The sequence below is a fragment of the Balearica regulorum genome, chromosome 1 (assembly GCF_011004875.1).
Source record: "Balearica regulorum gibbericeps isolate bBalReg1 chromosome 1, bBalReg1.pri, whole genome shotgun sequence".
Classification (NCBI taxonomy): Eukaryota; Metazoa; Chordata; class Aves; order Gruiformes; family Gruidae; genus Balearica; species Balearica regulorum.
In genome coordinates, this window is record NC_046184.1 from 154,962,057 (window position 1) to 156,115,489 (window position 1,153,433).

At 38.2% G+C, this 1,153,433-nt stretch overlaps 7 protein-coding genes and 4 long non-coding RNA genes across 25 annotated transcripts; 4 read left to right on the top strand and 7 right to left on the bottom strand.

Moving 5' to 3' along the window:
- Positions 1–20,755: 20,755 nt before the first annotated feature.
- Positions 20,756–21,889, bottom strand: LOC104632475 (actin-1). Its single transcript, XM_075742947.1, has one exon. It carries the CDS (start codon positions 21,887–21,889, stop codon positions 20,756–20,758), a length of 1,134 nt encoding a protein of 377 aa, XP_075599062.1.
- A 23,763-nt stretch (positions 21,890–45,652) lies between these two features.
- On the bottom strand, positions 45,653–63,269 carry TNFSF13B (TNF superfamily member 13b). Of its 2 annotated transcripts, XM_075740372.1 has the most exons (7): positions 63,144–63,269; positions 57,398–57,810; positions 57,209–57,314; positions 48,968–49,024; positions 48,572–48,684; positions 48,326–48,476; positions 45,653–46,838 (listed from the first exon to the last, which is right to left on the bottom strand). In XM_075740372.1, exons 2-7 carry the CDS (start codon positions 57,722–57,724, stop codon positions 46,726–46,728), a joined length of 867 nt encoding a protein of 288 aa, XP_075596487.1. In that variant the 5' UTR covers positions 57,725–57,810; positions 63,144–63,269; the 3' UTR covers positions 45,653–46,725. The 2 variants fall into 2 exon arrangements, with proteins under 2 accessions (XP_075596487.1, XP_010298037.1); XM_010299735.2 differs by lacking the exon at positions 63,144–63,269 and having other exon boundaries at positions 57,398–57,853.
- A 5,854-nt stretch (positions 63,270–69,123) lies between these two features.
- ABHD13 (abhydrolase domain containing 13) lies at positions 69,124–77,227 on the bottom strand. Of its 3 annotated transcripts, none has more exons than XM_075740413.1 (3): positions 77,092–77,227; positions 75,343–75,374; positions 69,124–70,456 (listed from the first exon to the last, which is right to left on the bottom strand). In XM_075740413.1, exon 3 carries the CDS (start codon positions 70,419–70,421, stop codon positions 69,408–69,410), a length of 1,014 nt encoding a protein of 337 aa, XP_075596528.1. In that variant the 5' UTR covers positions 70,422–70,456; positions 75,343–75,374; positions 77,092–77,227; the 3' UTR covers positions 69,124–69,407. The 3 variants fall into 3 exon arrangements, with proteins under 3 accessions (XP_075596528.1, XP_075596523.1, XP_075596538.1); XM_075740408.1 differs by having other exon boundaries at positions 75,343–75,378; positions 77,092–77,220; XM_075740423.1 differs by lacking the exon at positions 75,343–75,374 and having other exon boundaries at positions 77,092–77,196.
- Positions 77,107–81,733, top strand: LIG4 (DNA ligase 4). Of its 3 annotated transcripts, none has more exons than XM_075740395.1 (2): positions 77,107–77,223; positions 78,143–81,733. In XM_075740395.1, the coding sequence occupies exon 2, from the start codon at positions 78,159–78,161 to the stop codon at positions 80,892–80,894; it is 2,736 nt and encodes a 911-aa protein (XP_075596510.1). In that variant the 5' UTR covers positions 77,107–77,223; positions 78,143–78,158; the 3' UTR covers positions 80,895–81,733. The 3 variants fall into 3 exon arrangements, with proteins under 3 accessions (XP_075596510.1, XP_075596501.1, XP_075596495.1); XM_075740386.1 differs by lacking the exon at positions 77,107–77,223 and adding an exon at positions 77,317–77,463; XM_075740380.1 differs by lacking the exon at positions 77,107–77,223 and adding an exon at positions 77,396–77,469 and having other exon boundaries at positions 78,151–81,733.
- Positions 81,734–247,840: 166,107 nt separating this feature from the next.
- Positions 247,841–749,454, top strand: NALF1 (NALCN channel auxiliary factor 1). 2 transcript variants are annotated; one of them, XM_075740436.1, is made up of 3 exons: positions 247,841–249,569; positions 734,351–734,522; positions 745,670–749,454. In XM_075740436.1, the coding sequence occupies exons 1-3, from the start codon at positions 248,751–248,753 to the stop codon at positions 745,963–745,965; spliced, it is 1,287 nt and encodes a 428-aa protein (XP_075596551.1). In that variant the 5' UTR covers positions 247,841–248,750; the 3' UTR covers positions 745,966–749,454. The 2 variants fall into 2 exon arrangements, with proteins under 2 accessions (XP_075596551.1, XP_075596556.1); XM_075740441.1 differs by lacking the exons at positions 734,351–734,522; positions 745,670–749,454 and adding an exon at positions 417,641–418,377.
- Positions 749,455–849,884: 100,430 nt separating this feature from the next.
- LOC142600145 (uncharacterized) lies at positions 849,885–857,706 on the bottom strand. 2 transcript variants are annotated; one of them, XR_012833602.1, is made up of 4 exons: positions 857,426–857,700; positions 856,111–856,194; positions 852,328–852,522; positions 849,885–851,265 (listed from the first exon to the last, which is right to left on the bottom strand). It is a non-coding gene; the product is annotated as an uncharacterized LOC142600145 (long non-coding RNA). The 2 variants fall into 2 exon arrangements; XR_012833601.1 differs by lacking the exon at positions 856,111–856,194 and having other exon boundaries at positions 857,426–857,706.
- Positions 857,707–948,549: 90,843 nt separating this feature from the next.
- LOC142599508 (uncharacterized) lies at positions 948,550–1,001,994 on the bottom strand. 7 transcript variants are annotated; one of them, XR_012833061.1, is made up of 6 exons: positions 956,797–971,305; positions 956,108–956,224; positions 954,649–954,729; positions 954,015–954,224; positions 949,186–953,896; positions 948,550–948,842 (listed from the first exon to the last, which is right to left on the bottom strand). It is a non-coding gene; the product is annotated as an uncharacterized LOC142599508 (long non-coding RNA). The 7 variants fall into 7 exon arrangements; XR_012833060.1 differs by lacking the exon at positions 948,550–948,842 and adding an exon at positions 1,001,861–1,001,994 and having other exon boundaries at positions 948,870–953,896; positions 956,797–969,116; XR_012833067.1 differs by lacking the exon at positions 948,550–948,842 and having other exon boundaries at positions 948,870–953,896; positions 956,797–956,921; positions 965,300–971,305.
- Positions 1,001,948–1,011,669, top strand: ARGLU1 (arginine and glutamate rich 1). 2 transcript variants are annotated; one of them, XM_075740451.1, is made up of 4 exons: positions 1,001,948–1,002,546; positions 1,006,922–1,007,147; positions 1,009,485–1,009,568; positions 1,010,808–1,011,669. In XM_075740451.1, the coding sequence occupies exons 1-4, from the start codon at positions 1,002,191–1,002,193 to the stop codon at positions 1,010,970–1,010,972; spliced, it is 831 nt and encodes a 276-aa protein (XP_075596566.1). In that variant the 5' UTR covers positions 1,001,948–1,002,190; the 3' UTR covers positions 1,010,973–1,011,669. The 2 variants fall into 2 exon arrangements, 1 of the variants encoding a protein (XP_075596566.1); XR_012833058.1 differs by having other exon boundaries at positions 1,001,959–1,002,546; positions 1,009,000–1,009,568; positions 1,010,808–1,010,896.
- Positions 1,011,670–1,018,886: 7,217 nt separating this feature from the next.
- On the top strand, positions 1,018,887–1,062,327 carry EFNB2 (ephrin B2). The gene is made up of 5 exons (XM_075740497.1): positions 1,018,887–1,020,089; positions 1,041,105–1,041,388; positions 1,058,542–1,058,634; positions 1,059,388–1,059,501; positions 1,061,098–1,062,327. The coding sequence occupies exons 1-5, from the start codon at positions 1,019,962–1,019,964 to the stop codon at positions 1,061,478–1,061,480; spliced, it is 1,002 nt and encodes a 333-aa protein (XP_075596612.1). The 5' UTR covers positions 1,018,887–1,019,961; the 3' UTR covers positions 1,061,481–1,062,327.
- A 48,171-nt stretch (positions 1,062,328–1,110,498) lies between these two features.
- On the bottom strand, positions 1,110,499–1,119,685 carry LOC142600146 (uncharacterized). Its single transcript, XR_012833603.1, has 3 exons — positions 1,119,443–1,119,685; positions 1,111,196–1,111,316; positions 1,110,499–1,110,561 (listed from the first exon to the last, which is right to left on the bottom strand). It is a non-coding gene; the product is annotated as an uncharacterized LOC142600146 (long non-coding RNA).
- A 20,204-nt stretch (positions 1,119,686–1,139,889) lies between these two features.
- On the bottom strand, positions 1,139,890–1,149,402 carry LOC142599515 (uncharacterized). Its single transcript, XR_012833076.1, has 6 exons — positions 1,149,274–1,149,402; positions 1,146,448–1,146,507; positions 1,145,877–1,146,157; positions 1,143,104–1,145,783; positions 1,141,346–1,141,413; positions 1,139,890–1,140,958 (listed from the first exon to the last, which is right to left on the bottom strand). It is a non-coding gene; the product is annotated as an uncharacterized LOC142599515 (long non-coding RNA).
- Between the last annotated feature and the right edge of the window lie 4,031 nt (positions 1,149,403–1,153,433).

A 1,153,433-nucleotide genomic window follows, 5' to 3' on the forward strand; every position in this document is an offset into this window, starting at 1 on the left:
TAATCTCACTCGGAAGCCTTAACATCTAGTTCACCATTATGTACATTATGATTTTCTCCTTTAATTTCTTATGAATATGAACTACCATCACTTCAGACTTCCTTTCTACTAAGCAATCCACTGTGATTTTCCCTACATTCAATATTATAGACTATTCTACAATTTCGGAAGTAAGATTTTATGCCAAATGCTCTTCTCAAAAGTGCGTAATCTGAGAAAGAGTCAGCATTTCACTAGTTTCTTAATTAATGCTGTTTCTTTATTCTAAAATTGATAATGTAGAAATAACTTCTAAGCAGATCTATTTAGGAATGGCATTGCAACTGGGGAGACAGAAAAGCAACCAGAAGCCTCACTGGAAAGGATAAGTGAAAAAATGATAAACAAAATCAAACAATCCTCGGGCACGGACAAGAATGGTTTCAGAGATGCAGGTGCAAGGTGGGGACAGAAGTATAATATCCTATACTCCCAAGCTTTGAATAATATGAGGCTAATTCATTCACAGGTTTTCCTAATACGAGTTCATAAACAGTTTTGAGGTCACTCAAGGTGAAGGAATGCATGTGTTCAAACATGGCTTTGCATGAAATCTTAAATCTGACCGAATGGGCTGAGAGTAGCCAGAGTGCATGTATTTAAATATTTCTCATTTTGAATTATATCAGAGCAAAAGAAGATCACAGCTTGAAAGTTCACTGTGATTAACTTTTCACTTGAAGGGAGGAATTAACAAAATAGTCATCTATTTGCTATGACTGAAGAGTTTTCGCAGATATTTTTTCTGAAACTCCTTTGCATTGATTCAAAGCAACTGTAGAATGAGATGATGACCCCTCAGAAATTAAAAGCTACTTAAAAGACAAAAAGGAATGAATAAGATGAAACACCAGTTTCTATAGAAAAATGTCAATATGTTAACTCTGAATCAGTATTCCATCTGATTGTCTTCAATATATTTTATGATGAAAGTAAATGCGTTTGGGAAAATATGTTGTCTATTCTACCTCTATTCAATCCTAGAAACTATGTGGGGAATGCCAGCAAAATAAGGTAATGAGGTAACATGACTGCAAGCAAAATGCATTATAAACAAGAACAGAATAATACATCTCAGAAAGAAGACCTGGTGAGTTGTAACATGTCGCGGAAAGAGTTAAATTTGGTATCTTCTGTGGAAAGATGAAAAAGCCCACCTCAAATACAATTACAATAAAATATGAACATGTGTTTAGATTAGAAATAAATACAAAATATGGTATCAGAAGAGGTGAATCGGTGATGTATTCCAAACTCAACAGACAGTTCATAACATTAATTCAGGCAAAAATAACCAACAAGGAAATAAGTGAATGGTAGGCAAGAAGGGCAGAGATTGTGCATATCCTAAAAAGAAACATTAAAAAAGGCTACATCGTTTTTCTGGGAAGGGTGGCTAAATATGAACAATGGAAGGGAAAGTAATTTTTATCTCCAAGACCTAGGAAAGATTTGTTTCAGAAGACAGCAGGAATGCACTTTGAACAGCTACAATAGGAGCATTGTCATCAGGAAGGAAAAGCTATTTCTCTAGCAAAACTTCCCTTCTGCCTCTACAGAATGGCTGCTCCTGAGTTCATGAGGAGGATACACAGGTTTACCCTGTATAACCCTGGGATGCAATGAAGTAGGCAGAGGCTTTGTGATTTAATGTTAGATTGCTCTCCTTTTTTTTCCTTTTTCTTTTTTTTTTTTTTTCTTTTTTTTGCCAATCAGATAGTTGGCATGTTTCCTTTCAAAGGGAGCAACCAGTCACTGTTGGACTCTTGCAATATGTACCTTTATACATATTTTTACATGTCTACATATGTGCAATTTTTTACATTTTTACATATATATATACACACATACACTTACATGACAATAAGTAACATTTGGGGTCAGTGAATCCTGATTTATTGTAACTGAAGATGGTATCATGAAATATTTTTTGTAAACTTACCTAAAGTCATCTCAGATTATCTCTTCCAGGCAAATGCTAGCCAGAATTTTTCACTGGATCTCTTCTCAGCTCCTTATTGAAAGAGATTCCAGAGTTTTATTTCTGTGTTGTTTACAAACTTTCTAAATTTCAGCTAAAAGTTCATCAAGGTCTGAATTTCCAATTTGCCTAATATTTACTATGAATACGTTATTTTTCTTCTTTCCTGTTAGCAGTACTAGTCAATTAAAAGAGAAGTATATGAATCCCTGTAAGGACCAAACATATGATGTATTCATTTAGAGTTCAGCCAAGAAGCCCTTGCTTTGCACATCAATTTTCAGCTGTGGAATCACTAAAATTAATGAGATATTGCTAACAAATACACATGTGCAATTTCTGCTTACAGAGATCTGAACTCACTTTGGAATTTTCAGTACCTGATGGGTAAGTAATCAAAACTAACAACTGGATTTGTTCTGATAGGCTCTGCAAGTACCTGAGAGGTTTCTTAATATGCACATGAATGCTTGCATCTGCAGGAAGTGCATGCATGAGCAAGTAGATCTGGAGACTTTAAGAGTTTATGCTTCATCATCAAGATGTGTTGTGTGAAATGATGCTTGCTGCTCATTGTTCCATCTGTGTTTGTTACTTTATACAGCTGTGCTGTGGCTATTTCTGAATGCAGATTCATATCTGCAAAACACATGAATCTGCATGCACTTTAACTTGGCAAACATGTTTATTTCCACCGAAAGCTACAAAACTGCAAGGAATTAAAACCCAGCAGGAAGATTAAACACTGGTTATAATTTTGATTTCACTGTGACAACAAGCTTTATTTTGACCTGTAAGTCAACAAATGATATCCTTTTGCTACATTCAAGGTCATCTGCTGTTCCCTAGTATAGCTTGCAAAAATATACTGCGTGGAAATAATGCAGTTGTGCACTATGCTTTTATCAGTGCATTTAAAAGTAGGTAAGGAATATACATAAGTAATAGCGCAACACTAATAGTGTGACAGTGGTACAAAACCTAGTTTGCTTTATTTTTAAATTCAGAATAGCAAGAGGTAAGCATTACCACATGCTCATATTATTTATGTACACTGAATAGCTTTTTAAGTTTAAAAATGAATATGCCAATAACTGCAATCAAATCTTTCTTTGTAAGGCTCACCACTATAACATAACCAGAATTACACTAGGCAGCTTATTATCCTATGGTTTCTTTATAGAAACGGTACCATTAACAGAGAAAAGATGATATGGAAGATTTGACTTCTCAAAGGAAAATTGCAGGATGAGAATACTATTTAGCAGAATGTCAATAACATTGACATGGCAAGACAACTACATTGATCGTGTACAGGAGTTATACCACAGTGAAACAGGCAATCTTCAGCATACAGAAGCTGTCTTTTGTATATATCCTCGTTATGAAGTCAGTGGAGTTTTTAATCATATCAGAGAAACATATACCCTCTACAGTAAATGCTCTGGGAATAAAGGGGAACACTTATCTGCTATTAATCAAAAACACTTTGGGATACACCAGCTAATGGGTGACAAACTGGTTAAATACCACAGATGGAAACATTCTACACATCACCTCGGGATATATTTTCAAGACAGAAGGATTTTCTATGTTAGAAAGTACTTTTTTCTAAGTTGCAGCATTCATTTGCTATTTCAAAATATATTCTGTTGGGCTAGCTATAGCTCTGTCTGAGTATTTTGGAAAAGAGGTGCATGGAACCATTCCAAAATTAGATACAGCAGTCAAATTTTTATATTGAAAGGACTATTTCAGTTTCATAGTGGGTAATATCTAATAGAATGCAATAGGATAATCATAAGTTGGCATTCATAATGATTTGGTGTATTTTTATCCCACTAGTTATTATTTCCTGTTATAATCAAAACTTTTAATTGGAAGACCCTTGTGGGTACACAGTCATCTATTTAAGTGTTTGCTCTGATTAAGATCATTTCAAAGAGCATACATATATAATTCAGTATTATCCACTACTTTTCATCGATCTTTTTGTGGTAATTTTAATGTAAAGATTATGAAAGGCTGAAAGTTTACACCAATCTAACAAGTATTAAATATCACTTCACCCACTCATTAGTACCCAAATACAGCTCCACAGAATCTCTACTATGTTGTCCTTGTTGCTCACGTTATTTTAGTTTACTGTTAGTAAAGATCACATTGTTATGGGCAATGATAATGGGACACTCACAGAAACGAAGGGTTGAGTAGGGGATGGAAACAGTTAAGAAAAAAGCAAAGGAAGGAAAGAAACAGAATATGTAAATTCTTCCTCTCTTTTAGTAACCGAAACCTTTTTCTTGGGTCTTTATAGGATTTCAGCTTGGCAAGTAACCTATCTGAAGGGAAATGGTGGAACCCCTACCTGGCACTTGACAGACCATCTAGAACACTGCATACATTTTTGTGGCCCAGTTCAGCAAGGGCATCAGCAAACTGGAGCAAGTTCAGCAGAGGCCATCAGGATGATGAGGGCTGGAGCCTTGCCCCATGAGCAGAGACTGGGGCAGTGGTACTTGTCCATCCTGGTACAGAGGCAGTTTTGGAGGCACCACAAAGCCACTCAGGTGGCTACGGGAAGGGGACTAAGAGGATGTAGTCGGGCCTTTCACAGCTATGCATGGCAAGGGGATGACAGATAACAGATGACGGGAATAAGCTGAAATAAGTGAGGTTCTTGCTAGATATAATGAGAATTTTTTCACCAGTACAACAGGCAGGCAGTGGACAGGCTGCCAGGGAAGTTGTGCAGTCTCTGTCTTCAAAAGTTTTGCAACACGTGACTGGGTAAAGCCCTGAGCAACCTGGTCTGATCTCACAGCTGGCCCTGAAGTGACAAGAGAAAGCCATAAGGACCTCCACAGGGGGGTCTCAGGACTTTCTGAAATTAGGGTAACCATTAATTGTAAAACAATCATACGGGATTCAGCTTTAAGAAAAATAGAGATGCATCATGTTCACCACACTAACAGAAGATGACTGGACAATCTTGATTTATGCTAGTTGAGGCCAGATCCAAAAAATAATTTGTTTACATTTAAATACAGTGGTAGAACCCCAAAATCTCTTGCTCAGCAGCCACTTAACACTGAAACTGCTTTAAACTTGGGTTTTGATTTTGAAGTTCTTTGTGTGTGAACATGCCTGGCACAACAGCTCTCTGGGCAGAACAATACCTCAGTCCCACACAAGTGCCATTAGATCCTAGACTAGGAAGAATCAGCACTCAGCTATCAGTTATTCAAACATTTCCTAACGGGGCCATTTAAAACACACTAACAAGATCAGGCCATTCACAATACACGTAGGTTGTGGCTATTTTCCTATAAAATCAGCAATCCACCTTTTCCCACATAATATGGTAACACTTGAATGACTCTGATAAACATTTCTTAGAAATTTGCCTTAAGTATGAAATAAGGTTACATGCTAGACTAGACTTTTCTGGGGGTAAAGGAAGAAAGGGAGGAAAAGAAAAGTCGAGAGGGCTAAGAGTCTTCAATGTAAAATTAAGAATTCAAAAGTTATTAGGCTGGAGATACTAAAAAAGAGGAGAATCATGTAAACCAGTGATTAAAGCATTCACTGACGGTACAGGAAAGTGGAATTATTATTCTCGCACCTCTTGTGATTACTTCTAAGGCTTTTTGGTAACAATTGGTAAACGTAAGGTGAATAAACAGCCCTTTTTGTGTAGAAACTGGTAAATATAAGCCACCTTCAGCTCAACATCCAGGTGTTACTGGGAATTGCCCAGACTTTGAATTTGGTTTCCACCTCAAAGCTAGAGCTTGCCAGGTTTGATGTTGTGCCATGTTGTCCTGGTTTCAGCTGGGATAGAGTTAATTTTCTTTCTAGTAGCTGCCATAGTGCTGTGTCTTGGATTTAGTATGAGAATAATGTTGATAACACACCGATGTTTTTAGTTGTTGCTAGGCAGTTGTAGTGTCTACATTAAGTCAAGAACTTTTCAGCTTCTCACACCCTGCCAGGTGCACAAGAAGCTGGGAGAGCACAGCCAGGACAGCTGACCCAGGCTGGCCAAAGGGACATTGCCTACTATGTAATGTCACTCTCCAGATATAACTGGGGAGGCTAGCCAGGAGGTGGAATCACTGCTCAGAAACAGACTGAGTGTTGGATTATTATATTTTACTTTTGCACGTGGTGAGCAATTGAATTTGCGCATCACTTGTATTACTGTTATTATTGTTAATGTTGTAGTTGTTCTCTTCCTTTGTTATTCTATTAAACTGTCTTTATCTCAACCCATGAGTTTGTTTTTTCCATTCTCCTCCCCATCCCCTTGGAAGGGGGAGGAGTGAGAGAGCAGCTGTGTGGTGCTTAGCTGCTGGCTGAGGCAAAACTGTGACACATGTTCACCATGTCCATCACAAAGCCTGGATTTTGCACCCTGAATTTTAAAGCTTTTGGGGTCAGCTAATTATTACAAGGCCTAAGAGACTAAGATGGCCTATTTTCAGGTGTGTAAATTAAAACATATCTCAAAAATACTACATTAAGAGAACTTTAAAGTTACAAAGTCAAGGACTTAAGAAAATGACATGAAGGTTATGTAATCTTAATCAGTCTTTTCGTGAGTGCACTTTAGGATGCTGTCCTTAATTGCATCTGTCCCAACTGTCTCCATCCCTATTCTTTGACTATTTTCTTCAGCTCCCTTAGGACTTCCTCTACTGATTCTTTGACTTCACTCTCTATCCAAAAAGGCCCCGCTCCGCTTTCAGTGAAGGTACTCTTCCCCAAGCACAGTCTTCCCGTGGTTGCTTATCCAGTTTCAGGCTCCTATTATCTGCATGACTGGGAAGCAAAGCATCCCTCCCACTTTGCTTGGGGTGGGTATGGGTGGTGGGAGATTTCAAAAATGCTTTTCACCGAGATTTTTAACTTTCATTCAAAAAGAAAAGAACACGTGGACTTACGTGCATATCAGGCAGTCCTCATATAGCTTCTGTATGTCTTTATTTGTTTCAACCAAATTCCAAAAAGGGGTAGAATCCCCAAGCGTATAAAGATTCTACACGTTTCATAAAAACACCAGTACAGGAGACAGACCTTCTTAATGCAGATAGGAGAAAAAGGCTCAACGTTTATTCAATGTTCACGAGAGGTCAGAGAACCCATCTGAGGTACAAATCTGCCACACGCAATTTCAGTGATGTTACCGCTCACAGAGCAATGTATTTAACTTGGACAAAACAACTTATTTTCCTCTTCTCTCCCTCTTGGAAATAAAACTCAGTCTGGAGCAGACAGTCACTATGGAAAATTTTAGCCAAAATGGTTAAGATTTGGCAACATGATAAACAACTCAGAACAGGGACTTAATAATAGGCCACACTAGAGTCCCACCTGTAATTATCCATTATGTCCCAAGTGAGAAACCAGAAAAAGTTTCCTTGAGATGTAGGGAAAGCAGTTGAATCCAGACAGTTTAGGTTTTGAGCTGAATCCAGTCTAAGGCAGTGTTTACAGATGAACACTGGTTAGAGGAGGATCTGAAAACTTTCCACGATATAGGGATGGAATGTGCTAGCCAAAAAGCTGCCACCAGAAGTCTCTCATCTCCAGCCTAGTCATGACACAAGCGCTATTTCTGCTTTAATTGTATATGTGACAAGGTTGGTTTAGTGCAATAATTATATGCAATTGCAACCAATAGTGCTTTACAAAAAGAGAGGAGGAACCAATTCCCTTTTCATGGAAAGCTAAATTCCCAGTATTTTTAGTAAGAGCAAGATGACATTGTGGATTCCAGAGAGTATCTGACTGCTCACAACTCCAGATAAATCTTGGATAGATTTCAAAGCCACGGTTTCTCACACAGGCTGAATGGTGTTACGATAGTGCGATTTGATCTGCTGCTTCATATTTCTGAGTGTCATTAAGGCACTAACCTTTTAAAATTTTGTAGGTTGTCTTTTTTCTCTTTTTCATTAAGAGTATTCTCAGTGTCCTCGATGCAAACTGTCTTTGTGCCATACTGTACTAATCTTCTGCACATGTTCTTCTGCCCTGTGCAATTACATCTTGGTCAGCATTATTTTTGTCCTCTTGGCTTCTACAACCCACTCACTAAAAGATGCGTCCTGTTCCTTACAAGACAGGTTGCAATGCTCAGAGTGGAACTTATTAGTCAGGATAAAAGCAACATATTCATACCAGGTCAGCAAGGGGCAGGGAGAGGGGGATGGAAGGGAGAAAAGAAGGTGACAGTGAGTAGTAAGAATGGCTGAGCCTTGTTGGTAGCTGCTGCAGGGACAGAGGGCCTGTGTGGGAGGGGTGGCATTAACGTAAGTCTGAGCAAACCCTCCCCCCAACCCCCTTTCTTTACAGCTGATTCAGCTAGATAGCTATGTCATTCTTCATAGTACATCGGTCAGTGTCCTGTGCTTCCCTGCTCAGCATACATGCCCCAGCAACCCCAGCAATACCTCCAAGAAAAACTAAGTGAGAAACAATCACGCTAGCCAACCAAGTCAAAATTTCTACAGAGGACAAACCACACATTGCCAACAAAGCTTTCTCTTTGTTGCTGCTGCCACATCATCCATGTGCTATTTCTGTGTGGAGTATCCAATGAGTAAAAGCCGTGAAATGGTAATACTCATTCTGCTGTTTTCTTATTCTAAAGGCATAAACATGAGTTGAATGTTATAGAATCTTTAAAGCCATAAGGTCTACTACAACCCATCAGCCACTCACACCCAGAAGTAATAGTCCTCATAATGCTGCCTCCTACACTTCACTTCTCAATTCAAGGGCCTAAGAATAAGATAAATAAATATAAATTATTATAATTTAGGCAAGTTATAAAACCAGCATGCCTTACAAACTTTAAGAAAGTAATTAGAAAGGCCTAAAAAGACAAGTTTATTTTCTTATTCTTTGTCAATCTATGAACACCCCCCCCCCATAGATAGATAGATAGATAGAGAGATAGATAGATAGAGACATATATAGGAAAGAAAAATGAGGAAAATTCAGTTTAAGACCCCTACATACCATGCAGGTGAATGTACTGTGATGGTGTAGTTCTACTAGGTTTGAAACTCTTTTCTTTTTGAAGACTATGGCATTTTACTAATATCCAGAACATTTTGGATCAAAACTTTTCAGTTTCATTTTACTGTTTTACACAGAAATCAAATATTTGCACATTTTATATAACAAATTGTTTAATACCAAAGACAGCTTTAATATGAAATTTTCAGCAAGATCTACATAAAGGAATAGGAAATCAAGTAAAAGATATTTATGTGCAAACATTTAAAACACTTGAATGATATTTCAGATATTAAAAGAAGACATCCAAGTATTTTAAAACTTGATTTTTTTTTTCAGTTAAAGGCATTCTCTTCTCCTAGTAATAATTTAATAATTTAATATTATTTTATAAGCTTCTTTTGGTAAGATGACTATGTATACAAATTCATTGAAAGTAGAAGCAGAATATGCCTGAAAATACAGTAATGCGTGCATTCACTAAGTATGAACCATATTTTTTTGCCACAAACTCCTTTTGATTTCATCATAACTATTGCTTATGTTACAAGGAGAGATGATTTTACACAGCAAGCACAATCCCTTCCTCATGCTGACTGCGGCATGATGCAGTGGAAGCGCACCATCTTCTGGCAGTAAAAGATCACTTTTTAAAAGCATGTGAAAGAAACTGTCTCTCAAAAAAAATCAGGAACACCCTTCAGATCAGGAAAGTTATATTATTTTTTTTCATGAAAATGTTCAAAGTATAGCTTTGGAAAATTTCCATAGAAAAAGTATTTCCATAGAAAATTATATATGAAGAAAATAATCTGAGGCTTTCTAACAAAACACATATTGCCAATTAGCAGTACATATTCAGCTGACAGGCTTAAAATGATTGAACCTTGCATTGTTCAAATAACTGGAAATCAGAGTAGGCGGGTGGTAGTTCTGCACTGAAACTTCTAGTAGGAAGCTAGCATGTTTAATTTGTTCTTGGGTGTTTTTTCAATCACATTATGAAGAGTAACACTGAGCATAATCGTTTGCAAACCATTTTGCAAAACGATTATTGACTTCATTCACCCTGAAAGAGAAGTTATTCCACCACTTAGAGTTAAACATTATATTTAGAGGATTGCCAAACTATAATTAAACCGTGGTAAACTGATGGCCTTTGCAGAGCATTTTAATGCACCGCAGGTAGCCCCCACTGAAGTCAGCCAGGAGAGGTCGCTGACAAACGCAGCTCATTTCTCTTAGCTCATTAGAGCCTAACCCTGCCACTTTCCACTTTCTCCAACAGCATCAGTGCAAGGCTCTGGGTGACCCCGTTAACCCCCCAAGTTGGAACTACGACCAGCAGGAGATATTGTGCCCCGGCTCCATTCTGTTGGAGGGCCATATTTTCCCCAGCTTTCCTTTAGTAACCGACGTACTTAAACAAGCCCTTCCTACTTTCTTTGACATACCTCACCAGATACAACTCTGGGCAGGCTTTGACTTTCCTAACCTCATGCCTATGCCTACATATTTGGACAGTATTCCTCCCATGCTGCCAACAGCTAATGAAGGGGTAGGTCAGGAAATGTGGCCTGGAGCTGGACAGAAGGGCCTTAGTGCTTGGCATGAGAAACAGGATGCGGTAGGAAACTGTGCTAGGCCCCGGATTGGAAGGTCAGCACCTGTCACGCAGGTCAGGTTCTGTCATGCAGGAATCCTGTGAGGTCACACAGGCTGCCTGTCCTATGCCGTGCCAGGGTCAGGAGATATCACTCCGTGCTCGTGACCTTGAAGGCTGTAGTGGGTGGCAGCTTCTGCTTATGGGCAGCATGGGGCAAGTGTGTGTGGGGAGACACCTCCCCCAGTCACTTCCTCTTCTTCCTCTTCCTCCTGTCAGCCCTGCATGTCAGGGACAGCTGGGCTGCTCCATTGGGAGCACTACGTCTAGGTAGGGTGGGCAGCAATGGAGGCACTGGCTCTGGGGCATGTGAGAGATGTGAGATGCAGAAGTCCCGTGGGGAGGCACGGAAGGGCCACAGCCTCTGTGGGGGCATTCGGTGGGCAAGTGGTGGGGCCAGGAGCAGCATGGCAAGGCAGAGAAACCCCGGGCTGAGTCCCCATTGGACCTCCCCTATGAGCCACATAAGTCCACAATCCCCTTCCAGTCTCTGCAATTCCTTTATGGAGAAGCATCTCATCTGTATTTGCTTACAGCTGTGCATGAAGGCCATGCTTCTCGGCCACACCATTTTCTTGAGCCTCAAGTCTATCCTGGGGGTCAATACTCAGCCTTTATTCACTTTGTAGAGCGAGCACTTCTATCTGTCTTGTCTTCAGGTGGAATGTGCTGCCTTATGTTCTTGGCCAAGGCTCAGAGGTGCAAAAGAGCAGAGTAGAATCATAGAATTGTTTAGGTTGGAAAAGACCTTTAAGATCATCCAAGTCCAACCATTAACCTAGCACTGCCAAGTCCACCACTAAACCATGTCCCTAAGCATCTACGCATCTTTTAAATCCCTCCAGGGATGGTGACTCAACCATGTCCCTGGGCAGCCTCTTCCAGTGCTTGACAACCCTTTCAGTGAAGAAATTTTTCTTAATATCCCATCTAATTCTAATTCTAAGTAGTGAAATTGGGAGAGCTCGGGATGTGCCATGGGGGCTTTGCCTTGCAGAGCTGTGTTTGCTGGTAGCTCCACCCTTGTGCTGCTTCCAGTATGGGCTGCAAAGGCAGTGGCTTGTTGGGACCATTGTCACTTCTTTTGTGATCTGCCACGTCCTACTCAAAAAGTCACCCTGGCCCTTCTCCAGCTGCTGCTTATGAAGAAGTGTCTCACAACGTCATGAACATTTTTTTCCTCTCTGTTTGATTATAGCTGTTCCCCTGAAGAGTGCTGTTCCAGCTGCTGGGCTGGATCTGAGATTTGATTCTCAGGAGTATCCCAAGCTTATGTTGGCAATGTCTGTTTAATAGAAGGAATAAACATACTTTTTAATATTTAACTTATGTGCAAGTTTACAGAATACTCTCTCTAAAGGTCTTCAAGGAGATGGTGGTCTGCTGGTAGGTGATACTCGTAAGTCTCATCCATTCTTTTGCTTTGAGAGCAGCCAGGTCATGGGCAAAAACTCACTCTAGCCCCTCTGCAGCTGTTGGTCTGCAGACCAACGTTTAACAATGACTGCTATTGCACAGTGAATGTAATGCATTCTTTGCATGAAAACTTTCCACCCAGAAGGTCACCCAAGTGCCTTTGCAGCTTCGGGCGTCTTGACTTACAGCTGTGTACCCCTGCTCATCTTCCATACACTACCATTCACTTATGAAGTAGATCACAACACAGCAGGGGAACATTATTGCTCTGGATGTGATTACAGCTGTGGCTGTAGGCCATGTGTCTTCAGCTTGTGAGCTGGATGCCATTCTAGGGCCTTGGGGGAAACACAGGGCTAAGGCATTCAGCTTCAGTTGTCTTTTATATTTTTTATGACTTTATAATACTGTATTGCACTCCTGAGGAATCCAGGGTCCCCAACAAGCACTCCTTACCTGAAGCCCAGCGGCACAGCTGGACGTAGCAATCGTTCAGCCTCTCACACCGTGTGACTGTCAGCAGTGCAGAACACACAAATATGCAGGACTGTCTCATCCTACAGGTGCTGGTGGTGGTAGTGAGAAAACTCCATAGGCTGCAGATTGCAAATGGCCTGTAATGTTCTGTGCAGCTGTGGCACTGGCCATCCTGGTGCCCATATTCCTTCTGGCAGCTTTGGGTCACCCAGTTAAATTGCTGCTGAAGAACAGGAAACGGTGAGTTGGTTTTCCCAGCATTCTTGGTTGGATGGCTGCTCTGCACTGCGAAGCATTTCCAGTGGCAGCATCCTGGATTGCAGTTTGTTCAGGACAGCAGGACTCTGTTAGCATTTTATAGAATCATAGAATCATGCAACTGTGGAATGGTTTGGGTTGGACCTTTAAAGATCATCCAGAGCAACACCCCTGCCATGGCCAGGGACATCTTTCACTGGGAAAGGTTCTCAAAGCCCCATCCAACCTGACCTTGAACACTTCCAGGGATGGGATGTTCACAGCTTCTCTGGGCAACCTGTTCCAGTGTCTCACCACCCTCGTTGTAACAAATGTCCTCCTTCTGTCCAATCTAAATCTACCTGCTTTCAGTTTAAAACCACTGCCCCTTGTCCTTTCACTACAGGCTTTAGTAAAAAGTATCTCTCCGTCTTGCTTATAAGCCCCCTTTATATATTAAAAGGCTGCAATAAGGTGTCCCCAGAGCCTTCTCTTCTCCAGGCTGAACAACCCCAGCTGTTGGGATTGTTGTTTCTGTTGTGAGAATTTTTTACCACCAGCCTCTTAATTCATATTAATGTGGGTTCTTTTCCAAAACCCGTTATTTGTGTTGCAGTGAACCACTACTTCTTATTGTCAACTTCGCATCAGACACAGCTACAAGTGAAGCCAAAGCAAAATTAGAAATAGCAAGAAAACTCACTGAAATTGCCATGGAAATAGGAGGTCTCACCAGTCAGAGGAACTTAATAATATAGTTGCAGACTGTGAAACCATTTTGTCTCCTGTTGTCGGCTTCAAAATGAGGGAAAAGAGGAAGGTCCCACTTTTGCACCAGGAGGTTGCTGGTCTGTTATGAACCTAGTAAGAAAGGCACTCCCACTCTGTACAGCATCATTTTCAATGCTCCTTGTTCCAGCTAAGGCTCTGAAGCAAGAGAGGGTGGTATAGATAGTCTCACAGTCCTTCAGATGCTGGGAACCCTGAGTCATGGAGCATTGAGCGGGCACTTTACCAGCATGCAGCGTGCCATGCAGACACCATCCATAGAACAGGTTACCCCATGTTGGTCATTTGACACTTACTGGATTTTCTTACAAGAAATCACTTCTTACAAGAAACTTCTTGCCATTGCCTTTTTAGACAAAGGCAAGGCCAGGCAGGTGGTGTGATCACTGGTACCGAGCAGGCGTTGCCTGCAGGCTTCCTTGGTCCAACAAGCTGGTGGAGTTCATCCTGCAGTCAACTCTCCCAACTCCTTTACCTCCTCCCAATGAGCGGCACAGGGCAATGGTGAAGGGCGTTTGCAGTCAGTTCCTAACGCTTTGTTTGTACTGCTCCTTCCTCCTCACACTCATGCACGCCTACAAAGGAGCTCACAGAGATGATGGCAAGAGGGCAAGTCCAAATAATACTTTGACTGGCTACACCCAGGCTCATTACGCAGCAGCCATCAGCTCATCAAAGGCTCGTCTGTAGAAGCCTAGAGGAGCATAGAGGCACACAAAGGCAGGTAGGTCCCCAACCAAGAACTCCCCAGGAGCAAACACCCTGTCTGGACCCCTCCCGGGGCTGTCCCAGCAGAGCCATCAGCCCCAGTGTCCCAGAATGAACCATGCTGAGCAGCTCTCCACATCACCTTCTGATGATGAAGGAGGTTTGCTGCCTAGGGTTGGGACACCTCATGGGATGCAGGGGAAGAGCAGTTGAGGATTGCACAGCACTTATTATGGGATGGTTAGGGGAGAAACCCAAGGCACGGCAAGGGAGGGGTTTAGGTAATTTGGGGATGAACAAAAGTGGGGAAATAGAAGAGTAAGGGAATATAATGGGCCAGTTGCATGTATGTAGTGTGCTGGTGGGTGTGCTTGTCTGGCTGTGCGCTTGGCCTGATCAGCACAGTGCGTCCTATCTTCTATTAAATTCCTTCCTAACTCTTTCCTGGGTGAGGGCTCTCTGTTCTGTGTATGTATGCATTTGGGAGTCTGACTGCAGCACGGGGGCAGACCACAGGTAGGAGGGCCCATGTGCTGATGGTACCAGTGCCTGGAGTGAATGTGGATGTGCAAGCAAGCGTGTGATAGCTAGCAAAGATCAAGCTGGACTAGCCAGTGAGTAGGTGAAATGGCCTGGAAGCAAGGGGGTGAGTGGGTCTCCAAGCACCAGCTCTCAATGTGAGAGTGTCTGTGTGTCTCTAAGGCCAGGAGCGCAGGTGGTTTGGCTGTGGGGCCAAGGGAATCCTGGCCAGCTGTACGTGGGTAATGCTGTGTACCAGCAGCTTGGCATCCCAGGGTGCTTGTATGTCTGGGTGCAAAAAACTGTGGAAACTGGGATCTAGGGGCCAGCTAAGCTGAAGGCAGACTGAGTGAGCCCAACTGCTGGAGGGATACCCCTTGTATGTGTCGTAGAACCATAGAATATCTCAAGTTGGAAGGGACTCATAAGGATCATCGAGTACAACCCCCTGCTCCTTGCAGGACTACCTAAAACTAAACCATATGACTAAGAACGTCGTCTAGATACTACTCGAACTCTGACAGGCTTGGTGGCGTGACCACTTGCCCTGGGGAGGCTGCTCCTCTCAGTGAAGAACCTTTTCCTGATGTTCAATCTGAACTTCCCCTGATGCAGCTTCATTCCATTTCCTTGTGTGCTGTTGCTAGTCACCAGAGAGACATCAGCATCTACTTCTCTGCTGCCCCCCTTGAGGAAGTTGCAGACTTCCTGAGGTCACCCCTCAGCCTTCTCCACGCTGAACTAACCAAGTCACCTCAAGTGCTCCTTGGAAGTCTTGCCCTCGAGGCCTTTCACCATCTTGATCGCCCTCCTCTGGACGTTCACAGTTTGATGTTCTTCTTACATTGAGGCACCCAAAACTGCACACAGTACTCGAGATGGGGCCTCACCAGTGCAGTGTACAGTGGGACAATCAGCTCCCTCGACTGGCCAGCTATGCTGTGCACCCCAGGACATGGTTGGCCCTTTTTGCTGCCAGAGCACACTGTTGATTCATATTCAACTTGCCATCAACCCAAAGCCCCATCTCTCTTTCCATGAGGCTGCTCTCCAGCCTCTCATCCCCCAATTTGTACATATAACCAGGATTACCTTGTCCTAGCTACAGAATCCAGCACTTGCTCTTGTTAAATGTCATATGGTTGGCGATTGTCCAGCTCTCTAGTCTATCCAGATCTCCTTGTAAGGCCTCTCTACCCTTGAGGGAGTCCACAGCTCCTCCTAGTTTAGTATCATTGTCAGACTTACTTAATATATGTTTGATTCCTGCATCCAGATAATTTATAAAAACATTAAAGAGCACTGGCCCTAAAACTGAGCCTTGGGGAACCCCATTAGTAACTGGCCACTAGGCTGATGTAACCCCATTTACTATAACTCTTTGAGTCTGACCCATCAGCCAATTACTCACCCAATGTATTATGGACTTGTCTAGCTGAGTGCTGGACATTTTGTCCAGGAGGATACTGTAAGAGTATCAAAAGCTTTGCTAAAATCCAAAAAAAACCCCACATCTACTGGCTTCCCTTGGTCTACTAGATGGGTGACCTTGTCTTAAAACGAAATTAAGTTACTTTTAAGCAGGATTTTCCCCTCATGAACCCATGCTGGCTATGACCAGTCACTGCATTGTCTCTCAAGTGTTGTTCAATAACTTCCAGAATTACTTTCTCCATAATTTTACCAGGCACTGAAGTGAGACTGACAGGGCTGTAATTACCAAGGTCTCCCTTCTTATCCTCCTTAAAAACTCAGACAACATTTACCAGCTTCCTGTTGACTGGGACCTCTGCAGACTCCCAAGACCATTGAAAAACACCAGAGAGATAACATCAGCCAGCTCTTTCAGTACCCTGGGATGAATCCCATCAGGCCCCGTAGACTTATGGGCATCCAGCTGGAGCAGCAAGTCTTGAACGAGCTCAGGGTCGGCTGGGAGTTTATCATTCCCCCAGTCATGGTCTATCAACACAGGGCTCCAAGGGTCCGAGGGCCCATCATCAGTGGTAAAGGCAAAGGTGAAGAAGGCATTAAATGTCTCTGCTTTGTCTGCATCCCTATTTGTGAGGTGACCAACCTCGTCAAGTAATGGCCTGGTGTTATCTCTGATCCTCCTTTTGCTGTTGACATATTTAAAAAAAGCCCTTTTTATTGCCCTTCACAGTGCTGGCCAGCTTGAACTTTAATCGAATTTGGCCACACGATTTTTCTCCCCACAGTGGTGAACAGCATCCCTATAGTCCTCCTGTGTCACTTGTCCTTGCTTCCAATATCCATGCACTTTCCTTTTGGACCTAAGTTCTAGAGGAAGATCCCCACTCAGCCAAGCTGACCTTCTTACTTAACTTCTGACACTCTAGAATTGCTTGCTCCTGCACTCTTAAGAAATGGCTCTTAAAAAGTGACCAGCATTCCTGGACCCCAATACCTTCAAAAGCAGATTCCTTCAGAAGCCCAAGAATGTATGTACATGTGTATTCTCATCTGTGGACCTCCATACTGCTCATCCAGAGAGGGGAGCAGGGTGAGGGTGCTAGGTCTGCTTATGTTTGTTGGAGCACTCAGTGTCCATGATCTGTGTGGCAGGATATATATATATTGATATATATGTAGTGGAAATGTATGCCCACAGGTGGCACAACTTCCATTTCACTGCCAGTTAGTCTTGGGGACATGAAGCAGCAGCAGCCTTGACTGTCTCATGTTCTTGGATCTGGCCAGATATAACAAGAGGAAAGCCGGGAGTGCTTAGTGGGGTCGGTGTCTTGTGCCACCTGCCATGTCCCTGCTGGGCAGGTTCCTGCCTCTGCAAACACGCCTAGACACCAAGCACTCTCTTGCCTGCTTTGCAGTTCCCCCCACCCAGGTGCTGACCTTTTAACTTTAGTGAATGCTGCTTTCCCCTTTGCAGTTCAACCAGAAGCGAAGCTGAGGATGTATCCCACAGGCACACACACAGACAACACTGACAGGGCTGGCTACACAGACTGCCAGAAACAAGGTGCTGCCTTCAACTGCACCTGCTTATAGAACCCCCATAAAACATAAGTAAAGATAGCCATGCCCCCTTCCTCATCTTTGGCTGGTTAGTTAAGAAAGGATTTAATAAGAAACATGTTATATTTTATGATTCATAAAATATTTTTTAGCCCTTATCTATTCCCCTTTTCATTCTTACCCCGTTCCCTTCCCCTGCACTTTCTCTCACCAGCTTCCATAGTTCCGTTGCCCCCCCTTCAAATAATGGGGCCAGCTCTGCTGTAAAATTCACTGGCAGCATGGGAGTTATTGGTAAGAGCTTCAGTCTCTTGCACAATTTCATCTGTCTTTCTCGCTTTTACTATTATTGCCCTGCCTTCATCTTTAGCTGGACTTCTCTTTTCAAGACTGTGTATTACCCAGTATTGATTCTCTGCAACAGTGAGAATGGATCTCAGAAAAGAATCTTCACTGAAAAAAATTAAGAGGCTCATTTTAGAAAAGAAAGAAACAAACCAACCCCCTTATTTTCTTCTCTCTTTCTCCAAATTGGCTTTCCTTCCTCTGCATCTAGGCAAGAATCATGACCACTGCTGGAGTTACTGACAGCGAGACCGAGAGAAACATTTTGAAATCATAGCACAAAATAACTTCAGGCTCCAATCATTTCCTTCTCATTTGCATGAGAACACCTCTCCCAATATTTAGTACAGAAGGCTAAAGCTGAGCTAAACCCAGCTGCATTCAGCTGCATTTAGCACATGCAATCTGCTCCAGCTGAGAGATTAAATCAACAAAGGCACTCTAAATGGCAGCAGGGAAAATCCGTTCGATATGATGCCCTTCCATGCCCAGGAGAGGCAGAGCTGTTCCTCTGAGAAGGGAGAGGAGGCAGCACAGCAGGCTGCCTTCATCCCAACCATGGGCATCCTCACAGCTCTACATGACACACATCAACCTCCATCCTGAGGAGAACCAAATTGGTTTGGTTGCTCCAAAATCTGGGGGAAAGCACTTTTCTAAACCAGCCCCACAATTGTGACAGCAACAGAGGAAGAAAGAAAACACCAAAAAAAAATAGATGCTTGTTCTTTCAAGTAAACAAAAAAATGAGATCTGCCCGATTGCTCAAGAATGTGATCCAGCTGAGAAGCTGGATAACCTTCGTCTTGCAGACGGTGCCAGTGGCCAAACAGAAGTGAGGAAGGTTTCCATACATGTTGTGATATACCGCCTCCCAAACTAATTGCACATGTCATTAGCAGCAAACACTTCACACACCTGAGATTTTAGCCATGCCACATTCAGAATCTCCCTGTGCCCAGACAACAGGGCTGGTCATTCAAGCAATGAATGCATTAAGCTCTCTGTGCCACACCAGTAATGGTTAAATGTTGAGCTAAGGGGTGGAATGGGACTGACCAAGAAACCCTCACAGTGGAAGAAGACTCAGTGGAAGTGACAACAGAGAACTCCCATTACATATTTCCATAGAGCTCTGGCAGTGAAATGCAGTTCAAACATGTAACGACTCCCCAACGCCTGCCAGCCTCCTCTGCTCCTGAGCATCTTGGAAACACTTCCTGGCGATGCATAGTGGCATCATCTTGGTTCCTCCAGGGAGCCAGCAGTGTGGGGCCCTTTGATTCCGGCCTAGTACTTGGAAGTGAAACTGGGTATTCTTACTTCCCAGATAAATTACAGCAGAGAATCAATGGATTCTTTTGAGACCTTCAGGCACAGAAGAGCATCAGTTACAGTAATTGCATTTGCATTGATTTATATTTGGATTCTGTTTGGGTTTTGCTGGGTTTCTAAAGGAAACATTTATAATGAGGTCAAAAATAACATGCGATGGTTCAACCTGGCAGGCAGCTAAAACAACCACACAGCCATTTGCTCGCTGCCCTCCCCCACAGTGGGATAGGGGAGAGAATCAGAAAGAAAAAAGGTAAAAGTTATGGGTTGAGATAAATACAGTTTAATAGGACAGAAAATGAAGATAATAACAATAATGATAAAAGAATATACAAAACAAGAGATGCACAGCAAAATTTCTCACAAGCTGATGCTCAGCTAGTTCCTAAGCTGCACCATCTCCTGGCCAACTTCCCACTTATATACTGAGCATGATGTCATATGGTATTGAATATCCCCTTGGCCAATATGGGTCACCTGTCCTGGCTGTGTCCCCTGCCAGCTTCTTGTCCTCCACCCTCATCTTCTTGTATGAGAAGCTGAAAAGTCCTTGACTGCTTGGCAACAACTAAAATATTAGAGTGTTATCAACATTATGCTCATCCTAAATCCAAAACACAGCACTATACCTGCTGTTAGGAAGAAAATTAACTCTATCCCAGCCAAAACCAGGACAATCCGAGAGCTAGTTTTAAAATACGAAACCCAGATATCTCAAAGACCTTAGAGAAGAATGTCCCAGCAGAGGAGGTATGCTACTCCCCGTATGACTCCAAGGCAGGCTGTGAGTCAGTTAAGGTGTTACTCCATCCCTGTGATTTGTGCACACCTGTAAATTCTGCAGAGGGGAAGGGTCTCACATAAATAGCTTAGGTCACCCTCCCTGCTGTGTGGTGACCAGCTTGCTCCCCTAAGCAGCAATTCTGTCTTATTACAGCTCAAGCTCCCCAGCCATGAGGTAGAGGGTTGAAAGAGAACATGCAGATAAGGCTCCAAGTTGTGAAACAAGGGAAGTCAGAACATGCAGTGCTCCCCTTAGAGATGATAATAAGATGACTAATGGCCCTCATTAGCAATGTTTTTAATGTTTTATTTTCATACAAGTTGTCAGCCAATAAATGCACAAACAGCTGTAACACCTTTAAGGTCAGTCAGCTCTCAGCAGGGTTTCTTGCTCATGCATTGTTGTATCAAGCCATTCACTTGGTCTGACGTGCTCCTTAAAAGCATTTCCGGTGAATAACAGCTGCCCCCAAATCCTTGTAATCGCTCACAGTGACCCACATTTGTTTGAAAGATGTTAGGGCGGTGAGGATGGAGGCCCCAATCCACACACAGTATTTTCTCTCAGGGGGTACAATGATCCTCACACACATGCCAGCAGGCACTTGCAGCTTCATCTCCCTCAGGATCCGATCCTCCAGGCCAGGGAAGAGCGTGGACCCACCTGAGAGCAGGATGTTGCCATAAAGATTCCTGCGCACATCAATGTCACACTTCATGATGCTGTTGAAGATCATTTTGTGCACACCAGGAGCTTCAACTCCAATGTTTGCAGGCATAAAAAGGGTCTCTGGTGCATGAAAGAGCTGGTTGCCTAGCTGGATGATATTGTCATCAGGCAATTTGTATTCTTTCATGATTTCTTCTGGCTTTGCTTTCATTTCTTGGACAGGGTCTAAAGCTACATAGCACGACTTCTCTTTGATATCTATCAGAATTTCTCTTTCAGCTGTGCTGACAAAAGTGTGTCCAGTTTCCAACAGAAGCTTCATAAAATATTCAGCGATATCCTGGCCAGCAATATCCAGCCTGGAGACAGCATGAGGTAAACTGTATCCTTCATATATGGGGACAGTGTGGGTAACACCATCCCCGCTGTTCATGACTATTCCAGTAATACGGGCCGATGCATAGAGTGCCAGAGTTGCCTGGACTGCAATATACATAGCTGGCACCATGAAACCTTCAAACATGATCTCTGTCATTTTTTCCTGGTTCTGCAGAGGATTGAGGGGGGCTTCAGTCAGCAGCACTGGCCTTTCACTGGCTTTGATTCTCAGCTCATACTCATAGACATGTGTCCAGATCCTTTCCATATCATCCCAGCATGTAACTATGCCATGGTCAACTGGATAATTCAAAGACAGAATCCCTCTTTTGGACTGAGCTTCCTCTCCAATGTAACATTCTTTCTGTCCAGCTCCCAGCATTCTAGCTTTGACTTTTGAGCGACCAACGATTGCTGTGAAAACAGACCTTGGGCTGCTGTCACCTGTGATACCTGCTTTGAATAATCCAAACCCATTGTCAAAGATTACAGCTGGGACATCCAAAACATTGGGGTTAAACATTCTTCACAGAGTTGATGTCTCCCCAGCACTGTTTCCCGTTCCCCTTTTACAGGCTGGTCACCATTTCTAGGGAAGTCTTCTCAGGGATGTATAGCTTGCTGTTTACAACATGTCTGCCCCCAGCTACCTCACAATGGCCAGTGATACAATAATGCATTTTCCCAGCAAGTTACCTGATCCGAGGCACTTCCCTGGGTATGGCCAGTGTAGCTTCTCTGTGACTCCAGCCAGGAGTCATGATGACTTTCATCATTGATGACTATCAATTCACTGAGTCTGATCCACAGGTCATGGACCATGAATGTATTCCTGTAACGAGCCTAAGAGCATGTTTGTCCTCAGAATAGAAAAGCATGTATTGCAAAACACATGGATGACAATAATTAAATTTTTCACATGTGCTTCTGGCTTAGCTAAGACTCTAGAAATATTTCCAAGAGTTTGTGAAAATTAGGACAATTTTGCCTCCCTGAAGTATTAACTGAATTACCAGTTTGCCTTTCTGATTAACATCTGCATTGGAAGCAGACCTTTTTCACCTGAATCCTTTCTGATCCTTTATAAGAAACTCCTAAAAATATTTTTAAATAGGTAGAACTATGTTTGGCACTGATGATGGTATTCTGAAGTATTTTCTTCCTTTCCTTGTTACTTAAAGGCTTTTTTTTTTTGTAAAATCACAAAAGTGAAATAATAATTTCTGCATCTTGCTGGTTTAAAAAACCCTGACAGCTTTAAATAATGCTTATAATACCTTTTAGTGTAAAGAAATTCCTTCCCCTAATGAATCTATATCCTAGGCTGCTGACAAGTTGACCTGCCTGCAAATAAACAGACATGCAGATGTCTTTCTTCCATGCTTCCTTTTTCCGTTCAGTACTTTGCTGAGAAGAACAAACTCTCTTGGAAGTTTGTTCAGAAGGATTAGAAATATCCTAGATCTTCATAACTGATCCCTATTTCAGGGGGAACCCCATTTGTGGCTTTTTTTTTTTTTTAATTTTACTTCGAGAAGATTTCCCAAAGAAGGTAATTTCTATAGTTTTGACTCCAATTAGATCAACAATCCAAACCTGTTTACATAGAGAATTTTGTTTTAAAAAAATAAAAATAAAAAAATCACTGTGTAACTTCAGTTTGAATCCTTGGCTGACAGACTTTAATTGCTTCTCATTGCAGCTCTAAATCCACGGCAACTTCAAAGCAAGGGTGGATTTTATTAAATTTAATTACTTTTTCCTGCAGCTTGCACAGCAAAGGTGCTAGCTACTACATGAAGGTGGTTATGAATTAGAGGCTATTACCATTCTGCTTAGATTCCATATGTGTTTGTGTTAAATGCCACTCTATCCATTTTAGCAATTTCTCTAATCCTCTTAATATTTGTGTACATATATTTCAGTGTGTGGCACGCTTGTTTTCATGCGCGCCTCTATATTAATGTCAACAGGTGTCCTAATCGTTTAAGAGGTTGTTATATGCACTACACTATAAGCCCCATTTAACCCTGCATGGTCTGCACGCAGCTTACAGCAAAGCATTCTGTTTTGAACATGATGTCGAATATTAAAACAAGGGAATATTGACTGTGATTATTAGAAGGCAATTGAATATAGACGCAGGAATCCTCATCTGTTCCCTCATAGTGTCATAATCCCCTGTCATAAATCACCTTAAAAAGGGCATGTGTGAATTAACTTTGTTACTATAGGGTTTGTAATAAGTGAAATTACTGTTTGTGTTTAACTGAAGTATTGTAAATTGAACTCATATAAGAGACAACATAAGACATCCAAAATTTCTTGTACTCACCTGGCACTATAGCTTACACTGATATGACAAGATCTCAATCAGGAATGGAAAGGTAGCTCATTTTCTGAGACCCAGTCTGTCTTTGGCCTTTGACATTTGCCAGAGGCTGCCAGCTGTGGTGAGACACATGAGGAACCGGACTGAGATGAGCAAATCCATTCCACATGAGCTGCTAATGTCTTGACTAGATGGTATCGACAGTTTGTCGCCTCTTAATGGGATGGAATATGAACTCGAAGCCGAGAGGCACATTGGAAATACAGTGGTAGTGTAATTCCCACAACATACCAAACATAAATGAACTGTATCCCACAGACATTGGATTGTAAAAATTCGTAGATAGTTAAACATGTTGTTTATAGGCCAGTCTTACTTGCTTTATATGTCAGTGCTGAGCACACATTTTCACTTACCAGCTTACACATGTCTTTTTGCTTTACTGACCATGTTGCCTGCACAGAATTGATCCCCCTGGGCAAGCCAGGGCTTGTCCTTTCTCCATAGCCGTCCTCTGTCCAAATACTTTTGGAGACAAACATGTAACTCAGGGCAGATTCTGAGTGAATCAGGCCGGACTGGGAAGCACTGATGAGCTTTGGAAGGTCTGAATTTACCTGGGTTAAAACCAGAGGGAAAAGGATCAGCTAACTCTTAGTCTGTTTGCCTACGTAAACCCCAAGGTCCTGACTAATGCAGTAGAGATAACTGTCTTTCCTATCTAGAAAGTGTTACCAAAAAGAGAGACAAGTAGGATCAGAGACCGAGGGATAGATGTTTCTCTCCATGCCTTTCTACACCAGATTATTTTGATATCTTTTCTGTTCTTCCTTTGCATTTATGTGAATCTTGTCATCCTCAGCTGACTGTTTTCTGGACGTAACCTCATTCCAAGCAGGCACAGTACGGAGCGGCAGGTGAGGCGATCTGATTATCATACACCAAATACAGGTGAAACCCCAGAAATAATCGTGCCTCATCAGAGAATCTCTTAATGAAGTCCATGCAATCATGATCTTTTCTGTTTCACAGAAATTGCAATGAATTTGTTCATTCCCCAAACTCATTCCACTCTGAGTCTTTCTCAGTTTCCTACAGGCAACTGATTTTGCCAGCTAACACAATTATTAGGAAATCTCAGACGTATTCCTTATCTCAGGATAAGGAAGACCTGCCTTATCCTTCATAAACTTGACAGGGACTTGATGAATTAGCAGTAATTTCTCCATAAAATAATTTAGCTTTCTTAGTCAAGATATATCTGCCACTGTATTGGGGGACATCTCTCCTCCATCTTTGTTTACATTCGCCCTTAAAATGCTGATTATCTTCTTGGCTTACAGTTTCCTCATTGCAGCCTTTGGATGGGGAGGACAGATGTTGGGCTGTTGGCTAAGAATTTTGCGACAGTGGCTCTGTCAACAGGATGACCAATGCAGCTTTCCAAGTAGATTTTAGCTGGAACTTTTGATTGCTGTGAAGCCATGCATTAAATAAGGTGAAAATAAGAAAAAATAAGAGGCTGGCACGTGGTGGACATAAGTGTCAAGGCAGATAGTTATGCAAACAGAAGTATACTACCACCTTTTTATGTACAGTAGTAATTTAACACTTTCTGGGATGTCCCAGAAACAAACTAGAGGACTTATTAAAGTGCTAAAGCTTAAGTATTTGAAGTCTGTACTTTAACAGCTGAAAGATCACAGTTACAAAACCATCTCCCTGCAGCACGCATATGATTTGTGTAACAAACAGAAGGGCATTTATGGAATGAATCCAAATGCATCAAAAATAAATATTACAAGAGAAAAAGTGAGGAAATGAAGGTATTTCAACCCAGTGGAAGTTTGAATGAGGAGGAACAAAAATCTTCTGTTCAGGATACTACCATTGAAACTGTCTGTGGGGAAGACAGAATGGAGGCTGCTCACCCTTCTCCATGCCTTAAAAACCTGGAGTGGTGGTTCACAGTGCAGGGAAGAATCAAGCTCATCAAATGCTGTGGCGATGACAAACACCTTTACCGAGTCAGCCTGTCACCACACGAGGGCAACACCTACTCTGTGCCACAAGTCATTCTGGCACAGGTACAAACTGGATTTATTATTTATAGTGCCTGGAAATCAATCAGGCTTTCCTGGGGACTGTAGAAACAAACAGCAAAGGGCAGACCCTGCTCAAAAGAATTCAATCTGAGACGTAACAGGTAGGTGAGACAAACAAGCAGGTCAGGGCAGAAGGCAAGGGAGACAGTGTGAAAGAAATCAGGAGCTGAGAACAGTTCTTAGCCAGTAAGAAGCAATAATCGCCATCACAGATGCTTAGCTCTAACAACTTGATGAGATCCCTTTCTTCACATAGGACCTCTGTTTGATTGCTCCCATACTTGTTTCCATCTAAAATTTCCATTTTGCAATGTCTTCATGACACTCCAAACATCTACAAAGCTCTTTGAAGTTGAATTTTAATGTGTTTATTGACACCAGTTATGATATTTCAAAACATATGGGCTACAAATTGTTACTATGCACTCCTAGTAATCCCATTATTAAAACAAACTCAGCCTCTCCTGATGATTTTATATCTTCTTGCTGACTAACTTTTGCCTGTGTTTATTTAAACTTTTGTTGAGGGTTTTTTTAATATTCAACACTTCTGAAACGTAAAACTATCTGCAGATTTCATATACTTCTGAAACATTTTGCATTCATTTTTATGGGTACCACATGGCCCAAACCCTCCTTTTCAATTTTCCTTGCAGATCTGTGGCTTGTAATATGGGCTTCCCACACACAAGCCCAGCAGTTAACACTGCGTGTGCAGCTGGCCTTGGTGTTAGGAGGACTGCTGCCAAGGTCCGAGCCCAGCCATGGGTGGCTCCAGAAGCTCAGCCCTGATGCAGCAGCTCCAGTATTGCCGAGTGAGAGGTTTTGTGCGTGTGACAGTGTGTTCTTGTGTGTTTTTCTGAGTGAATGTGTCAGCAATGTTTGGGTATATCTGTGGTGTGTGTATCAGTGTGCATGAGCAAGAGTGTTTATGCATGTGATGATTGCTGGAGAGTTGTTACACGGGAGTGTGTGAGTGTGTGTAAGGCTCAGTGCTGGGTCCTGCATTTGGGTCACAACAACCCCAGGCAACGCTACAGGCTTGGAGAAGAGTGGCTGGAAAGCTGCCTGGAGGAAAAGGATCTGGGGGTGCTGGTTGACAACCGGCTGAATATGTGTGCCCAGCAGTGTGCCCAGGTGGCCAAGAAGACCAACAGCATCCTGGCTTGTGTCAGGAATAGTGTGACCAGCAGGACTATGGAAACGGTCATTCCCATGTACATGAGGCCGCACCTCAAATACTGTGTTCAATTTTGGGCCCCTCACTACAAGAAGGACACTGAGGTGCTGGAGCGTGTCCAGATGTATTGGGTCTGGCTGAGAAGGAGTTAATTCTCCCCACAGCAGCCCTCATGGTGGTGTGCTGTGTAGTGGTAGCTAGCAAACTGTTGATAACACACCAGTATTTTGACTACTACTGAGCAGTGCCAGCACACATCAAGGCTGTCTTTCCAGCATTTCTTTTTCCCCAGCAGCAGGCTGGGGGTGGGCAAGATCTTGGGAGGGGACACAGCTAGGACAGCTGACCCAAACTGACCAAAGGGATATTCCATACCATACGACGTCTGCTCAGCAATAAGAAATTGAGAATAGGGGGAGGAACAGGGAGGGGGCATTCGTTGGTTTTTTTTCACAATGTTTGTCTTCTGGAGTAAGGGGCACAGATACTGAAGCCCTGCTTCCCAGGAAGTGGCCGGACATCGCCTGCTGATGGGAAGTAGAGAATAATCTTTGCTTTTTGCTTTGCTTCCATCCGTGGCTTTTTGCTTTAGCTACATTAAACTGCCTTTATCTCGACCCACGAGTTTGGGGTTATTTTTCCATCTTCCTTTCTCCCCTCCCTGCCTTACTGAAGAGGGGAGTGATAGAGTGGCTCTGGTGGGCACCTGACCCCCAGCCAGGGTCAACCCACCACACCAGAGAAGGGCAACAAAGCTGGGGAAGGGTCTGGAGCACAAGTCTTGTGAGGAGCGGCTGAGGCAACTGGGGTTGTTTAGCCTGGAGAAGAGGAGGCTGAGGGGAGACCTTATTGCTCTCTACAGGTACCTGAGAGGAGGTTGTAGCCAGGTGGGTGTCAGTCTCTTTGTCAGTCTCTAACGAGCAATAGGACAATGGCCTCAAGCTGTGCCAGGGGATGTTTAGATTGGATATTCAGAACAATGTCTTCACCAAAGAGTTGTCAATTATGGGAACAGGCTGCCCAGGGAAGTGGTTGAGTCACCATCCCTGGAAGGATTTAAAAGACGTGTCGATGTGGTGCTTAGGGACATGGTTTAGTGGTGGGCTTGGCAGTGTTAGGTTAATGGTTGAACTTGGTGATCTTAAGGGTCTTTTCCAACCTAAACAACTCTATAATTCTGTATCTGGGTGTGAATGTGTGGGTACCTATGCTAAACAGAACAATGAAAATACATTTACAGTGAAAATGATTTCTGGAATCTACATGAAACAAATTTTGCTGGGAAATATTCTTCCTCTGATGTTTTACTATCCGAAGACAAGGAAATGAGTTTTTGAAAGAAACAAGGCCCGTCACAAGTGCAACTTAGTTAAGAAGTTGCAACTAAGCCCCACGCAGCCACTCGGTCTCTCCCTCCCGTCAGGATGGGAGAGAGAATTGGAAGAGTAAAAGTGAGAAAACTCATGAGTTGAGATAAAGACAGTTTAATAGGTAAAGCAAAAGCCGCACACGCAAGCAAAGCAAGACAAGGAATTCATTCCCCACTTCCCATGGGCAGGCAGGGGTTCAGCCATCTCCAGGAAAGTAGGGCTCCATCACACGTAACTGTTACTTGGGAAGATGCCATCACTCCGAAGGTTCCCCTCTTCCTCCTTCTTCCCTTCATTTTTACATGTTAAGCATGACATCATATGGTATGGAATATTCCTTTGGTCATTTGGGGTTAGCTGTCCTGGCTGTGTCCCCTCCCAGCTTCTTGTGCACCCCCCAGCCTCCTTGCTGGTGGGGTGGTGTGAGGAGCAGAAAAGGCCTTGGCTCTGTGTAAGCACTGCTCAGCAGTAACGAAAACATCCCTGTGTTATCAACACTGTTTTCAGCACAAATCCAAACCGTAGCCCCATAGTAGCTACTGTGAAGAAAACTAACTCTACCCCAGCCAAAACCAGCACAAGAATGTAAACTTGCTCCCTTCATTTCTTCTCTTTAGTTTAGCTGTTATCCAGTAGCAGCTGTACGAGTTCAAGCATTTGGAGATTGAGAGGTCTGTGAATTTCCTTGAAATAAACATCTCCATGAATTTTACTTTGGTTGAATGAATAAATTATAGGAAATGTTTTCATTCTAATGTTTAAAGATAAAGAAAATCATACTGAAATTATCTCACCACCTCACCACCCGCACCTGAGAGAAGCTCAGCATCACCACAACAAAGCAACAGACCCAGCACAGTGGGGTCTACAGCAGTTGGCAATAAACATTAAGCTTGCTCACAGGTATTAACATAAAACTGGGAACTATCAAACAGGACTTTGGCACTTTTCTAAATCATTGACTTAGCTATTCAAGTAAGAGTGAGTTTCAGTATCCCCACCTCTGTCCTCAAATCCACAGCTATATCCTTCCTTCAGCTGTGAGGGACTGTCTTGCTCTTTCCCTGCAGAGCAGGCGTGATTAGCGAGGAAACCTGAGGTACATGTCTGATTCCCCTCCCAGGCTCATCAGAGCACTGAACTCCATGTGCCCTATTTCTTCAGCAAGTGCACCAACCACGAAGCAATCAGATATAATAAAGTCAGGCCACCACTTCCTCCTCTTGTGGCCAGGTTTTGGAATGAAACTGTGTCATGCTCTGGGCTTTCATCAATAAGGTTGACTAATTTATGAATGTCAAACAGATTTCAGCTTGAGATAAGTACTGAGTCATGCTATTTAGCTGCCTTGGGGTATGTGCATTGGCAGAACATTTGATATGAAGGAGCTTTACCCATGGAGATGTGAAAGCCCACAGACTCTGCTACTGTTCAGGCTGCTGAAATAGTTACGTGGAGTTAAGATGAATCATATACTGGGACTGAAATTACTTGTGTTTCATCTGAATCATGCTTTTGGTGGCTTTCTGTACCTTGGCCTCATGTTCAGTTTTCACGACACATGTGGACCTCTCTACCCAGGAGTTCACAAAAAGTGGTTTTTGGGGTAACACAGCCAGTAAGAGAGCATGCAGATGCAGTTCCTAACTGTCTGCATGGAGGCACTGATCTGACCCTGCTCCCAGGGAAGGTTTTTTTTGCAACTGGGGAGTGAAGAGTTGAAGTTAGGTCTGAGTCTGTGGGTTGAATAAATGCATGACAGCTCAACTAAGTGGGATGCAGCTGGAGTCTTAATGTTGCAGGTGAAAGGATTTTGTAACAGGATTGAGGGAGAGGGTGCTACCTTCTATGGCAGGTGAAATGGGCACAGAGACAGAACTCACCACTACCACTGCTAGGGATACCCCCAAGGTGTACTTGGGACCTGTACTTTTCCTTCTAGGTAGAAGAAAAGTCCCTGTTTGTCTGCAAAGTCAAAGTAAAGCAATACTGTAACTATTCATGCATGTCTGGGATTTATGATTGTGTCCAGAAAGAGAAAAAAAAGAAAAGAGAAATAAAAACAAAAATGAGGAAAGAAAGAGAGAAAAGCTTTTGCACCTGTAGAGCTGGTCCAGTATTTAAAAGGAATGGAGAGATTCAAATAAACTAATTTTCATATGTAAACTACTGTACAAGTAGCTGAGAGTGCTTGCATGCTTCCTCTCTTTACAAATCAGCCTGGATAACAACAGCCGATAGAATAGGAGAGTGGATGTCAGCTGGGAGGCAGGGGGAGGAACGAGAACAGCACCCAAATCTATCCAATTGTGCTAACGAGGAAAACAATCATCAGCTAAATCAAAAAGCAACCAGCAACTTCCAAAGAGGTTTTTGACGCAGCAGCAGCTAGTTTGCAAAGCAGTATACAAGAAATATAAAAATTTTTATGTGGACTGGGAAATGGGGTGAGAGACAGAGTGGGGTAACAGGTCAGCTGCCCCATTGGGGTGTGGGGGGCCTCACAGGAGCTTTCTCACCGGTGCATGGGTCAGTGGGTGCAGGGTGGAGCACGGGGAATGACACAACACCAAGGCACCCACCTACCCCACCGAGGTGCTGTGAGCTTGTGCCCCCATGTGTGGTGGGGACTGTCACTGAGAGGGGGTTTAGGACTTCTTGGGGTGGGTTATAAATGATATTTAGAAATTTGAAGGCATGAATTAACATTTCTTAAGTGTCCCCTACTGTGAGTTGTCTGCTGTATTGTTGATGCTGATCCAGAAAGAGGAAAAAAAAAAAAAAAAAGGCTAGTTAATTATAGGGTTTTAATACAATAGTAAATTGGTTTGATCTTGACTTTAGTTAAAGTACCTGAATTGATCAGGTTTTTTTCCTTGTGATATCTGAGTATTTTTTTGCTGGGAAAACAACCTCTAGAGCTGTGGTGGTTTTGGAAACCTGCTTTAGAGAAGAAGTATTCTACTTTCAGTGTAATTGATGTATACACTTTAAATTCAGGAACTGTCTGTAGAACTGAACATTATAGTGTCTCATGCAATTTGTTCCCCCTAGGTTGGTCTGTTACAACATAATCAAAGACAGCAAATATTCTGAAGTAACTTCAGATGAATAAATTGTAGAAATCACAGTGAGATACAATGGAAGGACTCAGTGTCCGGCTTTAATAAATCACTAGCCTTCTAGAACTGTGCTTGGGTCAAAAACATATAAAGAATTTTATTAATCAGTTACGTTCCTGCAACCTGAAACAAAGACATGGAGATGGAGGGAGGCTCTTAGCCTCTTGTCATATATGGCATGATCTAGAATAGAAAATACAATTATGTTTAGCAAGGTGCAGTAGACGATATCTAATTTTTAAATATTGCTGGGCGCAAAATACAGACACGAAGGCACACCATTCATATTATCAAGCTTAGGCAATTGCATCAACCACTAGAGGAATCTCCCTCTCCCTACCAATTTTACAAGCCAAGTCACCTCTGCTCACCTAGCTGACAGAAGACTACCTCAACAACAAAAGAAAAGAAAACAAAGAAAATAAAACAACAACAAAAAAGAGAGTGCAGTAATGGTGTTATTTTGTGTTAGTGATGACAGATGGTCTCAGCAGCACCAGCCACAGACAAGAGGAGGATGGGCAGCTAGCTGCAATGTTCTTCCAGGCTGCCAGATCCAACCTTAGCATCTTCGGTTTCCTGACCTGCAGTTCTGTAGCCACTTAAAATAGCCCAGTACAGAAGGTACAAACAACCTGCAAAAGACTCCTGAGCAGAATAACTGCATTTAGTCCATTTCAAAGCCAACGCACGTATAGTTTTTCTCCATCCAAATAAGCATCCAAATAATGGTGCTTCAGCAGTTGTTGTTTGGTGTGTGCATTTAGATGTGAATTTTAAGAGTCAGACCTGAAAAGAATTATCTAACTTTAAACAAGCTAAACCAGCTATTGAAATAAAAATCTTACTTGAGTTAATCTTGTGTAGTTTTGTTCACCTTCCCCTTAAACAGATCTTTCGGCTCTTTGTATTATGTGTACCTGCGCCTGATTTCAGCCGTTCTTCGTTAATTTATCTGGCACAAGTGTAACAGTATTTCATAAAGCCTCTTGAAAGGCTGTGGAAAATGATGTTAATGTGTCAGTACTTCAGATTTTATATAAAAATCATATTTAATTCATTATGATATTGGTCTCATTACACAAGGCAGATAGCGAGAGAAGTATTCTTCACTGAGGCTACAAGTTTAAGGCTCTGCCACAGGCTGTCCTAGACAAGCTGTGCACTTATTTTTGTGATGTATTATTTCACTCAGTACAATATGAGAATGACACTGCCTCCTTTCATCCACCTATTCTCTGTGTTTCTTAGACTGTAAAGCTGTGAGAGGCAAAAGGTTTCTCTTCAAGCATATATACAATGAAGCAGAAACCCTGGGTGGTAGTGAGGCCTCCTAATTAACATGAACTTTATAATGGGTAAGGTGATAACAGGGTGCCCTGTTCTGAGAGCTGCAGTCACACAAAGGATTGTGACAGAGCACTGCTATTAGCGTAAAAGACAAGGTAGGTGACTTGGGCAACAGGTGTACATTTTTGGAAATAAGATACAAAAATGACAGTACACATCTTCAGAGGTATTTTTCAATTGATAAGATATTGCAAAAAGGGGAAAATGGGAAAACTGACAGGACTTTAAATAATTTGCCCAAAGCATGGAGTATGATCTTGAACTAACATAGTTTGTTTCATATGATAGCATACAAACAGCATAAATTATGTGATATCATAAAGACCGTCATCTTTTCCTTGGGCAGAAGCAGAATAGGACACATCAGAGCAGGTGTCCCTGTAGGTGAAGGCACATGGAGAAAGCTACACCCAGAGGCCCTCAGGAGGAAGGATTTCACAAGCTGGTGGTTTGAATTGGGTTCTGAGACCAGAGGTAAGACAAGGAAATGCTGGAAGACAGGAGGCACTCTGTAAAACTGTACTGCTTTCCCTGTATAGCCTGTAAGTTTTCACAAGCCTCGCCGCCTTCTTAAGAAATACATGTAAGGTCTTTGATCATTTTAAGAAAAGAATCTACATGTTTTCCCACTTCATACTTTAAATGTCAGTGTATGTGTGTATATACATATGTATGTGTGTGCATATACAAAATACACACATTTGAAACTTTTCTTCAGCTTTCGGTTCACTAACAACATGCTGGATTAGAAACAATCTATAAATACACTTCCATTCTTAACAGAACTATTGATATATTCCAATCCAATATATTCCACTGCCACTCAGAATTTCTTTGGCTACTTTGCTTACCCAGTTTATTAGCAAATATTGCCCAATAAACCTCTTCTGAAGTATTCTTACATAATGGGGAAAGAGAGATCACCTTTAAATAACTTAATAACTTAATGCCAATTTACAAATGATGCCATAAAGACTATTATCTTTTGTTAGTTCTTATATGCTATTGTTGCTCATTTTGCAGAGTATTGTTGCTTTTCCTTCCTGCAAAGCTTGTCTCAAACCATTTAATCTCCAAATCAGTAGTCTGATTTAAGCCATTAATTCCAATTAAATCACACTTCTCCCTCCACACTTGAGCACAATACAAAAATTTTACTATACACAAGTCTAACATCATTGGTGTATAACACAATAGTCTTTCTTTTTCCTTTCTTAGCCTTTACCTTTCTTGCTGCAACAAGTCCTGTTGCCTTCCTGTATGGGAAGCTGTGTAATGACATGGCATGCTCCCTTTTGTGATCCCCAGCTGCTGCAGTAATCAAGAGTGAGATTAGGAACTAAATTTCGATAGCTACATTGTGTCAGGTGGTAACTTGAGGGTCTAGTAGTCACACGTATTGGATTTGCATGGCAAGGTTTTGGTGGTATGGGAGGGGAGGGCTACAGGGGTGGCTTCTGTGAGAAGCTGCTAGAAGCTTCCCCTGTGTCTGACAGAGCCAATGCCAGCTGGCTCCAAGATGGACCCGCCGCTGGCCAAGGCTGAGCCCATCAGTGACGGTAGTAGCACCTCTGGGATAATGTGTTTAAGAAGGAAAAAAAACCCCAAACAAACAACACTAGGAGCAATTGCAAGCAGAGTGAGGAGTCAGAACATATGACAGGAACAATTCTGCAGACACCAAGGTCAGTGCAGAAGGAGGGGCAGGAGGTGCTCCAGGCACCAGAGCAGAGATTCCCCTGCAGCCCCTGGAGAAGACCATGGTGAGGCAGGCTGTCCCCCAGCAGCCCGTGGAGGATGATGGTGGAGCAGACATCCACCTGCAACCCATGGAGGACCCCACACTGGAGCAGGTGGAGGCACCTGAAGGAGGCTGTGGACCCATGGAGAGAGGAGCCCACGCCGGAGCAGGTTTGCTGGCAGGACTTGTGACCCCGTGGGGGACCCACGCTGGAGCAGTCTGCTCCAGAAGGTCTGCACTCCATGGAAGGGACCCACGCTGGAGCAGTTGGTGAAGAACTGCACCCCGTGGGAAGGACTCACATTGGAGAAGTTGGTGGAGGGCTGTCTCCCATGGGAAGGACCCTATGCTGGAGCAGGGGCAGAGTGTGAGGAGTCCTCCCCCTGAGGATGAAGGAGCGGCAGAGACAACATGTGAAGAACTGACTCCAACCCCCATTCCCCGTCCCCCTGTGCTGCTGGGGGAGAGGAGGGAGAGAAATCGGCAGTGAAGTTCAGCCTGGGAAGAAGGGAGGGGTGAGGGATTGATAATAAATTAATTTTCCTGAGCTGAGTCTGTTTTGCCTATTACAGTAATTGATGAGTGATCTCTCCCTGTCCTCATCTCCATCCACAAGCCTTTCGTTATGTTTTCTCTCCCCTGTCCAGCTGAGGGGAGTGATAGAGTGGCTTTGGTGGGCACCTGGCCTCCAGCTGGCATCAACCCACCACACATCTCAAAGGAAAAAAAAAAGGTAATTTGCAGTATGATTCACTCAACCCACGAATCATTTGCTTTAGGAGGAGACAAACTGACACGGAAGTGTCTGTTTCTCCCCATAGACTACAGTGGGGTTCCAGATGGTTGCCTCAAAACGTGGAGGCATTCTCATTGCAGATGTCTTCATTAAGTTAGAAGAACCTCATTCTAGGTGCCTAAAGAAAGCCATTGTGATCTGCTGCATTCACAACCAACAGGGTAAGAAAATGGAGCAATAAGGCAGCGGCTCACCACAATGGTGCGTAACGTTGCCCTTGTGCTTGGCTCTTCTTCATGGACCAGCAGCTTGTGCTTCCCAAGGGATCAGGTTTAGTACAATTCCTTTATGGAGAGAACAAATGAACATGTATAAGCAATCACCAGCTCCAAATAAGCAAATATTTGAAGAGACTACAACACATCAGCTCTAGAACCTGTGAATTTGAGAGCAGTATTGAAGGGGCAGGATTTGCATTGTTCCTGTCGTATCAGAAAAGAGGTTTGCAGCTAATGAAATGTGTATTAGAAACCACTGAAAATGTGATGATGGTTACAGGAATACAAGTAATGCCTTCAAAAAGGTAAGACACTTATGGCAAAACAAGTACTGATTTTTCTTCTCACCACTATGCTATTAAACCAAGGTGAAGAAAATAGATTTATTGAAAACACCTCAAAGCATTGGCTTCTAAATGACAGAAACAAGTATTCTTCTTTCCACCCAGTTTTTCAACAGGGTTAAGAAACAAAACCAAACAAAGCAAAGCATTCATCTGCTCAGATTACTGCTCAGAGTGTGCAGAAAGATCCATTCATGCTAGGAATTTATGGATAAATCAATGTATAAATCAGAATTTCTCATACTGGGGGAGCTTATTCTCACATTGAGAGTGTGTAGACTCAGGTATGCAAACAGAGGGAAGTGAGAGTCAATGATAAGGTGGGCCTGATCCATACTAGAATAGTGACCAAAATTCTTGAAAAGTTAAAACCTACAGTTTTTCTGACGTTGGGCCTAGGATGAAAAACCCAGTTCTGTGCTGTTGAAGATTACTAGTTTTGTCCGGGCTTTGTATGTCATCACTTTCAAACTCTTGCTCACAACTAAATATTGCATGTTGAGAAATAAACCAGAATTTTTTTCTTCCCTTAGATAAACCAAAGGAAGCTCGAGGAAGCAAATTTGTTGTGCTTTTTTGTGTGGGGGGGTTACTTCTTTTTTTTGTTTGTTTCTAAAAACCAAATGCAATACATAAGAGAGAGCTTAGGCTCACTGTTAATTCACAGGCACAAAAGATTGGTATCAGAGCTTAAGAAGCTTTCTTTTCTTTTCTTTTCTTTTCTTTTCTTTTCTTTTCTTTTCTTTTCTTTTCTTTTCTTTTCTTTTCTTTTCTTTTCTTTTCTTTTCTTTTCTTTTCTTTTCTTTTCTTTTCTTTTCTTTTTCTTTTTCTTTTTCTTTTTCTTTTTCTTTTTCTTTTTCTTTTTCTTTTCTTTTTTTCCACTTGCAGGTGTCAGAAGTGATACACTCGGTGTAAAGGGGGGAGGATTTTTTACTACCAGCTTGTTGGTGCCGAGATGAGGACGTACAAGACCTGCGGCTTGGTGTGCGCACTGCTGCCCTCCGGCGGGTAAAGGGCGGCTGTACCATCAGGCTGCATCAGACTCCAGCTCCCTAACAGTGATGATGATGGTGATGACGATGTGAAGTTATCCGCCAAAAATTAACGAGGGAGGCAATCCAAATTAGCTGCTTTTCTGCTTTAAAAACTGTCAGTTGTTCTACCTATTTTTTTTTTTTTTTTAATGCTCTGCGTGTAGTGGTGATGCAAGAGAGAATGCAAGAGAAAAAAAGGCCAAAGAAATCTGGAAAAAGGGATTCTGGATAGAACGAGTATAGAAAGAAAGGAAATAAGTGATGGAAAGCAGCTGCTCACTGCTCACTGCTTCCACTGATGGTGAAAGATATGTTTCTGGCAACCTAACAGGTAGGAAAGTATACCATCATTGTTTTACAGATGAAGAATACTCATCTCAACCTCATTTCTCATCAGCCTGCTCAGCTTGTTTGCATCAGCCCTGACTCACACTTCCAGTGTAGCATCTCAATAGAGCATCATCAGTATTCTTCTACAGGTTCAGTGCCAGGACTGGTAATTTCGGCTGGTAATTGCAACTGATAATTGAATAGAGACATAAATATGACCCATCATGAACTCGCTCTCAAAAAAATTGGCAGCTGTGATTAAATACCAGAGTAGCACAGGACCATGGAGCACAGGTTGCATCGAGCAACTGAGGCAGCAGGGGAAGACAGGCAGCGGCAGCATGGCAGTCTTCTTGCTGGTGCCTCAGCTTTATGCCCCCCTCCCACACAGCTACTTCTCACCTCCCTCTCCTGCCTGCCACAGCATCAGACATGCCACTTCACCCCATCCACTCACTTTGCGCTTACTGTCCCCTTCTTGGGGTGGGAGGAGGTGGAAAACCTCCTCTTTGAGAAGAAAAAAAAAAAAAAAAAAATCAATAAAGTGTTTATTGTGAAACAGAGTTGTATAGCTTTCCAAACCTCTGTCATCCTTGTGACCTTCTAATTCAGAGGACAAATGAAACTAGGTAAGAAACCCTGAGCCAGCAGTGTGCCACCAGACACTGCTTATCTATCTGCTGTCCACTGGCAAAACCTTCCCTTTACTCTTCCTGCTTTAAGTGCTAGGTTTGCTCTCCAGTGGTGTCGAACTATGAAGTGGCTGCTTTCTTGTTCCCTTAGTGGGGAGGCAAACGCTGTCTAAGCACAGGTAGAACTGTCACCACCCCTTCCACAGCTACATGTAGTAGTTTCTGTGAGGTTTGTAGGGACTGGAACTTCTCTTTTAGCACAGGAAATAGGAACAGGCCCCTGGAGGTCCTCTGTCTCCAACCCCTACCAAATCTTCCAACGCAAATTTAAATGCTCACAGTGAAGATGGGCCAAAATTATCTTCGTAATCACAGTTCTACTTCCTTGCACCTGTAACAGAAGTTATTTTATAGAACTTCACATCGCCTTTCCCATTAAGATCCCTATCACTCTGAATGTACACAATGTCCAGCATCCAAGCAATGATTTAAGAACTTTTCCTCCAGCTTTTTCAAAAGCATAGCTCTTGGCTGACTGCACACTCCTAATGAAGTTTGCCTCCAGATGAGAATTTATTTCCCCCAGGGTGTTTCCAGAATATTTGTTGCTGTAGTATTTCTAAGCAGAATTATACAGCCCTCCATATATTCAAAGCACAGCTCCTGCTAATTTCAGTTTCAGCTGTGACTTTCAACACTTCTGCAAATGAGACCACAAGGGCATCAGTCAGCCAGCCAGAAAATGAGGAACATTCAGTTAGTGACCACCTGCGAAAAATCTGGTTTAAGGAACTCTGCGGTAAAGACTAGGGCAGCTTGGAAATTTTCAGACAAAATAGACCTTCGCCAAACCCACCGTTTTGTGGAGCTGAGCATGTTCTATTTAAAATATTTAAGACTGAAGGAACTGTTACCAAATTGAAAATTATGTCTGAAGGGAGTTCAGCTTAGATTTCCGAAAGGGCTGTTGGGTACTAAGCCAGGGAAACTGAAAGTGGCAGACTCCAGATTCAAAGTAGCTCATCAAGACTCTTCCCTAGGCCAAGAAGCTCTGGAAGGCAAGTCCCCTGAGCTCAGTCTGGAAGAGGGACTCACCTGCACGTTGAAATACAGAATTTCCTGCAGCCATCGGAATAACGAACATTCACCAGGATTAGAGGTTGGATCTGAAGAACTTAAGTTTGCCGAAAAAGCTTTGGGAGAAATGGTTTTAAGTCAAAATTGAAACAACCCCAGATTTAAAGAAAGAAAAAAAAAAATTAAATCAAAATCTGCGGAAAGTAAACAGGGCTTCTCGGCCAGCTCTCACAGACAGAAGGAGAATATGACACTGATTTAAATAGGACATCATAATTTCTCTTCTTGCACGTTCTGCCTCATTTTCTACTTACTTCCAATATTTCTGAAAATTATTCTGGGCCCCAACTTAAAACATTTTCCATCGATATCCCATTTTCCACAGGATGAAGTGTCTCCTATCCATTCAGTGAAGCCTGGGAGGGGGCAGGAAAAAAAAAAGCCAGAGGAAACTTGCAAGTGAGTGAATGGAAATTATTACATGGTTTGATTCAATTTACACTCTTGAGATTCAGGTCATGCAGTACCAGATAACTGCTAGTAGCTTGCCGTGCTTAACTGGAACCTGCCCGGTGCGTTACATAAATGTTTGCTGATACTGATGAAGCACACACTGAGGAACCCATGTTTCATTTGCACTCAGGAAATGAACACCCTTCCTTCCCCAGCAGGATGTTTTCTGACCTGTTCCCACCAGTCTCAGTCCTTTGTCTCCCCACCACATCTCCTGGTTTCTTACCATAGAATCTGCCAGGGGAAAGGGATCATTTGGGAGGTCTGTACTCCAGGCTGCTCAAAGCAGGATCAAAACTGAATTCAGACCATGTTGCTCAGGGCTTTATCCATTAGGGTGTTTGTTGGACATCTGTAGGGACAGATTTTTCACTGCCCCTCTGGGCAACCTGCTTCAGTGATTGACTGTCCCCATGGTGTGACTCTTCACTCAATTCCTGCTCAGATTTTGGCTAACGCACAGCTCATGCTAAAGCCTGATGCATGATGGGATCAGTGCCATTAGGTCAAAGTGAAGGCAACATGTAGGCAGGACATGGTGCCCAGAAAGGACCAAAGGTTGTTACGCAGCCATTATCACCTGCAACTTGCTGTGTCCTGCAGCCATCATCCTTGCGTATTGGTTGTCTGGCAGTTTCTTTGTGATCTGCTAACTCATGGAAATGGTGTAGACCAAACTCCCAAGCTGGAGCGTATAAATTTGTCCACTTACCCAAAAAGTTTTTGAAGCAGATCCAACAGCTGAACTGCTGAGGCTTTCATGCTTCCCAGTGTGATACAGGGGACACCTGCACCGTGATGGAGGAGGAAGGATGAATGCTCTCCCCATCGGCTAGATTACTCTTTTGCCCGTAGGTGCAAGAATTAATTACAAGTTATGAGTTGCATGTTATGAATTAGAGAGCTTGTGAGTTAGAAACCCCATGACTTCAGTGATAAATTAGTGAATTCACATGTTAGACTAATCTGTACAAAGGGGATTAAACCCTTTTTTGTCATGTTTGATTTCTCTCTTAATGAGCTCATAAAATGAAGTTTAATTTACAGAGTACATTGACCTGTAAATTTGAGAGATCCAAATGGACTGTGACACTATGGTGGTAATTTTTTTCATTATGTCAAGTACAAACTTACTAATTTTTGCCCGTTATCTTGTCTCACACCACTGTGGACCTCTCAAAGGGTAGGATTCTGTTTTTTTGACAACCTCCTAAACCCTGATTAAAACAAAGCAAAACCCACATTACACTAATTTCTTCTTTCAAAGCATAGAGTCTCTAGACCTTTCCAAAGAAAAAGTAGCCAAATCATTAAAATAAAATCCAAACAATGCATTTTTCCTTCATCTTTAGAAGAATAGAACTTTGGGGCTGAAGTTATCCAAGATAATTCAACCTAAGACATAAACCAGAGATACAGAAAATCTCAACTCCAGCAGCGTAAGCTTGGCAAAACTATGGGACAACTGAAAGTATATTAACAATGGCAAATGCTGAGCAATTTGAGAAACAGTCAGAGGCAGGAGAGCCATGTAATGAATATACTCTGTATATCTGTAGGGTCCATGACTACACATTATATAACAAACATATTTTCATTTTTAAGGTACAAATTGCATGTTTCAAAGCAGCTATATATCTGCCAACTGCACATTATTAAAAAGGAAAGAATAGTACAAGTTCACACTTTCTGTGAAAAATATGCAGAAAAGAACATGTTCAAGTCCCTTATGTTTGCCACAATGCTGCTTAACACCACCTGAAAAAGAACCAGAGTATCTGCAGTTTGTTGAATTATGAATTATTCTTTAAGAAACTAAGAGAGGCTTCTAAATCAACTGCCCTTGTCCTTATGGGGGACTTCAACTTGCCAGACGTCAACTGGGAACACCACACAGCTGATACCAGCAGGTCGAGGAGTTTCCTGAAACACCTTGATGACAACTTCCTGGTACAGCTATTAAAGGAGCCGACAAGGAAAGGTGCCCTTCTAGATCTGTTACTCGTGAACAGAGAAGGTGTCATGGGGGAAGTGGCAATTGGTGGCCATCTTGGCCATAGTGACCATGAAGTGGTAGAATTTAAAATCTTTGGCAATAGGAGGAAAACTGCCACCAAATCTTCAACCCTGGATATGAGAGCAGACTTCAGGCTGCTCAGGGAACTAGTCAGTCAGGTCCCCTGGGAAACTGCTCTTGAAGGCATTGGGGTCCATCAGTGCTGGCTGCTTTTTAAGGGCCACCTCCTAAGAGCTCAGGAACAGGCGATTCCAAAATGCCGCAAGGCAGGCAGGTGGGGCAGAAGGCCGGCTTGCCTGAACAGGGATCTTCTTCTAGAGCTTACGAAGAAAAAGAAGGTGTATGACCGCTGGAAGCAGGGTCAGGCAATGAGGGAGGACTACAGGGGTGCTGCTTGCTTTTGTAGGGAGAAAATTCATGTGGCCAAAGCTCAGTTAGAGTTGAAGCTGGCCAGTACTGTGGGGGACAATAAAAAAGGCTTTTTTTTAAGTACGTTAATAGCAAAAGGAGGACCAGAGACAATATTGGCTCATTACTCGACAAGAATGGTCAACTTACAAACAGGGACATGGATAAAGCAGAGACGTTTAATGCCTTCTTTGCCTCTGTCTTCAACATTGATAATGGGCTCTGGGACCCCAGCTGCCCCGAGTTGGAGGACCGTGACTGTGGTAACAATAAACCCCCAGCTGACCCTGAAACTATGCAGGACTTGCTGCTCCACCTGGATGCATACAAGTCCATGGGGCCCAATGGGATTCATCCTAGGGTGCTCAGAGATCTGGCTGATGTCATTGTGAGACCTCTCTTAATTATTTTTCAATGGTCTTGGGAATCTGGAGAGGTCCCAGTTGACGGGAAACTGTCAAACATTGTTCCGATTTTCAAGAATGGCAAGAAAGAAGACCCTGGTAATTATAGTCTCACTTCAGTACCTGCAAAATTATGGAGAAAATTATGCTGGGAGTTATCAAAAAACACCTGAAGGACAATGCAGTCATTGGTCACAGCCAACACGGGTTAGTGAGAGGAAAGGCCTGTTTAACAAACTTAGTTTCCTTTTACGACAAGGTCACCTATCTAGTTGACCAGTGGAAGCCAGTTGATATTTTTTTAGATTTCAGTAAAGCTTTTGATACTGTCTCTTACAGTATCCTTCTGGACAAAATGTCCAGCATACAGCTTGACAAAAACATAGTGCGATGGGTGAGCAACTGGCTGATGGGTCAGGCCCAAAGAGTTATGGTAAACGGGGTTACATCAGGCTGGCGGCCAGTCACTAGTGGGGTTCCCCAGGGCTCCATTTTAGGGCCAGTTCTTTTTAATGTTTTCATAAACGACTTGGATGTAGGACTAGAAGGTGTTGTGAGCAAATTTGCGGATGACACCAAACTGGGAGGAGCTATTGATTCCGTCGAGGGTGGAGAGGCCTTGCAGAGAGATCTGGACAGATTGGAGAACTGGGCATTCACCAGCCGCATGAGGTTTAACAGGGGCAAGTGCCGGATTCTGCACCTGGGAAGGGACAACCCTGGCTATATGCACAGACTGGGTGATGAGACGCTGGAGACCAGCCATGCTGAAAGGGACTTGGGGGTCTTGGTCAACAGCAAGTTGAACATGAGTCAACAGTGTGCCCAGGCTTCCAGGAAGGCCAACCGTATCCTGGGGTGCATCAAGCATGGCATTACTAGCCAGTCTAGGGAGGTGATTGTCCCACTCTACACTGCGCTGGTGCGGCCTCGAGAACTGTGTGCAGTTTTGGGCGCCACAGTTCAAGAAGGACATAAAACTATTGGAGAGTGTCCAAAGGAGGGCAACAAAGATGGTAAAGGGTCTAGAGGGGAAGACATATGCGGAGAGGCTGAAGTCCCTTGGTTTGTTCTGCCTAGAGAAGAGGAGACTGAGGGGAGACCTCATCGCGGCCTACAGCTTCCTCACGAAGGGGAGCGAAGGGGCAGGCGTTGATCTCCTCCCTCTGGTGACCAGTGATAGAACCCGAGGGAATGGCCTGAAGCTGCGACAGGAGAGGTTGAGGTTGGATATTAGGAAAAGGTTCTTCACTGAGAGGGTGGTTGGGCACTGGAACAGGCTCCCCAGGGAAGTGGTCACAGCACCGAGCTTGACTGAATTCAAGAAGCGTCTAGATAACGCTCTCAGTCATATGCTCTGATTCGGCTGGTCCTGTGTGGAGCCAGGAGTTGGACTCCATGATCCTTATGGGTCCCTTCCAACTCAGGATATCCTATGATCCTATGATTTGTAGGAAGCTATCTTAAATGCTAGATGCCCTTGATAAGAACATAAAATATGGAATGAACCAACTAGATACTACTTATTACCTAGCATACGTATACAAATAACATCTATCAAACACAGGAAGTTTCAGTAACTCCCACTGACTGAGGGATAAGCATGATTGTGGTCTGGATGCACTTTGCTACCTCATGTGTCACCAGTTTGTTAGCAGAACCATCAGGAATGAGGTATTCTCCTTTTTGTTCCTGCTTTGGTCAGAAAATGCTGACCTTTTAAAACTCAACTTTGTGAATAAGCAGATTAATTTTGAGAAGACAAGTTTTCTTATGAAGCCAGCAGAAAACTAACCTAACAACAACAAAATTGCCAGCTTTGTCAGTAGAAATATCTGGACAGTCTGTGGACTTGCGCTTTCTACACAGCTGGGAGATCTCACTGTTCACATTTTCTGTGAATAAACTTGAGGTTCAATTTCATCCTACTAAAGGAAGGGAACACTTTTGAAATCTTTTCGCTCAGAAGAGAAAAGTTTTCCTCCAAGCCACACCGTACCCCACTTTCCAAAGTTCTGCACTGTCCACGTTCACCAGCATCAGAAGGAAGAAATACGGCAAGAAAAAGGGGCAGTGATGACAATTGATTTAGCTTTGCAGAATTTTTGCTAGGCGCTGTATGTTTAAAATATTACACTGTGTCTGTTTATGTCAAAGCTACACCTTCTAAGGTGCCAAGCACCTTCAGAATTGGCTTAAGCACACACAAGCCCATTGAAACCACTGGGGAAACTTACATAGCAAAAGCTAAATTTGCAAGTTTAGCCATCAAGTTTCTGGGAAAGCAAGAGTAACAACATTTTTTTCTAGAATCAGACAACGCTAAAATCAACAAGCTTCTAATTAGAGATTCTGAGCATCTCTTTAATGTATGCCAGTAATAACAGACAACTCACTGCGTGCTAATAATTGTTTTATCTCCATCCAGCTTCACAAAGCCTTTGGCTAAACTGAGGGTTCCTGTAAAGGATTATAAATGCCTTTTTGGCAACTTCGCACATCAAAGTCAAATAATAATAATAATAATAATAATAAGCAGCAGCAGCAGCAGCAGCTACTTTGAGTCCAGGACACATAAATAAATAAATCTGTATAAGGAGGACTTCCAGACATTTTGAAACTATAGTTAAATCTCGTAAAAATCACGGTGTGGTAATTCAATACACAAATGCTCATTGCTGAGATATCTTCTTGAAGCCCAGAGAAGCTGAATTAATTGTTTCATTAGTTTACTGTAGTCTGTAATTCCTAGCTCCAAATCTCTTCTATTCATTGTCTATCACCATGAGACCTCAATCAAATCAGCATGATTTATGAAAAACAGACGAGGAGACTGCAATATACAAAGCGTCTTTTCTTTACTAAATGAGCTTATATGACACACTTCTCAACCCCTAAAAATATTTCCAAATGAAGTATAGTTCATTACTGTGGGTTTTATTATTTTATCTATTCCAGTAGCACTTCAATACTTTTTTGAAGAACAGTAGTATAAGTATTCAATGTTTGTATTACAATAGCTCCTAGAAGTCTTGACCACATTATTACCATGTTATTACCTTGACCACGCAATACACATGGATTCTTGGGTTAAAAAAGACATAAATCTCATCTACTGAACACAGCAGACAGATAAAAGAAAAGAAATAAAGACATCTGTTTAGTCTTTCTACGGTCTGATTGTTTTGTAAAAGAGTTGAGCAAGATATTCAAAACTGCAGAAAAAGCCTATAGTTAACCCAGGGGTTGAGCCCAGATTTCTGGGAGACAGATGTATTTTCTTAGTTGTATGGCTAGTTCCAGGTTTACTGGATTTTTCTTTTTATTATATTGCATAGAATGGATCATAGCAAAAAGCAAGAGAAATACAAAAAGTATGTATGCAGTAATATTTCCATTGGGTAACCTATTCAAAAGAAGATAAAATTCTATGCCCAAATGTCAAAGGCTTATATATGTGTGTGTACATGATTTCATATATATACATATACATATATGTACTGTATATATATACACATCTATATATGACTGCAGAAATTATGAAGCCAGAAATCCAATTCCACCTGCTATATTGTGTCTAATCTCACCGTGTTTCTTTCTATATCTGCTTTGCTTACATAGAAGTATACATATATCCCTCGATGAGTAGCAATGCTTGGGAAATTGAGCTGTTGAAGCATCTTACATGTCCTTTTTCCAGCTATTCACAGAGGAGAAGCAAGCCAATAGCTACTATTCTATATATTTCTGAGGAGTTTGTTTTCATTATCCGATACATTTAGGCTTTTCATTATCCCACACATTATAGTTTTTCTGTCCCCAAAATCTTGGTGTCAAAGAGAAAACAAAGCAAAACAAAAAACTACAACCCACCTGACACCTCCATTTGGTGATGAGGAATCTACTGTGTGATGATTCTTTCGATACTTTATACTTCAAATTTTTTTATTGACGAAACAAAGTAAATGTAAGATGTACTTGTGTCTTAGTTTTCCTTTTCAATTATGGATAATAATTTCATAGTTAATGGTCCTGTTTATGCTATACTTTATGGTTAACTCATTCTTTGATTTGCCTTACGGGCAAGGAATTATTTCAAAGGCAAAAAACCATTGTTTTATAGTTTTATGGTATGCTATTTAGAGTCTCCTATTGTCTAAAATAAATTGACTTTCTGGTAATCACATGATGGTTATATCTTACAAGTATGTCTGGTGTGTTTCCTGTTTTGGGTTCGCTTATCAAACCGAAGAAAAGTTCTCAGAAGCTGGTGGTGGATGGAGAGAGACAGAATTGGCAGCTTTATTACAATTCAATATTTTTTTCTGACAAAGGCATAGGAAAAGAAGAAAACCACATTAAGCATAATAACACAAATGAAGGGCTTCAGAGGAGTCTAACTGCACCAAAAAAAGTACCATCTCCATCCAAGGATATTTTGGCCCTTCTCCGTGGTATTGTAAGTTGAAGTTCATCCCCTTCTTCTAATTTTGCAATGCCTGGCAAAAGATTTGGAATATTTTAAAGTTAATATTTCAAATACATTATTTTCATAAACGGTATTTAAAAAGTCATTACACATCATCTTACAAATATAAGCATGGCTTGTTACTGGTGACAAGTGCTTTTTTATATTTAGGCACAATTTTACAAATTTCAGCCTACCCAGAGCTGATACTTAAAGCCCTCAGTGGAGCTGGACCTACTTTCCACTCTGTACTCAGCACATCACAGTTCACTTAAGTAAACGCTGCAAAAATTCATAACAGTGGCATACCCAGATTCCTCATGTTATGGTGATGTGACAGTCAAGGTCAGCATTGGGTATTGCTAGTCCTAGACCACTCTGTTCCCACGCTTCTGGAGGAGGTCTCATGAGCTTTACCAACCAAATGAAGTTTCCAGACATCAGCTGATCCACTGCAACTGCAGAGCACAGAAGTCTGCTTCCTGCCAGCCGCACATCAGCTGATGTGATAACCAAAAGCACCTCGCCTTCAAGTTGCAGTCACTGAGCTGAGAGCACATCTAACATCTGCTGCGACACATGCTCAACAGCATGAGACATTGCAGTGAGATTTGGTTTTCCAGGTGAAAGCAGAAGGGTGGGAATTTGGGAAGCAGGAACTGTGAAGTGCCGGGATGGAGTAGGGATCCTAGTTAAGAAAGGGTGGGGAGTAATACAAGGGTGAAATAAGAGGATAGGTGAGATTGAAGGTGGTTATGATACCAGAACGTGCGGGTGGAGGGGCAGAAAGTTAAAGAAAATGTTTGGACAGCCTCAGTAGTGTTGCAGAAAAAGTTAGTTGACACTTGGAGCTAGCAGCTTAAACATTAATACTAGTTAGAGTAGACAAAGCTAGTAGCTTAAACATTAATAGGTAGAGCAGACAAAGCCTATAGATCGTGGCATATGAACTGTAAGGACCGTATCACACCATGCTGAACAGCTCACTACAGAATGGGCCAAAACCGACCTGGGAGGATGTGATATTGTATAAGAAGATGACTACCTAGCAACCGCTTAGTAACGAAACAGTAAACAAATCAAACCCATAAAAAAGCATTGCTTTGCTGTTGGTCCAAACTATCACGTAAGAAGATAGCTCCTAAATATTTTATTGGGATAATGAAATGTGGAATTCAACCCCTAAGTTAAACTGAGTTCTTCAATAAGGACAGTATGTACTCCTTTTGTCTGCTTCGGGCATCTAACTGAAAGCACCAAAATATCTAACCACATGATACAGCCAATGGAGAGAGGGGAATTGTTCTTTTCACCTCAGTTAGATGCATACCCTCCAACTGCTGATACTTTATATAAAACCATATTTTTGGTAAGTATTTTGTAATTTTGCAATTAACCAGATCCATGAATGCAGTCCATTTTCTTTACAACTGACACAATACTTAGTCACCCAACAATACTGATTCTATTTGATACAGTTTATTTACAAACAAAGAAAAGGAAAACGTAGATGTTTACCAGCAGTATAGCAAGAATTATTCGGATAAGACTGTGGCATATTTTGGATGCAACGAAACAATGTCACCAAGCTGAGATCATCACCAAACACGTGGGCCTTCTTCCTCTGTATTAGGTGTCCCATAGCAAATGTTGTATCCGTATATAAAACCTACAGAATGAAGGGGTGCAGACTTCAAACATATGGTATGGAGACATTAAAAATCCTTTTAAAAGCCAGTGCTGAAGCGAATTGAGCTTTCTCACCTGGCCATAGATGAAAAAATATCCTGTTTCTTTGATCACTATTTTATTTCCTTGTTCTTCCAGAGCTGTTCCACGTTTAAAGCTCAGCAGCCAAGGGACAATGCTTGAATCATCTAAAAGAAACAATAATTTTTGAGTAATCAGAAAGAAAAGTTACTTTCTTCATTTTCATCTGCCAACAATTAAAAAAGCCGACTTCTAGTCAAGACTTCTAGTCTCACTAGATGGATTTCCCCACTGAAAAGAGGATATTTGCAAGGGTTGTCCAGATGCAGAGACCTCTTGTTTTTTTCAATTCAGCGACATAACTCAGTTGCTGCTTTGAAGTTAGATAAAATTGGATGGAAGAGTTAATACACGGAATAGTTAGCTAGAAATCATGGAACATACTCTTACCTTTCTGTTGGATATCACTTTTGCTGTCGGCGATCAATTGCAAGCAGGCCTGCAGCACTGCAAAATGAAAGCATTTTGAAATCAAAGAAATATAAATCAGTACTAGAATAGAGTAAGCTTTTGAAACTACTTAAAAAAAAAAGAAGAATAAAGGACATGAAAAAAAAATCTTCTCTCGGTCTCACCACTTATTTGAAAACATAATCTATTAATTTTAACGCAGATCTTACTCAGATGTGCCAAAACAAAATTCATACCACAACATGCACTAGATAACTTTCAGAGATCATGCGGCTAAGCAGGAGGCCTCAGATAGCAGCACAAGTAATACTCACTTGTTTTAATCTCTGGTCCTAATACAACTGAAAAATGTAGCAGTGAGCTAGGAATCATCAGATCAATTAACCTCGTTAATTTTCTACGCAAAAGCTCAAAAAAATCCCCTGACTCTGCCAGCTATGACAGATATCAGATTTTCGATTGATGTTTACTATATTATTTAAAGAAGTTAATTTCCAGTCATAGTTGCTGTAAAATATTAGTCATATATACTGGTTACATGGTACTTTCAAAAAAATTCTCAAAATCCATATATAGGTACTTTCAATATGTTTACAGATACCCACATTCAATCAACCTATACTGAAACTAAGGGAAGATAGAGAAATGACTGTAAATTAATGCGCATATAACAAATAGTTTAGTATCTGTCAAAACCAATGCGTTACTCAGAAATGTACAGACTGGCGACACTAATGAAACTAGGAATTCGATCAGTGAAAAATATTGCAGTATGATAAAATATAGGCTTGCAAGTGAAACAAAGATCGTTTTAAAAAATCTGCTAAACATAAATGTCAAGGAACAGGGTAAAAGGAAAAAAGGATAGTTGCATTTGCTTAGAGCAGACTTTAATGTAAATGTCTTATTCTAGTGCTACTTTGAAGGTTGGAAAAGAGAGTAGTAACATTTACTGTACTTGGCAGACACCAAATGAATTTACTAAGAGTCAAGAGAAGGATATTCTGCCATAGATTGCTGAATCTCCATTTTTGTTTACCTCTTTTCAGGTAAGAAGGCTGTGCATGAGATTTGGCCACTCTTGCTATAATAGGCAGTGCCCTACTCCATGGAATCATAGAATCGTAGAATCATAGAAGGGTTTGGGTTGGAAGGGACCTCAAAGATCATCTAGTTCCAACCCCCCTGCCATGAGCAGGCACACCCTCCACTAGACCAGGTTGCCCAAAGCCTCATCCAACCTGGCCTTGAACACTGCCAGGGATGGGGCATCCACAGCTTCTCTGGGCAACCTGTGCCAGTGCCTCACCACCCTCACAGTGAAGAATTTTCCTAACATCCAATCTAAATTTACCCTCCTGTTTCTACATCTGCCAGTGGTACCCACATGTGCAACCAAGTGCCCAGCAGCACAAACCTCTTGCTGCGCAGCAGGGAGTGAGAGGATTTGAGTAGAAAGCACCCTCTCCCTGTATCTAGGTCTCCTTTCCAGTGGCCCTGCCTGAGTACCCCAGAAGAGGGCTGGATGCTCACCAGCACCCAGCGGTGCCAACTGGCAGCCGACAAAGATTCAAGCGCAACTCTGGGAACGCTCCAATGCCACAATGATCACACAACCTGTGAGCCCTACTTACGTTAATGGGAAACGCTATCCTGCCAGCTCCCGTCGCCTACACTGGAACGTGTCCTTGAGTTCCACTAATACTCATCAATAATGTGCCAAAATCTATAGATTTTCAAACCAAAAATGTAAAGGCATCTGAATTCCCTGCCTTCTGATAAGGAATAGAAAAACCAGGCCAACACAAAATTGAAAAAGGTATTATATTCAGGTCATTTTTTTTATCACAATTGTGAGTGACAGAATTTTCTGAAAAAGAAGCTTCCAAATAAAATCAAAATGCAATTTTCTGGAGTTGCACAACAAAGCACATCAGGCATTTTATTTCACAAGGTATTCATTCACCCTCCTTAGGAGCAAAGTGCCTTCCTAGTGAATGGAATTTGCTGATTCCCTAGTATTTCAGTAAACTAAAAAATGTTCTTTCTTGCTTTTAAAAGAACTCACTAGTGTGGCCACTGGATTTTTCACTAAGCAAACAAGAGAAGATTTATTATGATTCACACTGACCAGAGGCTGGGTCCAGCTGGGTACCAACGAGTAGTGTCCACAAGCAGTGAAAGTTATGGCTACTTTAGCAACTCTTGTCAAACCTGCTCTGTAAACTTGATTGATATTCTTGAAACTATCCTGCTTCACAGTTTGCAAGTCTGGATTTATGTTTCAGTTGTTTGCAGCACTGAAATACTGGTCATCATTGCTGAGAACTGCTACACAGTTAATAAAATCAGCAAGTTCAATACAGTCTGAGGTCTTTTTAAAACACAAACCAACAGTCCTTTATTCTACGGATATCAAATATTCATATATGCTCTAGAAAAATCTGTCTCTTTTTTTGGTGTATGCAGATAGAAATAGGGCTCTGCAGAATATTTTCTCCACGGAGAAAAGCAGTGTCATTCATGACAATAAAGAGAATAGAAATTAGCACAGCGGCTGCTTTACCTAAAGCCAGAAAGGACGAATAAAATAAAAAAAAGTGTTTGAGTGATTGAACAACAACATGCTTCAAAAAATGTTCAGAAGCCAAGACTGACACATAACTATTTCCAGTATATACAAGCACTTCACTTTGACCTCAGTGGAACTACATACATTCTTAAAATTAAGTAATTCATTCAAACAAATTCAGAGTAAACAACACTGCTATTAAGGAGGAGATATGGGTATATAGAGTATATTTTCTGGGTAAATTAAGGGATTTGCAGTAAAAAGTTAACATTGTTAAGAAATGTTAGCAATTCTATTCCAAGAAGAATCCAAATCTTTCCTGAAATACAATATCAAGAATATATGCATAACAAAATATGGGTTGAATAGTTACTATCAGTACTGAGCAGAATAAATCAAAAGCTCTACCCGAATGCCCTTCAGGCTAGTGTAAATCAAACCTGAGTATCAGCTTTGTAGTCTAAAGGATTTTCGAGTAATTAATAACGCAAGCAGAATACAGGATTCATAAAATACGTCTTAAAAATGTGTAAAAATATCTAGACTGAGTGTCACCATGAGGTCTAGCTATATAAAACAGAGTGTATCTAGAACAATAAAGCGTACCCCATCCTCTTGTGAGTTCATATAATAGGTTTGCTCTGATGAGCTTTTTTTTTGCTTTTTTTTTTTCCTCTGATTTTAATCGCTTTGCAGGGTGTGGGTGGGGAGAAGAACATTTCAGAGTCGGTCTTCTTCCATGAACAGAACAGCCAATTCTGAAGAAGTCAGAGACTCCAGATGCCTTTAGAAACCACAGCCAGCACATGAAGGGATGTGTTCTCCACCGGTTGAGCAATGTAACCACAATTTAAAAAAAAAAAAAGCTTTTGCAGCAGGATAGAAACACAGCCTTCTGCATATCTGCATGATTTAAGACCTGATATTGGTAAAATCAAATTTGGCCTCCCATGCAAGTTTTTGTATTATTTAACTTGCATAATCATTTTAATATTCTGCATTCTAACTTCATAATCCATCCAAACAAAATTTCAAGTTTATTATCTGTAAACTCATGCATAAATTTTGAAGTTTCAATATCTGAGGCTTGAGACGACTATCACAAATTTTGCTGAAATAAAAACAACAACAAAAATGAACTTTAAAAAACAGACCTAAACCTTGTTTAGGTTCCTTCTTTGGTCTAGGTCTGTTCTCTGTAGACTTCCCGAAACATACTTCAACACTAGATAATTCAATTTATAAATAATATGCATGTTCTTGAAAAATTTGCAGTTCTTCTTCCCTTAACTTCTTTATTCCTTATCACAAGAGATCTTCTTTTACTTTTTGCTTGTGCATTTTTATATACTGGGTAATGTGGTGCTTTTTAATTAAGAGGTCTTTATATGGCATTAGTCATGGATTAAATCAGACCCTGCATTGAAATAGCTTGGTCATTAGTTACAGATATGAATCATATCTTACAAATATCTTTGAAGTATTGGTAGCATTATTTTGACCTTAACAGAATTACCAGTAACATGTTACAATCAGAATAACAAGGAACTCATTCACGAAGAATTAAGAATACTTTATGTTGACTTCTATTATACAGTATAAAGCAGAATATTGTTTTTAACATTACAGAACATTTGATTGCACAATGTTCTGCAATAATACACAACACTGATTTATTTATTCGGTAAGTGGCATCCTTCATGTAAAATTGCAGGCATTGTATCAAGTAATTTTCTATCCTTTCACATAGAAGGGCCGACTTCCTTTTGAGTTAGAGTGTTGTCAGCAGAAACAAAATGAATACTACTATCTTTTCAAGAAGTAGACCTTTCTCTTTTTTTTTTTTTTTTTTTTTTTTTAAGAGAACTCTTGTATTTCCCCTCTTCAAACAATAAAATAAGAAGTATTTTGAATAATTGGTGAGGGAATTTTATATGTGGCAGTTGGTTAGACTAGTAACAAAAGGTTAGGTTTCTTGATTCAAAAATCACTAAAGTCAAGTTCCCCTTATAAAAGTTCTTGCCATCCCTCTGTCACAGAGATCTAAACCAACAACATACGGAGTCAAAACACTTCTAAGCAACAAAGGTACCAATTTGGCAGTAAGGCAATTATACCAAGAACAATGGCAAAATTCTCACAACTTATTTGCTACGCTTGCACGTCAATAGTTATTTCCCGTGGACGCAACTGATATTGGGGTAGAACCCAGGAACTGCTAGTAAAAAAAAAAATTGCCAAGTCACATGCCAGGTTAGCCTGCCTCACCGCTTTGTGGAATCACTTAGAATTTCTCCTCAGTTCCTTCAACACACACAATCAGACTGGTTGAGATGGATAACCTCAATATACCAGAGTAAATATAGTCCCTGGGTGCTCCAATCTGCCTAACATTGCCTGAATTTGAGTTTCCAGAAGACCTGATGCTCACCTCCCTAGCTGACCACGGGAATCAGAATCCCACAATAATGATCGGAACAAGGCACAAAGAGAGCATGTAAATGAAACCTGACATTTGCATATCGAACTGGCTTAGGTAATGGAACATATAGCTTGTTTCTGGACCCAAGCACATACAGCTTAGAGAGAAACATGCAGACAAGGCAAGCAATAATTGTGAATACGGTATAAAATTCAGGAGAGGTTTTTGTTGTGTAGTGATTTTCCTCTACATGCAAAATTCATAAAAAGAAAGACAAATAAGAAAAATTATATCTGTTCTTCTGTGTTCTGATATGGCGTTTGCCAGAAGTGGTTAGATGATCTACCTGCCTGCATATTAATAATATGTGCCTTTCAAAACCACCCATTAACTCCTACTCATTGTATCAAGAGCTCTGGTTCTGACTGCTAACTGTACAGATTTATTTGAAATTGATGCTTGAAATTCATCTCTTCAATCTACTTCAGCTGGAAATTTTCTCAAGACACACAATTTACAACTACTGATGACTAACAGTTTTATGCATGAACACAGATAAATAGATACCCCCCAAAATGTGAAAGAACAACATTGTGTTAGATTTGTTCTCATTCAATTGTCATTTATTTAAAATTCTAATTTGTGGCCACTTTCATGCACACAACATCAAGCAAATAGAAAAAAAAAAATAATGGAAATTCCATATGTTCAAGATGGGCTGTGCTGGGTCTAAAAATAATCATGGGGCATCGATTTCTGGAATTTAATAATTAAAGTTTAAAAAGAAAACAGAATTGAACCACAACTTTATTTATAAATTAAATAGTTTAAATAGTTTAAATATTTACTTCTGCTCTCTGATGAAGCACAAGAGAAGCAATTGTGTATCAGTGACATTTTTAAGTGTTCACTTTCTAAGGAATTGGTCTGTGTTGAAATGAAATTATGGGTCAACAATTAATTATGAGACCATACTCTACTTTGAGACCTTGTTGAAGCAAACAGAAATAAGACAAGAACAAGGCACCTCACTCAACACCCTAATTTATCTGCCACTGTAGCAGAATGAGTGCAGCACATCTGCAGGTCAGTTTGGAGGCTGCCAGGATTCCGGTAGCCAGAAATGGACGCAAGAAGATCAAAGTACAGGGCTAGTAATTCTGGGTACGTGATCAACTAACAGACAGGATTCAGCACCATGAACAACACCATATTCTTTTATTTTACTCACTCACTCACCTAAAACAAAATTTAACATTGACTAGTAGGTTCATGGTCATCAGTGAAATCTGATCTGAGAAAAAGTAACATCTTACTGAACTCTGACAAGTTAATTTGCTGTAATTAGAGCAGGCAAAAAGGTAACCCTGTCTAACAGATGACCTTTTATATAAATGTAAAGATTTGTAATTTACTTTTTTTCTTTTTCATATAAAAAAATATGATGGTCATGTTAGAAAACAGTTTTGCAGTAGGTCAACCTATGTAGCTTTTCCCTTCTATATGAATGTTCATATTCTGTGCTGTCATCCATCCTAAACAATTTTAAAGCCAGCTATATCTTTTTCTTTTTCTTTAAAAAAAAAAGCTTACAGAAATAAGTAGCTTAATGAGAATTTTATGTGAATAAAGGTAAATAGGTATAATCAGAGGTTATGTGCTACCTGATGAGAAGAATCTTAATTTTGCCAGAAGCACAGCTGAGCTGCCCAAAGCCCTCTTGTCCCCCACACACCCTCAACAGCAATAAGAATAAAGGTGGAAGCTACTGGGAAGGGAACTGGATAACTTGCAGAGTACTGATGCTATAACACTCATTTAAGAAAGGACATGCCTCCTTATTTTCAATGACACTTGTGCTTTGGATCACTACTTTTATTTGGGAGATGCTAGGGTGGGGAGAGCAAGGAAGCTCTGTGGTTCCTGTGATAGGAAACAGGCTACAAGAAATACAATTTAAGCAATCTTGTCCTCAGTCCTGTTTGTGAAATCACTCTTAGCTAAGACCCTGAACCAAAGATAACTAATGAAATATAATAAATCTCATTTAAACTTAAGGATTTTGGGTGATGTCCTAAATGAATATTCTCTTTTGAGAATATTGAAGATAAGTAGATTGATTATACTCTAGAACTTAAATTTCATTTAGCTTGCTGAAGCTTAAGTGAAATACATTTCACATTAATTAGTCACTCAAAAGCACAGTTTAAGCAAAGTTTGACTTAGTCTTTAGGTACAAATTACTCCATTTCAACTTCATCTATTAATAATTTAAAATATCAGCTTTCATCAGTTAAAACAATCTAAAAGTATCCATAAGAGGATTGAACTGATTTAGCAACTCAGGAACATTTTTAGTTACTTGGTGCAATTAGAGTATGTATGAAAATTGTTATTACAAAATTCCGTATTTCATCCTATCAGGCATCATTGAGTTTGGAAAGAGAAAAACAAAAAAAGTGTAGGCATTTTATCCCCCAAAGGAAACAAATATATCCTATTAATATTCCAGCATTATAATACACATCAGAGGTCTCTTTTATGGAGCACAGTCTTCAGTGTTCTGAAGGCCATGACAGAAAAAAATCTTACTGGATACATGTCCCTATTAATTTTGCTAATTATATTAATAGATTGTCTTAATGTAGAAATGATGCTGAACTTCTGAATTCCTTGTAAGCTGCCTCTTTTGACAGGTACAAGCCAGCTTTTCTTTGAAAACTCCTACTTCCCTAAAGTTAAGGAGCTTTCTTGTTACTTCCCTCTTTTAGGATGAGCATGTTTTCCCAGAAAAATGACTTGGCATTTTTAATAATAGCTTTCCTTCCCTACTATTGATCAGAGAGAAACAAGCTAGGCATTAGCTTGAGTTGAGACTGATGGACCTAAAGCTGAGCAATCTACTGTCTGAAGGATTTAAAGTTGCCTTACTCAACTCTACCACATCATCCAGAAATACCTCCGTTACAAGAAACAGATTTGGGATCTAATGTTCAAAGTTCAACCTGCAGATAGCATGAATATCTAGCACCTTAGACAGTATGGCAACCATTAGGAGAATATACCTACAGTTAACACCATCCATTCAGCAATAATTCTAAAAACCTTAGTGGGCTCTGGGAACAGGGATCGGCTGACAGGAGAAGACACGAGTCAAGCGCTGCTGCCTTTCTCAAGAGAGTATCCAACTGCACCATCCCAACCCACTCCACTGGCTGCTACTTACCTGTTTCTTCTGTGTGGATGACAGACCTTCTCCCCCTGTTTCTGCTCCCGTTCCAGATTTCCTTTTGGAAGCTTTCAGCTGGGTCAGGACCAGGAAGCCTGTTCTCCTAACCGGGATAAGTGACAGTCAGTGAAAGCAACCTCACGTTTGCTCATCCCCTGCAAGCCGACAGCCACCCCTCCAGCTTACCTGCCTGGCGCCAGCTGCAGACACTTGCAGGAAGGAAGAAACAGGGGTACCCGCTTTATTTTCATCAGGGGACACGGGTGGCCGGTCTAGCAGAGACCTTGCCCGGACCCTGTAGATCAGCTCGCTGCGCAGAGCTTCTAGTTCTGTTTTCAGGGTGATAACATGGTAAAAAGACACTGCTGCAAGACAAGAGGACAGGAGCATTGCAAGCCACAGGAATGTGACAGAAAAAAGTCCCGTGGTGCCTGAAGCAGCACCAGGGGGGGCAGAGGGAGAGGAGGCGGTATCCTTCTGTTGGATGACGTGCACACAGTCCACGGATTTCATCGCTGCTCTTTCCTCACTAAAGCCAGAGGGAGAGTTCAGCTGTCCCCTTCCGAGGTGCAATCCATGTTACCAGTTGCTCTCTGAAACTAAGGGCATCCAGAATAAGTGAACAAAACGCCCAGATCATTTCCTGTCATATGAAGCTGTTGATAGAACCATTAAACTTAATGTACAGAGTGAACGTCTAAGATTCAGTCTCCATTTAGTTTTCTTCTTTCTGTGCAGCATTTTGGAAATGAATACTTTCTCATGAGCTGCTTGCTCAATCTACCTTCCTCCTTTCACTTTCAACTATTTATTTATGTGGCAGCTTGCCATGATCTTTAAATTTAGGCACACCCCGTACCACTGGTAATTTAGAGCCTTATCTAGAAGTGCAGAAACAATGTAAAATTTCCTGGCAGCATATCATCCAGTGCTACTTAAAAGGCATACACATATGACAATATGTGTGCCTCTCTGTGTGTGTAGGTATATAGATGTACTGTGTATATACATCATTTCATATATATGAATATAGAGATATTCATATCTAAAGTGCCTATATGCCTACGGAGGGGACAACCTATTCAAACAAAAATTTTTGTGGTTTCCTGAACACTATAGTGAAAAATATTCCCAGGTATGAGTAATAAATTACTGGTCTCTCAACTGTATGAAGCTGAAGATTCTGCAAGTTAAGTACATCATACTTAAAAAGGGATGACTTTTTATTAAACTTATCTAATAAATATAGTTTCTCCACAGAGTTCAAGGACCTGAATTAATGCAAAAGGGGACACAGGGAAGTGGGGAGAGGAAACTTGGTGTGGGGTGGGAGGCAACTAGAAGAGGTGAGAACTAGAAGATGGGAAAGAATAAGGGAGGGGAAAATAAGAATGAGGCAGGGAAAGGGCAGACGGGTATAGAAGGAAAATAACATTTAGAAATGTTATTAAAATTAAAACAAAACAAAACAAAACTTTAAACATGCATACTTAAGTTTCTCAGGTGAGTTCTGAGTGTCTGGCTTAAGCTCATCTTTTTAAGATTTTACCAGTCCTTTCATCTTAAAACCCTGCATCAGGAATTCTTCTCTGCAGCAGCAAGGGTACCTAAATATCCTAAACATGTCCATATACTTTTTGTGTTGTCTTCTCCCACAGAATTAAAGTTATACTCTTCTGTTAAAAGTTTCAGTCGTCTGGGACAGAAAAAAAAAATAAATATGAAAAAGCATCACAATTAGGTCTAATATCAACAGGTCAACCCTGCCACTGGAATCTAAATTTTTTTTTTACCCTGTAAACAGATTTTATCTTTGCAAGAGAGAGAACTTTTACTGCTCTGAATGCTGTGTAATGAATCGTGATGGCAACGCTTGTCAGAGTAGTTCAGATCAAGTCGATTCTGTTGGGAAGGAGAAAGAAGAAGGAGCAGTAATAGACTAGCAACTTCCGTAGCCTCTCCCACTTCTATTTCTTAAGACTATGAGAAATTGAGGGTTATTATAAGTTTTATCATCTTCCGTTGTGATGCAAGGCACTCTTTTCCTTACTTTGCCTCCTCTAGCAACCACCCAATATCCTGCACAGACAAGTAATTCTTCCTAAATCCAGAAGAAAAAAATTATTCCACATATCTTAACATGCCCCTAGAAGGCATGTACATACTGTGAGAAATGATACAGAAATCAGTGCAGGGCAGAATAAGAGCAGAATACCATACAGTTTCTATATCTATTTGCAAGGCTAAGTTAAGGTGTAAATAGAAGGAATTTTGAAGGAAATTTAAGATGAACCAAGGTAGGTTTTTTTGGAACAGAATAAGCAATTATTAGAACCAAGCAGACATGCCTTGAAGTATCACTAGACATCAGAACATTACCAGCCAAGTACTGACTGTGTTCCAAAAATAAAATGACAGTTGGAAAAAAAAATGCTATTTAAGAAAATTAAACCCAGTATGAGAATGAAAGTTATAACTAGCTATCCAGGAATACTGAGAAAGAATTGGCTGGTGAGGTCTCTGAGGTCATTAACACATAAGAAAATAACAGACAGGTATATAATTAGCATCACTCTAGTCGCTTCTAGAGAAAATAGGCTGTTCCCAGCCTCCATACCTTCTTTAAATGGGGTCATTATTTGGGCTGACAAAATAATTGTGATGACACAGAGGACTTCTGTAAGACATCTGGCTTTGTCTTCCTTATCATTAGGATAAATGAGAATTTCAAAGGGGAGATGAGGAAAATCAGCACAGCGCACACACGGCAAATTGTTAAATTCAACAGATATTTCTAGTTGTGTATCAAAGGGACCACCGTTTGCTTCATAAGCAGTTAAGTGATTTGAAAGAAAATACAATTTTAGACAACTCTTGTGATGACAAAAGCATAGTGGAACAGTCAATGATGACAGTGAGAGATCAGTCATGAAAAACAACAATTGCCTAGAAATATACTAAGTTGAACAACCTCCATTTTAACACAATCAAATGACGCTTCAGTAAATTGCAGACTACTAATTGCATTAAAGTAGAAACTCAGAAAAATGATTTGAAAAAACCCAAAACCCAAATGAAAAAAACCCAACCATGCTAGTTGCAGAACCTAGAGCCTGGAGTCGGTGCCTCGATGCTTGCCACCATGTCTTGTCATAACATACTGTCCTTACGATTCCTCTTATTGGCAGAGCTGCAAAGTAGTCCTTAACCTGCTTAATGTAAAGTCAGTAAGATTATCACACGTGCAGTTTCTTCTGCGTTTTAAACTCAGGTATGACCAAAGAGGACTAAGGAGTGCTCAGATTAGCCTGCCATTAGCGGACATGGGAGGGTGTTGACTCCAGCTGAGCATGAGCTCTCTGTGGAACTTTCGTGTTGATACAGAAGTGTAATTGGAAATACATACTGGAGCAAAATATTAACCAAAAATAAGAGGAAACAGTAACCGTGCTTTTATATCGACAAAACTGTTTGCATATAGTTATGACCACCAAAACCAAACAGTGAAAAGAGTTCAGAACAAAAATCCAAAATGAATATGAGGCCTCAAGAATTCATCACAGACACTGTATCCAGTTTGTGGTTAGCAGCCTGCTTCTACTGGCCAGCTTCTCTGAAAACCCTTTGGCAAAAGTTTGAGCCATAATAACTGGTTTTGGCTCAAGACACACATGCTTTGCTACTCATGCATGCAGTAAAACCTCAGGGCAACAAGTGACCACCTCAAGACCAGTTCAAAGCAGCGTTTTCCAAACTATTTCTAGGAAAGAAAATGCCACTGCACTGAACTGCAGAAACCCAGTCCTGATCATCTAACTCTGGAAGCAAATAGGAATAAACCCTTTCTGAAAATATGGTCCTATTTTGCACAGACAGTACAGCTGATCCACGCCCATACACTGAATCGAACCATTTAGTGCCTCCTTAACCCAAAGAATGAGCTACATTGAACGTTCAGGTTGACTGACTAAGGGACCTCTTTAATTTACCCAAGGAAGACTATTAAGAAATGCCTTGGCTATTCTAAGAATTTTACTTAGCCAACTCTGAAGGAGGGTCAATTTAGATTAGATGTTAGAAATAAATTCTTCACTGTGAGGGTGGTGAGGCACTGGCACAGGTTGCCCAGAGAAGCTGTGGATGCCCCATCCCTGGAAGCGTTCAAAGCCAGGTTGGATGGGGCTTTGGGCAACGTGGTCTAGTGGAGGGTGTCCCTGCCCATGGCAAGGGGCTTGGAACTAGATGATCTTTAAGGTCCCTTCCAACCCAAACCATTCTGTGATTCTATGATTCTATTAAGTCTTTTACTTTTGAGAAAAAGAGCAATCTTTTAGGTAATACTCAAACTAAGAAGAAAAAAAGCCCACTACCACTGAAGACTCTTGATGGTGAGAATGTTTCACTAGGGGAAATGGATTCTTGAACAAAATCAAGGCTGGTTAAACCTTCCAAGATGTTACAGCAGAAACAAACCCTGTAATTTCTGCAAGCAATTAATTTTTTTCATTTCTGTTATGCAAAGTGTCAGATTAAATGATCAGGATGGGCCCTGCTAACCTGAAAATTTATAAAACATCATCACTACATCTGCGGGGAACCAAGGCAGAGATAGTAAGCAATCACACAGGAAATTTGTGGTTGAACTAGAAACTGAACTCTTGATTTCCTGAAATCCAGTACTGTACTTTAACCACAAAAGCATCTTCTTTGAGGGGGAGGAAAATCCCATAATAAAGTTTAACATACAAAAGAGAAGAAGATGATTCGAATCGGAAGACTTGGATAAAAACGCAATTTACTGAAGAAATGTAAAAGTTTACTTAAAAATAAATGTTCTGTTTTTAAAAGGGAGGTTGCGCAGATGCTGCAACCCAGAGATCCAGGCAAATGTCGACGGCCATACTAAAAGTATGCCTCCAGTGGCAAAGGTCCAACTTCACATACTTCTGAAGTAGCCACAAAATGGAACTGGTCCCTGCGGTTATTACGAAAAGAAAAAGGCCACGATAGCCTGCCTTACTACACAAGACAGTGCGAAACAGACAGAGGAGCAAACAATAAGCAAAGGTTCCCTTTTAAGCACATTTCATTTCAAGTCCTTTCTGAAGATGGACAAAATGGATGGACTATGCTGGAGGAGATCAGAATAAATCCTGTATGAGAGTTTTTTGATATTACAGATATCTGCATTAAGAATATTCATAGACAGTACACATTCCCTCCAAGGACACTTAACTAATTCTTTCAGCCATTAACTGCAATTTACACAGTAGCAAAACCAGGTAAGTTCCTGCCTCATAGATGGATCCAAAAATCACTCTATTTTGGATACTCTGCTCCTGTGGCTCTGTATCTTATATCATATTACCTTAAATTTTAGGAAGCTGTCAAATACCTTGCAAGTAAAGGATGTGTTATACAAACTGTTAAAGCCTTATTTGATACATTACCTTGTTAAAAAGAAAAAAAAATTCTACAAGATTTTTCTGAAGCAAAAGAGATATTCTTTTCTCTTTGCCTTCTCATTTCAAAATTGCCCAGGATAACACAAATGTCTCTGCACATTTTAGATATGCCATGCTTGATTTATTCCTTGCACAAGACTTTATTTCTCTAGACATCTAGACAATTTGGGTCCAAATCTGGCATGCATACTATACAAAGGAAACACAGAGCTGACTTGCAGCCATCATTATTTTTTACGTAGTTATTACAGTTGCTTTCAAAGAGAATAGGAAATGGCACAGGAAGGAAAAGCAATTATTTTAAGTGTCTCTCAAAGTATGCAGCAGCACCAACAATAAATATAAAATAATTTTAAAAATATATAAAACATAAGAAGAAAGCACAAAATTTATATACTACAGCAGCTTAATGCCAGCCTCCTCCCCTTCCCCCCCAGCCCCATGATGTTATAGCAATTCCTTCTTACTGCACAGGGAAAAAGGAGCTCTGTCATACAGCTGTAGCTCACTTCTTTTATAGTCTCACTGGCTTGGCTATCCAGCAACACGGATTATTGCATTTCTCCACCTCTTCGACACTATGCAACTTGACAGATTTTGTACAGATGGGCTCAAAAATGCATTTGTATGGCAGCAAAATAAACAAGGAGCCATGGCCCTTCGTGGGGGAGTGGCCGCTCTGCTTGCAGCTACAGTCTGTGGACCTTTCATAGAGGGCACAGGACAGGGATCCAAATCTTTTCAAATCACAGCATTATTTCTTCATAGCCGCATCCAGTTGCTACACTGTCCCTGAGTCCTCAAGGACAGAAAAGAAAGGGTTCTCTGCCTGACCTTTCCCTTTGAATTTTTGTAAATACTTAGCCCACACCAGACGTAAGCATAACGCAAAACAGCTGTAGAACTTCCTTTCTTTCTCTCTTCAAGCAGCAAAAGCTGTTCCTTAGTTGCTCATCAAAACTAGGGGCAACATCTGCCTTGGTACATGAACATCCGTTTTGTCAGCAACCTTGCAGTTTTGCATTATGCAGCTCATTGCTAAAGATTATTAAAGATGTATCTCCAATTATGATTGAAAACATGTTCTGTAATACATTAAAACCAGGTCTACTTTTAAGTTGTATTGCCTTTCAGAGAAAGAAAAAATTCCTGTTTTTTCAAGATCTAGGAGAGTTATTCTGTCCCCACCCAAGCTGAAGCATAACAAATTAATCACGGCAAGGTTTTCAAAACATTTCCAGTAAATATTCGTTGTATTTTCCTTATCTACTTACAGAGACAGAACTCTGTAAAAAGTCTAAAATGAAGACCCTGAATAGGGTCCAACAAAGCGTTTGAAGCTCAGGCATGTTCAATATCTTTGGAGCAAATAATCTTTGTTTAGCTGACGGTTCAGTGTTTTCTCAAAACCTTACGTACCCATACTATCTTTTTAACAGCGAGCAAGTCCTCTGCCTTTGGCTTGGGTTTCATTTCTAGCATTTTAGGTTAGTCATATGCCCTTATGAATGTTTACCATGATTTAAGCAGTACTTGCACATTCTGAGAGAAATTAAAATACTGTATTTTACCTTTATCTATCATCTGATATGAAGGCCTATACTTATCTACTAAGCAAATGAATGTAACATCATGAAACATGCCAGGGCATGGTTTCTGTTGCACTTTGTAGCCCAGTTGCTTATCAGCTTTCAAATAAGAAAAAGCAAATGCAAGACTCATATTCTTCAGAGAAGCACTGCGCAAGTAAGGTTTAGGGACATAGTTCGTAAGACAGCAAACTGTGTTTCATTCAAGAAGGGCAGTATTCAACATGAAGTACCCAAATTTGAGTTGCTCCTTTACTTTTGTTCCTTCTTTTTAAAAAATTAGAAATACCTTTTTTTTTTTCATTCAAAATTAATAGGTATCTGGAATAAAGTGTCAAAATGTACCTGCACCTCCCTACTAATTTCCTAGGTATTGGGTTGAAATTCAACTATAAACCTTGCAGTAAACCAGGAGAAGACACACATTTTGCAGCTTTAGAAAAGACAGCAGTCAATCCTTATTTTCTGGGTATTTCACATTAACTATGCAGAATGGGAGCAGAGGTGACATAGGCTGTTATGCATTTCTCTGTAAGAAAGTAGAAATTGCTTCAGCCCGAGTATCCCACTGCAGCTACGTGAATTAACTACAGACCTGCTAGAGTGGCATCAGAGCATTTAAAATTGACATTTACAATATTACCAGCAACAGGTGGTAAAACTAGTCAGAAACACTTAAAAATATTCCCCCTGTGACATCATATTTAGACCATTCTCCAGACAACAGAGAAGTTTTGAAAGACAGAATGTGTTGGGAAGTGACGGAGAGCTACCACCTATCAGTTTTACTTATTAACACGTCCTGAAAGCGAGGATACGTGACAAAGCTTGGGAAAAGATATTTGTAATACAGTTTTTCCCTGCTACAATAGCTTTCCACAAACATCACATCTAACAATGCAGATGTCTATTCCATGTGCTCTGGTTTTAGCTGAAAATGATACCTTGAGGTTGATCAGTTACCACACGTACAAAAATACCCTTGTACACATACCGAAGACAGGCCACAAACTAGAACAAGACATGACAGCACTTTTAATGTATCAATTTATTGCATATGTCAGTACATAAAAATAGAAAAGTGTTTTTTGTAAAATTAATTGTATTGTAAAAACCAGACTAGAATGAAAATGTAAAACTTTGCCACGATTAGCACATACACAGTAACATTTATGCTTTGTCTACAAAACTTAGGAATACTTCATAAGACATTTTTGCTTTAACTATATATTAAAGAAAAATCAAACAAAAAGCTTGCATCATATATTCAATGACTTTCTGAATTAAAACCACAATGCTATCTCTACTTACACTTCTGGAGGGTTCTACTCTAAATTATACAAGCAAGAGGGCATTGTAAATTAGGCTTAATGGGATACACCAGGCTGATCCCACTGCATGCAAGAGGCACTGATTTTATATTTGGCAGAAGTGCCCCTAGCAAAATCACCTGTCATTAACAAAAATAAAAATGTACTCCTCAAGAATTGAATTATGAAATACAAATGGAGGTATGTCTGACTCTTTTTGCTAATAGAAGAGACCATACCTTGGACTCTCAATTCAGCCTTGCATTCTTCACTGTGAACACCCAACGTGACGCAAATGATTAGCTTAGAGATGCTGATACGCATATTTTGTATGAATAGTTAATCCATCTGCCCTTCAACTGAGAGATTGTCCGTAGCTTACCAATTTTATTTGTGCTCTGTTTCTAATTTTACCTGAGAAATGGACATGAGGGCAGCTACACCAGTTAACATTTCTTCAGATGAAAGCACAGCTTATCTCTTTGCATTTTACACTTCAGAAAACAAAAGCTGGGAATGTAAACTTGGATTAGCAGGAAGCCTCAAGTATTTCCACTAATTAAAACCACTGACACATGTGCACACATGAGGTCTTATACTGGATGCTTCCTTACAAGGACTCTACTGCTACAGCTGTTCCAGCTCAACTCCTGACTCCCTCATTTTTTTAATTTTTTATTTTTTTTTAAAAAAAACCAACTTAAAGTTCCTCTTATAAAAGAGACAATTCCTTTAATGAGCATATTTAAACCAAGAGGTTTTCTTACAAACCCGTGAAAATAACAACTTCCTCTCCTCAAAATACAAATTTATATATACAGGACAAATACTTGGGAAACATCTATATACAAATGAATAATTGTTAAGGGAAAACATTATAGTGTTAAATGGAGTAAATTAAACAGTAGCATAATACACCTTTTGGCAATTTAAAGTTAGTAGTACTATGTTGCTTGCAGTTCACTGTCTGAAAATGGCTTTTAGCAGCAGATAACTGTGGGTTTCCACCACACAGACCATAAAAATAAAAACAAGCCTTGACTTGTCAAAACAAGTTTCTTCCCCCTTCTCCCTCCCCTAAGAGATCATACGTACAGCAGTGGAATATTTGCATTAAAAAAAAATCATTTCCTTCCCATTTTCTTTCAGTGGATTTCATAGCCAATGCAGTGAAGAACAGAATGGTAACAGACATTCATTCACAATTGTACACGCCCAACCCATTAACGGAGAAGATGTGCATATGTGAAAGGTGGAAGAAATCACATGGAGCGTAAAGGATCCGCACGTGACAATTCTATCTCCTCATATGCAATACTTGCAAAACCATGCAATGTTTCATCTTTATGTCCTGCAGACAATATAGTGAAAATATATGGCTTGATAATCTAAGGTTATGTACAGATACAGTCCGTTCTGAAGAGCTCCAGATTGCCATCATCCGATATCACGCATTTGACTTCCACTTAGCAACTGTGTGCCCAAATAAGAATACTTCCTTTGTATCTCAGTGCCACATCATACTGAGGATATTTTGAGTTTTTTAGCAGGGAGTGGATGAAGACGACGCATTACTTTAGAAATCAACATTTTATGAAAAAACCCAATGGTATTAATGGCAAGTTATGACAACGTCTGAAATAATTATTTACTTTCTCTTCATTCTCTCTCCAAGTAATCTATTCTTTTGGCTTATCAACTTTTTTAGAAAAAGCAGTATTTGCCCACTTATTTTCCTTCTCTCCCTCCACATTAGTTCTAAAGCGATGTGAAGGAGCTGAAACAATATATGCAATCAGCTGACATTGCCATTTTTCAATACATCAGGGAAAGGGAATGCTATTAATTCCTTTCTGCTACAAAAACACACCCCCTACCCCCACTCCCCAGCCTTCACCAATATACCTTCCCCAGCTGCCTGCCCCTCAAAAAATACCAGCACTGGGAAGCTGAGGAGAAGTTTGGAGTTCACTCAGATTTAAAACTGCATATATCCCAAAAGGTCTACAGCTTTTTCAATCAACTCTAAGAAAACCTTAATAATAGTATGACAAAAGACACTTACCAGAGAAGGTGGCAACTTCTGGTATGTATGTGTTTGTTTAAAAAAAAAAAAAAAAAATCACATTTAAGTAAAGATGTCACCCTATGATAAACTGCTGACAACTATTACCCACGTGTACACAAGACCTGTAATTCCACGTAGTAAATTTTAGGAGGCATAACCATTAAGGCATCAGTTCAGGAAAGCAGTTTTATTCAAGCAGTGAACTTAAGCACAGGCTTAAAATACCACTGTCCATCAGGAAACAGATTTTAAGTGTGTGCTGAGATGCTTTTCTGAATCAGGACAATATGGCAGAAAAGTTTATTTAAAAATTTCAATCCGAAGGGCAATTGTACAGATTGTGTGGAAAATTTTCCAGTTTGTTCTTCCCATGAAAAATATTTTGAAGAGGCAAACTGTCAGCTGCAGAAATGAGAAATTAAACCTGCTGAAGAGATTTAAACAGCCCCACACTCCAACATGGACTGAGCTAACAGCATAAAACTTTGATATTACTACCTAGGATAAAGACTCCTATAAACAAACAAGAACCCCAGCATTCAGTTAGAATGAAACTCTCTCAGTTTAAGTACTGCTGGCTCTGAAATGGTGAAACTAGCTTCAAAAATCCCAGCAGAGCTAAAGAAAAGTCACTTCTGCTGGTGCCTAGGTGACTTCCACATGGTACAACAGAACCATAAAAGACTTCTTGCTAGCAAATGGGTAAAAGTGTTAAAATAAATGTTGTCTCTTTCAGACCAACTAAGCTTAGGTCTACTAAATTTAAATGCACTGCTCATTTTTGTTATCCTTACTGTACCAACTGTATACATTAATCTCTAATTGTGTGATTAGAGCCTAAAAAGAAACAAAAAAATCACAAATCAAACACAAATACATACTTTTACCTCGTATGACACTCCTGTCACACCACCCACTCTGCCTTGGGAAATCCCACCTCAAATGCACAAGCAGACTAATACCAACAAATAGTTTGCCTGTATGTCACTGAGGAGAGCTTGGGCTGTGAGGAGCTTAGATCACGCTGCTCTTTTTGAAGGTTACTTCTATTTTCTATGAAGAAATTGCCTGGGCAAAATCCTGAAGTCATTATGTTTAGGCACATACAACTTTCTGGGCACTATTATAATACAAATAGTAAAATGAAAACAGGGAAAGGGTCTCTTCCTCTTCAGGTGCAGTTTGAAATAGATACATATGCATAACCATAAAAAACAGTAATAACCCAGGATAGTATACCTGCAAGTATACTCTACCATTAATGTTATTTTATATTATTTAGCACATTAAAGACTTCCCACCTTGCATAATATAAAATTTCAAGGAATAAAACACTAATCTCATGCATGGCACACTTTAAAAAAACTCTGAGAAAAGCAACAAATCATTGTGCTAACCATGACTGTCCAAAAAGCTCACTCGTTCAGCAGTGAGTACTGAAGAGCTTCCCGTTGTTCTAAACTAACACATTCTGTACTACTTTTGTAGCAAGTTCTTTTAATAGCATCCATTGCACATATCAAATGGAATATATGGACAGATACCAAAAAAGTATGAGAAAGACATAAAATGGTTCATTTACAATGCTGCAAATGTAAAAGTTATCTGGAATATCTTAATAAAGCATCAGACCTTTCCAAGTTTAATTTCACTCTTTAGGCAAGTACAGACATGACATACATTTAAAAATGGACATTCTTTTACCACTTTTCACAAATCAAGATACAGTGCAGGTACTCCCCCCACCCCAAAGAAGAATATCAATTATATTATTGTTATGTTAGATGATGTTTTCGCCATTTCTTCAGGGGAGTGACTCTTTATTACTTCTTTGATGAACTGTTCAAGTGCAGTGAAATAACCCTGGCACTGCCAAGTGTCATTGTGAGTTCCATCAGGAAAGATCGCCAATCTCTTAGTCCGAGCTGGGGATAATTCATACAGTTGCTTCATCATAACTGGTGGAATTAACTGGTCAGACAACCCAGAGATGAAGAGAGAAGGCATTCTGCACTGAGCAATTTTTCTGTAGGACAGAAATTTATTTTTGTAGCACCATAAAGGAAGATATCTCATTGGAAAGAAAGAAAACAAAGTGCTGGCCATGTACGGGATGCTAAGAAAGGTGTTCTCCACCACGATGGCAGAAATCCTATGGGAATTTTCAGAAGCTAAGTGAATAGCTACTGCTCCCCCCAAGGAACGGCCAAAAAGAAAAATTTTTGTTTTATCAAGATCAGACCGACTCATCACATAGTCTAACACAGCCTCAGAATCTAAGTACAAACCTTCTTCACTTGCTTCTCCTTCACTTTTACCATACCCTCTATAATCAACGAGAATTAAGTTTACTTTCAGGTTTACCAGCATTAACAAAGCATTTGGCAACCTGTGGCCAATGTTGCCTGCATTCCCATGAAAGTAAATGATGGTTGGAGAATACGCTGCATTGTCCCCTGTGTATCTCAGCAGAATAAGATTGAGAACAACTCCATCTTTGGTTTTGATGAAGATATTTTCATGTGGTATACCAGTAGGCATAGGAACATAAAGGCGTGATGAAGAGGGCTGTTCAGGAAAGTAAAGCAGCACATCCTGGAATTTATATAATATACCCGCTATTGAAACAAATATTAATATAAGTAGTATAATGCCTCCGTACAAGTGAAAAGTTACTATCAAGGGTAAAAGACAAATACGGCAGAGACTCCAAGACCAGGAAGCCAAAGCTAGTAGCCATCTTTTAACAAAGGTCCAAAGCATCCATGACTTTTCCATTGTAGAAGTCAGTGATCTTTTACTCCAAGTAAATCCTGTAAAAAACCCAAACATATGCGTATAAATATAGGGGAAAGAAAAAGGAAGCGATTCAAACATACATACTTGCAGAAGATTAATGGCAAGTCAATACATTCAAGCATAAACATCAAACTTGGTGGCAAAGTCCCTTTGATTTGTTGGAAACCATTCAACTCTGTAAAACAGAGAAGGAAAAGGCTTTAGAACTCTTCAAAATCCCATTTACATTATTTCAGCAGGCAAGGTCCATCAGTAGCACTCAAAAATTGGTTGACTGGGACCATAACAACTTACTTACGCTTTCCCTCAGTCTTTCCTACGGACCAACAGAACAACCACACAGACTGTATCACCAGTTTGTCAAAGCTTCTCATGTAAGTAATTCTAGAATCCAGAGAACACAAACAAAAAAATAGCCCTTATTTCTAAGCTGCTACTGATTAAGGCCAAGAGAGGCATTCCACAAGCCTACGCACTTCACTGCAACCAGTGGAGGCTCACAATGCACACAGGGTCTGCCATAGTTTAGTAGCAGTTTTTCAGAATCTTGACCAACTGTGATCACTGAGCAACATGTAAACCAGTCAGAAGAGACTCCTCTATAGTAAGATACTGCATTGTAGTTACATTTATGACAGCTGTTTTGCTATATTTGGATTGGTTCTGATTTATAATGATCATTTTCCACTATTAGGACAGTAATCCGTATTAAATCTTCAGCTGAATGAAAGACTGTATCATCATACAAGACCACTGAAAACAGTCAGCTAACTAAATTACTCTCTGATCAATGAAAAGCACAACTACTGAAAAGTCCAAACATGAAAACAGACTCATGACAAAGACATACACACAGCATAAAATGAAGGAGAGTCATGTTCACGACAATGGATTAAATCTTCTTTCCAAGCATAAGAGATAGCTATGTCTCACAGCATGCACAGAATCTCTCACATTATTCACTGCTGGGTTCAAGTGTAATATGGAAATAACAAAACCTGCCAAATCTATGTGAGAACTAGAGTAACCGTTCAGTTGCCACTGAGTTGAATAACCATACTGCCTGGAAGAGATAACACAAGCTCACTTGTTTAAGAATACTCTAAGTTATATAGGAGATAATAAACATAGTTTAGCCCCACTCAAAGTTACTGCACTACATCATTTTAGGAGGTTGTAAGAAGCTGAACTAACTCCAAAGGAGTCTGAAAAGCTGAGACGCGTCTAAGCATTCAATTAAGTAACAGGACCCACACCAGAACAAGCTGTATGGCCTAATACTACTGGAGCGGGCTGCAACTGCACTGGCTGTCTTGGTAGGATCAAGGGATAAAAAGGTGACCTCTGCAGTCACCGCCTTTGCACTCCACAAACATGATAACCCAATATGACCACGAAAACCTGCCATCTCTAATTATTTTATGTGAGAATTACATATAGATCAGAAAATCTGTTACATCTTAAGATTCACATATTAACCAAAGGCAACGTGAAATTAAGCTTTTATATACTGTATCTCCTCCAAATATGTAAAACTGGTGAAATACAAAGTAGTCTAGACAGCAGTTATCCCAACTTTGACTCGTTATTATTTATGAGCTCATGTTCAATATCCACATCCAAGAACGCACAAATATTGTCTATATGAAAATTTAATTCTCATGATCCATTTCTCTAGTAAAGAATTACTAACAGGAATTAGAAGACACAAAGTAGGTACTTTATATAAGAATTTCATGAAGAAGTTGACAAACATTTGCTGTGTTACATTTCAAGACCATAAGAACATTGATAATGACACACTAAAACCACTCTCCTTACCTATGCGATTTAAAATTTTGCTGACTTTCTCACACAATGAAAGAGACTCCAATATGCTTTCTCAACAAGACATTCACAGAAGAGTAAGAGACCCATCATTAAAAACTACTAAAAACCAAAGTCATAAGAACCTTACTTAAGGTGATTCAGTTTTGCAGATGACTATCCCATATACACTAAGGATTACTATTTGAAGACTGATACTCACAACTGATTTTATAAGCCATGTTAGTTTCATTTGTGCAGTGCTTCTATTTTAATTTCAATAGGATAATATCAAAATGCTATACTATGGAGATACTGCTGCTATGTGATTACTTCTGAGATATATATATAGAGAGAGGTATATACAAAACCTTTGCTACTGCAGTTGCAAAACCAATGCATCCTACAACTAGAACTCAACATACGGCAGTTAGCAGGAAAGGTAAACTACACAGCCACAAACGTTTCATACTCATCTACATATTTAAGTAAAGCTGACTACTCTGCACTAATGAACAACTGCAGGACTTTATAAGTTTTCTTTCCCACTATATGAACTTCTAGTTCCATCTATTTCCACGCTCAAATCAGACCATATCTCTTACTTCACATCTTACTGCAAGATTTGTTAGCTAAAGAACTGATACAAGTTTCTCCTAGGTTCCTGCCTACCTCCTTCCAATATCAACTGAGAGACCACTAAAAAGGAAAATGATGGTTTCTCAAACAAGCACACAGGCCTAAAGAGACTCTAAACCAAGTCAATACAAGCTCATTCTCAATAAAGCTACAAACCATGCTTTCTATGGAGCCCAATGCAGCAAGCCTTCCAAATGTTATCTTGTTTGACCTAAACAGCAGAAGATGATACAAGCAGAACCAAATTCCCACTTAAAGGACTTATCAAAAAGAGTAAGATAATATAGTGATTTTTTCAGTGAGTGGTAAGGTGTTCCTCAACACTTTCTGAGTGTATGAGATTTGAGACTGCTTAGCATACTGCAAGACTGCACCAAAAAAAAAAAAAAATCTCTTCTTGGTCTTTATTTTCCATTATTGTTGTGCTGGATGGGAAGTTATAAACCTTTCAAACAGTTTACAATACAGCAATTTACGATGCAAAAACTCTATGCTGAATTATGAAGAGTGTGTGATTCTCCTGTATCTCTAATTTTTGTGACTAATAGGATGCCACAATAATCAGGGAAAGGGACAGGGGGATAGGGAAGGAAAGGGACAATATATTTAGACTTGGATGTCTGTGATGGTCAACCTGAGAAACTGAGTGGACCCACCATCTGAACAAGCCTGCTTCTTTTTCTAGACAAGACTACTTCTGTTCCTAGACTGTTAGAACCACTAATGGAATTGCTCCATAACTGCCTGATGTCCCAGTTAGGGCAAGAAGCATATACCTCTATGTCTTCTAAAAGAGAACTTTTTAATCAATTTCTGTCATCTGCAAGTATAACTAGTTATTTTTTTTTTTTTTAAATGGCTATTTAACAGGATTATCTTATTTACGTTGCCTTCTACTGTTAGAAGTATCAAGCTCTACAGAGAGATGGCATGAAACATCATCCATGTATTACAGATGGAGACACTGGCACCAAGGGAAGTCAGCAAGTTGGCCAGTGGCAGGTTAGCTGAAGTTCTGTTTCAGCCAGGGAAACAGGGTTTCTCTACAGGTTTCCTTTTCAAATCTCCTAGATAAAATATTAACCCCTTGGAAATCATTCTTGCTTCACTAAAAAATACTCTACACTTTTTTTGTAGGAACATCATATTGCAGCAGTATTTTTCAAGTAATTGTTGTAACTTCACCAATGACAAGGTTTTCCTATAACAAGAAGTCACATCCCATTTCACAGCATACACAGTAACAGTATTTTATAAGCGCTGATTATTTAAACTAAGTTAGAGGCTATAAAAACAAGCATAAGGGAGATTTTTTGTTCTTTAAAGTTGTCATGAAAGTCAATGGTTGTGACAAGTATACAATCATCTAGAGTAGATTCATACAGTTTTTCATCTGGTAGCTGTTTTCCTAGGTAACTCTTATATTAATGGAAACTTCTATATAAGCTGCCCTTGTTCTTAGGTACTCTTACTACTAGAAAATATTTCCTAATCTCCCTTCCTGTTAAGAATTGTGTAACTTAAATTCTTTACTTCTAGTTCAATGTTTCTTAGCATTTATTAGACTATATAAACTCAGTCCCTCTGCATTCTCCTCAATGATGTTTTCTTAGTCACAAATATGATCAGAGGCCTTTCCTCTAGCATCTATCTGCTTCACATTTCCTGCTGTCCCTCTAATAATGCTGCATTAGAAAGGTTACCCTTTGTGAATGCTGGTGGTTCCTACAAATGCTTTTTTTGATGATGCTTGCAAACTTAAGCGAGAAGTAGAAGACAATATCGAAATACCAAGTTCCATCGTGGAAACCAGTAACACAGGAAAACAGCAATGCGGCCCGATTCAGTGTTCAGACCTAATGAAAGTAAGACTTAGCCAGACTGCTGCTGAGCCTCTAGCTCAAAGGCCATCAAAGACCGATTCAGTTTACACAGCCACAGAACTGTATAACCTCTCAAAACCAAAATGAAATTTGGGAGCGATGAGTTTCAATGTTATGTGACAGGGATATACACAGATGTAGATACGCACACACACATCTGTATCTATACATCTCCACTGCTGAATCCACAGTCCAGGAATTATTGCAGACCTCTAAGTTCTATCAGATGAGTTACAAGTCCCATAATTAAGTAACTACTGAAAATATAAATCACTCATAACAATAAAGACTTTATTATCTTTTCCTCAGAATTTTTATGACCAAGATATTTTAATAATATTCTGCCATACTCTAATGCTATTCTTAAAGGGTTAATGTCATTATCAACTGAAGATCATAAAAACTCAAGTGCATACTTAAAGTACTTAGGAACAATTTTTCACCAATTTTGAACGAAAATTTAAATTACTCTTGTATGTGCCACAAATTCTGTTGTACTTTTTGCCTTTGTCTACATTTTTAGTATTAGAAAGTGCTATTTTCATACACTAATCACATTATAAAACATTTACCTTTGGATGTGATGATTTCCCAGGCTTCATCTCTGCCTGAAAGACAATTCCATTTATGAACTTTGAGTAAAGTTGCTTTTGAGTTACACACATAATTACTGTTTGTCTTCAACTACTTGAAAGAAAATTAAGTACTAACAGCCAATACCCCTAGAAGTTACATCTGCTTTACTGATGAAACTGTGCATATCATGTTCATGCTCCTCCTATCAAGCTCAGCTCGTTTGAAACATCTGATAAACTTCAAAACCAACATGTTATAATGAAGTCCACAAATCATGTTGAAATGTTCTGGACTATACATACAACACACAGTATAAAACATACATAATGCATAACAACAAAGTTATGAGAGATTTACATTGCCTCCTTAAAGCTAACTTCTGGTGTATGAGCAGCTTTAAAGTTAGTACTGAGAAGAGCATTAAGGCATTTAATGGCTGCTTCCTCATTAAAGAATTTTTTTAAAAAAAGTTAGTTTTGACACTCACTGCAATCCTTCAGATTTCACAGTTTCAAAACAAACAGGTATTTCTTAGCACCAAGGAGTATCTGAAGAAATCTGTTTCTTTCTACTGCACTTTCTTCCCCTACACTCCACCTCCTCCAGATACAGAAAAGATATACACAAGCTTTACATTTACTCAGATTTATTCAGATGACTTCTGTAAGTAGAAATATTAAGTCCTCAACTGTAAAAATTTAGCTTCAGAGTGGGAACTAGTCTGGAAGAAAACTTACAAGTTTAGTAAGGACAGGAAAAACACACTTCATACTGAAATCTTACAGAGACTCTCATTAAAAAAATCAACCAAAAACCAGTTAAACCAGCAAAGTAGCTACTGCTAAACAAGAAAAAAGCAGAGTAAGAACAACTGTCATCAACGCTTAAGGGCTCTGGCTTTTAAAATCAGTGAGCCACTTCTATTTATTTCAAACAACTCTGCATCAAGTGGTACATAATCATAATTGGAAGGGTTTTCCCCTTAACTCTCATTATACTTCCCCCTCCAACCGTCAAATCTTAATGAACCTCACAAGCATGTCTTGAACTATGACTGTACTATGTAAAAAAACCCAAAACAACAACAAACCACGGATGGTTATCACATTAGAGCCTTAGCTTTCTAATGAGCGTGGGCTCCTAAAATATATTAGTTTTCAAGCACGTTAAATTATTTTCATTCTTACCTAAAAAAACCCATCCTGCTCAGCCTTTTCAATACATTCACTTAGCACATTAAGCAATATTAAAGTTATCATCATCTGCCCCATCATCTACAAGTATCCTCATTCCATATGGCAGCAGAGACAAATGAAACACCAGAGCATGATCTTGTTGCGAAGAAGCAAAAGCTCTCCCAGGGCTTCCCAGAAAAGCACCCGAAGGAATTTTTAACGCCGCTGCCAACGCGGCAGTCCCTCGGGAGAGACGTCCCGAGAGCCAGGCACAGGAGCCACGCACAGCCAGGGAGCAGCACCCCGCCTGCCAGCCACTGCCGCCCAGGAAAGAACCGCATTTAGTCACGGCGAGACCCCAAACAGCGCACCAAAACCAAATCTGCCGGCCGCCCCCCCGGCCCGCTCCGCTCCGCTCCCACACGCCGCTTTCGCCCCCGCAGACGCGCCCCAGCACCCACCCGCCCCGTCGCGGCCTTGCAGGAACAGGATGGGACGGGCCCGCCACCTACCCCCACCCCAGCTCCCTCCCCGCAGGGCGGGGCCGGCCCGAGGCGAGGCGAGACCCACCCGCCGCATCCTCCCGCCCGGCCGCGGCAGCTGCCGCCGGCGGTGCCTCAGGCCAGCGCAGACCCCAGCGCGCAACTTCAACAACCGCTCCTTCCGACAGGAAATCACTCCAGCCGCTGCTTCCGCTTCCGAGTCAGTGCCCGTCCGCTCTCCTTTTTCTCCCCGCCTCCCCCGCTTTAGGCTCCGCCAACGCTTCCTCGCCGCGCCGGTAGCTGCGCAAGTGCCGCCGTGGCAGCCGGGGCCTCCTCGCGCGGCCGTAACTACCGCGCCCGGGGGAGGAGCACGGGCCGCGGCGTCAACGGGGCGCTCCTCTCCTTCCGGGTCGGAGGGCGGTCGGTGTGACCCGGTCTCCGCGGGTACCCCCGGCTCCGCGTAAGTCTCCTCTGGGGCTGGTCGATGCTCCACCGTCCCGTCCGCTCCCCCCCCCATCTTCCCGCTGGTCCGCTCTGGCGAGGGGGCGGCCGGTGCGGAAGGTGGCCCCTGGGCGGTGTCCGTTCCCCCCGCCCCGTGTCTATGGCAACGCCGTAGCGGTGTGGTGCGGGGCGGGGGTGTGTGTGTGGAGCTTGCCCGCGGGAGGGGCACCGGGACCCCACCGAGAGCCGCCCCCGCCCTCGCAGGACCCCGCTCCCGCGGCGCTGCCCGTGGAGGGGCCCGGCGGGTCCGCTCAGGCGGGAGGAGCGGGCCGAGGGTGGGCTGGCGTCGGGGACGGGCTGTGCTCCGGGGGCGGGTGGCGGGGGAAATGGCGCTCCGAGCAGTGAAAGCTCCCGCCTGCGCAGCAGCGGGAGGGGGGCGCGGTGCCTTCTCCGGCCTTCTGGTCCTCTCGCCTGGGTGAGACCTCTGTTAGACCGTCACAGCCTGGGTCCCGAGTTTCACCCACAACTAAGGACGGTGGTACCAGCTGGTCACCCTTAAGTAAAGATAATGGTTACATCCAAATTAGAAAAATGAGAAAATCAGTAAATCCTACTTTTTTTTTTTTTTTTTTTTTTGAGACAGAATAGCCTGGTGGCATTTTCTTTCTCTACAAATATATACTTTTTTTTGTTCTTAGTGAAAAACGGACTCTGATGGCTTCCGCACCTGTTTTGCAGCCTTCTCCTAAAAAAACGGTGGCCTCTCACGTGCCTTTTGCAGATCTGTGTTCTACTCTGGAGCGAATACAGACGTGTAAATCTCGTCCAGAGAAAACCAAGTATTTCAAGGATTTTCTGGATTCCTGGAGAAAATTCCATGATGCTCTTCATCAAAAAGAGAACAACGTCACAGATTCTTTTTATCCAGCTATGCGACTTATTCTTCCACAGTTGGAAAGAGAAAGGATGGCATATGGAATTAAAGAAACTATGCTTGCAAAGCTGTATATTGAACTGCTTAATTTACCAAAAGATGGAAAAGATGCTGCAAAGCTTTTAAATTACAGAACACCTGCTGGCTCACGTGGAGATGCTGGAGATTTTGCAATGATTGCGTACTTTGTGTTAAAACCTAGGAGCCCAAAACAAGGCAGACTGACAATAGAACAAGTCAATGAACACTTAGATGCAATAGCTAATAATAATGCTGCTAAAAACAAGGGTCTGTTAAAGAAAAGTCTTCTTCAGTTAATTACCCAGAGCACAGCACTGGAACAAAAATGGCTCATCCGGATGATTATAAAGGATCTAAAGCTTGGTGTTAGTCAACAAACTATATTTTCCATTTTTCATCCTGATGCTGCTGAATTACACAATGTCACAACTGATTTGGAAAAAGTTTGCAGGCAACTGCATGATCCCTCTATCTCACTTAGTGATGTTTCTATTATGTTGTTTTCTGCCTTTAAACCAATGCTTGCTGCTATCGCTGATATCCAGCAAATTGAGAAACAAATGAATAACCAGATATTCTACATAGAAACTAAGCTGGATGGTGAACGCATGCAGATGCACAAAGATGGAGATGTATATAAATATTTTTCCCGAAATGGGTTTGACTATACTCAGCAGTTTGGTGCTTCCCCCCTTGATGGTTCCTTAACGCCATTTATTCATAATGTATTTAAGAGCAATATACAAAATTGCATTCTTGATGGTGAAATGATGGCTTACAATCCTGAGACACAAACCTTTATGCAAAAAGGAAACAAGTTTGACATAAAAAGAATGGTGGAGGACTCTGATCTGCAGACCTGCTTCTGTGTGTTTGATGTATTGATGGTTAACGATCGGAAGCTGGGTCACGAGGTGCTAAGCAAAAGATACGAAATCTTAAGTAGCGTATTTACCCCGATAACGGGCAGGATACATGTTGTACATAAAAAAAATGCTAGAACGAGAAAAGAAGTAATTGATGCTTTAAATGAAGCAATAGATAACAGAGAAGAAGGGATTATGGTGAAAGATCCCATGTCCACCTATAAGCCTGACAAACGTGGGGAAGGCTGGTTAAAAATCAAGCCAGAATACGTCAGTGGGCTGATGGATGAACTGGACCTTTTAATTGTTGGTGGTTACTGGGGAAAGGGCTCACGTGGTGGAATGATGTCTCATTTTCTGTGCGCTATTGCGGAGACGCCCCCTCCAAATGAAAAACCTACCGTTTTTCACTCCATTTGTCGTGTTGGCTCTGGCTATACTATGAAGGAACTGTACGATTTAGGTTTGAAACTGGCTAAACACTGGAAGCCCTACCATAGGAAGGAGCCTCCCTGTAACATTTTGTGTGGAACTGAGAAACCTGAAATGTACATTGAACCTTGCAACTCTGTCATCGTTCAGATCAAGGCAGCCGAGATTGTTGACAGTGACATGTACAAAACTGACTGTACTTTGAGATTCCCCCGAATTGAGAAGATAAGAGAGGACAAAGAATGGTACGAGTGCATGACTTTGGACATGTTAGAAGATCTCAGAAGCAAAGCAGAAGGGAAGCTGGCATCTAAGCACCTTCATATAGATGAGTATGATGAGCCACAAGAGAAAAAAAGGAAAACTGTACCAAAGGTGAAGAAGATAATTGGAATAGCTGAGCAATTTAAAGCTCCTGATCTTTCTAATGTAAACAAGGTTTCAAATGTATTTGAAGATGTTGAGTTTTGTGTTATGACAGGAACCAGCAAATACTCAAAGTCAGAACTGGAAAGCAGAATAGCCGAATGTGGTGGCAGCGTGGTACAGAACCCAGGGCCTGAGACTTACTGTGTCATTGTAGGAGCTGAGAACGTCAGAGTAAAAAACATCATTGCTTCCAACAAATATGATGTGGTGAGGGCAGAGTGGCTCCTTCAGTGTTTTCAAACCAAAATGCTGGTGCCTTGGCAGCCAGCCTTTATGATTCACATGTCCCCTGACACAAGGGAACATTTTGCTCGTGAGTATGATTGTTATGGAGACAGCTACACAGTAGACACGGATGTTGCACAACTCAAGGAAGTGTTCTCAAGAATGAAAGACAATAAGGCGATGCCCTTGGACATGATTGCAGAGTTAGAAGATCGTTACTCATGGAACAGTTGTCAGTTCAGTATTTTCAGAGGAAACACTATTTATGTAGACTGTTATGCTGCTGTTAATGAGCCCAGAACCAAAATCCATGGAACACTATCCATTAGAGCTTTGGAGCTCCGTTTTTATGGTGCAAAAGTAGTCTCTCATCTTGAAGAGGGCATCTCCCATGTTGTTATAGGAGAAGATCATTCCCGAGTAAAAGAGATGAAAACCCTCAGGAGAACATTTGGGAAAAAATTTAAAATTGTATCTGAGCTGTGGGTAACGGAGTCAGTGGAGGAAGGAGTCCTAAAGAATGAAAATCAGTACTTAATTTAAAGTAGTTTTTAAGCTTGGAGCAAAAGCATTATTGTTGGCATGATTGATATTATGAGGTTGCCTTAATTTTTTTGTGTGTTTTCGTGTTTGTTTAAAGCTGTCTCAGGCTAAAGAATAACACTGTATTCTTGAAATTAGAGGAAGGCTTTTAATTATACTGTTGTGGAAGCAAGAGGATGCTCAGCGATGTTGGAGGAGAAAAAAACCACCACCAAATAAATAATGTATGTCTTTTACTTCACAAACAGGTCTCAGGAGAGATCTAATATTTTACATAAGGGATTTCTAGCTGTTAACAGTGCTTGCCTCCATTGTTCAAAATGGAGACAATAATTTACTATTTTATGGAGATTCTGCTCTTTAACATATTGTTTATTTATCAAGGTACAATCATATTCATGTTTTTGTAGAATTGTTTTGTGTATATTCCTTATGCTACAGAGTTCAGTAATTTATAAGCCTTGTCTGAACTATTTTAATTTATTTACATTGGTTTTAGCAGAGCCCACACAACCTCAGTAGCACTTTGATTTTAGCATATTGCATTATTTGTACAAATAACCATTGTAAAAATAGAACCTAAACTTCTTGAGGTGCTAATAAATTAATAATGACCAATATATTTGTGAAATTCAATTACTTAAAAACTGTAATGACCTCCTGTGCTCATTACAGTTAAACCGTGAAGTGCAATAGAGCTAAGATTTACACTTCACCATCAGTTTTACCTTTCAAAAAATGTTTCATAAGCTATTTCAGTAATGTAAGATTAATTTCCAAACATCCAGTTCAACTTTTTTTTTTTTTAATTACTAAATAAAATATACTTTTAAAGTCTGCCTGGTATGTTTGTGGTTGGTTTTTTTTGGTTTTTTTTTGTTTTTAAAGAGAGAGATAACTCTTGGAAAAACATGAAACAGTTTCTGATTCTACTCTATTAGATAATTTATGCGTTAACTCTGATGGGAGAAAGGTTCAGGCCTTGTTTTGTCGATACTGGTATCAAACAGAACTGCTGTTGGGCTGATTGTACAGAACCAGTTTTTGGCTGACCTGTTTCTTCTGTACTTTTTCTAGTCGTGTTCATATAAAGATTTACTGTAAAAAGAATTGGGGAATGTTATAGGAAAGGCTAAAGGGAAGTAAGTTTATTTTTATCTCTTACAGTTAGCGTAAGCATTGGGAGCTTCCTAATTCAAAATATGCTAGATACATAAAAATGTAATAACCACTTAAGCCACCGTATAAATTGGTAAAAAGCAGGATATTTTTTGTATACATGAAATAGTATATACTGAAAGGCAGGGTGTTATTTTTCCTCTAGTAATTCAAGTAGAAAATTGGTATATGTGAAATGTAATACTTCAGGTTTAACTTATTTGCCGCCTTCTATGTAATGGTTGTATATTCTGATTTATAAAAGGAAAAATTAAAAGACTGTTTGTCTTCATATCCACACAGATTTCTATTAAATGGGTTTTAGGAAAATACATATTTTAGGAGATCCTGTTTAGGAAAGTTAAGAGAGGAAAAAAAGGCAAATATGAATTACAGCTGACTGTTGAGACGTCAGATATCTCGCTTTGAGATCTAAATGTTATTTGCAGAGATACAGTTAAAAAGTATTAATTCCAGGTTGTCTTTTTGTTCTCTCAAAGCTATGCAAGGCTGGGGAATCAAGAACTAGTAACTTACCAGCAAAATTGTTCTTTTTACTGACTCCTCAGTACACAGTATACTGAAGATTTATTTTTATATGTATTTAAATTGAAGGTTTACTTTTTCACAAATAAACCCTCACCTTGCAGATGCAGTATGCATGTTTAGCTTGTTTTAGTTTGTATTTTGCCTCAGTTCCAGAAATTAATTGTTAACCATGCATATTTGTATGTGGTATGTGTGGTGGGTTGACCCTGGCTGGAGGCCAGGTGCCCACCAGAGCTGCTTTGTTGCTCTCCTCCTTAACTAGACAGGGGAGAGAACGTATAATGAGAGGCTTGTGGGTCGAGATAAGGACCGGGAGAGATCACTCACCAATTATTGTCAAGGGCAAAAGAGACTGAACTCAGAGAAAAATTCATCTAATTTATTACCAAGAAAAACAGAGTAGAGCAATAAGAAATAAAACCAAATCCAAAAGCACCTCCCCTCCATCCCTTCCCATCTTCCCGGGCTCAACTTCACTCCTGATTTCTACTTCCTCCCCCCAGCAGCACAGGGGGACGGGGAATGGGGGTTGTGGTCAGTTCATCACAAGTTGTCTCTGCTGCTCCTTCCTCCTCAGGGGGAGGACTCCTCACACTCTGCCCCTGCTCCAGTGAGGTGTCTCTCATGGGAGACAGTCCTTCACGAAATTCTCCAACATGAGTCCTTCCCATGGGCTGTAGTTCTTCACCAACTGCTCCAGCGTGTGTCCCTTCCATGGGGTGCAGACCTTCAGGAGCAGACTGCTCCAGCGTGGGTCCCCCATGGGGTCACAAGTCCTGCCAGCAAACCTGCTCTGGTGTGGGCTCCTCTCTCCACGGATCCACAGGTCCTGCCAGGAGCTTGCTCCAGTGTGGGCTTCCCATGGGGTCACAGCCTCCTTCAGGTGTCTCCACCTGCTCCGGCGTGGGGTCCTCCATGGGCTGCAGGTGGAATCTCTACACCCCCTCATCCTTCCTCCATGGGCTGCAGGGGGACAGCCTGCTTCACCATGGTCTTCACCACAGGCTGCAGGGGGATCTCTGCTCCAGTGCCTGGAGCACCTCCTGCCCCTCCTTCTACCCCAACCTTGGTGTCTGCAAAGTTTCTCACATCTCGCTCCTCTCTCTGGCTGCAAAAGCTCTCCCTAGGTTGTTTTTTTCCTTCTTAAATACATTACCCCAGAGGTGCTACCACCATCACTGATGGGCTCGGCCTTGGCCAGCAGTGGGTCCATCTTGGAGCCAGCTGGCATTGCCTCTGTCAGACATGGGGGAAGCTTCTAGCAGCTTCTCACAGAAGCCACCCCTGTTAGCCCTCCTGCTACCAAAACCTTGCCACACAAACCCAATACAGGCATGGTAATTAGCATACTGGGTATTGTCAAGCAACGCAGATGGCGTGTATTTGTCCTTTTGGGTACTGTTTTGCAAGTTTACATTTACTTTAAAGCGTTGAATAAGAAATGCTGTACTTTGTATATCAGTGTAAAAGGGGAATCTTGCTACTATACTGCAAAAATACAGGCATTGCAGGTCAGGTTTTCTTTTGAGATATTTCTTTTACATAGTGACTTAGGTGGATGGACTGCATGGATCTGTGGATGAAACTGGACCCTTAAAGTGTGTATCTAGAATATAAGCCAGGGATGAGGAGAATCCATGGATCCTCTAAGCAAAGGCATTCTTGTGGAAGAACTTTAGTGACAGGAAAATCCGAAAGGTAGGGAAGAAGTTTGTGACTATGCTTAGGAAATTCTGATTTGTACTGAAGGGACAAATGAAAGCTGGAAATGATTCAAAAAGTAAGAATATGTTGTCCAGACACAAAAGATTTTCTTAAAAAGTCAAATTAATTAAGGAGTATGCAGAGAACTTCAAGCATCTAAGGATGAGTATAAGACAAGATTGTAGGTAGCAGTAAGAGCTGACGTGGATCAACAGAGTGTCTGTGTACAAAAAAAATGCCTTTTATCTATTTTGTTTGGTCTAATAATAATTTAAAAAGTTTTGACATATAAAACTAGCTTTTATTATTAGGTAATCATAATCCTTAAAAATAGTGTTCAATAAAGAGGAAAGACTGGAGTCAAAATGCTGGAACATTAGCCTGCTGTTTGAATTTCTGGAGGAGCTCTTCTGATTACAAAACATCAGCCTATTGTATTTTTTTACTGCAATAAATACTCCCATTTTCTTAATTACATTTAGGTCTTTGAAAATAGGGGGTTTGTAGGTGAAGATTTATTAGCTTATTTACATTTTGTGTAAAGCTCATTTTTATTTATTTATTTTTTAAATAGTCATTGGGCTTGAGAGCAAGCATTCCAATTTGCATTGTAATTTAAAGTTTTAAGTTTATTTTAAGATGATATTCCTGAAGAAGTGGAGAAAGAAAGAAGAGAAAAAGGGACTGTAGACCTTGAGGTTTGGGGGAAATAGAGAAAAGTTTGATATTGTTCCTATTCACTGGCTTTTAACTGGCACTTTTCAAAAATGCTGCCGGTGATGGAGAAAGAAGAGTGCAATTTTCAGGACCTGCTGTAAGCAGAACATCTGGTAGGTACCCATCCTGTCTGCAACCGTACGTTGGTGAATCATGATCTGATTTCTTGGCTAGTTACAAAGGCAGTTCTGCACAGCCAATAAACAGTCCCTGGGAGAAGGTTCCCCTTCACTTTGTTTATTAAACAATTTAATAAAATAGGTTAACATTTAACTGCTTTCTACTCTGAAAGGCATGTACTCAAACCGATGTAGTGCCATTTTGGAACAAGCCTGTGGGCAGCTTGCACAAAGTATGACAAATCTTGCCAGGGAGCAGTATTTTTTTTATTTCTTCATATGATTTCTCTGATTTGTCAGTGGAAACAGCATGTATTGACCATACAGAGCTAGTGAAGTCTCAGATGTTTTCATACATTAGAATATACTCCTAAGTTTCACATCTAATGATGTAAAATGAAAGACTATGACTTTCTAATGTTGTAGGCATTTATGCTGGGTATAAAGCAAGTGCCAAGTGCTGTTATTGCTCTTTTATACCCTTTTTATATGACAATGAATGAAAATATGGCTGTTGCAAGGCACTAGAGGATGCTCCCACCTCACACGTGTTGCCTCTGCTGTCATTATATGAAAATGTAAGAAGCCAAAATCATAGGTAGTTGGCATTCAAAAGGCATTGGAATACAGTATTGGCAAGGGCTATTTATTCCTAGGATAACTTACTGAATTTTTTAATTCCACTCGCAATGTGCCTGCCTTGTTAAGCAAAAGACTAGTATATGATAAGCTGAAACCTGAACATATGAAGAAAAATTATTCACTGGGGTGGAGAGAAGTAGGGTTGCTTTCTAGAAAGTGAGTAGTTTGTGCACTCATGGGAGAGCAAGAGAGCCTTGGCTAGTTGTTAGGTGTTTGCACATCAGCACAACTTTAATCAGCCCTCTTCCTTTATTTCACATTTCCTCTGTTTGTGCCTGTACACTGAAAATAACCAATTGACATTCTTGCTATTTTAAGGGCTTAAAAAGATCTTTTTCTTGCATCTGCAAGATAGGATTTAAAATAGAGAGTCTTGCAAAATAGCATCCTATTAACTGTTTAATTATCCTTTGAAGTCCTGAAAGCTAATAATACTGAAGGTAACTGTGCACATACAATAGAGTGCAGCCTGCTGACTGTGTGTTGAAGATGTATTATCCTAGCATTTTCACATTTAAAATACTGTAAGTAGTAATACTGGGGAAGCTCAATTGCATGGACAAAAAAAAAGCTGCTTCCCTCTCTTTTTGCTACAACTTAGCTGTAGTATTATGGTAGCTCTGAGTCTCTTTATGTGACTCTAATTTATTGTTAGTGCAGTGAGTATCAGAACCAAATTCCATTTCCCTCCTGCTTTTAGAAAGATAAATTGCTGAGGAAAGAATAGGCAGGAAGCTGCAATGAGTTGACAGGAGACACTATCTATTTTCACATGCAGTGGTCTTTATACATACTGCATGAAATGATCAGTAACTAGTTAAATGAATCCTTTAATTAGGAAGGAGACTATAAATAGTGTTTTGCATAAAATATAATGAAAAATCGTTATTATTTAAACAGTTAATGAAAACCATCCCCTTTTAGTTAATTTAGATTTTCTTTGTTTTTGAAGAACAGGATATTTAACCTGTCTAGCTAAATTATATCATCAATTTATTTTGATAGTTGGCATACACCAACAATTATAACTTCCAAGGAAAACTATTTCAACCACACACATGAGTAGGATATCTAGTGTATGAGAAATTCAGAGATGGGAAGGAGCTGTCAGAGCCCTCAGTGCACCCACCTCCTCCTGGGGTATGACTGCCTGTGCTCAAGGCCAGCTCTTCGGTGGTGTAGCTGTGTTACCTTGCTCGGACAGTTGTGAAAATTGCTGTGTGCAAAAAGAGTTGTGACAACCCTTGCTAAGGACCTCCTTCCATCAGCTTGGAAGTTGTGTTTAAGTTCAGGCCCCTGGTCTTAGTCCTCACCATAGCTATCTTGCAGCTGTGCTTGGCCATGTACCTAGCTGATCCCACTCCTCACCTTGGACTTGACTTCTTGGCTTGACGTTGGACCTACTTCATCACTATGGGCTTACCTAGCTGACCAAGTTTACCATCACAGGGCCTGCTTTGCTCATCTTCTGGGGCTGGACTTGTATGGTGGGACTGTGCTGTTAGTTGGTGAAGACACTGTCTCGTGCTCACCTTGCTGTCCTCTTGCCTCCCAGCATGCTTCCCCGTGTGGAGCAGCCCACTTCCATCTTTTGATACTACAGGGAGTTGAACGAAAGAAACCCAGAATCCCTGCCTTTCTTCTTTAGGGAAATCCTCACCCCTCACAGAAGCCCCTTTCCTTGTCCCCTCTGATATTCATCTGATATTTAGTTGGGATGTGAACTTCTTTCCAGGACTGAATTAAAAAATTGTGGAAATCTTATAAATTTTTACCATAGTACGTCTGTTTGTGAAACACTTAAAAACTATGTGTACTCTGTTGCTCAATTTCCAGTTACTCTTTCCCTGAAATAGTACATCTGTATGTTTTGAAAGAGTCTGTGTGGATATCTGAAAAGCAGAAGGTCTACTTATTCAGATGAAAAGAAATCAGTCCAAATCTCTGTCAGCTATGGTAAATGACAGGTAAGGTGCATTATTCTCTTTATGGTGTCCTGATTTAATGATTTGTTCACAGATTTTAAAAGGCTTTTTAGTTTGCTAGTGAAGTTGACACAGTATTTTCTATAATATTCAGTTTCAGTCTTTCCGTTAAAAAAAAAAAACAACCAAACAAGTCTCTCAATCTTTGCAATCCATACAAAATTTTGTCTGAATTCCTTCAAAAGAAGGTCTTAAGTTATAAAAATGTTTGTTTGAAGGTGACTAGGGAAATGCCTTTTAACATAGTCACTTCAACCAAGCATGAAGCATCTCCAGCTGGTAACAGCTGTTGTACCACAAAACAGTAGATGGGCCTATAAAATTTTACTGTACTACTTTTTGCTATGAGTGAATAGGAATGAGGGAACAGTCTATAAGTTTGAATTATTATACAAACCTAACAGTGAAGGTGGAGCTTGTATGTATAATTAAAATGTTTCTCCATGTTATTTTCTAGAAGTAAGGTAATTGAAAGGCATCTGTCTTGAAACTAGTTTCTTTTAGATAAAATATATTTAGCATTTTATTGGGATGTTTTCAACAGCTGTAGCTTTTCCTTTCTTTGTAATTTTGGGGAAGATTATTTTGAAAGGACATATAAGAGACAATTTCAAATTCAAACTGCAAGCATTAAAGTTCTTCATTTTTTCTTACAAAGAAACGTAGAAAGAGTAGAATGCCTAAGCATGTATTTGAAAACTGACATAAGAAGAATATTTCAACATGCGTATTTGTCACCATGTTAGTTGCAAAATACATTTCAATTCATTCTGTTAATGCTGCAGATAGAGGAACTATAAAAAACTATGAAAACAGAGTTCAGTTTTCTGCTGTGTCGTGCATCATACACAAAGTAAAATACAGTTTTCAGGACTTTCAAATCTCAAGAGGAAGTGACCAGAAATAAGATACCAGGGAAAGAAGAAGGGTTGTTACACACAAAATGATTGCATATGGTGTGAGGGATTGTGTATTCCACACTCTTGTCCTCAATCCTTCTCAGAATAAAACCAATTTACATTGTCCGGTTCTATGTGGAGTCATACTAGTCAGAAAAGGTTAACTATGATATTACTATCACTTGTCGTAAAATTAAACTTTTGGGATACATTTAGATACAAAGGGGTTTTTTTGATAGAAGCACTTGTGGTTCTGATTTAATTTTTTTAAATTTGTGTAGTGTTATGTGGTTTGTTGTAGTGTAAGACTAGTTTGGTGGACAAGGGGAGAGCACTAGATGTTGTTTTTCTCAACTTTAGGAAGGCTTTTGACACTGTCTTCTGTAATATTCTCATAGACAGCTAATGAAGTATGGGCTAGATAAGTGGACAGGGAGGTGGACTGCAAACTGGTTTAACTGCCAGACTCGGAGAGTTGTCATTAGCGGCCCGGGTATAGGATAAGAGGCAATGGGCACAAAATGAAATAGGGCAAATTTTGTTTAAAACTATGAAAACAATTCCTTAAACTGTGAGGGTGGTCAAACACAGGAACAGGTTGCCCAGAGAGGTTGTGGAGTCTCCATCCTTGCAGACATTCAAAGCCTAACTGGATACAGTCCTGAACAACCTGCTCTATCTGGCCCTTCAAGAGCAGAGGTATTACACTAGATGATCTCCAGAGGTGTCATCCAGCCTTGATTATGCTGTGATTCTGTGAATTAGGTCTGAACTGAAGTTCCCAGTCTGATTTCTGGTGTCTTGTGAATGGGCAAGCTGTCAAATGGTGACGTATTATACATTGCAAACTTAATAATTTTTTTTTTTCATTTGCAGTACAACAGGTATTAGTATAGCTAACACTCTTATCAGTGTGATTTTGACAGCTACATGTTAAGCTGGAGGAAAACTATATAATTTATGTAATCCTGTACTGTAAAACTGATAATAAACTAATGAGTCTACAGCCAAAAAAACCACACCTCCCCAAAAAAACCCACCAAAACCCAAAGCATAAAATTTTATTTCTGAATACCAGTAATTGAATTATACTGTACATGAACACCAAGATTGTTCAAAATCTCATGATTAGTGGAAAGAACTCTCCGAGCACAGCGTATAAATGTTTAAATAGCCGTATCTGAGAGAACAGAAGAGCCTGCTTTCAACTGAGGTGATATATAGCTGTATCAGTTTTGAAAGTGAAAACAGGTTCCAGTAACTTAACCGCTTTCATCTGATTGCCCAGCCTTGATCCAGGGGTGCTGGAATAACAGCTTCTTTCTTGCGATGGTAGACTTTACAAACATAAATACTCCTCCAAACCACAGTCCAAGTCCCTGCAGGGCAGCAGGGATCAAAGGAAAAGGTAGGATTTCTCTGCGTTCTTGCACACGCAGCAGCCGATATACCACAGCCTGCCTCTCCGCAGCAGGCTTTGCTGCAGCAGCAACCAGAGGCAACGTGTTCTTTCAAATCCACGTTCTCAGCCTCTGCATCTTACACCTGCAGTTAATGAACTAACGGTTGGGTCAAAGGCAGGTGGATAAATGGGTCGTGTGTCTGTGTCTGTGTGTGTGTGTCTGCGCGTAGATACATATATTCAAGTAAAAGACAGCAATAGATGTGTAACATAGCTAGGATCACTTTAGGTTTTGTGGTTGCTTTTTTCCTCCTTGTTCTCCCACAGCTTCACCCCAGCCTCAGCCTCTCTTGACTGGTCTACTGTAGCTTTTAACTACCAGATCTGTGTGCTGCCAAAGCAGAACAATTTTATTCATCTAGTTTAAAGCTAGTTTGCATACCTCTGTGTTGTGCTTCAGTCTATCCTATAAACATGCTCATGTATGATTATACCAGACATAGTTAAATATGCCTTGGATTATTTTTTTATTTTAATTATAATCTCTGAGTGCTATTGCAATAATAAGAAATTAAAGATTATTCAAGGCCAAAATAAATATGAAGATGACAGGTGTCAAATTGTTCAGGTCTCTGAACACGGTTGTGTGAACAAAATTGAAATAAACAGGGTAGCCAGTGTTGTCGATTCCATCTAGCTGTAACTGCAACGCAGCAGGTGCTGCGAGCAGACTGCCTGACATGTCGCTGTAACAGCAACCAGGGCAGAGCAGCGGGAGCACATGTATTAATGGCATTACAAAGTTAATAAAGAAAAGACAGTTAAGAGAAAGAATAACACAATGCTACTCTTTTTTGTTCTTTTCTTTTTTTTTCTTTTTCCTCTGGCTTATGTGGTAATTCTAGAAGCAATTTTTTTCTATATTTATGTATCTAAATTCTTATGCTTGATGGAGAGCACACCGACTGCTGTATACCGATCTCATACAGATTCCTGGCAGACACTCAGTAAATTGCATCTGAGGTGCAGTACGGGTAATATTTAAGAAATTTAAGACTGAAATATTTAACTTTTTTTTTTAGTGACTGGAGGTTATAAAGGGACATCTTACCACTAGGAAGAGACCTGGGTCTTAATAAATAATGCAACAGGAAAAATACTGTGCTATACCTGTTTTAAATAACTTGCCTTCCTTGCCTGTATTTTTGGCAGACATGGCCAATTCAACCCTTCCAAAATCATGCTTGCATTTTCTCTCATAGTGCATTATCTTTTAGTGTAAAATGCACTTAGACTTACATGGTATTTGACTCTACATGCATGAATGCACATGCTTTGTGGTGGGTCGTCTTTGTTTATGAATTCTGGTCTGACTTACTTACTTACACAATTCTGTGGTTATGTCGGGCTGCTGAACCCTTGAGACCCAGGTCTTGGCTGCTGCCCAGGGATGGACTGTGGCTCAGTCATGGCCCTGCTCTGGATTTCTGCTGCCGCATGCTTGTCTGTCTGGCACGTGAAGATTGCACATGGAGGGGAGGGGGATTTCTAAATCAGAGTATCCAAAACCTGCTAGAGTACGTGTAAATGTGCACACACTTACATAGTGTCTGTATATGTATGTGTATGTGTGTATGTACAGAAAGAGAGATAGATATATTTATGTGGTGCTTATGATGGCTTTCTCTGCCCTCACCTCTTTTTCTTCCTTCACCTTTACCCATGCTGAGGAACATTTTTAGATATCCCAGAAGTGGATGGGAAGGCAAGATGACAAGAATCCGTGATGGTGTCATAGGATTGGTACCTACAAACTGCCCCAGGCTGACCAAACTTGCCGCTGCAGTGTGGGTGTGCCTTACACACATACCTCTTCCCCCCGGCCAGAGAAAGGACCATGGAAGTTTTACTTGGTTGGCAGAAATAAAAAGTTCCCACGACTAGGTGCAGACTGGATGACCAGTGTGTCCTGCTGCCTACACTAAACAGGAGTGGTTCCCAGTTACGGCTCTTTAATCTGTAACATCAGCCACCAGCTCTTTCTCATTCACACATTTCTATTCGGTCCAGGCCAAACAGCATTATGGACAATGGCATGGTAGTGGCATGCCTGTGCCAGGGATCTGTCTAGCCACGATGAAGAATTGAGCCCGGGCGGAGTGCCTGATGTGGAGAGGAGCCTTGGGACCATGGAAAATCCATGCAAATCCCTGAGTTATGTTCAGGAACAGAGAGGAAACAGGAGAGGTGGCTGGGTTTTGTGGTCCCTGAGCAAGGGCAGAGCTCTCCTGTGTGAATGTGAACTCCTGGGAAAGCTTGTAAGTGTTCACTGTTGGCCTTGCAATTATAGGTAATGTCAAAACAGAATGAGTGCCCAAAGACCCAGAAAAAAAAAATCATAGCTGCCTCTTACGCAGGCTGAGGAGAGATGAACACTATGTTGATGCAACCAAAGTGATCGGTGTGAACGTCCAGCAAGGGCAGTGGCAGGACTTTGCTGCTGTTCAATAAGCCTTCACCCACAGTTGTCTGTCCTTTGACTAAATTCCAGAATTCCCATAAGGAATTTTAATATTCATTTATTATTTCACAAAGGTTTTAGCAATGAGACAATGCACAAATCACAAATTATCTTTTGCAATTATATTAAAAGCTAACAAGCATTAAATAAAGATTAAAATCATTTAGCAGCATTCATACAATAACAGTTCTCCAAAGATCAGCATAAGCAATGAAACACTGGCAGGAATCAAGTAGTTAGGCAGGTGGCCAGCATAGATAACTTGCCTCATCAGTATTCAAGCAGAAATGGTCTTTGCATTGTTAGTTAGCCTAACCTTTTTTTTTTTTTTTTTTTTTTTCTTTCCTCCCATCTCTCTCCCCTTTATCCTCTACATACTCCTTTTAGGCAGAGTTGCACCCTGCAGAATCCTGTGCTAGGTCTGGCTTTAAATGCTGTTGAAAGAGGGAGACAGGTTGTTTCAATTAACATATTTAGTAGGATGACTTGGAAGTTAGTTAAATGCAAAAAAGGAGTTCACTCACTGGCATTAAGCAGTATGTGCTGAAAATGGTGTGAAATAGTTTCTGTGTAGAAGGATAACAGGCTAGATTGTCTGTGTTACCTCCATGAATGTACTGTGAGCAGTTTCAAGGCCATCTCAAGGAAGAAATAATTTCTGCATATCCTTCTAACTTCAATGTTGACCCGTCAACATTATTTGTATCTAGCTTCAAATGGTGATCAGGCTGCTTAGTGAACTTAAGCAATTCTGCTAAGCAGCCTCTGGAGAAGTACTTGCCATGGGAAGTTTCAGACCCTGCTCTCAAAGCTGTTTATTTGTTTTGCATCATAGAGTCTTTAGATAAAAGGAGAAATCATGATGGGAACTGAGACAATAATCCAGATAAATGCCCTAGCCACTGGCCCACAGGATCTAGTGAAAGATCTGGGGCTGACGCAAGGAAGACTATTTCCAGCAAAGTTCTCAGGTAGAGGAGAGAGACTTCACACATCACAGCTCTTCTGCTTGCTGAAGACATATAAGTTTCCCAGCTGTCAGCTCAGAGTTTCAGTTTGGGACAACAGCTTACTTGTCAGCTACCATATTGCTTCTGACGGATCAGGAAATGTTAAAAGGTACAGTGGTCCAGGCTGAAAACGGGATCTATACAGCACTGGGGAATTTTTATGGTACCCCTTGAGGCGAATTAAACACACATCTTCTTAATATAAAAGAAAAAATTAACGAACAATGCATTGGCCAAAGTCCTACTGCAATACGCAGTTCTACATGGAGTCTGCAAAGATGTGTCACAAGCAGATTCCTTATATACTCTTGCATCAGCACCAGTCCCGAGAGCAGTTGCATGCGGCATCTCAGCCCAGCCGTGTGTCCATCGCCCAGCCCAGCTTTGCTGCCCAAAGGTGACCCCTGAGCTTGGGCCTGTGAGCGCTCCCATCCCAGGGTGGTCTACAAGGCAATGCTGAGGCTGTTTCTTATCACCCAAGGAAACTTCACTCCCCTGTGTTCTGTCTCTGGCATTCCTGCTTCCAGCCAGTTTAACCCCTTCTTGCAGTTGGACCTTCTTGCCCTCCGTTCCAGATCATTCCTCAGTCCTGAATTATCACTTTTGAGCAGTTACAATTAGAATTTCCCCTTCAACAGCCAGATTTCAAAGGTTGGACCATGCAATGGATAGTACAGATCCTTTAACACGTTTCCTCTTAGAAACTATACCTCAAAAGTCTCTCCCCATTCAAGCACTGCAACCAATTGCTTTTGGCCTGTTTTGGTTTTGGTGGCATCCACAGAAACTCAGCATGGCTAAGTCATCACCCGTTTGATGTAACTGTTTGGATCACTTTGGACACCTTTAGCTATTTGCAAAGAGACTATGACAGTGTAATATATACAGCTTTAAAGTACGTAGCAATTCATTGCTTGGCACATGCAGAAGATAGCTACCTAATAATGAACTAGGCTAAACATTAGTGTGCTCGATCTTTACTCCTTCCCGTTAGACACTTGGAGAGAGGCTCCTTGCTAGCCAGGCAGGAGTCAGGTCGGGTCAGGAGGATCCTGAGTCAAGTAAAGTCACAAAAGTTCCTCATGAGTTGTTCACTTTCACCTCCCTCTTCTTTCTTTAGTGTTTTTATTTTTCCATACCGGTGTTTTTTCCTCCTGAATCCTTGAGCTTCTAACAGTCCCAGTTTCAATAATCCTACCAGCAATTTTACCGTTCTTATCTCACACAGCTCAACACTACAGATGTCACAGCTCTTTCTGACAACTGAGCAATTTCCTCAGAAGTCCAAGCCAGGTTTCCCTACCAGAGCTAAGCCTTGGATTCTTGAAACATGGGTAGCAGAAATCTACAAGAAGAGAGAAAAAGTTGTAAGAAGGAGATAAAAAGGGGCTACATTCATAAAACATATATATATATAAAAATCATATATATCAGAATTGTGGCCAGCAGGTCGAGGGAGGTGATCCTGCCCCTCTACTCTGCTCTCATGACACCCCACCTGGAGTACTGCGTCCAGCTCTGGGGGCCCCAGTACAGGAGAGACATGGAGCTGTTGGAGAGAGTCCAGAGGAGGGCCACAAAGATGATCAGCTTATAGCACCTCTGCTATGAGGACAGGCTGAGAGAGTTGGGGTTGTTCAGCCTGCAGAAGAGAAGGCTCTGGGGAGATCTAATTGTGGCCTTCCAGTACCTGAAGGGGCCTACAGGAAAGCTGGAGAGGGACTGTTTATCAGGGAGTGTAGTGACAGGACGAGGGGTAATGGGTTCAAGCTGAAGGAAGGTCGATTTAGATTAGATATTAGAAAGAAAATCTTTACTGCTAGAGTGGTGAGGTACTGGAACAGGTTGTCCAGAGAGGTTGTGGATGTCCCATCCATGGAAGTGTTTAAGACCAGGTTGGATGAGGCTTTGGGCAACGTGGTCTAGTGGAGGGTGTCCCTGCCCATGGTAGAGGGGTTGGAACTAGACGATCTTTAGGGTCCCTTCCAACTGAGGCCATTCTATTATTCTATATATTTAATGGAACTGAAAAGGCAACCATTTTTTTTTAATAAATTCAGAGAAAAGCTACATGCATTAAGTGCTGCGTGTAGTAAAATCAGCTTTCCGAGGACTTCTTTCTTTCTTTTCTTCTCTCACTAGGATAATTTTATGTTAACCATAAAGTGAGAAATCAGAGGCAAATTGAAGGGAGCTGCAACTTGTTAAGAGTCAGACCTCTTCATACAGAAAGCAGATGATTTACTTGTTCCCTCTGCCTCCCTTCACATTTTTAACCAAGTTGCCTGAAAAGAATGAGTATTGAGCAATCAAAGTGTGAATACCTGTGTCTGTGTCTATTCATATCTAATAACTTCTGAACCAACCAGCCAGTTCTAACCAAACTGCACAAAGGAATAGTGATATCCCTCCCTCTGCCCACTCCTCTGCCCAAGGTCCAGAGAAGGCATCAATGGCATCTATGAGAGAAAGGGTCTGTTAACCCATCCTGGAAAGAAGTAATAAAAATATTTCAGATGCTGAAAGAGCTCCCCCCGGTTTTCCCATCTTCTCATCAAGTCAGTCCACCCAAGGCTCAGCAATATGTAAACAAGTTTCTTTGGTTGTGACACTGCCTCCTCTGCTCCAGTCTGCTGTCTAGTGCTCATGTGAAGAGGGAACTATGAATGCCCAGCCGCACTAAAATCTCATCTTTCATTAGGCATCAAAGTATCTAATCAGTAATCCATAAAACTCTTTGAAACCACTCTCATCTGGTTCTGTTGCTTAGAGAACTACGTGTGTTCAGCATTGCTGCAGTGTTTGATGTATCCTGATGTGCACCACTCTTGCAAATCCTGTAATTTTTATTTGCTTTTTAATGTGGACTCTCCGAACCTAGCAGACTCCCGCTATGTTACAGTCTGCTGTAACCTGGTGCTGTTTGTCATTTTTATTTAGTAAGAAAGGTACTAAAAATGCAATGCTATCACATCCTTTTTATGAATATTCAGTGAATCCAAATCCTGTGGATATAAAAGGAGAGTACTCATATCAGAAAGCGATTTCTACCTGGACAGAAAGAGCCATAGATGAGGAAAACAGACTGATAGACCAAAAACTGTTCCACAGATTGTTCCTTTTAGTTCCATAAACCAAGTAATTGCCAAGCCCACAGCACAGGAAGGGTCATTTGATCACCAACAGACATCCCCATCAAAATCATATAATTCAATTATGGTTTGGTTTAGATGGTATTCCAGTGCTTCACAGGAGTTACTGGGTATTGCACAAGATGAAGAGATGCTGCACTGTCTAACCCTGTAGGAGAACTATTAATTTTATATTTTTGTTGGTGATGCAGTTTCAGAGTATTCCTTTTTCTTAGGACAATGCAGTTTCTTCCTTAGAAATTTTAGGACTTGGGTTCAGCCCAAGTCTTTGGCATTGCTGTGCTTTTCTTGAAATGGTCACAATAATATGTCACCAAAAAGCTTTTTTTAAAAAACCACATTGTTCTTCAGGATCCAAAATTAAGATAATAGCATGTAGGATGATATCATTCCTTCTTTACCTTGTTCCTACATGATTTGATAATGTCACAGTGTCATACTGTCCATTTTAATAGTCCTGTGCTGAAGAAGTATATCTGTTTTCTCCGTAGTTCACAGTGTAATGTTATTTACACTAATAATGGCAGCTTGAATTTAAGGAATAGTTAAAAGTGTTACAGGTCATAGATCTAAGAATTAAAAAAGTAAAAAAGAAAAATGTGTATTTCTATGGGTAGAGGGGAGTTCTAAAAATTCTTCTCCTGATTAAAAAATGCCACCTTTACTGTGCAAAACTTAGTGTTGTGGTCCAAATGATAAACTAAAATTCATGGATGGTATTGGAAACAGATGTAGTAGCTAATATAAAAATTAATTGTCCCAGGAAAAGCAAGCTCAAGAGGGAAAGAAACACCCTTGTGCTATGAATGATTTAGACATTAATGAGTCCATGTTCATTAACAGTGATGATTGTTAGCACTTAAGACAGCATAAAACATCAATGTCTCCTTTTAAAGACACTCATAAAGCAGACAAATTCTACCGCAATCAGAGTTGAATGAAAGTACTTAAAAATGAATAACAATCAAATCAAGCAATGACTTTGGGGTTTTTTTTTTTGGCTGGCTGTTCTTGTGCTCTGTAACCCAATATCACTGACAGTAGCCGGTTCTTAATGCAGACAAAAGATTCCTTATGAATACTGAGTTGACATTTAAAGTCTTCTGATAAATCAACTTAGGGAATACATTTGTATGTGAAAATTTAGCTGACATATAACTGCACAAAATCCACTGGAGCAACATAACTTTAACATCCTGAGCACAAAATTAAAGCAAAGCTACTACTCTTTATGTTTTTGAAATTCTAATGATTACTTAGGATCTGAAAAGATTAAATGAATGAAGTATTGAATCCACAGTTCTTGAGCCATCAGTCAGCATTCCCAAGTGCAGCAGTGAACAAAGCCAGGGTATGAACTCAGCACTACAGGAGTGAACCATTTAATCAGAAAATCCATGTTTGAAAGACGCCCATCAGCTTGTGCGGGCTGGCCTTTAACTCCTGATTTCTAGCAGTTCTAATGGTGTGGGAATTTGCACCTTGTATCATTCATGTTTTCGAAGTCCTTTGACATATTAGTGTATTGTTATCCTCATTTTGTTAAAATTGCCAAACGGGGTTTAGCTATTATAAGCTCACCTTACGCTGAGAATTTAGGGACTTCTAATTAGCAGCTCAATCCTGGAAGACTTGTCTAATTGCTACCAAAAGCTACTAAAGCTTTGTAAGTTCCTTGGTACCTTATCGTAAAAAGCATTTTGTCTCCTGCTACTGAATATGGAGAGCAGCACCTCAGTTTTCACAGCACTGAGCATTGATGGTGATGAAGGCTGATAACAATAATCCACAGCTACTGATCCATCCTTCCATCTCTCCGCAAGGACTCAACCCAGTTAGCACTTCACAGCAAGCCTACTGGTGTGGCTCCAGCCCGGCACGCAATGAAATTCACTGTTTCTTTAAAGTGACGCTAGTCGTTGTTATAACAAATGTTATTATGCAGGATGTGGGTGACCTGCTTTGAATATCCTGTGGCTGTGAGGCTACAGGCTCACTTGTGCCGGCTCTCCAGAGGAAACCCAGGAGAGCAGGCCGGAGGCCACGGGCTACTGTGAGCACTCCTCACCCTGCCCGGGGAAGCTGTGCAGGAGCACTGTGTTGCCATCTCTGCTTCAAGAGCTGTTTATACATTTTATCCAGTAACAGCTTAACGCAGAATGCATAAATAATCCTTCACAAATGGATTCGAGTTTAGAGCTTCTGCATCCTAAACCATCACAAAGCTGTCACTGTACACACATATATAGATATCTTTGTATATACAATGTTAGCTTTGTGTATATGTCTATACACACACATATATAAAACACGTGTCCTCCTACAGAAGAGGTCCCAGCTGTAAATTTTAGCTAGATGGCAGTGCCTCTGGATAGCCTGGAGTCCTGTGTCTACGCCCTGGTGGTAGGTGATCTCTCAGGCACACCTGCATCCTTGCTTACTGGGTCATGCCTCTTTAGTAGTCAAAACAGAAAAAAACCCAGTCCTTTTCTTATATGCACCTATGTATAATTTTGTTTCCTTATGCCTGTACAAATAATAAGAGAAGGATTAGAGATACTCAGAACTTCCAAGAGATATTCAGAGACAAGCCACATCTAACTATTACTCATGTGTAGCAAGAATTGCAGAATATTTGTGATATAAATCAAGAGTTAAAATTTAAATTGACCTTACTGTCATACAGAAAAGCAAATGCTTGTGTTTACAGAAATGACATTTTAATAAAAGGAAAAATCAAAAAAAGTAAGAAACATATCTAGATACTCATCTTTATGGTTTTGTACATCTGTATAAGTATTTCTTTTAAATTAGAAGGATGTTGATTTTTATCAAAATGCTGACTTTTGAGCAGAGCATCACTTTTATTCTGATGGTATCATCAGTGAAGAAGCAGTAATAATTGACCTTTTCTGTTTTCCGCATTTCAAAGCGCCTGAAGATATATTGCTCCTTCATTGCTGAAAACGCATTTGCCTTTTATGTTAAGTCAAATCAACACCAGCAAAAACCCCCACGTCCGTTAGTGCATCGAGAGCAAACAATTTCATTCTTGTGTCATCCTTGTAGTAGATGAAAGATCAGAGGCTATCAAAAAAGGCAAAGGAATTCAGTGCTTTGGCTTGTAACATTTTTGTCACTCTCATCCTGCTAATTGCTTAAGTGTGTCATTAATTTTAAGTGTGTGGAAGTGGTTCCACTGATTCATACATTTTAAAATTCATTTTTAAAAGGCATGTATTTAAGTGTGTGTAGGATTGGATTAAAATTTTAAATTTACTTTTCACATCTGATACGCACAGATTATTCTGGGCACCTTTACACAGAAGCGACATTTTGAGCCAAGCCTTTAATTTACAAAAGTCAACCTGGTCCAGCCATTGACTTTGATTGAATGGTACTGTTTTACGCTAGCTGTGATCAAACTATTTTGTTTCATTTAGAGCACAGTCAATTTTTCGTGGATTTGGTTGACAGATTCTTGTGGGTGAAAGCACAAAACAGTGTGGAAACAATTTCCTTGTCAGACAGTATTTTTGGAGACAACCTGCAGAGTTCAGCAGAACAGAAACAGCAGCAATAATACTGGAATGCAGGTAATCTATTCTCCACTCTGTTTTGACTAAGCCAAAGCAAAATAAAAGGAAAAATAAAACGATTTGGACAGAAAGAATGTTACTAAGAAAGATTCTCTTGACTAATCTTGCATCTGTATTTGTCTGACAATGAAAGAAAAAGTACTTGCTTTAAAAGAAGTACTGCCACTAAGGTGTTATTAAACACATGTACCCATAAATATTCAAATACTTAATTTATGAGGCACCTACATAAACGTGCATCATAAATTATATGACAACTATAAAAAGAGTAGAAAGGGAAGGAAAATGCTTCAAGATGAGACATGTCTCAACAAATATTATAGCTGTTAAGTGACAACAAGATGACAGGAAATGGCCTAGATATTTGAAGAGGTATGGCATTTCTCTAGAGAGGCAGGGATTTTTTAGAGTAAGACACAGGTGATCACTAAAGCAGAAGTGAGGATTGCTTAACTTCCATCACCCAAAGAATGTGTTGGGATTTCTGGGCCATTGCTTTAGAGTCTTTTTTTTTCCCTTTTTTTTTTTTTTTTTTTTTAAACTGAAAAGGAATGATCTTACACCAAAATAGGTGGATCTTTCTATTTCATGCTCAAAAATGTGAATAATTAATTATCATATTTGTTCCTAGTGCAGTGCAGTTTCTAGCATTGTGCATCCTGGAACAATAAGTGGTCTATTCCCAGTTCAAGGTAGTCAAAATATGGACAAGTGTTAAGGGAACAGATGGTATTAGGATTCATGTTTAAAATAAGAAGAATCATTGGAAAACGTGTGTTTTAGAGATGGATATGAAGGACAGAGTGGACAAAAGGAAGGAAATTAATTTAGGGACAAAACCAGTATTACCAACAGATTGGGAAGAGACAGATCAATAATGAAATGGGAAAAGACTGCACAAAAAGGAGATTATAAAGCTGATGTAAGAATTATTGTCATTAATGGCTAGGGAAGGGAGGCATGGCCAGCAGCTCCATTACATCTTACCCTACAAAGAAGTTTCCTTAGCTCAGTTTGGTGGCCTGAAGTTTTCAGCCATAATTTCTTCTCTCATGGAAAAGTTTTACTGACAGAAGTATCTCAGAGGGTGTCAAGGAGCACAAATCACCTGGAGTCCCCCAGCAGCCTCTTTGCTCGTGGTCTTTCTTGAATCTTTCCTTAGTTCAGTTTATTAAGCTAATTCTGACTCAAGGGTGACTCACGGTGTGACGCTGAAGGAATCCTGACTAATGGGGATATGCAGGTAAAGCCAACCGAGACAGCCTTTCCCTTCCCCATTCACCAATAGACGGAAGGAGAGAGCTCCGGGTTTCCTGGTGCAGTGGATCCCAGGCGGCACGTAGGGTTTTCTGCGATGTTCAGGATAGACAAGTCCCAAGTGAGGTGTGCTCCAACGTCTTTTCAGGGATGACAACCTGCTGACAGTACTGCTGCTGGTGTTGGTGCTCAGAGAGAAAGGCTCGGGAAGCTCTGCTCGAAAGAGGATGGCAATGGGGCTTTTGAAAGTAATGCACGAACACATGGCAAAATGTTTTGACATTGTAACAGGTAGAAGAGGGGAGCTTTGAGAATTACTAAAGCATGAGGAAATCAATCAAGTCTAGTAAGATAATGGTTATGAATGAAAGATTTGAAGTCTATAAATATGGGGGGGGGGGGGGGGGGGGAGGGAAAACCAGAAGAGAGATATTAGGGAAAAAAAGAGAAGGCATTCAGTTTTGGTTAGGCTATGCCTGAAATGACACCTGAAATTGCTGAGAAAAACATGTCCAGAGGCTGCCTTAAATGTCGACCTGGACAAAGGGAGAAAAGAGTGAAAGGAGTCATTTTGGTGGGGTCAGTGGGTAAGACAGTGGGAGCAAATGGAGTTGGTAAGGAAAAGGTAAAGTGACAAGACCAGTGATCATAAAAACTAAATAAATAACAAGGAAAAGGAATGATTTTTTTTTTTTTACTTTTATTGTTGTTGCTATTAATAATAGCACTTAGAACTAAAGAAATTGTTCCTGTTGTTAGCATGAGTAGGTAGTGAGAAAGCACACGATGGCCTGAGTGGTGGGTTGTACTAGGGTGGGAAAGCCTTTGCATGTTTTTGGCCAAATGCTAGTTGTTCCTTTGTTACACTCGAACAGGTGTAACACCCTAACAGGATACCTGCATGGGCTCATGAGGGCACTGGTATCCTAGTCCTGCAGTGTGAGGCTGCCTAGGTGATGAGATGAGGAAGCAGGAAAGTATGCAGCTCTAGCACTACTGTTAAAACCATATTTCCCTTGAGGGTGCATTCACACGAACCTTGGAGCTGAAGAATCATTTCCCCGCTGCCTGGCCCACATCAACCTCGGTCAAACATGTGCTGCAAGGCCAGCAGCATGGGAGAAAGTAGCTGGGTCAACATTGCACAGACTCCTCTGTTCCCACCAGTCTTCAGATGCAGTTATCATAGAATCATAGAATGGTTTGGGTTGGAAGGGACCTTAATGATCATCTAGATTTCCCCCCCCTGCCCCCGCCATGGGTCACAACTAGGTGACCGTTATGTCACCACACATATCAGCTCTTAGGAAAGAGTTTTTCTTGCTGGGCTTCATTCTTTGAGAGCTGCTGCTGCCATGGGTGGGAGGAGAAGGGAATCTGTAGAGAGCTGCCATTGCCTCCTGCTGTCCTTGTGGCTCTGGTAGCTCCTGCTGCTCCATGGGCTACACTGTCCTACACTGTGGAAACACCAGAAAGGCATTTCCTTAGCTGCAGACAGCAGAGTAGAAAAAGCCTACAGCCAGGTACAGCTCAGCAAGGGGATGACTCTGCTCTGTATCACTGCCTGGCAGCCCATGGCTGGTGCCGAGTTCAGCTCCCTGCATGGACCGAGAAAAGAGAAAATTTACATGCTACAAGACAGCCATGTGCTGGAAAGATTGCCAGCAGGGACAAGATGACTGAGGTTGTTTCTTGATGAAAAGCAACCTGTAGAAGCTGGAACATAAACTGGATTTGCTGCAGGACAATGGGCTTGGCTTTTCATATCAGCTTCTTTTGTACTTGTACTTTCTAAGGTAGTGGTAAGTACTACATATACACATGCATACTGACTGATACAACATAAACCTCTTTCTGCCTTCTTTCTCTTCCCCTCTGGACTTAATGCCTTTTTTTTCCCCTTCTAAAATCTTGAAACCCTTTTCCAGGTTGTGACAAAACAGGCTAAGCCACTGATTTGATAGCACTTTACATGGATTTATGCCTGCTGAGGATTTGCCAAAAGTGTTGTTTACACCTAATTCAGCTTCTTAATTGGAGGCAGACAAACATACCAGTAAGAAAAGAGAGAGGCATACCTTAAAATAGCCGTATAGCATGTCTCCCTTGCCCCTACAGTATTCTCACTCTAACAAGTCATGAGGAGATGTCTTGATTTCCTGAACATTTCTTAGCTTTCCTTTGAGTGAAATGGGCAAACAGGTAAAATAATAAATACTTTAATATTTTATATTCTGAATTTTTGATCCCTCATGGCTTGATTTATTAAAAATACTTCTGCTCACCTTGGAGCAATTGTTAATTTCTTAACTGAATTTTCTGTATTTGGAAATAGTTGATCTTCATAATTATTATTAAAATAATGTACTATCAATTTCATATCTACAGAACTGTTTCCTGAATTTCCATGCATCTTAGAGGCAGTCAAGCTCCAGGTATTACAAATCATATATAATTAAGAAAATTCTACGGTCAGAAAATACTTGGATGAATAGATAATTAAATTAACATCAGGGAGAGATGTCAACGGTCTAGCTGTATTTTAAATCTAAGGCTGGCTGCCTTATGCAGCTTTAAAAGCTCTAAAATTGCAAAGGCAATTTCAGTTGCTTACAGCAGGTGGTAGTATGTGCTATTAAAATAAAATATTTACTTCCAAGAAAGACCTGCTGCTTAGTTAATAAGAACATGAGTAGAATGGGCAAGAAAATGACTGCTATAAATGTGTTGAAAGCTTGTAGATTAGAAAATTGAGTATTTATTACTGCTTTATTTTTAAAGCTTCCTGTTTCTCTGCCATATGACTACAGCACTAACATCTTGGGGGACAGTTATGGACAAGCCACGGACATGTTACCAAAAATAACTCGAATAGCCTAACTCTTACAGAGTGGTTTCCATCCATAAATCCCACAGTCTTTTAATCCCACAGCCTTTTATAAAAGACAGACATGAAGCACTTTAGAACAAGATGTGAATGGAATTTAGGTAGGTAAAAGCAAACTGGTAACTCTGATAATCCTCCTTCATTTGCTGCCTGAGACTGAGGTGAACTGAATCTCCAGAGCCTCTGCTGCAGAGTCCACTAGAGGCCTGGGAGTGCTGTTTCTGCACATGTGGAACTGTGCCTCAACCTTGCCCAAAGCTCCATTGGGTCTAATCCAAAAATTACTGGGCCTACAGATTAGATGTTCCTACAGCAATATCCCTGAACCAATATGTGTGTACACATGATACATACAGCCAACGAGATGAGGCTGCTTACAAAGGACACTGCATGGATCCTGAGTAGAAAAGATAACTTCTTGTGGCATGTGGGGATGGACTCATTGCATGTCTCCATTTTCACTTCAGCCGTATTCTGCATCCAGAATATACCAATTTCAGACAGATTCAGATCTTTCTCTCCCTATGCCCTTGGGAGGGAACCTGCACAGGATCATGAATTCCTGTCATGGGGAACCACATGTGAAAAACAGGGACTGAGACACCCACTTTCCATTGTCGGACCTAATTTTGTGTGGGTATGAACGTGGGTTTCCCACATGTGGTATGAGATGCTGTGACCAGCAGCAGCATCCCCTGCGCAGCTACTGTATATTTTCCATTGGGTAGGAGAATTCTGACAGCACCTTCCAGACTGGATTATAAAGGTAAGCTGAGGTGCAGTATGTTTAATGAGAATCAGCGATATGTCTACCAGCTTCCAGGTTGCGGTTGATTCAAGGTGAAGCTAGCAGCAGATATTTAGGGTAAGTTTATCCATAAAATGATAGTTACCATGACATTTCAGATGCCTACAAGACTCATAAAGCAGTAAAGGTAGCTGTTGAGCAGCTCAAAGACACAGCTCTTTTGTGAGTTTTTGTAGGTCAGTTTTCAGTCTCTGAAGGCCTTTTGCCCTCATTTGCTACATTAATATGATATGTCTAAAGGTCGTTCCCTGTGACAGTCATTTAGCACAGCATGGTCTTTAACTGAGCCATCTTTCAGAGTCCATATAGTCATTTGCAAATACACAAAACCAGCAGTTAATTTAAGAAAGTAATTTTTTTTCTCACAGAAACATCTAATTAAGATTTTGATAATTCTCAAAATAATTTTTTGGCTACCATTTCCGCTCAAACATGGAAAAGATAGGACCTATAGGAACTTTGGTTGAGTTATTGTCAGGGTACCAAATAATAAGAGCTGCAGGGGCACGTGAGAGCAAAGGTTCTTTATAAGCCATCTGCATCCTGATGTGCCATTCAAACTTTTTTCCTTAGACAATATGCTTCCATTGCAAAGCGGAGAAGCATTTTTGTCTTCTTCCACCTTGGAGGCTCATTTTCAAAACCAAATGAATCTAAACCAAACCTCTGCAAATTGCAGTCCCCAAAAGAGCCAGATTTTCCTTCACTGAACAACATCTTAAGAATTTCAGTGTCAGCTTTGGCTGCAGCTGGGCTGTTACTCTGACATCCTTTCATTTTATGCTGACCTACAATAACCCCTTCATTCCCAAACTCCCTTGAGCAAAAGTTAACATTTGTATCCAGCCGTGTTGTGGTATCTTGATTGCAAATACCCACTAGGAATTTAGCTGAAACACTCTTGGCTTGTGCATTACATAAAATTTCAATCCTGGAGCACAGTCAGATAAAAGAAACTATAATCAACTGCGAATTATCTGTGGGAGGTTTATCCGGTTGCTGATTAATCACCCCATTAATCGTTGCAAAGACAGCGAGCTAACTCAGTGCACAGCCAATTTCTGTGAGCTGGGCTTCTAAGCTCAAGTGCAGTGCCATATGAATCTGGCTATATGTGTCTAGAAGTAGTCACTTTTACACAGTTTGGATCTTGAGTCAGTAAATGTGCCGTTCAGGAGCTCCTGAACTTCTGCGTGCAAACCCAGCCCAGCCCTCCCCACACTCGTTCCCATTACTGGCAGCTCTGGGAAGAGTGACACAGAGTGATGCTGCATAAAGCCAGCGCAGATCCAGTGTGGTCAGGGCAGGGGGAGGGTGAATAAGGTCACAGGTATCTGAGGGAAATTCTGCAGAAACACTTTCCGGCAATCTTAGTAAAAGGATTTTCCGTTTCTGGTGTAGAATGAGGAAAACGGATGAAGCCAACACAGATGAAGAGCTGTATCTGAACTAGTAACCCTGTGTGAAACCAGAAGCCTGATGCAAGGAAGCCACTGTGAGAGTAATTTCAGGTCCAGCCAGTGATTCAGTGACTACTGTGAACTGCGTCTACACGGAGTTATTTGGAGGCCTCTGCACAGTGTTGCCTAGCATCCTTATGATCTAGGGTGGTTCACCTGCTTGCTTACCCCTCTGTCCCAATCCACTCCATTACCCGGGATGGAAGAGAGCTAGTGGTTCTCGGATGCATCATCTACTTGTCCAAATGCAATGTGAGCTTCACCTACAGCAGTATGATAACAAGTCTTCTAAAGAGCTGCGAAGACTGCAAACTGAAACTAGGAAAACTGTTGAAAAACATTACAAAAAGTAAACAGTAAAGCTTATATTTCAGTTATACTGCAGTTTTGGAAGATTTAACATCAAGATGGATGGCTTTCTGAAAGATGTGTCCAGCTCCAGCTGAAGGTACAGGCCTGAAGGAAACAGTGGAAGCCTAAGGACAAACTAGATGATTATATTTGTTCTTTTCAGTTTAAAACGTCAACATGGTGATGCCAGCAATAGAGATAAAGCATGGGGTAGGTTCTGCGAGTTAGATCTATTGATTTACAGGACTGATGAATCTCAGGTTTAAGGTTTAAACTTCTGATTTTTTGTGTCTACCTTCCACACAGCTATTTATTATGAAGAAATAATTGTAAGGAAGGTGAAAGGCTTTCCAAGCTCTCGCTTCCCAGCCAAAACACTCTGGTATGACAAAGGCAGGTAGGTGGCAGTAACAAGTGACTAATATCCTGGTGGATAATTACATCTGCCACAGGCTTATCTCTTAGCACCAACTGCCTCAAAATTAAAAGCAGGGAGTATAAGACAAATGCTAGAGATATTGAATTAAGCAGAAGGGGGAAAAATAGCCTGTAGACAGTCAAAGAAACTATAAGAGTTTGGATGGGTAAAGAAGATCATAACACTGACAATAAACAGAAACATCAGTGTGGAAGCTGTGTGACGGAAAATGTCCAAGACCAGAATCTGTGTACCTATTCTGGGCCCTTAAAACAGGTGTGGCAATGTACTGAAGGTAAGGCTCTTTGCCATAACAAGGTAAATCAAGGTGAGGTGCCTAGGCTTTCAAAGCAGGTGGAGAGAGAGAAGTGCTTTCAGATGTCTGAGCAAGGCACTTGTTCTTCACTGTGTAAAGAGCCAAGGGTTTCTGTAAAAAGGTTCAGCGCTACTTCTTATACGAAAACCTACGTCTCTGATTCAGAGCTTTGCAGTAAGTTTCCCCATTTCATAAAGCTGCGCCTTTGTCTAAATGTAGACAAAAAGGAGAGGAAATCTCCTTTTTGGCACAACTGGTGCAGGTGCAGCATGTGAATATGCAAGTAAGTTGAGATACGGGCTCTCCATAGCTTGACACCTTTTGAAGTACCTACTGTCATTTGGTTAAAGCGTTTAAACCAAGACTATGTGGTTATTCCAGGAGCAGGGTCACTGCACGTCTCTCCTTTTGAAGGAGGACCATTTTGCAGTGCTGAATGCAAATTTTAGGGCCTGCTTTTGTAACCATGGCTATTCTCTCAAAATAGATACCCACTTTCAAAAGGGCATTTTCCCCAGTAGATATCAAGTGGGTGAAGATATAGCACTGTATCCCAAGAAAAACATGCTGGGGGTGGGACTGATCTCCAAAAGTTTTAGCACATTTTTTTGATCTTTAGTCCTCTAACCATGAATAACAAATGCATCTTGTAAGAAATGCAATAGCAGCTTCTCCTCATCTTGAAAAAAAAATTAATAATGATGGAAGGATGCACCAAATTCCCCACCAAACTCCCAAATGCCTTTCTACCCCAAAAGATACAGTTAATAAGTGCAAAGTGCAGCCTGTCCTAGAGGCTGCTGATTTAAACATGTTTCTAAATAGAAATATCTTGGAAAGTTCTAAAACTGATGGAAAATAACTTGCTGAAGTATGAATATTTTATTTTTTAAACAGAGGGCTGTAACTTACAAGTCTTTGCTGACCACAGCCGCAGCAATAAGGTACATAGAAAAGCTGTACCTTGGGACAGGTACTCCCAAAGCAGTTGTGTCTTACTAAATCAAACTTAAATCTTAAACTCGATTTGGGAAGTGATAAGAAACAAATCTTGTGAAATTGGTTTCAGTTGCTCCCATGGGATTCGGTCCTCAATATTCTGCATCAGCATTAACAGTGTTGATTTAAGAAGCCAGCTTTCCATCTTGATTGAACCTGTTTGGCATATTAAGAAGGCTTCCTTTGCTGGTAAGGATTTAAACCCATACAACTGGTAAGGATCAAGTGGACATATCTGGGATTTCTAGACCACATCCACACATTTGGATTTCCTGATAAAATGTTTGTTTTCCATGTTAAGACCTGTCTTGTAAAAAGAAAAAAAAAACCAACCAAACTAAACCCAAACCACTACCACCACTGTTGATTTCAGACATGTTGAGGTCAGCACTATTTGAAGCATATTAATTTAATTAGGACAAGGTGACTGATGAACTGTGGCTGGGTGCAACCTGGCACAGAGCACAGAACACACTTGAACTGTAGCAAGTAGCTTTACAGACAATGAGCAACAGAAATACCACAATTTAGGGTGGAATTTTAGCTATGGACTTGAACTGAGGAGCCTTTCAGAGTCAGAAGTTGATGGAGAATGAGGGAAAACTTGAGTGATGGTAATGGTGATGACACAGGTGTCTTGCAGGCTTCTCTGCTGTACCAGAGTGGCATACGTATCTGATCCCTGAGGAAATGGTGTTTGTGCATGCTTGCCTCCAAACCCCTTAAGATTCAGTACTGGAACAATGCTGTCCATTCATGCAATTCACAATCAGAAACGAGCAGTGATGTTGTTTACCTGCCTTTGAAAGGTTGTGGGCAGTTTACAAAAGTCAAAAGGCAAGAGATGGAACAGGAAAGAATAATATAGGGAGCGACCACAGCTATTGTAAAGAAAATTGAACTTAACACAAAGGGGATGGAGAGTCGCCTCTGTTTTGGATAAACATCTGTGCCAATTGAGTGGATCAACTGGTTGTATAAATCACCTTCCCTAGGTTAATCAAAAGGTGTGAATGCCTTCCTGAGCCAGCCAGACCAGCAGTGCCTGCAGTTTGATTCAAATGCATAAGGAAATAGCGTAAAGAAACATAATTTTCACAAGGGTATTTCATTCATGCTTACATTTAATACTTTTCTTGCAGGTTCATATTGCAATTCTCAAAAGTTTTCATTTGTTGTTCAGCTGTAAGTCTAATTTTTTTTCCTTCTCCCAAGCTTGCTACCAAAGTCTCTCGTACATATACTATAGTGTGGGAGGTAGATTAGACACTAATCATATCTAGTAAGACTGTGTTCTTGCCAAGAAATAAACAAGATACATTGATCACAATTTAACTGTGCATAGTTATACATATATTGAAATGTCTGCAGTTATTATGCTGTCAGCATTGTACTACTGCAGTCACAGAACTATCCATCACATAAAATTCAACACAAGAAGTCGGTTTGAATCAGCCAATCTTTCAATCATTTCCAATCAAGTGGAGAATGTTCATAACATCATTTCAAAAATCTTGCTACCATTCCTGCCCTGGCAGAAATAATAATTCATCTTTCACCTTTGGGTACAATGACAATTGTGAAGAAGAATTGTTTATAGGTTATCAAGGATGCTTGAAAGACTGATCAGGTTCTAAGGCTGTATGACAGTGAAGGAGGCTGAGCTGTTGTCCTTGTACTATGTCTTAATATTTATGTATGATTAGTCAGTAGTATTCAAGGGAAGTAAAGATGTCAAACTTACTTTAACTTGTACAGATGTTTTACTAGCTTAGTTTCAGAGGTACCTAACCAAGCATATTGGTTTACCATCATTTAACGGACTACCTTATCTTAGTGGGGATCTGATTTGCAAGAGTAATAGTTAATAATGTTCCAAAAATCTTGAAGAATAGGAACCAAGAACACACATTTTTTACAAGTTTCTGACCTCGTTTCCTTTCATTTAAAGCAAAAGTTGTTTGTCAGCTTAATATAGTAAACTGCTTTCAAGATTAACGTGCCCTTCAGGTGAACACTGAAGATAAAAGAAATGTCTCTTTCAGCTGAAAACTAGACATGATATATATGGCACAATTGCTTACACAGCCAGCTATTACAATAGAGAATGGTTTAGTAGTAGTAATATCTGTGTCTATGTAAATATAAGTAAAAATAATAAGAGCACTTATTATTAAATCAAATCCACCTTTAGCCTAGGTTAGTATTATGTGAATATTAATCATCATTAGAACTTGCCCTAATAGTGTGAAAAATGAATAAGCTGTATTAAAGCAAATAAATGTATTATTTAAAAATACTAAATTAGAAATTATATTTAAAAGTAGACAGATTCTGAATTTTGTAATATTATAACTTTTAAAATAATGATACAGTTTTACCACATAGGTTCAGCCCTGTAAAATTCTTTTCTAGCCCTTTATTCCCTTATACTGGCAATTTTTAAACAGTCGCATGGAGAAATGCTTAAAGGTGTGAAATCTGCTACAGAGGAATAAATATGGCTTATACCTATGTTTTCCTTATAGGAATGTTTATGTTCCTGTATTCTTTATAGCATAGCATGTTCAGGGCATGTTTTAAAGTGGGTTTCGTAGATATAATTAAACAACTTTTCCAGGACAAAGGTAACAAGAGAGAATTTTAAATATTCTAGAAGTGCTAATTCAGATTCAGTAATTTACAGCCCTGGTGCTCACAGTGCGAAGTGGACAAACTATAACAGCTGGAGTCTGGCAACTGAAGTTCTGGCACTTAAGAAATTCAGTAGCCCTTGATTCCAAGGTCTCACATATTCTCAGTCCAGCAGAAAGCTTCTTTTCCAGAGGGGGAAAGACCGTGCCAATAAGATGACGGGTAGCAAGTGTCTGATGCCTCTGAGCCTGTGTAGGCTCTAGTTTGAAGAAGGAAATCCAGGTTTTTGCACAGCACACGGCAAGCTGCTGACCTCTGTGCTAGTCGCTAGTGCTTTCGTCCTTCAAGTGCCCGCAAATTTTCCTGAGAGACTTGCTGTCTCAGTAACCTCTTTAGCCACTTGGTTACATTTATAAAGGTTTGAGTATCCAATGTGGGAACAAATGGGTGGAACACAATGCTGGTCTTTCATGAAACGTCAAGTAAACAGACTTTGTGCTCTCATGTGCAGGTAGAAAAAGAGTTTGGTCTACAGTGGCCAAACCTGGCCGTAGTAATCTCACAGCAGCTAGGAAGAGTTCACAAAAAAACGTATGTTGACAAAAATTGCCTAACAAATATGAAAAGCATGCACCTTTTCAAAAATTATTAACTGAAAGACACTTTTCAAACAAAGTCCCTGCAACAATAAAAATAAATAATTATTTTATTTGTCTCTCAAACACAGTTGCAGTGATTCACTTGTTACTTTCTCTTTTCCCTTTCAATGCACCTTTAAAGCTAATTTCTTTCAATTATTTTTTAATTTCTATCTATCTTGAGAGGGTCTAGTTTTGCTTTGTGGGTTTTGTTTTTTTTTGGTTGCTGTCTCTTTAGTTCTGTAGAAGATGATATTTCAGAAGGACACTAGCACATTTTTGTTTATTCCATTAATTCAATGGAATTGATTTGAACTCACCTTCATCTGCCTTGGGTTATTCTACCAAAAAGAAAGATGAATGTCTGAAACATGCTACATTTAATTATTTTCTTATATGTTCATTTTTAGATGGCTTAATTAGTTTACTAACTGTACGTGCATGAGTTGAAACAAAAAGGCTAAGTTTATGCTGAACCACATTGTTTCTAAGATTTGAGAAGGTGGATTCACTTTCCTCTTTCTTTTGGGTTCCAAAATGGCCTTAATGTCCTCACAATATTTTTTCTCTCGTACTTGCCTGCAGTTGCTGAGTTTTACTGCTGCAGGAGGGTAGCCAGGCACCTTTTTCCCTTCAGCTTTTTAGTTTGTTAGTACAAACGATGGCAGAAGGTGGACTCTCCTCTCTGGGTTTAGAGTTCTTCAGGAAACATTTGAAATCCTGCTGCTTATTCCCACTGATTTACCAATTCAACATTTGTGATGCTGTCTAGAGCTTTTACAGTTCCTTGGAGTTGTTCAGAAATCTTATAATTGAAGAGATTCTTCCTTCATTAGGAGCCTGCTACCACAAACAAAAACCTTGTCAAGGAGGGGTGGAAGGGGAGAGACCACACCTCAGCAATAACTTCTGAAGTGTCGACCTCGAGACCCTCCACATTTTAAAGTGAGATTTTTGAGTTCCTTTTGTACCTCCCTGTGGCAGCCAAACAGCTGAACGCTAAGTAATTTTTCAGTACAACAGCTAAGATCAAGATAATAATCCTAAATTCTAAATGGTAGTTAGAGGAAAATGCATGTTTTTCACATGTTGAACAGGAAATGCAGATGACAAAGAACATTTGCCTGGATGGTTACATTCTGAGTTTTCCAAACTGTCATGACAGTGCACAGAGTTTATTGTGGCTGAAAGTTCTGGTGAACTCTAATTCACTTTCTATATTAATTTTGGTCTGAAGAGATCTGTTCAGGTGGATCTTGTCAGTTTTGTTTCAAAAGGTTTGTTATGTCAGAAAATGAATATTCCTCAAAAACAAAACATATTTTGCTGGAATGTTTTATTTTCCATAAGAAAAAATCAAATTCAGAGGCAGAAATGCAGTTACTAACCAGGAAGTTAAGGATTTCATGGTCATGGAATACCTCTAGGGTATTGGATAAACAGTCCCAAGTCTCTGGTTTTTTTCCAAATTATTGGGCGAATGGCTGTTTTGAGGTCAGAGTCACTTTTCTTCTTGTCTCCTTTATACCATAGGAACATCTTGAAATTTAGGATTTTTGTAATTGTAGAGTGGGAAAGATTATTTGAAAGATGTGTCAAAATATATCACAGGCTGGGAAAGCCATTTTCTGCTTTATTATTTTCTGTGATGATTCAAACAGCAAGTAATTGGATTCCCCTTGGCATACATGGCACTTCATGGGTAAGCCTGGGTTCTAGGACAAGTAACGCTGGTATAAATAAAAAATGTACTTGCTGACAAAGTCTTTATTGAAATTCATTGGCTTTTAAAGAGGTGCAACAGGGTCTGTGTTGGTCCTTTTCTTCATGATCCAAAGATCATGTCTCCATTCACAGACACAGAGGAGGCTGCAGATCTGTTACTAAGCTTAGCGGTGTGACATATCGCCAAGAGATTTGGACCAGACACTTCTTGTAGAAGGGTTATAAAGTCATTTATTTTGTTCTTGTAGGAAGTCAGTTCCTCACATTTGAAAAAAATATGTTCTTGTTATAGAGGGCAGCATGAAAGGCAGCCTTTTTGGTCACTTTTTGCTATACGAAATCCTGTGAGGGGTTATATGCAGAAAATTTATGTACATTGGTAGATACAGCTCTCGAAGGTGCCCTTCAACCTTCTGCCAGAAAGAGGAAATGAGTAGTTATTTACATGCCACTGTTTAGTAGAGGAACAAGCTTTGATCAACAGGCAGAACCTCTGAGGATCTGTGTTTGCAAGATATTACTTGGGAACCACACTAAATCAGTTCATTTCCCGTATGCCATATGCTCATATGCTTTCATAAATTTTTCTGACAACTAGCACTTTCCTCTTCTGGGGAATGTACTTTGGGCCGAGTGAAGAAAGCAATAATGGAGCGGCACAGTGTGGACGCAGGTCTCTGCCTGACATTTGCTGGCATGATACAGCTGAGGAGTGGGCCACAGGTGACACAGCTCCACACCAGCCTGGCAGCTCTACTCGGGAGTAAGGGAGGTGAGCCTTGGTGAGGAGCATAGCCATAGATACTGCTTTGCTTTATTGTCGAGGTTTGATGTGAATGCATGCCACATACTGTCTTTCACGTATTATTTCTCTGAGGCCGAGTGCTACTGCTAACAATAAAATTTCACAGGCTTACTTTAGCAGAATATTAATGAAAATTTTCTAAGTCTTTGCACATACATATGCAAGGCAGCAGCTGCTTTTGCTACTCCGAGAGAGATTTCAAACATTTACTTACTGTGGAGCTTTATGCATATACGTGCATGTGAAAGGTCAGAGATGGTCGTTCTATCATTTGGGATGAACACAGCTGAATTGAAATGTCACAGCAGTTGTACCTAGCAATTTAAAAGCTTTGGAGTGTTGCGAGCCTGTGGATTCTCCTGCCAAGCAAATAAAAATCGACTCTCTGACTGTACAAATTTACATGATTACAGATAATATATTTTACATCATGCTTGCGGAGTTTCTGAGCACCGGTAGAGCTCAGGCAGCTTTTGGAGTTGATTGGAGTTGAGAAGCTTGCTGTGCAGCCCCGGAGCAGGGAATCAGGCTGTTCATAGCATACCATGGAAGGCATCAGTCAACCTGATGCATGGCTGATAGATGTTAGCCTTTTTAGACCTCTCAGACATTACAAAGGAACTCTGCAGAAGAAGTCGGGGGATGTCATGGTGTAATAAAAGAGCATGAAGAAAATTAATTTTAAATAATTAATTGAAGAAAAGATAGTGTATCTGTAAGAAAGGCTATATGAAAAAAAGATCATAATCCTTTTGTCAAATGTTTATATCTGGTTGTTTTAGCACTTTCCTTGTTAAAAATGAGCACTGTGTAAACAGTGCAGGAACTTGCTGACTCAGGGGAAGGGGAATCGCTGGAGCATTTATAGGCGATCCTGCCCTGAGGAAGCACTTTGCTGAGGAATGTGGTGACTGGTTCAAATGGGGATGGGGAGGGTGTAGGTGGACACCTTATCAATGGAAATGGGAAAGTGCCTGTTAAAAAAAAAATAATATCCAAATGTATGAACACTCCACAAGAGGAAATGTGCAGTAATTTAGTGATTGTGTAAGAAAAATGAAATCAAAAGGGTACAAATGAGCAACTTGGATTCCGTCTTTTCATCTGAGATTCATCCTGAGAAGAAAAGAAATTGAGGTTAATTTATGTAGCATATGGAGTGAGGACAAACCATAATGAAACTTGTCTCCATGCAGAATTGCAAACTGTACTCCTGACTATTTGTATAGTCACGAGACGTTTTTCTTAAACAGTCCTTCAGAAAAGATGATAGCAATAAGGGTCTGTGTAAGTTCTGTAGAAATTTTTCTGAAATCTACCAAATGTAATAAAAAGTGGGATAATTCCTGTAAGATTTTAAATGAAGCTGCAGGTTTACAAGGCAGAAAAGCTTACCCATCTGATTTAATATAGTTAAAATAAGATATTTTATGATTTTCTAATTAAATTCTACAAATATTTTTTAAAAGTTTGTGTATTTTCCTTCTCTAGTGAAGGCAGATATTATTCGATTGGGGAAAACCAACTATTATTCAAAAATAGGGTGTTGTCCACCTTCCCACTCTTAGCATACATTCTGCTTAGCAAGTATAAAATTAGGTTGTATCTTGTACATCATCCACTAAGTGAGTGCTTCATGGCATGAGTGAATCTCAACATATGTTGTTTAATGACCTGTAACTGTCCCGATTTCCAGCGTAACCGTCTTTTATATTTATATTTGAAACCAGTGTCTAGTTGAGAACAAGCACAAAATATCCATAAAATCACAAAAGAAGGGATGGTCACACTCTCACAGATTTAATAACCCTTTCCTCAACCAATCCTCTGTCTTGTTTGTTTGTGTAATTACTTAGGAGAAGAACTAGCTCTTCCTCTTCCCTTGCACAGTGAAGCTTTGACTTTAGCTGAAGACACTGTGGTGATAATTTTGTTGTTTCTACCAAATAAATAATGCTTTTGAAAGAAGATAGTTTCTATTCACTATAACTGCTTGCAGAGGCAGAGGAAATATAATCTCCCAGCACATAGATTAAAGGTCCTGCAAGGAAACAGATATTGAGCAATTCACCCACTCTGAGCAATCCTCTCAGGCAGAGAAAGGCCATTTTGGAGCTCTCAGCCATTGCCAAAATCCCAGCAACCTGGCTGCTGCTTTTATCGTTAGCACTCATCGAAGCTTCGGAGAAGATGGAAAGGATTTTGAGGTTGCTAATTTCATGAGGGAATGAAGGGGATAAACTTATAGATCATTGGAAAAGACTGAATAAAGACAGCTGGCTGAGGAAAGTTGGGGATAAAAATGTGAAGAGTTTCATGTAGTGTTTGTCCTTTAATAACAGTCAGGAAATAACAGGAAAAAAAGCCTTGCGGGTCAGGTCCACTTAGAGACCAGAGGCACCTGGGGGAAGGATTTGGAAAATCTAAGAAAAGCCCCTCTTGCCTGAAGAACTCTGGCTGCAGCATTTGTGTTTCTGTGGCTGGGGATAACAGCAGATGGGGAAAAACAAGAAAAAAAGCTTTTGTGGGATCGCCCATTAAATGCAGTTTGGTTTACAGACAGGGAGAGACGGGGTGTGACATGGCCAATCTCTGCCAGCCAGTTTGCTCTTGGTGTGTTTGATCCTGCTGATGGCACAAGTGTCCACGTTACAGCTAACGCTTGTACAGATGAGGGAATGGAGGTAAAGCAAAGCACATCAGTATTTAGCCCATTATAGTTACATATATGCACCACTTCCCCCTAAAATAAAAAAAAAAAAGACATCCTTCTTACCTGCCCCAGCAAACCCAAAATAAACATAGAGAGAAAACCACAAGCCACTTTTTTTGAGTGCTTGTGGGTTGGAAACGTAGAAGCAGAGAGGTAAATGATGCTCTGGGGCAGCAGACATCACTCTTGCAGGGAAGTGGGAAGTTTATACACTCCTGGGTTGAAAAGGAGATGTGTATGTACAAACTGTAAGGCAGATACGTGTCTGTGCTCAATTGTATAGTAAGGAGGCATAAGGGAAGAATTACCCTCTAAATTTGGTGAGGAAAACTGCTCTGACTCCTCCTTTGAGAAGAGACGGTATAACCTTAGCTTTGGGTGTAATTTTTACAAAGTCTGGTGTAAACCCCAGGATTAAACAGGATGACTCGTTGTCCTGTTAAGCTTCAGAAAGCAGGAAGACGTCTGGTTGCTGACGGGCAGTCAGGCACCTGCCGGGTAGCGCGGGGGAACTGAACTAGTGGGTGCTTTCTTCGCTCCTCCGCTTTGAGAGTACTGTGACAGATGGCATTTAGAATTGATTGGCGTATCTTATAGGGTCTGTGCCAATTTAAATTATTTTTCAGATTTATCGTATAAAACACTGAGGTGAACTCAGAAGAAGAAAAAACACTTTGAAAAAATTCCTAAACCTGACAGCACAAAGTCTAAACGAGGGCGGGGGGAAGAGACTCATCCGAAGACAAGTGCACTACAGCTTGTGTAGCATTGTCGGTTTGGAGCCTTACAAGGTGACTGCCTCAAAAATCCTTCAGATTGCTATCAAAGACAAATGGTCTCCTTAAGCAGAGCTATTTCTTATTCAGAAAGAAAAGGGTAGTATACAGTATACAAAACTGTTTTTTCGTGATCAGAATTTGTTGTATACCTGAAATAAATTGGCTTAAATGAACCACTTATGAGGGAGATGGTTGGGTAGTATTCCCATCATCTATTTTTATTAAGTCTTAATTTTTCTGTGATGAATATTTTGCATAACATTCTGCATTTCTATTTTACTCTAAATCAGTTCGGTTCATGTTCAAACAGGCGCCGTAGATTTGCTCTTGCTGCTGGTTTATCGGAAAGAATAGCCCACTCACCCAGGAGGCCATAACACCATTTTAAAAGTCAGGGAGAAGGAATCAGGATGAAGCCTTATTAGAGCTGGTAATTAGAAGCGGTGACAGCAGCACAAAGCTGCTTTACTCTGTCGGCTCCTAAACTCCGTCAAGGACTACACTTGAGAGAATAAAATGCAAGTGCTTGTCAGGGCTATCAGTGCAGTTGCCCCGTTCCTGCAGAGGTCTCGCAATGCAGAGCCAGAGCCGTCCCAGCAAGGCTCCTGGCACCATCCCAGCCCTGCCGCTGGCATCCCTCCCCTGCTGTCAGTGCTGCAAGGCAGGTCACCGCCTCCTCGCCTCCTGCTCTCGGCTGCCAGCAGCAAAGGGACAATATTGCTCGGCCCGGAGCCAGTCGCCTGGTGTGACGGCGTTGGATCAGCTCCTCACCTGACATAAGCCAGGCAGAAGGAAAGTAGACAATGTTCTGAAAGGTGAGAAGAAGCAAGAAGAAGGTGACAGCAGCCTGGCAAAGTTTCCAGGAAGGGACAGAGAGAGAGAGAGGTAAATCTAGGAGAGTCACCTTGAGGCAAAGCACCCACTTCTCACAGCTCAGTGAGAGATGGTTATTTGTCTTTTGTGAGGGCTGTACTTGGCCCAGAGAAAGGAAGAGAGAGGTTGGGTTTTCAAATATGTAATTTTCTGGTGATTAAACATTGCATAAAGTAAATATTACCACTTTAAAGTAGATTCCGCATTCACAGGAAAACAAAGTGTATGATTTTATCAGTACTCTGCTACAATATCTATGTTGCAAACATATTACTAAAGCCACAGAGATGATACTGAACTGAACTTTCTACTCAACACTTTCATCTTTTAGGATCTTCTTGACAGACAGACTGCCAGTTGTCAGAGTGTCTGTCAACTGTGAAAGCTAGCAGCATATGCTGAGACAAGCTGGGAAGGGCAGGGTAAGAGAGATGACTTCTCTGTTTACATAACAGGAGCTCAGCAGAGTGACTACAGCAACCCTCGGGAGGAGCAGATGCGTCTGAAGGTATGAAAACCAGGCAGTGTCAAGTACTGCAGGGAAATTTGTTTAATGCACAAAAAGTAAATTGTCCTAATTTATCTCTAGAACTAAATAGGGCTCTCTATTCTTTCTGATGATTCACTCTTATTGTGTACATTATTGTTTATTGCTAATGATTCCTTAGCCTATCGCTCTTGTCAGGTCTCAACTGCGCAAGTCACATTATCAATGCTTACTGGGCGCTACTGCTCAGAAGGGGGATTCACCCGTTAAATATTTGCAGCCTGGTATGTTAGAAAGCAAGGTGAAGCTGACTCGATGTTGCTGAAGAGACCTGTACATCTAATGAGCTACCTAATGCACTTTGGAACAGGAAATTTCAAGATTTGAATCTTTCTGTCCAAACCCTTGAAGTCTTTCTCTGCAGTCATTCCTACACACCCCTCTTCAGCCCATTGAGCTCTTCAACAGATGCTTTATCTAAGTAGTCTTCTTAAAACTGGGGAAGATCAAAAGAATTAAGACCTGTGGCCTGCTCTCTCCATCAACCACCTTTGGCAAACAGGTTATCATCTCTGTCTTTTGCAATATTTGGATGCTACCTTGTGTTCCAAGATTAATTTAAACTGCACACAGCCTGACTCACGGCCTTGTCGCACTCAGGACACAGGGGCCTGATACCCCCTCCTTGCAGTCACTCACCAGGATTTTTTCGCTCACGGGCTGACAGCATTCAGATCTGACTCTGAAAAGTAGGAGTGGCCCCAGCCGTGATATAAATGTAAAAGGTCATGTAGAGCCAACCTGAGAGGACATCTGCACTCGATGTAGAGCATTGCCAGTTGCTGCTGCTAAGGTCATTAATATCTTGACCTAATGAGTAAATATATGCCGGGTATCTCCTTCATTTGTGCATTCAGGTTAGAAGAATAAGCTTATCATGCAACACTTGAAATAGAATACCAAAGCGGTCTATCAGGCAGTGTGTACATTTTGGTGGCCAAGTTATTGTGGAGACTTTGTGACATCATTGATATGAAGCAATGCCTGCTCAGGGTAGCAAAACACCAAGAAAAGGGAAATCCTTCCTCCCTTCCTGGTCTAGAAGTTCAGTAATCATTGTAACTCCTTATTACCTGACAGCATATAACCGGGGAAGGGTTACAGAGCTAATGACTTCAAAAGACAGTTTACAACTATACACTTGACAAGGCTTATCAAGACATACTGAGTAGGAAATTTTCAAATCTACTACATTTGGGAAGTTATCATTAGACAGCAGTGTCAAATTTTAGTAAGTGAAATTAATGTATGTACAGTGCTTTGAAGATATGAAATGCTACTTAAATTATGGGAACTCAAATCAAGGTAAGGAACACAGGCTGAGCAATGGAGAAAGAAATATTTTTATGTAATGATACAGTGGCTTCATGTGCCATGAAATTCTATGTATTCTTTCATCTGTGGAGAATCCTCTATTGCCTTTCAGGTGGGAATCTTCTAATTTTACTGTTGTTACCTTGGACTGAAAACCAAAGCATCAGCTTTTTTTCTTTTTCTTTTTTTTTTTTCTTTTTTTCAGATTGCCTCATTTCTACTCCATCCTATCAAAAGAAAAACAACTTCTCCTGCTCTCTCTTTTGTAACGCATGTTTCACTATGGGAACTTTGGCACAATGATGTGACATTATGAAAAAGTCAGCTAGGCTTTGGGGTGATTATTATCTCAGTTATAACACTGATTTCTGTAGCTTTTTTAATTAGCCAGTTTAGAGAAGTACGTATTTGGGGACTAAATGATGCTTGGAATAAAACAGTGAATGTGCCATTACAGACAACTGGAGAATCTTAAGAACAAAAATAATTTTTTTTTTAATGTGACAAATGTTTGCATTTTTGGTTGAATTTTCATTGTTCAAGAAGTTTGACAACACAATAAGCTGGTTAAAAATCTGGAAAATATCTTATTAAAAATTTTCAAAACATACTTGCATAAATGAATTAAGCATTAATTTTATGCAATACATTTCCCTTTTATAAAAGCAAATGTATTTTACTGATGTGAAACTGATTGATTCATAAAGCTTCTTTTCTGGTATTTATAATTGAAATTCTTAGTCCTCAGAGCTGACCTGGTGTAGTGCTTATGATAATTCTGCTTCAAACAGGAGACAAAACCACAGGACTTCCAGACAACATTTTTATGATTTTAAAATACTCAGTCTTTGACTTAAAATCACAAATAAATAAAAATCTATGCCAGATATCATGCAAGGCATCTCACAGATATAGTCTAAGAATACTCCTTAGTGCTACAGATAAGGTTTTTTATCTACCGATCTTGGTAAGAGTAGCAATGCATTAATGTCCTCAAAGATAGTGCTAGATTTGTTCTCTACCTCATGGCAAAAGTGTATATGTATCTTTTTGTGGATTATTTGGCTTTTATATATATTTTTTCTTTTTTTTTGAGCTCTCAAACACTTTCCTAGAGAGACATGAACTTCATTAAAGAAAACAGACGCCTTCTGACAATCACTTGCTTATTCTTCAGTTATCTTTCTTTGACCCTTTAGTGTCTCTAGATTTTGAAGCCAAAGGAATTAAAGGTACTTAGTGCTGCTATTACTATCTAAGAGAAAGAGAGTGCATTGTGTGCAGGCCATAATATCTCTAATATATATTCATTGTAAGTCTGTAAGTCTTTCAGAAATATGCTTGTATTGTGTTAATGGAAGTTTCTGTGTCTAAATTAGAGGTGAAAACATCCCCTTTATATTGAGTTAGGTAAGATTAGAACTGGAAGCAATTGTTATCTTTATCAGTCCCAGCAACTGCTACTCTAATAGAGGAAAAAAAATATAAACACAAGCAAATTAGGGAGGGGCTATATGGGCCACAACTGTGCTGGAGAGGGTGTTGAGACAGTAGAGAATACAACTTATAAAGCCGTGCCCAAAGAGACTATTAGATGCTGCTACGCTGTGACTTACACCCACAGAAGCTCAGCTCCTGGAGGGCGATCCAGAGTCCCATGCAAGGCACCAGCAGAGAATTGAGAGTTTGGCACTGGGAAATGCTCACTTCTTGATGCCATCCAGAGCTTTGATGCCTACTCAAGGTTGCAGGGAGATGGCTCTTTTCTCTTGGCTCCAGCCTTTAAATCATACTCTGATAACAGAGCAGAAATCGCCTCTTGCTTTTTAAGGCATTAGTGCTGGAAAGCCTATGGTTGCCACTTTTTTATAGTGACCTAACAGGTAAATCACTCATCCAATGGGCTGCTCATTTGTTATCTTCGAAATTCTCTTTTCCTATGGCTTTACCACACTCCCAGGCTAGAAGGGAAGAGATGGGGGGGGGTACTTTCTACACATTTGGCTGAAGTTATTCCACTCGATGGTAACACTGGGCCACAGAAAAGCAGACAGTATGAGCCTTTGGACTAACAGCCAATGCAGCCACCTCCCGCCTGGAGGGAGAGGAGAGAAGCTGTGGAAGCTCTTGTCGTCAAGACTTCTACTGTATTTTACATTGAAACACATATTAAATACAATGCATAAATAGTTCTTCGCTCATGCTGAAGATGCTGGGGCCAGAATAGGGCTTGTTACATGATTTGAAAGCTATTGGCAAAGCTGTCAAGGGAAGAGAGCATAATGCCTCCCTGCAGTATATCTGCTTCTGCTGTGCACAAAAGCCACCGCCGTTACTTTTTTCTTACATGAGCACCACAACCATTCTTTTCAAAATAGAGATACTGATCCTACTTCTGGGAGTGGCTGGGCAAACACATTAAGGGAGCTGTATTGCTTGGAAAAACTGATAACTTGTCTCTTAGACTCATGCTGTAAAATGAGGTGAAGTAAAGCCTACTGTAGGATGTTAAAGAGGAGCTTACCAGCAAAAAGTTGACAACCAGCAATATTTCCTGTCTGATTTTTCATATTAAAAGGCAGAAAAGCTGAAATCTAACAGAATGAGGCAGGTGTGGGTATAGTGTACACTGCAACATCTGAACAGCAGTAAAACTCACTAAATAATAAAAAATATCAAGCTGATCTTTTAGTGACAATGCCTGATCCTTTCTAAACTGCTTCAGTTATTGCATGTAGTGTCCACGCTATGCATTGCATTGTGGAGGATGGAGAAGAAAACTAGTGTGTTCCTAAATCCTCTGTCCAGCTCCTTTCTTATGTAGGTGATGTCAGGAAGTGGTTTTGGTTATTGAATCAATTGCATGTTCTGGCTGAAAAAAACCCCAAACCAACCAACCAACCAAAAAAACCCAAATGGGATAGACATTCAGTTGGTAGATGCAAGGAAAATCCATTATTGCATATATCATCCAGGTTAGCAAGGTGTGGAGCAGAGCATCAGAGCTAGAGTTTAACTGAGAATTATCTTCCAGTATGAGGATGGCTCTGGTAGTTGTGTGCTAGCAGTTCCACCACTCATATGTGCTGACCTGAAGGAGTTGTTTTGAAAAGGAGATGATGAGCAGAAAAGCTCTGAATGAGATGGCAGGAGAGAAAGTTCATTATCACCCAGCACTACAAATGACATGGCCCTCACAAAGCAAACCTGTTTAGCTAAGAATAAAAGTAGATGGGTAGGACATAAGTAGAAAGGCTCAAATTAATCAGGTTTGACTCTCAGTGAAATTAGTTCTTACAATTTCCTTAACAACTGTCTGTTCATTCAGCTCCTTCCCAACTGGAACATTAAGATTAAATATTATACTATAAATGTGACAGCAAAGAAAAAAATGCATGCATATAATATGCTAGAGCATATGAAGTCCCCAAAACCTGAGTGAGATGGAGATCTGCACGCTGCTTTTGTAAGAAAGCACCCGAACTGGCTGCAAACCTTACCGAAAGAAAACAAACGCCATCCATTACAGCCTCAGACGTCGATCCATAATATAAGCATAGGAAGCTCTTCCTATTACACCTAGAAAGCTAGGTTGAAATGTATTAAATCTAGAGTTGCTAGCTTTAATCCTACATTTTATTAGCTGTGGTGAAAACAGTTCTGCCCATCCTTAAGGGCAGTTAGGGTGGGGAGCCACTACCAACAGCTGCCGCATCAGGCCGGGTCATGCCAAATTGTATTCTGTAAATTTAATTTGGAGCCTCAGTTTATGACAAAGATCTGGTTCAAATTAATTCTGACCCCCTGACCGTTACTTGAATTAATCCATTATGCAGATCACATCTGAAAAAATATACAAAATGAAATTCAGAGATCTTTTTAAAAACTGGTTTTAGGTTAGTTAGTAATGCTGGTAAGTTAAGTATTTCCATTAAAGACTTGAATAAAGGATTCAGGTAATTAACAGCATATTCAAATGCATATACTAGCTTCTACAGGATGAAAGAAGAGAGGGAAAATGAGTATATACTAATATTAATTAATTAGCCAAGTAATGTTAATTAGGTGACTACATAATTAGATTTGGGACAATGAGGTTTCATTTGCTGCATTTGTTAATATTTGCTTCCTTCAGACCCAAGCCTGGGTTAAGCAGATGATCTCAGCTTACTTGTTGTATGTTTTTCATGGAACTTGATAAAAAATGATGTCAAATTTTCCAGAGTAACAAAAAAGGATATTCTCTCTGATACTTATGTAAATACCATAATAACATTTTCCTTGGCCTATTGGCTTTTTCTAGAAATGTTTCCCTAGAGGACTGCAGGGTATGTGAAAGAACATAGGAGTGCCTGAATAATTAATTATATGTTTAATATAAAAGCATGAGGAGGATTGCTTTCAATTTTGAATATATAATAATGTAAGGTTTTGTCAATTATATTCTGAAACTACAAAGACTTTCTAAAGCATGAGCAGTAATAATCAAATGAAGTTGGTGATTACTTCTTAACTGTTATATTATGTCCCTGTTCATATGAAATTAGCTTTATTAGATAACTGCATAAATACATTCAGAAATGTCAACAAGCTAGTGATTCAGATTGTGGAAATTAGTTTGATTATGAAGTTGATAACTTTTGTCTGTCTTGTTTTCATTCCATCTTTACCTTTGTACTTCATCGGTTCTTTTTCTCTTCTCTTTTACATTCGCCATCTTTCTTTAGTGCCTAAATCTAACTGTAGAGAATAATACATGCGTACACACAAAGCTGAGAGTAGTATTGCTGTGACAATCTTTAAAAGACCAAGGAAAGACAGTAAAGAATGCAACAATTAGTCCACTTAACTCCTCATGAGGACAGCATCTCTTTCCTGTTCTCATTTTGTCACCTATTCATCTCTACCTATATTAAGCTTTTTCATGCTGTTGTCATTTCCTGGACAGCTGGCAGCGACTATTTTCCTGGCATGCCTATTTTCTCAGTTGGGTTTTACTCCAAAATCAACGCATTTCTACTCTTTGCAGAGCTTTACTTCCGCTGTATTTTCTTGCTTGTGTCTAGGAGCCAGGAAGCATATTACTATTTTATGACTCAGGGAACAAATGACTCTATTTCAGCTTTCTTCCTCAAAAGTCATTTTACTTTTCAAACTATCCCTTCTTTCTGGCACTTGGAAAAGTAAAACCTTCTCATTGTGTTTGATGAGCATTTAAGCGAAATTCTCTAAACTAGCCCAGGGTTGATATAACAGGAGCATCCAGGAAGGAGAGCAAAGAGGAGTCACTTGCATTTGTCTGTGGTCACTTCTTTCATGGGTACCCCCTACTTGGGCAAAGGACTGCTGGCAGAAAGAGGAAAGCTGGATGTATTGCCAATATTTAGAGTGCATGCCCCGGAGATTTGATGACCTGGTAGCTAAGGTCAAGAATTTTGGTCTTCTCCTACCATTCAGTGAAGTGTTTTAGCTAACTATACATATGGGTCTTACTTGTCTTAGGTAATATACAGTATATGAAAACAATTGCAGGCTGTTTCTTAAGTTTTTTCTCAAAATAGACACAGAACAACACTTTCAAAAAGTAGAAAAGTGAATCAATGATCCATAATATGAGAAGATCATCAAGTTTTGAGAATAAGTGGTTTCTCAGTTTGTAATTTGGCTGATGACAAGCTGACTGATGAAAAACAGGAGAGATGAAGCAGTATAGCTCTTCAGAGTTACCAGAGCTGCACCAGTTAGCATCTGTTATCAGTGGGTGCCCCCTTCTGTCACACTGGGACACCCTGGTTTTGACCTTGTCTTCTGTCCACACTGCATACATGCTCATTCTCACTTTAGCTCTATTGTGAAGAAGGCCAGCTTAAGAGCAGATATGAGGTAGAGCAAACTCTTGCTCCTAGATACAGCGTCTCCTGATTGCAGCTACAGGATAGCAGCAAACCACCTAGCTCTCTAGCTCTCATCTTTCAGGGATATCCACAATACCTGCTTGCCTCGCCGGTGAGCACTATGAACAAACGCCTCTGCTGAGCTCCAAAGCAGCTGTCTCATTTTTGTGCATAACTGTACAGAATGACACATTTGCAGAAGGGAGCAACTTGTTTGTTGGGAAGAGAATGGGACCCTTGTCAATACGTGCCGGGACCATTCTTTCAGAGAGCTTTGCAGCTGGAGAATTGCCCAGCAGCAGCATGATGAAAAAGACTGATGCTGGCTCAGTCAGTTAAACCAGCAAACAGCACTTAAACCAGCATGCATTCAAATAAGCTGAGCTTCTGAGCGTGGCTCTGTGTAGTTGACTTTGCTTTTGCAGAGTTGCACAAGGCTTTTGTGTAGCAGGCTGTCAGGGCCGTGAGGCCATTAACGGGCATTTCAGTCCCTACCCAGACTTCCTTGGGGCCTCCCCTCTCCTCCTGCCCATGGGTCCTGGAGCCATATTTCAGCTCAGACTTAATTCCCTTCCTGAGCTGTGTTGTAGGTGTTCCTGTCTCTGGTCCTACCTCCCAGATGGACCTCAGAGCTACCCTGTAGATAGCCTGCCTCCTGGATGGGATGGGCCCCTTGGTTCATATGGCTCTGTTTCCCTGATGGATTTTGGACTCACATTGCTGCTTTCTCTTCAGTCCTGTTTCTGGCCCAGTCTCCTTTTTCTCCTGATGGGACTGCCTGGATGGACCCTGGACCTGGTTCGTTGCTTGCCATGTCAGGGGCTGCCCGTGCACCCTGTGACCAGCAGCTGGTCCTACCTTCAGAAAAAGAAAAGACACACTTTGGAACATGCTTGGTTTTTGCACAGAAGAAGCTCTGCTCCTCTGATCCAGGGTTTGAAAGAGAAAGTGATCTCTTTGATCAGCCTCTTTAAAGGACCACTCAGTTGTCCGTCCGGCAGGTATGGATCCACTCCGGGTACATGATGTTGGCAAACTCACAGAGCATATTGGAACTTACTACTGACTGTCCAAGGTGGAGCTGACAATACAGCCCTATGTACTGTGCTGATGATTTTTTTAAAAATCTATCCCTTTGCCAGCAGGTTGGCCATACTAGACCGTTACCTGGGCAGAGGTTAATGGAAACAAAAGAACAGCCCCTCTTTGACTTCAAAATCTAGAGAGCTGAAATCCCAAGCTCAGCCTCTCTGAGTTTGGGATCATCTTCCTGGTGTCTTAGTCCAAGAAGTCAAAGGATAGTCTACTCTCTATGGTTCAGGTGTTGGCAGTCTCACTGGTAGCAACTACAGGAGAAAAAAAAAAAAAAAAAAAAAAGTGCCACATGGCTGTTCAGACAAAGAGAAATGGAAATTTTGCTGTCATATGCTGCAGAGCATGGGGAAGGTATGAGTTGTGAGCAAGCTATGTAAAGCTAGATCCTGCGACTTTACTGGATTCTAAGGAATTGCTGGCTAGTTCCCACCACAGTGCGCTAGGAATGTGGCCTGTCTCTCACTGAAGGTCCTCATACTTCAACAGAACAGTCAAAAGCCTTTCTTCTGTATGTGATCCATAAGCTACAGGGAGCCACTGCCCAGGAGAGTGCTACTGCACATGAGAGTTTTCCTCCTCATTAGTTAACTTGCTGCAGAAGTACTTACCTTGAAGTGTATGGATTTTTATACAATTGTAAAAAGTATGCATAGTCATTTGATAGGGAAAGATTATTTTTGTTCAATCACAGGTATATAATGAAATGCTTGATTTTATATACCTGTATAAAAATATGAAAAACTTAAGTTTCAGGCAGTTCAATGTTTGCAGGTATAATAGTTAATTACCAAGTTACTCGGCTATAATTATACATGTAAGCCGAAAGGAAAATTATCCAAGCCTTTGACACTTCTGTGACTTGATTTGTACTTCACATGTAAAGTAGACACATCCACCAAATTTAATGTTGTAAAATATTTGTGTTACAAGGATGTATTTAATTTCTAATGAAGGATTAAGAAATTCCTGTGTTGAAATAATGCATGAATGTTACTGAAAGATTCATTCTAGCCCTGGGAGATTTTAATCTCTAAATACTTGCATGTAGTATAATACATATTATAATACCATGAGTCTCAGGGTAATTTCCTAATATATCTTTTCTATATTCTGTTTAGTGGAATATACAGTGTTTAGCTAGTCAAAACACATGTGTTGGTGAGGCAGTCAACACGCATTTAGATTCAAACTGCTGCATTCAGTGCTCTCTCTTGCTCTGCGGGTGTTAGGGAGCTGTGCTTATTGTGGCAAGAAAGGCAGCAGGATGAAAGTCATAAATCAGTAGGAAATTGTCATTAGTGTCTGTAACAATTTGTCTTTATTAGCATTGGACAATATATTCAGAAACAAAGAACTATCATATAAATACTACAAACTGTGTTCCTCGTAGTTGTTCTAGTTTGCTGTAACGAAGTTCTGGAAAGTTTTTGGCTTGCAATAAATGGACGCTGTGGCAGAACTTCTGTCCCATTAAGTCAGCTGGCATTTGCTATCAATGAATTTCACATTACCCATATAGCTCATGTTTTTCTTACACAAAATTGCAAAAAATTCAAGGTAGATTTTGTACGGTTTAAACCCTGCCTGCCAAATCTTTGCCAACAGATACTTGAAACCAGGGAGAACAAACAAGTGGGAGCATGAGCTTCTGAAGAAACTAAACTATTTCGGGGAATCTAGCCTTTTAATTTTAACCACTTTTTTTTTTCTTTTTTTTTCCAGATTCTACGGAAATAAGTATACAAAGCCTAAAAGAGGATATTTCTGTTTGCTGAGGAGAAAATTGACTGGGGAACTTACCTTTCAAGAGATGAAAAAGCTAGTAAGAATGATAATGCAAAAGGTCTACAGCTTTATCATAAGAAGTATCACAAACAGTCACACAAATTCATCTCTACAGTTTGATGTGAGATCAGATATTGTAACTTGATTTTATAATCTTGTTCTTTTTTTTCTTTTTGATGGATTATCAAATTCAGATTAGAATGGATAGCAGGGTTGTACTAAGTAGCAGAAGCCACTGCTAATCATTAAAAAGCATTTGACTAGGACTGATTATATTTTAGCAATCATTTTTTTTAGTTAACTTTGATACAAACATGAAACAGACTCATGTCTTCTGTAACTAATTTACATTAGGAATCAAGTTGGCTTCTATTATTTAATTTTCAAATTAAATAAAAATAAATTAGCACTAAATTTCATTAATCTTAATATTATCCTAAACAGACTGGCTTTAGAAGTGAAGAATTGTTTAGCTTATGGTAGCCCTGTAGCAATTAATAGGTTTGGTAACAATCACTTTCTACAAGTGATGTAAGTCATGCTACTAAAAGAAGACAAAAAATCCACACCACGTAATTTTTGACATCCTTACAGTAGTATTTACTAATTTTTTAAATATACCAAAACCCAATACAGCACACTCAACAGAAATTAGAAGTATTTAGAAATATACATGATCTTTTAAATATATGGAGATAAGACTCTGATACTGTTATTCAGTAGAACTTCATTCATGTTTCACAGCAGCCCAGGATTTCAAGCAATTATTCTGAAAGGTGAAATATGCCAAATCTAAATGATTAAACAAGCTTTGGGGTGAATACTAAAGTAACATTTAGAATTAATTATCAATACTATGTACTGATCACAAATTTAAATAGATTGATATATGCCTGATAATCAGCATGAATCAGCACAAATGTTGTAACTTATTAATGAGCAGTTGCATTGAATGTCAACATAATTACCATTTCCTTTTGAAATTAAGTTCTCATGCCTTTATCCAGTGACTGTTTACTGTAGAATATATATTCACTCTTTGTCCAGAGAGCACTGAGTAAAACCACAAACTGGGGTGAGTACCTAACTGCTTTATCGAGCTCCTTCTTGTACCTGCATTACTTTTTTTCTGTCGTACAAAATACTTTCATTCGTAGCTATCTAGTAGATCTTTTACTGGAAGTTGGGAATATTTTCTCCCCATTCTAGATTTAAGCCTGAGGATTGTGACACTCTCCTGGAAGTTTAGACATGTGAGACTGGACCCTCCTCAGGTGAAGGAAGAGTTTTGAAGTTGTGTTTCCCATTTTTTTCTTGCCCAAGTACTGTAAGTGTTAGGCTGCTAGGCAAAAGACAAACCGTCTGTGGTTTGGTTTTTTTTTAATATTACTACTGCTCTATTGGAACTGTCCTTAACAGACCCCCTTATCCTAGATCATAATGCAGCTTGAACCTAAACTCTGGAAGGAAGAGATTGAAGTGAAATATATTTATTTTGGTGTTTCCTATTGTGTCCTTACTCTAAATTTTAGCTCGTTGTCAAAGGTGCTTTATACTCTCTTTTGGCAGTAGAAATGTCTAGCTCTGGTGCTTGAAGTCATCATGATGGAGTCAGATACATGCATTTTAAGTGTTCATTCCCCAAACTTGGGGACATGTAGGTAAGAAAGTGGTCAATATACTGCAGTGCAGTATTGCTATTCAGAGAGGTTTCAACAGGCTGGAAAAATGGGCTGACGGGACTCATGAGGTTCAGAAAAAGCAAAGTCCTGCACCTGGGGAGGAATAAGCCCATACACCAGTACAGGCTGGGGACTGATGGGCTGGAAAGCAGTTTAGCAGAAAAGGCCTTGGGGGTGCTGGTGGAAACCAAGTTGTACTTACGTAGACAGTGTGCCCTTGCACCAAAGAAAACCAAGCGCATACTGTGCTGTGTGAACAGGAGTGTAGGTAGTAGCTTGGTGGAAGTGATTATTCCCCCTCTATTCAGCGCTTGTCAGCTGCATCTGGAGTGCTGTGTCCAGTTTTGGGTTCCCCAGTGGAGGACCACTGAGATGATTAGGATATTTCAAAGTCTGTGACGTACCAGGAGGGGCTGAGAGAGATGGATTTATTCAGTCTTAGGAAGAGAAGGCAAAGGGGAGATGTTGCTGCCTTCAGGTACTTAACTGGAGGGAACAGAGAAGACAGAGCCAGACTCTTCTTAAATTTGCTCAAGGACAGAAGTTGCAACATGGAAAATTTTCAACAGATATTAGGGGAAAAATAGTTCATAATAGGGTATTGAAACACTGAAAGAGGTTGCCAAGAGGCTGTGGACTCTTCATGCTTGGGGATATTAAAAACTTGAGAAGGCCCTGAGCAACCTGACCTAAACTGAACAGTGGGTTGGACCAAACAGATGATCTTCAGATGTCGTGTCCAACCTGAATTACTCCATGTCTCTATGACTCTGTAATCTCTCTAATTTGTAGATTTAGGTCTGAACAGTTCGCATGCTAAAATATGCCTCATTTATATGACTCATGTCTTAAGAAGTTAGATGGCTTGGCTCTTTTTTAAAAAATTCCTGTGACTATTTGCATGTTTAGGCTTCTAAGTAGCTTTAAGGCATATTTCCAACCCTTTTTCCTGTCAAGCTAATGTGTCATATGGCTGTTATCCTTCCTTTCTTGCAACAGCTTCCAGTAGGAATCCTAATATTCTCTGTGTAAATACAGAGTAACAAAAGATGAGGAGGTCCTTACTGTGAGTGTTACAGGGAACAAACCATTGGTTTTTGGTTTTGGGTTTGTAGTAGTGGGTTTTTTTTTTTTTCTTTTTTTCCTCCCTTTTTTGTTCTTTTTATTTTCTTTTTCTTTTTTTTTTTTTTTGTTTTTACAAATATCCAGATAAAAACTGGAAATTCATATCTGGATATTTTTAGATATTCATCTTCAAAGAATGTGTTAAATCCTTATACACAGAAAACCTAATATTTCTGATTTGACTAGGCAGGATTCAGTGTTACATGTGATCTGGAAAAAGAGAATGGATAATGAACAAATACTTGGCTGATGCTGTTGTGTTCACACATAGGTAAAGAAAAATAAATGAAGAAGTGAGTGATGCTGCTTTGTATACTACAGTAAAGAACCTCCAGTCTCAGTCCCTGTATTGCCTTAAATATATGCCAGATTAATGGTCAGAATTGTAATAAATTAAAAAAAAAAAAAAGAAAAAAGAAAAAAGATATTCTTAATGTCAGTCCCTGTTGCTGGTGTTAACAATTTTTTTTTTTTTTAATATTTCTGGACATCATCAATTTTATTTGACCTCTAATAGAGTTACTGAGAAGGTTAAGAAAGTATAGGATATCTAAAAATTAAAAATCTGTTTCTCTCAAGAGGGTTTAGATCACAATTCCTAGACCAGCACACTTGTTTGCTGTTCCAGCATATGGAGAATCCTGATTGTGATACAGAGATTAAGTTGCCAAAGTACAGTTTTAATTTTGATGGCATTTCCTCACAAGTCACTCCTCATAAAACCTGTTTGTTAAATTAAATTAAGCTCTATAGAAAGTGTTTTAAAGAAGGGTTCAGAGAGTTTAAAAATGATCCCTCTTTCAGAAATAAATTTACTTGCTTTCCTTAATTGTAGTGCAGGAGACCTAGAAGATAAGAATCTGATACCTCAACAAAATCTCAGTCTGGGGATGTTTCAAAGAGATAGATCTCTGAAACTAAAGGCTATGAATATGCAATTATTGTCATGTCCCTGGAATATTTCCAAGCCCCTTGATAGAGAAAAGACGTGCAATTTGTCTAACTCACTGTGACCGTATACAGTATAGGTATGTATATGTTAGCTAGTCACCCTTAAGTCCTCTTTACAATCAGTGCAGAGAAACAGGCACTTTTAGGTCACTATTCATCATATCTTAGAGCCAACATTTAAAATGGGAGAGATGTCTGTGTTGTTTACCATCAAAAGCTAGGAGACACAAATAATGCTGAAGATGACAACTCTCATTTTTAAAAATCTTGTTTAGTCACATCTCCTCAAAGCTACTCATGAGTAAAGAAATGTAAGGACTACCCAGGAGTATATTTTGTACTCAGAATATATTAATGGGAATAAAAAGGTTTTCATGACAACTACTTTGCTCTGCAAAAGATGCTTACTTTAGAACACAGAAAAAGACAAAATGTTTTTTTGCCAAGTCAGTCTGATCTGACCCGAATACATCCAGCTGGTGCCACGGAGCGATATATTTCTGTTCAGCTTTATTGATATTTAATTTACTTGGCTAGAACAGAAGCTAGGTACTAGTTCAAAGGCACACACACTTGGCTGGCTGTAGTAGAGCAAGTGGGCCACTTGATGGAGCCATTAGAAGTAAGGTCGCTAGCCTGCCTCTTGCCGTGTCTCTGTTCCATTAAAATACGAGCTTGTGTAGCCACATCTAAAACATACATATAAAATATAGCATTACCTTTAAAGAGAGGAAATAAAGCTCCCATTACCTCTTCTACAAATTCAAGTCCAGCCTCTACCAGCCTCGCTGGACCTTGTTTTAATGAAGTGACTGGCCATGTCTAATTGTCAACTAACAGACATTTTCCAAACTTCCCCCCAAACCAAAAGCTTCTCATGCAGCTGTTCATCAATGATAAATAATAACAGTAAGAATGGACATTGCTGGATGAAACATCCTCTTGTAGTCTGCACGATTCTGCATATATATTGTTTCTAACATGCTTAACAAAATCTTGACAGCCATATGCAGCTGACTTACCCAAAGGCTTTTTTTAATTCAATGGAACGGGTATGGACTGAACCAAAACATATGGAATAAGAGACACTTCTTATAAAAAGGAGGTATCTTAAATGATTGCAAATGGTATTCAAAACATCAATTCACACAATGTATTTTAAGACAAAAATATTTGGAGTAATATTTCCTGCAATATTGTTCTGCTTTTGAAAATCTTCAATTGGAGGCAGACCAGATGTAATATCTTTTTGATTTCCTTGTTTGAGTTTGGGGTTTAATTTGGGTTTAAGTAGTCATATTACACTGAGACACAGTAGTGAATTACATGAGCTGATGAACGGTCTGACTTCTGTGTTACCAAAGAATCTGACCAAAGAAAAACTGCTATTTCTCTATGACTACAATGAAATATTGTAAGGACTGTCATTTTTGCTTTAGAGTGCAGATGTTTATATTGAAAACCAAATTCTGATCCCTGATGTTGCCTCATTCTGTAATAATTATCTCTTAGTACTGCACTATATTTTATAATCATCATAAAAACTTTATAATCATCATCAACAATATATTAATGCATACAATGTAATTGTTTCATAGTTTATGTACTGTCATTTAACAATTCGTACTGAAAGCAACGATTCAGCTGTTGAGGGAGAGTAAACAAAATGTAAGCAAAAACATGGACAAAATATTGCCTAAATGACAATACTCTATACAGAGAAAGTAGACCTCCTTTTTCTGAAAGGTTTTCTTATGCCTCATAGTCAAGAGAAACATAATGAAATTACATATACATATGTATAGAAGAATACATTAAGGGAAAGAACTTTGTGAAAGTGCAGAAATCTCAGTGAAATAAATTGAAAGGACCAGTGCCATTGTTGTCATGTTTTATCTTCTTTTCCAACCCTTCATCTGTTTTTTGTTGTGTTTTTTTTCCTCACAATTTGTAATCCTGCCCACAAGCATAGTATTATTGGAGATTATTAGACAAATACACTGTTTACTGAGTTCTTTGCAAAAGTTCTTGCCTTAGCCTGATTTGTAAGTGCATAACTGCTTGAGAAGCAGCTCTGTATTAATAAGGAACATTCTGTGACATTCCATACATCCAAGATAGGGGTTTACAGCTATGATTTATACTATACTTAAAAAGCATGCAGACAAATCCTATAAAAAGTGTTTCATCACAATTTGGTTTCATAGCATCAGTATTTCTAATTATTCCATGGCTACAAAATCAAAATGATGCATGGTAATATTAAGCAGTTATAGCAATTAAGTTAATATGTGATAGAATTGCTTAGACTGGAGGATGAACTTTATTATTAAAATTTAACATCATAATGAGTTAGTTTAATTTTTAATCTCACAAAAATTCTTAGACCTACACTTAAGAACATACAAGAAGTAACACAGCAGCAGCCATGAAAATTGTTTAAAAATAGTCCATGCTTGTCAATATGGCATTAACTTCTGTGTTTCTGGTGTTTTTAAAAAAGCTTGTTAGAATATATTTCTTTTCATTTCCTAGTTTTGGGGCCCTTTCTTGCCATTTCTTGAGAATAAGAAAACATTCAGTTTACCTAGTTTCTTTTCCATTCTCAAAACACCTACTCTTTCCTTTATGTTGATAGAATGAAAATTAGCAGAAAACAGTTTTAGCTTTGCTGTCTTTTAGTTCACTCCATGTGCAACGTAGTCATCCAAGAAATCCTGATGTGAGATCTCTTTTAACTCTGAAGAGAACTGTGCAGAAGATACCTTTGATCCCATGTGCTATGAGCAAAGGTCACTGATCGCAAAAAGGATTTTCAGTATTCTGGGTGCAGCAATAAAGCCATTTGGGCTAAATAAACAGATGTAGAAATTTGTTTACATTACAATCAAAGTTTTGTTTCTGTCGGATGACTCACAAGATGTGGTGTGTTTGTTTGCATGGTAACAGCCAGAATGAACTTTCAGCTCGAAAGCTCTTCAAAGCTCTTTCACAGAAAGATAGGGGTCTATCTGGAAGCTCATTAGAACTTAGTGTCCCTAAACTTGTGCAGTGAAGCCTTTTTTGGATAAAGAATAATAAATATTTTTAATAACAAAAGTTTTCCCTCCTTATATGATTTCATAAAGATTTATTTCATGCTTAGAAAGCAGAGGGTATTGCTGAGCTAGATATCTTTTTTTTTCCCCCCTTATCACTAGTATGTTTTATAGGGCACAAAAGAATCCCTTTCTGCTGCTTTTGCTGACACTAGGTCAAGAAATTATCCCTCTCACAGATATGAGGAACAAACAGATTTTTCTGGGAATCTATGAACAATTTCAGAATTCCTCATAAAGAGAATGCTAGTTGGTTGTAAATTACCTGTTTTAAAAAGCCACTTTGTCCTTCAAAGAATTTAAATTTTCACCTCAGTTTGTTGAAGCTGCTTTTGCTCAGCATCCTCCTTTTACTGACACCGCTCTCCATTGCCTTTCTTCACCATCAACCATCCTGTTAATGGCTCCCATTTTTACTGTTGCTTCTACCTACTGTGAAGCCTCCATTTTCCTGATCTTCAGACTACAGCACACATGATACAGTACACATTTGCTTTTCTCAGATGCAAAAATGCAACAACTTTGTATTTTATATATATATATATATGACCCAGCAATATGCGCTTGCAGCCCAGAAAGCCAACCATATCCTGGGCTGCATCAAAAGAGGTGTGACCAGCAGGTCGAGGGAGGTGATCCTGCCCCTCTACTCCGCTCTTGTGAGACCCCACCTGGAGTACTGCGTCCAGCTCTGGGGGCCCCAGTACAGGAGAGACATGGAGTTGTTGGAGTGAGTCCAGAGGAGGGCCACAAAGCTGATCAGAGGGCTGGAGCACCTCTCCTATGAGGACAGGCTGAGAGAGTTGGGGTTGTTCAGCCTGGAGAAGAGAAGGCTCCGGGGAGACCTTAAAACAGCCTTCCAGTACCTGAAGGGGCCTACAGGAAAGCTGGAGAGGGACTGTTTATCAGGGAGTGTAGTGACAGGACAAGGGGTAATGGGTTTAAGCTGAAGGAGGGTCAATTTAGATTAGATGTTAGAAAGAAATTCTGTACTGTGAGGGTGGTGAGACACTGGCACAGGTTTCCCAGAGAAGCTGTGGATGCCCCATCCCTGGAAGTGTTCAAGGCCAGGCTGGTCTAGTGGAGGGTGTCCCTGCCCAGGCAGGGGGGTTGGAACTAGAGGATCTTTATGGTCTCTTCCAACCGAGGCCATTCTATGATTTTATGAGTCTATGATTCTATGATTATGTGATATTTATCCCAATAGTTCTATTCACTGTCTTTTGTCCCAAAGTTCAGTTCTGAATGTCATTCCAGATAGGGTCAGTGGTTCCAGTCTGCAGAGCTTATCCTCTCTTTGATGCCCTTCTATCCACTAGGCTGTGTGAAGCAACAATTTTTTTTTAACACAGTAATTGGTGCAAAAGAAGATGTCTAGTTTCTGTAACCCTTCAGTATAATTTCTGGGTAAGAGCATAGCAGCTATTTCCCTCTCCTGGCTTACTACTTTTAAAATCAAATACCTGAAGAACACTAGAAAATTTTTTTCAAAGATCATAGTGATTTTCCTTTAAGGAAAAATCCTGATTAAAGTTAGAATGCATAAAACACATGCTTATTTGGAAACATAGCAAGGTAAGATAAGTAGCCAATAAAAGATTTCTTCTTAAAACTGAGTACATCTACCAGTGGCAAACCTTAATGCATGTTTTGATGGAATTCTGAAAGACATCTTAGATGTAAATTTGGAGATTAAAATGTTTCAGCTTGCTTGACTTATATTAGGTTCCTCCCTGACAAAACAACAGACTGGTGCAGTTTACTGCTTTATTCCCTATTCAAAGAATTTATTCAAGACATCAAATATTCAATAGTCACTATTCAAGACAATGAATAGTTGTCTCTTTTCAATCTGATGTAGTTTATCACTGTTCAATAGGGTTTCAGAGTAAATAAATGCCAAGTCTTAATTCCTGGTGTTAATTAAGGGGACTTAAAAGGAAACTGGAATCAGGGAGCTGGGAGGACAGCTGAGTTTCAAACTAAATAAAAGTAGACCAGTGAGGAACTCCAGTGAGAAAAAATGTCTTTGTTGGTTCTTACTAGATTGGCTTCCACTAATGTATACAACTCTGTCATGCTGTAGCATGATGGACATGTCAGCATTTGTGTCAGGTGCCTTGTAAAAAGTAATGAGTTCTCAGTCTTTTTCAGTTTTTACTTTATACCTCACAAACAGAGGTTTGTGACAGCTTGGCAAACACGTAAACGATCCAGTCATTCGCCTGGCCATATGGCACGATGGATTTAGGAGGATGTCCCAGCTCAATGAAAGGTTGGGGCAAATAAACTCAAATTGTGCAACATTAATTGCAATTGTCATTAGTGTTTTGCAACACTGTGTTTGAACTAAAAGAAAACACTTGGGAAATGTACAGAAAGGTCTATTTCTTTCTAGTTTCTTACGATATTGCCTCTTGCCTTGCCAGCTACCTTGAACTTTCTAGTGTACTCTCCTAAAAAGAGATGCTCAGAATTTGTATGTAAGTTCCTAGAATCAGTGCTTTTATTTATGTCTCACAAAGTAGTGTATGCCTAAAATGACAATTTAGTGATTCCTCTAAACAAAGCAATTGAATGTTATTTCTTTATTCCATCCCTTTCTTTCATTTTTCCTTGCAACAAAATTGGTATCATTAATTTATTAAAATCCAAAAGACAAAACTGGCATTGAATGTAATGGAACATTGGACTTAAGGATAGTTTAAAATATATGCATATCATAAAACTGAGTATAAAGAATTAGAACTTTAATGAAAATGGATTTTAAAAAATACCTTACAAAAGTAAGTCTTAAGGAAGGCATTAGTAAAAATAAGTACTGTGCTGTGAAGGCAACTTTCTCATTAATATTCAGCTGACCCTCTCAAAATACGTTCATTTACTGTGATAAATTACATTTTCAGATACTTTTCTGTAAGCTACAGGCATGAGGCAAAGTGTGTGTTATGCAATTGTTAATTTCTCTATGATTTTGCAGAGACAATTCGTACAGCTACCTTTAACAATTCACACTTACTATTTTTTTTTTTTATTAGAAAGGGAATTGTTTAATTAGAGAACCAATATCTAACACTCTGATATCAAGGAAATGAAATGCCATCCTTTGGTATAACTAAGCTGCAGGTTTCAGAGCACAGGACAAGTGATCCCTGAAACACAGTGTAATTAGATGCTGCTGCTTCTCTTGTTTCAAAATATTAACACATGCTGCAGGATATGAAGGACTTTCCTTCTATTAGTGTTTCTGTATGCATTAGTTTGGAAAGGAAATCAGTTCGTGTACAGCCATTAGTTTTGAACTCTCCCCAGTTTTTTGTTACTACCTGGGAAATCTCTCTGCTCAGCTTCTGGTCACAATTATAAAGCTGTACTAATGAAAATTTTCAGATTACAGAATTTCTGTTTAGAGATTTGTGGTGGCTGAGTAGGACTGAATCAAGTATGTATCAGTCTAGAGTCAATAATTAAATAGATTCTACTGACTGCCTATTCATAAGGTAGAATTATGGATTAAAATGACAGAACAAACGTAAAAACTTCTTATTTCAAGTTAGCAGGAAGAAATGAAAAGAGTGGACACTTATTAGCAATGAGACAAAAAGGTATGTGATAAATGAAGAACAAGGAAAGAACTAAAAAAGTAAGATGTTTTAACATGAGAGGAAAAGGTAGGGGTTTTTTTAAACAATTAAGATTAGAGATGTACCTTGAAGCCCAATGAAAAGACAGAAGAAATCACTGGAAAGGAAAGGAAATCTCATTATAAAGTTTATTTTAAATTCTTTTTCTTTCTTAGGAATTAACTTTAATGCTCTGTGTAGAGCCTCTTTATCTCAGTATGCTTAGAATTGCTGTGAAGCACCTAGCCTCTGGTGCTAGGTGCCTTTGGCAAGACTTAGTGAAGTAAAAACTTGGCGGGTTTTGGGGGTGTGGTTGGGGGGCATGGTATTCAGGCAAAGAGGTAGAAACTGAGGAGGTCGGACTGAGGACTGAGAGCTGAAATAATGACTCCAGCTTTTAAGACAGGGCATATGAAGGAGAGGTTTCACATTTCAGATACATTTGCATACTCCAAAGCAAAGTCAGAATATGGATCTGGTCAGTGAACAAAAGCTCAAAATGTTTTGGGAATTCAGCAGGTGCAGTTCCTTATAGCAATCTGTGCAACGGCCATGAAGGAGCAAAGAACAAAAACTGTCGCATGGGGAAAAAGCCTGACAAAAAGTCAAAATGTTAAGTGTATGCATTGAGAATATAGTAAAAGCAAGATGCATGTATTATGAAATCCAGAAAATTTGCAATTTGCAACACAAAACAATGCAGAGGTGCATTGTAAATGTAATGTACAATGTAAATGCACAAAGAGTTTGAAACAGTATAGAGCATCAAATTAGGGCAATTACAGACCTTAGATGTGTATGCAGTCTTCTGAAACAGCATGAGTAAAGAACAGTGTTACAATGGCAGGATAGCTTTAAAGCTTTCAACAGAATCCTGAGGAAAAAAAATAAGAAGAGGGAAGTTTTGTTCTGAAGAGCAGAAATACTAATGCAGATTTTGAGGGGGTAGCTTTTCTTCTGTTTTAGATATTTCATAATAGTGTCTATAGGCATTGTGGGGAAACATGAAAAAGGGTGCTTCAGATTGTGTTATAGCAAACGTAAAATACCAGCTTGGTTTGTGTCGTCTGCAGTGTTTACATGCTTCTCTGAATTATCATGGCCTATTACCAGTGATGAGGCGCTAGCCCTACATAATGAGCAATGACAGGCATTTAAAGAGTTTCTGGCTGTGTGGTAGTGTTTTCATTAATGTCATATTCATGTCTATATACCACATGTTTATGTACCTGTTTTGGAGCAAAACCCCCCCCACTGAAATGGTTTCTGAAAAGAAAAACTTTTTTTGAAGAAACTGATTTGCCTATTTGCGACTGAAAATGATTATACAATTTAAGTAAAAAGAAGCAAACACAGATATACAAGAGGATTAGGAAAAAGAAGAAACCAAGAAAATAAGGCTCCCAAGACTAACTACTGCAAGGCATTACAGATAAATGTCTGAATATATCACTTTGACATTTTTGCTGACATCTACGTCTCAAGAAAGAAATACCTGTTGTCACTGTTTAGACACACTAAGGTGAAATTAACAAGGGACTGTCAAAGACCTGAAGGTCTAAGTCTAACTAGTTACACTAATTATATGTATTCATACACATTTTTAAAGACAGTGGGCATAGGAATTTAAATATATTAAGGTGACATGTTATTTAATGAGTCCTGTGAATACTGAGTATACACTTTTGTTATGCTCCTGTATCAGCTGAAGAAAGCCAGTGCTGTGATAGCTCAAAGTTTGAACTTCATGTAGAGTGAACTGAGTGAAAATGTTTGCAGACTTATACTAGTGAGAATCACCTATATCTGGGAAATCTTGTTTCCAACAGCAAAGTGGAAAAGAGGGGGAAAACGTCCTTCTTCAAACCCCAGATCAAATAAATAAATAAATAAATAGATTTATTTCCCATTGTTCAAGACTGCATCCTGGTTCAAGGTGAAGGATCATATATTTATTTCTATATGATCATAAAAATAATCCAGATGTAACAACTATCAGCTTTCCCTGAGTTCTGGAATGAAGAAAAGCTGTAAGAAAAAAAAAAAAAAAAGGTGGTTCACACAACGGTTATGCTTTCGTAAATTGACTACTACCTGTAAATAGAATGTTAGCTGTGTAGTAATAAATTCTTTTTTTTTTCCTCTCCTGCCTTTAAAAAAGAAGAAAATGAAAAGGCCAGAAAGGTCAATGTAGAAAGAGCTACAATAAGTTCTCAATACAAGAGGGTCATTCAAAAGATCTAAACCAAAAACTACAAAGGACTGGAAATATTACAAAATGAAGTTAAGCCACTGTGAAATAAAGGAGAGGGAAGCAAAGGCAGAGAATGACAGGAAGATTGCACCAGAGGTTAAGATAAATGATAAGAAATGTTTCAAGTAAATAGAGAACAAAAGGTCAGCAAAGGAGACGACAGGAACTCTAACAGATAAGGATAATTTATTGACATAAGGGTGGACAATGCTGGGAAGAAACAGATGAATCCTCATTGCAGTGTTCACTGAGAAGGCCAGGGAGCAGAAGCTGGCAGAGATAATAGACGTGCTTCCACCTGTCTCCTGCTGGGAAAGAAGCAATGCGGACAGAAATCAGGATCCCTTCAGGACAGGTCAACAAATTACAGCTGCCACCTCCTTGGCCACTATCTCTCCAGCATTTGTGTAAGGGTCTTCTTTGTATCTCCGGCCATGCGATCGACTCTCCCAATGTTTCTCTTATCTCTCTGTTGGCACAAGTCAGCTCTAGCGCACACCAAGAATTTGCCACAGAGGCTGAAATCCCTTTAATTTGTAGCTGCAGTTGCTTTCCCCATCTACCTGCATCTTACTCCTGTAGTGCAGAATAGTGTCTACTTCCACAAATTACAACCTCTTCTTGACAGTAGCCATGGACTGCTTTCAATAAGTTTGGCAGACCACATTAAAAGACACTGAAGAAAGATGCCACACAGAAAAAATGTTACAAACTGGCAAAGATTACAGACTAGATGAGGTCTATGCTGTTATTTAGAGGGAAGATTGAAGAATAACCCCTGAAGCCAACAGTGATGATATCACATATATTCCAATACACATGTAAGGAGTTGTTTGTGATGGATTTCAAATTAGCAAGATGTAAAGAAAATGTCTACATTTTTTTTGTTTCTTCTAGTATCAGGAAAAGATCAGAATTTTGAATATTTGCAAAACTCTTATGGCAACCTTGCTCAGGCCATAGAAATGCCGCTGAAATGGGTGTGATATAATTGCATTAAATGATATCTCTTTCTCACTAAGGATTCCTGGGCATATTGTACTCTACTGTCAAAAAAGATGATAAACTAATGGTTTATAACATCAGGCAAATTCATTACCAGATCAATAAAAACTCTGAGCAGAATCTCAACATTCTGATATAAATAAGCATGATAGGCCTATTTCAAAACCAAAAATCGACAGAAAGCAGATTATTTTATATACAGTGCATTCAGTATGACAAGAAATCACTCGCAATTTTTTCTAGTAAATATGAGATCACATTTTTTCCCCTGTGTTTTTAATAAGGGAACTTATACTATAATATTTAAGCTAAATTAAAAACAAAATAAAATAGAAAATAGTGATCAGAATCAGTAGATTATATAATTTGGATTTTTAAAAATATTTATTTCATTTTTTCTTTTAGTTTAATGATTATGTTAAGTCAACTAATTCTTTGTCCTGGTTTTAGCAGGGATAGTTAATTTGCTTCCTAGCAGCAGGTATAGTGCTGTGTTTTGGATTTAGGATGCGAATAAAGTTGATAACACATTGATGTTTTTAGTTGTTACCAAGCAGTCAAGGACTTTTCAGCTTCTCATGGTGCCCTGCCAACGAGAAGACGAGGGACACCCAAGAACCTGGAAGGGGACACAGCTGCGACAGCTGACCCAAACTGGCCACAGGGATATTCCATACCATATGATGTGATGGTCTGTATATAACTGGGGTGGTTGGCCAGGAGGCGGGGTAGCTCAGGAACTAGCTGAGTATGGGTTCTGAGCGGTGACCAATTGTGCTGTGCATAATTCATTTTGTATATTATCATCATCATCATCATCATCATCATCATCATCATCATCATCATCTACCTTTTCTGTCCTATTAAACTGTCTTTATCTCAACCCACAAGTTTTACCTTTTTCTTTTCGATTCTTTCCCCTTTCCCATGGTGGGGAGCAGGAAGTGAGCGAAAGGCTGGGCGGTTGTTTTAGCTGTCAGCCAGGTTAAACCACGACAATCTTTAAACTCAAAAGCTATAAATTATTATACAAGTTAACACTAGGAATTTAATTTTAAATAAATAATAAAAATTAACTCTACTGAAAAGAATGGAGGATACATAAGTTATGCAACTATTTCAAAGCTATTGGCATACTTATGTTTTCAGTGGATATGTACGCATTTCTTTTCCCTTTTTCTGTTCAGTTCTGACCTCACTTCTATCAGCTATCCTTCCTTTTCTTATTTATTTATTATGTCACCATTATTTGCTATACTAACTAGGTTGCCTGTTAGATCTCAGAAGTATTTCATTTGACTTCTAGGTAAATTTTTTCTTCACTGTGAACTAACTCTTGGGGTTTGTGTCTTCTGAACTTTTCTGTTGTCTATTGTACAGGATTATTGAAAACCTGCTATAATAACACAGAAACTGAAATATATTACTGATAGAACTGACAAAAGCTAAAGTATCCTAAAACCCCAATCTTTCTAAACTTTATTTTACATTATAAAAACATTTTTTAAAAAAGCAGATGCAGGTTGATCAACATGGTGTAATATTTTTTTGTTATTTTTCTTGATCCTATTTAGATACCTTCAGAAATAGTGAACCTTGCAGTTGCCTTCAGCGTAATTAAGAATTCTGAAAGTTCTGTCTATAGCTTGGCATTTCCATTTGCAGATGTCCAGCTAGACAGTAACAAATATTTTCTAAGCAATAGAATGTACTGCATAGTAGGGATCATGGAATTTCCTTCCAATAACATATGTTAAAAAAAGAATAGTTCAGAGAAAACACTGTTTTGAGTAATGTAGAATTATTAACTGATGTTGCTTTGGGACAGAGAGATTTAATGGCTTATTTTGATTAGCATAGGTATTCTATTGTATATACCCTGGGAATCATTCCATCGCTACAAGGTAAGTGGGGAGAACTGATCCACCATTCTTTCAAAGTGTACTTCATTAAACCTATCATTGTGTGTTCAAGAAATAACAAACTTTTCATGAACTACTTAGACATACATTTTGTGTTTTGATTACTTTCATGGTGTTTAAATTTTTAAATTGGGATAGGTAGTGCCATGTGTAGTAAACCATCTATGGTAAGCATTAAAAACAAAAAAAAGTTCATTATTCATTCCAGTGGTAAACATCAACTCTTGTAATCGAGAGGGAGCAGTGATGATGTAATATCAATCCATAATGCAACAATCATCCAGAAAAAAACTGTCTGATTACTCATCCTACACACTTTAAACCAGGGTATTTATATATGTATGCTTACACAAGAACTATCACCCATATGTTTTAATAACACTTTTTTAAATAGTGTACTTACATGTATGCTTACCTTTTGAGTCAAATTGTAAAATATTGTTTGCATGTGATTTTGTAGCCCATCCTTTCATTAACATGCTTAGTTCAAAAGCACAGCCACCAGAATTACTCACACGAATCAACTGTATGGTCAGATATAACATTATTATTGCAGATCATTAGGCATGCACAGTCCATGTACTTCAGATGTAAATTTGAGGTACCTATGCATAAATTGCACATCTGCTTCTGTAAATACTCTACCTAAATTTTAAACGCAGAAAATCCATGTTTGTGTTTAACTAAAAGTGACAGAGACCTGGATGCTGTCTCTGTCTCTCTGACAGAGAACAGTTCTGACTAAACAAATGCTCAGAAGGAGGTCAGCAGACGGCTGTCATTAAAAGATTTGCCATCAGCCAGTTTCTCCTGTCCACTTAATGTGAGCAGGCACTCTCCCTCTCTCAGGATGTAGGTAATGACCTAGGGGACTGGAGCATCTCTCGTATGAAGAAAGGCTGAGAGAGCTGGGTCTGTTTAGTCTGCAGAAGACTGAGAGGGGATCTCATCAACACTTATAAATATCTAAAGGGTGGGTGTCAAGAGGAAGGGGCCGGACTCTTTTCAGTGGTGCCCAGTGACAGGACAAGGGGCAATGGGCACACACGAGAACACAGGAAGTTCCATCTGAACATGAGGAAAAACTTCTTCACCTTGAGGGTGACAGAGCACTGGAACAGGCTGCCCAGAGAGGCTGTGGAGTCTCCTTCTCTGGAGATATTCAAAACCCACCTGGACGCGATCCTGTGCAACCTGCTCTGGGTGATCCTGCTCTAGCAGGGGGGTTGGACTAGATGATCTCCAGAGGTCCTTTCCAACGCCTATCAATATGTGATTCTGTGAATCTGTGAATCTGAACCTCAGTGCACTTGGATGCCTGAGTGTCCCTTCCAGCTGTACCTTTGCATATCAGGGAGCCACCTGGCCTGAGTTCTGGGGTCATAAGTTAGGCCTCTTAATAATAATAATAATAATAATAATAATAATAATAAAATAATGCTGTACTAAAAATAAAACGAGTCAGAAATCTAAGAGATTGGAAAAGGAGACAATATAGTAAATGAGATTCCTGACTTGGAGGTGGCAATTCAGGCATGAATTTTCTACCTAGTTGTAGGTAGTTCAGTTGTACCTGAAGTATCAGGTTTTACACGAGTTAGAAATTTTCCTGCTATTATGCAGTAATGATATTATAACTTTTACTCTGTTCTTTCTATCCAAAGATTACAAGCACTGCCCATATATGAGCAAACAAATCTTCAGCCATGCTAGCATTTATGAAAACAATTGTATTCATATTTCACAGATGGGTAAGTGGGAAAAATTAAACTGCTTCTTAGGATTATCCATGCAATTTGTGGCAGAATTGCAAAGGGAATCTGATTTTTTTTCAATCTTTAGCCTTGCACAATATATTCTGGTAAAAGTTTTGCCATACTGAGTGAAAAATGTTGTCATCATATGAATGGATAGCAATTTCCAAGGAACAGATTGCTTATGTCACTATCACATAGGGGTAAATAATTGCAGTAGATGCACAGCTTTACACAGTTACAGCCTCACCCTTCTTGAGTTCTTAGCCTTACCCCATCATTTCTTCTCAAATGTGTTACTAGTCCTAAAGAACCGATTCAAATAGACAGAGTAAAAAGGTGAATTTATGTGATGAAAACTCTTATTTTCTGTGTTGCTGTGCTCTGACAGATATTTATCCTGAGGAATAAAAAATTAAAATGCAACCTAATAAAAAAGTCTTCCCAGCTTGAGTAAATCACACGCAGAGGAAATGCTGTTTATTGGAGACATAATCTTGGATGCCAATATTCATAAATGGAGAAATCCCAAGGTAGAATTTTTACTCAACATTTCCAGGCATGGAGAGCTTACTGCTTCTGGATGTTCCTCTCCAGAAAATTAAAAGCTTCATCTGTTAATGGGCCTTCTGCTTTACACAAGCAAACTCCATGAGTTTTAATGGAGATTTCATTGCTTCTGTCATCATGCTGTAACATTGCAACTTTTCAAAGTGTCTGTCCAGAAGCTGGGGGCAAACTGAGCTGATAGGATGATTCTGTGTGTGCATGGCAGGTGGGTTGTCCATTTCTTTACTGTAGAAAGCTCGATCCTACAGGCAAAGCTGTCTGTAGTTATCAATGTACTCATTTTCACTCCTATTTACTGTTTGTATTAAGGCATTAGCTTTTGTACTAGTTATTTTGGTATTACTGTGAATAATAACTTAAGTGGATATTTGACTTCTAGCATGCCAATAAACAGCAAGCATGGCAAGAGAAACAAAATATTCTGGCTGAAAAACTATTGCTCATGCAGCCACCTTTGTTTACTTGAGTGCAGTCTTTATGAAAGCTTGGCCCCAAAATTGTCAGTGTGCTCATTCCACATAAATGTTAAAAGACAGCAAGTAAGATGTAGTACATACACTGCCAGATATGTCTGAAGCCTGCATTTGCAGTATGTGTATGGCACTATTTTAACATTAGCTGCACAGGAGACATAGTAGAGTTCCTACTCCACTATCAGAATAGATAGAAAGCAAACACCAATTTGATTTTTCAGAGGAGTAACATAGAACCCGCTTGATAGGAGACCTATTTTTGAAATAGAACCACTATGCTCAATTACATTTTTACTTTCACAATGTGGTGGGTTGATCCTGGCTGGGGGCCAGGTGCCCACCAGAGCCGCTCTATCACTCCCCTCTTTCATTAGACAGGGGAGAAAAAGTACAACAAAAAGCTTGTGGGTCAAGATAAGGACAGGGAGAGATCACTCACTAATTATCGTCACAAGCAAAACAGACCGAACTTAGAGAGGGAATTCATCTAATTTATTACTATGCAAAACAGAGTAGAGGAATGAGAAATAAAATCAAATCTTAAAACACCTCCCCCCACCCCTCCCATCTTCCTGGGCTCAACTTCACTCCTGGCTTCAACCTCCTCCCCCCTCAGCAGCACAGGGGGACGGGGAATGGGGGTTACAGTCAGTTCGTCACACGTTATTTTTGCCGCTTCTTCATCCTCAGGGGGAGGACTCCTCTCTTCGTTCCCCTGCTCCAACATGGAGTCCCTCTCACGGGAGACAGTCCTTCACGAACTTCTCCAGCGTGGGTCCCTTCCATGGGGTGCAGACCTTCAGGAACAAACTGCTCCAGCGTGGGTCCCCCACAGGGTCACAAGTCCTCTCAGCAAACCTGCTCTGGTGTGGGCTCCCCTCTCCATGGGTCCACAGGTGCTGCCAGGAGCTTGCTCCAGCGCGGGCTTCCCATGGGGTCACAGCCTCCTTCAGGTGCCTCCACCTGCTCCAGCGTGGGGTCCTCCATGGGCTGCAGGTGGAATCGCTACACCCCCTCATCCTTCCTCCATGGGCTGCAGGGGGACAGCCTGCTTCCCCATGGTCTTCTCCAGGGGCTGCAGGGGATCTCTGCTCCGGCGCCTGGAGCACCTCCTGCCCCTCCTTCTGCACTGACCTGGGTGTCTGCAGAGTTTCTTACATCTTCTCACTCCTCTCTCTGGCTGCAAAAGCTCTCCCTAACTGTTTTTTTCTCTTTCTTAAATATGTTATCACAGAGGCGCTGATTGGCTTGGCCTTGGCCAGCGGCGGGTCCGTCTTGGAGCCGGCTGGCATTGGCTCTGTCAGACACAGGGGAAGCTTCTAGCAGCTTCTCACAGAAGCCACCCCTGTAGCCCCCCCCCGCTACCAAAACCTTGCCATGCAAACCCAACACACACACTTAAATTCAGATACAAAGTTTGCATTGGAATAGATCTTTAATTTTCAATAAGAAAACCCTGACATTGGTGGATCTTCCATAAATTTCTGCATCATGGTTTGTGACTTCATATCATGTCATGCTCCTTTCATGATTTATAAATCACATATTGATGCTGGGTATGTAGTCATGTTTGAAAGGTCATGATTAAGCCTTTCTTTTAGGAAAATCATTAATAAACTCTTTTACCTTCTTCCCTGTTTCCTGAAACACATAACATCCTACTTTGAGATTGTTATTTTTGTATCTAGCATGGAAACCAATCAATAGACTCAAAAGTTACTGGGGAGAAGGGAGGGTTTGCAGATGGATATGCCTGCAAGCAGAATGACCACAAGTATGTTATTTCCCTAGCTGGCTGGTCTGAAAGTTGCTTAAATTTCAAAGACAAACCAGAATTAGCCTCCTCATATTTGTTGTAGAGACATGTATTTGGGATAAATGTTGATTTTTTTTTTCTTTACTACACACTCCTGCCAGGACATAACTACTATTGACAGCAATGTAGAAGCAGATCTAAGGATATGCTGAATTAGATGTTAAATCAATATTGGATGGAACAATGCAGAAGTTAGAAACAGGTGTTTGCTGCAACATAGATCTTCAAAATTACATAGGGTTTTAAATCCCTATGAAACTGATGGGAATTTTGGAAGATTGTACATACCACTTGAATTAGGACCTGAATCCCTGTGTTTTTCTTCCCATTTATACATCTATCCAGTCATACATTCACTATGCTAAATTCAGGACAGTTTACCAGCAATAACCACACATTTGAGTCTTTGCATACATAGATCTTATTCTCAGGGTTGTTTTTTGTTGTTGTTTGTCTGTTTGGTTTTTTTTTCTTTTTTTTCCCTAAAGTTACAATCAATGCTTTCTTTTGTAATGACCTTTTGTCAAATCTCATGAGTCACCATCATTCAGACCTCTACTACAAAGTGATGGATGCAGCTGGTCTGTCTCCATTACCTGGCAACTCATGGGCTGAATGTAATAAAAAAGAATAGCTTTCTCAAGCATTTCTGCAGGATTTATGTCTCCGCTGTATCACACATCCTGAAACAGTTGATTTTTATTTTAAGCTTGTTTACAGCCTAAGGGCGCAGGAACAATCTATTTCTGCAGCTGATCTCTTCATGTTACATTGGTAAATAAATTGCTCGATATTTAAATTGCCAAACTACACTTTTTTGTGGACATAGTCAATACACTATTGCTATTTACTCAGAACAGAATTTACTTGGGTCTATATTATATCTGGCAATGTTGCCTGTCTTTAGGTGCATATACCTATCAGATGTACAGTATGTGATAAAGTGAAAGGAGCCTCTAAATCAGACACCTTTGATTATCACAAAGGAATCCAAAACCTAGGATTGAGTGCCTAAGCTCCTTATACAATGCCTGAAGAGTTGCATGCCTGAGAAGGTATTTATGAGCTGCTGAGTGAGGACACTCCTAGAAACAAGGCAAAGGGGAAATGTTAAGCCTGGGGTATTTCTGAAATTCCATCTTCTCTGGAAATGAGATAATGGAGAGAAGGCTGCAGATAGATTTCTCTCTTCCCTGGGGCTTGAAACCTGAAGGTACATGGCTAGAACTATTCATTTAGAGAACGAACTGGAGTTGCTTCTTTCTTTTAAAATGCAGTTATTGATGTTTATAGCTTTTGAACAGCAAATGGGAGACCTAGATTTAATATATCGCCGGACCTAGATTTAATATATCCCCAGACCTAGATTTAATATATCCTCAGCCTTATAAGTATTCCAAGTTGTATCTTCCGGCACTAAATGCTCTGCAAGGCTTGGGCTGTTGCCAGTGTTCCTAACAAAGTATTTTAACCAGGCAGTACAGAATAAGAAGTTTAGTAGGCTAAGAAAGAAGACTAGAAGAGGAGAAGTGAAGGAAACCTGAATATCAAGCTCTGTAACAAGTGATCTTGTCTATGTGCCAGAGGAATAGGGAGTCTTGGGGATCAGAGCCCAGGATTCCTCAGATCCAGCTCAGGATTATAAGGGCATCAGCTTCACTGGACAGGGTGGAAAGTGCCATTCCACTTAGCTCAACAACTGAGGAACTCTCTCGTGAGTAGAATTTTTGATTTGAATGCCTAATTCAAAGAGAATATTGTGGCAAATCTAGCCATATAGAGAGGCAGATGCTTTAAGAAAATCGTAGGTGATACCTATTGATGTAGATAGCTTTTGAATGTTAGACTTCTGTGCTTGTTCTCTTCTGGTTGTCTTGGTGCTTTTTTGTATCTGGCCTTCATTCTGTTCAAGTATCTGGTTATCAGGTATTTTAAAGTAGGGTCAAAATATAATCTAATTTTGGGATCCTGCTATTTGTTCTCATTTTCAACATTGAAAACGAATATTGTCTAAAATTGTTGGATCCCTCAGCGGAAATGTCAAAACAGATGTGATTGATTTCTGCTCTGTATTTCATATCCTTTTTCTTAGCCATATCTACATGTAGGAGTTTTCACGTATGAACTAAGATGCTCTACAATTTGACGATTGTATGATTTTACTACAATTGCTCCATGGTGCTAGGAGATAGCTTAACTTTTCAGTTGATGTTTATAACATTCTTTTTGGTATTCTGAAGTTGCTTTTTTTTTTTTTTTTTTGTCCTTCAGCATAGAATAACTAAACACCACATTGAAGCCCTCCAATTAGTTTGACAATTGCTCTGTTCGATTTGTCTCTTTATCTCCATTATTTTCAGTACCTATTCAGTAAATTTATATATGGATTTGGGGAATTTGTAGTTTCTTAACTGTTCATGTTTTCAGGGATGATTTGGTAAGTGAACAACTTAAATGAGTCTGCATGCTCTCTTTTGAAAAGCAGGGGGAAATCCTGAAATAGCTTGGACTCGTTAATTAGAGCAGGAAGAATTAGAAAATTATAAGACTTTATTTTCAAATTTACTTTGGTATCAAGAGATGTAGAGGGGCACCATATTGGCACCTAATATCTCAATGTGACTTAGACAGTTAAGGTGGTTCAATGATTATTGTATAGTTGTTTTTATTCACAGGTGCATAGGGAGCCTGCAGCTTTTCCCATTATATGGACATGTGAAGACGTTACTGTGAGGTAAGTCTGGGTATGGGTAGCATCATTAGTTGCACAGGTCCTATCTGCATGTGTGTACTTTTACCCTGTGACATGTGAAGTGCCTTAGGACCTTTTTTGCTGCAGGTTGTAAGGAAATCTTTAACCCGGATTAGTTTTGATGGCGGATTTTGCAACCCCAGAGATTGCATAAGTGCTCTGTTTCAGTGGAATACAGGAAACTGGTTGCTAAGAGGTCCGAGACCTATTCAACTCGATAGTTGAAACAGTCCATTAGTGACATATGAGAGAGCCAGTTTGATCGTCTCCCCCTATCCTCACTTCTGTTCAGGATTTGCTACCATGTAGTGCATTGTGAGAGAGGACTTATATAAGTCTTTTGAGATCAGACAGACCTGGGGTATTGAAATGTAACATGCTGAGAGGAAATGATGAAATCTGTATACCTCATGCAGCATCAAACAATATGTGATGTTCTGAAAGTGCGGCTGGATATATCTAATGTGATATGACAGGAAATATGGAGAAAAAGTGCTGGGAAAAACACCAAAACCACCTGAAATATATCTCCCTCTGGAAATACACGGAAGATCTCAGGTAATGCTTTCTGGAACCAGAAGTTAGAATAAAAAAGATCAACATTCCCAGAGCAATGATGTATAACATTGAAGCACAGGAACAGTTAGTACACTCCATTATCCAAACTAACCACAGAATTTTAAGCATGAATGCAAGATTAAGCAGTGTGGTAAAACCTATTCCTGTGTCCAGTGACAGGTCATAGAGCTGAATGAGTCAGCATTTGTGATGCTTTTTCTTTCCACAGAATTAGTATATTTTATTTCTCTTCAATGGAAGCCAAAATAGGTATCATCTTAAACAAAGCTATAGTATAATTAAATTAGAATAAAAGGGTTATTTTATCAACATGATGTTTTGTCATGAAAGAAAGCAGTCTTGAATCACAGGTGGCATGCTCCCAACTATATCGAACCAAGAGATCTTGACAGCAGAACAATGTTGTTTATGAAAACACAAAACCAAGGGAGGTGTGATTAATTATGCCTGTTCTTGGAAGATGTCAGAATTGATTAGCAGATAAATGCCTGAATGATTCACCTCCTGCAGGTCAAAGTGATTGCACAAAGCTGAAATTAACATACTTAGTACAGGGGTTGCCTCAGCAGTTATCCCACTGCAGAAGAAAGCATGGGAAGGTGATACCAACTACTAGCAACCCTCCCAGCCTGGCTTATGCTAGCCCTTCATTTCACGGGATATCAGAGTTCAAGGAACATTATACCACTCATTCTTCATGCAAAAAGATACGGATATTTTCCAAATTTCAAGAATAAATGTATTTTTGGTGACTTCTTTTACATCTTTGTTATTCTTTGTAACCCGAGTCTTTTCCAAAAAGCTAAAAAGGAAGTGTTGCTTAAGATGAAAAGAAAATGTGGGAAAATCTATTGAAATTAAAGAAGTAATGGGATACTTGGGAAGTCTAACTGCATATAGACAAGTATATCTGGAGAATTCTCATTCTAGTGTATAGTAAATAGTATATGGTATATGTGTAGGAAATAATAAATGAATGTATTGAATACTAAGAGTTTTGGAAAAGCCTTGGAGATATGGCATGGGAAGATATACAAAACTTACAGAAAGATCAAACACCAATCTTTCAAAAAAACCCCATTTCAGCCAATTGCTTTAAATATTATTAATATATATCATAACCCCTAACTTATGGCATAAAAAGGATATTTGGAAAAATACTGTAGTTATTTCTAGTTATTTCTACTCACTTTTTTTCCACCTACAGAAATGAATGTGATAATTATTCTATTTTCCCTGATATTCCCTGCCCTACTCACAACTAATACACTGCAACGCTTCACCCTGTACCTGTACTCCTTGCCTCCTGTGGAAGCTGTGAAAAAATGCATCTTGGTGAAATGCTGAGCTACTTCAGTGTTGAACAACTTAAGAAAATGTGGGATGTCAGGTAATAATTCTATATTGAGTTCAGTGTTTAATATATAAAATGTAAGACCATGTATTTTGCCGTGAAGATTGAGAGACATAACAAGCAGGTTCTCATTGAGATTAGATTAGCCGGTTCCTATCCATGGAAAGCTTAGAGCTGCAGGCCTACTTCGGGCACCAGCTGGAACTGTGTTTAAATGAGAAACAGGAGAAAAAAGAGAATATATTAATAATGTACAGGAAAACATAACTCTGATATTTCCAAATTTTGAATTAGTTGCATTAGCAGTTTAGCAGTACTCTTGGATTGCAAGAAGAAAGCATCTGCATATACTATAAAACCTTGGCTGAAATCAAGAAAAGTATGGTACTGCCATTAACCTCTGTGTAAAATTTAGGAGCTTTGATCTCAGAACAATTTAGTACTATGTTTTTGAAATAGGATAGAAATTAGGAGGAAAAAAAAAAAGTGATGAACAGGAAATCAAGGTAAAACATTTCAAATAATTTCAAATGAGGCAAAATATGTTTAAAATTTACTCCTGATTGTAGACCAGATGAAAAATCTTCTTTATAAACTGTGGTAGCTTCATTATGAATTGTGGTGGTATAAGTTGTTTTTCTCTTAGGCAAACAAGGATTCTTCTGCTGCATGAAAACAATCCCAGGGCACAACATTCCTGTGTCCTGACATTCTCTAGAGGACAGCTTTATATTTTACCATTTATCATTGAAACAGTAACAAGACTATCTAACTAACTGCTTTAATTTGCTTTGGTGAAGAAGATTTAAGGCTACTAAAAATATATGTTGCAGGATTTTCTCTCTTTACTGTGCTTTAGGATGTCTGTACTTTGTAGTGCTCTGATTTCTGGGAGGGGTGTAAGAATATCAGCAGGGCCATACTTGGCAAGCCTATGAATGCATATAACCCAATAACCTTCTGCATTAAAAAGCCACAATGTGAGCTGTTCTGCCTGATTTTCCTTCCTCATCAGGAGGGCTGGATGTTTGCACGGCATTACTCTGCAGAAGTCCAGCACGTTCATAGCTGTCAGACACAGAGGCAATAGAAATGTCACCTGGTAACTAAACATCAAGCCTATCATTTCCAATTCTGTTAAAAGAAAAGATCAGTAGAGATTTCAGGTAAACATACAACATTTAGGGACATCACAGAAAAGGCAGTCAGCAGTACAACCATCTCAATAAGAAGCTTAATAGTAGCATTTCAAGGGTTTGTTGTTTTTTTTGAGGGTTTTTTTGGTTTTTTGTTTGGGTTTTTTTTTCACATGGAGGAATTGCTTTTTTGCCTGTTTTTCCTATTTATTTGGCACATACAGCTCTCCTCTCCCATCCTCACAGCTCTGCACATCTTCCTTTACAACTTACTTTTCCCCTTCAACGAACATTTATCAGGGCAACACTTAAATCCAAAAAGTTTGCTGAAGGGACAAATCACTACAGCTGCCTTCATCTTGACAGCAGAAACCTGTACTGTAAATTAGAGGGCTTCTTCTCAGGTGACAAACAAGCACTGTTTCTAAAAACTTAAATGAAAAAAAAAATACAGTCTTGAAGAAGTGAAAACAAAATACAGTAGATGTTATTTGCACATTATTTTGTCTTGCTGCATATGCTGTTACTTCCAGACAGGTCTGCTGAGGTACTTGCCATTGCAGTAAGTGTTTCTGATTCATGAGCATTGATTGCCGAACAGTGTAGGTGACATTCAGAGCTGATTCTACCAGCACATGCCCATTCACAAAAGGGTCTGATAACTCCCTTTTTTTATGACACCTTGCTATAGGACACGGAATCCAGTACAGACTTGTTCTGTTACTTTCTCAGTCTAAGTAACCTGCAGCCATCATTTGGAAATCAAGGTTTCTTCTTAGTGTTAATAGCTAAAGTGCACCAAAAAGTATTTTCATTTCCACTTTAGTAGCAGTGCCATTCTTAGTGACTCTCATCTGTCACTTAACATCAAGGTTACAGTCAGGCTTTCCCACCACTTCTATGGGAAGACAAGTTCTTCTTCATGGAAAAAATCTAGACAAAACTTTTTTTCAGATGACATTAGAGACTTTTTTTTTTTTCCTGTGCCTGATATTACATAATTCTGGGCTGTATACTTTTGTTTCTGAGAACTGCAGTTGTTGAATAGATTTGAGTATTCACCTGTTCCTTTGCCTGTTAGACCTGGCAAAACTGCTACCTGTCTACTTTTAGGCCTCTTTTGAACGCAAGTTTGTAAAATATGAAAGCCAGAAATATTGTATAGTGACTGTGCAATACATCTAGAAGTGTAGTAAAAAAAAAAAGAAAAAATAAATTTCCCCCCACATTTTATCATTTCATTCTGTTTATCTGACTCAAGCCAACTTTGAATGAAACCAATATATATGTGTGTATATATATATACACACACACATATAAATTGTACCCAACAATATGAATTACTCTTGCCACATTTCCTTTCCAGATATGGCACCTGCAATAGGGTACTACTGAGTCCTACTCAGCACTGAATTACTCATTTTCAAAATTCTTGCTTTTGGAGAAGGTGTTTCCAGAACAGGCAGTTCAGATCAGTAAGGAACCTGGGAACCTAAGTTCCAAATAATATCTTTTCTGTACTAGTGAGATAACAGGTAGCTAAACAGGTTTTTCTTTGGAAAGACTTTATGATGAACTTTTACATTTACAATCATCAGTTACAGCTTCCGTACAGAAACTCAAGCACAAAGATAACCAGGGCAAGAATTGGAGGGGGGGTGGGTTTGTTTGGTTTTGGTTGTTTTTTTATTTGTTTGTTTGTTTGGCTTATTTTCGTTACTGTTTTCTAATGCTGCTTCCTGGAAATTGCTTTTTAGGATGAAAAATTGCATTATTTGGTAAGATAATGGGAGGCTCTATAAATACAGAATGTTTGCAGAGTGCAGACCTGTTGGCTGCAGTTATGCCTTGTTTAGTTTGTAAATAAAAGTTGAGAAAGTACAGTGCTTACTTGGGAAATTATCTTAAACATAGGGTCTTCGCTTTGTCAGTCTCCTGCAGTGAACCCTGCAGAACAGCAGCAGATTGCAGGATGCAGACAAATGCAGAAATCAAATGCACTTTATGCTATTCTGCCTTAGTCCTATTAAGAGCAACCAGCAGGGCAAAAGAACAGTGCAGGTGGCATTATACAAGATGCTTTTGTCCCCTGCTGGAAGACTGCAACTTTACGATGTATATCCTATCAATTTAATAAAAGAATTTTTTTTTTTTCTGTCCAGAAAGAAAACAGTTTTAGTGCTCCAAACCAATATTTTATCTTTCTTAGTAATACCACAATTTTCCAGAATATGAATGGAAAGAAAATCTAATTCTGCCTTTCAGAATGGTTAATAAACTTAGTCATTCCATCAAGTCAACAGGGATCCTCTGAGTCCAGGTGTTATGCTCGGCTCAGTGCTGGGACTAACAAGCATTGTGCACAAACCCCTTTCTGCTGCGAGCTGGTTAGCTAAAACGTCACCAATGACAGGCTTTCTCTGTAAATCCAGAACGTGGTGAGTAACTGGGAGGATAAACCTGTTCTAAGCTCTGTGGCTCTGTGTTTCTGCAGCCAAGTTACACCGTAAAGCTAGTTGCAACATGTTGTCAAAAGAGGTAAGTTCACAGTTAAATATGGCCAAATTTATTAGTGCATTGCACAGTTTTCAACACTGCATTTTTGAAACGCCTACATTGGGTGATAGCAGGTGGAGGCTGGGAGCCCGCAGGACTAAGAGGACAAAGATTTGGAAGAAAATCAGGGACATGAAGCCTGCTGGAATTTCCAGCTTCAAAAAAGCTGCCTTTAGATCCACACACATATCTGAGGGTGTTTCACTATTACATCGAACCTAACAGTGACTTATGTCCCCTCTGAGCTACAGAGGCAGAAGCCCACAGTGCATAGAGTGAAAGGCCATCTGCTTTGGGGGTCCACCTGGAAGGGGAGAGGACACAGTGGTCTTGCACCTACTCCCAACACGTTGTGATGGCCTCCTGTGCAGACAACGAACAGAGAAAGGCAGTTTAGTGTCCTGCTAAGGCTTGAAACCATTTTGATCTGTCAAAAGCCTAACAGTTCTCTGCTGCATCTTGTGTGTCTGAATTTCAGCTGATTGCACCGTGCACTGAGTCTTTACGTAGCTGGAGCAGGTCTGTCGCTTGGAAATTGGCTTGTAATTTAAGACTTAGAGGGCAGAGACGTATCATGCAAGAGACAGGGTGAGCAGAAGGAGTGAGCACAATGCAGCCACTGGTACAATGTGATTACCAAAATTTCAGTGACATTTGAAATAGTGGTTTTAGGCACCATCTTGTCACATTTAAGGTCTTCACTCACAGGTACGTGTACCCAAAGAAGCAAGAAAAGCCATTCGATAAGTCTCATTAAATTAAAAACAAACAAACAAAAAGAGTAAAGACAGTTGAAACCCCTTTCAGTAGGGTTATATCACATCATCACTGGAGATGAGCAATAATGAGAAGCAACAGAAAACTGGCAGATTAATGTGACAGCACACTGGAAAGGAAGGAGGCAATACAGTCAGATGACTGACTCAATGCTTGGCGGCTCAGGTCTCTTATCAGTTTAAATCAGTGTGTAAACTTCTGCTTGTGTTTGGCATCAGGAAGAAATTTCATGGCAATTTCTTTAGTAGCAAGAAGAAGCTGGATCATCACTGGCCCTTAGCAGTAACCCACACAGAAACTACAAAGCAAGTTTGTTCAGTAATAACATCAAGAACGTGATGCTAGCATAGTAACAGCAGAATAATTAAAAAGCTATCAGTTTTGGCTCTCTAGTCTGACTCACCCTTGAAGATGCTGTTTAAACCTGATCACCGTGTTACAGAACTCCCCTAGTAATATAGCTGTTATTTGTGCTTGATTTCTAAATTACTTCAGTAAACTCACAGCTATGGCAAATACAAAGTTTGGCTGTAAGATTTGAAAACACATCCTTTTTTGCATACATCACTTTTATAGAGAAAAATATGATTCATTCCATTTTACTTCTAATTCTTCCAGAGGAGAGGGCCATTTCACTACAGTTCTCAGCCAAAAATCTTTTCCAGGAGTGACTTAGCTGGATTTCTATCAGGCAGCAAATCCTGTCTGGAAACCTAAAGTCCCCTCTGATTATGAAAGTTTCTGAGAGTGGACAAGGAGTCACAGTCAGATGCCTATTGCTACTGTTTGAAAGGCTGGGACTTGGCTCAGAAGAAAAGGACCTGCTTCCTACAGACATGGAAGTATGCTCTTCACCTACATATTCTTACTTTAGAGAAGTCAAGAAATGGCAACACTGAAGCTTTCCCTTTCACTAAAGGGACCTTGACAGGCTTGAGAGGTGGGCCCGTGCAAACCACATGAAGTTCAACAAGGTCAAATGCAAGGTCCTGCACGTGGGTTGGTGCAATCCCAAGCACAACTACAGGCTGGGCAGAGAATGGATTATTGAGAGCAGCCCTGAGGAGAATGACTTCAGGGTACTGATTGATGAGAAGCTCAACATGAGCCAGCAGTGTGCGCTTGCAGCCCAGAAAGCCAACCGTGTCCTGGGCTGCATCAAAAGAGGCGTGACCAGCAGGTCGAGGGAGGTGATCCTGCCCCTCTACTCCGCTCTCATGAGACCCCACCTGGAGTACTGCGTCCAGCTCTGGGGGCCCCAGTACAGGAGAGACATGGAGCTGTTGGAGCGAGTCCAGAGGAAGGCCATGAAGATGATCAGAGGGCTGGAGCACCTCTGCTATGAGGACAGGCTGAGAGAGTTGGGGTTGTTCAGCCTGGAGAAAAGGCGGCTCCGGGGAGACCTTATAGCAGCCTTCCAGTACCTGAAGGAGCCTACAGGAAAGCTGATGAGGGAGTGTTTATCAGGGAGTGTAGTGACAGGACAAGGGGTAATGGGTTTAAGCTGAAGGAGGGTCAATTTAGATTAGATGTTAGGAAGAAATTCTGTACTGTGAGGGTGGTGAGACACTGCAACAGGTTGCCCAGAGAAGCTGTGGAGACGCCCTCCCTGGAAGTTTAAAGCCCAGGTTGGATGGGGCTTTAGGCAACGTGGTCTAGTGGAGGGTGTCCCTGTCCATGGCAGGGGGGTTGGAATTAGATGATCTTTGAGGTCCCTTCCAACCCAAACCATTCTATGATTCTATGATTTCATAATCTCACTGCTGCCCATAGCATGTGGTATTATCATACAACCCTTGGTAAGCATTCTCATAACATTTTTAAAACTGTGATAACATCAGATAACACTGTAAGTAGGCGTATTGATCAATAAGTGTTTAATTGTCATGTTAATGGCACTTGAGGACTGCTCAAAATGCAAAACCTGCATTGATAAATTACTTGCCAAACAGACCAGTTTGCCAGTCTTCTCCAGATTTTATTATGAGTATCAGAATGTTTATTGCTTATCTTAAATATCTAGTAGTATAAGACCTGTGAGCAGAAGGGTAAGTTCTTTCCCCTTTAAATTAAATAATAGTAAGTAATTGAATTCATTTGCAAGCAATTCTATCAGCTATTTGAAGAAAGTGAATCATCACCAAAGTGTAAAGTACAGAAATATAGAAAACAAGGAAAACGCTTTCAAAACATTTTGCTATTTCAAAGGGAATCATTCAAGAGAGAATTTGATTTGACTACTGAAAGTTTTCAGTGGAAATAATGCACTATATTTCTCTTTTATGCATGTACACCCTGAGACTCCTAGACATATCTATATTGCATATAGGACTTTGTAAAGATCTCTGGGTTAAATAAAACCTGCTAGTAAGCTCAAATGTACCAGCTGGGGTCCAGAGACATTTTGCACTAAATTAAGAAACACCAAAGCTTGTTGTGAGTGTTGAGAATAGGACTTTAAGCTCAAGCAATCTCATAAAAATCATCTTTCCTGATTTCTGAGTCCAAAAGGGGAACTAACTTAAACATTGCTGCACCATATACTCCAGAGCTTCCAGTTCTGGGGTCAAGGGCTGTGCAGCCATAGCAAAAGATAAAGTTATGTTTGGACTATATTTTGGAGCAGGATTGTTGAGTAATATCACATAAATATAAACATATTTTCTTTAAATTTCTGTTTGCTTTTAAATTTGCCTCATGCCTTTGTACACTGGAATTCTCTTGTTGAGGAATCACAACTACTGAGATTGGAGAGCCTAAACTACTTTTTTTTTTTTTTTTTTCCCCCCCCTTCTCTGACTCAGCCTCGTTGAGTTCGATGGCCAGGGTCTTGTGTGGAGCATCAAAACAATGGGCCCCAGGTAAAGACAGAGCTTAACCTAGGTGGCATGGAAGAAGGCTCCACTGGTCCATCACATCTGGGGTACCTACAGCAGAGTCTGATTCTTTTTGTCTGACAATGGCTGTTCCAATGCAACAGCAATTTATTACCTAGTTCTAATAAATACCTACACCTTGGGAATCAGTTCACTGTCTCAATAAGTACAGTCATGTTTGTGCAAGAACTCTGTCTGTTTGCACAAATAATTCTATTGTAAGGGACTCCAGGGTTCGGGCCCTATCTTCCCTTTTAGTTTGCATACCTTGCTCTCTTTTTGAAGGTGTAGGTATATGTGTTCTTGTATCTAAAGCTCCTAATACACAAATAAAATTGACCTAAGTAAAATAATCTTTAACTGACATTTTTTTTTAAAAAAAAACAATCTAATATTGTTTAGTTTTTGATTCATTGTGACAGCAAGAAACAAACTGTCCACATTGTTTGCTATTAACAAAATATTATTTGCATGAAAGAACTAATTAAGCAATGTCAGTGACTGCACAACTAAATACTTCTGAGCATGTTCCACACTGCTTCTCCTTTATGTGTAAAAGAATCCATGGTCTTTGCTAGTTTTCTTTCCCAGTGCTTGCTGGTTTATGTACAGAACAGGAGTTTACACCAATTTAAAACAGTATTAGTTAAAATAGTACAGATTCCATGTATAGAAGGATTTATTTTTCTTTAGAATTGCCTTGTTTAATTTTGATTCCTAGGCAACTTCAGCTAAACTAAAACAAGTCCAATTTAAAATGATGAGTTTTCAAGCTTCACTGATTTAGTGAAATTGTTTGAAATCATAAGTCAAATTGATCACTACTGTTTTTTTCCATAAACAAACACTCAAGCTAGATTTTCATGTGCCATACATCTAGCGTGGATAATTTAGCTTGGTACTTGAAGCAGTGGCATTCGGTGCTGTCAGTAATTTACAAGTGAATGTTCACTTTGTGTGGATGTAAATGCCTACTTAAAGTGGAGATCCAGCCCTTTTACCATCTGTGATCAGATTCACAAGTCAAAGTCTGGCCTTGCTTCCATCAAAGGGACTTCTGCTAAAATTGATAGGCAGGGGTCCTAAAGCACAAGAAAAATGGTCACAAAAGTTAAAGGCATAGCTACTCTGTGGATTATAGTGAAAGATGGCTGTATATGAGCTAGCTTAAGAAGAGGAGTCGTTTTGACAACACAAAGCCAGCTAATTTGTCCTCCTTCTTGGTGGTGTCTATGTAAAACCACTTTATCACGTCTAGTTGAAACCATAGCTGGATCAAATCTTGTATAAATTCTTTGAATGGTTTGTGTGCATTACAAGTGTTTGCTCAGTTCAATTTGTAACATAAATAGAAAATATTTCACATATTTATAGAAACATTTAGGTTGTAAGGGACCTCTTGAGATCATCTAGTCCAGCTCTCCTGTTCAAGCAGGATCAGATAGAGCCAACAGTCCGGGAGCTTGTCCAGATAGGTTTTGAATATCTCCAAGGCTGGTGACTCCACAACCTGCTGGACAGCTTATTCCAGTGTATGACCATCCTCACAGTAAAAATATATTTTTCTTGTGTTCAGATGGAATTTCTTGTGTTCATTTTCTCTTGTCCTGTTAGTGGGCACCACTGAGAAGAGTCTTGCTCCCTCATCTTCATCATGTGTTTACACACCTCAAGAAGATCTCTCCTGAGCCTTCTCTTCTCCAGAGTGAAAAGTCACGCCTCTCCAGTTTGTTTAAATACTTCCTGTCCTGGTCCTCCTCCACCAAGGGTAGAGTCTTGTTCCAGAACTTTCCTCTGGTCTCAGAGGCCCAGGATTCCTAAAGGCCAGTTTTAATGGTAAAGTCTTTCTTTTTAATTGGGAGGGAATTTTTCTCTCACAGCTAGGTTGATCAAGGCAGAATTACGTGTGAGATCTTCCCTCTATCATCACCAGGAATTACTTACATGCTTCAGGAACTAGATTCAATCTGCTGCAGTTTAACAGGGCCTTACTATAGGCTTAGTTCATCAAAGAGAAAGAGGAAGACTCTTACTGGAGCTGCCAGTGTCTAGTATGGACTACACTGCAAATAGTTCATTCGCCTTTTCAGGTTTCATGCAAAGGGCTGATAATGGCGTCCAGAATAGCCTGGGGACCGGATCTGAAGCTGATGATAGCAACATGTACAGGCAATTAAGGAAGGAGTGATGACCAATGCAGCGTGAATTACTAGTGGACAGCTTCCAAATGAAGCAAGTTAATAAAAATATGGTCTAATTAAGTCATGCTCCCTGTGTCTTATCTCTGCCTGCATGCCCAACACAATGGCTCTCATTAGTCATTCAGGTAACCTGCCTGGAAAGCACAAAAGAAAAGACAGTAGTTTCTTGCCTCTACTGGAAGTGATTAGGTAGGAAAATGGATTAGAGGAAACTCTACTGGGAATGTGGCTTTTTGTGATTTCTGTGGAAAAAATGAACTCTGACATACTTTGTGTTAAAGCTTTTTGGGTATAGAACTGCTGAAGATACGTGAGACGTACTTTGTGTCCCAGAATATCTGAGGCTACAATTCCTCCTATAGTATGTGTTCCAGCCTGTTAAAAAACTATAATCACCATCTCAAGAAATGGCTCCAGTAACTTTGCTAATGTAAACTCCTTCCTGAGTGGTGGACTGGGACTGCTCATTGAAGCAGTACTCTTCTGAAGATGGCACGAGAAGCCTGTGGAGCTCTTTCTACCACCCACGTTGTCTGAAGGCAAAAATGTGTTCAGCTTTTGTACAGATGGAAATACCGAAATAGATATAGACTTTTGGTAGGTAGAGCCTTGTCTCCCATGTAATTACTCTGAACTTTATGTATTACTTAAGAATAATTTAACTTATATATGGCTGTGTTTTTGACAGTAATAATATAATTTATCATTGTTTTTTAAATATTTCTACTAAGAAAAAAATATATGTGCTTGATTTTTCAGAACTTTTCTTTCTCAGACATTCAGAAAAATAAAATCTGTCCTTTCATCTCTTCTCTTTCATTTATTTTTTTTACTTGTAGTCTTTATGGCCAAATTTTTAAAATGGACTGCAGACATAGGTTTACCAAGCAGGAAGTGAGAAGATAGCAAAATAGGTGTCTCTCCTCTGGCAAAGTGAATGATGTCCTCTCTCCTCCTATCTCGAAAGCACCACCCTTCATGTGGTGCTTAATAGAGAAGCATTAAAGGACCTTTGCTATACTTTTTCCAAAACACTTAAGTTTTTAACTTATGATCCTTTATTTCTATTTGTCCTACTGCATCCATAGTTGAAATACTGTCAAAATTTCCAGAAGAGAAGGAGGGATAATTTTTTTATTCAGAAGGTATACGGTCTTCTGAATAAGGTGGCTGACTGAAGAATTTTTTTCTTGTCCTTTTCATTATCAAAAAGATGTGGAGAATATGAGAATATGGAGAATATTAAAATATTTTCTATATTTTAATGTTAAGCTCTACCTGCCTCTCTTTTTAATTAATCAAAAGAGATTATATTTGTCTTGCCCTGACATGAGACAAGGAATATGCGTTACAGAAGCACTACAGCACTCAGTATCAATGGATTGACCACATAATTAAAGAAATAATTTGGCTTTGGAATGTGGAGTTTCTGCCAGATCTTTGCTCTTTACAAAGAATCCTCAGAAGCAGCTGTCAAAGAAAACTTTCAGCATAAGATTTACTTAGAAGAGAAAGATTGAGACCTAGCAAATCTAGCAATATCTTGGAGGGGCTTGAAATTAGGAGAAGAATGACTTCATGGATGGAAAGCAAGATGGCCTATTATTTTGTTATGTGACTGAAAAAAACTTTCCATGGGTGACATGATTAAACAAATACCCCTATTTATAGTTCCAGGGCTTCCCATGAAATACTTAAATGCTTTTTTTTTTTTTTTTTTTTTTTTTCAAAACAGATTTTAGCATATCTGATAGAGCCAGGAAGCTTAATTGTTCTGTTATGACTTCTGCAATTTGCCACAGAGCTGTAGAAAAATATCTATACAACCTCCATGACAACAAATTTATATTTGAAAGGTCTTTTCTGCTGAACAATTTTAACTTCTGAGGATCTTTAGGACGTGACTGGAGGAAATTCTAACCCACATTTGTCCCAAGGGTTTGCAGACCTGGGTGAGTTTGTCACGTTACGTTACAACATATTTTCTGTATTGTATCATCATGGAATGGCAGGCTTGGAGGCTCAGCTGCTCTATCTTTTATCCAATAATTAAAAAATTCACTTAATAGTGATCTCTCTCGGCCCAGTTTGAGTTCGTTTAACTTGAACATAGTCAAGTGGCTTTTGCACAAATGTATTAGTACCCCACTGACGCGTATAAAAGGATTGAGAATTATACTTTCAGTTGATTTCTTCCTTGATAAGCATTTTTAAATTACCACTTGGCCTGTTTTTAATCAGCTTTGAATTTCTGTCAGGCTGAGATGCATTCTGTGTTTAATGAAGCAAATTGTTGATTAAAGCCTTTGCTATCATTAAAATTATTTGGCCCTTATTTTCAGTTCTTTCTACCTCTGTTATTAGAGAGTTATGCTGATTTGGAATGATGAGACTGACAGTAATATTGGCTGCAATCTTACTCTTTATTGCACTGTTTACACAGCCTTTATTACACTAATACAATACACTCTTTATTACACTAGTGCAACTCTTTCTTTTAGGGCACGACCAGAAGTATCCATGTATTCCCTTCATTCTCCCAACTGTCAAACCTTTCAAACTCAAAAATAAAAAATAAAAAAAAAAAAAAAGAAAGAAAAAGAAAAAAGATGTGTTTTGTTGCAATCAGTGCCCACAAAATTGTATTTCATCCTTTGTCATTCTTATGCAAAAGATAAAGCAGCTGCAGTTTGATCAACTCTATCTAAATTAAGTGCAGGCTAGCTGCTTATTTATGAGTGCCATGTCATTCTTGCTCTTGGTAAAGGTTATTTCCACCTATTCTACCTTTTTGCTTTGGCCATCAATTAGATTAGATTGGGACTTTAAATATAATAGGATGTCACCCTAAATTTAACTGGAAGTGACTTTCTGGTGTCCAGTCCAGTTCCTACTGCAGGAAAATGTGAAGTACCATACATTTTCTAAATTTATCAAAAAACTCCTTGACATTAAAAGATTAAAAATTGAAAAAAAATCAACCCACTGCCCCCCTCCCATCTACTGCTACTTTTGCTGTTCTGCTTGCCATTGATGTTTACTAACTTTTTCTTTAAGTAGTTTTAAATATTCTCTGGGTATATGGCCAACTTATACTCCTTCACTTTCTATTTCATATTCTTCCTTAGCTAAACAGTTCTTTTCTCACTGCAGTGATTGCCTCCTGCTGTATGCATTGACAGCAGCACTGTCCTGCACTTTCTTTGGCTAGGATAAGGAGCTGTTATTTGCTCTTTGTGTGATAGTATCTCCATTCCTTTGCTCTGCTTTCTCTGTGTTTGTTCCAGTATGATCTCATATTTTCTGAGTACAGGTGATAGGGATCGTACCCACCATTCCATGTGAGCTTTGTCTGATGACATTAATGGTTCTCTGTCTCCATGGGACCGTATCAACTGATACATTCTGGACTTGGTTTTTATCATTGGACTTAGTTTTATCATTACACTATGCTGTTGAATCGTAGTTATCCCATGATTACCTAATGCCACAGAATTCTCTTTTCTCATTTCCAACTGATAAATTCCATTTCAGAGCAGAAATTCTCAGTATTAAGTGCATGACCTTGCATCTTATTCTCTTAAATAGCATGTTTAGAATGTAAGGCCTCAAAGACAGACAGTGTTTTCCTTATTTTGAATCTTCTGATCTTCTCTAATATGGAGACTGTCACTCAGCTTTCCCTCATCGCCAGATGTCATCAGAAGACTTCCACTCCCTGTGCCAGAACCAGTGGAATTTGTAGGTGGCCTCAAGCTCTTCTCAGGAGCCTTCCTGATAAACTCTGCTGACTCAGATTGTATATTTAAAGCTACCCTTTTTTGTCTCCCCTTTAAGTCAATCTCTTCTCCATCTGACAGGATTTTATTAATCCCTAACCTCTTCAGCTGTACTAGTAAAATTTCTCACATGACATCCCATCAGATGATTTATAGTAATCCAAAGAGATTAGATCAATTGCTTCTCTTTTGTCTGAAGATTTATATAGCTCTTCATGTGAATAATAAATAAAAGTAAGATTTGTTTAAACACATGTTCGAAAAATAACAAAGAATTGCATATTAATGCAAACCCCCCCAAACCAGAATACACAACTATTCATTTATTTTTAAGTCTTTGATGAGAAAAAAAAAAAGTTCTTCTGCCAGCATCCTTCATTCTTCAATTTATTTTTTTTTTTTTTAAAGATTATTCTCTTTTGTGGCCTATTTTGATGTTTAGAAAACTGTTCTCACTCTGACTTGGATCAAAATCCAGGAATATTCACATTTGCTAGGAAATAGTATGGAGTTTTGGCTCTAGGAACATCCACCTCTCTGTCTGTCCTGCAACCCCTGGAAGACCCAGAGCTTGTGGTCATGGTACCCAGCAGGTGCTTTATTGAGGACCCATGGAGATGAGCTGGCAGGACACCAAGAAAAGTTTCAAAGCTTGTCTGGTGGCAGATTTCCAATGGGATTTCATCACAATTGGACTATTTTAGTGAAAAATTTGCATTCTGAGGAAGTAAAAAATTCCAAAAAGAAAAGATTTTCTCTGAATTTTCTGACCAGGTTCAATGTTAACTATTCTTGCTATGGGAGGAGGCAGATAACCTCTGTGCAGGACACAGGGTGTGAAGTATTTACTGTGTTGGGACTTGCTCTGAACCACACTTCTGATATGTCCTGTTAGGGCCTTGAGGGCACTAAGGACCTTCCTGTCCCTTCCCATCATCTTCCCTGGGGCTTCGTCCCACCCTGCCCATAGCCCAGGACCCCATGTCAGCCCCCCTGGGGCCATCAGTTCCTGCCCCAGAAGCACCGCAGCAGGGCTGGTCTGCAGCAAACCACATCCCTGCCTGCCAGGCCATGGGGCCACAAGACAAAAAAACTCCACTTCTTTCAGGTAAAGTTGATGCTACCTTGCCTGATTGATGCCTGATTCATGCCTGGTTTAACCCACCTGGTTTTCTGGCTGTGTCATAGCCCCTTTTCTTATAGTGGGTATACTGAGATCTCAGAGCTGGCAGCAAGTCTTAAATGGTTAGTAAAGGTCCATATTTATCACAACTCTTATTGCAGGCAAGGGGGAAATAGGTTTGGGGAAGGAAAGTGCCTTGCCAGGGTCACAAGAAGCAGCCTCTAATTTAAACTTTTCTCACAAATAGAAGTCTTACAAACACTTTTTAACCCATAGCATACTCTGGATTGATATGGTTTGACATAAGTGAATTAATTTGGAAACCGAAAGTCTGGTCATAAAGCAAAATTGAGGGATAAAGTACTTAAACTATAGCTCCTTTAAGATCTTATATTTTGATAAACCTAAAAAATTGCTCTCAGATTTAACCATAGCAAAATTATTTCTTATTTTTATTGGGCATAAAAACATAGTTAGGAGTGAACTAGGAGCATTAACTGCATGTAGATGTCCAGAATAAAGTCTACTGGAAAATTTGAGCAGAGTTATGAAATCTCGTATTCGGTGTTTAGCAAAACTTCATGCTATGGAGTTGATCCAGCTAAACATAGTAACCTAGATAGCTTTTTTTAAAAAAAGATATTTTTTCCTTCAGTTTACATCAGTTTCCCAGTTCAATTTAATGTAGGGACAAATTTATGAGCTGGAACACTGGGATGAGGAGGGAGACAGAAATTGCAGTGTTGGAAAACAGGCCAGGATGCAATGAGACAGACTGTGAGTATTTAAGCTGGCATTGCCTGCAGAAAAGACATAAACTGATGAATAACTAAGTAGGTTAAGTGTAGCTTTCTTCTTTTTGTTATATTTACAAACCTTTCTAAATGTGTAACCCATTTCTATTTGCCTTTAACTTAAGCTGGAGGTGACTCAAGGTTACATCTCTAACACCGAAGGCAATCTGATCCCATTTTTGCAGTAGTTCCTTTAGCTGGAGGTCTAGAATATTCATACCCAGCTTGGACCTCCAACGTATTTCTCCATGATACCCCAAAAGTTACGCTTTCAAGGCCACAATAATCAGTTTGAGAATCTAAGAAACCAAGATGAAGAAGTATCATTTTCTAGACGTTCCATAAAATGTTATAGTTATTTAGGAAACGCGCATTAACATCAATTATAGCCCAGAATGAAAAGTTTCTAAATTGAAACAGTATGCAGTGTTTTATCTCAGTTTTGGATCAAATTCACATTTCAGGATGTTTATGTTTCCTTGTGTAAATAATTTCATATTGTAATTCACAGTTACAAATCATTATTTTTTTCTCCTGCCTAATATACATGATATTTAAAGCTTATGCTCTGAGGCAGAAAACAGTCATTAAGTCACAGGAGGTATGAAGAAATACCTGTCCTATCAATAATTTATTCTCTATTTGTTAACGCTGGAATTTCCTGGTCCTTTCTAAATAATCTGATGCCAATCACAGCAAGACAGGATACTGAGTAAAACAGACTAACTCTCTGATTCAACCTGGCAGCTTTTGTGAAGTTAAGTCACAAACAGAGGTGGGTTTATCCTGTACATAACAATGGCAATTATATGCTTGTTAGTACAGCTTGACCTAGTTTTCCTTTGATTTTTGCAGCAGATGACAACTAAAGCTAATCTATGACAACTATTGTTAAAGCACAAGTATTGCAGATTTGTAGAACCACATAAGAGCACTGTCTTTTCTGCTGTCTCCCAATATCTCTGTAAGCCTCTATACATGTGTAAATTTTCTTTTGTCTTTGTATCTTCCAAAGTATGGCAACACTAACTGTATTGGGATTCTGTATATTGTCACAGATTATATACTGTCTTTTTAGTGCCCTGTCTGCCTCTCTAATATATTTGTGAAGGGTATACTCAAATGACTATTGTACTGGGACTTATACTGCATCTTAGATTTTGTGAATTCAAATGGACGAAAGCATGCTATTCTTTTTTTTCAGCTATTCTTTTTTTTCTACTTTTTTTTTTTAAACTCTAGAAAATACCCCATTCACCTCCATTTTGTTTTCTTAGCTGAGAAAAAAGTGAATGGACTTCAGACGTTAGTTTACCAGTATTACTTCCTAGAGGGACTGCGAGGTCTGAAATTGTATTTCTTGGTTCAACCTTACTGTGCTTTTATTCAGTCTTTTTGATCAGTTGGTGTGACCTGCAGAGATGCTATCTTACTCTAGTTACTTGCTTTGTTTGCACTCCTGAAAATAAGGAAGTCAATAACATTAAATAAACTTGTAGTCTTCACCTCCTGTAGACTTCAAGTGCTTCCTGTTGGTATGAAATATGTTTTTTCCTGGCTATAAACTGTGATGATTTGTGATTTAGAAAGTCCTGGATACATTTACATGTCTTTAACAAAAGATAGCGTGGCGATGTGTGAGGCAGGTAACCCTGCAGTGTACGGGGAGAGGCAGGCACTGCCAACTGGAACGCACTGGTCCGGAGCAGGGAGCTGCCCAAGCTGGCTGGTGGGGGCTGCGGAAGAGGCAACTTCCATTTTGCTCCTCTGTTGACTTCAGTACTCAGCTGGGATCGAATGGAGAGATTTACATCATCTTGTGGTCCTTAGCCTGGTCACTAGAACGCATCTGAAAAATAAGAAGGGCTAGGGCATGTCTTTGTTTCAAAACAACTGCCGGTGAAAATGATATTTGAGTGGGATGAGTTTACCAGTTTGTGGAGGTGGAAGGCCTCGGTTCAATGCCTTCTTTAGCTTAAGGAGATGTATTTCACACTTAACTGAAGGGGTTTTTTTACCACCAGCTCTTCTGGGTTGACCTCTTTTTGAACTTCTTTCATTTTGGGAAAAAAAAAAAAATAAAAAATGAAAGAAAAAGATTCATTGCCTCAGAGACACAGATAAAGGAGGAATGCCTGGATCACAGAGCAGTACCCAGTGAACCCAGGGAGAGGTAAGCACAGCAGAACTGCCAAATCAAAGTAATAAAAAGTGGAACATTAAGGCTCTGTCTACATCAGCATGTTGGTTTGGGGCAGCAATGCAATACTGAGACGATTCCCTCGATTGCCCCTACCAGTGGTTTGGTTCACAGAGAGGTTGTGGTACACACAGATGAGACTCCTTTCAGGGATAATGGCATTAGAAAGCCTGCTTCAGGTGCCCACCAAATGGACTCTAGCCTCTAATGGGAAAATAATGGTCCAAGGCAAAGACTGCTTCTTCCAGCAGATTCAAATCACGTGTGGTGGGGTGCCAGGTCCAGGGAACTGACTAGCTTTAATTAAAACCCCAAATTACATTTATTATAGATGTAGAGTTCTCAGCAATTGCTTTGATCTACTTCTGCTCCTGTTGTGCTAAAGTTTGAATCAGTAGAGAAATAAATTCAGATGATATTGGACCATGATTTAAAAGTTAGTTTTTTGAAATAGATAGGAAGAAAGAATTCAGCCAGCAAAATGGATGCTGCCTAGACATCCCTAATATTAGACTCATTTTAAAGCAATATGCAGAAAACATTTGTTGAGATAGAAGTTATTGAACTGAGAGGCAATGGGAAACAAGAAAAGTTTTAAGTATCATTAACTCATTTTAATGTAATTTTCTTTAGTTTCCTTGGTTATTGAACTAACAGCCCTGAATACAAAATAACACATAGCTCTTTCATTGAAGATATATAGACTACATGTACGCTCTTTTGTTCCAGCTATTGAAAGTATTGCTAATAGAATTTCTGAATGCCGTCTGATCATTCCTTTTGATATGTATCGCGTCATTTGGGGAAACTACAGTAATGCATTTTTAAAATGCCTGAATGGCCACTTGTAAATTGTTTCTGTTAAATGTAGTTCTGTATTCAAATGCAAATGAATTATTTAATAGGATATATTTCAGTAAAATCGCTATTTTATTTTTACAATTACTGTTTTACCTTTATAGATACTCTCTTAAGGAAAAAAATACCTCGCAATTTAAAATAACACATCGGAGTAGATCCTGCACTGAACCCTATCAATTGTTAAACAGAACTGTTTTTCAGTTACATTAAAATTAAAGTCCACCTGTTGATAAAAACAGCAGCATTAAAAGTATTGTACTGTATTTTAGAACAATCTAAATCAGATAATGTAATCTAAAATTGCATCTCTCATCATCTGTTTTATCTCCTACTTCTGGCATGGTTTCAGCACTTAATAAGATAAGAAATATATAAAGTAGAAACTTGATGCTTAGAAATTCATAACTTCTTGGAAATCTGGATTTTTGGCGTTCATGCAATTCAAATATCTGACAGTCTCAGAGACTAGTTGAAACATTTAGTTGGTAAAGGCTTTGGAAAATGACGGTGTTCAGCAGTACAAGGTGGTAATATTTCCAGGACAACTAGAGCCTTGACAGAGGCTTGTAGAGGCTTGGGTTTACAATATTTTCAGTCACAAACAAGGAGTTTAATCCAATAAGGAGAACTGAAGCTCCCTGTTTGAAAGCAGTGCTTGACTCAGAGATGCCTTGCTCCTCCAGTGACTTCCAAAATCTAAACTTACAGGCATAGGAGGAAGCACATTCAAATAGGAGATCAGAAATCCAACTACTGAGCAGGGCACCACCTAAACCTGGCTGATAGAAAATGCTGGGAACACCCTGAAATTTTGCCACAGGGCAGAATATAAGCATTTGGCTCAGGGCAGCAGGGTGGCATCTCTGCCTAAGCACAAGGCACACAGAATTGTATTTTCTAACATCTATGTACCTTGACCTTTTATGTTCACCTGGTAGAATGGGCTGACATCTTTTATGTGAGGCTAATGGAGCAGTTGCTCAGGCAGCATTAAATCTGCCTGTAGTACGATGCTACAGGTTTGAAGGTTAGTGCAGTGTGCACAGAAAGGCACGTGCACTCCTTTTGGCTACGTCGAGGAGCCAAGCATGCTGCGTACAGCAGATTGCAAGATGCTTGCATAGGTTGAGGCATTTCAGTCACAATGTCTGTGGAAGAATCATAAGCTAAAATTTGTCATGAAAACGTGCACATCTACATTTACAAGCAGGCTTCCACAGTTAGAAAATGTAAGATATCTTGTAATCAACACTGACATTTGGTATTCAGCTACTGGAAAGTGCAAATTGCCAAACTCTGGACAAATTACTTCTAGTAAGGAACAACAAATACAGTCTTAGCTCTTTGAGGGATGTAAATTAAATCTTAAGAGAGGACTTGCTACTAGCTAACCATGTCACTAAGTAGGAAATGCAATGAATACTTAAATATTATTTTAGAATTTTTTCACATGTGGTCAAATCAGACCACAGCTGCTAGTAAGTCACACAGCATCCAGAAATGAAGTGACAGATACTTAGGATCAGAGAATAATATGCTAAGCCATTCAGATATACATCATATCACCCAATGTCAATCTAATCTTTCATGAGCTTAAAGAAGATTGATATAAACAGGAAAATTTTCCTTCTGCCACAGCAGCTCAACAGTAAAACAACAAAATTTCTTGCTCTGAGAGAGAGAGGCAGTGTGGTCAAGAAACCCTAGATGGAGAATAGTGAGCACAAGCTATGTTGGTTAAAACCATCTTGAAATATTTGATCTAATTTCAGAAAGTCTGAAACATTTAATGAAGAATAGCTTACATAATGCTTTCAATAAAAATTTTCTTTTGCTACCAACCTTAGTAATAAATTACATTTTGCGTCATGGTGACATTTGAAGGCCACATCTCCCAGTGTTAGATAGAGACCTATCATTCAGTGAAGCCACTTCTGTTCTGAAGGTATTACAATATAAGTGTACAAGCACAGCCGACAAAGAGATAAAACAAAAGGTGGGGAAGGATAAGAAAAGAAGGGACACGGGAAAGTAATACAATACCATTCAGCACAAGTCTGTTATAAAGAAATACATTCATATATTTTGTATCTCTGCTCAGGCTAGGACATAATTGGTAAAGGAAGACATTTTCAGGAGGCAAGGCTACTGCTCAGATTCCAAGATACTGGCCTGGTTTCAGAATTCAAGAGTCATCATACTGTGGAGGTTTTTTCCTGTATGACTTTCCCTTAAAAAATCTGTGGTTGACTTGGAAATAAAATCTTAGCATGCTGTAAAAAGTGGCTAGTTACCTGATTTAGGTTAGTGTTCTGTAGCATTTCTCTTAGAAAGAACATGTGGTTCACATAAGTCACAGATAGACCTAGCAGAAGAATCTGGGGTATTGTTAGTTAGGAATTTGCATTACAAGTGGGCCATTGATGAATGACAGGAGGTGTCTCTGTTAAAGGTAATGTAATGATTAGTATGCATCGTGCAAATCTACAAGTTCAATTTTGGAAGCAAAGAGGCCTGGACAATTTTTCTGCATGATTAGCTAAAATTAAACTCGGAATATGAAACTTTAGTAGGTCATCCATTCTTAGAAGTTTCAATGTACTTTAGGTTGTGGTTAGATACTGAAATTTTGTAATCCAAGCCATTTATATATATATGTATGTATATAAATGTGAAATATGTATATAAGGGAAATTAATATATATATTCCCTCAGATGAACTATTTCCTGAAAATTTCTCACAGTTGTTTATACTTTCTATTCTGAGACAATTGCGGCTGGTTTGACTGCCTGAGAATACTACTTCTCACCCCATACATTAATTGCCCTGCCTTGTGCACACTGGTTCTCCAGCCTCTGAAGCCCTCCAGCCAGCCATTAGAAAACAGTAAGCACAAAATCTGTTCTACAATTTGGTATGCTTGAATGGTGACTAGCGTGCCTACAAGTTAATTTAAATACAGAAACTTCACATTTATTGCAACTGCAGTTATCAGGATCCCTTTTGCCCTGGCCATCGAAGTTTGAAACTGAGGACACTGTCACAGTGGGGAACCCTCATCTCTTTAGACTTTTAGTCTAGTGTCTTGTGGTAGCATCTACAGGTAAACCTCTGCAAAGAACGTAACCTGTACTGTCTTAGCTTGGCTCTTTGATAAGGGTGACTGATCACACCCACATTGCCACCTCTCCCTTTATAAATGTCATACTGTCATCTTGCTTTTGTTGGAGGCTAGGCAAGATTAGCTCTTTAGAATAGTAGATCGTCTAAAGTTACCAGCTAATGCCTTCATCTTTTTTTTTTTTTTACAATAAACAATTTTGGAATGAAACTCTCTCTTTTCACTGCCTTATGTAAATTTTTTAACCCGTCTTATAAATGTATATCTTGAGCACCAGGTACAAAGGGGGACATAAAAAGCTGCAGCATATCATCTCTATTCCCCAATTCTGGGAATAGATTCTTTTGAACTTAGTTCCCAAAACCTTTCAGCTAGGAAAAGTCCAAATGAACCAGTTCAATAACTGATTTTTCCCAGTTGTTTGTTTCAAAACCCTTCATCAAGCTTGATATCAGTGCATGAATATTTTTAGTCACTCAGAATTATTTTTTCAGAAATTATTAATTAAAAAAGTCATTCATCTCTAATCCTAGGGTATATGTGCAAGAGAATGAATTACTGGCATTGCACAAGTGGTAGTCATACTGGTATTTTCTAACTTTTTGTTTCTGACTTTTTTTGCCTTAATAATATTCTTCTAATATAGATTTTGTATGTGTAATACATTTTATTATTTCTTCTTCCTTTCCCTAATATTTATTCAGCTACAGTCTGCAAACTGGCTTTGTATGCTTTTGTGTCTTTAAATATTTGCTCTTATAGGAAGACTCCTACATGTACATTTCTGGTGATGATTCTAATGAGGTACCCCAGCCTTCAGGGCACAATTCTGTCAGCAGGTGCTCCATACAAAGCGATGTTCAAGCTTGCAGGTTATCTTCACAATAGTGTAATTTTCTGGAATGATTCAGCGTGCAGTGGGGGAAATACTGGCATAGGGCCCAGAGCACTTCAGCATCTCTTTTTCTTCTGAACTAATATTTACAAGTTAAATACCACACGCTTCATAATATAAGTAAAAAGTTAACATTACTAATACTGGTGGGATTGTACTGCCACCATTTTCATGATGGCAAATTTTCCTCATCCAAAAAAAACTAACCCCAAAACCTATTCCTCACCCCGAAAAGTTCAAGTTGTTATTAGACTTGTGATTACAATTTTAAGCTAGCTAGATTTACTTGCAGGCCTCTCTTTTCACTCTACTTTTTAGTTACAAAACAAGAAATAAAACTGACATTATTCACCCTTTTGAGTTATGCAATAACTATGCACAGTGGCCATCCACTAAACAAAGACCTCTTTTTGTGCTTACGGCAATACGTGTAATATACAAAACCACTATATATTTCATATTTTTTACTTATGATAGAATTTATTAAAATACTGAAAAAATAAAACACATTATTAATTCATTTGGTATTATAAATCCTTTATAGCTATAACATTGTTTACAAAATAGTTTATGAACTAAAAATCTCTTCTAATTAGAGACTGAATTTTAAACAGAAGGTTAAAGAGAATGCCATATATCCTGTTCCCAAACTTCTCTATTACAAGTTCATGTTTATACTGGAGGACATTGTCTGGTTTAAAAAGTTAGTATGCCAAACATAATTTTAGTCAAAATGAAGCAACCTTTCTTTAATCAATATTTTGAAAAAAAAAGTATGTACGTTTTCTCAGAGAATGGGTATACTGTTTTAAGATTACAGCAGAGACCACAAATTGTTTTCATCTCTGCATGCTGGTCCTTAGAATAATTGCAGCCCTGAGTCCAAAAGTGAGTTCTGCAAACAGTCTTTGCTGGAAAGCTTTTTTAAATGATCTTCCAGCAGTTAAGGGTATCAGTCATCAATCTGCTTTTTGACAGCACCTTGAGTCAGTGTTCATCCTGGTAAAATCAATATTAAGTCATACAGGTAGTACACACTTTGACAGATTTCCATTTCATACCGACTGCCAAGAGTTACTGCAGGGAGCAGGCAGGGTGCTGCCCTGCACAGGCAGGGGAGCTGGGAGTCAGGAGCTGGAGGCAGTGGTTGGGAGGCAGGGAGGGCAGGTGAGATGTAGAAAGTGGTTGTACCTACATAATACAGCTTACCTCATTTTTAGTTTCAACATCACCCACATTATAGTCAGCTCAGTGAGGAGCTGAATTCAAGGTAATTCACAGAGCACAGAATCACAGAGTCACAGATTCACAGAAGGGCAGGAGTTGGAAAGGACCTCTGGAGATCATCTAGTCCAACCCCCCTGCTACAGCAGGATCACCCAGAGCAGGTTGCACAGGATCACATCCAGGTGGGTTTTGAATGTCTCCAGAGAAGGAGACTCCACAACCTCTCTGGGCAGCCTGTTCCAGTGCTCTGTCACCCTCAAGGTGAAGTTTTTCCTCATATTCAGATGGAACTTCCTGTGTTCCAGTTTGTGCCCGTTGCCCCTTGTCCTGTCACTGGGCACCACTGAAAAGAGTCTGGCCCCTTCCTCTTGACATCCACCCTTTAGATATTTATAAGTGTTGATGAGATCCCCTCTCAGTCTTCTCTCCTCCAGGCTAAACAGACCCAGCTCTCTCAGCCTTTCCTCATAACAGAGATGCTCCAGTCCCCCTCATTTCCGGGGCTATCTAATTGTGGCTTACCAGTACCTGAAGGGGCCTACAGGAAAGATGGAGAGGGGCTGTTTATCAGGGAGTGTAGTGACAGGACAAGGGGTAATGGGTTTAAGCTGAAGTAGGGTTGATTTAGATATTAGATGTTAGAAAGAAATTATTTACCGTGTGGTGAGGCACTGGAACAGGTTGCCCAGAGAGGTTGTGGATGCCCCCTCCCTGGAAGTGTTCAAGACCAGGTTGGATAGGGCTTTGGGCAACATGGTCTAGTGGAGGGTGTCCCTGCCCATGGCAGGGGGGTTGGAACTAGATGGTCTTTGAGGTCCCTTCCAACCCAAACCGTTCTGTGATTCTATGATTCTATGATCTTTGTAGCCCTAATGTGCCTATGGTACTACTGAATGGGAACTAGCATCCTGCTGGAGTGCTGGGTGTGTGCAGGATCCATCGAACAAATAGCGTGCTCCGGGGGCTGTGAGCAAGGGAAAAGTGGAACTGAGGGTGTGTGAGCGCATTTACCCTGACAAAGAGTTACTGACATGTGACATGTAGCTTTGGGACGCTTGTGGTGGAACAAACAGTTAACCATACTTCCTCTAGACTTCAAAATCCTTCTATATTAAAGAATCCAACAGAAGACCTAACGGTTTAATTAAAGACCAGCACACCATGAGTAAAAACCAGCAGATGATCAACTGGATTAAAAATTTGGACCAGCTGGATTAAATCTTTGAAACTAGTTGATAAATACCTCCAATGACAAAGTAAATGTCAATTAGTTACAGTAATTTCCTATAAAAGGAGGAGATTGATAATGAAAATCATCAAAATGGAATGTTTCAAACAAGTCTGAATAGGATATTCCCAACAGGTTAAATGTAAACTCTTTATCATAAGTCTTCATTTAGTAGACAAGATCTTTCACTGGTTCATTTGAAAAGGGTCATTTAAAGTCAGTAGAGGTATGCTTGGAAAAACCAGATGAAAACCTGATCCATTGTCTTTTTTTCCATTGTATATACCCGGGAGACTGATCCAGATAAGGATATGTAGACAATATAGCAATAGATATAATTGCTATTTACAGCTAGTAACTTATCATTGCAGAGTATCTGCACTGAAGATTCTCAGATTAATCATGTTTTTACAGATTACTTTTAATTTTTTTTAAAATGTGTGTGTTTGCAAGGACCATATGAACATCTACTATTTATGAAATACATTTTTAACAACTTCTTTAAAAAGCTTTTTTCAAGTTCAAAATTTTCTCTGAAACCATATTTTGCATGAAGAGCAAACGGTGATTAAGAATTCTCTTTGAAGTTGAACACTTGTGGAGAAACAAATGAAACATTTTATGCACTTTTCTCTATGCTTTCAGCTAGCCAAAAGTAAGGAATTTGCAGATGGCTTTGAAGAAGGCGGGAGGGAAGGAATCAGATATTTATCTCATTTAGAAATAAAATTGTGCCATAATGGTGAGATTTTCATGATGGATTTTGTTTTGAAATACAACAGAAATAAATATTACTTGGTACATGAGAAATCCTAAGTTTCAGGAAATTTGATGTGAGACAGTTTGAAATCAACAACCAAGACAAACAGCTGCTGCCTGTGAACGAACTAAATATTTATTGCCGTGCTTGTCACAGGGGAGTTTAGGGTGCCATAACCACAAGAACAGAACCATACCACTCAGGGGCATGAAATAGAATTTATTTACGAAGAGGATGGGATAATGATTTCTGTGCTCAGATCCCAATTGTAAATGTCAGTTCCTCGAGACAAGCACACGACACGCTGACGACGCCAACACGGGCCGGGGATTTCCCCCTGCCCTTGGTGCAGCTCAGACCTGGGGACAGAGGACGGACACTCACGCCAACCCAGTCCTGACCGGGTACCAGGTGTCCCCTCAGGGGCAGCTGTTTTCACTCTTTACTGCTGTTTAAAACCAGATTGCCATAATAAGCTGCCAAAGGCATTGCTGCTTACTTAGCCCCAGGCTGATCTCGGTGATTTTCCCCATACCCAGAGGCAGTTAGAATTCATTGCCCGTGTTACCATCACCTTCCAGCCGCCTGCCCCAAACAAGTCACAGAGATATCAAGCTGCTAACATCTCACCTGTATTTCTTTCTTTCTTTCTTTCTTGCTTGTACCTAAACCACTAAAGCAGGACAGATTGGCCCATGTGTCATTTAGCAGTGCTCTCAGTTGGGCATGCCCAAGACATTTATCTGTGCGTCTCTGTTCTCTGAGCACACACCAGAGCCATCTAATCAGCTAGGGCTGGGCAGCTGTGGTCAAGGTCCCACCTACCTGAGCGATGCTTTCGGGTGGGCTTTATCCTGGGACAAATGCCACTCAAGGAGAGAAGACTTATTAACAAAATCAATTTTAGGTGCTGCTTTGGGTGAAGAAGCTTTGTTGACCATATTGTCAGCTGACAGCTTTGCTCTGGGGTTGTCTGAGCTTCGGTGGCTGCTGTTGTACTGTAGGAATGGTTATGCAGTCATATTTCCAAGTCAAATCTGTCTGTTACCAGCACACGTTATTTCCCAAAGACAGAATTCCATATCAGTCATATGCATGATTTAAAAGCTATTTAAAGGAAACACAAACCCTTGTCCCTTATAAAAAGTGTGGCAGTCTAGCAGGTGGTCTAAGGCTGCTTAGCAATTTTCCTGGTACTATTTTTGCATTTCCTTTGAAATCGCTTCAGACAAATGGTATCATATTTAGATACTTTGTGTATTTCAGTTTTGGACAATGTATTATAAGAAGAGGATAAATGGCTTTCAAAATTCAGACGTAAGAATAAATATTCTGATTTGTAGCACAGGTAGTCTTTAAACTTCCTGGGTTTTCTGAGGATTTCTGTGAAAATAGTTTCAACTACAGTCAGCCTGAGACTTTGTAACAAAACAAGAAGATTGATTTTAGTGATCTGAAAACAGAGGGGTAATTATATTCTCATTTTCATGTTCATGATGTGCACAATTCTTCTATTAAACTTTAATGGGTGTTGCAAGTGAAAAAACATATGCAACAAGATAGGGAAAACACCGCAGAGCTGTTAGCTGTTATCATTGTCAGATAGCAAATATTATCGCTATAAATCTTAACTTTCACAGCCACCGAGAGCTGCAGGCTAGGCTAGAGAAAGAGACAGGCGCAGAACCGTAGCTGTGCATTAAAAGTAACACACTGTACATTGCTAAAATATATATTGTGCTTAAGTTAATATTGAACAGTGAATTTTATAACCTTTTCTGATTTTCTTTTCCCCAGGCAAAAATCAACACTTTTCCGACTGCAGTATCCTTCACAATTCGTTTTCTGTAGTGTCAAAAGAGGTGTATTAAACACTCTGGGAGAAAAGACACTCTCTGATATGGTGGCAGCAGGGTGCGTATGGTTTCATAACAACATTAAAAGCTCATCTTTCTTCCTCTCTCTTTCCAGGAGCTGTTGCGGGAAGGGTGACACAGAAGTGAGAGTGCACTACCTGCCGTCGGTTCTCAGAGAGCTGTGAAAAAAGCCGGCACGGGGGAGTGCAGGGTATACTAAGTAACATCTGTTCCTAAATGGATGCAATAAGATCCAACCTGCTTAGCATAAACAGAAACATGTCAAGTTAAATAGGGTAGCAGCAGGACTCAGGGTGCAGCATGTGGAAGTCGTGAAAATAAACGAGTGGAGCACTAACATTTGTGACACCAGTCAACTGCTTAACCAGGCTGGTGCATTCCTGGTGACATGTCCATTTATTAAAAACCCAGGGAAAATGTGGAATTCCAAGCATTTGACATAATGCAGAAAAGGAGCATTAGAAATTGTGATTTACAATATGTATTTGTAAGAAATCTGGAAGGCAGGTATAGTGTTTTCTCTGGGCTTTTGACCCAATCAAAATTTTTGAGGTGAAGCTGGACAATTAAAAACCATGAAAATAGAAGGAGGGCAAATTTTACAACCAAACAGAGAGCTGGAACAGTATTTGAAGGGATAACCAGAGAGAAACATTTGCTTGTGCTTTCACAGGTTTTTTTTTCAGGAACCGGGTCATTTATTTTTCTGATATCTGGGGCTTTCTTAAGACTGTAATGATTTTTTTTTTCCTTTTGTTTTCCCCAACCTCTTCTGCTACCTTTGTTCAAGTTCAGCAAATACTGTGTATACATTTTGATTTAAAAAAAAAAAAATCTAGATATAAATATGCACAGATGTTCATTCCTTTCTCAGAGGAAAAAACTGTCCCATTTTAAAAAAGCCCCAAATCTGAAAGCTATCTAATGAAGCCTCAGTGAGGGAGGGAATTGAAAAGGATCAGTCAAAGTAAAAATAGATGTTTCAAGATAAAAATTAGAGAAAGCACGTGACACAAGCGAAAAGAAATACTGTGAGGCTGATTGAAATGTAACAGAAAAGTTACATTTACAGGTAACTGACTAATTACTTGAGATGACATTTGCGACTGTGATGATTTTAGCCCCCAGCTTTGCTCTGTGGCATGGCACCACCAGCATGCCCTCACCCATATGAGTGCTCCATACTAAATGCTCCCTGCAGGAAACTTTTCAAACACATCTCCTGCTTCAGCCTTTAAACACAAGTTTTCCTTTCCCCAAGCCAAGCTTTTCTAGAAGAAAAAAATACATAATGTTTTTTGTGTCTTCCTGGATATTCTAAGGAGACTGTAACATGTTGGATAATTAAATAATATTTTTTTTACCAGTAGGAAAACAGAGAGCAAGGACGCAAAAAAGAAACTTCTCCAGTTCCTCTAAGAAAGGGCAAGTCTGCCTATATCAGAAATTAGATGGGGTTTTGGGGAGGTAGTTTTATACTTCCCTGCAGGGGGAAGCAGTTTTATACTGCTTTTCTACCAAGTACATTAAACATAAGTCTAGCAGCTTCATCTTGCTTTTCAGTCATTCTTCACTCAGTGCCACACACTGAGCAAAATTTGACTCACTCTACGCTGGTAGTGCTTTTAGTGAGTTACCGTGAAAAACAGCATGGCATTTTGACCTAACAGCATGAGAGCAAATACATTCCTGCATCTCCACTGGAAACAATATAAAATAGGAAGTAGATAATATTACCAATGTTATATGCATAATACTGCCAACATCCTTGTGTCATTAACAAAGTGCTTGTAAACATTACAAAATACAGACACTAACCCACAGATTTTTCTTTTTTTAAAGTTTGATTTTGTGAAGCCCCTGTGGCTGGCAGCAAACTCTGCAACATCCGAAGTGCCAGATGCCAGCTTGTTTTGTTTTGCTCTTTGGTTTACAGTTGGATATTTCTAGGCGGGTGCAGACTATCATCAGGCTTGTTCCTTCGTCTGCTTATTTATTTGCTTTATTTGTTTTCACGCACAGGTAATAAACAGCTCTCTGGTTAGCTGTCAGCAAATCTCTGGACTGGAGTGTATGGTGTGGCAGTCCTTACTCTGAATTAATTAAGAGGCAAAATCAGATCAAAGAGCTTTCACAGTGGCCATGGGGAATCAGTTTGCTCTTAGGAGACTGCCTATGAGAATAGGTCTGTTATTGGGGAGGGGGGGTTGTGTGATAGAGGGGTGGAAAGCAGGAAGGGAGATCTGTGTTAGGGAAAAGCAAACTAGCCAAAGAATGCTCTCATAGTTCTTTGATAAAACAAGCTCCATCCTTTATGATGGGGAGGGAAATTGGGAGAAGTATCCTCAAGCATTTCATTTAACCTGAAGTGTTTGATCTCATTTTGGAATTATGTGATATACTCTTAAATTTTTTTAAGATTAGTTTTGAAATGAAAATAATCTTGAAACAACTTCTTTTGTTCTGAAAAAATACAGTGATTTCTTTGGCTAAAGCCAGAAATTACCTCTCCTTGTTTTTGAGGAGAAAACTAGGAGAGAGAGAAAGAGAAGTTAAAATTATCATGGAAGTGAAATATCTTTTAATACATCCAGAAGTGTCACACTAAAAATTAACCTATACTTGTGAAGTTCTTCTAAGAGGTAGCACATCATCTCGCTAATGTAAAAATCCATCTGTTGGGAAAGACTGGATTATAAATCAAATTACTCTGCCATTGCTAATGTGTAAATAGCTTTAAACTTCACTTTGAAAAAAGAATAGGAAGTGGTTCACAGTTGATGGCAGGCCTTCTCAAATATGGAGGATTAAAGTCCGAACTCTATTGGCAATTTTTTCTCAAAACGAGTAGGCTTCATCTTGCATTACGTTCAACTTCTACAGCATAGATAGCTACATCTGAATTAGACACGCTCACCTCCCTTTATAAGCAGTGCAGAGAGATAAGTACAATTCATCCCACCCTGAGATAAAACCATGAAATGATTAGGTGAACTGTTACAAAAAAATGGCTTCTTCCTCCCCAGCTCCTTACAGAATTATTGGTCAGGTGCAGACTTTTATGTTATAGACATATATAATTCAGTTTAAGAAATCCTTCTGTGATGTTTCTCGGGTTTCTCAAAGCCATCACAGTCTTTTCTCTGTTCTGGGCCACTTCAGGAGTAGCCACAGTCCATGGCTGCTGTGGTGGGAGATGTTGAGCCCAGCTGGCCAGCGGAGCTGGAGGCACCGTGCTGTTTTATAATTTATACAAATTACACAGCTGTCCCTGGTAGACCCAGAACAGAGTAAAATTTGTAGGATAGAGTAGTAGCTCTTTAAATACTTTGTAAATCTGCTACTGATGATTACCAGATCTTGTGTTTAAGGAGACTCCAAGATTCAAGTGGTTTACAGGTGATTAGGCCTTGTGTTTTGCACGTTTTCTATAAGCACTGTCATTCTGATCCCAGCATGAACCTCATATTAAGTTTGCTTAAGGAAAAAAAAAATTAACACCTACGATGTTCTCACTAATGCTCCCCTATCTTCAAGTGCAGTGAGAGCAGTACATCTTTCAAGTTTATTCACTGACCTGGTGAAAACACTGTGGCATGGCTGACAAATTTTCCTTTCAGTATAACCAGAGCTATTGTTTCATCAATAAATTCTTTGGGTCCAATAGAAAGAAAACTTTGGTTGATGCTTTTTATGAAGGTTTTGTGACTATATATGGTTTGGAAATGGAAGCTGGTTTCACTGGTCTCCGGAATTCCTTTAGCTTCACCTCCAAAGGGTTTGCACTACTGTAGTTGTTAGCTTGCTTTCTGGATCTTAAATTCTTTTTATTCCATATTGCACTACATTAAAGCATGCCAAAAGACAATTTCAAAGGTCAGGACAAATAAAAGCATTCTTTGGAAGGTACAAGGATGGCCTTTCATACTTGCCTGAAGAAGGGAGAGTTGGGACAAGTTGATTGGCAAAACTCAGAGCAGCATGGTCAGACATAACAGCAAAGGAAAATGCTCCTGTAGAAAAGAATAGGCTGAGCAGAGCAGCAGCAAGAGGGTTTACTTGCCAATAATGCTGTAGATAATGTGTTACAGTAAAGAAGAATGAAGGACACAGGAGAACAAAAGCTGACTGACAAACAGTATATGGTCTTTTTATCAAGGACCACTAAGGTGAAAGGAGAGATCCTGGATTAAGGTTTTCAGCAGCAGTCTGGAGAGAGTTTTCAAGCAGTTACTGTTGCCAGAAAGGCAAATGACAACCTCATTTGTTGCCCTAAATGCTAAGATGCCCCTAAATGCAAAATGTCTTTTTGCTACTGGAAAATGAAATATTTGATCTGTGAGATACATGTCTTAATTTTACAAACTACTTTGTGAAATTAATGGTTTAATTTAAAAGGTCATGGGGATTTTACATACAATTGCTACTGTACAAAATTTATTTTAATTTACCAGTTAACCTTTGATTTTTTTAATCATACAAATAATATTAAATGTAATTGTGGTTAAATTATTACAATGATGATATTAAATATTCTATCATATTTTAACAGACCTGATCATTGATGAGGTTTCATAGATGCACTAACTCTGGCTTACTATGCTTATAAATAGATTTTAGGTACAATTTTCTAAACTAAATCTTCCTTGCTGCAAATTAGGCAGATTACATAACTGAGAAATATTAATCATCCATCTCTTTTTACAATAATTTAATACGTACCTGGAGACACCTATTACATACCTTTTCATTCTTCTCTAAGCAAATCCAATTTACTTTTAAATCTTTCCTTCTGGCTTATGTTTTCAAAACCTTGTATTTCTGTTGTTCTTTCAATTTGTTCCAATTTGTTGGCATCTTTCTTAGTGTGGTATTTAAAACTGGACAGAGTGTTCCAGCTTAGGCTTACCTTGCATGGAGCAATGCAAAATAATTGCCTGCTGTAAGATAACAGTGACACTCAATTATGGCTTCTGGGTTTTTGGTTTTTTTTCTTTTTTTACTTAGCAAAGTGGGCATTGAAATTTTTTTTGAGTCATCTGAGGTTTGCTTGCTGCCCAGTAAGAGAATCCCTGCTCTCCTTGTTTGTTTGCCTTGTTTATAAAATCTTTCCTAACATTGTGTCCCTTACCAAGTGTTGTTTGTTTCAGTGTTTTGTTTTTCTTTTTTATATCTCTATATGGGTTCACATTTTCTGTGGTATTTGGTCTTAGAGACAGGGACAGGTTGCATACAAATCTTTTATTTTCAAGATTTTGTAGCAGCAATGGCATACAATTTCCTGTCTTTTCTCTGTATTGAAACAGTTTGTTCTTTTGACTTAATAGTGACATTTGTCAAAACTAAGGCTTTTTCTGAACCTTTTTTCCCCTGCCTTGGGTCTATTCTAGCAATTCTCTATGCTGAAATTTGCATTTGTTTGAAGATTTTTATTGTTTCACTGCTCTGACTTGTTCCTCACCTTAAAATGACAAACTCTATTGCTTTGTGATCAGTTTTATCCATTGTGCTTTTCTACATTGTGAGCTAATGCCTTCTTATTCAAAACATACTGTAAATGAGCTGCTCTTAATTGTTGCTTCCAACTTCTCCAAACTTATTTTTTTCAAACATATAGCGCTATATTTTTCCTCCAAAAGCATAGTGGCAAAGACTTCTATTACTGGTTTTGTTTCACCTGATAACTCACGAAATTTTTTTCAGCCCACACCTTCTTTTAATTTAATTGTTTATTAAATACCTACAATTAAATCAAGCCTGTTTTATTCTGTTTTGTTTTCAACCAAATACTTTCAACAGATATTTCTCTCATTTCTTTGTAAACTTCAAAAAAGCCTGAGTGGATAGAGGTTGTTCAACAAATGCTGAAAGGGAAGAAAAAAAGCAGATAGTGCACTTGTGTGTAGCCTTCTTTTTTTTTTTTTTTTTCTTTTTTTTTAGTAAAACTCTATTTCTACGCTGATTTCAGTCAGTTTATCCCTTAATTTCTTTTCCTCTGGTTCTGATCAAGCCATGGTATGGTTTCTATAAGCATATTAATTTTTCCTGTTTGATCCCTGTACTCAGATTACAGACACATAATGTTACCTAACCCAAGACTCGATTTTAATATCCTGCTATTCTACTTCACTTCTATAAAAAAAGATCGCTTTCTTTTATTTGGTAACCTACTTTGTGGACTTTTTACTAAGATGGCAATTCTCCATTTAATACCAGATCTGTGTCACCAAGGAATGCTGCTTTCACTTAATTGCTTCCAAGGATCATAGAATCATAGAATAGTTTGGGTTTGAAGGGACCTTGAAAGGTCATCTTAGTCGAACCCACCCTGCAATGAGCAGGGACATCTTCAACTAGATCAGGTTGCTCAGAGCCCCATCCAACCTGACCTTGAATGTTTTCAGGGATGGGGCATCCACAACCTCTCTGGGCAACCTGTTGCAGTGTCTTACCATCCTCATCATAAAAAAATTATTCCTTCTATCTAGTATAAATCTATTCTCCTTCAGCTTAAACCCATTACCCCTTGTTCTGTCACTACACTCCCTGATAAACAGTCCCTCACCAGCTTTCCTGTAGGCCCCTTCAGGTACTGGTAAGCTGCAATTAGATCTCCCCGAAGCAGCCTTTTCTCCAGGCTGAACAATCCCAACTCTCTCAGCCTGTCCTCATAGCAGAGGTGCTCCAGCCCTCTGATCAGCTTTGTGGCCCTCCTCTGGACTCTCTCCAACAGCTCCATGTCTCTCCTGTACTGGGACCCCCAGAGCTGGACGCAGTACTCCAGGTGGGGTCTCACAAGAGCGGAGTAGAGGGGCAGGATCACCTCCCTCGACCTGCTGGTCACGCATCTTTTGATGCAGCCCAGGACACGGTTGGCTTTCTGGGCTGCAAGCACACACTGCCGGCTCATGTTGAGCATCTCATCAACTAACACCCTGAAGTCATTCTCCTCAGGGCTGCTCTAAATACTTCAGGAGTGAAGAGAGTGCACTGTGAAGAATGCTTTCCAAAGTTTTTTGGGTTTTTTTTGTGAGAAATCTTATGTTCATTTTCAATCCTCTTGTCACACTTTTGGTCAAATAGCATATCCTTACTCTCACTGTAGTATGATGTTGTCACCTCCAGTAGGTTTTGATGTTTGTGGCATTCATGACTTTCTCTGACTACTTTCTTTCTTTAATATTATTGGTTCTAAAATAAAGACTCTTTTCATAGAATCAGCCAAATTTTGTCAGCCCAAGGGTCCATCTGGTCCAATATCCTTGCTCTAACAGTGGCAAGTAGCAGATGCTTGAATAAAGTGCATGAGTAAAAGGAATCTGTTAAATATCCTCCCTTGAAATGCCCTACTGGCTTCTCGCAATCAGCAGTTTAGGGATTCCTGCTGACCTATTCCTAATTGCATTAGATGGTATATATATCTTCCCTGCCACTCTAGAAATGCCAGTGCAATAGTGTGAAATACTGTGAAAATAGGAAGATCATTCACTGAGGTGGTATATTTCCCATAGTGTGATACCATTTAGGCATTGAATGTAATTAGGTGTATGGTTCTTTTCTTGGTTACTGTATAATGCAACAATGCAAACATATGCAATAAAATCTCAGAATTATAGTTATGTGTAATAAGGTCATAACTAGAAAATGGTAATCAATGGTCAGGGCTAATAAATCAAAAAGAGGATTAAAGATTAAAAATGGCTTTTTTTTAGTTTTAGCTGCATTAAAAAAAAGATTAAATGCTTTATAATTGATGTGCACTTTATGATTTCAACCAGAAATTACTGTAAAACCAAGAAGTTATAGGATGCATGTAACTTGAGAATCTTCAGAGAAAGATTGAGGTGCTGAGCACAGCCTATGAAAGCAAATATTTTAAAAGCTATGAAGCACCCTAATACTATAGAGATGAGACACTGCAATTGCTTCAGTTCATGATGTGCTGAGCACCTTCTCCTACCAAACTCATGTAGGTTTCCTGATTTAGATTGTAAACTACAAGGTCCTCTGGAAAAAGTTAAAAAAAATCAAGTAAATAATAATAAAGAACAGGAAATGCAATTGGAAATGAAATGGAATTGAGAATTAAACAGCTAGTCCAGATTCTACAAGAAGTTGTGTATTTTTTAGCTGGTGCTGAGCATTCTTGACTCCCACGACAGCCATTGAGTTCCTAATGAGCTTACACCCTAGTTTAAATACTTCACTATGGAAGCGTTCATCACTATATAATCTCATTCTTGTAATGACTGCCAATACAGCCATTATGCTAATGAGACAGCTAGAAATGAAAGGAGATAAAAGGAAAAACGATAACTAAAATCCAAAGCAGTTTTAATGCTTCTAGTTTTAGTTTAATTATGTTCTTCTAAAGAATTATGACTGGATTAGGAAGAAAGGAAAGTAAATATTGTAGATTAAAGAAAAAAAAATGCTTTAGTACTTGTCATGTAGATTCAGGGGCCATTCAGTATTCTCATTTATGTTTTAATATTGACCTTAAGTAGGGCCTCATCCTGAAAGACCTCCCTGCAGGACTGTTTTTGGACTACAGAGTACTTTGACATGCTAGATGTCACTAGATGATTAACAGGGAAAATAAAATAATAGGACTAAGAGAATCCTGAAAAGTTGAACAGGCAGAACAGCGTAAGATGCAGAAAAAAATAATGTGAAATAGAGTTCAAAATTTGCTTGAAAGATAAAATTAAATACTGAAACAGATTAAAATAGTAAAATATGATTCAACATAGACAAAAGTGAAAAGACTCGGATGGTTCTAAAATGTGTGTATGGCCAGCGTCTATGGTTAAATACTTTAGATTGGATCTTCATAAATCCTTTGGGCACTAATACAGCACAAAGTCCAGCCTTGAAACTAGCTTAGGAGAACAACTAGTGGTTTTTGGTTTATGCCGCAAAGACTGCGGAAAAGTTTATAGTGACTTGAGAGTGATCTCAGATTAATTATATTTGCTTTATTACCAGGAATGTTGTTATCCAGCATAATATGGAATATCAGATGCTGCTTCACTTCCTGCAATAACCTGGACCACTTAGAGGAAAGAGAGGTAGTGTGGAGGAAGTTTGAAGTCCACTTTGACGTCATTCTGAAAATCTGTTATAGTGGTCAAGTCTGACTTCAGAAGGTCTCTTTCTTTAAGACAAAACTTTTGCCCTGAAGAAAGACCACTGATGTAAACCTCCAGAACCTGATTCTTGTTTGTTAACATGCCTTCCAGCAACTTTGCAAGACTCAGAACTGTATGTTGAATTCTAACATGATTTTTTTTTAATGACAACTTTCCAGGTGGTGATGACTAGTCCTGAGTCATATTCCCATGATGTTTTTCATTCCATGACTTCAACCGTCTCCAGCATCCTATCCTGTCACATTCAGAAAAGTTGGAAAGCCTTCGAATACCTCTCAAGAGTAATTCTTTGTCATGATGACTGCACAGACCCATACAAATAAAATGACAGCAATAAATAGAACTTACAAACTGCATGAAAATTAATGAAATAAACATAGGCTGCAAGAAGGAAGACCTTAAACAATGCACCATTAAATTAGTCTAGGTCAACTTAAACGGAAAGTTAGGGCAGTTGCCACATTACAGAACTCCCCCGTGAATCAGTTTGGGTTTCTCTCTCATGTTACTATCCTGCATGAGGCAGAGGTGGCACAGGGACAATGATAAATCTGGTGTCACCCACAGGAAGTAGAAAAAAGCCTGAGGCAGAAAAGATATAGCTAAATATGAAACAAGAAATATATCTGGAAAGGACATACACTTGACCTGCTTTTTTTTTTCCTCCGGTCTTTATTTAATGAAGGTATGTACACCAGGCTACCAAAAAATGAAGTAACTTTTTTTTTTTTTACTGCTGCTTTATCAAGAATATTTCAAAAACACTGGAAAAGTGTATGTTAAAGAGACCCAGACAAAATAAAACTGCTTTGTTTTCACCTGAAACGAAGTATTAGAAAATGCAGTCTATGTTATCATTGTGCATTTCAAGATCTGGTTGTTTTCCATAAACAGATCTAGGTTCATGATGATATGCAGAATATATGTCAGCAGTATTACACAAGTTGCAAAGGGGAAAACCCATAGATCTTATGAGTCTCACCAGTATAAGAATTAGGGTTGCTTATAAGAGGAAGGGGACAGCTTTCAGGAACATAAAAAGGAAATGATCTGATTTTTATATCTGTGTGAGATAGTACAGGAAATGATGAGATTAAACTGAAGGAGGGTAGATTTAGATTAGATAAAAGGAAAAATCTGGCAACCTGGCCTCGTGAAAGGTGTCCCTGCCCATGGCAGGGGGGTTGGAATTAGATGATCTTTAAGGTGCCTTCCAACCCAAACCGTTCTGTGATTCTGTGATTCTAATTTGCAGCAAGAAATTGTTGCGGATTAGGAGGAGATGAGGAATAAAAGAACCAGACATTTTGTGCAATAAATACATTGAACTGCTGTCCTTCGGAAGACTGTAGAGTATCCACCATTGGAGGTCTTCTAAAATTGGTTAGATAAGCATCATCAAAACATTATACAGGCATTGTAGCACAAGTGCAATTCATAGAAAATTATGCAGACTCTTTGGACCTTAGATTTGTTTTGTATATACTTTCAACTAGTTGTGATCTCAGGTGGGAAAAATATTTTAAAACATGCATTGTTAGTCGAATTATATGTTTCAGGTAACAGAATATAGTTTCTGAAATAGGACATTTAAAAATAATACCTAAAACAAGAAAAAAAACCAACAAAAAACCACAACAGCTGTTAAAACTTAGGAAAGTTCTATCTTCTTGTATTTACACTTCTTTTTTTCCTCCAGCAGACAAAAATGAGAACTTAACAAGTCCTGAGCAAGATTTGAACAAGTTTTAGTCAAAATTTAATTTCCCACATTTAGAGTGGGAAAGACGACAAGGACCAGTGGGAGACAAAGATGTGAATTAGAATGTGTAATAGAGAAAGAAATCAGATTTAATGACAGAATATTTCTGTGCAAGCAAGAGAAAGCCTAACAATGCTGGCAAACTAAAACAGTGAACAGAAACAAAATAAGATTGCTCTGATTTGGGCACCAAGCAGAGAGAAGTAAAAGTCTATCTTTTCATTCCAAAGAAATTAATTTAATCCAAGTCACAGAACAGTTTTTAACCTTTTTTGCAGAAACAAATTCTTCAGCTTGGAAATGCCAGTGCAGACTGAACAAATGTGTCTCCTGATGTTACACAGTCTTCAGCCCCCTCCAGTCCACCTCCACAATCCTTCATTTGGGAGAAATTCGAGGCAACCCCTCCTACTGCCCTTTCTCTTCCAATCAGTGAGAAACAGATTCCCAGCTAGGTATTAAGCAGTCTTGAGATACTGAGTTCATTCTGTTTGTTTGTTGTTGTGGGGGGTTTTTTTGTTTTGTTTTTGTTTTTGTTTTTCCTACAGTGAGAATACATTTGGTTTCAGTAAAGAAATTCCCTTCCCTAACCACCTCCAGTTTTCTTTAAGTGAGGTCATTTGTTTTCAGCAGTGCTGAATTTTCTTCCCTCTTGCAAACACGTTCAGTTTTTGCAGCTAGAGTACAAACAGCAAATGCTCACCAGAATCACTCATCTCTACTTTTTCCCTCCTTCCCCCATACCCTCAGCCCAACTCCTTCAACAAGCCCAGCAGCAGCAACCATATGTTATACATTAAAGACTGTCAAAGAGGTTAATATTCATTTGTATGCTGCCTACATTGACAGAAATTGCAGATTCAGAAAAATGGTGTTTATTTTCCTTAGCTTGAAATTTTCTGAATTTCTCAACAGAAAATAACACTTTGAGAAGTTACATTTATTAATACATTTTTTCCTCATGCCTTCCAACAGTTATTGCTATGTGTAACTAGGGAATGCATCTGCCTTTTCCTCCAAAAGGAAATATTTTTTTCTTTCTCTTGTATACATACATTCTCATGTATACTTTATTTTTCTTATTAACTGAAATTGCCATAAGTAACCAGTTCTGAACAAGAAGCACCCTTCTTCCAGCAACAGATAATGAGCACCGCACCTTTTGTCTTAGCAAGATGCCAGAGACCTCCCGACAGAAATATGTAACCTTTATTTTGGGTTTGAGTGTTATATTCCTGTGTTATATTGCTGTGTTATTTGAGTATTATATTGCTGTATAACCTTTGGTTTACAAAAAGACTCTATGTGTGCTCTTCATGCAAAAGCTTTTCTTTGTATTTTTAAAACTGGCAGCACTGGGAGTTTTGCTTTTGCAGGAACTGGTTTAAGCAATACAATAACTAGGTTCTCAGAATGTAGCAAAATAGGAGAAACAAATATGAATATATACAGATATTCAAAAGTCATCTGCATTGTCCAAATTCTTCTACAGAACTCCAATGACAGTTTTATCGCTCTCTTTAATGGAATCAATGTTATTCATTTTGCAGTGCTTCTTCTGACTATTTGATGTCTGAAAACATCCTTCCACAGCTGAGTGAATATTGAGCAGAAAAAAACCAATGAAGATGAGATGCTGGATGCCTTCTCTGTTGTACAGACTATATCTGTACAGTTCTTTGTGCTCAGACTATTCAATATTGCCCTTTTTAAAGAAGAATGGAAAATTGTTGCTTCTTTGCATAACTTTCATATTTGGTTTTGAATGAGCCAGGAGACAACCAGTTGCACAAACATCAGTATCATTGAAAGCATCACTTGTCTCCAAGATCAGATCAGTAGTCTGATTTCTCACTGTCTGTTGTGACTGGTACAATATGCCTTCAGTAAATAATAGAAACAGCAGAAGTCTAGAGGTCAATTTATTCTGAAAAATCTATCTATATTTAATTGCAAATTATCTTTTTATCTATATAATTGCTAAAAATTGTTGTGAATTCACTGAGTCCAAGATACTGGATAACAATAACTAATGGCGGTGAGTTCCACCAGTTGGTTGTGTTAAAATTAAAGAGTTTTCTCCTGAAACGTATTGTTTTTAATCTCAGCGTGTTTCCTCCTTTCTTTCTCAAGATGCTAAGTCAAGTGAGAGCCTGATTATCTGAACTGCTTTTGTTTTTATCTCATGGCTTATGTTCATCTTCTTTGAAACTGTGATCCATCTTCTTAAAAGCCTTCTGCCTGCACCACCACTACACTATAGTGTCCCATACAATTTTGCGGGATGTTACTCTGGTATTCCCCACCCCACACCCCAAATCTCTTCATTCAGCCACTTTGGTTTTTTCCAGTCTATCATCTGCTGAACACAACATCCCAGGCTGGGGATGGCAGGAGGGGAGACGTGCTTATTTATATAGGCGATGGCCTAATTCAAATTTCTTAAATTCTTCACAAGATCTGAATGTCAGATCAATCTCAACATGGAAAACGATGTCAACATTTATCACATGTACTTTTAAAGTCCTTTCGAAAGTTAAATCTTAACAGGCAAATTCTTCGCCGAGTAGGTTATATTAGAAGTTCAGGACACAACAGATGATTTGGGGGTGGGGACACTACAGTCCAGACACTGGTTCCCACCATTACTTTAAAAATAGTTCTTCCTAAGACTTTGCAACCATTCTCTGGTTCCCTATTACTGTAACCTAAACTGTTCTGTTATGGAAGAAATTTAATTTAAAAGAAGAGAAATTGATTGTCTGAGCAATTTGCCTCCCACTAACCTCTCAAGTAAAGCCTTCAGGAGGAGTCTGAAGCTCCTAATGACCTCACTGGCTAATGTTAATATTACCCTGCAGAAACAGCCCCTTGTTAAAACAGCGAGTAAATTAAATTGCAGGCCACACAAGCTTTTAAGGTGTGTTAAAGATGAGAGGATAGCCTGTTCTAACTGACTTTGAAGAAACTAATTTATTTTACTCAGTACTATCAACATTCAGTGACTATATACTATGATTTATATGCTGATTTAAAATTGTTGAAGTTGAGTGTGAGGTTGTGTCAAGATGACAAGAGTTTATATGAGCAAAGCATTCTGTGGGGGAGAAAACCTGGAATTTTCTACTGCACTTTTTAAGTACTTCATGACCCCAACTTCAGTAATCTTTTCAAATCCTTTAGAAGAGACAATTTCCCCACTGTTATCATAACGTGATATATTAAAATTTAATTGAGTCATAATTTCCCAATTAACCTTCTTGAAAAACACTGTTCAGCCCTGAACTATATCAAATGAATGCAAGACATGCAACATATTTTTGTATTAAAGTTTTTGTTTCTGTATCAGATTTATTTTTAGCTAATCAGGAAAACCATTAACTATAAAGGAGGAACGGATCCCCCTTGATGCTTATGTGTGTGTTTAGGTATCAGCATTGGCTGTAATCTTGCATGTGGTGACACATAAAATCATAAAATGACACCTTCAAAGATGTTCAAGAAACTCCAGAGACTAGTAGTCCATTGGGAAGTACGGGCAAATAACCCTGAGAAGTACATGATGGTGAGGACTGAAAGTAATGTTTTTCAGGAAGAAATGGGAAACATTTCTGAGGCAGTTTACTAGATCTCTTTGTAGTGATTTCACCAGCTCTCCTTTCCTTGGACGTACTGGGAGCTTGTCGCATTTGAACAAGGATGTTGATATGTTTCCAAGTCTACTTATGTGTGTCTTGAGCAGCTAGATAACCAGCTCCTGCATTAGGATCTAGGCATCTTACTTCTCATAACACTGCAATTTCTGTATGCAGTCAGGCTATACTGGACCTCCCAGAAAATGTGGTCATGATTATTTTCTTTTTAATAAGATTGTAGTGTCTCCACCAACCTTGTGCTCATTTTTTTGCTCTAGGGAGCTAGGGCACTTGCAGAGCCTACAGAAACAGAGAATTCAATCTTTATTCTGCAAGAATCAAACTGATGTCTCTCTCTAGGTATCTGCCAAGTGCCATTTGGTATGTAGCTTCAGAAGGGTGGGGAGCCTGCATCTTTATTGCTCAAGCTGGGCCATGGTGCATCCCTTAATGCAAGATTTATGGGACTAGGAAGAGAGAGGTCAAAAGGTAGCTTAACTGTAACTTTATAGGAGGAGAAAAAAATAGGGTCTGCACCCAGGGTTATTTTGTATGAATCAGATGTTTGGTAGAAAACAGATATCAACATGGGAGAGGTGCTCAAATGTCCCTGAATTTATCCGTGAAGGTCTTACCTGAAGAATTAACAGCCACCATCAGTGAAGGAAAACAAGCCTTACTTAGCTCTCAGCAAGAGCAGTTTGTAGTCATCTACCATCAGTATTCCTGTCTCCAGATGTTGATCAGACATAGAGGCATCTGTTTGCAGCCTTTAATGACCTGCTCAAACCTCAAATGTGGGTGGGATTATAGATGCTGTCTGTAGCATTTGCTCTTGGATTGGCACCTGTCCACTCTCCCTGCAAAAACTTTAAGTAGCCTTTCTGAGGTACTTAACTATCTCTGTATATCACGTAGAGATTGCAGGTATCTAACGCTGGGCTTTGAGAACAGGGTCCTGAAAGACAGTTTTCACAGCAACTCTGTCCTTTAATAGCGCTGATTCTCAGTAACTTGCGCTCTCATCAGCCCAGTCTGGCAGCGCAGGGAGTTAAATACAGGTTTCGCTTGATCTAACAACTGAAGCTCTTGAACTCTACTTCATTTAGGGTATCTATCAAGAGATGACTTCCTTGCTGAATGTAGGGCATAGGGAACAGTACTTGCAGATTTACTTTGGAGATCAGCTATTTATTTCCTGTCTGTGCATTATCTGATTCTGTGCTATGCAAAGACTCTCTCTTGCTGAGAGAGTTTTTAATAAAAGTTGGTAACTGATGCCTAGAATTACATTAATACTGATATTGTAGCAGCATTTTCTACTCCCTCAAGAGGATCTTCAGAAAAACAGGGGAACAGAGGCGGCTGCCATGATCTTTCATCAGTTTACTTGCTGTAGTAGCTACTCCCAAATGACTAAAAATTGCACGGATACTCCAAAACCAAGAAACAATTTATCTTAGATTAAATCACCTTGTGAAAGTAAGCTAGTGTCATTGGTGTGGTAGTGCAGCTAACCCAGGATAATATTTATTATGAATACGGTCCATAGTGATAGGCCCCTTGGAAATACACACAGTAGAAAAAGAAAAAAATCTTTGGCAACTGTGAAAGCACATTTCTGGAATTTGGCATAATCTAGTTAGACTGTAGTTATCTCTTTCTTGAATAAAGGCTGGTGCTATTCATTTGATGATGAGACGAATCAGAAACCCTGCTGAGAACTTTAATAAGATACCTAACAAGGGAAATTCTCCACATTAGGCAGTCTGGCTAGCTGACAGTCACTGCTGTGATATTTCAAGATGCTGTAATATGCCCCAAGTTAATATAATGGACCTCTAGAATGCTTCAATGATTTTCAGTTTTGTATAATTTCTAATGAAATGAAATATATATATGCACATAAACACATGCATATGTATGTCTGTACTCCACAAGATGAGATAGGACAGCTGAATGAAGTTATATCACCATGTGAAACGATTGACCATGGTAATAATCCTTCCACTCCAATCTATAAAAACAGGCTCTCAAGGTTTGTGTTTTAGAGACAGAAGTCCGACATTTAAATGCTGCTGTTGTACGCTAAGAATTTAATTGAAAATATAACTTGAAGTTAATTTCTTTAGTACCCAAGCTCAATCAGCTTGAGAATTAACAAAGAATGAAAAAGAGAATGAGTATATAATCTCTTTTTTTTTAATTTTAACTTTTTATACTCTTTCACATTTTTTAAATATAAATTAACACTTTTAAAATTAACAGCAGCTTTGAGAAAAAAATTCTACAGTTTAAAAATATCAATGATATTTTTCAGGTTATTTTCAATGAAATTTGGTTGAAACTATAAGTATGGACAAGCTATTTCTATAGAATGACTAAAAATTGTTAGCTGAAGCATTTCTAACAAAGCCTACTGACATCAAAGGTAGCTTTTGTTTTGTGAACATATATTTGTTACAAAGTTAGATGGGGAGGGTTGAAGTAATTCCTTCCATTCAGCTTGAGAAAGAAACCTGAAGGAGGCAGAAGCATTATGATATATGAAGTATTTCTGCTTGAAGGGACTTCGATAGGAAGGATTGTTCAATGAAAAAAGTACAGGAGAGCATGGACTTTATAATAACAATAATAAAAAAGTTTTTCTTACTACCCAGCTTAAACATGCATGAAACTTTGGAATAAATTGTTTAATGAGAGGGAGGTGCTGAAGCTGTTTGAAAAAGTCAGCTATTTAAATAAAAATCTCAACTGTTTGTTTTTATACTGTTCACTTTCTCAGAAGTCATGTATCTGATCCTTGTCTTGCTGGATGATTCATATTTCTCCCTGCCCACCTAGATTTGACCCACAGATCTTTGTTGCAGCCTCCATACTTGTCAAGTCTTCTCCTAGGATTTATTTGTGTTAGCTTGCTAGCAAACCCCTGCATAGTTTTCTTTACCAGATATCCGTAAAGATACCTTAGGCATGCTTGACTTTGCCTTGGGTGTCATAAAATACTTTCTGACTTACTTTCCTATAATATCATTATTTAGTCGAAGCAGGCCCTGACAACTTTCCTCTTACAAGTGGGATATTGTTTAAAAAATAAAATCTGTATTTGCTTGCTTAGATTCTTGTAATTTTGCCTATTAAACTAGTTCTTGTTCTATAAAACATGGTTACATTTTGTCTATCTTTAATATAAATAAAGCAAGCAGTTATAAATAGTTGATGAGAATCTGTGCATGCATAGTGATTTTTAATTGCTGAGAAGTTTCTACTACATTCAGCTTGCAGCTGGCTGTATTGTTATTGTGTTGGTCACATTGTAGTTGGCTAACTTATTTATTGCCTTCCCAGCTATATTTTGGGCTTTGGACTATGCTTAAATAAGCCCAGACAGATTTCAGCCTAAGTAATACATTTAAATCTATAAGCTAAATATAAAATGTAGATTTAACTTATTAAAAATATTGCTCCAGCACAAATGTTGATGGTTACACTTATTATGTGATCTTCCTGTAAATAGGTAAAATTATGTACATTGGTTTTGGGCAAATTATGTTGTAATCCTTAAATCTGATTTTATATGTAAAATGTAAAATATTGGATCATACTGTCAAAATCCATAAAGATGATTTTGTTCATCTCAACAAAGGTTCTGGGTTTGAGCTTAACATACCCATAATTCAACAAAATACTTAAGTATGTGCTGAATTTCAACAACTGTTTAACTTAAAATGCTATTATATAGCAGGTAGTATTCAGAGCAGATTTGTATGATTCAGTGTTTTGTTGTGGAACATTTCTTCTAGTTTGAGCATATAACTCTGACAAGTAATCCATCTGTATCCTAAGCTTCTCTGAAAGTGCTGGTAACATGGTGGAGCCTATCCCCACTGAAATCAGTAGCAGATCAGTTCATCAACACAAGAAATGCTGGACCCCACTTCAAGGAAGGGAAGGTATGAATATGTTTACATATATAAATGAAGCATACTACTTCAGCTGCGTGAGACTCCAACCAGACTGCAGCTACATTCTCTACCTTGACCAACACGAGGTCGTTCCTGACACTCACGGTGAGGATGCTGCTGCTGCATGCTGATGGTACTGGGAGCTTCTGTGAAAATTCTGCAGTTAGAAGAGAACTGCAGTGATTAGTCAAAGCCCTTGAGAGAGTTAATTTTTTATTGAATAAGAAAATACAATTTTACACAATTTTTTTTTCTCCAAAACACATTGTAGAAAAAGGAATCAGTGCTTCAGAGTCCTGGTAGCTGTGAGTGTTTCTCAAGAGAAACTGTCACTTTATTGCTATTGTTAGCAGGTGGTCCAATGGCAAAGATTTTTAATAACTTTATTTTTTATTAAATAGTACTATACAGCCAAAAAGTAGTAAATGTGGTAGGTATATTTAAGAAGGCATAGCATACATACATAACGAACACCATTAGTCTTACTCCAATGATGTAAGTGTTTCAGAAAAGTTTTTCCTTGAAAAAGAAAAAGAAAAAGTAATGAGCCATGGGATTAAGTAGGAAATTGAAAAAAGTATATAATACGTATTCACCAAGTCCATCATGCTGTACTCATCTGATATTTTCTTTGATAAGTTATGTAGTTTTCTAGATAAAGGACATACAACATTACTTGTTAAACTAAAGAAGATAATGGAATAGTCTAAGAAATGTAGGCTACATAAAAGGCTAGTATAAGGATTACGATTCATGTTGAATTGAAAGGAATTTAATGATGGTACTACTTAAGAATTGTTGCAGAGCTAAATGCTGTTTAATATTTTCATTTCTGACCACAGCAAAGAGACTAGCAGTGTTCTGGTTGGGGTTTGGTTTTGGGGTTTGGGTTTGGTTTTTTTTTTTCCATTAAAAGGTAGGACATATTGTCGATGTGTGAATAATGCAAATGTCTTAAAAAGACAAAATGCAATGAAATTATCTTGTTAGCAAGCACAAGATCATTCAGTTAAGGATCATGCTAATAATTTTTGTTGTAAGACAGGAATTTGGGCTGAATAATGGAGGGGGAGGAAAAACAAAGAGCCATGGACAGTCAGGCATCAGCGTAATGTAGCTATGAGCACGGCAGAGACAATTTTAAGATTTACCACCTGAAGTATTTCTTTAAAAAGAGGAAGGAGTAGTGTCATTGCAATATTCAGGTGAAAACAGAGGAATTCTGATCACCCAGCTCTAAAAACCCCACCAAATTCTAACTGGAAAATATTATTCAGATGACCAGGAAAAAGGAGAGCCTATATTCTGTGAATCTAAAATACATTGCTTTTTTGGTCAAGCAAAACAAAGGTTGAAAATGTCTGTGATTAAATCTGAGAAGCACACACCAATAAGGGAAAGCATTCCTTAAAGGATGACATTGATAAGAGAAAAAGTGACTATGAATTGGTAAGGAATAGACTCATGCTTGAATTTTCAAATTTCAAACCATGTTTGGAAGAAGTTTCTGGACAAAACTTTCAATAAGAATGGCAAGGCAAAGAATTAAACTTGATTTTGAATTGTCCTCCATTAGTTCGTGAAATGTATCGTATGATTATGCATCACATATCTTGTTCCGCCAAGAGGTGTGGTGGTATTTTTATGGCTGACCAAGGAAATCGGAGATGTGAAACAGTTTTTTGGTTTTGTTGTGAAGAATTCTAGCTGGGTAGAAGTCATGTTAACATTCACATAAGTGTGTGTTAATAGCAAGAAAGAACAGTGTTTTAACATGACTAAAGCACGATGATTGTACATTCAAACCAGGTTGTGACTAGTATTTCCTACTGATTTCAGTGAACCCACATCAGTTTTCAGTAGCTGAAGACTGTGTACTTATATATTTATTTTTCAGGAATTGCTTCCTTTCCCAAGGTTTCTATATGAAAATGTGAGATAGGTATGGAAAAATCATTACCTTAAAGTGACATAAATTGATTATGCACATTTTAAACACAGAAGTAAATTCATCCTGAACATTACTGAACAGACTTAAGTATAATTAATTTTATTAAAATTCAAATTATTAAAGATGCTTATTAATTTGCCTTTATCAGAGAGAGATTATTAGCCATCAGTGCCTGCTTGTTTCTTCCTTCTTCTGTACAAATTTTGATTCCTTCACATAGACAGTTGAGTTTTTTAATCTCCTCTCCCTTTACCACACTTCTCAGTCCACAACATCTTAGAGAACTGCTCTTTACCTTCCTTCTGCTATGTTCATTCCATATTGAAGCATTGTTCTCTTATTCTTCTGTTTAGAACAAGATGAATAACCCAAAGTAAGTAACACTAAAATGAATCCTTCCCAAGTATTTTTCCTGACAAGGACAATGTATGTTCAAACATGGAAAATAAGACAAATCTTCCTAGCACTATATCATCACAAATTCATCATCGTTATGTTGGAACAAAAGAGAATTTTTTACTTGGCAGCTTAATATTTCCTCAAATATAAATCTCTTTATCTTTGGAAAGACAAAAGCCATCTTTCTTTTTTGTATACTGCAATTCTTCCTTTAAAATATTTGGATGGTCATTGCTAAGCATTACGTAGTTCGGTCAGGTTCTGAAAACATAACGATGTAGAAAATCAGATAAAACGAACCATCAACAGTGTGAGTCTACATTACTACAAAGAACTTCATTGTGAACAAGAGGTACTAACAACCATACAGACTTACCTATTTTGATTCAATTTATGTGAGCACTTAGCCATATATTGATTTTTAACTAGTAGAAGGCGAGATTAGTTATAAGGCACCCAAAAAACCCTCCCAAGCATTAGAGAAGGAAAGGGTGTTCTGCAGCTCAGTACCAGAAAGGCATAACATAGCAAATGAACCAGGTGTGACAGTTAATATTCCCTCCCTGAGACCCAACCAACACATCTGCAACACTTGAAGCCTACACTTGAAAAAAACAAAATGTGATGTTGATGAGAGTTTAATGAAAACAATATCTAACTTCAGTTAGTTACAGTGGAAGCTCACTAATTTTGACTTGGCTAACTCCCAAACTCAGTAATTGTAAAGGAAATGCTATGTCTCCCTTCTCAACAAAGATTTAAGAAACAGAGAGCCATAGGAATACTGTATCAGTAACAAATTATTACCTTTCTAAAATACATAGTATTCTACTACAGAGCATCTACAGAGTGTGTATATCTTTCTACATCATCACAAAAGGTAACTGGTAATATCTTGGTCATATTCGTTGTTATATCTCATTGGATTCAGGAGTTTTATTTCTAACACAGTTAAACTGGCACTCATTTCTTAAAGCAGAAATGTGCAAATCCCTCTGTTCTGGCCCTCACATTCTCAGGAAGGACTAGGGACAACAAGGCTCCTTTGACAGTGCCGAAAATTGAATCTAGCCCGTTAGTGCTCTGTTGTGTTTGCAGGATTGAGATGTTTAATATAAGTTTCCTAGGTCTTCATTTTTAGTCTTGGGAGCAAAGTCCTTCTTGAGATAACTGGAATGAAAGTAGCTTATAGCTGATTTTTACTTTTGATGCACTCAAACTGAATTAATCTTTTAAATAATTTATATCACCGTGCTTAATGTGTCTGACTGGGTGTACATACAAACAATAAACACTTTGTACAAATCAGAAGCAGTGCCCAGACCTAAAATAATTCTTAGCTATTTCTTCTTTTCCTAGAAATGATCAAAAAGAAAATGTGGGATCTAAACTAAACTGTAGTCTAGTTCCACAGCAGGACTAAGCAGGTACCACACAGGTAGTCCATTCTGATGAAAAGCTGACTCAAGTTGTTTTTTTATTGAGAGAGCAGTCCCTATGTAAAAACTACAAGTAATTTCAAGCATGCATTGGTTAATTTAAAACCAAAAACCAAAAACCAAAAACCAACAATGCTGATGTCTTTAAAATACACCTAACGGAGTATACTTCTACCTTAACAAGTATGCTTTTATTACTCAGTGGTACTTTAAAAAATAAAATCAGAAATATCTTCTAGTGGAATAAAAGATCTTTTCAAAATAAAATGTTTCACTAGCAATGACAGAGAGAATCAAGGACAGAAGATTTGCCTAATCATTGATCTTCTTTTGAAAATCAAATCAACAGCTCTGCATGAATCACTTAGTGTAATTTTCACAAAGGATTTCTTTTTTTTTCTGTATTTTTATACAGGATAGTGTCTTCAGTTTTATGAAATTAGTTGTTCACTTAGGGTAACATTCTGGACTAATCTATGGCTTTTTTGTCTTTTTTACAAGAATTAGTCTTCAATGTGCAGGAGGTTGATAGCTGATGTAATTTATATTATTCCTTCCTTCCTTCCTTCCTTCCTTCCTTCCTTCCTTCCTTCCTTCCTTCCTTCCTTCCTTCCTTCCTTCCTTCTTTCTTTCCTTCTTTCCTTCTTTCTTTCTTTCCTTCTTTCTTTGTTTCCTTCGTTTCCTTCTTTCTTTCCTTCCTTCTTTCCATCTTTCTTTCTCTCCTTCATGTAGACTCAAGAATACTTTCATTGTGCTATCTGCATAGCTGAAGACATCCACGTTTACTCAGAATTTGTAAACCATATTCAGTGCTTAATCATGTCCTTTATGGGCATTCCACAATGGCCGTTTTTATAAATTAGAACAATCAGACACCTGAAGTCCCACATCCATCTTAGGAAAACACAGTTTTGTAATTAAAGTTACAGTCTTTATTTAATAGTGGCCAATCCTGAAAATCCTTCTTAATGTAGAAAGTCTTTACTGAAAGTAAGTGTAAGTAATTTGAAATACATGAAAAAGTAAAGTGTATTATAGAGGATAGTATGGATATATGTCTATCAGGATATCTTTCTGTCCCTGTCTTTCATATTTACCCTAAGCTTTGTGATGTGTGGTTACTTCTCCTAACAGTTTTACAGACTTTCAAGGGTTATCAGTCTAAAAATCGTTGCTCTGAGCTGGTCTTGTATGGCACTCAACACAGAAGGAGACAACAGTCCTATACGCAGATTCCTTCTGAGAATGTCATCTTTACTCCTTCTAGTGGACTCCTTATATTGTGGTTGCTTTCTCATTCTTCATCAGTACATAATACAGGATAGACAATGATTGACAACATCGATTTTGTTTTCTCTTATTTCTAATATGGCAAAGTAAGCCAATGATAAAGCAGAAACCAAGGCAAATGTAACACTTAGTGTAATCTCAGCTGACTAACAGACACTTTGGTAAAATTTTTTAGAAATACGTAGCTATAGCTACGTTTTTAAATTGCCCTGATGTTCACTATAATTCAAATCTGCATTCTTCTGTAAGGCAATCTTCCATTTTGCTGTAGGCAATCAAAGATCTCAGCTAAAGAGACTCCATACTCTTGGTATGGGAAAATTATTTTCTAAGAGGAAAAATGTCTTTCATTTAGCACAGTATGCTGTAAAATTTCACATTTCTGCCTCCTAGGACAGACCAGATTCTGCTGCTAAGTAAGTATATACAATAGTACTTCTGGTGTAACAGTTGCTGTTAACCAAGAGTAGAATTCTTCGCTGAAAGGTGAAGCGTGAATATACTCCAAGGTGTTCAGTAGTTATTTCAGTTTGCACGGCTTCTTAATTAGAGGTGTTTGAATGACTTAAGAGCTCCCCATGCATTCATCTTTGGGACAGAATTTGCAGGAAGCTTACTAGGAGGTTTTATAAGCTGATGTAATACATCAAAGGCATTTTTCTTTTTTAGTTGATCGAACATAAAGAAAAGGGTATTTGGTTTATTGTCTGAATTTCTTTGGTATGAAGGACTTGATTATGTTTTCAAGACACAGGTAAATCGGTTTTCTGTAAGCAGTTACGTTGATTTACATGAACTGAAAATCTGGTTTACAGTTTTCCTTAAATAATTTACCTTAAATATTTTGGTTTACCTTAAGGCTTTGGTTTACCCAAGGCTTATCTTAAATAATTTGCATTGCATTAATAAAGATATATTATTAAAAAGGACTTTGAATGTTTGTTGTTTTTCTTGTGTTTACTTATCCTGTGCTGTATATGCACTCATTTGTGTTTGCTTCTCTTTTCTAGTTTGGAATCACTGTTTATTTTTGTACCCTCTCTTCCTTTCAACCTACCCTATTATCAAGTATCTTCTACTGTCAGCTAGAAAGTAAACGTCACGGTATTGTTTAGTGGGTGGGCTCAAACGAAAACACAGGATTGGAGACCTTCCTCCCTGTCCTACTGACATTTGTTACACTAAACATAAACTTTACAATGTATGTTTATTTTTTAAAGATGAGTTTAAAAACTAAATCCAAACTTTCTGCAGTTTAGATTTTCTTATAAATTCAGATCTGATTCTAACCACAAACATTATTACTTTAGCACTGTTTGAGGTTAGTATTAGTGTTTCTCATGGGTTGACTTCCTGACAGATTTTTTTTTTCCTTATAAACCATGTTATTTTGTTTCAAGCTGGAGTTTCATTTACACTATTTAGAATTTTCTCAATATATTACAACAAAGTGTTCATTAAAAAGTACATTTTCCAGAACTGTTAATTAAAAGGGCATGCTGGGATAAATAAACCCATATGCTGTTGATTAACCACCTTTTAGGGGTCAACAGTTGGGATCTCCTGCTGTGCTTATGTTAATTGTTGTCCAAAATTTTACCAGGACCTGTTTTGTCCATATGGCACTTGCTGAAAATGCAAGGTCTATAGAGACAATGAACAAAACCCAAAGAAAAAAGGTATATCTCAGGCTGTGCTGTATGTGTGGCAACTTCATGGTGGTACTTAACTTGCTCTATTAGTTAAGATACAAAAAAATTTAAAAAGCGATAGAGAGTTTATGTGGGTGTATGTGTGCATTCATCATTATTATGTCTATGAATATCTACCACTATTTATAGAGAGAATATCTAACTGCATGTAAGGCAATATAAATGTAGATTTGTAAGAAATAATTTTCCCAAATAAAGAAAAATAAAAAAGGGTGGCAATATATTTTAAAGCCCACAACTACTTGGCAAAGAACTGCTACTGTTAAGTCTGGACATGTTGTTTTTCAGCAGAACAGAAATCACTTTTCCTTGCAAAACCCAATATATACTGACATTTCTTTTTGTTAGTTAATTATCCCCTGAAGACATCTGTCTTCATAGAAGGTGAATCACAGAAATGTCTATAAGAGTGGAAGATTTGCCCTTTGATTCTCCTTTTTGAAGTCTAAAAACACACTCACCTTTACCAAAAACTCTATTTGTTTGGATTCTTTTTAAATTTTAGGTATACAAATTTTTCACTTCCTTCTTCCACAATGTAAAGGATTTCTGAAATTATTTGCAGATGAGTTTAAAAAATGCCAAACAAACCCTAGACTATAATATTTTATTCAGAGATCTAAATTGGACTAAAAGTTTTGCCTAAGTGTTAAGATTCACTGTCTCTTTCACTACATTTCTGCAAAAATTATGAAAAAATTGCTGGCCAAGTTTGAGCTTCAAACAGTGATATCATCAGCTGGGTCAGAAGTTGGAGATAAAACTCAACCAAAAAAAAAAAAAGTTTATATGGATCATTTCTTTACTTACTATGTCTTCCTTTTTTTTTTTTCAGAGGGAAAATTAATCATCGTTGAGAAATTCTTAAACTTTCAAAGTAACTTGAGTTTCAAAAAGAAACTGAGAAATTAAATAATTGAGGTGTGGATTAGTTTAGTTTAGTTTAGTTCAGTTTTGTTTAGTTTAGTTTAGCTTGACAGTTCAGGAGATGGTGAGTGACATACCTAAATACCTGGATCCCAGTACTTCGAGCACCGGTGGGGGACAGCATTGTTTTCAATGTGATATTGGCTCCTGACAGTGTCTGTGTGGTGAACAGCTGAATGCTGGTTCCTGTTGGAGATCTGGCTCTGCATACAGTCCTGTCCATCAAAGAATGAGAAAATCTTGTAAAAAATCTCCTTTAGTCAAGCAGGACAAATTAGCAATCCTTGTGTTTCACAGACAACCAAAATGATGCTAAACATATGGCTGCCTCCACTCACACTGAAATCACTGTGACTTCAGCTCAAGAAGAGCTGGAGAAGGTGATGAGCTGCGTGATGACAACATGAAGGGCTTGACTAGGCTGAATGCTCTGTGATACCACAATCTCACAGAAGAAAGTCAATTGCTCCTGGTCCAGGCAATGTTCATAGTTCACACTGTCTGACAAAGGAGCTTTGTCTGGGGAGAAAATGAGATTTTTTTGTTTTAGGGAAAAAAAAAGGATTATTTTAAACAAAATTGCATTGATGCAGCTTTGCTATATGCAGAGGTAGAGTTATGTCTCATTCTCATCAGGCTTTTCGGATTTTGCTGTGCTCTGAACAGATATATTGTATATATATTGTTCAGTACGTCTGTTCACAATCTCCTTTGGTTCTTTATTGGTCAGAAAAACTAGCCCAGAAACCCCAAATCTCAGTCTGCTTCCTCAGACTTCACTCCTTTCCCATTAGTTTAGTTCCTATCTTTGTTTTATATGCCTGTGATCTTACTTAAGGAGTATTTTAGATTGCAAAATAGTTATTTGATTCAACTGTCCTCTATGAAGAGCAATTACAAATCACAGACAAGTCATTGTGGATGAAATGCCTCTGAAGCCATTCAACCTTGAACCAGTATCAGCAACGGTACAGTAAAACTATGGAAATAAAGATGAAAATTGATTTCTTTCTCCCTTGCTTTCTTTCTCTCTCTCTCCTTCCACACTTCTGTCTTTTGCCTAGCTCCCAGTTCCCTGGCTGTATGGCTAGTCTCTTACTCTCTCGTGGCGTTCCTCCGTGTATTTTTCCCGGTTACTGCCAGGGAGGAGTCAGTGCGGGGCTTGCTCCACTACCCCGCGCAGGGCCAGGACCAGGGTAATAAGAGGTTCCTCGAACAGAGAAGGTGAAGTCCAAGGTCAGCCTGGGAAATCCAGTGAGCAAGTCAGGACCGGCAGGGACAGAGCTGGAGACCGTCACTCCTACAGCATCGCTGGGGCAGCGATTGATGGCCCCGGGATGGGCTGAAATGGGGTCTCGGGACATGGACAGAGTGGAGGGAAGCACCGGGGGAGGCTGGGCAGGGACAGGTAGGCACCTTGGCGCTCTCAGGGCCGTGGCAAGTTGTGACCATACCTTGTGAGTTCCTCTTTCACTAGATAGCATTCTAATTGTCTCCAATCACCCAGCATAAGTAGTCATGGAGGGCTCCCCCCACCCCCAAATTCTTCTCAGATATTTCATTCATTAGTGTTTTCCCCTCAATACAGAGCTCTGCTTCCTCTTTGCCTATTAACTGAGGATAACTAAGCAAGTCATCCTGCTAGAACTGCCAGTTTCAAGATTGTAAGAAAATAATTTAGGTGAAAGGAAAAGAGAAAATTGGAAATTAGTCATGTTTGGAGGGTAATAGAGAAACGGTTGTTTAATTTATATTTCTACTGAATCTTTTTGTGTTTTTCTGAGAGATCTCTTAGGTATCAAACATATTTTCTAACAGTCAGTAATCCAAAATATCCTTCAGATTTTCTGGAAGCTACCTGATCAGATGCTGCCCATATGTCAGTACTACCTCAAATATCTTGAAGAAGTCCAGGCCAAATTTTTTACAGGATACTCACTAAATTTGTTGAACAATTTCAAAGGTCAGGCAAAATCCTATTCTCATCAATGGCTGATGATTGCTGAAGGTATGCTTTTCTGTCATTTCTGGTACACTGTCAGAGACCTACTACGTACTATTGTTGGACTTTTCCAGCTTAACTAGGTTTATTGTGCCCTTGGCTTCTTGGCAAACAGTAACTTCATGTAGCACAGGACAGATTTGTAGCAATAAAATTGAAATTGAATATCTCACAATAGAAACTCCGTGCCTAAGTAAAATACTTTCTGCAAATCCACCATTGAATGTTAAGTAATTCAGACTAAAAGAAGAAATCAAAAAACTTCAAAAGAAAGTTGGCACTTTTTAAAAGAAGAAATTTTGAGTAGTGGCTATGAATAAGGTATGTCAAAAAAATCCCTCCCCAAACCCTCCAAAATAGAAAACTAAAACAATCAGCAGCGCAAATTTGTTTTCCCCCTTTGTGGTGGGTTGACCCTGGCTGGGGCCAGGTGCCCACCACAGCCGCTTTATCACTCCCTCATTCACCAGACAGGGGAGAAAAAGTACAACGAAAAGCTTGTGGGTCGAGATAAGGACAGGGAGAGATCACTCACTAATTATCATCACGAGCAAAACAGACTGAACTTAGAGAGGGAATTCATCTAATTTATTACTAAGCAAAACAGAGTAGAGGAATGAGAAATAAAATCAAATCTTAAAACACCTCCCCCCACCCCTCACATCTTTCCGGGCTCAACTTCACTCCTGGCTTCAACCTCCTCCCCCCTCAGCGGCACAGGGGGACGGGGAGTGGGGGTTACGGTCAGTTCATCACACGGTGTTTCTGCCGCTTCTTCATCCTCAGGGGGAGGACTCCTCTCATTGTTCCCCTGCTCCAGCGTGGGGTCCCTCTCACGGGAGACAGTCCTTCATGAACTTCTCCAGCGTGGGTCCCTTCCATGGGGTGCAGACCTTCAGGAGCAAACTGCTCCAGCGTGGGTCCCCCACGGGGTCACAAGTCCTGCCAGCAAACCTGCTCTGGTGTGGGCTCCTCTCTCCACGGATCTACAGGTCCTGCCAGGAGCTTGCTCCAGCGTGGGCTTCCCACAGGCCACAGCCTCCTTCAGGTGCCTCCACCTGCTCCAGCGTGGGGTCCTCCACGGGCTGCAGGTGGAATCTCTACACCCCCTCATCCTTCCTCCATGGGCTGCAGGGGGACAGCCTGCTTCACCATGGTCTTCACCACGGGCTGCAGGGGGATCTCTGCTCCGGCGCCTGGAGCACCTCCTGCCCCTCCTTCTGCACTGACCTGGGTGTCTGCAAAGTTTCTCACATCTTCTCATTCCTCTCTCTGGCTGCAAAAGCTCCCCCTAACTGTTTTTCTCCTTCTTAAATATGTTATCACAGAGGCGCTGATTGGCTTGGCCTTGGCCAGCGGCGGGTCCGTCTTGGAGCCGGCTGGCATTGGCTCTGTCAGACACAGGGGAAGCTTCTAGCAGCTTCTCACAGAAGCCACCCCTGTAGCCCCCCCGCTACCAAAACCTTGCCACGCAAACCCAACACACCCTTCCAAACACTTAGAACACTCCTTTTAAAGTATGGGAATTCTATGTGTAGATTTTGACCAAACTCAGGTTTTGTTTAGTAAAATATCAGCTGTTTTGGTGGTTTTGAAACTAGAATTAGTGCTCTGCTTTACTTCTGTAAGAAAGCTACTATGCTGAAATAATCTGTCTAAATGAAATGTGATTTCACTGTGGCACAAGGAATAGTATTATCAAAGGGTTGAATTTCAGGGGTTTAGATATTGGGTTTGGGATAAAGGTTTTGGGGTATTACCTTGTTATGAATGAAAATTGTGAAGTGTTTGAGTAGATTCTCAGCTGGTGCTCACTCAGTGCAGTTACTCTGATTCTTGCCATGTAAGGACTGACTTGCACTCTTTGTTCATTTGTACTAAAGCTGTTTTCCTCAGTATCATTCATTTAAAAAACAATTTAAACAAAACCTGGAAGAAAAGTGTATCTATAAATAAGAAACCTTGCAGATAGCACCTTGCTGAATTTAGTATATATGCACACTCACATACTAAAGCTGTTTATGATAATAGATGCACTGTCTAATGCTCAGAAACCTGCTTTCAAATTTCAAAGCAATCTAGCCTTGGGTTAGGTAGTTCTGTAGGAGAGAATATAACCAGCCAGAGTGACTGTGATGAGTATTCTTTACAGCTTAATACACTGCTGATCACTTATAAATATTCTTCAATAAAATTTTATTAGATTTTAATTTCTTTATCACTTTTTCTTCCTTTGGTTTCTATTAGAAATGCCTGCCTGAGGCATTTTAAGATGTCATTTTGCATAATGAAAGGGGACTAACATGAATGCAAATTTCCAGCAAATATTTTTCTTTCTTTTAGAGGCAAATTTTCATAAAATTTTCCCAAAGAAAATTCTACTCTTTTGGCAGTTTTGCTATATACTTCTGGAGATTTTTTTTTCCTCATTCTCAATGGCAAATTCAAGCTCTTGAACCAGAGAATTTAATTTTAATTAAAAGAATTAGTTGAAGTGGTTTAAAGTACCTCCAGATGAATGGAAAAAAAGAATATAGAATTTTTGCATTTCTCATTATTCATCCTAGAATGCCAAACTGGAGAGTTTACCCAACATACTTACTGCTACACTGCTGACAAGGGTCTCGTAATAAGAAATTGAATTGTTTCTTTTTGGCATGGTACAAATAGGGTGCAAATGAATATTATGGAATACATTTCTTTGGTAACTAATAGGGAAAATAAGAAAATAAAAGTCCAGCTCTTCCTAGGTAAGTATACATGTTGAAAATCTTACTGATACTAGCTGATTATTTATCAGACCTTTGGAAACTGTAGAGAAATGCTTCCATTTAAGTGCTTCTGTAGTGTTTACAAAACTAATTTGAGAAAACGTCCAGATTAGTCATCCTCCCATGACTAAGTTATCATTAAAAGAAACTGAAAATATTAAGTAAAAAGAAAAGATGAAGGAAATAGAAAAGACAGGTCAGACATACAGAGGAGTAAATAACCCAGTTCAAACCCCTGCTACTTCAGGCAAGGATGTTTCATGAACATTTCACAGATGTCAGTATCACCAATGCTGCCTTCACCTCCAAGTCCTACATCTTTATTTCTTGAACACAGATGCAAATTATTACTTTAGTTTCGGTACTATACATTGATTATCTTTAATGTCAAGAAGATGAAGATAGTCGCAAAGGGGGGTCCACTTACACCTTCTTCACCTTTTATTTGCATAAATAACTTTTATCGTTCAACTTCGGCATGTCTGCCTTCATTCTTTTACACTTTCTTGATGAGTCCTTTTTCCAGTTCTCCCTTATCTCTTGGCTAACTCACAATGTCTTTCCCTGGGTGATTTTCATGCACTGACTCTGGAGCATTTCTACATTTTTTTTCCTTTTGCTTGCAATGCAAACTCTAGCTAGTTTAATGCTTTTAACTTGGAATTCAAAGCTGGTTCTACATCCGAGCGCTAGCAAGTACCTTTGTCCCTCAAGACTTCTAACTACAGCAGAATTTGCATGGAGTTACAGAACATTGTTCTAAAACTGCCTGAAGATTAATTCTTTTGCAGTCATTCCCCAAGTGGTTTTAACCTAAATATTCAATTTTTAAAAAATAATGTAATTTTTTTAACCAATATTTCATATCACTAATTTTACAACACTGCCTCAGCATTTTTGCTATTATCTTTCCTTATCAATGCATAGTTTTCCACTCCTTTATTTTAGTCTTCAACTTCATTTAAGCTTCATTTCTTGTAGCACTAGTTCTGCTTTCTGCATTTTGTTGATCCTGTCCTTCATTTTCTTGCAACTTACATTCACTGAGAGACAATAACTCAGAGAATTAGAGAATAAATAGCAACAGAGAGCTAATTTATGAAATTAATATCACAGAGAGCTGAACGTTGACAAAAATAAATAAAAATTCACCTAGTAGTTTCTGAACACACGCCCGTTACTATCCAGCTTTGTCAAACCTGATAACCACCTATTCCAATTTCCGTACAGAAGAAAACCATGACCATCAGGTTTTTGACAATGGCTTTCATCTGCCCTGTAGACTCAGGTGCGCATTTCAGCCCCTGAATCCAACAGCATCCTCTGTCTGTGACTCTCCTGTGTTGGGCTAGAGCTGGGTGACCACTGCTTTCCTTCCACATGAGAGGTGTGTGAAGGGTGTGCTTGGAGACACACACAGTGTTCCAGTGGGTCTGCTGAACACACAAGGAGTTTGTGAGCTCTGGCCTCCAGATAGCAGTGTTTATCTTAACAGCTCTCTTTTTATTATACGGAATAATTTGCCTTTAAAATGTGGCAGAAGAAAATGAGAAAATTATATTGGAGGTCAATTTGTTCCTTGGGGTTTGTTTTGTTTTGTTTTGTTTTGTTTTTCTCAATTGTAAGTCATTTGCAACTGATGGCAAACAAGGAAAGTTATTTTACTTGTTGTCCTCTCATTAAGAACAATAGACTGTTTAACTGGTTTTATGGAAGAAAAGAAAACTTCCAATAATCTTGTCTGCTGTGACTAGATTAATGCATGTCAGACTGTTTTCCTTACTCACATGAATCAAATGGTTTTCCCACAGAAATGAAGCAAAACTTTTTGTTGACATTTTTTTACACACTAGTTTTAATATTGACTCCTTTCTTTTAACAAAGTGAGTCAGTATGGTAAGTTTTTTTCCTTTCTCATTTCTAATATATGTGTTTTCCTGCTTAGAAAAGCAACAACATAATTTAGTATTGTTTTAATTACTACTCATTTCAAATCTCTGTCCATGTAATTTTTAAAATGCCCTTTTTTAACAATCTGTGTGGAATTATTCCTATAAACTCAGATTCTTTGTTGTTCTAAGTAACTGTAACTTAAGAGCCTGATATTCCTTGTATAGCGTTCAACTAGGCGGCTAGTAAATGCATCAGTGCCTGTTTTCATTTTGACAGTGGCTGAGAGACTTTGGTTCATTCTTTCCATATGTTTAGACATGCCGATAAATATTTGTCAACAGTTATATTTATTGCACCAACTCAGGAACAGAAGGAAAACTTTTCAAACAAAATTGCTATGACTTCCATCCAGTACATGTGAATGTCTTCTCTTCCACAGAAACATCCACTAACATATCATTGTCAACATCTCATCCTCCCTCAGTAGTCAAAATATGCATTGAAAATAAGTGCCACCTACCCTTAACATACTCCAGTGTAACATGCAAACATACACACTCTTTTTTGTACTCCTCCCATGCTGGGTGATTCCAACTGAAATATAGGTAGATAGCTCTCTTTCTCTTGCAATTGCATAGTGTGTTGCTGTGAAAACAAAACCAATTTTAGTATCAGGGGATATTTTTGAGCTTTTTTTTTTTCTTATGTTTTTGCTACCCTGAGTCTGCTGCTAGATTCTTCAGTTGCCATGGTGAACAGGGGTGTAGACAGTTCTTCCAGTCAGGGAAAAAAAATAAAAATCATGAAATGAATGCTAATGTGAGGGGAAACCGGCAATACTCTGTTTTATAACCCAGTTTGGTTCATAAATAAAGATGTCTCTACCTCAGACTTTCATGGGGCAACACAGGTAAAGGCCATAAGATCAAATGCCCATCTTGAAATAAATTCTTCACTTTTTTTTTTTTTTTTTTTTTTTTTGTAATCAAAAAAGAACATACAGAAGAGAATAGTCCAGTGATTCAAGTAAGCCACTAAGAAAGTAAAAGTCCTGGATCCTACTCCGGCTCTAGTACTACCAGTTGTTACTGAATGAGATAGATAGGTGAAAGATAGGCACTGCAATGAGGGGCAATGATCTTTAGGAGGCAGTGGGCTCTTTGGCAATCAAACACCTAGTGTCCTTTGTGCTTGCACAAAGTTAAGAAGCTCAGTCCACAGTCTTTTCCTTAGGGTAACACGAATTTGATGAATCACTGTGTAATACAGCCTCATAAATAGTGCTAACTGGAAAAAATGCAAAGTTTTACAGGCAATTATACTTTTGAATTTTTGTTTATCAATCAGCCTTCAGAATATGAGAGTTTTCCATGAATAACATGAAATTCTCCATCTACATTTAAAATAATGTTTTGCATTCCTTGCTCTTCTTTCCATTCTTCCTTTCTCTGCCTTTTCTTAATTTTGTTTTTCTTCTCTTGTTGTTTTTTTTGGTTTTTTTTTTAAAGAAAGATGTGGAAGGAGAAAAACATTAAAGAAAAATACTAATTTCTTTGAAGAAAATATGATTTTGGAAGCTTAAAATCTTTCCACAAAACACCTCTTTTTTTTCCCCTCAAGAATTCATTTCTCTAGGAATATTTTATTAACCTATCCAGTGAAAGGGGTCAGCATTTCTTTTTATAGACAAGCAAAAATATTGGGAAATGTTTACTGTAATTTTATGATGGTTAGCATCCTCTGTCTTTCATCTTTGAGACACTCTGCAGCGCTTGAGTTTCTGACTGGAAGAGGTGGCAGCTGAGCTGGGGCAGCTGATGAGCTGACTCCTGGCAGGTGCCCTTCCTGCTCGGACAGCGGAGCGAGGACCGACTCCTTGTTAAATTACTGCGGTTTGCAGTTTGCAGGCATGTTAAGCTGTTCTCCTTTTTTTTTTTTTTTTTTTTTTTTGCTTCTCTTAAGATGTTGTGTTGTGAGCTTTGATAATTTAGTAACCTCCGAGCTGTCTGGGTGCACTGAGCTGTGGTCCCTGGGCAGCATGGAGCCCACATGGAGATGGTCCCGCTGGGGCAGGGGAAGCGCCTCGCCCCAGCCGGACCTTAGAGGTTAACTCAGGTGTTATCAAAACTGGTCCTGCCACATCATCTATATTTGTAGTACAAAGACAGAGCTACTATCAGGTGCACAAGTAGCTTTATATTGTGTTCATCTTCCGTATGTAATATTCATATCAATGTGACTAGAAGGCCAAAAATATTTTAGGAGATGTTGAGTACCAGAAAAAAAGTAGATGTTGACTTTAAGATAGTGAATGAGGTACGTGATTTATTACTAGTTACAAGGGTTATTGTGAGATATAATTAACATCTATAAGGTATCTCAAAATCTTGTGCTATACAAATGTCAAGCATTAATGTTATTGACTTGGAGTCCCTTAAGAGCTGTAAGAAACTATTCACTCTCTTAGGTTTAATTTAGAGATGGTGATCCTGTAGATTACTGATATTAAATCAATATCTCATTGGAGAAACAGCAGCATGTTCTCTCCCAACATATTACTTAGGTGCTTAATAGTGGAAATATGCTCTCTTACTCTAGAGCTGGGTGAAATTTTACTGTTATGGAAGCCTGTGGAAAGAGAATTTTAAGTTTTGCTTCTGAAAAATATCCATAATAATACCTTTTACTTTTTTTTTTTTTTTTTTTTTTGCAATTGGAAACTCCAAGTCATCGCTTAAGACCTGATGATAAATGAATGAGTAAGAAAGGATTTTTTCATTGGTGACAGGCTTTGAAAATATTTAGATCTGTAACAGACAAAAAAGCTATTTGCATTATGTTTGCAATGGAAATTGCTTTATATTTAGGGTAAAATTTGGTGTAATTAACTTTTGCATTTTCTGAAAATGGAAAATGTTTGCTAGAAATGACTGCTTTTACCTGCTTAGCTTTAAGCTTCTTGTAAGCTAAAAGTTTGAAGATAATTCTTCAAGGAAATAAAATAAATTAGTTTGCTTTTTGTGTGTTTATGTGTGAGATTAAGGGATTGCAAAGCATAGCAGTTCCTAGCCAAATCTAACCTAGGATTTGCACAGTCTTAAACAGACAAGGGAAGTTTCAAATCTTCTTGCCAGGGGCAGGGAGATGAGCCACAGAAGGCCATGAAGGCACCTTCTGCATGCAAAACTTTTTTTAAATCTGGGGACAAGACATAACAATCGCTCACTGCACTTATCCCTATAAATCTCGTTATTACCAAATATTGTAGGAACAATGCTCTAGGCAAGGTCTAAATAGTCTGAAAATAAAGATTTTGCTCTTTTCTAAGTTTTAAAATACATTTCCTAGCAGTTTCTTTCATATGCTTAGAGATAGGAAACAATTTCACTTGACGGATATATCCTATCACAGCTAAACTGAATCATTCAGCTGCTAAACACTAAGAATATTCCAAGTTATCTGTTAACAATGATTATATCCTGGAGGCTTTAAAATAAAAACTTTTTAAAAATCAAGCCAAACAACTCTGACTAATTGGAATAATATCTACATCTAAAAACAAATTCTGATTTCTTTCACTAATAAAGAGCAAGCAACACAAGCAAAATAGGTTTGCTTTATACGCACTTTGTCATTACAGTCTTGATAGTACTAATCTCTTTTCTGCTTGAAAAACAAGTCTAAGGAATCATAATTCTCCAGTAAAGCTCACAGAGTGTTGCCTGAAGAAATTATTCTTCTTGCCCTATTCATTGAAACAGAAACTCTTTGGGATGCTATAGAAGGCATACAAGTTCTCTTCAGGAAGCAACAGGTTAAAGTTAATCCAGGTGTTTCAGATAACTCTCTTGTATTCTTTTCATCAGAGCAATTGGTACTAGCATTACGCAGAAAAGATGACTAATAACAGTATATTCACTGTAGAGCACAGAAAGTGTTGAAGTCAAATGATGTGGCTCCAGGCACTTTTCGAGAGAATAAACAGTGATTCACTGTGCCACAATCCTCATGACCCCCCTTTCACTTATACAGCTATGCATGATCTATAGGTGCCTAAAAAAGCAAAAATAAGTATACAAGTCCCTATTACAAAGTAAAATAAAAATATGGTAAGGAATGAATATATCAAATATTCCTATTGTTATGAATAGGGCTGGATGCAGTTTAGGTATGGATATGAAGCCTCTGTAGCAGTCTGCCTCCCTCTCTGTCCCGGAGTACCTGACATTCTGTGCTGTGCTAACATGTGGGTAGATAGCACTGCCAGCACCCCTATAAATCCCTCTGTCACGAAAAAGAAACCACAACTGAAGGCGAGAAAACATTCTTAAAGAAGCTTTGGTGACAAGTAAGCTTTATGGATTGAGAGCCAGATTTTAGGTAAAGAGGAAGAAGAAGTGAAGGATTTACCATATTGAAGGAAGGTAGAGTTAGGGAGCTCTTAACCTGCTTGAACATACCCAAGTCCATGGGGCCAGGCAGGGTGCTGGTAGAGCCAGCTCTCTATCATCTTTGAAACCTTATGAAAGCTGGGGAAGCTTCTTGATGGCTGGAATAGGAAAAACATCACATCCGTCTCCAAGAAGGAAGATCCAGAGAATTACAGGCAAGTCAGCCTTCCATCGGTTCTGTTGCAGGTTATGGAGTAAATCCTCCACAAAGCCATTTCCAGGCCAAAGAAGAACAAGAAGGTAATTGGAAACAACCAGCAAAAATTAATCAAAGGGCAAATCATGCTTGACCAACCTGGTAGCTTTCTGTGATGAGCTGACTAAGCGGATGAGAGTAGTGAATTGTTGACATTACCAAGACTTTCAGCATCATTCCTGATAGAATCCCCTGTAAGCAAATCAGTGAATATGGACTGGATAAGTGGACAATGAATGAGTAAAAAACTGGCTGGGCAGCTGGGCTCAAAGGGAGGTGATCAGGAGTATGAAATCCAACTGGCATCTGATTACTAGTGGTGTCCCTCAGGGACAATATAGGGGCCAATACTGTTTAAAGTTTCTGTTAATGTTGTGGACAATGGGGTAGAAGGTACTCCCAGCAAGTTTGCAGAAGATACCAAACTGCGAGGGAATGGTTGATACGCAAGAAAATAGAGCTGCTATTCAGACAGACCTTAGCAGGAAATACAAAGGGACAGAAAAGGGGTTTATGAAGTCCAGAAAATGCAAGATCCTGGCTATGGGATTGAATAACCACATGCAAAAGTAGAGGCTGGCAGCTGATTGGCCAGGAAGCAGTTTTGCAGCAAAGGACCTGAGCTTCCAGGTGGACAAGAAGTAGGCGATCCAGCAGTGTGCTCTTGCAGAAAAGAAAACTAACTGCATACTGAACTGTATTAGCAAGAATACAGTCAGCAGGCATTAGGTAGTGATTGTTTTCTCTTTTGGCACTGGTGAGACTGCATCTGTTATGCTGTTTTGGGCTCCTCAGCACAAGACAGACATTGACTTGTCTATCTCCATGCTCGGAGATACTAAAAAGCTGTTTCGACATGGTCCTGGGCAACTGTTTTTAGGTGGCCCTAGAAGGGCAGGGAAGGTAGACCTTACAACCTCAACCATACCGTGAATCTGTGACATATGGGAGTATGTCCAATGAAAGGCTGCTAAGGTGAATAGGAGGCTGAACCACCTGATGTCTGAGGAGAAGCTGAGAGAACTGCTTTTGTTCAGCCTAGAGAAGGGAAGCTAAGGTGAGATCATATCAATGTCTTCAACTACTTAGCTGGAGAATATAGAGAGACGGAAACAGACTCGTTTGGAGGTGCACAGTGATAGGATGAAAGGTAATGGACACAACCTGCAAGACAATAAATTCTTCTTAAATACAAAGAAAAAAATCGCCACTAAGTTGTTCAAAGAATTTGTGGAATCTTCAGCCTTGGAGATACTCAGAACGTGCAGGAACAAAGCCCCCAGCAATGCCCTGAGAGCAGGTGATTCCCTCCCTATCTAACTTACTCTGTGATTCTCTGAATAAATGAGGTTCAGTGAATAAAGAGGTTAAGAGTGAAAGCATTGCCATTTTTACTCATCAAAACACACTGCCATGTCATTTAACTTAGTTATTGCTTCAATCTTACTGGCTAAGTTCAGGAGAAAGCAATAGCCCTTCCCAAGATGCACTCTTGTGATGATCACTTGTGATGTACTCATAACCCAAGTCCATACTATAGGTTGAATATACCTTTTAGAAGTACATAGATTATATATGTCTCTGCATAGACATGAATATCAGTAGAGCATAACCGAATGCTATGGCAATATATTCGAATTTGCACTACAGGTACTCATTTGATTTCCAGCAGCGTTAGAGCTGTATTGGCACCGTGCTCTGAATGGTCTAGTTACCACTGCTGAGAAGCTATATATATACACATATATATTAAGCCAAGTGAAGCATTAACTTCTCTAGCGTATGCTGCTTGTGGTATCTGAGACGGCTTGAATATCTTTGCTTGCTTTCTTCCATGTGTTTGCACCTTTGGCAGCCCTGAACTACTTTACACTCATCTTATTTGAAAGCTCTGTTGAAATTCACCTGATCTCACCTAGAAATACTGAATCCATTGGCATTGCCAGAAGATGGCTGTGGGTTAGGCCTCACGTAAAATGCAAGAGGAAAGATTCCGGCATACTCTTCTCCAGTTTTCCCCTTGCCTAAGGTAAAGTAGCTCTGTAAAAGACTCCAGTTAGGTAATTTATGTGCCTGTTCTCATGGAGTGGCTCATTCAAGACAGTATCCTTACATGATGGGAGACAGAACATTCTGAAGTATGGCATTTATTATTATTTTGTTAAAGCTGTTCCAACATAAATAATTAAATATACAGTGATCCACAAAAAGTGAGTAACCATTCTGTTGTAACTGAGATACCAATCTGGTATATTAAGCAGTAAAGTTCAAATCTTTTTTCTTGGCTGTGTGTTGTGTAGAAGTGAGTTCACCTCACTCTAGGAGAGGATTCATGGGGTTAGGAATTGTAAATTGTAATATATATATTTCCTACAGGAATGATCAAGCTGTGGAAGTTTAGAGGGAGAGGGAGCCACTAACAAGCAAACTTAGGCAGCTCACAGGTCTGGTAGCTGACTCCTCTGAATCCCCCAGTTCAGTACCTAATTCTTATGGTGTACTGGGGGAGGCTAGCTACCTAAATTGGATTTTGAGTTATATCAGATTCAGATGTGTTGAGCTTAAGTATCTCATGTGGATTCAGTTCGAAAAAGTTGGTTGTTGTTATGCCCTATTCCCATTTAACATGCATTAGTTTTCTCATTGAATTCATATTTCCACACAGTATGCACTGCTTTGCTAGGAAAAAAACCCAGAAAAACAACACAAAATAATACATGCATAGCAGTGTACAGGAAGTGTAAATGGTATTCTGAAAAATGATCTGCTTTTAGAGGCTTTTGGCATGCCTCCTCATTAAGCATCTAAGACAGGAAAAGTATTGCATGACAAAGAATCTTAGAATAGGTCAACCATTTTTATTTCTTCTCTGTTAGAGATGAGCTTACACTGAAACGGTACCAAAATGTCATAACTCGGGCCAGTCTCTGTGTTCACGGCTTAAGTAGGGATAATCCATGTGTCAAATCAGTTTATGTTCTCTGCAAGCAAGATCAACAGTAATCAGTAAAAAACAGAAGAGTTAGTTTCTGTCCTAGCTTAAGATGGATCCTGTAATTTTGATTTTATCACCAAAGAAAATCCTAGAGGTACTTAAATGTCAGTTACTATTTATTTGACATTGGCAGAGAGGTTTTCAGCAGGTGGTGGCCAAAACTTTTAGAAAGAACTGGTATCTTGGGAACCTCCATTTTTTTCAAACGTAGTTTGGGACAACTAATGTGGCCTACTTTTCCAAAACTGCAAATATATTGTATTTTGGCAGCCCAGTTTTCAAAAATGTTAAGATTCCAAGTGTAATACCCAAAAGTGAAGCATGAAAAATCAATACTATTTCTGTCACAAGATTTTACAAATGTCATGACTTCAGTTTTTAATGTATATAAAAGATGACACTTTTAGCAGTACATTGCCCTCTAGCACTGTGCTGTATATTGATTTAGAATTTCTAAGAGGCCTAGATGTTCCTTGGAGGTATCTGTTCCAAGTATTAATCCATCCTGACCTGACCTACCTTATGAGATCTGATGGGATCCTAGTATAAGATAGTATGTCTAAAAGCAGTTTTTCTTTAAAATATTTAAATAATAATAAAAAAAATTGTCAGTATGGTTCTGCCATGTAAAGAAAATTATTAAAGAAAATATAAAATAAAAATGAAGATCAAATGGGTGAAGATCAAATGGCCAAAGATCAAAATAAATTATTATTTTTTTTTTTAAATAAAAATAAGAATTCTACAGTCATCTGAAATTTAGTGAAGTATCTATACTTTTAAAGAGGGCCATCAGAAAGGATGGGGATAGTAAAAGGAAACTGAAGGCTTCCTTATAAAATGGTGTCCACAATAACCCATGACTGGAAGAGACTTTTTGTGTGGCTTCTCTGAACCTGTATGAAAATTCAACTCTATTAGGAACATTAATGTAATAGGAAATGCCAATAAACTTAAACTACAATATTTAGATTTATACTTCCTAGGATTTATGGAAGTGCTGTAAGCAAACAAGTCATTTAATACATACTGCTAGACAAGGAGAATTAGGTACCTTATTAATTTAGGTATTTTGTAAATGCCACTAAGCAGCCCTCTTAAGCTTAGGTACCTGAAGATTTCCATATACTCTCTGATGTTGCAAACATGTATTATAGAACATTTTTAATAATTAAGTCTACCAAATTATTTGAACTGCAGCTAGTCTGATTCTCAGAAATTGTTTCATAAGTTCTGACAGGGCAAACAGCGCTCGAAGAAATTTCATAAAGTTATAAACTTCTACTCTATTTTAGAATAGAATAGAACAGAACAGAACAGAACAGAACAGAATATTTTCTTATTTAAATATCATGTAAGACAATAGGACTTAGCTGGTTTATTTTGGAATTACTATATAAAGTCTCCCCTGGCAAGAGGTCATACATGTAAACCTCAAACATACAGAATCAGGCTGAGACAAGCCAGCTGTGATTGATCTTATTCTTAAAAAATAATTTTAATTTATGAAATGTTTGGAGTCAGGGGATGGGGTAGTGAGTTCAAAATCATATACCTTATTAACTGTAGAAATCCTTCCAAGAAACTGATTTCATCAGACCAAACAAATATGATGGCTGATTTTTGATATTTTTCCCTCTATAATCTATCAAAGTAGGAACGTCTTGAGGCATCCCCTCAACCATTTATTGTGAGTAAATATTTCTCAAACTGAATCTTCAATTAGATAAGAGAAGCCTAAAGCAGGACATCAACTCTTTACACGTGACAAAGCATACACCATATCTTCTCTTGAGAGAAGATTTTTGATTTAGCTTCATCTTTTAGAATATCAGTGATGAAGGAGCTTAGATTCCCTAGAATTCCACTGAAGAAGCAGATGAAAGCCGGACACATCTGGCTGTAAGATGTGCTGTCCTTTTAGCTGGTTGGCAATTGCAGGATACATGACAATGTGCAACAGATGTTAGAGTATTAATCACCATGTTTTACTTTCTGTGGTGAAGTATTTAGGAGTTACTCGAATGATAAGGCTTGACAGCTTGTGTAAGTTGTTTTCATTGTGCTGAAGCTCGAGAAATAATGTCGCCAAGCTGCTCCAAAGAGAAAAATAAATCGTCAGAGTTTGTGTGAGGTCTTGCTATTTAGAAAAAAAAAGGTCTAGTAGCTACTTATAGATCATTACATAAAGGCTGCTTGGATAATAACCAGGACTAAAATGTCTAAGAGTCTGTCCATCAGGGATGGGCTTTCCTCTGAGGGGCTTTAAGCTTATCACAACTGGTGATTAGCAGCTAGTCACTTTTGAATTAAGAGAGATTTTCTAGGTGAAGATTAAAATGGAAGTCTCAAGCCTGCAGAGAAGAGGTGTCTTGTTGAAAATGTCAAGCCTAGGAGACTTTCTGGATTCATGAAATTAGTTATTTCTCCTGGGGTTTAAAACTACATTTCGGATTCCTACTAGAGATAGGAAATAACTCTTCCCACCAAGTCGTCTTCACAAATCGTAATATTAGAAAGAATAATTCTTATTGAAATTATTCATTGCACTGTTTTGATTAGTATTGTTCTTCTTTTACTGTGTTTCTATTACATATTTCTAAAATATCCTTTTCCATAAAAGGTGCAAATGAAGACATGTCAGATTTTCAAAACCACTAACACCAGTTCAGCATATGGTATGATAGCACATACAAATGGCAGTTACAAGGCTTCGAAAATCCTCTCTGCAACCTATCACCTCAAGAAACAAGGCCACTGGCCCCTTTCAAAAGCAATATATACTGAAAAGCATTCTTCTATGAGCACTGGACTATCTTATTGGAGAGTCAGTGTTGCAAGTCACAGATTCACAGAAGGGCAGGAGTTGGAAGGGACCTCTGGAGGTCATCTAGTCCAACCCCCCTGCTAAAGCAGGATCACCCAGAGCAGGTTGCACAGGATCGTGTCCAGGTGGGTTTCGAGTATCTCCAGAGAAGGAGACTCCACAACCTCTCTGGGCAGCCTCTTCCAGGTGACAGTGCTTTGTCACCCTCAAGGTGAAGAAGTTTTTTCTCATGTTCAGATGGAACTTCCTGTGTTCCAGTTTGTGCCTGTTGCCCCTTGTCCTGTCACTGGGCACCACTGAAAGGAGTCTGGCCCCATCCTCTTGACACCCACTCTTTAGATATTTATAAATGTTGATAAGATCCCGTCTGAAGTCTTCTCCAGGCTAAACAGACCCGGCTCTCTCAGCCTTTCCTCATCAGAGAGATGCTCCAGTCCCTTCATCATCTTTGTAGCCCTCCACTGGACTCTCTCCAGTAGTTCCATGTCTCTCTTGAACTGGGGAGCCCAGAACTGGACACAGGACTCCAAGTGTGGCCTCACCAGGGCAGAGGGGGAAGGCGAGGATAACCTCCCTTGACCTGCTGGCCACACTCTTCTGAATGCACCCCAGGATACCATTGGCCTTTGTGGCCACGAGGGCACACTGCTGGCTCATGGAGAGCTTGTTGTCCACCAGGATTCCCAAGTCCTTCTCCACAGTGCTGCTTCCCAGCAGGTAAACTCCTAACATATACTGGTGCAGGTAACTACTTTCTGAATTCTCATTTCCCAGGGTAATATTTTAAGATTTGGGATACGAAATTGAACTTTTTCTCTTGCCTCAGCTACTTCTTTTTTTTTTTTTTTTTTTTTTCCCCCCCCCTGTGATTTCCAGTTGGATGGTCACTTTCCAAAAATAGCCACTTATATAGCCACTTCATTTTAGCCACTCTGGATATACAGGCAAAGTAATATCTATGTTTTGAACCATGCTGGAATATGGGCTTTCAGTAGAGTCTGAGCAGTTACATGATGCCAGGACTGAGGAAGTTCAGTACTTTCCCATAAAAAGAAACATTGACATCCAGCAGAAATCTGGGTACTGATGACTGTTCAGCATGCAGTCATTATTTCCCTGCCCCTGGGTTGAATGATGCATATGTTGACAAGTGGGGTTCCAGCCTTCCAGACACCTCAGGACATGCTTATTTATACACTAAAAAAAAAAGTGAATGTCTGTCAGCAAGATAAGCATCTGCCTGAGTCTTTTCAGATCTCCAAACTTTAATTTCCTTGCATATTCATTTTTATGAATGGTTAAATACTTGAAGAAAAAAACAAACAACCATCTGTATTACTCAGATCCCAGACTTAGGACTGATTGTTACAAGAGACATAGTTCAATGTTAGGCAGCTGCACTGTTGCCTCTCTCATATCTTCCTATGTTTCTAATAGATTTTAATTTAAATCAATTTTTGATAGAACCAGATCACTTAAAACAGACTGGATTTTACCATATGAAAGAGAAATATTGTGAGGATTTTTCGAGAACTTTTAAAGCTTGCATATTATCACTACATTTTTTGGGAAAAGAAAAGGAATTTATTATTTTGCTGGCATTTTGTTTGACATTGGTTGAATAGGAATAAGATTGAAATTTTTCAGCTGAATTTTGAGAAAAAAAAAGCCATGAAATATTTTGACTAACTATCATTTTACTTTAAGTCTGTCACATCCTGTCAGCCTGTCTTATTCTTCCTCTGTTTTGCAAGCCTAGTTTCTACATATGCTAAACATAAAAATGTATACTGTCTAAAGAGACAGTACCAGGAAATCATCTGGAATTTACTGGAGACAGGTAACTTTGCAGAAACAAAAGGAACTTGGACCTGAAAACCTGTAGTTAGTGCCACATCACTTAAGGACATAATTTCTGTTGTTTATAGCATAAAAGTTTCACAAATATTTGAATACTAATCCTGAAATTAAATTGGAAAATGAAACTAGGACTCATAATTTACTGAGACATTCTGGAAATTTTACTCGAAATAAAATAATTGGTCTGACTCATCATGACAACTTATGTGGGATCTGAAGGAGTAATCAGTTTGCTCACAGAAATCTTTACTTCATCACCTCCCAAGATTAGAGTAAAAATATGTCAGGCCATCTATAATCTTGATATTTTTAAGGTATTAAAACCTGAATGCTAAATCTAGTCCAGTTAATCAGAATGACTGCAAGCCAGTCATCTTACATATTGAGAAAATAAACTTATAGGAATTAAGAATTTGTGTTTTGTAAAGACCATTTTAAACAAATGAAAATGCACAGAACTTCACTTTAATTTCATTTCACAAATTTAATTCTGCAGCCTGTTCCCCTTCATAGCTTTTAGTTAAGATTTGCATCTTGACCATATTGATTTTCAATAGATTTTCATATCTGAAAATATTTCATAGTTAATAGAAAAAACCCCACACACTAATAGAGCAATGCACATAATTTAAAAACCAGTATTATATTGTGCAGTGGCTTTTCTTATTACTTTATTACTATCTTTAGCTACAAGTTTCCTTTAAAATTGCACACAGCACAAAACAAACACACAAAAATCCCCAAATCCCACAGATAGCACAAGGTGGACAGAGCACATATTTTTCAGTTGGCATTTTGTTCTGTAAAGATGGCATTCTTCCCTCTTGGTTCGTTGTGACTGACACCATTACAGTCTTACCTCTCTCCTTCCATAATACAATAATTGTAAGGAGTGACGTTACACATTCCTTAGTTAAAATTTGTTTGGACTCTACCTGAACTTTTCCTGTATTAAAGACCACAGAAATAAACCTTCAGTAAGTATGCTTTATTTTTATTGCTAATATTGGCTAAAATAGGCTATATTGATGGTGTAAATGAACCCACCAAAAAAAAATTGATTTTTTTTCAGTGTCAGTGTAGAACATGTGCATCCATACAAGTCACTGAAGACTAACTTCTAGTCAATGGGGAGAAATAAACACTGCCAAAGTGAAATTCATCCAAGTTGATGTAGATACCTACTTTGGGAAAAGATAAATTTTATTGTCAAAGTACCTATTTCTCCACAGTGACTATGGAGATACCCAAAGGTGACCAGCTCAGAGAGAAATATGTGCAAGGTAGTTGTATGCATTTGTTCAGATGAATCATAACTCAGGATTCAGCCTGATCAAATTTAAGTATTACATGTCTAGGCAAAAACCATCTAGTTGCCTGTCTGTTTTGACAGAAAATCAGAAATCATAATGACTTTTTAATGATTTAATCTGGTTAAAATATCAGCTTGGCTTTTGTATTTGACATAATTTGGTTTTCATGATGTTACTTTTGCTTTGATTTCTATACATATGACTGGAAAAAAAAAAGATAAATATGCATATATCTCCTTCTTTTATGGAATATAAGAGTGAATGAAGATCTTAGGTATACTTTTATCCATAATTACTATGTTTAATTACCACTCCAAAACATGAACTTTTACAAGAATACGTTTACTTAAGCATGTTAAATATCAACGAAAAAATTTAAAACACCCTTAGAAAATTGAATAGAAATTATGTCAAACATGAGTCTTAACAATAACTAAAGACAGTCATCTAGTCCCTTTCAACAAATGTGCATCATCCATCAAATTCATGAGCAGATGTCTCAAACAGTTAAGCTTAACTAACAAAAACAAATATAGCCATGTCATTCATGATATGATTCTGATTCTAACTCAGTTTTCCCCCATCATACTATAAATTGCTAGAACCCTTTTTTAGGTTAAACTACTTGTAAGTTCTTAACTTATTATGAAAAGTATTTTGCTAGCTTTTTAGTCTGTTTCTTTCCTTTTTTGTTTTCTCTTTTTCAAAATATATTTTCATTTTTGCTTCACAAAATCAGTATTCTCCTCTTGGGATTTTAGTCAGATTGAAAACTAGGTCTCACAAATGCCATAGTTCTGAACAGTTCATTTCCTTTACTACTTTTCCCCTTAAAAAAATCATTCATCTGTAAAAACTGAGGAGATTTTTCACCTATGTAAAATTTTAATTTCAGGGAAAGAACCAGCAAAAATAGAAAGTTTTTGAACATGATTGAAGACACATTTGAAGGTATTATTAGAGGAGTTCCAGAAGTTAAATGAAACCAAAATGAGAGCTCATACTTGACAAGTAGAGATGCTGTACATTCTCAAAATAATTAGGTGTGCAGAAAAAGAGATAAATCAATCAGGCTAATGACCTGGTTAGATAAAATGTAAGGAAGCTATAGGATGTTTGGGGCAATCATGTTATGGAAGGGTTATGAATTTCAGTGGCTTGCTTTAAAAAAGTATTTCCCATGATAGAGTTGAGCATGACTGGAAAAAATAAACTAAAAAAAAGGTACAGTATAAATCCTGAGGAGGTTATATTTGCAGAGCTTAAATAACAAAGACAGACAAAATTTAAAAAAAAAAAGGGGAGGGGGGAGGGGAGGGGACTGATTCCATAGGATGGGTAGAAACTTATCCTTTGCCAGGATTGTGCAGAGGTAAAGCCCTTCATGGAAGTGACCTTTCTTCCTTCCTTCTATGTTTGTAAATTGTGTGTCCATCTCACTCTTCCAGCAATGCTCAGGAACTAAGAGTTCATACAGGAAGTACCTGTTCTGAGTGTTCAGAAAAATATAAAGAAAGAATGTGTCTTTTTGTATGTTTTGAGTGAACAGTCGCTGGAATGAAATTAAATAGACCTTGTAAAATAAAGTCAGCTGAGTCAGATGGATGCTATTTAATACAGGGTTTATGTCTCCACACATACATTTTTAACATTCTGAGTGTTAGCTAATTTTCTCCTCCCAAAATGCCTAGGTTCTGGTGATGAGTACAAGAAAAATCTCCGGTCTGGTTAGGAGACTGTAAACTAGTTGAAAACAATTGAGTATCAGTCTGCTTTGTCCTGCTGAGATGCCAATAAGCATACCTGCCATAGGGGTATTGCGTCTTCAATAGGTTCCAAGTGGCCATAAGTACTTGTTCATCTACTCTAAGTTGCATGAGGTGATCAATTCTCCTTGTGTGCAAGCACAGCTGTAGCAAGTGTTAGAATATTCTTATCTTTATTTTCACCAACACATATTTTACAATAGGAGTCACATCTTCTTTCATTGTTGGTGCTGGCCTTCAAGCTTTCCTTATGTTTGTCAAAAGTGGTGAAGTTGTACAGGACAGTCAGGACAAAAAAAATCACAATAAATACTGAGGACATAAATTACCTACTTGAACACTTTTTAATTAGCAACATTAAATTACTATTTAATGTAACTCAAATACAAAATAATGAACCTTGGATGTGAAAAAAAAAATCCTCAAATACTACATAGAATTGAAAACTTAAGTGCATCAAAATGAGGAATTTGTTATCACAGATCATCATTGCAGACAAGTCAGTTTGTATCTATGGTAAAAAATAATCAGGATTGCAGGTTGCATAAGTAATGAAACAATGAATAAGGCAGAGAATATTATAATTCCCAGAAGGAAGTCAGTGCTGCAATTTCATCTAGAATACATTGTCTCGTACTACTCTCATCAGTTCCAATGGAAAAGCAGCAAGAAAGCTGTTGAGAAAGGTGAGAAAAATAGCAAAGACCTCTCATCGACTGCTGCTTGCAATGAACTCCTCCCCTGTCCCTTATAAGCTGCTTGCCAATTGGGCTTGATTGGCAAGATGTTTGAAAAAAAATGTTAAAGTTGTATATGTCAGGACCCACAATCATGACCACTGACCTGACACAGTTTGGTATAGCTGCTATAACTACCCTCTACCTGGGCTCAAGCTGAGGAGCCCATGAGAAGCAGTGAGGAGTGACCATTTGTTTTCTATACTTGTTAGAAAGGAGTAGAGGAAAGGGGACAGTGTTCTGGGTTCTGCTCAGGAGACTGGTACAATGTCTGCTGACAGCAGGCAGCAAAAACAATGACTGACCGTACCTGAAGGAGGAAAGGGAGTCTCCTCAATGGATGACCTGCCAGCCAAACTGAAGTAAAGAAAACAGCAGCTGCCAGGTAGTCAGTCTGCTTCTCAGCAGCTACACCCCACATCACCACCCACATGTGCTGAGATCACAGCTAATATTGTTTTCCTCTGCATGTTTCCTGAATAAGACTGGCCTTGGCAGCACCCAAACATGGCAGCAAACACCCCAACTGAGTGCTCCACCTGGTTGAGGACACGGCACCATCTTTAAAAATGGTACTGTGCATCACAGCTAGACAACAGCACATTTTCATAGAATTTCATTTCATAGAATCATAGAATGGTTTGGGTTGGAAGGGACCTCAAAGATCATCTAGTTCCAACCCCCCTGCCATGGACAGGAACACCCTCCACTAGACCAGGTTGCCCAAAGACCCATCCAGCCTGGCCTTGAACACTTCCAGGGAGGGGGCATCCACAGCTTCTCTGGGCAACCTGTGCCAGTGTCTCACCACCCTCACAGTAAATAATTTCTTTCTAACATCTAATCTAAATTGACCCTCCTTCAGCTTAAAACCACTAGCCCTCATTCTATCACTCCATGCCCTTGTATACAGTCCCTTTCCAGCTTTCCTGTAGGCCACCTTTAGGTACTAGAAGGCTGCTATAAGTCTCCCCAGAGCCTTGCCTTCTTCAGGCTGAACAATCCCAACTCTCTCAGCCTGTCCTCATAGGAGAGGTGCTCCAGCCCTTTGATCATCTTTGTAACCCTCCTCTGGACTCTCTCCAACAGCTCCATGTCTCTCCTGTACTGGGGACCCCAGAGCTGGACGCAGTACTCCAGGTGGGGTCTCACAAGAGAGGAGTAGAGGGGCAGGATCACCTCCCTTGACCTGCTGGTCACGCCTCTCTTGATGCAGCCCAGGACACAGTTGGCTTTCTGGGCTGCAAGCGCACACTGCTGGCTCATGTTGAGCTTCTCAACCACCAACAACCCCAAGTCCTTCTCCTCAGGGCTGTTGTCAATGCGTTCTCCACCCAGCCTGTATTGTGCTTGGGATTGCCCCAGCAATGATAATGAGATAATGACAGATTTGATTGGAATGTGCTAGATGATTGAATTTATAACTGTTATTGCTGTTTAGCTATTAATTGTCAGGCTCCTGTGCTTGCCATGGGGCTTGCTTGCCTTATTGTATAGTAGAGTCTAGTGCTCGTTAGTGGCTTTTTTTGTGCCACTGCTGCTCGCTGTACTGCTGTGCTGCTGATCATCTGACTGTGCTGTGCCTGGGAACACTTTGATAACAGCAATGGCAATATGCTTGGGCTGGCAGATGGCCAGGGCATCGCTGGTGTTTCAGTGCTGCTGTATGGGACAGTCTGGAATGCCAGTGTGAACTTGGGTCGAAAGGACTGTGACCTGTGGATAAGTCTATGTGGGAGCAGGACAACCTGAAGGCTCTGTGGCTGTGGTTATGTCTGTGACACAGCAGGTATAGCTCTGAAAGGAATGTGGCCCAAGGATAACTCCACGCTGGAGAAGATACAACTCGAAACATCTGTGGCTGTGAATAAGTCCATGCTGCAGCAGGTACACCTTGAAGTGGCTGTGCCTGAGGTCATGCTGGAGCATCTCAACGTGTGTGGCCATGGATAAGCCCATGACAGAGCAGGTACACCCCTGGAGGGACTGCAGCCACTGGTAAGGCCGTGTTGGAGCAGGGTCACTCTTGAAGGTACTGTGGCTGTGGGTAAGGCCAGGCTGGAGAATGTATATCTCTGAAGGTATTGTGGCCCATGGAGAAGGACACACAGGAACAGGTGCATCTGAAAGCAACCGTGGCTGTGGAAATGTCTATGCTGCAGCAGGTATACCCCTGAGGAGGCTGTGTCTCATAGATAAGGCTCCACTTGGAGCAGGTACACCCCTAAGGGACTGCAGTCTGTAGATAACTCCAACGGGGAGCAGGGGAGGAGTTCATTCACTCTATGGTCTGATCCAAAGGGTCAAGAGGTGGAGATTGTAATGGAAATACCTTTACATTGTTGTAACTCGGGATTTGAGTTGCATTTTATAGGAATTACTACAGCAGGAACCACTTGAACCAGTGGAGGATGAGCCTTAGAAGAAGCAGTGCAAGTGCAGCCGTGACCCACCCCTGGCCTGATGGACCCCAAAGTTATGGGCTAAATGAATTCAACGGCCATTTTGTGGACATTTGTGGACATTTTACAGACATTTCACAGAGGAGGTCCATAGACTAAGGAAATTATATCTGTGTATTATATCAAAGGATGGGAAGTGGTTAATGAGGTTGTATTGGATAGTGTGGTGCTTGAGCATGACGGAAACGGTATGGAATAAGGGGTGGAGAATGTGCTGGATTTGGCTGGGGTAGCGTTAATTTTCTTCATAGTAGCTAGTATGGGGCTGTGTTTTGGATTTATGCTGAATACAGTGTTTATAATACAGAGATGTTTTCATTACTGTTGAGTAATAACGGGTTGGATGGATAGAGAATAAGCTTTCATATTCTTAGCACAGAATTAGGCAGTGAAACATGTATCTTGTCTAGTTAGTACTTATAGCCCAAGCAGAGAAATTATACTAATAGGGCTGGTGAATTCTTGGAAGGAATAAGTGGAGTGCATGAATCATTTCAAAGATGTTTTCCAAAACAGGTAATCTCTTACAGTGGTTCTTGGTTAAGAAAAGTGAAAAAAAGGAGCTGTTAACACAGTAGTTACAACTACTCCTGACTGATATGGGCTTTGCTCGGTAATTTATACTCCTTAAATTTGAGTACTGCAAGGTGTTCTACTCTGAATCCTTACAGACCTTTTTCATGGTTCTGCTCACATAAAAAGTCAGGTAAACCATCTTTATGAGCACATTGGTCATGCTTGACCAATCTGATAACCTTCTATGATGGCATGACTGGCTGGCTGGATGACAGAAGAACAGTGGATGTTGTCTACCTTGACTTCAGCAAGGCTTTTGACAGTCTCCCACAACATCCTCATAGGCAAGCTTAGGAAATGTGGGTTAGATGAGTGGACAGTGTGGTGGATTGAGAACTGGCTGAATAGCAGGGCCCAGAAGGTTTTGATAAGCGGTGCAAAGTCTGGTTGGAGGCCTATCGGTAGTGGTGTGCCCCAGGGGTCAGTACTGGGTCCAGTCTTATTCAACATATTCATCAATGACCTGGATGAAGGGACAGAGTGTACCCTCAGCAAGTTTACTGATGGTACAAAACTGAGAGGTGTGGCTGACACAGCAGAAGGCTGTGCTGCCATTCAGGAAGACCTGGACAGGCTGGAGAGTTGGGCAAAGAGGAACCAAATGAAATTCAAGAAGGGCAAGTGTAGGGTCTTCCACCAAGGGAGGAATAACCCCAAGCACCAGTACAGGTAAGGGGTTGACCTGCTGGGAAGCAGCACTGCAGAGAAGGACTTGGGAATCCTGGTGGACAACAAGCTCTCCATGAGCCAGCAGTGTGCCCTCGTGGCCACAAAGGCCAATGGTATCCTGGGGTGCATTCAGAAGAGTGTGGCCAGCAGGTCAAGGGAGGTTATCCTCGCCTTCCCCCTCTGCCCTGGTGAGGCCACACTTGGAGTCCTGTGTCCAGTTCTGGGCTCCCCAGTTCAAGAGAGACATGGAACTACTGGAGAGAGTCCAGTGGAGGGCTACAAAGATGATGAAGGGACTGGAGCATCTCTCTGATGAGGAAAGGCTGAGAGAGCCGGGTCTGTTTAGCCTGGAGAAGACTTCAGACGGGATCTTATCAACATTTATAAATATCTAAAGAGTGGGTGTCAAGAGGATGGGGCCAGACTCCTTTCAGTGGTGCCCAGTGACAGGACAAGGGGCAACAGGCACAAACTGGAACACAGGAAGTTCCATCTGAACATGAGAAAAAACTTCTTCACCTTGAGGGTGACAAAGCACTGTCACCTGGAAGAGGCTGCCCAGAGAGGTTGTGGAGTCTCCTTCTCTGGAGATACTCGAAACCCACCTGGACACGATCCTGTGCAACCTGCTCTGGGTGATCCTGCTTTAGCAGGGGGGTTGGACTAGATGATCTCCAGAGGTCCCTTCCAACCCCTGCCCTTCCATGATTCTGTGATAATTAAAGAAGTGCTCTATTATTCAAGCAGAAATGCAATTATAGTCTGTCTTTAGAAAGAGAAAAGGGGTGGGGGGGCCTGACGCAAGACATATATTTGCATCAGCAAGGAGGAAAAAGGTGAATTTATACAGAAGTAGTGAAAACAGACAGGACAGCTGGAAAATCCCTAACAAAGTGCTAATGTATAATTAGGTCTGCATGAATAATAACACACTATTTACTTGATTTGTTTTTCTTGTCTGAGATTTTTTTTAACTGATCACAGGCTCCCAGAATATTTGTTGTTCATATTTATTTAATAACTACTTTCCACATTTGATAGCATATTCAGAAATTTTGTATTGTCAAAACATGTTTGTTCAGACAAGACACAGGATGTGGCTTTTCTTCCTGGGTTAGAAAGCCCTTCTAAGTAATGCTTCTCTATATTTCCTATTCCATCATTCATTTTCTGTGAATGTTTGTGCTGGAAACTAAGTTAATTAAAAATCTCTATAAAGGGTCCATGAACTCATAGAAAGCAGTTATTTAAGAATTCAGATTAATAATTGGCTTTGTTTTGCAATATATGTTTGCTCAGGTATAGCGGACTCTCGGCAAAAACAGTAAAGATGAGGTGATAATAGGAGGGGAAATAAGTCCATTTCAATTCAGTGCAGTGAATTAATCAGGCTACTTACTGGAACTGTAAACCAAAGTTTACAAAGTTTATTTTCTATAAAATAAACAAATTACTTAAAACAATTATTTGGAAGTAAGCCAAAGAATCAAAAATCTTGTTCCAAATTTTTTCAGGAAGTTTTCCAACTTATTTCCTTATGAGTTCTCCCATTTGAAGTAGCCTTTCACCTCTTCCGTTCTAATTGTGTATTCTCAGATCTGCATTTAAAACAAAGATAATCCTTTGATTACATGTTTCTAGGTTTGAAAACTGAGGGTCTTTCATGCATATTTGTTAAATGATATTTGAAACGAACTCACATTTCTGTTTTCCACAAGGAAACTCTCTCTCTCTCTCGGTAAGTTTGAAAATACAATTCCTCAGCAGCAAATCTCTTTAAATAAGTTACTGTCACTGTGTTGTAGTTTGCCTTGTCTTGCACTCAGTTGCACCAACTGGTTGTTGAATGAGACAATAAACTGCACTACTGGAATGAATTGGGCACTGTCATCGTTTCACTAGTCTGGTTTACAGAATAGTGGTTGCATTGGCCCAGAGGGACAGAGTAATGAACCAAGTGAGGGGACGGGAAAAAGCACCTTGGGGAAGAAATGGTGGGATGATATTAAACAACCATTGTCACCAGGGAAAGCCTTGCATGAAACTTTTTAAATTATTATTGTCATTATTTTTAAGGTGCACTGTGGTGTCCAGCATAGTAATTATGAAGATACTCCAATGGTAACTGTAGTCCCAATAAGCACTATTTTCGTCCCCTTTCTTACTCATCGCTTTTATCATTCACTTATACTATCACATGCTAAAAACATAATAATAAAAATGTGTTGGAATTTCAGTGAACCATCTCTATTTTTTGAATATATTTCAGTAATATTCATTATTAATTTCCTCAGGTCTAACTTGCAGCTTTCATAGTCACACTGTCCATACTTGGAGAGCAAAAGACAAATGGATTAATAAAGAAAAAAACCCCAAACATCATGGCAAACTTATTTATGGAATGATTGTTCTTCATACCTTTTTTAAGCTGCATTTTGCAGCTTTCTGAAAAATGTCCATCAGTAGTTTAAGCCTTGAGTCTGATACTCATATGATATAAATCTGCAGATAAAATTACTGGATGGATGTGTGCCAACGATGATTGCACGGAGGTGTAGGTCTTCGTAATATGATAAGGAGTTCAGCACTGTATTTCTGATTAATCTTTCTAAATTTTCTAGAAGAACAATACATTAAAACAAAAAAAGCAGAAATACAGTTAGCTTATTTAAGGGAATGCAAAACATAACAAGAAATTCAGGCTTTATATAGGCAGAGGAATTAGCTTTTTGTAAATTAATGCAGATATAGTTTTAATTAATATCAAAACTCATACTCTGCCCACCTTCTCAGCTTAGATTTAAGGGAAAGCTTTGAGAAATATTTATCTGGGCAGATGTATCTCCAAGAAATCTCTAGAGCAATACATCCAAGAATTATGCATTCCTTTCCAAATTAATGTTGTTTAGTTTGTTTTGTAATTAAGAACAACGTAATTGAAAATACAATTGTTTGCATTATTAATAAGGCCCAAACTGTCTGTGTGTTATCCACTCTGAATAACTCTTCCATGTTTAGAATGAGAACAGAGAGACTACTTAGGCAATTCCTACAGCTCCACTGAGGGAAACGATCTAGCAATAGAGCATCCAAGTTCATATCCACAACATCTTAGTTCTCCTTTAATTTTTTAATGTATTAAAATTGTATAGTATATTTCCTTGTTGTAACATTAGAATAATGATAGAACCACCTTTTGCTGCATACAGAATGCTGTGCCCCTCCTTGGTGGTACCTCTCTGTGCTGTTCAGAAGTAGGTGATTGATTAATTCAGGAACAACTGAGGAAGCTTAACTCCATATGAGAAAATCTATTGTGAACCTTAGGATGCCTTTACATTCCTTTGGTTTTCCTGATGCCTAAAATTAAGCGTGTTTGGACAATGCATGTGTAGCATCTATGGAAATATTTTCACAAGACGAAACTCCTTCATCAAACCCTCAAAGTATTAGATGGGCAAAACATAGTAGACTGTGAAGGTAACCTGGAATGGTTACACATGTGGAAGGAACAGAAATTACTAATTCACCTTAGATCTGTGCCTTTTGCTTCTCAATGGCTCAAAAGTTTTGTGATTCGTTGTATCAATAACTACAGGTAGGTGAGTGACATTTGCTCCTAGTCAAGAGCAGATTACCTTTCCCATCTCTTCTCAAGAAGAGACAGCTGTATGTGCTTATGATGAACATATATTTTTCATTCTTCATAATGTAAAATTACTAATAGATACACTTAATGCCTAAAAAAAAACTTATCATTAGATTCTTGTTCACATTGGACCTTCAGGAAAAAAAGTTATGCATGTACAATTTTGTACATTAAACCAGGAGCAGCATTCTCAAATGCTGAAAATAAAAGCTTTATTTTTCACATCCAAAATTATTTTGGCACTGGAGAGCTAAAGTTACATGCTCTGAATCACCCTGAAAGAGCCTTTCCCTTTTCTTCTTGGCAAGTAGAAGAAAAGTCTTCACTGGGCTAAAATTAGCTACTATAAAATAACTCTTGCTTCCCCCAAGAATCACCAGTGTGTATGTTTCTACTGTTACAGCACCTAAAGACTGAGAAAGTTGCCTAGGAAATATGACAAAGCCTCTAAACTGAAGTTATGTAAAGTACATTGTTTTGTGCCTTAGTAGAATACCATAAACATTTCAGTCACCTACATACTGTCTAAACATCTGATTAACTTTTAACATTTGATTAAGTTTTTTGAAATGCCATCATTTCTGGAGTACTCCTTTATTCAGGTGTAGCTTCATCATCCAAAAGTAGATAAATTGCAATTAAGAAACCAAGTTTCTGCCAGAAGGCTATCAAAAATTACAAAACTTTCAAGTCCTAACTCCACATTTCTGGATGGAATTTCTCCATCAAGAACTTTAAGTTCTCCATAACGTTGTATATATAAAGCAAAATCAGTTCTCCGCTATTCTTTCTTTGTGTACTACTTCCTAACCTAACTATGTTGGGTTTGCTTTTAAAATACCTTAAGATAGAAGTATACTCACTTTACTGGTAATCTTAAAACCTGGAGGCCAAAACATCATTTAATTTAGTCTGCCCTGCCACCTGTTAAAATTATGAGCAGCACAAGTTTCACTGCTTTGGATCCCTGAGTCTGTCCTGTTTATTCAAGATAGTCACTGCAGAAAGTTCAGACTGAGGGAAAAAAAAAAAAAGAAAGAGCGCAGCTTTCGCAGGAGTTGATAAATAAGGAAGCCAGAAACATTTATTTTAATTAAAAAACCCAGGGAAAAAGAAAAACAATAGTTTTCAATTTCAAAAGGTTGTCTCCAAGTTTCAGTACAGTTTGAATTATGGACTCCCCACTGGTTACTCCTTAACTATGTCTTTACTGCCACAACACTCTCACCCTTCCTGATCCTGTATGACATTAACAACCTATTACATCTTCTTGTGATTTTAATTGATGTGCCCAGCACATCAGAGACTCTGCAGAGTAGTCTTAAACCCTGCTTTAGGTGCCAAACTTAACCAGCTCCCTCCCGAGGCTCTGTGGACAGAGAAGAGAGCAAGACGTTCTTCTGCAGGGTGATGCAGAGAAGGAGTCTAATTAAAATTGTTCCCTACAAAAGAGCCTATCTCTCTGCACTGACTAAGGAAAGACTTCAGAGAGATTAACTAGCTTGCTTTAGCGAATTCCCTTCCTGTCAGTGTTAAGTTAGGTATCTAAAGTACAGCAGTGACTGCCCCTCCGTTTTGCACTTTTCTTTGTGTGCAAAAAGGGATTCTGATCTGTAATTCAGGCTTTCAAGGAGTTGTCTCCTTTAAGTAATTGTAAGAAAAGTTAAAAAAAAAAAATAATTAATGACGCAGTGAAACTGCACTAATTTTTTTTAGAGAAATACCAGAAAGAAGCTGAAGATCATCTCCCTTCTGAAGTGTTTTCTCTCTTAGTGTTTCACGAAGCCCCTATGCCGCAGAGCCAGCCAACACCGTACGAAGTGATGGTCTGTGAACTCTGAGAGCACCCCGTCACCTCCGCAACACACGGTGCGCTTCCACAGGCCCTGCGCCAGCTGTGCTTGTGGCTTCAAGCAAATTAGAGCCATAATGGTGGCACGTAGCGGCAGAGCTTGTCTGCCTACCCCTAGCAAGACTCCGAATATGCTAGGCAACTGGCTGGAAGCTGTATTTGCTTTGGTACTATGGGAGGAAGTGAGTGTTACACAGCCGCAGCTGGCCATCAGGAGCTGTCTCCAGAAGCAAAAAAAGAGAACAAGATCAAAGGAAAGAGAAGAAAAATCAACTTCAGCAGAATGTAAGAGTTAAATTTAAGACCCAGTGAAACTAATTAGGAGACTAAAGTACGTTATATAATTACATTTCCTTTTTCTGTCTCCCCCCCCCAAAAAAAAAGCACATGAAAATAATGAAAATAAAGCTCTGCTTTCCCAGCAGTGTAATGTAATGAAAATATAATATATCACCAAATATCAAGTAATGTATTTTACTGGAAAATTAGAAAAGCAATACTGTTCATTTACTCTAAGATTGAGAATGATCTGAACAAGATCCCTTTTGTAGAAAATCTTTATTTGTTTATTCACAAAGGTATGTATGCCATTTAGAAAGGGAGAACAACCTGATTTGAAACAATAACAAATATTGAGTCCTCAGGAGCTAAATGAGATAAGAAATAACATGATGCGCTTAGCTATATAGTAGCCCATCAAGAGGTGAATTAATTATTTTTATTATTTAAATCAGCACTTTGCATGCATTAGCTAATTTTCCCAGCCCACCCTGTTTATAAATAGAGATGCTGAGGGAGAGGGAATGAATGCTTTTCCAGAACCATGCCCCATCTAAAGAGTAGAAACAGAATAAAATCTCAGGAGCTCTCTACTTGCAGCTTGCAGTCAGTTCTCCGAATCTCTCACAAGGCATATGGAACCGAAGCCAAAGCGTTTAGAGAATTGCTGGTGATGTTGCAGGCAAAAGGAGACATTTGCCTTCAGGTCAGACACATTAAATTGATTGTGGGACAACTCCAAGAAGACCACAAGAGCTTGAGTCATCTCACAACTTGAGTCACATGCCTTCTTCATGGGAATACCCTGGAAGGCAGGGGAGGCAGAGAGAAAACCCCCCACCCTCCCTCTCCCTCGCTGGCAGATGGCATTGCAGCCACTTGGCAGAAGGCAGGATATTACAGTTCCACAGAAAAGGATACGTCCTGGGTCAAAAAATAAGGAGTGTCAATGTATGGTTCATTCATGTCTGCTTTTCTAGTAAACAATGGAATAAAGTTGGCATGAAAGGAAAGAGAAAAAAGTCTCAAATATGTACTTCCATGCTTGTTTACAGCTTTTTCTTCAGGAAGAATCTTTTGTAGGACACAAAGACAGAGCTAGGAACCTGGGTGACCAACTTAAAATTGTCGTCTGTCTGTTAGAGAAGTAAAGCTAGATTCCAGAAGCAACAATATAATCAGGAGGGTTTCTTCCATAATCAGTGGAAAGGGATGGCAGAAGATGACTTGCCATACACGAGTGCCTGTCTTAGACACCTATGTAAGGATGGAATAACCTGTGCTCTGGAGGTGGCTGTATCTTTTTATTTGCAAGACAATGAAAGGATAAGTTCGACTGGGTGTTTAAGCCTAGATAGCTAAGGCTGAATGAGATGAAAAGTTCCAGAAAATTGTTTACATTTTTGAGGAGAGAAATATATATGTATATATATTAGAACAATAATTACTCAACCTATTGTCAAGCTCTGTATCAAAAGTCTATATAAATAAATATGTTTTATTAGTAGAGACATTTCTTTTGGTCAAAAGAAGAAACCCCCACATGTGGCAGCCTCAGTGCAGAATCTGCTAGATCTCTTTCCTGCATGCCCACACTCCCGAATGCATTTAAAAGTCACACTGCGTCCATGAGTACTTGAAATAAAAAGATATTATCAAACTTTCATATGATCAGCCTGAAAAGAGTTTTCTAGGATGGCATATTTTCCAGGAAAGTGGAATAAAATGTGGGGTAATAAGCAGGGAGAATTTTACTTGGTAACATTAATTCTTTTTTGCTTTTCCACGTTCTTCATACCACAGACACGGGTGGAAACAAGGCTACAAATACAAGTTAGTCTGAATTCTGGAACAGCAGCATCATATCAGTACATCACAAAGAAAACCCTCCTACTGTAGGCATTTCACTTAAGCTAATAAAAAATAGTCTACACTAACATGCTTGAATAGAAAATCAGACTATGAATTAAACAGTGAGGTTATATCTAAAAGTATTTTTTTTTCTTTGAGTGAGAGTGAGAGAGAGCAAATGAAAACTATTCCACTGATCAACCAAAACTTAAGCCTTTTTACATAGTGCACACATTTTTTTTTAAATTTTATTTAAGAAAAAGAGTATTTCTGAGAAAAATCAAGTATTATATCTTTCCTGTGAGGTGAATTTTGACACGAGAAAGGGCTGGAATATCTGTAAGGCAGCCAAGCAGAAAAGACGAAAAGATGTCTTTGATGCCTGTAAAAATATAATCAGGCTATAACATCTATTAGAAGACAGCAAATGAATGCAATTAGTAAGAGAGAGAAAGGAAGAAAAAATATTTTAAAAGCTGTAATCTACCTTTTGGTGGTTCTTTCAATCCTTTTTCTTCCATCCCCATATGGGAGGAATCTTTATTCTTCTGTCTATTTCCTTTCTACAAGCCTGGTTTAAAAACCCGTAGCAATCTTTCCCCTGATCTCAGTATGCTTTGGATCAGACCTTACTCTAATAGGCATAGGCTAATTTGCACAAGACATTTATATTATCTTCTTCCTGCTGCAGTCATGTGCAAAAGTTATATTTCACTTGTTTGATGGCTTCAGTTAATGAAGAGTAGCCGCAGTTCATTTCAGCTCATGCCCAAATATACCAGCTGGATGTAATATTATGACTGAGGTCTCATTATAAAGATGTCATGATAAAGATGACCTACAATTTTTGGAGAGAAATTATCAGACTTCCAGATCCCATGTTATCCGTTCATTGTTCCATGGCTGAAAATGTCAACAAACAAAAACATGTTCTCATTCTCTAACGAGAAGTCTCGTAGGATACAGAGCAAACATCTGCAAGATAATTCAATCAACTTAATGGCGTTAGTATCTTCCAAGATTGTACTGCACAGCCTTTTACAATCCAATCTGACAAACTTTTTTAACTTACTGAGTGATAGTTAATCCTCTAATTTTGTAAGAAAAACTTAAAAAAAAATCAAGCCAAAGGGACAAAATTGAGGGTAATTTGGAAAGTGGGAACAAATGAGAGTGCAAGAATCTTAATATCTGAATTAGAGATGTTCGAACAACGATTAGTAGCTTCTGTGCCTGCTAATGTTAACATAAATTTCCCATTGCTTTGGGGCAATCAGACCCAGATGCCTGAAGCTTTCTCACAATAATTCAGCTTTTCGAAAAATATTGAATGGAAAACTAAAACATTAGGAATGTGATGGGAAATAAAATGAATTCTTCAGTGTTCTTAACTTGCTTGTGTCTTACAACTATCATGGATGTTATTCTAAGCAAATAGACTCAGATAATTATATCTCTGGCTCCCCAGGTAATGGGTAAAATAATACTCACAATCTGCTGTAAGAAGTCAAAATCAAACAAAACCTGTATGACTCTGAGGATGCTAAAGCACATTACTTGACACATCATTCTGCCTACAAAGAATGTATAGCTGTTCCTATTGAAGACAACTTGTTTGACCTGTAAAAATTAATTAATATAAAAGGAACTAGTAAAGGGCCTGATAATGTTTGCTCGGTATTGAAAGTGCTGGATGACACTTCAATGCAAGGGTTTAACTGAGTATTTCTGTTAATAATTGTTGCAACAACTGCTCCTATCAGTAGAACCAGTCAACCCAAAAATAAAATGAAATCTACTATTTTAAAAATAGCCTGCTGCAAGATTTTACAAAGAGAAGTGCTGCTTAGCAATTAGAAAATAATTTTTTCTTATATAAAGAATATACATTACAAAGACAAGGCACGGCTCTCAAACCTGTTAAAATTATCTAGAAGACTTATACACAGCTATTCAGACCTTACAATTTTGTATAAAAAAAAAATAATCAAAGAAAAGCAAGAGACTAATGCAGAAAATTACTGTATGCATGATATTAGGCAAAAATTTAAGAACATTTACTTTGAAACAGTAAAGCCTTCTATTCTGACAAGTGCTTATTACCATTAACGTGTTATGTGAAGAATTATTTCTGCTTGGTAAGCTAAAGTACTTTCACAAAGAAAACATGTGGTATGTAGGTTAAGAAATAGCTTCAAGTCTCTTGAATGTTGGGTGTGCTCATTCTGTTGGACTTTGTCCTCAGTGCTCGATAAATTAGCTATCTTACATATTATGAGTCAAAGAATTAAAGCACATCATCTCTGTATTAATCAGAGCTCTGTATGGCAGAGCTGACACTGAACTACATTACTTTAAGGAGATTTGTCTGTGAAACATCTGGTGACTCCACCAGCTAGGGAGACACACTTCCATGAGTTAGTTCCTCACACTTGCCAAGCTTTGGAACACGAGTAATAAATATTCCCAATAAAACTTGTAATTTCAAAGTGAAGCCAGTATTTTGTGCCACTAGAGTTATTTAGGATGAATGATGAATATGAGGACATACTTCTGTAATGATATTTTTGAGGAAAGTTTGTCCCTTTTATTCACATTCACATAATTTATTAACCTAGTTTAAATATAATTCTGTTATTTAGATTGGATTTATGACAATAAAATTTTGAAGAAGGTTTGAGAGAAAGCAGCTACAGTAGATACTTCATATTCTTTCCCCCAACACATGCAATTAGCTTCTTGATTTTCAGATATTATTTTTTAGCCTTATTTTTTTCCCTTGAGCTCCAAGACCTAACACTAAGGGGCACCAGAGAACTGAACTGCATCTCTTCGGATCCATCAGGAACCAGCTGCTGCAACTAACGTCGTAAGTTATTCACGGTGCTAGGTGGAGAGGGAATGGGACTTTGGGGGAAACGTAACAGACAAAACAACAGTTCTGCATGACACCTTCTCTGTTACAGAAAACTGTCACTGGAAAAGCAAGGACGCACTCATTTCAGGAATGCCGAATGTCTTATTATAGTTTATCGCTAGGTGTTGAAAAAGAACTCTCACTCTATTTTTCCAGACGAAAGTTGGGAAATGTGTGAAAATATTGCATTATGTGAAAATGGATTTTTTTGGAGAAGCCAAGTATATCTAAAAAATCCTAGCAGATTGACTTTATTTGCTCTGATCCTCAACAAGTATAAACAGAGGAGCACAGACTTAGGAATTCATTTTTATATTAAGTTTCAGATGAGGTCTGGGTACCAGCAGTTTTTCATTACCAATTCTTAAAATTCCACTATGGAGATAAAGAACATTTCTAATTTCCCTGTGGACTGCAAAATTACCCATTACCCTCTCATTTCCCAACAAGACAATAGGGAAACAATATTAAAAAAAAAAAACAAAAACAACCCAACAAATAAATAAATCAAACCTGTTTGCCAGGTGGGGACTCCAAAACTTCCTTCACTCTGAGTTTGGCTGTCAAATAGAGAATAATTATGCAGGCAATGCCAAACATCTCAGTAGAGCACATTGTGAAAATCTCAGATCTGATGTCAGGAACCTGTTGGTTATCCCAGTTGGTTTTGGTTTGTTTGTTGGTTTGTTTTCTCCCCCCCCCCCCCCCGCCCCATTTCTGTTTCCGTCCCTCTAGTCCATCACAAAATACATAATCAAACAAGCAAAATATAATTAAACAAATGACACTACATGTTAGAGAAGTTAGTTACTGTGATTCCCTTTTCAAAGTTCGGTCATGGTCTTGTCCCAGAACAGAAAGCATTACAAAAATGCAGATACAGTACAGGGCCCAGTATGTCAAATCATTGCAATCAAAGCTCCAAGACCAAAATTAATAATGTACCATTAGCAGATGGTATGAGCTGATTGACTGAGAATTGCAAAGATGCATTCTGATTTGAGTACTGTAGACTTTTTCTTATGACATTAGCACTTATTTCTGTGTCTTTAAATAGTCTATCAAAATAAAATCCACAGATAACTTCTGCTCAGTGTCGAATTTGACTCATAGATCTTTTAAGGCCAGATGAGACCATTATGATAATGCGCTTTGACCCCCAGCATAACACAGGGCATAGAACCTCACTCGGCAATTCCTCCTTCTGGTCGGCATCTTCTCTTTGAGGTATACCATCTCTTTTTTAAAGACATCTAGCCTTGATTTATTACTCAAAGTGATGGAAATTCCAGCACATTCCTTTGTAAGCTCACCCCTCAGTTAATGATAGCTGCAGTCAGAAAATGTACAAATTTTGTCCTTGTCTGATACAGACGAGGTTTCAGATTTCTTCCCACTACACCTTTTGAAGCTGAATTAGAGAGCTGTCAGCAATCTGTGTCAGCTTATAGACCACGGCCATGTTTGTTAAGGAATAAAGCTTTTTTTAACTGAACAATGAGGAAAAGCCACCTTTTTGGGGTACATTGTGCACCTTGTTCAAAGGCCATTAGCAGTTCTAAATGGTCCCTTACCCCAGGATGGAGAAAGCCTCTGTAACAAGGAAAGGTATGGCCTCTAAACTTCCCCCAGTCCCATGGAGAAATTAAAATATACGTCTCGGTCATGCTATGGCCAGATGGCATACCTGATGCCTTGAGAGGAAGACCTTGTAACTCCAGGTCTTCATCTGATAATGTTCAACCTCTAGCTGGCACGTTCTCTTGTCTTGTGCGAGATCCAAGTTTTTCTGTTGGTGTTGTTACATTAAGGTGCATCAGCAAGCAAGATGAAGGTAACTTAAGAGTGACCAAATAGTACGGTTATTTAAGCAAGAGACCCTGCTGGTTGGGGCCAGAAGGTGGTGGGATGTCTGTTGTGGGTCTGAGTGGAGATCATCAGTGATTTATCACCGTAGCGGGACAGTTAAGCCCGCTCGCTCTGCCTCTCTCTCCCGGCAGTGACATCTAAAAGGTGAAACACAAAGACTGGCAGTATTTACCCAGCTCATGTGCTGGACCAGGGTTTTGCAAAACTTCTCTTAGAGGAACAGTTTGAGGTTTATGGGCATTCTGCTTTCCGGCTCGCTGACTGAAAGACAGCCAGTTCTGTTCAGGCGTTTTACTGAGGGGCCAAAACCAGCCAGGATCCAGCACCTGGAGTCCCATATGCCATTTGTGATTTGCTATGACAAGGACAGACATGGCGACAGACCTCTCCAGCCACCATCCTGCGTGGACATGGTGTTTCAGGGCCACAAAGGGAAGGAGACCCTGAAGGAGAGAGGGCTGGAGAGTGGTACCGAGCAGTCCCTTCGGTGAGACGAGTAGAAGGAGTTGCACGGAGGAAGCCCTTTGGAGGGGCCATGTGGTCCCCAGTGCCTCTCCCACCTCCTCCTCCTCCTCCTCCTCAGGCAGGAGGAGGCAGAGTTGATGCTGCTGCCAATGCGCCAGGATAGAGAGATCTCGGCGCGGGAGGAGATGACGCAAAAGGCAGAGCTCCCCCCAAAAAAGTGTTTCTCCAGGACGAAGATGGCGGCAACTTAGCCCAGGGGCCCAAGATGCCTGTGCCCATCGGGGGCCCCCAGCCAGGCAGTTCCGCCCCGTGCGCCCGGGGACACCGCGCCCGGCGGCAGCAGCGGCGGCAGCCGCAGCCCATTGTCACCAGCAGCGGCGGCGGCCCCGGCAGCCTCCTCCTCCTCTTCCTCTTCCTCCTCCTCCTCTTCAGCATCCTCGGCAGCGCTCCGGGAGCCCTGCAGCAGCGTCTCTCCAGTTAGAGCAGAGGGGGGAGAGGAGAAAGAGGAGACGGAGACAGAGGCGCGGGCATCTGTGCCGCGGCTCGGGGCTGAGGAAGAGGAGCAGCGGCGGCGGCAGGGAGGAAGAGGAGGCGAGGAGCCCTCCCGGAGCCGTCCGTCGGCAGCGGGGGACGCGGCATGCAGCTGTCCGGGGGCAGCGGGCTTTTCTCAGGAGGGAGATGGGGAGCTGCGATCTGACCATGCCTGGGTGAGAGGGGGAAAGGACCAGCCGCGCAGCCCCGCCACCACCAACTATCACCACTACCACCACCATCTCCTCTCCCTCCTCCTCTCTCTGCGTTATTGCTCTTATCTTCTCCACGGCACTCCGCGTTGGATGGACTGGGGCTGCTTCGTGTGGTGAGACCAAGGCAGAGCCACCGGCGAAACCCAACAATATCTCAGAGGAAGAAAAAGAAGAAAGAAAGAAGAGGGAGAAAGAGAGAGAGGGGGTGAGTGGAAGAGGGAGCGAGCGAGGGAGCGAGCGAAGGGAAGGCAGGCAAGAAAATCCCCCCAATCTTTTAAGTCAATGCATATTGTGGTGACACTGGCAAAGGAGCCCTCACGGTGGAGTCGGCCAAGGCTGTGCGTTCCCAAAATATGACCAGGGGTGCTTGGATGTGCAGTCGGCAGTATGATGACGGCTTAAAAATCTGGTTCGCACCCCGGGAGAACGAGAAACCCTTCACGGATTCAGAGAGGGCTCAGAAATGGCGACTGTCCCTGGCATCGCTCTTGTTTTTCACAGTCCTGCTCTCTGATCACTTGTGGTTCTGCGCCGAGGCCAAATTCACGGGGACCGGAGAGAAGGAGCAGCCGCCGCCCGAGAAGCCGGAGCCCGCGGAGCCGGAGCTGCTGGCGGGCATGGGGGAGCCGGCGCCCCCCGCGCCCCGGCTCCTCGCCCCCCCCTCGCCCTCCCTCCCGCCCTCCCCCGGCAGCAGCGGCGGCGGCAGCCGCGGCAGCCGCACCAACGGCACCGAGCCCCGGCACGGCAAGGCTGCTTTCCTGGGGAACTCCACCGCCAGGCCCCTGGAGACGTGCCCACCCCCGAGCTCCTCGTCCGGGCAGTGCTTCAGCGTGGGGGACGCGGAGGCGGTGTGCCGGCGGCGGGGGGGGCCGGGGCGGCCGCGGGGCGCGGGGCAGAGCCCAGCGCCCGGCTGGGACCTGACGGATTTTTACCTTTCCTTTTGTAATTCCTACACACTTTGGGAGTTGTTCGCCGGGTTGTCCAATCCGGACACTTTGAACTGCAGTCTGGATGTGGTGCTGAGGGGGGGAGGCTCCTGCAGCCAGTGCGTCCAGGCTTACCAGCGCTACGACCAGCACGCTCAGGAGAAATACGAAGAGTTTGAGGTTATGCTCCAGAAATATTTACAGTCGGATGAGTACTCGGTGAAATCGTGTCCTGAGGATTGTAAGGTAGGAGTCCCTGCTGTGTTTCCTGTCCCTGGCTGGCGGGCTGGCGTGCCTCCCTCGTCTGTTGTGGCTGCCGTGGTCCGTGTTTTGGCTGCTTCGGTCTCTGCTCCTGGCGCCGGCGGCCGCGGTTTTTAGGGTGCAGTCGGAGCTGCGGAGGAAACGGTCGGGGACGCCCCGTTAGCGCATTGCTAAAAGGGAGGCAGAGAGAAGGAAGGCTTTTTTTTTTTTTTAAAAAAAAAAAAGAAGTGATCCTCGGTCCTCTGGGAGTGCAGCGCTGGATTTCCCCCTCTTCATGAATATGCGATTGGCTCCGGCTCGGCTGCCGGCTTCCAGCGGGCTGGGATGCGGCTTGGCGGCAGGCAGCGACAGGGGCTGCATGCCAATGAGCGGGGCCCGGGACGGCAGCCGGGCCCGGGGCCGCCCGACGGCGCTGCCCTGCCCGCGGGCCCTCCGGAGCGGGCCGTGGCCGGAGCCTGCAGGCCGGCGGCCAAACCTCCGAGAGACGCGGCGGCGCCGGGGCCGGGGCGGCGGGTGTCCCCGGTGCCTGGAGAACGGGCGTCTCGGCCCCCCCCCCCGCGGCGGCCGGGGGCGCGCACCGGAGGCTCCGGGTGGGTTTCGTCGGGCGCTTGGCCCCGGGGGCGGCGGGCAGCGGCGGCGGCGGCGGTGCGCGGGGCGGAGGAGCGGGGAGGCTCCGTGTCTCCAGGCGGGACGGTGTCTGCAGGCGCTCTGCCAAAATCTGTGGAGCTGGGAAGAGCTGGAGGACGAGAGTGGATGTCAGCGGGCACCGCGGTGGCCCTTGGTTGGGAAGTGATGGTGACAGCATTTCAGTCCGCCGTGGAGGTTTTCTTCGGTGCCGGCGGTGACCGCTCGGAGAGATCCAGAGGGTTTTCTTTTCCTTTGTTAGAAGGCAGGGTCCCGCTTCGGCTCTGGGTAGTTGTTGTCTTCTCTCTACTTTTGCACAAGATTAGTTGGCCTAGCTCTCAAGACAGGAAAAGGCAGAAAAAAAAGTGTTGTCCTTGGTGCCTAAAATAACTAACTACATGCTTTTTTTTCCCCGTTTGTTTGAGTATGTGTTGAGAGCCGGGCCAGGTGAATGGTTTCTGCCCTGAACTGGATTATCTCAACTACTGTAGCACTACATTAACCAGTCTGAACCAAATCCTGCTTTAGCAGTGGAACACAACAGTGCATACAAATCACCGCCCTGAACAGAAGGCCTAGCAGTATCTCCGTGCTTTGTAACTTCAGCAGGGCATTCTGAAATCATTTCATGTTACTAATCCGTGCCTAAAGAATCCCAGTCACCAATAAGTTAGTGTAATTCGCACGTATCTTTGCCACAAAAATCAATCCACAGTCCCTCTAGAAGCTGAAATATCCTGTTGTCAAACTGGACAAAGTAGGAAAGTTACCATATTTATTTTTTCTTGTTAAACCAGACAAAAGTAAAGTAGTTTCCGTAATTTTGACTCCACTATTTCTAGGTTATAAACTGTGTGTGTACACACTTATTGTATATATGTTGTATACTCAGTTACTGATAATGTGAATATAGTTTATTTCCAGAGTGAATTGGCTAAGTAAAAAGCATAAAGTGGATAAATAAAAAGCGTATCAAAGGTAAATAGATATCTACTGCTGTAAGGACGTCTTTGCCATTTCAGTAACTCCTTAACTAGAAATTGACCTACTACTCTGTGCTGCCAAACGATCAACATCTACTTGCTTAAAGTGATTTTTTTTTTTTTTTAATCACAGTTTAGTTTGACTGAACTTTACCACAAGGTGTGTGGTTGCTCTTCAGTGTATCATGGTGTAAAAGGCATTGAAAATGAACAGAGTAGCAAATGTGTAACGGTTTCCCCTTCAGAGACTGAATAAGGAGAAATACTTGTCTAATGATGGGGGAGAAGCTGTTGACATTAAAACGATTGCGTGAAACGTATAGATGAACTGGACAAATGCAGCGCCAATGACCTGCAGTTCTCCGGTGCCAGACGATATTGCTCTACGTTTTGAGAATTTGGCCAACTAATCTGTGTTAAAAATGAAGGATATTCCAGCAGGAAAAAGAAAAAAAACCCACAAAACCCCAAACAAAACCGCAACCCCCAAAGCAAGGGTGCAACTTCGCGTTCTCTTTCTCTCTCCGGGGAAGCTGGCAAAGGCCGGGCGGGGCGGGGCGGGGTCGGGCGGGGCGTGACGTAGCCGGGCGGGGCGTGACGTGGCGGAAGGTCGGCGGCCGCTGGCGGGAGGTTGCTGTCCAAGGTGCTGCAGAGGCAGTGCAGGCAGCCCGCGGCCGCGCTCGGGGGGGGGAAGCCGGGGTCTCCCTTCCACCTGCGCCCTGCCTGGGTGCCGCGGGGTCCCTCCGGAGCCTTGAGATTCCCTCGGGTGGCCGAGGGAGCCGAGCGTTCAGCAGGTCCAGCCGTCTGGTTGCCGTGTGTAGGGATGTGCTTGTACGTGGTCTACAGCGGAGTGTGTACAGGTGAAACTAGAAACTTGTGGTGAATACTTTGTGACTACTGCAATATTTTGCTGGACTTTCTGGTGTTTGATACATATTTCGTTTATAAAACTCAGGAAATAGTTTTTTTTTCTTTAAGTAAATATTAATTTTTTTGAGCGTTGGGCATCTAGATAATTCTTAGCTTAAGAATCAGAATAGACAATAAAACTTGACATCCAACTATGCATTTTAGTTACACACCATTTGATTGGTTTATGTGGTGAGCTGCTCTTTCTTTTCTTTTAAACAAAATGCTAAAAATACTGACTTTATTCAATAATCATGTATGTAAGCACTGGCATGATACAACAAAAGGCTTGTTAACTAATCTATTTCTATTTAAGACATCTTTAGTATTCTGGGAGGGCTGTTTCATTCACAGAAAAAGAGAGCTTTTCATCCAATTGACCAATTATAGCTGATGACAAAGTCAATAAAATTTACACTGAATAACAGTCAACCTAAAACTTGTAATTGGGTATTACTTCCCCCTTCCCCAGCGCTCCCCACCGCCATCCCTCACCCTCGACACAATCAGTTCTTACAGTAAAGAGTGAAAATCATGGGTGTTTCTCAGTCCAGCAAGTTATGCCTTTCAAGAAAGTACTGTTGGTTATAACAAATAGTACATATCAAAATATTTTTGATGTATGAGTCTAAATCTCAGACTTTATATTTTCATTCCTTTATCTGAAACCAAAAGAAAACGAACTTTACTTTCAAAATATTCTGTGTTCCACTACGTGTCTCCCTATCTTTGAAGAATATTTTAAATAAATTACTTTGTATTGCAGAAGTTTGCAGTCAGGAGTTGTCTGGGTTATCAGTTCACTTTTAGCTATTCTACATGGTGAGTTTTGGTTTCCGATTTAATATATAAGTATACTCACTCATTATTTTTGAAAAGAATGCCATCCTGTAATTAAGATCTTACTGTTAAACTTCTTATTGAGTTCCACTGGGATTTTTGAAAATTTTCTAGAAAATGCTGAGAATTTTGAATTTTAGAACATTTGGAAAATCAGTATTTATTTTTGATAGTATCAATGAACATGCATATGTATTTGATATTGTTAGGATGTCAGTAGACTTTGTATGTTGTTTAGAAGTTCTGGATATCAGTGCTGTCTCACTATAAATCCATTTTCAACTTTTTTTTTTTTTAATATCCTCGAAGACTGATGTCTTTATATATTGTTTTCTTGTCTTGATAGTCACATATCAGTAATGGCTAAACAATAAATAAAAGTAAGACAAATATTTGAATGTATTACATATTCAATAAGGTGACATAAATAAATTGCTGTAGCTTTACTTAATCACTAAGTAACAGAGTAACTGATAATCTGTGTCTACATTTCTGGTTTTCTGTTTTAAATCTAATTTGGATTTTTTTTTATATATTTGTGAAATTTTGCTTTTGCACATTATAAAGTAGTGGTTATATTTACAGAGATTGTTCTTGGCAATATCTCTAGCTTTTTAGTTTCCAGAATATCATTTTTGTATGCGGTGTGACACAGGACTGTATTCAAACAATTAACAGAGAACTGTATTGGCTTGACGTTGGAAGACGCAGTTCCTCATAATGACTTGTCAGCTTTCTATCAGGGGAAATACTCAAGTTCTTATTCTTAAGACAGCAGACAATCACTCTGTGGAATAAAAGAAAATTCTGGCTACTTCTGATTAAGAACTGGGTCAAATAACTAAGTAGGACATATAAATGTAAAGGTTTCAATTTTTTTTTTTTTTTTCAAGATAGAACTTCTGTCTTTGTGAAAAGTATCAGAGGCCAAGGCTTTCTCATCAGATGCATTTGTTAATGTTTGAACAAAACATCGGTTATCATTTTTTGACACAGGTTTCTTTAACCCAGTGAAAGTTGAGAGTGTTTAAAATGTGGTCCTTCTTAGTGCTAGTTAAAATATTGAAAAGTGTAATTCAGGTAAGTGCATTACAATTAAAACAACATTAAAATAATTCAGTTTTTCTCCTAGAATATCAAAAGAAAAAATTAAAATATACCAAATTTTTTTTATATCAATATTTCTAAAAAGCAAACTTTAGCTGACATCCTATGTGCTCAATATGTATACGCAAACTTTTTTTTCCCAGGAATTAAATATCATTTAATAACTTCTGATTTGAGGTTTATGATACTGATATCAGAAATATGTAAGAAATTAGCTGAGTTATAATACTACTTACTTGAAAAACATACATATCAATAAAGGGTTTCATCATTAAACATAAATGGTATAGTTGATTGATAGGAATATAGAGATGGTGCTTCTGTTAATAGGTATTTTTATTTTTTTTTTAGTCAAAGTCCCATGTTCAACTACTTTTATTTGAGTAAGAGGATGATTGAAAGTTATTTAAAACAATTGAAATCACATTTGTTCTCATTTTTCTGGAAATATCAAAGCTTATATGAATCATGACTTTTCCAAGAACTTTTTCCTAAACAGCATATGTAGTCTAATTAGGTTTTGATATAAACTCTCGGTTAAGCTGGCAGAAGAGAGCAGATGAGAAATACGAAACCAAAAGCTCAAGTGATAAAAGAACCCTTCTGTTACAGAAAGGTCACATAGACCAGCATCTGCTGCAAAGAAAGACATTTCAATTGCACATCTTAATCACACAATATTTATATTATATGCAAGAGTGATACCTAAGCTAATCAGAAGAAACTCTTACAAATGAAACCTTCAGAAATCTGCACTGATGGTCAGCATCTAATGCAAATGGGAACAATAAACATTAATTACTGAACTGATGCATTTTCAGAATGTGTTGACATTTCAATATTTATTTTAAAGTTCTTTTTAAAATGAATAATATGCTGTATTAAAAAAGCCATGACACTTAAAGGTATATATTTTTAAATGTTTTGTTTAAAATGCTGTGGAACTAATGTGACTGTATAAATTGATGTTTGCACATGCTCTTTGTTCAGTTCTTTTTCTTAAAAAAAATAGGAGTTATTTTTCAAAATTAATTTAAGATAAATATGTGGATGAATTTAGTATAACTATTCTTGTAATAATGCACTGGTGTATTAATATAAGGAACAACGCTGACTGTGTACTAATGGACTTTGTATTTTGGCCTAAAGTCCTGATTCAGCAATCTGCTTCAGTCTCCCGCTTTGAGCTAGATGAATGGCGCTGCTCTCAGGGAAGACTGCACATGCTTATAGCCATTCAATTGCTTAAATGCTTTCTTGGATCAGGATCAGATCTCTCCTCTCCTAAAAGAGCAGATTTCCCAGGGTGTTCTTTCCAGAAGTGAGTTCACCCCACCTAACTTTTTAAAAGTTTGCATCTAGTTGATCACCTAGATATTCATGTCATTCATAGTGCCGATGGGTACTTTATTCCTGATTTAGGAAAAAAAGGACTGCAGATGACCAGCACAGGGTAGTTGAAGTGGATTCCACCCCAGGTCAGCAGCCACCATTTAAAACCTCATGGTCTTAGCGTCACATGGCTAGGGACCTCATGGATCTGCCCTCATTTTTACTTTATTCACTGGTTCTCTGTGCATCAAGCAGTACACTAAACATGCACCTTGCAGAGAGTGTGGCAGTCTTGCTCTTTCATTTCATGTTCTTCTAGGAAAAGTAATCAAAATGCAAATTGTAGTTCCATCACTTATCTTGCCTAAAAATCATTTGGTCTATACTTAGTAATTTATCACTTCAGTTTTGCATTAAGATCCGTAATGTATTTAGATCTGTGAATTGCCTGAAACGGAAAAAGTAACAGAAGCTGAATTTTTAAATATTACTTTTTGATAAGTATCACTTGTAACACTCCACAAGACGATAGAAAAATTAAATAATTCTTGGGGGAAAAAAAAAAGTAGATGTCCAGTATGGATGTCCACATCAAATATAAAAGTTCAGACTCTCTTTCTAGTCAATGGAGATACAGATTCTAGGCTATTGTAGAATCTGAGTCGGTTCACAATAAAGTGGACATCTAAAACAAGTCAGGTGGATTATGCCCTAAAAGTACCTATTTTCTGTTCATTGTCTCTAAAGAACATGTACTGTATCTTTATCTCAGATACAAATGCCTCCACTGTAAACCTCTAAAGTCATATTAGATGACTCCTAACAAAGTGATTTTAGTATAAAAACTAAGTCTAAAATTGTGTTCCTATGCAAAATTTAACTGTGAGAAAGTCTGTAAAATCCTGCTACTCGTCCTGTCCCACACCAACCTAGTGAAATCACAAACCTCTCTCACTTCCCTGATAACTATATTCTGTCACTGAAGAATGTGCGAGCTATGCAATCTGCTTCTTAGGGATGAGAACAGGAAAGGACCTTGTATGACATAACTTTATTTGTATCACTTTTTTGAGAGAGGGGAGGCCAAGAGCTTCTACATATTACCTTTCCAGTTGTTATTTCTGAGAAACCATACAATAATAATTGTAGGTCATCTTCTTAATAGCAATTTTTGCAAGTAAATCTGCAACAGAATGTTTCTCTTAGTCTCCCTTCTCTTTTTACAAGGAAGGTGATTCTTTTTGGGTGGGGGTGTCTATGTGTGTGAGAATTCTTATACATTATACTGGGTTTCATTTTCTTCCTTTACACCAAATCAGAGGGAACACCCAAGCCTACCCAATCTCTCTCACATATTCTTAGACGTTTATGCCACTTTACTAAATAACCATACTGTACTTTTCTATGTACTTTTCACTGTAGTTTTCTCTTGTCAGAACTGTAGAGAAAACATTGCTAAGTGAGAGCGTGTGATAGTTTGGTTTACTTTACAGCATCAATCAGTTAGATGAATACAAATTTACTGAGGCACTAGAGACATGTTGTGGTTCATAGAGAGATTTTATTAATTTGAAGATATGTTAAAAAAAAAAAAAAAAGACTGGATTTATTTTTGGATTTTTGATCTGACCTTGTTTGCAAATGGGGCAGATACATGGAAGACATAGGTGGCTCCTTTAGAACATGCACATTGAAGAGCTATATCCAATGAGCTCCCAGTCCATAATGACAAAGACTACAGGGCATGATGTAAGCAGCTTTGAAGTGAAGTTGATCACCATTTGATATTCTCCCACTCTTCATCTTCTCTCTTGCATCCAAACTGATGGACATGTCTCAAAAGCTGTGTTTGAAATAACATTGTCCTAAAGCCTTTGTGGGAGAACCTGGTAGGACCCTTTGAAGCACTAGTCGAATGCAACCAAACTGTTGGGACGAATGGTGATGATAAATGTTGAACCATTAAACTTCAGCAGCTCTGTATGAATATCTTGGTTCTTTGAAAAGTTCTGGAGATCCCAGTAGGAATGTTCACCTTTGCTATAGTTTAATGTTGAATTTATTCAGAGATTTCATCATGACAAGACAACTTGCTGATTGAAAACAGTAGCAAAGATGACCTGAACTGAACTTACCAACAAAAATATGTTTAGGTCCAGGATTTTAGAAATTCTGCAGTAGTTTGGAAGTCATTGTGGATATTTTAAGTGATTTCAATGAAATTAGGCGGAAACTGTACCTGAGAAATTACGAAGAAAAAACCCTCCAAATTTTCACTTATGGGATATGACAGTTGCATTTTTACGATTTTTTTTTTTTTTACTGTTACAATTTAGGCAAATTCCTTAGTCAAGCCATTATATTTTCAAATCTATCCATTATAAAATTTGGAAAAAAAGGAATTACATTACTTTTGTAATTTCGAATGTGCACTATATTGTAGTTTTCAGGAGATATTTTTCCAAGGAGAAAATATGATATCTAGAATGAATTTTAAATGCATGTTTAATTCTTGCTGATCCTCTGCATGTTAGATTAGATGTTGCCTTCAATTTGCCCGAATGCTTATGTAAATGGTATCTTGGGCCTGTCAACACACTTCATCTCTGTAAAACATCATAATGAAGTATCTTTCTTACATTTTTGAGCTATTAGCAATCCAGAAGACATTCTTTATTAAGGGGAAGGGGAAAAAATGGGTTGTCTGTGATACTTAGAAAAGTAGTTTTTCTCGGTTTATTCCTTCTTTTAGGAGAACAAGAGAGTTTCCAGAGTTTGTTGACTGATGATTTGCTGATCATTGCTCTACATTGGTTAGCTTGCTCTCAGTTTTTCAGGGGTTACACTCACAGGTTCTTCTCAGAAAAACTAATTTTGTATGAGATTTATTCATTTAGATAAATACTTGGATTTAAAGATCTATTAAGGAAGAATTCGAGTAACCCTTAAATGCTTTAAAGTATATATTAAAAGTTAATTACATGTCTTGCAGATTTCTGTGTGTGATAATACACATCTAAACATAAGATTATATATATAAAAAAATCTATTTGTGTATACATATTATTCATCAGGAACAGTATACCAGACAGAAAATCTTTTGCTAGTGTGGAAAGGGTATTCTTAAGCCATATTAAGTGATAGTTGATTTATTATGCTCATGATTCAAGAAAAAAGAAATAATTAATATAACTTTGTCATTTAAAGGGTTATCTTTATTACCATTAGAGGTAAAGTTACGTTTTAAAAGGCGCTCTCTGCTGAGACAAAATTTTGCATTTGTGTATGTGCACACTGGATTAAAAACCAGATGCCCAGCTTGTAGAAAGACAAAAAAAAAAAAAAAAGCATTTTTTTCTTTTTTTAATTGTGGAATAAATAATACAAGTATACATTTTAAAAAAGTGTACTTACAAAGTACATGCAAATTTCCCATGAGTGCTCTTAAAATTGCCTTCACATATGATATTTGTTGAAACTGGGTATCTGTATAGAAGAGGTTTAGGATAATAAGGACATTTTACTTATTCACAGTTGCAAGTAAAAATGCTTGTGTATTCAAAGACTTAGAACTGACTTTTAAAAGAAGATCACTTCATATTGAAATCTGGTATAGCACATCTCACTTTAAAAGTAAATTATTTTTAAAATATGAGCAAACTCTATATCTTTAAGTTTGAGTGTATAATATCAAAATGATAAAAATAAAATTATGTACATCAGCCATGATATTTTTTATTAAAAACAGCTAATCTGAAAAATAATCTGAAATCAATGCTTTGGTAAAGACTAAAACCTCTGGAAGTTTTCAAGAGAAGCATTACCATAATATCTATTTAGAATATTGATCGTTAGTAAATTCCTTAAGCAAGTTTCTGGTGGTTTTCCAGTGGGATGTGCCTGCACTGAATCCAGCCATGTTAAAGTCAAGCAAATTGTGTAATCAGTGGAGAAAGATCCATGTCGTCAGAGCCTAATTCATTGACCTTTTTATTATTAAGTATTCCAAATGCATCTCTTTTTGGAATATTGCAAATTTTATACCCCTATCAGTACAAAAACATCCTTTCATGTTTTTTCTTTCACACTATGATCAAGCTGTTAATATTGTGGTACAGTGCTTTAAAGCGAGACCGGGCAGTTTTGATCATAAGAAAGTTTTTATGGAAGGGACCAAGTACGGGACACCCCAGCACGTGCTGCCAGGGACACGGAGGCTCTGCCTGTTTGGCTCCACAGCTGAGCGGGGCCCGGCCGGAGGATCTGTGGGGATTAGGTTCCACTGGCTCGAGGTTCTGCACTTAAAAAAAAAAAAGGAAGCAAAACAAAACCATAGCCAAGGTCCCATGGGATGGCTTTGAAAATTCTCCGTGCATTCAGAGACGAGAGATGTTCATTTCCAGTCCCATTCTGCTGTGGAGTTAAAGTCCTCCTGTAAATATTTCCACACAGAAACTGCCAGAACTTGGACCAGTATTGTGAAGAAGTGAGAGTTTCCGAACAAGGTACTTTTGAAATATTGGCCAAATTATCTTAAAAGCAGAATTAATTTTTTTAATTTTTATTTTTTTCTTCTATGCTTTCTGATATAACAGTCCTTGGGGAAATGACCCCTATTATAAGCTAAGTTTAGCTAACAAGATATAGTGTACCACTGGAGTTCAGGAAACGAGGCTTGCTGGTTTATATCCCAATTCAGTTAGAAGTGCATTATGGTTTCTTTTGTCTCTATTTAAATCTTATAAATGTTAAAGCTGAATCTTATAAATATACATTTTTTTGCAACCTCACTATATTAATGAAATTATATCATTACTGCAACAACAGCTTTTCAAAATTTAGCAGCTGAGATTGATTCCTGGGACGTGACTTGAGTAAATGTACTGCAAGCCAATCTCTGTATGACAGATGTGAATTTAAAATATTGTTTTATTTTAATTTGTAAATATAGACCAATTTTCTTTAGTCAGGCATCTACAATGACATAAACCAGGACTCACTCCACTGAAATCAATGCTTTACTTAAATGTAATACTGTTTTGAGAGCAGAAGGAGGCACATGATATACTTTAAAACTCAAATATATGAAATCAAAGGGCCAGATTTGACTCAGACTTATTACAAACCCTGCTACAAAAAGCAATATGCGCAGTGCTTTAAATGCTCATTGCCTTGTCTTTGACTGACATTACTAATTTGTTATTGTTGTCAGATTGATGGTTTTTTTCCCTTTCTCTTTGTTGTTGTACTTGGTCTTGATCCCATTCTCTTATTCTATTGATTTTTCAGGCACACTGTAGAAAAATATTATGAGCTTAACTTGATCAGCTATCCAGGGGGAGGGAGGGGGAACCTTGAAGACAACAAAGCAGAATTAATTTGCCTTTTCCAGGCAAGAGTGTAGGTCATCCACTAGTGTTAAAAGCAGAGATGCTGATCAGTAGTATTGCTAGTTTATATCCAGAGAAGCTGCTTTGATTGCTGTAAAGACACTTGGTATTTACACTGGTATAAATGCAGTTAGAATTTAAGCATGAGTTGAAAAATTGATCAGATAACGGAAGTTTTGCTCTGTGGTACATTTCAACACTTATAAAAAAGGTAGTAATTTTAACAATGACTCATCTTAAATAAAAATTACAGGTATTATACACACATATGTATGTATATATGTGTGAGATATATATATGTATATATCTTACAGGAGGTGCGACAAGAAAATTACTGAAGTAGGATCAAGCATTTTGGAGAGGCTAGGACAGTCCTGAAGTAGATTCCTATGAAAATCTTTGAAATGTCCTGGATTCTTTAAAATTTAGAAATAGTTTGGGAAGTACAGAAAATGTAACAATTGTTTCTGAATGGTCTTTTCCATTTTTCACACACTGATTTGTTTGTTTTCTGACTGATCTGGAAACATAAGTTACTTAGGGTATTTTCTTTCTTTCATCAAGATTTCAGAAAGGCCCCACAGTAAATGTGGAATACTCAAGCATCAATTGCTAGGATGCACACTAACTCTGTTTTACAGTTACTCACAACTCCTTTGTAGAGATCCTCTCTGTGTTCGAACTGAAATTTGGATCGCTGGTCGGAACAAAACCACCTAAAACTCCACACATCCCTGCTACCTAATATTAATAGTTTATGGAAGATGTTACCTTTCATGTTCTATTTGCTTCATTAGAATGTTTTAGATTATTTTTGATTCTGCTTCTTTATTTGCACATTACATAACAAGGTTGGTTGTTTGTTTATATGTTGTTTTTTTTTTCCAAGACCAGATTCTTTTGATTGCTGTGATTATCTGGGAGATCAGTTTTTTTGTTACTGCTGTATCATCTGAGTTTTATATTTTTTCTGGAATATTTTAAAGGGCAGAATTATGTTAGCTTGTGCAATATAAGCATGAATTTCTGTGACTTCCCAAATATATTTTTTTTAATTTTTTTTTTTATTTTCCTGTCTACCAGTGGCTGTTTCTTTTTGATCGCTGGAGAAACATTCCTCCTTAAATTTTGGTATGAATGTAAATATTTATAGTATGATTTTTTTCGTCATAGTTTTTAATACAGGCCTGATTTGAAGAGAACTGGTATTTGGGATGGAAGAGATCTTCTCTCCTTTTATAGTTGTTTAGATCTGCAAGAGGAGGAGATGTTATGTTTTGCAGCTTGCAGGAAATATTTACGTCTCAGAATTTTACCAAAATCATGACTATCAGGGAAGATCAGTAGGCTCACAGGGAGGAATAAGAGATCTGTGAATATCAACAAGCTTTTTTGGGGTTGCTCTAAATTTGTGGTCCTGTGTAGAGGATAGAAAATGGAACTTAAAGTATATATGAATAAAGAGATGTTAAAAATAATTTGGTGATGTGTTCTAAAGAGAAGCAAAAAATCTGAAAGTGTTGGGGTTTTTCTCTTTGCCTTTTTTTTCTGCAAGTAATGGTACTATTGGGGAACTCAAATATGACAGTAATTCAGCAACGCAGGGGCCCCGTAGCATGCAGTGCATGATGAGATGCAGCTATTGTATTCCTCAGAGGGCTGGTCCTGCTTCAAATTCTTTTCTTCGCTTTGTGTCTTAATAGAGTTAAAAGGCAACTACTTATTTCTTACAGAGTCTGTACACACTTGGGCACGCAGCTCACAAATCTCAAGTGCTTGAACTGTGTACAGGCAGCTGCCCTGAGGCTGTGTCGACATTAGCATTTTAGTTCAGGTCAGGGGTGTGCTGTTGAAACAAATCTCCCACTCACTCCCACTCCCACACTTACTGCATCTTGATTCATGTCACGGAGCGATCTGGGAGCAGACAAACTGGATTGCTTTCTGCAGAAAATGAAGGTGAAGAAGTGCCCCAGAAGCACATCTAATGAGTTGCAGGCACTAAGGGACATGCGGTCTATAGGACTAGGGTTAGCCCGAAGTAAAACCTATGAAATGTATATAATGTGGATGCCAGGGTTTCAGCACTGTTTCAGTCTACAGAGTGTTTCTACAGAGCCACGCTCCTTGTTAATATTCATGTAGCCATAGTTAAAGACACTGAAATTCAGTCCTCACGTGGCGATAATTCCCAAAGTATCTCAGCAATTTCTTCAGGACTGCAGCTCAAGACCCTGAGCCGAAGCTCCAAAATGATTCACTGCACCTGGCTCTATATAATCATGGCACTAGTAAGCATCTATTATTCTTTTTTTTTTTCTTCTTTCTGTTTAGGTTTTTTTTGCCTTCCATCTTCTGCTGGCATGCCTATGGAGGTGAAGCACAGCATGGTGCAGATTTTTGCTCTATGCCTTCCCTGCCAAGCCTCTGTGCAGCAGAACCACTGCAGCTCTGCTGAGTTTCGTGCTCTCTGGGCTAGCTCTGTCCTTGCTGGGGAATTCACGGCATCTTCCTAGCACACGGACTTAAGGCTAAACAGACTTTTCAGTGCCTCTTTATGGCAACTCTTGAGTTTTTGGTTTCAGAATGGTGCAAAAATACCTAAGCAATCATGAAAATTAAAAATTTATGTGGGGAGTGAGGGAAATCGGTAGGAATGGAACAAGTCTGACCTTCCTTCATAGAATACTGCCCTCCCTATTGACTAACTTATTTTCTTGTTTCCTGCTAGAAGAAAAAAAAAAGATTATGGGGCAGTATTCAGCCTGGAATTTAGGTAACCACTGAACTGACAACCGGATATGCTGGAAAGCCAAAGTAGCTGATTTTCTTTTTTAATTATTTCATTTTCTATATACTTGTGAAGACTTTATTTTATTTGTATTTTTCAACATTGAGGACAAAACTATATCTGTGGTATAGACTGATATTTCTTTTTCACAGAGTAAAGCTTTTTTCCTTAAAAGATTAAAAAAATACTGAGTAGTTCTTTAGAAAATATAGCACTAGAAGAATATTACCTTACTGATAGAGTATTTGTTGTTAGTATGGGGAATTATTACCTTTCTAATTTTTATTATTTAGGCATTTTTATTGCAATACTCCCAGTAATTATGGGTGGTCATTGCTTTTGAATCCTGAAAATTCATGCCATGCATTGTGTTGTTTTTAAGTAACATTACTGCACTTCTGGGAAAAAAATTAGTTCTTCTAGAGGTCGTGATCAACCCTGTTGCTGAAGATCTGTGGGGCTTAATGTTTTCAGCCTTTGGTAACCACCAGGAAGCTTTCTTACCTTTTCTCCAACTCACAACTCAAGTGGAGCTAAAAGGAGGCAAGAAAAGTGATTCACTGGCCTAGCAAAAATGGATAAAAAAGATCATTTGCTGAAATAATGTCAGTGTGTTTGATTGATTGATTGAAACATGAGGGGGAAGACCTGCAGGTGATCAGCACTTACTTCACCACCAGATGCTACTGAGCTGACCAGGAACTGCAAGGGACACCAAGTAGCAGAGACAGGGAATTGTCCTGCCAGCGGGAAAAGCAGTCAGCGTGGCAGGCAGCCAAAATTGCAGAAGTTTAACTAAGGTCATCATAAGAGTAGAGAGACAACATATTTGTGTAAGGCTTCAATTGGATCTATCTCAGATTACGCTTACGTTGCTTTATCGTGAAGCCTGAAGGAGCCGATACTGAAGAATCAGAAAACTGAAGAGAGTGTATTTTTGGTAAGTAGGATATAGGAACTGACGTACTACGCTGCTCAGTAATCTGCTTGGTGTCATGTCCTATCTCTGGGAATAAGCTTGGGAGGTAAAGTGAATGTTACACTGGATAGTTAGAAAATCGTTTGCTAGTTTGCAAAGTTTCTTCTTAACTCATATTAGGCAGTAGTCAATTTATCGTGGTTATGATTCAAGAAAATACTTTTCCATATACTTTTCTATTAGTATAGTTTCATACATGAAGGCGTATCTTATTGTTAGAGATAAATTTCATTTTCAAAGGCAATTAGAATGGTATTAAAAATCCCAGTTTTCTCTAAACAAGTGGCAAAACCACCAAAATTTCATCAAAATTTGGTTCTTGCTGTGTTTCATGCATTAGTTCCGTTGGTTCTTTGTAATAATTAAGATTGGATTTCTGTTCCTATAGTTCTTTCTGAATTTTTTGTATAGCTCCTATAGGATTTTTTTTTTTTTCTGGTATCTAGTGGCAAATTGTTAGATGAAAGTAGAGACTAAGGTAGGAGAGGATTATATTTATGTAAACTATATATTAAAGTGGTATAGCCAAAGTAGTAATCAAAACCAGAAAAAAATGTAATCTTGAATATACTGAAATACTAGTGGAGGGATTTGCTGCTTATACACTCCTTTCACATACAGTTTTGGGACCATGTTAATGGCTACTGACTGACAAAGGCATTTAAGTGCAGTTTCTTGCATGACAGAGAAGGATTGTTTGTATGTTGTACACACACAAATGAGAAGAATGTCTGTATATTTGCTGTAATAGAAGAGTTTCTCTGCAGCTGCGACACATTACAGTGTAGGCTTTTACCTATCATTCTTGTCAAAAAGGACTTGTGCAACAAGTCCTCCTGCATTAAGCTTTCGCTATTAGCAATTTCTTATAGGCACAGTTTCACATGTTACTCTTTACCTACTTTAACACTCTAAAGGACATGAGTGCACAGCACGCTATGATACAGACAGGATTGTGCTAAACACAACATTTCAAATTCATGCCCACCAATGACAAAGATGACAATTTAAAATATATTTTAGGATATAGCTATTTTTTTCCCTTTATTGTTCACCACTACCTAGCCAGTTCTCTTTCCCCCTCCTCAAGCTCTCTACCAAACCAACCTCTGCTGATATGTTGGACTGTGGATCTTTGATATAGTAATATGCCGTACTAAGAAGGACGACTTTCTGAAAGGGGAAATGAAAGATGGGTATCCATACCAGCAGACCTACAACTGAAAAGTGTAGTTTATAGTGTATAGAAGTTGGGAAAAGAATAAGCTGTGTGGCCATGAAACAGAAGAGGGCAACGGCAGAGATTGCTTGACTTTTCATTTATTGTTTGTCTTGGTTTGATTCTGGTTTGCTGTACAGAACAGAGCACTTTACTGTGAAGAACTTTTATGTATAAATCCACAGAAAAATCAAAAAGTCCTTCGTTAAAATGGTGTTACCCTTGGCTTTGGTAACATCAAATATTGAGTTCCATCCATTTAGTTTGAATGAAAAATAAATAAAAAAAAATGTCTGTTTTAAATACATAATTTTCAGTTTTGTTGAATTCTTCATTTGTCTTATGAAGAGAGATAAGTAATTGTATAATTTACTTCATTTGTGATTTACTGTTACTTATTCATTATGACTTTTTAGCCTCTTCCTTTAGAGGTGTCAGGCTTCTCCCCTAAATAAATAAATTTTAGCCTTCGTAATCTCTATATCAGTACTCTTTCCTTTTCATCTCTCTCAACAATGTCTCTATTTTAGATTGTGGTTGGTCCCAGAGGAGTGTTTTCACTGATCCATGCATATCAAGAGGGTTTTTTGTCCCCTTCAGTGATCATACAGAGTTTCTAATTCTAGATGAAGTATTTAATATTGTTCTTTCCAGTGTGCATCTATTTTGCTTGCAGTGCTGGATTCCATCTGCCATTGTTTCCCCTTTCACTCAGCTCTTTTAAGCGACCCAAAATCTCCTTGGCCTGCTTTGGCCTTGATTAATCGAAGACTTGTTGTGTCACTTGTAAACATTTCCATCTTATTGTTAGTCCCATTTCCAGATGATTAATAAATAGATTAAACACTCTCATCCCTAGTAAAGAACCTGGGGGCACCCTGCTGTTAACCTTTGGCCGCCTGGAGCAGTGACCATTAGTAAATGCATTCTGCTTTTGTATTCTGCTTCTTGTTGTTGGTTTCTAATAAATGACAAAGCTTTACTTCTCACCCTGTGATTACTTAGTTTCTTTAATAGCCTTTTGTGGGAGGTGTTCTCAAAGGCTCTTTGAAAGTCCAGAAAAATTGTATCAGCCAGTTCTCTCTTATCTACTATTTATTAACATGTCAAAAGAGTTCTAATAGGTTAAGGACACATACAAGGCATCAAGGCTTCTAGCTTTAATCCAGATATTTAACACCTTTATTTTTAACTGGTACCTCAGCTAGTGTATTTATTACTGCAGTAATATGTGTGTGGAGCTGTTTGAATTCTTCCTTGGTTTCTCTCAGTTGTTACATGAAGATGACTGCTCTCTTGCGTGGTTCAGTATGCAAACTGATTTAAGTGTGAGACTACATAACTGTGGATTTTCTTTGGTTAGTCTTAAATTGCTTTGGGACCCTTGAATAAACAGCGTCCCATTCCTGGGATACATTGATCTTTTATTTACTGGTTTGTTCTAGCCATTCCTCTTGTGATAGCTGAGTCTTCAAAAGCTCTTTACCTATACTTGAAAAGGCTGATATCTCCTCTGTGCTCTCTGAGGCAAAAAGTGATGTAAAAAATAATTTGCTTTCTCTTTTATAGTCTTATTTTGTCTAGTTTCTTGGGAGTTTAATAATGATCTCTCTTGCAAGAGTCATATTTTTTATACCTAATTACTCCATATATTCTCATTTATCCATCCCACTTCCCTATTAAGATGTGCTTGTCACTGCTCATTTAAGCATCTTGAACACCGTAAGTGTTCTGTGCCAGGTACACTGGTAAATCCACAAATAGCTTACATGTTGCAGTAACCAGGAGATTCCTTGTTCAAGCATAATTTATTTATTTATTCACCTATCTGTCTGTCTGTCTGTCTATCTTAACTCTGTTCCACTTAGAAGGGAGAGTAACATTTTTTTCTCAAAGAAAGGGTGCAGAAGTGGAGCCATGCATGCTGGGTCGTGCAACAGGGTCATAGCTTGAAAGGGAATAACAGGCTAAACTTACATTTTGATGAGAAATCCAGGACGAAAGACAATTCTGGAAATTTTTACTGAGATACTGTTTCTAAGTAGTACTAGTGATAATTCTCAAAGTATTTTGATAGAAAATCTCCAAACCCATCTATTGAATTATTTTTGATCGTATATGTCTCAGATAGCTCTTTCACCTCATACAAAACTCTTCTGCTGCTGCTGCACGAGACCCCTCATCCTCTGAGCAAAGAAAGGTGCTCTTATGCTACAAGAAGCATGAAGTAACTACTCAAACTCTCCTAGCTATGCCATTAATGATTTTAGGCTTTGGACAGAGCAATGGTGGAACAGCTAGCCTGTTTGAAGTAATTCTCATCTGAGCATACTTACCTCAAGATATGCACTCCAGGGAATGTTTGAAACCATTAAAGCTTACAAGGTTTGAAACTTTACCCAAGTTATATATATGCAGCAAAAGACCCAGAGGAACTTTTGCCTCAGTAATAGCTTCTTCTGGGTCTTCCAGCATACACGAGGGCCTATTGCAAACATCAAAATATGCTCAGTGGGTACAGGGTACATCTCACTTCCCTCTAGGGATGTTTTACAGCGATGAAAATAGTATCCCTTCTTTATTCTACCCTCGGAAGCATCCAAGTAGGAAGTATTTAGGAGGATACTCTAAGGAAATAATGTCCAAGGGAAATTAAGAGAAATGACCTGGCTTTCAGAAGCGCTAAGCACGCATATCCTCAGTTAGGATACAAATTAGGATCTAATTTCTATCTTGTGAAAAAAAATTAACACAGGAAGAAGTGCTTTTTAATGCATACAAGACAGATCAGTGTACTTGGTAGAAAATAATGTAGTCCTTTTTGAATACAAATGGCTAAAATGAAACAGAATATGAAATATTTGTTGTGAATTTTTTGTGTTTGTCATTCATAATTCTGGATACTTCTGTAAGATTTTCTTACTGCCACAATGAGGAATAAAGTAGTCTACAGTAGCATTAAGGTGTTTTTTGTTGTGGGGTTTGGATTTAGCATACAACACAAAGGGATGATGAAGACAGCCTGCAGAAAAATCATTGTCTTTACTACAAGTGACCAATCAAGATGTTGCTGATACACTAAACTTAACATTCACAGCCAGGTGCAATGCTTACCTCTCCTTCCGTGAGAAAGAACATGCTGTGTATAGACTGTCAGGAGATGAGATCTCTACACAGAAGAGAAATCCACACAGCACGGTGTGCAGGTCCCTTTAACATAGACCTGAGCTGCTTGGCTGACTTAGTAGTAGGAATTTTGTGCTTGTAAACAACTCACTTCAAGTTGACATTATGTCAGGTTTTGCCTTCTGTTTGGATGTGATCAGTCGTACACTCAGGGGCTAGGGCTTTTGTGACAAAGTATGTCTGCTTTCTGTTTAGCTAGCAAAAGTCGACCAATGGGCAGCTGCAGAGGTATTATAATAAAAAGTTTATTTATTTGATTTGCCGCCTTCTTTCAGCGACATATTAAAAGAAGTGCTTCCACTCACTGTGTAAAATAGTGACAATAGCAACTTTACACCTCACTTTTCAAAAACCTAGTGAAGCTTTATCACACAGTTTTCCTTCTTACAACCAAGTTCTATATTTCCTGAATGGGAAAAAAAACCCACTTACCATCCACCTAGTTATGCTGTGTTAATGAAAACTCTCTTACCCAAACTTCTTCCAAAAGACTATCACAGACAAGGTGAGCCCAAATGTTTTGAAGTAATATTTTAGTGAATAGAAACCTCCCTTCTATAATGCACCCACAAAGACTGTGTTCTTCTTCTAATAGTCATCACCATGAGACGAATGATCGCTTGCCAGGACGACTCTCCTTTTGCGGAATCTCACTGTTCCAAGACTGAGAGAGCACACACACCATCTCTAGAGAGCGAGGGCACTTTCCATACTGCTAGCTTTTGAAACAGATGCAGCGCTAATGCTTCCTTGTAGGTGGCACCCTATGGCCATAGCATTATGGGTGAGATCCTCTGGAGCATACTACAGGGCATTTAGCATTTCACGCATCACTCCTCAGGAAAGCAGTCGAATGGCTTAAAATAATTCCTTGTGGTTTCCCACCATAAAAACTGATGTATTTTGCTCTGTCCAGCCTGGCTGTAAGATGTTTCCACGTACAAGGTGTTCCTGTGTGCTGGCAGTCACTAGCAGTTGAAGCAGTTCCTTGAAATCATTGGCAACAAGAATAAAATAGCAGCAGGTCATAGGTTTGCAGGGGGCTGGCACTAAGATCAAGCTCCGAAAGACAGCATTTTGAAGGAGTGTTGGAGAAAAGGGTTAACACTTTTTGAGCAGAATAGCTGCTTTCTGTACATAGAACTTACTTGTCTAAGTTGTTTTCCACTAAATCAACACAATTAGCATTAAAAGCATAAGATAAGCTCCCTGTGTCCAGAAGGGAAATCAGTTAGGTCTCCCTAGGGAATGAATGTTTTGGAAAAATGCCTGCCTGTTTTTCCTACAGGGTTTGTTGGGGGTGTTTTTATGAACGGAAGATGATATGTTTTCATGCATCTTTTAACTTCTAAAATGCATAAACTGCACTGCACTTGAGGAAATTAAAACTGCATCTGGATTGAGCATCTGCATAAAAAGTCAGAATTCAACACACATTAAAATAGCAATTTTATGAAGCTCTCAAATGTTTCTAAACTGAAAACTTGACAGGTCATTACCATAAATTTAGGCCAACTACAATTTGATGCTTTCTGTCTGTAATATCTGTAATATTCTATTTCTGTAATGGAGCTTCCAAGAAAATCTTAAATAAAAACCTGGATAGCTTCACTAAATGAAAAATATTATGCCCAGTATCTTGTGAAGCCTGCCTTCTGTCTTTTTAATTCAGGGATCAAATACAGGTTCCCAGAATTTCTCAGATCAAGTGTGTTTATTTCAGCTTTTATAAGGGTTAGTGAGGGTGTATGAATTTTGTAAGTTTCCATTAACCCTCAGGGAATTATTTCTTGGGTCAGTTTTCTGCAAGAATGCTAAATAGTTTGCTTACAGAGAAACATTAGCTTTATTTTTGAGGGACCAAATGCATGCTGACAGGAAAAGTTAAGAGCACCTTCTCAAAGATTAGATTTTCTATATTATAGTGAGGAGTTTTACCTGGAGATGAATGATGTTCTATGTCTCTATTTTGTATTTAAGGCTACTATATGCTTGAGGATGGTAATTGGCCATTACTCAGTTAATAAAAACATAAAACGACCTGTGTTTTCTTAGTGTAAAAGAGCACTGTCCTTTTGAAAGATCTGAGTGCTGTAAAACATAATAACACAAGTGTTGTCAATTAAATCACTTTTGAATTCCATTTATGAATGGGATTTACAAGCAAATAATGTGTTCCTTCAGTACTTAGCACTTCAGCCTAAAAGATGCTGATCACTCATAGAGCAATTAGATTTGCTAACGTGAAAGTGAGTTGAAGTGCTGGCCTTTGATAAGATATTTCTAAGTTACCTTTTTTTTCCATACTGAAATTTTTTATGAAGTAGGATTTTCCCAAGCTGACCTTCACAATTGTATTCCAGCTATGTATTGATCCGGGAGCTGAAGATGACCTAGTAAGTTAGAAGTGATACTTTGCTTGGAGATGTTTTCCCTTGTCTCAAAAAAAAAAAAAAAAAAAAAAAAAGGAAGAAAAGCATCACCAGGCATGCCTGAATGATATTGTCTGAGAGCTAAATCATGACCTCTGTGTAAAGTCCGAATAAACAAGCTTTAAGAGGGGTTTTTCCAGGATTTGAAGGGATTGAAAAAAATCCCCTTTGGGTTGCAGAATGCTTGGGATATAACTCATCTTAGCAACTTTTACTGTCTGAAAGCTAAGTCTTTAGTTAAGCAAGTTAACTTGGCTCCCTACGTAGTTAATGGGGAGAAAATGGTTTCCTCTCTTCTCTAAATAGAAATTTAAAATAGATGGCTTGAACTACCCACCGGAGTTTCTACACTGTCTCCATTAATTAGACAGAAATTCATCAGGTCTATCTTTTGTGTCTAAAAGTTAGATTTCAAAGTCTTAGTTAAACTCAGTGTATCAAATGGGGGGAAATAGCATTTCCAAAGAGTCATCCATCTTCCTCTAACATAGGCATTTGTGACAGGGCTAAATGAATGTATGAAGGGAGCCTAGGGTGACAGACATCTAAAAAAGATGACATGTTAGACTAGATAGCTAAAATTAAATGAGATTAATTTCTCTCTGGTTACTTGGACAGCAAGTTAGCTACAATAACTGCAGATCAGGTGCTTCTGCTCTCCAAGGAATGTATGGCTATGAGTCCATGATGTTATAGACGTGCTGCTGATCTCCCATTGCCTTTTCTTCTGATTTTGTGTGTTATGAGCAAAGCTAAATGGTACTTCAAAATATGTTTGAGAAGTGAAGTGCCTCTGCAGGATGTCTCTGCATCAGAGGCTTCTGCACTGTGGAGGCTCTTGAGTAGTGTGTCTTTGGTGGCTTTCCACAGACATTCTGCAGGATTAGATGTCTAAAGGAGGTGGGGCTGTTGTTTGCAACAAGACTTTATAAAAGAAAATACTACATTTCCTAAGTGCCAAGGGATGTAGCTTCAAATTATTTTCCATGCAAAAGCAAGGATTAGGGGATCTAATGAACTGGATCACTCAAGATGTACATGGTTCCCCTTATTAGCAAAATGATGTTGTTCTGCATAATATTCTTTGCACGTCTCTACCATTCAGTGATTGCCTTGTAACCCACATTTAAAAACAAGCTTATCTTTAGCAGCACTCTGGATTTCAGTATTACTTTTTTTGGGGGAAATCCTCAACTATTTACTGTCAATGAGTCATTACTGCCTAGTTTGACTGCAAACCTATTTCTCTAGGCTTTGGTTTCGTGAGTAAATTACTGCAGTCTCAAGTAGAATGCAGATGTGCAGGGTGTCATCTACTGTATCGTAATTGTCTGTGTGCATGTGCTTGTATTCCAGCAGTATTGAGGGTAGTTCAACACTACTTCTTTTACCCACGTTGTCAGTATTGTTAAGCAAACATATGGAGATACTGGAAGAAATATTGAGAGGTGATTTTTTTCCCCTCTTTTCCCCTTTCTCCGCCTTTTGTCCAGGGTCACCCACAGAAAAGTGTGGGGCACAAAAAGACAAAGTAAACACTTTTCTAATTGTCTCCAGTCAATTGATCTTAGAAGAGGGGCAGTTTAAAAGTTGAATAGTAACACTGGAATGGGGAACCCCAAATACAAGGGAGAGCTGTAACGGTGAACTTAAGGTGTTCCTTCTACTTACCCTTTCTCACCAAGACAACTGTAATAAGTAGGTTATCCTTAAAAGTAATCCTGGTGATCATAAAAGCATATTTTATCACCTTTATTCTAGAGCTTTATTCAGTCTTGGACTTGATCTTTTTATTTTCTTCCTCCATACATCTCCTTCCATGAACGTATCATCATCCCTCTTGGGACTATTCTAGTTGAAGTCCCAAATAAGGCAGAAACAGAGACCAGAAGTTTAGCTGTCCCTCTGAATTAAATATTAGTATGCTTCTCAAAAGCACAAGGTGAGTCAAAATATTTAAAGATTGTGCAAATTTGCTAAAATTACATTATTTTTAGTTATCTGGTTGTTTCTGCTTTAGAAAGGTTTATATATTTTTGTGTTCCTCAGAAAGCATAAGGATGAGTACCTGCCTCTTTTTTCTAGTGTGAAAATTATCTCCAAATTACCTTTAAAGAATACAACTTCAGGACATGACACTTCCAGAAAGAAAAATGCAATGTTAGAAATTAGCCTTAATTCAACATTGTTAATAATACTGAGCATTATCTTTTTTTTCAAGGGAATCTTCAATGAAGCATGTGCATATTAGATTTCCTTGCTTTGCTTGCACTCTGGTTGCTGAGGAGAGGGAATGACAAACATGAGATACATGCCTGAGGAGCACCACAAATGTGGGCAGCAGGGAGATCAGGCTGAGAACTGTGCACAGCTCTATGAGAGGCAGGAGAATTTCTTCTTTATTATACTGAAGAGCCGAGAGATTTCAAGTTCTAAACATCACAGATCAGATATTTATAAATAAGATTTCTCCAGTTGGTTTCTGTGTTTCTTTGACAATATTTGTCTATTTTTTATCCTTTTCCTAATGATCCAATATTCTACCTATCTCCAGCTCTCTGACCTACCATTTGGCCTATGTGACTTTTGCCTGAATGACAGTCTGTCCCTGACTGAAACTTACATCATCTCCTGTCCCATCCCTGATGTTAAACTTCAGCATATGGTGGGGGAAAGTATAAGTCATAATTAGGCATAGTTGTGGCATAATGGGGAATTGCAGTAGAAACCACCGGAAAAGCTGTCACTGTTGCTACATACTCTAGGTGAAAAAGAATAAAGAGTGTAAAGAATTGACATACTAGAGGAGGGAAAAAAAGGAGTAATGATTTAAAAAAAAATAATATACCGAGATGTAGCATGTAGTGTAGTTTTACAGAGGTGGTGTTGCAGTGCTTAGGAAACAGGTAATGAACCTAGGAGACGTTTATGTCCATGTTAACACATTTGTATACGCTTATTCCAGTAGCTTTGGTATTGCACTTCTGGGTACATCTTTGTCATGGGCAGGTGTGATGGAGAAGGAGGATAGAAAGAAAGGAAAAGGAAGAAGGAAATCTGGAGAAATATAAGAACATCTTTATCTGTTGTCAAGCTGAAAGAAATTGAAGGCAGCCTTCACATCTCCCAGAGGCAATTTGAAAGTCAGGTGTGAGTCTTACAATATCTAGAGTAATTTTATCCAGATCAAGCAAATTTCACAATAAACTAGGTGAACCTCTGTCTACATAGAGCTAATCAAACACTTGAAACAGCACAATACTGTAGTTACATGACTTTTAGAAAGGGAAGAAGCAACATAAATATAACAGTAGCTGAAAAATAGTAGATTGCATTATGAAACTTTCAGAGCAACACTGTACAGTTAATTGAAATAACTAGTAACAGCAGCATGGAGTATTGAGGTGTACAGAGCACAAAGAATGAACTTTACATTTTAAAGAGAAGATGGAGTAAATCTTGAATCGAAAAATCAAGTGGTATCAGAACTGAAGAAAAACGTAAATGTTAAATGCTTAAATCTCAAAGTTTTCATGTTCTCCTTTTATTTATACACTGAGCTCTGAGCAGAAGCAGGACCTCTGCTCTTGAGTTCAGAGGAGAAAGAGTGTTAGCCATGAGATTTTTTTTTTCTGATTGTGGGAATGTATTGCAGAATGCAGACTGTTCAGAAATATTATATTCCAAGTAAATTTTCTTTGTAAGAATTAAATAAATAAACAGAGCTCTATAGTCTGGTTTTGAAGATAAGCTTGAATCTGAACCTGCCATAAACAAATGTTGCTATTTGAAGTCTGTGAACACTGCGTATGAAATGATTAGCTTGTGCTACAGGAACGTTTATGGCTTCTTGTTCAGTAACTCTGAAGTCTAACAATGCATGTTCCAACAGGTTAATTTGTAACAGAAGCAGTTTAATATCTTCGTCAAAAATAATATTAAAAACCCCTTAAGCTGACCTCTCAGATGGAAGCAAGCACCTGAACTTGAGTTGCCTGATCTCCAGTTTGCTGTCTTCTCAGAAGCAGTCAGTCAGTTACTGTTCACTAAACATGATAGGGAAATAGGGCAGAAATTGCTATGATATTACTCCATTTTTGAACTCCTGTGGTCCCTTTGCTATCAACAATGCTACATCACTAGACAGGTGGACTGACATAGGGCAGCTTTAAGGCCTGCAGGTTTCAGTCGTACTTCTGAGATGTTATTTCCTGATTTTAGCTTTGATTTCTCTTGTGCCAAGAACAGAAGATGCATGTATTTTGTGAATGGGACAGATTAGAAAAGAACATGCCAGCCCACTATATCAGTCACAATAAAAAAATCAATACACTCTAGAAAGTCTATACTTTACTTTGACTGCCTGTAAATCCAGATAATGTATAACTGCAGTATAAAAAGCTAAAAGGAATGTCAGATTTTATAATTCAATTTCAGGCAAACAAACTCTGCTTCAGAAAGCATTTGGTGCAGTATAGCAGAAACAGCAGTTGTGGCACAGAATCACCCTAAGAATGCTACATCAGCCCATGGGATTTGTCAAGAAATTTAGCTTCTGTTTTCCATGAGGTACTACATGGTAACAAACTTGAATATATCGATACACCTTATCTATAGAAAGAACCTTTCTATGAGTTAGTCACTACCTTCAAAAAACTTAACCATGTTGTGACAGTCTAGGAAATGTGTGTGGAGAACTGAATGTACTCTGCTGAACCACTGAGTATCCTGATTATATGTATGTGGGAGTCACTGTCTGCTGTTGGGATGGTACCTTGTCTCTCAGAAGAAGGACACTGGAGAGTCTTTAAAACCTGGATTGATCCCATTGACATAAAAGCATATCAAGCTACCAGAATGGCAGCATCCTACGTGAAACAATTTTTCCCTTTCCATATAGGCAATATAGTCTGGAAAACAGTGGTAGATAGTAGTGCGTAGTCTTAAAAACAAACTTCCTCCTCCTTCTCTCCACTCCCCAATTAAAAAATAGGAGAGAAGAAGTGTGAAGAAGAGTAACTTAGAGAGGAGAAATTCAAAGTTCCCTTTAAAAGGGCAAGGAAGGCGTATGCGAAAGGGTCATGATTGTATAGCAGAGACAAGGTTAAATTAAGGACTTTGCTAGATGTGGAGAAAGGGAGAGAGATTCCACGATTCAGAAGGAAAGCCATATCTGGAAAAGAAGGACATCCTAAACTGCTCAGATGTCTATGAATTATAGTAAAGCTAAAGTAGGAAAACAGTGAGGTTTAGAGATTTAAGATTTATGTAATTGTGCAGACTGTATTAGTTTAAATGGACAACTTGTGACTTTGTGTCTCTTTGCTTTCTTTATTGCCTGTTCTTGAAGAAGGAAATGGTAAACCCACATGTTTGAACTCTGGGAAAGGACAAACTAAAGCTACCGTAGGAGTGGCAGTGGATGGTGCTGGTCAGGGAAATTGCATGGTCTCATTGCTGGAAAAGGATTTCATTGCTTTCAGGAAATCTTCCAGGGAAACCATGTTACCAAGGGAAGCTTAAGAAGAGATGTACCTATACGAGAGTAAAATATATCAACCTGGTAAATGTGCAGCTGGAGAGATCTACTAGAGCTGTGATATGTGTTTAATTTTATGCACAGTGAGTACTTCCTGGAAAGACAAACCAAGACAGTGCATATGTCTTTGTGAGACAGAAACCTGAATTTAAAGTAACACTGAGCTAGAACCTTGAAAGTATCTCTGCCCGTCAGACGTCAGTGAAATACTTGTGTCTGTCAGCATCTTCTCGATTTACAGCTTCAAATATGTTCACTGCTTTAGACAGAGGCTAATGGTGGCAATGGGATGCTCTGTTAGTAGAAATTACGTTAGTCTCTGATCCCCAATGCCATTTATCAGTTAAATCTGGTCATCAAAATAGTGTAGATCATGATTGTCCCTTCCTCCCGAGAGTGCTATCAGTTAACTTCTGTCTGTACATACATACATCTCCTTAAAAATTGTAAATTCTTGAGAAAATGTTTGAAAAAATGCTTGAAAAAATAGCTGGTGTACAGATGTAGCTTTACAGAGCAGTGAAGGTCAAGTGAGTTTCATATCTGAGTAGTTTAGCTTATTGCTAGAGGGTGGAAATTTAGTTCATGTAAGCCAATGAGGCTTTTGTCAATGTGGCGTTCCAACTAGCTATTCACAGGTGGCCTGCTATTGTAACTGCACTCAAAATAGCATTGGCTTTTTTAAAGCCATAACGATAATTGAAAGTTTGGCACTCAAATACTTCAGCTCATTCAACTTCCAGCTTGCGTGGTGGAGTTAGTTAAAGGAAGCACAATACACTGATCCTCTGGCAATTGCACGGGAGCAGCTTTTGTGGCTGAGAGTAGGCTTTAAAAAGGAAAGCTATACATAGCATAAGCATGTATCAATTGGAATATCACTTTTCTTACCGTATATGACAATTGCAGCTGAGATTAGCTGAAGTCCCTGTGCTAGCTGAATATCACTAGGAACATTTCTTAGTATATGGCACTGCTGAGGTAATACAACACAGACTGCTGACTCTAAGAATCTGTCGTTCTTCTTAGGACATTGTCCTAAGAAGATTAATCGCATTGCGTTGCTTGCGTGAAGCTGAGATACTGAAGTTCGCTTGGTTTAAAAAGCTGCCTGTGTCAAGTAGCTCGGGGAATGTAATAGTTCATGTCTTTTATCAGCTACTTACTTTGTTCTAGAATATTGTTTTTGTATTTGATTGGATGAACTTGAATAGCATTAAAAAGATAGAACTTAATTTAGAATGGGATTTTTCTCAATTGAAATCAATAGGAATATTAGGTTTTATATCTTCAGGAGCAAAACTGGGCCACAGAGAGACCATTTTTTTTCCCAGAAAATGTGAGACACCACTTTTTGGCAACGGTAGCCTAGCCATTCATCTTAGAAAGATTTTTTCTAAAATAACTTAAACCTTTTTTTTTTTTTTTTAGAAAGAGAAATAGACTTCCAAATCTGACTCTCTACACAGTTGAACCTCATCTAATAATTTGTTTCAGTTTATAGGTGGATAGATATTGTTACCAAATTAGATTGTGTTAGTTTTGTGAACTGACTTTGAATTAGTGCAAATGAGCACATAATAATCAGGGCAGTGAGAATTCCTGCTGTTGAAAAATGGGTTAGCTAGTGCTACAAATCTGCTTCCCAGGAAAATGGCCAAGTGGAACCTTCAAAAGCTCTTATTTTTGCTTGCCTTCCATCAGGAGATGGAATAAACTTAAAGTGTGAATCACACAATTTGTAGGTTAGTGAAAAATGTGAACAAAACCTGAAAGACCATTTGAAATGAGGTCATTCTGGCTTCACTTTGAGCTTTGTCTTTGCAGTATAGTTCACAGAGACAAACAAATATTTTTTCCCAAAACTTTGCTACCAAATACTTACCCGGGCAGGAAGAGGTGGCCACACTGATTTTGATCAAGGATGATTTGGATAAACTGGAATTAGGAAATTTTTGGCTAATTGTACTGGATGAGGCAAAAGCATAACTTGAGACTCCAAAGAAAGTGGGAAACCTCATGTGACTTCTGTTGGAAGGTGTTGGATTCTTCTGTCCTGTACATACATGTAGTTCTGGTCTAATACAGTTGAAATCATGGTTGTTATGCCAGGCTAAAAGTTAAGGAAAAAGCGGAAAAATTGAGAATAAAGCCAGAAATAAAATAAGAAGAGTTTGACTATAAATTTAGAGGAAGCTGTAAAAAAGGAAAAAAATCACATCCCATGTTTTTGTCAGGGACATGTAAGAATCAGAAAAGAGGTGACAGAAAATGAACATCTAAATAATTTATCTTTTAAAATCCTAACAATATCTTTTCTTCAAAAATGGTTCTCTGCTACAATATCTAGCATAAGTCTACAATTCCAAAGCAGTAAGTGTGGCTTTGGGAACTTTTGTGAGTTCCCTCCCCGCCCCGCCCCCCGCCGCATTGTACATTTAGGAAGTCTGTTTTTTAAAGGTTGAGCTCCTTTTCTATAACCAATATGAAGTACTCTCTAAGCATGGGATTTTGCTCAAATAGAGGAAATTTCATGCTTTGTTGAAAAATACTTTAGCTTCGTTGGAGCTACTCTATAGTTAGCCATCAATTTTATGGTACTTGGATAAATTTCTGCTTTCAGAGAGATTGACCAAAAAGATCCCAAGGCAGAACATAGGCTGAACTTAGTCTTTTCTATACTCTGTATAGGAAAAAAAATAATCTAAATATAATTATCAGTCCTTTTATATGAATATCTTTACCAACAGTTTCTCTTGACTACATAGATTGCTCTGGAAAAAAAATAATCTAGATGTCTTTTTTGAGTCTTTAGAGATTTTATATGGCTCAATTTATCTCTCTAGTAGTCCAAAGGAATGGAAATTGAATTTGAGAATTCAGCCTCAGGCTCTTCCGGATGTATCAGCTTTTTCCTATTCGCTCATTCCAGCACCCATGAGTCAGGGCACCAAATGTTCCTAGCGAGGCTGCTTCCAGTGCCTAGCTGAAGTTGCAAGCAGTTAGTCACAGATGAAAGAGGCATGGATGAGTGTCTATGTGGCATCAGAAAAAATACCATGGAGATATCTCTTTCAGCTGAATAACACCTGTCTGAGATATTTACAGGCATAAGCAGCCTTATTGTGTGTGAAAAAAGGGAAGGAACTTTCCCACCAAGGGGCGCTGGGGGAAGAGAGCAATGTCAAGGCAGCGAGAATGATCTGTATGCAGAAGTTAGACTGAAGTAAATGAAGAGTGGAGATAACTATTAAACCACTTGTATTCTTTGAAAGTATATTCATTCCACTGCCAAATTACGAGCAGTTTTTAGATTTCTTTAAATCCAAGTATGATTCATATAATTATTGTATTATGATTGTCTTTATTAAAGGGCTCAACATTTTCTAAAGGCTTCTGACAAATAAAAGGGAAACTAAACATGAAAAAATAATTTTGAAGGGAATTGCTACATTCAATATTTAAATGAATTCAGTCATTGTTTGGCATTCTTTCTCAAGATTATGTCTGAATGGAAGATTATGCATTCTGAATTTTTCAATTTCACTGAAACTTTCTGTAAACATAATCTGTAATACAGAATCCATCAAGACCCAAGATGCAGAGACTCATAGAGAGGAAGAATTTGATGTAAAACCTCAAAATTCGACCTATTAGTCTCTAATTATTGTGATAATTAGAATATTCTTGCAGTGATTTTATTTGTTTGGTTGATTGATTTCACTTCAGTTTCATTCATGGAACATGTAAAATATTTGGTTTTGTCGGCTTTAAAAAAATCCACTTGCTACATATATCTTGTTATCTGGGCAAAGTAATTTAACATTTAAAACCGCTCAAGCCAACAAAAGAAATGAAGCAGAGAAAGAAAAAAGAGCTATAATTTCTGAGATCGGTGAATAGTAGAGCTTGTATCATTAAGTATGCATTACTTCTGCAGAGGTAGTCCATGTTACAACTACTTTGACAGAGAATTAAGAAATGGAGAAATGTTGTTTAGGAAGATTAATTGGCAATATCACATTTATAACTAGTTTTAAACCTAGCTGTACTTCCTGAGTAGTGTCAGGTTTTTTTACATTTCTGCACTAGTTTGTAAACCAGAGTTTTACTTATTATTGGGAGTGTTCAGAACGTAACTATATTTTTCTTTCTGTTTGGCTCAAGAGTGGCTTTATTCAGGGTACTTAAGAAGGCTGAAGCCCCTACTCTGTGCAAGTACCACCTACTCCATCACGTGCTTTCCCTCATCATGGGATGCAGTTGCACTTATGGAGTCTGTACAAATTGCTTTACTCCTCCATGTACCATTCAGTTGAAGAATGTGTCTGTCAACCCTGTTCCATATTTTATATTGGAAGAAAATAAAATGTCTGAGGGTAAGATTCTGCATAACAACCTATAGTGACAGAGATTTCCTTGGTGAAGACCCAGAAAGCAGAGGCAACGCTAGCAACTCTCCTCCCCTAAACCTGAAAACAGTTACAAAGACTCTGTGTAGAAATCAGTCAGCCGAAACGAAGGATGGAGTTAACCATGTTGGTGTAGAACATTAGCTAACCAGGTTATGGAAGTCAGATAAGAGGAAAGTTTGACTGAGGTATGGCTGAAACTCTTTCTCTTTAGCATGTTGGGGCTGTCCATGTCCGTGGAGATGGATTTCTGAACCCAAAAGTCATGCCCCTGAGTTTTATATCATATGACCTCTTTTCTTCAGCAGTGAGACTGTTCTTCATTCAGGAAGTAGAGGTTCTAGGCTTAATTTACCCTGAGTGATCTTCTTCTACAACTTAATTACCAAGGTAAGTATTTCTATAGATGACCATTTCTACGCCCCTCCATTAGGTCTAGGCTACAATGCAAGCAGAAATGCAAAATTCCTGGACCCACATGACAATGAGGTAAGAGATGCTTTATCCTGAAGTCTGCATTTTTCAGTTCTGATTTGGATTTCCTTCTGGGCCATCTCCTTTCGGTCTCATGAGGTTTCCATTTTTGACTATACTGTGTTCTGTAGCATACTGCTTGGCACTGTCCTGGAAAATAATGGTCATAAGTTAAACCTCCTCAAAATTCTATGAGGTTACTCACCAGTCTCCATTTCCTCAGCAAATCCTATCACCAGAAGGCTATTCTGTAATAAAGGGGTAGTAGGACCATGGTATCTTTCAACCAAGCTCTGTGCAGTCTTACTGTTTTATTTTTATATGAGCTAACCTAGCAAAACAAATTGTTTAGAGTACTTGGGTAGATGCCTGCTTCCAGGAAGATGGGAAGTTTACTGAGTTTACATAATAGCACAACTTTAGCCAAGTGGAGAAGTTTTCAAGAAAACTGCAGGTTTTGAATCTCTCGCAAATGTAAGTAGGCATTCTTGAACTAGTTTTCTGAACACAAACGTCTGAGTTGCATGAAACTTGTAGCCTGGATTAGCCTTTCCACTGAGAGGTGTGTTGGGAGTGGTTAAAGACAATGGTTATATAAATGACTATAAAGTTCTGTCAGATAATAACTTGAATCCAGTTTAAACCATGTAATTCTATAAAAGTCAGAGCTAATTGATTTTGACTATGTTATTTAGTTGACATTTATAATCAAATAGCCATTTTCTTATCATCTGTATAAAGATTATTTTTGTCATTCATACAGTAATTTAATAAACTGATTTAACTGTTTTATTCGATTCTGAATTTCTAATTGTTTTATACTTCTTTAATTTACTGTTAATAAAAACTTTAGTAGTATATTTATAGAATTTAATTTAAATTAACATTTTGGGAAAGTAACAGCAACTAACAACATTAAAGAATCTTTCAGCATTTCTATAGATGTAAACCCTAGCTGACTTAAAGGCCCGACCAAATGTCTCTTATGAGTCTTTGTTTTCATGTAAATTACATGGATTAGAGAGAGACGACTTGTCAGATATCTAAAACAAATTTGTATTTTCACTGGATGAAAAGTTAGGAGCAAAGGCGATCTTAATTTACCATTCATACTTATCAGATTTTAGGACATGTCTTAACGTGAAAGTGAAAACAAATCTGTACATGCTCCCTCGAAGCTTAATAATGATTTAAAATAGAAAACATATTTTATTGGGAGAGCAAAAATTGGCATGAGTACCAATATTTTTTTAATTATTAATATGGATAATGGGAAAATGCATTGAGGTCCTCTGGCCAGTGTAAACACCTCTTATGTTAATGCTTAAGCTGAACTTTAAGTTCAGTGGGGAGAAATAGGAACCAGAAGGTCGGATTTATCTGATCTATGGTATATGTTTAAGTTAGAACTTTCTGTAGGCCTTTATTTCTTAAATTGATTATAAAGATACTCTAAATGTCTGACTTCAGTGAAGACATCAGTTGTTGACATCCTACGGTAAATTGGATGTTCTCAGAAAAGTTGGTTTGGGGTTGGGTTTTGCAGTGGGGGTTTTTTTGACGGTGGGTTTTTTGGGGGGTTTTGGGGTTTTTTTTTATTCACTGGACATGGGACTTGGCTTTCACAAATATTTTAGTATTTTAGTTCTGGCCCAGATTACTCTTTTGAAGTGAATCTCCTGATCAGCCTTGGGTTTGAGCTTTGCTTTACACTACTAAGTGGCCTCAGAGCATGTGAACTGGATTTCTTTGGGATGAAATTCAACTGGAACATATGCTTCAACTGCTAATAGGCATTCAGTCTGTGCAACCAGACTAGACCTACTCTGAAATCCTTGTCCCCCAAAACACATATGCAGTGTGCATCAGAACATCAACATCAAATGTTTCAATCCATGAATTGATCCATATTGACCTGCACTACTTAATGCTAGAGAAAACTGCAAAGATCACTTCTTGTTGGTAGTACAGACAGTACAGATAGTGCAGATAACCTGTGAAGGCAAAGAGAAGTGATGGTAATATGCCAGTGAAAAAAACAAATTTAGCAGTTTTTACTATGGCACCACAAAACTGAGTGCCAAAAAGGGAGTATGGGCAAGAAGAGACCCTTAGCTGGCAAAACAAATATACAAAGCAAAAATGAAACACTTCATATATTTTGTTTAAAAAAAAATAAAATAATCACATATCTACTATGCATTTTTGGGTTTTTTTTTCTGGAAATTTTAAACAAAATTAAACTTTTTAAACTTTAAGCTAATACCTATAGAAACTCAACACAAAAACTGCTAACTAAAGTAGTGTTCATTATGTTAGTAATAAATTTTTTTTTCCCAACAGAGCATGAAAAGCATCAGTTGAATTTGCTTCATTAGAAATCTATGAAGAGGCTGATCTTCCTATTAAAACAGAAGTAGAGAGAGAACAATACAAATATAATAGAATTTCAGAAATTGATTTCCATCAATTATATTTGCATAATGTATAACACACATGTGATTCAAAGTTGGTGGCACCACATTTTGAACTACAGTTTTCCCAGCCCTTTTATATAGAAGAAAGTTGGTTATTGATTAGGATATAAAGGGAATTAAATGCAGAAAAGGAAAAACTGTATAAATTAGCAGGGCACAACTTAACTCGCTCAAAGCCCATTTAGGTTTCAAAGTTGTTAAGTGGTCCTATACTAAAAAACTGACTGTCAAGTTTAGGTCTGTGGATAGGGCTGTGATACCCGTGCTTTTGGTGGGCTGAGCTCAGCTGAGAGCAGTCCCCACCGCTGGGACTTGCATCTGTTTTGATGAGAACCCCAGTCACCGCCTGGTGTCTGGGTTCAGCCTCCTGCAGATATCCTCCTTAACCAGACAGACCCAACAGCTTTTGTTACCAGTAAACTCATTTCCTCTGGAGATCTGTGATGACTCAGGTATGCTTTTAATGACAACCCATTACCTATTTTTTCTTCCACCCACAGGCTGCAAAAATGTGGAGCAGAGAGGATAAAATTTAGCAAGAGACCAAGTTATAAATTTCCTTAATTTAACTTAATTTCTTTATGATTTGCTTTCTGCTTTGATTTGGAAGAGATGATCTGCTTCACTGCAGTCCATGTGTGTGGTTATGTCTGTCTTGTATTTTAGTTCAGGTCTACTCCTGCACAGAAGCACAAACAAGAATGAGAGAAAACCCAAAATAAACACATAACCCAGTCACTCCGAAGAGTGTATTAATTTGGAACCATAGAAAAACTGAAAAGCCACAGCTCCTTAACAGCACAGTTCATACCATAAAGAAGGCAATAGTGGGCAAAACATTTAGTGTACATCAAATGGTTACTGATGTGACAAACGGCCAGATACCTTTCCCCTTCAGAGGAGCTGATGGAGTTCTGGAGGCAACTGCCATTTCCCCCCCCCCGTTGCGTTCTTCCCAACACCAGTCATTGGTTGAAAACCAACGTTGGAAATGTCCCATCAGGTATGTCCCAGCAGCAAGGCAGTGCTAGCATTTGAAAGCACATGGGATTGACCTGAATGCTTTTTGAATTGTCACATTTAAGCACGCTTCTTTGACTTCATCTTTGTATAATGGTCCAGGTTGATACATTTTTTTGAAAAGTTTTTACCTATTGAGAATAATATTGATGAAGAAATGAGAAAAGGGGCTTTGAAGGAAAACAGGTACAGTAAAACCTGTCAAGTAAAATTAATGCAATAGGGCTTCCTGTGCTATATTGCCTTTATTTAATATTCTTACATAACTACAAAAGTAAATCCCTTGAAAGTTGTATTCCCACTGACAGCTTCCCTGCTATTTTATGGCGGCATCCACTATAGTTAATGGTCTATCACAGTTTCCATTTTAAGTTCTGATTTTTCAAGGCTTTATTGTAGCAACAAAATTGTTAGAAAGGGATTTCATCCTGTGAGAGTCTGGAAAATGAATTTTAGTTTAAATTGGTTTAGCCATCTCTAAATTAGAGGCAAAGAGATTTTTTTTCTTTTCATTTTTTCAGGTTTTATCCATCTTTTTCTTTAATAGGCCAATTTCTTTTCTATTGTAAACTGACATCGTTCCTCTGAAGTTGGAAAAAAGAGCCAGAAGTTTGGCTTCTGTCTAGAATATCTGTCTCGATAATCAAACAAGGAACTATATTACTGCTTTCAATGCACTGCAGATCTGAGTCTGCAGATATGTGCTTGCTCAATTTTTCAAACAGATTCCCAACAGTGGAAGAAGTTTATAGTGTGTGATGGAGATGTATAGATGCTCTACATGGCAAAGCCCATGACTGGTTCCTGACTGACTTACTGTGATGTTTGTGTCACTCTTTGCTCTTCAATTTCCATCTGCAGCACCAAAGTGCTACAAAAGCTTCTTTCCTATATTTTCAAATCTAAGAAACTGTCATCCAAGAAATCAGCTCTTTTCCTTCCTGCACAGATTAAAAATACAATGAAAAGACCAGGTGTTGTACTGAATCCCTTGTGCCTGTGCCACTAAAGACAGAGCAGGCACAGAGCTCTATCCTGGGTACTCTGTTGCAATATCAGGCTCCAACTTACTTGACTACAGCTGCAAGTGGAGTTGTGGAAAAATTACAGCACATAATTTGATAAAAAGCTACCTGTAATAAAATAACTTTTTTTTTTTTTTTTTTTGCATAAACAATAAAAACACAGAAGTGTGAAAAAAGTGACACCTACACAAAGCCAAAGTTCATCTGTTCTTCAGGACAGAGAAGCGCCAACATCTGACCATGATGTAGCAAGACAATCTCAAATTTTCAAACAAGGACACTGCAATAAGCCTGAGCTTCTTCTTTTGACATATTGTTGTACATAAAAATCCATAATTTAAAAACAGCCATTAATACGATGATACAAATAATTTCTACCCCTCAAAACAATAAGAATTTAATTTTTTTTTCAGCAAAGTTAAATAATTGATTTTACCATGTACAGGATTTGACCTATAATTTTTAAGGAATATCAAATGGATAGGTAGATTCAATGTTCATATTCAGTATTAGAGATGAAAGTAGTGTTTTTGTAAATTGTTCACCAATGAGAAAATATGTCTGTGACATTCGTAGCTTATTTGTTTCTTTACTAATGGAGGAGTCTGATGGAGATCTGTTTTCCTTCAAAGTCCACCTCTTAACTGTGTGGCACTGTTATAAATAGGGTTTTACAGAGTGCAATGACCAGTTGCAACTTGTTCCTGGAAGTGATACTGCTTCTCAGCCTGTTGAGATATGGTGCACTACTGAGCGGTAAAGATGTTAGTTCAGCCTGTTTTATGAAAGCTTTTAAAAGAAGTAAAACTTGTTTTGGGTGCTTACCTGTTCCTTCTTAACATCAGCATCTAGGTTTTGTAAGTGTCTTATGAAAATGGTTAGAAGTATCCTCTAGTGAAATGATATTACGGGAATCCTCTTTCTTTGTCAAAGGGTGTAGAGTAAAATGTAAAAAAAAAAAAAAAAACCAAAGCCAAAACAAAAAAAAAAAACAAACCAAAAAAACCCCAACGAACCATAAAAACCTCAAAACAAATGAAAAACCAGGAGAAGAAAAAAAAATAAGCTAAGACTGAAGTTTATATAACTATGTCTTTGTATAGTATGCAAATGTGTGTGTATACAATAATTTGATTATATTTTGATAGCGTTCTTTCATTTCCAAGTGGCATTATTGATCTTTATAGTACATTAAAATCTACAGTATTGCATATGGTCTAACAGTGCTGGAATTTTATATTGAAAGTTTATTTGTTGCAGATAATATGTAAGTTACAGATTGTTGCAATAAAACAAAGCTACCCAAAACATTTTCTGACCGGATCCTCTTGAAGCAGTCTATTGCATTACAGTTAGGTTTTTGTCTGTCTTTCCCCCTCCTTTTAGGAGAACAGTCTCAGGAAAGCAATTACCTGGCTGTGAAACATATTTGTTGAACAGCAGGATCTGGCTCAGTGGCTTGCTCCTTACATCTACAGAACTATTCTGGCAATGATAGCAAGATGGAAAAGAGGTGACCCTTTAGCATCTGCCTTTACTAGTTAAACTGTTGATTGTTTTTGCCTTAAGGCTTTTTTTAGGGAGGAGGTGTAGTACTTTGTTTATGATTTACATTAATTTCTCCTCTCCTGTGCCCATATGATGTTAAATCACAAAGTGCCTAGATATTCATTAAATGTGTATGCATGTGTGTGTACGTTTGTAAAAGGGAGAAAAAAAAATACTTTCAAAAGGACAAATATATAATAAAATGTTTTTTTTAATAAATATGTAACTTTTACTTTAAGATCAGACATAAGTCTTGGTTTGTTGACAAGAAAATAGGTACTCAATCTCCTTCTTCAGCAGGATCCAAATAAACATCTCATCCTTCTGCAGATGGGTTGATAAACAGGGATTCCCTTTTGGTAAGTGCAGAGAGGGAAATGCTTGGGTTTTGTTTTGTTTTGTTTTGTTTTCTGGAGCAAAAATACAAAAGCTTTCTTCTCTCCAAAAGTTTTCATCTGTGACAGCAAAACATGTTCTCTTTCCTGCTTTTAAGGCATAGAGATTGTTAAAGGACTCGTTCTCTGCAAAGTTCAGGTAAAGGGTACACGCTCTCCCTGTTTATAAGGGCATATTTAAGACCCTGCAGGTGGTTGCACCCAAAGCATTTAGGTTTTTGCTACCTGCCTAGAGAAATTCCCGCATAAAGATCTGCTGAGCATAATTAAACATATCGTGATATTTTTGTTTGTAAAATAATTTTACTTCCAAATAAGTTCCCACATGGATCACAAAAATCTCAAAAATAGTCGGTTACTAATCAGACACGCCACTGGATAAGGAAGGTAAAAAAAAGCTGTCTATGTGATTAATAAGTGAGTATTTTCAGGAGGTGAATATAGCAACCCTATTATTTTGTTCCATTTGCATTTGTAGTATGTAATAAAATAGTTTATAAATGAAATAATTTGTTCAATATTTTCGTATTTATCTTTTTATAATAGAGTAATCCAAAGGGCATGTACCCGAAGCTGCAAATGACATATTACATCTCAGTGGATTACAATGTGATAAAGATATCCAAGCAGTGGTAAATAAAACAATGTATATAATTTATCATGAGTGAAGAGCTATCTAATATTGTAAATAAAAGATTTATTTGCTCTTAAGGTATTAATAATGATATTAAGAGTGATTTTGATTCATCATACTAGTTGAAAGCTGTCCAGCTGTGCAAATCAGATACTAAATAAAAATTAGAAAGAGTCCAGTGACTGGAACTTGAAATGCAACTGGTTGCTTAGTATCCTGGCAAAAGAAAGACCAAAGTCATATAAAAAGTAATATGTTTTTATTAATCATGAAACAATATCTATTGAAAAGACACCCAAAGACTGTATCCTGGATAAACAGAGAACTTAAAACTTGATATTTGGTTATCTAGGTCCCATCAGTAGGTGCCTAAACTCTGAAATATCTTTGGAAAAATGTAAATCTGAAAGTATATATATTATGATATGTATGATATGCTATGACACCTACATAATCACAAGCTAGGTTATACCTATGGGACCAGAGAGATCTTCCCAGTTATCAGGACTGGTAAGGCATACCCCAGGGTTATTTTACTTGGAAGTACAGTATACACCACCATGGTCCTCCCCATTCCTGCACCTTGGTTTCAACTGGAAGAAAGCCTGGGAGGTGGGTGGAAAGTGAGTTGCCTTGCACCGCAGGTGATCTCCCATCTGGCCCCTAATCTGGATGTCACCATAGATGTCTGAGGGAATGTTTGCATCCCCCAGAAGTGTGACTTTTCCTGACAATATAAGATGATCTAATGGAAGGCATTAATTCTGCCTGGAGAGCTCACCTCACATGTAATCGCAAACATTTCCATCAGTTGTTCTGTTTTTCATTCGTAAGAGATGCTCAGTTTGGAGCACAGAGCTTCTTTATTATTCACAGTTAGCACCTGCCTTAGCAGAGCTCTGCACAGTCACCTGCTTTGCTCCCAGTTCCCAGCAAGGACAACTGCATTTGCCCGTTCTCCCTTCCTTCATCTAGGGGAAAAACCCTTATGCCTGCAGGTTTTTTTGTTTGGTTTTTTTGTTTGTTTGTTTGTTTGTTTGTTTTTTGTTTGGTTTTTTTTTTTTTTTTTAAAGATGCTGCACCTGCACCCTAACTAGCAGGACACCTTAAATCCTGGTCAGTGTCCCACGCTGCTTGAACCCCTCCCCACCAGCCACTTACACATCGTCCTTGTGAGGTCCCCTGTCTCTGGCAGTTTGCTCATTCAGTTTAGCTCTGCTGGGGAAGCAAGCAAGGAGTAGCCTCCACAGAGGAATATGTAATTAAAGGCTGTGTTAGAAGCACTCAAGTATCCCTGAAGCTAGAAAAATTAAAAAATACAGACATACCTTCTCCCCTTTTGTCTTTTTGGGAATCTGATTTTTAGTAGCATTCAGAATGGACATGCTTTATACGTGAAAAAAGATTCCCATCTAGTTTCTTACCTGCAGTTTCCTTCTCCTTTGACTACGTTTTTAGCTGACCATAGTCAAACCACAAAAGCATCTGTCATTACTGCAGTGTTGAATTTCCTCCCATTTCACTTGCTTTGCCCATTCTAAAAGTGTTTGCCACTAAAATAATCTGTACTTTCCTTTTCTCACCTTCCTTCAATTGCATTTGGATTTCACCAAATAAGTTGTTTCCCACATGCCACTGTTCATGTTCACGTGCTGGATACCTCTTTTTGCTTAACCTAGTGAGATATCTGAAGTAAGAAGCAGAGAATTCTCTAACAGAGTCAGTGTTTAAACCTAGATTTATCTTTATTCTCGTATACAGCATTTTCCCTTGAAAATTCTCTTCCAACTCTCCTTGTGCGGCATTCACTGTCATATAAAACCTGATATTAGTTTGGTGTGCTTGCCTGGTTTCCTTAGAAACCTTTCTGAGTGATTTCCTGTAAAGGAAATTATCATCCCACATTTAGGAAGGTACAGTTACAACTGAATAATGTTTTGACAGAATTATCAAAATTAAATTGCACACCTTACTTTAGCACCACAGCTGAATTAGCCTAATTTATATTTTCAAATCCTAAATGCCTTCTCTTCAATTTTGAGCCACAGATCAATGTCCATCATGTTTAGAAAGTCATCAGATGAAGAAAGGTCATGGCTAATCTAGGCACTGAAGCATTATATGCAGTAATTTCATTTTATAAATCTGATTGTTTTAGAGTCTTTTTAAGTGACAAACCAGACATTTGCATCAGACTCAGGAAATGTTATTATATCATCTGTAAATTTTGCTACCAGCCTTATTTCAGTAGCACGCAATGCACCAAAAGTTACGCTGTCTCAGAATTTGGTCTCCAGCGCGGTGTCAAGAATTACTTGGGGATGTTAAGGCTTTGATTCTGATTTGTGATCGACGGGTTCACTTGCACTGACTGGTGGTAGTGTGAGTCTTCAGATACCGTGGGCCTTGCAAAGAATTCGGACGTGAAGCGGAACCACTTGTTCTACCCAGCTTGTTCGGGAGCATCTGTAGCAGATTGACAGCTGTTGCTTTATTACTGCTTTTGCACCCCTGTGTACAGAAGTGCGTGTGCCTTGTGTCACTGTTTCACTGACACATTCCGGGGGTGGCCATAGCTGATGGTTCTTAGTTGGCTTGCTAAAATGTAAATAGCATTTTTAAAAGCCTGAGATACACACTTATTCTTAAAGAATATGATACATAATTATTAAGATAAATAATATCGTATTAGCAATATTACATAATGATGTCATATATGATAAATTGAATGCGGTTTGTTGCAATTGCCCACAGCCATGAACTCTTCACTCAGAATAATCCAATTCATTGTGAATCTTTCAAAATTAACAATGATCTTGAAGGCACTGCTTTCCACAAGACCGTAGTGTAGGCATCTTTTATCCAGGCATTATTAAATGTATATAATGAAAAGTAATGTTTGTGGATATTCTATTGCAAATTAAATGAGCTGAGCATTTCTGGTTTCAGATAAAATCTGAAACTACTGGTCATATTAACATATGATTATTCCTTTTTATTTGTTTCTCTCCCATTTTTTGTAAGGAAAACATGCTATTGATGCAGTCTCATGTATACTTAAGCACTGGGGAGGCTGACGCTTGCTTTGGTAGTGTGTCCCTTGTGGTCAAAGTATATGAGATTATAATATAGAGCTTCATTGCTCACTCCCTCCTAATATATACTATTATTCCTTGCTGTGATGCCAACTGATTTTTTCCTTTACTTGTAAAATTGTTGTTCTGAAATTTTGTGAGTATCCTACTGAAAACTCGGATTCCCAGCTCTGTTTAATTTAGGATTAATTGCTGGATATTACACCCATGAATGCAAAACGTACAAAGGTGTCTCTGTAGAAAGCCACATATCAGAACAATCCCAGTCCCCCGAGTTCAATGGTGCATCATGAATTTTTTAACAGTTGAGAGGATGTTAGATGGCATTTTTGAAGCAAGAAAAATGGATTTTGTATCGATTAAAATGCAAAGCTTACATTGAAGATAAGTTACATGTATGTATACATATTGTGATATATTAAAAATGTATACAGGTAAAACCTTACAAGTTAAATACTTGGCTTCACACTTAGTAGTAGGCTGATGTAGTGAGGTGATACAGTTAATTAGTTCTGGACTTTTGTTTGATACAGTATAAGACCCCCAAGTTAAAAGCTAGAGCTGCTGGGCAATAAAACTTACATGGATGCAGCTTCTTCTTAGTCACTGATCACTTTGCTGCTGTTTAAAAACTAATTAGTGCTTTAGAAAAGCGTATATGAATGCTGGAAAAAATATCTTATAACTACATTTCTAATTTACTGGCTGACAGAGGCCTATTACAAAATAAATTAATTTCCACCATATTGCTATTGATTTGAATTTGTGACCATAAGGCAAATCATATGGTCAAAAATAGCTGATCAGTATCCCTTAGAATTCCACTATTTCAAATAAGGACAGGATTTAAACAGATTGTTTTTAAAGCCATTGTAAGAGAAGTGTTTTTAATTTTGCTTACATGAAATTAGAGAGTTCCTATGCAAACGATATCTGCCTTTCAGGAGAGACTAAAATCCGGGCCTCTAGCAGCTCTATCCCCATAAAGATAACTGACCTGATGTCAGATAGGATTATTGAACCAAAATTGGGAAATTCAGAGTTCTTGGTATTCCACTGGGAGATACCCTCTTGATGGAAGATCCAAGTTGGAGATATCATGCATAACACCATTTTGATGCATCTGTCTGCTGGTATGCATATTCACAAATGCATTTGCAGCTATCTCAATGATATCTAATAATACTATTCTACAAAACTTGCAAACATAAAAAGACATATTGCAAGGCTTATAGAATATTTTATAAAGCATATTTTTAAAAATCTGAAAATTTCTGCTACTGCTTTTTTTACTTTCACCAACTGGAAAGCTTCTCCGACTCATTCTTTTAAGAAATCCTGTTTTAAGGGCAGAGGTATAGCTCCAATAACATGTTAAATCTTTAAAGTACCGAATATTTTTACGCTGTTTGCAACATAAAATAGGAAACACATGATTTCAATTTGTGGATATAAAGCTTATTTTAACATTTTGTAGACACTGTCTAAAGAATTAATCTCTAGATCAGCCTTTCGCTATGAGTAATGTGTGGATTTCTGAGTCCTTTATATAACATATCTGCTGTATAGTTTACTGTCAGTAACAGTAGAGTGCTTTTTCACAACAAAATAGATAAATGCAGTGCCATTAATTAGTCATGTTCTGTTGTGTTTTGCTGTGCTGTTGTGAACTGTGTGCTGGCCTGAACTGTAAAAGCCAAACCATTTCTGACTAATTCTTAGCAACATCTTATGTACAACACCCATCCATAAAGAAGATTCCACTCTCTTAATAATTTTCGCATCACAATTGTAGTAACTGCAGCTCCAGCTACCCTCTTTGTTAGGATGTTTCATGCAGTTAATGAACCTGGCTCATTAGTTCTTTTACTGCAAAACATGCAAGAACTAATGATTCGCTAGAAATTCTCTCTTAAGTGTTATTCTTTAAACTGAGTGGGATGGAGTGTACCTTAGATGTAAGAGTTTCTGGTGAAGGCAGAGAAGAGGTTTGTTTATTACTGAAAGGAATCAGGAGAAGTGCTACAAAGATAGCGTTGAAGGCTAAAATACCCTTTTATATCCACAGAAATGGTTAACCAGGCTAAATATTGGCATGACTATCTATCCTTTGGTTACATGTGAGCATGTAACTCCCTTATGTAAAGTAATATGAATCAGAATGCATCATGCCTTTAAGTCTCTCTCAATCGTTTATTTTACAAATTCCAGAAAGATTAATCTGAGGTATTTTTCTATAAATATTAATTTTCAAATTCTGCAGTTAAATTATAAAAGATTATAAAAAATTTGATTCATCCCCAAAGTGACATTTGCAGTTTTAAAACAATAACAAAAAATAAAATATCATAATTTGGATTATTCAAAATGTTTAATTTAATTTTCAAAGTGTTTTTTAGTATTTTCTGACTTAAACGGAAGTATTTGTAACAAGCTGTAGTAAAATGAAAATATGTTTAATTTAAAATCCATAAACATACAACTGGACAGTTTTTTTCAGGATGTTTTTCAATTTAATTCACTGCATGAATTTGAGAAAAGTTTCTTAAATGTTTTAGTAAATCTAGAGCTGAACTTTCTTCTTGAGAAAAAACAACAACTGGTACTTGCAAAACTTCATGTCTTAAGAAGTATAGTGCATACCGAAGAGCCAAACAGGCAAATGCAGGACTCTAGTGAAGAATGTCTGCATGTTTTTGTATTTCTGAAGGAATAGTTTTCAGTGTTTTACTGCATTGGTCTGCCACACATCCTATTACGCAATGGTGGAAAGCTAAAAAATTAATTGCAACCGCGGGTCAGTAAGCTTTACCACTGATAGCTGTTGATAGCCAACGATAACCTCCTGTATACTTGCACTTCAGTTTAGTTCACATTAACATACCCCAGGTTTGGAACTAAAATAGTCTATGTAAACAAATGTGGAAAAATTGCCATATGCAATCTGTTTTAAAACTGTTTCCATTTGCATCATTGACTGTATTTGGTCAGTGTAGCCAAAGTCCTGTTTTGCCTGGTATAGCACTGGGAAGGGAGACCTAGATGTCAGGTTAGATAACTAGTCACTCCTCATTGCTCATCTCCTAAGTGTTTATGTGGCCTGAGAGTTGATGTCTTCCCAGAAAACTGTCATGGTAGGCCACGTTAGGCTGCTGTTGCATCGCTGTCCATCAGCCTGCTGCTACTCATATGATGTAATTAACAACTGCTGTTTCAAAGATGTTTGCATTGTAGTGCTCAAGTTCCTGAAGTGTTTCAGCCTATTCAATCCTAGTTATATTTGGGTTGTTTTCCCTAGCATATAGGAATAATGCCTATAAGGATTAAAAGAAAAAGAAAAAAGGCTAAGCCTTGTGAGCAAAGATCAGCTGTTAGCTGAAGTGTACATAATTTTCATAGAATAACAGAATCATGGAATGGTTCGGGCAGGAACATCTTTCACTAGATCATGTTGCTCAAAGCCCCGTCCAACCTGACCTTGAACACTTCCAATGATGGGACATCCAAAACTTCTCTGGGCAACCTGTTCCAGATTGTCAGTCTGACAGATCACTTTCTATGTGATCTATCACAGCTAGACATTTTCTGGTCTATTTTTTTTTGAGTACTTTTTGCAGCAGCTCTATGTAGGGTAGAAAGGATGTTTCAGGTACGTGTGAAATCATTACTACTCATGAAGATGACTGCTCCTATCAATGCCTATAGACAGACAACTACAATTTGGAGTGCAAACTGGGAAGAGAACATGCTAGTTATAATTACTGAAGAAAAAAAGAAAAAAGGACAGAAAAAGCTGTTTTTAAAGTGCTATCAGCTTTTTAAGATTAAATGGAAATTTGCCCAAATAAGAGATGACATGAGATGGTAATTCAAATACCCCTTTGTTTACTCAGATGCTTTAAGGCCTTTATGACCTGCCGAGTGCCTGGAAGTATGAATAAACATTGGAGTGACACGTTTCACACTGCTGTGTCTAGGTTTGCACAGCAGGACTGAGTGGTTCCAAACACTATTGCCTGATTTGTTTTTCAAATAAAAATGTGGGTTTCAAATTTTCAGGAAAAAAAGGATCTTTTCATCTTTGCTATTCATAGAAGAAATGTAATTTTTTACCTAATATTTCCTGAAAATTATAAAGTTTCTCCAAATACAGAACATTAAAGGAGTATTACACTAGTCAATACCCTGAAGAAAGGAATATAATTTAGGACCTTAAACCCACAAGGAGAATATATGCATTTATATTTGTGAAAATTACTAGAAATTGTTATTCTGTGTAAATTGTCTTCTCTCAAAACTGTTCTTTTGTAGGACCTATACGGCTACCAGTTGGAAAAAAGGCAAAAGGCACAAAGTAAATCTCTTTGTAATTCAGTTACGCTGGGCCAAGGTAGTGTTCCCATGGTGGCAGCCTGACACATTAAGTTCAAGAGTAAGTGTTGAGGCGTTGGAATAATTCCTTTGATCGGGCCAAGTTGGACTTACAGCTTTTTATTTAGACAGTTAGTGCTCAGCCTTGGTAAGCAGCAAGGCTTGCTTGCCATTCTTTCCAGTGACTTGTCTGTGGGTTGTAAAGAAGTAAAATTCAGTCTTATTCAAAAGTTGCATAACTATTTAGAAAGTCTCAAAAGAAGTCCATGTAAAGAAATAAAATAAGTACACATCTAAAGTGTTCATTAGTTTCCAACAATAATCTCACAATTGTGGTTAATAAACAAATAAGGAAAGAAAAAAATAAAACAGAAAGATTAAAGAAAATATTTTTCATTTGTAAAGCACATTTAATTTTAGAAACTTGGAACTCTTTTCAAATAACGATTGAGCAAACCCTGGGACTAGAGGCAGTTATTCTAATTGTTTTCATAGATAAAAAGATTGAGACATGGATTGATGTAAGTTTTTGATCACAGACAGTCCATCTTGAAAGTCATCAGCAGAATTTGTTCTTTTATACTTTTTATATATAAAGACAGCCATGGAATTAAAAAATAATAAGCAAATATTAAGAGAAGACTGTGGTGTTCACCACAGCAAAATACCTTAGCAAGATGCTCTCAGTAACAGAGTGAAATAAAAAACCCCAAAACCACCTGCTTTGGTAGGGTATAGAATAAACTAAAATATTGTTGAGGGTACAAAGGGGTACTTGTCTCTCAGATTCAAAGCTGCCCTTGCTGTCCTCTTCACAACAGAAGAAATAGAAGCTCATCAGGATATGAGCAACAGGGATGTAATTCCATATAGAAACATTTTGTGGAGGGAAAAATCAAAATGGTACTTCTTAAAATTACTGAAACTGAAAAGTAGGTGTCCTGGAACACAGAAGACATGGATTCAATTTCTTATTTCAACTTCTTCAGGAGAAGATCGTGAAGCCAAGTACAGCCCAGACCAACTGAGTACCTACTGGGTACTTTCTGGAATGACTGGATTATTCTATATTTATGTTGTTGAAACTATTCCAGTTTATGTAAATAAACAACTGATGGTGTGGGGAATTGAATCTGACTCTCTTCTTCTGAGGTGAGTAAATTTATCACTAAATAGAATCAATATCTCTTATGCAGTTTCTCAGCTTCTTTGGAAAATAGTTTTTTGTGGCAGCTGCCACCTACTAAAGCCTATGCTGGCTTTTATCTACTACTATTGCAGAAGAATGCAGCATAAGCTACAGTTACACCTTCATTTTGGTAGCCGACACACTATATTGCCTTCATCACTGTAGTAACTTGGTGCCTCCTACTCATAATGTATTTATCCTCACAGTACTCCTATGATGTTGAGCAGATGGTAAAGTGAGTCACTAGGTACAGAGCTTGACTCCTCAAGTTCAGACAAGAAGACTGTGATGAAACCAGTCCTGGGTTTCCTTCATCTTTCTGTTAGACCCCTCATGCTCTACTGGGAACCTTGAAAGTCTTCCCCCCAAGGGACAGTGGACATCAGTTTTTCGTCCTTTCCCTACACCTTTGGGAAAAAGGAAAAGAGGAGGTCCTCTGGTGGCCCTTGTCTATGTAAACATCCAAAAGTGATGGTTCAGTCTTGGCATAGCTGAACAATATTATGAGGTTCTCAAATTCTGTTGACTGTGAGACTGTCAAAGACAATCTCGAGGCAGATACGAAGTGCGGCGCTCTTGTGTTTCCTCTGACTCTAGCACACGTTGGCTCCTACTGAGTTCAGCCAGCAGATGATTAATTGCAGTCTATTGATTCTACTGGCAACCGCTACAAGTGTCTCTTCTTGGATAAGCTGGCGGGGTTTGTAAGGACACTGGAGCTGTGAGTGATGTATAACACTGTTCCCGTGTAGTCCTCTGCACAAGGTAACTGTCTGGCAGCACTTCTGTGAGATGCGGAGGACATGAGTGAACGAGGCAGCCTCTTTTCTGGGAATCTTCTGTCCTCCTAGAGTGAGACACCGTCGTTTCCTAGTTGATTCATTTGGAAAGTGTGTTGTCTCTGGCATGCCACTGGCAGCCTTTTTGGCAGGAGAGGTGATGGTACCTCATTTAACGCTCTTAAGTGCATTTGAGCTTTCACATTATTAAACATGTATTCCATTAGCCATCTAGTCAAGCAGTCACATGTTAATTTGTGTAAAATGTAAATACATCAGCATGCCATAGGAAAGGTTCCCAGAAAGTAAAAAGTTCACCTTTGGTATTTAGTGTTAACCTGACACAATGGCAGCAGAATACGATTTTAAGACACGTCAGGTGCTACCTCTTCACAACAGCCCCCAGATTCTGATTTCTTTTTCTTTTCTCCCTGTCTTCTGTCCTCCTCCCTCTCATTTTACCTGTTATGTTCTCAGGGGAAATAATTTAATTATGGAACTTTTTTTTGTTTGCTATAGATAGGGAGAAATTTTTCAATGAAATATACTTGTTTTGGGTTTTAGTTTTGTTTCATTCTTATATTTAAAGCATTTGTAGAGAAGTGGGAAGTTCAGAGAATATGCTAGTTTCAATACGTTTGGTATGAATGGCAAATGATATTTAGCATGCTTCCAACAATCAAAAGATTTTAAAGTGAAATATTGATACTATGCAGGCTAAGAGTTTCAAAGTTAAAAAAATATTTTTCATGGCAGAAGTCTAAAATTAAAGGAAAAAAGTCTAGAATATCTAAGTTAGGATAAATTATTAAAGTATTTTGCTTAATTTGATTTTTTTTCTTTTATATGGATTCATGAAAATCTCTAATTTTGATTCATCATACCGTTCAGAGTGGAAAGATTAATTAAAGTCTTGAAGTTTTTATGAGTAAAAAAAGCAGTTTCTTCTATAATTTATTTCACAATCTATGCAATAATTTCTTGGAGTAAATCATAGCATTGATGCATATCAACCACCAGAGCTTTAAAGAAGGTCTCTCCTGAAAAAAGTGCCGTTGCAGCTGGTACTGTGATAGGGAAGATGTTTACTGCTTCCACCTGGAATGCCTGGCAAAGGAACACAAAGGAGGGAACGAGACAGGGAAGACAAACCATAGCCTCACGGTTGAACTTTATAGAAAAATACAATATATGAAATTTATAACTTTGAGATTTTGAAAATAAATTTTCTCCTTTTTTTGCATTCTAAATATTTTCCATTTCTAAATAGTTTCACATGAAATCAGCAACTTTAAGCAACAATAATTGACATAGATTATTTCAGAATTATCGGAATACTTTTATAGATTCTTATTATTTTAAATAATAGGTTATTTTAATTGTGAAATTACTGAGAACTAAAATCAAATTTATATTTGTTAATATACCAAATTAGTAGGAGAGGGAGAATTTATGAGATGTAGCAACAAACTTTCATGACCAAGGTTATCTGAAACCTGCCATCCTTGCAATTAAGCAGTAGTTTAGGGAGTAATACTGAAGGAATAAGAGGGAAACTTTACTTCTGCAGCCTTTACCCTCCACCCTGGCAGCTGTCAGACTTTCCCCCTGGCCTTTAATGCCAGGGTAGTCATCTAAGGGTATGGAAAACATCAAAGGCTGCTAGTTTCCTGTGAATTTATTTTCAAGTGCTGATATATTTTGAGGGTTGTGGAATATCTGTGTGTGAATTCCTGTATGTTAAAGTGTTATTATTATGCATGCTGAGTTTGTCAGTCCCCTCTGCGGCTTACAAACTTCTGTTTCTCTTTTATTTTTAAAGTCCTAGGACAGTTGCCATGGTGGGAATAAGTAATAGTCTGCTTAGGAAGAAGTCACCACCTATAATATGGAAGAGAGTAGATTTTGGATGCCACCCTGCAGCTTTGGGGCCAGGAGCGGAGAGCTCTGCTTCCTGAGGAAGGCAGCTCGGGAAAAGTTCAGCTCATGGCCCTCTGGGAGGTCCAAATAAGCAGGAATCAGGCTCCACTGGCAAATGCATTTAAGATTATATCAATAAGGTGACTGGCAATAAACATAATATTCAGTTGGAGAAATAAACCTGCAGTTTAGCAAGCTGTTATAGTCAGGCTGCTGACATCTGCCCTAGGGAGTCTGTACTGAAGTATCAAACATACGATGCAATGATGCAGAACAAATTACATTTAAAACAAATGAAGGAAAGGACGTCAAAATGCCCAGAAACTTCAAGCCTGGTAGCAAAATAATCACAGAAGATGAGCTGAGTTAGCGCTGGTAAGCTAACAAGCATGGTATTCAGTTTTCAAGTAAGTGAAAGATTGCCACAGAAAAAAAGGAGTATCCAGTTCTCCATGGCCACTGGAGATTAGGCAAGAATTGCTATAGGTGCAGTTGCTTCTGGACAGGTCTGTTGGCCAGATGACTCTCATATCCCTTTCCACCATTTTGTGAGGCTGTGAATCTGGATCATATCATCAAAAGGAAGGAGAATTTACAAAGTGAGGAGTTTGGTGTTTTAAAGCTTTTGCTGTGTTGAGAGACATGTCACAGATTGGAACTTAGAAGAACAAGAATCAAACCTTTGAGGGCTGGTCCTAAGGCAGGTCACTAGCAGGGGATGTGAGCTAGGTGGCAAATGGCAAGCAGCTCCATAGTCTTTCACCAAGGAAGAGCTGATGATGGCATTCTGGTTTCTGAAGTGATGATGAAGGATGGAAAGTGCATTTTGGGGAAAAGATCCTTGAAATTGTTTGCCTCAGCTGCTCTCATAAATAACTGCAATCTAAAAATTAAGGGAATACTCCATAATGTAGAGGGTCCAAGCATAACAAAATCAAATGATATCTTGAAAGTATTAGATTCTGGGGAAACTAATTCTGTCATCTCTTGCTATAGGAAGAGAACAATGAAAATAAACTTGTATTGATTTTATTATTTTGCATGCAAAGAAGGATGTGCTGCAGGGTCTGTTCAGGAGGTTCAGTGAGATATAGCTTTGTTCCAAGAGATCTTACCGTCTAAATTTTAAATATGACATGATGAATGAGGATGACATGTAGTAAGAAAGATGCTGGGGTAAAGAGGGACAAAAAGCACAGTGATGAAATGTTACAGGGCTCAGGTTAGGCATAAGAATAAATTGTGTAAGATAATAAAGAAAAATAGAATGGTGAGCGTGTTGTTTTGCCTACTCTGGTCAATAAATAATTTCAGTAATGTCGTGAATATCATCCATCTTTATACACCACATCAAGTGAGACCAAAGACCTAGGATCTGTTGCTACCTGACTTCCTTCGCAGCCTCTCCTCACTCACGTGTGTGGCATCTCTGCTTCCTTCGCCTGGTGCCCTCCTCGCTTTATCAGGCTGTCGTGTCCTTCCCCGTCACCACCACAGAGCCAGAAGCCCGGTGCTGCTGAAGAGGATGGGCATCGTGCCACGGGCTTCAGCAAAGCCAAGATTTTGCCTGAGCTAGGAGCAGAGTTTTGCCACGTTTGGCAGGCGAGCCCTGCTCGCTCCTTCTGCCAGAGCAGCAGAGAGGGAAGCGTCTGGAAACGGACCCCGCGCTTCCACCTTCCGCGTGCTGTGTGGCGCTCGCTCCGCTAGCACCGAGCCATGGGGTCGCAGCGGGCACAGAAATAGTGCGGAGATGGGTTCTGAATAAAAACCTAGGTAGATAAGCAGACAGCTTTTGGCCAGAGGAATAATCATAATTTCTGGTAATAGAAATTGTCACAATAGCCACTGCTAAGGGATATAAACAGTTATCAGGCACCAAAATTGCTAAAGGGAGAGAGATAAGGCAGCAAGATAAAACTAAAAATTGAAACATGCTCTGTGGATACGCTAGGGTATCTCATGGTCAACCCAGAAGCATTTAGTTTGTTTTTCCCACATAATGTGGCAGATTCTGCATTGTCATTCTTGACTGTGATTGTTCATGATGTCAGAGAACATGACATTAAAAAATAATATAATTTATTTTCTTGAACTGCTTACAATCTTCCATCTACTTATTATTAGGAATACAAATGTGTGCTTCATGTTTTAAATTAAAAATGGCAATCTTATTAATCATTGAGAAACTCTACAAAATTATTCATGTTGAAATATTAACATTGCAAACCTTTTCCCAGCAGTATATAAAGCAAACACTTCACAATGACATTTTGTTGCCAGATTTTGGGTTTTGATTAAGGCAGGCTTATGAGCTGATTTTTTGTACCAAACCAGTAGTTCTCTTTGAGTACTTCTAAGTTTTAGACTTTAAATTGCAATTAAATATAAATTAACTGAGGCTTCAGTTGTTGTAATGGAATATCAAAAACACATGTAACTTTTTTTTTATTAAAAATGTATTTATTTGACAACTTAAAAAATACTTCTGTGTCAAATTTAAGTAGATTAATTTGGTTTACAACAGTTGGAAATGAGCATTCACTGTTTAAAAAAAACCACCTGAGCTTTATGCCTTTGTAGTATTGTCACCGAAATTCGGGAATAAAAGAAAACTCCTTAACACCAATTTAGTGTTAAGAAGCAGGCGTTTCCTTTTATTGCAGCGCTGGGTGTCAGGAGGATAGTTCCTCTAATCAGGCACACCTCAGGCTGGTTCTCTTGTCATATTTATACACAAATGTTACAAAGATTACAAAGTGGTACACTCCCCATTACAATAATTGGTTCATATTTCTTCACCTAGCATGCAAACCAGAACGCATGCTCAGTTCCTTTCTCCGCCTCTATCTTTTGAGCAGGTGGTATAATTTGGGTAAGGGGCTTACGGGTCGGTGGTCGTGGGGTCCCTGGCCCAAATTACCTTTCCCCTAGTTTCTCAATACTTCGGTGTTGGTAATTGTTCGTTATGTGCCTCAGGGAGATAAGGATGCTCCTGGAGGCAATTAGTGTCCTCCCTTTCTGAAAAGCGTGTACATAAGGACCTTGAAGTGTCTTGTAGCGCCTCCTTTTTCTCATGATGTGTAGCAGGTGCTCATTCTAAGAATGGTCAGCCTTCTACCTAAAGTAATAATGAATAGTTTCTTAACACATATAAGTAGGCCTTTGTTACAGGCCTATCTTTTTTGCTACAGTATTGAAGACAAGGAAAAATTAAGCGCATTAAATATTTCATAAATTTAAACTGTCTCACTCATCTGATTGTGAAGTAATGACCTTTTGTTTAGAAGTCTTTTTCCTGTAAAACTTTTCTTTCAACGACAAAGGGTGTACATAACTAATGAAAATCAAGAGCCAGAAAATGTAAGTAAGTCTTTTACACACTCTAAAATTGTTCCTGCATGGAATTACTTTCACATACATGTATTTGTTCAGGTTTTCTCACATTTAAAAGCAAAGCCGCCTACTCTGCCTGATCTTGATCCCTTTAAAGGGCCCTTCTCCACTTGGGTTGAAAGCACTGAAAATGTGTTTCAGGTGGAGCAATGAGCTGCATTACAGACACTCCACTCTCTGCTTCAAGCTCAGGTCACTTGAAGCTTGTCACAGTCCAGGGCAAAGAAACAAGTTGCCTTCTATAAACCTTTTTTTTTTTAACTTTGGAGGTCAGATTGTTGGGAGATAGATATTGGGCAAGATGCTGAGTAAGGAGTAGGAGAGATGGGGAATGGTGTGGGGGTTGTGGAGGAACTTTGTCTTTTGTCTCCGGAGCAGAAAGGCTGCTTGGGGAGCAGATGGTGTCTTTTGCTGAGTATCTTGAACTTATGGAAGTGTGGACAACTCCTTTCCCCTGCCTGGATTTTCCTCCCCATTACCAAACAGCAACCCCCTGTTCTCTCCTCTGCACCTCCCTCTACCTGCCTCCTCACCTCTGCCAAGTCATAGCTTCAGGTGAGTATTTGTGAGCAATTTATATGGTATGTCACTGAACTGAGCTTATCCCCACCGGAATACTAATGTATAACTCTTGCACTTTTATATTGAAAAATATGACCTTACAGGGGAGTTTGAAGCTGGTCACTCTAGGTGCTTTCTTAAATTAGGACAGCAGGCCACAGTACTAGGGATATACTGAGTACTAAACTGGTTGTACAATTAGTATAAATATATTATAATTCTATATGATATTAAGTTGATAGTAATATCATATGTTGATACTAATTGACCTGTGAAAAATCTGGGCTAATGAAAGTTCTCCTACAAGCAACTCCATATGCTGAAACATAGGTATTTACTTAGGTCTCCTTTATTTCCTGGTTGAAATGTATGAGCATCTTGTGGATACCACAGTGCTGAGTAGGATTAGTTTTGGAAGCGGTGTTCATCTGCCCCACTTGTGTAGAGCCGACGTGATTGATACTTGGGCTGTATAGTATAACCGTGAGTGACATTACCCTTTGTGCTTGCACACTCCAAATGCTATTTTTAAGAAAAACTGTAGATTGAAAGCTCATATAGAATGGAAAATATGGTATATTAATGCTAGCCCAATTTTTTTTAATCGTTACACCATAAAACCAGCAATATGTATATTATAAAGGCCTCAAGCTTAGCTCTGACCACTTATTATTTTCACACAAGTATATTTATGTAATTAACCCTATAATTATTTCAAAGAAAATCACCCAGTGTTTATGATGAAACAACTTTCTGCTGCATTTATCAGAAAGAAACCGAATTGAACATTTTTAATATAACTTGCTAATATTTGGAATGGCACTTTTAAAATCAGTGTAATCAGTCAGTTTAACAGAAGATTTGCTTTTAACTTGACAGGAAATTGATCGTATACTGAAAGATTAAACTCTATAATTTCTGGAAGGATGCTATGACTAAAATGCTTCAATTCCCCTTCCAAGTTGCAAAGTTTAACTCGGACTTTCCTCTAAAGCTGTGCTCATCGCTTCCATAATGCCACAGAAATTCTTATTTTCTGTTAGAGATACTGTATTATAAGTTAGGAAGTCAGTGGTTTCAACTAGAACTGTTTGAAAAATTAATTTAACCAAGTTCTGGTATATTTTTTTCTCCACAGCTGAAGCTGTTTATTAAATAGGCTTGCAAAATACATTTAAACAGCCTTTGCCTGGAAGTGGGAAATACCTGTGAAGCTATATATATATATCAGCTGTGGAAGATACAGAGATACAATCCGTTCAAAATAGAAAGGAGAAAGATAAATCATCTCAGGAAGCATAAGTAAACAAAATTATATTTTAAATCCCCAGCTGTAAAATCACTGTTTTTTACTGCCTAGCACAGGAAAAAAGCAATAAACGTGAGACACCTGTGCCAACAGAGAGTGATTTTCTTGATCAGTAGACCAACATTTCCCTCCTTTTTTGTTCCACCTGCTGTTCAGCTAAAGATGGGACGGGGAGAAAATGTTGCAGTAAATGAGACAGAAGGGGAACATTATTTGTAAAATATTTAAAAACACATATGTTAGATTTATTTTTCCCCTCTGTCTGCATCTTATATATATATCATCTTCTAAAAAAGCCGCCTTCATTTCTGTGAATGAAAGCAGGAAAACGATAGTGCAGTATCGTTTAAGTGCTTAAGGATAGCAGGAGGTTAGTTTACTACCCTGGGACGTGTAGGCAATCAGGAGGGGACTTTGCTTCTGGGGGTGTGGGTCCCTCTTTGTCATTTCAGGATCCTGGGTGGACTGAGTTGAGCTTCTCTGCTTCTCACTCTGAATTTTGACTGAAAGTAAATTTTGTCATATCACAGTCCAGCGCCCACTGGGCCCCCAGGGAGTCAGCGAGCTCCCCAAGCATGACAATACTTGGAACTTCTCATTTTCATTTTAGTTTGGCCTTAGCTTGCAAGAACCAAAAAGTCTACAGAAACAGCTTAGCCCTTGATAAATTAGGAAGGAATAGAGACATGCAGTCATACACAGTAGCCTTTTGGATTACTTCATTTGAAGTCAAGCTGGGGTGGGGCTTCTGAATGGGCTAATAAAGACCTGTTCAGATTTTTCACCTCACACAAGCACATCTTGCTGCTTAGAGTATACCTTTGCCTACGTATTTAAGTGTTCAACATATACTGCTTCAACACAGCTTAATCCCTTCTTAGTGTGATCCTGTTTTGCACTCTGTGGAAATGCTTATGCTGCTGAATATATGCATAAATTAAAAAGGGCAAGGACACTGAAGCCATGATGGTCCACAGTTGCACAATTTATGGTTAGTTCAGTTCCTGGGTCTGTTTAGGACAACTACATCTGGCTTTTTCCAGCACAGTTCCTCTTGAGAAGGGTCTAGGTTTATGCAGATTCCATGTGAACCACTTGGCTTCAAGGTCAAGGATTGGCCCCAGATTCTTTTCCAGAGAAGAGAGAAATAGCTTATTGTGCCACTAATTTGTCATTTCTCACTTTCTTCAAGTCAGCATCCAGGAATTCTTCATCGACCACAATACAACTTGTTCTGTCCAAAGCGACTAATGGGGCCACTTGAATCTTCATTTTATCTGTCAAGCCCCCCCCCCCCCATTCTACATGCTTGTAACATCTTTCAACCTCCTGCGTCTCTCTCTAAAAGCCTCCTCTACTCCACCCAAAGACTTAGGTTTTTTTTTTCACTTTCCAGTCTAGGGACCACCAGAAATTTCTGTTTCTCTACTTATGTACAACAGGTTTTTAACAAAATATTTTGTAGGTATTTTGAGACAGCTCATTATCTTTTGAGCTGGAAGGAGAGATGAAACAGCACCAAAGTATTTACTAGAAATGCTTGATTGGCTAAGCAGTGCTAGCAGACAAGGTTTTTCTGGGTTGGAGCTTTTTGGTTAAGTTTGTTGTATTTTTTTTTTATCCAGCCTTTACTTCGGATGCATCAGGAATCTGAAGGAAGTCATTTTCTTCTGGCTGCAGCTGAAGTTTTCAAGGAGAGTCCTCCAGTGTCAATTTTCAGGTGTTTTCTTAGACCGAAGATTTCTGACAACAGTTAGGACAATCAGTTTTAGATATGTTCTTGAGTCTCAGATCCTTAATAGTCCTCTTCATTCTCAGGAAGGGAAAGGAAATAACTGTTGAAGATAAAGAAGATTTCAGAGAAGAATAGTTAAATGAGGGAGAGCTGTAGTTGAATAATTGGAATTTTTGTTGATATATCTCTTTGGAAGCCCATTCTACTTGCTGCAGCTTGGCATCTATATCTCTTATTTATCTAGTCTGTGCCTGTTTAGACCGTTTTTCTCTTTAGGTGTCTTTAAATGTCAGTGGATTTTTATAGCTCAGTCTTCACGCACAAATAGTGTAGCTGAATAAGTTGCTTGCCTGGAGTTATCCAAATCACGAATGAGGTTGAAAGTATAATTCAGATTGCTTTGATTAAAATTGGTTTTAGTTACTTGTTTTCCACTTCTGTGGCTGAAGTAGTTCAGACAAAAAAAATACAGTGAAAGTAGGAAGCAAAAGTTCAAGGACAGAAGTAATAACTCTGGCACTGTGAGTTTGGGAAGTATCGAAAGCAAGTTGGAGGTTTGCATTTCTTCGTGTTTTCTCTCAGGGGAAAAAAAAAAAAAATTAAAAATCAGATTGCTTGAATCTGGGTGGGGAAGACACCAAATTAGATTTTGAGTGTATGACCCTATGATCTACCAGAGAGAATTGTTTTCAAAGTAAAGGTAATGTCAGAAGTATGCTAACTTGGAAATTTACCACATTGAGTATCAGTTGCCAGTACCTAAGGTAAGCTAAAATTAAATCTGTTAAGGAAAATAGTAGGTAGCACTGGATGGGAAAGGTTAAAGATGGAGATCAGAATTATGCCAAGATGGCAAAGAAAAATTTGCAGTCGTATTTATACCCCTGAGTTCTGTCTGGGGATACACTGCAATTTGCCTAGGCTGAAACTTGCAGTTGTCAGTTCCGTGGAAAATGCTTCTGTTCCAAGGGTTGCAGAAAGGTTCCTGCTTCTATTCAGGCTCTGATTAGCTTATTGCTTCCCTCCAAGTTGAAATCATACATTTGTCTGTAAGTTGTAACATGCTCTATTCTTTAAAAGTCTTTTAAATATGGAGCAATCACTAGCAGTGACGTATGTTTCCCAGCTTTAACCCTGAACAATGCATAGTAAGGTATTTTGAGATACTGCTAGGCAGTGTGTCCAATATATTTTTTGTTACGCACAAGCTGTTGAAGCAGAGCTCACATTTATCCTAAATGGCTACAGTAAAATAAGACAATGTCATTCCTAAATTGGCTCACTAAATTATGTGCTCTCTTTACAGAGGTAGGGCTGTGGATTTAACTATGTCTTAGCATTTGCAATCTTTTCTTGATATTATTTATTTCAAAATGTTCTCTCTATTTGAAATATATTTCAATTTGTTCATTCCACTTGGTACAGTCATTAACTTCTGACAAATATTCAGTGAAAGCAAGGCATATATATCCATCACTTGGTTAATTTTTACTTGTAAACCCAGAAACAGGCTGGAGTTGAGTTTCTCTTTGTTACCTTGGAAACAAATGGAGACTTGACTTCAAGTAGCTCTACACTTGAAATGAGGGGTGGGGCTTTGATGTTGCAGTTCTTATTATGATGCAGAAAGGGAAGGCAATTTTTGTAGAAATTCTGCCTTATTGCATTTACAAGAATATGGAGTCTAGCTAATATGATAGAAACCAGGTAGTTTCACGTAATGGGATGAAAGGGAAATGGGAAAATGACAGCTGCACCGAGTCAGTAGCCTTCAGCTTCTGAAGGTGGGTCAAGCAGCTCATCCTCTGGCAAAGGTAAACCAAATTACCAAAACAGGGTAATTATTGATATGAATTTATTTAGTTTCCAAATATGGAAAGAAACTTTGCATTTTCCCTTGCCAGTGATTTCCAGCATCGACTGTATACACGTGCACCATTTTCACTTACAGTAATAATTTGTTTACAATTTTCCAATCAGTTCACTGACTGAGTTAAGTAAAGTTTCAGATGTTTCAGGGAATATCTAGTAGATCATCCTTTTGTTCCCACTGAGGCAAGCTTTCCAGGGAGAATTTCACCAAGAATCCCTCTCTAATAAGTCATTTGGATAAGAAGACGTTTTGAATTGTAGTTTGGATAATGAAGATATCAGAATGAGGTACACTATTTAGGATTTTGTAATCTAGTTTCTACTGTTATCTTTTGCTTATGTGGTGTGAACAATAATATTGATATATATTCCTGTCAAGACAATTTCAAAGTAGAAAAAATTAGGTTCTGAAATATTACTACTTTGCTGAATTTTCCACAATAGAATGAGATAAAGGGCCTCTGGGATTTACAGGGATTTGAATTAATCCTTTCTATGCTCTGGCTGTGGTGAGAACTATTAATATACCCATTTTACAGTGAATGTAATTAGGCTTTCGTTCCACAATTGTTAATACCTGATCTGTGTGCTACTGGGTAACCCAGGAGTGCTAATTTCATCTAGATGAGGAATGGACACACAAGTGCATTTCTGGCAAATTAGCCGGAGCATGTATACAGAGCTTATGTTGGGCTCGTGCTTTTATGCTGGTTTTATATGGGCAGCAGCAGATAGGCAGTCCCCAAGCTTGCCAATGTAAAGCTGATTTGTCAAAAAACCCCCTTTGAACACGTTTGAACCAGCAGCTGGCATTTGCACATGATCAATGGTTTGCATCATGAATTTGTGATGTTTTTGATCTGACAAGGTATTTCAAAGCTGGATTCGCTTTAGTATCAAATTCCGTACTTCGGCATAGCTTTTGGCAACTAGTTTGTCTTTCGGAGGAATTCTATAGGAATAGGGAAGACTAATATCCTAATATCAGTTTTCTATCTCTAAACATTTGTTCACCAAGGCTTGTAAGCATGTGGATAGGGCTGAAGCAAACGTTATTGTGAGCCAAATAGTACAAATTTGCTCCCAGCTGTGTGATTGATGAACAGTAATTGATTGGATCATTTTGGATGGATTTTTTCCGTTAGTATCCTCCTTCCTAAGCTTTCTGATGAACTTCTTGGATTTTATTAAGAGCAATTAAATTAAATTTCATATGTTCTTGCCATAATGCATATTAGAATCACAGACTGTTCATGTTTTCCCTAAAATTTGTATTCAATGATGTACAGAATGTATGTTATCAGGAAAAACACTGGAAAAGGGAAAAAAACACAATAAGCTAACCAGTAGTGATATTTTAATAGACCTAATCAAGACTGCAATAATTAGACACAACATAAAAATCTTTCTTTTTTGTTGCTAATAGCACCTTAGATTACTCTTTTTTTATTAACATTCTTTGAAATCTGTTGCTCCGATCCTGCAAACCCGTGAAAGCTTTGTGAAAGCATTTTGTATTTGATTGTGGTTTATATATGAAGACTAGCAGGCTGCTCACAGGGATTTATAAAATCAGTTCCTAATTTACTTTTCACTTTTTGTTCTTGCTTCTCAGTATTCTAGCTTCACTTAGGGTGGATAATGAAAGTAGCCTGCTGTCTGTTTCAGTTAGTTTGAGCTGTTGTCCTCGGCCAGAGTAATTTTATGGTTTACACGTATTAGCACAGCATCGGCATGCTCAGGTTTCCATTTCTGTAGGAACAAGAAAACCAAATAAGTAAACTGTTTCAATTGATTTCCTCTGTAAAAAACATCATGACAACATTACAACTGAGATAAATCTGTACATTAAATAAAAAAACAAGCACACGTTCCCTCCAGCCAAATCCAAACCACCACCACCTAACGGCAGGACTCAATTATGTGAAATGTGGGTTGTTTTTTTTTGTTTTTGTTTTTAAGGTTACAGCTAGATAAAATGAACTGTTGAGTTTTCCTGTCTCATTTCCTAACTCTGTTACTAATAAACAGGTGGGCGCTAGTTAACAAGTGATTTTCTTCAAGAAAGTTACCCCGTGGAAAGGGTATTTTGGGGCAAGGTGCTCCTCAGCCTCACGCACGGCGGGAACTCACCGGTGTCTCCTCTCTCACGCACCCCTGGCACTGAGGCTCCACCTCGTATGCCTGTGTAGTGCGGTGGCAGCGGGTCTCTCCCACCCCGGCCAGAGCCAGGCGGTGGGCAATCCGTGGCGCCAGGCAGAGCGAGGCACCGCCAAGCCCTCGCGGTCCTCCTCCCTCCGACAAGCTGGGGCAGACCCAGGGGGAAGAAGATCATATTTTGGGGATGCTTGTGGGGCAGGGAGGAGAGGGGGACTTGATCTCACTGCAGCTGGTGGTCACACTTCCACGGCATGTTTGCCAGGTACTGCCGGCTGAGGATTTCTCCTGTTGAATCCGTGTTACCAAGTGTTGTATGCATGCGATTAATCCAAATTAACAGACCAGTCATTCGTTTCTTGTAATTTCTGGATGGTAAGCTGAAACTGCATAGCAGTGACATTATCCTGTGGCTTTTATAGACCTGCTTCTCTCCCTGCACAATATGGCCTGTTTAATGGGATAATCTAGGTTGACTTGTGGGGCTTCCCTGCTTCAGGGTAGCTGGCAGGACAGTCAGACACATACAGTAGATATATATAATGCCAGATGGTAATTTTTAACAGTCTCTTTTTTTTTTTTCCTGATCAGCTCCAAACGTTGACCTTTTAACTACTACTGATTTACTTACACAGTATGTTCTATTGATCTACTTACATCTGAGCTCATTAAATGCATAAAATGAACTACAAGCAGAGTAAAATATGGCATTATTGAAACTAAGAAAGAGATCAAATTATTATATGTCCAATACTGCTGTTTTATCTAGTTCCCTGGAAGAAGCACCACTTTGGTAGCAGACATCTTGCAGCACCACTGCACTGGATTATTTTCCACCCCAAATGTATTTTTGGTAAATGAAAACACAGTTTCGTCTTCGGCCAATGAACATGTTCACAGAAATGCTCAAGTGTTGTACAAGCATTAAAACAGTAAAGGTATTTATGAAAATTCACAGCATCTGTGGTCTTATATGCATAAAATGCCACTAGTCTAGTGGCCAAACATTAATGAAAAAAGTGTTTTACAATACTAATACATGTTTTCCTGCTGGATTAGAATAAAACACAGTGGCTTTGTTTATGGTCATAGTCATTAATCCCATTTTAAGAGGTGAAAACATCCCACGCTAGGGGTGGTTTAGTTTAGATAATTCCTGTACAAAGCTGGATGCATTTTTTCACATTCATTTTCCTCCATATTTCCAGCTACTTACTGGCTTAGCTACTTCTGGCGAACTGAGGGATAATTCCTTTGAGTTAGGTGATCCCATATTATCTACAGCTGGTATGAGGAAACCAGGCATTTAGCATAGGAAAGAGATGAATGGGGTAATTTGCTTGCTTGCTTTCTCTTGCTTTCTTTCTCCCCCTCCCTCCTTCCCTATTTCAGTGTTAGCTGTACCTAACAGAAATACTGGGAAAAATGTATCAAAAGCAGATAAACAACAAGACCCTGTCTTCAGATCATCAGTCTTTTGGCTGTTTTAAATGTAAACCATGCAGAGTTTATTTTATTTTTTAATGTAATGTTTTAAAAGAAATGTTCTGGAGGCTTAGCCAGTGTTCTCCAAACAATTAGTTATATACCTGTCTAACGACAAGCAGACATTTTGTCTGAGCAGTCCTGTATGATAGGTATAAATGATCTTCAGTATCAATGAGTTGCTTTCCCTACTGTTTTTGTTTCATGGTGATCCAATATTTGTTCATATTATAATATGTAAATATTTATATGGTGTATATTAAAATTATATGTATAAATAAATACTAAATATATTAATTTAATGTATCCTTCCACTATTAAAAATAGCTTTAAACCAGACATTAGTGATTGTGCATTGAGTAAGGTTTGCAAAAAGATTAAGAAATATTGCTGACACCAAATATCATTGCTGACTCCAGAATTCATCTATTGAAATATTTCTTAGTTTCATTCCTGTTTTCACTGATCACATAAAGTTGTAGATAGAGATGGGCAAATCATGGGTATGCCTCTTCCTCTGTTGCATGATTAAATCCTAAGGAATAATACTATTCCCTTTAGATGGATGTGTGTGGCTTCCAAGCCACGGATCCACTGTAGTCCTGTGTTTGAATGCTGCAGGGATTGCGAGGAAGAAGTGTTCTGCACTTGCAGGATCAGAAGCTTTTGGGGAAAAAGTTGAATGGGTTGTTAAGGGCCCCATATATAATGTGAGCTGACTAGCCAAATCTTCTTACAGGAAGCTAAAAGTGAGCCAAAAATGGTAGTAGAAGTCTGTAGGAGCTTACTTGCTTTATGGTGTGGAGGAAGGAATTTATATCTGCTACATGCAGATTCCGAGGGCCTGGCACATGTCCTTATCCTCAGGTTTTGTGTGGAGTTACGGAGATTTCTGAAAGCACTATTGCCAAATGCCGAACGCCAAATCCCTGACAGCTGCACATTTAGCTACAATTTCTGATTTTAAAAAAAATTATCTCCTTTCTTAGATACGGTTTTTATTTAAGGAAAATCCTGAGCAAGGACATGCCTGGGCAAAAATTATGGAATTTGACCATTAGCCCTGTCTGCCTTGCTTTTCCTATCTCTGCTGTTGTGTACCCAATTCCCTTGAGTACTGAAAATTAAGATGAATTAGGTCATATTTACAAAGCACTTTGAAGTTGGAAAGCAGTGAACAATTATTCAGTATTATAACTTTATTTTTCATTAGAGTGAGATACTTGCTATAAAGCAGTGAGTGCAATTTAAAGTTACCATCAAAGACTACAGAGGACATGTGCTCCTTTTTGCTTTGAAAATGTAATTATCATGTGTTAATATAGTCTAGGAAGTAGGCTATCTTGTCATGCACAGATTCTTTTGAAAAATGGTGGAGAAAGCCAGAAGACCTAATTTCCTGTTTGGATTGCTCTGGGATGTATGTAGTGTAACAATGGGGAAATGTAAGTAAGTGGTTACTGATGAGATATGGAAGAAAGTACTCTTGTGCTTTAATTCTGCCTCTAGATTTCCACCATGGTTATGCATGTTTTAAGAATATTTTTCTTATTTTACAAAGTAAAAATTAGGTATGAATTACAACATGAAAGCGTAGAATGGAAGACTTTTTAAAGCTTTTTAGGGAGGTCACCATATTTTAGTCTTGTGACTCCAGTGCATAGCACAATGGAGTCACGGTCTGTCTCTCTTGTGCTTCTAGATACTATTATTATTATTATTTCTTGTATTAATAACTCTTGATTTAATCATAAAGTAATACTTCTTGCTCAGGTAGATAGTACCAGTAACAATATCAACTAGTAATAAGGAGCCAAGAAACGTATATGTGAGAAAATCAAAAGGCGTGCTTCCAGATGGTAATAAGAAGAGTAATTTCTCTCTTGGATATTTATATGCCAATAATACTTTGCACCTGATGCTGTAACTTTTACCAAATCAAATTTTAACTGTAATACCCAATGTTTGGATGGTACAGATCTATCTGACTCTTCTTCCAGGACAAGGAACAGCTGAATGCTGTGCTGGAGCTCTGAAACCTGATGATTAAGGTTTACACAGGTAGCTGAGTAGACTGGGATTAGCGCTTTTACGAACAGTGAGGCTGTTCAAGGATTCCAATTCAATTATCTGTACCTTGGCAAAAAACCCCAACAAACAAAAAAGATTTTTCTTTTTCATAAATAAAGATGGAATATATTTTGATGAATTTTTTTCATGTTTATGAAGTTGAAGTTGTAAATCATTGTGAGCCTGCTAAAAACCCAACAAAGCTACAACAAAACTCCTTGAATCTAAAGTATACTACTGGATTAGGTGTGTTGATACCTTCCTTCTCCTGAGTGAGAGAAAGACACACCAAAGACAATTTATTACCTAGTAGAAGTAGTGTGCTGAAGAAACAGCATGTGCTGTTGGTTATCTTTTCTTCATACGTTTTCCCAGAGTTTTGTAGCAAGTATGTGAATATTTCAGAGAATCACAAAATCACAGAATGGCTGAGGTTGGAAGGGACCTCTCGAGGTCATCTGGTCCAACCCCCTTGCTCAGCCAGGGCCACCTAGACCCAGTTGCCCAGGACCATGTCCAGGCAGGTTTTGAATATCTCAGAGGAGACTCCACAACTTCCTTGGGCAACCTGTGCCAGTGCTCGGGCAACCTCACAGTAAGAAGTTTTTCCTGATGTTCAGATGGAACCTCCTGTGTTTCAGTATATGCCCGTTGCCTCTGGTCCCGCACCAGTGAAAAGATCCTGGCTCTGTCTTCTTTGCACCCTCTCTTCAGGTATTTGTACACATTAACACAATCCCTCCCTGAGCCTTCTCCTGGCTAGACGATCCCAGATCTCTCAGCCATTCCTCATAGGAGAGATGCTCCAGTTGTTTAAACATCTTAATGGCCCTTCGTTGGACTCTCTCCATTATGTCCATGTCTTTCTTGTACTGAGGAGCCCAGAACTGGACATAGTACAGTTTGATCTCATAGTTTTGTTTCATGTAGGTTTTGGTAACTTAAGAACAACATTGTTCAAAATATGAACTTTGGCAGTAGTCTAGATAAAGCTTTTTTCTGTTTGGGGTTTTTGTTGCAGTTGTTTATCTGTAATAAAAACATTTGCCATATTTGTAGCATTTGAATACCATAAAAGACAATTATATTGATTCTACTAGCAAAACATGGGAGAACATTGTATCATTGATTTTGCATGTAATGAGGTTACAATGGATAATTGAAAGGAGAATTTGGCCCATTGCTTCTGAAACTTAATTTTCTTCCTCCCAAACCTGTCTAGGCAGACCAGCTGGCTCCAGGCAGGACCTATTTAAGTGCAGAAATAGTATTAAGCCACCTTAATGTGACAAATGGCAAAAAGCACTTTGTAAAAATTTCATTCAGAAGCAAAAGGGTGAATTGTTGAGTGAGCTTGTGTGGAAGAGAGGTCATAAGTGAGCAGATTTTCATATCGTCTCCAAAGAGCTAACAAAAACCAATATGAGATAAGAAGAGAAAAAAAATGCAAAGATTTTCTAGTTAAAACTGCCCAAATGACTGTCTTTTAAGTGTTAATTAGTAAAAAAAGGTAAATTTTGTTTTGATTCAAGTAAATATTCTGCAGGCACTGTTGGTTATGCTTTCAGCTACCCTCTGACCAGATGCTAATTTTCCTCATCCTTCTTTAGGAGATCTCTTGAAGAATGGACTCCACTGAACTAATGCGCTTACTTTCTTAGTGACAGCTGCCAAGGTGCTGTCAAACCCAGCTGCCTCATTATTCCTCTTTCATTACATTTTCTTGTTATTCCTTGTACATAGGAGAAGAACCATATTAAAGCATTCCCTGTGACTCCGTTATAATTGCACCCTCTGTTAGTAATTGCTCATCCATTCAAAAGCTTTGCTGCAATATTTTGAAACAAATTGACATCATTCTAGTTCTGCAGTTAATCTGCTATTCAGAAAGGCATAGCAGGGGGATGTCTTATTGCTGTACTTTCTATGCATGGGTACTTTGGAAAGAAAATTAGCTTTGGAGACACTGTTTGAACATTTTAATGAAAGCATTATACCTAAGAGACTGTAATTTCTAGATTTCAGTCTGATACCAACTACCCCTGTTTATAGAATATTGTCATGCTCTGGTAAAATCATGCCTTGATTTTACATTATATATTGTACATTTTTGTCTTCAGTGTGCATAGGAAGTTTGACATTTTATTACATGAAGTGATAGAAATGCATGAAGACATTTAACTGTCATACTGACAACTTGTATGGAAACACTAATGGAGATACATTATGCAAAGCAAGTTCTCTGAAATGTGATGGCCAGGTTTTTGTAGAATAGCTTTCTTTGATGTAGCATGTCAGAAAAACAATGTATATCACTAAATTGAAAGATCAAAAGCCTTACACTGTCGCCTTCATAACAGAAGACCCATTCCCCTCCCAAATATAGCTCTTCACAGGGAAGTTATAAAGGGTTAGCCTGAAATACAGCATTGCGAAACGTGCAAGCAGCATTAAGAATCAGGAAAGGTTTGTCTACATACTGGTATTTAGGAGCAATAAATATCATTGACAAAAAACAACTTTGACTTGAATTATAACATTCTCTCTTTGCCTGACTGTGAATAGCGGGACAGATACTGACAAATGAATATGAATGATAATTTTTCCAGACAGCACGTAAGCAGCGTTTTGACAGTTAAGGATAACCATTATTTAAAAAAGCATTTTCTACCGAATCTTGATTTGAAAGTGAATGCAGTTTGAAAATTTAATATTTCCCTGCTCCGCTTCATACCCTGACAGTAAAAGTGTAGTATGACTTGCTTGTAGTTTTGCCTTCTAAGCTAATGGGGTATTGTCAAGGCTATAAAAATTAAAATTATTCTTCACAGTGAGGGGTTGGGGTTTTTTTCCTTCATGAAGATTCATATTGCATTTATAACCACTGCTTTCCATTTTGTGAACAACTTTCTTCTTACAAGGCCTAAGAAAATAGTGGAGGAAATGTGCTATGTGTCAGAATTATGGCATTTTTGCCCCTTAGTTCCACCTCCTGAAGACAAATTATCAAGAAACTCAAGCAAATTTGAAGGGTTTTCAAAACAAAATGGTGTATCACATAGTAATACAATCACATCATCAACTTGTTTCTTTTCTCACACATCAAAACATACACCTGTCAGAATATGTCTTTGCCGTTCTGTAAGAAGAGTCAATGGAAAGTTTATAAAGTACTATTTAATTTTTGGAAATGAGATATCAGTCTATTGTATTTAGCCTTAGAAACAGCTGTATTTATTACTATTGTTTGTCCCAGCTCAGATCCACACAAAAATGAGTATACAGACTGTGGGGCCAGACTATTCGGTCTATTATGCTCAAAACTGAAATGGGAGTTTTGTACCCTGTTTTTATTTTTCTTCCTAACTCTTCCTTTGTCAGTATGGTTTCGGCAGCCACTGATTGTTGTTTACTGCTATCATTTTCAACAGCTTTATGTAACTTTTTTAATTACTATAAATATCACCTACTTTTCATCAGGAGTATTTTATGGATCATTAAAACAAGGAAGGTATTCTTGGATAGTTGAGTGGGGATACTTCTAAACAATGTTGTGAGATGTATGAAGAAAAGGCAGACTTCTGCATCTTTAGATTGCGTTCTGATTTTTTTTTTTTTACTTTTTAAAGATATTTCTTTTTAGATGCATTTTCTTTGACTGTGTCTGTTTTCTTTGACTGTCTGTTTTGCAGAAAGTAGCACTGTTTTTCTGGAACTGAGTTATTTAAAAGATACATAGATTTTAGACTTTAATAGTTGCTCATAACTATGCAGCTTTACCTTTTGTAATGAAGATACCAGGTAGAAAAATATTTGCTTGAAAAAAGGTGTTAAAAATGGTCTTCAGACTATTTGATCTTTGATGAAAAACTTTACCTAGGTTTGAGGCTGATATCCTACAAGACCAAGTGGATAGAGCACTAAATAATTTACATGGAGAACTACGTAATGATTTCTGTCCTAAAAGAAATGAGGCCAATTTTCATTAATATCAGTGGAACAATGCAAATTCATTTCAGCCAATTTATTATCACTGTAATGCACAGTATCTTCTAAAAGATTTTACATTTTATTCAATATATCTGCATTTGCATTTATTTTCTTAAAATTGACAGATAGGATGCTGGGCAATTCTTCTAGAAAGCCTCTTCCTAGTGATGTTTATATATCTCTGGAAGGGACTGTCTTTCACAATAGCTAAAATTACTGGGTTTCATTCAATTGTTTGTAAATGTACAATGAATTTGCAACCTTTTCATAATTGCTCTAATGGAAACAGAACTCAGATCAGGAAACCATGCATTTTTGAAAGCTGTATCTATAATTTGTATAATTACTTTTTTTTACAGAGATTGGTTTGGCTATCTGACTTTTACAAGGACTGTATTTTTTCTTTTTGAAATTTCGTAATAAGTTCAAAACTTTCTGCAGTTCACTCTACAATTTTTTTTTTTTCTTATATCTGGATATCTGATTTTATAATACATTTATTTAGGCATGAGTGACTTCAATTGTAGCTCCAATAGAAATTGATTCAGATTAGCTATATGTGCCTCCAATATCTTGCTACTAGGAAAAACCTGTTTAACTAGAAAAAAACTTTGAAGGAGTCGAGGGGAAAAGGGTAAGCCTACAGCACAGCACAGAAACTTTAATTTGTTTTGTTAAAGAAGACACAATAATTAAGACATAAACCCCAGACTACTCTGAGAATATTGACTATAGAGTCAACTAGTTTAACCTTGTTGCAGTCACATAATTAGTATTGATAGAAATGACTTAGAATTCTACTTATTTCACTTTTTATAGTTTCTGTCAAACTGTTCTTTTTCGGACGTTAGCTTAGTCAAGGCAGTATGACTTGAAATTATCACACAAAGCCCACCACACTGGTCTTTAGGATGACAGTGTTTGGCTCTGCATTTAGAATGTTAAAAATTGCTTACGATATTTCACTGTTACTGAACAAGGTTTTCTACTTCCTAAGTACGTCTGAGGTACAGTTATCAGTAGCGTTGCTTTAGTGTTAGTTGATCATTTGCTAGAAATTTCCACATGCTTTATATTTTGAAGAATTCAGTCTGTTTGCATATTTTCCCACCTGCTTTAATTAATATTAATTTTGTTTTCTTACTTATTAGTGGAATATTAATTTGTGATCTTGAAGAAAAAAAATAAAATAGGTTGAGGAGATCCTTACAATATCCTTTTCAGCCTTTTAGCAAGAGTTTTTCCTTAATACAACTTCAGTAAAATTGTAATATGTGCCAACAGAAAAATACCATGTGTAGTGACTAGTGCAGCTAAATGTAGGGGCTTATGTAGATGATACATCTTAATTGGGCTTCTCCAAAACAAATGTTTGAATTTGATTCATCAAACATTGGAGTCCACCTCTGAACATGGCCTCTACATCCCTTGAACATGGACAAAGAGGAGGTGCTCCCCTCTTTTAAAAAGTGCATATTTAAAATTCCTATTAGTTCTGGGGCTACATAGGAACTCTGAAAATTAACCCCAAAGTCTTTAGCACAATCTTTAAGCAGATGTATATATATTTTTCCATGCAGTCCTTCCTATATATCAGGATGCTTTCTGCAAATATTTACACCTTCACATTCAATATTCTGCTGAAACAGAAAGGTATATATGCATACATACATACATACATATGTATGCACACTTTAGTATAAAAGCTTTGTGACATAAAGTACTCTTGGTTCCAGAAAAGGTAAATACTTCTTTGAGAAAAGAAGGAGCAGAGAAGGACAGTTTTCCACATCCTCTGTAATGAGGCACAGAAAATGAGTTCAATTAGTCTAATCATCGGTACTGTCTCTTCACCGACAACAGAATGCTCCCTGACCTGTCTGCTTATCCTCTGTGAAAATGGCAGCTCAGCTGCTGGTATCTGTGCTGTGCTTTACCAGGCTAAACTGAGGTGGCCTATAAATCCTATTTATCATTACTTTCTGGCAGGTAAAGTCATAGCCTTTCATCGAAGGACTTTAAGAATATGTAATTTCATTCCAGAAACAGATGGGACCCACAGGACTGGGTCTGGCACAATACAAATCAAGTCTATCCAAAAGAGTATATGTGTGCTTGGATCTATGGTATGTGGTAGTGTAAAATCAAATTTTCTAATCTGTAATTCCTTGAAAGTTATCTCAAACCAAACTTGACTTTAAGCTTTTATCCATATAAAAAGTTTTTGAGGAAAACATCCATTTTTATATGGGTACATTCTTTACGTTTCATAAACAACATATTTATTACTAGTCATGCAGCTATTACAGTGGGTAACATATCTTTTATGATATACAATCAGATGCACAAAATCCTTGGTGATTACACCCAAGACCCCTCAGAATATTTTGAAAGCTTCTCAGATCTACAGACACAAAGAATTCATGATACTATGAATCAAATGAACTTATGTGCTCTTAGTATGCATGTTTTATAATGCTTGTAGTTTTGTGACAATGAGGACACAATTGTTTCTCTCTAATTAAGATTATTTTATTGATGGTGTTCCTACCTACTCCTTCTTTTTCCTTTGGACTATTCTGGACAAATGTGAACGTTAAATATTGAGCAATGCTCTATGAAACATGAAAATACAGCAAGGTCCTCACATTGTTTCTTGAAGCTGTGCTTTTTTTTTTTTTTTTTTTCCTGCCCAAACCAATGTCTTTACATTTAAGTATTTGACATTTAGTACCAGTGCTGTCTGAGCGGCCATAATTTAACAACTAACTATGGTAACAAAGCTTGACTCGTGCTTAGACTTATCAGTGAGGTCATCAAATATAAATTTCATAAGCTTATTAATTTGTCTATCAGGAAAAAGTGTGAATGTGGGCAGATATAGTGGAAAATTAGTGAACTAAGAAATGACATTGTGGGAAATTCGGAGGATATGTTATGTGCACTAAGTCACTGTAAGAAATAATTTTGAGAGTCTTCACACAGACAGTGTAGAATAATGAACAGTGAAAGGTAGCCGACATCATTGAACAGCTGTACATCATCCAAAGCTGTAACAGAACAATAAAGATTTCTTCAGTAATGCCTCCAAAGAGGGCCTTGCAATTGGTATTGAGTTGTGCAATTGATTGGTCATCTGGAGCAACCTGCCCAGAGTTCATATATTACTGAAATTAAGGCAAGGCTTCTCTTCATTGACTGGATTAGGGGGAAGGCAGTTGGGAAGAATAATGAGAGTTAATGCTATAGCTGTGCATCAATAACATCATAAATAATGCAATCGATAAATGACTGTGCCACATGAAGACCACTTGAGGCACCAGAACTTGAGATACTAATTTGATAGTTGGAAGGTATGGCGGAACAGTCTCAAAGGCAAGAGGAATGACAAAAATAGATCCAGCACTGTCTGCAAGTACAGGAGGAGCATAAGTGATACCAGGGTCCAGATCAAGTTGAACAGGATGCTTCCGTGTATATCAGATACATGGTATATGTGTGTCAGATACAGAGTCCCGGAGACATTAATATGTAAATGATAGCAGGTAAACCTCTGATATGGAAACCTTGCTAAGCTTATACTTTTAGATATGCTCAGCATCTGGTAACAACGCTGGCGGTAGTTAGGGTTCTGTGTGCAATTTATAAGAACAGTAGCGTTACTGGCAGCACTGAAATCAGTAGGAGATCTGCCACTGACATACATTAACGACACCAAGTTAACACCACTGCAGTCTGATTCTGTATTAAATCAGTTACCATGGATATGCATTCAGCAGTCAGGCTGTTTATATAAGCAGAACTAGCAATCTGGACAAATGCAAGACGATAGTTCATTGGAAATATCCACCAAAAGCAAAAGAGTCTTCTACCCTCCCCCAAGCCAACAAACAAAAAAAGCAACTTGTTTTTGTCTCAGGATGGACTTGGCTTTGTTACTGCTAAAAGGATGTGGATTCACGTTACAAAGGAGTGCAAGTGCCTAACCTTTACCCAGTTAAGGACTTGAATGACTTTATAGATCTGAGTCAAATAAGCATTTATTCAGACACTTGAGGTCATTCTGTTGTGATTTCGTAAACTAATGACATAAGCAAACTATGGATTCCATCATCCCAGCTCAGTGATAGTAGGACAAGCAAGAAGAGACAGGACAAGACTTTCCTTGTTTTCCTGTACAATGAATGGGCTGAGAGCTGATGTGGTATGTGATAACTATCTATCTGATAACTTTCCTATGTGATAGCTGCTATTACATCAATTCCTGCATTGCTCCAGAGGCTGCTGGTTCTGCCTTACCTTCACAAGAGCCGTGAAATCCCCCACAATTCAGGACTGTTGCAGTCCTATACATTGCTACAGGAGGGTAAGACTGGAATTTCTGGTGGAAATCTTATACACTGTTCTTAAAAAAAACCATTATATATTTTTAAAAAATGCTTGTTTATTAAAAAAGTTAATGATTAATGTTTTGCAAGAATGGGCAGACTCTGAAGTGATTCATAATGTGTATAAAATGATAATTGACAGAGAAATCAAGATGACCACAGGGAAGAAATAGAAGAATAAATGTCAAAACCAATGATGAGATTGTAGAATGTTAATACAAATGAAAAGGGAAGAATATTAACAGAAGAAAATGAAACATTGTGTTCTGAAGTACTTAACTGAATGACAGTCCTAATGAAAGGAAAAACGGATTTATTTAAAAAAGACCACACAATCCTTTACAATTTGGTTATTAATCAAATTAATCTTTAGGTGCTATGCAACAAATAAGAGATCACAGGCAGGGACACGTATTCCCCTTCTGCTACAGCTTCCTTCAGTCTGCAGGTGCGGCCCGTGCGATCTGTGCCACCTCCACGCACACTTCAAGTCGGGGAGCGGCGAAGGCCAGCGTACGGATTCAGTCCGTGTCCATGTACGGGGGAGGGAAAGCGCGGGGAGGTGGCTGCAGCAAATGGCTTCGCTGCCATTAGGGTGCGTGGGGAGGCGGGCAGGCAGGGTACCCTTCCTCCTGTGCCCATGCAGCAGCGTGTAACCCCACAGGTAAAGATCAGTCTTGTCCTGTACAGTCCTTGTCCTTATCCATAAACACTTACGCTTAGGGTCTGAGCCTCATTTTCAAACCAAAGGAATCTGGGGAGAAAAGGGTTTTCCCAACGATCACCTTTGCTACATTGTTCACTTTAAAGAGTGGCTACTAGCTGAGATGGTTGGGAGTCATTTGGATGGGGAATGTGATTTTTGGAAAACTGTAATTCTCCACAGGGGAAAAAGAAATTATTTTGTAAAATTCCTGCCTTATTCTGCTGTGTTACTGGTCAGGGTCTACATTGGTTTATTCCGGGCTGATGTGCCTGGCTGGAGCGCACCTCCCAGGTGCATTATCATCTTTTTTCTGATACAGCCCGTGAGAGCTGTGTGCCAGAGACACTTCAGGAACTGTTAAGAAAAGGAGAATAGAACTGAAGCTCAAGCTAATAGGAAATACTTCAGTAACTAGGCAGGTACGGTACAATATTAAGATGAATGTAAAGGAAGTATTCTGATGAAGAACATAAAAAACTATTCTTTTGGGTTAGAGACAGCAAACATGCCACAAAGACATGCCGTCGTTAATAATATCATTTTTAGGACCCAGTTCTTTTTCCTTTCTTTCTCTTTTCTGGGGTAGTAGGGGAATTAGCATCCCATTCAACATATGGAAAAATTCTGGTACAATTAAAATGGCAATATATAGTGAACTCTGTGAGACGTTCTGAAGAATGAGATTTTGAGCTTAGTTTGCTTCCTTGCTCAGATATGAACACAGACGCAGGCACAGGCACACACACATGCTCTTTTGTGTCTTAATGGTGTAGCTCTGGGAAAACTGTGTTATTCAGACTAGACTCTTGGGTGACAGGGAAGAAAATGAGTATATACCGCTGTAATCGAAAGTCGATTACCCTGAATTGTAGAGTAAGGGAAGCAAAGAAGATTATTTTTTCTGACTACCCTCCCAAAGCTATTTCTTCCCTCTTAAGCAAGCACTAATTTTTGGCAGAGATTTTCATGAGGTCTTTTAGGAAATCCTTGTGGCATACAGTTTTAGCCTCCAATTTGATTTGATTTGATTTTCCATTTGATTTTCCTCTGCCAGCGTTTACCTCTGAATTACAGGGTTCACAAGAAGGCAGGACACTGGTCCTGACATTTTCAGTTTTGTTGTTGTGTCCTTTACTTTCAGGGTTAAACCAAACCCCAAGGAAAGTGCAAAGGTGCATCCACATGTACAGTATCACAGACTTACATATATCCATAGAGACAGAGTAAAAATTGCCTTTCCAAAAGAGCTGGTAACGAAGCAACGGTATAGATTCATGTACTGCTACGTGGTAATGTGCACTGGGCCAGTATATTTAAAATGGCAGAAATTATTAATGTACTAGTATGTATTTGAAATGGATATTCACTGACATGCAAATGGAAGTCTAAGCCAGCTGACTGGCTGGAAGCTAAGGAAAAGAATTGATCATGCACGGTGCTTTGCCATTGTATTTACGTAGGCTTAATTTTAAGCACTGTCCAAATATTTCAATCTTTTACAAATACTTCTATGCTGTATTTACTTTTGTACTGGTTTTTACTGGGATAGAATTAATTTCCTTCATAGTAACTTGTAGGGTGCTATGTTTTGGATTTGTGACCAAAACGGTGTTGATAACATGCCAATGTTTGTAAAGCTTTACTTGGCCTATTAAACTGTCTTCATCTCAACACAGGAGCTCTCTCACTTTTACCCTTCCGATTAATGGAGATAAACCATGACAACTTTGTAAATATTTTGTGGTATTTACTAGACTGGTAGAACTAAATAAATAAAAGCAATATTTCAGAACAAATTCAATATTACTTTGACTTTTAAACAATGCAGTCAAGACATTCACCACTGCTTCTAACGGATGAAGAGAAAAGATATCCTTTCTTATTATTTCTTATTGACAGATAAGCAAAATAATGTAGTTCTTGCTCACATTTATTTTTTCCTCTGTAAAATGCGGGTCTTTTAAAAATATATACGCAAAACTTAAATTAGGTAAATGTAAATGCTTTAAATCCCACTATCTTGTTGGAATGACTTAGTGATTTAAGTGCTTTGCAGCATTTGTTCATACAAGGTGTTTTGCCTTTCTGCCTCTGCGTAACTACAGTACCACAAGTACCTTGACCTACTGGAACTGGAAAAATGATGTGCAGGAGAATACTACAAGCTTGAAAATGCCTTCATGGTGATTATATTTTTAGAATTGTGCTTTTTTGGTGGTATTTTTGGAGTGTCTAAGTTTTGTGGTGTGGTGAAAATCTGCAAATTCCAATTAACACAGAGGGGGAAAAAAAGATGAAAGATTTGAGAATAGAACTCTCTATTTAATTCTTTCTTCTCAGCTAGTGAGTTTCCTGTAAATTAATGGTTGGCATATTGAGCTGATCTTAAAATGGACTGTAGACTATTTTTATGCCATGCTGGCAGTATTATCAGTAAAGGTCTAGTACGCCTGCTGCAATATTATTCAGTGTTAAAGTGTGAGCAAATACTTGCATAACTGTGATCTGAAGTTTGGGTTTTAGGTTTCTATCCATGCAGCAAATGCTACTGTGGTAAAAATGACAGCTTTTCCATGTTTGCAGATTTTTGTGATTGCTCTGTTCTTCTTGTCCATATGTAAATGTTATGAATGCCAAGCAGGATTAACTGAGAAGTGAGTTAGAACTGGATGAAAGCCCAATTACCTGATGCCTCCATGAAGCTAAGGCAACAAAATCAAACCAAATCAACAAGTAAAAGGCTCAACCCTCTATTTCACACTAATTTAATTGGTCAGGCTCTTTCTTTTATATCACTTTTTGGATATGCTGTCAGTGATTTTTGATGAACAGTTACACCACATAAACTTAGAGGTTATTGATCGGTGCTAGGTTTGCCTGGAAACTCATACCCATAAATGACAGTGAAAACTTTGCTCACAGGCAGCATGCTGGAACAGAAGAAGAGCACTTCTGTTGAGGTGCTCTTCAGTAGACTCTTGGCAATGTATAATGTATTGCCTCAAGTTAGCTTTAATTCATTAGGAAAGCATTTAAATAAGTGCCTTGACTGTAGGCAGTCCTAGTCATTTCATAGTTTCCACTGAATCACTTGATGCCTCTAACATTTGGGAATATGTCTCCTAATTACATGCCAAACTAGAAAATTTATTAATACATTTTTAAAGGAGATTGGAGTTGACTTTCTGACCTTCTAAAAAAATCTGAAGCCTCTATTTTCTTATTGATTAAAATTAAATTGATCTCACTGGATAAGACTTTAGACATAGCCAGCTTAAGATTTTCGATAACATATAGGATTTGATCTCATGGCTGTTAGACTCCTAATGTAAATCTCTTTTCTTTCCATGATCAGGTACCTGTATGAGAAAGCTAACAGTTCATTTCCAACTGCAGGACACAGCATGAGCAGACATCCACATGCAGCGAAAGCTGCGTGCACTCTTAAAGCAGGTACCTGCTAGGTAAGAGAGGGTTGTCCAGCCAGTAACTGCAGGAGCCTGATGAAGATTTTGGTTGCTCTCTTATCCCCTGCCTGCCTTTCCACTCTTTCCAACGAAGTTATCTATTTCTCAGAATTATCCCTCATGCACCTACAGCAAGCTGGATTGATTTTGAACGACCTCATATGTCGTCCTTGCTCCCATTATCGGTAAGGGCACCATTCTCCGAATCAGACAGTGGCAGATGTAAGAGCTGAGAAGTGGCTGGGCAGACCTAGCTACACAAACCGTTGGTCCCCGTCTTTTCTAGGAAACAACTGTAAATCACACAGAAATGACCACAGGATGATTCTAGACTACAGTCTCCTAGCTGGGACAGCTGACAGAAAGTCTTTCAAGGCTGGCTTATTTCTACTTTTCATTCTCATGGCTGCCTGTAGAAGCTTAAAAGCCATCCTCACTGATAAAGAATCTGCCTGACTCAAATAAGAAGAAATAATATGGGCCCCATAGAGGAAATGTAAGATGTGATGTCTATTACTACAATATTCCTTTTAGAGGGGACACCAGAATATTGTTAGATCAAAGTGAAATATATAAGCGAATACTTTTGAATGTGTCTGCATATTCACATCCTTCAGGCAAGCTCATGCTTAATGGATTAATTCACTGCCTGAATGGGCAATTTCTCAGCCTGGGACCTTCTATACAGACTAAAGTCCACATGGCCATTTCAGATCAGAACTGCAGAGAACAGATCAGATCCAGAGAGAGCTTCTTCTCACACTGAACAAACTGCTGTCAGTCTTGTCCTTCCCTTCATGAATCTCCTCCCTTTCCTTTAATTTAACAGGGAATTTTTTTTTCTCCCCCCCCGCCCTGGTGGGTTTGAGCTCTTCCATGCTGTTACAACCAGAATTTCAGCTCCTGGGCCCTCAGAAACATAGCCGCAGCTACTCTGGGGTGTTTGCACCACTCCTCTGCATCCACAACAGGGACACTGGAATGGAGGGGACTGTTGTTTCTGAGCTGCCACAGCTCTTATCCTTGTCTTGCTGACAAAAAAAAATCCTTTTGCCTAACATGGTGGAGGTTCAAGCTAACAAAACACCATGTGAAATGCAGTTATTGAAGAATGTCACTAGCCTCTAGAAGATATTGTGGGAGCACAGCTGGGAACAGCAACCTCTTTAGCTGCTATAGCTAGATCCAAATGAGTTTATGAATCAGAGTTCACAGTCTCATTTTCTAAGACTCGTCTGTAATTACCATTCACATTATCCTTTTTCTTCTGTTTCTTTCCCTTCTTCTTTTGTCTTCAGTTTCTGTGTTTATCCATATCTGACCATATCACTTGAAGACAGGGATCACACCTTTTTGTTCCCAGGGAATGCTAGGGAGACTTCCAGTGTTAGAAAAACATTGATTTAACCTCTCCTTAACTGAATGTGTCTGTTTATTCACAGGGATATTTTGATGTCAGTGATATAGATTCTTTCAGTTAGTGTATCTCAATTCGTATTGTTACAAGCACCTAAGATACTTAGCATAGTCATTATCATAAAACTATGTAGGGAGGGAAATGGTCTTTCCCCTGCCAGAACAGAGTGGAGCACCGATTAAACCCAGCTTATCATGCATATCCAGTTAAGTTTCCTATGGACAGAATTTGGATCTTCACAAACATCTAGCCAACAGAAAGCACTGGGTGCACAGACTTTGTTGTAAGTGAGGGTGAATGCACCTGGGTTGTGGCAATTTGCTTGAGTTGTGCAGAACTCTGCAGCAATTCTGAGAACTAAACTTTTGTTGATTGCAGGCTAGATCACTGAGTGATAGTTGGGGGATCTACTCAAAGCTTGATTTTTTTTTCGAATATAGTTTCTTTATCATGGAAATTGCTACCATTGTATAAGGAATATTGTCATAATTTAGGGCAGATCTGGGTTTCGCACCTCAAGATCACTAATCTATGTATACTGGATCACTATGCATCCATTTGTTTGGCATTCCTACGCATCAGCACATTAACGAACCATTTTTATGTATTTCCAGGAAGTAGATAGCTATTAAGACACCACTTTGCATCAGTGTCCATGGGTACCCTGGATTTCATCCTGAGCACATTGAAGTGCTCAAGTTACCCCAATTTGTTAAATCCATAGAGGCACTGTCCATGAAAAGAAACAGTTAAAGACATTGCACTGCTTGCACTCTATGTGCATCATTGAGAAAAGCAAAGGTGCATCTGACCTTGAAATGCCTCTGTTTAAGATTCTTGGTTTGACATACTAAGGTCAGACTGTTTCTGTTATGCAGATCTTCCTCTTTTGAATAACCCTAAAGCATATTTCTGGTTATAATGTTGGACAAGTCACATTACCTGCTGCTTGAGGGAAAAAAATATCTCACTTATTTTTCAACAGCATTTTAGGGCTCAGCTTCTCCCACATATCACTGAATTCATGATATTTTTCCAATTTCATCAAGCTCTGACATCCTCACTTGCCACATCTTTTACTAGCCATAGATCTTCATAAAAGAAAGCTAAATTTTGATATAAATATTGGGTTGTAGTGATAACAAATAATACATTAGCCCTTAAGCTTTCTCCATATCAGAGTTTTGGATTATCTTCAAGAAATAGCTTACTATTGCATTATTTGTTTTGTGCTCCTTAACGGCCCTCTTTATAGATTTGGAAAGAAAAGGAAGCTGTGGGAGGAACATGGTATAGAAAAGCTGAGTGATTTACCTGTATTTTATGACAGCTATTTGGATTTTAACAGATTGCTTATGGTAGCCCAGAATGGAATCTGTGTCTTGTATGAGAAGTAGCAACACTATTCCAGTTTCAGCGGGCTAATCAATTCCCACCTTCAAATTTAGATGGGCACATATGTTAATTCATAACCATTTAAGTACACAGCAGTAATGAGGTTCCTGCTAGGTTAATTTGTGTCATATTCAGTGTAAACACTTGATATCTGCTGGTAATCATTGTATAAAAGCCTGAACAACAGCATGATATTTCTCAGGAAAGTTCTTTAATTATCTAGGGAAAAGATGATCATTAACACCTTATTTGGTGTTTCCTTGAAGTAAGCAGAACACGTTCCTAAAAGGGAAGAAAATAAAAACAGTTCAGGAACATGTCTGTTGCAATATCATTAAAAATGAGACAGAAAGAGTCTTTAATAGCATGATGTGAGCTAGCTGAGACAGCTGGCTGTGCATCCAGATTGCATTCGCATTGCTTATTACCTTGATTGTATCATATGGTAAGAGATAAGGCAAAAAATATCTCAGAGTCACTTTTTTAGATCACTTTCTATAGAGAAGTCTGCAAAGATGGCTTTCCAATAGATGTAAATCCTATCACCTAAACCTGGATGAAAGCACTCTGTGAAAATGTATTTGCAGTTTAAATGGTTGCATATGCTTTCTGGGTTTGTAGTGGATTGATGATATTGTCCTCAGACTTGATTTTCCCCACTGAACTTGGCAAATATTTTCCTATTGATTTTAACTGGAAAATGCTGGGCTTTCTAGCACAACTGACCTTGTGGTACATTTGACTGAAAACAATTAAATACTGTAAATTCAATTAAAAGGTCACATTGAGAATATTGTTGTTGTTGGTTTGGTTTGGTTTGGTTGGGGTTTTTTTTTTACCTTAACAGACACACAGTGCTTTAAACTGGAAAATGTATAAAATACATTTGAGAAACTATTTCAGTTAAGTTATTATTGATATTTTGTTGTAAAACACTATTGTTTACAACAGATTGTTATTGTCTGTGATGCAGTAACTAGTGAAAGACTGAGATTCTAACCAGCATTCTCCATTTGGATTAAGGTAAAAAACCTGAACACAACTGTATTATACTATTTGTAGAGAAAAACATAAAAAATTCTTTTATAATGCTGAAGTAACTTTAAATACCTGTGCTTGAAGCATTTAGTTTGAAATTCACTTTTGAAGAATGGAAATGTCATTCCTTGATAGAAGGGCTTTCCCAAAATGTCTCAGAGCTCCATTTGTATTTAGTCATGCAGAAGTGATGAAACTGTCATCCAGTCCCAGAGCAGAGACTGAACATTTACAAAGGAGATGAGAGGCAGGAAATGAAGAAAAGAAACATGAGGCGCTGTGGTAGAATGGAGGGTGCATAGGTGAGGGGAGAACTAGAAGAGGAAAATTTTTAAACTCTGTTACAGTGATTGAATTCCTTGATCTTCCCAGCACTTAATCCAAAGTTGTAAATGATGTTATAAAGGTAGTATAAAGGTTGACAGACACAGGTCCATCTCAAAAGTTGGTAAAGTGATAATAATGACCAGTTATGGTCCAGGGCTTGATGGTATCCGGGGGAATTATGGACCTTTCAGTGATTACTTTCTCCATATAGTAAAACAAGAAATATTGGAGGATGTCAAAATGCCACCATCCTCACTACCTGAAAAGAGGAAAAGACAAAATCAGACTGCAGCAACTACTGTGTAATGTTGTTGTTGACAGTTTCTGGCAAAATCTTGGCTAGATTTTTATTTGATTGCTTTCCATGCTACATCATCTAGTGTGTTCTGCCCGATGCACACGCTGTGACTTCAGAACCAGTGACGTACATACAAAGTGTTATTTGGTATCCTGTCAACAGCCAAAAAAATGTAAGGAACATGCTGACAAAAGCACCCAACACTGGGTAGACCTAGCTAAGAGCATGAAAGTTTTATTGCCCAAGGGACTTTACAGATGTCTTGAACTTGTTCCTCGCAATTGTGATGCTTGCTGGGGGTTACGCATCAAGGCTGGAAGGCACTTAAAAGCCAGTGTAGCTTGTATGAAAGAATGAGAATGTTGTTTAGGAGAATAGATGCACAGACACCTGTGAAATTGCTCTCAGCAGCTGGAAGACTGACAGTAGAGTGGTGCAAAGCATTCGGAATAGGAGTAGCTAAATTTCAGAAGTGAGGTGAAGCGAATATTCAGCTCAGTCAAAAGTATGAAGTACAGCTGACAATAATTCCAGTCTCTTTCTACTACCTGCATAACCAGTGGAGAGACCTCTCTTTGAACTCCTTTAGTGTGAAGGATGATGCCATCCACGTAATTTTCTTAGATTATGAAAGACAATGTGAGTGTAACAATAAATCATACATATCATTTAAAGGATTGTATAACATTCAGGGGATATGGTGAGTGGCTAGTATGGAAAGCAAAGAAAATAGAAGTTTGAGTCTGACAAAGCATCCATCTATGTGAATAGTTTCTTCTAATATAAGAGTTCAGTGAAGAAACTCATGGGAGCAAGGGATGATGAGTATTTCCAGAGAAACAATACAAATCTAGATTGTAGAAAGGTAGATAAAACAATACATATTATAGCACAATAGAATCAGATGTATAGTTGCAGATAATGGGGAAAAACCCCCAAAGACTGCATTTAGAGGCTGTTATTCTCAGAAGGATAAAGAAACATGCATGTCCTTCTGGTGTGTGGCAGTTGTACTTCTAAGCTGAAGATGTGTGTTGCCTAACAAATTTGTTTGTTTGAGATTGCCCTGCTGGTGATGAATCCTTTGTAAGTGCTCTGTAATGACATTTCAGGAGGAGTAGTCACAGCCTATGGGTAGTGTCCCATCAATATTCCAGTCATGAATGCTGTTGTAAATAACTGGTAGCTTTGCACCTGTTGAACTAGCATACAATAACTTTTGGGCAGTCTATTAAAAATTTGAAACTATTGCTACCTGACCTTAGGTGTCTACAGTGTAAAAAGCAATGCTTTATTAATGAAACGTAGAATGAAACAGGGAACAAAGCTTACAAAAATGTAGTTGTGAAACTGAACCCTCCTTCTCCATGGTTTTAGGGGAAAGTGTTCAGCTTCATTCTTGATTACACAATATTCTTGTCTTGATTACATAATATTCTTTCAAGATTAACCTCAGGAAGAGTGGGAATATTGATTTGAATTGCACTGAACTCACGTCAGGTTGGTGCGAGATATCACTCCAGATTAGTGTGTTTAAATACAGTTTCCAAAAATTCCTGAATAATTAGGCCTTCAAGTCCACCTCACAGCCTATTTAAATCTCTATCTTATTTAAATATATTTCTCATTCTGTGAGCAGTGTAATTAAATTGGGGATAGATACAGGATATGATTATATCATAATTTTGTTGACTATCCTAATTCTAATGGTGCAATAATTTTTAGTAAGATAATGATTTTGCACAAGTTGACATAGAAATAAATGTCTAAAAACATAGAATTACACAAAGCTTTCCCATTATATATTCCCATTATACATTGAAACTACAAAAGTTTCCTGAGCTCATTTGAGTTACAATGCAATATTTTTCTGGGCTTGTTTTAAACAAGCATACAAGCAAAGAGGAACTGGAAGTATATAGATATTTCAAACACCACTTGAAAACATTTTTTTTTAACCTCAAAATCAAGATTAAATTTGGTTGGAGATTCAGGTTGGTCTTATCTTATGTCATTTGAGCTAGCTTGCCTATCTTTAACAACATAATCTTACATAGCAGCTGGGGGAGATGGGTACTTGAATATTCATTTCGATTTCAAATATAAGCTAGATTTTTGTACTGAGGTATGTATATTCTGTTCCACAAAAGTATTCATAATCTAAAGGAGGAGGGTTTGCTGTGAACTTTCATTCTGCACCATCTGTCGCTGCCTACTTTCCTATTGCAGAAGATACAATAAACCTCTACTGCCCTACATGTTCCCCTACCAGATCTCTTACAATCCTCCATCACCTCTTCACCTTAATAGTGCCAGCTAGTAGTTTTCACAGAATTCACAACTAGAGATCAAGCAAATACAACCATACTTCCAAGAGTTTCCCTTCTAACCTCATGGCGCTGTGGTTTTGGCAAGAGAATTCAACCCCTTCATTTGTATCATCTTGTACAACAAAGTAAGTGTAAAAACCAGACAAATTATTTTTATTGACCTTGGTAGGGTAGGGTAAAAGATGCTTGATTTTAAACGGTATTGTTGTTGCTGGCTTATTCCCTCATTTATTAAACCCAGCTCTGAATAATTGCAGCCACCATAAAAAAGTAATGGGACACCAAGTAAACATAGCCATTCTGGCTCCCGGGACATTCAGATGGTTTCTAATCGATAAACAAGCTCTACTGGAAAACAAACAAGCCAACCAACAAAGAAACCCTACTTGGGAATTCAGTTCTGGTCTTGCAATACTCTGTTTTCCAAAGGGCCCTGCACTCACCTGGATTTTGGTGTAGGATCGGGCTTTTACACCCACAGCAGGACAAGGCAACAAATTCACGTTGCTCACAGAAACGTCAGGGCTTCCTCCTTCCTCCACCACAAATGGAGCTGTAAGGCTGCAGAGGCAGCACAGCCAGGGAACCTGCCATCCGTGGGGCCTGTTGATCCCATGGATGGGCTCACGATGTGCAAGGACAATGCACGCAGTTGTATGGTGTTTTACGTAAATCTCTTATTAATTCTGGTTAGTTTCTCTGTCTGGGGAAAAGTTCTTGTTCTGGAGACTTCTGCAATGTTTGCATGGTGAGTAATGGGCAATACACAACTAGACCTCGCGCTGCACAGCTGGCTTCGTTATTTAGGAAGGACAACTCTTCAGTGTTTCTTACAGTGTTAGCAGATATCTAAATCTCACACATCAGTACAGCATAATTTGTGCCTGGTTCTAATATATATAGAAAGAATCTGACCTTTCAAAGCTCTGAGTGCATCCCCCAGCAACAAAGCGTCTGGGGATTTGACGTCTTTTAGGATCCCACTGAAAGCAAAAAATTCTAATTTGATCTGATGAAAAGCGTTGTTTACAGGTATGTTCTTGCCATGTCCCAAATCAGTTTTCTTATTGTATAACTACAGAATTGGGGAGAAGTGAGAGAAAAGTCTAAACCTGGCATTTTCAAGGATCCACAGTCAGTATCTAAAATTAATTTGGGAATGTCAGGTGCAATAGCAATAAAACAATAAGCTTCTCTCTCTCCCTTTCATGTTACCATTTGAAAGTTAAGCTATCAAAGATAAAATGAATAATCCTCTTAGTTTTTTTAATGATAAGCTAGCTTTTTTTGGACATAAATATATTGGTGGTGGTGGTGGTCTGAATTAAAAATATTTTTTCCAGAAAAATTTATTACTGATTAGAAAATAAACAAAAGTTATAGTTTTCCACACTCAAAAAAATTTTTTCCCCTCTGAAAAAAAGAAATTACATGTCTAGAAATTCCGATTGTTTTGTATATATTCCTAACAAGTTCAGAAAAGAAGTAATGTGCAATTAAATAACACCACTGAATATTAACTGTATGTCTGAAATTAATCTTTCAAGTTTTGAGGTTTGGTTTTTTTATTATTATTTTTTATTGATAGTGACACATGTCTTGCAGAAAAAAGAAAAAAAATGTAGAAAAGAACCATATTTTTATAATGGTACACCAGGAGCTTGGAAGCCTGGCTACTCTGTCCATCACTGAGCAGATTCTGAAAACTCTACCAATAGGTGCTAAACAAGAGTAACACCTTGGTTAGGGCCTCTGGTTATTTCAGCATCTCAGCCAAAAAGTTAAAGCAATTTCCACAGAAAATGCAGGTTGCATTTTTTGCCTCTCAAATCCAGTTGTGCATGTATGTTAAATGATGTTGAATCTAGAGTGCCAGCCTTTCTGTGCTGCCTTTCAAAAACTCATTTATAGACTCTTCCCTTCACAGCGAGGCTATATACTACCAGGCTGTCAGTACCTGAAATTACTGCAGTAAAGTATGGAGAGTAATAATCTTTCTTTTTCAAGGAAAAAAAGGCAAGTGAGTGTTAATTAAGTGTCAGAAAGGGAAGAATAACATCGACCACACTTGAGCATTTTTCAGTCTATGATGTGTATAACTTGTGCATTTCCGTCATTACATTCTGTCTTATCGATCATCTTTGTTGCAGCTTTTTCTGTGGGATTAGTCAGGCGTTGTGCCAGGTCCTGAACATACACATCATGGGAAAACACTCTTGTGCTATGGCAATGCCAAAAGTTACGGAAGCATGTAAATAAACTCCTGAATTAGGAGCATATGATGAACATTTGTAGATATGTGTAGGTACAATAGTAGTGAAGCATTGATATATTTTCTGAGCATTTACAGATATGGACGCATAAAATAGTCTTTAGAATTCTTATAGTTTTGAAGCATCAAGGAGATCTTTAAGAATAGAATCATCTCTGTGAAACTAAGGCTTTCAGCAATAGCATTTGATACCTGGTATTGGCAGGGAAAAAATAATCAGTGAACTAATTTGAAACTATATTGCAACAAATCTTATTCAAATTACTCAAAATATTATTCAAAGTATATCCTTAAAATTAAATTTGAGTGAAAAGTTATTTTTAGAGAGATCTAGTGTACCTTTCAGTGAACAGTACTAAAATTGCCAATTTAGCCTAAGGGTTAAAAATTTCTTCTGTTGATGTGGTTTTTTCCTGTTTTCATTTCAGACATTAACTGACCCATGTTATATTTGTGAAATTGATATTCATAGTACACACCTCACAGGAATGAATTAGAATAGTGCAACCTTTCCAGACATACTGAATATTCTTGAGGTGAGAATACTCATAATACAGAAAGTTACCTATTTAAAATTTCAAAATAAACCAAAGCATTCAGCATTCACCTGAATTCATGTACCATAAATAGGCAATATATAAACATATTAATAATAGCTCTAAATGCAAATCCAGTATCACTCAAGAGTTATCAATACTTTTTTAAAATGTTGTTTTTGCATTAAAATCTCTAAAAATGTGGCATGAATACTAAATATGCCAATCCCACCCCCAGTTTAAGTCATCCCCAAACTATTTCTGAATCTGTGATGAATTTGTAGGAAGGCATCAAATGGAAATAATGGGAATAGGTGAGAAATGCAGGATGTGGGAGGTGTGAGATAGCCATGAGATTTAAAGCCATGTCTCCCATAGGAGAGATCACTGTGCATATTTTGGAGAGTATGCTAGCTACTAAAATAGTAGGTAAAAGGGAATCTCCTCTGCTAGGTATTTTCTGAATCTGATGCTCCATTTTCTCTTTTTTTTTTTCCTTTCTTTTTTTTTCCCCCTCTTCTTTGTTTGTTAGTTTGTTTTTAGTATGCCCCAAAATACATTTTCTAAGAAACAATTTTAGAGAAGCTTGTTTCAGTGGAGGAATAAGAATTCTCACTGAATTTTTTTCTTCTTGTTTTTGGATTGGCAGACAAATAAAAAAATAGATGTTTGTATAGCAAGCATCACGCTTTATAATCCAATTTTTATATAGCTGTACTCCTTCAGAGGCAAACAGGGGATAGAAACAGACTGTGATTGATTTCATCAGTGCCAAGTGTTCAAGAATCAAGCTCGTAGCACTGACTCTTTTGTAGGTGTACAGAACACAGAAGAAACCCTTACTACATATTGCCCCATTTTTGTCAGACTGAAGATTGCCATGGCCACAGCACATGAGTGCTTCACAACTGCTAATTAATTTCTTTTCACAGGACTCTTGAGATAGAACAATTTCCTTGTCCTCGTTTTCTAGAAATGGAACTGAAATACAGAGGAATTAGGTGCTTTGTTCAAGGTCACAGAGGAAGTTGGGACAGAACTTGGAATAGAGCCTAGCTCAAGAATTGTGCCTTAACTAATATATCACTTCCCTCCCCCTGAGGTAGCTATGCAAAGGTAGTCACAACACAGTTCTTGGTGAATCAAAACTCCTCCACAAGTAGTGGGCAAATCTTGAAAAGTTTCGTTTCAGTAGGAGTATCAGTACTTTGTAAGTAAATGAGATACTTTAGAAATGTTCTGTAAGAGTATTTTGAAATTTCTATCAATCAGAAGGTAATGAAGAAAGCCAGTTGGGATGATTTTTTCTTTTTTTTTTTTTTTTTAGGATCTTACATACACAGCTACATTGTTACTATCATTTTTATTATCATTAGTTTACTTTGGTCAAAGATTTAGCCTCAATCCTGCTTTTTCGGAACCAATTCTACTATCTTGCTTCAAACAGAGTTTAAATAGATGCCATCCAAAACCATATTTATCTTACTGAAAATTTACAGCCAGATTTGTGGTTGGTTCCTTGAAAGCCAAAAGAATTCAAAGTAGATTACTGTTGCAAAATAAAACTTTTTCATGGTCTTTTCTGTAAAACTAGTTGTGTTTTGTAGAGTAACTAGATTTCAACAGTTTTAAACTGAAGTAAAAGAGAACAGGATCTTGTAATGTTATGATACTGTTTTTCAACAGTGTGTAATTCATGAAGCAATTTCATTATTAGGGAATAATTGGGCTGAATGCGTGCATTCACACTGAAGCTGAAGGGTCATTAATAATGGATGAAGGTCTGTTATGTTACATTATCTGGTTCCTAAACAGATAATCTCAGATTTGAGACTGAAAAGTTAATTTTGATACAGAACATTCCTTCCCAACTCCCACTTTCATGCAAAAATCAGGTAAGATTAAACGAATGGAAATATTTTAATATTGCAAAATATACTAACTAGTATATTTATGATATTTTATATCATTAATATATGATATTTTATATCATACTAGCACTGTAAAACTAGTAACCTGGTCAGGATAACTTTTTGTGGAATATCTACATAGCAACATGGCAAGTGATTTTTTTTTTTTTTTTTTTTTTTTCTCATTCAGTTCTTAGCATCAGCAGAAACTACTGCCATGGTGGTTTTAAACCCTTGCTACCATCTGACTACTAACCAAAGGACAAAAATTGCATGTACTGTTACTAGTCATTTGAACTTGTAAATCCCTGAGTCTGCATGATATTTTTAACTACAAATCATTCTGTTACTGTATGTTTATCTAACATCTCTCAAAAAAAAAAATATTACTGGCTGGCTTTTCAAATTATAGACACTGCATATCTTGCCCAAGGTCTTGTGAAAGGTGAAACAACCTTTGAAAAATCCATTTGTGCTGGAATTTTGATTGGTAAAGATGAGGAAACAAAACTTTATGTTGTTAAGCAATAAGTCCTTGAAACTATTTTTTAAAAACCAGTTACCTTGACCTTATTAGATACGCTTTTTTGTCCTGTGTAACAAACTTGGCCCCCAATCCCTTCACAGCCTGCTACTTTTCCTATTGATCAGGAGCTTCTCTGCAGTGGTTTGTACAGTAAATGCTGTGCGCTGGATTCATCTTTGTGTTTTGGAGTAGATTGAAAGAGACAGGGCAGCCGCTGCAGGTCAGATCTGATGGGAGATCTGAGTTGTCATAATAAGCCAGTTTCTCAGTAACTTACAGCGATGAAGTTCAGAGGCAGCCAGCTCTGGTGGCTGCTGAGCAGGCTAAATATTGATTGGAAGGGAAAAATGAGGGATACAGTGACCTTCTATTCAGATCCTGACAAAAGTGCGGCCGGGACGATGTTCTTGCTAATGCAGCGCCTTCCTAGTTACCCGGCACAATAGCGGGAGGCAGCCGCGCTTCCTTCCTGCCTCAGATCCACCGCTCCTGACTTCTGACATCTAGTCATTAACTTTGTTAGCCTTGCTCCTCCCTTGGTGGTTCCTAAAAGGAAAGAAAGAGGAATTCTTCTCAACCTGAGCCTCATCAAAGTCATGAGAGTCATTTTCAAGTGCAGTACATTTTTTTTATCTGTAAGTTACCTAAAAAAAAAAGCATAGTCGAACTGAAACTCCCTCAAGCCTACCTGTATTTTCAGCAATTAATGGGGGAAGTATTTACCGTTCAAAAGGCTTTTGCTGTTTGGATTTCCTCCAGTTCAGAATCAGCTCTATCGAATTGGCCAATGCAATTTATTATCTCCTCAGGGACGTTCAGCTGTCCCAGCTAACCTTTCTCAGAATAGATCCAGCTGTGTCCTTCTGCACAAAATCTTTCCACTCCCCTAAAAATGCAGTCATTGTAAGGATGTCCTCGACAGAACTATTAAAGATACCCTTAGGCCCAGCTCTGCATTAATGACCTATAAGCTCATGACTTCCATTTCTGCTGTATATATTTTGATGTGAGGGTTAAGAAGGATAGCACAGGTTCAAGCACACCAGCAAGATCCCCAGGGAAACAAAAGCGCAATTATTCTGTAAATGGCAATTCAGAATTAATGGTCCAGGAAAATGACTTTGCAGAGAACTTCAGCTCCCGTGATTTTATTTGGAATTGACAGCACTTGGAAGACAGTCCATTACACGACAACAATGCCTTGCATTTTTCTTAGCATATTTAATCTATAGATCTTGAAACATTTCTATGTCTTGCCTCAATTTTGTAAGCACTGTCAGTGAGAAATCTGGAAATGAGACAATAAGTTGAACCTTCTTGCTCGAAGTGATGTGTTGAGCTGGTGGCTGACTAGATGAAATGGAAACAGTGGCATCCTAGTTCCTTAGTGTAGTATCAGTTAATTCTGACAGATACTTCAATGATCCAAGTGTTGTGTCTTGACAATCAATGGAGGAAAATTAAATGGATTCACGTTGAGGCTTGTTATTATCTGCTTGGGGAGAAAAATATGCACGTACACGATTATGTATTTACAACACAGTCACTATGAGTAAATTAATGACAGGTCTTTACAAAGTGAATTAAATGAGTGATTACTTTAAAAAATGTATTTCAGTTCAATCTTATACGTATATTTGATTTTTAGCCTCACCAGGTTTTCACACTACATGGACTCAGCCACTTTCTACCATAAAAAAGGAAAGAAAAAAGGGTACTTGGAAGGTAAGTAGAGTTCTCACTGGGAGAACACATACTGACTTTGGGAGTCAGCTCAGTAAAGCTGAGATAATTCTCTTGATTTCCCTTTTTTGCTCAGTTTCCTAAAGCCTTTGTAATAATGCTATTGTCTGCGTGCTCTTCCTTCCACCCTTAAGTAACTTTGGCCAGTTTCCGCCACCTGTGACAAGCAGACCTCTCAAAAATTTGAAACTCCCATGAGGTTTCTGAGCAATGGTTCCCACACAAAGGAGGAAGACTACAGAAATGGCTGACATTCACGCTCAGCAGTTGCCTGGTGTGTGCTCACACATGGTGCCTTGGCAGCCGGTCCATGGGTGCCGCTCACCAGCCCCACTCAAGGATTTTCTCTCTTCCTGTAGACAATATAGAAAGGTTAGGTGACCTGAATGGGGCTACTATATTTAAGTGGTTCTTCCTCAGATTTGCTTCTTGATCCTTCTGCTTTTTCCTGCCTAAGAAACACTGGTTCAGCACACTGACAAAAGAAGGGAGAGGGCTTCTGTGTTGCTGCATGAGTTTTCTCGTAATGAAGATCTATGATGCCATTAAGGTAGATAATACATCTTGACAGAAGCCAATGTTTTCAAGTAGTGCATTTTTCTTTAAATTGTGTAGACGTTCTGTGTGGAAATATATACAAGAGAAGAAACAGCTTCATTGAAAGAAAATATTAGAAAACAAGACAGGAAGGGAAATTAGTTTACTCAAGACATAAAAATAATCTTACCTAATAGAAACATTAATGTAATATTTGTGGCAATTTTGCACATTGCATGTAGACATCCACATTTATATGAACAACTTCAAGATAAACAAGGGGAAAAAGACTGTCTTAAATTATTGTTTTTCTGCTTACAAAGTCAATGAAATTCTTAGGTCCAACAGGTTATTGTGTAACAAAAAAAAAAAAAAAGAAAAAAATAAGGAAGAGAAGAAAGGTTCCTAATTGTACTGCTGGATTTGAGGGTAGATTTTCCTATGACGGAAGATGGAGTTAGTTAGTGCTTCAGACTGTTTAAAAACACGATCAGCTGAGCAGTGTGGCTCACAACGATTAATCTATTTCAGGTATGTTTTATCACTCAGTCAAGCTATGGCCTAAATTAGGCTTGCTACTTATCAGGCTTTTACTCAGAAACTCATGTCAGGTTGTTTTATGGTCATGATTTTAATGCTGCCTTGATGACTGTATTTGATGAATGAAGATTTAGGCTTTTTAGTTTTGTTTTTAAAGAACTGAAAAGCAAACACAGGTGTTGATATGCTTGAAATCTGCTGCTGCTGTGTCTTTATTCTTCCTTGGGGGAAGAATTTTTTTTTTTTTTTACTTGGGTGTTTATTTTTCAGGGAGTTCATTTTCAGTGTTCTCCATAATTTTATGAGGCACTGTAGGTAGCTGTGTAACTGGAGAAGACGGAAAGGCTCATGCTAGAGCAATTTATCCTCTTTGCTGTTCAACTCTGAGGTAGGCAATTGGAGGTTGGCCTTTTCTGACTATAATTTTACCAAAACACCACCAGTAAATGGATAGACATATTTTCCATGAGTGGGGTAGTTGTCTTTTTGATTGGTTAATTGTTTAGCTTTGCTATATCTCTGCATTTGTGTTGGTAGATACATAGACCTATATGTATAATTTTGTATTTAGAGCTTATAAATTTTTTCTGGATTTAAAAATAAATTTCAGCTTAGAGAGAGAGAAAAAAGGCATCAAAAAGACAATTTGATAACCTCTTATAGGTCTCTATGTTGGTCTGTGGTCTTCATGAATTCATCATTTTGATCATTTGGTCTTAAAAATGTCTTTACTTTTACCAGAATATGTAATAAAAGGCTCTCAGTGGAGCGAGCTTAGAAGCTGAGGTCCCTAAAGCAGGTCTGTGCTTTCTGTTCTGTTTGCTTAGCAGTTGGCCTAATAGGTAACCTTAGTGATTATGGAGATAGGGGTCTTGCTCCCAACTAGGATTTCTGTGTACTTTACAAAATAAATCAATATTAACAGGTGCTAACACCACAGACCACATTAATGCAAGTGTAGACAAGCTGCATACACACTTACATCTGTTGCCTGATCTGGATGGCTATTCCTGTGAATTAGTTCAGTATCCTGTGTGGGCATTACTCATAAATATCTAGGTATAGTGTGCATACGGACATGATTTGGGTGAAGAGAAAGAGAACGCTTTAAACACCTATGGTTACTATGTTACTTGGAAATCTCATTCTGGTAGCATTTTAAAAAGAGATAAATAAGACTTTAAAAAAACAACAAACAGTAAAATGAAAATCTCTTTCAATAGTGCCTTAAATGACAGTTTTAGCATTCACATTAAGGCTAACTTTGGGCAAAGATTTATCTAATTGTGTTTTAGGCTGTAGAGCATCCATGGTATGCACATTAAAGAGTAAGCAATTTTGTTTGTGGAGTTCCCAACACACACACAAGCGTAGATACACACACAAACTGCAACTCATTGAAGTGAGCTAATATTGGAAGAGTTTTCTTGTAGAGATGTAATTAACAGATCATGGCTACCTTCCTTCTAAGTTTGCATTTTCCAGTCCAAAGTTTTAATTTTTTTACCATTTCATCTGTACTTTGAATTTCCTGTCTTTCTGTGTTTTTCTGCTCATTTTTTCTAATGCTTTATTAGATGCTTAACTGTTTGGGGTTCTGGTTTGGTTTTGGTTTTGTTTGTTTGTTTGTTTTTTAAATAATATAATTTGAAAACATTGTAGGCCTAATCTTCAGTGACATTGAGTGCTCACAGTTCTACATGGTTTTGGTAAGGACTTCAAGGTCTCAGTAGCTCTTATGTTAAGTAGTTCCTAGATTCTGACTAACTTTTAAGAGCTCATAAGCACATGTAGCTGAGGAGCTATATATGTACATGAGAAAAGCTTAGACTTTATTTTGCTGCAGTTACAATGCATAGAAAGACGCATAACTTTAAAAGCTCAAAATGTACTCAAAGAAAAATCCCTTTAGCAATGAGGTAAGAAGGTAGAAGACCTGCTTTCAAAGAAATTCTTTAATCTTGGTCGTATACAGAAAATTTGTGGAGAGCAGAGAGTTACAGAGGAGGTGGGCTGCAGCACTGCAGAAATTCTTAACAATGCTGCCATCTATTTGGTAATCTTATGAGATGGCTTTATCTAGACAGAGTTTCAAGAGTACTTTAATTATAACTATGGGAAACTCTGCTACCCTGAAGCAGCTCAGACTGGGAAGGCACAAAGGGTGGAATCATTTCACTAATTTTAGGATCCCAGAAAATCTGTGGACAGCTGCATATGAGCTAGTACCTGTGTCCCATGCTGCCTGGAAACACTTGTACTATAGATTCTGATAAATCCCACACAAAGTGCAGTTACCATTATGTCTTCTCTCCAGAAGCTACAAATTATGTATCATTTGTCTTGAAAAATGCAGAACTTATATATGCAAGTTTAGCCTTTTAAAATAAATTTCTGTATGGCAGAAAAGAAGGTAAAAGACTTGAGTATGGATCCCACCCTTTTATTCAATAATGAACAAATCCTATAAAAATATTGAAAATAAAGCTAAAATTTTATGGTGATGAATACAGTTTGAAATAAAAATTAGTGCAAGACTATACAAAAACTTTAAATTTAGCTTATGAGTGGACATTTTGGAACTATCTTTGAATACAGTATTCATTTCACAGTATTGTAAAAGGTAGACTATGTGTACACCTGCTCATTGTTTCTTTAATAATACTCTCTAAAATCTTAACTTTTGAAGATGGAGGTTTTAGTGTATAATAACCTATGAGAACATCACATCTGAATTATGTGATGATTACATACAAAATATATTTTAATAACACAAATATTTTTATGATATAGAACAAAAAAACATAACCTCTAAGTAATAAACTACATTCTCATAACTTAAATAAGACCTAAGGAAAATAATAGGCTTTCAAGATCTAAAATACTTTTGATCATAATTGCATTGTGCTGGCAATTACTGTCTGGGAAACGGAATCCTGAATTGACAACCGCTTCATTCACTGTCTAGGTAACTATGTCCTTCAACAATGAAAGTCAGAAATTTCATATTTTATAGGAGAAGTCACAGTAAATATTTTCACCCTCAAATGGGTGAAATACAGAAGGATCATTGAGAATGTGATAATTTCCGTAGTAGTACAATGAGTATCAGTGTTTTTAAAATAATTGTCATTTGATGAGAAAATGATGATGAGGCCAAATACATACATGGGGAATACATATGAAAACAGCTTTTCCTAGGATCTATCTTAGAAAATGTCATTCTTTTTGAACTCTAGAGTAATATTTGTTTATCTTTCCAACAATATCGGTATTAACTTTGCTTACTGACGCATCGTAATTGCTTTGTTAACCTACTTTTCTTCTTGGATGGAATGCAATTCCCACAAGGATTTTAAACTTTAATCTTAAAAATTTAAGGTAATTTCTGCATGTAGGTTGCTATGTTCTTTAGTTCTTTTAGTTTTGCTGAGTAACTTCTTTATCTCATTTTCCTTTTGAAATCAAACATATTGATTAGTACTTTGTTTTAATTTAATTTAAATAATTTTTCATGGGAATTAAATCATGATCACTTGAACCAGATTTATTTTCTGTCACCAAATCTTTAATAAAGTCCTTGCTATTTAGGAAAACTAAGGACTGTCACAGGTGGTGAACTGAAATGAATGGGTGAAGCTATTACCACCTTTCATTATACACCCTACCTCTGAGGCATTTTGCCTACCTCCCCGGACAGAGTCCTTTGTTCCATTTTTGAGCGACCTCCTGATTCAATATGATTTTCAATATGCGTAAGAAACCTTTGTGTGTGGAGACACAATCAGCCATCGGTTTCTTAAATATATCTTAAAAGTCTGCCAGAGTCATTGCTTTCAAATGGCCTAACTTCATGAAATCTACTGGGTACTCATCCAGGAATAACGGGGCTGGCTAGAGCACTTAGCTGCAAATGTTTGAAGATGTCCTTCCAGTTTCCGGGTGTTTCTGTCAACTTGTGGTTAGGACATTCTCGGTAACACTGAGAGAGAGGGATAGCGTTAAATAGACACTGTCTTTAGAGAATGAGTTAATGTAAATTGTGGGCAGGGTTGGCTCTTAGAGCTATATTTTTGAACATAAGTGTCTGTGGCTGCTGCACTTCATGTGGAGCTCAATGGGCCAGGAAGCTTGTGGAACTGAACCCCTTTTAGTCTTCCTCTGGTCACAGCACACAGAAATTTTACAGGGCGGGGAACATCTACACTGAGGAGAGCCTCATGCCAAGAAGAGAGATGGCAAGTGAGTATAGGTGCCTCTAGTATGCAGTGGCCACCAGAACTTTGAGTCAGTGCATTGTTGGGGTTTTTTGTGTTTGTTTTTTTTGGTTTTTTTTTTTTTTTTTAATTCAGTGTCTAGATTCTACTTAAGTGCCATTTTAGACATAAAAAAAAATCATGAAGAATCACCTCACTCATTGGACATATATTTATCTCCAGCCCTGGCTGGATCTAAGCATGTAAACCCAGATACTGCTATTGTAATTGACATAATTGATTGCTGCTATTCTAATTGATGAAATCAAGTTGGCTGAGGCACTTTTAGATGACTTCCTTTTCTGAAAGCATCACAGTGTGAGCCAACAGTTTCTTTACATAGGAGTTAAAGGAGGACACAACCAGGGAAGAATATGACTAGGACATATATCAACGACAAAGTCATGGCAACAGTATCCTATATTGCAGATACAATAAAGACTAGTTTCTTTGAAGCACGATCATAAATTTATAGTGGGATAATGCTGGCTTGTAGCTTATGTAGCCATGACAACAGTGGTTTTACAGTACTCTGGAATAATGATGTTGTATATTTTCTAGGAAGTAGTGTATAAACAGAGATTAATGAAGTTCAGAGAACTAAGGGTGCTGTAATACACATTACAGTCCTGTGGGCTACTGCTGTAGGAGGGAATGTGTGTACTTCTGCATGCAGGTAACAACCCTTGAACAGCATGATACGGGGAAGAGAACTGAGAAAGAATATTCCTTGTGGTTTGTAAAACTGTAGAGCAGTCCATAAGCATGCCGAGGAGATTTCTTATGACTTGTTAAAGTGGAAACTGTGATACAAACATCTCAGGTGGGGAAGAATGTTGAAGAATAAGAGCTTGGTAGCTAATGTACGCAATACTCATGGCTTCCTGGCTATCCATCCATCGCTGACTGCATTTCACTTTTTCTTACTGTCCATCTGCCTTTTCTATTTTCATCATATTTTGTGATGTACGTCATTGCTCTCTTTTCTCTGATGCCAACAGACTTCGTTGCTGATGTAAACAACAGTGGACTCTAATAATAAGGCTGTCCTTGTGAGTCATAAGTACCTAGGGCAGCCAGGATTGTATCAGCATCCTTCATTCCATATGTGGGTATCAAACACTCCTTTAGGCATCATTACCATTATCAAGAGAGAGATTTGTTGTAATATTGGGTCATGAAAAGGATCCTAAAGGGAAAAAGAGCAATCTGAGGTGGTGATACATATATCCAGCTACGCACCTGGAGGGTAAGGAAAGGTACTACTGCTTGTAGAAGAAAAGAACTTCCAAGTCAACAACAACAACAACAAACAAACAAAAAAAAATTATCACTATTTAGATATAAGGCTATCATAATGGTGATTCTCTTTCTCATGTCTTAATGACCACTAAAGCCTATGAATTCTTTGTACTCCAGCCATGTCTCAAAGAGACACTATGCAGGCTTTTGGGGGTTCAGACTGCGAGTATACACAAATATATGACAACTTTCTATGTATAAAACGGATCTTTAGTTCATAATATCAAGGCATTTTGAACTGACAGATTCCTATGCTGTAACAAAATTAGCCAGATGGAAGTGTAGGTATCCCTGAGACTGCAATGCTATTAATTCGGGGTTTTTTGTTGTTGTTGTTCTTGCTTTTAAGAGAACATTTTGGTGTAGCAAATGCAATAAGGGAGAAAGCATACAAGAGACTTCTCAAACATTAAAGATTAAAAGTCTAAAATCAGCCAACATGGTGCTTGAATTCAACATCTTTAAGAAATGGAGAACCTTATCTTGGAGTTTAAATTGAATATAATAAATTACTTGTGTAACATAAAGTTCAAAATGTTCACCAGAGAGCTAATCATGTTTGAATGTGCACTACAAAATTACAACTAAATAATAATTTTCAGTTTTACTAAATGTACTAAAAATATTCCTACACTTAAGTTTAAGAACTTAAATATTTAAAATATTTAATATGGACTTTGCAATTTGTAATATATGTGATAGCTATTAATGAATATTTTACAAATAGAAAAACAGAGGGACATTAATCTTAGCTCCTAGTATCGTTCGCAGTATCACTTGGAGATATAGGCATTACCATTTCAGATTAGAGAACTGCATCTTCAAAGAACTACATATTTACATACATAAGTTCAGGAAAGCAGCTATGAATGTGTGTTTTTTTCCCCAGTGTTAATATTTAAACTGTAATGATCCTGTATTAGAGTTTTATAGTTTTACATGTAAAAGGAACATTCTCAAATTTATTTTCTCTCTGAGACTGTAGCAAATACACACAGAAGGAAAACGTGACTCTTTCCCATGTAACATTGAGTACCTAATAAAATTCAGTCTCTTGTAGTAGTTTTGCTGCCAGTTCTTGTTTTGCTAGGAGAACTCAAAATTTCCTTCTACATAAATTTTTTAAATATTTTTTTTCTGTTTTATCTGCCAGGTCAAGTAGTTTATAGAAATTTTAATGCATCTCAATACACTTTTGGTTGCTTTGCATAACTTCTCTATCAGAACAAATATTAGATTAATGAGTAATGTTCTGGATCCTTATCTTTGGTGACAATTTCCCTTCTTGCATATTAATATTCCAAGCATGAATCGCATTTTATGAGACAAACGCGTTCTAAGAAATATGCTGTTGATTGTATACAGAAAAACAAATCAACAATAATTAAACGTCATGTTAAGTTTCCTTGAAATGTCAGTGGGGAGTCACAAACGTACTTTAAAATCCTCTGAAAACAAAACCTGCCTTATTCTCAGGTTTAAATTATCTTATCAATAGGCCGATCTTTATTTTCCTTTTTGTATGCTTTGTAAATAATGCATGGAGTTTGCTGTGAATGATGCTTTTTCTTTCCAATTAGAAAAAGAGTCCACATACTTTGATGCAAGGTGCAGCAACTCCCATTCATTCTTGGAAGCTGGCTTCCAGTCTCGTTCTTTGTTTTGGACTTCCGTAAAAAAGCTGTGTTCCACACTCTATTCTGCGTTAAAAATATTTATTCTCAGGACTAACTATATATTTACTGGGGAGGCAAATGAGCAGCGTATGCTCAGAGGGTGGAGGTTCTTGGGGAGGACTGAGGTTCCTCATCTGCCACTGCAGGGAAGGCTGATCGATGATTATGAAATGAGAAGTTTGCATCAGATAGATACAAATTTTCAGCTGGCTTCCCCTCAGTAATGTATCAAGTGTTGTACATACTCTTCCCGTTCCTTTCCTCAAATTGCAGACAAAGAGAAATCTTACAGCGTTTCCTAAACCCAAGTTCTGTTACGCCATTTAGAGGTGACCAAGTGGAAAAGCATCCTCTTGAACTGTCTGACTTGTGTCTCCTCCCTTCTTAAAAAGAGGCTGACCAAGGATACTCTGTGCTCTAAACCGGATATTTTATCAAGGTCTTTTTCACATCTGATGAACTTAGACTGCACAAACAGTAACATAAATGTATTTTTACCTATTTATTTATGGAAAATAATGGTTTTCAATATATGAATTTCCATTATTGTAAAATTGAGGAAAGTAATTAGATTGTCAAAGTGGTTTTCAGGCCTAATAGAATCACAGAATCATAGAATGGTTTGGGTTGGAAGGGACCTCAAACATCATCTAGTTCCAACCCCCTGCCATGGGCAGGGACACCCTCCACTAGACCAGGTTGCCCAAAGCCCCATCCAACCTGGCCTTGAACACTTCCAGGGAGGAGGCATCCACAGCTTCTCTGGGCAACCTGTGCCAGTGCCTCACCACCCTCACAGTAAAAAATTTCTTCCTTATATCTAATCTAAATTGACCCTCTTTTAGTTTACACCCATTACCCCTTGTCCTGTCACTACACTCCCTGATAAACAGTCCCTCTCCAGCTTTCCTGTAGGCCCCTTCAGGTACTGGTAAGCCACAATTAGATCTCCCCGGAGCCTTCTCTTCTCCAGGCTGAACAATCCCAACTCTCTCAGCCTGTCCTCATAGGAGAGGTGCTCCAGCCCTCTGATCAGCTTTGTGGCCTCCTCTGGACTCTCTCCAACAGCTCCATGCCTCTCTTGTACTGGGGACCACAGAGCTGGACACAGTACTCCAGGTGGGCTCTCACAAGAGCGGAGTAGAGGGGCAGAACCACCTCCCTTGACCTGCTGGTCACACCTCTTTTGATGCAGCCCAGGACACGGTGTTCTGGGCTGCAAGTGCACATTGCTGGGTCATGTTGAGCTTCTCATCAATCGATATCCCCAAGTCCTTCTCCTCGGGGCTGTTTTCAATCCATTCTCCGCCCAGCTTATAGTCGTGCTTGGGATTGCGCTGACCCACGTGCAGGACCTTGTACTTGGTTTTGTTGAACTTCAGGTGGTTCACACAGGCCCACTTCTCCAGCCTGTCACGGTCCCTCTGGATGGCATCCCTTCCCTCCAGCGTGTCGACCACACTACACAGCTTGGTGTTGTTGGCAAACTTGCTGAGGGTGCACTCAATCCCGCTGTCTATGTCACTGACATAGATGTTAAACAGGGCTGGTCCCAGGACCGACCCATGAGGAACACCACTCGTCACAGTTCTCCATTTGGACACTGAGCCGTTGACCACAACTCTTTGAGTGTGACCATCCAGCCAATTCCTTCTCCACCAAGTGGTCCATTCAACGAATCCATGTCTCTCCAATTTAGAGACAAGGCTGTCATGCAGGACAGTGTTGACTCTTTCAGTTATTCATGTTTCTATTCACACAGGTAATGGTAATAATGGTAATGGCAATGGAGGGTATCATTAGGGAAAGCACTGTGGTTTATTGAAGGAATCAACTAGCAGTGTAAGCAAGTGTTGAAAGGAAGCGGATGGACAGGATTTTGGACTGTGAAAGGAACTTGAATTTTTAACATCATTTTTTAGGAATTTCTAGGTGGAGCATATGTCTTTGCAATCTGTATAAAGGTGGCCAGTTTCAATGCTGTATTCTTTGTTTTGAATTCACAGCCAAGGCAGATGTTTCACCAACTGCAATATGAGATATTTGTTGCTACTTATCACACTTGTATTTTGTTCACTTCGAGATACTGAAAGGTAGAGAAATCTTGGAAATTGTGTGAATGGATGAGCTAAAGCTGTGCGACCAGGTAGCACAGGAGCTGGTTTTCATTCAGCAAAATCTGGACTCTTCTCCAGTTACTTTCAAGAGGAAAACTGTTGGTCGCTCTTGTTTATTTGCAGATTTTTTTAGATAAGGATAAAAAAGTAAATCTGGATATAGCGAATGATGCTTTTAACTGCACATGCTAACACTGTTATGGTTTGTAGGATACAAAACTTGTATTTTTTGAAGGAATTTCTGCATTACAAGTAGGCATCCAGAGTCTGCAGCTGCTGAGATTTTGCAGCTCCTCAGGAGCATGCATTAGAGCCATGCCACCTTGAGCACTTTGCAAGCAAGTAATTTGGTATATATAAGCATATGTAAGCTTTCTGTTCTTGACAAAAATTAACTGCCATTGGCCTGGAGAGCTGTTCATACCATTTGCATTTTTACAGATCCTGCTTCAATAAGTTGCAACTGTTTTAGTAACACTGATAGAGCTTCAGTAGAAAAGTACAATTCAGCCATTTTGACATAATTTCTAGCAGTTTTCTTAACAGGTTTGCTCCCTATTAGCACAAAAACGTGCAAAAGGGCTGAGAGGGAAGATGGCCAGGAGAAGACATTGTAGTTTTATATAAGTTGTACTGCACTTGAAGAGCTGCCCTGTTAGAGACTGCCTAATAACTGTGATGATTTACTAGAGAAAATCCTCCCTCTTTCCTTGGTCTGCCTCACTTCCTAGGTGTTGGCCAGCTCCAAATGACCTGAAGGAGCAAGAGGTTGGGGCAAACTAACAAATTTGGACTGTGGTCTCTGCTCTCCTGACTTCTGCTAGTGATATTATGAATCGTGTTCTTTGCATGGAACATGAATCAGAAAATTTTGCAAAATCTAGATGAAAAGCATTTATTGTGCATTAAGTCTTAATATGTATTAATATCCCTAAAAGTGGCCCTCTTAGTTTTCACCACTCTTGTCTCAATTACTTTGCTAACAATGCACATCTCTCTGAGGCTCTGAAGGAAGACACCATTTGCAATTTTAAGCCCATTAACTAGATGGGCAGAATCTTACTCCGATATTTGCAAAAGTAGCTCTGTCTAACCACTTACCATCTAGGGTATGTAGGGAATCACTTTGGGAGGAGTACTGCAACAGGGATGTAAAATTTAGGAATAAGCGATATCCTTCTGTCTGGCAGACTGTCTCTCAACTAAGTCGTTAACTGAGAAATACATAAGTCATGATTAACACATTGGGGCAGTAGTTATTGTATTGCATTTTATTGTATTGCATTTTATTGTATTGCATTATTGAGTATATTGTTAGTTGTTTCACATTGCGCATACAATTTTGCATTGACATCCTGCCTGCATTGTAAACGTTGTCAGCACAAAAACTGGAGTGTTGTCAGCTTCTGCCAGAAGGGAATCAGTGGAGCTTTTTCATACATTTTTGTGCACACTGTTAAGAAACAGCTCGTTTTATGCTGTGTGGTATGTGTCTTCTATGTTTCCACTAAAAAATAATTTAAAAATGCAATTGGTATCAAATAGTGAAATATAAAATATGGCCATTAGGAACACCTGATAATTGAATAAGAAACTTCAGAACTGATGTGAAGCAGGCCTTGGGAAGAAAACACTGCTCTGGTAGGAATCCAGTGTAGGTATAGAAGATTAGAAATGTAGAATCTATTAAGTTAAAATTCTTAATAGGAAAAAAAACCCGCAGTTAAAAACTATATTCTTTTAAACACAGTTTGCTTATATATTCAAGTGAAGTGGGAAAAGAAATGTGCGGGTCAAAACCCCTTTATTGCCTGTAAAACAATGAGATGCAATGTAATGATAATTTTTTGCCATCAGAGAGCTCTTATTGCATTGTACTAACAACACTATTCAAATATTTATTCATGGGCACCATAATTAATTCTCATGAAGTGAAAATACCTTCATATTTACATTCTCTCCTTTTCTTCGTTCTCCGCTCTACTGGCAATTCCCACAGGGTTATTTCCTGTCATCAAACTGCATTAAGTTAAAAAATGGCTGCATAACTGACTACATAGCCAGAAACAGCATTTCCAAAATCACAAAAATGAATTGCTTACAGAAACTAGTTTAACTTACTGATTGTTTCCATAATAGAGTTTAAAAACTCTATGTTTCTTACCACCATATATTTTCAAAAAGTGCAAAACTGTAAAACTTGCAATATATTTAAAATAGATGTTTTCTGGGAAGAAGAGGTAGCCAACTTGAAAGAACTGATGAAGAAAGAGATCTCTGGACAAAGGTAGGAAAAGTATTTTTCCAGGATTTGGAGTTTGATCTAACTCCGTTCAAGTCAATATTAGTAATGCAGGGTTAAATTATTCATGGACAGACCCTGTTTCATCTGGGGCCTCAGATGCGACTTTCATGTATCACAGGGCTGAACAGCTAAATTTTTATTAGTACCTTACACCTTTAAAAATTAAAAATATGTTACCTACGTATTTGTTCCAATAGTTGTGACATTCCCATGCCTGCTTTAGGTTTCTGGAACCATGAAATAAGGTTTCCTGTCCAGTATGGATGATAAAGTTATGTTTTTGGTGTTTGAAGTTCAATGGGCTTTACAGACAGCCCTCTGATAGAAGAACATCAACCTTTTTTTCTGCTGTTAACATTCAAACTGGTACTTACCCAGTATTTTACCATCAGCCAACATGGTTTCTGTACTTGATTCTACATCTTTTGCCTTGTGTGTATTGTATACAGTCTGGGTGTTTAAAAGTACAAAATGGGAAAAGCAGCACTTTATAGCTCTTTTTGGACAGGTGCAGATTTTTAGCCAAGGTTAAGGAGTACTAGATTAGGCCTCTTAGCAGAGGCTTGTTATCTTCAAAAGTAAAAAATGTTAAGATGATATCTATACATGTGACTTAAAATATTATTAAATTTTAATATAATTTATTAAACATAATATATTAAAATATAGGTATATTTTCCTTTGTAAACTGATTCATTTATTTGTCCAAATTTATTTGTGCTTCCCCATGTCCTGTGTAATCCTGGGCTGATTTGCAACATTTTCAAACTACTCCAGACTCCCAGTGATCAATCTGAATTTTGTGGACCGAATTTTGTGGACCAAATTTTACAGGTTTCAAATATAGTTACTGTTAAAAATCAATTAATCAGCCACAGATCCATACTACTGTGTTACTATGGCCTGGCACACTATCTGCCAATTAAGCCACAAAAGTATTAGATCTATTTTCTCAGTTTGACAGCTGGTCTGAGAAAAAAAATCATGAATATCTAGCCTGAGTTTTCTTCTTACAGTAAATCTTTGACAAACAAACTTTTCTGATAACTTTATTATTATCAGTAAAAGCAACTGATAAGACAAACACCTGAATAAACAAATGATGCTATTCAGAGTATGCTCCACAATACTAAGTACTTGCTGGCAAATCTTTAGGTAAGGAAGGAGTATGATTTTCAGAAGTGCCTTCCTCCCTCAGGGAAGCCCCCTCCCCAGAGCTGCCCGACCTTTGAAACCCTCCATTCCCATCACGTTGCGTGGTGAGAGGTGATAGGGAGGATAAATACCCTACATGGGGTTGGAAGGAGCTTTCCCCACATGCCAAACCCCCCGTCTCTGTGTGGTTTGTGACTTCCCTCAGAGCTGACAGTGTGAGGAAAGTAGTACAGCAATATTGATTGCCATTTCTTTGAAGTCTGCGTTAATTGTGGAATAAGCTAGCTAAACTATTAGGGAGGCTGGATTTACTTTTATATTCCTCAACAACCTCCAGGCATCGTGTGGACATCTGCTGTAGTTACTTAAGAAAAAGGTAGTGTCTTTTTTCCTCTTTTTTCCTTAATTCCAATGTCTAGCAGGATTTTGCATGTGGGACTTGCAGTAACCCACTCAAGGATTACTTGGCTCTTATGGCAATTTGTCAGTTGGATTTATCCGCTTTGAATTGAGATGAGCCACTTGGCTTCTTCATTTTCACTTCTGCTACCAGGAAGAGTTTGGTAGGACACGTTGCAGAGTTACATACCAGATGCTCCAAAACACTCAGTGGTGGTGTGATATTCACCGATGTTTGAGCCCAGAGACATTGGCTAGAAATCCTCCGTGCAGCGACAGCATTCTTGGTACTCGGTAAATCATATTTGTTATTAGCAAATAACAAGTAGCTGATATGAAAGACCCTTCTTCTCTCTCTTCCTATCATACCCATCAACACTGTATATACTACTAAGAGAGAACATCCCTTCAGTGAAATATTTGAGTCACATCTGTTTAATTTTGCATTGCTCTGCTCCGTAGAGCAGTAAGGGCCACCAGGCAATGTCTGCCGAGCTACCAGTGATTTCATTGTCTTGGCTAGAATTGCTACGCACAAGCCTAACTGCTTGGCTATCCAAAGAAATGAAATGCTGTGTGGTAGGTCTAACACTGACAGATTCAAAGCCATCATCTTTCACCAGGGTCACGTCTGTTTATGTGGTGGGTATCCTTCAGAAAATCCTCCAGCTCCCCCAAACCAGGGTCTGAAATCACGATATTCCAACACACAGCTAAATCAGGATCATCCCTTCAACTAAACTTTTGATTTCACTTGTAGTTCAGTTCTCCTTCACTTGTGGTTGGAAGTGTGACTGGAGAAATGTCTCAGTGCAAGCTGCAGTTGCCGAAATACCGGGCTGCTTCAGGGTACGTGGCGGTCTGCGGCATAGGCAACGGTATAGCAGCTGTGCTGCAAGCAATTCCCAAACCGATTCAAAGCTGAGAGTTAGCTACAGTCACACTTCAGGCTGCAGTCGAGATTAGTCTTACAGCCAGTATTTATATATCGTTAATGCAGCAAAAAGGAATCTGAGGATGGGTTGCAAATGGCAAAATTAGCATCAGTTGTCTGAGTTAGGTATTTAATCACAACAAATCAAACAAATTCCTCTCTGGTTCAAAAGAGTAGCTACATGAGATGAAAAAAAATGGGACAGATGAGATGAATTCTGGGTAGGACTTCATAGTCTAAACAAAAAGAATAAATTCAGAAAGTATAGATAATTTTTTAATTCATAATGTAGTTTCCATTTTTGGCTAACTTTTCACCATAAGTAAATTCGCAACATGCATTTACAACTGATGGTGTATTTCTGGAAATAAAAGATGAAACTGTGGTTGATTTTATAATAATGTAAGAAAATTATTCCTCTAGTAAGATGCTAAATTAGATGGGAATGGCTAATTGTTCTTAATACATTATACATGGAAATCTTTAATATTTCTTAATTTCAGAAGTATTTCTTCAAGTGGAACAAAAAACTTAAATTATGCAAAACATTTTTGCTGACAGTCTTAATTCTTGGATCCATTTTCATCTTTAGGTATCAGAAATAAATTAGAGAAATAATTGTGACAGATTGTACAAATGCAGATTTATTTTTTTTTTTTTTTTTAGACTTATGCTTAATTAATTGTGTTCTCCCATTGTGATGGAGCAGCTTGATGTGTTTCCACTTTCTGAGGGATCCTGGGCAAAAAATTCGTCTTGTGCAATTGAACTCATATCAGTGACATGTATTTTGTAAATTCCCTTCAGTTCAACAGAAGAGCAGTTGCAAAGCTAGTTGAAAGAGAAGAAAATATTTTCAAAGATATGTTTTTTTTAATTCAGATAGTTCCCTACTCTGACACCAATGAAGCAATCTGGGAACATTTTTATACCACCTCTATTTTCATATACAAATTGAAATACGGAGAAATGAAGGAGCCGCATTTTCATCAGGGAGGCTTCAGCTTTTAATGAACTCACTTTTGCAAAACTGAGAGAGAAAATCTCAAAAACGTTTTGGAGAAAACTCAGTTGTCTTAAAACGATTCAGCATGTCGCCTGATGTTTCCCCTGTCCCCCACTCCAGGCGTAGGCACAGGCACGGTACTACCAGGGAAGGACACCTGGCACTGATGGTAAACGTCATCCCCACTTGGGAGGCGCTGCCCATGGTCACAGGGTTACGTCAGCTCCGCGTTGCTGCTCCTGTGAGGTGGCTGTTAGGATGGCTGCCAGCTGGGTGTCACCTTAGTCGAGCAGGTCAGGATGAGCGTTGTGCCGTTAGTGACTAAAGCCCCCTCAACAGACCCTCTGCTACGTCGGGCAGTGGGGAGCCTGTTGGAGGGAAGGCTATATTTGGGGGAGCCTTGGCAATCAGGATTGTTCCTTCTCCCTTACTCCTCGTTTCTGCCTGGCTGGCATTTTGGCACAATAAATCTGTCACCATTCCTAAACCCCCAATTGATTTAATACTTTATTAATGTCCTGGATGGTTGATCAGGTGTAAACCTCTTTCCTAGCTTCAAAATGAGTTCCAAACAGCAGCTAAAATAGACAGATAAGTCAATCTTTTATTGTGTGTAATGGCACATAGCTGAAAAAACAATTCACAAATACATGCAAGGGAAGTAGATTTTCTACGTGATGAGCAAATGATTGTGAAGAACATAAAAATTGCAAAATAGCAGGATTTTTGAGGACTACATTAACTCACACATGAATTAGAGCATCCAATAAAACAAAAAGAGAAGGGACTTCAGCTTGGTCTTTCTGTTCTCATCTGTATTGTCATCGAAAAAGAGTGAATAAAGTTGTTTTATATGGTTATTCTGAAAGGCTGTTATCTCATTTTTCAAGTCAATCTGTTGACAGATAAGTACTTCCAAACCTGCAAAATCCCAGATAGTGAATACAGTCTGTGAGAGATTTCCAGGCAAAGGAGCAGGTGAATATTTTTGCACCAGTAAAATGGTTTGCTGTGGAATTAATCTTACCCTTTAGAAATCAGATTCTTCAATTAAATTCTATATTTCAAGATAATGGTCTTCAACACAGAAACTACAGATAAACCAAATTATTCTCAAATATGGATTGGATAAAAGAAACTTCCCTTCAAAATCAGGTGTACTCAGGGTGTGGAGCAATAATGTGATTGCAATCAATGTGCATACAAGGGAGATGGAAAATTAAACCCACTAAGATGTTTCACAAAACATGATGTAGTTGTTAGCTAAACTAGGGGAAGGAAAATATTAAATGATCTTTCCAACTCCTTTTATACTGATGAGTAGGTCTGCACAGTGCAAGCTTGTTTCTTAGTCAGAAATACTTGTTAACTATATCACATCTGTCATACAGACTGCTTTAACTGAATGTAACTGAAGTTACTTTGGTTCCAAATGGTACAACTTAAGCTTTGACTTCACCAAAGTATTCATTGTCCTCACATGTCAAATTTATTTTTTTAATCACTACATTACTTTCTAATGCAGTGCTGCATTCTTGCCCCAGCTGGGGCAAGATTCAGCCTCACAAAACAGAAGAACATTTAGTTAGGTAAAAAATTTCATGGTTTTCAAATCAGGCACCATAAAGTCTTTCAGAACCAGGGACGTTACACAACTCTATTACATTCTGTATTCATTTTTATTTTATTGACAAACAACTTTTTATTTGGATATGAATCACTGTTGCGGATAGCAGAAATGAATGACCTGGAATCTCCTAATTAACTATAATGGTGTTTTTTTGGTTGTTTGGTTTAATCTAATCTCGTTTTACTGTAACAGAATTTTGATGTAGTGATTTATCTGGCTATAGGGAGCAAAATTATGCAATTAGGGACATGTGAGTTGGACTAGTTGGAGAACCACTTAGAGAGCAAGTACAATGTCACCACAATATAATAATGGTAGCAAGATCAAAATACATCTGAAAAAAAGAGAAAACTAATAGCTATGTACTACATACATACTATATATGTGTGTGTGTGCGTATATATGCCTGTATTGATTTTTAAGTCCCAATTGACATTCGTAATTGGAATTTTTATAGGTTTTTTACTATCTAGTTAGTCTTCAGAGTCATTGCAACCCTTGGAAAAAAAGATCAATCTATCTATCTAATCAGTTATTTTATACATGTAAACAACATCTGGTTGCTGTATTACAAAAAAATCTGTTCTTCTAAACCAAAATAATGTTATATAATTTTGATCACCGTTGTCTATTTTCATCAATATACACAAAGTGCTAAGACAACCATTAATAGTATCAATTTTTTGTTGCCAATTCATAATGATTTCATGAAGCAAAACATTTAAGACTAAATAATCTTTTCTTATTCCTAATTCCTTCTGTGTGAGAAATACTAAAAAAAATTAAATCGCTTTTACAAGAGCTGGAGGATCCTGTCAGGAATACTCTATTTCTTTCTCTCTCTCTCTCTGTTAAAATCTGTATAAACTAATGATTTTACAGACAGCTTGTTAGTAGATAGATAAATTCAGGCTTCCAGCCCTTGTCTTTGTTTTTCAAATGAATATCAGCAACCACTATGTAAAATCAGCATCATACAAGTTAAAAAGAAGTAGCAGATGGGTGAATTTCACACAGTCTATTCAAAATTAATATGGATGGGTGTGGGGGAAAGAGAGGGAAGCATGGGAAATTATAGTGTTTTGTTGGCATAAAATGATGGAGTTGAAAAATATTAGCTGTTTCACAGGAATAGAAAATGTAGAAAATGGGAAAAGATTAAGGCCTAAATGAAATGATCTGAATAGTGGCTTTTACCTACTTTGGCAGATGGGAGGGAGAAATTTTCGGTGCTGCTACTATTTTTTGCTTTTCTCTGTGTTGGGAACAAAAGCATGGAAAACTTAAATTCAAGTTCTCCTTCCATTACCATGTAAAAACAACATAATAAACTATTATTGGTTTTTAAATATTTTTTTAACAACTGCTGATGGAGTGAAAATTGACCTTATTTGGTTACCGTGTACCTTGCAGTCTTTTGCTATGTGAAAAGGACTTGATAATTTACTGTTGATAATAATATCAGCTGTCACTCAACTAGTTTGAACAGCATAACGCATGTACCAGAAGACAGAATTTTGCTTTGTTAGTATTTTTATATACTCTGTGCCTAAGAAACTGAGTTAAATACAGCTAGCTCAATCATCGTACATATGCAGATAATAGGCAATATACAATATACTATGCATTTTCTCTCACATTCTTTTCTTCAACAAATGACACTGGAGTAGCTGAACTTACAGTTTGGCAAAAGTGCCCCTAAGGTCTAAGGTTTCCAAATAATGGTTTTTGACTGTTTAGACTGAGGTTTTTTCTTATTCATATGATAGTTTCAACAATCTCAGAGAGATGTATTTGTACAATGAGAAAAGAACTGTGGCAGGTCATACAACTTCATAGTACAGTGTATTTAGGTAAAAATGATGTAAACTGAAAAGCACAAAGAGGAGCAGAAAGTATGTACTTTCTGGATATTGTTATTGAATATTTAGAAGTACAAAATGGATTATTTAGATAACTCACAAGTAAGTATTTATAGCGCAATAACCATATTGCAATGTTTGAGCATTGTTGTAGTGCTCACTGATTGCTTACTACTGAATTGGGGAGCCATTTGTACGACAATGCTACTATTCCTTGTGAAGCTATGCTTTGAATACTGACCGAAAGGTAGCTCTAGATTAAACTGCTGGCTTTGAACTTGTGGAGAACAAAAGATATATTTGCCTTTGATATTGGCCCATAAAGTGTAAAGACAATGAGAGAAGAAGGGGAGAGAAAAACTGAAGGTAAACACTTGAGCTTCAAGATAATGCCAAGACACTCTACTAACTACCTTACAGCTATACTTCCAATGAAAGAATAAGGTCAGAGTTTGTTTAATTCCTAGTATTAAAAAATAAGGGCACTTTCAAATAGTAATAACTTCACTGAAATTCTCTGAAATGTACAGACTATTAAACAAGACTTCATGCAGCAGTTCATTTCACCCTCAGTTTAGTTGGGATTTGGGATAAATTATCAAGTTTTCTCTTGTGCTATGACTAGAAAAGTAATAATAGTTAATTAGAGTCTGTATGAATTAATTGATTTCAGAGTTTTATAGATTTTTTTCTATATAAATAAAATTCTGGCTAGAGTTCTGAATATGATGACATATGTATGTATATTAAATTACATATGTTGCTGAGAACCATGAAACTTTTTTTGTCCTTATCAGTTGCCGCCACAGCTAATGTGAATCTTGATGAATAGATTCCCCATGTAAGGATGGACTGCCCTTGCCTTCAAGCTTGTGGATTTTAATGTGATGTATTGAGCTCTCTTTAAATAAGAACTCTGATATTATTTCTTCAACATTAGTTTTTCACATATCCATCAGCTGCTGTTTTAAGAAGTTCACTTTACTGTGTGTTTGATACCTGTAACTCTCTAAAAGAGCACGTATGAATAAGAATCATATCTTATGTGAATTGTGTGGGAATATTCCTAGAAAATAAAATCACTATACTGCAGCATCCTACCATGGGATCCTCCCCTCTCCCTCAAATACTGGCATTGAGGTGTTTTGCATTTCTGTTAAGTGTAGCTAATCAGTAACTTTAATTAGAATTTAAAAGCTACAACAAAACAAATTTTGAAGTATGAAGTGTAATTCATGCTTTTGACGTGCCTAGAAATAAAAGCAGATAAGAAAAGCAGAAACCCAGGAAAATGGAAACCCTGTTCAAAAAGAGTTAGTACCTGAAGTTCTCTGCAGAGATGAAAAGCATTTAAAAAAAACCCCAAAACAAACAAACAAACAAACAAAAAAAGCCCTATGCAAAAGCCAGTACCTTCTTGGCTTAAACCAGGCTTCACAGCTAATTACAGTGTCTGTGGTTATTATGCGGATTCATTAATCAAATGTATATTCTAAAATATTTTCTGTGTTCAAAATCTTAAGGCCGACATAGGATAAACAAGAGGCATTTGACTTGGGAAATGTTCGCAGGAAGGACTTGGCAGAATCAGGCTGACAATGCATTTAATCAGTTGCAGTGATATGAGGAGTCTGCGTATGGGTTATTCATTCTGTTTGGTATTGGGGAATTGCTACATGTATCTGTCAGACAGAGAACTCTGTTCTGAATTTAAGGTTTGGTTGCCTTCACTTCTGTATTGTGTGTCTATATTTTGCTGCAAAGTCAATAGGAAGTGACATGAAAAAATATTGCACCTGTCACAGGCATCATAATGGAATGTCATTAAATACAGTTTTTCATTCAGTCAAACAGAGATCTTGTGAATAAATGGACGTCTATCATACAGAGCAAACTGGCTTTTTATAAACGACACCTTTGTTATTAATGAGGAATTATATAAACCTGTCAGGAGTCTCCTTTTAAAAGAATCTGCATCTTGAACTCATAGGGTGTCTTCCTCCTCTTATTAGATAGAATTGGAAAAAAAAAAAATCAAAAGTCTAAATCTGAGTAAAAGAGTAGGAGAAGCACAAAGAATTTGAGAAGTCACACACTTTTGAAGATAAATCTTCAATGCTATAGACAGTTATGTTCTAGATCCATGAAATGTTAAAGATTTCTAAGGACAAATAGACATTTGTTAGTCCAATTTCTTCATAGTAATTAAGTGAGGTGGGAGTGGGTTGCAGTGCCCTTGTGACACTTTCCTGTCTATTTGCTTCCGTTGCCACATCCTGCTGAAGAGGTGAGCTGTAAATCCAGGATATCTCTCAAGGTTGAAGCTGTGGACAAGAGAATGTGCTTACGCTATTTGTTGCATGGTGCCAAGTATCAGCAGTGCTTCAGAGAGCTTGTTAATTTATTCTGTAAAGAAGAAATGGACACAGGACCTGTGCTCAGGACAAATGCCAGAAGGAGGGGGGAAAAAAAAAAAAAAAGGTCTTCCAATCTGCCAACATCAAAGGATATTTCAGAATATATTATATTAGCTGAGGGACATGAGACTTAACCTCAATGGATTTCTGGGTGGCCAGCTTGGACAGCTTTGCCACTATTACACACTCATTCTGTTGATTCACTTGCATCCTTTAATTTTGGTGGGAAAAGCTGCATTTGTTTTCCTATTGCACTGCATAGTTGTTTTACCTTTTCACTTTAGGGATTCTGCATAATACATGGAGGTGTTGCTTACTGATGTATTATTAGTGGTGTGGGTGAGTGGAACAGCCAAATGGGCCTAGAATAAGTTAATAACTTGCTATTTAAATTAAAAAAAAAAACCAAACCCCTGACTGGTCATGTTGAAAATAAATTAATATACTTAAAAATGATCTTTACAGAATACCCCTTGTACACCAATTGAGATAGATACAATTTTCAGTTTAGGTTACAAGACAACAGTGGTCATTTAACAGTGCAGATAATTCAGACTGCTGTTAGCACCACAAGGAAGGCATATTCATACATCGAAATGTTTCCTGTATCTTTCATTGTTTGAAGCAGGTTTTCTACTGAGTGTTCCTGTGCGCTGTTTGTAATGAAATTTTGGAGAAGCAGTGGAGATATCAAAATTCAAGAAACCTTAAAACTTATTTATCTAAAGATATGGAAGGACATTTGGAGTGGCATCAGAAACAAAGAAAGAATAAGAAGTTCTCAGACAGGATTTAATATCGTATAGAAGTAAGGAAAAACAAACAAACAAACAAAACCCCCCACACTAGTAAAAATGTTAAAAGCCTATTAGTATAATTGTTAATTTTGTGTCATGGCATCTGATTCCCTTACTGAAATTAGTTTTGTTCACAAGTTAGTCATGAGGAAAAGAATTGCATCCATTTTTCACCAGGTGTTAGATTAGGTCTTTCACCATTGCACCATCCTTCCAGCCTAAATCTGACTGGTGGGATGAACTGACTGATAAAGAGAAAAAAAAAATATTTTTTGGATGCTGGGAGAAATTTAACTGACTTTAGATTAAGATTTCAATGAAAAAGCAGCAACAGGTGTCTAATTTCTGCTGCTTGTAAATAACCAGGGCTAATAAGTGAGAGAAACTGCTTGTAGAAATCTCATTAATCTTGCATTAGATGACTTCCTTCACAAAAAGTAAAATAATGTTTCTAAAACATAAATATTTTGTTGAATCAGACCCGTAGTCCCTGATCCCACAGACACTTGCACTGGTGCAGAGGAGTAATCAGACCCTGAAGTCATTTTCAGTACCTTTGTCCTTCTAAAATGTTTCTTCACTTGGAAATGTGAGGATTGATTTAGCAGGCATATAAAATGATCACCCGCTGTTCTTTTCTAGCAAGAAAAATCCCACTGATTTTGAATTTTGAGGATAAATTTGCCAAGGATTTGAGTTTTGAGGATCTAGTTTCCAAGAGTGTATCAGGTGCACCCTAGACTTCTCGCTTCAAGGTAGCATAGATTAATCTACCATAACAGAGGTAGTTGGGCCAGCATTGCAAGTGAAAATCTACGGAATGCAAATACTTTCTTGTGTTGTTAAGAAGAAGCGCAAGTCATTCAGATGCTACAAGAGTGAGCACAGGACACTAGCGTAATTAAAACCTCATTGTAAATCCTCATGCATGATCAAGTAATACAAACATTGCTAGGAGACTCTGTGAAGAATGAGGTCAAAGTGAGAGACACAGTTAGGGAAAGTAATTCCACAGGCTTTTTATAAAATTTGAGGAGTTAATGCCTGCATTACTATACCGACTAAAGACCATAGATAAGATGGACTCATTGTGCTTAGATCTGCACAAACCCAAACATTTCTAAGGTCCCAAAATAAAGAGTTTACAAATTGCAGATCTGATTCTTCAGCAGCCTCCCTAATAATGGCCTCTGGAAGGAATCAGTTGTGTCCTGTTTCTTCAGAAGTCATACTATGTTGGTTTTGTTTGGTTTGTTTGGGGGATTTTGTTTGTGGGTTTGGTTTGGTTTTTTTGTCTAGAGTAGGCATTCCTCTTCTGTTTCTTTCTTTCCCAGATGCTCTAATTTTCTCCATGTAGACAAAGTTTAAATACTTTTTACACAGGATCCCACCATGGCTCCAATAATGAAACACAGTCAACAATGATGTTTTTATGGAGAAGGCTTGTCCTGTCTTGTAAAGACAGGTTGGAGATGCAAAAAGCTCAGTGATTTTCTTTCCAAACTTACATCTTTCTGTCATAAATACAGCAGTGAAGGAAACTTTGACAAAAGTTTTCAGATTTTAAAGTATTGCTTGAAATTAAATATTCAGTATTGTGTTCACGTATATATAGAGAGATCACGAACACTGAAAAAATAAAAGAAAATTATAACTCCTTTTTAATATTTGAAACCTTCATTTTAATAACATCCAATATGTAACTTTGCATAATACATAATGTTTCTTTGCCAATATTGACTAATATTTTTTTTTTAAATAATATATTTTGCATACAGTTCAGGAACTATACTGTATATAAAATGTGTTAAATTTAATATAACATGCAAGTTGAACAGAAATAAGGTAAGATTGTAATGTTGACACAAACACTGTTGCCATACATATAACATTACCAAAATAAAACATTTGTACATTATTGAAAGAAATATTAACACATATGCTGAAACAAAAAAAAAAAAAAAAAATTAAATGAATCCACAATACTGAAATATTTTGTAAATCCCAAATTGATGTTGTTTCCAGGGAGAAATTAAAATTTTAATTATTTTCACATTGACTCAAAGCTAAAAAAAACTACCCCAAAACCACCAACAACAAAAAAACCACAACAAAAAGATCTGGCTTAGACAGCTAGTGTGTCCAAATGAGCAAGGCCTAAATGCAGCATGTTTTGATGCCTTTGCTTTAAAATGCTAGTATTATTGAAAGCAATCGTTCAAGCAGTGTAGAGCTCGCACTGAGTCTGAACCTGCTATGGAAACTCTAGAACAGAATGAAAATTATTTTTAGGACACCATTTTGAATGAAGGTCATTTGAGAGTTATAATGCTCAGGAGAGAGATTTTGAATTTAAAATGATACCACTCCCTGAATTTCCCAGAACAAAGGCAGGGTTGTCACATACATTTTTGACACCCTAAGCAGGAAAAAGTCATCTTACTACCAGCTCTGCGTACGCGTGGTTACCTCCAACCATGAAAAGTAGCAGGAAGCACCGACAGACGTCCCGGTTCAGAGGGCGATGACAGATTCTTTACTGCTGTCCCCACTCTGAACAGGAGTTCCTCGGGGCCGGCACATCATTTTCTACTTCCTTTGCTACAACATGAGAAACTCCAGTAGAAGAGTGGGGCGAGCATTTAAAAATATTGAGCCAGATGATGTCTGTCCAAGCTGATTTTGACAATTTTTACCTTGAATTTTACCGCCAGAACTGTCCACTGAACCTCAGGTCAGGAGGCAGTGCCTACTTCAGACTTCACTTTATCTCCTGTTGGAGACACTTTCATTTATGGTCATACCCTGAAATGCTAAACTGTAAAAACCTGCACAGTATTTTTAAAAAGCACCTACCACCTGCAGTAACACTAAAGGGCTGGATTCTTAACTGGTCTAATGTAATGTAGCTTCACTCAAAGGATGGCTTCTGTGAAATGCTGCATGTCCACTACTTGAGGATCTACTCTGTAAATACATAAATAATGGCAATGTGGTATGTCCCAAATGAAATCAGATATGTTTGCTAATAGAAGTTGAAATGAGAACAGATGTTTTCTCCCTTTTGTTAAGAGGCAGAGATTCTAAGTGCATCTTAATTGAATCAGAACTTCTTGAATATTTATTTTGAACATTTAGAGATAACGTTCAACTTTTCAAATAATTTTTGTAGGAGTGTGGCAAAAGCAGGAAAAGAACCAAGGCTGAACAGTATTTCCAGTCATCAGAGCTGAGCTGAGGATGCTTAAAAAAAAAAAAAAAAAAAAAAAAAAAAAAAAAAGGGAAAGCTCTGATTTGAATGCTGGGTTTTGCTCCTTGGTTTTTCTCATTCATGTCATTGTATCAGCCTACATTCTAATGAAATGTTAACACAGAAATTGCATATGTGCAAGAACCTGTTGTGGTTTCCTTGAGGCCAGCTTTCACTGTCAAATCTTTTGTGTGGGAAGCTAACATTTAATGTGATGGTCTGATTTAACGTGAATGGTTCCTAACCAGCTAGATGCCACAAACCTCTAACAGAGTGCTTGACAAGAGATGGCTAACAAAGACAGGCCCAACAAAGCTGAACAGCTCAGGAGCTCTGTGTGCTCAGACTGGAGCAGGCTTAGTGAACCGATGGAAAAAGAGCCCAGCCAAGCCTGCCAATCTTGCTAAACTCCAGGGTCATGTGTTTTGTAGTCTGTCTACTTTAGAAAACAAAAAATGCAAAATTTTTAGAAGTTTTCTGAGTTCTCTGAGTTTCTCCTGCCTGTTTGAGAAGGAGTCCCTTTCCCAGGCAGGGAATAAGAAATGTGCGTTTTCATTACTGTGGAAGACTGCTTCTTCAAAGTGCCAAGCAATTTCAGTTCACAGTTTCCTGAGCAGGAGTGCAGTTCTTGTAATCAGGACCTTACCAGCTTTGCCAGGCATTCTCTGTGGGTATGGTTTCTCACAGGTTAAATTGCACTGTTAAACTCTGAGAACTTCTTCAGCATATTAAGCCACCGTACTACTATTTAGAGCTTCTTTTATTTTTGCTGTTGCAAACAGCGCCATTATGTATTGACTGGAACAGTAACTAGCCAATTCTTCTCCCACTGCTGCAAATCCTCTACTCAAATATAACCATTTGCTGGCAGAAAAGAAAATTCTTGTCAGGTTTTCAGCAACAGTTTCTGAATTTGAGGCATCTGTTTATTTCATATTCAGGATTGTGCTGTTTTCCTGCTGCTAAATGAAGTCAACAGCTAGGTCCTTCACTTTGCCTCAGTTCGGGATGCATTCCTAGGTCTGTGGTCCTAAGCACTGAAACTGCTTATACCTCCTTCCATCCTCCTAATCTTCCTTATGGTGCAGTATGGTGATTGCTCAAAACTATGTTTTTCTGCTTATTTGTGATAGCTTCAAATTTTACAAGAAAATAAAGAAGAACCTCTTTTTATGAAAGTATAGATCTTTAAATATTGTCCAATTTTGTTTCAGGCTGTGAAAGCACCTGAGAAAGCAAATGTAGTAAAGTCCATGAAGGCTGAATAGTGTGGTGTCCTTTATATGGAACCATTTCACATGGGTTTCAGCTTAAAGAGACCAAATGTGCAGTCATTTGGTAGGGTGCATTAGCCTGATGTCCATTAAAGGCGACAAGAACTGGGCCATAAGAGCCTTGACCATTATATTGAGATGTGTCCTTTAGATTGTGTGTGTGTTAATAGTATATTAGAAATTTCTGTTTTTTTGGGGAAAAGTTTAGAATTGTAAAATAAGGTGTTTGAAAAGCTAAGCCCATACTTTATTGTTCTCTATATCCCAATCCACACTTCTCTGTAACTCCCCATCATCATTACCAGCATTTTAATATACTGCATCTCTGTGCTTGTTCAGTTCCTCTGCAGTGAAACTTCTCAAGTCTGGAAAGCTTGAGAATAACAGTGTTTTCATGAATGTCGACGGCAACAGATCCTTTATATGTAAAGGTAAAAAGATGTGTTTTAGCTGCATTTGTCCTTCAAGAGAAAGTGGGGCAAGGAAGAGAATAATGGAACAGCCTTTCCTTACCTTGTTGTGGGTATATAGCCATATAGCTTTTTATTGTCAGTGATTTACTCAGAAATCACTCCAATACTTTTCAGTGTAGCACAGCATTAGCTAGATCAGCTCTTCTCTGTCCTCCCTTCTAACTGCATTAACCTGTTGTCCTTGAATTTCGTCTTCAAGTTGTGAACAAAGAGCTCTTCAGGTTGGGTGGAAGTGGGAAATGTGGTTATTGATTTAGTCATGAATAAATGAATGTTTGCCTGAATGTATGAACTGATAAATGGATGGATGTTATTAGTATTGTATATTGTCGACAGCCTCCTTCATTTTAAGAAAATATGCATAAGAATGCCAAGAGTCAGTCACACACATACATTACTTTTAAGGCTTTAATAACCTTTTGAGACTATCTCTATTTATGTGCTGGAGCATGCTACAGTGCATTTTAGAGCCAGATACCTCTCAGATACCTCTCAGAGCACACTGCAGTCCTTCCCGGAGCAACACACAGGAGTGGAAACCAGGCACTGGGAAGAAACACACTTGTGAGGATATTTCACCCTGAAAAAATCGGGATGCACCTGCAGAGCTGATCCCGGGAAAGTTGTGGGCTGCGTGAGGCAGATAGAAACTCAGAGACCCCGTCTATAGCAAGATCATAAACACAACATTTTTTCAAAGTAATCTATTTCAGTTTTTAGGGGAAAACGCCTTTACATAACAAAGTCATATTTACCTATGCCTGGTTGCCTTTACTTGTCCTAGCACATCTTCATTTCACCAAAATCTGTGCTTTCTAAAGGCTTCTCTACACAGTGCTTCTAGTTATCCTACTAATAATATAGTTAATGTGCTCTATACTGTAAGAAACCATACCGTTATATTATTAATGTAACAGAAAGAAAAATGTGCTTTTATCAAGACAGCTTATTTCATACTAAATGAGAATATGTTTTGTCTGGTAAGAGACAATCTAACACCAGCTTGTTAAAATCAAAATTGAAGGTTTATTTGCTTAATTAATTTGGTAAAAGCAGCCTCCTGATAGCAAAATTAAACTGGTACAAAAGTTATGTGTAGACCAGCCTCAAGGGAAAAAGAATGAATTATGTCTTTGAACAGGCATGATTTTCTGATATTGACTAAGTATTAACCAAACCAAGTGCCCAGTAGCTGAAAGTCAGGAATTATGTGAAGAGGGAGAAATGTCATTACACAGCCTACTACAAGTTTCCTTTCCAAAGAACCTAACAGCTAAAATGGAGTTAATAGCTATTTTAACAGCTGGACATTTTCCTTTGGTTTAGATGGTAAATTTCAAAATCTAAAGGAAAGGAGAAAGGAGGATATTTCCTCAGCATGATTGAGTGAAACAGTGCCGCCGCTAAACAACAGCAAGCAATTTGTGTTTAGCTGTGGCAAAGGAGCCCGTTGCTGAGCCCTGGCCACTTCAGTATTAATGTTACTGAGTCAGGGAGACCAAGGAAACCCTACAGATTAAAGCTGAGTATAGTTTTTCACCAGCACAAAGGCTTCTGATAGGTACACTTCAATAGTTACCAAGGCAAACATATCATAATTTGATGTGAGCTGCTTCTATCCTGATGTTTCACCAACTACAGAGGAAAAATGCAGTTGCCATCATAGCTGGGGAGGACAAGCGGAGTGGATTTGGTAACTCTGAGGAGTCAGGGAGTGCCATGGTGGTGTTGCCTTGTCCATTATTTGTCAGGAAAATAAATTAAGCTTCACTTCCCTGATTAAATTTCCAACAAGTGAAGGAAAGAATTAAAGGTATATACTGAAATCCAAAGCTGCTGTAATCCCTTTGGAAATTACAGTATTGCAAATTGTAATAATCCAAAACCTTGATTGCGACCCCTCTCCCATTCTGCTCATTCAAAGCAACAAAGTACAAGGAGTGGGCTGGTTTTGTTTGCCTCTTGATTCTTTTGACTTTCTGGGAGATATTTACTATGAAATGTGTGAGAGAGCACTATAAAACTTTTCTCAAGTTTCTTTGTATTCAGAAGTGACAACAGTTCATCTTAATGTATGTATTGTAATGAAAAAATAAGAATGTAATTCTTTAGGAAGTATATATGAATATCAATTTCAAAGGAGTCACTTTAAAGACTAATATTTTAAAAGCAGCCATTTATTAAGCCAACCAAAGCAAAATGTTGTTGTCTCTGAATTGAATTTACGAGTCCTCATATTTCCCTTAGCTGGGATAATAGACATAGCAAAAGGACAAAAAGGATGGTAGTATTTATATACTGCTATTTCTAAACAGATAACTGGTAATACGAACAGGTAAATTAGAGTGCCTCAGACACTTTTCTCTTTCCCTTTTGAGGTTTAGTCTATTGATTTGCCTCATTTGTTTTCCTTTTCTCCTTAAGGGCATTGCATATGTATTGGTAATCTCTTACCGACTGATTTTGTGGCAGAAGGTAGAAGTAACTGAAAGCATCCATCAGTTCAGTACTCTGCATTGACTATATTTTGCAGGTCAGATCAACCTCCTCCGATACTCTTAAGGCTTGTAAATATTAATCTTTCTGTGTGACTTTCCCCTTTTTCTTCTTCAGAGATGTATCTTTCTTCTCTAAAGGGTGCCCAATGCAAATTTTGTTCTTAGGAGATTTTAGATTATTTGTTATTAAAGATTTTAGATTAAGATTTTAGTTTTGTAGTTATTAAAGATTTGATCATTTGCCACCTAGTACTGACTGATACACTGCCAGTTCCAAAGTGTCCCCTATTTATGTCGTATTAGAAAAGTTTGATAGTTTGACACATCCACTTATAAGCAAAATGAATTTTGTGCTATCTGATGCCTTGTGGGCACTAGATTTTCAATGCAAAATCTATTTCATTGGCAGTCTGTGGCATCTTTGACAGTGCTGAAGTAAGGTGGTTTTGGTCCCCTCACTGGATTTCTGCATGGCCTTATTGTAACCTTCACTCAATGTCTTAGATTAAAATGCACGATTTAAGGATAATTATAAAATGTCTGCTTTGCAATTTACCTTAAACTACTAATATGTACTCTCAGTAGCAACTCCATTTTAATTTAGGTTTTGTCGGGGAATCATTATGCCTACAGATAATTATCTAATATGTTTCCAAGGCTGTGTAACAGATACAGTCATCACAGCATCTCAGCTTTGTTGTTCAGTGTCAGGTGAATTACATTTCTCTCTGAGGCAGTTACTGTTAAAGACCTTGAAATTAAGCTTTTATTATTTGCTGATTGCTTTCACTGTAACACAGCAAACTCCAAACATTTTAGTTATTCTTTGTTGTCCATATACTACAAATTAAATAAAGTGATCTCTTTGCCATTCCACTATAATGACCATTCATGTTTTAAAGGCAGTGAAAGCAACAATGCTTTACAATATCTTTTAGAATCACCGGGTTAATCAGAGAAGTGTTCGTGAAAATACAGACCGAATTTGGTGCGCCCTGATGTAATATTCATAAACACAAAATTAATTAGAAGTTAGCATCTCTTGATATTTTGGAAGATGACATCGGTCAAATGACCTAGTTTGCGCATTCCTACCTATCCTCCCTGCTAAGGCCACGCGTGCCTCTGCTATCAGAGGCATATTTTACAAAGGTGGCCCCTCGCACGTTTACAAACGTGACCCATAGCAAATCAAGCCCTTGCCTGCGGCACGGCTGCCGATGCAGCGAGGTGGCAACCCCTCCCCAGAACCTGGGGAGGTCTCTCTCAGATGTTTGCACAGACACGAAGATGCCTTCCGCCGTCAACCTGACCTTGTCCCCTGTATCTGCCAAGCTATGTAAACTGCATTTTGTAGTTGGATCACTGAGCGACGCGTGGAAGTTTTATTCACTAGCGAATGGGAAATGTGTTATGTTAGCGTTCTTATCCCGAGCCCACCCACTCGCCTTCCTGTAGGCTAAAGATCATTCCTCGCAGCTTACCAAGAATATTAAGAGGTCTTTGTACTGTAAATCCTTTCACCTGCTTCGCTAATATTGCTTCAGATGGGGACTTAGTTGCTACAGCTGTCTCCTGGGCAACATCAGTTAAAATCCTACTTCTTCTAAGAGGGCCCCTGGGAACTGGTTTCCTGTCAGAGCCTGTTGATTTCTGAGCTCAGCCCTTTTCTTGTCAGCTAATGGGTACAAATTGAGGAAATGGGCAGCATGTTAGAGCAGTGTGAATAAAGGAAGTTTTGCTAAATGAGGTGGGTGGTGGAACCATCTGGACATTTGAAAACTTGCCTATTTCTCAGCTAGATAATTATCTAATTTCACTATTATTAGGCATGCAAAGTCCAAAAGGCAACATCTTTCCCTGTGACTTAAAATACAGTATCGAAATGCCTGGGTTTTTTACATGTTAAGCTGATTATTATTTTTCTCTGCTGCATTATTTTGTAGTTGTACTTTTCATTGGTGCTTCTTATGCTTTTATTTACTAATAGATATATGCAAGTTATGACCTTTTTTGTTTCCTTTAATAATGTTTAAAAAAGCCTTTTTATATCCACTTACAAATCAACAATAGTTTTGAAGGCTTTCTAGAAAATATGCATTAGTGTGTATTCACTATTTAATCTTTTGAGTAGTATGAAAACAATTGCAGACTACCTTTATTATCAGATTCAGTCTCTAAACTGCACCATAGAATCGAGGGTAGCTGCAGGATATTTTAGAGAATTTTATTTTAGTGGTGAAACAGCATCTTTTAGCCCTGTCGGTCCAGCACACAGAGAATTTTCCTGGAATCAGCCTAAAAGACTACTCTTTGTTGCCATCTCGATGTGAATTCATAGGCAGACAAATTTTCCAACTGAATAATAAGTCGTAGGGCTTTTACTGGCTTGACAGCAGTTGTTTTTCATCTGAGAAACTTGATAACATAGAGAGAGAAGGCCGAATATAAAAACATGGTGTAGATGCTCTTTGCATCTTTAAAATCCTTGCATCATTTCTGGGAAACAAGATATTTAGATAGTTCCCATTGTTTATTTATTCGCTGAACTTTACTAGAAACTCTTTGCAGTAAAAAACAGATTTTCCTTCAAAATGCATTTATGTATACTTTTATTTTAGATTTATTAATGGACAGCATAAAATGGAACATTTTAGACATCTTGTCAAAGGGGAGGAAAGAAGGACAGAGCAAGAAGGAAAACTCCAAAGGACAGCAAGAACAAAAAGTCAGAGTCTGAGGTTACCAGCACTGAAAATAGCAAAAAAAGAAATCTTTCATTTATTTTTTTTTTTAAACAGTTTTCACCCTCAAGTTAAGAGTTCCCTTCCATTGTATCATCCATTATATAATTCTTGGTAAAATGAAATGAAAATGAACAGTAAATGTTCCAAATTTGATTATTAATTGTCATGAATATTAAAACCAGGTATGCCCACTTTGGATTAAATTTGCAATACCACTATTAAAAAAAGGGTAATATTTCTATTCCATCAATTTACGGCACTTGATTAATCAGACACTGAGAAAAGAGATTCTCTTTGCTTCTACAGAATGCCTTTTCTTCCATTCAATACAGAAGTATGAATGCAGACCCTGAAAACACATCAACAATATGGTGGGGTGTTCTCTGAAATGAAATTTATTTGTGTGTAAAAAAAAAAAAAAAAAAAAAGAAGGGAAAAAAGTTTTAGAATTGCATCTTTCGTAACGAATTTCTGCCATCCTATGCAAACTTCTTGCTGCTTTGAATACTTTCCTCTTCCAGGTCGCTTGCTATAGGTTAATTCCAAACTTGACATTCATTACTTAATGAAAAACACTAAAAAATGAATTAAGATATTAGAAGATTCAGATGGGACCTTGTTCTGGTGCCCCATGTATACGTTGGTGTAGCACAAAGGGATAACAGCTACTGGAAGCCTATTGCTGCCTACGAATGCAGCACAGTAAACAGTCTGGTTTATGTTGAATTTGAAATCTGAAGAATTGTACTGGCTTCAGGGGGAAGGAAGACATAGTTGTTGTTTATATAAGTAATGAAAGCAAGCTACGCTCCTTTTTCTTTTTTAAGAACAAACAAATATGAATTTCTGTCTCCTTTTCCCTCCCTCCCTTATGGGTCAGAGAAGTCATCATTTTCAGCGGTGCGTTACTCAGAATTTTGCCAATGCCGGTTCCTCAGGCATTTCTACCATATCTCAGGGCAGTCCACCTAAAAAGCTACTTTACACCCAACTTGTGGACCAGTCGTTTAATTAATGACTCATTTATTGATAGCAAACCGGCTATGGCATAAAGTGACAGAGTCGAACACTTGAGAATCTAAAGGTGACAATATCAAAATTAATATTGTTGTTGTTGTTGTTTTTATTATTATTATTATTAAAAATGAGACAGCAAAAGACCTACTCCCATATGAGACATGAGAAAACACCATGCACAGTTAAGGGAATTAAAAAAACATGCAAGAAAATAATACACTGTTATTCATTTCATATGCATTATTTCTAATGAGTAACAGAAGAAAACAAGAGGGACTTGTGTTCCTTCATCAGAAGAACTCCCAGAGGTGATAAATCATACAGGATTAGGCAGGAATTTCAGGCTTTTTATATCTTCTCTGCAATTCAACTAAATCAACAGAGTTATTTGTGAATGAATTTGTCCCAGGAAGAGGACAAGGCATGTTTTTTTTAGCTATCTGTGCTGATATAGTCTCCGATATCACCAAGCTGAATTTCTGCCCCCACCGGCGGCCCAGCTCAGCTTGAGGGCTTGCCAGGAAAGGGGAGAGCCCAGTTCGGTACCTCCCCGCTACCTCCCACCTACACCGAATGCCCAAATCTATCTTATCTCCCTCCTGTGTTTCCTCTTTCGCCCTCAGTGTATTGATGCAGTTTCACTGCAAACTGCACTTCCCACACACGCTCCATAGAGAGCTGCAGCAACAAATTCAAATCAATTACTCTATTAGAGGACTATCTAAACTGGCATCCCATCAGCCAAATTTCAACTAGCGAATCCAGGCCTTAAAGGTGCCGTAGCCCTTCCACTCTTGACCGTGCCTTCTGTCTCCCATCAGCAGATTGTCATACAGCCTTTGTGCGTAATCAGACAAAAATGCCACCACACAGATGTACAATTTTTCTAGGTTTCTCAGACTGATTAATAAACTTTAATTTCAGCGTATTCTGAAAACAGGGAATACCCTGCTGTAGTAAAAATGACCATTAAGATACAAACCCAGTACAGAGCCTAAATCAGGATCTGGTACACATGTAGTACCCATCTAGCACCCATCTAGCAGCAACATGTATTGTTGTAACGATGTCAAATATAATACATGAACTAGAAGGCATTACTGGTATTCAAAGCAGTGCTAATGCTATCAAATCAATATTAATCTGAATGTTTATATAGATAGTGCTGGTAATTTTGAGGAACCATTTTTTACAAATGCTTGGACCTCTCCTGTGTGTTTGTTTGTGCTTATATGTTCTCGTAAATCCAAGTTTTCCTCAAAGTGTCGATATTTCCATTGCCATCATATCACTGGTCTTATTAAATAATATACAATTTGAGAACATAGCCAAAGTCACCTTTTTTTTCCTTAGAGTTACTTGCACTTGACTGTCAGATCTTGTTCTATAGTCAAAAAGGGAAAACTTGATTTTTATTTTCCATTTTTTAATTTAGTTTAATTTAGTGCTCATGATGAATGACTTTGGGAATTCTGTTCTGTACAGTGCTAGTTAAGAATCACACTATTAAAGGTATAGTTATTTACAAAACTATTTGTGTAATGAAGCTTCTGACGAACCTGAGTAAATCAAGCAGAGGAGGAAGGAGAGGGCAAGAACGATAGGAGGCAAATAGCAATCTGTAAAAGAAGCAATAGTGTCAGGGATATTGATAGCCCACTGGACTGTGACAGGTGTAGTTATGCTCAGTCTCTGTGGGAGATCTATGGATACAGCTGGATGCCCTGGAAAAAGAGCTGGGAGAAGTAGCAGAATCTCAAGACAAAGCTTGTTGATTTTCTTTGAACTGCAACTGCTGGGCAAGTCAGGACAGGTTAAACATGCAAGACAGGTTTAAGATGTAGCAGATGTAATTCCATTTCTAATTTGTATGAGCTCTGAATTTGGGTTTCAACAGGCATGTGCTGAGTTTTTGGGAATTTTAGACAGCAACCTTAAGCTGCATCTGTGAAAAATGTATATGTAAACTCTTATTTGCCTGTCTACAACAGTGGAGAAATTGCATAGCTACCAATATTTTAACCCTCTAGTCTCACTTTTGAACTGAATTTAGCTCAATATAAATGCTCTCAGAAACAGTTATGACAAATTATCAGATTCTGAGCCCCCCAACTTGTGTCTGGATCCACTTTTTTGGTTTCTGCCCCTATCTGCCAATGTCCATAAGCAGTCGAAGTTCTCATTTTTAAAGAGAACAACTACATGACTTGTCCAGTGAAACAAGATATGCCAGTGGAGACACAAAGAGGCCCAAGATTTTTGGACACTGTCTCTCTGCCTCTGCTTCCAGACAAACTTTCTTCCCCCAGAATTTCCCTTTTTTTTTTTTTGCTAAAAGTTATTTTTGTTCTGAAGTCAGTGATAAATCTTGCTACATGTTATATGCTATGTGCAGTGACCATAGATCATGACGGCAACAGGTAGTTAGTTTTTAAATAATCAAATTTTAAAGATTGAAAGTATTTTATTTTTTTTTAAATTACTATTAACACATACAGATAACATGTAGTATTTAAAGAATAGCATCTGTGCACATTTAAGATTTAGTTGATTAAAAGTCCTTGTTGCCTCTAGGCAAAGGTTTGTTTAGTCCAAAAAATTTTACGTGAAGATAGAACTATGAGGAAACACTTTTAGGGATGCATACTAATAGGGTCAAAATTTTATTTATTGAAGTTAGTGCAGTTGAGTAATTATTTTTGTTCAACAGCAAACATTTTAACATATCTCCACTGTAACTTTCAAATTAAAATAAAAAGAATATGAAAATCTACTAAAGGTTTTAGCTAAAAGCATCTCATTAAAACACCAGGGTGTTGCTCCAGAAGGAATTTGGGCTTTCGCAGCCAAGCATTGCTCAGTTTTGAGGCTACAGAAATGAGATCCAGGGTACTTAGGTGTTGAAGCACCTTGTGAGATTTTTTTAAAGACTTGGCTACCTAGGCTTAACCAACAGGGAAAGAATTTCCACTACTCACCTCTAGGAAAACAATTCAGTGGCCTAAACGTTAGTGTTTCACATCTAGTGCCATTTTAACTTATCCACAGTGCTTGAGGCACCTGCAGAGAGCTTGTGGGTATGGTCCAGGATTTGCAGGAGAGCTGCCCCTCCCTGCAGCAGCAGCTGGAAACATGCTGGATGCATCGGGGTGTCCAAACGGCATCACCCCCTTTGCCTTGACAACTGGATCCTATGCTAGGTTTCCCCTCCTTTCTTTTCAAGGTTTTTGTGATTAAGATGCTCACTGATGGTTTCGGAGACCCAAGTTCTCTGATTAGGATACTCAGACGCATCTTCAAGTGTCTCTTAATCACCCAGCAATCCTGGAGAGAAGAGGCAGGATTTGGCATGTCAAGTTGTTTCTTTTCTTTTTTTTTTTTTTTCCCAGAAAATAATTCAGGATTGTCCAAGAAAGGGGAAGGAAAAGGAAGCATGTTTCTGGTTAGGACACTCTTTGGGGATTATGGAGATTTGGCTGCTGGTTTCCACATTTTTTTATATATATATATATATTTTTTTTTTTTAGGTCAATGACTGTTTACAGAGTGAGTGAAGAACAAAGAAAAAGGAAATGTTATACTAAGTGCTATTAAAATGCAAAAGCAGTGAGAAATGCATTCAAGGACTATTTATTTAGACAAATCTTATCACTTGAGTTTTATCTCATTAAAAGATACTTAGAAGTTTGTTAAAAGAAGACTTCTTAATTCAGGCTATGCAATTACTAGTGAAAACTAACCTAAATTTGGCTAAAATAGTTTAAGCTTAATAGACAATTCAGACATAGTTCTTTCAGCTAGGATTAAGACTGAACACGACGTGTTTGCAATTAAACAGAAATTAATAAAAGAGTAAGAACTCTCCCAGTGTCCATTAAAGCCTATATGTAAATATAGTAGGAAACTACATGCCTGCTGTAATTCAGCGACTTCCTTGGAGTTATATGAAGGAGCAACTTGTGTAAATTGTTGATTCCAAACAGCCTTAATTTACATTCAAGGTAAAACCAGCTGCTAGTAAAAATAATACGTATTTTATGAAGAAAGAATATCATTTCAGTATCATTTCAGCTCACAATGGCTTTTGGTCTCCACATAATAATACTTTTCCTAGAAATCCTATTAACAGACATAATTAAATCATTGAGTAATTGCCAGAATTCGAATGAACACTAAGTACAGCCAACTCATTTTAAAAGCTTTGAAGGAGCAGCACTTTGCGGAGCCGTTATCCGAGCGTTGAGTCAGGGTTAGACTCTTACCTAGGCAAAGCCAGCTGCAGGGAACAAAGTGTTAACTTTCCTACCACAGATACCACAGAAACAAGTTTAGTAGGAGGGGAGAGAGGAAGCAAGAGGTACCTGAGGAAGCCATAGCTCCCACTGCATCAGCTGGCAGTCTGTGTCCTAGCAGTAGTGTGTCAGAAGGATGTATTGGTGCTATCCAAGTACTCTGGCTGAAGAATTAGGGAAAGGAGTGTGATGAGTAAAGTCTAGACTCCTCTTGTTTTGGAAGTGTCTGCACTGGCATACAACAAGAAATATTAATCAAGTAGCTCGCTCTCCTTAATGCGTCCAGAGTAAAACTTTGAGAAAAGTCAAGCACAGAAATGAAGAGGGGGTGGTTCCTCTAGTTACGGCAGCACCAGTAAACTCAGCAGAGCCAGGAGTGTGGCTTGAGCGCTGTCACACAACCAACCTCAACAATCATCCTCAGAGTTTGATACCACTCACCCTGGGAGAGCTTTTGGCTGGACTAACACATTTCCAGATAGTGCCTGTGCTTGCTTCAAAGATGTCACAATCAGGACCTATTCCTAATCAGTGACATAGATGAGACAACCCGTTTTGGGGTGTGAAAGGCTTTAGCCACAGGGACACAAGCTCTGCTCACCACTTACTCCCAGGGCTAGAGGCCTTGCCCTTTTTATTTAGCAGAACAGTTGTAGTTTCTTGGCCCAGGAATAGATGAACCTGCTTGCCGTGGTTTCACATTCCTATGTTTTAGCGATGGCAGGAATAAATAAAGCTGTACATTTTTCATGGCATATACAGCTTATTATCTTATTTTGTTGCCTCCAGTTCTACTGAAATTTGCTATTGTTTATAATATCACAGTGAGATGTTTTGGTGCATATAGCAGTGCATATCAAAAGAATCCCATTTATAACACTACTCTGCCTCCACCACTGAACTAGTGATAATAATATTTTGATGGCTCTTTCTGATAACTGTGTTATTGTTTGTAGAATCATTCATCTAATTTCAAGGAACATTATTTCCAAAAGTGAACTCAATCATTTCAAAAATGTTCCAAACTGTTTATTAAAGATTTCAAAATGTGGGACATAAGCACAAGATTCATACAGATTTTATTGTTTGTCATTAAAACAAGAAACATTACATTGTGAGGTCTAAAAACATAGATATTCAGGCAACGCTCATCTTTTTCCTCTTTGTAGGGGTTCTGGTGTAGTACGACACTCAGGTGCTTAAGCACTTTCTGGTTTATTTTATCATTTACTGTAACCTGCACATTTATGCCTCTGGAAATTGGAAAATCAAGTTATGATTTCTCTTTTGGTAGCTTTCAACAGTGAGTTGGTAAGTTGCATTCCTCTGTCTGCTGCCTCTTTTCACACCCTGGTCTTCACTCTCTCTGCTTTGGCTTCTGACTGATTCTTCTGGCCTCCTAGCTGGGTGATGCACCTCTTACAGGTAGATTTAAGCAGTTTGTATCAGCGAGTGAATGCTGCCTGATAAACCTGCTGCTGCTCTGGTTCCCAGGATTTAATGCATGTCACAGACCTACAAGCTCTGCTGCAAAAGGGTCACTGAATAATTGAATAAAATGCCCTGAATCCTGCAAACAGGAACTGTAGTACCACTTCTTATGCCCTGAAATCTAACAGAATATAAGAACGTGAATTTCATATTTATTTGTGAAAGCCTTTATGAGGCTGTATATGATATTTTATCCAAAGTATAGGCTACAGCATGGGTTGTAAAGCAGAGATCAAAGATGTAGCTCCTGTGTTAGTTCTGCAGTTTGTCTGGGGACTGCAAATGTGACCTACTCAATAACATGCACAGCAGTTATTAGCACTTCCAGCAGTATGCATCATATAGGCAGCACAATCAGTGTGCAGTTAGTTTTCCAGGCAAGTAAGTGAAAATGAAACCTAGAAAGTCAGTCATTTAAATAGATATAATACATCAGGTAGTGAAGAGTGACAAGGGTCACTGGAAGGACAGGTAGAATATTAAAGAACTAAAAGACAAGGGAACATAATTTGAGGAAATGAAATTGGAGCAGAAACTATAAGCATAAATTAACGTTAGCAGGACAGGCTGACAGAAGGAAGGGGTTTATAAGGATAGGAGCTGAAGGATGAGAATTATAGTGGGCTGTGTGATACACAGAGGATCAGTAACCAAACAGAAGCTTTACAACATCGAATCGTGTGGGAGAAAGAGACAAATCTCACTGTACAGATAGGAGTTTAGGGCATAATACTGCAGAAGAGCAGATGTGGCATATGTAAGCACTGAAAGAGCTTAAAAATTGTTAGAACGTAAGAAAAGATGAAAATGTAGGAGCAGCTATAATGGCCCATGTTACTTAACAGCCTAACTTTTATTGACCAAGAGAAGATTTTTAAGGAAAGAGGATAAGAAATAGGAAAATATAGAAAAATCCTTCCTGTTGAAAGTCTAGAAATCAGTGGTTTAGGGACCTCCAGAGTTCAGACTGAGTTGAATCAGCAATCCAGGGCTAAATCGCTCATGACTTTTCCATGAAGTAAATCTTCCTGAAGTTCTGAAATTCTGGAAAGAATTTTTTTTTTTTTCATGAATGAACAGTTCTTGATATTGTTTGCACCTTGACTTGTCTCACGTCCTGTGGCAATGAGTTTCATGATTTGATTACTTGTCAAAGGTAAAAGTACTCCCTAATGTTTTCTTTTAAGTCTTACGTTTTGCAAATTTTTGGGTGTTCACTAGTTCTTGCCTTATGGAAAAAAAAAAAAACAAAAAACCACCCCAAACCCCAAAACCACTTCCCTATTCCTCTTTTCCGTATAAGTTTTTATTATGTAGATTCCTATATCTGATTTCAAAGCAAAGCCATCCTGGTAGTCTGTTTCTCCTCAATTTTGATGGATGCCATTCCTTACCTCTGATCATTCTAGTCAACCTTATCTAAATTTACTTTATTCTTTTGAGATGGGGTAGCCAGAATTACAAACTACTAACCAATATAGAGGCACTTCTTTTCTTTCAGCGTTTCTCTCTTAACAGTTCCTAGAATTCTGTTTGTCTTTCTGATCACTAAAGAGAACCACTATATCTTCGGAGGAGCATCAACAATATTTGCAACATCTCTTTCTTGTGTGGCAACAGATAATTTAATGCGTCACGTACATATGGTTAGAATTGTTTTTCTCCATGTATGTTACGTTGCATGCTTCATTATTGGTCACTAAAATGAAAAATGAAATTCAATCCCTTAACAACAAGGCTTCATTCAGTAACTTTTTACTGTCAGCTTTATTTTTGATTACTGTGAATAATTTTGAAATTGTGAATACCAGTCATTTATTATTGGCCTCTGAAGCTTCTTCTGGCTTTAGTTGAAAGACATTTCCAAGAGCTCTTTGGGGTTCCAGTTCCCTGTTTCATCCATTTCACTCATATCCCATATTCACTGAGTTTATCAAAATGCTCTATAATAATTTGTGAAGTCTCATTAAAAAAAAAAGTGTTGAGTCTTCACCATAATTACTATGGGTCTAGTAATTTTATTCTGTGTTATACTACCAATGTGTCAGCTAGAAATCAAGTATACTGGAGCACTTTAGAAATTGGCATTAGTATTATTACTACCTCTTGTCCTCTGATAGTGAGGCTGGTTTGAATGACAGCTCAGTACTTTCCTACTTTAATTCCTAGAGATGTTGAAGGATGTCTTCAGTTTGTGGTGGATTTTTTACTGTTCTTTTTCTGAGTCCTTCCAAAACCTTTTCTATAGATATTTCAGTTGAGCAAGTTCTTCTGATAACTTCCCCTTTAAATTAAAATTCCAGTTTTGGAAACTTCCTAAGCTGTTTTGCAGTCAACACTGATGCAAAGAAGTAATTTAGTTTTTTCCTCTGACCTTATTATCGGTGAGTGCACTTTTTACATCTTGCTTATCTGTCAGCCCCAGTGCATCTTTGCCAGGTTTCCTGCTGGTGTTGAGGCCATGATGAACATCTGGTACTTGATATGGAAAGAGATCAGAAGCCGAAACAGGGATGTAGACAGACAAGAAACACGGTTGTAATAAAAATAAATAAGATAAAAGTATTTTGGCTGTCTTTGATGAGTGCTATGTACAAATTGCTGAAGCAAGAAAAAAAGAGAGGTTTGGTAAACAAGGAAGGATGTGGCAAGGTCCTAGAAACAAATGAGGCAAGAATTAGAGACTTATGGAGAAATGATGGAGGCGATGATTCTGAAAATGAATATATTTTGTTATTCAAAAAATGGGTCACTGTTTCCAAAGTGTTCGCTTTCCTAACTGAACAGTGGATCAAGCCAATTGGAGAGATGACTTCTGCTATTGTACCAGCTCATCTAATTGTCAGGTTCATGACACACAGAACGAACAAGTGACGTCTCCTGAGGGCCATGCTTGCACCCTAATAAGCTTCTGCCTTTCTGTTGACAGTGATGGCAGACCCATGCACAGCTGTTTAACCCTGTTAGTGTGAAATCAATGAGATTAGTCAGTGTTTGACATCCCTGGTATTCAAGCCATTTAAGGACGGATTTTAAGAGTGAAAAACACTAGGTATTTTAGGCTAAACATTTTTCTTAATCTTCTGAGTATCTCAGTTTCTTCATTTGCAGAAATGGGTGATAATATTGACCTATTTTCAAGGAACTGTCAATTTCTCTTCTGTCATTTTTAGATGTTGGATCCAAACGATTGGCTGCAGGAATGTTAATATTCATAAAGCTCAAAATGGCTCATAAGGCCTGTACAAATGCTGACTACTTTTCTTTTGGATTCTTCATCACCAAGACAGAATATATGGTTTGGAAGTGCCCAGGTTTATATGGGGTTACTGTTCAGAACATTGCACTTTCAAAATATAATTGCCTGACTTTTCCTACCCTTTGCATTTCACTTCAAGTATGAATATCAGCAAAGGTTGTAAAGAGCTTGTGAAAGTACAGAATAGCGGATTGCAATGTCAAACAGCGGAAGGTGAGTACTTGCTGAACATGGAAAAAGAATGATGGTGGGGGGGAAAAGCTTAAAATCTAGTTGGCACTTTTAGCTGGTAATAATCCAGAGGAGTATATAGACGGCTGAGCTTCTGGAAGCCTGATGTAAAAGCTCTCTTCATACCTCAGCTTTCTGCTGAGTTTCTTATGCTTCTGAGCTGTTCTCAATGTAGCCTGTCTTCTTTTGCCATCCAGCCTTACTACATATAAATCTTGTTACCCAGGGAAGATTTTTGCTCGAGAATTATGTTGGCAAAAAGATATGTGACATTTTTTTGCCTAAGCACCGACTGTAAAGCTGTTCTACATGCCCACTGAAGGAGATGGCCTTATTTTGGCAGGGTAAATAGGATTCTGGGCTCAAATCCTCAAGAAGTTTCAGGGTAGAAGACAAACGCATACAGTACTTATAAATTATTAAATATTCTGATGTCTGTGACCTTTGTTTTGGTTCTCTTTTTCCTCTTCTCCATACCTCTACCCTTTTTCTTAGTAGGATTACGGAACAAGTGCCAACTCTCACAACTGTTAACTTGTACCCAGACAAACTTGTACCCAGGTTGTTAAGTTCATAAACAAGATAAACTATAAAGAATCCATAGAGAATAAAGATACTTTTTTCCCTAAATTTTAAAATAAAACAAAATTTATCAATCATGTAGTATGCCTTTATTATTCTTTATTGCTGGACATAATTCATTTACAGAGGAAACACTGATTTCATTCCTTTGTAGTCTAGTCTGAGTTTTTAGGCTGGTTTAAGGCTAGAAGCCTTTTTTTTTGTTCTGTATTTCAGAAACCACTTGGATAAAGGTTAAACTTCATAAGAGCAACACGGGTTTTTTGTTGGTTTTTTTTTTTTTTTCTGTATTACAATTTTATCATTAAAGATTAAGGGGTCAGGCAATCTTCTGATCCTAAATGAAAACCAATATAAATTTTATACATGCAAGCTATGAATATATTTTTTTAGTAAAGTATTATTGTAACTATGTATGGATACCTGCTGAGGTCCTGATTTTGTGAGTACGTTCACTCCATATTCAAGTTCCTGGAAGTACCACGTGCTATTCTTCACAGTTAAAGAAATGAGTAAATGTTGGCAAAATGAGGGTGCAGATGCAGTGACTTGCTTTCTCTTACTATTTCTTTTTGTTAATATAATAGTTTACTTCTGGGGAGTATGCCTTGTGTTAAAAATTGAAATTGCTTGGCTTTTTATAGTTAACTCTGATATTAGTTTGGTGGAATTGTTTAGTGCTGTACATGTCCATTAGTGCCAATCATGCAAGGTGATGATTTCCAATTATTTTCTCTATATTTGTATTAACTGTCATAACAGGAGTCTTTAAAGTAAATACTTTCCTCATCCCATTATATTCTTATTAGACTTTAACTGAGACCATATAGTCATGTCATTTTTAGAATTTTGTTCTAGTCCCCTTGCTGTCATTTGTACAGATACTGAAAGCTACTGAAATGATGTGTGTTAGTGGAACTGAGACAGTACCTTTAGAGGCAAAGCACACAAATTGTCCCTCAGATCCCTTCCATGGCATGCTTTACAACTTGGATTAACTCACATGACCTTTTCATGCCTTTATTACTCCCAAGTTCTGAATGTTATTCAAACACTCATATTTATAATGTACTAATTATATGACAGTCCCAAAGAGTTAGACTGAGCCTCTTTCACTTCAGCTACCAGTACATTTGGGTGGCAGAAACTTGTGCAACTTGCTCAAATTCAAAACAGTATTTCAGCTACCAATAGGTCACTGATTTCAGAGATGAATAAACATCTTAAGTACTTGGGGGAATCAGCATGTCAACTAGGGTAGCAGAATGTGGACCAAAGGTTTGCTATGCTGCTCTTGGTAGCCTAATACAGTTATCTCCTTTCTGTTAATAGAAGGCTTTCAGCCAGTTATTTTCAACCTAGCATATAGACTGGTGTCAGCGAAAGACCTGAAGATGGTTAACATCTCTGAGGTGATATCATTATTAACTGTTTCAGCTTCTGGATTTTAAATCTGAGCTTTATTTTCTCAGTTATTTTCATCTGATTATAAAAAGGTGTTATTTCATTTAAAGGAATTCTATGCAGCTGTGACAAATTAAAGCAGACAAATGACTCTCCCTAACTTGAGGTGCCATTTGAGGTAGCTCAGAGGTCCAAAAGGAGTGATGAAGGCCTCATGATTTATCCTCAGAAAATTTGCAAACTGACTTTTGGTCCAGAGAAGTCTGTGCAAATGGCTGCTTTACAGTGAAATAGCCTAATTTTGCACCCTGTGAAGTCAATAGACCTTTGGCTGTAATCGTACTGTGTAAAATTTGTATAGGTATCCAAACACTTGAGATAATTTGAAAAATTATCTTTCACTGTGTGAAATTAGGGAAATGATTTTTCTTTCTTTTTTTTTTTTTAGTCAGACCAGCAGTAAATTAAATACAGTGTGGTTGCTAACACAAAGTAGAGTTGATGATTGAAATATTTCAGAGGCTTTATTTCTACTGCTTTATTATTTTCTTGTTTTTCAGTCACCAATGGAATTGACCTTTTTTAATTGAAGTTTTGATGGAGGTTTCTGAAAATCAAAGACATGTTTGATCCTTTCACATTTATGTTAACCAGTTTGATAGACAAACAGATGTGATTGCCAAGCTGATTTTTCCTAGGTAAATAAATTGCATTTACAAAAGTATTTTTAAAAGCTAATCTGATTTAGAAACTTGTTCTGGAGATGCTTCCTTTCTATTTAGAACAGAGGATTCTTCGAGGGTTTGGTTTCTTTTTTTTTTTTTTTTAGTTGTTAATCTACTGGTTGTTAATCTATTTAGTTATTAATCTATTATATTATTCACGGGCAGTAGAGAAAAAAAAAAAAAAAAAGAACATCCCAGGACAGTGCATTTGTGAATGCTTATTACATTTACTAAAGTTTAATTCTTTCAAAGTATACAACACAATATTACAATCTCCAGAACGGTCACTGATAGTTCTGATGATATTTGATTTGCAGATTTAAGATCTATGGTGCTTTCCTATCAAGTCAGTTCGTGCTCATTGTCTTCATTGCATGCGTTGTGTTGTCCAGCACAATAATATTCCTGATATTCTCTGAAGCCTTTTTGGTCCTATTGCATTGTCAAAAATAACAAGAGAAGTCTGTAATCACAGTTAAATATCTAACTATTATGTTGCAAACAATTACGCATCTCACCTGTGTAAAATATTGTTCAATAGTAAAATGGTTTGATTAACTTTTTAAATGCAATGTACACTGGGAATATATAATGGTCATCATGGTATTTTGACAAAATATTTCTCCCAGGGTTCAGCTAAATAACTCTGAACTTGACGCTTAGAGATTTGCAAAACACATCTGTGTTACTACCTACTCAATGTTGTAAGTCATAAACGGAGACTGTACCCACAGGCACAATTGTGTAATTGTGATTTTGCATGCCTCATTAGTGTCATCGATTAGTGTGCATTATACTATGTTATTTCCACTTCTTCAGAAGTTATATCTTATCATAATTTTTAATATAAATGCAGTTCTGTGTTTGGTTTTTTGGGGGAGTTGTTTTGATTTTTTTCTGAGAAGAATTACTGTTCTTTCAAATATGTTTAGACACAGTTTTTTCATAAGATGATACCTTTTAAAATTATGTTAAGGCAAGTAAAAGGATAATAATTTACTACTGTGAAACCTAGGGCAACACATAAAAAGTAGGTGTTATAATGGACACTGCAGCTGAGCAAACCTGAAAATGTACAGGTGACTTAAATAGCGTGAGCCACACAAGCAGTTTTGCTGAAAGACTGGAAGGCTGCCACGGCCACGTATAGATACACCCCAGGTTTCAGCTGGAGAAGGTCAGAGACAAACAAACCTCGAGCCTTGGATTTATGCGTACGCAGATGACAGTCGTCTCCTGAAGGAGATATTACAAAAGAGGGGACAAAGTCAAACTGATATCAGTCTGAGTGCAACCCTGGCCCAGCCAGACCCCTTCTTTTTAAGCTTGGCAGAGTGCCACAGCATGCAGGCGAAATGTAATCCGGTCGTACCGAAATCAAACAGTGAAATGAGGGGGTGGGCTCAGCAATGCAGTGACAAGCATTCAGGATGCACACACAGCCACAGGTTGTGTTTGTGTGGTTGTGGGAAGTTAAGAGCATCACTCCCTTGGTCATGTCCTCTGTCCTCCAGCTAGAGTCATATCCAAAGGTGGAATAATCTTGTGCATTAATTTAGGTTCAGCTCCTTAAAAATTAGGCAGCTAGTCTGAGCTAGATGCATAGTTCCCTCTCTAATCAGCAAAAAATGAAATAGGCAACTCCAGGATGCAACTCATCTCTCGTACTTGGCCTTAGTGCAAGAAACCAAAATGTTGGACAGAATAAAACAAAATCAACCGACCCTCACAACCTGCAGAAGCCGGGAAGCAAAAGATTACAGAACTGTATATACCTGCAGCACAAAACCCATGAGAAATAAAAAGAGAATGGAAATAGTTTGGGGAGCAGCTGAAATTTTTCCTACTGATTTTAAAGCCAGCCTAAACTGAGATTACATTCTTTCCCCCATTCTACTCACAGACAGCTCTAAATTGGGCAAAATGTGGTGTTGTCGAGAGAATTTTCTTTAACATATATGACAGAAACATCTGCATTAATTACTGGATTAAAGGTCTGGGAGAAAGAATTTTGGGGGCTGAAGAACATGTACCTGTGGCTTAGGAGAAAACCTATTGCCACTTGTAGTATTAGCATTTTAGCATGTCTGAATTCCTTGTAAAACAGGAAGGTCTTTGTGTGCCCATAAATAATAAAAATACGTTGAACTTGTTCTAGCATCTCATGTGTCTGTGTTTAAAAAGTTTTATACTGCAGTTGCAGTTTTCTTAAGGTTCTACTAAATTCATAAAGGGGCCTGAAGTTCCTTAGCAGCAACTTTTCTTTGTTGGCAGAAGTAGACTTAGCATAACACTTTGGAACTCACAGTTTAGGAATGAATACAGAATCCAATGCTGTGCGAAGAAGTAACTCCTATCTAATACTGGTGAGCATGACACTGTTAGACCAACTTAACCTGTTAATTATTTACACCAGTAAAAGTGATGTTTTTTAGAGAATCTCCTTTCTCATCTGGATATCATGGAAACATATCTAATTTCTGCTTAAAAATATTATGGACTGGAAAGCCTTCATGCATTATTTGCCCCTGGTTTCACATTCTGGGGTGCCTTTGTGCACACTCTCTCAGCACAGACTCTCCCACAAAAGGTGTTTTGTGTTTGTTTCTCTGCATCGGCTGCATTAATTCTCTCTGTTCTCAAGCTGCTATTTGGTAGCCCTGTACAATGCACAGGAAGGACCTCAGGTCCGGCCACAGCAGTTCATAAGCAGACATACCAATGTGAGGTGTCCAGCAGCTGCCCTGACATCTGTTTGGTACTTGCTGACCAGCTGGAACTTGCTGTGAATTTTATGAAGTTGATTCATATATGTGGAAGGGTCGTTTGGGAAGGATTTCTAGACATATGTGCCCTGAGCAGCTGGATATCTGGAAATCTGCTAGATTAACACCCAAATTGCCCTGTAAGAGGGAAAACTTTAGCCATGGATAAAAAGCATTTCCTGAGAATCAGATCTTTCAGCATGAGGGACATTCATTCCAAGTCAGATGAAACCTCAAAGTATTTCTCATCCTATTTCTAATACATGTTTAATGCTTTAAATTACTTTGTACTCTTGGACATAATGATTGTATAATTGCAATATATACGTATAAATGTACTCCTACAATGGAGCATGATTTCTGCTGTAATCATTGGAGTTATACATGACTAAATACGGACCATATTGGTTATATTTCTAGCATTGACTGCGGTTTAATATAAATTTGGTTTGTTTTCTTTTGTTATTTGGTCGAGCAGACGAAGTGTGAGATTCAGTGCCAGAATACGCTTTCTGTAGGGAGTTTAAAGTTCCCCATGTGGTCAATGGAGTCTAGAAAGTAATTCAGCCTATCCATCTGAAAAAGACACCCAGTGGTTACTTATTGAATTGTTTTCTACATTTCATTAACTACAATAGGTTAGCCTCCAAGCTCTCCTATAGATATCTATTGTAGGTGTTTAAACCCTGAAGTCAGTCCCACCCACAGTCTTCCTACTTACGACAATAACTTTGCTGCAAGCAGGAAAATTGCAGTTTGCTGTTCTAGCATTTCATACTGCAATGAATGTAAGCAAATGAGAAGCAGCAGCAATCATTTGAGCTGTTACTTCTACATCTCTTTTTTTTTTTCCTGCACCTTCTGGGGATATTCAAATGTTCAGGTTTTTAAACAGCCTGTCTACAGATGTACTCTGTCATTTGAGATGTAGTTTCAAAGAATAAAAAAAAAAAAAGAAAAAGTAAATACATTAAAAATATGGGCTGTCTCCTGACCTACTAGATAACATACTCAACCCTTCTGACAATTCATGAAGTTCAAGGATTGCTTTTAAAATACAAGAAGAAATTGATGGTGTTAAAAAAAATTACTACTTGACAGTTCTTGTTATATAGTTAAGCGTAATTAACTAAATGTTAACTGGCCTGTAGCATCTGTTTGGTTTTTTTTTTCCAGTGATTAGACATGACAGGATGTTATCTCCAACTGTGAGATGGAAGGTAATTCAGTTTTCACAGAACTTTTATTGATGTTGATTGAGTTAATATTTAAGATATGTGTCATGTCTTGTGTAGGGCATTATATGCTCACCGATTTTATTTATGGTAGAGATGTTTTACTACCTTCTAGGTATTCACAGGCGTGATAGGTCCGGAGAGATATTTCCACAGAGTGGAAAGTACACTCTGTAGTTTTGAGATTTTAGTATTATCTTTTGCATTTTCTTTAGTGTTTTGTGGAGAACACGGTCTTTAAACCATAAACATAAATGATAAAAATGTTTTGCCATCATAAAAATCCTGCGACTCTGTGCAGGTCAGTTTGGAAATATGTGAGGAAAGATGGACTTTATGAGACAGTATTTGTAAATGAAAGAGAATGAACATTAAAATCCAGGATTTTCCTGACAGACTCAGTAGGTAAATAACGGCTTCGTTGCTGTGTGAAATTATTAAGAATTCTGAAATACATGATAGCATGTATAGGGAGGGAATAATTGTTAACATAATAGTTTCATTTCAGAAAATGAAAACCTTTGTTTAACTCTCCCCTCTGCTAAATTTATTTCTCAGCAGTTCATTAGGAACTATGAAGGAGAATAAAGGTTTCTGTCTTGTTTCATGTCCAAGGTTATTTTAGTGAAGTAAAGGTTTGCAGAAACAGCAATTCTCTGTAATTCAAACATCATCACATGTAGACAGAATCTGTCTACTATTTTGGCTTCTAAACTTTAACTTCATGCTAGTTTATATTTCTCATGTTTTCAGATGTTTATTTATTAAACTAATAGACATTATTTATTTATTGGTAGTTTAACCTACAGACATTATTAAGATTCCAATTAATAGTCCTTTTTTTCAGCATCTGGCACGTTGAAACATTTACCTGCTAACATGACTGGGTCAGGCCTATAAAACAGGAGGTGTTTTGGTATGTAGCCCAGGAGAGTTCCACTGGAAGTTTAGCAGACCACAGGGAAATCTTCCTTGTGGCTGTCTTAGCTTTGGAAGCATTTTAAGTCTTTCAAGACATTCTTCGTAGCAGTTTTGTCTTGTTACAAAATCCCCATCAGTTTTCTAGAGTAAGTCAAAATGTATTTGCCTATATTCTGTGGTGAGAAACAGAGTTAAACCACATTTTTTGAATTCTTAACAGAAAGACTAAACGCCTCCGTCTGATAGGACACGGGGGATTTGTCTGTTGTAAGCGGGGCACGTGCGCACCTTTGCCTTGCCCATTCTTGAGAGCCCCCATGAACTCTGTGACAGAAGCAAATAAGGGTTCAGCAAGGCTGTTGCAGTTGGTTTTCACAGACAGATTGATTAACTGAGCTGTATTAATGAAATTTCAAGTGGGTCACCACAGAGAAAGAAAATCGTGCGGTAAGTCAGTGCATGAGGGGATTTTGGTCCACTGGTGAGTCTGGCAGAGATCAAAACAAGTTTCACACTTCTTTCATAATGTTAATCAATAGGAAGATGTGCTAGGAGGGTGAACTGCGTGATTTTTTTCAACACAGAGAATAGACTAATGCAAGTCCTAGCAGACACAGCCTGGTGCAATTGGATGGCAAATAGAGCATCTTCAGATATAAAAGATGTGTTGATAGGTTGGTGGACTTTGAAGAAAAGGCTACAGTCAGTACATAGCTGGAAATACTAGGGTCCAAACTGGCTTTTTTTTTTTCTTTTGTGCTTTGGAACAAAGATGGACAATACCCTCTCAACAGCAGCAAGTCTTTTTCTGCTAATTACTGACTCCAGCACTGAATTACTGATTGAACACTTGTTCAGCACAGTTGAGATGGGGGTTTTTTTTACCTTTATGACTGATTCTCAGAAAGCAGAGCATCTTCCTTTACATTTGGTTGTATTATTTCCTAGAATTCTGAAGTGTTCCTGTCCTCTTGATAGAAGAAAGGAGACCACCATTTTAAGGTGTCTCAAGCTGATCGTGCAACAGAATGACTCACTCGATACCAAATTTTTAAAAGTGAGTCATGGTTTTATTTGTAAGGAGTAGGTGGGAGGATATGAGAACTCCTCAAGTCCCGTTAGGCTTTAGGAAATCCACAGTGAAAACAACTTTTAGTTGTCTGATCTGGGCAAATACTGGCACTGTCCATTTTTCCCCAGTACCTCAATAAACTTCCATTCTTGCCTCATGTTTTGTTAATTTGGAGAAAAAGGAGGGAAAGAAGGGAAACCATCAAGTAGTAAAAGTGGGAAAAGAAACATTTTGCAATTAGTCGGCACCCCTTTTTCAGACTGTCTTGGAAACAGATTCAGCTCTGATGAGGAGCTGAATTCCAAGCCATCTGTGAATCCTCAAACTTGCACACCCACAGTGGAAAATGGGTATAATTTGTTTCTATAGCTGCTTATGGGATCTGCCAAACTTTTTTTCTCTTTCGGTTGTATCTCCTCTCTATCTACATCCGTCTTCATCCTTATTTTCTCTGAATTTTTGACCAGTAAGAAGAGGAAAGAAGCACCATCTGTTCTTAAAAAGCTCTAAGTTTGGCTTCTTCTGCTGTTAATCAGCAGCAAATCAGACTAAAGCACAGCATTTGGTATTCCTCAATTATAATGTATCTAACAGCAAATGTGAGCAAACCTAAATGGATCAGTGTTTTGCTACTAAACTAGTATAGCATGACTACTGTGCGATTGTTGTTTAATTACTTCACCCATATATTGTCCAATCCAGATTTTTTTTGCTGAGGACATTGTTAAGTGTAATCCAACTATATTTGAATATTTCTCATTCTTCCTGGTATTTCATTCAGAATATTTACCTAGGCACAATTTATATAACCACCCATAGTCCCAATAACTTCTTCCCCCAACAGGAGTATTAAATGTTATTTTGCAGCAAGTAAAAATCATTGTAAAAACTGTGAAGATTCTTTTGTTTCTCTTTGTGTCTATATCAGACAGACTGGTCTAAATTAACAAGTAACAGTTTTCACACTGTCTAATTATAAAAATTATGGTTTGTTGTAAGACAACATTGATGTTAAAAGTCCACCTGGCCAATTAGAGCAATAAACCGTTCATGAGTTTTATCTTCTGAGCATTGGGAGTTCATAACTCATCAGTGACCGTGGGTCATTAGATGCAAATGAATCAAAATAATTCAGCAGTGTGCATGGCTTCATCAAGAAATCTGATGAACATGGCTGTTTGAATCTGAGTAGTCTGCTGAGTTTTAAGCTATGACATTTGAAGACTGAAAATGCATGTGTGTGGAATACACATTCCTCCCTTTGCGAAAATGGAGGAGTAAATCTTAGCAGTGTTTTGTCATGACTCAATCTTAATTTCTGATCCTCTGCTTTTATCGCTACAGCACATCCTGTCTTTTTTCAAACCAATACAAATAAAAGTAGCACAGTCAATCGTTGGTTTCTGATGTTATGACAAACCGCAGAGAAGGCCCATTATTCTGTTTCCTTTCAGTGAGCAGTAGCCGAAGGAGGAATTTCACCCTAAGTGTTTTTTTCACTGAAACCTCCAGATGGTCTGGTGCTACAGTGCTGCATCCGACGCACTGACAAATAGGCTGTCAGGGAAGATTTTGCCTGTAATGTACACTGTGAAACTAAACCATCTATTTGTTGATATACATTGTTTGAAGTGTGTGCAGTTTGCCATGAGACATCATGAGAAGGTGACACGTCTTTGCCTCTGTATGAATGTAATACTTGATTGAAGTAAAACTGATGTGGTTGTTCTGTATACTGAGTTGTCAAATGAAGACATGTGCCAGTGAAGTAGCTATGCAGAATTAAATCAAAAGTATCTCACATCTTTTACAGGGTGACATTTGCTCTGTGTAGCCCCTCTATAGGTTTTCTTACATGAGGGATCTGACTAGATATAATTAGCTGAGCTCATCAAATTTTGGTCACTTACCATTAACCAAAAGAATAGGCATGGTGAACTCTATAAATGTTTAATAATAAAAGAAGAAGAGCCCAAAGAACAATTTCTTATCTTAGAAATTATATTCAGCTCTTATTTGGATTGAAGGCTGCTGCAACACCGTTGATTCAGACTTGTGATTTAGAAGCCTAAGTGGAAGAATTGGGGTCTTAACCTGTTACAGGTTCCCACCACTTGGCTGTATTCTTCGGTAGAACTTCACTTAAAATTACTTCTTTTCCCTCACATTGCTACTGTTGTTGATTTTGACCACAGAAGACTTCACATTGCTCACTAATCTGCATGTTGATGACTAATTAATTTCAACAAATCACATCATACTTTTTTCTTGGTTTTGTTGTTTTAAAATGAGTCCTAGTTCAGCATGATCAGTATGGGGCTGCATTTAATCTCACAGAGTTTAAGGTTCTGTTTGTTGGCAGACAATTTGGCTTTCAAAATACTTCATTCATAATCCACATTTATATCATTGCTGCACTGCAGAAGAAGATAATTTACCAGGAAGAGATGTACATTTATTTTATATGTGTGACATTCTTCCAGCAAGATACCATGAAAAGCAGTCTTTCACTATCCTGTCTACCATTCTGTATATGGAGGGTAGTTTACTGAGTTTTCAGGGTTAAGAATAGCAGACACATAGTAGATGTAGCCAAACAGAGCCTAAGTCTGCCACTACCAACCAAAAGCTTCCCATGAAGCAATTCTATCGCACTCACTATACAAATAAAAGAAATGTATGCCCTAATTTCTTACCATATTTTTAGTTATGCTTGAAACGATTAAGTAGTTTCAGAAGTTCGGAGGTCATTGTCCTGAATAGTTCTGAGGCAAATCCTGTAGTTTCCCAGGTTAGTTTATAAAGCTGAGAACCTATGTATTTATGTGTTTAGATTTAATTTCAGATCCTTGATTTTAGTTAGAAATGAAGATCTGTAAATAGGTAACTTACATGGCTCTGTATGCATAAGGTGAACTGCTGCATGTTCATTACAGCTTTTAATAAAACCTCAGAGTATCAGTGCTTTTGACATCGCTGTTTGCCTTTTCTTCTTTCCCTTGTCCCAGTCTGCTTAATTAATAATTAATTACTACAGACAGATTCTGCTACAATTGGGTATTTGATGATTTGGATGCCAGCTACAGTGAATGCAACGTAGAGACTAACAGCAGATAACTTAGTGTGACTTGCTGTGCTCTACCTACGGCAACAATCAAAGCACCAAGTACAGGGAATTCCACTTCTAAGAAAACAGACAAGGAGATGAATGGGAATGAGGTGGGCAAATACACTTTGCGTATAAACAACGTTACTATTCTTGTGTTAGTATAGAATTACCTTAGAAAAATAAAAAGTTATTGGTGGGGCTGCCAGCAGGTGACTTTCTGAGCCAGTCGACTGTGTGATCTGAAATATTAGAGACTGGTAATTTATTCAGATTGACTGAATTTAGATCGATTTAGTTCATTTAATTTCTAGGAAAAGGCTATGATCTTAAATATTTTAAAACTCTAAAACCTCACAGATGTGGAACAAGATAATAGACATTATGGGATGTTGAAAGATGTCTGTGCTAGAGAGGAATCTTTTGCTGCCTTTGTAAAATTCCATCCAGAATTGGCCAAGTGGCAAAAATCCTACTTTACTTATGCTCAGCAGCAATTCCTGGACCCCAACTAGGTGATAAGGCCCAGGAGACTGACCTAATCATCTAAACCAAGAGTGCTTAGTCTGTCATGTGTTCTCAGGAATCCTCTGGCCAGGCAAAACAGCATTGAACACATCTCTGAGGGCTAAACTACTTTGAAAAATTAGATGTTAGTCACCTTGAGTTGGTTACCAAATATTGGAAGAAGTCTTTTACTTCGATACCTCTTTTTTGCCTAGATGGAAGTTCACTAAATCCTCTGGTGCAGAGTTAAAAAAAAAAAAAATGTTCAAACACTCCTGTGCTGTACAGATAATCACTCTAAAATCCTAAAAGGAACAACCAATTGTGCCTTCAAAGTAAGTCTGAAAGATATGCAATAAATAAGGCCCTATATTAAGCAATTTAAGAAAAAGAAAGTACTAGATAGTTATTTAATGAGCAAAGTATGTATTGAATAAAGCAAGATCTATATGGTAGAAAAATTTACATACAGTCATAATATGCTTGTACAGGAGAGCATATTTAATGTTACCCTTTCCTGGCTCTTTCTCTGGGGGGCATGACTTTGAACTTTAATAAAACTTAACGTATTTTTCAGGTCTGTAATATAGTGTAAAGGATAGCCCTTAAGATTGTATTGTATTTCCTCAAATTTAATACAATGCTTGGCATTACATTAAAAATGTATTGCAAATGGGTACTGGTATAGAAAAAAGCGTGTGAACTTACACAAGAAGAGTTTTAAAATATATTTGGAAATATCTAGATATTATAAGCTACTTTGTTATATATTTTAAAAGCATTATCAAGTTTCTGCTTCAATTCTCCTTTCATTAAATATCCAAGGGAAATTAATGTAGAATAGATTATTCCCTATTTGCTTAGGATGTGTTTTTAAAATGTGAATATCTGAATATTCACGTATTATTTGAATAACTCATATTTGATTTTGGCCAACACCAAAAGACAGGATCAAAGATAATGATTCATTCTGGTAATTTCTGAATTACAACAAAATGTATATCGAGGAGAGCTGAAAATCACCTTTCCTTGAAAATGATCTGTTTGTGTACTATTTTCCTTTGGAGTTAAAGAAGAAAAGTCTTGTGAAAAAGGCAGCTTTTTCCAATCAACAAAATTTCTCAAGGACTTCCACAATTTTCCTTTAAATATTTTAGTTCAGGTGCCTTGGGAAAGGATGATTACAAAGAGTTAAAATGCATCTAGAAGCATTGGCCTTGTATTTTGCTAACATTTAATCATCTGATTATGCAGTATGTACTGTATCTTTAATGCTTGCCTTTTAATCCACTTATAGCTGTTTTATACAGGAAATGGAAGACTGAAACATTAAGATTTAAGAAATGAGGAAAACACATGATACCAGGGGAGCTTAGAAAGCAATGAAAATGAATTCTGGCAAGAAAAAAAAAAAAAAAATCATACTGTAAAAATAGGTAATTTATTTTCATCTGTCATTACTATGAGAAAGAGATTAATTCTGTGTTCAGAACATCAGCCAAAGTGCTGAAATCTACAGAGGAAATGAAAGGAAAATACAGTTATAATTACCTGTAATGTAAGTAGGAGTATTGCAAATAATGTATCATACAAAATGTCTATGGACTGTGTATGTACATATATATCCAGATAAATTTCAGATCATAAACTATTGTGCAGTATCTGTTTGGCTGGATTACCATAGTTGGAAAATGAACTAGAACATTCTCTCTGACAAATTAGCATCATAAGGACCTAATTGTACTGCAATGTTGCCTTCTAGAAACAAAATGATGCCTGAATTAGGCAAAAAAACCCTAGCGATTGCTTCAATGACTTGAAGATAAGGCAGAATGGCTTCACTCTACTAAGAGTGAATTTTAAACTGTCATTATGTATTTTGCATGCTAGCCAAATGGAGAGCTATGATATGAAGTCATTGATAAATTCAGACTGTTTTGAAACTTCCTGAAGTCAAATCTCAGCTTTGCTTTTTGTGTTTGTTCTTTGTTTCTTGTCCAATTGTTTGAACAGGAGGAGCCATACCACCACACAGAGTTATTTATGCAGAAAAGTTATCTGTCATCCTCTTCAGTCAGTGCAGATGCCCTCAAGTTCTGGGTGCAGTTACCGAAGAGAGGTGACCCTCTTCAGGAGGGGAATTCACAGCATCCCCGCATTATACCACTGCTTTGAAGGCATCTGCTGCCTATGTTTGGCTGTATGAGGGACCTTCCTACTCAACTAAGGCTACATAACTACATGCCTGTATTTAGGTGGGGTGGGCTGTATCTAGCTTAGACCCTTTTTCTTTCTGCCTTTATAATATTGTCTTTTGCCTAGCAAATTTCTTTTTGTCCTTTTTTTTTCTTGTACTATCATTTTGCTTTTTCTCCCTTCCTGTCCTCCTAGCACAGGCATTTCCTCCTGTGTCAACACTTACAACCAGGAGGTAAGGTTACAAGCCAGACTAAGTAACCCAGTTGATTCTGCAACTTTTTCTCTGTCTGTAACCAGGTTTTTAAATAGCAAGAGCAAGCTGTACTAGGATCTTACTCTCCTAAGTTTATTTTTCCACCATTTGTGTTTAGATGCTCTGGCTTCCTACGCAGTAGTATCAGTCTCCTGAGTGTTCCCATGATTCTGAGCTAAACAGCCATGAAAAGGGAAAGCAAAAAGGGTTTTGAATCTTTCCTGCCTGTTTAGAGATTATAATCTTAGTAGATGGGATGGAACTGGAGGGGAAAATACTTATTGCTAGCTTTAGCTTCACTAACCAGAATCAAACCAAAGCTCCTTTCATTCTAGGTTCTTAGAATATACTAAACAAGTATAAAGATGGTCTTTAGCTTGAAATGTTCCCAATGTTTCTTTTGAGGAGACGTGGTCTTTGAATTTAGTCGAGACTGTAGTTCAAAGTGGCTGTTTGGCAGCTGCTGGCTGTGTTTCCCTGCCTTCTGTGGGGCACCATTCCTACTTCCAATGTGTTGGCGCTTCTACGCCAATGCCTTTCTTCTGCACAGATCGCTGGCAGTCAGAGGAAATGCATTCAGACTAAATGAGATCTCGTTCTCTGAATTTACAGTCCCTACTTCACATGACAAGATCAACATTCATATAATTAAGTCCCCCGCCTCACTTTTGAGAGATACCACTTAAGTGTATTTTAGGTCCATCACACGTTTTCTCATGATTTGGTGGGCAAGGGAATACATATTAAGTTGAGCAGGAATGAACAGATTTAGGGTTTAGGGTGGAAAGGCTTATGGTCTTGGCAAGGGATTTACTTAGGTAGAGTCAGGTGGGTTGGCAGTAAGTAGAAACATATTTTATTTTTTGGCAGGAAAGCTGTTATGATCAGGGAATATCATATGTCTTGTTGACTGAGGTGGAAAAATTTGGAGAGAGCCTCTTGTAAAATTTCTGGAATTATATCACAGCCTTTGTCAAGATGTAAATGATTCAGGATTGCAAAGTCATCTGGAGGAAAAGAAAGCAGGGATTTTTTGACAATGATGCTTCTCATATTCAGAAGAAAATAGTTCCTTGATCCCTTTTATATAAACATTGGGATAGTTCCAGCCAATGAAGTACTGGTTGTAAACCATAAAACAAAATGCTGTGCAAGAAAGAAAGAAGCCTAAATCTTTAATCCCTATGAAAAAGAAAAAGAAAAAAAAAAGGAAAGAAGCATTTGACTTTCTGAAATTACCATTGCTTTCTCACATTGTCTTCACATTTAATTTATGTCTTTATAATGAATGGTGTCACTAAATCATGTCTCTTCAGTCTGTTCCCACTTACTTTTGTTTAGAAACAAGGTTTCAAGGAATTTTTAATCCATAATATTGAAGTAGAAAGCACAGCTGTGAAACCTTAATATGATTCAGTTTTGAACAGTGTTTTGGTTCTAACTTTATAGTAAGTGTACAATATGACATCAAAACTAACTTTTGTGAGCGGATTATTACACACTAAAGGTATGTTTAAATTAGGTAATTAGGTTTGATTCTGGGTTTCATTTAACATCTCTAATGGAGATATATGAAATACTGCTTGCTTTAACTATTTTACCTTTTTTTTTTTATTATTCTGAAGTGACTGCTTTTTCTAGAATGTTTACAATTTATTTGACATTTGATTAACCTTTGCCTGTTTAACCTACTGGTTAGAACATTTGTTGTTCAATATGATTGTGTTTAATTTCAACACACAACTTGGATAGACATGGCAGGGGAACTACTGAGGGGCCTGCTTTCAGCTGCAGACTGGATCATCTCTTTCCTGCACTCCTGCATGGCAGTGAGTGGACCTGGTTGGTCATAAATGCAAGCAGTGGACTATTTAGCTATACTTACTAGGTGATCTTGGGTTTTATAGAATCATAGAATGGTTTGGGTTGGAAGGGACCTCAAAGATCATCTAGTTCCAACCCCCCTGCCATGGGCAGGGACACCTCCACTAGACCACGTTGCCCAAAGCCCCATCCAACCTGACATTGAACACTTCCAGGGAGGGGGCATCCACAGCTTCTCTGGGCAACCTGTGCCAGTGCCTCACCACCCTCACAGTGAAGAATTTCTTTCTAATATCTAATCTAAATTGACCCTCCTTCAGCTTAAACCCATTACCCCTTGTCCTATCACTACACTCCCTGATAAACAGTCCCTCTCCAGCTTTCCTGTAGGCCCCTTCAGGTACTGGAAGGCTGCTATAAGGTCTTCCTGGAGCCTTCTCTTCTCCAGGCTGAAAAACCCCAACTCTCTCAGCCTGTCTTTGCAGGACAGGTGCTCCAGCCCTGTGCTCATCTTTGTAACCCTCCTTTGGACTCGCTTATTTATGGTAACAAAAATATTTGTGCTTGGTCACTGAACATAGGATAGATACTTAACTGTGGCAATGTGGCTCATCACATACCTGCAGATGTTTCTATGTGAATATGTGTATATGTGCTTACATGTGTATACATGCATGTGCTTTTATACAGACAAGCTTATGTACATATGTATGAAATTACACACATCTGTGTAACACATATTTCCTACCCTGAGTGAGTATTTAATGCTCTCTTTCTATGCCCAAACGGATGGTCTAAATATCTCCTCACTGGGCATGTGCAGTTATATGTGTATACATACGTCTTTATTGATAAGTAGTTGTGGTGTCCTGTTCACTAGTGGTCTGTGTGGATGTGTTTCCATGTGTGTGTGTGTGAGAGAGTGATCTATGTGATTGGAATTAAAAGCCCTTTTCCTGCTCATATTCCCAATACTTATGATACCACTGTTAAACAAGCAGTAGAAATTTGTTTGGCTAAAGGTATTTAGGAAAGTGGAGTAAATAGAAATTAAAAACCAGTTCAGATAAAGAAGTTTTCTTGAAATGATAACTACTAAACCACAGAAACTCAGAAAAATATTTCTTTTAGAAAGCTAAAATGTTAACAGTGGTGTATTTATTATGAGTATAATTTATTTCTCTGAAAACAGCGTACATTGAAGTATTAAGATTAATCAAATAGCAGCACATGATTTTTCACACATAAATCACACACAAAGTAAGATCTTTGTCCCCATTTTGTTTGTCAAAATTCTTATTATTCAGTGGAAATTGAGTTGCAGAATAGGATAAGGAGCTCTGTTTTGTTGGCATTAAATGGGAAAAGGTTTGATTTGTAGAGTCAAAGTAATCTGTCTAGTCAATCATAACAATGGATTTTTAAGCTCATTTTACAGCTGCTTTCAAGGTACGTATTGCATCAACTTGGAGAATAATTCTATTTTGCTAGCTTTAAAATAACTTTTTATGTACTCCTGCATATTGAATATAGGTTTGGAACACGGTCTTTCAGAGCTTTTTTTTTCTCAGGTTGCATTAGAAATTAATGGTGAAACATGAGCAGCTTCTTGATGCAGGCCCTAAAAATGTTGATATACTGACAACAGCTGGTCAGACTACTTGTTCTATAACAAAACCTGTTTTCTATGCAAAATTGAAACCTTTTGATATAAACTTTTTTTTTTTAAGAATAGATTTTTCATTTTCTAGCCATGTCTGACAGAATAAATGAAGTGAAATATCATTTCTATATGCCTACTGTGTCACAGTCGTGTTTCTTCCTGATTAGAGTGATTTCAGTCTTGTGATGCACCAAAACGCTGCCTAGTCAACTTTATTTTCTTCAAAGAGAACACAATGTTGTGAAACCATTAGGCACATAAACTTCATAAAATTAATTGGAGATTCAACTCTGTTCAGAGACTACTAAGCAGAGAAAAGATGCATGGTGATATTGTTCAAATTCATTTATGGAAAAAAAAACCCATACAGGTTTCTTAAAGAGGTCAAATTTAAATTGCAAGCAAGCAATTTATTACTATGTGAAATGCACAAACATGAGTCTTGTAAATGATAAATGCTGAACTATAAAGGTTTCTTCTTAATATGCCTGCATCAGTAGATTTTGTTTAAAAAATGAACAGCTTCAGTTGCTAAAAACAAAGATATTTGTTGTTTGAGTACAAACAAAATAGTTATTATGGACATCTTATGTCTTTCATAAATGCCATGGAGGTTCTGCGAAATATTCTTGTAACTAAAAAAAGCATAAGCTGAGTGAAATATTCCGTAAGTGAAATGAAAGACCATGATACTGGGATTTACCTGATTTTATTCCCCTTTATTTCAGTCCCTGCTTAGGGAAGTTAAACTTTTATGGATTTCCCAGATTGCAGAGTTCCAAATCTATAATGCTGATTTTAATTTAGGGTTATGTATTTTTCTCTTGAAAGAAAAAGCCCCAAAGCTATAAACATACTGTTAGCTCTGTTATATCTCTCGTAACAAAGGCTTTACCTAGAAATACCTCTTTCTTTCTATGATTCTGTAAGATTAAATATCAATATTTATGGCATATTACAATGTTTAAACAAATGTGGTTTTGCTGAATGAAAACTGACATATGTAACACTAATTTTTCAAAATAAAACATTTGAAAACTACGACTGAATGTCTTATGGTTCTACTACTATTCCTTACCAGTACTACAGTAACACATGGCTCACTGGGGAAGTGCTGAGTTGGCCTGACAGTTCCCATCCAACACACCTTTACATCCATCTGTTTTCAGATAAATAATTGTTTCCATGTCTGAATTTTAGAAAGTGAATAAAAACGAGTCTGAAAAACAGAAAAGTAATTTATTCTTTTATATGCAGCATCATAATACAGGCTTAGAGCTGTGTCTTTTTCTGAATCCAAGTGTTGAGTGGAAGCCTGGTGCAGCTAAGAGAGACATAAATATTGTTTTAACTCATATACTGAAGGAAGTGAAAATATGACTTAAGTCAAGACTAGCCCTGCTAGGATGTGCTCTTTCATGACACATTTCTGCTGCATCACCTTTCACTGCCTGCATCTGGTTCTGCAAGACCTTGCACACATGAGTGGTCTCACTAAACATGACAGGATGGTGGGAAGAGTTGGCAGATCCGGAGCCCATAGGTGTCACCGATTCCCCGCACTGCAGTGAAACCAGCTGAGTGTCGAGAGACATCAGTAGTTCAGACCTTAAAGCCTTCTTCCAGGTTGCTTTCATACTGTTTTATGTATTTTAAATGTGTTGCCTTCTTTCCCGTCCCCCTCATAAACCATGAATGTTGCTTTCCTCTGTACCGGCTTGAACTTTCTTCCTCTGTCTCCTTCCTTACTTCAGGGTAATAAAAAAATAGAAGAAAAAATACACAGAGTACAGTCTCTGATACTATATATACAGTAAATAAGGCAGTAAGAGAAACTGTAGTTTTTTGTGTATTTAATTGGCTAAGCCATGCTGGGAAGTCTGAACAGCTTTATCTCAAGCCATTCCAAGCACGGCTATAACACAATTGTTTAGCAGCGCATGCTTAGTGAGCATGTTCACTGTAATACACACTTGCCAGGGCTTGTTTAGGGATGGGTAATAAAGATTGAAGATAATACCACAGTTAAATTGTTACAGAACATTAAAGCTATTATAAATAGAAGAAGTCAATATTGATATCGTTTCATAAATTATTAATAGGGACAGGAATAACCCCTACCCAGAAACAGGATCTGTGAGATCAGGGCTCTGTCTCAAGAATCTCGATGCAAGGTTCCAAGGAGTCTAATATTAAACAAATAGAAGGGAAAAATGAAACGAAACAAACCAAAACAAAACCCCACCAAAACAAAACAAAAAAAAAATCCCAAACCCCAAACACCAAGAAAGCAGCTGATTCTTTGGGGGAAAGGATGAATTCCAAAGACTTGAGTTATACCGGATATAAAATATTGAATTTTTCTCTGATTTTGGTGTCAGATTGGTATTTGATTAGTCTCATACTCAATAACATCTTACATTAGAATACACAAGGGAAGAAAGCTATCATGTATAATAATAGAAGACAACGTCTAGGAAGAAGAGGTACTTAATTTTCCAAATTGACCAGTACAATGGAACAAGAAGAAATATTTCTTATATGAAATTGGAAATTATTTTTTCTTCATTTCATCTTTTTAATTTTTAAATGCTTTTGAAGAGGTAGTCTTGTGTTAAGTCAAGTGTTAAGTTTGTTTCTCCTGTATCAATCAGAACATCAGTTTAAAATCTTTCTGTACTCTGTAGATGATAGTGCTTTTGCAGTAGCAACAATGCAAGAGGAAATGAACTTGCCCATTCATATAACCAGACTATGATTTTTTTCTCATTTTTTCCTTTTTCACATGACATGTTGCTGCAACATCAATAATTGCACAGCAATTAGTTGAGAACATGTCTAACATCCCATTTACCAGGTCATGAACTGCACCTTGTGCTGGGATCAAGCTTTTAAGTAACAACACATTTAAGAGCTGGGAAAAGCAAGTAACATCATGGAGAGTTTTTGTTTAAACAGATCTGTAGTTTGAGGATGCACTGTTGCTGTATAAAAAAGCTTTTTCTGCACAGTGTTACCTTTCGGAGAGATTTCACTTTCTTCCCTCCCCTGTAAGAAGAGCCGACTTCACTGTTTTTTTTTTCACAAGGTGCTCTACAAACGTTTCCAGAGTGGGTTTCTTAATGAAGTCACTTTGGGGGATATTGACAGGAAAACAAATGCACAAATGTAAAAAAGTGTGAAATCAATTAAATCCCCTTTTGAGAAGGAATTAACAATTAAATTTGTACCTTACATAGAACTTTCTTTTGCTACACTTGCTGAGAAGCATTTCATATTTTGTTTTTTTTATGGTTATGCATCTACCTAGCATTTGCACACCCTTCTTGAAAACATATTTGTAGACTTTCTAGAGACTAAATATCTCCTGCTTTCAAGTGACAGCCATGCCCGGATGAGTTGTGGGATTTTTTTAGCTGTTTCTTTGGGTATTATAAAAAATGTTGACATTAATTGCATGATTGTCCTTGCATATTCCTCATACATTTTCCTCCCTGTTCATGGTCAGCAACCCAAAAAGGCACATCTTTGTCGGGAAGAAACTCACAGTCTTAGCTTACATAAACTAATGTAAAAATGAAATCTCAATCATTTTAAATGATTTGGTTTTTTTCATATTCATTCAGTGCAAAAAAAGAAAGGCTGTAGGAAAGTTAAAATTACTGACTGTCATGGTTTCACCTCAGTTCCACTCCCCAAGACAAGGCTTTAGATCATGCTATCTTCGTTAGAGCCCTTTTGTTATAGTCTGAACACTGGTGACTGGAAACAGTGAATCTAGGGCTGCAGCCCAGGAAAAAAACCCCAAAAAACACAACCCAAAACAAACTAAAAAAACCCTCAAAAGTCAAAAAATATAACTGTATAGTTCATCTGTTCATTATATACAAAATCTGACTTTTAATAGTGAGGGAGAATAACAGTGGACTGGGTTGAATCAGTTTAAGGTAGGAGAACTGTAACACTTTTTCTCACTTTGCTGACTTCAATCCATAACGTGAACGTAAACTCACCACCATCATTGTAGGCTGTCAGTTTGTATGGAGGACAGAAGAAGTATTTTGTATAGAAGTCAGTGGTCGAAATTGTCCCAAGACTTATCCTTTCTTCACATAATGGCTTAAAACCCTTGTCTTCCAGTGCTTCTTTCTTTTTTTTTTTTTTCTTTTTTTTTAGGAATCTCTTTTTCAACATACTTTTTTTCTTTCCTGATTGCTGCCATCATTTCAGTCATTTATTTCCACTCTTTTTCTCGTGCATCTCGCTCCTTGAACAGAAAATTATGCTTTTCAAAATTTCTTGTGACTGGTTATGATCCATTAGTATATTTTATTCCCTTTTCCATTCCCTCCTCCAGAAAATTATAGCATTCATGTTTCCATTCCCTGTGCACCGTAATCTTTACACCAGTTGTGATGAGAAAAAAAAGTGAATAAATAAAACTTACAAGCCAATGGGAAAAAAAAATCTAAATATGTTAGCAAAGCATGGTATCCTTTATTTCCTTTCAGCACTATTTATGAGATGGTAGAATAATTTAAGACCATCACACCAGTGGCAGCTTTGTAATTTTTGTAGTATTTTGCTTTGTTTACAGTGAATTCTGATGTTACGGAAACTTTTTACTATGCAACTGTACATGGATGCAGCGAGTGCAGAAATAAAGAATTGGGTTGTCTTGCTACTGCACGAAGTCCCTTTGAACTAATTTGGAGTTTTGCATGAACAAGATGGGAGCAGCGTGCTGAATTGCTTTCATTTTCTTTACACATTGGCCATAAACCTTAAAACAGCATGTATATAAATGGAGCAAAAATTACACTTTTATATGGGTATGGTAATCTTTTATACATGCACTGCATAAACAGCTTTTAAATATTGTATTGTAATATACAAGAACCTATTTCTGTCTGTGATATTCCGGTGAGAATATCACAGATATTCCTGTGAGAGGGAAAGACGATCTGCTGAAAGGTGCAGCTGCGTGGGAGAAACAGCCTTGCAAATTACCGTGGGTAATGGGGAGGTGAGAACCTTGGTCTTGCTGGTTAAGAATAATCTCTAACACATGCTCTTCAGCATTTTGGCAGTAGTAGAAGCAATCGTCTTGTCTTTCCAGGGTTGTGGCAAGGCCAGCAGTAGAGTTATGGACGCCTATGCCTATAGTCAGCTCCTCTCACTCTGTTGCCCATGTTGTTATGCATAGGCTAGACCCAAGTCAGCATTCAGTAACACACCGCAGGCCATTACACCAGCTTGGTGCTGGTATCCAAACTGGGCTTGTTTTCCACACCATGTGAACACTTTTCTGACTGGCAACTTTTGCTGAAATGTGGCTTGTACCCCAATTGAAATTGTGGAATTCCAACTTCTGGTGGAACTGCTACCTCTCCCAGTGAGGTGAGGCACAGTCCACAACTGTCCATTACACAGACTATTTTTTTAGCATGGAAGGTTGATTGTCCAAGCTTACTTGTTATGACCACATCTCAAAAAGGATATCAGGTGTTTCTCCAAACTCTCACCTTGGGCCAGAGTATTTTTATGGAAGGCCACTTAGGCCAGTTTTTTCCATGGTACTCTGGGGCAAGGAGGTCACCTAGTAGGAAGTCAATGTCATTTCCCACGTCATCATTCCTGCCACAGTTTCTAGCATAAATAAATAAATAAATAAACACACAACCTGTTCTTTATAGCTATAGTCTATATACCTGTAATAGGCTGAATATCCATTATGTGTGATGAGCACATTACTAGAGAATGTTCCACCTTGAGAGGACACTGTGTCAGAATTTAGTCAGTTTATGGGTGTGCAGATTTAAGTTATGGTAACTCCAATGCAGACGAGCAACAAACTTGCATAAACACAGGTGCTGGTTAACCCTAGAAACATACTAGTTACATACCATCGTTTTGAGTTAATTGTAAGACTGGCATTTAAGTTATATGAATGTAAGAACAGCCATATTGAAATATTTCTTGATTTTTGACATTTCTACATTTATTCTGACTCATGAACCCATTCCAATGCTGCAGTCTTGCCATATTGCACCTTATTATATCATGTGCCAAGAGCAATAACATAAACCCTTTGTTTTTCCTACATGCTCCATTTAATCTCTAAAAGCAGGACTCAACTCAGTGGAATGTGTATATATATACCAGCATTACACCAGTCCCATTCTGGAGCCGCAGCAGCTCTTGCTCATAAATTTCTAGACCACAGCAATGCACAAGTGAGGCGTATAGGTGAAAACTATAAGAAGTTTAGTATCTAGTAAATTTAACAGTCACTTTGTGTAGCATTTGCAGTAAACCTCTTCTAGTTGATTATATATTAAAGCTACATGGTCTAAAGAGATTTAGCCTTGTCTTGGCAACAGCTGAAAGAATAAGATATAAAGTGTGCAGAAGCTTATATTGCATTTCAGTTAGCTGATTCATTTCTTATTAGTTCTGGGCCAGTGTGTGGAGGGGAGGAGGGAAAGGGGAGGATGCACTTAGTTCTAAGAATATAAAATAAAAAAAGTCAAACTGTAAACATGGTATTTGAATATAAATATAGACTGTCATATTTTCAACGGCACTCTTACAGTAATTAGCACATTTTGAAATATATTATTTGCCTCCAGAAGGGGAAAATATGGCTTTACTGGAGCTGCCTGTAAACAGTCTCAAGTGCAAGTTGACATAATTTTTCAAAATAAAAATTTCTAGAATAGACTAATAAACAACAGTGCTTGACACAGAAAAGCTACTGTTGATGCATACATAATGTGTTTTCTAGAAAGCTAAGAAAGCCAGTGAATAGTAAGATAAGATAGGACCTATGTTGCTTAACTTTAGAAAAGTAGAGTGTAGCGGGCTAAGACTCTCCGGAAATGGTCATTTCAGAGGAGCAGAGACTTAGAAGGGGTGATTAATCACTTCCTAATGTACATGCCTACTTTACAGGTAACTCAAGCTCAGTGAAATGTATGCCACCCCAAATGACCACCATATCTGTTTTCCATCCATTGCTAACATCTGTATCCAATCCAACTGTAATTTTCTCCTTATAGAAATCCAGCTTTTCAGCACTTTGTATACCACACTTATAAAACAAATCTGTTTCAACCATCTTTCCTCCCATGCCCCAAAATGCACACTATCAGTGGAAATTTAATAGAGTGATCTGAATGTGCTAGCAGGAAGGAGCTTGCGGAATGGGGTAGGACATCTGGCACTCCAAAATTATTAGAATTAAAGGAAATAGTCATGCTTCATGGTACCTGTGGCTGAAGTAACATGTGGCTATCAGGTAGAAGAATGGAATGTATTTGTTAAATTATTTATTTTTAAAATTTTCATAACCCTGTGTCACATCCATAGTTTTAAATTATTGTACTTGTTTATTTTCTTTTGCTTTTAAAATAGTAAGCACTAGTTGCCACAGCATATAAAATTCTGCATGCTTTTCATTGTGGTCTCTGAAGCACGGAAGGGTGCTTTCAGTAATGTATATCTAATAAACTTACTGTTGCTAATCAAAGCAGTAGTCCATCTTCAGTGAGCACTTCCATGTTGTTCAGGCTTCTAACAACACTGCTTGACAAAGAAAATCCACTTTTAGGTTTCCCCGTCTCTCATTTTGCTGATTGTTGGTTGGCATTGTAGATGTGAGGAGAGCTGGAAGAATTGGAAACAGAAGCAGTAAGAATACTGGAGTAGAAAAGAAATGCTTCAGTTTTTCAAGTATCATCAGGTTTGAGATAAAAATTAAAAACAGGAACAACCTAATTGGTACCTGTCATTTATTTTTTTCAGCCTTATAGAGACAGTTGCTAATTTCCTAACCACATGTGCTCACTGTAATGCTCACTCAAGCATTATTCAATGTTTACATCCAGTAATAAAATGTGATCCTAGTAACATTGCAAAGAAAAACTCCCTGTGCTTTCCTAAATCCTGTATTATAGGGGTCAGCATTTCTTTAGTTCATCAGAAAGCTATAAAGGAGAGAAGCTGCGTAAGTCTCTTTTCTAGAAAAAAACCCCACCCTTAAAGATTCCCATAAGTTTGTCTCCTAAGGTAAACTTCGAGGGTGGGTTTTCTGTGAGCCCATTAGCTTCCCTGTGGCCTTACCACTTAAAAACATGAGTTGACATTGATGAAGACATTGCAAAGAATAGAATGATTGAGGCCTATAATCAGAAAATAATTAAACTCTATGTTGGGTGACAATAAAACACTAAAACTATACAAGAAACAAAGAGGAGAGAAGGGGAAAATTAACTCAATAATCCAATTAAAATGAAAGTGTAAGGGAAAGAAATAAGGATTCCTCAAAGGAAAAAGAGAATGATTTCTCCAAGAAAATAGGCCAAGACACCTAAAAAGAACAAAACTTCAGTATTTCATTCAGTGAGAAATAAAATATGTAACTTAAAGTAACTTCAGTATTTTACGTATTACATGCTGTGTGCCAGGTTACATCTATTTTTTAATCTTTAACAAATGTAAAAACCACTACCTATCCAGATTCAACAATTCTTTGCCTCAATTGATCTGGACCACATGGGTCAAAAATTCAGTGTTTATTGTCAAACCAGGCACTGTGGAGTGTGAGAAAGATAGCAGGGGAGTTGCAGAAAAGAAGTTGGAAAGAGAGCACAAACAGAAATCCATTAAAAATAGTTGAGACGAAGCCTCCCTGTTCTTGAAGATGATGTACTGTACTTTCTGTTATATAATACAAAGGAAAGTGATTATAGCAAATTGGCTGTAAAAACACAGACCAGTAACATTTTGTTCTTGTTTTGTTGTGGGATAAAGTGTATTGTGGGCACTAGGGAGTTGAAAGGAAGTACATTGGGGGAGATCTGCAGGAAGGGGTGGTTGAGAGATGAATTTCTGGCCTGCTAAAGAAAATCAAAAATGAGCAAACCTAAAAAAAGAAATGTGAAGAAAAGAGCAAGATGAACAACGGGAGAACTAAAGATGATGCAAAACCAGTTAAGCTTCTTTCAGGAGAAAAGGACAAGAAACAGTGACAGATTGGGATGATTATTCAAATCCACCTCTTTTCCCACATTTTGATTCTTCACATTACTAAGGGTGTTTCTTCTTCTCTTTTGCTAGAAATTGTAGGAAGTAAAGTGTGTGCGCCATTTTTAGGGTGTCTATATTTGGCACAACACAGGAAACATGAAGTGTCAATAGACTCCTTTGTTATACTGAAGTTGCTGAAAGAAAGGAATTTTGAAAGCAACTGATGAGACAGAAAATTAATTATCATCTCCCCTTTAACTGATAGGAAAAAATGAGATGCATGTTGGCTCTCATTTTAGGGGAGAGAGCAACCTTAACTGAAAAATTATGTTAAAGCTTTTAATAATAATAATCCTGTAAAAGCTGCTGAGCACCCAGCTTCACATAGTATCACACACAGTCCCCTAAAATCCTGGCCTATCTGCATGAAGAAACATGACAAGTTGGGTAACATTACTGTGCATCATAATGGTAAAATGGATCATAAAGATTCAGGTATTCCTGATTTTAAATTCTCTGGTCAAGTCCTTGACTATCTGCTGAAAAAAGTGACTGTGAAACAGTAACTACACTTTTTATTGTCCTTTGACTTAAAGTGTTCAGCTTTGCAGAAAAGGACCTGGGGTTCTGCTGGACACCAAGGTGAACACGAGCCAGCAAAGTACCCTTGCTGCAAAGAAGGCTAATGATATCCTGGGCTGCACTAGGTAAAGTATTGCCAGCAGGTCGAGAGGTGATCTTTCTCTCTTTCCTCAGCACTGGCAAGGCCATACTCACAGTGTTGTGTCTAGTTCTGGGCTCCTTAGAACAGGAGAGATGTGGACATACTGGAGAGAGTCCAGCAAAGGGCCCCAAAGATGATGAAGGCATTGGAGCATCTTTCCTATGAGAAAAGGCTGAGAGAGCTGGGACTGTTCAGCTTGAAGAAGAGAAGGCTCAGGGGGGATCTTAATGTATATAAACACCTGCAGGGAGGGTGTAAGGAAGACAGAGCCAGGCTCTTTTCAGCAGTGCCCAGTGACAAGACCAGAGGCAATGGACACAAACTGAAACACAGGAGTTTCCCTCTGAACATCAGGAAACACTTTGTCACTGTGGGGGTGATCAAGCACTAGCACAGGTTGCCCAGAGAGGTTGTGGAGTCTCCATCCTTGGAGGTGTTCAAAAGCTGCCTGGACATGGTCCTGGGCAACTGACTGTAGGTGGCCCTGCTTGAGGAGGTTGGACCAAAAGACCTCCGAGGTCCCTTTCAACATTAACCATTTTGTGATTCTGTGATTCTTCAATTGGTTGGTAAGATATGGCTGTCTTTAATGTTTGGTTCAGCAGCAGATTTCTTTTCAAAGTGCTTGATAAAATAAATTTTTTGTCATCTTTTTTGTTAAGGAACCCCTTCCTTCTCTCCATGAGTCTCAGAATAATTCTTCCTTTTAGTTGTCACAACTCCATTTGTATTCTCCTTGGTACTCATTATATTGTACTGACAGGATTATGACAATGAACTGCTATGCTTATGAATTCAAAATTAATTTCTAAGTTAAAAAAAAGTTTAATTGCTACAATGGGCAAAATTACAAAACTTCTTGATTAATAAAGAACACAAAATGTTTCATATTTATCAAGACATTTCAACTCAAGAATATGTAGCTCAAATCAAGTTTATGCCCTGTGGCAGAATGAATCAATGGTTAAGTTCACTCCCTCATAACCCTTTAACTGAAAAGTGAATGCAGTGAAATATTACAGAAATTCAAAGCAAAAAAAACACATGTAGATTAAAGATACATGACCAAAATAGTATGCATGTTGTGCTAAAATTACAAGAACATTTTTCCTTAATTATTTTTTTTCTTACAAGTTTTGCAGAAATCCAGAATTTGCCGTTTTATCTGCTGAAAAATTCAAGCTAAAGATAAAGTCCCCGGTTTTCCTCTTGAAAAGCAAAGGACAGACTTTTCAGACTATGAAATTAATCAGTGTATCATTGAAATAAAAAGATACTTAATCAAACTAATAATTCACAACATATAGCTAAAACCCTGTTTAATTTGAGGACACAAAGAGGGAAAGAAGCAAAATTTTTGCAATTTGAAAACAGAGGAAACATATGAATTATAGAAATAGCTTCTTCAAACAACTGTGTATCTGAAGAGGAAGTTTATCCAGCAAGAGACATATGCTTCTTCTCTTAATAGTTCAAAGTTATTTAACCATATACAAGGAGAAACTGTAAAAAATATGATTACTTCCTAAGGAAATAGAAAATAAAAATTCTGCTAAAGCTTGATAGAATTATATTTATCATAATCACAGAATCACAGATTGGTAGGGGTTGGAAGGGACCTCTGGAGATCATCTAGTCCAACCCCCTGCTACAGCAGGATCACCCAGAGCAGGTTGCACAGGATGGTGTCCAGGCTGGTTTTGAATATCCCCAGAGAAGGAGACTCCACAGCCTCTCTGGGCAGCCTGTTCCAGTGCTCCGTCACCCTCAAGGTGAAGAAGTTTTTTCTCATGTTCAGATGGAACTTCCTGTGTTCTGGTGTGTGCCCGTTGTCCCTTGTCCTGTCACTGGGCACCACTGAAAAGAGTCTGGCCCCTTCCTCTAGACATCCACCCTTTAGATATTTATAAGCGTTGATGAGATCCCCTCTAAGTCTCCTCCAGGATAAACAGACCCAGCTCTCTCAGCCTTTCTTCATACAAGAGATGCTCCAGTCCCCTCATCATCTTTGTAGCCCTCCGCTGGACTCTCTCTAGCAGTTCCCTGTCTCTCTTGAACTGGGGAGCCCAGAACTGGACACAGTAGAAATAGAATATTTATATCAATTTATTTTTCAAATATACAAGATTTTTTTTTTTTTCCTTTTGAATGCAGCCTGCCATCAATCTTCTACAGGAAGCAGGTGTAGTTTCTTTGGCTGGCTAGTATAAAAAGAATAGTTAATACAGATTTTAAGGGTTGACACTTTAATAAATAATATGAGGTTAGGAAGAAATGTCCATATTCCTATTCCTGTCTCAAGCTTGTGGATTTGTAAGGGTTTTCACATCTTTTTTTGGCCTGTATAGTTTTTACTGCTGTCTGAGATTGAACATTTAAAAAAAAGAAGAAAAAAGAAAGAATACAAGACATTTGTTTCCCACTTTTATTCCTTTAGACATATGTAATGGAGTTCTACTAATAAACAAATTGAATGAGCTTACCTCATATAACCATACAAATGTTAGTTGGGGGATACCTCGAGGAGTCCTCTAGTCTCACTGGCCTGCCAAAGCAGCACTTTCAAACACGACATCAGCTCCTTGTGTTTTTCTCCATCCGAGTTTTGGAAAGATGGAGATTTCACAATGTCTCTTTCTGTCTTGCTCCAGTCGTACACTACCCTCCTAATGAAAAACTTCTTCCTAAAGTGCGGTTTGAAAGTGCAGTGACCATTGTGCTTCCTTATACCACTTGCTACTACCTGGGACGAGTCTCTCACTTATGCAACTGTCGTTCGAGTCGGCTGCTGTGACTAACTCCTGAGCTCTGTGTCAGAATAAATGAGCTCTGTTTCTCCTCTTAGGTCCCTTTACTAACCCTTCCCTGAACTCTGGTTTCTGGACAACCTTCTTGACCTTGGATAGCCCAGAACTCAATATCGTATTTGTTCCTCAACTAAGCTGTAATTTTGCCTTTTAGCATTTAGGCTGATCTGTAGGAGAATATTTTATTTACAAACGTGTAATGCAGTCTTAGCAAAGTATATAATGGATGTAAAAGTCCTTGGTGAAATGAACATTTTACAATTGCTTTGTACAGTAATATTTAAAAGAAGCCAGCTAATTTTTAATGTGAATGATTCAGGTAGACAAATTCAAGAATTATGGGGCCTATGATGTGCTGTCCCTAAATACTGATAAGTGACTCAATCTAGAAGTGCATTTTCATCCATATTTTAGCTAAAGTACATTTGAATTTTCATACAGAATAATTAAACATTGCATGTCAGAAACTTAAAAAAAAAAAAAGCTGTTATTTTTAGTCTTTTTAGAACTATTTCACAGCATATCTCATCTTAACCACCTACTTTTATAGTCTAGGTAAACATTAGCCTTCTTTTCATCCTTATTTTTAGCTAGTGTACTGCTTGTGTGACCATGAGAGAGAGTGCTTGCTTTGATTTCTCATGAGGCTGATTTCAAGCTATGTTGCTAGAATCCACTGCTCTGTTTCTAAGTTCTCTCATAGACCGCTGAGATAATATTACCTTATCATGAATGTATTCCATCAAAATTATATTAAAAAGTGAGATGGATAGAGAAAGAGACCAGAACTCACTGCTGTGATTTTTTTTTTTCTGCTCTAGCAATAGTCTTACTTCAATATTTCTCTACTGAGCAGAAAGTAAAAATCCAGCACGTGCTACAGAGGGTCAAAGAGTGGTGTTTTTACTGAAATGAACCAGTTAACTCAGAACATGAAGCAGTGGGGTAAGGAGTTTGCACAAGAGAATATATTCACTGTCCTATTTGCCCCAGCTACCTTTTACTGATCCAAAAGATACTATGCATAGGTGATATTGTTGTATATCACGCCCACTGTTATCCACGTTACCAAACCAGAATCTGCGTGCTGAGTCTTAAGCAGTGAGTCATTGCTGCCTTGAACTTAACTGCTCTTGTAGTTTCTGCGTTTGCCTTAAAGGGTACAGTGGCCAGTCTGAATTTGGTCCACCTAACCTCTGTTGATTTGAATCATTTGGATAGAGGCCTTCAGTGATAGTAAGTTTGATTGGTATCAACTAACGTGACCAGTACAATAGGACTTGGGGAATATAAACGTACTTAGGAAAATTTGCTGTCTAAAGACTTATAGAGGAGAACTTGTGATAGATTGTTTCGTCAGAACAATTAGTATATAATTTTTTTTCCTAGAAGACCTGAGTGCCTTTTGAACAAGAAAATAAGTGTTATCTCTCGAAAACCAAGCCTAGGCAGCCCTGGAGCAAAGGAAGTGAGTACTATTTTTGTGACAATACATCCAGCAGTATGATTTTGCTGTTGGTAGTAGTGGTATCACATATTTTTAATGAGTAATCTTACTTTGTAGGAATGCTATCTTAGAAATACTACTGGAATTATTTAGGTGTTAGATCAAAGCCTCTTGTTCTCTCTCCCTACAAGACACAGAGGGAGAGAAGAGTATTGTATTATATGTAAGAAAGCATCAAGAAGAAATAGTTTCAGTAACCATCTACTAAATGCATTACAAATGGTAAATATTAATAAAATTATCTAAATTCAGAGTATATAATAAAAGTCTATCCCAAGAGGTAGGCTGTAAGTCAATCTATTTTAGTTTTCTATCTTCTGGAAGAACAGGGTATTGTTAGCAAACACATAATGAGCATTTACCACAAATCACTGGTGCACCTTGAAAGTTGTTAAAAGGGTAGTTATAAGTCACCAGCTTTATCTCTAAAGCCATCTTCAGCATCTACCTTGGAGATGCTCTTTCCCCTTCTGTGTTCTCTGAAGTAGCCAGGCAGAGCGCACGATCCTGCTCCTTACTGGTGAAGACTTCTCCTGGCTTCAGAAGTAAGTTCAGTCTGTATCCAGCAAGTGGCATATTTTATATAATTTGCAAATACTAAATAAATAAAATAAAAAGTGAAGCTATTGGATGTTATTATCTAAAAAAAATGTTATTTGTTTTAATTTACAGGACTCTTCATCTGCCGATTCTGTATCTGTCAGCAGACATTCTCCTGTAAGCCACAGTCGTATGCTGTCACTAGAGAGTCGCTGGACATTAAGGCTGCTTGAGCAGTTTGAAAGAAAAAGCATGAGGCGACAGCTGTTCTTTGTAAAGTTCAGTAAAGCAGAGACATCCTTGAAGCAGAAACCTCTGTTTGATCTCAAGTTATTTTCCCTCTTCAGCATCCACCCAGTTTATCTCAAGCAGAGGTGTATCTTACTTCCAATTGTTTGAGACAAGCAGGTATTATACATAGATGCTTAGAGGACGTACACAAAGAAGAACATGCCATAATGGACTTGAACTGATGAGAGAAGAACATAAAAGTTCAACCTGCAGAGCAGAAGAAAAGCCAGTTCTGGACCCTGGAGCAAGTATGTGACTTTCTCCCATGTTATACTCACATCTTCTTATAAAAATTTATCTCTGCAAGGAAATGTCGAAAGAGTATCGATGAGAATGGCACAAGATGAAGCTCTCAGATGAAAACCTCAGGTCAGTGAAGAAACAATCAAACCCAATGAATTATCTTTCAAGTTAACTTCATGTTTTTACTGATGAATTTTGGGGGTCAGTGGTTTTTAGCTAGTTTGGAAAAAAGTTGAAAACAAAGGAAATTTTTGTATCAGAGCATCTTGCATGTTCCAAGGGGAGTTATCTTCTCTGTTGGCCAATCCTACGAGGACTGCTGCAAGTATGGTTCATAGCTGACTCCTTTACAAAAAAAAAAGGAAGTAGCAAGGAACTCATGATCATGATCCATGTAATTTTGCACATTTTATTCTGATACTCCTTTTGTAATGTTATTTCAAAAAGCAAAATAAATATTTTCTTTTAATTATGACTTCTATGAGTTTTTTTCTATTAAAAAGAACATAATTAGATAAAATATTGTTTCCCATTCTTTCAGTTTTCAAAGTTTTCACTTAGCTGCTCTTTTTTCATGTTCCTCTTTCCACCTCTCCTAAGCTATCCTGACAAGAAAATAACTGTGTTTAAACCACAATAAATAGCAAATAGTACATAAAAATTAACAGTCACAGGCTAAGGCATAATGAATATATTGGGAAGGCATATATATATATAATGGAGGAAATGAATTGTATAAGCAATATGTGTGTAAATATATATATATGCAGAGAGAGAGAGAGAGAGAAAATTTTGCATGTTGACCTATTGGAAGGAAGAGGTAATCAGGAAGGAAGATTCAGGAGGATCTTTCAATATCATAATTAAACTCTTATGTTCAAACCTCTAGCCTCGTGATAAGGCTTCATATGCAGAATTATTACATGGCAGAAGTTACTTCCAAGCTGTTTACTATAATCTGAACAACCATAATTGTGCTATTTTATTTGCATTGTATAACAGGATGGATACATAGAGAAAACAATCAATATTTTTGTGCGTTGAGGTGGGATTTTCATTTTCATTTCTTCTCTTTGTTGTAGTGTTAGAGAACCTATGAAATCTACTTTTCATGACAATAAAAAGAAAAGGTAAACAACATAGCCTTACTTCTTTTAAAAGTAACAAATAGCCCTATTTTGGAGTCCATCCCATGTGGTAATGTAAAATACCAGTGATGAGAAAAAACTTATACATTGGCAATGTCAATTACACTGATATCCATAAAATTCAAGATGCTTAATGAATGCTGTCCCACTATTAAAAACACTTGCTGTGAACTTCTGCTTTTTCTATGAAACACCTTCATTAGCTGTTGGTTTTGGCTGAGCTTTCTGAAAGTTAACAGTTAGTTGGTTACTGATTATTATTCTGAGAGAAGATAAATCTGGGGGAATATCATCTTTGCACACAAACCATTATGCTACTGAAAAATAAAATAAAAAAATAAATAAAAATAAGTGTAAACCCTCATGGGTTTAAGTTTATTATTTTATTTGGGAAGGACAAAGCACTTTATACTGAAAGTTCAGGATAAAACCCAAACTAATCTTTCAGGTCAAAAAAATGCTAGACTATTTAAAGTGGTTAGAAGGGGAGGAATGTCATCTTAATGGAGCTTACGTTAGAGATAATACTTATTTACCGAGAGTCGCAATTATTGCAACTGGGAAGACAGCAACTGTACTTCAAAATTCATGAATCAATAAAGGGCTTCCCAAGCTGACAGGTTGCTCCTAGAGGGATTCAGTCCTGCAAGGAGGCAGAGCATCGCTTCTGTGCTGCTCAGGCTCCAAGCATGAAGGAGCCAGCAGTGTACAACAGTAGTTTGTTTTTCCACTGAGGAGAGATGCAAAAAGACAATAGACAGGATAGCAAAGTATATCACACTGGTACTGTGGCAGAAATAAAGCAGAGATGAAAAAAGGGAGGAGTGTGTTACAAAACAACCAGAGCAAAGATGTGAGCTTTTGAAAGACATAGAGAAAAATTAATCAATAGCAACAGATGGTATTAGATGTGTCAGAAAAATGAAACATCAGGAAAGCCCAGGGTCAATGTTCTTTCATATCTGTTGCTAAACCATTAAATCGTATCTGTATTTAATCACACAATGTTTAGAATTACAGAACCCCCCCACACACATCAAACTTTTGGATTGAGCTTATGTTTGATTGATAATGAAAAGTTTGGGTAAAATTTTTAACCTAGCTGTTTTTTTTCTGTCCCTCCCACATGTAGGACCTGATTGCAGTCTCTGAAGGGTAGAAAATTTCATGTGAATTAATTTTAAAGGAGACCAAGCCAGATGCAGTGTCCTAGAAAAGTATCTCCACATTGCCTTATGGGGGTCTTATCAGCCCAGCTTAGAGTCAGGACTTCCTTTACTTCAACTGTGTGCTCTAGTAAACATGCTTTGTCTGTTCCTGGTGCATTTGGGAATTACAGCTGGCTGAGCTCACTCTCAGCTAAAAAGAAAGAGCTTTCATTCAGAACAAATGTTTACTTCATATTTTATTTGTGATCCATAACTTATTACTGCATTATTTAATACAATGAAAGCATTGACATACCATATGCCAAAAGTGATCGTTTCCTGAATTTTGAGGAAAGAGTCGATTCTTTATTTTAAAGGCGGTAAACTTACTCTTAACTGCACGTTCAAGTCAAGTGTACTTACACAAAGGCCTTTGTGTAAGGCCTTTGATGTGATCCCACACAACATCCCTATCACTAAAGTGGAGACATATGGGTTTGATGGATGGGCTATTTGATGATAAGGTATTGTCTGGACAGCCACATCCAACAAATTGCAGTCAACGGCTTAATGTCCAAATGGAGATCAGTAACAAGTAGTGTCCCTCAGAGGTCCTTATTGGGACCACAACAGTTCAGTATCTTTGTTAATGACATAGACAGTGGGATTGAGGTGTGGGTCCATGTGAACCTGATGAAGTTCAATAAAGCCAAGTGCCCGGTCCCGCACATGGTTTGGGGCAATTCCCAATATCAGTACAGACTGGGGAATAAATGGATTGAGAGCAGCCCTGCAGAGAAGGACTTGGGGATATTGGTGGGTGAAAAACTGGGTATGAGCCAGCAATGTGCTCCAGCAGTCCCAGCAGCCAATTGTATCCTGGGCTGCATCAAAAGAAGCATGGCCAGCAGGTTGAAGGAGGTGATTCTGCCCTTCTACTCAGCTCTTATGAGACCCCACCTGGAGTACTGCGTCCAGCTCTGGGGTGCACAGCACAAGGCAGACAGACTTGTTAGAGCAGGTCCAGAGGAGAGCCACAAAAATGATCAGAGGGCTGGAACACCTCTGAAAACAGGTTGAGAGAGTTGGGGCTGTTCAGCCTGGAGAAGAGAAGGCTCTGGAGAAACCATATTGTGGCCTTTCAATATATAAAGGAGTCTTCTAAGCACAATGGAGAGAGATTTTTTACCAAGGCCTGTAGTGATAGGACAGGAGGTAACAGTTTTAAACTGAAAAAGGGTAGATTCAGACTAGATATAAGGAGGGCATTTGTTATGATGAGGGCGGTGAGGCACTGGCACAGGTTGCCCAGAGAAGCTGTGGATGCCCCCTCCCTGGAAGTGTTCAAGGCCAGGCTGGATGGGGCTTTGGGCAACCTGGTGTAGTGGAGGGTGTCCCTGCCCATGGCAGGGGGGTTGGAACTAGATGGCCTTTGAGGTCCCTTCCAACCCAAACCCTTCTACGATTCTATGATTCTATCTATTTTAACAATGACCACCATATACACACACTATACAGCCAGTTTTTAAGGCAGGTCTTTTTTTTTTTTCTTCTTCTTAGTTTTGCCTTTCTTCACCTAACAAAATGTGTAGAATTCAGTCCTGAGTTTCTACTTCCACATTTTGCTTCTTTTTTTTAGATTATTGTGCTTGTGAGTCTTAAGACGTCTGGAAAGACTTCACATTTCAATTATCAGTAAATTTAGTCATATGTCTGGTTGACAAAGGCTAAGGCCTTACTATTCCCTTTCATAAATTAACTCCATTCTACAGGCAAGGAGTGATTCACACTCCATACAGGAAATTTGTCTTAAGTGGAGAGGAAGACAGATATTTGGTGTACCTGAGGTCAGATTAAAACCAGCTAGTTTAGGGAACACAAGAAAAGCCCTATTCTCCTCTCATGGACAATTTTTTGCCTGCAAAAAAATTGCCAGAAAATATTTGATAAACAAATTACTTTATCTCTTAGCCAAAACAATAAGAAAAAAACAAGAAAAATGTTTCTTTTTATTTGTACACTGCTTTATTATTTTTCTGTGGACTCATAGCACCCAAAGCATTCATTTATCTTGGTATGCAGAAACTGATAAAAATGATATTGCTAATACACAAAGACTCCAAGCATGAGAACAATCTCGTAGCTGCCTAAAAATTCTTGCAGCATTTTCATAAACAGTGACACTGAATTACTTTGAAGTTATTGGATCCACAGAAAAGCTGGCAGTTGGTGCTGCAGATCTGTTTCATGTATTCCCTGGAAGGAAAAAAAAAATCAAATCCAGAACTTTACACAGAAGCATGCACAATGGGGTGATAGAGAGGTAGAGTTAGAGTTCCTCAGCCTCTTTCAAAGTAGCAGGTCAGTTCAATAAATCTTACTGAATTTCCTTGTGAATTTTTCGTATTCCATTGTGAGTTCATTTTTATTTGCACAACAATAGTCTTACTGCTGTGAATGTTATCTCAGGAGGTAGTATACTAAGCTAGAAAGAAAAAAGAGTATTGCAAGGAAACATTGCAATGAGTGTTACACTGAGGGAAGTTGTGGGGTTTTTGTTTGTTTTTTTTGGGAATATATATTCACCTGACCTAATATATGAATAAAATCCCCATCTTTTCAACATCCCATCTGTTTTTGTATGGCATCTGCATGTGTTAAGAATGTTGAATTAATGGAAAATGTTCTATAAATAGAGTTGTTAGGTGATAATAAGAATAGTAAATCTAAATATTTACAAATTCTTAAGGGAAATAGGATGCTGGAGATGGAATGTGTAATAATATTTGAACTGCAGGAAAGTACATGTTTGTTCACTGTACCTCTTTTTTCCCTTACATTCTACACACTCACAATTATTCATGTTTCAGAGTAGAAAGAAATACTGAATTTATGGTTAAGCATACATGATTTTCTTAAAACAAGTAATTAATTTTAAGTTAATGGAGCTATTCTTTAAAAGGTGAAGAGGAATTACCCCAAAAAGTGTGTGTTTGGGAAAGATCGTATGAAGACATCAATACCTGTTACGTACCAATGGCTCTTGTAGGATCATCAATCTTTAAAGAAATGCTAAAGATAAAATATTTGCTTCAAAAGTGCTTTTTAATGGAGTGTTTTCTTTACTCTTGATTAACATGTTGTAGAAATGGAAATTCCTTCTTAGTCTGAGGAAGTTTCAGTAGAAACTTGGGTGAGTTAAACAGATGATTAACACTCATGCCTCTGTAGAGTTACTTTCTGGGTGTTGTTCTTTCAGCAATAATATAACTGTGTTCATTAATGAGAACCTGATTAAAATAATGAAAAAAAAAAAAAAAAGATAAAGTTCATGGAAAAACCTAGGGTGATCTTGAAAAATAAAATAGTCACATCTTAGTTCTACAAAATCCTTGAGTCCGAACCTAAAGTATATTTCTAGTGTCAGAAATGATAATGAAATACATTCTTAACGTGTACTTGGACAGAGCTCTCCTCTATTGCCTTGAGAGTTTTTTCTTCTCTCTCTCTCTGTTCACAGTTATAAATGGCTATGACCAAATTCTCAAGTAGAATGTGCGTATATTGTTATCAATCCATATAGTTTTCTTAATGATGAGAAAGATACGACCTTTAAGCACCCAGACTAATGACTGAACTCCAAAGGATTTCTACTGTGACTTAAAAAACCCTGAAGTTTGATCTTTATTTATATACTTTCACAATCTTTATGGCTTAATCTCAAGCAAACTTGATTGTGCTTCTCTCTACTATTTGGCTATTACCTTTATAATACCACCCTCCACTTACGTGCTTATACATAGATTTAGTGTTTGCTTTTTAAAATAATAAAAAAGAACATTAACTATCACACAGCTTCATTTTGATTTTTAATCCTTTTCTGGAAATTTTCAATAAAAAAACCAAATAAAAGGTGAGACTTTAATTCAAAAAATCTTTTAGCTTTTCAATAGACGAGTCCAATTTTAACAATCACACAATTTAAATCTAGCCTAGACAAGAAGAAAATGTGACATCACTTAAAAGCGTAAAATGGAAAAGTCAGATTAAATCTACCGGAAAGAACTAATTTGGTCGCATTGTCACTGCAGAAAATCTCTTTTTGCATGTAATGAATGAATGGAAAACCAATTTACTAATTGTAAAATTCCAATTAATTTTCTTGTAAACATCTTTAAATATATATGTCAGCTGTCTAAATAGTTGAGGATGGTTTCTGATGGGTTTGTTTTGTTTTGTTTTTTACAGCTTTTCAATATTTTCTTGGTGATTTCTGAGGAACAGAGTTAGGTAAAACTATAATTCAGCAATGGAGCAAAAGACAGTGTTGCAGGCCCTGAGCCAGCAAGTGTGTATGTTTGCATTTAATTCTCTGCATGCGAGGAGCTCTGTTACACTGCAAATCCTGTTTAAGTGTAGAAAGCTAATCACAGCCATGTACGTGTGAAGGAATTAGACCTTGTTTTCCCACTGAGGTTGAATTCTACATTTTTCTCTGCTAACTCAGGTTTTATTAGCTTTGAAATATTTTAGATTAAGCTTTGCCTCAGGCATGTGGTAAGCAAGGTGATTTACCTTTCTTTACTTGTCATTGAAGCCGTGGAGGGAAGGAACATATGATCTAGAAGCTATCTTGCTGCTTAATAGCTTGGCAAGATTATGCAATATGAAAACTAGTCAAAAGTAGCCAAGTTTTTCCAAGCAACTGCGAGGTATGTATTTATTTATTTACTTCTTCTTGGCTCCATTCAGGAATTTAAACCTCTGAAATGTCTTTATCCTATGCCTGTTTCCATGGTCTGAAATGACCAGTTTCAAGTAAAACTATTTCCCCAGGGCAGCTGCGGCATCTCTGCTGGCAGCGCCAGTGCCCACCTCTGCTCTGCTTGGAACTTCTTTGGTCTTGGGAAACCTCCTACTTTTACCTTCTTTTTTGACTCCTTCATCCAGGGTTTGGCCTTTTAAAACAGAAATGAAGTAACCTGCATCCAGTGATCATTTTTCAAGCTGCTGCTGATTTTCCTTAGAGATAAATTTTGCCTATTAGAAAACTTCTCTTCTGCCTCCTGACACCTGATAAAAAGAGGCTTGATGTTCCCTTGCTTCTATGCAGTCTGAATTTTAATGTGATTACTAAGACAGGGCATCTGATGTTTATGTTTGGATCCAGGTAACCTAGACTCTGGTTAGGTGACGTTCATGATCATATTGTTTCATCCTGAGATACTGGGAAGGTTTCTGGGTCCTCCAATATTTTCCCAGTTAATAAAGAAACTGAGCATTAGGACATCTCCACCCTATGAGATTAAATGTAGAAAATCTTGCTGTAAGACTACAGGTTTGATGTGAGCTGTTGGCTTGTTTCCACGACTTTCCCATACAACAGCCTCTGCTCTTATTTCCTTCTGACATCTCAGACAAAGCATACTCAAAGTGGCAGCAAAATGATTCTCTAATAATTTGAAAATAGACTCTATTCACATTGGAGAATCTCCTTTGAGTTATTCTGGCCCCAAATGCTTTATCTCTTTCTGTTGAAAAAGCTGACTGTCCCTCAGGCTTGTTTAAGGGAAGTGTACTTAGCTGCAAAGGCAGCGCATGTTGCTCGGGATATGCAGAAGCCTCTGGATATAATTGCATGATCAAACATTTTCAGGGAGGGTGCCATACCTCTGTGCTACTCTTTAGCAACTTGTTGGGAAATGTTTCAGCAAATAAAGGAGGCTGTATTTTCTCAGTGGTTGTCAAAGTCCCACAAACTGGAACTGATGAAAAGCTCCGTTAATTTCTGGAGTGTCAAAATGAAAGGGAATGAAGCAAGATTAACAACCATGGGGAAAGTAACAATCTGAGAAAGCCATGAATATCTTGGTTTATTTCAACAATGGCTTACACAATGCTGGGAGGATGGATGGCAAAGGGGAAAGCAGGCTTTGCATAGCGTGTGCTTGACAGAAAGCAAGCAAGTGGTCTTCAGGAGGAACAGTGCGATTTCTGAACAACACAAAGGATCTTGTGTGGTTAAACTGAACTAGGAGGTGAATGGCTGCCTCCCAGTCATACTGCGGTTCCTAACAATTATTTCATTTCTAACCTCATATTTCCCATAAATCTTTCCACTATCTTATTCATATAAATACCAAATCAATTACATTATGTAAAATTAGCTTCAGCGTGGAATCAACCTTGTTAATTTTAGTTTCTTATGCTTATGATTTTGACTTATAAATAATATTAAGTGATCAAATTATAATGTATATATATATTTTGTATGTCAGAGTATCCTCTGAGTCTGTCCTGGTGACATTTTAATCAAGAAATTATCATAATTAATTAGCAGAATAGCCAAGAGGTTACTATCAGTCCTCTAGAACCTTAAAAATTCCCTGTCAGTTTGTGGGAGCATAGATAATGAGCTTTCTTTTAAGAAAACCTGGAAGGGTAAGTATTAAAACTGATCAGAATATTTTCTCTGGAAAATTATATTTTACTGAAAAATTATGGTTTTGTAGGATCATTCAGGTTGGAAGAGACGTCAGGAGGTCCCTCGCGCAGCCCTGCTCCAAGCAGGGCCAGCTGTGGGATCAGAGCAGGTTGCTCAGGGCTTTGCCCAGCCGGGTCTTGAAACCCCCCAAGGATGGAGCCTGCCCGACCTCCCTGGGCAGCCCGTCCCTCTGCCTGCCCCCGGCCTGCCTGTCCTCACGGGGAGAGGTTCCAGCACCCAGCCCAAACCCTTCTCGTTTCAGCTCACGCCTGCCGTGCCCCGTTGCCCTGCCACGCACGGCTGTGACGGGCCCGGCTGTCCCCTCTCCCTCCCCTCCCCGTAGGCACTGGGGGGCTCTGAGGTGCCCCCGAAGCCATCTCTGCCCCAGGCTGGAGCCCCCCCTCTGCTCACAGGGACACCCTCCAGCCCTGAGCGTCACGGGGGTGAACTCGCTCCGGGTTCTCCGTGTCTTTCTGCGCCGGGGGGCACCAAACCGGCCACGGTATCCAGATGTGGTCTAACAGCGAGTGCTGGGCAGAGGGGACAACCCCTGCCCCGAGCTCCTGGCTCTGCTCCTGTTGATGCAGCCCTGGGTGCTGCTGGCCGTCTCTGCTGCCAGGGATCGCTGTCGGCTTCTGCCCAGCTCCCAGGGACCCCAGTGTCAAAAGCCTGGCTGAAGTACAGGTAAATGGCATCCACTGCTCTCTTGCTGTCCACAAATGTAGTCGTTTTAGTGCATAAAGCAAGCAGGTAGGTTAGGTGTGATTTATCCTTGGCAAATCCATCCAGACCATTTTCAGTCATCTCCTCCTTCATGTGTCCAATCAGTAGGTCTATCAAGCGTGAAGAAGGTATGAGAGCAGAGAAGGGAAATTCTGTCTTTAATTAGACGGTTAAATTCTGACTTAGAGCTCTAAGTGAGAAGTAGTTGAAAGCTTTGTTCTGTTGATCTAAAATGAAAATTTTTTCTGTGAATCAGGCAACCCAAGGAATTGAACTGGTCACTTTTACAAAGCCACCCCAAATGCTGAGGGGGACATTTTTTTCCCACAGTGCTGTACCCTGCAAAACGCTGTTTTAACTAAAATGCTCAAAATGTATCTGTTTCATTAAGAAACAAAGATAATTCTGAAAACGTCAGAAGTTGCCCAGGAAAACAATTTCTGTCCTTGGTTCAGCTCTCATGAATGCTAAATGGATTTGATATCATGGTATCTAGCAGAGAAAACTATGACACAGGGCTACAGTCACACAAAGTAGCATTGACTTAAAAGAAGCCCACAATAGCATCGATTATTGGAAGTAGGTGTTTTTCTGTACGCTTGCTTCAAACGGGTTCCTACTGAAGAGGTTACAGAATCTTTAATGTCTGCATGAGTCTGACGGACAGCACACTTAATGTGGGATTTATATAGTTTTGCCAACTGTTTAACCTGCAAACTTATCCAAACAGTTTAGGAGCAGAAAGGTATTTGAAAACCTATACTGAGGCTGCAGTACTGGGAAGGAAGGGAAAGAAATGTGAAAGGATAAAGTCTTGCCAAATATATATTTTCAAGATGGTAGTCATTAAAGAGAGATTTCAATTTAAAAAACAAACACCTCTCCTCAAAAAAACCACCAACAAACTAGAGCCCTGCATAATATATCAGAGGAAATTATAAAGTGGCTTTGGCTGCCTGGGTTAAAAAGCAATGCTTGTCACCACAAATTACCATCATGAAAGAAATACAAGGTTTATTGACATTTAAATTGTGTGGATCAGTGAAGCTCTTTGAAGACCTGCTGCATATTTCATGGAAAAGGGTCTATGCCTTTCATTCATGGGTTTTTTAATGAAAAAAACTAAGGAAATAATTTTAAGGTTTTTATATGAAAAATAATATGCACACCTGTGTAGGTGCACACAAAAGCTTTGGGTGCTTTAGTCACTGCTAGAACTGCATGCTTTAGAAACTCTTGCAAACTGACAATAAAATTTTGGATAATGGTCATTCCCTAAATATGTTACCCTGACAGGATAATAAGGATATTAATTAATGTTGTTTAAAAATCACTTTTGGGATGGCCTTGCATGAAGGATTTAAAATGCTGCATAAAAATCTCACGTTTGAAAAGAACAAATAAATTTACTTGAAGCAACTGCAGGGTTCTATTACTTTTTTGATATGTAAAATACATCTGCAAATTTATTTTAGCTCATTATCTCTTTAATTTGTCATATTCATGCAAGCACATTTTTATTGGTACATATTTAATATTATGAAGCATATTTTATGGAACATTACAAGGATAAAACATTTCACAGTCTTTTCAAACACAAAATAAGTTAGATAAAGGGCCATCCTGCCTAGAATAAAAATGCTTGACAAATGATTAGTGGCCTAAGTTTCTAACTAAGCTGGCACAAATTGATTACTCTGTCCACTTGACATTGTGCTGGTGGAAAAACATTCAGACCCACCTGCCTGCCCCATTCTACCTGCACATGCATGCCTTAACGGAACAGTAGATGATGCTCTGCGAAATACAGTTTAGAGTTCAGGTTGCCTGCAAATCAAGTGATAGAAGTGCAAATTAAGTGATTTAAAACATCAAATGATTTATTAAGAAATTGACCTGTACATGAAGCCTGGTCTTTTATCTTTTCTACTCTTTTTTGAAATGAGAACATTTGTGAGATAAAAGCACCAGCTTTCCATTAGGATCTTAATAGACTTGCATCAATTTGATATGAAAAATAGCCAGTCTGTGCTAGCAAAGTGGTTGGCACAGGATGTTTCCCCCCTTTTCCTAAAAAAAAAAAAAAAAAAATATTTTTTTTTTTTTTTTGCGTATTTTTAAAATACAGGTTTTGCTTTTGAATTGTGTGTAAGAAATCTATATGGACTGTCTGGCAACATGTAGTCTCATCACTTTTAAGTCCAGCTTTTCCCACAAAGGAATATGCTAACAGTGTGAATACCTCAAGCTATACACAGATATTCTGTTACACAGTCTTATCTATAAATACGCCTTGTGCTCAGGTGCCTTGCAAGATGGCAGACACAGTGATGCTTCATGGCATGGACTAGAGCTGAGAACTTAAACATTACTATAAAGTAAGAATAGGTGAGCCATGCTTCAGTTTATATATGTGTGTGGTCAAGTTTGTCTTTTTCTTTTCCTATTCTTTCACACCTCTGGTAGCTTTGAAAAATCTATTTGATGTAGACTAATAAGGTACAGGAGACCATGAAGATAATATTTAGCTATTGTCCTACTCCTTATATCTGAACATATTGGAGGTATAATTAATCTTTTGATGTAGCAAGAGGAAAAGCATCTTGATTACTTTCATCAGTCCTCACAAGATATTACTGCCCCAATTTTCATTTTACGTGTGTGTGTACGTGTATCTGTACAGTTTACTACAGTGTAAATAAACACCTTAAAATATTTGATCTAACTTGCTGGCAGGAAATTATGTTTATTGGTGGTAGACAGAAGGATGAGAGAAAGAGGGAAATGTGAAAGGTGTTTTGGTTGCCCCGCAGAGTCAATGGAAACATTAGGAACTGTCAGGAAGAACAGTTCTCAGGAAACAGCACAGTTAACACTGACTGTGACTGGCAGGGGATGAAACTGGCCCTGCCACGCAGCCAGGACCATTGCTTGGCCCTGCTTTTCCTTGCCCATGTAAACTGGCACCAAGATCCTCCTCTACCATGGGATGCTTGAGACCTGGTAGGTGAGCACCACTAAGTTACCATGCAATTCTATACACTCTATGGAAATAAGCATACAAACCTCATATCCCTTTCTTCCCTCACTCTTTCTGAACAAGTGTTTTCTTTTTCTCAAGATTTCCATGGTTTTAAGCTCTCACATAAAGCTTCAAGAAATAGCTTTGCTTTTTACACAAAATTGCTTCCGGTTTCTTGTAATGAAAACACAGTTCCTACTGGCTGACAAATTTTGACTGGACTTATGCTAAACTCAGGAAAAAAGAAATAATAGTAAATAACTTGAAAATTACTAAGTCATCACACAAAGTCTTGACCTTCATTATAAGTTTTTTCTAATAAGTGTCATAATAAGTATCATAATAAAAAAAAAGGAGCCTGAGTATTCTGTTTCATTTTAATCAGATAGCAGCTGACAAATTATTGTAATGGAATCAAGCTGGTATCATACTTAATCTCTCAAGGTGCTCATTTCCTTTCATATCTTTTCAAACTCACTCCTTAAATCCCATATGCCAGAGGAAATATTCATATATTCTCTATGTAATTAGAAAATTTCAGACCTCATTTGATTGTATAAAGCATAGTAATTAGCTTAGTAAAGGATATTTCTTTTCTGCTGTTTGGTTGTTTTCTTTATGCACTGCCTGAGTTTTATTGAAGCAACTCGATATGCTTTGAAAAATTGCAGACCCTTTGATTTCAGAAAATGCACACTTAGAAATGGGAAGAAAGACGTGCACATGTGTGTACAAAGGGAAGAACCAACATGAAGCTTTGAAGGATTCCTAGAATATTTTATTAATATTTTTTACTTATTCTGTATTATCCTATTCTTGTTATTTTCTTTACAGATCACCTATCTTTTTGATAGTAATGTAATAAAAAAAAGCCTAATGTTGAGAATATGAGGCACGTTCACCTCTGTATGTTTATCTGCCCACTAAACCTAAAAATCCTTTTCCAAATGATTTCATAGTCATTTCTTTGGAAGCCCTTTGATAGGAAGTGATACAAACAAGTTGAGAGAACTTTCTGTAGCCAGCTTTCATCATGCTGCAGACAAGTGAGTTTGGTACCATTGAAAAGTGACTCCTCCACAAAAAAAAACAGATGACCTTTGTAAGAGTTGGTGGTGCTAAACAATTTCCAGAGGATGCTGGGCATTGCAAAGATCAGGGATTGTTGTTTTCCTTTGGAGATGACATATCACTTTTTGGAGTCATAATATGTGTTTTTGCACACGTGCACAGTGCTGAAGAATCTATGAGTTTTTCTTTTGCCCTTCTTAGCTGTATTTATGGTGTAGATAAAAATAGGCATTTTTTAATTGAGTGAAGACACCTGGTTTTGAGTTATAATGATGGCAAGCTACAAGCAGAATCATTAGAAATCTAGAAATCATTGCCTTGAAAAGAAAAAGGAATAAGTAACTCCTAATGTATGTCTGGTGTGTGACTCATGATCCAATGTTTTAAGTGTCTGTCTTAACCAGCTCCTTCATATCTAGATAAATGATTCTATTAGTGTCAGATAGTAAACCAGAGATTTTAGCATTCAAATATTGAGACTGACTTTTCTCTGGCTACCTGAGAATAACGTTCACAAGGGAGAAAAACAAACAAACAAACAAACCAGCAGGTATTTCTATAAATGACAAATATAATAGTACCTGTTAAGAGCTATGGGAAGGGAATGATATAGATGGTATTTATGTAGGACATATATAGTGACAATTGTAGCTTAAAGTTATCTCAAATCTAACTCTACAATTTCCTTTATTTCTCTCAGGCGAAGCTATCTAACTTTCCTACGCAGAAAGGTAAAATATGATCTCAAGCTTGCAATCAGTGTGGGTTTGTTTTAAAGAAAAAAACAAACCCCAAAACAAACCAACAAACAAACAAACAAAAGCTCAAAGAAAAAAAATCTAATTTATGTAATGAAGAAAGATGTATTTATATTCAATAGACTTACTGGTCACTACCCAGGCAAAGCTGAACTCTGTTAAAACATCAAATGTAGTTCACTCTTGTTGCTGTGACTTGTCAGACCTAGATTTTTGTGAAACCAATAATGTGTTTTTCTTTAGAAAGTATTTTGAAGCTGTGCTGAGGAAAAGGGTGGTCAGTAAGTTGGAAAAATACCCCAAACATGAAGTTTTAATTATTTTTTCATTCTTCCCACCACTCTCTATTCCTCACATAGACTATTTTGATGTCTATTTAAAATGTGAACAGTATTTTTTTTTTTTTTTTAAAAAGGTTTTGTATCTCTTGATAAATTTCTACCCAATCACTGTTCTATAGATTGTAAATACCTTATGGTCAGAAGACTTTTTCCTTTAGTCTGGAAAGTACAGCCTCATGCTTAATACATCTGTATTGCTGCTTCTGCTACCAGCTGTGGCATTACTGTTTTACAGTTTAGTGGCACTCACAAACTTTCCATTTTCCTTGTTTTAGTGATATTTAAGGTGTCTAGGCTTCTTTGATTCAGAATAAGGTGGATGCATTGCCATCTTTTGTTTGAGAACTTAGCTCGTCGTCCAGCCTAAAACATCCTTAGATGTCTTGGTGGTAATGTTGGAATAAATATCTAGGTCAATATACATGAACTGAATGCAAATCAGCTTCCATCCCATGAAAAGGCCTCTGGAATGGTAACCGTGGGCAGGTCATCTTGATTTATGCCTCTAGTTTTATAGGCAACTTGTTTCAGTTCTATGCTACATACTGGATGTGCAGAAAATTGTGACTAAAATATTTTTTTTATTCCTATAAACTCCTCTTTGTTTGCTAACATTTTTATAGGCAATGTGACATCTCTTCTTTCTTAGCACGTACTTAATTGAATATAAATAAATCATGAATGGCCTCACTTCATATCTGTAAATGCATACTGAAACCCAAATACAAGTCTTACCTTTTGTTAATGCAGGAAGCATAAATGCTGTGGAATTAATTTTAGTGGCTAAGTGTTCATTTTCAATAACCTCTGTTTCATAAGTCTAATAATTATCTAAATAACATCCCTGGTTATTGGGTGATTAACACATTTTAATGATGATAAGATACATTCATTAAAAAGAAATGTGGTTTGTTTTTTTTTTTCCTTATGGCATGATTCTTGTTCCTTCCTCGGTCAGAGTGGATAAAAAGAGTAACAAAATTTAGACAAGTATAGCACAGTTCAGCAGAACAGACAAATGTTCATGGTCCCCCATTAACCTGCTTCTCCCCATTCACACTCCTTTTACAACTGATGAAAAAGCCTCTGCCTCAGAAGTGTCGCAACATGCTAAAATATTACTTGGCCTCAGCTGTGCTCCCAGTCTGCAACTTTGTATTTGGAGCGCATGCAGAGCCTTCCTATCGCAACAGGTTTTGGGGAAGTTTCATATCAAATAAAGAGTGAACTATGAGATTTGTGCTACTGACTCCATCACAGGTCACTGTGACAAGAGAGAGCTTGAACAGAAGATTACAGCTTAATAAATCATCTCATAGGTACCATTGTATGATGTTTGTCCACCATAGTATTGTGTTTAGAGGATCCCAAACTTCCTGGATTTACTTCTGGAATATGTTAGAAAGATCTGTTGGATCTGAATATGTCTCCTTGATAGTTTGATTTTTTTAAAGCTGAGAGTTTTCCAGTTTCTCTCCTGATTATTACTTTTGCAATACTAGGTCATGATTATTTGCTAGTTCGCCCAACATCTCCTGCTAAAGAGCCATCTTTGAATACGAGTGCTAAAGCCAGACACAACTGGACCTTCTGCCCTGGGGCTTCAGCATGCAATTACAGTAGGGAAGGTTCTTACCCTTAGTTTTAAAGAGTTAAACACAATTTATGCATATTCTAAATTTACAGGGTTCTGGAAGACAATGAGGTGACATGACTAAATGTAAAATAACTAACTAAACCCCTTTGGTTTAAAATCAGAGTTTTGTAGTCAGCTGTCCCCCAAAATAAAAAGTTTAAAAAAAAAACCAAACTACTGAAGTTATAGTTATTAACAGAAACATTAATATTCATCACAATACCAGTCTTAAATTATTAATACAATACCATCATAACTTCTACTAGTGCCAATATGTTATTGATGTTAACGTACATATTTTTACCTGGTCTTCAGCATCCAAATAATCTCCCCACTCCCCAATATAATACATCTGGGATTTGACATGTCATAAATAAAGATGAGGTCCCATTTTCCTTAAGCTGCAGCAAAGATGACTCAATTTGTAATAAGAAGAAAATCTCTGTCTCAGTTAGTAAAGGATATACACTCTGTATTATCAAGCTGAGAAATATTGTTTAAAATAGTTCTTGTTAAAAAATGTATATGTGTTTCCACCTGAATTTCTAAATAATTCAGGATTAATGCTAAGCAGATAATAATTTTTTAATTCAGAAGCTAAAAGAAAACTATGAAAAATAGGCAATCTCTTGAACATTTTTTTTGTAAGATTTTGTTATAAAATAGCTACTACGTTGTCAACAAAACTACTTTGGGTAAATGCAGAGAGGATGCTTCATTTCATTTTATGGCCTCTCAAAATATTTTTGCAAGATCAGAATATCTGCTTCAAAATTTAAAGAGTTTTGTTCTTCTGCTAATTTTGAAAGGAAACATTTTATGGTAATGAAATTAAACATTTCATTTTGAACACAGATAATATGAAATGGTTTTTACATTTTCAGAAATTCTCCTAATTTCTCCTGTTTCTGACTGAATCTTTTGCTGTTGTTATTATGAATTAGTGCTAAAAATATTTTAAATCATCCTGCATTAGATAGCTTGTGTCTAAAGGACAGGGCTTGTACTGAAGACACGTGTTCTGTTGTTTTGTATTTAGCCTATCCAAAAGTTATTTTTCTGCACAGCCCCTTCAGATCCAGAGATCTTCTTCTGCCCTACTCATTCATTGTGTTTCTGCTTTACAACACTCACCCCATTTTCATTGACTTATTTTTCTAAAATTTTAGAAAAAAAAATGTTATATAGACAAGAAAGTTATTTCAGTTCACCTCTGCTGTTAGATGAACTACCTCATAGATACTTTTTGTAACAGGAAATCAGATTTAACCTGACACTTAATAGTGCCATGTATTTTTAATAAAAATCTGACAGCTCCCGAATACGTATTTGAAAGGGTTATTGCAGACTTAGATGTTTCTGAAAATATATCAGGAAGATAGGATTATTTGTTTATTATACTTAAGACACATTGACTGCCTTCTCATCCACTAACAGGCACATCTTTATTCTTTCCATCGTGAGAAATGAGAGCAGGCTGAGATGTATCCAAGCTAGTTGACTGCCTTTACTTGAGATGATTTTGACTATGTATGAAATGGTAAAAAATGTGGAAGGAAAAAGGACAGCATAGTCCATATAAATACAACGGAGTGAATAAAAAATTTATTTTCTTGTTTTCCTCTTTGCTTTTTGAGACCTAACTACCATACTGTGTATTTCTGATGCCTCTGACTGGATTTCGAACTGGGTTATGTGTTCATTTCATGAAGGCAAGATAGAAGAATAGGCAGTGCAATTGTCAGTGCAACTTTCTCTGTTTGTCTGTCTCCTTTCTCTAAAGGGCATGAGCTGCCTGCTGTAGGCGTAAGTTGCTTGTTATCCGAGTTCAGCAGCAGGTCAGTTCTTTTCTCAGTAGGTTTCACTGCAGTCAGATTCAGCTACCACAGGGGTTTTTTTGGTTGCTTTCCCACGAGGAGGAAGAAAAGAAACCTAAAAGCACAATTAAGGTTAAACAAGGGAATGGGGACCAAGGGAGCAGTTCTGCAAAATGGTATGTTGGCCAATGTTTGTACCACATTGTGGAACTACTCTCCACAGAAGTGGAGCTTTGAGACAGCAGTACTGATGTATGCATATTCTGAAGAAATTGATGGCTATTTCAAATCTTCTTGTCATATTCCAAAACAAGTTCAAACCCACTGACAATATCTTTGAGGCTTACACCATCCTATCTGCTACAACAAGCTCTAATTTATCCATGTTTACTATTCTAAGCTACTTCCCCAAGGAGGTAGGGTATACTTCATTTTATATAGTTATTTACATTTTATATATATATATACATATATATAATATCTATATAAAAAGATTCAGACCTCTTCACGCCCATATTTTAGGAAGGAAACTACCCTCCCTTGGCACTTTTTGTGAGCTTGCATCCTGGAGCTTTCTTTTCTCTTCCTCCTGTTCATTTATGTTCATTACTAGGTTTTCTCCCTCCAGTCCTAAGCGAACAGATCATGCAACACTTCTCCCATCTCTTCTGACACAAAGCCAAACATAACAATCATTTCATCTCTAATCAGGTATAAGACAACAGTGACTAAAAGGATTCCAGAGACCGAGCTCCCTTGTTCTCTCCCTGTTATCCCTCCTGTTGACCTTTTTGAAGGTTGCCTTGTTTCTCCTTCTCTACCTTTTATCATTCCACCACACTTTTGCTTTTTGGCACTGTTTTTGCTTTTAATAACAGGTTGTTATACTGGCTATGTTTAAAATCTAGGGAGGGAATGACCTCTCTGCAGTTAATGGGACCCGTATACTAATTCTATTAAAGCAGCTTTACTGACTGAGGTCAGTATTTTATCTCATTAAACTTTGTCTTTCTTCTCTCATGTTCAGAAGTGTGTGAGGAGGATCTCTAGATTTCCACTGTTCTTGTAGAGGTTGATAATGCCATAGCTTTCACTGGGAAGGAAACTGGGAGTAAGACCAAGAGTTAAGTATTTTTCCTTACATCCGACTAGCACCAGAAGATCCTATAACCAGTGTTAAGTCTGTCACATTCTTTACCTGCAAGTAGCAATGTCAGCTCATCTCAGTCTTGGGAAAACTGAAATTTCTGGCTATTATGAGAAAGTAAATAGCATAATGTGGACTTTTTTCATTGAATTCTCATCATCGCTAATAAGGAAGTTTTTTGCATTTCTTATATATGTCTAATATGTACATATTTTTCTTATCCAAGATGACTTTGGGGTGGGGTTTTTTATTATTATTACTGTATTTTCTTAATAGCAAGCCCACAAAGTGGCCTAACATAAAAGACAAATATTAGCTTGTATAAAAGTGTGATGAGTACATCATTTGGATAAATAAAGAATACCTCACTAATGTCACACACTTTATGGTAAGGTTAAACCTTTTTTATTTCTGGTATTGAAATAGGTTTGGATTGAGTTTGAAACATTTCTCAAAGTTTATGTGCCTATATTTTACAAATTTATGGCTTGGATACATTTCTATGACCATTAATTACAGTCTGATCTGAGAACCTTTATTCATATTGATGGTATCTTTGCCTGAGTACTGACTACTCAACTGAGAGGTGATTAAATACATATAGTATAATTTAAAATGGCCAAAATACTTTTAAAATCCAGGAAAACAAAACCAAAATCTATTTAAAGGAAATGAGGTTGCTTAGAGTGGGCCATTTGATCCACTAACGTCAGCAGGAGTTTTGTCATTCATATGAAAGGAACCTTTCCAGATGCCAGGCTGGTTATTCAGGCTTTAGGTCTGCATGGATGCATAATAGAAGGGGGTGGGGTTTTTTGTTTACTAATACATCTATGTTGCATTGGTATGCACTCTAATTATATTGCACAAATACACAACACTTGTTTAGGAATATGTACTGATGCATAAATTTGGAGGTTGGCTGCAATATAATCAGTTCTGTTAGCTTTAAGAAAAAATGATTTTATGGATATTCGTTGTGCCAATAGAAAACCAAGTAAAACCCAGTCCAAATGTGTGTTCATGTGTCCTGTTTCTTCCTTTTAGTGTAAGACATTGTATTTGGGTAATTCTTTGACAGAAGAAAACACTTTGCTATTGATGTACTATTACTTTTAAAAAGTTTCATTTTAAGACTTTTTATGAAACAATTTTGGTATTAGTCTGGCTAGTTGGGATGTGATCATGACACTTGGAGTGTGAACAGTGTTGAAAAAGTGATTCCCTTGGCACTCTGGACTCATTAAAAAGAGAGAACCCAGCAAGGGGAAGGGAAATTCAGTCTGCAAAGCACTGTTACATACTGGAATATGTGGCTTACATTAGTCTCACAGGACACTGGCAGTTCATAATTATTAAAATCAACTGATATTCATAGACCAATCTTTTCTCTAGAATGATTGTCTTTGCTCCTTTAGAAACAGAGAGAAGGAAATATAGAAAGTTGTCATCACTAGAAGTTTTATATAGTAACTTTCATTAAAAAAAATATAAGGAAGAAGGGATATGGAGGTTCATATCAGATGATTTTGCCTTTTCTTTCTTTTGTTGTTCAGTGATAGCTATTAATGCTCATGTTGCCATCATGGAAACCTGATGACTTCCTCAAAATTAAAAACATTTTTCTGACCATTCACACAGATTTTATACTCAGTTGCTGATCTAACACACATGTAAAAGAATCTTAATATCTGCTCAGATGAATTAGAGTACTATCAGGAAGCAACATTCAACCCAACAGAAACATCTCCTGCAACAAATCCAAAACCTTAAAACAAGACGTCCAGCTTGTCCACAAAATGAATAATATTCTTGTCTTTAAGACTGATGGCTGCCACACAACCTTGACCAGATACATTTTCTTCCTAACCCCCCCCCCCAAAAAAAAAACACTGCTTATTTCACCATATCATCAATGTCTATGAGCAGACACTTCAGACCATGTTCTAGAGATAGCATTGCCACGACAATGGTGGTTAGGTACATGGGAAAGAAAATATTATCATGTCCTGAACATTAGTTAAACTGTTCTATAATTATAATAAAATTATTTTTAAATAAATAAATAAAGAACATTAAAAAGGCTCACTCATTATGAATGGATATTCAGATGTGAATGTAATGGCTGTTGTGTAAAAGGAATTTGCATATTATATTAAGGCATGTGAGTGCAGGTAAACCTCCATTGCTATTAGTGACTGTCAATGGGATTTACAAATTAGTAACATTTTGAGTGAAGGGACTTTAATGTTAGGGTTATCCTTTTCTCTCATTTCTAATAGCAACCATGGAGATGGTACAATATGGAATAAAGAAAGAAGGCAGGCTACAGCTTGAGCTTTTATTTTTTACTAGCCAATGAAAAAATGACAAAATGGTCTGGCATATAGACTATTTATAATTATAAGGTAGTTAAAAGTGGGGAAATTGTCGGTAACTGCAGAGCATTTGGACAAAACCCCTGCAATTTGAGTTAATTATCTCTCCAGAGTTCTTGTTCTGAGCTAAACACATGTGTTTATGTAGTAGTATTGTATTAGGACTTTATTTATACTTGCTTTTTACATAGCCTTATAAAAATAAAAATAGAGCGATCCGGAAACAGTGTTTGAAAAGTTCGTTAAAATAAACCAACTGTCATTAAATAGACATTGGAATGCAAAGCATTTTTAACAGCCTGTTTTCAAGTTGCAAGGGCATAATACAGAGTTGAGGAGGGTGGGTGAGGCATGTTGCATAATCCTGACTGCATCCTAAAGCAGTGCAAGAGCTTGTAGCTCTGCTGAAGCCAGTGGAGCTCTACCTGCTCTAAGAAGCCGAGCCTCTGGATAATTATGATTTAAAGCAGTGCTGTTGTCTCACCTTGTTTTTGCTTTCCTACTCTTTTAAGAACTGTCTTGTTTCTAAATCTGTGGAAAGCTCAGGAGCTTTGAATCTTTGAGTTACGTCATTTTTGAACATAATCAAATGTCTTGAATTTATCCAGAAAATTCAACAAGTTGGAGGAATCAGATGTCTTAATGTAAATATAAGTAAGCAGACCTAAATACTGCATCACTGCAGTGATAAACCCAGATTTGCTAATTCCCTCTTTGAGCTAAGGTGGACAAAACTTTTAAACTACACAGAAAAGTTTAAAAATAAAGTTCAGTAAAAACTATGTAAAGTGAGTGTTTGTGAACTTAGCAGCTATCCATGATTGAAAAGATGTTGTCTTCTATTATGTATAGGAACATTGCTATTTTGATGAACTGTAAACTGTAATTATAATCAATATGCTCCAAGTATAACTAGAAAGTATAACATTAAACTATAAAAAAGCATATTTCTGAAAGATTTCTAGCTTTTATTTATGATCATAAATGAAGAAGCCCTAATCTAGAAACATGAAAAAAATAACACACTCCTGCCTGACATAACCAGGCAAGCAAAAAGCCCTCGGTAGAACAGCAAAACAAGTTGTTTGTTTTTTTTTTTTTTTTTTTTTGTGTCAGACCTTAACCAAAAAAGTAGTGGCAATTACAGAAAAAATGAGCTAAGAGATTTTTTCTTTTTTCCCCTATTGCCCTTCCATGGTATCTCCGTATCTTTCTGAGGGCCAGACTCAAAACGAACAGAAGACTGTAGTAAGACAAAGCTATCTATCCTCCTGTTAGAGCTGCTGGTGGCTAGTTATGCAGTATTTGGGCAGATTAGAGGCCTGATTTAATTTTCTTTTATAGAGTGCAGCAATTAGAGCTGTATTTTACAATATACAGACAAATGCGTTATTCATGTTTCATCATCACTGATACCACCTCTGCTCCTTCTAGTGTAATCTTTAAGCTGAATAAGACAATGTTCTTGTTCGTCCCCTGTTCTCCTGAGAGACCCTTTAGCACTCGAGTTTGTCCTCTCAGCCTGTGCAATCCTACGTAGGTCACAGCCTGCTCTTGTGGTGATACTCTGTGGTTTGCCAACATTAGGATTTTGGTTCAGGTCAGACCTGCACTTTTGAAGGAATCTCCCAGTACTTTCTGGCTGGTTTTGTGGTCTCACAGTGGAGTCCTTTCAAGTAAAACTAAACAGAAATATACAGTACAGAAGTTCTCCTAGTGCACTCTGACTGCTAATGGATGCTCCGTTTACAAGACCACACCAGAGCTATATGAGGGTAAACTTCCCCTGAATCATATGCAGTGTGGTGATCGGGTCCTCTGTACCAACTATTCTCTACTGCAGATCCATTGCTGTTGCACCACATTGATTGCTAACGAAGATACAGTCTGCAAAGTCAACATCCAGAAGAAAGGTTTCAGCAAGAAGGGTTGGAATGACTTGAGGATCTTTTATTTATCAGAGGTTGTAGCAGAATCTGAACGCTAGGCCAGGGACCTGATAAAAACTTTCTAATCTTCAGGCTATTATAATGGCACAAGCAAAAAGCACTCTGCCCCTAACTGACAAAAAAACCCTTATGTGGATGGCAACAAGTCATTGCCATGTTTTAAGCTCAAGTTGTTTATGCTAGAAAAGCACTGCTTTTAGAGAGAGAAAAAAAACCCTCTATGCTGCCATTACGAAAGTCTTTTGGCATACAGAATGTGTTTCCTCGTTTAGAAATGGAAACTCTGTAGCCATGTTACATACCAGGGAGGCCAAAAAAATTAGTCCTGCTGAAGGGCAGGTAGTGTAGCAGCATGGATGTGAACTCTGGGGTCCTGAGCTGATAAATTCCTTTGTGTGTTGATGTAACGTCACAAAGGAGGTACCTGGGATGGAGCGTACTCTGTTTCTGTGTTGCTCTGATTCCTGAAGTGCCATAAGAACATCTTGAACATCTTGAATGTTTGAGTATATATCAAATGTTTGCCATCGTGGATATCTTTTCCAACCTGTGGTATGTTGGGTTTTCCATTTTGCCTTTGTATGGCCATACCTTCTTTCCTTACCATCTGCTGAGATCTGCTCAGGATATTCTGGGTGAAATTTCAGTGATCTAGTATTTCATTATCATGGTATTTCTCAAGAAATTAAGTTCTCTTTTTTATTTCATTTCCTAAATTAATGTGGTCATATTATTTGGACACTGCAGTTCTGAATGGGCGACTTGTTTTTAGTGGCAGTGTTTGCTACAAAGCAAATACAAGGCAAATTGAACTCATGCTTGTGTTGTTCAGATTAGTCTTTCTACAAATGAGAAAGTGCTGTGCAGAGGTTTCTTTAGATAGGGTATGAGGGGTCTGGCATGCCGTTATACCTGATTTTATATACATGCTTGGGCTACTTCCATACCCACATCAGGCCTGCTATAAAGTTGCTTGCAGATGGTAACCAAAGAATTTTTGTGTCTGTCAGGTTCAACTCAGACAACTTCCTTCACTTCTGGGTATTGAACCCTTTAAACAAAATTAAACAACAGCAAAACAGTAAGCCAACCCTCTCTCAAAAGAAAAGTAAGGTAAGAAAAGTTAAAGATTTTCTGTTTCAGATAAGTTCAGTTTCAAATGTTTGCACGGTTTCTTTGGGATGGGGGAAAGTATTTCTGATGTCCAGAACACAGCAGTGGAACTGTGCTGACCTAAAAGCTGAACAAAACAACGCTCTTGAGCTGGAAGGGATGTACAGAAGGAATACAGTGCACCAAACATCACTTTTACATTTTGGATATCGCTTTTTTTTTCTTTTTTTTCTGTTTCTTTTGTTTTGTTTTGTTCCATTTATAGATCTTGATTCTGCTCTGGTTTATGACAACCAAATAATCTGCAAAAGCAAGTCATGACCTATTGCTACTGCTGAATACTTATAATGAAATTGCAAATTATCTCAGTATGATAAACTTGGCCAATTCTTACAGATTTTAAGATTCTTATTATAAAAAAAAAGTTGAAATACAGCACAAATAGCCAGGTACCATGCCATAGTGGGCATGGATGCAATTAATTGGGAAATAATTTTAATCATCTTAAACTACAGTTTATCATAAACGGTCAGGTTTAAAAAGTATCTCAGAGCATGTCAATAATCAGCACTGAATGCTCATTAGCTCTGTGGAGGAGCAAGGCTTAAATCTCAGGTGTTGTATCATGAAGATGTGGCTCTAATATTTTTTAAACCTCAAATTTCTCCTGTGTGGTGTAGACATGGTGTTTCAGTTAGAGAAAAAGGAGATTTCTGCAATGTTTTCCCTTGTATAGGGTAGAAAGGTTTTCCCTGTTAGATGAAAGTGGCAGTCTCTCACCAGCAGAAACTGGTTTGTAACAGCAAAAAAAAAAAAAAAAAAAAAAAAAAGAAAGAAATTTGGGATAAGCACATTTTTTAGGCTGCTGTATAGATGTTTGTGCCGAGTGTGTATGTTCCTGGTGTGATTTTCCATAAAATTCTTCAGTAACATAACTTTATTCTATAATAGACTAAAGGGACTTTTGTTCGTTAGCTAATTTAGGACCTCCGTTTTTCTCCATAGGAAGAAAAAGAGAAACTTTGAAGTATCTTGTTCTGGTATTTTGATACAAAATAAATATATTTTGCTTTCAAGCAAGGCTTTTATTTATAAAGATGCCAAAATTCAGATTAAAGATGTCTCAAAAGGCTTTTTTTTCCCCCCTTTTGTGAAGAAATGCCCCATAGAGAATTTTTTCCATCTGACCTGAAATATTTTTTTAAGCTTCCTGTAGTTTGCCTAGTGAACTGGAAAATTAATTATTTCCACAGCCATTAGGGTGAGTGAACAGCAGAGCTCTGGGTTCTTCTTCCTCTGGAGTCTGCAAAAGAAGAGTGAGATGCTGTTTTTTTTAAAAAAAATTCATTCATTTAATGTACTGCCTTAACAAATCTAGTCAGGCATGATGTGCCAAAGAGTTTGAAAACTCTTTAGTGGGTTTAGTGGCTTCCCTTCTTTGAATGCCAAAGATGTGTTAAAACTTTATTAAATAATGTCTTAAGTTACAATTTTTTTACAGTGGTTTTAAAAAAGAAAATTTTAGTTTCTTAGTGTAATTTATGTCAACATTCTTTTCCTATTGCAACTTGTTTAATCCATTTAATTATGACGGATATTTCCTCAGCTCCAGAATTTACATTGTCACCATTGATTTTTCAACCTTTTGAGTAAAAAAGATCCTTTGCATTCTCCAGATTTCCAGTGAAAAGTTGAAGTTCTTTTTCCTGAAATTCCTTTCAGATTTCTTTAATGCAAAAAATATATTTGTTTGTTGGCATAAATATTTCATATTATTTTACTTCCTGGAAACTTTCTTCTTAATAAGATCCTTTTAAAATGTTGAAGTAATTTATTTTTTCTCCCCACCATTCACAGTTTTGCCTAGTGAACCCCCATAAGTAGTGGTAGAATCAGTTAGATATTTACATTTATCAAAATTTACATTTAGATATTTCAGTTAGATATTTACATTTATCAAAAGCATGAAGGTTTGGATATCTGCAAATTCTTGGCTTTTTTATCTGTTTTTGTTATTTTGCTTTGGAAGGATTTTTTATTTTTATTTTTTAAAACATTTTGAGACAATGCCAAGCTTATACTTCTAGACATTTTGATTTAGGAGGCAAATTAAAAAATATGTTTTTCACATTATCCTATTCCTTATGTTGCTCCTTAGAACTTACAAAAAAGCTTTTCATTCTGTTAATGGATGGCACTATGCTCCCTCCAAAAATTGCATAGTCATGTATCTTAATATTTCAACAAAAATTTTGTGTAAACCATTTTTACTTTGGCTTTGAATAAATACAAGCTTGTGCAAGTATTCGAGTTTCAAAAAAATGTCAAAATAATTATCTGTAGCTTCCATCACCCTCTTATTTCAAAACAAAACCTTGTGTCTTTAAGAAAATATTTGTTTGATAGGCTTTGCTTTCTAGTAAACTGTCTTTGATATGTCATCTGCTGTTTTATAAAGCATTTTTAATGAATTCTTTCTTTAGATTCACATAACATACTGCATTCAATTTCTTGCAACATTTCTTATTTATTTTTAATCTTTTAAGCAAAATATTGGAAACAATAATTTTGGCTACCTTTCTCGGGAAAGTGTCTCCAGTGAGTGATAGTCTCCATATGAAAATTTGTCTCGATAGGAGAAGAAGGAAGAATAAATTAAAAACCTGGGTTTGCATGTGTGTGTGTGTATGGATATATATTTATTGACATGTGGTGTAGTACTTGACTTGTTTGTAGCATCCCAGTTAGGATACAGCAGTAAACTCCTTTGGGTACTGTTTCAGTTTTTGTTAGAAATACCCATTATCATTTTTCCTTTTAATCTGTTCTGGCATGGCAGCACCTTGTTTCTTGTTTTACATATTTTGCACAAACTGTTGCAAGCCTTTGTAGGTCAGGATGTCATATGACTGGTGTTTGTGTGCCCTTCCCACAGGTACAGTTTGCCAACTTTTGGATGTATATCACATTTTCTGAGCTGTACTTTCAGACATTCATTGGTCCTTTAGATTTGGCACAATCTAAAATTTTGCATAGATATCAAATGTGCATATATTCACCTATTTTTCCAAAACTTTGTTTAAGGTACTTTAAGTTTTGATGTCTAGCTTGAGCCACATTATAGGGATCTTATCTTCTGAACTGAACAGCAATTATATCACAGAAATGTGTGCCTTGCTAATTTGTTTCCAATTGTATGTTATTGTATTGTTGCTGCCAGGACTCAGTTCTTGTAAATCTATTCTGACAGTCTCTGATCAGGTTATCATTTCTTATTCCATCTGTTTTTGAGTTTCATAGCTCTTGGTAGTTGTTTGTGGTTTGTTTTTGTTTTTGTTTTTTCTTGTACGCCTCCCTCATACTCCAATTAGTGTGATATAATTATTAATTATATCTAGCTGTTAGTTTGGCTACTGATCACCTGGAATCTAATTTGCAATCAAAAAATGTGTTAAATTCATAGAGATTTTCTAGAAATTCCTGGTGCCACCTATTGGTTAAACTGTAGAAGTGCAGCTGCAACTCTTTAGCATAAAAGTAAAGCCGGCTGTGGAAATAACTATTGAAGCCGTATATTAATTGCTTAATTACTAAAACTCTTATGTGTATACGAGACGGTGTCAGACTCAGTGTTAGACATATGCTAACTTGAAATATGTGTCGATAATATGTAGATTACTAAAGAAGATGGATGTTACAAAGTGCTCATAACTTTATAAAGTATTTTCTGCATTTAAAAGATTCAAATAAACATCAACACTCCCTCTCAATTGCAAACTTCACTGATTAAACGTTGTGAAAGCTGGATATTGCAGCTGCCGATTCCTTCTGTTAATTTCTTCTCTGTTAATATGGCATTTTTATTAAGGAATACACATGAATTTTAAACACATTTCTGGTAACAGCGGTTGTGTAGATTCATTTCACTATGAAATACAAACCCCATCTTAATCGATGATTTGAAATAGATTTTTTAATATGGATATAAATATACATATAGGCTTTTTTCTCTTTAATAGGTAGTCTTACTGGATAGATAAAATTTTGTACAGAAAGCTATTAAGTTACTGATTTATGTGGGGAATGCAACTTCATGTATTTTACCGATCAGGTCAAAGGAGATAGCAACAAGGGAGTGCAGTGTAACGCATTTCCGAGCACAGATGGTTTTACTTTACAGACAGTACAGAAATGGTGAATTTACAGAGCTGCAAATATGGTGTCAGAAACGGAGTTTGCCCATTCACTCTGCCACTAGATCCCAGTCCGACACAAAGAGACAATGAGTCAGTCTGAAGTGGCTATGGAGCAGATCTCGTAGGTGGTTCTGGAAGCATAAAGGTGCCTGGAAAATTCATGTATCCCAAAGAAGCCTTATTTCCCCAAGCAGCACCCCATGGCAAGAGGCATTTAGGAACAGCACAACGATGTTGTTTCCAGGCTATTAGATGATTCCCTGCCCAAAGTTTTCATCAGTTGTCAGAGCGATTCAAGGCTCACTTAATGAAGCTGAATATAAAGCACCAAATCTTTCATAAACATAGATACTGAAAACATCATGGGAATGAACAGTTGAGGGGTTGGTTGGCTGGGGTTTTTTTCTCCTCCTTGGTTTTATATTATGGGAGATTATTTTCTCTCATTTGTTTACTTGTGAGACACTTCTATTTGATTATACCATCTGATGGCCCTGCCATAGTTACAAGTTAAGTTGGATTTGTGTGATTAAGTCTGTATTAATGAAAGGAATTTATGCATAATTGTGGTTGACAATTGAAGTCCTGGAAATGATGATAGATTATTAATTACCATAAAGTACCTCTCTTGATATACCTACACTACAAAATCAACTTTGTTTCACAAATATGTAATACTTAATTAGGTGAATTACCTAATTGTTTCATTCTGATCTAGAGTAAAATCTGACTTGATTTCTGAACTCATTTGATGTCTTAGAAAGGTCTACGTGTAGATATTACATCTATCAGATAATGCGCTTCTCTCTAAGAGATCACATTGAAAAGTTAGGCTGAAAAAGAAGTATTATTTGAAGTCTGAAATAAAGCAATGCATGAGTTGTTGCTTCTTCAGAAAAATCCATAAAAAAAGCAAAGTTCAGAAAAGCCTTACTCTTTTATCCCTTGTGATTACTTTATCTATTCTCATTGGTTTTTAAACGTAGAAAATTGTAGCACACTCCATTTTCCAATTTATTAGAATGACAAAAAACAAAGTATCTAACTGTTGGACCTTCCATGATTTACAGATAGGAAAAATAGAGCCACTGCAGATGTGTTTGTAGTTTCAAAGCCACATCAGCATAGCTTTAGAAAACAGGGAGATAGCATCTAACTTTTTGGGTGGCTTTAGACTTGTTATTCTGTTCTCATTGTAGTCCTTTACTTCTTGCTCGCATTTTTGAACTTGTAAGTTCTTGAAGGCAGCGTCCAGTGCAATGGTCTGTCCTCCAAGATGGGTAGAGGAAGTGCATAACCTTTACATGAGCAGTACTCCATAACTATAACACATTAGATTACAAAGAAATGCTAGTGAAATGAAAGGCCTAGTAAAATGATATGTGGTCCTGCCCTACTCTTGACCTTGTAATCGTCAATTTGGGAGTATTCCTTGTAATTGTCAACTTGTTGTCTCAACACCTGGACTGCTCAATTTGCCTTGCACATTTTGCCTTTATGATGTGTTCACAAAATTAATCTGGGAGATAAATAGTTTGTTACGTGAATACTTGTGCTTATTTTACTCACATGCAAGAAGGCAGATTTTAGTTCTGCAGTCATGCAGTAACCTGCTTTCACTGAAAGGAAGTATCTTAAAACTGTTTTCGTTCCCAAAATGGATCACAGGAACATGGCCTCTTCTCACGTAACAGGCCTGTTCCTTATGTGTAGAATAGAAAAGGCAAATCTATTTATGTTAATGTCAGAAATAATTTTGCTTCTTTCTCTCCCTCAGTCCTCACAGCCAAGTAAGGAAGATTTGCCTGTTGTTCCTCCCTGATGCACAGCCTGAGTGTTTGAGGCCCATCCAAAGCAGTTTGCAAGTGTCGCTCAGACCGCAACTGAAATGCAGGGAGGCCACCACCAACGTAAAGGCCTCACTGGAACCACAAAATGCGTAGGACATAGTGGAACTGAAGGAAAGGACTTCATGAAGGAAAAATTTTAGGGAGCAGGTAACAAGAGGCAGGGTGTTTCTGTGCGGCCTGTGTGGGCCGCACCCTGGCTGAGCCAGCAGCAGAGCGAAGGCATGATGGTGCAGCCCGCCCGGGTCAGGCTGTCCCCTCTCCCCTGCCAAAGTAAAAGCCCAGCTTGCTGGCATGGCTCTTGAAGAGCAATATCACCGAGAAATCACAAACATAAAGCAGCGTAATACCTACCATGGTTTAAATTTTCTGACCAGAATAACGCTTTAACCTTTCTCTGTGTGTTAAATGGGGCTCATGATAATTACTTCCTTTCCTCACAGGGGTGTTGTGAGAATTAATTAGTTAACGTTTGTATGGTGCTTCCGATACAAAGTGCTATACATGTGCTAATTAATTTGATTATTAGCTGTATGTCATCTACACTGTCAGGAAACCCATACATGAATAATCTAGTCCAACATTTCAGTTTTATATAGTGCATCCTAGCCAATGGATTAGAAATGCCTCTCATAAAAGAAACAGTAGAAGAAATAAAGGTGTGCAGTGTGTAGGTAAAGAAGTTTGCCACCCAAGACTGCCATTTTCATCTTGTAAACATTAACAAAATACTGCTTTACTGGGTTTTAATTCTCAAAGCAACTGTGAAAACCATTCTGCCACACAGGCGATCTGGACTCTGGATCTTCAATTACAGGGAAAATACAGTAGAAAGATGGCCTTTGGATAGGAGGTAGAGTCCCACCAGATACGAATGCGTCTATAATCAGGTTCTTGGATTTGGATATAATTAAACAATTGGCAGTGAATCTCTGTTAGTACGTGTTTCCAGTGGTATTGTTCATAAACCTTGAGTCTAAAGCCCCTTTATAACGACCTTAGATACCTAAGAAGAGTAAAAGTTCTCTGCACATTTGTCCCAGGGTAGCACTTCTGTGTTGTAGGAAAAAAAATGTAATAAATGGAAAAGAATGAGCTTTCATGAGAACTATAACATATGAAAACTTATTTCCTAGAGATGTGTGGGTTTATCTTGAAGTCAGTCACAGTATCTTTTTAACAAGCAAAGACCAAAGCAATATTATAGATATACTAAGTAGGGAAAAATGAGAAGTATCTTATATAAATAACTCCAAAAAGCAAATCTGCCAAATGAAGTTCTTACAATAAGTGATGGTCCCTATACTACCCTCTTTCATGAAATTTTCATAATCAGTAAAAAGTGCAACTCATTCCTCTCTCCACTCTCTCTGGGCTTCCCAGCATCTTACTCATTACTCTCGCCTAGTCTCATCATTTCTGTGTAACCATTCCATTTATTCTATTTTATCCTCATCCTGCCTTGATTCATCCTGTTTTTTGGTGTTACTATGCTCTTTCTTTTCTTCTCTATAATGCCTTTTTGTGTCCACAATTTTCTACTATTCATGCTTTCTTGAGACTGCTTTGTGGCTTTCTTCTCCATTTTTTATATTCTTTTCCCTGACATGATTCTGAATCTTTTATCTTGTTAGGGTTTTTTTTCCCCCTTTTCTCCCTCCCCCCTTTCCCTTTCCCCTTTTCTTTTTTTCCCTTTCCCTTTCCCTTTCCCTTTCCCCTTCCCCCTTTCCCCTTTTCCCTTCCCTGTTCCCTTTCCTTCCCTTCCCTTCTCTCACATCATAAATAAGATGACTCTCCTTCTGTAACAATACTGTATTTCATGGAATACTAATATCATTGTGGGTTATGTTTTTATGTGTTGAAAGCACTTAGAGTTGTGGGAGGAGAACATTTTTATAGTCATAAACCCTCTGGAGCTGGGAATATAATTCCTCTCCCAGGTCTGTGCCTAAACCGTCTCTGACTTCAATCAGGGTAACCATGTGCTTAAGGGTGATGAACATGCTACAGTGTTCTGCTGAAACAGCAGTTCCTTGACAAGACCACCTCAGTCCAACGTTTTAAATCCCTAGTATGTTTGGATGATTTATGTACAATAAAAGGTAACTGAGTAGTAAGAAAGCCTTTTTAGTTGTGAAAATTTCTTCCCAAATAGTTCAACTGGACCTGTTATTATACAAACTGCTCGCTGTCTAAGATACGATCTTCATTTCATAAATTGTGCTAGCAGCCACACCATTACTCAACCCCAGTTCATGAATTGCCCTTTTGAAAAGGAGGAGGAAGGACTGAAAAGGAACTGGTGACTTCTGTGGGCACTATTAATAAAGTTGATTTACTACCAGTCATTCAATGCTAAGATGCTTCATCATCTGGAATGTGATACAGTGGGGTGATCATGGTGGAAATCCATCACCTGGCGGTGGCTCCTGGCATCTATACTGTAGGGAGCAAATAGCTGTGGAAGTTAGGAACTGGCTAGGTTGACTCACCCAGCTCCGAAAGAGGTCTATGGCTGTAATCTGACTTTTCAGTTGTTTTTTTACAAGTGTGCTGAATGTTTTCTGTCATGCTGATCAAACTTCCTTTCCTCCTTCCCCGCTTTTTTGTGTTCTTGCACTTCCTTAGAGCTGGAAAGAAGAGAAATAAAAGTAATACATAGTTCATGCTTGTCCATCAGATCATGAAGGTGTGCATGTGTCTGTATATATATATATAGAGAGATATATATATATATGCATGTTGAAATTTGGCTGTCAGAATGCAAGATGGGAATCTAATTTAATATTCAAGTACTATTCACACAGTCCAATGGAGTAACTTTATTGTGATTGCTGTTAGAAATACCCAGTCATTATTCTCTTACTTTTCTGCTTAGCTGAGGACATTGCAATAAATCCTTTTGCCTTTTGGCAAAATGGGAGAAGAATATGATGAAGTATCTTCTTTAAAAATACAAAGAAAAGTGACCTCAGACTATCTGCAAGTCAGTGAAAGGGAAACAAATTATTTTTCCAGGGGCTGAGTCCCCTGGAAGATTTCTAGTGAAATCTTTGTTCATGTAAGAATCATTTTCAGGAAACTTTCTTTTTACAATGTTACACTCCCAGTTACTGAGATTTTTGGATCTGATCTTCGTTTTTTGTTTTTCAACTGGTGAGTCACAGTCTTTGGAATATTTATTTTTCAGTCCAAATCCAGGATATTTATACTAAAAAGATAGAGTTTGGTTTGTATGAATTCATGGTGCTTTTTCATGCATAGAACTATCTTCACTGCATAAGTCAGTAATTTAAGTCACATTTAAGCACCTATCAATGTTAAAATACCCACTGTTTGTGTTCAGTCACATGTCTTTTTGTGTGTGGTTCTACATCTAATTAAAAAAATAACCATCAAGTTTCCCATCTTGTGAAGTAAATCTGAACTATCCTTATAATCAAATGGAATGTTCAGGGAAAAATGTGAATACGTTATTAAAAATAAAAAATAGTAGTGGTACATGAGTTGATTAATAACAGTTGTCTCCCTGAAGATTCTGCTCTCTACAATGCCAGTATTAAGCATCTGCAAGAAATGTAGGAATAAATTTTCCTTTTAGCAAGCGAAGGACTACCTGAGTAAAGGTATAGCTGCACAAGACTTTTGCATTTCAAAGGGAACTCTTTTTGCTGGAAAAACTTACTGGGTTCCTATTAAAAGTCCACTAATTTAAATTTGTTTCTAGTGCTTACATTTTTTTAATTTTGCCACATTTTTCTGTCTCCTTTTTTGACTGGTAGTTAATTTCCTATATGTTTATGGTAGTTTCATGTATTTTACATTCTTGATCATCTTTTTGCTTTTAAGAAGTACATATTAATGTGTTGTGATTTAGATGGTAGCAGCCAATTTAATGTACATTTTTGGAGGGCTACAGGAATTCTACTCAGCTTAGTTATGCCTTTGGCCTCATCAGTGGGCAGACCACTATAATTTCAACACCAGAAAGACTGAAGTCTTATTCTGCAAATTTCTATGTAGCATTACAGCTGTGCTGCTGATGGAGTTGACCTTTGCTCACTAGCTATTAAATATCAAATGTTTTCTAAATCTAAAGAAAAGTTTAAAGAAAAGTTTTTCTAAATCTAAAGTAAAGAAAAGTTCTAAGCTACAATTTTGCCCTCATATATATACTTCACATGTTCTAACAGATTTTGCATTAATAGCTAAGATTAGTTACTTTTGAACCCTCATCTGTATTGATTTGTATTATATTAAGCCATGGATAACAGGAAATGCGGCCAGAGCAGGGATTTAACTTAAAACCAAAGATGGCCTAACATTATGGATTCCCAGAATAAGGGAAAGCACAGAAGTATTAAGAGAAAATGATAGTTTTTCAGTGCTTATTCTTTCATGACTACATCAGTAAAGAGATAAATACTGTGATGTTACTGGACTTACAGTAATAGTTCCAGTGAATAAAAATATTATTAGGTATATTTTTCACTTTACTCAAGGACCTAAGAATCTTGACTCTTTCTTCTTGAAAGAAGAAAGCTTTAAAATTAAGGGAGGCAGACTTCCTTTTCTGCCAAACATACACAAAACCTTTATGAAAATAATAGATAGATTTAGATTGTTTCTCAAAGAATAGTCTTGCTTAATGTCGCCTTCCCAGGGAAACTGGACAGTAATGAATTGCATTTATAAACAACAGCTGAACAATGGCCAAAAAAAGAGAAATAAAAAAGAAAGGAAAAAAGGCAAACCTAAAGAAAACATTTTCATGCCTGCTGAAAAATGCTAAAGCCAAGCCTTTCGTGGAAACCATAAACAGACACAAGACTGTTCTTCACTGAAATCAGTTTATACTCGCATATACAACAAATGATACACTAACAACGAAGATATATGATCAAAAGTCTTTTAGAACTGGAGTGTATTATCTGCCTTCTCATCACAACCTTTCCAAAAATCTACCTTTAACTTTGACCCTTTCCGTAAGGTAGAAGAAAATGTAAGTAATTTCACAAAATAGTAATAATAAAAAAAAAAGTCAGAACAGAACAAGAATTTTAGTAAAACATACAAGAAATATGACTAAGTAACCTTGATCAGTGATAGCATTTGTCCTGACTTTTGTATTTTGTAGTTCTGCCTGAATTAAAAGGTGGATAAAGAAATTTGGATTTACTGTAGAATGAATGCATGTAAAAGGCTGATTTTTAACAAGTGAATGCAAGCAATTAGAACCTGTGGATATTCTAATCTCAATCGTGGGAAAAGCAGTAATGGTAATTTTGTGGTATTATGCATCACACTTCTTTTATGAGTGATCAAGTATATTTTCTTGATCATTGCCTTTAAAATCTTTCTTTGAACAAAGCGGGCCAGAATGGAAAGGAGATACGTATTATTTCTTCTTCACTGTATAATTTCAAAGTGAATATGTCATTGAAAAACAGAAAAGACCACATTTCATCCTGTGAAGCTTTCTTCTGTTTTACATTTTGTGGCAAAATTACATTTCTCCATTTTTAGTGGAAATTATGAAATATTTGGGAAGCTTATGCCAACTATTTTCTAGTTCTGAAAAAGAGTTAGGTACTTTGGAGAAATACTGCAATTATTTCATAGACACAGTTTCTCATATTTTGAGAGCTCGTTCTTCAGATTATCCATCAGTGGATTATTATGTATTCCTCTTATAACACACTTAGATTTTATTCACATTGTTTCAGAAGGCCTGCTGCTATTATTTTTTTTCCAGGAAACATAAATCTAGAATTTCCTCAGAGTTAAAGACAACTTAAAAATAACATTTAAATGCTTGTAAGATAGAGCCAGCTTCTTCATTCTATCTGTTGTTTGCTTCAGGAAGGACTTTCCCACATAATAAGTCAAATATGAGTATACAAGATGTCATGCAAAGATGTCATGAGGCTGTCAAGATGGCTAAAGGTGTTCACTCATGCTGATCTATACATGGGCTTAGAGAACATTGAGTCAAAGTCAAATATGTTCAATTGAGCAATTACAGGTAGAGTCTTGGTCTCATGGACACTGGTAACAAAATTTTTGTGAGCTTCAGTAGAAATGAACCCTTCAGCATCATTATTTAGTCTGTGGTATATTACAGGTGCAGCTGCTTTAAGACGTACTGTGCCCAGAAGGATGATACTGCTCCACATCACCACACATTTCTGCCACTTTTTTTGTTTAAGTACAGTTGAATGTACAGACATGTGGTGAGCTGGACTGAGCATAAACATTTACAAAATAAAGTTTTTATTGTTTAGTTGAGTCAGGCACTCCCCACAAGAGCCATGATTGATTAGAAGGGATACAGGAACATGTCATTGGGGGCTGTTTTGGCACCAGCGTGGCTGACACAGGCTTTAAGTGCCACACAAAACTCAAAAGAACTACAGTGCATGTGCTGGATGCTTGTACATGGATAACTTAATTGGCTCACTGTGCTTCCTTAAACTTGGTAAATTTTTGAATATTCAAATTCCACAGCAGCCCACAAGATATTATTCAAACACGCTGTGCCAGGATATACATTGGCATGTGCTGCAGTGAAAACAAGTCACAGTTTTCATTTCATGTCCCTTGAAAATCAGCAAAAAGTTGACCCATCACACTCCTCTTCTTCCATCCTAAACTGAGGGATTTTGAGGAATATTTAGGTTTGCACTAAAAAAGAATGACATTTAAATTTGACAGCAGGGCATGTCTCTATCCATTCATACACCCTCGAAGCTCAATTATTTTTTCAGTTAAGGTACATGTTTTGGCTGGAATATGGTTCATAAGTCTATTTTAAAGACACATTGGATTTTAACTTTACTGTTACAGACTATGTTGCACACATGTATAAAAATTTGGTCCTTTTTTCCTAAAAAGCTGAATATTTTTTGTTTTGTTCAAGTACCAACTTCATTGTGAACTTCGGACAGCAAAACTCTATAGCATTTAGAGTTGATGGGATTTGTGATGGTCATTTGAAATCCAGTCACATTTTTGATCCAAATTAAAACAATTTTGTCTTTAATTATTTCTTTTTTTCCCAAAGGAAAATTGTTCAAATAATTTTATTTTTCTGGTACTATTTAATTTGATTAGGAATCAGTCAAGCTACTCCCAATTTATTGCACCCTTAAAAAAATCTCCCATAATTTTTGAAGTTTGGGGAAGAAATTCCTTTTCCTGTGGCTGAGTAAATGCTTTTCCTTAAGGAAGTTCCTTTGTTTAATTGTTTTCTTATGTCACACTTCTGCGAATTAATATAGTGATTTTAACATGTATCCTGTGTGCCTTCCTCACCAAAGACACATTCTCTAAACTAATTTAATCACCTTTATTACATACAGGATCATGACTTGCACCTTGTTCCATTGTCAATTTGCTGGTTTACCTCCTCCGAACTGTCTGAATTAACCTGAGCAAAAACTAGTGAAACAATATGGAACACCATATAGGAGGTTTAATTAAGTTAAGGTGGCATGCAGTGTGATAGCAGCTGGTTTTAAGGACACGATATGTGCTTCCACTCCTTACAACCTCATATATTTATGTTCTTAAGTCCTAACATCTGTGGGGTTCAATTACTCCCAGTGAGAAGTGCAGTAATGGAAAGAGTATAAAAGGAGTGGAGTAGGTAATACCTGGAGGTGGTAGACACAGGAAAATTGGTTAGTGTGAAGTGATTTTCTATTAAGTTGAAAGACAGTTTTATTTATTTTTTTCTCAGTAATATCTAATATATGGAAGGCATTTTACTATTCCCTAATGATTACTTAATGGTGCTCAAGTTATACCCACAAAGTTCTGTGATAACTCACAATTCCTCAGACTTCATCCCAGTGACAGAGGAATGGAAGTAAGCATCAGGCTGTGTTTAGTTTCTCGGGCTCATGTGGGGTTCCTCTGTAGCTGAGGGTTTGGCACACCTTCCTATCTGTGCCTCAGCAGCCTTCACAGGTATTTAAAAGCTTCACAGGGAAAGTAGTTATAATTCTGTTTCTCTGCAGCAAAGAGTATCTGAAGAACTTCCGATGGCATATTTCTACATGAATGGAGTATCTGACTTTACAAATTATGAGTATTTTCCATCATTTTGCTAGGGTTTTTTTCTTCTGGTATTGTTAGAATTCATTTTGAGTTCTATTTGATGTATCTGATGCCTTCATGCATACAGATTTTGTTTTATTATTCTTGGGCAGAGGCCTTCAGTTCTCTCTGCTGTCCTCTGATATTGCTGCAGTTTTCTGAGTTTTGCTACTGATTGCAACTATAACACCACTATAAATGCCTAGCACCTTACTTCTGAATTGTTCAACTGTTTAAAGAATTTGAAAAATACTACTGTTTAAAATCAGGAAAACACTGTCTTTTGAATCATTTCATCTTTATTCTTTCCAGGAACTGCCTTAACCCACTGTATTCTTCTTTAAGTGAAAGACTGCTTAGAGTGTTTAATTCCTTTTCTTTCTACTCCTTTTAAAGAATATTTCTAATTAGAGAAATTTGAAATGTAAATTATCAGTTAAAATGTCCCGTTGGGGAAACAAAATAATGTATGGAGGTGTTTCCATAAAACAAGAGCACCCGAATCATGCTCTGTGCTCTTTTGAGCAGGCTCTGACCAAAGGGAAGATGGGAAACAAAAAACACAAGAAGGTTTTCTCATTCACACAAAACCCTTGTGTCTTTGTACTGCCTTTCCTGAAGGATGTCAGGGGAGTTTTACCTTCACAGTGCATAAAAGGAGCCAAACAATAACTGGGATAAAGCTTGTTTGCTCTCTCCCACTGAAATACAGACAAGGACCAGGACACGAGAGGGGTTCTTACACTGCATAGGCAATAGTATAGCAGGAGCAGTTGTGCTCGCCATAGGAGCTCCCGCACACTGTTGGAGAATTTTTAGTGCAGAACCCAAATAGTGAATAAAACAAGCAGCTATTTAGTCAACTACTACTACTTGTCATCACTTTCTGCCGTACTGGTAGGTTTGTTGCCCATACCCTGGAGCAATTGTTTTACCGCATTTTTAATAGCCACTTCATTCTTGCTATCCCCACGAAACATTGTCTTTAGACAGGAAGTCCTCTCTGGAGGTTGCATACCTCTTTACTCTCCACAGTCCAAGGGAGTGTGCCTTAAGCCTTGCCAGCATTTGCAAATTTAGCATTTCTAATTTCAACAATGCCAGCAATAAGTGTAACAGCGGGACTGACTTTTGCAGAGATGAGGTTCATCATATGTCTTTAGCACAAGCAAGAAACCTCTGAAACACAGGGTTCTAGCTCTGCTATTTGCATATTGCCATGTTGTTGCTACGCTGCTGTTGCTGCTGTAAGATGGATATTATTTCTTCTTAGTGAACTGGCATAAGTAACTTCCCCCCCATCCCCCTCCCCTCCGCTGCTGACAGATGGAACAACAGTCTTCTTGTACTCAGTCGGAGATAGGGGAATTAGTAGAAGTCATCTAGCTGTGCCATCCGGGAATGTGCTGTTGATACTTGAACTAGAGCATCAGTGGTTTTGCTGTACTGAGTCTGTAACTAGCTCTTCTTTTGCCAGCGGCTGTTTTTGTGTTTGTTGCTGAAATTTTAAATTCCTTCCATCCACTCAGTTTCCTAGAGCAGCAGTAGAAGCTTTCACAGACTGCTGAGAATCCTGTCAGATCTTTGCAGAGCTGACAAACTTTTCGTTGGTGTCTTGGAGGTTTCACCTTCATTGATGCATGGAAATGTTCTAGAGGATGAAATACTGCGCTATATCTCATGGATAAAACTTTAAAATTCTGCATGGTCTTTACAGTTTATAATGTCTAAATAGATTTTGGAAGGAAAAGACAGTACTTGCACCTGGCACCTTAAGGTATTCCCATACTTTGAACCTACAAACACATATGAATGAGTGTTGTCCCACTGGATTTCCTTGCTGGCTGAATTCAGGCTACTTGTGAGCATAAAGGTTCTCACACAAGTGAGAACTGCTTGCAGGCTTTGAGCATCAGTCCTGCATAAAGGTTTTCATTTGTGCATAATATAGAACTAGGACAAAAATGCAGTAATTTTGATGGTTTTATTTTGTTTTCTGCTTTAGGTTTGTGACTTCCAGGCAATTCTGAACATGATTTATAGTTGCAGCCATGTCAGTGGAAGTTAAAAGAATTTAATGTCCTCATTTGTTCTCACAGAAGTCAGATTTTATGTGATGTGAGATCTGTAATGATGCTGCACATTAAAATGGAAGTGCAAGGAGATTCCTTGGGATGCAATTCCTTTACAGCTCACTGCCTCTGATTGATTTGAAAGGCTGCTTTACACATTATAAATGGATTTTGACCACAGCAACATTGCGTTCTCTACTACTAAAAGCTGGATTGTCAGTACAATGGCGGCATTGTGACTTGCCAGAATAACTGACCTTGGTTTGGTGATGGGTATGAATCCCTATGTCAGCCTGTTATAAAAACATAAGGTGCACAGTGAAATAGCAGAAGCTAAGTTTCTTACCAAGAAGTCCTTTGAGTAATACAGGACAGAGGGATGAACTCAACTGTTCTTAATGGTCAGTGCAAGAGGAATGGTAATAGACAGCGAGGGTTGACTGAGGGGATGGAAATCAGGGATATTCCTTTGGGTGGGTACCTCTGTAGTTATCATTCATTCATAATTCACAGTAGGACTTCTCATAAAATGCTGTGAAAAGATAGACTTTCTGCCAAATGTCTGTGTTTTGGACAGAGATCTCACTTGCTTACATTGGTAATAGTATAAACATTGCATGGGGGCAGGAAAAAACACAGAAACAAACAATTTCATATTGTAAAAAGGAGGTCCAAAATATCTTGGCAGTGACCAGTTTGTCATTTACTGCCTCAGGTTTCCTTGCCAGCATTTAAATTAAACTGGACTAGAATCAAATCAGTTCTATCAGTACCCTGCTCTAACCTTTGGTTAAGCTGATCATTTTCAGCTTGTTAAAATGTTTAATCTATATCAAAACTGCATCACAGTATCACTCCTTGGCACATTTGCGTGACTGGTGAATGGGACCCTACCCAGCACATTTTTCTTGCACAGTTACAGAACATTATTTCCATGGTCTCTTTATGAGCCACTTGGTGCTGTCAGTTGCCTAGTGTAGAGATGCAAAACATTTTTTCTCCTCCTGAGAAATGTGATTTATTAGATTATTATCCAAAGAGAATGCCATTTCAATAGTGCCAAATGTGCAGCTTTCAAGAGAAAGAGACATTCAAAGGGAAAACATCTTCACCACTACAGTCAAGCTCTATGAGTCTACGGTCTATGAAGTCATATTTAATTCAATTCCAAAACCTCCCTTCCAAATAGTTCAAGAAATGTCTGCTTGTGTTAATTCCTTTTGCTCAGTGTTGTCACTAGTGACACATTTGTCCATACCTGATGGCCACATTGATTGACAGAATGATGGCCAAAGGCAAAAAAGAAAAAAAAAAAGTTTCTTATAAGACTTTTTCACAGCAATCTCTCCCACTTTCAGTGGCATGCTATAGTTTACTTCTGTAAACTTGTAGCATATATTAAAAAAATAATTTTTTTATTATTCTTTTTAAATTTCATATGAAAATCAAGAGATATTTTCACTGAATTTGTTACAAAATAAAATCAGAGTTGAGAGTGATCCCAGTTCTATCAAGGAATCCAATGAGTTATTTTTATTATTGTCAGACAGTTCAGACAATCACAAAAGAGGTAATACAAGAAACCAGATTTGTTTGGGACAAAATATTGCATCCTATGAATACACAGCAAAATATTTAATGAGTTGCATTTTCTATTTGTTAAAATATTTCTATTTGTGAAGTGCAGTCATAGAGGAATATGTGCTAGTTTTCTTTTTTTAAAACAAAGAGTACTATCAGAGCTGTGAGCTCTTACTTAACAGAGAACTGGCTAGAGAAGAGATTTGGCTGTTGCGTGGTGTGCAGTATTACCTGACCTGAAACCACCACTTGCACAGGAAAGCAAAAAAAAAAACGGAAAACACATTTCTCAACTCTCAAGAATTCTAAAATGTGTATAAAATAAGAAATAATCTCAGGGCAGGAGTGAAGAAGCTGAGAGAGGGATCATGCTTCATATTAGGCAGGCTTTGAAAGAAGGGTTAAGTCACCTTTACTCAGCCAAAGTGGAGTGAAGAAATTGGAAAAATCATCAGAGTTACAAAACATAAAATGTCAAAAGTGTCACCTGTATATTCCCGTGACTATACCTCCAGCTCTTTCCATTGCTTGTATTTCAGCTTCCTTGCAGGTTGCTTCTCAGCAGATAGATTGTAAACAGATTCCAGTATCTCTTCTTCTTCTCACTTCTTCAGTTCAGGTGTCCTTGCACTGCTGCTTTCATATTTGCTGCTGGATTTGATGCATATTTACTAGGGCCATCAAGGAAATTGAGCATTTACTGAAAATTTACTGGGGAAGATTACTTTATTAAAATGTGGATATGCTTTGAGTATAAACTAGACACCCTTTCATAAGGTTCTGTTGGTAGACTTTATAAGAAAAGACCCTCCTAAGATATTTAACCATAAAGAAAAAAGAAAGCAGTGTAGAAGATTCTACCTCTGCTGTGTAGATTGTACTTTTGCTGTGCATTGTGTCTCTACCCAGCAGAATCATGAAGAGTTTATCAAACACCATGTGGGTTTTGTGGCAGATTTTGCAATGACTGTAGAAGAGACAATAAACCACAGGCAAACACATCCAATTCATTATAGTATCATGCTTTCAATTTAACCATTAGGAAGGTGGATTTGGGTCCTTTTTAGATAAGTTTTCAACTACATAGCAGTATAGGTACATACATATGTGTATGCCCAGATGATCTCTAACTAAAATCACTGCCAGTTTGTTGTACAAAGCTGTTACCAAATTTCAGTTGCTAGACTATGTATCTAGTGAGGAGAGAGCCATTCATGGTCCCAGATGGATTTTTTTGTGTGTTGTGTCTTAAAAATAGATATATTTTTTAAAAATTTCAGGTTACCCAAGATACCTTAAAGACAGTTGCTCCAAATATTCTGTCAGCTAGAACTCCTTTTGAATAGGGATACTTTGGGAAAAGAAAAAAAAAAAAAAAAAAGCCCTTTCAACACCTTTAATGGAAAAGTGAGGCTTTTGCTTTAAAAATACTTCAGCTTAAGTTGATGTTTTGTATGTACTTTTTTTCCCCAGTGCAGTTCCTTTTCTGTTTTCGTCAATGTTTTATGAGAGAGGATGAGAAAGGGATATGGCAAATACTTTTATCAACACCTCCACAGCTTGACAAGGAATACATATTAGAGAAAGTAACAAACAGCTTGTTAGGTATGAAACAAGATGACATGCACTTCTCTGCTCCAGTCCTTTCAGTCTCATCCAAGGATATTAATAGAACCTTCTCACGTGTATTATACACAATTTCTGCTTAAGAAACAAGGGATTCTATTGAAAACTCTTTTCCTATCTTTCCCTGTGATTCCCTCACCATTGCAGCTCATCCCAGTGTGAAGCTGTTAGGTGCCTTTACTCATTTTGTGTTTGCATGATGACTATTACAGTAAAATTTTAGCGGTATTTCTATTCTAGTTCTATTCTCATTAACTCAGTTTTACTTAAAACGGTAATATTTGAGCTTAAAGCTTCCACAGGCGCTTTCTGATTCATTTGTCCTCCCTGGAAACTATGAGCAAAAGTACAGGTCTGTTATTAAAAATGTGAAGACTATTTTGTGCTACATACCTATTTCTGACGCATTCTGTTAGTAAGTGAAACAACAGAGCAGCTGGGGGTAGAAAGTAGAAATCAGGCCAGGAAATAGTCTTCAGTGGGAAGGATTTTTATCTGTTCTGCTGATAATCAAATTTTGTTTCACTTAATCATAAATCCCTCTATGCATTTGACTTGTGGTGTGTTTGGTTTTATTATGCTTGTATGACTGCATATATGGCAAACTGAATAGGATGGTAAGCATATACTTAAGTGAAACACATAATCAATGGCCATACAATAAGTGTTTATGCTCTCTGGTTTTCTTCTATTTAAGGTACCTGATGGTGGCCATCAAGGTTGTGCAGGGATCATGCTTAGAAAATAGGCCCCATGGCATCTTTGGATGCAGGTTGCCCTTCTTCCTGGGGGCCCGCAACCAGCTGCAGCACATGAGAAATTGGGAGAATTCATAGTGTGAGGAGTTTACGAGGAGCCAGCCATGTGCACTGCCACGCTGACAATTTGAGATTATCAGGAAGCATAGACCAGATTAGCAGATGGATACAAGCAGTAGGATGGTGTTAGAAAATACTGAGGAACAATTCTTGGAGCAAAGAGTCCACTGGAAATTCTGAAAATTCAGATATTTCATAATCCAAAAAGATGCTTGATGCTGTGCCTCGGTTGAGAAGTTTGTAAGTGAATAGGATTTATTTCGATATACATTCGACTGGGCAGAAGAATATCACCCATCAGAGATGGGTGTGTTTTTCTGAACAGAATAGGTCCCTACAGTGTAAATTTAAGCTTTGGTTTTTCCTTTTTTTCCCTTCAAATACCTACCTTAGATTTTTAATAACACATACGACATATTGAAGAGATAAGAAACAAATTCATGTTGGCAGTTTCCAAATACCTGACAACTTTTCAAAGGATGGGATTGAATTAACTATGGGCATGAAACAGTTGTGCAGCTTTGCCTATGTTTGGCAAGGAAAAACTAGGAGAAAGGAAACTAATAAAGGTGATGTTCTTTTGTAATCTTTTGATGACAGGAAAGCTGTCCTTCACGGTTACCCAAGAAGAATGGCAGGGCCTGACAGTGAGGTTAATAGGACCCTGCAAGCAAGGAGCAGGCTATGATAAATGATGGTTCCCTTCCCACAGTGGAAGGGCAGTCCAGAAGGCTTTGCGAAAGTGAACAGAAACTGGGATAAAATATCATTTGAAAAATCTTCTGACTTTTGGGGAAGGTTTGTTATGTTTTGTGTTAATTTTCTGCAAAGCATGGAATGTTATTAGGATTTTTTTTCTTCCCGTCATATCTTGATTAAATAAATAATCTTTGTTCCTCTTAATTTACATATATACACACACAAGAGTAGTTAAAGGTTTAGTTAAAAAAATAAAATACCTTTATGTTTGAAATAATTTTTTTTGTTTAGAGAGAAGGAAGGAGAAACTTCAGTTTGAATTAAAAATCAAGTAAACCTCATGCAATCTAGATGTAGATGTATACTAGTTTAAGAACTAGGAAGTACTTAGATATTTATCTATTTATTTCTGGGACTTTTCTGATAAGAATTAATGGAAAGTGTGTTTCACAGTTACCATTTTTTAGTGTGTTCTGCATCTCCATACTGTTGATATAGAAATGTTGATCCTGAAAATTTGCATGTGCAGTGTTAACTTAGTTTAGTTTAATTCATTAAATCAGAGGTCTTTACCATTTTCAATTGCAGAGCTGGAGTATAGGTATGAACTGTATTTTCTAATTTATTAAATGAAGTTTATTCAAGGTCTATGCCAAGGTCTAGAGACCCACCAAAGTAGGCATACCTAGAAAACCAAACTTTAACAATAAATAAGCCTGTTGAGCAAAGTCAGGGAAAAAATGGAGAAGTTTAAGTAAAAAAACCCAGGAACATAAGTATTTTGAATTTTTTTCCCAGTCCCAGATGACTATAGCTATATAGGAAACTAAATAAAGTTCTCAATTGTTCTAGTTTCATGTAATTATGTATCTAGGTAAAAAATAAAAATAGAATCTTTCATGTCATTAAAAATAATATGGAAGTATGACTACTAAAATGAAATGCAATTAAGATTTATTATTTGTGGGGATTTTTTATACTTTGACTAATAGTATTTTTTCAGTATACAGCTTTCCCTTTTCTCTTCCATCTGTTCATTCCACTAGTTGTCTCCAAAAAATTCAGAATAATATGCCTCTGTCTACATATATGGTGAACTGAAAACTTTCAAAAGCTTAAATTTAAGGGTTGTCCTTGTTAGCCAGCAAATTTTATGTTGCACAAAAGATTAAACTTAAAATTTGGTTCTCAAACGATGAATGTTGCTGTTGTAACAAAAGTATCCAGACAAGGTTAGTTATTCAGATTTATATCACTACTACAATGACACCATTAGTCTGTGGCACTGTTTTGGGTTTGCGTGCAAGGTTTTGGTAGCGGGGCGTGGCTACAGAGGTGGCTTCTGCGAGAAGTTGCTAGAAGCTTCCCCTAGGTCTGACAGAGCCAATGCCAGCCGGCTCCAAGACGGACCCGCCGCTGGCCAAGGCCAAGCCAATCAGTGATGGTGGTAGCACTTCTGTGATAACATAGTTAAGGAGGAAGAAAAAAACAAACCTAGCAGCAGCTTTTGCAGCCAGAGAGAGGAGTGAGAAGATGTGGGAAACTCTGCAGACACCAAGGTCAGTGCAGAAGGAGGGGCAGGAGGTGCTCCAGGCACTGGAGCAGAGATCCCCCTGCAGCCTGTGGTGAAGACCATGGTGAAGCAGGCTGTCCCCCTGCAGCCCATGGAGGAAGGATGAGGGGGTGTAGCGATTCCACCTGCAGCCCATGGAGGACCCCACGTCGGAGCAGGTGGAGGCACCTGAAGGAGGCTGTGGCCCGTGGGAAGCCCACGCTGGAGCAGGCTCTTGGCAGGATCTGTGGCCCTGTGGAGAGAGGAGCCCACACTGGAGCAGGTTTGCTGGCAGGACTTGTGACCCCATGGGAGACCCATGTTGGAGCAGTTTGTTAAGAACTATAGCCCGTGGGCAGGACTCATGTTGGAGAAGTTCGTGGAGGGACCCTATGCTGGAGCAGGGGCAGAGTGTGAGGAGTCCTCCCCCTGAGGAGGAAGAAGCGGCAGAAACAACGTGTGATGAACTGACCACAACCCCCATTCCCCGTCCCCCTGTGCTGCTGGGGGGAGAAGGGAGAAAAATCAGGAGTGAAGTTGAGCCTAGGAAAAAGGGAGGGGCGGGGGGAGGTGTTTTAAGATTTGATTTTATTTCTCATTGCTCTACTCTGTTTTGCTTGATAATAAATCAGATGATTTTTTTTTTTTTCCCCTAAGTTGAATCTGTTTTGCCTGTGATGGTAATTAGTGGGTGATCTCTCCCTGTCCTTATCTCGACCCACAAGCCTTTTGTTGTGTTTTCTCTCCCTTGTCCAGTTGAGAAGGAGGAGTGATAAGGTGGCTTTGGTGGGCACCTGGCCTCCAGAGAGGGTCAATCCACCACAGGCACCTGGCAGGATCTTTTTTGTTGTTTCGCTTTTGCAGAAATACAGCTGTTGTAATTATTATCTGATTTATAAAGCTGATTTCTTAGCATCGGAGATAACAGTTTGTCAGAGCAAGTTTGCTTATTTACAAGGCAATATTTTTTACCCTGTAGGGGGTGGGTTTTTGCCACATCATTTTAAAGAGTTACCTTAAACTGTTCTAGGCTGGTCAACATTGGTATCGTATAGCTTCACAAAAGGATCCTGCTGCCTGGGTAGCTTTCAGTTACAAGTAGATGTTTGCTTTGCCATTTCTTTTCTTCCTGCAGTACAGGGAAAGAAAAATGGCACTGTGTATATATCATATTTAAGAAATAAGGCCAGCATAAGCCTTTTATCACTTAGATAAGGACAGACAGGGTAGTTAAGGTCCCCTGGTACTTTAGACAGTTTGATTCTTATCTGACAACCACTCCACTCCCCCCCCCCCCAACCTGCCATAAGGCTCTTCTTATTATTTCAAGCTAGTATTTTATAGAGAAAATGATTGACGCTTTTTTGTTTCAAGTTTGCTATATTTTTTCACATCTAGTTTGCATTTAAGCTAGCAGTCACCGTGCACAGAATAACTTAGAACTGAGGCAATCAGTGCAGTAATTATCTGTTCCCAGAACAAGTTGAGGGCAGGCTGGGGCTGTCATCCCTACACAAAACGTATGAAGAAGTGAGGAATAAAATGAAGGAGCAGAGTAACTCATTTTTGTTTGCATTAGTTTTATCAAGAAAGCATGAGTCTGAATAATGACATTCCAGTCACTTCTGCTGCCCTGTTTATATACAGTTATGCACCGAGTTTATGTTGAAATAAATGAGGCTTTAGTTTTTCTCGCTAGCTACATTAATTATGCTGCTTTTATGTTTTCAACTAACGGTGACTATCCCTGTTTTAGGTAATTCATGTCTATGTTAGAAACCAGCATTCACAAATACCTTTATTAGGTGAGCACTTCACAATCATTAATAATGAGAAGCACCATGATCATTTATTAAGAAGTGTCATGCACACAGTTCACTGGTTTACCTGGTACAATCTACAGGCTTGGAAAGTGGAAGCATTAGATGTTTCCTAGCAAACATAATGTACTTGTGATGCACTCAGTTGCAGATGTAGGCTTACTGTTGCCCATGTATGCAAAGTACCATATCTTTCCAGAAGTCTCTGGGAGTATGTTGCAGATGTGCTCACCTGTCTTTGAAGTTTTAAAGGTGAACCAGACATTTTCCCTTCTTTATCATCACTCAGGACAAAACTATTCATCTTTATCTCCCCTGTTGCAAGCAGATTGTGATGAAACATTATTATAGTTTGTCCTGTGTACAATTATTAATTATTTGATTTATAATTAAATTTGTATTTCAAAGAAATAACAGTAATTTGCTCTGATAGTAAATCAGGAGTAGAACTATCCAGAATGGAGTTAGGAAATGTCAGGATATTTTAAATTTTATATTGGTCTGAAGGTGTACCGAGTAGAGAGGGCTGCAGATCCAGAACTCTCATTCATGGCTTGAGGACAAGGTCACCCTACAGCCAAGGACTCCAGTACCTATGGTTCAAGCCAGATCCAAAAGAAAATCCCAGATGAGGAATTCCAGGATTTAAGTACTGCAAGTAGATGTACTGGGTGAACACCTTGTAGTAAGGAAAGCCAACTCCCCAGGCTTAGACAGTTGTCCAAAATGGATGGCAGAATTTTGCTTAATACTGTTTGGATTTTGTCAAATTAAATTTTCCCAACACCATTTCACATAATTTCTGACTAGACCTAATATATAGTGGCAAATATGGTGTTTGGCAGGCTTTTGCTCCTGCCAAACATTGCATCTTGACACCTGACTGTAGCCATTTCTGCTCACAGATAGATGATTGCACCATAAAACTGATTGTGGATGTAACATTACTATGAATAGATCTAACTATTCACATGCACTGTTAAACAATATTATGATTATGAGACAGGAAAAAAAAGTCTCTCTTTTCCAATCAGCAGAGTTACTATTTAACTCAAATTATATATTTAAGACATAAATGCTGGTTAAAGGAAGCATAATCTTGTGGGTTTGCTTTAAAAATTCTGATGTCACAGTTCACTCTGAAAGCTGTATGGATTTAGAAAAGATTTGTCAATGGGTAAAAAAGGAAGTTATGCAGATGTGTACATGGCTCTGGATGTTATTCCTCTGTAGATGTCAAAGACGGTCATGATTGTTAGAATGGAATGGTCCCTTAGGTGATTGTGCCACATCCATGAAGATTTTGAAGACGATTTATTTGTTTCTTATCTATTCAGTGAAGTACCAATTATAACCATGAAAGTGCATTATACCTGTTTATGTGATTTTTTAAAGGAAAGTGGTGGAAGTATGCTGTAGATAGCTTTTGCATACTCACATTTAACACTGATCTCAATATAAGTTCTAATGTACTTCTTGCAGATGTCTTTTGTTTATCTGTTGTCACTGGTATCATCCCTTAGGTACAAGAGAAATGGACCTTCTGAAGAACATGGGTAGTCTAGGGAAGGAAGAGTTCTTGCTACATTCCTTCTCCAAGCACTTTTATTAAACATGTCCAGAAGTCTAGCATTTTGGGTAAAAAACTATGATCCTGTCAGTCTGTTTCTTTCATGAAACAGGCCTGGGAAACAACGTATAATTTTAAATCAATGTATTTTCAATATCTTCATTCCTATGTTATTTTTACTGGTTTAGTTGAGACTAGATCTCAATGATATTGGAAGCCTCCCTGTACTCAACACTTGCTCATTGGGAAGGTTATGATCTGTTAGAAAGTAAGGAAGGAAAATACTTTTGAGATGTAGTAAAAGGCCAGATTTTTTTTGACTGAATTTAATAGCACATTATTTTGTAGGAGGCTTGGCTTAGTCCTGTCCTTATTTTTAGAATATCTCAAATATTGCAAATTCTAATTAATGCTACCAACTTTTGTTGCCATATATGCATATCCATCTCAAAAGGTTATCTATCTCTCTTTCTCTTTCACTCCTCTCCATCCAAATCAACACTTATTCAGCAATAGATTGGGTACCTCTGTCTATTCAGTTGATAATATATTCCCTGACTGCATAATTAAGACAAAGATTCTTAGAGTGGAAATTTTCTTTGATCACAGAAAATCACGTCCTGGGGAAATAAGTCTTCTTTCTGATTTGGTCATCAGGTTCTCTCACTGTTTTGTTCCAATATTTCCTTTGATCACATTACGGTTGCTAAAGTATAATAATCTAAATATATGTCTCTGAATTTAAAAGGGTGATTTTACAAGCGAACATTTAAACAATATTCTAGAAACAAGTTCATAGAAATTATCAATGAAGGGGGTTTTTCCATAGCTGAGAAGCTGACTACAAATATCCATGCATGAATTTTAGAAGAGTCTGTTCTAATAGTTGTCCCTGCAGTGTTGTGTTAATAATTCAACAGTAAAGAATTTCCATACCATTTGTGATTTCCTCTCCTCCCCCAACCCTTGACCTGAGTTTATTGGTCTTTACATCACAGCCAATTGTTTGAATCTAAATATCTATTTAGTACATACAACATACATAAGCAATAAATCCCACTCTTGGAAAGAAATTGGCTTACTCTAGCAGTGGCTACGTTAAATCCCAAGATCTCAGTGCTCAGAATTAAGATGAATATGATTGTTCAGCTTCTCCATACAAGGACCTGTTTTCCAACTTTCTGCATTGTTGGTTAGTGTTATTTGCTCCCATATTTACAAGCAAATTTAATGTAATTGCCAGATATTTCATGTCAGAAAATAGGAAACAATTTTCCTCCAGGCAGATGGGTGGAGATCATTAGGGAAGTGTCTGCATTCACTTCTGGATTACAAATTCTCTGCACTTCAGCAATTCAGTGCATTACTCGCAACCTTCTTATCTCCTGCTCTTGTTCAGATGCCTCGAGGCGTGTGGTCCTTTGTATAGTAGTCTTAAATGTGTCATGTTTTTGAGGTGTCTCATGCCTTGACTGTACAGAAGATAATAGGGTAGATGGTCTGGAGAACGTTTTTGAGTTCAATCCCTATTGCATTGCTTCCCACAGTTGCAGAAGACTGGATTTGGTGGCTGATACAGTCCCATAAAGCTCTGACTTTAATGTCTTGAGGCATTAAGGAATATGAGCACAGAAAATAAGAATACGTGGGTACAGCTTTTGCCTATACTACATACAAGCTTACAAATATGTGATTTTAATGGACCTTTATACCTCACTGAATGTGAACTCTAATAACATTTAAAACTGCAAGGTTTTGATCCTGCATCCCTTGAACACAGCATTGCTACCTTTTTGTGTTGAGAAAGGAAAACAACTTAATTTTGTTGTTGTTGGTTTTCCTGCTAACACTTTAGCTGGTGGAACACAATAACAATGAGCATTTTTAGCCTCCAGAAATCTAAGCATTTTAAACATAGATGTCAGGATATGAGGTATGTCTATGATTGTTCTGGATATTTTTTATATACAACAAAATCAGTAAGAGCTAAGGTAAAAGGAGAGCTTTGGGGCACTGAATAGTAATACTAGAGAGCAGGAGATGTTAGAAAGCAGATGATATCAGAATTCTGTACCCAGAATGACATCCCAAGAAAGACATTGTGCAGTAACCCTTCCAGGGATTGTTTGACAGTGTTTAAGCATGTGTAAAACACCAATGATATATGATTATGAATGCAAGTATTTAACACCTGGAGTGAAACATCTGAAATGCTTTTCAACAAAGACAATATTGCATCTGAATAAGCTTTCTCTTTTTCCTTTTAACAATGAGGTTTGTTCAGAAAAATGAAAACAAAAGAATTTGGACTTCGGCAGTTTTGCAGAAACTGCCTACAGGCCTAAAAGTATTTGTGATTTGTTGGGAGAAAAGAAGGGAGAAGAAATGTGATCAGCTGTCTGATCAGTTGGCAACTGAAACCTGAGCTGTTTCATTCAAGACCGGTATAATTTTTCAAACTTTCTTAAAAGAAATACATAAAGGAATCATTCTTTTAATTTGAAATTATAAGCTTTTCTAGACTAGGTCTAAAAAAGCCTAATTTGAGCAGAATTCTACTCAAGAAGGCAAAGTAAAATTTTTTTTTAGGTTCATAGATTATGATTTAGACATACACACGAGACACCTAATACTCTTCTACAGAGAATCTCCCTATAAAACCTGTATCTTACTAAAGTGGCAGATATGATTTAAAATGTTCTGCTGTTATTATCTGCCTCCTTTTCAGCTATACTGATGAAAATCCACTGGTACTGTAAACAGGATGCAGGACTAGGTTGATCTTACCCCACCTGGGGCAAAACTGGTCTCCAGGAGGCTTGCCTGAGTCTGTGCCTCTGTGCTAGAGACCTTCATCATTCCAGTCACGCTGGCCAAATACATACAACAGGAGGAAAGTTTGGCAAGAAGTGAAGTTTATTCTTTTGTTTCTTACTTTTGTGGAAATGAGCAAATTCAGCCCGATTTAATCTATGAATGACTGGTGTTTCTTACATGACCCGCTAAGTCTTTATTTCTTTATATAGCCTTATATATGGTGTGAAGATACTTTTATTGATGCAAAGGACCTCTCAAATTTTAAAGTGTATAATGAAATCATCAACAAATTATCTTTGCAGTTCGTATGAGCGAAATCTTCATGAAAATCAAACCTGAATGATAAATTATATGTATTTCAAGGGTTTATAATTTCCAGCTATTTTAAACAGCAGTGAAATGTAATCTTGATGATGCACATTGAAAATATATACTTAAGATTTTCATGCTGTATTGAGGTATTATGGATCATATTTCAAATCTATCACAAATACCAATGTGAAATACAAAATATAAACTATCCTTTTATTATAATAAACTAATGCCACCTATTGGCTTGAAACTAAAATAAAACATCTGCTGTATTATGGGAAATATTTAGCACCAATGTTCTACTTTTAGAAGTTTAAGATTGCAGATGGAATTTCATATCTAACAATTTGCAGGATATAGCTCAAGACTAGATTTCTAAAAAAGAATATAGAATATGATGAATGAGAATGAAGAGAAAATCAAATATACTGTAAAATGTTGATATATTTAAAATGTTGATATTTGCAGTGTAGTTATATCACGTTCTACTCCTTTGCTCTTCACCTTGCTTTTGTTTCTGTGATAGTATCTCTACAGATTTCCGTTAATTTTTTAGTTTTCTTCTTGTCCCATTCCATCCACCCTCCTTTCCTTTAGTTACAGATGCACAGAAAAATGTATTCAAAAATCCTCTTTTTCCCCATTAATTCTTTTCCTTTGATTTCTTGATTGTTTTCTTTTTTCTTCTCCTTAACTTTGCTAAGCCTTTTTATTCATTATTAGTTCACATTTTTCTCTTTCTTACATTTTGCTCCTTTGTCTCATGTAAATAATATTCTCTGCCACTACCTTTCTCTCAGATCCCCCTTCTTTCTTTGTTTCTATTTTTCTCTTGTCTTTTCCTACTTCTCCCTTAATCTATTATCTTTCTCTGTACTTCTGTTTCCCATCATTAACTGATTAACTGTCTGCTACCAGCAATTCAGCTTCTAAAAGACGAATTTTAGAAGCGTTCTAAATCTAGATCAATAGCAAAATATTGGTTGAAAGTTATAACCCCATAGGTTTTCTGTTATATTCATATTGGTTGTAGGCTATAACCCAACACTCCAGAATATTATCTGATATTTATATCGTAGTAGACCACAAATACCTCATTTTTAGTTAAGAAGTCTAGGCCAAGTACTTGGACTTCTAGGTATCGTACAAGTACAGAATGAGAAAAAATAAGAAATAAGAGGCAATAACATGATTTTTCTTCAGGAACCCTTTCTTTTATTTTCTGTCCTCTCATCTCTTGTTTCACCGTGTGTGGTAGATCGTGCTACAGAATGATTAAAAATAAATATTCAGGGAGATGGATGAAATATATTCAGATGCAATCACAGATTAAAGTGTGATTCAAGTTTCAAGTTTCTATTGTTGTCATTCAAGATGGTACTTAATGTGAGCAATGCATTGCGATCAAGATGAAGGTCTGTAGTCAACAGCAGGGATAAAAGCTTTTTGAGTCTTAATTTGTGTATAATTATGTCGGAATAGCAGCTTTTTTTTTTCTTTTTTTTCCTTTTTATTCTTCTGATTTACTAACAGTACAGATAACGAAATGAAGCATCTGAATCTAGTGTTGTGTGAAAAGCAGAAGAAAGACCTGGAAACCAGCAGAGACTTAGGGAGAGCTCTTATTCACTAATTTTCTTTGCAGAGTGTCATGGTTTAACCCCAGCTGGCAGCTAAGCACCACACAGCCACGTGCTCACTCCCCCAACAGTGGGATAGGGGAAGAGAATTGGAAGGGTAAATGAGAAAACTTGTGGGTTGAGATAAGAACAGTTTAACAATTGAAATAAAATAACATAATAATAATGATGATGGTGATGATGATGATGATGATGAAGAAGAAAAGGAAATATAACAAAGAGAGAGAAACAAACCCCATGCAAATGAAAACAATTTCTCACCACCAACTGACTGATGCCCAGCAAGTCGCTGAGCAGCGGCTCCCCTGCCAATCTCTCTGCCTAGCTTTATATGCTGAGCATGATGCCATATGGCATGGAATATCCCTTTGGTCAGCTGGGGTCAGCTGTCCTGGCTGTGTCCCCTCCCAACTCCTTGTGCACCCCCAGCCTCCTCGCTGGTGGGGTGGTGTGAGGAGCAGAAAAGGCCTTGGCTCTGTGTAAGCACTGCTCAGCAGGAACGAAAACATCCCTGTGTTATCAACACTGTTTTCAGCACAAATCCAAAACATAGCCCCATACCAGCTACTATGAAGAAATTTAACTCTATCCCAGCCAAAACCAGCACACAGAGTCAACTATTTGGAAACCAGTAGAGAAAGTAGATAAGCAGTTTCCACCTGAAATGAACACATTATTGATTTGCTCATGTAAATTAAGATTTAGATTACTTAAGACTGATTTTTTTTTTTTTTTTTAAGTTTGCTTTCCTGAAGATTGGATGCTATTTTTTGGTGGTACTGGTTTATTAACTGGTTTTAAAATTAATTGAATACATATAATGAACCCCATTCCACAGGTCACATGGGGTTTAGGGAACTCTTTAGAAGGACATATAGATTCATCACTTCAAAATTTAAAAGATTCTCCTACAGTGGAATTACAGACAGGTAATAATGAAGAGAGGTATAAGTATGGATGAAGGTCTGGCAGGTCCTTCCTTCCAGTTCTTGCCCAGATAAACAGAGCGCAGGGAGGAATGACCTATTAAGAAATGCTGTCCTGCCCTTGTAAGCAGCTGGAGAGCAAGCCTGCCCTGATGCCATTCTGCAGTTCTGTAGTTCACGTGGCAGCACGAGGTTGCACCTCACCAGAGGTAGCCAAACTGGAGGCGTACAGGACGTAGGGACCTCCCCCTGTCCCAGGACCGGCAAGGCTGCAAGGCTAAGCACGTACTCCCAGCAGAGACATATGCACAGCACTAACATGGCTGGGGAAACAGACTGCCAAGGGCAGAAAAATGTGTCTTTCTCATCACAGTTCTCATCCCCAAACGAGCAGCAAAGACTGTTCCTCTGCTCCAGATTATCAGGATTGAAGTCTACTAGTGGAGTATACACATACACATGCAATACACCAGTCTCTTCTGTAGCTAGTTTACATGCTCAATCCACTTCATGGCGGGCCCCTAGACCACAGCTTCCTTGAGTTGCTAGCACCTGGGCCGTCAGGACCCTCCGGCTTGTGGTCTCTCATTCTTGTTGCACTTGGCCAGCCTGTGTTGTCACTGTTTTCCTCACCCTTGTTCTCCTGGATCCACCTTGATCCCTTCCTTTCCCCACCTTTGACGCTTCTCCTTAGCATCACCTAAATTTCTCACATCCTGCAATACCCCGAAAACATCTTTTGAGAAGTTTTATGCACTGTTGTATGCTCTTTTCTGTGACTCCTTTTGGTGAACTTCACACCGGGGACAATGGTCCAGTAGGTCCCATTGGGTGATCTTAGATATTAACCATTATTGTGTGCTCTCTTTGCAATGGCTACTAGGTTATGAGTGCCCCTCTGTCTTTCATTGTTCCTCTGATTCTTCCCAGGTTTTTGTTTTTGTTAGAATTAGCCTTTAATTGGATAATTTAACAAGAATGACTCCCACATTTCAGGTAGGATTCATCATACTTAAAAGGAGACATAGATAAGCTGCACAGATAGTTTAAGCTAGTTATATGTCAGCAGAAAAATAATTATAAGAGCATACCTGTCTTGAGAAATCTCTTATAAGTTTTGCCTTTTGGCTTCTAGAGACTATATGTCTTCATTCACCATAGACATAACTTGGATCACTGGTTTTATGCAATGTCAAAATTTCAGATGGTTAAAGAAGGTACCATGACCCATATATGTATTTATACATATATGTATAAATAATAGTAAATAAATAACAAGTAAATAATTTAATGATTGATGAAAGGTAATTGGATGGAAGTCTAATCGTATAAGAAGGACAAACTGATATTTGAAGTTAGTATAGCTTTCTTTGTTTGAGATATGACTTCTACCACCAGTTATTTTGTAATAACATGTCAAATATTAGTAAAAACATTTAATTCATTTTTTTCTAAAGAGGTTATCTCCATGATATATTCCATATGGATTAATTTATGCTTTTTATTTAGGCCAGGATGAATAAAATAAATGAAATTACAATTATACGAGTAAATGTTATTTCAAGCCCTCTAGCAGCAGGAAATAGCTTTATAACAAAATCACGTTACAGCTGCTATCACTAGTGATCAGCGTGATAATGTTTTCTCTGTCTTTCTCATGTAGCAATAAGAGTTATTTAACAGTATTGTCTTCAGTGGGTTGTGCAGTGAGGAAAAAAAAAAAGCAGACACAGAAGACATATGTAAATATGGAAGTGGTAAGACAGTCTATGTTGTTTCATTTTGACCTGGAAATGTCTTCTTTACAGTAAGTCAGTGTTATTGCCCAGTTTTTTTGGTTTATTTTTGATCACTAGAATGACAAGTCATCATTCAGGTCCTAATGAAATAAACATTTGGTTTATATAGCATCAATGCTTGTGAAAGACTGAAAATACTGTCTGCAAACCAGAAATAAGACAATTTTGTCAGAGTTACATTTTATGTATGGATCATAATGTAGCTATGTAGTTGGAACTGGCATAGTTATGTAGTTATAGCTGCTGGAAGGTGAAGGCAAGTTGGTTTCTTTGGATCAGTTATGTTACGAGCAAAACTTGAAATAAGTCATAGCCAAGACAAAAAAGTATGATATTTTCCAAAGAAACAAAGAACACCATATGTACTGAGCAACACAGCAACAATAGTGTGATACAGGGAGGAGCATATTAATTCAAATATTTAGAGACCTATGTGCTAGCAAACATTGATGGAATGCAGAAGTGTGGGGGGGTGGGGATGGGGAAATTGCCCACAAACGTTTATATACAATAAATTCTATAAATCATATTGCTAAAGGAAGTACTGTAAAAAACATTTGTAAGCTCAGGATCAGTGGAATTCATTTTAGAAAAAGTGTTAATTTCATCCAAAGACTTGATATTTACCAGGTGTAACTGAGTATTTATTACTCTTTGCCCAGGTAGTGGTTTCTCAGTCCATGGACAGGTCTGACTTTTGTTGGGGAAGTCTTTATGTTATAATTCCTGTATTCATGCTTTAAATATGTTGCTGTTAATAACATGTACACGGATCTTCTTGATTTTCAGGCAAGACATACCTCAGGCAAACTTTTCAGAGCTTAGCTCGGTTACCTTGAATCCATTCTAGCCGTAGATACCAGAGGAATTCTCTCCTTCCAGACCCCCTCCCATTGGAGCTGGAGAAATGTGCAGTAACATTTTTGCCAAAAAAAAAAAAAAATTGTTCACATGTTTTTCCTTTAAAAATAAATTAAAAGTCAATCAAGTCTACACGTCAACTTCTAGTGAAAAGTCAGAAATCTATCATCATTTTCACTGTTTTGTTTAGCACTAACTTAGCGTTCCTTGCAAAATCCTTGAGCAGTATGTTACCGTACTTTTGAACAGTAATATATGTGCACACTTACAGTCTGATTTCTTAGTGGAGAAGGATACAGAGATTGTATGTATATATTCTAAGAGTGAGTAACTTGTTTCCCTTAATGTATATTTTCAGTCTAGAATGAACAGAAAGAAAGGAATTTCTATCTTATTTTATCTACAGTAGCAAGGCCTGGACTGCTAGGAGTAACTTTTCTCAGGAGTTCAAGGGCTTAAGTTAGAAATCAAGGCAAAGGATAAATTCTCCTCTGCCAGATCATTTTTGCCCTGGAGTCTTGCATAACCCCTCCACACACACACCCTAATAACATTGCAGTACATCTGGTAAGCCAAAAATTTTCAAGTTCATTACAAAAAAGAACTTTTAATTCTTTGTAATTCAGCCATATGTCAGTAATTGCTATCTCATATTTTATTACTTAGAGACTCTTCTCCTTTTCTTTCATCCTCCCCCCCCCCCCCCCTTTTTTTTTTTGAGTGGCTGTTCAAATATTAGGAAGAATTAGAGGCAGCATTCACAGCTCTCAGGAGAAAACATATAGCAAAGAAGCTATGTAAATAATAAGCCCAAATAGTCCTGCAGTCCCCTAAGGAACCAGAGGCAATAGAAGGCATTACTTCTGACTCATGTCATCAAAAAATACTCAAAGAAAAGGTGTCCAGGTGGAGGAAGCAGCCTGAAGTGCTGCAGAGAGTTCTAATTACAATGACAGGGGACAGAAGATGACAGATCTGGAAATGAAACCAGATCTACAAACACATTAAGAACGGCTTCACCTTTAAAGAATAACAATCTCATTCCTTGTGTCAAAACAACCTCTCCCAAAATATAAATTCCAGTCTTGGCACACAGTCCTGGCCAAAAGTTCAAGGGCCCCATCCCTGAAACATGGTAGGTTATCACAGAATCGCAAGATAATTCAGATTGCCAGAAACCTCTGGTGTTCATCTCGCCCAGTCACCTGCTCACAGCAGAGCTAACTTCAAAGTAGATCAGGTCGCTCAAGACTTCTAGTTCAGATTTGAAAATCTCCAGGAGCCTCTCTGGATAATACAGCCTATTCTTTAAGCACTTGCACCTGGATTATTTTTTTTTCCCCTTTTCTCCAGTCAGAACTTGCTTTGCTACAGCCTATTGCCTCTTTTTTTGTTTTTTTTTTGTGCACCTCAAAGAGCCTGGTTCTGTCTTTTCTATATTACCCTGTTTTCTGTTGTGGGCGACAGTGCTTTATAGAGTCATGGGTTGTACATTCATGTAGGCAAGCGTTTTAGTCCTTCAGGGTAAGGGACAGTATCAATCTAGCTGAAGATCTCCCTGCCGGTGTGAAAGTTACACTTCTTTCCCAACCCTACCAGTCAGAATTGGATTTCTGCCAGATATTTTACAGTCATCTTATATTAATTTGCCAAGAAGAAAATCTTAGACTGCCCTCATCCCCCACCTACCCTTTCCAGGTATTTCCCTCACCACTGAAGAAGTTATTATTTTTTCTCCCCCTCCCTTCTACTACGCCGTCATAGCATAAAAATCCATCTTTTTTTCTCAAGAATTACAAAACTGATATATTTTGAGTGTCATCTGACCATGATTATTTGTACCTGAAGTCATTTCAGTACTGCCCTGGAACATAGATGCAGTTGGCATAAGTTTTTCTCACAGCACATTGCAAAATAGAGTTGGCTCTGGTGTTTCTGATTTCCCAGCCTGCTTGTTTGACTAATTAGATGTTGGATTCTGTAGATGGTTTTGAAGTTGTTTATTCCCTGTCTAATGACATTACATGTGTCACAGCAACTGGTAATGTGAGGTGCTTAGCTTAGGAAATGTACAGGAAACAGCTGGGGTTAGCCACTACCAGTCTGCAGAGAGCCTTGTCTCTTTACCTACAAAAAACATCCTTAAAAAGGGAGGGAAAGAAGGGAAAAATCAGGAACTTACTAATACTCAAGTGTCCATTAAATACGTTGTTAATATCCATTCGAACAAAGGCACTGGCTCTGGTTCTGTGCATCTTCACCTATCTTCTGTAATTTTGGCTTCTACCGTTTTATTAAACTTTGGGCATTAACTACTTTTCTTTTATGTTTCTAGCAGATATCCTAGTAGACTAATCAAAAATAAATGTATAGTTTTTTAAAAAACAAATGAATGCTTTGTGCTTTCCAGTAGATTCTTGATTTATTTCATACCTTTCTCCTAAAGTAATTTCATATTCCAAATGATCACATCTGGGAGCTGCCCAGGTAAAAGAGCCCTGCCAGCTCAAAGATGCACGGCCAGGACATTAATATTCATGCTGTGTTTTGCCCTTCTCATTTGTGTACTTAACTCTCTGAGACACAGGGAGATCCATGGGGAGTACTGATGTGGGAGCTCCAGCCAGTTGTGCATCAGAACTTCATTAAAAAAAACAGAGAAGAATACAAATTTTAGAACCACAGGTCCACTCTTGCCCTTAGAGAGGTTTATTAAATAATAGCTAGCAAACATCAGGTGGGATCGTATCCTGACAATTCCTGAAGCTGTTGACTTTCCTAGCTTTAATCCAGAAGAGAGTGAAAAGTTTGTGCTGCAGTTTCTGGAAGATACTTGAGAAAATATAATCCAGTGCCTACAGACCTCTATACCGAGAAAACTGAAATATGCTGCACTTCACAATTAAAAGAAATCCATTGGCAAATCTTTTGTTTTAGCCATCAGAGGTTACATTTTATGAGCTCAGTCTATATGAGTTTATAAAAGGAGATTCCAATATACATATTCTAAATGCAATGTATTAGAAAATATTTTATTGATTTTGTCAGATTTCCTTTAAAAATACACTCATTATAATATAAAAAATGAGAGAAATAATTACTGAAACAATTGCTTGAAGGTAAATTTATGTGCGATGCTATTAGCATTCCCAAAACTGATTCTTGCCTCCTCTATATCTTCAGAAATCTGTTTTGTTATGCTGGCTGTGAAAAGCAAGCCAGTATATAATAGCTAGAGGGTGTTTAGAGGAAGTTTTTAGTTTTATGTTATAAAAAACAGTGGTCCAAACCTTCAAAGTGTTCCTAGAACTCCAGTTAAAGAGGAAGTTGAAAACTATCAGCATCGCAGAAACTCCTCTAGTAAAATAGTATTGCAGGTATGGAGAAAGATTATATTCTTCCTCTCTTTCATTCTAAATGGATTGGTTTTCAATACATATGTCAACACCTTTTATAGGCAGCGTGGGTTAGTATGTTGTTTTTGTGCTAAGAACAGCATGGTTTAGCATGGCCACGTGTAATGAGGAAAGGCAGGTACAGGGCAAGGGGCCAGCACATTGCATATTGATTGCCTTGAGCGCAGTATTGCTCTTTTCTTCACCAAAATGCAGGTTATCAGCCAAACATTTTTTTTTTTTTCTCCATCAGGTAAAAGCACTCACCTTCCAGTTTAAGGAAGAATTCAGTACATTTTTGAATATAATCTACAAGATTGACAAAATAATCCCTGATTATTGCTCCTGTGGTCTATTACTTTAACTCCATATTGTTTGTGTCTTTTACATAGAGATAAAATATTTAGCTACCCTGTAATTTCTTTTTGGCTGAATTTATTAAAAAAAAAAAAAGGAAAGAAAAGAACATGACAAAAATTTGCTTCTTGCATATACAGAAGTTTGGAAGATGGTTTTGAATCTAACCAGGACTCGCTTTAACTGCAGTGCTCATAGCAAACAAAAATTCTGGGAATGGGACAAGTCATGTTATCAAAAAAAATTTTTGCAAAGATCTTAAATAGATTTTGCCAAAATACAAACATTGGGGTTTAAATGAAATAGCCAGACAAAACTTTTTTGACTTCAAAATTTTGGACAGATTTAGCTGTAATTGACCAAGAGAATTATAGAAAGTTTTGGTCCTTGATTCTACTGGAGAGCAGAAGGCTACAGATAGCTGCTAGGCCAAGGTAACTCAGTCCCTCTGAGCCTGAACATCTTTTCTGCCTAACAGCACAGAGTAGGGATTTTTATGACAGCTTAACCTTGTGTCAACCTTTGTAAAGAGTGCACAGCAAGTAATCATGAACTGTTGGAGCTTATGCATCACAGAAAACCAACTATTCTTTAGGCTGAATAAGCCCCTTCTCATCATTCAGATTTTTCGCCAAAAAATGCAGTGGATGAGCAGCTAGTAAGACATACTAGCTAGTAAGACATAAAATTTGCTCACTATTGCAATGACAAATCCAGCTTGTGTTACAAACCTAAGATTTAAAGAAGCCATTTCAGTTCCCAATTGGTTTGAAGAAGAGACTTCATAATTTCAGACTATGTGCAAAGATGATTTTGAATTGAATACTGAGCATGCAAGCACATTAGAACAAAGGTTAAGGACACATTCGCTGTTCTGCTATTCTGGTCAGTCATCGAAGAACACTTTTCTATTGCACTTTTGCTGAGAAGCCCTAGTCCCAGATCAGAAATTATATATATATATATATATATTTAAATCAAGGAATTCTATAGTTTCATATTACATATGATAAACTGCATGGCATAACTTGGGATTAACTAGTAGAATACAGGCAGAAGAATCTAAAGAATTCTAATGCTAAACAGTCTTGTCTATATACACACATATCCATATGCTATGGAAATATCTACAGAAACACAAGGATGACTTGACTCATCTCAGACACATATGAATATGCAATTACATATGTACTTTCAGATATTCATGACATTCTCTAGACCAAGATCTCATTGGCTTATCTTGAAAAATTTGTCCAGAACAAAATTCAACTCTCCTTTTCCTGTACGAGGTTGTGGTAAATGGATTGACATTATCTCTTTGGCTACACAAAATTGAACACTCACTCTTTACAGAACTTGTATTGTTCTGCTGCTGTAGCACTGTATGGGGGTACTTAGAAGGGTGAATCATTAAATAATTATGCAATCAGCAAAATGATCAATTGATTTGTCTAGTTGCTGCCAAATGAAATAATTATGCGTAGCATCCATCTTTTAAAATAAAGTGATTTTTTCAGCCCATTCCCAAGCTCTGTGTACCTGTATTATTAAAACAAAACCCTGTTAATTAAATGTATCCTATGATACTAGCAGTTCAGGGGTTTCTTCTGAATATCCATATCTAATGTATCATAATTCAGTGTCTCCAGTGCTTGAAAGCACATAGTTGTTATTCCTTCTGTCTTAATACTGTAGCTGCATTCCTGCTCAGGAATTGTGCACAAAGCTGTACAGGTAAATTGAAATTCTGGCCTGCAGTTGCCTGATTTTGCATTACAAAGGAATGAGGACCTTTACTTCACAAATCCCTTAACATTTCATACAGCCAGAAGAAGAGAACCACGGTGGTGGACAACAAATATGAATGTGGTGTAACTACCAAAGACCTGTGCTACATCACAACTGCATTTCAAAATTTGTGAATAATGTGTGCAGGTAGCAGGGGTCATATCATGATACAGTAGGCTACCACCCACCCCACTATCAAAATTTCAGTTTTCCAAAACAGTGGAAGTTATGCAGTAGAAAATATATTTAATGATTTTTTAATGACTAACCTTTCCTGGAAGACATTTATTCACTCCCACTGCTCCACATTGTACAGTAAAGTGTGTGTCTTTTGGGCTGAATACATTACAGACCACATAAGACATGCTACAAGAAGCAACATGTTTGTACAGTAAAATGTCAGGGATAAATACAAAAACATGCAGCTGAACCAGTGGCAAAAAATTCTCTTGTAAAATTAAAGCATGTGCTTAATTTAGAATTATATGTTTGTGGAGAATGAAATTTCTTAGGACCAGGAGTACCTCAGAATTGTTATTAAGCAAATGCTTTCCATATAAAAGAAGAATTTTTGTGGATTTGTCTACTACCTGTGTTCTTTCATCAGAAAAACCTAAAAGCAAAACTGTAATACTTAAAATGAATCTTGTCTTGTAAAATCAAAACTAAAAATTATTCCTCTTATCTACTCCTGAAAGTATTTGCATGACAAATGAAAAGAAATTTCTTCTTTTTTTTTTTTTTTTTTTTTAAAGGTCTTTTCAGGTTTCTTGGCTAATGGCAGTGTCAGTTAGGCCTGCTATTTCAGCAGCTCAAATTCTTATAATTTAAATATTTGTAAAGAGTGAGAAAAATAACTCCATTTTCTATAGCTGATTCTGAAACCTTTGTTCCTTTTCTTTGAATAGGCATAGACAAACATGTAATTTGTCCTGGCTTTTGTCTAACTGCAAACAAAAGACTAGGTACAGCTGAACACGCAAGGAGAAAGAGAAAAGCAAGCATTGTCAAGCACTTTCCATTAGCTGGATTTTTTTCTGAAATTGCCAGAGTGCTACAAAGCTTTTCTTGCCTTTGTTTTAATAATCATATCCAGTGGGTATGGCTATCTTGTTAGCTCGCTCTCAAGAAAATTGAAAGGTCAAGACACACATACATTTATGGTTGGGGTAATGTCATAAGCTTGTACATCTTTTGCTGGAAGCAAGGCTTTTGGAGCAGAGCTAAGATGCAAAAAGCCTAATTGTTTGAGTCAAAATCCAGGTGGTTTTGAGATACTACTTCCACCAGACCTGAAAAAGCCTTCTTTTGGTATACCAAAAATGGAGAAGTACAAAGAAGGAGGAAACCATTCAGAAGACTAGAGAAGTTCTTGTGGGACACCAAAAAAAAAAAACCCAACCAAACCCAACAACAACAACAACAAAAAACCCCAAACAAAGAAAGCCACTAATGTTGTAAAAAATTGCATTTCTCATGCCTATTTGTACAATAATTCCTTCCCTGGCATCTTCCTTTCTCCTACTCAAGTTGCTCTTTTAAGACTTTATAATGTACCACAACTTCCACTGCTTACACTCATTCTTCTAAGTGTAACTCGATATTGGGTTTATTATTCAGCACTTCCTTTTCATAATAACTCCTGTTTCCTTTTCTTATCTGTGTCTGCGTCTGTAGCCTTTCTGTTATGCTGTGCCATGCTGCACTCTAACTTCAATTCACTCATAAACAAACAAACAAACAAACGCAAAGGAATAAAATGCCTTCTTCCAGCTGCAGTGCTAGCTTTTCCTGTCTGCTCTCTGTACTACAAATTTTATCAGAGTGCCTCCTGTGCCTGTTGATACAGATATATGCTTTCATATTCTGACACATATTGGTACAAAAGACAGACACACATCAAAACCTAAAGTCAGTGCTTTCAGCTTGCTGTATTAATAAGTAGGTAATGTCATTCTAAGTGTACTCATTACAGTTGTTTGCTTTTGGTTCTGTTGTATTGAGAGAAGGTGGCTTAGTCAAATTAAGTCGGTGCATTAATGGATGGGTGGGATGGCACAGCAGGTGTGAGCATGGTCATACTGTAAATGGACATTTATTCCTACTTGACCTCACATTTCTTTTTTCTTTGTGACTCTGGGGCAGATTTTTTTATCTGTGTTGCCCCACCTTAGCGCAACAGAGTTCCTTTTCATATATGAACAAAAATCTCTAGCAAGAACAAAAAGGCTTAGATAGGTCACGCAGGGAACAGCTGCAGTCCACAATATTTTTGTGTTGGCTAGTGTGCATGAAACCTTCTTGCACTGTAATGTGTAAGCATGAAGAAAATTATAGAAAATTGTACCGCAAGGCAGATATTATACAACAGAATCGTACCCTGCAGCATCCCTTGTTGTGCAACTTCTGCTTGTAAAGAGTAACAGCTTTTCTTTACTGACCCCCAAATGTATAAATTACCCTAGATTTATTTAAAATACACTTCACTGACAGATTTCCTTATATCTTGACCACATTTTGTAACAGAGGTCAGATGTTGTCCTTGCACTCTGACCCTTTATTTTTTCATCAGATCACAAGTTCACATACCTGCTATTAAAATTTCATGTGGGGGAAACAAACAGCTTAATATAGAATTCAAGAGGCGTAAAATGAACACTGAAATATCATAGCAATGCGCTGTCTACTTTTAGAGACAACAACAAATACATATCTTAATCTGATACCCATACCCTAAGGTTAATTTACTTGTTGTAGTTTTACTATGTGGAAAAGTTTCTGATTCTTGAAAAACTGTGGGAAAATCCCATATTTTAGTTTTAAATAAAGCACACTAATTTCAACCATTTTTATTGAACTTCTGGATAAAAGTGTTGTTTCTATTAAGTTGAGTAAACTGACAATTAGTTCATCAACAAGACAGAAAAGGACATTTCATTTCTCTCTTCTGTTCTTTGGAGACATGAATCTACCACTCCATAGAGTTAATGATCTTTCTTATTGGAATTGTTATTTTTCACAGAAAACAGGTCTTTAATAAAACAATAATTTTAGAGACAAAGTGTATAATTTCCTACCCTGTAACCAGTCCTCACCACACAATGTTTTAATTTTATTATTAGCAAGCAGACAAGTAGATTTTTGCCTACTCTACTGTATGAGCGAATAATATATATAAACAAAAAACCAACAGCCTTTTTACTTCATTTGAAAGAAAAAAATACATTAAATCTAATTCTACTAGTTCTAATTTCAATAGTAGAATTCATTGGTATGAAAAGAGGCTCAAAAATCTGCTCTTAGGAGTATTAGAAGGTTTGGACTGAAATGCTGTCACCCAAGAGAGAACAAAATAAAAATGAACGGCTCTGATCCCTGATGTGCCAAGTTGGAGGGATCACTCCTCCTCCTCCTCTCTGAACCTAGCTGTGTCTGAGCATACAGACGAAACCGTATGATAATTTCAGTCAAATGCATACACAATTTTGTGATGTTGATGGCATGTTTTGGGAAAGGCATACTTTGGTTAATTTAGTGTTTGTAAATATAGCTTTCTTCCAACTTTAGCACATCTGCACACCAGATCAACAAACTAACAGCCAAAAATCTGGCCAGCTCTCAGTACCAGGCACACATCTATGTAATTTGTAAAGGAATATTTTAAAAGTATATCTATGTGTTAAAGGTTATACCAGTGCATCATTGTCTTTACAAAATCAGTAATTTGGAAGAAAAAATTTAAATCTAACTCTATTTAGTTGGGTTTAATATTAGAATTTGTTGTTATGAAAACCCAAGCATGTTACTGTTTTGCTAAAACAGAACAGACAATGTGAAAGTGATCAGGAGATTAAATGGTGTATTAAAAACAGATAAGCTGTGGCACACAAAGTGGCTTTCCTGTATTCCTGTTACCATTTTGATTCCTATGCTCAGCAGAGCATGAATGAAATAAGGACTGCAATGCTGTATTTCTTTTTGCAGGGAGCTAAATAACAGTTTAGATTTTCCTCAGCCCAATCTCCATCTGTATTAGAAACTACACCCTGTACTGGGGAAATATGGATTCTGCTAATTAATATATGGTTTGATATAATCTAATTATTCTGGAAATAGGAGTGTAGTTTGTCTGATAAGCTTGAAGACCAGAAAAGCAGATGGTATGCAAAGTTCAAATTCAGGTTTGCATGGTGGATTGCTTTCTGAAGCTTGTCACAATCAAGTCCCACTTATTTGTGAACACTGAAATAAGGGGGATTTCTTGAAAAACTTTGAGCAAGAATGTAGGTTTTTTTATTTGTCATCAAATCCATTGTGAATCTCATTTTGAAAGACAAGTAGCTTGGAAACTGAAGCAGTGAATAAATCCTATTCTCCATGAATGAGACTTAGCAAGACCCTGCCTTAGCAACCACCAAGCAACTATCAGATGATCTAATAACAAGCATAGCTGGCAACATGGAACAGCTTGCTAGCAGCTGAGATCTGCTGGTTTGTAATGTGTAGGATGTGATTATGAATTCAAAAATAAGAAGCATTGGCATGTGCTTGTTTAAGATAGGCAAGACACAATGTTAGCACCAGAAACCATTACATTTCCTACGCTTGCATAGCAGCCTCACAAGACTCACTGGGTCAACTGTTGCCAGTACAAGAAAATGAAATCCTACAAGTGAAAGCATGAGTTGTATAAAGCCAATAACCTTTTCTATGTCTAAGTACATATAGTAAGAGTGCTGCTGTGATTTTTTTTCCCCCGTTTCCACTGGTTTTAAAGGCAAGAAGTTCCTAAACTGTTTTCCTGTAGGACTCTCTTAGAGCCTGTCAGTCGCTGTGTGTCTGGCTTTGTCTCATATAAACCTGTCACACATACCTGACTGCTTTGACAGCTGCTGCTACTACTGCAAGGTGGGTGCTCAGAAGGAAAACGACCCATGAAAATCCCTCCTCATGACTACACCTACCTGTGCTGCTTCTGCTAAAGAACATCAACACCCCACAACTGCTTCCTGCATACTTAGCTGCATGGCCTGTTTTTTATTCTGGCTCTCAGCTTTTGCATTTGGGGTCTGTTGTATAAATTAGATGACCTGTTTTCAAGCTGGGCCATGTTGGGATTAGGGGAGGAAGAAACAAGATCTCTTGAGCAGGGATGGAGATTGAAGCCCCAACAGAAGTTCTGCAGCTTTTGACTTTCTCTTCCATTCCTTCATGTCTCTCTTCCTTGGTGAAAATGCTTTTCTCTGTGGCGGCAAAGTTAACAGGCACAGGCTGACAAGAGATGAGCAGGGACAGTTGGTTACAACACAGGCTGGCATGTACTCCTTGTATGTAGTAGTAGCTGATTTGCTGGGACATGGATTTCAAGAAAAGGTCAATCAATTTAAGGTATGAGAATCACCCATATAGAAATGCCGGAGCTAAATTGGTATGAGGTTTCAAGCAGCGACAGGATAGCCTCACCTGCAGGCTATTATTCATCAGCTAGCTTTCTCCTTTCTGTTGCTTTCTGGAAATAATCCTGAAATCGCGTATTCTTCTCTGCTTATAGAAAATAAATATTTTACTTGTACAGGGATGTCAGGTTAAACCATTCTGAATTTGGGTTAACAAATAACAAACTGATTAGAGGAGATCAATAATTTAAAGAATTGAACATCAAGTATCCCTTCTAATCCACATGCCTGCATGTTCCCAAATGTGCTGTTTATTTTCTTCAGTTTATTAATGATTTAAAAAAAAAATCCATACAAAATAAGTAATTTTCCCAAAGGACATTATGTCCAATTTTCTGGCCTTAACTCAGTCAATTAAATATATTGTATTGTCCATAATTGTTATACTAAAGATGGGAAAAAACTACATCTGAAAGCATACTAAACTGTTTTAAGATTGGTTTTTTTAACCACTTATGTTGTAAAGAAATTTTTACCACAAGTGTGATTCAAGTACTAGTGTGCTGATGAGTTTCTTGTACTTCCTTTTCAAATATTTTCTGCAGACCAGTGTTGCCTACAATTTCTACAATAACTGAGAACGTAATGACAGCATCAATAAGCAAACCAGCACTCTTTTGAATTCATCTAGCTTTAAAAAAAAAACAAACCAACAAAAAAGAGATGCAAAAAAATCCTCAGCAGTATGATATTCACTGTAGACCAGTATTCCCAGACTTAGACAGGTTTGTATAAACCCGTTTTGACAGATTCTCACAACATTTGTTTCTTAAACTAGACAGATTAAATTTACTTTTAGTACTTCCATAAGTGCAGTAAATGTTCCCCCAACTGGAGTCTATACATATGGTCAGGGACAAGACACCAAACTCTCTGAACCTGCTGGTTTTATCCAGTGAGGTGTTAATTTTTCTGTTCTAATCTGCCTTGAGGAATGAGTTCTAGGTGTCTCAGCGGGTCTGTCAGTATAAAAATACTACTCTGAGAAATGTAGACATTACTGTAGTAAAGGAAAGGTAATTTCTTTTGTTTGTTTGTTTGTTTTAGTAAGTTTTCCCCTGTTAAAATCAAGTTAAAAGTCTCCCAGAGTTTTGGGAATTACAAATTGGCAATTACCTAGCTGTTAAAAGTAGGACTTGCCACCAACCTCCCTTCATCTTGACTGATTTCCTTAGTGATGTCCTCCCAGTTCAATTACTAGAACAGCTGGAGAGCCCCTTGTCCCCTGTTACTACACATCTGAGACCGCTGCCCTTTGCCAGAAGACGCTTCACTAAACTGAGGAATTATTGAAGGATTCACTTGGACTCCCTACCCCTCAGTATGGGAGGCTCCAGCTGCAGCAGAATGAGATTAAGCAATGAAGTGGCAGAGCTGAGACACCACTGTAAAGAGGATGTTGTCATAAGAGCATAAAGCAGAGGGGGCTGAAGGGTACAACTGCTGGAAGCACATTGAGACTTTATGTGCAAAGCTGCAGAGCAATGCAGCAGATCTGGTGACGTTCAGCTTTACAGAGACTTTGGTTACACGGCAGCAATTTTTGGCTCCGCAGATCAAATGGAGTATTCATTTACCTAAGGTTACCTGGTCAGGTCCAAGTACATTGACTATGTAAGGAAGAATATGTGTAAATATAAAGCAGAAAAATATGTGCTAAAAATAAGATTTGTGGGTTTGATATTTAAAGATCCAATTAATTTCATTTAAAACTGTAAGTAAAATATTTTGTGCCTATTCTATTTATATTTATCTCCTAGAATTCTATTTTTTTAAAATAAAATGGATTCTTTTTTACGTGTGTAATCATAATATGAGTTTTTTACCAACATTTTATTTTACGGAAAACATTTATTTCCAGGGTGGCTGGGAGTTTTAATTGATTTTTCACACTTCAGTGCAGTCAGTTTTTGCAAATACTTCTTGCTCGTTCTCAGTAGTGTCCCAAGCCCAAATTTAATTTTGATGTTGTAAGGGGGTTACTGTGCCTAGAATTCCAATATATTATTTAAAACATTTTTCAAGTTTCATGTCAAATAAAGTGTGTTTATTCATTCTGTGGATGTTAAACTTCAGCTTATATGTTCCAAGTATCTCCTGAGTTTTAAGCTGTCTACATAGCATGAATGGTGGGATAGATTCTGCATTCCTAGCTTGAGTAGCATCTTACTTTTCAAATCATCTCAGTGAAAACAGAAAGACTACTTAAAGAGTATGTTCTTGATCCTGCAACATCTAACTCCATTTGATTTGAAGCAGGGGAATTCTCACTGAAATTACTTTTGATGTTTTATCCATTAGACCAATATGCGTATGAGGATTTACAGGATTTAGCTTACTATATGCCTCAGAAGGAAAGGTTGATACAGTATCTGGCCAACAGCTCCTGTTTAGTAGATAACTTAAAAGAGAGTTTATATTTTCAGCTGCCATGCATATAGCTGACTGAATACTGGACTTCCTTTCTATTATATTAAGGGTTGCAATACAATCACTATCATTCGCTTGCTCAAAGATGAAATCTGTGCGTATTCATGAAATGAGGTCTGATATTACACATTGGTTATGTTAAAGCATACATGTCAATGTGCACCACCGAGCAATGTATCAGGAGGGTTTGGTAAGGGGAAGGTTAAGGGAATACGTCTTTTCTCTCAGGCCAATACTGTCACTGCAGAGAAAAATTTGCTCTTTAGACTGTGGCAAAAGCATATGTTTTTCCTTCACCCCTGCCCATCCCACTCCAGCAGCAAATTCAAGTAGAAGCTTTAACCTTTATGGGGTTTATGTCTGCTGGGCAAATTTTAGGAGGATGGCTTTAAACCTGAGAACAAACGGAGAAAATATAAGCTGTGTCGGAGTGACAGTGATTGTAAAAATAGCATAAGTGTTATTTCTTCACAGGTTGCACACGTGGGAGTCGGTAGCCTTTCGTACACACAGGATTCAGCAGTTTATCATCAGGACCAGAGAGGCAAGGGGGAGCCCAGCTTTTGCTGCCTGAGGACATCTTCCTGCTGAAGAAGTTTAATTAAAATGTGTCCTCTGCTGTATTTTATCTTGTGAAAGGCTGGCCAATGTTTCAGTTAATACCCCTGTAAATTCCTTTGCCAAGTGTCATTAATTTGACAACAGCCTTGGGAAGCAAGGGGTCCTAAGGTCAAGTATATTTTGCCTCCCTGGGAATCTGGGAGTGCCCTCAACAGCAGCAGCTGGAAGGAGAAGAGAGCAAACAGGACTTATGTAGAGGATCTCTAGTGGCAAATATGGAATAATTATTTTTATAGGATCATTTTCAAAACATATTTTAATGTCTATAAAGAAAATGCATTGTTAACCCTAAAAGGTCTTTTATGTCACCAAGTTTCTGTTTGGGAAACAAAATTCTGTTTGTATCTGATATATACATATCTACAGCAATACTGAATTTTATGTTAAAATAAATTATATGTCCACGGAATTTTATGTTCACTTTACTAAGTTAAAACATATGTCAAATGCCAAATGACACTGTTAGCACTCCAAAGCTAAGGAGCTTCTTGTGCTGATGCATTCAGCGCCAGATCAGCTTATATTCATTTAAGTGAATGAAACTTCAGAATTATGTACCAGTTGAGAAGCTGAGGTTATATATTTTTCTCTGCACTTGGACAACTCTCATTTAGATTATAAAAGGAGGGAGACACTGGTGAAAATGCAAACAGTTGAGTAATGTCCTGAACATGAAGCTCCTGTAATCAGGAATAAAATAACTGCTAATTATCTCTAGCACTAAAAAAAGAAAAGAACAAATTTGCCAAGGAATGAAGTAGCTCTTAGAAAGCAAAAGGACTCAGCCTGTTAACTGTATGGATCTGAGCCATGCCTAGGGAAAGAAAGCTTCCTTTAGCACAGGAATGACTTATCTTCTCTGGGCTTCTGCCCCATATTATTCCATCCTCTTCTGACAGTGTTCTCTATTCCTTAGGAAAGCTGGGGAAAGGAACAGAGGCTTAATTAAAGATTGCCATTACTCTCGAACTTAGTGAGCATGATGTACTTTAATTGCTGCAAAATGATTTATTTCACTGCTTATTACTATTTCACTTAATTTCCAAAATTTCATGTTGCCTAGCAGATTGTCAGAGTAGTTAATTTTATTTAAGTAACTGAAGAAATAACCTTAAAAAATAACCTAGTTTCACAGTTTATTTTTACAGAAAAAAAAAAAAATCCTCTTTTAACGTAGTTCCCAATGTGTTACATCTGAAGTGTTTTATCAAATGTAAAAAACAAAACTAATTTTTGAGATGAGAATAAGGAATAGAAAATTTAATGTGGAAAGAATAATTTGTCAGAAATAAATGAGCAAATAAAATAAATATGGAATACTTAGAGTAAGAACATTTTGAAAGATGATTATTTCAAAACAAGTAGGAGACTTTTTAAAAAGTTTAACACAGTGAATTAGCTAATATAGCAATACTTGGATACTTAAATTATTTAAATTGTGCAAGGTGCTGCACATGAGTTGGCACAATCACAAGCACAACTACAGGCTGGGCAAGGAATGGATTGAAAACAGCCCCGAGGAGAAGGACTTGGGGGTATTGATTGATGAGAAGCTCAACGTGAGCCGGCAGTGTGCGCTTGCAGCCCAGAAAGCCAACTGTGTCCTGGGCTGCATCAAAAGAGGCGTGACCAGCAGGTCGAGGGAGGTGATTCTGCCCCTCTACTCCGCTCTTGTGAGATCCCACCTGGAGTACTGCGTCCAGCTCTGGGGGCCCCAGTACAGGAGAGACATGGAGCTGTTGGAGAGAGTCCAGAGGAGGGCCATGAAGATGATGAGAGGGCTGGAGCACCTCTCCTATGAGGACAGGCTGAGAGAGTTGGGGTTGTTCAGCCTGGAGAAGAGAAGGCTCCGGGGAGATCTAATTGTGGCTTACCAGTACCTGAAGGGGCCTACAGGAAAGCTGGTGAGGGACTGTTTACAAGAGCAAGAAGTGATAGGACAAGGGGTAAAGGGTTTAAACTAAAAGAAGGTAGATTTAGATTAAAGGAAGAAATTTTTTACGATGACTGTGATGAGGCACTGGCACAGGTTGCCCAGAGAAGCTGTGGATGCCCCCTCCCTGGAAGTGTTCAAGGCCAGGCTGGATGAGGCTTTGGGCAACCTGGTCTAGTGGAGGGTGTCCCTGCCCATGGCAGGGGGGTTGGAACTAGATGATCTTAAAGGTCCCTTCCAACCCAAACCATTCTATGACTCTATGAAATTGAGTATAGTTTATATTAGTTTATTTCAATAAATCAATTGTACTGCACGTGTAAGATTATGAATTGTGTTTCAACTCTTCTCTCCTTGGGAGAAGTTCCATTGTTCAGAGAGAGGAACAGCAAAGCCAGCTGGCAACTAGACTAAGAAATAATCACCCCAAAATGGACAAAATAACAGTAATTGTGGTCTTCATTAACAGTGAGAAGCAGTATTAGTTACATAGAGATCTTACACAGTTTGATCTTGAATCTAAAATACTCCTGACCTTATGGATTTGTTTATTAAAAAAAATATATGAGCCTTTGAACTGTAGTATGCGGATGTTTACAGATTTTGATTATGATTAAAAGCAATTTTAGATAGCTATTAAAGCTACATTAATGTTTCCTCCTGTCTTCAGCTCTGATTCTCCAGATGATCCCTTTTCAGCAAACCATTTCAACATGTGCTTTAAATCTCTGCTAAATGCATACACCTTGAAAGCAGCAGAAAATATTCTTGTAATATCCATATTGACTTGAATATTTAGATGTAGTGAAATTTGGTCTTCAGAACATGTTGAAGTTATAAATGTGTATTGTAAGTCATTAGTGAAGACTGTCTTACCAGTTAATGTGAATTCTCAATAAAGGTTTCATGTTGTTCTTAAAATTAGGAACCTTGATGAGTGCGGGATTGGATAGGCAAAGAAAGGATATTTCACAGAAATAATATATGCATGTACTTGCCTAGATTAGAGAGCAAACTTACTACGCTTATAAATCCACATGCAAATATGACTGTAAGGACTTGCAACCACACTGTCCAAGTAGACATTGTGTTGTGATGCTATTATTGTACCAGTTCTACTGTAATTTCTAAAAATTAATTTATAGGCACCAGTATTGGACTGCTACCAGATAAAACAGTTGGCAACACTGTACCATGGCCATTACAAGGACAGAGGGCAGATGACTGAGTAGCACAATGAAATGTATTTCCTTTTAAAGACAATGACTTCCATCGTGTGTGAATAACTGTGTCACTGCTTCCTGTGATCATGTTCAGTCAAATTAATGTAAAGTTATTAATGTGGGTCATATATATTTTGACTTCTGCACCAAGCACAGGGGAAGACCATCGTGTCAGTGTGAATATTCTGACTGGCTGCTGATGTCCATGCTTTAGCTAATTCATTATCTCTCTTCTGTCCGCTTGGCACTCAGACTGAGAGATAATAACTATGATTGCAAAAAGGCTGAGACAGGGGATATTAGATCCAGCTTTCTCAGCACAGGAATACAGTTGTTCTGCTATTGTAGCTGGAATTAAAAAAAAAATATTTTTCTTGCAAGATTCCTCTCCCCTCCCCGGCAAATTCAGACACTATCTCTCTTTTTTTTTTTTTAAGCACGATGTGTAGAATGATGAATAGTTTCTCACAGAAAATGGAATTAAGATTCAGATTGCTTGTTTCAGAATATTTGTACCACAGATAGGACAAAGGTAACGTAAAGTTGATACAGAATCCTACTTTGAGTCATTTCACCTGTCATTCAAAGATTAGGTTCAAAGAGAAATGTATGAGAAAAACTTAAAGCTTTTGGAAATGGGTTTCATACACATCAGGAGGATAAAAACAGGGTGACATATTCAAGATCCATTTTGTTAAGGTATTCAAAACCGTAGAGTTGTGGTTCAGCAAGTGAAGTATTGCTACGTATAAAGTTTCATGAGGGCTTAATGAGTTCATTTTGATTAAACATAAATAATTATCATGTTTAAAGCATGCTGTTACAGATTTGGAGATATAAATTAGACCTGTGCTTCAGACTTAGACAGCTACTGTCAATTATCCTAATTGTGAGTGGGTAGCTGGGCAGGAAATCGAATTCCTCTCCTGAATACCTTCAACTATAGAGAGTAATCTAGTAGTCTTTCCAGTTTTATGTTTGGTTTGGGATTGAGGCCGGGTTGGATTTTTAAATGCAGGATAAGAAATAGATTTCTTAGAGAATAAATATTCAGTTTCTCATGGTTTTGTGTCAGCTCATGTGGACAATCAGAGGAAAGACGTGCTGGAAAGGAACTTATGGAGTCACCTCAACTATGTCAGCATTGTGCCTTCTTCAGTTTGGCATAAGCATGGCAGAGAGCCTAATGCATTTCTGAGATGTGTCAGGACAGATCCATTTAGGTCCTGCAGAAGACTGAAATAGCATTTCTTACAAAAAAATCTGCCTTGTGGCAGGCAGTATCCAAGCCCTGCCATGAAAGGATGTAATTATCTCATCCTCCTACCAAGCTTTGTTCACGTGGCATCACCAACAGATAGGACACTTCTAGGTTGTCACCTAGAACCAGGTGACGCAATGCCATGACCTGTCCAAGCAGTAAGAGTACACTGCTCTTCTACTGAAGCTTTTTCGCTGTCGAATCTTGTTCACCAAGAAGTAAAACTTATGTGCAGCCCTGAGAATAATTGCTATGAATGGCCTATAAATTTTCCCTGGAGCCTGTCTTTAAGACTGTTCTTGATCTAGAAGCAGCCTTAATCAATGTCCCATGTGTTGTGGATCATCTTCGACAAATGCTGTACAGGACCAGGTTGCAAAGCTGGGCTCTTAGCAAAATGTAATTGCTTCACAGAACAGGACAATGGAAGCAGGAGGAAGCATACAAGCATTCCTGTAAAAGCCTCCAAAGAGTTAGGTACTGAGTGACCAAAATATCATTAATCAAATAGTGGTTGTAAGTGTCTTCCTTTTGTTGTATGAAAATGCAGTTAATGTCAGAATAAAATTTTGTAGTATTGTTTCTATTTCATTCTTTCTCTTCCATTTTTTGATAGTGTCTTTTAACATCTGCTAGAGAAATTTGTACAAACTAGTTAGGCATCCAACAACCAGTGGAATGGCCTTGTTTGGACAAATGGCCTAATTTAATGCCACATTGCTATTGTGTTATTCGTTCTATTAATCATTTCCAATAGATTGCAAAACAAATTGACCTCTAAAATCTAGGGAATCACTTTTATTATGTTCTATTATTCATGCTTTGAATATTCCTCTTTCAAATCAAAAAAGGGGACTCGGGAAGAAGGAAGTACTTATTACTATGAAATTCTGTTCTAAAATACTGTTTAAGTAACATTCTAGCAATTATTCCAACTGCTGAATGCCAGAATGATGAGCTTTTATCATATGGAAAAGCTCCTTAATTGTGTATTCCATAATGATCTAAAATTAGTTGGATGGCCTCTTTTCTGGTTGTGTATCATTTTTCAAAACATGTTCTCTAGTACAATTCTTGGTGTCATGATAATCATGACTACCTGTTTACAAAGAGTTAGGGGAACAACAGCAGTCACTGTCAGAATATATAGCATTTTCCCACAGCAGCAACTGAAATCTCAGCTTTACTTTTACTTGCTACAGCAAAGAACAGTGATGGCTGGGAGAGGTACGGAGAAATGCTGATTGTTGATAACAGTTGTGTGTACAATGACTTTATGAGCTATAATGTACAAAATTCTTTCTTTAGCATAGCTGGCATATGGAAAGGATACAATTATAGTCCTTCCCCCTGCTTTAATATATCTAGCTTATGTGCTTCAACATAAGCATGCCAAGTTAAAAGATTATTTTCAGGGGGAGGGAACTGTTCTTTGTATCCAGTGGGGATAGAACAAGGAGTGGTAGCTTAACACTGCATCCCTTCTGGAATGTCAGCAAAGCTCTGCCAGAGACCAGGAGGGTTGTGGCACCACTATCAGGACGGGTAGTTTGAAGAAGGATATCTTAAGAATGGTGGAAATATATCTGACCCTGTTCTTCTCAGGTTCTGTGTTTCTGAGTACTGATTTACATGAGAGTAATCCCAAACTCACCTTCTTTGAATCAAGTTCAGCCCTTTATTTTTGTGATCAAACTTCTAGATTGTCACTTCTATGGGGCAGAATCTTTTTCCTTCTATTTTTCCTACATGCACAGCAAAATATTTGTCTGAAGATATTATGCTCTATATTCCTTTGATTTTTTTTCTTTATTTCTGTGCGTACTTGTCCATTTTCTTGAGCTGTCTAGAGCCCTCTGCCAGTGTCTGGCCACTGGGAGTATCCACTGTGGTTTTGGCATGTCAAACCCTGCCTTGTTAGCCTGAGGTTGTGACATGGGTATAGTTGTTTGTCCGCATATTGCACTGCATATTTGCATCTCCTGCATATGTAAATTTTTTTTCAAGAAGCTAAGGACCATATAACAAGCACAGTTGCTAGAATACCTATCCATATAGTCCGTAGCAACGGGTTTGTGGCTTTACTTCTGCAAGCACAGGGGAAGTGCTTTACTTCATTTCTTCAATCACCAGGGATTCCCAGGCTGCCTGATTGCTCCAGAGCTTTGATTTGATCAGAGCTGTGCCTTTCCTCCCTGAAAGCGTCCTTAATGAAAAGAATATTTTGGGTGCTGTGAAGGAACTCCTCAAGAAAAGAGCAAGCATGGGGAGGGAGGGAAGAGTGAGCAGACAATCCTGCCAGGATGCTGAGAAGTGAAAGAGCACTGTTAGGAGAGAAATATGATTATGCAGTACCAGAACTGCAGTAGTCTCTGCAGAACAAAGAATAATAGAAGCAACATGAGAAGACAGAATTTTCCCTTTGAAGTCACAGGTGGGAGACTCCCTACATGGGCGTGCAGAGCTTTCTCTATTTTATCTTTCACAGGTGAATTATTAATTGCAGTGCATTTGAGAAAGCTTTTGATGGAGGAGGCATAAATCTTACTTTTCATTTTGTTTGTTGAAAGGGAATGCCCAGTCTGTGTGTAATCAATTTAATTTTCTTGTTTATAACAATGTCCAATTAAGAAATCCCTTAGAAGTCTATAATGCTAATTTAACTGGGTAAATCTTGGAATTGTTTTGTAAAATTAATACTACAGACTTTTGTGTGTTTCCTTATCAGACTTTTCCACCATCTAGTTAATGTTTTCACAGTAGTTCTATGACTCGAGTTCAAATTCCTTGGCTGATCTCTGTTCTGCTAAATCTGGAAAGCAATACATTTTGTTAATCTTCCTATTATCATTGAAAGCAAGATGATGGTTTGTGATAGCTGCTTTTAGAACATCACAAGATCCTCCGTTTATTCAATCATCAGGACAATAATTCTGAAAGTAGAGAATTCGTATTAGGTGTTTTCCTCCAAATATTCTTGGGAACAACAAGAAGTTCAGAGTGACACTTCTGAAATAAAAAATAAATTAAAGAAACAGCTATTAGAGCGCATGGGATGAAGGCTTTGTTGTAGGCACACGCACGATTAATTAGCATTACAAGCTTGGTATTTGGAGTTCCTTTATCCTCTACTGAAAATTGTAAAAATAAAAATATTTAGACAGGATGTCTAAACCTACAGTTGGAAACAAATAACTGAATGGTAATTAATATCCTGCCTAACTGGTATTACACACAAGCTCCAGGATAGATGATGGTTTGTTATCTGGCATAAGGACCACGCCATGGACACCACCCTGGAAGGAGCCTAGCAAGGCATTTTGCACCATGGGGATGCAAAAATCTGTTTTAATACAGAGGGTGCACATCCCATCACTCTCACTGGAGATGTCCTCTTTCTTTTGCAAGGTGGTCATGTGTAAACACTTTTGACTCTGTGTAAATGGGGTACATTTTCCATCAGCTTACCTCTTTCCCACCAGTTCTCAGAGACAGAAATTCTAACGTGATTCAGAAAAGAATAAGATTAATTTCTCCACCTCTGAGTTGAGACAACAGGATAAAAGAGAGCAACAACAGGATTTTTGCCCACATGTCCCCACATAATTAATTATTTCTACCTCTCTCACTAAATCTACATTATATACTGCAGTTCTACACAGTGGACAGTTTTTACTGGAGTTTTTTGCACAGTTTGTGTACATACTGAATCACTTTTTATTTCATATATTAAACAAGAAAACTCATGTGACTTGAGCTGATTTCTTCATGGAAGACTGTGTTTACACCAAGTTTGTAGGTTGAACCAATTCTGAGTATCCAAAAATAGGTCAGAACCTGTTTTTTTTAGTAGAAGTATGTTTTCTTCCTATTTATATAACCTGAAAAGGATTGAGCCAATTTTGTTCAAGCATGGTTTTAAAGACTTTCTGTGCATAAGTTAACATGAACATTTTAAGGACCTATTCTCTCCTCAAAACAGGTCATTTTTTCTTTCTTTTTTTTTTCTTTTTCTGTTTTTCAGAGGTGTGAGAAGTTAACAATCAACACTGAAAGTATCTTTATTACATTCTAGTATTTCAGTTCATGACTGTCTGAAACATGTGACTATGTTAAGAATATGAAGACGAACAACACTGAAATTTTTGTACTTACCTTCTGTGATGAACAAGATTAACTAGGATTTAGGACTTCTGGTGTAGCTCTTTACTCCAGAAGAAGAGAAAAATGCATATCTCACTCTGGCACCTCTTATTTGGCTTACATTAGCCATCTTCTGCAAAGAGTGTCTTTTCCAGCAATAGCTTGACTTTCATTGTAATTGTTAGTCTTCTCTGTTATTGAATTTTCCTCTTCCGCTTTGTGTTTTCTTATGATATTGGGAAAAATAGCTTTGTCTAACTTCCTCAACACCTGCAGTGTTAAAGGCAAAATTACTACACTTATCTGTCTGAAGCTGGGATTTCAGTTTTCATTCAAAATGGTCCAAAAGGGGATCGACATACAGAAGTGTTCCAACTACCTATTGACGTCAATATCTATTGATGATTGCCAACTTTCCAAATTTTTTTAGTGATCAATTTTTTTTCCTGAACTGTCAGAACATGTACAATTAAATTTTATTCTAATTTAATACTAAACTGTCTTATTTCTTGTTTCTTATGTGAGGAACAATTAATATGCCTATTTTGTGTATATATTTGTGCATTTACTTGCATAGAATTACAGGGACAGCTTCTTCAGTCTTCCCTTTACTACATCCCCACATCAAAATACAATGCCTTCCTGAACTTTTTTTTTCCAAGTCACACAAATGTCTCTCACACACTTACAAATTCACTTATTATAGTTTCTCCTAAGAAGAACACAAACATAACCATTTTAGTTATATTTGAGGAACCTCATAGTCAAGGTGGTTTGATACTAGACAAAACCAAATTTTCTTCTCATTTCTAGCAGTGGAAAATAACTTGAAATGTCCTTTTCATAAACTTTATGTTACTTTAAGAACTGCATGATGAAACTGTTGGCCCTAAATGCGGAAAAAGCCCTACATGAATTGCAATGAAGATATAGGAGGGAAAAATGTTCTTATGAACATCACAGATGTAGCATGCACAGGTTAGCACTGACACACAAGAAAACCACAGCCAAGAATTGCTGCAACATGTCCATTTGTGTTATCTATATTTGGTAGCTTATCTGAGCTTTACTCTTATCACTATATATTAGGAGTGAAAGTTTCAATGTGCAGAGTGAGCCTTGGCTTTGCAAAAAAAACCTACCATATGCATTTACAGCTTTCTAAATGCCATTATTCCCAGGTTTTTTCCCAAAGAATTAAGAGGAAAAACATAACCACAGTTACCAATGTGAGGCAAGTAGACATACCTCAGCTACTTTCTATACAAGTTTCAGTATTGGCCATTCAGACAGTGGTCAGATATGTCCTTGTGACTCCAATTCTCAGGCTTGCTTCTTCTCTGTTATTGACACTTGCATTCATTTTGTTAAGCCTAAGCCAGGTGTCATAAAGCATCAGTGTAGACAGGTCCCCAGACCTGAATTACACAATCATCTCATTCCTCACGTTTTCTCTAGCTTCCTCCCCTTTATTATCTTGCTTCAGGAGTACTCCCAATTAAATCAATGAATAATGCTCCATGAAAGTCCCGTAGACTGCCCCCATAAGAAAAGACTATTTAGCTCAATTAAGAATGAAGGTGTTTGATCCATTTACTTTCTGTTTTACAGTGTAGTCCAATGGGAATGCTGCCAAAGCAGTCCATCTCATCCCGCATCTCTTCCTCTCTCTCTCTCCCCAGCTAATGCATAGATATAGCAGTAAAGCTCTGAAAAGATCATTTAAGAGACCAGAATAACAAACTGCTTAACTGAATTTGTCTTACTGTACTAGATTCTACAGAAGTGAAAATAATTGTGAAATAATGTGTGTATAAACATATATATATAGGGGTTTATATCTAAATGTATGTGCATATGTATGTACACACATATCTACATATCATATGCAACTGCATTATGACATAGAGTGGTATGAAAATTTTACTATCTTATTTCATTTAAATATTCAATAAAACAACCCAATATTGAATAAAACAACAATATACTGAATATTTATTTCTGCTTAACAATTCATGGACATCTTTTAGCTACATATTTTTCATTAGTTTTTGTTTGATGTACACATGAAACAATCCCTCCCAAGTACTGCCATACCTTTTTAAATTATTACTATTTTTATTATTTTACAACATGTTATCTTGGATATACTTTCATAAAGTGAATTGGGTGATAAGTACAAAACATAAACAACAAAATCCCATGCAGGTTAAATGGCAAGTTTCAAGATCACAGAATCGTAGAATTGTTTATGTTGGAAAAGACCTTTACGATCATCAAGTCCAACTGTTAACACTGCCAAGTCCACCACTAAACCATGTCCCTAAGCACCACATCTACATGTCTTTTAAATACCTCCAGGGATGGTGACTCAACCACTTCTGGGCAGCCTGTTCCAGTGATTGACAACCCTTTCTGTGAAGAAATTTTTCCTAATATACAATCTAAATGTCCCCTGGCGCAACTTGAGGCCATTTCCTCTTGTCCTAATAGAATCATAGCAATGATTCATATAGCAATGATTCTCACAGAAATGAGACCTGTCAAAGATTTTTGTTTGTTTGTTTTAATGAAAAAAAAAAATCCAATATAAGTTTAGCAGTCTTTGGTCGAGGGTGTCCCTGAGATTCAGGAGGCTGAGGCTCAAATATCAGCCTGAAACAGACTACATGAGAACTATAATTCTCCTGGGTCTGCTAGGTGAGGACCAATGGATGCTGGCTATTCATGATCAGCTGTCGCTCACCCAAGACTTTCTTGAAAAAATATTGCCAAGATATAGTAGATTCCTATGAAAATTGCAGGTTAAACATATCATTAAACATTTGATGACAATACCAATTCCATCAGGAATTTTTGAGATAACTCAGATCACTTTACACAGCAGAGAAATCAGCATCGCAAAACTGCTGGTTCAATACGTAAGCTATTTATTGTCAAAATGTTATATAAATTCTTTCTTCTTTGCAGTAAAATATGATTTTTTGAATGCTTCCAAGTGATCGCAAGTATTTAAAGGTAGCAAAGTTTAACATTCTGACTTCTAAATTTGGGATAATTTACAAACTGAGAGCAAAGACTGCAGCTCTGTCTGGGGGGATCTGTACCATCTACTCCATTGGTGGCCAATGCCTCCAACCCAGATGCAGCTGCTGAAGGGAGAGGCTGCAGTGCAGGCCCCAGGCTGCAGGGAGTGCCCAGACCTTTCTCCCGGGGCAGGGACAGGTGCCAGACCTGCCTGCACAAGGTGTGCCCAGGTGTAGGACCTCCTGTAGCAGGTGGCTGAGCTGCCGAAGGTGGTGACAAGGCTGCATAACATCAGGGAGGCTGAGAAGGTGTTAGGTGGTTCCAAGTGCAGTCTGCAGTGGACCCACAGCCCACAGCCAAATGGCCAAAAACTCCCCACTCGCACACAGGGTAGGCGGGGCGGGGAAGGCAATAGTGCAGAAGGATGGAAGCTTGCAATGGCAAGGCCCAGCAGGAGGAAGACACTTCCCCCAAACCCTGAGATGCCCTTGCAGAACTGCTTCACTGCTCTGCAGGCTGAAGAGGAAAGACCTGCCACATCAGGAGATGCTGGAGCTGAGTAAGGCAGCCTGGTTTGCTCCCCGTGTAACAACCAGCACAACTAAGAAAAGGCAACAGGTGATAGCAGTAGGTGACTCTCTTCTGAGAGGTACAAAGCCACCCATTTGCTGACCTGACGCATTCTCTAGAGAGATGTGGTGCTAACTGGGGGCTCGGAACAGGGATGTCACCAAGAGACTACCACGCCTCATACAGTCCATTGACTGCTGTCCATCTGCTGCTGTTGTTTCATGTGGCACCAGTGATACAGGCAGGAGCAGCCTGAGGACCATGAAGAAGAATTATAGAGCCCTAGGCTCTTTAGGAAGGACAGGTAGGGGGGATGAGGAGGGGCTGTTGCCCTCTATGTCAATGACCAGCTGGAATGCATGGAGCTCCACCTGGGGGTGGGTGAGAATCCAACAGACACCTTATGGGTCAGTATTAAAGGGAGGGCAGGGACAAGGGTCACTGTAGTGGGAGTCTGCTACAGGCCACTCAACCAGGACGACCGAGCAGATGAAGCCTTCTATAGACAGATAGGAGCAGCTGCACATTCACAAGCCCTGGTCCTCATGGGGGACTTCAATCACCCTGATATCTATTGGAGGGATGACATAGCAGGGTATAAGCAATCCAGGAGGTTCCTGGAATGCGTTGATGATAACTTCCTCCTCCAAGTGATAGAGGACTCAAAGAGGAAAGGTGCCATGATGGACCTTGTTCTCACCAATAAGGAGGGGCTGGTGGGGAATGTGAAGCTCAAGGGCAGCCTTGGCTGCAATGACCATGAAATGGTGTACTTCAAGATCCTCAGGGCAGTGAGGAGGGCACGCAGCAAGCTCACTACCCTGGACTTCAGGAGAGCAGACTTTGGCCTCTTCAGGGGTCTACTTGGTAGCGTACCATGGGACAAAGCCCTGGAGGGAAGAGGGGCCCAGGAAAGCTGGTTGGTATTCAAGGATCACCTCCTCCAAGCTCAGGAGTGAAGCATCTCAATAAAGAGAAAGGCAGGCAAAAATGCCAGGATGCCTGCATGGATGAACAAGGAGCTCCTGGAAAAACTCAAACACAAAAAGGAAGCCTACAGAGGGTGGAAGCAAGGGCAGGTAGCCTGGGAGGAATACAGAGAAACTGTCCGAGCAGCCAGGGATCAGGTTAGGAAAGCTAAAGCCCTGATAGAATTAAATCTGGCCAGGGACATCAAGGGCAACAAGAAAAGCTTCTATAGGTATGTCAGTGAAGGAAGAAGAGGGAAAATGTGGGCTGTCTCTATAAGGAAACAGGACACCTGCTTACCCTGGATATGGGGAAGGCTGAGGTACTCAATGACTTTTTTGCCTCACCAGCAAGTGCTCTGGCCACACTGCCCAAGTGGCAGAAGGCAAAGACAGGGACTGGGAGAATGCAGAACCGCCCACTGTAGGAGAAGATCAGGTTTGAGGCTATCTAAGGAACCTGAAGGTGCACAAGTCCATGGGACATGATGAGATGCATCCATAGGTCCTGAGGGAACTGGCAGATGAAGTGGCCAGGCCACTCTCCATCATATTTGAGAAGTCATGGCAGCCCGGTGAAGTTCCCACTGACTGGAAGAGGGGAAACATAACTCCCATTTTTAGAAAGGGAAAAAAGGAAGACGCAGGGAACTACAGGCCGGTCAGTCTCACCTCCGTGCCTGGCAAGATCATGGAGCAGATCCTCCTGGAAACTATGCTCAGGCACATGGAAAATAAGGAGGTGAATGGTGACAGCCAATATAGCTTCACTAAGGGGAAATTGTGCCTGACAAATTCGGTGGCCTTCTACCATGAGGTTACCACGTCAGTGGATAAGGGAAGAGCAACTGATGTCATCGGCCTGGGCTTGTGCAAAGCATTGTCCCTAATGACATCCTGCATGATATCTTTGTCTCTAAATTGGAGAGGCATGGATTTGACAGAGGGACCACTCGGTGGATAAGGAATTAGCTGGATGGTCACACTCAAAGAGTTGCAGTCAACAGTTCGATGTCCAAGTGACGAATGGTGTTCTGCAGGGGTCCGTACTGGAACTGGCGCTGTTTAATGTCTTTGTCAGTGACATGGACAGTGGGATCGAGTGCAGTCTCAGCAAGTTTGCCGATGACACCAAGCTGTGTGGAGGGAAGGGATGCCATCCAGAGAGATGGGCCTGTGCAAACCTCATGAAGTTCAAGAAGGCCAAGTGCAATGTCCTGCGCATCGGACAGGGCAATCCCAAGCACAACTACAGGCTGGGCAAGGAATGGATTGAGAGCAGCCCTGAGGAGAAGGACTTGGGGGTATTGATTGATGAGAAGCTCAACATGAGCCGGCAGTGTGTGTACGCAGCCCAGAAAGCCAACCGCGTCCTGGGCTGCATCAAAAGAGGCGTGACCAGCAGGTCGAGGGAGGTGATCCTGCCCCTCTACTCCGCTCTTGTGAGACCCCCACCTGGAGTACTGCGTCCAGCTCTGGGGGCCCCAGTACAGGAGAGACATGGAGCTGTTGGAGTGAGTACAGAGGAGGGCCACGAAGATGATGAGAGGGCTGGAGCACCTCTCCTGTGAGGACAGGCTGAGAGAGTTGGGGTTGTTCAGCCTGGACAAGAGAAGGCTCCGGGGAAACTTTATAGCAGCCTTCCAATACCTGAAGGGCCTACAGGAAAGCTGGAGAGGGACTGGTTACAAGTGCACGTAGTGACAGGACAAGGGGTAATGGGTTAAGCTGAAGGACGGTAGATTTAGATTAGATATTGGGAAGAATTTTTTTACAATGAGGGTGGTGAGGCACTGGCACAGGTTGCCCAGAGAAGCTGTGGATGCCCCATCCCTGGAAGTGTTCAAGGCCAGGCTGGATGGGGCTTTGAGGAACCTGGTCTAGTGGAGGGTGTCCCTGCCCATGGCAGGGGGGTTGGAACTAGATGATCTTTGAGGTCCCTTCCAACCCAGGCCATTCTATGATTCTATGTTTAACCATTTAGTCATTTCAAAGCATTAAAAAGGAGTGATAAAGTGCTCAGAATACAGTCCTTGCTATATTTTGACCATGTTTAGAACAGCAAGTTTGAATAAGTTAATTTCAGTAACCTTACACACCCATCTTTGAAACAAATTTTTCTTACGGATGTGTCTGTCCATTGACTAAAATGGAGACTTAACTTGGATGCCTCACACTTGAATGCCTAATTTAGGGTTAGTTAAAACCGCTAGTGTTTCTAGTTTTGCAGCCTTCCTAATTCATATGATTTGGGTTAGCACAAGAAAAATACAAGATAAAAACAATAATACAAAGGAAAAATACTGAGATCTAGGTTACAAGTCAAGTAGTTCGAATGATGTTTTCATCTATTGATCTATTTCCCAAACTAGTAGATGCTGCTACAGTGACACTGTATGATTGGTTCTCCACCTTTCTGTTTGCATTCCTCACAAATATACTCAGAAACCCATTTAGAGAGTGGAATTTAATTTCTCAAGATTTCTTTTTCTCTATTCATTAAAATTTAAACATGTTCAAAGCTGGTATGGGGCTATCAGGGTGCACAAGATATCTGACACTGCAGAAATGCATTCCCAAGCTGGCTCTTCAATGCCAAATCTAAGGCACAAGAAAATTTTCACAGCTGAGTCTTAATCTTTGAAAAAATGAATTTACAATGGCAATGCTGACAGACTCTTAAGTATCACAGTGCTAGTGGGTACCTATAATTATTGTATAAAGCATAAGAGCATTAGATTTATAGCTGTGAGCAGTTTCATTAAAATGCCAAATCTTTCTTTCCAGATTTTTCCCATTTCACTAGTTCCAAATTCTGTCTTCCCTAACAACACTTATTTAAGAAAATATTAAAATATTATAAGAATTAGAATAACATTTAATATTAATGTTGATATTTTTATTATTGTTCTTATTATTGAAAGTTAAAGTTGCTATGTAATGTGAATTAACAGGAGAATTTCAGAGAAAAAAGCAGGCAAGTTTCTGTCCTATTTCTGGGCTCCTGTCAGTCTCTGAGGACCTGAAACTTAGGATCAATTCTGGTCTTAAAGCAGGTTAGGCAACACTCATTCCCATTTTATCCAGGAAGTAACTATCTACCAAGCTGATCTATGTATCTATTGAAAATAACTCCTTAAAAAGTATTTTCTCACGTATAGAAGCCCTTGTTTATCCAATATTTTGTGGAGTTTTCTTAATGAACTCCCAGCATTTTTATGTTTCAAAAATAAACTTATTTTCCAAACTAGAAAACTAAAATTCTAGTGAAGATTTATATGGCAAGGTTCGTATAAACTGTGAGGATCTGATTTTCTAAGATAATTTGCTCCACTTATTAACAACAGTAAAGCAATTGGATTCTTTAATTCAATTTAGATGAACTTGTAAATACTCCATAAGTTAGTGCAAAGGTGTAGATGAGTCCAGTTCACATCCATCACACCACATTTAAAAGATGATGTTCACATTCTTTCTTTTGTCTGTTTCTTGCTTAACCAACAGACATCTTTGGTTTACATGCAAGGAATAAAAAAATGTATTTGGCTTATTAGTTTTGGCCTCATTTTTCATTTATAGGATGTTTTAGCCTAGGTTTGCCTTGAGGTAGGCTCTATGTGCATTGTGATACTGTAATTGTCCAATGACAGTTGGACAATTGTCTAATTGTCCAAAGCTAAAAATCTTTAGATTTTAAAGTAATACCACAAGTATACTGGTGAAATCGTAGGAAGGAATGAGGAGAGAGGAGGAGGGAATGAGAAAGGGAGGAAGGGAGGCCTTGAAGGATCTAATAAACCTTGCATTAATTCTACATTTATCTTGGAAAGGATTACTTATCTAATGTATAAGTATTATGCAAGAGCGCCTCTATCCTCGTCTTGACCTACCCTTGCTCAAGTCACACCCTTCAACATAGAATAATGTCCTCCCTCATTTTTGTGACTTTCAGAAATTTCAATCCTTCTAGAGATTTGCTGCTTCTATTGCATGTTGACCATGATTATTCCTTCTGCTACCTTCCCATTCACCTTTTAGCCCAGTATTTTCTTGTTAGCTGAATCCTTTGGCCTAGTACAGGCATTACTTCGGCTCCTATTCTGAAATATGGTAATTTCAGAGTTGTGCTATGATCTGCATTAGTAACAGTCTCATGTTGGAGTAGCCCAATTCTTTCCCCGAGCCTTCGGAGCGAGCTCCTGGGCACCTCTCCAAGAGCTCAAGATTCACTTTAGGTGTTAGGCAGCCAAAAGATAATCATTATAGCACTTTATTCTACCATTTCTTTTCTTTATGTCCTCTATTTTTTTTCCTTGGCCTCATTGTAGCGTAGCAAGGGCTTACAAATAAGTCATATGCTTTTGTGTTAAGATCCTTACAGGTATAAACCTGTCATAAACCCTGGTTTTAGATGCCCTGTGAGGCATCTGTATAAAGATACAAACATCATGCAGTTAAATCACTAATATTTTCACTGAATGACTGTTGGGCTTTCTCACCAGCGTGTGGGTCAGCAGTGCGGGGCGCAGCAGAGGGATGACACAAGATCAGGGCACCCACTCGTCCCACAGGAGGGGTGTGCACAAAGGGCACCCACTCCTGGGGTGGGGGGTGAGCTTCTGACCCCACAGCTGGGGTGATGTAGAACTTCTTGGGATGAGATATAAATGGTGTTTAGAAATCTGAAAGCATGTATTAAGATTTTGCAAGTGTCTATTACTGTGTTTCGCTGTGTTTCTGATACTGATCCTGAGCATAATGTTTGCTGGCTAATTATATGTCATTAGTAAATCAATAAATTGCTTTGATCCTGATTTGATTTAAACTGTGCGAATTGATCAGTTTTCCCCAGGGTCAACATCTAACACATTAAAAACTAGCAGGGCTGCTTCAGGCTGATGAGTGGGCTAGCTTAGTGAGAGGCTTTACTGAATCATCTGTGGGAAAAGGAAAGAGAAAATAAATTGCTTTTCTGATGATGAAACAGGTTATAGTTCCAAACAGGTTGTAATTCCAATCATTAGGTAATGATGGCAAAATTTAAATATTTTCATAATTAATATTCCACAAAAGGTAGCCCATGCAGTGGCAGTTCTTTCTTTCAAGAAAATTTATGTATTTCTTAGAAGCAAAGTACAGATAAAACTCTGGACTCACACAAATTTTATGTATAAGTTCCAAGACAAAAGTGTTTTTCCAGCCTCTTTAGGTAGGGTTTCTTAATCTCTGTTTTTAAAAAAATGCAAGTTTGGTATGAATACGATATTTCATTCTCTATAGACCATTTTAATGATTAATCATTAGGAAAAAGACTGCCTTCACTTCAGAAAAAATATTCTCCATTTATAAGAGATCCGGAGTACCCTGGGGTTGGCTTAATAAAATGTTATAGTTCGGATAGTATAATAATATATCATGAAGATGAAGTACAGATAACTATCCCTAGTACTCTCCACAGTAGCATTTTGTTTGTTTATATTGTTTTGCAGTTTTTATTAAAGCTCCTGAAGAGATTTGCTTTGACATGTTATTTTGTGTACCATCCTGAAAAAGCTCACATAAAAGAGAGACATGTCTCAGAATTTGCAAAAAAATATTCGTATAGTTAATTAAAAATGAAGGTACATAAGGTTGGAGAGTTTGCAGGGAATCTCAAAAATCATGATGGTCAATGCCAGTTTTAAGCAACCAGAGGCCTTAAGAACATAAGAATAACAAGCGTACCTGTATCCTGTGGGCATTTCTGTTAGATACATTTCTCTTGGAAGTAAATATGACTTTTTGGATACCCTACCTGCAACAGAGCCACAGCTATTTCAATATTTATTTCTTTTCTTTTCTTGGCTCAAGACAGTGTTAAACTTTGTCTCAGACAGTAGCAGTATCTTTTTCATGGGAATTTACTAGACTACAGATGGTCAGTTCTGTCCACCGACTGTGTAATATAGCTTGTGATACATTATATTTATATATCCTTAATAGTTAATGTGCACACACAAAGAAACAGATCAACAACAACAACAACAACAAATTAAAAAAAAAAATAATCACAGGATGTCAATATGTATGTGTTCCAAGAAAAGTACTAGCACTAGATGATAGTGAATATCATCTCTTCACTAGGGAAAAGTTAGGTTAGATTTTTCTCATTTTCTAAAAGGATGTGGCTTTATTTATGTTCCACATCACAAAAAGCATAGTGGATGTCACTGGAAAAAACGAACTGAGCTAAGCAGTCCATAATATACAGGTCACATGATGTTTTCTAGAGTTTCTTATTACAGTCAGTTGCATTTTCCTTCTTCTGGTCTAAAATTATACAAGTTACCTTACTCTTAAAAGTTTTTCTACTTTTCAGTGGATGTCTTCCCTGTATATCACCACAAACTGGTTAGAAAAGACAGGAGAAACCATTTTCTCTCAGGAATACAGAAGAATGATTTTGCTTTTCAAACAAAAGAATAAAAATTAAAAATAAGTGGCAAAAGAACACAATGGAGACTGAAAAAAAAAAAAAGGATGATCATAAGATTCATAGTCTTCCCCTCTCCACCATGCTGCTTACACTTCTCCAGATGATTTGAAAATTACTGACATCTTTGTTTAAGATACAGCTCCTTGTTCTTTCAGCTATTACCCTTTCAAAATTAAAGACAAATTTTGTCTGTGTACGAAAGTATGTCCTTGTATCAATGGAAAATAAAGACTTTGCAGAAACCCTTAGCTAAAAAGTTCATGTCCTTCAGTAAGTATTGTTGGTGTCACTCTAGCAGAAAAGACATATTGAATACATAAATTTCACAGAGGAGATAGGAGATAAAAAGGTCAGCATTAGTTCAACAAATAATGAGACAGGCGGGTGCAGGCACAGGTGAAAGCTTACTCATGGTAAGAAGTGCTAGACTTAAAGATTTAACAGTAAATAGTGACTATCTTTACCTTTCCACTGCTTGAAAACACTGTAATGTTTTTACCTGCTATGTCTTTCCCCAACACATCTTTAGTTTGTTAGATAAAATGCATATTAGCAGTGGAGTACAGGAGGTGCAAACTGACTAAAAGCAGAGACTCAAAGAAGTTGCAAGGAGTCTGTGCAGGTTCCTGGGCAGCAAATAGAGGAGGATCTTACTTCAAGTAATGTAGCGCAGCATGCTGAGTCTGTGTCACTTGCTTGAGGGTAGTAAGAGTTCATAAAATCAAGCCAGTTACACAGCTATAGTTCCTCTATAACGTAACTTTTTTTTTCTTTTTCTTTTTTTTTTTTTTTTTTTTGCCATGGGCAATAGATTTTCTATTACTGAATGTGAACTAATGAACTAGCAGAACAAGTCCAAGTTATCAACACCTATTGAATGTGTTTCCAGGCTGTAACAAATAGGACAGCTCAGTGGATAGTTTGCAACCTGCCTGACACTGAGTCAGGTTTCGGCTCCGCGGATGCTCTCAGTGTTTGTGCTGCTTGCTGCTGCTGCTCCTCTCCTTTTGAAGCACATTGTAAACATGCCCAGTGTGCAAATCTTCTCAGCCCACACAGGGATGTGACAGCTACTTAACAAATGGAGTGGCATTACACAGCAATCCAGGAAATAAATTTTCAAGTGATCTCGTTAGATATCTTTATAGACTGCCTTTCCACAGATAGAAAACTGGTCTGTCCACTGAAGCTGAGAGTCTGCGGGCTCCCTGTCACTCTGAACCTTGCACAGGCATTTGTGCCAAGATAGAGTCAAAATGGACATAAAATCCTCCCTGTCTGACGAGGCAGCATCTGCTACTCACTTCTTACAGACATCATACCTGTCAAGTCAGGGTTTCTACCCGTGAAACGAAAGAACCTGAATTAGGAAGTCAAGGGGGTTAGTTTATGTCTTCTCGCTCTTAAACGTGTGCCCTTAGGACTGAGTTGCTAGGTATTCAGATACGGTTTGAAATGGTTTCCTCTCTGTTTTTAACCAGAAATTTCATCTTGAACTTTGATTATCAAGAAACTACTGAATACATTCCCACATAAAATATCCAGGAATATAATTGTAAGATTAATGCGAAACAATCTCACACAGCAAAGTTAATACTTCTGACCATAAGGAACCCTGGTTTTTGACTATTAACAGCAATTTTTATTGCATTCTGGCTAGAAGAGGTCATATCAAATGCAGCTTCAAGCTGGACAGAGAGAACCGTGCAGAGAATTGCCTTACTAAGAGATCTTTGATTACATGCAAACATAGGACTTGGGGACATACTTCTAAATGCACCTCTTAAATCATAGTCAGTGGAAAAATAGAGTAAGTTATTCAGTATGCAGAACATGTCTGCAATGGTCTTAGAAGGTATTTTGCATGTATTTTCATCTGCAGAAGCTTTTAAAGAACTTTAAAGAACATAAGCTTAGACATTTTCATAATCCTATACTAAATTTCTAACATACCTATCTTTCTTACAGTACTTTGTGAAGATTCACACGTGTTTAGGTGAATCAAATCTTACTGTGGTTCTTGAGGAAATGAGACCTGTGCAAATTTGCTTTCTTTATCTCTGACTTTCCTCCTCTCTTCATTTTAGAACCTACTGCCAATTTTAGTCAAATCTGATTCAGTGCCTCAAAGGTAATATGTTACACAAGTATTGTGCAAGTTAGTGGAGAGAGGGGAGCAGTCCCACTGAATACTCCCATGGATGGAAAGATGGAAAGTGAGCTCAGCAGTTCCTTGACCTCAAGCCAGTTGGCGAGTGCTCCTGGAGCCATCATGCACACTGCCGCTGGTCCAACTCTAGTTACGGGATAAAAGAGGGAGGTGCATATACTGAGATATGTTTTAAGAGACATGGAGAAAACTGAAGCAGGGGTATATGAAGGAACTATCAACTTTGTGGAGCAAAATCTAGTGGGATGGAAAAGAGCATGGAGCTATTAGGTGACGTGACATAAAGGATATTGGGTATAAATCTGAAAGAAAACAAGCTTCGTTAGTTCCTGTGCATGGAAAAAAAATTGTTTTTTATATATCCAGTGTAATAAATTGCTGTGAGTTCCAGTGATATATCATACTTAGAAACAGACTCCAGTTTGCTTAAATTACATTTGATGAATGCTTTTGTTGTCTACAGAATGGACAGGCTGATAAAAGTTAATGTTAGAAGATGAAATGCCTCAGGAATATAATTGCATTTATTAAGAGATATTATTAGCTAAAATTCAGCTAGTGGTAGGTATTATATTATTCTGCTTATATATCTGATGACATCAACATGACAGTTAAGTAGATTTACCTCATTCAGTCCTGCTTGAGGCCTCAGATACTAGCCATTATATGTGGGGGACACTGCGTGCCAAGTTAAGACTGTTGATCTGTAGTAATCTTAAAACATAGAAGGAATGTTTTCTAAAGTTTCTATATTTAACCATCTGAAATAAATCTCAGGAAAAATAAGTTGTCATCATTTGCTACATTGGGCTTTGTTGACCAAGAGCCTGTCAGCAGTTAGTGCTCTACATCCTGCAACTATTTTCAGTGTCCTCCATGACACAAACTTCAACAAAACTACACAGTGATTTCCTGTCTGTCTATCTGTGATGTATAAACCAAGCCAAAAAAGGAGTCCATGCTGTCCCAAACGCTGCATGTCACCTGGCAAAGTTGTACAGCAGACATTCAGTTACATGAAATGTGGAAAGTATGTGGCACTTCCAGGTCTCCTCATTAGCCCAGCATCAAAGCTTTAGCTGCAGATTGCAGGAGAGTAAAGCTCAGTATGAGAACAAAATAAACAATTTCTTCTTCAAGTGTCAATACAGGCACATGTAGTACCGATTCAGGGTCAGTTAATCCATCCAATTGTAATGGTCTACCAGGAGTTAATGTGCAATTGAACAATACAAATGAGAAGCCATATGTAATTCTAGTTTAGTCTAAACCATATCACTCAGATCAAGACATTGGAGTCTGATGTACTGTGATGCAGTGGGCCACCCTAACCATTACAAATGAGCTTGGATACAGCCAATTGGTGAACAGCAGTGTATGTATTTTCTTTGCCTGTTTTGGAGGTGTATTGAATGTTTCTGTGGCAGTTTAGCTCTACTGGAATTAACTTTCAAGTGTTATGCAAGAGGAATGTAGAAATCTAAAGTTTTATAATCTATTTTTATAGATCTTATTTTTTAGTGCTTGGATATATGTAGGCTTTCAACGCATAAATGTATGCCATCATCTGCTCAGATGGGTATTCTCTTTTATGGATGCGTAATTGTTTGCTGTTTAATTTCACTGTCAGAATTGTTTGCTGTTTAATTTCACTATCACAAACAATCTGTACATGCCAACTTTCTCCTTTTAGGTGGTAAACAGGGTGATATTTCATAAATTTTTTTACCCCTAGGCTTATTTTCCAGCACAGCTCCAGAGAAATTAAAGATAACAGCCTCAACTTGTCTCTCCATTCCACTGAGTGGTTGGTTTTTTGGAGGAGTTTTTTCATTTTTACTTTTTTTAAAAAAAAAATAAAATTCAGTGGATAATGTTTATGAAAAGCACTGGGGAAAAAGGTTTTTGGGCTTTTTTTTTTTTTCCCCCAGGTTAGGACAGTGATATTTGGCTGGATTTTTTTTTCATCGAAAATGTAGTCAGGTGATCCTTTTAACCCTCATACACCTCATAGAGAGGTGGAATGGTCAGGAAACACTACCACATATCTGAGTCCCTGCAATTGGGATCCATCACTTCTTTGAAGCAAAGCCACTGCATTTTTACCCTCTGTTACAGGAATGGTACATAATCTAAGACTCATGATGAAGCCTTGAATAAAGACATTCTTGTTTTGTTTCGAAATGCTTTGATTCCTCTTTGGAAGAAGGAAGCAATTAACTTAGAGAAAAAGCACAGTACCTAGAATTTAAAAATTCCATTTACAGGATTCTATATGCCAAGTACTTTTTTCCTAAAAATCTGAGCAGAAATGTCAGGAAAAAACTTTTAGCAAAATGCATGCCTGTTAAAATGTAGGTATATGATACCAAAGAATAAAAGAGCTTTTCATTCAAAAGCAGCCAATTAAGATGTCTTTAGCTTTATGCAATGCTATGAGATGTTTTGTATGATTTTTTTTATGCTTTGTTCCTTAAAGAACATTGACTGAGTTGGGTTATTCTTTTTCTAAAGGCCAAAACAAAACACTTAAGAAATATGTTCTGTTCTCTGTCCTAACTTTTTCTCCTTTCCATGATATCTTTTCACTCATTTCATTGTGGGAAAAAAAGAAAAACCCTTACTTCATTGAAATGGAAAATAAGCATATATAAAGGCAGCTTCTTACCTTCATTATAGCCTTAAAACCTATTCAGTCTTTGAATAAATGTTTCATTTACTCACTAAGACCATAAATTAGAGTTACTTGTAGATGTTCTACCAAATATGCCCCAAAAGCTCTTTAGGGTCATTTTGTCTTGCAGTCTTGCTCTATGCCCAAATTCTGAATGCACCTATCCTTTTTAAAGTAAATTTATCAGTTTAAAAATGTCCTACAAAAAAAATACCTCATTAGATTTTTTTCAGGTTCCAGATATATGATTCAAGCACTTCCAATTTGATTCTGAATATGATTGAGCTGGTGACTTAGAAGAGAATAATGAAATGACACTATACCAATGAGACAAGGGAAAAAAGGATCAATCTCTCAAAATAAGACCTTTAATAACTATGAAATAGATTTAGCTCTTAAATATAACTGAGAGAAAATGGATGATTTTCAGTATGATTTTCATTCCAGATTTCCCAACATATATATTTGATAAATGTTCTAAATTTGAAAATCTTCAATAGTATCTTGAGGGAACCGCTACATCAACAAACAATAATTTCAAATTAGGGAAACATAAGTATGTATGACTTCGAAGGCAAATTTAAAATTCATTTGATGTGCATTCCATGAAAATGTTGAATCTACAAATCAAATGGGTGAAGAACCATTATGTGTTTATTTAGATGCATTTAAAAAGAAAAATTTCAAAGCTCTATACTTAACAACTTTTAATGACAACACAGAAATACTGTCTTCATTTTTTCTGAAGGTTTTAGCTAGATCAAAACACTGACACATTTTTAAATAACAAAGGAACAGAAACAAACATGTCTTTCAACTTCAGGGGTCACATTCAGTTAAACCACTTTTGAAATAATATGTTAAATCTGGTTACAAGTGCATTAATTCAATTATTTAGTTACAGATTTACTGGTGTGTTAGTTGTACCTCAGTTCGATGAGAGTCTGGTTTGTGCATAGAAGAGACAGTTCCTGTCCCATAGTAGTTGCAGTCTATGGGTGCAATGAAAAACAGATGACAGGTGATTGTGATTTGTTTTATAAGCTTCTGTCATTGCACAGCAATTGCTTATCCACTAGCAAATATTTTACAAGCATCTCTCCCTCATGGCAGTCGGGAGTGACTCTGCTGCTCCTGTGAAGAAGTAATTTCATCTTCATGATGTCTCAGTGATTCTTCACATCTCAATGACTTCCTAATTAAAATGTTGTGTTTGCAAGAGGAACAACACACACACACACATATATATATAATTTTTTTATTTTTTTTTCAGTTGGCATACATGGAAACTCAGTCTGTGAATCAAAAAGTCAATTTGGTTCTTTTAGTTTTCCATATAAATCCATCAATAATTATTATTCTAGCTTCATTCATTTATACCAGAGCAGCTGATTTTTATGTGGGTCATACAGATAAAATGAAGTTGTTACCTACAGTAATCTACTTCCCCTATTGCTCTTCACTGCTGCTGCAATAACTGAAACAGTGAAAATACTCCTATACTAATGAGGCTGACATTTAATCATGATGTTGTATACTAAGTTCAAAGAAAGCCATCATTCTTAATTTACATTCTTAATATTGCTAGAATGGTAGGTGTAATACTGAGAAATTTCAGTGGAGAAAGATAATATGGACAAAGATAATAAATTAACAATTCTACTAATGGGTGTGATAAGGAAAATTCTTGTCTCGTTTCTTTATAAACACTACATTGTTACTGGGAGTATTAAAAAGCCAACAACAATAAAAATAGCACTTCCTGCTTTTGCTGTAAGAGAAAGATACAACCCTGAGAAGAAATAAATATTAGATTTATTTGATTAAAAAGTGTCAGTTATGCATAGTCACTTCTTTGCAACATCATATGTGGATTCCTTAAAAAACCTTCTTATTAAAATTATATTTTAGCATCAAAAAATTAAAAAAACTAGCCATATAACTATCAAATTAAAAGTTGAGGTTCACTGGAGCTTGTCTGAAAGTAGAAATATAGCAGAGAAGGAAATAACCCTGCGAATAGAATACATCAAGAAACTTATAGTTTTTCTTCTCTGAGGATAATTTTATATGGAATGCTTGTAAGGCTGTTAAGTTTTTCTATTATGAAAAGAAGTAATATAAATATTAAAAAATATTTGAAATTTCAAATAATCCAGTAAAAAACATAAACTTTTTGTTTTGAGTTGGTGTTTTTAGAAACACATACACATGTAAATTGGGGTGAGATATTTCTAAGGGACAAGAGGATACTTATTCTGCTGTGAAACAAGTGGCTATTATACATTGTGCTAAATTTGCATCCAGTGATTGTCCTTTCCAAATCTGATCATTGATGTCAAAAGAAATTGGGGAATATGGGCAGGACAGAAGATGAGCAATGAAGCAAAAGGCTGTTTAAAGTTAATATTGTAAGCTCAGCCTGACTAGGAAGACAAATCAAGCAGAACTGTGGTATTTCTTTCAGAATCATGCTCTCTTCTTCTGCCCTTTACTTCTCCATCTAATCCAGCACACTATCTGTAGTCTGTGCCTGCATACCATCATTTTTAATCATAGAATCGTTTAGGTTGGAAAAGACCTTTAAGATCATCGAGTCCAACCATTAATCTAGTACTGCCAAGCCCACCACTAAACCATGTCCCTAAGCACCACATCTACACATCTTTTAAACACCTCCAGGGATGGTGACTCAGCCACTTCCCTGGGCAATCCTTTTGTTCCGGGGATTGATAACCCTTTTGGTGAAGAAATTTTTACTAATACCCAATCTAAACCTCCTCTGGCGCAACTTGAGGCCATTTCCTCTCATCCTATCGCTTGTTACTTGGGAGGAGAGACCAACAGCCACCCCGCTCCAACCTCCTTTCAGGCAGTTGTAGAGAGCAGTAACGTCTCCCCTCAGCCCTCTCTTCTCCAGACTAAACAACCCCAGTTCCCTCAGCTGCTCCTCATAAGACTTGTGCTCTAGACCCTTCCTCAGCTTCATTGCCTTCTCTGGACACGCTCCAGCACCTCAATGTCCTTCTTGTCTAGCGAGGGGCCCAAAACTGAACACAGTCCTCGAGGTGTGGCCTCACCAGAGCCAAGTACAGGGGGACAATCAATTCCCTACTGCTGCTGGCCACACTATTCCTGACACAAGCCAGGATGCTGTTGGCCTTCTTGGCCACCTGGGCACACTGCTGGCCCATATTCAGCCGGCTGTCTACCAGCAACCCCAGGTCCTTTTCCTCCAGGCAGCTTTCCAGCCACTCTTCTCCAAGCCTGTAGTGTTGCCTGGGGTTGTTGTGACCCAAGTGCAGGACCCAGCGCTGAGCCTTGTTGAACCTCATATAGTTGGCCTTGGCCCATCGATCCAGTCTGTCCAGATCCCTCTGTAGAGCCTTCCTGCCCTCAGGCAAATCAACACTCCCGCTCAACTTGGTGTCATCTGCAAACTTACTGAGAGTGCACTCGATCCCCTCGTCCAGATCATTGATAAAGATATTAAAGAGAACTGGCCCCAGTACTAAGCCCTGGGGAACACCACTGATGACCAGCTGCCAACTTTTTTTTTTCACAAGGGTAACAAAGTATGCACGTGTCTAACAGATTATAAAGAGTGCTGCTTTAGTAGTTTAAGTGATAAACAATAGTTTAAGAAATACACAAGAGCCAAGGAAAACCAGATCAAATTACTTGCTTTGCTAGGATTTCCAGGTTTGGAAACTGAAATCAGCCAACTGCTGTCATGACTCTGGTTCCTGATGTAGGCAACAAGCTGCACTGGGGAATGATGTTAAATAGGCTGTTAATTTGCGTACATAAGTATAGATGTGTGACCTCAGGTTTGTCTGTGTGAAGTTATATTAATTTTGCAGAAATTTTGCATGTAACTAAGGTTCACCTTTTGCTGGCAGAACCTAAGGCACAGTCTAGAAAGTGGGAGGAATTGTTTTTGTCATTGGACCCCGTGGGTGGTATTGCTTTACACCTCCTACCCGGCCGCCTGCCAGATGCCTCTGTATCAGCCACGGACGTGCTGCTTCTTGCTCCCTCTAATGTTTTCATGCAGAGACTGCAAACTAGTTTAACTTTCCAGTTAATACTGAAATGCCTGATTTCTGCAGTGGACAAGACTGGTGAATTATTTGCATCATATTACTTATCAGCTATTTGAAAGGTTTCTGTTTACTTTCAACAACCGATATAAACATAACCAGAAAGGTTGCTGTTAAATGCAAGCTGTAGCTCTACATGCTGACTTCTGTCTCTCAGTGTTCAAAAATATTTACCCTGTGTTCAGTGTCTACTATGTTCCTAGTTGAGGAAGGGGAAAAGCACACAGTGAAATTTGAAGCTGTTGTCTGGCAATAAAGTTCTTTCTCTCATAAATATTTTTTAATGAAGACTTACCTCTGGAAGAAGTAGGCTTTGATTAGATCAAGTGGTTATCTTTTGAATATTGAAATATTGCAAACTGAGGAAGTGCCAATAGAGCCTGGGCATTTGTTTATATGATGTCCTTTTCTGCTTGGCATGCAGTAGAAAGATTTTCTGTGCTTCTGAACATGGCTACTTACCCACAGTATAAGGTGTGAAAACTCTGAGGACAAACAGCTGAGGCAGTTTCTGGAAACAGAAAACAGACTGAAGGATCCCACTGCAAGTTGTGCTGTGGGAATTCCAGCTCTGATCTGCTTTCCAGAGCTCCGGAGCTCTGAAGTTTGACAGCGGGGGGGCTCCAGGTGGTGGACTCCAACGGTGCCTTGGACTGAGTCCAGCTCCCTGCTAGTCAGCAAACTCTGAAGCAGATGATGGTGCTTGATTTCCACAGAGCTTCAGTGTCTTGGAGAGACATCTTTCCATCCTTCCATTCAAATCTTGTACCTTTTATCTGTCTTTTCTCCAAACCTTGTCTTTTCTCCAAATGCAGAATCCCTTCCTTCAAAATTAATAATAATAATAAAAAAGAAGCATGTTCACATAATTTCTTGTTTATAGATGGCAAATGAGATCAAAAGAGAGAAACTGACTTCCCTAAATAATACAGTACGTAATATGATTGCTAATTTTGATCACATTAGGGATATATGAGTATTGATTTATAAGAGCAAAACCCAAAAGTGACAGTAAATAAAAAGGAGATCTTTTAGACACAAATTTGAGGGTGGGGGTTTTGACATAAAGCATAATTTTACCTTTTGTGGCAAATAATGTAGAAATCATTTAACACAATAATCTAAGAAGAACAGAGACATACAGAAAAACAGTAGTTACAAATAATTTATCATCTCTAGCATTTCAGAATAAGAACAAAGTCCCAAACCCTCTGAGGTTACTTTTGATCACTAATGTCATCAAGCCCAAGCTTGTCAGTTCTTTCAGTTAATTATAGCATTCTGCAGTTCTCAATTTGCACACCAATTTCTGATCTCATTTGACAATTCTTTTCATCCCTGCAAAAACTCTGCCTGGGAACTGCTTTCATTCAGCACTAAATCGGATGCAAGGTTCCCAATCTTCCTTGTCCCTGCAGCTCTATGCTTGATGAAAATCACCTTTGTTCTGGAATGCTTTATTTTGCTAACCCCACCACCCCCTTTACACTTTGGTACTTCAAAGCTGGGCCTTTAAATCTGAGGGTTGACGTTCTTGCTTTATTAAAAGTACTTTATATATGGATGTTTCTCTTTGCCCTGCATATAAGACACTTGACTCTCTCTGCAAGCATATTTTATGTTCTTCTCTCCTTTCAATAACAGTTAATCAGGGATGTTAACTTCAAGATTCATACAAAAAGGGACTATAATTACCTTTATTAAAATATTATAAAAAATTCTCCCAAGTCAGTAAATATAAAAAAGCAGCTATCATTCAGTGCAATGGCATTTTTTCAAATTTTTTTTGAATGCCATTCAATCCATTTTTGAATTATTTTTATACACCTCTTTATTGCTTACAAGCAAAAGAGTGCAAAAGGATACCAAAATTGTGCCTGAGAGTGTTTAGATTAACTGTACAAGTAGTGCAACAAGCATATTCAATCATATGAGGCCAGACCGACTCTTTCTGACAAGGGGGAAAACGTGGTAGGCACAAGTAAAACTACAATGAGCCACCCAAACTAGGCATATTTTCAAGCAGAAGGTGCTTGTATACAAAAAGGGGCACAAAGCTAAAACTTGTTTTCTATGGACATCCCTCATTAGCAGAGTTGTAAAGTTGCATCTCTCGGGGAACTAATTAATTTCAGTCTTTCTGCAGAGTCACAAACTAGAAATCCAGAGGACTAGTATAGTCATGTGTGCAAACTTCACTCAATCCATTACTATCAGAGCTAGTGAATGTGCCTTTGAAAACCAAGCTGAAGTAAAAAAGTTCCCAAGAATTCAAAAATCTCATTGACAATTTTTAACAGAAAGGTTAAAGAACCACTAAAAAATTTACCAAAGTTTATCACGATTCAAAAAAAGTGCTTTTTCAATCCTCCGTAAGAATCTACCTAACTTTCACTTTCAAGCGTTGTGTCTGGTTCTATTAACTTATGAATCAGGTGTGATTAATTAACTATTTAATTTCAATATGATAAATTACATAGATTTTGGAATGAATGTTGGTGAATGGACATTAACGGCATGTTTTACAGTCCATTCATCATTCTAGATCCTTGTTTCTGAACTGTCTCCAATTGTTTTTCATTACTCTTTTTAAACTGCTTGCAAAATGTTCTCAGTACCACTAAAAATAAATGGATAAAATAACTGATCCATGCCTAATTAATATTTCCCTTGTTCAGATATCCAAGGACTGTGACAGTCTGTTTGGTAATAGTGCCACACTAGAATCTATATTCCATTAATTACCCTCATAACTATACATTAGTATTACTCAATGTAATTAAATTGAGTATCTGAAAAGCAAACTTAGACAAATATGAGCTAGAAACAGAAGCCATACAAATTTATATTCTGGTTTACATAGCAGCTATATCCCTAATTTGAAAAGACCTATGAATATGGTGTTGACTCTGCTAACCTAATCAGTCAGTTTTGTTATCTCATTAAAAAGAAAAAGAAATATCAAAGCAGCTGAGCAAGCTATATTTTCCATTATCCTATGTTGTCTGGCATAAATTGTATTAACCTTTTTCAGAATCATAAACTAATGACCTAATTAGCTTGGATTAGAAGGGGTTACCTCTGTTTTACTGTTTATATCAAGATATTCGTGGCTTTCCACTAAAAGTAATGTTTCCACAGTCTTATGCTGTCAGAAGCTATCAGAACCTAACAGTGAATTTGGTCTAGAGACCTCTTCCATTTTAAATTCTGTTTGATAAGTTACAGTTAGATTAACAACATATTTCCAAAATTCCCTATGCCAGAATTAAAACTGGCATTAAATAAACATTAAATTCCTTCAACATTTACTCCAGGTAGCTAGAAGACAAGACTGGGCAAGAATTTTATAAATATCATTCTCAATTTAATCTAAAAGAGTATTAGAAGTATTTAGCAAGGATCTTGGAAGGAAATTCAGGAGTGAACAATGGACAAAGAAGAGAGAAATTCAGTTCCAGAATCATATAACTGGGAAAGCAATTATTTGGAGGAATAATCCAAAGATACCCTGAATGTATGTCAGTTTTGCTTATAGCATAACAGACGATCAGAAAGGAACTCATTGTCATATGACAACTAGTAATAGTATCTTATTTAATTGACATTTTTTCACAATGATCCCCAAGAAATTTGTGTTTTGAGTATGCTGTTGCTGCTGCTCCTCATGTTCATGTTTTGAACTCTCTGTATTGTATTTCTGAGATCGGAGGCTGCAGACTACAAAGACAAATGAAATTCTGTGAACAGGAATCCCATGGCACTGTTGCAACTCTTAAAAGCTCAGACTTTCCTGACAAGAAGATCATGGAATAAAAAGGACATTTATGTAACATCAAGATGATACACAAAAGAAAGGGAAAAGAAAGAAAAAACAACAAACTTCATTCTTTCTTCCTCCTCATTTTTGTTATTCAGGTACTTAACACTGGGACATTTTTCTGTTAGTAGGAACAAAGACAGCGACTTCAGTTAGCCTTCAGGAGTGTTCTCTGGAGGAAAGCAGGAATGTTTGGGCCTTCCTACACAGTTGTCTTCTCTTGCACACTTGCTGTTAATAACTTGCACTTCATTCCATTTCTGTTCATGTGCTTGCTTCAAATATGATGAATTCTGGTAGTAGTTGTGGTTGGAAAGGGCTTTGGAAATTACTCCTTTAGTACATAGACTTCAGGTGATGGCGAATTCAAAGCACCCTGTGCAATCTTGTTCTAGTGTTGATTTACCTTCTCTTCATTGATTTTAAGTTTCATGCGTGCAATTGATTTAAAAATTCTTTAATACTGTACATCAGTGATGTCAGATATTGCACAAAATCTGGATGATTTTGATGCCTCAGTGTATAACTAAACCTGAGTAAACAACTGAAGGGTTTACGAACAATTTCAAGGTTTCAGAATTTGTTTTAATTCTACTATAAAAATGAGATGCTTGGATTTCAAAATGCTCTGCTAAAATAGAATACACTAAACTGAATCTTTCTGGAGCAATATTCACACCACTCATTTTAGTTGCCCTACTATTTTCCACAGAGTCTCTGCTGTCAGGAAAAAATTAATGACCGAGATAGAGCAGTATCCAAAGGACAGTTTGTAGTACTCCACTCCTATCACCTTCTTTTTTTCCCCCAATGGATTGCAAAAGGGACTGAGGAAGTTTTGCACGCTACATTAGGTCCCCACCGATAAGTGATACAAATATTCCTCCTTCTTTCTGCTTTCATTTCAGTAATTATGGAATGGAGTTCTAAGCAGAAAACAATTTTTTGAAGGTCCTAGTTGATGTTGGAGTCCAATGGATCCCATATATGGCTTTCTGCAAGTCTTGACCATATGGCACCCTCCACTGTGAACTTTAAGGAGATGTGACAAGGGTTGGAGCATATTTACTTAATTCTTAGTTTAACTGGGTGGTTTTTTTACAGCAAATAGGATTCCCAAAGCACACAGTTCCCTGGATGCTGGACAGTTTCAGAGTTTGCAGGCTCAAGAAAAACATATCTAGGAAGCTAAGTGGACTGCTGGGAAATGAATGACCTGACAGAGATGCTAACAAGGTGAGATTCAAGGCATATTTTATGAAAAGACATCTCAGATTATAGTGCCTTCAGTCCACTGATATTTCAAATTTTTAGTTAAGTTTTTAGAATACATTAAGTTCCTTTTCATGGATCACTTGGATAGCACCAACAGGACATTTTCTGAAGAAACAAAAATTCCTCAGAAAATGTCTTGTTGAAAGTATTTTCATATCTTAACAGACAGACTAACAGCTGACTAATGAAAAGTATCTCCACAAAATCAATGTGCTTGTGCTTGTTTCCAGTAACCAAGGTTTTTGCTTTATAAGTTGTAATTTCAAAGTAGAACTCCTCAGCGATTTTCAAATGCTGTGTTACTATAAAATTTATTCTGCATTTTAAGGATTCCTGTGTAGAGAGATGTGAAGGAGTGAAAGTAGGTGTACTGTCAAATTAGCATTCTGTTCATAAAAACAGTGGTAGACTTCTAAATGCTAATGTGGACTGTAGAAGGCCCTAAGAAAGATTCAACTTGAAATCAATTTATGTCAATAATTTATAGGTTCTGTCTGCTGCTAAATGATCTTGAGACTGAGTACTAGTGCATGTGAATTTATACTCACTTGAACTTGGAGATCGTCACTGAAAAAATGTAACCTGTTTTTATTTTCTTTTGACTGGTTTATTTTACAAAGTCATTGCTGTCTCAGCAGCTTAAAACTTGGCAGCTGTCTTCATGAAGAGATGAGATGGTGTATGCTGGTGATGACAGAAGTATTCAACCAGAGAGAAAGTGAGAGACAGAGGAAAGCACTGGCAGATTTAAAATGTTGCTATTAGAGAGGGTTTTGGGTGGTGGTGATGGTTGTTTTTTGGTAGGTTTTTTTGTTGATTTTGGTTGGGATTTTTTGTCTTGCAGTAGACGATGAGTAGGAGGGGAGAACTGTGCAACCACTTATATTTAGGAAAGTGTAGACTGGGATTGGGTTATGATTTTCCTGACATCCAAATATACTGTTCTGGTAGGATAAATAGCAATGAAATCTGATGACTCACTCAGTTCATAAGTTTTCTGAGGAGGAATAGTGAAGAGCTTCTTTGTGTGTCTTTTCATTTTGCACTTCACACACTAAATTTAGAATAATTGTGGTCTACCTGGCTTCTAGGATAAAACCCAAGGAAATACGTGTCAAAATGTCAGCCACGAATAGAACTGAGCAAGTCTCAAAATTTCCAAAGTTGCCTTTATTTCTGCATTTTCTCAGTTGGCCATTGTTTCATAACAAAATACAGTTTAACCATTCTTTTAAAGATAGCACATTAAAAAGCAGCATAACCATGTCACATTACCTATTGTTCACAGCACTCTAGAACTTAGGAAAATTGTGTGTACATAGTTCAAGAAATGTACAGAAGGTTGATTGGGTGGCAAGATAACTAGGCTGGTCTTTATTAATAATTTGTGTCATGAGAAATGGCATAAATGATATTGATAAAGAGACCAATGGAATAAAAAGGAGTCTATATGGTAAACCAAAATAGTCAATACCACTGTCCTGGCATCCTATCCTGGTTTAATAAGGCTACTACAAACAGAGCTACATAGCAGATTCTACAGAACCGGAGATGGCTGCTTATTTTATTGGAATTCTTGTGAAAGTCTCCAGTCATTTTGAGCAGTTTATGATATTATGGTGACAGGAATGTTTCAAATAGAAGGATGAATTGAGAAAGATGGAAAGGGTGAGTCTGAATCAACTGAAATATTTGTACCGAAATAATTTGAAATGTCTTTTTCTGTTAATTTTACTCATACTAGTGAAAATCAATGAGACTGAGAATTGACTGTAGTGGCCTGAATCCCAAGAGCGCTTGTGTGTATTTCCAAACCAGAACGCATACTGATAAAGATTGCTTAATTTCATAAACTTTGATTTATAAATCTTGACTTTTTTTCTAAAATATTACAAAGTTTGCATACATATTTCTTATCCTTAGACAGCATCTGGTCTCATAATGCCCCATCATATAAACTCTACAGCTAACTAAGGCTCAAAAGCAGAATGCCAGCCAGACTTTATTAACTACAGACGGAAGGGTGTGATGAATCAATCACAGGTATCAAGCTGTTGAAGTGACCACATTCTATTATTTCAGCGATTTAGTTATATGGCATTGACTCTTAATATGCTATACTTAATGAACAACTGCTTTTGCAACTGATTATTATGTAAATTGTTTAAGACATTATTTTTAATTGTGACAGCTTTGAGGAAACAATGAAATGTTGCTGCATAATCTGTCTTCTGCCTCTCAGATATTTCCCGGTAGAAATAATCATGAGAAATGTAAAGTTTTTTAAATAATGTTATATGCAGGAAGCAGGAAGGCCCTTTAATTATGCCCTTAAGTACAGAATATTTACTTAATTGCTTAGTAGCCCTTGTATCCTGAAAATTTAATTAAGTTATGATTAACTATTCATTATAATATTTTTCCTGTTATTAGTCAATACAAGCTGCACATTAACTTTTAAAGTCCTTATCATGTTTGGAATTAAGCAACCCCAATTCTCATCAACTGCAAAGACCTACTGTGATACTAAATAACTTATCTACTTCCCTTGCTCAATTAATAATACCTGATGCATCAGGCAAATCAGAACAGCCCATGGAAAAAGGGTAGCAGCTTCAGCAGTGGCAGTTAATCCTGTTTTCTGCATTAGGCCTGTTAGGCAACGTGCTCGGTTGCCCTGGCCCAGCTGGATGGAAAGCTATGAAATGATACAACCTACTCAAGATGGGGCCCCAGAAGACAGTACCTGGGGTTTGGAGCCGCTTAAGCTCCATCTGAATGTGAATGCACAAAAAACCTGAGGAAAAGATGGTGCTCTTTTTATACAATAATTGTTGGGATCCTATTGTTTCGGACATTGGAAACTAAGTTAGGTATCCACCTCTATCCCGCAGTAATCCCAACTGACTTTTCTCTTCTCTGGAAAACATCTTGATCATGAGGAATATGCCAGTGTGGGGGAAGCTCTCCACATGCCCCTTTGAAGCTGTGCTGCTCTGCTATGAACTCCAGGAAGAATTCAAGGTCAGCGATCAGCAGTATGAGGAGATGAGCTGGGCTGAGCTGAGCTGAGATCCAAACCTCGGCCAAAAGGTTATGACATTACTTCATCTTTGGAGCAGAGGTTAGACTATTGGACCCCTTGTTTGTGTTGTTACCACTAGATAAACTCAGAATTTTGTTCCAGGTGCCACTCTTGCTTTCTAACCCAATGAATTATAATTGCCATCTGGAGAGTGGAAGGGCATCAAAATGGTTACTCTCCTGGAATAATTTAATAATCTAGAAGAGGAAAGGAGAGTTTCACCTCATTCATTTCCTATTCCACTTACCCCCCTGCCCCAAAAAGCATTAGTTTCATTAGTAGATTTGCAGGAGTCGAAGAAGAAAATACTTTTGCGGTCGCCAATAGCTGTGCTCAACTGGTCAGCTGATGCATTACTTACTGTGATAATGCTGTGTGTCAGGTATTTTTAGAACTAATGGACTGAATTTCTGGCAACTGGAATATTGGAAAGTTGAGGTGTTTATAACCAAATATGAATTTTCAGTCATCATTTAAATCCTTGAGGCTCTTTTTTAGACTTTGTCTAGACTATATATTTACCAGCCTTTTCAAGTAATGGGATACTCCTGAAAAATTCTGGAATTAAAATACTTCTGAGGACATGATTTTGCAATTTTAGTGCTGTTGCAATGTCATGTTCTGTATATAATAATTTGCATACATGTTGAACCCAGAAATCTCTTGATCATGCTACCAAACTTCTATGTGTGGTAGGCAAGTGAAATCAGAAGTGAGAGGAAAGTGGGACAAAAATTCTTAAAAGGAGCAGCAGTGGAAACTTTACAAAGTGGAAAATTTAGAAGTTTTCCTGTGAATTGATGAAGGAAGAGATTTTCTTTGATAGAAAGCTTGGTTCTGAAAATCTTACTAAAGCTTTTATTTCTGATTCTTATTTTGATGTGCATTTTATTAACAATACCACCTGAACCTGCAGGGTGCCTGATCCAAAATTAGTGGGAGGCTTCTTTTGGGAAATTTCACATCTGTCTTGAGTAATTTTGAATGACAACTTTATTAGATAGAATTAGAATGTTAGAAAATTATCTTATCTTATATATCATTTTATGATTGAAGGTATCAATCATGGGGTTTAACACGTAGTAGACTATGCATATGACTAGCTGATACATTAAGTATATTTGGAGAATTTTTATTTAATCTTTTTATCTTAATATTTATATCCTAATAATAAAACATTTAATATTAATATTTAATAGTGTCTTAAAATTTAATAACATTAATAGCATAATCACATTCTGACAGATGGAAACCTAGATAAGTCTCACACTTTTGGACCTGTGTACAGTCAGGACTGCCTAAGGGTAATTCTACATTCATCCTTGTTTCTGGACTTTACTGTAATGTTTACTTATAAAGAAGGGCATCATTAAAGAGTTTGGTTTTGATAAATACTAAACAAAAAAAACGCCATAACATTTGTAGCTCAGTAATGATCTGAATACTTAACAGAGATGACATTTATATAAGAAAATAAATTGTAACTTATTTTTCTAGCAGGACTTTTTTTAGAGGTGACCTGTCAAGCATACTGTTAGGGTTTTTTTCTTTTTCAGTTGGTGCTTTGACTTCTACAGCCCATTCATTTCTAAATGAATATTCTAGGTGTCTCCTTTGTATATTAATGATTGGGACACAATTCTCCAAACACTTACTAATCAAAGGAACTGCTCATTTGGTGACAGCATTAATCTCTGTGCAAGCAGCTAAAATAACAATGATTTCAATCACAAGATGAGGAAATGTGGTGTGCATACTTCCCTAGAGTGGAGAATCCCCCTGTAAAAAGCACTATCCTTGTCAGAAATGTGCAGTACTAAGCTCACTGAGACATAGGTCACCATAGCTCACACATATTTTCAAGAGATATCTGAACTATGAAAATCTTCGTAAGAAACTTTACAGTAGAAAAGTTTCTTAAAGTTGTAAGTAAACTGAGATCTTGTAGTGGTTAACCCGTCAAGAGCTCTTTATTATTGATTACTTCTTTATTCTATTAAACTGAATAAAAACTCTGCAGTAAAAAAAAAAAAAATCTATAGCTGTGTCTTCTCAGGTTTCGGGCAGGTTTTGCTTTGTGTGTGTGTGTGTGTGTGTGTGTTTGTGTGGGTGTGCACTGTACTGCAAAACACAAACTAGTAAGATCCAGTTGCTGGGCTTGCTGATGTTCCAGTGAAAGTGCTATTAAAGTGTCTAATTACTTTTTACTAATTTACAGTCACTAGGAGTGTTGAAATGCACTATTTTCAATGCTTCTAAGAAGGCAACCAGGCACAACACGATTGATGAAGTTTTAATTTCATATGGATTGCAATTATCCATGAGACCATATTTAATAAAGCTACTAATATTACAGTAGAACATTTGATTAACTCTTGCAGAAAACATGATGTTTACAGTATCATACTTAGGTTAGCAGTTTCTTAAAGAGACGATATTCTGATCCCCAGTAATATATGAACAAAAGCATAACGTGCACTGTTTCACTCATGATTCTTGTAAGAAATTTATCAAAGCTGAAAATACTTCAGATTTACATTCTTCCTTCTCACATTCATGCCACCTCTGTGAAAATGCATCATATTTCTGTGGAATATTCCAGGGAGAAATAACTTACAAGCTGCATGCAGATTTCACTTCTCTTATGTACTTTCATTGCCAGCCTGTGGAAACTCCAGGGTCTCAGGCAGTCTCCCTTTCTAAGATGGTTTAACTGAGACTGATCCCAGAGTTTAATTCCCAGGCCACTGACTTGAATCCCTGGCTAGCAATGTATTTTTCACATTGTCAGGAGTCCCGAGCTGGAACAGCTTGAGGCTGAATTTACGTTTCTCAGGAAAAAAGCTATTGCCTGGTGGTTCTCTCCTTGTTAGTCAGAAAAAGCAGCAATGACTCTGTTCTTTTATATATCTGAAGTAATAACACAGTAATGATATACCCTAGGAATGGATTACTTTGGAATTGATTTGCTCACATTTTGAAGGATCTATCCTCCACTGATTTTGTTATTTAGAGCTTTTCTTGCCAGAGCTCTGTCTTGCCTTTCTAGGCTTCGAAAGAGATCAGAGTGTCCTGAACTCAAAGCCGTTGTCTAGTTTCAGTCAGAAAATTGACTATGTTTGTGACTTTTTTTAATTTTTCATCATTTCATTGCAAAACATTTGTTCTGAAGGCTAATGATCCTCTGTTTGCCTATAAGAGAGACAGAAATTTGTACATGTGTGTGGGAAGGGAGTTTAATCTAATGTCACGAATGAAAAGTCATTTAAAATTGTTTTCATCAGTCTACATTTTTGTCTCTCAGAGAAATTAAAAGCCAGGATAAACTGTTGTAGAGTAAAACAAATATTAATATTGAGAAAATGCATTTCATAAATCAGATTCTAGATACTGGGGACAATCCTAGATAATAGAAAAAGAACTTGGCAAAAATATTCCCTCAGATTTAAGTGTGTAGTTTCACTTAACTACAAGTCATTTTTTCAGCAAAATTTGTATTTTAATATATGTATAAACTTATACATATATACATAATACCAGTTGCTACAAAATCAAATGAAGTATCATAAATGTTGAACTCATTGCTCATCTCACTGTTTAGAACAAAAATACATGTATCGGTAAATATATTTTACATTATTCTTAATTACTTGATTTTAGAGGTGATTGACTAGATCTACTTTACTATAGCAGTCTAACTAATCTTCCTTTACATGGTGCTTCCCTACCCCTTCTCTTGACTTCCATACATATTTTATACCACTAAAAACAGTGAGAATATAGACAAAAACATTCAACACCACAGCCTGTGCTACCTTAGCTGGTTAGTTTGAGACCAACCCAGCTGTATCTACATGATAGTAACCATCCTGTAATTATACTTTTGTAAGTCTAAGTTTAGGTATTTATCATTAAACTATTGAGAGGGAAAAAGGAGTAAATTACTATAGTAACATCTTATCATTTCCACCCATCTTCTCCCTAGGATCCTGGTGTTTAATTTCCTTGCCATTACACATAAATGTTCTGACTTTTAACTATGAGAGACTTGAAAGCTGCACAGCAATAGACAAAGCGTGACCATAAAGAGCTGGTGACTCCTGTCCACCTGGCTAAAACCACTCACTCTCTAAAGGGGGTGGCCACGTTCAGATTGCCTGTTTGGACCCGTTACTGGCCCGTGCTGAGGAATTATTTGGGAAAGCAGTAGGTGCGTGGGCCAAAGCCCCACACCAGAGACCTTGTTACCACTTCTGCAGCCTGCGGAGCAATGTGCAGATCTGAGCCCACGCATCGGCGTTGTTAAGTGGACATGTACAGATATGGCCTGAGCACTTGTGGGACTATACCCTCCCAGGTGTGATTCACTTTGGTTTGGGTTTCCAGATGTATACTGGATATCTCAAAGCCAATTTTAGTACACAAAGTGTTTTCTTAAAATACCTGCTGTGCCTATCATCTACTGAGAATTAACATGAGCACGTTTTAAAGTTTTCTCTATTAGGAGAGTAAAGTATGTTGATTACGTAAGCTTTAATTTGGAAGAGGACCATTTTACTTGAATTAATTAATGCTTAACTGAATTTTAGGTCACTAACAATTTGAACATTTAACAAAATGTTTGTTTCCCCAGGAGACTCCTGACCTATCAGAAGCAAAAAAACCCCAAACCACCCAAAACCACAAAAAAGCTAGAGCTACAGTAGCAGTCCTGTTCCTTTCCACAGCTCTGCATATGGAAAATTTTCACAAATGTATCCAAAGCAAGCTTTCATGTGCTTGTTGTGTTTTATGTTCTTATGATTCTAATGCACATATTTTCAATAATGGATTATTTTCTTCTTATGTCCTACAAATTTTATGTCCTAAAGTTCATTTACTTATATGATCAGCATAAGACTTTTGCAAAAGAAAACAGAAAACAAAAGAAGTGATATGGTGTTTTCCAAGCTTTGAGGGAGTAGGGAGGATAGTAACTATGCATTTTATTTTTCATTTTGTATCATTACCCAGACAAATTTTTTTAATGTGTAGAAAGCATAAGTATCACATATTTTGTTTTTCTTGGTCTGTGCTTATTTGGTTGTAGCAGTACAGAAAAGAGTTTGCACCACTACATCATTTCAGAAGTGGCAGCTGGAAAGAGAATTACTACTGGGAAACCACTTCAGGTTAAGATTCTCTTCAGTAGGAATTCTAGGCTTGGAATATTTCAGTCTTATAAAAGCAGCTAAGTCATGAAATTAATTAATTGATATATTGAAAGGACATGTTTTGCTTACATTGGCCTCTTGATCGCAAAGATATTAAAAAGTAATTGTGCAGTGCAAAGATATTAAAATATTAATTATGCTTATTAGGATTTTAGCAGGTAATCAGATGGTAATGGGTGTGCCAGACTAGCTTTGAAGTAACTGATAAAAGATACAAGTGACAGCTTTCCAAATGCTGCTTTAGAGGGTAAAGGAAAAGCATTTATTGACCTTGATCTTTGTTAGTAGTGTCAAGGTGCTACTTTGGAGTATGATCTCTGAAGGCATTCCAGTTAGAAATTACAAAGAGATGCAAGGTCAGATGCATAAATGAGAGCATTACTGAGATAGTGGCTTTAGGTGCAGAAAGTGATTTTTTTAGGTGAAAAGTTTTGGTGAGTTATTATGGTGCCATTTTAATAGTACTCTCATTTCACATATTTAGGAATTCTATCTAAGGAAAATTTAGGATTATGGGTTTTCTCCATTAATGTTAACTCAGTTTCCCTAGGGAAAGTTTCTGCTATTCTAGGATGCCCAGCTGGGCATAACTTCACAGCACCTCAATAATACACACAGATTTACAAGCAAATCAATGAACACTGGTTTATAATGTGGTACTTACAGAAAAGAAAAGCATTTTCATAAATTAATAATGCTTTTTATAATAGTTATTTTGAGCTGGATGAAGATATATTATTCAGAACAATTTTAGATTTAAGCAAAGCAGTATACATTGCCCAAAAGTTACTATTATAACAGGTCAAAGAGAAAAAAGTACATGAACTTTACAGGCTTGTGTGAGAGTCAGTGAAAAATAATTTGCCTCAATGGTAATTAAGATATTATTATCAAATAATTAATGAGTAATAAATTAATAATTGCATCTGTATTTGTGTTTGGATCATTGCTAATGATTTAAGTGAGGCATGCCTTCTTGGTGTGCACTGAATTACTATCTGAAGGCTCTGATTTGCTCTGGGAATGGCTTAGCTGGGAAGAGCTGCCCCTCGCAGCATTGCTTTCCAGTTTCCAAAACCACTCTTAGTTATCTCTCTGCATCTGCTGCTGGCACATCTCAGATGCTTGCGTGATGGCTCCTAAACTGCTGCAAATGACATTCTGGTGAATTAAGGAAAACTGAAATTAAGGGTTTGTTTACTTTGGAAAGTAGAGCTGTGAATTGGTTCATGAGCCACTGTGCCACCCTTATGCCTATGACATGATTTTCAATAAGCACTTGGGAGCAAAGTTAGCTGAAAGTGGGAGCCACTGGAATTACCACAGCTAAACTTTACTCATGTGTGAGATGGATCTTTAAGATTTTCCCTGTAGGACTGCATGAATATAATTATGTGCACTCAGCATTCTTGGAATTTTTGAACTCAATTGTTAAAAGACGCTATAAAAAAAACCCAAAACAGTTACCCATAAATTATGACAGACAAAATCTCTGTGACACAATCACAATTATTGTCTTCTTTTTTATTTTGGCTTGTTTAAAGCTAAAAAGCAAACAACAAAATATCTCTGGTAAAACTAATTAATAGGAACAATTTGGGACTTTTGGGCATCATTCTTTTAATAAAATGCTACCCTCTCTCCTAGTTGTAGATACTATACATGTAAAAAAAAAAAATCCAAATAAGAGGAATATATAGCTTATTGTTACACCAGCTGTAAGAACAGTTTATAAAAACACAAAAGAATTTGCCATTCAAGCAGTGTAGGATTAGGTTGCTGAATTACAATGACATTCAATCTAAACCATTTGGTTTTGACTTTTTGCATTTTCTAAATGTTTTCCTTTTAATTAATTTTATCTTTATTTCCAATTGAAATATTTCTTGGATGAAAGAATTGATTTTATTTTTTTTTTGCTAAAATTATTTGCAAATTTGGCACAAACTTATATTTCATTTACTCATATATATATTACTTCATATATTTCATTAGTCCTGGAGTATCACATTTTTACACTGTTTTTCAGGGCAAGAGGTTTCTTCAGCAGTTCAGTACTGAAAATGAAATATATTCTTAGTTTGGAATTAAATTTGATGTCTTTATTGTTTCATTAGTTAATATAGCTAGTAATGCAGTTCTGCATCAAGGTCAGAGTAAGATTGTGCCTCCTAATACTTTAAATGTGCAAAGACTTAATGGCCTGAAGAATCTAGTCTTGGTTACTGATTTTATTTATGTGTAAATTCAAGATTACTTAAGTGCAAAGCCAGCTATAAATAAAATCTTTATAGCTGGAAAAATATTTTAAAGTATGCTGTAGAAATACCTCTTATTTAAGTGGCTATGAGCTGTCTAAGCTTATAATAGGAAAAGGTTTTGTCTTTTCTTTCACATAAAGAAAAAACAAAAAGCTATTTGAACTCATATTTTTGAAGAAAAGAGCAATGAGGTCTAGATATACTTTCTAAAATGTAAAATGGTGTTGAATTGTGAATGTCAGATAATGCAGGTGGCATATTGTGTTGAAAAATGACAACTAAGAGAATTTCATTCATCTTCATAATCTCATGCTTCAGGGAATAAACAGATCAGTGCTTGGATCAAATAATAATATTTGTCTCTTCATCCAGCATAACATGGTTGACCATATGTATTCTGACTTTTTTCTTTTTTTTGCCTTAAGGTGGAACCCACTAGAAACCCCTCAGTGCTTTTGTACACTTCAGTAGTACCTGACCTTCGGTCTTTCACATGCTCAGCCATCCAGCATCCTCACCACAAGAGTGCAGAGCCAAGCTGTTTCCTTTAAACATGCATCTCCTTTTGGAATTAAGCATTATGGCATGTGGACATTTTTGTGTGAACATTCAGGAGGACTGACGTTAGGTCCAATGCAAAAAATATGTACCCTATTTCCTGTATTAAAGAGCTTGACTTTCAATCCCCAAATGCATATTTAAATATTGCCTTTCAGCAGGCAATATTCCACTGTAAAAGAAAGTTCTGAAACCTTGGAAATAGCTATGAAATGGAATCATTAACACATGATTAACTGTGTTGACTTAATCGTATTAACTACCTAAAAACATAAAATTATAACTAATGTGCTACAGCTACTTCTGTGATATTGAGAGTCTGTTTTGTCATATGGACAACAAATTATTTTTACTTGTGATTTTAGTAATGAAGTAACCATCTGCTATGTTTGTTTGTTTATTTGTTTCAACTCCACAGAGACTCTTTTCTTTTAGAAATTAGCAAATTATTTTGCATAGGAAAGAAAACCAGCACCATGGAATCCTGAACTTGACAGAGATCCACACTGATATACATTTTTAATACTAATAATTATTCCTAGTATACTAATTACATAGAGTAGATATTGTAATTATACCATAAACCACTAGCTTTAAAAAAATAAAAAGAATATTTTTGTCATATTGCCTGAAAATTCTCCCCGCACACATCTACATTGTGCAATGAGATCTAATACTAATACTGAAACACCTCCAGATAGATTGACACAAGCTAGTTCACACAGCACAGTATGGTAATCATAATTATTGAATTTGGTCAAAAGTTTGTTTATCTGCGGTACTTTAGATGTTGTCTGGAATAACTTAATTTATACATGACTGTAAGTTGTCATCAAACACGGCAGTTTTCTTCAGTTCCCTTCAATCTGGGTGTTCTTGATGACATCAGTTCTCTGATCTGTCTCACCACAAAGTTATACCACAGCTAATGCCAGCACAAAGGAGATGGCTGGATGGTGAAGACCTCTTCCATCAGCAAACTACTCTGTTGCTTTTGACTGTTAATGGAACTAAATCTCAAGCTCTGTCTAAAAGAAGGGATATTTTTCTACAGGGATATCACTGTGATCATATGATCCAAGTACTGTCCATTGCATATTGTGATAGCACCCATCTGTTATTCCTGCTACATCTGTCTTCCTAGTTATGCATTTAAATGTGCCCCTTGTCCAAAAGAGTTTTTGTCTCCAGTAATGAGACAGAACATCCTTTCCCTAAATTACATCTATTTTTTGCCTGGCATTATTGTCTTGCAATGAACCTTTGATCAAAATGAAACCAAATAAAACATATTCTATCATCTTCAGCAGGGGAGGATTTAACTTTATGTATTTACTCAGAAACTAACCAAAAAAAACCCCAAACTTCAGTATTGTTTTGTAAGCACTTGGGATACATATCCAATACAACAGGAAAGTGTTCTTGGGCATTAGGGCTCTGCAGTTTAATGAACAGTACATTTCATGTTCACATGCCCTTCTGAGAGAAAAGGAGCAATCTGAAACAAATCCTAAATAAGATTACTTTGAATAGCATTTTGCTAATAGGCAAGAAGGATGACTGATTATAATATAGATCAATAAGTATCCAACCTCTGTCCCACCATGTGTATGTGGTTCAGATGGCTCCCACAGAGAGTTCAAGGGTGAGACAAACATATTGTTAGGTTCATACTCAAAAAGAACTCACCGCCATATCCATATGATATGGCTATACCACTGATTGGTATATCCATATCGTTTACTGCAGAGTTTACAGACTCCCCATGTTTTTGACTGGCAACATACGTCTGACAGTAAGATCAAGGAGCTTTTGTTCCCTGGTTATTGGCTGTTTTGTAAAGAGCACGAGCAGAGCTCTGCTACAGGAATGCGGAATTCGCATGAGCTCCAGTAGTGACAGCAATCCTAGACTCCTGGAAAAGCTCCTGCCGGAGCTTTACAACTTTTGTTATCATAGCCAGTCCATACGCACTGTATCTGGGTCAGAGAACAGACTGCACGACACCTAAAAAAGCTTTGTTTTTTTTACAAATGTCTGTCAAAAGATTGATGTCTGGGAATATTCTGTAGAAGCTGTACAGTATTACTGCACATAGCATCTCTGGAGGCTGCTAGAAGGAGCTCAACATCTCCCCTGCTATACCCAGTCATTTCAAAAGCTTGATCAATCTTTAAAAGCATACAAAAATATCTTGAGGTTGTTCTTTATTTAACTGTCCTAGAAATCTATGCCAAAATGTATTGGTGAAATGGAACTGTTAAACAGAAATATTTTGTTTTATTTGGATAAATTACTCGGGTGGAGAATGTTATATCAGATGATGTCAATAGCAGTAGTACCAAAAAGAATATCCATATGATTCAGTGTATAAATGCTTCTTCGAAATTATAGAATCGTAGAATCACAGAATGGTTTGGGTTGGAAGGGACCTTAAAGATCATCTAGTTCCAACCCCCCCTGCTGCGGGCAGGGACACCCTCCACTAGACCAGGTTGCCCAAAGCCCCATCCAACCTGGCCTTGAACACTTCCAGGGAGGGGGCCTCCACAGCTTCTCTGGGCAACCTGTGCCAGTGCCTCATCACCCTCACAGTGAAGAATTTCTTTCTAACATCTAATTTAAATCAACCCTCCTTCAGCTTAAACCCATTACCCCTTGTCCTGTCACTACACTCCCTGATAAACAGTCCCTCTCCAGCTTTCCTGTAGGCGCCTTCAGGTACTGGTAAGCCGCAATTAGATCTCCCTGGAGCCTTCTTTTCTCCAGGCTGAACAACTCTCCCAGTCTGTCCTCATAGGAGAGGTGCTCCAGCCCTCTGATCAGCTTCGTGGCCCTCCTCTGGACTCGCTCCAACAGCTCCATGTCTCTCCTGTACTGGGGCCCCCAGAGCTGGACGCAGTACTCCGGGTGGGATCTCACAAGAGCAGAGTAGAGGGACAGGATCACCTCCCTCGACCTGCTGGTCACGCCTCTTTTGACGCAGCCCAGGACACAGTTGTCTTTCTGGGCTGCAAGCGCACGCTACCAGCTCATGTTGAGCTTCTCATCAATCGATACCCCCAAGTCCTTCTCCTCGGGGCTGTTTTCAATCCATTCCTCGCCCAGCCTATACTCGTGCTTGGGTTTGCGCTGACCCACGTGCAGGACCTTGTACTTGGCCTTGTTGAACTTCATGCGGTTCGCACGGGCCCACCTCTCAAGCCTGTTAAGGTCCCTCTGGATGGCATCCCTTCCCTCCAGCGTGTTGACCACACCACACAGCTCGGTGTCATCGGCAAACTTGCTGAGGGTGCACTCAATAATCTGCACATTTATGCATTCTCTTGCCTGTTTCATGTCTATTTGTGAGGTCCTGCAATGAAGACATATGGACTTTATAAGTTATTATTGGGATGAGACTGCTGAGTGGAAAACATAACCTGAGCAGCTGAAAAATGGCTATCATCAGACCACTCATAAACTAGCATTATCTTTCCCCTATCTGAGAAACTGTAGTGTTCATGCAGATTGTTGTGAATCCAGGTTAACTATCAATGAATTTACAAAGCTTCCTTCCTACATCAGTAGCTGCAAAAAAACAAAGAGAAAGAGATGTAGTTCTGCTTTATGGAAATATGCAGATTTATTATTTTATTTTTTCATTAAAATTTCAGACCAGGTCTGCAAATTGTTCTTGGGCTCAGCACCGTCCGATGTAATATAGCAGAAAAGAAAAAAAAGAGTAATTGCTTTCTAAGATCTTTGAAATTAGGGTGATGGGCATTAACTTTGCATGTTAGAAAGCATGTTTTCATGTTCACTGTCATTTTTTACTGGTTTGTGAATACCTAGATAAGTGATCTGTATTAATAGAATCAGTGATTCTTCATTCTTTCCATTCCCAAGGAACCCAAGTAGCAGGCTTAGATGGAGTAAATTCCTGACCTCCAAGCAAAGCAAGACACTCAGCTGAGTGAAAAGAGTAACAAGTGAATTTCAGGATGAGAGCAATCAAAAATGGATTGTCCATTAGCTGTAGCTTTTAAAGCTTTGGTGGACCCGACTTGTGGTAAAAGTGTTAATAATGAAAAAAAAAAAAATTTTTTTTTTTGTTGGTTTTAGTCCTAATTGTAACAACTTCTATTTTGACAGTGATGCTTTGCATGATTGGTTCCATTATGTCTAGTACTGAGAGGCTGAATACTTTCATCTGCATAATGCTGTGATGGAGTATAATTAGCAAAATGCTATTTTGAGTCTGAAGTAGCTTTCTGTTGCCCTACCCATCTCAAAACTATTGTCTCATTAAGGAGCTGAAAATTATATCATGTCTTCTGTCAGCAGTTCAACTTTTGTTATATTTGACCAAGTGAGCGAAAATACCATGAATTAAAGTAGCATATTGAAACACTTTCCTAAACACTCTTTTAATATAGCCATCCCAGAGAGCATAGTCTCCTAAATAGCTCAGAGAGAGCAGTTTGCATTCGCAGTTACAAAATGGCTGCAGCGCACTGAAACACCACTCAAGTTCTTATGGCATATATACATCCTCAAGGACCTTACAAGAACAATCCGTTAGCTGACATCATTGGTTACTCTGTAGTCATTATTAGCCATTATTAGACTATTCCATTAGTCCAATGATTGTTATGTGATCTTGCTGTCAGGCAGATTAAGTGGTCACCTGGCTTTCATGAATGAGTTCCTAGTTCATTCATTTAATGAGCTGCTATATTCTTTATCCTTCCCTAAGGGTTAGGGAACACTCAGGATCTCACCTCCTCAGCCCCTGTGCCTCAGAGGATGCTTGTGGTGTAACCTATACGGTGAATATAGATTACAGTGCAGCTGTGAACAGGTGAACAACTCAGATTAGGGTATCACACTTGAAATACTGCATTGATATAATTACAACATCTTTCTAGAACTAGCACTTCTGATAACCTTTGCAGGAAAATAAGGATCAGATGTCCTTATCTGATTACAGTAAATAACCTACAGGCATCCCAGTTAAGCGAATTATTATCCCAATTAAGCAGCAGTTCTTGCTGATAAGTATCATTAGGTTTAATTCCATTCCTTGGGAAATGTCCTAATTAAGGCTATTTCTCAATTTTGTGGTATGTAATCTAATAGTTTAAAAAAAAAAAAAAAAGTGACATTTGAAGCAGAAATGAGGAAGAAAAGTTGAATAAATTGGCAATACAAGTATCGGTTTGAATGAAATGCATCCCAGCAAGCTCTGAAGAAACTAGAAGAAATATTGTCACAATTGCTTCAGTTAGTTTTGATATCTTACAGAGAATAAAAGAATAAGTCCTACGAAATCTGTTTTTTTCCTTTCCTTTAAGATAGTACCAGTTTATTATAAGAAAGTCAAATGCCTGATCATAGAGAAAAATTTAGAAGGTGGTTAGAAACTGGGGAGAAAGAAAAATATTAGCTACTTGAAAAAGAAACTTTTCATAGGGGCACATCATAGGAGAGATTTCTTGTAGCTGAGGTAGAATTTCTTGTTGAAATAAGATAGTTACTGATTGGCTATAAAGACAGCATGTTTGACCTGGTGAAAATGTGGGAACCAGGTAAGCAAGTTTAATTGAATATGTTGAATTACAGCAAAGCTGGATCTCCCATATTTAACTCAAGAGTGCCTGCTTATTGTGTTATTATACACTAATGTATAATGGGGGGGAAGGGATGGGGAATGACTTTTCCTGGAATGTTTCAGGAGTTCCCAAGATTGTTTTTTTTCTCCTGGTACTTTACAAATCAATTTTAAAATAAAGTGTTACTATTTAAAACTCAGAAAGGTTTATTTCCCAAAAAGAGAGAAAAAGAAGTGCAAGTAAGAAGATGGAGTATGGTAGGTAAGGAGAGACATAGGAGAAGAAGGAGAAATTCCAGTCTAGAATCAGGGTCTTGCCAGGAGGTGAGCAGAAGACAGCTAAGGACACAGAGCCTCTATTTAGGGAATAGTGTTATTGGGAGGAGAGGCGCTGGCCAGTAATTTCTAACCCTTTCCCTTAGCCTTTTTCAAGAACTGCAGTGGCCTTACCAGTATACTAAAGGCAGTCAGTACAGCTAATATATTAGATCCCTGAGAGCTCACTGTTTATATCAAGGATGTTATAAATTAGCATTTAATTTTTAAGGCACCTAGTAAATGTCCTAGAAAAACTGCCAGGAATCTTCTTTTCTGCTGTGGCAGTACAGATTTAGGGAGAGAGAGAGTTTTCTGAGGTGTCCTGGTCCACCCCCTGCTCCAAACAGGGTTAATGACAGGTCGGGTAGCTTAGGGCTATGCCCTAGTACTAACTGGGAAAAGGAGCTGATAGCAAAAGATCTGTGAAGATACTTTATGAGCTATTAAAACTCACAATTCTCTCATACTATCAAAGTACATAAAACCAATGCTCCCTTTAATTTGTGTTCTTACTGGATCTCTGAAATATGTAAACAGATTGTTTAATCCTGTCCAAGATTTGTCTATTCCACTGGTTTTTTTTTAAGCTGGGTAAAGGCTTTCCTCAGTTTGGGCAACTCTGGAAATGTCAGAAGATATGTATTAACATGTAATTTAAGCATAGTCTGTCTTCTGTAATATGAAATCTTTCTACATTCAAAAGCTCACTGAAATAAATGTGACCATATTAATCATAGCCTCTCATCTACCTGAAACAAATTCTTAGTAAAATTGAGATGATAAGCTTGGTAGTGGTTCAGTGTGAATGGGTTTATTTTTTATAGTGGAGAGAAGAAAAAAATCCAAACACCTCACCCCTAAAAACCCAAGCTACGCATACTCTCCAATACCTGGTTAGTGTCTATATCTTTCTGCATCAAGGACTCCAAAAGGGATTTGACTATTTTGAAATAAAATTTTCTAGTAAATTGGTGTTGCTATGTTTTACTCACTTCTTTGTCTAAATCCTTCCTGGAAAATTAGGGTCCCTGAAGAATATATTGTACCACATAAAACTAAGTGGCAAAATGCATGGGAAATAGAATGTGCTTTTATATAATAATGGTCCATGTAACAATCCGGAGTGCAATAGCATATCTTGCATAACAGATGTCAATATTTATACAAGCAGCAAAATACTTGACACTTCCAGAAATGTACAGTACAGCACATGAAGTATAAATTCCAATGTATTGCCGCTAGTTAAAAAAAATAATGAAAAGACTGCTTGTAAGCTAGAATCCAATTTCCCAGGCAATCTAAGCAATTGTAAAAAAAAAAAATAAAAATAAAAAAAAAAAAAATACTCCAGTAGAGAGTGGTATGGTCAGAGAGGAAAACATAATCTAATACATCACTGCACATAACTTTCCGCAGGATGTGACACGCTATAAAGGTCATTACGCTCATCTCTACAGCCTAACATTTTGTAGCAGAGTGTGATCTTCCTTGTTTTTGAAGCATACGCTAAACAGAAAGAGAGTAGGGAATTGGTTGTTATTTAAAGCTGACAGCCGAAATAACCCTCAGTGCTTTGCCTTCAACTCCAAGCGACCAAACGTTCAAAGGTATGCTTGAGGGACCTGTAGCTGCATGGTTTGTGAATAGATATCAAGGCTGATAATCCTAGGTGCCATCCATCCTTGCGCTTTTTCACTCCTCACTCTTCTTCTCACTCATAACTGCATTTTTTTTTCAACAATGTGGTTAAACAAACATACTTAAAGTCCACTCCTTTTACAAAAAAAAAAAGACTTTTCTTAAATTTCATATTGTCTTGAAATGCCACAGATTCCCCGCAAAATGAATGCCCTCTGAATTGTCCACATCTGTGTACTTTCCATAATAGAAAATGAAGTGGCTTTCTACCCTTCATAAAAATCTGAATGGTGGTATCGCCTCTTTGCTGCAATCAGGAAGCATTCATCTAAACAAAGCTCAACTTAATTGCTTTTAACTTCTGAATGCTACATCTATTTATTTATTTATTTTCTGGGAGAGAAATGAAAGTGTCTTGGTTTTGTTTTTAACACTGATGCCAATTGATAAGCAATTTGTCAGTTTTGAGATAAAACCATCCCTAAGCAGTACTGAAAAATTACTAATGTTTTAAATAATAAAACACATTCTTGCTCTCTCAGAAGGCTCTGGAACTAGATAAATAGCACAGGAATAAGTATTACAAATTTAAAGTAGCATAACACTGTATAGATTAGGGAAGTACACTGAGAAATTGCATGAGATTCTTGGTATTAAAAAAAAAAAAAAGGCAAGTAATTTGAACAATAAACCTAACACATAATTTTCTCAAGCATGGAACCTACAGTCTGTAGACCTTGAATATAATGGGCAAATCAGATAGTGGTTTTAAATCCACCTGAGCCTCATTAAATTTTTGGAATTGGATAATTGCTTGCCTCTGCCTTTCACAACTGCAGAATATCAATACAGTGGCCCTTGAGTACTCCAAGAGAATGCTTTGGGGAAAAGATAGCTAGCAATCTTTAACTGAAATCATTAGGCAAATACTTACAATGAATGGATTGTCATTTAGAGTCAGATCGAATAATGACTTGTTAAATAAGTTATGCTGAGGGACTGATCCACCCAATTATTGCATGTGGAAATCATGTTTCTAATGTTAGACAAGCTCTTCTGCTGATATAAAACTGCTAGAAAAATACCCCAAATGTTGAGCTTGGTGTGTTTAAATTTTGCAAAATTAAGACTTTAACTGTATGAAACAGTACTATTGAGTTATCTTTACATTTCTCATTAAAAAATAACTCTTAAAAAATACGTATGCATAATGACCATAATGCTACTCTTGCAGAGTGGCAGGGATATAAGATAAAATGGGTGCAAATAAGCAGATACATGGCACATCAGTAGTAATAGTCTATTAAACCATGTAGTGCCTTAGGGATGGAGGAACTATTCTAACCTGAGCACCACCTTCCTTCACTACAGTTGTCAAATTAAGTTAGGAGAAGTTAAGTCAGTGCCGTTAAAAAGTTCCCTGCTGCCAAAATTTTTTGCTTTTCACGTGTACTGTTTTTGAAAAGTCATGGCCAGAAGAGGTCATGGAGGAAGAGAGGCAAGGAATCAGTGAAGGAAACTGTTGGGGTCCTGTGAGGTTATCTGTTTCAGGTCCATGAACATCTGGTTTTTGAAATGTTTCTTCTGTAATGAAAAGTGAACCATATGAGAGGATGCAGAGTCTTCAGAGGACAATGGATTTCATGTCTTACAGTTTTTATCACAAAGGATTTACCTGAGCATGAATATGAGAACACTGCTTCATTTTTGTGACAGTGAAGTGGTGACTTCTGTGTTGCATGAGCAGAGAGGTGCATAACACAACAGTTCTCATCAGGGAGGTTCTTTGGGACATATAGTGTGACTAATGATGACCATCAGGGTGACAGGACTAATCACTTTATTCATGTTTAATGAGCATAAATAAATGATGGCTAGTGCCCACAGACAGCAGAAATGTGGGCTCAAGGTTACAAAACATAGCTGAGATGTTCATTGCATCCCTGTTCCGTATTTTCTTTGGTACTCAACAAAAGCGGACTGCTTTTGGTCTTTTTTTCATGATCTTTTTCTGTATTTTCTGTGAGACCGGGTTAGGTTCGAACCCATAGCTTCCAGGAACGTGTCCCAAACATTACACTATGGTTGTCATCATATTTCTGCTTTTGTTTTGGTCCAGTGAATTTCAAATTATTTAGTTCATTATCACAGCACAGAAGAGATCGAATGTTTCACTTCTTTCCCATGTATGACATTCCTTGAATAGTCCATGGCCTGGTTGTGTAGGACACTTGACAGAAGTGTATGAAGCAGAAAATGGAAGAAGCATGACTTTAAATCCTATTGGAAAGAAAAGCTGGTATTCCAGATGTCCTGTCTGAAATTTGCAACCACTAGTTAGGACCTCCTCATTAAAAAAATAAAAGTAAAATTGAAGTTGCAGCTTAAATTTGATGTGTCAAATTCTATCAGAGTTCAGTAAGCAGATTGAACTTGGAGAAGCATAGTAAATTAAGATACATTTGATAAATCAAGAAACCAGAAAACTTGCTTTTAAAAAAAAAGACATTTCTGGTTGGGCTTTCAGGTGAAAATGTAGCAATTCATCCAGTCATTCCAGAACTAAAGCAAGTCTCTGAACATTTTGAAGTAGAACTTTCAGGTTAAAAAGAAATTGAAAATCTGAAATGTCATTATCAATGTAATTTTTTGGACATATGTGATGCAATGTCTAATACATAGGCTCACCACTTTCCAGTGCAGTCTGAGAACTCTTGTAGTGAGCAGGGAGATTCATGAAGTCAGTGAACTGAAAACGTTAACCAGAGAGATCCACTGAACTCCTGTCCTTTTAATGCTTGTAGCTATCTGAGCTAATTTTGTTAGGAGTGAAGTGCTCATGGGATCCTTTCCCAAGGGTTGGTGCCCATAATTATGTTTAAAAGACAGGGATAGGATTTACTCTTTGATTATAAAATAGAGATGAGAGGTGAAACCATCAACCTCTGATAAAACTAGTGAGTCATTTGTCTAAGAAATAGAGGATCTGTGTTCTATCTTTTTCTCAGCTTGAGAGTTCAGACTCACATTTCATGAAAGAAGGCTATTTATCAAACATATGTAAAAGTATACATGTTTCTTTTCCACGTTAAGTAAAGGTGGCCTGTCCACCTAAGTAAAGAACGGTAATTAATATCTTTTAGCAGGATAGATGGCACATCATGATTATGAGCCCCTTATTATCCCTACATGCTATCTTTCACTCCTTCAATCTTTCCTCCTCAATATTCCCAGGGGTCTGTTCCTACCTTAACCTTTGTGAGCAGATTAGCTTTACCCTAATGATAGATAGCAAGAATCAGTTTATTTACAGTTTATTGGGTAATACAATTACAATTACAATTCATTAGTAATTAGGATCTTAAAACACTCTGTGCTTGACTAGCAAATACATGTATAATATCCACTGAAGTAAAAAATGCCCGATTTGATAGATGACGAGCGACCTTTTCCTGTTGGGAACTGGAGAGTCCTAGTTCAGTTAACAACTTATAATTGCCTTAATACCACTTCCCACATGCTCCCAAAGGATATCCCATAAATTTAATAAAATAGTGGCATTCATCATTTCTTGAACATGATCTTTAAGATGTTGGTATTTCTTTACTTTCTCTGCCGCTATATCCTCCAGAGATGTTGATTTACTCTCATGGCTTACTGTGATGTCTTCTACAAGGGCTTGATCCTCTTTAATGAATACCAAGTCCAGTTTATGTAGTTCATTTTGTTCATCTTTCAGCAGCAGTTCCTGGAATACTACCCATTCTTTCTTTCTGGCCACATCTGCCAACAATTCACATAGTTGGTTATGTCTCCTAATTCTAGTGTCTTGCATGGCAGGGCAGTATCCAATAATGAGGGAGCAGGCCTCATTCTCCACCTGACAGGACCAACATGACTTAATTTGAATCTTTTGTCTGCCCCTTGCCAAAAATTCTCCTGTAGAGTAGACATTAACCCTTAGTTCTAATGCCATGATGAGCTTTCTGTGGGGAATGCCTCTGCAATATTCTGTCCAGTTGTTACTGATTTTATTCTTCTCAAAGTTGGAAATTCCACAGCTCTGGGATAACAACTTGGTCCAATTTAGAAAATCCTGGTTTTGTCAGTTACTGGGTCTCAGAAATATGACTTTTGGAGTAGGTATCTCCCATTCCGAGACTGGTTCCACACTGCCAGTTTCCTCTAATATCACCATGACCACTCTTGGGTCCCAAATAGATGGAATTTTATCCTTATATCCTCCTGCTGTGATCCACAATCTCTCAAGTTCTTTCTCAATGCCCTTCCACTGAACAACTTCTCTTCTTGTCTAATCCAAAGACTGTGCAATTCATACTATTCATGGAATAGTATACCCTTTCAAGATGTCAGCTTTCTGAAATGGCTTCAATTAAGCCTTCCCAATCATTTGTAACCATCCCTTTACTTTTTCCAGTAGTTCTGGTTTCAATATTCCAGTCCATGGGTCAATGCATAAGCCCAGGTACTTTTCAGAGCTACCAGGTTCAATCATGTTGAGAGGGGTGCCATTAGTTGTCCATAGAGGACAGTCATTGATTATGCATGAATCTTTCATGGGCTGGATATAAAAGCCATGGCACTTCTCTCCCTGTGTCTTGAGGCCAGTTAGTTCAAAAAGACCTCCAAAATTTCAATATTTTTCTACATTCCTTCCCATGATCCGCTGAGTAGTACCAAGTCATCTGCAATAGCCATGGTTGTTATATTTTTCAAACAATGCTGGAACCCAAATCCTTCCTCCTCCAGCTTACAGAGGAGGAGGTCCACTGATAAGTTAAATAAAATCAAAGACATTAGATCACCCTGTTTTACACCAATCTGAATCCCAATGGGGTCCAGTTGTTCATTCTTCAGGTCAATATGGGTATTGATGTTATGATACAATATGATTTATGACAAAATATAATATCTGAGTCTGGTGACTATTCCTCTCAGCACGCTATTGTGAAATCAAAAAGCAAGCCCACAGTTTACATCTTAGAGGGCAGGGCACATAACAATGAAGGAAAAGCATTTGGTTTCCAGTCCCAGCTCTTGTCTTTAATCCAGCGACTACTAAAAAATCCTCTCTAGGTGTTTTAATTGCACAAAATAGGCAACTTTGAAGCCGAAGATCCAAGTAGAAGTAATTTAATCTTTTTTTGCCTTTTCTTGTTTAACAGCGAACTTGAAGGTAGTGATTTGTTAAAATATGGCCAATTGTAGCTTTTGTTGTTCTGCACTATGTGGAATTCCCGTTTCTCATAAGGCAGCAAACCATTATTCTCAGAGAACATTCGAAAGTGGAGAATCCTTTTCTGCATCCTTTCTATGTAGCCTGGCATGCAGAAATTTTCTGGTACAGGGTTGCCTTCTAGTTCCGCTAGATGAAAGTAATAGAAAGCTTCATGCAATCCAGACAGTGACATGATGATTTTTCACGTTTGTATTCACTCTTCAGAGGCATTAGCATGGGAACATGCATTGCCAACTTATCATCCCACAAATGGTTTTGTTCAGCTTCCTTTCTTTTAGAGTCAGTGTCATTTCAGAGCTGTAATGACCCTGACAGCTAAATAAGGATATACTAAATTTAAATAAGAGAAATTAAAACTAATTCTTTAGTCACTATCCCAAAGTTTTGTGGGATTCATGACAATTTTGAAGATAGGAGCAAAACATCTTTTTTCTCTGTCTTCAGCTTCTGAGCTGAGCTCAGTTGCCACTTCCCTCCCCTCCCTAGTCACTGATGTCATTGTACATTGTGCCTTTCCATCTTTCACTTGTCCGCCCTAGCAATTCACTCATGGCTCCCCTTTTACCCTATCTATCTCACCCTTTCCTTAGATAATAGTTGACTCTTTTACTTTGTCATTTAAAGGCATTCTCAAAACTTATTAATTTCTGATATATTTTGTAGAATTTTACACAGTGTAATAATAGAAATATCCAAGCTCCTCACACACAAAACTGATGTGAAGGTTTTACTGGTTTTTATAGGTTCAAGATGATTTAATTTTGCACTAACACAGCTAATAAGTGAGAGACACAAAACACTGTCGACAGAAACACTTTCTATGTGCCTTTTTTTCTTTTTTCCTTAATAATACCACAATATTATCTTAAGCCTTGCAACTTCTTACAGTCATTTTATATAATGCATGAAGATGAATGGAAGGTACTTATGGACAATCCAAAAAATGGCAAAATATGTTGTTAAGTTTCCCTCATATGTTTTAATGGGAAACTTTTCCTGGGAAATTCATGCATAAATTTGGCAACTTTTTAGCCTTTTTTGTAAACCAGCTTGAGAGAAAATCCTATTCATATACTAAATATGAAAGATTCCCCTTTTTTCTTTATCATTTAATGTTCATCTTCTGTACATCTTTTAGGGCACATCTGTTTCACGCAATGAACACAATAAAACAATCTGCAGAACTGTTAACAATATATTATGACTAAGCCCGTTAGCTCTACTAATGAGGATTTACTGCTTGCAAGATTTGAAAGAGCCCTATCTAGGGGGCACAGAGCTGAACCACATGAACATGCTAACTGAGATTGGTGTTAGCTCAGACATCTCAATCACGCACAATTTCCCACTGTAGGCTTAGGTAATGCCTTTGAAAGAGTCAATTAGTTTATATCTGATTCAGCACTGATTAATTTTCTTTATGTGTAGTTGCTCGCTGACTGTCAGAGCCAGGTGAACCTTTTTTTAGGTTAAATTGGGATGGTCAGGTATTTATACTGATAAAGGATCAGGTATTTTTACTGGTTTTATTATAACAAGAACAAAGGATAAGAATGAATCTTCATTGTAAGAAACAGCTAACAAGGAAATTTGACAAGTCAAAATGTAAAACTGAAGAAGATAAAAAAGATGGCAAACTAACATAGAACCCCCTTCCCCAAATACTGAGCTGGTTGGTTGGAGTTTGGGGTTTGGTTTTTTGGTGGGGTTTTTTTTGTGGGTTTTTTTTGTTGTTGTTGTTTTTCCCCTCTATCTGTTCATTGAATGTGTTTTCACAGTCTTTAAGATTTTACTTACGTGTCTTAGTCTAGTCCCACTGGCAGCTTTGGCACTTATGAATCTTTTCCATGCCCTCCCCACTTCTCTTGGCTGCATGAATGTGTTTTAGTTTGCCATGTAATCATTATGGAGGATAACAAGAAAACATATTTGAACATAATTTGTATGTGTTTGGGAGAGACAAAGAGCATGGGAGAGAACATGAATTAGAGCATGCCAAGAGACAGAATATACTTTACTCTTTGGATGTAAACATATGACTATGTAAACAATTTATATTATTTGCTAATCCTTCAGTAGATAGATACTTGGTGCATCAGTGGAAAGTTAAGACCTCTTCTTAAAGAACTGAACAATTTTACAATTAAAGATATACTAATATATACATGAATAGTCTGCGGGCTGCTAGCATACCAGTTGCTAGCATTATCAACTGATCAGCTTTAACACTAGCCTTTGTACGCAGTCCCATTTCCCATTGCTACAAACATGCTAACGCAAATTTAGCCCCACTGATGTAGAAGATTTCACTCTTCCTCGTGACTGTTCTGGAATCCTGATACAGCTTTCATTAGACGAGAGGTAGGGACATAAATTCATACCTGTTACATTTGCCTCCCCTTGGGTTTTCACCTGGGGACAGGCACATTAAAAGGGATATCTCCTGCACTTGGCAAAAATTGCCTAGATTATCAGGTGGTTTTGTTCTGTTTTGTATTTTTTAAACACAATTTTGTTTTCACCTTGCAAAGGCAGGAACTAAAATGCGGTCTTCAGAACACAGCACTCCCTGAAAATGTGGTTATTTGCAAAATGATGGGCAACACTATACTTAAGAGCTGTATTTAAGAGTATGGCTCTTAAGTAGATAGTCTAATTCAATATTTTTTAGCAGAAATGTGCTGCTGTAATCTAATACTGCCATTGAAAACAAGTATTGGATTCTTTGAGCCTGTCTTGCTTGTTTAAGGAAAATAAATTATGAAGTATCCTCGACATTAAATAAATATGGAGAGTCTTCATTTAAATAGTACTGAGAAACATCAAATTGTTAAGTCACAATGATCCTAGCAAACAATCCTGTAGTCAAATGATCAAAAATAAAACTAGAGAACTAATATATTACGTTGTTATGGCAACTGAATATTTAGATTTAATTTTATGTAAGCAGAACTTCAAGGATTATCCTGGGCAAATACAGTAAACATATTTGCAAACAAATTAAATATTCCCATCCAGATATTCTATCTCTAGTAATCATCAGTTATGTTTACTGTGGAATTATCTAATGTTTTAGATTCCCAATGACTTTATCATTAATCTGGTTTTGTACAATTTTATTGGATGTTTTTGGCAGCTGACCACCCATCCTTCTTGTTGTCCAATCTGATTTCAACTAGTGCTGGTTTTAGATTTTATTTTTCTCTACACAGATGTATGTTCTTTTTTTGCCTACTTCAGCTGTTGCTTTAAACAACAGCTCTTTCCCTGTCATCCGTAGACTAAACTGCCTTGTGTTTTCATGCCCTATGATCAGGATATGATTCCTTTATTCCTCCATTTTTTTCTTACACCAGGGGCAATCTCTGTTGCTAGCAACAATTTATGGCAGCATACGTGAACTGAGGACCTAGCTTAATGTGGTTAAGATTATTCTGTGCTGATGGAATTTATAAGAAGCCTGTCTTTATAAGCTGATCCCTGGTGTTTATTTAGTTTCTGTTCAGATGCTCAAAGCAATTTTTTCTCCAATGCCACAATGTAGTTGAGAAAATGCTGAATATAGTTAGCATGCAAAGAACACTGTTATTTTCAGTTAAAGAGGAAATTAAATAAAATATGATTTTTATATGCAGTTTTCAATACTGATTTTGTTTAATATTATACCTCTGAGTTTTTCAGTATCACATTTAATAAGAAAGTACATTTCAAATGTAGTCAATCACCAGATCATGAGAAAATTAGAATTTGGGTGAATTAACTGCTTTCTAATATATATTGTCTTATAATTAGTAACTTCATGTACTAATGAAACTGTGTTTTCTAAACAGTGATTGCCTCCTTTATTAGTGGCTGGCTCAAAAGGAGTAAAATTTGACTGCCTTTGAGCATTAATCTTCACTGCTGTTTGCCAGATCTCATTCCTTCATTCAGTTTCGTGTTCTCAGCTTCAGTAGTGCTTCTATTTCTCAGTTAAGAACATATTCCCCACTTGCAGAAGAAAAAAAAATGGAAAAGAACCTTGCAAGAGAAATCACATTGTTTTCCATTAGCATTAGGAAATGTGATAAACAGAGTCATTAAATATATTTGCAAATTTTCCTCTGGGGCAAAATATACTTGAGCAGAATATTTTTTTCAAATTTTTCTCTGCAGTAGGAAGGCAAAAATATTATACAGTCTACCTGAGAGAGCTGGAGAAGTGTGGGTCTGTCAATTAAACTGGTTTACAGATATACAGGCAACAAGGAACAACTCACCAAAACCAAACAAAGAAGTCATTGTTGAATAAATAACTTGCACTACATCCAAGGTTTAGCAGAGATTTCTATAAGTTTGTGATGCCTTGTTTCAATCTCAAATAGATTGAAATTAATAGCTTCAATTCCTAGACAATAGACTTGCTTGTCTGATAAAACAACCTTCAATAGTCTTGCAACTGATTATTTTTAAATATGACACATGTAAATCATAAACATGAACCACCAGTAAGATAGCTGCTATAATGTTAGCTATGCTATAATTTTAGCTATGTTATAATAACTTGAGCTAAAGCAGTCTCAAACTGACTTCTATCTGATAGTCATGACATTTTTGACATAAGATACCTGAAGATATTTTCATATTGCATTATATAGTCTTTCAATGAAATATTGATGTCTGGCTGTTGCAGCTTCTTGGATGTGGCACACATAAAATTAAGCACACCACTTAAAATATTTGGGTAAATTATATTACTGAAATGCTTATGTTTTCATTTGTGATTACCTAATAATTTGAGCAGTCTTAGTAAAACAGCTAGATCTATTTTCATGAGGAAAGAGATCAGAATTTTGTGATAAAAGATAGTTTTTATGTAAAACCATAGAATTAAACACTGGCACTGTGTTATCATAGGGCTAATGAATCACTAAGTGTAATCATAGTTTACATGTTATGTTTATATTATTATGTTGTTATTTCATTTAAAAATATCATATCTTTATTTCAACATTTTTGGAGATAGTAATAACTGCATTGGTGGAATCAATGAACTATATGATCTATCATCAATGGTTGTCAGTGCTATATGTTCATATTAAATAGGAGAAAAAGTTATGGTGGATAATTGCAAAATAGCTACTGCATCTAAGAAGATTCTGTGTATCTCAACACTTAGTGAGGACACTAAATAATGTGAATTTATACTCCTTAAAATTTGTCTCATTTTCCTTATCAAATATAATATGTACATTGACATCTTTTAGAAAGGAACTTTTGAATTTATAACAAGCATCAATATCTTTCCAATGTGTCTTCGATTTAGTCTAAGGGTCTCTGAAACTCAAGACTTAAGTACAATTTTAGCTGATTTCCAAACTGAAATCGTGAATACTGAAAGCTTTTCTTTTGATCATTATTTATTATTATTTATTATCATTGATACTGACAAAAGGGCAAGGTGGTTTGCACCCAGATGTTAATCAGATTCTTATTTGAATAATGCAATTTATGAACATTTAAATGCAGACTACAGTGTAAAACAACACTAGTTTGCATAGAACCATTCATTTTATTGAACACTGAGAATTTCTTAACAATAGCATCTGTCTCCCTACACGCTTCAAGCAGATTTCAGGCATGTTCTCACTAATCATCAGATAATGTCTGTGGTCAGTAATGTATTCCCCAGAAGAAGTTCTATCATCTGAGATGGTATTAGGCCGTAAATGCTCAGAGATTGCTTTGAGTGGTCGAATCAACATCTGTCAAATTAGTTTATAAAAACAATAATAAATCTTTGGTCTCAATAATCTATTCTTTTGAATACTAAAAAGTTATTTATCCAACTCTTTGTAAGCACAGGCACCCAAAATAGTACAGTAATTTTACTAAAATATCTCTTTGGCAAAACCTCCTATTAATTCCAACAGAATGTCTGTGCTCTGTATAAACTCCAGCAATTGGTTGTATTCATTGAGCTAGACATCTTGATTGATAGAGTATTAGTTTGACAAAATATTAGTCTGGACCCAAACTGAAGGAAGATTCATAATTTAAGAAAAATGTAACACATAATTGAAAGCACATTCAGAAACAATTTTCCAGTACTTTCTTTAGTGTAGATCCATAATTAATGTTAATTTAAGTATGCCCAAATTAAGCTATTCAAATATATTTTTCTAAACTACCATCATTATCTCAAGCCTAACTTAGTAGCATGCCCTCTGATTTTGTCCAATAGAGTTCCCTTTGCAGAGCAAAACTCTGGTTGTTACTGTTAAAGTGGTGAGGCACTGGCACAGGTTGCTCAGAGAAGCTGTGGATGCCCCATCCCTGGAAGTGTTCAAGGCCAGGCTGGATGGGGCTTTGGGCAACCGGTCTAGTGGAGGGTGTCCCTGCCATGGCAGAGGGGTTGGAACTGGATGATCTCTGATGTCCCTTCCAACCCAAACCATTCTATGATGCTGTGATTCTATGATTCTATGATCTTCTGTTTCACTTATTCAAAAATTTCCCTAGAGAAAGAAGAAAAAATTAACAAATATGTTAAAGTTTCTGTGTGTGTACCCAGTGTTTGTTTTGGAAGAAGATAGAAGCTGTAATACTCCTATTGTTCAAAGAGAAATTCTGTTGAACCTTCAGGTATAAGTTGTTCCTCAGGACTGTTGAGGCTCTAGTTCACTGTCTAGTATTTACTAGCAGTAATCCTCATTCCCCACAGACATCTCCAGCTCCAGCTCTGTCATTTTTGTGGAGGTTATCATCACTTTTCTTTCTCTCATCCCCTCCATATTCTTGCACATGGAATAGTCCCATATCACAATAGGAAAGGAGGAAAAAACATATCAGCATTTTAATTTTCCCATGGCATGACAAATATCTAGTGGTTTGAGAAGGTTTAACTTTAGTCTTCCTTCACTATTCTCAATAAATGAGCATTAGTAGAACCTAGTCTATTCACTTTAATTCTTGGACATTCGTTTGCTCTAAAAATTTAGATGTTATCTTATGGTATTCTTATACTATTGCATTTAACAATATTTATTATAGTTATCATTATTATTTAATTATATTTAATTTTGATCTTATATTTGCTTTATTTTCCATTTCTGGTTGCTACAGGGAAGCTGTAAATTGATTGCAGTAGACTATGTTCTCTATGGAAGAGACAGAAATTTGTGTACCATAGCAGGGCCTTAACCCGCAGTATCCTGAATGAAAGGAAGGTCTCTTATTGATTTTATCAGTATTTAGCTCCTGCCATTACTGGTAAATGCATGCAATTACAGATGTGCACAGATACAGTTCTCAGGGACTGATTTCAAAGGAGTGGCTGTTGCAAAGCTCAGAGTTGATCCCCAATTCCAATTGTCGCAGCAGTCACAGTAGAACATCTGAGACCAATATCATATTCTTCTGTAATTATTAGTATTAAGTTTGTAACTACACTGATTTTTTTAATTATTTTTTTTTTTAATCTTAGAGGAAAGAGTTTGTGGGGGTTGTCTGCCTCTGTCACTTGTTACCAGTAACTCACTCTATTAACCACACTGAGTCAGGATATTCTTGGGAGTTTATATTTCAGCTTAAATCTCTTGAAAAAGCCAGTCACCATTGTAATCAGAAGATAAGAAATATTCATTGCCTATGCATAAAATCTGAGTGGGTTGCATTCACACCCTAGGTTTCTGAACAAAACCAGATGTAGCAGCTGGTGTTGTTTGGTTCATCTGGAAATTGGCGATAATGTGATAACTTCATTCCCCCAAATGGCCTGTAGCTGAATTGCCACAGCCTACAAAACTGGTACGATGTCTTGGGGGAAAAAAGCAAGACAAAAGAACTTAAATATTTTATTCAAAATTATATAGGCTTTGATAATGACCACAGTATTCTAAAGTCCTTCAACAGTGTATTGCATAAACCACATGACTAACACATTCCCAGAAAAGGCAGAATTGGATGTGATATGTGGTGTAGTTTATTAATCAAGAAATAATTTTTTATTTCTGCTGATATTTTTTTGTTCCTACACAGTACTGTGTGTTAAAGAAAATAAGTTTTTAAAACTGTATCTTGTATTTCAAGAGAATTCTGCATGTCTCCCTCTGCTGTGGATATGTTTCTGACATGGACTTAGGTGAATAATAGAGGCTACACTTGCGACATTGTGTGTTTCTGTTTGTCTGCATGAAATAACCAGAGAGTAATAAATATTGATTAGTAGCCTTTGAGTTGTAATAAACCATAATCAGTATTTTATTTTTTTTTTAATTGTGGCAACATATAGAGATTCCAATCATATAGGAAGGGCTCATGATTTATAGATGTGATATATCATGGAAGGAAGTTTTGCATACTACTATGTGCATATTTTGTTCCTTTTTATAAAGGTTACATGAAAGTTTGATAGCTGTTGGTTTTGTGGATTTTTCTCTTCAGCCAGCCAAATACATCTTTCTTTTTTGTGACTGCCTTGGTTCAGTATCTGTTATTTTTGGTGAAGACTTCCTACATTAAAATACATATGGCTTAGAAATTTGTAATCATGCACTTCTTTTACATGTGACATCAAATGCGTATGACAAGAGGTCATGTATATTATTTGGTCACTAATAACATGGCTCACCTCAAATCACTGCTGAGAAGAAAAAGCATTCCATCGTCTGTCATTGCCAAACCTACGGGCTGGTCTTTTAGTACAATATGAAAGATCTGATCTTAAATCTCACTGCTCAGCTAAGTGGTCTATATAATAACACATTATTTCCACATATAGTGCTTTTCCACTAGTGTCCTTAAGAACAAAGAAATTGTTGTATAAAACATATTATACTGGAATGTGTAGTGTATTGTTTCTATCAGTAATTTACTATTTTTAAAAGTGTCTCCAAGCAAGAAAAGTCTGCCAAGTAAAATTAAATTATATTGTTACTTCATTCTGAATACATGCAACTATAAATGAGTTAGACATAGACACCTGTTATCTTCATTAAGTGGTATCTTTTGCTGTCTTGTTCAAAGAAGCATTTAGATTAATAGCGTTTGAAGCTTTCTTAAATATATAGTAAGTGATTTAACTGCCAAATAGTTGTATCTTCACACTTTTAATGATGCCTTGTAAGAACAGTATGAAGCAAATGTGATGATCCAGTACAGTAAGACAATAGATTTTGAAACCTCTGAAGCCAATAGACTGGTCACTTTGTTTAGAAGCAATCTTAGATAAGGTCCCATTTCTTGTGTATTCATTCTCAATCCCTGAACTCTGAAAATCATGGGATAGTAATAATTGCATTGTCATATTGATTTTTTTTCCACTCTCAGCAGAGAAGCTCTTGATTCCCTGTATCTCCTTATCTGAATGTTGGTATCCTCACCAGGAGGTTCACAATGATTAATAGTTTATTGTGATTTCCATGTTTTCTATATTTGCGAAAAAATTTAGTTTAGACTGGCTCAATGGCACTGAATTTCAAAGAGATTCCATTTTTACAAAATGCTACAAAACTGGGCATGGAAAGCACAGAATTTTAAGATTATTCCTGAATTTTATTTTCCCACATACTGCGCAAACAGTTGCAGGTTTTATTTTGCAGAAAGAATTTTGGCAATGTGTTTTCTGCTGTATACAACTTTTTGCAATATGTCATACTTTTTCCTCTAACCTTCTGGTTAATCTCTTACCTTCAGTGATGTATACATTTCTATTCTTTCTATTTTGTTTTAAAAAGAGATAGATAAAATAAATAATCAACAATGTATGTTTCTCAACATTTAATCCACTGAACTCAAACCATCGGTACATATCACTGATGTTGTATCTTCACTAATATTTTACAAAGGAGTGAAATGTGTTGGAAAGTATCTAATCTGAGACTGGATTTTGAACCAGTATGAACTTGAGTATTTCAAATAAAAATATTTTTCTAAATTGATTTTTATTATGGCATACCTCAGCTTTTCTTTCAAGGTTTTAGACACATTCCTTCAAGAAAGTCATTATTTAGAACACCTCAACGTGCAGCTAGGGAATAGAAATCACTAGGAAATTGTGAGGAAACACATCTGCTAACCTAGTGTGTACAGTATCAGAAGAAGAGATACAAAGAAAAAATAAGAAATATACTTTTCTGAAAATGTGAGAATAAAAAAAGACCAAACACCCACAAAAAAACCCAACCAAAACCCCTGATAGTTTCAGTTTCTTGCAACAGAACCCACTTGAAATGAAGGATAAACATCTTGAATAAGCCTGTTATGTGGTGGTGCATCTGCTTTCTAAATCAACTGTTGGAAAGCTAAACTGTGTTGTTTAGAAAAAACACTGATATTTTTAAGTCAATTACATATCTTTAGATTAGTCTTAGTGATAATTTGCCATTATATATAGGGTTTTTTTTGCCTTGAATTATAAGCAGGCAAAAGAGAGACAAAGGAAGGGAAGTATCACTACCTTCATTTTACTGATAAGAAGAAGTGATACAGAGGTTTAAGCGATTTCTCAGTCATTTGCCTTCGGTTAACATAGCTGCAAGATTGTGAAAGGCTTTTCCATCTTCCAGGGATGGATAGACTCTCGTCTCTGTCTCACAGCCCTACAGTCAGGTTGGATCTGGGCATATATCCATCTCCCAGCTCTACAGCTGAGGAACCAAAGCTTTGGTTCCTACAGAGAAAAAAGGATTTAACACACTGCAAGGCTCTCACGTGATACTCCAGACAGGACCCAGCTGGGAAACTGCAATGATAGTGCATGTTGTGAGACCTAGCTCTTGTGAATGAAATTCAGTCTTAAGTTAAGAAAATAGCTTTTCTGTATCACACAAGGGAAAAGTAAGTTGCATCAGATCGGAATCCACGAGTGCCAGGATCTGAAGTATGAGTAAGTAATAGTAAGTTATGTGCAGGGCTGAAAATCAAGCCTTGCCATCTTCTGCTGGTTCCTTTAACCATTACACTTCAGCTATGTATACTTCTTTAGCATCCTACTGTCCTTATTGTCTTGCACTCCCATTGCTACGTTCCTTCTTCTTACAGAGTCAATAAGAGGGTGGAGAAACTGATTTCTGCCTCTCCAGGGCCCTGCCCTGTACGCAGAGTTTGGGCTTCAGTAACCACTTTGCAGTCTTACCATCCATAAGCGCTATTTTTATTGTAACTAACTTGTGGGTACCTACACCATCTATAGGATCATTTCAAATCTTTATGAGCCTTCTGCGAATGGAAAGCTAACTTCCTTTAAAAAGTATAGCACTATGTTAAGAAGGTTATAAGTTTGAAAAAATGGTTTTATTATCAGCTTGCTTTTCAAGTACTATTGTTGATTTTACTCTTCGGTCATCCTTATTCTCCTACTTGAGAGAATACCTCAAGCTTTTTTGTTTTCACATAATGTTGTCATTTCCTTGTTCCATCCTTCAGTCAGGAAGAAAGGATTTTATTCAGAGTACAGACTCCTGTGCAGTGTATTTTCCCAGTTCTTAATATTGTTTGTTCAAAACGATCATGAGCTGCTGGAGAGCAGAACTGAATAAAGTTTGCTGTCAGCCTTGGATGTTGCATAATCTGGAATTTCTTAATGCTTCATAGCAAGCTATTGTACAGCACAGCAGGTGAGCTGTAAAATCTTTCTTTCGTGCATTGAAAAGTATGTATGAAGTAAATAAGTAAATATGACATCCATATTGGAATGCCACATGTGATGAATTTCTGAGCACATAGTATGTGTGCATATTAAAAATGAAAGTGCATCTTAAAAATGAAAGCCTATGTTACTTAAAGGAGGTGTTATTGCAAAGAACTAAGAATTAGAAAGTTTTTTGAGAAGATTACAGAATAACCTAACACACACACACACACACCCCCCCCCAGTTTTTCAGTTTTAAAACTAATTCCTTTCATGAGAATAGGGAGGAAATGAAATAGGGGATTTTTTTTGAAGAAGAAATTGTTAATTTTTCTGAAACATTTTACAGAGAAAGTTCGATACTGATGATATTCCTAAAAAGCCTGCCCAGCTTTCTAGATTGCTTTCACTAGCCCTTGAACACAGCTCTTGCTAAGCCCTAGATTTTTGGTCTCAGCTGCTTCTGATTTTGTTCAAGAACAATTTCATAAATTTGACTTTTATCTTTGACTCGCAGAAGGCTGAAGAATCAACATCTAATGAAGCTAAAAAAAGCTGTGTGAAATGCTTTTAGGAATGTTATAGTTATTCTCTTTGCATGAGCAGTTGCTTGATAAGATCTCCATAAAATATTTCATTAAGACTGAAAGAAGAAAACATTTCAGAGATAATTTGAATCCAGTATACCTCATCTGTGGGAGAATTCTGACATATCTCAGTTTTAGAATTTTGAATTAGAAAGAAAAACATGAATGACTTCCTAAATTCATTGTAGACAAAATGGCATGATAAGAGTGAAGTCATTTAATAGAGAGATAAAAGCCTTTGTTTTGAATTTATTGAATCGACAAACACAGCATGACTGAATATAATGACGTATAATTTATTTTTAAAATACAAAGTAATTGCGTATAAATTTTAATTGGTCATTGTTAAGTTGTAATTTATACTCCTACAGGTAATCTTAGGTAATCAGCAATATATAGAAATGGAAGCAGTACTGAAAAATTAAAAATAATAGGCATACAAACTAGATAGTATGAACAGAAAGCAAAAAGATAATGGGATGCTGACTTCTGGCAGCCTTTTTCCCATTCGTTCACCTGCCAGGTAAGGAAATGACCTGCTGGATTGCGGTACCTCTTGAGAAATCACCTATCCAGGAGTCTGCTCCTAGATATTCACTCGCCTCTGGCCTGGCAAGGGGGAGACCTCCATGCCCTCCAGGCAGACTGTTGACAAAGCCATCTGAGACGTCTCCTTCTTTAACTAGGAAGACCGAGAGGAGACCTGGTCTGTTGGAAGGCAGGGTGGCCAATGGAGGACCTGGCATGGCAGCAGGCAGGGTGGCCAACAGGGGGATGGGGCAGCCGTCCCCTGGGTGCTCAGCCCACAACCTTCCTGTCTGCATTGCATGGAAAGTTTGATGCAACACTTGACATGTAACTTTCATTGTTTCAAGGTTTTTGCAGTGGAAAACTAAGATGAAATTATCTCATACAGCTTCGATTTAAAATTTATGATCTACTACAGCAGCATCTTAGTATTTTCAACCTTTAGCCACTGGACTGGGTGGTATGGGCAGCTGACAGGTTCAAAGCTTGCATGGGTTCCTTTCTAGGTGCTTTGGATCCATAAATTATTGTGGAGTATCTAATCTAAGTAAACATGATACAATGGTTGCCTGAGTTTCCTAATAACAGCCATTTCTTGGGATTTTCTCCCTGAAAACGCTGCTTCTAAGAATAATTATTGAATCATCCAGGGTGCCACGTGTTCACATTGTTGAAAGGAATATTGGGAGTTCCTAGTCTGCCATAATTATCTAAACCATTGCTAGGGTTGCTCTTTTTCCTTTCATTTCATAGTTTATATCTGAAAATATTTTTTCTTTTACTTTCGTTGAATATGTAATCACTTGAACACATTTATTTTACACAGTATTGCCAGGTATTGCTGGGACTTCTCAATTCCATAGAAAACCATTTTTTTCCCAATTGCAACTAGTTTTTGTGAATTCCACTTAACTTGTTTTTCAGCTAATAAATATATTTAATTATTGTAACTATTATAAACATTAATGATACATAGAAAAATTAAGCAAAAAGAAACCTCCAAACCCAAAATCCTTTTATCTGAATAATAGATAATATTAATTTTGTGTCTATTTTTGGTAGGCCAGGATTTTATTCTAGAAAAGCTGAAAACTTTCTAAGCTAATTAATGAATCCCTGAAATCTAAGTTGTTTTGGTTTTTTTTTTTACTCTATACTTTTTAATTCATGGAAATGGAAATTTCAGAAAAAGATCTCTGAAATCCCGTGCAAGTCTGATTGTAAATTAGAGACTTTCAAAATGAAAATTTTATCTTTTGATTCATAAGAAATAGAATATTCCTAGGAATAAGAAATAAAAATTTATTGTTTCACGTGAAAATTAACCCATCCCAGAAATTTATAGCAAAAAGTTGTTTTGCAAACTTTTGAAAAAATCACTATGTATATCCACATAAAACTGTGGATCATGTATGGTGACGTGGACTTTTAACACCATAACAGCAGGTAAAATTTGAAGCCCAGGGTAGAGTTTGCAGATAGTAGTTCAATTGTGTAATTTTCTTTTTTCTAAGATTCCCCAAAATTCTGGGATCAGAATTGCCCTGGGTGACCATATGAAAATACCTCCAACACAGAGATTTAGATTTTCACTGACCACTCTTGTTTCCCCTTTAGTCCATAAGAACTAATAGACAAGTCTGAGATGTACTTTATTTCATGCTACTCTAGACATCTAGACTTGTCAAGGTAAATTATGGACTGAAAACACTAATTTATCTTAAACAGTCATGAAATCAAGGACAGTTATGGTGTTTCAGATGACAGCGAGGTAAGACCAATCCCATCCCCGTCTTTAGTATGACCTCAAATGTATAGGCAGTAGTCAGGTCATGAGAAAAAAAAGATGCCTTCCCCTTCACCTAAGCATCATTTTTCTCATAATGCTTTGGGCAACAGGCCAGACAATAACAGGAAGCAGAGTTTTAGAAGGTAATTTCTTGTTATTGATTTAATTTTATTAAAAATATAAAATGAACACAGTGAAAGACAGATATACAGTATACCAATTACTATGATAAGTAACAGCATAAGCTCATTATAACAGAGTTATAAAAGTTAATCAGATAATGCAAAGGATCATGTTAATCTGTGCACAAAACACAATTCATATTATCAGGCAAAAATGTGAAGCGAAATAGTGTAAACTTTATCATAATCCCCAGCTTTCCTGACCACACAACATACACAAAAAATGCTTCAAAAATACACGTTGTATGGTTTGAGGTGTTTCCTTTCAGTCAGTCAAGGAACTGTGGGCATTATGAAGGACATCTGTGGTGAAAATCAATGTCTTCCCTTAGGTTTCAGGGAAGAAAAAGTTTTTAATGACAACCAAGAAACACACATGGGATAAATTTACTGGGTCTTTGGGACCAGTCATCAGTATAATGCAAGGCCAATTCAAAAACTACCCTAAAAAATTCTGATTAATTAAAGTCTCAAGAGGCCAACACACTGCATGAGGTTCAGGAAAGCCTTGGCCATGCCTTCAGATCCAGCGGTCACAATTGAAATCTAATAGCATATTATTTACCTAAACAGCTGTATTGGGTATTGTATCTCAGCAATGGTGCTGCTATAGCTATCATGGCTTAAGCAGGTAAGAAGAAACAGTAAAGAAAAGGAAAATCACTGAATTAATAGATATCCATTTTTAATACTCTAAAAAAGTAACCTTTCTCCAACAACTCTGTATATGTGTCTCTCTCTTTTTGCTATAACATAACTTTGCCACATCTCTTTCCCTCATTTCTTCATTCCTTCCCCCTGCAACATCGCTTTCATTCTACTGGTACCAATTACCTTTTCTTTCAGAGGACATTTTGTTAGTGCATTATTTGCTAAACCCTGACAAATTCTGTGCTAGACTTGTAGCTGCTCCCTCTATTTCAGACCTGAAGAAAGGTGTATGTGCCCAAAAGCTTGTCTAATTTTTTCCCTAGCTATATTATTTTGGCCTAATAAAAGATTTTTCCTTTATTGCAAGCCTTGCTTGCTTGCACTGTGTACGTGGCCTGGCACATGTAATAGTGAAGCTATACATATTGCAGTATAAAGTCAAGGGCAATCAAGGTTATTATTAGTTTTACCAAGATTGTTTCAATTTATTTTTTTTTTTGTACAAGGATCACCCTGTAGTGAATGCTTTTATATTTTATTTACATCTGTTAAACTTTAGAAAATGGTACTTCTGAATTATATAAGACTGAAACTGCAGCGGGTAGCAGATTCTGTTAAAATGATAACTTTTCTGTCTTCAACATTTAGAAAAATACCTAGCTTTGTATCACTTGTGTTCTCTCAAACTCTTAGAAATCACAAGTGTCTTTTATGTTCACCTGCCCCTTTGTGACTCCCTCCCTGCTCCCCTTTCCATAGATCATTCTCTCTTTTCTTCTCGTTCTCAGGCTACAGGGGACCTGTAAATTCCTGGAAGAAAAGGAGAAAGAAAGTGCTATAATTACCAGCACAAATACTTATGCAAGCCATGTAGCAACTAACTACCTTTGATTACTAACAGCAGGGTGGCAGCTTTAGAGTGGAGGAGGAAAAACTTTCTGTAACTCCTAGCTGGAAGTATAAGCTCTCATTCGCCAGACTAAATGAGCTGAGCCGATGCCAAGGATAAAGGGAGCTAAGTGTTCCCTGGTCAGTGCAAGCAGTTTGTGGCCCTCTTTAAAACTTGGGTAGAGCGCTGAGAAATACTCCTTTCCATAGGAATTTGCAAAAGGAAACAATGCAATGCTAGAATTAGTTTGTGAAATTCACTGTTTTTACTGGTGGTTATAAAAGACCCTTTTAACCTTAAAAGTTTATAGTTTTCTGTAAACCTCCTCAACCTCTTGCTCTTTTTCCTTTGTGCTGCTGTATGCAGTTTTGCTTGGTTGCTTTTGAGCAAATTATAGCTGACAAATAGTTTGTTACAGTGGGCATGAGGAAATAAGGAACTATAAATGCCAGCCACCCATGAACGCATAAAGATGACAAGGAAAACCAATGAACTAAGTCAGAAAACGTCACCTATTTGACTCAGACGGGACCATAGTGCCGCTGCTGTATGAGGCTCCAACTTAGGAGTCAAAATAGGACTTTTCAGCAAATATAATTGTCTTGCCTTAGGTCTGGAGGAAAGAAAAATGTCAGAAAAATGAAAATATTCCCTGAATGTAAAGAAGATTGACTGTGGCTTTGGAGTTTTTTCTCTTTTTTCTCCTTTTTTTTTTCATCTTTTTTTCCGCACCTTGCAGTCTATGAATAGGAAAATAGAAGGAACTATTTTTGCAGATTTGCAACTCAGTTCTTCCTTTATCTTTCCCTTGGAGAGTTCATAAATAGTTTTAGTCAAAATAACTAAAGCCTTCCCTTTGGCATTTTCTTCCCTGAGAATGAGTTGTTCCAACATGCAAACAAAAAAAACCTGAGGATGGCAAAGGCTGTTTTGACTGTGTTTTTATGTAGTACAAGCTAACTTATTAAAAATGTATAGAATATGAATGCCAGACATAACCTACATTCCCTGCTACACTTTGGTCCTTTACTTTTAAGGAATTTACGTAGCATATTTGTGGATCATCTTTTATCCACATTGCACATCTTGTGTTAGTCCTCATATTCTATTATATGAAAGAGAATCTCTTTCCAAAGGATATCTGAAATGAAGAGGTATGTCACAGACTGAAGCTGCCTGCTGCTGTGCCTGCTGTCACCGACATAAATGCTAGCCATCAGAGCAACAGTGAGGGAGACAGAGGTGGTGACAAAAGCAAGAATGTCAGGAAAAGAAGCAGCGGTAGTGCCACATATCCAGTTGCCATAATTTACCTGTATGGGGAAAGCTCATCTTATGCACTGCTGTATTTTGAAGCCTGGAAAATAAGGCATTGCTTATTTTTTTAGTGTCTGATCTTACAAAGGTTTATGTGCATTTTCAGCTTCCTACACTTCAAGCAGAAACTGACTTCAGAAAGACTGTTCACGGTAAAAGTCAACGTGTGTGCCCAGACTCCCTTCCTTACGCACAAGAAAATCCTTTCTTAAACACAAACCCAATCCGATCAGTTATTCTGCATGTTTGGTGAACATTCTGCACGTTTACTAAAGTGATGAAAACTGGGTTTTTTCAAATTTTAGAGGGGAGAGAGGAGACAGAAAAAGCAACAGAGCTATGTCACAATGCTATAATAACCTTTAAAACATGCTAATCAAATAAAAAGTGCTTAGGGTTCCAAAGCATATTTATGAATGCAATTATCTCAGTTTCTCATATTTTTATGTTAAACTGCTGAGTTATAACTGTAGTATAACTTTAGAACCAAATTTAAAAGAGAACTAGAATTAACAAAAGATTTTTTTCTTTTTTTTAGATATAAAATCAAATAAACTAGGCAAGTTAATTTTATACAAAAATTCTGTACTGTGCTAAGAGCTGATGAAGAACCTAAAATTAGAAAAATGGACTGAAGACTTCTGTTAAAAATAAAGTGTTTTAAAGATAATGTCCAAATAACTAAAAAAAAAAAAAAAAAAAGAGCTTGTATAACATTTAATTTGAATATTACAAGAGCGCTCATTAACTGACTGAATAAAGTTTTAAAGTCCACTCAGTTTTATAGTCCATAGCCTGAACTGACCTGTATTTCAGGCTAACCATAATGAGACTTGATTCCTAAACTGTGCTGGATTCAGAATGTCCAGGTTCAGTTTCCAGACCTCCTATGAAGATCTTCATTGTTTTCAGCATGTCTGAGCCTCAATTTGTCATCATTAAAATGAAACATAATGCTTTTTCTAGTATTTTGAAATAAAGGAAGAGATTGGTTTTATTATGTCCTTCATGATGCCTAGCACAAAGGATTCCCAATCTCTTTTGATATCCCTTGGCAAAATAGAGAAATAATCTCATAATTATGGTTGGGGTTGTCCAGCATTTGTTGAACACTTCCAGGAGCCACAAACTGATTCCCTTCCTGCAGCTAGCTGTTGTGCCTCCCGCAAGTCCCATATGAGCCAACAGCCCACAGCTTGTGAATCCAGCAGGAGCGGCTTTGTTTTGTGGAGTCTGCCTATTCCTGCTCACACTGCAAACGAATGAAAATAATTGGTGTAAGAGTGCAAGGGGAATGCTCTTTACACTTAGAATACACTTAGTAAAGATGTAACTCGCTATACCATGTAAAAAGCTATCCATATTTAGACTATACAGAAACAGTATGGGTTATGTTCATAGTTATAGTCAGCATATGACTGACTTCCTGCTTACTCAGCCCAGGTCATGTTAATTGAAAACCACTTTTCTCCTTAGACATAACAGCTCGTGATAATCTACAATAATGTTTAGAAAATTAGAGAAAATAACTCCGGTCGTCACTTCAGTGATGAAGATTGGACTCCAGCATTGCCAGGTGGGTAATCATGGAATATGTTTTGCATTAATCCTACAACGGGCCACCTGGGTAGGGGAAACAATAGCGCTTATGAGTAAAATTGGTTAGTTGTTTCAGGAAAGAGCTAAAAGTCACCAGCTAACTTAGTCACCTTCAAAGACATAAATTCAAGTAGGTGACATTTATGAAGCTTCCTGAATATCACAATTTATGTACATCACGTGGTCAGCTCAAAATTGAGACAAGTGACAGTTCCTGTTCAACCACAGATCTTGAAAGATTAGGGACAGGGAATTGGGGCATAGCAACATTGCCAGATGTTAAAAAGCTTAGAATGTACATACCTCCAAACCAATGTGTTTCCTTTCATATACGAGTATTCTCAAAGATAACTCATGAATAACAGGTAAGAAAAGGAAATTACTGAAGCCCATAAAAGATGCATTTTCCAAAACCTTTTTTTGGCTTACAGTAACAATAGCAAATCTCTCCATCTTCTCTATAGCAGGAACAGTAAATTAAAAACTCAGGAAATGAGATAGATATATTACTGGTACCGTGCCTAGTGGCAATTCATTTGTGATCCATAATGCCCGCAAACCATATAGTATTTAAACCTGCAGATCCCCTGGCTGAATCTACATGCTCAAAAGAGAATTCATTTGGCTGCTTTCCACTTCTTCCTTTTTCTTCATCATCCTTCCTCCTCACTTTGAATGTGTTTATGGGAAAATTTATGCATTCAGCAAAGTATTTTGATTTAAATCTTTTCTGTATTCTTCATCAAAAACCAATTCCTGCTTTAGGCAGAACATTGCCAGCAGGTCAAGTGAGGTGATCCTTCCCCTCTGCTCTGCACTGGTAAGGCACATCAGGAGTGCTGGGTACGGACGTGAGCTCTCTAGTACAGGAGAGATGTGAACTTATTGTAGCAAGTCCAGCACAGAGCCACAAAGATGGTGAAGGGACTGGAGCATCTGTCATACAAGAAGAGGCTGAGAGAGCTGGGACTGTTCAGCCTGGAGAAGAGAAGGCACAGGGAGATCTCATCAATGTGTATAAATCTCTGATGGGGTGACTAAAGAAGATGAGCCATTCTTCTCAGTGATACCGATGAAAGGAACAAGAGGCAACAGGCACAATTTGACATACAAGAAATTCTGCTTAAACATAAGAACCCTTATTTACTTGTGAAGGTAGTTGAAAATGGGTTGTCCAGAGGTGTTGTGGAGTCTCCATGCTTGGAGATATTCAAAACCCAGATGGTTACAGCCCTGAGCAACCTGCTGTAGCTGACCTCTCCTCTGAGTGGTTTCATACTCAATTAAATATTTTTAACAAAGTCAAACATTTTCTACCAATTAACCCACAGGGCATTTTCTTGAAACAAAATGGAATGAAGTTCAATTTGAATGAATTTATTATGAATTTGAAATTTGCTCTCCTAAAAGGCACTGAGTTTCTGAGTGTCTGATTTATTGGCTGTCTAGGAGTGATTTTTCTTCCATGTGTTTCTTGCTGGAAATCCTATGCTTGTCAAAAGCCTCATATATGTACTTTTAGCCAACCTAGATTTTCAGCAAAAACAATATTAGAAGAATGGCAACCAGCTTTCCTCTAAGTGCTATATAGAGAGGTCCTTATCACCATGAACTGCTGTCTCTGCTTTTCCCATCTGACCACTTGTTTTTGTCTTTTAGTCTGGTGGGTCCTCTTCCTGCTTTTCACTAGGAATGGACCTATGAGCCTGGCAAAAGCTATCAAAACCTTCAGTTCATATCTCCCCGAAAATACTTTTCACAGCTTCCTGACACTCACTGAGAAAGGCCAATGAATGAACGAACAAACGAACAAACTTACATTTAGGATATTAAAGAATTTCCCTGAGATTCTTCTCCTTATTCTGCTCACTGGTATTTCCCAGATCTCTCTTGATGTCATCTTACATAGCAATATATATATGTATATTGACATTCATGCCATTTTGTTATTGTAAACAGAGAAATCTCCAAAAAGTAATCTCCTGTTACATGACAACTTGAAGGTCTCCCCATGGCTTCCAGTATTATTTTACTTGACCTTTAGTTAAAGATCTGACAGTTGTTAGGAACAGTCTTTGTAAGTCCTTTGGGCGATCACTGACAAAGCTTTTATAGTGTGCTTTATATTTATATTCCTTAACATCAGGCTATAAAAGACAAGCTTGTGAAAGCCTGTAATTTACTAGGAGATAACAAGTATTCATGTCTTTTATTCTTGTATTTACTTTGAATGCCATAAATCAAACCTGGCACAAGACGAAGCAGCAGCTTATTTTAAGGTGTATGTAGAAGGAGAATTGATACTGAAGACTGTAAATTTTCAATATATTTACAGGACTGTTTTTCTTCTTTTTTCTTTTTTTTTAATAATTATTACTCTTGACAATGACTGATTCAAATGCAGTAACCCAGGACAGACATGAATGACAAATACACATCCAGATTTGTGGTTCTAACATTAATGTATAACATTTATTAATATATAATATATGGCAAATTTATAAACAAAATTTCTTTAAAGCCATGTATATTAGAGTGATGTCCTTGTGAAGATTTTATTACTATGATGTGCAACAGTCTCTGAGATGTATTTTTCCTTACTCTCACAGAACATGTTGCTCAATCTAGTTTAACCTTCTGAGATTAGAAATTGAACTCAATGACTGGTAGAGCAGAACCAAGTTCTTCAGTGCAATATGTTCAAACCTGAGTTATTCAAACAAGCCCCTAAATTTTGTGTATGTACACCAAATCTAGTTTCAAGAAATTCTGCAGAGTCATTGATCCCCATTCAAATTAATGACTACTTACACTCCGGAAAACTCAAGTAATTTTTTTTCTAATATTGCTTTATGTTAATATAGCTAAAGCCTTGAACAATGTTGTTAATGTGACTGTTCTGTGGTGACAGAATTGCAAGAGAGCTTTGCTGCAAGATAAGCAGGTATGCTAATTTTTGTTGCTGCATTGACTGCAGCTGATATAACAATGGCAACATGTGCAGATGGCATTTTACCACACTTTCAGATATTTTTAAATTACTTCACACTATCATTCACAGTTCATTGCCAGATGTCTCACCTGGTGACATGAATTTACCAATATACTCTGTCAACATTGCAGATCGAACTAGTTTTTTTTTTACTTTCTTGCTGCCAGTCTGGTATCTGTTTCTACATTAGGCCAGTTTCTCTGATGCAAGTTTCTAATTTATGTACATGAAGAAAAGTTTTGCTCATCTATAACATTTCTTGATAATACCAGAAAGGATTGCAGATGTACTATCCCTCACAAATACAATTTATAGTCTTAAAAAACAACCACTAAGAAACAATTTATCATCAGGTATATAGCTACAGATGTTTAGTAAAATAGAATTTGAAAAATACAGGTTTTTTTAAAAAAAATCAGGAATAATATGGCTGTCTCAAACTGTATATCTTCTGTAAACATGTCTATAGTAGCACTACAGAGAAAATAGTCTACTGAGAACACATCAGCATTGTCTGATAAGAAAGAAGGGGAAGAAGGAAAGCAAAGGCAGAAAAGAAAGAGGAAGAAAGCTATTTCCAGAAAACTGCTTATAAATATTATATTTAAATTTCTCCTTCTAGTTTGTAATGCAATAAATACCATGAAATAAATGTTAATTTATAATGCTACAAGATTCTTATAGCTTCCAGTAATGTCAGCCATTGGACATGAGGTTTACAGACTAATCACATTACTTCATTATTCAGCAGATTGAGAATTTGTATCAATAAAAAGTAACCTATTCAGTATGAGCAATGGTCTGCTGGCTTTGTTTTATGGTAGATGTACATCGCAAATGTACAAGTAACTGATGACAGGTTCAGACTACTGATTTTTTTGCCTGTTAGTAGAGGGAGATATGTTGTGAGGAACAGATGAAGTTTGACTCCTTGTTGATTATCACCAAGTGACTCATCTTAGTGGAAAGAGCCTGATGCATGTTCTATATGGAAGATGTAAATAAGTACTCCAATTCATTCTCTTTGGCGTTACAGAACTTCCTTCTATTCTTCAGCTCCAAATAATTACAGTCTCTACTATTGACCTCTTAGCTGACTTGATCAATTCAGGGTTATCACCTTCCTCCTGATTTCGCTGCTGCCTATTTAGCTAAAAGATTATTCAAAGATTTAGCTTGCCTCAAGCAAATTTCACTGATTCCTACTTTAGCTTCCTCACAGGGACAGATCTGAAAGAGGTGAAGCTCATACTGGGTACCTCAAATGTTGGTTGGAAAACTAAATGTAGTTTGAAGAAAAAGACTTGTAAGGAGAATTACAGTTGATGTAAATGAATAATAAGTTTTATTCTTGTAAGAGAGCCTCTTGAGAGGTTTCAAACAAAAGCCTTTGAAAGACTTCAGATAGAGCTAGATGTGTCTGTATCATCAACACATAAGTTTTTGCTGAAGTGATCAATTGGTGGAAATGGATGTTATTCCACAATAAAGTTGCCTAAACTGGGTTAGGATGATGGCATCACAAAATGTAGCTGACATTGAAATGGTCATGGCTCACAATAGATGGATGTAAGACTATTGTTCAGTCCTTCCACCTGGGTGAATGGTTGCCACTGTCATTTTAGGCTGCTGTACTTAGTACTCATCTATTGTCATTATATATTTCTTGTGCACTTGGAAACTTGAAAAAAACACTCTGTATAAAGGAGGTTTTAGTTCCTACTTTTTTAGATTGTTACCTTCAAGCTGAGCAGATTGAAGATCTTTTCCTTCATGAGATGATCTAAAGAGTTGCTACTAGGATCATAAAATTCTTCAGATTCACAAACAGGTCTAAAAATAGAAGAGAGAGAACAAGAAAAAAACCCACTCATAGAATACAGCAATAAATGATTACAACAACAACAAGGAGGTATTTCCAGGCTTAGACACCATATGAAGTGGTCTGACTAGAGAAATGCATCTCTATCACTCAGTTACAGAATTCGAGCACTCCACATGATACTCTGAGATTAAATTCTTTTTCGTGAGCTTGTCCCTGAATCTCTGATTCTTTCTCCCAGAAGAATGTCAGGAATGGTGACTTCTTCCTTTAAGGGTCTCACCAACTCCCTACTTTTGTCTGTCCTAAAAATCTTGTCCTTTATACACTGTGATTTCTTTCTGTTATTTATGATATTCATTATCATAATAAGTATATAAGTATATTAGAGCAAAGTTGCATCCAGAATTCAACAACGTGCTGTCTATTCAAGTGTGCCTTCTGTCTGTGACCTTCATGCAGTAGCTACTGTCCCACATATCAATGAGTTCACAGCAGGAGTAGATGAAAAGAGTGTAAAAGATAGGGATGGAAAAAGATTTGAAGCCACCATATTTTGAAACTGGATAAAATGCCCATTACTATGGTACATAGGAGTCGGTGAACATTACAAGACTATTCACAGAAGACAGCATGCTGAGAAAGAGTGGGTTTTCTTGTAAAGAAAAAGAACCTGCACTGGTTATTGGTGTTTGAAGAGATGTCCACAGAACTTACTCTTCAGTGGGAGGCATGCAGTATAAGCTTTCATCAAGTGTCTCACCTCCAAGCATTCTTCTAAGTATAGAAGTTCTATGTTTTAAATTTTCAGGAAAGACAAGAGTGGAGTGAAAAACATTTCAGAGGCTTCCCCCCCCAAAGATAAATAGATAATTTTGAATCCAAAATAGGGGGAAAAAGCAGAACCAACAAACATGTTTTTCTAGGTGATGATTTTTTGGTATGAACTATACTGTGTTGGTGTGTAATTTTTCAGCCTGCCGCTTTTAGTTTAGAAAATAGCCTTTTACTGAAAGCATAACTTTTTAAGGAAATGTAACTCCTTCCATTGTCCAATTTCTGGTCCTAAAAAAGAAAAATTCGCCCCTGCTCACTCCCATCTCTAAAAAAGCCGGCACAGCAAGCAAAACAAACATTCAGGAAACGGTAGGCTCAGATTCTTCTTCCTTTTCATGCTTATATGTTAAAAAAGACAGAAACAGATTTCATATACCCCATCTGAATATTCTAACAACCAGTACCAGACATGTTTTCAGTCTGAAATGGTCTCAGTTTCATCACAATATAGAATGGAAATAATTTTTTAAAATTTATTCTTTCCATGAAATGATAAAAAATAAATATCCATCCAGCTATATTTTGTATTTTCAAGACAAGGCAAGAGAATAGGCTTATTAAGAAAACTTTGTAAGGCTCTTTAGATATCTTTTTTCTGAGAACTGTATAATTTGTTACCATCTGGTTTATTAGAAGTGTAAGTATTTCCTCTTCAGAAGAACTACTTTGTATGACAGAGATGATAATTTAGCAATTTCCTGAGTGAAAGGGTGAGGTACAACAGAAGAAGGTGGCAAATCACCCCAATTTACTGAAAACTTAAAAGCCAGGCTTTTCAGAATCCCTTCCAACTTCTCGGACTTGTCTGTAGGATGTTGTATGTAGAGGATGACTGTCTTTGGAGGAATAGATACAAGAAGGGCAAACTGTGCTTCCCTAGTCTGCTTTGTCATGTCATGTGTAGGAGATGCAGTTAATGAGAAAAAGCTGGAACATCTTTCTCTACAGAACAGCAGAAGAGTGGCAGTTAATTCCTAAAACAATTAATTTCTCCTTAAGTAATGTTTTCTACTTTCTTCAGGAAATAGTAGTAAGAACAAGTGACTCAAATTCAGTCTAGAAATTCAAGGCTAGTTTAAATTAAGCTTATTGCTTACATACACAGAGACTCACAGGTCAGTAATTTAACTTGGTTAAACTTCATATGGATGCAATTCAAATTTACATTTGAAAAGAATGAGGAAATATATTGGACTTTTAGCATCATTTGACAAATAGTTCTTTTAGTTCATGTTAATTAGTTAGAGAAGGAGTTTTCTTCAGAAGGAACGATGGACTGTAATTTTTTCCACTTTTCTTGCATCACATAGTAGCATAAAAATAGTGTCTTTTAATGATATGTGTATGTAATCTTTAATGTAGCAATAACCATATCTAATACTTTATGCTGGAGTACTTAGAAATGCAGAATAACTTATTCACTAAGAAGGAAAAATCAGGACATGGCTAACCTGCTTTCACAGATTCTCTCAGAATTTTAAATGTGTAGCTTTTTGTTGTGCTTAATGGAAATGTCTAGTGCTTGAAAATCATCATGGCACCATTTATTACAGCCCTGACTGTTTTGCTTGAAAAGCTTGTACTTAGAGAAAATGACATCTGTTGGTATACTCCCACATTAAGTTTTGAATGAATTTTAAGTTTTAGCTTATACCAGGCCTGAATGAATATTCCAAGCATCTTCTGTAAGGTACTTCAAGCTCTTGACTCCCATTTAACGTAATAGCACTTGAGGTGTCCAACACCTTTCCAGATCAGAATTTGTATTTTCATAGAAATTTGTAATGCTTAAACAGTTGTTAACTGTTTAACAACTGTATTAACTGTTTAACAACTGTATTTTCATAGAAATTTGTAATGCTTTAACAGTTGTTACTTACAGTGTAGCTATCCTTGAGAACATTTCATTGCATATATTTAAAATAGCATTGTGGCAGAAATCCACAGATATTTAAACTCCTCTTTGAAGTGTTTCTTTTCTTAGTAATAAGTGTACAAGCTCCTGAAGAGCCTAGTTAACAATTCAGACAAAATCTGTGAATTGTTACATCAGTGGTAGTGTTTCCTAAGGTTAGAGTTTTGAGAAAAAGGACATACAAGCACATTGAAAACATATTGTTTACCATTTAGGTTGTGGAAACATTTTAATTCCTATATTTAGAGTGAATTCAGGGAATAAGAGCAGATGCTGCTTTTTTTGCAGTCTAAACTATGCTATAGCAGACAATTCAGTAGCTTGAATTGCAGATCTTCCATTTTCATCTGAGCTTTTATGTGTAAAACCTTGGAAGTGTTTCAACTGTTCATACCAATTACAATTGCCACCGCTAAATTAAATTTGAATATAGCTTGTTTTTACAATCAGTGGCTTGGTTTTTTACTTTTTTTTTTTGATTTTTTTGTGTAACATTTCTGCAGTACTACTAGAGTGAATAAAGAAGATAGTAGATGAATGCACAAACTTCTTGCACAGAACTCTGAAACATTCATTATAAAAAAAAAAGAAGAAAAGGAAAAGGAAAAAAGGGGAAAAAAGAAAGAAAGGAGAAAAAAAAAAGGAAAAAAATCACCATTAACTGTTATACAAGGATGTTAAAAATATCACAACAGTTACCCTTGAAAATATTAACCACGGATGAATAAAATGACAAACTGTCAACAGCATGCCAGTTATTACGTCAAATAATTGTTTTTCTTTCATGCAAATAAAAATGGAAATCAACATACTTAACAGAGGATTGTATGCAGTTTAAGAGAAGGAGAATTCACTTTGAAACAGCTCAGTGTATTTACCCCTAAACTGCAAGTAATTAAGCAATAAATATTTGGACATTTCTGTTGATCTGATCATTAGGAAAAAATGTCTTGCATACTAAAAAAAATAAATATCTATGATCTTGCTTGACTCCTCCTCATTCAACATAAATTTTCCACTGCCTGGCAAACAGAGATTCAGAGTTACTACCTTCAAAATTATAACCATTTTGTGTTCTGAAATTCAGAAATGAAGAATGAATTATTTGCCTTGACAATAGTTTTAAGAACAGTACTGTATTCCTCCATGATTAGGGATATTCATGTCACCGTGCCTACTCAAATGAAGAAATATAATAATATGCAGGTTTAGAAAAGTCCTAGAAATATCAGAATCTCCTGATCTCAGACTTCAATTCACTCAGTATTAGCTATGCAAATTGGGAGGAACAAAATATGCATTTTTAAAGACCATATGTCTGTGGTAGAAGAGAAAATACATATTTCTTTCCCTACATACTTTTTTCCCCATGCAGTCTTTCAGGAGTGTTTTATATAAGTTATGTACTTTTAATTACTTGTTACATAGATTTATAGCCAATTGACTAAATTGTCCATCAATATTCATTCCATTCTCATAAGAAAACTATTATGAGCACACGTAGACTAAAACAGCCTTAGCTTAAGGATGCATGCATATAAATACTTCATATATAATATGCACAACAAATAGTTAAATGGGTTTTTAAGGTATTACAAATGGGTTGGTAGCATCTCTTATAGGAATGTTTTCTTTAGTTTTATAAAAGCAGATATGACTGCAGCCTCATTTTGTAGACAATGCATCACTTTAAGCATTTTCCCCACATAAATTAGCTTCTCAGTGTGTTTTCCATATCCTTTGTATTCCTAACTTTACCGCTAGTATAAAATAGTTCAGCATAGTCAGCCTATTCTCATTTGTCTGGACTTAAATTTCCTTTTTCTCCTGTGATTTCACTGAGTCTGCTACAGCTAGTACTAGTGACAGAATATCTCTGAGATCTCGTAGCAATGTAAAGAACAAAGACAGATAAAGAATTTTTCATTTCTTTATCTAGTATCCAAACAGATTATGGACTACCTGAACTTGATTTATATATTCAGAAATTATTCTAACTGGAAATTAATAATTCTTATAGGAGATTATTTGGTATCTCCAGCATAATTGATCTGGACAGAAACACATTGTCTCATTTTCTGCTGTCCAGATGGAAAGATGGCTATTTTGATGATGGTTCCGTTCAAAACTTGATCCCAAAAATCATTGAGAGCTAACAGCTCCCACTGACATGAGTAGAAACTGAAGATGTTTACAGCCTGTCTTGATAAAGTTCACAGGTTGTTTATCTCCTCAGGTTTAGCATAATCTGTTTGTCAAAGTATTACTTCCAGGGGGAGGTTATATTGAAGAAGGATGACGTGCTTACAGTTTTGAAATGAAACATTCACTTGTTCTTGGGTGGTACTACAATTCCTGATTTAGAATACACCACCAAAGTCTCAGCTAGTTTTGCCATGTTAAAATGGGATTGAAGCAAACCAGTATCATTTTACAATTATGTTCACAAGTAGCCCACAGTGTTTTATTCTGAGCTATAGGTTAAAGATTTTAAAAATAAACTGAAAGGAAAACAACTAATGCAGATCACGAGAACAACTTTATGCTCTAGTGCTTAGTTTTTTCTGAAATCAACCTTTCCTGAAACCAGAAGAGCAGCTCTTGTGAGAACCCACCTGGAGTACTGTGCCCAGCTCTGGGGTCCCCAGTACAAGACAGACATTGAGCTGTTGGAGCGAATCCAGAGGAGGCCACAAAGCTGATTGGAGGGCTGGAGCACCTCTCCTATAAGGACAGGCTGAGAGAGTTGGGGTTGTTCAGCATGGAGAAGAGAAGGCTCCGGGGAGACCTTATAGCAGTCTTCCAGTACCTGAAGGGGCCTACAGGAAAGCTGGAGAGGGAATGTTTATCAGGGAGTGTAGTGACAGGACAAGGGGTAATGGCTTTAAACTAAAAGACAATAGATTTGGATTAGATATTTGAAAAAAATTCTTCACTGTGAGGGTGGTGAGGCACTGGCACAGGTTGCCCAGAGAAGCTGTGGATGCCCCATCCCTGGCAGTGTTCAAGGCCAGGTTGGATGGGGCTTTGGGCAACCTGGTCTAGTGGAGGGTGTCCCTGCCCATGGCAGGGGGGGTTGGAATTAGATGGTCTCTGAGGTCCCTTCCAACCCAAACCATTCTGTGATTCTATGATAAGTGTTGTTTTGGGTACATACTGTCCCCTTATAAGCACATAATCTGTGTTTAAACAATTCATAACTGACTGGCTTTTGTACCTAAAAATCCTTAGAAGTATTTACTGACCATCACATTACTTATCCATTCAAATGTCACTCAAAATTTTATTTATATTAACTTTATGCAAAGGATTACTACTCTTTTCAGTCAAACAATAAGTCATCTATTGCCAATCCTAGTACAGGCCTTTTAAGCCCTGGCATCCCTCATTAAGTGAACAGTTAGCAAATTTGAGGAGCTTTACTGAACGTAGCATAATCAAACATTTCTTAGCTGACTCAGGTCTTTGGGAACACATGAGCACTGTCCCAAACAGAATTAGTAAAATGTCTTAACAAGTAAAATATATAAAAAGATAAATTCTTCTGCATTGTTTGCTTCTTACTGCACTTGGCCCTCTGATCTCAGCAGGCTGTCTTTTATGGTTTTTCAGGAACTTTTCACAACTGCCTTAAACCTAGGGATTAGTTTTAATCCTCCTGCTTTCTCATAAATTCATCTTTTGGCTTCACTGTAGCTTAATTACAAACTTTTCTAGCGATCCAATCTTGTAGGCCTTCTGTGTTTACAAGTCATGTCTTCAGGGATGTCTGATAATGGAAGCAAACAAGTATGCACAGGTTCAAGAAAGAAAACACTTTTTACAGTAAACAGCTCAGCAATTTCCCAGCTAGGAAACAAATACAAGACAGTCTGAAGAAAGTGTTGACTCTTTCTTCTTAGCATTCTTTACACTTAAAAAATATTTTATTATCCAATCTCCTCCCTTTTCCTTGGCTAGTTCCACAGTCCAACATGATGAAAGTCTATTTTGTTATTCCTTTCTCCTGCCTGTTATTCTGATTTTAATTATTTCTTCAAAGCATCTCCTTTTCTGTAGTAGTGCTTCCTTGCATTTTGGCTATCCCTCTTGAAGGGCAGCAATCAGTCTCTTGCTGTGGATCTTGGAGAAATGTCACACACCCCTGACAGTTTATAGAATAATGTCTGCATAATGTTAAGATGTTCCACAATGAGACCGTTTCAAAACCTCCACCAGAATTCCTGAAAGAGTTGTCTTGCCCCCCCCCCCCCAATTCTCTTAGCTGCCCCATCTAGTGCTCTGTTAAACAGTGAACAGTTAAACTTGTTCTAGGGATTTCTTTTTAGTCAAGAAAAAGACATAAATAATGAAAAATATTTTTCCTTTTTCAGCACTGAAATATCAAAACATTCCCTGCACAAAGTGTAACTGTCTTATTTAAAAAAAGCATCAAGGACCTGCTGAAATATTTCTATAGAGTTGACTAATATATCTCTTATTGTATGTTTGAAGTGAAAAATAATCAGGATAATATCTTTAAAATACTGGCATTTAGGTCAATGCAGCAATGAACTATGAGAATTTACCAATGGCTGCTATATTCTGTAGGTGTTATTCAAAACAAGTATTTATTGTCACCATCCTTCATTTCAGTCATGGCATTGTATATATCACCTTTAGTCTGTCCATGTCACTGTGTAGAACAAATTAATTGTGTTAGATTTTGTGCCAAGAAAATGTTTAAAACTGTTTTAAAGCAGTTTTTTCTGCTCATAGATTCAATCAATTTTTAATTGAATATTAGCCTGAAAATTCTGTTTTACATGTCAGTTGTTGGTTTGAACAAAAATCCAGTCTCAACTACATCACGTTATGTGTGAAATCATTCCATCTATGTCTGTATGCCAACATGTTTTGGAATGTACACTGGGTAACCAAGACTGGAATGTATTCATTTTCCTTTTATCCTTGTTCAGACGTGGTACCAAAGGATGTCATTCAACAGTGTGTTTTCTCTTGTGGAAAAGCCATTTTAAGCACAGCTGGACACTCATTCCTGCATCCATGTAAGAAGCTATTGTATTCTCTGCTGTGCCAACTGTTAGTGAAACTCTGCAGTAAACCAGGTATCTGAAATAATTCAGCTGAAAATCAAAATAAAAATAAACATGAAACCTTTTGCTGTTCACGTTCATATAGTAGTAAAATAAAAAAGTTATATTTGTATAATGGGGGAAGGAAAAAGGGCAGGGAACTAGGAAGCAAATTAATTTCTTTCCTTTTTGGAGTAAAGAATAAATATCCATCAAATCTTTTTAGGTTCTGCCTTGATTTTCACCCTCTCCTTATACACAAAAATGACCAGTTAACAAATTGTTTTTCCCTAGTACTAGTTTTTGACTAATTTTTCCTTCATTGGAATCAAAAGCAAGTAAATTTGCTTTACTACATCTAATTGAACAACATGATTTGTATTTAATTCATGTAGTTATGTTTACTTCCTAAAAAAACCCCAAACCAAACAGATACGAAGCAGATATGCGCACACCACCCCATCCTCCCACCCCCAAAACTATCTAGAAGTCTTAGAGCTACATTACTAAATTCTTTCAGGGAAATTTCTACTTATTCAGAATGACATCTGTGTGATGTAAATTCATGTTTGTGTTTCTTAGAAAGAGATACCTAACCCTTGAATAGCAAATAGCTTTCCCCTAGCTTAGTCTCTTGTTGGTTTTTTTTGTTTGGTAACTGGGCGGTCCATTTATCATCAGGAAAATATTAGCATTACATTTTTCACCTAATTTTCCCCAGTTGGTTCTTATTCCTTCAGTAAAAAGAAGCTAGGAAAACATTCCACATCCCACAGAAAAATAAAGATGAAAACAAGCTGTTTCTGTTGAAAGTTAACCAGGAATCCAATATGGACCCAAGTATATCATTCAGTCAACATATGCCTTAAGCAGCAGCATTAGGAATCAAAAAGAGAAGGAGAAAGGAGGGAGGGAGATTGGGTTTCTTTGTATGTGTGGTCTAGTGGTATCTGTTTTGTACCACAAAAATACTGAACAGTTAGAGAATGTGTGTATCTTTTTATTCCTGATGTAGCTGTATTATTTTTAAAGAACTGCTCTACATGTAATATCTCATTAAGATCAACAAATATCTTGGGAAAATTTGATTTCCTGATCAATTATGCTAAATGTTCTTGCTCTTCTCTATCACAGCACTATATGATTATTTTCCTCAGCTTAAAACCTGAATGTTGATCATGTATGGATATATCTGTTCTTTCATCTGTTCCTTCTCCATGTCATTTCTACAAGGTATTTCTATGGCAAGGATAAACGGTTGCTGTGGCGGTGATGGACATGGTTTCAAGACTGAAGTCATGCTGTAGCAGCCTACCTTTCACTTGTAGCAACTCTCAATAGCAATTTGGAAGTGAATGGAGAATCATTTTCCCATCCATTAAACTTCCATAGTTCAAAAAATATTCTTGTTCTGCATCATGGTGATAAAGAAAACTTTAAAAGTATGAAAGAAAAAATGCATAGGACTTAACCAGGATATAGAATATCCTTTTCAGATCCCTCTTCAGAGAGACTGAGAGGAAAGACTTATGCCTGGGTCTTCTGTTTATCTTTTTATTAGCTTAGTGTGAAAAAGAATGTCTTAGTATATAAGAGATATTTACTATGGAGCTAAGAAACATATTCCTTTTTTTTTTTCTTCTTAAAACTGTTGAGTTTTTGTAAAATTATTTGATTTGCATGAACAGGCATTATCCAAAAAGGAACAGAAGTAGAAAATTCCCATTCAGTTTAGACAGCTGGTGTGAATGGCATCATTGCCACATAGCTCTGGAACACTTATACCTGTATACATTTAGGTGTTAATTACCTAAATTATCAAGTTTAAACCACTTACTTTATGCAGTGAAGGAGTTTTTAATCACAGCATTGATACAGCAAAAGATATTCATTGAGTTAAAATAAAAATTAATCATTTCATGCATGAATAATCATGTCTGTAATCATGCAGGAGAGAGTCAAAGATCTCTAATACATTCAGGGTTCACAAGACAGACAAGGAGGTAGAACAATGATGAATTACTGCTTCTCTTGCATTTATTTAAGAGAGCAGGCTAAACCACTGTCAACCAAATGGGTCATCTGACTTGTCACTCTAGACTAATTTTTTCCTCTGATTTCTTTTTCCTGAGGTTTCCCATCAGTGATTATTGTACCTCATCTTTTAACAGCCCTGCAGTTGAGAGATTGCTAATGGGATTTCTTAGCTATCTCAAGAAGATGTTTTCACACGCTGCAAGCTCTGCCTGTTCACCTGCATAAGCATATGTCACTTCCCCCATCCTGTGGCTTTCGATTCAGAGTGCTTCCAGAATCTGCACAGGCTTCCTGCTTAGCTGTGCATCATGCTGCTGGCTCACACTGTTCACCACAAAGCCTTTTTTCTCCCCTGCTCTTTTGTCTTTTTTTCTAACTAGCAATTATAAAATGACTATAGTATTTCATATTAAGTTTCATTTTTACAGTAGATAGTAGCACATTAGTGTTCAAATTCAAAAAACGTAATGGCAGATATTTCATCCTCAAATATGTTGACTGACTTTAGAAAGCAATAAAGATATTTGCTATATTTGCAAATCGTGAGCTATATTATAAAAATAAATGTTAGAATCTTTAAGGGAAAATGGACCAGTGTATAATGAAACATATCTGGTCCTCCTTTTTTCACATTATTTTATAGCATAACAAATACAGAAACAAACACATTAAATATAAATATATACACATAAGTATTTACATTACTTAAAGATCTAGCCAGGATTTGAGTTTCATCATACCTAGAGACAGACAGACTTTTTGCTTCTGTGTGCTTAAAGGCAAAACTGGATTGTTTGAAAAGGGATTAAGAAATTTTGGGACCAGTAATAGCTTTCTTCAGCTGTCAGCCTGTCCATTGACCACAGTCTCTGAAGGCAGGAGCTAAATTTGTCTCTCTCTGAAGGTAATGCCCATGACAGTCAAGCTCCAATCCTAAAGCAGGGCCTGCAGGTGCTATTATAATAGAGCTATTAAGTAATAATAGCTTTTCAACTAAGAAAATAAAATTGTAGTTCTCATGTCACAAAATAGCCATCACGGGGATTAAGAGGAATTCTGCCTTTATCACACACACCATGCTTTGACGTGATCTCACCATCCTCTTTGTGGTGGAAGAGTGAAGTAGGCAAGCTTCAGCCATTGTGACACAGCCATGAGATGAGGAAAAAGTATTTTATTAATGGAGGATGGAAGAGGTGGTTCTCTTCCTGATTCCACTGCTGACTGCAAAACACTCTAAGGTCTCTCCCAAGTCAGAAAACTTACTCAGTCCCCAGTAGCTGTACCCAGTAGCTGGCCCCTGGGTCCCCATTGTCCTCATCTGGACATGCCAGCCACCAAAGCCCAGAGCTCCTCTCCTGTTGCTAGAATTCAGATCTGCACACACACGTGCGCGCGCGCGCACACGCACACACACACACTCCCACGCACTGTAGATCACTAAAGTCACCCAGTCTCTGCCTGGATTCTCTTATCTCCCAGTTTCCTCACACACAGGGACAGCCATGTACAAAAGAGTCTTGCCAGTAGCCGGACCAGAGCTAAGACCTTACCAGTAGCTGACCCTAAGTCTCAGTGATCTTCCCAGTAGCTCAGACCTTCTGGCCTCTCCAGTAGCCCAGACCTTCTGGCCTCTCCAGTAGCCAACTTTCTCATCCACTGGTCTCTCCAGCATCTGGCCCAGACTTATGGTGGCTCCAGTACTTGGATCCCAAACCTCCTATTCTATGTGCCAGCTAGTCCAGCTTGATTTTCACCAGTAATCACACACTGGCACACACACCAACTCAACATGCAGGCTTACTGGCCTCTCTAGCTGCTGGCACCCACAGACAGACAGACCGACAGACTTCCAGGTCTGACTCCAGCTGCTGGCATGCAGACCTTCATACACACATACAAACTAAAAAGAGTCCCTTCATGCAGGAAAGGAGTTGGAAATGTAGTTTAATGAGAAGACAGGTCAAACTGCACTGACCAGGTACAGGTCATGGCCTGATCAGCCTCTTGTTTACATGTGACCAATGCTTTTTAAACTTTATCCCTTACTTTCCCATGTTTGCTCCACCCTGATCCCTCTCTTTCCCCATGTTTGGTTCCTCCCAAAGATCCCATAATAAGTTTTGGGCAATCCTGAAACGCTCTTTCTCTGCATCCCATAATAGGTCCCACATCCCTAGGCATTGAACCCTTTCAGTCCAAAAGGTGATCCAGAAGAGCATCTCCCATGGACTCATTGTGGGTGTCCCCCCAGCCCGTGGGGCTGGAGGCTCCCCCAGGACAGCTGGCTGGGGGGCTCATGTCTCTGGCTCAGTTACTGGGTTCCCCATCTGCTGTCATGCCTCGGTGCTCCTTCATGTTTGTGGAGGAGCCTGACACCTTCCACAGAAATGCTGTGGGATTTGTCAGAGCATGTTCTGAAGTAATATAGATACACTAAATAAACCATGGGTGTTTAAGGCTGCAACATGGTGGAAATACACATTAAAAAAATGTTCAGTCACACAAGTCAACTAAATTACTACTGGAGGTAGCTAAATCAGAGTCTTGAGTTAACTTCAGCAAAGACGACAGGAATATGAGGACGTGTATGCTTCATACAAAAGATTAAGTGAATTAAAAAAATTAAAACTCTTAAATGAAGAAAAAACCTTTGGCTTTGGCTAGCAGGTGGTACATATGCATCTCACTAAGAAATTACTATGCTGTTTATCTGCATTCTGCTCCTTTCCCAGTAAGAACAAGATCATGACGTTTTGACCTGAGTAAGTCTCTATTCAGCTTTGTATCCTGTCTAATCAATACTGTAAGATCATTGAAATACCTCCAACTAATCTAATGTTATTGTTTTTACTGGCACAGAGCTGCTAATGTGACTCCATGTTTTCAAGCTCAAGTAATTCACCTAAAGAAAAGGCCAAACATTACAGTCAAACTTCCAAGAATTCTGAGGGTTTGGAGTGGATTATTATTGGTTTTGTTTTTCTCATGACTCTTAAATACCAATAAACTGTTAGTTTGCAAACTGCCTGCTTTTTTGTATTCCCTAAAATTACTTTTTCCTTCCTGAATCTAACATGCAGAAACTTATTTAATATCTCATACTACTCAGTGAGAAGGATCTTCAAGCAAATCATTTTTTTCCTTTCAGTCTTCTCTGACAGTATATTATCAGCACAGTGACGAAAGTAACTATTTTTAGGGAATAAGAAGATTTTTTCAGGAAAAGGTACTTAATCATCTCTTTAATCAGTGCACCACAAAATATATGGACCTGACATCCAGCAGCAGTGAAAACTGTGGCATAGGAACAATGGAAATAGTAGTAGTAGTAGTAGTAGTAATAATAATAATAATAATAATAATGTGTTCATAATAACTCACAATGAATAATTCATCTGATAAATTTAGCTCTTCTTTCTGCTCCTGGAATATCTGCAAGCAGCATAAGATTTCCCCAGATACGGTATTTTCATCAATTTATCTTTCAGCACCCAGAGAGTTTTAGCTAATGGGCACAGGCAGTCCTCAGGAGACAAGCCATATGATACTGTGTTTTCACCTATTGGAAGGGTATTAGTGGTTTAGCCACAGCAATAAGAACAGGATTAATTATTCTTTGCTTACAGGAGCAGAACTAGTTTTTCATGCACACGTGTGAATGAAAAGTTTTGAAAGTCATGTTCCACAAGTATCCATTGCATAAATATCCATAAGTTGTTGAAACAAAAACATACAGACTTTTCTAGGAAAAAAAAATCAAATTAACGTTTGCCTATATTTTATTTATATTATTTATATTTTATTTTTTTTATTTATATTTACCCTTCCCTTAACATTCTTTTCAATTTCAATAACATTTTCATTATTACATCCTACATAGTATGCAACAGTATAATGCATGACAAGGAATAGTTTTATGCACAAGGTTAGGAAAAAAGTGACTAGACAAGCTGGAGGCAGAGATGGTGTCGTCACAGAGATGTGACGATTCAGGTAGGAAGGCACCTCAGGAGGTCTCTACTGCATTCCTGCTCAAAGCAGGACCAGCTGTGAGATCAGACCAGGCTGTTCAGGTCTTTGTTCAGTTGGGTCTTGGAAACCTGCAAGGATGGAGCCTGCACAACCTCCCTGAGCAGCCTGAGCAACCCAGCCTTGCAATCCGTCCCTAGTGTATATCTCAAGCTGCTTCTAAACTAGTCATTTTTGCTGAATACCTTATACCACAGTTGTCTTCATGACAGAGAATCACTCATCTGTATTTCAAGAGTATGCTGTTCTGCTTCTCTGCTTATATTTCACCTTGAACAAACACACTTCACATAACCCACATGGACTGTATGCAGAATTTTCTCCATTCCTAATACCGAACCTCCTCAGGTGGCCTGTGTCTAGTGAGAGGAAAGGATGCAATAGGTATGTAAGTGTGCAACCACCTTTGAGTTATTATGTATCCTGAGCTGATCATTCTACAATAATGTAACCTATTAGCTAAGTTGTTATATATCTCAGCTTGATTTTTCCTCAGTAATATAATCTATTCTGCAAAGAGAGCAACTATATGATGTCATTAAAAGGTAATGGACTGACAAAGCTAAGATTTTTCATCTGCCCTGGAAGCTCATACAGTACAGATTTTACCATCCAGGCAGAATTCTCTGCCAGCCCCATTCTAAACTGTTATTTCTAAAAAGAAAGAAAATAGATATTTTCTCTTTTATTCCCATTTACCTATCACTAGCAAAGTTCTTGATCATGGATGTTAATTTCAAAACAATGGTTGGTCATGATAGGACTGAACTGTATGGGTTGCACTCTGTGACTGACGATTTCAAAGTCAAATGGCCTTATTAGGAGAATTGCTATAGTTTAACTCAGTGCTTTTGGGGCATCATGTAATCAGCACTGTGCAAATTGCTCTCTGTCCAGCAAGCGTGAAGTGCAGTCTTTCTTACTTTTCCTCTTGCTAGTGTTGATGCTGGAGACCATAATAAACCTGTACAGTGAACGAGAAAATAATGTTCTTCCTTGTCTCCTTTCATTTACAAGGGCTACAAATACAGTACATAACAGTACTCAAACATTTTTCTCTTCAAATTCTGTCTAGTGTCACTTTCTGCTGCATGCAGTTTCTCAGCTCAAGGATAAATTCAAGATGAAATGTATCTGTTGAGCTGTGACTGTGTAGGACATGGCTCTGTAGAGCAGTAATAAAAGTAACATTACCTGGCACTTTATTTGAAGTTATTGAATTCCTCATCGTTTATCAGTAATAGGAGAGCCAAGGTCTGATTTCCAAACCCCTGACTGCTGAAAGCTATGGTTATTTAGTGAAGTCAGTGGAACTTTCTGCTTCTTGTTTTTCTAAGTGCACTTTTTATTCACACCAAGAAAAGATGTATGTGTTAAGGCCCAGGCCTATTCCATTCAACCTTAAACACTTAACGGAGTGTGTAAACTAGGAATCTAGCATTGTCTAATGGAAAAGATAGCCTGCCTAAAATCAGTCTCACAAACAGTCTACGTCTTTTCAATAGCTATAATGATGGTTCCCACTCTCAGCACAGGCAGTTAAAGAAGATGTCTCCATTTAAAACTTGATGGACTCAAAACATCAGTGCTTTACAACATTTGTGATAACTGATGAAAAAAAATGAAGACATGTTGGAATCAGAATCTCATTAAAATAAGATAATGACACTTAATAGTTTACGTGAAAAAAAAGTTATTTTCCAACTCAAGAAAGCAAGGTGCCAGACGACAGAAGTCAGTTATATTTGCTTGCCTAAATTCAATCCTGAGGCCAAAGAAAGTACCTGAAAGACTTATATATTTCATGGATTCTTGACAGTTTAAATCAGGGTTTCTCAATTTTTATGTCTGTTCTTCAGTTTGGGGCAAAATAATAACTTCTCTATTTTTTTAAAAAAATATAAAATAGTGGGAAAAATAAGGCTAATTTTTTTCCATTCTCTTCTCTCCCCTTCTGGTCCATGGATCCATATTTGTAATATATATTTATTACTGAAGGGAGGGCCTCTTCTCTCTTTCTATCTTGAGAAATACTATTTAGTTTAACATTTAAAGTATTAAGAAACTATAATGGTAATTTTATGATTATTTTCTCCAAATATTGTTTGAAACAAATAAGTAATCAGGAAACACTACATTCTAAGAAGGCTATCCTGCTGCAAATTGGAGCTAGTTTTAAGAACACAGAAATACTTTAATTTTTAATTCATACATTATCCCTTGTTATATGCTGGAAAAAATTCTTTCTTTGCAATCTATATGCCAAAAGTAGTTCTTGAGTGTTTAACAAAGCTAAAAGCCAAGCTAGTTCTTCCTAATTTAGTTCTGTTCATTAAAGAGAGATCTGAAATAACACCAATGAACTATTGTAACACATCTTTCCACAAAGTGTGTGGTATCATGGAATCATAGAATCACAGAATGGTTTGAGTTGGAAGGGCCCACAAAGACCATCTAGTTCCAACCCCCCTTGACATAGGCAGGGACACCCTCCACTAGACCAGGTTGCCCAAAGCCCCATCCAACCTGGCCTTGCATGCTATGTTCTTGGTCTGCTTACTCAGAGCTCAGTCACATTCTTGTTGCTATTTCAGTTTTGTAATATTTTTTTTTAAATCAAATTCATCATCATTTTACCAAATATCTCAGTGTCAACAGTGGTGCTGACTAGGGATGCTGATGGGTTACAAGGAATTAAGTTCTGTATGACAGCTGTGTCTTGTATACAAGGTTTATATTCCCAACCTCTGCATATTGCAAGGTTTTAATTGCAGATACACATTCATATCTTATCAGAAATCTTCCCTGAAGATCATCAAAATTCTTGAGGTAATCAGAAGGAAATTTGCAAACATTTATAGATCTATTTGTCTGTTTGGTTGGTTTCATTCTTTTTTACAAAAAGCTGCATTATTCTTACGCCAACTTAAAAGGGATTTTGTGATGAGTACTCAGGTAATGCGGCACAGTTTTAGCATGAGCAAGGTGTTTAGCAGCTCATGTCAAAAAATATGACAGACTTTCTGCCTTCTAATAAGAATTTAATAAGTTTAGAAACAAGCAAATTTTTAATAATAAATAATTTAGGTGACTTTAATCATAATAATTGTTTTGAAATATCTTATATTCAGCATTTATGGTGGACCCACAAATTTTCTTTTGTTTAGGGTACACAGTGCTAAGAAATTTTACCTCTATGTCAACTACAGATATTTCTGATGAAAACTTATACCTAGAAAGGTAACGTTTGGATTTACTGCTTAAAATGTGTGTGATTGTATACTGGAATACAAAACATCTGTGGTTTATTTTGTATTTATGTGTCATACCAAATTTATCAAATACATCACTGCTTTATCACGTGAAGTACAATTCTACCCTTTAAGAAAATATACATCATCACTATTTCAATTTTCCTCAATGCTATATTTCCATGTTGCTGATAATTCTTCACCATCCAGCAGTCAGCTCTAATTTCTGACATTAGATACATATTCAATATATTGAAACAAATAGGTGATCCCTGAATTTTGAGTGGCCATCACGCAAAATGCAAAGCAATGTTGGTCTCTGGAAATGTTATTTTGCCAAATATATACAGTCACGTCTGGCAATGTAATCAGTAAGCAGGCAGAAATGAATACTTGAAGTCCATTGAAATGTAAGAGTAGGTATGGTGAGGAAGAAAATTTCGACAAAACTGAAAAGATTCTCTTGGAAAAAAGCATGACTGTGAACAGTCTTTAGCCAAAATAAACTGTGTTGAGAAAAGTTCACACTGGATGCTTAGCCAGCTCTTAGGACAAGGCCTCTGCTGGCAGCAGATGAAACAAAATAAATGCATTTGATGTCTTGATGCTGGCTTATCCTGCATCATGACTTATACTGCATTGTCTTCTGCTTCTTTTTCTCATAGATGCTTCTTGGCATCCTCCAACAACAGTGATGGTGAATATGCCGTTCAGTTCCAAAAATCTTGGCAATCAGAGCAAATTTCTTTTCTTACTCTCTAATTAAGAAATCTCACCATTGTATGTTCATCTAGGCATCACTCCTATCATGCAATCCTGGAAAAAGAGAATTTTGAGATTGTTCTTTCCTCCTCATTTCCTTTTACTCTTTGGATGGGATCTATAAAGTGTGGTCATCTTGGAAAATTATTACTACAGGCTCTTCTGCTGTTTTCAGACATAGTAGTGATGGACGGTATCTTTAAGGGGTTTCAGTGTAAGTGTGTGAACCATTTTCTCAAATACCTTCCGACATCTGAGAGCCTAAGGCATTGATCAGTCTTGTGTTCCTTCTCCTCTCACCCTTTGCTCCTTAGGTGTTTTCTTCCCTTTTGTCATGGATGTACAATAGTGCTAGGGGAGAAGGATTTAATAAAGTTTTCTATTATACTCAATAAATCATCAGTTTCCTTTATCTTAATTCATACTTGATTATGTGGGTTTTTTAACCATTCATAATCTCTGATTTCTTTTGAAAGGGAGAGAGGAAGTTGGGCTGGGCAGGTGTGAGAGAGAATGGACAGGACTGACCCTATAGCCAGCAATATTGTATTTTTGCTCTTGTGATGAAAATAGTTAATCTTCTTGCAACTTTAGTTTTTTGCTCCAAGACAATTTTGGAAATTAAATTTCTTATGGCTTATAAGAAATTTCTAATACAAAAGAAGCGGTAGGTGGAAATTAAATATTTCAGTGGAAACTATAATTATTTTTTGACTTTTATCTAGAAAAATGGGTTAGAAAATTTCAATTCTCATTGATATATAGCAAAATCCTGTGTTAATCAGAAAAATAATTTTACACTGGCATTTCTTGGTATAAGAAAACATATTTTTCTTTGTCTTTTTTTTTTTTTAGCATAAAATAGCTAAAAGACTACTCTTTCTTTGCTTAGTTCTTTCCTTAGAATCTTTTTCTTCCTTAAAACCTTAGAGAAAATAGCTATCTAATGCTTTTATTTCTAATGGAAGGTGGAATGTAATGTTCTTGGATCATTCCTTGCACTAATCCTGCTGAATAACCATGTACTTTCACTGATGTTGGTTTCATCTGTCATTCTGTGTCCTAATATTTTGTTACTCCCCCTGTTGTACTGAATCCAAAGTCCCTTTATAAGCTGCTCAAGAAGTCTTTTTTACCTCTATAGAGGAGCATCATCTTTCCCAATATGTGTAAATTAACTCCTGATATTTTAGCTTAATTTAAAAAAAAAAAAAAAAAAAAAAAAAAAAAAAGGTATTGCCTTCATGTTATCTTTTCCTTTGTGGAGACTGGAGACGAAGCAAAATATTTATACCAAACAAGTGGTTCTATGGGTGGGTTTTTTTTTTTCCTGCATGTATAAACATGACCTTAATACTTAATATCTGTATCAAGATTTCTGCATGAAACATTACTGCTACAGGATTTTTTCCACTGAAATAATAAAAAAACCCACAACAAGATTTGGGATTTTTTAGTTGACTGACTCATTTGGGGAGATCAAAAGGGCAATTGTGTCAGAATGTTTGTCCCTTGTTTAAGCTCTGTAATTTCTTCAAGTATTACCTAATACTACAAGAATTTATTGCTATAATCATACGATATCTAAATTTCTATTGTATCTTACATCATTGAAAAACCATTGAACGCAGAATTTTTCTTCTAGACATGTGCAAACACATGACTGCAAACATATGAAATACAATAACTTACATGCCACTGTGAATATTAATTTATTTTCTTCTACATTCCTACTTTTAATATTGATAATCTACTGATCATCTTAACTGTAATCTTAAAATTCCCTCCTGTTCACAATACTGTAACTACTTTTGCCAATGAATAGAAAAATAAGCCAGATTTCCCCTTCCTCTTTTCATATGCTACAGTGGCTTTGGTCATTTCATACAGCAATATGCAAGGGACTGAGTACCTGTATTTAAAACTTGAAAAATCGAGAATCTAAGATGGGCTAAGCAGTGTGATTGTATGCTGTGTTTCACCTCTGCTTGCTTTCATTATTAAATCACAACTGAATCATAATTAAACAAACGTCTTGCCTATTTATTTTTTTCATATTTGAATATAAAGTTTCTTAGTGCCTTTCTTTGATTTAGGAGCTTAATGGGTTTCCTTTTTTCTTTTTCTTGTTCTGTCTTTTGTTGAGGTACACCGCACACTTTGGGTGGCCATAACTGTTGCTTTGAATGTATGAAGGTATCAAAAGTCAGGTAGTCTTATAATACAGATATTCATGGTGATTGCTTTGAGTATAGTACATCTGATAAAAGATATAAGGAAAGTTCAGAGATCGCAAAAATCACTGAGACAAAAAAAAATTGCCCAGTTGTTAACCACTTCAGCCTGCTTGCTTTTCCTCATTACAAAGACTCTATACAGGTACTTCACTGTTAAACTTTAAATCTTGTGGAGGCAGAGAAGCAAGAGAAAGTACTATAAGAGAAGAAAATGTTACATGTTCAAAAATACCATAAAGGCAATGTATGTAGTAAAATCACACAATATGGTATCCAATGAAAAATCACATGCTAATGACCCTTAAGAAATGACTGCAGAATTTAGGAGATAAATGAAGTTTTCGGAGTGACTTATTTTCACGCCAATGATACTCAACAATTGCAATACAAAGACTTCATAGCTGCTTCACTTAAATGTCATGGTATTAGTGCAGCTCTTTTCAAGACAATTATTTTTCTTGGGTGCTGAAAGAATTTGGTTTTTTTCTGTCTTATGACTTTTGAGTTCTCCCATTACTGCGATATGCCCAAAATTATACTGCTGGGGCAAGCAGATATAGTGTCCTACTGACCTATTCTTAGGTACTGTGAATAGGTGAAATTCCATTCTAAGATAATTCCAGGTCTCGTTAAAAAATATCTACAGAAGAAATCGACAAAGAAAGAGGCATCACAAGGTTTGCTTATGCTAAAAATATGCAAAAAGTTCATGTAAGAGAGAACAAATATTAGATTCCTAAGTATAGTCCTGGTAGGGAGGCAGGGCAGAAGGAGAGAAAAGTCTTTTCAAAGAGAAAATATATATTTGAAATACAGAATATTAACATGTTCCAGACAATTCTCATATTAACACAGGATAGGGGGGTTTTGCTTATATAATAAAAATACATGGTAGGAACTGGAACAGTTACTAGCACTAACCATCTTCATGGGATCCAGGAACAGACTGCAAGATACTTCCACATGTCAGATTTAGACCTGTGTGAGGACTGTTCACTTCTTTTTAGCTTTTTTCATTTGTCCACTGGAACAAACTTCTGTGTACAATTTCATTTTGCATATATCTGCATTTGTCCAGAAGCAATACTTTTTGAGGATTCAAATGCCTGTCTTGTGATTTTTGTACTTATCTCACAACTGAACCAGCTTAAGGAAGCTACATAACTTCTGTAGCAACAAACTGATTTTTTTGCATATTGTCTATTTTCATAACATCTATCATAATGTAGTCTTTGAAGTTCCCATCCTTTCAGTCTCATATCTATCAGAACTTCTTTTTTTTTGGGGTGTTCACTTTGCGTTGACAGAAACTATTGCACAAGAGGGCTGTCAGTCCTTGAAAGCCTAAATTTAAACCCTCCATGGTTATCTTCTGTGTTGGGTGGGCCCTGGCTAGCTGCCAAGAACGCACCCCAGTCACCCAGTCCTATCCACCACAGGATGGGGAAGAAAATATGAAGACCAGTAGTGAAAAAACTCGTGGGTCAAAATAAAGACAGGTAAATCACTCACCGGTTATTGTCACAGGCAAAGCAGACTCAACTTGGGGAATTTAATTTAATATATTGCCAATTAACATAAAGGTTTAAAAACTGATTAAGTTATTCAGAATCAAAGACAATAATTTAAATAATTATGGAAAACACCTCTCCTCCCCATTTCCTAATCTCTACTCCCTTGTTATTGCTGCAGGTTACACTTAGTCCCATCGGTGATGCGCAGGAGCTTGGTGTCAGTGTGTAGCAGTTTCTTCCTGCCACTCCTGTTTCTCACTCTTTTCTTCTGCTGCTCCTTTCTTCATACTCATTTCTTCTGCTCTGATGTGAGTCCTCCACAGCACACACTCCCTTCTGGGAAGTACTTGCTCCAGCATGTCCCCTCCACAGGCTGCAGTCCCTTCAGGTGTGGTACCAGCTCTGCCATGGAGCACCTCCTACTCCTCCAGCCTTGGTCATTCCCTCCCTCCTGGTGTTTTGCCCTTTCTTAAATATGTTTCCCAGAGGGACCACACACTTGGCTGAAGGGCTCAGCTGTGTCCCATCATGGGTCCGTTGGAGCCGTCTGGAGCTGGCTGTATCTGGCACGGGGCAGCCCCTGGCCTCTTCTCACAGGGACCACCCCTGCAGTCCCACCACTCTCAAAAACTACAGCTAATACATCTTGCTATAGAATCCCATTCAGGAAAAAAACAAACCTGTTAAAAACATGCATTCGATTCCATCTAACTCTTCAGCAAGAGAGAGTTGCTAAAGAACAAGAGGTTTTTGTTTCTTTCTGTTGTTGTTTGGGTTTTTGTTTGTTTGGGGTTTTGTTTGTTTGAGTTTTTGTTTGTTTGTTTTAAATGTTTAAGCTGTATCATACATATGAAGAGCCAGACTTGTTTAAGGAGCTAATAGAAAATAACAGCTAACGGATTGAAATCAGAGGCTAAATAATGGAACAATGATGAAAAATGTTCTTGTTCCCAGTTAAACAAAATTTAATCATTCAGCTTTAGATATTTTTTCTTAATCAGATAATGCTATGTGTGCTCTAAAATGCTGGGGATACCTTTATTCCATTTAGTCCAGAAATTCATATTATTCTAGCTCAACCAAGTACAGTATAAGTCTCTACAACATCTCTTTCTTTGCTGAATAACAGTGCCTCTGTGTCAGTTCATATGATACTTAATAGAATAGTTTTACTCTGTCTCAGTGATCTCCAACAGGGTGCATACAAGTGAAAAAAATCATTTGCCTGTTTTTTTTTCCTCCCTTTTCCCACCCCTTTTTCCTTTTTTTTTTTTTTTTTACTTTTTTTTGTCAGTTGTGATACAATTAAGAAATGTGTCACAAACTTTATATTCAACCTTGTCTAAAGATGCAATGTTGGTTAACGTTCTTTTCAGACATTGTGTTTGTTCACTAAATCTTGAGTCCAAAGGTAATAAAACTAGTCATAGTTTTCTTGGCTATAATCATATTTTACTTAGAAATTAGGACCAGTTACCATTGGAATGTTATGTAAATCCAGATGTTGATTTCATGTTGAGTTCTAAATTCCCATGTATGTGTTGGCCCTTTTCAGAGTTGTTTTTTGTTTGCAAAGGAAAGCTATGCTGCTTACACTGCAGCTGACAAAAATGGCCAGTTTCACCTCCATGCAAATAAAGTAGTCTTTAAAACAAGTGTAAAGCAAATGCCCACTCTTGCTGTTTAATAATCTTTTACTTGTTTTTCAGATAGGTTGCATGTAGTTATATACTACAGTCTCTTCAATTAAAACCCCATTTTGAACATGTAACAGTATTTTAATATGCTCATAGGATGTTCAAATTCTTATCGAAAATCAAGGATTACTTTTTTAATTGCTTTTGAAATGTTTACCCAGTGCAGCTCCAAAACTACTTATCTGAAAGAAGTGGATATTAAGCTCCTGTCCTATAAGCTGGAAGATAAGCTTATTTTATATTTGCTTATAAGGGATTTATGCAGTTAGTGTTTACTAAAGTTTATGAAAACAAAGTATCTCTCCACAAAAACAGGGCATTGTATCTTCAATTTTGAACACAGAAAATTGCCACGTTGTGCAAAATGCAGTCTGAGTAGGAAGTTTTTCTATTCATTAATTTTTTTCAAAAATTAAAAAATGCCATGAGTTTCATGAGGTAACTTGTGACTCAATCTTTCTGTCACTGTACCTAAGAAAAAGCTATAATTGGGTTTTAGGTAGGAAGATTGCGTAGGAATTGCAAGAGGACTGTAGCTTTAACTGCACAGTAAAACCATACACTGGTTTTAATGGAAGGCTTAGGAGTCCTCCATCCCAGTGGGCAACAGTTGCATCAATAGCAAGAGCGGATGCAGCTAGTATGTGAACGGCAGTTAATCCCAGTGTCCAGATCCCAGATCTAGATTAAGGTCTTTCTGAGGGGGAGTTACTGTCTTAGAGAACAGCAGATTGACATCTTGCTCCAGAACCAAGATGTGTCACTGATTTTCTGGCTTGAAACCTAAGGAAAACCAGGGTTTTCTGGAGGGAAGTAGCCGAGGATGTCATCGATAAGGTATAGCCATTCTGATGTGGTCATGTTTTATATATACTTTGAATGCAAATTCAAATGGTACAAAATCTAAGTGCATAAAGGTTTACCTAGATGAGGATGGCTACTGCACTCACACCTGTTTTGGAAAAGTGCCTTCCTTGTAAAATTTCTGTAAGTTTTTTCTTCTAAAAGAATATATGTTATGTCATTTATGATCACACATAAAAAGAAGAAAGAGAAACCAATCTAATACTGTTTATTTTCTTTCTAAAGTTGTAAAAATAGAAGTTTTCAAAGATTTCATAAATTAATATATACTTAGCTTTGTTGTGAGTTGAGCCACTGGAAACTAGAATGAATGGCAAAGGGCAAGATCCACAAATGGATTTGGGTACTACATTCTGCTTTAATCTCTTTTCTTTTATGGAAAAAAAAAATAATATTCAGCTAGGGAAGCATTAAATACCTTGCATACTGAAGACATTGGTCCCAGTCCCTGTTCTGAATGATGTTCAAATAAACTGTAGTATAAGACTGTGAAAGAGTCCCTAAACCTTGAATATGTCGAGTCAGAGATCTGGGTTGAAATGCCTAGATGTAACTACCTACTGCAAATATCAGAGAAGGGCAACTTTGAAACAGGATTTTCCCACATAAGGAATGAGTTCTCTGAGTTCTGAATTACTGCACAGAAAGCAGCCAAGACATCCTCTTTTCCCTCATTTCAGGGTGGGTTTATCGATTTGCATGCCTGAACACAAAGGATATATTCCATAGCTGTGAATCTTGATTTGAGGTAGACATTTTCTTCCAGATGGTTATTAAATTCTCCCTGACAGGGAAAGTGTTAGTCATACTCATTTCCAGTACTCATTGTTGAGTTCACTCACAGCTTGCTGGCTTCTGTAAATTTCATTTTTAGTGCTTGACCTTTCTTAAAGCATCATTAAGATTGCATGGATTCCTGACTTTGAAACTGTAGATTTCATTAGGTTAGTCTGGTAAAACTAGTGACTCCAATGTCTCCTGGAGACTGAGATTTGTTTGGATGCTAAATGGAAGACACCAGATTCAGAGATTCTCAAGATGATGACAGAATGGAAGAAATTAAACAGAAAAGTATAAATTTCAGCATCGACCCAGTGCCTCCTAAATTCAGTGGGATTATAAAACAGATATGTAGTTATAGAAGAGGTGATCAGTTTTGTAGAAATATCTTGTCTGCACCAAAGAGGGAGTTCTGTAAGCTCAGAAAACTTAGCCACGTGAAAGCTTATTGTTTCACTTACAGGATGCACATAGGACTGTGGATGTTCCACTTGAGGCTTCCAGCACATTTCATTGACCTACAATGATCTGCTGGCTGCAAAATCTTTTGTGTTCTAGTAGCATTTTCTATGTAAGTTTTCCCTTTAAAGGCAAACAGTGAAATAATAGGATATGGACATATCTTTTCATTCTTTGCCATGCTTCCTTCCCACAAATCTTGATTCCTTACTGCACTAGAAATATTTTAGACTCACTTATGAGGGTTACTGAAACACCTTTAATTTTAGACTCCAGTGATGAACATTATTAAGGAATTGTTTCAAAAATGGTCTATGTATTTTTTATCAGAAAGGCAGACTAGAGTAATGATTTCCCACCCACCGCCCCCCCCCCAGAATACAAGTACTTGCATAAAGAGTATATCTGCCTGCTTCAAAGGCAATGGTTTACTAGACAGAATGATGATTTTTTTCTTTTTTTTTTTTTTTTCTGTGGGAGCAATTATTGCCAATACTATAATATATAATACTATATCAAATCATTCCCACTTGGATGCTAGTGCAAATTACATATTCACACATTGCATGTTGGAAAATGTTGTGAATTATCTCTGCCCTCTGTTTTCTCTTTCTGCTCCTATTTTATTCCCCAAAGCCAACAGAAAAGACCTGAACTGCCTGCTTTATATCAAGAATGAGAAAACTTGTAATTCATACAGTGCAGTAAGAAGTGCCATTCATCATTAATGTGATGAAGATAAATGTTGCTGGCCACAAAAAGGAACTTTATGAAGATGACTGTGGCTTGCAGAAAAAAGGAATATTCATTTATCTTGACTGAATATAATAGCCTGAGGATTCAGGAAGAAATAGGACATTGGTTACATTCCTTTAAAAATATCTTTAAGTCAGTTTTCAACTGATACTGTTAGCATCCTTTTGGATCTATGAAAGCCTTTTAAGAAAAGGAAATCCGTAGTCAGTGCCTTCTTACATTCTGCTGGCTGGGTAGTTTCCCTGGAAGAGCATTAAAGGTCAGAAAATTGTAAACAGTTAAACACTACTTCTTGGAAATAGGGATATAAAAATTTTAAGAAGTTGGGTGCATGACGCTATATTTTGAAAAGCATGCCATAAATTAAATGCATATATTTTTTACACTTAGTCTACGATACATGACATTGCCAGTTCACAGATTTTTGGGCATCTGTGTCAGCCGAGTCATTTGTTAGTTCAGGAGAATTAAAGGAACACATGGTATTTTCGGAATCTCTGTGAAATCCATCAAATAGGAGGTCTGAAAGAAGGTTTAGATTTCCAAGTGTGTTTTAACAGGTAGCTCCCTTTTTAATTACCCAAATACCTTTAAGTTTCTGACCAAATGTGATTTGTGTGGTAGTTCATCTCATCTGAAAGGCATTTGCCCACTTAGAACAATGGCTTGCCGATACACAGGGAGGCAAGATGCATCAGCAGTTTCTTTCTGATGTGGTCTGGTCTTTGATTACCACCAAACTCAAAGAAAGTAGTTGAGTTCGATTCAGATTAAGTAATGGGCTGTCAACATGAATTTGAATGCTCTAATCTGCACATGAGAAGTTCTGGACAGCATGTTCACCTCCTGACACAATTACAGAGGGTTGAAACGAACATAATATGACTGTATAGACTAATGGCAAGGAATGGGAAGTCAACTTGAATAAAAAACTCTAGTGAAGACAGACTTTAGCTCTCCCAGTCTTTGCAAATTAGTATTTTGATATCTGCTCTTCATTTTCTTTGGCACTGTAAAAATATATGTGTTCTTAAAGCAGCTCTTTCACTAAGCTAAAGGTCATTTGGTGTGGGCTGAGCTGGACTGGGTTAATTAAATGCAGTTTCTTTCACTGCCATTAAATTGCCATGCCAATGACTAAACAGTTAAATTACTCACTAAGATATTTTCGGAGATATTTATCATTTATTTTCTGTAAATTAAAATTACGGACTTGGGCCTGGAAAGTTAATTACTGTATTTGTTTTTCTCATTTTCTACTAATTATTATGGGCACCTCTTTCAGAACTGACAGAATCAGAGCTTCTTTTTATACTTTTACAATGATTAGTTTGAAGCAAAACTTGGCAAGTTGGGTCATGACTGTTCCTAAATCATTTTCACAGTCAATTGTACAGTATGTTCAGTTGTTGAAAGAAAGGATGTTATTTCCAGCTTTGTAATATAATTTAAATATAGTTAGCTAATTTCTGTTTATTGCGAACTTTATCTCCCTCCAGAGACAGAAAATAGGCATGGGCACATTTGTTTTCTCAAATCTATTATGGAATTCTAAAAGATTGTGATATCTCATTAAAACTAACCTGAAGTAGTTAAAGGTTTAATTTTGCAACATTTAGCAGAGAGTAATATACCTCACTTTTAAACAAAACTCACTATCATTTCTGCATATACAGCACTTCAATAAAGCTAGCTAGTCTGGAAGTAATGCTTGATTCCAAGAGAAAATAGCTAGAAAATAGATTTTAAAATATATTCAAGGCTTGTAAAACTTGTAATAAAATCATAAATGTTCTAGAGATGTTTTGAAAAGCATATAATGAAAACTCCCCAGCCTGAATGCTTGCATTTTTTACAAGGAGTTGTTCAAGGTAATAAATATTGGGATATAGAAGGATACTTAATTTAATTAAGGTGGATATCAGCCTCCTGTGAGGCACGCAGGAACTTTAAAAGTAAGTTGCAAATATAAAAAGTAGTTTAAATAGTTCACACACTCTACCTAGCACGTCTATTATTTTTTTTTCCTTAGGTTCTTCACACTATGTATTTCTAACATATTTCTGCAAACTGCTAAACAATTGCTAGCCCACAATACTGATCTGAGGTAATATTTTCAAAGTCAGGGTAAAGGGTATCTTTTTTATGGTTTTATATGTTTTACCTAGTAGAACTCTTTCATCCCTCATTTGAAAGTCATAGGAACCTTACAAGTTCCTGATAGTCTCTTTTGGGGGGTATAAAATAATATATTGCTAATTGATTAGGTCATGCAAAGGATAATTATTAAAATAAATGTCTTGATTGGCAGCTACTCACAATACTAAACTTAGTCTGCAGATGCAAAAATGAGCTGTGCACGCACAGGCCTGGTATGGCTTGTTTTGCTTGTTTTAAGTCTTCTTTCATATGACATTACTAATCCCAATGCTAAATATTGCCAAAGCAATTAGCCTCTTAATTGAACTATTAGCTCTATTTGGATGATGAAGGGTTTTTTTCTGAATAAAAATTAAACCTTTTAATAAAAATTAACTTAAAATTATGACAATAAATTATTTTATTTAACAGAAGGCATTCTGCGTGGAAAATACTTATTCTTAAGAAAAACACAGAACATTCTGTTACAAATCATTTGAAAAGTAGCTTTAATGGTGAACTTTCAACCATTCTTCTCAGCTGTGATTATTCATGCTTACAGCACATTAAACAAAGCAAACCATACAGCCCATGTGGGCCTGAAGCTGTAGGTTCTGTGGGGTGTATACCTATATATCTTCATATGCATCATCACTTTTAGCAAAATGGTGGTGCAATGTTTAATGCTGCTCCTTATCAAGACTAAGGACATATATGCAAGAAACCCCTAATTCAGAGTACAGAAACATTATTTATACTATATAATAAAAGAAGGAAAGGGAATTCCCAGTAATCTATTCCATTTCATTCTAAACCAGTCCCTTCTGTGCACTACTAGTAAAATAAAACAATATATAAAAGATCTGTGCAGGTTTGAAGGGCAATTTAAGGTCAGTCAAACTGCCCTCCTCCTAAGACACTGCATTATTTTTGTTAATAAAATATTCAGAGTCTTTTTATAATGGTAAAACAATGATTTTTTTTATTCTTATATAAAATTCTCAATATCATTAGCATTAAAAATGCATAAATAACACATGTTAGACCACCTTCAGGCTCAGAAAGGTCTGTTATAGTTACTTTTAAAATACTTGTTTTTCCCTGGACTATTTTATAAATTGTGTATTTTTTAGTGAAAGAAGAAGAAGATTCCCCTTTTCCTATACAGTCTGAAAATAATTAGTTGAGAAAAAACTGCCTTTTCTCTTTTGAACAATTCCCAAATCCATTTATTTCCTCCTGTGTTCCCTGCAGCAGAACTGCCATGTGCCGGATACCCTGAAAGAAACAAATGAGAAAGTACAGATGTGCTGGACCTCTTTGTTTCTCAAGCCTTCCTGGTAATGACTGATAATATACGTAGCGGTGGTCTGCAAAAGACTCCGAACCCTCTCTGCTCTGCTCTGTGGCTTCTCACCAGGGCTGGCTTAACCTGCTGCTGGGGAGTGTGGTGGCCAGGACAGGCTCCTCGCTCAGGCGTGCCGCAGCCTCCAAATCTGCCAGGATCTCATCACAAAACTGGTCTGAATTTTGCTAGGGGAACGGCAAAATTCAGCAGAGGCTCTTTGTGTGAGAATGCAGAAGAGCTGTCAGTGGGGGTTTAAAAAACAAAGCAAAACATGTTGGTTTCTGAATGCATGACGGATATTGTGTGTCCCCTTAGTATGTGTTCCTAAGGACTTTCAAGAAGGCAGGTATATCTTTACATATCTAACAGTTTTTAAAATCTTGACTAGATTAATATATTCATGTCTATGTTCATTAGCTTTCATTTACAGAACATCGTTATGATGCCAGAACAACTTATACATCTCATACAATCCATACCATGTTTTGCAGGCATAGCTTGACAACTGTTGCCATACTAACTGTGTTAACAGCTGTGCCATCATTTCTCCTCTTATATTAAAAATGCAGCAATGTGGTTTACATTGCAAAATACTGCCTACGCTAGTGACCTGATACTCCTTTACATCCCTTATTTCAGACTGCGTGTTAAAACAGAGGAAATGGGGGACTCCACACCTTCTGGGATCAACCATGTCTTTACTGGGGGCATTTCCCTTTCTTTAAGGAAATAATAACTAAATTAGGAGTTACAACTTCAAGTGGAGCCATAGCACTTGTGAAAGGGATTGAAAGATTGACAAAAATTAATTTAAATGGATATTTTTGCTAATTTGGAGGAATAAGATTAAGAGAGGTAAAAAGCTGCAAAAGGTGGAGTTTTAGGTAGTCTGAAGGCCAACTTTGGTGAGCAATTGCCTGTGTAAACAATATCAATATCTAAACGTCTCTGCGTTATTCATACCAATGTTTGTCTATACTTGCACACTGCTTTTCACTTCATCTTGGTGGATAAAAGTATTGATAGCACTTGAAATGGCTATAACAACAGAAATAACATGTCCCGTTTTCAGGCTCATCTTCAAAAACAACACAGGAAACATATTCAGGCAAAGTAGACCTAGTTAGGTCATGCCTGGTTATACTGGGATAGCTAAAATGAGGAAAAAACTGTCTTATATGTTTTTGAAGGACTTCAGATGTAGCAGGTTATTAGTTTCAATTTTGGTTTATGTTTATAGGAACTTTTGACCCCAAGTCTGAGCTGTGGGTACTATCCTAGGGAAAAACGAATGTTTGGATGTTATGCCTTATCTTCAGGCTGTTTAATCACTGTTGCGATATATACTACCCTGTCTATGAAGCAATTCACAGAAGTCCAAATCCTCAGTGTCACAAGACATTGTGGGACCTAGTGAGTAGTACAATCTCCTTGCACTTCTTCATATGGTGGACAATTGCTATTGTCTAGGATGGCCTACTGAGAAAAGAGATATCAATACAGCGTTGGGCTTTGCACCAAGATAGTGAGTTTCAGGAAAAAAATGCTCTGCCCTAGCTCTACTGTCATTGAATCCTTTCCTCATAGAGGAAAGAGACTAATGGGGCTGCCCTGGAGTTTAGGAGTCCCCCTGTAACCCCTGTGGATTAAGTTGGAAAGCATTGTGTTAACTGTTCAGCTTTCAATTCCCAGCCAGCTCTGCTGGCAGTTTTCAAACCTGGTATGAAGGTCGAATTGGCACTACAACGCGTGGCATAGGAAACAATTTCACTATTGTTGGTATTGTGAGGACCAGGTTACTGCGGATTTACCAGACTTTAGAATGGTTGTTATAGCAGATGCATTTTCCCATTTTGTTTATCTTTTTGTGGATATTTAGTTACTAATGGATTTTTGAAGGCAGGAGGTCTATTATGTTTTCTGGGTTTGTTTTGTTTTGTTTTGTTTTAATTAGACAATTGCCAAACTCAGAGGATTAAGCAGGACAGCAAGAAACAGGCCTATATTTCAGACTTCTTCCTATTTGAAGTAGTTTCTATTTGAAACTTCTAATAATTTTGTGGACCCAGAGAAAACATCCATGCATTGTAGCTGGTTTTACTGTTGTGTTGTGGGGTTTTTTTATTTTATTTTTGAGATTATTGAATAATTCTTTGACTAACTGGTCCTCAATCATGAAAAAGAGTCTCTTTTAAATAAGAGCATTGTAGTTTGTGTTAACCTCAGAAAACTTAAAATGCTTTACTGAACTCTGTAAGACACTATATATATAGCCAATTTTACTTCTAGAGATAAATTTGGTAAAAAAGGGAAGTAAACTGCACTTTTTACCTCCAAATCCTATTGGATTATCTGCTTACGATGTGAAAACAGAGGCAATGTTAATGACAAGGCTATACCAGTTAGAGCTGCACGTCTTACAAACAACAACATTAACAACAATGCTGGACTTTGTATGGAATCGATTTTCTCTTTTTCTTCCTCATCTGTTTAATTTATAACAACCTTTAGGAACTCTTCAAGCTGGAAAAGGAGCCGTTTCAACTAGTTTTGAAATGGGAGATAGCAACATGCAGTTTTCCCTTGTGAATAACTATGGAGCAAACATGAAAGTTATTTTTACTCTTGCAAACAGAGAGAGGGGATGAAACAAAAAATAGTACCTATTTCTGATTTTGTTTGGTTAGGGAAGATTTAAGAAAATGGAATAAAAAGGTTTTGGAAGTTAGAGAGGAAAGTAGATACCTAATTTTTAATTTTAAAAGACTTCTAATTGGTTAATTTACTTTTAGATCATTATTTTTTTCCACTGAGAGTAAGATAATATATTTGTTATAATTTCCTACTTGCTAGAATTGGTTTATTGTCTCTACTTGTTTCCTAGTATTCCTTAGCATTTCTATCATCAGGGACATTTCCATGCATGAACTGTGAGGTCACCCTTATAAATTTCAGGGATACTAAACATTTGATTTTTTTCAGGTAAAATTATTTTTAAAAGTCAACAGATATATTCACAAATATAAAACTACATTTGGATGATATATTTGCTGAAAACTGTGTGACTCAGGGGAGCATAAAACACTAGTTTGGACTATCTCCACAATTACTACAGGCGCAAATTGATTGCTAGTGAATTATTCTTAATGATTAGGTAAACTGAGAACTCCTACTAGCCTGGTTATGAGCTTGTAGATGTTTTCTCACTGTGAGCTATCACAAACTGTGTGGCCACTGCATATTTTTTTATCCCTTGAATTAAATTTTCATTTTAGCATCAAATGAAAATGCACAAAATTAAAACTGAGATTCAGAAGACCCATGCAGATCCTCCAATATCAATTCTGTGCCATGGTTTATCTTTACACAAATTAGCTCCAGCAACCTCTGCAGAACAGCACTGGTCTTAATTGGTAGACTATTTTAATGAAATGTGAACATTTAAAATAAGATTTTGAGGGTCATAGAGAGTTGAACTGAAGCATTTATATTCACATCTTCTGGGTCTTACCTTGCATTTCTATGATCTCTAAACTTCTAAAGTTCTCTGAAATAAACAGTGAGTTTGTGTCACAGAAATGAACGGCCAAGGTGACAATTATAGGACACTGTCCCAGATGCTGTGCATTATTCAGTTAATGGCATTATCATCCAGAAATATTAAACTGAGAGGAGAATATATGTTAACATACCTATCTAGGACTGCATGTGTATGCATGTGTTTATATATCTTTGTACATATATGTGTGTGTATAAAAAACCATAATATTTGGACCCAGATTCTGCCAGGGAATATTCTTGTACTCTGAAAGACAATTTTCTTTTCAAAGACTTAGAAAGCTAGTTGTTACTAGTGAAATGTTAGTCCAATGTAAGTAATCCCATCTTCATAAAAGAATTCAGGTTAGACAAACTGAAATCACCATTTGGTATGACCAGAATTGCATGACGGTAAAAGTCTCACTTCTGCAGAGTACAACTGGTAAATAAACCACCAAATACTTTCATCTTTTATTCCAATATGATATGAACAGGGCTATTAGACTGTACAGTTTTTACTGATGGACATTATCTGACAGTATCTGAGAAATAAACTGGGAGAAAATATTACCGATTTCCATTTCACTTTACTGTTACTTAGTTAGGAAACTTGAGACATTTATATCATTTTCCTAAACATGTGCTTCTATATGACATGCAAAGGAAAGAAAAAATTTTATTATGGACTTTATATATAATAAGGAAAGGAAAGGAAAGGAAAGGAAAGGAAAGGAAAGGAAAGGAAAGGAAAGGAAAGGAAAGGAAAGGAAAGGAAAGGAAAGGAAAGGAAAGGAAAGGAAAGGAAAGGAAAGGAAAGGAAAGGAAAGGAAAGGAAAGGAAAGGAAAGGAAAGGAAAGGAAAGGAAAGGAAAGGAAAGGAAAGGGGAAAAGGAGAAAAAAGAGAAGAAAAGAGAAGAAAAAAGAGAAGAGAAGAGAAGAGAAGAGAAGAGAAGAGAAGAGAAGAGAAGAGAAGAGAAGAGAAGAGAAGAGAAGAGAAGAGAAGAGAAGAGAAGAGAAGAGAAGAGAAGAGAAGAGAAGAGAAGAGAAGAGAAGAGAAGAGAAGAGAAGAGAAGAGAAGAGAAGAGAAGAGAAGAGAAGAGAAGACAGAAAAGAAAAAAGAAAAGAAAAAGGAAATGCAACCGAGACATAAATGTTATAGTAGAAATAACATTTCCGGTTAGGAAAAATTTTAGTGCTTAGTGTAAATATTCCATAAAATTACTTTTCTCCTAATATAAGATGATTAACAGACTCCACTTACACAGTGAGAATGAAGTTGTAATTTTACCCTTGTAGCTTCAGATCAGAAAGGACTGCACATATATCAAAATTAAGTGTTAACATATTTGTCAGCAGTTCCATTTCAAAGCACTATGGTTTGTTGAAAGCTCTGTTCCTCATTTTTATAAAACCATTGGACTGTAAAAAATGTGTATTGGCAAAGTGCCATGCCTATTACTCTAATTTTTATGTGCCTCTTTTTACGTGTTTCTTTGCCTATCTGTATATGCTTTGGAGTTTTTACTATCTAATGTTTTTGAAGCTGGAATCTTGTCAATTTTTGTGTTAATTATCATAACATTAGCCACTTCCCATAATAATAAACAGTAAATAAAATTACTAGGCTTCACTAGGAGCTGTTTGACCTATACACAAACCTTCCAAATCCAACCACCAGACTCCAAAATCATGCATTCAGTATATGCCATGGATTTACAGAAAAGAATATCAGAGAACTGTTAAACTGTATGGTGTCTTAATTTATGCTTTCACTCTTTCATCTGAAAAACTGCCTGTGAATACCTTGGTAGGTTCAGATTGCTGCTTCAGACTGTCTCTATTTTTCTATTTCTTAATAGCCCAATATTGATGTTACTCTTCAGACTTTTCTTCTCACAATCTCTACAGGACCGTTAGAAAATAACTTACACTTGTGAGAGTGTAAATCTATACATATACTTCAGTAATGAGACTTCATTAAAGATTTCCTGAAGATGTCTCAATGAATAATGATTATTTAAGGTTTTGTTTGTTGGGATTTTTTAAGCAAAAGAAAAAAAACCAAGATCTTGGAATTCTAGACGTATGTTTGTATTTTCTTTCAACAACATTTTCAGAGGAATTTATTGGCTCAAAGAAACTGCATCCACACTTCCTACTGAATGTGGTGAAGTCATTCCTCAGGGACAACAGGCTGGGAAACAAAACTTGTGAATTGGCAAAGATGTTTTGAGGTACTCTGAAACAAAGCATTGATGTGACTAATAGTTGGAGCACATGTTTAGCTTTCTCGATGATGCTGGTTGCCTGGTAACCAGCAAAAGGCATATGTCAGAGAAGAGTTCAAATTAAACAGCTGACATCAGTCTCATAGGGTAAGGAAAGGGAAAACCACTGATTAGCCCACCCAGATTGGTATATACAGGAATCACATCATGTTTTCATGTCACTGAATATCTAAGCTGATTCCAAACCTTAATTTACCACAACATTTGTGGTAGTTCTTAATTAGGTAGTTCTTAATAATTTGTGTCTTTTAAAATATGATTTTAAACGCTTATTTGCAGAAGGTGCATGGTGCCTCTGCTCAGGCACATGTATTGGAAAAATATTGTTTGCTTTGTTTTGCTGCTGTCTGGGTGGCAGCTTTTTTATTTTATCACAAAGTCATGCTGTATTTTCCATGTGGAATCACTGGACCTTCAAAGGCAAAGGTCAGCTATGCTGCACGGGAAGTCACAGGGCCAGAAACACATTTTCAAATATATAATTTCAGCAATGGTTTTCTGTGGTATATTCCTCCAGTTAAACCTTTTCTTCTAATCCAAAAAGTACACAAGAATTCTGGTAATGTTTTTAACCTTGTTGTTTCAAATATCAGAAAACTATGTTTAAACATTACAAAAAACTCCCTAATTAGAGTTAGATACTCGTTTTTTTGCCTACAGGCAACTAGGATTCACATTTTCTGTGATCAGTGTTCTCATTTATTCCCAGAATACATGGGCAAATGTTAAATTTCCATTGGGATTTTTTTTTTGGGGGGGGAGGGAGGAGGTGGTAATTTTAATCCAGTATCTAACTTATTTAAAAATTCTAAACTATTTATCTTGTCAGGGTCTTTGTTAGAGTAAATGATGCTTTTTTATACAGAAAATCAGACATCACTATTACAAACAATGTTTCTAATGATTTTATTCTAATGATTTTACAAAATTAAAAATGACTGTTGAATTAATCTGACTTATAATATCTGCCTAACACTTGTATGTTTAGCCTAAGTTTGTCATCTCACCGCCCTCTGTTGTCAATGGAGAGGGGCAGCACACCTTTCTCAGATTGTAACAAATTGCCATCTAAGGGTGCTAATTGTTTCCATTAGCAATTAATGAAATAGATAGCTATCACAGGTTAAAAACCTATTCTTTAAACATCAAATATTAGATGGAACAAATCTACCATATATTGTGCTTTTTTTTTTTTTTTTTTTTTCTTTTTTGAGTAAGTAGCAATATTATGTTAGGAATAATCATTTCACATTTCAGTTGCTATTGCTCATTACTAAACCCAAAATTGCTAATCCAGAACATAAGAAAAGCTATTAGTAAGTGTTTCTAAAAATCTTTGGTTTAGAAGACTTGCTCATCACCAGGGCAATACTGCCACGAAAAAGATCCAGCCATGTTATTCATCTATCTCATACATGAAATCATCCACACATAAAATTATTTTCCTTTTTTTTTCCTGAAATCATTGTCCCATACGCAATACATTTTCCAAGGCCTGCAATAAATAGGGCTGCACAATGCTAATGTGTTTCTACAGTGGGGCCACTATCCTTTCTCTTTTGCATATATGACTTTTCCTTCATCTTCTTACATTCTCTTCCTCTTTGCTGCCAAAGCATCCACAAGACTGGCAGTAAGAGCATGAGAGGAGGACCTCAGGTCTCATATCAGGGACATGAATTCCCAGATGGTTATGGAGAAGCTGGAATGAACAATTCTAAGGAAAGTCCCTTAAATTCTCACATCCTGGGTGTGAAACAGTCTTAAAGTGTCTGTGGGAGGTAGTGGAGATGCTGCCTCTTGGCTTGCTAAAGGAATGTTTATTGCAGGCTGATTCTTGGGAGACTTTAATTAATCTAACTCTATGTAAATGAAGATTTTTATTTTAGAGATTAATTACTTCAGCAAATTTGGAGCAAATTTGGATGTATTTCAAGGCAAGACAAGAGGCATAATGGTAATACAATAGACACCATTTTTTCATTGCAATGGAGAAGGTCCCTGCTCTGAAGCAGTGAGGTCCTATGTGTCCTCAGTGAACTCAATGAATCACAATGTCATTCTGAGAAAAGAATGAAGAAATTCACTAGAATCAAAATAAAGCTTTCTCTTCAGTTATAGCTTACAAAGAATATTCTAGCCTGAGCAATGGAAGTCTAATATAGTTTGGGGCGGGGGGAAGATGACACTTGTTAAGGGAACTTTAAATAGCATCTGGAAGCACAGAAAGGGGAGGAAGAACCTGGGTGACTGAGCCTAATCCCCGGAAAATGCAGTCAGCTATCAAATGGATGTGATGTTGAAAAAAATGAATAACACGCTTTTTCCAAATATAACATAAGCCATAAAATGCATCTTTTCCACTTAAGTAGTGAGCCTTGATCAGAACGGTTAGAAGAAATAATTATATTATTGTTTTCTTATCCTTGGTTTAAATAATCACATGGCATAAAAAATGTTTTAAATAGAGAGTTACATCTTATTTGTCCGTGTATTTCAGAAACGTTCTTCATTACATTTACACTTCTCTCAGTCTGAGAAATTAAAATTAAGAAGGCTAGCTTGATTTTTTTACTTAGAATCATTATACAGTGTGTTTTAAGTCTGTATTTAAAATACACGGTACTGTAAAATTTTGCCTGCAAGCACCTGAGGGAAAAAAACTGCTTTGATTTGTGTTTGGGTTTAGTTTCATTTTGTTTGTTTTTCCCCTAGTATGGATGGTTTCTCACTGGATACCATCCAGTGAGATGTGAAAGCAACAACAACAACAAAATGTTTATTGGCCTTAAATCTGCATTAGGTGGTCATCTTCTGAATAATCCCACAGAGATGTGGCCACTAATTGCATAAAAGCAGGATTCAGAATCAATCTATCTCCTAAATTTTAATAATTTACTTGATAAAACTGAAGTCCTAGTCCTATTACGTTAAAATCAGTGGAAAAAATCACACTGGTTTCAGTTAATGTAGGAACAAACTAGTGCATTTTTTCCCAAATTTACCAGCAATGCCCTCTTAACTATATTAAATCTTCCTCATATTCTTAATACCACAAGGATGCACTGTCACTGAGAAAAAATAGCTTCTTTCCTGAAAGGACTGATAAAATTATTATTTTTCTTTACAAAAAATTATGGTGGGAGCAGTCTAGGATTTCTATTTTTATTTTTATTTAATTTCAGAAATTGTCTTTAAATATGTCTTTAGAAATGACTCAGCTATTTCCTTTTATTTATTCCATGAATTCCTTTAGGCATTATTGATGATGCCAGCCTCCTCTGAACTCTCTCAGAGCTCTTTGAAAGTGCAAAGGAATTCCTTCTTGCTCTCCAGATCTAGACACTTTTTCTTTTCTGAAGTTGTCTGATAGCTGGGAGAAGTCTGTGTCTCACATATGTTCACTTTTGTGCTTAACATAAAGGGCACCTTGAACAGAAAAGCACAAATAAATAATTCAAGTTTTAACAGACATAGTTGCTTTGGAGTTTAGTTTAAAATACTGGTTTACCATTAAAACATGCATCCTGTTTCTTTTCTGCAGGAAGTTAGATTCCTTCGCTGAGGACATAGTTTTGGTATTTTCTTATGTTATTCACTTTAAATACTGATATATTTAGGTTTGCATGTATTATTACTAAAACAAGACATTTTCTACGCTGTTCAAATTTACTGAAGCACTCCTGACATTTGTCTGATTCTTCTTTTCAGTTATAGAACAAACGAGCAGAGGGCAATAACCTGCGATGCGAACTGCCACTGTTATCACAACGGTCACTACTTGAATTGTAAAGCTATTATTTGCAGTGTAAGAAAGTGGTAGCCTTCCTTATAGGAAGATGTAAAATTGTAAGAGGTAGAAATGCAAAAGCTCTGCTTGATCACCTAACCCATCTTTCTGATAAAATGCTTGTTGTCTACCATTGCTCTCTTCAAACTCACTTTGATTAGAAAAGCTAACCATTTACTTTGTCATTTTTATATTGTAAAAATAATTTCTGGGGATAGGAGATTAATATGTCTCTGGAATTGGATTTGAAGCTGCAAAGAGCCTGTTTTTTATTTTTTCCTCATTAATTTTGCCTCAAAATCCATTTATTTCTGTAAGATTTATCATAGAGGCTACCAGAATTTTACCAGTGAATTGTCATTATGAGTGATCAGCAACTTGACAAGATTGATAGTTTATTAGAATTAGCTATATAGTATCAAAATCTTGGGATGTAAATAATTTTCTTCACAAAAAACAGTTTAGTCAAAATATACATCTGCTAAGAGTACTTACTCTGTTCACAAGTAGTCTACGGAGAGAATATATAACTTCTCATTTAAATTCATGCCACTCTGATTCATCGTAATTTAGCAATACTTTGAGACCTCAGGTTTCATTCAGTGTTTGAGAGCAATTTAGTGTTTTCCAACAAAGGATCTAGTGTTTTCTAAGTAAAGGAGAACTAAACTTTGTGGGAAACAGCTATAGTAGATTTGCATACCCAGCCCCTTTGATAACAATACAATTCCCTGTTTATTTGCTATCCAAAGTATATCTCCGATATCAATTATTCACATTCTCTGCTTTTTGGTCTTGCTATAATCCAAACAGATGTCCTTCCCTTTTCCGTACAACACATCCTCAGTTCACATTTCTGCATGACTTTTCCCTGGGTCTGGAGAATCTTGGGGCTTCTGGACAGAGCAAATTAGAGATTCTGTTCTGCTTCCTGGACTGTGCCATGATTTCATATCCATGATATAATAATGAATTTAACAGTCTCAGACTTACAAAACGTCCTCTCAGTGCTCTTTCTTCATCTTTACTAGGAATGATCGTATAGGTTAGGAGTTGCCCATGCTGCCTAATTTGAAAGAAAGTATGTGTCCCAGTTAAGACGCTTCTCTTGCTACACTTCATTCATACATGATGGGAAGAGATGGTTCTTTAAAAGGTGATTCTGAGAAGGATCCTGTATCTTAGTTCACTGCATTAAGTTCTGGATGGAAAAGTCTCTTCTGAAGAGCTCTGCAGGGAGTATCAACAAACAAGCTTTCCGACTTGCACACTTAACCTAGCTTCTTAAAGTTGAACAGTGACAAACTCTCCTTTTAGTATGCATATGTTTGATCAGGCTTTGGTGTCCCCCCTGTGCTCCTATGACATCGTGGATTCCTGGCAGTTAGGGGACAGATGTGACAACTGAAACAGGATATACCATTAAACTAAGATAGAACTTAATGACTGTATTCTGGCTGCTTTAAAAAATGTATTACCTTTTATTGTGATTTAATTTATTATGTGTTCAGCTCCTCTAAATATTCTAGCAAATTAGTTTAGCTGCAGAAAGTATCAGTCACATACCAGAGATCTTTACAGGAAAGCAAGGTTTATTTTTCAAAACATAGTTATTTTCTCCATTGTGCATGTGAATTTCATTCTGCTGTTTATGTCCAGTAAGAACTATCCACTGCAGTGTCTATTTGAATTTTCTTCTCCTACCTCAATTACCGTAAGAAACTATTTTATGAAATATTTTAATAAACATTTGAGGAAAATGTAAACCATTTGCAAATAGGTGAGATGAAATCAGACTTTCATTTAATTTCATTTCATCATGATGGAAATAAATCTTACTGAATTTTATAAATAGTAATATTAATTTAACTATGCTTATACTTGGATAGGCATATAAAACTTCCTATTTTCCTGCATATTTTATAACATAACTTGGTTTTAATCTATTCTGGATATGTTCACAGACTTCTCTGAATTCAATATTAAATCACATTACAAAGCAAAGAATCAAAAAGAAAACAAACACCTTTTTTTGAAGAGCAAAATTTTGGAATTACAAATCAGGATAGCATACAGGCAGGCGTGTGAGTAAATTTTATGAGTTTGCACACATAATTTGTATAACTGCATCACAAGTGCATAGCAGTCCTTGAAACAAGGATTGCATGAACAAATAGTTTGTCAGATGCATGCATATTTTCACAGCTTAAAGGCTGATTTCTAGGTGTTAAATCTCAGTGATTAGCACCTTTGTGCTTGTACTGTTGTGTTCTTCAGCTTGAATTGAGGTAAGTTTTACTATACGGCAGAGGAGGGCCACGAAGCTGATCAGAGGGCTGGAGCACCTCTCCTATGAGGACAGACTGGGAGAGTTGGGGTTGTTCAGCCTGGAGAAGAGAAGGCTCCAGGGAGATCTAATTGCAGCTTACCAGTACCTGAAGGGGCCTACAGGAAAGCTGGAGAGGGACTGTTTATCAGGGAGTGTAGTGACAGGACAAGGGTAATGGGTTTAGGCTGAAGGAGGGTTGATTTAGATCAGATGTTAGAAAGAAATTCTTTACTGTTAGAGTGGTGAGGCACTGGAACAGGTTGCCCAGGGAGGTTGTGGATACCCCATCCCTGGAAGTGTTCAAGGCCAGGTTGGATGGGGCTTTGGGCAACGTGGTCTAGTGGAGGGTGTCCCTGCCCATGGCAGGAGGGGTTGGAACTTTTTGAAGTTTAAGGTCCCTTCCAACCCAAACCATTCTATGATTCTATGATTTTAGGATTGCATTTTTAATGAAACTCCACAGACCTCTGTGCTCCTTTTTATCTTGAAGCATATATGTCAACTGAAGAAAATAGGAGCAGGCAGACAGGCAGCGAAACACAGTCAGATGAAGTACAAAATGGCCTGTTAAAGTATTAAAGATAAATTTCGTGCAATTCTAAAGATTTTGGCACTGCTGAATAATGAAAAACAGTAGTACCCAGCTTTGCTTGAAGGAGTTGTACACATGCTCAAAGCCATCCCTTCATTCCCTCTACCTGCCATCCACGAAGTACCCTGGCAATTGCCATGAGCACCTATTTGTGAAAAGCAAAATGAAACCTGCATTTACTATTTATCTCTTTTATTGTTGTAAGAGTATCACATTTTTGTATCCTCCTTATTATAGCATAACATCTTTGTGGCAGTTTTCTGACAATAAAAGTGAGGTTTAGACATCTCCAGCAGACAGTAGGTACTCTTTTGTGTTTTGTATTGTTTGTGAAGTGGATGCTGGTGGAAGCTGGCAGCTTATTGCAGCATAGGTTCTCAAAAAATCATTTCTCAGATCTTTTTTCAGTATCCAGGTACTAGCTCTTGACAGGAGAGATCTAAGGCCTGGGACACTTTCTTTTAAGTTAATAGAAAAATTACCATTTCTTAAAGATTTCAGAGGGTTTTGCATCCAGTCTATTTCTGTTTTGAAGGCCATGAATAAAATGCAAGGTGCATTTGCAATACTTCAGTTCCATCAGGACTTCATACTCTGTTACAACAGTCAAAAGCTAAAATAATTTTGGAACTGCTCACAAAAATTGTGCCTGACTTAACACTTAACTTGCTCAAAGATACACAAAGTGCAAGTGAATCCATCTTACAAGGTATTGGTATTGTCATCTCACTCTGAGAAGTGTCCTGCAACATTTCTTCAGGTGGAGCTAGAGTATATTATATTTTAAAAAGTTCTCCTTTGCAGTTTTGCACCACAACTTTGTACACAAGGTGAATGGTGTGTCATCAATAAATGTGTAGCTAAATCTTTATGGCCACTAACTATTGTTCTGATATTGGGAAGGAAGTCACAATGCCAGGCTGGAGATTAAAGTTCATGTTCCTTTCAGCATACACTTTACTATGACAAAAAAAAGTGAAAGAGTTCAGAGCATGGGAGATGAAAATACATTTATTTATGTAGAGAGAAGTTATTCAGTACTAGAAGACTCTTCCATTGTATAAACAAAAATGAAATTAACAGAATAACAGTGAGATATATATATATATATATTGGGCTCAATTACCTTATGACAAATTTTCGACTGTTTCATCTTTTCAAAACCAGATCGAAGATCTTTCCCTGTAGTCATAAACTATTAGCTAGGTGCAGTAATTCGTGCCTAAGTATTATGGCTTACAACAGAGGATGTTGCATTGATTGTTCTGTTCTCAATATAAATTAGTAGCTGCCTTTAATAAGTTAGAGAATTAAATAGCCAGTTTGAAGTCATTTTAAAATTGACCCTACTTGGAGGCGTGCAAGGTACAGCTGCAATCCATAAAGATATCACAAATATCTTCTTGAAAAATTGGAATTACCAGTTAGCCTTATTTTCTTTTCTTTTCCCAGGTGACAACTTATTTACATATGACAACAGTCCTTTATATATAGTTAGGTATAAAGACATATATAATATATACTTACATATTTATGCAATGTAACATTTCTAAAATTATTACCTCCTTAAATGATAGATTTGCTTTTCTTCCTGCCCTTATCAAGAAATATGTGTATTTTGTAGTAGCAGTTAGTTACCATTTTAGCACACCATTAGGATATATTACATCAATATCTAAGTATTAGCTTTTATGTGACCTGGTAGATATGACACATTTTCTCTCTTATCTTATTACACTCCAAGCCTCTGTGCTATGATGGTATGTTACAGTCAAAGTGTTCCAAGTTCTAAGAAACTTTGAAGTACTTCAAAGTATTAAGAAAAGGGCAATTACAAAATTGCCTACAAGCAAGCATGAAATACAATAATGATACAGTTGACCCTTTTTCTTTAAAAATGGTAGGTTTAAAATTTTTCCAGTGATCAAAGTGAGAAGCAAGAAGAATACACTTCAGCTACGCATAATTCTGTGTAGCTGGGTATGCTAGATAAACTTTTAATATCATTACTGATAGATATCTTATTTGATTTGCAAAATATAAACCAAGAGAGAAACCACCTATAACGTCGAACCTATATCAAAACATGATATTCTGTATGCAAATAGACCAACAACAAGTAATTTAATGCTTTTTCACACTAACTTGACTCCTTTTTTTTTTTTTTTAATGTTTTCCTCCTAAGATTGTAACAAACATTGCATTGCAGTTTGCCCATTCAACCCAGTCTGTTCATTCTCAAATTGTTTAAATCTCATTTCTTGGTGATGTCCTTCCATTTCCCACAACACTACTTGCTTTTCTCATGCTACTTAAGAAGACAAGGAATACAAATAAGGTGCACAAGTCCATGGGACCTGATGACATGCACCCATGGGTCCTGAGGGAACTGGTGGATGAAGTTGTTAAGCCACTCTCCATCATATTTGAGAAGTCGTGGCAGTCTGCTGAAGTTCCTACTGACTGGAAAAGGGGAAACATAATCTCCATTTTTAAGAAGGGTAAAAAGGAAGACCTGGGGAACTACAGGCTGGTCACTCTCACCTCTGTGCCCAGGAAGATCATGGAGCAGATCCTCCTGGAAACTATGCTCGGACATATGGAAAATAAGGAGGTGATTGGTGACAGCCAACATGGCTTCACTAAGGGCAAATCATGCCTGACAAATTTGGTGGCCTTCTATGATGGGGTTACAGCCCAATGGTGGATAAGGAAGCGGCAAGTGATGTCATCTACCTGGACTTGTGCAAGGCATTTGACACTGTCCCACATGACATGGTTGTCTCTAAATTGGAGAGACAAGGATTTGATGGATGGACCACTCGGTGGATAAGGAATTGGCTGGATGGTCGCACTCAAAAGGTTGTGGTCAGCATGTCCATCCAGCTCTGGGGTCCTCAATATAAGAAGGACATGGATCTGTTGGAGCAAGTCCGGAGGAGGGCCATGAAAATGATCAGAGGGCTAGAGCACCTTTGCTATGAGGACAGGCTGAGAGAGTTGGGGTTGTTCAGCCTGGAGAAGAGAAGGCTCCAGGGAGACCTTATAGCAGCCTTCCAATACCTGAAGGGGCCTACAGGAAAGCTGGAGAGGGACTGTTTACAAGGGCATGGAGTGATAGGACAAGAGATAATGGCCTTAAACTGAAAGAGAGTAGATTTAGATTAGCTATTAGGAAGAATAGGATGTCTGTGCTCATGATGGGGGGGGGGGGTGTGTTAGAACTAGATAATCTTTAAGGTCCCTTCCAACCCAAACCATTCTATGATTCTATGCTTCTATAAAAATAAATTATGCAGACTGTTCTTTTTCTTGAACTCACTCTTTTAATCCGTAGACAAAACTCTCTGCTATGTAACTGAGTAATACTTTTCTGAGGACCAACTAAGTAGGGCTTATTTATATCAGCAGAGACCAGTCCTGCCTACAAGGGAGTGTAAGAGGGTGTCCTGTGGAAGTCAATACACTTAAGCCGTATTACTAACAGTGGTGACTTCTGATCATGTAGGAAGAGGGGAGATCTCTGTTCAGGGAAGTCTAATCACTCAGAAGGGAAGTGGAAGCAAATGAGTTCCATTGTCCCAGAATATCTTTCTGTCGTTTAATAACATTAGAGAATATTTTTATTTCAAGGCTTTTGCACAGATCCTGGCACATTTTCCTAGCTATTCTTATATTTTAGAAAAAAAAAGGATGTTATTTATGTTTTTTAAAAAAGTAATGAAATGTTTGTATTAGTATCAATTCTTTAACTTCTGTATCTGGTTATCCTTTGCAAATATTGAGGATATGACATTTTATTTCTCATATACAAAATCTGTCATTGATGGATATGTTGTAGAAGAAGTAGAGCTTATATGGTTCTACTTTCAGGGAAAATATAAATAATCCATTCTGAAAACCTTATAAGAGGCATTTGAGGATAATTTAGAGGCCCAGATAGCAGATGCTTATAAATTTGTTACCTATCTACAGTAGTGTGAAGGGTTGTTTCCACAAGTTACTGAAAGTCAGCTTAAATGGAGATTTCTTTCATGTTGCAATTGTTTAGGAGGAAAGATATAATCTTTACTAGGGCTGGTTATAGAAAATAAGACCTGTATTTTATAGTCGTATTCCTTATACTTTTTGGTCTGGTAATACAGTCGTCTTAATGACAAATTTTTTTGTTTTGTCATAAAAAGTAATGCTTCTTCAGAATTTTCTTTAGAAAAATATCTTCTTCAAATAAAATGAATAGGTTTTCTTCTCAAAAGAATAAGATACCTGTGAAATTGTGCAGCAGCAGATGCAGATCTTGTTTTCCGAGAGGATACTTGGATCAAATGGTGCAGTGAACCGATGCAGCACTGGAAGGTTGAAATGTAAAGTAGATGGGTTTGTCACCAGAGGGAATACCAGAGAAACCACCCGTTAATGGAAATACTGCTGCATTGTCACAGATGCAGATTTATAAAGGTGCTTAAATTGATGCTATGTCAAATTTATCCGTCTAAGTCCAAGACTATAATCTTAAAAACACATACCTAACTTCTGGCTGCCTAAGATTTTACTGCTAAATTCACTGTATGCTTAAGGATCAACAGTTCTTGCACAGAAATAACTGTTCTGAAATCACTGAGCAGTTTGGTACTTTTGAAATCCTCCAACTAGATGTGCATTCTCATTTCTTATTTATCCAGAGGGATATAACACAATTGGTGTGCTCAGATTTTCCTTGATAAATATTGACATGACTGAGTGCTGTACAAGGCGCACTAGGAATGGCCATATTCATTTCACTTGCGCTTTTAGATGGAGCACTACTATTGGAGTTTGTCCAATAACTCTGCAATTACAGCACTGATCCAGTATTTAGGAGAACGCAGTTCTCTGTCTTCCTACCTGCAAGATGATTCCCATATGCTTTTCTTAAATCGGCACCCTGGCCCTTTGCCTTTAGCTGGGCACGTACATATATGTGTGCTGAATGCTCACTAATCTTTGTTCCACTTTGTGTAATAAATGCTATCGATAGTAACAGTAATAACCCAGTTTCAGACAAAAGGGAGATGTATCTGTAATTTGGTAGTTCATGCACAATAGGGGAAAAAAAGAGCGGTCTAGGTCATGGTCTTTGCTGCAAGGCTTGCTTGCATGTTTTATGGGGTGTAAACGAACCTCAGAGGACAGGTTTGAAACTGCATACATACAAAACAAAGTCTCTGACAAAAGAACATTTGCAAACTGCTCTGTGTTTCCCTGTACTTCACTGTGCTTGAATTCATTCATCGTATTGTAGTGTTTGGACAACAGGAATCAAATCAATTGCATTTTTGTGTGGATCGAGGGTTGGTTTTTTTTTTTTTTTAATTGATACTGTTACAGAATGTTTTACCTCAGCTTCTGTGTGCCTCTTGAAACCAAGTTGAACAAGTACATGGATAGGCACATTTAGAAAGAGCTATCCTCTTCAGCATGCTGCTTGTATCATCTGCCTGCAGCACAACAAATAGGTCACAAAGCAATTTTATCCTCTGACAGTGTGGCAGTCAGAATACAAACGCTGATATTGAGAAATGTTAATCACACCTCAGCTTCTTTTTCCTCTTAATCTTGTGCTTATCAGTTTTATATAGACCCTAAAACAAGGATTAAAAAGATGCTCTAAATCATTCATATTAACTGAATGATAGTCCTTTCTGGGCTTCCTCAGAACATTTTTCTTTCTTTATTCCTTCCTTTATACCACTTTCTTACTGATGTCTCTTCTTCAGGATTGTTTTCTCAAATGGTGTTATCAAAGGATCCATGTTCTTTGTGCTTACATTCATCAGCTCCATCCATCCTTTTGGTTCCCATTTAGCAGCGCAGTTGCTATGTTTGGGTATCGGTGCTCTAGAAACCTTTGAAGAGATCACAGATTGCAGTAAAGAGATGTCCCCTGGTCTGAAAAGCCTAGGTTCTAAGTAGGCAAGAGAGAGGAGGACAGTATAAAGGACACATTACTAGCTATATTTTTACAGATAGGGATTTGAGTCTCAGGTAGGGTTAGAAACTGCCTAAGCAATACGGAGTGTTATTCAGAACAGAGACACTAAAGTCATCTCTTACATTCCCTACTTACCCAGTTCATAGAAAGCAAAAACCTCAGTTCTGTTTTTTCAGCTTGGTTCACATGACCAAAATTTGAAAGATACTGAGGAATTTCTCACAAAACTAATTCCAACATTTTCCCACTTTTTCCCATTTTTCTAAAAGTCGAGAGCATAGTATATAAATAGTATGTCTATGCTGTGGCATAATGGAAATTTCACTTTCTAACGTCTATAAGGTTGTTCAGATGGTTGTATAGGTATACCTAAACTTTCATTTTATAAATAGGAAACACATAATCTCAAGAAAACTAAGGTTCATCGTTGTATTTTTTTCAAGTTTGAAGAGTTATTTGTCCTCATTCTCCTGTATCTCCAAAAGTCTCTATTTCTTTTCCTGAAGTTTCTGCTAATCATCCCAAATGCAATCTTTTCTCTGACTCTGCAGAGAGGTTATAAAAAAAAAAGGTCAAAACCAGAATGAGGAGAACAGCAAAAGTGAATGCCCTGTAACTACACTGTCTAGTGCAATGGAAAAGAACTATAAAATGAGGCACAAAAATAAATTCTCTTCCTTTTTTGCTTTTTCACTGCATTCTACTTAGAAACTTCAAGTAATTTTGATGAAACAATCACAATTTTTTTAGGATATTTGAAGGTATTATTTGTTTTAATTCCATTTCCTTCAATATAATAGATACTGTCATTTCCGAGGAGGTTATCATCATGGTTATTTTCTGATTATCACTCAGCAGATTTACTTTATGGAATTCAGTAAGCTGTTCTTTTGTCATGGCTTTCAAACAAATTGTGCATACACTTCTTCACTCATGTACAGATTAAAAACAAACAAACAAACAAACAAAAAAACCCAAACCAACCCCCCCCCAAAAAAAAAAAAAAAAAACTAGCTAAAGCATATAACACAGAGTGCATTGGACTGCCATATACTGGCCTGATCCCACTGGGGCAGTACTTTCAATCATAAGTAGCCTTGTAAACTTTTATAGGTTTATCGATTTTCATAAAGTTATGGAGGAATGAATTCCTAGTACTGAGATCTAAAATAGTAAAAGGTCTTCTAGAGTATGTTGAAGCTTTTGTAGCCAGCTGCCTAAGTGTCACAGCCATCTGTTGGGAATGTTTATTATATACATGGGTAGCTGGTCTCTTTTTCAAACTCCCGTTGCTGAAAATGTAAGCCAGATTTTCAGTCTTGGCCCACAGTGATTACTGTGCCAACACTGGAAGCTAGTTTTGTGCCTTGTAAATGTAAAAGTATTAGCATGCAAATTCTGACCACAACAGTCATAGAATCATGGAATCATAGAATCATAGAATGGTTTGGGTTAGAAGGGACCTTAAACTTCAAAAAGTTCCAACCCCTCCTGCCATGGGCAGGACACCCTCCACTAGACCAGGTTGCCCAAAGCCCCATCCAACCTGGCCTTGAACACTTCCAGGGAGGGGGCATCCACAGCTTCTCTGGGCAACCTGTTCCAGTGCCTCACCACCCTCACAGTAAAGAATTTCTTCCTTGTATCTAATCTAAATTTACCCTCTTTCAGTTTAAACTCATTACCCCTTGTCCTATTACTCCATGCCCTGATAAACAGTCCCTCTCCAGCTTTCCTGTAGGCCCCTTCAGGTACTGGAAGGCTGTTAGACATAAAAAACCCAAAACAAATCCTTGGAAGATCAGGTGCTGTAAAAATACTCTAGCATCTGTCTGTCATTTTATACCTGCTTCGCCTAGATTTCCAAGCTTACTTCCAGATCTTCAGTTTCTTCTGATCTGTTGATTTCATGTAGCTTTAATACATGAACAAATGTTTCCTCACCTGGTCTTTGAAGCAGACTAACACAAAGGTTTTCTTTACTCATTGTGGATAGATCCATAAGTTCCCTGTCAATGAATTAAGTAGGTTGTCATTTATTTTCCTTGTGAGTTAATGTAAGCTGCAGGGTTACTGGGGACACAGAGATCTTTCTTCCCACATATGTTTTTTGAGCATCAGATGGAGATATGACTCTTTCCAACAGTGGTATGTTATTAGAAACTTTTGCACACTCAATGTAAAATTATCTAAGATAATAAGGAACAGGAAGGAATTCATATAGTTAAGTTAATCAGAAAATATGTTTGATCGAAATGAATGAAATTGAAAGTTTGGGGGTTAGCTGTGCTGTTGTGCCTTTTTTTCTTCTTCTTTTTTTTCCCTCTGCCTCTCTGCAGAGAAAAAGTTTAGTTAGCATCAGTGCAACACTGCTCCTGTCAGGAAGGTAAAAATATCTCTGATGTTTCATACACAATGAGCTACCTAGCATAGATACTTTGGGGACACTTGAAAATGTAAAGGGTGCAGCTTGCTTATGTAGATGAACTTAAAGTTGCCTAAGAGATGCCATTGTTTATATGGAAGTCATAAAACCTGTGATCACATACTAGATTTCATGCACATTTAGGTTAGTCAGTACATATTCAGCTGTTTTTTCTTTATCCTGTAACTTTTAAATTTTTATTTGTTAATATTCGACAGATTAATCATGTGTGAAAAGGTATGTTATTCATTTATTATTTATTCTAGTGATTATTCATTCTATTTTGTTGGGAATGTTCCATATAATCTAAAGTGTTTTGTTCTGAAACAGTAAATTTGTAAAAAAAATTGAGGAAAACATGATCTTTTTTTCAGCAATTAATGTATTTGCTGACTGGTAGTTTTAATTATACCAAAAATGTGTTCAAATTAGCACTAAATTTAACAGAATGTCTCATCTGTGAAAAAGAATAGACTCACAAGAATAAGTTGCTTTTCACTCCTGCTCTCTTTTATAATCAAGAATGTGAAACACTTTCAATAGAATGACTGAGGAACTCTGACACTCCTCATTCCAAGTCTAAAACTTAAGAGCAGGCCTTAATCCACAAGTTAGGAAAAAGTCTTGGGATGTCAGAGAAATGTCTTTAAAACTATTGACTGTCTAATTTGGCTGAGACATTTGAACAAATAGCTACAGTTTTCATCTGAAAGTCCTAGCTTGTGGTTATGAAGTAGTCTGTAATGGATCTTCTTGTTTTGTTCCTGCTGCAGCTCTTTCACTTCTATAAAACTTTTAAAGTGTTTATACAGTTAGCACAGATTGGTTTTGAAAGACAGCCAAGACTGAAAGCATTCCCCTCTCAAAAATATTTGAAGCATGGTGTCTAGCATATTCTCATAGCAGATAGGAGATATAAGTTTAAACCCACTCAGGCAGAAGAAGGAATTGAAGCCGGGGTTTCCATATTCCATAACCTCTGGGTTTCATGAAATTGAAAGAATATTAAATTTTTGGATGAATATTTCTTCTGTTACAAATCTCCAAATGTTTCTTTTCAGCTTGAATAGAATCCTGTGTTTGATACAAAGGAAGTGTTTTCAAACTTTTGTACCTCAGGGGGAAAAAAAAAAAAAAAAAAGAAAAAAAACATTTTAGTGTTCAACCTGAAATGGCTATTATATATGATTTTTCTTCTTTTACTTGCCAACAGAAGAATCAGTTTGAACAACCCAAGATCAGACTGCTAATGTACTGCTGTTCTAATGATTTTCAGCATCCAGAGATCACTTGACTTTGACATGCATCACAATCCATCTGTTCTTATTAAAAAAAAAATAAAATAAAAAATAAAATCACCTAGAAGCTTTTCTAGTACTGATGTATTTACATTGCATAAAAGCTACTACATGAATGCAAATTTTGAAAATCCACAAAACAAAGTTATCAGTTTGCCTTCTGATGTTATTTAAAGGTTAAAACTATGTAAGAAAAAAAGAAAGAAAATAAGAAAAGAAATTCAAGTAATTTTAAAGCAGGCAAGCCTTTTAGATTTGCTGTCTTCTACATTGACTGCAATGAGGTTCACATACTCAAAAAGTGACAAAGGAAACTTAAGTATTTCAAGTGCTATCACCCACCAGTAGTATGTTTTAGAAATGTTCAGAAGATTTCCTACAACCTAGAAAGTTCCATTGTGATAAAATGTATTCTTTTGTCTGCAAGCTGATCTACATTATGGAACAATTGCAATTGTGCGTTGTTAGGTATCACTGAAAATTTCATAAACTCACTTTTAATCTGTTTCTGTCTTAATGTAGTTTAGGTAAAACCTGATTCTGTAGTAAAAACAAACAACCAAACCAAACCAAACAAACAAATGAACCCTCTCAATCTCTTGCAGGAGAAGTTGAAAAAATTGTTTGAAAATAAATGCTATATGCAATATTATCTTCCCTGGTGATGGGTATCTTTGGAGACAATAAAGATACAAACTTTTATTTAATAATTGATAACATTCAAAGTGATTATTCCCTCCTTAATAGATGTCAGTAAAATGAAAGCAGTGATATGGGGCTGAAAGTGTGGTAGGAAGAAGTAACATTCCCAACAGCAGAGGTTTCCTAAAACTGTATCTAAGAGTCTAGTTCTGTCCATGAGTACATATGCTTCATGAGTAGAATTTAGCTTTGCATAGAAGTGATCTTAACAGGGAGAGGGTGGATTGGAGAAGACCCACAGTAAAGATCCTTCTGAGGGACAGGGGCATGGGGAGGTTTTGCCAGACTTTCCGGGACACTTGTCTGGAGGCTAGAAGGACCTTAGAAGGTAATCAGTTGTAAATGCCCTCAGGAATGGAAAATGAAAATTATGGGGTAATATGTAGATGTTGGGGATCAAAATCTTCTGTGGTCCAAGCTGTGGAAAAAATACGACCCTGCAGTCAAACTATGTTTGCACTGTAGGGAGGAGGATGTTTAGTGAACACAGTCTCTATTTATGTGTCTTTATATCCTTTGAAAAGTTAAGCTTGAAGGAAAAAATCAGGACGTCTTGGCTTGGCTTCTATTGTATACTCTAGCAGTTCATGAAGGTTATCTCTATGTATTGTTAAAACTTTTCTGTGTCTAAAAAAAGCCTACAAGGAGAACAGAGACAGGACAGAAAATTTAGTGGGAGGGAAAGAGAGCAAAGTAAAACAAAGCACAGTTTAATTTGAAAAAACATTTATGAAATGAATGGGCAAGAGTCTTTCATTGAGTGAAAAACATCATTTATATGTCTTCATGTTAATTGAAAGAAAGATAAACTGGAATACAAGTAAGGTAGTGGTGTGAAGAGGTGTTACTGTGATTTCAGTGCTTTGATTTGAAAAAGGAAATCACATTTGCATTTGGCATTCACTATTAGAAAATGGAAAATAAGTGGAAATTATAATAATAATAATTTGAGTATCCCTGACTACTGATACTCATAATGACAATCTGTTACAGAATTGTGAAGGAGCATACATGTATATATGTATAGAGCCACTCCATATATCCCATATATCCATGTATATACAGGTAAGTACATACTCTTTATTTATATATACATATTTCATGCACTCTGAAATACACATGTGTTTTTATGAATGCATACATATTGTGTATGGATATTCTATGTTTGAATACTGTCTAATTTTACAGACTTGAAATTTATTCATGAATTAACTTCTGAATTTGTAGACAGATCGGGTACAAGATATAAATATGTATATGCCTGAAAGGTTTGTGAAGTAATGAAATATTATGGTAAAAAAAACCAGCCAAACAAACAAAACCATTTTTTTGATAGGAAAATAGAGAGAATTAGACAAAGAACAAGAGAGGTAAGACTTTGCTTGAGACAGAGTGTGTCCAGCGGTGTGGGCTGTGGTACCAATCTCCAAAGGTTAGAGGGTTACTCATTTGCCTGAATTTGGGGGTAAATAAACTAAGGTTGCTGTGAGTTTTCAGGTAATGACTCTGTAGCTTAACCAATGTTACTTTCCTGTTTTAAGTGGAATTTCACATTCAAGATCTTATAGTAATGGGGAAAAAAAGCAAAAAGTTTAGTACTTGATGGTTTAAATTATTTGAAAGGGTTAATCTGTCCAGAAAGTAAATATAACTGAGGAAATTCTAAGGTATTTCTGTTCTCTCCTGATCTGCTACGGACACCTCACAAATTGCGTTATCCCATCAAATTCAAATATATCCTCTGCCGGGCTTAAGAGCAGAAAGAAGGAAGGCTGCTGCAGCTGAACTCCTGTTTGTCAATACTCCCTTTATGGATTTTTGCAAAGGTGATATTCTGAAGTAAGCACTTGGAGTCATTTCCAGAACAAGCGGCATAAATGCGAGCTATGCTTTTCATTCCCCAATATCTTTTCTTAGTGCTATTCAAGCAATAAGAAAGTAACCCAGATCCATTGGTTCTCTACATGGTCTTTGTGTTCCTTTCTGGTCGTCATTGTCCAGATTCCTTACTACTCTTTGCATTGTTGCTTTTAGATCTCTGATGCCACTTTGCTTCCATATTTATCTTCCAAGGCACAGGGCTGTGTCGATGCTGAAAAGCTGAAGGGGGGAGAAAGCCTCACAGAAATGTTCCAAGCAGGTGGAGAGAAATCCCTGCACCCCCAATGAAAGGCTAAACCCAGAATTTTGTCCATGCGGTCCAAGTATCTCACTAGTGTAAATGATGAATTCAAATGATGAATTCAATAATTTCCCATGCTTTACCACTACTTTTTAAGACTTTTGGGGTATGGTTAATGAAGTATTGTCAACAAAAGAAAGAACTATCTTGTGCATCAGACACTGACATTGTGTCTTTAGATATGTCTCATATGACCCTTCAATTTTAAATTTCAAGTGAAGACAACTTCTTTGCATGTTTGCTGCTTTGAATTTCCAAGATCAGCCAAGTTGGCAGATATGCAAACCAATTTAATTCTGCCTGGCACCACAGTTGTTCTTTTCCTGGTCCTCAAAGGCTATTCTTTGAAAGAATTGAACCATAAAAACAAAGTTTACTCACTATGGGACAACACATGTCTTGTCTGGAAACAAATGTAAACATGCCTGCCAGCTGTTAATCAATGTAACACAGAAAAATAAATTATTAAAATACTTGAGAGACTTGAATGTAAGTAGTACTCTTCAGATCTTAGTAAAATTTACAGCCCTCTTCCTGATATGGCTCAATGCTTGCAACATTGTTTCTAATCTTATTTTCATATTTCAAGTACGCATTTTAACAAATGCACTCTTTAATAGTATTTATTATAAATGTGAAAGTTCCACTTGATATTTCCACTCAGCTAAACCAGTGAAGACAATTGAAAACTTTTGTTACACTCCTCTCGTCTCAAGAAGACCACTGTGGCCACAGTTGATATTATTTGAATCACTGAAATGTTACTAGCTCTGAAAACAGAATTTAAGTAAATAAAGTTTATTGCATGGTGTAGAACTACCATTGCCTGAATTCTAAATATTTGTTGGTTGTCTCTGTTACCACAAATTGACACTATGTTTGATAATTTGTATTTAAAACTGAGTCAAACTTTCCTGATTAAAACAAAACAAAACAAAAACCTCCAGAATGGGAAAATCCATTCCAAAAAAAGCAGATCACCAGCAGAGATATTCTATGGCAATTGCTGTTAGCTAATATATCTCAGATTTCCAGCAAGTGCCCTGAAATTAAATATAAGGACTGAAAACTTAAGCAAATCTAATAATAATAAGAATATTCCAGTTATATATAAATATTATACATACACTCGGACTCTGACACCTTACTATGCATAAGTAAACAAAGTAAAGCAAAGTTTAAAAAATAGCAAATATCTTGCTATTTGTCTGTCTTTCTACAGTTTTAGGTCTAACATTTTTGAAAAATTTTATTAAACTCAAGCTAGAAAACAAGCAATAGAACGAAATTACATTGGTATGACCTGAATTTAACATAAATATTTTACTGGGATACTATTGAATGGGGGAGAGGTGGGATCCATAACTGCTATTTATGGAAATTTAGCAGTTCTCATAATCAACAGGATGTTAGGAAAGTCTGTTCATAGGATAAGGGCAAATAAGGAGCTAGGGTTGTTTGAGTCCTTATAAAAAATGGAATATACGAAATGTTTCAGATTACCTAGAGTTCCAGTTTGGTAAAACATCCCTCAGAAGTTCTATTTAGGCATCAACTAAGTTTTTCTGACTGTGAATGAGAAGTATGTGCACACAGTCTACTTCCACCTTTTTTACTTTTTCCTAACCATCCCTAGCTACAGGTGAGGCAAGTCCTAGGTTTCTGGGATCTGTGTAATGACTGGGAGTTTTACTACCTCATGGGAATGTTGTAAAGATAAATTCACAGTATTTGGAAAGCACTGTGGGCTGCATTCATGAAATGACTTAAGCTTCTCATTCTTGCCCTACCTTTTGCTTGGCTGTGGCACTGAAACTCCTTTCTGAATCTGCTGATCATGACAAGTTGTAAATATAATGACATAGAGGTTAAGTTGGTACTGAAAAAAGTTGGATACAAAAGGGTACCATGTTATCCTGCCATAAAAGAAGCTGGCAAACACATACATTTTTCTCTTCAACTTCGTTCCACCCTAGGTACGACTGCAGCAAAATGTTGAGGATGTTGGTTGTGCCATTGGGAGAGATGTATCACTCGGTCAGCACAATGATGAATTTGTGAAGGTAAAGCTACAGATCTAGGTTCTACAGATAAGTTTTAGTCCTTCCTGGTGAGGGAAAAAGAATGTGAGAACTTTGTGAAAGACTTATGTGTGATGTGTAGGAAGTTACCTTCACCGTCATATTCTGAAGTTAACCTTCAAATTTGTCAACTGTTTTGAGTAACAGTCAATTGACAATGGAAAAAAGAAACCAGCAAGTTTGCTATGAAGGAGAAAACAACGTGAATTTCAATATCATTTTTCTACATTCACTGAAGACCTGAAAATTAGGACTTAAAGATTCCCAAGGATGGGGACCAGTGATATTTAATGCTTTCATTTATAGATCTTGGAAAAAATCTCAACAGAGAGTGTGATACCTATATAGTAAAAATGTATGTGGACCATTGAGTGAAGTGTCTCCGGCTTGCTGGGATTAACTGATGTTGAAATCCACTTTTATATCTTGTGTAGACATTTAAAAAAAAAAAAAAATCCTTTTTTTTCCACTCCTTCTGACCCAACAGTTAGAGTAGTAGCAAAGTAAATCACAAGAAGCAAAATCTGTAAGTGCTATAACTCAGGCAAGTGAAAATGTGGATGGCACAGCCTATTTATTCCAGCCATTCTAGCTCTCAACACAGTAATAATAGCTGTAGACACACCTCTAATAGCACTTTTCCTTTTGCATGTTGCTACAAACCATTTGTAAATTCTCAAAACCAAGCTGTATGTTAAAAAAATATTTGTGGTTGTCATCTCAAAATCAATTTTTCCCTTGTGCCTATAGTGAAACTGATTACAGGTTATATAAATGCAAGTTTTATCATGACAGTGGAACAGAACAGATACAGCATAATAATTTATTCATTAAAGTGTAAATGAGTAAATTATAATAAGAGGTAGTTGCATAGTTTGCTCCTGCTACTCTTATTGTAAATCTAAGTGTGTGTATTCAAAACTGATGGTTGCCCAAGAAAAAGCTTTGCAAATCTTTTCAGTTTAATCTTTTCTGCCTTCCTTACAAAAGCAGTTTCAATATTTTATTAAAGAGATATCAGTCTCCTGCAGTCATCAGATGGTGAGAGCTCATTAAAGTTTATCTGAGTGGGAAAGGAACTGAGGGGAGTGGGAAAGGGGGCTGGAGGGGAACAAAACTGCAGATCTGTTGGATTATTTGTGCAGAAAGTCATATGGGACTTTGTGATTGCAATATACATTAATTATCCACAATATTTATTAGTAGTCAGATTAAAACACTATTAAAAATAATAAAATAATAATTAATTATGGAAACAATGTAAAAAAAAAAAAAAAAGTAACATGTCCATCAGCATTTTCTTTTGGTTTGACCTTTAAGTCATTTAACATATTTTTCCTTATGGAGTTACAACAGTCATAAACTGACTTGCAAGTAAGTTCCTATTGTGTTTTGTCCCTATTACATAAACATTTGAATTCTATTCAACAGATCCTAGCTTAAAGATTATTAGGCCAAGTTCTAGGGCTTGAATTAACAAAATTTAAAATTAATTACTCATGAGATTTAACAGTAATAACAAAGAAAAACAGTTGACAAGGACAGGCACTGTTTACATTTGCAAAAGTGTTGCAGAGATTCTCTGTTGACATTTCATCAACCTCCTATCCATGTTCAGTGGAAAAGAGTAACAAACCAAACAAAGGGAGTTATTTGTTCACTGGTTCTTATACTATCCCCTGAAATCCTCCTAGATTACCCCATGTTGATATGAGAAATTACCTCCAGGACAAACCCTGTAAACCTGTATGAAATGGGTGTGATCACACACCAAGACATCCAGCATTTTATCACTGCACCTCAGGAGCAACCCCATATATTTTCCTGATGGGCAAAGCAATTTCATAATGCTTTTAATGTCTCAATAGTAGGAAAAAACAAACAAACAAACAAACTAAAGTACCTCCAAACCCTCTAGACCAATTAATCCTTCATAATCCTTCAAGAAGCAATGGGAACAACCAGAAACATGAGAGGTTCCATATGAATATCAGGAAACATTTTTTCACTGTGATTTGGACTTAATTGGGGAAGTGGCAGGGAGAGAGTGTCAATACCAGAGATCTTGCACTGGTAAATGTTAGGAGGGAAGCAACATAGGTTTGTAATGTTGAACACAAAAGGAAAATCTTCTGCAGTGTGTATTCAAGTAGAAATTCAAGTTGCTCTTTGAAATGTTCATTGGATCAGTAGACAAATATTTTCCTTTTTGGTGTGATGACCATATAAACAAGGACAGAATGAAAGTCCTTTAGCATTCCAGTTTATGCATTTGGTTAATGCATGAACAGTGTTAACTGTGCCTCAGCAATGGAGTTTTTTCCTGCAGCATGTTACGTTTCATGGACAACAGGTAATTAAGTTTCGTCAGAGTAACGACTTGGTCAGTGTTTAAGTGCACTTTACATTCGTATTTTAATGGAGCGACAATTTTTCTAACCTTTTACAAAGACAACAGTGACACTTAAATGCTTTTTGCTTTTTGATGCAGATAAATCTTTAACATCCTGTTACCATATTAAAACAGAGCAGTGACAAGCTTGACTCTGGATGGCTTCAGATAGAAGCAGAGTCCTGCATGTTTGAGGTGGTCTGCAGGCATGGGACAGCCAGGAGAGACACTACTTCAGGGTGACATTTTCAGATACAGAAATCACTCTACATTGGAAGTCAGCCTACTGGGGGAGAAGATGTAGATTCAGGAGATCACTTACATCTGAGATCAAGCAGATCAAATGAAAAGACACAAACTCATTGAAGTAAACAGAAAATGGAATTAAACCAAAGGCAGATCATGTCAGACGGAGCTTGTATTTATCTTTGATAACTGATCTTCCAAATACTCTTGGTGGTTTGTCTAATCTACAGAGACTTCAGTAAAGCATTGATATAGTTGCCCATGGGGAACCACTAATTGGACTGGGAAAGCAGAGCAGTACGCAAGAATTACAAAGCAATGATCAGAGCATGATCAAACAAAGTTTCAGCTCTGTATTTCCCTGTTTTCCAAATCTTGCTCAAATCCACAACTTCCCACCTTGGAGCAAACACTCATGAATTGTGTGGGGACATGAATCAGAAGACTGTAGAGATGCTACTAGTGGAATTACTCAAAGACCAGAGTTGAGAGGTATAGTAATTTTGTTGATGACATCAAGCTGTGGAAATGTTCAGCTAGAGGGTGTGGATAGTCAGAAGTGGATCAAATACTGAGTAGGAGGAACTGAGTGTCCTCAAGTGGCATAGCTGAACTAAGGTGAAATTTTGTAGTTACAGGTGTGCAATTAAAGACAAGTAACAATAATTTTACTATTAGATCATTTATTGATAATGTCTATGGGTAGAAAGGCTTGATTACACTAGTTGGACACAGACAACTTAGCCTGTAAAAAGGCAAAGTTAACCCAAGATAAAGGCAAAGTTAAATTAAAGACTTGGAAGAATATTAATAGCTTTTTGCGAGGCACTAAGAATGTGTTATCTTTGGTGCAGTGTTGTCAATGTTCAAGAAAAATGATAGAAAAGCAGAGGTGCTTCAGTTCAGCCTCTCCAAGTCCTTTAGACACTGAACTTCTGAGGAGTCTAATGTCCACTTAAGTAATTGGTTTCAGTAGGAATGTGAGGCTGAAATAGGAGTTAGGCACACAAATACCGTAGAGGATCCAATCTTAAGTTTTGTACTTTAGCAAGAGAATAGCTGAGAATAGATATGACTGTTCTTTCTAAATCCTTCAGGGACTTAAACACTTGTGAGGGAGAGGAAACACTTTTACAGTGGGTAGTATTGGTACAAAAAGAAGCAAGTATACACAGGTCATGAATAAATCTAGGCTAGAAACAAGTTTCTGACCACCAGAATAACAAAGCTGAAGGGGAGCAGGGAGGGGGGGTGGCAGCAATAACAACCTTTTGACTCAAATAATGAGGGCTAACACACTTTGCTACATTTATGAATAGGACTGTGAAATATACTGGCTGCTAACAACAGGGCTCTAGATCAAACCTATTTTCAGCCTGTTTACTTTGGTCTTAAAATATCTGGGGAGTGGTTGTGAATGTCACTAGTCTTAAATATATCATGATATATCACTATGTTAAGCCTGATCCTTGCTTGGAGATGAGAGGTGAATGGAAAGAAATTTAATTTCCCTTTGGTAACCTCCTAAGTGTCCAGATCTGTATAAAGATGAGTTGAGTCTTAAATGAAAGCAGTATACTGAGATCAAAGTTTCTAAGGGTATATATTGTTTCTCTTTGATATAAGAAATTACTCCTAACAATTGTTGAAGACATATCTAAAAAAAGCTGTAATGGCAGCAAATTAAAATAAAGTGTGCATCTGGAAATGTTTCAGGATTAAGATTGCAGAATTTCTTCTGCATGTTTTATTTTCACTTTCTGGATCAATTGCAGCACAATTAAAATAGTTATTCGATGGTGATTTGTTTTTTAAAAAATAAAGTAGTTTTGAATTTAATTAAAGCATCCTTAAACACATCTGTGTAACTTTGCTGCTACTATAGGTGTCATTCTTGGCCCCTCCTACAGCTTCTGTAGGGGCTACAGAATTGCTAACACCTCACTTCTGATATAGGTTTTGCAGGACTTCTCGCCATTTTCCCTTAGTCAGAAGCAGCAAAATGCTTCCCTAATCGAGATCAGTGGCAAAGATACTTCTGCTGCTCTGGCTCAGGTAAGACAAGAATCTATCTATCTGTTTTACACCTTCCTTTTCTTTGTTCTATGAAGAAAGTGACTTAATGCTGTCACTTTTTGCCCTACGCTGACTTGGTCTATGACGTATGAGCCAGAAGATCCTGCAGCTCAGGATCTTTTTTTAGGTGTTTTCTTTTCCTGTGGAAAACCATGGCAGGTAGGAAGAAAGAGAAAGAGAGAAAGAAAAAGAGAGGAAAGAAAGAAAGAAAGAAAGAAAGAAAGAAAGAAAGAAAGAAAGAAAGAAAGAAAGAAAGAAAGAAAGAAAGAAAGAAAGAAAGAAAGAAAGAAAGAAAGAAAGAAAGAAAGAAAGAAAGAAAGAAAGAAAGAAAGAAAGAAAGAAAGAAAGAAAGAAAGAAAGAAAGAAAGAAAGAAAGAAAGAAAGAAAGAAAGAAAGAAAGAAAGAAAGAAAGAAAGAGAAAGAAAAAGAAAGCAAGCAAGCAAACCCTGGTCACTGTGATATGTTTCCTTGAAGATTATTTGGTTGTTGATGGGATCTTTTCTGCCTCAAGGGCAAGCTCATGCAAGCATGCTATTAGAAAACCAACTCTAAACAATTTTGCTGCTTAGTGCTAAAGTGCCACAGAAGGAATAGTGCAAGTTTTGTGGATTCTTGGAAAACAAGCAATTAAAAATTAATTTGAGCTATTTGGAAGCACATTGATTAGGACTGGGATTGGGATGAGTAATAACGCATCATTTTCTGCTAAAATTTATGTGCCACTGGGAAGCCCTTGGCTAAATAGAAGTCTAGTCTCAGGGAATTTCCTCAGTTTGATTGTTGAAAAGGTATCAATGTTTCAGGTGTATACCCTTCTCTATGGGGGACATAGCCTCATTTCAAGCAGGAGGTGGGTATTCTTACTCTAAATGAATATGTCAGTTATAGCTCATTAGCATTTTGCAAAAATATATCAAAAGTATGCTAATAGGAAGGAGTCAACAGCTTACTTTGAACAAGTTTCCCTTACATCACTTTTCCTTTACAAAAGCAGATCAAAATACAGTTTTTGATCAAAGTGCACTCCTGTCTGCAATATAAACCACATGCACATCCTTTTGCCCCCAAGATAAAGCTAGTATGACCTTCTTAATTAATGTGATTACAACAGTGTATTGCACCTGTCTCTAACTCTACTTTGGATACTGAGATATTTAAGATATTTGGATAAGACAACACTATTTAAGAATAGAGAGCTACACAATGTCCTTAAAACAGTATCTCTTTTTACTGCTGTAAAAAGGTTTGACTTAGTGATTCATGAGTCAAAAATTATAGGGTCTGTTACACAAACTCCGAATTATTTTAAGCTTCTTACAGTATTTTCCTTACATGTTCCCATCATTTTGGCCATTAACATTTGACATTGGAGCCATAGTATTTTGATCAGTCTAACCAAAGCATTAGTTTTAAATTAATATATCATCTAACACCATTTAAACTAAACGATAGGACCCAGATCATTTACAGAAGCATTGCTTCATAAAAAAAAAAAAAAAAAAGAAATTAATATAAATTTCAAAAAACATTCAACTGCTGCACTTAATGCATATTTACGCAGATATATGGGCAACACTTCATCCAAATGATTAGAATTATTTGAAAATTTTCCCCACAGACTGAATATAGTTCTGGAAAACAAAACATCATTGCTTCAAAATAAGCTTAGCTTCAGATACTCCCTCTATACAGAATGGCAAAGCAGTCCAGGTGCCCTACAGTCAAATATGACCCTGATTTAGAGGAATTTATGTTTCAGTCTAAAAGTCAATTTGAAGGATCTGTTCTCTCTAAAAGCAGATGATTTTTCTAAGAGGAGGTTTTTCTTCAGCCACAGTAACTGCAGCCCTCTGCATTACAGAAGCCATTGAAGTCTGCAAAACATAGGCTTAAACCTGATGATGGACTTTTTTAGATCCTTTTTCTTTTTTTTAAGAATTAAAATAGCAGCTAAATATAGATAAATATGGCCTTCAGACTGAATTTTGGAGTGTTTTTTGCTCAAGAAATTTTCTAATAATGAAAAGGATTACTTTGTCTGTCTGTATGGCGATGGGATGTACATATACTTCTGCAGGGGGTATTTGTTATCTTTAGGAACTTTCTGGAGAGAAAGTGTGGCTCCCCTGTTTCAGAGACATGCAGTCGAGGTCAAAAGGAATTAGCATGTTGCCTACAGCAGTATCATATTTCCTAATAAATTCTCTTTAATAAATGGGCTTTTCAAATTATTTCACCCCAAATTTCTGAGGCTGTCACAGGGAAGTGGCATCTGAGCCAAGAACTGATAATTCCACAGAAAAACAAGACCTTTGGGAGACTGCACCTGAGATGTACTTGAGAACTGGCAAGCATACCCTCAGCACAGTGATGAGGCATTCTCTTCCAGAGAGCATTGTTTTCCTGTGAACCTTTGCAAGGGTGAAATATCCTTTTAAAGACAGGGTGTACTAGGGCTTTGGTCTGACATGAGGGTGTCTATAATCAACATTATATGTAAGGGTGATATAGGTACTGTCTAATGTAATCATATTGCAGTCATCAGACTGAAATATGGGTGGAGCAGCCAGGACCACTGTTGTCATAAATCCAGCAGAACTTATTTCTGGAGGTGTAGCAGGGTCCCGGAACCACTTTGCAAGCACCTCTCGGAGAAAATTATTCCCTTAAAAGACCAATTAATCCACAAAAGTACCCCAGTTCATTTCCAGTATAGCTTCCACTTTTCTTAAGACATTGAGCTGTTGGAGCGAGTCCAGAGGAGGGCCACGAAGCTGATCGGAGGGCTGGAGCACCTCTGCTATGAGGACAGGCTGAGAGAGTTGGGGTTGTTCAGCCTGGAGAAGAGAAGGCTCTGGGGAGATCTAATTGCAGTTTACCAGTATCGAAAGGGGCCTACAGGAAATCTGGAGAGGGACTGTTTATCAGGGAGTGTAGCGACAGGACAAGGGGTAAGGGGTTTAAGCTGAAGGAGGGTGAATTTAGATTAGATGTTAGAAAGAAATTCTTTACTGTGAGGGTGGTGAGGCACTGGCACAGGTTGCCCAGAGAAGCTGTGGATGCCCCCTCCCTGGAAGTGTTCAAGGCCAGGTTGGATGGGGCTTTGGGCAGCCTGGTCTAGTGGAGGGTGTCCCTTCCCGTGGCAGGGGGGCTGGAACCGGATGATCTTTGAGGTCCCTTCCAACCAAAACCATTCTATGGTTCTATGAAACCGGCTGAAGTCCAGACATCTAGTCAACTATTTTATTTTTTTTTTTTTTACATAGTTTTCTGAGTAAAGCCAGATGCATTCTAAGCACGCTGAGGGTAAAGGGAGCAAGGCATATGCTGCAACCTGCCCTGCTCACTGCTAAATTGACATAACTTCAGGGGAATATACCAAGCTTGCAGGATGATGGTGTATGTAAATTAAAGGCTGCTTCCAACAAGGAAAACATGGAATCCCAGTCGCATTTTGAAAACCATTTAAATGCAAAAGTGACAAATCTTCCTGACCAAGGTGTCATATATCAAAACCCTGCATGAAGACATGTACCTCAGCTGAGGAGGCTGTGAAGTGGGGCAGTATTTGATTAGTGGGAGATAAAGCCAAACATTCGGACTACCCAAAGCCTCTGTACCAGCTCAGCTCTGTTGTTGACTGTGCGTTACCACTGCAGCAGAGAACAACTCAAGGGACCTGTAAGCAAACTACTTCCGAGCTGCTTAAAAACTCACCAGTTGATGTCTCCTGTCATAGGGAATCTGACATCCACTGATCTGATGGAGAATGAGATGATTTGGATAGAAAAAAACCTCCCTAAAGGCTTGTTTGTATCTCCATGGCCTTAAATGCTCTTAAAAATCTGGTGCTCATCTAGCTTTCTTTATGAGGGTTTCAGTAAAATTGTTCATTCTTTAAGTAAGCTTATTTAGGTGATGTATCTGCTATATTAGTGAATTACAGAAGGTGAAGCCTCTGCTGCTATAACTCTTGGTGGGGGGATAAATTCATATTGCTTATTAGTATCTAACAGAATCTATCCTTGAACTTTATTAGCAATTATGCTGTAGTGGTGGGTCAGTTGCGGAGTAAGAAGAAAGTGCTTGCTATACCCTTTGAGATGACTGTGCCAAGTTTTAAAGATAATCCCAACTTTTTAATAAAAGCAATAGAAAGACAATAGTCTCAAAAATATGCTGCATAATTTTATGTGTGAAGAAATCTATGTGTATAAGTGCTGAATATTATATTATATTAATTATAGTATATTATTTATTATATAAAGACAACTGCATGGTACTTTTACCAATATATTTGATTTTTTCTTCTTAGTAGTATGCATATTGTTTAAAGACATAAGATCCCAGCAGAGATTTAATACAGCATCACCTTCCAACAGGCCCTGCAGCAACAAGAAAGACAGGGGCCATCTCTGGCAGCCATAATCTATGCTGCTGTCAGTCTGCTTCTTTAATACAAAACATTAGTAAAACTATCTGGAGATTGCAAGGCACAGAATGATATTCCAAGAAACACCTGTGTTGCCACTGTAGCCTGTCTGCCTGTTTCTACCAAGCCCTTCTCACTGTACCTTCCCTGAACCAACTTGTATTTTCTCCCTTTGGGCTGTAAGGGACCAGGAGAGGAAGGAAGGCTATTCTATGCTGGGAAGACTTCTCTGCATGGCCTTTGCAATTGTAACACCTCTTCTACCTGTTTTTGGGGTCTGGAAAATCCCTGAATCCTGCTAAGTCCCTTTCCCTCTTCTCTACATTCACTAGATCTTTTTCCTAGATTTTGTAAGCAGTCAAACTGTTTTAAAGTTAGTAATTTAAGAAAAGTGAATGCTTTGCCTGCAAGACTTCCTCTTCCAGGTTCTTTCTTGCATAGGATTTAAGAACATTTGAGGTTTCCCTGTGATTCATGAATCTAAACCACATATTAAAATGTTTCTGGCTAAAATATCCTTTAAAACACACTAGCAGCTCAATAATAAAGACTTCAAACAGTGCAGAATCTACCACACACTTTGGTAAATTGTTCCAGTGATAAATTATTCCATCACTTAATATATTTCGCTCATTATAACTGCATTTTTCTATTATTGACTGTTGCAGTTTAGTATTAAGTGGATTGTGAGCTTTTATGCATGTTATTCTTTGATCTGTTTTATTGTCCATGGTTAATATTTAATTTTGCAAGGGCTCTGAAAGCTTGGATTAACACTTTTAGCTCTTACTATCATCTTGCCAAAAACTGAAATGAAATAATTAAACTATGTCTATATCTCTAGATGAGTCAGCTATTATAGAATATGTATTTTTGATGGAGATCTGGAGTGGAAAATGTGACAGATGAGAAACATAAAACAAATGTGAAAATAATAAAGTGTAAAAGAAAGTATAACAGCAGATTAAAAAGCCAGATGTTTCTATGGGAACATTTGATGACTGGTTAAAGAAAGAATACAAGAGGCAAGTAATGACCAAAAAAGGTCTCAAAGAAAGAAGAAGATGAGAAGTAACAACAAAGCAAGAAAAAAAGGTTAATTAATGAAGGCCTAATTGAAGATGTATTGCTGCTAAACCAAACATGCCTGTATTTGTATTCTATTTTGTACACTTTTCTATTTACATTGTACAAGTTAAAGGAAAATAGGTTGGAGTTTTGGAAACTTCTTGCTGAGAAGATAATTATTACTCGCATATAGGGGTCATATAAATGTCATATAAGTCAGTGACTTTTTGCTTCATACTTTTAATATAGATTAGCTTAAACTTGCTACTCTTTCCTGTTGTATCTAGCTACTGATACATTCTCCTGAAATAGTGTTCTGACAGAAATGTTCACAGAGGTAACGTATCATAAGAGGCAAAGCATACTTATGTACAGAATGCAAGTTGTTCCCATGATACAGGAGGAACAAAGGGATTAAAGCACAGAGAATTACATTTCCCAAGGCTACCCAGGAACAGAAAGAAGAATTGGATTCTCACTGCAGCAGGTTTTGTTTCATAGGATCTTTATCAACATTGATTAGGATTTTAAATTGTACATTTCAAGAGCAAAGACATGTTTATGTATAACTAGCTTGGCTACTTGTTGGTTATTTTTGACTGTTAATTGAAATTTTAATTACTAAGCAACATTTGTACTGTATCCACGTGATGTTTGTCTCTTGTTCTTTGGAGAGATAAAACAAGATACTCAGCTACTCAGCTTGCACAGGTAACAGAAAGGAATAATTGCATTTTTCATTATATTAAAATGGAAGGAAGAAAATATATTCCCATGTAGACAATCCTAAATACTCTGATTTCTTGAAGGATTTTTTTAAAATCATTTGAATTTGTTTTGCTTTTAAATAAAATGTGCTTCTGGCACAGTTTCTTGTTATCATCTATAGCATAGACACTGTAGGAAGGACACATGAATCATGCTCTTCTGTAAAGTGGGTATGAAAATGCCTGAGACAAAAGTGTCCAGGAAGCCTTCAGTCTTTTTTTTTTTTTTTTTAGGTAATTTAGTAGAAAAATGAAGAGGCTGATATTGTGCAGGTCTTTTATTTCTTCATAATTCACTGAGACGTAAAAGCAGACGGCTAACTGGAGCATGTTAGCCTGGGTCAGGCTGTTTCCTCTAATGTTTTCTATTTATTACCAGGGCACTCTCGTCACTTTAAATGAGGTCCTTCCTCCAGAAGCAGCTTCCAACTCCACCCGGGCACTGTGTGTCAATGTTATACCTAATTAAACTTGGGATCAGGACATGATACTCAACTAGGGATCCACGCAACTTCTTGACGGGGTCCGAACAAAATTGACAACAGGCTTTGACATGGATTTGGTCTTTCATTTGGTTCAGCTGAGATGCATGAACAGAAGATGATCTGCTCTAGCTTGTGGCAGCATTTGACATTCACAGTGAGCGTCTGAATGACATGAAATTAACAGAACAGAAATGTTTTAAGCTCAAAAAGCTGAACAGAAGGTTTAAATCAAACTACTCTGCCTTCTTTTTTTGTCCCCTCTTCCTGCAAATATTTCTTCAATTGCCTGGTTACGATCCAAAACAGAGAATGGTAAATTTATTAAATAATTGGGTTTGTTGCCAGTTAGATGAAAGTAAGAGCTACTTAGCTTTAGCAATGTTGCCTGGTTTTTTGTTACGTTTTTCCATGGCAATATTTTTGCATCCTAGGACTCAGGCTCTGTTGTGTTCTGAGCTCCAGAACCGCATCTGCGTCATCCAGAACACATTGCAAAGCAATTCCTCTACTTAGGAAGTTGTACTTAAAAGGATAATTCTGTTATTCTTGTAATCAATGGCCAAATGTCAGTTAACCAACAGAAATAATCTGAAACATGAAATCCGTCAGAAATTGTTTGTCCAATGATATCTGGTTTAAATTGGGACATTTCTTTAGAAAGCTTTTAGTTTGCTGAAGAAAATCGGTAGAAAGCAGGCATGCCTCCCAAAGTTTTCCTTGCCAGATTCAACTCTGAGAACATGAAAATGGGGCTCCTGGATTTCTTGGTAGTTCATGGGGAACAACAGCAATTGGTTTTGGAAAAGTTCAAATGAAAGCAGCATCTGCATTATGTTTTGAGGGTGATTTCAGTGTTCCTAGGCTAATATTAAGCTTTGGTAAGCACAAAGGGGTCTTCAAGTGCTCCAAATTCAGCAAACATTCATAACACAACCAAATAGGTAGGCAGGGTCCTAGGCAGTCTTACATGGCTCTGGCAGAAGTTTTACTGCTCCTAACATATGTGGTAGCAAGATAAGTCAAGTATCCTGCACATGCTGTGACTGCATTTCATAATTACAGCATACACAAACCTAAGTGATGCTTTAGTTTCATCCTACCTGGCTTGTTTGGGGGAGCAGTTGGAATTCAAATGCTGATGGCTTTAGATAGTAGCACAGTACTGATGCAGCAAGTTAGACCGCAGCAGTGGAATAACCCAGTGATTTGCCGATTTAATGGCTAACTCCAATGTAATCTGAATACTGGGTGACCCAGGCAGCACGTTAATTCTAGCAGATTGTGCTGTGGCTGCCTTACCATCCACTACTATTTGTTCTTTCTGTTTGGTGACAGTAACTACCCACTGCAGCTGGTGTATGAGGCAAGTTCTCCGTTTCCACTCCACTTCACAGGATGAGGCTCTACGATGTGAATGAGCCAATCTAATAACTCTGCATCAAAGGGAGCCGTTCTCCTTTGCTCATTTGCAGACACAGTTATTTTTCCTCCTTTGAGCCACCTACATTACTAGGCATCCATTCCTGTTTTAATTTTGTTAGCCTTCCATTGGCTAAGCAAGTTGAACTGTCTCATTTTGAGGTCAGGTGAGTGCCAAAGTCAGCAGCAGGGAGGAGGCGGGAGTAGGCATCTAGGATGAGAGAACATGGGAGAAAGGGACAGACAATGTTACTGGAAGCGAGCCATTACATTGGTTCAGCTTTATCACAAACTCTCACCCTCAGAGATGTAAATGTAAAGCTGGAAGTCTCGGTTTACGCTGCCAGTGAAGGACTTTCTGCTGAAGCAGCTGACAAGTGGGCCCGCATTATCTCTGCTGACTCTGCTGTTGACCTCTGTCAGAAGGTCAGAGTCGCCAGCTGGGGGCTGTCGCAAGATTTGTCATCGCTTGCCAGTCAGTGTCCTCACTCCGCGTTCACTCCTGCTGAGATAGGGACTGACTATGGTGCATTCACTTGGCCTTATCGTTGCACTGAAACAAAGCTATTTGGCAGAAATCTACAGGATCCCAAAGTTCCTTCTGTATGCGAAAAAGTGTAACACAATGGCTGTTGTTATTATCACCTTGTTTACTCTTTGGAAAGCAAGACTAAGGTATTTTTTGTTTTCTATTCTCAGGAAAAAAGAATCACAGAATAGGAGGGAAGATTATGATTCCTTTTTTTTTTTACTCACCATCTAGAGATCTAGTTCTAGTTCACTGATGTGTAATTTTCCAAATAAAATTCATTCTGCAGTCTATACAGCACTGGTGAGTTTCAAGGACAAAATAGTATGATAGCATACGAAACTTGAAGTCTTAATGATTCAAGCGAGATTCGATCTCAGAGTAACTTGACTATATTAACTCCTATTAATGGCTGCTGTGAAAGCTAACCTTCAGTCAGTTATAACTTGCTTTATTAAAATTAGATTGAAAGCCTAATCGTGCTTCATCCATTCTGTGTTTTTATATGTTCTGGTTTGCATTAACATATATATGCATTTATATAAATATACATAAACAGTTTCTCTCGTTACATGGCAATAGAAAAATAAAATGGTTCATCCAAATTCTGCCCAGTAAACCTTTTGTAGTAATGATGAAAAACACTAGCAAAATATAGATCTACAAACTGCTAAACCTCACTAGTATTGTAGATTACAAATAGTAACTATGCTCAGTCCTTTCCATAAAGAGAGAAAATGCACAGCATTATTTTCATTCTCCCACTATCTGGGACAAAAGACAAGCAGAGGATGAAAATCCATGAGTGTTTTGTTTAGCATGGTGTGCCACAGTCATTTTAGCTCATCATATAAAAGCAGCTTAGAGAGATAAAAGTGCCTAGAGATTTTTGCAAAGAGATTATCTGGATCTCGTATAATTTTCTGTCCCAGGAGGACTCTCCCTGCCAGTGAACTCAATAGTTCCATTGGGAGAAAAAAAATAAATGTATGAAGTCCAAATAAGTTCATTGGCTGGGATGATTTGAATAATTGTCTATACACAATTTAGCGATTCTACTTCATGCTGCAGAGTTATGGCAAAATTCCTCTGCTTTTTTTATTTTTTTAAATTCTTCCACATTAAAGTACGCCTGCAAGGACTATACTGTGTCCCTCTAGACTGGAGAGAGTGGTTAAAAGCAAGTTGGGATGATGGGTTAGCAGAAGCCCAGGAGAGCCAGTGTTCTCTTCTCTGTCTGTGGGGAAGAGTTTATTTCGAAACAATGGAAAGTTACCCAAAACAGAATAGAGAACTCTGTGATCTGCTGGGTGCTGTAGCTGGTGGAAGCCTCATCAAATAGGCAGGTAGGGAGGAAAAACAAATAAGAATCTTTAAGAGACAAACACTGTTCAGAACACAGGGAGCTTAGGCCAAGGTCAGAAATAGCCTGACCTAACAACTTGAGATGACTCCTGCTGCAGGCTGGCAACTGCTCAAAAGAGTAGGAAATTGAGAGACAAAGATGAATACAGAAATTATTCTATTCATATTTCTTATCCTGCTAAGTGTTTCTTATCTTACTAAGCAATAAGCAACGGTGACAGGAAACCCTGTGTATGATTGTACATATTTAGTTCATGTACTTTAGTCTAGAATGTTTCTACAGTAGGTTTTTGGGTTTTGTGTTTGTTGGGGTTTTTTGCTAAGGATATGTTTAGACTTTGTTAGGCAGCAATCCTCACAAAGGGTCCCCTGCACACATTTAGCACTGAAATATCTTTACATCCTGCCTTTAACCAGGGGAGGAACATGCACTGTCCTAGGCAAGTAGAAGACAGCAACAAGAAGCTAGCAACACATTAAACTGAGACTCCATATAGTGCTATGGAAACAGCCAAATCCAAATTAAATCTATGGATCTCCTTCTGCTGTTGGAAGAATTTGACTTTAGGTTCATAAGAGATGGCACAGAGGAGACAGGCAGCACTTCTCACAACTGCCTTGTCTTTTGTTCCTGGTTTCTCTTTTCAAAAAGCCAGTAATGCAACTACTGACAAAATAATAAAAATAAAAAGAAAGACTATTTAATTGTCTCAAATTTTTTAAAAAATCTCACTTATGCAGTAAATTTATACCCATTTTTAACAATGCAAGTGCTTTCCCTAGTTCAGTGAGTACTAATGCACTAGTATTAAAGTTTTAATATTTCAGTACTAATTGAAGTATCATGTAAAACCTAACGTTAACCTTAAAATTTTGCCAGTGAAGAAAATTAAATATGCATGAAGCCCACATACTGCTGTTTTCAAGCTTCTCTTTCTGTCACCCTATATCAAGAACATAATCTCTTTTTTTTTTTTTTTTCTTAGCATTTGTGTAAAACAACATTGGGAATATCAGGATTGAACTAAGCATGAACCTAAGTAAGCAAACTAAAGTTACGGAGTTATTATGTTTTTCCCTTACTGTCTAACCAAAATCTCACATTGCAACTTAAGCCCATTATTTCCTGTTCTATTCCAAAATAACACCAACATTTTCCTCTATGGCCACTTCAGTTGTCTTATATGAATGCACACTTTATTTCTTCTGGGTTAAAAGAAGAATGTCCTTCCTTTTACCACCAGAAAAGTTAAGGAAAAATATAATTTTTTATATTTTTTAAAAAGCCCTGTGTCTCTGAAGAGGCACTCAGTGGTGCAACATAAAAGCAAAAGAATTTGGAGAAATTGTTATGATAACTGCATGTGGTAAAGGCACTGTGGCCTCCAGTTTCATGAAAGGAAATAATTTTGTCTTTATTAAGAGACATGAGTATCCCTAATTCTTCTGATGTTGTTGTCCAGCTGTACATCAGTGTATTTCTTGAGATATTGCTTACCGTAGTGCTCAGCTTTTTAAAACCACCTCAACAAGATCAAAAGAGAAAAAAAAAAATGTCCATGAGGAGTATTTTTAACCTATATTTTACTTGCAAACTTTCTGGAGACATTACCATTCACCCTTTAGTCTTGTCACTGCTATGATTACCATGAGTGACAGCATCAACTTCTGTATTCCCAAATACCCTCCAGTGGTGGAAAAGGCCTTTTTTTTCATAACTGGTGGTGTGAGGGATGCAATCTGCCAGAGCAGGTGAAAGGAAAGTGGTAGGTGGTTCCCTTCCAGGAGAGGGAAGGAGGGGAGTGTCAGCCGCGGCTGTGGTTTTTTTCCCCACGTTATTCCTTTTCTGTTGATTTTGTATCTTAACAATTTTAACTTATTTCTCCTTAATGTTTCCGTGGTTTTTAAGCACTGCTAAGAAGAATTTTCTCTGCAGCTGGTGGTGACTTTTTAGAGCCTTTCGGGTCAAAAGAGTTGAGGACCATGAACATTTCTGCTCACAGGTCCTTTTATGTCCTGGCTTAACTTAATTAGGATCCTATTAATCAAAAGTCAGTCAGTCAGTCTTCTCAGGGAGGTCTTTGAAAGTCCTACATGGACAAGCATCTTAGGGTTGGGCACAAATGTTGGGCATAAAACTAGTATTTATATATTTTCTTGACCTTGAGCAGAAGTTTAATGATTTTATTATTTGTGAGAGCTTTTTGGCATACTCTTATTCAAGGATTAAGGGGGACTGTCGGTTATAGATACAGTTTTGCAAAGGGAGTCGTGCAAGTCAAGTCAATACACCTGTAGGTTTAAAATAAGAAAAAAACTTCTTTTGGTGCAAGTACAGGAGTTCATTATTTAATATTTGGATTTTGGGTGCAGGGGTGAGTGTGCAAGATTAGGTGTAATTTTACACATCATAGTAGATGTGGTGGAGAGAGATTTGTGGAATGTTTTGTTCAGTGGTGGCTCTAGTGGTTTTTAGCTGGTGGCAATATTAAGAAGAATTTTTTAACAGATTTGTTTGCATTTGGTCTGTGTCTGCATGCTTGTATGCATGCATGTATAATGAATAAAAAAAATAAGAGTACAGTATCATAGAAAACAAGAATGGTATAGATTTAATATTTTTAAGATAAGATAACATTAACAAGATAAAAATTATTTAGCTGCTATACACTTGAAAAGAGAAAAAAATGTTAATGATTTTGTGAAGGACCTTGTACTTTTGTCCTGTGCCTCTGCTGCTGCTCAGCCCCAGCTGCTACATGCTCATCTCCGCAAGCCTGAGCAGTCAGAGAAATCACCACTGATGGCTACTGCAGTGGGACATTTTTGTGTACTTTGTACATAAGCTTGCAGGCAGAGGAGCTGACCAAGACCTTCTCCCAAGAAACGTGCTTTTCAGTTCACTTTTGCACCAGTTTGGACATGACAACACATAGGAGATAGATGAAAATAAGCATGGTCGTTAACCTTCAAGAGCAATTTCATGAAAAGGGGCATATAGGACAAAATAACAATATGTCCTTCGCAAGGTAATGTTCATTTTTACTTTTCCCACCTCATAACAATTAAACATTTTGACCCTATTAATATTACCTTGGAAATGAATAAACTACACAGTTCTTGTTTTGTGTGATTTGTTGTCTTAGACCTCCGTGGCACTGTGCTGCTACTGGATGTCACTGTAGGTACATAACCTCAAAGAAAGATTTTATTGAGGTTTATAAAACTCTGTTGAACCCCACCATCTTCAGGTAAGAGTCGTGCCTGATTATATGCAGCTGCAATATCTGCTCCTTTCTGACTTACAGGCTTCATTAGAAAGGACTTAACCATCCTAGTTCTGAGAGGGAAGTATTCAATAGGATGCATGATTAAAGACAATAACCTGAAAGCTGAGAATAGTTTTAGGAGTAGCAAAAATCTTGTTACACTCAGGTTTTGAGGAATTGTTATTGCCCAAAAACAGTTAGACTTTTTGACATGTAAGAGTAGTTTTGTTTGAAAAATTTCCTAAATTAAAACAAGAAAAGAAAGAACCTGAGCTTTTTATTCTCCTTGATCTTAAGGAAATAAAACTCCATTTTGTTCATCAAAACTACACAGTTCTGCTCTCTATACCTGGTCTATTCCACTACTTTGCAATCTCATTCTGTTCTCAGCTACTGAAAGATGGCTACTGAAGCATGTTGACACCATCTGTGCTTTCAGAAAATAAACTCTTTGATAATAAAAGTCATTTTTATTTTGGAGACAATCGATGTACCATTTTCCATTCCACAGATAACGTTATCTTAGAACTCCCTTCACAGACACCTCAAAAATACCTGGAAAAGAGGCTCCCCACTTCAGACTCATGATGGTTAAGTGTTTTGTTTACCAGTTTTAGAAATGCCACTGGCTTGGTATATGAAATTGTTAGAGTTCTGTTTTATAATTTATTTTGTATTTAGCATCTTTTTCCAAAGTTGGATGAGGAGAACCTCAAGATTCAACACTGCACTATTTAGTCTTTGCAATAAAGTAATGTTGCAGCTCTACAGAATTATTAGTCCTTGAACCACAGTACTCTGAGCCCAGCAATATGATAGAAGCAGTGAGTATGACATGGTCATTTTGTCTGGATTCTGTTGCAGAACAGGGGCTTAAGAAAGCTTGCTTAACTTCAGATATCTAAGATATAGGCACATTAAATTATCTATATGTGTAATCTAGGAAAGATTGGGTGGAGTTATCCCCTGTGCATCCAGCGCTGCAATAAAGAATGCCTGCCTTTTAACACTACATTGGTGTTACGAGGTTTATTCCCAGGTTTCAGTGACACTTTAGTAAATCTCTCTGTAGTAGTTTGAAAGATTGTACTTTAAACTACGAACAGAATTAAAGAAACAACTCTGGAAGTTTTCTACCATCTTCTAGCAAAAATCAGCAAAGAATTCAACTTAAAGCTCCATTAGTTTTTCCCAATCTTAGCCAAATTTGCTGGAAAGATTGATTGCAAACAATTTGATCTTATCAGCTAGTTGCTCAGTTCTGTCATTATGATTTCTTTTAGAGTTTCTAGCAAAAGTTATATATTTGATAAACAGCATTTCGTAAGACCATTGGTCAATAGAGGAAATAATTATGATATAGTGATTATATTAAGCATCATCTTTCTTCCTAAATTATCAAAGTGCTTATTTTGCTTAGGTTTTTCTCTCTTCATAAACAGTATAACCTTTTATTTGTTTCCAATGGAATCAGAATACTCATTGAAATAAAAATCGCAGTTTCATCCTCATTCAATGGAGAGGCAGAATGATGAACAGATGGCACAAAAGAACAAGCTCCTGGTAGAAGCCTCTTTGTGTATTTGGAAGAATTATGTTAACATAAATATTTTTTCTTTTTTTTTCTCTTGTTTTAAGCATTAGATTTTGTTCCCTGTCCTAGGATTTGAATTCAGAACAGTCTCATATTCAGTTTGAAAGATGCAGTTCAGCAGTTTGTATACAAATATCCAGAAATTATTCAGAAAGCAAATGCATTCTCAAATGGTAGTGTTACTATAGTTACTGATAATCCCTATACTTAAGTGAAAATATGAAGAATCATTCAGACAGTAAGGAAAATTGCCCTCAGGTATTTATGATTATCCCATAGACTGTTAGATAATTTTGAGTGGATGATGAAGTTCTAACAGATTTCAAAAGCATCAATACTTATTTTATGTTTTCTAATTGAACTGAGGTTTTATTTTCAGATTTCTGATGCTCTCCAGATTATCCCGATATTTTTTGCCTTCACAAGACTTCATTTACAACAGTTCTCAAATATAAAGTTCCTTTACAGTACAGTTCAGGTGAACTGAAAATTAAAGTTGCTCAGTTTTACTTTTCTAAATCTCTGAGGATTCTGTCTTCTGAAAGATGAATATAACCTCTATCTTATCTCAACCATAAGAAACACAATATCATTATTTTTCAACTATAATATCATTGCAACACTACGTCTTGTTATCTAGCAGAAATCTTTCTGCTTTAATATCAAAGTACTATCCACATTTGTGTAGTGAAAGTAAGATGTAAAGTGGTAGAAAAATTTGAACCACAACTTAGGTAAAAAATAAAAGCAGAATTGCAGGATAAAGAATTTTAACTTTGGACATTCTGAAATGTCTTTCCTTTTCTGGCTTCCAATACTGAAGACATGAACAGAAAAATATTCTAGTTTTACACTTAGGTAATTAAATCTGCTTTGAATATCATATTGATGTACATTTGTTCAGTAAGCTCAGATAAATGTATTTAAGTGTATACTATAATCCATGCAAATACTTGCTAGTATATTTTTTTAAAACCCACCATATTTCTGAGACACACAACTACTTCTGTGAGATCTGCAGAACATGAACACTTGACTATTGCTTTTACCAGTATCTTAATTTCTGCAGATTTATTTCATTTTGATACATTGAACATCTAGTACCTATGTTGTAATGGGGGCATAAAAGTCAGAGCTGAGTCTTCTAGGAGGCAAAGGGAGGTGTTGCAATGTTGATTCTAAGTTTCATGGCTGTTTACCACTTCAATAATACTGTAGAGCTGGATGAAAGTATCTTTGTACTAGTTTAGAGAAGTTCATCAATTTCTGTGATTGATGGATTTATTTGGCTTAGACCTACTGACAGATCCAATCCTGCACAGATTCTAATGTGGAAGTCCATCTATATTCAACTATAGTTTTTGCTGTGTTCCTAATTCATAAATCAATACACTTCAGCCATAAAAAAGGTAAAATTATAAGATTAATTTAGAACTGGAAATTATAAAATTAGAGCTTCTTGGGAAGTTATTCTTTCAAAATTTGCAATCTCTCAAAATTTTGTAGTGTTTCATATTTGTTCAGCTTTCAGTCTCCAGGTTTACTGTAAGGAAAGAAATCTACTTTCATTTTCACATTGTTCCTGAGTTCATGCTACAGATGAAAGTACTTTTCTTTCCCACCTTTTCATGTAAGTGATGAAAAAGAATGCAAATTTTCTACTTTCAGTGACAAACAACTTTGGCACAACTTGAAATCCTTGTTTGCTAAAGGACTCCCATGAGGAACAGTGAATGCCTTTCAAGAACTCTAAACCCATCATCTTTTGGTATTCAACCTTCAATTTCTGGCTCTACAAACTGTTTTCATGGTGATGAAGGAACCTGTTTGAATGGGTACCATAGCAATCTTCAGTTCATGACAATGTTAATATTGTACTATGTCATGTTTTATTTGCTGCTATTGAAGACAGTAGCACAGTGAGCACAACTGAGAAAAAGAAAGAAAACCATGCTCTTCCCTTTTCTAGAGACACCTAATCAATGCTTTCTGTGTCTGTGAAACAGTGAAAGGAAATGAATAATATTTTTTCACATAATCAATTTTACTTTCATTAAGAGCAAATTAGTTGAACAGTTCTGCTTCTCAGAAATTTTCTGCTATCAGTGATGCAAATCCTGCAGATATTACTCTTCTGACTCATTTTTATTTGGGCAACCTCACATTAGATTTAAAGGATGTGTAATTGAGGAAAAATTGACTATAAATAGGGTAAAATTTCAGGATTTGGTCCAGCAGGACTATGTGACATAAGTGTTGATGGACTCCATGTAATAAGAAGTTTATTGAGGTTTATGGATATTTTTATCCCAAGGCACAAATCTATCCAAATCCCTCCATATCTTAAGTGGGATGAACCAATTTCTCTCTCGATTTCTTTCTCCTCACATAAGGAATGTCACTTAGACATTTCACTTAAAGTCCTAGTTCAAATGAATCTAGTTCTTAGGATTTTGAGAATGCAGCCATGAAGTCCTTTCTCGTACTATTCCTGTTCTCATAATGACAGTAATGGCCATTCAGGTCATGTTATGCTTAAGGCAAGGAGTACTTTGTCACAGAAAAAAAAATGTAGCAGTTAAACTATCTGTAAGATTCATCCTGCAGAATTTCCTGTGTTTTTATCCACTCCATGGATCTAGTGGTTTCCCTGGAAGTAGGGAAAAAGAAGTAAAAATTCTGAGATTCACAGGACAAAATACAGCCAAGCAGCTGCTCTATGTGTTATAATACTCTGTTCAGTGGCATTCTGTTACAATATTCAGAAAATGCTTGAACTGTGTTACAGTTTGGACAGAGCACACTTAAAATATGCTCAAAAGCAAGTCAAACTCTACATATTGACTGTGACCAGTCATTAGTCTATGTTTTGTCTGTGCCTGCTGCCCTTTTGGATTATTTATCCATCAGCATTCATATGACAGTTTTATTGGTACAAATTTTCATAAGCCATAATATCCAAAGCTTAAACCAGAAAAATGTGGGATGTAATTACACATTTATTCCTTCAAGGAATAGAAATAGTATGATATAACTTGTCTGAGCAGAAATCCAAAGTTGGTAAGCATGATTTTTTTGTATTCTGTCCATAGCAAGTATGAAAAATACTTCAATACAATATTTTAAATAATTTATCAGTTTGATAGCAGGTATTCCAACTAGAACTATATATCATAAAACCTTTTAGAGTTAAATCTTGTTTCTTCTGAAATCAACAGGATTTTATCAATAATTTTGAAGGAAAGTTGGAACCTCCAATGTCTTAGAGATCTGTTGCTTGTTGATGCATACCACAGGATAGAGACCTAATGAACTTTCAGTGGAGAACATGAGGAGTTGTGAGGGGGAAGTTGAAAGGCCTTGTTTACTAACATAAGTCATTTAATATTGATTTGATCTAGCACAATTGTGTCATGACACTACTTGCCATCCATAAATATTTCTTTAGGGTTTTGGGTTTTTGCCTTGCCCCCCGCTTCCTCCCCCCCCCCCGCCCAAGAAAGAGTCAAATGACAGTTAATAGGAGAATAATTTTATATTCTACTTTCTGCTTGTCCTGTAGCATAGGGTTATTTTACATAAATGGATATTTGGTTCCATAACTGTTCTTTGGTATTGCTTGGGATATTACAGTAATAGCAGTTTAAAGTAGGTATATAATTATCAGGGCCACCTCCTTGTAACACTTCTATGATGTTTGCTTTTCAAAGCTGACTAGAACTTCACATGTAACGTTTGTAATGTATACATGAAGAGCAATGGTAGAGGTAGTTTTGTCAAAATACTCCTTTTATGGTAATTTTTGTTTGTTTTCTACTGTAAATAATATCTTTAGAGAAGGCTAATATATGGACAACAAAAATAAAATTTATCAGGTTCACCCATTTTCTGTATCTCACAGTTACTTATTGATACTTATTGGTCCTTATGGGGGACTTCAACCACCCCAACATCTATTGGAGGGACAACACAGCAGAGCACAAGCAATCCAGGAAGTTCCTGGAATGTGTTGATGACAACTTTCTCCTCCAAGTGACAGAGGAGCCCATGAGGAGAGGTGCCAGGCTGGACCTTATTCTCACCAATAAGGAGGGCCTGGTAGGGGAAGTCAAGCTCAAGGGCAGCCTTGGCTGCAGTGACCATGAAATTCTGGAATTCAAGATCCTCAGGGCAGCGAGGAGGGCATGCAGCAAGCTCACTACCCTGGACTTCAGCAGAGCAGACTCTGGCCTCTTCAGGGATCTGCTTGGTAGAATACCATGGGACAAAGCCCTGGAAGGAAGAGGGGCCTAAGACAGCTGGCTAATAGTCAAGGGTCACCTCCTCCAAGCTCAGGAGCGATGCATCCCAACAAAGAGGAAGTCAGGCAAAAACACCAAGAGGCCCCCGTGGATGAACAAGGAGCTCCTGGGCAAAGTCAAATGAAAAAAGGAAGCCTACAGAAGGTGGAAGCAAGGGCAGGTAGCCTGGGAAGAATACAGAGAAACTGTCCGAGCAGCCAGGGATCAGGTTAGGAAAGCCAAAGCCCTGACAGAATTAAGTCTGGCCAGGGACATCAAGGGCAACAAGAAAAGCTTCTATAGGTATGTCAGTGAGAAAAGGAGGACCAGGGAAAATGTGGGTGTCTTCCAGAATGAAACGGGTGACCTGGTGACCCAGGATATGGAGAATGCTGAGGTACTCGATGACTTCTTTGGCTCAGTCTTCACTGGCAAATCCTTGAGCCACACTGCCCAGGTCACAGAAGGCAGAGACTGGGAGAATGCAGAACCGCCCACTGTAGGAGAAGATCAGGTTCGAGAATATCTAAGGAACCTGAAGGTGTACAAGTCCATGGGACCTGATGAGATGCATCCACGGGTCCTGAGGGAACTGGCAGATGAAGTGGCCAGGCCACTCTCCATCATATTTGAGAGGTCCTGGCAGTCCGGCAAAGTTCCCACCAGCTGGAAGAGGGTAAATATAACCCCCATTTTTAAGAAGGGAAAAAAGGAAGACCCAGGGAACTACAGGCAGGTCAGTCTCACTTCTGTGCCTGGCAAGATTATGGAGCAGATCTTCCTAGAGACTATGCTCAGGCACATGGATAATAAGGAGGTGACTGGTGACAGCCAACACATCTTCACCAAGGGCAAATCGTGCCTGACAAACTTGGTGGCCTTCTATGATGGGGTTACAGCCCAATGGGGTTACTTTCCTAAAGGGAAGGGCAACTGATATCATCTACCTGGACATGTGCAAGTCATTTGACACTGTTCCACATGACATCCTTGTCTCTAAATTGGACAGACATGGATTCAATGGATGGACCATGCTGTGGATAAGGAATTGGCTGGACGGTTGCACTCAAAGAGTTGTGGTCAAAGGTTCAATGTCCAAGTGGAGAACTGTGACAAGTGGTGCTCCTCAGGGGTCCGTACTAGAACCGGCGCTGTTTAATGTCTTTGTCAGTGACATAGACAGTGGAATCGAGTGCAACCTCAGCAAGTTTGCCGATGACACCAAGCTGTGTGGTCTGGTAGACACGCTGGAGGGAAGGGATGCCATCCAGAGGGACCTTAACAGGCTTGAGAGGTGGGCCCGTGCGAACCGCATGAAGTTCAACAAGGCCAAGTACAAGGTCCTGCACGTGGGTCGGCACAATCCCAAGCACGACTATAGGCTGGGCGAGGAATGGATTGAAAGCAGCCCCGAGGAGAAGGACTTGGGGGTATCGATTGATGAGAAGCTCAACATGAGCCGGCAGTGTGCCCTTGCAGCCCAGAAAGCCAACTGTGTCCTGGGCTGCATCAAAAGAGGTGTGACCAGCAGGTCGAGGGAGGTGATCCTGCCCCTCTACTCTGCTCTTGTGAGACCCCACCTGGAGTACTGCGTCCAGCTCTGGGGGCCCCAGTACAGGAGAGACATGGAGCTGTTGGAGCAAGTCCAGAGGAGGGCCACGAAGCTGATCAGAGGGCTGGAGCACCTCTGCTATGAGGACAGGCTGAGAGAGTTGGCGTTGTTCAGCCTGGAGAAAAGAAGTCTCTGGGGAGATCTAATTGTGGCTTACCAGTACCTGAAGGGGCCTACAGGAAAGATGGTGAGGGACTGTTTACCAGGGAGTGTAGTCATAGAACAAGAGGTACTGGCCTTAAGCTGAAGGAGGGTTGATTTAGATTAGATGTTAGGAAGAAATTCTTTACTGTTAGAGTGGTGAGGCACTGGAACAGGTTGCCCAGAGAAGCTGTGGATGCCCCCTCCCTGGAAGTGTTCAAGGCCAGGTTGGATGGGTCTTTGGGCAACCTGGTCTAGTTGAGAGTGTCCCTGCCTGTAGCAAGGGTGTTGGAACTAGGTGATCTTTAAGGTCCTTTCCAACCCAGAGCATTCTATAGTTCTATGATTCTATGATATCATTTGAATCAGTGACACTCAGTATCCACCCTTTTCCAGATTACATACATTTATTTTTTCTTCACTTTCTACATTATATGCTTCTTTCAAGACCTTCCATGACTATTTTTTATCCTTCCTTCATATGTGAACTCCTGCCAAGTGAATCAGGGGTGTGCCATTGGGCAGCTGCATGCCTGAGCAACTTATGTAGTACTTAGAAGATTTTTCTGGGTATGAGCTGATTTAATAGACAAACTGAAGTAGAACTAATCTCTAGCAGAACTGTAATAAAGTCCAGGTAGTATTCTTAATTCTATGGAACTGCTCCAATGGTCCTTGAATGCATTACATTTTCCAACAGGTTTTATACCTGAATAAATCATAATACAGTCACAATCATAATAGTGTAAATAAGATCTATATAGTGAGAAATTTCTTCTGTTTTATATAGCCTCCCCTAAAAGCTACTTATCATTATGCTCATTACAGAATAGAAGAAGGGAAAACCAGACAAGTTAATAAACTAGTTGAACTTCACAAAGGGAATTATGGACTCATGTAGTGCAATAAAAATTGGGATTTATTTTTATTCTGGTCACATGCTCAGACTTGCATACTGCAATTTAGAGTAGCAGAATAATATTAGTACTACCTGGAAGAGAATGCTGTTAATGTGAATAAAAGTAGTAGTGCTTTATGGTTATATTTACACAGACAATTAACATCTATATTGTATCTTCATCCAGTTATTTAAAGGGCTACGACTGTCATTATTCTGTCTGTAAAGTGCTAATGATTACATGAACCATTAACAGCAAGAAGTTACGAGCAGATTTTGTCAGAGCTCAGGGAAAGGCTGACCTTCAGGAAGGTGCTCTAGCTCCAGACAAATTAGGAACATATAGCCCAATATCCTTTTTCCAACAGTCAACAGTGAATGTCCACACAGAAGTCTAAGAACAGGTCAAGTGTATAGGAGTACTTCTTCAGAACATCCTCATAGCTTCCAGCACTTTGTGGCTATGTGTTTCTTGAGCTAGAAAGCATATCTTTGTGTTTTACAACCTTTGGTGTGTTTTTCTGCATAAATTTGCCCTTATAAAACTTCACATATTGCCTTTCTATATAAGAATATTGATTATGTAAATGTGAAGTTTTCACAATAATAACTTTTAAATTACCTGTTGCTGAGGTAGGAAGAAATTCTACAGAGCAGCATATTCTTAAATATTCCTCCTTTATTATATAAGGCAGGGATTAAAATATACAGTTTACACAGGCTATGCACAAACATATTTTTGCCAAGCTGGCCAGAGTGATGTAAAACATTACTGTTCCCATCTGTTCAATTACTATTTCTGCATCCTGAATACTACCTTACTAAGGAAACTCCCCTTGTTCATAAAAAAAAAATCAACTTAAATCACCCTTCTGTAGTGATTAGGCTGAACTTTTTTATGATATGAGATTATAGATTGTGCTCACACTATCAGTTACGGCATCTCAACTGTGATATTCAAAATCTCCAGCGTAGGAGAGATTGCAAAGGGTTTGACTAAAACTGCAAAAGCGTCCATCTGCAAACACAGTCTTCCTTGCTTTTGTTTATATATTAAAAAAATAAACTTACGCAATAATAAAGGACACAGAGTTACTTGCTTTTGGAAGCTGCTTACATGTGACCAAGATCTGAAACATAGAGTATTAATGTAGAAAAGAGTATGACTGAACATTTTATATTATTTCTATCTAAACAATAAACAAACATATATGTCCTTTTATAATTAATTCAAGTATACCAGTAGCCCAAGAAAAAGGCAAGATAGCTCACAAATTTTATATCATTCTGACTTTTTCTTTGCCTTCAGACTGATTTCAAAGGTGTTTATCTAGTTTAGAGTTTTAGAACAGGACTGTTACAATGGGTTTTCACTAGGAAAGCAAGATTATTTCTTTTTGAGGTTCTTCATGAAGCTTCAGCTTTTTACTTGCACTTAAGCAGTTTCAGATTCAGTATTAGTGATATCTCTGAGGTGTAAATGTTAACTGTTGGGATGGATTAACTGGCAGCAGAAGATCTTGACTGGCAAATTTGAGCACACAAGTGAGAGAAATTCCTACTCTGACTTGATATTTGAAATCAATACCTGGTATGGTTAAAGACAAGAGATTGTTGCAGATTCTGTTATATTAGGAACTGTGGATTTTTAAGTTCTATCTTTTGAGATTTATGGACAAAATACACATAGATATTTACACAAAACTTGCACATATATTTGGCAATACCATCATGAAAACATGAGCAGATAAACTGTGGTCCTGCTAATTGAGTAATTAAGAAGAAAATCTTCACTCCCGAGGAGCTTTGCCCACTAAATAGTAGCAACAATGATAGCTGATCTCAGCTCTCATACACCTCTGGGAAATAGGCACTTTAATGTCTTTTGGAGATGACTAAGATCAACATCATCAGAAATTTCCCTATATTCTTACTGTAAAAAAAGACAGGTATAAAACTTGATATTAGAACCAATATTCATAAAATTAATCCAAATATATACAATTACAAAAGCAATAGAAACTACATTAGGCTTATCAGCTGATCCTTTAAGCTTTCTTGACTGATCATATAATCAGACAAAGAATTTTGTTTTCAGTTCTGAAGTCAATTAGTATTAATCATGCCTTAAAAATCATAGGAATGTAATTTATCTTCTTTGACCAATACAATTCTTCAATTCTTGATTGCATGAACAGTTGGAATTTTTTAATTATTTCCTGGAAAGTGTATGTTCATTTTTGTATAAAAACAAGTGCGTATATGCACATACCACTATTGCCAATTTATTGTAATTTTCATGTAGCCTTTAACCTCATTTTGTGTTTCCACTTGGACATTTTTCCTAGATGTTAACCTTAAAAAGTAAATTAAAGACAAAGAAAAATCCTTCCCTACTAATATATCAAAATATATTAAATATCTGTTTAATAATTTTAATTCTTCTTTTAGTGCTTTGTAGGCTAGTATTGCAGCACATTTCTTTCTTACTCATTTCTGTCCATGACTAATCTTATTGTCACTGATCTCTACAGTTAACCAATATTTCAGTTAATTCATTTCTGTTTTACACTCCTTACTTGACATGATCTGCTTTCTTCCTCTGTACAAATGACTAAATTAATTTCTGTTCTGTAATAGCTTTATTAGGTAAAAGTCTGAAAATTTCTAACATATTGGCCATTTAAAAAAAAATCTACCAGTTTCTAGGTTAAAGATTTTATTCCCTGTTAGTTTGGGTGCATTAAAAAAAAAAAAAAAAAGACTGAGTAATGCTTTCAATTACAATAGAAGTTTGGCTTGTAAATATGCTTTCTTTAAAGGAAAGATGTTAGAGGAAAATTAGAATGATCTTTCTTACTGTAACATTTCTCTTATTTTTTATGTACAACTGAAAAAATTTTAAGACAAATTTTTCCATTTAAGAATCTACTGAGTAAACTGCACTGGAAAAGGTTAAATCCACTTTTCTCTATAACTTTTTCTTATAATGAATGTCTTTTTAAAATTTATTTATTTTCTAATGCTGATTCACTTAAAGGTGGTCTGACCTGAGTAACAGAGGTTGGAAGAATGTTTGCAGATAATTACAGATTATGTGAATTTGCGTTGGGCTGTCATTGTCTCTATCTAGGAGTGTACATCATGTTGAATAAAAATAGAAAAGTTGATGAGTTTGGTGGACATGTATAAACATTCCTCCCACAACAAGCCCCCAGCTATGTTATAAATAGGGAGCTTACACAAACAAATGTAAAAACACCATTCTTCGCTATTTCAGGGTGAAAGGATATTTCTCTGTGTTTTCCTCAATACAAATAATACTTCAATAGATTTTTTTTTTTAAAAGCTGTTTTTAAAGAGAAAATGCTATTATGTGTAAGTAACAAAGTGAGTATATGTAGTGAAAAAAGAAAGAAGAAACTGTATTGAACAATAGTGCAAAAAGTCAAGGTAGAAAGGCTGCAGCAGAGATTTTTTAACTTTTCTGATTGTGTTCCCATAATTGATTGCGACCCCCTTTGGAGTTAGAATCTTGAATTGTCTCAGATAATTGAATTTCAGCACAGCCTTCTGGTATCTCCTGTTTCTAACTGGAATGTTAAGAATTTGTTCAGAACCTCGTCTTACATAAAAAAACCAGAATGGTAGTTTGGTATAGTATCTTTTACTGAGTGACCATTGGTTGAAGACCTATTAGATAATCAGAAGTCCATAGCATTCATGAATTATGATCACTATGTTCTGAATAGTATGCCAGGAAATGTCACACCCTGTCATTACCACTGTTGCTTCCCAAAGTAGTTTAGATTTAAAAATACAGGTATTTGTCTATCTGTTTGTTCCTACAGAACCTAATACCCCATGTGGAGAAGAAGATTTTTAAACCATGATGCTTGAATTTTATCATGACTTAAAAGAGATATTTCACTCCTCTAAGTTGGTTCCTAAATCAAATGCAATGCAAAGAACAAACATTTAGGGCTTACTTGCCTCAACAACTAACTAAAAGCATGGAAGCACAGTGGGACACACAAAGGGTAGCTAAGATCACCTAAGGCTTGAGTGCTGACAGTGCATATCCTTCACTTTGGATGCACATACTTCTCTGGAAAATATAAGGAAAGGCGATTTGAAATCCCTCTAAATCACAAGTTTATTTTATCAGTAACAGAAAACATTCAGAGGCAAAAAAGACTTAGAAATTAAGCATTTATATACCTATTTATCTCAGCTAAACTTTTACAGCCATTCACTACGGTTCTAGTGGCTACATCTAAGGCAGTAATTAAAATAATACAAACATCATTTTCTTGTTCTGAGAACAAATGTCTCATCTCGGATAGTGTTCATATAGCTGACTTCCCACCCACTATCCAGAGTGGCCTCTTGCATACTGCATGCTGGAACAGTCCTTCATCACTTAACACTAAAAATCATTCCAAGGCACTGTTTGAAAGAGTTTATGTTGGCATAAATTGGATGTATACTAGGGACTGTACCGGCAACTAGCAGGCACAGATGACCTTGCCTCTGGAATTGTTCTATTTAGCCCATCAATACAAATGTAGGCATAGCATAGCTTCTCTAGGCAATATTGATGGGTTCTGGTTTATCCTGTAAATACCTCTTTCCTGTACCAACAGAACCAAGAAAGCCTCGCCCAGTATTTTTGATGTTGTCTATTATGAGAGGTGTCTTTGGTTATTTGGCGATCGATTAATGTGCACCAATAAGCAAGGAAGTTCTTCTTTGTACCTGCTGCATTTAAAATGTTCAGACTGTAACTTCTAAGTAAGCAGTATCTTACAAGATCTGACAGTGTGACCTTAAAAGGGCACTACAGCCACAGTCTAGGTTGATGGGGAGCTCAGCATGTTGTTTTGTTTCAATAGCTCATGAGCCAATAATCTTTGTTATAGATTAAGGTAATTGTTTTGGGTAGCATCTGATAGAGGTCCATAGTCCCAAGGTCAGAGAAACAAGAAACATGTAAAATGGAATCCATCATTATATCATTTTTAGGTGATCCATTAAGTTAAAAAAACCCTAACCAGCACTTTCAAAACAACCAGGAGGTCCTACTTTCCCATCCATCTTCCTGTCAGTACCTTTACACAAGGAAAATAAAGGTGGCAACTTAGGCCTTTTGTAAAAGAAGAGGAAATGACATGAATTTGCTCATTTCATTTAAAGGTTCAAGTTAACCTTGAAAGTTGAAGACTGCAATTATCTACTCATTTTACTTCTCTGAAACTGACAGGTTTCGCCCTGGCCAAGTTGCCACTCCTTCCTTTGAGAGCAATCATTACTGATTTCAGTCTAACAAAGCTTTCTATCCCCACCTGTCTTTCACAGAAAGAGAGAGAGAGAGAAAAAAAAAATTCAGACCATCTCTCAGTTAGAGCCATATTAATTACAATCATAACACGTTGAGAAGAGGGAATGAAAGCTGCTTGCTAAATTCATAATGTGCTTCAGATGTATGTGTATTAAGATTTGTCTAAGAATAATTTTTTGCCCTTCTCTGATGGAACATTGAGTTCCTTCACTTCACTTGCTCAAATGTGAACTGCCTCTTTTTAACATAGAGTGATAAACCACATCATGGATATGTGATTTCTATTTATATCCTTGATGTTGTTCATCCGTTAATCAGGATAAAAGCCATCAACCATAAAGTATGTCAGTTCATTTTGCCAGATACTCTTGAATTTGAAAATAAGATGGGTTATATCTTACTTCATCAACCAAAGAAATAGAAATAAGGAATCAGGTTAGATATTTCTCTTAGTCATTCTCAATATGGTGTGATAAAGCCAAATATTATTTTCATGAAAGCTCTTTTTGATTTTGATTACAATGTGAACAAAATTATATTACCACCCAAGCAATCTTTCATATTTGAACAACTGCATTAAATAGCAGAGCAGCTTGAAAGACAGTGATAGAAATCCTTTTTCCAAGTAGTGGTAATGTCTGCAATATAGTCATAAATATATAGTCATGAACTGGAAATGTATCCAATCCTCAGTGACTGCACATATTCAGTTATAGTAGTTGTTTAGTAGTACTCTAATCAGTAGTTTTAGAGACAATGTAAGTGTCAGTAATATCTAATAACAGCACACAAACAGCAGCAGTTTGGAAAGAACCTGTTCAGTGATACACGCTCACAGTTACAGACTAATTTATACACCAAATACAAATTCTCTGCTTATACAGAGCATGTTTTTGCCATATTGTTCTCATTAATTAATTTCTACACATTCACTTCTATAAGTTTTGAGTGATTATTATTCCATTCACTTCAGATATAATAATTAACTAGTTCTGGTAGGAAACCAACAGAACTGTCATTTGTACATGCTATTTTGGAAATTGTACTTAATGTCTATCTACATCCTCTGTTGTTTAAATATGTTGATTTATGCAGCTGTGAAATGCCCATTTAAAGCCTAATTTGCCTGTGGCCCAGCTATAATACTGCATAGAAGTACAAAACTATGAAGGTACTCTTAACTTCTTCTGTAGACAAATGATGCCTCCAAAAACCTTGCAGTAATATATATAAGATCAAGGAATCTGCTTCAGAAGAGCGAACCGTAAACATCATGCCAGCTCTTCATATGCACACAGCATCAGGCACATTTAAATATTTCATGTCAAATACCCAGAGCTTCCATGCTGAGATTACAGTGAAATTCAAGGGTCTTACTTCTACATCTGCTAGAGGACATTCTGGTGAAATGTCTTTTTGCTGGATTTAGTTCATCAGAACCTGAACTTCTCATGGAAGCATGTCAGTTCTGGTAAAACTTTTAATAGGTCAAGTAAATTCCAATTAAAGCAGAGACATAAATTACAGGAATAATTCTATTAGGAGAAAATGAACAGAGCACTATAAAATTCAGCATTTTTGTCTTTAGGGATTTGGATAAAAATTGGCTTTGCTTTTGATCCACAGATATTTGCACTTGTCAATACAATTTCTTCAGTTTCAACTCTGAAAAAAAAAACCAACCCAAAACAAACCCAAAACCAACCACCAGGATCACAAGTGCTCTGTATAAACCATTTATCTGTATCTGTATCTTTTGAGAGAAGAAAATTGGAAACCCAGACACAAGGCCCACCATATGACTTTAAATGAATACGTCCAGTATTCTGGAAGGTAATTTGAAACTAAGTCTTCAGTGGAAGCTATTCTAGCCATTAATTGATCGTTTACAAGTTTTCCCATATGATAATATGCATTCATGTAATAATATAAATTTATACATGGAATATTTTATATATATTGATCTGAATAGCTTGGCTTTCTCTAGTTCTGAAAGGATTCTCAGAATCTTGACTTGTCAGTATGAAAGCTGAAGGAAAAGATAATCACATTTCTTGTTAATGAGAATATACAGTTTTGATTAATGAACCTTATAGGTGACAGCTGAATAGGCTCTTATAATCAGTGTGACTATAAGTATTGCATCAAGATAATGGCTGAGTCGTTTTACCAATTTTTTGACGTGATAGCATGGCACTGAAATTATCTTAGTAGTAAATTTCAGAAACATTATACCACTTTTTAAAGCAATAAAAATAATTAAGGGAAGATTTTCTCAATAATTTAATATTTTGTTTTATTAAGTTGGCAGAAATTTTTCAAGTCAAGATTATGGAGCAGACCCTCCTGGAGACTATGCTCAGGCACATGGAAAATAAGGAGGTGATTGGTGACAGCCAACATGGCTTCACTAGGGGCAAATCATACCTGACAAACTTGGTGGCCTTCTATGATGGGGTTACAGCTTTGGTGGGTAAGGGAAGGGCAACTGACATCATCTACCTGGACATGTGCAAGGCATTTGACACCGTCCCGCATGACAGCCTTGTCTCTAAATTGGAGAGACAAGGATTCGATGGATGGACCACGCTGTGGATAAGGAATTGGCTGGATGGTCGCACTCAAAGAGTTGTGGTCAATGGCTCAATGTCCAAGTGGAGAACTGTGACAAGTGGTGTTCCTCAGGGGCTGGTCCTGGGACCGGCGCTGTTCAACATCTTTGTCAGCAACATGGACAGTGGGATCGAGTGCACCCTCAGCAAGTTTGCCAATGACACCAAGCTGTGTGGTGTGGTAGACACGCTGGAGGGAAGGGATGCCATCCAGAGGGACCTTAACAGGCTTGAGAGGTGGGCCCGTGCGAACCGCATGAAGTTCAACAAGGCCAAGTACAAGGTCCTGCACGTGGGTTGGCGCAATCCCAAGCACGACTATAGGCTGGGCGAGGAATGGATTGAAAGCAGCCCTGAGGAGAAGGACTTGGGGGTATTGATTGATGAGTAGCTCAGCATGAGCCAGCAGTGTGCGCTTGCAGCCCAGAAAGCCAACTGTATCCTGGGCTGCATCAAAAGAGGCGTGACCAGCAGGTCGAGGGAGGTGATCCTGCCCCTCTACTCCGCTCTTGTGAGACCCCACCTGGAGTACTGCGTCCAGCTCTGGGGGCCCCAGTACAGGAGAGACATGGAGCTGTTGGAGCGAGTCCAGAGGAGGGCCACAAAGCTGATCAGCTTATAGCACCTCTGCTATGAGGACAGGCTGAGAGAGTTGGCGTTGTTCAGCCTGCAGAAAAGAAGGCTCCAGGGAGATCTAATTGTGGCTTACCAGTACCTGAAGGGGCCTAAAGGAAAGATGTGAGGGACTGTTTACCAGGGAGTGTAGTGACAGAACAAGAGGTACTGGCCTTAAGTTGAAGGAGGGTTGATTTAGATTAGATGTTAGAAAGAAATTCTTTACTGTTAGCATGGTGAGGCACTGGCACAGGTTGCCCAAAGAGGTTGTGGATGCCCCCTCCTTGAAAGTGTTCAAGGCCAGATTGGATGAGGCTTTGGGCAACATGGTCTAGTGGAGGGTGTCCCTGCCCGTGGCAGGGGGAGTGGCACTAGGTGATCTTTAAGGTCCCTTCCAACCCAAACCATTCTATGATTCTATGATTCAATGAATACAAGGACTCAAGGTGCGGCCTCACCAGTGCTGAGCACAGTGGGACAATCACTTCCTAGTCCTGCCGGCCACACTATTCCTGACACAAGCCAGGATGCTGTTGGCCTCCTTGATCACCTGGGCACACTGCTGGCTCATATGCAGCTGGCTGTTGACCAATACCCCCAGGTCTTTTTCTGCCAGGCAGCTTTCCATCTACTCTTCCCAAACCTGAAGCATTGCATGGAATTACTGTGACCCAAGTGCAGGACCCTTACTGAATCTCAAACAGTTATTCTTGGTCCATTGGTCCAGACCCCTCTGTAGAGCCTTCCTACCCTCAAGCAGATCAACACTCCTGCCCAACTTGGTATCATCTGCAATCTTACTGGGAGCTCACTTAATCCCCTCATCCAGATCATTGATAAAGATATTAAAGAGAAATGCCCCAGTACTGAGCCCTGGGGAAAACCACTTGTGACCAGCCACCAACTGGATTTAACTCCATTCACCACAACTCTTTGGGCCCAGCCATCCAGCCAGTATTTTACCCAGTGAAGAGTACGCCCATCCAAGCCATGAGCAGCCAGTTTCTCTAGGACAATGCTGTGGGAAACTGTGTCAAAGGCTTTACTACAGTCCAGGTAGATAACATCCACAGCCTTTCCCTCATCCACTAAGTGGGTCACCTGGCATAGAAGGAGATCAGGTTAGTCAAGCAGGACCTGCTTTTAATACATCCATGCTGCACGGGCCTGGTTGTCTTGTAGGTGCCATGTGATGGCACTCAAGATGATCTGCTCCATAACCTTCCCCAGCACTGAGGTCAGACTGATAGGCCTGTAGTTCCCCACATCCTCCTTCTGGCCCTTCTTGTAGATGGGCATCACATTTGCTAACCTTCATTCAACTAGGACCTGCCCAGTTAACCAGGACTGCTGATAAATGATGGAAAGATGCTTGGTGAGCACTTCTGCCAGCTCCCTGCCCCGTCTTCCAGCTCAGAGTGCTGGTTACACAGAGAACAATTGGTATTACTGCTAAAGACTGAGGCAAAGAAGGTATTAAGTACCTCAGCCTTTTCCTCATCCTTTGTCACTGTGTTTCCCCACGCATCCAGATGGATGGATGGGGATTATCCTTAGCCCTCCTTTTGTTGCTAATGTATTTATATAAACACTTTTTATTGTCTTTTACAGCAGTAGCCAGATTAATTTCTAGTTGGGCTTTGGCCCTTCTAATTTTCTCCCTGCATAACCTCATGACATCTTTGTAGTCCCTCTGAGTTACCTGCCCCTTCTTCCAAAGGCCATAAACTCTCCTTTTTATTCCTGAGTTCCAGCCAAAGCTCTGTGGTCAGCCAAGCCAGTCTTCTTCCCTGCCAGCTCATCTTTCAGCCCATGGGGACAGCCTGCTCCTGCGCCTTTAAAATTGCCTTCTTGAAAAATGTCCAGTCTTTCTGGACTCCTTTGCCCTTCAGGACTGCCTCCCAAAGGACTCTGCAAACCAGTCTCCTAAACAGGCCAAAGTCTGCCCTCTGGAAGTCAAAGGCAGCAGTGCTGCTGACTCCCCTTCTTCTCCAAGAATAAAAAACTGTATCATTTCATGATCACTATGATCAAGACAGCCTCCAACCATTACATTACCTACAAGTCCTTCTCTGTTCGTGAACAACAGGTCCAGCAGTGTGCATTCCCTAATTGGCTTATTCACCAACTATCTTCCACATGCTCCAGGCACCTCATAGACTTTTTCCCCTCTGCTGTATTGTATTTATAGCAGATGTCTGGTAAGTTGAAGTCCCCTACAGGAACAATGGCTAGTGATTGTGAGATTTCTACCAGCTACTTATAGAATATTTTGTCTGCCTCTTCATCCTGGATGGTTGGTCTATAACAGACTTCCACCATGATATCTGCCTTGTTGGCCTTACCCCTGATTCTTACCCATTCTACACAATCAAAACACTCCCTAACATACAGGGCTACCCCACCACCTCTCCTTCCTTGCCTATCCCTCCTGAAGAGTTTATAGCCATCCATTACAGCAGCCCTGTTGTGTGAGTCATCCCACCATGTTTCCGTGATGGCAACTATATGATAGTTTTCCCACTGCACAATGGCTTCCAGCTCCTCCTGTTTGTTGCCCATGCTATGTGCATTGGTATAGATGCACTTCATTTGAGCTATTGATCCTACCACCTTATTTGGGGGGGAAGCCCTAATTCCTATGTGACTACTCTCAAGCCCTTCCCATGGTTTCTAACACATCAATAACGCTTGCGTCTTTGCTGCCGCATGGATCTCCATCTCCTACCTTCACTGAGAGGGCAGATTGAAGGACCTCGCCAGCAGATTGTCCCTCAAACATTGGTGTGCTCCCCCCAGGCTTATCTCTAGGGAGCCTGGTTTTATCCCTTTCCCCCTTCAGATCTAGTTTAAGCTCTTTCAATGAGCCCTACCAACTCCTGTGAAAAGATCCTTTTCCATCTTTGAGATGGAAACCCAAAATTCTTCTGGTGACACCAGGCTCAGAGCCAGGTATCGATCTCCTGGCTCTTCCTATTTCTTCTCTCATAATGTCCTGCAACTGAAGGGATAGAGGAGAACACTGCTTGTGCTCCTGATCCCTTAACCAGTTGTTCCAAGGCTCTGAAGTCTCTCTTGATTTCCCTTGGACTTCTTGTTGCAGCTTCATTGCTGCCTACCTGAAAAATGAATAATGGATAGTAATCTGAAGACCATACCAGGGCAGGAATCTCTCTCATCACTTCTTTAACCTGGGCCCCAGGGAGGCCGCAGGCTTCCCTAAGAACTGGGTCCAGTCTGCATATTTGGCCTTCTGTTCCCTTCAGAAGGGAGTCTCCTATGACAATGACCTGTCTTTTTTTCTTTATGGAATCAGTTTTGATGTGGGGCATAGGCTGACTTAACCTCGGCGACACCCCCAAGCTGGATGAACCATTGTCTCCATGACTATTCGGTTCTACTTGCAGAGCCTCATACCTATAATGCAAGGGCACCTGGGAAGGTGAGATAAGCACAGAGGAGAACACACCTGCTGTGCCAGGTAGGAACTTGTTGCCATTGCCCCCTATCCCTTGAGTTACCACATTCAGCCAGGTGGAGAGAGGATAGGGAAACCTCCATATCATGCATCCTGTTTGCTTGTTGGGCCTGTCCCAGGGAAGGTGGGGTGATTCCAGTAGTCTGTCTGTCTCGTACTCCTTGGTACTCCTCAACCTACTCACCTCCTCCTGAAGCTGTCACTAAGCTGAGGAGTTCCTTTACCCGGGCCCACCTCCCACAGGTGCTCGCTTCTGCCGTTCGGTACTGGTGTGACAGTAGGGCGCACTGTGCAGCCTGACACCTGGCTAGCTGTGTGTTCCCACCAGAGCTCTGTCTGGGAAGCTGCATCAGTTGTGGTGTGTGAAGAACTTAGAGAGGCCATGGCTTTCTGCTGTGTGGATACAATTGCTCCCTGGTCGAGTCCACAGAACTACAGTGCTCTTCCTGCACATCCTTCCTGCACGCCCTTCCACGCAAACTGCCTCGCCACGCCCTGTTTGCCCGCCCTGTTTGTGGCCCTTCTGGTCACTTGCGCTCCCTAAGGACTTCTTTTATAGGAGGGGGATGGCTCGGCCGCCGTTGCTCCTGGTCCTGCCCAGATCTCATCAGCCACTGTCTCACGAGCTGTGGGCTCCTGGCAGCTCTCTCAGCTCCCCAAGAGCTTCCCCTGGCTCAGGCAACCCCCTGAGCACCATGCCAGAGCGCTCCGCCATGGATCATGCCAGCACTGGAGCTGCTTGCCTCAGCAACTGAGGGATAGTTTCAGTTACACTGTGTTTAAATCTCCTGTCTTTTTTTGCTCCCAAGACTCTGAATATCAGTTAATTTTGAAATGGAAACAAGCAGAAGAATATGTCTCCAGTACTGAATAGCAACATTTTGTTGCAGTTTTTATATTCTTTGCATGTTCTTAAAATCTTAACCCATTTTTCTTTCATGTTTACAATGAAGCATCTGATTTCCAAAACCAGCAAGAAATCAGCTACCTATGCTAAATACAACATTTTCCTTAGATATCAAACACTCAAATCAAACATATCTTGCCATATTCTGTTTGTAAATGATAAGTCAGACATAAATTTGAAATAGATAATCATTTTGGAACTCCTGAATCCTTTACATGGTAAGAACATTTATAATACTGTTTGTTCCTTCTAAAACAAATACACTTCAACAGGTTCGTTTGGTTTTTTCCTAACTATATAACTATGTGATTTTTACTACCAAAAAAAGCTCACTTAAGATTATATATCCCTAGCTGGTATGCAAAACTGATTTCAGAGAAAAGATAATTTCTGGAAAAACATCAAAGTTGTTGCTGCTCTTACTCTTTAATTGCAGCAGCATCTGAAGTGTGCCATGGAACAGAAAGTGCTCCCTACCCCAGTTGGTAACTGAAGTATTATATTCATTTTCCAACCATATTATATATCAGGTATATATATTATGTTGACATTTCCTTGGACCTCTAGAATAAGTCAGTATCAATAAGCCAGGCATATACTTTTCCTGGGGTGTAATTTTATCAGGAAAACAAAATATGAAATAGGTAGAAATGGACATTTCTTATTACTTTACACTACAGAAAAACCATGTTTCATAAGAACGTGAAATAAGTGCAGATGTCACAAAAAATGGAGGGCAACAAAAGACAGCTGTACTCGAAGATAAAGAAGATGTAATATTGCAGGAGACAAACCTCTGAATGCAAACTCAATGTGATAAAAAAATACATCTTTGACAGAAGAGAACTGGAGGAAATCTTATGAAAGCAACTGGAGTTGTCTATGGACTTAAAGATCCAGAGAGTAATGGATGTAGTAGATATGTTCTCTACTGTTGGCTGAGCCTGAGTGTGTGTAATCAGTTTAGCACCTTTGTCTTGCTTGGGCTAGTCCCTGAGAATAAAAGTAGAAGGTCAGGCATGTGGTAATGGTCAGAATGATTTAAGTTTTGTGAAAAATGTAGGAGAAATTGTGCAACTGTAGAGAGATTGCTTGATAAACATAGGCTGTGTAGTATTGGACAGCACCCTTCAATTATTAATATGGTGACCTGTAAGTAAGTTAGATTGCTTCTGAACAACCTCATTTATTCTGCTGACACTAAATTAGAATTTACAGTACTTCATTAAGGCGGTTGGTACATCTGTCCTGTGCACACCAGCTAAGTCCAAGAGAACAGATTGGTTACCAGAGTATGTCAAATGCCTGGAGAGGGCTGTTCATCCAAATCTCATGCTTTCTAAATGACATGAGACATCAAACATTTGAAATCAATGTGTGCTCTGCTAAGCTGCCAGCAGCTGGTGTGTACAGATTGTTACTTTTGCTGCTTCTGCTGTAAAAATCATGTTAACTATATATATTATATGCCATGCTTTTAAAAAGTTGTACAAATGGAGCATTAATCCCATTTTTGATAGGACATGCTGATGTTTTTCATCAGCACTTTTTGAATTAATAAACACTAAAAGATTTTGCAGGAACGCACACAGATGCTAGGCATCTAACACTCAATGACATAATGACAATTATGTACTATGGGGTTTTATAATTCTAAGAATCTGATTCAGATCCTTACTGGAGTTAATGGAAAGACTCCCACTGACTAACAATCAATGATGATCTCAAAAGCTATTCAGATATTCAGAATATAACTTAAACTAAACCCAGGTCTTTAGCCCCTTTTACCTCCCTCAGTGAACTGAAAGTTTTCTAATCAGATACAAATTAATATCAAGCAGTCGACACAAACTACTCAACTTTTTTCATAGTATTGTTTTTGATCAATGACCAAAGGTTGAGATAATTTTTTTTTTTTTTAATACCATGAGCAGGATTGCGATGCGTCTTGCAAGAGATAGGTGAAACACTGAGAAGTAAAGCTGCAAGTGAGAGGTAGCTGGGTCTGTCCTCCTGAGGCTGAAAAGGACAAAGGAGGAAAGGGTCATAAGTTTAGATGTTCAGAAAGACTCGAAGATTTAGTAAAAATAAGACTGTTGGTGGCATAAGAAGGGTTTTCACACAGGGAAACTTGCTGAAAAGATAAAGGGAAAATCTTTTCTATACCTCCTGGTATAAGAGAAGTAATGAGTTTAAAGTGCAGTAAAGAATGTTTAAATTAGACACAGGGGAAAACTTGCTAATTTTAAGGATGATTAAGAATTCGAACGGCTTGCCTAGCCAGAATGCGGGAATCCTTAGGGATTGAAGAATGGATAAAACAAACATCTGTCAAGAATGTGTTAGGAAGACCTGATCCTGTCTTGGGGAAAAAAAAAAAAGTTGATTAAACTCTCAAAATCTCTTTTAGCCTAACTTTATCTGATTTCTCCTTTCCTTTTTCTCATCCAGAAGGACTAACTGTGCAGAACAGACTGTGCCAATATTGTAAGTTCTCGTAAAGCTGCTCATGAAGTATGCATTCAGTTAGACTGACAGTAGAATACACTTAAACAGATATTTGAATGCCCTATTTAAATAGAGCACTTCTCTGAAAATAGGAATTCAAGGTCATGTCCTTCCATAATTCACCCCTGCTCCCCAGTTTCACTGAGGAATATCTTCATTTAGTTGAGTGAAATTTATTCCATGTTGTTATTATCTTTTTCCTGCTTAGGTTGAGTTCAGAACCAAAAGTTTCCAAAACATATAGTGGACATACCTAGTAATGACAAGAAAAAATACAACTTTCATGGATTTGAATTTAACTTTTCTAACTAATTTTATTTTTGCACATAGTAATTGCAATAAGTGATTGTATTAGAAATTCTATTGCATTCTGCCTGAAGAACTTTCTATATTTTGGCTTTGAATGACAAGGTTGTTGATATATTTGTGCAATTGTTAATAAGGGAAATGTGGAGCTAGTGGGCCACAATAAGTAAATGAAAACCAAAATATTGTCTGAAAGCCTTGTGACCAAGCAGATTGTAATTCATTAGTGCAGAGCTCCCTAGAGACGTGAGAATATTTTCACTGAACTAGTAGAAGGGAAATGGTCAGTTACTGTCAACGCAGTTGCAAAAGTTCAGTAAGTCACAATATTTTTGGGTATAGGTCTCAGGTCTTCCCTTTTAAATATTATCTTTCTGATATGAAAAAGCATCAGCATTATGTAGTTCACTGAACAATCAGATCTTTTTTATGTGTACAGTTTTGTTTTGCTGAGGGAGGGAGAATACTTTTACTGAGCACACTGCACTATGAATTTACTCTCTATGTCCATGCTCTTGTTTCAAAGTTGCCCTTCCCAACAAGAGCTATTTCCTGTAACACAAAACTTGTTTTACTCATCTCCTCTAGAATGATGTGTTACTCTTTAATATTAATAGCATGTTATCAAGTCAATTAGTAGAATAGTTTTATAAAAGCGCCCTGGAATCGATTAAACATGGGAGTTGCAGTAATTGAAAATGATGACATGGAGACTGGTTGCTTGACAACAGATGGCCTTTCAATCCTGAGTATGCCTAATGTCTAAGAATATCTGGTATTACAGGTCATTTGTTCCTTTGTGATGTGAAATTCTGTTTTTAATGTATTTTATTTGGTACTTTCTGTTCTAGAAATTTGACATTTTTTCTAGCAATACAGTGCATGAAAGTATTGCAGATAAGATCTGAATTTATTTCCTCTTCTTCATTTTCTGAGTTTTAAATATTCTCATATTACTTTGCCATAGCAGACCCTGTTCTTGGGGTATTTAATCAGCTGAGCAAATCTTGTATTGCCCATCCCATGGACTGAATGAGATTCACATTCCTTGGGAAAGTAAGACATGTTATCGCATTTAACCTCATCAGAAAGTTGTCTGATCAACTTCAGATCTTGTAATTTGTAGCTTACGAGTATTTTAATACTATAACTATTGTTTTGATTCAAGGTCCCTCTTGCTATGTTACTTATTACTTCCTTCTGCTGACTAGATTTTTTGAAAGAGAACAGGACAGCCAATTCCAAACAGCAAAATTATGTTCACACAGCAATTTTTACTCAGTGTCCTTCTAAATCCAGTATATTCTAGAAGGAAATGGCTCTTTATTCCTCTCCTGTACCTTTAGCTGTTTGATCCTCCTCTTCCCTTGCACTGGTATGTTCATTTCTTCATTAAGGCCTCAAAATACAGATGGGAGAAAAACAACCAACCCACCAGCCAAAGAAACAAACAAACAAAACCCCATTCATTTTTGCTAGGTGACACATCAGTTCCCCGGTCTGAGTCTTGTGTGTGTGCACGAGCAGGGGTGGCAGCAAAACAGAAAGAGCAGGAATGATGGACCATTTGTCTCAGTGACAGTACAGACCCGTAAAGGAGTAAAGTAGCTTCACAACCATAGCTGACACCCACAAACATCTTTGGTAAGGCTCATATCTCTAGGATAGGTTGGATCCAGACGAGAGGGTGACCTCAGGCCTGGGAAAGGAGCTGGGAAAAAAGAAACAATACACACTGCCATTAGACTACAAAACTGTTCATCAGACAGAAGCAAAGACTCGGGATACAGGGAATTCTGTTGGGAAGAGCAAGGCTGGCTGGTAAAAACACATAAGTTAGACAAGACTAACTAAGTGAAAGCTCAAATATCTCAGTTGACTGTGGCTACAACAGCAAAATGTTTACCTTCTATTGTGAATGAACTGAACTGAACTTTTGGGTAGCAAAAGCAAAATGTCTGTATATTCTCATTTTATCCTGATCACAGTTCTCATTAAAACCTTATTATTAGCTCCTACAGTGTTTTGGATATCATCAAGAAAATTAGACACACTCTCATTTTCTGTAATTTTATGTTCAGCTCTAAATTTAGACTTAATTTTTACTTCCAAATTTATGTCAAAAATTCTCCTGCTACCTTTTTTCTTCCACTTGCAATATCCTTCCTAGAAATTCAGCTATTCTGTGTTGTAAATACTCCTACACTTCCTGCTTGGTTTGTATCTATTATTTGCTGAGGTAGCTCATTAATCATATTTTCTTCTTTGTTAAGCAAAAGAAGTTGAAGGGTGTGAAAGAACTTTCTAATTGCGTTTTCCACCCCCACTTTATTTCCTGTAAGCATGCTAGATAGGAACATGAAAGGACTCCATATCTTTAAAATTGAACTTGCTCTTTTTTAAGGGAACTATTTCAAGAAATGCCAGTATCACAGCCAGTTCTTCAAACATATGTTCAGACACTACTGGAAGACTGTCTTCAGAGTTATGCTAACAATCATAAAATGATGCAGCAAAGTACCCACTTGTGTTTAAACATGCAAACAGTCATTATACATACTTTCTGACTGTGGTTCATAATATCTTTTGGGTTTTGAGGAAAATTGTAGCCCGTTAATAACACATTCATTCTTTATAATATGAAAACCCAGATGGGAGAAGGTTTCTCTCAGTGACGATTGTCATTGTGTGGTTATTAAGTATAGCAGAAAAAAAATCATTAATCAAAACATAATTTGACAAATTCTTGATTATACCAATACTACTAATGGGAAAATAACAGTCATTGAGGAAAAAAGGTACAAATTTAGAATATGACTTTGCATATTTGATTGTGGTTAATAACAAGCTTAATATAAAATCAAAATACAGGCTTTGGAAAGCTAGATAATTTGTGTTAGTCTGCATGAAAAGCAAAGGTATGTTATGGTAAACAGTGATAATGTATTAGTCAACACTGAATGATCAGAATTTTTTGTCTTCTGAGATTTACATCAGAACTTCAAGTGCTTGAGTAAAAGACTTTGCAAGATATTGCTTCATAGGTTAATTGTTTTCCAACAGTGTTATTCACAATGACATTACTTCTGCATGTCCCTACTGATACATGCTGTTAAAGCATTTTTTTTTTCATTAAATTTGTAGAGATAAAGTTGCCTATGTTTTCTATTGAAGTGTTTTCATTATTGTCTACAGATTTGAAAAAGTGTTCTTTCGGTGTACTTTAAAGTAATAGGTGAGGGATCCACTTACATGCATTGTTACTATTACTCCCAGAGCACTTTGCCTCTGGTGGTAAAATGCAGCCTTTTTTGAAGGATATGAGGATAAGACTTTAAATACTCGAAATAATAAAATTATTAATTAAATGGTGTAACAAATTTAATAGCATAATTGTCTCAATTCTATTGAAAAAGTAACTCTATATTCTGCCATCTTGAACTGATATTTTAAGGAGAAAGTCCTAGAGAAAAGATACATTCTCAGAGGTGTACAGCTGGATTTAGGTCTGGTTTGTAGTGTGGTAGCAAAACATTTCTGGGAAAAGACATTAAGCAGAAAGTCAGACGAAAAAGGTGAAAATATTCTGCTTCTTTTCATCTTTTTATCTCTGAACATGCTCTCAGAAATGTGATCTCATTTAACACTTTCCTACATTTCATCTAGATTAATACTGATTATTTCCAGTCATAGATTATGACATTCATTAAATTAACATATGTTCAGCTGTTGTGCATTTTGTCTCTGTAATTTGTAAAAACATTTCATTCTCAAGTGTTGTTCGGTATCAGAAAAACTGCAGCTTAATTTCTTCATACTTTTCTGTGATTTGCAAAGCATTTCCAGTGTGGAACGTTGAAAGAATTAAAGGCTGGTGTCAAATATACTTGGTTAAAATTTTCTAGTCTACCTTTTGTTGGTTTTTTATGAATATTATATGAAATTCTGGAGCCCAGTTGGTCTGGCTTTTCACCAAAAAAAAATCACAGCAGCCTAAAATAAAAAAAAAAGAATCAGTCTCAGGCCCAAGAGAGCCACAGCAGCCTGTAAGAGCTGTAGGGCAGATGGGTCCTGTCTCCACTGTTCTCCCCAGGAATGGTGACCTGACCCTCTGTGTAAATGAAAACCTGGTCCCCAGGTGAAGAGGAAGTAGGAGGCATCATGGCAATGGAGTCCAACCAAAGCTTTCAGGGTTTTGTTGGTTCACTGAAGAATGATAATCCTCTTCCTAACTTTTCACTGTATCTCTTTACTTTCTTCACTATTTTTTTCTTTGTTCTCTTTCTTCTTTTAATGTATTTCTATGTACTATCACAAACCACATAGAGGAATGCTTACTACAGAAAACAAAATAATTGTTAGTTACGTGTATCAACTGTCTCAATATTGTAAACTGCACTGTCTCTGCTAGGCTGGCCTATGTCTTAAAATTACTTGGTTCAAAAATGTCGTAAAACATAAGGTTTGAATTGATAAATTCTTCAGCAACTAAAAAATTATTAAACTATTCTATGTATCAACAAGAAAAGAGCTAGAGCTCTATTTCATATGGCGCTATCAAAGATAGCCATCACTTAGCCTGTTTTTTGGTTAAGCATGGGATCTACAAATACTCTTCAGAAAAGTAGTTTATTTTAAATCATCTTGATTGTGAATTTGATTGTAGACAAAATACAACCTAACAAAAGATTCGTTACAACAAAAGGTCAGCCTGAAGCATGTGCACAAAAATTCACTGTTCTATGAAAAATCTGTCATATGCATTAATAAATTGGATTCACGTAAAGATTTACGGCCTGTATACTTGTTTGTTCATATAATGCATATGTATCTTCTAACAAATAGGCACAATGAATACTTGAGCCATGAGCATTGGAGAGCACATGGAAGTGAATTACATACATGTGAACATACACAGTTGTCCTGTGTACATACAATAGCTCTGTTTAATGAAATGTCCTCTGGAGAAGCTTATGTAGAGCAGCTTTTCAGTTGAACATCCAGAGTCAGGAAATCTAATTTCCACAGTATTTATACATATAGAAATCATTTGGTCATGATGTTTTCCCTAAGTCACATTTAGATTGGGTACTTTTTTCCTTGATTGCCAGAGACTCTTGAGATATGGGCTGGGCCTTCTTATGTATCAAATTAATTGCTTGGATGACTACACAAAACATATTAAAAAGTCTAAGGAAAGAGTGTGTCATTAATTATAAGGATTAAAGTTTGAGAGGAGTTGAGTGCATTTCTGTGGATTATCAAAGGCTTTCCTTGAGAAGGGTTTTCGTTCTCCACTGGAAAATAGAACTTGTGATACTTCCCTACTTCATATAGTAATTTTTAAAATAAAAAAGGATTGTAGGTTATATCAGGTTTTGATACTATGGTTTCACGTTTTAGGAGGTACATAAAATTTACAAAATTAAAGAAGTACATTTAGTTTGGAAACCTAACAGATATTAGAATTTTCCATGCAATTTTGTAAATAATTAAAAAATCCCAATATTGTTAATTCTTTGATTAATACTAATGGATGAAGAATGTTTAGAAGGATATCGTAAGATCTCTGGATCAAAGCTGACTAGTTCTTGCAGCTATAATACTGTTATGCAATTTGTGTGATTAACACAAACAGTACTTTTCTCAAGAATTTGATGTATTAATTTATTTATTTTGTAATTCATCAAACTGAAACCAGATGACATAAATTACTATATAAAAAATATTACACAAATTATTAAGGGTTTTCTTTTTTTTTAATTTCAAAACCACTCACTTTTTAGTAGATGAAAGAAGCAGATTAAAGTTTTAAATTTATTTTAATAAAGTCCTGAAAAGGAATAATTAAGTCCAAACATTTTTGACAGACTCTTTTGCTTCAGATTTTTCTTTTTTTCCTTTTTTTTTTTTTTCCCCAAATCCATTGTTTGTCAAAAGAAGCTGTGTTATAGGTCCTTCACTTACCTACCATCAGCACATTGGAAAACAAAGCCTCTCTTTTCAAGGAATTATGGCAGGTTAAGCTGGCAGTGACTGTGGAGTACGTTGGCCTGGCCCTGCAGAACCGACTGAAGGCACATAGAGAGAAGAATCAAATACTATTTTTGCTATTTATTCTATAGTTACAGGAGAGGAAAGATTGTTTGTTTGTTTGTTTGTTTGTTTGTAGACAAGGAAAGAGTTTAGTTTTCCAGTTCTTCCTTCATTTCTGCAGATCTACAGATCTACAAAAATGAATGTCTAGTAATGATTAGCTTACAATGGCTATATTCTTAATGTTAACCCAGTTACTTACTTAAAAACTGGGACCTTTTAATTTTTCACAGGAATAATCTCACTTACAGAATGGGATTTTTTTCTGAATAAATTTTTTGTCACTGTTATTTCTTAAGAAAATGGTGCTCTGGATTATCCTGTACAGAATGACATAGTTAAAACCATCCTTTTTCTTAGAAGAAGAATATGAAATAAATCAATAGAAAACAAACAAATTTTGTTCAGAGTGGAAGATAAAACAAAAAAAGTTTTTGAGCAAGAGAGCAGAACACAGCAAATCAACTAGCTGAGGCCCCATAATGGGATCAGAGAATCAGAGAGTTGTTTTGGTTGGAAAGGAGCTTTAAGTTCATTGAGTCCAACCATAAACCTAACACTACCAAGTCCATCAAAAACCCATGTCCCTAAGCACCACATCTACTCTTCTTTTAAACATGGCCAGGGATACTGCCCACTTCCCTGGGCAGCCTGTTCCAATGATTGACAACCCTTTCAGTGAAGAAATTCTTCCTAATATCCAATCTAAACCTCCCCTGGCACAACTTGACGCTGTTTTCTCTTGTCCTAGCACTTGTTACTTGGGAGAAGAGACCGGCACCCACCTCACCACAACCTCCTTTGAGGTAGCTGTAGATAGCAATAACGTCTCCCCTCAGCCTCCTTTTCTCCAGACTAAACAACCCCAGTTCCCTCAGCTGCTCCTCATAAGACTTGTGCTCTAGACCCTTCCCCAGCTTGTTGCCCTTCTCTGGACACGTTCCAGCACCTCAATGTCCTTCTTGTAGTGAGGGGCCCAAAACTGAACACAGTATTCGAGGTGTGGCCTCACCAGTGCTGAGTATAAAGGGAAGATATATGTATAATCTTCTTGAAAAAATATTTTAGTTCTATTCTGTTCTCTACTGAGGAAAGGGAACACCTTTCCATATTCACATAAAAAGCAGATAAGATTTTTTTTCCCTAACATTTATTATACTTTTCATTGTAAAACATGCATTGTCTAAAGAAATAGATGTACCTGACACTTTTCATTTATTCCAGTACTCTATTACATAGCCACTTAGTATGAAGGAGCAATAAAGTTAAAAAAACCTGAGGCTTAATGTCTAGCCTTGGGGCTTTGTCTATATGTAATCATTTGACCAATATAACAGAATAAGAGACCAATTTAATTCAGTTATCTTACAGCATGTCTAAGCTGGAATATTAAAAGTAACAATTAGCAGTTTGTTTAGTGAGTTAGTTACCAACCTTAGTTACTTTTAATTTATTGACCTTTCTTTTCCAGACGAGACCTATCTATTCTCAGTTTTGTTGCAATCCTAGTCTTGGGGTGCTGAGATACTGTTTTGCACAGGGGAAATGATGATTCCTTTAGGATCAGAGTAAGAAAGGCACTGACACTCAAAGTTTATTGAGTAAGGGATGTTTTCCTCCCTTTTTTCCTGTTTGCTGTTATGAAATATCCATAATTTCTTCTGTCATTTGATCCATTGCTGGATTTTCTACAATTTGTTCATCCAGCCATACCATCAGTTAATTTTCTCTGGAAAACTTTCAGTGACATAGATCCAGTAAGTACTATTTGTAATGAGAACTTTTGAGTATGGGCAGAGCTAGTGAAAGCATAAAAAATAGGTTCTCCCTTTATGCATTTAAGAAAGAGTTTGGTAGAACCCAGATATTTTTGTTTATGTGAGTATGGGCTACCTAGAGTGTTCTACCTTCATGTCCTTGTTTATACACATTTGTTTTCTTCCATAAAAAACCTGTCATATGACAACTTCTCAAGTGGAGGTCCTCCTTCAAAGCCAGCATCTAAATTGGAACATTCATAATTGCTTCTTGCTGAACTCCAGAGGAACTTTGGAGAAATAATTAATTTGAGGTTATGGAGAGACTCCCCTGACATCTTCTGACAGATACTGCAAGCAATCGTAAATATATAGTTGTCTTTACCCATGTCTTTTTTTATGGTAGGATCACAGCACACATCTTCTCTTGTATCTATTCTTATCCCCAAACACTAGCCTCCATTGAAGTGTCAGTAATTTTCACCCTCTCGGCCGTGCACACAAGGACACTGCTTGTGTGATCAAGTCAAAATAGATTCAGTTACAGGAAGAATTTAATCTGTATTTATTGGTAAATCTGACTAACTTTGACTAAAACAGAGTAGAAACAGAATAAACAAGTAGCCTAGCCAGTAATTCAAAGGCAACTGATTGCTATATGTCAACCTCTCAAGCAAAGATGTCAAGTAAAGATTATATCTCTGCATGATACTTCATGGCCTCTGTTAGCCCTAAAGTCCTTCAATTCTACTGACGCTTACTGGGGGTACCTATTTTGCTGGTAGGTGTCTGACTTTCTGAAGGCATTATCAGTGGAATTCTAATGGGAATTGAGCAGTAGAAATCCAGGTTTAGATGATGACAATAGCTCCTCAAGACCCTGAGAGCTGTAAAAAATAACAGGTCCTGTGCCCTAGCATAAAGCAGGCAGATCATCTAGTTATATCATTTTCAAAAGATGTCTTACAGAGCAACTTCTTCTGCTGGTCCACACTAAAGAAGCAGGGAGGAACGGAAAGAAGAGTGCCTGCCTAGTAACCTGTATTATTCGCGATAATCTTTTTTAGCTGTCTGTTAGATAACAAATACTCTGCTACATACCAGCTTGCTTTTATATTGTGCTACTAGGCTGCAATATGTCGAATACTTGATTTGATTTTCACATTTTGATGATGGCAGAAGCAAATTAATCTAGTCTGACTTAATTGGAAATTCATACACTTTTCCAGTCAAAGCTGTCAGACAGTATAGATGAAGATGTTTAAGGATTTTCTGCCTGTAAAATGGAAGTGGGGGGAAAAAAAGATGATAATTTTAGTAAGTTACATAATGTTATGAAATAATGAAAAATGAACTGTCGTCGCCTCAGTCTTGTTATATTTTAATTCACAGTTGAATGACCCCAGACTGTCTCCTTTATACCAATCAACCTCCTTCACTTCATTCCTGAGCTGAGTGGTTCAGGAAAACAAGACCCAAGTCTAACCAACACCAGAGAAAAGGAAGTATGTAAGCAAAAAGTAAGCAAACTGATCAGTTAAGTTACCCTCCAGCTATGTGGAGCAAGTATTGTCAAACCTTTGTCTTCAAATGACTATTTAGCATGCAGGAAAGCAGGCTGAGAGCTACATTAAAAAAAATTGTTTCCATCCAGTGTGATGCAAGATACCACACTTGGAGAAGACTTCAAATTTTTCTTGAGCCTCTGGTGGCCAACAGGGTATGCTTTGGGAATTTCAGATCTGATGAATTCATTAGTGACCCATTCCACATTGTATAGTGCCATCTGGATTCTCTTTTCTGACCTAAATATATCGTTTACTGTTGACAGTGCAAGTCAATAGACATGTCTTACTAGTGTCGAGGAAAGTAAGATACCAAGTAGGATCAAATATGCATTTAGGTTAATATTCCAAAGTGACCATTAGCACATGCCTGGGGAAAAGTCAGAAAAGGACGAGAATAAACAACAACTCTTGCTAATACTGTAAATAAATTTTCCTACTATTTTTAGTTTAGGAACTTCCTGGAACAGGAGTGGTAAGCCTGTGGGAGGATTGATAATCACAGTTCTTGTGGCTTTCAATTGTTTTCATTCTAGAACATCAGTGTCATTTAACACTTGAAAATAAGGTTTTTTTCATACACTGTTCTATGTATAAATCCAGAGCATGCCCATTGTGTGAAATAGCTTTTAAAGACAAAGAGATAATAAAATGAAATAAAATATGACTTTGCTATGAAATTAAGAGATGAACAAAAAATTCTGAAATTATTCAGATGGGAAATGTTTTTATTCAGTGTCTACATCAAAGCTATTTTAAAAGAAAATGTAAAACCATTACAACTGAATCATTAAACTTTTAGCAGTCTCTTAACTTTCATACTACCAAAGGTGCAGTATAAATAACATGAACAAAGGGATTGTACCATTAAATAATAAAACGTATTTTGAATTTGTCAGATTATGATGTTTAAGTAACATTTAAAAAGAAAAATATATTTCAAATACAATTATTTCTCTCAAATGTGAAATAAGTTCAATTATTTTTTTTTTTCTGGAAAACTTTACTTTCAGTAATTCAAATCGTTATTACCAGAACTATGTATAAATCCAAATGCACTTGTAGCAGTCATTGCAAGGGATAATCAATGACCATGAATAACTTGAAATTTAAATATAGTTTCTAACAGAAAAGGACAAACCAAGCTGTTTTAAAACAAACTGTGCTTTGCCTTGTGTTGGGAATGGTTTGAAATTATTAATACTGCTTTGAAATAAACTATTCTTGTTATTTTTAACATAGTAAAATTGTGAAAACAATATAATAAAAGTCTATTAGGGAGAAGTGTAAAAGGGTTATAGCAATTCAAAGGGACAGGGACCAAAAAGTTCTGTACCTAATAAAATAAGATTTCTCCCACACATTCTCCTGCCACCAGCAGGTGCCATAGAAAGTAACCAAAAGGATATTTAAGGTATCTTTCTAAACTTTAAACAAGTATATATATATAAATAAATATTTATTATAACACTGCTCAAACTTCTGTCTCACAAGGTGGGGAACAACCAGCAGTTAACCAAATTTAATTTCATTTGAACTTCATTTATTGATATTTCTGGTGAAACCATTTTAGTATGTCTAATCTGTTGGAAACCTCACAGGGGGGAAATAAGCAAGACAATCAAGTGCTGCAAAGCTTTATTGCCATTAGTGGTGACATCTCTCCATAATTACATAATAGAATTAAAAAAACAGGGGGCCCCATACTGAACTGTTAATTGTCACTTTTTATTATGTAACCAGTAAAAACTGGGGGGGGGGGGGGGGAACACACTCCTTCAAAATAATGCACAGATTAAAGAAGCAATTAACTGAGTTTGTTGTATTTTTATGTGCAATAGATTTTTAAATAATTGCAGAATATATCAGTTCAAGGCATTTTTAAACTGTTTGGTTTGGACATCCTGTATGGCTCTAATACACTAAGTTCTGGAAATATATATATATTACTAATTGTCCTTTTATTGGAGTGATTATAAATGGAAAGCAGAGCTTTAGTGCACAGTCCCTCAAACACCCCTCAGGAAAAGGTCAAGGAAGGAAGGAAAGAAGGAAGGGTGCAGATCAGACATGCGGCTGTAAAGTCTCCTGGCTCTTCTATACAGTCATTGCAAGATTCAATGCACTGAATACATTTTTAGGTTGTAAAAGTTTTATGTCAGTTTACTTTTAGGTGAATAGAAAGAGATTTAAAGAAAAATACCATATCTAACTATTGTATAAGTATCTATACCATAATATCTAAGTATTTTCCTTTCTCAGATATATTTTGCTTAAGGATGCCCTTATTGCTCTGCTACATAGGTATTTGGAGCAGCTAAACAAAACCATTCAATTCCTTCTAATCCTTTTAGACCTGAAAGCACTAAACTGGCCAAACAAAACCATTTAGTTCCTATTAATCTGTTTCATGTTAGAAGCTTGTATCGATACTTTCAATACCAGTTAAAAAAAATATATACTATCTAAATTTCTGGGTGGTTAATAAACCTTTCTTCCAGACAGATATTTATGCCTGTGGTTCTTCTATAGCTCAGTGAAAAGGCCTGGAAGATCAGCTAGGATGTCACCCTGTATAATTAATAGGTGTCTGCAACAAGAGGGATGAATTTTTCTTGAAGGTATCTTTCTGTCTCTTTGGCTTCAGAGGGAGCCTAGATGACTAGGTTAATCTAGAAACCTCAGCCAGTCACTATTTTAATAGTTTTGGAAAGGATGAACTTAATATTAATTGTATGTATGCATATCAAAAGAGAATGACAGCAGAGGGCATTTTCATTTAATCATGCAAGTCCGATGAAAGATCCCTGAAGGGGCAGCAAGACATCCTCCAGTCCACCTGCCTGCTCCAACCCCTCCACAATAACACGTCCTGGTGTAACGTGTCACGTATCCCAGTGCAGTTGCTGACTGCATGTGTGTTCACTTGTGCTGTAGGTGTTGTGAGTTCAGTGTCAGCTGGGACTGCGGCTGGACCTTATAATAACCTCTGTGCCTGGGCTTTGGCCAAGAAGCTACAGAACATTTCAACAGGTGTCTCTCTCCATCTGGTGTGTTAATTAACCTTTGTTCTGTGATGGGCTGCTGCTACTGCTTAGCATTATCGTAAGCCTAAGGAGAACACAAATGCTAGCAGTGAAGAGAGGCCAGGGACTGCCAAAGATGCGTTTAAGTTCTATAGAAACATGAGGAAGGACTCTCACAATAAAAGCTCTGTCAGTGTGGCTTTATCACTGCAATCTGTCACTGCTCCTGCTGTAAGATAATGTTGAGCATTTGCAAAAACAGAACAACAAATTGAAAAGAAAAATCAGTTTCATTTCCATCTGAAAATAATTGTATTTTATCACAAAACAAGCTTGAATGAACTTGAAATTCATCAGACTCTCAGAGGAACCATTGATATTCCTGAAAAGTGCACAAAGATGAAGATGCTGCAACATTTAATGCCCTCTTTAATTTTTCAGAATGTTTGCAAATAATTTTCTATGCACACTGCATAGAGGCAAGCTGAATAAGGAAGCATCATAGAGGCTTGCCTGTGTTATCCCATATAATTATCTCTGCTATACTATTATATAATATAATATGAGTATGTTAATAAATAATAAAATATAATAACAATAGTATTTAGTTTACTTATTATTTGAAAGGCAGAATAACTAGTATATTTAATTACAGGTATGGAAAATGAATGATGATGTGTTGCAAATCATTGAGAGAATATGATCCAATACAAGAAGATACTAAAAGAGAGGTTTCACATACATATGTAAGGGAATGTGACAGGAAACAGAGTAAAAGGTTTGGATGAAAGAAGAAATTCTTTTGCTAGCTAGAAACATAATAGCATATCCTTTGTGTTTAAACACTAAAATTTGTGGAAAGAACACATTAATTTTAGTAAAAACATGTTATGAAACGCTGTGCCATATCTAGGCATGATGTCATACCTAGGCTGAAAAGAGCTGAACCAAACATTTATGGTGATAGTCAGAACACCTTATTTTAGGTGACCAAGTAAATTCTAGATTAAGCAGCTAGTCACATGCACTGCATATAGCAAAGTAAAGAGACATAGTACTGCAGAGGAAAATCCTAACTTAGTTCTGTATTGCCATCTGTCACAGTCTCTCTCTCTCTTTCCATTGAATATACTGGGAACATAAAGATTGCGGTTCTAATTTCAGCACTTAGGTAATTAAAATTATATGGCAGAGGATAAATCCTTGAGGTTCAAAGTTGTCTCCGAAACAGCATTGAAAGGCTCTTGTTTTCATTCTTATGAGGAACAGAAGATTGTTTCTTGTAAGATTTGTTCTCATTAATACAAATAATAATGTCTTTTCCACTTGGCTCCATTCAAAAGGACAAATGGAGGACAAAAAGGACAAATAAAACAAGAATTTTATAATACCAGTGTAGACATTCATGGTTAAAATGACATATGGAAGCAGATTATTCAAGGAAAAAATGTGGCCTGCATTTTCACAGAACAGAAAAGTTAAAATATTCTTATGAATGACACAAAAGACTACAGCAGAGGTTGAACAGTGAGTTAAGTGAATTAATACTGAAGTTTCAAAGACATCTATATCTTTGCTGAGGACCAAGAAACAAGGATCAGAGAGATATAAATATAAAGAAAAAAAATTTTTTTTTTAAATATGGTAAGCTCCTTAAGGTTTGGAGTGAGAGGAAATAAATACTAGGTTGTATTTAAGTTCCAGAAACAGTTTCTAAATAGTAAGATGTATTCAAGGAAGACAAATTGTGACATTAAGGTCCTTTGCTCTCCAGATATGAACTAAGAGATCTCAACTATATGATATTAGTGCCATAGAGCTAAGGAAACAAGGTAGAATGGAGCATGAGCAAGGAGATGTCAGATAATACTTTTACTCAAGACTTCTTACTATTCTTTTCTGGTTGTTTCTTATCTGTAAGATGTCGGATTTTTTTCTGCACTTGTGGTTTTAAATCTAATTTCCTCTTGATTCTGGAGGGGTTGGTACTTAGGAATAGGAAAAATCATTCAGATATGGACTTATACAATTTTACATTTAATGTATGACTGTTTATTGTTACTGAAGTTCAGGGAGTCATCACTTCCTTAACTTTTTTAAACAAATTAAAATATGAAATTAGATCTTGTACTAAACTCTTAAGTAAGTGATTTCTTTTCTAAAACATTGAGTATCCAGTAGCTTCCTCTGAGGTAAGCTGAAGCTTCTCAGTTCTCAGCACATAAAACCCTTGACCTAGTTTCTGTCCCACTCTTATTATCATTTGCATGGAAAAAAAGGCATATTGTTTAAATTATTTGTCTTTCTGTACAGTACCTTTAATGAATTATTGCTAAGGAAAAAAACAACAGCAACAACAACAAAACTGAGCTATCTTCATATGCACTCTGACTGAAAAAAAATTTTTCCCCCTTATTTTTCCCCATTCAGTTTCTTCTGCTGTCCTTCACATTTGAAAGAATTGTTTAACTAGCTGGGCACAGACAAAAGTTTACCTACTATTGAATACGGTTCTCTGGTTTGGGTCAAAACGTTCATATGTCAGCACAGAGGTCTCACAGGCATTTTAAGACCCTTGAGCTATTTTGTTTCCTGAATAGGTTAGATGTTGTGTAGCTGATACTGAGCTACTTAAGCTCAGTTTGACAAGGATCAACAGAAATTTCACAAATGAACTTCAGTTTTCATGTCAATGGAGAAATATTCACTTGGGAATATACAGAAAGCTGAAGGAGGAGATTCTCCTTGGGTAAATTATTCTGCATTGCACAGAATAAAGCAATGAACTCCAGTATCTCAAAACTATTCTGCAGTTCTCCACACATGTGTTAAAATAATAGCCTTTTCTATCACTGCTGAAACAGAAATATGCAAAATTTTTATGTCCTTTTTTGTATCCAGCTCTATTTCTTGTCTTTAATTTTTTTAAAAATACCAGTTGATCAATATAACATTAAACAGGAATTGACTTTATGAACACACATGTATAAATAGATATGTTTCAAGTCATACCCTAAAAATCAATAGGATTAGTGTTTATCAGGCTCCTAGGACCATATATTCCAGATATAAGTGCCTTTCAATACAAATGACCTCCACAAGACATTTGGTTTTGATATAATCATTGTGATTCTCCATCTTGTTCTGCACATATACAGTAATTTACTTTTGCATAGGTATAAAAGTCTTGATTTTGAGGTAATTTTAAAGAATTTTATGCATTTGGTTGGCAGAAGAACAGTTCACCAGATGGCAAAGAACAGAGAATACAATTAAAAACTATTAAACAATTCCATTAGTCTCAATCATTGTGGCAATGGGTCTTACTTTTCCAGACTTTGCACTTGATTCTAGGAAATATGAGAATATTTCATATCTAGAATTCACTGCATGAAGTTCCCTCAGCACATTGAAAACTTTCATAAACAAAACAAGACCAACAGAGTGAGAAACAACCAGGTGTTTTCCTATTGCATTTTATGTCTTAAGGAATAAATCTCTCCAATCTTTCTCTTTTTAATCTGAACTATTTGTTTGTTCTCAGGAAATGTCATCCCAGCTTTATTTAGCTTTCCACAGTTTATATTAATGATCAAAGCAACTGATCAGAATATATCATTAGCACAGCAACAGAATGACCTATTTATTTACTGAATAAAGGTTTCCTTCAGAGAAGTCTGCAGCTCATCTGGGGATTAATGACATAAACAGAAATGGAATGAAGGTAAACACCAAATTTTATAAAATGCATACAGAAAGCTTGTATTTGGCAAGATGGGAAGGCAGGACAGGAGCTGTGCTTGCTGCTGTATGTTGATTAATTTTACCACCAATGCTTTAGGATTTACTAAAACGTTGTATTAGTTATTGGTTTTATCTTGCTTTCTTGTCTAATTGGGGTTTTTTGCCTTTTAGTGGGCCCTGGGGGCAGGGCTTTGTGCTCTCTGTGTGTACCTTTCTGCACTGCTTAGCAGAATGGATCTCAAAGCATTCAGAGCCTCCAAATAACAATGACTATTTATAATAGCCATTATAACAGCCACCTCAAGCTTCCAGCAGAAGACACAACACTGCTTTACACACTCCACCACCACCTCTTTTCCTGCAGTGAGGAGAGGAGACTAAAAGCTGATATGGAATAAAGAAACCAGAGAACTGGTTGGATTTGGCACTCCTGCTCTACTTCATGGAAAAGTTGAGGGTTGCATTCCTGGGTAGGTCCTACTGCTAAGCAGTGGTTGCCCTCCCCGTGCAACACTTTTCTCCCTCACAGCAGAGTAGTAAACCTGTCTTTTCACATCTCTGTTTTGGTCAGGTAGACAATGCGACGTGAATGTTTTAAGTAACCCTGTGAATTACTTAGTAGCTCTGTAAATAATAAATAAAATTACATGTGATATCACTTTATCTTGAAATCTCAGGGGTCACAGACTTGCAATACACTTTTTTTTAAAATTTGAAAAAAATATTAGTACACAAAGATGTTTGATACTACTTTCTCCCCAGTCACTGTAATGCAATAGGGAAATTTCATAACCTTGTTACTTTTAAATTGTTCCAAATTCTTGTCTGGCCTTAGAAAGAAGAGTGTAGAAAGTCTTTCCTGTGGTTTATATCTTACTCCTCAATAGGTTGCAAATTACAGGAAGAGCTCTGTTTATGATTTTTAAAATTACTGTGAAAAGAAAAAAACCCTAGGAAAAAGTGTTGAGCCAGTGCACCAAGTCTTCTTTAGCAAATTTCATTAAGAAAAAGATTCAGGCACCAGGGAGCTTGCAGAAAGGATTTACTTGCTCAGATTAGTTTTCCCAGTTTCTTTAGAGTTGTGTTCCCCCCTGTTATGATGGCTATTGTTTTATTTCTATAGAAAATACCTAGTACTTCTAAAGTCTGAAATAGACTTTTTCAGAGAATCACAGAACGGTTTGGTTAGAAGTGACATTAAGATCATCTAGTTCCACCCACCCTGCCATGGGCAGGGACACCCTCCACTAGACCACATTGCCCAAAGCCCCATCCAACCTGGCTTTGAACACTTCCAGGGATGGGGCATCCACAGCTTCTCGGGGCAACCTGTGCCAGTGCCTCAGCACCCTCACAGTAAAGAATTTCTTCCTTATATCTCATCTAAATCTAGCTTCCTTCATCTTAAGGCCATCACCTCTCATCCTATCACTACATGCCTTTGTAAACAGTTCCTCTCCATCTTTCTTGTAGGTCCCCTTCAGGTACTGGAAGGCTGCTATAAAGTCTCCATGGAGCCTTCTCTTCTCCAAACTGAACAACCCCAACTTTCTCAGCCTGTCCTCATAGGAGAGGTGCTCCAGCCCTCTGATCATCTTCATGGCCCTCCTCTGGACTCACTCCAAAAGGCCCATGTCTTTCTTGTACTAGGGACCCCAGAGCTGAACACAGAATTCCAGGTGAGGTCTCATCCTTTCCCTCCAGCATGTCAACCTTCCCTCACAGGTTGGTGTCATCAGCAAACTTGCTGAGGGTGCACTCAATCCCACTGACGATGTCGCAGACAAAGATGTTAAGCAGTGCTGGTTCCAGTACTGACCCCTGAGGAACACCATTTGTCACTAATGTCCTCTTGGACATCGAGATGTTGACCACAACTCTTTAAGTGTGACCATCCAGCCAATTCCTTATCCACCGAGTGGTCCATCCATCAAATCCATGTCTCTCCAATTCAGAGACAAGGATGTCATGTGGGACAGTGTCAAATGCTTTGCACAAGTCCAAGTAGATGGCGTCAGTCGCTCTTCCCATATTCACCAACACTGTAACCCCATCGTAGGAGGCCAGCAAATGTGTCAGGCACAATTTACCATTCGTGAAGCCACGTTGGCTGTCACCAATCACCTCCTTATTTTCCATGTGCCTAAGCATAGTTTCCAGGAGAATCTGCTCCATGATCTTGCCGGACACAGAGGTGAGGCTGACTGGCCTGTAGTTCCCTGGGTCTTCCTTTTTTCCCTTTTTAAAAATGGGGATAATGTTTCCCCTTTTCCGGTCGGTGGGAACTTCACCGGACTGCCACAGCTTCTCAGATATGAGGGAAAGTGGCTTAGCAACTTCATCCACCAGGTCCCCCAGGACCTGTGGATGCATCTCATCAGGTCCCATGGACTTGTGCACCTTCAGGTTCCTTAGATGGTCTCAAACCTGGTCTTCTTCTACAGTGGGTGGTTCTTCATTCTCCCAGTCCCTGCCTTTGCCTTCTGCCACTTGTCCGGTGTGGCTAGAGCACTTGCCACTGAAGACCAAGGCAAAAAAGTCATTGAGTACCTCAACCTTCTCCATATGCAGGGTAACCGGGTTTCCTGTTTTCTTCCAGAGAGGCCCCACATTTTCCCTAGTCTTCCTTTTATCACTGACCTACTAATAGAAGCTGTTCTTCTTGCCCTTGATGTCCCTGGCCAGATTTAATTCTATCAGGGCTTTAGCTTTCCTAACCTGATCCCTGGCTGCTCAGACAGTTTCTCTGTATTCCTCCCAGGCTACCTGCCCTTGCTTCCACCCTCTGTAGGCTTCCTTTTTGTGTTTGTCTGAGTTTTTCCAGGAGCTCCTTGTTCATCCATGCTGGCCTCCTGGTGCATTTGCCTGACTTCCTCTTTGTGGAGAAGCATCGCTCCTGAGCTTTGAGGAGGTGATCCTTGAATACTAACCAGCTTTCTTGGGCCTCTCTTCTTCATTTAATAGGAGACTGTAAAACTAATTAATAATTAATGAAATAATTTTCTGTGGTTACCTAATCTGTTTCATAAAAGAAACTAACTTGACCTATACCCTATGCTCTGTTTCAGCATATTAATTTTCAGATCTGGTTATAGGGAAATCTTTTTTTTTTTTTTTTTTTTCATAGTAAGTGCATAAATAGGTTGATGTAGTATAAAGACAAGACATTTGAGTTAGAAGGAAATTAAGCTTAATGACAGAAATCTTTTCTTCACGGATACGTGAAGTTCATTGAACAATATATAGACTAGATATTAGCAAACATAATGAAAGATCTTTTTTTTTTTACAAATGCATCCAACTCATACGTATTGTTTTCTTTTTTTACAGATTATCAAAGTTGATATTTTCATCCACAGGTCAAGAAGTAATTAGTTACATATGAAGTAAAAATCTTGATTTGAATTCATATTTGTATTATGGAAAGAAGAAAGTAGCTAACTTTTGTGAAAATTTAACAGTCATTCAGAGAAATTTTTCTTATCAATTTTTTAATCAGTGTTGTTGATCAGTGTTGTTAACAGAATATGGAATATACTACTGCAACTTGCTTAAGCTGGCATAGAATATCAGTGGAAATTTTCACCTGTTGGGCTTTTTCCTGAATTGCTGTGAGATAGATATATATGTGTATATAACCCTTTGCATGCGATTTGATGGTACAACTGTGCAACATAAAGGCTAGCTGCTGCAGAAAAGGGCAGTCCTCTGTCCATTCGTCATTCTATCCACACTTTTCCCCCTCTCTCCTATATTTTGTACCAGAAAAAACTTACCTGAATGGTTGGTAAACTGTTTCAGGGAGTTAAATGGCATAAAGGGGATTTTTAATCTTTTTGGTCATAGTAATTTTGTATGAGCTTAACTCCCTGAATGGACTCACTGAAGGGTGAAACTGTCTTTTTGGTAGTAGAAACATAGAAAAAAAAGGTTTGGAAGACACCGTTAATGATCATCTAGCCCAGTCTCCCACTCACAGCAATGGGTTGGGAGGAGCTAGTCAGTAGATTGTCTTAGCTGTAACATCAATCAACACTTTTTCTTACAACTGCACAGAGTGGTTGTATCAGTATTTGAGAAACTTGCCTGGGTGGCAGATTGTCCATCACAAAATCACGATGCTGCAAGTCCTCCTTATGCAGCAGTTCTGTATCAGACATAGCCTTGCTGCAACTGTACAGATACAATGATACATTATACTCTACTATGCATTAATGCATCTAGTCAATGCAAATGCAGCTGTACAGAGAATAAACAAGGATATTGAGAGGGAGACAGAGAATATTTTGAAGAAAGAGCTAAGCAATCAAAAAAAGTAGTCCTAGCAAGGAGTTACATCCCATCTATTCTCACTGTTCAACCCTAATGCTTTTCCTCATCTCAAGGCAGCTTTTGCAGGAGTGGGCAGGGGGGTGCCTCTGGTTAGTTTATCTTCTTGCTTCAGGGCATTTTTCTGACATCTACATAATGGGAGGAAGAAACATAGCCATTATACTGTCCTGCTGAAAGTGGTTATCATATATTTAGGATTATTTTCAGAGAAAGTTTCTTTTTTCATGACTCAGAACAAGCTGTGAAAGCTTAGCTAATGCATGAGCCTTCCTTGTAATTTATAGCTGAAATAACTTTGATGTTAATCACTGTATCTGATTCTCCTTTTCTTCTACGTTTATACAAGCAACCTATACATTAGTGATTATTCTGCCTTCCTTCCTGAAGGAACATAAAGATATAAATTGAAATAAATTGTACTAAAATATTTTGTAACAGATGGAATATATGGAAATAGTTTCTAGTGATAATTAATCTTTGTGCTATTGTGCTGGTACAGTATATGGCCTCTGTGGTTATACATAATATATCTTTAGGGCATAGATCATTGCTTCATTTTATTTATGTTCCTCTCAGCCTGACTGCATAGTACAAGCACTCTTTCTTGCTAATTAACTCTAGTGATCCCTTTAAGTCCTGATTAGGTTCTATTATTAAATGATTAAGAACTTTCCCTAGTGTCCTAGGTTTTTTCCCCTCTAATTTTAGATGACTTTTTGAAGCAATAAATATTCTTATGAAAGAATTTTTCTCTTTTTTTCCTATGCACATATTTCAAGACTGTCAGGGTGGCAAAGTATTCAAGTTAGAGCTTATAAAGTAAGGGATTTCACCTGGAATAACTTTGAAACATGCATATGGTGATATTTTCATATTCTAAGTTATATAACATTATCCAATGGATTGTAGCAAAGTTTCAAAGTTTTCAGAATCAGAAAAAAACAAAACCACAAAAACCCCAGAAGGAAACACTGGACTTCCTTCCAAACACATGTAACACTTCATGCTGTAGAATTATTTGCTGCAAAAGAAATAACTACAAATTTTTTTTTTAGTTCTTCATGCTTTGTTTATTCCATATATTTGTAGAAAGCAATATATGCATATAAGAAAGGGAGGAATAAGACAAGCACGGCATGAAAGTACTCTGTCTCACACACACACATATATGTACACATGGATACACACTCATTGCCATTCATGTATACTATCTCCTTCCTATATATTCCTCTGTCAACTTGAAAAGATAATGTTAGCAGAGAATTAATAGGTCACCAAAATTGTAACATTATTTAGAAATGAAGAATGAAATCATAGACATTTGACAATAAAGTTTTAAAATTCAAAACAATGTTATTAATTTAGTGCAAAATAGATATGTTATATACAAATCAATGTTTTATTTTGTATTTTTCTTAGACCTCTGCAAAAAAGCAGCTATTCTGATTGACTACACCAAAACTGGGGAAAAAAGTTTCAAAATCTGTAAATGAAAAAAATAAGCATAATTTTTTTTTCCTTTAAAAATTTAATTTTAATATCTTAGAAGTGTAGCTTTTTTAAACAAGGACACTAATGCTAAATGGAAAGAAATTCAAATTTTTTAAAAGTGAATGAAACAAAACAATCATTAGAGGAAACTTCGTTATAGACACTGGAGCAGGAGGATGTTCTATATTAATACATAGATACCACATATGAAATTTAGAAGAACCATAAGATAATATTTAAGAAAGATTTCTTTAAAAGGTAGATAGAAAAGGAAAATACTCAATAGAAATTAAGATTCATTTAAGTAAATAGTTTAATGATTCTTTAGGCATCTGTGGGTCTCCATCTTCTGGGTAGCACTTATTAACTTTCCAGGTTTGAAAACAAAGAGCAAAGGTCTATAACATTTTTAATTGCCTTTTGTAGTAGGAAGAGTTAAGCATGAAAGAAGGCTGTGGCAGAAGGAGCTGATCTATAGAGACACAATTTGGTTGTGACACCTAAGAAGGAAGGTGTGAGATAAAACATATATGCAAACCTTTTGGAAAGTTTTAAATTCAAGTAATAGAAAATGTATATAATGCTTACTTTTAGTACTTTATTTTCTTTAACTTATTGTTTATGAGTAGAACAAATTAGGTAATGAATCATTTTAACTTTTGGTGTACCTGTGCTGACTTAGAACTATACAAATTGTAAATTGGAGAAAAATTCATTCTGAATCTATGAAAATATTTTGGTCAAATGTAAGCAGAATATTGTTGTCAAATTTTGATTTATTTTCTCCTTTACATTTGTATCCAATAGTCAATTTATTCAATATTCCAAATAAAAATACAATTTTGAAAGGTAAAATCAAAACACTTTTTTCAATAAAATATCGCTACAAAGCTTTTGAATTTAATAACTCCCTTTTTTTCCTTTTTTTTTCAGCTGATACTATTTACTAATTGAAAATACCCAATTGTGAATCTTTTCAGTTAATGAAAAATATTTTTGATGAAAAATTAATCCCTTTCCAAAGATATTGTCCATTTTAATTTAGAGTCACTGCATTCAATACTGCTTGTAGGTATCAGTACAGTTCCACCACTGTTTTCAAAGCAGGCTGGGTAGTCTTTGGTGAGTTAGGCTTAAAATTGGTGAGAAGGATAATCTGGTGATGAGCACAGCCCTGGAGAGTGAACTATGCTGTTTTATTCAATGAGACAGACAAGCAGACAAACACCTTTTTTTTTTTTTTTAGAAAACAGAGTTGAAGAGAGATTTGGGGGAGAAGCAGGGGACAGTGAGAAGAGAGCCAACTGAATTTTATACTAATAGCATAGCTCCTTGTACATAACAAGACTCCTATGAAAGATTCCTTTTGATTTTTAAGAGTTGCTTTTTATTAATAATTATTTGGACTTCCTGCAGCATCTTTATTATACTGAATAATCTGTCTTAAAACACCGAATTAAATTGGTATGTTAGTTTTGCAGCCATGTCAAAAAGACTAAGCAAATTCCTTTAAGAATTGCTGCTTTGCTGGTTCTTCTGCCTTAAAATTTCAGCTTCAGCTCCATTAAATGACATGCTGAAAACTTTGGATTTTGAAGCCCAAGTTGCCTTTGTGAAGTAAGCACGAATGAAACCACATGTACACATTTAAAATGACAATAGAATGTGACAGCACAACACGATTCAATCATGTAGGAAGATGAGACTTGTATAGAAGAATCAGTCTTGCATTTTCTCATCTTTCTGAATGGCTGTTGCTATTAGCAGTTCATTGAAAGAGATGACCTCTTTTGCCTCATACATAAAAAGATGGGAAGTTGAGGGTAATAGCCAGAAAAAGCGAATTCTGGTCTACTGGAGTAACTGGGGCTTAGAGAAAGCTAAATATTAGTAGTCTTAAAAGGTATAAGATCTACTATAAGGAATAACTATCTAATTATATAAATCATAAAACCTGGCACATGTCAACAATGCTTATTTATCTCTGTCTCCTGCTTCTCTCTGTCTCTTTCCCACTTCTGATTTTATTTTTCATTCTTATCTTTCACTTTGGCCTAACAGTCATGCATTATATTTAATAATTCACACTGAGAGTTCAAGCGACCAAGGCTATAAAAGCTGAAATACACCTGAAGTAACCACAGGAAACATTTCATTTCCTCCATAATAGCTCCTTGGTTTACACTATGGTGGTACTTTCCTGCTGCTCCACACCACCGGGTGGTAACACCTCTTGCTTTTATCAGTGAATTGTGGATATGGGAAACAAAGTTTCATTTGGGCACCTTGTATCTGCTTCAGGAAGGAAGGATTAAGCAGGTAAAAGTTTATTCAGTATCCTGTCATTATTAGCCCTCCCAGCCCAGGAAAATTCATAACCTGATTTGCTTGAAGCACTAGCTGATGAAGAATGAGTAAAGATATATTCAAAAAAAAGTATCTCAACACACCTCTAGAGATCACACTGAAGATCAAAATGGCATAACTTACTTAATCGGCATAAGAGATCATTTCTTTTCCTAGATACTGCTGGAAAAAGGAGTGGTTTCCTGTAAATATGTTGAGCTGATAGAAAACCTGATAGAAAACAAATTTCATTTGCAGAAAAAACAAGTTTTATGTGAATGTCTTGAAAAGTGCTTTGCAGTGATTGAAGAATTTTACTCATAAAAAGCCCTGACATCTATTATTACAAAATAACAACAACAAAGTTAGGTAAGCAAATGACAGGAAATTAAATCAAAGAATGGAAACAAAGTATATTTTGAGGAGTGTTTGGGAAAGAAATTAGAAATATAAACAATAAAAGTGTGCAAATTGTAATCTTTTTAACTAGTGAACAATCTATTCAACTTATTTGACTGCTGTACATGTCTAAAGTGTGGCTTGTGGAAAGCAATTTGCTGCATTTTTTTTTTTTTTTTTTTTTTTTACTTTTAAGACATAAAAACAATGAGTTGAACTACTCCATGTCACAGACAGATTGTATTGGCTTCAGCAAAGTTCTACTGGGAGTAGACTGCCTTGTAATATTGTAGAATGAATGACCCTCCCTGGATCTAGAATTGCTAACATCCTTCTCTGCTAATCCCTCTTTTGTCCTTTTGGGTTCAGTTTAACCTTAAAATTATTTTATCTTTTGTAAAAATTAACACTATGGTGAACTTCCTTCCAGACTTTGAAGAACATGGATATTAGTTTTTCTTTTTTCCTTTTCTGATTATATGTTTAAAACATACTCTTTTGCAATATTGCATTTTGTTAAAACTTGCTTGTATTCCTATGGAAAACAGAAATAGTTCATTACTAGCCCTTCAAAGTGTACATACAGTTAAATCTGCTTTAAAAAAAAAAACAAAAAAACAAACAAAACAAAAACAAACAAACAAACAAACAAAAAAACCCACCCCAAAAAACCCCAAAGAGAAAAAAACACAACTGTATTTAAAGATAAAGATAAGTAAAGTTGGTAACAGTTTTCATTTGGGATAGTCTGTTGGACTTACATCTCCATAGAACTTGGGATGGGAGCAGCAGGAACTACTTGTTCTCAGTAGAAGCAGTTATTTACAGCTGGTTTTGGTTGAGAGAAATACAGCAGACCACACATGTGAGAACATACTGCACTCTGTTGGCAGAATGTACTTGAAAAATAATTTCTTCCTCCAGGTGTTAAGTAGATGATTTTCTTAAGCCCCCAGATCTTCATAAGTGTTGTGGTTTAACTTAGCAGGCAGCTAAAGCAACCACATAGTCATCCGCTCATCCCCCCCTCAATGGGATGGGGGAGCGAATCAAAAAGTAAAAAAAAAAGTAAAAGTCATGGATTGAGATAAGGACAGTTTAATAGGACAGAAAAGGAAGATGATAACAACAACAATAATAATAATAAAAAATAAAACAAGCGATGAACAGCACAATTGCTCACCACTTGAAGCTGATGCTCAGCTAGTTCCCAAGCCTCCCCACCTCCCAGCCAACCCCCCAGTTATTTATGGAACATGACGTCATATGATATGGAATATCCCTTTGGTCAGTTTGGATCAGCTGCCCTGGCTGTGTCCCCTCCCAGCTTCTTGGGCACCCCCCACCTTCTCTTTGGCAGGGCAGTATGAGAAGCTGAAAAGTCCTTGACTGCTTGGCAACAACTGAAACATCAGTGTGTTATCAACATTATTCTCATTCTAAATCCAAAATACAGCACTATACCTGCTGCTAGGAAGAAAATTAACTCTATCCCAGCTGAAACCAGGTCAGTAAGTGAAAGCGAAAATTCCAGTTCTGGGCCTGGATTGAAGAATTCTGAAGCAGAAACCAATTCTTTCTAACCAAGACATTCTAATAAAACTTTTGAAATTATCTCTTTTACAAATTATTTTGTTTTGAGAGATGTAAGATTTCATTTTATGCTTCAGTTTCCTTTATTAAATCATATCATGTCCCCATATTTGCAATATATTTAAATTTGGGCCTGGGTTTATGGAAGAAAATCTTATAAAGGACTGTAGTTTGAAAATTTGTTCTGCTAAACTGAAGTGCTTAAAATATCTTCAGCAGGAATTTTAGCCCATGAAGTATCTGAACAGGTCCTAAGCCAGATTTTGGAGTTTGCTGTCACAACTGAGGTTTTTTAGATATGTAATCATGAACTATGAATGCAAAATTTTGAGGAGATTTCTTAAGATGAGAAGTTAGGTAATGATTGTATTATTGTACTCACTCTATGGCACTGACCTTATCTGTTCACAGAGAATTATAGCAACAATACTATATATCGTGCTGATAAGAAAAATCTTTTCTGTTCTAGAGGGTTTTGTGCTAGCTGTAGGATAAAGCTATAAAACAAAGCAGAATTATTCTAGCTTGCCCAAACTGTGAACAAGATGCCCTGTATTACATAAAGGTTACCCTCAAGGCAGCATATAAATTCATTCTAAAGCATAAAATGAATCAGTTTTGCTGAATTTAGAATTAATAGGAACATCTGTTTTCCCACAGTTGAATAGTAACACATGCTGGCTGAACATAATCATGGAGCAAAACCACGTAAGACATCTACAAGGCAAAACTGCAGAGGTTTTTAAATTCACGCATATGAGTAGTCTCATAGGCCGAACACAGCTAAGTGCTTTATTGTGTCATTTTCATTAATTTATGTATTCCAGTACCCTATCTTAAGTTTTGCTTGTGGAAGTGATGAAATTATATGTTTGAGAAATGTAGAATCTAATGAAGAAGACTGTAAAAACATATAATTCAGAAGCACAACAGCATTGGGGATGCTCAGTAATCTCTTTTTATTACTCTTTACATTAACATTCATTTTAGCAGCAGAGATATTCTGGCATAATATATCCCAAATTGTCCAATTTATTACAGCTATAAGAATTTGTGGTTATATGGAAAACTTTTTTTCCAGGAAACATAGCATCCTTTTAAGACAGTGCCTCCCAGGGAAGACATGTACTACTAGTATTTGCAAGTACTTCTTGATTTTTGAAGGATATTTTGGATAAGATGACATACTTTGACTTTCATTCTTGCTGTTTAATAAGCCAGAATAATAAATGCTCTGTAAATCTCCATCGTTCTAAGGACACTGCTAAGAAAAGAGTTGTACGGGAAAAAAGGTTTTCATTGGCAGAACAGTTTGCTTGAAAACTCCTCATGAGCAAAAATCTTCAGCTTTCCTTCAACTTCCTCCGTTACAGATGCAAGGGTTCTGAAAAAATTCAGAAGAGAAATTGCCTTCCAGTTTTATCTCCTGAGGAATACAACAGTTCCACTAAGGTTAGGGACCAGGAGGGGCACACTGTAACACGTCCTACATGCACAGGCTTCTTTGGGGGGAGGCCAGAATGTCTTAGAAGGGAAAGTGGAAATTTTCTTTTCATCTCATTCATCTTTTCATTGCATGTATCTCCAGCTGCTGTAGGTCATGTTGTATCTTATCCATCAGATGTAAAAGACCAAAGAAGTGGTCTGTTTGACCAACGCGAAGGTCCACTGTTACACATCTAAACTTCGTTTGTGCTCATCCATTTGGATGTGCACATTGGCTGACACAATAATTGTGAATTAGAGGAACTCATCCAGAAAAGATTCTCGGCCATGGGCATCTACATCTTACTTCTTTTATACTTCTTACATAATAGGAGACGAATTATATTTTGCAAACACATATTTCTTTTCATTGGCTGTAACAGGAAGACTAGCATGATCTGCTTATATATTGGAGTTTACATTGACAGAGGAATTTTAGTTTAGGATGTTGTCTGGCAGCATTAGTCATTAAACTTTTGTTGGTGTTCACCCAAGCTACGTTTCTCTCTATTAAATAAGAAAATAATTTGTTTGCCTAGTCCTAGAATTTTGATCAATATCAATTTGCTGAGATTTCCTGGTTAAATTTAATTTCTGTCTTCTTAGTTTTGTTATAGAATCATATCACTGTCTCCTGTTTTTTTTAAAGCATAAATTATTTACGTTGTTTTTCTTTAGTTACATGATGTTATATTCTGATCAGAGCTTGTGTTGCTATAATTTTTAAGTTTCAAAGCATATCATATCTCTTCTGCTTTCATTTTCAGTGGAGGACTTTCCTTATACTCGTCTTATTTAGGGTAACACTTCATTGAGATAATGTTTCAAGATAATTAGATAAGTTGGAAATTCTAGAGATGTTTTTTCCCTCAGTGGTACTTCTGTACAAGTCAGTTTGTAGACTCAAATGTGAAATTCTTGGGTTTCTTTGGTCTTTTTTACTGCGTTCTTTAATGTCACTTGGATTCCAAAATCCATCCAAGCACAATATTCTTTCATGGCTGTTATCTCTTTTTATTCTCCTTCACATTGCTTACAAAATGAAATAAACTGATTCGCACCTGATTCTGAGCATTTGTTTATTGACAGACTGACATCATATTCTATTTACAGTTGCAGAAAATTAATTTAATACACCCTGCACTGTGAAGTTTACTATCCCTTTTTACTATTGATTTCAGTTAACTAGGTCTCACACACCAAGATGAGCAAAGATATCTCAACATTTAAATTTAAACAGACAATAATGACTTACGAAAAGACATAAAATTAATATCAAGGTGTGATGGCATGATGAAAGTTCTTATATCAGATGACGTTCTTATGAAAATATTTATTTTAAATATATTAAAACCAGTATCCAAATCTTCTGCTTGTTCAGGGTTACACAAAATAACCTGCTGATTGTGTCAGTGCTAAAACACTGGAAACAAACAAACAAACAAACAACTTAAGTGAGGAAATATTTGAACAGGTCATTTGCTTGCTGCTTCTTAGAAACCCCAGCATAGGCTAAATGGTCTGTGACTTGGATGGCACATTATTCAGCAACACTGTGGATTTAGGTCATCTTGTGCTAGACCATACCATTATGTAGCATCTTTTGGAAACATCAGTGCTTTTGGAAGCATTAGTGCTCCAATTCTATAATGTCTGTCCTCCTCTGAATTCAGATTTCATTTATGTCACAAAGTCATAGGGCATCAACAAGGTTTTTCATCTTCAGATGCTTAGGTAAATTATAATATCAGACCCTTAGCTGTTTTATAGTTCTACTACTTCAAATGACAAGCAAATCCATACTTTTTGATGTTTTACGTTAATGAAAGTCAGTGGGTGTCCCAGGGTGCACAGAAACAGCTGAAATAATTAGAAAGCAATTTACACATGGTTCTCCTCCTCTCCATGGAGCATTCAACAAAATTTCCTTAAAACATGCATTTGGAAAAGAGAACATTGCTCTGTTAGGATTACAAAAATTGCTAGCTTTCACAAAACTCTAGAAATCATAATATTTTCCATTTAAAAGTGGTTTGGATAACATATCAGTCACTGTGAGAGAGTGGTTGTCTTTTCTTGTCTTTATTTTCCCCTACACATATAATTTCCACAAAACCAAAATAGAGCAATACCCTCAAATGCTAACTTACAGAACAGACATTCTTAGTTCCAAAAGTAATCTCATTTTTCCTGTATTTTTTCTTTCTCAAAGCTGCAGAGTATTTTAGAAGGAAAAATATCAACAAATTCCATGAATAAAGATTTTTAGTCCTGATTTTGGGTTTGAAGAGAATAGGTAATTGCCCCAGTTTCCCTTTCAGTGTGCCTCAAGCCTCTGAGAGGTAAGATGTCACCAAATATACAATATTTGGAGGAAGGAAGATCTCCTACCTACCTCCTTCTTAAGTCCCCACAAGTCTATTGTAGACTCTAGTCATTGTATATAATTTAATTAAAATTAATATGAAAAAATGAATGTTGTTGTAAAAATAGAAACATAGCAGAAGTTACAGAATAGCAAGAAATTGCTATTATATTGTCAGAAAAACATGTCAGCATAAGTTTCACTACAAGAACTGTGTGTCCTATTGTCATTGCCCTTGTCCTTGTAGAACTTGGATATTTGTTTATTTTTTTAACTCATGATCTTGAATGGCTTTTCCTTCACATTGTACAAAACAATGATGCAGTAAAAAGTACTTGTGCAAGCTCTTTGCTGACATGGTAATAGGCTTTGATTCATGATCTCAAGAAGTGACTGTCCCATAAATGTCCCTGAATTTGTAACAGCTTTTTTTTCCTACTGTAACATTTTTTTTCAATGGCTGTTTATTAAAGTACTTTTCTGAATACTTATATATATTTAGAGTGCTTGCTTTCACTGCTTTCAAGTGCTCTGCTGTTTGTATTGTCCTGAGCTTCTACAACATTATATGAAGATATTCTTGGCTGTTTCCCTGAGTGTCTCATATTTTAACTCACGGACTACTGCAGAAGCCAAGGACTTCTGGTTTTACTCTGGAGGTGAATGTAGAGTGCAATTGCATTTCAGCAAGTCATATGAAATGTTTCCCATACTGACTATATGCATGCTACCAAGTTCTGCCTAGATCTAGAATGTCACACCTGAAAATCACAAGGGTCACAGATGTTTCCCTAAGGTCATAAGAAATGTGCAGAATATCTGATACTTATAAAAGAAAGCCAGAGAAGAAAAAGAGCAGGAGAGAAAGCTCTGAATCCTAATTATCTACACTGTTTAATGGTTAGCTGTCTCCTCAGCTCTGCCTTTTAACTGCTGCAAATACTTAAATCTACTACAAGGGTTAAATTAGCTCTGAGCATCACGGATGTGAGCCAGTTGGTGTCATTTGTCTTGATCTTATACTTAGCAGAACAGAGGTTATCTTTTGTAATATTGGCATTGTTTATATTGTGATCAGGCTTGCTCGCTGGCTTAACAGTCTTTTTAGACAATGAATGAACGAAGAAAAAAAGATGAATCTGCAAAACTACAGGGAATAGGACTGCTTTATACAAAGCATGAGGAAAGTTGCGTGAGACCCTGTTCCCAGTCACAGCGTGTGCTTCAGCCTTGATTTAGAAAGGCCCTCAGGTACATGCTTAACTTGAATCCCGCTGAAGTCAATATTTTACATGTGCATAATGTCTGCGACTGTTATCTGGCAAAGTGTTTTTTCAGTGCATCTGAAGGAGGTATCTAGGAAGAAACAGAGTGGCATCTACAGAAACATTACTGGTCGTGGCTGTCTCAGACTGACAACAGCAACAGCACAGAATGCATTTGCGGGCGGCACATGTTGTCTCCTAGGGGTTATTGCTCAGAGAACTAATGTCCCTGTTCTCTCCCACAGGCTGTGGTGTGTGCCTGAGTGCAATCTCTCAGGAGCGATTCATGCCATGGCAAAATCGTATCCCCGATCGTGTGCTCCAGAGCTTAGTGACACGTAAGGAGGAGGATGCAACAGCACCGTTCCTTTCTCACTGCGCTTCACGGAGCTCATGCTTTGTCAGGCATGACATGCTGCAGCCTCTGTGTCCTCCTCAGTAAATCCCTACCTCAAAACCTAGATTTTTTCCTGAAGTGTTTTACTTTAGGGGTGCTCTAAATGGATCACTTACTTTTTGTATCCGATGTTTAAATCACCTTAAACCTGTTAAAGTTCAAGTTAGAGACCTGAATTTTACCACATCTTTCCAGTTGTCTGGTGCTTGTCTCAGACATGGCTGTGAGAGTCTATGGTAAAGGCACGGGAGCTTCCTGTGACTTTGTCCTCCTTCATGCTTTGATATATAAACCCTCTTATTAATAACAGGAGAAAAGTACATCTGGTGAATCTCAGTTAATGGCATTATGTTAATGTGGCATTAGGGTTAATGTGGCAGTGTCATTTTCACCGGGGACCTGTTGAAATCAGCACTGAGTGAGTCCTGTTGTCTAGCACTGCTTTGAATGTCTGTGCTGAAGAATTAAGGCAAAGCTTTTCCTTCCCACCCTGATTTGGTTTTGCTGTGAGAGGACTAGGGACATTTATAGTGATCCATGGAGGTTACCGCTCTAGAAAGCTACAAAAGAGCATTTCATCAGAGAAAACAAAGATACTTGTAGAAGCAACAGTGAAATTAGATAACCTTTTAATCTATTTATCAAAGGGCCCGCAGTTCCATTTCAAGGCAGGTGAAGGAATACTTAATGAACCCAGAAAATGAATCTACCTTCACAGAACTGAGATAACCGAAAAAGGAGAAAGAAATCAACACAAAACCGTTAGCACCTGCCAACTCTTATTAAGAGATTAGAGCGCTTAAAAAGACAGAGAGCAGCTCAATATTTCCTTTTAAGTTTCTCTTGGCTGATTTCTCATGCGTGCTGCTGTGCACTGCAGTGAAACAAACAGGTCACATTTCAGCTCCTCACAGCTGCAGAAGCACTTTATGGCATAAGTAGCAAGTAGCTTCTCTTCAGACTTTATAAGATTTCTTTAAGCAATCTATCTGTGCCCAAATGATTGACATTTAGAAAACTGGGCGAGGCTAAGCATTGGCAAGAAACTTACTTTCCCAATGTGACAGTAGAGTTACTTTACAGATGAATGCCGAGTGATTTAGGAATTGTTCTGGGTTACATTGCAATATCCTACAATTTCGACAAGTTTCCTCTTTAATCAGTGAAAAACATGGTTTACGAACAAGCTTCTTGTGAAACAGTGATGAAAGCAGCACTGCTAGTCATGCAGATCAGAGAGCCTAAATCCCAGCGAAGCTGACAGGAATACAGACACATGCTTTGAAACGGACAGAGCTATTTCTGACAGAAATGGGTGGCCCACTCCGCTTGTGAAATGCTAAAACCTGCAGAGGAAAAGCCAGAGGTCTGCAGGCACCAGAGTGTGGGCCACACGCTGCCTGCGAGGGGACGCTCAGGTGGCCTGTTGCAGCTGTTGCTTCATCACCCTTCAGTTTAATCAGAAGTTAGACCAAACAGGGTTCAGGGGATGTACAACTCAGGGAAAACTGCTGGATTGCCAAAAGAAGGGGGTTAGTGCTCTGAGCTGCCTGGGAGCGTGAAGTTTATCCCTGGTGGGGATTAGAGGGGCAGTGCCACCAAATAAGAGAGAAGTGGGGTTTGCAGCCCTCTGATAGCACCCATGGCTGGAGTGGAACTAGGCAAACCTGCAAGGCTGTCATCCTCAGGTGGGCAGGGAGATATGAATCTTTTCTTCCCCTAATTTCTTCCCCTTGCCAGAAGCCAGGCACCCAGGAAGACCCCCCAGACTCCTGCTGGTTGGGCTGACATGACCAATCCTAACTCTTACCGGATTTGGCCCATTTAGAAAATAAATAGCTGCTGAACCTAGGTGAATAGTGATTTCCCTGAAAAGCTCTTCCCTCCAATTCCTGATATTTTTATAGTATTTATTTTTCTTTATCTCTGAAACTACATGAGTTGTTCAGTTTTACTTGAAAGCACAGATAATAAATATAGAATATGTAAGATTCTGACTGACCAGGGGTCACGTCCAGGTGTAAGATGCACTTGCACAGAAAATCTAGTTGAAAGAAAAAAAAAGGTTGCAGTGCAAACTGAAGAACTCTGCAGAGAAATAATAATATATAAAAAAGTAAAATTTTTGAAGCATTCTAACAGTAGTGGGAGTTGAAAGTAATCCATTGTGGTCAAATTAAGAAACCAATGTGAAAACACATTTGGTATAGATGGCATATGTGACACAGATTAGCTTCAGTTTGTTTCCCCAGTTCCTGTTCTATACTTTGAAGCTGTACTACAAAAAGAAGATTTAACTCTCAGCTTTCTCACTGATCCTTTAGGGCTGAGATAAGCCGAAGTACAGACCCCTTTAGGAGAAAAAGTGAACATGACCTTCTTCAGAATGCAAACAGCACAGGGGGCAAAGCAAAACGTTTAGTAACTGCATGTCTCCTGAATGCATTTTCTCAAATATTCCTTTGCATGCTCTGAAAAATAATTTTAATATAAAGCATAATGATACTGCATATTCCTTGTAGGAATGTAAATGCTCCTCTACAAACTTGAGAATCAGCCCCTTTGGTTCAGGCCTGTTCAATGAAAAGATATTGATCAGCACCTGGACATGTGTTGCGATCCTATGATTGGATAACGGCCAGAGTACAATGCAGTCCTCAAAGCTGAACAATAATACCTTATTTATTTCCTGGCATGATCCATTCTTTATCTAAAGCAAACCCATATTTCACCACAGGAATAATTTAAAATTAAGCATTAATTTAACATACATTATTGATCTAAGCTCCAAAAGGATTTAGTGAATTTCTCTAAATTTACTTTCAATCACCTTGTGCTCATTTTAATTAATTACATTGTATGCCCTCAGCACTTTTGTCTTTAATTAGAATACAGAAGAGAAAGATTCTGCTTTAAAATTTTGCCTTATCTCTTATATGCTTATTTATGGAAAAGCTTTTGTGAGCAGATGTGGAGCAGTTTGGTCACTGTGAATGAAGTAGAAATAGGCCCCTTCTTTGTGTGTGTATATGTATTATTTTAATGGATTAATATTAGGCTCCCATATTTACATTTGTTGACCTTTTACTCTCTACTATTGTTTACATATTTGTCAAACATTTTTCATGTCTCCCTGTGGGTGGTGAGAGCTACCCAATGTTGAGAGTGCCTTTGAGAACTGTGAATTTAGAAGTATAACTTACCTATACTGAGCTGTAATATGTTACAAATTGTTAACATTAAACAGTTATCATTAATTTCTGTGATGGAATTATGCTTTAAAGTAACAGCATGATAGGATTCATGATTGTTAGTAACAAACACTTTATCCTTGCTTGTCTTTTGCTGCTGCTGGTTTCTCTGCTTTTTAGAAACTCTTCCAACTTGAAAATCTTCCTTCGTCTGTTCTACAGAAACAGGGGAAGAACAGCTTTTGGGAAAGACCATATAAATCTAGCACATCTTATGACAGTTGCCATATCTTACAATTTCTATCAAAATTCACAAATATAATGCTGTATTGAAATCTGAAATTATACTGGTGTAAGATTAATCAAATCCTTTGACTAGATAAGAATCTTCTCTTTTGTTAAAAAGCAATCTATTTGTAGGTTACAGAAGAGTTTAGTGAGTTTGTTTAAATTTGCTTTCCATCACCTCACTCTTTTCAGCAATTACCTTATATGAATTCAGTCCTTTTTTATCTGTATGTAAGGAAGAAAAAGTCTTGTGTTTCGGGGGTTTTTTTAATTTCTGAAAAACTTAAAAAGAAAACTGATGGATCAGACTAAATGTTTACCAAGCCCCAAACACTTTCTCTGAGTGTGACTGCTAACTGATACGTAGGAAAGAGTAGACATTGAGTGAGAGCATTTCTGAAGTTCAAAGGGTCTAATTAGAATCTAATGGTATCTACAAGGAGGTCACTGAGAAGACAGTTCTAGACTCTTCACAGTGAGAAGATAATAGACATAACTTAAAACAAATGAGATGCCAAAAGATTATCAGAAAATACTTTTTCCAGCATGAGGACTATCAGCAGTGGGACAGGGAGGTTGTGCATGTTCCATCCTTGGGGGGGTTTCAAGACAAAGTCCTGAGCAACCTGCTCTCATCTCACAGGTGGCCCTGCTTTGAGCACAGGGGTGCTCTAGAGATCTCCTGAAGCCCTTTACCACCTGGATTATCCAGTGATCCTATTCCATGATTTTCTGGACATTCTTCAACATCACCATATCATATAGCCTTTAGTGACCATTTCTTCAATGAAAGCATCTTTTCATTCAGTAACTGCCTTATACTTTTTGCTCACAAAAATTGTTGTTGAAACCAGATTCTCAGTTTGATTCTTCATTTTGTGAAGATGTATCCTGAGTACACTGTTTTATAAGAGTACATGATAATTAAACTAGCTTTGTGATTTTGTCAGTCTCAATCCTGGGGTTTTGAGTGTTTTAAATAAAGATAGATAGATAAATAGATAGATAGATAGATAGATAGATAGATAGATAGATAGATAGATAAAGCCATTTGTTCTGTGGTCCAGTAAACCAAGAGATTAAATAATAATGCCTGTAGAAGCTTTGAGAAATGTAAAATAATTTAAAATTAGCAAAAATTTATGAATATAGGTAAAGCAATTAATCATAATGTAAAGCAATTAATCATAGGTATCAAAGTATATAAAAATGAAAACAATGTTCTTGGCTTTTCTATAACATTTCCTAGCAATTTTTCTTATGAGATTAGTACCCATCTCTCCTTCCTTGTATCTTTGCTTATATATAGACTATTTCACCATGAATAGGAACAGGATGAATGACTGAATTTCCCAATAAAATAATAAGAGACATGTTCATCATTGCATTGAAATTCGTGCTTGTCTTTGCCTGTCCTTCAGGAAAAAAAAAAATAAATTAATCAGCTGTCTTCATTATAAGATTTGTCAGCATGATAGAGCTAATATTAATGCATTTTAAATTGAAAATAAATAGCAGGGTTGACATTTATATACAACATCGGAATGTGACAGGATACTGTAAGTTGTGATGTGTGTCATTGGCTGATGCAAACTGAACACATTATCCTCAGCATTCTTTTTGTGCATAAATCAGTGTAATTATTTAATCTTTAAATTTAAACAACTGTCACTTTGGTCTAGTCCCAGCATTTCATTGTACCAGAGTAAGATGGACAGTAGAATTATTTCTTCATCTTACAAAGAGGACTTCCTGATGGGGGAAATTATATAGCAAATTTTGACAAGAAATTACTTTGCACAGTTTGTTGCAAAGTCCTTGGCCTGTCTTTTAACAGGTCATGTTCAATTCAAAAGAAGAATTGGCTGCCAAAAAAGTTGTTCTTGATTTTATGGCTACAGCACTTTTTGGAATTAGAGTTTACCAGTAATATTGGCACTGGCCAAATTCTAACATGTTTTTTAGCTACTTAGCAGAAGGTTAAATTTACAGACAAAAAGCACGTATCCACTTCTCTCCCCTGTGTCCAGACCAAAATCCGCAGAACACAAAGTCTACTTGCTTGTACGGATGCATGCTCTTTAACAGAACAATCATATTAAACAAACACACACACCCCCACACACCCCCCCCCTATTTCACAATGGCTAATATTCTCTGTCATAAGCTTCTTTTTGTATGGAGTATGCAACTTTTCCCAAATACAGACATTTCGTTGCATTCCATGATTCATTCACTCCATGATCTGTGGATGTAAGGCAAGACTTCCTAGTAAAATCAATGTTAATAAACTTCCTTTACTTATTTGGGTCTACTTCCTACGTTTAGAATTAGTAGCAGTTTATCAATAGAATGTAAATTACTTATATCCCCTAATACAGGAGTTTAGAGTAGGGGAAGATAATCTCTCTGAATCTCTGCATCCCTAGGGTAGATAGGCAGGCTCTTTCAGCAAGCGAGTCATAGTAGGAGTCAATGTGTCTCCATTGATTGTACAGAAACCACAGAAAAAGACAACCCTGGCACCCAGTTAGTAATGCTTCATTAACATTTAAACAGATACAATCTTCGTCTATGCAATACAAGTACAGCCTTGCTTGAGCTAAGGGCAAGATTTCCTTTTAGCAACTGAAGGCATGAATTCCACCTACACTTCCTTTTCCCACAAGCAAATCACAGCCTAGGATATTTGGTGTTGATAGGTGTTTGAGACAGCGACCTTTCACAAAGCGTATCAAGAGAGATTCATGAAAAAAAAAATTTAATCATATTTAACAAAAGAGATCCAAATAAGAGAGTAAAAAATTGTGTAGACACTTAAATAACTAAAGCTTTAAATTATCATACCAAAAAGAACAAAGTGTGTTGTGTTGTTCTTTATTTCTGGATGGAGTATTTTAGACAATAGAAGTGACGTGACATCAAATGGGGTAGAATGGAGGTAGGAAAACATATCTCTGTACTTTGAAGTTAGCCTACAAGGAATTGAATATAGCTGCAGGGAAAGAGAGAGAGGTCATCACAAATGCTGCTATTTTTCTTAGGTCTCCTCAGCCCTTTTTTCTCCTTCTCTCTTGTATCCCTCTGCCTAATTCTGTTAACAGAACATAGCTTAAAAAAAAAAAAAAAAAAAAAAAAAATTAACTCCTGGTCTTGACAACTACATGTTTGGATTCAGTTCATCAAAGACCCTTCACAAACCACTCCCTACAGGATTTGCAAATCCTACTTTTTATTCAGTTTGCAATAGCTCATACAAACTCCTGGCACCAGAGTCTGTTTTATTGACATAGGAAACAGTGGTCAGAACAGTGGGGTTGACAAGTTTTCTTTCTGAAGCGCATCCTGGGATCCTTAACGTACACCTAGGCAGCTCAGCTGTTGTACTGGTGGTAGGCTTCAGAACTTTCCATCTCATATTTCATACCACACTGAGTGGCAAAGGTACAATGTTTCAGCATTCACACCAGACAGAAAGCCATATGGAAGGACATATGGAGTCTTTAACTTTGACTGACCCTCTGACCAAGTCCTATGGCTCACTGCTCTCTTTCAGACTTGGAGTCTTCCACAGAGACACACGCCCATCTCTTCAAGCTTGTTTGAACCATGACTCTTTCCCTTCACTCTGCTCATGTTCTGAGCTTTTCCTGCCCCTCAAAAGCACATAGATCTTCTGGCCCAGTACCATCCTTTGACATTCCAAAACAAAATTTCCCACAAACAGGATTTCCATGAAGATTGATTAATGCAGAAGCTATTTCCTTAATATTGTTCCTGTTATTGCTGGTCCAAAGCACATGGAGATACAACATGGGACAGAATTGTTCTATGAAAGGCATGAGAAAATAGTGCACAAATGCCTTTAATCCAGATTACATAGGAGTGGCAGGGAAGAGTGTAGTTCCTGTTCTGGTGACCTCCAAGAGAATGGTTTACTGATAAATCTCAAAATTATCACGATTCTCCAAAATGAGGCTGAGCCACACAACTCTGTTCACAATCAACTCTGATTACAACACAGTGTAATACCCTAAATCACTGTATAATCATTTTTAAAACTTCAGCCCTAGACTTGTCAGTAGTCTGCTTCAATGTTGTATTTTGCCCATTGCAGTTAATTCCTAAGTAGCGTGACTGGGCCCTGATTCTGACCCGGAATTGTGGCCCCCAGACAAGGTTGTGAACAAACAGTAATTAAATATGAGTACATTTAGTGCCAGTGAACAAGTAACAGAAATGAAAGCAAAATATGAAGTTAGAAAAAAAAAAAATCAGCTAACACAGCATGGTTGGGATCTAATTTAGTATAAGTCATTAAGAAGGAAAAAAGTAGACAGGGGAGATTTGCTGAGTTTCCAAGCAGCTTGTTAGCATTCATGAGAGTGGATCTTTAGGAATTATCATGTCACACAGCTAGTTCATAGCCTAGATGAAGGATTCTGTATGTCAGTCAGTGGAACTGTAATCACCCAAAAAAAGAGATGTCTGAGGCTGGTTTCTGAGATTAACCAACTCTGAAGGAATTTAGAACTTTAAAGGCAAAGGAGCATAGGAGCTTAATGTATTATTTTCTCATTCTGCTAAAGAGGAAAACTTTTTAAGAAGACACACAGCCTTGCCATTGTAAAGATCGTTATTAGTAAGTGTCAGATTCCCAGCATGAAGAAGAACAGCTGATCACAGAAAAAATGGATTTGGTTCTGGGCTCTCTTCCTGTTTTATATTCCTCAAAGTTCCATTGTATACAGCACAGGTTGAAAGACTATGCTGACAGCATTGACTTTCCAAGATGTCTTTGATATTCATAAAGACAACATCGTCATTAAAAAAAAGAATAAAACCTGTCAATATGAGAAGAAATACAGCTTCATAAAAGGATAATTAACTAGGTCACAGGCTAGCAAAGAAAGATCTGCAATTATTATGTTGAGTACATTTAGGAAAAAGGCATTTTAACAAAGAGTCACAGCAGAGCTTCCAGACATAACAGAGTTTGATTAAGGAACAAAAATCATTACAAAATGACAGCGAAAACTTAAAAATAGCTATATGTTCAAAAGTTTTGAAACATCTAAAGTTCCAAACAGAAATTTAAAGATCAAAATAACCTGTGGCCTAATTTTAATGAAAGAGATGTTAATGCCTCTGGTTGAAAAAAAAAAAAAATACTGTTGGTTGCTATTAAAGTATTTTGATTAAATTTTCTATGTAATTTTTTTCCTTCTTCAGCCATTGCTGGGGGAATGTCACACAGGAAACATGGTCTGCACTTCTGATGCCCCAGCCACTCACAAGCCATCTAAAGGCTTGTACTGCAGGTTTATACTCCACAGTCACCTTAAGTCTATAAATGAACAAGACTGCACAGAAAGACATCAGGCTTCCTTACTACTCATTCCCAACTAATCTCTTCTCCCACACTTGCAGTTCACAGGTCTAGATCACAGGTCTGACTCAGCTGAGAATTAATTCACTAGAGAAGACCTGGTCTCCCTTAACATATGGATGCACTAATATTATTGCCAGTACAAGAGTGTAGCAGGAATGTGCGTCTAGTATAAAGATGTGGGGAAGCTCAGCTATTTTAACAATAGCCTGTATTTATGTTGACTTGCACTCATTGTGGAAACAACATGTAAGAACTAGGGTAACTAGAGAACCTAGGTATAAACTAAGGACTTGCATTATAAAAAAGCTAATCTGTTTTCTTTTGTAATTTATCCTTCAGGATTTTTTTTTACTACACATTTAAGTTCTCCTTTTAGTATAGTAAACACATACTTTATTACCTTTACTCATTTTATTAAACAATGTGGGCAAATAGGACCATGCATTTCCATTAGCGGCTTTTGTAGGGTTCCCATCGGGTTTGGAGACAAATATGAGTGTCCAGTGCTCGGTCAACAAGGAGCAGAAGCTCATGAAGCCTTCTGAACCTGTTGTCTGCTTTGAGCACACATCAATGAAATTGGCACATGATTTATTGACCGTTGTCACCCACTGAAATTAGGAGTAATTCACTAGAAGACAACTGTCCACAGGACAGCTGTCACTCACAGGGTTTTGTCAAGAAGCCATCCCATTCACTGTCTCATTTCCACAGTAGTCAGCAATAGACCTTGTAGAAAGAAGGCAGAAAGTTCAGAATAAGCAACAGCATAGGTATTTCCTAATCATTATATTTGGTAGTGAGAGATTTTCTCAAAGACTTTGTTTGTATTTATACTAATACTCTTTCTATTAGCCCTATAAGATATCCAAGCCACCTTGTGCACACCTGCATTTTAAGTATCACCTAGTGCAGTAGGTTTCCTAAACTAAGTATAAATGCCTTTATATGTGCAAAATGGATTGAGAGCAGCCCTGAGGAGAAAGACTTGGGGGTGTTGGTTGATGAAAAGCTCAACATGAGCCAGCAATGCACCTGTACAAAGTATCTAACATGAGCATAGTTTTACTCCTGAAGGTGTCAAAAATCTTTTCTCCTCTATTAACTATACAAAGGATCATATGGATTTACCTTAGAAAGACCATTTTCTGAATCTTAGTTCCTTGTTCTCAAGAAAATGTTATTGTATGACTGCCAGGTCTAAGCATTATATGGAAAAATATTTCCCTCTATTATTTCAAAAGCAAGACTTTTCAGTTTTATTATTTCTTTGTCCATAGTTCTGGGACATTGAACAAGGAGATCAGAAAATTGTCACTCTTCTCTACAACACCCATAATTTTACAGATCTTTCCCTGCCACCGTCTCCTTTCTGAAGTTTCATAACTCAATCTTTCAATCTTTCCTCAGAAGTCCCAGTGATGGAAACACTTTTCTCTAATTTTGTGCCTCCCTTTCCAGGTGGGACTATCTGTTTCTGGCTAGAGTATTGCAGGTGAAGGTGTGACATTGGCTATGCAGCAGACTGTTTTTACCTCATTTCCCAGTGTTTGTCCATCCACTTTTTGTCTTTTCTGGCTGTAACTGCACAGAGTTCACTGAATAGCAAGACCCAGATCATTTTCCTGGACTCACATACTAAGTAAACATAAAATCCCTTCTGGTATACAAGTAGTTTAAATTTTCTTCACAAAGTTTCATTTCTTTCAATTCTTCAGCACTGAACTTCATTCTCTATTCAGGAAGTTTTCAGTTCAGCTCAACTTTAATTTCTTTTTTTTTTTTACTTGACTAACTTTCTTTCTGTACACTTGCTTTCTTCTTGTTTAGCTCGATTTCTAATGCATTAATATGTTACTAAGCAAAACATAACATACAGAAAACCTGAGAGACCCTGCTTTTAACCTTTTGTACCGATGAAAATTGATTGGTTTTTTTCCTTCCTTTGTTTCCTCTTACCCAGTTCGTATACATGACTCTATACTACTCTCAAGCAATAATAATTTAATCTGTTTGCTACCTTTTTTAGAGACCTTGTTAATGGATTTTTGAAGGGCTAAATAAATTGTCACCAGGATCACACTTTCATTTTTATGCTTTGGAAGAATTTTAATTCATTCAAGAGAGAATTTACCTTTGCAGAAATCAGGCTGGTTAGCCTTTCTCATATCACCATTTCACTTTGTTTTGTTATTCTACTTTGAAATATTATTTTAACCAACTTCTTAGCTTCCAAGTTAGTCTGTGGCTTACTTGTCAGAGAGTCTCTGGATGACTCATGGAATCATTCTGAAATATAAAGTAGAATATTTTCTACTCTCAACCCATCTAATCTATTAACTTTTCTTAATGACAGACTGTTCAATTTTTGGTAGCAGGTATGGTGTTTTATTCTCAAGCTCTTTGGTAGTCTTCCAACATTGTCTTCTATTTGCTGAACAAGCTGTAGCAACAACAAATGAAAGTAAATTTTAAGGGCATAACTCTGCATCTCAATATTTTCCCTGATGTTACTGACCTATGCAAATTGTTAGATGTGTCAGCAGATAGTTGCATTCAGCACATGACATCATCTAAGAAAAACTGCAATGAAGTAAATATTTGAAAATCTGAGAGCAAACAACACTTTTGTTCAGAAAGAAAACAGCTCCCTTTACAACAGCTTGCAGAAATATCAGTTTTGCATAACTCAGGCAATCCTTTATGAAAAGAAAGAGGGTACAAACATGCTATTGTGATGGCAAAGTTAAATAGATATAATGCCATAAAAATAATGTGGTAGTGATTTAGTGCATTTATTACAAGCTTATTTTGTTTCATTTGTGTGTTACTCTTCTACAATATCACTGTGGAAGACATAGTGTCTTTTTGGATATCATTATTGCATACCCATCAGTGAAGGAATACAAATGAAATATGAAAAATACTGAGCCCAAAATCCCCTAATTCTTCCTCAGATGGCACCACGCTTAACAGGGTGCCTCTCAAGGCATGTTTTAGCTGTAAGTAAATTGGTATTAATGTCTAATATATAACAAGTATATAGACATTTAAGCAAAATGCCTGAAATTGAGATAGCATCATATAATCCAACAGGATCAAATAGAAATAATTTTACAGCAAACACTGCACATTATGATACAGTGTTTTATTCAGTTTCCCACAAAGATACTGCATCAAGCAGTGAAAGCATTTTGATTTTTCAGATAAAAACATATATTTTAGATTTGATACTATTAAAGATGATGGAAATCTGAGAGAGGAAAAACAAGCGATATTTATTTCTCTTTATGGAGAGAACTGCTAGTACAGCCTCTGAAAGAGTAGTATCACACTCATCATACAATTAGATAAGGCACTTTTTTTTGTTAGCTGAAAATGGTACCTAATGTGACCTGTCTTGTAATTTCCACCTCAGCTATCCCCAAGAATCTAGCATAAACCAAAAGCTTTTTCCCTGGACTAGGCACGAAGAACTGATCCCAGTATTAGGCACTTTGAAAATGAGAAATGTCATATACATTGTATACATATCAAAATCAGCAATTTCTTCTGCAGAAGTGTCTAGTAATGCTGAAAGCTGGCCGTTTGGGGCTGGAATCACTGAGACATTCCAGGGTCTTCTCTGGAAACTCTGGAAGCGCAAGAAGGTTCAGAGGAATTAGACCTATTTTTTTCACTTACAAGAACTGCCAGGCATCCAGACGTGAGAACATGTTAGACCACTGCTAATACAGAAAAGGATTAGGAAAAGTAAGCAAGCGTTTGAATTTCAGAAATGCAGGATAAGAAAGGAGGAAAAAAAGAATTGATATAGATAGGAAATGAAAAGAACTGTATTATTCACATCTTCTTGACAAATGAGTGAAGTAAACATGCTCCACATAAGAAAAATAGAAGCTTTTATAAATTCTATGAGAAAGTCTAGTGAGATTGTATGTTTCAGAGATATTGAAAGTTAATATTTTTATTTGCCTGCTTGCTTAACAGCTTTGAATCCTGCACCTCCAGTTTGCTTGTGGTCTCACTGTTGAACAGTGTACAACCATGCAGTATATGAGCTCTTCAAGACTGCAGACCATCACGCAGTAGCTGATGACTGTGCACTAATCCCATCAGCGAAAAGCTCTTTATGCTTATTTTCTTCTGCCAAGTCTCAAATCTCATGCCCTGAGACTGAAGCTTTCACAAAGTGATACCTATCTCATATTCTCCTGGGGAGAGCCTGATGGAGTCCCTCTTCCACTCTGTATGAGACATGACCACTGGTCTTGCACATGAAATTATGTAGAAGTCACAGATCTGTCTTGTGTTCAATGTAATCACAGTTCAGCCACTCACCTTTGTGACTGATCCTTCTAAATGACCAATAATCAAGATTAAGTGGCTTAAAGTGGTAAAGAGCCATTACAAGTTCGGGGGATATGAAAGATGCGTTAGATTTTAAGTGGCAAAACCTGATAAATCTAGGTATTTGAATAAGCATTTCTAGTGTTAATAGTGCTTGAGAAATTCCACTTTAATCTCTGAATGTCAGCAAGAATATCTGGCAATAATCTCTGCTTCTAATATTGCTCTTAATGGTGGAGAATTTACCTGACAAAGACTTAATTTTGTGTTCCACTGAATCAGCCATCTCTGTCTACGTGTATGACACAGTATATGACTGTAGTGCTTGAATAATTGAATAGAATCTTAAATATCTTAAGTTTGTTTTACTTATCTTTATACATGACTAAATGTAGTAGAAAGCATCAAAAATACACCTCAAATTCTGTCCAAGGTAAACCCAGTAATGGGAAGTTTAATATATTAAAAGAAATGTTCAAAGACAGGCAATGAACTATAAGCCTGATGATGAAGTATAAACTTCAGAGGCTTCATAGGTTTTGTATACTGGTAAACAATATATATACTAGCTTTCAAGGAATTTCTCAAACTATATTATGGTGAGATTATACAGAGAAAACAGAAAGGTTAAAAAAAAAAAAAAAAAGTAACTTGGGCTTCCTAAGGTGGTTAAAAACTTGAAGTCTCATTAATCCTGTATTATATGGTGTAAGAGCTCTGAATGTTGAACTTACATGAACTTATAGATGTGAGCTGTCACTGTGGGCCAAATTGCAGACAGTGCACAGATCCTTAGACACTTGATGCTTCCAACTCTTCTGGGAAATAAGAGGTGAGAAGATTGTGTTGTAGTCTCTATGCTGGTGATCACCAGATTGGCAGGTGAAATGGCAAAAGGTATGTGCCTGCATGATCAAGATGAAAATTCAACATTGAAGTTGAATAAGTCTTAAGCTTAAAGAGGTTATAATTCTAAATGGAAAGAGACATTCAAGGCACACAAAATTATTTCCTGTGTATGTTTATATCAGCCTATGACAAGTCCCCTCATCTGCCAGGAATATGCAGCAGCTGTTGCAAGTTGATTGGAGGCCCTATGGGCACATAAGGGATTGTCTCTTCTGAACAGCATTAGCGCTTCGTAGGCAGAAAAAATTGGGTCCTTAATTTGAGGAAGCAGAGGATGTAAAGAGAGAGACTGTCCTGGCCTACTGCATACACTGATAGTCAGCAGTATCAGTCTTCTGAATACTGTCATGTTAGGCTGATTTATACAGATTACCATCACTTTAAAAGTGATGGAGAGATAGAATAGTGCAGTGGCATCAACAAGGCCAAGTGCAGGGTCCTGAACATGGGTCGGTGCAATCCCAAGAACTACAGGCTGGGAGAAGAATGGATTTAGAGTAGCCCTGAGGAGAAGGACTTGGGGATGTTGATTGATGAAGAGCTCAACATGACCCAGCAACACACACCTGCAGCCCAGAAAGCCAACCGTGTCCTGGAAATCAAAACCAATGTGACCAACAGGTCAAGGGAGATGATACTGCCCTTCTACACTGCTCTCATGAGGCCTCACCTGGAGTACTGCATCCAGCTCTGGAGTCCCCAGTACAAGACAGACATAGACCTGTTGAAGTGAGTCCAGAGGAGGGCCATGAAGATGATCAGAGGGCTGGAGCACCTCTCCTGTGAGGACAGGCTGAGAGAGTCGGGGTTGTTCAGTGTGGAGAAAAGAAGGCTCCAGGGAGACCTTATAGCAGCCTTCCAGTACTTAAAGGGGACCTACAAGAAAGATGGAGAGGGTCGGTTTATCAGGGAGTGTAGTGACAGGACAAGGAGTAATGGGTTTAAGCTGAAGAAGGGTTGATTTAGATTAGCTATTAGGAAGAAATTCTTAACTATGAGAGTGGTGAGGCACTGGAACAGGTTGCCCAGAGAAGCTGTGGATGCCCCCTCCCTGGAAATGTTCAAGGCCAGGTTGGATGAGGATTTGGGCAACGTGATCTAGTGGAGGGTGTCCCTGCCCATGACAGGGGGGTTGGAACTAGGTGATCTTTAAGGTCCCTTTCAACCCAAACCATCCTATGATTCTATGATTCTATGATCTCTCACCCTCTTCCTGCATTCAACAATGTCTAGAGAAAAGACTAAGACCAATCTGCTTTGTCTCCACATTGCTTACAACACAATAAAGTTCTTCTAATCAATAAAGACCATCACTTTAAAAGCAGTGGAGAGCAGACTTGAACACAAAGACTTTCCAGCCTTGACAGGTAGCTTGGTTCATGAATTTAGATGTATTTTTAGAACAGATTGTAAAACTTCAAAACAGGTCCCTGCCCATTGCAAACTGAATCGAAGTCCTAAGATCTTTCAGGGAAACTGATTAGACACTTTAAAGATTATTCCTTTTTTTTTATTTTAATCATCTGAACATTTTAATATAATATCTGATTAGATGGAGTACTATTAAGCTCACAAAATCAAAGGCTAGTCCCCTCTTTTTACTTTTTACCAGACTACTTATTTCTGTAATGAGTTACTTAATTTTCAGTTTCCTTTAAGCTCACCCAAAGGGATGTTTATGATCTTCAAAAGAAAGTTTCTTTGTGATACTAAGTAAGACCTAAGACTGAATTCTGATACAGATGAGTGGTTCAGGTTTTAAGATATTATAAAACAATAGTGAAGTTAATCATTATAGTGACCCCAGTTGATTGGATGGCTAATCACCACAAAGATAGGACTGGTGGATCTGGTTTTTGCACACCATCTGTTGCTTGCAGAATCTTAATTTTGTTTTGGCAGATAGGAACTTCATAGATCTCTTCTATATCTGTGTCTAATTTCTCTTTAATATTACCAAAGTGACAGCAAGACATTGATGCCATCTCCTCTGCAGTAATTTCTTCATAATCAAAGAAAGATGTTTGTATTAGGAGCTAGCATATTTGCATCTTTCTCGTTGTCTTTTCCAATATAAACAACAAAGATATGAGCAGAGCAGCTTGTCATTCCTCTCATTTGTATTTGGTTAAAAGAAATCTTGTTATGTACTATAGAACTGAAGCTAAGATTAACAATCTCTGGCAAATAAATTTCAACCTTGGTTTTCCTTTCCTCCATATGCAAATAAAATAGCATGTGTGTCTTTCAAATTAAATTATTCATATAATAGGTATAATAGGGAAAGAAAGTAGTTTACCAACTTAATTTACCATCATTTAGGAAACACTAAAAGTTTTTGTCTCTTGATAAGATAGTTTGCATTCACTGGCATCAAGATCTTCTTCATAAATATTAAAATATTTCTCTTATGATATTCTATCTATGCAAATACAGAAAGCATTCATTATAATAAAATATAAATAAAATCAAAGGTTAAAATAGCCACCAGACAGATGTGTTTGTTCCCAAATTACTGTAAATTTCAGGCATAAGTTTCCATAATATGAAACAGACATTCTCATTTCCTGGTGCAGTCTTTTAACACAAGGAATTTAAGAAATGCACATAGAATGGAATAACTGAAAAATATAATGTCTGTTCTACAGGAAGCTCAGATTGATAATTTGTGTTCATTCTGGATCAGATTAAAAAAAAAAAAAATCAAAACCAAAATTAGAATTCCCCAGAAAAAAAAAAAATTAATGATGTGTGTGTATGTACAAAGCAACTTTTCCACAAAGCAGAAGAGCTTTGAGTCAATATTAATGTAATAAAATAAAAAATGTGATGTGTATTTAAACGAATGTTTTATGAGCAATGTTTGGCTGTGTAAACAGAATGACCATAGTTCATTTGGAAATAAATGTTTGAACCTTATTGAAAAACATTTCCCCAGTCAAAATTGTTTGATTTTGATAGTGTTGAAATAAAATGAAATGATACCTTTTTTAAAAAATCTTTTGTCCATTGAAAGCCTGTTCCTGTGAAATGTCTTATTTTCAGCCCCACATATTTGAAAGCCACTTTGATATGTTTTCTACTGCATATAATGAAGAACATTTAATCACCTGATCGTACCACTGACTCTCATTGGCAAAAATACCTTGTGGAGCATTGATCCCTCCTGTCTGGTCGCTATCGGTGCACTATTCGTGTGCTGAGCCAGCCCTATCCTGAGGCTGCCCACAGGGGACTGGGACTGGGAACAAAGGCCGGCAGAAGAGAAACACCACCAGCAGTCCCACAGCTCTCATGGGCAGGCGGCTTTCTGTAAGACCTGATTTTTATTCCATAGTACACATGCAAAATGAAGTTTTGCTGAAGTCAGACAGCCCTTACTGCTCAAAACTGACAAAGTTCCTGGGGGAGTTCACATTTGTAACATTACCCTTGTCAGACTTAATCAGATCTTGTACCAGTTAGCCATCTATATTTTGGTTGTGTAGTCTATATAAAACACACTTGTAAGCTATCTAAAAGACATCTCTGCTTATACAAAATGATATCCCAGGTCCTGATGCACAAAGCAGACACTGAGATTGACCCAAGTGTTTCTTAAAGAAGATGCACTGTCACTCAAACCAACACATAATACCCTGGTGATCCAAATATAAAAAACCTTTTAGAGACTGCACTGCACAGACGGTGTGTTGGTAGGTGACAGTAGCTATTACTTCTCTGCTGTACTGCATACATATATTTTACAGCAAAAGCTTTATCACGGGAAGAAATAGGTGTGCTCTTCTGAGGTCCCTCATTGCTGGCATGAAACCCATAATTACATTAAGACCTTGTCCTCTTACTTCCTATATAAATTGTTTGATATATTTATCTTTGCCTGACCAATGTTCAGTTTTGAGTGGATGAGTGGATATCTTTATTTGGGTAAGCAAAGGCTTAGAAGGTTTTTCAGCCTTTACCAGTAGCTTTTCTCCAACTTTGTTATTGACAACATCTCAACTCATGAAGACAACTACCACTATTTTTAACTCCTTAATACACCTGGTGACCTTAGCCTTTAAGGCTGTGGGATACTAAACCAAGCTAAAATGAAATAAAGTAAGTTAGGCTGAAGTAGATACTTTAAAAATGTTTCATAGAAAGGTTGAGATGGAAACCTGAGAAGAGACAACGTTATTGATAATAATAACACACGGAGATAATAATAACACACGGATATTGATAATAATAACACACGGAGACAATAATTCACCTAGCATCAAAAAAACAAAAAACAAAAACAAACAAACAAAAAAAAAACCCAAAAAAACAAAGTGTGGGATTTAAACATATGTTCTAATTTTAAATGCACATGTAATGCCTTTAAACAGTTCATATATTCATAACTCTATGAATCAGGCAGAGATTAGACATATGAAATAGACATCATCCATTGCATATAGGCAGTATGTTGCATACTAGAATCTTCAAGGTTAGTTTTGACTACAGAAAATCATGTGCTAAACCTGAGGCTGACAGGAAAAGAAGGATTTTGCTCTCCGTACACAGCTTATTTACTGTTGTTTTCAATGAGTCAGTATGGGCTGGGGACCACTGGGGTAGAACAGAGTAAAACTTGAAGGCCACATCATTATTCTGCAACCCAGATATTTTATTTTTTAATGAATGCTGCTTCTGCATCCAGTTCTGCTGGAAAAGCTCAGCTTACTTAATAAGTTATTCCATGAATACTCTTGGAAAAAATCAATTGATAAGTCAGTCACAGCCTGAGGTATTGTTCCGTATATATAAAGACTGCAGAATTTAGCTCAAAATACTCACAAGCTTTGGGAGAAGTTGAGCTGGAATCATATCTCACTGTCTCAAGGCAATATTGTCTCAAGGCAATATTGTTAATTCCTTTATCCCAATAAGGTACAATTTCCTGATGTCATTGAAAATAACAATGAACAGAGCACCTCCGAAGTTCATGAGAAGCCTCTTACTTTTCAACTTGTAGGTGAAATTATTAAGTTATGCTCTGTTTGAAAACTTCATTTTCAGAATGAGAAATGAATATGGTTGCAAAGCATCACTGCAAAGCAGTTAAAATTTATTTTGATTCAGAAAATTTACCATTTTGAGAGAGAGTTTCTGTTGTGACTTCTCTCTTCGTACTTTCTTTCCCTCCCACCATCCTTCCTATCTACACAGAGCTATTTGATTATTTCTAGGTTCCCTTTTGTATTATTATTTTGACAACTCGGTCAGTAACATCAAATTTTTGTTCAGTGAGAAAAAAACCAAACAACATTTTCATGGAGAATAGCTAAAGTAAGTACTTCCTGGAAATTTCACACTGTTCATTAAGAACTGTGGTGGCATCAGCAGTCAGGAACAACGGGGGAAAGGGCAGAAGAGAGGTGAATTCATCTCTTGAAAACTATGTAGAATTGGCAGCCATAGAGAATGAAACTGGTTGAGCTTTTCCATTTTGCTCTACTGGTACATCTCATGCAGCGTGACTCAGATGGTTCAGGCTACCTACTCAATCTGTTTTGACAGAAATTAGGTTTTTTAGAATCACATGTATTGTGCATGTATGAGTGAGTGAGAATGAGAGGAGGAGGAAGAGAGACTGTGGGCATATATACATAGTAAATAAAACTTCCTATCATTTTTGCAGTCTTAGTAAATATTTCTTATACAATTAAAATAACTTTTGTGCAGTTGCACAGCCAGTTGCAAGTAAGCTAGTGTAATGGCTGGGGCTGTGGTCAGCTAATGCACTGTTCTACCTGGTGATACTGCACACGTTTTGGGCAGCATCTGTTGACCCCCCTCTAGGCAAATAATGCAGCCATATTACCTAATAGTTCTGCCTGATGCTATTTCAAGACCAGAAAGAACAACTCTGAGACACTGTCTAACCTCACGTCTGATATGAGACAGAGAATATCCTAGAAAGAGACAATATTTGGACTGCTATTACCCACAAAGAGACAAAGTAAGTGTTCTTCCTGATGTCCTGAGTGAAAAAGCACGTGCTGTGCTCTTTTAGTTTCTCAAAATTCTCCACACACAACCTCACTTTCTTCCTCTTAACTCTGAATCCATTTATTATCTGTAATGATTTGACAAGCAAATGCATTTTAGTGTCTGTTTTGTTTGTGAAGTGTTCATTCCATGAATTGCTGCAAACGGCTACAGGACTGGTGCCACAGCTGGGTGTTCGGCTACTTAGACCATGGGACTCACTTTGAGACACCTGGTCTACTGGAGGCTGATGGACCCTGTATCTGTCAGAGAAGGGGAAGAGCATGTTCAGTCATAGGCTTGCCAAGCTGGTGAAGAGGTCTTAAAACTAAAGTTGCTGGGGGAGAAGAACCTCTATCCATCCCACTCCTACCAGTTTAATGCCAGTGCCAGCAATAGATGCATAGAGCAGGAGAAGGATCACATGTCAGCAGGAGAGCACCTGAAGCACAGCACAAAGGAATTCCAACCAGTAAGTCAGCTTCATCAGGGGCCCAACTTAAATGCCTCAATGCAAATGCATGTAGCATGGGAAATAAAGAAGACATGTGTTGGAGACACATGCATGCCTGCAGTGTTATGATCTCACTGGCATCACAGAGATGTGGTGCAATGGCTCCTCTGACTGGAGCGTTGGTATGGAAGGATACAGGCTCTTTAGGAAGGACAGACAGGGGAGATGAGGAGATGAGGGAGTGTCGCCCTCTATGTCAATGACCACTCGGAGTGCATGAAGCTCTGCCTGGGCATGAGTGGGAATCCAAGATACAGTTTATGGGTCATGATTAAAGGGAGGGCAAGGACAGAAGACACTATAGTGGGGGTCTGTTACAGGCCACCTGACCAGTAATGAGTCAGGGGGATGAAGCCCTCTATAGACAGATAGGAGCAGGCTCATGTTTACAAGTCCTGGTCATCATGGGATACTGCAATCACCCTGGTATCTGTTGGAGGGACAAAACAGCAGAGCACAAGCAATCCAGGATGTTCCTGCATTGATGATAACTTCCTTCTCCAAGTGACAGAGGAGCCAATGAGGACAGGTGCCATGATGGACCTGTTCTCAGCAACAAGGAGGGGCTGGTGGGAAACATGAAGCTCAAGGGCAGCCTTGGCTGTAATGACCATGAAAAGGTGGAGTTCAAGATCTTTAGGGCAGCAAGGAGGGCCCACACCAAGCTCACTGCCCTGGACTTCAGGAGAGCAGACTTTGGCCTCTTCAGAAATCTGCTTGGTAGAATACCAGGGGACAAACCCTGGAGGGAAGAGGGGCCCAGGAAAGCTGGTTAGTATTCAAGGATCACCTCCTCAAAGCTCAGGAGCGATGCTTCTCCACAAAGAGGAAGTCAGGCAAATACACCAGGAGGCCAGCATGGATGAACAAGGAGCTCCTGGAAAAACTCAGACAAACACAAAAAGGAAGCCTACAGAGGGTGGAAGCAAGGGCAGGTAGCCTGGGAGGAATACAGAGAAACTGTCTGAGCAGCCAGGGATCAGGTTAGGAAAGCTAAAGCCCTGATAGAATTAAATCTGGCCAGGGACATCAAGGGCAAGAAGAACAGCTTCTATTAGTAGGTCAGTGATAAAAGGAAGACTAGGGAAAATGTGGGGCCTCTCTGGAAGGAAACGGGAAACCCGGTTACCCTGGATATGGAGAAGGTTGAGGTACTCAATGACTTTTTTGCCTTGGTCTTCAGTGGCAAGTGCTCTAGCCACACCGGACAAGTGGCAGAAGGCAAAGGCAGGGACTGGAAGAATGAAGAACCACCCACTGTAGAAGAAGACCAGGTTTGAGACCATCTAAGGAACCTGAAGGTGCACAAGTCCATGGGACCTGATGAGATGCATCCACAGGTCCTGGGGGACCTGGTGAATGAAGTTGCTAAGCCACTTTCCCTCATATCTGAGAAGCTGTGGCAGTCCGGTGAAGTTCCCACCGACCGGAAAAGGGGAAACATTATCCCCATTTTTAAAAAGGGAAAAAAGGAAGACCCAGGGAACTACAGGCCAGTCAGCCTCACCTCTGTGTCCGGCAAGATCATGGAGCAGATTCTCCTGGAAACTATGCTTAGGCACATGGAAAATAAGGAGGTGATTGGTGACAGCCAACGTGGCTTCACGAATGGTAAATCGTGCCTGACACATTTGCTGGCCTCCTACGATGGGGTTACAGTGTTGGTGAACATGGGAAGAGCGACTGACGCCATCTACTTGGACTTGTGCAAAGCATTTGACACTGTCCCACATGACATCCTTGTCTCTGAATTGGAGAGACATGGATTTGATGGATGGACCACTCGGTGGATAAGGAATTGGCTGGATGGTCACACTTAAAGAGTTGTGGTCAACATCTCGATGTCCAAGAGGACATTAGTGACAAATGGTGTTCCTCAGGGGTCAGTATTGGAACCAGCACTGCTTAACATCTTTGTCTGCGACATCGTCAGTGGGATTGCGTGCACCCTCAGCAAGTTTGCTGATGACACCAACCTGTGTGGTGTGATCGACACACTGGAGGGAAGGGATGCCATCTAGAGGGACCTTGACAGGCTTCAGAGGTGGGCCTGAGCGAACCTGCACTTGGATCAGGGCAATCCCAAGCACAACTGCAGGCTGGGCGAGGAATGGATTGAAATCAGACCTGAGGAGAAGTACTTGGGGGTATTGATTGATGAAAAGCTCAACATGACCCAGCAATGTGCACTAGCAGCCCAGAACACCAACTGTATCCTGGGCTGCATCAAAAGAAGTATGACCAGCAGGTCGAGGGATTCTGCCCCTCTACTCTGCTCTCGTGAGACCCTACATGGAGTGCTGTGTTCTACTCTGGGGGCCCCAATACAAGAAAGACATGGAGCTGTTGGAGTGAGTCCAGAGGAGGGCCACGAAGCTGATCAGAGGGCTGGAGCACCTCTTCTATGAGGACAGGCTGAGAAAGTTGGGGTTGTTCAGCCTGGACAAAAGAAGGCTCCGGGGAGACCTTATAGCCGCCTTCCAGTACTTAAAGGGGACCTACAAGAAAGATGGAGAGGGACTGTTTATCAGGGAGTGTAGTGACAGGACAAGGGGTAATGGGTTTAAGCTGAAGGAGGGTTGATTTAGATTAGATGTTAGAAAGAAATTCTGTACTGTGAGGGTGGTGAGGCACTGGAACAGGTTGCCCAGAGAAGCTGTGGAGGCCCCATCCCTGGAAGTGTTTAAGACCAAGTTGGATGGGGCTTTGGGCAATGTGGTCTAGTGGAGGGTGTCCCTGCCCGTAGCAGGGGGGTTGGAACTAGATGATCTTTGAGGTTCCTTCCAACCCTAACCATTCTATGACTCTATGATTCTATGATATAAAGCTGGCATTGATTGGTGCACTTTTTCAAAAGTGTAATTTTTCAGTGTTTTCCTACAGGAACAAAGTAGTGTAGGCTTAATTTACTTAGGTGAGCAAAATTACAGTAAACTCATTTGAGATTTTGTATGTACGCTTCTATACATAAAAGATGACCTTATTTTTATGTCATACTTTCTTTCCAACATTGTGTCTTGTCTTATAGCCAGGATTGTATCTCTTTCAAATATAGAGTGCCTATAGTTCAGTTGATGGTAAAAAGATGAGATATGTTGATATGTACAGTTATTTACTGTATATGTGTTGTTGCCATGATGCATCAATAATCCAATTTATCTGAGTTCTTTCCTTTGCTAAAAAAGAGTAAAAACAAAAACAACAGAAAAACATAGGGTTTTTCCATTCTTTGACATCAGTATGACAGATTTCTATTAGCAACTGTAATTTTTCAAATTTTTTCTTCATTTCCCAAACCAGCTGAAAACACAAATCTATTTTAATTATTTTTTCTGTATTATATGCATGCAACATATATACAAGGTCCTAATATGTATCAGAAATTATAAATTTAAGAAATACAAAGTCTACATTATGTATTGATTTTGTGTTTGGTTTTGGTAGCTTGATTGAAATTCACAAAATATCTATTAATAAACATGATGCTTTTGTCTTCTGAAGTTCTGATTTTGTGTGAAAATCACTACTTTTTTCTTGTTTCTTCAAACACTGTTGATAGTTGTGAATTCTTATATTTCCTCTATAATTTATATGTCTTTCCCAGTCTTGTAACTCAGTTTAGTTCATGTTGGGAGTTAGTTTTGGTTTTGTTTTCTTTAACTGAGGATATAATAAAGTGAAAGCCCCGTCTACTGCTGTCACAGCCTCTCTTTCCTTGAAATGTAATCCAAGACATTTGTTTTATTGACTTGAATCTTGAGAAAATGCATGTTTTGAAGGAGCAATAATTTTACTCTAGAAAGCTTTACTTAATGGAAAATCTAGAGGATTGTCTCTCCCTCTGGCTTCTTAACACATGGTCTTATCTTCACATCTGCCTTCCATCTTTTCTCTGTCTTCAGAGAAAGCCCAATATAAGTGCAGAGAGCAGAACGAAAGAAGCAGCCAGAATACAGTGTCGTAATAGCACATAGAATTGGAGTGAATGCATACTATCCTGAAATGGAAAACAGAAAACATATGGCAGATAAAACAGTGCATAAAAATGTGCATTTATGAGTTTTTCATTGGCTCCTACTTTTTTAAAATTTTCCTGTTCAGAACAATTCACGTCAGCTATCATTTGTAATACAGCCTTTTTAAGCTTTAGTCTATAGAAAAGAGAGATGGGTCTTGGAAGCCTAGTAGAGAGGCACTTTGCTCAGTTGTAAACATTTTCCTGGACTTTATAAGACAGATTGGCCTTTTCCTGTATGACCATACACACACAAAACCTGTTGATGTTTAGATGTGACCTTTCTTGCATGATAGGCAGTAGCTAACAGGTTGGTTACAAGAGATGCTGTCATTCTAGATTTTGAGATGCTGTCATTCTAGATTTTGGGGTCTTTGTTTTTGGGGTTTTGTTTGTTTGTTTGTTTGTTTTTTCTTTTTTTGACTTATTTTGATTTGGAACAATAACATCTGCTTAAGAAGGAAGGCTATATTTTGGCAGAGATTATGCTAACCCAGAAAGACAAAGATAATGTTGTACCTATGTCCTCAAACAAGATCTTCTATACCTTTTGTCAGTGACCCATAATTTGCTGAAGCCACTTTCTAGACTTTCCATACATGCAGTTAAGCCACACTGTACAAAAGTATTCCAGAAATGAGAATTATTTATGTTTCATTACACCACAGTTTATGCGAGAAAGAGGATATTCTGTTAATGCTTGAGAGGAGAATGTATTGTTTGCTAGGTTGCTAGCTTGCAAGGATGGAGTATTGATGTAGAAAAAAATGGTAGGAATATTTTATATTTTAATAAAAAATATCCTTCTTCAGGGTTTTTTTTTTTTTAAAGTGTGGGAGTCTTTCCTTTATTTTTCACAGATACCTAGGGATCAATTCAGTGCAGCAGCTGGTATCATGCAATTCAGGAGAGATGTGAAATGGGGCGGGGGAAGCCAGGCAGAAACTATGTTTAATTACAGGAAGAGCAGAAAGAAAGGAAAAGAAAATTGCCCTCAAAATGGTCATATACAATATATTTTTTATTTCAATAAGATTAAAAAAATAATTGCACCATTTACAAGACATTCAAAACTTAACAGGTAGAACATAACAATATATTTTCTCCATTCAAATGAGTAATACTCATTTTCAGTTGACACACTGAAAATGACATAGAAAATTACTAATAGAATGTAACTAATACTTTAAAATATTTGATATGCAAATTTTTTTAAGAGGAGCATTTATTGCGATTATAAATCTTTGGTTTTAGCCATTGATGTTCTTTAAAAAAGGAAAAATATCCTCTTATCAAAGCATAGTTTGTGAAGTACACACCATACTCAAAATACAAGCCAATATGTATTGTCATTGATAGTTTCAGGCCTTGTTATACAGTGCATATTTTAAGACTCTGGAAATCAGCACTTGGGATTTGCTAGGAGACAGAGCAGAATTCCCAACCAAACCCAAAATTTTCTGGGATATAAGAAGGAAATACAATACAGCAGAGAGGAAACAGTCTAGGAAGTTCCTGGAGTGTGTGGAAGATAACTTTCTGACACAGCTGGTGAGTGAGCCAACTAGTGAAGAAGCCCCACTGGACCTGTTGTTTGTGAACAGAGAAGAACTTTGTGGGTGATGTTATGCTTGGAGGCCATCTTGGGTGTAGCGATCATGAAATGGTAGAGTTTTTGATTCTTGGAGAACTAAGGAGAGGGGTCAGCAGAATTGCTACCTTGGGCTTCCAGAAGGCAGACTTTGACGAGGCGGTCGAGTGCACCCTTAGCAAGTTTGCAGATGTCACCACGTTGGGCAGGAGTGTTGATCTGCTTGACAGTAGGAAGGATCTGGACAGGCTGGATTGATGGGCCAAGGCCAACTGTATGAGGTTCAACAAGGCTCAGTGCTGAGTCCTGCATTTGGGTCACAACAAATCCATGCAACGCTACAGGCTCGGGGAAGAGTGGCTGGAAAGCTGCCTGGCAGAAAAGGACATGGGGGTGCTGGTTGACAACCGGCTGAATATGAGCCAGCAGTGTGCCCAGGTGGCCAAGGCAGCCAACAGCATCCTGGCTTGTCTCAGGAATAGTGTGGCCAGCAGGACTAAGGAAGTGGTCGCCCCCCTGTACTTGGCTCTGATGAGGCTGCACCTTGAGTGCTGTGTTCAGTTTTGGGCCCCTCACTACAAGAAGGACATTGAGGTGCTGGACCATGTTCAGAGAAGGGCAGCGACGCTGGTGAAGGGTCTAGAGCACAAGTCTTATGAGGAATGGCTAAGGGAACTGGGGTTGTTTAGTCTGGAGAAAAGGATGCTGAGGGGAGACCTTATCACTCTCTACAGCTACCTCAAAGGAGGTTGTAGCGAGCTGGGTGTTGGTCTCTTCTCCTAATTAATAAGTGATAGGACAAGAAGAAATGGCCTCAAGTTGTGCCAGGGGAGGTTTAGATTGGATATTAGGAAGAATTTCTTCACAGAAAGGGTTGTCAATCACTGGAACAGGCTGCCCAGGGAAGTGGTTGAGTCACCATCCCTGGAGGGATTTAAAACATGTGTAGATGTGGTGCTTAGGGACATGGTTTAGTGGTTGGATTTGGGAGTGCTAGGCTAACAGTTGGACTTGATGATCTTAAAGGTCTTTTCTAATCAAAACAATTTTATGATTCTGTGATTCTATGAATTCTGGCTTATCAAAGGCCATAATATTTGTTTTGCTATTAGGAAAATTTCAATAAATTTCAATATTTCAGTTCGAAATCATGGGCTTCAAATCTTTAAGCTAAAGAAGTCACCTTTCACTACTATGGAAACAAAGAAAAGAGTTTGAACTGCTCTGGATCCACTTAGTCCATTGGGTCAGCTGTGGGATTCATGCAAAGGCTGCTGAGCAGTGAGTAGTATGCACAAATATGAGATCATTTCTTACACTTCTGTACTCCCTCTTGGGCAGCACATCTTTAGGCATGAAAGGAAGATTTCTGTGTAAAATATTTGGTCCAAGAAGAGTAGGAGGTTCTTTGGGGTCTTTGTTGGGAAAATAGGCACTTAAATCACATCTGTACTATTAAGTTTACTACTATTTACTATTCTCTGGTGTACCAGCTAGCCGAGCCAGTTCATCTGCAGACATTTACATTTTTTCCTTTTTCTCCAAAAATTAGCATGGTCATATCAAAACTGCTTACAAAGTGTGGTGCTTGTAATATGCCTTTTCCCAGATGATGGCTGGGCAATGTCTGGAAATGTATGAATTAGCACAGGCCAAAGCTGTGGAGGCAGTGGGCTAACAGTTGGGTGCTATGAGTGAGCCTTCTTTAGTGCTCAAATCTGGCTTTGACCCTTTTTTTTTTTTTCCTCCCTTATCCAGGTGTGACTTTAAATTCCACCTCAGCTGCACTATAAGTACTGAAGTGTTAAATTGGTGCTTTCCCATGATGTTCACTCTTCCAACTACTCAGACTCTTTCATGACAGCTCTCAGGCCTGAAAAAAGTGGAGGATCTTTGTGGGAAGGACTGAAGACCAGTGTCTCCTATCTTCTAGGCTAGTTTTCAGGATGCCCAGAGGGTTTCACTTACTGATTATTGGAGATCTTAGTGTTCTGCAGAGGTATCTTGTCCCACAAACCTGAAGTTTCTTCTGAAGAAACCAGAGCATGGGGGTAGGAGGGCTAATAAGTATCAGGATCTTACCCTGAAATGGGCTATGACCTAAGTTCATATGCAGACAAAACTCTGAAAATCTCAGTTTCCATGTAGCCTCACTGGCCAAAAAGGAGCAAATTGAGGAGCAGCATATTAAAAATCTCAATATAGACTGCAGACAAAGGTGAAAGGGGCTGCAATAAAAAGGATACAGAGTGGGAGACAATTATCTGAGAAATAGATCTTAGGTACAGGTACACTTATGCATTCTTTAAAAATACGAACAAGAGTTCAAATGCAATTTTGAACCAAAGCTGAAGACTTGTGAGTGAGAGCAGGAAGATGATGTGTATGAACTGAGCTTGGATACATAAAAATGTTCACAGAAGCCTATGATTGCATTATTTACTTCTGCTCTTGAATAAACGTTTATTTCCTGCCTTGCTTTAGTAGACACAAGGGTTTGTTTGTTTTCTTGTTACCATATATGGTGTGCTGTTCAATAAACTCCCTATAAACTGATATACAGTTTCAAATATAATTCATAAACCAACTTACTACTCTTAGGTCTATTCTATGAAGAGAAAATGTGAATTCATACTGAGCCCATCTAACACTGTTAGTGATCAGGAAAGAACATCTGTGAATATTTATTATCAGAGCCAGAGTTCCTGTCTCCAACCAATAGACTATGCTCACTGACTAATTAAAAATAGAAAAAACAATTGCTTTATTTCTTTTATTGTTGCAAGTGTCAATATAGCAACTGAAGCATTAAAAATGTGGTGGGGGATATAGTCAACACTGGGAAAACCACTTTCTGTTTAGAAGTTTATTTAAGAACACGAAGAACACACATCGCCTGGTCTTCCTTCTCATTAATCATTTACTGTGGATAAGAAACCTTTGTAAGCAATTAAAATTGAATTTGTAATGAAAAAAAATCTTGTTCTACAGAATGCAGTAGGCAAAAGCTACTATAAAGAGATAATCACAAATGATAGATTAGTGATAAGGGCTTCACTTTATCACCTAGCAACCTTACCCATACCTGCCACCATTGCAAACAAGCTAAGATAAAAGTTTTGTGATTCTGGGACTAATACATTGAAACTAATTATACAATTTAAGCTGCTACTGACACTAATAAAAATGATAACTGATGAGATGAAACATACTGAAATCAAACCAAACTCTCAGCTAGATTGCTCTTTTCAGGTGTCAGTTTTTGACTTTTCAGTGCTTAAAAATTTAATGTTTCCTTTTTTATTAAAAACAGGTCTAGGAAGAAGGGAAATAATCAGCTAACTATATTGCTTTTCAGCCTGTGATAAAGAAAAGGTAGTTACTAAGCTTTTCAAATATTCTGAATGAATACCAAAAAGAAATTTCACTATATAACAACCTAGATAGCAAGTATCTAGCCAGTAAATAATGTACTTCAAAAGAGATAAGCGGAAAATAAAATGGGAAACAAGGAAACCTCTCTGTACTCAGTCATACAGGTTTTTCATCACCTTCGTAGCCTGATGTCCAATCTATTTTTGTATCATCACATGTGAAACTTTTCTGTGTCCAAAAGGTTAGTTTAATTCTTATGACATCACTCATCTCATCACTCAGAAGAGAATAGGCAAAAGAAACTAAAATCAACATGTCTATTTTGCTTTTCTGTTTAAATAATTATAATAATTGTAATAATCACAGGTCCTGCAGCCATGGCTACACAGAATCACATGACAGCATCTTTAATGTGTTCCATTTATCTCCCAAATATAGACATTGGTCCTCACTGTTGCAGATTTATCCCGTAGTCTACAGCTGTTGGTGTTCAGGAACCCTAATGTGTGTTTTAATGCTGTGGACTGGATAAGGTTTTATTTGAAGGGAAGCAGCACCATCTATTGCAACCTGATAGTTTAGCTCTAGGTGACATAAAGAACAGAGCTGGCCTTTCTTGCACTTACTTTCATAAGTTTTCCCAGACCACCTTCAAATGACATTAGGATCTCAGTTTGTATATGTTAAGGTACAGGGACAGGGGTGTGTGGCATGTGTGCACGTGTCTAATAAAAAGGTGCATCTAAGAGACATACCTGTTTACAAACTAAGATAAAATAATAGCAGAAGCCTAGTCCTGACTAACTGTTGCTTTTAAGTAACTTGGCTGGAGTTTTCATTTCTGAAGGGGGAGGATAGTCAAAAGTTAAGAGTATGTTTCACCCAGGTGCTATTCTCTCAAAATTTGCTTTCAGAAGCAGCATTAATGTAGGTGTGTAGTACAGTATGTTCTTCTAATAATGACAGTGCTATTGTCATCCATCTATACTTCTGGTTCTTCTTTTTTTCCAGACTGTCTACAAAGCCTGGCTCTGTTCCCAGTATTTTGAAGTCACACAGTTTCACTGCAGCAACAGAATTCCTTGCAAGCAATACTGTTTGGAGGTTCAGACGAGGTGTCCCTTTATATTACCAGACAACGATGATGTCATCTATGGAGGACTATCAAGTTTCATCTGTACAGGTATAGTATAGAAAAGTTAATTTCACTTGTTTTCATAAGTCTAAATGTGAAGGAGAGTGTGGATAATGTTTCTTCCATCAGCTCTAACTATGAGAGCCTGGAGGTATTCCTCATCACAGAGATTTCTCAGAGGTGCTAGGATTTGAGCCCAGATTTAGTAATGCACATTTACGCTACAGCTTGCCACAGTCATTAACTTTACAAAATAAAATTGCTAGAAGAAATTTGTTCTGGGTTTTTTTATGCTTAATAATTTGGTCGAGGATTTTTGTCGCTCCATGTCATGCTGTACTTAGAGAAAAGAGACTCTGTGTAATGCAATATTCAGAAAAAAAAAGAGAAAGGCAAGATCAGTTTTTAGTATATTTACCTTTGTTCACCTGCATTCTTATGTCAGATAAACGAAGAATCTGAGGCATAGCATTCAGAACTGTGCAGCAGCTCTTGGAAGTTAAATGTCTAAGGAAAGGTTTTTCACTAATGAAGAATTTTAAGAATCAGTTATGCCCCTGTCAAGAAGTGATCTTTTGATCTCTTCTTGAGTCATATTATATTCTGGTAGTATTTTAATATTAAAAGCTATTGCTAATATAGGTCTATGCATCGATTGATGAAATGGTTTGGTTCCTTTTACATTCCATTCTGCTTCAAACATTATCCCAGAATGATCCAACCAGAGAAGACATGGTAGGCAAGAAATACCTTTAGTACATCTCAGGTACCTCAGATACTTTTTTCAGGACTGGCTGGGAGATATACACACAAAATTTCAGCTTATATCAATGTTATCTGCAGATTTCTGGTGCCTAGAGTATCATCCGAGAATCTCGAAGATATTTAGGCAACTTACTCCAACTAAACCAGTAAAAAGGCATTTCAAAACTCAGATCATTTGACAGCCTGGTCCAAATATCTGAAATTAGACAGCCTCCACCTTAAATTAGGGGCACTGGAAAACTTGGTACTAACCAAGTTGCACAAGGTGAACTAGTTAAAAACAGAGTAAAATATAAAACCCCATAAATGCTCTATCTATACTATCTCAGAGGCAGGCATAATGTTTGTGGTAATTCAGTTCTCTTTATACTGTGTTTGGATTCAGGGGGGTTCTGGTAGCAAGATATTTACTGTATTTCTTCTTGAAGATTAAACCTATTGCACACAATCAAGCAATATCCATCCATATGCGAAAGACAATATAATGAAATGTAAACTGAGTTATAATTTGGTAGTCATCAATAAGGTAAGAGTGCTTTGCACTTCAGTGCATTTTGTAAATATTAATAGCCTTCCAATATGCACACAAAGCAAGCAAATGAGCATTATTTTCCGGTTTAAGATAGGACAGTAAGAGCTGAAGTGAGAGACTTGGGACATTTTTATTTACAACATGTATACAATAAATATGTATGCGTGTGTGCGTTTATATACACGTGTGCACACTTGCACACATACACAATGGCAAAGAACAAAAAATCAAACAAAATAATCTTAGAATTATTTCTGAAAATATCTTAGGAAATACATATCCACCTCTTCATTTTCCTAGTATATCTCCAAGTCCAAAAAGTGTTTATTCCTAAAACACACAAACCAGATGACTTTGCAAAGATTACTGACAATCGATATCTCTGAGTTTGGGATGAAAAGCAGATTTGGGGGAGGATTAAACTCATTTTATTGCAGGTATTAGTAGAGTAGGTATCTACACGTTAACTTTGTGACTAAGCTCTCACTAGAGTCACTAGAGATCTGGTGCAGTCGGTAGAGTTGAGAGCTATTTAATTCAGCCTAAGTAGGTATCTCCACCCGATGAGCTGACTAGCTCTCTACGTCCCACTAACAGTACTGGCTGCACTCTATTCGCTGTAGCTGTTGTTAGTCACCAAGGTCTTATTGTAGACACTTAAAATCAGAGTGACCTGAATCTCATCTCAGCAGTCCACTAACTAATATTTGGTTGAACTTCATGTCCACTCAAGTCAAGACCCTCAGCATCAGCAGAGCAGAGTTTGTATTTGCAGATCCATAGGAGTCAGCATGCTGACATGGGGCAGTTGTGTGCAAGAGAAGGTGCTGAGGAGAGGTACAAGGCTGCAATTTAAACTTTGTCTGGAATACAGGCCCATTGTAACCCTCTTATTAATCAGCAACTCACTGTAAGAGCACTTCCTGCCACTAAACAATGAGAAATTAGACTAATATTTGTTGTGGGACTAAAGAATTATACTTCTCTGCAGCTTAATGAAAAAAGAATTATTTCATGCAAAGTACAGTGAGTTCACCAGCAGATAAAATACTCTACCTCAACATAGCTTGCAGCTTGACAGATAACTTGAACTCCTTTTGCAGAAAAGCAACTGAAAGCAGCTTGCCAACATCTTGAGGGACCTCTTCTCCTGCTGCACTTTCTATGAGTTCCTGTCTGGCAGAAATGTTCTGGGATTTCTACTTACCGATCCGGCTTTTCCTGGGATGGGTGCAATTCATTGACAAAAGTCAAAAGTCATGTCAAAGGCATTTCTATTTGATATTTAGGTGTTATAGCTGATTGTCTGGTGTCTCCATTTGACCTAAGTTCACTGTGGAGCTGGTCCCCATTGAGCTCTGCTACAGGAAACATGGAGGGACCAAACATGTTCGGGCATTTCTCATGAATGGTATTTTGCCATAGCCCGTCACTCATTTAAATTAGGTTTGAATATCTCTGCTGCTCCTGACTCCAATGGTATCCCGTGGAGACAAATGCTGCAGGTCCTTTCTTTAAATTTTGAGTTACATTTCCAGAGAAATCCAGCAGGAACTGAATTAGATTATGTCGGTATGGTATTTTTTCCCCCGTGAAACTAATGAAAGACTAGCTGGCTAGCTAAGGAACACTGTTAATTATAAAATATTGTCTGGAGAAAAAAAAGGAGCCCCTCTCCTCATAGAATGATTTATCTTTGAGAAACGTCAAGAGTTTGTGGACTCTGATCTTCTTTAATAAAGTTTTAGAAACTATAGTTTTATAATAAGGGCTTTCTTTCCTCCTCTCCATGGTAACAGACTATTTCCTCCAAGGTCCATTAGAGATTCAGGTTAATGGGAAGACAGAGGATTTATTTCTATAAAACATTTCAATACACCATGGAAGGCAAATAACAGTAAAAGGTGTACCGACGATAGCTGCTTTTATTTGATGATGACTACAGCGCAGCGTGCAAGATGTACATATTAACATTACATGCCATTTTCAAATTGCAGCTACATAAGATGCTGGGGTGGCTTCATGTCACCGGCAGCACTGGGAGTTGCCCCAGCGGTATCAAGCTGCCACCTTCACCATCTCGCTGAGACACCTGATGGAATCAGGGGTACGACAGCACTGGCAGACAGGGAACCCATGTACTTTTTCTTTCAGAGCAGGATTTTCTCTAGGTTGGAGGCCATAAAGAAAGAAAAAAGTACTGGAGGCTGTAAAAATAAATAATATCAAAGGTTTTATCCTTCCTTGGGAGGTCCATGTGATGAGAAAACAGCATAGGATTGGCTATTTTTTCCCCAAGAAATTTTGCAGTCATTGTTATCTTAGAATTCCTAAATAGGTATTAAAAACAATTAAAAAAAAAAGTAAAAACAGTTGCAGTTTATAATATGGATTAATAATGATTTCTTGGAAAGTCCTGAAGGACTGATATAATGAATAAGAAGTATTATAGCCTGAGAATGTCTTACTTGATTATTTCCAATGAAAGCGGAGAATGGTGAAAGGAGAGGGGATGCTACACTACTTGTATATCACTGGAACTTGTCTTTTGTAGAAATGCATGTGAGGATGAGGGACAACTGCAGTGCAAAAAAAAGTACTTGGGAGATTAATCAAAACAATCAGAATCACAGTGTGGTTCTGATTATGGAAACATGCAGTTAGGTAGAAAGAAGTTTGTGTTCCCCTGTCCCCCCTTTCTTCTCAGAAACAGAAGGTAAGATGTCGGTCTTTCCATCAGACACTATTCTGGAATATACTGTTGTTCATATTCATTAAAGTTGAATGGTTCCTTGCAGTTTAGAGCTTTGGAGTTTATATCCATATGATTAAAGTTTCCAGTGGTTTCATTTAATGTTTCTTTCTGCAGCTCAGCTGTCTAGAACTGTCCATGCAAAACAGAATCTTATTTAAGGGAGGTATAATAGTGTTTAGGCACACATACACACACACACAGAGCAGATTACAATGAATGAGTCCCATGCAAAGTTCCAGGTCAAGATTTTTAATCGTGACTTCTATGAAAACAGCGCTCATACCAGGGGGACTATTCTCTTTCATAGATGTAGTTATCTTGTCCTTTTTTTTTCCCAGTGTGAATGGAAGATGTGGAAGATTTCTTTCATACATGCTCTTTCAGTGTGAAAAGAGATCTGAAGGATGTATGACTCTATGCAGAGAGCACTGGGAAGAGACTGGTAATACTTCACAACTCCTGCTTTTCCCATGCCTTCCAAAGTAATGTGGTCCAGCAGCTGGCCTGGGGACTTGTCCAGCCCATGAATTGCTTCTGTTTGGCTTGCTGCCATCTCCCAACAGGGACAGAGAGAGGATGCAAAGGCCATAAAAGTTCTCTTCACAGCAAAAACCCATTCAGTTTCCACCAAATGAGCAGCAGAGATAGCCAAAGAATGGGCAGGAGATTACTTCTCCTCTGCACACAGGGCCCTTCCCCAAGCAGCCAGGATATGTCATCAACACAGACACTGCAGTCACATCTGCGTTAGCAATCCAGTTCGGGAGTTAACTTTTGAAGCAAATCTCCTGTTCATACTCTTTGCTGTTTGACTTGTGCTGGGGAGAGTTCTTGGAGGATACAAACTGGGTTCCTTTGAATTAAACTAAACTAGGAGATATGCTACAGGACCATACCTACCACGTCTCAACCAGTAATGCACATTTGGTCTACAGAATCAGACTAGAGCTAGACTGAAGTAAAAAACCCTCAAATGCATTCAAGGTTGACATGAGCACCAGCTGTTTCATTATACAAATCTTCTCCTTTTGCCCAAAACTACTTGTTAATACAGACATAGCCTGGTCTGGCTGCTGGGAGAACGGTCCCAAAACTGCCATCCATGTGCCAAGTCTGGACCACTTTAGAGTGCAGAATTAGGGCTGCCTGAGTTGCTAAGGGCTTTCTTTGTATTGACCAAGACTTAATGGCCTCTTTCTGCCTTGTGGAATAAGAGGGCCATCACCCAGCAGCAAATATCAGGCAGGAAATCCCAGCCACATACTTGCACTCTTTACTTGTACAATAGATGTCAAGGAATTTAATGGAGCACTTGAGTTCCTCTGTGAAGGAAGGGAAGGGAATGTAGTGAGCAGCAATGAGGCAGAAATGTGTTTCATTAGCTTCTTCCCAAACCAGCACGGCACCCTCTGGTATTTCCTAAGAGCAGTGTCATCAGAACGAGTCTACTGCCACCAACAGGAGAATCAAATTTGTCTACTCTTCTGTGCTGAACAGACTTCTGATAATTTTCAGTGTGGAAGAAGAAAGTAAGGGGAGAGAAGTGAGAGGACAGGTGATTCAGGTACTTTGAATTACTTATACCTTTACATTCAGTTCATTTTAATTTAGGCTCTTGATTTCATGCGATCCAATTAACATCTCAGTTGCTTGGAATGCATGGTGTGAATATTCTCCCATACATCAATTTTTGGCAAATATTACTAACATACGCTTATGTGATTCCATGTAAAGTAGCACTGCCTCAGGAACTCCTCCTCCTTTAGAGTAAAGAAGACTATTCACCAGAAAGGAAACTGTCGGTCATGCTTCATAGCACACACTAATGTTTCTAAGGACATAGTGAGAATTATTATGGAGAATTCTCACCAATCTGTAGAAAGGGTTTGTTGACTAACAAAGCTCAACAAAGGTATTGGGAACAATTCTTTTAACTGCAGCTTCTTCTCAAGCGACAGATGTGTGTCTGGATTTCACCAGCAGGTTTAGCTATAGAGTGTCTGTTTCAAATCAGATGCCCTGATTTCAGTCCAATTTGAAAATCAACTTCCTTCAGAAAATGTGATATATAGAATGCATCACAATGTATCTTTTCTTTGTAGAACAATTCAAGAAGAGAAAATCTCTGAATTTCATCTGGGTTATGTTGTTCTTGGCAAACTCCAAAATATATATATACATGATACAAAATCTTACTCTAAAAATAACTCATAATAATATGTCATTTGCCTCCTGCCTACACCTCTTAGTACGTCCTAAAATATCAAAATATTAAGCTAACACAGGCAGCAGGACAAATCCCATTTATGTTTGACAAGCGTGGTTTAAATCGTTACTAGCTGTGGATCTTCTTACAAGGGAAATTTGACATGGTTTTGCAGTAGAATGTCAACTAAATAGCTCATCTTTTTGTGTCCAGTGTTCTTCTAGTCTTAAATACTGGGACTTTCCCATGAATGAGGTCCCATATTATAATAGATTTTTTAGCTGCAAACTTTCTTCTCCTATAAAAACAACCGAGGCAATTAACCTATTGATATCCCTGAACTTTCTAGGGCAACACAGTACTTAGATATGTATGACCCTTTCCTTTCCTATCATATCAAATTAGTAAATTCTTTTGATCAAAACTTGTACATAATAGAAGCAAAACTTGAGGGGGGGTGGGGGTGGGGAAAGCCAAATGCTTGTTAGATGCAAATTATTTCACCCTTATCCTGTATCTCAACATAGCAGAGCTAAAAAGATTCATTGTATAGTGTTGAAAGTCACCTATTTGCTCATTTTTCTGACTTGCAGCAGCTCAGTCAGTTTTAGAGGGATAACACTGATTTACACCGGCAGGAGAAAATTGGTCCTGTACATATTTTAGAGGGGAAAAAAAATCTATGCATGGTGAAGAAACACAATGAATTTTTCTTGAATGTAGATGCATACACACAGGAAAATGTTCCAGAGGCAACTATCTGAAATAGTCACCAACATGTAGTGATAAAAGAAAATAAAAACACAGCAACCCAGATCTCATCCAACAATTGGAATGGAGTCTGAAATGGAAATGAGCCTTTTCAAAAGAGCTGAACAGCCTTATTCACCACTTTAAGAATAATCTGTTTGACTAAAGAATAATTTATTTATCTTTAAGCCTTCTTCTTACATTTCATTTTATTACTTTTTATAATATGAAGAGTATAAAGTACGTGTCTAAACAGAAGCATCATAATATGTCACAGACACAGCAATTTAAAAATTGAGAGGACCATCTGGATAAGTCTGAAAAGAGCTGGCTTCCAGATCAGATGTAAGCAAGCAGTGAAATCTAGTCATATCATATCTAATGTGTTCTCTTGCCTTCTGTGGTTGGAAAATGTTAATATTGAAAGCTCAGAAATAATTCCTCAGAAAAAGAAATGTCATGCAGAGTGTTGACATTCACTGGTACAATGATGTCACTGCTGGATGGATCACTCTTGGCAGACATTATTTACTTTGCGCTTCACAATAAAATGGAGCATTCAAAACTTCTGGTATACTACATCCACTTATCTGGTTTCCTCTTCTATTTCATGGCCATTTCTTCAAGCACAAGCAGCTTGGTATGCCTCTCAAAATAATCAGAAGTCTATGTTAAAAAGGACCACAGTTTAGAGTTATACAGAAATACAATGAGGAAAAACATCACATAACAAAAGGTCTGTTTTATTTCTGTGGCTTTCCAAAATACTTATCCAGTGACAACAAAAAAATATATCATTTAGACCAGTTTCCTTTGGTGGTGACTGGAAGATGTGGAATACTATGGATCCATTGCTCTTTCTGTAGCAAAGAAACCGAGAAGTGGGCCAAGCCAGACCAACTGGTACAGATACAGATCCAGCTACAAGCGTGACACATCCTGACAGTGTTGGTGTGAGATGTGGAAATGCAACCACCTCTTTTGCATGCTGTTTCCTGTGCAAAAGAAATGCAAGTGCTCAGGCAGAAACCACAGCACTCTCTGAGTTAGCCAGTGATCTAGCTGATCAACAGACCATGCATCCATAGTCTTTGTGATTTTAATTCTTGTATAAGAACATATTTGTGGTTTGCTGGTTTTCCCTCAAAGCTATTTCTGCACAAAGTAAATACGATGCTCATGCTGTCATTCCTTTTTCTTTCAGTATGATTCAGCTGAGCAGGATACACGGGATTTATCTACAATCATGTCGCCATTAACATAATCTCAGTCAAATGAGTAGCCTTAATTCTTGCATCAGCATTAGTAAGACACACTCCCTACAGACATAACTGCTGTGCTGATCATCAAAATGTTATCTGCATGTGAAAAAAAAATCCGATTACAAAGCAAAGAGATAGCTTTTACATGACCTTCATGAGCTATAGCGTATCTGTCTGGAGAACGGTTTGATACCAAAAAGTATCCTGGCAAATTCTAGATCCTTGATTAATATCAAGGTCCAAGAACCTACATACGGACTAAGATTTCTACTGGTGAAATATAGGTGAGTGCTGGGAAAAGTTGGGAAATGGAGATCTAGAGCTGAGAATTTTAAGTGAAAAGCAAACAGCAAGGTAGGTAGGTTTTGAGCCAGTAACAGTTGGTAAATTAGTCTCAGAAATATAATTACTGAACATCCAAGTAATACAGTGTAATGATGTCTACAAATCGAACTATAAAAAGAGAAGAAGAAGAGGGAAGCTGTGGTGGTTTGATGGGTAAAGGTATCCTTTCTATGCCTTATTTCAAACTCTGTGTCCATGTAAAATATTTTTCAAAAAAGAACAAAATAGAGGTTTTTTCTCCATGGTTTTCCAGAGTTTCTGGTAAGTCATTGGTTTGTAACCCTCTGACTGAGGAGACTGATTAGACCCAAGGGGTCAAAATGGATACCCATGGCTACAAACAAGTACGTGGTGAAGCACAATTGTGCAAAAGTGCAAAAGCACTGCCTGAATTTATCTAAATGTTCTACAACTGTCATATGAATAGTGGTTCTGTAGTTAATTGATTGTTAAATATGTAACTGCAAATTCAAAACCTAAATTCAATTGCTGAATTGAAATAAAGAGGAAACATAATTTTGCATTAAGGAACAAGTTCAATGCAGCTTTGAATGTGGAGTTGCCTTCAATTTATTTATAATTGAGTAACTGCATATGAACTATTTAAATACCTTTTGATTGCCAGCTTGTATATATAGGCTTTCATTTCAAAGGAAGTCTGGGTTTTCCTATAATAAGAAAGACAGGAAATACAGTTTGAATAGTAAACAACCCTCAGTGGGATCAAAGCATTAACCATTCTCTGTGTCTTTTCAATTACCCCTGATAGTTTAAGCTACTGCAGTCACAGAATAGATCATATAATTACCTACTTCGGGAGGCACTTCCTGCATGTTAACATGTTTAAAAAAACACTTATGAACATAAACACCAAAAGATGCGTCTCAGAAAATATGATGTTAGCAATATGATTGCTTTATTATACTTGCAATAAACAACTGTCCACAAGTTCTAAAATGCAACAGAATTTCTTAAAAAACATGAAGTACATTCAGTGATGATCTGAGAGAAAATAAATAATTTTCAAGTGTTGGTATGCTGCCTTAAGTATCTGACTTCATAGGTGCAAAAATGGCCTGATTTCCTACAGAGAAAAACTTGACTTGACAGAAAATCAAACAAGCTGTTCTCATTCCTGTATCATTGAAAACTTGTTTGTATCCAAAAATAGATGCAACTTTACTTGGACTCATGTATAACATAGTAGACTGTTGGATGTAAAAAAGTGTCAGTCTAGGTTTAATCTGCATTTTAACATGCTCAGCATACCTAATGCACTCTTTCTTTAGTTGCAGATCAATATTATGGAAGTAGGAACAAAAGAGTTCAGTTTTATCTTAATTTAAGGTGTGCTGTTTTAAGGTTATTCACAAAATATAGGCAGTCTGGTGCCTGAACCTAAGAATGTTACCTAAATGCCTAAACTTGTAGTAATATCATTGCTGTGATACTTTAGACAAAATGTAAATCTTGTTCTCAGAAGTAAATTTATAAATTATAGCAATTATGTAGCTGCTTGCAAAAATCTTTATGCTAATATTTCAACACAGATAGTTTTTTTCCTAGTAAAACCTAGCACTACCATAAAGTAATTATTTACTGCAAAATTTATTCCAAGATCAGTTTAAATGGGGAAAAGGTATTTGTTGATTATGGTAGACATTCTTGCATTTGTTCATTAGTTAAACAGGCTAAATTAGGGTCTTGTAATTTATCAGGAAAGAAGATATGTGAGAAGTAAACAGAACACTCTGGTTATTTTAACCTCCTGTATAGTAATGCAGACAGCATTGACAATTTCCAAAAAGACAGTTGTGTCTTTTGGAAAAGACAGAATTCCTCTAACTGTTCAACAATGCATAATCAGATCAGACTGAATAAGTCAGTAAAGTTCTAAAGGCAGAAATAGCCTAGATGTATAGTCAGAAATATTAAGATATCCAATTATTGTATGGCACGGAAACATTGTTCTCAACTTTGGGATATGACAAAGAGAACATCCCAGCTGGAAGAACTCATCTGAGGTAGGGTAAACAAGTAGACTCTGAAAAGCTCTATTTGGAAGCTGTTCCTGTAAAACTCTTGGATTAGCATTGGTCTGACAATCAATATTGTCAATATTGTCAGTATATCAATTATTTGTTATTTAATGCCTATCTTTCATGGACAGTGATACTACTGGTATGTGCTCACAGACTGAGGAAGAATTTCAGGATCCTTTCAAATTTTGTCCAGTTTGATTAGTTGTTAATTCATCATTAGTTCTTACTTCCCAAAAAATAATTCAAATATCCCTATCATTCAAACACCAATAATTACTTTTTAACACCATTTCTTTACACAACCATGCTCAGTACCATGCTTATGTTGAATGATCTTTTGATGCTGCTTCCTGTTAGACCACACATATCCCATCAACAACTCTAATTACACAAAACACAAGCATTTTGAGGGCCTCAGGCTAACCCAAAGATGTGGATTTGATAGCTTAGGCTAAACTATCGACTGTTCCTTTGACCTACCAAATTCTGTTAATCTTTTTGTGCCTCATGTTTATTTTTTCTTGTGTTTACCTAACAGGGCTCTATGAAAACTATCCAACCAATGCAGAACCAGAATGCTGTGATGTCAGATGGGGACTATTATCAGATCATCAATCCAAAGGGACTATAAAAACAAGTGGCTCAACAGTGTGTCACAGGACATCGCTCACAGTTTCATCAGCATCAAGACTGTGTAACAGCAGACTTAAACTGTGTGTTCTTGTATTAATTCTCTTGCATACAGTACTTACAGTCTCAGCAGCACAGAACTCAACAGGACTGGGCTTTGGAGGCATAACAACTTTGGAAGATAATTCAACCAATGAGGAATAAAAGAAAGGAATCATCTTATACGATAGAAACACAACAGGCCCAAATGACTACAGTCAAAAATAGCAAGGACTGAGTGCTTTACCCTCAGATCTCTTCTTGAATGACCTTATGGGTAAAATGAAAAGAATGGGCCACTACCCAAACAACAAGGACACATGAACACAGCTTTTTATTGACTAAAAGGCTGTATGGTGACTTAAATTTCTCACACCATTTTATACACTGTGTTTTAATGTTTGGAGTTTCTTTTTTTGTTTGTTTTTTGCACTTGTTAATACAGGATTTTATTTTTGGGACGGTTTCTCAAAGCTAAATTAAGTCTTTTCTCTGTCGATATATTTCTAGTCATTGTGTGTGTTCATCTGATAGTTCTGTCTTTTATGTCCTGTCAGTTTCTATTAGAGGAATGACTGCTATGATTCCATGACATAGCAAAAAAAAAAACCAACAAAAAAACAAAAAAACAACAAAAACAACAAAAAAACCACAAAAGAACAACAAAACAAAATTTAGCAAAAAAAGAAAAAACAAAAAAAAAGAGAAAAAAAAGTAACCACAAAAAAACCCAAACGTAACTGTCCTCTTACCCATGGGAACCATTCATTTCCTTTCCCCTCCCATCTCCCGTGGCAGACAACGTACATTTGCTTCTGTCTGTGTAATCACAATGAATGGGTACACAATTCCAGTGTGCCTCTGCCACTGTTGCACAAACCAGTTGACTGAGCAAACCCAAAAGGAGCATGAAGGGGGTTCGTTTTAGCTGAACAAACAAGTGCTCTCCTTACAAGGTGGGATCGGACAGTTAAAAAATGTAAAGAAATATATAACAAACTGTTGCTCCAATACCCGTTTTGAAGAAGTCCAGTCCTTTCTCACTGGTCAGTTGAACAGGAGCAGCCTTTTTTTAGATATGCTATGTAAAACCAGTTATGCTCAGCAAGTTGAGTAGTTGGGAAGCCTTCATATTGGAGGTGAAGGATTGGCATTCATTGTGAATTATGTTTTGAGTTCTCCTGCTGTCACATAACCAGCAGCTTTCCATAAGGAATGGGAGCAAAGAGCTTCCAAAATCCAAGTCTTTTTTGTTTCAACAAAATTACACTAGAAACATCTGAGCATCTATAATACAAAGTATCTCCTTGGTTTTGATTCCATTGTTTTTCTAATATCTACGTGTTGTTGAAAGTTACTCTAGTTATTAAGGGTGCACAAGAATGTGTTAGCACAGATAAAGAAAATATTTTGTTTTAAATATATAGGACAACCGTTTTCATAAATGTGCAATAAAAACAGTAAAGATGTACTAGGATATGAGTAGTCAAGAGAAAAGATTGTAATCTGATTGGTGATTTTTCATTTTTTGGGGTGGTTTTTAATTTGTTTATTTTTATTTTTGTGGGAACATTTCACCTGCTGAGTGTATGAGAATTTGCTTTTTAAAAAGGCTTTCTAGAGTTTACAGTAGAATCAATGGAAGGAAAAGTTAATAAGGGCTGTTTTTAAAAACTTTACATTCCTTCCTATTCTCTAACTACACTTGGGAAGTGCACTTTAGAGATGTTTGCTGTGTAGCTGGGAGATGAAGGAAAACTATAGGAAATGTTCTCTTAGGAAATAAAATATAGTTACCTACTTTCTAGCTATGAAATACCCCTTGATAAATATTAATGTTGTAAGAACATTTAATCACTGGTGCATAATGTGTTTTTGTATACACTTTATGGTCTGTTAAATTCTGCCGAAAAACAAAAAGAAGATAACCATACTGCTTAAGCGGTTGAAGATGCACGTGTTAAGATGAGAAAGCTCAAGTATTTTGCAAGAGTATTTGTTTTGATAGTGTTTTACTACAACCCGGACTGAGGAGCTTAAAATGATCTGTGCAAATATGTCAACAACAAAAAGCACCAGCTAATGCAAAATTCTTCAGCACTGGTTTGTTTCTATAATTCCTCCCTTCCCTTCCTTGCACATGCTATATTTTGTTCAATAAAACATGGTGCTTTTTAGTTATTTTATTTTCTGTTAGAGGCACACGTATTAATTATATTGAATAGATGAAAAAAGTGGGGAAAATGTAGAAATGCAAATGAAAAAGCCTTAACTAATGGTAGAATGTAGACTTTTGAAAGGACAGAGATGTTACTGAAAAGTGATGGAGCAATAACTGGGCAGTGCTCTGGTACTGTACAACAGCTGATGAGTCACGCTACTGAGAAAGCTCTTACTAGGTGAGCTCTTGTTCAACTGACCTCTTAATTCTAGTAAGTGTACATGGTCAGTAAACAGTTTGTTATAACCTTTATCTACCTCTGCTGTGCAAAGGCCATCCAACATCCATTTCTGTGATGTTCCTCATAGTTTTTTGTTCACACCATTACTCACTGTCATCTATTTTTACACTCTACCAATACAGTAGCAAGTCTGGTTCATCCCAATTGAATTGGCACATGAAGAAGAGTTATTATTTCTGTTTCGCCTCATGGTGAATTAATGTAGAGAGCTATCTTTAAGGCATTTTCTTTCTTCTCTCCTGCTCTTCTTCATCCTTCATCCCTTATTTTTCTATAAAAATGTTTTCAAGTGGTGTCAGTGAAAAATATGACTCCTCCACTGCTTGGCTACATTCAGTCACATGTCATACAATATGAGAGACACATGAGGAAAAACAGTGACAACACCATCACATGCATAAAGTAGCCAAATTAAACTTGGGAAAATGAAGCAGAAAACAATTAAAGACTTTCAATTATTACACAAGTACAAGATGTAATAAATTCCTCCCCTTCTACTCACCTGGAGTCAGTGCCTGCAGTTCAATGGTCTGTGAATTTTCTCTGTCATCTTTTTGAGGTCTATTTCTTTAATTTTTTGAAACAAAGAGTCATGTTGCAGAGGTGGCTGCTGCTGGGGTAACTGTTGCCATTTTCACTCCAGCAGTGTGGTATGCAGCTTCTCTTGGTGGCACCTGGGACATCAGGAGTAGACAAAGACTCTTCTATGAAGTTAAGCAACATGTAATCATGTATGATGCAAAATTCCATTCCATCCATTCCTCATTCGTAATAGTTTTCCTGGCACAAACTTAAGCATGCTTGATATTGTGCGCATATTACTTTTTTGCCAGAATAAATTTGCATCTTGCCACTGCTATAACTGCCATCTTGTTCCATTTCTCCTTGTACTGTATGCCTAATACATACATGATAAAGAGCTGGCTTAACAAAGAAGTAATACTAAAATATTTCTGCAAATGACTGATGAGAAGAAAAAGAAAAAAATAGAATAATATTTATTTTATGATCATATGGAAGAGAGAAATTTTCCATGTCTTTTATTGTCTTATTTTCTGCAATAGGGAAAATCCAGATATTGTGCAATATGTTAATACTGCTAAGCCAAATGTCATATAACATAACCAGAGCTATATGTTATTCCTTATTGCATTTACATTCGGTAATACATTATACTGAAGCTTTTCCTTCATTAAAGAGACAGTATCTTTTTTTTTTTTAAAAAAAAATATAGCAGGTGAAGGCTGTCCTTCTGCACATCATAATTTAAATTAAGCAAAATGTTAGAATGAAGTTTTAGTTCTATAAATGATGAAACCAAGCCATCAGCTGCCAAAGAATCTGTGGAACAATAGATACAAACCAAACGTAGACTTTCAAGAAATTCCTTCTTGAGGGTTAAAAATAATATTATTCTAAGTGATTAAAGGAGAAAGAATGAGAGCTGTATTTCACAGAGCAGAGATGGCAGGTTTCATCTGGTATGTGATGTGGCTCTCAGCTTATATAGTTATACTCTTTTATTAAAAAGTGAGGGACAAGGGCATTGTCTTCTGCTCTCTCTGTATTTGTTATGATAATGAATGTCCTTTTTGTAAGCATTGCCTGTCTGCACAGAAGATACCTACTTATTGTGAGAGCTGAAGACAGCTTATGTACATGCACACAAATTTACACAGTGAAACCTGTCTTAAGTGACTATCCAAAGCAGAATTAAAACTCGTTTGTGAAGTAGAGGTAGCTTTAAGGAAACCGAAACAAATTTGTCTTAGGAAAGTTCAACATACACGTAAAGAGTCACCCAGGCAAGGGGTCTATGAAGGCGCCTGGTCCTTACAGCAGCTTTCACTGTGTATCTCGTCTGCGCCACAGCCTCACGATGAGCCCGGCGCAGGCAAGCTTCAAGCTCGACTCAGAGTCATGCTGACTTCAGTGGGCCTCGATACAGGTACAGGCACGCACCCACAAAAAACTCACTGTAGCAGATAGATCTCGATTTTTTGTCCCGTAGTCTTTACTCAGGAATTGCTCGTGGGCATAGTGCATCAACAGAGGATCACTGGGTTCAGCCCTAGCCAACTGAGTCTGAACAAGAGACTGGCAATGGCATATTAATGGTGAATGGTTCTGTTTTATTATTATTGCCTACTATTATGATAGTTTGGTGAAGGAGTGGTTTCAAAATGTAGCTAGGAACACAGAGAACAAACTAACAGAAACCTCATCATTACAGAGATGAAATTAAATACTCTTTCTGATGTAAAGAGAGGCTCTGTCATCTGTCAGCAGCTGTCAGGAAACAGTAGTATTTTAGAAAACTTGGGAAAATAATATGTTCAGTTCTGAATATGATTAAAACTAGATTTTTGGATGGTAAATAGGACCAGAACGCATACCATCTAAATTGAGGGATTTAATTTGCCAACATGTTCTGCAACAACTCTGCGCTATCACGTTTACTGAACACCTCTACGTTTTCCAGTATTTTCCGGCAATTTTTTTAAATGTTAGCAAGCTTGATCTGTCCCTGTAGGGGAAAGAAGGGAGAGAGAACTACCATGAGTGACGAAACTAAAAAAGAAACAAACCCAGAGCTGGGCCAACTTGGAAAACCCATCTGAGAAACAAGCTATACTACTTCAAAATATAACAGAAATAAAAAAAAAAAAAAAAGCATATGTAGGTATAGTTCTATATAGAGATAGTTCTGTTTTAAAAGAGAGAGAGACACAAATATATGTTCTCCACAATTATTACAAATACAGCATATTGTAGAGTAAAAATGCCAAAAGATAAGACCTATACAATAAATAGGGCAAAATTACTGTATTTATATTCCTTACTATGGAGTGTGAATTTCCAGGTAGAATTTCAGCAGCATAAATATATTTTGTAATAAGAAAAGTAAAAAATTTTGAGGGAAGGGGTATATTTGGCTATTCATTCCACTGTCCTATTTCCTATAAGCTAAGTTATTATTCTTCTGAACTTTTCATTCAAATCTTTGACTTTTACAGAAAGTTCCCAGCAGCTCCAGCGGATATCAAGTAGCACAGGAGGTCTCAGTCGTGGGTCCTAAGGCAGAGCCTCCATTCCAAGTGCTGACTACGCTTCAGCACTTCAGTCCAATCTCTAGAATCTTTCATTCTAATGCTACATTCTTCTCTTGGACGTACACAAAGTGACTCCGTTTCGTCTTCAAAAGGGACTGTGCTTGTCCTGCTCACACCTTCAGTCTCAGTCAGGCCCCATTACAAAGGTCACAGCAACCACTAGCATGCTTTAAATGAAATATGTGCACTGAACTCCCCAAACAGCTGAAATAGGATTAAAATTATAGGCAAGCTTTGTAACCAGCCCTCTGAGTGAGCGTGAGGATTTTACCAGCTGTGTACGTCTTCAAATCCTTTTGCTCTTCTCACACTGAGGACTATTTCAACAGAAGGGATAAGAGGCTTGACAACGAATCACTGTCAGCTCTCTGCAGCAGTTTGAACATTAGCCCTCCCTGCTGCCCTCCTGCATGGCTTTGCCAGGATTTATTGTCCCATAGCAAGATAAGCAGAAGAAAAGACATGATGTCACACTCCAATGCAAAATGAGGGGCATCTGGGTGATGGATAGATTGCCAACTGGGACATCTGTAACACAGGCACTCATATCTTTCCATCGAGTCTTTAGCAGTGGGGGGAATTAAAGAAAGAAGAGGGGTACTTTCTGTCAGAGGGATAAAGCAGACAGCAGAGGGAAATAATGTCTTCATACACCACTACAAGATTTATTTGAATATATCTTTAGTCAGGACAACACTGAGCATTGCAGCGCCAAACTGTTATGTATCTTAAAAGTGATGAATATACATATCTGGATTAAGCCTGATGAAGTGTAATACACAATAGGAGTTAGGGATACAAAAAGAGATTCTGTTGAGGAAGTTGCCACCTAAGCCAGTGGTCTACACTGAACAAGATAGTCTTATTTTAGCCCTGACCTCTCAGAGTTTTTCTCTGAGCATCCAGGAAGTACCTATCTCCACCAGGGATTCACATTTCTGAATTTTATTACTAGACTTAGGCTCTTACACCAGCTTTTTCATGTGAAATATGGATGGAGGATGAAGTGATAACACTATGCCAGCTAGAATGCAGTGATTGAGTTTCCTGTGAATGCACATCAGTCCTCTCTCTAATCAGCAGTTTACCCTTTACTGAACGAGAAAGAAAAATAAGTATTTTTATCTGTTTCTTTTCTGATGTTGCTCCAGTGGACACAAATTAATGAACTATTAATTGGCCTAGTAAAAATATGCAAGGTCTGTTTACTGCACACATGTAGGAGAGTGATGCTCTTCTCCTCCTCTGAGGAATGTTGACAGATTATATATTAAGCAGTTAATAACCTGGTAGCATTATCTAATTTTGACAGCATTTATTATAATTTGCACAGGGAATACAGAATTTCAGCCAAGTGTGCTCAGTTCTAGTTATTTCATTTGATGGTGAAGGGCACCTAGCACTTTACAGGAGCAAGTTCCTATATGGTAGTGGTACTTAACTAATATCAGCTACTAATCAGCTTTCTAGGAAAACTCTGAAAAGAAAGAGTAGAGCAGCTACATGCATTGGAAGATATCAGGCCTGTGTACAATGGCAAAAATAGTCACTAGTTTTTGTGGGTTTTGGAGAAGACCAGTAAAAACAAAGACAAGAAAAAAAATTCTTTTCTTTCTCCCATGCCTTCCCTCCCTTCACCTTTCCCTTTCTCTGACAGAGTCACTGGTCTGACCTAGGACATTTTTTGCCTTAATAGCCCTCCGAAAAATTAAATGCATTTGATGAGATGTAAAGCTCTCCTACTTTATATTTGCTACGCATGCAGGAAAAAAAAAAAAAAAAACAAAAAAACCACAAAAAAAACCAACCAAACAAAAAAAACCCCAAAAAATCTTTTTTCAGTCACAGAGAGATGTTGTTCCATCAGTTTCCTATCCATCACTGGTCCACAGGTCCAATGACTTCAATGGGACTCATGCTTTTCATTTAGATGTACCTAGGATTCATGCTGTGGATCAAAACCTGCCAGTGTCAGTGCAAGTCCTTCCACTGACTTCAAGGAGGATTTGGAAAGCCCGAGATCCCTTTGAGCACATATAAACTCACATGGGTAAGATAAATATGCATGTGAACAGCTGAAAGATTGAAATGTTCCAAAGGTTTGTCCAAGTGGTTGGTTAAATAATTAGCTGCAGCTCTATGCAAAAGTCATGTTGAGCCAAAGCTTTGAGCTTTGATTTGATAGACCTTTCTTTTTCTGAAATCTAACAAGCTTCATTCAGGGTTTGAATATGCAAAAACTTACACAGGATTATAAATACAAGAAGAAATATTGAGAAAATTCACAATATTTTCAGTCCTACAAGTGAAAATTAAAGAATTCTGATAACTGCATTTTTTTAATATTAACCCTTAATAACAATTTATTTATGTAGTTCTTCAGAAGCTGCTTGATTTCATTTGTTTTCCTTTGTTTTGTTCAAAGCCAGATTTTTGGCCTTTTAAAGATTCATATTGAACTATGCAGCTACAAATTACATGCTTATGTTAACAGATTTGCAATTAAAATTATTCTACTCTTCTGTTATTCCCAAATTGTATGAACAGAAAGCTCATGTTAAAAGCAAATTTAATTAACTGTGTTTAATCTTGTTTCCTTTTTCTTTTCCTTCTTTTTCTGTTTTTTATTTCTTCAGAGTTAAGGACTGGATTTTATTTGAAATGGGCTAAACTGGCATCAGTGTTTTTTAACTATATGGACTGTCCTATGATTCTTAGCATTGAAAAGAGGGCTACGTGGTCCTGTCAGAAAAAAAAAAAAAAGAAAAAAAAAAAAAGAAAAAGAAAAAGAAAAAAAAAGCTGTAAATTGTAATAATATATTAAATATTGTATTATTATAGCAACTTTAGTTAAGCAACTAATACTATCTTTAATTTTTTACAGAGAACTTTGATGAAATAATTTATTACAATGACTCACAGAAAAACTTGTTTTCAAAATGACAGGAGAAACTGTTGAAGATTGTGAAAAATTACTAAAAATAATGCTCTACTAAGAATAAATTTAAAGATGCAAACAGTGAGTCTGACTTTTTGGGTACTAGGGATTTGTAAATGCAATTAAACCCAAGGTGTTGCGGGGGGGGGGGGGGGAATTATTTTAAATAATGATTAAATTTAAAGAACTTTCCTTTTTCCTCAGAAGAATAACAAAGAAACAAACAAAACAAACAAACAAAAACCCTTGTGTTTTGACTTGGACTGCAGCTACCTATTTCATAAAATGCCTCTGACAAAAATATAATGATTGAGGTAATTTCCTCATAGTCAACTGATTTTCAAGACTGTACTGTATAACATAGCATCAGTACTTTACAGCTGTTCATCTCAGATTTCTTATGAAGAGAATAAAATACAAGAAATGAAAAATAATACCCACAAAAGAAAAGCATTTAATTTTTACATGTGTATGTCAAATTTCAATGTGTGACATCTTCAGAAATACATGTTCATTTATTACCTATAGGATATTCAATAGTTTGCAATGAGGATCTGAATTAATAAGTGGTATCAGATATTTGTCTGTCTGGTCACACAAGGATTGATTATTCTCAAAAGGGATTGATAACAAAACAACACTTCAAAAAAGGTAAGTAGAGAGATGTTTACAAGTCAGACTTCAAATGTTTTAGGAACTATTTTGGGTGACAATAAATGATGGCAACACTTCTGTGGAAATCAATGCTGACCCTCCTGATAAGATGAGCCAAAATACGGTGAAGTCGGCATAAGGTACTGTGGCAAACAACAGGTGAAAATAAAAACACATTTGTAACAATTCAAGCCATAAATATGGTGAGGAACTAAGCCAAAAGTCTCACAGTTTCCTCACAGCCCTGTAAATTATCTGAGATCTCTACTCACACCTTCACAGCCACCCACATTTTTGGCCTAACCACCTGCTCACACAGGTAGGTGCATGTAATGGGTGAATGAAGTCCACCACGACTGTTCTGTTTCAACATGCAGATTTATTACAAACTCCTTTTACATGTCAGAATGGTATGAAGCAAGATTTTCCCTGCCATGAATAGCTTCAGACATTGTGAATAAGAGTAATTTCACTGACTGAGTAGATTAAAACCAGTGGACCAGCTACGCCAGTTCACCATTAGACCACTGGCTTCTAGGAGGAGATGTGAGGCCTCAACTTTGTTTCAAACCTGTGGTCAAATTCTCCCCAGCTGCAATAAGATCAAGGTTTCACTTTATGTATGTAACACCATCAGGCATAAAGTAAATTCCAGTTAAGTGTGGTTCCTATTTTAAGAAAACCATTTGGAACATAGAATGAAATATTTTCTCTGGCTGGCCATTATTCATGTGGGGATAAGAAGAAGGAAACAGAGTATGTGTAAACGAAAGTAAAACTCATTAAGCTTTTGATATATATGTGATGTTATTTCAACAATCCTGTCTTTCTTTTTTTCTTTATAACATATTTTCCATCCTTTTTAGTTTAAGGTTGAGTTGTTCCACTTTTCTTAATAAAGCTTCACAAGACTACACTAGTCTATACACTGAAAGTGATGGACTATGTTCTTCAAAAGTAAATGCATTTACCGGACCAAGCAAGCAAAGATTTTTTCAAGCATCTGTTCATCACTTCTATCCACTTAGCTTATCCAGTCCTCTTCCATGTCTTCTTTCTTACGATGGCCTCCTGCTTAATATCGCCTGAGCATTTCATAGAATCATAGAATTATAGAATGGTTTGGGTTGGAAGGGACCTTTAGAGATCATCTAGTTCAACACCCTTGTCATGGCCAAGGACAGCTGTCACAAGGTCAGGTTGCTCAAAGCCCCATCCAACATAACCTTAAACACTTCCAGGGATGGGGCATCCAGAACTTTTCTGGGCAAGCTGTTCCAGTGTCTCACCACCCTCATAATAAAAAATTTCTTCCTTATGTCCAATCTATATCTACCGTCTTTCATTTTAAAACAGTGCTCTTTGTCCTGTCACTAAAGGCCTTGGTAAAAAGTCTCTCTCCATCTTTCTTAAAAGCCCTCTTTAGTATTGAAAGTCCTCAATAAGGCCTCCCCAGAGCCTTCTCTTTTCCAGCCTGAACAATCCCAACTCTCTCAGCCTGTCTTCACAGGAGAGGTGTTCCAGCCGTTTGATCATTTTCATGGCCCTCCTCTAGACTCACTCCAACATGTCCATGTCCTTCTTGTACTGGAGACCCCAGAGCTGGATGCAGTACTCCATGTGCCATCTCACAACAGTAAAGTGGGGGGAGGGAGAATCACCTCCCTCAACCTGCTGAGCATGCTTCTTTTTATGCAGCCTAGGAAAATATTGGCTTTCTGGGCTGCAAGAGCATATTGCTGGCTCATGTCCAATTTTTTATTCACTACTATCTCTAAGTGTTTCTTTGCGGGGCTGCCCTCAATTTATCCCTCACTCTTTATTGATACTTGGAAGGTCTGGACAGGTTGGATCAATGGGCCGAGGTCATCTACATGAGGTTCAACACAGCTAAGTGCTGGGTCCTGCATTTGGGTCACAACAACCCCAGGCAACACTACAGGCTCGGGGAAGAGTGGCTGGAAAGCTGCCTGGCAGAAAAGGACCTGGGGGTGCTGGTTGACAACCGGCTGAATATGAGCCAGCAGTGTGCCCAGGTGGCCAAGGCAGCCAACAGCATCCTGGCTTGTCTCAGGAATAGTGTGGCCAGCAGGACTAAGGAAGTGGTCGCCCCCCTGTACTTGGCTCTGATGAGGCTGCACCTTGAGTGCTGTGTTCAGTTTTGGGCCACTCACTACAAGAAGGACATTGAGGTTCTGGACCATGTCCAGAGAAGGCAACGAAGCTGGTGAAGGGTCTAGAGCACAAGTCTTATGAGGAGCAGCTGAGGGAGCTGGGGTTGTTTAGCCTGGAGAAAAGGATGCTGAGGGGAGACCTTATCACTCTCTACAGCTACCTCAAAGGAGGTTGTAGCGAGCTGGGTGTTGGTCTCCTAATTAATAAGTGATAGGACAAGAGGAAATGGCCTCAAGTTGTGCCAGGGGAGGTTTAGATTGGATATTAGGAAGAATTTCTTCACAGAAAGGGTTGTCAATCACTGGAACAGGCTGCCCAGGGAAGGGATGGAGTGACCATCCCTGGAGGGATTTAAAACATGTGTAGATGTGGTGCTTAGGGACATGGTTTAGTGGCTGGACTTGGCAGTGCTAGGCTAACAGTTGGACTTGATGATCTTAAAAGTCTTTTCCAATCAAAATGATTCTATGATTCTATGGGGATTGCCCCTATCCTGGTGAAGGATCTTGCACTTGGCCCTGTTTAAGTTAATGAGGTTCACATGGGCCCCACCCATCAAGGCTGTCAGGGTCCCTTCTGGATGGTATGCCTTCCCTCAAGCATATTGCACCACTCAGCTTGGTGTCAGCCACAAACTTGCTGAGGGTGCACCCAATCCCACTCTATTGTTGATGAAGATATTCAATAGATTGGTCCCAACATCGACCCCTGAGGGATACCAGTTGTTACAGCTTTCCACTTGGACATTGAGTCATTAACTGTAAGGCTTTGGATGTGGCCATCCAGCCAATTCCTTATCCATTTAACAATCCATCCATCTCTCCAATTTAGCAGCAAGAATATTGTGTGGGACCATATCAAAAGCCTTACAGAACTCCAGGTAGATGACATCCATAGCTCTTTACTCATCCACTGATGCAGTCATTCCTTTGTAGAAGGTCACTAGATTAGTAAGGCACGGTTTGTCTTGGTGAAGCCATGTTGGCTGTCTCTAATCACCTCGCTGTCTTCCATATGTTTCTAATTAACTTCCAGGAGGATCTGTTCCATGATCTTATGAGGTATGGAGGGGAGGCTGACTGGTTGGTAGTTCTCAGGGCCCTCCTTTTTACCCTTTTCAAGAATGGGTGTGACATTTCCCTTTTTGCAGACACTGGAGATGTTGCCTGACTGCCATGACCTTTCAAATACCATGGAGAGTGGTTTGGCAATCAGTTAATTCCATCAGGACCCTGGGAGGCATCTGGTTGGGTCCCATGGACCTATGGATGTTCAGGTTTCTCAGGTGGTCTTGAAGGTGGTCTTATATCTTCACTTATAATGGGTGGGACTTCATTCTCCTAGTCCCTGCCTTGAGGTTCAGGGGCTTGAAAGATTTGCACTCTTGAAAATCTTTATCTTTCCAGAATGGGAGTATATCTCTTCTTGCCAAATGCATAGATGCCTTCATCTCAGCATTATTTTAATCTAATAATGATATAATAAAGATTATCAGGTAATTTTTGTAACAGGAACAATTAAATAGAGCAATACATATAATTAGACATTTTACTTATGCTATTCCTCAGATACTTCAGAGAGGCCTTATCTTCCTTGGAAGATTTTAGAAAGCTACTAGGAGCAAAGCTGCACACCTATGTACTACTTTTCATGTCCTGCTAAAAGGACACTCAATTTTCCCTACTTATGAAGACTCACGGAAAATATAAGGTTTTTACAGGCTTTGTATGATCTGTATCCCAATCTCCTATGTAGTAGGTAGGTTTGGAAAAAATCCTTAGGCAAATATTTTATGGCTTACATTTTCTCCTATTACAGAAATCTTCTCTGGATTGACTGTGTGATTTTGAGTAGAGGCATAGGCACACAGTATGAAATTTAATAATGCAACTTCTGTAGCAATGAAAAGGCAAGTGGAAACCTGTGTCTGGCGCATTAGTAAGTGAGAGTCTAGAATGCAAGAACAAAATTAATAATTACAAACATAATTTCCCAGAGAAACGAGAAGCTGGTTCAAGAATTTAGTATTTTTTTGTCATTATGAAAATTATTTGTAATTTTGAGGGACTTACTGTTTCAGATTTTTGTTTTGTTTTGTTTTGTTTTGTTTTTTCCTTCACCATTTTAAAGGCATCCTCTACTACTACTAAAAGTAATTTTCCATACTAGTCTGGAAAATCACTCCTCTTCATAAGGTGACCGATACTCTTGCTCTTGATAACACACTGCTCTGAGATTATGTTCCCAATTAAAAAAAAAAATATATATAAAAACTGCTTATTAGCTTAAAAATATAATTCATGTTATATCTCTGCAGCAAATGAGTGTACTAGCTTTTTTTTCTGAGCCAGTAAGAATTTCATATTTAGAAAAGAAAAGGGAAAGGGAAAGGGAAAGGGAAAGGGGAAGGGGAAGGGGAAGGGGAAGGGGAAGGGGAAGGGGAAGGGGAAGGGGAAGGGGAAGGGAAGGGAAGGGAAGGGAAGGGAAGGGAAGGGAAGGGAAGGAAAGGAAAGGAAAGGAAAGGAAAGGAAAGGAAAGGAAAGGAAAGGAAAGGAAAGGAAAGGAAAGGAAAGGAAAGGAAAGGAAAGGAAAGGAAAGGAAAGGAAAGGAAAGGAAAGGAAAGGAAAGGAAAGGAAAGGAAAGGAAAGGAAAGGAAAGGAAAGGAAAGGAAAGGAAAGGAAAGGAAAGGAAAGGAAAGGAAAGGAGAAAAAAAAAGAAAAATATCACAATGTGTTATATTAAATAGATTGAAGAATACAGCAAAGTTATTGTAGTGATACAGAAAGAACTGGGTGTAGCCAATAGCAAGGAGTCAGAATAAACTTACTTTTGAATGATCCAAATTATACAATATAAGAAATACACCTTTCTTGTCAATATTAACTTTATTATACATACCATTACATTCACACAGGAAAAAAATCAGTGTCAGCTTCACATCAAATATGTCTTCTTTTTATACCAGTTAGTGGAGCATTGTGTATTCCTTTTTTTTATCAAAATAATATATAATTATATATTTTCTTCAAGATGTCTTATGATTGTGATGGCATTATAAAAATTCAACTCTTCCACACAGAGCTGTAAAAATCGGTCTTGAAAAACAATAGAATGTCTATTAAGAATTTCATCCACACCCCAAGTGTTCCTAAATATCAAATCATACATGGAAGCCATGTCACAGTCAGTTTAGACTCAGGTGACTTAAAAAAACCTGGAAGTTTATCTCATGTTTTAGGGAAATGGAAAGAAACTGGCACCATGGCTGGTTTGGTACTGAGGCATCAATACAACTCTGTGTTGGTTTTGCGTGGCAAGGTTTTGGTAGCAGGGGGGCTACAGGGGTGGCTTCTGTGAGAAGCTGCTAGAAGCTTCCCCTGTGTCTGATAGAGCCAATGCCAGCCAGCTCCAAGACGGACCTGCCGCTGGCCAAGGCCAAGCCAAACAGCGCCTCTGTGATAACATATTTAAGAAAGAGAAAAACAGTTAGAGAGCGCTTTTGCAGCCAGAGAGAGGAGTGAGAAGATGTAAGAACATCTGCAGACACCCAGGTCAGTGCAGAAGGAGGGGCAGGAGGTGCTCCAGGCACCGGAGCAGAGATTCCCCTGCAGCCCGTGGTGAAGACCATGGTGAAGCAGGCTGTCCCCCTGCAGCCCATGGAGGGAAGATGAGGGGGTGTAGCGATTCCACCTGCAGCCCGTGGAGGACCCCACGCCGGAGCAGGTGGAGACACCTGAAGGAGGCTGTGACCCCGTGGGAAGCCCGCGCTGGAGCAAGCTCCTGGCAGGACCTGTGGATCCGTGGAGAGAGGAGCCCACGCCAGAGCAGGTTTGCTGACAGGACTTGTGACCCCGTGGGGGACCCACGCTGGAGCAGCCTGCTCCTGAAGGTCTGCACCCCGTGGAGGAGACTCACGTTGGAGAAGGCCATGAAGGACTGTCTCCCGTGAGAGGGACCCCACGCTGGAGCGGGGGAACGATGAGTCCTCCCCCTGAGGAGGAAGAAGCAGCAGAAACAACGTGTGATGAACTGACCACAACCCCCACTCCCCGTCCCCCTCTGCCGCTGCGGGGGGCGGAGGTTGAAGCTGGGAGTGAAGTTGAGCCCCGGAAGATGGGAGGGGTGGGGGGAGGTGTTTTTAAGTTTTGGTTTTATTTCTCATTCCTCTACTCTGTTTTGCTTAGTAATAAATAAGATGAATTCCCTCTCTAAGTTCGGTCTGTTTTGCTCATGACAATAATTAGAGAATGATCTCTCCCTGTCCTTATCTCGACCCATAAGTTTTTTTTTCATTGTACCTTTTCTCCCCTGTCTAATGAAAGAGGGGAGTGATAGAGCGGCTCTGGTGGGCACCTGGCCCTCAGTCAGGGTCAACCCACTACAAACTCAAATCCCCTAGGTCTTAAATCGAGTTGCATACTTATACCCACCCCTTTTGATAGAACACAATAGGATCGAAGTTACTCTGACTTGTCTGCAGTACACTATTCTGGAATTTTCTGCCCTCATAATCCCAGTATGTGGTTCTTGGCTTCATTAATACTTTGAATTTCTACTCATAGGTGTAGGCAATTTTTGGTTACTCAAGGGGCTGGTATACTGAGCAGGAGGAATTCTGCTACAGTGAATAAGTAGTTCTACAGCTGGTCTATGGAGGCTTTCCAGATTGCATTAGTTTCACGGGGTTTGGGGTGGCTTTTTTCTGTTTATCGTTACTACATGAGGTGTCATGGATGTTGATACTCTGCCTTCCAGAAGCACAGAATTTGGGGAAAAATATACCTGTAGGAAAGCAGATATGAATGGTTTCTTCATCCTCAGCCAGAGCACTAAGCAGTAACATCGATCTATCCTGCCTTTGAGCTTGCACAATATTATTTTTAAAGCAAAGATGGACATGAAACAAATGTTCCATCAGGTCTGAACATTCTCTTTCTTAATATATCTTAGTATTTAGAAACTTGGAACCGAATTTCTCTGCCAGGTCCTCTACTGTGTTCAATTCAACCAAAGACCGAGAGCTGAACAACCTCCTCTGATCTTCTGGTAATCAAAATTCCCATTTAGGTGTTGATGGTCTGTCTCATTTATAATTCAGATCTCATTTCACTCCTTAAAAGATGTCCCTGAAGTGTCAAATTTTAAAACTGAATAAATAAATTTCTACCCTAAATAAAATGCATGAATACACCCATTATAAGCATAATGGATTAAATAAACAAATAAATTTAATGTAAATTGAGGCTTGCAGTGTCTAGCTGACATCTCCTACCACCTCTGCAGCAAACCTAAAGCTCACATAAACAGGCTCTATAAAATATGTGGGAAAATAAAGTTCTTCATTGAATATAAACATACTTAGAAAACTGCTTAAGCTAGTCCAAGGAAATATAAGCCTCCCCTATTCTCCATATCTGTAAGAATTCCACATTCTTAAAATAATTTTCTCCCCAGGAGTTGGACACCATATTCAACACTGCAGGAAGAATATATGCAAGAATATCAAATGTAATTCCCCGCCTTACATAAGGTATCCCTGCTTTTTCTCCAGGTGCCCAAGGATTGAACTGAAATAATAGGGAGAAGATTTAGCAACAGTTATGACATTAGGAGGGTGGAAGCTAAATCCTTTCTCTTTCTCATCTTCTTTCCTTTTGCCCTCCTTGTATTATTACTACACACTCTCACTTTTTTCAATAAAGTGATTTATATGTACGCAGCATGTGGATGATGGTAGTTCAATTTCTTCCTGTGGCTGAGATCTGCATCCTTCATGGAAGTAACCTCACTTTCAGGCTAGTGGGCACTATCCCCCTTCTCTTTTGTTCTTTTGCCACCAGGTGTGACACATTTCCACTTCCTAATTAACGAGGACAGAAAAGGAGATCCTAGAAACAAGAATGAAATAGTCAAGAGGGCAGATAAATTCACTTGCTTTGTATCCTTTTTCTTCTCCAAGTCTCACCAACTTGGTGTAATACATTTCACATCATCCATCACATCCAGGGGCTTCATGAGTCATTACCTCCTCTTTACAAAAGGCGATTCTCCAGGGATGTGCCTGCTCAGGACACCTGGCCCAGAGAAAAGAAAGGCACAGTCAGACTTTCCATCCATCGTGAGGAACAGGATTTCCAAATCCCAATATTTTACTTTGCTTTCACAACTTTTCTTTATTCAAATACTTTTTTTCTTTTTAAATCACAGGGAGGGGGGAAAAAAAAATAAATCTAACCAGTTCTAGCAATTTTCAAATGGCATAGTGATCCCAGAGTCACAAATTTAATTTTCTGTTACTTAAAGTACCATTAGCTGGTTATTTGAAACAGTTGGGCATTTGCTGGTGACATAATAATGCAATTTCCTTTAGTTTTTCATTACAGTAAGCCTGAGCAGTCAATGATACTGAGTTCATCATAAACCAGAAAGGAGATTTGTAATCCAGCATTTTAAATCTTGACAACATATGCTCTTTGCTTGCTCTGATTGTTATTTGCATAATAGAAGTTCTCCTAGAATCTAACTGTAAATGTAAGGCAAACAAAAAATTCAGGAAATTAATTTTGCTGGGGTTTGTTGTTGGTTTTAATTGTTTATAAACAGTGCTACTGCTTATATATATATATATATATAAGTTTCACTCCAAAAAAAGTACAGGCCTTAAGAAAAAACTTGATGAAAGGTAGTTCAGGGACCCCCTCATGAATAACATATTGACTGAATCTCAACTCATGTGTTCAATGTGTTGGTTTCTCTTTTAACATCTAAATATTCTTTCTTAAAAAAATGAAACATGAGGCAAAGAACAAATGGAAATTTTGCATACATTTCTCTGCATAATTTCAGCTGGCTTTTCCACAGGATACCACTTGAATCTCCGGAAATGTTGGGGTTTTCTTTTTGCTAAAGCACCTTCAGTACTGCTATTCCTGAATAATCCTGGAGCTTCCAAAAGCTAATTGATTTTCTTTAGTAACCACCAGGTGGCAATCATAAACTTAGTCTGCTCCATCAACTCTTCCGAAGCAGCTACCGCAGGCTGAGAATATGCTGTAAGCATAGAGCAGAAAAAGGTATCTCCATGGTGACTATTATACTATGTTGTTTGTCATGGGTGAAACTAGATGAAACCATGTTCATGCTTCTAAATTACATATTTCATCTCATTAAGTCCTGAGCAGCTAACCTTGAAAAAAAATGTTCTGCTGAAAGATGTACTTTGTCTCACAAAGAGCCTGTAGATAGCTTATTATCCATGTGGTATTTTCAGCCTTCTGGACAGTGACCATAGTGAACATTCCTGCAAAAATTCCATATGGATTTTTAAATTGCCTTTTCTACCCAAGTGAAATATCTGATTTAATAATAATTCAGACTAAAGTACTTGTTTTTCTCTGTCTTCTATCTGGGTTTTGAGTGAGGTATTGCAGAGCTATAGCAGAGAGAGAAAGAGGTTCTACACATTCCCTCTCCTGTCATTTGGCTTTTAAAGAGCTGAGAGCCCTGTAACAGCAGCTCAGCTTTCAGCATCATCACAACACTCTGACAAGTAAAAATTGAAAGCTCTGGTCCATACATGTGTTTCATTTTGAACATTCCTGTTGAAATATAGCTAAAGATCAGCAGATTTTTTTTTGAGAGGGGGTGTGTGTTTTGTTGTTGTGGGTTTTTTTAAAGTGTTTTAAGATACTAAAACCACTGAATTTTATGAGGAGAAGCTCTTTGGACCAAAAGAAAAAGTCACTTCATTTTTATTTCATTTTGGTTTTCTTCCAGGTCTATTGCATCTAGATCTTTTCCTATAGATCTTTCAGTCTTAGCTCCATTCCCTTTGAAACTGTCTTATGATTAGTTCCATTTCAGCTAACTGGAAAACAAGAGAACAAAACAGAGTTGTAAAGGATACATTGATTTTATCTGATCTGATGGAATTATGTATTTTGATAATGCCACACATTTTTGCTCTAAAAAAAGAAATGGCAGAAAACAAAAAGATTTAAAAACAGATGACGAAAATAGCTAGAGACACAATAAGAATGTCTGGAAAAGAAAAGTTGAATAATTGGAAACAGTAAGGGAACTCACGGGGGGGGGGGGGGGGAAGAAAAAAGAAAAAAAAAGAAAAAAGAAAAAAAGAAAAAAAGAGCAGAATAAGAATTGTTGGAAGCGTTTTATATCAGGTATAGGAAAAAATCACCCTCCAATAGGCTTGAAGGGCATCAGGTTTAAAGCATGGAAATAAGAAACTTTTGTAGTCAGTGTCCTGTTTGCTGGTGAAAGTCACTTTCAGAAGTAACAGTGTTAACAGGATGTGAGAAAATAATAGTAATGAGATCATCTCAATCTACATGAGGTAGCATAAAGATAAGACAGAATCTTATGGATTGATACTGTCTGCAAGTTAGTTATTTACCATTTTCTATTTTAAATGTTCTTCAACACCCTTCTGGAGCATTTTTTAGGTACAAAGTAGCACACTGGTAGTCCAATTGTGTGATTTGATATAGAAATTCCTGTGATCGTAGAATCACAGAATCATAGAATGGTTTGGGTTGGAAGGGACCTCAGAGACCATCTAATTCCAACCCCCCTGCCATGGGCAGGCAGACCCTCCACTAGACCAGGTTGCCCAAAGCCCCATCCAACCTGGCCTTGAACACTTCCAGGGATGGGGCATCCACAGCTTCTCTGGGCAACCTGTTCCAGTGCCTCACCACTCTCATAGTTAAGAATTTCTTCCTAATAGCTAATCTAAATTGACCCTCCTTCAGCTTAAGGCCAGTACCCCTTGTTCTGTCACTACACTCCCTGATAAACCGACCCTCTCCATCTTTCTTGTAGGCCCCTTCAGGTACTGGAAGGCTGCTATAAGGTCTCCCCGGAGCCTTCTCTTCTCCAGGCTGAACAATCCCAACTCTCTCAGCCTGTCCTCATAGCAGAGGTACTCCAGCCCTCCGATCATCTTCATGGCCCTCCTCTGGACTCACTCCAACAGCTCCATGTCTGTCTTGTACTGGGGCCCCCAGAGCTGGATACAGTACTCCAGGTGGGGTCTCATGAGAGTGGAGTAGAGGGGGAGAATCACCTCCCTCAACCTGCTGGTCACAGTTGGCTTTCCGGGCTGCAAGCACACATTGCCAGGTCATGTTGAGCTTCTTGTTCATCGATACCGCCAAGTCCTCCTCCTCAGGGCTGCTCTCAATTTGATCATGCAGTCTGTTGTTTCCATTGGCTTTTGACTACCCTCCAGTATACCCTGTTTGTATCTTGTCCCTGGGCAAAGCCAAATTTCCAGTCAAGTACTTTTGCATTACATTTTTAACTTCCCCTTTTTCATTCAAAGGTAAACTAAATTTCAGTGTTTATAATCAAATTCAGAACTAGTACAAAGGTTTAATATTACTCCTTGAAAAAGCAAAATCAGGTAATTTCTGATTTTAAAAATACAGAGAGACTATATGCAGTCACCATAAAAAGTATAAGGACTCTAGATTCATGAATCTGAGGTATTTTTCTCTGCTGGTAAATTGTGATTCTCTGTAGAAGCAGTTAGATGGCAGTGTTGTTACACTGTTCGAAGCAACCATTCTTTTATTTCTGGTTTTGTCAGAAACCATCATTTCAATCCAACATTACAAAGTCAAAGCATAATTACAACTAATGCTCCCCCTCTCTTGAGCAATGCCATCAGGGTATATCCTGCAAATGAATGGAAACTGTTAATTATAATTATATTAGACACCCATATTGTACGTTTCAGCAGTGCTGGTGTCGTCTTTGGATCTTTGTTTATCATTACACAGGAGACATTAAAGTAAAAGGATGAAGACCACAGTGACAACACTGCTTTATAGTATGAAAATTATGCATCCCATTTTGCTAACAGCTCAGCCCAATAATTTGAAAATGCTTCTAATTGGATTATTCTGTACTCATATTATACATATATGTCACCAAAAAAAGGAATGTTTAATTAATTTTCTTTTTTTTTTTATTGTTTGCAATCGAATTAATATGTTTGCTTTCATTTACAAAGCAATAAGATTCCATATTCATTTTGCCTTGAAAAATATATCTTAATTTTCAGCCCAGCCTCCAGGGAATTATTTCAAGTAGAGCTTTAATATGAGTACAGCATAAAATCCTGCCTCTGAAGGAACTGGGGAATAGCATGTACTTTCTTAGCTCTTCATCCTCTCTTCTTCACACCAATTTTCCTAGCTCTGTTTTCCTCTTCACAAAACCCCTACTTTATTCTTAGCTTCCTGACCTTTCCAGAAAAGACTTGTCATCTTTCCTTAGCATTTTATTTAGCCAATCTTCCACAATCTGGTGCATCTCCCTGTAAATTTTCAGCTACGCTCACTACTGACTGCTGCACTGACTCTGCAGGTGTGTTACTTCATTCAAACTTCAGCTGATTCTTCCCAGAGTTTGCCTGAACCTAGTATCAGGAAAGCGTTGCTTTAAGTGCCCACGAACACATTCATTTGTACCACTTTAACTATGCCAGTTTGACTAAATGACTGCAATACCACCCTCCACAGTGGTGATGCAATTGCACTGGTACAAAAGACCTTCTGCTGGTTGTAAACGTACATCTTCTTCCGGATATAGTAGGGCTGAGTAAGCCGTTGCTGCCTGCAGCAGATCCTTACTTAGGTCCTATCAACCATCTCTACCAGTTTTATCTCCATCTGAAGAGTCAGCTGAGAAGCTTATCCAATTGCTAAAATGTTTTATTAAAAATGAGCCAAATCTGCAATGAATTGCTCATCAGTTCAAACTGATTAAACTACTAAGCATGCAACTTTTGCCTAATCAGACCACGATCATAAACTGGTAAAGAGCTACCTCACAAAAGTGCGAAATACAGATGCCAGGACTCAGCTTTTGCCTCATTGTAACAAACACAAAGTCTCTGTTCAAAAAGCCTTTGCCATCCTGAAGCATACAGCTAAACCCTTGCCCATTCTTATGCTTTTCAGAAGGCCACCTGAGTACAACCAGTACAACTTTCCAACCCTCCTCATATCTAATCTGGCCTACCACCAGGATTCCTACCGTGTGGCCAGTAGTCTGGAAGCTCTAGGAACTGCAAGGCAAGCGGAGGTCCTCAGGGCTCCCAGCGGCCTGGGTGCACACCAGGGAACCTGGAAGCCTCCACTGGAGGCAGCATTCCTCGGCCTTCCCGGGTTACCAGCACTGCAGGAGCTTGCCACTGGGAGTGCCAAGGAACCAGAAAGCCGGCTGTTAATCAAACAGATTTTTCCTGAGAAACCTTCCTGGATCCAATTGGGAAATTAGAAGAATTTGACATGTTTTGGTGGAACATTTGAAATGTTGTTGAATGTGCATTTCCCAGTGGAAAGTTTCCAGACAGCTGTCATAAATTCAGGCCAAGAGAGATAAACAAACAAACTGAAGACACCATAACCATTCTCTTCTCTTCTTTGCATTAATGCCTCAGAAGCTCATTTGCAATAAAATCCTTTGAGTGCATTCACTTAATCTGAACTCAGAGACAATTATGTTGACATTTTGCCACTCTTCAGATAGAAAATATCTTCCAGAAGAACTGATAGAGATTCTGCATGAATACATGATGAATTTCACTTAGTTCATCCGCAACACCCAGGCAGATAATGTCTATTCTCCACCTTAGCAATTACTCACAAGCAATTATTAGATCAATGTTCACATTCCTGCATATTCACAGTCAGCTCCCACGTCCTCCCTATGTCTCAGAGGCATATACATGTAGACCTTCATCCAAGAAGCTCTTAGGAAAGCAAAATAGGGAATAGAAATGACAATGGTATATTTATGACTGATCATTATGGAGGATCTTACTCTGGCATCTTAAAGGTAGGTATCATGGCCTGACATAGTCATCCAAGGTTCCCTATGGAGAGAAATAGAAACTTGAGTGACTCGCCTCACCTTAATATTCCCAAGGTAGAAACATCTAAGAGAGGTCAGACAAAACCGCAGTCTAAGAATTCCTATTAGTCTTTGCTGACTATACACAAATCTTGAGTTAGTAGGCCAAACCTGGGCATCAAACTTTGGGAGATTTAAAGTTAGTTGTAGTGTCCCCCAGTTTGTAGTCCTCATACAGACAATAAAGGTCCCTCTCTCATCCAAAAACATTTCATTCAAACTATTAGGAGTACATGCTGACTATACCTGAACCTGTCAAACATAATGTTGGTATAGACCTCTTTGACCTCAACTGAAGCTCTTTATCAAAAGCTGGTAACATAGTGTCCCATTAACATATTATTTCACAAATCCATTCTGTACTTGTTCCCATTTAAAGTCAGGTTTCAGTTCAAAGGTTTTTGTTCTCTTATTCAAAGTTGTCCAAGAAAGAGTGACCTAAGGCATTTGCATTTAATTAGGGTGACTATTTTTTACTTGACCATGAAAACTTCAGTCAGTTGGGAGACAACTGAAAGTAAGAAATAAGTTCACACTGAACTCATCATAGGAGAGATATCAAATCTGCATAGTATCTTGACAGCCAGGTCAGGATGTTATTGGAGCTCTCAGTCAGTCCCACAGGTCCACATAGCTTTGCTGCAACATTTTATCTGACTCGCTGTGGTATGTGTGCATATACCACAAATTTGTATTTGAAAGTCAAGGCAAGTAGGTATAACTAGATGTAATTCATTTCAATACACACAAAAATCTCATGCTTTTATTATTCCCAATAATCTCATACATCAAAAAACAGGCATTCAAAATTTTTATTTCTTTCAACCCAAAGAATTTTAAAATAATCCATATCTCTCTTCAGTCATATAGGAACCAGAGAGACTATAATTAATGATATATATGCTAAAATCTTATGATCTTTTCAGACTATGGTGTACATAAGGTTGTATGGACAAAGAGAAACAAAGAAAGCGAAAGAGAGAGAAAGAGAAAGCATACAATATTATAATTCTCTTTTTAAGTAAAAAGCAACAGGACAAACATAAATTAATGGACAGTCATCACTCCAAGGACTCAAAACACAGAAAGCCCCATACAAGCACATTGCAAATAATTTGACAGGCATCTGCTTAGATCAGATCTGTATTTAGGTCATATGATTTCTCTAACATAATCCAACAGAAAAAGAAGGATTCCATATAAAGACCTAAGGTAAGTAGATGCAATGCCATCAAAGATCTTGAAACTGAAAAGCTGAATTTGGAGTGATTATTAGATATTTTTCATTTATGCTTTTCTTTACCACATTATTTTGTTTCATGCATTTCATCCATAATTTTTAAATAGGAAAATATAGCTTATAATGATTTTTTTTTCATTTAGCAATGCACATTTGAAAGGCAGAATAATAAAGCAGAAAAATACACTTCTTATTCTCTTTATTCAAAACCTTCTCACAATTTTCTCATTTTACTTTATGCCCTAGTTACTTCCCTGTAAGGCTACTACAAATCTGTTCCAAAGAGATATATTTCACTCTGTCAAAATAAGATCCTAAACTCAAAGAAGGCAGGGATTTAAGGTACTCCAGAGTTCACGTTTGGGAAGCTAATACAAGGTCCTACTAAAGAAGCCATATTTGTAAATCCCATTGTGATGCATATAAGGAGCTGGATCTACCAGACGTGGTCCAGCATGACTTGTTCCTGCTTTAGCTCTCCAGTCTAAAGATCCCACAATTACAGCAGTGTTCCAATTGAAAACACATTGAAAATGCCCTCCCTTCCCCTACAAATTGTACATTTTGAGCTCAACTCCTTTAGCTCAGTGTGATGTGGCTCTATTGTTAAACAAGTAATGTGGATACTGAACCTGAATGCCAAAATTCTGCTAGATACTCTAAAAGTCAGGTGCTCCAACTTAGGACAAAGCAACTACTGTGGATCCCTGTGGATCTAGTCTTCCATACTTAAGATGAATGAAGAAAAAAAGTCCTACAGATCAGCAAGAAAGCCAAACAGAAATTGGCTCATGAAAGTGGTTTCAAATCTCTTTGGAGATTGGTTGTGATTAGGCAATTCGAGAGTGTGTGTGTGTATGTGTGTTTAATTAGCGGGCTACACCACAGTTTAAAACTCCTCTTCAAGTAGATCCTATCACTACTGTGAACAAGAGCAAGGATGAATATGCTAAACACATTTGAATAAAGCTGCTGTCTCTCCTTGTTCCAAAGCTTCTCTTTTTACTCAGGAGTCTCCCATTCCGCTTAGTTTCTAATTTGCCCATGGCTGCTGCAGTGGATCAGCCTCTCTAGTCCCGATTACTTCTACGGCTGCAAGACCTCTCAAGAAAGCCTCTTTTCTACTGCCCAGTGCATTTGTATTAAACAATGTAATGAGGTATATTGTAGTAAACAATATAACCAAAATAACAGAGTAATTGGGCATGGAGTTAGGAGAAAAGCTTGCTTTAGGGCTCTTACATTTTAAACAGACAGGGGGCTTTTTTGTTTTTCTTTTTTTAATCACTCCCCTGAATTTCCAGACCCTTCCTCCCTTCATCTGATCAGCTGGGTAATTTACTTTAGTGGTGGAAAAAAAAAATCCAATTGGATGCTGTTTTGTTCACATGATTGTATTTTTCAATGCAAAATGAAACTAACCCACTAAAGAGCTGTGGGAGAGAGTGTAGGGCAGGCAGAATGCAGAAGTTTAAAAGCTGCCTTTATTTTTTTTGTTCTCCCACTTCAAACACTAAGTAGCTCCCAGTTCTGTTTGTCAAGATAAAATAAAACTGACACGATGGCAGGGTGAGAGAAATAATGCTGTACGTATGTGAAGACAGAATCACCAGAAAGAGAATTCAGAATGGACAAAAAAGCGATCATGGAATAAAAAGGGACTTATTCCCTTGTAATATAAAATAAAAAGAGAAAAAAAACCCTAACCCTGCCTTACAAATGCATTGGCCTTTGCAAGTTACTGTTTAATAAAACTCTCTCAAGACTAAAAATCAAAGTCAAAGATTCTTCAAAATCTTTTGTATTACTAGTAGCAACTGATTTCAGGATTTGAACCTCAGGGTTTTATGGACTCTATAGTAATGAAAAAAGTTGTATGGTATGGTCTAAGGCCAAATATAACTCTAAAAATTCATTTTTTAAGATAGCAGACATACCAAATAGACAGACTATTATAGTAAGGATAAGGCCATGCCCATCGAGACCCCCAGGTACAGGCAGAGACAGCAGATCAGCATACAGACAACAGCAAATACTCACTGTACGTCAGGTTTGGTTTGGTGTCGGAGTCATGGACAGGTCTTCATCACCAGCTAAACAGAAGCAGCTGATGTTGGAGGGTGAAGAGCAGTGAAGATCAGCTGCCTAACCACTTAGCCTCCCACTTAAACTGTAAAATTAACCAACCCATTCTGCCAAGCTTTGAGCCTAGAGTCTTTCAGGAAGAAGGATTGAGCCCTCTGCACCTATAAGAAGTCTGACAGTCTGAAAGTGGAGCAAGTTAACTCCTTACAAAAGTGTAATGCCTAATAGAAAGGTACTTGGTCACACAACAGACGTATGAAGCAAGCAAGGGTGCATACTAAACAATGTTGTTGCAAAGGCTGCTTAAGCCAAACCCTAGAGCACAGAGATTTCTTGGATGGAATAGGGTGGCAAGGGGGAACTGATGTGTCAAATGACTGGCATCAGAGATGTGTAGGAAAGGATGTTTTTCCTTTCCTTGTTCAACATGTACCTGATGGTTTTACTGCTGTTATGCAAGGGAAGTTGTCATTCACTTCCTAACTTCCTCTAGTGCTGTGTCTACTCTTCTGGGAGCAAGCAGTAGCAAGTCTTTGCCCCATGTTGCACACTGATCTCAAAAATCAAGGAGATCATATTAATTTCTGGAATAAATGTCTATCAAGACCTGTCAGGCCCAATTCTCCATCTGTCTTGAAAATTTCTTTAGCAACAAATTGCCAGAATGGACAAGGCATACAAAGGGAACGCCACCACATCACTACCTCATTCTTTCTGCTGTTGGCAACAGTCAGAGACTAAATTCTGGCCTTGCTGAAATTTTGATCTGATCAAGATCCATCCTTCTATATTCATATAATAGCTCAAGTGTCAAGACAATGTGACACTTTAAGCCTAGGAATATTTTCAATAACGTCAGAGATCTCCTTAACATTGCCTTAATATTATGATTCTTAATTGTTCTAGTGAGTCAGGAAGTCAAGTGTTCCACCTCTAGCAATACTGCTTATGGGAATACAGAATTTTAAAAAACTATTCCTTGAAAAGCAGCAAGATAATAGCAAGTATGAGTATTTACAATAACTGTTTCTTGGAACTTTAAATAGTTGCTCTTTGGAGTTTTTTCATATCATTCCCTCCACAGTGGAGACTGTCACTGTTTACCAATTAAATTGTGTTATCTTGAAACATGCAGGTATCCACTGATCCACATTGAAGATGCGGATTCAGTCACTGTCACTGTTTATCTGAAGAGGCATATTTTATTCATCTGCTGTTTATCCCAGCAAAGAATTCTTCCAGAAAAATAAAGTAGCAGCAGAAATACAAATTTTGCAATACTGTAATTTGTAGAAGAAAACTTCCAGAAAGAACCTTCAGAATTTGCATTCTGGCAAGTATAAAGATCATAGGGAAGTATCAGAGTAGTGCAGAAGACAGGTATTTCTCATAAACAGATATAAATACTGTGTAACACATACCACCTGTTACATCCTTGAGTAATGTACAATATCTAATTGAGCATTGTTTCTCATTTCACATCGATGCTGCAATGTCCTTAGTTCGCTTCATCAGGTTATAAGGATTAAACACTTGTAAATAAATGCAGTAGGTTCCAATCCTCATTTCTTAACCTCTCATAACACTCGTTTAGATTCCAGCTGAAGAATTCTCCATTAGTCATAAGAAGTAATAGGCTTATAAATTCATTAATTTTGGGTAGACTTTTTTTTCTAGCAAGTTAATAAACACAGTTTTCAGTTAGCTTCCTGTCTTTCTTTAAGCAGATAGGAAAGAGCTGGTTCCATTACATTTTGTCTCAATTTAATCCCTCGCTGTTACTAGAAGTGGAAAATGCAATTAAATGCACTTCTGAAACCTTTCCCTAGAGTGCTATTTACAATATTGCCTGCATTAAGCAGTCCATGTGAGGTGGTGCATCTGCTCTTCCGTGCCCATACTAGCCTTAAGAAACTTTAAAAAAAAAATTTTTTTTTTAGTCAAAGAACATAAATACCTCCCCCCCTAAACAAACAACAATAAAAATAGCCCCCCACTTTTAGTATAAAAGGATGTTTGTCAAGAAGTGGTAATGTCATACATGGATTCCTGACAGGTTTACAAGCAGACCATTTTCAAATGAGACTGAATTTTTGTTATGCCATTGTCTTTTCCCTCCCACAGTACCAAGAGGGCTGTAAACTTCCAGAAGGCTCTAGTTTACCCCATACAAACTTCGTATGTTTGCAATTTTTCCTGTCTGTTTATTCATTCTAAGCAACAAAAAGAAAGCTGATATAGCTATGACATTAGATATGCCCCAAATATGTTATCTCCTCTTGCAAACTGTGTCTAGATAAGCAAGGTGGGGTGTACCTGTACCCCCCTACATCTGTAGGCCTCTATGACCAAGGTCACCATCTAAGCTCTCTTTTTAGTTAGTGGGGGGAAAAACACGGGTTTTTAATGATTGACTCATCTGACCTATTCCAAGACTTGTACCTTAAGATGAGATGAGTTAACAACTATTTGTTGAAGAGTTACCCTCTTAAATTGTCCTATGTTTGCAACTATGCAGTTAAGGCTCCAAAATTACTAGTTGTTTTTTTTAAAATCTTGGCCTTCTAATTGAAAACTGACAGAAAACACAGGTCTGGCCTTCTGTTGACTTAAATATCAGTTCCTCAAATAACTTTTCTGACACCAGAGGAAGTGAGAATGATCACAATAATTAAAGATTACATACAATTAATAAGGTTGAAAAAAGAAAACAAAAAAACCCTCAACAGGAAAGCATCACAAGTGGCTTAGTACACTGCTGTTAACTTTCTAGAAGAATCTTCATCAAAGACTCTTAAAAAAGATAAATCTTAATTCTTTTTTTTTTTTTTTTTAGTATAAGAAGAGCTCTTACAGACTGGCAAGTGGTCTATAAATAGGAAACAAAGGACAGGAACACACATTCAGTTTCCAGAATGATGGCATGTATAAGCAGCTTTACTTCAAACCTGGCCTAGCATCTCTACAGCCTGAAATAATCATAAATATTCTGGAAAAAAAATAATTAGGTGTAAAAGTTGCAGATGACAAAAAATAATTTCAAAACGTGGCTATAAAATTTACAATGAAAAGTCCAAGAAGATTTCATAACATATGGGGAAGTAGGTAGCAAAATAACATCTGAAACTCTGCATCAGTGAGCAGAAAGCACCTCATGTGGAAAAGTATAACCATAAAAACATCTGTGTAATTGCAAGCTCTGAGTTTGATATTACTACTCAGAAAAGCATAACAGTGTCACAGTATATCACTCCCAAAAATATCAACCCAGTAGTCAGAAGAAGTGAGGAAAAATGACAGAACATAAAGAATTATGAAGGAAGGAATTGGAAATGAATAGAAGTTTTACTGTCATTTTGCCATTGTATAAATCTATTATAAGTCCCAATTGATGAATACTGCATGAAATTCTTGTTGCTTTCTCAGAAACTTACAGAGAAACTGGAAAATATACAGATAATGGAGACGACATATTAGCAGAGGTTAGGAAGAGTAAATGTCTTCTGCTTAGAAAAAAACAATACAGAAGTGATGGGGTAGATATCAGTTAATCATGCATGGCAAGGAAAAATGACCAAGGTATCACTATTCACTGTTCCTCGCCATACAAAACCAGAAGAGCACCTACTGATATCATCATGCAGAGTTTAATACAAAAGAGAAACAACCTTTCACAGAGTGGACAATTAAGCTGTAGAGCTCATTTTAGGAGAGAGTGGTGGAAGTTGTAGTGCAAGAGCTTAGCAAACAAGAATGAGTACATATGGGAAGGACCCCCAAAAATTGTCAAAACTGAATTTCTGACTTAGTCTCTGGTTTTATCTCAAAAGAATAAAAATACAAAAAGGAAGAATTTTTGCTCTTTTCTTACACATTTTTCCCAAACATCTACTACTGACCATCACTGAGACAACATACTGGGCTTCCCAGACTCAGGTCCCAGTTAGTACAGTCATTCTCATGTCCTTAAAAATAAATCTAAAATATTTAGAACTTAAGTGATATCTACCATTAGTTAGGACCAACAGAAGAATTGGTGTATTATTTAACAATTATACTTCTCAGTCTCCTCATCCAAGTAAAGTCTCTGCTTCATTCTGCTTGACTGGCAAGGGAAAATTCACTCCCAGAACAAAAATTGTCATAGCCTATGAATCAAAAATTCTAGTACAAATTTAATTTTGTACTAGAAGAGGAAGTGCTTTCTTGAAAGATACATATTTACTCTAAAATGTTAGAACTACATTTTCTATGAGATTTCTTTACTCCAATCTTTAAATTGTTAGGGCCAGTATGTTTCTCTGACTGTAACTTGTTTTGTAGCCAGAAGTGGAATGAGGAAGAGTAGAAAATTTAAAATTGTTCATACTTTGCACAGCAGTTTTCTAGGTTTGGTGACAAAATCTGAAAGTTGTATGTTTTATCTGTATAGTGACAGATTACTTTCCTGAAGGTGTAGTTGTAAGGCACAACCAAAGGGTGCAGATCAGTGTCTCTGCTGTGCTGCACTCCATCCAACATAAATTAGAAGTAAATAATATGGATTTTTAAATAAGGTCAAGTTGTAATCATGTGGGATCTCATACTGGCTTCCAGGAAGAGAGCTAGTGGTCATTCCTTTCTTTTTTTAAAAAAAAAAAAAAAATGAATACAGATGCCTAGTCTCCCAGACATTTATTATCTGCTCCTATTTAGCCTTGATCCTTGTTTGGGTTAGGCTGCCAAGTGACTTCTTGTATAGTCTACCTGATAGACTTTTTATAGATTCAGGGTCACAGAGAGATATTTAATCCCTGACTGTTACAAGAAGTGGATAAAAACTATTAAATTTCTTCCTGAGGTCTTCCATATCATTTCAGAAGAAGATGGAGGATTTTTGAAACAGTCAGAGAGTGAAGCTTCTGATCTAGTAGTAGGTAAATAGGAAATAAAGGAAAAATCACACTGTACATATTTTTTCCCTGAAGGGACCCATATGCACAAAATTTCTGCCTTGGAATAGCTGTGTGAAGTGCATTTTTACTCTCTTTTCTGGCATATAATGTCCTTTGATCCATGAAATGTAACAGGGAATTAAGAAGACTGTTCAGGAGGAGGGTTTCTCTGAACTCTTAAGTGCGTTGTCAGGTTTTTCGGCTTTTCAGCCCAGAAGTCCTATATGTGTGAGTCTGTTCTGGGGTTAAGAGAGAAGAAGAAGAAATGACCTGATATGACAACAGCAATAAGTCTAAAGTATTTTTTGTCTTCTCCTAAGTTTCAAATGTCCTTTTCATGTTATAAATTGTTTCAATATTTTGAGAGAGGTTGGAATACAAGCCTTCACAACAGCAAGTTAGTACTGTATCATAAATTGGATGGGAAATGGCACCTCAAAAGACACCCCCACAAGGAAAGGAAGCTGTACAATTTCCAGCTATTGCAAGCATAAGATTGGTAGGAGGTTTTCAGGAAAAATAATTTTGGGTGGGTAGAAAATGAAAGCACAGCAGGATCATCTATCCTCCTGGCATTTGAGAAAAACCTTGCAATATACAGTTAAATTCCCTTCCAATTGTTCAGCTGTCTATATCATCAACCCCGCAGCCAAGAAAGTAAACAGACCAGCAGTTCTAAGACTGCCATCAACGCCATGACGAACTCAGACTCATGTCCCTACAATTATCTCCACTGCTAACGATTTGGAAGAGGAATGTTATTGCAAGTTTGGGTTGCCAGGACTTGAAGGGAGGAGGATTGGTGGTCTTCAGCTTGTCTGATTGGACTGGACTCAGTTTTGTTCCTTTGCTAGCAACTCTTGCATCTACATTTGATGGGTTTGATTTTTAGATTTATTTATTTTTTTTAAACTAAAACAAGCAGTTTGTTTTACTTCCATTTCTGTGTATCTTTGTGCAGTGTACCTTTTGGGCTTCTTTGGTTTCCCTGTTTTTATCACAAGATAAAACAGTGATAAGAGTGTGTTGATTGCTGTACAGAAAGAGGAAGCCTATAACAGAGCTTTTTCTACAGGAAACATTGTTTGACTAAGGATTAATTGACTCAATCTGTCAACATTTTGGCAAGTGAAAAAAAAAAAAAAGTAAAGAACACCTCATCATTCCTATATAACAAGAGACCAGAGAGACTCCTTTGTTTGGGTTCAAGAGATCCTGGATACAGATATTTACTCTGCAGTTTGCAGTTGTCCATTGAACAAGAAATCATACACCAATTGTCTCACATCCTATTTTGGAATTATTCCTGCAAATAAGGTTAAATATGTTCAAGGGCTGTTTGTGAGATCATCACCTTGTTACTCTGTACAAATTATTCAAGCTGCTGCTAATGAATGAATTCTTTGTATGGCTAATGGGAAATCATGAAAAGATTAGGGAGGAGGTAAGAAAAATAAAAATAAAAAAAAAAACCCAAAAGCTAAAAAACAAAACCCAGAACAAACATCTTGCTTTTCTTGCTATGTTTTCATGGTGTGTGGATATTTCCTCCTCCCTCTGCCTGTATTAGCCTGAAGCCTCACTGTTAAGGCAGTTTCCTGAAGCATGAAAGTGTCAGGCTTGAGACGATCTCTTTCTCCATTCCCACGGGACTATTGTAACCCCTTGGTACTTAAATTGAGGATAAATCAACCTTTTCTGGTGAAGTTTTAAAAAACTGTGGCAACTGCAAACAGATTCTGTGCGGAACTCAATCTCACACGCGTACACAGCAGTCATTCCCAGAAAAGCCCCACAGGGCGCTCAGGCAGAACGGTATCTTGTTTCTGAATTCCTGTCTTGGGCAGGAGTTACAAATGCAGACACATATATAGTAGTTCCCTACCTTGAGTATTTTAATGTAAAAAGTAAGGTACCTCCATAATTAGTCAGGGCCTGAGCCAGATTTTGCAGGATCTGCAGTCTGGGTTTTGATTTGTACTACTTTGAGTCAGAGTTTAAAGTTTAGATTCACTGCAACTAACATTGGCTGGCTAAATTGTTGGCATTTAGTTTCCACAATCAGTGGTTAAAGGCAGGTAAGCCCCTCCAGAAAAGCAATTAATTTTATTCTAAATTAAGCAGGATTAACTATTTTCTGGAAGCACTTATTTCACTCGATTAGCTAGAGAGGAAGCCAATACATCTCAGCTTAGAAGCCTTGCTCTTGGATGGCTAAAATTCAGAGATGAGACCCATCCCAGAAAATGAAGTTCTTTGGATTGGACTTCAGACAGTAAAATGTATATTTTATCACTATATTTTCTCAAGTACATAAATTTGCTAAGACCATGAAAATTGTCACCATCTCAATATTTTGTGGTTTTAAGGACTTCTTGCAGGTTGTGCTCATTCTAGTCTGTGAACATCTTGTGCAGATCAAAAGTTTGAATCTGAAAATATAGTCACAAAGTAAATGCCATTGACTTTTTAGCCTAACTAAAAAATAAAAGAAAACCACCAAAACCCCAAACAAAATCAAAATCAAACCAACATTTCTACAATCTATTTAGAATTAAGTTCTCTTGATATTTGTATTTGTTTTACAGGTGTGTCAAGCCCTCAAGCCCTAACCTTTTCACATGAGCAGGATGCATAGTTACTGAATGTAATTTCTGAATGTGGAGAGATTCATCAGTGTGAAGGCTCTCTTAAAAGTGGTCTTTTCCACTCAGGCAACAGGAAAAGGAGGGTTGTGTGCCTGAGTGACATACATTGTGGTACACCTGGAGGTCCCTTCCCACCAAATACCTCTGGTTTTCTTCTCTGTTACAGTCACGCCACGTGGAGGTTGTTGGAGAGAAGAATGTTCACAAAATATTTCACCTCAAATGGCAAATAGATGTGCACAAAGGGATTTACAAGCATGCCTGTGTGAATACGGAAGTTTAGATACAGCTACTAAATATCACGAGGGATATTCCCATCTCATCTTCCAATTTTTAAGTACCTGTTTCACTTCTACTTTTCATCTCTCTTTCTTCTTCCTTTGAATTTCTTAAAGCAATCTCCTCCCTGTTTCACCAGCCTCCTTTCTTTGCTCTTTGTAAAGATGATCCTCTATAGTTCTTTCTCCTGTGCTTTCACTTTTCCTCTGACTTGAGCATTTTTACAAACTGCTGCCCTCCATAGAGGCTGCTAAACAGACAGTATTTTTGCCAGGTGGCAGAAAACTAAGGAGTGATGTGAAATGCACAGAATCCATTATTTTATACTGCCCATGACTTTCCAGTGATCTTGACTACAGCTTCAACTAACAAAAATGCAGTGATTACCCTTGCTGGTTTTTATGGAAGGAGGATTTCTGGGGCTCTATAACATGCTTTCTCGACTAAGCTATCATCACACACGTTTAAAAATGCAAATAATTCCCTGTCTGCATAATACTCATGGGTATTATGAGGATACAATTTTAGCATAGATCAGTTAATTTTTGCTGCCATTCTCAATTGCCCAGTATGGATTGCAAGACATAAGAAGCTATTTCCTATCTGATGTCACTGTGAGGTAAGTAGTCATTGCAAGTAGCTGTTCCATATTTATATTCTTTATAGTGAAATTGTCTAACAGTGTAGCATTTAACTCACACACTAAGGCAAATTGATGGGGGAAAAAAAGGAGAAAAGACCTAAGAACTTTCCTCAAAATCTGTATGAATGAGGATGAAAATATAAATATTCCATATCTTGCAGTACTTGACTTTTGGGTGCATGTATGGAATCTAACCTCATCTCTCACACTGAACTTCATTCAGCCAGTGAAGGTCTATAAGGGGGATGCAATTTCACAGTTGATTTAAGTCAGGTTAAGACCAAGTTGTCTCACCTTCCTGCCCTTGGTTAAGGCTTCCCACCTCATTTTCTTATACCACTGCTGACACTTGTGTTAGCTGAATAGGGGTCTGATCCAGTGGCAAATTTCACTCACCACTCCCCCACACACACACCCAAGGTAGACAGATATGTTTGGTAGGGATAATCTTCAGTTGGATCAGTTGTCTTATCTGACTGACCACATAAATACTAGGGCTTAGTTAAGAAAAAGGTCAAGAATGCTGAAGCAGAAGGACATCCCCCTTGATTGTCACAGGACAGAATTGAACATTTCACAGTAAGTTATTCCATAAATATACAACAGTAATAACTATCACTGTTAGCTACTTTGATAATAACTCCGGTATGATCTTCTAGTACCGAATCATGTGTAGTATGTATCATTTAGATAGTTAAACTGGCAAACTATGGGTTATACCAAAAAGGTGACACTGTGCTTTTTTCTTCTTACTTGCCAGGTTTAGTAAAGCTCTTTGTTACTATTATTATCATAATTTTTGAGGAACAGTGGAAGGTTTGCAATCAAAGCATGCACAAAAAAGTGAGAACAAGGTAGACTTTGCCCTAAAGATCTCTCAGTTCAGTGAAAGGACTACTATTCCTTTAGTTGGTCTTTAAGAAAACAAAAGGAATAGAAGAGGATCTTTGCATAAGAACCATCTTAATGAATCCAATTATTTATTTCTGTGAATGAGTGGTATGCCACACTAAGAGCAAAAGATAATTCAGTACATCATCAGTAATAGTAGGCTTTGCTTTTTTTTTTTTTTTTTTTTTTTTAGCATGATTAACTAAAATCTTTGTTCTTCTTAGGAATGCGCTTTTATACTTAGGAACAAATCCTAGCAGAAACACAAATGTACATGCTAATTACAGCTGATTCCATACATATAGATGTGCATATATATGCATATACACGTACATACACACACAGGTATATGAGTTTTCAGTTCAATCAACTTAGCTAAAAGAAAATGTCCATCAGCCTTCAGGTCAAACATGGAGTTATTCCCAGATAGGGTCAATTTCAAAAGGGGATGAGAAGCAGCATGTTTCTATTTCATTATATTTCTTTGTCCACTGGTAAGTATTCCAATACTTGCCCATCTATAACCTTATCTTTTCTTTACAGAACATGCTGTAAGGTCTGTAATTTATTACAGTATTATTTTGTAGACACAGTAAGTTATATTAGTCATCTCATTCACCTGTGAAAGATCATTCAGAAGGTGAAAGACCTTAGAGATATGGCAAGCATTATTCTAACAAATGGTGATGAACAGCACAGTATAAATCATGTTTGTGGGCTGGATGAAATGTTCAGTGGTGAGTCTAAACATCATATATCAGAAGGGAAATTTTGTGAAACACCAAACTTCACTCCATAGGCAAAGTCTTTTCAGACAACCTTTTATGCCCAGTCTTGTAACTGTCCAATCTATTCTTGGCCAAAGTAATGTCTTGGTGTTAAGCAAATTTGCACATTAAACAATTTGCATCTTTCTGTGTATGTACTTACAGTTTTATATGCCAACCCCTAATACTTCTGGTTTTTGCTGTTTAGTGATTATTGACATAAAGATAAAAAAATAAAATGTTGTACTAATATGACAGAGGGGTTCATTGTCAGTGGCTTTATGGCTTCTGGTCACTTCCAGGAAAGAGTATTATTTTCCAACAAAACTTACGCACATTGTATGAATATTCTATATTTATATATGATATATATAAAGTGAATATCCTATATTCATAATGTAATATGTATATTACATGATATTTTGAATGTGAGTGTGCACTCTGGTAGAAATGCAACTCCACCGAAATCAACAACCAGTTCAGATATGAATTTAGGGAAATATGTATTAACAGCAACTCAATAGTCTAGTCAAAATACACACTAAATGTCACAGGGAGATCTGCCTGTAGCAGTTGTGTAGGTCCAGGTTCTATTGCCCCTATCCTGGATATCAGTTTCTGGATGTTTCTGACATGATTTAACTCCATGACATTTCAGTCATCATCAGGAGAATTCTGTTTCACACTAGCAAGTTAAAAAAACTAAAAAAGTAAATGCAATTTTTTCATAACTTTATCCATATACTTTAGGCTGAAGTCAGAAGTGAATAATTGTCAAAACAAAGTATTTTCTTGACTTAATATATTTCTTTTGATGGTGAGGCTAGCTCAGATATTTCTGTTTCATCATGTTCTGTGTAGAAACAGCTACAGATATTTAGCTTGTTTTTGGTTGTATCTAAAGGCTGTGATATCTGAAAAGTCTTGATTGTTGTGTGCACTGTAAAATAATTTCATTTTTCTGTGGAGACTTCTAATTCTTTGATAGGAATTTAAAAACTGAAAATCTTTATCTACAAATGAAACTCTTGCTTTTAAATGTCTTCTTGTAGGTTTACAGGGCTGGTAGCTTGGAGCTGCAAGCTTTTCTTCCTGGGAAAAGGCTGCCTTCCCTATGATGAAATAGGGTCTTCTCTGTTTAAGCTGTGAATTGAAATAATTGGTTGGCAGGAATGAACTAGAGTTCTGTCTGTATAAGTGTGATTCTCAATTAATTTTCAAGTGATGTCAAAAAATAAAATTTTAAAGATGTGTTTTTTTCATGTCTTCTGGGAACAAGTCAATATTTTCCCCATAAAATATATTCCTTTATGAATAATGCAGTTTTACCTAAACTACAGTTATTCTTCAAAATGTCACCATTTTTATGTGGTGATGGAGACACTTTCTTTCTTAACTTTGGTGAGATCTCTTGATGAAAAGTAGAATATAAAAGGGAGTGGGAAGAAAACCAAGAGGAACCATTCTGAAGAAAATTTTGTTTCCTCATAAATGTATGCTAGAAGAATATAAGCACTAGAAATAATGAAGCTTGGTTTTCTATGGTTTCCTGTCTCATGATTGATTAAATCTGATGCATAAAAAGATGCTAGATCTGACAAAAACCTTTCCCTTTCTTGGGGCATTTATAAGGGCTCTCTTCCATCTCCTGATGTGATCTAGACTCTCAGGTGTCTAATATGTGTGCTCATACTGTTGTTTTTCCCTTGGTTGAGGTACCTTTGTTGCTACCGGTTTGCCTATTTGCAGGAAATAATGACATAATTAACTTACTTGAGACCTCTATTTCTTTGTTAAATTTGACTGAAAAGAGCTGATTTTAAAGGCACTTGGGCCAGGGAGCAAGACAGTCTCACACACACACATTTAAACACGGACATAAACCTCATTTCCACAGGAAATCAGACAAGGAATATTATTAATAAAATGGGAGTTTATAAGTCAAATCCATTGCAAAATCTTATGACCGAAACATATATTAAGAGTAGAAGAGAGATCCTTAAGAATTGCTTATATTTACTGAAAACTTACCAATGTTTATTTCCATTAGTTACAAATGAAACCCTACTCTACTGTTTTTCTTTTCCTGGAATCACATACTTTGGAGGATGAGGAGAGGCAAATTCAAGGAAGTTCACATCTGTAATGTCTGTATCTGTTGTTAGAACTTACTCATGTTTGTTGTTCTTTCTCCTCCAGTGCTGATGAGATCAAAGGGCTTTATTAGCTGCATTACCTTGCTGATGAACTTGTCAAGCTTATTATTTGCAAAGACTTTATATTTTTTCTTATCTTGCTTTTGCTACTTGCAGAAATCTTGGCATCATTTTGAAAATCCCTAATAATAATACTTTATTAAAGTAAAAGACTTCTGTGTAGGGATTTGCTCTTAGAGGTTATTATGCTGTCATTCAATCACACCCCCATTTCATTTCATTTCATTTCATTTCATTTCATTTCATTTCATTTCAATTTCATTTCATTATTTCATTTCATTTCATTCATTAAAAAGTATTATAATAGAAGCAAATGTACAATGCATTCTGCATGTTTATAGTATCAGGCTGATACTTTTAAATCCTGAAGGCCTGTTTCATGATCTGTGATATATACACTACTAATTAACTTGATTCATCTGCTTTCAAAGCAATCCTCCCTCACTTGGTAGAGCTTTCACTCTCCAACTTTGTAACACTAGAGTAAATTATTTCCACGCTGCTCTGTTGTGCTTCAAGCATCCTAAACTCTGCTTCCACACAGAACCTGGATTCAATGAATGCCTCCTGTTTGAATGAGCTGAATCTTTTGTTCTTTTTTATCATTCACATACAGGCACGGAGGGGTCTCTCCTGATGAAGTAGGTTCTTCAATACAGAGGTTTAGCTGAGATAACCCAGGCATTCAAGGCTGTGCCCTTTGGAGAAGTCCTTCAGACTGTTTAATGAAGCAAAGAACTGGGAAAGTACTTTGTTCTTGCAGCTTCTTATCCATTCTTCAAAACCACAGTGTTTAACAACACACTAATGAATCCGGTTTATTGGATGGAAATACAGTACTCTTCATTACAGATGCTTTAACAAATAGTATCAATTAACAGAATGTTACGGCAACTCGGGAGTGTGAGAAAATGATTTCCAATTAAAAAATTGCACTTGTGCAACTGTCTACTGGATGTTGATAAGTGTGTTGAGATAACCTTTAAAGGGAAATTCTACACTGCAAAAGTGTCTGTGTTAAAATGGCAGCTGTTAAGTGAACAGATTTCTTTTGCTGTGCTGAAGTGCAAACAACATAGTACAAATTAATGCAGATTGCTTTTCAGATCCCAGACTGAATTTTTCCAAGGGTGACATATAGAAAGTATTTCTTTTCCTGGAATCACATACTTTGGAGGATGTATATGCTTGTTGTATATATACATACATTCATTCACATATTTATATATGTGGAAATTACTGATTCATAACAATCTCAGACTTACTCCATTTAATTTTTGCACTCCTTATTTAAAACTTCACTTTAAAGTGAAACTAACTAGAAACAATAACACATTTAACTGAAAGGTTAAAGACTTGGAGATTGTTAGTCTTAAAGTGATATAGTTGAAACACTTTTGAAGGCAAGCAGCTTTGGCATATGTAAAATAGAAGAGAGACATTCTGAATGCATTTGAAAATTCTAGCATGAGCAAAAATCATAAGGTTCTCCAGGGAAACATTTCTTTTTTCAATGTTTGGAAAAGGTTGTGAAGAAAAACACTAGTCAAGCGAAAACACAGCAGTTAAATTCTATCCTATACCCAGCATATTAAGTACATAATATTAGTAGTTGTTGATTATTTCACTTCAGGAGTTCATTCTGACCATGTGTTTTTAGCAAAATGGATTTAGTTACTTCAAGTGTATCATTTCCATGTCAGAGACACTACTTTACTTTCCCACATTTAAAAAAAAAAAAAAAAAAAAAAAGCCTGAAATATAATAAAAAATCTCTTTTCCATAGAGATTAATAGTATGGTATTTGTATTAATAAACCAGAGTTTCATTTCAATACTTGGCAATGGTTCCATTTGAGGATACTTGTAGGCATTTGTGTAGCTATGCACATGTGTGTAACTATGCATACACATCAGGTTTTCTCAGCAAACTGAAACAGCTTCTTCACTGTCTCTGGCTGTCGGTCAGTTTGGCTATTATCCTCTTTTACTTTTGTTCTTTCACTTCTTATCTACCACTGATATTCCTGAAGATGGCTTTGAGGTGTTAATCAATAACTGTGAAATGATTAAATATATCTTGTGTACCTTTTTTTTTTTTTTTTTTCCCCAAAGGGAAATGCCATAACTTAGTTACCAGGAAGGAAACTTGCAGATTGCAATAGTCTGTCTAGAATAGTATCTTCTCTCTGATCATCAGAAATCTGCAGAAAGCTTACAAAACAATTTCTTTGAAGGGCCGTTGCTTTTTAATATGGCCAGTAGCTAGACTATCTGTCAAGCCTTATGTAGCGTTGTCTGCTGTAATGCATATCCAAACGAAGGATCACATTTTCATTCTTGAGTATTAGCAGGTGTTTAGATTAAATGATATCATATAGCAGTGAGTGCGTTCTGCATGTTGCTTATTAAAACTGAAACAGTAAAACAAGAACTTTTTAAAATAGTCTGCATTATAATATAAAAATAGGCAAACATATATCTAATGAAAAACTAAAATTATATTTCAACTATTAAAAATAAAAAGAATCCTGACTACGCTTTGAAAGAGTAGTCTCTGAAGAAGACAAAAGCACAGCACACCCTGCTTCTTGGATATCTTCTGTTTGTATACCTCCTTTGTGGACTACCTATGCAAGCTTGCTCCAAAGAGCAGACAATATACTAACTACCTAGAAAATCTCTAAAGAGTTCAACTGCTGTTATCTTTCCCAAGATTGCTTCTGAAACTTTCTTTATGAATGTTATACAAAGACAGTGAGGCTATACTTGCTACCTTCTAAGTTTCTCAGTCTGCCTTATAAATCATCCTAAGATTTGTCCGTGCCTGTTTGTCACTTTAAAAATAGAGTAAAGCAGACATAATTCTTTGTGCTTGGATGCAGATATTCTGCTTTAAAACTGCCCAGACTAGTCAAGAGTATTTTTGTTTTGTTATGTTATGTTATGTTTTGTTTTGTTTTGTTTTGTTTTGTTTTGAGTGGTGGAAATTCCCTCAGTTCAAAAAGCAAAATATCTTGTATGTGTAAAGGGCAACTTTATGTCAGTAGAATCCTGTTTATTTTTCCTGGGGTAACTGTGTTTTCTGCAGTGCTGGACTCTTACATCCCCACATATATACATGCTTTCTATCAGTACACTTAGGCCAGATGATAGATATTAAGCGTTCAACACTGCCATGCAATTTTGTTACCTGCCTTCCATACCTTTTTAGAAGACCATTAAAATTCCTTACCAGTACTGTTTAAGAGCTCCTGATATGTTAACCTTCACCCTGTTGAATAATAATAATTAATTCCTACTCTTTGTTTTCCACTTCTTAGCTAGCTTCTGATCCGTGACTGGTTTTTACTTCTCATCAAATGAGTACTCAATTCCTCAAAAAAATCTCAGGGGAAACTTTGTCATCATCTTTAGAAAGTCTAAATCAATTATAAGTGCTGTATTTTACTTCAGTGTATCTGACTAATTTGTCTGCAGAAACTTTTTAAGACGCTAAAAATCTGGTAATATATTTCCATTAACTATGACAAACAAAACAAAACAAAACCAAAATCCATCAGGCATTACCTCAGCAGCAGTATAATGTCAACAAGAGTTTTATTTTCTGCTCTTCCTAAAGTATAAATATACCCTTGGAAGTTGAAAGAGCATGGAGTAGAAAATGAGCTGTATTCTCATTTTCCCGTCTTCCCTGGGTCTTTATGAAAATCTCTTGTCATTGTCTATGTGTTTTTGTCTCTATTTAGATTTATGACTGGCTTTAGGTGACTTTGTAAATATTCTGCAAACTGTAAATGAAAAATGAACCCTCCCTGAGGAATATTATTTCCTTCTGGATGATATACATGCAAGTTACTGTAGAGTCTTGGTGAACTGTAGACAATGACTGCATAAAGCTCAACTTAGTGTCATGGCAGAAATGTTACCCACAAACCTGCACAGGTTTATTTTCTATTTTCAAGCATCCCAATGGTTAGATTTTTAGATGATTGAGTCATTGAAGATGTGATTCATCTCATCAAACCTTATATATCTAAAATGTAGATACTTCTGAACTAGTCATCCAGACTATCTCATACAACTGATGGGGAAAAAAAGATAAAACAACAAAAAAAAATGCTACTTTGAGAGAATTACTCTTCTCATTTAAAAGAAAATATTTAAAATACATCACATAAATCATGCCCTAAAAATGCCTCTTCATTTTCTTTGGCTATAGATTAGGTGTAGACATTTAAACAGTAGATCCCTAGAAATAGAAGAAATTAATTCCACACTAGAAGTCTTATAACACTGGAGAGTGGGCAAATAATTTCTTCTCTCCATGGGGCAATTATGAGAAAACAGAGAACTGTATATAAGAAAATAAAATTTATTTTAGTCAAAGTGGATTTGGATTCTGAAACAACCATCAAAAAAGTATTTAATGATGGAATATGAGATATGCATGTACTCAATTTTCTATGTATAACATAAAGCAAAGTAAGAAAAAAGAAAATTTCTGATAATCTGTTGTTACATGATCTGCATTCTGTAAGTCATTATTGCTCTCTGCCCTAAATCTTTTCAACTTTCATACTAACAAATTCTACTCTCAAAGTAAGCTTTACCTAGCATACAGTAAATACACATAGTTGATCCTCAGAGACAGTCATTCAGTAGCATGTATTTTATGGAGATTGTTCCAGAGAAAAAAACACTGTGTGCACAGAATTGATGACATACACTGCTCAGAAGGGCCAAAGAGCTAAGAGAGTTTGTACGTCTGTGCATCCACTAATTCAGTTCATTTCATATAGTCACCTGTCCTAACTCAGATTGGAGCTTTTAATATTTTTTTCTGTTGATTGCTAACTTTATGTTTTACTTTTGTCTTAGTATTTTTTTTCTTATATGAAATTTTATGACTGTGAAGTTCTAGTGCACCTTTCAACATTATCACCTAGACAGTGACGTGTACAAAATGCTAGCGTATTAGAAATGTTCTGATATAGAGCACAAACCTCACTAAAAGTCCGTAAACATGTCACCAAATCATAGCTTGAATGCTCCTTCTTTTATCAGTCTTGGTAACATCAATAAGTAAAATCATTGCAATATGTCTTTTTGTTAACTGTTTCATTTTCTTTTATTTTCTGAGCTTCTGTAGTGCCACGAAATGTTTCTGCCCACATAAGTGTGTTGAGATATGATTTGGGCTGGCAGTTACATCACCTCTGTCTGCCAAAAGTGAGGCACCTGGTCCAAGTTGGCAATCCAACCTCCTTCTTTTGCCAGTGGAGAGAGAAATTACTTCCCAACCTAGATTCATGCCAACTATCTTAGGCACTTATTATTGGATGGGGTAAATCTTTCACCCGGAAATGCCTCTCTCCCTCTATTGATGATGGAGTCTAGACTACTAGCTCAGACTTAAAGAACTAGCATTGATGATTCCCACTCCATGAGATTATTTAAACTGTACTTTAAACAAAAGATATCGTTTGTTACTTTCTCGTATCTTTCCTCCCAGTTCTCCTTCATTGTTCCAAACTGACAGACTATTAAATTTTTTACTGCCAGATCTAAGCCCATCTCCCTGATAACTATGCAATGCAACTCTATTTAATTAAGCTGTATTGATTACAAAAATTACAAAATATGTCTGCAAAAAATAATATTTTTAGACTAAACTATGAATTCCAGTACTAATGAGATTTTAACTGCCTTTTCATTCTATTTTAATTTTTCAGTCAACCTAGTTTTCATCATCTTTTTCCTCAGTTAAACATAAATGTTTAATAAACCAGACCGAAGTTAAATTGTACAAAGGAACTGTTAACATAAATTTTCAGCAACCACCATAGAAGTACAGCACTCAAAAATATAATAGTGTTACATCATTTAAGAAAAAGTATTTGAGTTTTCAATTTTTCATGACATTTCACAACACTGGTGTTAAGTGATTGCTTCTAAAGTATGTGTTTTGACAAAAGTAATTAAAGTGTGGACATTTTGAGTTATTCTGATATTTGAAACTAAAGATTGTCTGCGTTATTACTTCTCATCCATCAATTGTTTCATTCACAATGACCTTTAAAGTTACTCCAGTGTAGTCACCTTGAAGGTGAATTCTAAAACTTTGATTAGCAGCCTGTGCTTTTTCGTTTTGGGTTTTTGTTTTGTTTTGTTTTGCTTTCTCTGCTACTCTTTTGGCAGGTAAACTAACATGGAGACATTACTCTTTTAGAGATTCTGGCAGAGACTTGATTCTTTAATGAAAGGTAACATCCCTGAAGGGTAGAAAGAAAACAAACTAGAAAAAAATAGATACCGGATTTCTTTAGAAAACAACACCCAGATGCATTCTCAAGTAAAAATAAATATGGACTAACATAAAATCTGAGTACTATGTCTAACTTTCTTCAAGTCATATTGCATGTTACTTGCCTATTTTTATGCCATTTTCTGATTGATATCAAAATATCATCCATGTGCCAAGCATTTAAATATTACTTGGCATCATAAATATGCAGAGGTCTTCTTTCCCTTTCTATTCCAATGTCTTAGCCTTCTTGTGTTCTGTTTATTTTTGCTTTGTTACATGAATGTCTTCTATATATTTTGTATTTTTGTTCAGGCATGTTAAGGATGTGGGCTAATTCATTTCTGTGGGAACTAATTCGATAGTTGAGACCTTGCTGTAGAAAACTATCTGGCACTTTTCTTTAAAGTTAGAAAACTTTCTGGCACCTGAACTCTCAAACTAATCTCTGCAAGCTTTAGGTTCCTCTTGACCACATAGCCCTAATGGGTCCTTGGTAAAGCCTAATTCAGAAAGGATTTTGAAATTGAGAAACATCAGCAGGACCTGTTACTGTTCTTTTATGGATGGAAAGCCAAAAAAAAAAAAAATGCAAAATGCCTGTTAACTTTTTTTCCCTACTTTTCAATAAGGTACAAGTGGTATAAATTGCCTCAGCTAAACTTGAAGGAACTAGAGGATGGTTCATTAAGCGGATTCATTCTTCAATTTGGTTTTCCCTCCCCCTTCTTCCTAATAGTCTCTTCACACTTATATATATATAATTTCATCTGCTTGCAATGTCTTGCAGGGGCAGTTATGCTGACATGGTCATTTTTGTTAAAACAGGTGGAAATCTGTGTCTTGAAGGATGTGGTGTGAACCATTAGTTTAAACAGAAGTGCTTTAGAGACAGTCTGTACGAGGAAAGTACTCACTGTTAGTAAGAAAATCATTGCATTGAAATTTATGTCTTCTGTTTTTTACTGAAGGTGTTGTGAACTTTTTAGACTAATTGTAATGTCAGTATATGCCATTCCAGATAAAATAGATGCCTTTATTAGTATATATCTACATAACAAAAGGCAAAGTGTAATGAAACACATATATTTTCACAACCCTACTTGAAATGTCATTAAAGATGAAATTTTGTGCAAGCATGGAGAAAAAGAAATATAATATGTCTTGGAAAAAAGTTTTATTCTGTCTTTTTAAAGTCATAGATTAATGGGGTGAAAAACAGCTTTCCTTCTCAGGTAGCCCATGCATTAAACTGGAGTTTGCTTTATTTAAACATTTTGAAAAAGTATATATCATAATATGATTGAAAAGTCTGAAATGATGCATTTAGACTGAAAAGATAGTTTTACCAAGATTGGAGTTGCATAACACAGATTCTGAGAAAAATCTGTGGTATTTATAGCTTAAAAACTCCTGCTTCTAAAGATTGTGTTTGAATTTGTTGACTTTGACAGCCTATGACCTTGCAAGACGCTTGTCTTATCCTCCATCATGCTATTTCTGTTCCACAAGTCCTCTTCTAAAATGATATGTTCTTTCTGAATGAAAAGTAATTCTAAGCACTTCACATCTTCAACAGAGATTTGGTATTTTGTCATTTCAGCATGTCACATTGTTAAGCTACCTAATGCAATGGATCAAAATGATTCAACACTAGCTTCTGGGCTTACATTTGTAGTGATGTACAACACACTAAAGATAAATGGCAATTAAAACAAAACTCTCAGCCAATACCTACACTTCTTGCTAATGGTTATAAATATGTTTCAGTTATCTAGGGATGGATTATCTGTGTATTTTATCAGCAGAACAATGGATGTAGGCAATGCAAATTGGTTCAGGTCTGACAAGACTGACTTAGTACAGCACCATTCAAACCTAGTTAGGTTTCTTCCAGAAGCATTTATGTCTTAATGCAGTATAGCCATTCTTTGCAAAGCAAGCTTGAGTGTTTCTGGGAGCCTGGAACTGGGAGAATTGGGAACAGCACACTTACCTGATGGGAGGGAATGAAGATAATGGAGCCAGACTCTTCTCAGTAGTATCTTGTGACAGGACAAGAGGCAAACAACACAAATTAAAGCACATGAAATTCAATCTGAACAAAATAAAACACGTTTTTACTGTGTGAGTGGTCAGAAACAAGAACAGGCTGCCTGGAGTGGTTGTGGAATCTGCATCCTTGGAAATATTCAAAGCCTGACTGCACATGGTCCTGCGCAACCTACTGTTGAGCCAGTGGGGGTGAACTAGATGATCTCAAGAGTTTCCTTCTAATCTAAGCAATTCTGTGTTTCTGTGATTCTGTGTAAATAATCCAAAAGGTTACAATTTAGTACATTTTACACTGGGAAATAATCTGAGAGGTGACAACACAGATGAGATGAGCTGTCTTGAATCAACAGTCTTATTCCTCACCTCCACCACCAGCACAAGTTCCAGGTTTCATTGAAGGGCTGTGCAGAGCTCAGCAGACTCTAGTTTCTAAACAGAAGTACCTGCTCATAAGACCTTAATTTTTGCTAGAAATCCTATTGTCAAGGTGTTTCCAATACTGCGGATACCCCAGCCTTTCTGTTACCTCAATAAATTGAGAGCCAATTCTGAATACATTATATACATATTGGCTTTGATCAATGTCTAAGGATCTGCCAACTTCCAGGAAAAACTCTCTTTCTCTTCAGGTCATCTTTTCATACCTCTGTTCTATGGCAATATTCAAAGTAAGGTGAACTAACTGCCCTCTTTTCCCTACAGGCCCATGGTTAAAATTGACATGCGCTCACCTGGTTCAATAATTTCTTGAGAACTGCTAGACAATTTACCAATTAGACAGCAATATATTGTTTACATTAATGTAAAAGCCTTGTTTTATAGTAGTTTCTTGCTATATTTCTAAGGATGTCTAAGCTATTTCTAGATACATTCCTTAAGGCCCCTGGTGCACTGTAAGTCTATGGTCCTGTCTGAAGTTTTTATAATATATTTTAACATTTTAAACAAAATTTCTCAGATATTTTCTCATATGCATTCTGATCAAACCTTCCAAAAATGCTAGTCTTTAAGTACACTTTTTAAATATCCAGGGAGCAGAACTAAAATTAAACAAGCAACTTGTACTGTTCAATATTACTTTTGTGTGTGTGCATTTCCAGTGTGCAATAGCTATGTGTTTTCTTTCTCTGCTAGCTTTTATAGAATAAAATAAAAGCAAATAAATCTCATGACCTCTGAGCAAAGAAGAATTTTTTATTTATTTATTTATTTTTGTGGGGTTTTTTTTAGTCAAGGTTTCCCTGAACTATATGCCTGCAGACATATTCACACCATAAATTGATGTCCCACAGCTGGGCTTGGGGAGGCCATAGAGAACTAATCAACTAATGAAATATTCCTAAGAAATGACATGGCTTTTTACTCCTTCATTCTCAGAATGGTTCATATCAACTCTATACCTTCATGTAAACTAGAACAGACTGAATAATTATGGTAAATTAAGTGCACTTCTCAGCTCTCTGAAAGGTTCACCTACAGGATCGAATTCACAGAAGTGAGAGGATTGCTGGCAACACCTCCTTTTAGCTGACCACACATGAAGACATGTGGGGAGAGGCACAGGGAGATGCAGCTGTGGAGAGCTGCAATCCCATGTCATCTTACAGGCTGCTTTGGGAAAATAGTGATATGTAAAATACAACGGTGAGAAAGGTCTGGATGAAGCAGACATCATTTCTGCATTGATTCATTGTAAGTGGTTTTGTAGCTGTGCCTCACCTGTGGGACATAGGACCCACTCCAGAGAAAACAATACATTTAACAGGTCCACTGATCTGGAGAGGCAGAAATTCTCATAGAATGACTAGTTCATAATGTAGATGTAGCTTGCTAAGAAATAGATCGTTGGAAAAAGACAGACTGCATAGATACCTGAGCTCTAATGTCAGTGGTACTGGCTTTTCATCAGTGCTTCTTCCAGTCTTCCTTTAGAGGCATTGCACTGCTTCTTCCGTTGATTCAAAGAGATCTGAGAATTTAGGCAATGTTTATTTAGGTTTTCCATTTTATGTCACTCATAAATAAGGGATAATGAAGTCCTTTGTCTTTTATTTTTTATTGGTGTATTTTTAAGGTTCAAAACTATTTTTATTTATTGATTGTTCTGTGTGTATCTAATTATATCATTACTATGTAATTTGTCAGAACTGCTAGCAAAGGTGGGATATAATTAAAGGTAAAACAAAGAATTTGAATGGACACTTAGAACACATTCATGCAATCTTAAAAGCAGTTCAGATAGTGAAGTTATAAAGACTATAAGCAAAAAATGTTCAGTGTGTTTAGTCTTTTTTTGTTTTCTTTAGGAATCTGCTGTTTAATGGTTAAAACATAATACAGTTTTAATCTCATAGCTTGTGATCATAATATTTACTTGAGTATATTTTTAAAGCTTACAGTAACATTAGACTGTATTTTTTCTTTATTTAGAAGCTTGTAATATCATAGAAATTATTCCTTTACATTGGTATTTCACAAGTGACAATATTTATAACCATTTACATAAAAAGAGGTTACATTCCAGAAAATATTTTTCATTTTAGTCATTTATGGCCTGATCTAATATACACTTTAGTAGATGGGAGTTCTTCCAAGATGTACTGCCAAGAAGCTCAAAAGAGAAAAATTCCAAATTAAAATAAAACAAATAATGTTAACAAGATAAAAACCTTATGTAGCTTCTCAAGGAGCTTGATAGTTATTCCATCACTTAAAGTCTACAGTTACAAAAAGATTTTTCACTTTCAATGCACGTTACTGAGTGCAGTACAGCAGTGGCATGAGTAGAGGTGAGTGAATAATGGTTCTTCTTGTCCAAGGAATCAGCAAGGGATATCCCAAGGGAATGGAGGGGAAGAGAAAGACCTCAGGACTAGTCATCTGGAGACCAACATCTCACCCAAGATGAAAAGGAAAGCTAGATGTAGGTGTCTACTAGCACTGAGTATGAGGGGGCAGGGGTCTCATGCTTCATTCTGTTATAACCACCAGGCTCTTCCACAGTAAACATTATGCAAATAAAAAGTGTGAATTGGTTGATTTCTTAAGTCAGAACTTGACACACAAGAATTTTCAGTTTCAACAAACTAATGTTTATTGATAAAGATTTAGTAGTAACATTTTTTTTCACCCCTATGATAGCATCTTGAAAATGGCTGTGAACAGTAAGGGTCACTACTAGGACTGTGGATTGAAGACTACAAGCTTTTTACCATCAGAGAACAAATATTTTGAATCATAAAAGTAACGGAAGTTCAGTTTATTTGTGAACTGATGAGCATTTTACTTGTAGTCCATCCTCTAAATTAGGATAAGGAATTTCACGGAGTGAAAGGTATAGAAAAATCGTTGGTTGTGATTCTGTGGTCTGTATCAAAAGATGTACAAAACGATGACAAAATTTGCTTACTTATGTTTAAAATCTTATCTTTAATATCTTAACATCACAACAGTGGCTTTCACAGTAGAAATAGACACTGATTATAAAACTGTAGATTATATTGATTTACTGGTTGCAAAGTTCAAACCTATGTTACAGTAATTCTAGTACAGCAAACAAAGGAAACACTTCAAATTCACAGGTTTGAAAGAGCAGTCTTATAAAGCCTCCACGTGGAGAACAGTGGTGAGACAGAGTTACACCAGATGTCGTATTCAGAGGCAAAATAGAAAACCCTGACCAGAATTCTTTCAAAAAGCCTAGGAACTGGATTGCACACTTTAGGCTGTAAAAGCTGAGCTCTAATTTAACATTTCTAATAGTCATCCAATTGCTACTTCTATGAGGTAGCCTAGAGTAACGTCTAGAGAAAGCTTTTAAGAACACAAAACCTGAATGATTCATTCTGTCTGTTCTCCGCATTCAGACACTTTTTCCCTCCTGAAGGCCCTCCCGGGTTTCCCGCTTTCAGACAGCATCTTTCTAGGTATCATAAACAAATATCTTGTTCAGATATTTAAAAGAGAAGAAATTTTTGTAGAAGCTCTCTAACACCAAACTAAACAATTTGGCCTGGGCCTGGAACCACCAGCTATGGACCAGACTTGCTATTCATCACACATTTGTCATTATGTCCAAGTGACAGCATGAACTGGCCATAAAACCTCCAGCAGTAAGCCCAGAAACCTGACAAGCCTTCTGCAGTACTCTGAACTCTGATTTTTGGTGCTGGTTGGATAGAAGATACACAGGCCCTGAAGATAAGCTACAGAAAGCTGTTACAGGGAAGCCCACCTTCATGTTATGTCGCATCATTGAGAGCTACCACCATCAATCATATTCCATGCTCTGTAATGTCTGGGTGAAATCACTCTACATACACCACTTCTCAGTGTTTAATTCCTCATTTGTATGTGATTCCACTTATAGTTTCTGCTTTGTTAGTCAGAGTTGTTTGGATGCTATGTGTCATATTTAAACCTCATTCTAGCAGTAATACATGAGTCTCATTAGATTCTGGAAAGAGTCCACCAAAAGGATTCTGCATTGCCATCATCTACAAAAAGTTCTGAAACGTGATGTTCCTTGGGCATCAACAGAAACAAAATTCTGCAAGGAAAGGATGAAGAAACTGAATTACAGGAGTATGATGACAGTGGTCAACCAGAAATTGATATATGGTTTTAACCAGTAAGTAAGGCTGCTCAGTGTAAACTACTAACCTCTGAGACAGTTTATTGAGAACCATTTAGAACAGTTTGATGTCAATCATCTATCTGTGACCTATAGAAATGCTTCTGATGCCATCACACTGCCAGGAAAGAATCCTATTGTCTTCCCATTCTCCTCCCTTACTTCCTCATTTTACAACAGTGATAATTAGCTTTGGCAGGAATAGGCATTGGTATGTGGTTTTGCAAGACAAGTTAAGGACTTCTTCATTGGCAAGGTGACCTTTTTAAGGCCAGAGAGAATCATATCTGTGCATCAACAAATTCCATACCCCAATCTAGCTGATGAGCAGTGCCATCTGCAGCAAAGGAAAATCAAATACATATTGCATAGCCATGTGCAATCCTTTTAATTTATTAGTATCTTTGAAGGGATGCTCCCAGATAAGACACATAAGACACGTGTATGCCTCAATTCTAGATTAAATTAACTACAGTTTTCTGAGCCAAGCAGTTTACACTTCAGCTTAAGTGGTTTTATTTGTCAAATAAAAGCTTTAAAATAATAATTACAAGAGTCAGAGTACAGGTGAATACAGACACATTCTGAAAAGCTATCTCAATTCACCTCTATCAGAAGCGATTGGGAAGCCCTTGATGTTTCCTAGTGACTCTGGAAAATGAACTGCTGCTCTATACTCTCAGTAAAGCAAATGGAAGAAGGCTGTTGGACTTTCCTAATTCCTTTCTTTAAGTGGTCAGCAGATGCTTTATAAATTAAACTCATTGTCTTGGAACATCTGAAAAATAGTTGTCAAGGTAAGAAACAATTTTCTTTGTGATACAGAAAAGCAAGTGGTAACAAATCTTTTAATTAACACCATCCCTTCCACCAAAGGCAGGGTCCATCCATTCCACCTTTAACCACTAAAATGAGAAAACTTGAAATACTTATTGAAAAATGTCTCTGCAGTAAAGAAAGAGTAGTTTGTCCTTGAAAACGTTTACTGCAATACTCTTGAACTATATTCAACGTGTCAGCAGTTTCTTTCTATGCTCTACCAGTATGCTTAGCCTCTCATAATCCTACCTGTGTGTACCCTCTTCTATGTTCAGTTCCTTAATACATTAAAGGAGGTTGTTCTGCCATCTATAGTCCTTTACAAATCCAGCTGACTCCAGCTTTCTCCTACAACCACTTTCCTTAGGATGACTGTGTCCATGAGTTCCACAGTTTACCAGATGTAGGTCTTTCTAACAACTACAATCTTAGGAAGTGATAACAAGCAGATACATATTTGTGTCCTGCAAAAGAACACAGAAAAAAACCCAAAAGGTTTTACTTTATCGGCTCTAATTTTGTCTGTGTGGTTTTGCAACACTCGTGAACTCCTTCACATTCTGAAAATGTCTTTGACTTTCTAACAATCTTAGAGAGGAAAAAAAAAAAATCAAACTATGCCAACCCAAAAATCCCATCTCCTGTCACACAAGTTTCCTGGGCTCAAGCAAGTGTTAACAAACTCCATAGGTTAACAGCACATAAATACCTCTTATCTAAAATAATCAAATATCTGATTAACCCTCCCCCCAAAAAAATGTAGAAGAAACTCCTTCTGCAAGTGAAATGTCTCAAAAAAATCACCTTTTCTTCTTCAAATAAATGTCAACATATAAATACGGGGTAGATGTTGGTCTGTTGGTCACAACAATTAAAAACCTTATTAAAAAAGTAAACACCCAAATCCACTGTTGACAAACTGTGAGTAAAAAGAGAACAACTTCCTCCTTCAGGTGTGCAATATAAATGGTAATACAAAGGCTCTCTTCAACGTGCAGATTTGGTGCAATCCACAGCACATCCCATATCCTATGCTTACCATTACCCAGACCTACTAGAGAGTATCCTGGCTATCTCCTTGCCTACACAACTGACACATGAAACTTAAGCCTAGGTACCTTCTTTTCCAGGTCCCACAGTTTATAGAGGTATGCAGTTTTGCTTCACACATCAGTAACCTGCTGCCTCAGAAAGAAATATAATCTAAGCTAATGGCAGCCAAAAAAATGTAAGTAGATTTAAAGAGAGGATTAGGAGAAGTTATGGACATTAAGCCCATCAGTAGCTGTTAAACACAATGAATGAAATGCAATCTGCCTCAGCAAGTTCCAGGAAACTGGGAGGTTTTAAGGGGAAAAGAATCACTCTACACCTGTTCTTACATTTTTTCCTTCAGCACAGAAAGTGGAAAGTATTTAAGACAGGATATTGGCTCGAATGGACCTTTGAATTAATGCATTAGAGAAATTTATATGTTACATATAAACCAGTTTTCAAAGCCCCATAATAAATACCAGATGATGGTATCCCTTGAATCCCCAAAAGGAGTACTATATTGTCTCATGATTCCTCTGGATCTTAATTCTTCCCCACCAGAAAATGAAACACTGTCTATAGAAGTCTACATCAGGATAGGAAGGATGTTCAGATGTGTCCCATGTGATTCAAAGACTTGCCAGTTACCTTCCATTGTTATTACCCCAGAGTCCAGAGATGTCTTCCATTTTTTCAAGTTTTCCTGCACATGGGATAATGGTCTTCAACTGGAGAGTCTGTCATGCTGATGACTGCTCACCCGTGTTAACTAACATTTCCAATGTTAATTTCTTTCTTTTCATTTCCTTTCCAATTTTTCTTTGATTTTAATGCAGTAGATTCCTGAGTACTCATGCTCAGGAATCCACCAGAAGTGGTCATGCTCCAATCTGGAGCAATGTAATTTCCCATTTCCCTCTTCTTCTAACTAAAACATTCTCAAATCTGTCTTACTGATTTATAATCAGTCTTCCCTCTAAAGATAAGGTCTGTTTCACTCAAATTGGGGCCACCATTGGTCTAGCTAAAACTGCTATGACTCTTCTCATGGTAAGAGTTTTCTGTGATTATGCTAAAGATCCTGTGCCATCTTTCTCTCTCCTTCTTCTTTCCCCACTTCCCAAATTTATTTGCTGACTCACCCCCCAAATCTAAGGCACCACAGGAACAAGATTCATAATCTCAATTCCAGATCCACTTGGTCCAAATAATCCATATAAATATTTATTTATTTATATCAAGGGTGCTCAGTGAAATCTTTTTTTCCTGACTTACCTCCTGAATATGTAGCTATGTGAGAAGCAGAAGGAAATGATATCTCGACCATCTTGATAGCTTGAACTAGAATCCAGGATGTTAGACTTTAAATATCAAGTTTTGCAAGTAACACCACATACCATCTTTGCTTTTTGAAGGCAGCACTCAGTAATTCAGAGCTTCAGGTGACATATCTGTGTGATTTCCTCAGAGAAGGAACGTGATTTCCTCAGAGACTACATTTGCCTTTATTCTACATTTGCCTATATTCATGAAGTGAAAATATTTAGGTACATATTCAAAGAAAACAAAATCTATCTTCTCTCCCCAGTATCCCTTATTATCCCATTGTCTCACAGGAATTTAAACAAAGTTTCAAAGCAAAAAAAAAAAAAAAAAAAAGAGCACAAAAGGTAATACTTAAAGTAATACACAGTCCATTACTCATTTACTTTTCTGCATGTAGGAAGAATCTACAATTTGAGAGTTAGCCAAGGTGAAGATGCAGATCTAAATTTTTGTTTGAATAGCATTTTAGTTAATAAATAGATGCTTAGTGGTGGGAATTTAAGATAACCTGGAGGTTCTAAGCAAGTATTTGGTAATTCTACTGTGCTTAAAAACTAATAAAACAGACCTCTACATGAGCAGTGATCTTGAAGAAAGGCTGTTTGGGTTCAAAATATTATTAACCTATTTTTATAGATTTTTGTAAGTGCATGTTATGCTGTTAAGTTTTTGAAAAACAGAGATGAAGGGAATTTATTTTGTTAAAAATGAATGTATTTTGTGAACCACCTGTTCACACATTGAAAAAAAATATTATGCGGCAATTGCCTTCAGAAATTCAGGTCATATGGTCAGCCCCTGAACTAATTATCTGATCGAGACTGATTGGGGTGAGACCAAATAATTACTCATTAGCATTCAGCACCACTGTCAGGCTGCATTTTGCATGCTACAGTGTATGCTGCCCTTTTTCATTTTACTCAGTCTCCTTTTTGGGTTACACCACATTGTTCTGCATGACTGGGAAATGAAATTGGAAACAGGACAAGAGAAGTTTGGAGAATAAAGCAGACATGACTTTATATAAAAAAATGTGCCTTACAAAGTTTTGCTTATTGAACGATCAAACTGCCTTCAAACTATTTCTATAAATCTGCCACACACTGACTGGTCTCTCTGGGAAGCCAATAGGAATTCTGGGCATAGAGAGCTTGCAGCTTTACACATTAATTTGTTCAGATTCTTCAAAACTAGTTTTCTACGTGTAAGTGATCCAGTTTGTAACTGGTTGAACTGTAAAGTAATATTTCCTCTTACCCTGTAGGCTTGTAACATTTTTTATCTGAGCAGCTCAGTATTGTATTTCAGTAGCCATGCCACTCTAGCACTGCATGGTGCAATGTTTGCATTCTTGGACATGTGAAAGGGGAACAGACAGCTCTAGCTGCCCCCAGATCTGTTTTGCACACCATACTTCGTAACGCTGTGCTGTACTACACTATAATAAGCACAATGGCATCTTAAACCAGTCATACATACAGGATCAGCTGCAATGTTCTCCAAACCTTTGTCCATATGGCAATGCCTAAACTAGTAAATTGAGTATACCTAGGACTCCAGCCTCACAATGAGGCCAAGTGGAGCAGAACACCTGGACCTACGCTGTTAAACTACTTGCTCTCCAACACAGGGTGTCCACACTGGGCATGTGCCTAATGGTACATTAGGCCTCTGGCCTATGACAACTCCAAGCCTTTGTTGGAGATTTGTTTTGGAGAATACGTGTTGGCATGGGCCACAACGATGCCAAGGGTCATTCAAAAAACTGTCAAATAGACATTCAAACTCCAGAGCCTGTGAATGTTAACTGGCCCTGACTCAGTAATATAGACATAGCAGTGTTTTCCTACAATAAGGAACCAGAAAATAGTAAGCATAAATCAACTAAATTAACAGGAATAATGGTAAATTTTTGCCCTGGCTGACTTCCAAAAAAATCTTCTTTACCCATGCAAGTATCTTTGTAACAAAGTTCTGCACTCTATAATCTATCACTGATGCCCAGAAATCATAGCCTCGTTATTTATTTAAACTCTGATTGTAAAACATGATTTATTCCCCTATAGGTTCCAAAAGAACTTTTAGAATGACTGAATTTACATGTTAGTGTTTTCAAAAGCAAATCAGAAAATCCTCTAGACCATTAAGTTCTTAAAACATCCCTTGCTTGATCTGAAAGGTGCCATCTGTAGCAATCCCCACACTTAAGTGCAGCTTTTAGAAGCAGAATCCAAATCCTTTGAAATCACAGAATCATTAACATTGTTTCACAAATGAAATGATAAAATAGAATATTTTATTTTAGACAAGACTTCTTAAAAAATCTGGCTGAGTTTCTCCTCTTAGTAACCATCACTGGTCAGGGGGATCCAATTCGAAATTCACTGCACATTTCAAGCCCCTGAACCTGAAAAGCACTTCAGCATTCCTCACTTTAGGGATTCCAGATGTTTTGGCTATGATGTTCTTTTGATATAAATCATGCTTTTGAAGAAAATTTCCCAGTCATCCTCACTTCTTTGCACTGAGGGGCAATATTAGAGCACATGAACCATATTTGTACGAGACGAAACCAAACTAGAAGTAGTACTCCAGGAGCTCACTTAACAGTATCTATCTGGTCAGTCTGTGGGCACACTAGAGCTAGTCCAAAGAACAAAACCTCTTAAATATGTGTCACAAGAATATCAGGTCCTCAGCACCAATTATTTCAACTCTGAATGTGTTCTTACTTGTGCAACCCTACTTATGCAACCCTACCTGCTAGTAAGCATAGTCTTTCTTACCCTTTGATTATTTTCTCTTTTTAGGCATGGAGACCTGTCTTCTAGTTATTTAGAATTTGGGAAGTCAGATTTCTCTGGTAGCTTAAATGCACCTTTCCCAGGTTACCATCAATGTAAACTTTGAGTTTACAGTTTAATTTTTCATGAAGTTCATAAACAATATAAGCAAACAGATCTGCACATATTAGGGTGTATTTTACTTGAAGCTTCTCAGTACAATACTCTGTTTACAAGAATGTGTAATACACAAGAAAGATGAAAATAATGAGATCTGCTTGAGCTCCTCTGACTCTTTTCTGTAGCCAATCTGAAGCACTGTGGGGCTGGGGAGTCCTGCCTTCTGGAAAGAATCACGAGCCTCCATTTTGCTTTCCTCCAGAACACACAGTCTTTCTGCATCAGTTTGTCCTCTCTGAGCTTGCATATAAACTAGTCCCTCCTACCTTTGCTACAGAAGTCTGCTGATCTACTGCAAAATGCTACTGTGTCTGATGCGTACCCTTAAGCCTCTCACTCTTTATGTATCTCTCCTAGATATTTGTGGCTTCTGCGGATTTTGGTAGCTTTCTGTTCTTTTGCAGCTTTGCAGGCAAACCTTATTTGCAGAGATCGTAACTGAAAATTACATGCCAGGTCCCGTATTGATCATTGTAGACCGCCCAGCATCTTGGCCGATGTCGCATCGCCCCCAGCTCTGGGCGCGGTTAACAAGGTAGGCTCCTGCAGAGTCTGCCTCAGCCAGACAAACAGAACTGCAGTGCCTGGAGCTACGGAGCCCAAAACCCATTGCAAAAATTCCAGGCTCTGAATCCTAGTTTTGCAGCAGAAAGTCTGGAACTTCTGGAACTACCTAAACCGGGTTTCATGAGGGCTTCCAGAAACCCTGCTGGTTTATGGGGCGTTATTTTTAATAATAAGCCCAGGAAATTGCAGAGGAGTAGAAGAATACTAATGCAGCACCAATGTCTTTGGAATTGCCTGACCAACTAGAGCTCAGTCATTCTGGCAGCATCCCAGTTCAATAGTGGGGAAAAAAAAATCTATTTAAACTTAACTGATACAAATTAAGACAAGATGTATTAATAATAGCTGTCAACATAATTTTAAGAAAAATAGACTACGAGTCCTGGTATCAGTTTTTAGTGAGATTAAAAGTTTGAGACATGAAGTTAGATGAATGGATGTAATATACTTAGTTTTGTAAAATAGTTCATACAGTCTGAAATATTGTACTTCATAAAATAACCTGACTAAAAATAGTGATATATAAGTCAACTAACTAATATTTATCATAAAGTAGCTAGCAACAGTAAGCCATCACCAAATCAGGAAGGTTTTATATTGCACATGCACCTGGTAGCAGACTTCATGCGTTACACCATTTTCTTCAGTAGCTTCAGCAGTATATATAATTTATTTCTCTTCTTGTGAACTATGAGTCTGATTCAGAAACATATGCTGAGTTAAAGAGCTTGGGAAGTGTCATCAAACCCAATTGGATTCCAAATGATAGGCTAAAGGACATAAAATTTAAACTGCTCAAATGCCTAGAAGTAAATGCGTGATTAAGAGTTTTGCAGAACTGGGAGCCTGCACACTTTTATCTTGGAGCATTTGTATATGAATGCCATGAATAAAATATTCTGACTAATCATGTTATTCCTTGATAATTTATTACAGCCTTACTGTTAGCTGAATATCTCTTTCCCCTTGACAAGTCTCCTGGGAAACTGAGATGAAGTTAGTCTTTTATCATTATCTCAAGTTTATCTTTCCAAATGCTTTTATTATAGTGATTTTGGAAGCAAGCATATTAAGGCAGAGATATTACAGAACTGTTGTACAAAATGGTATTGTCAAATACCACATAAGTGAATTTAGGTCTTATCACAAATATCTCAGAGATAATTTAGGACTAAATAAAAAGAAGTAAATCAGTTCTTGAGCCCTAAGGCACCTTTCAATAGTGATAGTAATAAATCAGAATGATAGCCTAAAACAGCCACTGATTTTTCCTCTTAATCAAATAAGATCAGAACCAAGCCATCATTCCAGCAGAAAAAGCAAAATTTAATTAGCTTATCTAACAGTGTCATTTAGTGAATCAAAAGCTTCGAAAGGTCAATGAATTTTGCCCTTATCATCTCATTATCTTCCATCACTAACAAGATATCATTAAGCAACTTCATGAGAGCAGTTAATGTAGCAACAGCCAGCAGCACTGCTATAATTTAAAGGGAAATTCCAGGCTGTTTTTAAATATCAATTTTTATTACATTTTTCATTCACAGAAATCTCCAAAAGGCTATTGGAAGAAGGAAAACAAATACAGACTTCTTACATTATTTCCATATTTGTTTCTATTTCTGAAAAAGCCAGTAGAACATTTTTCATCACACTTGTTCAGACACACACACCACAAAATACGTCTGCAAGAATATATACAACAATACAGCTGAAATGTTTCATTCTAATAACACTAATACGAGTATGATCTCCATGTAATATCCAACGTTATGAGCTGTCTCTCAGCAAAACCATTTTAGAAGTCCTTGTCCCACCCTTGTACGGGCAAGCTCACCTCCCACTACGCATTACCTTCCCATACAGCACCACATGGTCTCTTCTATAAATGGGACCAGTGAAAACAGCTGGGTTCAAAAAACAGCTACTGTGCACGCGGAAGGTCATTTCAGCGGCCTGCTTTAGAGCACAGATACACAAACAGCTGAACGAGTACATCTGAGAGGGCAGCAGCCTGCGGTGAGGCAAAAGGCTGTGGTGGGAACCTCTCACTGCAGATTTGCCTTCAGAGCAATTCTAATGAGGAACTGCACCCTGGAAAGTAATTTTGTGGAGTTACGCTGAGCACTGCTGCGAGGCAAATAGTAGTGCATTAGTTAAAATAATTTGTTTACATTTCCTAAAATCAATGGAAATTTAGGATTTTCTCTTTGAAAAGCACAGAGGGAAGGCAAATAAAATAACTTGCTGAGGTTATCTCCATCAGATTGTGATCATTTTAACATAAGTCAGATCTGGAGCCTAAACTACCTACTGCTGTCCTACTGAGAAGCTGTCACAGTTTCCGAAAATACATGCTCTTAGCTGAAAAACCACATATGCTCTCAGCTGAGATGGTCCCCCTCCTCCTCTCCCCCCTTTTATTTATTGGACCTATCTGGTTTAAATTGATTTTGCTATCTTTCTGTTCATAGAAGGCTAAAAAAAAGGGCTAAGGGAATTCACATATCTTACACTATGCTGCACCAGAGTTTATATGGCAATCCTTCATTGTGAAAGGATGCAGGCTTTACAAAATCAGAAGTCTTAGCTACAACGGAAGTTATCTCTTAAAAAAACAAGATCAGCAGTTTTAGACTAGATAAGAACTTCTCAGATAGGAAACCACATACCCTGGCTGATAGCAGCAAATGTCTGAGTCTCTGAGACAGGTGATGAGTCAGGGAAGGGTGAGTAAACTTTCCTCCTGATCCTATTCCCTGCTGTTGTTGCCACAGCCGTCTCTGCTCACTTCCCATGTCCATTCCCCAGACAGATTTCTCCTCTTAACCAGCCTTTCACACCCCCTACCCACCGAAAAATGAGAACCATGCCTGTTTCTGCAGGTGTGGGAGCAAGTGGCTTTCTTGCTGGCTCTCTGCTCTAGCAACCGCTGCTGCTTCACCATCTGCTGCTCCTCTTTCGTGTCTCCAAGCAGCTGTGAGTAAAGCCGCTGCATTCAGTTCACATTCCAAGTTTTTCTTAGCAACCACTAAGGCTAAAAAAGAAAATCTTTCAATGAAAACTGAGATTCTGCAGTCACTGCATCACTACTACATATGTACCTTATTGACATGAATTGGACCCATCCAAGGGTCTGTCCAAACCATGGTTGGAGGGAACTGAGCAAGAGGGAAAACAGATGATTAGGAATTCTCTAGAAAAACAGACTTTTTCTTTTGATGAGAAATGTTGATTTGCTGAAACTGGAAAGGAAGTTTTTACAGGGAGGTAAGCAGCCAGCTCACTGCAGCTGTGTCCCAGCTGGGAATCTGAGTAACATAAGAGCCTTGGATTCAGTCCTTTTGCTACCTAGCAGCCTGGGAGATGTGGTGCTCTGAGCCACTCTTTAGTCCATCAGTTTCCCACCCCAACCACCTATCACTACAATACTACCAGGAATAGGCAAGAATGTAAGCTATGGGGGTTTATGAGGTGAGATTTAGCCATTTTATTACTTACAGGCCACAAATAGCTGAATGCCACTGGGCTACAATAAGAACTTTTCTAATGGTTAAACATTAAAAGGTTAATCTCAAGACTACAAATCCATAGGGTCTGGGTTGATAACTTTAGGAATTTTAATAGAGGAATTGTGTGAGAAAGTCCATTTAAAAGCACTCATTACTGATATGGATAAAAGAAGTGCAATATGTTTTTTTCATGAATGTTTTTACCATCTCTGCCACCCAAAATACAGTAGTATCTGTGTTCATAGACTACAGGAGTCTCAGGGACACACTTTCAAGCCAGAACACATATTTTTGCCTGTGTCATTTTGTGCCTGATCTCACAAATAATAGAAGTGAAAGCTGAAATCCCTTTTTACTAGGATGAATATAAAACGTCATTTGAACATGTGAACTTGTTTGTTTGCATAAGCAATTGATAATGCAGCAAAAGAAAGAAATGACAATGCAAGTCATTAAACTAAAGAATTGAAGAGTCTAGAGTAGCCTGTAATAAAGCGATCCCTCAGCTGTGCTAGTTCTTTTGACAAAACAGACGAAAATGCTTGTATCAATAATCTACCGATTAGCGCTCAATGAATATACGTTAACAGGAAAGACCATAGCAGCCCCAAAGGAAGTGTAATGATCAATTGTGGCAATCATCTACAAATTAAAGATCTCTAATACTATGCATTCACTTGATAGACTGCAAGGGTTTTGAAAGAATGTTGCATTCTATCATGCCAATGATCCATGGATTAAGGGCTCACATTTATATAGCACACTGTAATGGCTTTGAGGGAGCCATTAGGGTCTATCATGTCAATGATCCATGAATAATGAGAGTTGTTGGAGAAGTATCTTTCAGTCCATGCTGCAGTGCTTCAAGGATGTATCAACGTGGCTTAAGGTTTAGCAAATGTAATATACTTTTTGTAGCATTTCTTACATTTGTATTTACACAATGAATAATCACAGTAGAGAAAGTATATAAAGGCAAAAGGAACAAGTGCTGCTTAAAGGGGAAAATAATGTTTTATTTTCCTTCAGTGCCTGCGTCGATTTCTGGCAGCAATAATCTCTTACTCTCCGCTTGGTGCTAATTCATACGATGTTCATAATATCGCTATAATCAAAAGCAAGTAGGCTACAGGCAGCCTTTGCAGCATGACAGTAATCAAGGATGTCATCAAGGTGGAATCGACAGAGTTATGAGGGGTTAGGTAATGACTTAAACAGGGACTGCTCAGCGTTATGTGAACCCCATTCTATTTGAGTTTGAAATATTCTTATAGCACTTGATGATCATAGGGGTATGTGTAACTATAGGTGTGACAAGCTTCTGACCAAGTCTTCCTCAAAGTATCATGTCTGCACAAAGATTTAAAAGTCATAATTAGCTTTAAAATAAATCTTGATCAAATACAAGCTCTTCCCATAGGTGTCCAAATCTTGTAAAACTCCAAAGTTCATAATTTTGAGCATGGCTGAAGGAATGTGAGAAAAAAGTACTTTATACATTAAGAATATTTTCTGAAAATGTCTATACTAATGTGGTTCAGCACACAGTTTATGAAGATGCTTGTCTTAAGATTCTTCCATCCATTCTAAGTTGCCTCTTCCTTAGCAATTACATCCTCCTGCTCAGGACCTCCTCAAAGACAAAGTGAGCTCTTGGCTCAAAGTGAACATCTAAAGGGGAAGGAGGGAGACATGCCCTGCCCATGCATGGCTTAGCAACATCATCCTGCTGTCATATTTCTCAGTGACTGCCTCTCCCAATGCCTATGGATGCTCTTGGGAAAGAAGGGACATTTTTTCTACAGGATACAGGTTGGGGGAGGAAAGGGGACAGGAGGAATGAGCTATAAGCAGCATTCCCATCCCAGCTTGTTACCACATCCAACTCTTCTGGCAGGAAGAGAAGCAGAGAAAACATTTCCTGCTGTGGCTAATGCCTTTACAGGCTACTGCAGTCTGGCTGCAGTCATGTACAGACAACTGCAGCCCACTGGATCACAACACTGGGAGCTGGCCACTGCAGCTGCTAAGTTTGGACCAGATTTGAGGGTAACGTCTTCAGACAGTGTATAAGGAAATTTGAGTAGAGATCAAACAAGATGTGAGTGTTGGCAAATTCACCAGCACAGCATGTAGTGACTCCTACAGTCATTGAGTCTTAGTTCAAGCTCCACTCAGAGCAGTGGAAGTCCTTCTGTTCCCATCACAGGGTTTTTTTCCAGATGGAAAGTTAGTTATGGCTCCAGAGGAGCATGGCCTCTCTTTTACAGTCAGGAGTAGGAAACAGGAGATAACTTCAGCCAGTCTTTCTGGTGGACTTCCCATGTACTCTCTGCCAGTAGGGGGTTTTCTGGGGTATTTTTTCTTTGTTTTTTCTTTTTTAAAAATTTCCTCTGGCTAGCCAACTGCCTCACTTTTGTCCCTGATCTTTGTAGCTTAATTTCTCATTCCATCAGGGCAGATGGACCAGAGGTAGTGGTATCACTATATGCTCAAAAGCTAATGAACTGCACTCAGAGCCGAGAATTTGGCCACGTGACAGAGCCCCATATCAGGATTTACTTTCCCTCCACCCCACAACACCTTTTTTTTTCTTTCTCCTTCCTATTTAAATAGAAAGGCATCACAGTCAATGCCTTGAAATGCTGTTAAAATAAGCCCTGGTTTAGCACTACCCAAAGTAATTCGAATGAAGTATATGATTGTTTATGGGTTAAAGAAAGACTTAAATAATTTCCCAGTATTTAGAATGAGGGAGATATAACTTTTTGTTATCATTTCATGTATTCATTTCTATTTTTCAAATTATTTCTGCTGAAATAGCAACCTTGCTCTTCAGTCCTTGTCTGCTTTATCAGTTTGATCTTAAGTAAAGCCACAGCACTGAATTTGCGCTACTACAGATTGTTTCTGTGATTAGGACTGTGAAGTCATAAATGCAGGATTATGAATTCAATGCACTTCCAAGCTGAGATGTGGGGTAATGAGGGAGAAAATCCTATTCAGACACCAATATCTTCAGCAATATCTAGTGCAATGTAGAATATTACAAGCAGAGAAAATTGCTTTCTGTGCAGGTATTCTCTTTTCGAAGAAACCTAATTGATATCTATAATAGCAGAACATATGAATTGCAGAAAGCCTAGATGAAATACAGAAACAGCCCACAGAGGAGAAAATACCATTAGGTCCTCAATTTTTCTATTGAAATGTCCTTACCACTGGGCTGGAATTAGACTTCATACATTTTCTGTAGATGGACACAATGTCAATTCAAAGGTAGTCACTTTTCTTCCAGGAGTTAGCAGGATTTTGCTGGAGAGAGGGAATGCCAGGTCAAAATTCTTTGACACTGAAAAGGAGTTGAAGTTAGGTCACCTACCGGCTGGGTCAGTGTTCTGCACTGCTGTGGAAAAGTTAAAAGGGGCATGAAATTTATCCTCTGAATAACCTGCTCCTGTGGTCATGCTCAGAGCATGACAAATGAATCAGGGGATTTAGGCAGAGAAACAGTTTCCGGATCTTGACTGAGCTTAGTCAACAGGATATTTGAACTAAAGTTTTGTCTGTATGCTTTAATATAAGACTGCATGTGTCTGGAAGATTTAAGGTCCAAAGATGATTTCTAGTGTGACTAGAGAGCAAGAGAGCTGAGGCATGGGGATCATTCATTCGGATTCAGATGTGCTTGTATTTCACAAGTAACAAGACTGAATCAGTTCCTGGATCCTCTTTAACATTCCATGTTTCCAGTTCTTGGTTTTTTTAGACAATAATGATACAAACACATCCTTGGTTTTAAGTAGAAAATCTTGAAAATTATTCAGAAAGAAAAAGTAAGCTCAACTACTCACCAGCCAAAACCTCAAGATTCTGGTTCAGAAACACACCAAAAAACAAGGGAAAAAACGGTAAAAAAAAATCTTCAAAGTAATATAAAAGAAATGAAAATCCAAACAATACAGCAAGAAGTTGTTCATTATTATTTTTAACGAATGAGAGAATGTTGATGAAAATAGAAATATGTCTTGTATAGTGGTATAGATCTGCCATCCTACCTACCTGTTGAAGGTTATTATTATTCAATCTATTTTAAGGGTTTAATTTTATATAACTGCAATTCTGCATTAATATCTGAATAACTTTTCAACATATAGTGTACTAACAACTTACTCCAGTCAGATTTTTTGCAGAAATAAGGCAAAATACCTATGTAAATTATTGTGAAAGAATGGGGTTACCTGAACCAGTGAACAAGAAGTCACTTTGGTATGTAGCTTGGGGAACAAACAAGAGTTGGAGACATGCGCATGCCTGCAGGGCTATGATCTCATTGACATCACAGAGACATGGTGGCATGGCTCCTCTGACTGGAGTGTTGGGATGGAAGGATGCAGACTCTTTAGGAAGGACAGGCAGGGGAGATGAGGATGTAGCTCTCTATGTTGATGACCAGTGGGAATGCATGGACTTCTGCCTGGGGATGGATGAGGAGCCGACAGTCAGCTTATGGGTCAGGATTAAAGGGAGGACAGGGACAGGGAACACTGTAGTGGGAGTCTGCTACAGGCCACCTGAACAGGAAGATTGAGTGGATGAGTGTCTCTGTAGACAGATAGGAGCAGCCTCATGTTCACAAGCCCTGGTCCTCTTGGGGGACTTCAAACACCAAGAAGAAGTCAGACAAAAATGCCAGGAGGCCTGCATGAATGAACAGGGAGCTCCTGGACAAAGTCAAACACAAAAAGGAAGCCTACGGAGGGTGAAAGCAAGGGGAGGTAGCCTGGGAGGAATACAGAGAAATTGTCCGAGCAGCCAGGGATCAGGTTAGGAAAGCCAAAGCCCTGATAGAATTAAATCTGGACAGGGATGTCAAGGACAACAAGAAAAGCTTCTATAGGTACATCAGTGATAAAAGGAAGACTGCGGAAAATGTGGGCCTTCTACAGAAGGAAACGGGAAACCTGATTACCCTGGATATGGAGAAGGTTGAGGTACTCAATGACTTTTTTGCCTTGGTCTTCAGTGGCAAGTGCTCTAGCCACACCGGACAAGTGGCAGAAGGCAAAGGCACGGACTAAGAGAATTTAGAATCACCCACTGTAGGAGAAGATCAGGTTTGAGACCATCTAAGGAACCTAAAAGTGCACAAGTTCATGGGACCTGATGAAATGCATCGATGGGTCCTGAGGCAACTGATGGATGAAGTTGCTAAGCCACTCTTGATCAGATCTGAGAATTCGTGTCAGTGCGGTCAAGCTCCCACTGACTGGAAAAGGGTAAACATAACCTCCATTTTTAAAAAAGGGAAAAAAGGAAGACCTGGGGAACTACAGGCTGGTCAGTCTCACTTCTCTGCCCAGCAAGATCATGGAGCAGATCCTCCTGGAAACTATACTCAGGCACATGGAAGATAAGGAGGTGATTGGTGACAGCCAACACGGCTTCACTAAGGGAAAATTGTGCCTGACTAATTTGGTGGCCCTCTACGACGGGGTTAAAGAATTGGTGGATAATGAAAGAGCGACTATCGTCATCTGCTTGGACTTGTGCAAAACATTTGACACTGTCCTGTGAAACATCTTTGTCTCTAAATTGGAGAGACATGGATTTGATGGATGGGCCACTTGGTGGATAAGGAATTGGCTGGACGGTCACACTCAAAAAGTTGTGGTCAACAGCTTAATGTCCAAGTGGAGACCAGTGACAAGTGGCGCTCCTCAGGGGTCATATTGGGACCGGTGCTGTTTAACATCTTTGTCAGCCACATGGACAGTGGGACTGAGTGCACCCTCAGCAAGTTTGCCGATGATACCAAGCTGTGTGGTGTGGTCAACATTCTGGAGGGAAGGGATGCCATCCAGAGGGACCTTGACAGGCTTGAGAGGTGGGCCTGTGTGAATTGCATGAAATTCAACAAGGCCAAGTAAAAGGTCCTGCACATGGGTTGGAGCAATCCCAAGCACAGCTGCAGACTGGATGGAGAATGGATTGAAAGCAGCCCTGAGGAGAAGGACTTGGGGGTGTTGTTGGACAAGAAGCTCAACATGACCCAGCAATGTGCGTTTTCAGCCCAGAAAGCCGACTGTATCCTGGGCTGCATCAAAAGAGGTGTGACTAGCAGATTGAGGGAGGTGATCCTGCCCCTCTACTCCACTGTGGTGAGACCCCACCTGGAGTACTGCATCCAGCTCTGGGGTCCTCAGTACCTGAAAGACATGGACATCTGGAGAGAGTCCAGAGGAGGGCCACGAAGATGATCAGAGGGCTGGAGCACCTCTTCTATGAGGACAGGCTGAGAGAGTTGGGATTGTTCAGCCTGGAGGAGACAAGGTTCCAGGGAGACCTTATAGCAGCCTTCCAGTACCTAAAAGGGACCTACAATAAAGCTGGAGAAGGACTTTTTACAAAGGCATGTAGTGATAGGACAAGAGGTACTGGCTTTAAGCTGAAGGAGAGTAGATTTAGATCAGCTATTAGGAAGAAATTCTTTACTGTGAGGGTGGCCAGGCAATGGAATAGGTTGTCCAGAAAAGCTGTGGATGCCCCTTCCCTGGAAGTGTCCAAGGCCAGGTCGGATGGGGCTTTGGGCAACCTGGGCTAGTAGAAGTTGTCCCTGCCCATGGCAGGGGAGTTGGAACTAGATGATCTTTGAGGTCCTTTCTAACCCAAACCATTCTATGATTCGATGATTCTATGTCCATGGTGGTCAAAACATGGATGAGGTCATTCATGTCAGCTTTCTCTCACTTCCCCTGCCATGTAATTGCCTCTCATGCAATTCTGAGATGTGAAAATGTGCCGCCAGAATCTGACAAAGGAAGTGTATGTGAGTCTGTATGTTGTGGCAGTGAGAATAAAAGGTCTGCTTGGTCAAAGCACTCTGTCCTGTTCTTTACCTCTAAAGTTTTATTGTGTCACCTGCAGTTACTATGGAAAGTTCAAAGTAACAGGAATTCTAATTCTGAGAGCAGTTGTTTGTAGATGAGCATTATATAATAAATCGAGTATTGAGTTACCTTAAGATGAGAAATTTAAGATTTTGTTTATATTGAAAGGGAAAAGTGATGCTACCTAACTGTCCACGAAAAGTGAGTTGGCAATAGCTGTCATCCATGCCCAGGTTTGCTATAGAGGAATGTGAGGCTAACAGCCATTTTCCTGTTGGATAAATATTAAGAGTTGCAAAGGCACAGTTGAGAAAGAAGATGCATTCCTTTCTTTGGAGATTCATCTCCAGAAGGTGACCTCTGGGCAGCAGCTGTATGTAATCGGAGTTTGATTTGCTACAGTTTGACTCTTGCCTCTTGTCTTTTCTCTGTTGCTGAAGCAGTATCTGGCTGCTTCTTCTCTATAATCCTCCTTTAGTGGAAGACTGCAATTTGGCCTCACCTTTTGCTACTGTAGTCCAGGCTAAGCAAATCCCATTCATTCAGTCTCTCTAAGCTGTGTGCCCTGGCACCCTAACCGTCCAGAAGTGTCCCTTCACCAGGCTCTGTCCAGTTTGTTGGTATGTATTTTGTCCCAGAACTGGTCAGAATGTTGCAGGCATGCCAAGCAGAGGTTAATTAGCTTTTCCCTTAGCCTGCTGGCTCTTCATAATGCTGCCCAGTATGCAGATGGATTTTACAATTTCCCATTAAACACACAGGACTTTAAAATGATGATTTGATAGGATGTTTTACCAGGCTTGGCTAAAAAAGGACAAAATGCAGTAGATGACAATTGAGAAAAAACTTGGTCTATTTGAGACAGTTTCATAAAATTGTTCAAGTAAAAAGTTTGTATTAGGACAGGAGATAAATACTTGCTTTCTTATTTGAAATAGAGGCAATAGATGTGATGATTGATAGTTTTTTCCCAGAACTATTTTCTCTTTTCTCATCCTTACTGCAACCCCTTTTCAGCTGGATTTGAATTTTCTTGGTTTAATTTCTTAGTTGCATGGGTTGTGTTTTTATATTTGCCAGAAAAATCCATATGTTGGAAACACAACAGTTATCAGGTGGATATACAAGTACTGTATAACAATGTAGACTTTTATCATTTCTAGTATAAAATATTCTTGTCATTATTCTAAGTGTCTAGAATGTGATTGGTTTGTTATGATATACAAAAATCTGGAAAGTTTAATAAATAACTGCAATTAAAAATCTTAAAATACTATGCATGCAGATTCTGTCTGATCTTCCATTAAAATTCCTTTTAATTCATGATCAGTTAATGTTCCATAAAAATTAAAGGTTACCAAACAACAAAAGAATTATGGCTCATTGCATAGAAAAATGAGCAGGGAGTACAGTTTCTTGATTAGTTAATAATAGCAAAACATTAACTTTCCCAAGGTCTTTGTCAGCTCTGAAAGCACCTCCAATCGTATAATATCCATTTATAAAAATGTACTTTCAATATGTACTCTGAGAGAAAGAATATACAAAATGTGGATTTCCTGCATCAACAAGGCTACCTTAAGTTCAGCTGTACTGACACAGTGTAGTGTGTCTCCTTCGTATTAAGTTCAACAAGTACAAGATGAACTCAGAACCCAACTTGGCAACTGGTACTCAAGTGTGCAATCCCTCTTCCTGGAGGAAGCTCAATGATATATAACTCCAAAGGATAACTTCTGTGAAAAATTGAATATTCCACTGAGTAAATGCTTTAGAGGAGGCCATGAGGCCCTGAACATTTCCACCTGCAAAATAATTCTAGTAGTAAATAAATGAGCATAAAGGTCTCAAAGTCACTACTCAATCTGTCTGAATTTGGTATTTTGGAGAATAAAGGATTGATGGAGAACCAACTTTTTAAGTAAGAAACTACCGTAATAAATCTCTCTTTCCTTTTATTTCTTTCAAGTGTCAGATGAACATGAAATTATTCACAGACTAAATAATTTTCTTTCTAAAAAGGTATTTGTGGTTTCACTGAAATTACTAACAAAATTGGATTATACCATAACGAACAGTTTTGGGTAGAAAAAAAAAATTATTTGCAAAATGGAAGAGAGGGTAGTGGAGGGAGGCCACCCCTTCACTACCCCTGATGCCCTAAATGGCCTACTAAGTGACAGATTCATGCAAGACACAGGCTTGTTGATGACGATGGTCTTTCTAAAAAATGCTTACATATTAAGTGAACTAGTTACTGAAAGGAGCATATCTCACTTCCCCATACCGTTATGTTATTGAATAATTCTTCATTTCTCCATAGGTTAATTGCTATGCTATTTACATGTTCTTCCAGGTGAGCTGACAAAGCAGTAGTCATCACTCCTCCTCTCCTTGGGGAGAAAAAAATGATGAGAATGAAATGAGAGAACAACAATTACAATGCAGTAGGGAAAAAGAAAGTAGGTGAGAACAAAGGAAGAAAGACTAGTGAGAAAGAAGTTTTTGATTCAATGCTTTATTTTTTATGGCTAATTTGTATGCTTTTATAATCACACATTTTCAGTTTTCCATGAGTATGACTTTATCTTTTCCGCAATGTATTGCCTTCTTAGCCAAGCTCATCATCTTGATAGGAGATTACTTCAGATGGCTTAAAGGTGACAGGGTGCAAGGAAGAGATGATTGTGATGAGCTGTCACATATCCGGCACAAGTTTCTCTCTGCTAAGTCTCAGGACAGTGAGTGCTTAGAAAACAGTGGGCATCATTTCAAAACAAAAGACCAAACCCCCTCAGATTCTTTTACAGCAGATGATGGGGAACTCTGTCACCACGGATGAAAATGTCTTTTATTTAATGCTTCACAGGTATATTTGAATGTGGGCCTAATAATAAAGAATCTGCATTAGGTGAAGGCTTAAATATTCTGGATATCTCAACATTCTGAACACTTTAATACTCTGGAATCTAAACTTTGGCTGCAATTTTGTTTGAATAAGCTCTATCACAGTGATGTTCAGGGACAGGCCAGGGCCCAGGTTCACAGTTACTATGCCTCAGTAATCTGGGCCACACGTTTCAAGAAATGAACATAAAACTGATAGTTCGGATATGAGTATCCTGCAATGAAAATGTATTCCTGTAAATGTGAAAAGAAAGATGTCTTGCTTATTTTTAAATGTAGAAGGAGCTGTAGGAAAAAGTTTTGATGCAAGACTCTGTTTCTTCAGGTAAAATTTAATTTGGGATTGTTATGGATAGTAATGCATGAGCAACAAGCAAATACATTAATTTCTCCTTCCACCAACAGGGACAAAGATCACAGCAGACTGGTAAATATAAAGCCCAGAGGTGAGAAAGAAGCATATCAACCATGAAATTGTGTTAATTCAATAATTAAAGTGAGTCTCAGTTCCAATGTAGGCTCTGGTTGTGTAGCAAAGATGTGACAAAACAATTGGGAATGGCAGCCCATTACACTCATATTAATTGTCAGGAGAAAAGAGTTCCAGTAAATCGAACATTTTATGAACGCTGCAGCGTATTTAGCCCTGGACCTGATGTCATCTCATTAATCAAAGCAATACACAGGGAGTGAAATTTCCACCTGAGTTTAGTTTTGAGGAAGAGGCAGCGAGAAGTGGGAGTGTCTTGTCTTTGTTCCCAGACGCTACAGCAGAGCCAGGCGTTGTAGTGCTCTTCCCAGCAAGGGAATGAAAACAGTGCTGTAGGGGGAAATTAATTATTATCAGGGACATTCCAGCTGGAAATCTGTGTAGTTGCAAAACGAACACATTTCAAGGAGTTGAGTGTTTCCTGCTGATCAGGTTAGTTTCCCTTGTGCTTTAATGGTTTCAAAACTTCTACGGAAAAGCAAGTTTCTATTAGGGCTGATGAGGAATTTAGTATTTTATTTTGCATTTTTTAAATTTTCATTAGTCTTCCATGTGCAATCCCAGAGACATGCAAGAAAGAGAGAGACTCCCGGATATAATGGTGGCCCAGTGACTGCAATCTTCATCTGAAATCTGGAATTACCTCATGTCCCCAATTCCAATGTAAACCATGTGCTTAAACAGGCAGGTTTTGTCTGAGTTACTGTCATTTCTAAAAATCACCAATGGATGTTTTTCAGAGAGATTAGAGTGGTCCAACAGAGATACGGTTAATGTCCTCCAATGAAATGTGTTGCAACAGAAGCAAAGTAGGGAGTGAACATCCCAAGAGAGTGCCTTGGCCATTTGGCTGCACTGTAATCAGTGTTTCTTGTCAACATAAATTCTCTCCTTCATCTGAGAAGGCATCCAAATGGAAGGCTTTTAGTCTTCACAACTCATAGATATTCTGATTAAGGAAATGTCTCATTAAGAAGTTCCCGTCCCGTTCCTGTTTCTAGTGTTCTCGGACAAAACCCTTCAAAATGTAATCAGCAATAAGATTAGATCTGTGACTGCCTTATTACAAGAATATTAAAGACTGTACAACCGTGCCACTTTTCTTCTGTCTCTCAACAACCATTTGCATTATCAGCCATGAAATTTAACTGCTAGGTATCTAGGTATAAGTGGAGGACTGCTTTATGTTCATTATTTGCATTCATTGTAAAAAAACAAAATAAATCTAGCGTTTAAAAAATTGAAGCAAATATATAGCCTTACAGTTACACACAGTTGGAAATTATTGTGGCTTGCTTTAAAAGCTCCTTCAATATTTTTTACAACCCTAAGCTCACAATTTACACAATATCATTCAATATGAAAGCAGATCTGGCTTAATTTCACAATAATGTAAATGAGAAATACACAGAAATTTGGCCTGGACAATCAATGAAATTTAATTCTAGACAGTCTGTCATTTCCTGATACTGTGTTTCCATGAATAGTTATATCCATCTTATATTCATTCCATTCTAAAATATATGTTCATGAATACCTGCACTAATTATATATACTAACATTCTTGAATTTGTTTGAAAACAGTAATTCTTTCGAGAATTAAAAATAAAACAATAGCTGATGAAAGGTATTTTTTGGCTGATAATGAGTCAGGTATTTTGACCAACCTATTAACTACTTAATTATTGAAAATAGCTCCTTACCAAACCCTATGACTGTAAGAGTTAAATCAAACTTTCATTAACTAGATAAATACACTTTTTCAGATCACAAATAATTTTCTCTGCTTTTCCCCACTATATACCAATTTTCTTACTAATTTTAGAATAAAATTTCCCTTAGATATTGACAATTAATAGCTAATGAAAAGAACACTAACCACAATAAATTATTGTATACACATTTGTTTTTTCCAATTTAGAGCAAGCAGCTATGCTGAAAATGTGACAGCATATTTAAATAGCAGGTCATTTTTTCAAGACATGTTCTAACACGTGATGTTTTGCTTTGCTTATTTATTTCATGGGAAAAAATGATAGGACATAGGTATGTACCCTTATAACAACAGTTCTACAGACTTAATGATGTCAGTAGGAATCTATTTTTCTTTAAATATCGTTTGTTAGTGGCTTGACATTCTTTTTCTTTCTGCGCTTTCCCAGGACCTAACGTACAGCAAATAAGTTGTTATTTTGTTTTGGTTTATCGAAAACATGCAGCACCAGACAATTTTATGCCACTTAGAATTAAAAAATACTTAGTATAAGGAGTTTTATTCTGTAATATGAGGCCCTCAAAACACCTGCAAAGAATTTGCTGGATGTCTGGATGGTAAGTACCATATCTTGCATTCTGCCATTATCTCCTTGTTCTCCACCAAGAACAATAGATTTGAAAGGAGTAGAAAAGGTTAAACAAAAAGTCAGCTAAACAGTGTGCTTGCGCCTTTTGAAAAACAAAATGTTCCTGGTGCCACCAGGAAATTACCCCTTGGAATTTCTGATAAAATTTGATTTTAATCAAAAGTACATTTTTGTGACTAAATTACTTCTCATGTCAAAATGTCTTTATAGCAAGTCAACAAAATAATTTTGTTATTAAAAATAACTGGTGATTACAAACTCCCTAACAACTTTTCATGTAATTATAAAAACATTTTTGTGCTTCATAGTTCTATTTTATTATAATAAATAGGAATTGACAGATCTAGAGACTTCACTGGAGACATTAGGCTTTTTTAAAAAAAATTAAAATATTAAATAACAGAATTATATTTTTGAAATAATTTTACTAGCAAAATATATAAATGCAAGATATACCCCACAGATAGAAAATGGATAGAAAATAACTGACTTTTCAGGACACAGTGAGAATTGATTTGCTGTGTTTTATGTTAGCTGCAATTTACATTTCTTGTTCCAGAGTACATGGAGAGTAACAATACTAGAAAAGCACAGTACATTAGCAACAGTGGCAACAATATTATTCAGAGCTTACAAAATATGCACCTCTGCTTCACAGCAAATTAAGAAAAACAGACAAGTTGCATATCTGATCAACTTTCTAGGGAAAAACCTTTTTTTTTTTTTTTTTACTTATTTCAGCATATATATATATATTTTTAAAAATCCCAGGTATACAGCTTCAGACAAGACAGCTGTAATATGGAATTATCTGGTACAGATGGAAAAATAATACTTTTCTGTTTATTGCCATCACAGTAGTTATACTTCAAATCAGCAGTCTCCAATTTTTAATGGCTAATAGATGGGAACCTATTGGAACCTCAGACTTGTTCAGTTTGTTGGCTTGAACAATAAAAGGTCTGCTGTGCCTTTGATGACCTTGGTAACAACATGTTTCCAAGCAAAAATTATTGAAGTGCTGCCTAGTGTCACAACTTCAGATCATTCCAATTTCTGAGTCACTAACAGGGACGTTTTACTTATGGAGGCCTTTTGTGCACACTAGCTAATTTTCCACTAATATCAACTGAAACTTGACAAATTTATACATACATATACACACATACACCCTTATGTGTCTGTGTATGCATATACATACATTTATATACACACATATTTCTACATATATTTCTCAAGCCATTTCCATTGATAGCTGAAACCAAACCCAATAAAACAATGAAGAGAAATGCAAAAGTAAAGGTTTCTGAAGCTCTTTCACCTTTCAGAAATAAAAATCATTTCTGCATGTTTCATTTCAAATGTTGGTTGATGGTTTAATGCAGCTTCTAAATTTCAGCCTACATGAGTGATGGAACCCTAAAGCAAGCCTCTGATCCTGTGACTCTGCCTCACTCCATCACAAAGTCCTTGTAGGTATTCTATCACATATTCCTTAGTGTTATTCATTGAGGAATATATTACATACATATTCTTGTTTAGAATTCTGGGGAATAATTTGGGGTTCTGTTTTTGCTGAAAATTATATTAATAAGCATAAAGCAAAAATGAAGTATTAAATTGGGAATTAAATTATGAAAAAATTATATTCCTACATATATGTAAATGAAAGCCTTATGGCAAGAAACATACTTGGGTACTATTTTAGATGCAGCTGAGGTGGATTATGTCTGTAGTTCTCCTTAGAGACACAGATATGGCACTGGCACAAGGCCGAAAGCACTTTTTGAAGTAGAGTGATATGCTGGGACAGAGGTATATCTTACAACATACCTGCAAGATGTGCCTTTAACCCTCCACATACTAATTTACAAAATTTGAAACGTGATTCTTCCTCAGACATACATATTTGCCAGTCAGTGGCATTACAGCAGTTTTATTTTCAATATTTTCATTACTTTTTTTTCTTTTTTTTTTTAATCAGGTGCAAGGATTGGAAAGTAACTTTCTCATTTGAAAGCATAAGATGAGGTGAGATGAGATGAGATATCATGAGGGGTGCAGGCATCGAGGAAGCATTTGAAAATTATTTGTCGAGGAAAATCTTGTATGGCACCAAGCTCCACAGGGCAATGAGAAAGCAACAGCGTTCTCTGCCTTTTAGTCGGATGTCTCTCGTGTGCAGAGGCTGCCAGCAAACTCTGAGCCATTTTTTCATTTGGCAAACACTCATGTTTTCAGCTAGGCTCAACCTGGGGCTGCTATGGACTGCTGCCCTCCCTAACTGCTACAACCGTTGTACAGCAAATTGCATTAAACTGCAGGCACAAGCTATACAGACTGCTTAAGGCTCCTCGCAGCTCAGAAATGCCAGTATTTCAGCTTAAAATCAGAGACAAAAGCAAGCAAAAATGTCTTGCCCAGTTCTGCTTAGTGTTACTATACAGCTTATTACCTCATCAATAAACCTTTTTCTAATAAAACCAGGACACAGAGAAAATCTGAACTCTCATGGTTCATTATTTGTCAAATATTGCCAGTCTGCCTGGATGATTATTACCTAACAAACTTTGCAATTATTATCTGGGTCCTTCCCCAGAAAAATAATTTTAAAAGGTTTTTTTAAACCTTGTGGCCCTCAAAATTCCTAATGAAAAATCACTGAAACATTCCAACTTAGAAGGCAATATTTACGTGATTTAGGTTTGGAATTTCCCATTCCTCTTAACATACATGCCAAAAGTTACACAATGCTACATTCTGAAGCAATAATAACAAAAAAAAAAAAAAAACCCAAAAAACCCAAACAAAAAAAACCCCCACCAAACTATTTTTAACAAAAGAAAGCAGGAAGCATTTTAATAAGGACGATTTAACCATTTAATCTACCTCAGTTAATCTGATACGTTATCCTTACATACTTTAACACATGCACTATGCCAATTGTATATGCTTCCTCACTAAAAATACCTTTCTTGGCTAGAAAAAATGTCATCAAAATTATGTTTTCCTCAAAGAGCAAAATTGTAACCCTTACTGCAAAATTTTACAATAAATTATCTTTGTTTGGAATATTTTCACAAACACAAGTGTCATTTAGTGGCAATACACATTTCTAATAGTTTCTGTTCCCACATGAGAATGCAAGAGTTCAACCCTAAGCATGACGGAAATTGGTATGCTTAGTCATATTAAAACATATTTTTATAAGTATCCCATGAGAGAATGTATGACGTGAAGCAATATTATCTCATTTCAAGAATCAAAGTAATTTCATATACTTTTGCCAACCACTCTGACTGGAGGAGCACAGTATGTTTCAGAATGCTGCCTTCTTTCTAGGAGAAAAGAAACAAGGGGGAAAAAAACAAAAAAAACCCAAGATTAAATCTAGGTCTGATCAAATCAAACATGGATAAGCATTTTTAATCTTTTTATCTGGGTGCATCGTTTATATGAAAGGCTTGAACTCTGTGACTCTCCGTATGGGGCTTTCTGTATCTCTTCATTTTACCGACCCGTGGAAGCTGCACTTTGTGATGCCTGGTTGCAGTAGCACGCTTCAGAAGAGACACACTACTCTTGGCTCTCATGAAAAGTTTTGTCTTGCTTAACTAGATCACTATCAGCTATCAGTGGATCTGTCACTTTATTATAGAGACTTGTTTGTACTGCAGCCGTGGCCAAAGACCATGATCAGACAAAGACCGAACAAAGTTAACAGGGGGCTCAGCCTAGTTCTGCGCATTACTGTTTGTCCACTCCTAGCTTTGAAAACGACAACCGATCCTGACTACTTCAGGATGTCTCTAGAATATAGGCAGGATTTTACGTTAAATAGGGCAAATGCAGGTTATCTGAGCAAATTATGTAGGTATGTATGCACACGTGTATGCATATTTGTGTTTGGCCCACCCAGTCCAATTTCTCCAGTGCATACTCACCTCCTCCAGTGAATTCTTACATAACAAACCACATGTCTAAATTGCTGTGCAAATTCTGTATTATTTTTTGCAGGCCCTCTAGAGTAATTTAAACCTATGTATTTTGTAAAATCAGTACATGAACCGTGAAAATCTTTCAGCACATGATAAAAAAGTGTTTGGACTAAGATGTGTAATAATACATCACAGGCTTCCCCTCCAGGATTAAACCATTGTTTGATTTCACAGAAGGTAAATTCCATCAATCAGATTGTCCTTTGTTGTCAAAAAAACAACTCAAGGTTTAATTCTATAAGAAGTAATCATAAAATGAACAAACAAGAAACTTAATTCATTAAATTAAGAAATAAAAATACACCAACTTAAGGTTTTCCCCACTGAGAAGTTAATGATGTGTGTGGATATAATTTATAGAAGATATAAACAACAAAAGCCTAAAAATTCGTGGAATCAAAATCTGACAAAAATTTATTCATGCAGCAATCACGTCTAAAAATTCCCAAGAATTTTTATCTGGTACTGTTCAAAAATAACACAGAACAAATTAAACCTCTGCAGATTTCCCAAGATTTGGAATTCCATAAATCCAATCCAAATTTCTGTTTGAAGCTTGATTTTGTGGGATTCTTTTACACTAGAAACCCAAAATGAGAACCAATGATTCATGGTGTGATCTCTGACTATATGTTGTTTCAGTTCGATTTACACCAGCAAGACTGAAATCAGATCAGGAAGGAAGAAAACAAAGGAAAACAAGAGAACAAAACTTGCATCGATTTCTTCCCCACTCCCCTCCCTTCCTTCTTGAAAGGAAAAACAAAAAGAAGGGGGGCGGGGGGGGCAGGGGAAGGAGGAAGAAAAAAAGAAAAGAGAGCTGGAGAGGGAGAGGCAAAGAGGGAAGAGGGGGGAGAAGAAATTAAGGGAAAGGAAAAAGAAAAAGGAAGAGATTAATAGGAAGGGAAAAGGAAGTGGGGAAGGGGAAGCGGAAGAAGAAGGGGAAAAAATGTTCACAGTAAACCTGATGAAGCTCTCCATATGCCTGAACTAAGTATCGAGTAATGATGCTACATTTTAGAAATATAATTTGAATATTAAATCTCAGCAGAGGTGATCATTCCAGCACTATCAGTGGGAGTTTATACACAAGATACCAGACAAATGTTACACAATATCTTTTCCTAGCAACACCCTGTGTCTGCTGAGATAAAGATTGTCATAGTACCCAATTTAAGACTCACTTCAGGTCAACTTAAAATTCTTCCTGAATGTTTCACATCTCATTCTTAAAACTGGCTATTTCCAATTTTGCTTCACAGGACATGAGGCAGCACTAAGGACTGGAAAATATGGATCTCTTTTAATGAAGAATGAATATTTATTGACAATTTAGCTATACCTAGATAAGAATATTTTAATGAATAATACTAAATGATGGGGAAAAATCATGGTGGGGAAAGTGAACACACAGCAGCATTACCCTCCAAACAGTCATGCTCATTCATGCTAACAGTGACTTTCTCTATGTAATTTGCCATAGGACACTCCTGAGCACATTCTGTGATGGATGTGGCTTCTTCTCAGGTAGGAGGACGCACTTGGCTCGCTGCACCTTCTGTCTGGCAATGCACCGGAGGGCTGCTGAGTCTGACTGTGCGTGGTCTGTCACATCGCCTGGCTTAAGCAAAGCTGTACTAAAATGTTGCAGGCTCTGTATTTGTTGACCATCAGAGTTCAGCTAGGAGAGAATTTATCTTCCTTAAATACTTGTTATCTCTGTTAGCTAACTCGTCATCATTTGGGCAGCTTAAGTCCATACACATGAAGGGCACAACAGCTAATGCTGTCATGTGGACTTTGAAATGATCCATGAAGGAGAATATATGGCCACTGCTTCATAATCAGATACTAGAAGTGATCTGCCTTGCAACACTTTTTACATCCATAAAACTCGAGTACTGCCAGTTCAAAATGCTGTAGTTGTTTCCCTAGGGAGACTCAGTTTAGATCCTGTATCTCCTGTGCAGAGCGGGCCTCCTTTACCTGCCTTTGCAGCTGTTTTGACTGAGGTCAAGTGAGTCATCTAAGGTCCCACAGTGAATGAATGACCCAGAAAGATGCTGAAACTAGGCGAGGACCTTTTCAAGTTCCCTGCTGCAACTACTGAAGCGCACTGTCTCCCTTGAATAATTCTGCCTGTTGATCCCCACTGAAGGTATACATTTCTTAGTGCCACAGGAAATGAAAGTTTACATTCAAGCTGCTGTAAGAGCTAGTGTACGGTGGGAACAAAATACTTTTTTTAGCGCTATATCAAGGACATTACTTCCATTCCTATATTTCAGGATACTCTTACGTCCTGAGAAAAGATGGGAAAGAGTACAAACCCATGTCCAAATACATCCTGCTTCACACCACAAGCTTTGTGGCTCTCAGAGGTTTGCCTTTTCTTTGAATGGATTAAATCTGGCAGTTTTGTTTTAGGTTTTTCCACAACCACGGTGGTTTGAGACACTTCAATTTTCTTTCAAAGAGAAGACATCACTGTGTTTGTAAGAATCATAATGAGTCTTATTGAACAGCCCATAGCTAACTCTTTGGGCCAGAGATATCAAGCCCAGTATCAAATGTGTAACTCCATAAATTTCAGAGGAATTCTACAAAGATTTCACAAGTGAAAGCCAGCCTGGAGTCAAGTGCAATGTCCCGCATTTGTTACACACGTTTCACACAGAAAGTTTGGTGTAAATAACACACAGTTACGGCCCAGCGGCTAGCCTCTGTATGGCATCATAAAGCCAAAGACACCAAAAAACATAGAAGAAACTACCCATCTGACTAAAATGGTAGGATCTGTATGTCACATTTCTGTATGGAGTCAGTTTACATGTACTTAAAATGAAACAGATAATTTCATATGTGCAATAAGGAGGGAGAGAAAGAAACTAAAAATGCAATTAAAAGCAAATTTTTGAACATTTAGATCTCTTCTTTTAAAAAACCCAACTCCCAGCCTCACATTTAAATTTTCTTTGCTCCATACACAATGACTCCAGATGTTTAACTGGCACGTAAGTAGGACCAGTAGTGTTTTCCTTCTACCTGTGGGGAGCCAATATGGCTCACATTCCATCACTTAAACACAGAACTAGTCCATTAGTTAAAATAATAATGATGCCAAAACTCCTCGTCTCCTGCAGGCACAGCAAGGGTGAGAGTTTAAAAAAGGCCTTATGTACCTATGTACCAACCATACCTTAAGGCTTGCACTCAGCTTGGGGCAGGTGACTTCCCCACCTCTCATCTCAGTCTGTGTTTTTGTTCTGCCTTTTCTTTGTAGATTGTGTCCTGCTTAATTCGATGTTCTGTGAATCGTGATTGCTGGTAGCAAGTACTTCTGGACATCTGCTCTGAATTTACTTTTCAGATAATATCTACATGTGTGGGGGTTTTTTGTAATGTCGGGGTTAGGCCAAAACTGGCAGTCTGCAGGAGGGAAGGAAAAATCAGTACCATTTCTAATAATAACAGCTATTTACAAGCCCAGGGACCTCAGCAGGTATCACTTTCCTTTCCAGTGACACGCAGCTATCTCAGATCAGAATACCACAGCCGTTTTGTACCAGTAACACTGCGCAACAGTTTTAAACAAAGGAAATGAAACATATATTTATGCATGGCTAAAGCTACAGGCCAATTCCAGGGGCGCAGAGTGGAATTCACCTGGAATTGGGCCAGAACATGGAGGCCAGCTTCACGCCCTGGGAAAGGAGCGATGTGCACATGTCTGTGATCGCAGGTCATCAAGGCTCCAGCTTTGTGCCTGGCCATAGGGGCCTACAAATGTGGCATAGTTCACATTTGGCACTAAAGAAAACATTAGGAAAAAGTGATCCAGATCCCCCTATAATAAAAAGAAAGATGTCTGTAGGAGTTAGGGCACGGTGAATAACCAGTTGTTTCTTTACCACCCTGCTTTATCCTTGGGGCTCAAGTCGCTTTCTTTTTAGTTATGAGATCTGATGGGATTTCAGCCCAAGTGGTATGGCTATGATCTTATGTCCTATAATTCAACCTGCTCCAGAAAACCTCTTTTTATTGAGTGATGAATAATAGAATTTCTTAGCAGCTTCTTTTAGCTTTCAGAAAAGAAAACACAGTACTGTATGCACTGTTTCAAATGTTTTCCTTTATTTTCCCATGGGGATTTATCCTTAAAAGAAAAAAAAAAAAGAGACCTCACTGAGAAGTACAGTAGTTAATTCAGACAGTTTCAAGTTGCCTAGAGCTATTGACTGATATATGCAAAACCTTGCCATTATGTTTTCAAAGCAGCGACAAATAGAATTAGGAGTGCAATTCCTTTGATGATACTTTGAAATTTTTTTTAAAATTACCTTTCATTATTGTCTGGGCTTGATCCTTCTCCCTCAGAAACTAGTGGGAGTTCTGCCACTGACTTCAGGGGAAGGAGGATTGGGTTGTTTTCAGCACAGATTTTAAAACAAAGGCTTGAAATTGGCAGGAACAAAACACTCTGCCATGAATCCAGACAGCAGGTTGCCAGATGGCAGCTTTTCAGAGTTATGCAAACAAATTTGGTTTATTCAATATAAATATTTGAAGGAAATAGAAAGAAGAGGATAATTCTCACTTACCAAAGGGTCAGATTTGACTCTTTTAAATTTTAACTTGGTCCCAAGAGAAAAAGAATCTTTACCAACACTGCTAAATTACTGCTCTAGAAAGCACCTTAGCCTGGCTTTCCATGACAGTTTATAGTACCATAGATATAGTTTCAGATGAGTGAAGAAAACTAAGAATATTCTCACTGTTACTTGGGGAAGGCAGTTTACAAGGAATTGGTAGACTTCCGGTTGAGGAGCACATGTTCTTTATACAACCCAAAGAGAGAAGGAGATGCCCTGACAGGGCGTTTTGAGCTTTCAGGTTAGATACTTGAAGTTAAGCACTGTAAGTAGTCCCACAACTTGCAAGTAAAATCTTCAACATATGGTTAACTATCCAGATCCACTCAGCAGGTAACAGCTAAGAGAAGAGGCAGCTCAATTCCAGAAGAGCACTGCTGTTGGGCTTTTTGGTGTGTTTTGTTTTGTTTTAAATCAAGTAACGATCAGAAAAGACAGAAAGTGAAAATAGTACAAACAACAGGATTGTCTTTTTTCTTGAAAATTAAATCTACTTAGAAGTATTACCTATAAGCAATAAAAATTCAATATTGCTGTTCTCAGAAGCCTTGATTTTATTTTATTTTTTTTGTTGAGTGAAAAGACTAAACAAGAAGAGGTATGTATACAGGTCAGAGTAAGAGGACTCTAAGAACTTTACTCCACTGTCACAATCCTTTTTACATTAAAAAAAAAAAAAAAAAAAGGCACATCTGCCCTGAATTCTCTCTGCATACAATTTCCTTCCGCCTGCGGTGAGGGGTGTGCTTTTGGAATGGCAGAAGGCTTCATCTTTTAACAAATAATGAAATCCACATTCCAGTCAAATGTGATCAGGCCTGCCAGTGCAGAATATTTTTATTGTTCATGTTTGCCTTCAGAGTGCCACTGCACATTACTAAGCATGTTGGCTTTTTGCCACCTCTATTTTAAGCTGTTCAGAAATCTGGGAACTGAAGAAATATCTGTCTTTGCTTTTTAAGGGGAAAAACATTATTTAAGTAAGCAATAAGTTTTAAATAACTTAGACTAGAAAATGTATGTGTTCTTAGATGGACACATTATTTTAGCAAGACAGAACTGACCATATCTTTGAATTAACCTCTTGTCCCTTATACCCCACTTGTATGCACTGTACTGACCTCACGGGAAAGAAAATCGAATCAACTGTAAATTGCCTGAACAGATTTGTTTGAACTCATGGAGCAGTAAATCCTGCATTTGCATTACTTACTCAAGACAAGTTGGACTTGCCACACCTTCTACTCAAAAAGTCACATCATAGAATTTTTTTATACTCGCTGAAAACAAATAGCAGTGGGCCACAAACTTGAATAAGTCCCTGCGTTTGATTCCTACAGCATGGAGGAAGGGAGAAGAGAATAAATGACTAGCAAAAATGATCAGAGGAGCAAGGCGAGAGAGTAGGAAGGAACATTTTCAGGTTCTGATGAAAGAGTTTCATTTCAGATGGATCCTCCTCCCAGCTTACTTCAGGGACTGGCATATGGCATATGCTACAGATGGATAGGCAGCGATACACGTACAGCTGTAAGGTTCTGGCACTCCTGGTCTTGGCCCACACTGCCAGCTGGCCAGCAGAAAGCAGGTTTGCAGGATGATTTGATTTTCCACAGCTGTCGTACAAAGCACGAGGTCAAGAGAGGTGAGGAGAAGGAGGAGATGTTGGAGAGAGGGAGGGGGTCATAGCTGACTGATCCTTGCTTACAGCGCAGAGGCAGAGTTCAACCCTGACAACTACAATATCCCAGGCAGCAACTTTCTCCATGTGCAAGCCCTTCATTTAAATGAAGTGCTAATGTAAGGTTTAGGTCTTGATAGGACTGAGCAACCCTGGGATCGTTTACTGACACACGCTGAGTACTGTACAAAATAAGTGAATACCATGCAAGCTGGCTGATTCTTGTCTAATGCCCGGTGAATATGCAATGTAGGTTGGAATACTCTCTTGTGAACTAAGGACATCTTTTGTTGGTAGTTTTACTAGGAAAAACTCACTCTAACACAACTGCGTGTGTTGACAAAAAAATAGTTTTTTAAAAGAAAGATAAATAAAAACCCTTTGTTGCTGGAAGCAAAGTCAAATGCAAGGTCCTCTGCACACTTCCAAAAGGTTCACATTTTTGTTAATGTGGTTTGAATAATAATTCACTGTTACTTTCCCAGAAATCTTTAGGTTAACTTGTAGAACACTTGTGGCATATGGGCCAAAAATCACTATACTCATTTTAATAGGATGACTTACTAGAAATACATAATTTCATGGCTATCAATTTTAATGAAATTTACTTGTTTATTAATTATTTGCAAATTTTGAAACCATACTGTTTTATTATTATATTAATAATGTCAAGCCATTTGAACAAAAATTTCCACATGAAATAACCTCATAACTCTACTTTATTCAAGATAGTGAGAACAAGGTTGGAGCACAAGGAATTTCAGATTAACAGGGCTTAGTAACTGGATAACAAAATGTCAGAAGAATATCAATATGGAAAAGTTTCTGCTATGAAGAAAGGCTAAGAGAGTTGGGGTTGTTCAGCCTGGAGAAGAGAAGGCTCTGGGGAGACCTTGTAGCAGCCTTTCAATATATAAAGGGGGCTTATAAGCAAGATGGAGAGAGACTTTTTACCAAGGCCTATAGTGACAGGACAAGGGAAACTGTTTTTAAACTGAAAGAGGGTAGATTTAGACTGGATATAAGGAAGAAAATTTTTATGACGAGGGTGGTGAGGCACTGGAACATGTTTTCCAGAGAAGTAATGTATACTCCCTCCCTGGAAGTGTTCAAGATCATGTCGGGTGGGGCTTTGAGCAACCTGATTTAGTGAAAAATGTCCCTGCTCATGGTAGAAGGGGTTGCACTAAATGATCTTTAAAGGTCCCTTCCAACCCAAACCATTCTATGATTCTATGAAATGGAGAACATGAGGGGAAAATCCCCTACCTTCAGATATACAAGACAAGCTCTGCAGAAACAAGACCTTGAGAGTATGGTAAGTAGTTTCCCATAAACATAAACTTAGTATTCAGAGGTAGTCAAAAAAGAAATTAAAATACTAAAAATTATTAGGAAAGAAATAGAGAATAAACCAGAAAATATTATTCTAAAATATAGATATATTATTCACTCTGACTTTTAATTGTGTACTCTAGTCATCTCATCTCAGGAAGGGTATATATCTACAAGGTTCAAAGATTACTAGGATGGTTGAATGGAAGTGGTATCTTACAAGGCATGACTTAATAAGCCCAAATCTTCAGCTCAGAAAAGACATGGGTTTGGATCATAAGACAAAGGTCTACAGAACCACAAATGGCACAGTTATCTACAGAATCAGTGCTGGCCAGATACTCAATACTTACTGCTCTTCTAGTGCAAGAGGTGGTTGCTGGCAAAAGAAACTGCTAGAAGGTAGATTCAAAGAAGAAAGAAAAAAGCAGTTTTTCATGCAACATGCAGTTAGCCTTTGTAACAACCTGCCAAAGGACCTGGTCAATACAAGAGGTATGTGTGGACTCAAGGGGAGACTGACCAACTACTTGTAAGAAAGGTTCATAGAAGGTTACTGAATAGACAAACCACAGACATTGAGGGGAATGCTTGGGCTGAAAATAACTGAAGATTAGGAAAGCATTAGGAAGAAGTATCACATGCTCTTGCTCTTTTTCTCTTTCTCCCTAAGTGTGCACTTAAAGGCCAGTGTTGCTGAACTAGATGAATCTGAACTGTGTGGCTGCTCTTTCATTCCTATTATGAACCTCTTATGTTATTAATTTTATCATGACTGCCTGAACAATTCTCCAGCAAGGAAATGAAAATTTATATTCACAAGTATTATTAAAGGTATTTGTATCTTAACAAATTATTACAAAAGGTGTGTGAGGAGAGAAAAGGCCATTTATTGGTACTCATAATCTAATGATTTTTCCTCTGTGATGCAAGACAGAAGTCTAAAATAATAATTCAGAAAGATGAGCAAGCTAAGTAGGGAGGGACCAATGGTAGTAGCAGTAGGCAATGGGGTTGTCCTATATACTGGTCCACAAAGATTAACCATCTTCAGGTTGGGGTTCATGGACACAACTCTTCTTCACAAGCCAAATGTGTTTTTTCCTCTGGCAAAAAACCCCATCTCACTTTCCCCCTACATAGCCAACACATTTAAGAAACACAAATTCTTTCTTGGTTTGGAATACAGACCTACATGTTCTCAAGCAAATGTGTCTTTCACAGCATGTACAAAAGGCTCTTTCTCCATCTTGCATTAAGTATTCAGAAGGCCACAGAGTTAGAGGATGAGATGGACTCCGAAATCCAGAAAGTCAGAGATTTGCAGCATGTTCTTATACCACTATATATTTCTTTATTCATTCAGTGAATAAATGTGTAACCAGTCTCAGTAGGCAAGGCTGAAAGTGTCTCCTTCAGAATGGACCCTACTAAGAAGGAAGTGGCCAGATTTAAACTTTTCTTTCCAAAATCACAGATTCACAGATTCACAGAATGGTAGGAGTTGGAAGGGACCTCTGGAGATCATCTAGTCCAACCCCCCTGCTAAAGCAGGAACACCCAGAGCAGGCTGCACAGGATGGCGTCCAGGCTGGTTTTGAATATCTCCAGAGAAGGAGACTCCACAACCTCTCTGGGCAGCCTGTTCCAGTGCTCGGTCACCCTCAAGGTGAAGAAGTTTTTCCTCATATTCAGATGGAACTTCCTGTGTTCCAGTTTGTGCCCGTTGCCCCTTGTCCTGTCACTGGGCACCACTGAAAAGAGTCTGGCCCCATCCTCTTGACATCCACCCTTTAGATACTTATAAGCGTTGATGAGATCCCCTCTCAGTCTTCTCTCCTCCAGGCTAAACAGACCCAGCTCTCTCAGCCTTTCCTCATAACAGAGATGCTCCAGTCCCCTCATCATCTTTGTAGCCCTCCGCTGGACTCTCTCTAGCAGTTCCCTGTCTTTCTTGAACTGGGGAGCCCAGAACGGGACACAGAAAAAGAAGATAAAGAATGATTTAGAAGCTACTAACCTTTATACTTGGGGTAATTTTTTAATTTTTTTTTCCTTCCTTAATAAAATGGTGTAGGCTTTGCATAAAAGCAACATCTTACTTCCTTTTCTGGCTATATTTTAAGTGAATGTAGGCTTCTGAGCTTTCATTCAGGTCTGCATGTCTTGTAATAAGTAGGTAATTTGTCTCTCAAGTATCTTTCTGATACGGTGATGCCTACAGGGAGAGCTATACTCTTAGCTTGTGTTGATACTTATAAAGTCATGGGTTTGCCCACTGGTCAAGGATCACTTGTAATGTTTAGCTGTAAGTACATTCCCTGATATAGTTTTGATCCACATCAACTAACACTCTCTCAAACAATGCAGGTGAAAATTCAGGATACAGCATATCCCAGAGCTTCCTACAGACAGTGTGGGGGTATAGCCATTCTAGTTTGAGGGAAGAAATAATGTGGGCATAAATGTATAAGCCGGTGTCAGCTTGTCTCTGGACCAGAAAAAACTCTCTGGCCTTTTCTGTTTACTAATGTAGATGAACCTTGGGAAACCAGCCTGCACTGGTAGCTGAGTCCCCCTGGGAACTCCAGGAGGTCTCACACAGACGAGGTGCAGAGCAGGGTCCAGCATCGCCGGCCAATACAGAACACAAAGGATGTGCAGCTGCAGCATGTGCATAACTTGGAAAGCTTCATTAGTCAACAATGCAAGGGAATTAACTACCCCTTCACTTTTTCTTTTTTTTTCTTTTTTTTTTTTTTTTCTGGCATGCACATTGCTAATGGTGACTGTGCTTTGTATTTGCATAAGGATAACCCCTTGTGATGTGTATCTATTCAGGTTTACTTGTGCTGTTTTGTTCTTATTCCCTTTTATACAGAAAATGTTTTCGTCCTCTGTGACTAACATCAATGAATCACAGAAACTTTATTTTTCTATGTACATAATGCACTTACACATAGTTATTTTGGAGTAAAAGAACAATAAATGATGCCTCTGTCCTTGGAAGGGAAGACAAAACTTCTTGATGAACACCATTAACTGCTGTTAAAACTTGACTGCCTGTAAAATAAAACATTTGAAAAAGAGTGACCTGGTTCAAATATCTTCTAAACTGTATGTACAATCTGTTGAGAGTTCATGACATGTTATTTCTCCAAGAATTGTGAAGGGATAGACTTTTGCCTTCTAGAATCAATCTGCAATGGCTTGTGCCATCAGAGAAAAAACTTTGATGATGCATTAACATGGCCCTGACCCAGCTGGTTGGCATGCACTGTCACTCCAAAATTCCATTAATAGGGTGCCTGAGGACATGAACTCAGTTTGACTTGAAAGCTTCATGTGTTTCAATTAAAAATGCATTTATTTAATTAATGTAGACATTAGAGAGAACACTGCTTTAAAAAGGAAGACTGAATTTGATAGACTAACTTGGTCCCTTTTTTCTAAGACATCTGGGAAATGTTGCTTTTTTGCAAGTGTAAGATATAGGAAAGGGAGGAACTGAAATCTTGCAAATTAATAGATAGGAGGCACTGAGGAAGATGTCAGGCCTATTGGACTCGAAATAGTTATGTTTGGAAGTTAATAGCTCTTTTTTTTTCTTTTGTTTTTTTCTTCTTTTTTTTTTTTTTTTTTAATAGCTGATAAGACAGTGCTAATTTCATTTGAAGGTGCTGGAAACAAGAGATTTTTGGCCACAATGGAAGAAATGTTTACTGGCATCATTTCAAGTATAGGATCAATGTTTTCTGTAATACAATAAACAGGATGAAATTCTACCCTTGCTTACACCTGAGCAATTTCATTGAAAGAGAAATGTGAAGAGATGAAGGAAAAATATAGCTAAGGAAAATTTCACCAGGGATATTCTTATTGTACCAGGTCATTGAGGACCCTATTTTCAATTTTAATAAAATGTTCTGCTACCCTGACCAACTTAACTCACTTGAAAGATCATTTGCACTCCACAGCAGAGTTAACGGCCTTATTAAAATAAGATTCAGGCTCCAAGTACAATTGCTTGTTCATAACTCCCAGAGGATCTCATGAAGAAGATGCCACTTCTCTCCTGCTTTCATAGATGCAATTTTCTGATGCAGTAATAGCAGAGTTCATTTTAAATAATTAACTGTCATGTGGATTGCAGTCACAAATGGATACATCTTTCCTAAGACACTCTGTATGGTATCCATTCTTATCAACCTAATGTAAACAGAGCTTTAGTTACCCACAGACACACCACATAGATCTTATCTAGCATAGGAATACCAAATTAGCACTGACTGATTCTTAGGTAGCTATCAGCTAGCTGGCAGCTGTGATTTTTCATATCCAGTACATCTGTTCAATACCATATGCCAAGGCTAGATCTAGGGATTTTGGCACCTTGCTCTGGTTGGACAAGTTCTTTGACATGTTTTCTCCTTGATGTGAGACCAAACAATGAATAGCTTCAATTGCATTTGCACTTAGTATTGTCTAGATTATTTATTTACTTTGAGCAGTTATACAAATGGGACAATTCTGCAATCTGATAAAAAGAGGGGAGCTTTGATACATATGACAGAATAATGATGTGTCAGAGAGTGGGCACACAAGTATTGCTTTTTGAGCTGCTGTCACAAAGCTTAACCTTGCTTACTATAAAGGAAAGCTGGTAGTCTATGAAGTAGATTTTGTGGCCAGTTGAAAGGGATTCAGAATCCTAAGAACATAACAAACATCTTTAAGATATCATGCCAATGGAGCCATAATACCTCACGGTTTTCCTGACTTAGTGCAATAAAGCAACAGAACAGATCAGTCATTTTAATTTTGCGTGTCACTCCTGCTTGTATCATATACAAATCCATCCCAGCACCAGGGACATGATTCTTCTCTTCCCTCTTCTCAGCTGCTTTTCCCCCTCCACCTTTGCCAGCCCCAGAGTTTGTGGTGATGCACGCAGTAGCTCAGAGAAGGAACTGATCCAGCTAAACTGCTCTTGGGGACGTGTAGGGGAGCAGGAATCTTACTCTCAGAGAAGACTGTTCTCAACAGATTTCGTGATATGGTGGCTTAGAGGCTAGATCTGCCACGAGAGAGGAGATAGGGACAAGCATTGATGACCAGCCACAGGGAAGGGAAGAATAAGCGGTTTTGGTAGCACTCTGCTTTTTTCCACATTAAAAAGACCACGTAACCGTAGCCATAATGGTTTTAAGCAATAGCCACCAGTGTCTCTTCCTGAGGGGCAGAAATTAAATTAATTTAAAATAAAAACAAAACAAAACAAAACAAAACAAAACAAACAAAAAAAAAGAAGCAGTCCTATTTTTACTAGTTTTTCATATGTGAGTCTTCACTTTCACTGGCAATGTTAAATGGAAATTCCAATTTTAATAGAAGGCACTGATTTCTGGCAGATGGTCTCAGCTACGTTTCTGAGTGCACCTACAACACAGCAGATCTTGTGTGTGAGACCAGCCAGCCTGCCAGCATCTGCGTGGGGACAGGAACCGTCAAAACATTTCTTCTGTGGGCTGAACCCCAAAGCATAATGCTGCCGAAGAGTCCGGTACCCCATCTTGCTGTGCGGCCAGAAATGATACCTGACGACGACTGGATTGGAAGCAGTCTACAGGCACAGGGTATTTCTAGTGCTTCAGGACTGACCCTGCTGAACAGCGGTTGCCTTTGCACAAACTGCAGTCTGGTTTGGAGACATCCATGAATGGCAAAGCCAGGCAAAGTCTCTCAATATGCGTTGCTTGTTGGGTTTTTTTATTATTATTTGTTTTATTCTCCACCTGTAGAACCACCATCAAAATTCAGCAAACCCCAATCAGTTCACTTTTTTTGCATAAGCCATTGCTGTGAGAAACATAAAACAACAAAGCGAGCGTGAGCAGAGCCCTTCGGCCCTGGGAGCATCACATTTTCTTTCCCTCAAGAATACATACCTCAGGAAAACTACATGATAAAGGTTACAGATATTACTGCACACATTTCTTTCTTTTCCATGTTTTGAGGGGATGAAATGCCACACGGCTTTTATCTTTTTTAAATTATAACTCTTTTTATTTATAAAGACTTCAGCTTGAAAAGCTGTTAGAAGTAATAAACCACATCTTTCCGAGAATACAATTCCATTATTTAATCATGCCCAGGGGCGGCAAAGACACTGGGAAATAATTGTCTTTTCGTCACTCAAGCATGAAATGCCCAACATTGTTTGAAACCTAATTCTAACAAACCTTTAATATTCTAGTTCAGAAATCCCTTGACCATGGGCAAGTACAATCTCATTTCTCAGTCCTTTAAAACAGTTTGATGAAGTATCCCAGAAGGCCTGAGTTGTGTTTTCTTCCCTAAATTCTTTTTCTTTTTAGTCTAAAAGGTTTCACTTTTTATATGCGTCTACCAAATCACAATTCCATTAATATGTTAGCATCTCCATCAGATATTCATTCATATAATTTATTCAGTGCTAAAATTCCTCTTTTAATTTTGGGGAAATCACATATGAAGAAAACAGAACATGGGGAACAATGCATCCAGAGCTACTCTAGTTAAACAAGCATGGGAAGACTATGTTACTGCAATGGCGTTGTTTTGGCACAATTTGCCTTTCTCAGACTAATGCCAGTTTTTCTACTAATTACTAAGTATTTGCAGAGCCTTTTAGTGTACTTTTCCAACATGATCAAAAGATTTGTCATACTTCACAAAATCACAAGATTCTGGCACTTAGAAATAAATTAGCTGGGTAATGTTAACTTTGTATCTCATAATTAATAGGCCTAGTAGTGAAGAGACAGACTAAGATGATGCTGTTATAGGACCAGATGTTTCATTCTGACTCCATAAGCACAGGGGAAAAGGATATAAACACTAGATATAGAGGACTGATATTTAGTACAGATGGCCCATAAGTAGAAGACTTAGATTTAAATTCAAAACTAAAGAGTACAGTTTCACTCTTAGAATTAAAATAATAATAATAATAATCTTTTCCTTTAAAGTGGCAATCTGGGCAGGGTACAGACAGCAGTAGACTAGGAAGAGGAAGGTCGTATTAGGTACAAAAGGGGAAAAGAATGAAGAATTCAACATTCGATGTGATAGCAATGTACATATAGTGAATCTTTCAATTATCATCTAATATGAATACAAAAAAAAATCTAATCCTTTGTCTTACTCATAGTATTTTTCATAATCTTTTTTTTTATAAAAAGAATACAGACACTACAAGTTTACCTGTGTAAACTTGAATAGCTGAAGACATTGATATTGTGCTTCTTTTAATGACATCTGCACACCCCTTGAAAAACAAATGACACACATGTGAATACTATACCTTCAGTGGATCTCAGCTACAGGTGATAACATCTGTAAGGTGTTTCAAATACATCAATAAAAAATGCTATTAAATAATAAAGAGTTAAAAAGTAAAAACTTTGGAATACAGGCTATATCCAGTGCTTTTTATAGACTCTCCGACTAAATCAAAAGAAGTTGAGCAGGGACAGAAAGAGGAATGCACTTCAAGTTGCAGTGTGTGAGCTACTCCTCCTTCGCAGAGCTCCAGCAAGTAACTGGGCCATGTCATGTTGCAATTGAAAAGATTGGGGCCTAAAATAGTGCAGGTGGAACAGGGAATCCAAAATGACTTCTAACTCCTGCAACTACATGCACGGTACCTAAATCAATCAAGAAAACAGGTCATTGACTGCAGAAGAGGAAGTGAAATAAAGACATGCTGCAGAACAGAGAATAGCCACTTATTACAGTGCAGAAGTTGGACAAGAATAATGCAGAAAAAAATTGGGAGACAACAATTTATATTCAAGATTTTAAAGGTAGGGGGAAAGGTTTATTTCAAGCAAGTGCCACCAAAAATAAATTGTTCCTGAGCCTCAGTCTAAAATGTGGTGCAGTGCAGCATCTGAGCACAGGGCCAGATCTCTCATCATAGACAGGTCTTTCTAAAAGTGAACAGAGGTGAGAGAACCAAACAGCTTGTCAAAAGCATTGCTACTTTTTATAAACAAAACAGACCAAATACAAAAGAGACACTTGAAATTTTTGCATGTTTGGGCATATTGATTTTCATTATATTCATTAAAAAGTCAACTTATCTGGCTTTCTCAAAAGGTACCGATTGGAACCTAGGGAATGCACATCTCTGTGCTAAATTCCAAGCTTTTATTTGGCAATGTCTAAACAATGTCTCTGATTATTTCTTTATGGAGGCTGTTCAGATTTACTTTGATGATGCATGCTTTTATATATAGGAATATACCTCTCAATACTGTTATGTTTTTAGCAGAAAAAAAGATATTACTGGAAATATGCATTTTTCATAAAGATTATGCCAAATAACATTAAAGTCTATCAAAGTACTACACAGCACAGAGAATAGCTAAACCCTCTATCCTCTGTCCTCTTGTAATGCTATTTGCCTTGCCAAATACGTAGTGAAACTGTAATAAAGGGACTTGGTGAGTGGATTTTAAATTAACTTACAATTTGAACTTTGAATGATCACTGTTTTGTGACTGTTTGAGGAACATGACTGCTGGATTTAAAGATGGATAAAGACAAAAACTATTCTCCTCTGACAAACCATTCTTCTAAAGAAATTGAATTGTGTTGCTTTTTTTTTTTTTTTCCTCAGCAGAGAGATGATACTTAATCCATAGAGATGTAAAAACTCTATAAAAGAGACTCTTTACAGGAGCACTTAGGTCACCAGGTTAAAGAAAGTGAATGGTATTCCTAATGGAAGATAAACGGTTGCCCTGTGGGGTTTTATCTGTCATACTAATCTCAAAAAGCATCTCATATAAAAGTAGAGTTAAAAAGATTGTTAAAGCAAGCTTCACCACTGCAGTAAACTAATACCTGTGGCTTACCGCCTCTGCCCTACACATGTGAAATGTTTAAAATGTTTGGCAGGAAGCTTTTTCCCACATTTGGCTAGGCGTACTCAGTGAACCCAATGTGAGATAATCCAAAACAATTCAGGTTCAACAAAGGTTGGGAAAATATTATAGCGGACATAAAGCTTTGATGGAAAGCTTCTTTGATCTTGAGATTATAAAATACACAATTTCTAATCTGACAAATTTTTTAGCTGCAAAGCAGAATATCTAAACATTCCTCTTTTGTCATAACAGTTTAATCCCTTAAGAATGTGATTTAAACCATCGGGGAGCAAAGGTTACCACAAGATTTGTATGAAAGAGGAAACCTGCCTCAGACACCTAGATAGAAAAATGTGAAGGCCATTAAATTATATAACTAAATACTATCTGCAGATTGGCACTGCCAGGTCACCCTCAGTTCAAGCTGTGTCAAATATCCGTTGTTCCAGACACACTTGTTCACTCAACGGACACTGAAGTAGTTATGATTATTTTATACTTCTGATCTGAGTTTAAATTGACCCACTTTGCCACACATGGAAAATAGCGTCAGTACATTAAGAGCTTGGGTACCAAGAGCTGGCGAGGTGGGAGGTTTTGTTCTGGTGTTGTTTTAGAGAGGGGAGGCTGCTGAACATTTTTAATGTATTTTTTAATCTCATAAAAGATATTGCTTCTTCCTACTAATCTTGCTTAGGCCCATAGACTATTACAACTCTACTAATAATGCAAAAAATAATTATTTTAAAACTTAAACGATCCTTATAAAGCATTGACTACCTGTTAGACACAGCAATTCCTGTGAGGAAACATGACCAGCAAAAGCAAATACAAAGTTGTTTTATTAGTTATTCACACAACATGATTCAATACTGCAAGTCACATATATAAATCCACGAGTCAGAGTTCATAAAATGTTTTTCAGTGCTGGTAAACTACAAATCATTTAACATTAATTTGAGTACCAAATATAAAAGAGCACTAAAGATCTTCTAATGCCTTTAAAAGTCAGCTAAATCAGATCTCAACTTTTATATTAAAAAAAAAAAAAAAAAAGAAGACCAAAACAAAACTCTTCTTGTTTTCGTCCCTGAAGTTGAAAGCAAAGTTCATCTTTTTTACTTGAAAAGCCAACAAGGAGAAATTTAATTCCATGGTGACTAGATTTGCATGGATTTGCACATTAGTGTTTGTCACTAATGTTTGTAGCTAAATATCGTTATCCAAACTCCTTTCAGTTTTCAGCTTTTTAAACAAATTCTTTCCTACCCTATAATCACGGCTGATAAAGAGAAAAAGTCTGGGTGCAGAAGATAGGGTTTGAAATAATGACTAGAATAGGGTTTTTACAGCCATTATACAAACGAATATAAATAGTGATGATTAACACATGGAACATCAACTTAGAAAGCATAACCCAGTACAATGTTGTACTACAAAATGAGGAAAACATGGATCTTTTTGGTAGGGTTGTTTTTTTTAAAAAAAAAATGAGCTTTGGTTTATACTATGCTTCCATTTGAGAGGACAGAAGACTTCCCACTCAGTGGGAAAAATGCATTCATAAGGCTGAAGCTCCATAATCTCACATTTAGAAGACATCATATCAGAAACAGTAGAAATATCAGTTCCTGACAGTGTAACTTCTTATGTTTCTTGGCACTACATCAATGATAAAAGTCTTTGTTTCTATCTCGGCAAAATGTGCAACTACCTTTATAATTGCTCCAAAATTTTCACAAAAATTAATTTCACCCCCCCAAAAAATCACGAATTTTGGTCTATCTTTATGTTATATGCAGTGAAAACTGCATAAAAGGTGCAAAAGTTCCTAAAGTGAGTACGTTGGGAAAACAGACACATACTCCAATTACACAAACCTCATTCCTTTTGGAAACAAGGATATATTTTATTAGAAATAGCATTAAAAAAAAAAAAATCCTGCACACTTACTAACCCTTCTGGAATCACATCTGACCTCCTCCACATGCCCTCCAACGACAAAATGAGGTCTCTGACCCAGCGTAGGGAGGCGAGGCCATGGTTCCTAATCTTCAAAGGATGAATAAAGGACTGGATGTCCCTTGAGCTCCCTAGAATTTGCAGGATGCAACTCTGCCTGGCTCCTCACCTGCTTGGGCACAGATTACATCCAGGGATTATCCGGTCTTTTCCAAGTGATTTCCCTAGGGTTCTTTCTCTTTCTGACAGTGTACAGTTCGGACAATTAAACTACATAGACTTCTATATAAATCTAGGATAGTGTTATAACAGACACAAGTCATTTCAGAGGGCAGCACATTGACCATTAAATCCTCCCTTACCATCCTCTATGTCTCTGAAATGCTATCCATATTTCAAGATTACATGGTGTTCTTGAACTGAACAATTTCAGACGTGCATTTGTGCACTGATACAGCACAGTAAAAAAATCCCATAACATTAAAAAATGCTTTCAGTGCATTTCCTTCACTAAACCTTATCTATAGTTGAATGGAATTGACAGAATTTTTACACAATATATCCATTACGTTTGCAACTTCATTTCAGCCACAAAAAATATTTCCAGAGGTTTCATAAAGTATTTACATTGTGTTGTCATTAAATATGCTATTATTCATATCCATCAGAATCAAAGAATAGACACTGGGGAAAACCTGTGAGAGGGAAACAGGGAACTGAGAGAACACTTATGCTGAAACGAGCTGCATACACCCATGTGACTGACCCAGAAACAATTCAGTTGCTGCCAGTACAGCTGTCTTTGAAGTCAGCCAAACAACCATACTCTCCTGCCAGGGAAAAAAAAAAAAAAAAATCAAACCCAAACCTTCATAATTTGGCATCAGGGTGTTGCAATTAGTTTGTCACAGTTGCACAGCAGTTATTTTAATTTTTGAAGTGATTCTTCTCTAATTTTCAGTTCTTTATCTCATCTGTTTAACACAGTGCCTTGAATAGTCATTACTTTCCTGACAGAAACCTCTTTATGAATCTTCCTTCAAACTTGCCTTTGCCATCTGGAGTTTCTATTGTCCTTCCACTGTCGTGGATGCGTTTAGTTGTCCAACTTTTGTCTTTGCTTTCAGGACAGAACAATAAAATAAACCCAAAACCCCTTATTCTGTTCTATCTGTGGTCTAACAGTCTTTCGAAAGATCCCTCAATGTCCCATCATTTTGCTTGTTTTTTCTTGATACTCTCATATCAGTTTTGACTGAATTTCAGCTAAATATTTCAGTACAAGGTCATAAAATCTTCCTTCTTGCAGAACATGCCTTTTTACTCTCAAATACAGACTGTTATTCCCCTCATTTGAGAACTTATCATAATCCAAAAGCACATAATAATCTTTAATGACCACCTCCTTTCTCCATCCCAAATCTTTCCTGTCTGTTGATCTGCTGGGTAGCTAAAAATCACCACTAGGATTTATCTTTACTTTTACTTTATTACTCTTGAAAGTATTCTTTTTGTCTTAGTTTCTTTCTGATTTTCCTGTTCCTTTATTTTTTTTTTTTATAATTTTCCCATTTTATTATCTCACTTGGGTATTGAATTTTGAACCCAGACTAGTTCATAGCAGCAAGTGGAAATAAACTGCCACATTCCCTTTCTGACCGATATCTGTGCAGTACTACAAATAGCCTTCTTAGATGTTAGATTTTCTAGGAACTTTCTCCTTTTCTGCCTTATTACAGCTCATTTTGTTCATCCATCCTCATGTACTCCACCAGTTTTATATCCTTGCTGTAGGGCTAATCTAAGAACTGTAGATGTCTTATTTAGGCAGCATTTCTTATACTATAACATTTTAGTTCCTTATAAAGGTCCAAAACATCTCGCATAGGACTGAAAGAAATTATATAGCATCTCTGAAAGACCTATACCAGAGGAAATTCCTTTGAGTATCTAAATTGGCACTACACATCTACGTTTAGGCACCCGAATCATTCCCTATGTGTTCAGTCTAAGTTTGTTGTCTAGATTCCCTCTGTAGTCCAGAACAAGTGTTTAAAATAAGTGGGATGGATTGCCCTCCAGAGATGCATGTTTCTGTTCATGGACTAGGGAGGAACCTATCCATCTCACTCCCAGAGAGGTCACATTAGTGCAGAGCATCCTGTCTTCGGTGGCACATCCTTCTAATCATGGGAACAGGGGGTGTTATTACTTTCTTCTCTGTGTTTCCTGTATGACTGAAACTGCCCCTAATTATTGTTATATTCCTTTCATTTCAAATTTTAAATGAAAACTTTAACCTTCTCTCTAGCTCACGGCTAGCTCTTACTAGTATGGCAAATCTCAAAGAAAAGAGATGTGTTTTCAAGAGCAATCATAGAATATATCCTCCTGGATTTCCTCACTTTGAGTCTGTGTCAGAAATAGGAATGAACTCTAATACTCACAATATAGCAGACTGAACAAAGATTATATTCTTCTAGAAAAAAAATCACCAAACGAACTGTGTTTCAGATAGCTTAAACAAAGCGAAACATTCACATTCTGGGTAGGCTGACAGTAAGCTCTAAGGAGACAGCATTGAATTATTACTTTTTTTTTTTTTTTTTAAGATAGAATGTTAAATGAAGTCAACAACATTAGCCAGAGGTCAAGAAAGCCTGAATTTCAATTTGATGAGGTTGACATTCAATCATCTAAAAGACCAATATTGCAGACCTTTGACTGCTCTCTCGCAGGGAAAATCAGTAGCGTAAAAGGCTGAGCATCATCCTTTCCCATTGCCTTCAAATAGAAATAGAGGTGACTGCACCTCAAATACTGAGCACCTTTCAGGACTAGGACTTCATTTAAGAGAGGAGAAAATGAAACTAAAGCTATAAGAGCAGAAGGTTGGAGATACAGTTAAGCAAAATGGTCCAGGCAATAGAACGCTAGGAAATAGATAATTTCCACTAGATAGTTCCTCTGTGGAGACCAGGACTTTCAGGAATCCCTGAATATGGTTTTCTTTATGTAATTATTTAATGATTAAATTACATCATTAACTAAATGTAATGATTGAAGTGGAGAATAAGATTCCTGGAATAGGAGAGTAATGTTTATTATTTCATCTGCTGTGAGGACTTCAGACTCTCCGAGGATGATTCCAGCAGCATGTATACCCTAGCAGAACAAAGCTCATTTTGGGGATGTTAGGAAGCGATTGACTTTTTGTTGAGGTATTTAAAAAATAAAGAGGGTTTATAAAAATGATTATCGGGAAAGTGAGGAGGGGGAGAATTCTAGACTATTTACCTGTGATTTATATATTCTCTGTCAACCTTAGTTTTAACATACATGTAAATACTTCTTTGGCTGGAATGCACATGCAGATTAGGCCCAGAGCAAAACCTTTTTTGGACATAAATGTCCTTCACACTTGTTTTCCTTCTTTGCAGTTGATAGCATCAGTGAAACTTGCCAGAGAGACTTGTAGCAACAATACTGAATCCAAATCTGAGAAAAAGTGCCCCACATGATAAAACAGCCTGGGGCTGGAAGAGGTTGGTCTCAGAGCTGGGAATGAGGAACATGAACAGAAGAAAACAGTGGAGTAGGATAGAAGCTTCATCAGGAAGGGAAAAAGGAATTATTTGGGAATTAGTTAGAACAAAACAGGTAGGAAACAGACTACACAAAATCACTTAGAAGGTCTAGTGTCAGCAAATAACTAATTTGTTTAAGAACGGCCAAGTAAGCATTGTTCATGAAGAGAAGGACAAAAATTCAATACTAATGCAGGTAAATCTGCAGAATGGGGATGAAAATGAAGACAGACAAACAAATAGCATGATCAGAACAAAAGATGAAAGGGAAAGTGTACAAAAAGATCTGGTAATTACCTGCATAGTTCTTTTGTGAAGATGGGGCCCTCTTACTCAGGCTGGGTGTGTCAAGAAGCTTAACAAAAGTTCATTCCCTTGAGAATTCAAGTTCCTGAATCGTTAGTCTTACCCTGCTAAAAGTATTAATGGAATATGGTTATCATTGACTTCTGACAATATTTTCAACTGGAACCAGGCATAAGGACCAAGAAATTAAAAAAAAAAAAAAAAAAAAAAAAAAAAAGAAACCCCACCTTTGGAAAACTGTTAACATGGTCTTTTTTCAAGAATAATGTGGATAATCAATTCAAAAGTTTAAAGAAACAAAATTACAAAGGGCTATATACAAAGCCCTATTCCAAAACTGAGAGGTTTGTTTAAGTCATAATAGAACCCTGCCCTATCCAAAAACAATGGGGGAAAACATGACTTCTGTTCAAAGTGTCGACTCCAAGGCACTGCGACATTTTGTCTCAAAACATAAAACATTGGCCATTTCTCTTGGGCAGGGTGAAGCAGGTGACATCTGGAGAATCTTATGACCATTAGGAGAACACAATTAACTTTTTTAAGCTTTTGAATTAAAAAATATTTATTATTAATAAGCCTTAATTCCTCCTTTCACTAAATCCTAAATTCCCAGTAAATTTACTTTGAACTATGCTGCTATTTTCAGAGTAGTAGTTTTTTGCTAGTGCTTTCTAGCAAGTGTTTTCTAGTGTTTAGTGTTTCTTGCTAGAAGTGAGCTGCTTCTTGTAGCTCCTCATGTAAGAGATTCTGTCAGTTGGCAGGAAACCCAAGACTTAGACATTGTAGTTTTACATGCAAGTTCGTTCCAGGAATCATTTTTGGCTCTTTATCCTCTTTTCGTGCTACTGATCCAGAGACTTCAAATTGCTTTTTAAAATTAATTTAATGAACAAATGATGTTTTATTTCAGCTTGATATGCACTTAGCTGGTTTACTGGGGATACAGTTACCAAACATGACTCACCCCAGGATGATTATATTTCGGTTTCAGCCAGGTGCAGCTAGGACTTGGCAACTATCATCCTGAAGCTGGTGTCTGTGCTAATTCTGCACTTGGTGACCTTCACAATGTGGGTGTTTGGAATGATTCTGCTGGCACAAACGCAAATTCTCTCATACAACCATCTGTTCCTTGTGGAGAGGAATTTTCAACAGGTATCTGGGATGTTTCATCTACGGCATTCAGTTTTCAGCACATCTCCCGTATTTATGGTGGGAAAATAATGCCGTCACTGCCTCGAAGAAAGTAGGGCCACTAGTGATATTTAGAGATGTAATCCTTTATCTGTCTAAAATGTGAGGGGAATTCGCTGAGCACCTCCTCATCACTCTTCAACCTCAAGGCTGAAGATCCAAAGACTGGTCTTCAATCCCAAGGTCCTTATTATTCCCATTCTCCTATCGCATAACTCCACTTTTGCAAATCAATTCTTCCTTCTGTTTCTTATCATCACCCATGCCTTCCTACCCTGTCAGTTCTGGAGAATTAATAGTACATGGCAAGTTGATGGCAAAGAGTGTCCTCTAATCTAGGTGTGCCTAATGATAGCCCTGATGGAGTGTCTTTGATGCCCTGACTGAAGGAACTACAAATGTCATTCATAGAAATAAGCATACTTCTTTTTCTTAATTTGACCTACCTCGCACAGCCAGGGCTGGAAGAAGGTTTTCAGTTTTCCCATTTAACTACCAAGCCTAACAACTACTTCTTAACATAAGCCTTAGAGGACCCCTATTCCACTAAATCAAATGCCGGCATCTGTGCGGCATCTGTTTTAAGACAGATATGTCAGTATAAAATGACATTTTTGCTTGCTATATGCAAGTTAGTTTCCTTGAGGTCATTACTGATTTTATATACTCTTTGGAGACTTCCTGCTCTTCAGAAATTCCAGTACAGTTTATCTACCACTTAACTGTACTAAAAGAGGAAAGTAACATTTTGTATATAGGACAAAGTTTTTGCAATCTTAAAAAAAATAGGTGAAAAAAAATATAACTCTCATTTGAATATAAAAAATGAAGAGTTCTGTCTGCAATAACAGATTTATTAACTCATTATGAAGCATCAATTTATGCACAGAAAACAGAGATCCTATATAGGTGTCCAGGTGTTACAGGTTACATGATAATGATTCTGAAGCAAATATTGTCATTTATGTGGTGCACAGGGTACTTTGCAGTAAGATTCAGTGACTGCAGCAATTTCTCTTTTGGTACTTCTGAGAGATCTTTTATTTTAGGAAGTTGTCAGTTCGGAATAAATAAGTCTTTCATTTTATTCTTTCCCAAGATTCCAGGGTTAAACTAGGCTTTATTGGTGGGAAAGGAGAGGAATTATGCTGTCTTATGACATATTTTCCAAATAAATTCAGTGCTGCACATGGAAATATTTTGAACACTTAGTTCAAATTCCCTCATCTCATTTTAATTTGTGTTTCAGGTTTTCTACCCCCCAGTTTAGTGCGACATGCTCTACACAATGACATAAAATTTTAGGGTTCAATCCAAATGTCAACTTCTGTTGCTGTCAGGCCACTTGCAGGTGCTCAGTGCTCAGTGCTCTGCAGAAGCACAGTGTCACAGCCACATGGTACAGAATCTCTGCACCCTTCTGCTTCTTCAACTTAAATTTCATAGAATCACAGAATCATTTAGGTTGGAGAGGACCTTTAAGATCATCAAGACCAACTGCAAATATACCACTGCCAAGCCCACCACTAAACCTAAGCACCACATCCACACATCTTTTAAATACCTCCAGGGATGGTGACTTAACTACTTCCCTGAGCAGCCTGTTCCAGTGCTTGATAACCCTTTTGTTGAAGACATTTTTCCTGATATTCAATCTAAATCTCCCCGGTGCAACTTAAAGCCATTTCCTCTTGTCCTAAATTTCTTTCTTATTGAAATCCTATTAAAAATGTGCTGCCTTATATGTAGTTTATCGTACATTCATTTATCATTTAATCTTTGTAGTGGTTAAATCCTTTAATGTATCATTTTTGGAGACAGCTGGCATACAGAATGATAAGCAACATAAGACTCCAAACCAGGAAAGTCTCTCCAAGCAGCCAGTGGGTTTTTTACAGATAGATAGCTGTTCTCACTGCTTCTTCTCTTAACCAGTTGGATGCAGGCCAGTTTCAAATAAAAAGTTGTGCAGCTGTGTCAAACATAGTTTTATGGTCAAACTATCAAAGCTTTTCAAAGTATATGGCCCATTCAGAGCTTCTAATTTTCTTACGTTATTTAACTGGTTAGGATAAGTAGAGGTTTTGGAGCCAGAAAGGTGGGGAATCAAAATCAGTGTGAGCTGTAAACCTGAGTAACTAATGATGCACATACTCTTTATGTCCACAGCACTTCATTCTGAGTGCAATCATTGGGATAAAAATGTGCTGACAATATCTTGTACAAACTGGTGCTTCATCAAAATTCCACAAGTGCTGGAATGTATTCTTCAAGCGGTACTCTACCAGCATAGAAAGCTGGGAGGTCACTGATGCACTCCTCTTGAAAGCTTTGGATTTTTGAAAGCATCACACTAAGATGTTCTTCTGCCAGATACTAAAAGAAATGCTAGGTCTTGACTGGTTATGTTCAGGCTTATTTCTTTTAATGTTTAACAGTGCCTTCTAATGGCATCAGGTTTGTTGCAGAGAGATAGAGGAGGACCTTTCTCTTTTATTATTTTGGTCTGCAGAGAAAAAGATACTGCAGAGAAATCAATAACAGTTGAGAGGACTAGTATGGATGTCCTTTGTCTGACCCATGATCATATGGAAGAGAGACTCCTTGGGTAACTAGTATAAAGCCAGAAGAGTCGTGGTACCTTCCTGATATTCCACAAATCTGCTCATCCTTTTGCTTAAGATTTTCCTGTACATTTACTTTTTAGCCATACTTTGTTGTACTGTTGTTTCTGCAGCAACTGCTGCTTTTCAGTTCTTCTCATCCATCCTTTTAGTCTATTCCTTCTCCATTAAAGGATTAAAGATGTGTGTAAGACTGGAAAATAATATAAAACATCAATACAAAAACCAGAGACCCAGAGGCTAGTCACAAGGTACACTGCTGTGCAGGTTACAGTTGGACACCCTGTTCTGAGCACTTGCACTTCAGAATCCTACAGCTGTAGAAGCAAGAGTGGAAGACAAATCCATGGTAAGCTGGCAAAGAGGAAAGGGAAAAGGAGAGAAGTTATCTGTAAAACAAACAAATTGGAGCACATCTCCCACGAGGACAGGCTGAGAGAGTTGGGATTGTTCAGCCTGGAGAAAAGAAGGCTCCGGGGAGATCTAATTGCGGCCTTCCAGTACCTGAAGGGGCCTACAGGAAAGCTGGAGAGGGACTGTTTACAAGGGCATGGAGTGACACGACAAGGGGGAATGGATTTAAGCTTGAAGGAGGGACGACTTAGATTAGATATAAGGAAGAAATTCTTTACTGTTAGAGTGGTGAGGCACTGGCACAGGTTGCCCAGAGAAGCTGTGGATGCCCCCTCCCTGGCAGTGTTCAAGGCCAGGCTGGATGGGGCTTTGGGCAACCTGGTCTAGTGGAGGGTGTCCCTGCCCATGGCAGGGATGATCTTTAGATGATCTTTAAGGTCCCTTCCAAACTAAACTGTTCTATTATTCTATTAAATAAATAAATATCCAAGTAAGATCAAAGGATTACTTCAGATCAGAACATAAAGAAAGGCTAACTGTACAAAGGTCCAGAAATATATAAAAGAAGAGTTGTACCCTCTATAATTTCCTTTGTTATAGTACTGTTATTTTTGATGTCTAATCTTTTTAGCAGAAGTCACCATAAAATGCACGACTCCGACCTACATGGAAAGCTTCCCATAGCGTAATCAGGGAGACCAGGGAGGCAGGGGGATGCCACTGGGGAGGTTTCCAGTATAGATCGTATTTTATCCCTCCTAAACTGTAAGCCTGCAACTGTAAACTCTATAAGCTAAACAAACTATCAGTGTGATTCTGCTCTGTACATGGTTCAGGACAAACAGACATAATAAAATTAATTCAGGTAAATTGGCAACAGCTGATTGACAATAGACTGCATATTCTGAATTTGCACAATACAAAGATGAACTTGTAACATAAAGACAATTAAGTACAATAGAAAGAACAAAAAATATGCAGTTACAGTAACTAATAATCTTGAAAACTGCATAAAGAAACAGTAGTTTAGACACCTAACTCCTGTTGATCTATACAGCTTACCTTTGTGGGTATCCAAACGTGTCTGCCCACAGAACCACAGACAGCAGAGGTGTCACTGCCTAGCAATTTGTCAAGATAGAGCAAGGAAGAAATCTGGGTCATTTGGATAATTATCATTTGAATAATCATTATCATTCCAGACAACTCAGTCTGTTGCCTCAGGCATCTGAGCAATTTCATCCTGTCACCTCAGCCCTGTAAAGTACAGAAAAGCATTGTGTGAACTTAACAGAACTTATAGAAAAAAAGAAATGTGCAAAGGAGTGGTTTTGATTCCAGATATTTTAAATATTCTATACATTTTCAGGATAAATGGAATTTTTACAGGGATGTCTTTGTAGCCATTACCCTTATGATTAGTAATAGCTAATAACCCTGCTGCAGATCCCATAATGTTAAAGACAGCCAGGTAATTATAGAAGGTTCTGCCTGAAAAGGGGAATGATCCAAATATGCAAATTTTGAACCAAGACAAAAGACAAGGAAGGAAGCAGAGGAAGAGGAAAATAGTCACTTTCCATGTTATAATCTTTCTAAGCTCACTAGGATAAGAGATATTATAAGTTAAAAGGGAGGGTAGGAGGAAAGAAAAGAAACAAAGTGACAAAGATTAGCAGAAGAACAAACAGGACGGCAGTCAGAAAAAGAAGCAGGTTTCTTAGAGATGCTTAGCAGCACCTCTGAGCAGGAGGTAATTGCCAGTGCATAAAAAGAGCAAACTGGAAGCCAAGACAGAAAGCAATGATGGAGCACCAAGCACCTTGGTCAATATATTTGTAAATCTGCAGAAGGTCCCAGGAGGAAAAAAAAGTCATCCGGCTTTCTATTTGTTGAGATGGTAATCTTCCCGTGATATACATTTTCACTAAATTTCCTGACAGAAAAGAAATGCAACCACTCCTAAAGGTTGCTGGAAAAACAGAGAATTAGCTGGATTTGTTTTGTTTTAAAACACACACACAAATTTATTCCAATAGACAAGTAAATATTAAAAAAAAAAAAATGACCAATTAAATTTCTTTCTCTGGTATGGTCAGTTAAAACTAATTCTGGCAGATGAGGCAGCCTGAAACCAGATGGTAAGTCCTCGCTGTGCTTCAGAGTGAGAACTTAGAAAACAATGTCTTCTTCAGGCTGACCAGGAACTAACTAAACACCTGGCTTTTTATTGAGAGAATTTTTATAGGTATTATGGCGTTCTTGTCATGGGAGTCATATATTAGACAAAACAGCAGTCTGACTTCTATAGGAGCAGAAATGGGAAAATGGAAAGCTGTGCTCTGTTGGTTTTTGGCAGCAGGGATTTATTAGCAAATAATAAAAAAAATCAGTTAACTTTCATTTAGAAAGAATTTGTATTGAATAGTCATGAATCTGGCATGAATACTACAGTTTAACCACTTAATTTATAGCATTTGACCATGAACTTTGCCAAAGTTTGTGCTGCCCACATAGGCATTTAAGGTCTTAAAATATTTCCAGATATATTTGTCTGGCAATCACTTTTATAAGGAACCAGCTACTGAATTTTTTATACTTATTTGGTTCATATGAAATAGCATTTGTTGCTCTGGAACTGTTACTGCAGGTATCTTGGCTGGCAACTGAAAGCACCATACTTTTTACAGAATCACAGCATGGTAGACGTAGGAAGCAACCTCCAGAGATCATGTAGTCCAACCCACCTGCTCAGAGTTGCTCAGGGTCATTTCCAGTCAGACTTTTAATATCTCCATGGGTGGAGACTCTGCAATCTCTCTGGGCAACCTGTTCCAGTGTTTGATCACCCTCATGGTAAAAAAGTGTTTTCCTGTGTTTAAATACAATTTCTTATATGCCAGTTTGTGCAATGCTTGCAGTGTTCGTTGCCAAAACCTGAGAAAACCAAGGAAAGCACTAGGACAACTGCAGTGTGTTAGGCAGAGCTGAGGGTGCTCAAGCCAGGGCTACCAACAGCAGCTTTCCCAGCATCTGAGCTGGAATCAGCTAAAAGAAATGGCAAAGCCTTCACACGCGGTGTGACCTTGTAAGGTCAAGAACTGGAACCAGCCAAAATCTGATTCAGTCAACCTTGACTTAAGGAAAAAAAAAACAAAACCCACCAAAAAAAACCCCAACCCATGAGCAATGCATTCTGAGGTAGAGCAGTGACTAACCACCAGGACCAATGGAGGAGGGAAGGCTCATGACTATTGTGCAGCACATCCGGGAGTGCGAGGAGGTGGGGTGGAGGGGGAGCTGCAGGAGAAGGGAGTGAAGAGGGAAGGCAGCAGGAAAAGGTGATGACATAGTTTCATAGAATTGATTTATGAATCACTGACTTTGTGAAGTTAATTCCATACTCACCTTTCCCTCCGCTGCTCCCCCACTCCCAATAAAGTTGTCTCTGTTCTAAACCCTTGAACTCATTGTTTGTTAGTAGGGAAGTATTGCTCATGAGGGAGACAGAGACAATGTTCATTTAATTTCCCAGCTTTCCCAGGAGACTCTTGCGGGTATTATTTAAGGAGTGTTTTCAAAGGAACATATGTATACTGGCTCTCTTTACTACCCACAGCTCCTCTACCTAGACAACTTAATACATCAGTCAACATTTGCATGTCATCAGTTAATCAACAGTGAGGAAAGGTAAATTGAAATGAAATACTCTAACTGAATAATTTCATTAGTTTTGCTCTAATACAAATAGACGCCCTCGGAGATGCACATTCTCACTGGAGACCAGTAATAAATGTGTTAAGCGCATGAAAAGAAAGTGATACAATTGTGAAAACACACACGCAGGTAAAAGTTTCCCAAAGGCTGTGTGGGAGAGCGTGTAGCGGGAGCAGACATGATTTGGCTACCGCGTGTGCTACTGTAGGTGCAAGGAAGGAAGTCTCCAAATGGTGGATTTAACATGACTCTCCTCAGCCACATCACAAAGCGCCCGGGAGTGGCTTGTCCCTCCTGGCCCCTGTGGGAATCAATCTGAGGAAGCCTGATGCTATAGAGATGTTTCCTGTATATTGTGTGGGAAACTCAACTAAGTGCAAACTGCCGGCAACAATGAGACAATAAATTATAATAAACAGGAAAAATAGCATTGGCTCCTGAAATCAATGGCTGGAGCACATGAAACTTTCACAGCATTGATAAATGAATAAATATAACAAAAAGCATTGGGTTTTGAAAGAAAGGGCAGTTTTATCTGCACTAAAACGCTCCTTTTCTGTTAACTAAATACATGTAAAAAATAAACACCACTAAAGGATTTTGGCTGAGAGCTGGAGAGGTGGTTTAGAAAGCTGCACATAACTCCAGAGTCTGATTCCTCTGCTTGGCCCTGAAAACAGGAGCACAGTCTGAACAAACAGCCACCTTCTAGCAAGCCCATTGCATCAACTATCCACGTCTGCTACTCAGCCCACACAAAACGATCACATCTGAAACATAAGCCGGCCCTCTCCTCCTGAAAAATTATAAAAAACAGCAACAGAAACTGAGCTAAAAACTACTGGAAGCAACCTGCTGTCCAGTGAAGAAGACCTGGAATACTCTGAGGATTAAATGCTGTTCATCTTGTGCGTATATGGTATCTTATTGAATTCAAAGAATTGAGCAGTGAGAGCTGGAACGAGCAGGAGTAAAGAGTGTGCAGTACTTCAGAGGAGACACTGAAACACCTTGCAAGCCCAAGGGAACTGTAGTATTAAGCACTTGTCATTTAATGCCCTTGCAATATCCAGGCTCTGCAAAAGAGCTTAAGAAAATGCTTAACTTAGGTCAGGAGAGCAGTCCCACCTGAGGCAAAATTGAGTCCATCTCCAGACAGTCTCCAGAAGGCTCAGGACCTTGCGGGGCCAAGCTCTGAGGGACAATACCTGGCTGGGTAAAGCAGAAAGGTTTATCTTGCATTAGAGATCTCTGCTCTTCAACAACGAAAGATCTGAGAGAATCCCACCAAACATTTTTGAGGGGGCACAGATAAACTGTGTAGAGTGAAAAGTTACTCTTTCAATATCTTTGGGAAAAAAAGAAAAAAAAATTAAAAAGTTTAAGGAAAGCAGCAGCAGGAACACATAAACACACTCCAATTGTTCCTGAATTAATTTATTTCAATCAGATTTAGCTGAATCATATATCAATCATATATCAGTAGAAGACCATGACACAGGAGCAATAAGGTGCACAGGTTTAGAAAGAATACGCATTTTGCAAAATCAACTGCATTGCTTTTTTTCTAGTATTCCAGAACGAATTGTTGAAGAGAATGGAAGAGAAGTGATACAGTAGGATCTTAGTACAGTACTTGAGACTTTACCTCTTGCAGTATATAACGAAGAATTAGTTTCTTTTATTCCAGACAGGAAGAGTGCCTGCTTTAATGGAAACTGGCTAACTGACACATAGAAAGCAATGCTAGATGGCAATGACTTGGCTGTTGAATAGCTTCTTGTGAGAAGGGACTCAACACTATGAAGGCATTGAGCACTATCGTCATTTTATGTGGTGATTGGAAGGTTGATTCATTGTCTCAGCTAAACTAAAAAAATATATATATGAAATGTAGGCAATAAATAGTGTAAGAGGGTGCATAAAGTTCGGTTTCACAGTGAGAGGCAGCCTTCAATGGGAAGGGAAAGTAATTGCACTGTTCTGGTCACTGCAGAGTGCTGTGTTCAGATCTGGATACCTCATGACTGATACATGCAGCATACTCTAAAAGAAGCATGAAAAACAGTTAAGAGCATGTAAGGAATGATTTTTAAAAAATAACAGAGTTAAGTATGTCTAAGCTTGGCTAAGGCAGTAGAACACAATAGCAACCCCTAAATATTTAAACAACAAAGAAAGAGAAAACTTAGCAACAAAGGAAATAACCAGATTACCTGCAAGATACAGAAAAATGTTCCTACAGAAAGATCCATTAATGTCTGGGCTACAAATGACAGAAAGCCTGTCAGAAAGCACATTCAAAGTTAGATTGGACAAAATGCTAGTGAAAAATATAACAAAGAGTTGCTCTGTGCTAACAGCTTGATCCGGTTGATGCCTTAGTGTTTTCCATCTCTTTCAAAGCAGCTAAACATCAGAATAAATAAAATACATCACCTACCTTTTACCTTGTGAGTAGTAAAGTTATTAATATAATAAAATATTTCTGAGAATTCTTCCTTTTAGCATAAATAATCTTCACTTGTTAACTATCTATAAATAAATTGCTTTTATGGAAGAGGCATGTTAATAGTCCATCGACTACCCTGAAAAGCTGTTGAGCTGCATGTCGGCTTCATATTAACCATCATCCTAAATAGTTCATACATCTCTAAATGCTTCCTATATTACACTACACGAAGCAAATACAGTCGTGTATAAACAACTTCCAATTGCAAATGCAAAGGTAAGCATTGCGGCTGTGAGACGGAGCAGTAGAGGGCAGCACAGACCAGGAGTAACTGCAGACTTACCAACCCCAGAAAATACCATAGGTTTGTGGGAGGTGGAGAGGGGGATCTATAAGACTAAATGCATGCTGATCTCTCTTACGTGTGATGCCCAGTATATTTAAAACCACAGGAAGTTGTTACCAGCCCTTCATCAAAGAGTCTCCCCAGCCTCTGTCGTGGCCAGTCTGTGCTATATTCCTTTTCCAAGGTGACTTCATCCAGTGTTGCAGCTAATGTTTGCACTGCAAGGATCGCAGCACATACTTCATAGCTTCTCAGGTCACCTTCCTTTCCACCCCAGCCTTCCCCCCGCTACCCTCCACCTGATCTTAATCTTTAGGCAAAAATATCTTAGGCAGGATTTACTGGGGTAAAATCTGAAAATTTTTTTTCTTGTGTAAAAAAGGTCAGGAAATGTGTGGAATTTAATGGAAAATGCATGTTTATTTGGTGACAGTCTAGTGCAGTTGTGGTTTTTTTTTTTTTCTTATGTGATCCTTCCTTCTGTTCCTTCAAGTCTTTCCACAGACTAAAGACACAGGATTTGGAAAATGTCCTCTGTGGAACTGCATTGCAATCTTACCTCAGTGGCTGTATCCTCCTACCATCTCCTGAGATCTTTCCTTTAACTGTCTGGGCCTGATTTTTGCCTACCTTTTGTTTTACCCTCTGTAATGCTTTTGGCTCAGATCACAGTCTGTGTCCTACGGCCTTCAACTCTTTTCTTCCCACTCCATCTGGCTGGTTTTCAGTTGTTTGCAGCCTTCCCTTTAGACTGTTTTTCTTCTCCTCCAAAATCGAAGTAAACACACGTTTTAAGACAGTATGATTTCTAAAAAATATTTCTGCAGTCCTGTATCCTAAACTTCATTCTTTTATCGTTATGTTATGCTCTATGCACATACACGCAGGAGCACGCACACATACAATGAAAGTGCTTAACATAAACATTTTTGTAGCATTACAGGATGAAAGTGATCTCAGGCTGACCACTTATTTTCTGTGAATTCAGTTATGTTCAGAAACCATAGAAACAGAAAGGAAAAAAAATTATTATTATTATTATTATTTGCACTAATATATCAACTGGAAGCCTTTGTCATGAACTGGAGCCATATTGCACTAGGACCTTTAAAAGAACAGGCAAAGATTACTATATTCCTATTCCAAAAAAAGAAAGAACTTACCATGAAAGTGTAACACAAAGCACTAGGTGAATTATTTATTTGCATTTTTGTAAGGCGTGGATAACTGCACACAGTAAAAGTGAACAGGTCTCTGCTGTGAACCTCGTATGCTCTAAATAAACAGAAAAAACAAAGAAACCCAGAGGCATAAAGAAATAACATAAAAGAAGTTAGCACCACATGAATAGAAAGAAGCTCTCTTTCCTCCAAGACCAGTGTTCACTAACGCTGGCTATTTCTTTGCACATTCCACAATTTCATCTTTTTTGAGATAATAATAATGACCTTCAGTAGTCATCTTTATTGGCTGTAGCACATAGGACAGGAAAAAGTGTTCCCTTTTGCTTTTTGTTTTTTTTTCCTGTACCCATTACCACTGTGCACATTCAGATGTGAATTAAAAGTAAATTTTAGCAGTGTGAGTTATTTAGCAATATTCTTCCAAACACTTGAACTGTTAACCAGTCATAATTAAGTCTAATTATTCTGTAAAATTTGGATTTATTTATCAGCATTAATTCATTTAATAACACTAATACAAATGTATAAAATTGCATTTTTAAGAAAGAAAGCTCACACAGCCAAAAATACAAGCCCCAAACTTTCCAAAAACAGAGGTCTCAGACATGCTAAGTCTTTATGTTTTCCTTTAAAAAAAAATTTTGAAGATTCTTTAAATAAATAAATAAATAAATAAATAAATAAATAAATTTAAAAATAACAACAAAAAAATCCTGACTTTTTATTCTGATTCCTTAGGAGGAAGGAATTCAGTATCAAGGCAACAAAAGTGCCACATTTAAAGCAAGGATTCACCACTTATTCTTAGTTTTATGATGAAAGGAGGAAAGCTTGTCTGAAAATGGAGTCTTAATCCATTTTTGCTACAAAGCTAAAGAAAATCCATGCCTCTTTCAGCAGAAGTGAGAGTGATCAATTGCTATGCATATGCACGGGTGCCTGCATGTACATATGTAAGGGAAAAGTGCAAAAGAAGCCTGCCGCTGTCTTTCCTCTTACAGCACTGCTCTGCTGTGATCCAAGCGCTCTTGCAGGACATGTAGTAAATCTGCAGAACCTTGTTAAATAATAACTGCACAGCACTGGCAATTCAAAGTTTGCTGAGAAGAATATACATTGGTTTCTGTAAAGTGTTGAAGACTGGCAGAACTCTATTGATCCAAATTATTTGGTAGCCACTGGTTTCAGGCCAAAAAGGCCATGCTGAAGAAGTTTAGACTTCAAATATAGAGATGTCAGGAAGAGTGTAAATATTCACCATGGGTATGAAGATGTTCCTCAAACACAGATGGTGAACCTGCTGTGATATGGAGGCTTCACCTCCCCCCTCAGATCATGAGGAACTCCCTCAAGCACAGCCCAGCTGCCCATTTCAGCCACTGACTGTGAGAAAAGCTAAATGTAACTTACCTACCAGTCACCACCTGAAAAAAAGAGGCCTCCTGTTACCCTGAGAACGTTTGAGCAGATGACATGGAAGTCTTCCTAATACCTTCAAAGTTCTCTGGCTGAGCTAGCATTTAGCTAAGGGAAGGGTTCTGAGGAAGCATTACACATACTTCCTTTCCCTTCTCCCCAAAACTATGCTTTGGTCTGAGTTTTAGTGGGTGCTGATGTTTCTCTGAGGGTCAGTTACAGGTCAGAAGCCTGAGGACACTATCTAGAAGTGGCAGATCTTGGGATCCTGGACTTTCACTAGAGGAAGAGTCTGGGGGTGCTGAAGTGAATGACCCCGAGTAAGCAATTTCCATTTTCTGTCACTGCATGAGAAGAATATCCAGTTGGAAATTTAAGCCCACTGTCCATTGCTCCTAAATTCAAAATGGCCTAGAATCTCAGCCAAAATTGAGACACTCTCATGAATGAGACTGCGAAGCCTGGAAAGAGGAAAAGCCAAAACCAAAGGAAGATAAAAGACCCCTAAGAGGCTCCACTTCCAGCTAAAATTATTCCACTTACATACCATCCTTTCAGCATCACACTTAAGAAAATTAGCACTATCTAAACCTTGATAATGGAAGGACAATCAAACAGCACTGTAGATGCTATTACAAGGTCTTCAAGGAGTGATAAATACAGCCGAGAGCTATTTGTTTGACAGTTTGGACTGTGAACACAATTCCAACCAACATACATATAAGAAAGAAATACTATAGATCCCACAATAGGTCCCTGAGGGATACCAGATGACACTGAAGACACCAGAGATCAAAACAATAAATTTTACAAAATAAGAAAAAGAGTACAATTATAGCTGATGGTCAAAAGAGTCAAATGTCACATGGAAGTTCAAAAGCAGCAGGCAAATGTAGTAATAACCCTGCTGTGTACAAGTTCACATACACATTATCTGGATAGCCTTCAGAGAAAGAGAAAAATAAAACTCAAAATAATATCTATAGTTTATCTGCAGAGCTGTCTGCACTAACCTTTGACTGCAATGACAGTGTAAAGGAAAAGTTCTAGATTTTCAATTAACATTACTTTTGCTGCCCTAATTCCCTCCTCCAGCAGCCACCTTTCTGTAAAGATGAAAAATATTTCCCACATTCATTTGAGTAAGAAAGTAGATGTGATGATCAGACAGATAATTAGGAGGGGAAAAAATGGAAAAAATATCACAGAACAGACAAAACAAGACAAGATGTTTGATGTAATCAAACCACATTTATTTTGCCGGCTACTCCTCCACTTTCCCCATCCTTCATCTGTGCACTGTCTTCTTAGCTTATAAAATCTTTACTAAAGGAAATTTGTTTTCATACTAGCCAAAAATGTCAGTACATATTCTGGGCTGAGCATAATAGACAAACATCAATTTTATGAAGGTCATGAGATGCACCAAAACATTTGAAATTTTCAAACAACTAGCTGGCAAATACAAAGAAATTTCCCATAAATCAGAGTTTGTAAAATTAAAGTTTAAATGCATTATAATATTAACATTTTTATTAAGAGATCCAAATATGGTGAGCAGAAGTGAAAATGGTAGTTCTAATGCATAACTGCAGAAACATTTAGCATTCAGTTAGCCCCTGCTTACAGGGGCTGGTTTTGTTCAGGGGCTGCAAATGTATCATAATTATAGAGATTGTTATTATGTCATTAAACTTTCAGGATTTTGAATTTTGCCCTACATGGGAACAAATTAAGACCTTTCTAAGCATTCTAGGCAACCACACATCAGACAGAGAAATAAATCTGCAGGATAGCTCATCGCCCAACAGACAGACTTTGTCACACGTATTCAGCAAGAGAGAGCCAGAGTCTGCATCCCGGCACCTCCTGGACGTGGGAGGCCCAGATTTAAGACTGTGTTCCAAATTGTATGGAACAGAGAGTCGACTATGAATCTCTCCCATCTCAGCGGTGGCAGTGTCCCTCCACCAGACAATCTGCCCAGAACATGAGAAATCCTTGTCATAGAAATTTTCTGATGGGGGGGAAAAAAAAAAAAGTGTTTTTATAGGAAAGTTTTATTTTTAGCAATTTAGCATTTTTATGAGAAAATGACCAGTTAAAAATTAAACCACAAAAGGTAGAGTAAAACTATTCCATGGACACCGTCTAATTAATATATGGCAAAAATTGATGAAATGCTAATAACAATGCTAGCACTGAACATAGAGTATTTAAATTTAGGGCAAAAAGAAATAACAGATGGAAGAGAGATATATGCAGAGCTCTTACATTCATATATTCATCTACTTATGAATATATTAGCATCTGACTCACAAATAAAACATATTGAAGTAGTCACAGCAGCATTATCTACCAAAAAAGTCAATTGTGAATTTTTTAATGTGCTACCATTTATAAATGTAAACTCATTTAAAGACCACTTTTTTAGAAAATTATTGATTCTTTCTGTGCAATTAGGAAAAAGAAAAAGACTTTTCTGGTTAGCAGATTCAGTCCTGCGCCACTGCCATCGATAGGACTCTTGCCATCAACTTCAATGGGAAAAGAATTATACCCTGTGTTAGCTTTCAGCAATTACATTGACATTATCAGTGATTTACTGAGTGGTATTTCAAACATGATACCATATGTCAGCTGATACCAAGCAAGTTTGAGTGACAAAGTTCTGATCATAACCACTTGGTTAATAAATATCACAGCTATTGAGCCTCTAGAGCATTTAAACTCTGACAGCTAGGGCATCACCATAAAAAAAAAAAAAAAAAAAGCCTTGAAAAACCCTAGGAGACTCAGCTCTGAGTTCAAATGACTTCCTCTTAAGTCTTCCACTTCTCAAGTTGATTAAGATTCAGTACATAGCTCTGATTTGAAATCGAGCAGTTCAACTAAGGGGGAGGCTAGAAGTTTTCTCTCGTTGATAGGTAGAAGTGGGAAACAGTATTGCTAACGCTTTGTGATGATTTTCAGCCCTTTCAGATGTGCCGACATCCTTATGAATTTAGGCTGCTGAAATATGTTTGATTTTCTGAGCTACATTTCAGAGGCTTTTTAGAACTGCCCCACAGATCCAAGAAGGTTTTGTAGGCCACCAGTTGCAAAGCCCTGCTGTCTAAATACTAGGTTAAAAAATATATGGAAATATTTTTGTTCATCATAATTAAACTACATCATTTAAAATAGCTATGTCATTTTTATCCTGTATTGGTCCAAAGAATCTCCAGGGAATTATTTTTTCCTCTTGCTTTTACATCAGTTAAATGACATTGATTCCAGTTAAGTTATTTCTAATTCAAAGACATTTGAGAGCAGAGTTGGGCCATTTGTGCTTTAAAGAACATACACTTTCTTTATTTATTTTGCTTCATTTTAGTTGCAAATTATGAACATCTAACTTTACTCTTCTGGGCTTCGTTTACAGACAGATGAGTTGTTCAACATTGTAAAAGGTCTAGAGAGTTGGGGGGTGTCTCCATCTCTACACTAATTCCCCATACATTTTAATTCTGTGTTAATTCCCAAGAGTTCTCTTACATCTTGACACATTTTCCAGCGTATAAAGATGTAATAACTCTTTATCTGTTGGGAAAGCAAGCTAAAAAACGCCAACTTTCTTGTCTCCTTTAATTTTAATTTTTCTTATCCAAGTTCCCCAAATACCAAAACCAAGCCGAAAACATAAAAAACCCATCAAAAATATAAGAGGAAAACAATACCAAAGGAAAACTTAGCCAGTGTCATATTACTGGTAGTGCACAAATAATACTAGCTATTAACTTTCATTTTTAAGCAGCTTTTCTGAGTTAAAGATCTTTCAAAAGATAGAATTTCAAACACATTTTGTTAGAAAGGGCTATTTAGATAAGAAAAAAAAAAAAGAACAACCTACTCAACCTACAGAAGTAGTTTAAATCGTTATATTGTCTGTTTTGAATGATGTTCACAGAGAAGCACATCATTAAGGAAAGGGCAAGGTAAATAATGAATAGCTGACTATCAGCTGCAGAGAAATAAAAAAGCAGGATTCTACAAGCCAGAGAGCCTGGTGCTGCATCATTCAGTTAACAGGCTAAGAAAGTCTGAATTCGAGTTCTATACTGAGAGATCGGAAATGCAGGAAAAAGAGAAACTAGAACATCCAGGGTAAAATCAGCTGCTGTGTATACAGGCCAGAGGATGTTATTTGGCTGCAGGGGAACTGGTGTGGATCATCAGCTTGTACATCAGTCCATTAGCCTCATGCTGGTTAACTGTATTTTTTCAGCTGGGAAGTATTTAAGGCCACATGTTAAAGCTATTTTTTCCCCTCCCTACTAGACTTACAAGGAGGAACAGGAAGAAATTTAAAGTAAATTAAGAATAATAGTCAGGTATTGACTTGCTAAAATAACTTATTGAAGTCTTTTAGATCATATGAGGCTTAAAATCAGAAGGAGCAGAAAGAGGGAAATGACAGACAATGTACTGAAAACGAAAGATCAACTCAGAACATGAAAAGTTTGCATGGATTTTGAAGTCAGTAGTAAAACCTGTTAAGAGGAACAGGTGTTGCTTTCTGATTTAGCCATGGGCAATACCTGGAGTCAAGTCATGAAATCTCTGAAGGTTCACTCATGTGATCAGAAGAGGGATTCGGTGCTTGGTGGGGAATCTGAGGGTGCGGAATGGCAATACAGCTGTGCTAGCCCTTGCCAGCTGTTGCTGAAGGGAGGGACGGCTCCCTCCCATTGCCCTCTCCTCGCTCTTGCACAGGCTCTGGCATTCATCTGAGCTGGCAGTGAGCTGGATCAAAGAGCTAAACTGGCAGAATATTAACGCCCCCTTCCCCTGCAGCATGAATTGTACCAAAGAGCTGGAGCACCGTATTGGAGGAATTTTGAAAGCTGCATGTGGGCAGTAATGACATTTTTTAAATATGCCTCCCCCCTACCACTCGGAGCATGCAAATGCCTGGACTTCCTTACAAGACAGCTTGCCATCCCACATTTTCGGCCCAAACCCTCTGCGTGGCTGTAGCGTGAAACTGGAATGTGCGGATGGCATGTGGAAAGCTGCTGAGCGGTGCGTGTGGATGGCGGCGTTGTTTAATTTTGCATGCCCTTCTGCTGGTCAGCCGCCCTTCCAAACCTCACCCCCAGCCATTTAACCACACTGTAATCTGGGTAGTGGCTAGAAGTGCACTTTCCTTTAAGCTCCCCTTTTCTTTTCTCATTTATGGCTGCTATAAAAAAAATCCTCGTCTCTGAAAAATGTAACACTGAACTGGCTCTGGTGCAGCCTGAGTCTGTTTGGAGGGAATCCAGCATCTTCTATAAACAGTTCAATTTCACCATATTTAACGCAAGTGCCTCTAAATAATAGTAATATTTGGCTTTCAAATATTATTTTGGCCTTTGACCAATGTTCCATTTTATGTCCAGTCTCTATTACAATGTTTTTGACCTGTTATGTACTGATCTTTCTTTCAGTAGAGATAAACTTCTAAAAATAGCTCTTTATCTTCCCAAGACTCATTTATAATTTTACAGCAGATTAAAATTTCACTGATGAATGGGGAACTGCAGATGGAGCTTAGCCAACACTAAAATACCCAATCTCACTTTGGTATCTTCCAAGTATTTTCTTCTTCAACACAATGCTCTGATATTATTGCTGCTCAATGACCTCCACGTCATGATTCTGCAGTTAAAGACAATGAAATATCCAACAGTTGCATGTAACTGAGGTCAAAGGGATGACTGATAGGTCTTTTGGGAACAGAAGGCTGAATGTGATGTGAAAAAAAGGAAAGAAGTAAAAAATAAAGCCCTCAAAATATATCCCCAAAATTCTGGCTTGTGGGCAAATAGCCTGTCAATTCAGACAGAATTGAACTGGATGCTGAATTATCTTTATAAAGCATGACAGAGAGATCATACTTTCCTCCTAGGAATTTCATAGTAACTTTGGAGTAAAGACTCTAGTTTGTAATTATGTTTACACTACTGTTTAGTTGGAACAAACACTATTATTGAGTACAGAGACTTCCTTGCCCCACAGACATCTTCACTGGTTCTACATCTCCATATCTACTTACAGGCACTTGTCTGCCACAAGATGTCTTGCTTAATGAGAGGTTAATTTATATGTGCTTGATAACAATTCAACAATACTGGTCTAGAAAATTATCAGTATCAAATGAACAATTTACCACAGCGTAAGCAAAGGTGAGAAGGCAAGTTATATTGGTTATTTGGTACCTATCTGTCCGGCTGTCCTTCTGCACCTTGCCCCCAGTGAAAGGGTATGATGGGGAAAAACCTAAATATGGAGAGTTACAGGAGAACAAATGGTGCAGTGTAAGTGCAGTGCTTGTTCACCCTCTGGAAACATGTCCACTTGCATAATTACAACAATACAACTCACTTCTCTTACTCATTCTGTAAAAGCAATCTGGCTTCTCTCATCATTTGAAATACAGAGCAGTTTTTCTAACTCAGCTCATCTTGATTGCACTGAGGCAGGAGCCAGTAACATGAACATCACAGTCATCAGAGATGACTGGGCTGCACATGGTGAGGAAATGGTGAGAGGCAGTGAAGGGGAGGACGATGTCTTCAGCTGGGCCAGATGCAGGCAAAAATGGATGAGGGACCTCAACCATAAACTCGTGTAAAGGTTTCAGGAGAAATTTATCTTGATGCAGGAGAAAATTACATTCATTTTTCTTAGTACACTTTCTTTTTTTTTTTAAAGATACACAGTCTTATCATTAATACAGTGCACTCAAGGTAAGGCTCCTCCTATCCTTTTCTCTACCTGCTCATGCTCAGACACGCAAATCCTTGCCTATGGCCTCAAAACCATACTCTGTGCCGTGACCCTGGCAGTACTTACTAATCCAGCAGCACACCTTTGACTGAATGCCTGAAAATCTCTCCTAATTGAATGTGCCATATTTCCAGCCTCTCTTCCAAGGCCCTAGAAAACACTTGCTTGAGACAGAATTCAGAAATTAATGACTCTTGTAAACTGAAAACCTCCATTAGGAATAAAGCAGAGTTTATCAAACTCCTGCTGCCTGTAACCAGCCCCAGCTAAGCTCAGGACTCCAGAGGTGAAACGTTACCATGTTTATGTGCTGAATGATCTGTCTCCTAGAAACTGTACATGTGTAAAACATCTATAGACTATAGGTACTGGCTAGAGAGAATATTGTGAACCATATTCTCATTTGATATGGGCAGGCAAACATCTATTGACTCCAGTAGAACTAAATCAATTTACTTCAAGATATTTTTATTGTATTTTATACATTATGGGAGTTAAGGTCCTGTGTCTGTCACTGTGGAACAATCATTTCCTCTTCATTCACTTAAATAACTTAGCAACCATTTTTTCTCCCTACCTAAACATTTTTGCTCTGTTAGTGACTGTAAAACTTCCAATGTCATCTACCTCTGCTTCCCAATTGGAACATTTTGTTTGGAATTCATTGCGTTTTTTTCCCAGAAAAGTATAAACTCCTCCTTTACCACAATAAAACACGTGTACGTTTTACAGGCAGTTATATAAAGAATAGATTTTCAAGAAATGTTTAAAAAAAAAAAAAAGACAACTAACTCAAATGCTTATTTTGGAGAATCTTTTCATTAGATTATAAGATCTGTTGCCAAGAACACTGGGTGTTCCCTTCCCCCTGCCTTAACTGATAGAAATGCCTGAAGATAATTGGTTTCTAAAAGGTAAGAAGGTACTTGAAACTCGATCTACTGCCAGCAGAGGTAGGTCCTTCAGGTAGCTAGAGAGGCTTTGCTAATAAGATCCTAGTTCAATCATTTACATTTCTTTGGTGGTTATTTTCTTATGCAAATTAACAACCAACAACTGACTGTTAAACGAATTGCCTCTCTCTTAATGAAAACATCCAGCTTCTTCTTTCTTATGAGTTTACAGAAGGTTATTTGTTTGGATTATTATAATCCACACTACTTTGATGTTCACACCACACTGGGGTTTAGAAAACAACCCTATTATCTGCAATTGCAACTGCAAAGTTCCTCCCTTCAGAGAAATACTACTACGTTTTAATCAAAGGATGTAAAGACAAATATGTTATATACAACATAATGAAGGCAGCCTAGGATATCCAATGGCTTTTTTTTTTTTTTTAAATAACGAAGCAAGCCACCATGAGTTTCTTTATAGATATTCAAAGCAAGGAGGTAGGAAGTGTCTAATAAAATTAAAAGAGGAACTGTTTGCACATTTTCTATCATTCAATTAACATGCTAACAGGGTATAACCCTCAAAGCAGTTAAGTAAAAGGAATAGGGTAACGGTATTTTAAGCTCTGTATTTCTTTTTCTTTAACAGGAAGCAGGCCTTCAACCTGGGGAGGTGGTGATGGAGGGGATAAACCAAAGTTAGATCAGTGGGGAGCTTTCATCATGTCTCCTGGATTGAACACAGGAAAGAAAATAATATCCTTAATTCCCTTCTACATTTTACAAGAATGACAGAGACAGTGAAGGACTGTGACGTAACTACGGTGTGGTAAAAGCAAATGGTTAACTGCATGCAAATGCAGTGTTAAACCTTAATTTGCTGCTTTATTTCTGTTCTCACACTATCTGAAAGCTGCTGCTGCTGCTACCAGGCGTCAGGAACATGATCCTATTTTGTTTGATGTCACAAAAGATCAAGCTGAACTTTCCTTAGCCTCTGGCTATGTTGAATTCTGTAATGAAGAGTTAATCTATGCGCAACTCAAAGGTTGAAATGATACTTTCTTCTGTTCTCGGTAAAGGTGTAAATCCTTGCAGATATTCTGAACCCTCCTGGGAGATCCTTCCTCATAACACATCGTAGTCTGCTGAGGATTATTTTTAGATTCTTTTTTTTAAAGCAAAGCTTGTCAGAACTCTGCAAATATTTACTGGTTAAAGCTCAAACAAAGACATCGAATGCTTGAAGAGGGTAATTTTTTCCGCTCAATCGTAAGGCACTCTCCTGCCTATAAAAATAATTTTACTTATTTTCTTCAAGTTTATTTATCATTTACCAATAACCATTTCTTGTGGTGCTTGTAATGAAATCAAGCAGGACCAATGCCCGTTGTATTATGCGCTGCATATTAGAAGTTAGCCTCTGGTCACAAAGCTATTTCAAACACTGTACTGTGGAATCTCATGCATTTTCATCGGACACTGTTTGTGGTTTCATAGCTCAAGCATATTTTTAAATGTCTCTTCCACTTTGTCATCTCTCAACTTTTATTACAAAGTGCTAAATATGCTTATAACGCTGCGAAGCACACATTCCCATCAGCTGAAGAAACAAGTGAGTAACTAGTCACAGTACTCTACTGACAGGATGGAAATTGTGCAATATGTCAGACTTGACTCCATTTTCAGCTATTTGTTTTACTTATTATTTATTTACATGCTTAATTAAGATAGAAAACTTCTCTCGGAGAAAGTAATTCATTTTTTTAACTCTGAAAGTGCATATGAAGACATCTGAGAGTAAAACTCTTTCAGTAGCACAGAAAAAAAAATCTGCAAAACAACATCTAAGAAATATTCTTTAAGAGTAATTATAGATTATCGCCTTTCAGCTCTAGTTATTAACTTTCCATGACAAGAAATAAAAACAGTGCATGAATATTTCCACCCCACTTTGTCTGTATTACTAAGGGGGACTTTTTTACAATCAGGAGGGAGTCCTTTTTTGGTTCTCTCTGTTAACAATGGACCATGAATAAGGGGCAAACAGATCTTCTGCAACTACGTCTGTGCTGGCAAAAGCTGTGGGTTTACGTCACAATCAGTTTGAGCTAGTCTTGTGAAGGTTATTAAGTCCTATGGGAGAAGCATAACATTAACCTTAGCTAACAATGAGCACAAACTCTTGTTGCTACTAGGATTTTAAACAAAGAAAGCCAAATTAGTTAGCAGCGTTTTAAAAGTGAAAAGCAGTGAAGACATTGTGAAATACTCCACTGCAATAATGGGTGAATATTGGAGAATTAATGGATAAGGTTGGATTTGTGCATTGATTAGCACAATGGAGTTCAAAGTCGCTGGGTTCCATCCAAATATGAGCATTAAATAAGAATAATAATGAAAATATTCATTCAGTAAGATACATATCTGTCTTTATCTGAACCTCTTGAACTCATTAAACTCTAATCAAAAGAACAGTAAGACCTGATTTCATTTATGTCTTGCTTCTGATTGAACCAAAATACTTATGAAAACTATCTTTCCACAGGAATGTAGTCAGATCTTTTTTCAGTACTGTTGATAGCTTGGAAGTGAAAAAATCTCTCTTAAGTATCAATAAGAAGTTTAAGTCAAGATAAATTATAAATTAAAAGGTTAAATTTAGGTGCAGCTGAAATTTGGAAAAAAAATTTGGACTAGATTTTATATCTTGACTGAATTTGATCTGGATGCAGACAAGTATCAGTCAGATGACAAAAAATTGTTTCAGAACTCCTAAAATACAAACATACATACACTTTCTCCAGTTGCTTCCATTAGTGCATTTTTTAAACAAAGTGCACTTACAGGATAAATTTCACACAAATCACCATTTTACTGCTGATGCTAATGGAAACCCATTGCCCAGGAAGAATTTCAACTTTAGTTAGTTTTCAGATCATATATTTATAGTGCAACACTTCTGTACAGATGTACAGTGTAGCTGTGTTATATTCATGAACTCATATTTATGAAACAGCTGCTAAAATGCACGAGGCAAATTGCATCAAAAATTAGAGTTTCTGCTCTGACATCAGGGCTACTTAGCTGACTATCCATAGCACGTGCCATTGCTCCATTGCACGTGGACAACTATTGGAGTAAATAGGACTTACTCATAAAATAAGAAATTACTGAATATAATAGAGTTACAACATTTCTGGTTATATATGCATTTGCATGTTCAGGAAAACTACACAAATATCTGCGGTCACTCTACTCATGAGCATCTTACAGTCTGAATTAGAACTGCATCCTCTACTTTTCCCTGAAATGCTTGAACCCTTCAATGCTGGTGCCATAACTCACTGCTGCCGATGGCCCTGTATACATCCAGGCGCTTTGACGTCCTGCCAAAGAAGGAGGAGGCAGCCTAGTTTCGTGTAACTGGTTGTATGAATTCTCAGTGTGCTTTGAGTCTTCTGAGAATTATCTTTCCCAGCCCAGGTGTGGGTCATGGACCTCTAACTGTCAGGGCCTGATACAAGCTTAAGACAAGGGAATTCAAACACAGCTGGGGAATGTGGGTTTCTGCGTGTTGGTGCAAGGAATGTGAATTTCCAAGAAATAATGATGGTGGGAGGAAAATACCAGGCATATTGACTGCTGACAGAAGCCACATTTGTGCCAAAACTAAGAAAGAAATAGTCGAGAGCAGGCATTCTTCTGAAGCTGTTACCCCTGTAAGACTGCCAGCTGAAAGGGAAAGTGTGATATCTAGGACACTGTAAAGCAGTGTCTCTATGGCACACAGCTTTCAGCAAATTAACCATCTTCAATTTAGGGCATCTGTATGCTATGTATCAACAATGCATGTTTTTCTTCAGTCCTCCATTCTCTTTTAAAATTTGTATATTGTGTCCTCCTCTCTCTCCCTAATTTAGTAGCTTCATGTTGTGTGTTGATATATGTGGCAGACAGAAACAAACGTAAACAAAAGAATGCTCTCTTTTTTACCCCAGGAAAAAAAAACAAAACACCAAAACCAAAACCCCACAACCCAAAACAAACAACAAAACAATTAATTCATTTATAAAAGTAAGGCTTTCTGGCTACACAATGATTCATCATGTTAACAAAATAACAGCGGCGGATTTTCAGACTGTGGCTGGATTCAGCCATGGAAAAATATAATGTGTTGACAAAAAAAAACCAAAATTGCATTATATGATTTACATCTATACAGACACATTTCTTGCCTTCTATCTTATTATCTCTGGCACAGTTTGCTAAAATTTTACTATTTTAATCTGATATTACTGCTAAATATATAAGACATAATGCTCTTATCCATGAACCAACTTTAAGCAAAATCACAAGGATTCAGAAATGTAGATGAGTGCTAAAAAAACCCCAAACCCCAAACTGAGAGGGAGAAAGAAGAGAGGAGAGGAGAAGGAATGAACAGTTATCCAAACTAGCATATGCAAACGAAACATATGGTTGAGCCTGCTTATTCCACAAGTAATATACTCATTGAGGATGACTCATAAACACATGAAGTATAATACTTAGTACAATCTAAAATAACAAAAAAACAGCCCATAAGACTGGTTTAAATGTAAAATGTTTATACTGAAGAAAAAAAAAATCAAAAACTTAAAGTTCTTTGTATTTGCCTTAAGTATGTGCTATATACAAATATACTAGCTTTTTTTCCTTCTTTGTTCCTTCTTTTGTAAGGAAATGAAGCAGTAGCCGCAACCACACTGTGATACATGAACTCATCTCTAGTCTGCAGAAACTGAGTTTTTTGAATAAATGCTACATTTTAAAGTGAGCTGATGTATGAGTTCATACACAAGTTCACAAAGTGGAAAGAGTTTTATATTGACAAAATCAGCATAACAGAGTTTGAAGAATATCAAAGATCCATGTTGGGTTCTTTAATCTGTCCAAAAACCAAAACATCATTGAATTCTTTGGTGAAACAGTAAAGTTTGCAAAATCTTTACCCTCTACAGAACAACTCAAGCTCTCAGCCGAGTCTAAAACCTCTGGTCCATAACTGCCTATATGAAGTCAACAAAATGTTGCGTATTAACTGCTGGATTTTAGCCAATAACTGTCATCCTAACATAATGTCAGGACATGGTCAGGACCTAAAACCAAAACTTGACATTAGGATATTTTCCTAGGCCTGACAGTGTAGACGTATGCTTATACTCAAGTCATCAGGAAGCTCCCCAAAACACAGAGCAGAGGATAACACCTTCTACATTACGACAAAAGGCACCGTTTGCCTAGAAGGAGCAGGAGGTTGCCCTCTGTTTTCTAAATGATACCTGGACCGTGGCCAAGTCATTCTCAGTGGACCAGGTTAACGAGGTCCATCAGATGGGTTCTTTTGGGGGTGGACAGACTCTGGAGAACATCTGCCTCCCAGTCTTGATCGCCTCATCTCCCCACGGCTGGGGTGGAGGGCAGAGGGACAGCATCAGCTCTTCTCCCACCCCTTGCCAGGCACAGAGGGCATTCAGCTAGTTGCATTGTGTTTGCTGATCAAGCAGCCATTCCCCCGTTTCCTCCAGGTAGAAGTGTCCCCTGGGTTACATCTGGCCTATCAACTGTAATTGGACTATCTGCTGGTTTGCATAATCTAATTAGCCACTCTTTTCACCTTCCCTGCTAAGGAGAGCAAAGACCTTTGCTTAACCTTTCACTTTCACAATTTAACTCATTATTAAAATACAGCTACACAGTGACTTCTCTGCCCTTTCCCAGTCTTTTTTCTCCCTCCCCAAATCTTAACTTTATTCAGTAATTGTTGCTATCTGTCCTTACCCTGAAAACTAAAAAAAAAAAAAAAATGCAATCATCTCATTGATCATTTGTCTTGCTACCAGGAACTGCACAGACATAAAGGGAAAGAATAACAGAATAAACCTGTAGGAGACAAACATATACTACCCAGCCGATAAGAGATTTAAAACATTTAGGTGGGTAAAGTTCAACGCTAGAATTGAGGTGAAATACAAGGAATTCAAAATTCGTATAAAAGTATATTTGAGTATGATTATATTAAAACTAAATACAAATTGTGGCCATTCTACAAACTGCTGATATTAAAAACCAATTGCAGGGATCTGAAATGTTTACCACAAGACAGTGATAGTCCTTTTGATGCTCCCTTCAAATAACAGAATTAGAGGTCTGGGGACAGAGAGTAGCCTTTCAAAGAGAAGAGGATTCAAAATTGCTATTTTGTTCTAACTGTGAAGAAATCTTAGACCAATTTTTCACCAAAAGACTGTAATAAAGGGAATAGGAGTGCAACATTGGTGTGCTGAAACTATGCTTTTATGACAAAACTGTGCAGTCCTGTCTCTGCAGTGAATGCAGAGCATAAAAAGGATAGTGCTTGTTATAACATTGCAAATTCCCCATTCATGAAGCAAACTCTAGTGTAGATACCACAATGCAGTGGCTTAAGTGAGATTCAACCACATTATATTTTAAGATGCGTCCTTATAGATGTTAAGGCAAATGGGATTTTTTTGTTGTTGTTGTTGTTCAATGCTTTATGAAACCAGGCAGTGTAAAGTATGAATAATGCTGGTATTATTAAACTAATATAGCAAAGCATTCAACAGATCAACAGTAGCAACTATTTTTGTGATTAGAAAAGGGTTTCAAAACATATTTTATGGAAAAGTCATTGAAATGTCTTAAGATACTGGCAAACAAGGAAAGGCTATAGGGCCAAATTCTCCATTCATTTACAGCAACTGTAGGTCATTATTTTCTGGAAAATGGAGAGTTGGCCCCTCTGAAGTATGATAACTTTTTTTAATCTCATGTCTGCCTGGTCATTGGTGCACACAAAAAATATAATTAGTTTTTTAATTCTCAATTGGTTGGCCAGCAGACTTAGGAGAACATAAACAAATAAAAAATGTTTTTAATAAAATATGTTCTCCTAGCCAATTCTGGATGTTTGAGGAAGGCAGATGAGTAAGAGAAACAAATTTATCCAGGTTCCCTTAAGGGTTATCTGCTGTTTATTTTAATCTATTTGTTCTTCCATAAGTTGCTGACTACTATCTTACTTTTTCCAAGGTATGGAAAGGTTGCTTTAAATGTAGTTACATGCATATCCCTTTGTGTACAAAAAAATTCATCCTCTCTTTCTTTTTTTTCCTCTGTCTGCCATTTGTCTTATTATGAAGTAGAAAATGGAACCAGTTTGTCTCAGCATATCTCAGAAACAGTGCTTCATTTTTGTACCCAGGAATAAGTGAAATCTAGATTTGTGGGACTTAATTCTTCTTCTGTGTTGGTACATAAAAATACTTATGGCAAGTTGGCAGCTGCTTGATTTGGCCAATAACCAAACTCCTGTAATTTGGAATATCAGAATAAAATGGTGTTTGCAATTCCCGTTAAGGTCATTGAAGCTCTACAGGATTCGTAGAAAGCACCCTCCATATACCAGCCTTACTCTTAAGCTTTACTACAGGTAGGGCTGCTCAGCTGCTTACAAATTGTACTAAGAAGAAAGGGCAGAGGAGAGTCCATAATGAGATCTACAGAAAAGCAGGCTGTTCTTAACATGTCTGTTTTCCGTTAATGGCCCTTTAATTTGTTAAAAACAAGTTTATCTGTGGCTTTTTCTTGCGTATATGTCTGAGGAACAAACATGAAGATAGGAAAACAATTCCCCTATGCTTGGGTCCATGCATTGTTTCTTCTCCACCAACTGCAGAACTTAAAGTCTTGAATTCATCTTGAGCTAGACAAGGAGCAGTGAAAAAGAGAATGGACCTCAGCAGTACCCTCTCAGCTGGCCAGCTGCAGAGGAGAATGGCACACACGATGCCCTGGACACTGAAGAGCTCATGGATGGCTGGCGCATTGAGAAACACAACACCTATCCACCTCCTTACTAAGTCAGGAGGTAGCACTATGTGCCCTACAGAGTTTTTGTGGAAAGGTACAACCTTTCATTTTTTTTACATTCTTGAAATTTTCTCAAGAAACACTGAAGAATAAACTCTGAATTACAGACACATCCAGAATCATGCCAAAAGGTAAGAGAATCCCAAGCCTATTTCCTCTGACTCACAAATCTGCACAAATACATTGAACACCTCTGGTGCTGCAAGGCACTTATCTCTATCTACTGTACACTCTGCCATCTGAATATTTCCCGAATATTCCAAAGTAAAAATAAGAGCAAATCTTTCACTCTCTCTCTTCTTCTTCTTGGAGCAGGCAATAAGTGGCTTAATTGGTGTAGGTGTGTGTCAATACATACAGCCATAAGATGTATTTTATAGATACAAATATAAATACAGATATACTTTATATAGGTATATAGATATATAGATGTGTGTATATAGAGAGATTATACAGATTAGATATAGATAAATGGATATAATAGCTATATATATACACATGTGTCAGGAGAAAATTATTTTTTTTAAATAAAAGTTGTGTAAATGTATATGAATCAGTTACAGAAAATTGAATCAGTTCTGCATTTAGAGCAGGTATACATGGGACAAAGCAACACTATGTACATGTACCTCAGCAAGGCTGGTATGTGGCATAGTGCCGGTAGTGAAACTGTGCAGGGATGCTAGCCTGGGTTTGAGAAACAGGGCAGTGACTTTATAGCAGTGATTTTCCTAGACTGAGCTGACTACGAGTCACAGGAAGTCTTATCCCAGCAGCAGCTCTCATGAGCCAGCTAGTTTTCTAACCCTGAACTGGTTTTGCATGGGCATATACAATTACCTATGGAAGTACTGGAGTCCGCAGACATTTTTGTATGGGTTAAAAGCAAATTCAGCAGTCTCACTCTCATAAAAGTTCTGGGTTTACTGGTTAAATCAACACTGGTGATGCTGAAGCATCTCACTGGTGATTCCAGTGGAGAGAAGTTGTAGTGTTGCAAGGAGTGCTTCTTGCACAGGGCAAATTTACAGGTGAGATAGGACCTATGCCACACCTATCTAGCACAGTGTCTGATCTAAAGAAGTTTGAAAGACACTAACCTGCCTTTTTATCTTTATTCTTAAGACAGGAGTTTCGTGACAGTGCTAGTTGAATGGAGTCTTAGGTGTATGTGGAAATTATGGGCACAACCTGAATACAAATAAATCTTTAAATAAGAATAAGGCTGCAAATGAGAGTAAAGTAATACAAATCAGAAAACAAAACTATGGACAAAATGCCTGGAAAACTTCCTGCTTTTGAAAAGCCAAATATATAAAACTTTTTTTTTTAAGAAATCTTCCTCACTTAAAACTATACAAAAACTACTTCTACATTGCAAATGAGGAAGTAGGCTAAGTTGAATAGTAGTTTCTGACTCAGATAAATTTGTATGACATTATCTATTTGCTGTATTGAATATAAATGTTTGTTGTCTCATTTGTCTTGCCTCTGGCAAGGGTTCAGTCAAACTGTGTTCTCGGTCCAAACATGAATAGGATACTGGGGTTCCTGTTACTGCTAAGTGAACTCAAATTTCTCTGAATTGATATAAATTTGAGGAGTGTTAGCATGAAAAGAGAAGGGAAGGGAAGGGAAGAGAAGAGAAGAGAAGAGAAGAGAAGAGAAGAGAAGAGAAGAGAAGAGAAGAGAAGAGAAGAGAAGAGAAGAGAAGAGAAGAGAAGAGAAGAGAAGAGAAGAGAAGAGAAGAGAAGAGAAGAGAAGAGAAGAGAAGAGAGAAAAAAGAAAAGAAAGAAAAGAGAAAAAGAAAAGAAAGGAAAAGAAAAGAAAGGAAAAGAAAGGAAAAGAAAGGAAAAGAAAAGAAAGGAAAAGAAAGGAAAAGAAAGGAAAAGAAAAGAAAGGAAAAGAAAGGAAAAGAAAAGAAAGAAAAGAAAAGAAAGGAAAAAGAAAAAGAAAAAGAAAAGAAAAGAAAAAAGAAAAGAAAAGAAAAGAAAAGAGAAAAGAAAAGAAAAGAAAAGAAAAGAAAAGAAAAGAAAAGAAAAGAAAAGAAAAGAAAAGAAAAGAAAAGAAAAGAAAAGAAAAGAAAAGAAAAGAAAAGAAAAGAAAAGAAAAGAAAAGAAAAGAGAAAAGAGAAGAAAAATTAACTGCCCTTTTGTGACCTAGGCACTGTTTGGTTTACATTTCTGGGTGAATTTATGCAATTATGGCAGGGGCTAAACAGTCATCTTCCATCATATTCGCTTAGTAAATCAGGCTTGTATCTGATCCTGAAACACAGTTGTTCTGATTACACATTGTGTGGTGTTTCTAACGCATGACTGAATGCTTGCTTTGTTCATCTTCTCCCCGTTAGCAGCCTGTTTTCTTGTTAACCCTTTCTCAATAAGATATGTGTCAAGTCCTATCCTGGAGGAAAGGATGAAGTCAACCAGATAGTTATTGCAGTTACAGTTCAGGCGCATTTAGGCGTTCGGCACCTTGTTGACTCAGTTGCAGTAGTATAGATTTTCCCACACTGTTTATTTGACACTTGCGAGTCCAGCCTGTACCAACTTCTATTGTATTAAGCAAACACTCCTACTGCACTAAAATTCCACTCATTGTTAGCACTAAAGCAACAGGATTTTCTCCAGTTCACAGACAGCAGAACCTATTGTTATGAGAAAACTCTCTCAAGATGGAATCTGAAAAGAATCATATGACCCAGAAAAGGATTAGCCTTCAGGAAGTCTTTGGGCTTTACCATTTTGTGAAGGCATCCCCAGAGAGAGCAGAAAATAATAAAGTAAAACATATTTCTGGACTGAAGCCCGTTCCAAAATAGATTATAGGCACTTTCAATTGTGTGTAAAAAGAACATGTAATGATTACTAAATGAGACTATGACTTAGGCAAGGGAGATTGTGGTGATTTAACACAAGCGAGGTCAATAAACTTTAATAAAAGAACATTTTTACTAAAGAGAGGAAACAAAATCATCTTTGTGAAAGTAACTGCAGTTTTTAAAATACAAGGCAATTGCATCACATACTGTTACACATGCAACCCCTACTGCTTAAATAGTCATTGACAATTCCTTCTTAGAAGAGATTTCAGTTGTTTTAAGTTAATTTCCATTTTCTTCAGCACATAAAAATGATGTGTTGTCATTCAGTTTTTTTGGAGTCATGCTTATGAATTTAAAATATGTTCAAAGTATTTAGACATAGGCAGAATGTCTGCTAATAAGATAAAGCTGAGATTTCGTTATACCTTAAGGAGATATGACTGCTTTTTGCTCACTGATCAATACTGTAAGTTAAACTGCTTTACTGAGTAATGTATTTTAAATATAAATTATAAATATAAATAAACAAAGCTCCATCAGCAATTGTGGAGAAAGAAAGAAAAGGCTACCTTTATATAAAAGTGCATACTTTTTCTTGGGAAGAGAGAAAAATTCACGTACATCTACAACAAAGAGCATCTCTGTAGCACCAATATAATTCATTTCTCATCAACATCAGCACCTTCTGGAATCAGCTACTGGTACAAAAGAGTAGACTGCCATAAGAAGCAAGAAAGTAAAAACTGCAACACCCGGTCATTTCCCTGAGCTAGAGAAATGGGATGGAGCACGGTCCTCAAAGGGAAGCCTGGAGACCAGTCCCCAGCCTCCTTCACTGTCGCCCCAGCAGGCAGCACTACCCGCCACGCAGATGTGTGCTGGGAAGAGGCAAGGCAGCACCAGGTGTATGTAGTAAAAATCCCATCATCTAGAGCTCCTGCATGGCTTTTCCTCCTGACTCCACAGACAGCTGTCCATCCACAGACAGCTCCTTATGGCTTTGCACCAAGCTCCTGTGCCGGCCAGCCCTCCCTGAGCAGGTGGCACAGTGACAGGGCCTTGGCCGCTCTTCTGCTGAGCCCTGGCAGAGGGGACCACGCAGAGCTCCTCAGCAGCAGCAAATTGGATATTATTGCCCGAGTGAGACTGTCAAAAAAGCTCAAAGAAATGAAGCCAAGCTAAATAGGAGCATGGGGAGCTAAGGAGTGCAGCCCTCTCCCTGCTGCTGGTGCAGTCTTCCACCTGCATAGCTTTTCCTAAGGCAGGTACTATGCCAAAAGCCACTCCTCAAGGAGCTCTGCAAGCTGAGCAATAGGTATGCAGCAGAAGTATTGTTATGCCTCACCTTCATGGTTCTACTAAGTTAACACTAGCAAAGATCAGATGGCACTCTCTTCCACTCTCTCACTTCTCTAGTTTTAATGCCAACCTTCGCCATTGTGCATATGCAGTAAGATCTTACAGTGGGAAAATATTCTTCAGTGTTTTTCTTTGTCCCTTGAGAATCTACCTACAGAGTCTATTAACACAGGCCACGTGGAAAGTTGCCACAATTCTACATGTGCTCCCACTTACTCTGTGGACGATGGCCAGCTTCTGGTCACCCTTTCAGGCAGAAGAGGTGTGTGGTGTGGTAGATGTGCTACCTCCCTTTCTTTTCATTGGCCAAAGAGAACACACTTTGTGCATACCAGTTAGAACAGCTTTGGTTGGTACTTGAGCCTCTAGATACAAACTGTTGACCTGGTTTCAGCTGGGATAGAGTTAGTTTTCTTTCTAGAGGCTGGTATAGTTCTGTGCTTTGGATTTACTATTAGAATATTGTTGATAACACACTGATGGTTTTAGTTGTTGCTACATAGTTGTTGTGTTTACACTAAGTCAAGGACTTTTCAGCTTCTCATACTGCCCTGACAATGAGAAGGTGGGTGTGTGGGTGTGTGTGTGTGCCCAAGAATCTGGTAGGGGACACAGCCAGGACGGGTGACCCAAACTAGCCAATGGGATATTCCATACTGTATGATGTCCTGCTCAGTATATAACTGGCAGGTTGGCTGAGAGGCGGTTCGGCTCGGAAACTAGCTGAGCATTGGTTCCAGGTGGTAAGCAATTGTGCTGTGCATCACTTGTTTTGTATACTCTTTTATCATTGTTATTATTATTTATTATTATTATTATCTTCCTTTTCTGTCCTATTAAACTGCTTTTATCTCAAACTATGAGTCTTACCTTTTTTTCCTTTTCAGTTCTCCCCGTCATCCCCCTGGGGTGGGGGGGGGGAGCGAACGGCTTTGTAGTTATTTTAGCTGCCTGCCGGGTTAAACCACAACTATACTTTTGGTTTTATTCTTTGAAATCCTACCCAAATCCTAAAGCCTCTCTTAGGGCAACTGTGTTCATTTTAAACCTTATAAATAATTTTATATTACTCACCAAAAGGTAGGAATCCAATTTTCTTATACCACTATTTTGAAGGTATTCAAAATGATTCACTTTATAAATCTTGTTGAAGGATACATGCCTGGGGTGTGGTGAGGATACATAGGAGCCAGCAGGGTGAAAGGAAATGCAGCTAAAATAAGCAGATGGGTGGACAGATGGGCATGAGAGGAAGAAATAATATTAATCTGCAAAATAGATAATAAAAGTCCTAGGAAGAAAAAAGTGAAAATGAAAAAGTTATGGTCAAAATATAAAGAATGAGATAATTTACTCAGTAGGCTAGCAGGGATGCAAGGTTTCTGCTGCATTCAAAGAGGAAAGAAATAAAATAGGCATCTTGATCCTCATTTTAACTGTTACTTAAATTTGTTGTTGTAAAAAGAGCATATTCCCAGGCTACAATACTCATTTGTGAATGGATATATTTGTGCTAATAAAGGATAAGCCAAATCTTTCTGAAATTAACGGAATGCTTTGAATTTTCTAGGCTTTAGGTTGGGCTCTTGAAGGGATTGAAACATTGAATGCAGTGGGGGGGTTTCGTACTTTCAACAGCTGTAAAAGTCACTTGATTTATTATAGTGCCCTAATGTGAAAAATAGGTCCCCTCTCCATATGGTGGAAGAGCTACATCCAACCAGGATTTGCAGCTCTCTGTAGGTATGGACTTGCCTCTTCTGTGGAAGCTCACATGCCAGATTTGATGCCCCTAAAGGATCAGTTAAGTTTAGCTAAAGAATTTGAGAGTAGCTATGATTCTTTTATAAGAATACATTAAATATAGTCTAAGAATATATAATTTAAGTAAGTTTTTATGGACAAAGAGGCCAATTTTTCATCCCTTTCAATACAATACTGAGTAAAGAAAAAAATCTCCACAGAAACATTGGGATTTATGAAAAAAATTGTGGATCTCTTATTTATTATATAGAGTTACTATAAATGAAAAACACATTCATAACTCTTCTTAATGTAATTTTCACTTTTGCTGGCCAAAGGAACTCAATGACTTTTCAAAATCAGTGTATAAAATGTATTTCAAAATAGAATAGACTCACCTATGACAAATGGAAATAAGTTTGTAAAGCTCTTGGGATCTCTGAAAGAATGTAATAACTGCGTCCATTTCTACCTGATTCTATTGTTCAGGTTTTATGGTATGGTTATGCAAGACAACTAACAATCTAAAATCATCAACATGAATGAATGGTAAAGTTAAATTAAGCCAGCCAAAATCCTTACGCCACCCAAACACATCTAAGAAATTTGAACATTGCAGAATATTGCTAGACTCATGCCTGTACAATCTCCTGTTTAAATCACAGAGGAAATGGATGTTACAGCCAAGGTAGTATTTAGCAAGCTTGCATATGTTATTAGTGCTTTGCTGAGCCACGGCTTAATAAGGATTGCTGGCACTTTACCTTCAAATTATCTCCTCTAATAATGGATATAAAGAGGAGCAGCTCTTTTGCTTGACACTACTACCCATGTTGCTGCATTTCCTCTCATTTAGCTAATGCTTCAGTGAATAAAACTGACCAGAATTTGTCTTATTTTTCTCCCTTCAGGCAGGACAAAGTATGTGAATGCAGTTAAATATGAGTATTGTAAATACAATAAATGCAGTAAACATACAAAGGGAATATGGTGAATAAAACTTTGTACTCAGCTATGTAATTTGTTTTAAAGTTTTTTTAGACCTGAAGGAGGGCTTTTGGCTGAAAGCTTGCCCAATTTTTCCAATTACACCATTTTATTTAATAGAAGATATTACCTCTCTCCATAAGCTTTGCCCAGTCAGTGTTCATGGCTACCGAAACCTACTCCTTCCTGATGCAAATGTGTTTTAACAATCCAGCCTTAAGTGGAACACACATGCCCACTGAAAAATGCGTCATACCAATAACTATGTAACTGCTTTCAGGAGTGTGTTGGGTTTGCATGGCAAGGTTTTGGTAGCGGGGGGGCTACAGGGGTGGCTTCTGTGAGAAGCTGCCAGAAGCTTCCCCTGTGTCTGACAGAGCCAATTCCAGCCGGCTCCAAGATGGACCCGCTGCTGGCCAAGGCCAAGCCAAACAGCGACTCTGTGATAACATATTTAAGAAAGAGAAAAACAGTTAGAGAGCGCTTTTGCAGTCAGAGAGAGGAGTGAGAAGATGTAAGAACATCTGCAGACACCCAGGTCAGTGCAGAAGGAGGGGGAGGAGGTGCTCCAGGTGCCGGAGCAGAGATCCCCCTGCAGCCCGTGGTGAAGACCATGGTGAGGCAGGCTGTCCCCCTGCAGCCCATGGAGGAAGGATGAGGGGGTGTAGAGATTCCACCTGCAGCCCGTGGAGGACCCCACGCCGGAGCAGGTGGAGGCACCTGAAGGAGGCTGTGGCCCATGGGAAGCCCACGCTGGAGCAGGCTCCTGGCAGGACCTGTGGACCAATGGAGAGAGGAGCCCACGCCAGAGCAGGTTTGCTGACAGGACTTGTGACCCCGTGGGGGACCCCACGCTGGAGCAGTTTGCTCCTGAAGGTCTGCACCCCGTGGGAGAGACCCAGGCTGGAGCAGTTCGTGAAGGACTGTAGCCTGCTGGAGCAGGGGAACGAAGAGAGGAGTCCTCCCCCTGAGGATGAAGAAGCGGCAGAAACACCATGTGATGAACTGACCGTAACCCCCACTCCCCGTCCCCCTGTGCCGCTGAGGGGGGAGGAGGTTGAAGCCAGGAGTGAAGTTGAGCCCGGGAAGATGGGAGGGGTGGGGGGAGGTGTTTTAAGAGTTGATTTTATTTCTCATTCCTCTACTCTGTTTTGCCTAGTAATAAATAAGATGAATTCCCTCTCTAAGTTCAGTCTGTTTTGCTCGTGATGATAATTAGTGAGTGATCTCTCCCTGTCCTTATCTCGACCCACAAGCTTTTCATTGTACTTTTTCTCCCCTGTCTGGTGAACGAGGGGAGTGACAGAGCGGCTCTGGTGGGCACCTGGCCCTCAGCCAGGGTCAACCCACCACAAGGAGACAGGAGTCTCTACTCACCTACTTGCCATGACAAATTCCTGATGACGTATAGGGTAGTAGTGATCCCACCTAAAACCTTCCCTAGTCCCATCTCATAGGATAAATCAAACACCTTCATCCAAATGCACTCCTGACGTGCTCAGCTGCAGTTAAAATTTACTTCTTAATTTTGTGTCACAGAGTTCCTAATGCTCCTAAATATGATCGGAAGCAAAGTGACCTGGTGAATGAGATGCCTAAGCTCTGCTGGAAATCAGAGATGCACAGAAAGGTACTTGCAAGGTGACATTATGTCACAAAGGTATGACCTTATACTCATGAAGTATAACATTATATATGTTATTATTATAACATAACTTCATATGGTTGTCATGCCTTTGATATAATATCTTTGTGATTACAGCATTTATCCAGAGAAGGGGAAAACAACTTGAAAAGGAGTTGAGCGTACATCCCAGCATACTAACCAAACTATCAACAGTGAAGTATGCTGTGTGAGAGCTAACTAATTCATCATTACAACCCTTGTGTATGCAACCTGTGGAATTGCTGCTACATGTGGAAAAATGTATCAGTTCTTTTGAAATACACTGATTCTGTGCACATGATTTCTAGATGAGTATCCTGCTGAAAAAAAAAAAGTGTTAGAATTAATAAAACCAAAAAAGCACTGAAGTTCAATTTTCAGTAAAATCTCTCATATTTTGGATGTCTTACTGAAATGTGAATACAATCCAAACCAGCTTATGGTTTTGCAAGATTGATCTCTGCTCTGTCTACAATGTAAGTCCACGACCCTGCAAAGAAGGAGTCTGCATGCTTACTATTAGTTCCATAAATGTCAAAGGGTTTATTCATGGTGTGCATAGATATGCAAATGCACGGTGCTTTTCAGGCTTACAGACTAAACTGGTAGCATTCATGCTTATCTCTGTGCTTACTGTGCTTATTTTTGCATTTTACTTACATTTAAAAAAAAAAATATTTATTTTTTAAATAATTCTGCATCAGATAATTTCCATCTGTCTTGGCAGATATACAGATCTGTCAGGTTTTATCCAGAGGCTCAAGGGAGATTTGCATAGAGCTAGAAGGAGATCGGACAGAGATAGACTGGCTTTTTTCATTCTCCCATTTTACATTCCCCACATTTTCTGATTTTGCTTTTTCTGAATTACTTATTTTCCCTTTCCATTCTTTCAGTCCCTGCTTGCAAAACTTGGTTTCTTCACTTTCCCAATCACCCCTGTCCTTATAAGTAATCAAGACTCTCTACTGTCTCTGTAGCATATGGTCAGAGACAGATACATATGGTGATAAGAGCCACTCTCAAGGAAACAGTCATATCGTAAAGGGAGTAAAGAAGAATTCATTGCTAAGCTTCCATCTAGGCCAAATCACTTCAAAAGCAAGAGGAATGGACCAGTAGAAAATGACATAATAATCTAATCTGTTGAGGTGTGCTATGAAAATAAGGCTGAGTTGGGGAAGACAAGTAGACTGCAGGTAAGATGTGTAATAGTGCACCCTCTGAGCAGTCACATGGACAGGTTTTGTTCCTTGGACAAAGAAAAAGAAAGGCCAAACTCAGTACGAGAGAAATCCTAAATGTGGAGGATTGGTATCCCAGGTAAAAGGTTTGACAATATGAAATACATCTTGAGAAATATTTCCCTTTACAAGTGTTTTCTTCCTTTCACTTTCAACAATCTACACTGGTATAGAAATCTTTAGCCTGATAACAGCAGCCTGTGCTATACTGTCCCACAAGTTTGACTTCTTCAAGGCTAAATTCCCCTTACATCCTGCCTTAGCTCTGGACCATTCACAGGGAACCACAGGTCCAAAAGGTCTGTACTCAAAAAAAAATCCTCACTAAAATGGTGAAGGGACCATATAATAGATGAGCATACGCATACACATTATAATCACACTATGGGTTTTAAAGTTTTAGCTGCAGCAGTATAGAGTTGTGTCCTCAGTAATGATAGTGGTATAAAACTAGCGTGTGCCGTCCTGCCATGAAAGCAATTTTCTTCTCAAAAATGGCTGTAAAATCAAAGCTCAGTGTTTTACTTATCAGACAATAACTTTTATCACTTCATAGTACTAGTTACAACTGTACATCTTTACTAATGCATAGAATTTATTTATATATGATTTACATAAAGATGGATATTTCTTCATTTCTTCTCTGGACCCACCTAGCCTCAGACACATAGACTTAACATCAGTGAACACCTCTGAAAACCCCGTATGTATATGACCCATTTCACTGCTGTATGGGAAAATGGTATGATGTTCTGATGTTCATAGGATTTTACACTTCTGTACTGATTTACAGACAAAGAACATGTTGCTGTAAAATTTTCACAATCAAGAGTAATCTCCTCTGTGTGAATCATTTCTGCTACCCAAAATAGTGGGCCTTTTTCTCATCTATTGTGAGACTTTTTTCAATGTAGATGAGTTCTAAGTATTTCAAAATAGCAATCCAGAGATTGGCACAGGCAGCAAGTCTTTTTGTAAAACTGAAAAAATCAAATTTGCTATTTCCTCAGTGATGCTGGCATTTCTCTTTTGTTACCAATTGGATGAGAGATGTCAAATTCTCGTGCCTTTAATGTCCATCACTCGATTGAATAAGACACCTTTCATGTTTATTTAGGGTCTGCTATTTATGTTTACTGTAAATCTATGAAGCAGTAACTTTCTGCAAAGATCAGAAATGCATGCTACAGATTAATGTCCACTGCCCGGATATAATGCATCCAGCAAGACAGATGTGTGCAAAGAACAACTCCCTGCTAATATCAGTCAAACTACTAAATGATGAGATCTAACAGAAGTCTGCTCTTCAGTATTTTATAGGTCATGAGACTGATTTGTTTCTTGGGTGGAAACATCTACGCTTCTTATTTTTTCATCTGATTGTGAGTGTAGTTAATGATGGTATAAAGACAACCACTGGAGTCACTTTTCTGGGTGAAGGAGAAGAAAGAGGGTGGAAGGCAAGATGAATGATAGATAAGATCAAGTATATAGTTTCTGTTACTTTTCACATGTAATTAATTAGGAAATTTATAAAGGGCTAAAGAAAACTCCACACAGACAGGAATACAGTTGAGAAAAAAAGCAATCAGCTTGGGGACAAACTTCCACTTTATAGACAAATCCTGAACTGCTTAGAGGAGTATCAGCTGGAAACTGCATAGTTTTAAATGCCATTAAAAGAAACATCTTTTTGTCATAAAAGAACCTTCACTGGGAACTACTCCATCAATATGAGCAATATGTTCCATATTTTAATGAGATTAACAAGAAAGATGATCAGTACTTGTATGACTTTTTACTATAGCAACTATTACAGTTCGTTTCCACGCTTTTTCAAAGGCTCTTCAAAGGCATTCACAAGGTATGTCTTTAAAATAGGATTTCATTCAATATTTTGTTAAAGGCGTTCCACCTTCAACAGATATTTCAGTGGGAATGGAGTACTCTCAGCGTCTCAGAGGAAACTTCCAGAAGCATTGATTCACTTGGAAGGATGACTGTACATTTCCTACACTTTTTCATATCTTTTCTCTAAGTCCCATATATGTGACTTCAATTTTTATCTAACTAACTGACTTAGTGACAGGAAACTTCATTTCTAAAAATGGTCTTTTTAGCCCTTTGGGACATTTCTGAATGTTGTTCCAGATGTATGTTTCAGAATACTGAAATTCAGAAAGATATGGATATTTGGTGATGTCAGTAACAAGCTTAGGAATAATTATATTTTTCAGACATCTGTATTTGAAAGCTTGTTTACCACACATACCATGCTAACTGGAAGACTGATCTAGTACAATGGTTGCATTCTGGCTTTTAATCCAACGAAATGCTTAATTATAATGACTTAATTTGACTTGCAAAGAAAGATCACCTTGGCTGCTGGTCCAGCAAAACAAGTCTCTGCAGAACCTTGAGATCTTAAAAAGCCCTATTGCGGAAAAGCAATGTAACTTGTACATGCTGCAGGTTAAGCATAAAACAAAGTGGATTGGGTCAAGAGTTCTGGACATACTGAATATTAATTTAATAATTGACTAATAAAATTATCAGTGTTAATTTTACAGTTGCACATAATCATTTTACAAATACAGAGATCAATAACAGGACCAAGAGACTGTAGACCACAGGCCTATCACAAAATAAATTCAATCAATACATTTATTTCTTTACATGATAAAACCAGCTGTTGGATGAATTATAACATGTATGTAATGTTGCATTTTTGAGTAAGAAAATAAGAGCAGCTAAACTGGATCATATCGATGGCTTAGTTACCATAGGTACTCTGTCTCCACTAACGGCAGCTAGTAGACAATATTGTGTTTAGGATAATACAATTCTTACCCTGACATTTCATCCCAATTTCTAGTAATCCAAGGGTTAGGAATTTCTTAAGACAGTGTTTCTGTAGAGTTTGGTCTGGCAGCCTTTGATGTTTGGGTGGCGTTTTTTCATAAATTTATTTTTATTAATTTTTAACATACTAACTTTTGACAGATGCATTGATATTGCCATCAACACAGTTCAGGAAAACCCTATTATCAAGCTGATTAGCACAACTCTTGGAAAAAAGTGAAGAATAGCAGTACTATAATTTCAGTACAGAGGTACAAGCTGCAGTGCACAGACATTCCTTTGAGGCAACTTCATAAATTTGCGTGGTTATTTAATTCCTTTGTAGCTAACATGAAAGAGACAGGAGAACTAGTTGCCAAACAAAAAATTTCTTTCAAGGAAAGGATTTTCACACTTTGTTATGAGAACATCACAGCTGAAAGGATTACATGTGGCATCCAAATCCAGGTACCCATCCTTTTTCTCAGCATCTCTGTAATGCTTTCTTCCTCCCTGCCATTTGCAGTCCAAGCCACCATCATGTCACACCTTGATGTCTGCAGTACCATGACCTCCCTAAGGTAGGTATTTCTCACAGAGATCAGTTTATCAGCTGAGCAGCACACCCATCTCCTTTGAAGTGTGACACAATTTTCTTCCCTCTACACCAGGCTAACGCTGTTACAAATGCACTGTCAAAAGCTTGTGCAATTTTACTTCTCCCTGTGGATCTACCTTTGTCTTATTCTTCTCCACAACTCTGTCAGTAATAACAACTTCATCTTGTCACTATCCTGTTTTCTGCATGTGTCCAGTCTACCTTACTTGCCATTCAGAAGGTTGATCTTTCCAGAGCTCAGGCAGAAATATGCTTCACAGCTAGGCTTCTTCATATTTAAACTCCTGTTGAAGACCTCAAGGTCTTTTGATGTCCACGAACTGATTGAGAGAGTCCACTGTGCTGGAGGACTAATCAAGACAGAATTCACAAGTCTGGTAGAAAACACGTATTTTGTTTCCCTTTTACCCTGACCTCTGTATGTGTGTTCACACAACTAATTGAGTTCCAAAGTTTTTGTAAATGGTTTAGAAATAGTAGGAAGGACCTCATGACAGTAGATAGAACTTGAAATAAGAACAGGAGACATTACAATCTTGCATTTTGGGCTTCAGAAGAATCTTCCTATGATATATCTCTAGAGATACTCTTTCTGAAGTCTATTCATATATTCAAATTAAGAGCTACCAATAATTAAAAAAATTCTAAAAAAATATTTTTGGTCTAGAAACAGAGTTTTGAACAAATGGAAATTACAGCCTCATTGTGCTCCCAAGCATTCTATTTTCATTTCTAAAAACCAAAACTTGAAAGCAGCAATAAGTTTTCAATGTGAAAACTTTTTAACATAAAAGAAAAATGCTAAACAAAAGCCATTTTGAAATTATCAGGAGAAGTAAACCTCTCTTACAAGTGATGTTACGAAGTTATGGAGGGGGTCAGAAAGACTGGAAGTCCAGTCCATCTGTGCCAGGTGTATAACAGTGCCATCGAAAGGTTGCAGGAAACATTTGCAGGAATAGAGCTAGTACCAGTGAGTTTAGAAACTTCTAATATAAGTCTTTTAAAAGCTATATGTCATCTCTCAATACCATGTCTGCTTGCCTTGGGGTGAAAGGTCAGGGGATAATCTGCTGTACTGTGCCCTGGTTTGAGTTTCTGAAAACCTCTTAAAGTCTTGACAGGATTATCTCTGTTTAGCCCTAACCCTACCCCATGGAGAACTCTGCTTTGTAGAGACCTCAGCAAAACTCATGTGATGAGGCCAGTGAAGCTTCTTTGGATATCAGCTAGTTGCTGAAAAAGTGCTGGGTTTGCTAATATGTCATATTATATCATCATATAATAACACCAATACTGAAGCAAATCCTTTGTTAAATAAATCACCACTGACTGAACAGAACTGTATTATCTAAATCAAAAATGTGACCCATGTTATATCATTTCTATATGTTTTTCCTAGTAAGCAGGTAGTTAGGTAGGTACATAAGTAATGCCATTCCCTTCCTTACCCCAGCATCCACTTTTATAACTGCTTTCATCAGGGCTCCTGTCTAGTCCCTCCTGTCAGTTGTAACAGGCCGTTTCTGACATAGCTGTTTTTAAAAGCAGCTTTAAAAAAGCTTTTAAAAAATAATAAGAGATATTTTTACATTGAGAAAACTTTGCATCAGGCATGCTTTCCCTGAGAAACACAATCCAGTAGCAGGTCTGTCACAACAACTATGGGTCTTATACATCGACGTGTTTTCAATTTGCTCACAACAGTGACAACAATAAGGGACAATGGATTTAGCACTGGCATGTTTGTCCTTGATAAAAGGACACTTCTGCTAACTATCTTCTCTGTGTTTCAGGTTAGCAAATTCTATTGACAAGGTTTTCTATTTGGATGGGCTGTTTGCATTAAAAGGGGAAACAACTGTCAAAGAAGTCGTCTTAACAGATACACAAAACTAAAAAAAAAAAAAAAAAAGCTTATAATGGATTAAACTTTGTATCACTTTGTCTGATGTAAAGAGGAGATAATAGGAGACATGGGGATATATGCAATGAAGAGAAACAATACAGAGATTCTTAGGGTTAATCCAGGTCTGCAACTGAATACAACAGAGTTAATCTGGCCAGAAGAGGCTTTAGGCTAAATTCTAGGGGAAAACTTGTCACTTTATGATCCAGTTGTACTAAATGAAAGGCTCTGTTTACAAAGATTTTGGATCTGGGATCCATTGGGGCAGAAGTTACCTCCGTGATTTCTTCCTTGTTCATCACACCAGGGGACTTGTAGTCTGATAAATGATTTTTCAAAGATCTTCATTGTTACCTTCTTTCTTCTTTCTGAAAAAGAACAAGTGTTACAAAAAACATACTTAAGAAAGTACACAACTTTGACCTAAGGGCAGGAGGTCTTTGATGATAAAGACTTTGCAGTTTGTTTGTCAAATTTCGCACTAAACAGTATTCGTCTTGTTTATTTCTACAACTGAAGACAAAGTAAAATAATAAATTTTCATAACTTGATAATTATACATTTAGCAGATTCAGGTTTTATTGATTCTCCAAAATAAAAATGTGATAAGAAAATACATTAGATTACAGCATATATTACCTACTGAGGAGACAAATTCTAAAATAAAAGTTAAAGGCTAAAAATATATATAATTAAAAAGTCTTTTAATTATCAAAAGATTAGAGACTCTTCAATAGTACTTTAAACTCAGTTGTATATGAAGAATCCTAAGAATTAACATATGTCCTCACTGATTAAGAATAAGAACAAACTAAGAAATATAGTCACACAGTATTTTTTATCACATTAATAATTAAAATTTTAATATGTTATAACTTTTTAATATAATGTTACACAGATGGAAATATAAAACTACAGCTGTGACACTTTAATTGAGAAAAAGTCTTAAAGAGATATTATTCTGAAAGTTAATAGATTTCTGCATGCAGCATATTTTTGTACTTTTGCAATCAAACATTAATCAGAATATTATTTTTCAAAAATACTTTTTATCCTGTACATAACTAAAAAAAATAAAGAACTGAGATTTCACTGACTCATACAATGTGAGTTCTGGAGACTGAAATCTCTGATTTAGTAAGAAATCTAGAAAAGTGTAAAGGACTTCAAAAGAGCAAATAGTTGATTATTCTTGAACTAAATATACATATTTGAGTAACACATTCTTCCCAATTCAGGCAGTAGCTGTCACATATATAAACACTTCTATCTTTTGGCATCTTTTTTGAATAGACAAGTGTCAAAGTATATTTGGTAATTACAAGGCATGATTTTGTCTTATGCAACACAAAACCAACTTTTTTAAGGAACTGAAAATCTGAGGAAAATTTTGTATAATATTTAGGACAAGACCAGCATTCGGGTATGTATTGAAAGGTAAAGAAAGAAACAGCAGGCTTGGGCTTGCTTCCACGTAAGTGGTTGGGGTATTTTCTCTTGTGGAAAATCAGAAACCATTTTTTTCTCAACAAAGAGATGTAGTTTACACCACACTTCATGGAATTAAGCATGTGACACTCACTGGCAGGAGCATCCCTAATACAGAAAGAGGGACAGAGCCCTCCCTGTGACACCTCCATACCAATGCTACAGGCAGTCTTCATCTCCTCAGCTCATGATTCCTCTTCTTTGGTGCAAGGACAGACAATAAGGGGTGAGGACTATAGCCTGACTATGCTGTGCTATTTCTCATAGTTAATGAAACTTCCTTTCTCTAGAACAGCTGCATAAATTGTCTGAAATTTGCTTTCAACCCATCAGTAAATGAGACACCAGGCATGGACATTAACATTGATAGAATCTCTAAACATAAAGGTAGTAAACTGAATCATATCAAGCACTTTAAATAACTCACCAGTGCAAAAAGTTACAGTCTAAGGCAGATAGCAAAGAAACAAATGGCTGGTATGTCTTGGGTATCCAGCTCCAGTGGTAAGTTCATAGTTCAAGAGCCTAGTGGAATGGGAGTGGGGGGAGGGGGGGGATAGGAACCTATTTCTAGCCTGTTGGGAAGATCAGTTACTAAGGCCATGAAAAAAACCTCTTTCCTTGCTTTTTAACTCATTTATCTACACAACCTTCGACCAAAAGGCAAGGTGTCATTGCATCTGCAATTGCAGCAGATTTTAAGTTTTGCATGTGACTGAAGCAAAAGTATGTATAAAATTACTTTGTGAATCAATAAGTGGTCAGAACAATTGCTTCAGTGTGGTAATTATGTCCTCCATGTAGCTCTGTGCTCAGATAGCTAATTCTGACCCCTTCTTAGGTGCTTGCTTATCCTTGTTTACTTGATAGACACCTGTGACCAACTCAGCCAGATAAGTGACCTCTGATAATTCCACTAAGAAGTTAAATGAGGTTAAATTTTGTTCTGTCATTAGACCAACATCTAAATAATTTTGGAAATCCTTATCTGTTCCTCAGCTGTAAGACAAAGAGAACATTAAGGAAAATCTATGGAGGTAAGGATGTAAAAAACATTGAGGCACTCAGAGCCCTCAGTATGGAAGACTGCAGCATTATTATAGATTCCCTACTACTACATAGCCATAATATTTTACCACTTCTGATTACTTCTGACTCCTGTGTTATTGGCCTAGAACCGCAGTGTAATGAACTGAAAGGCAAATCAACAACAACAAAAAAAAAAACCCACGACATTTTGTTTACATGCAAGAGACACAAAAAAGATTTTTTTATAATAACCGTGGGTAAAATACAGTTTGTTGTACAATGTTATCTCATTTTCTCTCTTTTTTACCTTCTTCCTCCAAATATCCTTCATGACACTGCCATCTACTCGGTATCACTTGCAAACACTATTCCTAATGGAAGCTGGACTCTATGGGAAGAACGGCCATGGTATGTCCAGAGGAGTGGTGGGTTGCCTTCCAGGATAGAGTTAGTGGTGTCTAGTGGAATGGAGATGGAAAATGACATGAAAGAGAATTAGGGAGGTGGCAGAAGTGACAGGAGAGCTGTATGCACCAGCATCAGGTCTATGTTATGTGCTACCACTTCCGTTAAGGTAATTAAGAACCTGTACCATGCTCACCTTCCAGTCACAGAACACACAGTGCCAAGCTGAGGTAGAAGGCACAGCAGGTCACTAGAACAGCCAAGGAAAAGAAAAAGAAGACTCTGTGAGCTAGCTACAGACAACAGGAAACGTTCAAAAGACCCAGAACATGTACATGCATCGAATATGTTCTGATTTTTCAGTAAAAGACACGTTTTGTGGCTCTGGAGATCATAGAATCATAGAATGGTTTGGGTTGGAAGGGACCTTATAGATCATCTAGTTCCAACCCCCCCGCCATGGGCAGGGACACCCTCCACTAGACCAGATCACGCAAAGCCCCATCCAGCCTGGCCTTAAACATTTCCAGGGACGGGGCCTCCACAACCTCTCTGGGCAACCTGTGCCAGTGCCTCACTACTCTAACAGTAAAGAATTTCTTTCTAACATCTAATCTAAATTGACCCTCCTTCAGCTTAAACCCATTACCCCTTGTCCTGTCACTACACTCCCTGATAAACAGTCCCTCTCCAGCTTTCCTGTAGGCCCCTTCAGGTACTGGTAAGCTGCAATTAGATCTCCCTGGAGCCTTCTTTTCTCCAGGCTGAACAATCCCAACTCTCTCAGCCTGAGATCTTCTAGCCTTATATTGTCTGCCTTTTCTCATGCCCCACAGACAAAAACCATGAAACTTCTACTCCTCTTGGAAGACTCATGCCAGTGCCCAGGGAAGGACAGTGTGCTAGGACAGCAGTGGCAGGCTGGGCTTCGTGATGGTGGGGGCCATGAGTCACCTGCTAGTCAGCTGGGGAAAGAAAAGCATCTAGGATTGAGAACACACTTGTTGATCTTAAGGAACATGTCTTGCAACAGTCTCTGATCCTGGCAACCAGGTCATATTTAGAAAGACCAGCCAATTACTTGGTGACTCAGGAAGCTTTGTTCCAGCCATCTGAAATCATTCCTAAGAAAATCATCCAGACATGAAAAAGCCAGTTTCTAAAATGAGCATAGTTTCTGTGGTGATACAACCAATACCAGGACTGATAAAACAGGTTCATTTCATAAAATTCACAAAGCTTGCTAGAATACCTTGGAGGCCTGTGGTCAAGATACCTTGAGCCAGCCTGCTCCCTGTCACGTCCACACAAGGTAGGGACAGAACTTAAAGAACCAGCTTTCTTTCAACTAATGACCTGAATGTGAACTTGAGTTTGAGCTAACATAAACAAACTCGTATCTTATATCTCTATAAATCCTAATTGTCTACAAAAACAGGTGCCACGCTGTCTGTTCAACTCCTTTGTCACCAAACAGTATCTCCTCCAGGAAGGTGGGGTATGACCCACCGGAAAGGATGCTGACTGAGCATACCATGTTATTTAAAGGTGTAAATAACATCTGATTAATGTCCCAGTTTTTCATGGAGGGCATTTGGCTTGATTCCTCCATGCTTTACATTTTGGTGAAGGCATTTACAGATATGTATAAAAGGAAAGGTGGATGGCAAACTCAGTGAAAATGGGAACGTATTGCATTCACTTCACTGTCATGTAAACAATCTTCTGGAATTTGAGGCACAGCATAATAATGTCCCTGGAGGTCTGAAAGATCCCACGGTAGGCTCTGAAAGTACTAACAGTAAGAAATATATTTTGCTTAGGGCTTCTGGGAAGTCATTGATAGGAACTAAACAAAAAAGAATAATGCTTTTCTATCTCCTGCCATACAGGGAGCTGTTTATCTGTCACATTCTAAGAGCCTCCAGTATCTCTAAAAAGACTTCATTAGAAAGGGTTTTTCTGGTTGAGATGTAAGACTGTTACACAAAAGATACAAAAGGCCTGATTCTCTTTTCCCTGCTAACTTTACTGAATGGCAAAGAAATTACCCCACTTTGCATCAGTGTACGCGAAGGAGGAATCAGCCAAAGAATTCTGATCCAACCAGGAACTGATCAGCAGGAAAAAAACCATACAGAGAGAAAACACACATGCAAGCATGGAGGTATAGACCAAAGTATTACACAACTCAAAATGCATATAATTTCCGTTTGGAGGCTTTTTGCGTTTTGGGTTTTTTTTTAGTGATGGATGAGTGAACAAACCGAAAGCCTTGATGGGCAGATAAGAGTTGAAATGGAAAAGGACAGTAATGTTAAGATGAGTTAAAAGCTCTTTTTGACCCTATCCTTAACACCATCTCCCCAAATGCTTCCCCTGTGAACTTTTTGTGTTGTATTCAGTTTGCTGAAATAGGGGCTAGAGAGGCCAAGCCAAGGATCTATCCCGCTTCATTGAGTAAAGCTAGCCTACCAGAGAAGGTGATGGGTTAGAAGTTAATACAAATGACAGTTCTAAGACAAAGTTAGCCAGTGCCTTCCTGTGGAGCCCAGTGCCAAGAAGGGGACCCCCTGCTGACCCTACTTCTTTACATTTCCTTTTGCTCCCCTTCCTCTTATCTTCAGGTCCTGCCGTGCCAGGCCAGGGGATCCTTATTAAAATACAATGTACTGTCACTAATAGAAGTGAGCAAAGCCTCATTAGCACAAGGGTTAGAAGAGGACTAGCTCTAATTACAGCTCACTTAGAAGAGACAATCAAATGAATAGATAAACCCTTCAAGAGAGAAGTCAATTTTTTTCTTGCATTTGGCCAAGAGTAGATTTCTTTTATATACTCCTTTAAAAGGAATCAAATTCATCTATTGAGAGCTTTTCCTACAGAAATTCTTTCATCATATAGTTTCCGCCAGAGGACATTTAAGTTGGCTGGGTGGGTGGCTAAGGGGCTGCTTGTGTTCTTTGTGCCTGTGTTGGCCAGCAAAGGCACACTCTACAGCACTTACTGCCTCCCATCAAAGATACAGCTGGGAGGGGTAGGCTGTTCATTCAGATCCATCACACAGGACCTCATCTTTCCATGAGCACACAATTGGTGATCAAATGCTCCACTGCAATGTTTGGAGCACAGTTGTCACAAAGCAAGCAGATTACTGCTTCTCCTCTGGGCAGACATACCAGGAAAAAAATATAGAAGTATAATGAGCACTATGAGTCAAAAGTGTCCCTTAAACATAGGGATTATAATTTTCACATCTTTGGTTTCACTGTCTAGCCTTCCTGCAAGGTTGGAGTGAAGAGCACTCCAAAAAAAAAAAAAAGCTCTACAGAATTTTCCTATTTTGCCACACAAAATGTTTGTCCAATTCTTTTAAATTCTTTTTTAGCAGTAAAATCCCCCCAGCAGTGGTTCTGTCTGAGTTCCTGACCAAAGACATCCAAATTGTCCCAAGTTCTGTATTTCAGGATTTTTTCCTTTGCTTGCAAGTTCTCTCATCCCCACAGAAATACTCATCAGATGTCTGTACAACAGCTGCCATAAGATATATATTTGGAAAATATTTTTTAGACACACAGTTTGTTACTTTGTTATGACTCATGCTAGTTATCAATCTTATTTAAAGTCTTTATAATTGAAGAAATTTGCAAGGACATGCAGGTTTTATGCCGTGCCATCAATAGGTGAATTTACCACAGCAGATGTTGCAAAGTTACTGTTTCAGAGTCATATTGCTAGTTATTTGGAAGTTTCTGGATCAAACCAGTGGTCCATCTAACCCAGCTCTTTGTCTCTGACAGTGCACTTTGCTGGTCATAAATGCAAAATGCCAGGGGATTTTTTCTAAGTCTTCTCCATTACTCGGCAGTTGGTTTATGCTGCGCTATTGCATCCTCTGTGCACGGGGTCACACTCCCTTCTTTCATCTAATTTAGGAAGCCTACAGATTGGTTTTCCTAAGTGCAGCTAAGAAAAGGCATTGCAGCAAAGAAGGTGAAAATACAATGGCCAAGCCCCCTTTCACTGATTTATAAACCGCTTGCTACATGAAAGGAAGAGGACTGTTTTCCTTTTGCAGCCCTGCTTCGACATATAAAGAGAGGAATCTCCTCTGTGTTCCCACCTTTATGCTCCACCATTGCACCACTACTAGCCACCGACTTTGATGCTAAAATACAGCCTAATCGTTAACATGAATTATGAGAAGTGAGGTGTTTGAGTTATTATTTTCCAAAGTGAAAAGTTATGAGACTTTCTTTCCAGGAGGACCAACCCTCTGCAGAAGACACAAATATTCTGAGTGCCCATCTAAGACAAATTATCTAAATTGTCTAAAACTGTGCCATATTACAGGGTTTTTATAGAAAAGAGCGGATGTAGTTTTTTTATGAAAATGCTACAAATAATTACTTATAGAATATTTTGTGCATAACAATAATGTTTTCATTAAAAAAGTTGTCTTTGGACTATTCTGGTCTTTAAGGTATTCAGTGGCTCTCAAAGTCAGTGGGCACAACACATCTAAATGTTTTAGTGGATCTGATGTGAAACACATAAAACTGATTACACATGCTTATCAGGTAACATCTTGCTAATAAATAGAATTCTTTATATGAAGAAATGATTGCACTAGGGCTATAATCAACTCGTCTAACACTACTTCTAAAGAAAATAGATGATGGCCATGAAAGCAGTCTGTAACCATTGAAGACAATGTCCAATTTATCCTTTCATGCACTGAAGTCACCGGTACATTCAAGTTCTAGATCCATTTGCTGGTAAGGCAGACTAATTCCTTGCAGTGTCATCTCCAACACTCCCTGCAATCTAGCTATTAACGATTTACTTATTCAAAATATTCTTTCAGACAATATAAGAAATTCTGGACCCTTTTTTCAATAGGCAAATTTAGATACTTATTATAACATGGTCATAATTTATAGAGCTTTTCCCCTTCTTATTTCATGTGTTCATAGTGAATTCTTTCTTTCTGCTAAGACTTAATGAAAAAAAAAAAAAAAGAAAACCAAATCCATGGAAGTTAAGCTTAATGCAACAAATTATCAATACTGGCTGAACACAAAACCATGGATAACTGCATCAGCTGGAACCTTTAGATGGCAAAATGTTCATAATTAAAGAGTCCAAAATTAAATTGTTTTTCTTTAATTACAGTTATATTAAATTCTGCTGTATGGTATACCAACAAAATCAAATGAATTATGTCTGAAAATAAAGTCTGAACACAACTGGTCTTGAAAAAAGAGAGATAGATCAAAAAATGATTCATTCTTGTTCAAATAATGAGAACCTTCTTTTAAGTGCTTACCAATATGGAAGTTAATTTGCACAGCATATTATCTATAAAAAGTCAGAATATGATTCAAACAAAAGGTTTTGTCTTCAAACAATAGGCTATTAAACATTGTTCTGTAGAAAACTCGATTTTGCTTTTTTTTTTTTTTTAATTTCAGAAGAGATTCTCAGCTGGTGTATATTACCCTCATACTGTTGATATGAGAGATGGTTTTCACAGCTTTGAAGAGGAGATTGATCCATACATCTAGCTCAGAAAGTTGATATTTTTCATTATAATGTTCACATAAAAGACATGCCCTACTTCATATATTATTTTTAATTTTTTTTTTTCCTGTAAATTTCCACAGGTCTCCCTGACACTTTTGCAGCCATCATATAATCATAGAATCACGGAATCATTAAGGTTGGAAAAGACCTCTAAGATCATCAAGTCCAACCATCAACCCAACCCCCATGTCTACTAGACCATGTCCCGAAGTGCCATGTCTACACGTTTTTTAAACACCTCCAGGGATGGTGACTCCACCACCTCTCTGGGCAGCCTGTTCAGGAATAAAGAACTGAAACAGAATGTTAGCACTTTTGAATTGGTATCACTCAACAATGATCCTTAAAAATATAAAAGCCAGAGCTCTCTTAAGTACTTTAAATTTCATTATAAGTCAATAAGAATTTGGAAACTTTTGACATATTACTAGGGAAACACAACACTGCAGAACCTGAACTGAAATGCAGAAACTTTGCCTCTGTTATTTATTTTGTATTATTATCTTTTAGAGACACCAAAACTACCTCCACTCTTTCCAAACCAGGAGTGGCATCACACATTTGGATTTATAGTTGCACCAAGTATAAAGCAGAAAGCACAATAATTGTATGTTTATAAGAATCATCCGAAATCTCAGCTAGGTTATAATGCTCCCATATCTCACTGTTTTTCTCTACATTGCTATCAAAATAGATAACTGCAGGAATAAGTTGACCTTATCTTGCAGAAAACTTTAAAAATGGGAGTGAAAAAAAATCAAAACTCTTTGTCAGACAGTCAAAAACATCAGGTCTGAGCAGCAGGAATCATGACACAGGAAGAAAGCCAGCAGTTCAGAGCCTAAAAATATCTTTCCTCTTCCACTTTGCTGTGGTCCTATTATAGCTTAAGCAACACTCACTGTACTTTTTTCTCTATAACCTTTAGCTTAATAGCTGCCTGTAAAGACTTCCTTTAAATGCAAATATACTCTTTACAGTAAAAGTCATGACCCTATACTATATTGCACACTGTAAATCCAGAAGACCGCTATCAAAACCTATGAAACTATGTCCGTATAAAGTTACAGTAAATAAATGAAAAATCAGGCCCAGTGTATTAGAAGCAATATTTTAATGGCTTATATTTTGCACTGTTAATAAAGTGGTATACACAAAAAACAAAGGTGTTTTTATTTTTCACTGAAGTCTTAGAAGTTGTGTCAAGTTACTGCAATCTCCTTGGGAAAGAAAATTTACTTCTTTCTGTTTTTATTTGTCACTAGATATACGTGGCAGAAACTGTAAATTTTACACAACACCTCACTTTTTCAGGGGATCTAGTATAACTGATAAAATTAATATCTCCTTTACTTATCAAAGTATAAGAATCTGCTTTACTGTATAAATCCGTAACGTGCTTGCAGATTGCCTTGCAGGGGTAAATTACACCATAAACAAAGCACAGAAGTATCCACAGAGGTATCCACAGCTGGATGTAGCTAGTGGGTACATTTGAAGGGGACATATGACCAGGATGTAGGAGCATCCCTGCCTTCCCCAGTTGTCAGCAGCCTGTAGTGTTTGCTGGCATGCAGCAAAAATGTAAATCCCCTTTTATGCCAGACATAGAGGTGGAACAGTGCAAAGGTTATAATTTCTTGTGCTACACATGCCGCTCTCCAGTCACATTAAATCCTGCTCAGCTGTCATTAACTGTTTGTCCAGGGCTGACTCACACTGAGAAAGAAGGCAGGATAAGTGAAAGCACAAGAGCAATTACAATTTAAACTAGGTATAAGAATGATAAGTCGAACTACTGTACTTCAGCAGCGCTAGTGTGAAAAACATTCTCCTTATTATAATGGTTTCCTGAAAATCCCAAATAAATGGAGCCCCTAATTTGGATTTTTCAAGCCTTAAGTGCAGAGAAAGGGATTGGGCCACAAATATTCCGCTCAGTTACTTTCAAAATGGGATGAAAAAACATGGTACATGCATACAGAGATATGGAATAGACAATTTTTCAGGCTTAGTAACTCGGCCAGGCTTGCTGAAAGCACAGTGGGCGCAATCTGGAGAATTGCTGTGATCTCTTGGATCCTATAAACCCCCTTTCCTCACCCCTTTCCCACAGATTTCACATGGTATTTGGATGCTGAGAAGGTCACATACCTGTGCAGCCTCCGCAGAGCTGCGTGGCCTGGGTAGAGCTGCTGTCCATCCTTGCTGCTCCCCAGGAGCTGCATATTTTCTTGCAGAGACAAATATGATGGCTGGCTCGTGGGTTTTCTGCCCTGTGCATGCGATACCCCGTAAAAACACACGGTCTTCCCACAAAGCCCTACATTTGCTTTCCGTGATAAGAAGGTTTGTTGTACAAGGGCTTATGACAGCTACAGGGAATCTAAAAGAGAGAGGTTTTCTTTTTCTTGCTTTTGTGTTTGTTTTTCTTTTTTATGATCCTAAGTAAATTTTTGTCTTTACTGGATGGCAGGGAGGAAAGACTCTATCAAAATAAGCTAGACTTGGAGTTCTACCTGGCCGCCAAAGCAACTCAGTCATTATCTTTAACCTTATCAATATCCTGAATGTCAGCTGAACAAGGCAGCTAGAAAATTTCAGTAAACAGAACAGGGAACAACAGGGAGGATGTGGTAATCTAAATCAGAAATCAATCATCCAAGAAGCTTTTTCAAATGGAAAAGGAAAAAAAAAAGAGGCAATCAACGGCCAGCCATTCTCCCCCCACAAAAAAAAAAAAAAAAAAGTTTTTTTTTCTCTGTGTCTCTTTCATGTGCACCACAGTGTTTCTGCAAACAAAAATAATAAGGGCTCTCAGGTCCTTCAAACAAAGTGAAACATAATCCCTTCACGGAGAGTGCATCAATAAATGAATGGAGTTCCTCGGTCTGTTTGGAAGAGCAGTATCAGCTATGCTTGGGGATCTTAATAATACTCTTATTAAGAACCAGAACAGTTGAGTTGATTTGTTTTTCCTGTAGCACCTGAAGCAACAAAAGTCCAGTGAGAGCACAAGAAATGGTTTTTCTCAGGTCAGACTTTGAAAATCATTTTCCCTCCTTGGCAGCGCCCTGTCAGTCAAACTCCACAGGAGAGGAAAGGGTTGTCTTGCCAATGCATTTTCTGAGAGGAAAGACGTGGAGCTGCGTGTTACAGAGAAATTAATATGCCATTGAGAACAACCTCCAAGAAAAAAAAAAAAAATCTGATTTATTAGTTTCTGAAATTACCTTTTCATGATGGGAATTTCATTTTCTTAGCAAAGCCACAGCCTGTACTTTAGTGGGTGTAAAATCCAGATGCTTGGTTTTTGTATTTTTCAAATCTTTCTTGCTTATCTAGATGTACAGATTTTTAAGGCAGGGATATTATATAACCAATTGTTTTGAGCTGTTCTCACACAACTGGCACTCGCTTGAGCCGACAGACATTACTGCAGTACAAAAAAACACAGACCAGACTTCTAGCTGGTTAAACAAACACAGCTTCATTAAAAACAATGGGTCCTCACTTTTTTCTGTCAGCTAAACAACAGGACCCTGATTTTCAAAACACTAAAAATTATGAGTTTATTAATAATGTCTTCTTCTTTATTTTATTATAGGTAAATTATAAGACAAGTTTGTGTCTACTTCCAACCTCCTCTCCTTCACAAGCAGTTATCTTAGACTGAGAGACCAAGTCCAGTCTTTCACTACAAAATAAGTGAGTTTCACATCACACCAAATCAACTGGGGAAAGCTTACTGCTTGGCATCAGCTCCTGAAAAATGCAAAATCTTGGAAACTGGCTGTAGCTTACAGGTGGAAAATATTTCAAAATCTAACTCCCAGAAACTTAAAGGCAATACTTTAGCACCAAGCTATTAAAATCACAGATAATGTTCCCTCACTCTTCACATATTCTTTCAGTGACTCTACTACATCAATTATCAGTGCTTCAAATTTAATGCTGATTAAAGGTATGTGTCTTAGTAAGTAATTCAGTGTAATAAAAACAGGTCAGTAGATTGAACCCATTGTTGCTGTGGCCCCTCCGTCTACTCAAGAGATTTATTTCAGATTAGGCTAATTCTCTGGACGCACTGTCTCTTTGACACATATAATTCAAAGATGTCCAAAAAATCAGTCATTGCTCTACAATCTTATGGCCTATTTGGGATCTGGACAACACTGGGGAAGAGCACAGACTGGTGTCTCTGGTTCAGTTTCTTTAAATACATGCAATATATGGACCAGTATCAAATTATTTGTCTTTTCCCACACTGAAAAATCAACTACTGTATTTTAACATCTGGAAACTGTGGGTTATTTGTAAAGATACCTTGACTGAGCCACAAGTGCATGATACACCTCTACATGAAGAAGTATATCACACAGGTTTCTTTTCCTCCGACGGCTTTACAACCTCTGAATCTTCACAGCTTGCTCCCAGTAACTTCTTACACCACTGTTTCACCAGACTGGGGTCATCTGAAGAGTTCAGTTCAAGGAGTAGCACTTCTGAAGGAGGAAAGTTATCTGTAAGGGGTAGTATATATAAAGCTATGGTATATAACTTGGCAATCCCATCTGTTCCTTAGTAAATTATTTTTCGAATAGTTCATTCGCAAAACTGCTATTTCCTGAAAGCAAAAGATGTTTTTCTACTTACAGACAGACCTCTTCCACAGTCATAGGTAACTCAACTGCCTATGGTCAGTTTGAACATCTGCAATGTAAATGTGTTTCCACAGATAATAATTTGTCATTAATGTTTCAACATTGATAAATAGGATATTATTAAAATCCAGTTGTTGTTTACTCATCACCGCTACAGCATATGTCACTTTTTTTAGATTGCAGCTGAGAATAAATAAGCAAAGCAATAAAACTGGGATGATGTTCAATTCTTTCAAGTAGGTATTTTATGAGTTGCAGTTTGTGAAATCAGGCACAGAATAGAAATCAGAGACAGTTTAGTTTGTTGTTTGTTCGGTTGGTTTTTTTAATTTTGTTTCTGGAATTTCAGAGGAATAAAAAAGAGGTTTGTGCTTTGGTTAAAAGTACACCACTCAGATTATTTTAGCAGATAAACCTTGCGTAATACCCCAAGACAAAACAATTGTCTTTTACATAAAAATTCTATAAAACTCTCCTAGACTTGTTTATTAAAATAAAAAGATATATCATAGTTCTTATCAATGAATATTGACAGAGTTAATTATAGTACAGCACATCCAGCCTTTGGTGTATCTGAGAAACCTCACTTAAATTAATGAAATGACATGGATCTCAATTACCACAGAATTAATTCTGTATTTAATATCAGTAGTCCTGAATCTTTCAGTACTTAGTTGCTCACTGCCACTTGCAAAACTAACAAACAGTCAAAATGTTTGAATCTGAGAAGCTATGGGTCATGAGCATGGTAATTTTTTATCCATGAAGTCTTTGAAAAGAAATCATCACTTAAGATGAGTATGCTACATCTTCAGCGAATACTTGACAACCCAAAAGCCTGTAATAGTTATATTGCCACAGGAAAGAGATTGTACACTTATTAATACCTGTCCTACTTTTCTAACCCTATCATTTTGAGCTCTACCAACTGTATATTACAAATTTAACAAGTGATGAAATCTGCACCACCCTTAGTGTAACTCCTTGAGAACATTTTATACCTGGGTAAGTATACATTATTTCCCAAGCCATCTGTGTCAGCAATTCTATAGACCTTCTATAATTAGCATCTTAATAATTTCAGGTCCAGAAATGTAGTATTTGATTGAAGCATTCCTTCAGTTTGGCTATCATTTATGGTTTAATCACATTGCTTCCTCATTTTGCAGTATGCACACAATGGACCATAATGTAAAATTAAAAGGCAAAACAAGAACAGCTAATCCAGTAGTAAAAATTTGTCCTTCTTTGCATTCCCCACACACGGCCATATGGACACACAAAAGCCTGAAGCAAAAATGATCAACTGCTATTGAAGATCTAACATTGATTGCTGGCAATAAAAGTGCTCCCTGGACAGACAGCAATAATAAAAACAGGCCACCATTCAGGGTCCATCTAGCTATTGCTTTTAAAGGTAATTGCTGCATCTGCTTCTTGAAGTAGTTTAAAACCAATGTAAAGATCTTGCTTCTGTCCCACTGAATGGCAAGCAGCACTGAGTAAAGAGAGAAAGGGTTTTGAACACAGCTATACTGGAGTGCACTACCAGGTCAGAAGTGAAGGCAGAAACAGCTGCTTTTTCAATAGACTCATCAGAGCTTCTCCATGCTCGCTGCACTTGCCCACAAGACTCCAGCACAGACTATTGTGTTGTATTTTTTTTGCTGTGGGAACTTCACTCTTAAGAAACAAATGGACTGGCTTAAACTATTAAGTGTCAATCAAATTGACTATAAGGGCGGGGGGAAACTATTTTAAAAATTTAATTAGCTTTCATCCTCTGATCGTTCTATGCATTTGCATGGTTCAGATTGCCTCATTTAAGTCAATGAAATTCTGATGAGGAGAGATGTATTTTTCCGCCTTAGAACCTTATTTATATAGGGTGCTAACATCAACAACAATCTCTGCTTTTGCATGGAGATTTATAGTCTTCTGACAGCCTTTCCTATACAGAAGGTGATAACTGTTATAATCTACTGTGCTATATCCATATCCACTGATTTTACATCAAACTACTTGTTTGGAGTCTGGATGAAACAAAACAATTCTTTTTTTCTGTTCAGCAATACAGATGTTCAGTAGCACTTCTTGGATGTAAATAAGAATATAAAGCATTGGGTAGTCCTTCATTTTCCCTCTGTTATTCAGACAGTAACATTGGTCTTAATAAATATTTTTTGCTCTGTGTTTATCTCCTTACCCTAATGCCCTGGGAATAAGATTGCCTTACCCAGAGATAGAGAGAACATCCAGGATTCTCACCTAACCATGGAACCTATTTCACATTTCATTGGTTGCGTGAATGAGCTGTGAAAATTGCTTCCTGTTTCTCTAAAGTATCAGGACAGTGGTTTGCATGGGAGAGATTTCTTCTGGTTACATGAAATAAAACTCATCCACTGAGTTCATTTCAAAGTCTTAAAACTACTGTGCATCTTGTTAAGTTTGAACAAATCTTTTCTGCTCTGTGAATACCTGGTCCCAAATCAGAGGCATTACACCTACCTCTTGTTTACAGCAAGCAATCTATATAAAGAAAGAAATAAAATTTAAAAAAAAATATCACAACACAACAGGAAAACACACAGTCTTACTCTTTTCTGATAAGTGTAGTCTTGGCTTTCCCAAATTGAGAGGAAGCTGCTTTCAGTGTGTCAGGGGACACTCAAACAAGGACAGTCTATTTTAGTAAGAAGCTGGTTTTGTCTAACATTAAACACACAGAAAAAAAAAAACTTAAATAACAGTGGTGGGAGCCTGATTTTGAAAGCTAAGTTAAGTACTTCTCATCCTTTTCTCTACTAACATCCTTCCACCTCACTGAGATATTAATCAGATTTGAAAGCATCTAGTAAGTCTGAGAATATTTAAAACCAGTGAAATGCAAAATCACAGAGTCTACTTAAGTCCATGAAACTATTTACACTAACAAAATTTCTGCAAAATATAGTTCTCAATTCTGTGCAATTGAGTGGCTGAGAGCAGTGAGGTTTGGGAAAATATTTCTATGGAGACCTACGTTCAATTTAATCCCATGAAAGCCAAAGGAATTCAAAGCAACTGTGAATCCAGTCTTACCTTCAAAAGTGTGTATGCAGCCCTGAATGACCAAAATCATACCTGCGGTGTATGCCTGTAAATTGACATATTCTGTAGCAGCCTTCATGTCTTCTCTCTAACTTTAGTTCTAGGGGGGTTACTTTTTACCGTCTCAGGTGGGTTTGTTGTTTTTCTTTTTCTGTTGAAAACTAGATGATTTTATTTTTGAACAAAATCCATTACAGGCAAGAAACTAAGTGCCAAAATGGTTCATCCTGGTTAGTTATTTTATAGCCTGAGTGATGGCAAGATAGCTAGAGGAATAACGTTGGCATAGCTCTTGCACAGAGGAATGTCAGAAATTCTGTAGTCCAGGCTTTGAATTGACAAACCCTGTAATTAATGATAAAAATGGGGAAGGGGGGGATCTGAATAATCTGTATCAAAAAACATAGTTACACTATCTTTCTGTGATATGTCACATTGTCAGGAGAGACTCTAGGTAAAAAGGGAAGAGAAAGTTTATTCTTTGTCAAATATAAAATCCTGCATCACAAACAACGTGAATAACAAAACCGTATCTGAATGTTTTAACCTAATACTGGGCAAATTAATATCTCAAGCAATGAGTTGACTGGAAAAAATCTCAGCTCTACAAAATTAAATTATAGGGTAAAATTCATTTTTGACCATTCTATCTATCTATGTATCTATCGATCAATCGATCTATCTATCTATCCTAACTCATCCTTAAGTGAGGTATGACTTCTGTGTTGTGATAAAGCGTTGCCCACTTTTTGCTTCCTTCTTTGTAAAGGTAGATACAAAAAACCCACTGAAAATACAATAAGCATAGAGATGGAATTCCTAATTTTAATAGCAAAAATGAAGGCAGCCTGTATGTTATTCAGGAAGAAAGTAGTGATTTTTCTTTGTGCTAACTCAGACTAGTTTTCCCTTGGCATAAAGCCTGGTGCTCATCATCTCAACAGAGCATTGAGAATCAGAGCTAACTTGACTTCATTCAATTTCCGAGCAAAACACCTAGCATTATATGTGGTAAAGTTCAGTAATTAAAAAACATTTGGCTTTAAGCCTAAAAATCCAGTTCTTCAACTGTAACTCATAGAAGAGGAGCTTTGAAAGGAGGATATTGCAAAGGTAGCTACTGCAGTACTCTGTGAGTAAATCTAATAATAGAGCCAGAAAGTAACATGCTGCTAGTTGCGTGTCTGTAACTGTGAAAGAGAGAGAGAGAGATCATGAGGTGCAAGTGCTAGGGAGTGGGAAGGTATTATTCTGTTTCTTTAACCGAGGAAAAGAAATCCAACACTCCAATTCTCCAGTGAACAGGGATTATTTGATTCTAGTGGAAACAACTGAAATTTCAGTTTCAGCAGAGCTACTATTTTTCTTTCAGAATTGCTGAGAATATCTAGCAGTGAATAACTCTTAATCAGACTTGTTTATTCACATTAAAAGTCAGTGCAGGTCACATTGTTCACTTGGTGCCATTTGGTCTGCACTTAGTCCTTCCTGAACAGGAAGTCCTTAAGATTAAAGATTGTATTTTTATGGTCCCATGCCTGCCTACCCCTAGCTATTACCTGAAGAGCAATGTAACCAGGACTCAGTTTCTAGAAAGGATATTAACAACCATTAGTGTGTGTGTATGTCAGGATGAAAAATAGGAGGAAATCAAAGTAGAGCAACACGGTGAAAGCAAAATTGTAAGAAACAGCAACGTGATTGTTCACAATATTGGGAATAAGGTGTATTCAGACAGAGGCATTTTCTATCCAGAGGTCAGCAGAGTGCTAGATCACTAGAATGTATTTAAATTCAAGCAGCAAATGTGATTAAATACCCCAAAGCTATTTGCTGCTGGACATATATTTACGTCTATTTTATAAGGTATGAGGGATCTGAAGTGCTTGCTGTTCAGAAAAGCTAGGCTTTTCCCCTGGCATTGCAGAAAGCGTGTAATGGTGCAAGAATGAGAAAGAAAACTCTAAGCAGAGTAAAAGGCAGTCTAGAAAGGTCAGGAAGACTGCTTGCTTTCATAAACTAATCATTCTGTCAGGTCTATTATTCTATGGATTTTTACATTTTGATTTTGTATTTCTTCTTTATGCTCTGTAACTCAAAGAATTACTTCACAAGATCTTGAAAAATGGAATTAGCATGTGTAGTTAAAACAGCTATATACTATTTCAGTATGACCATGTTTTGCATTATGCTTTAGGAATAAAATCCAAATGTTCTTTCTGAGGAATGATTTTGTGGCTGATATTTGAATATGCAAACTGAACTCTGATATCTATGTTCTGTATTGAATCTGTGCATCAGGTGCCATTGACACATTTTTCTGAATCAATGGGGGTCTAGAGCAGCAGCATGGGACGCTGAGACAAAACTGCAGGCCGGACGCTTAACTCGTCCGATGTCCAGTGCATGCGGTGGGATGGAGGCCGCTGCCAGACAGATGGTTGTAGCTCCTCGTCTCTGAGCACGCTGGCTACAAAAAATGTCTGAGGCTGCAAACCCACCTGTACCAGCCCTGTGCATTGCCAGGTCACATACTGTTTAAGCTTGCCTAGATCAGGAACAGAAATATGAACGCACTTCTGTTAAATTCACTAGCATATGTTGATACAGAGTTTTATTATACCAGATTTGCAGTGACTGTGGGAGGACAGCCAATACTTAACCCAGAATAAAGCTACATTGTAACTCAACTATCATTTTCAGCCAGCATTCCCACCGAATTAAGTAGTCCCCTCTTCCCAGCGCCACAGTCACCACTTCTCGCTCCCACGCCTTTTCTTCCTTGTGGTAACACGATGTTTATTCAGACACCCAGGTTAAATTCACCTACCTACCTTCTTCCTTCCTTCCTTCCTTCCTTCCTTCCTTCCTTCCTTCCTTCCTTCCTTCCTTGCAGCTGTACGGGTTTTCACCCAGGCATGCTCCTAATGCTCTTCAGTAAAGGAGGGTGTAGGTGAGGGGATGAGCAGCTGGGGAGTGCGGGGCCAACTGCATGAGTGGGGAGCAGCCCCATCCAAGTGGTGCAGGCAGACAGCTCATTTAACGTGAAACCTGCTGGCATGGAGATAAACTATTGATGAGAGACAAACTGTGGTGTTGGAAAACTCTGCATGGCAGAGAATGTCTCTGCTAAGATGACCGGGTGGTTTTCTATCTCCCTGTGCTTTTGGAATGGCGCAAATAATAAGAAATAGAATGATTTAGTACTGCAGTATTCAATTTTACAAGCATTTTTCAAAATCATTTCTATCACAGTCCACATTACAGCTGCTAAAATGTCTCTGAAGACAGAACTTAATGCCTTGATGAGTATTGGAGTCTCGTATTCGCACATTAAGGCGCTTAAGAGTTAGAGTATGAATAACGAAGTCCGAAGGCAGGGCTAAAAATCCCAGTCTTCCCCAGAGAAGACATCATGCTAGGAATAGTACATCATCTTTCATTCATTATGTAAGAATAATCTCCAGCTCCAGCAGTTCCACAGAAACCTTATACACCAAGACAGAACAATCCTGTCTTCCTTTAAACATCTTGTAAATGTTCAGCTCAAAATAATAGCTTGTTCTTAAGTAGATGTTAAAGTTTTAGTGCTACAGATATTTATTTGCACTTAAGCATCTCAGACTTCCTTTTCTATGAAACTTTTGCAAAGAAACGGTTTCACTAAGCAAATGGATGAGATGAAACTTTAATAACTTAAAGAAGTCAAAAATAAAAGGGTTATTTAATGGCAGAAGTTGTTTATGAGGAATAAAAGGTTTTAATCAAACTTGACATCAACATTTTCAAAAGGAAAAACCATTTTTCAGTTGTGGCTTCGTCAAATTCTTTGAAGTATTAATGTAACCCTGAGAAACTGGCTATTAGTCTCAACCAATTGCTGGGCATTAGACACAACAAAAACAGGAAAAGTTCAAGAGTCTCTGTTGACTTTCCGCTTGATTGTAACAAACTACTTGCTTTCTGGGTTTTCTTTTTTGAAGTGGAATTTTATACAGCAGGGCCAGACTTTTTTTGTTGCTTTTTTTTCTTGATACACAAAATTCCCACCAACCTGTGCTCTCTTTTCTAGTTCAAACATGAAGGACTGCTGTTTGTATTTAATGCACACTCTGCCAATTCTGTTTAATTCAAAGGCACAGCTCCAACGTACCTGAAAGGAAAACCTGGAACATCAGTGCATGGGTCAGAAGCAAATCTGTCTGGCAATTACAAGATATTGTGAAATATCATAGTAATTAAATAATGTCTACCTATCTAGAGACAGAAAAGTACCACAAGTTCCTGTAACAAACTTTTTTATTGTACAGTACATTGCTGAAGTGTAAGCACTCAGATAGCTTTAAATAAGGAGCACTCAGATAGCCTTTACCATTATTGCCAAGGAAAAAAACCAGCTGAATAAAATATTGCCCCATACATCCATAAATACTAAAGGATAATCCAATAATCCACTTCCACTGCAAAACAGAGAAAAAGAAAAAGAGGTGCATTAGCACCAGGATATTCCATGCTGAGGCGGTCTGACTAAGAAACAACATCCCATAAAGCAGACACACACTGCACACAATATTCATATACTTAGAGGAGTGTTCTTTTATGAGTGCTTTAATACTTTGGGATTATGTGTGTTGTTTTAGAGTTGCATTAGTCACACCCCAGGGAAATGTGAGCTTCCACTCCTGCCCGTTTCAGTGTGGCACTAGCTTGACCCACAGAATTGACCACTAGACTTGACCCCACATTAAGAGAGGATTTAAATCTTGATTATTTTCACCTGTTCATTTTTGAGCTTTTTTTTTTTCTCCTTTTACCTAAGAGGCCTGCCCTCTTAGCATGACACAGTTCATAAAACTGGTGACCCTTGCCTGGCATCTTGATTTAAGCAGAACAGGGGAGCAAAGGGACTCTCACGCACTCGCAAGAACCTAAAAATATAAAGCAAAACTGTTACCAGTTCCTGTTCAGGTGAAAAGGTTGAGAAAAGCTCTTTATTCTCCATTCTTATTATGAGAGTGGGCCAACTACTTTCCATGCTTTCCTGCACCCTCCAGATCCCCACTCCAGCCCCGAGAGCTGGGGGGAACCAACACTCTGCTTGGTCATGCCAGCCTGTTGCACATCCTGCTGGTTTAGGGGTTCACAGTGATTCTGTGCTGCCCTGAGTATAGAGGAATTTAAGTTGTTCCTCCTGCTTTCTGTCCGGAGACAGAGAAAAGGAAGCAGAAAAAACCAAACATCTGTTCGAAATTTTGGTTCCTAAACAAAACCTTCCTTTAAGTTTCAAGAATACTTAAAGATTCAGACAGTTATTTGGAAGAGAAAGTTGATCATCACATCCCACAGAGATCTCCCAAACCGCTGTTGCTGTAACTGCATGGTAGGAAAAACTCTGTTGTTCAATTCTGGGAGTAGCTCAATGCACTTGCAACCTGATAAGATCTGGATTCCCAGCCCTGTAACCTTCCAAATGGTGATACATCACTTCATTCATTTTTTTCTATGGCAGGGAAGAAAAATGTGCCGGAAAACTGAGGCGCCATAGAAAAAGAAGATAAAAGATTGAAAAATTAAAGATAAAGGTGATTAAGATTAAGCTGAAGGATGGTAGATCTAGATTAGGTATTAGATTAAAAATTCTTCTTTATGAGGGTGGTGAGGCACTGGCACAGGTTGCCCAGAGAAGCTGTGGATGCCCCCTCCCTGGAAGTGTTCAAGGCCAGGTTGGATGGGGCTTTGGGCAACCTGGTCTAGTGGAGGGTGTCCCTTCCATGGCAGGGGGGTTGGAACTAAATGGTCTTTGAGGTCCCTTCCAACCCAAACCATTCTGTGATTCTATGATATAATAATAAAAATGTGTTCAATTAAATGCAAGTTCTTCCTTTCACTTCTTTAACTTAGAAAATTCAACACATTTTCTTGTGACTTTTCCCCTCTTAGCATTTTTTATTACAAACTCTATCAGAAGAGTATACAAAAAAAAAAAAAAATCACCAATATTTTTCAGTTTCCAAACCATATCACCACTGCAAAACACATTTTAGAAGGACTTAAGGAATTCTGAAGATTCACTAACATGAAATCTTCAGGTTCACTATTCATCACCTGACACCTAGCAGAGGTTTAGCAAAATCCAGTCAAAATTAGATCAGGTAGAAATAAACAGCGAAGGAGCTTTTGACAGTAGAAAGTCAGCAGAGAAAGTGAAGGTGAGTGGTCAGAGGAGAGGAGGGATGGTAATATGAGAGCACAGTAAAGGACAGGATAAATGGTCCTGCTGCAGTAAGGCTGATAATGATGTAGTTAGTGGAAATGGGGAGAGGATATTTAAGAATCAGCATAAATGAATAGATTTTGGAGGGTAATCAAGAATGCAATTGAATTGGGAGGAGTACGGGAGGAAGAGAGAAGCCCTTAGAGGTTTTGGAGAAGATTTATTTGAACTGAAACTTCAGCTGATTTACATCTCAAGAGAGAACTATAGCTTAATAATTCAAAATATGCCTCTTCTTTAATATTGCAGAATACAGTGACAAATTTTATTACACAAACTTCTCCTTAAATGACTATCCCAAGATATCTTTAATTCAGTTCACAATATTAGATTATCTATATTAAGCAATCACATCCCCAGCTCAGGCCTGTGGTAGCATACAGTGGTACTCTTCCATTTGAGATCTATTGGACCTCTGTAATTCAGAACCTATGAGGCAAACAAGTAATACAAGAGATTTTTCTGCATCCTTCTTTTTGTTCTTTATTTTAACTAAAAAATACATTTATTCAACCAATTTTCTTTTTAACCTCTGAAGAGATGTCTTGACTAGATGTGTAATACAGGCTTAATTGAACAGAATACTGGATTCTTTCTATGCCCAACACTTCCTTTTCTTCTACTGATCTGCTTTTCTCTTCTCATAACTGTTCCCATTTCCTCTTGATGTCATTGCCACTGCTGTTATTCTCTCAAGCTAACTTTTACTATTTCAGCTCTCCCAGCTGTCCTGGCTATTGTTCTCCTCTCCCTTGTATTGCTGTCCTTCTGTATCTTATGACCTTATTACTGTGCAACTGTTAACCTTTTCTTTTGGCAACCATTTCCAGGAAGGACATGAAAGTACTGAGCTGACCAGCAATGAGCTAAATGTCTTAACTCTCATTGCTGACAGCTAGTGCCTGAACTATGGGATTTTTATGGTAGAAATGAGGGGCATGCAAGCACAGAGGACAAAGCCTAATGATAAATGACAATGTGTTAGCCTGCAGAGACCTGGCCAGTGGTTTACTGCAGGGATCACTGTTACATTGAGTTTTAGTTAAGGTTTTAAATTATGATCTGGAAGATGACATGCTTAATTCAGTTCACAGACATAGCATATAGGCAATCTGAGAATTACTAGACAAGAATGGGATCAAGGTATACCAAAGTCTGATAACATCAGTGCAGCTGGATGAGAATATGGAGAGGGAGTGGAGACAGAGAGGAAAGACAAATAGGTAAGGAAAAAAAAAGGCATAAAACAGATTTTCTCTGAAATGTCTTCTCATAGAAAATAAAGGGCAAACAAAGTGCCAAAACAATCTTCTCTGTTCTGTCCCGTCCATAGCTCCTTCCTGGTTGTGTGGTGGTTTTGAACAAGTCATTTCATTTCTGTAGTCCAGACTCCCTTCAACACTGCTATGATTCTGTCCCTGGTTAGGAACCATATCACGGCAGAAGAACAAAACAGGATCTGCACAGCTAGGGTCTTTAGAAAGACCATGCTGTGTGCTCCTCTCTAGAAGGCTAAAACAGCAGCTGCTCTGCAAAAGATTTGACTAAATGTAAAAGTGCACAGATAAAAGATCATCTACCCATAACTGCCCTCTACCTTGCAAAAGCAAATGAAAAGTCACTTTGGTTCCTTCTGTATGTAAGGAGTTCTGACATGCAGATAGCCCCCTAAGTCATGGACTATTTAAAAAAATTCGAAGTCTACATTCAGTACTGGACACCATATACATACCAACGGGAAGAGGTTAGTGAACAGGCAGAACTTGTGGCAAAGTACATACCTATACTGCAACTCAAAGATGATGTTACAATTCATGCAGGCTTACCTGAAATAGTTCTAGCCAAGTTAGGTTGATGATTAATAATGGTGGACCAACATCAGCATGGTTCCCAGGATGGCACAGCGTCCTGAGTGAGTTTTGCAGATGCTGCTGAAACCCAGGCTTAGCAACAACACATCTTAAGTTTTCACAGGTAAGTTTCTATGACTTGCATTCACACCTTTGAGTTTCAAGACAGGCATGGCTGTTTGGGTAAGTGTTTATTAGAGAGATGAAAAGTGAATAAAAGATATAAAAAGTCCACAGCCTGGACAAATAACAGAAACTCAGTCTAGGGAAAACAGCATCTCTTCAGTGGAAACCTATGAGAACAGTAATTTCAGCAATTTTGTGGGTAATGAGGCTTTTTCTTCCTGCACTGTTGTCATGGTTGCATGCTTACACATTCATTAGCTTGTCCTTTGCTAAAAATCACTGGTAAAAGACAGAAAATACTCTCCCATCTCCAGAGGCCCTTCAGTCTTTCTCAACTTGCTTCCTCCCCCCACCAAAAAACCCACCCCTAAGCTAACCTTGAAATCACTGAAGTCTAATAAGAAGTAAAAAAAAAAAAGTCAGCATTTGTTTATTGTGATATTACTCACTTTAATATTCTGATGTTGTTCTCTAACAAGTGAACAATTTCCTCTCAGTAGTGGGTTCATTTAACTTAAGAAAAGTTAGAAAAATCTTGTTGGTAATTATTGCTCAGGCATACTGCCAAGTCCATCTGCAGAGGCAGACAGCTGGATATGAGGCACTACATGAAGCTACATTATTTATTTTGCCTCATTTTTAAGTTTTTTTGTTTTGTTTCGTGGGTTTTTTTAATGGCTGCCATACCATATGACCCTTGTTTGTTTCAGAGCAATGAAGCCTGCCCTCCAAAAGCAGTTCAGCACTTCTCAGCCCAGTGCAGCAGAGTATCTGTAACGTTCCCAAGCAGGACATTGATAGCTACACAGAATCTAAAGCAAAAGGTCAAAACCTCTGCTATAATCAGGGGTGTTTAAAGTACTCAAGAAGGCAGACGCATAGAGTAACGCATAGATGAAGGAGAAAGGCAGTTCTCATTGGGAAAAGCAGCTGTAGAATAGAATAAAAAGTAGAGAGAAGGAAGTGTGAAGGCTTTGAAGTTGAGCCACAACTCAGCTAACACTCTGATTTATACACACAATCTTTCTTATTCTTTCCCACAATAAATCACTATTGCACGACAGGTTCTGGTATCTAATGGCTGCACAGGAGGAATTATCGTGCCATTTTGCTTTTTTACTAGGAGAAGCCTCCCTTCTGTCTCTTCCCTTCCAACTTCCCGGAACTTTGAATCTATGTGCAAAGTGTGCAGGCACAGAACAGGCTAAACAAATCCACTCAGAAATACCTCTGCAGAGTGATATCATTCTGAGTATTACCTCCAGATTATGTTTTCAATTTTATTTGCTGAATCAGATCCTTAACTAGTGTAAAACTGGCATATTTCAATTGTATTTTCAGCTCTAATTTATCATGTCAAGATAGAAATCATAATCCAGTATCTATTTTGACAGTAGGAATGTAGGGGGGAAAAAATCAGTAACTGTAGTTTTACAAACTTGAAGCCTACCTAACACAAATGTTCCATGTTTAGAGATGGCAAGAATCTCCTGTATTCACTGACGTCACTGTAAATTCCTCCACACTGCCAAAAACCAGGGAGTCAGAGCAGAATTAATTCAGTAAATAAATTATCTCTCTCATATATGTAACCTGAAAAAATACTGCAATTCAGTACTGAGGCCTGAAGGTACACAGAACTATTGTCTTGCTCTTATACTCAAAGTATTCGATTTTTCTAAATCTTCTGTAACACCTGTTACAAGTATTCACTGTCTTTAATGGGTAAGTTCATTTACCTGGGAAGTACTGTGTTATGGGAGATGACGATGCAACTAGAAACTGGTGCTTTGAAGGATCTGAGAGAGACTATGAAGGAAAGTATAACAGTACCAAAAGTTAAAACTCATTGAGGCAACGGTTGTAACATCTCTGCTTTGTATGTGGGGTATCTGGATGGCGTACAAGGTCATTGTACTGGGTTTGGCTGGGGTAGAGTTAATTTTCTTCATAGCAGCTACTATGGGGCTGTGTTTTGGATTTGTGCTGAAAACAGTGTTGATAACACAGGGGTGTTTTTGTTACTGCTGAGCAGTGCTTACACAGAGCCAAGGCCTTTTCTGCTCCTCACACCACCCCACCAGCGAGGCGGCTGGGGGTGCACAAGGAGTTGGGAGGGGACACAGCTGGGACAGCTGACCCCAGCTGACCACAGGGATATCCCGTACCATATGATGTCATGCTCAGCCTATAAAGCTGGGGGGCAGGTTAGCAGGGGGGCTGCTGCTCAGGGACTGGCTGGGCATGAGTCAGCTGGTGATGAGCAATTGTTCTCTTTTGCATCACTTGTTTGTCTTGGTTTGTTTTGGTTTTTTTCTCTCTCTGTTATTTTTTCCTGTTTTCCTTACATTATTATTATTGGTGCTGTTGTTATTTCTTTACTATTATTTATTTTTAATTATTAAACTGTCTTTATCTCAACCTGTGAGTTTTCTCACTTTTACCCTTCCAGTTGTGGGGGGAGTGAGTGAGTGGCTGTGTGGAGCTTAGTTGCTGGCTGGGGTGAAACCACAACAGCCATGTTCAGAACCATGTTAGGAAAGTCATCTTGTGTCATGTAAACTGTCCCAGAAAGATTATGGAAATGCACAGGAGCCATTAGACATGAGGCATAAGACACTAGACATGGTAATCCTAAAATCAATAAATTTGCCAGGCAGTCAGGCAAGGGTAGAAACAAGGCAACTTGACTACTCAGTCCAGTGCCTAATGTTGGACAAATAGCCTAGGAAAGCAATCTATCATTAAACAAAAATTTATAATGCTTTTATCATTGTCAGCCTAGGAGCTAATGATTGCCATAAGTTGTATGTTAAAAAAGCAGAATGTCTACTAGCACAAAGAAACAATTTGCTTGTGACAGAAAAACAATGGGAGAAGATGGTTTATGATACTTTATTAGACTTAAAATAACTTTTATCTAACTACCTGCATAAGTGAGACTCCAAAGGCAGTGTGGGAGAATAAGATCTTCTATCAATTTGACATTTCTTTTTCTAAGTGTGGAAGAATAATACAAGAAAAAAAAGGTACAGTTGAACATATATATATTTATATATATGCATATGAGTGTATATATACATAAATATAGGCATACTTCAGCCCGTATCACTACACTTATGCTACTCCTATTAAATGGCTCAACCATTTCTGAAGACGGTGATTTCAAATCCTTCCCCAAACTGGAGCAGAAATGCCAGTACTTCATTTTGCTTCTAAGCCCTTCCTCCAGTGTCACAACACTTTTGTGGGGGTGCCTGCACATTTGGGTAGCACTTTCTGTATTCCACCGTATAGACCCTCAGTGTAAGTACTGTGACAAGCACAAACATCATCAGTAGCCACAGTCACTGCCTATGGAGACATTGGTAACATCCCCAGCTGCAGCCCCGGAGACAACATAGACTGTACCTTCTCCCTCCCTGTGTCACTCACACGGACAACTGAGCAGGGATGGGCTTCTGCACCAGATGATGCTCTGCTGTAACCTAGCTCAGCTCAAATCCTGTCATTCCCTTTCTCATTGTTAGTGGTACCTGCAGCAGACATGGGAAAACAAAGAACTTGCTTCAAAGACCTTCTCTTAATTGAATTCATGGATTGCCATAGATGATATCCAAGTCCTATCTAAATTGAAAAAAAAAAAAAAAAATCTGCACTATTGAAGAATCAATGCTAGATCTCACTAGCTATTGCTAAGCATATGGGAAAAGTTAGTCCAGAATCACGTTATTGCAGTCTTTTGGGAGTAGAGAAGGGTCATCACTGTGGATGCTGCTTCTGTTCGCTGGAGAAGATGCTTTCACTTTGATCTCAGAATGGCTGTATTACAACAGTGCAAATTCCTTGACAACTCATCATATTATTGCAATTTAAGGTAGGTGAACCAGCTGAATCATGGTAATCATATCTTATCTGAAAATCATATTCTTATCTCAAAAATCTGATAAAACATGTTCACTTGATTTTTTAATCGGAACTTTAAATAAATATATTCTTTTATTTTGCCTTGGAAGCCACAAAAATTTATTCATAAGACTAAGTCCTTAATACGTAGTCACACCATTAAAGAATGCACAGCACACTATCTTTCAAAAATGTGCCCTTATGTGGTGTGAGTAGTATCTTAAAATGCTGTACCTATTCAGCACTGCTGGTGATTCAGGTCTGTGCCTTATTTGGCCTTGATTCTCAACAAAAGCCATTTACTAGGTGTTAGCACAGCTGACAAAAGAAAGAGAAAGGTCAGTTTTGCAGAGACAGCACTGTTCTGGGACACCAGACCTAGTCTTAGTACCCTGTATCCACTGCAGAGCTTCCCACAGAGTTTCCATTTGACTTCAAGTGAGATTCTTCACCTACCCTGTGATTCAGTTCCCCAGGCACAAAATAAAGACATTTTCTTATCTCACTGGGATGCTATAATGACAAAACTGAGTAACTGTGATGTGCTCGCATGCTAGAGCAGACAGCCACGGAAGTACTTAGACCAACAGTAAGACTTACAACCCAAAAGTTTAACTCAAATTATCTGATACATTCTAAGGGTTCTTATCTTTAAAGGGAAGCCTTTCCATAAGCAAACCAAATGATCTAGTCTCAGGCTAACTTGGCTAAGTGGGATCTTTCTTCTTTCCTTTGAACAGGTTTCAAAGTAAAACAAGATAAGCAGAACCTCCTTAGAGGACCCCTCTTCACAGAGAGCTGGGATGTGACAAGAAGCGCAAAGTACCTCTAATTTCAGGAGCAAAAGCTTTAGTTTGGAAGGGTGAGATGTAGTGTTTACACCCACAATAGATAAAAGAAAGAAATTCCCCAGACCTCAGGGGATGTGCCACAGGGAATTCTCTTTCCTTTGTTTTTCCCTTTGTTTAAAGTGTAAGCAGATGCCAATCAATGAAATATGTATCCTGCAGGAATTTACTGAAGGATTTCAATAAGGGACTAAAACATACACCTTTGCTTTCTCTTCAGAGATGGATCCATTCATGTGCAATTTATAGCTGCTACTAAATAAATGAATTGCCTTGAAAATTATTTTTTATTAATCAATTAACACTAAAAATATACTGCTTGTATGTTTTTGCAAGAGTTGTTTTGGCTGAAAATGGATACTTATTATTCTAATCTAAATGCCTGTCATGTTTTTTGACAAAATAATGACAATATTGAAGTATGAAAACACATTTCTACAAAAAGTATTTTAAAAAGTTGGGATTTATATCATGTTCTTAAATATGGCTTATACTTTGTTCAATAATAACCTCATCCTACTCTCTAATAAGTAATGCATGGCTTAGCATTTGTGTATGCACATTTTCTTTAGAGACAGATAAACAATTTTCTGAGTAAATTTAGCAAGTTTTTCTATTCTGAGAATAACTGCAAACTGATTATTCTTTCCTAAAGAAAAGCATTTTTCTGCACTGTAAACTGAGTCTTAATGATTTGCTCTAAGTATTTGATACTCAATACCGAAGCAGTTCCACATCCCAACTAATATTACATACACTATCTTCTCTGCAATGACACACAGTAATTGTGTGTGTGCTCGAACTCCTGTCTCAGCCAGTTAATCATTTTTGTACCAAGGCTCTCTGGAGAGACTTATAGCACCTGCCAGTAGTCCTCTCTATAAAAATAGACTAATAGCCACCGTTGTTCTTCAGCACATACTGAAGAAAAATAGTTATAGCTTAACAGGTCAGACATGTTTGTCTGTTATCTCACAAGTTCATGTCCAATCAATACCAACTTTGAATCAGCCTCATCACCTGACATATTTACTGTTCTGTAGTTAATAATAGATTGGTATGTCATCCTACTGCCACTTTGCCACTTGGGTGGATCTGAAGTGCATCTTTTGAGGTCACAGATCTGTTGTCCCAGAACAGCAGCATGAAACAGATTACCCTGATGCAGATGTGATATTAAGCTTGGAAGAAAGTTCAGCAAGGGATGATACAGTCCAGGTTACAGTGAGAGATGCTGCTTTTTGCTGTTCTTTTTTCTTTTTTTTTTTTTTTTTTTGGGGGGGGGGGTGCCAGGAAGGGGCAGGAAAGATGTGTCAGAGAACCCATCTGCATAAGCATGTTTTGATAAGCTGCTCTACATCTTCCAGACACACACACACACACACACACAAAGAAAAGAAAAAGAAAAGAAGCTCAGGTCTGTATCTGTGCCCAAAATTTGCAAAAATGAATGCAGTGACTGTCTAATGGAACACAATGACAATAAACCCAACATCATTTATAGAATTTAAGTACCTAATCTTGACATACTGGAATAAGAGTATTAGCCTAGATCTGGAACAAATTTTTTTCCCAGAATTTACCAAGATCTGTAAGTTGTGATATCTCCTGCATTCACCGTTCGCAGTGAGGAATATGACATGCAGCACTTGGCTGGTCCAGCAACAATAAAGTTAAACAAGTATCGGTCTGATCCAGCCCACCTCGATAAAATGACTGAGTAGCTCTGATTTAGCATGTGTCATTTAGGAACAGTTAAACACTGAATAACATAAATGCAAAGGAAAAATATGCTATCTCTTTTTTTGCCCTTCATTAAATACCCTCAGATATCCACATATAAAGGGGAATAAAACACCAAAAAAACCAAAGAATGTTTATTGCATCTGTAAATCTACTAATTTAATCTGCAACCACGATTATGCTATCTAGAAAAAAGCAGGAAAAGGTTCCATCCACCCTCCCTTCCCTCACATTGCCTGGTTATCTTAAAGCCAAAAAGTCTCTACTAAAAGATATAGCTTTTCAGATTAATCCCTAGAAATACAGACATTTCTTACAAAATATTTAAATTTAGAGTTCACAGGGAGCTTTATCCTAGCTATCTAATGCTTTTAAAACTCTGAGGAAAAGTTTCCCTCTCTATTAAAACCATTAAATTAATTTAAATGTAAAACTCCTGTAAATGAATTGCGTGTGCTCTTTTGAGACGTTCCCCCCTCTGTCACCCCACGGCCCCGGGGATATGTGAGTTCAACCAGCTCGGCAGATTCTGCTGCAAAGTGTCCTGTAAAAGTGGCAGCTGGTAGTGATAGGCCTGACATCCAGGAGGAAATTAGCATCGCCTAAACTGAATTAGTCTAATGAAACATGATGTAACAATCGCAGGAACTTTTTTTTCCGAGGCTGACAAAGTAAGGCCCTGAGCTCCTCCACCTTCTCTCACCCCTTAATTGAGCGCGGGTAATGAATATACATGTTAACTAGCTCCATTCTTCCTTCTGGGTTTCTCCCCGGTGCTGCCCGCCGCCCTGCGCCATTGTTTCACGGAGGGGTGCGGGACATAGACTGAAGGATTGCTGCCATTGCTACCCAGATGTTTCAAGCCACCCACAGAAAGTCCTCAATGGGCTATAAATTTGCGAGAGGAGAGGAAGATTTGCAAAAGAATTGGAGGCAACCACGGGGAGAAGCTTGAATAAAAGGAGCTCTGCTGGTGGCAGGGTACCAGTAGATGGACAGGCTGAGGGCTTTCCTGTGGCAATCTGTTCCCTGCTAGCCATGAATTTTAACTAGCTGTACACAGAGTGATTGCTTTACTTGTTTAGACTTCTCTTATTGACACGCAGACATGTAGTTAAACAACGGTCAGAATTACCGAAATAGCATATACTGCCTACTCACAACCATTCAGAAAAGGAAGTGGCTGGCTTATCAACATGGGGGCTTTTTAAATCCTTGTGCAATAGTTGGGGATTTTCTTTTCTTTTTCTTTAAATGCCATGTGGTGTTAACTTTCATTAGTGATTACATTTCTCTCTTTATGTAAACAATATGTTCTGCATTTTTTACATTTAAGTACAAATTACAAAGAGATAGACGATTCTAACCCTACATGACTTAGGATAAAAAATTAAGGTCCTGATTCCACCATTTTTCCTCATACTGAGCGATAACGCTTTCCCTATTAAAGTTCAGTTTGTAGGCTCTCAAAAACAAGAAAGGGCAAGTATTTTTATTTTATCATAAACCAACCAGTTATATTGTGCCAGCAAAAGCCGTGCGTATGCGCATGCCAGCGCATCTTGCACCAGTGGGACTCAGCTGCCTTCCTTCCCCCAGGCCTCTCAGCTCCTCGTACTATCCAAACTGCCTCCCACTGCACTCCAGTTTCTCCACCAGATTATGTTATACATACCCACTATTTATGTTTACCCACCAGATTATGTTATACATACCCACCGATTTCCTATCACATTTATAGGCAGCAGCAGCAGTGGGGCAGGAGAAGATCACTGCTGCCCTCTCCGTTAGAGTTGCCTTGACAAGGCAGCTGAGGTTATAATCAAAGCAGGAACAGCCACACCTGACTCCAATTTTCCTTAGATTTTCCTTAGGGAATTTACTAGCTAAGAACAGAAGCTCTCTGGTGTTTTTTTACACTGGTGCATCACTTTTCTGCATATCACATTGCAAGAAATTGTTGCAAAGGAATTTGCCACCAGAATTAACTTCCTGGGTCTTTTCATGCAGGAGATGGCCCTTAGGATTTAATTTTTAACTCAAGGATCATAAAAAATTATCTGAAACTAAAATCAAGGAAAATCAGCATGATATTAAAGCTTAAGAAAGTTTCAGTGTATGAACTGTGTGTTAAAGGAAATTGCACTGAGACACCAACTCCTCTTGGTATAATGTTCTTCAGATGATCAATAAAAGCCGGGTGTTGCATCATGGAAGTTTGACCAGTGTAGTTGCAGAAGACGCCTGTGCAGTTCATAATAAAAACCCTGTGGGGACAGACATCCTTGTTTCTAAACAGTGGTATTTAACATCAGAAAGGCAAAAACCTGTTATGAAGCACAGTACCTGACATTAGGGCATATGTATATGCACAAGAATGAAATACCTTAAAAGACCTGACTTAAAACTAAGGAAGTGCATATTAGAGGTATTTGTTTAATTTACAAAAAAGAACACAGACTATTCACATCATATGAAGTCTCACCCTGAAGCCACCATGCAAGATGACATGATTGCATGGCAGAGCACAAGTGTCATGCCAACAACTCGTGCCCGTTGGCCATAATACTTACAATGTAATCAGAAGGTTCATGGCCAAGATGAACATAACCAAAGATCCCAGTTGTATCAGTTAAACACAGGCTCGTTGAATTTTAAAGAGCATCAAGTTAGCTGATATTTTAAGTTAAGAAAGGACAGTAAGCACTGGCTATGTAAGGTTTACTTTCCTTCTTCAGGGCTAAAAATCCTTTCAGATGTCACTGAATATAAGAAAACAGACAAATGAAGAAACCATTGGACTGGATCTTGAGGAAAAGTAATTTATAGTATTTGTAGTCTTCAAGCCCAGGATGCTGTGATTGTACATGATGTTCCCTATCCCATTACATGCCTTCTGTAGGCAAACTCAGTGGATGAGGGTGAGTTTTTAGGTTATTTTTAAAACCTGAATTATGCATTTAGGGTAAATTTTTTAAGGACAAGACATTTTGAAGTACATTACATCTGACTCAAGCTAACAATGAATTTCTCTGCGGTCTTCCTGAATGAAAAGGAAGACTTGGGTGAACCTGTTCTCTTTAATCACAGTGAAATAATACTCTTTGATTTTCAGTGCATGTCATTCACAGTTATTTATAGGACAATGCTGGAAGTCAAAACAGTCATCAAGGGTTAGTAGATATTAGACTTAACATCATAAGTTTTCATTAATGGGCTTAAATGAACAAGTAAAGAAATACTTCAGTGATTAAGGCTATTAGAAAACTAGTCACTCATATCAGCCACCAAACACAAGTTTCAAATTTCCATTAAAAAGGTATTTTCTGTCTTAATGAATGATTATTTGGTCACAATATGATTTTCTGAAAACAGCTAAATTATGATGCATCACTAAGTACTGATGGCTCAAAAATTTAATTGCCTGTGTCAGACTCTTTTCCTAAAAATCAGGCACTAAAATCCAAGCAGCTAAAACTATTATTTCTACAAATATAACTGGTTTTAAGCAACATTACAGTCTTTTAAAAGCCCATTGCCATCTGGTCTGTCAAAGTAATAAATGAAGAAGTTGGATTTACATGTGGCACTCTGTTAAATGAGGTAAAGTTCAGGACAGAGTTTCACTTCCCAGCAGATGGGGATCTCCCAGCAGGGATGGAAGTCAACAAAGAGAGTAGCGGGGGGTTTCCATAAATTCATGTGATCCCTGGGCAGAACTAAATGGATTAAATAACAAGGACTCTAGGAGTTAAGCTGTATCTTGTTATACTACGATGTCTCCGCATATTAGGTACACAACAGTTATTCATCCTTTCTTGATACAGTAGAGAAAGCATGTTATCTTTTATCTTTTAATTTTGAGTTTGTTTTGCCCTGTGTCTTCTTTCGGAACTGCAAAACACAAGACAAACTATAAATCCCTTCTACACAATAAGGAGGTATTGAAAAGTCTATATTATCATAGAAAAAGGCAAAAAGTATCTGTGGCTACTATTCAATGGTTTCACTCAAGTGTCCAAAAAATGCTACAATTCATTGTTCAATAATATTTGTATCACAGGGATATATGGTTTGAGGTTGTTAAAAGTCTTTTTCTTATTATTTATCTTTTTCACTGGAAAAGTGGACAATTTTGTTATAGAAGTTTCCCTTGTTTTGCAAACCTCTATTTATCACCCAGATTCATAACACTCAAGGAATTTAGCAGTTAAATGGTAGTGTTTAAAAAAATAAAATATACATGCAGAAATGCTTTGATGAGTACAATATATATTTTATAAAATTATTTGTATGTATGTAGGCAAAGAAATCTTTATTGAGAGTTTGGGGGTTTATTTTAGGACCACTGAGCTTGAACAAAATATTGAATAGCCAGTATTATAGTGCATTACAGTGAACAGATATGTTTGCCTTTGAATAGACTTTCATGTTTACTTTTGACAGCATTCCAAACCAAATCTCTTGAATTTTTTTGCATTGTCTGACATGGCTTCTGACACTTCTGGAAGTGTTTAAGGCCAGGTTGGATGAGGCTTTGGGCAACCTAGTCTAATGGAAGGTGTCCCTGCCCATGGCAGGGGGGTTGGAACTAGATGATCTTTGAGGTCCCTTCCAACCCAAACCATTCTGTGATTCTATGATTCTATGATTCCTTGTAACAAACACCTGATCTGGAGCGAGAGTTTTGAGCTTGGGTTGTTTGTTTGTTGGTTTGTTTGTCTCTTTAAATTTACTTTGGCTGAAATCATTCAGTTGTTTGGATCGTCATAGAATCATAGAATGGCCTGGGAAGGGATCTTAAAGATCATCTAGTTCCAAACCCCCAGGCACCAGTACAGGTTAGGAGTTGACCTGCTGGGAAGCAGCTCTGCAGAGAAGGAGCTGGAGTCCTGGTGGACAACAAGTTCTCCATGAGCCAGCAGTGTGCCCTCATGGCCAAGAAGGCCAATGGTATCCTGGGGTGCATTCAGAAGAGCGTGGCCAGCAGGTTGAGGGAGGTTATCCTCCCCCTCTACTCTGCCCTGGTGAGGCCACACCTGCAGTACTGTGTCCCGTTCTGGGGTCCCCAGTTCAAGAAAGACAGGGAACTGCTGGAGAGAGTCCAGCGGAGGGCTACAAAGATGATGAGGGGACTGGAGCATCTCTCTGACGAGGAAAGGCTGAGAGAGCTGGGTCTGTTTAGCCTGGAGAAGAGAAGACTGAGAGGGGATCTCATCAACACTTATAAATATCTAAAGGGTGGACATCTAGAGGATGGGGCCAGACTCTTTTCAGTGGTGTCCAGTGACAGGACAAGGGGCAATGGGCACAAACTGCAACACAGGAAGTTCCATCTGAATATGAGGAAAAACTTCACCTTGAGGGTGGCAGAGCACTGGAACAGGCTGCCCAGAGAGGTTGTGGAGTCTCCTTCTCTGGAGATATTCAAAACCTGTCTGGACGTGATCCTGTGCAACCTGCTTTAATGGACCCTGCTTTAGCAGGGGGGTTGGACTAGATGATCTCCAGAGGTCCCTTCCAACCCCTACTGCTCTGTGATTCTGTGACACGGGCAGGAACACCTTCTACTAGACCAGGTTGCCCAAAGACCCATCCAACCTGGCCTTGAACACTGCCAGGGAGGGGGCATCTACAACCCCTCTGGGCAACCTGTTCCAGTGCCTTACCACCCTCACAGTAAAGAATTTTTTCCTTATATCTAATCTAAATCTATCCTCCTTCAACTTAAGGCCATTACCCCTTGTCCTATCACTACAGGCCCTTGTAAATAGCCTCTCTCCAGCTTTCTTGCAGGCCCTCTTCAGGTACTGGAAGGCTGCTATAAGGTCTCCCTGGAGCCTTCTTTTCTCCACACTGAACAACCCTGACTCTCTCAGCCTGTCCTCACAGGAGAGGTGCTCCAGCCCTCTGATCAGCTTCATGGTCCTCCACTGGACTCCCTCCAACAAGTCCATGTTCTTCTTATGTTGGGAGCCCCAGAGCTGATTGCAGTACTCCAAGTGGGGTTTAACAAGAGAGGAGTAGAGGGGGAGAATCACCTCCCTCGACCTGCTGACCATTCTTTTTTTTGACACAGCCCAGGATACCATTGGCTTTCTGGGCTGAAAGTGCACATTGCTGGGTCATGTTGAGCTTCTCGTCCACCAACACCCCAAAGTCCTTCTCCTCAGGGCTGCTTTCAATCCATTCTCCACCCAGCCTGTAGCTGTGCTTGGGATTGCCTCGACCCATGTGCAGGACCTTGCACTTGGCCTTCTTGAACTTCACGAGGTTTGCACAGGCCCACCTCTCCAGCCTGTCAAGGTCCCTCTGGATGGCATCCCTTCCCTCCAGCGTGTCGACCACACCATGCAGCTTGGTATCATCGGCAAACTTGCTGAGGGTGCACTCGATCCCACTGTCCATGTGGCTGACAAAGATGTTGAACAGTGCCGGTTCCAGTACCAACCCCTGAGGAACACCATTCGTCACAGTTCTCCACTTGGGCATTGAGCTGTTGACCACAACTCTTTGAATGCAACCATCCAGTCAATTCCTTAGCCACCAAGTGGTCCATCCATTGAATCCATGTCTGTCCAATTTAGAGCCAAGGATGTCATGCGGGACAGTGTCAAATGCCTTGCACAAGCCCAGGTAGATGATGACAGTTTCTCTTCCCTTATCCACCATTGGGCTGTATTAACAAGAGCACTGCTTCCTTTGTCATATCATGGCAATTATGTCCATTTTTATGCTGTTTCATGGCATTTGTTTTTCAGCAGATGAAAATCAAAGTTTGCCTGCTTATGGTTTCTATAGATCATAAAAACTGAGCATTTGCAACGCAGCTGACTTGGGATGTTGTATTTCTCTCAATCACAACTCAGACAAATACAAAGAAAAACACAAGAAAAGTGTTTGCTCCTGTAACAAAAGTAACAGACATTTGTTTAGTCTGAATGGTATTTTAATTAAGCAAAATTATTTGAAATTATACTTGGTGTTTATATAGAGAGGTGTATGGTTTTAGTCGTAATACAGATGTATGCACATCCACTCAGATGTATACCTGTACACAAGTTTCAGATGGTTTTAATTAGAGACATCACTACAGGGCCTATGTCACCTGATTGCCTATCTGCTGAAAAGTATTTTCTTTCCTTAGGACCAAGGTTTAAACAATATAGAATAATTAATATGAATATTACAGATCTTAAAACATTATTGTTTATGTGCTTTTCTGTTATAACAGTCTTTCGTACGTTTTCTGAGACAAAACCTCATGCAGGAGAATCCTTTTCCCAAGGAGGGAACGAGTTTCCAAAAGTCCTTTGTTAAGATGACAGGCTAGTAATTCTACCCCATCAGCCGTCTTTTTCCCATATTACTAAGTCTTAGCATGTAAAAGAAGTTTAAGGGGAGGATCTCTTTGTCAAAATGAGTTAACTTCATCGTAATCTCAACCAAAATTCTGGCACACATTCATTTTCACGTCTCCTCTAAAAGCGTGTGGCAATTTGAACAGCTGTTAACTTTGAACTGACTGGCTTTGGGTCTCCTGAGAAGAAAAAAAAACAAGTCCAGCAAAGGAGTGTAAGCTGATAGAAATAGACTGCCCAGTCTCTGCAGCAGTAGGGCCAATTTCCTACTGCAGAAAAACAGTGACCTGTTCAGTGCCCAGACACATGGTGGGATATTGCCACTTGATTTGCCAATGAGCATCTACAGACAAGATAACCGTGACATGGGGGTAGAGTAGGGCTACCAGCTTTGAACTTCTTGCACATTTTTGTTTTCACACTCAACTGGTCTGTCTTTTATATCTATCTCCCTGTTTCCTAGGACTACCCTGGTTATGAGTGGATGCGATAACAATTACAACTTGGGCATTGAAAAATGTCCTTCTGCTCCTATTTTGTTTGCAATATGCATATTTATTTCAAAGAATACTTTTTAAAGCCTCAACTGGTTTGGGTTGGTTTTGTTTTTTTTTTTAAGAAAGCTGCAACAATAGGGAGATGGGTCTTTCATTTGCTTCCCCTGAAGTCAGCATCCAGCCTCTATTGTTTTCAGAAATGAAGGATCAAGTTCATGACATGTTTACAAGAAAACACAAAGGGAAGGCAGAAAACATAACAAAAGTATAAATATCTCTATACACCTATCTATATATAAAAGTAAAAACTTTTAAAGCAGTCTGTTTGTTCCTATTTCAAGAAATACACAAATGCTCATATTAACATCTGAATACACTGTATCGCATTGTTTGACTGAAAGGGAAGGAAAAGAAAAGCAACAGAAAGTTTGAGAGCACTTGAAAAGTGTGATACAGGATTGTGCAGTGCTAGAGAAGGGAATATTGAAGACAGGCTTGGATCCTGAAGTCATTTTGTGAAAGGCTCTTTGTGTGGACTTCTTCAGAGAGCATGGGGCTGTCACAGAGCATCTCCCTGACTTCAGAATGTATCTGAGCTGCGGATCTTCATGGGAACCACAGATGCAAGCTCACATGGCAGCTTAATCTCTGCATGCACTTAAGGGAACACATGTCCTGAGGTCTCTCCAGTTACTTTTTGGAATGTCTTCCTAGCGTGATTGCATTTTTAGTGGTGTCCTGCTTTTATTAGTCTCAAAAGCCCATGCTCCATGAGCATGTGGTATTATTCACTGACATGGACTATTTTAAAGTGAGTACCAATTTGTCAAATCTCCACGAGTGCCTGTGTCTGTCAAAAGTGCCAGGAAGCTTAGTTCATGTCTGAGTGTCAGTGCATTTACCTCTTCAGTCAGCCTTCTGTCTTTTGTAGTTTTTTTAGCCCTCACCATATATCTTCCAAACTTGTATTACAGCTGGGAAAAAGGGCAGCCATGGGTTACAATTGCTAGTCCTGGCATTTTTATGCTGCGATGTAAAAAAATTTTACCCTGCCATTTTTTCCTTGGAACAGCCATTGATATCATAAGTACTTTCAGAACTTCTGCAGTTATTGACTCTCATTTCTTCATAGCAAAACGTGATATTTTGCCTTATAGTGAAATCTAGTTAATGTTGTTTAGAAAATAATGCATTTAAATTCTACCTCCCTTCTGGAAAAGGGAGGGTTCCAGCTCCAGGAAAAGATAAGTTTTGTCAATATTTTCATCAAGCTATTTTTAAGTGCCATGGGTTAGACTCACACAAGGACTTAGGCAATGGTGAGAAATGCAGGTCATATCTTCTAGACACCTTGCTTCTTATTAGGACCCACCACCCTGAGTCAGATTAAATTAGGTCTTGTACAGAACACAGGAACAACACATAATTTCAAAGGAGCCTCCAGAAAAAGCTTAGTCATGAGGCTGTAGATTAGTCTAAGGTGACAGACTTTGGGCATTAAGCTAGTCGTTTAGATGTTAAGCATCATGAAGACTTAAATAACTATGTGCACAGAAAGGGGCTGGACTTTAAGAAACATCACAGACAGATGCCTACGTGTTTTGGTCGCTCAAGCACTGAGACACAGAAAACATACTCTTAAGGTTCTTAAAATCTTGTGTTAGACCTCCAAATTAGTCGGCAAGGTCTAAACTCTGTCCTAGTCTTTTAATAGAATTAACCTTAAATTGCTTCAAATGTCAACTGCTACTTGAACAGAGGTGAGCTGTGCAAAATGATCCATGCATGTTGTTTCAATATTATTTCCAACAGAAGGATTGAAACAAAAAACCCCCCACTTTTTAAAGTCAAGCAGCTACCCAAAGATTTCTGTGGTAGTTTAATTATCCTTTATGATTTTCCCTAGGGTCAAATTTTCCTTTACATAGTACATACAGAACTACATTGAATTTGCTGACAAATGCTATATGCAATGTGACAAAGCTGCAAAACAAAGGAGTTAATGTGATCTTAAATGAGATGTTCATGGAAGACCTTTTAGTTTTTAGTTGGCAGATTCCATTGCTTTGACTCAGTGCAAATCTGTAAAACAAGTTTCAGATGTGTGTTCATTATGGTGTCAGGTTAGAAGAAAAATATCTTGTCCAAAAGTGTGCAAAGAATTAAAACAGTATTTTCCCTCAGCTGGCTACTTATGAGCAAGATGCTGAAAAGTAGAATTATCACTTCTCGGGGGAAGCTATTTTTAAAATTAGTTTTTAATTCCATGGTGAAATAAAAGCAAGTTTTACTGTTCCAAAAGATAAATTTCATTTAGAAAAATAAAAACCAGATTTTTTTTTTAATTTTGAAGTGTTCCTAAAGTTACTTTCTGAAACCATGAAGTATATATTTTAAACTTTAACTTTTTACACAGGAATTGTCAGTAAAATTGATTTCACTTCATACATTGCAGATCAAGGACAGAATTGATTCAACCATCCTACACAACGTTCGTGATTTTTCACCCAAAGATGGTTATTTATAGTTAATGTGAATTTTCACATGCACAGTAAAATGGAAGGAAAACATGTAAACACTATCAGTAATTGAGGTAAGCCTTTCATCACGAACTTTCCACTCAGCATGGGTGACCAGAACCTAGGAAATGTAATTGTTTTATCAACATTGACCATAAATATCCATTTACACAGATGTAAGTTCAGAACAAATATGGTAAAGCTCATGAACATATTCTGGATTTTCAGCAGCCTTAATGACAGTAGAAGTGGATCCCTAGCTGCCCCCGACAGTATTTCACTTAAGTGTTATTTAAAACAAATTTCCAGTGCAATAAAGCCTCTCCCCTCTGCAAACGTAAATTATATTTAATATGCCTGGGAACAAGTGAGGCTGCCAAAGTCTGAGGCAAGCCAGCCTTTATGACTTCAGTCCGTTCTCAGCCCTTGATTACAATTTGATTTCCTTTGGCATCAAAAGACAAACTATTTTAGTGAACAATGTTCTTCCTTTACCAAGAGCGAGCTCTAGTTACTTGGCAGAGGGCCTATTTACTTGCAGACAACATGTCCAACCTCCCAGCAATAGCAGACTCGTGGACTTTGATTTAAAGCAGCACAAAGTAAGAAAAACAGACCAGAATGTATATTGCTCACTTGAGAGGCTTATTGTTTAAACGGCCTACTTATCATTAGACTGTGCTCCAATCCTCAACACTTTCTTTTGTGTACTTTATGGTCAGACATATGGTCACGTTGGGATGCTGACAGCAGTTTTAACACTGCTGCACTATACATACTACTTGTAATTTGTTCTATCTTATAGTCAGGGCTTTCTTCGAAGAAGAAAGTGAATTTTAAATGCTGCTGTTAATAACTGTAACCGTATGACAAGAAGATATAAAAGCGATGCGTTTGGAATGATGGCAGGGTTCATTCATCTACACTGGGAGCCTCGTGGATGTTAAAGCATTCACAATGAAGCATCTATTATAGTAAGAAATGAAACCCTCAAAGGCTCTTGAATTCAGTAACACAAAATAAAATGTTCTTAACTCTCTCGCCCACACACACACACACATCCCCCCACCCATGCCACAAGAAAAAAAAAAAAATGGGAAAAACACATTTCAAACAGACACAAATTTTGCTCAGCCTTTTTTGTTTACCTCCACCTTTGGGTAACCATATATCTCCCTCGGGCTTGCAATAGCATGCTTTTCCCCTTCTCATCACTATCTGAGCAGCAAGAATGCCCTTTTACCTCTTTTTCTGTTTGGTTTACTTAAGTACCTTAAACCGGATATTGCGATCAGGAGGGAAGAGGGGTGAGACATCACTTAGGTCGGCGGCAGTCCTGCCCGCCCATCCAGGCAGGAACCTTCCTGCTTGCAGAAGAGCACCAAGGTTTACCTTGCTCTTTCCCCCCCCAAATCTTCCCCGGGGCCAAGGTGCTTCCAGAATGGATTAGGCTCCTCTTTGATTTCAGCTGAATTCTACACCTTACAACACCTTATCAGCTCCACTGCAGAGTTAGAAGCTTTCAACACTAACGTTCTCACATTAGTGAGATTAGAAATTAGATTTCACAGATTAGTGAAATTAGAGAATTGTTTCATCTACAGGAAAAAAACATGTGAGGAAATATCCCGATTCAGGGATTGTTTTGTTTAAAAATTTCTGATAGAAAATATTGATGTCAAAACTGTACTTAATTTTTAATTTTTTTTTTAATTTTTTTTTTTTAGTCAGAAGTGGAATAAAAGAATTACAGGTCTAAATCAGAGCGCAATATTTCAGTGCTCTCTAAGGAGAACATATCCATCAGTCTCTCATTTTTTTGGTCAAATTTTCAGTAAATTTTGTAATTAAAAAAAAAAATCTCAGAATTTCACAAAGAATAGACATTCCAAAGTTTAACCAGCTTCACTCAAGATCAAAATCCAGTTGAACAGAAGAATGAGATTATATAACCTGACTTCCTTCACTACTATGGCAAAGAGGCACTAGACTGAAACAGAAATTAACACCACACAATTATAATACCAGGTAAAACAATCAAAATAATTAGGAAAATTACATGTTTACATATCTTGTTGAAAAATTCAAAAGCACATTAGTGAGGAAAGGGAGGAAGGGAGAGAGAGGGACTTATATATGTGTCTGAACTATTATTGATAGCAAAAATGAAATTGCATAAGATCATTAAGGTCTTGAGCATTGTGTCACTGTCATGATGAATAAAGAATAAGGTCTGGGAAAAAAAAATAAATGTCTGCTGTGCACTCTGAAGATTGTCATAAGTAATAAAAGGAAAGTGCAGCTGGTTGTGCATTCTGAGAACATGTTCATTGTGAATCTGCTGGAGTAGAACAAGAAGGTAGGCTGGAAGGAAATAATGTTATTATATCTCAGCTGGAAAATTCCTGTAATATTTAAGGGAAAATATCAGGGGGGAAAAAAAAAAAAACCCCAAACCTGCAGGGATTTTTTTAACCATTCCCATATTTATTGAGAAATAAGAGCAATATAGGGTAATTCAAAAATGCTGAAGGATTATTACTGTGTAGGGTTTAGGATAAATTTTGCAGAAGTGTAATTTATTTTATATGGAATCTTACTGAGCTAACCTCAATGAAATATGGCAGATTTGATTTGCTGGCACAACTCTCAGAAGTCTCTGGACTGCTTGTTGGTTCTGGCAAACAGGAATAATTGGAGAATTGCTACACTGCAGCCATATGCTGTTTTCCATTGCCCTTAAACATGGGGATAGTCAGATACCTCAAAAACAAGCTAAGCAGGATTGTGCACAGTTTAACAAAGGGTAATATTCAGAGTCAGTGCTTATGCCCCTGTCACACTGACATGATCCATGTGAAGCACCGGGCTGATGTTTTTCTGCAGTAAGACAGATTGTCAGGCATGAATTTACTCTAAGGGCATTCATATCTGGTGTTCCCTATCAGTGAAAAACCACAGAAAGTCAGAGAAACCAGCAAGTAGATGCTTTCTTGGATCATTGACCTGTGCTTTAAGAGACTTGAATCTAAATAATCTCCCTTGTAACTTCACAGAGGCAGTAATCTGCACTCATTTTACAAGAGATTCCCCTTAGCAGTTAGTTACTGAATATTATGTTACTGAATATTATGTTACTGGTCCATACCATTCTCTCAGTTAGATGAATTCCATTTTGCTCACTGGACCACAGCCGGAAAGAGCTGCTGTCCCCCGGTGCTTAAGACACGTACCCAAGATGCTGGTGCAAGTCTCAGCCCCAATGACTACCTCATCACTTACGTGAAATAAAAATCCAACAGCTTGGTGGCTGGAGCTCTCACAAAGTCCAGTTTGAAATCCTGTCATCAAAAGAAAGGACTTGGATACAGCTTGTTACAGTCAACTTGAACATGCTACTGTCAAGGACAAAAACCAGAAATCAGCAGAAGTGTGTTGTGCATGTTATATGCATCAAGCTCACAGGAGACAGAAGTAGATGGACGGTGCATTTGAGTAACCGTATTTTTGAGGCTGGGAAGCTTTTGCTTCAGTTAGGAAACCTACTGCGGGATGGTCAGGAGGCACAATGGCTGTCTAAGACACCATCCAAGCTGTGTATGCTTAGAAACTCAAATGTTGACAAGGTATTGAAGTGGCTCAGTGCAGCTGAGGATGACTTTGAGGGTGTCAGTCATGCCTGAAGGTGAGCCTAGGCACTTTTTAGGGAGAGGTAGGTGCCTTTCATCTTTAAGACTCTGGATTTCAGATGGCAACAGTTCCTCCACATACAGAAGTGCAAAGCTAACAGACAAACTTTAAATAATGATTTGGACAAGGACAATGAGAGCTAAAAACGAACTAGCTCAATATTCCACTCTGCATCCTCCCTGTCTCACAGGTCTCCATCATCCTGATAAATACTCTTTTCTCAGGCTTCCAAAGCTCATTCGCATTCTAAGCAAAGAAGAAAATTACAATAACACCACCATTTTGAAACTTCGAATACAAGAGCCAAATTCATCCCTGATGTGATCTCATTAGCTTAATGAGATTACACCGGGGATGTAATTGTCCCAAGGACTAAATTAAATGAACAGTAATATATGTTTTTTGTAAAATCCTGTAATATGCTTTCATTAACTTTGTTCCCCTAACCACATATTTAACCTCTCTTCCTGTCTCTCCACTCATTCTCAGTGTAAATGCAGCTCATCACCTAGGTAAGATTAAGCACATTAACTACATGAAGGAGTCAGCATGCTGAATTTACCTATTAATATTTTCTCCCACCTTCTTAATGGACTGATTTCAACTCCATGAAGCAAAAAGCAAATATTGCTTCTCCCCATAATGAAAAGTTTTTTAAAAAAGCATTAGGTAGCAGGTGCATTTTTTAATTATATTTTTTTTTCTTCATTCTCTCTCACTGTCTATCTCCTTCAAACTGGCAAAAATCCAGTGGCTGTTTTGCTGCATCATGTATGAAATGTTTCGCTTCATTGTAATACCAAAGCTGCAATCCTTCTTTCAAACTGTGACTATTAATATGTATTTCATCCTCTGGCTTTCCTGAGCCAAAGCAAATGAACTGTGGCCTCATTGAAATGATACGGTCTCTTGACCCTTTGTGCAGTTTAAAATGATGTAACCTGAACCATTTTAATCTGAAGGCTGGAACAAGTCAAAAACTGTAATGAGTTCAGGACACTTCAAGACATCAGGAGAGCTATCTTACCATAAAAGATGCATCTTTTGCATATAGAAGCTATAACATCATATACCTCATGAATGACACAGACATAAAAAAACTGCCCAGTAGTAGAATTTTCAACTTCTTCCCAGTGATGACTTCAGAGACCAGATCTTGCACAAGGGATGAAATAATCGATAGTAAAAGTGACATCAGAGTTAAATGCCTCTGTCATCTTTTCCAACAGAATAAACATTATGGTGAGGGTTTAAACCTGTGCAATTGCTAAATAGGAAGACTATTAAAAAAGTTAGGGAAAATGCTGCCTTTCAGTGAGCTGGGTTTCTTACAGATTTTGGGAATAATATGTTTGTCTCTCCAGCTCGCTCTGGGATGCCACTTTTGAAAAGAACCTTCAGATATGTTTGGAGTTCCTTCCCACTTCCACGCTGATCACATCCAGAGATCTCATGGACTCCACAGACTGCCGAGACAAACATTGACTCCACTGAAGTCAGTGAAAAATGAATATAATAAACTTTACATGTTGGTTAGAGGTTTTTTTAAGACCTCTAAACACTGTATAAAAAGGGAGGAGTCCAGTCTTATAAGCGGGAAAACTTAGGGATAATGATCCCAGCCTGGAAAGCAATTAAACCAGGCACAAAAATTCTATCCCAAATGTCAAATCCAAAGGATCATCCTATCTTTTCAACAGTTTAAGAAACAGCTTCTGCTCATACTATGCAGTGGTGAGTTGGTGCTCTGTTCTCATCTTGAGAGCTAACAATCCAGTGGCAGAGGAAAAAGGCAAATTAAACAAGGCAGAATGAATTCAGACTGTAGAGCATCCAGCAGAGCTGAACGTAACAAGCTTGAATTAAATAATTAGAATACCAAGGAAAAAAAACCTTTAGAGAGCAAAGGGTTTTCTTGGTCACTGATTGCTATTTTAATTGGTTTGGCCTCTAACGATTTAGAGATGGTCAAAATGCATAAATTTCCCCGAGCTTTATGTGCTTGGCTGTGATGACTGAAGAAGGGAAAAAGTCCAATTTGCATAGTACATTTTTATAGATGGTTAAGCCTTTAAGTGGATTAATAAAGTCTGGTACTTTTAAAAGCATAGGTTTGTATTAAATGACAGGCATTCAAGTTAAAAATAAAATGAAAACAACATACACACAAACTGATTAGAAACACGTACAATACCTATTTACCAAGGTTAAGGTCAAATAGTTATTATAGTCAGATAAGCAAAACATCTGCACAGGAAAAGCTTTCAAATTTCACCAAATTATGTATCAAATCATTTTATGGGTCTCGTGGTACTGTTGAAATCCTTGAAGACTGGTGTGTGCTGAAATAGCTTGCCAGCTTGGAACTCCAGCTAAAACCTTTCTGATAGCTATTCATTCACTTTCCAATTGGGATGCTATTCAAGCTCTTCACTTTAACTCTCCACCCCAATATTTTTCCATTAAATGACAGAAATTTTTTTTTGTGACATGGTTTGATATCAGAATGAGAGAAATAAAAAAAATACTGCCTGTCTTCAAACCCAAAAAACCTAAATCCTATCATGCAAATTTCACCCCTAAGAGGTTTTCACCCATAGAGAAACTGTACATTAAAGAACAAATTATGACTGGATTGGTGAGAGTAATTTTTTTTTCATAGGTCACAAAGAAAATTTGTGACCTACTTATAATTCATTTTGTATATGTTTATGAAAAAATGAAAAGAAAAAGAAAATACTTTGCAACTGGATGATTTTTTTTTTACATGAAACAAAGTGATTTAATTTTTAAAAAATCTTAAAAATAAACTTCATACCAAAATATCAGTTTGAAATGAAAAAAAAAAGTAAATATTTTAATTGCATGATGTTAAAATGAACGTTATGTTACCTTGTCAAAAAAATCTATTACTTTAGGACAAAACAACTTAACTAATGAGACTAAAATTCACAAGATGTGACCCAAAACAACATTTTACAAATTTAAAAAGCGAAAACAATTAAAAGTCTTGCACTGCATTGGCAAACATTACTTTGGGCTACCTCTGTCAGCAGATCAAAATTGTCATGGTAACCTCTTGGATAAGAATTGCAATGTAAATACAAATTACATTTCCATTTTTTAAAACAAAGTAATTAACAAAAAAAAGAAAGTACCTGTAGTCTGCCAGTATCTAAATTTATTATATTCATAGTTATGACAGCAGACGTGGTCTCAAATTGGTCTAATATTCCCTACAACAATTTAGCACAGTGATTTGAGTGTCTGAATGACAAACTGAAATTTTCCCTTATTTTTTACCAATACGACAAGGCACTTACTTAATACTATTTTTATGTATAGCTTTACTTGCATGAAATTCCATTACTCAGGGTTTGACTTTTATAAGCACACAATGAAAAAGGAACATGCATTTCCACATTTCCATTACTTAAGGTGCTCATATTATAGGCCCAAATATACCACTAAAAAACATATGTTACACAGACTTTTTTTGCCGAAGATAATTTCATCAGTAATTGAATGTGAATCTTCAAAACATAAAGAACCCTCAAAAAATGAGCCGTTCCAGAACAATACAAAGCAGACCCCAGAATTTGACTGAAGAATCTTGCTTCATGCAAGCACCATGTCCTCCTCCTTTTAAACAATTAAACATCACGTCTATATAGAAAAACTAGCATTATAGAATTGGACGTAGTGATCAATATAGCTACTAATACCTCGATGGGGCCTTTGCAAGGCAATTATGTAACTAAGCTATTAATCAAAATAATAAATCAATATACAAAGTCACTGATGAGCAGTATTTTATGGTATTTTAATATTCCTATTAGCAGGAATTTCAGTCTTTGCAGAGGCCCTTGTACTTGCAAAATTAAATTCAGGCCCAGGGAGCACTGTTGCTTGAAGAGCACTGCCAGTCATGCCCTGCAGAGAAGTCAGTGCAGCCAGGGCTCCGGTTTGCCTCCGTACCTCTCGTACCAACATCAACACTCCAGCTGTTTCCAGTTGTGTTCAGCGTGCACACGGTGAGGCTCTAAGTTACGACAGCAAGCTTTGTTTCATAGCTTGCATTTGGAATGAGGTTGCAAAGGGTTAGCCAAATGTTAGTCAGGTGGTGTCTGCTTTGGTTGCATAAGTTGCGGTGAATATCTGGGAATCCCTGAGAAAGTCAAAGGAAACTGCTTTGTGGGCGTCGCTTCAAAGGGCTGGGATGGACAGTGTGCTGGACTCTTTTTCCCAACAGCATCTAAATTTGTCTCCATTGTTCTTTTTTTTTCTTTTTTTTTTTTTCTGCTTAGTACTAAACCTGGATCCCAGCCAGCGAGGGACAACAATATCTTGACAGAGAACCTCATGCATCCCACACGGGTCATCTACATTGTCCGGGATCCATGTGCATCAGAGATTACAACAGTGGAAAACAAAAGAATTACGCAACAGAAAGGTCTTGATGAGAGTAAACAAGAGAAACGTGACTGACTGCTGAAGCACTTTCCTGCCTGTAGTTGAAGCAGAGGGACAAGAGGAGGTCCACCCTTTAAATCTTCTCAGACAGTAACATAAAAATGCAGCAAATAAGCAACTGGAGTTTCATGTACTGTTGTCCGGTGTTTCTGTTTAGTCAGTACTGTTCCTTAGAGCAGAGATAAAGGACTAAATCATATGCAATTTCATACAAAAACATGTATTTGTTTTAAGATCCAGCTGATAACATTGATAAAGTCTTAGGTAAATTAAAAGTGTGCTACTGAAGTCAATGCTGTTTTATTCAAAAGGAAAATCAACCATATCCGTGAGAGAGCTTGACTGAGGGGAGGACTGTGGGACCGTTCAAATCCTGGTCTGTTCTGAAAGAGGTCACTTGACCTCACGTTTGCCGTCAGAGTGGTGTGGCCAGCCGAAGCTAGCTTAGAGCCCCTGGCACAACCACCCCTGTAAGCACCTGCTCTGCAAATGGTTCAGCTTGCCAAGGCTTAGCAGGCTCCCCAGCCCCAGCAACGCGTGCCCATGGCACCATTGCCCTCACTTTTAACCCTGCCTTTGGCTCTGCACGTGCCAGCAGTGGACCATCCCAGCTCTGAAGGAAGGAGATTGCAAAGTCCGGAGTATTAAGCTGGGACTGGCTCCTGCTCACACTCTTTTCTTCTGCAACTCCTCAGCAACAGCACATTGCTTCAGTAGGCACTCTGCTACATGTGGAAAGGGCAGACCCACCCAGAAACAGGCTGAGAGAGGGGTTGAATATACACAAAAATTGGTGGGGAGCTTCCTATCCAGAAGCACTTAGAAAGATGCTGTCTAGTGACTTAAGATCTTAGGAAGCGTCAAAACACACCAAATACTGATTTTTTCTTACCTGACTCTATGCATGCAATGACTATTTGGTATAGTCAACCTTTAGTCTCACCTTTTTTGGGGGGAAAGCTTGTGTTGGGTGTGTATGAACTGTGTTTTGAGATACCCTTAAGGGCAGTGCAAGTTGAAAGCAATCAGAGGTAGCTCAGGCATTGGATCTAAGCAGAATTTAGGCATATATGACAAAGATGTAGTATTCTGAAAAGCTGTTTTCAGCTGCTGCCTAATCCTGGAGCTACCTAAACTCCTTTGGTAAGTACATGGACTTTTGTGGTAGTCCAGAAGGCAGAGAAGTGTCTCTGCTTTCAGAGGACTATGTTAACAAATACGTTCCTCTTACCTAAACCAGAGCAGAATAAAAACATCAGATGCTTCTCTACCTGTTTTGACATCATGATCCAATAAACATTCTCAGAGCATATCTAGTATCCACACACAGCATTAAGACCCACACAGTGTGCTGCTTCCCTTTAAGATAAAACCTAATGATAGTTACATTCCACCAGGACGTAGAAAATAGATTCAGCTGCCTCCCCTATTGAACCAATGCAAATCCACAACTATCATTTCCCCTAGAGAATGCTCTGACCACCAGGATACAGATTATTCAAAATAAGGGTAGTCTCAAACCAATGCTGTTGAAGCAGTGCCACTGTGCACAATAGTTAATTGCAGCCAGCAGGTCAGAAGAAGTCTTTATTCCCCTTTATTTGGCACTTGTGAGGCTGCATCTGCACTGTCCAGTTTTAGGCACCTCTCTGCAAGAAAGATGTTGAGAGACTGGAGCAAGTCCAGAGGAGAGGCAGTAAGGTGAGTACATGGCATATGAGGAGACGCCAAGAGAACTGGGTTTGTTCAGCCTTGAGAGAAGGTGGTGAAAGGGAAATCTTACTGCTCTCTGCACCTGCCAAATGGAAGGATGCAGAGGTGATATAGCCAGGCTCTTCCCAGAGGAAGAGCACTGAAAATCTCGCATAGTGATGGCATGAGAAACAATGTGCACAAGTTGGAAAACAGGAAATTCTCTTTAGAGGTAAGAGGGGAAAAATGTACCATGGAGATGGTCAGATACTTGAGCCGGTTGCCCAGAAATCACTACCTTTGGAGATAGTAAAAAATTTACTGGGCAAGTCTCCCAGCAACCTGTTCTAATGGATCCTGCTTTGTGGAGGGGACTGGAGGTGATGACCTCAGGAAGTCCATTCCAACCTCAGTTTTTCTGTCATTCTGTGACTCTATGAAAGGAAAAAAAAAGCAACAGATGAAGGCCTGCTGTAACCTCATAGTTGGAGCACTTGGTTTGCAAAAGGAGATCTGAATTCTGGTCCCTAGAACCAAATGTCTACTTATATATGTGTATATACACACATAGGCACAGAGGGAGATGTTAAAGCTCTGTTAAAAACAATAGACAAAAATGAGCCACTCCTTTTTAAAATGCCATGTGTTCCTGCCTGCCAGACAGAGCTTGCATTCAGGGCTGCAGATTGCACACGAAAAGGAGCATCTCTAGCAACTGCAAGTGAGAAAACCAGTGAGTGAGATTTGAGACATATCCCCAGCCTTCCAACTGGTTAGACTTAGGCAGAATTACACCCATTTACTGACCCCAGGAAGCTCTCTCTATTGAAAGACACCTAATTTTCTCCATGCTTTTGTACAAGAAGCCTGTGTACCTCATTCCCACCCAAGTCTTTGGGTGCCTTAACTGAACCATTCCCTAGCACTTGTTAGATTTCCTACAAATGTACCAATAGTCTTGAAAAGTTTCTGCCTTCTGTGAACTAAATTCACAAGCTTTCACCTGTTATATGGTCGATTTTTAATACACTTTACAAAAAGGCATTTTAACCCTCTGATCTTCAAGTTAGTAGATGTATTAATATTTAAATTTTCAAAGTGGACACTACCTCATTCAGCGATAGCCTGATCTTTACACATACGTGCCTTATTTGATATCATTGTTCTCTTGCAGTTTCCCCATAAGTGTGTATTATCTGTTATCTCTTGTCTTACAATGTATTCTCTTGAGAAACTGTGAAAGGGAAAACTAATTTCCAGTTCTGTGCTTTTTTTTAAAGACCTCACCACATGAGGTCTTTGTTACGGCTGCAGGCCCCAGGTGCTATAGTTACATGATATTATTTTATTATAATCATTGATATTATTATAGACTTGGTAAGAAAGAGGGAGGTGTAATTACCAAATTAAGCAGGAAGATGGTATGGTCAGTGAGGACTGAAGCGTGAGGAAATAGTTTCAAGAAAAGGGAAAACTGTTTTTATCTTATTAAAAACAGGCATCAGCATTTCAACTTCTTATATACCCGTACAAACAGAATAGACTTCACCTATGCAAAAGCCTGAAAATGAGCTCAGCATGGAAATAATATTTTGCTTATGCAAATCTATTGTAAATCATTTTTAAAAGATTTTCACCTTTGCTCCATGTAATTAATTATTGAAATAATGCTTCTCTTACTGTTCTTACCATTCTCACTGAGTGTGGAGGTTCTGAACTATACATTGCTCATGAATCAGTACTGAATTTGACACTAGTGATATAAGAAAGTAGAGGTGGATGTTTAAGAGATTTCATGCAGGCAGGAAATGCTGATATGTTACAGAACAAAATAAATTTCCCACCGTGATAGGTAGGTTGGAGTCTATTTCCAAACTATAGCAGAAGTCTTCATCTTAACGTTGCTAATCATATTAGCTAAATATCACAGCAGGTAAAATGAGTTTTCAATAACACTGCTGAGTAATTTTCCAGCTAGTTTCATGCTTGGGATAATCTTATTTTTTTCTTTGTAAGTTTTGCATGGATATACTGGGGCAATTATCTTCAGGCATTTGGAAACTAAGCTAGCACAGCAGCTTGCCAGTCTGCCTTAGTGTGACCCACTGTGGTGTTTATGTTCTGCATGCCAGTTGTTATTAGCTCACATGTGTGTGGAATACCATTTTCCTCTTTATTGGTTTAACATAATGGTATACCATGGGGAGTGTTTTACACACGGGATCTGAATATAAAGGCCTCCCTTCTAAGCAGGTATTTAATATCCATACACAGGAAATTTCACTCATTCCTCCCATTTTATTTTATTCATGAACACCAAAATAGATATCATGGAGGAGCTTAAAGATTAATAGATAATGGAGGAACAAAAAATGCAATTATCTTCCAAGCAATCACAGTTTGCTCAGTGTTGTCTAAACATTTTCCCAATCTGGGGCATTTGTACAATAAAGGACAGATTAAGACTGTCCACCACAAGAGAGGATAAATTTCAGAGTAAATATCTCAGTAAATTCAACAAGTGCAGGCTCACAGTGCTCAGTGTCCTCCTCTAACACTGTGGTTACACTGGTCTCAGAGATAAGGCTGACTTAAATGTCTCTTTATTTCCCTGCAATAAAGCTGCCTCCAGTCTATCCCTTCAGTTGGGCATAGTGAGTCAGGTCAGAGAACCATCCAAGTTAAAAAAAAAAAAAAAACAAAACAAACAAACAGAAAACAAACAAAACACAAAATGCTCACAAAAGAAAAGTTATTTTTCCTTTATTTTAGTCTAGTGCTTACTCTGGCTCATAAACAATTGTAGCAGAGCCACACAGGGAGCAATGCATGGGAGGAACAATAAGGCAGGGATGGCAAGGTAAGACCTGTTTATGTCTGCAAGACTGCAGAAGAATGTGCAGGGACCCAAAAAGAGAGAAAAGAGAAAGGTGTCTTGTCCCCAGATTTGCTCAGAATTTGAAGTTTTCATTAAACAGAGAGACAATAGCCTAATATGAATGAGGAAATGGAAGCCAAACTGCATTCTGCATCAGATCATACAGCAAGATTACATACCTCAGGCTAGGTCAGGGATGAGCGCAAGCCCATGGTGAGGGGCTGCAGATGCACAGAGGTCTCCTTCTTCTGCTTTTCTCCAGTCAGCACAGAAGGCAGAAGCCCCCGCACTGCACTGGGAACATGCGGGCTCCGGTCCTGCAGCAGAGGAGTGGACAAGTTGCCTAAAGCCACTTGTCGCTCTCGAGACTGCTCCTCTCGGTCCAGTCCTTGGAGACTTCTTATGTTAATGCCTCGGCTTTACCTAAACATGCCAAAAAAGTGCCAGACCAAAGGAGCAAAGAAATAAAAACTGCAGGGCTAGAAAATATAAACAGTCTTGCTCAAGTGAGCAGTATTAATTTAAAAAATTTGGGCGAGGAATGGATTGAGAGCAGCCCCAAGGAGAAGGACTTGGGGGTATTGATTGATGAGAAGCTCAACATGAGGCGGCAGTGTGCGCTTGCAGCCCAGAAAGCCAACCGTGTCCTGGGCTGCATCAAAAGAGGTGTGACCAGCAGGTCGGGGGAGGTGATCCTGCCCCTCTACTCTGCTCTTGTGAGACCCCACCTGGAGTACTGTGTCCAGCTCTGGGGGCCCCAGTACAGGAGAGACATGGAGCTGTTGGAGCGAGTCCAGAGGAGGGCCATGAAGCTGATCAGAGGGCTGGAGCACCTCTCCTATGAGGACAGGCTGAGAGAGTTGGGGTTGTTCAGCATGGACAAAAGGCACCTCTGGGGAGATCTAATTGTGGCCTTCTAGTATCTAAAGGGGGCCTACAGGAAAGCTGGAGAGGGACTGTTTATCAGGGAGTGTAGTGACAGGACAAGGGGTAATGGGTTTAAGCTGAAAGAGGGTTGATTTAGATTAGATGTTAGAAAGAAATTCTTTACTGTGAGGGTGGTGAGGCACTGGCACAGGTTGCCCAGAGAAGCTGTGGATGCCCCATCCCTGGAAGTGTTCAAGGCCAGGTTGGATGAGGCTTTGGGCAACCTGGTCTAGTGGAGGGTGTCCCTGCCCATGGCAGGGGGGTTGGGACTAGATGATCTTTAAGGTCCCTTCCAACCCAAACCATTCTATGATTCTATGAAAAAAAAAAACACAACAAACAACAAACATCCATAACTTGGGAAAAGACTAATAATGCAGCAAGAAACAAATTTTTGTTCCAGTCTAATGTTACCCCGCCTTTCTTCCCAAAGGCCATGAAGTTTCAGTCTAATCATGCAGTTCATGTCCAAAGTCCTCTGTACTATCTGGCAAAAATGGAAGGAAAATGGGTTTTGGCCTAATGTCCCTCATCATATGCGAGGATACACTTACATGGAAGGCTGTGACAGTTCACTCAGTGCTGATATCTTTTGAAATAGGTGATAAATATGCATATCATTTGGTTTATGTTGTGGGTAAATGTTAAAAGACAAGACATAGAAAATGCTTTAGGAAGAGATTTGAATAAGAACAAGCAGTTAAACTGCTAAACATAAAGAAATTAACAGATTCTGAACAGGTATGATTGTAAAAGCCCTAATGGACAGAACTCCTCTAATTTTGACCCACACCTACCTCTTGATCTAAGGTAAGACTCCAAACCCCAAAAGCCTAGTTTCCAACAGATTTATATCGTGGTTCTTTTCTGTTTAAACTGAATTAGAATAAAGCAGCAACTTAATTTTTATATATACTTTTTATATACTGGGTAGTCCATGCAGCAGAAAGACAATTATATGTCCTAACTGTGGGGAAAACTCAAGTCAGTGTTTATGCCTTATTAGACGTCAGAGGACCAGCCTGTTAGCTCTGAGTAACATCATGTGTAGGTTTCTTGATCTCAAAAAAAAAAAAATTACCATATCTAGGATGAGTTTGATTTGCTTTGGGTTTTTGTTTGGTTTTTTTCTCCCTCTCCAGTTAAGCCATTCATAAGATACTTTTCCCAAGTTCTCTGATCTTTTCCTGAGTTCATGCCCCATCCCTTATCCTCACTAAGGGCATTAAGCAGGTTCTGGGCTTGGCTGCTATTTTTGAGAACGACGTGAGAAGTCTGTATCTTTCATACATCTACCTCTCTGTCTGATTTGGAACTTGGCCAGTGGGTTCCAAAGTTATTAAGAAGAGAAAAATGAGAGTGAGCGGAGTGACAGGCAATATGGTGACAGCAGCTTCACTTCTTTTGGAAACCAGACAAAAATAGATGCTTGCATATCCTAAATGCCAAAATTAAGTGGAAGGCAACTTTTCTGGGCTTCCGGACTAAACGGAAACCAGATGTTTCAGGGTTATTTTCTCTGGTCCTTCAGAGAAGAGTTGCTTTGTCAATAAGTTGCTTCCTCTGTCGTGGCCTGAGCCTTTTTCCGCTGGTATTCAAGTGCACTTAAGGCTGTGGGGGCAGCCAACAAACCTTTCTCCAGGATTTTGGAAACTCATTATAAAAAAAAAAAAACATGTTCAGCACAAATAAGTGTGTGCTCATATCTTTGAGTTTTAAATCCGTTTTTGTCTTTCAGATAAGAACGGCCAAATCCTCAGCCTGTCTAAATCAGCACAGAATCATTCAGCAGCACAGTGCCAATTTAAACCAATTGAGAGTCCTTGTATGTAAAAACAGATGATTTCCCACACACGTCAGGTTTGATAGTTGTGCTGGCAGAAGTGTGGAAGCCAATTCTTGTTTGGATGTTGCTATTGAAACAAAGAAACTGGTCTTGGTTCTCCAGCCTACTGATTTTCTCCTACAGACAATCAGCTGTCAGTCCCCTGGGATGGGAGTGTTGTTTAGGTATTGGGGAAGGAAAGCGTCTGAAAGGCCAAATTAAAGTAAAGTTTCTTTTACTAAAGTAAAAGAAATGGCTTTAACTGGTCTCTCCCTCCCAACTAGGTGATGTTTCAAAAGAAATATTATCTATTTTCTTAAAAATAAATAAATCTAGGATAATAGGCATTTCATCAGACTTTCTTCTGATAGGAAGATAAGAAATAAAAATTATTGAGGAAGATAAACATCTATTAATTCAACAGATTGTTATTATATATTGGAGATGGCTTTAATTTGGATTTAACACACTCCGGTTTGGAGAAGATTTATGCAAGAGCTGAATTTTACATGCTAAAAAGTATCAAAAGACATTCTCACCATCAAGGAATCAGTCTTCAGAGGTTTACACATACATTTAACCTTACATGCTACAGTCATGAGACAAACCAGGATGTGTAGAATTCGAGCCAACCCCTCTTTTCCGGGAAAGGACTGTAACTGGTATAGCTGAAGACATAGGTATTCTTTGAATCCAGGTCGTAGTATCAGTTCCAGTGTCTATACAAGCAACAAGAATTCCATACTCTGTAATGGAACAGGCCATATCAATGATTTTTCTGCCATTATTATTTTATTTTTCTAGATCAAACATTACCATGAATTACAGATGAAGATTGGGGGGGGGGGGGGGGGGGGGGGTTAGCATATTGTCTTAGTTTTGGCATTTATTTTTTTTTAATAATATTTCCTTTATTAAGAAACAACTTGTAAACTGAAGGGGGAGAACAATATAAATTACATGAAATGCTAAAATATAAATTATTGAAAAATGTCCACAAAATATGTTTAGGTAGATTTCACAATATTTAACAAGCAAGAGAGGAATTTATACACACAAAGGTAACAACAGATACAAAGAAATAATTACTTTTGAACTTTTTCATTTTTGTTTATAAGGCAGTACATTTCATGTATCACAGCAGCTCCTTTACAAAGATCATCACAGATACGTATGAAAAACAGATACGGTAAAAAACAAACACAAGATGAACGAATGCTACTTTAAGAAACATGAGGTTCTTCCAGGAATGTATTATCTATTTGGATTTGTTCTGCAATGATAGTAGTCTTTTGACATACTTGTTACGTGGCTGAAGAATATCACACTTGGATGTCCTGCTTCAATACACAAGAGACATTGGCATCCTAATAATAATCATTCTAAAATGCCTTGTTACTATGCTAGGTCCACTGGTTTCTCATGTCTGGTCTCAGAGATGGAGACACTAATTTTCTTTTCATAAAAAGAGGATTTTATAACGGTCCCTATGTAAAAATCAACCTATACACTTTTTAAGGATCCCTCCTATGACTCTTATTTCATGTAAAGCTGGCACTTAGCTTGCTGACATTCTTATATCTTGATTTGGGACCTTGCAATAGAAACAATCTTGTGATCTGTATTTTTTGTACGCTTCGGGAGAGTCATGGGAAAATGTATCACATGTGCAGAATCCTTTTTATGACCATGACCATTCGGTCTGAGTCAGCTGGGTTTGCTTTTTTTTAAAAAATGGAGGCAATGTTATGCCCTATCTTATAATGATGTTGTGCAGCTGCGCACAAGCTGAGTCCATATTAATGTTAAAATAAAGTTTGACAGGTGCCATGAACACAGTATTAAATGAGGCAATGACAAGATTCAAACTAAAGAAACTACAATTCCTCTGTTTATGTTTTAGTGACCAAATCAAGCAGTCTGTAAAGGGTATTCCTGTACATGTACTCTTCTTATCAGTTGTCCAAGTTTGGTTTTTAGGTGAAATTAGCATTTCAGTAGAAAAAATATCAATATAATAGGAAACTATTTTGCACAGGAGTTATAAAAGGTTTCAGTCTTCTGAAATACCTACAAATTTTTAGAATATCACAGAATTTCAGAAAGACTAGGAAAATTTATCTGAAAAATGTTTTCTGACAAATGGAAATAGACCTGTCTCTACCAGCGTCCGGGATCAGACCCAGAACTAATGGAGCTATTTAAAAATGAAGGTAGAAATCACAAGCAAGCTAGGACAGGGAAGCCGTACAAGAAGTATCACTCTGAATTTGATTAAAATGCATACCCATTACCTCATGCCTCCACTACTAGCTGTCGTTGGAGACATGACTCTGGGCTAGACAGCTTGTTCAGACTGATATATATATCTATATGGCTAAATGCACCTCTCCCAGGGAGCGATCGTTCACCTCTGGGTCAGGTGCTGCACTGTGCCTTCACAGGCATTACTTGGTTGTCCCCACCAGACTGGCCTCATCCACAGTGCATGGCATTTGCTACAGGTCTCCCCTCTGCCCCATTGTCGTGGTTCTAGAACACAATTTTATTTTTTTTTTTTACTTGCATGGTTTTTTCCAGTTCAAAGTGTTCAATGTATTGTGAGATCAACACTGCAGTCCACCAGCACAGATGGTAGTTATGTGTCACATGCTAAGGAAGTTGTTGCAGGTCCTGGGGCATGATGTGAAGGCATTTGGAGTGTTTGAGAGTGTAAAACTTGCCAGGAGCATCAAATAACCAAATTTATTGAAATCTTGTCTATTTTTCGTATAATGAGGGGCTTTCAAAGTGAACTATCCCCCAAACCATAGCTGGGTTTTGTCTGATGGAGAGCTATTAGCATACTTCAAAAGGAAGCCAGTGAGTGAATGAATAGTTCCAATCTGCAAGATTTCAGCCCATTTCACTCAGTGTGGTTTCTTATGTGGATGGACAAAACAGTTACATTGCAGCTGTGCGAAGGAATGAGAGCATTTGGGATGGTATCCCAGTTACATGTCTGCAATCAGGACCCTACTACTGTTCCTTTACCTCCACCCACATGTCCTTGTTTGGTTCATACCTGGATAAAAACCAAAGCAGCACCTAGATGAAAATGACTTCTAAAGGATGTGAATGGGTGCTCTGTTCAAACATTCAGAGCTAACGATATCAGATAGGGGTAATGAGAGAAATTTCCTCATAGCACTCCTTCAGAAGCTTGGCAGATCAAGTTGTAGGAAAGGCATGGATATTTATATGTATAAACACAATACCACTAAACAGACATTAGATACCACTATGTACTACAGATGGATTGAACGTGAACAGCAGTACGCCATGTGGGACTGTAGAATGAAACCACAAATGTAAATATTAAACTTTGCCCAGACAAGCACATCACTGGTGCAGGCAAGTTATTACTTCTCTAAATACTATTTACCAATGTCTGACTACAGTAACCAAATGTTTGGTTTGAACATGTATTTTAAAGGTTGCTTTAGCTCAGCTATTCCAGTAGCCCTATCACGAACAAAACCCCAGCCTAGACAAGACCTGCAGCTGGGAATTTTTAGGGAGGGACTTCATGTACTTATACAAAGCATTGAGGCTGAAGACCTGACTAGGAGTGCTGGTGGGTGACTGCAATGTAAGTGATTCTTAGAGTTCTGTTTAATTGCACTGTTCAGGTGAGATTTTGTTCTTTACTGGAAACCTCCGTTTATACCAATTTGTTAAGCATAAAATAATATCAGTTATTTTTCACAAATATTTTTCCAAGGTGTGGACTGACTACATTAGTGAACAAAGATTGGAATAGAAAAAACCAACCAAACAAACAAAACGAAGGGAGAGTGTGTGCGATTGAAGTTAAAAAGTACATAAATCACTTCAGAAATATAATTTGCAAATTCATTGTGTGAAGTAATTAATCAAAGCATGGCTGAGTTATAGTACTTGAGAGACTTTGATCTGACAACTGGAAGAAATATAAAGAAACTACTGGGTATCAAGCTACAGTATTAGGACATAAAATGTTTCTCCATGCTAGTCACAAGTTTAATTACTTCTTTTTTTTCACTGACAGACTCAAATTAAAATAAATGGGCCACATCGAGAGAAATTTCAGATGCATGGAGTGCTTAAGAATATGTTGTTCCCATAATACAGGAATACCATGGAATTTATTAATAAAGCTGTTCAATTTTCTTTCTTTCACTGGGAATTGTATTGGGAAAGTAGAATAGAATACATAACATTTTCTATTTTAGATTGTTAATTAAGAGATTTAAAAGTGCTATTTTTATTTTTACAAGAGTATATATGTCTACCCAGATTTATAGAAGCATGTGACAAGGAAAACAGTTATGGTAAAAAAAACCACAGACAGTAGTCAAATATTAACTGAACTGCCTTAATACTGTCATTCCATACTCTCAATATGAAGAATTTCAGTTTGAGTAACACACAGAGATTGTTCTGCTAATCTGTATAGGTTTGAGATTGCTGGAAGTGACTTGAGATACTTTTAAAGCAACTAAATGCACTTTTAGAGTGACTAATTGCAAGAATAAAAATGAAAATAGAAAATATTTCTTGTAAAATGTATGCAAATCTATGTTACAAATTTAAAGTTTTTATGAAGTAAATGACATTATTGCTGAAGGAAATTATTAGATCAGTATGTACTGCTACCATACCCTGTGAAACATGGCTGGGGCTGGTCCATCATACTGGAACTCATATCAATAAGCATGCAGTCAGAAATCAGGAGTCAGGATCAGCATACCCAGGGTCAATATTTCTAGCCATTTGCTTTAAATGAAAAACCACAAAGTTGAAAAGAAGTGTCATTATTACATCATCTGTATTATGGCTTTCAACACTACAGGAGAAGTTTATTGCCTAGTCTGTATCCAATAACAATTATTATGTATCAAAAAGCAGACAAATTATCAGCAACACGTAAGAGCATTCCCCCTACCATCCTAATCCTGGCTGATTGGAAGACGTCTTGAGTTGCTCTTTAGTCTCCAGGGCGATGATCTCACTCTTTCCCTTTCCTCTTTCTCATCTTCCCAAAGCTACCTTCCAGTATATTTCTCATAGAATTATAGAATCTTTAAGGTTGGAAAAAACCTCTAAGATCATCAAGTCCAACCTCCATCTGCTTCACACAGTCTCTTACCTTCTCACAGTTTTCTGCCCTGAGTTATCTGTAATCTGTACACAGCAATCAGCAGAGACAACACGTAATTGCTTACGTTCACGAAGAAGTAGGAAGAAAAATCCTCCTTTTTGTCCATGAGTGGCCAGCCAAATACAGATGCTTCATTGGCTGCTGCTGCTGCTATTTAGCCATAACTCCTCTGCATATGCTACACACAACGGCAGTGCAGGAGCCTCATTCTCCTGTCCCCGCTGACTAAATTGCGTGAGCGATTATGCAATCTTACAGCACTGGGCTCCAGAAACACTCCTTTTTGTGTGCGAGCCTGCAGTGCCTGTGGGTAGGCTGGACTTGTAGGAAAAGGTGAACTATGCAAGAGAAGGTAGTAGTTAATGTACTAGCACTTCCTCTGGGAAACACACCTAAAAGCCAGGCAATTCAGAGGATGTGAACACTTTTTTCCTGCGCAATTCACTACTGAAATTATCCTTAAATAGGGTTGTTTTAAAGCAGATCCTTCATTCTTAAGAGTCTGAGACTTTAAGGTCCCCAGCACCTGGGATGCACTGGTGTCTTCACATCTTATTTACTTCATAGCAACGAAGGAGCCGGAAACTCACGGGGACTATCAGGCCTGAAGTATCAGTCCTAAAGCAAAAAAGTATAATCTTTCTTTCTGCAGACAAAACCGAAACACAATCTTAAAGCAATGAAATGTCTCAATTGCAGTTCTAGACACAATGTGCTTTGCAAGCCCCAGCCTCACCGTATCCTTCCTGAGGCCCTGCTTCCTTCCAGACATCGGTGCTCGTTCGCAGGCGCCCGATCTCAGCGCTCAGAGTACGATTTGCTGAGTTCTCGTGTCACCAAAGCTGTGTTTTGCAATCCAGCCGTTCCCACAACTTTCCAAAGGTTGCCTCGATCTCTTGCAAGGCTATGAAAGACGGCAGAGCAGAGGTGAACAGGAAAACAGAGCCTATTTGAAAATAATTAAAAAAAAAAGAAATGAAACAAAACTCTTGACTCCTTCCTTGCTCTACGTGAATTCATATAAACAAACAAGATTAGGAAAGGCCATCCCTTAGACGGGATGTACTCTTGTTCATACAAGTTTCTTTAAAATGTATACATATGTCTAAAGTCCTAAGGCATAAGTAACAATTTTCTTTTTCAAGATTTCCTTGTCTTTCACATAAGTTTGCTGAGAAAAAAATTAATGAAAAAAAAACTTGTCTTCTCACTCACAATGAGGAACTAATTGAGTAAGTTTTCCAGAAGAACTTCATCAGGGAAAAAGGAATTGCAAGGATGCTTGAAAAATAAAACATAAGACAATCCAAAACATCATTAACCCTAGTTATATTTCTTAGAAATTCGTTCATATGTGCTTTCTTCAGTACTTCACACATAGAGGGAAGATTATGTGACTGTAGCCTCCTTCCTCCTGTCTCGGTTCCGTTTTCTTTCAATAAATGTGTTTACTGTGAGAAAACAGAATAGAAGTATTTGATTCAGAGGACAAACCTGGAGGGAGGATGTAGAGGGGCAGAATAGGGAGTTTTGTGAATAAAAGGAAAAGGTAAAGGAACACAAGAAAGTAAAATACAAAAGTGGAGAAAGGAGAAATGGTGAAATGTCATATCAAACGATAAAGAATATTTTTTTGATAACAACCTAGCTTTTAGCTTTAAAGGACAATGTTTAAATGTTGTATTAACTAGTGGTCGGAGCTTTATTCTATCTGTATAAATAAAACTGCCATAAGCACTGGTACCTCTGTAGCCACGTTTTGTTTTGTTTCGGGTTTTGTTTGTTTGTTTCATTTTCTGATCTATTTCTTTTTGTCTGTCACAAAGAGGTGTAATATTCTTCTCCATTAGATGAAGCACTTGGAATTTTTCTAAATTCTTATGTTGTCTTATTGCAAGTAATGTGAGTGTTGCATGTGTCTGCAGATATTTAACCCTGATTTTCCTTCTATTGTCATTCAAACTGCGTAACCCTTATTTCTCACACAGAAGTGAACAATGATCCACAAAAGTAAGTGTCTGTTTCTTTCATCACTTCACTTTACCAGCAAATTATTTCCAGAATCTTCTGTCCTCTATCCTCTTTTGCTTGAAGGAAATGCAAAATTACTGATATGATTGCCAGGAATTCTTCTCCTTTAGCAACCTTGGAGGCTCCTTGAAGCCGTTCATTAGCTGTGAGGTATCCAGCGAAATCAAGTCATAACAGAGAATGTAAATCACCATGCCTGGTTTGCCACTTTCTGAATTAGGAGCCTTGATGATATCAGTATCAGGCCTCATGAAAAATATAATTGCTCATTCTTTAAATAAAGTCTTCAGCAAAGACCATCTCTCTGTCTTAGGTGGCTGTGTATATATTTAATTTGTTTCTTTTGTTTTCAAAATTGAGTAGTTTATTACAAAATATGTGTCATTCATGTGGCTCAGAAGATGTCATTCAGTTTCTATATTGTGGACATGGTAACAACTGAAAACTTCCAACAGCATGGATCCAATCCCTTCTGATGTCCTTTTTCCTCATAGTCACAGCTGGCTCCTCCTCAATGCTCTCTGATTACTTTTCCATGGGGTTCCATGGTGCTCTTCCTTGAATCTGAGCTGGGGAAATGTCTTAAATGTAGTTGTTCAATAAATAATTTTATTCTTTTTTTTTTTTTTAAATCTGAAAAATCATGGGAAATTTTAAAAAAAAAATTGCCAACTTTTTTGTGAAATTCCCTACAGGATCAAATTTTATGGTCTTCATCTTACAGTTAGAAAACAGAGAGAGGAAGATTAGCGCCTAAAGTCAAACATGGGAAAAATGTGGTTGTATGTGGAATAATACCTGAAAGTCTTGGGCAGCATTCCCTCCTCCCCATCCTCTTAGGTTAGGCTTACAACTTAAGCTTGTGGCAAAGTACTTAACCGCACTGGAAAGCCTTCTGTGTGCTTGTATGTCATACTGTAGAAAAAAAATGGAAGACATCAGAAATTTGTGATTTAGAGGTGTGAGATCTGCAAGCACTTAGATGTGGAATGAAACAGGAGGGGGAGCTCTCAGTACATCGGCCAATGATGAAATCACGCTCCAGTGCAGCGCTGTTTCCCAAGCCATCACTCTACCTCTGCTGGGAAAAAGGTACCATTTTCTCATCTGCAGTGCCTGACCTTCGGCATTTACTGACACAACAGTTTTCTTAAAATTGCATCTTCCCTTCATCAAAAGCTTTCTTGATCACTGGTAATAAGTGATACCTTGTTTGTTGGATTACACAGGAAAAATTGAGCTAATTATCTTCTCACCTTTGCCTTTTTGATAAAATACATAAAACCTAACTTGGTTCAGCAAGCAACTATAGCAAACAGCTAGGGAAAGAGCAAGGACAACATCAGTAACAAGTCAGAGATCCAAGAGAACTACAACTGCTTTTGCCTCATTTTCACCCTTAGTTAGGTCTTTACTTCATACGTTTGCAGCTCACCATCACAGCCTTCTCCTGCCCTGTGGCCCAATACGCCAAATGCAAACCATACCTTGGGCTGTGATCTACTAATGACAAGATTGCCACTAGAAATCACATTTCCTCTTTGCAGCTTTTTCGTCATTTATTGCAAGGTGCTGCACTCAGCTTGAAATCAAGTAGAGACACTTGGGATGTCTGAAAAGGAAACAGCTAATTATAGAGCAGCTACACATGCAAGTAACAGGGCAAAGAAGTTAATTTTATAAGCAAAACCAAAATACTATTGAAATCAGTCAGAAATAACTCATCCAGCTATTGTCGCGTAGCAATTTTATAGCAGGTAAGAAGAAGAACATGCAGAAGGACTGAAAAAAGGTTTAATAGACACAGGACAGGCTAGACATAGAAAGGTAGACTGTGTATATTTTGAATCATTACCCATCATAAATTTGTAATAAAACAGGATGATTTCTAGAGTAATAACCTTAGGCAAGACATGTATGACCCAGAAAAAAGTCTTTAAATGGTTCTAAAATTACCCTATTTTACTTGTCTGGTAATTCTGCGAGTAGTATACTTCCAATAGAGAAAACAATGGGACATTTTCTAGCCTTTTATTATGAGTTGGATTCAGCCCATTGAATCCTGTAAAATCAATAGATTTTAGGTAAGCTACAATAAAAAGAAAGGTTTAGAGAAAGATTATGAATAAAAATAATACTTGAGACCAATCAACACTGAATGTTCATTATTAAATAGCTACCAACTGCTTGCGATTGACCTCTGAAGTTAGAAAAGACAGCTGAATAAAGTTAAATGATAAGAAAAGTAAGAAATCTGAATAGATGGAAAAAGAGGGTTCCTAGGATGGTCCAGGGAATAGAAAGAAGATTTAGATGAGGCTTGCTTAATTTAGCAAACCAGATGCTGAGAAATGAGTATACACCAGAGAAGACAAAGAGCTAGTAAAGCTGAAAAACCAAAGTTCGCTCAAGAATTATTAAAAAAAAAAAAAAAAAAAAAGTCTTGGGTAAGATTAAACTGGAAAATTAGAAGGTTTCTAATTGCCAGAGAAATAAGATAGAAAGTTAACTACTTTTAAGATCAAACTGGATAAATTTCTGAAAGGAATTATATGATGTGGTTGCCAGTAATAGCAAAGAGCTGTTACCCAGGAGGTCATAGCTGCTCCCCATTACCCAGGACATCCTTTCTTATCTCATGTCCTTATAAAACAGAGGCCTGTCAGCACTGGTTGGTATTCCACAAACAGAAAAAGAGGCTAAATTTGTCAAATGCACTTTAGAAGTAAATTATCCACTGCAAATTATTCACTAGTTTTATTATTCTATAACTCATGTAGTGAATGAAATTAATCTAAAATTAATGAATACTCTTAGTAGGACTAAATTAAAGATTTGTGGTTAAGCACTCAAATGACACACATCAGATTCTCAAAGAACGCTGGCTACTGTTTAGTTCTCTGACATCGAGATTTTGCAGTTTTCTCTTTTTTTTCTGGGACACATATTTTCCACCAAGAATTTATGTAAAAATTTCTGAAGTTAAAATATACTTTAAAAGTAAGAACTGCTGGCTCCAAGACCTGTGTGTATTGATACATCCTCAAGGCACTCCAGTGACCTAGCATCCAGCCCTTCTCATGAAAGCTATCGATATATGATAGAAACAATATTTATGTACATGTAAAGTTGTAGGGAAACGTCTAATTTGTGATCCCGAAGTTGCAGATAAACAAACACAATCGTCTTATTTATCAGTGGAAATTAAGGAGAGAGCATCAATAATGGAAAACACTAAATGTTGTGGCAAAAGCAGAGACCACACGAAATCAACCTGGAGATGCCTGCAGATAGATATAAAAATGAGAAATAGAAACTCTATATTCTAACTTAAAGGAAAGATCCAGAAGGTTCCTTCCAAAAAAGGATCTGAAAAATGCTCAACCACTAAACAAAGAATATCCAAATGTATACAAAATAATTAGTAGGTGGCTGAAAATTAGAGAAAAGGCAAAAGGAATACAAAGCAGATTGATTGTAAAAACTTCAGTTTTGAGATGGAAAACCAGAATGTTGTTAGTAATACAAGAAAGCAAAATCTCTTCCGCAGTGGATGTTTTCCATTTTCTTCCCCAGCTTTCAAAAATTTTGAACAAAAAATGCATATATAAGATGGTTTTGTTTTCAACCAAATGTTGGGTGAACCACAAGTGAAAAAAAAAGTACTTATTTTCAGGCTATGAATCTGAAGTATCACTTTGAATGGAATTGATGGCGGAATGAAGGAAGATAAACTGGGATCAGAGAAGGATGCTGAAGCTTAATGAAGGGTCTGTTTCTCATCACACCTGGGGATTTATCACAGCTTCCTATGAATTTACTAAATAGGGGATTCAGCTACAGGATTGGGGGTGGAGGGTTGGAGTTCAACGTTTAGCTATAATTAATTGATAGAAGAGCTTTCAAGGAAAAGTTTTATTTTATTTACTTGTAATTTTTCCTTATTTTCTTTGTGATTTGGTTCTGGTTTACTCATTGTGGTATACAGATAAGAAATCATCAGTTTGGTCATGCTGTTGATGAGAATGATATGACTTTTTGTTTCATTTGCTCCTACCACCAGCCACATGCTTGCTGTTGATACCGTTCCTGTATTTTGTTCAAGGATGGTTCAAGATATTAAGAAGATATCAACAGCCCTAGAAGCAGGAACAGAGGCCGTGTATCGGGTACATGTCCCAAAGATTCATTCAGTCTGCTTCTCCCTCTTTCCAAGCCAACAGTTGTTTATATTCTTGCAAAGCAGCAGAAATTTGAAAGGCCCCTTACTGAAATATGTCACAGAACAGCCTTCGGGCAGTAGCTGAGACATCCCAGAGAGCTCTGACTGCCTAGAAGCTAGATCCCATATTTCCTGGGGTACCATGTTTTTTTGCATGGCCACTCTTTTTTTTTTCACAGAGCTCATTCCCAGCGTTATGTGGTGTTCACGATCCAGACCAAACTCCAGGCGTGCAGGTGTGAATCACTGAAACGAGCATGGGCACGCTACAGGTAGCCAGATTTCCCCGTTGTCCAAATCTTCTGAATCTGCACAGCCCACAGGCAGCCAAATGGAGAAAGCGGAAGAGTCTACCCTTAGTCAGAGATACTTAATTTACAGTGATTTACCTTTAAAATTAATTATCCATTTGCAGATACGGCTCTTTGTGCTCTATTGTTTACACTTATAAATTAAAAGGATTCTTTACCTGGCTAGTTTAAGTGATGCTACAGCTCTGCAAGTGGAGCAACACAATCAAAAAGAGAGAGAAGGAAATAAAACCTTAACAGAGAAATGAGTCCCCTTGTTTCCTGTGAGAGAAGAGAGAGGGAAGTTAAGGTGCGGGTCATTTGCAGATTTAGTTTTGGAGCTCCTTGGGAGGTACTCAGCTACAGCTAAAATGGCTGCCATTATAAAAACTTGGGTAGATGAGATGCATAGTAGATAAAGTGGTAGCCAGTGTCTCCCTTGGAGCACTTTAACAACTCGGTTTGAATTCGTAAGCGTTCTGATTGTACATGTGCAAATGCTTCCATATAAAGGTTAGGCACCCATTGTTATTGCAGCGTCTGTTAAAAAAGATAGCCATATCGGTTGCTAGGAGATGGCAGACTTCTCCTGCAGAAAAATCACTCCTGATAAAAAAAATGATTTTGCATAAAGACCCTCTTAAATATAAATATCTTTGACAGCAGCTATTATTATTCACTGAGTTCCTTCACAACTGAATAAATGGCAGAAAAATATATTATTTGAATACCATTATGTCCTAAAGTGTTAAATAGATTTTTCCTCTCTTTTCTCCCCTCCCTTTTTTTGTTATTCCCAAGTGATATTTGCTTCCAGCTAAAATTGCTGCCTTCCTTTTTCTATAGACCATTCCATGAAAGAAACATTTGGAGAACTGAGCTCAAAAATTGAACTCGCTTCTCTTCCCTTCCACCGTAAAACCAGCTTTGCTTAAAACGAATTGTACAGTAGGATAAACACTTTATCGGGAAGGAACTTAGATGCAAAAAGATGAAAAAAAACCTGCAGCAAGTCTTCACAAATGGATGGCTGGGAGAAGGCAGGTGGGAGGCTGTGCCTCATGAAAGCAACCAACCATCCCATTTCATTTCAATAATGTTTGTAATTTTCTTCCTACTGGGGTGGCTGGAAGTACAGCTGCCCTATGTTTGTGTCCATGTGCCCAGCTTTTGGTGAAAATGACCCTAACAAATAAAACATGAAACAAACGATATACTTGCTGTTTTAAACTTGTGTAGTCAATAAATGAAACAATAATCTTTTCTAATTTGGTGTGTTCAGACTTGCTATTGTGGACATGAGAACTCCCCAGCTGCAGAACACAAAGGCACGCTGCCTGCACAATATGGGGTTCCAGCAGCTGTGCCTTCCATTGACCGGAGCTGGGAGAAATGTAGATCAAATACCGACAATAAGAGATCGATGTTGTAAATATTAGCATGAGAAAGAGTGCACCAAACTCTGAGTGTGTCCTTTTTTTGTGTCTGTGGCTGTAATAAAGTTTCTCGAGAATTTTGCATGCAGGGGGGCGTGTGGGCGTGCGCATGTGTGTGAAGTGCCTCGGAATCAGGCAGCAGCATGTTTCCTTGTACAAATATTGACAGGAATCCTTCGGTTTATTTGGAAATTTCCCTGAGAAAGCTGCAACAATACGGTAATACCTCTTCACTACTTTTCACACAGTTGTTTCAACTGTTGGCACCAGGAAATCCTTATTGTTTTAATCAATTCCACTTGGAGCGATGACATGTTTCTTTTTTTCTTTTAGTGACAGACACGGTGCATTTCCTCGCACAAAGTTCTCATGAGAGACTTTCGTGCTGTGCTCAGTATATCCAACAGCATTTGCCAGAGGGCTGAAAGAAGGGGTGACTATTTTTCCCCTCTCCTGTTTTTCATCCTGATACTTTATGCTCCATTACTGCACTTTCAAATTTACAAATGACCCTGAGAAAAGCAATGGGACTACTGTCAACGGTTATAATGAAACATCTGAGGAATATTTGGAAGATCTGGAGTTGTTCACTTAGCGAAGCTTTGAATTTAATCTTGATTCTGCCTTCCTCCTCAATCTCCTTTCTACCGCTTACACTTGAACAAAACCCATACACTAATGCTTTAAATACATTCTTTAGTGCTTTGCATTAATTACAGACTTGATTAAAGTTATTAAGGCAATTGGAATGTAATATGTGTGTACCCAAATAATATACTATGATGAATGTTATTACAGCATCATACTTTGCTCTGCAGTTGGGTATAACATATAGCACAGACAGAAAGGAGAGCTAAGAACTGTCTTCTCTTAAGGTATGCGGAGAAGGACTCAGTCTCGGTCACTGTGCTGGTGACAGCGAGAAATACTCCGTTTCCACTGCTCAGAGAACAGGCAGGCAGGACCCTCTCTCCCTGTTCCCACAGACCCCAGGCAATGAAGGAATTCACCACCCGCAGCACTCATGTCAATGTTTGGGACCAACCCAGAAAATGCACTTGTTTGCATAGTGCTATATGAGTTCATCACCCTGCATAATGAATAACTGTGCAAAATAAACATTTCTGACTCCAAACTTTTACAACTTAACACATGCCCTTTAAAGAGCTTAATTGCAGCAGCTGCACATCCACTGATCTGCTGCAGCTTATCTGTTTTGACATCTTCTCCATTCTTTTTTTTTTTTGCCTTGATCAAGTAAATTTGTAGCTTCCAAGCTTCATTCAGTTAAGTATTGCAAGGCAAACAAAATTTTGTGCTTTCTGAGGTTGTTTTTTTTTTTTTCCCATTTCTCCTCTTCTTCCATGATTGAGACTTCCTGTTTACCTCTCATAGACCTTGGCATCATCCTTCAGTCCCAAACTTCCTCTTTCTGTGCCATCCTGTACCACTCCAGGCAGCAAAAACTTTGACATCAGCTGTAACGAAGGTGGGATTAAAGTCCAAATTTTATTTGTTTCACAAGGCTCGAGCCTATAAGTTGTTGAATGCATTTTGTTCTCATATTGATGCTTGAGCATAAGTGGCTGCACCATGGCTCACAGCTCTGTAGTTGAGGCACAAAATGCACTAGAACCGTCTTTTCCTGTTTTGCTGGTGCAAAAACAACGTGGGCATCTGACGGAAGTAGCAGTAAAGCATATTTTGGTTTCTGAAAAGATGCAGGTATGACATGGAGCATACAAATGGTTGGATTGCCTTTTTTTTTTTTTCCCCCCCAAACTCTGAACTCATTTCTCTGTTTTGAACAGGACCGGTCTTAAAAGTAGTTTTCAAACAGAGAGTTCAAGGAGGGAAAAATCATTACTGGCACTTAGACCTTGCAATAACATAACAAAACTGTATAATTCTTCCATTCTACTAAGTTATGAACCATCACAGGGTAAATGCCTGAAGATAGCTATTTTTAAAAACAGTCATAATTAACCATCTTATCTGGGGCAAATGCAAGGCCTAATCCCCTAAAATACTGTCTAAGAGCAAATACCTATATTTATAAACAGTGGAGACCATAGTCATTTTCCCTGAAATTCTTCCAAAAGAGAGAACTATGTGAGTGTTAAGTTATTATAGCTGCGTTGCAAGACTAATCAGGACCTTTTTTTAAAAGTTTAAAAACTGAAAAAAAATATTAAAGCGTGCATAGAACTTTGTGTATTTGTAAGACTTAAATTCAACAGTGAAAAACATACAATAAATACAATGGGGAAAAAACACAATATATCAGGAAAAATACCTACAGACGTAAAGATTACCTTCACTTTTTTGGGTTTTTGGTTTTTTTTAAATGCACATAAATTAATTGCTGCTTCATATACAGAAGCAACTTTGGACAATGGGACTGTGACTGTAAAATGCTGTTGAAATAGAACTTGGTGAGACCTCTCCGTGTTAAGCTTCAAAACCTTTTTTTCTGAAATAACTTTAAAAAATAAAGAAAAGAAGAAACAACTCTAGACATCCAGGAAATACCTGGGTTTGTGTTGTAGTTAATCATGAAAATTAGGAAACACATTTTAAGCTGTCTTGAACTACAGCCCATATGACTATGATTGATAGACATTTAGCTCTTATGTCACTGGTATTTAATGCCTGTTCTCTGACTAATATATGCACATAGCTGGATAGGACACAGCTGGGCGCACGGCTGAGTACAGCACAAAACTTTCAAAGTGTTAGGGATGGTAAAATTACCTTTGACTTCAGTGGAATAGGACATACTTCATTATAATAACTGACTTGCAACATTTTTGACATTTATCCCATCCATCTCTTTAAAAACACACCTAATTAGCTGAACTTGATCCAGACAACTTTTAAATATTACAATAAAAATAAATAAATCCCCTGATATTCCCATTTTACTAGCAATAAATAGAGAAAAGTCTGAATTTAAATGCTAGCTTTGACCCCCTGCTCCTGGCACAAAGTTAATGTGAAAAAAAAAAAAAAAGAGAGAGAATCCAGTATGTCTTTTATCAAAAGTCAATTCAAAGCTCAATATAAAGTTCAAACCTTTTGCAGCATACATTATCATTAAGATGAAATATTTAGTGGCTCTGTATTCCGGTCATCTTTTGACAATAACCTACAATGTCTCAGAGGTGGCGGGTGCTGGAGAATTCAGTCAATTATTAAAGAATATCTCATTTTTCAGGAAGAAGGTCTGAAAACTGCTAATTTGTATTAGCATGCCATCGATTAAATGGCACCTTCCATTTTAAAGTCCTGAACAAATTCCATAAACATTAAAAATTTTAGCTGCTTTGAATCTTTTACAGTAGCTTTATAAAATCTTGAAACATTGTTATTTAATAGCCATCCCCATCTCTTGCCCCAGTGAATGGGTATAACTCTTTGTCCTGTGGACAATAGGAAGTCACATTTTTGGACTTCATGAAATGTTCTTCAGAGATAAGCTTGTCACAAATTATAGCTACTAATAATGTTTCAGGCTTCCCTGTGTGATAGGGATTGCAAGGTGAACACAAGGTTGGAGTAAAATTAAAGTAGAACTGCTCTTACACTTTTTTCAGATTAAAATCTCACTAATATTTAATATTTGAATTTAAGCAAATGTTTAAAAATTAAAGCTCTTGTGATTATTAAATGAGCTTTAACGCAAAATGGAAATTGGATTGCTAAACATCCCAATGCATTCACATGGATATGCACACAGGAGATGTCACATTTTGGAAAACATTTGCCAAGAAAAAAGCTTTCAAGGGCTTATTTTTGTTTGAAACTCTTCTCACAGAGTTAACTCACACCACATACACAAAAAAATACTTCTCCATGGGGTTTTAGAACATCAGTCCAAGCAAAAAGCACTCTGAGACTTTCAATGTCATCATCATATGTTGTGTTACATTTCCATGAGACTTTACCATCCAAATAGGATTAGGCTGATCTGGTACCAATGAGTAAGATTTCTGAAAGAACGCTACCACGTCTCATGTCCTCTGTTACCAGCCGTGCTTACAAAGAGTGTCTTCTCCATGAGCAGTCCCACTCCAATCAGCAGGCTCAACTGTGACAACGAGCCGTAACTGGAGCGGGTGACGGTACAGTCGTGCCGTGGTAGGAGAGAGCAGTGGGAAAACCTCCGTCTCCGAGAAGTACGTCTCAGGTGTCTCTGGCTGTGAAGGAAAACATAACCTTGGACACCTTTGCCGGATCTTCTGATGAGCATCAAGGGCTGTGTGAGCTGAACATGGCTCCATCGTCTCATTCATTCCCTTCATCTTTCTTTTCTGTCATGCCACAGAGAACAAAAGAGTAGCTATTTTGTACTTGCCCGAATGGAAAGTTCTGGATAACACTTACACATTCCACACTTGAGAAGATAGACATAAATTTTAAGAAAAGATCCTTTCTATAAACATTTCCACCTGAATATACGTAGAGCAAAACATTAACTGAAAAGGATGTGAATGAAGATGAGGTAAACTTAAAAAACCAGCTGCACTAACAATGGAAAGCTTCTTTTTTCTTTCTCTTTTTTCTCTTTTTTTTTCTTTTAATTTCCTCTCCTCTGGCAATAAGGTTCCAGAGAAACCAGCTTCACAGAAAATGAGCAAGTGAACAAGTGCCTAGTGACTAGGCGCTACACTGGAAATAAGGACTGCCCAGATGACATCTAATGCCATTTTGAGCCTGACTTCACAGAGGAAATGAACCCTTTGATTAATATTTGACTGACTCTGTTTCCTTCTCTTCAGTGATATTTTTTAGTCTGAGATAGTAAAATCCAGATTGTTGTGGCAACTGTGAGAACAAATTAGTCAGTATTTATAAATCACTTGGAAGAAAAAGTGCTATTGCTGATAATTATGAAATTGGATGAAGTCAGCAAAACATGTTGCATAGGAAACCAGTTGTTTCCTCTTCCTTTATATCTCAAAGTTGGAAACACAGAACTGCAGTAATCTATTGGTGATGCCGCGATGTAGGCTGTAGTACTCCAGTCAAGTTTGTTGGATTCCATACTACTACCTGACTGTTCACATAATTTTGCCTTTCTGGTTTTGTAGGAATGTGAGGACAACAACTGACTCATTTGCAGAAAATGTCAACAGTCTGAAAACTTTAATAAGTTTCCCTTTTTCTCACAGCCACCTAAACTGCGGAAGAAATAATACTGTATGCTTTGGTCTTGAAAAAATAAATCAGATGATTCCCGGCTTCTTAAGTGTATAATTCACACCTCAGCTAACCCATATTATCTTGAAAATACCAGCACTTGATTGTGTGGAATTGAGGGTAAAAAACTATTGGAGAAGGGAAGCCTCAGGGATAAGCTTCCCCCGGAGCCAACCAGCCGCACCTGCGCACATACACGTACACACATAAAGACCATGCTTCTCACAGCGGAGTTTTGTTTTGTTTGCATTTTATTTAATTTTATTTGATTCTATTTTATTTTACTTTATTTTTACAGTTAAACTGAGGTTTGCATGCACAAAATTACAATAGTTCTTTCTTAGTTGCTTGGTGAATAAGGGCCACTGTTTGTATGTTTGGTCTTGAGTGACAAAACATTGGTACTAAAACATTTAAGAATAAACACTGGAAAGAAAGAATAAGTTTTTGGTTTTAAACATCTGGTTTAAAGTGATATGAGGGAGCGAAATTAAATTTAATAATCTCTCTTCCTTCCTCTGCTTTTGAAATCATAAGACAATGTGGTAGGACATGTGTTTCAGATCTAGTGTGGTATTTTCAGATGTAGACAATTCATTATCCGTGGTTCTCCTTTTCTGCATAAACCATGATTTTTCTAAGTACAAAATTGTCTGCTAAATTGTCCCCAGGTTACACAACACAAAACAGCATTTGTGTATAATAAGGCATTACCTCCACCTGCTAGAGACAGTGTTTATTCTGCACACTTTGTTTTCTCTGTTGGATTGCGGCCAGCGAACTCAATAGTTTGTTGGAAAGCAAAGGATCTTACATGTCAAATTGTCCAACTTATTTTACATAAGCTTAATCAACTGTCAGCCCTTTTTCAAGGGAGTAGAAGGGAGGTTCATCCATGCTTTGCAATGGATATTTCTGCAGTGAAAAATTCATTTTTAATGTCTCTGTCATATCGTAACTCACATATGTGTGTATGCTTAAATCAGGCCACAGAGCGTGAGCCGATTTAGACACCCAGCCACAGGACTTCTGCACCCACATTAATCACGCACTTGAAAATGCTCGTCAGTTGTGCCAGCCACCTGCTCGTTCAGATTTGCACAATGTTTTCTGAACAACTTTGATTATACCTGTGCCCATCTTTATGCCCATAGCTGTATGCCTCAGGGCATCACCCCTTCTTGGACCAGTAGATCAGCCTCATCAGGAGACCTTTACCACACAGAAGCTAAATCTTTTGACTGACTGTCCATTTAAATCAGTCAGTTGAGTACAAAGCAGCAAGTCACATAATAACATTTTTTCTTTCATTTGCAGGACAGAACTGTGCTTAATTAGGCATTTAAGAGAGACTTAACTTCTACAGTTCTCACCACACATGCTATTTTCAAGCAGCTCAATGATCTGAAACACCAATTAGTTTCAATTCACACCTATTATCCTCCTTTACTTCACTGTTAATTCAAAGTCCAAATTTCTCTCCTTGTCACAAAGTGATAATTTTCTCTTTTTGTAAGTGTTTCATCAGAACTTCTGAAAACTATAATGCCAAATGCCATTACTTAAAACTTCATATGGAGGCCGTATACCATTTGCCAAGTTTCCTATTTTCATGTTTTTATGCCCAGCATATTCTCTTGCTTTCCCTCCATTAATAAATGTATTGTTTCAACTCCCTTGAAACATATTCTCTCTTCAACATTCTTCTTCCTAAACCAGTTAGAGATTTTTACAGGACACCATAGTGATATCGTCGAAAGGGACTCATATGACTGCAGTCTCATAAAACCCTGCAAATAAACATGCAATAAAAATTAAAGCAGAAAGGATGAAACATCAGGTCTTCCCCTGTCTCACACATCACAAGCCATTCTTCAGTAACACCAGAAAAACACTCAATGCTTAATACAAAAAAACCCAGAAGCCCTCAAAACCTACATTAGTTAAGGATGCCTAAAAAACCCAACACCTCCATTATTTATCATTTAATTTTTAGATCACTGATATTCACCAGTCAATAGTCCAAAGGATGAGGAATATTCTTAGCCAGGTTTTTACCATATGTGCTTACCAGTCCATAAAATCAGCGATATCTACAGCTCTATGGGCATACCTTATGGTAGTCCCTTAATTGTTCCAAATATTACCATTACTTAAAGCTGAAAGTAGCAGGGGGAATAACTTATTCCTTAAGTATGCCTGTTGTCTGAATGTCTTTTCTGGAACTTAAATCAGGTCACACTTAGTAGAAGAATCAGAAAAAACAATCAAGTATCAACATAAGCACTTTAAAAATGCATTTGTAATCACTACATCCCATTATTTTTTCCTTTTGAAAACTAATGCTCGTAAATTCTGACACCTGATTATCTTAGTGGCCCATATTAACTTTTTAATAGTTTGTTCTACAGAATCATAAAATTGTTCAGCTCTTCCCTAGTTTGTGAATTATTATTTTGAATTTTGTGAGAAATATAACAAGTGGGATGATGTTTCAAATCTCCTGCTGATGAGTTGACAATACAGAATTACCTATCAGTACCAAATACCTATCCCTCTATATACAGTACAAAGTTACTTATCTGTGCACCTGCTGATGTTCTTTCATACATACTGCCTATAGAAAATTAGCATGTTGCATATACTGCTTCCAGCTACTGCAAAACAAAAAATCAGTTAAACATTAATCTTTTCAGTTAAGCTGCAAATGTTGCTCAAAATTTGTTGGAGTTCTTTCTCAGTCCAGCCCACCACCAAATCTCTACACATTTCACATCTATCTGACAAGTTTTACATGTGATTCTCTTTATTATGGTGTCAGACTGCATTAAAATTTATTGTGTTTGTATTTAAAAGAACAGGGGTTTGTCCAAAAAAGTGGAGAGACAGTTCTACCCTTGATGATGAGATATTCAGAAAAACATGATGTGAATCTGTTGGTTTGGCTGGAAATCTGGAACTACCTCTGATATGAACTATGGGCATGTCTTATTTTGGCACAAATGTAAACTTCAGTTTATATGTATGCATGCTATATGCTACTGCCAAACAAAATATCTCCAAGCTTAGTCTTATAAGTCTCCTGCACGCTTGCAGTCAAATGTACATATGAAAATCACTCAAAGGAAAAATTGAATTTTCCCTCGTATCAGCAGCTGAGAGCTCTAGCATATGTACAAGGGTCAAAATTTGCAGGTAACTGTGTTAGAGACACAAATAACCTCAACACCAGATGAAATCTAAAAGCCAGGCCAGAATACATCCAAGATGGACTATCCACTTGAGACAGTTTTATTTAGATTTATAGAAATACCTTCTCATACTCATTTTCTAAAATGGAAAGGCTAGACAGTGCAGAGTAACAGCAAAGCATTCAAGCCCAAAAAAACCTGTTAAACGAAATGGTCCTTCTTCATGTGTGAATTTGCACAGACACTCCACAGCATTTGAAGACATCAAAACAAGGCAAGGATAAATCTTACCCACAAATTTAATTAATAAACTTCATATTTGTATAATGGCAGTGAACAAGGATTAACCAAAAGCAAGCAAAGCACAGCCATAAGTCATAACCATGTCCCTAAACCAACGAGAAATATAACTGTGCTTGCTTTGCCAAGGGTTAATTCTGGATATCTCAACAGCACATTTTCTAGAGATTTTTGCTCCAGATTGCAGTTAAATCTGGCCTATCACCAGGGATTCAGCCTCTCAAAATTGAGGATGTTCAACCTCTAAACAGTCACAAATGCTCAGCTTTTCATCTACAGTTCCTATCAAATATAGAAACATCTTTCATATGTTTAGTTTTTACACAGATTTCAGTACTCCTCAAACTTATTTTAAACCATTTCATAGCTATCCTTCCTGCCTGTTAAACACATCAAGTGCTTCAGTGCCAGCTGGTGTCAGAAAAGAAAGTCTAAAAACAAAAAACATACTGCTGGCTGTCTTCTATCCTTGCTGGCACCCACTGCTTGAAGACAGATTAAAACACTACTTGTAGCTCTTCTAGCTTTCCTCAGATACCAGAATCTTACAGTGGGGGGAGGCAATTAACAATACCACTCTTTGGCAAGGGGCATTTTCTGAGTTCCTTTCCTCAGTTCTATTATGACCTCTAATCTGATCCCCTTCTGTTTGCAAAACAGCTTTCTATGCAGAAAACTTTTTTTTTTTTTGAAGTTCCAGTGAACTTTTTTTTTTTATTCTATTCTGGTATAACCAGTCAACAGAAGAAGAAAAACAAATTGCCTTTATATTGTGCGCATTAAAAACTTCCAGCAGACTTGTGCATTCAATGGGGTACTGCCTCCACCTTCCCTTCCAGCTCCCTCACGCTCTTTGTTCCCTCACAAAGACCAGGCTCCAACTACCTTATTTACCTCCCTGCTCACCACAAGTGTTGGAAGAGATGCTAAACTTCACCACCACATCAGATGAGACAGAAGTATATGGTTCAATGTGTACAAGAGTATCATGGCATTCAGAGAAAAAGAGAAATTACAATAACTAGGAGATATCTCATTTACTCCATACATTGAACTTGTTTCTTTTGTTGAAACCATAATTTCTTACAGTCAGTGTGACAATTTACCTACAGGTAGGAGGTTTTGTACATACAAACATTTCGAAAACACTCAGATTAGCAGTTCCATTGGCTTTAATCGGTTCCATTTTGTGGAGCACCTTTAAATGAAGACTATGCATTTTAAAATCAATTCCTACAGGACTGGACTGTTAAGCAGTAGTGGTATGAAGATTTTAATAAAGTAATTATTTATTATTTTCAGTTATTATTTCATACCACAATTGTATTATTTAAAAAAAAAAAAAAAAAAGATGAGAAGTGAATATATTTAAAAATATATGCAATACTAATCTGATTAGAAGAACAAGGTCTGATTCAGTCAATGTTAATCAAATTTGTGGGAAAATGTCAAGAGATTAGAAATTACAGTATGTGAGTCTCCTAAGTCTACCTTCTAGTAGTAAAATTGGAAGATCTACATCTAATGTAGTAATTATTTTTAATACAAGTAAAGTGCACTTTTCTTTCAGTAAGATGTTTGCTATCAGAATTAAAATATCCCTATTGCTGCTACTTTTAAGCAATACCTTACATTTTTCACAAAATGCACTGCAAATAAGTTTATAAATAACATTGATTAAAATAGTTGGAGCTGCATAAAAACATCAGTTCATGTAACTCTGGTGTTCATGACTACTACTTTTATGAGACACAGAAGCATTTTTTACCTATAAATAAATGTTTTAAATGAAAAATTCAACCCAAAACATTATTAAAACTTTAAATCCAATGTCTTTGGTTATTATTCATTGTTGGAACAAGAACAATAGTAAAAACTTCCATTGGCTATGCCCGTACTGGCAGACAGTATACGAACCAAACTAATAACCGCTTTGCAAGCAATAAATTTTGAACTTACATAATAATAGCCGTTTTGCAATTGCCCTAGTAGAACTGCAGTTGCTTCCAATATCAAAATTTCTGGATAGAGCAGAATACTTCTACACTTTATGGCTCAGTTCCATCTAAAGCTAACTCTAAATACTCTATCCAAATTAGCAGAGTTAATATAATTGTGTTATAGAGATACTCCAGCCAGACTAACTTATCTTTCAGAGAAACCAGTTCCAGTATTTCTGCAGGCCAATTTACTGCACTTTGTAGACAAAACTAAGAGTGAGGTCCAAATAAGGATGCAGTCATCTAAAGCAAAATATAGGCCAGTGCAAAGTCCTGCGTACAAAATAGTAATTTCACATTTAGTTGCCACCTAACTGTCAGGACAATTAAACTTATATGGGCAAGAAAGAGCACACTCAAGCTTCTCAGCCTATTTTGCATCAAAAATCCTGAATTTCAGAGTATCAGAAAGAGAGCGAAGAAGGATGGGTCTATATCCTGGAAGTGAAAGCAGGTGGGAGGGACAAAGGAGTTCTGCGGCTCAGTCACCACTTCAGGGAGTCTTCAAGGAATCTTATAGTACTGGCTACAATATAAAAAGTCATTGCAAACCTACAAATTTAAGAAAATATGGTATAAATTATCTTCTGCTGTTTCCAGAAGTCATATGTGGACAATATCTCTTAGCAGTGGCTTCTCAGCTCTAGATCCTGAGTTGATGGAGGTGCCTACCTACAGCCCAGAGAGAGATAATAGAGGAGAAAGGTTTTCAAAATATATTACTGTACTCACTATTTTCTAATTCACAGTTCTGGAAGGCCTATGCAAAGCCAGGCAGACTCTCAGAGGCTATGTCTAAACAACTAATTAAGAAGAACTCCCAAGCTCCAAAGTCCACTTACATTCTCCGAGGTGGCCTTTCATGCAGATGACCATTCTCCCTCTTCGGTCCTGCTTACATTTCCTAGTTGCCAGTGATGGAAGTCTTGCTGCATAAGCACAGTTATCTTCATAAGGCACTTGGATCTCCCTGCACATTGTATGGGAATACTAGGTATCTAGTTCTGGCCCACCACATATCTGGACATCAAAATGGAAGAACTTCAGTGCCTAATTTATATATGCCTCAGTACCGAATCTAGACCCGTAAGTGGTTATATTGCATACATAGTTATATATAGTTGCAGCCAACTTCACAATCTTGCTGCATCTAAAGGAAACACTATAAATCTGCCACAGTCTGTAAAAATCAGCCTGAATGCCAATCTCAATCTGGTCATATAAGCAAAGATTAGAGTGCCTATTTCTGAGCCAGTTAAAATAAAGCAAAGGGGCACTCCACAATCACAGAGTAAGATAACACCAGTCCTGCAAATATAACTCAGGAGTTTAAATTCAAATTGTTCTGATCTAACTTCCAAAAATCATTATTAGAAAGTCTAAAAATTAAAAATTAAATATTTCAAATTGTAACTCAGGTCGAGAATGCTCAAGTGAGGATACCTTGATGAAAGTGGCAATGTCAAACTTTTATCAGCATGGTCTTTCATAAAACCTGTCTCCAAGTACATAAAGCAAAGAAATTCCAAACCAGGAACGATGCATTTCTTCCCCCCCCCCCCCGCCATCTTTTCATGTAACCCTTTCAACACTTAGAAAATGAAAACACATCTTATTGCAATAGCTGCTCACAGTTACTCATATTTTCTGTTGCTAAAAATATCCAGGTTTGACAGAATAGCTTAGACAGAATGTCAGATGATGCTGTATTTTGAACTAATCTTAAGGAAAACAAAGCTATTTCATCCCAAAATATTCGAGCAATTTACGAATGTGATGCATAGGTGATTGATTATGGCCCTGATATTACTGGCTACACCAATAAAAACAGCAAATCAAGACTTCGAACCCTTTCGAGACTGGCCCAAAAATCCATATGAAACTTTTTTTGAAAGAGATATTCAAAACTAAAAGTGTTAATCTGAAATAGTACTGTATAGATTTGATACAAAATCCATACATGTACCCAAATACAGGTTGATGCTTAGCAAAATCACTTTTTTAACAGTAAATATTTGCAAGAGATGCAAAATGCATGACTTTTTCTTACAGCACTCACTTAGAATTATTAACTTGTTATTTTTGGCTTGGAAATTGCTATATTTTGCGTGAATTAAGAAAATGTCCTTCCGCTCTACCTCATTCAATATTTTTCCATCAGTTTTAAATGCTAATATTCCCCTTTTGCAGAAGATTTTAGGTAAGGTTCTAGAAAAATATATTTAATTTTATGATCAACTGTAAAGTTCCTGCTTCTCTGAGACTGTTCATGTATAGATTATAAGCAAAACCAACATAACCCAGCCAGATTTAAAAACAAAACAAAGACATTTTTAACTTCTGTGAACCAGACTAATGACATAAGTCTAGAATGTTTTTGTCCCTGTTTCTAGGCACTACATGGTGCCAATGAGAATACAGTTTATGCCAATCTTAATCTGGCCATGGGAAAGAAACAGCCAAAGATATATAGCCAGAACTGTTTACGAGATAAACAAAAAGTTTACTGCTTCCCACATACTAGGGAAACAGTTGGATTACACATCAGCATCTGGTTGCTCCAGACAATACTACCAGGAAGTTAATGAAATTGGAACAAGGAAATTACCATGACTCGGCACTCCATAAAAAAGTGTAATTTATCATCAGTAAAAAAACAATGGGAGCTTTGCTGATAAATTAACAAAAGAAAATATAAAGGCTGTATTGCTGTGAAACAATAACTCATTTTTTTTTCTGGATAAATTAGCTCTGTTCCAAAAACTGATGTCACCTGAAATTAGAAAAACGGTCTCACTCTGATGTGAAATGGCGATCTTTTTGGACTACAACTAAGACATGAGACAAGGTGTTCATCTGAAGTTTCAAGGTACTCATGACACTATCTTCAAATGAAATCTCTTTTAGTTTTATTCTAAAGGGGTTTGATTCCACAAAGATTGGGAAACCAGAATACTACTTTCAGTATTTAGGAAAGTCTCACAAAAGGCAAAATAAGTGTTTCTGTTAAAAGAGTCATTTGCCAGGAATCAAATTTGGGCTGCCAGTTTGGTGACCAGCCAGGTGAAATATTCTGAAACTCTGGAATGTGGTTGCCTGAAACTTCCCCACTGGACAGCCTTCACTCAGTCCACACTGTGGAGTGTTACAAGATGTCTCATGTCAAAGTTTCTAAGAAACACTTTCCTTCAAAGCTGGAAAATTTCAGCTTTTGGGAATATGCTTTTGATTCTCTTTGGCCATTTCCATGATACATTTATCCCTGAGAAGGGTCTCAGTTATGGCACTACAACGGAGTAGACTATTTCCACTTCAGGCTCTTGGAGTGTCTTCAGATCACCAGAGCGTACCTGGGTGAGGGACAATACTTACCCGCTAGTTCTCACCCAGCAAGATTTTCCTAGGCTGGTCCCATCCCCATGCCACCGTCTGTCTGCCAGAAACCTGGCATGCCCGTGACCTACACGCAATCCCCTGTCTGACTTGTATCGGTAACTGCCAGCACTTCTCAACAAAAGGAGGAAACTTAGGCCATGGTCTGGACTCCTTATTCATAAGGCATATTTGTTCATGTGCCAAGACAGGATAGGGCAGCAAGGAGACACCCTACAGGCTCAGTCTTCTCCCACTAGCAAATTCAGCTTGCGTAAACACCTCTCAAAGAGAATGGTCCTATGTAGTGTACCTTCTCCATTATTTTTCATGCACATGCCTAAGGACACAGATGCCCCGTACCTGGCAGGACCCTCCACACGATCAATACGAATAGATCGCAGCAGCATGCAGAAACAGAGCTCTTTGGAGGGAATAAGGGATAAGACCACACGTATATATATGTTAAGGACAGAAAATTGAGTTCATGAGAGAAAATCACAGTTCTCTGGGAGTGTCTATTAGAAGACAAATATAAAATGAAATATGTTATTCTTTAAAAAAAAAAAATTAAAAATCCTATTGGTTTGTTGTTTTTTTTTTTCTGGAGCAAATGTTGTCCTTATTCTTGGTACCACTGAAGAACAGGCATTCGCTGCCAGCCCCCAAACTACATCCTCAATGTCCTTAGCCATCTGGAGATCATTCAGTAGCAGTAGACAGGACTCTTTCTTCCTCCAAGCAATGTCTACTCTAAAATTAGGCCTCAGTTTCTTCCAGGAAAGATGGGCAACATCACAAAAAGCCTCTTCTGTAAAGACCCTGCAAAGATATTCTCTAAATTAATGAATAGTGTTGTAGCACCTACAGTCTTTGGCTCTAAGCAGCACAGAACTGCACTAAAGAAAGACACGACAGGTGTCCCTCGGAGCTGACCTTCAAATCAAGACTGAGACCTCTCTTTCTAATTATCTAACTGCCCTAAGTAAGTGATTTCACTCCACAAGGGAAATTCCAGTGGGAAAATAGCACTCTCCAACCAAGGATCTTGCAGACCAGTGTTTTGCCTCTACTTACACCCAGCATGTGTTCCCCAAAATTGAGCTCATGGGCTGTTGGGGAGAAGTTGGGCTGTGGGAAAACTTGCTTCAGAGATGGTATACAGTTTGTCTGCAGAGCTCTTTTCTCAGACAGTTGTCAGTATGGAAAATAAGCTGTCATCAGATCCCTTGGCAAGTCAATGCATTTTACTAATCTGGCAGAAAAATACAGCAGAAGAAAACCTGACTAGTTTCCTGCCAGACTAGTAAGATGAATTGTCTTACTGCAAAAGCTGCCACAAGGGAAGGGGTGGAACCATATGGCTAGAAATTGGCACAGGGGTACAAAAGATTAAGGAGAAAGGATTGGGACTTCCAGCTTTCTTGGCAACAGCTACATCGGCCACTTACCCACACCCCGGGTACTGACATATTTCACAGCACAAGACAGTAAGTACTTTAGAGAATGTGCAGTTGATAAATGGCAAAGGGCAGAGGCATGCAGCAGCATTTCATTGAGCCACTAAAGTTCAGGGGCTCAGTCCTGGCCCTCCTGGAAGTCAGTGGCACAACTGTGGTGTTCTCCATCTGGTTAGGCTTACTATCCATCTATCTCATCAGAGGGTCATTGCAGTGTTTCAAAAACAATAGCCACTCAGAGGAGTACTTGTATATTGGATTGAAAGTATACAACTGCAGATAAAGGAAAAAACCACAACAACACAGTAGGATAGAAGTGCCTCTAGTATTTGAAGCTACAACTCTCCAGAAATATATTGTCTTATTATCAAAAATGCTGCTTATTGGTAAACTTTTACCAACATATTGTCACTCCATAAAATTAATACCCTGTGACTGTTCCCACTAAAATTGCAAGAATTTCCACTGTATAAAAGGCACGTGTAAGTCATTACATGATTTAAGCCACAGATATGAAACTCTCTAGCCTCGAAAATACAAACAGTAGCATTGTAACAACCCAGGAACTGTACTAAAAGTTAAACAATGCCTTTGGACATTAAAGATAAGACATAGAATAGGCTAACAAACTACACAGCTGATGAAAACAGTAGTGAATTGGAGACTTGAACAAAAAGCGTGAAAAGGAAGAACATCTGCAATACTGAACTACTGGAGGAAACAGAGGACAAATATCCCTGTTTCTTTAGCTGCAGTCTGTATCCCCACAACAGTTAAAACTGAATGCATCTAGGAGGTAGTACAGCCCAGCAGGAAAGTGTACAGAAACTGAGGATAATCATATGCAATTCTATAACCCCATAGTCAAAAATACTAATGCAATAGCTATATGGAAGAGGGCAGAACAGTTTTTTACTCCAAGTTGTCAAAAAAAACAGTGAAATATAGGAATCATAATCTTTTAGAGAGAAATATAAAGTGTCCTTGTTATTGAGAATGCTTTGCTGACAACTCAGTCATTACACATATGCTCACACATATTAAAGCTAGGAAGCATTTATTTAGACTGATTTCATGCATAAATTATTATAAAGTTTCTTAACAGCTATCTTTTCAGCAAATTCATAACTTCTGCTTCAACTGTAAGAGATCTTCTAGAAAGACATCCATCATACTTGTAAACATATAGTGCTAAATAAAGGAGAGCTAGGGAGGGAGCCCAGGCATTAGACCTGATCACCTATGTTGCTTAACTGTTATTTCAGTCCCTGGTTCTGTTTTGTGCTGCTCCAACTAATCATCTCCAGTACCATACCCCAAAACCACATGTAGTGCTACTCAGAGGATAACTTACTCCGGTGACCACTTGCAAAAGCAAAATGGAGGCAAAAAAGTTGAGAAAAGTATGTCAGAATTTAAGTAAATTCTTTTTGTCATCAAAAAGAATGAAAAATTAATAAGGCAAACATTATTTCAAAATGACAATTTTAATACAGTAGCTTTTTGTCCTAGCCAAATTTGACTCAAAATGACATGAGGAGGAAAAACTGAGTTGAAGGCAATTTGACAATGGGCAACTAGGTATTGAAAGTAGGTAGGAAGTTAGTAGGTACTGAAGAGTCTCAAAAGAAAGGGCTGATGAATGTTGTGTACTACATAAAAACATCTTAAATCCTGATTAAAGCCACAGGACACATTCTTCTTATTAAAGCAAAAGAAAATGGACTAAAATTAAAAGAAAAATTAAGCCTCATAATGATATTATTAAGATCTTTTTGTGAGACACTTGAAAAGGACATGATATAGAGAAATGTAGGGTTGTGACCAAATTGTTCATTATTAATGGATGGGGAGAGCCCAAAATACAAAGGAGATTGAAACAAATCTTAGGCAAATTAAAATAAAGCAGACCTTCTCCTGTACTGCTAGGTACAGAAGGCTTCACAGTCTGTATTTATCCAGATGATGTTGAAGTAATATGAAACCTCGTAAAGGCTACTGCAGGTCCAACATCTCAGTCCCGCGTAATGTACACTGTGAAGCCTAAGATATGGGTTGGAAAGTCTAAGACTCCGATTCCCAAGTTAGTTCATTTGACTAACGCGGGATTAATAAAGGGCTGTTTGCTGATCACCTAATGAAATTGCTCCACACAGGATGTTCAGCCAAGGTAATTAATGAATTTAAGAATTTCTGGACCATGAATGCCAGAGAGACATTTGACTCATAAGCAACTTTTTTCTGCAGAGATTTTAGAGGAATGCAGATTTAAATGGATCTACATAGTGTATAGAAGACCAGTGCACCCATGTGGATAATTAATCTGTAATTAGATCAATAAAGCCAAACAGAAGGATAAACTAGGAATGTTGTTATGTGTTCTGTATTACTTAACCAAGCTATTGCATTTTTATCTTTATTAAATTAAGGGATTACCACTGTAGAAGGCATACAGATATCAGAACAGGAGGAAAAGATCACTTTCCCTGTCAATGATATGAGAGTCTTTGTCAAGGATTTATAAAAGGTCTGGCTATGTTTATGAAGGCTTAAGGAACAGTTTGGGATTATGGTAGTACAAAGTGAAGTATGCCAAATCTGAAGTAACAAAAAAGGACCTCAAGCGGCAGTCTAATTTGTCCAGTGCCATTTGAGTGGAGTGAAGAAAAACAAAACAAACCAAAACACTATTTAGAGATTTGTCATTCTCATTCCATCATTCTATTAATGCTGAACCTCTAATCAACAAAATATATAGTGATCTGTGAAAGAGATACTCAGTCTCAAATAATACTGCAATCTGGGTTAGATGAACACATGTATATGTGAGGGAGAAAAAAATAATCTTGCATGGATTTACTAAATTCTATTCAGACTCTCGATGTGTGTATCTGTACGTGCCTAGGTTTTATGAGTGTTTCAGAAGTACATAGCTATAAAATATTTTATGTTAGGAAGAGGAAAAGGGTGCAAAAATTACAGCATCCCCTAATTCAGTTCAAATGGAGAGGGGAAAAAAACAAGTATAATGGGTTTAGAGTCCTAATCAATATTTTACAGCTCACGATCTCTCACACTCTGTGTACAACGTGCAGAAGTTCTTGTGAAACATCTGGTAACATTCCCATATATCTATCTTGAAAATTGAATCTCTCTCCACAATCAACTACCATTGCCTAAACTCTACAATTAACTGGGAAGCACTTTCCCTCAATGGGAAAAGGCAATTAATTGAAAAGAATTTTCCCTCCAAATTTAGGACCTCAGAGGCGCAGTAATTTCCATCGTTTCCTCATACAGAATGGAAAATGACCTGGCAACACTGCTCCCAGAGAAAACAAGACTGTAACTAAAATTTGGGAGAACAAAATGTTGCAACCGTATAAGTCTTCTGCGTCATTGTTGCGCTAAAAGATTTTATTCCTAATGCTGCCTATAAGAACAGTGTGAGAAGTGGTATCTCTGAATTCCAGCATATATTCCACTGATGAGAACTGCACCTCCTGGGTGTATGTAACCACAACCTGCTTTTGTACAAACGGCACAGAAGCCTATAAGGACTCACAAATTATATATGATTGCATATCTAAATGTAAATGAATTACATAATTACTTTTACGTTCTTAGGAAGATAGATTTCATCTTCAGAACTTAATGTGTTTGTTAATGTAACAAACCTCAAAGTCCTCTGCAGTAAATGCTTTTATGTACAGCAAGAAAGAAATATGAGATACTTCAAATGACAGCTTGAATGCTGCTTTAGTACCAGGGATAATTTAGTGGTCTCCCTCAGCTTCAGTTGCTGTTTAGGTCAGCTGAAGTTGTGAATCCTTAAAAAGAGAACTGTGATCAAATGAAATATAATTCTCTAATAAAACATAAGTTGTTGCAAAGCTATATTTTATATACTAATTCAACCCAGCAGTTAAAACTCAGCTCCCTGAACAATAAAAACAGTTTTGCTGAGCACAGTCCTTCCAGCTTCTAAGCTGCTCCTTCCCCCACTGTCCTCTGTGTAACTAGGCGAATACAAAAGAGACCAATCAAACAAGATTTTTGTTTACCTTTCACTGAGAGATAGAAAGTGGTGAGCCTGCATATGCTCCTTTGTCCACGGAAAACATACACTAGATTTTGTTTGATATACATTTTAAAAGTTCCTTTTAAGTTTTCCCTTCTTAGAGAATAGTTGTGTTGCTATAGCTTTTGGCCCCTCGCTAACAGCAGTTTGTTCCCCCCTCACCAGAATTTGAAGCTTTTGATCTCTTTTATCTTCTGCTTGCTCATAGCCTAAGAATTGCATCTGTGGCAAAGCTTGTCCTCTTAAGAGTCCATTGACTTATTGCTAGAAAGCAAGGAAATAGCTTTCTTTTCACTCTGGGTCCCTGTTGAGATAATACATTCTGAAGGGACACAGCCTGTGTGGAGTAATCAGAGCTATTGTTCACCGCTGTTTGAAATGCACAGTGAAAATATACTACTGGAGGAAAAAAAAAAATCAAAAAGAGCTTCTACTTAAGAGAAATATACAGATAGCAACTCAAAGTAGGCTTTTCTTAAATATCATACATCAGGTAGCACCAGGCTATGCTACGACTTGGACAATAGCACATATTATTGGACATAAGCACAGCACAGAAGCAAATAAATACATACATTTTATTTAATTTCTGTGCCGCAGGAAAGGCAAGGCGTTAGTAGCACTCATCTTTCTGATTCAGAATGGTGCGGCCCACCAGACTGTCCCATGGTAAGACTACTCCTTGTTTTCAGACTGATTTCCTGAGCACTGGTGACTCTTCCATAGCATCCTTATCAAACAGAAAATAAAAAGCAGTGCTGGCCTCCACTGTACTGCTATCCCCAGGGTCCAGTGGCAGGGCAGCTTCCACACCACCATGGCCAGAGGATTGACATTTCCCAGCTTCAGCTGGAAACGGCATTCTTCACTTCCATCGGACATTGATGCACGCTGCTGACCAAGCAGCTACACAGCTGTCACTAATGAAGCAACCACAGTGCTCCAAATGGTTGAGACCGAACATCTTCCCAGAAAAAGGCAGCGGTAAAGGTGCCCTAAATATGACCTAGTGGCTCCTGAGCAGGTCCTTGCTGCACAAGATTTGTGGTGGTGCGAAATGCTTCTGACGCTGCCAGTCTATTGCACCACAGCAGTGCAGGGGCTGGGGTCGTGCAGCTCCTTATTCTGCAGCCTTCTCCTAAGGAACTGGCTTGCACAGAACAATTTCATTATTTCTACTCAATAAGAGTGGAAAGGTGGTTTAAAACTATATTTATGTAGCTCTTCAGCTCTGATGCACACTCCTTGCAGCTGAAAATGTGTTTATTTTTAAAATTCTTTGAGAAGAATTATGGTCTACAAAAGTAGGATATTATTTCAAAAGCTCTTTTTTTCCCTTCCTTTTCACTTGTTTACAATGCTGCAGAGACTGTACAAATGAAAGGAAATTACAGACACCTAATGGGAAGAAATTATTTACATTTAATAGCCAAATCCTTAATTAACTCCATTACTATGTAAAGCAGGCCATGCACTCATGTCTTAAGGTTAATAAATAAGAGTGGAAATTGTCTATGTTCATATTTAGCATCCCCCTCTTTACTTGTTTTCTGCAAACAGATGAAGAAAAACAATTTCATTTTAATTCAGGGGAACAGCAAATTTCAACCCTGGAAGTAAAGAAACCCGCTGCAAAATTCTGCCAATGTAAATCTACAAGAAAATTAAATATGAAAGGGTAAAAACCATTAATTTTACTTGTTTCTGAGTGCAATGGCAAAAAGAGGATATGGAAGCATCTTAAGTCATGAATTTCATGTTCCACATACAGTGCCATAAGGGAATAAAGATATAAAGGTTAGCACAGCAAGAAAGACAACCATAGCAGTATTAAAGAAATAAGCAGTATTGCCTCCATCTCCAGATATAAACAAAAATTAGCGTAGCACAACCACTACCAAACGAGCCCTTCACACTTTCCATAAAGTACTGTAAAAAAGGATAACAAAAGGGCCTTCCGGTCTTATATTCCCTCCCAATTACTAAATATTTCTTGGTGAGAGCCATGTTTTCTTCTGAGTAAGGACAGGAAGACTATACAAAGAAAAGTAATTTGGCCCTTTTTTAAAAAATGTTTTTACAGAACCATGACGTTGTTTGACTTTATTTTGCTTGCCAACTCTCTTTTCATAATTCAAATCATCAATCATCAGGGTTATTTGGGGGAAAAAAATGGCAGAGATATACCACATTTGGACTTGGATTGCCCTTTGCCCTCGTAAAATCTACAGGACAAGATTTATTATAGGTCCTGTGTGAAAATTTTCTTACAAAGCCTTTCCTCTGGAGATAGGAAATTGCGAGGAAAATCCCTCAGAGCAGTCCCACATCTGTTCTAACTTTGGTGGCTTCCTCAAGGTACAACTCAAGTGAAATCGCGCAGCATGGCATTCCTGATCTGGACAGTTGTGGCTCCCATACGCACCATCCACTGCAGGAAGAAATCAATGACAAACTCGACATCAGCTGAAGTTGCATAGATCCAGAACAAGGACATTAGACATTTTGTCTGCCAGTTCCGATCATAAAATGAGAGCCAAAAGTGACCCAGCCAGGTAGTTTGTGTCATAGCTTTCCACAAGAGTAAAGGAAACCGTAAAAAGCCGTATTGGTACGGACATCAAGATAAAGCTCTATTCCCTGCACATCGTTTCCTATGAGTAGAAGTTAAGCTAGACCAGATCTTCAGCTCTGGTGACAACACTGGATGTGAACTTTTACTGCATTTCTTTGGGTTTGTTTTTAAAGTTTTCCAAGATGTGCACTTTAAAATAATGATATGTCATAAATTATAAATTAATTGTGTAATATATAGTTCAGACACAGTGATATGATGTCTCAGCAGTAGTACTGAATATCTCCTTACAATACTTTTAAAGTCCAAAAATACTTTTGAGATGTTTTAATAACCTTTTCAGCCAGGCTTTCAAGCTGCATATTAGTTGGTTTAACTGTTTTGCATACCATACAGCAAATGTATTTAATGTACTTATTTATTTCCTAATTCCCTTTAGATTCTGTTGTGAATGGACAAGAAGCAACATTTTTTATACAGCAAGCCTGACAAAAAACCTTCAATACTCTTAACTTGCCACATTACAGCTCTACTGAGCTTTTAAAGGTTGCAAAACAGATACTTTCCAAGCTTGACACAAGGCTTGACCAAGAAAAAAAATTTCCCCAATCAACTAAGAAACAAACAAAACCGTTATCACATAAAGGGCATTATTATTTTTTTTTTCACAAGAGATCTTTTCTTGCAGAATCAGTCACAAAAAAAGAGAAGTCCAGCTGCCCTTGAACTTAATAAGGTCTGCAATAATGCGTTACTACTAGCAATGAGAACACTACTAGTATGAGTAAGAAAGATAGCAATGAGGACAAAAATAACATGTCACAGTTACAAGGTCAATCAAAAATCTGTCTCTGCCTACCAGTACAGACAGTCTTCACAATTTTTTCATGATTCATGGGATATTTAATACCTTTTTCTTAAAAATTTAGCTCCCAGTGTCTGTGATGATACTACACCCCTCAGATTTAATTTTGAAAAGTTTCTATCCCATGAAGCTTCTAAGAAACATTTAAAAAATAAACTCTATGCATTCAGGAAAAAAACCAAAACAAATCAACCCCAGAAAACAAACAAACAAAAAAAAACAGCCTTTTTTTTTTTTTTTTTAAATCTGCACTTTTAAAACTGGTCTCCTGATTTCTGTACATTTGAAGAGGGATTCAAACCTCAACTGAAGATGTTGCTCAAGGCAGTTGTGTAGATACCAACACACACACATACACACACACTCCCAGGCCAAAGAAAGACAGGCAGCTGCCAGAGATAATGGTTCCCATTTACACTACTATACATTTCCTAAGATAGGACCTCAGCAGATCTCCGTCTCTTCTCATCGGCTATTTAGGGGACTGAATTGACCCCTAAAGTTAGATGAGAATTCTGCCACTCCAAGTTCTAAACTAAGAACAAAGTAACAGTTAAATCTCCTATGTTACACATCAATTAACTAATATTAAAAACAATAACAAAACCAAACAAAACCAAAAAGCTCCAAAAAATTGTTCAGAAATATTTGAATTTTAAGGGACATTTTTAGGTCTATTATAATACATTACTTGTTTAGGATACATGCATTAGGATATATCACAATAAACCAAAAATGATAATTAATCTTTGATTCTAAAGCAGGGCTATGAAATTACTATGATTTAGTATTATTACAAAACCAAAATCGTTACAGGAAAAATGCTTCATCACCTTTTTACCACCTGCAGTCCAACTGTAGCTACAGCAGCCAAGCCACAGAAAGGTTTCGTTTCTCGTGCAGGTTGCCATATTGCAATAAACATCTCTAAAATGGCATCCTCAGAAACAACAAACCCCCTTAATTGAGACGACTGCCAAGAACCAAGTTCTGTGTAATGAACTTGCCTACTCTGTGATGTTTCATGTGCTCCTGTTCTTACATGACTTCACAAGAAATCAGTATGACTTTAATACAGATTTTCAAGAAGTTACCTGCTTCACATTACAACTGTTATTCAAGGAAATCATTATACAAAATATTTAATTTCTTTAGTCACATTGTATTCTTCTAACTTTTTTTTCCAAATGAAGGAATCGCTTCACTGGAATAATTCTGTTTCCACCAGGGTTTGCCAGTTCAGAGATACTACTCTAAGGTTACCCAAGAAAATCTGAAACCCCCATGGTGTGACACAAGTAACACGCTGCCAGAAAGCCTCTCCCCTCACAGAGCTCTATTATTATACATATTTGCAGCCCAGCAGGGAAGGATAACAGTGAGTCACCCGCAGTCACTGCCCCAGGGAGATGATCCCTTCTTGATGTCAATCACAGTGAAGATTCCCTCACTCTTTCATTTGCAGTAAGGCTGCAATGGCCAAGGGAGGGTTTGGGAATGCAGTTAGCTATCACAGAGCCAGAAGAGGTCCTGCTTAAATGATGTTCATTCAGGGCTTACGTGATGGCATAATGATGCTACTGAGACAATGTACACTACAAAACCAAATATTTCACTTGAAGGAAAATTTTACTAAACTTTATAAAAGATCAAGGAGAAAGTTCTAGTGTTCTAGGATGAGTGGTGTACCCCTCTACTGACACACAAAACACATTCTACAGGTCTGAACTAGTGAAAACAGCCTCTGCCTTTCCTAAACCCAAGACAGTTGGCTTCATTTTCTACTATGGCAGCCTAACCTACCTGCATATACAAGGAAAAAAGAGGGTGGTTGGAGAAGTGGAAGAGGAAACATTGTTGCCCACAGGCGCAGAATGAGAATCAGACATTCACCTGCAACATCTTCCCTGGAAGCGTACCGGATTCCTCAGTCTGAGGCCTGATTTGGAACTCTTTGAAATGATGACAATAGCAATAATGCATTTGGAACAGTCAAATCCAGCATCTTAAGTAGCAATGCTGGATTCAAGATTAAACTTACCACAAGCGTTTGCCCGACGTTAGACCAGAGCAGAATCACCTTGTACTGATGGCAAACTTTGGTCTCTGCAAGAATCTGCTCAGTAGAGGCATTCAAAATGCTGTTCTCATAGGTCTTTGTACCTACAGAGCCTATTCACATCAGCTATGGAGAGAGGTGCCCAGCCAATCATACCTGTCTTTCTGAGACCCATCCTACGTTGAAGTTTCCTGATTTCACAAGGATTCGAGTGTATTTAAAAGACATGTACTATAAAACAGAGTATCTGACTGCATATATTCGCTGAATACACTTGCTTTCAAAAGTTTTTGTAAAGCAAGACATTGTATTTCTATTATGTGCCATTATTATTTTCGTTGTCATTGCTGCTACCATCGTCACTCATTATTAAAATGAACCACAGAGATCAGATGGGCAAAGAAAACGCTCTCATCAGGAAAAAAAACCCTACAGACTTTAAATATGCGGTTGTATCTACAGACCTACCCACCATTACAAATACACTTTGTTTCTATAAATAAAAATTGCTTTAACCCCATGATGAAGTTATTTCTTCATCAAGGAAGTTAATATGCTTTTCAGAGAATCGTGGATTCAAATGTGCAGACAATAAAGGGAAAAGTGCTTATTTCTGTGAATTGTTAACTTCCCGGTGGTTCCGCTCCAACATTAATGCTGTGGAGGTATTGCTTAAGAGGGGTTTTATCATACAAAGAACTCTGGTCAGCAAATAGCATGATACTCTATTTTACTTGTCGATTTCTAGGCTTTATATGGAATAAAAGTTTTTAGATCTTTTTACCTTGTTAATGTCTTAAAATATTTCATATCCAACTACCAGCAAGTATAAAGCTGGCATACTCAAGCACATAGAATTATGGTATTTTTTTACTCATGAGGATCTAATCTTGCACCAGTGCTGAGTGATAGAAAGCACCCCTAAAAACATACTCTATTCCTCTTGAAATAGAGTTTTCAAGAAATTTAGATATTAAAGCAATTTCTATTCTATTCTATTACAAGAAAGAGTTTATCTAGATTAAGAAAGTGATTCAAGACTAATTGTGAGTTGGTCGACACATAAGCTAACCTCAATTTTTTCCCCTTGTGAAGGTGTGGGTTAATACTCTAACTTAGCTTGACTAGGTAAGTTTAATTTTGATGGGCACTGAAAATGGATGCCAGCTAGGAAAATCAAGAGGGAAAAAGAAAAAATATATATCTCTCTCCTGGATTTTACCTTGGAAAAAGGTCTAAGGTAACACCGCAATGCATTATCTGAGCTTAACCTATCTGCAAAGGCATTTCCTAGCATAGGCCTAATTGAAGACTTATTCTCACACACTTAACACTTACTATAGTCCTTTATTTACAGATCACTGAGAGTGCCAAGCAGTCCATAATAAGCCAATGTGTTTCTGTGAAATAATATGCTAAATAAGACAAGGTGCACAGTAGCTACTTTCTGATTAATAATTAAAAAAAAAAACCACCAAGAATCACAGGCTAATAGTCTGTATTGAAAACTTTATTTTTAATAAAGAACACTTTTTAATGAATTCCTGCAGTTACAGGAATGCAATAAAGCATCTGAAGCCATAAAAAAAAAAAAATTATGATCTCCCATAAAACTTAAAAATGGATAAACTGATTTGTCTCAAAATTTATACCAAAATAATTGGACTGAGAATTTACATGCCAAGTTTCCACTTGGAAAGAAATTTTAGGGACTGTTACTATTACAAAACACAGAAAATTAAAGTTCATAATAGAAATGCTGACCGACTCTTTACTTTACCAGTGCTATCTAGACAAATATATGCTTACAGATACTGTGTAATAATCTGAAGCTTTCTTTGATAAACTCTGCTTCCGTAACCAAAAACGAACAACCACCTTTCCCAGCTTTTCAGTTCAGTACAGATATAAGTGCAGAAATCCCTATCTTGCAAATTTCCTGACTTCCCAGAATAGCTTTGAAGCAGGAATTATTGTAAGTCATGAGTGAAGATGTATTATAAGAAGTGTTAATTAGGCATGAATTACACTTTTTACTTTTTTTATGTTGAAAGACCATCCTTTGAGGAGGTCATCATGGCCAAAATAACATTGCAAAGTTAATTTTCTTTTTTCAGGGCAAATTGAAGGCATTTGTTTCACATTATCTATCTGATACAAGCTGGAGAAATAGCAATCTAATCAAATCATACATGGTTTTCATTACAGTTTAGCAAAAAGTACTGTCTGACACTACCAGAGATGAATTAGATATTTGGGTACAGTAATTTCTGTGCAGCAGTAGGTCAAGGCCAAATATGAAATGCAACTCACAGTTACTGTAAAATACCTTTAGCCTATGCTGTTCTTCAGACTTTTTCACAGATCCTTTCCACAGGGAATCAACAAGCTTATTTCTGATTCATGTTTTTTTCCTTTTCTGGGAGTGGTTCCCAGTATAGTAATCTTTGCCAATGGGACCAAATCATGGTCTTTTTAGGAGCACTTTCCAGATTTAGTCCCATGATTCAAGCTACCATCTGGTTTTAAAGGGGAAAACCCTTCTCTGTGGAAATATTAACCTGACATGTCTCCAGTCTAGACTAATAATTATGTTAAAGGACAGACTGAGTCCATTATCTGCATGGAATGGATGGAGGCTTTGATAAACCAGTAATAATAGGCATCAGACTAGTCACCGAGGACTTTTCTTACTTACTTGCTTTCTTATAAAAGGGAACTTTAGGCTCATTCAAGAATTCTGTTTCTACTGGGACTGACAAACAGTCCATTTATTTCCATCAAAGGCAAGGGACTGTGTTTAGCGTAGTGCCCATAAAACAGGAAATGGAATGTTGCTCAACAAAGGTTGACCTGCTCCAGTAGATTTTTGTCGACACTGCTTTTGTTCAGAATGGGAAGCAAGGTTCCTCTAATTGTATCATTCTGATTCTTCTCACTGCAGCCTTTTATATATTCAAATGGTCACATTCATTTAAAATCGTCTATGCTTTGAAAAAATTGCACAAGCAAAACAAGTGTTGAGAACTGGAATGAAGCTGGTGAACTTCAGTAGAAAAAAACCTGCACAATTCACATGGTAACAGTTCTCAAATACAAGTTCCCTAGGCCCCGTTTTAGCAGCGGGCTTAAACTAGGCTTAACTTTCGCAAAGAACTTCAGCCAGGAATCAGTCGCCAACCACACCGTGGTTATTGATGCTACGAACCTGGACCTGTAGAACTGGGGGAGTGTGCTCTCGAGTGCCATCTACTGGCACCTAAACCATTAACCGACTGTTGAAGCATCTCCTCGTGTACAAAGTACTCACGTCAGAGCCCTGCGCACACGTAAATACATACTTATTTAGGCTATTCCTATTTTAGTCGTACTTGCTTATGAATTCTAGAGTAGGGCAATCCAAGGGTGTCTTGCAGACTGTTTTTAGAAGGGCATGCTAATGTAATATTTATATAATCATGTTGGCATTCATATTTAATGCGCACAGTCAGACCACCATCCAACATCCATGAGCATGAGTGCAAATCCTTTTGCCAACCTCCGTAAGTCTATCCGGAGCTCTTAAAATGGTCTTTTCAATTCAAAAGTGTTAACCAAAATACCTAGTAATAGGGAAAACTCTTTGTCCCATCTTGAAACAGGCAAGAAGAAAATAGATTGTCAAGCATACTTTATGGATAAAGGAAAATAAACTACGTGCAGCACTATTATAAAATATTTGAATTATTTGCTTGCATTTTTCTTCCACATATCTCAAAGAATTGTAAAGAGACTGAGAAGCATCATTCTCACCATTTTCCACAGAGGGAAACCAAAAGAGGAAACAAAAATGTAGCTGTTTTTTTTCTTACAAGCAAGGCAGTCTCTGAAAAAGGAAACAAAATATTTCAGGAATTCTCACTTCTACATGCTGTTTCTCAGATCACTGTTTAAAACAGCATATTTGAACTGATTGCTTTCATATTAATTCAGGAGGCTGACATTTTTAAATAGCTGCATATAAATGTCTAATGAAAGATAAATTTACAAGATCTTTGGAAAATACTGCTGCTATCTAGCTTTGCAGAGCTACGTCACAAATAAGAACAGTTACCTTCATTTGTAGTATAAATTTCTGTCATAAATTAAAACAACAGAATGAAACACAAGCAGTTTCATACACATCCATATGAAAGAGTCCCTGCACAATGACCACTATCAGTCTTCAGCTATCAACTTAGTTTCAGGTTTGGCTTTCTATCAGTAAGGAAAACAGTACTAAAATACCTAAAAAGCTACAGGCATAATAAAAAAAATTAGAAACACTAATTTTCATGGTTTGTTTTTTGCTTCTATGCTGCAACTAAGTTCTAAATGATGATTCTGCTTGTAACCGCTATTCAGCTTTATAATGTTATTGTAATGAAAAAGCTCAAGAATTCAAAGTGCTGTTCTTCTTTCTCTTCTGTTACCCAAGGTAACTAGTCCAACAGGAAGTAAGAATTCTGAAAGACTGATCTCATTTTGGGGGGGGTAGCGATGCCCAATATAGATGCAAAGGAGACAAGAAAAAAACTCAAAGATGTGGTAAAAAAAGCAAAGGAGAAGACTCTGAAGTTCTTGAAGATCTGTCCTAAGGTAATTAATGTTAAATAGCTAATGTTAACAATGTCAGAAATGGACATCACTGAAACAAAAAAAAAATAATCAGGAAATAAGATCTGGCCAAATGGTTTTGTCTACCTGCGGATGAAAAGCAGCGTGCTACAGCCCTTCCAGAAGGGCAGTAATTGGTGTGTTGGGAACATCCAACGCCCTTCCATTCTCTAGCCAGAAGAGGACTGAGCCTATGTTAGCCAATCCAACCCTTCCCAACAGCATTAGCTTGGACTCCTACCTCAGTACTGCCTCTCAGTCACCTCCAGCCTGTACTCAGGCTTGAGAAAGTGATACTTGCCAAAGCACAGCGCTTTCTATGTAACCCCCAGTGACTATAAACAAACCATCCCACAACTCAGCTATAGACTGCCAGTAAAGATAAGATCACTGGGAAGGCAGAACAACTGTTTGCACTGTGACAAAGCTAAACTAGATGGTGCCATTCGGTGAGGCTGTCTCTGAGGAAGTGCGGTTAGGACTGTGATTGCATCATCAGGCAGACTGGAAACATGAGCAGAGCACTGCACGGCTTCCGTCTAGCTCACCACATACTTCTCCATTAAGAAATAATCATGCCTGTTGCAATTTGGCCTTAACAGGCTTTGCCAATTTGAACTTAAAATGAAACTGCATAGGTTTTAAACATGGTCCTGCTGCCGTACAAACATAAATATTTCATTATTAATGTATTTTTTCAAGATTACATGGACCCTTTCTTGAAATTGCTGAAGTCATGATTTGGGGATATGTTTTTTTTGCAATAGCAAGCTTTTCTCATTTATTTTCTTGTAGGTAAACTTCACTGTTCAAGAAAAAGATTATACATGCCTTCCCAGTATTAAAATTCCATTAGTGTTTCTGGCACCGCAGAAAGCGAGCAAAGAAAGTTACTGGCCTGTGATTTGGAAACTCCCTTGCCTACCATAAGCTGCGCAGCTGTAAGCACAGCTCTCCTGCAGGCTCTGCTCCTCATTTGTGAAGCAGAGATAATAGCAACTCCTTGCTTGCTCCACAATAGTGTTGTGAAGTTAAACACAATAAACCCTCAGGAACACTGTGGTCATAAGAAGAGTAAAGCAGCAAAGGCAAAAAGTCCGTATTTATTTTGCTGGCAAGGCACTGCTCTCAGAGCAGTAAGGCAAACACATCCTTGGTGTAATGACAGGTAGGGTTGCAAGTGAGATATGTTTGGCCTGTTGCTTTTAACTGGTATTGTTTCTGTTGCTAGCTTTTCAGGACACTGCAATCAAATAATTATTGTTTCCTTGGTTGCCAACTATTTTTCTTTTATTAGTAATACCGACCTTTGTTTATTCTTCTTCCTCCCATGGGAAATTTCAACACGCCTCCAGAAGGGATGTTGTATGACTCTCATTTATAATGGGATCACTCCCCTTCTTCCCAGGGGAGGCTTTCTCTTTCCATTTTTTTCCCCTCTGTATTTGTAGACAGGGACACCAAGTCAAATCTCTGCTGTGCTCACATTCATGTGATCTGAACAAGACGAACAGATCAGCAGTTCTCACACATTTGCCTAGGAGACGTACAGCTGAAGAGAATTCATCTCAGACACCATTCCATTTAAACTGTTTAACATTCATTCTGGCAACATTAACAACAGACCATATAGAAAAGTAGTATCGAAAATACATTTTTGTGGTTTTTTTCCCTTTCCTTAATGCAGCGGGGGTTTTCTGGGGTTTTGCATCCTTCATTTCTTTGCTTTTTTGCTCTTTCACTTCCTACTTGTTTTCTCACCATGCTCATTCCTTTCTCACCAATATATGCATTTCACTATCTGTCCCCAATCTTACTCACTCACAGCTTATTTTTTGGTGTGGTTCTATTCTTTTTACCCATCCACCCTACTCCCCCAACCTGATTGTCCTTTTTCAGGTACATACTTTACTTTGCCTTCTTATCATGAACTACTACCCTTCATCCTAGAAAATCCCTTTTCTTTCGCTAGGTCATCATGTACTTCTGTCACTCTCATTTGTAGCCCCCAGCTCCACTACTGGCAACTCCTGCTGATGACAGATGTCTCACAATCAGCTGTAAGCCTGCTCTTGGCTCCCAGCCTGAGGGAAGCTCCAGACTTTTTTCATGTTTGCTCTTTGCAGAAGCACTTTTATACAGATGCGGCAAAGTCACCTTTTCCTGAAGTACAGCTTCTTAGAGAATTCCAGGTCCCTTTGCACCACCAAGACTGAATACCTGTAGAAACAGCTTGAGAAAAATTGCAGACAACGCTGTCCTGTGGGGTGAGTAAGCATGGATGGCATTTTGCCCTGGGAGTCCTGTTTTGAGCAGTCAGAGCATGTCAGTGCATTATTCCATTGCCTACACAGCAGGAGCTCTGGACTTGAGCGTGCAGACAAACTCTCATCATACCAACCCTAAACTACATATATCCTCCCCCACCATCTAGTGCAATACTTTCATCTTTTCCCATGCCTCCTGTGCCATGCAACCTCAGTATTACCTTCCCCCACTCGATTCTTCTACTTACCTTTGGCAAGCTAGAAAGCATACATAATTGCCCAATGAGGAGCTAAATGAAGAGAGTCTAGGGTGTGCTAACTCATCAACCAACTAGCAAGAAAGTCTACAAATTCAGATTGGCTAGATATTCCAATGCTAGATAAATTCAGATTGGCCCAGTGCCTATCTATCAGATGCTGGCAGCCAAATACCACAGTCTTCTAGCCTGCAAAAAAATGGCTTAAGGGGCTATATCTGTATAGATTCAATATACAAAGTAATTGTGTCAACTTTTGGCCTGTGCTTTCTGCAATATCTATGTGCTCCCGAGCAAAGAAGCCAACACAAAGGACTTGCTAACTCAGCTCTATGTGACATTAGTGGCTACGTCCACATTAGCAAGTAGCACTTTACAATAGAAAGTCTGTGAACCTAAGAGAGTGGCTGCTGAGAACCAGATGCCCACGCTACATGCTTTTGGGAAGTGCTTCGCTTTCCATTAGCTCTAGCCTGGTCCTGCAGACTGAAACCTCAATAGCAGATGGAGCCCTAGAACACATCATTCAATGTCACAGAAACATGGAACAGTTCAGGCTGGAAGGGACCTCTGGAGGTCATCTTGTCCAACCTGCCCTGCTCAAGTAGGAACAGCTAGAGCTGGTTGCCCAGGAGTGTCCCCAGAATATCTCCAAGCATGGAGACTTCACAACATGTCTAGACAACCTGTACCAGTGCTGGGTCACCCTCACAGTAAAAAAAAGTGTTTCTTTATGTTCAAACAGAACCTATCATATTTCAGGTTTTATTTCAGACTTAGTCTTATCCAAAAAGAATCCAGTTTACCTGGACAGAGAACACTGCAAGGCAATCAAATTGATGTTCAAGAGATTTGCTTCAACAGCAAAAACACAAGCCTTCATTCTAGCTGAAATGCTACTGTAGATTCATTCACTGGTTCTTCTACCACAACCATGTTCTGCCACCCTTATTCACAGCCAGCAGTGCCTGACTTTAAAAAGTGGTGTTTAATATAGTATTTCTTTAAATGTTTTATAATACGCTATGGGTAGGTTTTTATTTCTCCCTTAGCTACCTCCCTATCTCCAAAAACAGGACACAAAATACAGAGAACTGTCTATATACAAATATACCACCATACAATGCATTACAATGGTTTAAGCTATAGAATGATATGCTTCATCTATTCAAAACTTGGTAATAATGCAAATAAGAGATAAAGTAGAAAGATCGGTGCATTCGCTTCCACATTTACTTTGTTTCCCACATTACCGAGATTATATCCCAAGAATTCACGAAGCTGCAATTAGCATCTGTGATAGAAACCTGAAAACAACTTTATCAAACTTGTATGCCAGCACAAAACACTATCAATGACCAGTAACCACAACTACATTGATGTCAGCTATATCTAGAAAAGTACATAGGGGCATTAGATACTCCACGCATTTGGAAGCCTATCCTGCTCTAACACATTGCCATCTTAGACGCAGACCCAAACGAACCAGGTCCCAAGCCCATTTTGAAATCAATGCACAGCAGGGCTGATGATAGAGCTGTGTACAGCATGACACTACACTATGTAAGCAGTGGGTTAGATGCTATGCACGCTGAGGGTGTCCAGTGTTCAGAGCTTTGTGATCAATTAAGATAGCCCTGTTCTAGTATTGCTGAAGTCATGGTTACAGTTACAGCTCTGTGGCAGATCAGCTGGGACAACAAAGTCAGCCAGATCACTCATGAAAATGCAACTCAGTTTGACCTGCACAATTGCTATCATTGCAGTTTGAAAATTATCAAACCATCTGCAGACAAGTACTACTGATATAATTTAGGAATAAAGGATATGAGGAACAATAACAGAGTCAAATGACACATGCCACAACACTTTTGACGTCTTCCAAAAAGACTGGAGAGAAGAGACATTCTAATGAAAACTCCCAGAAGGATTGACTTCAAAAATGTCTATTTTCTCTCTAGGATTTTGTCTCTTCAGATATTAGGACAGATCTCTACAAGTATAGCCTCTCAGCTTTTGCCATTTTAATGCTATTTTCACAAAAAATTAAAAAAAAAGTTTCAAAGCTTCTGTTAAAATTAAACTGTATAATAAAATTGCATCATGCTCAAATGCTTTATTCCTTCAACCTTTAACCTAGCTAGTCAGGGAAATGAAATAATGAATCAACTTGCAAAATGAAGTGCTACTGTGAATACAGGAGGCAGAATCTGGCACTCAGAACACTTCCTGCTAAACTGGCTTGCCCATATAGACAGCATATTTGTCTTATGCTTTTTAACAAAACATTTTAGAAAAGTAATAATTGTTATTTTCTGCCCATTAATGTGTGCAAATTTTAATTTTCAAGTTCATCAATTTGCATGGTGATAAGAAAAAAAGAAAAAGGTTTAATCTGACCTTTTTTTGATAAAATTTTAACAGAATAGCTGTTAATATTCAAAAATGCTTCAGGGTCAATTCCCATTATTTGTTGTAGCATTGATTTAATTTTTAAGTGTAGGTAGGATGCTTTTCCCATACCTGCAATCCTATTTTTATCATAAACAAGTTGCTTCTTGACTACTTTAAAAAAAAAAAAAAGTAATCACTCCCAGTCATTTTCATATTCATACAGAGAAAGTGGTACTGCTAGACATATTAGTGTGTTTAAAGAAATCGGGGGAAAAAAAAAACAAACCAGGAAACATTCTGGTTACAAATAAAATATGGAAAATATTCTGGATATAAAATTTCCATGGGCAGTATTTAATCCAAATAGTTTTTCAAAATTAAACAAGAATTAGGAACTCATAAAATACACATGCTAACTAGGAGTCACCATGCCAAGGGGAAACACCATACAGGTAGGCATGGCTGTCACCCCATTAAAGGTGTTCGAGTCAGCACCACAAGGGTGGCATCTTCATTTATTTAGGAGCCAAAAACTGGAGTTCTCTCCTGAGAGCAGTGCCTACAGTAGCCTTTGAAGAACTGAGCATGGCTCACCCCTTTTGAAACACAGCCACCGTGGGAGGGGGCATGTTATGCAATACCTGGGCAGTTACAGCACCTGCCAAATGTTGTGCTCTGGCTCTCAAGATTAGTCCTGTTTCTTTTTTTTCATGATTATTTCATAAAATTCAAACCCAGGCTTTTGAACAGAGACTTAAATCCAGGGCAAATGGCTCCTCCCTTTCCAAAATACCTCAGTCACTATGTTACAACCATGCTGTTTCCTGCATCTGAACGTGTCTATTTCATATTTTGTGAAATTCACCTCGTTTCAACTGAGTAAGCAGAAGGGGACTTTGCCCCTAACTCCCTTCCCACCTTCCTCCAGCCTAGACACAGGCCTGGTGATTAACATACTGCCATGGGAAGGAAGAGACATTGATATGAATGAGGACACACCTGAATCCAATTTTCTTGCTTGTCCAACTAGTCTAACCACTATGCTAACCACTGGATCATGAGTAACCTGGTTTTGAAGAACAGTGTCTGTTGCTACTCTGGTTGTTTTGTTGTTGGGTTTTTAAAGGAATTATCCAAGTATTCACATTGGATCAGTCCCTCACGAGGCTTAGATGACACCTCAACTCATTTCTGATTGGCTTAAGTCCTCAGTTACACATACCAAACACTACAATTGCAATGAAGTCTTTCAGGTAAGTCAGAATATGCCTACAGAGTTAAAGTAGCTCCATGACTATGCAGCTGCTGAAGAAGGTTGGTTGGATTTTTATTACTGTCAGTCTCCAATGAACCAAGTCTTAGGTTCAGCTATAAATACTTATACAGGGGTAATAGGACAAGGAGTAATGGCTTTAAACTGAAAGAAGGCAGATTTAGATTAGATGTAAGGAAGAAATTATTTACTGTGAGGGTGGTGAGGCACTGGCACAGGTTGCCCAGAGAAGCTGTGGATGCCCCCTTCCTGGAAGTGTTCAAGGCCACGTTGGATGGGGCTTTGGGCAACCTGGTCTAGTGGAGGGTGTCCCTGCCCATGGCAGGAGGGCTGGAACCAGATGATCTTTGAGGTCCCTTCCAACCCAAACCATTCTGTGATTCTGTATGTGATATTAAATCTGCATACTCCATATAATATCAAAGATTTTTTTTTAAATATTCACTATGAGAAAAAGGTATATCACTATAGATACACAGCTTGCAGATCAGTGTCTCAAGTTGTGATCAAAACTTATATTCACCATTTCTAATAGCATTCAAAAGCTTTTATTTAAGACCTAAATGGACTAGGCGATGTGAACAAAGCAAGCGAATAAATGTTCTTTTCCCCTTCTTCCACGTAGAAAGAAGTAGTCCAAACATTAAAAAAGTGGTAAGTGGATTTACATAAAATAAAAATTGTAAAATGTCCTCTGACATTGATAATTAATGTCATTTTAAAATTCCCACATTGATCATGATTTGGCAATTTTATTTATATTCTAAAACTAAACGCATATGGGAATGAAAATAGAAATTGTTTTAAAATCAATTTTATTATCGTATATCCACACACTAGTCCTGATTACTCAAGCTGTGCCCTTTTCCATATCCAAATTACAAAACACTTTCAACAGCATTCTGTACAGTATTGTTCATTTTCCAAGGATATGATTATCATCTGAACATATGGAAAAGAGGATTATTTTAGCTAATAACTATACTTATGTATACAATCTACCCAGCCTTTCTGTACAGGTACAATATGAAAATCCTTTCCATTTATTTACTTTCTCACTGTACAGGGTTTCCTCTCCATTCTTTCAATTAAACATGGGGTTTGGGTTTTTTTTCCCTTTTCAAAGGAGTCCTTTGCAGCAGGTGTTTTAACGACTTATTCTCTCAAGTTTTAGAAAAGATACTTCCCTTTCTGCCAACTGTTCCATGCCTCTGCTATGCCTTTCTCACAGCTGTTCTGCCGGTCTCCCAGATGCTTCATCTGCCTCCCTACCTCTGCAGCTTAGCAGCTCAGAACTCCACAGCGCTGCTGAAAGAGAAACAAAGGAGCTGACAGAAAATGCATAAAGAAAACAAGCAACTTTGGCATTAGGTGTAAAACAAAAAAAAAAAAGTGATTAAGTAATACAACTACTACACCTGCATAGCTTCTGTGATCTATGTGACATGAATTACAGGACTGACTCATACTTTAAAAAAAACCCAAACCAACAAACAATACATAGTTTCTGACCTTGTAATAAACTCAGGCTGAAATAGATACTTTGAAAGAACCAACACACATTTAAACCACTTTTTTTTCCTTCCAAGAACTTAGCTCTTCTGTGCTACTGCTCTCCTACTACTGTGAGCCAGACTATGCCAGATGACAGTAAATTATATACCAAATACCTTATGCTATTATGCTCTTGCTTTCTTTCTCTGCTTACCTTCCAAAGTTCTTCCATTTTAGACATATTACAAAGATCTTACATCCAGCTGTGCCATACCAACACAAACCAAAGTAACCCACCTTTAATCCCCCAAGATTCCTCTTGACCTAGCTAATGACAAAAGTGATGGTGTAAGTGAGAGCAGGTACGATCTGGAGATTATCAGAACACGGTATCTCCACAGGGCTACCCCCACATGCCTAGGGGTTGAGAGATTTCATGTGATGATAGTAGCCAAGGTAAAGAAGGGTGAGGTGCTTTAATTAGGCCACCATTTGGCTGTCAAATAAGGTGTTTTCCAACTCTAAGGTAACCATTTTAAGCAGTAAATTATGCATTTTAATATACTGAGATTTATTAAAATGGAGAACAAGAATGCAAAAATACAAGAGTGTATAGAAATGAAGTATGGCTACCAAACCGTGAATAATACAAGGATTTACATGTGATTAAAACCTCAAAAATTCTAATATTATTTAATCCAGAAAAAATTACATTAGTTTAATCAAATATTAAAAATTTTGAAAGGGAACTGACATGGGAAATGATCATAAACTTTTTAATTATGTGAAAACAAGAAATTAAATTAATGAAAAAAGGTTCTTAAATTTAGAATTTATTAAAACTTCCTTTTGGTACTGTAATTCCATATCAATTGTAATTACACCTGTGGGGAAAAAAACCTCTAAATATTAATATTTTATTACTATTAAGGTGGGAAAAATAAGGTGATAGGATAAAAAAAACCAAAAAACCCTACCAAACTTCAAAGTAAAAAAGAAATTACAGACAAGAATGTTCTTCTACCCATTTGTCAGCTCTCAGGAATGTATTTTTTAAGAGGAAAAGGAGCTTTTTCCAGAAGTACCAGAATTTAGTCCTCATAAATAACAAAGTAAATTGACTAATGACCTTAACTTAGTATAGGTATTAAAAATCTCATCCTCTTATTAATTCAGGAGGGTGTTGTTTTTTTTTTTTTTTTTTAAAAAAAGAGAGATGGAACAATACAATAACAGATTGGGGAAAATTATTTCATTATACCATATTATATAATTTCTTAATTCCACACAATCTATCATCATGAATTGTTCTCATACTGTATACTGCATTTTATAGCTCAGATGAATCAATATTACTAAATAGGAATAGAATTCTGCAATTCAAATTGATATTTTTTCAGACAAGCTAGGTGCTAAATACACGTTCTGTTAACAGTGATTTACCAAGGAGAAAACTCAGCTTATGGTGAATATTTTAAAAATTCGTTGATGTTTATAACTGACTGTAAGACAGTTAGTGATGTGTGTCCCCCCCTTTTTTCCCCCCTACATTCCAGGTCAGGTTTGGTACGTCCAATACGGAATGTAGTACTAAAAAAATTATGGTAGACCTTTTAACCAGAACCTGTTGCATCATATGAATTTTAAAGCTCCAGTACTCAGTTGCAGCCAAGCTGCTGTAGAAATTATGCCAGCTGGAAAACTCAACTACCCAGATCGGAGCTAAAAGGTTTGATTGTCAACTTCCTTAGTTACCTGTTGCATGAACTTCCTCAGGGCTGGAGACAAACAAGTGCACCCAGGGTCTATGACTCTGGAATTCCTGCCATGCAGGTTTCACAATGTCCATTACTCTGCTGTTACTTGCAAAGTGGCCTGTCAGAAAGATGCTTCAATTTTATTTATTTTTGGTACTAATTAGAGCAAGTCTGAATTTCAAAATAAGTCCTCCTTCAAGTCAGTCAGACAAAAGAATTACATGAAAAGACCTTTAGGTGAGATTTGTCCAGTGAATAAAGGAGTGTTTTGCAAAATGTACTTAAACTTACTATAAATGTAGACCTATTTTTTTAAAAAAGCACAAATTTTGAAAGATATGAAGTCACTAATTTCCACAGAAAGTGGAGGTTTAACGATCTATAGCTTGCACCAGTTCACCTGCAATCAAGAATAACATCAGTTGCAGATTTTGTTACAGCAGAAAAGACTAATGATTACATGGCAGAAGTGGAATAAAAACCCTCACAGAGAGATACCTACTGAACTACTAGTTCATACTCTCCGCCTGACCTGAAGCTGCTTCCTTTGCCTATGTACTTCTTAACAAAGGACAATAAAGCATACACATAAACTCACCCTACACTCAAAACAGCCATTTGCTGTGCCACATTAGAGATTACCTACAATGAAATAGAGCCCTTGACTATGTGTTTCAACAGAGGACTCAAAAACTAATTTTCGCCATTTATTGGGGGTTTTAATTGTTTTTCTTAACTTCCTTAATCTGTAGTAATTGTTTTTTCTTTGACAGAGAAAATCTAACAACAACAAAAAACACTTGAAAAAAACTTCAATTAAAGAAAAATACGGTAATTCCTCCTCTGTGGAGCACCGCGGCACTGGACGCAGGGTTGCTCACGCAGACTGCGGCTCCCCGGACAGCACACCGCAGGGAAACCGGCCGAGAGGCAGCCCACGGACAGAGCGATCCCCCGGGCAGCTGCAAGGCGGGACACCGAGCAAACACGGACAGGCAGCACTGCACCCACTGCCCTAGCCCTTACACGCTTCCCGAGGCGGCCTCCCGGGCTGGATGGATCTCCAAATGCCTACAGCCCGCCTAACTTCCTCTCCTGAGCCCCCCACCTCCGCCACCCCGGGGCTCTTTAAGAAGAGGCCCTCACCGCGACAGGCCCCACTACATTAACGGCAAGTGGGACTGCGGCGTGGCGCGGCACGTACAGGGGCACTGCTGGGGTCATCGAGTGGCAGGGCAGCTCCCAGGCCACCGGCTGGCCCCCGAAAGCCTGACCCCGGCCCCAAATGAGCTCCCCGAAACTCCTCCACAGGCAGCTACCGCTGCGCGCCAGCGATGCACTGCGCACACGCGTGGAGTAGAAGCGCTGCCTGACGGAGCTTCCTCCTCGAGCGACGCTTGCCATTGGTTGTCGAACATTACCGAGTGCTTTCGTGCTCCTCCGGCGCGACTCCGAAGGCGGGGGTGGGGGAAGCAAACGGCTCGAGCGCGGCGCAGTGCATTGTGGGGCGGAAGAGGAGAGTCACCGCTCTGCTGAGGCCGCCATCTTGCCTGCGTCCGGACTTGCTCCCGCTTTCTGGGCCTGCTCCTTCTCCTCGCAGCGCAAAGCGGTGAAAAGGGAGAGGACGAGGGGCCCGCCCGGGCGGTGCTGATGCGCGCAGAGCTTCCTCGCACCTCTCTCAGCCGCCACTAGCGAAGGGGGCGGGGGTGGTCGGGCGGTCGCCTGCGCGGCCTCTCCTCTCCTCTGCCGGGATGGGTCGGTCCCGCAGCCGGAGCTCGTCCCGCTCCAAGCACACCAAGAGCTCCAAGCACAACAAGAAGAACCGGAGCCGGTCGCGGTCCCGTTCCCGGGAGAAGGAGCGGGCGCGGAAGCGCTCCAAGTCTCGGGAGAGCAAGCGGAACCGGCGCCGCGAGTCCCGGTCCCGGTCCCGCTCTAACACGGCCCCCTCCTCCCGCCGCGACCGGGAGCGGGAGCGCGATCGCGCCTCCTCCCCGCCCGACCGCATCGACATCTTCGGGCGCACGGTGAGCAAGCGCAGCAGCCTGGACGAGAAGCAGAAGCGGGAGGAGGAGGAGAAAAAAGCGGAGTTCGAGCGGCAGCGCAAAATGTGAGCCCCGGGCCTGGGGTGGGGGCTTCGGGGGGCGGCGGTGGGGAGGGTGAGGAGAAGGGGGAGGGAAGGAGGTGCTCTGTGCCCCGGCGCCTTTCCGCGCCTTGCTCCCGCGGACTAGGGCCGCCTGCGACTGGGGTAAAGGCGTTTAGGCCCTCGCTGAGGCCTAACTTCTGCCTGTTTTCCCGCCATCCTTCCCTTCCCTTCCCTAGAGCCTGGCTCCCTCGGGTGCGTTAGAAGCCGCCCGCTGGGGGTGCGAGCCTCCCGCACGCTGCCTCCCCGCCAGCCGGCTCTGCGCGCTTCCGACCTGCCGCCGCTCTCCCGCGCTGCTCGTAAACTTCCCTCTGCGGCGGCGGCCTCCGCGCCCCGCAGGCTTTGTGCTGCACTGCCACACTGCCTGCCCCTCCCCTTTGTGGCGTGGAGCGGAGGCATCTGGAGTTGCTGGGCTTAGGGTTTCAGAAATACTGTGCAACGATTATATTAACACTATTTTGGCTTGGGTTTTTTATTAGTTATTTTCTTGCTAAATGGGACAGTGACATCCGGTGACTTGTTTCATTTGAAACCTTTTACAATTTTAGTTGTGGGGAATGTGGTTATATATAAAGACTACAGAAATAGATACATTCCATTTTAATAAACATTGGATGTGTGTTAGGATGTCTAGCAATATTGTTAAGTTATGAAAGAGACCTTTATGCGGCAGAGATAACAGTTTCCACAGTTCTCATAAACTGATTCTTCTTCTTTGAATGGTAGCCTTGCTTATTGGAGCACTGAGTCCAGAAATAGCACTTGTTTGTATGTGTGAAGCCAACTAGTTCTGTTGATTCTCAGGTGGACCTTTAAATTTTATTTCAGCGATATTGTTATAATGAGATATTGTAGTTCAGAAGGTTTGGTCACCCTGAGTTGTTACTTTCATTTTTGGTTTTTTGGTAATCTCGTTTGCTAAGTTCAGAATTTGACAGCAGTGTCATCAAAAACTTTGATAGTAACACAAACACAGCTGAAAACGTTGAAGGCTTTTTCAGTTATTTACCCTAATTTTGTGGTGTATTGTTTTATTCAGTACCTAAATTAATAAAAATATTCTGTGCATATATAGGAAGAAGGATTGGAGTTTGCTTAACAAATAGAGAATACAGTGAATAGTTTATCTTAGTATTCTGGAGCTATTTTAGTTCATGTGTATTCTTTTAACTATTATGTAAAGGGATTTAAAGATTGAAGAGAGAGCACGTTTCACAAATAACAAAGTATTATCTAACTTAAAATATTAAACGGTGTTAAGTCTTAGCAGAGAATTTTATGGTTAGTGTGTGTCTAGGCTTTAAAAATCAAAAGAATCTGTTCAAGTGCCTGTGGAAAATGAAGTGTTTATAATCTTTAAATGATAAAACTAAAATATTTGATCACTTTTTGCTGTGGAGTGCTCAAATTGAAACTTAATGAACTGTAGTTCGTTCAATAATATTAGATGTAGCAACATATATTTCAACTCTATTTTCTGCAGTAAGTTTTCTGTATGTTAGCTTTGAAATTTTAACACACATGAAGTCTGTATACAAGGAATATGACACTTGAGTGATATTGGCAACAATAGTAAACATCTGAGAGAGAAACAATACTGGAAAAGATTGGGTATAGAATTTTGATGCTTCTGCAATACACTTTACATTTCAGAAAGAAAAAGCAATAACACAACTATGGTATTTGAGTAAATAATCTGTTCATTGTGTTATATGTGTTACTATATACTCATGTTAGTGAAGGAAAGAAACTCTTGCTGGCTGAATTAACTAGTGGACAGTTCATATACTGAAAGTGACTTTCTTCTCATGTCTGTTGAGATCTTAATACATAGACTAACTTCTGCTTTTTCCTGTAATGCTAGGGTTTTTTTTAATAAAGGCCTTGCAAATATCACTTATTTTTTCCTCAAAAATCTGCTGAAATGTAAGCAGTTTCTTTTCTGCAGAATTTCTAAAATTAGTCTTTAAGAAGTAAATGGAACATACTAAAAATATTTTTACATTAATGACTTACATGTTTCACTGGAGTCATGGCTCAGTAGGTCAGGGTGATAAGCTTACACTTGTATATAAAATGCAGTAAGTTCATGAGATTTTAAAAAATCAAGGAATAGTTGGTATAAACTACAGAATAAATCATTGAGATGTATACCTCTGTAATTTGATTTTCTTTATAAACTCAAAGTCATTGTTTGGAAGTATATTATTTTTATCCATAGGCACAAGGTGGTCTTATGAATTAGAATAGATTTTTACTTTATTCTTTTTCACTTCTATTTCTAGTGTTTCAAGAAATGTGCTTGCTGACACTGAACAGTTGTTATATATTTGTAATGTTGTCATTGCCTATAAACATGAATATATATATTTGCTTGGTTTAAATAAATTTACATGGAGTTTGGGTTATGAAGAATGAAAGGTGTGCAGGCACAGTGCTTAATTTGAGTACATCATCAGTTGCTGAGGATATTTGAAAACTTACTTCAGACGTGTGTCAGTGGGTTTTTTTGTAACTATGTACTATCTTTATTCAATTAGCTAACTTCAGTTCTCGATTTCTCCAATGTTAAATGTAAAGCTAAAATAGTTGAATAAAACATGTGAATATGAGATTTCTGAAAAACGGTTTCTGTAGAACAGCCTCTTATGTATGCTAAGCCGTATCAGTACAGGACAGTGAGAGTACCTGCTGCTAAATAAAGACCTGTAAGAGGAAAGAAAAACCTTTAAAAGTAAAAGGGTATTTAGTACATAAAGGGTGTTTAAAAAACTAGTCTTTTAAACTTTTGACGATTCCTCTACCTTTCATCCAAAAAGGTTCGTAGGTAGTAGTGACTTGGCAGAGACATGCTAACAGGATGAGGTTGATGCATTTTTCTGGATGGTGATGGTCTTGGCTTTTATTTTTTTCTGAAAAAAATTACCTGAAGATATTTCGAGTCATTTTAGGAAAAGTGAATGCTGGCCTAATATGCCACTGGATAACTTTTCTATCTCTTCAGGAATGTAAGAATATTTGTCTTCTGATCTAGATCAGTAATCGATACTTTATTACTCTCCTATTGCATGTTTTCAAATTATACACTGAGAAAACTAAAAGTTAGTAAATCTTGTAACATTTTTTAAAAGTTGTTTTTATGGCTGTACATATAAATAAGATTTATCTCTCAAGATAAATAAGAAAATGCAAACACTATGAAAATGATGGGATATTAGGATATTACAACAGTGGTTGTTATTCTAAATCATGGATTTCTGGTGCTGACGGGCCAGAAGATAAGTTTATAAGATTGTTCCGTACCTCATAGAATGCTTAAAATGAAAGTTCAATTTCAAGATTAAAAAGAATGACCTTCTCCACAAAGCCCATAAAATTTGTAAATAAATAGTACTTTATGAAACATAGCTATGCAGCATTCACTTTTGTTGGTCTTTGGATATCTAATTGCCATTTTGTACTAGTGTTTACTACCCAGAAGATTTTTTTTTTTCCTTCATTTGGTAATAAACCTGCAAATTGAGATAATCTTTTTGTATCCTTTTTAATGAAAACTTAAAACAGTGATCAGGCTCAGTGATAATGCTGCTGCTAAACAAAAATAAAGACAAGACGACATTTGAAAATCCTTCAGAAATTCAGAACATGGAAGACTGTAAAGGTTGCAAGGATTTATTTAACACTTGGCATCGGTATATTTTATTTTGGATCATTACAGTAGAAACAGTGCTGCAATAAAAAAGTTACAGAGAGCCAAGGTATTTGAAATTTGATAAGGTAAATGATTGGATAACTAGATTACAGGTACAGCACCTGGAATTGTTGTTAAAATATTCAAATTACAAATTTTACTGCTTCTGTCATCTATTTTAGTTATTAGAGATTAGTTTGATGCTTCTGAGTCTTTAAGACAAGGTTTTACAAGATATTATTGTTACATGTGGCTTAAAATTGAGACCATTTAAATTCCTGAAGGGTGAAGGATTGCCAAAGTTGGGTGGGGTCTCTTTTTTTTTCCTTTTCTTTTTTTTCCCCCCCCTAAAAATGATCGAGAAGTTGTATGATAAGATGTCATCTTAAGCTTAGTGTCTTGAGATATGGAGAGATGCTAAAGATGGTATGGTCCGAATAAGTTCCCTGTGGTAGGAACACTGATTGCCTGAATATTCCTACATTTATCCTTAAATGTAGGCCAAAGCGTTCATTAAATATATGATCTGTGTGCGTGTAATGTTTGAAAGTGATTCAGTAGTGTGGCTGATGCTGTGTGTTTGAAATAGTTTGTTTCAGTGCAACTATTCTTTATTGATTAAAAAGGTAACCTTCGGTTTGTATTTTGTAGTCGTCAACAAGAAATTGAAGAGAAACTCATAGAGGAAGAAACTGCTCGAAGAGTGGAAGAGCTTGTGGCTAAACGTGTAGAAGAAGAGTTGGAGAAAAGGAAGGATGAGATTGAGCGAGAGGTTCTCCGCAGGGTGGAGGAGGCTAAGCGCATCATGGAAAAACAGTTGCTCGAAGAACTCGAGCGACAGCGACAAGCTGAACTTGCAGCACAAAAAGCCAGAGAGGTAACGCTCGGTCGTTTGGAAAGTAGAGACAGTCCATGGCAAAACTTTCAGTGTCGGTTTGTGCCTCCTGTTCGGTTCAGAAAGAGATGGAATACAGCAAATCTAATTCCCTTCTCGTATAAACTTGCATTGCTGCGAAACTTAATTTCTAGCCTATTTCAGAGGAGCTCACTGATACTTAAACAGTTACTCTCCTAAAACCTGAACAAGGATACTTGATTTTTAATGGAACTGACCTACATATTTCAGAATTGTTTGAAACTTTTGCCATGGCTGCAGGATTTATCAGCGGTCCTTTCATTTTTGGGGAAGGGTATTGAAATCTGTAATTATGTATCCTTCATTTGTTTCATTTTGTTTACTTAGACTGTAAGAGGCTTTTGCCTTCAGTCAGGCAAAAAGCAGGGTCCAGCAGTGAGCTGCAGTACCTGTCTTTAACAAATAGGTTTCTTACTTTTCATTTAAAATGAACATTTTCCTTGAGCATACATTGGACTAATTCTGGGACTTCGAGCATAAGCCCATCCACGTCTTCACGAAGGATCTATGTCCAAATCATTATATCCATTTTTAATAACTACTAACAACTCCTTTTTTTTTCCCTAGAAGTTATAAAAGAGCAGGTTGCCCTTGTCTGAAGTCAAGCTGAACATGTGACTTGGGTTTTTTTTTTTTTAATCAGCAGCTGGAGCAGAAGCTGAAAATGTCTTTCTGTGAGACAGTAATTTGCTACTAAAGGCTTTGATGCCTGCCTGCACCAATCATTCCAGGATCCAGAAATTTCAAGACAAACTTCAAACTGTAAAGGAAATTTGTGCTAAATAGTCTTAAGTCTCAAATGCCTTTTTCACTCTGTACCTCCTACGCAGCTTATTTTAAATTAATATTTTGATTGGCTTACAAAAGGAAAGATGGTAGCAATGAAACTTCCCCCTTCATACTAAATGTGACTTGTCTGTCACATAATATCTTTAAATTAATAACAAAATAAAACAACAGAATACTGAGTTACAATAAATATTAAGAATATTAAATTACACTTGTTTTGCAAATTCAGACCTTACTATGGAAGAATTTAAGTTGAACTTAGATGTCTTTAGTCAGTGAATGCTTTGTGTATAGAGGTTTTCATTTGATCAGATGGATGATTTTTTTTATTTTTTTTTAAGTATTTTTGCTATTGTCAATGTGATGTGGAGAAGTCCCATCAGTTCTTCATAACGCAGAATAAACTTCCATGCCTGGAGTGAAGTGTGCTAGCTAGTAGCTGGTTACTAGTCATAGTAAGAAGTTTTCTCTTCCTATGCTTGCTTTGTTCGTATTAACTTTTTTTTCTTACACAGACACAAACCTCTGGCTAACTTTAAATCTTCCAAATATTAAAATAATTCGGATATATATTATGTGAACTGAAACACCTCAAAAACTTTCACGCAGTCTTCATATTTATGAGTTGCATAACAGAGTTCCATAAAATTCACCAAGAAAACAACAATTACAAGGCTTTATTTCCTGATCTTGCCTTCCCTGGACTCCTGAATTCCAAGTTCAGACTGCAAATGACAGTTTCAGCTGTCTTAAAATTGTCAAAATATTGAATGTTAAGTCCATTCTCCCCATGAAAGAAGCCCATAGCTCCATGAAGTATGGATTACCATTTGTATTTTTCACTAACAGTAAATGTATTTTTCTTATTAATTGTTTGCCTTAGGAATGATTTACATATTTTTGTTCCTTCTTATCATAAACATCTGCATTCCTCAGCTCAGCCTTCCTTGTATGTTGTTTCTTTATAAATGGTTGAGCTGCTGATGCAGGTATTGCCAAGCTAACAGTACAAATCATTTTAAAGAGGAAGCTGGCGCGTATGGCAGCCGAGGAGCACACTCTGCAGGACACTGGACAAGACAGTAAATATTCAACTTTTAATGCTGATTAAAGGAGTATAGGTAAAGAATACGTAGGTATACTTAATTGGTGAGACAAACTATTCACTTTATTTATATTTTCTATATTACTTTTTAATTTGGTAAATACTATCCAGTTTTTGTAGTTGTCCTTGTTGATTTGTGTGATATTAAAATTCTAGTAATAAATTGTCAGGATTCTATGATTAGGGAGGGTTTAGTTGGTTGCTGTTTGGACTGGGCGGGATGATTTAAATTGAGTACTAGAAACCAGTTTTAGTGGCTGCACAGTTTACCGTTGTGAGACAAAATAGGTGGCTGTAAAGCTGCCACTTTAAGTCAGTTCACAAAAGAATTCTGAGAAAGATTAGTGAACATGCAGAAATTAATATTTTACTTTACTAACATCTTGCCCTGTCCTCCCCTTTAGGAAGAAGAGCGTGCAAAGCGTGAGGAACTAGAGCGAATACTAGAAGAGAATAATCGAAAAATTGCAGAAGCACAAGCTAAACTGGTACGTGAAGGTGTAGCTAACCATTCCGTAGGGGAATACAGGTCCCTCTGCCTGATTTTCAACACAATTAAAATACGCAAATCAACACTTTCTAGAGTTTAGCTTGTCTTTTGCCGGTTGTGTCAGTAGTGTTGCTCTCCTCCCCTTAAGCATAAGAGACCAGATTCTTAGCAGTAACACTAGTCTGAAAAAAATAGTTCAGGTGCAGTTAATTTAGAAGACGGCTACCTTCAGAATTTAAAAAGTACTTATTTAACTGTATCTCACAGGGAAGGTTGAAATAAGTTTGCAAACATGTTCAGCTTCTGGAACAGAAGTGACTAATTCTGTTTTGTTGAGTAGGACAAGTACAAACTGGAATTGAGACGGGCATAATGGTGATGTGCAAGTGTTGAGAGGGACTTTCAGCATAAGCTTTAAGATGTCTAATTTATAAAAGTCTAGCTTATGTTGGTCTCCACACCTATTTAAGCAGGTGCCTGCCTCATGAGAACATTCAGTATGATTTAGCTGATTCTAATCAATTAATGATAAGCCAAACTAAGCTGCTTCTAAATCCTGATTGAACTGTATCAGTTTCAATTACCCAAGTAATTACACCTTTTTCAGGTAAAGATGATGCTTTTTAAAACTGTTTGTTTGAACTACATCTGCTTTAGATCTCTTTCTGTTTTCCGCTTTTCTCAACCTCATATGGTGGAAATGGGACAAATAGCAAATGTAAAATAATAACTGACATAATGGACAAAAAAACACCTTTAGAAGATCACTGGAAGAGCTGTAAGAACCATAAGCTGCTGTAAGGATTGACTTGTTACAAATCCAGTAAAGATAGCTTTGAATTTGAATGGGTTTTGGAGCGGGGAGACCTCTGTTTGAAGGTCTGTACCTTCCTTATATTGTGCCTTCATCTGACACGTGACAGGTATCAGGAATTTCTGTATACACTGACTTCCTTAATTGTGTCGTTTGCAAAGCAGTGCTGAAAAACATTGCGTGTAAGCACTCAAGATTTCAATACATTAGCTGTAGAAAGTTTTCAGTGTTTCTTCTAAACTCAATTGAAATAACCATTTTATAAATAGTTTCACTGAAACCAACTCATATGGCATCTAGCTCAGGTAGAACTGCTTGCATACCTATGCAGGATTGGACCTGTTTGGCAGTTAATATGGACTTGTAAATTGCTTTTATGACTACAAAATATGCTGGCCTAAATTCTACCATTTTCATATATAGGCTGAAGAACAATTGAAAATTGTTGAAGAACAAAGAAAGATTCATGAGGAGAGGATGAAACTAGAACAAGAGAGACAACGTCAGCAAAAGGAAGAGCAAAAAATTATCCTGGGCAAAGGAAAGTCTAGGCCAAAACTGTCCTTCTCACTAAAAAGCCAGGATTAAATTGCAACTCTGAACTCTTAAAAGAAAAAAAGAAACAAAAAACCAACAAAAAAGGAAAACAAACAAAAAAAAAACTTTGTATGGTAGCTTCATGTTGAAGTGGTTTTTTTTTTCCTCTCAATTTTTTTTTTGTCTTTTTTGAAAGTCTGGAAAGTTAGCTTGTTCTAATAGGGGCTGTGCTCTGCAATTCTTAATTTTTTTTTTTAAACTTCCATTAAGTTAAACCCTTATCAGATCATTATTGCCTTTTAGAGGGTAATCTGTTCTCATCAATTTTGTTTCTGTATTAGTGGTCTGAAGGAGATCAGGTCACTTTATGAATTGTGGATGATCTGATAAGGTTTTACTGACCTACTCATCAGAGTTTGACTCTGATAATTGACAGAACTTTTTACTGGGTATTACTGACTTCTAATTTTTTTTTTTTAAGTCAGTAAATACATGAGTAAATTGCCATAGTATTACTGGACCTCTGTGGTTTATTGTTAAATCAGTGTCCTATGATACTGTCCCATTGTTGCGCTTGATGTTCCTGATACAGGTAAGGAAATAGTTTGTCATTTCTGCTATGAATACCTATAGAGAGTTCAGTATTGTCTCTGTTAGATTTGTTTTTATTACATTGACAGCATTCAACCAGCGTTCCCCATTGTGTAAATAAACCAATTTGCTGAATAAAGTGAAAGTCTTAAATTCATATGTTTAAGTAAATTTTTTTAGTACACTTCTATAAACAGCTGTAAGAGTGACAATTCACATTATTAAATCCAAGACTATAGTCGTATTTTTTTTTTAAATTTTGCTTTAAACTATTGTGGCTTCTCCTACTTATAATGCAAAATTACACACAGTAAAAAAATCCCTGCAGTTGTGAATGTTTTTGATGGCTGCTGCTGTTGTCATGAATGTTGGTTTTTATTCTGACAGAGACTTATTTCAGCTGTAGTATCATGTTTAAACAGCTGTTTGGCTTACTGCACCCAGGCCAATACTTCGATATCTAATCCCCTTCAGTTCACCTCATAATATAGTATATTGTATAAGTTAAGGACATTACCATATAATGAACCTGATGGATCCTAAAGGATTTAAAAATGGAAGTTATTTTTCCCAAAGGACTGGACTGGCTAGCGTGCTTGAAGTGAAAAACAGAAAGTGAGATTCTGTCTAAATATATTGTTTTAGCCAGAAAGCAACTGTTATTCATATACAGATCTTGAATGTTACCCATTTATATATACAGGTTTTATTTTGAAAAATGAAACTACAGAATGAAAACTATATATAAAAGTCCCCTTTTTGTATATAATTCTTCTACCAAAACCTGGATTACTATAGCTTGTCTGGTTCTAAAACTTTCTTTTTCCTGTCGGTATGCAAGTAAGCATAAAATGAACGTTACCAGTAGTTGCCTGAGCATTTGAATGTCACTGGACAAAGTTCAAAATAATTCCTGATATTGCCAAAAGATCCGTTTCCATAGATTTGTGAAATTAAACATGGGAGCAAGTTGAGTTTGCCACTGAAAGCAGTATTCAACGTACTTTGTGTGAAACTTGGGCTTGGGGGCAGACTGATGTGTATTGCTTTGTCCAGTATGTCAAGAAAATGTGAAGACAGTAGAATACCTACACTATTACTGTACTCAAATTTGTCTATATGTTGTGTTACAAAAGAAGGTTGAAGGTTGCTTAATGCATAAAAACAAAAACTGAAGCCAAATAAATCATGTACATGACCTGTTGGCAGGAGCAGGCTGTATTTAAAGCTCAACTGATACCTGTATTTCTAAAACAAAACATCCCCTGTTCCCTTATGAGAAACAAGCTATTAAAAGTCAATACTCAAAACAGACCTATGCATTTTTGTTTCCTCTCCTCTTCTAAAAGCAAGAAGCTATGTTCTCATACATGCAGGCTATGGTATCAAGCATTTTCTTCTACGTCACCAATTTGCTGCTAAATAGTAGCATTTGTTCTTAATGTTGCGTAGGCTCAGTCTTTGACAGGTTATTGTCAATCACACCTTTAGGACTTCTGTGTGGGCAAAATGTTTGACCACAATTAGATCGCCCCTTCTGTCATTCCACACCTCCCTACCCGTGTTTCCTTCCCCCTGCCCTCAAAAAAGGAAAATTGGCTACTTTTTTTTTTTGGGGGGGGGGGTTGGGGGGGCTGAAGTTCAGTTTGTAGAAACCACTCTTTACTGTCCTAAAGCATTCTGCATTTTTGTAGATTCAGTGTGGGTGGACATCATATTTGCATTATTCTGGGGATTTCTTTCTTTTTAAAATTACTGTAGGACTTCAGGGATACTGTTGAGTTCTGGGAAGACAGAGGTGCACGCAGTTTGGGAGGGAGGTGCATAACACTTGATAAGAACTTCTTATATTCCCTTAAAAATTGATACTCGTCTAATGTAAAGTAGGTTAGAATGTAGACTGACATTTATGTAGTGATTAAACTGAGTATGAGTAGCGTGTGTGGGTCTGTGTCAGGATACTAACCTACTCAGAGAAATCACTGTTAGAAATTGGGGTTTGGGGGTTTTTTCCATTAGTTTGAAGTTTTGACTTCAAGTTTTGGTTAGGGAATTTTGGGTGGGGTTTTTTTTGCGGCTTTTTTTTAACTTCCCCCTTCCCAAGACAGGGAGGCATTTTTTGTTGCCACCTACCTTGAGCAGAATTCATTTCCCTTATATAATGAAAGATGAAATCTTAGTTTTCCCAACCCCTGTTCCTAAATGTCCTGCAGAATTATTTTAATACCGAACAGTACATCTGTCTGGCAGAGGCGGGAGAGCAGAAGGCCTTACAGCAGTATCCTAGCACTGTGCTGTTGCTTTGGAGATTTGTTAAACTGCCCTTTGAACTTCCCATGTTCATTATCATTTTTCCAAGCACAAGTGGAAAGCTGACTGCTGCAAAATGTGTTGGAGAGCCGGTGTCCTTGAAGCTTAGCAAAGCAGAGACAATTAGGTTGGCGAAATGTCTAAGCTGCCAAGCAACTGCGTACCTACGTATAGACAGATATGTCAGTATTACCTTACTAAAGTATCAATACTTCATCCACTCCTATCTTGTCTTGAAAAAGAAGGATCCATCTTCATTCTCTCTTTTTCTCTTCAGCTTTGTGCCACCTCATACACCTCACATTGTCCATTGCCCTTGCTGACTTGAAGATTGTAAACCGCTCTGAGGTTGTTACGATTTTTTTTTTTTTTAGTTTCTGTGCCATTTTTTGAATGTACACCAAATATGAAGGCATCAGTCGTGATTCAATTTAACTGCAGGAAGTGTCCGGTTAAAAGAGTCTTTGGGGATGTGTGGTCCCTTTGGGAAGCAGGAGGAAAATTATTATCTCTGTTATTGTAGGGTCTCTACTTGGTGCAAGTTCAGGTGAAATTCAAGTTGATAAACACTTTTCAGTTTGCATTGCAGAGGTGATTTATTTCAGAGGAGTGCAGAGGTGCCCATATGCCTAAGGCTCATTCCAAGGCAGGAGGATATGGTCGAAGTGCCCGACCTGGTACAGTTTCGAACCAACAGGCCAGTCCAGCTGGAGCTGAACCATGACTTTCACACACCTTTGTTCCGTTTTCATGCTAGTACCACCAAATGGTGTGCATTTCAGGGTTCTCCCCCCACACCCCTCCATCCCACTGTTTTGGTAGCGAAGTGGAGAGCACTGAGCCTGACATTTCCGTTCTGGACAACCTAATGCTTCCAATCACCTTTCCCGCATTGACACGTAGGACCCAGGGTTACGCGGTCACCTGAGACATAAACAAGGGGACATAAACCCTCATAAAGGGCTAGTCGTGTAGCAGAGGTTTCATCCTGGGTCTTGTGTCCCACCCCACGTATCTCAGACCACAAATATAAGAATTTTTGTTTTCACAGAGTGATACTGAAAAGTGGTATAAAAATAAGTCAAACAGCGAATTAAATTGCATGGTTAGGACGTACCAACTTTTCTGATTTTTGTTACGAGGCTGCTTGGATTCTATGGCTGTATTTAGGAGGATCCAAGCTCATTTTCTAAGAAGCTATGGTTAACCAAAATTGCAGTTATAGAACAGACATGGAGAAGACAAATTAACATCTAGATATGTACTCAGTCTACCATAAATGTACAAAATACATTGTTACAGTGTGAATGATATTTTAGGAGCTGTTTCAAGTATCTGGCACACTTGGCCTTTTGTACAAACAATAAACGATTCATTTATATCACTGAGCGTCAATCATGTGATCATTTGTCTTTATTAAGTTTAGTAGTAATTGTATCTATTGAGTTATATCTTTTTCCACTTTCAAAATTGTTAAATTTTCAATTAATGATGAATGACGGTGAGTTTTTCCACTTAAAAAATCTCCTGTCCCACATATTCTCATTGCCGATGTTTAGACTGATGTTTAAAAGAGAATCAGGGATTATGGGCCCAATCCTGACCCCATTCAGATTAGCTGCCTTTTTGTTACAGATTTCGTAGGATTGGAGTCGATTTCTATGTAATTATTGCCCACATCACTGTCGGAGAGAAGCCAAAACGGGTTATTCAGCAATAAACCCGATTTTTGCTGTAAGGCCGGCTGAAGTACAGGTTTAAGCGGTGCAAATGCGACAGTCCCGGTTTTTCCCTGAAGGCAGAGGGAAAGGCAGGTCTCACCTGCCTGCTGGCCCTGCTCATCCATCCATCCATCCATCCATCCATCCATCCATCCGCCCACCCTCTCCCGCCGAGCCCGGCCGCCCGGGCGCGGGGGGACGGCGGCGCCGCTCCCACGGCCGCGGCAGGATTTCCTCCCCCCAGAAGCCTGTCCCCTGCGAGTTTGTCTGCCAGGAAACCGCGTTCCCCGCGAAACCCGAAATATCTGCCGGGACCTCCTCCTAAAATAGCCCCCAGAGAAGCCGCTACCGCCGCCAAAGCCGATTGCTAACTTCCTAATATTTGTGGGCTTGTTTGCTTTTAACCTCTCGTCCCCATCCCGTACTCTCACGGTTCCTCCGTGTCCGAGGCGATTCCTGCGGCTCCTCGGGGAAGCGAGACGGGAAAGTTGAAGGCCGATCCAGCGGGCGGCGAGCGGCCGGGGCCGGGGCCGGGGAGGGAGCGTGGCCGCACCGCGACTGCCCAAGGGCTCCGGGCCGCCGCGGCCCCTCCGAGCGCCGCCCGCCGCTCCCGCTCCCGCCCAGCCCCGGCTCCCGCCTCCCGGCTCGGCCCCGCAAATAACTCCGCGGCGCAGAAAGCGCCCCCCGCCCCGACCCCAGCCGCGGGGATCGGCCCCTCGGGCAAAAGGGTGACCTGAGCGGACCAGCCACCGAGCCCGCATCTCTTTGGATGTCTTAACCTTTGTTACTTGGGTTAGCTCGGAGATTAGCTGCCTCCTTTTTTTTTTTTTTCTCTAAGTGCTTACTTAAAAGTGATTTTATTAACGCGGATTTTTATGCACCTACAGTGTGCATCAATAGGATGCTGGAGAGTGGAGTAAAACAGCTGTATTTACGTAAAATGATTAGCCGCTGGACAATAGAAGTCGAGTGATATATTTAGCTACAGGAGGATATTTTCAGACAATACCACGGCTCTTCATTTCCTCTGGTTTACTTAAAGCAAGGATACGGAGAGTTAGAGGTCACAGTTTACTCACAGCTTTTACAAAACACCGCTCGTAACCTTTTGCTTCAAAACAAACAGAAGCAGCAGCAGCATCACAAAATTGAGGTAAACCTATTTTACACGTCCCCGTTGCTAGAAGCATTTATCAGGCTCAGTGTTTATATTGGCTCACGACTGGATACACACCACACATTTGTTTTAAAGTTTAATTATTAAAGTACTTTCCTCCCCTCACTGGCGAAGCTCTCCTTTGATGCCCCTCGATGTGCATAGATACCTCACTCTGCCTCCCACTTGAGCGCTAAGTTTCCGTCCTGGGAATCAGATCCTTTTCCACCAAATTGCGTCGCCGGATTTGCAATTCCTTCCTCACTGCAAATTAAATTTAATTAAGCAGTTTACTTAAAACGTATTCGATGTTTTGTGTGAAAAGCAAACTGATTTCCTTGTTTCCTTGAGTGGTAGATTTCATTAGAGAACTATCAAACACAGTTAATACAAAATCTATGGGGCATCAATTCTCCTTTCCCTTCTGTTGCGAGCGGGAGGAGCGGTCTCCGCCAGGCAGGGCGGCCAGGGCTGAAACACCACTTCAGTTAAAAAAAGGGGGGGGGGGGAAAGCGATGGTTTTCTTCCACGTTGATCAGGGAAATAAGTTGCAGTGCCCGTCGTTTTCCTTATAAGGGCTCCTTCGCGTTCGTCTGAAAGCCGAACGAGCACTACCGCTAACCTGATTTTTAAGTAAATGCCCATATTTCTTCGGGAATGAAATTATACGAAATTGGCTCTTTATTACGGTCTTTTGTAGCATGTTCTTTGCATGTCTTAACTAAAAGGTAGGAAAATCACAGAAAGAGCGCCGTAATTTCCTGGGATTTAACTTTTAATCCTTTCTGCAGATACTATTTTGGCAAGAAAACCCTACTGGAAGAAATTCGGTAACCCCCTTCATTTCACAGGAGCGACTATGACATTGTACAACTAGTATTTAACCCCGGTGCAGCTCTCGGCCCGGACCGTTCGCATGTGCCGCCCCTCCGGCCCAGTGCCACCACCCGGTACCGGCCCCGCGTCTTTCGCGGGGGAACAGCGTAGGCGCCGGGCAGGGCAGGACGCCAGGGAGCCGCGGAGGGGGGGGACAGCCGAGGGGGACCGCTTTCCCGCCCCCACCCCCCGCGGACGGCTGGCGCTGACCGCTAGTGGGAGCTGTGGCCCCGTGGAAGTGCCGCGGGAGCCGCGGCGCGCCGGGCCCCGAGCGAGGCGGCGGGCACACCCGTGGGGGCCGCGGCGACACCCCCCATCCCACCCCCCCACCCCCCCCGCGCAGTTCGTCCCCCCACTCCGCTCCGGGGGCCCTTCCGGAGCCGCCGGGGAAGCATCTTCTACGCTGTCCGCAGGTAGCTCCCACTGACCAGAAATTAATAAAATGAAATAAAAGGACCAGGTGCCGCCGCCGAGATATGCGGGGTCTGAAAAAGAACTGGATCCGAGAATTCCTCCCCCCTCCCTCTGTGGTGTGGACGGGAAGGAAGAGGCGCTGAGCGATCGCCCGGGAAAGGCGAGGGAACCTGCACCCGGCCCCAGCGCCCCCATTACCCGCCGCCCCGTGTGCATTTGAGGGGGCTCCGCGTGTCCAACTCCTCTTTATTTCGGGGTGGTCCATGGCTACTTGTCGCGTAACCAATTACACTTTTAAAACTCAGAGACCCCGTGCGAAGAGCCAGCCCGGGATCTGGTGTGGGAGAACCCCTTCCCCCCCCACCCGCCGCCCCCGACGGGCACCCGCAGAAAGTTGCGCGGGGAGCTCAGCGCCAGCGGAGACTCAGCCCCGGCCCTTCACCGTGCAGCGGAGCGGAGGTGGCAGAGCACGGCTGCCGGGAGGGGCTGCACCCCGCAGCAGCGGGTAGGGTGCGGGGGAGACCCCCACCTCCCGGCCCTGCCGCTGCTCCCCGCTGTCTAAACGTCAGTGTAATTAAAAATGCTCAATTTTAGCAAAGAAGGTTTATTTTATTACATTTTATTTTTCGCCCCGCGTGGGCCAGCCGCGCCTCCCGCCCAGCCCCGGCGTGACTAAGAGCGAGTGGGCTCTTCCCTCAGCCCGGCGGCCGCCCGCGGGGCCGGGGGTGTTACCTGCCGGCCCTGCTCGGCTGGGCTCGGCGCGGCCCCGCCCGCCGCCGCGGCGGTAAGTGACACGCGCGGCGCCCAACCAGCGCGGCGGCCCGGCGGCGGCCCTATGAGCGGCGGCGGCGGGGCGGCGGGGCCGCGCTTATATGGCTACGGCGGCGCGCTGCCGCCGGCCGCGCTCCTGCGCCGGGGACTCGCCGCGGCGGCAGCAGCAGCAGCAGTAGTGGCAGCAGCGGCAGCAGCGGGGTGGCGGCATCGCGAGTTGAAGGCGCCGCGGTGGAAACGGCCGCGGCTGACGCCGGTCCTCCTTCCTTCTCTTTCGCGCTAGGCTGCGCGGCCGCGCAAGTCTCACCGCCCGGCTTTCCTTCTCCTGCCGCCGCGGCTCACACTGCGGATCTCGCAACAGGAGAGAAAGAGACGTTTTGACGCTGCGACCCCCCCCCCCCCCCGTTTTGTTATTTTTATTATTATTATTTTAATTTTTTAATTATTATTTTTCTCCCCCTTTTTCTTTACCTGCTGCGCTCCGGGGTCTTTGCCGGCGACAAGGACAGCAGTGTCCCCCGGGGAAGCCGGAGCCCTGCGGATGCGCCTCCCCGGGACCGGGGGAGCTGACTCTCGGAGTGGATTTATTGACTCGCGATTGCTTCCGAGCTCCCCGAAACAGCCCGGGCTGGTGCCTGTGCGGATTGCAAACTGCAGGGAGCAGTGAGAGACACACAGGAGGAGCCTCCTGCTGAGGCTGTGTCCCTTTTCCCCAACCTCTTTTTCTCTCACCACCATTTCTTTTATTTTACCTTTTTTTTTTTGACTCATTTTCGCGCGAGCCTTAGACACTGTGAACGTGTATGGCGCACTGGATCCAAATGGGAGTTGGCAATTTGAGTGGCATCTTCCAAGGCAGCCGGGAGACCCCCAGTAAGAGGAAGGACTGAGGCGATTGCTTTTTTTTTTTTTGTTATTGCTGTTGTTACTTCGGAGGTAGCTTGGATCTTACCTCGCAGGAGAATTTCCTACATGCGAGTGGCATACATGACTCAGTAGATCTGTTTGCAGCTCTCACCAAGTGCATCGTCGACCCTTCGCATGTGATTTTAATTTTTTTTTTTTAAATTCTTTCTTCCCTACCAATCGTCCCGGCTGTTGGGATACCGAGCACCCAGCCTGCTGTTGCCGCTCAGGTGCGGGGAAGCCGCACGGCGGAGTTGGCGAGGCTCCGGGGAGGGACTCGGTGCCGCCTGCGACCATGGCAGCGCGGAGGCGAGACGCCTCCGCCTGGAAGTACTGTTGGGGAGTCGTGATGGTTTTATGCAGAACTGCACTGGCGAGGTCCATCGTTTTAGACCCCATATATTGGAATTCCTCCAACCCCAAGTAAGTTTCTATCCGGCTCCCGCCCGCCGCCTCCCCCGGGGGCTGGCGCTGCCCTCCGCGGCGGTGCGCGGGGGGACGGTGCCGCAGCGTGGCCGCGGCCGCCGGGAGCTACGGGGATGGGGTGGGGGACGCTGCGAGCGGCGGCTGCCGGGGACTTCAGCCTGGGCTGGCAGCAGGGTCTGAGCCTCCTCCGGGGCGGGTGGCCCGTGTCACGGCGGAGCTGCCCCGCCGCCGCTTGCCCCCGGCGGGAGGGTCCCGGGAGGGAGCGAGAGGGAGGGAGGGAGAGAGGGAGGGGGAGCCGAGGCGGGACGGGACGGGGCGGCGGCACCAGGCTGAAACCTGCGGGCGGGGTCCGGGCTCCGCTCCCGCGGGGCCGCCGCCTCCTGGGGATCGGAGCAGCGGCGGAGGCCGGCGGAGCCGGGCCGCGCTGGGCCGTGCTGCGCTGCCAGGAAGGGGTGATACTCTTCAACTTCTCCATCTGCAGATGCAAACTCATCCCATTGACTCCAGCGAAGTTACATCTGCTTATAACAGGGCTAAATTTGGTTGTGGAGTTGATGGTACCAAGGCACATGTCAGTGAGTAATGAACTAAGCATTACCCATCACACAACCATTTAGTGTCATTCTTCATTAACAAACCCAGGCAAAAACGTACATGCGTTCCCAGGACTTCACTGTCAAAGCACGCTCTTAAAATAGAAGCATATCCTTTAAAAACCTTCTGTACTTAAACATACAGCATTATTGCTATTGGGAAGAGGAACTTGTTAGAAAGTGGGTCGTCTTTCTAAGGAGAAATCTGAGTCAGTGACGAAAAACTTTCTACTTCTCTTTTCGTCCTCTTTCATTTTTTGACTGGCAAAACAAGTTGGCTTTGTTCACTTGTGAAATCCTTTGAACTCCTGTGATTAAGACCACTGTTTTAGAAAAGTCGCGATAGGACGAAATAGTCTGTAATGCATTTAGGAAGTTTTAAACCAGAAATGGGTTAAAATATTTTTAACTCATGCTACATATTCAATGATGTACATTTAAAAGCAAACCATATGCGTCATGTTAATTGAATTTAGAATTTCCCATTAAGTCCAGTAAGTACATATCTTGTTTTCCCGGGGGACTCTTTAGAGGAAATGTTAGGTGGTGAGGAGACAAGAAGAATGGAGTATTTCCTCGATCGGGGACTAATTCTGAGTAGGTGGCAGGATCTCCAGGAGTTTGGTGAAGATTTCAAAGTTTGAATTAGGAGTAGCATCTCAAGTTTATCAAGTAGTAATGATGACTAACGCAAGAGTTACCATTGTTCCCGCTGAAGGAAAAACTCGCTGCAAATTTCTGCCAGTATTTTTCAATAATGGACATATTTACTGTATCTCTGTAAGATTTCTTTACAGAAAAGTTTTCTGATCTTTCTTTAAAAAAAAATTGCTGTGGACTGCTCAGTTCAGTGTTTTCATTTCAAGCATCGCGTGATAAATGATTATTTTATATATGCACTAGGTGGGAAGCCAGTTAAAATAAAGTTTAGCTCCAGTCTCTGGCTCTGCACTTTTATGATGCTATGTAGCTAAAGCTTTTCTTTAGCTTCAGAAAAGTACGACATGACATCGGAGAATAAAGCGACCTGGCCGGTTATAAAGCGGGTTTTATAATACTATTAGAATTCTCGAAAGTCAAAGGCTACGAGCCGGGGTTGCATTGCATTAGTGGGCCTGCTGTGCTGGTGGAAAACAGGCTCGGCTCAGCCTGGGAGGAAGGGGAAGGCTTTTGCATCCCCAACCCTTGGTGGGTTTATGCCTACAGAGGTCACTCTTCCAAAGCAGAAGAGCCCGCTGCTCTGGCCGCTGCCTGCTCCAACCTGCTTTCGCTTTTTTTTAACTTACCTTGATAGCTTTTATTAGCCATCAGTGAAATGAAAGTATCCGAGCAGCTGAATTCAACCCATCTTGCGACGCCTGGGGATATGCTTCCTTTATCAAATACAAGTTGTGTTTCCATTTGGCTAATTCTAAACTATCTGACTGCAAAAAAAAGGTTTGAATGTTGTTAATGGTAGATCTAATGATAATATCTAATTACTTTTTCAACTTAAATACACGCTTAAAAATAGGTTGTGCTGTTGATGTAATTGAGTTTTCTTGAGTGATTCATTGAGGCTTAATCACCACAGTGAAGAAGTACACTATTAAAATTAGTCTTTTCAATTGCTGGGGCTAGTGATTTATAGGCCACTTGGAGGCCCATAGTTTGAGGAAGCTTACAAATGCATTACCGATATTGCTGCTGGTGAGACAGCTCCGCTTCTCTGAGCAGGATTTCTTACTAATTCTTGTCACAATTGTTTGCCTGAAGGATAGAGAATAATTTCTCCTTAGACGAGGTTGTCCTCGCTCTGGATTCGAGCTGAATGTTAGCTTGAGAAGTAAGCTGCTGAATGGGTCTTGGCATAGTATAATAATAAAGCTCCTTTCTAGGTTTGAAATAATAACTATCTGTGGTGCTGGTTAATTTATTCAGGGAAGCTGTGCGTTTAACTCTATTGAAAGCCTCAACACATAAATCTGCTGTACAGGTAGGCAATTAAATGCTGGGAGAAGTTGTTAGTCAGGTTAATATAAAGTATGCAATAATAAATTTTGGGTTAAGGTGAATGTATAAACTGAATTGGTTTTGCACTGAAGTTTAGAGGTTATAATTTCTAGCAGGTGGATGGGATGGAGAGCATGCAGTAGCTCTTTGAAGACAGAGCTCCCTCCCCTGTTCCCCCCCCCCCCCCCCGCCCCTTTCAGGGATCTGCTTTCATTGCCTCGACCAAATCATAAGAGGTTTGTTTTAAGTGACATACAGAAAATAATTACACCCGCGACTTTATTGCTTGGGAGGTTAAACGTCATTGTTGCAGATGGTTTTGGTAGACTTCACAGACTTTGCATCTGAAGAACCTTAGATCTCATCATCTTTGAAAACACAGAGAAAAATTACTCTGCAGACTTAACTCCTGTTGACACTTTTTAACAGGGGACTTTCTGCCTGTGTTATTTTCTGCCAAGAAAAACAATGTGGATAGATAGCACGGATTACCTCAGTTTCTCCTCACATGGGCTCAGCACCGCCTTCGGCACACAGGGTAGCATCTAGAAGTGCTATGGGGAACCTTTTAGTCAAAAGGGAGAGAAATATCATTCAAAAAAGCATTCCTTATGTCGAAGTGTCACTGTTCCCTGCTATAGGCCGGTGAGCAAAGCGGTTCTCCTTAGTGACATGTGGAAGGTGATCCTTACAAGTGGTGTGTTTGACACTGATTAAGTTAGATTATATAGCTGTTTTTCTCTCCCTCTGATAGCCAGATATATATGGGATATTTCACAGCCCGCCTCTGAATGAATGCTAACATGTCAGAAACTGATAAAATAAACTACAATTGATGACCCTGTTAAATGGTCTATTCAGTAGCATATAGACTAGTCTGCTTCTCATTGTATCTGAAATTCTTATTTTTGTAGGTAAACAAATGCACATTCACTACCGATTGAATAGCCCCTTGAACTATGCTCTGCAGTTTGCATTTGGGTTAATCTTGTCGGTTTTAATATAGAGAGGAAAAAAGGAGAAAGCACCAGGGGTGGAATTGTTAGTGCTTTCACATCCACATTCCTTACATTTTGTCAGGATGATAAACTGTAGGTAATGGACAGCCGTTGTTTCGCAGGACAGGCGAGCCAGCCGGAGCACAAAGAGCTTGCTAAAACGATATCTCACAACATGTTTGGGAGCCTCTCAGCTAGACAAGAATTTATTTGGGAGTCCTGTGTCATGGGACCACACTTTCTAACCTCAGCAATTACAGCTTCAAGCTGAAGAAACAGGAGTGGAAGGTTAAGATGATTTAAACACATGCTCCTAAATTGTACCCAAAACATAGCTGTTGACACTTGGCATGCTAATACAAGGAGTGCGTGGTGGCTTCCAGTCCATTTGATATCTCTGGCATTAGCAGCCGGGTCTCCGAAGCACAAGTGAATTAGCAAAATGAATTCAGAACAAACTGAAGGCCAAATTCTTGAGCTGGTTATTTTCCCCAGCCTTTTAAACATGGCGTATAATTGCTATATTATTTATAGCAATTATCTTAAAGCATGTTATCTGTAAGCTGTGCTACGTTATTTCACTTCGTTTAATGAAGTAATTGCCTTCAGAAAGGCAGCGACTAAAAGTCAAGCTAAAATCACTTAACTTCTCCTTCTTCCCACACAGAAGAATGCCTCCCTCCCCTTTTTTCCCTTCCCTCCCCCCCCCCCCCCCTTCCCTGTTTTATTGTAAAGGGATCACATTTCTTCAGGTGTGACACTCCAGATCGTCTCAAATTCAGCCAAGGTTCCTGTACTGGGAAGTCAGCGGAGGACCTGAGGTGACTGCAGTGACGTGCTGGCAGAGACAGGCCTTGCAGCCCTGCGCAGCAGCCAGAGCCAGCCTTTGGCTTTTGGGGCTTTTTCGGGGAGGATCTGGTCTTCATGTGTCGTGCAACCTGCAGTACTTGAAATTGCTTGTTGCAAATGAGAAGAAAGTGTTCTTCTGAGAGAAAAAAATAGCGATTAAAATGTTATTCATGTGTGCCTAATGTCTGCCTGCCTTGGCTGCTGACATAAAGAAACCTGTTTTTCTGGTCATTTATCATACATCTACATGGATTTGCTTATGAGCTCATTCTTTGTGAGGCGTTGTGGAAACTTAAATAGGAATGTTAAACTGCTTGAAATATTTTGATTAAAATATGCAGTGCTACTGAATATAGACTTGTAACCAGAGCACTGTTGTCTTGAGTGAGGGGAGGGGTTTTTTGGGGGGGGAATGGGGAAGGAGTGGCAAGGGAGAGGAGTTTGTGGGGAGTTGCATGAAAAGCAGAGGAAGGGAGGATAGCAAATGGACAGTGTTAGAAGAGCTTGGAAAAACTCCTGTGGCTTCATTGTCTCTTTAAAGCCGGAGAACACAAAGACAAACGCAGTTCAGCCTTTCTCCCATGATGGAAAATGTAAACCGTTGACACAGCTCCCATGTTTAACTTGTTTAATTCTCATTTTAAATTCAGTACTATACCAGCCGTGTGAACTCTGAAGATTTCTTTAGTAATCCATTTTGTAGTTCCGAATCAAAAACAAAGTGAAAAGGTCTGACACAATTTGCTTTTATTTTTAGGCAAATCAACCCTGGTCATAGTTAATAAGGGGATTACAACCCAGACTAGGTCTTTACAGATGTAATGTAAATCAAGGGCAGAGTATAAAGAAACTGATCCCTTTTGATTGAAGTATGGTAAAAAGGCATAGAGAAACTAGCAGCAGTAATCTGATTGTATGGCAATAAAACCACCATTTTCTGTCTTTCAGATAAAAATAATGTGGTAAATCCATGCAGTTCATAAGATGTAAAGGCAGATAAAGGGTGATGCCATGGCAACATATAGATTAGCTTGATGTTAGAAATGACACGTCTCTGAAAGGGGTGTTAGAAACTAAGGACCTTGCTCCGGGCTGTAAGGTATTATGTGAGAATCGCACAAAACTTGGGGGCCGGGATTAGAAAGTATGAAAGGCCTACTTGTGGCTTGGGATGGTTAAAGCAGTAAAGAAAAGCTGCTCAGTTCTTGCTCATTGGTGGCGTATAATATGGTAAAGATAGATTTCATTTACTGCTTTCTGCCGAGACGGGGACCGATTAAAACTTGAGATGGCTGCAATTGTTAGGTGTGGAAGATTTTCCTTTTTAACTCCTGCCCTAGCAGCAGCCTTTCTGAAGAATTAGCTGCACTTGGGGTTTGTTGCCTTAATCTATTGGGGCTTCGGGCAGGAGCATGCTGGCAAGGAACAGAGAGCAGAGGGGATAGGTAGGACTGGGGTTATCTGGAAAGAAAACAGAGACCTTTTGATTCCAGTTGTGTTTCAGGCTGTGGTCTCCATCGCGCTCCATGGGAGCAGCAGAGATAAACACGCTCCATTGTCTGTGCCTTGGCCAGGTGATACTTCAGCATCTCTTGTGTTTCCCAGCCTGCAAAAAATATAAAAGAGAAAAACCCCTACAAACAAACCAGCATCCATTCCTATTTACCAATAAAGCTGTAGATAACCAAATTTATCTGGCTTAGTCTCTAGGTGGTATTTATTTCCGAAAGGCAGGCTGAAAACTAGAGATGAATGAGCTAAGGATCTGCCTACTGCCCCCCCCCCCCCCACTTCAAATCATTGGGATGAGTTTGCTGCCAGCCGCTTGACTTCAGCCGGCAGACAATTTAGCCATTGTTTTGTCATTTATTTCAAGCGCTCTGCAGCTCTAAAGGTAGTAAAATACCTCTCCTAGTGCAGCTACTTGGATTGTTTTTCTTGCCTTTTCTCTTAAAGAGACTTATAAATAGTTAAGACTTGCTTTTCTACCCAACCGACAACACCCACAACTTAAAGTCAGCATTACATTGCAAATCAGGGGTACGATTCAAACGAGAAATATTTACTTTATTGCCTGCTCATTTGTCTGCTAAGGAGGGAAAGAAAGCACTCTGCATTTGTTAGGCAGAGTCTAGACATAAGGGGAAAAAACATTGAAGCCTACAATAACAGTTGTGTCTTTCTTTAGTGGGAATGAGCCTGGGATGAGCTCGGCAAAATGGAATTCATGCTGTTTGTTTGGCAGTGGCTCGGACACTTTTTAAGTTGATTTTTTTTTTTAATCCATTTTCTAGGTTTTTTATAAAGATGTTAATTACATGCTTGAATTTATCATTCTTATCCTACCCCATAGTAAGCTGGAAAGCTTCACAATTCTGACTGAAAAGGAAACTCCAGAACCAAAACTGTCAAGCTGCTGATGCTGATGTGATTTAACAAATTAAAAATAAACAAGTGCATATAGGGAGCTGAACAGATTGGCAGAATATTCGGGGCCTGAAGTGCTCAGATACGTTTCCTCTCTTGCAGCTTAACCTTCACAAATCTATATCAAAAGATCCAATTCATTTGCTGAAATTCTCCAAGGCGCTGGGGCACCCTCATCTAATTTACAGGCCGGTCACATCCAAGCACCTTGCATTCTGCATTTGACAATGATTGCTAATGGGCCATTCAACTAAAGTATTTGCTTGTTAACAGGGAACAGAGCATGATAAATGTCCAGCAAGCTTGCGGCCTCCTTCAGCTTTTCAAATGCAGACTGGTGCATATTTATGGCAGGCAAATGACAAAGAGAGAAGCTGAATTACTCTGGCCTTATGCTTTCTGTTCGAACAAGGGTTAAAGTAATTAAAGAAATAATGCAAAAACCGATGTCCTTTGTTTGCCCACCATTATCCAACATTTAGCTTTCGAACCTGCCTGTCATGTCACATTTCAGAAACGTACCGGATAAGGCTCGGTGGGTCTGGCAGGGCGCGGAGAGGAGCGCGGAGGGTAGGTGCGGAACTGCGCATCCTGGGCAGCGCAGCGCAGCGCAGCGCAGCCGGCGCTCCCCGTACCGGATCCTCTGCAGGTTCCGCGCTCCTGGAACGGTTTCCGCTGACATACATGAACTACAAGATCTACTTAAAAACACAGAGGTTTTGCAATTTGCACTTCTCTAATTGGAGGGAAAAAACCCAAACACCACCAAAAAAAACAACCAAACCCCACAAAAACCCCCACAAAACCAAAACCCAACAAAAACCCAAACCCAAACCAGCGGAGAGGCTTTGAGCAGACAAGCACATTGCACTCAGTATGCTTCTGAAAGCCAAGTATGAAAACAAAATGGCAGAACAAAAAACAGTTCTCCCGTTGCTCCTCTGCCCTCAAGGATGGATAGATCTTCAAAACTGAAACTATAAAGCATACGCACATACACAAGTTCCCTAAACTTGAAGTGTCTTTGGCGTAATTTTGAATTATTTGTTATTTTTTTGTGTTTGTAACTTCATATTCAACCTTAGCCTGATTTTCAAAAGTCTTCGAGCAGACTTAAATGCAGAATTACAATAGATAGTTTTAAAATCCATATTTGAAAATGTCATTTAGTGCTTTATATTTCTAGTTGCAAGTAGATAAACATGTTCAAGGCTTCTGTCTAGCTCCTGTTCAACTCCATGAAAATACCTCCAGTGATTCCAGTGAGTATTACATTAGCCTGCAAGGGCTTTACATTATAATTGTTTTTTCATTATAGGCAACATTTCAATTTTCTATAATGAACAAAATCTATCATTTTACTCAAGGAAAGAGAATGTCCAGATTAGTTGGGTTTTTTTTTTCCCTGTGTTAACTGTGAAGCAGAGAACTTTCCTTTGATGTGATTATATACATTGTCAAAGACAGCAAATAGGGCAGGACCTCTATCTTTTTTGGCAATCCTGGCCAGCCAACACCCAGTGTTTATTGCGGTATCAGCATGGTAATTATAATGCAGCTGATTTAAACTTTGATGTAATAGTCTATGCTTTCTTTTGGTTTTAAATGTAGGTTCCAGGCCAAAAAAGATAAAGGCTGGTAGAGTATTATGTTGCTAGGTGAATCATTCCTGATGTATGGCATACACATAACTATAAGATGGGTTTTCTTTTTAAATGTCTAATGGTTAATAGCTAAAGTGGGATTTACAAAACTTTATTTAGTAGGATTCAGAGCTGTGTACACTTTAAAGCATAAACAAGTTTTACATGTGTCAACAGAAAATGAGAAATTGTATGGCTTGTCTTACACAGGAGGATAGGTTAGATGATGGAACGATACGTTAGGCTGAAAAATCTGTGATGCTGCAAATTACTTCTCCCTGTTTTGTTAGCTTTTGTTTGAATAGTGCATTTACTTAGGTACCCACACCAAAGAACAGCAGTGGGAAGGGTGAACAATGCACTATAAAGGGAAGTGTATGTTAAAGCTAATAAGAGGGATTTAAAAAAAAAATATTATTTTTATTAGTTAAAGCCCAGTTGCAATTGAATGGTATTTTATTTTGGATTGGGAGTTCTGCCAGACTCCAGCCTGTCAGAGCTGAGAAGACTCAAATCAAGTCCAGGCCTATTTCTGCAGCAAACGGGAATCCTGGCTCCTTGCCTGTGGATTCATTCAGGAAGGCCCATCTGGCTTTTGATGTTCTGCAAGTTTGAAGCAGTTTGTTTAAGGAACCTATGCAGCGAGCACTGGTGAAAGCACACATAACTGCGCTTCTGACTCTTCGAGTGGTGCATCGCTTCGCGTTTTCATTTTTGCTGCTACTTGCCATCTGCTTACCTACTGCCTGAGCAGCAGTTGGTTTCTATACCTGACTGGATAAAAGTGTAAATTTGGAGTTGGGAACATCTTGACGCCTTTTGAGGATTCGCAATCCCATAGCATTCACTGTCCACACTTCAGTTGCTTTCTTCATGTTTAATTAATTTCAGTTTAGTTCAGAAGCAGTCTAGCTTAATCACTGCACAACACTTGACCTTTAGGTTTTTGGGGGTTTCTTTTTCCAAGGTTTTTCCAAGCTATATAGATTAGCTGAACAGGGAAGGTCACGTTGGCAGGCACGATTACTAGTCTGTGTGATAAATATTTTAAAAGAGATGATTTTTAGTGGTAATCATTGTTCCTTCTATCAGACAGTTTTCAGGCACTTTTGGAAGAAAAACAAAAACCAAATCTTCATAAATGTGTTGCTTATTGTAGTCTTTTTCATTCTGTGGATCGGTGTGTGACAGCAAGGCGAGCAAGACTGCACTGTGCTCCTAGGGCTTGACTCAGGAAACCATCCTTATTCAGAAAAGCTCATGTTGAGCATGTGCTGAATGCTGAATATTTTTGCTGAAGCGGAACGAATTTAAGCATGAGCTGTCTTGAACCAAGGCCAGAGTGAAAAGGTTTTTTGGGGTTGGACAAATACAGATCTCTCTGGAGCTTCATTAATTTTTTTATTTTCTTTTTTTAATATCAGAAAATGATGTCAGAAGCTATGGTTCTGTCTGCACTTGGAATGAGTCTTAATTTTCGTGTAGCTTGCCAGTAGTCAGCAGGTTAAAATGGAGTGGCTGGAGCTCCTGCTGTCATGGCCGTCTGCTGAACCCCTCTGATGGACTCTTCCACCCGGGGCAGGGATGTCCGATCTAGTGATGCATGCACTTCTGGACCTTTACAGGAATTTTTAAACTACTCCTGTCTCAGTTTAACTTAATTTGAGAGGCTCAGACCTGCAGCGGGCCAAAAGCTTGTTCTTGGTAGGTCAGATATTGCTACTGCCTTGGAAGTGGCAGCGGCTGCCCGGTTTTATTCTGCTTCTGAAAGTCAGTCAGACTTTGGAAAAGTTTGTATTTAATGTGAGAACGTAGGATCTCCACACTTGCGAGTGGCTGAATCTTGCGTTTAATGTGAGATGCAAGTGCGGACTGACTGTAGATCTCCCATTTGGATTTTTGGTCAAGGTAATTTTCTCCCACCTGAAAACTGTCTTTTTAATATAAAAAGAAAAAAGGATGCGGTACAGGAGTGATAGAGAGTTGTAACTGGATTCTGAAAATCTTTGCATACCAATGATTTGCCAGAATAGGTTTGGTTTGTCATACAGTGCTGTTACTGATTTGGCATAACTTCTCCTGAAAGTTGTGAGTTAACCAAGTGTTCTACTTCCAGTGTTTACTTATGCAGGCAAATGGTATGCGCTAATATATTTTCTAACAACTGCAAAGCAACTGAATATTTTTCTTTGAATTTGAGATATAATCACCGATTATTAATGTCTCATCAAGTAACAAGACAGTCCCCGCCCTCTTTTATAGACTTTGCTCGGAGCATGTCTTGGAACAAGACTGTACAGGTGCGAACAAATTGTAGTTAAGAGAAGGAAGACTGCAAACTTTGGTTGGTATCCTTGTATTGTGGCTGACATAAGATTTGTTTCTGTAATAGGAAAAGGTGGAGAAGAGCACAGAAAGGCCCAGCAATAGAACAATCTGGTTTTATTGTTTCTGTCTTGTGATTTATAGTGCCCTTTTTGAAAAGTGGTTCTTTGGCAAATGCCAGCTGCTCTCTGTTAGCTTTCTAAAAGCAAAGACTTTAGTGACTTGTGTAAGAAGCGCACATGGTTTGGTTTGACTTTCCGTTCCATGCTAACTAGTGCTCTGCATCTTTTCAACAAAGCGCCATCTTTCTTGGGTTTGGCACACCCTGCCACTGCCAGCACAAGTCAAGTAGGGCAGTGGTTTTGTGTTACACAGAATTCACGGCACAGATTTGTTTTATTTTTATTTTTTTCCTCAAAAATCCAAACCATATAAATACCTGATTATCTTTGCTGTGAGAGCAAAGAACTGCTTTAATATTCCCAGTAGCATATTTTGAACAACAATTCTTTAATTAAAACAACATTGGTCTCTTCCTGTATTTCATGGCTAGCAAATGAGAGAAAACACCAGTGTTAATATCAAAGGGAGTCAGTTTTCATTACAGTAATGGTTCAATTGTGCAATGCTGTAGGCAGTGAAATTTAATATTATTGTGACTTGTATTGTAATTGTAGGATGACAGAGGAAAATGGATTAAGTTTAAATATAAGTGTACACAGCAGCACATGGACTTTGTCAAATGGAAGCTGAGGGCTGGGGCAGGACGGGTGCCCCTCTGGCTCTGTCATAATGAATTAGTATTTTGTAAATAACTGGCCACTAGACTACAGATTTATTACCTTTTGTAGATATATGTGGACATATATCTACATGGATTCTGTACTGACTGTAATTGCAGTGCGGAGTTGCAGAATGGGTTTATGCCTGTAGGCTTGCAGGGTATTTGAATGTCTAGGCTTCTTGTCTTCACCTTTCATGAAAATACTCCTGCCTGGCAGTTTGTGAAGTTTCCTGCTGAAGGATACACCCATCCTTTCAGTTAAGGGATTGCTAACACATGAATGGCCTCAGACTGGAAAGCCCTTTGTCATTCTTTTCTTCTTGATGAATAAAACCAAATTCAAGTTGCAGATGATCTTTGCTTTAGAAAATTGTGCTGGAGAGACAACTAGTGTTAATGAGCAATATCCCCTTCTTTCCCAGTTGCCCATATACATGCAGATTAAAATGGAAAATGGCAATTTAAACCGTCCATTAGTGATCTCTTCCATGGAAGATTAGGGACAATGAAAGCTAGATGTTTCATTTGTTTACAGTATAGGCAAGTGGAAGATGTCCCCAAAGCAGTGCCTGATAATCTGCTAGTGTGCAAACATGACGCCCTGTCATCTTACCACGTATCTTCACAGTCTTTCTCAGACATATGTTCGTGTTAAAACCTGTTCTAATGTTAAAGTGCAAAAGGGGGCAGTAAAGTGCTATCCAAAAAATGTTTATTTTTTAAGGGTATTTTTTGTGGCAAAAGTTGCATTTCTCGATAGGCTTGTAATCTCCCTTATTTAAAATAGTGATCACATGAGCATCTTCTGTTTGAAAGGTTTATAAATGTTACCAAAGCTTTATCGTTAAGCATTGTGGGAACGTTTGCTGTGTGTATTTCCGTGTTCTGTCCCTTAACCCAGTCCTGAAACATGCTACATATTTGGAAAGAATTGAAGACAGGAAGCTTTCCTCAGATATATTTAGGACATAGCTATACGAAGCACTTCTGAAAGAATTCCAACTTTGCTAATCATGTCTGGTTCTCATGTCGTGCATTACCAGCACCACGTTTCTGGAAAAACAAAATGAAAAGAATGCTGAGGCTAGGGGTTTCTGCTTGAAGTACTAAAGTGTGTAGTGGTGGCATGGGTCAAGAGTTGGGCTCTCATCCAGACCTGCATGCATCATTTGTCAAGAGGTAACTAGAAAGAGCAACTAATTACAATGCACCTACTGAGTGTTTTCTCTTTCAGAAATTCCTCAGAATAAGCCATTTATACAAATTGACTCTCCACTGCAGCCACTTGCAGTTTTTAAACTCTATGAAGAAAGCGTGTTTCTGCTGAAACGCAATAAAAAGAAGAATGTGCCTGTGTGTGTTTCCATGCTTGTGCATGAGAGAGAGCTAGCAAGCAATGATTTGAGGAGTGATTCGCTGTTTGCTGAAGCTGAGCAAGTCCAGCACAGTTGTGAGGGTTCGTATTTCTGTAAATGCTGATGAAATGTTAATATAATACACTTTAACATAGAATATTGGTCATATCCGTCTTTTTTTTTTCCCCCCCCTTAGTTGGGAGACCGTCCTGAAGCACATTAGCAGTTCTTTTGTGGTAACCAGAATTGATTTTGTAAATGGATCAGAATTCTCTAGTGCTTTAAGTACTTTTAGCAGAGCAGTAATTGCTTTCTGCACAATAATGCAAAAAGTTAATTGCTATTAATAGTGCTTTGTGTGGAGGTCATGTATGAAAACTGAATATAAAATCTATATCTTTAAAAAAAATTCCTTTGTCAACCTTGGTAAAAAATCGAATCGTACATCTTTTCAGGATTTCAAGCCGTACTCATGTGGTAAATGTTCTAAGCCAGGCTGCGCGTTCTGCAAAAAGCCCAGATCTTGTTTCCCATTGTAGAAGGAAAAACAGACAGATAGGTGTTTGCTCTCAGAGGGTTTTTTTTTAAGGCAGAGGAAAACATGCTGCCTTTTTATGAGAGGGATTCGCACCCTGGATTTACATTAGGGTAAAGCACATGTTGGTCTGAAGGTTTTAGTTATTTAAGTGGGGTTTTTGCTTTGTTCTGCGAGCGAGAGCCAAGCAGCGAGGGAAAGGGCAGCTTTCCAGCAAAACAAAACCATCTCTTGCAGGCGGAGATGGCGTCCAGTTGAAACAGATACGCTGTCTTACAGCAAAACCCTTCTGGCAGCTGCGCGCCGGGGCGGCTGAAGGCGGGAGTGGGCTGGGGAGAGTGGGCTCCTGGCACCCCCGAGTCCATGGTCACCCCGAGATGCCACGATCCCCTGGACAGGAGTTGCAGAGTCAGCTACCTCTGCCAGAGCCCAGGACTGAGGCAGCCCCGAAGGAGAGTCTGCGGCACCTTCTTTGGCTTGTTTTCTTTTTCCACAGAATGAGATCACGTCCGTAACCTCGTACATCATGGCTTTTGAGGAACCAGATTTTCTCTTGGAGAGAGTGTCTCCAGTAAGTTGTGTTTGGTGCTGGGTTGCAGGTGACCTTCTGTATACATGAGCGGTGAAAGGGGTACAGGTCTTGCCAAATATCCTGTCTTAGCTGCAGGTTTTGTGCTCTCTCTCAAATGCAAAGCGCCTTTAGACTTGTGACCATCCTAAGGTGAATGGAGCAAAGAAGTGAGGTTCTGTATCTCTGCAGCAGCAATAGTCACATGAGTTATTTGGTGAAGGAAACCCATGACACATCTTTCTAGGAGACCAGTCAGGGCATTTTCTGATGTGTTTGAAGAGTGTCTCTCAAGAGTGGGTGTCTCTCTATGCAGTGGAAGCTCTGTGCCTGTAGGACTGTGATGTGATGGTACAATTTGACTGTCAAATCCTGCAGGTCCATGCAAAAAAAATGTTTTCTTTGGGGGGAATTGTGTGCACTCTCGGCCCATCCTTATTTTATGCCTGTTAGAAATCCTTTGTTGTATTTTAAATGCTTTCCTCTAATATTTTGCAAACAGTAGTGCGATGAATTGATAAATAAAAAAAGCTAAAATTTCATACATGCTCCTTGTTCCTTCTCCACTTAAAATTTTGGGAAAACATAATAGTGCTGCAGAGTAATTCTTGTGTCTGTTTTTAAGATTTCAGCTGTAAACATTACATTGTCTTGCCCTACTGAAGTCAATGGAAGTATTGCAACCAATTTCAATAAGAATAGGTCCAGGAGAAGGCACCAAGAATGGCATCCATTTGCACGGCTACTTGAGACGCTCGAAATGGTGGCAACACTACCATTTTGTATCCAGGGTGGTGATTAAAACAAAATAAACCCTTGACCATTCCCTTTTTCAGTCCACTGCAAGCATTTTCCCCTGGGTAGTCCGAAAGAAGATGGGCTCCTTTGGAGGGGAGAAAGGGGGAGGATAAGGAGGTACCACAAGCCCTGGGATGGAGATGAGATACAGTTTCAGGGGACTGTTTCAAAGCATTTATGGGCTTGCTCCAGGTTTTACTGCAGGAGAGCCCGAGCCCCAAAAAGAGGTTCTTCCCTTCCAGTGGAAGTCAGAAATACAAGAGCTGCAGCTTTAGGAACTTGCGTTATGGTATTTTTTAATCTGGCTTTGTGTAACGTGATACTTACCATTAAAGATCTTAAGGGATGAGCGTGAATATATTTGTTTATTTATTTGCTTGAATTCCATTTAGTTTCTAGCCTGCAAGTCCTATTAATGCAAGTAACCATTGCTTACATGAATAGTTTCATTAACTGCGTGGAAAAATGTTACATATAAATAAAGGTCAGCAGATTAAACTTCTTAAATTTTATTTAAATTCAAACCCATGCCTATTTAGCATGTTCTGTAAAACTTTGTTATAGTATTAAAATAATTTAATAATACTGCACTAGCAAAGAAAAGTAGCTTCCAAAACTCACTTAAAAGAATTTTATTAATATGAAATGCTGTATTTCTTTTGTTTTCAAAGTTTCATTTGCTAGTCTGTGTATAAAGCCAGTCTGTCGCCTTGCTGCATCAAACGATGGTAATTTTTCTTGCAGAGACTTCCTGTAAGAGTAGCGCCTTTCTTTTTAAGTAAATTCTGTACCCATTTTGAGACTGCACATTTATCTTTTTTGATGAAGCTTGTTTGTCTGTTCCACAGCAGTTACTGATCATCTTCTCACTGAATTCACATTCGCTTAATCCATTTAAACTGGAGTGAAATCAGTCCTATAAAATCACAGCTTCTGCAAAAAAAGCATTTCAGGTTTACAGCTGGCCTACACCTTATATCCACACGGCATGTGTTTGTATATGATGTTGAATATGACAGAAACTAATGTCAAAGGTCTGTATGGAGCAAAGGACCCTTACAGAAAGCTCTGGTCTGTGTTTTTGGATTTAATTCAGTTCAAAGTCTTTGGGAATCAGTAAACTGGTTTTCATCTCATTCAACAGGCTGTGATTAGCCCACTGCTACTTCACCGAAATGACTAGGACCTTTTCCTGGAACTTTTATTTGCTTTGCGTCAAGCTGATTGGCCCTTTGCCTTGCTTAAATATTTCTCCTGTGGCAAAGTGATATTCAAAATATGAATGTTGTTATTTTCTCAAAAGCCAGATGATGAATACATATACTATTTAATAACCATTCTTTTTAAACAGTAAGGACTTGTACGTGGAATGCTGTTCTGTATTCTGTTTCAGTTTGCACTTGTACAAGTAACGGACTAACATACTGTGTTATTAGTATTCATGACATTTCCTTAATAAAACTTTTCAATGAATAACTTTATAGTCAGGCTGGTAGTTAAACTTCATGAAGTTAAGTGGGTAGGATTCGCCAACAGAAGGTTTCAGGCTGCATTTTAAGAAGCGTCTTGATTGTCGGGCATTTTTAGGGTTATTTTTGTTACGTTAATTTAAAGCTAACTGCCTACACCAATTAGTTCAGGTGAGGTATTAAAGCACAGAAATTTGGCACTGTTTCCCCAGTTAAATATACAAGACTCACAACAAGTACTAACAGGCTTTCTAAAATTACATTTATTTTATAATTGCTAGGATATAGTTAAAGCTAAATGTGCATGTATGTATTTATAATATGTGTGTATATATATAGTTTTGCAAGTTGGGAAAAGCATGACAACACATTTGTTACATCTATCAATATTGATTAACAAAATCTCCTTAAGAATTTATTTCCCTAAGAATTTTATCTGTTGATAATTTTACAGTTTCAGAAAAGCCTGTGTAGTAAGGAATAGTAGAACATTCTCAGTGAAAAAGAGTGCTGACAGGTAAAATTATATTTTTTTTTTGAGAATTTACTATGATGAAATTAGGCAGGTTTGAGTGGATATCATTAAGGAAAATTCCTTTATAATTTGATATGGTTTAAGTGTTAAGTTTCTCTAAAAAAGAAGTAGATTCTTAAGAAATTAGTTGGAAACTGCGCGTAATTTTTTTATTTATTTAGTTAGTTTCAAAATAAAATTTAACTTACCATTAGTGCCGGGAACTGCTGGACCTTAAAATAAGTGTGGTATGGAAAATTATTGTACCATAGGTGGGAGTGGGGAACAGATGGACTACTCTTCCTATTTTCTGTTCGTGTGTTATCTGACTTTTCAGTCTAACACAATACTTATTTTTAAAAGGGTTTCGGAACTCTGCATATTGCTGTTATTTGATAAGTTGCATGACTAGTTGGACGCGTGGGAGGGTTTCACATCCACGGGCTTTGCGCAGATGTCAAATGTCACCCACAATATGTCAATTTTGGGCTGACAGTAAAAATGCCCTCTGTATCCAAAAGTGCCAGACAGTGCATGAATTTCATCGTACGGCTTTTACTGTACTTAATATACTTTCCTGTGCTTTCTCACAGTAAGCACTAGGTTTATTAACTGCGAGGAAGATTCTTCGAATGCTCTAATCTCACTATATCTGACTGCGCTCACAGAGCGCCTCGCTGTCCCGAGCAGCCATGGGAGTAGCGCAGCCGGCTCAGCATCGGTCACAGGATTCTGAAAGCGTCTTGCTCCATCTTTATTATATTTCTGTTTGGGGGGCGGGCAGGGAAAGAAGTTTTTTAATTAGGTGAAGGCACATTCTGATCAGACTTTTAATGCCAGTTCATTAACTTTATTTTTACAGATGCCATCCGGCAAACATTTCATAAGTGCTATCCCAGAATGCTTAAGGCTACATCAGCACTTGCAGAAATAAAGTTTCAGGATTAATCCCGAAGTTTTTGTTAACCTCTACCAAGGCTGAATGTGCACTGTCCTTTTTTTTATTTTTTATTCAGATACAAGGTTTTCAAAAATAGGATCATAAAACAGTAGCCTTAATCCTCCTGACATTTCATAAATAGTTTCAGACAATGCTTAGTACTAAGCAAATGATTTATTTAAAGTCTTCATGAAAATACAGTAGCAAAAGTGTTACATGAATGCAGGAATAATAATTATGCCTACTACTAATCGGCACTGTGGTCGAACTGAAATGCACGAGGTGAATTTTTTTATTCTCTCCATCCATATTTGTGCTTTATTTTAAGAATATAAGGAAAGTAAATTGGAAAAATAGCTTTCTCGCAAAGGTCATGATCCAAACTGCAAACTGTGGAAAAAGTTTCAATACAATCAAGTTCTCAGATTAATCCTTTCCTTTTCAGCTTTTTTTCTTTCCTAATCCCGTCAGCGTTAGATCCTCCAAGTTCAGAAACTCAAGTGGAAGGAGATTTATCGAGTTTAGTTCTCAAACTGTACAGACTTCAGAGCCATAGCGAGAATATTCCCCTGCCATAAAGTCTAATGAGCACGTCGGTTTAAAGCTCTTGTAAAATGTGTTTTAGCTGTCTGTTGGGGGTGGTTCTGTCCTCTGCCATTTATGGGGCAATTCCTGGCAACTTAACCAAGGCACACAAGCATGCTTTCTCTCCGGTAGCTGTTTCTGAGGATTGCCTGGCACGCCGTCTCTGAACCCATCCTGTTTGCGCTCAAAGTTTGCATGGAGAACGTACACCGCTGCTGCTTCATCACACACATATATACACAAAATCTAAAATTAGAACCAGTTTTTTTTAGTTTTCAGGGCAGCTTTTAGGTCATATTATTGATAATAACAAACAGGTGCGTGTTTCTAGCCTCATGAATTTCATATTTATTATTCATGGGAATCTATATTGATTAATTTAAAAACAAAGATCCGGTCCTCTGAAATCTCATGTGTTTCATATTACATATTCCCAAAACATGAAGAAGAATTACTGGCAAGAAGAAATATTGGCAGCGGTGGGATCATACAGTCACCAGCCTTTGTTCTGGCGTGCAGATGGGGGAATACGAGTAATTTCCATCTTTCTGGTACAACGCTGCTGCACAGGAGCAATGTAAAATGGGGCTGTGGTCAGACAAGGTGGTAAGGACAGTCAGAGGTGACAGAGGTCAGCTCAGAAACCCTGTCCCTTAGCCTTTGCCTGGTCAGAGTCGGTCCCTGAGGAGAGCCCGTGCGGCTCCTTGGGAACGCTTGCTGGCTGGGGTCTTCCTCCTGCCATTTCCTCGGCGCCCTTGCAGAGCTGGCCTCTCCCTCAGTCGGCGCTCACCAGGCCGGTGACTCCGAGGAGGATGCATTTCCACCTTTCCCTTTGTTCCACTGCTTTGGCTTTCGGGAGGTGGTAGTCACTGCATTCCTTTGGCGTGCCCGAGAGCTGGATGCCCATCTCCAGCGCATCTCAGTTTGAACAGCCGTGGCCAAGCCTAGTTTCTGTAGTCTGGAAATTACACTGCATGACACAAAAGAGCGCACTGATTTATACATCAACAGTCGCTTTTCTTGCCATAACATTCCATTGTTCTTTTTCCCCAAATCTGTAATTACATGTCTTTGTCCTGCTACGTGCTGCTTCACAACAAATATAATTCTTACACAGGCTTTGTGAGTGAAAATAATCCCGCTCAATTAGCACAGATCATAAACTTGCATTGTGTGGGAGCGAGCGGTTGTAAATGATGGATTCAAAATTTGGGGCGTTGCATCATCCTTTTCTCTAATTTAGCAAGTTTTACCCCAGTACTACTACGTGCTGGTGGGCTGCTTTAGCCAAGCCAGAGGCTGGAGGTCACTGACGCCTACGGCTTTGTTCTGCTTGGCCCTTAATACTTCAATTTAGAGTTTCCAGAAAGGCTGCCTGTGAATAAGCTAGATTTACTACGTGTGCTGCTTAAATGCTAGCACTTGGAGAAGGGTGTTCATTAGGCAGCGATTGTTTCAGTTGGTTTTTCAGGCTGATTCTCCATTAAGGAAGATCTTTGGAAAAGGCTGGCAGGCAGGAGAAAGAGGAAAGAAAGTCAGGCTTTTAGGTCTGTGCATTCAAGGATGTTGTGTTGTTGGCTGTAGTTCTAAAACACGGACTTCTTGGCCTTAATTGGAACAAATATATCTTAAGGAGAAAGAAACGAACGAACCTGCTGTGGCTTTTGTCTTTGTGAGAACAAGGATCCTCATTTTGTAGATTAATCAATTCTATAAATAATTATTTATATTTTTCTTTCGTGAAGAAGTGGTGAAGTTTGCCTAGTAATTAATTAATACGAGTAAGATAGATACAATATCGAGTCTAACCCCAAACATTAAAGCTCACTGCCAGTTTCTGTAAGAAGTCTTCATCTATACTAAGCCAAAAGCACACCCATGTTTCACTTGTAGCACAAGAAATAAAAAAACAGCTAAAATAATGATGGTAATGGTGGCATTGTGAAGAGAAGAAATCATTTTAGTGTTACACTGTTTTGGAAAAGTGTGTTATCGGAAGCATGTGTGGTCCTTGGGTCATGTAGATCTCTGTCCACCCCAGGTCTGTAAACGTGGTCCTGGTGAGTGAGTGATGTTCCTTTGTGTTATACTAGTAACATCAATCTTAGTATGTTGTTAACTCTTAGAGTCCAAGTTGTTTCCTTTCCCACATGGCTGCTCAGGGGGTTTGAAAGATTTATTCTTGTCATTCTCCCATGTCCAAAATTAGCAAAATATGTGCAAGAATAGTAGAAATGTTACCAAAGGAGAAAAACAGGATTGTAGCCCATCAGACATTGTACTAGCTGCTGTAAATGGCCAAATGTGGAACAAACTGCAGTGCCTGCCAGAGAAGTAAAACTTTCTAGAGTTCCCAAAACTGGGATTGAAGACTATAAAACTCAATCCATCTGTAATTTCCAAGATCTAAATAAACATCTTGTTGATATTAAATTGAGTCAGACCCAAACTATTGAGATCTGGTTTGCTCAATCTGTTATTTTGGTTTTGGAAACTGTGTGTTTGTTCCTTTCTGTCCATTGCAATTGATACTTTTCTGGATGAGATTTTATCAAGTGTCTCACATTTTCACTTTTTTTCCCCTCTCTTTCTCTTTCTTTCTTTCTTTCTTTCTTTCTTTCTTTCTTTCTTTTTTAGATTCCTTCCTGGACAAGGATTGGTACTATATCCACAGATAGGAGACAAACTGGATATTATATGCCCAAAGGTGGACTCTAAAACTGTTGGCCAATATGAATATTATAAGGTCTACATGGTTGATAAAGACCAAGCAGATAGCTGTGCTATTAAAAAGGACAATACACCTCTACTCAACTGTGCCAAGCCAGATCAAGATGTTAAGTTTACCATCAAATTTCAAGAGTTCAGTCCTAATCTGTGGGGCCTGGAATTTCAGAAGAACAAAGATTATTACGTCATATGTAAGTTCAAAATATCAATTGTTCATTCTTATAAATATAATTGTTTGGGGTTTTGTATGTTGTCATGTACATTATAAGGAAACTAAGAAGAATTGGAAGGGGTTTGTATTTTTTTTCTCTGAAAATGTTTTCATGCCAGCATATTTTAGACATTATTCCTGACTTCCATGAGGCCTCTGTCTCTTTTCTCCTTTGTTTGCGTAAGCCACATCAGATTGTACTTCTATGCCTGTACAGGGCTTCTCCTTTTGTGCACAATGTCGTGTCCTGTATTCACATCGAAAGTTGTGGGCAGTTAAGCCGTGACGTGTGTCCTTTTCGCAGCTCTGGTGATGTGCCATGCTGTTGGCCTTTCCCTTGGGTGCTCTTACGCCAGGAGCAGGAGTAGGGTGGCCCGGCCATTCTGAGCTGAGGCATCCTACGTGACATGACTGGCCATTGTTCCAAGTGGTCCAGGGATTCTCACAGGAAATGCCTTTTGGCCACTTTGGTGCCAACTTTGACAGTGTAATTTCCCCACAAGTGGGGGAACTGGTGGGCTCTAGTCGAGCATGCTTAGCCGCAATACTTACCTACTGTGTCCATACAGTAGCTAGGAGGATTCCTAGGCAAAACCTAGACTAGCATGATCTTGAATTTCCTCTTTTTTCATGGTCCTGGGCTTGTAAAAAGAATGCATATGACACAGGCCTGTGTCCAACAATATACACTTTACGTGAGTTTTAGTCTGATCAGGGATTTATGGCGGAAAGCGAGTCTGGAGGTTACCGCTGTGTTTAGTGATTCAAATTACTTATGATGTGTAAAGTTAATGATGTGAATCAGGAGTTAGCATAAGCTGAGACCTCAGCAGTATAACAACAATTTACATTAGTTTAGGTTTTGTCATTGTAATACTATGGCCTGCGGATCTCATTTAGCCCCATGGGGACTTTTGAAGTCTTGAGCAAGGATCACCTGTTAGTAGGAGAGGGACTAATTCTGTGCATTGCCTTTTCTGCAGTTTCAAGGAAGTTAGGTACTGGTGTGACTTATTTCTGCCACCTCCTTAAAAATCGGAGGACTGGTAACTATTTCATGTAATGTCTGCCACTCTAAATATTTCTTAATTTCTTAGTTTAAAATATTGGTAATTTTACAAATGCTCTGAGCAAGTACTTTTAAAATGGAGATGGAAATGCATTTAATATAAATTAATGCTCACGTCCCAGTTATAGCCACAATGGTACATGCTGTGTATAAAACAGGTTGTATGTCACAGAAACTAGGCGCAAATTAACTGCATTAAATATTAAATGTAGAAATTACTGAATAAGATGTTTAGGAGATATCGAATGCCATTTTTTTGTTTTTAAGGTTTGACAAAAAGATCGCTTAATATAGGGGCTTTCTCTGTTTAGTCAGGGGGTATATAAAAAACTGATCCCATTTACACAGCATTTAACTTTGACAAACTTCCCACTGAAATCCAGTGAGATTTACCAGGGTAAAAGCTGCAAGATTAGATGTTGAGAGATATCTGTCTGTAACTCCAGTGAAAATGTGTAGCATAAAAATGACCATGCTTAAATAGTTTGCTTTAATGATGAAATAAGTTCAATATTTAGTGCTGCTTTTAAAAACATCCGCAGCAGACCAGCTGTAGTGGAACAAATGGCACTGCTACAATTATTACCTGAAAATTATGGGCACAAATGGAGCTTTCTGATACCCTGTCAGTTCTGTCATATCTATGTCATGGATTTACCCAGAGAATTATTAAGAATGTCTCATTTTCATTAGTTTTGTTTACTTATTTCATTATAGCAATAAGACATAATAGGTGTTGAATTTCCTGGAAGATTACAGTATAGTTTTGTTGAAAGGACTTGCTCAGCCTTGTCCTAGTTTTGGCTAGGATAAAGTTAATTTTCTTTCTAGTAGCTGGTATAGTGCTGTGTCTTGGATTTAGTATGAGAATAATGTTGATAACACACTGATGTTTTTAGTTGTTGCTAGGTAGTTGTAGTGCCTACACTAAGTCAAGGACTTTTCAGCTTCCCACGCCCTGCCAGGTGCACAAGAAGCTGGGAGAGCACAGCCAGGACAGCTGACCCAGGCTGGCCAAAGGGATATTCCCTGACATACAGTGTCATGCTCCCTGTGTAAGTTAGAGGGGAGGCTAGCCAGAAGGCAGATTCGCTGCTTGGAAAGAGACTGGGCATCAGGGTTTTTTTCCACAGATAGTGAGCAATTGCATTTGTAAATCATCTGTTTGAGAGAGTTGTTTATTATTATTATCATCATCATCATCATCCTCTTCCTCCTCCTCCTCCTCCTCTTCTTCCTTAGTTATCCTATTAAACTGTCTTTATCTCAACCCAGGAGTGTTTTTCCACTCTCCTCCCCATCCCCTTGGGGTAAGGAGAGGTGAGCAAGCGGTGGTTGGTGCTTAGGTACTGGCTGGGGTTAAAGCACGACAGCCTTCAGCCTAATGCCTCGAAAATCGCACTAGCCTTGCAGTAATACTGGAGTGCCTTAGGATATTACTTTCCCTGCTCATTCTGGCATAAACAAAACGGCTAATTTATCGCTATATTGCTAGCATCGAGGTGCAGCAGAGGTATCCATACATTTTAATAAGTTGGACAAAAAAAAAAAAGCCCAACCCTCAAAATGCAGCTGTCTTGAAACTAAAACTCACTTTTCTATCATTCAAGAAGAAAACAATGAACTCTGTGATGTCGGTCTCAGAAACACTAGGAGGGGTAGAAAACTAGGCCAGGGCTTAGCTAGGACATCATTTTACAGAGATACTGGAGCTAGATAGGATTTTAACAGTTTGTGTTCAAAAGCTCATGACCTGACACAGCCCTGTCAGATACACGTTCTGGTAGTCAAGATGTTTACTGTAATTTTTATAAGTAATATAATACATCTTATTCATGGATGCAGAGCAGGCCATAAATTGTTTGTGTACATCCCTATTCCCAGAGCAGTAATTTAACAGATGTGCTTGGGCCGAAAAGGGGAATGCACTGGGTCTCCCACCGACTCCGATACTGCTCTTTCTCCCTTTCTCCCTTCCCCCTTCCCCTTCCCTTCCCTTCTTTTTTCCCCCCTTTCTCCTTTCCCCTTTCCTGTCCATTTGTTTGGGATTTTTGAGTTTTCTCTTGATTTGTTGGGGTTTTTCTGGGGGGTGGGAGTGCTATGAAGTGAAGGCAACAATGCATTTTATGTGCCAGCTTTTGATTTTGAAGTATTTTCAGATCTCGAATTCCCTCGACTAAGGGGCATCAAACAAACCCGAGACGGGAGTTTACTGAGCCCAGCATCTTTGCAGTGCTCGCTGTGGCTGCGTCTACAGCCTAATCTCACGCTGTTTATGCTGGCAGGCTGTTGTCAGCCCTTTAAATGTTTTGTGCATTGTCATGTACCTTTATCACCTTGCCGTTATTTGAGAACACGGTTTGTTTTTCTAAGGTAATAGCATGTGGTTTGTGGAGCTGTATTAAACAACAAAATCTCTATTCAGATTAGGGGGTTAGTCATTTTGGGATGAGGAGTTGAACTATGTATACCTTTAGGGAAATGTGATTGTACAGGAATTCTTCAAGCCTTCAATTCTTCTTTTATATTATCCAGATGTATTCATGATAGGTATAGCAGAAGGAGATCTTTTCTACTCACTGCTTCCCTAGGTCTAAGCATATAAAATATGCAACTTTTTCATTCCATAATTCACAGTTTTTTAATAAAGTAAAAGTGTAGATGAATTTCTGATACCTCTTTTCATATTTAATGGTACTTTAATAAAAAAAAAAATCTAATCCATTTCTTGGCAAGATATTCCTCAAAATGAGTATCAGGATCCAAAGAGTTAATTCTGTGAACAGTAGTACTTGGAAAGATGATACTGAATGGTATTGTGAAAGTGAATAAATGATGTAACAGAATGTCCTTGCTTTTTTCTTCTTTGCTATCATCAATTTTTTGTTCCCGGGAAATTAATAGATTCATTTTCCTACAGTTACCTGATTTCTTTTCAGCAGAACTGGAGAAGGTCAAATGTACTTGAGATCTCAGAAGTATTAATGTTAGATTATCCTAAAATATGCGACCATTTAGCTAACATATCATAAGTCTCTAAGGAAATCCTTAATCAGATGCATGAAGGAAGATACATCATGCCCAACAACATAAATATCAGTGCGAAGGGCAAAGTTAAGCAGAAGAAGGGTGTGCAGATTTGCAACTCTGTTATTTGCATTAGAAAGTCTTTTTATGTCTTTGCATGGTTGGGGAATGAAGTATAATTTTCTGCTGTTGTGGATTACTCAGAACAAGCAATGAGTATCTTCTCAATACTAGGGGACTGATCTGCAAGTACCTGGTCATGGTGTACCTGCTTCACCATCTCTCTCAGGCACAGCATCTCTTGTATGGGAGGGAGACGTGTTGATGTAGTACAAGCATATATAATATGCCAAAGATGTTTGCTTTGGGTGAACAGGAGTTGTCCTGAACCCTTCCCAACAAACTTGGCCTTTAGTCAGAGGGCATAGAGAGCGCCCATAGCCTGGGTTTGCAGTGAGGGAGTGCCCTGGGGAAGCCTGTGGGAAGCAATGCCGGAAGGAAGGGAGCGGTGCTGCTTGCCTTCCAGCCATCATCATGTTCCTGAGATAGTTTGCCAAGCAAGCACATACTCTGCTCACTTCATCTCTTCTTTTGCTTAAGTAGAATGAAGATTATGGGTTGGCATCAACAGCCTTAAAAAATAAGTCACATGCAATAAAGTCTTCACCTGTTTGAAATTTGTAGAAGAATGGCTTGAGACTGGGGAAGGGGCTACCAAATGGTCCTAGAAAAGGTTCCCTTAAAATGCTTGCTCTGCCTGCAACCTCATTAACCAAGCTTGCCGAGCTAGTGATGCTCATTGGCTTTGACATTGGCAAAATGGAATATGCAGCTTTCCTTAAATGTTTTTTTTGTCAACTTTTTTCAAGTGACCCACTTATGTAATTGGCCTCTGGCTTAAATTAAAAAACATACATATTTGATCCCTGGCTCATTTAAAGGTTTATACTGTCTAGTAGTGCTACATTTTGGATAGCTGCTTTAATAGTACTGTGGCTTTTAAAATCGAAACAGTCATTCTGAAATTTTAGCATTAGCTGGGTTTGAAAAAATCACAGAGCTTTTATGTTTTCACTTTGTCATTCTGTTACAATTAAAGGGCAATAACTGTCTGAGGAAGAACACATTAAAGGACAGTATAGATTGTGCCCTGAAATACAGCTCAGCTGGGAAGAATAAATCTCTTTGCATGGCCAAATAGATTTACATTAAAATGTTATTTTAGTATTCTGACCAAACACTTGAAGCGCTGGCTAATCTGGCCGGCTGGGCACTCTGACACCTCTCTGAGGCAGGTTTCGGTCCACAGCTCCCTGCAAAACCCAAACACCCCAACACCTAGCGAGAGTGTAGGTTTTTCTTTGTTTGGAGGTTGATTCCGAACCAGCCGAAACCGAGACAAAAACTGTATCAGAATTTCAATTCCATTTCTTTTGCAATAAAGATGTTTTCCATGCTTTTTGTTGAAGACTCTACAGTCGGCAAATCTATTGTTATTTATTTCTTGGTGGTGGTGTTGTTAATGAAAGCCTGTGTGATAATATCCACCCTGATTACAGTTGTACAAAGATCACTTTTTTTTTCCCCTTTCTCCTCCTCCTTCCTCAGAAAATTAGATAAATGATTTCTTCTCAGTGTAAAATGATATCCAGAGGTCAGTCTTTGACTTTGCTGAGAGTCTTTTAAGGGATATATCAGCAATACCACTTAGCTCTTGTTGAATTAAATATAAATACAGCTCATACAAATAATATTATTGGAGAAAAAAATCACTGTCTGTGCAGCTTCAGATTTCTAACAGAGTCTAAGACCTACAGGATTAATGGAGTCGTGGTCCTTTGGGGTTTTGTCCCAGACCACACAGGTCTTGTAAGAGAATAAGGCTATTTTAGATTGATGGACTTTGTTCATATTTGGTGCCATTACCTAGGCAATACCAACCGTTTATCTCCTTTAAAGTAGACAGAGATAGTTCAGCAGGAAATCTGTTATTATTTCTCTATTCCTAAGGGAAGGAAATGAAAGATAGGAATGATCCGTTTGTTAATTGATGGCATCTTGTGAAAAAATACATTTATCCTCCCCCACATCCCCCCCAAGTATTCCAGATAGATATGGAATGAGATGAAAATGAAGAATAATTATTCAGACTGGAAGAAAGAATTATTCAGAAAATACTCAGGAATTAAACAGGTTTTAAAATTTCATAGGAAGCTGTTTAATATTTTTAGTCGCTATTTATTTTTCTTATTTTTTTAGTTCCTCATAAACAATTTAAATACTGGAAATGCAGTACATTCACAAAGACAGATACGATATTCTCACTTAGAAGTCTTTATATATATAGTATACTTATGAACAATAAGGGACATCTGAAGTGCTTTGCAAAAAACAGCTTAAACCCTGATCTTCTACAAGTTGTATATGTTCTTAGATTTACATATACATCCTTAATTGGACTACATGCAGAAGAGGGTTGGGTTGAGTGTATATGTTGTGCTTTACATGCAGGGTATGAGTAACTGTTTAAATCAAGAGGGTGTGTATTGGGGAGACCTGCCATGCTATAAGCAAGTATCTGTCTAAATTGAAACTCAGAAGTGCACTAGCATAGTGAAACTTTCATTTTGTACCTAAGTTTGGTGATGAGCATTTATCTCATCAAGTGGGATGATCAGTCTTTATTTTATACAGTTGCTTGTATTATATCTGTTACATATTACAGTATTTTAAGTCCTAAAATAAAAGACCAGGAACTGCATAAGCATTTATACAGGTTTTAATAAAATCGATTTTAAATACTTGGAATTGTTTGCCTCATTAAAGTCTTTACGTAGCTGGATTGAAGGGAAATGTACTTTTGTCTGAGAACTGCATTAGCTAAAACACAGGGTTGAAATGGTTGAAAAACAGGGTTAAATATCGGTTTGGACTTTCTTTCCTGACTTTAATCAATCCTGGAAACTTTAGAGGAAGAATATTTCAGGATTTATTTCTGATAAATCAGACTATAAAACTAAGCCCTAATGGGCAGTCTTCCAGTTGCTTTTTTTTCAGTCCCAAGGAAATCATGCAAATATTTCTGTGAGTAAAAGCAGGATTAGGCTTAAGGTAGTCTTAGCGGTTCTTGGAGAAGAGTCCGTATTAAGCTGATAAGGCTGGTTTTAAAAAGTATGTTCAGATCTTTGTTAGCATGATTTATCTGGTTTCTGTTCAGCAGATGAAGACAGCAAAAATAACTAAACTGCAGCAGCAGACTTGTCCTTATGTGCTCACTGAGCTGCTGCGAGAGAAACAGAAGTCTGAATCTAAATCCTGCCAGGGAAACCGAGAAGGATTTGTTTTTCAAGTATTTCATGTTAGCACATAAATGCATTAGACCACAACAGTGCAGTTGATCGCAGAACACAGAATGGTTGAGTCTGCGTGGCACACCTGGAGATACACTCAAGCCTCTGCTCAAGCAGGCTCGGCCGCAGCAAGTTGCCCAGGACCGTGTCCAGCTGCGTTTTTAGTATCTCCAAGGATGGAGACTCCACAGCCTGCCTGGACAACCTGTTCCAGTGCTCTGTCACCTTCACATTTAAAAAGATTTTCTCAGATTTGAATAGCATCCCTGTATTTCAGTTTGTGCCCATTGCTTCTCGTCCTGTCACTGGGCACCACTGAGAAGAGTCTGGCTCCATCTTCTTTACTCCGCCCACCAGGTACTTACATACATGGGTGAGATCCCCTGAGCCTTCTCTTCACAGGTCCTCAGCCGCATTACACAGATGCTCCAGTTCCTTCATCATCTCCATGACCATTTACTGGACTTGCTCCTGAAAGTCCATGTCTGTCTTGTACCGGGGAGGCCCTGACTGCACCCAGCACTCCAGCTGTGGCCTCACCGGTGCTGAGTAGAGAGGAAGGATCGCCTCCCTCTGCCTGCTGGCAGTTCTCTGCCAAATGGAGTCTGTTGGCCGCCTTTGCTGCAAGGGCATGTTGCTGGCTCAAGGTCAACTTGGTGTCCACCAGGACCCCCAGCACCTTTTCTGCATAGCTGCTTACCAAGTGTTTGGCCCCAGCCTATGCTGAAACTTGATTCCACCTGCTGTCCAGAGGCTGCCACAGCAGATTTAGTAGCAGAATCAAGACATTCATTAAATAATTTGTGTTTGGAAAGAAAAAAAAAAAAACAAACCCCAACTTAATAATGTTACACTGTTAAAACACTAGTGAAATATTAAAAACTGTGTGAACGTCATTATTAAAAGTATCTGTTCTCCTGTCTAGTTATGACTTTTCAAAATTCCAAACACTGGAGGATTAACATACCCATCCCATCGGAGATTCCTAAAATGAACTGAGATGTGCCTATGTGATAATTTCTAAAGAAGCTAAACTCCTAAATTTCTTATGGCGAGTATTTGAACTAGAGGTCCTGTAGCACCTTGGAAATTCAGATTGCTTTATTTCAGCAGTGTTCCCTCATTAAGTTTTACTCTGTGGGTATTTTAAAGTTCTAAACAGAAGCATAAGCATACTGCAATCAATACAGTGCTTAACTTCTGATCATCTTTGCCAAGTGCACAGTCATCCAATAGTATCATAATTGATCTCAGTACTAAGGTGCCAAACTCTGTGTTGCTGAAGGATAGTTAGATGATGTAAATAGCTTTTTGTGTCTCGCAATAAAGCACACTTTTGTTGTGCTTGATGTAAAACCAGGAGATGAAGGTATTCTTTTATTGAAGCAAACATGTGGAAAATTGCTCTAGATTGTTATAGTACAGAGCATCTCCCCTGAAAGGAATGAGGTTCATCTATAGGGCAAACTCTGACTGTGGCACTTTATTGGAGTTACTCCTGGACTCTGTGTGGTCAAAGCAAATAACGTCATGTCCATCTAAACGGTTATAACCATGAGACTGGCACATTTTCTCATCTATAGTGTTATATTCTAAACTGTCACTAGGCATTAACTCAGTCACTGGTGAAGTCCTACCACCTAGAGATGAACTCTGCCTCAGAATGATGTTTTCCACTTCAGTGCTACTCGTATAGCAATTACTGGGTCATTAATATCATTGCATGCAATTAGTGACAGTAGAATGAGCAAGAGGTTTGTTATTTATTTAATATGAACTTTCACTATAACCCTTTCTTATCCAAGTGCTGCAGACAGAAACCAGAAAAATTTTCAAGGCGGATGAACATCCTTGGAGAGTGGTGTTGAGTTGGTATGATACAGAAAATCGGTCCTCAATTTAACGTTAAAGCTTCTGCTTTTGTTTCCAGCAAGCCCGCTTGTCATTAGCAACAATCAGTGTAACTTGAATGCTAACTAATTCTATTAGTTCTGTTCAGCTGAACTGCTAAGCAAAGCTTGCTGTGGTAGCGGGAAGATACTTCTCCCCATCCAGGAGAGGCTTTTGCCAGTAGTGTGCCGGGAGAAAGGATAAACTTACGTAAAATACCTGTTTGTGGTTGGTGAAGTTAACTAGCTAGTAATCTGTTTTAGATGCATACTCTCTGATACACGCTGAATACATCATAATTAGTGGGCTTACATCTGCCACAGTTACTTCAGTGCTCACAAATATATAATTTGTTTATGTAAACTAGAAGCAACCATGTGTGCAGTAGATCATTATCTGACAACATTTCTCAGAGTATGTGAAATATAGAACTGAAATACGTTCAAATGCAGAAATGCTTAACTGTAATGAAAGACATAAATTGTCATTCATAGTGATACAGTATTGAGATGCTTTTTTTTTTTTTTTTTTATAATTTCTAAACCATTCCTAGAGAATTTAGAGAAGGGACAGTTGACAGCATTGAAGCAAGTAGGATTTTGTTGTGGGTGGGTGGATGCTGGGACCTTCTGTAATGGGTAATAATTCAGCAAATAGTTTACTGTTTAGTACACTTCAGCTGTGGTATTCCTTAACCCAGAGATAAAGTGGTGCTGTTTTTAAAATGATAGGCAGCAGAAACCAGTTGGAGCTCACAGCTTTTTTGCTACTTTCCAATTCCATCTTGCTCGCTGTCTCTTTTCCCCTTATCAAAACACTTTGTTGACATAAAGGTGGTGGGTTTTTTTTACCACCTGTATTCTTGTTGTATGATGCTACGTCTCCCTGGAATTAATAGAATCATTCTGAATGTAGGAAACTTTACAAGAACTGTCTCCCTCTTTTGTGCTTAATACTTGGGTGGTCCTTCTCAGTCAGACAACACGAGAAGCAGGAAGGAGAGTCTATGGACTTCCAGAGGTGTGCCTGGGATTAAACAGTTGATATATACCAAGGTACATTATATGTACTATATGTACATAATATGTACTGTATTACAGTGTAGAACTGATTCAATCTGTCGTGCTTGTGTCCTCCACATTGCACCCCCCAAAAAAAATTGAAACAGTAATAAAATTGGTCCCTCTTTTGACATATGAAAACAAGTGGAGATTTTTATGGGGAATTATATAAAGTCCCTTATATCATGAGTCCCATCTAAGTACCACAAGTCACACCATTTGCATTTGGACAAGGTACATTTCAGACCAGTGGTTTGAAAAGTGAATCACAAAATTTCACTGCAGAGCCTTTGCCTTCTTCCAGACAAGAAGAGGCCTGTTTTTTATTTTACTTCATTTCATTCTGGTTTTAGCTTGACTGGGGAGGGCATTGCTGCTTACTTGCTGTGCAAAATATAATTTGTGCATCCCATTTAGATATAAATCCTGAGACATAAAACATAAGACTTAATTTAAAAAACAACAAGGATGAGAAGTTGAAAAGAAGAAGGGAGAATTCTTGTCCTTTCCTTCACAAAGAAGTTTTGCCTCATGTGTGGATAGAGGGAAAAAAAGCTGGCTTCAACAGTATTTATAAACGCTCCATAAGCTTTAGTTTAAGAAAAAAATTATCCTAATTTGAAGAAATGTGTGGAATAAGATTGACAGAATGAGAATTTCTGAACGGTCTTTAGGTTCAGAAACTCCTCAAAATTCTGCTACCACCCTGGCTTTGAAAGTAGGACAGAAGAAAACCCAGACATGTTAGAAAAGTGCAAAATTATTGGTAAACTGTTTTTATACATTTTTCATGACTGTCTCAGTGTCCTATATTGTATTAATTGAGCAAATTCAGCAGGTTTTTATCTTTTTTATTAAAGATCCTTTCTTTGTCTCTATAAGATCAGGAAAAAAGTTAGGATGTGATTTTATTGTTCAGGCACAAAGAGTTAAACAGAAGAGGTCTCCAGTCTGTAGATAGAAACACAGGCAACACATTGACCATACTCCATGCAGCTATTCATAATGCATTTATGTTTTAGCACTTGCGATCCAGGTTTGGGACTGCTGATAGTTACATTTTGGAAGACAATTTCATTTTTTTTTTTAAAAAACGGAAGGTTTCAGTGCCAGTCTCATTTTTGTCACTACAAGCAAGGGTAAACCGTTAGCTGCTAGTAGTTGAAATTAGTATATTTATCTTCTCTCTAAACCTTCTGCAGCTCACCCAACGTGGTGTTTGCCAAGCTACCTGTTCTTTGAGTGGCCTGAACAATTTTTTGTTGTTGTTTTAGATCTCCATGCAGATCTGGCATTGCTATTAAGTGGGGAAAGGAAAAAAAAAAAAAAAGAAGAATTTCTTTTAATTAAAACACTCATTCTATTACCTCAGCTGCCTTGTTCTTCATCGCTGGCTGATCTAGAAACAACCTCCGTGTTGTGATCTGTGATTTGTGGTTTCGCAGTATGTGATTTCTGGTGTTCTTAAACCTGTCCCATAAATTTAGATAATTTATGGGAAGAATAATTATTTATTTGGTGTTTTAATAAGAGAGTCATTAAAAGGTCCTAAAGTAGATGAAAGCAGTCAGAGCACAAACACACGATGCTTAGCCAAAATAGTGTTCTATTACTTAATAAAATAAAAAACCCTCAAAAGCTTTACATGTGCTTAGTAATCCTGTGAGTGCATATGAGATCAAGTGCAGCTTTGCTGTAAGAATAACTTCTTACTACTGTTGGATCTAAAGCTTTCATGGATTTTGCTGCTCTTTAGGCTTTTTCATTCTGTTTCTAAGCACAGCTGGGGAAAAGCGGAGATGGGTAGGGTTATTTGATTTTATTTAGCTCTGAATTTGAGAAACCTATTTTCTGATGCTGAATTCAAGCAGTATTTAAGAAAAAAATTGGGAAAATTACTACTATTGGACGGTGCTGATCTAGCCCAAAGAAACCTCTAATTCTCATTTTTCTATTAACAGATCCACACCAGCAGCAATTAATTTTTGATGACTCTGTCAATGATGTGTCCTTGATAACATTGCCAAATGGCTTGTATCGTCTAGCACACTAAGGGGGGGTACAAAACCAATTTGCCCTCACCCGTCAGTTGACATCACTCATTCATTCCTCCAGTCTGTGGTTTAAGGTCCATTTAGTTTTCACAGGAAAATTAAGTACAATGATCATAATTTCTCTCTTCAGCCATGTAGTCCATTTCGTATTCAAGCTCAAGAAATAAATATGTTATAACGTTGTGTTGGTTCAAAGGATGTGACATTTAATTTGCAAGTAGGTAATGTCTTTCATAATCCTAAAACATAAATGTATGGGTAATAATTGTGGCAGAATTAAGAGGCTGAAATTTTAGTCTGCTGATGTTTTCTTTTAAGTAATTGTGATGGCATTTTTTCATTTTGTAATGTGTTTTTAGGAGTGAAGGAAGTTGAATTTTTGTGACTGCGCCTTCATTTCTAATCTCTTTGTGAATGAAAAGCTATATACAGGCACAAATCCAGCAGCTTAATTCTCCATCTGATTAGAGCAATGTTACCAACCTGATAGGTTGAAAACAGCCAAGATCCATGCAGTGGCTTAACCTCCTGGGAGGCAGAGCAATAACAATCAAATGAAGACATATTAAAATGTAATATTACTTCCTCTCCATGGGGACTGTATAAGAATCATAGCCAGGAACTATTCTTGTCAGCTGACTCTGCTTCGCTCACTGATTCCCTGCCCCTGCATTTATGACTAATGGATTTCATACAATAAACAACACTTGTGAAGTTTTAAAAGCAAATAAATGTAAGACATCATACATTGATTTACATGAGTTCCAATTTTTACTTTTTTTTTTTCATTTAAATAATTTATATATTTTGGAGAAGGGAAGGCAGAGCTGGAATGGAATTCTTCGGTCTGAATGAATTCATTCTCTCTCATATAAGTGAGATGGTATATTGGGCAGTGTTTTACGAAACTGAAAATGCATACTTGCTCCTCCAAAGTGAGTATGTATCAGCAGACTCTTAAGCATGATTTCGTAAGAGGTCAGTTTTTCTGAAAGTTTTAAACCCAAACTTAGGTTCTTTATAAAATGGCAGCTGCTGTTGTATTCAATGAATGCAGACACACAGTGTTTACAGCTTGAACAGAATGTTTGACTGACTGCTGCAAACGTTGCCTATAAATTAGTATGATTTTGTCAGAAAGTCTTAAAATCAATAGATTTTAGGGCAATTATGTATGTTTATTTGTAGATGTGGATAAACTGCTGACTGAATAATTTAGTGCGCTTTTGACTGTAAGTAGGAGTTTCACAGTTGACACCAGCAGAACAGGACGGGTCTCAGAAAATCAGAGGGACCTATCCATCAAAAAGATTTGAAAATGTTTTGCTACCCGTGTAGCAACATTGTACTTGCTTTTAGTTTCCTATGTCTTGCTGTATTAATAAAAAACAAAGTGTGGGATCCTGAGAACATTTAATACTCATGAGAAACTTTCTATTAATCATTAATTATGTTTATTAATGTTACTATTTAGGTAGTATCTAGTCATCTTAACACAGGGCATTTCGTGTGTGAGTAATTGTCTCTAAAATATATCCATATTTAGACCTAAATATAAAAAAACCCAAACCGGTTCTTTTATATATATGTGTGTATATATATGTATATAAAAATAAACTGGATGGAAGGTCTAAAATTTGATCACATAAACACACCGGAGAGTAGCGTTTCCATTTTAGATGTAAGGAATTTGTGTTACGTTTCTGTGTCTATACCCAAACCTCTTTTTTCTCTGGAAATATCCTTTCAGCGTGAGCAGAGCTCCAGGTACCAGGGTCACTTACCTGCAGAAGTGTGAGTGCGGTGGAGGAGCTTACATGATAGCGGGTATAATTTTCATTTGGAGATCAATATAGAAAGGCAGTGGCAAGCGTTTGAGGAATATTTTGTACCGCACCCCTGTTTGACTTCTGCACGCTAAACTGTCAAGGGGCATTAGCAGTATGGAACTCCGTTTTCTCTGATGTCCCAGATTACTTCTTTTTCTCCGTGCTGCTTTTCAAAGCTTGAAACGATGTGTTTAAAACTACCCACTTTCTTCCTGGTACACTAGGGATATGTGAGGTTATATTTCAGTAGTCTTAATGAATTTTGAAAAATAATTTCCTCCAGTGGCCTTGGGTAATTGTCGGTTTAATTACAGGGAGAAGCTGAGATGGAAACTTTGCTTTGTCACTGAAATGCTCCTCTTTCTTTGAAAATTCTCTGTTCCTCAGGACGTAGCAGTCTCGTCTCTGAGCTATAACGTAGGCTTTCCGAAAACCCCTTGAAGAACTGTGGAAAAAGTGAATACTCCTGCAAATTCATTCATCTGACATCAAAGCTGTGAAAGCATTCTTTTAGCAGGCAAGCGAGGCAGATTGTGCTCGCGTAGGCACACAACCAGACTCATTGTACATCTGGGCCTTCCCGTTTGGAGACTGTATTTGAAGTAATTTTGCATTCTTTTTGCCGTCTTTCTTACTTTCTTATTCTCTACTGAGGTCAGACTGCATCCTCTGCATCTTATTGAGGTCTCCTGCTCTGTGGGTTAAATGGATAGGCCTTTAATGAATAAAAAGGCATTGATGTTCAGAAGCAGCAGCACTCTATTTCATTAAAATCAAGCAGAAGGTGTTTAAGGAGATGGGAGCCCCCATCGCCTCAATTAAAAAACAAACGAAGAATAACAAAAACCGCAAGACAAAGTCAGTGTTTATTAGTTGTACTTTCAGTTGATGCTCAGCTTTGGTATTTCTATTTACTGCTTTTTTTCCCTTGTCCTTGTGCTGGTACATTGGCAAATAGGTCATAAAAAACACTTTCAGCAAAGACACATTTGATTTATGTCCAGAACTGGTTCTTAGTATTGATTTTTTTTCCCTCTGGAAAAAAACAAAAGAAAACAAAACTATATGTCTCCATTATTTTCTGAGCCTGGCAATGCAGTGGCAGATTTCAGATTGGCTTTTATCTTAAATTACTCATTGTGCTCTTTTATATTTTAAAAAGTCTTTTTTGCAAGTTGGAAAAAAAAAGTAGTTGCACGTATGACCATTGTCATGTTTTTACAGGGGGGAGGGAACAAGAGGAGGAACTGGGAGGGACCACATATGAGGAGAAGGGAATTTTAGGAAAAGAAAGCACAATTTGGGAAGTTTGTATGGTGCCTGTAATTTGAGTTAGTCACAAAAGAGGCAGAAGTGGAACAAAAAACACGAAGTAGATCAAAGGCTAGGAAGCAGGGTTCAGCAGTATGGGGTTTATATCTTTATGGCTAGAGAGAAGATTAGAGCAAGAAAAATACTGCCATGGGGCTAGGAAGACATTGTGAAGGGAAAAGGAAATATACATAGGCTGCATTTGAAAGAAAATCCCCAAGGAAGGCAAAAGAGAAGGAACGAGAATTAAAAACAAAGATCCAAACAGTGTGAAGCCCTGGTTGAATTAGATCCCGAGCTGAAAGGAGAGGGGCAGAGGCAGGAAAGTGCTGCTTAAGCAGTTCACCGCAGCCACAACAAGCAGCGAGCTCCGTTATCTCGTATTTTCTATTTGTTTTCTCCAGCTGGTGGCCGGATGCCAGCGTGTGTGCGCGCACCCTCTCCTACGCGCCTTTTGGGCCTGGGATAAACGGCTCCAAGAAACGGTGGTGCAATTTGCACCCCCAGGACAACCGGGGTAGGAAAACTCCTGGTGCGTTCCCTAAACAGCGACGCTCTGGGGCACACGGTTGGCAGACGTGCCTGCTCTGCCACCGTGGCCGGGCCACCAGCGCAGACGCCGATGTGGCCGGTGCCTGGCGCGGTGCGGAGTGACGCCGATGCCCACATCTGGGGAGCCGCCAAATAGTTTTCCAGCAGCTGCTGGGGGTTTGCAACCAACAGCTGGCTTGGGCAGCGGCAGCGGCGCACCCCTAAACCGTGACTCAACGTTTTGGATTCTCCAAGGGAGTTATGCTTGACGCTCAAATCGCGTCGCGGAGTCAGCTTGCAGCAGGGCCGCGCGGTTCCAGCCAGCGCCTAGATAAGCGAGAACAACATAAATGCAGGGGAAAGCACCCGTTTGTTTGTACGAGCTAAAAGGTTTCCGTGAGAACAGAGTGTATTCCCCCCTGCCACCCGCCCCCGCGGAGGCTCCTCAATGCTGAGAAAAGTGAGATTGTACTTTAAAATATTAAATGGTTTTCCAATCAGTTCAGAATCTCAGCTTTCACCTGGGCCTTTTGTATGCGTTCACTTCTTCCAGCAGGAGATTTGTAATAGAGGAAGCAGGTGTAACATGGTGATTATAAAGATATTGTTGGAGAAAAAAAAAAAAAGAAGGGTGCATTTTCAGTGTTTTGCTCCTCTGAGCCTGCCAGGGCTTCCTTTTCAGCTGACTCCATCACCTTTTAGCAAGGTGCTGTGTTTTCATCCAAGTCAGTCAGTCAGTCAATTGTGCATAGAAAAAAAGGTTGCTGGGTAAATTTGAAACCTCGATAACACATTCCTCCATTTGTATATATTGTACGGCTTACCAGTGTATTCATTCCTTTGGCTTTCAACATTTCACAGCTTTCCATAGGTCAACCCGAGCAACAAGAACAGGTCCTGCTAGATTGACAGATTTCTGCTTTCAGACACTCATGTTCGCATCACTTTGCCTGTTGATTTCCTGATTTTTATTTATTTTTATTTATTTATTTTTCTTTTATTTTTAATCAGCAACATCAAATGGGTCTTTGGAGGGCCTGGATAACCAGGAGGGAGGGGTGTGCCAGACAAAAACCATGAAGATCCTCATGAAAGTTGGACAAGGTAAAGACCATCTGCTGTTTCATGAAATCACTTTGATCAACCTCAGTGTCCTTTTAGTTTTCAGGCTTCATTTAGCAGTGTAGAGCAGAGAGCTAACCGAGTCTGCTGTGGTCATTCCTCCCTTACAGGCTGAAAGCAAAGCCTATTTTGTCTTCCTCGGCTACTGACAGATTTCTACAGGAGGAGGGTTAGCGTAACAAGATCTCTTCGTTGGAGAGATCCCTAGAAGGAAAGGTCACCTGGGAGTAGTGTGTTTCAGTCATTTTTTATTTTTATTTTTAAAACAAAAGCCACAACTCTGCTGTTCAAAATTATTTAAAATACATGAAAGGAGGGAAGCCAATGTTTCTATAGTTTGCTTGTTATGAATTCTGATTACAGAGGGGTTTTTGTTCATTGTCTCTTTTCACATATAGATAACCTATTGTGCAGGAAGAAAGAATTATTCTTCTAAGTAGAAGTTGGTTTAGTAGTCAATCAACTTCCTCAGTGAAACTGAAATGTCATCTGCAAAGCTTTTCTTGCCAGTTACAGGAGTCCCTATAGTTTCTGCAGATGGCCTCACAACCTCTGAAATAACTAATATAACCATTTTGCTTTAAAAGGAAAATTACGTACTTTTATCGCCCAGACCTTTACATAAAGATTCTTCTGTTCAAAGCCATTTGTGTCTCATGAGGTGCCTAGAAACGGCTTATAAGGCTCCATTCCATCAAGCACCAAAGCTGCATGAGTCCTCTTTCTCTCCCGCAGATCCCAACTCGGCGGGGCTGCCCCGGCACACGGATCCCACCAAGCGCCCCGAGCAGGAAGCTGGCACCAATGGGAAGAGTTCCACCACCAGCCCCTTTGTGAAGGACCACTCAGGTAGGTGCGACAGCGCTGGTGCCTGGGATGGGGCTCTGGCGGAGCGTTCTCCTGTGTCCCCAAATGCATTTTATTTTACCATTAAAGTGCCACAAAAGTAAAATGTTTTTGTACTGAGATGAAGCAAAAGCCAGTTCTGATGCTCTGGTAAACAGTGTCGAGGAACTGCAAGTTTTGGCAATGGCTGCTCTCTCCCCTCTTCCACTTTGCAGTAGAAGTTAATTACATCTTGTGAGAATATCACTCATTTACAGGAAAGTTTTTGGATAGGACATTCACTAAGCAGCTTTACGATGGTAAATGCTGCCTTACATTTAGTACTCTGGCAGATGAACGAATCTTTCTGTCTTTGTCTTCCCGTATAATACATTATCAAGTGGTTCTCGACAGCCATTTATAAAATTTATTTCAAGGCATCTATAATTAATGTCCTGATCTTTTAACTGACCATATAAAGTCTACACATGAATGGCTAGTCTTTCACTAAATTTAAAGATTTTTTTTTAAATAATTATCTAAACAAGATAAATAGATATTTCCAAACAAATGTCTTCAGGATGCATTTCAGAGATTAGATGAACAAGAAAAAAACTAACTCGTACGACTCAAGATCTCTGGAAGAAAAGTCAGTGAATTGGGAATGCTACAATGCAAAACTTGCTGCCAGTTGATTCTAGGTTTCCCGAAAATGGCTGCAAGTTTTCCTTGCTAGCTCTGTCATTAGTTACTGGGCTAATGAATCTTCGATATGGTGGTCGCTGGGCAGGCTTCAGCCATTTCCTATGGAGGTTCCAGTAGGAAAAGTCCACAGTTACGTGGATGTAGCATCTGCAGCATTCTTCCACCTGTGAGCCAGCATCAAGAGAGGGAAGTTGGTTCAAATTTTCAACTGAGAAAGTGTCAATGAACGCTCATTTAATTTTTTGACAAATAATATGACAATGTGATGGTGCCAAATACACAACAGGCTGTTCAGCACACAAGCTTTTCCTGACTACCAAATACATGATGTTGTAAGTTAATGCAAACAGATACATGCCGTAGCCATTTTGCCTATCATCTCCTGCCTCGAGCTCCTTTTCTTCATGTGCCAGCTAGAGGAGTCCACTTAAAGAGGCACTGATGATGGTTTAAATTAGATCAATATGCAAAAGATAAAACAGCAGAAGAACGGTGTGACGCTGAACAGTACCAGTTGTCCTGAGAACTGTCATTTATTTCCCTGTGTTATTTTCCCCTCGCAGTCCTATCCCATCCCTCTCTGCTGCCCAGGGCTGGCCGGCATCTGTTAAAAGATGCGGTGTGCATCAAAGGCTGCCTTGTCAGTGCCAGTCCTCACTGCTGATGGATGATGATGTATGAAACAGGGTGGTTTGGGAGCAGCACAAAAGTGAGACCAAGAGACACAAAGTCTTATTTAATATTGATTGCTGACTTCGGCTGTTTGCATTTAGCTATCTAACAGGGTAATTGGTTTGTCAAAGTTTAGCCATCAGTTAATTCTTCCAGTCTTGCTTACTCTACACATTTTTAAGCAGCGTAAACGGGTCGCAGGATGGCAATAACTTCTGTCTGTTGTATTTCCGTTCTTTCCAGGATCTAGCACAGATGGCAGTAAGGCTGGGCATTCCAGTATACTGGGTTCAGAGGTGGCCTTATTTGCAGGGATTGCATCAGGGTGCATCATTTTCATCGTCATCATCATCACTTTGGTGGTTCTTTTGTTGAAGTACAGGAGAAGACACAGGAAGCATTCCCCGCAACACACGACAACTCTCTCACTTAGTACGTTAGCCACCCCAAAACGCAGTGGCAACAACAATGGTTCTGAGCCCAGTGACATTATCATTCCTCTAAGGACTGCAGACAGTGTCTTTTGCCCCCACTACGAAAAGGTCAGCGGCGACTATGGACATCCGGTGTACATAGTTCAAGAGATGCCTCCTCAGAGTCCAGCAAACATTTATTACAAGGTCTGAGAAACACACAACCAACTCTGTGGTACAGTTGAGTCGTAGAGGAAACTCACTGGTCAAATGCTTTCTGTTGGGGTTTGTGATGACGCCTTGTGCGCTAGCATTGACTCAAGCACACGAGGGGAGAAGGCGCAAGCTCTTTCTCCAGGAGCCAACACGAGCTGGACAGCTTACCTAGTCTGTAGAATTCCTATCTCGGTGAATAAGTATTCACTAAAAGCTGGAAGACTTTTACGTAGAAGATGCCCATTCTGATTGCTGTACTCTTGTTACGTTCATCATCCTCAAAGCCATGTGCTGCGGGCGTTCAGGCATGTGCAAAAGCCAAGGGAAGACGGAGTGATCCGTGGATGTTAATAGCTCTAGGCATCCTGGGAAGGTGCTCTAGGATATATCAAGCTTGAAATGCAATCTTCTGACTTTTGTGTGTCTCTCTCAGTGCGTACTGGATTTGTCACACAGACCTTGGTGTCTAAGTAAGACTTGTTAAAGTTCTCTTGCTTTTAGTCCGTCACTGTTCCATTTGTTTCTGTTATTTGAGGCTCTGCCATCCTTCACATAAGATTTCCTTTCACTCCACCTCCCAAATCACTAATGGAACATTAATGTTTGGAGATCTGCGCTCCATCCATCTGCTACAGCAGCCTCACTCGAATGGGTAATGCATTTATAGAATTTGTGTTTGATAGTAAGGAGCCTTCCAGCCAAAAAGTTAGGCTGTCAACAAAGTCAAGAGCAGGACTGGGTGGTGGAGGGAAGGGCTGACTGCAGTTGCAATTGAATACTGCTGCCTCAAAACTAGAAGCTGGGAAGAAAAAAGAAAAAAAAAAAGAAAAAAAACAAAACAAAACAACCAACATTTAGATAGCACAGCACTTTGGTATGCTAAGTTTTAAGAGGCAAGTAGGAGACACAATCACACGCGCAGTGGATTAGGGCTGCATCTGAAGGAATTCATGGTTATCAAATACCAGTGTGCCGAAAAAAATAGTACCTTCAATACAGTAGAACAAAGGGGTATTGTTAGTAAGTGAACAAGCTTGGAGAGGACAAGACAATAGCAGGCCGCTGAGGATATATTAGGGCAGGGCTGTTGTGGTACTGGCAATAAAATACACAGCTTTGAAGCTGTAGCAAAAATGTAGTCTGCTTTGGATGACTTTTAAGCAGACTCAGCTGCTATACTATCACATTATACTAAACACAGGGAAAGCATTTAAGAGAATAGCAGAGACCCAAATCTGACCAAGATGATTATAAGCCAACGGGTCAAATGAGCTGTAATTCTATCACTGGTAAAGTTGTGAAAAAGACCTTTCTCATCTCTAAAAGTAAAAGAGAATTTCTCTCTGACTGAGCCTTTTGACAGTTTGGTTTATTGTAGTGCTGTCCCTGCACAGTGAGTGTCGGTACTGTGACTGACACAGCAGTTCATTGGTGCTCTGGTGCAAAGTTAAAGCACATATGGCAAACCTCTTGCAGTCCGTAAGAATAAAATAAATTATGACACTGAGATGGAGAAGGAAGATATGTCTTATTTATAATAGGTGTATAGAACACAAGGGATATAAAGTGAGAGTTTTTCTTTCGTTCGTTCGTTCGTTCTTAATTTTTTTGGTTTGGTTTGCTTTTCTACTAATATATATTTTGAGATTGCACAGAATCTACACCAGAAGATGTGAAATTCATTTGTGGCAATTAAATAGTCTTAACTTGTCATCATTTTACATATATATATGTTTGTGTTTGTGTGTGTGTATATGTATACACACACACATATGTGTTTACGTATGCATATATATGCATATATATATACACACACACACACATTTTAAAAAAAACAAACTGCTTCTGGGAAAAACATCAGCCATCCAAAAATAAGAATGGGAGGATATTTAAAAAAAAAAAAATATTCAAAGCATCTCATAAAAGAAAACCAGGAAATGTAAGTCCCAAAATATCAAGAAATCAATGTTACTGCATCACGTATCTAACAATGACAAGGTGTGCCGGCATTTATTTTCTGTGTTGTGTTTTCCCTTGCCTTACAGGCTGATGTGTTCTGTAGATTTCATTGAGGTTCGTAGAGGGGGGGTTTCAGGTTAAAGTTTTCTCTTTAGCATGACTATTCCCCTAAAGCTCCCACCCTGGGGAGGAAACAAACTCTACTTTTACATGTGCTATGCAAATAGACATTTCTAACATAGTCATGTTACTATGGTAACACTTTGCTTTCTGATTTGGAAAGAAAATGTAGCAACAACGTTTTGGGGTTCTTAGACCTCCGGTGAGCACCTGCAAGAAAAAAAAAAAAAAAAAAAAAGAAAAAAAATCTGTCGTAGAAATTATTACTCTCTCTGTTTCCTGAACCTGAAAATGATGTTGGCATGTTGGCCCAAAAGAGAGAAACAAAATCCCAACCCATGGTTCTGTGGAAGGTTACCATGGTGACTAACTACAGTACATATGTAATTCTTTTCAACAACCCTTCCTTTCTGTGAATCCATCCATACAAGGTTCTCTTGTAAGTGATTAAGATTTTATTTTGGGGGAGGGGGAAGAAAGGGAAAGATGGATTTACTGATACTGATTTTTATTAAATCAAATCTATGCTTCATCAGTTGGCTACATTCTAGTTATGTATTAAACTGTGAAAAAAAAAATCAGACTAATTGCTCAAGAGCAACCTACAACCAATTGGAAAAAAAACATGTACTGTGCGTCTGTTTTGTGTCTGGTGCAGAATTATGACAATCTACCAACTGTTCCTTTATTTGACGTTGGTTCAGCTTTGAAAAGTTACTGTAAATGCCTTGCTTGTATGATCATCCCTAGTCACTTGACTTGGAATTTGCACCATCATGTCTAAGTGAAGATGCTGTACATAGGTTCAGATTTACTGTATATGGATTTGGGGTGTTACAGTAGCCTTATTCACCTTTTTAAATAATAATTAAAAAAAAATCACATGAAAACATGACAAAAATGGCTTTTCTTAACCAGATTGTGTATATAGAGCAATGTTGGTTTTTTATAAAGTCTGAGCAAGATGTTTTGTATAAAATTTGAATTTTGCAATGTATTTAGCTACAGCTTGTTTAAAGGCAGTGTCATTCCCCTTTGCACTGTATTGAGGAAAAAAATGGTATAAAAGGTTGCCAAATTGCCGCATATTTGTGCTGAAATTGTGTACCATGAATATTTATTTAAGAATTTCTTTGTCCAGTTTGTAAGTAACACAGTATTATGCTTGAGTTATAAATAATTTCTTCTTTCTTTTTTTTTTTTGTTTTGTTTTGTTTGTTGGGTTTTTTTTTTTGTTGTTTATTTGTTTCATTCTCTTTTAAAACTAGCCGGTCATAAGTTTGAAATCTGCTTTAGTTCCACATTGCAATTAGTTCCCAGAAAATGAAAATTATGAAAACCACATTCCACGTCTGTTTCAAACTGAATTTGTTCTTAAAAAAATAAAATATTTTTTTCCTATGGAAACCTTGCCTTCTAAGTATTTTCTTCTTTTGTTTTGCTTTTTTTTTTCTTTTTTAAAAGATGAAAATAGATAAGAAAGCCACCAATCCCTCTACTCCACTCTCCTTCCCTTCTCTCTCCTCCCCTATCTCTTCACCCTGATTGCCAGTGGTTTATAGGAAAAAAAACTCCTTATAAGACACTAGCTTCTGTTAACCTGCTTCTTTCCCAGACTTTCTCTTGCCTCTATCAGCAGATTTTAAAAACACATGGGGGGGTCTTATGCCCTTGGAAGTCAGTCAGCTTCAGTCAGGTGCAGCAGCCAGGTTGCCTGGATGACCTGGGAGGTGAGATTATAACCACACAAATAATTCCCAGGCATTACAGAGTGGATTTATACTGTGGGCCAAGCCAGAGGAAAAAAAAAATACACCTGAAACCTTCTGGGCGCTGTTGCTGTCACTGCTGCTCCTGAGGAGGGAGAGCTGCAAGCCTGGGGTGGTGGGGCTGAGCAAGAAGGGGCAGGAGCTGGAAGGCATTGGGAGAACGGTGAAGGATTAGAAATGCTGCAAAGTCAAAACACCTCCGCATGGTTCTCTCAGTGGGGCCATGCACCGTCCTGTCCCTGCTTTACTGCACCTTAAGGGAGATGGGCGCCAACATGTGCAGGTGACACAAGCCTTAATACAAGATCTGTGGTTGTGTTGCTCTAATTTTCACTAGGATAACTGATTCTCTCATTTAATAAATAAAAACCTTCATTTTTTTGACAAAGTACTGTCACCTTGGAAATGAAGCACCTTTCAGTTTGTTAACAGCGCATAAATAGTGTGATCATCCGTGGAGTAACAGGTGGGAAGGTCTACAGAGGGGAAGGATGCATTTGTCACTTTAACAATTGATGCCAATTTATCGTAGAGCTTTCACTGAAGAAAGGCAGCTAGTTATTCATAGTACTGGTCATGCAATTCCCATTTGTCAAATTATTTCTTCTGTTCTAAATAATCAGGGAAAGAATGACTGTATGGCAAAGGCACTGTATGTGTTGCAATGGCACAAGTATTCTGAAACTGAACTTTCAGAAAGTCCTAGAAATTGTTGAACAGTTGGGCTAGCACAGCTTCTTGCCGACAGAGCTCATTTTATAGGTCCAGTTTACAGAATCTGTGTGAGAAGTTGACCTTAGAGGGGAAGGTCACACAGTGGCACCTAGGTTCTCCTCTTGACTGTGCTACAGATGTCCTTGGGGGAGTTGCTTGGTCCAGCTCCCTTGGTGGAGCGTGTGAGCGTCCTCTGACTCTTCAGTTAAATCCCTTGGGCCAGACCCTGCATTTACATCTGTGGGTCGCTTCAAAGGAGGTAGTCCTGCCTACCCAGAGGCACACATGTACCTAGCTGGATCGAGACTTCGCTCCCTGTTTTGTGCTTGCACATGGGGGATTTCACTCGGTCATCTCCTTGAGTTGTCAGTAGAGTCCCCACGTCGTTAAAGGCTGTGAGGTGCTCAGGTCTGGTCTACGCTAAAAGCTTGTCTGATACAGCCATCTGTTAGAGCTGTGAGTCTAGTTTAGTTAAGGCTAAGGCTATTATTTTTATTTTAGGCCTTGGTAAATACTGGAAGATGGTGATAAGAAAAATAATTTGATAGCGTCAAGTTTATATGGCATTTTCATTTCTGTGTCTCTTTTTTTTCCATCTATGATAAACACACACATATATATAATTATATCTATTTTGTGTTTATGACTAGCATGTATACTGACACCCACACACACCTATTTTTGTCACTGTTTTAGCAATAAGGCAAAAGCAGTGTTGTTATAAAGGGTGTCTCCACCGGGGGGGAAAGAATGGTCGGTGTACAGTGTCTGTATAGTTACGCTTGAGGACAAGGATGCTGGGTTAACGTGAGGGCCTTGCACATGTGCCTTCACAAACATAAGAGAACCTCCACTGAGTCTGCTAAACTCATTTTGGTAAATGATAACGTGCCTTAGACATTCAGCATAAAGTCATTGACTTATAACCCATCTTCTATAACTTGCAGAGGAAAAAAAAATCGTACTTGCATTTTGCACTGCTGCTGACACTGCACTATTAATTATCAAACAAGCACAAAATCAGAATTTACTGCCTTTATTATGAACCTGGTTCCCTGGCAAGAACTAGTCCAAGTCAATAGGCTCTGCTAAGTGGAAAATAAAATTATAATTCACAGTTGTTATCCATCTAGAGTGGATTAAGGATCTGTTACATAAAATAGTGCCTCACAAAGTAAGCATAACAATGTTACTGCCTAGGTTTAAAATGTTATACCTCTTTCTTTAGGCTTTCTCTTTAGCTTTGCTGTGATGCACTGATGAAATGCTCACTCAGTCAGCAGCATGCTCATTTTGATTCTATGGGCACCATAAATTTTCTTTTTGCAGAAAAGCTTAAAATTTTGTAGTGGTTAGCAAAACAAAAGAAAATGAAAATTTCGTCTTTCTAAGAGACACTCTCCATCTTCATAACCACAACAGAAATTTTGGTGGGGAAAAAGCCCAGGGTTTAAAAACACCAACCGTATTCATTATTCAGTTGGCATGTCATTACATGAAGCATCGGATCAGAAATCAAGTAATATTTGTTTTGGAGAAAGATGTGTGTTGGAGGATGCATACCACAGCATATTCGTGATCGTGCCATCCATAATCCGTGCTGGCTTCAGCTGACTGAGCTACCATCTATGAAATAAAATAATATCTGTCTTTCACATGATTCACGGAGATACTTTGATGCTTAATTAAGGCATATGGGTGCCCCATAGGAGTCACCCTGCAGATACAACCACAGGGCTGACGGTGGAACCGGGGTTCCTATTGGAAGTAGCGTGCAGATGATATCCCTGCCTGTGCCTGGATCTGCCGATGATGGGTGAGGTGCTGGCAAACAGGGGCTGGCGACTCTTGCAAAACAGGGACAAGAGCCCGCCCACACGCGGCGAGGATGAGGAAGGGGAGCTGCTGGTGGCTGTTCCTGGAGAAAGGCCTGGGGAGCAGGGGGAGGAGGACTGGAGAGGGAAGGTGTGTGAGAGGGCAGTGACTTCCCGAGGAGGAGGCTTGGGGACATCTGTAGTGACAACATCCCGGGTAGAAATCAGACCAAGATGAGAGGCCCAGCTGTGGAGGTAGAGCGATAGGGTCTTTGCAGCTCTGGTAAAGTCTTCAGTGGAAAACAGGTAACAGCAAGCAGAAGAAAAATGTTGACAGATGAAAGGCAAATAAGTGTGCTATTCGATAAGTGTTGGCTGCTGTTTTGAGCAGGTGAGGAGATCAGGCCAGGCTGTTCTGCTAGACACTGAGAGGAAAAAGAGCCTACATGGGATGGAGAACCGAGACCAGAGTTCAGTGTTTTCTGCCAGCCGGGATCCTGTGAAAAAGAGAGCAAAGATCTGCAAGAACTGAATAACTGTAGGACTATTAAAAGTCTAAACAGCAGAGAACCCTGCGCATAGCTGTCATAACCTCTGGAATAGGACTTGTGTTTTCGGAAGTGCATTGACAAAGCCTCATGCGCTTAGGCTGCTGAAGAAGTGCAATTAATTTAATAATATGGGGAATCCTTTGAGGGTGGGGGAATGGTTGCATCTAGATTAGACCTTCAGTGGATATAAATTAGCATACTTCAGTTTGATATCTGATCCTACTTATCACAGTTCAGAATTGCACATGCACAAGCAATACTCATACAGATTTTATTATACCTCTTAGCTATGAGAACGTGCTTTATAAGAGTGTTGTCCTGAATATTATAAAGACTATACTCAAAAATAGACCAACAATGACATGCTTTTATAAGAGACTGCTATTAAATACTATGAAAATTGTAATTTGTGTTTTATTGAACATCTTCAGCAATTTGCTTTATCTGTTCATTAAAAGTAGGTTGGATTACTAGCAAATGTATAATAAAAATTGTTCACGTTTTAATGTGTCTTTTGGTCTTCTCTTCTAATATTTAAATTCATTCCTTCCTACTCCTGCATTCAATTCTATTCCATATGCATAACCAGCAGGTCAGCCGTCCGCTGTTATTACATTATCTGTTCATCCCCACACACCATGTTCCCAGTGTTTCCAAATCTCATAATTAGATCAAAATACTGAATGTTGGCTTTCTTTAAACTCAGCTGTTGGAAGTATATGATCAAATGAACAATTTAGTAATTATTGAGAAGCGACAGCATTTTAGCCTTCATCACCACAGAGGCAAGAGATGATGCAAAAGAATCTGTGTGTCACTCTGGAAAATCTCAAGATTTGAGGAAACTCAAATGATGATGCAAGAGTTAAAACCAATTGCATGTGCTGCCTTTGCTTCACATTCCTTCATTAACTGCTATGTTTTCTTTTTGTGCATAACCAACAAATCCCATGTGAATTTTCCAGGCCTCAAAACAGTGTTCAAGCTGTAGAGGTTCATGCTATTGATTCTGGAGGTCTTCTCTCAGATTCACAATATTGAGAAAATGGTGGCTGCTTTCCTTCAGCCCGTTTATCATGTACCCCAATGCCGTGCCCTGATCACCTGCTCATCACACCAGCCCTATCAGTCCCAAAGCCCTTTCTGGGCCTTCATATCTTCCCAGATAAGGTTTCACTTCTGGACAAAGCTTTTGTTGCTCATCACGAAACTTTCTTTTCAAACGTTGCCCTAAGCTTTCCTCCTTTTATATGAGTGGCTCTGGATTTCAGCTGGTGACAACTATTTTATGAAAAAAAAGTTCTAATGGAACACAGGAACAGTCCTTGTACCAAAAGTGTGTTTTCTTCTAAGCCCCTTATTTTCCAATCAGCTTTAGTTTGAATTTTTATGGGGCTTTATCTCTTCATTTTGTATTTATTCAATTGCATCTGAAGGAAAACAGCATGCAGTAAAATTCCTAAATACAATTTAAATTATAGCTCATTTCAATCCAGTTGGTTTTACCTCTTCATTCATCAATACATTAAGCTAAAAATGTCTCAGGTTATTTTTTCTCATTTCTTGTAATTTAAAAAAAAAAAAAGCTAAATCTTTAAAAATCTCTTTTCAGAAAAGTATAAGCAGTTTACTTTGGAAGACATAAGCTGAGCAGAATTAAGAAACAGTGATCGGTGTGCCACTCAAAATTGAGTGAGCATATTTGAAAGACAGAATGACTTTTGGCAACAACCAATATTTGGTTTTGTTTTGTTTCCTCAAGTCAGCTCAATATTGCAAAGCAGAAAGTGCTGTTGGTTTTACTGTTGGTGCACCAGCCTGGTGGCAGTCAGCTCAGGGCTTATTTACGTAGCTTTGTCCTTCCAGTCTCTTATGACGAGGGGTGATAAAACTAAAGTCTGGATGCTTTGGCCACCGGTAGGTGTAACCTACGTGATTACACACAATACAAGGGATTTACACTAAGAAATTGTTCCTGCAGGAGAAACATAAATCCCTTCTGCCAGCTCCCCTCCACCCCCTTCCAGTACTGCGTTTTAAAACAGCAGACGTTTTGCCTTTGGATTTTTCACCCAGCCTAAATATTTCAAAGATAGCATCAGAACTATATTTATCAAGTTATACAACACTTTTGTTTTCCTGTGTAGCTGGCTGCTTGCAACGTTTCCACAGCATCCCTTTGCTCAAGGCACCATTAATAGACCAGTGCCTACCAACATGCAGATGAGACTCAGGAGACTTATTTTTGCATCATTTTTTTGAGAGATATCTTACCGTCACATTTTACTCGTGTCATGTTACTGACAGATCAAACCACCAACACACCTGGGTCCAGAAAGGCCTCATCCCTGCTCACAAAAATTGTAAGAACTGATTGTATTTTCTCTCTTCCAGTCACTAGCAGTGAGGGATTACCCTGGGCTGTTCAGGCTTTTTCAGGGAGGCGGAGAGGAGGTGTCGAGGCCTCAATCCCCAGCGCTTTGATCGTTCCCTCTCAAAGGGAAGAGCTGCTCCATGCTGCACAAGACGGGAGCTTTGCACAGCCCTCGCCGTGGCACCGCGCGTGTGATAAATGCAGGGCCGAAGCTCCGAGCGATGGTGCTCAGTCACTCAGCTTTCTGCACGCGGCTGTGGCGGCAACTGTGCGGAAATTGGTGGGCTGATCATGTAAGGGAGGCATGTGGGGGCTGATCCAGGGCTTTTGGGGTGCCTTAGCTCATCTGCTGTACCGCTGCCAAGCACTCTGCCAGCCGTGCTTTGCAAGAAGTAAACAATGAGGAGGATCTGGCTTAATTAAACCCTTGGAAGGTGCACGGGTGGTGAGAATCACAGAGGCAGGGAGAAACAGCTGCAACTACCACAGCAGCATCTTCTGCAGACCCGGAGGTGGGCACTGGCTTCTCGGGAGAGGCTATTTCTGGGTCGCAGGAGGAGGTCTGGGAAGGCTTACACTCCCTATTTATTATTTGATGGCTCCACTTAACATTACTGCCGGCTCCTAGAACAGCATTTGACCCAAACTCAATTTCTTAAACCTGAAGTGGAGTTTTACACTGATGCAGTTCACTGATTTCAGTGCCCTGAAGAATTTGGCCCCTGATTACCAACCAATTGACGGCTGTGAATCAGGTGGCAATTAGATCGCTGTGAAATATAAGACCCATTTAGGAATATTTCCAAGTCTCTTAGAAATATGGCTCTCATAAAAATCCTACCCATTGCCAGCTATTTTAAGATAAACATAACCAAGTTCTTTTTCTTTAAAATCAGTGAAAATCAGAACTCCGAGCACTCTTAATCAGTGCTTAAATTTTTTTAATCTTCCTAAATTCGAGGCCTCAGTGGTTTTCTGTGGAGGTGAGTTTTATAGTTCAGTCACACATCATATGAAAGAGTGTTTTCTTTGATCAATTTTTAGCTTTCTACCTTTGATACTCTCTCTATTCATTTCTTCTGAGACAGAGAAATCAACTCCTAAGTTCTATCATTTCTTAGCATATTTCTACTTTTTAAAAAAAAAAAGTTCATTCATCTCGTTCTTACGGTACCCATGCTCCTCAGTCTATTTCCATTTAGTGAATTATCCATGCCCCAAACAATTTTTTTTGCTGTACTTTGAACTCTCCTTTAGCTCTGCTTTATTCTTTAAAAACAAAGAGATGGGGAGTATATATAGTTTGCTAGTTGAGATTGCATGGCTTTCTCCTATAGTGTAATCTTAGAAGAGCTGCGAAGTAATTGCATATGAAACAGTTTGGATACCATCATGGCCAGTTACTGTGTCCACAGCATTGTGGCCAACTGCTCCTATAAAACATAGATGGTAACAAGCACTTTAAGCTTGCATTAACAGTAGTAGGATTTGAAACTGCTCAGCACCTCTTAGGCATCCTATCCAGAAAGAGAGGATTAGATTTTTGGCTGCAGTCACAAAGCTTAAGAGGTTTCTACCTTCTTTTCTCTACAGCGAAATCAGGATCTTTCCTTCATAATACATTAATGGGAAATATCTCTTTGAATATTCTGTCATTGTATATTCCAACCTGGTGCATAAACCTCCTTTTTTCAAACAGGCCTCTTAATCCATTCTTTCCCTCACAAACCACGTGAATCACCCTGGTACTAACAATTTGCCTTATTTCTCAAACTATCTTGTGTAGACAGATGACACTTTGAGCAAAGTCCTTTCCCAAGTGCTAAGGGTCCCTGCTGGCAGCCAGACTGTCACCATCTCCATCGCCTCTAGAAACACGCATTTTGCTTCCAGTTTAGGTTATTCACCAGGGGCATAGGAGTCCTGGATTTAAATATGTGGCCAGCACGACTCAGAACAGAGATATGGATATGTAACTTTAGGTTAGTGCCCTGCCGGGTATTTTGAGTCTGCCGTTCTTTTCTGTTGGAGCCTGATCACTCTTGATAGCTGAACAGCTGCTGCGCAGAAGCCTTTAACGCAGTAAAATTCACGAAGCAGCGGTCTAGGGAGTGAGGCTCTAACCCTGCTTGTCCAGCCTCGCCAGTTATGTGCAATGGCATTACCCTGTCGCTGTTCAACATGAGAGGCGGATCAAGGATATCCCAAAACCTGACATTTAGGGAATTTCCCTTTAATATGGAGGGCATGGCTCATGTCACAGAAGAGACTGCAAGCCCACCTAAGCAGCCTAAATCTTGTCTGAGGGCTCTGACCCTTACGTTGTCCCAATCTGGCACATGTCCTAAGTGGGGGATAGGGTCTTACTGGCGATGTGGCTGTTTGTAAGCTCTCCTCTGAGCTTTGGCTTGGGCTGAGATCCCACACACTTCATTAATGGTGGAGAGTGAACTCCGTCAGGAGGTGGTTGTTGTTTTTTTTTTCCCCGAAATCAAGGCACCCGCTGGGTGCGATGTCCGGGGCAGGTGCCAGCAGTGCCCATCTGAAGGATTTAGATGAGGAAAGGCACAGCAAAGAGCCTGATGCTTCTGAAGATCTGAAAAAGATGAATCTGTCAATTTTTTGCTCTAAATGGGAAGCTGAACTTTAAGTCACGGCTTAACCAAAGGGCAGCATATGGCAGCACTACAGCTGTTTGAAATCCACTTGCACTTCACACTGGCACTTTGACAAACACTCTTGTGTTACAAATACTGGATGACACAGTAAATCTAGAGCCATATTCAGCTCTAGTGTATGCAAGCATAATTCCCACTGACCGTATACATGTCTGCACCAAAAAATGTACGGAAGTGGGTAGGACTGAAATAAATACACGGTGCTTGTAAGCAATCCTTCTGGCAGTCTGAGAAACACTTGGTGCGGTTAGACCCCTGTAGCAGGAAGTGTGAGTGCTCTAATGTGGAAATGGGGGAAAAATTAGAGAATCCATGAGGTCTAGGAGACATCTGGTGATTTTAAACACAAAACTTGAATTTCTGCGCTGGAGCAACAAGCGTGCTGGCTGGTCATTATAAGGGGAAAGGAGCTCCCCCCGCTGAGATCCATTTGCCGTCTCTCATACTTTGTTTCTCATACTCTCTGCCAGTTTCTACAAGGAAAGAAAGAACTCAGAGCGATTGTTTTCTGGAGCGAGAGTCTACAGGAGGCCTAAAAAAAGTATTAGACAAATAGAGAAGAGAAGAGATCACGTTGCAGGGGAGCTGTGGCTGCCAATGATGAGATCTTCAGTTTCTTAGTCACTTTAGGTCAGAAACCAGGTGTGACGTTGGTGATCCCATGGCTGCTTGCCATCCCCTTCCTCCTCCTGTAACAAACAGTCTCAGCCGTGCAGCTTTCGCAGCTCCAGACATTTAAAAATTCACTTTTAGAGTACTTGAACAATAAAGTGCTCTTTTCAAAGTACTGCTTCCTATGTTCAGTGGATGAGCCGATGCTGACTCCTATACACTGATTTTTAGACGGCATTTTAAAAGCTTCAACAAGTCTGGACACATATTTTCTTTGTTTAAAAACCTGTTTAACCCCTTCAGCACTGTGGTTTTAGATCCCTTGAGGTTCATATAACTACAAAGGGCTTAAAATTAGAAGAGTGGAAAATAAATAATAGGAAATCAATAGCCTTCTTTTTTCTCAACAAGAGGAAAGGCAGAAAGGAAGACTGCTGTAAACATATCTTATGAATTCAAATTACTTGTGCATTTTCTGCCACTAAGAGCCAGAACGAGCTGGCTTTTACCAAATGGTCAGGCAGCAGGGACAATTTTGCAAAGTGTACAACAACTGAAGAAAATACCCTGCTGCATCCCACTGGAGCATTTGAGGGACTTTATTTTCTAACAAACAGTCACAACCCCAAAATTTATTAAAACAAATGACATTACAAACAGTTGGAAAAACAGAGCAAGAGAAAAACATTGTTCGAGGTTCAATAAATAAAATCTATCCTCATGTTAAAGACAAGTACTTTGTCCTAAAAGAGACAGAGCTGGTGCTGGCATCAAAGACAAGGATGTCAGCAGGAAGTGCTGAGGAACCAGCTGAGGACTTGCACTTCAAAAAGCTTAGCTCTGGGTGAGGGATGTTCCCACCAATAGTCAAGATTCACAGATGACATTTTCAGATGTTTTCAGTATTTTGCATCCAGGCAATCACATGATGTATCCTAAGCCATATGTCTTTTCCATGGACTTCAGTTGCTTAGGTGTCTACAACTGCTTGCAGTTCTCCACTACAAGGTGGAAAAGGAATGTATGAAAGCCTCCCTGGTTCGTCTTGTTATTTTAGAATTAGTTCCACAAGATTTGGACAGTTTCCTATCTCTCTTCCATTAGCATATACAACAATTTTTAGCTGCTTAATACAGGGTTAACCATTTTCTTTGACAAGGACGTGGCCGACCCATCAGATCCCTGACAAATGATTGATTTAACCTAGAAATGTCTATTTACAAGCTAATGCAAAAAAATATTAAGGATGACTAAACTAATTAATGAGCAGTGTATTCCCCATGGCAACATGAACAAAATTACTGCTAGGTCAACAGAGAATTCAGCATTGCTCCATATGCTTCTTTTAGTGGTGTTCAAATAGCACAGGTGTAAACCTTGGGTCACCTTATTGTTTCATACTTAAGTGAAGTAGGTCATTAAAGGAAGCTGTCACCTATTGAACTAATTGGGGGTTTTTTAATTCCTTCCTGCTGCTGTGAAGAGGAATAATAAATTTCTTGTCTTGCTAATACATCCAGAGTTCTCATCAAACTCCTGCTTTTAGAACAACTCTGTATCCCTAGAAATGAGGCTGTATTTCCTCTAAAATCAGAGGCACCATCTTAAACATTTATAATCTGAAAAAGGGAAAGAGAGACTCTGTTTCTTTAATGCCCTTCATCTATTTATTTGCTAAGGTGGGGCAGGAAACCTCAGTCTGAAGGGGTGTGGGAGGGAAAAGCAGCCTTAGGCACAGCTGATGTAGGTCTCCCTGCCCCAGATGCAGAATGAGTTGTAGGCATGGCAATGCTCAAACCTAAATTTTGGGTGTCTGACTTCTGTAGTGGAATCCTGGAACCCAAATGTGGTGTGTGAATTCCCCGCCTTGTGTCTGGGGAGAAGAACTAGGTGAATCATAATCTACCCAACTAAATTCAGCTATTATGTACAGCCTCTGAAGTCAGTGGGGTTAAATTGAAAATTAAATGGAGAACATTTGGCCTGTGGTTTACTTGAAAGAAAAGAAAAGAAAGAGTAGAAGTGTGTATTTCTTTAAATTTTCTGCTGACAGACCAGAGATAATTAGCCTACAGCTGCAGACTGGGGAGAACTGCTCTTTTTTCTGCCTTGAAGCAGCAGGTGAAAGCCTAGAGAGAGAAGCTGGGTGCCATTGACTTAATTTAGTTGCTTGAATTGAAGGCAGCATATAACACCACAGAGAACCAGGGAAGTGGCAAATCTTCAAGACCAGGATTTCTAAAGAGTGGCAGTTAATAAACAGAGATGAGAATATGACTAGGGAGAAGAAAAGATTAAAAATATGTACTTATGACACCCCTGTAGTATCTTAGATGCCTTAGAGATGGATCAGCTAGACACAAGCCCTGTCTCAGAAGTATTGCGGTCTGATCAAAAATGTGATATAGTAATGGAGAATTGTAAACAATAGAAGATGGAGGAGAGTTACCAAAAACATAATGCAGTTATACGCTGCTACACACATATCTCATGTAAAAAGCCTTTCCCCAGTTGTCCAGTCTGCTCCCATACGTTGCCGTGCACCCTACCAAGGCCTGCTGTTCTACAGGGACTCCTTGTGACAGCCAGGTACTTGCTTTTGTTGTGAGCCAAAACGTGCAGTCACACATTGTCTGCAACGCTTCTTGTACTGTGAGAACCTCTGTTTTAGAAATCTATTAACATGAAGATCATTTGATGTTTGCTAAGGGGGAAATTACTTGTCTGTCTTAATAGGCAATAGTTTAGGAATAGGAAAAGGCAATAATAACAATAAATTAACATAATTATCTACCCACATAACTTCTTATGATGCCTGTTCTATTGGGCATTTGTTTGAAGAGGCTTTTTATCTGTATAAGATGTTAAAATTTATAGGGATAAAATTGCTCCATCTTTTTTTCAGAAAGGATCTTTAAAGTAGCCTGATCACTATATGCTAACATTTTATTAACATCAACGGAAGGACATGTGGAGTAAGTTTAAATAAGTGTGAAAAAGTAAAGCATAAGATTAAAATACGTTAAAATGAATGGGTAGAAGTTGTTTTTCCAACTTTTTCATTTGAAGATGAGAGAGAGCAGTGTCAAAAGACTACTATGCTTCTTTGTGGATCAGGAGATAAGGTTTCTGTTAACAACACTGTCTGCTGGCAATCACCAGTCTCTCCTCCTTCCCATGTGCCATGCGCACACAAGGTCAGGTCTGGTGAGGTGAAAGGAAACCTTGGTTTGAGACCTCAGCAGGTAAAGTCAAACATGAGTACAGCTGTGATGTAAAGCCGGGTATGACTCCACAGAAGCAACACAGATCTGGCCATACTTATTAGATCAGGTATCGTGTGACATAAATACTTGGAGCCATTATCCAGGAACAATAAAGCTGCATTTGAACAGTCTTTACCCATGGTTAATATTCTAGTACTCTAATATTTCTAGTTATAAGAGGGCTCCTTTGGTAGGGCACAGGTCCAGGTGAAAAAAAAGCCACAGTACCTTGTGGCCTGAGCTGGCTCCCTGTGCTCACTCACCATTGCACCTGAGCAAATAACCCTTCCAGAGCAGCAGGTGCCCAGGAGAAGATGGAGAGACAGTACCAGGTCAAGTCTGGAAATAAACAGTTATTACTCATGGTTTTTTTCCCCCCATTTTTATTCTCCTTTTATGTCAGGATATGGAGAATTTGTTTCTGAGATGCAATAATAAAGCATGCACATCCTCCAGTGCAGTATATCCTTGCGGTATTACAGAACGTTGTGGGTTTTCTTTAAAGCCTGCTCTAGCAGCCATTGTGTTTGTTTGATATACCATCATATCAGCAAATTTATATGCTTTTGATTAATTTTTTTGTTTTAGAATGGCACCTCACATTAACACATAAGAGCAGAGCCAAGTAGAATAGCAAACAGGAGGAGGAAGAACGCTGGAGGAAAAACCTGCAGAACTTGGATAGCTGCTTAGAGATTTTGTGCAAAAACCTGTGAAGATTTCTTCTCTTGCTGAGTAAAAAAAAAAAAATTTGTTTTAGAGGTTTATGAGAAGTGTTAACAACTGCGTACTAGGCATTATTTTCCCCTTGTTAAGCAAGATAAATCATTATTGTACCAAGGCTTTTCAAAGACTGTACTAAGTGGCAAGTGCCAGCTTTTTGTTTATTTATTTACTTTTATAAATTAGTGATTTATTGGATGCAAAATCATTTGAAGGATTGCATATTTATTCAGTAAGCATAAATCTCAAGGCCTGTGTTAGATTTCTGGCAGTGCAGTGAAACTCAGCCATGCCCACACACCTGCATGAAGTGGGTGTTTTTGTTCCTTGGATCATGTGGATTATCTCCACTGTAAACTATGCATTAATAAAAAGCAGAGCAGGCACTTACCATAGTCCCTTTTGGAATTAAGAAATAAAAGGGAATTTGCATACGTGGCTGCCTCTGAGGAAACTTTTACAAAAGAAACTTCAGAAGGAAAATGCCAGGAATATAATGACTAAAATAAGGAAAATCAATGTGCCATTTTAAGTGTAAATGTATCTTGGAAATACCAATGCAAAATGCTACTGAGTAGCTAAGGATGATGTCCATGTTCTAAGTGCCCTTTTGCTGGCCATTTGAAAAAAAATCAACAAAATCACCAAATCTAAAAATCCTTTTTTTTTCAGTGAAATCCTATATAAGAGATAACGTTTAATTAATCATAGCCCTGAACATTTTTTTTTATTTATACGTAATAAGAAATGTCATGATAATCACTTTGATTTTTCCACCAATGCTGGCCTCGGGAAAGAAAACAGAATGCAGAAAACCAGTCACGCCTGACAACTATTTCATCATCAGTTATCACAGCGCAATGCTGTGGCAAGGAGCAGTTTCATCAGGAGGTTAGGAGTCTGAAGAGCTGGGGGTGCAGAGGGGAGGTATTCCCGGAGAAGGATGGGCGGGAGGCTGGTATGCAGGATGGGTTGGCTTAGGTAAGTGAGGGCAACACTGTACAGATCGAGCAGGAAAAACGCAGAAGGGAACGCTGCTAAGGCAGCGAGTAATGCTCTGTAGAAAGCCACCTCGTGTCTTCTTAGTTCCTTATTCCCTGTACAGACAGCTAGAAACCTGTGTGGCTGTTCACAGGGTGTGGCATGAAGATATTATTAAAACCTGGTCTTGGCTAATTGGAAATATCCTGAAGCTTTTGACCACTAAGATCTGGGGCACTGGGGGAAAGTGGAACATAGTCCTATTCTATTGGCTATATTTGATTCATTACTCATTTTGTAGTAGCATATACTCCTGGTATAGAGCAGATAAATATTTTTTCTGTTATTCTTTTTTGTTATTATATTTTTCAAAAGTATTTTCTATTTTGATACCAAAACTGTCACAGTAGTATATATTAGTGTCACCTAGTTTCCAGGAAACATGTATACATTACCACAAGACTAATCATATGATTCAAAAGCCCTTCAGTGCTTTGTGGCTGTAGGCTTACATTACCTTGCTCTTACAGGAGGATTGTGGCTGCAGTTTTTTTGTTAATTTGTTTTGTGCAATATCTCTTATTTTTCCTAAGGCAATATGCAACTATTGTGGGTAGGCATGGAACTACTGTCTTCCCTTCGTGTCTTCATTTTTTAGGTGTGCTCACACTGTAAAAATATCGTGTAACTTCAGAAAGATAAAAATGAAAGAATGGATTGAAAAATAAGATGCTACATATATGTCTTATACTTTAAACTTGTATCTTTCCTGTATACTTTAAACTTGTATCTTTCCTAGATGATGGTATATAATTTTTTCCTCTTTAGGTTTTTATTTGAACACTTCTTTTAAAAAATAAAGTCACAACTAATCAAGTCCACACCTTTGTGCATATATCCATTCCTTTTTTTTCCACTTGTTTTTCCAGGTTGATCAGGATAAATACCATCTCTTCTCACAGTGTTTGGCTGTTCCGTTTCATCTGATTTAGCTCAATGAGTGTTTGTGCCAATTTACGCATGGGCCAACTTTGCAAGGCAAAGTGCTAATTGAAAGAAGCCACCATGGCCCAGGGCTATCAGTTTTGTGGTTAGGACAGCTGATTTTACTGACAACATTATCAGCTGATAATCAGGGAAGATTTGAACTGGGTCATCATTCTGATACAATTAAAATGAAAATATTTGTTGAGTTGCCAGGGTTTAGTAATCTGCCAGTGGCCGCTGCAACGTCTATCATGGAGCACATCTGTGTCAGATTCAATTCAGATAATCGCAGGTCAGCTCAAACACTACAACTGTAATTTTTATCTCTTTTTGTAATAGAGCTCATTTAGGCACATGGGCTCGTTGACACTAAGCTCTTGTGCAAGAACTCAGAAAGGCAGAAAAGGTTCCTGGATTGCTTCATAATTGTGAAGGCCTTGTTCAGCTTTTAAAAGAACAGTTTACAAAAGCTCCTCAAAGTGAAAGCCTGGAGGTATCCGAACCCCACACAGCGAAGGTGCCAGTCAGTCACTGGGGTGGGTCACAGAGGTTACCGGAGATAAAAGAATTGTGCAAACCTTGCATAGAAGCTGCATGACTCAACACACTGAGAGGGGAATGCACTCAGTCTGCTGAGCAATTTAATGTCCTGGAGTAATGAAATGATAAGTCTGTTTCACACAGTGGGCCTGTCAAAAAACAATAATAATGACAATGGGATTCTCTTAGGAGAACTCTGGAAAGTTTTACTTGAAAGATTTAAAATCTTTAATTTTTGTGATGCAGAGTCATAATTAAATCCAATAAGCTCCTGTGGCATACGGTGAAATCAAGTTAAACACTAACATTCAGAAATATCGATTCAGCCATTTTTATCCATTGCGCATGGCTGAAATAGATAACTACTGTTATCCCTGTGGAGAATTATGGGTTGCTGGAGAGGAAAAGACAACTTGGTCCAGGAAGTGTGTACTTAATTTTACCTCAACTTATGTTTCATTTATTTATTGGTTTAGCCTTAAATTAGATGGAAACAGAACCCTCAAATTAGACCTTATCATTCACTTGCAGCTATACTGAGCCTCACTAAAAATGCGTACACATGTACGTGCCACAATATGTGCTTTCATGTCCATGCTCCTGTAATCTTCATATGCTTGCATTTAATTAAAACTTATTAAATTAATACTTGGGGAAAAAAAGGAGGACAATATGTCAGAACTGCTTCTTTTCAGAACACCAGCCATTTATAAAAAGCTTGCAGAATATTTAAAAACAAGTAAAAACAGGTAGCCTATTATAATTTTTGATGTTATGCATTCACACTCTGCAGAAGGTCTGTACACTTAGTCTATGATAGGTCGCAACACCTTTTTTCTAGTTAGAGCTCATTTTTACAAGCTTTGCTCAGGTACAGCAGGATGAAGGATGACTCTGGTTCTATCTAATGAATACTACTACAATTACAGCCTCAAAATATTGCTTTACATTTAAGCAATAAGATGGAGCCTCTCTAAGTGTGAATAAAGGCATTTTATTATCACCGCTGATAGCATATAAGCTTTAGATAATTAATCAGCTCAGGTTTTTCTTGCATCACACACCGAGATTTCCTTTGATTAACCACAAATTTAGAGTAAGCTTGTCACTAGCACAGCAAATACATGAATAACAGCCATTTCATTTTCAGCAGTAACTGGGCTTTATTATATTCAGTAATATCCAACACACAATGACTTGGAATGAAGCCATTTTTAGAGTACAGCTTAGAAACTAGTTTCAGAAATCATGCATAATAGGGGAATGAAATACGGTTGCCATACAGGAGTAATGTTTGGACAGTTATATTGTAATTGTATGCTGCATTTCCTGAAGTGAAATCCATATTTGAGTACCTGCAAATGTGAACTTAAGTTCCAAAATCTGCTGATTTTCTACCAGGAGTTCCTGTCTGCTTTCTATTCTGCTGTGCTCTAGTCTTATGCTAGAATATGTGATGTCACTGTAAAACAAAAGTAAGGTCATTCAAAAGCATATATATTACCTTGTTAAGTTAAATTGCATTTCTCACTGAAAGATGAAGCTTTAAAGAAAACCCTCAGCATTCCTGAGTTTCATAAAGGATTTTACAAACCACGTTACCTCTATCCTGACTTTTAAGAATAAAGTGTCTTTATCACCTGACTTAGCAAATGAATTGGTTGATTACTTGATTATTTCTCTCTATATAAAACCCTTAACCTTTTACTTTGAAATATGCATTTCTAAGCACAGTGCTAACCTGTGGAAGGCCTGGTAACAGATAAATACGATAATTCATTTAACCTTTACTTCAAATCCACTTATGTGTTACAGGCACCAATCACATGTAAAAGCTTAAAGATGAATGTACAACCTGTGTTTGGATGGGTAGTTTGTGTGGTCAGGCGCATAAAGACATGAAGTACTCATGGCCTGTAAGCCGATAAATCCCTGCAGAAGTTGGCAGCACAGACAAGGTGTGAAATAGCAGCCTTGCTGCTTGAATACTAGATCAATGAAGCCTTTAAAAGTTGGTTTTATATATCTGCTACCAGATTTTTACTGTCTGCATTCAATATTTGTTGTTTTGATAGTTATTAATCTACTTGATTGGCTCATACAACTCAACATTTTTAGTTTTCTTCAACTATAGCCCTTGGGTTTTGTGTTCTGTATTACAGAGATACCATGTCCAACTATATTTTTCTAATCCTATTAGAGCTGTATCTGTTATGATATTAATTGGTGGAAAATAGTATTTAATAGTTATCCTATTATACAGCCTTTTCCTTTATCACTGGTTTGTTTTGTATCTCTAGAGCTCAGATTTTCCTCTGGCTTTAATTCAGTATGTTTGAAAATTCAGAGCCTCAACAAAGGCATGAATGGAAGAATGATATCCTCACTCCTTCTTGGCTAACACAAAGAAAGTGTAGTATATCTCTCCTTTGTTTCTAGGTAAGGATTTAGAATGGCTTTTAAAATATCTCAGATTACTTTTCTCACATTGTTTATCCAATATGACCAATCATAGCAGGCTCACTGCCAATCCTCTTGTTTAACTTATCAGCTCGCTTAGTTCTGTGGAATCTTTCTCATGCATTTTTTTCCCTTCACACAACACTCACCACAGGTGAAATTCATTCCTGGGTCTAGAGCCAGATCAAGGCTCATGTGATAAGTTATTGCTTAAATTTATAGCAATATTATGAGGGCTTAAATTCATTTTAAGGACCTGGCATGGTCTTCTGAACAGGTGTGAGTTTTAACTATTAAGATAAAGTTCTCTTCAGCTGGAAAACTTGCAGCTTTGGCTGTACTTTCAAACAACTTAAACTTTCAGTCTCCTTTACTATAAATGCAGCTTGCAGTGAGTGAAGCCCATGGTAATGTGATGCTTAAGCTTCATTTGTATGGAAGACAATTACTGTTTCAGAATTGTGTGGGGGACCAAATTATCCAGTAGTTTCAGTATGAGAGATATAATGAAAACATTCAGAAATTTCAGAAAAAATCAACTGACACCTGCATGCTTGGTATTATCTACAGCTGAATTAACTGTGAGAAGCAGCTACCAAGAAAGTGATTATAATGATGATATGAAAAAGAATGAGCTAATTTCACTGCTCGCCTTCTTATTTTTGTAGATTAATAACCCCATACTAGATCTAGTTCAAATTAGATCAAGAAAATACTTTTCTTTTATTTCTTCCCCTTTTTTTACTTTAGAGAGGAAAGGAAAAGAGGAGTAAGACAAAAAACTAACATGTCTAACTTTTTTTTTTTTTTTTTTTTTTAACTTTCAGCCAACAATCAACTTCTCTGTTGGAAAACCAAGCATTTTCGTAGCACGTGTCAACATTTTCTGGTCTATATCTCACTCAAAAATTCAATAAGATTGATTCATGGATGATATGATATTTTTGATTTAATTCTGTATAGAGGGTTTCTGATGCATTTATTTTCAGCTCTTTGCATGATAATAAAGTAAGGATATGTGCTGGAGAGAAAGTCTTGTGTTAGACCTTAAGCTGGAAGTAGAACTTTTCTTGTGGGCCACCATCCTTCCCCTGCAATGCAAGGCCCATCACATTCATAAAGATCATGTTGGTTTTTATTCCTGGAAGTTCACGAAGAGGTATAATAGAAAAAAAAGCCTTGGTGGACCTTTTACATTTCATGTTTTGAGGAAACTGTTCGATCACACTCTATGATCTACAGCCGGTGCAATGATACCACAGCAGTTGTGCTGTTGTCCTGGAGGCACTGAGGGTTAATGATGTTGGGTGCAAATACAGATGGAGTCTGTGTGTCTTCTCCTCAGGCTCCACGTGAAAAGGAGTGCCACTAGAAAACCTATTCCCTGGCTATGGCTTTATGGAACAGGCCCTCCTCCATGATGCGTCTTCTACTTATTCCTCTTGAGTACCTCTCCTTTCACTTTCAGTGACACAAATCTGCCATGAAGGTGTGCCGTATGTCCTGGTGTCTTGATGGGAATTGTGTGTCACACAATGGAGCGTTTATCTGGTCAGACTTGTCCTTTGCTGAAGTTGTGCAGTCCTACCCAGCTATGGGAGGCCAATACCTGAGGGATAAATTTGGTACTGGGGATACCTGCTAACAAAGGTAGTCTTTATGAAATGCTTCCTAACAGCAATGCACCTGTGAAACAAAAGCAGCTATTAATTGAACACAGCTTTGTATTAATAGTAATAATAAAAAAGCAATACAGTAAAGAAAATAAAATTCAGTAATAAGCAACAACTATTGCTGACTGAGACAAAAGAATAAAAATGAAATTTAATTAAAGGAAAAAAATCAGAGCATTTTTGCTTCCATATTTTTTTCTTCTTTGAAATGCCTCTCTCTTTCTCAGTGTTCCCTTCTATGATTTCATTTTGCCACTAGCGAAAAATTTTCTATCCCAGATTACATTGTTTTGTCACTTCTTTTTCAAGTGTTGTATTAAAACTTCTGATTCACCATCTATGATATCCAATACTTGATATATTAGACACTGTGACTGCATTCACTGGTTTTGCCATGCTTCCTTCCTCTCTTAATATCTGTCTTCACAATTACTCAATCATTATCTTTTATATTATCCTGTTTCTCTTGTGCCTTATCTCTGTTTCACTCATCTTTTCCATCCCTGCAGCTGGCCTGCCTCTCCTGTCACCTCTTTGGAGTCTAAAACTAGGCATGTGTCATCAAAGAAATATCTCGTATGCACTGATTTTTTTCTAAGTGCATCTGCTTGTCTCTTTAGTTCTGCTACTTGATCTTTCAGTACCATGAATGATAACATTTGTAAATGTTCAGTTTTGCTTCACCATTTCATCCCTTCATAGGCAAAAAAAAAGTTTTATTGCATACCTGAAAATCTGTCACCACTTGAAAAATCCCCAGTATATTACACAAATGCTAATGAAAATTTATTATGCCCACATTAAAAGCTAACTTTAAGAAGAGGTTGTACACCATGTCTACAGAAACTGGCAATTTCTTATTCTAAGACTATATCTCTGCCGAAGTTAGAGCAATTTGCTCTGCTGAGGAGGAGAAATTAGCTCGGACTGCTGCCACTGGAGTGGTAATGATGTCTGAGCTAACTAGGTTAAGTTAGTCCAGATAGCTCTGTCCTTTGGGGAACTCACTTCTGAGCGGCCATATCCTAGGAATAGTGAGATAATTAGGAAACAGTTTCAGATAACTGATGGCAGAACTTCACTTTTTTAAGGTATTACTATATATGCTAGAAATTTGAGATTTTTGAATTGGTGGTTTCAAATGCCTCAGCTCCATTCTCTAAAAATCAAGCCCTTTAAACTCAGGATGGTTACACAAAGTCAGGGCAATCAAAATCATACATCACTGTTAAACACAGTGGTAGTGTAAGTGTTCTAAAGGACGTGTTTGGAATTACATTACCTCCTGATTAACAGTGGCTTTTCTGACTTCCTTCATTGTGAGGATGACAAAAATATTTCTATCTTCTTGGATGTTTTGCAAATCCCTTTGGGTAGCCAAACCTTAATAGTAACTTCATTTTCAACTTCCGGTCATGAAATCCTTTTCTGGTTATTGTATTTGGGCGGGCGGGAATTTTTTTTTTTCTTTACGTCTCAGAAAGCTTAATGGAGTGTTCAAGGAATCAATATATCTCTGGAGATATAAATCTGGATCTTCAGCACCTCTTACTTTTGTATCTTCCAGACTCCTGTTTGATATTTGAAATAATGATCAGTGAACACTTAAAGTAAATGGAGATTGTTGTATCAATCTGTACCATATTAATCAATGATGTTTCTTTAAGCTCTGTTTCACAGCTATTAAACAACAAGTTTCTGGTGACTGAGACAGGATTTTCATAAACAGCATATGGAGTTGACTGTGAATCAGATTTACTTTTTTACTTTTTAAAAAAATAATTAACCTGACTGCCAATTTTAGGTGAAGTTGGTCATCTCCATGAGATCCTTCTGGAACAAGCAATAGGATACCCTTCTGACTGAACAGGATACCCTTCTGGCTTTTTTTTTTCTTCCTTTCTCCTTTTTCCTCATAGCAGGATTTTTTCTCCTTAAACATCACACTTAGAGTCGTATTTTTACCTTTGTTAAAAATAAACTAAAAGAAAAAAAAATAAGCTATGGGGAAGATCTGCTCGGACTATTTGGAAAGCACGTATTTGAGGGTTTTCGTCTGTGTCCTGCCATTAAAGAAACAGCAGAGGTGAAAAGATGGGGAGCGCAGTCATTGACCCTGTGGAGCCTGAGGTGCCAAAGGTAAATTCTGGGCCCTCTGCAGTGTGGTGGAGAGGTTTCTTTTCAATGAAGGTAAGACTTCAGTAGAAATACCAGAAACCCTCTTCTGGCAGTATCTGTCGGTAGCTAAATCTCCACTCTGAGGTGTTGCAGAGATGGAGAAGATGAGAAAGGTCAGCAGCATCGGCTGCTGTGGAAGTGGTCCCTCAGGCCACAGCTGGTGAGGGTCACCTGAACAGCGAGGTGCTCCAGTTGCTGAGACACACACCAGCTCTTGCCCTGAGAGCTATGTGTGATAGGGAGACGTGGACAACTCTTGATTTTTTTTTTAAGTGAGGCATGTGACAGAATGTTGCAGAAGTCATGCAGATCCATGTTAACTGAAGCACATCTTTTTCAGTGCAAACTCCAACAGGAATAACTAAAACCTACCAAGGTTTTTGCACCGGAAACCAGCACAGAAGGGCCACTAAACTAAGGAGTAAAGGGGCTTGTATACACTGTATATGTATATACTGTGAAGAGAAATGCTTCCTTATTCCTCTTCTTTGGTGCTAAACCTAAAAATGCAGAACAAAGAAACCTGGAAGAACAAAAATCCAGTCGCCTTGCATGGGAGCAGTGACCGTCTCTTCTGCCGCACACTGTCACAGAAAATAGCAGCCTCTTGAAGAGGGGCAGAGTTCTTATGGATATAAAGGGCCAATCAAGAGCAAACAAAGGCATAACAAATTATAGCTCCCTCCACATCTTTCCATTATTCTTTTCCCCTCCTTTTTCTTTTAGTGGGAGGTACTATACAGTCTATCAGATTTTAATGTGAAACATTTGTGCACATATTAAATCTTGTGATTGCTACTTGCCCGACACTATTGGGTAATGATTTGGATGATGGCTATCTGCATATTCTGTACTCTAAAATTATAATAAAAACTCTGAATATTACATTTTGCTGTCGTTCTCCCCTCTCTCTGAGTAAATATATACTGAAATGAGGTAGAGTTCAAAAATATTACATTGGACTGTGATGGAATCAAGATGTAAGGACATCTGTCAGAAACAACCTCATGCCTAATATTTTCACAGTAAAGTTTCTCTTTATTTATATATAGAGTGAGAAAATGATTCTCATATATGATTTCCCCTTGTCTCAACTACAGGCTTTTCCTGAGGAAAGGCAGTTGGCTCAGATTTTAACCCTTTGTCCCCTTTCTTTGTTTTCTTTGGCTACTTGTACAGCAAAAATTATTATTTTTTAAATTACAGCCAATTATGTTACTGGCTGCACATGTCTGACAGACCATCAAAATTTAATTGCCACAAAAATTGCTTGCAAAAAATCAAAGTTACCTACATAGGCTGCAAGATAAAGACTCACTCTGCTTCTGCAAGCCTGTTTGATAACAACAGGTTACAAAATAGAGAAAATCCAAGGAAACTGGAGATGATAATTATTTATTATTGGTGCACTAGCACCAGCACTCTTGTAAATCCTCCCTCACAGATTAAAACAAGAATGTCAGCTCTAACGATCTTACAGTTTAATAGGAATCTGATTTATTTATGATTTGTTCTTCCCAGAACCAATGCTTACATATGAAACTAAGCTATATATAAACCTATGAAAATACAGAACACGTTAAAAAAAAGATTAGAATCTATCTGTGCAAAAGAACTATGCAGTATGAAGTATATTTATTATGCTAGTTTATTGGCAAATGCTTTATATATTTGACAATGTCTTTGAATGAATAGAATTATTAGATAACTTAATGTAAATGTTTCCAGCTCCTTCTATCAACGCTATCAGAATTAGAATGGTATCATGGGGACTGGCTAAAAAAATAAAATGAATGATAAACATGAACTTATTTAGTCATAAGAATATTTTCCAGCTTTTCAGCTGATAAAATAATTGAGCCTGGAAAGTAGATAAAACAATGAAATAATATAAATATTCCCTCCCTACCTCAAATATGTGAAGAATTAAAAGCCTATAATTAAAAATATATTCAAAAATACCTAGAGAAGTCTCTTGTTTTAGCACAAAAACTGGCAAGAGTCAACTCATCATTTTACAGATAAATGGCTTTTGTTGTTATTTCACTCTTGCAAAACAAAGATTAGTGGTTGATTGCAGTGGAATTCTGACACCTGTGAAGCCCATTTTGTTTATTAGCTAAAGTAGGTCATAGCTTCAGCCTTAAACTTTGCTGGTGCTGATTATGTTCTTTTTAGCTATAACCTGCCTTGACTCAATCGGTCTTTGATGTGTTGGATGGACATGAATAGAAAGAACGAGGTATGCCATTGAAAACAAGAGGAAACGACGTTACTGCAGTACATGAGCCTGCTGAGGGCTGGATCCAACATCCTCTGAGCTTAATGGCAAAGTTCCTCCTGATGCCAGTGGAGCAGGAAACATAAGGGGAATAGACATAACAATTAGTGTTGCTTGCTTTTCACACAGAATACTACTCATAACAGGGAAGAGGACCTCTGTGAAAATAGAGAAACCTGTATAGACAAAAAATCATCCATAAAATAAACTATATTCACTGAAAGTAGTTTAACCCTCATGAGACATTTTGTGACTAATTTTATTTCAGGTAAAGAAAATAACGCTTATGATTTATTGGTTGCAGACTATATGAAGCAGTAGCATGAAGCAGTAGAACTTCAGACTCTGGTCTGCATTTGGAAGGATGGTGGGATGTATTTCTTAATTTAGGTGTTCCTGCTACCTCTGAATCCCCAGTATGAGAGTCTGTGCTTGACCTCCTGCATGAGTGCATGTGTGTGTGTACATGTGTGGGTATCCAGGGACACAAGAAAGCAAAACAGGGGAGTAATTCCCATCAGACTGGCAGGAAAATCCAAAGTATGGGGAGATAATTGAAATAAATGGCAGACGGCTGAGCTTGGAAGACTGAAATCCCAATCTTAGATGTTATGTAGGGAAATGAAGGCTCTTCAGGACTGTCTCAGATCATCTCAGATAAAAGCTAAATGCTTTCTTGAATTGGAAGTTCATACAAGAAAGGACCCAGGCAAGTGTTTACATCCCCTTGGTTACAGGTTAGTTAGAGGTGTTCTTCCCTTTGAAGGAAACCCAGGCACATGAGCAGGGAAGGTGTGCTGACACACACATCAATAGGTACCCCAGTTTGGGTGGTCAGGGGACTCTCTCTATAGGGTACACCATGGAGAGTGACAGTCCTGTAGTTAGGGGTTGGTGGCCACCTGGGATTAGGGATCACACTTCAGATCACACCTGCCCCCATAATTGACTGCTAAGTGCATCAACACTTTCTTCAGTGACGTCCTTCACAAATGAGATGCAGGACTTGCTTACTGTCCTTTCTATTGCAAAACAGAAGGGGATGCTAAAAAATGAAGCACTATTAAACAAACCCATACACACTCCCAACTCAAATTTAAAAGAAACTTCCTGCTTTTCCAACAATATGTCATAATTTCAGTTTAATACAAGTTTTTACTCAGCTAAAAAAGGTCCAGAACCTATAGAAATGTAGAGTCAAAGTGAAGGACAGAGGTTGTTGAGAGATTTTTCTCTTTTAACTCTGAAACTGACCCCACTGAAAGAAGTATTGTAATTACAGCTAATGGACATGGAACATTCTTTTTTTTTGTTTTTTCTGTAAACGGATCTCCCAGGAGATTTTCGTATATTACCAGCTAGTGGACCAAGTAGGGAGACCAAGGATGTGAATGTCTTACCTTTAAATAATAATAATAATAATAATAATAATAATAATAATAATAATAATAATAATAATAAAATATTCAGTTCTATGCCCCTGACTTTGCAGCTGGATTTCAAAAACAGTTTAAATCTGGTGTCAATGTTAGAATTTCAGCCGTAAAATCCAATTCTTTTGCTGACGTGTTTCAATTAGTTTACAAAGATAAACTTGTGTTTCCAGTGAAACTTCTCTGGCAGATAACTATAGAAATGTTAGAGCTGGTTGAGCAGTAGTGATTTTTTAAGTAAAGTACTGGGGTTTTTTTAGCTTTTGGTTGAAAAAGAAAAGACTATATTGTTTTGTTTTCAGGAGCCATAAATCTGAACATTAGCTGATTAAAGCAAAAATACTTCTAGAAGTGCATGATCAACTTTCATATGTTTAGTGAAAAAGTGAGTAATTTTAGAGAAAATAAATATTCTGTCACATAACAGCCTTAAAATATCCAAGAAAGGAATTGAAAAATAACATTCTTGGTTTGCAGTGGTCATCTCTATGGGCATTCAAAGAACATATATCAACTCATATACCTTTTTATCCCTTTAGACTTTGTAAGAACAGGATCACTGTTGCTTGAATTTGTGATTTGTATGAGCACCTCTTTGAGCTTTGTATCAAAAAGTCATCTTTAAAGATGCAGATGTTAGTAAGGTTAATATTTTGGACCAACATACTTTTAAAATCTCCTGTGGAGGCAGAATGTCTACAGTATAATATGTGCAGTAGAGCATAGCATCACAAGATACTAATATAGAGGCAAAACTTTCAGAGAAAGACACTCCTCATTGACTAGCTGTTCTAACAAAAGAGAATCAAATTACAGGAGCCATCAGACCTTGTGCTTGGGGAAATAGGTAGATCATCATTTGTGCTTTGGCAGAAATTTAGATTTATGGTATAGAAATCTATGGTTGCATACACTGTAAGGGTTTTACAACGTCTTCTGAAATATCTGGTTTTGACTATTAAATACAGGAAAAAACCTGTATGAAAATGGTTAATGTAAGTCCTTCTGATCTTTAAAAAAAAATTAATCCTGCATTCAGCCTCTGTGGTGCTATATTTTATTGCTTTTTTTTTTATATTTAAGGTTAAAACCTATAACATGCCATTTATGCTTTTGTTCTGAAGCATATTGTGGTCAAAATAATTTTTCTTTGTCAGAAAGTATAATTTAATGTTACCAGCTTATCTGTTGTATTTGTGAACATCCATGTAAATTACATGGTGGTTGGATGGATGTACAGTAACCCAAGGAAAAATCAGCTTGTAGACATGGCAAAATGAAACTGTATACAATATCCTGAATATTTCCCTCTCATTCACACAGCACTGATTACAGCTGTATCTTCTTCTCCATTTAATTTAGGAATAACTGTATGGGAATAGATCAAGTGTACCTGATCACCTACTACATCCAGATGAGAGAAAAAAGCTCGAGAGAACAAAAACATTAAGGAAAAATGCATACAATTTAAGAAAAATTGTCTTAAGTGCCAAACCTTTGACCAGAACACTAAGGTGTCCAGTAAGATTGGCTTGCCTTCCAGTTATTTTGGTGGTGTCACAGCACAACAATCCCTGTTCATTTCAGATTGATCCCATATTATTTGTATACAATATATCAATCGTTTAATAAATCTGCTTTAGGAAGCTATTTGCAATTTTACATCTCATGAAGGTATGACATCAGATTTCATGGTCTTATCCTATTTTACGACATGTTCCCCAGTTGCTGTAGCAATGCTGTTGCTATGGATTACACAGTGGGAGTCGGTAGGGTCAGCAAAGATCAGAGCCCCGCCATTCTTCATTCAAAGGCAATTGTCCCTGAAAAATGTGACTTACATCAATATTTAAGGCCTGGGTACTGATATTAAACCAGAGTGATACTTCTGTTAAAAACCCATAATTAACCTTGTCTTCAACTCTAGGTCACACATTAATAGCAATTTTATAAAGTGGACATTCCTCTGTCTTTCAGTCTTGAAAGCCTAGACAGGTTTTAAATAATATGTCTCTTGGAAAAATACATGGGTAATCGTTGCAATTTATTTTATGTCATTATCTAAGCCCTTGAGACCTCACATTCCCAGCTCCTCTCCCTGAGGTAATTGCATACATCTTGGGAATGTGTGAGATGGTGTTAATATTCAGTGCACCATGCCATTTCAGAGGATCTGCAGCCTACAATGGGACACTGTCTAGATGTTTCGCTATGGAAAGTATTGTTGGGCAAGTGTAATATGAAGCAGTTCTTTACAGAACCAGGGTCCCAGGATGTTTAATTATTTCCTGGATCCCAATAAAGTTTTTAATGGTTTCAATTGTAAAGACATACTCTGCAATTTGGTGGTACAACTAACAGCAGCTGATACATTCCTTTAATATTTTTTACTTTCCTCAAACAAGTATCAGCACTACCATTTCTATCTGTAGGTCATTCTAATGCCTGTTTAATAATATTTATGCCTTCTCTGAATTTTCTGGGAGAGCAATTTGCTTATAGAAAGACTGTTTCAGATTCAAAGCTTTAGGATGCAATTACTAAACTCTTTACACTCTTGTGTCTTGTATTGTCATTACCTTGTACAAACTGCATTCAAAATAATACCCTCACTTACGGGCAAGGTAATGAACAATGAAGTTCCAGGTGCTTAAAAGTATTAGAATTGAATTTATTTCCTGGAGAATTTAACTTGAAAAATAGTACGAGTGACCTAATTTCCTGCTTACTTCACAGTATCAGTTGTAACTACATAAGATATAACAACTTCGTGAAAAAGGTAGAATAAACATTGTTTTCACAGTATTTTTTTGTTGCTCCTTGATTAAAGTCCCTGATAAAGAATACATTCCCATCTCTTAAAGACACAGCAGTTAATAACATTTCTTTCTAAAGCAGTTAATTTCACAAACTTACTTTGCAAGTTAGCCTTGAGCAGCCCTGTGAAACCTTCAGGTACACCCATTTAACAGAGAAAACAGCCGACACATGCCATGGATACAATTTTTTAAAAAAGTAATCTACTTTTCTAGTAATCAAATACATATTCTGCACAAGCAAAGTTGTACTTTCACATCTTTGTTTGGTCAAGTTGACTGTTTTGCAGTCTTTAAGAGCAAACCTAATCTCCTATCCTCCATAGATCCTGAGCAGTTACCTGAACTTTGGTGACTTACTGCAAAACCCCGCAAAAGAGCACAGAGCACTCAGGATTCATCTCACCCATCAGCTGTGAGGAAGTGAGGAGTCTAGTTTAAGTTTGCTATATCTAAAATCTCTCTACAGCAATAGAGAGATATGCCATTCGTTCTGTCCTGACAAGGTGTTTCGGATGGATAGATTTTGGATGTGAACTCCCAGTACTATTGCCACCTGTACTCCAAATTGCTATGTAATCTTCTGAGGAAGAAAATTTTATTCAGCATATGTTCATGGTGTAATCCAGTCCCCATAGGCTGAAATCTTGCTGTAGGTTCCAGTGGAGGTCTCCTTCTTCTGAGCAGTCCCATATATTCTCCTTTATTCTAGACTGGATATTCGGAAAAAAGTCTTCACTGAAAGGGCTATTAAGCACTGGAACAGGCTGCCAACGGAAGTGGTTGAGTCACCATCCCTGGAGGTATTTAAAAGATGTGTAGATGTGGTGCTTAGTGACATGGTTTAGTGGTGGACTTGGCAGTGCTAGGTTAACGGTTGGACTTTGTGATCTTAAAGGTCTTTTCCAACCAAAATGATTCTATGATTCTATGATTCTGTTCTCCCTTTCATTTACCTTATCTGATTATTTTAGTTATCTTAAATGTTAAGCTCTGAGTGTTCTTATTACAGCAACGATTTTTGTTATGTCTGAAAAGACACAACATGCTTTCCTCTGAAAAGGTAACAATGGTACGTGATGGTAAATTCTGTAAATCTTAATCACAAGTGTGGCTCCTGTGAGGTCTGAATTGCTATTCAAGCAATAGTTGCCCATGACAAGTTAACGAAAGCATACTATTTGTTACTCTGATGACATTAGCTATGCAGATGAAACATGAAAAATAATTACTTTCTCCAGCTACCATTTTTACTCTAATTCAATATAAAAGGGATAAGATATCAGTGATGGGACATGCTCATTTCAGAAATCATATGAATAATATGACTGATGCTGGAAAATGTAATGATTCAACACTTGTTTGGTTATTACAAACATTGATTTCTAAACAGCCAATTACTTTCTTGGGTAATTCATACTCAGAAACTCAAATGTAATTTTGAAAAATGTAAGTGGTTCCAACATCACACAGTGAAATGAAAGTTGATATAACTGAGGGACTTGTTAATGTCATAACATCACACAAACTAATGCACATGGGAAAACAAATTGTTACACATTTTGACTCTGAACTTGGATCCAAACTTCAGTCATACGTCAACTCATCTTTTCCAATTAGCAACACTGTTTGGAATGACTTTCCTTTTTTCATGTAATCATTTTTAATGAACCTTCTGATCAAATACACCTCATTATCTTTCATGAAGAACTGAGTCAGTCAAGCTGATTACTTAAAACAGTTAAAACTGCTTTACATTAATTTAGCTTTGATGGGGTAAAAAAAGTGAAGGAAAATAGAAATATTTACTTTGTTAAATTCTTAAAGACCTTTTAAAGTATATTCAAGTCAGATTATCTTTTGGACCATAGGTCGTCCAATAATATTTTTTGTCTTCAGTTTGTAACTTGTAAAAGGTCATTTTTAAAAGTGATGCACGTAAATAAAATAAATGGGTTTTTTTCATTCTATTTGCCTGCTATATCCAAACAGGAAGCTATTTAGAAATGTATAGAGAAAACCAGAAGCCAAAGTCAAAGTGTATCACTATTTAATACAATAGTGTTATCAAGTCTAAATTCTTCTACTGTATTTCTTTTTCAGCCAAGACTTCTTTTTGTTTGGTTTGGTTTTCTTGGCTTTATAGCAGCCAGCTAGGGTAATTACTGATCTTTCTATTTGGTGAATTTCACCTGTAACTCCAAATTAAAATACACCATTGTAATTAGATTTTAAATACATTTCTTCTAAAAGGGTGAAACGGCTGGTTCTTAGTACATAAATCATCACAGTGCTGTTATAATCAGTTTAACCTCTCCTGAATCTTTGTAGTATTTTAGAGGAATATTTTGCGAGTACAACAATTCACTGAAATCAATGGGGCTACCCTAGGTGGAAGAGTAATTCAGAATAAGTAGGCATAGCAGTATTTAGCCCTGTGAAATGTGTGTTATAAATAGGATCTAATTTATTTTCTTTTTTTTTCTTTTTTTTTTTCTTCTTCCCATTTTCCCCATCTCTGTTGTAGTTATCTCTGTTTAATTAGAAATAATATAAAATTGAGTCCCAGCTTTCCTTTCACCAGACAGGTCACCTGATGATACTATCCTCCCTCTGTGTCAAGGGAAACGGAATGGCATTTCCTGAATGACATTTCAATAGAAACCTACAAATAGAGTTTAACAAAGAAATCAAGGGATACTGTAAGGATGAGGCATATTCCTTTTTCCTTTTTTTTGAAGGTGCGAATAGCCCCACTAATTACACACCTACACACTCACACACAGGTTTTTTTCCTCACTGTCTCTGGCTCGCTCTTCCCTCCATCCAGCACCTCTGTACCAGGGGGGGATTTGAGGCCGTGCAGGCACGAAGCAGGTACGCTGCTTATTCCCCGTGTCAACAAAGCGTGGGTCCCCATCCTCTGCCAACTCACTGTAGAGTGAGATAAGCAGACCTCCTATTGCTGAATTATGATCTTTCTTTCAGGCTTATGCCCCCAGGATCTATAGCAATCCCTCTAACAGCTTGAAAAATGGAAGCGTTTTCAAAGACAAGCTTGCTGGTACTGTGACTGACAGACTATGAAACCTTGTTGTTATTCACACCCTGAGAAAAGACCATTCGTTCACTTTCAGCTCGTCTTTTCACTGAATTGTTTCCCAAGCAGTTATTTAAGTGATGATAACAATTTTTTAATTGCAGGTTTAATTACAGGGAAAAGTCAATTATCTCATAGGTACAGCATTTTACATAACGAAGGAGCCAATTTAAAAACAACAACAACAGCAACTAAATTATGGTGCTCTCAAATATTTAAGTTCTTGAAATTTCATAGTGTGATCTTTTTCAAGTAATTTTGTTCAGTACAGCTATTAGAAATGGTTTGTTATATTTAAGATGTTCAGAAGTTGATGATAAAAGGAGCAGCAGCTTCTCAGAAAAATATTTTAGATGTATTTAGATGATTTCTTAATAAATTTACTGGTCTCTACTGCTGGATCAGATCTTCCACTGGTGTAAATCAAGCCAGCTGCAGCGAGGTCTGTGAAGGGCCCTTTATATCAGAGACACGTTTGGCCATTTTTTTCAGGTTGTGTGTCTCAAGTTGGGTAAAGTTTGTGAACAATAGGTGGGAGTCCTGAAATATCTGTTCAAAAAAAAGTCACATTGACCCCTCACACTAAAAATACAGTGCTTCACTGAAAATTTTGCCTAAATAAAGATTGAGCCCAAATTTTGTGCAATATTGGACCATAAGAATATTCAGTTACAGTTTTTGATGTTGGTCTCACAGGGAAAATCCCAGTCATTTTTCAAAATTTTTTCCAGATCACCACTACAATAGCTGTCTGTTTTTCAATACAGTAAATATTTATAAGGAAAACTGCCTGTCCAAAATAATATAACAGCTGTCTGCTCCAACATCCCCCTAGTGATTCCCTCTATTACTGTACTGCTGTTCCAGTCAATCACTCCAGTTTCTTGAATCAGCAAAGTCTTCAAAGTCTCTCATTCACACAGCCAGATATGGAGGAACCCGTTGAGTTCACAGCAGATCCAATCCTAAGAGAAAAGGAAGAAAGAATGATCTCCAAAGATGTTTAATGCTAACAGAATAGAAAAATGCCTTTAAAAGCAATATCAGCACAAGAGCTGTGTTAGGCAACGAGGCACTGTTGGTGGGAACACAGGGACAGATTGAGCAAATGTGTATAATCTGTGTCTACCCAAATAGGAGTATGACGGAGCCTTCTTGCATGCAAACCACAAATGCGAGTACAATTTTGCTATGGTTTTGATGGCAGTAATCCCTGATATTATAGCATGTGATGGGTCTGAAGTTCAGCTGTGGCTTTCCTGTTGTAGGGCCAGTCATACAACAGGGAATCTGCTACCACTGCCCAAGGCTGATGGAGTGGGCACGCTTCTCTTGCTTACCATGGTCTGTCATAAGCCACGTGACATGCTGGCACAGTCTACACTGATGACACCGACCATAAAAAAATGCCTGCACAGTGACCTCACTATTAGACTCAGCTACTGCTGCTTTTGCAAGTTCAGCTGTTAGGCTGAATGCAAAGCAGACCACCAGTGGGATATAGAGTATTCTGCGAGACCGCTGGTGCAAGGTAGTGTTGTACCTTTGCATCTCCTCAGATGGGGGGGGAAAGCTCTCAGTGCCCTTTCTTCATGCAGGCCCACGAAGGAGGGGTGTACACTGGTGCTTTCCAAGAATGGGCAAGGTGGAACATTAGCTGTTCTTAAATTATAGTTCAGAGGTTCACGTTTAATATCAGTCTTTGAGTATAATAATGTTGTTCTTCTTTCAAAAAGGAAGCAAGATGGAGTCTGAAAGGTCTGAGCATGCTATGTTATGACCACTGAAAGCAAATATTTTCAGTTTTCACATGGTTCTCTTTACAGGGCAAATATGCCCCTTCCAGCCATGCATTAAGCAACATGCTTAACAAGTGTTACTTGCGGTTGTTCTTTCTCTCTCTCAAGAAGGAACTTGTGTAGACAATGCTATGGGTCATGAACAGTACATAGCCTGTGGCATGGTTTTTTTTCAGTGAAAGCCACAAAGTTGGTCACTCTTGGCTTTTGATAAAAGAAATTAAACCACTCATTTTTTTACCACTGCTTTCTTTCTGTTGTCATTGACTATGAGACAATGTAGGGCTCTTACTGTAAGCTACATCATGTTCAGAGGAGTAAGAAAGGTGTAAGTATGCCACTGATATACTGTATGAATCTTGGGTTGATTTTGAGACCTGAACAGAGATTACAGTACTCACAGAGATTACAGTAGCCACAGAAATGAGATTTTGGAAGGCCACCTCTCCCATTGTTGTTTAGTTTTAGCATGTTTGATGAGGTTGCCAGAGTTTGAGTGTCTAGGCAAGAAGGATGACATTTTGCCCACTAGAGATTTCAGGGCATAATGGATATCTTCCTTTGAGTTTTTTTGGAATGAGTTTAGGGCTTCTAATACTCTCTCCAAGTTATTTCAGTGAAGAAATGAACCTCAAGAAAGGCCTAAGGACTGGTAGTCCTATTTATGCCGTATTTGGGCAAAATGCAAAAAATATCTTAAAGTATAACATTCTTTCCTTCAGAGCATGTCTGAAACTTTTGACTGCCTTGGTAGTTCTGCCAGAGCTGATAGTAAAACATAGAAATATTGTCAAATAGAAAGTATATAATTCCAACTGTAACAGCTAAATGTGTCTAAATGTAGAATCTGAAAACGGTTTCTATATCTTTGTACGTATGTGGTACTCCACTATGAGTGTTTTTGTCTGTGGAAATTCACATGAGAAATTGTGTCAAATTAATATTCTAATAAATTCTTGACTTGGAAGTACATATTGTACACAGTATTGTCTTTCCTTAGACTTAAGAGGTCAAGTGCAAGGAATTTTACAAGTCTTTCAAAAGCTTCCCCTGATCCATTGACCTTAAAACAGATTAGTCTCAAGGGAAAGTCAACCTTCCAGACACTGCAATCACAGTGAACGATGGTAAGCCAAAGACATCCGTTTAGTGGAAACCTATGGACCAATACAGCTAACTACATAATTCTCTTTTTCTTCCTCCCTACACCAGGGATTCTGTCACGTGCTGCTGATCTACTCAATACCGACATCTCTGCCCAGTCCAAAAGACCAAAAAATGAGTAATAGGTGATAATTAGCATGTAGTGGGAAAATGTAAAATTATGTGTGATTGAAATTAGCCCTTCACTCACCAGAGAGACAGACAACAGAACACTAGGAAGAGACATTTTACTCTGTTTCTGGAGGTACTCATCCAGATATTAATAAAACTGCTATGCAAAGCATTGAGAAGTCAACATCGTAACTTTCACAGGACAACTTACTGAAGAAAATAATTATATGCAAAGCATGCATTCCTCTATACAGCCTTTTAAGCAGTGGGATTAAAAAGGCTAAGCACAAGAAAGCTCCAAATATAAGCAATTTCAGGGGATAAACATAATGTTAAGAACTCCAAAGCCCACCTATGCAATGACTAAGGCTGTGCAGACATGCTATTTTGTCCTATACTCCTTTCAGTTGTCAGAGAAAAACCACAGTCTGGGGCCTGAAGGACCAGGACCACTATTTGGAAGAGATGTTAAAATGGGCCAGAAACAACATACGTAGGAAGCAACAGCGCTGGTTCAGTGAGCTGTAGCCTGTCCTTTCAGTCAGTGTTGGTATACAGAAACTCATTAGCATTATGTTTTTGTTGAGGTGCAACATAGCGCTAATGAAAAATGACGAAAGAGGGAGTGAAGGTGGTGTTATCTGGGGGGAATTCCCCAAACAGGAAACAGATTCTGAAAGGAAAACTCTCCTCACTGCAAACACCGGCTGTTGGAGAAGCTTCTTAGATTACTGTGAGTGGATGTAATGTGGAGAGGTCACGAGAGTGCTAAAATTATCCAGGTGTCAAAGCCAGACTTTTGTACTTTAGGTGACAACAGAATGGACACAGAGGAATCTTTGTCACCTATTTCTCGTTTTCTGTGTCTGGTATATCTTGGTCAAAGTTGGAACATGTAATTCAGATGTATTTAGCTTAAAACAGGGTTTTAAAATAGGCATAGAAAATGGCTTCCCTGAACCATTTCAAATGTGGCTCATTTCTGGGCCTTCTGTGTAGTATTATTTTCATTTTACATTGTGATATTTTTCACTTCCCTTTGTCTTCTCATAGGGAAGGTGCAGCATTTAGCACCATCTGAAGATTCTACAGTAGCAACGTGATCACCTCTTGCTGACAGATGACTCTCAAAAAACCCACGATATCTACTTCATTTGTTATAGGACTGTATCCTGAAAAGATCTGAAGCAACTGGAAATTTATAAAATAAATACTAGAAGAAAGATTCTGGCTAATTTTTTTGCAGCTGCATATCACAAGAAAAATTGTATAATGAAGTAATTGTCCATTGGAAGACTCTTGAACAAGCTTATGATCTGGAGCTACTGTTTCTGGAATATAAATGCTCACCTGTAGCAGCTACTAATACAGAAATTTTGTTATGTCAGTGGCTGCTCATAAAGCCTCATCATGGTTCAGCCTACTCCCTTCTCCCTTATGCAGTAGTCCTTTCCCACTGAATCCTAAAAATACCTTTATAAAAATACAAAGATAAGCAATTTCCTGAGAAGTATTAGGGAGCTTCCATATCAATACACAGTCCAGTGAACTTAAATCCACAAAAAATTAGAAAATGTAAAGATTATTTGCTAGCATAACAGTCTCATGTTGCCTTCTCCAGAGGCTCATGCCATTTCATGGCCATTTCATGCATACCAAAAGCTACAATGATCACCCATATCTTGGCTACTCAAGGTGCCCACCTTCCCCCACACTATTTCTGGACTACCTTTTCTCAAAACAAGGCACTAATCTCCACACAAGAAATGAAGAAAGGGAATCAGAAATAATGTTCCTGTGCTTGGCTATTGATTTTTGAGACTTGGGACAATACTAAGTTATTGGGTTTTGTATGACTGAATGGCTTAACGTATTGCCTTGCTTTTTATGATTTTGAGCGAGACATTTGTAGTCAGGAAGAAATCTAATTATGATAAATCCTCTGCAGCCCTGAAAATCAAGTGGGGGTGAAATGGCTGCCCAAAGTGAAGACTGGGTTTGTGGTACTAATAGGGATATGTGTTACAGACCCTGTGATGCCTTCTTAAATCCACCAATGATTTTAGATCTTTCAGAAGCTGAGCTATTTCACCAGTGTTTAAATGCAGATATATAATTTGGAGGTATAAGAGGCTGATGTTTGAACTGCAACTGAACCATCTATTTTCTCTTCCTTAAAATAATTTTTAAATAAAATCTTTAAATTATCCATTATCACTTTGTGTTCCTTGAAGTATGCATTTAATGAAAAATTTGTAACGCTACGTAACAATCTATTTTATAGCTTATATCTAACACATTTTCTTTTTCCTCAGAGCAACTAAATATCTTCTCTAGATTTTCCCAACCTATTTTCTTCCCCAACCTATATCTTATCAATCTTTGATCCGTAACAGCTTCTCACACCTCTGTTGCTTAATCAGAATCTGTCTGGATGAGGCAGTAGCATTGCTTCAAAGCTCTTTAATCATTGTATTGAATTAATGCAATTACATGCCTGATGCATTAGAAATCTCACCTCTGGTCTCCATATTTGCAGCTCCTTTTGAGTCCTTTGTAGCCTTTTTTCACCATCCTGGAGTCAGGATTTTCAGCCTCCATAGGCTTATCTGTTAATGTTACTAAACAGAGCAGTACATAGAGAGATGTTTGCAGTAGAAAGGAGGAGGAGAAGAATAAATAGCACACTAGCAAATAAAATAAGTGTTACTTTATTTTCTTAACTAAATGGAGTCACTATAGGTGTAATTGAAATGGGTTATGTATTCAAGAAGGAACTTTTACTGTTCCAATACCATACTCTTGAGGTTTGAAATCCAAGTGCTTAGTTATACATGTAAATTGCATAAAGTTATTGTTCCTTGCAATAATGAAACACTAAGCCCCTTGCATTTCAAAGGGAAAAGGCTCCAAGGGAGTTGAAGGTAACTCAGAGAGAAATATTCACAAGAATAAAATTTAATATAAAGCTACAAAGAAATAACTTCCTTTTGTAAGCAAAGTGGATTCCGGTAAGGGGCAGGTATAGTTTTTTCAGTATTCCATCTGCCTGCGGGATATGGTACCACTTTTCAACATATTCTCAGCAGAGTTGGATCAATACTACCTTAATGACATCAGTGGAATAGCAACAACAATTTATGTTATCTGAGGATCTGTCTGTTCATATTTAATGCTTAACCTATTCAATTCTGTCCTCGATTTGTAATGGTAACTATTCCCAAAGGGAATTTCACCATTCTGCTATGATCCATGCTTGCTTTAACCTGTTTTAAACCAAAATACATGAAACATTGGCAGATATCTCTATAGAAAAAAATATTTCAACCCTGTCACTCATAGACCAGTACTGACAAAGGGTTTCTAATTAGAAATGCAACACTGATGCAAACCAAATGCAGAATGATATGGGCACTCTATCAGTGGGGCTTTAGCTGACGTCCTGTTATAAGCTGATTGCCTGCTGATTCCCAAACTTCATCAGAATTACGTATCTTTTTTTCATAAATTCTATATTCTAACTTTAATTCTGGATAGCTAGGTAAAACTCAGATTAATATTATTATTGCTATGGTATTTGATTGTGGTTCAGCTTTAATGAAAAAAGCCTTTTCAGTTCATGACATCAGTAATAAACATAAAAACTTTGCTTTGGCTTTGTTCTGTGGGCTTTGGTAAGGAAGACCTTTCAGTATTTTCAAAGGGATTTAATTAGAGATATTTTGGAGAAATTCAAGGAGTAGCTGTTAACTATATGATATTTACAATTGGAGGTTTTTAATTAGAAACTGTTCCTTTTCTGGTTCCAGCTGTCTGGCCTAAGATGTGAGAAGGATTTAGTAAACCATGGAAATGTGTGAGGAGGCTGAGAAGATGTATGGCTGGGGGACGACGACGAACAGTGGGATCAGGGTATTGAGAAGATGTAAACTGAGCATGAGGGAATTAAGTTCAGTGGGGGATGTTGGAGTAGAAGAGGTTGCAGGCAAACAGGAGACATCAACAAGGTCAGAGAGACAGAAGGTGGTGGGTGTGTGCAGTGGTTAGGGAGATGGGGAACTGAGGTAACAGGAAGAAAAAAAGAAATGGAAAAATGTTAATTTCCCCCATGTATTCTAACCATATCCTGTATAGACTTAACTCCCACACTCAAAAAAGTCCTTTTTGCATGGCTACCATCCGCAGCACATGAGCTCTGGTTGGGTCAGGCTTGCATAAAATATGCTGGGGTTTAACCTTTCTCCAGCAGACATTATGATTAGCCCAGTTTAAACTGGTGTTCATTAAAACAAATCATAAGCAGAAACTGCTGCCAATAGGGAGTTAATGTTCAAAGTATGCTTCAGTGGAGTCCGGCCAACAAAATACCCTTTCCACACAAAAATTCATCACCTTTTGAAAACCCAAATGTTAGGGAATCTAGTAATGAATGGTTCAAGAGATGCAGCCAGTTCACAACTGAAATTTAATCCTTCCCTACTCTTTGCTACCCTACTCAACATATGCCCACCCATCCCAGCTTAAATGGTCCCAGAGTAAAGCTTGCAAAAAATGTATGCAAAGGTCAGAATAGCAAATTGCTATAAAAGGTCCACTGTGGGAATCAAGTATGACAGGTGATCAGTGTTAAGGAAACAAAGAATGTACTGTAAAGCCATTGCTCTCTCTCCCTGCCCCAAATGGCCTTGAAATGCTCTAGCTCAATAAGAAAATCTAATAATGTTCTGCCTTATTAATAAACACACCGTTTTTATATTGCAATAGATTTCATTAGGACACTAGATTTGGCTTTCTCAATGTTAGTACAGGCTGCATATCAAATTGCTCCATATTTTTTGCACATCCTGCAATGAAAAAGCAATGTTTAGCCTATCATAATAAGGGCAGGAGGAAGGCAGAGCATGACGAAATTATCTTCTTTTATGTTGCACATGTAGGTAAAGGGACCTTTTCCAAATCTGTTCTCTTCTTAGGGAGGATCTTCCAGATCCCCTAAGACTGAACATGTTTTATGATGTTCTTCTCTGGACAGAAATCAGACAAATCAGAGCAGACTATTTTTTATTTTTTTTTTAAGTGAAAAGCAAATGCCTCTGGCCAGCAGTAATTGCATTTGCAGCTCTGAAGTTGCCTCTGGCTCTGTCATGCATCTAACTAAATATCCTTTTTCTCAGTGAATCACAGGGTTTCTTTGTTTTCAGCTAGTTACAAATGTCTTGTGCAATGCCTGTCCTGAAAAGCTATGAAAAATACTTCATATGTTGTGAATAAGGATGGCAAATTTAAAGCTCATACAGCCAGGTGCAGACTGCCCGCTTTATGCACCTCATTTAGGAAATGCAATCCATTTTTCTATTAATTGTTGCCAGGTGACTCTCTGTTTAGTCTGTACAGTCAATGGAGAGAAGGAGACACCTCATTTACACATCTTGACTTGCTCTTAATAGTGGACTCTACCCAATACAGCTGGTTTTGGAGGTCGTACATAGATTTTGGATTCATTTCTTGGAGTCATGAATCACAAAATTACAGAAAACCCTTCCTGCTTGGTTCCCAGTAATAACTTTAAACACTCAAGGAGACAGGATCCTGTGGCGATTCTGGCTGAAGCCTCCTGAGAGTTTGTCCTGTCCTGCTGTGGAAGAGGTTGCTCTTTCCTGAATGCAGAGGGGACCACACAACAGCCACTTGGCCTCAGGAAAATCAAGTCATCTCCTTGTGCTTGAACAGTCGTGGGTGCAATACAAAAATCAGTGATAGCTGCCCCAGGTTTTGATTTCATGGGCCTCTAAGTGCCAAAAAAGGAGAGACAGAAATGATTCCACATCTCTAGAGGAAGAATGTTTCCTGGAATGCATTGCTCGTGGCTGTGGCTGTCCCTTCTGAACAGAGCAAAGGAACAAAACAACCTCTTAGTATCGAACACCAGCAGAAAAATGCCTTTTTTTCCTTCTCTTTTTAAAAAAAAAACACCAAAAACCAAAAACCAAAAACCAAATGAATTAATCTCACCAGAAATATCTGCAAAACTGAGAGTCTGGAACTTCTCAAAATTTTCAGTCTTCTTAGGTAGACAAACATTCACTAAACAGTATCCACGTAGTGTCACCCAGTAGCATGTCATTGTCTTTTATGTGAAGAGTGATTTACAGTAATTACATACAGTTGTCAGGAGAAAGAAAATTTAAGATGGTTGATATAAATTTAACCCGTTTTCTCATTTGCTAAAGAAGTCACCTCTGTTGAATAAGATTCAGTCTTCAACACAAACAAACAGTTTTCATTTTGTATAAAAAAGATATTTAATGATCCAGCATGCCAGTTCTTAGAATTCATGATAGAGCATTTGTCAACTGCTTGATATAAATGACAGATGTTTATATGTAATAGAGCAGTGGAACAAATTTTGTTAAGAAGGGTATGAACCAGATGTTCACAATATTGGTGTTTTGAGAGGAAAAACGTCTTTTTACATTGTCTATGACTCATGAGCCAAAAGAAAATGTGTTTATCACAGGAACTCACACTTGAGACCTTATCCTTTCAGCAGCAACATAAAAATGATAAAGTATCGGGCATAAGAAAGTATCTAAACAGCACTTACATTTTACGAATACTTGTGGGACCATGGTATGAAATCTTTCACACTTCCTTTATCTGCATTATTTCAGATTTAAATCTAAGCACAAAGGGTTTAAAAGCATTACTGCCTGTAACATCTGCTCAATTATTTTTAATCAATCATAATGAAATCTGAAGGATTTTGAGGAGTAAAAAATGATACAGTACTTTGATTTTTCTTCAACTTTATTATTGTGTGCAGAGCAACCAAAGCATTTTAAATTGCCTGTGTTCCTCTAAGTTATACCTGCTTACTATGCTGAGAAAGTGTTAAAAGACTTCATTTTCCTTAGTCCTTGTGGTACTTCTGGCAAAGTTTTCCTTCTCTGTTAATCGAAATGTGTATGGTAATCCAGAAGCTGCAGATTTTACCCCAATTAACACTCAGAGTAGCTTGAAAAACAACAACCAAAACCACTTTAATTTCGACTTGCAGAATGTTGGATTTAATCCCCTGTTTTAGAGATTGAATTGAGGCCATAGAATAGGGAGAGGGTCCCTTGTTAAAATAGATTAATTCTTTGAAAGTATGCAAGAGGTGGATGGAATGGAAGAGAGTCCCCTTTGATAAACACTCAGCATTCAGTTCCTCATTAGTCTGCTAGGGTTATGCATTTTGAGAGTCAAATGAATGTTGTTGGGCTAGGGAGACTTATTAACAGATGTCCATGACAACCTCGAGACTGAGCATATTAGTCCAAGGCCAGCAGTGTATCTAAAAATGTTCAGAAAATTGGCTGTATTTTGTGATCTTTTCAGAATATTCTTTACGTCTTCTCTACCCCCATGATGTACTGTGCTGCTTATGGTCACATTCCACACCAAAAATAGGATTTTAAGACCTCTGAGAACACTTACACAATTTTTTATTTTTTTTTTTGGCAAAAACAGCGATATGAAAGCTGAAATTGTCTTCCAAGACACTTGACATAAACGGAAAACATTTGTGTGTGCACTTAGGGCAGCTTTCACAGGTGCTTAAAGGAATCTTAATCCCAAAATAGTGGCAAGACATATTCATACTTTTTGATTCCTGTGTCTAAGGGTTAATAGATTAAAAAAAAAAAGAGAAATGTCTTGTTAATTGAAACATTATCTTTTTTATGTAACTAAACTCATCCTTCCTAGGATATATGATTATTTTAGTAATTTGATGCTACCCTGTGATGCTTAAGGAAAATTAGTGATGTAGAAGCCAAGACAGAGTGCAGGCCCCTTACAATGTCCTTTCCAATCTGCAGGAAACAAAAATGAACTATCAGTGATGGTGATAGTCCATGTGATGAAAAACAATAAAAGAACAAGTTATAGCTCAACATTGTTCATTCAAATATTTAAGATCCTTATGAAAGTATAAGAAATGGGAAGAACATATGATTTTCTTAGATCACTTTCACTGCATGAGGCATTGGCACTGCACTTCACTGGAGTGCAAAAATGCCAGCAAAGCTATAAGTCAGGTATTTGTAGTTTATTTTATTAGTACTAGGCTGAACCACAAAATAGATAAAACAGTTTTATGGCTTACATCTGGTTGAATAGTAAAACATATGGCTCTAGAGTAAAGCATGTGCAGCTGTAATTTACTGTAAATATCTAACTCAAGATAGCTATGGAGATAAAAAAACTTACGGCATGCACTCAGGGTTTATCCCACTATCCATCACTACTTGAATATTTATGATACTCCGACATTTGTGGTTTATATGTTAATTAACCACTTTTAAGGAGTTTTCTTTTGGGCATTCTCTTCTATGTACAACAGATATGAGTTCACAGGGAGTGGACACTACCGGACTCATTTTTTTCTCCTAATATATCTGTTTGGCAAGTCCTTCATTACAGAGTGATTAGAATAATGGACCCACCATTGATATTGTAGGACATTTTCCAATATAGACTAAAATGTGACATCTTTCTCTTTTTTTTTTTTTTTTAAATTCTTTCCTTAATCATATTTTCCGTGAACACGGGCAAAGAGTTTCTTATCTATATCTTGTTTTTATTCTTTTGGGTAGTTCTGATAATAGCTGGAGATTACATAAATTAAGTTTTGTTTCTTTTGGGGCAATACATCTAAAAGGTAATATTCTGAGAATTTTTTACACCTTTTACATTCACAAATCAAGGAAAATGAAGGAAAGCTTTTTAGACCCTTTTATAGAACACTCTGGAGTTGGACTTATAGGTAGGGCTTTTTGTCAAAACCAAGTGTAAAAGTTTGGATTGGTGTTTCTCTAATAATTTGATTGATTGGGGGTGTGTGTGTGTGTGTGTGTGTGCCTGGAGTATTCCATCAGCCTGAGTTCAAGTCAGACTGCAAGATCAAACCTTAGTTCTGAATTTGACATCTTAGATTCAGAATTTATTTCTGTGACTTTGGACAGGGACCTACGTCACAACCAAAATTAGAGAGGACTTTATTCCTGCTTCCAATCTGGATGTGGCCACAGGGGATGAAACACCAGGCATACTACAACTGCTATGTAAGGATTGCAGTAAAATGTGGCACCAGATTTTGAAATTTGTGTTGACACTGATAAGCTTTGGTGTTAAAAGCTAGCCCAAACGCCAGTTAATGCTGAACCTAGAAGATGACTTTGTTACTCCACATATTGTCAGATATGGTTTGTGTTCCTTGCCACCTTACAGGCCAGATCCTGAGATAGTGGCCTGCTATTGTTGCATTGACTTCTAATAGGTATTTCTTGTTTCACTCTGAGAAAGTGAAAACAACCTTGTAAGCTCTCCTTTGCCTGCTGAACACAGTCATTTTCTAACCATGCTTGTTTTGGAAAATATATCTGTCAGAAAAGGTACTGTGGCCCTAAAAGCACCCACAGGCCTTCAAAGTAAAGCTGGGTGGTTCACGGCAGATGGTATTCTCCGAAAGACAGTGAAAAGACCAAACCATTTACCTTCTTCCTAGAAACATAGGAAAAGACAAGATCAGTGAACTTCCTGCTGCACTTTTTTTCGCTATCCCCTCCCAAGGGCCTCTGTCAGACCTTTGCTGTGCACTTAAGTCTCCTTTCAGGTTATTGAAAGATCCCCTTGAAGGATTTTTCCTATTGGAGAGTATCTCCTGCAAGCATGTGTCATACCTGAAAATACACACATAGATGGACCTCCTCTCCTGCTCTTTCCTCTAAAGGAAATGGTTTTCCTCATTCTCCACACCCTTGGGTGAGAGATACCATGGCACTGAGTGAGGACTTGACTTCAACAGTTTCTGCCTTTCCAGATGCACTAGTGAGTAGTGAGATCTTCTGAAGGTTTCCTCGGTGTAAAAGATTTCTTGTTGGGAATACAGTTCTGCCTATGGAAACTGAGCTTGCTGATCCATTAGTGAAATGTGTCAGAAGGAATGTCAGTGAGTGAAGTAGTGAAACTAATTGCAAGAGAAGGCTGGAACAACCGAAAGATGAAACCCTGTATTTGTCCAAAGAAGATTCCTGTAGTCACAATGAATCAGGGATGCAAATGTCACCTCTTAGTCTGTCTGAAAAAGGGTTCAGGGGTATGTGATTGCTCCTGCAGAGGAAAAAAAAAGAAAAAAGAGAAATCAAAAGTCTCTATGAGACCTGGAGACACTGGGTCTACCATTGCAATTTATTTTTCCTTTTCCTGCTCTGCTAAATGTTTGGCCCAAGACCTATCTCTAATTAAAACCAATGTAGCTTGATCCATACCTGAGGCATAATTCATTATATAGTGCTATCTTTTGGAGCTATCTCTGAAAAGCAGTTGCCATTTTCAGGCAATGCACAATGTAGTACTGATCCTTTAAGTCAGACAAAGGGTAATATACGAAATATGCATTTCTAGAGGAATCCCATATGCATAACCAAGGACTAGTTGTCTGCCTGTTTTGAAGGACATTTAATGATATCGTCTATGAAGTCTAACCAATTTATATCCTAGCTATTTCACATATCAATTCTCCTCTTCTGTTACTCTAAGGAGTTTGCAACATCCTACATTTCAGATGGACTGCGATCTAGCCAAGGATACACTTACACTTGGCTCCAGTGAGTTGCAAGAAACTGTGTAAGAAATGCTTCGTTTAGCTTTAGATTCTCCTATAGATTGATGCATTGCTTGGGATTAGCAATGGGGCTGATGTTGTTGCTATGCAGGAAGTTTTTGTTGCTTTGTGTCTAAGTCCCGATGTAAATACTCTTCTCTTTTAAAATTGATTGGTTTTGATTCGGTAGGTGTCTGGCCAGAGAAGTGATGGCACATGTCAGGGATTATGACATTGCTATTGCCATTTTTCTTCAACAGCTGGGGGGAGCAAGAGAGCCGGATTCTCCACCTGGCCCCGTATTAGAATTCTCACCCCAATCATTTGCTATAAAGGAAAATAAGGAAATCAAGAGGATGAAAATTAATCAAACAAAGAAGAAAGACTTAGAAAAAAAATCACTGAGAGAGGCTTATCTTAAAGCAATTTCACGAGAAAATAAGATCAAAACCAAAGCAAATTGCATGCAACCTACGAACCCAGAAAAGCAACAATTACACAACAAGAGACTACACAAAAGACTATGCCCTATCATTAACTCTTCTTGCTCAGCTACATACTCAGTCACTAATTATGACAGAGTTGCGGACAGAAAACAGATTGATCAATGCAGAATCTCTTGGAAGACAAAGGGGGAAAAAAAGCAAACCCAAAACAAAACAGTTAAAAAAAACCCCTTATCAATAAAATTTCTGCCAAGCTACAGAAACAAATGAAATGCAAATTTAACAAATTAACCATATGATTAACACACAGTGGGATTACTTCAGGCATTTTGCTTTGCTTCTTGCCAGGATGTAATCCTACTGAGAGTTATTCCTGCCTCAACATTTCCACAGTTGTATCATAAAAAGGATTCAATGACGTTATAGAATCTCCAGCCCCCTACTTTCAAAGCTGTAGTTTGAAACAAATCTGTGTTTTAAACATTGAGGCACTTTTAATACTACTTGTTATATACCATAAAGGGGAGAAGAAAAAAATGGGCAGTCTTCTGGAGCTGATTGTGGGCTTGAATTTGACATCACTTTCATTCTGTTCCTTTTGAAAGCTGTCTTTGAGTCAGTGTTCGGCTCAGCCTCCTTAAAATGATAAAAGCCTCCCATCAGTATTGATGGGACTGTAGGTTGCGATGCCAAAGCTTAGATGATGTAAAATGAAGGGTATATAACCAAAGTGTATACAGAATCCAGAATTAAAACAAAATTTCCCTCCTTGATGCATGCAGTTGTGCCCGGTATTAAATAATCCAACTCTTGATTCATTTAATTTGTGAAAGGAAGGGAAGTCTTCCATGTGCATCTCAGATTTTAAGAAACAGAAATTCATCTCCCTCCTCTGTGACCCTGGACATTTAAAAAAGGGTTGAACAGCAATCTATATTTAAATCAATCTCAACAATGCCATTGAATCACATACAGGCTCAATGATTAAAAAGAGTATTTGAAAATAATTTTCAAATAAACAAATGAACAATGAGTTTTATTAATAGTAGACTCTTACACTACCTTTTTTTTTTTATTATTTCAGTGAGAAGTAGGTTTGTGTCCTAGAAGTCTTTGCGTGCAGATGTAAGGAAAATTAAGTGTTTACTCAAGCCAGTGGGGTATGATGGCTTAGACATTTTTGTGGCTGATGTCAGGACTGCGAAACATCTTTAGTGCTACTTCACAGGAGACTTAATTTCTTTTTTCAGAATTTCCCTACATAACGTCCAATTATTAGGTTTTATGTGAGTGAAGTGATTTTCACTCTGAATGCATATTAAAGAGAACACATGTTTTCATTTTATGGACCTGTAACACTGAATCTTTACTAAAAGAGAATAAAATACTTATGAAATGTTGCTACAGAGAGTGCACAGAAAAAGCAGGCTGTGACTTATTGCCAACTCCTTTGAGCAGTTATATTTCTACTGTTGTGAAAGTATCAATATGTGTGTATTTTCACTCATCAGAGTTGCACTAAAAATTGCTGCTACGCTAATGATCAGTATGTAATCTTAATATAGAAGGAAAGAGGAGAAACGACCACACTCTCAGCCATGGAGCATTGCAGAATATGGTGGCTAGAGAGGGGATTCTTATACGTGATGCCGAGAAAGGCTGCTGCTAGCATAGGCGTAATTCAGCACAAAGACCATGCTAGCACCGTGCTAGCTGGTGCTGACCATTTTGGCTTCCTCTGTAGTAGTAAATTAAATATATCTGGGACTGTTCTCTGGCCAGCTGACAGGGAACAGCTAATGCCAATGCTATTAAACTCTCTCTCCTGCTAGGAATGGTCCCTGGCCAGTGCTAACTCCTGAGTCGTGCCCAAGAGTTGCTTGGGAGGGTACTCACTGGCATAGGCCAAAAACATGTCACAGGCTGTTGTGACACTAGTACTCACTTAACAGCATTTACAGTTGAATTTCAGTGCCTAGGTATGTCTCTTGGCATGTCTCTTGGGACAATTGAATTTATTAGCGGGAGCATGGCCTAAACACTGAATAGAAGAAAAGAACTGGCTGGCGCCTTGATGTTCAACCTTGAGTTTATTAGGTGAAATTCTCTTATGTTTATTTCTTATCTACAAAATGAACAAAAACATTTCTGTACTTCACAGGGTATCAGGACAATAAATGTAGTAAAGACTAGGCATGGTATGATAGCGGGGCTTGTGATTTCTGTAATTAGAGAGAATAACTATATCCCTTTCTGTCTGTCATGGTGTAACCCCAGCCAGCAGCTCAGCCCCACGCAGCTGCTTTCTCACTCGCCCCTGTTGGGATGGGGGAGAGAATCAGAAGGGTAAAAGTGAGAAAACTCATGGGTTGAGATAAAGACAGTTTAGTAGGTAAAGCAAAAGTCACATGTGCAAGCAAAGCAAAGCAAGGAATTCATTCACCACTGGTGTTCAGCCATCTCCAGGAAAGCAGGGCTCCATAATGCATAACTGTTACTTGAGAAGAGTAATGCCTTCACTCTGAACATCTGCCCTGCTTTCTCCTTCTTCCCACAGCTTTATGTACTGACCATGACACCATATAGTATGGGATATTCCTTTGGTCAGTTGGGGTCAGCTGTCCCGGCTGTGTCCCCTCCCAACTCCTTGTGCACCCCCAGCCTCCTCGCTGGTGGGGTGGTGTGAGGAGCAGCAAAGGCCTTGGCTCTGTGTAAGCACTGCTCAGCAGTAACGAAAACATCCCTGTATTATCAACACTGTTTTCAGCACAAATCCAAAACATAGCCCCATACGAGCTACTGTGAAGAAAATTAACTATATCTCAGCTGAAACCAGGACACTGTCCCAAACCATTTGTTCAACTCCAGGAGCTGCAGGGAATGAAGCAGCATAAAGTAGTATAATGGGCTGCTAGCTCGGTGTAGTCCTTTGCCATCTGGGGAAATGTGACAATTTTTCAGATCTGCTTTCTCTACCAGATTGTGGTTACTGTTTTCATCCATATGTGCAATATAGAAAAACATGCCCTGCCTTTTCCCCCATACTGAAAAGCTAACATTTTATTAGTCCTACAATTCTTTTAATATAATTTGTAAAGGAAAATTCTCCTCTTTTTAATAATCAGCCAACCTAAATTCCAGCCTGGAATGTGCTCTCATAGCCAAGGCACAAGTATAAAACCACTGAAAAGGAGGGAAGAGATTTACAATGGAAATTCTGACAATCACTTTGCAATAATAGAGCTTGGAGACACCTGCTTTAATCAAGATGGTGTGAATATTTAAAGTGGTCTATTTCTTGATTTTCAGTTCAGCTGATGAAATCATAATTTCCAGTGAAATAATTTTTTTTCTTAGGGATGCATGAGAAAGAGAGAAAGTGAAAGATCCTAATTTTCTATTCACTTGGTAGAAATAAATTACAGCTTCTTTAACCCTCTTGATTCCAGGGCTGGCAGATGGAGCCGAAGGAATTACTTTTTGTTAGGAGTGGTTCTTTTCAGTGATAGTGCAATGCAGAAACATGGCTGGTTTGGGATGGCAGTAACTCAGGTAGTGTGATCATGGCATGATTTCTGTGTGATGTGAGAATGATTTGCTAGATTTTCTTTGGATTTGCTAACCATTGCTGTAAATAACACAGAGTAATTTGGGCTTCTGAAGAAAGACAGTTGTTGACTGGGAGGCTGACTTATGCTGCTTTGGACTTTATTTCCATCAGTAGTGGAGTGGTCCTACTGATTTTCAGGTGCTGCATGCTGATTCTTGCCATGCTGAATGAAGATATGTTACTAAGGGTAACATATCCATAAGAGTCCATAAGGACAGTTTTGGGTTTTTTTTGAAACACTGAGTTATATCTTCATGTAGGATAGATTAGAAAGTTCCACTCGCATCCACAGTGCTGTGTCATTTAGTTCAGACAAGGACTGGCTTCAGCACTGCAAAATAGTCGACTTATTTAGTGAGCTATTATAGGGACTGACAAAAATGTGAAGACTGCATGCATTGTGAAGTACATCTCCTGTCCTGTGAAGAAAAAGGGAAAAATGTATGACTGAGATAAAGGAAGATGAAGTAAAAATAAGACTCCATAGAGAGTTAAAGTTAGCTAATGTACCAAAGCCATCAGTAGGATAAGATATATACCATAATCGAGGGATCGAGTGCACCCTCAGCAAGTTTGCTGATGACACCAAGCTGTGTGGTGTGGTCGACATGCTGGAGGGAAGGGATGCCATCCAGAGGGACCTTGACAGGCTGGAGAGGTGGGCCCGTGTGAACCGCATGAAGTTCAACAAGGCCAAGTGCAAGGTCCTGCACGTGGGTTGGTGCAATCCCAAGCACGAGTATAGGCTGGGCAAGGAATGGATTGAAAGCAGCCCTGAGGAGAAGGACTTGGGGGTGTTGGTTGATGGGAAGCTCGACATGAGCCGGCAGTGTGCGCTTGCAGCCCAGAAAGCCAACCATGTCCAGGGCTGCATCAAAAGAGGTGTGACCAGCAGGTCGGGGGAGGTGATCCTGCCCCTCTACTCCACTCTTGTGAGACCCCACCTGGAGTACTGCGTCCAGCTCTGGGGGCCCTAGTACAAGAGAGACATGGAGCTGTTGGAGCGAGTCCAGAGGAGGGCCACAAAGCTGATCGGAGGGCTGGAGCACCTCTCCTATGACGACAGGCTGAGAGAGTTGGGGTTGTTCAGCCTGGAGAAAAGAAGGCTCTGGGGAGATCTAATTGTGGCTTTCCACTACCTGAAGGGGCCTACAGGAAAGCTGGAGAGGGACTGTTTATCGGGGAGTGTAGTGACAGGACAAGGGGTAACGGGTTTAAGCTGAAGGAGGGTCAATTTAGATTAGATGTTAAAAAGAAATTCTTTACTGTTAGCATGGTGAGGTACTGGAACAGGTTGCCCAAAGAGGTTGTGGAGGCCCCATCCCTGGAAGTGTTTAAGACCACGTTGGATGAGGCTTTGGGCAACCTGGTCTAGTGGAGGGTGTCCCTGCCCATGGCAGGGGGGTTGGAACTAGATGATCTTTAAGGTCCCTTCCAACCCAAACCATTCTATGATTCTATGATTCTATGATTCTATAAGCATAATTATAATATCAAAAAATTAAAATGCAACAAGTATAGAGCAAAGGGAATGCTACTTCAGCTGTCTTGGTAGTTTAAAAATACTTTTTTTCAGCTCTCTGTTTCAGCACTGCACTGCATTCTTTATTTCTCTAGTCTCTTGGTGACTTAGCATAAATATGTTAAGACCCACCAGTGTTCAACTTTCAAGTTTATCTGCACTTTAATATAAATCGTAATGTTATAATATTTAGCAAAGTGGCTTTTTAGCTGATTTTCCCCAATTCATTCCCAGTTGCTTCACTGCCTAGTATCTATTATTTAGATAATAATGCACAGTTCCAAGAAGTAACATGCAATCTCTACTGGATGGAAAAGTAATTACTTTTTTACCATGGCCTAATTGTACTGTTCAGTTCTGCCTTGCTTTATTTGATCTGATTTGACCTTCTTATTCTGTGACCATAGAAACAACTTGAAACACATGAGGCACAGCAGTTAAGGATGTCTTTCTCTAATTCCCTCTGTTGCTTTCTTGCTATTATTTCACTAGATTTTCCTCCTGTTCAGGTCTTCAAGTTTCTTGCCTGGGTTTGAAGTTACCTTTCTTGTAGTGGCTTTCATCTTTCCTTATGCTTTTCCAGACTTGGTGGCTGTTGACTCTTTAATTGGTGCAAACATAATTCTTCCAAACAACCATGGTCAATGACCATTAACTCTTCTTCAATGCCCCAAACTGTCATACAAAACATTCTTTTCTGCTTTGATATCCGCAAATAATACTTGTTATCCAGGTAAACGATAATGACTTGCCTGTCCTGGACTTGGGTCAGCTTCATAGTTTAGCTAGGAACTTGGATTTAAGAGGAAATTTGAGAGTAGCATAAGCTGAGAAATGTGCAAACTCTTTGGATGACAGAAGTAGAGTTCAAGATGGTCATGATAAACCATGAAAAGAAATTTCCGAAGTAAAGTCAATGTAGATAAGCATAAAGTGCTACGCCTACGAACAAAACAAAACAAAAAACCCCAAAACCACAAATATGAAAAAGGGATTAAATAGGCAGGAGGCTACATTCAATTATATCTGTTGTACCTTAATAAGACTTAATAACATTTATGTCTATACTACTACAGTCAGGAGAAATTTTGTGGGTTCTGGTATATATGTCAGGCATATGCAAATCCACATTAGGATGGGATCCACATGCACGCTAGCATCTACATTCTAAGAGCTCCATCCACAGAAAGTGACATTATGCCACACTGCTCTTTGAAGAATGATGATGGCAGGACCCTGTTATATCCTACAGCAAGCACTCATCAAATATACAAAATCTTAAAGTATCTGTTGTGCAGCTACTGAAAAAAGAAGAAAGGAAATCCTGTTCAGGAATATAATGATTAGACTGTTGTACACATGACTACTTCCCATTAGTATTTAAGTTTCATTAGCCCAAGCTTCATCTTCACATGCAGCTACCATACTTCAAGAAAAATTGGTTAGAGTCCATAAAATAGTATCAACAAGCATAAGAGGTTAGACAGACATTTTGTGATGATGGGTTTTGCTTAGTCTAAAATAGGAAAGACTAAGGAGGGGCACGATTACATCTTCTAATGTGTAAAAGACATTATAAAGAGCGTGGTGATTAATTGCTCACAATGATGGAAAGATGTGAAACATATTCTTTCACAATTTCTGAGGGAAAAGAATGACTACAAGAACCCAAAGAGGCTGCAACAGGCTTCCTAGAGAGACTGTGGACTCTAGTGTATTAGAGAACATACACCATCACGTAGATCTTCCCCAACTACAGGATGTACTACCAGCTCAATAAATGCAGAAAATAACAGTATGAGACAATACCAAGATATTGTATTACTTGGCGCTGGGATTGCGTTATTTGTCTTCCAGACAAGAGACAGTACAGTGTCATCTGGAGAAGTGGTTTTATGGATGTTTCTGACCACAGGATTATGGATAAGCAGTGACGGAAAGGACCTCAAAGTACCCTTTCCTCCAGCCTTTTCAAATGGAGAAGATTCAAATACCTCTGCTGCTTCAGGAGTGGTGCAGAGCACTGTGTTACTCATAATTCTAGATCAATTCATTCTTAGTGTTGAATCCAAACATTGTTGTAACTTCCTTTTGCTGTTATTTTATTCTTCAATCAAAAAAATTTTTATTTAGCTTTGACAATAACTTACAATTCTGGGGAAGCTACATTACTATAGTAAAGATTAACTTTGGCCTGCACTTCTGATTTTTTTCATAACTTCATTAAAAATATTTCAAAGGATACAATTTTGACACATTTTTTTGACATCCTCCCCCCCAATAAAAGGCATATAATTTTAATGATTTTTTTCCAAAACTTTTTGAAATATTTTGGCCAGATATTTTGCTAGTAGAAAAATTTTGAAATGAGACATTTCTACTAAAAAGACAGTACCATCACAAAAGTTTTTTATTAAAAATATTTTCTCTTTTTCACCCTCTGAAATTTTTTTCTGTTTCAGCAATGATTTATGTTGTACATATGTTTTAAACATGTCCATCCAATTTAGTGCCTAGTCGTACCACCATAATGACTGAAGATCATGAAAATAAAATCTTTTAAACTTATCAAGAAACAAAGATAATGCTCCCTCCAGGATCTGCTAGTAATTGAACACTATGTTAAAGGATTTGATGTTATGAATATTTCTGCAAGATAAGTGAGGATGTGAATTTACACCAAGTTACTTTGAAGAAACTGCCTGTGCATGCACCCTTCCCCTAAGCAAAAGCAAAAGTGGTTTACTGCAGTTATCATGATCAGCAACTTTTCTTATATTTACTACGGCTTGTGAATATATAGAAGGGCTATTTTCAGACAATTCCTGCCCCAAAACTGATATTATAAATGCACACTCTGACTTGTTTTGCAATGAACTCTAATTTTAACTGCTTTAAAAATAGCAGTTTACCCATAGGGAGCATCTCTGAATTAAACTGGTGGAGCAACAGCACTGTTTTTGATGCTGTTGAGAGTCCTTGGTGCTTTTTGCCATTAGTATAGAGTGGTGTTCTCTGGAGAAGTGGTGTATGTTTGTGTGCGTGTTTGTCCTTGTGTGTGTGTGTGTGAGAAACATAGAAAAAGATAGAGAAAGAGAGGAAGAGAGAGAAAGAAAAAGAGAAAGGAAAAGGGAAACAAGGAAAGAGAGAAAGAGAAAGAAAAGAAATAAAGAAAAAAGGAAGAAAGAATAAAAAAGCAAAGAAGGAAAGAGAAAGTAAGTTAAAAAAGGGGGGGGGGAGAAAAAAAGAAAAAAAAAAACCCTTTGTGTTTACAAATGTTTTGCAGCTCTGATTGTTCCAGCAGTGCTATTACAGCCCACACCAATAGCTGTTTCGGGTCCTGGGGCAAATACACTCTTCTCCCCCTCACTCCTCACCTGGAAAAGTACCTGGGTGGTCCCGTCATGCCACTCCTCTCTCCCCAGTGCCCTCCTTCCTCCCTTCTTGCACTGTAGCACAGAAACCTTAAATATGGAGCAGCAGCAGCTGCCAAAAGGCAAGAGACACTGAGCCAAGCAGAGGAGAGGGCTGCAGCCGGAGGAGGAGGAGTGGCGTCCCCCTGGTCGCAGTTCCCCCCCAAGGGGAGCTGCCCCGCTCCTCCTGCGTCCTTCAGCCCCCCACCAGCCTCACCCTGCCTTGCCTCGGCTGCCCCTGAACGGCTATTCGTTCTCTGCGTGGCATCGGCACATCATCTTCATCGGCGTATTCAGAGACAGCCCGACGTTCCCACCTCACTCGGAGTGCGCCTGAAGATAAGGGCTTGGTCTGGTTACCGTGCCTTCATCACGGGTTGTTGTGTCCATCCGGGACGGAGCGCAGCGCAGCGGCGTGGAGCCAGCACCGCTGCCCGGCAGCGCCAGGGGAGCCCCACGGACTGCCCGGTGCAATTGCCCAGCGCTTACGTTTCTTCCCCACTTTCTTTCTTTGGTAGGAAACAAAATGGTGTGCCTCCTGGTTTATGCAAATTTTCCAGAATGGAATCCCCTCTCTCCTGGAGATTGTGTTCCTGAACTTGAAATTAAATTTTTAAATCCACAGAGATCCGTTAGATTGGAAAAAGTTTCATACTGTCACATTTTAGCAGGTTGCAAATAATGATTTATGTGACTGAAAAAACCCCATTTTGTTCAACGAGGTTTCATTACACTGTAAAAACACTGATCATGATAGTGCCATTAGCCCAGTCACACTGGAAAAGCTCGAGAATTGTGCCTGTGAGGGAGAACACTGAAAACACCCTCCTATTCCACCTAAAGCATGAAGGATGTATTGATCTGGTTTTTTAAATGAAACTCTGCCATATTCTGTGAAACATAAGCTTCTGCAAGACAAGATGTTAATCTATATCTAATACATGTATAAGGTTAAATACAGCATGAGAGGCAATAGAGATTACTGCAGTTCTCTGGTTCATTGCTTTAAGGGAGAGAAACCTAGCACAAATCTAATTTTACAAGGAAATTGCTGAAAGAATGGATGTAATAGAATGGATATAATAGAACAAGGTATTTAAAAATTCCATGCTCAGATGGATAATAAGCACTTCAAAATTATATCTGGCCACTGAGAAATGTGCACTTACTCCAAAGCAACTACTGCTCTTTAATAGTCACTAGTCAGAGCATTTAATATCTGACAATTTGATTTTTAGTATTAAGGTGACTTTGGTTTGAATATATTTAATACCAAATGATCTAGCAGAATTTTAAAAAATAAAACTCTGTGTATTTCTGACTTGAAAGAAGGCAAATACTAGACTTTTCCTGAGCTGTATTAGAATAATCAGCTTTTGAGAATGGTGAAGGAAATACCTTAATACCCAAATGGTATGTCTGAAAAGCAAATATTGATACTTTCTGGGAAGCAGGATATAAAATGAAAGACAAAACAGATTTCTATTGCACTGTATCTCAAGGATTTTTACAAGCCTGACAGAGGGCTGAGTTGTTGTTCAAAGCACAAGCTGACGATCATTACTAAAAGGGGAAAAGACAGCTCATTTGCTTTGCCGAGAAGATGAGCTTTCGGCATAACATGAAGAGAAAAGTTGGTAAATGGTTAAAAGTAATCCATGGTGCATTGGGTACAGGTTGAGAAGTCAGCTTGTGTCTGTTGACCTGAACTGGTGCTTGAGAGGTGACTAAATCAAACATCATAGTATAAACCAAGATTTCAAGGAGACACAAAGACCAGTAGTTGTCCAGTGCTCCTGCTGTTTGTTTCAGTGGCAAAACTCCCATTGATAGGAGGCAGGTGTGTGCAGGGCAACTCAGTGGCAAAAGGAGCCACCCTTTGCAATTTTAGGACAAACATTTGCTGTGTAGGAGAAGTTTGACTTGCTAGGCGAACTGTCACAGGGGGGATTTGAATTCACTAGCTGAAAAAAAATGATAAATGTATTAAGTTGTTTTGCACACTGTGACAGATTAAGGGTAATCTTTTGAAAAGCTCCTACATCTTATTTTCAAGAGAGTCACCGAGGTGTTTAAAGGGGCTTTGGATCAGTGCCTCAGTTAACTGGTGTCTGATTTTCCCTGTCAGTTGCTCCAACAGAGAGTCGTATGGCACTCTGCAAGCTGTCTTGCAGCTCCTCGAGGACTGACTTTCTGACTCGAATCTTAGCAGCTATGCATAATAGGGGAGGATTGTACTCTGCACTCTAGGGGCTAAACTATGGCGTTTGTGCTGCTAGTCTGTGCAGGTGGTATTCAGTCAGTATGGCCTACAGTAGGTCCTCTTGGGCCACATGAGATACCAGGGATCTCTAAGCGCTGAGGTTGGAGCAGGTGCTCCTGCAGCGTGTTAGCCCTGTTGCCCTGTTGCATGAAATACTGCAGACGCTGGGGTAACAGTGAAGTCATGGCACTGCTCCTTCTCTGTTCCTTGTCTTCCTTACAGCCCGCCTTTTGATGGCTTGTTTAAGCATCTTCAGAGAAATGCAGAGATACTCCGCAAGAATAATATATGCAATGAAACCGTGTAAAGTAGTTATTCACAGCCTAGCACGCACAGAAGATAGCTAGGAATCAGTAAGTGTGAGGCTAAGCACTTGCGTGCTCATCACCCTGATGAATGAGGCAACTAAAGAGCTGCTGCTGCCTGGACCAGCGTTGGCCAGGAAGGGGTAGGGCTGGCCCCCACAGCTCTTCCAGAGGCCCCGCAGCACCAGGGAGCTGCCACTGTCTGCACTGATGACACTGACAGCCTGGAACTCCAGGCTGGGACTTCACTCCCTGACCCCCATGGGCTTTGCCCATTCCCATCTATGCTTGCGTTTTCCTTCCCAAATCCTTGAGTTATAGATGATCCCACTTAAGCAATCCCAAGTTTGTCTGTAATTTTGGCCTTTCTCATCTCTGCACAGTCATCCTCACAGCTCTTTCTCAGCAGAACAATCCCGGCTTGGGGTAGGGGGAAGTTTGCAGTAGGGGCTACAGAGAGACTAGAGCATAAACTGTAGGACATAGAAAACATAGAAACTGCTACAGTAGGATAATTGCAGAAAAAGGATGAAGATCCTAGTGTTTTTTTCTGCTCCTACACTGTTTGGGATCTCTCTTTTTAATGCTAGACTTATTTTGATCATTGTCCTCAGATGACAAAGACAAATTCTTATTTCTGTTCATTTGTAAAAGTATACCAAAGGTGTGTTTTCCAAACAGGGTCAAAATTGAGCAGGTAACAGCTTCCTTGCTCCATATTCTAAGCATTCTTTCCAATTATATTCCCCCCTAAACACTCTCCCAAGGTCATATCTCGACTGTTTGCCCATAGCTTTCGAAATGTTTATATTTCTGGCTCTGCTTGAGCATAACTCAAACAGCACCACCAATCCTAACTAAAAAACCCTTTCTTGTTGTAGAGTTCACCCCAATTTACTACAGCCAAACTGATTTGTGGTAACTTGCACGGCTAATGTAAGGTAATTCATATTAGCTTAGCTGTCGGTGAAAGAGGAGAAATCAACCTGTGTCAGTGAAAAGTGGCTGACCTAAGTCATATTTGCAGTAGGGGTTAAAAATACGTACCTGGGCTGTTACTGGATATTCACCAATACATGCATTTTTTTAACCAAATGGGGTTTTTTTTTTAATGTGCTTATGCTTTTAGCTACTTACCAGCCTCTGTGTTGAATGGCACTTTCCAAAGCTTCTAAATAGAGTCATAATTCCTTCCACAGTTTTCATGCATGAAGAGTAGCCATCTTTGTCAACGTTTTACTCTATCTGAATGTAACTTATCAGCCTTAGTTATCAGTACTAATAATACTTATGCAAATGGAAAGATTGAATCACAGAGGTAATGGCTTAACAACTTATATACAGTTTACTGTGGACAGTATCGGTAAAATCAGATCCACATAAAGCACATATTAATGCACTTGTTTTGTGTACTGTCAAAGTTTTCTTTTGAAGACAGATTTTTTGAAGTGGTCTTTGCATTGTGGATAAAAATGTGATATGCAAGGCTGGATGAAAAGAAGAGCACAAGAGTGCAAAAGAATTCATTATATCTATTGAGAGGAAAGGAATAAACTGAAATAAAAAGCATACCACTGATGCTTCTCATGACAGGCAATCAGATAGGGAGGCTGAGTCCATCTGAAACTTGTAGGTGCCTCAGGAATTGAGCCAGTGCAATTCTCTACAGGTCAGCAGGGGATAATAAGAAAATCTGTCAAAGTTGAGGGAAGAGTCAACTTTCTAGACCACAAATCTGATCTGAGCAGAGTCAAGAGACAAAGAGTTCAAAAGGTTAATGCTGCTATGCTTATTTAAGTGAACATTAACACTGTTGTGAGAAAACAGATGGAGAAGAACTGGCGGAATTATTTGACTGGTTGGCTTTATAAAACAGTGAGCAGAAAGTCAGATATCTCACGCAAAGAAGCTTGTCACAGTGAAAGTGTAAGCTGAGGTCTTCTTTTTCTTTTGCTTGCAAGTAGTTTGAATTAATGGCCTCCCAATCATCACAATTATGTGCTCCTATTTAAGAAATCAGTGGGGAAACATCTGGGTTGTACATAACATTCACCATCATGTCTTTCATCAGATAAATTAACAGCTTTGTTTTGCAGTGGCTGTAGAAAGAGACAAAAACATTGGAGCACAATGGCACTTACCATTTTTCTGTCAAGATGGAGTCACTATTAGGGATGCTACTATCAGTGATGATCAATGTGAAGCAGACATATTTACCGGGAGTCTGTTTGAACACAATACAAGGGAACAAACGATAAGGTGGGGCCATTTTGTGGATAGATTACAACCTATTGCTCACGACCTGCCTTTATTACATCCCTTTCTTTCCATCTGAAGAGAAGAGAAACCCAAGTAACAGCGGGTTCTCTTGCTCTGATGACAGCTTGAGAAAAAGTAATAAGGAATTCCTACAGCTATAAAAACAGAGTGAGGAAAGGGAGCCAAGTTACCCTTGGAGCTGTCACTCTTTGCAAGGCTCTTTTCTTTTCACTTACTTTTGTATGATACTTTATGGCTAAACAGCTATTTTTATAGCCAGATGAGGACATAAGTCATTCTTTGAGGAGTCTTGGAGAATTGGTGAAGAATTCCTGGTAAACCTTCAGATGGCAAGTCTTATTTCTCATCTGCTTAGATACTCAGTATCTCAAATTTTCAGGTATCTGAAATTGTGGATTACCTGATGCTTATTGGACCTGTTGTTTGGGCTTGAGCTATGTCCAATTTGAACAAACAATGAATCTGCAAAACTTTTTTTACATCATTTATTTTTTTGCAATATTTTGTCTTTCAAAAACAAAGCAACAACCTGAAAAGTACTACACTGGAATACATGAATTGGTTTGGAAAGCACAACCACTTCATACTCTTCATTCCTTTACATCTTATTTTAACTTTTTGTTTTCTTTTCCATAATGCAGGAAAAGCCAGAACTGGATGCATATTGAACAACAGTATTCATGAACATTTGCAGGAATTTGAAATGGCTGTTTGATCTATCCATATCAAGGCCCCTTGTTATCTGCTGCTCCTGCGGTTTCAGACAGAAAGGTTTTTGTCTCTGAGGAGGCTTGAGGAATGGCTGATTTGTGTGAATACCCGTATTTGCATGCGAACGAGGCTATTCCTTTACAAACAAGAGCGTTCATTATTCCTCTGTTTAAAAGGATACACTAACCCAATTAGTGAGCTGGAAGAATATCCCGTGACTTAGCTAACCAATAACATGCTCCAAACAGGAGGCAGTGAATACTTAAACTGCACACTGTCTGAACCCCCAAGTTGGCATTTCCCAAATCTTTGAAAGTTGAACCCTCCCCGTAGGAAAATAAGAACACTTGCACTCTTCACCCCTCCCATGTGTTATTAAAAGCATACCAAAATGAACAGACACTCGGAGTAGTCTGTGTGGATCTGCATGTTCAGATACTTCCTCTCCTTCCAAAGCATGCTTTGAACAGTGTAGAAAGAACCTTATTGTTGATGTTTAAAACGACTTAGTTAACTCCTCTTGAAATGAAGCGTGCCACCACACCTCAGAGCCACTGCTTCAGGCTTTCTGCTGACTCAGGCAGGTATCAGTTACACTCGAGCAACATTTAGTGTATAGCCTATGAAAGAAAAGCTGAGATTAGAGAGCAGCTGAAAGACTGAGACTGTTCCTCTACATATTTCCTCATGTTCTGCTTATAGTCGAATGTAGTCCACGTTTGATGATGCTGAGACAAGTTAAAGTCTACTGACCTAACTTGTGCAAAATGCTAATTTTAGACAGTAACTACATTAAAAAAAAAAAGCACGGAGGAATCTCAGGATCAAGAGGCATTTCACATTTTGGAGATCAGTCTCAAAGCCTATTCACAAATGATTCTCAAACAGAAGAAAGGTTGTATTTGCTATGAGTATTACTGAGGATGAATAATCCATCCAGCTGTGCTAAGTAGCATGAGAAAAAATGAGTTCTTAAGTTATTTCTGGCTAAGTTATACGGTATATAAGGAGGTTTATATGATTTAGGTAAGATCTGGAAAAGTACCCAAACTTCTGAATTTATACTCAAGCTTCCACACCTCTGGGTTCAGGGTAACAGGGAAGATTTATAGTCCCTGGCACAAAATAAAACAGCATGCATTGCCTGTCTAATCATCAGTACTCACAACTCTTTCCACAGCTGCTATTTACCTCCTCCTCTTATTTTTCCTTTTTTTTTTTTTTTTTCCTTCCTCTAGGGGTTTCTTTTCCCCCCACCTCCACCTTAACCCCTAGGATATTTAATTAATTTTCAAAATTATTCTCTTTTTATCTCAGCTTCTTTAATAGCTATTATTTCTTTACCCCACACTGTTCATTTTATCTTATCATGTGGCTTCTTACATCTACTCTGCAGATGCGTTTTCAGGGTTCCTTGCATCTCTGCCCCAGCACCTCATCTTTCATTACCCCTCCTCTTTGTTCCTCTTTATAGTGCCTCCTCTTCATACCTTGTTGCTGCAGCTGAACCTATGACACTTCCACACTGTTCACTGGGCCTAGGAGAAAAGCAAATATAAAACAGTTGAATTCCAGGAGATGATGTTGGCATGAAAATGTATACAGGCACTGTATTAAAGCGCTGGTAAAACAAGACCTCCGTGTTAGCTATAGAAATACAACACATAGGCCTCATTCAAGACAGGATTATACTCTGTCTCTGGAATTTGAACTTTTGATTTTTTGGCATTGACATCTATCTTTGACCAGTATTTGTTCTGGGTTTAAATCAGAGAAAACCCATGTATTTTATAAAAGTACTTTGATGACAAAATGGCCTATCAAGGTAAAAAATTCAATGACTGTGGGGGAAAATTTTCCTGATTTTGCAAGCTACTTACCAAAATCTTCAGATAACTGAGAACTAGCTGCAAGACAGATACCACACAGCTCAGAGAAACAGAGGAAAAGTATCTCTGGAGTTGTTTAATGAAGGAGAAAAAATGAATGGAGGTTCCATATACCCTTTGAAGGGTGTTGTATTGCTGGGATCTGTGACGTTGTCCCCAGCAGTCCCTCCTGACTTGCTTTCTTCCACAGCCCATGATCTGATCGCTCAGTTGTCCTGAAGCATCACTGATTGCTTGGAAGACATAGCTTGGAAGTTAACCTTGAGCTTAAACATCTCTATTAGGACAAATAGAAAAGTGTGGCTATTAGGAAGTAAATAATCTGATCTTATTTCCTTTTCCTTGTGTTGTCTTATCTTCTCCCTTTATTGTTTTTTAAAAATAGCCAGAGCTTATAAGCACAGTATATTGGTTTAAAATGACTTATGCTGTTTGCATGTATTCCAGAATTCCTTCTTTGTTTGACTAGTTTCAGGTTCTCTGCTGAAATAATGTACCTGCATACTTCTCTGGTCAGTCTTGTCTTTAGCTCCACAAAATGCCTTTCAAATGGCTTTACTTAATAAACATTAATGATAAATATTGTAGTGTATGAAGTACTTATATATCCAGTTTATCATAGCATTCCTGTATCTTTCAATCTTTTAAATGAAGCGAAGAGTTTTAAGATTTATAAGCTAACCACAAACAGTCATTCGGTTGTTAAAGAAAATAATGCATAGAACTACTGCACTCTTCTAGCTTCGTTTGTTCAATTTGCTTTCTCAAAACCACACAGAAGATTCCTGTTGCTTGATAATCCCATCCCCCTGAGCCAAAGTGGGATCAAGATGGAAGTGTTAGCCATTTTCTCTCCAGCCCCTGAAATCTCCAGACAAGAAGAAAAAGCTTGTTGTCCATCACTTCTTGAGCTTTGAAGAAAGGCTTAAAATCTCCCCTTCCTCACCCTTGGTGTGAATGAGGTTGCTTGAGGACTTCAGCCAGCCCAAACATGGTATTAAAGAGCAAATTGTTTATACTTTTGTCTCCTTTCTCTCCTAGGCCTTTCTGGAAGTTTTGGAAAATTTGGCATGTCTTCTTAAGAAAGTCTGTCCCAGCAAAGTGGAAGACATTTGTATGTGTCATTTATACCTGCCTGGTGTGAACCCTCAGAACTGCAGAGCAAAAAAGAAGGATGGGATTGCCTCACTGAAGACCATTCCCATCTTTTTTGTAATTTTTTATGTAAATTCCTGTGAAAGCTGTTTTAGCTACTGAATGGATAAGGCTGTGTGTCGTTCCTGTAAAACTCCATCACCAGCTAAGCAGAAGGATTCTGAGCTGCCTTTCCCCAACTCCCAGCCTCTCTGTATCTCCTCACGCTTCTGCCAGCTACAGCACAGATCTGTATCTGTCCCTTTTGCACACCCAAACTTCCAGTATTTAAGGCTGAGAGAAGTATCTCCTTCCTTGGCATCAGCACTTCCACAGTAAAGTGGGTCTTGTAAAGCAAATGGAAGCTTTTGGCTACTGATGAATTACATTCCCCTTCTAAAGAGAGCAAAGATGCACAAGAAACAGAGTTATAGCTGTAAATATGAGCAAGTTGCACTATTTTGCTCTTAAAAAAATGGTCAAGATAGCAACAACAGAAATTCCCCAAGTAGTAGCTTAACTGAAATCTCCAGGTCAGCTTTAAATAGAGTAACCATCAAGTTACAGAGGACATTGCTGAAGGAATTCAGAACCCCCCAATGACTAGTTCTGTGCCTACCTGGACATTCCAGTTTCTTCACTGGAAATAGACCTGAAACGAGAAACTCCTCCCAAAATGCAGTCTTGATCCTGCCCTCTGATTTATGATCTTATGGAGATCAGGGGTGTAGGAGCAAGCCTTAGTCTTTCTTTAGAAACAGCCCTTTCCACTTCATTTCATTTAACTTACAGCAAAACTGCACTGTTCCTGACAGAAACCTTAGGGCATTTCTGAAGCACTAATAAGTAACTTAATTAACAACAATGAACATTCTCTGAACATTCAGAACTGAAACATAATGTTAATTTCAATAAAAGAAATGAAATATTTTATTTGTACTGCACTCAATGAAATACCAGCTTTGCTGGTACTATGTTGACAGCAAAAATACTGTTGATGCCAGCATAGGCAGGACTTTACCCATTTTTCTTAGTACAGCATGTTTTCAAATGTTAGTTTATCTTGGGCAAAAATAATCTAGAAGAAAGTTATAGCTGTCATTAATACTTGGAAGATGGCCACCCTAAAGAGCGTGGAAGCCTTACTGAGGTCCACGGAAAGTGTGTATTGATGATTTGGTCCAGGGTGATTGCATTTTGATCCATGTTCTTAGCCCCAAATAAGTACTTTTTGCACAACTGTAGCAAAAAGAGCTTAAAGCAATTTACAGCAACAGCAAAAGACTCCACTGGGGAGATCTATCCACTTTCTGCCTCCTTTCCCACAGGGCCAACTTGAAATGCCTTGGGGGAAGGACAGGCTATTCTGGCTGTGCCTACTGTTCTCCGTAGCATCGTTATTCATTGGCACAGCTAAGAGTGGTTCTGAAAATGCTCTAACTTGCACAAGGAGTTTATTTGTAAGTAGGAACTTCCATGACCAGAGAACTGGAGGGGGGGTGGGGGGACTGGTGGAAAAATCGTCTTTCTAAAGTTCACTAAAGGCTTCTCTGACACTCTGGGGGTCTAGTTTTCAATGTATCACTGAAAATTAGATGAAGAATTTTATTTCCACTCCCTTGTATCAATCATTCTGGTTTCCTGTGCAAACACAGACATTTTTGTCATTAGGCTAAAAATAAAACCTTTTGAGAACTCAAGCAACTGGTCTGTCTAGTTCTTTTCATGCAATGTTTTTGCTTGTAGTAGCAATAACAGGATGTGTTGACCATTTCTCAGTGTTATAATCTGGTCTAGTCACCGATATAAACAACTTGCCCTTTGACCTTACAATTTATTCACAGCAGGCCTAGCCCAAGACAGCTTAAGCAACAAAAATATTAATAAATAATTTACAATTACAGGCAATCTCTTGCCAGAGTTCAACTAAGTGTAATAATATCACAGAGTCCTGTAGTGATGGGTCTCTTTCATAGAGCTGACTAAGGTACTATTGTTATCACTGTTGTCTCTCCAATTATTTTTCACTTAAAAACCTGAGCAAGGTTATGGCTTTTCCCCCGTGCATGAGCCTAGGGAGTCCTAAAGTGTTGTGCAAAGGCATGTCCACATTTGGGGCAACTAAATCCTTCTTTGCAAACTGGTCATGCTAATAACTACAATGTATGCATAAGAAGGAGAATTAAAAAAGAGTTTGTATAGGCTTGAGGGTCCACTGTCATTTCCCTCGTTCCTCCCTTATTTCCTCTTTATTCACCAAACTCTCATCAAGCCTTTCATTGCCCTCCTCCCCTGCTGACTGGAGGAAGTGTTTTTGAATGGTGCTCTCTGAGTTAATTTTAGGGTTTACGTCGGAAGGATCTATGTTTCTGTTTCCATCCTGATCAGGAAATACAAAGCCAGTTTGTATTCATGCTCAGGTTTGCAAAGAACCATTTCCCCAGCACTTACTTTAAATCTTGTTCTTCTGGGAGGAAAAAACCCTTCCAGACTGAAATCAAGCCAAATTAGTTTCCCCTTCCTGAAGTATTTCTTGTGTTTCCAGAAAGAAAATAAAAAAATAAAAGAAGAAAGCTGAAAATTAGGAAAACATATTAATCCTACGTGTGGACCTATATGGATGCTCATGTTTTGTTGAGGAAAAATAATGGGATTATAAATAAAATTTCTGAACCTTATCTTGTGTACATTTCATCCAGAAAGGGAATTTTAGTTCTGCTGGAAAATCTTTTTGTGAATTATAGGAACATATCTTTAAAGCGATTCATTACTATAAGGAGTTACAACAAAGAGTGTGGCTGTAGAGAACTGCCACTTTGCTCAGCTACTCTTGCCATCCTGTGGGCTGAATATTCGCTGCATTTATAAGGGTTATGCCTTTTATATTTTACTCAGGGAGCTGTAGTTAGACTATTTAAAGCAGAAACTGATGTCTATGGGGAGACTGGGTATGAGACAATGTTTTATGCCGCAAGAGCCAAAGGCTTGTAAGAATTCCGTGTTCACACGCATTACTTCCGTGCTAATGCATTAACAAACTGTGGTGAAATATTTGTCATTTATAAATACACTTTACAAATAGTCCCACAGAATATATAAGGGAAGCCTGAAATTACAGCCAGAAGTAGAGTTTTGCGTCCCCCTAGCCCAGTGCAGATACAGTCTATGAGGGATCTTGTTGAGCTGCAGCCCTGCGAGCCCATGCCACGGTGCGTCAGGCACAACCTACAAGCTGGCTGGCTGTTGCCAGACAATGCTTGCCTAATCCTTGTAATTTGAACATGTCAGAGGGAGAAAAAAATCTGGATACAACTTCAGTCTGGGGGTGAAAGATGGTAGCTTTGATTCTTTGTGCTCACACCAACCCCATGACTGTTATTTTCTGGGAGATGCTAACTTCAGCGGAGTTGCCTGAGCATAAAGCCTGTGCAACCAAGTGGAAAATCAGGTCTGGTGCCCCCATGAGAGCTTCTTTAGTTTATATCTCTTGAGGGAACAATTTATGGAATACAGGATACGGGAGATTTATTTGGAAACCATATGGAAACATTTATGTGTTGTTTTGGTGGGTCTGGGATTAATGTAAGAAAATATGATACAACATACTTGTTGGCAAGATGGTGTTGGAGTGGAGGCTTCATGTTTCTATGGCTTCATTCAAAAGTGGTTTTTTTGGGTTGTTTTTTTTTTGGGGGGGTGTGTGTGTGGGGGGGTGTGTGTGTGTATGTGTTTGGGTTTTTTTTTCCAGTACTGGAGTGTACTGGGGACCAAACATTTTACCAGATACATGAACTTATATACAGCTCTGTTGAAAAGGATGGTTTTCATAAAAAGATTAAGCATCGACAACAAAGTAAAGACTTTGGCCTGGAATACAGCATATGAAATGGCTTAGTCAGTTAGTGTTGTCATGCCCTACTGAAGTCATTTTTCCAGGAATCACTTGTAACTGGTAATTCTGGTAAACAGTTGCCTTATGTCCATGTAGCCTCTTTCCTTTACTGTATCAGAAGGGGTAGACTGACCTGACTTGATGTTGTATTAGATCTGACTTGCTGATCTCACTCTGTGTGCTCAGCTTGAGGGGAGATTTAAGCAGGGGCTGCACTGGTGGAAGAACCCAAGGAAGAATCCAGTCCGTGGTCCGTGGAAGTGCACAGCGAAAAGCCAGCCCCCCTTCCCACCTGAGTTTGCATCACGCATCTCTCTCTGCTGTTTGGGTTTCAATCTACCATAGCATACAAGTTCCTGTGTGAAGGCTCACAGTAGCTTTGCCTGTAGGTAAAAGTAATGTCAGTTTTCCTTGTAGAGATTGCAGCTGAGTTTGCTGCAGAGATTTAATAAAGAATGATGATCTGTGAGTCGTCTTCTCTTCTTTGAGCACCTGTAAAAGATGATTAATTGTTCCCCCCAGAAATATTTTTAAAAAATGTTTTCTCACCTTCCTTTTTCCACCTGTCTCCTCTGAGACTACATCCAAACTTAGAATTTGTTACAAAATGTAGGTGGTGGAAATGCCTTTCCTGCTGCCACAAAATTGCATATTATTTGGAAGAAGAAAGTGGAAAACAACATACATAGCAAAATAAAATATGTCCAGACCCATACCGTAAATTGTATCAGACAGTCTGTCTCTAGATTTTTTCTTTATCTTTAATATTATGGAAATGAATATAATCAGATAATATTCTCAGATACCTTTAACGAACACAGGAGACGGGCAGAAGGGCCAGTTTGGACAGTGTCGCCGAAATTTCAGCTATACAGAGCCCCAAGGTCGTAGGGACCTAATTTTTCCTGGAATGTGAGGAAAAGTTAGTGTGATATTTGCTGAGAGTATCATACATGTTGATTCATGCTAACTAGGAGCCCTGTGGTGATAGCGATATGAGTCTTCTAGGGAAGACAGATTAGAAAGGGACAGATCATTGTTTTAGGGCCAGGCGGCCCCAGGCCAGTCAGGACTGTGTGATTAGCATCCCCAGTGCACCTGTAGCTTGCACTTCAGCTGGAAAGCACTCGTCTTCTGCTGGGAAGAATGAATTCAGAATGAAGAGGAGGATGCTAGAAATAGTGAAAAGCTCTTGGGGGAGGGAAGAAAACATCAAGTGAAAGGGGAAATGAGGCTTATGAAGGGCTGGTGTTTCCTCACACAGTCTGGGTTACTTGGATGTATCTGTGGTGAGCAGCTGACGCTCAGGTCTGAGTATTTCCTGCTAGGGGACTCCATGAAGGAAGTCCAGGTCTTGCGGCTGTAGCAAAAACAGCATAAGCAACTCCAGGATCTAGAAAGCGTGGAGCGAGTCGCGACCTGGAGCAATGGCTCACAAGAGAGGAAGGTGCCAATGCTCAGGCAGCACGTCAGCTGGTGAGGCAATTTGTTGGCATTGCACCCCAACTGGTGCAGATACTTGGCCTTTTAAAATTTGATGGAGGTGCTGTAATACCTAATGTACGCTGCGCCTCCAAAATTGCTGGGATCTGCATTTTTCCTGCAAATAGCAGCACTCACCCTAAAAGTGGGTAAAAGATTCTGGTTTATGAAAGTGTTTCTGACACATAGCAACCTGGGGACAACTCAAAGGATGGCATGCTGAGGGAATGAGGCTCCTGAGGAGGCTACTATAGCTAATATCATTGCCTAGGGAAGTATTCAAAACATATGTCCTAAAATAAACACCACCTGCTTACACACAATCTTTTCTACTACTCCAGTTCTTTCACAGGAACACTGGCTTCTAGGTTTAATTCCCTAAGACTTCAATATTTTTTTTTATTTTACTTTTTTTTTTTTCCTTTTTTCCACAGCTTTTCAAGAGCATCTTCTTTGGTCTTATCTTTCTTCTTATAGCAGAAGCCAGGTGGTTCCTATTAATTGTTAACTGGTCACAAATGAACTGGATGTATTAATTGTCTGAGCCTCACTAGTCCTAAGCTTCCTACTACTAGAAGGAGCAAGCTGGCTAGTTACAAGGTTGTTTCCATCTTTATCATGATTTTGGTTGATTTCCAGTATATGCTGTAAACAAAATGGTAGGCATGTGTGCTTATTTCCCTTATGAATCGTGGAATAACATGTGTGCACTGAATATGCTGTTATTGGCAAATTTTATGTGATGTTCTCTATTTCCTTTATTAGAGCAAGATATATGTTATACTAGACTGCAATATACAGTCATTTATCTATGTACAAATAGATGTCTCTAGGTATTCAAATCTTTTTACAAGCTTTTTGGTAGGTTACTTTTTTGTATGGGCCACTTCAATTTTAAGCTAAAGAATAATAATCCTTCAAATGTTGCTTAACAGAATCAATAATCCTTGTTTGTCCAGTGATGCTGACTTTACAATTGTTCATTAAATAGATCAATGCATTTCCATCACATATTGTTGTTCTTACTTTACCGAGAAATTAATCGTGTGTCTATCTCTGCTGAAAATTGCATAAACTTGTAAAGAAAAATCAAACTTTCTCTTTATGTTTCTTTCATATCTGAAGGAAAGTACCTTATAGAATTTCTGTTAAAATATTAAAAATTCAAATGTTTCTACTGTAAGAGGAGCTCTAAGAAGTCTCTTTCTTTCAGAGAGACCAAGTTTCTCTGAGCCACAGAAGGCTCCAAGATTATTACTGAGGGAATACAAAATCCATTCTTTTCAGCCGAATTGCAGATCTCAGGGTTTGACCTCAACTGTGACTGAATGTTACAAATCATATGGAATGCACAATGGAAGAAAAAAAAAATAAAAAAAAAAAAAATCAGTGAGATGGAAAAGTCCTTAGAGAAGTAAATTTCTATGAACAGACGGGTGTTCATAGTGTTATCCAAATTAGCTTTCTGAGTGCTGCCCTTTACTGCTATGAAAAAAACCACCCACCAACATTCCTACAAAAACCTCAGTATAAACTCCCCTTATTAACCTGGCTGCCACTAACATTTCCTCCCTGGGTCTCTTTTGCTCTAACCTACTAGAGAATGGCTCCCACTGTAATCATCAACAGTGGGGAATTAAGCCACAATGAATCAGGTGAACTTCAACAGGGTTCTAGCACTTATGAACATAAAAGGTCACCAAAAGAATTGCTAATGCTTAATCCAGCCATATCAACAAGGAAAGAAGTGTGTTTTGAAAGGAAGCACTAAATAATTATTCTGAAAAACCTTACAAGCACGGTAATATTCAAAAAAGTAAAATATCTGTTAACTCATTATCTTATGACTGAAAATCTGTGACAGAAGATGTCCTTTTTTACTAGATGTAGTCTGTGTTTGATTCTGTTGTTCATCTGAATTAGTCTTAGCAAGTCCATTTACTTCCTTGCTTGTAAAATTGATAAAAGAAGCTTTATTTGTGAAAAGCATCTGTTGGGATTAATTGTTCCATCTAACTAGTTGGATCTTTAAGGTTTGGTATAACCTAATCTCCAAAGAAACTTTATTATCTGGGAAGTTTCCTGATGTACAATATCTCTTGCACTTTTGTTAACAGTCCTCGGGTAAAGAACTAAAGTTACTTACCCATGACACTTATAAAATACTAATTCTAATACTCATATAAAATTTCATTTACATTTACTTAGTACAGAGTTTGTATACATTTATCATAATAAGTGGAAATAAGTAAAACAACTGAGGATCTTGTTATTCTATCATTTATGCTCTAAATTATGTAGAGATTGATCAAACAAGTGAAATGAAAATATTTACTTTTGAACATATTTCTCAATCTTTTGCTTAACTTATAAACAGCTTATACCCAAAAAGAATAAGAAAGAGGAAGGAGAATTGGAAACAGAATTGGAAGAGGAAGTGATTTCTGAGGTAAGGTTTTTGTTTTATATATGGAATGTAAATTGAGAAATGTAGGGCTTTATAATGGCTTGGATTATAGGTGTCTCCCCCTCTTTCTGCTGAGCCCTGTGTGTTTAAGGCACTTGTTGGTCTTTCATGGTGTCTGGGACCTGCTAAATGAGTTTAAAAACTGTAGAAACGTTCCACCAATCTACCATGGTTATTTGCAAAGATCACGGAAAGATTTTGTTTGTTTATTTTTTGGAGAGATGGATTGAGAGATTTTGAAAGGTGACAAGCCAGTCAGGAGGGTTTGGAGTACTGAGCAGATCCTTGATAGCTGATAATTCAAGAAAATACTTCATCAAACAGGGCTGGCAGGCATCTCTTCACTTCTTTGAACCTTCAGTGTTGATAAGGAGGTTTTATAAGATGTCATTTGTAAGAAAATTTGTTGTTCAGATATCTGATGTGTATAGGTAAAGGATTTTCAGTATGAGGGACATAACAAAAAGTGGCTGTGTCTTCATTTGAGCAAAGGACTAATATCAATGTCACACTGATCTGCCTTTCAAGCAATTTCATTCACAAATCCAGTGGCAAAAAAATCTCTGGAGTCACTTAGAAAACCCTGTCGGTAGTAGATTGCACGTGTACGTGTGAAATCAACAGACTGTTCATAGAAACTTTGTAATTAATGACCGAATATTTTGAAAGATCTTGTTAGCAGCAATCCAAGGAGAAATAAGGAAAAGGATGGTGTATCCATCCACTCTGTAGTGGCTTTACAGAGCATTAAGATGTTTCAAGTTCTTTCTAAGATTTTTCTTGGATGAAGCAAATGACTGGATCCTGGAATACTTCACTGTAAGCTGCTTTTGTCAAACAGAGAAGAAACAAGAGAAAGCTGACCTCCCTCTTTGCTTATAGAAAGTTTTATATTTGCTAAGTTTATATATTTAAAACACTTTCTATAACAGGCTAGACACTAATGGTATGAAGTCACTGAGTGTGCATGTATTGAAGAGATTTTACAGTGCTTCCAGCCAGCAGCAAGAGGTGGACTGAAGTTTTTCTGGAGACCAAAACATTCATTGTGAGACAACTGAAAATTGATCTTTCTCTCTTGCTCCCTTTTCCTGTTTGAAAATGTCAGAGGGTCTGCTGATTGGAGGCAGGAACCCCCAAACAAACTGATGTTAACTGATAGAAGCAACTGGAAAAAATACAATTCTATCTGGTAACATACAAACTCAACATACTTCAGTCATTTAGTCACTCACTTCTTCCATCACACTCTTATCTCTGTTTTATTATGCCTTATCTTTTTCACAAGCCATTCTGGGTCTAAGTCTATAACATATTTGCATTGGGTTAGTCTAACAAGATAATTTTTTTTTTCTTTTTTCTGCAAGTACCTGCACAGTACACCTTGTTCTTCTGGTGTGACAATATTTATAAATTAAAAATCATAAAGAAAAAAATTTTCCTTAAGAGAACATAATAAACAGATCCACAAAAGCTGCATCCTTCTCATCCACTTGCTAAATGTATGTATTTCATCTACAAGACAAGTAGAACCTGGGATGTGAGGAGCAAAGCAGAATATAACCTTCACTGGGTTTGTAAGCATGAGTTGACAATTTTTTATCTATGTATTAAAAGCACGTTAAAGAGTAAACTGGAATTGACCCTATTGATTTGTTTCTTGTATTTGTTTCTTTGCAAGCCTGCTACAGTGTCCAGAACGTTTGAGATTTTTCAGAACAGATGCATGGTTTTTGCTTATGAAGATAGGTGTGGGAGAACTGCAGTAAGTTGGACTGATTTCTGTTATGCTTAGAGGCCTCTTCCTCAATCACTGAGGTCAGACCAAAAGGTCCAAGTTAAAGCACCCATCTATTAAACTTTGTATGACACAAAATTTGATACTCTAAACCTAATAAATAAATCCTGTGATTCCAGGAGTGAAAGAAATCAAAAGTAGTTAAACAACAAGCAAAGTCAAGGTGCCAGGATAGGGAAAAAAGCAGGGATGTATCTGGTGGCAGGACTATGTGGGTTATGGCAGTATAGGTAAGCAACAGTCTTTGCCAGATCTAAGTAAATGCAATTTTGAGGAAAAAGTAGCACGTTTCACCAATTACAGTACCGAACCAAAATGCTTTGAGGATGGGCTGCTTCTGAGGTAATGAATGAAGGGAAGGTCTGCCTCAAAGGCTGAGAAAATCTTTTTATCTTTCAAGCAGCGTGTATGAGCTATTTATTTTATGGATCTTGCAAGCCATTGCTCTGATGAGTTGAGAAGGACTGACTGGCGAGATTGACTTCACTGGCCCTTGGTGAACTCCTGCTCTGGGGTTCAGCGGTGACTCTCCGTTCCTTCGCTATCTCAAGAGCATGCCTAATTTGCACAATCTATCTCCTTCTGTACAACTTCAACTGGAGTCAATGGGAGCTGTGTGCCTGAAGCCAAGGGCAGAATTTGGCTCAGAAAGAGTATAACAGCTCCAGTGCTTTGCCAAATGAAATACATTTAGAGTCTGACATGCACAGTTGGATGCAGTAAGTAAAAAATCAGTTTTGCTGGGTACAAGGCTTCACTGACTAGTGCTCCTTCCCTCTCATCATTGTTAAAAGACGTGCTTTATAAGAAAAACTGTGCTAGGTCAAACTGGAGACTTATCTTACCTACTGTTCATAGAGTGACACTTTATGTAGTTCCTTAGTTTCCAGTGCTTTGTGCCATAGGACTTTCCGTGTCAGAGGTAGCATTTTTTATTTAGGTCTGCATCAATTATAATAAAAGTTGTGCCAAGTTTAACTGCTTTCTTTGCACAGTTCCTTGAAACACAGTTCTTTTAACTCATTCCAAATCATTTCCCAAAATTCAGCAGCAGTAGCAGCACAGTTGACTGATAGGATCTGTACCTCATTTAAAACGACTGTTCGGCTTGTCTAGTCACAGCTAAACAACAAATATTTTACTGCTAAGTCACAGTATCTCACAGTCCACCAGTGTCAGGAACACAGACTCTTATGTGGCTTTTTCTTGTAACGTTCTTCTCATGAAAAGCTATTCTGAACTGCATGCAAATGACTACCTTGTGGAAGTAGCCTTTTAGTCGTCGTCTCTCTCTTTCACATTACTTATAGGTAATTCCTATGGGACCATCTCTTCTCATGGTTATAAAGATGAATTGAACTAGATTGCACATATGGACAAGAACTCAGCTATTCACAGGCTTTTACAGCATACAGGAGTCTTCTATGGGAACCATTAGTTGCGGCTATTTGTTCTTCCCTAAAACCACAGTGGCTTATTGCTATTTCCCTAAACAAACAACTTTAGAAGAAAACAGTGCTTTTAAATGTTAACTGCATACTCCTAAAATGATCTGTCGTCTCTGTCTCCTTAAAAGTTCAGGACTTTTATCAGCTGTTTCCTTTAAAGCAACAACAATGGGAAATTCTGCAAGGCAGAAAACCTTGATTTTGGATTATGTGATGGTTTACAACACTTCCGTGCAGTGCAGCACACAAGGCCGGATTATTATGATTTTTTTAATTATGTCAGCACTTTGTGCAATGTTCCCAGAAAGCACTTCTTTTCTAGCTAGATGTTTCAAGAACAGAACTGTCAAAAATTTTACAGACCTTAAAGAGATTTGTATAAAAAAATCAAGGTGAAAATGTTTTGATTAAAACAATGGAAGATGTTTGGGATTCTTTTCTCCCTCAACATGTGGATTTTAATAACTGCTATTTGTTATTAATTACAGAACATAGTGCACCTTCTCATAAACATGTCAGAGGAGAATCAAGCTAATTTGTTATATTCCCCCCCGGTTATGGTTCCCATATATACAATATTTAGACTAAATCCTGTGACTACTTTTTTTTTTTTTTTCATTGACAGCTTAGGGAAGCAAGTTCTCAGCTATCTGAACTACAGGAGATCTGAATCACTGATCATGCTCATAAACTAAAATGCCACACTGTACATGACTGTGAAGTTCGATGCCTAGAATAGCCCATAGGTGCCTAACTCATATGCATTTCTTTGAGCAATTAAACCGTAGCACTCAATGCTGAAAGCCTTCCTGTATGTGTGAAGTTAGCTTTCAGCATGTGAGAAAGTTTGCAGAGCCTGAAAGGAGAGAAAGAAACACCGGTAAGATTAGAACATTATGTAATACAATGACTATCACCTGGGAGGATCTTAAAATATTTTATCCAACATCTGAAATATTTCCATATAAGATTACATTATATGATGTACAGCTATTAGTTAGGTGTGCCACAGGTGGTATTTTTTTCTTTATTCACAATAGTACAACATGTACACATAATACAGAGGGAGCAACCTATGAGGAACAAAGAAATGGAGGAATCAGAAGCCTGTATTCGAATAATTAAACAGCACAGAGTTATTGCAATCCAAGCATATTTTTAATTAATCAGAACCAATCAAAAAACCTTAAGTAAAATATAATTAATTTTATAGAAGTTTCAGAGCTTAATAGAATAAATCTCTTGTGTGAAATATTTAGGTAATGACTATCATAAAGGAGACTGCTTTAGAGTGCAATAATGTATTCTGAAAGAGCCTTTTTTTCTGTGTCAGTTAGGAAGAAGATGTCATTATACTTGGCAGTGTATTCATTGTGCTAGTACTCAATGAGCTGTAGCTGAGTAAACCTGGAATGTATGTCAATACTTCCAGAGTACCCGCCACGCTGCCCATAAACCCGCAGTGTCACTATGATTGTCCTCAAAATATTTTATAAAGTTTGTTCTCTCTCTCAGTCTCTCTTTTTTTTTTTTTTTTCTTCCCTTTCTTTCTTTCTCACTTCTTGACATCCTGAATATACCAGAGACAGGCTGAACTGATAAAAAAAATCTGAGATAGGTATCTAAGAGCCAGTCTATTACTTGTTACTTTTGTAAATCCTACCTATGGCCATTCAGAAAGAGAACAGATTTTTTTATTTGTTCTTCCTTCTGTCTTCTGACATATTTCCAAATTTATGACTATTTTGGATACCAGAATTCCCAGAAGTGAGTGAAGTTAGGAAATATCTGCTACAGCTTTGATACGTTTGTTTTCCAGAGGTACTACCGCACTTGAGTGACGAGAACACTGTGATCCTCTGCTGTTCATTATGGGTATGTTCCTCCAAGAAGATTTGCTAAAAATACCATAAGTTTCATTATGTACTACTACGGCTAGCTATTCTCATTAATTTTGAAAATGTATGCAATTTATATTTGTATTGAATACACACTAATCCATGGAAAGGTCTGATTGCACAGTGAAGGAGCAGATGATAGTCTTTGCTTTGAGGAGTTTGCCACCTGAAAATACAAAAGAAATGTAGGGTGAGGGTGTATGCATGCAAACGAAGGGCTCACCACACAGGGGTAGAGTGGGGATGAGAAAGGTTGAGTCACAGGAGAGGAATGAGCAACGGCCTGTCAGGAAACACCCTGCGAGTTCCAAGCATTTTTATTTTTGTGTGATAGGGGTTTGGGTAGGTGGAGATCAGTTAAACAGGACAAAGAAAAGGCAAGGAGAGAGAGGCGAGGGCATTTCAGGATGTGCAGAGGAGGGGGGGCATGCATGTGATGAAGATGAAGGTAAAGAAAAGAGAGGTGTGGGGGCGAGATGGGTTGCAACAATCAGCACGTGGGAAAGGATAATTAAAAATCATGGGTGTCTGTCAGCCGTTAAGCCTCTTTTACCTTTGCTATGTCGGCTTCATTGTCAAACTGGATCCTCCCTGTAGTCTCTTCCTCATTCCAGGCTGCTCCTGTCATTGTTTAACACAGTTGTGCATGAACCGTGTGCGCAGACCGAAGCCATAAAATTATACAGTGCGCTTAATTGAAAGATTGAAAAATTGCTTTACAGCGACAGTCTACACAATGGTTGACACTTAGGGACTGATCTTAGGCTACCGTACTCAGCAAGTGCAGTTTAATGTTGTAACTTTTAAGTATGAAACCAATGATTTTTCCTTTGGCAGATGGAAATTGTTCTTACACCACATTAACTTTTAGGGCTGGAAAGGGAACTTCTCCCTTTACCTATCCCTTTTAAAGCTTCAGATAGCTAATAATATATCTCACTTATGCTTGAGACAGAAAGCCTGAATCTCAAAAATGGTGTCTCTGTATGTGTATTTCCTTAGCAAGTGATATATTAATTTTCCTTAATGTTGAAATATTTTGTTTATGTGCTGAGGGTTTTTACTTTTGCTTTCAAAACTGATAGTAGATTTATGGTAAATAAATACTCCACTGAGAAATCCCAGATTAGCTCTTAATCACTGCCACCCTTCCTTTCTCAGGGAAACAAAACCCAGCCAAGGTCTAATTTTATCTGTCTTTCTCCTTGCTCCCCACAACTTGTTTGAATACAGAAGCTTATTTTTCTGAAAAGCTACATTAAACCAGAAGAGTTTGAAATGGGGAGGCTCTGTGTCCCCTAATTTCTTCCATAAAACATGATGAAAACAGGAAAGTAGATCCAAACAGTATCTAAATTGTTTGAATAGTGACAGTATCATGGCTAAGCCATATAGGCTGCATGCCTGGTTATTTAAATTCAGTTACTGGTTGCCAGAATTACACTCATGGGACCCCAATATCTCCAAACCATAACCTTATTTTCCAGTCAAAATTCAGAACACCCCCCCCCCCCCAATATAACAAAGAAAACCCAAACAAACCATTCTCTGTATGAAGCCAGGTTTTTTTGCAATTCAGTAAATTCAGCCCTTCTATCCATAAGCTCAGCATTTGCATTGTCAGCACTTACTCTTTTAAGTAGAATTAGAAAAACAAAACATCAATGGAAAATCAAGCTGATTTCAATATTGTTCAACAAAGCAGGAATCATCTGACACTGTAGGAACTTCTTATCCCATTTTCTCCAAACAGCAGGGTAGGAGCACTTTAGTATTAAGATATTTCATTTTCTCTAGAAATTATACTGAAGACTGCAGTTTGGTGTGTTTCATTTATAAATATCTGAATTTCATAATTGTTTCCATATAAGATGGAGACAGAACCCACTAGAATTTCTGATGTATGGAATATTCGTACTACCGAAGTCTCACTTTCAGTATGTAGTGTCAAACTTGCATCTTTTGATCACATATGCTGAACCTCTCTCATTAGAATAAACTTTTTTATTTACTTTTCAAACAGCTTCTCTCAAGAAACTGCAGCTAATGGCACACTGTTTGCAGCCTCTGTGCAGTAACACTTCGTTCAAACTAACACCTCTACCCAGAGCTCATTAAATCAGCACTTACATGCCTTCAATACAAAGGGAATAGTTTCAGGATGAGCACTGGATGTCTGATCTCCTTTTACACAGATTATCCTTTTTTCGCCCCTGCTCTAAGCATTGCATGAGTGAACTTACTTATTCCTGAAATACTGTAGCAAGAAATGGCTTCTTCCACTCTCTTATTAAACTGTCACAAAACATACCTGAGAACAAGATATTCCACTGCAGTGTATTAGGAAATTTAGGAGATCATGTAGAAATTCTCACAATAGAAGAATGCGAATGTTCATCTTTTACCAACCTACAAATCATGTTTCCTTGTAAGCATTATTTTTTCAGCTCTGTAGAACTGAAATATTTTAATGAATTAAAAATAAGAAAGTTAAAAATTAATGTGTTATATGTTTAATATATTTAAAAATCTGATTGAATGAGATATGATCATATTGTCAAAAAGCTTCCTGTCTTTTTTAAGACAAAAGTGCTAACTTCAAAAATGTAATTTCAAACATCTCTGGTTTATTTGTACTTTCCTATTCCGTTCATAGCTTTTCAAATTGCAGTCACTGAGCCCTAGCCAGTGAAGGAGAATCTAATTTCTGTGGAATCATCAAGTACCTCATTTTAAGAGTCTGGCGACACTTACCAGGAACATTGGGTGCGTCTTTCAGAAAGTCTAGTTGATGACATCAGGCTTGGGTCTCAAATAGTTAGATGCTTACTTTGGTTGAGGTCTTAGTCTACCACCATTAAATAAATAAATTGATCCAGATGTTGATGAAATAAATACCTACATAAATTTTAATCTTCTCTTTAATTTGTCTATATCTCCATTTTAGATACAGATTCCTGAACTAAGAGTCCTTCTGGGATGGGGGTGGCACAAGGAGATGATAGCTAAGGAAGAGATACACCTCCTTTGCACGTGCAAACAGTTAAGTAACTGCAGCAGTGTCTGTATTCTCCTGCCTAATCATTCCGACTTACTTACCTCCTGAGTTAAATAAAGCCCCAAGGGAAACAAGCAGAGGACTTAAATATCCCATCCTGATGTATTTCCCAGGAAAGTGAAGACTCAGTCTGTACCTAGATCAGAAGGCTTGCCTGACTGCCATGACAGGACTCCTTTCTAACTGAACTAGCAAAACCCGCTGTCTAATCTCTATCTAGGCCTACATCTGTGAGAGAAATCAAGCTCCATCTTGGTGACAGAAAGCATCATGAAAGAGAGCATTGAACAATGCTAAGGCATTCGCAATCCTACATTTCCAATACACATTATTATTTATGTTTGTTATTGCAACAGTACCTTGAAGCCCCATCCAAGAATTGCCAACAGCTCAAGAATCACTGTACGGGTTGTCAGCCATAACAAAACACAGCTCGTGCCCTGAAAACCTTAAATTTAAAAGGGATGACAAGTACTGAGCAGATGATTGGGACCTAAAGCCAAGAGACGTATCAAAAGCATTTGCTACACATCACAAATCTGCAGCAGAGTCATGAATAGACCGTTGTTATGGCATGTTGACTTGTGTTTAACCATAAAAAAATACTTTTGTCCACTCTACGTGTTGGAGGTTTAAAGTTATGGCAACAAAAGCACATAAGCAACCATTGCGATGCTCATTACTCAGATGATCACATGTCTCCCAGAATTTACAGTTGCAATTTGGATTAGATCCAAAACTGGTGTTAGATACTGCACAGTTGAGCAGTGTAGTGAATACTTTTTTGGCACCTAAAAGGACATCAGGTGCAGTTTGGAACTATGAGATGAATACCTAAGCTCTGCTTTACAAAGTGAGAAGCAAAGAGTAGGGAATTAACGTCAGTTTTCTCCCTGGGAGGATGTATCAAAAGAAGACCCTTAGGGGTCTCTCCTAGATCATGTACCTTTCAACATAGCCATAAATTATCTGGACAGAGGGCAACTAACAGAAAGATAGAGTTTGCTACGAGTCATAAGTTACCGCATGCAATAAGAAAAAGAAGCTTCCTGCAAAGGTCTTTGTAGAAGGATCTCACTGAACTGAGTGAATGGGCAGTTGACTGGCAAGTCAAAAACGATACAGTAAAGCTGAAAATGGAAAAGGGAAGGATGACAGCAATGATTAAAGGTGTGGAATGGCTTCAGTGCAACAGGGAACTACATAGACTAGGACTCTTCAGATTGAAAAAGAAATTATTTAAGTGGGATATGAATGATTTCTGAAAAAAAATGGTGGCCCAGTAAAATTCTGTTGGAAAGCAATTAATGGCTGTTTCTCCTAATGCAAGAACTAGGGGAAATCAAATGAAACTGGCAGGGGCTAGGTTGAAAATGAACAAAAAGAGAGATTGCTTTCACGGTAGACAAGCTGTGGAACTCTGCGCTTTAAGTTGTTGTGGATACTGAAAGTTTACCTGGGTTCAGAAAAGTAATTAGACATAGGGAAAAAGATACCCATAGTATTCAATGCATAGTTACTGAGTCTGGCACAGGAAAGCTTTCTGTTGCAAGTTTATGGCAGATGAAAAAGTAAATAGGGGAACTATAACCATATTCTACTCCTGTTCTCTAGGCACCTGCTGTTGGCCTCAGTCAAATTAGATACTGCAATAGCCAGATTTTTTTGCCTGCCCCTTTACAGCTGTTCTTAGGGTAATATAGGCAATGAATGGGCACGATTAGGTCTGTCAGTATAACTCATAACAGCTCACATGCTGAGTAGGAAACCGTCTAAACTAGCCATACATATACTGAGGACAGATCTGTCACAGCAGTAAAACTCCCATTTGACTTCAGCGGTAGCACAGGGTCCTACCCGAGCGTGCAGCGGTGCTTTCACTGGAAGATGATGGACCTTAGCAGGAAACACCCAGCACCAAACAGGGTCAGGCCTGAGAGAATAATTAGGTAGGAAGCTCTTATCAGATAATCTTTTGCTTTGAACAGATTGTGAAACCTCACTCAGGCAATTTGGCTGCTTTTACCTCACCAAGCAGCAAAGAGAGGACAAAGGCAGGATCAGCTCTGCAGTAGGGTTCTGCAGAGTTCATTCTTGCATCTTGTGGCTCAGAAAATGAGCTCAGTCTCACTGAAGTCGAGGCTGATTTGTGAGCACGCTGACTTTCCTGGATCTTGCTGCCTTTACAAGGCAGATGCTGGCTGGAGTGGAAGTGTTGCATAAGCAGGTTTTGGAATGGGTAATGCAGACCCTTTAGTGATCTTCTGTGGTGTGTAGTCCCCTGGAGAGCAATTGGATTCCCTTCATCTGTCACATTACCATTCCAGAATTGAAATAAATAAAAAAAAAAGTCAGGCTTGATTTAAAATTAGAAAAAGAATAATAATAATAATAATAATAAACATTCTACTTCATTAAATGACCTTACAATGTATTTGGCAGCTTAGACAGGAAGTTTGCGGGGCAAAAAAAATAGATAGAAAGACAGTAAGAAAAATCCAGTGAAGTTTATGAGTGTTTTTACAAACTGTTATTCTCCCTCCTCCAAATCTCTGGCATCGCAGGTGAAGCATTGCACGGCTGGTATCTTGACTTACCATTCGCTCTCAGGCTCTGCAGGGAGTGTCAGGCCATCAGCACTGATGTTCAGAGCAAAGCTGTGAAAACAAACCGCAGCAGATTAGTTGGGCTGCTGACCAGGTTATTTAGTGCTAACCACTTTGTGTGCCCTTACATCTCAACCAAACAATTACCCTTTTCCATTCTTTTATTTGTGCATGTACTTATCAAGGAAAACAGTGTTTGCAAGGGGACATTTTATTAAATAGGATGATTCATTTAAGAAGCGTTTCTTTGACTCTAGAATGCCAATATATTCTGCTCTTTAATTAAGAAGGCAAACAACACAGGAGACAAATATCAAAGTGCTAGTTATCTGAAATTACTTGATTGTCTGAAAGAGAAATTAAAGACAATTCTAGAAATGTTGGAGGCTGATTCTACCATTTTGAACAGTTCTTCTATTGAAAGATTGGTTGTTTACAGTAAGATCATTCATGAAGTGAGTGCTATTTTGTGAAAATTAGTATTGGTGTGTAGCCTTTAAAATTAAGATATAAAAAGATGAGGTAGATACTTCAAAGCTGAACATTTCTCTCTCCATTTATTTCTTCTCACCTTCCAGAAATGTTTTGAAATGATTTGTCAATTTGATTTGTCCCTTTTTTATAAGTTAAAATGTTTGTGGTTAGAAGCAATGGCAGATGAATGAAGTAGAGCCGTCATTTCTAGGGTGAAATCACAGGGAATTAAAGAGGAATTGTTACCCAGCTTTTTATTAAAGGCACCAGGGATCATGTTCCCTTAAAAGAAAACACTATGCAATGTGCTTTGAAAATCACTTTCATTTTTTTTGACATTTTAGAACTACAGCACTTTCTAAAGGGTTGTCATTTGTTCTTAAGTATTGAGACTTAGCATCAACTTTTTATTTAGTACAGCAGCAGAAAGCATTGAGCTTGCCCTGGCTTTGTTGTGAATGAGTAGATGCTGTCAAGTTGCTAATGCTTCAAGAAATTCACTGAGGTATTTATTCTGCTTTTGTTGCTTTAAGGTTTATGCTTCCCCCCACCCCGGGGTTTCTGTTGAATTGTATACAGACAGTACTTGTTCATAACTATCCATGGAAAACCTTGGCTAATGATATCATCATCAATTGCTCTCAGGAACAGTATGATATGCTATTACCACACACATCTATGCTACAAGGTTAGTATTTGTGACAAGCCTGACTCAAGATTAATAATTTGCATCTTGTCCAAGTGATTGATTTCAAGCTGACTTGGAGAAGGGAGGAGAAAATAAAATCCTCTCAAATACATTTCTCAAACTCTGTACAGGATGGTAGATTTGTCTTCCCTGCGCAGAAAAAATGGCATGACAAATTGCCAAAAGATCCTCCAGAGATGTGCACCAGCACTACAGATCATGTTTTATCCTTTTCCCATTTTGAAGCATTAATTTTAAGCTTTCGAACAGAGTATGCAAACAGGAAGGAGAGATTACCACAGGAAGAAAGGAGTTAAAGAAGTGTCTTGAAATCCATTGCTAGGCTGCATAAATATCACTGTGGTTAATTCCTCCATTTTAGACATTCCATTCCTTACTTAAGTTATTTTTACTCATAAAATTCACACTTCATAGCTTAAAAGAAGCATTGAATAAAAGACTGTTGCTCAAGGCTATCTTAATGAACCTGAGATGCAAAGTCTAATTTTAAAAAGTAGATACTTTGACAGCACTTCCAAACCCAATACCTTACACACAGTCTTAGCTCAAAGCGAATGCTCCAGGAATAGCTTGTTTATTGTTTATACATAAGCTCACTTCAAACTGTTACTCCTGGGGTGGAGAGCAGCTGGAGTAGGCAAGGCACGCGTTTGTTTTCGTTCTTTTCAATGAGATTATCTCAAAGACATTTCTCCCCTTCTCCTCGTTTGGCTTTTTCACATAAAGCAGGATTGAGCACAGATGTCAGGGAGCAGGAAAGGTGAAATCTCATCTTTATGTAAACCTGTACTTTTTCATTAAACAAATTCACTTAAATCAGTGCTAAACTCATGTAGATGCTCTTATTTAGCTTTGAACCATCTGATTTGCAACTGACTTTACCAAACTGGAACAAGTGTATCTGCACAGCCTCTTATCCCTCTTTAATAAAGCAGGTTTAAAACCATCAGCAAATCCCAAGCATTCCAGCACTCACAGAGAACCAGCAGACTCCAGCTTCTTTTCTCAGTGCTTTAATTTATCATGCGCTAAAAATCTGACAAATGAGTGGGGGAATGTCTGTTTATTGCTTGTAGGGCCTGCTGGGGCAGAGCTGTCTCAGATCACCCAAATCCCAAGCTGCAGTGAAAAGACTGTGAAGTCCATGTCTTCTAAATGCTAAATTAGACGAATTTCAGCTTTACCATAAGTAAATACATTTCATGAAGTTTCTCTGGCTATATGATTAGAAATGACATTACTAGATAGTTTTAGGGAACTCTTTACTCCCCCCCAGCTCTACTGGAGAATATATCACAAATGCAGCAAGTCTGTCAAAGCTAAATGCATGCTCTAAGTACTCTGGATGACATCTGGGGCACCAGCATGCTGCTACCTGAAGAAGCAGTTCCTCCCCACACAACAGGGACTTCTCTGCTCTTACCCTACAGATGGCCTAATTACAAAGAAAGCAAAGAAGAATATTGTGGAGATGAAAAAGGCATTTCCTTCTGCTAGCTCCTCATTTTGGGCTGTGTGAAAGTTACTTTATTTGTTGAGAAATACAGAGGGACCCAGTCTATGGCTCAAGCACCCCAGCCAGCCACACCTCCCGGCTCTTCACGAGCAGGCAATGGTCCAGGAAAAACACTTACTTTTGGCTGCCATCTTTTCAGGAGCTTAATGGTCCCTCCCGCATCATTTTAGGCTGAGGCTTTTTATGCCACATATTCACAGTCTGCTTTCTTCCCCTGCATTAGGGCACAGTCTTCAGGAAGTCTCTGTGCTGGAGCACTAGGATTTTAATGACCTTTTCTTGGAGGAATGTTTGGCTTCCTCTGATGCTCAAACTGATTGCCTCATTAAGGGGATGGACCACGGGATTGCTCATTCTCTGTCACTAGAACAAGAGATTTGGTTTTCCAGGTGGGCACGCTCTTTAGTTCCATTCAAGGGGCAGTTTTACCTATCAGCTTTCCACATTGCTTTTCTCTTGTATCAAACATGAGAAAATTATCATTTCCCTCTGCCACACTGGCCTGGAAGTGGCAACTTCGAAGTTATGAGGATAGGGAGAGGTGTGGAGTTTCTGCCTACCTATTATAAGAAGCATAATAGGTGTGTAGCATCTGATTTTTCAGTGCCGAGGTCCTATCAAATCCTGAATGGAACTTTTCCACCTCTTCAAGCCACTTTGCACATGGGCAATCCCTTCCAGTGTTGCAGCCTTTCCACCATCTGCAACAGTTAGGTCTCTTGTATTTATAGCAGAGATCAACTGAGATGACTATGTGCACAAGCCACTTCAGAGTTCTACGTAAGAATATGAAATGCTATCTCATCTGGAAACTACTGTGATTTGTCCAGACTCAGGTGAAAATACATGAATTGTATGGGTTTGGGTGGGCCAATTGCTAAGCTCTTGCTTCAGTCCTGAGAGAAGAAGCTGGAGCAAGGGATCAAGAAAGCAGGCTGGCATCGAGTGAGGACAAAGTGAAATAGAGGGCAGCTAAAAGAGGGACCGAGCAAATAGTGCTGAAAGATGCTAGCAGAGAGGATTGGGGAAAAAAACCTGAGCATGTATCCTGATTGCAGTCATTGCACAATCTTACAGGCGGCAGATTTATATGACTGAGGAATCATCAGAATATGGTGAGGTACATCCCAGGAGGCAACTGTAGATAAACACAATAAAGACCTTAAATCATTCTGTAAGAAAAACAAAATAAAACAGAACAGGCAAGGCTTCCTGAATGCCCCAGCATTTGGTAAGGGCCTGTAAGTCATTCTATAGGGTTATGGCAATGGTAGGAGCCCTGCTCAGAGTGGACCGGGGCTGTCCTTCTCTTAATTCCAGTCTGGAAAATGTTCATGCATTAAACCCAGAAAGACATTTTGCAAGTAAGGTAGTGAACATATGCCTTTCTGAGGCAGAGCTGTGCCTTGGGGAGGAAAAATGTGTCTGTATGGGCACGTTTGTGTCAAGGTGGCTAGAATCATTAAAGCTCTGTGACGCCTATCTCAAAACACCTCCTCTGGATTGTGTCAAACACTAATGAAAAAAGATAAAATTAGTCTTTCTGAGGAACACATGCTAGACTGCTTGCAGATTTGACTGAATTTTGGTGAGGGTTATTAAGATGTCTGTAGGAAAAGGAAGAAAATACAAGAGAAAGAGCAAAGGTGTTTGTGGGACTTGTCATTAAAACCAGATCAAGATTCAACCTTGACAAAGGAGATATCGCAATTCTGCTGTAATGAGGAATTTAAGTCAATAAGGAGTGCATTCTCTCAAAGTCAGAGGACTACAACACAAGCTTGTTTAGAATTACCGTTAAATTGTGGTACACTTCACAAAGAAATAGATGTGAACATTTCAGAAAGCAGTCATCAAGCACCTTGTTGTTTGCCAAGAAAAATAGGCAATTATGAACATTATGTCCAACTATGCATCATATCGGCTCCAATCAAAACCATTTAAATCCAGTCAAGCATTGCTTTCACACATAAAACCATACCCTATGCTTGATTATACCTCAGCATACCAGGTATGCAGCCTAGGATGTTGGCCAATAACAATATTCCATTGTCTAGGAATTTTAATCCATGCATCTATATTTATAAATGTCATAAATTTGATTGCAAACGATTACAATTAGCAAACCCTTGCTGTTTTCACTTTTCTGTCCAAATCTGTTAAAAAGCCTTTGAAATTAAAAGCAAACAAATAAACAAAGTCTGATGAAAAGGGGGCACTGTCAAGCTTTTAAGTGGAAAAACCGGACATAGAAAATGACTTAGCTTTTCTACAGTTCTTTACCCCTCCCCAGATGATGCTGCCTCTCAGTAGAGTAAAATTATTATGGTTTAGGCTGCACATACCCAGACTGAGAAAAAATTGTTTCAATATAGATACATTAAAAACAACAACAAAAAAAGCCGTACAGGCACTTTTGTGGTCTCTCAGAAACAATGAATTCTATTCCTCCTACTGCTCTGCTGTGGTAACTAATTAGCTTTTTTCCCCTACAAAAGCCCTTTATATTGGAGACTTATTGTAAAAATGTGTCACTTGCTGGTATGCAAGCACCAGGTCATCTCAGGAAGTGTCAATAGCACTGGGAGTCTTAGCACAGTTGAGTGACCAGTGTTTTAACATTATGTCAATTTGACCTGCTGTGAGTATGCTATTGAATTTGCTACACTGACAGACCAACTGAAGTAAGGCTCTCTACACTTAAAGGAACTGGAACTGAGTTCCTATTAGCAAACCCAGGAATTTTCTGCTTCCTAAAACAGCTGCTCAGAGATTCAGCCTTCTGGGTCTATGCTGCTCAGCCATACACTGGATGAGTACTTCCTTTTACCTTCTCCATCCTAATTTGCTTTTTTTTTTTTTTTTTTTTTTTTTTTTTTTTCCCTAGCACAGCTGTCAGTGAGAGACACTTGCTTGTTTTCATAATAAAAATCATGGCTAAAATATTTCCGTCAAAAAATGTCTTTCCAAGACCAATGTTGCTGCCAAACACTCCAGACAAACTATGTGGCTAAATGCTCAGCTCTTGAGTACAATGGGGACAGCTTAACTGAAAGTAAGATTTTATCACTGGTATTAAAAATGGCACGTATAATCTTAAATAGGAAAACGGAGGGATTAAATAGCTTTGGGCTGTCACTTCATGACCAGACTTTCCAGGAATCTTTGAGAGACCCTTACCCGGGGAAAAAGACATGTACGGTAGCTGACAAAAAAGGTATTTTTTCAGATACTATCAAAGGTGAGGCTGCACAGAGGTAGCTGATTTCATTTTATTGCAGCCAGTGTTGGAATGTACCTGCCAGAAATAGGAATGCTTCCTTCATTTAGCCTGATTTATCATTACAAGAACTAACAGTGCTCCTTCATAAACTACTGGAGCTTAGCTCTGGCACAAGTCCAACAAAGTTACACAACTTGCTTAACACCACAAAGAATATAATGCTTCTATTTACCCTTAAAATAATGTCCACCGTTTTTCACAGCATTGTACCAGAATTCATGAATTAATTCCAACAACATATAAGAGCAAAGGAGATCTTTTCCCCCAACAGAATAGAGAGAATAGGAGCTATATTTTGAAAGCCACCCATGAACCTAAAAGTTCACGTAGGCACCTGAGATATACAATTTAGACACAGTTGAATTTCTTGGAAGGGGTGGTAGGTACCTAAATACCTTTGCAGTGTGCTGGCAGTAGACAGCTGGGTTCTTAGGCAGAGATTTAGGCATGAGCCGCTCCCTCCTCACGCCCACCTGCTGCATGACTTGCACCTCTACCTAATTTAGATGAGTGCTATCCTTTTCTCCCCTTAGGGCCCAAGAGAATTTCCCTAGTTATTTGCCCTGTGTAGCCAGCTCTGCCTTTAAGCATCTGCAGTCTAGCCACTTTCTCTAAGACCCTTTCACTGTGGGATCAGGGTAAATTGGTATCAAATTGAGAGCTGGGTTAATTAGACACTGCTGGCCAACTTTCACATACTTTTTGTACATCGCATATGTGTGTGTGCAAGGGGAGTATTATTCTTATGCAAACAATGATAACGTAAGCCAATGCATCGATGCTCCATGACTTTCTTACACTTCGCCTTGGTTCTCCCTCAATGCTTAACTCTAGCAACCTCATACGCAGTGGTTTTCTTCTTATCTTCATGCAATAACTGAGAATTTGCATTAAGAAAGATCTTAAGGTACCTAAAAATTACAGTTTCTTAAATTCCTTTGACTTTAGTGGGAATTAGAAGCCTAATTAAGAGCTGGATGTTTGACGATGTTTGT

Excerpts from the sequence above, each read along its gene's own strand:
- ARGLU1 (XM_075740451.1), top strand. The coding sequence starts at position 1,002,191 with ATGGGTCGGTCCCGCAGCCGGAGCTCGTCCCGCTCCAAGCACACCAAG. Across the intron at positions 1,002,547-1,006,921 it reads TTCGAGCGGCAGCGCAAAAT|TCGTCAACAAGAAATTGAAG; the intron begins GTGAGCCCCGGG and ends TGTATTTTGTAG. Across the intron at positions 1,007,148-1,009,484 it reads CAGCACAAAAAGCCAGAGAG|GAAGAAGAGCGTGCAAAGCG; the intron begins GTAACGCTCGGT and ends CCTCCCCTTTAG.
- TNFSF13B (XM_075740372.1), bottom strand. The coding sequence starts at position 57,724 with ATGAAATCCGTGGACTGTGTGCACGTCATCCAACAGAAGGATACCGCC. Across the intron at positions 49,025-57,208 it reads CATCCACACAGAAGAAACAG|TGCTGCAGGCCTGCTTGCAA; the intron begins GTAAGTAGCAGC and ends TTCATTTTGCAG. Across the intron at positions 48,477-48,571 it reads ATTTTTTCATCTATGGCCAG|GTTTTATATACGGATACAAC; the intron begins GTGAGAAAGCTC and ends TTCATTCTGTAG.
- ABHD13 (XM_075740413.1), bottom strand. The coding sequence starts at position 70,421 with ATGGAAAAGTCATGGATGCTTTGGACCTTTGTTAAAAGATGGCTACTA.
- LIG4 (XM_075740395.1), top strand. The coding sequence starts at position 78,159 with ATGGCTTCCGCACCTGTTTTGCAGCCTTCTCCTAAAAAAACGGTGGCC.
- LOC104632475 (XM_075742947.1), bottom strand. The coding sequence starts at position 21,889 with ATGTTTAACCCCAATGTTTTGGATGTCCCAGCTGTAATCTTTGACAAT.
- NALF1 (XM_075740436.1), top strand. The coding sequence starts at position 248,751 with ATGACCAGGGGTGCTTGGATGTGCAGTCGGCAGTATGATGACGGCTTA. Across the intron at positions 249,570-734,350 it reads CGTGTCCTGAGGATTGTAAG|ACTGTCTACAAAGCCTGGCT; the intron begins GTAGGAGTCCCT and ends CTTTTTTTCCAG. Across the intron at positions 734,523-745,669 it reads ATCAAGTTTCATCTGTACAG|GGCTCTATGAAAACTATCCA; the intron begins GTATAGTATAGA and ends TTTACCTAACAG.
- EFNB2 (XM_075740497.1), top strand. The coding sequence starts at position 1,019,962 with ATGGCAGCGCGGAGGCGAGACGCCTCCGCCTGGAAGTACTGTTGGGGA. Across the intron at positions 1,041,389-1,058,541 it reads CAAAGATTATTACGTCATAT|CAACATCAAATGGGTCTTTG; the intron begins GTAAGTTCAAAA and ends ATTTTTAATCAG. Across the intron at positions 1,058,635-1,059,387 it reads CCTCATGAAAGTTGGACAAG|ATCCCAACTCGGCGGGGCTG; the intron begins GTAAAGACCATC and ends TCTCTCCCGCAG.